The sequence below is a fragment of the Anabrus simplex genome, chromosome 7 (genome assembly GCF_040414725.1).
Source record: "Anabrus simplex isolate iqAnaSimp1 chromosome 7, ASM4041472v1, whole genome shotgun sequence".
Classification (NCBI taxonomy): domain Eukaryota; kingdom Metazoa; phylum Arthropoda; class Insecta; order Orthoptera; family Tettigoniidae; genus Anabrus; species Anabrus simplex.
In genome coordinates, this window is record NC_090271.1 from 214,969,202 (window position 1) to 216,122,634 (window position 1,153,433).

A 1,153,433-nucleotide genomic window follows, 5' to 3' on the forward strand; every position below is an offset into this window, starting at 1 on the left:
TGTAGTGATAGCTGATGGTAGAATAAGTTCTTAGTTCAAGATACTTACGGTGGTTAGACAAGGCTGTAATCATTCACCTTTGTTGTTCATAGTTTTCATGGGTCATATACTGAAAGGTGAAAATGTAGTAAGCAGCCTGGTCTATGCTGATGGCTTAGTCTTATTGGTAGACTAGACGAAAGCCTGCCGCCTAATATCTTGGCACTTAAAAATAGGTGCAATGGTATGAAAATTATCCTCTCCAAGACCAAAGTGAGGTCAGTAGGTAAGAAATCCAAGAGATATGAACGCCAGATAGGGGATACAAAGCTGCAACAGGTAGATAATTTCAGGTATTTATGATGTGTGTTCTCCCGGGAGGGTAGTATAGTAAGTGAGATTGAATCAAGGTGCAGTAAATCTAATGCAGTGAGCTCAAAGTTACGATCAATAGTATTCCGTAGGAAGGAAGTAAGCTCTCGGATGAAACCACCATTATATCGGTCTGTTTTCAGAACAACTTTGCTTTCCGGGATTGAACGATAGGTGAGATCAGGATATCTTATTCATAAGTTACAAGTAACAGACATGAAAGTAGCGAGAATGATTGATGGTACAAATATGTGGGAACAATGGCAGGAGGTTACTCTCAACGAGGAGATAAAAGATTAGAGGCGCGCGGCTGTGAGCTTGCATCCGGGAGATAGTGGGTCCGAATCCCACTGTCGGCAGCCCTGAAGATGGTTTTCCGTGGCTTCCCATTTTCACACCAGGCAAATGCTGGGGCTGTACTTTAGTTAAGGCCACGACCAATTCCTTCCAACTCCTAGGCCTTTCCTATCCCATCGTTGCCATAAGACCTATCTGTGTCGGTGCGACGTAAAGCCGCTAGCAAAAGAAAAAAAGAGATAAAAGGTAAGTTAGAAATAAACTCGACTGATGAAGCTGTGTGCATAAACCGGCTTTGGTGAGGGGGTCGTATGTGGCAAATGGAGGATGATATTCAACCCTCTACCCTTCCTGCCTTTGAAATGTGGCGCCGGCTCGAGACATCCCAGGGTCGCTGACTGGGTACTACCCTCAGAGATATCTTCAGATATTATAAACTAACCTTAAATTAATCAAGCGGGAAGGATAAAGAGAAGAAATAAAATAATTAAATAAAAATCCGAATGAGAACATTTACGAATGCAAGATTTATTGAAAAGGCTAAGACTTTGGCAAAGCAAATATACTTCTATACAAACAATAAACTCTTCGGACCAAATATTGTTCACAACCTCTATCACCCTCGACTATAAAATATCAACCTCATGACTCATAGATTTCAAATCCTTCTAAACACATTACTTCATCTTTATTACAATTCCCTTTCATCTTATTCATCAACTCTACTTCAGTACTTCAAAAATTTTAATCCAATTCCATTCCACTCATATTTTGGTACCACCATATTTCAAAATTTTCAATAATAAAATATTATAATAATCTATCATCATGACCTTTGTTAATTTGTCAAAGTACCTTTTTAAAATGTTAATACAACCAAAACTTCTTCCGTTCATTCTTTGAATAACAAATTCATATTTGCTCTCCATACCTTTAAGTTATTTCCTCACCATATTATAAACCTTGTAGTTACCATTTACTAGATACCAAATTATTTATTTAAATACACTCTTCAAAATGAAATGTATGAGGCTGTGTAAATACATTAAGCAACATCCGCCGTGTAATTCACAACTCATCTTTTAATTAATTAAATCCATTAAATTCATTATAATTTACAAATTCGCAGTTATCAATGTCGGTATAATTGTTACCTTGAAAATCATAAATTTATCCAATTACGTTTGTTAGATTTGGTAATTCAATCCAAAATTTTATATATCATAAAATTATTCATCACAAATTTTATATAAAAATAGTCCCTATTTTTATTTGAGTCCGAAACTATTTAACTTATTCTTTCTCAGTACCATCCTCCCCTCATATAATGCTGATAATATGGAACGCACGCACGAAATCGAAAAGTAACCCTGACATAAATAAATTAAATTAATTTACCGATTCATTAAAATGATAAATATCTCACATATGCTTAATTAGCTGTTTTATCATACACAAAACATATGCCTACCCTGTAGCAAGAAACCCTATACTATAATGTTAAATACATCTTAACCTACACTGATTCTACAGACAATGGGATAAACCTCATTGCCGCAAGTATAAACAACCATCGTGAACTGAATTGAACATCACAAGAAATATTGCAACTGCAAAATCAAAATTTGCATTGCCCACATATTGAAGAACATATAACATAAACAAACACAACATAATTTCAATCATATAGTCACAGGGAAAATCATTATACACTGGCTCGGCCGGGCGTCGAACTCCGACCCTCAACATGGCATCATTACAGTGACCTATCATTATGCTTGCCGCAATAAACTGTCACGAAATATATCTGTTATTAATCAATTTTATTGTGCTGTCCTAAGTTCTACAAAACAGAATTATCTAACAAATGACTGTAATATATTTTACTTATAAGACCCTACTACAGCTACCATAGCTTCTCTAATACACAACACGCCGTCCCGGTCTACTGCCTTATCTCTCGCCCGACTCGTTTCATTGACACGGCATTCTAATTTGTCCGCACCCACTTAATATTCTCTCTCTCTCCGCTCTAAATGAAGCCATATGTTTCCTCCACAATATCTGCGTATTCTTACTCTCGGTGCGAACAGTAACTAATTATAGATGACACTCTCAATACATCTCATTTTGTTCCGTCTTTCACGTATATTTGTACTACCTTTTTCATTCAACATTCTCGGGAACACATATATCACTATGCCGGTATTTTACATCTGTGGCGTTGTACAATATCATTGGTTCGACCCTGCGGTTGGCAATCTGTGTCTTAGAGGTCCCTGCTTCAATACTAGCTAGCTATATTCCGGATAAATTAATAGAATGACACTTTATTTCTTACAGCACAAAATTTTAATTCACTGGTTAGCACTACCTGTTACTTACTGATGACATCTATTTCAAAAATCCCACTGTAATGTGCCGGAAAGATCAAGGTTCGAAACTTTGGCCATGGAAATTTTCTTGATGAACCTTCATGCGACATGCCAGGTTAATCTATCTATTCCCTCTAACTAATCCTTACTGATGCCTCCTACGTCATTAAATATTCACACACGCACACGCTAATATTTGCTAGAAGATCACGCACTGAGAAGAAAACAAAAAAACCATGTTTCACCCCCGTAATGGAAGATCATTATTTACACACATTATTTTCACACTCGCGAAGACCATATTTTAACACACGCTAATATCACAATATGTACACCCCCCTAGGCATCAGCATAAAATAAAACCTAAAAAAAAAACCTAACTATCCTTGCTACAGTACTTAAAAAAAGGAAAATAAACGAATAATCATGCATTAATTTATTTACAGTTAACAGCTAATCATGCACATGCTAGATAATGAATCAGAGTACTTATCGACTCGGCGACGCTCCATACTCAGCTCCACGGCCTCATGGTTTCAGGTCGGCCCCATGATGGACTTAAGCCATCATGCTAACGGCTTCAAAACCTGAACCCATACCATTCTCCACAACCATGGTCTTCACTCTCGTTGCTTTCATGAGATCACACGCTCATCACTTCTTGCTACACTAAAATACATGTAAAAAAAAAAACAGATATAGTTAAATTATTCTAGCACATACACTTATTCACAATTGTAATATACACTTCGTCTCTGCTTTCCGCGAGTTTACACGTGGCACTGCGATGCGTCCTAGTTTGATCTCGCTCCGATCCTAATTTTCAGTTAATGTTGTAAAAATTCACCTTCTTGAATTTACAAAAATTTCGGTCATTATTGAGTTAAATGCAAAGTCTATCGGACCCGTAGTATCTTCGACAGCTAGTTATTTTATAGGAACTGCTCTAGATTAGGGTTCTCGTGAACCACATACACGTACGTCCGACACGTTCAAATTTCCGTAGCAGAGTGCCTGTTCTTAGCGGCTCGCGTCCTCTCCATGCACGCCGGATTCTGGATATGGAGCTCGGGGAACCCCATTAACAATGATGTAACATCCCGTCACATATGCCTGCGATTATTTATTCCAATAACTTGTTGCAAATACGCCGTCTTTAATTATTGTTCTCAAAATGGTTTAATCTTGTTTTCATCTTATCCCCTGGTGGATTTAATTATTTTAGAAGTCATTTATGCGGCACCCATCTTTAATTTACCCCCATCATTCCAAAACCTGCTCTGATGCGATTCGCTGCCTGAAAATGTTGCCAACTTAAATCTGGTGACTTTTGTCATCACACCTCATGGAATATTCCAATGCTTTCCATTTCATCACAAGATGACCTTGACACGTGGAACTATCTTTAAACCTGGGCAAGCGAAATGGCGCCACACATCCGGCCTATAATGTAACTGCGGCTATTCCCTCATATGCCATTTTTTTAATTTCTAATATTTTTAAAGACAATGATATGAGCCAATTGGGCTCAATATGTTACCTAGGAGAATAATGGACTCTGTTATCGAGGGTAAGGGAAGTAGGGGGGAGTATTTAAGAAGGAAGTCCTTAAAACGAAAGGGACCTACGATAGGTAGCAACCTCATCCTGATCACATATTTAAACGTATTGCATCCCCCTGTGTTCCAATATGATTGTATTATTTATTTATTTATTTATTTATTTATTTATTTATTTATTTATTTATTTATTTATTTATTTATTTATTTATATGTGCTAGCTGTTTAAAATCGCACTAACACATCGAAGGATTTCGCCGACAGGAGGATGGGAAAAGGCTAGGATTGGGAAGGTAGTGGCCGTGGACTTAATTAAGGTACAGCCCCAGGATTTGTCTGATGCGAAAATAGGTCACCAAAGAAAAACATCTTCGGGGTTGCCGACGGTGGGATTCGAACCCAGTTTCTCCCGAATGCAAGCCCACAGCTGTGCGACCTTAACTGTGCGGCCATCTCGCTCGGTGAAAATATGTATTTTAATGCAGGGGAGATATATAGTATTTTACGGTATCATACTGGGGTTACTTAGCTGAGAGGTAACCTTGAAAGTTAACCATTATGAAGTGTAGCCTAACTTTAAACAATAGTGCGACTGGCGTCTACAATAAATACTTCATAGATTTCACAAACACCTATACTGTATTTACCATTCTTGCTGTACGTTTGACAGAAATAGGCCTACATCAAACCAACACTGAGCATACGACTGGCTTTTTTGAAGGTGAGAATCTAACTTTTCACTTCTTAAAACTCACGATGTTCAATCGCCACGCACAATCAGCACCTCATCATTATGTTCTCGCGCCAACTGGATTTGTTTTGACAACTAGAAACATGGCTGCCCCTTATGACCTTGCCTCCACAAGGAGGGCTGATGTCAAGCATACAGCTCCTGTATGTTACTCTAGCTCGTTGAATTTACCCTTAATCCCATAGTCCCCAGTACGGCGAATATCTTCTCTGTCGGTACCCTCTCATATGCTTTCTCTTGATTTATGAAACACAAACATAACTGTCAATTCCTCTCGTAGCATTTTTCAATTACCTGGTGCATACTAAAAATCTTATCCTGACAGCCTCTCTGTGGTCTGAAACCTCACTGGTTTTCATCCTACTTTCTCTCAACCACTGATCGCACCCTCCCTTCCAAGATGCAGACAGGGAATTGTACGTAGATGAAAGAAACAGAAGTCCGCCTCTGTGGTGTAGTGGTTAGCGTGATTAGCTGCCACCCCCGGAGGCCCGGGTTCGATTCCCGGCTCTGCCACGAAATTTGAAAAGTGGTACGAGGGCTGGAACGGGGTCCACTCAGCCTCGGGAGGTCAACTGAGTAGAGGTGGGTTCGATTCCCACCTCAGCCATCCTGGAAGTGGTTTTCCGTGGTTTCCCACTTCTCCTCCAGGCGAATGCCGGGATGGTACCTAACTTAAGGCCACGGCCGCTTCCTTCCCTCTTCCTTGCCTGTCCCTTCCAATCTTCCCATCCCTCCACAAGGCCCCTGTTCAGCATGGCAGGTGAGGCCGCCTGGGCGAGGTACTGGTCATACTCCCCAGTTGTAACCCCCGACCAAGAGTCTGAAGCTCCAGGACACTGCCCATGAGGCGGTAGAGGTGGGATCCCTCGCCAAGTCCGAGGGAAAAACCGAACCTGGAGGGTAAACAGATGATGATGATGATGATGATGAAAGAAACAGAGAGAAACAAATAGTTGTTGAATCCAAGAACAAGTCACTAGAAGGTTTTGGTAATGACCTGGCTAGGTCAAGCAGCAGGGAAACCTTTCTGGACAGTAATAAAGCATCTTAGGAGGGGGTGGGGGGAGGGGAGAAGGAACTGAATAGTGGTTTGGGTAAATCAGGTGAACTCATAATAGATCCCTCGATAGTTGATGCAATCCTTCCTGTTCCATTCCTTATATGTAGGTTCTATTACTGGTCTTGTCCACTTAGAAGGTACCTCACTGACACTCCATGCTAAACTTATCACTCTATGAAGTCATTTCATCCTTGCCTTCCTACTACAACTCACTGAAGAGTATCTATAGCGTCCAAACACGTTCGTTCCTTCTGCATAACCGGATATACTGGAGCAATCTGTCTTGTACGTTCAATTTTGTGGTGTATTGGGCAGGGATGTTTATATGCAGGATCGGTCATGGACAGGGGAATGGGATTTCTGTTGAGAGAGATAGTATGGCAGAGCTTAGGCCTACTACTCGATTTCCTTGTACGTCAGTACTACGCCACTTGTCAAGCTTGGTCGTTATCTTTGACAGTACTGTTTACTTCCAGATGTACGCTCAATTATGTGAGCCCCTGTATTTTCGAAACTTTCTCTTGGTAGCAATTATAGTACTCATTATTCATATATTTTAATGTACTCTGCGTACGATATGTATTATATAGATGATATGATTTCTTTTTACGTGTGATTACGGTACTTTTATTAATACCTACTATTACCGTTATTATTGTTAATATTTTTTAATATTATTGTCATCAGTAGTTATTATTAACAGCGTTCTAGGTTAGGACTGGTTAAGTGTAAAAAAGGGAGTAGGCCTACATCCCTAACTTTTCCATATTAAATAAAACATTATTATTATTATTATTATTATTATTATTATTATTATTATTATTATTCATTCGTAAAAACATTGTATTCCCCTCAGGGCAAAACAATAATATCAGACAGGTAAACATTAACTGCAAACTTGAGCTATTTTTATGATTAGGCCTATTATCCCGAACGCGACATAACAGAGTATTTTGAACTTCCAGTATTCTATTGCTCGTTCATAATCGTGTAACACTGGGGACTACCACTATGTTTTCGGTTTCTGTGGAGTGCGATACGGGTTTGTTACATCATGCGGAATCAAGTGTTCTAATACGGTTCCACGCTAATCCAACACCGCTCACGCACAGAGCATAATAGTCAAGCCAAACATTTAAACTCCGATGAAACTCATGCAATTATATTGATAATGATGATTTATCATTTAAATAATCATTTTACAGTATTTATGTGTTTGTTTCGAACACCTAATGACTCATTACGTATTCATATTATGTGACTAGCGCTTGTCTAGGTTTATGTTAGCCGGGCGATCTATAAAAACGGCAGGGCCATGCGCCCATTGAAAAGGTCCTTGGGAGAACCCTGTAAAGGTAGGTAAGTAGTCATCCGTGGTATTTTAAAGGTACATACACAAGCTGACATATCACTACAATCATTCGACTCCGTTTCGATCATGCCCTCACCTCCGAATCCAACTCCTGATTCCATTTTATTGACTCGCCTATATGTTCTTGTATCAAGACTATTGGTGACGCCAATCATCTACTTTTCCATTGCTAAAAATTTGAAACCCAACATCAACTTTAATTTCAGCAGTGGTGGCTCGTGAAAAAATCGCCCTACGTGCTACAAAAAACAAGCTAAATACGCTGTTTTAAATCTGCATATTGCCATGATGAACAACGCATACTTCAAACTTGGTAATAATAATAATAATAATAATAATAATAATAATAATAATAATAATAATAATAATCATCTGTTTACCCTCCAGGTTCGGTTTTTCCCTCGGACTTAGCGAGGGATCCCACCTCTACCGCCTCAAGGGCAGGGTAGTGTCCTGGAGCTTCAGACTCTTGGTCAGGGGATACAACTGGGGAGTATGACCAGTACCTCACCCAGGCGGCCTCACCTGCTATGCTGAACAGGGGCCTTGTGGAGGGATGGAAAGATTGGAAGGGATAGGCAAGGAAGAGGGAAGGGAGCGGCCGTGGCCTTAAGTTAGGTACCATCCCGGCATTCGCCTGGAGGAGAAATGGGAAACCACGGAAAACCACTTCCAGGATGGCTGAGGTGGGAATCGAACCCACCTCTACTCAGTTGACCTCCCGAGACTGAGTGGACCCCGTTCCAGCCCTCGTACCACTTTTCAAATTTCGTGGCAGAGCCGGGAATCGAACCCGGGCCTCCGGGGGTGGCAGCTAATCACGCTAACCACTACACCACAGAGGCGGACATAATAATAATAATAATAATAATAATAATAATAATAATAATACAAACTTTTCTCACAATTCATAACTCGGAACAAACAAAAACAACATTAATTCTTCGACAACTGTCTACGAGATAAATAATTCATTCGAGAAATATTGTTTTTACTAACCTAATGGCGCAACTTACATCAGTGCAAATAGAATCGTGGGCATATAGATCCCCACTAAGAATACTAATTTAATTTCACTTTATATACACCGCAGTGGATAAATAATTTGATATAAACTCCGTATAAACTTTAGCACTAACACAATGGCAGAAAAAACACGCACCGGTAATATAACCGCGAGATTAAAAGCCGCACAAAGCAACTGAAAGAGATGCCAACTGATTCATTGACACCTCCCCTATTACCAGAGTAAATGTCCGGCTCCATGGCTAAACGGTTAGCGCGCTGGCCTTTGGTCACAGGGATCCGGGGTTCGATTCCCGGCAGGGTCTGGAATTTTAACCATCATTGGGTGTATGTGTTGTCTCCATCATCATTTCATCCTCATCACGACTCACGGGTCGCCTACGGGCGTCAAATCAAAAGACCTGCATCTGGCGAGTCGAACATGTCCTCGGATACTTCCGGCACTAAAAGCTATACGCTATTTCATTTCACCAGACTAAATTACATTGTAATGTGGGATGACATTTAGGGTCAGTCAAAGATTCTTTGACTCACCTACGAATTCCTTATTTTTGACACAAAAGGAAGATGGATATTTTAATAAGCATGTGTGAGATAGATTGCCCAGACGATGCTACTCTCTAGTGGCAGACTCGCTTACCACGTTCAACATCAAGGTAGCAGGAGACATCGAGTACCTCTATCCCCTTGCGGGAGAGGAAGTAACTATAAACGGGATCAGTGAAAGTTGATCCCGGTTTTAGGTATACTTCGCCGGCTAGGGGGAGTGTTGCAAGCTTGGCTGCGCCTGCGTATTGCTTCCTTCAGGCTACAAGCAAGGGCTCACTTCACATGAGCACGAGCCTTGTTCCCCGGGAGAACGGCGCTAGGTGTTCAACAGATCTCGTCCTGATTTTCACAAAACACAAATTCATATCGTACTCAAAACAACGAAAAGGCACCAGGATAATTGTACTGTACATAAATAATATTTCTTACAGTTCCAAGCTACGTGCTGGAGCCCGGTAGCACGTATTGACCGGCCGCCACTGAATTTCAGCAATTGATTAAACAATATATATATATCTTTCTTATAAACGTATCTTGCCTCGTATGTAACCCTACACAAGGGATAGTTAAATCATTGATCGATAAATGTTCTCTCCATTTATAAAATTCACTACCCGCCTCATGAAAATCATAATACCACAAATACTGCGAGAAATAAATCATATGCAGACTCGAGCGAGTAAGCAGTGTGAGCGCGTATGCTGAGTGAGTGCTGAAATATGGGGATGTGTATGAGGACGAAGGGAGAGAAAATAGGGAAGATGGCAGGGTTGCTGGTGGCGGTTGTGCTGGTAGAGCTGCTTATCATAGGTAGTGCGGAGATAAAACCCAGGGCCTGGTCCTATTGGTTCCCTAGGGTGTGAAGAGATTGAGGCGTTAAAAGAAGTGGTGAGGGAGGCGTGTCAGATAAAACAATTAAATGAAATGAAATGGCGTATGGCTTTTAGTGCCAGGAGTGTCCAAGGACAAGTTCATCTCGCCAGATGCAGGTATTTTGATTTGACTCCCATAGGCGACCTGCACATCGTGATGAGGATGAAATGATGATGAAGGCGACACATACACCCAGCGCCCCGTGCCATCAAAATTAACCAATTATGGTTAAAATTCCTGACCCTGTCGGGAATCGAACCCGAGACCTCTGTGACCAATGGCCAGTACGCTAACCAGTTAGCCATGTAACCGGACATTAAAGGAAATTATAAAATATGACAAACTAAGCTCTCAAGAAACAAACTCAATAACAGTTGAAACTCGACAACGAGGTATGGAAACTGGGCGAAGTGCAATGCAAAGCCCAATAACTCATGACGAAGAAGGAGAAGAAGAAGAAGAAGAAGAAGAAGAAGAAGAAGAAGAAGAAGATAATGTAGGCGATGTCAGCTGATAAGAAAGCACCTCTTTAGCAGAACTTCGAATAATAGTTTCTATGTCCTCCAAAAGAAAGCCAGGGGTAATTTTCGTAATGGTGCCACCTGCCAGGGGTATTTTAGTTTCGGCCATATATATTTATTTTTCTCCTTCCGCTTTTCCCACACCTTGAGGGTCGCGGTTGCGATCTGTGTCCTGTTTTGGTCCTGTTTTACGGCCGGATGTCCTTGCTGACTCCAACCATATGTGGAGGGATATAATCACTATTTCATATTTCTGTGGTGGTTGGTAGTGTGTGTGTTGTCTGCATATGAAGAGGAGAGTGTTGGGACAAACACAAACAACCTGTCCCCGAGCCAGGTGAATTAATCACACCCGATTAAAATCCCTGACCCAGCCATTCACATTATTTATAGTCCACTCTCCTCACCAGAGTGAGGGTATTTTCACCTGAGTGGCCTGCCGCACCCCTTCAGGGTGGGAATGAGAGCAATGTTTTTTTTAATATAGCGCCAGCGGTTGCAAGGTAGGCTTTGGCCTATAAATTGCTACGGCTTGTCTGCGGTCCGATAGCTCTGCACTGCGACCGGCCAACCGAGCAGAGGCCTCAGGGGCTCTGAACTTTGGAGCGTGGGTTGGCGACCACGGGGCCCTCAGCTGAGTCCTGGCATTTCTTCTACTTACTTGTGCCAGGCTCCTCACTTTCATCTATCCTATCCGACCTCTCTTGGTCAATTCTTGTTCTTTTCCGACCCCGACGCTATTAGGTTTGCGAGGGCTAGGGAGTCTTTCATTTTCACGCCCTTCGTGGCCCTTGTCTTCCTTTGACCGATACCTTCATTTTTCGAAGTGTCGGACCCCTTCCATTTTTCCCTCTGATTAGTGTTAAATAGAGGATGGTTGCCTAGTTGTACTTCCTCTTAAAACAATAATCACCACCACCACAACCGAGCAGAGGAGTGGTGGTCGCCGCTCTACCGTGGCCAGAATATGCCACAGCCACCAAACCTCTAACTTTCTCCACGCATTTCCTTCTCCGATACAAATCTTCTGGCCTGAGAGATGACGTCACCGTTTAGGAGGCCCGCCTTCCCATTCAGAGGAAGAATGAAAACATTTAGTAGTATTAGTAGTAGTAATTTATACGTTGCTTTGTCGTTTTCTTGTGTACTAAAACACTAAGGCTACCATCAGTTATTTAGGGCAGCGATGATTACTGTGGTTTTAATATCAATAGTGTGATAGTACTTGTAAGGCTTGTAGTGCACTATATATGAATGTGAGTTAGGTGATAAAAATGATGCATTGCTGTGTTCCGAGACGTACTTCAGACACTGCAAAGAAAGAAGAAAATGTGACATTCCATCTGTTTCCTACTGATCAAAGTTTACTAGAGGGGTGGAAATTACCGGGCGAGTTGGCCGTGCTGTCAGGGGCACGCGGCTGTGATCTTGCTTCCGGGAGATAGTGGGTTCGAATCCCACTGCCGGCATCCTGAAGATGGTTTTCCGTGGTTTCCCATTTTTACACCAGGCAAATGCTGGAGTTGTACCTTTATTAAGGCCACGGCCGCTTCCTTCCAACTCATAGGCCTTTCCTATCCCCTCGTTGCCATATTACATATATCTGTGTCGGTGCGACGTAAAGCATCTAGCAAAAAGAGGTGAAAATTTTCCATTTCGAGGCAAGGTGAAAAACTAGATTCTTTATGGTCATCCAAAAGATCATCTAAAATGTGTGGCAAGTATTTCCTGGAATCTGACGTTAGTATTATCACCACAAAGAGGGGTATTGTGTGAATTTGAAGAGTTGTTTATTGAGACAACCTGGAAACAGACACAGTAAAAATATCCAGCCCAGCCTGGAATTCAACCCGAGACCCATTGAACAGAAGGCTGTGATGCTGACCATTAAACCAAGGTGCCAGGCTGATAGAGTAATAGAAGACGTAGAAAATTTCATAATGTAAAAGGTGCTTGGTAGAGTGAATAAAATGGTCCAAAATGACCCAATAAACCAAATGTAAATACGATACTGTCAAACTAACTGTCCCAGAGAGGAGAACCTTTTTTTTTTTTTGCTAGGGGCTTTACGTCGCACCGACACAGATAGGTCTTATGGCGACGATGGGATAGGAAAGGCCTAGGAGTTGGAAGGAAGCGGCCGTGGCCTTAATTAAGGTACAGCCCCAGCATTTGCCTGGTGTGAAAATGGGAAACCACGGAAAACCATCTTCAGGGCTGCCGATAGTGGGATTCGAACCTACTATCTCCCGGATGCAAGCTCACAGCCGCGCGCCTCTACGCGCACGGCCAACTCGCCCGGTGAGAGAGAACCTGTTTAATGAGGAAAGATGTGTGCATTAGGTCATTTCTTCTTCTTCTTCTTCTAAGGATGGTATAATTTTTCCCTGTAGTTAATGTTCATTGAAAATACTCTTGTCAGTTCACGTATGACGTGAATTTCTTTTCTTCTAGCGTGGTGAGCGGGGTTCGGGACAGCGAGTGAAGGGAGAGGTACAGGACTTCTGCAAACTTCGAGATAAGTGTTTGGCTGATGGCATCTTGTTTGAGGATCCAGAATTCCAGGCAAGGGATAAATCCATCTTCTGCAGTGAAACTTCAGATAAGCCATTCCAATGGAAGAGGCCGCTGGTAAGTAGTGTTTTATTAATATTTTATAAATATTGGATGAAAAGAAGGTTGTTTCTGAAATCCTTACACTGGAGACTTAGTGAATCCCCAAGAAAGTACGACCTTAGATTAAACTTATGGTATGTAGTTAGCTTGTAGTGACCGTTGTTTAAAGGAACAAAGGAACTTGTTTATCAATTCCCGAGCCCATGAAGCAGAACCCACAGGTACCAGCTGTATCCCGCTTGCTATTATTTAGCACTGCGCCATCCCTGTGTCCAGGACCGGTCGCGAAGAAATGCAGACTAGCATAATCTCAGGGCTAGTTGATTGTCATAATTTTTAACGTGAATTCCGGGAAAGACGCGAAAGACTTCTTAACGAACGAATCATTTGCCCAAGTCCCCATCGAAGGAATCATCAGTTTCGGCAAGGAAAAATTTCATAGTACATCTTAAATTTAAAAATATGAAAGGCTTAAACTAATTGATGAATAGGAATTCCGATATATCTTAATCATAATTATTTATTCAAAATAGAAAAATTAAGAAAAGAAAATTTAATTGAAGGAAAATTGTCATCTGATATAAAATTCATTAATTCTGCTTAGTCGTAGTAACTAAGATTGTTGATCAAAAATACGATAATTATTTACAATAAAAAGTATTTAAATTTGAAATTTGAAATGAACTCACATGGCATCTTCACATCATCAACCACATTATAAATGTTCATAAATCAAAATCAAAGTTTCTTTAAATTATTTACAAATCATCTTGGAAAGTACAGGAGAATAGTCCTTGTCGGCATCATATTTCACTTTTCTTCTTGTTTTTGCTTACGATGAGCATTGGGTTTCGTTTGTTGTAGGATTGTTAATTCATTTAAAATGCGTCAGAAAAAAGATAAGTATATCAAGTTAGCAATAACATGTGCTAATATTCATATTAATATCTAATATAATTTGTCAACATAAATATATCATTCATCTCATTAATCTTCAATACAAATTGACCACAAAAATGTAACTAATGAGATATTTTCTCACATGAATATCTGAACTCTAACATATTACCTTGTGTCATTTACTAAAACAGGTAAAGGATATCATTCATGAAGAGTCTATGAATTATCTAACCTCCTGGAATTATTTATAAAGAAATAATAATGCCTAATGGTATGGTTCGGTGTATGCCATGTTTACCTTCGAGGAAAATTCAACATTATGGCAGATATCTAGGTTAAAATTAATCAACTTGCTACTCAACACTTCCTAAAATTATTTATAGCGATGATCTACTTATGCCATAACTTATTATAAACACCACAGTATGTTTTCACCATCGTAGGATGTGGATTACTTGTCAATGACTGATCATCGTGGTATCATGAATATGATCCTGGACTGCGTCATATATTTTCCTCTTTTTCTTCATATTAATCACTTTCTTCTTTACCGACGTAGCAACACGTATTCCAACTTTCTATCCTTCCTTAAATTCTTTTAAAACCTCAATTCACTTTCTTCTCATATATCATGCCGTTTTTCTTCTTTTTCTTCATAATAATTCTCATATGTACCTCAACTTGACGCTTGGAATCATTTAATTCTTAATTATACACTTGATTAATCCAATATCTTCTTAACTATTCTCATCACATCTTCGAATTATTCTCATATCCATTATATTATCCTACTTTGACATCCTGTGGCAATATTCAACTTTCATTATCCATAATATTAATCATCACTCACATATAACCTTAAATATTCTATCGATATACATCTCACAATGCATATGGAACATCCTTTCAATATGTTTAAACTTCACAGCAATGGCACTAATGTATAATTCACTTTACACTCCCTAACTGGGATAGGTAATGTCTTTCAGATGACTACCTATATTCATGTATTTTGACACAAATGTAAAATGATTCGGCCAGAATCTAACATATTTGAGATATTTTGAAGAATACAATGATCAACCAACTATTCACAAAGGATTAAGATGATTAAATTGCAATTTATAACATTTATCTACCTTACATTACTGAAAAACTTGTATTTCCTTCGGCTCCTCCGGGATTGGATTAATTTCTCCTCGACATCTACAGCTCTGGTTTGGCAATCACATCCTGCCGTAGGTCATCAGGATGCTCTGGGAAATGAAGATCTTCGTTGCCGTCATCTCAGTTTAGCCTCCTCCGGACAATTTCACCATAGTCTTAGAAATCCATGGCAGTCAGATCTTGCGCAAATGGGATTCAAGAATACATATATGAAGTTGGTTGCATCATAATGTTGAATTCAAAGCCTTCTAACAGTATAGTTTGATTGATAATTCTTTCGCCTTGAATTTAATTGTGATAACGTTTGCAGATTACCAATATGTATACCCTTTTCTCAATGTTATATATCGTAGTTATTATATATCGTAGTTACCTACTGTTTTATAAGCTCAGTTAGTTATTGCCGTGTAGTATCGAATTATTTTCCTTCTAAATGTATAAAGGCTTAGTTTTCGCCGTGATGAAATTTCATGTACAGATTTTGTCTATAATTCTCGTCTTATTTGACGGTTTCAGTTACTGCTTTTTTAATTATGCGTCCTCTAATTAATGTAGACCTCAAAAATCGTATTCTTGTAACGATTTTCTTCCAAATCTCGAGACTATATACGCTTTTTCAGTCTCTTCAGATCAACACGTCAGTTCTGTAAGTTTGCTCATTCAATTATCATTTTACAATAGTACAGTATCTTAATAATTCTGAGTCCTTTTTTTTTTTGTATCAGCTACTGCCATGTTGATCTTTACTATTCCGATCTCGCGTTATATGTTATCTCCTATATATGAATGATTGAGTTTAGGCATCATGTTTAACTTTGATATCGCCAATTGCGACTAATTTAGCTCCACTGAATTATCATCTTATGATAGTGAAATGGCGCATTATTCCCCCTAGGTCGATTTAAATATATTGCTCGCGATATATTTACTTCATTTCCGTCTACTTAAGTTAAATGTGACTTTACGCTGTCCTGAATTATTATCCTCTCTTTCTCTTGACTAGAATGTGTGACTTTTCATTTGGACTTTCATTTTTTTCTTCGACGTTCTTTACTATTTCAATTCTCTCCAACATTTCTTCCTCCATTACATTAATATCTTCCTGTTCTTTGTCTTGTTTTAAATATTCCTCCATCTTGTTTTTCATTTCCTGTCCCTCTATACTCATATGCTCATTATCATATACCTCTTCATTTATGACTCTCCCTCGTGTCACTTCACTGTTGTGTTCACGGATAGGAAACCTAATTTCTTGTTTTTCCAAATCTATGTTTATTCCTGTCATTGTCATAAAATTTATCCCCAGTACCACATTATATGTATTTTGTTCATTACAATGAACGGATGTTCAACGTTTTTTCTTCCTATGCCGATCTTTAAATATATCTGAACTTTACATTCGACTGACTTATCTGGTATGATTCCTCTTATTTTAACTTTTGACACCGTAATTATTGGTACCTTAATATTTTGACCAATTTCGTGAAATAGTTCTTGTAGTATACTAATGGTCACGCCAGAATCTATTAAGCAGTGTGTTCTCATGCCGTTTATACTTACTATAATTGTAGATAGATTATATTGATGCTTTTCCGGAGTTGTTGTTAATCCTGTATTAATTCATTAGATCCTACTTCCCAAGATTCGATTTGTGCTATTATCCAACTTAGAATTTTGCAATTTTCTTCCTCTCTAACATTTTCTATCTTCCCATCTATCCAGTAATAGGCGGGGTTTTTTATCCTCAGTTGTCTCTAGTCTATAATCAAGAGATCTTTCAGTCGGATTTAATCCCTGCTCCTCTCGTTCCTTTCTCTTGTATCTTTGTAACTCGAGATTTTCCGCTCCTTCGATGTCTTCATTCACGTCCTTATCCTTAATTGCGCGTTCCCATTTGTCTTTATTTCGGATCGCTTCTTTCAGATCCTGAATATATCTTCAATTCCTATACTCCCTGTTCTTATCACTTCCATCTTCTCCTCCTTCGTATCTTTGCCTCCTTTTGTAATTAAATCTATCCCTGTTTCCTCTAAATTGATTTCTATGTCGGTAATAAGGTATTTGCACCTGTCTTCTTCTCTTCTTCTTCCGTCTCGTTCAATCCATTCCCTACTTCCATAGCTTCTTTCATTTCCCCCTTGCTCATTTGGTATGTTTTGTCTGGGTTTTCCTGGGTTAAAATATTTATCATTTCTTGTATTTCGCATTATTCTACTTGTAGGATGTACAGTGATCATGTCCAGCTGTCTCAAGGTATTTTTATCTCGATTGCTGACTCTACGTGTGCATCTGCCAGTAACCTTTGTACATCTGGCGGAAATTGTTTTTGAATGGTCTTAATCGCTTCCAACTCACTCGGAGATGTATCTAGATCATGGAAACGATGAAATTGGTACGCGAAATAATCACTGAATCTAGTTTGCCCATTAGATACGTTACCTTTAGAATATAATTCCAGTGTTAGATTTTGCTGAACTTCCGAATTCCAAACCCTCCTTAAGAATGCTGTTTTAAAGTCGTCATATTCGCGAACACTGTATACAAATGCTTGGAACCAAAGTTAGGGTTGGAATTTAAATGTTTTCTATTTCTCTCAACTTTTTATCTTCAGGGATTTTATTCTCCTTGAGGAATGTTTTCGGAGATGTGCTTGCTGAATTATTAAAGTGCTTTGATCGGTCGTCATAAGTCTTGATAATATTGATTATAGCTGGGTTTCCATTACTATTTCCCGCTTTCATCTCATTACTACTTTGGTTAGTTTGGGCTGTCATCGTAGGTGTCGTTTCTCTTTCATTTATGTGAAACTCCATTGCCCTTTGTCTCTCGTTATAGCTAGACATTACCGATTTAGTCACCTGGGGTTCATTTCATACATCCTGTATCTCTTTCTGAATTTGCCTAATTCCTTCCTTTGTTCTGTCTATTCTGCAAATAGCCTCGACTTTATTCCGTTCTATATCCTCCATTATATCTAATTTTTCTCCAATCTGATCTCGGTGTACTATGAAATTCAATTCCATTGTTTTATTCGTTATTTCAATTCTCTCATTAATCTTATTTATTCCTTCCCGGCATTGTCCCCATTTTCCTTGTGAGTCAGTGTTTAAAGTCTATATATTTTCGGCTAACTTCTTAATTTCGTCTTCCTTTAAATTTTGAATATAATTCCTATATTCCGATACTTCCCCTCTAAGCCCGCTAACTACCTCATGTATCTCCCCATTTTTATTCTCCATAATTTTGATCATTTCTCCTCTTAAATTTGTTATATCATTCTTGATTTTAACTATTTCTGATCCAATTTCTCCAGCTTCTATTTTAATGATCTCATTCTGTCACTCTTCCGAATTTCTAATTTCTTCTATTTGTTTTTGCTGTAATTCTTCCTGTTTCTGCTGTCCTTCCTGTATATTTCTGACCATCTGTTCGATTATTTCTTGTTGTTTTTCCTCCTGCCTTCTATTCATTTCTTCCATAATTTTTTGTTGCTTCTCCTCCTGTCTTCTACTCATTTCATCCATCTGCTTCTGTTGTCCTACTCTCATTTCCTTGATAATTTCTTGTTGTTTCTCTTCTTGTTTTCTTATCATCTCTCTCAAAATTTCCAACATTCCTCTCTGTTCTTCTCATGCTTTTTCTATTTCTCCTTGGATACTTCTTATCGTTAATCCGTTTTCTGTAATTTCCCCTCATGTTCCTTTCGATAATCTTCAAATTGCACTCTTATTTGACTCAAAGTAGACATCCTGATAAATGTTTTGGTTCTCTAATGGTCTATGAATGCTACCAATATAAATAGTCCATCATTGGACATTATAAATTTTCCAGCTAACTCATTCCTGGTTGCCAGCGTTTCGCCCTCGTGTGCTAGGTTGGGCTCATCGGTTGGTACCTAGCACACCTACCAAGACGCTGGCTAGTGCATGCTGTGGAGGCCACTGCGTAGACTACTTGGAGCCACCGGCAGTGCCAATGCACTATGAGAGACTTTGTCGCTTTACCAAAAATAGATGCCTGCTTGGCTATCAGATGATATAGATGATGGTTCCCATAGGGAATCTGAAATATTTGTCCCGAATGAGTAAATTTATAATAGCAATATAAATGGTCCATTATTGGACATTATAAATTTTCCAGCTAACTAATTCCTGGTTGCCAGCGTTTCGCCCTCGTGTGCTAGGTTGGGCTCATCAGTTGGTACCTAGCACACCTACCAAGACGCTGGCTAGTGCATACCGTGGAGGCCACTGCGTAGGCTACTCTCTTGCGGTCTTTCTCTGGCCTTGAAGTAGGGTGCCAAATTCCTTTGCGCCATTCCTGCGGTCGCGAAGAAATCCAGACTAGCATACTCTCAGGGTTAGTTCATTGTCATAATTTTTAACGTGAATTCCGAGAAAGACGCGAAAGACTTCTTAACGAACGAATCATTTTCCCAAGTTAACGATGGACGTCTCCATCCTACGAGTAAACAGCTTCCGCAAGGAAATAATTCATACTAAACCTTAAATCTAAAAATATGAAATGTTTAAGCTAGATGATGCATAAGAATTCCAATATATCTTAATCATAATCATTTATTCAAAATCTAAAAGCCAAGAAAAGAAAATGTAATTGAAAATTGTCTTCTGATATCATCATCCTTTCATTAATTAGTCCTATGGAAGAACTGTTACGGTCTATACAAAAGATTTGCATTTTCACGCCATCTCTTCCTGGGGCGTTCCAGAGATCTCTTCCCACTAGGGCAGTAGTTTATGACTGCTTTGGGGATCCTGCTTCTGCCCATCCTGTTTAGGTGTTCTAGCCAATTTCTCTGGTACTCATAGATGTATTCCTATATATGTCTGCTTTTAAGGTCATTCAGCACATCTGTATTTCTTTTGTGTTCCCACTTAGTGACTCCCGCTGTTCGCCGCATGTATTTCATTTCAGCTGTAGTTATTCTTCTCTCATCACATTTCCTCAGGGTCCAAGCTTCACTTACATAGCAAAGTACAGGTCTTGCCAAGGTTTTGTAGATTCTTGTACGGGTGTGCTTTTGAACTAATGATGGACTAAAAACTTTATTGATGATTCCCAGACATCTGTTGAATGTGGAGATTTTCTCGGGTATGTCCATATCTTCAAAGAAAAACAGTTCGTAGCCGAGGTATTTAAATTAATTTACTCTTTCCAAAATGTTATTTAAGCAGCTCTTGCTTCATACTGATTTTTTGCCACAGAAAGCCATTCTCTTAGCTTTCTCCGGGGATATTCTCATTGAGTATTTTTCTGAGACTAGGTTTAGATTATACATTGAACGCTGTAAATCATCTTCTGAGGTGACGACCAGCACTAAGTCATCTCCAATAATATTGTGTCCAGCTGAAGATTTCTGTTAATGCGGATGGAACCACGTCTTGTTTCTCTAAATACTCGTATGAGAGAATTCATATAGATTATGAACAGGAGAGGGGGAAGACCGCAACCATGTCTTACTCCTGTGTTTATTGTTTTCAACTCTGGTAATTTATCGTTGACCTTTACGGAAATCAGGTTATGATTGTAAGGGTTACTTATGTTCTGTACTATCTGTTGTGGGGTGTGGTCAGATATTAAAATATCAAGTAAGGTATTGCGGTTTACTTCGTCAAAAGCTTTTTTGAAGTCCACAAAGGCAATATGTGTTTCTACATTAAATTCCCTGTGTTTTTCTAGACGGATTTTCATTGTGAAATAGCCATCGCAACAAGATTTTCCCTTTCTGAAGCCGAATTGTTCTTCTCCCAGAATGTTCTCATAGTGTTTATACAGTTTATTTTTAATTATGTCGGCGTATATTTTATAACCAGAATTAAATAAGCATATGCCTCTGTAGTTTTCACAATCATTTTTGTCACCTTCCTTGAAAATGGGTATAATTATTGTTTTATTCCAGTTTTCAGGTGGGTTTTCGCCTTTCCAAATTCTATTTAGGAACTGGATGAATCTTTCTTGGAAAGATTCGCATGCATATTTGAATAACTTTATTTTTAAGTCTTCTTCCCCAGGTGTTTTATTGCAGTTTATTATTTTCAGGACTGCAACTAGTTCTGCCATTATAATGCGTTCGATGTGTGCATTGTCTGAGTGAATATATGAATAGGTGAGCTCTTCTGTGACCATAAATTTTGAAAGTGATTTGACCAAGTGTTGCAGGAGATTGTGTTGATTCTGAATGTGTCTTTAGTTTCCCTATTTAAATTTTGAAATTTTTTAAGTCTGTTGTTGAGGTCTGGTTATGCCATTTTCTAAATGGGATACAAATTCTTCCCAATTCCTCCTATGGCATTTGCGCACTTCTCTCTTGGCAATTGCTCGCTTTCAATGCTATTATATTTTATCCTCACCTTTCTTAGTACGTGAGTACTTTCTGTAGGCCTTCTGTTTGTCTTTTATAATTTTCTAGATGTTTCATTCCATATTCTGAGTCCCCTGTTCCTCTGCCATTTCGTTTTGGTGCCAAGGCTTTCTTTGGCTGCTTGTTTTAAGATGGTTGTTAGGTGTTTCCATTCCTCTTCATTTTCTACTGTTGGAGTTGATTGCGTTATATCAGCTAGTCGTTGTTGGTAGAGCCATCTAATACTAGGATCATGAAAAAGTTGTACTTTGTAGAAAGAGGTTGTATTTGATTTTGTTGGTTTCTTCATCTTGCTGTGCCATCGAGGTTTTATTCTAATGGGGCAAATTAATAGGTAGTGATCTGTTTCTAATTCTGGGCCTTAAAAACTCTTGTATCTAAAACCATATCTGCTAGTTTGAAATTGCAAATAGCTTAACCTAGTATTGATTTCGTGCCACTTGCTTCCCATGTGTACTTATGGCTGTCTCTATGATTGAAAGAACCATCCATTACCTTAAACTGATTGTAAGTGTTGTTGATGTTACAGACTTGTTCACCAAAGTGTCAATTGACTGTCCAACTTTCGCATTACCTTTTCTTGCATTGAAGCAAATACAGTAGAGACAATACGCGACACTTCCAGATTTAGCTTTGTTAAAATGGGAGACAAGTCGCAAGTGGCGCTCCTAGTGGCATGACATGACAATTCGCGCTAAATTCAAATATCACTGGAAATGTACATACGGAAATGGACAAATAAATTACGTCTAGAAAGCACTTCTCGATAGATGAATGAAGAATTATTTAACAGGTTATTATTTAAAGACTGAAATTAGACATATAATCAAGATGTAAAATGGACTGCTGTGAAAGGGCTTGATTTTTCATTTATGCATTACTTTGAAGCCTACTAACAGAATAAAATCTATAAATTTAGCCTCCAAAGCATTCAAACTTCCCTATAACTAATACTTGCCATGATGCCATTACATTAGGGTAAAGCAAGTTTGCATCGTCATATTGTTTCAACAAAATATGTACATTTCTTAAATCACCCATATTTTCTTCAATCCTTGACAACGAATTACGGCATTCCAAATGGAGTAACTTGGAACACAACCAGCCACACTCATATGCATATGTATTTTCCTGAATTAAATCAAACCCACAGATCACACCTACAACAACACATCGGTATTGAAGGTTAACTGCTGCACTATACAATAAAATATGCGTATTATATTTTAAGCCATTTAAAATATGGGTCGAGCAGGTCATACGATAAAATATGCGTAATATATTTGAAGCCAGTTAAAATATGGGTCGAGCAGGTCAGAATATTATGAATTACTATAAAAATGTCTTTGTCACTGGAAGAATATCTATGCAAACACAATATTACTTACATTTTCTTGTCACGAGGGAAACGGAAGAAAGACTGCGCATTCTTCTCTCCTTCATAGTTACTGCAGCCAAACACAGCACATACCTTTCCCCTCATGTTGAGAGGAGATATCAAGGAATGACACACGCTACTATTTAATTATGTAAACTCACTGAAAACGCATAAATAACACCAACAACTTCACACACAAATACACGTGCTCTTATGACAGAATCAGTAGTTCTCAGGTCAATCCGCTGGAGAGCTCTAATAGCTGTCCCTCGATATCACGCTGAGTGTCGCGTATTGTCTCTACTGTATTTGATTGAAGTCACCCATCAATAAGAGATAATAATTCCTATTAATTTTATTCAAAACCTGTTGCAGTTTGTTGTAGAAATCTTCATTTTTGTCTTTTTCGCCTTCTACTTGGGCATATACTCCAATTACAGACAGGTATCCCCTAGGTATTTTCAGACGAATCCCTATTATTCGTTCATTCCAGAAGGTGCAATTTGTAATGGCAGATTTAAACCATTTATGTGTCATAATCATTATTCCTGCTTGTGCTCGATTTTCGGAAATTACACCAGCGGTAAAACTGTAGGTTATTTTGTGTCCGTTTTGTACCTTCAAGGTTATAAACTTCATTATTGGTTCCGTATTGAATTAAGATTACATATAAAATAAATACAACGTTTAATCCACCTACTCAATACTTTACATAAATAGCGATGTTTACAAAAACATTACAATAAGTTACGAAGTAATAGTTTCGACCCTGTGTGGGTCATCAGCCTAGCCAAGATGCATATGTCTATGCCAAAGTCTTAAAACAGAATTACACGGTGGAATGAAATATAAAAGAATGAATTGAGTACATGATGGAATGATGTACATAAAATGGTGAATCTATGAACTGTTATAGATGTAACAATGTTATGTTTAATAGTGACAAATAAATTCTTTAGAGTTATGTCACGTATAATTAAACTATATGAATATTTATCATACAATTATTATAAAATTGAATAAAATGAGCTCTGTTCACGAATATTCTAAAATTGCTCATTTACAATCGTAATATGCCGGTTTTAAAGAGAAATTCAAATGCTTCTATTGAGTCCTAGAAGATATAAAGTTCAACATTGGCTTCATCCTCGTCATGGAGCGCAGGTCGCTTACGGGAGTCAAATAAAAAGACCTGCACCTGGCGAGACGAACTTGTCCTCGGACACTCCCGGCACTAAAAGCTATATGCCGTTTCATTTTTTGTCATAAACTGATTGAAATTATCCCGACACACTCCGTAATATCTAACCCGGTCTCGAAAGCCAAGAATAACGGCCGAGAGAATTCGTTGTGCTGACCACACGACACCTTCGGGCTGAGCAACGGTCTCTTGGTAGGCCAGGGCCTTTCAAGGGCTGTAGTGCCATGGGATTCGGGGGGAATACTATGATGAACCAGTGTGTTACGTACCAGCAGTATCAGAAAATGTATGAACCAGAGGAATGCCATGCTAAGAAAGAACATTATATAATTCCCCATCCCATAATCCCATCTGTCGGAGTTGAGTGGCAGCACATCACAGCAAACAATGGTCAATGTAATGTTATTGTTGATCAATGTTATGCACTTTCAATATTGTAGGCGTTCACATTTAGGTTTCTTCCGACTCTGAAATACCACTCTTATCATAGTCCAAGACCAACTACAATATTATCAGACCTGAATGCATTTATCGATACTGACAAAATGGCTGCCACATTGGGCTACGTGATAGCCGGCGTGTGCGGCGATGTTTACATTCAGTTTTATTTAAACCGCGCACATGTGTGGTTGTTTGAGGTTATCTTGCTACTGGAATTCGTGACTTAATTATCCACCGAAAATTTGTGTGTGTTAAATAGTGTTGCAGTGTCCTTTTATCGGCTCTTTTATTGGTTATCTAGATATTTTAATGTGTTAGTGATGTTTTGAGTACTTATAGGTTATTTCAGTAAGTGGTGTGAAAGTGACTAACTTACAGACATTACGTCATTCAACTGTGAAGTTCAGAAGAAATTCATTAAACCATTCACTGTAATAGTGAAGGAATATTGTGTTGTTTGTGAAGGTAGATGATGAGTCATTTATTAACGTTCCAACAGTGAGTTTTAAAGTTTCAAGTTCATTTGCAGTTCAAGTGTTTCACAAACATGTGTGTTTGCCTACAGAGCATTTTAGGTTTATATTGGAATGTAATGATTGTAAAGACCTGAAATGTGACAGATCGACGAAGTTTGATAATTTGGTAAGTCATCTCACAAGTTATTCTGATGATAATATTGGTCGCACTGATAAAATTTCTCTTTTAATGAAACTTTAAAAAAATTCACTTGAGTTAGACTATGACTTTAATGCAGAGAGAACTAGTAAAATAAAACTGGAACAGTTAGAGCTCTCTATGACTAATCAAATAAGATACCTACTCTCTAGAATGACTGGTATGGACTGTGGTATTCTCTTATTAGACCAAACGCTGATAAGACATTTGCTGTTTTAAGTAAAGTGGTCAAGCTTGATGTTGGTACAGAGTCAGTCTGTAAATTTACAACTACTAAGGCCAAATTTTCAGACCTTAAAAAGTTGTTTCGTTCAGAGAAGAGATTGGTGCTAAAAAGTGGCTCGATATTTATCTAGGAAAGCTCCTGTTCCTGGTCTGGAATTGGTTAAAAGTCAAGGTGTGGATATTTCTGATGGCACAATCCAGTTTCTAAAATTAACTATAAAGTGGTGGTCAGTATGTAATGTACTGCGTCCCATGAAAGGTACATATACCAGAAATTAAGATACTAGTCCAATTACTGGTCCTGATGACATGAAACTTTCATTCGTTATATGTTTAAAAACACACATAGACTTATGACACATGTCATAAACAGAAGGAAGATTGACACACACACACACTTACCACAGTGATAGAATTGTGTAAATATATTTTCAATAAGTACCATTGGTCTTCTGTGCTTGCTGCGAAATTGCAGACAGATAGTTCAAAGGGAAGATTTGGTGTCTACAGGAGATTGAGTGGTTGCACTTATAATGCTTCTGCTGAACAAATTCTTGAGTCTGAAAGACAGCTCAAAGGGTTAGGTGTATTGAAGATGGGGTCCGTGGAAAACTTGGTGAATTTTCTTCGAAAGTCTTTGCGCGTGATGATTACAACAATAGCCATGATGGAATAATTGATAATTTAGATGCGTTACAGCCTGCATTAGAAGTAGTAGTTCACAAGTTCACATCACAGTTCCCCTTGAAACACTGTGGCTTTTACAAGTGATTGAAATATTATGTAAAAAGTGTGATGTCTGCCTTGAAGTGATGCAGACTGAAAATTAATTGCTTGTGGATAGTGACAGGGAAATGATGTATTTTAATCTAGTGAAGAGAGGTAGTTTGAAGTGTCTATCATTAATGGTCATGTCCTTGTGTTGTGCTGGTAACGTGTTCAGACTTTTTCAGGTGTTAATTAGTGACAGTTACAAACCAGAATTTCTTAAGTTATAGAATCAAAGAGAGGCACTGGTAGTGTTAGGATTAGAGTTAATTGAGGGTAGTATATGTAACCTTAATTATGAGTGTCAGTACAGTGTGAAGTTGAAAACTATGATTAAAAAGTGTGTTAAGGTGTTAGCAAATGTTTTAATCAATAATTATGATTTTCTTATAAATACACCTTTAATTGAATATTTCAAGTAGGACTAGGCTTGTGAATGTGTATTTGTTGAGAATATTGTTTCATTGTCCTGTGTAATTTGTGTTTTCCTTGTTATGTTGTCCATTGATGTGATTTACCAACGGATGTTGGTTTAATTTTGTCATTTTCAAGTGTACTGACTGTGGGGTTATGTTAGTGAGTCATGTGTATATTTAAAGTACAGTAGTCTAGGTTGCTGAATGTCTTATTTACTGAGTATGCCATTTCACTCTTGTGGATAATTTGTGTTTTTTCTTGTAATGTGTTACTGTTGTTTTACCAACGAATATTAATTACTTACATTTTGTCTTTGTCAAATGAACTGGTGTAGGGTTATGTAAGTTGGTCGAATACTTGTTTCGATTTTGGTATATCATTTTAAACAGTTTCGTGTTTTGTAACTATGGAAACATGATTTACATTACATATACTAATTCTGCTTTACGAATATTATAACGTTATCGCGTTAGTTATATTATTAGGAATTAATGCTTAGCTGCGTCCCACAGCAGAGAGTGAGCCCAATGTTTCCGCCATGTTAGATTCTGCATTAAGGTCTGATAGGTTGTAGTTGGTCTTGCATAGTCGGTACTGTGAAACTGAATAAAACATAAATGATCGGAAATTGCATTCTCTATAACTTTTGTTATGTAGTACTTTTCGATAGGTCCAATAACATAGGTACGTAAACAGTAAATTTTAGGCGCCTTCCCCTAAACTACCATATCATCCCGGGTGAATATTTTTATAGCTTAGGCTCTATTTTCTTATTCCCCGTGGGGCCGATGACCTTCGATGTTAGGCCCCTTAAAACAACAAGCATCATCATCAAGCTTATTCCCCGGCTCTATATACCAATTTCTTTAAATTCTCTTTACCCATTTTCTCGTGGCACGGCGTTGATATAGACTTAGCAACAAAATACAAATTCACGAGTATCTGTGTTATCATAGCCCGTACGGTAAAAATGTATGAGACATAAATTATCGAAAATTTAATTTCATATAACTTTAGTTATGTAGCATGTATCGATAGGACCACCAATAATACACTGCTGTTTGTAGAAAGTGAAACACCAAGATCGAGAACTGTGATCACAATGCAATTTATTCCACATATTAGGGACATTACAAGACAGAAAATTGTCATTTAATGATTACAATTACAGAACTGTACATGCACGGTGACCGTGGAAATTCAGTACGGCGTAGCGCCACCACGCGCTGCATTCAGAGTCGGAGGTCGTGGCATGGAATCAAAGAATGCCTGAATATGCTGCTGGGGAATACTCTGCCACGCGGTTTGTAGGCGCGTCCATAAACCATCAACAGTGGCTGTAGGAGGACCTGAACGAACAAGGTGCCGACCGACCATATCCCAGACATGTTCAATGGGTGACGTATCCGGTGAACGGGCAGGCCAGGGAAGCAGTGGTATCCGTCGTTCTTCGAAGAAGGTTTGCACATTCCTCGCCACATGCGGCCGGGCATTGTCCTGCTAGAATATGACGTCTGGAACGGCCTGCAGGCGGGGCAGTGCCTCTGGCTGTAAAACCTCCCTAATGTAGCGGTAGTTGTTCAGATTGCCCTCAAGACGTAGGAGGCGAGATCGAATGCTATAGGCGATTGCGTCCCAAACCATCACACTTGGCGTTTGTCCGTTATGCCGCTCAACAATATAGTCTGCCCGATGGCGTTCACCACGGCGGCCATCAGTGTAGGATGATTTGAAGCGGGACTCGTCCGAAAACACTACATTTTGCCACTCAGCACGCTCGGCCCTCAGAAGACGGCGTCGAACCGTTGATGCAGACATCCCCACAGCCGTTGCAGTGCTCCAACGTCGAGCCAACACCGTGGACGAAGCTGTTCTATCCGTTACGGCCAAGCGGACAAGATGGCGGTCATCTCGCGCTGTGGTCACATTGTGTTGTCCAGTACCCTGTCGACGCTGTGTACGGTCCTCTTCTCTCCACTGGTTCCACATACGCTTCACTGTTGAAGCAGCATACCCTGTACGAGCCGCAATGTCAAGGAACGACAGACCCATCTCCCGGAGCCCTATCATTCTGCCCCGTTCGAACGCACTCACATGCTGATATTCCCTCCTGCGATGTCGGCGAGGCATAGTGGCACTTAGGTACACGTTTCCACTTCGTATGACGGATCCGCACTGACTGAGCGTTGCGTAACACTGCCCTGGCCGGTCACACACAGAGTGGCACTGCTGGGCCTACGTGCACGCCATCTCTCTGCAATTTAAATCACTTACTATGGTTCCACTGTTCTACACGTCTTCTGATGTTGGCGTGTTTTAGACCATTGCTTCTGAGTGTTTCACCTTCTACAAACAGCAGTGTATAAGTATTTGAGAATTAAATGTTAGACCTTCCCTTAAACTACCATATCACTCAGTGTGAATAAAATTATTTATAGCCTAAATTGTAGTGGTTCATCCCTCGACTTTACATACCGATTTTCATTAAATTCTCTTCAGCCGTTTCCTCGTGATGCGTGTACAAACACACAGACAGATAGACAGACAGAAATTACAGAAAAGTAAAAAATGCATTTCCTTGTTACTGTGGACATGATCGATACAGAAATACCATTATTTTTAAATTCTGAGCAATGTACAGACAAAACTCTTATTTTATGTATATTCTTCTTTCATTTCTTCTTATGTCATATGTACGGTTTTACGTTACCTGACGTTCAGTGGCGTGTGCTGGTATCAAGACGTGGGCTACCACTAGACTTAGGCTACCCCTTTTCGATAGTTGGTTTAGGGAACATCAAGCCTTAAGTATTTTGAGCTACAGCCAACGGAGTTGCCCGCTGTGTTGTCAAGGCTGCTTCACAAGCTACTGCCCTGGCCTCTGCCACCGTCAATACTCAACACCTGATCAATCGAGTTGGTAGCCTAAGGTTTAGCAAATTGAAGTCCAGCTTTGAGGCTAAATGGATAGAATGCTTTTCTTTGGTCCGACGGCCTCGGTTCAATTTTCAGAATCAACCCCTCATAGTGTTAATTTCCCTGACTTGGGAACTGGGTGTTTATGACGTCTTCGCCACTCATTTTATCCTTATTAGGTCACCACCAAGCCTATGTAGATGCCATGCACCATTATTATCATAATCGTTGAATAACAATGTTGAATTTTTCAGCGGTCGTATCCATCGTTCAATGGTTAATTATCTTCCTCGGAAGATCAGTGGTGGTGTCCGACCCATGATAACGGGTTCGATTCCAACCAACAAAAGAGAACACTAAATCTGAAAGATTGCGTTTCATTTTAGCAGATCTACCAATAAAAAGAAAACTATATTACTCCTATAACAGCAGCCCTGCAGTGTCTTCCTACAAGGATGTAGAAGTAAACGGGAGTGAAATACCAGCACTCCGTTATCTATATATTTAAGGCAGAAAGATGAGGTGAGGAAGTATACACGATGAGTAACGCATAGATGACAGCAGTGGCGATCTGACGGACCGAAGCCTAGCACAGCTATCGTCCGCCGGTCCCCGCGCCTGTAGGCAGACAGCAGCAGGCCGCGTGAGACGAGTCGATGGGAAGGGACGAGAGTCTGGGCTGCAATATCAGTCTCCGAAGCCTTGTTCTCAGAAATACGTGCGACGTGTTTTCTCATTGCTTTCAAGTTTTGCAAATGGAACAATGTGTCAGATGTTTACAATATAATGTGCTTTAGATTTCCATCGCTCGCATTTGAGGTTTGGGCTTCACTGATAGCCTTGGTAGCTCTCAGTATACGCCACTGTTTACGTTGCTTAACTAACACATTCATTTATTCATTCTCAAGGTTATGGTATTGCATCCTAGCAAAGTTGCACATCCTTATGGGGGTGCTTGTATGAGAAAGACACATTAGTAAACCTGCTGGAGTGATAATACAGTCCCTTCCAGGGTGAAAAACCTGCCACTCCAGCATCTGGTTTAGCGGCACCAGAAGGGAGCAAGAAATTAAGTATATTAAAATTCATGTTTTCTAAAGATATTTAAGTTATTTGATGGTTATGTTATAGATATAGTTAATTATAGTTAATTCTCAAGGTTATGGTATTGTATCCTAGCAAAGTTGCACATCCTTATAGGGGTGCTTGTATGAGAAAGACACATTAGTAGACCTGCTGCAGTGATAATACAGTCCCTTCCAGGGTGAAAAACCTGCCACTCCAGCATCTGGTTTAACGGCACCAGAAGGGAGCAAGAAATTAAGTATATTAAAATTCATGTTTTCTAAAGATATTTAAGTTATTTGATGGTTATGTTATAGATATAGTTAATTATAATGCATTTATTTAAATATTTAAAATTATAATTTAGTTTGATAGCAAATATTTCTATTTTAACTCTATATTTTTATTTCATAATTAAAAGTTAATTTTTAAGATTAAGACAATTTAATTAAGCTAATTCATATCTTTAATATTTCGTTATTATATCATCCCATTATGCCTTTGCTGGCGAGATGTAGTGTTTACAGTGCGCTATGTCTTCTGGCATGGGCTATATCAAATTTGTTATTTTCATTGACTTGTCTCAGTCTCATCCTTGGCTTTGACAGTATGAAAGTGACTGAGGTATGAGTAATGCTAGTAATACCATTCCTTATGCAGCCAGTCCCTGTTATGATTGGTGTGAAAATATCGCTCATAGGGTCGGTTGGTGCATACATTTCAGTGGGCTTGGCAGACTGATATGTAATAGCAACGGTTGGCTCGGTGAGGAAAGCAACGGGAAACTACCTCACTCCTTATTTCCCTAGTACGCCTCTTCAGTGACGCCTAGGCTATTTATCACAGCTGTTGACGGAGCTGCAGAGGATCAAACCAGCCTTCGGGCTGAATACCCAACATACATACACTACATACATACATCATTCCATTCATAAAGCAGGCAAAGAAATTGTTACAAAAGTAGTACCTAATGTAAAATATTAATATATTTACCGGTACATTTCGAGATCACACAGAATTTTAATTTTCATTTAACAGCAAACTTGGAATGATAATCAGTATAAATAAAATAACTCTTTATGTCGTTTCATAACACGTGAAAATTTTTAATTCCGTTGCCGAAGCCGAGACGGGAAAAGACATCATTTACGTTCACGTCTTATATTTCTGATGAAAGTCGATGAACGTTTAACGTTTGGTTCGGTGGGCCTTCAGAAGAAAATGGGAAATAAAAATATAATGGGACATAACTATGACGCGAGCGAAGCCACGGGTAAAGCACTAATAATAATAATAATAATAATAATAATAATAATAATAATAATAATAATAATAATAATAATAATAATATGAATTATAATATGATGGCTCAGCTACTGTGTACAAACATTTTGATTTCATGCTATTTAGACTACCTGCATTTCAATTTGATGCTCTGTTTTACTCTACCAGGCAGCTAAGAAACGGAACTCTGTCGGACGGACGATGTATGCGGAATTTTAATTGATTTTGTTGGGGAAACACCAAATATATCACCAGAGATCTTTAATTTGCTGACATCGTATGATATGGATGCCGGATGGTCTTTTCCTTCCAACCTTAACCATCTGAATTCATCTGCCTTATATGAACCCACGATCTTGGCATCCGCAGTCTGACACCCTACCATTGAACCAATGAAGGAGCTAAGCTTCAGATTAGAATACGTGAACACGGTTTATGGAAAGTTACGGGAATTAAGCATGTCTGTGATATTGAAACAATGATGGAAAATCAGATGATGATGATAGTGATAGTAGTAATAATTTCATATGTTTAACATCCTTCCAACTACTTCCTGTCTTGAAAGATGCTGGAGTGGCAGGTTTTTCACCCTGGAAGGGACTGTATTATCACTCCAGCAGGTCTACTAATGTGTCTTTCTCATACAAGCACCCCCATAAGGATGTGCAACTTTACTAGGATACAATACCATAACCTTGAGAATGAATAAATGAATGTGTTAGTTAAGCAATTGTATGTTGAAGGTTAATAAAACATAAAGGTGAGAAAAAGCAAACATTTTTATGAAATAACACAAGTAAAGAAATATGAAAATGTCACCTCCAGAAATTGAGGAGACCCCAAAAAAATAACATTGTTAAACATTATATATTATAGAATCCTTTTATTGTAGTAAGGAAATGTGAGGCGCACTTCGGATAAGTCAGAGAAGTACTTAGATTGCAGATGTCCTCAGAATGAGAGTGAAAAAGAAAAGAACCCCGTGAAAGACAGAAATCTGAAGGATGTCTTGGTCATAGAGTGATTTAGCGGCACCAGAAGGGAGCAAGAAATCCGCTGAACTTATTTGTTGTAATCACTGTGGAATTTAAGGCATGTGTGTTTTCCTTAGAGCTTCCCACTTTTATCTCAGATGATATTTTCTTTATAATATGTACAATCGCTTAAAAAGAGCAAAATGTCCTCCCATGTACACTTTTTACAGAAATAATTGAATCTATAGAGATAATGTTTATTTAGGGGATTCGACAGGGTTTGTATGAATATGGGAGGTGAATTATATTTTATTTATTTATTTATTTATTTATTTATTTATTTATTTAGGATCATTTCAACCTCCTATGGGTAATGATTACACAACTTCCTTGACTGTTGATGTTCCTTCTTTTACGCCAATACTCCTTCATTCTCTGGCTCGCGTTTGCTCATTCAATATGGGGAAAGATGAAATGTAAGTACAAGAACAAGTTACTGTATGCAGTCGGGAGATAGAGGAATATGAAATGAAAATAAATGTAGAAAAGAGCAAGACAATAGTGATGACGAGAGGTAATAGAGAAGGGAGGGAGAACATTGAAATAAATGGAAGACAATTAGAAGTTGTGAGAAGCTTCAAATATTTAGGGAGTATACTTGCAGAAGTTGGGGAAATAAATGAAGAATTTGGAAAGAGGATTCAACAAGCCAATGGGTTTTACCAATGTGTGAGAGGTATAGTGTTGGACCTGGGCGTCCCAGGGAAATGCAAGAAAATTCTGTACTCAGTGTATTAAACACCAATTTTGAAATACACGGTGGGCACATGCACAACAACAAAACATGATGCAAGCAGAATCCAAGTAGCCGAGATGAAACTCCTTGGAGGAATAATTGGGAAGACAGCATGAAGGGATAAAATCAGAAACATAGAAATCAGAGAGAGAATTGGATTCTCTGAACTACAAGACAATATGGAGACCAGTAAACTGAAATGATATGGGCACATGATGAGAATGGAAGAGAATAGAGTTCCATAGGGAGTATTTACAGAGAAAATAATGGGATGAAGCAATGGGGAAGGCCCAGAAAGAGGTGGATGGATACGGTGAAGGAGATTATAGAGAGGAGAGGAGTAAAGTAGAAGAAATACTGGAGGGAGGAATGGAGTGGTAGACAGATAGAAAACTGTGGAGTCCTTGATTCACAACTTGGTCCAGAAGACTGGAAATGGGAAGTGAAGAAAATAATAATAAGAAGATATTAAATGCGAGAAAGATACAATAACGTGTGCTCATCCTCCAGTGGGTGGGGAAGATAAAATGCTCTACCTGTCCTAAAAGGCGACGAAAAGGGTACCCATAGGCTTTCATCTTGAGAGCGTGGGTTGGCGTCCATGGGTCCCCTAGCTGAGTCGGGTATTGCTTCCACTTGTGTTAGGCTTCTTGCTTTCATCTTTCCATCCGATTTGGTCAGGTCTTCTTTTACGACCCTGACGGTATTAGGTTTGCGATGAGTAGGGAGTATTTCATATTCACGCCTATGGATTCTCCCTTTATTTTACTGATAGGCCTATCTTCATTGTTAAAATTGTTGGACCTCTTCCATTTTCCATCTCATTAATGTTGATAGAGGATAGTTGCCCAGTTGTGTTTGCTCTTCAAACAATGATCACCACCATCACACCACCGCCATGAACACATTCAAATTTTTGAAAACATTTTAATTGAGTGACTGTACATAATCAAGTTTTTCTGGTGAATGACAGACATCTCTGTTGCTGAAATTCTATCCAGTAGATACGGACAAAATTATGCAGAACGTGTAATTCCATGAAGACTAAGAGACTATATTCTCCAGTAAAAGGAGGAGTATTTTGCTAAATTACTTAATATCAAATTCAAAGAACTGGAGGAAGAGGAGGAACATGAAAAAGAAATGGTGGAAGAAAACAGAAATGAAATGTTGGAAATAGAAGGAGCTATAAGGAAGATGAAAAGTGGCAAAGCATCAGGTGTGATTGTAATACCAGCTACATAGACATTGCAGGAGTATACTAATGGGAAACAATGAAATGCACCTTATAGAATTTTACAAAATCCCATAAAAGAGAGGTGTTGTAAACTCCTAGAGTCCTAGAGTCATCTGCAATAAATATTATGAAATGCAACAATAACTATACGGACTTTCGTTTACGAGTGTGGTCGAGGTTATTAGAGGTCTGGACTAAGTTTTGATCATCAAATATTGTTGTTTCTGTTGTTGTTGTTGTTGTGGTTGTTGTTTGAGTCATCAGTCTATAGACTGATTTTATGCAGCCCTCCATGCCACCCTATCCTCTGCTAACCTTTCTATTTCTGCGTAACTGCTACACCCTCATTTGCTCTAATTTGCATATCATATTCATAACTTGGTCTACCCCTACCGTTCTTACCACCTACACTTCCTTCAAAAACCAACTCAACAAGTGCCGGGTTTAGGATGTGTCCTGTCATTCCTTCTCTCCTTCTCATCAAATATAGCCAAATTGTTCTCCTTTCACCAATTCGATTCAGCATCTCTTCATTCGTGATTTGATCTTACCCATCTCATCTTGAGCATTCTTCTGTAACACTAAATTTTAAAAATTTTATTATCTTTCTTTTTGAGCTACTTATCGTCCATATATCACTTCCATATAACGCATACTCCAGACGAAAGTCTTCAAAGACACCTTTCAAATTCCTATAACAATTTTAAAGTGAGCAAATTTCTTTTCATAAGACCCCGCTGTAGGTGGGAGATGCAGATAAGAATACACCGACGATATCCCCTGCCTGTCGTAAGAGGCGACTAAGAGGGGCGACCAAGGGATGATGGATTTTGAACCATGAGATTACCTGCGATTAGTACCATCATACCAGGAAGACAATGGGTCGACTTTACTTGCGATTAGTACCCCTACGTGAGGAACACCATGGATGTGTGATTAATATCATCGTAGGTGGATCACTATGGATTTACAGTACTCATGGCCAGTACCACTATATGTGGAATACCATGGGTTTATATTGCTTGTGATTAGTGCAACTATGTGATCAACATCACAGGTCTGGGAGAAGCCTGTGATTAGTACCACTATATGAGGAACACCATGGATCTCTGATTAGTATCATCATATGAGGAACACCACTGGTCTGGGCGTTGGCAGTGATTAGTACCACTATATGAGCGACACCATGGCTTTGCGTTGCTTATGATTAGTATCACTATGTGATCAACATCACAGGTCTGGGCTGCACCTGTGATTAGTACCGCTGTGTGAAGGACATCATGGATCTTGAGTTTCCGGTCTATTTCGACCATTCAAAGATAAACCACATCTTGAAACACCGGGCGGGTATGAAGTTCCGTATGGTTGTGGTTGCTCATATATTTGCATGACGAAAAGGCTTGTCAGCACCAGAGTGAAAGAACACATTAGATCGGTAAAAATGTCACTCTTTCATCCTCCATGGAGAATGCCATAAGCCGGACTGCCATAGGAGAACATTTGTACAGTACAGACCATGAAATCTCTTTCACCAGGCGAAGGTCAACGCGCCCAAGATCGACTCCAATCCTCAGACCTTAATGCTACTCTCGATCGTTCAAAGATGGCGAATCGAGTAGCCGGAATTGTTGAAAACCTGGGTTTGTTTTGGTTTGTTGTTATCGTATGTAGTCTGTGTAATTTTATGAAAGTTGACGATAAGTTGACATACGATCTGTACTTACACGCAATAATGTGAGAATATGCTTGTTTTGATCGTGTTTTTACCCATTAAAGAACATGAGTGCACTAGGTGGACCATGTTTTAGTCTAAGCATGGCAATGCCTCTCATACAACTATTCTTAAGTTTCCTACGGAATAGAACATTAAGATAGAAATGGATTAGAAATATACATCGTGATTATTTTGAAGTCCATGACAAAACTGTAGCGTGCATACATCATTTTGAGAATAAGTCTGAGGTTAGGGAAGCCGTTTCTCTACTTCCAAACTATTCGTGTTCCTCCAAAAATATAAATTTGGATAAAATATACGGTAATTGATATTGTGTTATTCCATCAGTGTTTATGTGCTTCAAAGTGTCGAGTGATTTAGACGCAAGTTTATTTTACAAGAATCTTTGCTTTGCCTGCGGAAATGTGTTTTTTTTGCTAGGGGCTTTACGTCGCACCGACACAGATAGGTCTTATGGCGACGATGGGATAGAAAAGGCCTAGGAATTGGAAGGAAGCGGCCGTGGCCTTAATTAAGGTACAGCCCCAGCATTTGCCTGGTGTGAAAATGGGAAACCACGGAAAACCATTTTCAGGGCTGCCGATAGTGGGATTCGAACATACTATCTCCCGGATGCAAGCTCACAGCCGCGCGCCTCTAAACGCACGGCCAACTCGCCCGGTTCGGAAATGTTTGGCTGGACCTTGGAGTATAACAAAACTTATATGTGTGACAATTGGAGCAATCTGTATACTGTTACAAAGAAGAAATAGTGACTTAGAGGATTAGCTGAGTTTGTAACGCAGGGTTTTACACTACCAACACATTCCGATTCGTGCTGTGGTTATCTGTTATCAAGCAGACTGCGCCGAACTGAAGCTCGTGCATGTGGTTAAATATCAATGTTTAGTCAATAGAGTTTCTGCACTCATGTTCTTTAATGAATAAACACCTATTATATCATTAGTGTCTGAACGTTTCATTACTAAGGTTACTATCATTGTATGAAGTGCTGTTGTGCCATATGTCAACATTATGTTAACATTATACCAGGGCCGTTCATTGGGTTAACGTAATAATTTCGGGTGTACTTGGGCTGAGTGACTCAGATGGTTAAGGCGCTGGCCTTCTTACCCCAGCTTAGCAGATTCGATCCTGGCTCAGTCCGGTGGTATTTGAAGGTGCTCAAATACGTCAGCCTCGTGTCGGTAGATTTACAGGCATGTAAAAGAACTACTGCAGGACTAAGTTTCGGTACTTCGACGTCTCCGAAAACCGTAACAAATGTAGGTAGTGGAACCTAAAGCCAAAAACATCATTATTTAGGGTGTATTTCCTATTCGTTGGGTGCTGAATTTAAGAAATTGTCCACCACTTCAAAACTAAGGCAACGAATTGTGTTTCACTGTTCTCATGAGAGCGAATAAATCGAGGAATTTCGTACCTTAATTTATTTCGAAACATTACAAATGATGTTAGAAGTATCATTTTAACAGTTTTATCATGTATTTTCATCTATCCAGCGAAGTGAAATCTAAGAAAAAGCGTTATTTGACGAATTGAAATTTCTAAATAATCAGCTTGTTTGTCTCTTTTCTAGTAGAATATATGTTATTCTTGTCGGGGAAGCGTTTTCATACGTGTAAAAGTGGTTTTCCCTATGATTTTTCATTTATCATGTTAATTTACCGCCGTGTATATAATATGTAAGTGATATTTTCGTGTTAGCCAATACCAGCAATCCGGCTACTTCGGCCCCCATGTTTTTTATATTACGGTCTGAGGATTGGAGCAACACCTCCTAGATATAACGCCTCACAACCGTTCTGGAAATATACTGTGACGTCAGCATCGGGAGGCAAGCTTGAACCTCTTCAGTAATAAGACAGCAATGAGTTTGGCCATGTGACGCTGAAATTAGAAGAGATTTAATTCGTTTAATCGTGCCAATTGCTAACACCGTTGTATGTAATGGTACTGATGTGTTGTGTACTCAGCTGTAAGGAGAACTGCGACAGTGATAACGAAGTGCATGCGTTAAGTTTCCGAAAGACGAATTTATGCTGCAGAGATGTTTACGTGCAATGCCAAGACAAGACTACATATTTACTAACTACTCAATGGTGAGTAACTATTATTATTACATTCTCACACCATCATAATGAGCATAGGCCCATGACGTATTTAACTACACGCAACAGCTGGTGATATGTAGGCATATTTACTGTTCAAAGATATAAGGTTATGTTATCTCGCAATCATGGGATACATTATTTCAACGGTATTATTATTATTATTATTATTATTATTATTATTATTATTATTATTATTATTATTATTATTATTATTATTATTATTTTATACGCAATAAAACACACCACATAGGCCTACAAGAGTTGCTGATGTAGGCCGATTCACTCTGTAAATGCACGAATTTCGCTCACAGTGATACATTATTTTACAGGTATGCCACATACATTTCAAACTCAGTGATATTTTATGGGAATTAACTGGTACTGATCCTCAGGAAGAACTTTTAATTACTCCTCTGCCAAGACCATGATTGTCAGAGAAAGCAGTCCCTTAAATCTTTCCCAACTGCCCATCATATTTATCGTCACATTCTGGCAGGTGAAGAGAACAGAAGGAGAATAGAGAGAGAAGGAATAAACAGAGCCATTGAAGATAGTATTAGCAACCATACCTCATAGACAGACAGAATTGCAATCAACAATCATACACAGCTGAAAAGTACAATAGACATGTTGTTACCTTATGGTTGTTGTACTGTGGTGAAGGGAACGTAAGTAATTTTTCTGTGCGTGTATACATCAAGGCAACCATACTGCATACCATATTGGAATAGGACATGACATTTATTCTAAAGGGGTTTTATTATAGTATAACATATTTCTAATGTATATGTGGACAAAATTACTACCGGTACCACAAATGCGGTATATTCTTTAGTTACAAAACTGCATAGCCTAGCTGCATTACAAAGAATGAGTGTAACAATGTGCAGAATGATACAAGAAATAAGTTAATTCTAGTCCGAGTTGGTCAATTGAACACCGAGGATGATAACCCCACAGTTAAAACTTTGCTAAGTTCATAAAAGAGTATGTTAATGATTGTCTTGTTATTTGTTCAACCTTCTGTCTGATATCTCCTCATGGTTACAAAATTATGGCCGGCCCGTGGTGAAGGGATATCGTGCCTACCTCTCACCCGGAGGCACCGGGATCGATGCCCGGCCAAGTCAAGGATTTTTACCTAGATCCGAGGGCTGGTTCGAGGCCCACTCAGCCCACGTGATTACATTTGACAAGCTGTCTGACGGTCAGATAGCGGCCCCGGTCTAGAAAGCCATGGATAACGCCCGAGAGGGTTCGCCATTCCGAACACAAGACACCTCTTAATCTGCAGGCCTTCGGGCTCAGCAGCGGTTGTTTGGTGGGCCAAGACTCTTCAGGGCTGTTGCGCCGTTTGGTTTTTACAAATTTATGAGACATAGTAGTAATTTAGCCCGCCTGGTGACCATGATCGTTAAGGCGCTGAAGTATAAACGGTCTGACACCGAGGTTAGCCAGTTCGAGTCCCGTTGGTCGAAAAATATTTCACCATCAGAATGTTGGCCGACAGAGGAGGGGAGGTGGTGGTATACAATTTCTAATCACTAGATAGCGTCCCAAAAGCCTGGATTCAATTCCAAACCTCTCCGCAGTGCTCATATGGAGTAAGGGCATATGGCGCTGTTGATGGTGATTCGTCCGTCGGATGGGGACGTTAAGCCTTGAGTAGACCCCCTTGGTGCTATTCGACAGGAGTAGGCTATGTGCCGGCACCGGGTTTCACCCCCTCCCTACTATCATATATCACGTCATTCATTTCATCTCACTAACTCCTCTGATGAAGTTCACGTCAGGAAGGGTATCCGGTCATAAAAATCCGCCACGACAGATTCGTCTCACCTCATACCCACCCCGTAGGGAAACAAGACAAGGGTTTGACAAAACAATGAGACATAGTTGCAATTTAATTTTGCCACATGTCGATACTTTTAAAAGAGTAAGCTCCAGTCTGAATGTAGTCCAATATTACATACTTTCTGGAAAACATGCAGTTCAAGGTTTTGAACAGAATGACAAATTTATAACATCGATAGTAGATGAAATTCTCATTAAAACTGTTCCGAGGTTTTGATGGATCAGCAGAGGTGAAAGAAGGTGCGCGCTGGAATGGGTCTAATTACAAAGCCGAAAGATGCATTAAAATTTCACTAAAGGTTATATTTTCACAAAATACCAAAACTTAACAAGATTTAACAAGGAGTTTTAGACTTCGACCAACAACAACAAGTCATCCAATAACCAACAATAAGGTCCAAGACCAGGAAGGTCAGGATTTAGTAGCACTTTAACATATTTTCACTAGGTGAAATAACAACAAAACAAAAAATTAGGTACAAGTATGATTTTCCAAACTCAAACACAAGTTCAGGGATCTTTACACGTTCTGTGCTTCAAGCCCTAGTTTTACATTCCTTGAGCTATTAGCTCCACTTTACCACGGCACACACTTGATCAAAAGGGCAGAAAACCCCTTCACACAAGGAGCACTTGCTCCCACCTAACCCAATCAGGCCTTCTAGAGGCACTTATCAAAATACAAGAAGGAGCCGACCCGCTCTCAAATTTTTCAAGCCTATCAATAGGTCATAAACGGACTTTACTACAAACTGCCCTCAAGGCGCACTTACAAAGAAACAGGGGTATCTTGTACCCATTCTACCAGGCCTTAGTGGACAAATACTAGGTTAATTTTAAATGGCCCAAAACGCAAAAGGAATGGAGGCGTGAATTAGCACTCCTAAATACACATTTTAAAACCTAAGAGGCACTAGGCCTATTGCACAGGGGCTAATCCCAATCTATGGAGGTGACTTGTATACAAAATAAATTTAACACATTAAGAAGGAAGAGAAAAACGGTTACGAAAACGTAGTTACCTCAAATTCAAAATGATGGGGAGCTCGAAAGGGTAAGGCACTCTCTATCTCCGAATAACAGTTGAAGATGAAGTTTTACAGGATAGGAAAAGGTTTACATGTTTTAAATTATAGGTTACATATTAAAGGTTTCGAACCTGCCGCGCGGGTTAAACTGCTGAGCAAGCAAGGAAAAAAGAAAGATTTTAAACGGCCATTACCTTGACATAGATGTTGATTCCCATAGGGAATCTGAAATATTTGTCCAGAATGAGTAAATTTATAATACCAATATAAATGGTCCGTTATTGGACATTATAAATTTTCCAGCTAACTCATTCTTGGTTGCCAGCGTTTCGCCCTCGTGTGCTAGGGTGGGCTCATCAGTTGGTACCTAGCACACCTACCAATACGCTGGCTAGTGCATACCGTGGAGGCCACTGCGTAGGCTAACTGGAGCCACCGGCAGTGCCAATGCACTAGAGACTTTGTCTCATTATCAACCAAGAATGAGTTAGCTGGAAAATTTATAATGTCCAATAACGGACCATTTATATTGGTATTATAAATTTACTCATTCTGGACAAATATTTCAGATTCCCTATGGGAATCAACATCTATGTCATCTGATGGCCAAGCAGGCATCAATTTTTGATAATGAGACAAAGTCTCTAGTGCATTGGCACTGCCGGTGGCTCCAGTTAGCCTACGCAGTGGCCTCCACGGTATGCACTAGCCAGCGTATTGGTAGGTGTGCTAGGTACCAACTGATGAGCCCACCCTAGCACACGAGGGCGAAACGCTGGCAACCAAGAATGAGTTAGCTGGAAAATTTATAATGTCCAATAACGGACCATTTATATTGGCCATTACCTTGTTGAAGAGCTGCTGCCCGAAGGATGAGGCTCTTCCCGCCCCCTGCTTATACTTTCATACACTAAGCTAGACGTTGTTGAAGTGGCGAAGAGCCGAGAAAATCAGCAGTTTTTAAACCCTCGTGGAAGATTCGAGACCTTTCATGAATAATAAAGACACACCCACTCAACTTTATTGGGTAGCTAAGAGTTACACATGGAAATTCGAAGAAGAATCCTCTGATAGGTGGAAAATTAATTACAGAAATTACTGATTGGCTAAATTCAAAACAGGCGGAAAGAAAGCTTAATATTGCCAACCCACAAATGAAGGAACAAAATTTAGTAAAGACCAAAACTTATAAATACAACATTTCTTCAACAAAAGTTCCTTCACTTCGCACCAGGGTGCATGATCATAGTTTTTTTGGGTAGAGACATCTGTTAGCGAATGTCCACACTTCTTGATCCATACAAAACAAAACACGTTGAAATCCACACAGTATAGACACTTTGCAATCCCAAAATTTATAGTAGAGACCTCTTCTGAGAAAACTCATGAATTAATACAGTTCTAAAAGTTAACAGTTTCTCCGGTAGAGGAGGATTTATTGGCGGAAGATTTAAATTTGCGGCGTAGAGGTGTACAAAAACATACATGAACTTCAAGGGAGGAAACACTGTAGGCTCATGTGCAAATAAGGGCCGATGACCTAGATGTTAGGCCGCTCTAAACAACAAGCATCATCAACAAGCAAGCATGTGCAAATACTGCCAGTGACGGTACATCAGCTTTGATGTTAGGCCTAAGCTAAATTATACTTACCGGGCGCGTTAGCGGTGTGGTTAAGGGCGCGCGGCGGTGAGCTTGCATCCGGGAGGTAATGAGTTCCAATTCCACTGTCGGCAGCCCTGAAGATGGTTTTCTGTGGTTTCCCATTTTCACATCAGGCAAATGCTGGGGCTGTACCTTAATTAAAGCCACGACCGCTTCCTTCCAACTAGTAGGCCTTTCCTATCAAATCGTCGCCATAACACCTATCTGTGTCGGTGCGACGTAAAGCCACTAGTAAAAATTTATATTATACATGCTAGTTTTCTTTTAAGATCATGTAATGCCTGTTTAGTACCTATTTGAATTGAAATATGTTTGTAACTTCCTGTTGTGCTGTTGGCAATTCGACCTAAGTAAGTTAACATTGTAAAATGCTGTCGTGTTTACGACTCTGTACTGTTTACCTTTAATGGCAGAGTTACTAAAATACGGTAATAACGGCAGTATAATTCAATATCCTGTAAAATTAAAACGCTATTTGTTAGTAAATAAATTATCCCATTGGCAAAAAATATTAAAATCATGTCCGTGTTTGACCATGCTCCGCGTTTCTCAGGAGTGTCATCGCCTCCACCACGCTGTTACGCTAAGGAGTCAGGCCTTATTATCTAGGAGGTGTTGATTGGAGTCGGTCTTGTCGCGCCTGTGAAAGACTTCTATGCTCGACTGGTAAGAGAATCCATGGAGATAGAGCTGCGCCCAGATAACATCAACAGGGAAGACGGTTCCAAGTTATCAAATACAAGGAGACCTGTACTGCAGAAATACATGCATAACACCACCATGGAACAGCGAGACGCACTCACGAAACCATCGACAGTCGGCGGTGAATCACAGCACGACGATCCTTGAGTTCAATTAGTGGGGTAGACCGTGGAAAGTACGGTCATGACCTCCACGTTTCTTTGAATTTCTTTGCTCACTGTCGGAAGAACTTAACATGCCCTGATGAAAGCCAGTGCAATTTGGTTGAAAGCTCGGCTTCATTAAATAAATATAGTCGCTTTAATCCAGTATTCATTTATTTATTTATTTATTTATTTATTTATGTTAATACTTAGCATAATACTTGAAAATAGTTCTGGTCCAATATTCAATATCCACTCAAATAAGTCACTGTATTGAAGTAAAAACGTTGTTGAAAACTTGTATAAAATTAAAAGCAATTGGTGAAAAATTACGAAGGAATATACTGATGTTAAATTACATCTTAGTTGATTACGTATTGAAGCATATGCTGAGAAGACACAAAGATGAGAATAAAGTGCCCATTGTAATGACATAAGACGGTCTGAATAGTGTTGAACCTTATCAACTCGATCTCGCAGGCTGGTGCAAAAGATGCCGGCAACGCCATTCCTGTAAGATGTACCATAGTAGATCAGATTATAGACATCTCTGATGTCACGATATATCTGGCCTTTCCAACATGTTTCTTGCATGCGTACAATGTCCACTTTCCTTAGATATTTCTTCTTTCCCGGTATCTGATCCTGATCAACTTGAGATTTTCAAATAGCTTGGCCAATCAACATTATCGACTGCCTTTTCTAGATTTATATACGCCATGTACGTGGGCTGTTCTTCTTAAGTCGATCCTCTAAGGTCAGATGTAAAGTCAGGACTGTTTCACGTGTTGCTACATTTCTTTTGAAGCCGAATTGATTTTCTCCCAACTGTTTCAATTTGTTTTTCCATTATTCTGTAAATGTTAAAATTTTATAGGCATTAGATTGTCAGCAACTGCTTTCTTGGGAATAGGTGCAGTATAACAAAATTCTGCTTAAAATTGGGTGGCACTTCTTTTGTATCATACCATCAAATATATTACTTATATTCACAATCAATATAATATAGCAGTGTAAATAAAGAAGGCAGTGTTGTAGTAAAGTATACTTTTCGCCTGTGATGTATTGTTATGGATATTTTTCTATTCCTAGGAAATTGCGAACAACGCAGAATTTTTCATCGACATTGCCTCAGGGTTTGACATTCTACATGGAGAACTTGGTGAGTATTATGTTCATCATTTGCACATTAATATGAACAATTAATTGCTTTACATCTTGTTTGAATGAAGTACAAACAGTAATACAAAGTAAACCTTGAAATCTGTTTAACGATGAACAATTATTATTTTACACGCCACCGTCAGCATATTAAGTTCTCGCTCGAATTACCCAGGCTCAGTGTAGGATTTACATCATCTTAGGAGAGTTAGAACAGAGTGTTAGCAGCCTCCCGAGAAGATAGCGGATCTGAATCCTACATTCAGCCCTTCTAGATGTGATTTTCCATTAGTTCTCTATTCAACTCAAGGCAGACTCTAGGATGGTAGCAAAAATAGCTTTGTACATGAATGCTGCTTACAGTTCAGAAATATGCTATGCGCAAGCACGTGGATCCTTATCTCCGACTATAAGGTCAAATGATACATTTTCGTTTAAAATGAAAGCCAATACCAGAATTCCGGTATCGGCTGTAACATTATTTTTTTTAAATAAGTAAGCAATAAAATAGTATAACGGGAAATGCCCGTACTTTGGGCTTGAAGAGCACAATACTTCATGCAGGGCGTGTACGGTACATTTATGGAATGACACAGAGAGAGAGAGAGAGAGAGAGAGGTTTGTTCAAATAAAGTTCGTAGAATTTTTATTTTTTAAACTGTCTAAATTTATTGATGAAAGATCAAATTTTATACCATCTCTGCACAGAAGATACGTGGGGTATAAACTTTCCCCTTATTTTGGCTGAAGATTCTCCTTGTAGATCAACTGCTGCCCTCTTTCCTCCAAGGATCAGCTCTCTGCACCATGGAACCACGACTCCTCCAACGATGGACGCTCTAGACGTTCTGGACGGTCTAGACGGTCTTAAAGATCTAGCATTCCGGGTAATGAGATTAGTCACTTGAAATATAGACGTGAATACGCGTACTTAAACTTGTGGACGTGCTAATTTGGGAAGCGTCTTCTGCACAGGTGAAAAAGAAGTAATAAATTAAAAATGATTTATAACCCCAATAAACGTGCATTCGAAAGAATAGAGTAGTAACTTCACACGGTAGAAAGTCAATGAAATCTAATCCGTGTTTTAAGATTGTTCGTGTCGAGTATAAACTTCCACGCGGTCGAATGTTCACTGGAATCAAACAGGCGATCCAATCATATCACTTGTGAGGAAAAAATAGAAGACCAAGGCTGACTGTCCGGTGATGATGACCCGAAGTCGATGGAGATAACCCGAGGTGACGGAGAATGAGGGATGACCTGCCCATATGTTCCCAGACGCCGACAGAATGTAGCAGCCATACCTAACAAGATGTCCTGACACGTCCAGACACCATCTCGATGGAATGAACGGGAGAAAAGAATTGTTATTTTCAGTTAGATGACTATCTATTGTCCTCCTACGTCGTTAAATGTACGAGATTTCACATATAAATTCACTCTTCTTGAGCTAAATAAATGTTAGCACTTCACAACTGCATATTCAACACAATCAAAAAAATGGCACTTTTCAAAACAAAATATCTAATTTACCTACTGAAAAAAATATTTATAGACTTATCTTTTCTAAGTGCATGATGCTGGACATCTCTTGCGCAGTTAAGACAAAAATATAAACATATGTGGTCAGTTTCGTCATCTTAGTATGTTCAAAGCCTTCGAATTACTCATAAATGTGTTAAAAGAATGCTTCTTTAAATTGAATCCAGCTACTATCTTCCAGATTACCAATATGTCTACTGAATTCTCAATTGAATAATCTGATGTATGTTTCTATATATTGCTTTTAATTCCCGTAGTTTTATTTATTTCTTGGCAGCGATATTAAAGAATTTCTGCTGTTCTTGCTCGGCGTTCTGTGACGTAGTCTGTTACGTAAAGTCTCCCAATAAGTCGTCTCAAGTTTTTGGTTTATTTATTATATGAGTCGATGCAATACATGTATTGTCTTCCGCTCTTTTTTGATATAGTTCCAGATTCCTTTCGACTTGGGCTTGTTACTCGCAATATCTTCTTCTTCACGTAGCAATTTCGTTGTCCCGTGCAGCTTGAAGTGATTTTTTTCTGGAGTTTTCGCAATAATAATCTTATAACAATCCCGTATCCTTCATTGTTTTTCACCGCCTTCTTGATACTAATTCTCGGCTTATTCCCGATATAAATGCTATCTCCTCGATATTAACGACTGAATTCGCGTGCCATGTTTAGTTTTCTGGCGGCATAGCGTCCATTTTCGTTCCAAACTGTTCATTAATGACAGTGAAATGGCACAATATATATATATATATATATATGTAAAATTAAAAAACACACACTAAAATTTCCTTTTTCTTATTTTGTTTAAAATTTCCAGAGGGGCAGTTCCATGTAAAATCTCCTGAATTGTCCTATTTTATTATAATTTTACTAGAATAAACGTCTTTCTATATATAGTTTAAAATCTTTAACGAGTTGTTTTTTTAAACAGTCTATCGGATAGACTCTCCTCTAATGGTAATGGGGACTGACGGTCCAATTAAAAAGTTAACGAAAAAATATAATAAATCATTTTTTATTCGAACAGCATTGTGAGTTTCTATACTTTCTCTTCTCGAAATTCGCCTTCATGGTATTATTTAGTAACTTCTTCACTTTCTTCGCTAGAATTCGAAATCTCTTCTTCAAAGTAACATTTGTTAATTGCTTTAAGAATTTTTTTTATATATTTAATCTTTTACGTTTATTTAAATCTTTTAATTCTACAAATTTATCTTTCTCATTATCATAAACAGTAATTTTTACACAACCATTTTTAAATAAAATTATATCTAAACATTCTACTTGGTATTCTTCGTCTAGAAAATTATTTAATTTTCTCCCTTATCTTGGTAATGCGTTTTACTCTTGTGTAATAGATCTATAATCTTGGTGTTAGTGTTTTGGTCCATTTATAACATAGAACAAAATATAAATCTTACCTTTTTAGAAGTTCTCTATAATATTTCGTTGTATTTGCACATAATTGGATGTACCCGTTTCGGGGTGGCTTAATTTTTTTAAATATTACTCATTGTCTATAAAAATAGATAAAACTCTAGAGAATATAGAAATACATCAAAAACATTAAAATTCTGGAGAACATAAAAATACATTAAAAGCATATAAAACTCTAGAAAGATATTGCATCGTCAAACTTCAATTCCTCCAATCTTTTAAGCCTTTCCTCTTCCTGTAATATAAATTTTATTAATTCTGATTTTCTAATACTCTTACTACCGCGAACTTTATATTTTGTTGCTATTTGTTTTAATTCGACAACTTTCTTCTTCTCTAAATCCTTACGAGATGGTTTTTCTAATACTAATCTATAGTTTTTATTAAATCTATTAAGTCTTCTCTCCGATAGTTCTATCTTTAAAATCATTGCAATAACCCGGAGTTGTTTTACACTTAACGCTTTTATTTCCGAATCTTTAGGATATACAAGTTTTTACAAATCACTATCGTAGTTTTGTACTATATAGATACATTCTATCAAATTTTATTTACATTCGTATGTTTAAATATTTTGCTACTTCTAGCAATTCTAAATATTCTTTCTTTTAAGTTCTTTATTCTGTACTTCGTATGTTTTATATGTTTTGGAGTAGTTGTTATAACTATCTGCTAATTCGCTTAAGTTTTTACACATTTTATTAAAATATTTTTATTAATATAAAAGTGGAATTTTGTGTGGGCAAGGTAGAGATTGGTCTTCTATATATAGTTAAAAACCACAAGAATTGTTCTTTTATTCGAATTTTCCCTAGAATAAGTGTCTTTCCATATATAGTTAAATAATTTTCAACGAGCTGTTTTTATTGAAATATTATTAGTTTTTATAAAATATTAAGAATGATACATCTGTTAAGAAAGTCGTTACCTTTTTACTTATTTTTATTTATTTTATTTATTGACTTGTTTTATATGGCGTGGCTCAGGCTACGAAGCCTGCTGTTATGCCAAACCATCTTATATGTGCTGCATTGTACAAACTACTGAGTATTAAGGTTTCGAATTACATATAATTAATTATAAAATTAAACTTAATAATAGTTATAAACAAAAGGTAAATTTCTGAGAGTTACTAAAACATTAAATACACTAATTTCTTAGGTCTATGTACCATTTATAACATATTTTTTTAAATACATTTCTACTATGTATGTCTCTAATTACAGCCGAAAGGGAATTCCAGGAGCGTATGGTTGCAGGTATGAATGAGTTGCCGTAACCAGTCGTGCGATAAATTGGGAAGCTCAGCAGGGAAGAGGTTTCTGACCTTGTAGGTATACTGTTTGGGGATGACAAGTATTTAAGATCCATTCTCAGTTAACTTGGTGTGTCTGTACGGAGAATGTTGTGAACAAGCGAAACAGAGTGAAGGTTCCTTCTCTCCGCCAAATATAATCACGACAGCTGTTCAAGACAAGGTGATATATGACAATACCTGGGCATATTTAATACAAAACGGACGCACGTATTATAAGCCCGCTGAAGTTAAGCGTTAAGTGTGGTGTTTAGGTTGTTGTATATTACGTCACCATAATCTAAGATGGGCAGAATTAACCTTTGAACAAGTAACTTCTCGAATTTAGTGGAATAAGATCCCGTAAACGTTTAAGGGAGTGCAAAGAAAAAAATACTCGTTGATAAATTTTCGTTTAAGTACTTATCAAAAATGAGGCCAAGGTTATTTTACGGTTTCGTTTATTTGTACTGGTGTTGCGTGAAATAGGATTGGAGGAATTTTAACATTTTTCAGTTTGGTATGATTATTTTTGGATCCTATTATGATTTCTTGCGATTTGAATGGATTGACTTTAAGAGAATTATTTTAGTCCAGTTTTTTATATTTTCCAGGTCATCGTTTAGTTTGTTAATGTCTAGTTGGATGTCTTTAGGGTTTGTATGTATATATAGTTGAATGTCATCTGCGTAGAAATGGTATTTACACGTTTTTATATGTTCAGGTAGGTCATTTAAGTACAGTGTAAATAGCAGTGGCGCTAGAACACTGCCCTGAACTACGCCAACTTCAGTTTGTTGCCAGTGTGATACCTTCGTGCCTGCTGACACGCATTACTGCCGCCCAATTAAATAAGAGTGCAGCCACGCCAGTGGGCTTAAAGAAAATATTTGTGCTTGTAGCTTAGCTAATAGTATTTCCCTGTCCACACAGGCAAATGCTTTACTTAGGTCTAAAAGTACAAGGATAGACATTTGTCCGTTGTCCAATCCTACTTGAATGTCATTTGTAACTTCTAGTAGTGCTGCGGTTAGGTCTAAATCCTCACTGGTATTTCTCGAGTAAATTGTGTTTGTTAAGGTAATTTGTTATCTGCTTGTGAACGACCTTTTCTAATATTTTACTAAGACAAGGAAGTATGAAATTAGTCGAAAGTCTTCGGGTTTTGTTGGATTATCGATTTTTCTTATCGGTCGTGTTATGGCACTTTACCATATATTGGGAAAGATTCCTGTCATGAGTGAGGTATTTATTACGTGTGTAATTGTTAGAAGAACAATTTCAGAGAGTCTTTTAATTAATGTCAAATTTATTCCGTCACATCCAGTAGCCTCTGACTTTATTTCATGAATTGCTTCCCTGGCGTCATTAAGAGTTACATGTGAAAAACAAAACTCTTCTCCATCGTGATTTTTTCGTATGTAGTCTGTCGATTGTTTCCTTTTCAGTTCGTTCGTCTGTATGTGAGTTTTGTGAGCAGAAATATGTATTTAATTCGTCTAATGGCAAGTCAGTGTTGATTTCGTCGGTTTTTTGTCAAACCAATGTTCCGAAGAATTTTCCAAACATTGTCAGAATTGTTACTTTTTTAAATTTCATGTGTATGGCGTATCTTAGCATTCCTGACGGTCTGAGTTGTTGTGTTACGCAATTTTTGGTACTTTTCAAAATTGTCTGTGGTAGGATTTTTTCCATAATATTTGCAAGCTGCATTTCTTTCCTCCATTTTTGCCCGTATGTCTTGCGTCAGCCAAGGTGATGGTTTTCGTTTCACTCGTGCTGTCCGTATTGGGGCATGTTTGTCATACAGTCCTAAAAGTAATTAATGAACGTACGTTTTCGTGGCTCATTGTATTAACATAAAGAAATAAAGAAATAAATGAACTGGATTAAAGCCACTATATATTTATATATATTTATTAATAATAAAGCCAAGCTTTCAGCCAAATTGCATTGGCCTTCATCAGGGCATGTGAAGTTTTGCCTCCGACAGTGAGCAAAGAAATTATCTGAAGGAACATGGAAGTCATGCCCGTACTATCCACGGCCTACCCCCACTAACTGGACTCATGGATCGAAGCGCTGTGCTGTGGTGGTTGGGAGGGAAGTTACTGATGCAACGCCCTCTGTCGACAGTTTGAGTGCGTCCCGCTGTGCCATGGTGGTGTTATGCATGTATTTCTACAGTACAGGCCTCCATGTATTTGATAACTTGAAGCCGTCTTCCCTGTTGATGTTATTTGGGCGCAGCTCTATCTCTATGGCTTCCCTCACAAGACGAGCATAGAAGTCTTTTACAGGCGCGATGACCTTCGCCTGGTCAAAGAGGATTTCATGGTCTGTACTGAAGAAATGTTCTACTATGGCAGACTGGCTTATAGCGTTCTCCGTGGAGGATGAAAGAGCGACATTCTTTACCAATCTGATGTGCTCTTTCACCCTGGTGCTAACAAGCCTTTTTGTCATGCCAACATATGAACAACCACAACCACATGGAATTTCATATACGCCCGGTGTTTCAAGACGTGGCTTCTCTTTGACTAGTCGAAACAGGGATTTGAGCTTCCGGTCTGCGGTGAAAACTGGAATTATATTGTACTTAATTTCTTTGCTCACTGTCGGAGGCAAAACTTCACATGCCCTGTTGAAGGCCAATGCAATTTGGCTGAAAGCTTGGCTTTATTATTAATAAATATATATATAGTGGCTTTAATCCAGTTCATTTATTTCTTTATTTCTTTATGTTAGTCCTAAAAGTAGTTCGTTAAACAAGGTTATTTTGTCGTTAATGTCACTTACGAGCTGTATGTTGTGCCACGGTGTTTTGAATGCGTCCTCAATGAACGTGTCTTCGTTTAGGCTTTTGAAGTCTCGATAAGAAATTAATTTAGGCTCATATATGGGGCATTTCAGTGAGTAAGTTGCGTAAATAAAGTCACGTTGGGAAAGTCCGGGAACTGGCTGTTGTCCGTAAGTCTGCATTCTATCAGTATTGTTTGTAATATTTAAATCCAGTAGTGTATGGGAAGTAGCTGTGTGGTGTGTAGGATTTAGGGGAAGTATCGTCATATTGAGTGAGGTAAGCAAGTTTTTGAGTCGTCTAGATTCAGCAAAGTCACATATTATCATGTTAGTATTGAAGTCACCCATTAAAATAACATGCTCGTACCTGGGTAATAGGTCCTGTAGTGCTTCCTTCAGGTCTTCGATACATCTCGTTTTCGGTGCACGATACACAACGCCCAGTAAATACTTAACACTGCGAATTGGTAATTCAATAAATAGAAACTCCGGCCCGTTGTGAAATCCACTTAGTGTTTTGCGTACTTCTTTGAATTTCGTATCCTGGCGCAGATATATCCCTGTGCCTCCCCCACCTTTTCCTACTCTGTCGTTTCTTATCAGCGTGTAACCCTCCATATGTACTAGTGAAGACGGGATACTTGGTTTCAACCACGACTCAGATATTAATATGGCATGGAAGTTGTTGTTAGTGAATACCCGTACGTCTGAGAATTCAGTGAAATGGGAAAGAATGCTCTGTGTGTTAACGTGGACCACCTGCAGAGAGCCTTAGGGTATGGGAGGAATGTCGCTGGGGAGCGAGCAGTGGTTTGGAAAGGGGTGGTTGTAGTCTGACCGGTCTGCGTTTGGGGAGGGGAGATTTTCAGGCTGTAATTAAAGACATTTGTTTCCTTTAACCTAAGAAAAGCCATCTTAACGGTTTGTAAATGCTAACTGAACTAGTTCCCTGGAATTTAGTTAAGCCTAATCTCAGTTATCAATTAAATTTAACAGATAAATTTACAAATCTGGATATTTTCCAATTGAATTAGAGTTTTCGCCTAGTTTTAGCTTAGGCTCATGATTAACTAATGCTGTTTAGCTCTTGGCGATTTGTGACTCGAATTTTCCTGTCACCTCGTTTCACTATCACTGTCCCGTCCTTCGACCACGTATTTTTCACGCCGTACTTCGAAACTTGCCTCCTGGAGAAGCTGTAGTCTCAGGAGAGTGAGATCTTCTCGGATAGTTTTGTTTGTGCCCTACAGTTTTTTCTTGTTTGTGAACATTGCGTTCCTCTTCCGATAGGACACAAACTTCACTATTATTGGTCTCGGACGACCACCATCTCTTTTCCCTACCCTGTGTGACTTATCAATGTCTTTTAGACTGAGATCGACCCAATTTCCTCGGCGATATTTAAAATTATGTCGTCCGTGTTCTCATGTGCGGACTCTGCTACAAAAAAAACACTCGCAAGCACTGGCGCCTCGTGTACTGTTCCAGATCGTCGGTCTTCTCCTGTAACTGGGACTCTAGTCTCTTTATGATTTTGTCCCTATCTTCGAGAACACTCCGCAAGTCTTCAATTACCACTGCCTTTGACACTTGCTCCTGTATTAGGTTGGCAAGCGTGCTCAAGATGTTCTTGCTACACAGCGCGTCCTGGACGGCTTGCTTCACCAAGTTCTCCATCGGCTCTTGCTTCACTTTGCGCGGCATGATATTTTTATCTGCTGGTAGATGTTAATCGCACATATCACGTCACTAACACTTCTGTATACGCACAACAATGCTAGGGAAAATTATCAGCGTCGCAAATTGGTTACACTGCAAAAGTACACCTTCAAACTTAAAGTTACATCAGGAGCCTTGCCTTGTCCGACGATGCACTGTCCGCCATGACACACATATATAACTAGAAAACTCTAGAATTATTAACAATAGTGTTAAAATTGTTTTTATTCCAACTCGTATTACTAAAAATAAATTTATTTCGATTTTGGTTAGATTCATAGAAATATTCTGTATTTTGTTGTAATTGATAAAATATGTTTAATAAAATAAATGGAAAAAATAATTATTCCTAAAGATATGATATCTTGGGAAAAAGATGTAGATGTATATATAACCGAAGAGATTATTTAGAAGGAATGGTTTTTGTTGTTATTAAGTTATTTAGGATATAATGTTTACTATATTTATTGTGCAGAAGATGGAAATTTTATTCGTCCTTGGTAAACGTTTGGAAATTGTTATATTCGGAAATATATAGAAAGTTTAGTTATTGTTAATGAATAGGGCAAGGCATTTAATGACCAAAAATAGCAAGAAAATGCAAAATAAAAATGCATTTATGACCTAAAAATGGTTAAAAATGACACAAAATTTGAAAAAAATGACCAATAAATTAATCGTAAATCACTTATTTATTAATCCTTTAAGAAACAATTAGCTGATTTGAGAGAGGATTTTAATGGATGACAATGCATGAAGTTTAAATTATTTTTGTTACTAACAAAGTAAATACCACTTTGCACCCCTGGTGAAAGAAATGAAATATTTTAGAACTGGCATATTCTTCAAATACTCTCCTAGCAAATAGGAGTCATTTAATTAACAAAGAATATTTAAGAAAACAAACTTCAGTGGCTGTTTACAATAAATTCGAATTGAAATGCACAATAAAAACTTTGCGTAGGTTCTCAAATGAAAACGATTGCCTATTGTCTGCAAGTAACGATTTGTACATGAAAAAGCTTCTCTCTACCTCAACTGAAACAATTGTTGCATACTGAAAACAAGCAATATCTCCCGGATTCAATTCACAGTCGGTAAGAGAAAAATTTTCACCCGACAATGCTTTGCCAATAGAACACAAAGTTTTATACCCACTGTTCTTTTGAACACCTTATTCAATTTCATGGATACAACTTCACCCACTTTACCACACACACGATTCAGATCATTCACAACTGTATACACAATTTGCAGCTGCTCCACTAGTGGCACTTGGGATTATTCTAGAGCACTTATTGCGTTAGGAAGGGATCCGAAATTTGTTTTTATGTAGGAAAGTTTACCTGCAATTTCTTTGTCAGCCAAGAGTTCCTGGGCTGTTTTTATTGATCCAGCCTCAGTTTTGTCGAAGGAATCGACCACTTTCTTTACAACTTCAAAGTTCTCGCAGTAATAACAACAAGCCTCAATCCACGTTCCCCATCTAGTCAAAACAAGTGAAAAGGACAAGGGCATTTCCAGAGCTTCTGTTTTGAATGCTAGAACTCTAGATGGGGCTTTTAAAACACTTTCTTTATGCACCCAATTAACTTGTCAACTTCAGGAAAATTATGTCGTACCTCTTCCGCGGTCCGATGTAACGCATGGGCTAGGCATGTGACATGCACCATTTTCGGGAAGAGCGCTTGTAACGAATTTGCAGCCTTTACCATGTAGGGTGCTACATCTGTTATTAAAAGCAGCACATTGTCATTCCGAATGCCATCGGGCCACAATAGCCTCAAAGACTGGTCAAACAGTTTGCTAATTGTTGACCAGTTAGCTTTGTCCAATTGCTCACAATGTAGTAGAAATGGTTCTCCAGCATTCCCTGCTTCCAAGACGCCTCAATAACGTTGGCTATATATCGTCCCATACTGTCTGTTGTTTCATCTATGCATACCCATATGTTTCCATCTCCTACCCTTATCCTTGTTTCTTGTAATGTTTTGTCATAGCATCTTCCAACGTAGGTTCTTCTTAATGTTCTGGGATCTGGTACAGATTTTCTAGTCTCCTCTTCTAAGAATGTACGCAGCTTTGGATGGTTCAATTTGTTCAGTGGAATATCGGCGCATAAAAATGCTGTACACAGTTTCTCACAAAATGGAGAAAATGTTGAAGATTCACCCAGTAGTGTCTGGTGTAAGCCACGGTTTCTTTTATCTTCAAGTCACTGCACACCACGTTTATGTTTTTCTTGCGACACATGTTGTTCAACTGTAAACTTCTTTTCTGCTGAAACTCGCACATCACACACTTTGCAAAATAACATTTTTCCATCAGTGGAAAATATATTTTCTCCATATTGTGTAACAAATTGTTTTAATTTAACAATTGTACTTCCTTTAACTTTGGGCATCTTACAGTACTTGTCAGCAAAGAATTCACTCGACTCTCAGCACGCGGGCGACTGACTTCCTTCTTATCTAGCTGAAGATAAGGAGCAATGCCCAGCTTGGGCGAGTCCATTATGCGTCTTACATATAGGGGAAGCAGGTACTGCTTATAGTATGTTTTCTTGGAAGTGCAATCGAGTTGAAAATACCCTTTCCTTGAAAACTAGTGGCAGCAGGGTATGTTGCAAGTCTGCGTTCTTTCTTGAGCAAGTTATTTGTCTAAGTTAAAAATAATAGACAAGTATTGTAAACATAAATAATATTAATTAAATATCCACATATAACAAAATATAACACTTCCCAGAAAACAATTAAAAATGCCAAAAATGACCATAAATTGCTCCAAAAATGACCTATCTCTTGTAAACGGCAAAAAATGAAAACATGCCCTAACAAATTGCCCTTATTTAATCAGTCAATTCATGAAACACATGTACATATACTCAAGCTATATTTTGGCCTTCATAAAAAAGATGCAAAATCATCAAATGCCTTGCCCTATTAATGAACATAACAGGCGTTCAACTCAAATACATGTTCACAATGTAATAATAATAATAATAATAATAATAATAATAATAATAATAATAATAATGATAACAAGAATCTATATATTGATGTGATACAAAAAGACTAATCTAGCTCCACCCTGTCATTGTATTCACCATATGTCCGTCATAACAGTTAGAAGTTGCCAGCTTCCGCTGACTTAGCGTTACAACAGATTCAGCTCATGTCCTTGTTAACACAGCTGCTAACTTCGCATTCCTTGTCCCCTGGCCTACATCTACTGGATTCAAGTACACCAAATGACAACAATTGCATACTATCTTGCGATGTCGTAATCAGTAAGGCCTCTACATATCCAACATACCATATTATTAACCAACTCGCTAACTCAATGCTTTTTGCTATCACTTGGTCTTACTTAGCCTCCAGGCTCGAATTCTACCTTCTTCACTCTGTGTACATCATCAGCACTTCACTAACTGCTCAATTTACCATACAAACTCCACCCACCGAATATCATCATACTATTAACTAAGCATCCCTTACATCCTGACTCATCTCTCCCTATTAACCAGCTCTTGATCTTATGAAGTCCCAACACTTTACACATCTCCAGTACTCCAGTAAACCTTCACTCAACCGTACAATCTCTCCCCACTAAGTATCATCATACTGTTAAACAAGATCCCCATAAACAAACATAAATAGACATCCCCATTTCAAACACCTATCCCCCTATTCCCTCTAAGCTATACTCCCTTCTCGACTACACTGCACATACCTTCCTTTACTTACCACAATCGCACTATGGCTCTCCTTCCTCCATCTTTCCCACACATAATTATTTTACCGCACATAGATACCTGTTCAAATGCCCTCCACCTTCCCATTCCTTAACAATTCGCCTTATAATACTCTACTCTTCCCCTATTCTTAATATTTTCCGATGTTTGGCACTCAATAAACTGTTCCTAATCTTACTTGTTTCTTCACAATTACCTAGTGAACGAAAATCATCGTTCTCTGCCCCACAAAGTATACATACAGACGTATCCCTTCCTCTTAACCACCCCTTATTTTTATGTAATCCCATCAGCCACCATACCAACCCTCCCCTACTTAGTCTATCAACATATCTAATATTTATCCCCGTAACTTCCTCTTGTCTATTAAAAACACTAAGAGAACTTCTTAATCCACTTTCAGCCAATAATTTCTGCTTATGCATATCCCTAATCCTTCTTGACAGCACATTCATCCCTCTAGCTTCTGTCTTTGTCCACACATATTCCCACATGTACCCCAGGCCTATCCTCTCCAAGTATCCCTTAATTTTTTCTAGCCAGCCTCCCTTATACATGCCCTTCCGTTGTTGTTCGTACGCGGCTTGTAATACCCTCGCACCTTCTTGTCTTTTTAAAGTCATCCAGTATCTAACTATTCTTTTCACAGACTCAAATTCCAAATCATCCCCACACATTAATTCCGCCACTGCATTAGCTGTGCACAACGGAAGCCTCATCACTACCTTACCGAAGTTACTAATAATACGACTTAATTCCACTCCTTTCTCACATAACCCCCATATTTCAGCGCCATACAAAGCCCTACCAAAAATCACCGATCTTAAAACTAACCTCAAGGTTTTATAACTGATACCCGAAAATTTAGCTAGCAAGTTTTTGACTGAGGCTAGGGCCGCCAAACCCCTGCTTCTTGCTCTACCAATATGATCGTTCCAAGTTCCTCTACTGTTAATAATAACTCCTAAATATTCCAGCTTACTTACTTGTTCCAACCTTTCTCCCTGCACGATCCATTTCCCGACCTCCTTTCTTCCTTTATGTACTTGAGCTACTAGCATTTTAGATTTATTTCTATTTATTTTCAAGGCCCATTTCTTCGCGAAATCCGACACTGCATTTAAAGCTTTCTGCATCCCCCTGAAGTTAGAGTTATCAATATCACATCATCAGCAAAAATCAATCCCGGTACCTCAATCCATTAATTACCGGCACGGCCCAGTTGATTCCTCCATGCCCATCCAAGATATCGTTAATAAATTAAATAAATAGTATTGGCGATAATTTGCACCCTTGCTTTAAACCCACCTTAGACTCTAAGGGTCTGCTCAACCTATCGTCTCCCAATCTTACACAGAACCTAACCACCCTTTATATACCTTCCACTGCCCTCATCATCGTTTACGAAACCCCCAATCTACCCAATTTCTCCAATAGAGCCCCTCTATTTACTTTATCAAACGCCTTTCCAAAATCGATTGCCGCCACATACACCTTACTTCTTGACAGGCTCCTATACTTCTCTAAAACTGTCTTCATTATCATTATATCATCCACTGTTCTTTTCGTTTTTCTAAATACCCCTTGGTAATCTATCAACACTTCATTTCTTTCGGCCCATTCACTTAACCTGTTCGCCAACAACCCCGTGTAAATTTTCCTTAAGGAATATAACAGAGATATTCCTCTATAATTGTGCATACTGTTTTACTACTCTTTCCCTTATATATTGGGCATAAAATTCCTCTTTCCCATTGCTCCGGGTACTTCCCCTCATCAAAGATCTTATTAAATAGTTAAACTATGCCCTTTATCATTGTCACATTTTTACTAATTTATTTCCAAAACTTATTATTCAACCCATTACAACAGCGTATTTATTTTACATCTGCTAATTCTATTTTATATGGAATAACAACTGGATTCGAGTATTTTATTTGTAATATCTATATCTTTCTAAAGAATATGTTTGACACCTTTAAAATTTGTTTTGAATTTAATAAATGGGGTATTTTTTATTTAATTCCATGTCTTGACAAACGAAAATTAGAGAACATACTTCTTGGATAACTATTAAAGGAACCGCGCGCCTCATTTTATGAGAATTTTCCAGTTTTTTATTCTCCTTGGTTGTTTCCTTCTCAATCTATAGAACCTGTAATATTATCACAAAAAGGTTCTGCAATTGGTTTAAATTCTTGTAATATTATTGTTCTCCATTTGTGTAATTAATATCTCAAATATTTGTAATAATACTCGAGTTATTTAAATTTTCTGTTAGTAACCATAATCCAAATCCATCGTTGGTTAGTTTTGTTTTATTTCCAATTAATTTTGTGATAGCGTGTTAATTTGTACTATTAGAACGTCCAATATCCGTCTCCATTTATTAGCGAAATGTAGGGTTGGAATATTTTTAGAAATTGTTATTAACATGCATGTGCTAGAATTTTGAGTATATTTGCAGTATTTTCCAGAGGTAGTTGAAACTGGGTTATTGATAGCATAGCTCAGTGCAAATTTTACATATATGAGACTCTAGTTTCTGGCTCGTTCAGGGTGACTTTTCAGAATCTCGCGCAATGATTGATTTATGGGTAATTAAAACGTTATTTTTCGTAAATTAGGATGTTTTTTATGTTTTCTCTTTTTTGCAGTTTTTCGTGCATGCTCGGCGAGCGCAAAAAATGACTTTGAGATGTTTGTAAATTTGTGATGAAAACTTGTTTTTCATTGATTTCCTTTTATTTTCACATTTTATAGTGTTTTCTTATTTAATTTGGGCTAAATTGCGCTGGCGTTCTCAATATCTATCTACTACTAGATGGAATAACTTTTCCATGCTGATTTCTCCTAACACAAAAAGCAATTTAGGGGGAATGTCATCAATTCCAGGTGCCTTCTTCCTATTCAGGTCTCTCACAATTCTGTCGAACTCTGGCCTCAAAATTGTGTCTCCCATTTCATCAGCATCAACAGCCTCTCCTTTTTCCAGAACCAAATCATCTACGTCTTTACCTTGATACAACTGTAGGATATATTCCTGCCATCTTTCTGCTTTGTCTTCTTTCCCTAGAAGTGGTTTTCCATCTGAGCTCTTAATATTCATACACCTAGATTTCCTTTCTCCAAAGGTTTCCTTGATTTTCCTGTATGCATCGTCTACTTTCCCTAGGACCATACAACCTTCAATATCCTTGCACTTCTCCGTCAGCCGGTCTTCTTTAGCTATCTTGCACTTTCTACCCACTTCATTGTTTAATCGCCTGTATTCTTTTCTGCCAACTTCATTTCTTACATTCTTGTACTTTCATCGTTTGTAACTTTTTTGATGAATACTAATTAATAAATAAATAAATAAATAAATAAAAATATATAAATGAAATTACTCAAAAACTTAATAAAATTAATAAGCATAATTAACCTGAATGTCCGTAGTATGGGCGCCAGAGTTCACCAGAATGGATCCCTCGAATTTAGATAAGAGCATGATAAACTTTATATCCCAGGGCGTGTACATAATGCTGCGTACTGGTACGTTTGCTGCAGGCCTTACCTAACCTCCTGAAAACGACTAATTAGGTAGGAACTGCACCTAGGTTCATCAATAACACTGATTCTAAAATAGCTAACTATATTCTGAACAAATTCCGTGCATGAGCACCTCATCAACATACAACATTATACATATAATACACACATAAAATATTGCTGGAAGACTCCATATTTACAACAACAACAACAAAATAATGTAAATCGTGGGAAAACGAAAGTGAGAACTAAGCTACCATTTGTAGATAGTCCGATGAACAATGTACATGTATGAAGATAAATACCCTTCACTGTCTCTATATCAATTCGACTTACTGATTCTCATAATCGGCAGTTATCTCATCACACAGATACTGTACCTAGTACTACTGTGTTCACATATTTTAACACTTGTCGTAAAGATATATACACACGTCTGTCGATCCTCAACATAAATTATGGAAAGTCTGAGATAGCTTTCACCAACATATAATGCTAGGCCGCCACAAGTGCTACAATACTTAATGAGCAAGCACTCTCCACAATCAGCCACTTTCCACGAACATAACAAGACTACGCTCCACGAACGTTTGAAGTCCAGTCCATTGCAGCCGTGTCACTTGAGTACCGTGTATCAGCACCACTTCCTTCCCGTACAGTGTGTCAGTTGTCGTTCCTTCAAACAGTGTCACTGCCTGTAGTTGTAGTAGTTTTCCTTCTAGTTCCTTTACAATCACCTTTACAAAGTCCCTTACAATCACCTCTACAATCACCCTTCCAATCTTCCTGGTTGCCGCCGTATGATCAACCTTTATAGACATCAACATCCCCCTCCTCTCAGATGAGACGTCTGGATTGGTGCTTGCCCACCAATCATGAGTGAACCTCTTGTCAAGACCAAGCCCTGAACTACTTCTTCCTCCCAAGACAATAACAAACTCTGGGGTATATTCCATGAATCACCAAACTTTCCTAATACAACAACAAGCTCATCTCATCAGGCTGGGATATATACATGACTCATGAATTTCCCGACACAAGTATATCACAACAAACACTGGGGCAGCCATATGACTCATTCAAATTACCAGAGTTATTAAAGCAATGTTTTCCCACTCATGCAAAACAAATTACTCATATCTACATATGTGGATATCTTCCAGCTTACTAATATAAATGGCAAAATATACAAATGAAATACTGATAATAATAATGATAATAATAATAATAATAATAATAATAATAATAATAATCGAATACTGACAATAATATCTATAACTACATATAATTCGGGGGTGTGATGTATGTACTATCACACGTTCATCAATCAAATCTAGTATCTCCTGAGTTATCCATTGATTCTTAGTTGATCTTTCTTTCCTTCCTAATATTTCTTCAGCAGTCCTACTACCTCATTTTCATGACTGTCCATTCTTCCTCTATTGTGTTTCCCTCAGCCTTTCCATTTAGTCCTTGTGCAACATGTTCCTTGAAATAATATCTCGCACTCTTTTCTTTCAACTTGTCTAGATCCCATCTCTCTGCACTCCTCCCTTTCTTCTCTTTCTTCAACATTAGATGGCATTTCATGACCAACAAGTTATGGTCAGAGTTCACGTCTGATCCTGGAATTCTCTTGCAATCCAACACCTGGTTTCTGAATCTCGGCCTAATCATAATGAATTATATTTGATACCTTCCAGTGTCTTCAGTTCTCATCCACGTATACAGCCACCGTTTGTGGGGTTTGAACCAAGTATTAGCACGGACTAAGTTGCGATCAGTGCAGAATTCAAGCAGCCGACTTCCTCTTTCATTCCTCTGTCCTAATCGAAATTCTCCTACTGTAATACTTTCTCTCCCTTGGCCTACCAATCCATTCCAGTCTCTCATAACAAGTAGATGCTCATCACCATTTACATATTGTATTAAATCATCTATCTCTTCATTTAGATTTCTTCATCATTCGCTGAACTAGTAGGCACATTGGCATAGGGCTATACGGGTTCTAAATCACTTGCGTCAGTATTATTTGTGCTGAGTCAGCACTCGACCCCTAGTATTATACCTATGCGAGTTGTTACCCCGAGGTCATTGGCCCCTAGTAGTAGGGCAATGTCGATTCGCGGATTTGCATAAGAGAGCAAGCCTAACATCACAGACGCCATCTTCATGGGCCTAATCTCACTTTTACGGCCGGTTACCATTCCCGACGCGGATTTTGCTTAAGAGAGCAAACCTAACCTCACAGTCGTCAACTTAGAGGGACCTAGCCTCAGTTTTATGGGCAGATGCCTTTCCCGACGTCGACAGACGCCATCTTGGAGGAGCCTAACCTCACAGGGTGTAGTTTCACGGGCAGATGCCTTCCCGACGTTGACAGTCATAAACTTGGCGGAGCCTAACCTTACTTTAACGGCTATATGACCTTTCCGACGTCAACAGACGCCATCTTGGATGGGTCTAGCCTCACTTTTACGGCCATCTTGTGTAGTAGGGCAATGGGGATTCGCATAAGAGAGCACACCTAACCACATGGAGAAGCCTAACTCACACGGCCTAGTTTTACGTTCAGATGACCTTTCCGATGCCATTTTGGGGGCCTAACTACACAGGGCAAGATTTTACGGTCAGATGACCTTCCCGCACTATGTTGATCCTCCCACTGGAGTCAACAAGGGGTCAGCTCAGGTGCACCTGTGTTATTGTGTAGTCTGTTAACGGCTTTACGTCACCATCCGACAGAGAAGTAAACGTAACGTTACAGCGTGTGTGATTTTGAAAGATGTCAGCTTATGGCTTTATGTCTCCATCCGACAGTGACGAATAATTCCAAATATGCATGACTATGGCAACGTGATCTTATGCTTAAGGTACCGAGCACGATAGCTACAGTCGCTTAAGTGCGGCCAGTATCCAGTATTCGGGAGAAGTAGGTTCGAACCCTACTGTCGGCAGTCCTGAAAATGGTTTCCGTTTTTTCCCAATTTTACACCAGTCAAATGCTGGGGCTGTACCTTAATTAAGGCCACAGCCAGTTCCTTCCCACTCCTAGCCCTTTCCTGTCCCATCGTCGCCATAAAACCTATCTGTGTCGGTGCGACGTAAAGCATCTAGCAAAAGATTATGCTTAAGGCTTTGCAGGAATGAACACGTGCCATACTAAGATTATTCTGTTTTTAACATGACGTCGACATGGTTACGCAAGTTTAGACTTGTTCGTTATCTAGGTCGCTCCCTAGTAAACTCATATCTTTATAGATAGTATAAGTGTGTATTTTTTTTAGTCTCTGTGATGGAGAGTTGAGCGCTTTTTACCATCATGACAAGAACTTTAATAGTTGATGTATAGGCTTCAAAGTAAACGACAACAAATTTGTGTTCAAAGAGCTGGCTGTGTTGGATTGCGCTGTGGTGTGGGCGCCAAAACTCGTCAGTTTAGTATTTAGCCCACCTTTCCCTTACTGTTTACAAACAGATGAAGACAAAAAGCTGACTCAATGGATTGAAAAAGTTAGGTGTGCAGTGGGAAGAAAATGGAACACCTTATCGCTTTCTATCATGATCATGATCGCTCATTTGTCAAGAGTAGATCTCGCATTTTTAAAGGGTTGTGAGAAGAATGAGTGGTTGCGTGAGTATCTATGACCAACGTGTGAAATTATCGACATGCATGAACTGGATGCCCATCATTTATAACTTTTTACAAGGAACATAGCGGAGAAACAATTAAACAGTATTTACGACATGTGTGCATGATCTTTGATTGGTTGTGTTGCAATGCATGTAGGGACGTTAACAACATATGTAAATTGCAGTGTCGAAATGACGTCAGTGTGAAAGATACATTTGTAAAGACATCGTGTCATTTCTATCTGATACTAAGTGTATCGCAGTTGAAAAGGCAATCGTAAAGTTTTATGCACACAAAAAGAAACTAAACCCTTTACTCAAGAAGAGTTGAATTCATTACCAAAGGCACTTTTGGTTAATGTAGCTACGAATGCTGTAAGTAAGATCTGGGAGAAGGTGTCTCGTGAGTGGACTCAAGATCCTGTTTTGTCAGAGCTTCAGACGTGTAGTTTACATCATGAACAAGTGAGTCTAGCTAGAAGACCTTTAGTGAGACAGTGTCGTACAAGATAACTCATTAAACTGTATCATGGACCTAAAACTAATGAGTTGTCTTCGCTTATGAACACTTATCATGGCTGCGAATGTAGTAAACAAGTTGTCTCAGAAAAAGGTGAAGAAACGTGCTGGGAGAAAGGCGAGGAAGCATAATGGGCATTGACCCATCAATTTAAGTGATTGATCATCTTCCCTTTTTAGCTTCATCTTCCTAGTTACCAGTAGTGCGGCTCTGGAACACGACTTGACGTCCGCTTGGCACGTGGTGATCCTGATATTAATATGTTGGATGCTGGCTGCAAAGAGCATGCCATTGCTTGTCGACAAAACAATCCTGAACTAAGACGCATAACTGATGAAAATCTGCTTCCTAAAGCTATGCAAAGTGTGTCGTCACCTAATGCTTCAGTTGCTGAGAAGATAGCAGCACTTGTCGTTACCGGTGCAATAAAAGGAAAACTGTTACTAGGTAGTGGCATTAGACAGCGAAGACAGTAAAATAATCTATGAAAGAAAGGACAAAACAGATTTGGATGAAGAAAGAAAATGTATATACCGTATTCTGAAATAAATATGAATTGTAAAACATATTGCAGGTGTTGTTTTATTTTGAATATTAATCCTACCCTATAACATGTCCTAAGTTAACTAGTACCTAGTAAACATGTTGACTTGCAAGATTAATCTTGTCTTAAGACGTAGAAGAAAGGAGAGGTAGAGGTTCGAGAATTAAAAATTACAAAATGTAAAGTACATCCTCTTTATTAATCCATGAATTTAAGTTGTTATTAAAACCAAGCCATTTGACATACAGTCCATTTCCACAACGTCGAATAACACGTTCGATTAAATAACGATCAGGATATTTTGTTTTCTGCAGTTCTTCGATGTAGAATCCACCTTCAATAGGCTGTCCTCTGAGATCGCGAAGTAAACACTTAACTGGATTAGTAAGCTCAACACTCCTGATCTGAAAAATTTAAGTGCTCCAGTTAGTGGTGTATCCTTTTGCAGAGACAGACTTGTGTTCGCTGATGCGAACAAAATCATCTTCTTTAGAGCGATAGTGGCGCTGATCAGCTGTTTTAATTACAAGATGAATAGCATCTAAGCGTGGTGTATTCCCTGTAACAAGACATGGCTTTGTCCCGATAGTGAGGTGTATCGTTGTAGGTAGACACGAGACTAGGTAGCAGTTCAATCCAGCGATATGATCCTTGTGCTGTAAATTCTCGCCACATCATTGTTTTGAGTGTACGATAAAATCGTTCTACAACACTTGCCTTGAGATTGCTGAACGTAGAGTAGTGATAAATGCCAAGTAACTTGACGTAAAAAGAAAAATCCTGGTAGTAAAACTCTTTACCTTAATCGATTTGAAGAAGCTTGGGCAGCGTTTCGATTGTTCAACAATATGATTAAATGCGCCTTTTACATGAGCTGCTGTCTTTGAACGCACAGGTTGTTCAAAAGCAAACTTAGAGTACACGTCGATGACAGTAAGTAGATACTTATACCCCTTATTGCTAGAGGCATATGGAATCATTTCTACTAAGTCTGCTTGCCACAGATCATCTTTTCCGCATGTAATAACGCATCTGCGATAGTAGGTGCGACGTGCTGTTTATGTAACTCGTGTGCGATGCTTATCTTTACAGGTGAGGCCTTATCTTCACGAGCCATTACTGAATAATACCTGCATGTCGTAATTCTCTCCTTTTCTAGAATTTCTTATTCGTGACCTGTGTGACCAGCATCTTGCGATGTTCCTAGAAGTTGTAATCATTCAACGAATAAGTTAGGGTCATTCCAGTACCTTACGTCCATATACGACAAGGCTTGTAGATAACATTATGACCACGTGCAGTTGGTTATGTGACGGAAACAGCTTAGAAATAAACTCACGATACTTGTGACTCTTATTTGCATTTACAGCTTATGTCCTCATGTAATTACGTCGTGTTGTGTCAGTAGAAAAAGTATTGCTTTATATTTTTAAGATCATCTTGTAAAATTATGTCCTTGTCAGGTATTCGTGAGAAAAGAAGTTGTAAGAGTCCGTTAGTAGGTATATCTGGATCACCTTTTGCGATATGTCTGTTGCTATTAATATTTACATTTTCATTACCTATCCAGAAACAATCGTCTTCATAGCGAATACCATAGGTTGTGTCAGTTTGACCTGTAAAGAAAGTAATGGCAATGTCTCTTGGCTATCACGTCCAATAATAATAATAATAATAATAATAATAATAATAATAATAATAATAATAATAATAATAATAATAATAATAATAATAATAATAATAATACATTCCTATATAAGGAGCTAGGAGAGATCTATAGGTATTTCGAATAAAAGTCCTACACTTTATACGATACTAAGGCGTGATCATAACCTCTGACAAAGAAGGAAGATCTTGTGTTGATGTACTAGGTGTTTCAGCAATAACTCCTGTAGTTAAAAACTTAACACGCTTAGATGGTGAAGTATCGTTAAGTTCTCCTTCCTCGTCCTCTTCTTCCTCATCCTCTTATTCCTCATCATCCCTATCCTGCTTCTCTTCCTTATCCTGCTTCTCCTTTTCTTCATGCTTTTCTTGTTTATGCTTCTCTTCTTCATGCTATTTTTGTTCATATTCTCTTTATCATACAATGTTTCCATAGAAACAAAACTTGTAGTAGACTCCGGCAATGAAGTAGAATCAAAAATTTCTTTCAGTGGTGTATCTAGTTGCGTATTCAAAAATGAATTAGTGTCTGCTTGAATACGTTTAAGCTATTTAAATTTCCTTCAGATATTGTTTCGAGTAAGGATTATATGTTTTGTAAACTCTTTGCTGGATGTTGACATGATGATGGTTTTTGATCAAGTGGCGACTGTAACTCTGTGTTAATGCATATCAAATGATCAAACCCATGCGATATCGTCCATACTGAACATCACTTTATTTATCAATAACTAAAAAGCCGTAAAGAAGTAACGACCAACATGTAGCACACATACGTTTAAAGTCATTAAATGTAATATCTGTGTTAACATGATCATCATACACATGCCGCATGTTGCGCTCATCTTGCCGAAAGAGCACAATAATATTTGCGTGTTCACGTATCAACTGATTACGCACACGAGAATAGGTTTGACATAAATAGATGCAATATAAATATTCAAATATTTTATTAACTGCGCAAACATTTTGCATTACAAACTCGAATATTCAGATACTTTTTGATAGTAATTTACAACTCAGAATGTGGTACCGTTCACAGCGTTCATTACAAAGTTCACACACAGAATCACTGCTAGGGTTGTGATACTTCTTATTTATGGTATGAAAACCGTGCACCGCCATCCTGGTCACCACATGTCGTAATTTCTGGTTTGCTTGTCTTCATTTGGTAGTCACCACTGGTTCTGTTATATAGAAGTCTTCCCATATTTGATCTTCCTTCTCCCGCCTGTTCCGCAGAGCAGTCTTCACTGCAGGTGTCTTTGGTAACAAATGGCTTAAAGTTTGATCTTCCAAAAAAATGTTTCTTTTGCCATAACATAAACTTGTCGAGACGGCGTGTATTTTGATAAGCCCATAGTTCTTTTCAAGAATCTGGCTTTTAGAGCCTCGATATCTTCCTGTTGTTAGGTGTTCCCAGATTACCTCTATTCTGTATGTTAACCTGGGTAGTATTTTCGTATCGAACAACTTCAAGGCAGTTTTCAGGGAGAGAAGCTGTAGATTTTTAATTTCGTTAATTTCTTTAACTGACGCGAACACTCTTTCCCTGAGGTGTACTGAGAAAGATTTTGCTGTCATCTGTATTTTCATTCCTAAATATCTGTACATGTTCTTCCTTTTAAGCAGAAAACCTTTGCAGAAGATTTCATCACTCGCGGCTAGCCTTCCTGCTTTCCTGAAAATTACTAGCTCCGTTTTGTCTCGATTCATCTGTAGTTCGTTCATTTCTACCCATTCATCTAAGGAGTCTAGTCCTCTTTGAAGCTTTTCCCTGTTGTTCGACGCCAGTGCCATATCGTCTGCATATATGTATGATGATACAGCTCGTGATCCCTTATTAACTGCAGTTACTACATCGTGAGTAAGAATATTGAAGAGCAATGGGCTGAGTGGATCACCCTGTAATACTCCATTAGTCTGATTTAACCATTCAGACTGCCCAATACCGTCACTGATTTTCAGAAAATTTTCCGATAGGGTGTTTGATATGAGTTTTATTATCCATGGGTCATCGTACAATTTTCTTAATTTTTACTAGCTTCCTGCGGTTAACCAAGTCAAAAGCTTTCGAGAAATCTATGAAGATCACATACAGCTTTTCTCGTTATGTACTTATTTCTGCTTGCATTTGTCTTATGAGAGATTCAGCCACCATTAATGTAGGGCAACCCACTCTGAATTCAAATTCCTCGTCTATTTCTGGGCCTATCGTCAAGGCTAGCAATCTTGCGAGTATTTTGAAAGCAGCTACTTCAAGTGCTATACCTCGATACGCTTCCGGATTATTTGAGTCTCCTTTGCCTTTGTATAATGTTTTATTTTGGAAATGTGCCACCCCCTTGGTATATTTCCTGTCTCTAAACATTTGTTGAACACGTGAAGCCATGTCTCTGCCATTACTGTGAATGTCTCTTGTAGATGTTCACTGCAGAGTCCATCAGGTCCTGGTGCTTTCCCTCTCTTTAGTGATCTCATGACATTATCCAATTCATCCTTGGTGAAGTATGGACATGTTTCATTCAAATATGTCTCTTCTGTAAAATCTGGTCTCGTTTCCTTGTGCGATAAAATTTTACTAAAATGATGTTCCCATCTTTCCATGCGAATAGACATTGCGAATCTTGGCTGCTTTGTCCGTACATATTTATGTGGCCCCATACCAAAGTATGCACGAATAACGTTTTGCTGTTCTGTTGCGACATCGTCAAAGGTGATAAGAGAATTGGAACCACATCATCCGGTGATGGTACTTGCTCATGTGAATTAGATTCAAAATACTTTATTCCAAATTTAATCAGATCGTGCATTACAATTTGTAGAATAGTATATAGCGGTTGATGGAGTGACTTTGCGAAAACGTAAATATTCTCGAATTGTACACCATTTACAGAAGTAATGAGTGTGAGTAAAAGGCTTGTCTTCCCACATCCCGATGGGCCAGATATAATATATCGAACAGTAAAAGGAAACATCGTTTCATGTCGCTTTTTTGTAGTTACACTAGAAATAGGTAAGAGATTTAGCACAGTGTTACTAACAGGTAGTTAGTGAAACAATATGAAACAGGTGAAACCCCAGGAAACGTAAATTTACACAGGTGGTTATGAAAGAGTCCCTTCCTCTTCCTCCACCTGGTTTTAATAAGTTTGGGTATCTCAACCTCATTAGACCCACTGCTGCTTTATGATCATCATGGTAACTGCATAATAAAGTAGTCAATAGTAATATATATATTAATATATATATATATCAAACGAAACAACAGTTAACTGACAGCTCATAATTTGCTCTTGACGAGTAAAGTCGTGTACAGAATGGTGAAACAACGATATCCAAACGATATGAAGAAGAAGTAAAGTAAAACTGTTGGATGGAAAGATGTTGTAAAGGCTGCACTAAAAGCTATTCGAGGGGAATACAATCCGCGTGTAGCTATTACTAAGGCACTACGCGCAGCAGGAGCCAGAATTTCCAAAGTGCAGAGCAATGTTTTGTAAACGTGCACGAATTATCCCTGTACCAAAACGAGGAGGATTTCTTCCTACGCTGTTTCTTGGACTAGCAGCTTTAGGGTCTTTCCTGCGTGGTGCTAGTGCTGTAGCGAGAACTGTTAAGGCTCAGTCCATTCTTGTGTCTCGTACGGAGCGGGTCGTTCTTTGGTTGGAGTCTGATGTTTGCTTTCAGTGACAAGTGATGTGTGAGGTTTGTGTGAGTGAGTGTCCGAGTAAGCTCCGACTATGGTACCGATAGTGGAGAAGATGAGGCACCGGATCCCTCTTCTAGTGGAAATGCCGATCATGAAGAAACTGAGTCTATGCAAACTGATTTGATTAATCTCAATTCCAATATGAATTCGTTACAGCCGCCATTAGAACCTCAACAGTCTAATGACACTCCGCAAACTCCCCCATCTCCTGTGGAGTTGGAGGTTTATGAATATGCTCACTTTGGTCGTCTTTGTAGAATCGACTAGGTCTAAAAGCATTGGTGGATTACATCCAATGGCGCTTGGGCGATTGTTCTATGATAATAATAATTTTGTGAAAGATATAACGCCCAAAGGACGAAATAGATTACTTGTGGAATTTAGTTCCGCGATTCAAGCTAATTCCTTTTTACGCCATTCGATGCATGAAACTCATACCCTCAAAGTATATATTCCTAGTCAAATATCTTCCGCGTTGGACTTATACGCGGTTTGGAAAAGAACGTTTCTGATTCTGACATCCTTAAATATCTCAAATCCTCTATTCGGGTCAAATAGGTCCAGAGACTTAACCGTAAGGTTGTGGAACCACTGGCGTGTCATATGTTCTTACTGGAACAATTAAGATTGTTTTTCGCTCTCAGAAACTCCCACAACATGTAGCATTGTTTCAAGTGCATTTGGAAGTTCACCTTTTCATATTATCTCCGATAATATGCTCCAAATTCCAGCGATATGGTCATACGATCAAAACTGTCAGGCCAAGTCACCCCGATGTGGTCATTGTTCGTTGCATCATCTTACATCCGAGTGTCAGGAAAACATTCGCTGGTGTGTTCACTGTCAACAGGTACACTTTGCTGGTTCATGAAACTGTCCCGCACATCAACAACAAACTGCTATCAAGAAACGTATGTTTACAGAAAATATTTCCTTTTCTGATGCATCTGCTAGAATGCCGTCGGACCAAATTGACCTGTCCAATAATTCACATAATTCACCACCTATGCCTTCTAATCGTTCCTCTTCCCCAGGTGAAACCCCCCAGGAAACGTAAATTTACACAGGTGGTTATGAAAGAGTCCCGTCCTCTTCCTCCACCTGGTTTTAATAAGTCCGGGTATCCCAACCTCATTAGACCCATTCCAGTGTCTTCATATACCACGGTCTTTTCATCCATATCATCTTCATCCTCCCCGTCCCCTATTACGTCTACGTCCCGAAATTCTAATTGTCCCTCTCCCGTTCCTTCTCAATCATCTAGTTCCCCTGTGCCACACCAAAAGGATCATCTCTAACATGGTATTCAACAACTACTTATTCAAATTATTCAATTATCAGCCCCATGCTACATATACGCTTTATCAGCTCCGTGATTGTGTTAATACTTTGTTCTCTCTAGATGTTACGAATCCTGCAGTGGAATATCATAAACGATATGAATTACAACTCTTGTTAACAGAAAATACCCCTTTCATTATAGCATTACAGGAGACGTGGTGTTTATTTAAACGGCTTTAATGCCGAGCGTTGTGATGATGTCGGCTTCGGTGGTGTCGCTTTATTTATTCACCATAGTTTATCCTATCAACGTCTTCATACCTCATATTGTATACCACATACCTTTGTAATCGGTATCTCCTATAATCGCCTTTCCATTATTAACCTTTACTGCCCTCCAGATCTATTTCTCATATTCAATGGCATCGATTCTTACAGCAATTTTCTTCTAATGATGAGCTTTTCCTATTAGGTGACTTCAATATTCACCATTCTGTATGGGGAAGTAGTATTAATATTCCCTGGGTTCTTATTTCCTCGCTGCTTGTCAATCGCATGACTTTGTCATTTTAAATGATGGTTCTCCCATGCGCCTCACTCCTCCCGGCTCCCCTCCAAGTGCCTTCGATTTATCATTGTGTGGTACTGCAATGGCTTCGGTTGTAATTTGGCATCGCCTTTCTGATACACATACTAGCGACCATTTCCCTACTATTCTTACGTATGGTTTTGGTAGGTTTCCTCGCTCTCCTTCTACTCCTACTTGTGTCAATAATGTTCGCTCCCTCCGTAATTTTCATCGAGTATCCTTCATCTCTTATGTTACACATCGCCTTGAGCTTCTTTTAGATAATATTTTGCCCTTTTCTACTTTATTTCAAATTATTCAAGATTACCTAGATCTTTACCATTTCTATAAACTTGTTTCCCCCACTCTACTCATCCCTATTTCTGTTTGCGATGGTGGAATTCTGAGTTCCATAATCTCGTGCTCAAACGGCGCCGCTTATTTCGGATATATCGGAAGCCATTAGCCCCCATCATTATTTCCGTCTTAAACAACATATTGCTTATTCTAGACGAGTTTTTCTTTCTAAACGCCGTTCTTCATGGCGATCCTTCATTTCCTCCTTAAATGTTCACATTTCATCTTCTCAGTTATGGAGTGCAAACCGCTCACTTACCCGAGCTTCTCAATATATTCCGCCCTATGTCACTCCTCCACAAATCCTATCTATCTCAATTCACTTACTCCCGATTATGTCGTGCCCGATATTAATATTCCCATGCCTCCTTTCCTTTCTCGCTTTTCTGTATTACTTCAACCCATACAACTTCCTGAACTTGAGGCCACCTTGTGTAACGCAAAGAGTTCGTTTCCAGGCCCTGATTACATATCATATGTCATGCTCCGCATCTTTCCCCTACGTGCTAAACAAGCTTAATTAGCTCTCTATAATAACATTCTTCTCACTACTTCTTTTCCCACCTCTTGGAAAGATTTTGTTTTTGGTGCCCATCCTTAAACCTCGTCAACTTTCCACTGACGCTAACAGATTTAGAAAGATTGACGTTGGTTCGTGTATCCGAAAGACTTTTTTAAAAATTCTCCTTCAACGTGTCTTGTCGTCCCTTGAATATTTTAACTTAGCTCCTAAATATCAGTTTGCTTACTTTAAAGGTCGTTGTTCTTAAGATGCTGTTAACATTTTAATTCTCGATACTTTGTTAGCAAAAATTCGTAAGGAAAGTACCATTGCTTTTTTTTGGACATACCCCTTCATCTTCTCTGGGAAAATCTTGAGCAGATAGGATTTCATGCTCATTTTCTCCAAATTCTGCGTAATTTGTTCATCTATAGTAAATTTTCACTTAAATCCGCTCACTCTTCCTTACCTTCTCGTCAGTCGTCTGCTGGCGTTCCTCAGGGGGATATTTTAAGTGGTCTTTTGTTCGCCCTGTATACGAGTGATCTTGAATATTTGGTTACACGAAAAGCTCGCATTCTTTCTTATGCTGATGATATTGTCATTTATTATTCTCACAGTGATGTCAAGTGTGTCGTCATAATCTATATCAGCTAATGGAGCACGTGATTAGGTGGCTTACTTTCCATGATCTACAACTTTTCACCTCTAAATGCTGTGCTATGCTTTTTTACTTCTAAGCGTAGATTTAATTCTGAGCCACTTGTTTTCGATTCACATGTCATTCTCTTTTGTTCCTCTCACAAATACCTCGGCGTACTTTTAGATCGCTCCTTATTATGGAAACATCATATTACTTGGTTATGTAATTCCTCTGATGCGCATATTAAAATTCTCCAATCGGTTACGACACGATCATGGGGTGCTGATCCGCGCACAGCTCAGTTGTTATACTCGGCTACTATCCGCTCTAGACTTGACTACTGTGGGCATGCTATAGATACAGCGTCTGATTCTTCTCTTAACCACTTAAATACTATACATTTCAAAGCCCTGAGAATTTGTGTTGGAGCCTTGTTGTCTACCCCAACTAATGCTCTTGTTGAGACCGGTGAACTCCCTCTTCCAATTCGATGTAAAATGATAACATCTAAATATTTATTTAAACGATTTGCCGTCGCTCAACATCCGTTGCTTCCCAATTTACAGTTATTAAATGACTATTCTCTTCTCTCGCAAGCTCGCCGTTGTAAGATGCCTGCTTTGTTGTATGCCTATCAAGTTCCTCTCTTATAAAAATTCTATCTTACGCACTCTTGCTCCTCCGTTTTATTCAGTTAATTTTGACTGTTTATTTTTTGTACCTTCTATCGTTGTCTCCCCTACATTTTGTTTTTCTTCCTCTGTTTCTGGTTCCTCGTTGAATGGCCCTCCTATTAAAAAACTATGTGTTTCTCTAAGTGATTCCGGCTTCAGTATATATACTAATGACGCAAAAACTCTTCTGGCATTGGAGAGGCGTTTTTTACTGCTAATACGCATGTTGTTGAACTCTATCGTTTACCGGGTGAATTTTCTATTTACACTGCGGAACTCTTTGCTATTCGTCAAGCTCTCATGTATAGGAGGGGTATCTAGTACCCAACCTACCAGGCCTTTGCGAAAAAAGAACAGGTTCCTATTAAGGATTATTCTATACCTAAAGCAGCTATTTGTACGGACTCCCAGCGCAGTCCAATCGTTAATGTCCTCTCATTTCTCTTTCATTTGGTATTTGGATCATGTTAAAGTCTTATTTGTACCTTGGATCAATCTGGGGTTGTTCTCACCTTTGTTTGGGTCGCTAGTCGTATGGGTATCTATGGGAATGAACAAGCTGATTTGTTCGCTAAGTGACTGCTCGTGGCGGGAATTCCCAACTTCAGCTTGCCGTTCCTCTGCCCGATTTTTACCGTCTTCTTAAAAGTTCTGCCTGTCGTCAGTGGCAAGAAGATTGGACTCGTTCTGCCTCTTATAAAGGTCGCTTTTACCATAACATCCAGTCTTTTATTCCTCCCTATCCTTGGTATCTGAAGGGTAATTATTCTCGCCGTCATATTACAAACATGATTCGCCTTCGCTTTAATCATCTCCTAACTCCTTTGTATAAACATCGATTTCACCTCTCCCCCCATTCCTCCTGTATATGTGGTACACCGACTACTGATGCAAATCATTTATTAATTTCAATGCCCTGTTAATGATTCTTTTCGTCTGGCTTTTATTTATCTTCTTGTCATTCTCCATAAACCTCTCCTCACTTACGTCTCCTGTTTGTTTACTGATATGTCTCCTGCCCTAATACATGCTATCAATCAATATCTGGATGATTCTCATTTGCTTTGTAACTCCAGTATTTTTCATCTTGGCAAGGTTACATACTCCTGCTTCCACTGTTTTTGCTTCTGCATACTTCCTTTGTTCGTCTCTTGTTGCTTATGATGTGTGCATAGACATGGTGTTCAACTCTGTTCTTGCGCTCTTCATTGTGTAAATAATTCCGCATGTTACTGCATTATCAATGTAATTTCACGATTATTCGTGTTGTGATTGGGTGAAATAATAGAGCCCATAACTTCTCCAACAACAACAACAACAACAACAACAACTGTAAAGGCTGTAGAAGAAGCGAAACAACAGTTGAAAGAGAGTGAACGTCATAACAAGACGATGGAGGCAATTGCATTACGAGGCAAAGGCGTACACATGAAGCTAGCGCCATACAAAAAAGGGCTCGGCACCTACATATCTCCAAAAAACGTCGTCTACTGAATGCACTGCCACATCGAGCTCTAACCCATGAAGAAGTTTTTACGTTTGCTAAACAACTAGGAATTCATTATTTTCGAGGTGTGTATATGCGCGATCAACTACCTGCATGCCCACGTGAACGTGAGAGTGCTGTAATTAACTTAGACAACAGTCGCTGATCTGGCACTCATTACGTTGCCTACGTAAAACGTAAATCTAAAGTAGAGTATTTCGACAGCCATGGAGACACCTCCACCATTCGAGCTCATACGTTATTTCGTAAGCAGTGCAGACATTGTTTACAATAAAAACCGTGTGCAAAAATGCAATGCACGCACATGCGGGCAATGCAACTAGACATTAACAAACTAAACGATGACCTGGAAAATATAAAAGGCCGGACTAAAAATAATTATCTTAAAGTCAATCCATTTAAATCGCAACAATCATAATAGGATCCAAAAATAATCATACCAAACTAAAAAGTGTTAAAATTCCACCAATCCTATTCCACGCAACACCAATACAAATAAACGAAACTGTAAAGAACCTTGGCCTCATTTTTGATAAGTACTTAAACTGGACGGAGCACACAACGAAAATTTGCCAACGAGTATTCTTTTCTTTGCACTCCCTTAAAAGTTTACGGGATCTCCTTCCACTAAATACGAGAAAGTTACTTGTTCAAAGCTTAATTCTACCCATCTTCGATTATGGTGACGTAATATATAACAACCTAAACACCACCCTCAACGCTAAACTTCAGCGGGCCTATAATACATGCGTCCGTTTTGTATTAAATATGCCCAGGTATTGTCATATATCACCCTGTCTTGAACAGCTGTTGTGGTTATATTTGGCGGAGAGAAGAAACCTTCACTCTGTTTTGCTTGTCCACAACGTCCTCCGTACAGACAAGCCAAGTTATCTGAGAATGGATAATAAATACTTGTCATCCCTAAACAGTATACCTACAAGGTCAGAAACCTCTTCCCTGCTGAGCTTCCCAATTTACCGCACGACCGGTTACGGAAACTCATTCATACCTGCAGCCATACGCTCCTGAAATTCCCTTCCCGCTGTAATTAGAGACATACATAGCAGAAATGTGTTTTTAAAAAGATGTTATAAATGGTACATAGTCTTAAGAAATTAGTATTTAATGTTTTCTTTATAGTAACTCTCAGAAATTTACCTTTTGTTTATAACTATTATTTAAGTTGAATTTTATAATTATGTGTATTATGTATGTATGTATTATTATATGTAATTAGGAATCTCTGCAGTTTGTACAATGTAGCACATATACCTAAGATGGTTTGACATAATAGCATTCTTCGTAGCCTGAGCCACGCCATATAAAATAAATAAATAAATAAATAAATAAATAAATAAATAAATAAATAAATAAATAAATAAATAAATAAATAAAATTAAATAATGTCTTATGTTCTTATATCAAACCCAGACAGTAGACAAAGAGCAACAGTGTGCACGTGATAACTCACAGTGAAAGAACGTTCGCTGTACACGGAGAAGGACCTCAAAAAACCATCTACTTTAATCCACCGATCGAACTCGGTTATCAGCCACATAGTCTTGGTCCTGTACCGTTTGAAAGCGAAAATAAAATCTATAATGTGCGCGATGGCGTAAATAAATTCTATTACGATGAGTATGAGCCGTAAAAGTGAGTTTAGGCCCATCCGAGACGGCGACTGTTGACGTCGGGAAGGGCATCTAGCCGTTAAAGTAAGGTTATGCCCCTTCAAGGTGGCGACTGTCCACGTCGCGAAGGGCATTTGCCCGTAAAACTACGCCCTGTGAGGTTAGGCCCCTCCAAGGTGGCGTCTGTGAGGTTAGGCTCACTCTCTTATGCAAATGCGTGAATCGACATAGCCCTACTACAAGGGGCCAATGACCTTGGGGTCAGACCCCGCATATGTATGCTACTAGGGGTCAACGTCCTCGGGTGCTGACTCAGCACAAAAATGCTGATGCAAGTGATTTAGAACCCATATAGCCCTACTACTCACATAGTCCTGCACTATTTTGGTGGGCATTGGTTTGGTGTCTATCTTGACAACAATAATCCTTTCACTATGCTGGTCGTAGTAACTTACCCGCTGCCCTATTTTCTTATTCATTACTGAACCAACTCCTGCATTTCCCCTGTTTGATTTTATGTTGATAATTCTGTAATCTCCTGACCAAAAATCTGTTCTTCCTGCCAACATACTTCACTTAAACCAACTCATTTAACGTTAGTCTATCCATCTCCCTTTTCTGATTCTCTAACCTACAGCAATGATTCAAACTTCTAACATTCCATACTCCGACTCACAGAATGTCAGATCCCATCATGGTGCTGATCGCCCCTCTTGGGTAATTTCCACCCAGAGATCGAAATGGGGGACTATTTTACCTCCAGAATATTTTACCTTGGAGGAAGACATCATCAGTACATCATTCATACAGAGAGAGCTGCATGCCCTTGGAAGTTAGTTACAGCTGTAGTTTCCTGTTGCTTTCAGCTGTGTAGCAGTATCAACACAGCTAAGCCATGTTGAGAGTATTACAAGGCCATATCAGTCAATCATCTAGACTGATGCCCTTGCAACTTCCGAAAGGCTGCTACTCCCCTTTCGGTGAACCATTTGTTAGTCTGGTCTCTCAACAGATACCCATCCGGTATGGGTGCACCTCTGGCTTGACTATCTGCTTCATTGTGACGTGCAAGCCTCCCCACCATGACAAGAGAGAGGAAGTCTCTAATACAAAAGCAGATATATGAACTTAAAAAGAAAATCACTGACAACAACATTGTTGTTACAAAGGTGGATAAAGGTATTTCCACCATCATCATGGAAAAAGTGGAATGCATAAGAAAACATACATTTAATATTTCATAGTCAGAAATGACCCTACTTCGAAAATTCAGCATCAGCTTAAGCAAACTTTCAAAACGTCATCTTGTCTGTTAACAAACAAAGAAGGAAACAATCTAGTTAGTATGAAGCCAGACTTGTCCACTGCCAGGGCACTCCCCAAGGTACAATTTCAGCCATGTAGCAGTATTAATACAGTTAAGCCATGTTGAGTGTTATTACAAGGCCTTATCAGTCAATCATGCCTTTGCTGGCAGGACCTAGTGTTTACAGTGCACTATGTCTTCTGGTATAGGCTAGAGCAATTTTGTTACTTTCATAGATCTGTCTCTGTCTTATCCTTGGCTTTGACAATATGAAAGTGACTGAGGTATGAGCGATGCTAGTAATGCCAATCCTTATGCAGCCAGTCCCTGTTATGAATGGTGTGAAAATGTTGCTCATAGGGTCGGTTTGTGTATGCATTTCAGTGGGCTTGGCAGACTGATATGTAATAGTAACTCTGGCTCGGTGAGGAAAGCAACAGGAAACTACCTCACTCCTCATTTCCCTAGTACGCCTCTTCAGTGATGCCTAAGCCATCTATGACAGCTGATGGCAGAGGTGTTTAGGATCCCACCAGCGGCATCGCTGCCGGACTGAACATACATACATCAGTCAATCATCTAGACTACTGCCCTGGCAACTTCCAAAAGGCTGCTACTCCTGAGCTTCTAACATCCTGTTCTCATCTGTAGTATAGCTAAGTCAAATGGTTACAACAGCTACTTCATAGTAAATAGAATCCACTTGGACTAGGATTTTAACCCCAGTTTCAGTCTTAATGACATATCAGAGAAATCAAATATTTTGTTTGACCTTTTAATTCCAATTTTCAAGAAAAATAAGTTAGTAAATCAGAATCCACTCCTTCATAACACTTCCAGACTGCCCTCTCAGCAGCTGTCTACTATCGGCCCTCAACCACTTTAACCAAGGACAAATATACAAATCCTCACATTTTATTCTAAATTATTAAAAACGGAATTACCATTTTTGGTCTAGGAAATCTATCAAAAACAGAAAAAAATAGTTGAAAACTGAGTCAATTTGCTATTCAATATAACTACTATGTGCACTCCTACGATATTGTTAACATGTATCCCAGTATTCAGATATCTAAAGTTTGTCCCATTGTCCAGAAAAATTTAAGTAAAACAGTGGTTTGAGTCAACTAGAAATAGAAGACTTTATTTCTATTCTCAAATTGCTTTTACATAACAGTTACTTCATTTTAGACAATGCCATATACCAACAAGATGGGTTGGCAATGGGGTCACCAGCCTCAGGAATTCCGGCTGAGATCTACCTGGATTATTTATAATATACTGTTGTATCGAGATAACAATTAAGTAAAAGCTTCCACCTAATCGATACCTTTTTTATTATTTAGCCTTCGGCTAAATTTATGTCATTAAAAACTTACAGAACATGTTTCGATTGCTTAGCAATCATCATCAGCTGTTTCGCTTGAAGCTTAGGTGAAAAAGCATAAAACATTTCATAATTAAAATGAAAATGTGTTAGTAAGGGACGTTTAAGTGGTGAGGGAGGGTAGACGGGGGGGGGGTGTTGTGTTTGTTAGTTTTTTGTTGCATGTCGGGTCTTCAGCCTGAAGCCTGGTCTCATCCTCTACAGCTCCATCAAGAGCTGTCATACATAGCCTGGGTGTCACTGAAGAGGCAAACTAGGGAAACATTATTAATAATAATACATTTCATTCAATTATTTTCTGGGCGAGATATGTAGATGACACCCTGCTGATTATGAATGAGAGTGTGCCACTCCCACCACTCTCTCCAACTTAAATAGTATTGACCCACATATTAAGTTCACATTAGAATTGGAAATTGGACAAAATAATAACTATTTGGATTTAAACATCATAAGGCAACCTGGTTCCCTGAGTTACAGGATATTCAGAAAAACCACACAAACCGTCAGCACAATTCAACAAGATTCCATACACCCCCTAGTCCACAAACAGGCAGCTTACCATAGCATGGTTCACCTAGCTTTTAACATCCTGTTATCAAAAAGGGATCTTAAAAATGAATTAAATACCATCCATAACATGTCAAATGGTTACAACAGCTACTTCATAGAAAAAATATTGTAATTAACAAACATAAACATTGGCCTTCAACCACTTTAACCAAGGACAAATCAAGTAACAATTGTTTCTCTACTTTTATGTTTAACAACGAACAGCTTTATCAAATCACTAACATTTTTTTAATACAATGTAAACTTAGCCTTCAGGAGACTAACAAGAGAAAGGCAGACATTCTACATAATACTAACTCTATTAAAAACAACAACAACAACAACAAATTTTCTAAATCAGATTTTTATAGGCTTAATTGCAATAGCTGTGACTCTATGTATGTTGGTCAAACTGGAAAGAGTTTCAACCCGAGATACTTGGAATATGCCAGTGCCCTAAAATATAACAGGTTTTTGGCCATGGGGCAGCTCATAGGAGATTTCAACCATAAGTTCACCAACATAAATCAGGACATGAAAGTTCTCAAAGTTATTAATAAAGGCCCCTGCCCAACATCACTGGAAGTTGTTTTATCCACTTGGACCAGTATTTTAACTACAGTTTCAGTTTAAATGATATATCAGAGAAATCAAATATTTTGTTTGACCTTTTAATTCCAATTTTCAAGAAAAATAAGTTAGTAAATCAGAATCCACTCCTCCATAACACTTCCAGACTCCCCTCTGAGTAGCTGTCCACTATCCCACATCCTTCAGCCTTGCCTTAAAACCCCCTCTCTTTCTCCTCTCCTGCCATTCACCATTATCTCCCCTCATACCCTCCTTCGCTTTTCATGGTCCAGTTCTAATCTAGCTCATCAGTGTGAGTTTTACAGTGGCCCTGCTGGCTATGCGACACACTTTTCAACTGGAGGTGAGTCTTGCAATCATTGTTTTCATTCCATCTTATTTTCTTCCCATTCATTTTCTAATTTTGACCACATTTTCCAGATGTACTTCACTGTCTACAATCTGTTTCGTGCTGCAAATTTTATCACAGACACAACCACCTTATAGGAATGGTCTGATTTAAGCTTCATGTGTGTGTGTGAGACACTTATGCTCCAGCCGTCAAGATATATTATTCGCGTGCCACTTCTATATAACTTTTACTACATGAAGCTCCATTTCTAACAGAGGAACCTTACAAGGTCTATACTGACAGTCTAATGTATCTAATTTCTACGATTTGGTATTGTTACATGAGAAGGAACAAGATGCAAAGTTAGCACTAGCAAATCTAGCCAAAACTACAGAAAAGGTTGATCTAAAAATAACCTACAACAAGACTAAGGTACTGAATACAAAGACCGATTGGAATGTAAGAGACCAAGTGGTAAAGAGAGTCAAGAGCTTCCAGTACCTAGGTGAGAACATCACGAGTAAAGTACAAAGCAACAAAAGTACCACAGACAGAGCTCAACTACTGCTGAAACTACGATATGCAGCCATGACTACATATGGAAAGGAGAATCTCTCGAGGAATGCTAAACTGCGACACAACATGATAACCATCAGAAATGCTGCATTATATGCAACTGAGACGCTGACATTGGGAGAGAGAGCATGCATACAATTGGAGAAGGAGGAAAAAAGAATCTTGAGACACATATGGGGCACCAAAAAGCAAGGAGAAATCTGGGTGCACAGATCAAGACAAGAACTATATGAGAGTATAGAACCAATCTTAAGTGTGATAAGAAAGAGAAGGCTAGGATTTGTTGGACATCTCATGGGGATGGATGACAGTAGGCTAGCCATGCGTCTTGGTAGGTGTGCTAGCTACCAACTGATGAGCCCAACCTAGCACACGGGGGCGAAACGCTGGCAACAATCTTTACATACTGCTTACTGAATACTTCTGCCTTTTGAAGATCCTCGACAAGGTATGGATTTCTTTGTTGGGGTTTACTTTCGAGATTGTAGTGGACATACAGATTCTTCAGAAGAAAAGTTAAAGAGATACAAATCTCACAAGATTAATAAAGGAGAACTGTAATACTTATTTTCAAGATCCCCAAAAGGAACTTTCACCCCATCAATGCAGTAATTAAAACTGAGAGGACTTTTCCTATTTGTGAAACTCACAACCTGACTTTTAACCCTGTTTATCATCATACCATTGCCTACTGTACATCTCACAACATTATCAAGGTCATTTTGCAGTTGCTCACAATCTTCTAACTTATTTATTACTCTGTACAGTATAACATCATCTGCAAAAAGCTTTATCTCTGATTACACTTTGTTATACATATCATTGATACTGTATATATAAGAAAACATAAAGGCCCAATAATACTGTCTTGAGGAATTCTTCTCTTGATTACTACAGGGACTCTTCCACTTTTCACTCAAATTTGTATGACTGCCAATTATGCTTGCCATCATGTTATCGTTAGCTGACTTTTTTGCTAGATTCAATTTCTTAGTAAGTTCCTTCAATTTCTCCTTACTTCCACAGCCATTTCTAACTCTATTTCTTTCCAACCTGCACCTCCTTCTTAGTCTGTTTACTTCTCTGTTATAATATAGTAGATTTTTACCATTCCTTACCACCTTTGAAGGTATAAATCTATTTTCACATTCCTCAAAAATTGCTTTAAACTCCATTCTACACTCGAAATATTGCCTTTAAGAACTCAATTCAAGATCTTTTAATTCTCTTCCTTGAATTTATTGAACTTCTTTTTTTTTTTTTAAATGAACCATTTTGGAGGGGTCTTCTTTTGCCTTATGGCCTTAGGTGCTTGTGTTCCAGATTTCTTCTTCTTCTTCTCCTTCTTCTGCTTCTCGTGGTTGCTTATGCGAAGGTTCATCCCCTAGATACACTTCGTATCCTTCGTCGACGTACTCGTAATCGTCCTCTTCTTCCCACTGGGAGGGAGAGAGGTTCCACCAGGTACCGAAAAAAATACAACCTCCCCTGTATTTTGTCCAACCCTTTTGCATTTATCTTACTTGACATTTCACATCGCTCCTTGGAATTTAGTGCAGCCTTGATTGCATCTTGACTTACGGTTTTCCCTTGTAATTAATCCACCCTTTTTACACTATACTGTGCACCATTTTGCGGTTTCTCTTTTAACTTAGGGTTATTAATTATGTTTTCAGGTTTGGTACCCCTTTTCTTCTGCATTATTAAGATGACACTAATTGAGACTACCTCAGTGCTCTGCAATTCCTCCTCCTGTGCCCATTAGGTTTTTGTCTAATGTTATTCTTTTGTGATATAATGTGATGTTATATCACTAAACTTTTGCTAATTTTGGCCTTTTTCTAAAACTACATTTTTGGCCATTAATATAGTATGAGTATATAATGTTGTATACATTTGAGGGAGGAAGTCACAGTTAGGATTTAATTCTTGGAACTATTTAGCGCTCACCTGGTTGGAGTAGCCGAGTTTGAAATACTCGAACCTCCTTTGCAGTACATGAATGTATCAGTCCAAAATATTTAATACCTAACAAGAGGCTTGAAAACCCATCTTATGTACACTCCCTTACTTGAGCAAATTTTTTTGAACTCTCTTAACAGTGTAAGTTCCCATTTTCTTGGAGACGGGCTCTCTAAAATTCTTTAAGGTTGTTAATAGTTACTGAGTTTTTTTGTTTAAATTTTCTCAGCTCGCTTTATTTTGTTATATTTGGCAAAATATTTAATTAAATGTTATATATATTTTTAGTAGTTTTGAGAAAGAGAAAACTTAAAAGTTAAAATTGTTAAATACATGGTAAATGAATTTAAATGTTTCTTCTTCTCACAACTACCTCATCTAACCCTAAAGCCCTGCCACTTCTTTAAATCAACCCTCTGCTGTAACAATAAGCATTGTTCTGTTTTCTTTTATTTTCTTTCAGGTAATTGCTGGGTGCTAGAGGCTATATCAAATCTTACTCTTCACAAAAATTTATTCCACCTTGTTGTTCCTGATGATCAGAGCTTTGAAAACAACTATGCTGGCATTTTCCACTTCAGGTATCTTTAAACATAAATTATAAATTTTTGCTCAACATCCATCTAGACCAGATATTCTCAAGTACTGGTATAACATGTTCTGGCAACATTATCATAAGTCTTTAGTCTTTTCAGAACTAGTCATCATTGTATTCTTCCTATACTCCCAATACTTTATCCATTTACATTCATTGACAATTTTAAAAAATTTAAAAATTCTCTCACAAAGAGGGGTGATAGTTTTCTCAACATGCAGTTGCATCTCAAGCAGATAATCAAATGATTAGCGCAGTGACATGAATAGTTGAATCGTCTTGCCACCAGAGGCCATGAAAGTGATACTACCCGTGGCATGTATAAAGGCTTGCAGAGGCTATTCGTACATAGTGGAGTGGTGTTTCCGTATGTGGAGGGCCATGCCATTCTGACCAGGCTGTTAGGGTGCTTTTGGACCACTAAATATACAAGGATATACATACATGGCAATTTATTGGGCTCGGAATGCTCTCGACTGACCATCAGGACAGCAGATCTCTGATCCTCTGACAAACAAAACTAGATCCTAATGTTACAGTGTCTGCCATCTAGGCACATGTAGTACTTTCTTTATAGGTCCTTTTGTCTGCCTGAACTATTTCCAGGCATTAGGCTGAAGGAAATTTAATCTTGCCCATTATGCGTCCTACCATTGACCATCCCTTGTCTCCATTTACAGTGATACCTGGGACCACGCTGTATTTGGTGCTGAATCCAGGTTCTCTTTGTGCACTAACAATGGCTGTGTTCTTGTCTGGAGACCTCATTATTCAGGTCTGGGGTCCATTGCATACAACAGTTGGTTGCCTATAATAGTGATACAAGGAGCATTTAGGATAATGCTCAGCTGTGCACAGGAAGGGTATCACAGGAATACCTCCACAACATTGGCACACTTTGTCAACTTGATTGCCAGATTTATCACCCATCAAACATGTCTGTGACCACTTCGGGGCCAACTTCAACAGCCTAGGAGTTTACACATCTAGAGGACCAGTTGCAGGATATATGGACAGGTATGCTGCAGGATACCATACAAAATCCCTACGCCTCCATGCCTGGTCATATCATGTTATGTATCCTAATTAGAAGCAGACCCTCAGGATAGTAGATTCTTCATGTTCATCTGTCCACAATAAACTATCCTTTTGCTCTGATATTGTAGCCACTTACTTACATAAATATTACAATGAAAAATGAAATGTCGTATGGCTTTTAGTGCCGGGATATCCCAGGACGGGTTTGGCTCGCCAGGTGCAGGTCTTTCTATTTATCACCCGTAGGCGACCTGCGCGTCATGATGAGGATGAAATGATGATTGAGGACAACACATACACCCAGCACCCGTGCCATTGGAATTAACCAATTAAGGTTAAAATCCCCGACCCGGCCGGGAATCGAACCCGGGACCCTCTGAACTGAAGGCCAGTACGCTGACCGTTCAGCCAGCGAGTCGGACAATGTTACAATCACCCCATATAAATTTCACTAATTTCAACAACTCCTTACCTGGTGCATGGTTTTATTTGACACTGAGTGTATTATGTCATCATGAAAAAAATGTGTTCTGCTATTAATCTTCCTCTTATGAACCAAAATTAGTTTCCTTGTATGTGAATATCTTCCTTATGTCTAATTCTTGCTAGTATTCCATTATCTACAAATATATATATAAAATAACATGTCCTAACTGACTGACTGACTGACTGACTGACTGACTGTTTCATCATCACCGACTCAAAACTACTGGACATAAAGAAATGAAATTTTTCAGATACATTTATATTAGGGTGTAGGTGCTCACTGAGGGAGGATTTTTGGATATTCTGGCACTAAGGGGGTGAAAAGTGGGGGGTGAATTTTTAAAATGAGGATATCTATATCTCAAAAACTTAAAAGTTTACAGACATACAAATTGGTATTTGGAATCTCCTTTAAAAATAAAGAAACACTTTTTTTTTTTTCAGAAAATCCCATGAATGTGGTTGAAAAAGAGGGGAAAAGGGGTTGATCACCTTTCATGAGAAGGCTTATATCTCAAAAAATGAAGATGTTACAGACATGAAAATTTGTATTTGGAATTTTCTTTGAAAGTAAAGAATTACATAGTCTTTTGTCTTTGAAAAATCCACTTAAGGGGAGTGGATTAATTGAAAAATTAGTTGAATTCTTTGTATGAGGCTACTTATATCTCAAAAACTAAAAGATGTTACGCACGTGAAAATTTGTATTTGGAACTTTGAAAATAAAGAAACACACATTTTTTTGGATGGGGGGGGGAAATCAACTTAACAGGCTGGGCTGAAAAAGGATTTTAATTCTTTTTATGAGGATACTTATATCTCAAAAACTGAAGATGTTAGAGTCATGAACATTTGTATTTGGAATCTTCTTTCAAAGTAAAAAAATATGTGTTCTTTTGTCTCTGGAAAATCCACTGAAGGGGGTGAATAAATTGAAAAATTAGTTGAATTCTTTGTATGAGGATACTTATATCTCAAAAACTAAAGATGTTAAAGACGTGAAAATTGGTATTTGGAATCTCCTTTAAACATAAAGAAACACGCACTTTTGGGGAGGGGGGGAATCAACTTAACAGGTAGGAAGGGAGGCGAGGGGGGCGGGCTAAAAAAGGAGTTGAATTACTTTCATGAGGATACTCAAAAACTGAAGATGTTACAGGCATGAAAATTAGTATTTGGAATCTCTTTTAAAAATAAAGAAACACGCATTTGTAAATAGGGAGTTGAAATATGTTTATGAGGATACTTTATCTTAAAAATGGAGCTTTTACAGACGTGAAAGTTGGTGTTTTGAATTTCCTTCCAAAATAAAGAAACATGTATTTTTTGTTTTTGGAAAGTCCACTTAAGACGGGTGAGGGGTGGAGAGAAAGGAAGAAGAAGAAGTCAAATTATTTTAATAAGTATACATTTATCTCAAAAACTGAAGGTGTTACAGATGTACAGACATGAAAACTGATATTTGGAATCTCCTTTAAAAATAATAAACACGTATTTTTTTGTTTTTGGAAAATCCAGTTAAGGGGCTGAAAGGAATTGGAAATTATAGAACAGATAGGGAGGGATTACAATTGTAATTGTTTGTGGATTCCTCTAAGAGGAGCTTAAAGGCTGTGCTTCTTCATAACGGAAACATTCTAGCTTCGATTCGTGTTGCACATTTCATTTCACTAAAAGAAAATTATATCACAATGCAAACTGTTTAGATGAAATCAAATATCATGAGCACCGGTGGGATGTGTGTAGAGACTTTAAGGTGTGTGGTATTCTATTAGGACAACAAGCAGGCTACACTAAATTCCCATGTTATTTATGTGAATGGGACAGCAGAGCTAGGGACAAACACTGGTCTACACCTTTCTGGCCCAAGAGACATGTTTTGACACCTGATGTGAAATATGTTACAAATGCTGCCTTAGTTGACCCACAAAAAATTATTTTGCCACTGCTAGACATCAAACTGGGAATCATGAAGCAGTTCATTAAGGCCTTAGACAAAAGTAGCCCCTGTTTCAAGTACATTGCAAGCAAATTTCCACATTTATCTGATGCAAAAGTCAAGGAAGGCATTTTTAATGGACCACAAATTAGAAAGCTCCTGAAATACAGAAACTTTGAACAGATGATGAATGCTGTGGAACTTGCTGCATGGAATTCAATAAGAGACGTCATAACAAAGTTCCTAGAAATGTAAAGGATGAACAACATGAAACAACGGTGAAAACAATGCTGGATGATATGAAAGATTCTAGGGGTGTAGAATGAGTCTGAAACTGCACTTCCTTCATTCTCATCTTGATCATTTTCCAGAATATCTTGGGGCCGTTAGTGAAGAGAAGGGAGAGAGGTTCCACCAGGACATCCAGGAGGCAGAAAGAAGATACCAGGGGAGGTGGGATGAACCAATGATGGCTGACTACTGTTGGTGTTTGAAAAGAGAAGACAAACTTGATTCAGTCAGATGCTGGGCAGCCAATCGTTTATTACAAGGGGACATCTAGGACTGTTAAAGTTTATTTTGTTCACATTTATGAATTCATAAAGATACTGAATAAAAGTTTCATTGTTTGCTTGTAAATCATATTTAATTGTCTCAGAGTTGTTTGTTTATGTGTTTTTGTGTAAATCAGTATTATTACAATAAATGCTAAATATTTCATTGTAATTTTATACTCAATAATCATTCATTGTATATAATAATTCAAGACAATATTCAACTATTTCAAAATATATATAATAATACAAAAAATTATAAATATTTCCAAAATTATCAAAATTTTTCAGTACTTTTTATATGCAATATTCAGGTCTATCTCTTATTTTGATATACATATTGCGAGAAAACATGACGTTATATGTAGAAATGGACAACAGATTTGTATTCAGTGACCCAAAAATGAGTTAATATCACCTATCATACCTCTTGCCACAAAAATATGTTTGAAAATGCTGGTTTGTAATATAATTGGCATATAATTGTGACTCATCTTAAGGTATTAAATACTACAACTTCTTACCTCCTTTCTTGAAAATAAGTATTACAGTTCTCCTTTGTTAATCTTGTGAGACTTGTATCTCTTTAACTATTCTTCTGAAGAATCTGTATGTCCACTACAATCTCGAAAGTAAACCCCAACAAAAAAATCCAAACCTTGTCGTGAGATGGGGCTTGCATGATCAAATGATCCCAAGAGTTACATGGTGGTAGCTTAGCTACTGGTAGGATCTCCAAAGCCAGACAGGTCGAAAATGATGATCCAGACTAAATGGGATACCTTCCCTTGTGGGTGGGGGTAGTAGAATAACACCCACCTGTTGTACAAAACAACTAAAAGGAGTGACCATGGTTTGAAAATGGATTATGGCATTAGAATTGTGAATTGAACCCCCTGTTTGAATACATCCACAGGCAACCTCTGTTGTTGTAGAAGGGAACTGAAAGGGTCATGAGGCCATCAGTCCCCTCTCAAGGGTTAGTTTTAGACCAATTCAAAAAATATGTACATGTTGCATGGGGGAGGGCCCCTTACATGTACTACTGTACTCAAAAACCCAGACAATATCCACAACCCGTCAGGTGAGAGCACCCTGTATCCTGGAGTAGTATTCTTCTTATTCTTTCTAATTTCCTGTTTCCAGTCTTCTGGATCATGTTGTGAATCAAGAACTCTAAATTGTCTATCTTTCGACCACTCCTTTCCTTCCTCCAATATTTCTTTTACTTTAATTCTCTCTTCTCTATACTTCCCTTCACCGTATCCATCCACCTTTTTCTGGGCCTTCCCCATTGTCTTCTTCCTATTATTTTCTCCAAAAATACTCACTTTGGAACTCTATTCTCTTGCATTCTAATCATGTGTCCATACCATTTCAGCATACTGGTCTCTATCTTGTCTTGCAGTTTACGGAATCCAATTCTCTCTCTGATTTCTATGTTTCCGATTTTATCCCTTCATGTTGTCTTCCCAATTATGCCTCTAAGAAATTTCATTTTGGCTGCTTGGATTCTCCTTTCATCATGTTTGGTTGTTGTCCATGTGCCCACGTGTATGTTGAAATTGGTGTGTAATAGATTGAGTACAGAATTTTCTTGTATTTCCCTGCAACATCCTGGTTCTATATTATGCCTGTCACAAATTGGTAAAACCCAGTGGCTTGTTGGATTCTCTTTCCAATTCTTTGTTTATTTTCCCATCTTCTGCAAATTTGCACCCCCAAGCATTTGAAGCTTTCCACAACTTCTAATTGTTGCCTTCCATTTACTTCAATATTCCCTCTTCCTTCTCTGTTACCTCTTGTCATCACTACTGTCTTACTCTTCTCCACACTTATCTTCATTCCATATTCCACTTTCTCCTGATTCCATACAGTAACTTGTTCTTGTACTTCCATTTCATCTTCTTCCCATGTTACTGTGTCATCTGCAAAGAGCCAGGCCTTTGTCTCTTTACTTGCTATTATTTGTTGTACACTCTTGTGAATTTCATCCATGACTGCGATGAAGAGTAGAAGCAAGATTCAATCCATCAATCACTACTGATCTGCATTTAGGGCAGTCGCCCAGGTGGCAGATTCCCTATCTGTTGTTTTCCTAGCCTATTCTTAAATGACTGTAATGAAATTGGAAATTTATTGGACATCTCCCTTGGTAGGTTATTCCAATCCCTAACTCCCCTACCTATAAACGAATATTTGCCCCAATTTGTCATCTTGAATTCCAACTTTATCTTCATATTGTGATTTTTCTTACTTTTAAAGACGCTGCTCAAACTTATTCTGAGCTCGATAGCTGCAGTCGCTTAAGTTTGGCCAGTATCCAGTAATCAGGAGATAGTGGGTTTGAGCCCCACTGTCGGCAGCCCTGAAGATGGTTTTCCGTGGTTTCCCATTTTCACACCAGGTAAATGCTGAGGCTGTACCTTAATTAAGGCCACGGCCACTTCCTTCCAATTCCTAGGCCTTTCCTATTCCATCGTCGCCATAAGACCTATCTATGTCGGTGCGACGTAAAGCAAAATAGCATAGCCATAGCAAACTTATTTGTCTACTGATGTCATTCCACACCATCTCTCCACTGACATCTCGGAACATACCACTTACAATACCAATATAAATGGTCCGTTATTGGACATTATAAATTTTCCACCTAACAGATTCGGGACAAATATTTCAAGTTCCCTATGGGAATCAACATCTATACCATACTACTTAGTCGAGCAGCTCGTCTCCTTTCTCCCAAGTCTTCCCAGCCCAAACTTTGCAACATTTTTTGTAATACTACTCTTTTGTCTGATATCACCCAGAACATCACCTGCTTCTCTTTGGATTTTTTCCTGTTCTTGAATCAAGTAATCCTGGTGAGGGTCCCATACATTGGAACCAGTCTCTAGTTGGGGTCTTACCAGAGACTTATATGCCCTCTTCTTTACATCCTTAGTACAACCCCTAAATACCCTCATAACCATGTGCAGAGATCTGTACGGTACCCTTTATTTACAATCATATTTATGTGATTACCCCAATGATGATCTTTCCTTATATTAACACCTAAGTACTTACAATGATCTCCGAAAGGAACTTTCACTCTATCAACGTAGCAATTAGAACTGAGAGGTCTTTTGGTATTTGTGAAACTCACAACCTGACTTTTAACCCCGTTATTCAACATACCATTGCCTACTGTCCATCTTACAACATTATCGAGGTCATTTTGCAGTTGCTCACAATTTTGTAACTTACTTATTACTCTGTACAGAATAACACCATCTGCAAACAGCCAAATCTCCGATTCCACTTCTTTAGACATATCATTGATATATACAATATACAGTTTTATTTTTCTTGTGTACTGGCCATTTTTCGATGATGTCACAGTATTTTCTTTCTCTGCCTAGTTGAGCGTTGAAGTCGCCTATTAAAAATTTGATATAGATGTTGATTCCCATAGGGAATCAGAAATATTTGTTCCGAATGAGTAAGTTTATAATACCAATATAAATGGTCCGTTATTGGACATTATAAATTTTCCAGCTAACTCATTCCTGGTTGCCAGCGTTTCGCCCCTGTGTGCTAGGCTGGGCTCATCAGTTGGTACCTAGCACACCTACCAAGACACTGGCTAGTGCATACCGTGGAGGCCACTGCGTAGGCTAATTGTAGCCACCAGCAGTGCCAATGCACTACGAGACACTTTGTCCCACTACCAAAAATTGATGCCTGCTTGGCAATCAGATGATATAGATGTTGATTCTCATAGGCAATCAGAAATATTTGTTCCGAATGAGTAAATTTATAATACCAATATAAATGGTCCGTTATTGGACATTATAAATTTTCCGGCTAACTCATTCCTGGTTGCCAGCGTTTCGCCCCCGTGTGCTAGGCTGGGCTCATCAGTTGGTACCTAGCACATCTACCAAGACACTGGCTAGTGCATACCGTGGAGGCCAATGCGTAGGCAAATACACTTCTTTTTCAAAGTCCTGTTTCTACATTTAACCAGTTTGTTTGTCCTATCTTACTCTTCACACTACTTACACTCTTTTCCTGCAGACTGTAGACTTCTGACATGCTTTCTTTGCTTCATGATACATAGCCTACTCTTCATATTTCTATCTCCTATCCAGCTCCTCCATGCTTTCTGTTTTTTCCTTCACTGTGTCCCTTAATTTGTTATTCCACCAGGGTATTTCTTTCTCCTTTTTTTACCGAGTGAGTTGGCCATATGGTTCAGATCGCACAGCTCTAAGCTTGCATTCAGGAGATAGTGGGTTTGAATCTCATTGTCGGCAGCCCTGAAGATGGTTTTCCATAGTTTCTCATTTTTACACCAGGAAAATGCTGGGGATGTACCTTAATTAAGGCCACAGTCAGTTCCTTCCCACTCCTAGCCCTTTCCTATCCTATCGTCACCACAAAACCTATCTGTGTTGGTGCAACGTACAGCCAATTGTAAAAAAAAAAGTATATATTCTTATTTTTCCCTTATACTCTGCCACATATATCTTTTCTGAAGATTTTTGAACATGATGATGAACAAAGTTTGCTGGTAAGGATGCAAAAACTGACTTTACCATCTTGTGTAATTTGAGTGTATTTGTAGGCGTATCACCTGTCTTGAAGAACAGTTCTTTCTTTCAACATGCCCCATATATAGGCATCTAGGGCCATGAGATCTAGAGAGAAGGAAGGGTATGGGAATGGAGTTCATTGAAAAATTCTTCTTCTTCTTTTCTTCATGGGGCCTCTAAATATTAGTTCCTAATTAGCGTCGACCTCTAAGATCTTTTGCTACCATGTTTTTCCATCATTCCCACCTAGATATACCTGCTCCCTTCACAAAGCTGCAGGTTGCTCTTATTGGGTCTTCTTGGATTTTTTTCTCTCTCTTCACCTGGTAGTCCTAGAGTGGAGAGTCTGATTCTACCCAGAGCCTCATATTCGAAAAGTATGTGTTCAGCTGATTCCTCTGCTTCATTGCATCTCCTACATATATTGTCTCTTATTACTCCAATTCTATGTAGGTGTTTTTTCAGATGGCAGTGCCCTGTCAACAGTCCTACTACCCATCTTATTTTCTCTGCTGAGTTTCAACAGTTCTTTAGTATGCTTCTTGTTTGGTCCTTTTATCAGTTCCTTTGCAAGCCTGCATCCTGGAGTATTTTTCCAATTCTCCATTTGTTTCTTTTGTACCCATTTTCCAATGTAGCGTTGGGCTTGTCCATAGGAAATCCCGCATACAGGTTCTGGGCCTACAAAATATGTTTCTGCCCCTTTCCTGTCCAGTTTATCACCTTTTCATTTCCTTCTATACCTGCATGCCCTGGTACCCATCTTATTTTGACAATGTTGTACTTTGCCAACTACAAGAGAAGTGAATGGCAATACCAGACAGTTCTGGATATTATCCGGCCTGCTTCTAGTGCTTTAATGGCCACTTGGCTGTCCATAAAAATGAAAATGTTCTTATTCCTATAGTTCATTTTCAGATTTTCTTCAAGATATGTTGTGATAGCTATCACTTCTGCTTGAAAGACTGTAGTGTGTTTGCCAGGCTCATCTGGATTGATCTCTCAGGTCTTTCCCATTGATCCCTCCTCCTGTGCCATCCCCAGTCTTTGAGCCATCAGTCCACCACACTATATCTTCTTTTTCAGTATTCTATTTGTTGATATCCCAGTCTTTTTTTTTTTTTATCTGGGTCTCAAACGGTTTTTTAAAGTTGTACTTTGGTACCATATGATCAGAAGGCACGTGTAGAACTTCCTCTGTTATTACTCTGTTAATTTTACAGTGTCCTAGATTGGGTCTTTGTGCATTCCAGCACTCTGATTGTGCCAATCTCTATGAACTCATTCTAGCCTGTCCTTTTATGAAATTGTATAGTGATGGGAAGTCTAGTAAAGTATTCAAGGCTTCTGTCAATGTAGTTCTCATAACCCCAGTTATGGCTATGCATGCCATTTTCTGTAGGCTATCCAATCTACTACTGACTTTTCCTTGGTTTACTTTCTGCCACCAGGTGATTGCAGCATAGGCCATCAACGGTCTAATGATGATTGTATATATCCACATTACCATTGATGGTCTTAGGCCCCATGTCTTCCCAACGGTTCTTTTACATGCATACAGCAAGTTCTTGGCCCGGGTTATGTTCCTTTCTGTATGTGGATTCCAGGTTAGATTTTTATCTAATACTACACATAGGTGCAGTTCCTGTTCTTCCATATATATATATATCTTGCCCAAAGAGCTTCAGTGATCTCTTTCCCTCTAATTTTCTCCTTCTTGTAAAAGGGACCAGAGTTATCTTGTTCGGGTTGACTGATGGTTGTTCTTCCTGGCACCAGTTCTCCACAGGGTTAAGTTATCTTTGCATGAGGTCCTGGATAACACTCATCACCTTACCTTGTACCACAATCACTAGGTCATTTGCATAACCTTGTGTATAAAAAACTTGTTCGTTGAGCATAGCTATGATTTTGTTCACCATGAGGTTCCACAGCAGAGGAGAAAGAACTCCTCCCTGAACACAGCCTCAGGTGGCCCTAACCATCAACGTTTCTTCAAACAGGGTTGTCTTTATCTTCCTTCCGTCTAACATGGATTTAATCCATTTGATGACGGTTTTACTCACCATGCTCTTTTCCAATGCTTTGATCATAGAGTCATAGGTTGTATTGCTGAAAGCTCCTTCTATATCTAGAAATGCCACCAATGCAATTTCTTCATATTCTAGGCTTTCCTCTAGTTTATAAACCAACTGGTGGAGTGCTACTTCAGTGGATCTGCCAGGTCTATATGCAAACTGATTTTCATGTAACGGTGAGTTCAGTTGGACCGTTCTTCTGATATATTTTCCAGAATTTTCTCCATTGCTTTCAGTATGAAGGAGGTTAAACATAACGGTCTGTATGCTTTGGCTTGGGCATAATTTGCCCTTCCAGGCTTAGGTATGAATACTGCTTTAGCTTCAGACCATGATTTCGGCACATACGCTAAAGCTAGACTAGCTCTGAAAAGGTCCGTCAGGGCATTGACAAGTATCTCCCGTCCTACCTGTAGGAGTATCGGAAGTATCCCATCTGGCCCCTGATCCTTTATAGGATACAACGTGTCGATTGCCCATTTTACATGGTTATGTTTTATTATTCTGTTGGCACAGTTCCAGTCTGCTCTTCGAGCTCTAGTCTCTGTTCCAACTGTTTCTTCTTCTGTCATCTCCTCTGTCTCAGGAAAGTGACACGCCATTAGTATCTCCAGCGTGTCCCTCTCCGCCTGAGTAAATGACCCATCTGGTTTCTCCAGCGTCCCCACTTGATTTATATGGGTTACTTTCAGAACCTTATGGAGCCTTGCTGTTTCAGTATGTGATCCCACTTTCTCACACAACAGTCTCCAAGATTTTCTTTTTGCTTTCCGTATTTCTAGGTTATACTCGGTGAGTTTCCTATGACATACAGCCTACATACCATTCATAGATGATATTCTATACACCATCCTAACCTCTTTTTTTTATTTTGGCTAGTTTGTTGTTCCACTACCTTACTTTTTTGGTGTTTTTCTCTTCTTTGAGAGGCCAGTTTTCATGGAATGAGTCCCACATAGTCTTGCATCTATTGCAAATTGGATGTACTGGTGGTCTGTCAATGATGGTTCCTCCAGCACCTTCCAGTCTTTAATAAAGTTTGCAATATGCATAGTGCTTAGTGTAATGTGTATTACCTCCCTACAATTTTTTTTTTTAATAAATGTAGGCTTGTTTCCTAGGTTTAGTATCCTCAACTCAGTTCCAGTAATATACTCTAGTAAAGACTCACCTCTTGCATTGGAGTTTGTGCTGCCCCATGCTGTGTGGTGTGAATTTGCATCTACTCCAAGGACTAGGTGTTTGCCTTTCCTCTTTGCGTTGTAAATTAGGTTTTCAATTTCTTCTGTTGGGAGCAGATTAGTTGAGTCATATGGGAGGTATGCATAGCCTATGGTTATTTCTCTGGGTCCCTCCCAATCTCCAAGTTTAATCTTCGCCACGGTTAAGTGCTGTGAACAGTGTTCCTTCAACATAAGACATTTTAATTTCCTGTTCACAAGAAGACATGTTCTGGGTATTCCCAATATTGTATTGTACATCACCTTACCTCCAGATTCTTCCAGTCATGCTACTCTGCCCTTGGCTACCCATGGCTCTTGAATAAGGGCCACGTCAATAGCCTCGGACTTGAACTTCCTGGTGAAATCGGCCACAGCTGCTTTTTTATGCTGAAGACTGGCCTGAAGGACCTTCAGCTCCATCTTTATCAATATTGGGTTTCGTTTTTCCCCCTGATGACTTGAAACTTGATCTGCCCAAGTCCAAGCTTAGCCTTAAGGCTTCTCTTTTTGAGCTCTTCAAAGTCTCTTTCACCAAGGGTTAAAAAGACTGTCCATCCTGTCTTGTCAATTGAAGTGGCATTCAGCACTCTGTTTGTATCGTTTGTATAACCATAGTTTGTATCGTGCTGATTGATTCTGACAGCAGTCTGCTCTACTGGAGCTTCTGTTACCATTTCTTGTTTTGAGTTGGTGACAGCCTGTCCAATTGGGACTTCTGTCTCCATTTTTTCATATTGGGCTTGCTCTCAGATCTGCTCTACTGGAGCTTCCTTGGCTTCCCTTGATGTTGAAGTTTTTGAAATTGGTTCTTTACAAGCATCCATATTTCAATGAATCATAGGATTTTTGTCCCTTCAAGGGTCCTGAGCATCATTCTCACCATCCATGGTAAGGCATACAGCCAGACATTGTCCTCCTGCAACTCAGGGTTTCCGTATCAGAGACCATGCCCCTCAGTCGTCCATCCAGCTGTCCGCTTTGGCCCGAACATAGCCAGGTTTGTTCCCCTTTAGTAGGCCTACTCACGTGGTCTCCACTTGGCATTACCATGACTGAGTTCACAGCCATGACTTTCCCTCTAGGTTGGGATGCCCCTTTCCCAACCCGCAGCTCATCCAGGCTACGTAGAGCAATGTGATGTGTTGGTTCCAGCACCCCGCAGTGAGCCTTCACCTCAATCACCAGCCTCACTTCACCTGAGCCACCATATCACCCATGTGGAGGAACCATGGATGCCTCTCTAGCATGTGTGGGCAAGGCCTCCACTTCCAAGCCTTGAGTTGGACTAGTAAGAATCACAATGCCTCAAGACATTTTCTGGGAATACCTGTTTTTGGTCTGCGAGAGGGTATTTTTCCCTCAGACCCCCTAGACAAGTCCGGAGGGCCCCCCTATCCACCACCTAGGATGCGCCTGATAGGGGAATAGGTGAGAAAACCCCACAGGTCATTGAAAAATTAGGCAGAAAAGTAACTCCCCCGTGGTGTCGGCTGTAGCTCCATCTTGCTGCATCCCTTGTTGTCCAAGAAGTAAGCTTCTGGTGCAACAGAAATGGTATAAATCGTGCACATTAGGGTTAATAATGTCTCTGGTCTCTGTAGACTACCTCGTTCACTGTTTATGGATTTTGTGCAGCATTCTTGGCAAAATAATGGCCCAGTTTTCCATGACGAGCCATGGTAAACTAATCGTCCAATTAATGGGGGGTTAAACAGGAGTGACAAATTGGGGTGAATTTTTTGACTGACTGACTGACTGACTGACTGACTGACTGACTGACTGACTGACTGACTGATTCATCATCGCTGAGCCAAAACTACTGGACATAAAGGAATGAAATTTTGAGGATACATTTATATTACAGTGTAGGTGCTTGCTAAGGGAGGATTTTTGGATATTCCATCGCTAAGGGGGTGAAAAGGGGGTTGAATTTTAAAATGAGTACGGTATATCTATATCTCAATACTTAAGTTCACAGATGTAAAATTGGTTTTTAGAATCTCCTTTAAAAATAAAGAAACACATAATTTTTTGTTTTTGGAAAATCCAACTAGGAGGGGTGCAAAAGGGTAAAAAAGGGGTTGAATGCCTTTATTGAGGATACTTATATCTCAGACACTGAAGATATTAGAGACCTGAAAATTGGTATTTGGAATCTCTTTTAAAAATTAAGAAACACATATTTTTTGTTTTTGGAAAATCCAATTAATGGGGGTTAAACAGGAGTGACGAATGGGGTGAATTTTTTTAAAGACTATATCTACAGTACAGAAATGTAAAACGTTAGAGACATAAAAATTGGTATTTGGAATATCCTGCAAAAGTAATGAAACATAGGTGATTTGTTTTCAGAAAATCCAGTCAAGGGGAACTAAAAGGGGGCTGAAATTTTAAAATGAGCATGTCTACAGTATATCTCAAAAATGTAACACATTGCAGAAGTGAAAAATGGTATTTTTAAATCTCTATTAAAATAAACATGTATTTTTTTGTTTTCAGAAAAAACCTTTTGGGTAGGGGGTTAAAATGACTGAAAATGTGATTGAATTATTTTTATTAGGATGCTGAAATCTCAAAAACTGAAGATGTTACAGATGTGAAGTTTGGTATTTGGAATCTAATTTAAAAATAAAGAAATACATATTTTTTGTTTTCGGAAATCTACTTAAAGGGAGGTGGGGGCAGAATTGAGTAATTATTTGAATTATTTGGGTGAATATACTATTATCTCAAAAATGAAAGATATTGCAGATGTGAAAATTGGTATTTGGAATCCGCTTTAAAAGTAAAGAAACATGTATTCCTTTGATTTCATAAAATTCAATGAGGGGGGGGAGGGGGGAAGGATTTGAAAAATTAATTGAATTAATTATATGAGGATACTTACATCTAATAAAAACTATAGTTTGTACAGATGTGAAAATTGGTATTTGGATCTCGTTTAAAAACAAAGAAATACACATTTTGGGGGGAAAGTCATCTTGGGGGTGGGGGTGGAGAGGAGTTGAATTCCTTTTATGTTCACTTAATAGGAGGGGGGAGTGTGAAAGAAAGTGGAAAAAGTTAATTCTTTTTATGGAGTAACTTATATCTCAAAACTGAAAGTAACAAACATGAACATTGGTATTCGGAGTCTCCTTTTAAGCATAAAGAAACACGCCTTCTTTCTTTGGGAGGGGAAGGGGGAATCACTTAACAGCGGTAGGGTGGAAAAGGAGTTTAGATCAATTGATTTTTGTTCATAATGTCCTTGATTCTGATCATCGATAATTTTTAATCTTTCCTGGGTTTGTTTTCAAGAGCCATGTTTTCCTTTGGAGAACTTAAAGTTACAGTAGATTCTCCTGGCACATAAATAAAAGTTTAAACACATTTGAAATAAACAATAGGAATGATACTGACCATGCAATTGTACACCTCTATAATAAGGTTGTTAATGTACGGAAGTATATCATACGTATCACCAGAAATCCTGCACACTTGCCTATGCATGACATTGTGCTGGTCACATTATCAGCAATGACAACGGCAGAAGATATAATTTACCACCAAGTAGCGGTCTTGCATCTTGCTGTGGGATCCAGAACATCAATAATAATAATAATAATAATAATAATAATAATAATAATAATAATAATAATAATAATAATAATAATAATAATAATAATAATAATAATAATAAACACATCAAGAGAGCTAAAAATGTGAAATACCTCGGAGAGTGGGTATCGGAGGACCTAAGTGAAACGATGGCTCTTGAACAAAGGAGAATCAAATTAGACAAGGCCTACCATGCCTGCAGAAAACTGTATGCCTCAAAGCATTTATCAAAGAATGTAAAACTGAGACACTATAATGCAGTAGTCAGACCATCAGTCCTCTATGCAGCAGAATGCCTATCCCTAACTTAAAAAAAACCCACTGAGAGCCCTGCAAGTGCAAGAATGGAAATTCCTGAGAAGAATAATAGGGCCAAGGATCCTACCAGATGGAAGGAGATGGTACAAACCCAACAATGAGCTCTACCAGCATCAAGAAAACCTCATAGATGCCATCAGGAGAAAACGTCTGACTTTCTATGGACACCTGTACAGAATGGATCCTAATAGATTATCCCATAAGATCTTCAAGGTTGCTAACAAAGGCAAAGCTATTGGATTCCCCTGGACCAAACAAGTGGACAAAGATCTTGCAGAGCTTAATATTAATCAAGCCGCCATTACTGACAGAAATGCATACCGTTTAATGGTCAAAACTAAACCTTTCCTAACATCCCTTACATCAGCTAGCCACAAAGGAGCCGGGAATTGGTCAGAGGAGCGCAGGAAAGAATTCAGCGAGAAAATGAAGGAATACTGGGCCAACAGGAAGGCTCAAGAGGCCACTAAGAACACAATCCAGTATGCTAAAAGGGGCAGACGAAGACAAAAACACAGCTAGAACACAAGCACCGTGGTCCACAGATGGCCTAAACGCAAAGAAAAAAAAAAATAATAATAATAATAATAATTGTACCATGAATTCCTCTCCGTTCACAACCTTTTTCTGCCTTTATCATTTAGGGCAGATCGATCTGTGTGTATTCTTATATTTACCATATGTGTGTGTTATTTTTCCTTGTTCCTCAATAAATTGTAAATTGTATTTTTCCCCTCCCCCTTATGACCAAAGGGAAAAGGGAAGTTACTTCCGCCCTGGTGAATTTCCCCATCTTTATGTTGGCAAGCCTGCTTCCCGTCTTCACACCTGTCTCGACATTGCTCGCCTCGCCCCGCTTCTCCCAAGAGAGGGGGCGCGGTGCATATGGAAAGAGGTCAGCGGCTCTTGTGGAGAGTTCCTCAGATCGCTGCATGCAACCAAGTTGTCTTGTCAAAAAGTAGAGGCGTGTTCCGCTCACTTCATCTACGGGTGTGGAGGTAAGGAGAATGTTCGTCAACTTTCTTTTGGGCTAAAGAAGGGAGTTACTTTAATCTTTAAAATGTAATATACCTTGAAATGCTTCTAGAAGAGGCTACGGGCCCCATTGGCTGGAAAGAGTAAGGTTCTTGAAGGACATGTTAATGTATGAGATCTGTTTTTAATCTAGTCTGTCATACTGGCTTTTAATGACGTTGGTTATGAGGCTGAGCCTCTGTTGTTTTGTATAATCTAAATTGCTGGGCAGATTCGGCAGTCAGTACTACTTTGCCCTTATAGAAATGAATTTGTATATGGCCAAACACCTCGTAAACATTTGAGAATTGTATTGTGATACTCGAGTGAGAATGTATACGAGAAACACCCCACTCATGTTATGAAGGGAATAGTGGAGACTTTGTACAGTGTAGAGGCAGAACCCCATTTGAAGCAATGGTTATTCTTGTTGGAATGCATTAAAGTAATAAATATCTAGCATAGCAGATGGCCTCGGTTTCCGCTAATTTTTCTATCGCCCTTATTATATGACTGGTAAATGGCTCTGATCTTAAAGCCCACACCTTCCTTATTTCCACTTCTGCTGCCAATTCTTGGTGCAGCATTCTGGTAGCAGAGCGTGGTTTGAGCTCCTACCAGTGCTTTCAGGCAATTTTGAGTGTGCGAGATCTCTCTCGGTTACGGTGTTCCTGCTTCTGCTTGGTGGCCAAAGATATTTACACTATGGTTACTCGAGACGTGGCCTACCCTGGGTCTCTTCAAAAAGAGGAGCTATTATATGAATTATTAATTCATAATTTAGAGTCTAAAGGAACAGTTCAAGTGGACGAGCTATTATTGCGAACAAATTTAGACAAAGTCATCGTAGTGTCCAAGTTCTCTGACAGTGAGACTGCAAGTTTGGCATCCCTTATTCAGGACAATTTAACTGACATATCCTCAGTTATGGATTTTATGGAAAACGATGTAGTGTCCCTCCATCAGTTAAAATGAGTACAAAGGCGTCTAACCCATTACATTCTTCGGACAGAAGATTTACTTTCTTTAGAGTTAAAGAAGGAATTAGTAAGTCAAGTTGGAGCTTTAAAGGACAAGGCTGTCCAACTTCTAGGAAAGGTTGAGCTTGGTTGGCCACACTCTCCATTAAATCTAAACCTGTTATTCCTTCTGTTAATCGGGTTGAGCAGGAATCGAGTAAGGGTATTTTTAATCTTGAGTCTGATGGGCAACAAGGCTTGCTGGAGTTGCAGCAATGATCCTTACCTAGGGGTCTTCCCCAGGCTAATTCCCCAACTCAACAATCAATCTTGCCCTCTGTGAACTTGCCCTTTTCTAGTATCCCTCACCCATTAAATAGTATGTTGAGAAACGTTCCTCGTTATTCGGTAAATTCCGCAGATGATGTAGTCACCTTTTGCAATTTTTTGTTGAATTTCAGGATCATGCCCTTGTGTATGGACTAACTCACATCCAAATATACTACAGAAGTGCTTTCCAATAAAATAGTCTATGCCATTTCTGATCAGTTGTCACTTCAGCAGTTTCATGCTCATTGGCTGACTCATTTTATTCCGGCTAGGCCTCTCAGCTCTTTAGTGCTGAAATTTTATTTGAGGGTTCAACGCTCAGACGAGCTTCACTGAATTTATTTCTGATGTAAAATTTTATGCCAGGGTGTTTGCGTTACATTATACTGAGGAGGAGATCATTCTTACGATCATCGAGGGCATTTCCCCATCATACCGCTCCTGCCTCTGCTTTGCTACTCAACCTCATAGTTTCGCTGAGCTGGAAGCAATGGTGGTATCTGCCGAAGGTGTTCACCATGCGGACTCTCTTCGTGTTACTAGCTTGCCCGCCATTGATTCTAATGTGAGGGAGTCTTCGGTTGTTCGAAAGCCTAACTTATTAAGAAAGTGTTATAGTTGCGGTGCCTCCGATCATTTGCGCAATAAATGCCCCTCTCAATCTCGTAACACTCAGGGTGTTAGCGCCGGTTCTAGGATAGAGGTTCCGTCTAGAACTAGTAATATTATATGTTTTTGGTGTGGGGTCGCCGGTCATCTCGCGCAGCATTGTGTGACCACTCCAAATAGTTCTTGACTACAACGGGAGGTGGTTCAGCACAATGATGTCTAATTATCTTCCCCTGTTGACCATCATAAATCTTTTTTTGTTTGGTGAACCTTCTCCCATTAGCCCCGCAGGCTGTTTAGGGATATCCATGGAAGTTAAAGGTTTGAGTCCCTTGGTTGAGGTGGAAATAAACAATGAGCCAGTCTCGGCCCTTCTTGATTCTGGCAGTGTAGTGTCATTTATTAGTGAAAGATGGTTCGCTTTGCATAAAGCTGTCTGTAAAACTTCCTGATTTGTCTCTGGTTTTGCTTTCGTTTGTGTCAGCTAATTCTTCCAAAATTGAGGTTCTGGGAGTGGTAAAATGTAAAATTCATGTTTCCAATTTCACTTGGGAATTTCCTGAGTTCCAATTCCACTGTCGGCAGCCCTGAAAATGGTTTTCCGTGGTTTCCCATTTTCACACCACGCAAATGCTGGGGCTGTACCTTAATTAAGGCCACGGCCGCTTCCTTCCCACTCCTAGCCCTTTCCTATCCCATCGTCGCCATAAGACCTATTTGCGTTGGTGCGATGTAAAGCAACTAGCAAACTAGTGGTCATGAAAGTGTCTAAGTTTTAAGATTATTAACCATGCTACTAATTCATTTTCAGGTTTTGGCAGTTTGGTCATTGGGTAGACGTTGTAGTAGATGACAGACTCCCAACACTCTATGGAAAGCTTGTGTTCCTGCACTCTTCAGAGCGTAATGAGTTCTGGTGTCCTCTTCTTGAGAAGGCATATGCCAAGTAAGTACAACAGAGGATACATAAGTGTCACTCCATTTTGTCTGGCTCCATGGCTAAATGGTTATCATGCTGGCCTTTGGTCCAATTCCCAGTCAGGTCATAGATTTTAACTTTTGTTAGTTCATTTCTATGACTCGGGGGCTAGGTGTTTTTGCCATCTACAGCACTAGAGTTCATCTCTGGTACAGACCCATCCTCACATTAGACACTGGTCACCTACATGGCATCAGTGTTACTGTATCATATTGTGTAGATCTGTATTGACTAGTAACATTCATCAAAACCTGCAAAACGGAGCTAAGGTATTGTCTGCCTGTCAATACAGTTAACAAGCATTAGTATATATTTACTTACATACATCCTAACATTATACATGTTTTGAGAACAGATTTATGGTATTCTCTTCTTCAGTGACTAAAAAAATCTCTAAATCCCGAAGGAGAACATAAAGTTATAAAACATAATAACAGCAGAACAAACCTTCACATTAAAATAAATCGTCTATGTACATAAAATTGTACATTAAAATGCCAACAGTTCTATTTCTTCTTTCAGTCTAAAACAAATTTCCTGATCTTCTTCCGAGAGAAAATTGTTCGTTACAGTTCCAGTCACTAAACACTCCTGTCCTGGTGTAGCATTTATTTTATAAGATTATATTAAGAGCTGGTATCGGAACTGAAATTGATATTTTAATGATAAGTTAAAAGTGCCTGTGTTTGCATTAATAAAGCAGAGCCTTTCTTCTAGTTATGGTATCTATAAGGTGAAGCAAAATGTCTACTTGTCATCATGCTTACATATATTTTTTCAACACTGTTTAGAAGATTGATTTGGGGCAATATTAGTTGGGTGCATTCTGTCTATCACTGGTGGACAGTCAGGGAGGGTGGTGATGGTGGTGTTTATTGTTTTAAGAGGAAGTACAAGTAGCCAACACTTAAAAACATAACCTATCGGCCAAAGAAAGACAAGGGCTACAACTGGGTGAAAATAAAAGGTTCCCTAGACCTCACAAGCTAATGCCGTCAGGGTTGGAAAAGAACAAAAGTTGACCAAGGGTGGTCGGATAAGATAGATGAAAGTGAGGAGCCTGGCACAAGTAAGTGGAATCAACAGTCTCCTCTTACAACAGGCAGAGTATACCGTGGTTGTTATTCAACCCCCCACCCCTACTCACAGGGAGATTGATAAACTGGCTCCTTATTTTTATATATTTTTTTATTTATTTATTTATTTATTTATTTATTTATTTATTTATTTATTTATTTATTTATTTATTTATTTATTTATTTATTTATTGCACACTACAGAGCATAGCATCACAATTACAGTGCAAGTATATTATATAAATTACAATTAACATGGTGGAATTTATATTTAAATTGTATTCTAATTTTATCTGTTCAACTCCTTGGGTGAAAGGTCAGCATTGAGGTGTTTGGTCAGAGAGTCCTGGGTTCTATTCCCGGGCAGGTCGAGTATTTTAATCATGTCTGATCAATTCTTCTGGCTCAGGGACTGAGTGTTTGATTTTGTCCCAACACTTTCCTCTTCATATTCAGACAACAGATGTTTAAGACCTAAAAATAGCCCAAATAAGCAAGCAAATATGACCTCAAAAGTGACGAAATATGACTTCAAAAGTCATGAAATATGACCTCAAAAGTGGAGAAATATGACGTAAAAATTACAAAATATGACCGGAAAGTGATTAATCTAAATATGGACATTTTTTAATAAATTATAAATCGAAAGGGCAATTCCTTTGATACATATTTGCTAACTTAATTCTTTCTTCTTGCTTTCTTATTCATTTTCTGAATACACATGTTTAGCAGTTATTCACAGTCTATTGTCCTTGATTCACTTATCGAACATTTGTGAATACATAGCTATAAAGTACCGGTACTAAGATTATCAGATCACACAACATTTTAAAAGTCAAGACATGTCTTTTCCCTGTAGTTGTGGTTTGAAACATGAGAAAACTAGAAATCAATCTATTTTTTTAATATTTTGGAACGTTCAAGCCCAGATATCATTAATATTATTAAATGTGTTAAAGTTTAAATTGAGCACCACGAAACGAATTAAGTAGATGTCTTTCAATACATTATGGTAGGGCAGGGCCTATGGTACATTGTCTCATGCTTTTATCATTCTTCTCCGCAGGTGGAATTGAAGTGTATGACAAGATTCATCTTCAAATCATCAGGCGTGAAAGACCTCCGATTATCACTTAACACATTCTTGTAAGAAGAGAAGCTCCTTTCTATGTCACAAGGTTATTGGTGAATATTAAATCATGTAAAAGGTGCAGTGAAGTCTATGGCCTTCATTCTATACAAACGGTATTCCACTTTTATTAACTGCAGATGTGATACCAAGAAGCAGTTTTGTGAACACTAGTTCGCATTCGATAATTTGAAGATGATTTTGCACAAGTACAGCTGTCAATAGACAGCCAAAATATGACAGAAATATGATGTTTCTACAAAAATAGGTCAAAATATGACCTTATGACAAAAAATAGCCAAAATATGCATTTATATGACAAATAAAAATGACTTAATTGTAACGATAATCACCTGAATTGCGCCAAAATCCAGTCAGGCAAGAAAATGGATACAAGGAAAAAATATGACTTTTCCTAAACATCCGAGCCCTAGTGATTACATCCCTCCACATAGGGTTGGCACCAGGAAGGGCATCCGGCCTTAAAACAATGCGAAATCCAAATGTGCAACCCTTCAAGTGTGGGAAAAACGGTAGGAGAACAAGATTCTAATTTTATCTAACCTAATCTGCTGTAATATTAATATAGAATATCAAAGTATTTTTCTCAAAACTAAAGAGCCTTATTTTCATATGGTGAAAAAACACATGACAAAGTACAATAACAAAAGAAATGAAACAATTAACATACTAGCATAATATTATAAAACCTCACTTTACAATACATAGTTCTTAGATTTCCCCTATTTTTATGACTTCATACAATTGCACAATGAAGTTCAGGTAGAAACTCATGCATTGGTAGACTGTGTTTTGGACGTGGAGTGTGATGAATTTATTTGTTCTGCTATCTGGAGGAAAGTGCACATATTTTTTAAAAACAATGAACCCCCTACGATTAACAAAGTGTTATCAGCTGTAAATTCTCATCCCGAACTCCCAGATTTAAAAAAATCCTCCCTTCACAGGCTACTGAAAGAAATAGGTTCCGAGTTCATCAGTAGAAATAAAAAAGGATCGTAGTGGACAGAGATGGTGTTATATTAAGGCGTAGGTATTATCTCTGCAAGATAAGAGAATTTAGACAACAGGAAGAGAAATTATACTATTTGGATGAGACCTGGATTAACGAAGCGCATACAACATCAAAGGCATGGCAAGACACTATTGTAAAGTTGAAGAAACAGTCATTTCTTTCAGGTTTAAGCACAGAGCTAAAAATCCAGCAGTGAGGTGTAAGCGACTGATGGTGTTACACATTGGAACTGATGACGGTTTTGTGGAGGGTGGTGATTGTGTGTTCGAGTCTAGAAAAAATGTAGACTATCACTATGAAATGGCTGGTGACATATTTAACATGACTGCTACACCGAAATTTATGGAATTGCCGTCTAGTGCCATGAGCTAATAACATTTAGTTACTCCTTAGTGCTAAAACGTTCACAGATTTAACCAAGCAAGTAATTGGTGAAATGAGGATATATTTGGTTAACTAACTATGTTTATTTGGTAAAATATGGTGATCCCATATGGGGTTGTATTTGTCATTACGAATTGTAAACGTATACATGCCCCAGTAGTTAACTGTCCTGACGCTCGGCCATACTTTGCAACATGTTATATTTCGTTGATCATGAGAAAAGTGTTAGCTTGTTCATACTATGAGCTTGCTACTGCTGAAGTGTTATTCAGATTTGTAGGATGAGCGAGAAAACACATTTCAGCTAAATGACAAACATTATCTCAAATTTTATTCATGAACACAAGATTTTATAAAAATGGAAATTAAATCATTCATTATACTTTGCATTTGAAAGATATATACATTTCACATAATAACAGAAACAGTGAATTGTTTAATACTTGGCACAATAACTGCTCTTTACCCTGTACTAATACAATTGATACATATATATATAGGAAGAAAACATAAAGGTCCAATAATACTGTCTTGAGGAATTCCCCTCCTAATTATTACAGGGGCAGATAAAGCTTCACCTACTCTAATTCTCTGAGTTCTATTCTCTAGAAATATAGCAACACAATTTGCACTCATTTTTGCCAGTAGTCTTTCAAGATCTACCCTATCAAATGCCTTTGACAGGTCAATCACGATATAGTCCATTTGACCTCCTGAATCCAAGATATCTGCTATATCTTGCTGGAATTCTACAAGTTGAGCTTCAGTGGAATAAACTTTCCTAAAACCTAACTGCTTTCTATCGAACCAGTTAATAATTTTGCAAACATGTCTAATATAATCAGAAAGAATGCTTTCCCAAAGCTTACATGCAATGGATGTCAAACTGACTGACCTCTAGTTTTCAGCTTTATGTCTGTCACCCTTTCCTTTATACAAAGGCGCTACTATAGCAACTCTCCATTCATATGGTATAGCTCTTTCATGCAAACAACAATCAAATAAGTAGTTCAGATATGGCTATATCCCAACCCATTGTCTTTTGTATATCTCAAGAAATCTTATTAATTCCAGCTGCTTTTCTAGTTTTCAACTTTTGTATCTTATTGTAAATGTCATTGTTATCATATGTAAATTTTAATACTTCTTTAGCATTAGTCACCTCCTCTATCTGGATATTATCCTTGTAACCAACAATCTTTACATACTGCTGACTGAATACTTCTGCCCTTTGAAGATCCTCACATACACACTCATCTTGTTCATTAATTATTCCTAGAATGTCCTTCTTGGTACCTGTTTCTGTACCTATACATACCCTTCCATTTATCACTAAAATTTGTATGACTGCCAATTATGCTTGCCATCATGTTATCCTTAGCTGCCTTCTTTGTTAGATTCAATATCCTAGTAATTTCCTTCAATTTCTCCTTACAGTGGAACCTTGGATTGTGAGCATAATTCATTCTGGCAACATGCTTGTAATCCAAAGCACTCGTATATCAAAGCAAGTTTACCCGTAAGAAACAATTGAACCGTGGATGATTCGTCCACAACACAAAAATATGTAATCGGATACCATTTCTAAAACAAAATATAACGTAAAATAAATTAAAGTGCACTTTTCCTTACCATTGAATCATTCTTGGTGTGAGGGAGATGAGAAATGACATGAGAAGAGTTGCTGTGTAGCACGAATTTCACTAACGTAATCACTGCTGTCTGTTGGCACACTGGAATTGTTTCCTTTTTGTGCAACTTTAATGAGAAATCTATCCAATGACTGTTGCTGTTGCCTCTTTTGAGGATTTAACGAAAATGTGACATTGCATTGTCATTGAACTGATTCATCGCTTGCACTGCTACAGCCTTATTCAGGTGGTGTTTTTATACCAAATTTTGCACTATTTCCCACATTTTGCACTTATCCCAAATCTCAGTTGAGGTGAGAGATTCCATTGACTTTTCTTCCTCCTGTTCCCAGGACGAAATCTCCATAACCTCCCCCTGTTGTTCGGGATGCAGGTCCATCAGTTCGTAGGTGTCAGTTACTGGCTATGTACTTCCACCAGCTTTTGAATGTTCACGTCATTCACCTCCAGCGCCATAATCTTCCTTAACGACACAATTTCATCGACAAGCGGCGGCTCATTGTCACCAACAATCCCCTTAAGATCACGTCCAAGAATTCATTCCGGCCACAGCTTATCCCAAGCGGAAGTGAGAGTTCTCTTGGTGACTCCATCCCCGCCTTTATCGATGATCTTCAGGCAGTTCATGATGGGGAGGTGATTTCTCCCAAACTCACGGAGGGTAAGGTTTCTTCCTTCAGTCACTTCGAAGCATCACTGAAATAGTGCTTTGGTGTATAGCTTCTTGAAGTTCAAAATGACTTGCTGATCCATAGGCTGGAGTAGTGTTGACAGGAAGGAACTTAACCTTAACGAACTTGAATTCCTTCAGTAAGTCGTCCTCAAGGTCTCAAGGCCTAGAAGATGAGCAGGAGCCTTGTCTATAACCAGCAAGACTTTGAGTGGCAGATTATGTTCTGAAAGGTATTTCTTCACTACAGGACCAAAGACCTCGTTCATCCATTCAACAAACAAACAGGGGGGGGGGAAACGTAGGCACACTTGACGCTCGTATTGCGGAACCTCACTCGCTTATCAAGTCACAATTTATTTTAAATGTTTGCTCGTCTTGCAAAACACTCATAGACCAAGTTACTTGCATTCCGAGGTTTCACTATACTTCCACAACCATTTCTAACCCTATTTCTTTCCATTCTGCACCTCCTTATTAGTCTCTTTATTTCTCTACTATAATAAGGTGGGTCTTACCACCCTTAAAGGAACAAACCTGTTTTCACATTCCTCAATGGACAACAGGCTGATTCTGGCAGCTAGTGCACAAGAACTAGAGGTCCTCATGGAGAATCTGTTGATGATTAGTGGGGAGTATTGCCTGGAAATTAATAGAAGAAAAACAAAGGTGATGATTGTCAACAAACAGAAAGTCCACCAATCTATTGTGAGGGAGATAGCTGGTTTTGAGGTCATCCTGAAATTTGTCTACTTGGGCTCCGTGATTTCTAATACAGGAGGGTGTTTCAATGAAAAAAATGAAAAGAAGAACAACCATGGCCAGGGCAGCCACCACAAAACTGAGTAGAATATGGTAGGCCCATACAGTTACAAAGAACACAAAATTGCAACTGGCCTACTCCCTCATATTCCTCATTGTCACCTATGCTGCTGAGACCTGGACAATCAAACAGGCACACAAGTAAAAAATGGAGGGCTTCAAGCTGTGGGTTTACTGACACATTCTCCAAATTTCTTGGACTGAATGCCAAACCAGTGCATCTGTGCTGGAAGAACTAGGCATCCAGACTAGGCTTCTTGAGTGGATCAGCCAGACTTACCTCCAGTACATCAGACACATTACCAGAAGAACAGGCACCCTGGAAAAGCTTGTGGTGGAGGGAAATACTAATGACAAGAGACCATGAGGAAGACATCTAATCAGATGGCTGGACCAGTTGCAGCTTCCAGTAGGAAATCTTTCCACAAGGCTACCCTTATAGCGACAAACTACCAGACTTGGAGAAAGAAAGTTAGGATAGTAAAATCATGAACACTGTCATGCCCTGTCAAGGGTAGAGGATCGAGGAGGAGGAGGAGGAGGAGGAGGAAGTAATGGAGGAATTTAATGGTACATCTTGCATGCAACCCACCCTTAGCGAGCACCTGTGAGTTAATCTCCAGACTTGTCTGCACTTTTTAACATAATCTCCATTTCTTTGCACACATTTATTCTACCATTCTGTTAGCTTTGCAGTAGAATTATGTTCCATCAGCCCACAGTAACTGATAATTTGCTTTCTTTATGTCCATTTTTCCTTTGCAAAACCAAAAGGATGATAGTCAGAGGGAGTTGTGAGGGCAATGAAGGCAGAGTGCAACAGAACATCTCACCTCTTAATAGCCTCAGCATAGTGAAGTGTTGAAGGATGATCTTCTTTCAGGGCATTTATTGCAGAGTACATGATAGAGCTTATGGAGTGTTTGGAGATAATGGCAAGCATTCATGGATTTCCCAGGTTCAAGACATTAAACCAGAATGCATTGCTCTCCATCTCAGAAGATGATACCTTTAACTTTCCCAGCAGACTGTGCCTTTACGAAAGTGAAATGATGATAGAGGGAGTCATAATGGGTCTGTGTGCATTAGAACTTCAACAGAAGTTCAATTCCATTTTCATGTTCTTTTCTTTCTGCAGTACCTCATATAATAAAGTGGGTATACTATGACTAATAGTATCTGTCTTTATTTCTAGACTACTTGGTTCATATGAAGCCTTGAAAGAAGGTATAACAACTGACGCCTTGGTGGATTTTACTGGTGGAATTACAGAACGGTACAAAATCAAACAGGCACCACCTAAGCTACATAAAATTATGCTGAAAGCCTACGATCATGAATCACTAATGGCATGCTCGATAGAGGTTTGTACATCTACTGTAATATTTAGTCATTATGTCTAAACTGAGATAAATATGGTCCTAAAAAGCTGTTAAGGCATTATGCTATTTTTCATATTGTTAAATTGTAGTAAGGTGCCCATAATAATATGTAACTGTGATACATTTTCTCATGGGATGATTAATAACAGAGATATTGGAACCAACTCAATTTTCGTAGACAGAGATGTATTTATTAATTAATTAATGAATACATCCCCCATGAGGAGGCTGCCATAATTACAAAGTATATCAATTACAAAGTATTGTACGTCTTCAAAGTCAGCATTTCAAAACCAGATTGTTACAAGTTCAAATAAGTATTTTCAAAATTGGCCAATTACTTTTTGAAGGAGAAGTAATATTTTAACATGCAGTTTGAGACCTTAATGCGAGCTGTATCACACAGTGTTCAATAGCACTAAGCTAGGCAATACATTCTGGATGTGTTGACACATACACTTGCTGTTACTGAGGTAACACAGCATTGAAGTAGACAGCTGTGAACATATCTCATAAATGCAATGTGTTGTATCTCTTGATTTTGAGGCTTTGTTATGAAAGATCGTAATGAAAGCTTTTTGTCTGTTTCAAGAATGTAGTAAATGTCCAACCCTTGTCCCGCTTCTCTACGACATTGGGCATTAAGCAAGATGAAACTTCATAGCAATTTTTTAATGATCTGATGCCCTACCTGATGTCAGCCTCCTCAGAGGAGTTAGTGAGATTAAATGAATGATAGTAGGAAGGGAGAGGGTGAAAACTGGTGCCACCACACAGCCTATTCCTGTCGAATAGCATGAAAGGACCTGCTCAAGGCTTTTTTTTAAATGCTATTTGTTCAGGGGGTTGACCTATAGAGATCTTTTGCCCCTACTTGCACCATATGATATGAATCTACGTGTAATTGGAATTGCGGAAGTGTAGAGTGTTGAATGTGAGTTTGAAAGAGCATTAAGGACGACACAAACACCCAGTCCCCAGGCCAGGATGCTCAAAGCTTAATTAACGTCTCCATCCAACAGATGAATACCTTCAACAGTGTCATATGCCCTCATTCCATATGAACACCACTGGGAGGGTTGGAATTGAATCTGGGCATTTGGCACACAATATAGTGATTAGAAATTGTATACCACCACCTCTCCTACCTTGCCAGCCAACATTCCGATCATGAAATTTTTTTCGACCAATGGGACTCGGACTAACTAACTATGGTTTCAGACCATAATAGACTTAAGTTTATTGAAGTGGTCAACCTATTCAATACAGTACATTTGTGAGAATGAGCATGACACTTAAATTGGGACATGTTTTGCCCTTGTTGTGGGCATCATCAGCCTATCTCTCAGCCTCAAAATCAATTGTCATAGACTTGAATCCTTAATGATTGTCACCAGGTGGGCTAACATAATAAAAACAGTAAATAAACAAATAAATTAAAACACACTGCTAGAGTAAAACCAGACTTGTATGTCAACATGTCCAGAATGTGTTACCTAGATTGGGCTGTTGAACCTTGTGTGATACAACTCACATTCAGATCCTCATATTGCTACAGAGCACTCCACTATGCACTGTCACATTTTATGATGGCTGAGAGTCATGTTTACAGAAACAATTGAAACTATTTGCCAATGCTTTCACCTTCTAATAGTCAGTTTGAAAGGTATAGGAAGTGTCAAGGGTAAATGTCATAGAATATTCCAAAAAGAAGCTTAAAAACAAATAGTCCCATTTTGAAAACACGTCTTTGAACTTGTAACAGTTTGAACTTTAATGCAAACTGTACTAATCGGCATAGTTGCATCAAAAAATGAAGTTGGTATCAATATCTCAGTTCTTAATTATCCCATGGGGAAAACCTAGCACAGTTTCTTATATGCCCCTTAATGCAATTTAAGAATATGGAAACAGCATACCTTCAACTGTTCATAAGTTATTTTCCAGAATATCCTCAGTAGTGAGTGTGAATTTCTCTTCTGTAAAAAAAAATAAAAAATAAAATGAGAGCCAGATATGAGGTCAAAAAGGGTGAGAAGAAATATGGGGTGACAGATTATCTGAGTATTTGCTTATAAAATCATTAATACCAACATTAATGCCTAATTTCCACTGTCACTTACGTAGTACAGTACTATGTACATGACAGTGGACAGTGAAAATAAATGGTCAAAAGGTAAATAAATACTGGGAATGGAAGACAAGGGACACAGGACAAATACAGAAGGAGAAAAGGAACCCATCAAAAGGTATAAACAAGACGATGTACAAATAGGAAATCAGGTAATATACGGAACTTAAAAGGAGGGTGGAAACATACACAAAGAAAAGTACGATGATGGTTTAGGGATGGCAGAGAGTAACAAAAAGGAGAGATGAAAATGAATATGAAAACAAAACAAAAAAACAGTGACAAATTTAATATCTTCACAGACAGTCATCTTCAAGAATGGACTCACCTCTCATTAATCTCACCTCCTTTGATCTACAAGATTTTCTCAGCTGGCAGCAGTGTGTTCTGCCTGACTTTCATGATTAAACGTATGTAGAAAACTCTCACAGTATGTAGACATTTATCATTAGTCCTTAATTTTTGGTGTTTCTTGAGCTAATAAATTTATTTATAAGGAAAACTTCGAAGTTCAACCACAGGAAAATTGATTTAGTTCCATTAAGATTTTGATTTTATCTTGCTGTTAATTAAGGTTCAATGGGATAAGAGTAATGAATATGCAGTATGCACCAAATATACAGTACTGGATTTTGCACAGCTCTCATCAGCATGTCCATTTGTCTGTGTATTGTTGCATCATCATTTTGTGTGTTCCTATTAGTGCAAAGAAATTGTTTAAAGATATAGGAGGATTTCCACATTGAATTCAGGTTGTATAACAATTGACAGAGCAAGATATGCATGCCAGGATTGTGTATTGTGCAGAGCCAGATATGAGGTCATCATGGGGTGAGAAGAAATACACAAAGTGCTATACACAGAATATCTAAGATGTTTGCTCATATAAACATTTATATTTACAAACATTCAAATTTTAGGCCTTTTCAATTGTGAAATTACCAGCAATTCACCGCAGTGTAATATTAGGCTTGTCAGTTGGATTACCACACCTTATGAAGACTCTACTGGCTAGTACGTCCTTGGGACATACTGCAAGCATCCTGTGTAGGACAATACAGTAATGATGCAATAGAGGAAGTATGTACCTCTCTTTGTATAAATATCTGTCTTTATATAAAAAGTTAAGTTCCTAAAAGGAAACCACAACTTAATTTTGATTACAAATGTTAAAAAACATTCAAGTTCTTAAGGCCTTTTCAGTCATGAAATTACCAGAGTTTTGTCCCAGTGTAGCAGTGGGCTCTTCAGCTTGAATTGCCACAACTTTCCAAGATGCTGGTGGCTACCATGCCATTGAGACGAGCAAGCAAGCAATCAAAAAGTTATTTAAATTCTTACCCTTGGAGTACGCAGGCTATGAGGGCGAACTAGCGGCTCTTGGTCCTGAGAATAGGAAATTATTATAGTAATTGATTTCTAAATCTTTAAAGTTTGTTTGTACATACCTAAGTACAATATTGTTGAATTTCATTTTTGGTTCCGTATTGATGAGCGTAACTAATTAATTTATTCCTACAAAAATGACCTAAGCATGCCCTACTTTCTGTAATTCATCACTTGTTAAGTATTGAAAGGTGGAAGAAATAAATTATTCCATTTATAGAAATAAATTGACATACTTACGTGGTAAGAATTTTGAGCTTTTGCACATAAATCACCCCAGTCCCAAGAGGATCCCCTAGAAGGGACCTGCACCACACAAATCATAGTAAACGCATTTTGGCTCAGAGATCACCCAGACTCCATGGGGAGCCCCCAGAAGATACCCACACCCACTGTAGTGAAACCCTATTATCCCTGTTTATTTTCAATAATGTCATTACATAGTACAATGATAATACTACAAAATAATGTAGTTTTAAAAACTTAAAATCTTCTTTCATCTCTTCTTGGCACTTGTTAAAACTAATTATGATGAAGTCAAATGGTGTATAGCTTTTAGTGCCGGGAGTGTCTGAGGACATGTTCGGCTCGCCAGGTGCAGGTCTTTTGATTTGACGCCTGTAGGCAACCTGTGCATCATGACGAGGATGAAATGATGATAAAGATGACGGATACACCCAGCCCCTGTGCCAGCGAAATTAACCAATGGTGGTTAAAATTCCCGACCCTGCTTCACATCCATAGGTTAAACCTTAAAAAACCCTACACATGACCCCTGGGTGGTGCTAAGGAAGCAACAACATTGGCTGCTGGACCTATCTTCTAAAGATCTCCCAGCAAATATGCAAACTGTACAAAGTAATCCACTCAATGGCTCTTTTAAGAGCCAATTGACTCGAAAGCTTGGACATGGTATTAAAATTTGCTAACTGAATATTGAAGGTATCAGTAGATCTAAGTGTGATGTTTTGTCAAAATTGCTACGTAATAATGACATTGATCTGGTACTCATTCAAGAAACACATGCTGCTACAGAAGATGAGCTAAGCAAGAGAGGGAAGATTTATGGTTATAGTATTATTGGTGCTACCTTTGACAATGTATATGGTATTGCTACATATGCCCGTAACAACTTGGAGCAGGTTGAATTCATATCATTTAGTACAATTAATAATATTCATACTGTAACAATAAAACTGCAAGATGTAACCATCATAAATATCTACAAACCTCCAGCCATCTGCTGGCCAACCCCAGCTCTTCCAGATGCAAGTCATACGACTATCTATGCTGGCAACTTCAACAGCCATCATGAAACTTGGAAATATGCAAGAAACGAAGATTGCGGCATAGCTTTAGTAGAATGGTCAGAAGACCAAAATGTACATCTTATATTTGATGCAAAAGACAAAGGCACGTTTAGATCTGCTGCTTGGAAGTGAGAGTCCAACCCAGACCTCTGTTTCATCACATGTGACTCTGTTGGCAACCCTCTACCCATGATGAGAGAAGTTTTGGGGGACTTCCCAAATAGTCAACACAGACCAATCTTCCTTGAGATGGGCATCTCTGTTCCCTTAATTAGATCTTTCCCATGCCCACGCTGGAACTAATAAAAGGCAAACTGGACGAAATTCTCTGAAGAGCTGGCCAAATGCATCAGATGGATTCCGGCAACCAGCAATAATTATCAGAGATTTGTAGGGCTTGTGAAATCTGTAGCCAAAAAGCACATACCAAGAGGCTACAGGAAAGAATACGTTCCTGGATGGAGTGAACAGAGCAATGCCCTATACAAAGATTTTCTTGAAACAGGTGCCGATACGACTGGTGAGAAGCTATTACAGAGTCTGGATGAAAATCGTAGACAGAAATGGACAGAAACAGTTAGTAACTTGGATTTCTCTCATTCCAGTAGAGAAGCCTGGAGCCTACTAAGAAAACTTGGAGGAAGCTCAACAGGAGGTAGAGAGAAGTCAACTATCTCACCAAACAAAATAGCCTCCCATATTGTTTTAACTTCAAGGGTTACTAAAGATGAAAAACATACAAAAACGGTGAAAAAGAACCTAAGGATACTTAAACGTACCTCTCCAACCTCTTCCGAGTACTCTGAAGCCTTCACAATTGATAAGGTTGATACAGCATTAAAGGACATGAAAGTTGGTAAGGCACCAGGTTTTGATGGAATACATCCTGAATTTATCGTAAATATGGGACGGAATGCGAGAAGGTGGTTGACGTGCTTCTTTACCCACATACTTCAGACAGGTGTTCTTCCTAAGGAGTTTAAGATGACTAAAATCCTTGCCATATTGAAACCTGGTAAACCAAAAGATATACCACAAAGCTACAGACCAATCGCTCTCCTCAGTTGTTGCTATAAACTCCTTGAAAGACTACTATACAACAAAATTAGCATTGTAATAAATCAACATATTCCTATTGACCAAGCTGGTTTTAGGCAGAATCGTAGCTGTTGTGACCAAGTCCTTGCACTCACAACATGCATTGAAGCAGGATTTCAGCAACAGTTGAAAACCTCTGCTGTTTTTCTGGATCTTTCTGCTGCTTATGACATAGTTTGGAGAGAAGGGCTGCTGTATAAACTTCTTCAGGTATTACCATGCAAAACCACGGTACAATTAATTGGAAACATGCTGAATAATAGACTCTTTCAGGTTGTTCTAGGGAATAGGACTAGCAAGCTGAGAAGATTGAACAATGGTCTCCCTCAAGGATCAGTCTTGGCTCCTCTCCTGTTCAATCTGTATATATCAGATTTGCCACCAACGAAATCCAGAAAATGTTGCTATGCTGATGATATAGCTTTAGCTACAAGTCATAGTAACCTGAAAGAAGTGGAGAACATTTTAACTGATGACCTTTCCACTCTTAGTGACTATTTTCGGAAATGGAGACTCCAACCAAATACCAGCAAAACTGAGGTGCCCTGCTTTCATCTAAACAACAAAATGCCAAACTGTACTCTCCAAATGTCTTTTAACAGTAAGGTCCTCAGACACAATAATTACCCAAAGTACTTAGGTACGGTATAACATTATTTTTATTTTTTATTTTTGCTATGGGCTTTACGTCGCACCGACACAGATAGTTCTTATGGCGACGATGGGATAGGAAAGGCCTAGGAGTTGGAAGGAAGCGGCCGTGGCCTTAATTAAGGTACAGCCCCAGCATTTGCCTGGTGTGAAAATGGGAAACCACAGAAAACCATTTTCAGGGCTGCCGATAGTGGGATTCGAACCTACTATCTCCCGGATGCAAGCTCACAGCCGCGCGCCTCTACGCGCACGGCCAACTCGCCTGGTGGTATAACATTAGATCGGACACTCTCCTTAAGGCAACATCTAGTAAATACAGCAGCAAAGATTAGGAGTCGTAACAACATTCTGCAGAAGTTGTGTGGTACAACCTGGGGTGCTTCTGCAACTACCTTGAGATGTTCTGCCCTTGGTTTAATTTTCTCTGTGGCAGAATATTGTGCTCCTGTGTGGATCAACAGCTGCCATATGAAACTTGTGGACACTCAACTCAACAACACAATGAGGATTATTTCAGGTGTAATAAGATCAACTCCTACCCACTGGCTTCCTGTCTTGAGCAATATCATGCCTCTTTCATTCCATAGAGCACAAGCACTGTTGAGAGAATACTCCAAGATAAATGAGAACCCTGACTTGCCCATCCACTCCAATATTCCTTACCTTCAGAAGAACCAGTTGAAATCTAGACATCCGCCAGTTAAGTTTGCTCAGAAGCTCACAGAAGACAATTTCAACCCCTATGCCCAATGGAAGGAAGATTGGATCTCAAAAACAGGTGAACATCTCTGGCCTTTCTTCCCACCTAATTTGAGGTCTGATCTCCCTAGAAGAACTTGGACCATCCTTAATAGGATTCGCTGTGGTCATGGTGTCTGTGCTGCATCCCTGTATAAATGGGGAAAGATACAATCCCCCGAGTGTGACTGTGGTGCTCCTTTTCAAACCATCGAATTCATTGTAAAAGAGTGTAACAGAAGAGCCTACCCTGGAGATTGGTTTGATTTTCTAGAGGCCAATACAGAGGCTCTAGAATGGATAACATCTTTAGACATTAAAATATAATGTACTTGCTTTCTTGTTTCTCTATATATGTATATATGTCATACGATAAATAAATAATAATAGCACACTAACCATTTAGCCATGGAGTCAGACACTAATTATGATAATAGTTACATACAATGATTGTTGAGACACCACTGCAAGCCTCCTATGTAGGACAATGAAGTGACAGTTCACTATCGGGGATACATGTACCTCTACTTGTATAAATGCCTGTCATTATCTTATATTAAAAATTAAGTTCCCGGTAGGAAACCATAATTTAATTTCATTGATTCCAAATGTTAATAACATTCAAGCTCTTTGCCTTTTCAACCATGAAATTACCAGTGTTTTGCCTCATTGTAGTAGTGGATTCGTCAGTTAAGATAACGCTTTCTCTCTGACCAGGAGATGCAGGCGTGTTGATTAGGAATGATCGATGAATAGGATGGGCAGGGAATGTAGCATAGAAGATGTTAGGATTAGTGGCTAAGGGGCATTCTATTTTTCATAACTTCATAATAGAAAAATAAAAATAAAGAACAAGTTGAAAACAATGGACTTGGCATAAACTGACATGTAACTACTTGTAACATTAATTGACAACAGTAACAAGACAATTATAATTGTTGGGTTCATGATCATACATATTACAAACAATAACAATACAGACAATAGGATCATTGGAAAGATTGATTCTGGACTTACGTGAATGATCCACATTTTTTAAATTGTTGTTTTTTACTTTTTTACTTTTAAATTTTTTTTCATTAACAAGTTATAATGTGACTACTGCTGAGTGGTAGATCAAATTGTTTTGGCATGTTCACACATTTTTTTCCCCCAAACATATGATACTGAAGAAATTATATAGTGGACATTGGTGAACAGGGATTATTGGACAAACTGTACTCACAAAGATTTTGTATTTTGACTGACATATGAAATTGAAGAAAAATTATATTGGCTTCAAAAATAATTTTAATTGTTTTTATTTATTATTTTAATTATTATAAATTGTTTTAATTTTAATTGTTTCTATGATTTTTTCATTGACAGTGGGAACCAAATTATAACATTGAATAGTTTAAATGTTGACATGCCTACATGACAGATAAAGAGGACTTAACAGTTTCACTGTTTGATGTTGCAAATTCAGTATTTATACCGGTATTTATTTTTTTACAATTTGCTTTACATCGCACCAACACAGATAGGTCTCACGCTGACAATGGGATAGGGAAGTGGTAGGAATATGAAGGAAGTGACCATGTCCTTAAAGAACAGGCCCAACGTTTCTCATGTGTGAAAATGGGAAACCACAGGAAATCATTGGATGACCCAAGCCACACAGCCGCTCACTCAGTACAGTATTTATATTTGACACAATTTTTATAATTCTGATTTGCCAAAAAGATGTCAATTTCATTGTTTGGGTGATAAAAAAATAAGATGGGCATGTGAAAAATGTATGACAATGAATATGGATGCTTGTGAATGAACACTGAGTGGTACGAAAAACGCAATGCTTCAATTTCTGTCAAAACTAAAATTTATTTTAAATTTATGACACTTTTATGACACTAATCCACTATATCATGATAGAATATTGTGGTAAAGTACCATCTGGAAGTGTCCAACAATGAAAAGAAAAGACTATTATAAACAAATTGATCAAATTAAGCCAGAGATGCACAACGAAGGAAATATAGAGTAAGCTCATAAAAGTAATGCACTTCTGTTATACACTTCACACTTTCACTTCACAGACCTTGGGGATGATATTGGGGACCACTGTTCGGATTTCCAAAAGCATGTATTGCCACCTCTTGCACCAATGACGGCATTCAACCTTTCAGGCATGTTCCTTTTTAATGTGGTAAAGTCCTGTTGAGGAATCATCTCCCATTCTTCCAGGAGGGCATTCTGTAGGTCCTGTAAGGTCTCTGGATAGTTCTGATGGGCTCTTCTCCCCAGCTGGTCACAAACGTGCTCAATAGGATTCAAATCAGGGCTTTGAGCAGGCCAAGCCATAGCACGAATCCCTGTTTCATTCAAGAACTCTTGCAGAATTCTCACAACATGTGGGCATGCATTGTCATGCATTAGTGTAAAATCATCACCAATAAATGGAACGAAAGGCACAACATGCTCCAGAAGAATTTCCTCCACATACTGATGTGCAGTAAGGCTCCCATTCTCCACAAAAAACTAAATCCGTCCTTGCGGCTGTATTGATTCCTGCCCACACCATCACAGAACCACCCTGGAAAGGTGTCCTGAATGAGAATGTGCAAGGGGAATACCTTTCCCATGACCATCTCCAGACTCTCTCTCTTCTGTCAGGTGATCAGGGGCCAAACCACGACTCATCAATGAACAACACTTGATACCATAGTTGTACTGTCCAGCCAAGATGTTCCCTTGCGAAATGTATTTGAGCTGTGTGATGCTCTCTGGTGAGTTCTGGACATATAGCAGGTCTTTTGGACTTAAGATTGGCCCCAGTCTTCTTAGAATGGTTCTCTCGCTAACATTGATCCCTCAAAGTTGATGGTGGAGTCGATTTTGTGCTTCTACAGTGGTGGTGTGACAGTTCTGGAGAACTTCAAATTGTAAGAAGCGGTCATCTCTCTCCAATCTTGCTCTTATCAGGCCTGATCCTAGTCTCCTTCCAAAGCCTCCAGTTTCCCTGTACCTTCACACAGTTCTAGGAATTGTGGAAGGCGCAGTCCTCAACACTTCTGCAATGTAATGCATTCTATAACAATCTTCTACCAAAGCAACAGCTTTCACAGAATTTTCAAGGCTTAACAGCATATTTACTCCAGAAAGCTGATTACGTCAATCACAAAAAAATCCTGCAAACATGTGTGATTGAAAGGGGAACAATTAAATGTACAAAAATTAGCACTACAAGAGCAGGAAAGCATTACTGACTCACATCCAGTAATGTGTTTTCCAGGTTGCGTGGGGAAAAAGCTACTGAGGCTAATGCAATAAACAATCAGCACTTCATTGTTTGCTTGCAAAGCAACGCCAAGAACATACCCTGTCTTAAAAACTTGTTGAAGTGCTTCACTTTGATTAAATAGATAATTACACAATAATTATGCAACATTCATTGGGTGTTGCATTTTTCGTGCCACTCAGTGTATATGATTGTATGTGGGGGGGAAACAGACAGATGTGAGCTTAGGCCCAGATTGACATTGTTCCTGATAGTAAAATAATCTTATTTTATTCTGCTGGGGGAAGTGTCAGAGAGGGGAGGATACCAAGGCCTCAGTTCACCACCACCCTAGGATGGAGGGAGGGAACAACACAGGTGGAGAGGTGACTGGATGAAGTGTAGGGGAACGAAAACATTCATGATGGTGATGTGTTAGTGGTGCACTAGCCTCCAGCATCTTGGAAATTTTTAACAATCCATCTGATGAACCCACTACAGCACTGGGATTTCTTTCTTCTTTCTTTATTCGAATCAGAAATACAATAGAATAATACTACATTTAAAAGAAACAAACTACATACAGAAATATATACAAGTAAAAGGTCTACAACAATATATGTCATACAGATTCGCCCCAAAATTTGGCCACTTCAAGGGCATTTGGATTAGCCAGCACCAAGTCTTCCATTGTGCAGTTTGATGGACACAAGGGACAACATAGCAGGTGATCAGTTGTCTGAAGTTCACCACAGTCACTAAAGGCCGTATCGATGGGGAAGTTCCATTTCTGTAGAGTCGCTCTGGTTCTACCCACTCCAGATCTAAGACTGTTTAAGGACCTCCATGTCAACCAATCCTCGGTGTGACCGGGAGGCAACACTTCCCGTGGTTCCATCAATTTCAAAAGGCCAGGGGTCTTTTGTTTCCATTTGGTAATCCTGGCTTTGTCCGATGATCCTTCCAGGTGTTCTGAAGATGTTAAAAATGCTTTCCTGGACTTCAATCTTTGTCGGGCAGGTTGGTATCCAAAGAGTGGATGTGAAGGCATTAAATTTGTTTTAAGCCTTTCGTTGTTAGCAGCAACGTCTCTCCTAACATCACAAGGAGCAATACCGGCACTGAAATGCTGGTAATTTCATCAATGAAAAGGCATAAAGAGCTTGAATATTGTTAATCTTTGCAATTGATTAAATTAAATTATGATTTCCTTCTGGGACAATTTTTAATGCAAAAGCCAAAGGCAGGCATTTATACAAGTGGAGATACATACAGTACTTCCCTCAGTGCACCATCACTGGATTTTCCTACATAGGAGGCATGCAATGGTGTCCCAACAGCCCACTTCATCTTGGAAAAGCGTGTCGATCCAACTGAAAGCTGCATTGGGGTAAAGCACTGGTAATTTTACAATGGGAATTGAATTAAATTATGATTGCCTTCTGAAAATGTAATTTTTGATATTATTACTTATGTTAATGACTTATTTCCACTGTCACCTTCAAAGTAGTTGTCCTGGGTTGGTGATTTCAGGGAATTTTTTCTACATATTTAGAAGCACTCATGAAAGTCTTCCTGTCTCTGTGTGATGAGTACTTTGTGCTATTTCACTTGCATCTCTTCAATGGAGATAAAACACTGCCATTTCAACTGGAGTTTCATTTTAGGAAAGAGGTAGAAATTGCAGGGCATTCAGATCAGGTGAGTAGCCAGGCTGTAGAATGCTGTCAGTAAATCCCTCACAATAAGTGAGATGTGTGCAGGTACCGTAAAGTGGGGTAACTTCGGCCACTGACAAAGAGCAACACTTATTTTCTCCTGCCTCCTATACTGCAAAAGATGAACCACTTGCAACAACTAAAATGCACATACAATAGAATGCTCTATCAACGCTCGGTAGTCCAAATAAACATTGGCGGGCTCATTGTTGAGTCAATCTATTTTTCGCAGCCCTGACTAGTGTCTTCTCTGGTAACAGCAGAAAACAAACTGTTCTCTAGCCCCAGCATTCGGTTCTCCATTCCAGTGGTTTATGGGGTCAAAATGTAAATCTGGTAACTGATCAACATAATTTGATGCATTTTATTCAAATAGGTTTTTCAGGAAATAGTTTTGTGATATAAGTTGTCCTCTTCTGGGGTAACTTCCGCCATGCCAAGAACGTACAGGAAAACATTACGCTGCCATGGATATTGTAATTACAATCCTGTTTACTTTAAGAACGTTTTTGAAGGGATTAATAAAGGCACAATAACAATAAGCGGGAAAGTTTATCTCAACAGGGAGGGGAAATACAGTTTCCATTTTCAATGATAAATAGACGGATATCAGTTGACATGGACGATACATAATAAGAACTTGATTGACAGCCCAGATATTTTGTAATTTAGAAGACAGTGTATTATGAGGGCAGTCTACAAGATTGCTTCCTTTCTGACCACCTTTTCTCTCCATACAATTGGACTTTATGATTTCCGTAACTTTTATTTATTATCTTTTGTACCATTACAAATATTTGTGCAATGCAACATGTAATTTGTAATATCATACAATGCTTGTACGCTTAGGCAAAATAAAATAGTTTCTTCTTTGGGGAAAAATTTAATTTCATCACTATACATCTGTTTCACCATAAATTGTTTTAATTTGTTTGTGATTGTTGATACTGGGCATTTTTTTTAAAACATTCACAGTGGTCGAAGTAACACTACATCAAAGAAAACTTCGTTTCTTGAGTTATTATTCATTACCGAATAACAATTAGAATTACGTTCATATTTAAACATGAAGAACAAACATGGCAGAATTTATATTACATTTTTCAGAAAATTGGAGGGAATATTTCACATTTTATTTTTAAAAATATACGAAAAAGTGGCCAAAGTTTTACGGTACATTACATTGTCAACATACAGTGAACACTCCATTATGTTCCTTCCACTTGTCAAGTTGTTTGCACCGTACACATTCCCTCAGTTGTCTAAAAATGTCTTTGTAAAACTTCCTGTTGACATGTCAGGAGTTGTGCATGATGACAGTTGTTGGCTTAAAGTTGGTCCACAAAGCCTTCTTTAGTATTCAATGGGTTTCAGTCACAGTTTTATTGAGCCTAAAGCAAATTTAGTGCAGATACTTTGTTTTTTTAACATCAGCCATTTTTAAAATTGTGGAAGCACAAAAGAGATGGGGTAAAGAAAAGTACTGATACTCTGAATCACATTCACTTATAAGGATGCCAGTTGACTGATTAATTGTTGAAGCACACACCAAGAGCCACGTAGTATCAAAACTTAGTAAAGTTACTTGTTTGTGCAGAATATTGAAATCTTGAAAATCTGGAAAAACTTGGAACTGATGAGAGGAGAGCTTATCAATGAAGATGCCTGTTTCTGAATATGAGGAATATGTCCTTGAATGTTAGTATTACATGTCTGCTTCCTCTGCCCTCATTAACCTGTTACTATGTTTATCGTTTTTCATGTTCGTCCTTCCACACTTCCTATCTTTGATGATTTATATTCGTACATTTTTATTTTTTTATGTTTCTTACCATAGCCTCATAGTAAATACTCTTTGTTATAGTTTTCCATTAATGTTATTTGAAAATATGTATTTGCCATATGTAAAATAACTTGTAATCTGCAGGCCTTCGAGCTGAGCAGCAGCCGCCAGGCAAGGCATGACCTTTCATGGCTGTTGCACCACGGGGTTTGGTTTGGGTTTGTTCATATGTAAAATATCAGAAGATTGATAGAATAAAATAAATTTAACTAAATAATTATAAAGAAGGATATGTCCATTTGCCACTCTATGACTTTGTTCTCATATTTTATGTGTCAATACATTTTGTTTTTAATATTTATTTCAGGCAGATCCAAACATTCCTGAAGCTCAGACTCCTGAAGGGCTGGTAAAAGGACATACATATAATATCACAATGGTCAAATATGCCAACATCGAAACACCTGGATGGCCTGGAAAAACACCATTCATTAGATTAAGAAATCCCTGGAAAAACAAATCAGAATGGAATGGACCATGGAGTGCTAAGTAGGTTCAACCATTGTTTGTTTTTAAGTATCTAAAATAAGAATGTAGAATCTACTTAATGTATTTAGCTCCATAAATATTATGTCCGGGTGTTCTATATAGTAAATGAAAATGAAATGTCGTATGGCTTTTAGTGCCGGAATATCCCAGGATGGGTTCGGCTCGACAGGTGCAGGTCTTTCTATTTGACTCCCGTAGGCGACCTGCGCGTCGTGATGAGGATGAAATGATGATGGAGACAACACATACACCCAACTCCCGTGCCATTGGAATTAACCAATTAAGGTTAAAATCCCCGACCCGGCCGAGAAACGAACCCGGACCCTCTTAACCGAAGACCAGTACGCTGACTGTTCAGCCAACGAGTCGGACTTCTATATAGTATAGGGTTGCTATATTAAAATGCCCAATTTTCAGGACATGTAACACAAGATATATGTATGAGAAAGCCAATTTGAAAGAAGTGTGTAATTGGAACTGGCTGTCACTCCATATCTTAACCCTTTGCGGGCAGTGGTAACTCATGTTGGTAGGCAGCAAAAAAATTGATTAACAGACAATGCATGCAAAATTTCAGAAAATATACCCAAATTAACCTCATACCTTGTTTAAGATTGGAAACCCAACTTTGATGTGGTCTGAAGACAAAATAAATATCATCCCATCATTTTTTCAATGTGATCTGACAATGGTTAACTTTAAGTACACATTAGCCCTCTGTACATTAGCCTGTTAGTCACATTTCCTGAAATGGGCTCGGGTATGAGGTGAGATGAATTTATATGGCACGTTTATATGGCTGGATGCCCTTCCCAATGTCAACCTCACTTCAGGAGCTAATGAAGATGAAATGAATGATGTTGAAAGAAATTAGATAAGTAGTGTAACTTCTTGGAGAAAGTCAATGTGAAAGAAGTGTGTAACTGGAACTGGCTGTCAGCCCATATCTTAACCTTTCACGGGCAGTGGTAATTCATGATCGCAGGTGGCAAAAAAATTGAAAAAATAAACAATGCATGCAAAATTTCAGAAAATATACCAAGACAATGAAAATATACCCAGATTAACCACATACCTTGTTTAAAAGTGGAAACCCAACTGCAAATATTTACAGGAATAATTGACTCTGTAGAGCATGAATGAACCCCTTCTCCCAAAACAATGGTCATCAGTCTGTCGAGGCTCCAAACTTGCCTCATTACCTTACATTATCTAATGTTATTTATTTAATTCTAAAAATAAATTTGAGTAGCATCTCAGGTCTTTCCTTACTCCATCAACAAAATATTTACCATAAGTTTCACTGCAAGAATTAAATCCCAAAACAAAATAAAACAAAACAAAATGAACACCAGCAATAATCATCATGTGATGAGGCCAACTCGTTTTGCTACTTACAAAAATAAACATCCACAAACAAACATTCTTAACCTCATTTACATAAACAAAATAGCATCATCACTGTAGAATCAAATTATCACATGTTATAACTGCACAAAAGACAATCCTAGTCACACTTCCCTCTGCCCCCTTTGAGCCCCTCTGATTCCCCTCCTCCCCTGCTGCATGTGCAGGTGCTGTGGTCAAATTCAGTTACAATATTAGACGGAGAACAGCTGTTAGCACAATAGGTCACTGTGAGTGAGTCAGCTGTGGAAAGTCTAGCATACACATCAGTTGGGCCTTTTCACATTCTCATAAAATTCAATTTTTTATTTTTCCTCTTTCCTGATTTGGACGTAATAGATTTTACAGATTTGTTTCACCTTCATCAAGTAAAAAATTGTCTGTTTTGTCTAACAATAAGAAATTTCCTTTCCACCTCATAAAAAGTAGGCTACAGATGTTTTCCTTGTTTTAATAGTGCTCATTTGAGTTACAGTTCTGGTCAAAAGAAGAATTTTAATATACTAGACTGTTGAAGATTTTTTAAACAAGAGCACAAATGCAAAGTTGTATAAATAACAAACAAGTTCTATTAAACAATATATGTCATACATAATTAGAAGATAAGTTTTTTTACAAGTTGTTTTACGTTGCACCAACACAGATAGGTCTTATGGTGATGATGGGACAGGAAAGGCTAGGAGTGGGAAGGAAGTGGCCGTGGCCTTAATTAAGATACAGCCCCAACATTTGCCTGGTGTGAAAATGGGAAACCACGGAAAACCATCTTCAGGGCTGCCGATAGTGGGGTTCAAACCACAATCTCCCCAATACTGGATACTGGACTCACTTAGGTGACTGCAGCTAGGTGACTGCAGCTATCGAGCTCAGTGAAGATAAGATTCACAAGACCTACACTCCTTATGTTGAACAAGATATTTTAATTTAAGTGTTGTTGATTATGTAGTATTTTATGGATCCTTGTTCTCTGTGTCAATTTTAATCTATAACAAGAAAACATGGTTGAGAACATCCTAAAATAGGACAAAACATGTCCTTTATTAATGTATAGCTTAATCTAGAATAAATAATCAAAATATTGAAAGGTGGATTTTTTTATTTATGAAGCTGTGATTATACATACTATATATATCTACCACAGACCAAAATGAAATTTATAACTTGTAATGTAAAGTAAATTATAAAAAAGTATATATATATATATATATATATTATATGCAAGAGCCATAATGGGGCTTCAGCAAATGGCACTGTGTTTTTCTGCTGCTGAATATACTTCCCCAATCTGGTATTGTTCATCTCATGCCAGACAAATATAGGGTGGGGTGTGGAAACTTCCTGTTTTGAACTTGTTGCAGTGATGGTCGTGGGGAGGGGTGGGAGGGTTTCAGTGGAAGGGGCGGAGTGGGATATTTGTGTTCCCGCCTGTCTCAGTCGCAAACATGCAAATAGGCCTCTCCAGAGGCCACAGGCCATTAATTTTATTATCATCACTTTCATCGTCATCGTTAGAGGAGGAATCATATTTCTTGTCTGCATCTTTCCATAAAGCATCATCCTCATTTTCATCATTGTACCCCATTTTTGGAAGGATTTTTCCACCTGTGGTAACAGAATGGAGTCCTATGCACATTACACACTCTTAAATCCGAATCATATCTGGCTGCGTGATTTTTCCACTCTGTGTATAGTTGTATTTTTCATCAGCTATTCATTACATATACCACAGTTTCATTGCTGCTGTAGCCACTTTCCGAGTGTGTGTCAACCAAATAAATAATAATAATAATAATAATAATAATAATAATAATAATAATAATAATAATAATAATAATAATAATAATAATAATAATTTTGTGTGGCTATTTCTAGCCGAGTGTAGCCCTTGTAAGGCAGACCCTCCGATGAGGGTGGGTGGCATCTGCCAAGTGTAGGTAACTGCATGTTATTGTGGTGGAGGATAGTGTTATGTGTGGTGTGTGAGTTGCAGGGATGCTGGGGACAGCACAAACTCCCAGCCCCCAGGCCATTGGAATTAACCAATGAAGGTTAAAATCCCAGACCCGGCCGGGAATCAAACCTCGGGACCCTCTGAACCGAAGGCCAGTATGCTGACCATTCAGCCAACGAGTCGGACCACATTTGAGTTAAGTTTACAGAATGAAAGGAGGCATCCTCGAAAGAATAAAAAGATTAATTAATGTGATGTACAATATGCTATTCAAAAGGAATGTTGCATTTACTTTTACTTTCCAAATACTAAGCCTGAATATGGTTTGCCTCCAAAAACATATTGCGGACTAGCTTAACAGCTAAGTCATACTGATGCTCAGGTTAGGTAAATGTGGAACTAGAGGAAACCCCAGCACACAAAATAAAATTCTACATAATCATGAAATTTACGTTAAGTGAGAAAGGTCCGAAACACAAGAATGAGTTTAAATTAATTATAATGAAATAACTTAGCACTTACCGTGAGAGACTGGAGACCCAAGGCGGGACAGACGCAAGACGCATCCGCCCGCTGCAGTGATCCAAATTCAAAGACGCGGACAAATTGACTCGCACATGCGAGGAGCCAAAAGCAGGAAATCATGCGATTACAAGTAACCAATAACAACACTCAGATTGCCACAATCACCAATAAAAAATCCTAATATTTTGACCAATAAGAAACACTTTTATTTTGGCCAATGACAAGGATCTTCTAGAACCATCATTTCTGCTGAATCTGCATACTGTATTAGCAGATATTACAAAATGACAGGAAAGGGCCACTTACACATGGCACACCCTGCCTCACAAGTCATTTATAAAAATGCACATCCCTTTATAATATTTGCAGAATAATATACAATTTAAAACAGGAAATTTAAATACCCAGATCTCTTTGAACATAGATCTTCTTCTTCATACAATAATTAAAAAAATAACTTTGAAAACATTACACTTTTAAAAAAATTCCTTCTTTCTAGACCATAGTCCATATTTTTCATAGGTTTCTTGAAATTAATTTAACTGATACAACACAACTACATGGAATTTATAGTTCCAAACAATATGTAATTAATTTCTAGATCTGTCCAGAAAATACAATGGTAAAACAACATATTAAGCATTTCTGTGGCTTCACTGATTTCTGTTCACTGCTGTTCAACAATGGTCACAGCTGCTTTAAATTGTTCATTTATACACACACATCTACTGGTTGGAGGACAGGAATGACCACCAAAGCAGTTTTCTTAAAGCAGTTCTGAGTGGTTTTGTCCATCATTTGGTCCCATGCTTGGTTATATATTCATGAAGCTTGAAGAAATGAAATCTTCTGGCCAACAAAATCTCCAGTAAGAATGTTTTCAACCAGCAATCATCTGTAGAAATGTTACAAATTCTTTATTATTCTCTGGTACATGGGCTGAAAAACTGATGTCATTTTAGCCTGGAAAAATTAACCTCTACATTCTCGAGTAGGTTGATAGGCTTACAGTTGAGAGTGGTGCATTTATCTTCTATATAAATAAAATCGTAACGATCGTGTGTCTGTACATTGATTATTTTGGTGAAATTTTCGTACAGTTATCCGTTTCAGGTGTAATAATGACCATCTGCATAATTTTTAGCTTTGGTGTCTGTCTGTTTGTCTGTTTGTCTGTCCTTCTATAACTTGAAAACTACTGGATATATTTCCACCAAACTTCATATTTAGAATCCACCTGTCCTTGGGTAGGTTTTAGTGCAAATATCATTTCTAAATCCCTGAACTGAGTGGGGATTTGTACGAAACTGAAACCGTGATTTTGCACTCCCTCAAAGTATACACAACCGAACTTAATGGAAATCTACCTGCCTTAATGAAAATTAATTTCTAAACCTGTTTTTCTCATGTGCATCATTTTGATACCAGGATTAATAACGGAGATATCATTAACGGACCATTTTTTGGTACAAGTCCCACCAGACTTAACGCAAGAGCGGGTGCGCGTAAAGCGTATTTCTTACAACTTGAAAACTACTGAGATATTTAAACCAAACTTTGTATTTAGCATCCACCCCTCCAAGGGTAGGTTTTAAGGTTTATACCATTCCAAATTCCCGGAATGGACTGGGATTTTATAGGGGATCAAAATGGTGATTTTTACTCTCCCACAATATATAAAGTACAAGACCACCCTGACTGGAAATCGATCAAACTGATTATAAATCCAATTCTAATTTCTTTTTCTCATGTGCATTTTTCAACAGGAAGATTAATAAGGGAGATAACATGAAAGGTCGGTTTTCAGGCTAAGTCTAGCAGACATAGCCCAAAAGGTGTTATACGTGGAGCAGATTCCTTATCTATCTAGATAAATCATATCGTAATGACCGTGTGTCTGTGCATTGACTATTTTGGCAAAATTTTCGTACAGCTTTCCGTTTAAGGGGTAATAATGACCACATGCATATTTTTTAGCTATAGTTTCCTGGAAGTCCTAAATATTACTGAAAATAGCTGAAAAATTGAAATCAAGCAAATTTATACGTTTTAGCCGGTAGCCTACGGAAAACTTCCAAGATCTTTAAATATTTCACTTTTTATGCTGAATAATATCGAAATATAGGCAATTTAATGGCGGTGCAGACCTTCGTTTCGAGGTATTTCGTGGCTAAACAGTAAGTCCTAACACAAAACGGATGGCACGATCTCCGTTCAATTTCGAGTGATCTACAACTTTGGTCCTGTGATATTTCATTGTCTCTCTCTCTCTCTCTCTCTCTCTCTCTCCCTTATAGGGTAGATTTGGCTGTATATTTCGATGGTTCATAAATATTGTGCTTTTTACACGTGTATTACTTAGTTTGACACACTTATAGGAAAGGTAGAGTCATTGAATTTGGCACACACATTTACACGACCAATGGCTATATGTGAACCCAATTTCATGATTCTAGCTTCCACATAAGTATGTGAAAAATAATATAAAATGATGAAAATGTACCCAAATTTCACCCCATTCAAATATTGTAACTCAATCGAACCCATAAATATGTGAGATACAAGAAAATGTTTTAACACCAAACATGTAGAGCGATAAAAGGGACGTCTGAGGGTGCAAACCGTTTGTTGGTTTGCACTTTCAAACGTGCCCATGCTTATCTTTCATCTATATAAATATAATCACAATGACCGTCTATCTATACATTGGCTATTTTGGCGGAATTTCCGTACAGTTATCCGTTTCAGTTGTAATATATTTCTATCAAACTTGATATTTAGAATCCTCCTGTACTTGTGTAGATTTTAGGGCCAATATTATTTCTGAATACCTAAATTTACTGGGGGTTTATCCAAAACTGGAACCATGATTTTGCACTTCCTCAAAATATGCACTTCTGAAATTAATCAAAATCTACAATCCTTAATGGAAATCCATTTCTAAAACTTTTGTTCTCATGTGAATTTTTTGACAGGAGGATTAATAAGTGAGATGTCATGAACGGTTGGATTTGCAGGTTAAGTCCAGCGGACATAGCCAAAATGTGTTGTACGTGAAGCAGATTACTTATCTATCTATATAAATAAAATTGTAATGACTATGTGTGCCTGTACATTGACTATTTTGGTGAAATTTTCATACAGGTACCCGTTTGAGGGGTAATAATGATCGTCTGCATATATTTTGGTTTAATTTCCTGAAAGTCATAATTTTTACCTCTCACCCAAAATCCAGATTGCACCATAATCTTCCAGACAAGCAAGAAAATTGAAATTTGGCAAAATTATACGTTTCAGCCTGTAACGAACGAAAAACTTCACAGATCTTTAATTTTTTCATTTTTTATCCCCAAAGAATATCAAAATATGGAAGCAATTTTAATGATGGTGCTGACCTTCATTTCGAGGTATTTCATGAGATAAACGGGAAGTCCTATCATATAACGGAGGGCACAATCTTCGTTGAATTAGGAGTGATCTTCAACCTTGGTCTTATGACTTTTTGTCGTATCTGTATCACTTATACGTTAGATTTGTCTCTATTTCTCGATTTTAACTCTCTTGGTGCCAGGCGGTAGTGCGAGCATCCGCCCTTTAAATTGCTAGAGCCGATCTGGTCAGCCTTTAACAATCCAGTCGGAAGTTGCCAGAGCCGATTACATCGGCCGGCTTAAAATTCTGTGATATACATAATTTTGAGGCAACCTATAGTGACGTGCATACTTTTGTTACAACCTGTAGTAAAGGGGCTACATGTTATTGTGTGCCTGGCCTTGCTTTGGCAGTTCTAAGAGGGTGTTATACCTTTCACAAGAGTCTTTTCCTGTGTTTACAAATACAGTACCGCTAACCGGTCAGTAAGAGATTGCTCCTTGCAGTGAGTAGATTTGTGACAGGAAAATGTCATGTTGTTCACATGATAATTTTTCAGCAGGTATTGATGACAATAAATTAATGCAGTATTTGGAATAGTGCGAAGTTAACGCGGATGATTTATTGGATAGCGATAGGGAATTTAGTTCAGAGAGTAGCGACGAAATTGTACCGGACACGTCCGCGCAATCACCGCAGCTAAAGAAGAGACGTTTAATTGTGTCTAACAGCACTAAAGCTACTCTGAATATGGTGGTAGATGAAACTAATGATAACGAATATGATGATGATGTCTCTGGAGAACATTTTGTAGAAATTTGTCCCAATGAACCCAACAACATTCCTCAACCTCCTGTCTCCTTCAAGGAAGTTCTTGGACCTAAACATGCCCTGCCGTCTGATTCTCCGCCCATATCACACTTCAATTTACTTTTCACTTACTCTCTTCTAAACCTTATAGTCACATATAGTCCTCTATCATTACCTAAATGCCGGTCTCCGTGGGCTAACTGTAGCGTGCCTGCCTCTCACCCGGAGGTCATGGGTTCGATTCCCGCCTAGGTCAAGAATTTTCGCCTGGTCCTGAGGGTTGGTTCGAGGTTCACTCAATCAAGTGACCCTAAGTGATTGCAATTGAGGAGATATCTGAGGGTGAGAGGGCGACCCCGGTCTGGAAAACCAATAATAATTACTGAGAGGATCCATCTCACTGGCCGTGATTCACCTCATAAACTGCAGGTACCGAACTGAGCAGCGGTCGGTTAGTAGGTCAAAACAAATCGTGGATTTTGTGCCATACATTTCTTAATTTTGTAAATTCTATTGTATTATAAAATTATTTTTCTAATATATACTACAACCAAAAACGAGAAACTATTTTTTCTGAAAACAAAAAACTATAATATCAACTACTATTTTTTTCTTATTTAATAATTCAGAGTTATTTTAATACTATGTTGTCCGCATGTAGAAAATTTGTTGTCAGTATTTGCCAAACACCGATACATACACGCAAATTTTATCCGTGAGTAAAATTGTCTTGTTTTTATTAGTGACAAATGTTTGAATTTTTATTTTTTATGTTTTTATTTTTCTCGTTCAAATTAGTTAGTCTATAGAGTTGTACTTAGAAATACATTATACATAATTACTTATATTCTTTTGTATCGTAAATTATTTTTTCAAAGTTGATATTGAGAGAGAAAGTGCAAAAATATTTTTCTCTTCCTAAAAATAAACGTTATCGACAACTATAAATCAACAATAAAACGTCTTTGACTCCTTATATCATTCCAAACCAGTTTCTTATTCTACATAGTCGATATGTAGGAAATTTCATGCCGGTATTTGCTATACACCGGTAGATATACGCGAATTTTAAAATACATGTATTTCCACTGAAAACGGCTTGGCACTTTACAGTAGTAGAGTGGAGATGGAGCTCTGGCCTCTTCCAGCTGATGGGGAGCGGCCGACCAGATCGGCTCTTGGGTCCAAGAGGGTTAAATAAATTTGGACTCTTTACCTATATAATTCATACTTTCAATCACTTACAGGAAAGATAGTATGATCAAACTCTACACGAACATTGCCTCACCCAGTGCCCATATGTGAGCCAAATGCTATGTCACATAATTATCCGAAAAGTAATGGAATGTAAGATAATCTTACACAAATTTCAACCTATTCAACGTTTCTGACTCAATCTGACCCATGAATAGATGAGATGCGAGAAAATATCATAGGACCAGCCATTTAGATCGCTAAATGCTGCGCCCTATGGTACAATCCTTTGTCAATATGACGTACCGTTTAGCAGCAGTTAATCTGTAAATAAAGGTCTGCAATATTGTAAACATGCATATACTTTCGTATGTCCATCTATATATATTCATTGATGTTGATTTGTAGCAATCGAGAAAGGGTATGTCTGCTATTGTAATCAGTACTCCCTACACCGACTTTGACTGCTGGCAGTAGGAATGGGGTCCTTTTCGAACTCCTGTGTAACTGGCATTAGTAAGGAGGGCCTGCCATTTTAATGAATAATTCACTTCTCGATTTGTCTTGCAGAAGGCAAGGGATCATGCAGTTTTGTTCGAAAGTCCTCTACCCTATTTTGTTTGGCTCTAGGCCAGGGTGCCCGCCATTATAAACAAATGTTCCAATCTAAAATTTGACTAGCATTAGGCATAGTGACCTGTTATTTTCATGAAAACTCACTAATTCTGCCGGCTGGCAGCAGTAAAAAGGGCCTGTCATTATAATGATAACTGCACAACTCAATTTTGACTGGTGGTAGGGAAGTTGCCTGCTACTGTATTATAATAAAAGCTACTCAACTGTAATCCGTCTGAAAGTAGGAAATGGGTCTGCCATTGTAACTAAAACTCCCCAAATCGATTGTGACCACGCAGTAGGCAATGGGGCCTGCAATTATAATGTAAACTTGCCAACTTGATTGTGAATGGCAGTAGGCAAGTGAGCCTGCCGTTATCATCACAACTCCGCAACCCTCACTTTACATTGAAAACAACGTATGGGGAACTCCCCATGCTATTTCTCGGATAAGGCTAAGAGACATGCAATTTTAAAACAATCTCATTTACTGCACGCAGTCTTTACATCGATATCCATATACAATGTAGAATACCGTAGCGAAGCACGGGTACATTTGCTAGTCTAAAAATAAAGAAGAATTTGCTGATTTTCTTTGCCAAACTTTCGGTCAATATTCAAGAGCCAATTTTCAAAACGTCTCCTTACCAACCATGCTTTCTTTATTGGATTCATAATCCACTGGCTTTAATTTCACATTTTTAAAACAATGTCGAATAGTTGATTTTCAAATCAACAATGGCAACTTTTCAGAACTATCCATATTTCCTCCAACTAACATATTAACTTGATCTTGTCCCCATTTCGTCATTCAACTTTAAATGCAAGAGCTTTGTCAGGAGTGTACTCTTAAAAAAAAGACCTGTCTCATCTACGTTGAAAATGTTTTTTGGTTCTCTGTCCGGAATAATTTTTACCAATTACTTTTTTCCAATCTTCTGCTGCAAGCTTGTCAGCAACACCACTTTCACCACACATATTTTTGAAAGAAATCTTGTCTGCTGTCAGAATCCACCAACCTGTGCTAGCTTTGATTATTTTTTTCTGCAATCCAGAGGCAAATTCTTCAGTCTTTGTCCTTAGGTAGAAGAGTGCCACTCAGGGAAACATTCTTGTCCCCTACTTGTATGAATCACTTCAGTACACAGTTTTCCACATGTGGGTTGTCTGGTCCTCTTGATCTTTTCCTATCTTTCTGGCTCTTACTGCTCAAACTTTTTCCTTATTTAACCCTTTCACACCTAAAAGAAAACTGGAGTTGTGAATCTTTGTTTGAATATCAAAAACTGATTAAAATTCTCTTAAATACATACATTTATAGTTTATTTTATAAAACAAAATTTAATATCTGGAAAAAAGCACCCACACAACTGTGCGTGTCGGGACTTCATTCACTACTTACAACAACAAAATCAAATTAGTACATGTGAATATACATATGTACATGATGAAATGTTCTATTTTACACTGTGTAATGATTTAAAATAATTAAAATTTTTGCTCAAACACAAGTGTACATTACATTTCTTACAATGAGTACGAGTTTTGCTTTTGCAGCCCTTTTAGTGGCAGCACCTTCCCATCATACCTGAAAGAAAATTGGAGTTGAGAGATTTTGTTTGTACATCAAAAACTTACTAAAATGCTCTTGAATAAATATGTTTATAGTTTATTTTACAATATAAAAGCTATAATCTGAAAAACAGTACCCACACAATTGTGCGTGTCAGGCACTAATTCACTACTTACAAAAAATAAAAAAATTAAAAATCTCAGCTTGGTACATGTGAATATACATAGATACATGATCAAATGTTCTATTTTACAGAATGGAACAATTTAAAACAATTAAAATCTTATACATTGCATTTCGTCTATAGAGTTCGAGTTCTGCATTTTCAACCCTTTTGGTGGCAGCTCCAGCACTCCAGTATGCATTGCCTAGGGAAACCTGGCTTGCACAATTGTGCATATCAATATTCAAAACCTTGTGGTATTATGTACGATGTTGTATTTTCACAATTTATGTTCACTAAACAATTTACACACTTCATTGGTTACATTCTGATATTCAGTAAAGCTTTTAGATTAATATGAATGCAATAAATAAATACTTACTTTTGGCATTACTGCTTCCCGCCATCTTGCTGATGGATTGTATTTTTAAATTCTTCTTCCTGCACCCACTGGTGGTCAAGTGCTAAATAGAAACAACTGAAGTACATGCTACGTGTCCCACACAAGCACTGCTGTCTGGTCTAGCACCAAAAAAATGTCAAATACACACAGATATAAATAAAATACAAACCCGCACAATTGTGCGCGTACATGATCTGAAAGGGTTAAGAAAGGGTTTGCAGGAATTCCCAAAACCTTAACAATTTCCATTTTCTTTCTAACTTTCCACTTCCTTTACCACAACTACTTTTTTGTGCTTGTAAGTGCATGACTTGGACAAAAACGTAATGATGCAAACATAAACCAAGAACCAACTGACAATCGACAGTGCAGTTTCACGTCACAATAAGGAATTCACTTCATCAACTGCATACTTGTCCACTTGAGTGACTCAACCATGACTAAAGCAGCGTGACGACACAAAGCAGAGGGGAACAGAGGAGAGGACACTGACTACTTTTCAATATATATACACTATCAACAAGCAGCCACATTCACCTCATACTAAAAGCTTCCTATACACTGATGATCTGGCCTTGGCTACTCAGAGTGAATGCTTTGAAAGAGTAGAAAACAATCTCACTTCAGCATTGGATATTTTGTACCACTACTATGAGACCAATAATCTCAAACCAAACCCATCAAAAGCTCAAGTATGTGCTTTCCATCTGAAGGACAAACAAGAAGATACAAGGACATTATGAAAAAACAGGGCCTACTGAAGGGAGATCAGACCTTATGTGAATGTGGTGAGGAACAAATGACAAGGCACCTTATTAATTGCCCTATATGCCCTGATAAATGCACAGAATTAGATTTAGTACAGGGCAGTATCAGAGCTGTTAACGTAGCCATATTCTGGGCTGATGTTTTTTAAATAACTGTATAATTTTATGTAAATACTAGCAAATGTACCCGTGCTTCGCTACGGTATTCTACATTGTATACGGATATCGACGTAAATACTGTGCGTGCAGCAAATGAGATTGTTTAAAAATTGCATGTTTCTTAGCCTCATCCGAGAAATAGCATGGGGAGGTCCCCATACGTTGTTTCCAATGTAAAGTGAGGGTTGAGGAGTTGTGATGATAATGGCAGGCTCACTTGCCTACTGCCATTCACAATCGAGTTGGCAAGTTTACATTATAATTGCAGGCCACATTGCCTACTGCGTGGTCACAATCGATTTGGGGAGTTTTAGTTACAATGGCAGACCCATTTCCTACTTTCAGACAGGTTACAGTTGAGGAGATTTTATTATAATAGCAGGCAACTTCCCTACCACCAGTCAAAATTGAGTTGTGCAGTTATCATTATAATGACAGTCCCTTTTTACTGCTGCCAGCCAGCTTACTGCCAGTCACACAGAATTAGTGAGTTTCCATGAAAATAGCAGGCCACTATGCCTAATGCTAGTCAAATTTTAGATTGGAACATTTGTTTATAATGGCGGGCACCCTGGCCTAGAGCCAAACACAATAGGATAGGGGACTTTCGAACAAAACTGCATGATCCCTTGCCTTCTGCAAGACAAATTGAAAAGTGAATTATTCATTAAAATGGTAGGCCCTCCTTACTAATGCCAGTTACACAGGAGTTCGAGAAGGACCCCATTCCTACTGCCAGCTGTCAAAGTCAGTGTAGGGAGTACTGATTACAATAGCAGACACATCCTTTCTCGATCGCTACAAATCGACATCAATGAATATATACAGATGGACATACGAAAGTATATGAATGTTTACAATATTGCAGACCTTCATTTACAGATTAACTGCTGCTAAACGGTACGTCATATCGACAAAGGATTGTACCGTAAGGCGCAGTATTTAGCGATCTAAATGGCTGGTCCTATGATATTTTCTCGCATCTAATCTATTCATGGGTCAGATTGAATCAGAAACGTTGAATGGGTTGAAATTTGTGTAAGAATATCTTACATTGCATTACTTTTCGGATAATTATGTGACATAGCATTTGGCTCACATATGGGTACTGGGTGGGCCAATGTTCGTGTAGAGTTTGATCATACTATCTTTCCTGTAAGTGACTGAAGTGATGCACATGAGAAGAAAAGGTTTAGAAATTAATTTCCAATAAGGCAGGTAGATTTCCATTAAGTTTGGTTGTGTGTATTTTGAGGGAGTGCAAAATCACGGTTTCGGTTTCATATAAACCCCCAATTAGTTCAGGGATTTAGAAACAATATTTGCCCTAAAACCTCCCCAAGGACAGGTGGATTCTAAATATGAAGTTTGGTGGAAATATATCCAGTAGTTTTCAAGTTAGAGAAAGACAAACAGACCAACAAACAAACAAACAAACAAACAAACAAACAAACAAACAAACAAACAAACAAACAAACAAACAAACAAACAAACAAAAAACAAACAAACTAACTAACTAACTAACTAACTAACTAACTAACTAACAGACACCAAGAAAACCTACCCTTGCACAGATGGATGCTATATATAAACTTTGGTTCAAATATCTTGTTAGTTTTCAAGTTGTAAGAAGTACGCTTTATACGCACCCGCTCTTGCGATAAGTCCGCTGGGATTTGTCCCAAAAAACGGTCCGTTAATGATATATCCCTTACTAAATCCTGTTATCGAAATGATGCAGATGAGAAAAAAAGGTTTAGAAATTAATTTTCATTAAGGCAGGTTGATTTCCATTAGGTTCGGTTGTGTATACTTTGAGGGAGTGCAAAATCACGGTTTCGGTTTCGTAAAAATCCCCACTCAGTTCAGGGATTTAGAAATGATATTTGCGCTAAAACCTACCCAAGGACAGGTGGATTCTAAATATGAAGTTTGGTGGAAATATATACCGTAGTTTTCAAGTTATAGAAAGACAGACAAACAGACAAACAGACAAACAGACAAACAAACAGACAAACAGATACCAAAGCTAAAAATGATGCAGATGGTCATTATTACACCTGAAACGGATAACTGTACGGAAATTTCGCCAAAATAATCAATGTACAGACACACGGTCGTTACGATTCTATTTATATAGATGACGGATAAGCATGAGCACGTTGAAAAGTGCAGACTTCCACTTCGAGATTCATATCTCCTAAACGGTTTATGATATTAAGAAACAGTTTGCGCCATCAGACGCCTCATTTATCGCTCTACATGCTTGTTTCTAAATCATATCCTCGTATCTCCCATATTAAGGGGATAAATTGAGTTCAAATTTTGAATAGGGTGAAATTTGGGTGCGTTTTTAACATTTTACATTACTTTTTGCCTACTTATGTATAAGCTAGAATCATGAAATTCAGTACACATGTGTCTCCTAATTGTGCCAATGTGCGCACCCAACATGATGATGCTATCATTCTTATAAGAAAATGAAATATACTTGTAAAAATCACCAAATTTATGAACAATCCAGAAAAACGGCCAAATTTAACGTATAAGGGAGAGAGATATGACAAAATGTCACAGGAACAAAGTTGTAGATCACTCCGAATTGAAGGGACATTGTGCCATCCGTTTTGTGATACGACTTACCGTTTAGCCAAAAAATAGCTCAAAAGGAATGTCTGCACAGTCATTAAAATTGCCTCCATATTTCGATATCTTTGGGGGTAAAAAGTGAAAAATTTGAACATCTTGGAATTTTCCCGTCGGTTAGGGACCAAAAGCTATAATTTCACCAAATTTCAATTGTCTACCTCGTCCGGCAAGTTGTGCCGCCATCTTGATTTGGGGGGATGGGGGATAAAAATAAGGAAATTCCCGAAAATTTTTAATCCCACGAAACCTATAGGTTATCGTTTTGGATATACTATACGACTGTGTTCTTATGCTGAGCCCAAAATTTGAGCCCCCCCCAGCGTGCCCCCTTCAGGGAATTTTGAGAATTTCCGATTTTTCTAGGGATCCTGGGGTCATCAGTTTCCCCCGTACCAAGTTTCAAATTTCTGAGATTTCTGGAAGTGCCTCATTAATTCACGTCTTTTTTCATTTTTAAATATTTATATATACAACGCTCCAGCCCGACTTGCTTTTATATATATAGGTTGTAACTCCATTTATTTTATTTTATTTTATTTTGTAATATACATCTGTAATCTATATTGTGCTACTGACATAAATAATGTAATAATAATAATAATAATAATAATAATAATAATAATAATAATAATAATAATAATAATATCTGAAGGACAAACAAGAAGATACAAGGACATTACGAAGAAACAGGGCCTACTGAAGGGAGATCAGACCCTATGTGTATGCGGTGAGGAATAAACGACAAGGCACCTTATTAATTGCCCTATATGCCCTTTTAAATGCACAGAATTAGATTTAGCACATATTATTATTATTATTATTATTATTATTATTATTATTATTATTATTATTATTATTATTATTATTATTATTGTACCAGGAGGTACACCTCAACTTAGCACATTCAAAAGAAGCACCTTAATGAACTCTATCTATCCGACAAAATGTGAAACCGCTACGGCATGAAGTTGGGAAATTAATCAGATCTCACTACTGAATAACTGAGAAGTTTTTTATTTCTAAGTTTCCTTTGCCAGACAGAGCAGCAGCCAAGGTAATGACCACCAGACTTATTTTTCTTTAGCTACCTCCACAGACTTACACGAGAGGAAGGTCCTAATTTCTAACTATGTAACCTGTTTTCTAAAATGAAAATTTTCTTTTGGCTAATGTAAAATTTCGTAAAGTCTTTAACTGCAATTCAGGGATAGAGAGTGCGTTACTCTCTCGAGTTCCTCTTCAACTTGGTTTGAGGTGACTACGACTTTGTAACTGTTTTTTCTTTTTTTCTTTCCTGAAATGCATTAAATTAACTTTCATTCCAGTCACCCCAGTAGCTTGGGATTAGCTTCTGCATCATCGAGCCGAGAGACCAATTAGGGTTTTAAAAGGTTCTAGGAGTGCAAGTGTATGCTTCCATTCATTTTGTGTTTGGGCCATTAATTTAACCTGTTCTTCTTTCCACGAAGGCCCAGTAGTTTGGGTAATAGATACCCTTGTGTAAAGGTAATTTCAATTGTGAATTGTGCCTAGAGAGGCCAGAGCTTGTAAGATTTTTGATGTAATGTTGCCTTGAGTAGGCTGTAAGGAGAGCATGTAAGCTCTTTCCTAAGTTTACTGTAATATTGAGGGGTGCCTTTGGAAGGCCGTACTTGTAATCCTTGGAGCAAAGCACTCTTAAATTGGGATATTCCTGTCCTTGTCTAAACACTGAGATTTTGTAAATTTTGTAAACTGGATCTTGTAGCTCAAAACTTGTAAATCTGGGGCTTAAAGCCCAAAATTTTAAATCCTCTATTCTGGGGTTCTCTGTTTTAATCCCCAAATTTGTCATTGTTATTTCACTCAGTGAAAGGTTGTTAAGTCTGTTTTTTGAAAAGAAATATAACCTTTATTTAAAGTTTTAATTCCATTTTTTATATCGTAGATAGACCCGTTCTACCCAGCACCTTCTTTCACCTCTGCATTCCACAGATACACCAGAACAAGTAGTAGCAGAGTGTGGCTGAATGGGTCAAGATTAATCCCTTTTGATGGCTAAATGTAGGATCTGTTTCGAACTCTAAGAATTTTCTCGGTTGCTGAAAGTTTTTCCAAATTATTAACTTTTTGTCAACATATCTGGTGTTTGCGAAGTCCTCGCTCCTGGGTACTTGCGCAAGGAGGAATTGATTTATGAGTTACTCATCAGAAAGGTCCAATCTGGAGGCATGGTTGCGGCAGATATTGCCAAACTTAAGGAGTCATTAGAACTGCCTATTTGTATCCCAATTTTGGGGGAAAAAGAAATTGATGAGGTTCTATCCACTATCACGGACAATACCGCCGAGCTAGCATCTGTAGTGAGTTTTTTTTTTTTAAGTAAGCGACCCATCTGCTAATCAACTTAAGAGAGTACAGGCTAGACTGTTCCATTTTTATAACAGGCCTAGGGACATAATTTCTCTAAAGTTGAAAGAGGACCATGCTAAGGAGGCTAGCAATTTGGTTGAACATCTGTCGGAAATGTCAAATAGAATTAGTCAATTGTTGACTGGGGCAGCTGCTCCCAAAACTGACCAAGTCCCTTTGATGATCTTAGCAACTGAGGAAGATCCTAGTAAATCTACTGAAAGTAGGAAATCTGTGGCAACTCAACAAACTTCAGCCCCATTGGAAATTAAGTCTGGTCATCCGAGACAAATTTCACCCTTCTTTTTGAATAATGCTGTGTTAGACACCTCTCAACCTTCTATGTCATCACCTATTATGTCACCCGGTTTCAGTAGTTTGCCTCATCCATTGGCTATGTTGCTTAAGGGAATTTCTAAATTTTCAATAAACTCCACTAATGAAGTAATCTCTTTCCTAAGGTTTTTGGTAGAATTTCAAAACCATGCATTAGTATTCTCCCTATCACATTCTCAGATACTACAAATCATGTACCCATATTCTGTAGGAGTCCTCTCAGACAAAATAGTTAAGGCCATAGCTGATGGATCATCCGTAGAAGACTTCCATGCCCACCTCCTGGCAAATTTCATTCCGGCTACAGCAATGTCACCATTGATCCAAAAGTTCTATTTCAGGGTATAATATCTGGATGAAAATCTTGCGGACTTCATCCAAGATATCAAGTTACCCGGGTGTTCGTTCTGCATTTCTTTGAAGACCAAATAGTGCAAACTATTGTTGAAGGCATCACTCCTCCTTATAGGTCTTACCTATGTTTTCCATCTCGTCCTCAAACGTTTTCAGAATTAGAGGCTATGGCTGTTTCAGCCGAAGAAGTAAGGTATGCCGACATTTTACGAGTCGCTAAGGAGCCACCTCCATCTTCTAATAGTTCTCAGCCTCCACCTCGCCGAACTTTCACCACCCGTAAATGTTATGCTTGTGGTTTGATGGAACATCTGCGCAATAAATGTCCATTAATAAAATCGAGTGGGGCAAAGAATGGAGCAGGGTCATCTCAACATTGTTTCAAATGTGGCTCATTTACTCACCACACCAAGAATTGCAATAATATCAATGGCACACCCTCCTGCTCAACTTTTGGTGCAACCTCCGTGAAGTCCGATAATAGAAAGTGATTAATGTCTTAAGCTGAGTCGGCATGTTCTACTTCCCAAGGCTCAGCCTCTGTTGAACCCAGTGAAAGCTCTGGTAAGGATAAAGGTTCTTCTAATTTAATGTTTGATGGCCCCAAAAAATGCCTTAGAATTGCGGCAGAGACCCCCCCGCATTTGCGCCATTCCTTAAAATCGAAGTGAACTGTGAACCAATCACTGCTCTATTAGACTCAGGGAGTGTGTGTTCTATAATTCTGGCTGAATGGTATTCTAAATTAAAAACTGTTTGCAAGTTTCCTGACTATTGTTCGTCTTCTGTCCAATGCGTTTTGGCTAACTCTTCTCCATTCGAAATTTTAGGTTTCATTTTTGCTAAAATTCATATTTCCAAATTTACCTGGAGAATAAAATTGTCTGTTGCTAAACACTTGTCTTGCCCTGTAGTATTGGGGGCTGACTTCAAGTCTTTTACTGGTCTGGTGCTCGACATTCAGAATAAATCGTGCACCTTCAAATTTGCTAATACTTGTAAGATTCCTCTTTTAAAGTGCAATTCTGTGCCATGTTCATCTGTTTTGCCTACACAGGATGAGATGTTGTTAGATCTTAGACATCTACCTGAAGAGCAGGCTGAATGTATTCATAAATTGTGTCAGTCCTTTCCTGATGTATTTTCTGATACTCTTGGTGTTACTGACCTTATCGAATACAAGATTGAGGTTACAGATTTGATTCCTGTTGGATTTCTGCCTTATAGACTGTCCCCACCTAAAATGAAGGCTCTTGAGGAGATCATCGATCAAATGTTGAAGGATGGTATAATTCGACCTTTTAAGTTGGCATATTCATCGCCCATTTTTCTTGTGCCAAAACACCAAGGTGGCTTCAGGCCTGTGATTGATTATAGGGCTTTAAATCATAAGTTGGTGTTACAATCTGTGCCCCTTCCTGATCTTCATTTTTGTTTTTCATGGTTCCAGAAAGTCAAGTTCTTTACCATCCTGAATCTTAATCAGGCATACAACCAGATCCCTCTAGCTGAAGAATCGAAATATCTAACAGCTTTTGCCTTGGATTGGAACTTGTATGAGTACAACCGCATGCCTTTCGGGCTGTCCATGGGAGCAGCTGTTCTTACTAGACTGCTAGATAAGGTCTTCTCAGACATCAAACTTGAATACTTGTATCACTATCTTGATGATGTCATCATATTTTCTGAGACCTTTGAAGAACACCTAGATCATCTAAAGGAAGTACTCAATCACCTTCATAAGGCTGGGTTGACTGTGAAGTTATCCAAGGTAGCTTTGGCTAAGCCTTCCATGTTGTTCTTAGTGCATATTGTGTCGCCCGATGGTGTTTCCATTGATCATTCTAGAACCCAGGCCATCCGTGATTTCAAACTCCTAAGGACATCAAAGGTATTGCCAGATTTATAGGCATGGTGAATTTCTTCAGGAAATTTATTCCTAACTTCGCAAACAGAGCGGCACCCTTGAACTTAGTAAGTAGGAAAGGCATCAAATTTGAATGGGGTCCGCCTCAACAAGCCGCTTTCGAAGATCTGAAATTAGCTCTTTGTAATGCCCCTGTATTAGCAATGCCAGATTTTTCGAAGAAATTCATTGTCCAAACTGACCCCTTGTCATCGGCGGTTGCTGCTGTCCTTCTTCAGGAAACGGAACTCGGAGGGCGACCCATTGCCTATGCTTCTAGGACATTATTGGCTCAAGAGGTCAAATATTCCATGTATTAACTTGAGGGTTTGGCAGTTTGTTTGCTCTAGAGAAGTTCCGCCTCTATCTGGAACATGTCAAATTTGACCTGGGAACATATAACCAAGCCTCGTTGTACTGGTCGTATAGCCCACTGAGCCATCAGGATTTTGGCTTTCCAATTTGATTTGAGGCATATTCGAGGATCTAAAAATGTTGTTGCGGTTGGACTAAGCCGCATGTTTTCTCATGAAATGGAGACCACTGGACAAAAAGATAGTTCTTCTCTTCCCATGCCCACACCTTCGAGCATTAATGCCATTCTAATTGATGCCCCTATGTTGTTTCGGGATATTGAAAAATATTAACATGAAGATCCTGTGCTGGCTCCTATTATCGAAACCCTTTCTTCTGGGGAACATGCCCTCCCTTATGTGTTGAGAAGCAAGGTTTTGTGTTGCCCGTTGAGGCATGATCAAAGGATGAAAGTAGTAGTTCCAGCTGTGCTTGTGCCTATGATCTTCAAGTACTATCATGAGACCCCATTAGGGGGGAACTTAGGCATCTTCACAACTCGGGAAAAGATCCAAGAGATGTTTGTTTGGAAAGGTATGGACGGTGAAATTAGAGAAATGGTAAAAGCTTGTAAATCTTGCTTGCTTAGTAAGCCCACGTTGTCCAATAAGCTAGGTCTATTGTCATCTCTTCAAGAGTCTCACCCCATGGAACGTCTATATATAGACTACGTCGGACCTTTCCCACTATCAAAGGGGAACGCCAATAAATTTATACTGGTGTGTGTAGATGGTTTCACTAGATTTTCCTGGTTATTTCCGACTAAGCTGGCAACCGCTCAGTCTACTATTTCTTGTTTGAACACCATATTTGCTTCTTTTGGCCCCTGTCAATGTATAGTTTCTGATAATGCTAAGGCATTCACATTCAACTTATTCCATAAATTCTGTTTTGACATGTCTATATCACATGTAACTACTTCAGCTTATTATCCTCAACCATCTCTGGCTGAGTGGGTCAATCGTAATCTTAGATCTGCTTTAATTGCATTTCATAATGAAGATGATTCCAGGTGGGATACTTCCCTGCATTGGTTGTCTTATGCTCTTAATTCGGTGGTTCATGAGTCCCATAAGTTCACTCCAGCATCTCTTGCTTAAATTTGTTCCTAACATGATGCTCTCTAATCTTTGGTCACTTAATGATATCTTACCAGAGACAATAGATCCCGATAATATTAAAGATCTATGGAAGAAGGCCAAAGTCAATCTTAAAGCTTCCCATGAAAAGCTTAGGGAAAGATATGATCATGGACGGAGGCCCACCAATTTAAAGGTCGGAGATCAAGTCATGATTAAAAATGTTGTTCCTGCGGGCAAGCTTGCCCCCAGATTCCATGGGCCGTGCTTCATTCTTGATTTCCTAACGCCAGTTACATTATTGGTCAGTAACCCAGTCATGGAGAAGATATTTAGAGTCCACCTCTCCCAGGTGAAACCTGTGTAAGTTTATTGTTTACATTGGCCATTAAAATTTGGCAGGAATCGAAGGTTATGTTTTTTTTGAAGCAGGGGATTAGTTTTTAAAATGAAGTTAATGTTAAATTAGAGGCCTTCTGCCCTGCTTTTGGATGGAAATTTGTATATAACCTGAAATGTACCATCTTCCCCTCTGATCATTTCTGTTGTCACTGGTGGTCACTACCAAGCCCTGTCTCCTCAATCCTCGCATTGCTAACACACTATCCATCAACGCCGCCTGCCCCTCTGCCTCCAGCAAATAAAATTGTACTCGCATGCTCCAGCAAACATCTCTGTTGCCCAGATATTATTGTTTCCGTACCTCCTCAGCCGTCGGCGGCCGTGGTACAACATCTAGCGAGCGATACCAGAGTGGGGTATGAGCGCACTCCACTCTAGTGAAGACTCCTGGTGGACGGTGCACTGGAGCTCCATCCTTCTGGCAAGGGCTGAGGTGTGGTAACTCTACCGCCAACTCATCTGGGGACTGATCATGTACATCTAATCTGCGGCGACCATCACTACGACTGCCCATCTCATAGTAGCGGGAGGGGTGTATCTGAGGGTACTTGAGGAGTCTTGCCATCAAACTTAATCAGCATATAATTAACTTCTACAATCACAAGAAGGCTTCAAACCTGGTTTTAAAAATTTTCTACAAAAGGACTTTCAGAAAATACTTATCACCTTAAAAATTTCAATGAAAAATTTTTCTTCTGTCAAATTTCTTCTTCTGTGTCACCCCAAGGAAGGACCTTTTGGGGGGGGGAGGTCTGTACCAGGAGGTACACCTCAACTAAGCACATTCAAAAGAAGTGCCTTAATGAACTCTATCTATCCAACAAAACGTGAAACTGCTACGGGATGAAGTTGGGACATTAATCAGAAGATGTCACTATTGAATAATTGAGAAGTTTGTCATTTCTAAGTTTCCTAAACTGATTGGATTTATTTTGTTTGTTTCAGTGTACATCAAGTAGTTTGACATTTCTCCATAGATGTCATTGCAAAAACTGAGGTCATACACTCTGGTGCAAGGAAAAAAGAATTTGTTATTGAAAGAAATTTTGTGTTTATGGGTTTTCTCAAGTAAATTAACTTTCATTTATTTTTTATATATTTCAAGGTTTGCGACACTTCTTTCTCATTCCGCCAGTTTTGAATCTGACCAATAGGAATTTTCTGTAATTATTTTTCAGCCTATCATAGACTTCTTGTTAGTTTTTTGGGTGTAACTTTTGATTCTGCCAATAAAATCGAGAGGGGGTATCCGGATTAGTCCAGAACCCTCTAGAACCATCCCCTCGTGTATATAAGCTGTGGCCTTTCTGGCTGCCTTGTCTCTTGATGGCCGTGTTTCTGTGAGTGCGTGTGTGTGTGCTAAGACAGGAGGTGGGGAGCCTCATTCTTCGCCAGGCAGACCAGCAGCCAAGGTAATAACCTGGGTTGAGAACAGGGTTGAGGGGTGCCTTTGGAAGGCCGTACTTGTAATCCTTGGAGCAAAGCACTCTTAAATTTGGATATTCCTGTCCTTGTCTAAACATTGATCTTGTAGCTCGAATCTTGTAAATCTGGGACTTATAAATGATATGAGTAAAGAAGTGGAATCAGAGGTAAGGCTTTTTGCAGATGATGTTATTCTGTATAGAGTAATAAATAAGACTGTGAGCAACTGCAACATGACCTCGATAATGTTGTGAGTTGGACAGCAGACAATGGTATGTTGATAAACGGGGTTAAAAGTCATGTTGTGAGTTTCACAAATAGGAAAAGTCCTCTCAGTTTTAATTACTGTGTTGATGGGGTGAAAGTTCCTTTTGGGGATCACTGTAAGTATCTAGGTGTTAATATAAAGGGTACAGATTTCTGCACATGGTTATGAGGGTGTTTAGAGGTTGTAGTAAGGATGTAAAGGAGAGGGCATATAAGTCTCTCATAAGACCCCAACTAGAGTATGGTTCCAGTGTATGGGACCCTCGCCAGGATTACTTAATTCAAGAACTGGAAAAAATCCAAAGAAAAGCAGCTTGATTTGTTCTGGGTGATTTCCGACAAAAGAGTAGTGTTACAGAAATGTTGCAAAGTTTCGGCTGGGAAGAATTGGGAGAAAGAAGATGAGCTGCTCGATTAAGTGGTATGTTAGGCATAGATATCAAGGATAATTTAATAAAAAACCACCTATTCAATACTTTCCATGCCTAACGTCATCTTCAATACGGAACGATAATGAGAGTTGTTACTTGTAAGTGGTATGTTCCGAGCTGTCAGCGGAGAGATGGCGTGGAATGACATTAGTTGACAAATAAGTCTGAGTGGCGTCTTTAAAAGTAGGAAAGATTACAATATGAAGATAAAGTTGGAATTCAAGAGGACAAATTGGGGCAAATATTCATTTATAGGAAGGGGAGTTAGGGATTGGAATAACTTACCAAGGGAGATGTTCAATAAATTTCCAGTTTCTTTGAAATCATTTAAGAAAAGGCTAGGAAAACAACAGATAGGGAATCTGCCACCTGGGCGACTGCCCTAATGCAGATCAGGATTGATTGATTGATTGATTGATTGATTGATTGATTGATTGATTGATTGATTGATTGATTGATTGATTGATTGATTGATTGATTGATTGATTGATTAATTGATTGATTGATTGATTGATTGATTGATTGATTGATTGATTGATTGATTGAAGCCCGAAATTGTTAAATCCCCTATTCTGAGTTCTCTATTTTAATCGCCAAATTTATCATTGTTATTTCACTAAGTGAAAAGTTGTTAAGTTTGCTTTTGAAAAGAAATATAACCTTTATTTAAAGTTTTAATTCAATTTTTGATATCATAGATAGACCCGTTCTACCCAGCACCTTTTTTCACCTCTGCGTTCCACAGATACACCAGAACAACGACAACAACAACAACAATAATAATAATAATAATAATAATAATAATAATAATAATAATAATAATAATAATAATAATAATAATAATCTTTCTTTCTTAATCCATTTACCCTCCAGGGTTGGTTTTTCCCTCACACTCAGTGAGGGATCCCACCTCTACCACCCGCCTCAAGGACAGTGTGCTGGAGCGTGAGACTTTGGGTCGGGGGATACAACTGAGAAGGAGGACCAGTACCTCGCCCAGGCTGCCTCACCTGCTATGTTGAACAGGGGCCTTGTGGGGGATAGGAAGATTGGAAGGGCTAGACAAGGAAGAGGGAAGGAAGCAGCCATCCCAGCATTTGCATAGAGGAGAAGTGGGAAACCATGAAAAACTACTTCGACAATATCCTGAGGTGGGAAACGAATCCCCTCTACTCAGTTGACCTCCCGAGGCTGAGTGGACCTTGTTCCAACCTTCATACCACTTTTCAAATTTTGTGGCAGAGTCAGGAATCAAACTCAGGCCTTCAGATTGTGGGGGGGGGGGGGCGTGGCAGCTAATCTTGCTAATCACTATACCACAGAGGCAGAGCAACATCCCTAAACATCACATTAAATTAGGGGATTTCAATGCACAGGTTGGCAGAGAGAAGAAATTCAGATCAATCGTAGGGCATCATCCTGCACATTGGCGGACTAATAAGAATGGAGAACATCTAATAAGATTTTGTACATCGTTCATGCTGAGACTCATGTCCACACACTTTATGAGACCTTCACATAAGAAGAAAACTTGGAGATCACCTAACCTATTACTAGGGGAATTCCAGATTGATCATTTGCTATTTCCGTAAAGAATATGCTTGAGATTCAGAATGTTAAAGTACGGAAGGAAGTTGTTGATTCAGATCACTACCTTATGCAAATCATTCACGATCAAGATCCTGAGGTATTGCCAGACTTCGCAACACATTACAGTCATCAGCAATGAAATTCGGACAGCCACCGAGGAAACGTAAACACAGATGGTGGAACACAAACTGTTATGAAGCTATCAATGACAGAATCAAAGCATGGAATCAACGGAATGGACACCGAACAGTCGACAGATGGGAGAATTTCCTGAAGACTCAAAAACTGACTTCAAAAACAACCCGCCACAAAAAACGTACATATGAGAAAAACAAATTTGCAGAGATAGAACATGATTTCCATAAAAATAACACTCGGAATTTCTTCAAGACATTCCATGAGGACTTATCAGGGTACAAACCACCAACATTAAGTTTTCATCGACCTAACGGATCACTAGAGACAAACAGTAAAGAGAACTGCAAGATACTGGCTCACTATTCCCAAAATCTACTGAACTGCGATCCACAAATTGAAAGACTACAGTTTGAAAAGCCTCCACCAAACTCAGACTCACAGCCCCCAACAACTCAAGAAATAAAAGAGATAATCCAATCGCTCAAAAATAATAAAGGTTCTGGGAACAATGGCATAACTGCAGAGATGTTGAAAACAGAAGGAGATGACCTCATCAGAAGAATTCATACACTTAAAAGAAATATGGGAGACCATGATGATTCTGAAGTAATGGAAGAATGCTATTATCCATCTGTAACATAAGAAAGGTGATCGAGCAGACCCCAACAACTACAGAGGCATATCCCTTTTACCAGTTATATACAAGGTTTTATCTAAAGCGCTATTAAACAGAGTTGAACAACAAACATATCATTTGATTGGTGAATACCAAGCCGGCTTCAGAAAAGGTAGATCGTGTTCTGAGCAAATTCGGAGTCTGAAGATGATATTAAAGACAAACTGCAGTACCCCCACATTTGTCACCTTTATGGACTTCAAGAAGGCATATGACTCTATCGGCAGACAAACTGTTCTGGACACCCTAGGAGAACTAAGTGTGGATAAGAAGACCACAGAATTAATCTGCCAGACTCTCAAAGACACACCATCTCAAGTGAAGTTTCTAGGTGAACTATCAAAGCTTTTTGAAGTGCATACAGGACTTCGACAAGGAGATGGCCTCTCCCCGATCCTTTTTAACTTGGTGTTAGACAAGTCATCAGGTAATGGGGAAAAGAAATCAAAGGTATAAACATTGGTACTCAGGGGCAAAGAATTGATGTGAAATGCCTAGCTTCTGCTGATGATCTAGCTATCTTTACCAAGACTAGTGAAGAAATAAGGTATGCCATAGAGAAGTTACATAAGACAGAATCAAAAACAGGCCTCCAAATATCGCATGAGAAGACTCATATCATGGCTAATGGACACCAGAATATCCAAAGATCCCTACTACAGATAAATTATGGAATAATCCCACAGGCCCCTTCCTTCAAATATCTAGGAGAAAACATTATGCTATCCGAATGGACAGGAAAACTAATTTAGAAAGAGCCACCAAACTCCTGAAAGCATACCGAATAACATAGAATCACTACAATAAAAAAGTGATGTCACAAAATGCAAAACTTCGGTATTACAAGACTGTTGTTCTTCCGGAAGCTTGGTATGCCTCAGAAACCACATCTTTAGAAGACCACTCTAAAATTGAAACTGAAAAACAAGAACTAAAAATTCTTAGGAATATATATGGGCCCATACATGTAAATGGTATATGGATAAAAAAATAAACTGCAGAGTTGTACAAAGTCATTGACAAGTTCACCGATACCGTAAGCAGGAGATGATTGAAATTCTATGGCCACTTCTGTAGAATGGACGACACTAGATATGCAAAAATATTGCTTGGTATAATTAATTCAAAGAAGGTCAAAATCAGCCAGTTAGAGAAATACAGCAGGACTTAAAAGAAATGAACCTCAAAGAAGATATCATCAGGGATCGCAAGGCTTTTGGAGCTCTGATTGCAAAGCACATGTTCACAGAAAAGACTAAAAGAACCACAGGAAAATAATGGACAAAACAATGCAAGAAACACCATAGCGAGTACATGAAGAGGTTTTGGGGGGAGAAGAAGAAAGGAAAACCATCATCAAGGTAACAAGTTCCAACACGCTTTGTAAACGGGCATAACGAAGAAAGAATAATAATAATGTGTAAAGAGATTAGGATAAACTTAGGATTGAAGTTATAGATGTTTTTGTAAGAGCCATAGAAGAAGAGGTTGCAATGTTGGCTGTGAATATAGGATATCTGTATCAGAATTACAGGTTAATTGCTCTTAATATTCTAATAAGAATTCTATTGGCATTGTAGAGAACTAACTTAAACACAGCACATTTGACAGTTTGTAAATACTTGTGTGTACTTAGCAAATGTATACAGCAAATTATATATTTTTTATTTTGGTTCGATAACTCAGCAAAGTATGGCAAAGTATTCAGTGATATTTCTTGAACCCCTCCTTTTCAAATAATCTGTTCTAAATTTGCTGTTATTTTATTGACCATAATTTTGCATGTAATGTGGAATTTTTAGTGACTATTTGTAAGTGTAAGGACATACAACTAGTTATTGATATTTCAGTCAATCATTTGTGTTTATAGGTCACGAGAATGGAGGCTCATCCCACAACACACAACACAGGAAATAGGCCTTACGTTTGATAATGATGGAGAATTCTGGATGTCCTTTAAAGATTTTAAGAAACATTTTTCAATTCTTGAGATCTGTAACATGAATCCTTCATCCATAGAAGAAGAAATGCTTGGTCATGGCAAGAAACGATGGGAGATGAGTGTGTTTGAGGGCCAGTGGGTTAAAGGAATGACAGCAGGTGGCTGTAGGAATCATTTAGGTGAGTATATGAACTATAATTTCAGTACTATGAGATTGCTGTATATAGCTGGGTATGAGGAAAATTTGTGTTTATCTCTAAAGTTTCAGATATTACTTACATTTACTTGGTATATCTCTAGACGATAATTATTTTTCTGGGAACATTTTAGATATTAACTTTTAGCTTCATTCTATTCAAAGAATGTTCATACTATTGCATGCCTTAATGATCTCTTTCCATTTGGACAGTAATTTATAATTAGGTATTGTCTTAGGTATATATATATATACATAGATAATTAAAATACTTTTCCATAAAACTTGCAGGTGTGTTTTAATGCTAGTGCCTCCACGGTATGCACTAGCCAGCGTTTTGGTAGGTGTGTTAGGTACCAACTGATGAGCTCAACCTAGCACACGAGGGCGAAACGCTGGCAACCAGGAATGGGTTCGCTGGAAAATTTATAATGTCCAATAACGGACCATTTATATTGGTATTATAAATTTACTCATTTGGGACAAATATTTCAGATTCCCTAAGGGAATCAACATCTATATCATTAAATAATACTGTAATTTATATTTTATATCATAATATTATCCTCCAGTTTTATCCAACTTAATATTGGTGACATATTTTCACAGAAACATTCTGGTGTAATCCGCAGTATCGGATTGATCCTGATGAGGATGATGATGATGAAAAATGTACAGTGGTCATAGCTCTTATGCAGAAGAGGAGACAACAGAGAAAGATGAAAGCAGGGATTCTCAGCATAGGATTTGCTATATACTATGTAAGTATTATATTTTGTGATTTATAAAATATGTTTACTTAATTCTCAGATTAGAATCACTGGTATTCATACTCTCACTCAAGCAGTAGAGAGTATAAATTTACAGAGGCTATTTTTTTTAATTGATCATTTACCAATAAAATAAGAACTGTTATGTATTATTGGTTAATTGTTTTTAAATTCCATTTTACTTCTCAGCTACTTTTCCACTCAATTTCCTTGCTTATTTAAACAGTTTTTCATAGCATGGTTAAAGCTTTTGTAGACCCTCATCATAGAAGTTTGCCAGCTGTGAGGAAAACGATTTCTGAATCGGTGTTTCACTTTGTCATTGGTATGAAAACACCACCGAGGGACTTCTTCAGGTGCAGGAAGGGACTGTAATCACATGGCGCATATTTATTGTTGTAGAGAGTGTGATTGAGAAACTGCAGCCCAAAAGACTGGATGAGTGCTTGCATTTAAACAGCAGAATGGTGCCTCACATTGTTATGAAGGAGGGCTACTCTGGTAGATAATGGACCGCAGAATTTATTCTGGATTGCACGTCAAAGTTTTTCAATGTAAAACAGTACAAAGCTGTGTTAACTGTTTCTTCTTGCGGCATGAAATCCACCACCAGAACACCATGCCTGTCCCAGAACACTTGTTATTATCTTGCGGGTTGAGAATGAGTGTTTGAACTTCTCTGTTATTGAGATGTTGCGTTTGGCCACTCTATTGCTGTTTCATTCCAGATATCATGTGAGACATCCAGGTCTTGTCTGCTATGACTATATGGTCCAATAATCATCCCCTTCATCATGGTGCCAGTCATAAATGTTAAAGCACCATTTTGTGTTCCTCCACATGCATTTTCTGAGCCCATCAATTGCACAGCTTCCTGAAGTCCAAATTTTCTGACAGCTCAACCAGAGCATGGTTTGTCATGCACTGTCTCCGGATCATCCATGAATAACCTTACCCACTTATGTACCTTCCCTTCAGTCATAGCACTGTGGCCATAAACTTCAAAGTTCTGGCAATGAATCTCCGCTTCTGCAATTTTTCTTACTGTCAAGAACCACATAACTCATCTGATTTCACATGCAGCAGGCTGCTCGATAATCTTAAACATTTATATGAAACATGATATAAATGTTGATTCCCACTGGGAACCTGAAATATTTGTCCCGAATGAGCAAATTTATAATACCGATGTAATTGGTACATTATTGGACATTATATGACACAGTCTGAAGCGTACATGCTGCACATGTGGCTTGAAATGCCATCTGAATGTGTGTAAGGAATGTTGGGAGTATAGCCCTCATATTAAGTCTGTTGTTTTATTGAAGAATTATGTAAGGGAAAGACTGAAACATGACCTAAGGGTTGTAAAATTTGGATAAAATTTATAGTAGCACACCTCACAGGACATGCACCTCTGCAGAAACACTTAAATAAAATGGGTTTTCTAATGAATAACCTATAATGCTATGCTGGAAGGAGATATAAACTACCCTGCAAGAAATACAATATATTTGGGAACACAATCATCAAACCAAAGAAATTAAACACAAACTCAGTAATGGAACTGAATACTTTAACTAACAACATGGGAAAAATGGACTGGTGTGAACTCCAAACAGGGTAGTACAATAAGTTTACAGGCTGCAGTGCATCCAGGGCAACTGTTCTTGGCTCTCTAATGTGCTATCATTTTTAATATTCAGACTGAGAAACTGATGTTGAGAGTGAGCTGAGAAATAGTAGAGGCAAAGATGCTACCTCTCCAACACAGATTCTGCAGCTTGACAAAGCTGGAATATATGATTGAGCAATTCTCATGAAAAAGAAGATTACTGGTAGATAATAAACCCAATTTGATTAAATATATCATTTTATTATATATGTAATAATTTGTATACATATGTAAAAATATTTTCTACATTTTTGCTTCATAAACTATACTTTCATTCATGCACTAAATGCCTTGTCTTTCTAGTCACTCCCCTCTCGTATTTCTCACCGATCCTTTTAAGTCTTCATATCTTGTTAGTGCCATTATCCCCTTCACTTCGCCCATCGTGCTGCCAATTGCCTTTCATCCATTTTCCCCGATGTCCAACTCTCTTTACATTTGATAAGGAGAACATTACCAGATATCTAATATTTTTAGAAAATACAATCACAACACTCACTCTATCAATCAACAAAGTAAGTTTTCTAAATAGGGTGCATATAAATTTAAATTTAATGACTGTAATGTCACATATGTAGGATAAACAGGTAGAAGTTTCACCACAAGGTATTCCAAGCATATTAACAGTATTATATATAATAGATATTTCGGCAATGGGACAGCATATGGACGAGTGTAATCACAACTTCAGGTCTATTGAGTAGGATATGATGATTCTTAAAACAGCTGACAAAGGCGCTTTACTAAATATAATCAAAAATTGCTTTATAGTTTTGGAGTAGTACTACAATCCTATTTTTAATCATAACAAGATATCTGAGAGATCCGTCTTCTTGTAAAGTCGTGTCTTGTTTAAAAGATTCTGAGTAATGTACATATAAAGAAAACTGGTGAAATGAAATGTTGTATGGCTTTTAGTACCGGGAGTGTCCGAGGACAAGTTCGGCTTGCCAAATGCAGGTCTTTTGATTTGATACCCGTAGGCAACCTGCGCGTCGTGATGAAGATGAAATTATGATGAAGACGACACATACACCCAGCCCCCGTGCCAGCAAAATTAACCAATGATGGTTAAAATTCCTGACCCTGCCGGAAATTGAACCCAGGACCCCTGTAACAAAAGGCCAGCACGCTAACCATTTAGCCATGGAGCCGGACAAGAAAACTGTTGATGTATGCAGTAAAATTTGACACTTCTTTGGATAATAGAGTATGGATGTCTTGCATTTGACTGTGCTTATTACGTGGTTGGTGGTTTGCAACTCAATCTGTAACCAGAAAAAGGAGATTAGGAATGTAAGTATATAATTTAGGCCATGATAAAAAAATTTAAGCTGTTTAGATCTTTGTAGACTCACCCTGTTATTGGAAGTGACAGGGAAAAAAGTAACTTCAAACTATTTGATGCTTTATCATGTTAAATAATCTGGTAAAGGAAAATGGAATGTCAAAATCTCCGTGCAGGCAGCCTCGATGGCATCAAATCAAAATGTCTACACACGGTAGCCATGACCATGCAGGTTGTTGTTGTTGTTGTTGTTATAATATAGATTATGAAAGTGATACAAACTATCCTATTATCTAATTTATGCTGCCTTCTAATTCACAATCTGCCATATTGTTTCTTGGTAGGCCAAAACTTAGAACAATTATTCAAAATAAACTTTCAGCATATTAGCTCATATTCAGTAGGTAGAGTACATATTGAAAAAATGTTAAGTAGAGAGCAAAACTAGCCAACCAGACACTAGTGGGATTTGAACCCACAAACTCCTGATTTCATGTTGGTTGCTCTATCCAACTGAGCTATGGTGGTTTAGGTAACATTTGTTCTGTTGGAAAGGATGTAAGCTACAGATCTAGCACTACTGCCATCACACTGTAGAGTGCTTGCAAGTCGCCCATTGTGGGCTAAGTCAATGAATATTGAATTTTCACGACCACATTGTACTCTAAATGAACTTTGAACATATTATGGCTTGTTCAGTATAAACATACAGTATATATGAGGGTAATCCCAAAAACAAGGTCTCCTAATTTTTTATAAATACAGTACTCTGTTCATGTGTCTGTTGGTCACAATATTGTGAAGAATGTTTCCCGCACTCGCATATAAACATGCGCACGCCGCGCTGAGACACTCAGTCTTGGCTTGGCAGCCGTTGAGAATGGAGCTCCCGTTGGATGTTAGCGCCAAGTACAAAGTGCACGCAGTTATTTGGTTTTTGAATGCGAAAGGTACTGAACTGATTGAAATTCATCACCAATTATTGATGGAAATGTATGGTGAGTTGTGCATGGATGTCAAAAATGTTCGTAAGTGGTGTAGAGTTTGCAGCCGGTCGGACTAAAATTCACGATGAATGAACAAAAGTGCGGAAGACGGTCAATTTCCATCGAGACAGTCGTGAAGATTGAGCAAATCATGCGTGAAAATCGGCGGATCACCTTGGATGATCTCTGTACATTGTTTGCTGAGGTTTTCCGAAACACCGCTCACAACTTCCTGAACAGCATGGTGGCAAGCTGGTATGACATGGGCATATAAAAACTGTCACAGCGTCTACAAAAATGCATCGACCAAAATGGTGATTATGTAGAAAAATAGCTAAATGTTCAAGCTATAAAATGATGTAACCCAGTGTGAAAGTAAACAGGTCTATGTATTTATAAAAAATAGGAGACCTTATTTTTGGGATTACATTCGTATGTTAAGTTCAGAAACAAAATGGCGAACCGGACACCAGTGGGAACGAAACCCACAACCTCCCGATGTTACGTTGGTTCCTTCATTCAACAGAAACAAATATGACTAGGACTAGGCCACCATAACTCAGTTAAACAGATGGGATGTGTCAGACCCTACCCACTGACGCTGGAGTGTATGCAGGTGAACTTATCAGAAGCCCTTATAAGAGGCACAGTCTGAGAACTGCATAAGGGAGATAAATCTCCCAGTGGAATTATTGCCCGCCTAGCAATTCCGAATGGAAAATTCAATATTCACTGATTTGGCCCATAATGGGCGACTTGCACACACTCTACAGTGTGATGGCAGTAGTGCTAGACCTATAGCGTAGATCCTTTCCAACAGAAAAAAAACATGACATAGGTCACCACAGCTCAATTAGATAGAGCAACCAACGAGAAATTGGGAGGTTACGGCTTCAGATCCCATTGGTGTCTGGTTGGCCATTTTTGTTTTGTACTCAACATCTCTTTAATATGTACTTTATGTACTAAACACAACCTAATATGTTGAAAGTTTATCTCGAGTACAATGCGGTGATAAAAAATAAATATTCAAAGAAAAGTTGTATTTAAAATTGACAAATTAGGCCTACTAGAAATAATTTGCAATTCATACCTTCAAGCACACTACTAGTATCTCCCACCAGGCGAGTTGGCCGTGCGCGTAGAGTCTCGCGGCTGTGAGCTTGCATCCGGGAGATAGTAGGTTCGAAACCGACTATTGGCAGCCCTGAAGATGGTTTTCTGTGGTTTCCCATTTTCACACCAGGCGAATGCTGGGGCTGTACCTTAATTAAGGCCATGGCCGCTTCCTTCCAACTCCTAGGCCTTTCCTATCCCTTCGTCACCATAAGACCTATCTGTGTTGGTGCGACGTAAAGCCCCTAGAAAAAGAAAAAAAGTATCTCCCAATTCATCTATTTCTTTATCTGTTGTATATATCATTTTTAAACTAACTATTTTGTGTTCTGCTATCTTTCCTTTTTCACACCATATTTACTACGTTAATCATAGGTTTTACTTCTCTGCACCACATTCTTGATTTGTGAAAAATATAATGAAAACTGCTGTGAAGTGCCATCTAGTGACAGAATGTGTTACTGCACAGTACCATGAACATGTAGCTGTACGGAAATCTGTAGAAATTGAGGTCAAGAATTGGATTAAAATTAAATCTTCTGCTCGAGCCACTAGAAGTTACGGGTAGTTGATTTTGGGCATGGTGATCAGAGCGTTAAATATAAGAGGGGAAAGTGGACACCCTTGTCGTGCAACTTCACACTTCTGTCAACTGCAATTAAGTTGGTCTGGTTATTGAAGAGGTGAAAGAATGATTTTCTAACCTTGTAATCAATCCCTATGATTATTTTCCAGTCAACAGTGTTAAGACAATAATGAGAATATGGATTGATCACAAGGACAGAAACTATACTAGGTACCGGTAATTCATTTTCGAACTTGAACCTTACCAGTGACTTACTTTTTACTGTGATGTTACTGTTTTTAGTTCTGTATTATTTCTTAAATCATAATATGTATTTTATGCAGCGTATTTATTCTTAAAACAGTAACTTCCACCATCACCACCACCAATTTCATGCAACTTATTTTATTACAGCTCAGGGATCCAGATAACCTGCCAAAACCTTTAGGACTAGACTTCTTCAAGAACAATCTATCTGTTGCTCATTATCCTGTATTTATTAATATCCGAGAAGTGAGTTGCCGGTTTAAACTTCCACCTGGAGTGTATTGCATTGTTCCATCAACGTTTAGACCAAATGAAGAGGGTGAGTTCATCCTGCGGGTGCTCACTGAGAACAAGAGCAACATGAAGTAAGTACATTTGTTTTAGGCCATTTAGAGTAAGTGGAGCCAACACAAAAAGCATATGCAGGAAATAAGTTCTGATGGTCATTAAAAAAAGAAATAGAATAATCTATTCAGAACTACATTTTCATCTATTTTTCCCTGTTATGATGTGGTTTTAGGAACTCATCCTCCTTCATTGTAATATTATTTGAGATAGTTCCACACAACTGCAAGCATTTTCTTTTCCATTGCTTAGCGGAATTTTTGACACCCAGCATGAACTGTTGATCAATCCATCAATCACTACTGATCTGCATTTAGGGCAGTCGTCCAGGTGGCAGAATTCCTATGTGTTGTCTTCCTAGCCTATTCTTAAATGATTGCAAATTGGAAATTTATTGAACATCTCCCTTGGTAAGTTATTCCAATCCCTAACTCCCCTTCCTATAAACAAATATTTGCCTCAATTTTTCCTCTTGAATTCAAATTTTGTCTTCATATTGCGATCTTTCCTACTTTTAAAGACACCACTCAAACTTATTTGTCTACTGATGTCATTCCACGCCATCTCTCCACTGACAGCTTGGAACATACCACTTAGGCAAGCTGCTCGTCTCCTTTCTCCAAAGTCTTCCCAGCCCAAACTTTGCAACAGTTTTGTAACGCTACTCTTTTGTCGGAAATCACCCAGAACAAATCGAGCTGCTTTTCTTTGGATTTTTCCAGTTCTTGAATCAAGTAATCCTGGTGAGGGTCCCATGCACTGGAACCATACTCTAGTTGGAGTCTTACCAGAGACTTATATGCCCTCTCCTTTACATTCTTACTACAACCCTAAATACCCTCATAACCATGTGCAGAGATCTATACCCTTTATTTACAATCATATTTATGTGATTGCCCGAATGAAGATCTTTCCTTATATTAATACCTAGGTACTTACAATGATCCCCAAAGGGAACTTTCACCCCATCAATGCAGTAATTAAAAGTGAGAGGACTTTTCTTATTTGTGAAACTCACAACCTGACGTTTAACCCCATTTATCATCATACCATTGCCTACTGTCCATCTCACAACATTATCAAGGTCATTTTGCAGTTGCTCACAAACTTGTAACTTATTTATTACTCTGTACAGAATAAAATCATCTGCAAAAAGCCTTATGTCTGATTCCACTTCTTTACACATTACATTGATATATACAAGAAAACATAAAGGTCCGATAATATTGCCTTGAGGAATTCCCCTCTTAATTATTACAGGGACAGATAAACCTTTCCCTACTCTATTCTGAGTTCTATTTCCTAGAAACTTAGCCACCCATTCAGTCACCCTTATGTTCAGTCCAATTGCACTAATTTTTCCCAGTAGTCTCCCATGATCTACCCTATCAAATGCCTTAGATAGGTCAATTGCAATACAGTCCATTTGACCTCCTGAATCCAGGATATCTGATATATCTTGCTGAAATCCTACAAGTTGAGCTTCAGTGGAATAACCTATCCCACACACAAATTGCTTTCTATCAGACCCATTATTAATTTTGTAAACATGTCTAATATAATCAGAAGGAATGCTTTCACAAAGCTTACATGCAATGCACATCAAATTGACTGGCCTACAATTTTCAGCTTTATGTCTATCACCCTTTCCTTTATACACAGGTGCTACTATAGCAACTCCCCATTCATTTGGTATAGCTCCTTCATGCAAACAATAATCAAATAAGTTCTTCAGATGTGGTACTATATCCTAACCCATTGTCTTTAGTATATCCCCCAAATCCTTATCAATTCCAACTGTTTTTCTAGTTTTCAAATTTTGTAGCTTACTGTAAATGTCATTGTTGCCATAGGTAAATTTTAATACTTCTTTAGTATTAGTCACCTCCTCTATCTGGGCATTATCCTTGTAACCAACAATCTTTACATACTGCTGACTGAATACTTCTGCCTTTTGAAGATCTTTGCATACACACTCCCCTTGTTCATTCATGATTCCCGGAATATATCCTTCTTGGAACCTGTTTCTGCCTTAAATTACCTATACATACACTTCCATTTTTCACTAAAATTTGTATAACCGCCAATAAATTATGCTTGCCATCCTGCTATCCTTAGGTAACTTCCATGCTAGATTCAGTTTCCTAGTAAGTTCCTTCAATTTATCCTTACTTGCACAGCTATTTCTAAATCTATTTCTTTCCAACCTGCACCTCCTTCTTAGTCTCTTTACTTCTCTGTTGTAATATACTAGCAAGATACCCGTGCTTCGTTACAGTATGATAATGAAATTTGTAATTGAATGCTTAAGGTTTTATATACAGTATAACCTGCTGAAATTCGTGATCTAACTCGTTTTCTGAGAGATTACGACAAAGTTACTCCCATTTTTCAATCTGTCTTTCCAGCAATCAATTTCATACTTCCCAGGCTAGGTCCAGGTATTACACCCAGTCAGTTGAGATCCTGAATCTTTGCCATCTTTTCCTATAAGTATTTTAAATATGGATCAAATCCTTGAGGAGATCCAGCGTGGTGTCGCCTTGGGTGCCTAGGCGGTACCGAACCCACGGACGGAACGCAATCGTAGTCATTACCCGACCAGGACCCGTTTACAGCGCGGTCCGCACATTTTGATGACAGTCCAGATTATTATTATTATTATTATTATTATTATTATTATTATTATTATTATTATTATTATTATTATTATTATTATTATTATTATTATTGATGGTCTGAAACCCACAGCAAAATGCAAGACCGCTACTTGGTGGTAAATTACATCTGCTGCCATTTTCATTGCTGACAATCTGACAGCACCATCATTGCGCGTAGGCAAGTGCACAAGATTTCTGGCGACACGAATGATATACTTCCATGCATTATTGACCTTATTATAGAGGTGAACAACTGCACGGTCAATGTCATTCCTATCGTTTATTTCAAATGTGTTTAAATTGTTATACGTATATGCCAGGAGATTCTATTGTAATATAACTTTATGTCCTCCAAAGGAAAAGGCGCTTCTTGAAAACGAACTCAGGAAAGATTAAAAATGATCAGTTTATGATCAGAATAAGTACATTATGTACAGTAAAATCAATTGGTCTCAATTCCTTTTTCACTCCATTGCCATTAAATTGATTAACAACCCCCCCGCCTCCTCCTCAAGGAAAAAAGAAGGCGTGTTTCCTTATGTTTAAAGGAGATTCCAAATATCAATGTTCACATCTGTTACCTTCAGTTCCGAGATATAAGTATCCCCATAAAAATAATTCACTTCTTTTTCACTTCCATTAATACTCCTCCCCCGCCCCCTCATCCCCCTTAAGTGAATTTCCCATTAGAAATACTTCTTTCTTTAATAGTAAAGGATCTTCTAAACACCAATTTTCACGACTCTAAAATCTTCAGTTTTTGATATATGTGTCCTCATGAAAGGAATTCAACTCCTTTTCACCCCCACCCCCAAGATGATTTCTCCCAAAAACGCTTTTTGTTTTGTTTTTAAAGGAGATCCAAATACTAATGTTCACGTCTGTAACAACTTTAGTTTTTATTCGATGTACGTATCCTCATACAATTAATTCAGTTGATTTTTAAATTCATTCACCATGCCCCCCCCCCCCGATTGGATTTTCTGAGAATACGTGTTTCTTTAATTTTAAAGCAGATTCCAAATACCAACTTTCACATCTGCAAAATCTTTTGTTTTTGAGAAAATATTATCCTCATACAAATAATTCAACTAATTTTTCATATTTTCCTCCCCCATTTAGGTCGATTCCTGAAAACAAAAAATAGGTATTCCTTTATTTTTAAACAAAATTCCAAATACCAAATTTTGCGTCTGTAACATCTTCAGCTTTTGAGATATCAGTATCCAAACTGAAAGAATTCAACCCCATTTTCAGTCACTTTTACCCCTCCACCCAAGTGTTTTTCAGAAAACAGTTTCTTTATTTTTAATAAAGATAAAAAGATACTATTTTTCACTTCGGTAACATGTTAACTTTTCGAAATATACTGTAGAAATGCTCATTTTAAAATTTCTTTGAGATATACTGTAGAAATGCTCATTTTAAAATTTCACCCCCTTTTTAGTTCCCCTTATGTGGAGTTTCCAAAAACAAATCACGTATGTTTCTTTACTTTTATAGGAGATTCCAAATACCAATTTTTACATCTGTAACATTTTACATTTCTCAGATATACTGTGGATATAGTGTTACTAAAAATTCACCCCAATTTGTCACTCCTGGTTAACTGCTATAAATTGGATTTTCCAAAAACAAAAATGCATGTTTCTTTATATTCAAAGGAGATCCCAAATACCAATATTCAGATCTGTAATATCTTCTATTTCTGAGATATACAGTTAGTATTCTCATTTAAGGCCTTCAACCCTTTTTTCAGCCTTTTTCATGCCTCCTATTGGGATTTTCCAAAAACCAAAAGTACACGTTTCTTTATTTTTAAAGGAGATCCCAAATACCAATCTTCAGGTCTGTAATATCTTCAGTTTCTGAGATATACGTATCCTCATTAATGGCATTCAACCGCTTTTCACCCCTTTTCACCCCTCCTATTGGGATTTTCCGAAAACAAAAAATACATATTTCTTTATTTTTAAAGGAGATTTTAAATAACAATTTTTATATCTGTAAAATTTAAAAGTTTTGAGATATAGATACACTCATTTTAAGAATTCACCTCACTTTTCACCATCCCATTAATTGGATTTTCCAAAAACAAAAAAAATATGTGATTCTTTATTTTAAAGGAGATCCCAAATACCAATTTTCAGGTCTGTAATACCTTCAGTTTCTGAAATATAAGTAGCCTCATTAAAGGCATTCAACCACTTTTTCACCCTTTTCACCCCACCTTTTGGGATTTTCCAAAAACAAAAATGTTTGTGTTTCCTTATTTTTTAAAGAAGATTCTAGATACCAATTTTTACATCTGTAAACTTTTAAAGTTTTGAGATATAGATCTACTCATTTTAAAATTTCACCCTCCTTTTCACCCCCTTAGTGATGGAATATTAAAAATCCTCTCTTAGCAAGCACCTACATGTTAATATGAATGTATCCCCAAAATTTCATTCGTTTATGTCCAGTACTTTTGTCTCAGCGATGATGAATCAGTCAGTCAGTCAGTCAGTCAGAACATGTTCTTTTATATATATATATAGATTGGATCTTTATCATTCTGTGATGTTTGGGACATCACTGAATGTTTTTAATTATTGAACTATATATTTAATTGATAATATGTATATATATAGGGCTTTTATCATCCATTTCAATCATCATTTCATTTCTTTGTATCGCGACTATAACGTATTCTGAACGAACAAATTATTGGGTAAAGTATTTCAACATCACACATATTTATAACTTGCAGTAAATTTTCCAATAGCCGTTGTGAGGTGACCAGAGTCAGCAGGCTAATTTCAGCCCAGTTCCAGGAAAAGTACGTCATCGAGGTTACGAGAGACCTTACCCTCTCCACCTCATGAAAAGACAGTTGATACATTATTAACACCCACTTTTCAAACTCAGTTTCGAGACGCTTTATTTCAGCGGGAAAGTTCAGCCTATGTGAATGAACGTAACGAAGCAACGTGATGGATCCACAGCAATACAAGGGAGAAGGGATGAGACCTCGAATCTTACTGGACCATGTGATATGGCTGATGGAAGGAGACTTTTGAACCGATATATACCACCGACAAGGGCTGGAGTGGACACTAACATTCTCATTCAGACTCACATTCAGATTCGGAGATTCGGACATTCTGATTCTGATTCTCACGCTTGGAAGATACTCTTACTACGATTCTACGTCTACACATCGGAGAAGATTTTAACTTAATTCACTTCGCATCTGAGTATATTCTACTCAAAAGTTACTCTCATTGGGACTTGTTATCTCAATGACGAGAGGTAGTCAACGGGAGACCGGTTTTTGACTAGTATAGGGCAGGAGAGCTTTTATTATGAGTTTAGCTACGCTACTGTTCCGTAATACGGAAGAATACGAAGGTATTCTCTCCATGAACATAACCCATGGTGGTTTTGCACTTAAAATTAGGACTCATTACGACTTTATGTAAGGAGTACAATAGGAAGTGTTAAAGACAGGAAATGTGGATGTAGGACTGGAATCCAACAACAGATGAGGCAGCCTGTACGAGAGATCCACCCATCTTCAGCTTCAAGACAACAGAGTCTACATTTGGTGAGCTTATGGCATAAGTTACTGCAAGTCTTCGCGCAACAGTTCATTTTCTTAAAGTTAATTTCATTCACTTTTTCTTTTGCTTCCGTAAGTTCAGATTTCGTTAATACGCCGTTACGTCACGTTTTTCATCTTAATAAATAGCTGTTTTAATTGGTATTTTATGAAATAATTATTAATGATCCTTAAATTCCAAGTTAGTGTACTTAATGATTTGTGTTCCGTTCACCCCACCCCTGGGAGTTTTTTGAGTCTCATTACGTATTTTTATTTATTTATTATTATTATTATTATTATTATTATTATTATTATTATTATTATTATTATTATTATTATTATTATTAATTATCTACTTTTGTTTTCAAGCCATAAGCTTGAAGACTGGCGCCCTTGGGATACTGTTTCTGGAGAAACCATGACATATCATTTATTTATTTTAATATTAAAGTGACCCGCCACGTTATAAATTTGTCATTAATCTGTGGGCCAAGTGGGTACGTCACAAATTGTCGCCACAACTGAGGGGCTCGTAAATCATTAAGTACTGGTATAGAAGGATAAAATCAGTAGTTTGGGGGTAACTGTTGTGTATCCACAGTATATTTTTCTAGTGTGTTTGATTTTGGGGGTAACATGGCCGAGCAAGAGGAGAAAGACATGACGCTGCGTAGTGGACACGTGCTGAAGGGTAGTACTTTAGGTAATTCTAAGGAAGAGTTAGATAAATGTGTAGAGGAAGAAACTGATATTAGGAGCGAAGATAGCGAAGGGAATAAGAGTAGGAATGACGAAGTTAACGTTAGATTCAGACGATTGTACGATGGGGGGCGAGACGGAGGTTAGCCCTAACAGTGAGGGTAATAATAATCAGTTACTTGAAATGATGCACTTAATGTTAAGTAAGATAGAGGATAGTAAATCTGAAATAAAAAATGAATTGGAACAAATTAAAACAGATGTAGAACAAACTAAATCAGAAATTAAAAATGAAGTAGAACAAACTAAACGAGAATTAAGTAAGGCAATGAATGAACACAAGGTCGAAGCTAATAAAAGGATGGACGAACATAGCAAACAGTTACAAGAATTATTTAAGCAAAATGAAAGATTTAACAAGCAGATAGAGGAACAGAAAGAGACAACTAAGCAAAACAAACAAGAGGTAAAAAAGAAATTTGTAGAGGAGAGGAGTGAGTTGTTGGGATTAATGGAAAAAGAAAGCAACAACACTAGACAGGAGTTAGAGACACAGGTGACAAGTATTAAAAATAAAGTTGAGATCCAAAAGGAAGAAATAAAAGAATTTAAAGATCAGGTACAAAACAAGATCGATACCGTTAAATGTATAATAGAAGACAACACTAGGGAACAAAGAGAAAAGTTTGCGATAGTAGAAGGCAATACAGTGGAAATTAAGACATTGAAAGAAAAACAGAACACTGTAGTGAATGAAATTGAAAGAAGAGATAAAGATGTAGATAACCGCATAGCGATGGCAGAAGCACGCATACGACGAGAAGTAAGAGAAAGGCAAAGTAACACTGAGACGCAAAGTCATGGAGGGATTTACAGTAAGGAAATCGAATTACCGAAGTTCAATGGGAAACAAACTAACCCATTAGAATTTCTTAAAATAGTAGAAAAACGGTTTGGGAAACGGATTGAGGAAGGGTTTATGGACTGGGAAGAGGCGATCGACATTATTGATCATGCTTTTGTGGGAGAGACGCGTTCCTGGTTTTCAGTCTATAAAAGTAACATGAAAAGTCTGGAGGAATTTAAGACGAAGTTCACAGACAAATACTGGAACGAAAACGTTCAAAGCCGTGAAAGAGAAAGGGTAGTATTCGGGAAATTCAAACATAATGAATGTGTCTCTATGACTGAGTATTTTTTGTCACATGTCATGATTTGCCAGAATTTAGACGGAATCACGGCTGATTCAGATGTAGTCAGATTACTGTTACGACATTTTCCAGACAGGGTACGCGAAGCAGCGTGTATGCAAAGTATTAAAACTATTCAGGAAATGGAGCAGTTATTAGGGAGTTTTGATGCGCTAGGAAACATTGGGCATAGAACAGGAAACTCACATAATTTTGTTCCTCATAGTGAACCAAGGGACAATAGGAGACAGCCAAACTACGAGAATCGTAATCAGTTTCAGCCAAGGCATAACGGTAGGGGTGGCGCACCTGAAAATAGAACGGGAAATACCCAACAAGTCAGAGGACAAGGTACTAACGAGCCAAGTGTAGGTACACGATCGCAACCTTTAAACTAAATGCAGGCTGTAATGATGGGTCAGAATTCCAGCCTTACCAGGAAGTAGTTAGGAATTGTGTTATGAAACTATTGCCATATGACCTAGATGTTAAGGAAGATCTTATGTGTGAACCAGATAATAATTATTTAGATTCGGGTGATGAAGTGATTAATCCTGTGGTTCAATTAGAAGTTTGGGTGGCGTATGTTAACGCGTTAATTGATACTGGAAGTCATAAATCATGTATAAGTTCAGAATGGTATGACTCTTTAGTTAAACAGGGTATTATGATAGAAGAGATGCCTGTTAAGTCTACATTCATTATTACAGCTGTTGGTAAAAAGTCGAAACAAATATGCAAGCAGGTTGCGGTGCCGATTTGTATAGAGGGTTTTATTTCAGTACAGGTATGTTTGGTTATTCCTCACCTTGTATTTGATCTCATCTTGGGATGTGACTGGCTGACTTAAAATCGGCTCAGCTAGATTACGATGATGCAACGGTAAATCTGAAGTGGGATAATAAGTATGTCAAACTCGAACTGAAAAATGAAATTCAGAGGAAAACGAATGTTTGTTCTATGTGGAGTGTTATTGAGGTTTCTGGATATGAGGAGAAACCCAGTGAGGGGTTTAATTTATGCCAGTTGTGGTTGAAAGAGGATCAGAAGGATGCCTTATTTGAAGCTGCGAGTAACAGTAAATTAGAGGAAGTCCAGAGGGACGAATTGTTGGTAGTGTTATGTGAACACGCTGAGATTTTTTCTAAGAAACCCGGTAAAACACATGTTTATGAACATTCTTTTTCAGTGCTGGATGACAGTCCTATCAGCGGGCCACGGTATGCTATCCCACACAAATATGCCAAGGCAGTTGACGATCAGATACAAGCTATGTTAGCTGATGGGATAATTGAAGTGTCTAATAGCCAGTATGTAAATTCTTAAATCGTTGTGCCTAAGAGTGATGGGAGCGTTAGAATTTGCATTGATGGGAGGGATATGAATAGACGTATTTGTACTGACCAGTTAAAATCACAGACTATTGAAGAGTTAATTCAGGGCTTTGAGGGTAAAAAATGGTTTTCATCTGTTGATTTAAGAAGTAGTTTTTGGCAGATTCCTTTGAGAGTAGAGGACAGGCCTCTGACAGCATTTAGTCATAAGTACAGCTTGTATCAGTTTCAGCGCGTTCCCTACGGGACGAAGACTAGTTCTGCAGCCTTAATTAGAGCATTAAATATTGCATTAGGTGATGATACAGGTGATTTCGCCACGGTTTATATTGATGATCTGGTGATTGCGTCTAGGACCTTTGAAGAGCATTTGTGTCACTTAGAGAAGGTGTTTACTGAGTTAGAGCGTGCTGGTTTTACTTTGAAGTTAGATAAGTGTGTTTTTGGTAGACAGGAGGTCACATTTTTGGGACACCGTGTATCTGCGATAGGGGTTACGCCTGAGAGTACAAGGATTGAGAAAATATTGAATACCAGTACACCTAGAAATATCAAGGAATTAAGGTCGTATATTGGAGTATGCAACTTCTTTAGACGCTTTGTACTAAGATTTGCAAATTTACTTGAGCTGTTTAGAGACTTGTTAAAAGCCGGCAGTAAGTGGAAATGGACAGAAGGTCACCACAAAGCTTTTAATGATTTAAAGGAAGGTTTCAGGCAAGCAGTTGTTCTTAAGTACCCCGTGGTAAATAAGAAGTATGTGTTACTCACTGACGCATCTCACTATGGTCTGGCTGGAGTATTATGTCAAGAGGATGACAACGGAGACTTAGGAATTGTGTCATTAGCGTCTAGAGGTTTAAGTGGACCGGAGAAACGGTATTCCATTACCGAGCTTGAATTCTTAGCTATTGTGTATTCCTTAAGTAAATTTAGGATGTATGTTTTAGGTGTTAAATTTGAGATTAGGACTGATCACCATGCTCTTTCATTTATACCTACATGTAAGCTATCATCCAATAGGGTTAGTAGGTGGATACTGGCCTTACAGGAGTACGATTTTTCTGTTGTGCATATAAAAGGAAAAGACAATGTCCTTGCTGATCTGTTGTCCAGAGATCAGAAATTGTGTGATGAAGGAAGTTTCCTGAAAACACAGGAAGGCATTTTAATTTGTGCATGCCTTAGTAAGGACAATAAGCCTGCTCTAAACAGATTACGCAACCTGTTGGTGGAACAGTCTGTGGACGAAGAATGTAGGGAATCTTTGTCTGTACTTCAGGGAGGTGAGCAGGTTACTGTGACTCGCGGTAGACACGTTTTTAAATTGTTAGACGGATTTCTAGCTAGAAAATGTAGCGAACATAAATGGGCTATATGTGTACCCAAATCGCTACGTGTGGAGTTAATTTGGTTCATCCACAGGGAATTAGGGCATTATGGTGCTAATAAGGTTCTGTATGAAATCCAACAGAATTTTATCTGGGACAAGATGGGAAGAGAAATCAGAAAAGTTCTTGCCACTTGTGATCTATGTCAGAGAAGTAAGATACCGAACCGTTATTTAGAGGGACCTCGTCAGGCAGTAATTGCAGAAAAATCTGGTGACTTGGTGTGTATCGACCTTTTCGGTCCTATTGTAAAAGGACAATACGGCTTTCAATATATTTTCGTTTTGATAGACGCTTTTTCTAAACTGGTCAGATTATACCCTATGAGGAAAGCAACAGGAAAATCCTGTAGTCGTATAATCCAAGAGAAGTATGTCCCTGAATTAGGTACTCCTCAGAGAATATTGTCAGACAGTGGACCACAATTTACATCGAAGAAGTGGAAAGCCGTAATTAGAGAATTAGGTATTACTAAGGTCCATTCATCCATCAGAAATCCTCAGGGGAACATGTGTGAACGGGTGATGAAGGAGCTAGCGCGCATGTTTAGGTCACTAGTTCACGAGAGGCATTCCGCTTGGGTAGCGAATTTATCCCTTATAGAGACATGGATCAATGCCGTTCAGCACGAAAGTGCTAGATTGACACCTTTGCAAGTTCATTTCGGTACTAAGCCACAAAATGAATTGGTGAGAGTATTGGGTATTACTGAGGTGCCGCAGCGTAATGCTGAATTTTATGTTAGATTGGCCAGAGAAAACCTAGTAAAAGCTGGCAACCTTCGAAAGAAGCAGCAAAAACGTAAGGTATTGGATGAATTTGAGATAGGTGACCTTGTTCTTTTGAGAGTTCCCATGTTATCTAACAGCGAAGATAGTCACAAAAAAGTTTTTCCTTTTATATCAAGGACCTTATCGTATACATAAGAAACTAGGACCGTGTGCTTATAAATTATCTGACGGTGATTGCATTTTAATGGGTACGTACAACATTAGAAGTTTACGTAAATATATTACGAGACCGGTGGATTTTCCATAGTCCTGGAATATAGGTCAGTGAGCCAGGCCACGCTTACCTCTTATATAATATACACCTGTCGCAGCGTGGAGTGACTGCTCTCTGGTAGGTGGAGTTTCCCAAGTTTTGTTTTGCTTGCTACACGATGTGTGTGTATACGATTGACACGAGTTCATTACCAAGGTTACGTCTGTTCTCTTTACGTAACGCCATGTATGGGTTATCTAGTATTTGATTATATAACGAGGATCATTAATATTGCAGTTTAAAATTTGTAAATTCCCCGTAGACTATAAGAAGTCATCATAAAGACTTGCAATAATTTTATCCTAGGCTAAAACCACGTGAATGTGTTAGCGTGTGTGAAGTGATAGTCATACAGCAAGAACGTATAAACACTTGAAAGAGTAATACGATGCATTTTGTTTGTGTAAATTTTGTACAGATCTAAATTGAATTGTCAAGTGTTGCATACACTGGATTCATAAAATCAGCAAGAGATGACGAACATTTGAGAAAGTGAGACATCAGAAACTCGCTAAGTTGTAATATTGTGTTTTAATGGAAATTTTGAAGTGTTATATATTATTTGTTATTAAGTTGTAGGTGAAATCATCAAGTTGTAATTTTGTAAAATAGTGTTATGTTGTATACAGTAATGAATGAATGTACAGTTGTTTTGGAAACAAGTGTAACGTAAGTGGCAAAGTGTGGGTGTGAGCCCTCAACGAAGTACTACTTGTTTCAGGCTCAGAGGGGCGAATGTGATGTTTGGGACATCACTGAATGTTTTTAATTATTGAACTATATATTTAATTGATAATATATATATATATATATTTAATCACTGATAGGTCATTTTAAATTAATATGTGTATATATATAGGGCTTTTATCATCCATTTCAATCATCATTTCATTTCTTTGTATCGCGACTATAACGTATTCTGAACGAACAAATTATTGGGTAAAGTATTTCAACATCACGCATATTTATAACTTGCAGTAAATTTTCCAATAGCCGTTGTGAGGTGACCAGAGTCAGCAGGCTAATTTCAGCCCAGTTCCAGGAAAAGTACGTCATCGAGGTTACGAGAGACCTTACCCTCTCCACCTCATGAAAAGACAGTTGATACATTATTAACACCCACTTTTCAAACTCAGTTTCGAGACGCTTTATTTCAGCGGGAAAGTTCAGCCTATGTGAATGAACGTAACGAAGCAACGTGATGGATCCACAGCAATACAAGGGAGAAGGGATGAGACCTCGAATCTTACTGGACCATGTGATATGGCTGATGGAAGGAGACTTTTGAACCGATATATACCACCGACAAGGGCTGGAGTGGACACTAACATTCTCATTCAGACTCACATTCAGTTTCGGAGATTCGGACATTCTGATTCTGATTCTCACGCTTGGAAGATACTCTTACTACGATTCTACGTCTACACATCGGAGAAGATTTTAACTTAATTCACTTCGCATCTGAGTATATTCTACTCAAAAGTTACTCTCATTGGGACTTGTTATCTCAATGACGAGAGGTAGTCATCGGGAGACCGGTTTTTGACTAGTATAGGGCAGGAGAGCTTTTATTATGAGTTTAGCTACGCTACTGTTCCGTAATACGGAAGAATACGAAGGTATTCTCTTCATGAACATAACCCATGGTGGTTTTGCACTTAAAATTAGGACTCGTTACGACTTTATGTAAGGAGTACAATAGGAAGTGTTAAAGACAGGAAATGTGGATGTAGGACTGGAATCCAACAACAGATGAGGCAGCCTGTACGAGAGATCCACCCATCTTCAGCTTCAAGACAACAGAGTCTACATTTGGTGAGCTTATGGCATAAGTTACTGCAAGTCTTCGCGCAACAGTTCATTTTCTTAAAGTTAATTTCATTCACTTTTTCTTTTGCTTCCGTAAGTTCAGATTTCGTTAATACGCCGTTACGTCACGTTTTTCATCTTAATAAATAGCTGTTTTAATTGGTATTTTATGAAATAATTACTAATGATCCTTAAATTCCAAGTTAGTGTACTTAATGATTTGTGTTCCGTTCACCCCACCCCTGGGAGTTTTTTGAGTCTCGTTACGTATTTTTATTTATTATTATTATTATTATTATTATTATTATTATTATTAATTATCTACTTTTGTTTTCAAGCCATAAGCTTGAAGACTGGCGCCCTTGGGATACTGTTTCTGGAGAAACCATGACATATCATTTATTTATTTTAATATTAAAGTGACCCGCCACGTTATAAATTTGTCATTAATCTGTGGGCCAAGTGGGTACGTCACAATTCCTTACCACCTTTAAAGGTACAAACCTATTTTCATATTCCTCAACAATTGCTTTAAACCCATCCCAGTGTCTCTTTAAATTTTTATTTATCGTTTTCCACCAATCATAGTTACTTTTTTTTAACTCCTTCATACCTGTTTTATCAGCCATATGGTACTGCCTAATAGTCCTAATTTTAATATCTTCCTTTCTTTCACATTTACTTTTAACTACCACATAAACAGCTTCGTGATCACTAATACCATCTATTACTTCAGTTTGTCTATAGAGCTCATCTGGTTTTACGAGCACCACATCCAGAATATTCTTCCCTCTAGTTGGTTCCATCACTTTCTGGATCAGATGCCCCTCTCATTTTAACTTATTTGCCATTTGTTGCTCATGCTTCCTGTCGTTCGCATTAACTTCCCAATTGACATTTGGTAAGTTGAGATCACCCGCTACAATCACGTTCCTTTCCTTATCATTTCCCACATAGCTGACTATCTTACCAAATAATTCTGAATCAGCATCTGTGCTACCCTTTCCCGGTCTGTGCACTCCAAAGACATCAAGTCGCCTATTATCTTTAGAGATGGACCTTACACCTAGAATTTCATGTTTGTCATCTTTAACTTTTTCCTAGCTTACAAATTCTTCTTTCACCAGAATGAACACTCCCCCTCCCACCATTCCTATCCTATCTCTACGATACACACTCCAGTTCAGTGAGAAAATTTCTGCATCCATTATATCATTTCTCAGCCATAATTCAACTCCTATTACAATATATGGTGAGTGTATAGTATTTCTGCATCCATTATATCATTTCTCAGCCATGATTCAACTCCTATTACAATATCTGGTGAGTATATAGTATATAGACTCAGTATGAGTCAACTAGACTGAGTTTCATGAAGAAGTGCTGTGGAAATTGCAGAAATAAATGGCAAGATAGTAACTTGTCTATTTTCACTAATGTTCTCTTAGTTACACATTCTAAATTTGTTATTATGAACTGTAGATGGTCTGGTGAAAACTTTTACCCAGTTTCGTAATTTTTAACAGATTTGCATCATATGACTAGCTGTGTTCGTGCGTGGTATTTCGGCACATGAATCAAATGACAAGCTCAGCTCACAGTGATGCAGTGCCTCGCTTATCTTTGTATATTTGATTTCCTTTGCAATATAACTTCGAACAATGCACACTGTAGGGAACTAGAGATGTGTACTGTTGATAAACAATGCCCTCTGTATTTCTGTGTGACACAGGTATTGTCGAATAACAGTTTGTTTTCATTGGTATTCAGCATTCATTATGCATTATGCAGCTCTCAGGAAAGATAGTGCTGACCAGGAGGGAAGGGGATCAAATGAGATGGGCATGTTTGAGGCTCTGCTCATGGGGGATTCCATTGTTAGACATGTGGGGAAAGTGTGTGGAGGAAAGGGAACCAGGGTAGAGTGTTATCCAGGAATTAGGTTGAGGAAGATGTTGAGGAAAGTAGAAGAGAAGGAGGAGGGAAACGAGAAGTTGGTAGTGTTTCACATTGGTACCAACAACGTAAGACAAGCAGGTATAAGTACCAACATAGTTGGGGATGTGTGGAATCCGGTAAATGCAGCATGGTTGAAGTTTTTTTTTGCTAGCTGCTTTACGTCGCACCAACACAGATAGTTCTTATGGCGACGATGGGACAGGGAAGGGCTAGGAGTTGGAAGGAGGCAACCATGGCCTTAATTAAGGTACAGCCCCAGCATTTGCCTGGTGTGAAAATGAGAAACCACGGAAAACCATTTTCAGGGCTGCCGACAGTGGGGTTCGAACCTACTATCTCCCGAATACTAGATACTGGCTGCACTTAAGCAACTGCAGCTATCAAGCTCGGTGGTTGAAGTTTAAGGAAGCTAAGATTGTTATCAGTGGAATACTGTGTAGTGTACCATGACATTACATTAGCGGCCGTAAATATCATGGAAACAGTGGACAAATATGGCGTACAATAGCTTCAGGCAATGTGCAAATGCACAGAGTAGAGAAATAGTAAATCGATATCGACCGGTCGCAAAGAAAAGAATCTCAAGATTATATAATGATGGACCATAAAAAAATTTGAATGGAACCGATTCTTGACTACCTTGAGAAAAGTTACGAGTTGAAGAGGATCAGCACAACCTACTGAAGGAGAAGAAAAAGATTAGCGCAACGTTAAATATTAAAGTAATAATATACAGACATCGTTGAAGACTTTATCTGCAAAATATCGGCAGGAAAAACGAAGATTTGAAGGAGAATATTTATTATTACAACAGCCAAATTCAGAAGCAAAAAGAGACTACAGCCGAGTCGAACATTGCCGAAATCAATATTATAGCGGCAAATTTATGCTAAGGAAGGCATAATTTATTGTTTCCAAGTGGGAAACAATATCTGTTTAGGCTAAAGAATTAACAAAAAGTAGGCCGAGTTAAAGAAATTATCAAATTAAGAAAGATATTTACGACCAATACGAGAATCACAAGACAATTAATACGTATTGAGTAACCTACTATTCACCAGTGAAATATGCATTCTACCATGTATTTGTTGTTTTATCATTTCATGAGAACTGGTGACAAGATGGAGTCAGCTTAAACAGATGGAATTGATCGCTCAAGATGAAATAGCTCAAGCCAAGATTCCCAGCCGGAGCCGCAGATGACGTAACCTTTGGACTGCGATGGCTGCCTGTTCCAAGATGTCCTAGACCAGGAGAAATCCAGCAGCAAAATCCCGTTACGAGATAAGTATTATGAGTTGCATCGTATTGAATTTGAAATTAGTTGATGAAAAATATTTCGTATGTGTGCAGGAGTGCTAGAAGTAAGAGATTTAGTGCCAATGAACGGATATTAGAGTATAAATGCCAATTATTAACCGATGATATGTGCCAATTTCTGCAGTATAACTATGGTGCTTATGAGATAATTTTGGGTTAATGGAAACAAGGTCAGATTGAGTACATATGCATGTGTAGTGCTAATCTATAGGAGCAGACCGTGAAACGTTAAACCAGTTGTGGTTGTAGAAAATGCATGCGAGATACGAGACGTAACCTAATATTTGAGGTCAATATGAGTTGAAGTCATGGCCAGTATGATAATTGTATTGTAAGGAAATGTTGAAATATTACGGAGTTGCAGTGAGTGAAAGAATATTCAGGCTATTAAGTATTTCTACCGTAACACAGGGGTTATTTAAATGGAGTTAAATGAATATGTTTTTAAATATGGAGGTATATATAAAGGAAATGGAATATTAATGTGGCAAGATGTAGTTAGTATGAGGAGATATGTTTTCTGTTCGTTGCATGAATAAGGGATAGCTGATTGAGTTGCGAATTCCTGTGTTACGTATAATATTTATATTAGGATTAGCACTGCAAGTGAAGTGTTCAGGCCATGTTAAGTTGAGTGTATGACTTGAGCCAAACATAATATGTTTCGTAATGACTTCCAAGCTGAAGGTATTGATAGGTTACTTGTTTGTTATACGTTACGTAATATAAATATACAAGAATAAAATGGAGTCTCGCATATATAAATATTTGAAGTTCAGTGCGACAACACTAATATGAAGAACGGTTTTCTTTGACAAAATCTTGGCACAGCAAAGAGATATTTGAGAATAAGTAAATACATTGGCATATGATTAGGAATTCGTGGCACGATTTTCGCAGGTTGGACTGATTTACTATTATATCTATTGCACTCTGTAGTAAGGATATTTGGTTTATTATGTACATATGATGGTGTACAGTTTTAATTTACTCAATTTTTGGCTATGAGAGGAATGTTAATAACTGTATTGGTGTTTTTGAACCCAGATTTAAACAACGTAGTAATACTTATCTCGTGACGTGATGAGTCAGAAGTGAGAATCCAAACAAGTATCCAAATAAATTCAGACAAATAGACCGAAAAGAAAGATGAAACCTAAATGATGCCCCAAAGACAATCCCAAACAGTATTAACAGGAAGATATTCCACTTCCCCTTGATGAATAAAGTTTTGGTCCCTACTTTTCCCCATGAATCAACTTAAATACTGAAAATATGAAATATTATTGAAGGTTAACGTAAATGTAAACAAATATAATGGTAATTTAAAGATTTTCAACTATGTTTATCTCAGAAGTCAAGAATTTAAGAATGATCTTTGTAATTTCGTACGATTTTCTTTTCTTTATTGCCGATAGATGCATTGATATTCCACTTTATAATATATTAGCATGCTAATAAACTGGATGTAGTATTAATATTGCGTTTCTATTCCTAAAGTAACTTATAGTACGTAGTAATAAGATAATATATGGATCAATTGAATTTGTTTATACCGAATACTAAGCGTTGATCAGGCAATTTCCTAAATGTATGGAGAATGAATGTCTGGTTGAGCATATAGCTACTCTTCAACGGAATCTACGACTTATCTAGAGTATATGGGAATACAATGAAAGTAATTTACCCTGAGAAACGAATATGCACCATATTGTTATTGCTCGTGTTCATACATGATATCCCAGTTTTCATGTAAATTATCCGTAAATGATATAATACAGAGTCTAGGTATGATTCTTAACCCGATGTTGTGAATTTCGTAGCCGGAGCAATGTTTAAATAGGTGTATATTTAATTTTTTTTTGCTAGGGGCTTTACGTCGCACCGACACAGATAGGTCTTATGGCGACGATGGGACAGGAAAGGCCTAGGAGTTGGAAGGAAGCGGCCGTGGCCTTAATTAAGGTACAGCCCCAGCATTTGCCTGGTGTGAAAATGGGAAACCACGGAAAACCATTTTCAGGGCTGCCGATAGTGGGATTCGAACCTACTATCTCCCGGATGCAAGCTCACAGCCGCGCGCCTCTACGCGCACGGCCAACTCGCCCGGTGTATATTTAATTAATGCTCCAGCGCGGCGCAATAGAGGAAGTCACCGCGGGAACATTAATAAACCAAACGGTGCATTAAATTGGTCGCCCAACGTGGCGCAATAACATAAGACAGAGGTACCGGAAAAGGTCGCAAATTAAAAGGTGCAGTAGGAGGGATACTGACTGGAAGGTGATTGGGGATTTAAATGAGACTATGGAGTGGCAATGTGGGAAACTGGGAGAGAGATTCCAAGATTATAATGGGTGTGTAGGAGACAGGGATCTGCGCTCAGATGGTCTTCACTTAAACCATGGTGGTACATACTGTATAAGTTAGGAAATTTATTTAGAAGGGTTACAGGGAGGTACATTAAGGGAAACAGGGTGACCTAGGGAGTGATGAGAAGGGTACAGGAAACTGGAAATCAGGTAGGGATGACGTAAAAATGTTAGTGCTCAACTGCAGAAGTATTGTAAAGAAGGAAATAGAAGTAAGTAATTTAATGTCTGGCTCCATGGCTAAATGGTTAGCGTGCTGGCCTTTGGTCACAGGGGTGCCAGGTTCAATGCCTGGCAGGGTCGGGAATTTTAACCATAATTGGTTAATTTCGCTGGCAAGGGGGTTGGCTGTACGTCTCGTCTTCATCATCATTTCATCTTCATCACGATGCGCAGTTCGCCTATGGGCGTCAAATCAAAACACCTGAACCTGGCGAGCCGAACATATCTTTGGACACTCCCGGCACTAAAAGCCATATGCCATTTCAAGTCATTTATATACAGTATACAGATATTGTAAATGATAATGATATAATGGATGCAGAAAAATTCTCACTGGAGTGTGTATCGTAGAGATAGGATAGGAATGGTAGTGGGGGTAGTATTTACTTTGGTAAAAGAAGAATTTGTAAGCTACAAAAAAGTTAAAGATGACAAGCATGAAATTCTACATGTAAGGTTTGACGCAAGTGCAATAAACAGATATAACTTGAAAACAGTATTCTCTCACCCATGGGTAAATAATGCAAGAACGAGCTTGAATTATTATTATTATTATTATTATTATTATTATTATTATTATTATTATTATTATTATTATTATTATTATTATTATTATTATTATTATTATTATTTGTATGTATGGCTATGAAGTGAGGTACATCCATTTAGTATTATTATCATTTACGTAGTCGAATGATTGTATTGTGTATGAGGTTATGCCATGAAACATGTGCTGTACATAAACATTCATATCAGTTCAATTAATGTAAGAACCTGTATTATAATTTATTCTTACCTGTATATATAATTTGTAATCTTACTGTAAATTATGAAACACACTGCAACTTCCAGAATGGTAATAGACACTAGAACAAGGAGAATATTCTGTACATTATAATCTATGTACTAGGCACTCTAAAATTCTTTTGTAATGTATCTTTCCGGAAGCCTGCTCAGGCACATATATAAGGAGACGATCTTGACGGTGATAGTTCAGCAGAGTTATTGTTTGACGAGTTATTGGTTATAATGAGTTGCTGTTTAGTAGAGTTATGGTGTAGCAAGGATATACTTGTGACCATGTGCTGTGTCATGCTTTTAAGCAGTCAACGTTTTCAACCCAAGAGAATGGGTGTCAACTGTGTGTTAAGGTTGCAATCTCCATGTGCAGGGATTGGCATTTTTTTAAATGGCACTTTTGTGATGTGAGTGTTTTGTTTGTGACACCAGTGTTTAAGGTTATGTGTGTGTTTAATTTGTAAATAGAAGTCAATAAAATAATTCTGTACCAACTGACAGTATCTCGTGTGCATCTTTGTGGATACGTTAGGTTTATCTCTAAAGATAATAGGCAACTTCATGTCTTTGGAGTATACAGACCGGGAAAGGGTAGCGCTGACACTGATTCAGAATTATTTAATAAGATAATCAGCTATGTGGGAAACAATATGGAAAGGAACGTGATAGTAGTGGGTGATCTTAATTTACTAAATGTCAATCAGGAAGGTAATACGTACGACAGAAGCCATGACCAACAAATAGCAAATAAGTTAAAATGGAAAGTGATGGAACCAACTAGAGTGATGTGGTGCTGGTAAAACCAGATGAGCTCTATAAAGAAACCGAAGTAATAAATGGTATTAGAGATCATGAAGCTGTTTTTGTCGCAGTTAAAAATAAATGTGAAAGAAAGGAAGGTATTAAAATTAGGACTAATAGGCAGTACCATATGGATGATAAAACAGGCATGAGGGAGTTTCTAAAAAGTAACTATGATCGGTGGAAAACGGTAATATAAACAGATTCTGGGATGGGTTTAAAGCAATTGTTGAGGAATGTAAAAATAGGTTTTTACCTTTAAAGATGTAAAGGAATGTTAAAGATCTACTATATTATAACAGAGAAGTAAAGAGACTAAGAATGAGGGGCAGGTTGGAAAGAAACAGAGTTAGAAATGGTTGTGGAAGTAGGGAAGCAAGGAAGCAAAAGAGAATGGCAATGCTGTAATTTACAAAATTATAAAGTTTAAAACACATTAAATTGCACAAAGTCTTGGTATTACGGGGAAAACTTTTAAAGTAAGTAGAGGTTGATCAGAATGCTTTATGCGTTGGACTGGACTAAGTTTGCGGAGAAGGACGTCACTATGCTGGTGGCTTCCATGAGATTATACCAAAAAGTGATTGATTTTCGCCGCTTTGTCGCAAGACTCTGACGTTGCAATGCTGCACGGTGTTTAACCATGTGACCAGTCAGCTGTGGTAATGAAGGAGGGGACTGATACAAAACTGTTTAAAGGTACTAATATAACTTTTTGCGTAAAGAATAGATTTTAATAACTATCTTGTGTGTTGATTTAAAGATGCTAGATGTTCCTTTTCTGCTACCAAACCATGCCAACCTAGTCTATATTATGTGAAATTTTTACCTATTATACCGTCCCCTATTACTGAAGTTGGAAATTAAGAAAAATATGGGTTATTATAGGTGAGTAAGTATGATATTACTAATATCTCATGTAGTGAATAGCATGTAAATTGCCTATTCTTTTTACAGGGAGCACGATGAAGTATTAGGCATGCCAGAGACTGATGTCAGGGTATGTATTGTCGCTTGCAATTTTATTTCATATCCCATTTTCATTTTTGCTATAGTAAAAAAGTAAAAAATGAAGTCTTGTCCTCGTCTTGAGGTGGTGCAACTCTTTCCAGGCACACCCCCAATGGAGGTGAGCTGCATCATCCATTTTAACCATATACCAGTCATCCTGCCATTTTTAAATCTATGGCAATACCAGGAATCAAACCCTGGCCTCCAAAGACAGCAGTTAATAGTGCTAACCATTACACTACGGAGGTGGTCTTCATTACAGTGAGAGTTTGATTCATATTTTGTTGTCATCTCGAGTTTCAGTGTTAATTTGTTTTTTCCTTAATAACAATAAGTAAATTTTCTTATGGTGTTTACTGAAAATATAGAAATTTTGCTAGTTTATGAGGCATACTACAATGTGTCACATTTGTATTATTAGTAATGTTTAATCTAAAGTAAAACAACATCCTATTTATGATAGAAAAAATTACACCTCATGATGATTCTGTATTGACTTACAAATCATTAAAAATTGACTCCTACGAGAAAATTATATTTTTCCACCCTTTATTGCACTGTTAAGAAAGACTTTACACTATTAATAAATCATGAAAAGACATTCTTTTATAACACCAGAACATGTTTTGGTTCCCGTAGGACCATCATCAGCTGGTTAACAAATAAATTAAAAAGAGGCATTCTAAAACATAACTAGAAAAATATTATACATTAAAGAGTAGTGTATTGTAAAAAATAAAAGTTCATTAAAATATAGTGTGACAATTTTAAAACTTCCAGTCAGTAATTCTGATGGTATGTAATCACTTCAATCAATTCCAATTTTAGGTCTCTCAAAGCTCTGTCGAATTCTGACCTCAAAACTGGGTCTCACATTTGATTCTGTATGCAGCATTTATCTTTCCTAGGACTATACAACCTTCAACATCCTTGCACTTCTTTTTCAGCCATTCTCTCTTAGCTGTCCTGCACTCTCTATCCACTTCATTCTTTAATCACCTTTATTTGTATCTACCCTCCTCTTTTCTTGCATTTTTGTTCTTTCATCGTTCATCAATCAGGTCTAGCATCTACTGAGTTATCCATTGATTCTTAATTGATCTTTCTTTTTTTATAATTCCAATTATTTTCTTATAGTTCCAAATAATAATTTTTTCGCAAAATTAATATCTTCCTTTACTTCCAACTTTTCTTCGGCTACTACTTTCTTGCAAACTCTTTTCACTTCTATGTATCTTACTTTACTCTCTTCAGTCTTTTGTGTTTTCCATTCCTTCCAGTTTTTCTTTCACTCTATCATTCTGTATCATATATCTTATCTTTCCCGATGTTCTGCCACATGTTTTCTCCACATACTTTACAAAAACTCTCTTAAAATTGTTCCCTTCCTGTTCAACATGGCTAATATCTGACCTTGGCATCAGTTTTTGTAATTCTGTCCTAAATTCTTCCTGAAACTCCTTTTCCTTCGATCTCTAGATCCTAATCTTTCTTATGCTTTTCCTTGTAGTTTTATTATCCCACCTACTTTCAACTTTGCTATCACTGCTCTAGTGTCATCCCCAAAGTCTTCCTCAGGCATAGTTGTAACATCCATAAGACCTTTCCGATGTCCTTTTTCCAATAATATGTTAATCCATCAAAGTTTTCATCTTCTATCTCCCCATTCAAACCTGCTAATCTTCTGGTTATTATTCTCCCTGAACCATGTGGTTCCTATTGGTTCCTCTGGCAAAAGTTACTTAAAATATCCTGTTCTTGTTATTGTTGCCATATCCATACAGCATCCCAGTTTCTCTCTTCCCACTTGTGCGTTCGTATCTTCCATTATAATTACTTCTGTTCTTCAGTGTATTTCTCCACCTCTTCAAGAAATCAAGAAACTGTTCTGCATTCTCTTCTTTATTTCCAGTTTGTGGATCATAAACTTGGAACAGATCTTGTGTTCCTGTCTCAAACTTTATCCTTGCTATAATCATTCTGTCATTGATCTTCTTCACCTCCTTCACATATTCCAGGACATCCTTTCTAATGATCATTCCTACTCTGTTTACTGCATCCTGTCCTCCACTGTAAAACAGCCTGTACCTTTCCTTCAGTTTTCTCCCTCTCTTCCTCTCCATTTTGTTTCATTAAGACCAAGGATGGCTACGTCCTTTTCTTTCACAAACTCTATCAGCTCTTTGGTCTTGTCTGTCAAGTTTAGGATGTTAACTACCCTGATTCAGATATATTGTGATACTAGTTGCCCACTTCTCACAGCTCCTCCAGTATCTGAAGAAGCATGCACCACCTGCCAGGAACGCCCTAGCATTTTCCAAGGTCACACCATATTTTCGCTCATTTCAGGCTTTTGTTATGATGGGTTCGCCACTCCCAAGGGTATTTTAGAGCTGCTGCCGGCAGGTGACGAGGCCGCTCCTAACCTGGAGTGCAGACGCCTTCTGCAGCCACCTCTAACTTGGTGAGAGATGCAGTTTGATGGGTTCCAGTGTCATTTCCTACACTAAGGGAATCATCACCGCACCTAAGAAAACTCATCCAGCCCAAGCCATTGGTACTCTTAGGGCAGGGATGGTGAACCTATACCACGTGTGTCACTAGGTGACACGCGAACACGATGAACATATTAGTTTTTATATACGTCTTGTGCTACAGACTATACATATCTCATGGATCGTATAGTCATAGTGTTTAACATGTAAGAAGTTAATATCGAAAATCTTGCCGTCAGTCAGTCAGTGAGTGAAGTTTGACGTGTGTGTGGTAGCCAGTAGCTCTTAATCATTCATTGTGTGTTACTGTTTGTTGAATATCGTTTGTATACGGAGCTCACAAACAATGTTCCGGTGTCAAAGAAAAACAAAACAGAAATTTAACGAAGGTAGTGACCAGATTCTTCAAGAACAGTGGACAAGGGAATTCGGGGTGATAGAAAGAAGAAATAAAGCTTAATGTTGCCGTCGTGTCCCGCACATTTAATGTAGGATTAAAGCGCCATTCGAGACGAATCATTTAAATGTTCATTCCATGCCAAATGAAGAAAGAAGAGAGATTGTTTCACAGAAAATCGAGCAATACACAAAATAAACTAGTTGTTTTGTGTCATCTTTCAGGCCAAGGTATAATATCAGTGCGGTGGTTTCCACCTGTCTCACTGCATATTACAGTATGGGAAACCGATTTCTAATGGTGAGTTCTTGAAAGAGACTTTCTTATTGACGTCCGATACATTAATAGAAGACTTTCCTAACAAACAACGAAAAATTAACAGAATTAAATAAATGCCAGCCAATCGAAATACTATCAAGTGTAGATTAATAAGAATGAGTGAAGATGTTTCCGAGCAATTGGAAGGTGATTCGGATAACTCCCAGATGTATTAAGCATGTCTTGATGAAAGCACGTATGTGACCTTACAAGAAAGGATTGCTGTTTTGGTCTGATTTCCTTGTGGAAATGTGATGAGGGCGGAATTATTTAAATTGTTTAGTTTACGAAATACGATAATAGGTAAAGATATAATGAAGGATGTGAAGCAAGAACTTTTATTAAAAATGGGGTTTGACTTTTAGAACGTTGCGTCAAGTATGGTGGGTATTCATAATGGGTTGGTGCAATTTCTTAAAGAAAAAGTTAAACACCCTATTTTACAGTTCCGTCGTATGTTACGTCTGGAAGTACCCCTATGTGCGAAAGAATGTATGCAGTCATTTGAAACAGTACTCCCGGTGGTAACTAAAAATGTGAACTACATACCTGCACATGCTCAACATAATCGCCAGTTCTTGAAAATCTTACACGAAGTGGAATCTCACTGTGGCGTACTTGTACAATAATGATCGTTGTCTGAGTCGTCGGCAAGTACTCCAGAGGCTTGTCGAGCTCTTGGACGAAATTTGCTTCTTCATGATAGAAAAGCACGAAGAATTCCCAGAACTCACGGACCCTATTTGGCTGTGTGAACGAATGTTTCTTCGTGATTTTACAGCAGTGTACAATGATATGAATAAGGAACTACAAGAAAAGATAAATACTGCAGATATATTGTTTGAGATCATAAAATCATTCCAGAGAAAACGTGTATTCGTCAGGGATGTTGAAACAAAGAATTTTAAGTACTTTCTTTCACTTAAAATACAATTTGAACTGATGTCAAATTTTGCAAATCAATTAACTTTTGAAGACAAAAAATATTTGTAAGAAGTATGTAGATGTCTTACAAAATTTAAAACAAATAATTTCCGAGAGATTTACCCAATTTCGAGATTTGGAGAAAACATTTCACTTTATTACAAAACCTCATATTGCACAAATGAGTGACATTGAGGTCAATTATTTACTGACCATTTAGAAATGGAGTTGAATGAATATGAAGAAAGCAGTACATGGGTGAACAAATTCGTACAACTTGGTGAAGCATGGGTGAAAACAGACTGTGTTGTTGATGGTGAATACTCTCTACAGAAGCCATATAGCTTAAAACATGACCAATGGGACAGCCTGCCACTAATGTTTTCAGTGATGAAGAAACTAGCTACAGCATTCCTTACTTTGTTTGGGTCATCATATGCCTACCAACAGCTATTTTTTACAATGAGCGTTATGAAGTCAACAGTTAGAAGGCGTCTTGGTTCAGACCTAAGTGCTTATTGTGTACTATTGAAGAGAAAAAGCTATGAACCTTAGATTAGATACTTTGTTTGTTACCATTTACCTTTTCTTTATTTCATAAAATTTAGAAAACCTATCCAAGTATACGTTATGCGTTATTTTTTTAGTAGTTATTTTTATGTATATACTAGCTATATTACCCGGCACTGCCCAGGCACTTCATTAAATGAAATGGCGTATGGCTTTTAGTGCCGGGTGTGTCCGAGGACATGTTCGGCTCGCCAGGTGCAGGTCTTTGGATTTGACACCCGCAGGCGACCTGCGCATCGTGATGAGGATGAAATGATGATGGAGACGACAAATACACCCAGCCCCTTTGCTAGCAAAATTAACTGATGATGGTTAAAATTCCCGACCCTGCCAGGAATCGAACCCGGGACCCCTGTGACCAAAGGCCAGCATGCTAACCATGTAACTATGGAGCCGGATGGCACTTTATTAAATGTTTACTTTCAGGCTTTTTTTTTTTTTCTAGGGGCTTTACGTCGCACCGACACAGATAGGTCTTATGGCGACGATGGGATGGGAAAGGCCTAGGAGTTGGAAGGAAGCGGCCGTGGCCTTAATTAAGGTACAGATAGGTCTTATGGCGATGACAGGAGAGGAAATGCCTAGGAGTGTGAAGGAATCGGCCATGGCCTTAATTAAGGTACAGCCCCAGTGTTTGCCTCCTGGTGTGAAAATGGGAAACCACAGAAAACCATCTTCAGGGCTGCCGACAGCAGGACTCGAACCCACTATCTCCCGGATGTAAGCTCACAGCTGTGCGCCCCTAACTGTATGGCCAGGCTTTCTATTACCTGTTAATTATCTGTGAATCAAATGTTTGTAGATTTCATTATTGTGACTGTCATTTTACAAACTATTTTGTACTTTTATCCGAACTTCCTCTCCTTTACTTTTGCCACCAATGATTGTTGTCTCAGTGACGTTCGGCATTAGATTTTTGATGGCAAGTCTGGTTCCGTTGCTAGTTTTGGTGGATCTAAATTCCAAAGGACCATTAGTGGTGAGTCAACTTTCAAAGTCAGTTTGTGTGGTGGTCTGCCAGAAGGTTTGCATAATGCACGATGTTCATTGCAACGCAAGCAGATACATTCTTTGTTTTTCCATTTGATGCAAAAATGAACCGATTCCTCTGCTTGGCCTCTCTGGAGCAAGGAGCATACAGTTGACCATGCAAGAAAACATGGTTTTTCCAAATTCCATCCAGCAACATTTAGCCATTTTCCTTTGGCTTTACTGATTGTATCGCAAAAGCTAGGCACACTGGGAACTGTAGTCGCTTGAAGTCAAATGGCAAGTTGGTGGGAATTGTTGGGATGTGTGGAATCAGAACATCCTTTCCTTTACTTTTGCCACTGATGATTGTTGCCTCAGTGATGTTCGGCATTAGTTTTTTGACGGCAAGTCTGTTTCCATTGCATAGTTCCGGTGTATCTAAATTCTGAAAGACCATTTTCAGTGAGTCAACTTTCAATGTCAATTTGTGTGGTGGCATGCCAGGTGGTTTGCATGACGCATGGTGTTCATTGCAATGTGAGTGGATACACAACATTATTTGGTTTTCCATCTGGTGCAAAAATTAATAGACAGTTGACCATGTGAAAAAACACGTTTTTTTTTTCCAAATTCCATCCAGCAGCATGTAGCGATTTTCCTTGGGCTTTCTTGATTGTAATCGCAAAAGCTAGGTGGACTGGAAACTGTAGTCACTTGAAGTTGAATGGCAAACTGTGGGAATTATTGGGATGCACAGAATCTGAACATCCTGTCCTTTACTTTTGCTGCTGATGATTGTCGCCTTAATGATGTTCAGCATTAGTTTTTTGATGCCAAGTCTTGTTCCGTTTCATAGCTTCTGGGGATCCATAATCCAACGAACCATTAAGTCAATATGTGCAGTGGCATGCCAGTTGGTTTGCATGATGTACAGTGTTCATTGCAACGTGAGTGGATACACGGCATTCTTTGGTTTTCCATCTGGTGTGAATATGAACAGAGTCCTCTGCATGCCCACTCTGGGGCAAGCAACATACAGATAACCATGTGAAAAACATGGTTTCTCCAAATTCAATCCAGCAACGCTTAGCAATTGTCCTTGGGCTTTATTGATTGTAATTGCAAAAGCTAGGTGCACTGGAAACTGTAGTCACTTGAAGTCGAATGGCGAATTTGTGGGAATCGTTGGGATGCACAGAATCAGAACATCCTGTCTTTTACCATTCCTGCCGATGATTGTCGCTTCAATGATGTTCGGCATTAGATTTTTGACAGCAAGTCTGGTTCCGTTGCATAGCTTCAGTTGATCTAAATTCCGAAGAACCATTATCAGTGAATCAACTTTCAAAGTCAACTTGTGTGGTGGCAAGCCAGGTGGTTCCAATGAATTTAGAAATTCTATTGATCTTTGTTGACAACTGTGTCAACAGATGTGTAAGTCTTTAGGTCACTGGGAATTAGCAATGTAGTGAAGAAGTACAACTGAATCTGCTAGTGTCAGCTCCAGGATATCTCGTTACTTCACCTGCCAAAGGAGATTGTTCCATCTTATGTCCTGTAGCTCCTGTATTTAGTAATACTTTATTAATGGCAATACCATTTTACACAACAATAGAGAAAAATAAACAAAACAAACCACCCTAAAAAGAAAGTTCAGTAGAGTATAAATAGAAAAATACAGTATGTACAGATATATACACAGGTTATATTACAAGTAAGCACAGGAAAGTAATCGTCAACTCTGGAGGTTATGTAAGTGATTCTAAATTTTGACAATGAGCAGTTAAATATATCAATATCCACTTTGTTTAGAGATCTTGACATTCATTCAATTGGCCCATTGAATGCATAGTTAGTTCTTTGCCAATTTGTAGACAATGTATTCTTGAACCTTATGCGTCTGTCAGGTACATGTATGTTTAGCAAATAGTGCAATGGAATTACTGTTCATCAGCAAACAAAATCACTCACTCACTCTCACTCACTCACTCTCCTGGCGCTACAGTCCATGCAGGACCCTGGCCTCTCCTACAGCTGTCGCCCAGCCATCTCTGTCTGCTGCATACCTTCTCCAGTTCCGGATTCCCAACACCTGCACATCCTCTCTGACATCATCCCACCATCTCTTCCTAGGTCTTCCTTGCCTCCTCCTACCTTCAGGGTGTTGTTCAAGGGCCTTCTTTGGAACCCTCTCCTCCTCCATTCTCACCATGTGCCCCAAGTAACTCAGGCGTCTCTTCTTCACTTCTGCAACTAGGTCTACTACAGCATAGAGCTGGTACACCTCTTGGTTTGTTCGGATGCGCCATTCGCCTTCTTCACATACAGCCCCAAAGATCTTCCGCAGCACCTTTCTTTCCCATACTCTCAGCCTGTTCTTATCGCTTTCCGTAAGCGTCCAGGCTTCACGTCCATAAAGAACTACTGGCCGTATTATGGTGCGGTACACAGTGAGCTTAAGCCTTCTAGACAGACTGGAGGACTTCAAAAGTTTGTGAAATGCATAGAAGCATCTACTGCCTGCTGCCATATACTGAAGTGACCTGTTGTAGATAGTACCCAGAGGGTTCAGTGGTATTTTCCTAATGACACGCTCCAGGCAAAGATTGAAGAGAGTCGTCAACAAAGCATCTGCCTAAGCCCTCCTCTCACTGGGAACTCCCTGGTCAGCCTCCCCTGGATTTTCACTTTAGCTCTAGTATTCCTCAATGTCACTTCCACAAGACTAGTGATCTTTCTTGGCACCTGCATTTCCTCCAACACCATTCGTAGCTTGGGTCTATGGACACTGTCATAGGCCTCTTTATAATCGATGTAGTGTTGATGTACACTGACGTTATATTCGTGGCAGTTCTCCAGAATTAGTCGTAATGACAGGATGTGATCGATTGTTGACCAGTTCCGCCAAAATCCACACTGGTATTCACCCAGTTCTTTCTCTGCATATGCTTCTAATCTCCTTGCTAGCACTTTTGAGAAGATCTTGTATGCCACATTGAGAAGGGAGATCCCACGGTAATTGCTACATACCGTCTTGTCAATCTTTTTATGGATGGGGCTAATGACCGCTAGGTTCCAATTCTATGGTATGTTTTCACTTTCCCACACTGCACAAATGAGATTATGCAGCTTCCTACACACTTCCTCCCACCATTCTTGAAAAGCTCAGCAGGAATTGCATTTTCTCCTGGTGCTTTGTTATTATGCATGAGGGATATTGCCTCCTTCACCTCTTCTAAGGCCACTTCAGGCACGTTTTTCTCCTCACCATCTGCAACCAACTGACCATCTCCCATCTGCTCTTGCGATCCCTGAGTTTTTGCCACTATAAGGTTCAGAAGGTCTTCAAAATATTCTGCCCACCTTTCCATTATCCCATTCTCATCACCAATCAAGTGGCCTACTTTATCCTTACAACATGATTGTCCTTGGCTGGAATCCCTTCTTAATTTCCCTAGCTCCCTGGAACATGGCTCTGACCTCCTTTCTGTTCTGCATTTCCTCGATCTGTTGTAGCTTCTCTTTTCTCCACTCCCTCTTCTTCCTTCTCAGTACCTTCTTCGCCTCTCGTCTAGCTTGTTGGAATCTCTCAGTGCTTGCTCTTGTTCTTTGCTGCAGTGTTTTTTCTCTGGCTTCATTACGCCTTGAGACTTCTGCCTGACACTCGTCATCGTACCATTCTGTTCTCCTCACAGGTTTCTGAAATCCTACCGCATCTGCGGCTGCACTCTTCAAAGTATCTTGTAATACTTTCCACTGCTGAGTCACTGTAGCTCCTTCTAGTTCTTGCTCTCGACCTCTGAGCTTTTCAGTAACCACTTCCCTATAGCTTTCTTTCTTCATTTCATCTCTTTGCAGTGCCTGTACATCAAACTTCAAAGACTTCTTTCCTGTGTCTTCGTGATATTGGCTATTCTCTGCCTGTACTTCATTATCACAAGATAATGGTGCAAGTCTGCATCTGCGCCCCTCTTTGTCCTGACGTTCATAACGTCCGACCCGTGTCTTCGGTCGACAAGAACATGATCGATCTGATTCTCTGTCTCTCCATCGGGGGATTTCCATGTTACCTTGTGAATATTCTTCCGTGGGAAATACGTACTGGAGATCATCATCTCATGTGCTATTGCAAAGTTTACAAGCCGAAGTCCGTTATCATTACTTTCCATGTGGACGCTATGCAGACCAATCGTTGGTCTAAATGCTTCTCCTCTTCCTACTTTAGCATTCATGTCTCCGAGAACAATCTTAACATCATGTCTTGGAGCTGCCTCATATTCTTCCTCAAGTACACTGTAGAATTCATCTTTTACATCTTCGCTTGAGTCTTCCGTAGGAGCATGAGCACAGAATACTGTTATGTTAAACAGGGAGAACTTTAAGCATAGGGCACACAGTCTCTCATTCATGAGTTTGAATCCCAGAACCGCTTGCTTTACATCATTTGCTACCATGAATCCTGTTCCCAGCTGGTTTTTATCACCCCCACTGAAGAAAATGGAGTAATTTCTCGAGTCCATAATATCCGCACCTTTCCATCTGATTTCTTGCAGTTCAGCAACCGACACCTTATAATTCTTTAAAACTTCCTTCAGATTCCTAAAGGCTTCCTCTCGGTACAGGCTTAGCACATTCCAGGTTCCAAAAATATCATCTCATTTTCCTTTTCCTCGCTTAGTCGTCATCAATTTATCCATCCGGCTATCTCTGTAGGTAAGTCTCGCAACAAGATTTTTTTCACGTGGCAGGGGTGTTAGCCCTGCACACAACCCCCAACCTGGAGGACTAGGGAACCTTCTTTCTTGGTTACCATAGCCGAGAACATCCCGTTTTAAGGCGCCGGATACTCGCCCTCACCCATCTCCTTAAGGAGTAGGATTTGCCGGTTACGTTAGTAGGCAAACCTTCCAACTCGAGCATTTCTCAGTATTTGCAAACAAAACCACATTGAACAAATCTAACAGGTTGTTGGGCGACTCCAAGTTCGACAATAGAGAAAATGAAGTTTTTAATACTAAATAGAGAACAGGTAAGGAGGACAAGAATAATAATAATTGAACAGTTATTATAGTAGGCATACACAGTAGAATATCAAATCATAAGCCCAAAGGGTTCCAGAAATGTAGAGAGTGGCAATGATAAATGTAATTGAATGAAAGGAAATGATAGTTTCAATAATAACAGTTACTTTTACTCCAATAAATATACTGTATACATTTCTGACCAGCAGGAGATAAAAACTTACAATAGCAGGAATAATTTCCAACGTCTGACTCCATGGCTAAATGGTTAGTATGCTGGCCTTGGTCACAGAGGTCCTGGGTTTGATTCCCAGCAGGGTTGGGAATTTTAACCATAATTGGTTAATTCTGCTGGCACGGGGGCTGGGTGTATGTGTTGTCTTAATCACCATTTCATCGCCTACACGTGTCAATTCAAAAGACCTGCACCTGGTGAGCCAAACTTGTCCTTAGACACTCCTGGCACTAAAAGCCATTCTCTATTTCATTTAATTTCAATTTCCAATGTGAGTTTAAGATTATAAGTTACACAAAAATGTTAGTCCAGGATGATTAGGTGATTACATTTTTTTTTAAAAAAGGTAGTGAAGACAATTTGAATAAAGCAGTTGACCTAGCTCATACCTATATATACATCTGTGACGGAAATTTTTACAAACACTAATATGCCAGGGGAATATATATGGACAATAAGTAAGAAGTGCAGTATAAATTTAGGCAAGAAAATAAGCTAATTATTTGACATGATGAACAATCAAATTCATTGAAAATACCTAGACAAATGATGAAGCAGAGGCTAAAGTTGTTAAATTCTTATATAAAGTATCCTAAGGATCTATACACTCTGAATGTTACCAAAATTATCAGCAAGATATAGGATATGGTGGGGAATGAAAGAGGTTTACGAAACCAAGAGACACAACCAGGAAATTTTGTTATTAAATGCACAAAACGACGACTCCGAAATACATGACGATTTCCATAATACGTTAAAGGTTACAACAGTTTGGATGACAATATAAGGCCTACAGCAGTTCAAAAATCTGCAGAACACTGACACAGAATGAAAAACAGTGTCCTGTAAGTCGATGACTCCCCCAACTCAGTCAGCAACCGAGGAATAGAGTAATAAGAGAAGATATATCACATTATTTGCTCTCTATTTCCAACCTAAGAACAGTTGCAGTAGATGGAACAGAGAACCAGCTCTGTCCAGCAAGGTAACATGCTCGCACATCCAGCAGGAATCGGAATCTTGTTCAGCTGCCAGGTAAGGCAGGTGGCACGTATTAATATGAACATAAGTTTGTTCTGGAAATTGCGAGAAATAGAAGTAACTTCATGGGAGCAGGACAGTCAGGTGATTGACCAAAATGGCGACCAGTATATGGAGAACAAAAGAGGAAGAAGGTTGTTTTACAATGAAGTACCGGGGATATGCAAAGAAACTCTAAAATATTTGTATCAGAGTACACAAAAAGTATTGGGAACAATACAATCCTTACAATGGGTTTTGTAACTAATGCAGAATCAGTATGTAAAATAACTCTAGGTTTTTCTATAAACTGTTGGTTTCTTTTGAGATTTTTAAATGATATATGCACTTGGTGTACCTAAACAAAATTTTGGTTGAGTATGTTCAGCTGCTTCGAAATTCATAAGCAACAAATACTTTCAAAGGTTCTGAAAAAGATAGAAATATTTCCCACAATCATACTTTCTGTTCCTGGGTGTTTTCCATTTCTATCTCATGGAAAAAAATCAGTTTTCATAAAAATAGACTTTTAGATTTATTTTATAATTTAATATTTATTAAGCATAATGTGCTTATAGAATATAATGTGGAAGCTACACAAGCATTAAATACTTAATGCACTTTCCATGGATATATAGCCGATTGTGTACATCATTCACAATTCTTTCACCAGTCTTTAGCAAATGCACTGGGGCATTGTGTTCTGTTGGAATAGGTCATTAAATGAAGAGAACAGGGCATGTTACAAAGTCGACAGACAGTTATCACTTGGGGTGTAAAATCCATTCGTCAGACATATCCTTCCATGGAACCCATGGATGCAAAAGTGCGTGTATATGTGGCATAATTTTATTATTGTTTGCTTGAAATAGCTATACCTAATGAATGGAGAGTTGCTATGGTAGCCCCTGTGTATAAAGGAAGGGGTGATAAACATAAAGCTGAAAATTACAGGCCAATAAGTTTGACATGCATTGCATGTAAGCTTTTGGAAGGCATTCTTTCTGATTATATGAGACATGTTTGCAAAATTAATAATCGGTTCGATAGAAGGCAGTTTGGTTTTAGGAAAGGTTATTCCACTGAAGCTCAACTTGTTGGATTCCAGCAAGATATAGCAGATATCTTGGATTCAGGAGGTCAAATGGACTGTATCGTGATTGATCTGTCTAAAGCATTTGATAGGGTGGATCATGGAAGACTACTGGCAAAAATGAGCGCATTTGGACTAGACAAAAGAGTGACTGGATGGGTTACTATATTTCTAGAAAAAGGATCTCAGAGAATTAGAGTAGGCGAAGCTTTATCTGACCCTGTAATAATTAAGAGGAGAATTCCTCAAGGCAGTATTATTGGACCTTTATGTTTTCTTATATATATAAATGATATGAGTAAAGTGGAATCAGAGGTAAGGCTTTTGGCAGATGATATTATTGTGTATAGAGTAATAAATAAGTTACAAGATTGTGATCAACTGCAACATGACCTCGATACTGTTGTGAGATGGACAGCAGGCAATGGTATGATGATAAACGGGGTTAAAAGTCAGGTTGTGAGTTTCACACATAGGAATAGTCCTCTCAGTTTTAATTACTGTGTTGATGGGGTGAAAGTTCCCTTTGGGGATCATTGTAAGTATCTAGGTGTTAATATAAGGAAAGATCTTCATTGGGGTAATCACATAAATGGGATTGTAAATAAAGGGTACAGATTTCTGTACATGGTTATGAGGGTGTTTAGGGGTTGTAGCAAGGATGTAAAGGAGAGGGCATATAAGTCTCTGGTAAGACCCCAACTAGAGTATGGTTCCAGTGTATTGGACCCTCACCAGGATAACTTGATTCAAGGAATGGAAAAAATCCAAAGAAAAGCAGCTCGATTTGTTCTGGGTGATTTCCAACAAAAGAGTAGCGTTACAAAAATGTTGCAAAGTCTGGGCTGGGAAGAACTGGAAGAAAAAAAATGAGCTGCTCGACTAAGTGGTATGTTACAAGTCATTAACCTCATTTTTGGTCCGTATTGATGACAGTGATTACATCCAATTTACAAAATATTCGTTTAATGTTAACCTAGTCAATACTTACAAAACCACATTTTGTCGTTAAATAATTATAAAAAATAGAAAGATCGTGAACAAGTTTTGCCCTTCTTAATGGGCATCATCAGCACAATGGATAACCTTAAAACAAATAATTACAATTAAGACTGTTTACAATTACTGGTCATATAAAATGATGCCCATTAAGAAGGGCAAAACATGTTCACGATCTTTCTATTTTTTATAATTATTTAACCACAAAATGTGATGTTGTAAGTATTGATTAGGATAACATTAAACGAATATTTTGTAAACTGTATGTAAGTGGTATGTTCCGAGCTGTCAGCGGAGAGATGGCGTGGAATGACATTTGTAGAAGAATAAGTATGAGTGGGGTCTTTAAAAGTAGGAAAGATCACAATATGAAGATAAAGTTTGAATTCAAGAGCACAAATTGGGGCAAATATTCATTTATAGAAAGGAGAGTTAGGAATTGGAATAACTCACCAAGGGAGATGTTCAATAAATTTCCAATTTCTTTGAAATCATTTAAGAAAAGGCTAAGAAAACAACAGATAGGGAATCAGCCACCTGGATGACTGCCCTAAATGCAGATCAGGGTGGGTGGGTGGGTGGGTGGGCGGGTGGGTCGGTCTGTTGATGAAATTTGTAGTTAGGTCCTCTTCAGATATTAGTCCTATTTCTATAGAAAAAGCCTACAGCTTTCCTAAGAAAAACAAAATGCAGTCATTTCATTGTAGACGAAATGACTGAGACTGAAACCGATATATTCCTGATCTTATTTTCAGTAGTCATTCCCATAATGCCCAGTGTTCTTAATTTCTATTATATACTAGTCCTATGTGTGTCCCTCTGAAATCAAGTTTCAAGATATCCTTCCAAAGATGATTCACACTATAAAAAAAGAAAGGAAGATTTTTACAATTATATCCTGATGTATATTATCCCTTCTGAAATGGAAACATTTGTTTTCTTTATGTTACTGTTCATACTTCAAAAGTGGTATATTGCTTATTTGTTAATGTTACAGAGTTTTGGTGGAACAGCAGAGGTGAAAGAAGGTGCTGGCTGGAATAGGTCTCAACTACAGAATTAAAGTTAATTTAAAACTTTGACAAAGGTTATATTTTCAACAGACAACAAAGTTTAACAATTTTCATATAGACTTTCAAAACTCAACAAATAACAAGTCAGCAACAAGCCAAAATCAGGTACAAAGAAATTACAAGATTTCGGGGGTTATTACCAAAATCTGGGCTTCAAGCCCCAAGTATAATTCCTGAGCTCTCAGCTCACAACTACCATTGCTGAAGGGCATAAAACCCCTAAGTACAAGGAGAACTTGCTCCTAATTACAGTGTTAAGAAAAAAAGCAGACCCGCTCTCAATGTTACAAGCCTATCAAAGGCTACAACAAACTTCATTTCTATCTGCCCTTAAGGCACACCAAGAAACAGGGGTATTTGATACCCAACCTACAGGGCCTTTACATGAGGAAAATAAAACATCAGGTTGAGTTACTGGCCCATAATACAAAATAGAATGGAGGCGAAACTTGCACTCCTAATACACTTTTAAAACCTACTTGGCACTAGGCCACTTACGCAAGGGCTAATCCCATACTAAGGAGGTGACATGATACGAAAACTTTATTACATTACAAAGAGAAGAAAAACGGTTATGAAAACGTAGTCACCCCAAAACAATATGAGTGGGAGCTTGAGAGGGTTAGGCACTCTCTATCCCAATTTGTAGTTAAAAAGACGGAATTTTTACCAAATGTCTATTACATTTTAAAGATAGGTTACATGAGAAAAGTTTCGAACCTGCCCCGAGGGTTAAACTGCTGAGCTAGCAAGAAATAAAGTTATTAAACGGCAATTACCTTGTGGATGAACTGCTGCCCGAAGAAAGAGGCGCTTCCCGCCCCCTGCTACATAATCACACACTAAGCAAGATGTCGATGAAGTGGCACCCAGACAAGAAAATCAGCAGTTTAAATACCCTCGTGGAACATTCGAGACCTTTCAAGAATGAGTACACACACACACACCCCCCCCCAACTTTATTGGACAGCTTAAAGCAACATATCCATATCAGAGACGACATACGTTATTGGTCAAAAATGAATTAGAGAAATTCGGGATTGGCTAAATTCAAAACAAGCGGGTAGAAATGATTAATGTTGCCAACCCACAAACCACAGAACAAAATTTAGTAAGGTCAAAAATTTATGAACACAAAACTTCTTCAAGAAGGTTCATTACTTTGCAACAGAGTGCGTAATCCTAGGTTTTTCTCTGTAGAGACATCTAGAAGAGAATGTCCACACTTCTTGATACGGAATAAACAAACACAAATCGAAATAGACACAGTTCAGAACACTTCAAAATTACACCATTTACCGTAGTGACATCTTTTAAGAAATAGTAGAATTAGTTCAGTTTTCAAGGTTCCAAACTTCTCCTGTAGAGGAGTTTAAATTGGCGCAATATTTGAAGGAGTGGCATGGAGGTGTACCGCCCGGTACAGACCTCCCCCCCTAAAGTCCTTCCAAGGGGTGACACCGAAGAAAACCGAAAATTTTGTTTTAAAAAGTCCAAGTTTTGCTGATGAGTTGCAGAATTTAGAAGAGAGAAATCTAATTTTGCAGTAGTCGAAGGTCTCAGAAGTTATTTGATATAAGTGGGATTAAATAAAATCCAGTTTTGGAATTTCTTAGTAGTAGCTTTTGATGAAAGGTCTCTATGGTTGTAGTAGTTGAATTCCAAAGGAAAACTTTAATTCTTTGAAGAAGAAAAGGGAAAAAAAAAAATTCTAAGTCCACCAGATGTTGATGTTGAATCCAAGAACGTAGTAATTGAGGATATGGAATGTCCATGTAGCTGCGTAAGTACATTAGTTGCAGATTACTTTGACAGCCAGACCAGCCGCCGCTGCTTGTGTCCAGAGGAGGCCGCTCGGACCCCTCAAGTACCCTGAGATACACCTCTCCCGCTAGTATGAGAGGGGTAGTGGAGGTGAAGCACGCCGCACACGCGGCGATTGTTCACAGACCGTGGGCAGTTTGCAGGTGGTGCGCCACACATCAGCCTTGGCCGGGAGGAGGGCTCCGGCTCGCCGTACACTGGTTGGCCTCACTGGAGTAGGGTGGGCCCGTACCCCACCTCAATGGCGGTATGGCGCCGCACAGTTGCGGGGGCACTGAAACAGTAATATCTCGGCGGCAGAAAGATGTTGTTGGAGACAATGTATTTAGGGTACGGTCATGTAGTTAAGGATGAGGGGTCAGTGGCGTGCCATTTGGTTTTCCTGATAAAGCCACTGGTGTGTTTGAGCAGGAGACGGGAGCTTGGTAATGGCCTAGGTGGACAGGACAGCAGTTTAACTGGCAGGGGAGGTTGTACAATGAATATTTAAAAACAAAGAACATAATTCAAAGGGCAGAAGGCCTCAAAATGAAACCAAAAATATAACCTTCAGATTTCTTTCAAAATTATATGGAGCAAGTTAGCACTGAAATTACACAGGTTTCACCTGCGACAGGTTAACCCTAAATATCCTCTCGGTGGCTGGATTGCTTAGTAATAAGGCAACGGGTGTGAGGAAATCGAGAATAATACACGGCCCATGAAATCTGGGGGCAAGCTTGCCTGCCGGAACAAAATTCTTGACCATAACCTGGTCGCCTACCTTCAAATAGGTGGGTCTCCGTCCACGATCATATCTTTCCCTAACCTTTTCATGAGACACTTTAAAATTGGCCTTAGCCTTCTTCCAAAGATCTTTAATGTTATCAGGATCTATTGTCTCAGGTAGAATATCACTCAGAGACCAAAGGTTAGAGAGCGGCGTGTTTGGAACAAACTTGAACATCAAAGAAGCTGAGTAAATTTATGAGATTCATGAACCGCCGAATTCAAAGCAAAAGCTAACCAATGCAGACACGTCTCCCACCTAGAATGATCTTCATGATGATAGGCAATAAGAGCCGACCTCAGATTACGATTGACCCGTTCATCCAGAGATGGTTGAGGATAGTATGCAGAGGTTGTTACGTGCGAGATGGCTAGATCAAAACAGAATTAACGGAAAAGATTGGAAGTGAAAGCTTTAGCTTTTCGGACACAATATATTGACACGGACCAAAAGAAGCAAAAATGGAATTTAAACAAGAAATAGTGGACTGAGCAGTAGCCAGCTTAGTTGGAAATACCCAAGAAAATCTAGTGAAGCCATCTACACACACTAGGATGAATTTATTGGCATTCCCCTTTGACTGGGGAAAGGGTCCGACGTAGTTGATATACAGACGTTCCATTGGGCGCGATGCTTGATGAGAAGACAATAGGCCTACCTTGGTGGACATGGTGGGTTTACTAAGCAAGCAAGATTTACAAGCCTTTACTAGTTCACGAATTTCACCGTCCATACCTTTCCAGATGAACCTTTCACGGATCTTTTCACGAGTTTTGAAGATGCCTAAATGCCCCCCCAATGGGGTCTCATGATAGTACTTGAAGATCATGGACACCAGAACAGCTGGAACCACTACTTTCATCATCTTATCATGCCCCAACGGGAAACATAGAACACCATTCCTCAATACATAAGGGACAACATGTTCCCCAGAAGAAAGGGTTTCCATAATGGGAGCCAGCACTGGATCTTCATGTTGATATTTTTCAATATCCCTAAATAACATGAGAGCATCAGTCAAAATGACATTAACCTCAGGTAGTATGGACTCGGGAGGTGAAGAACTATGAACCTGTTCAAGGGGCTCTACATCATTCGAAAACATACGGCTTAGTCCGTCTGCCACAACATTTTCAGTACCTCTTATATGCCTAACATCAAATTGGAAGGCAGAAATTCGGATAGCCCACCGGGCTATACGACCAGTGCGACCCGGCCTACCTAAGACCCAACTTACGGCTTGGTTATCAGTCTCCAAGTCGAACTTGACATGTTCCAGATAAAGGCGGAACTTTTCTAGCGCAAACAAGACAGCCAAACCCTCAAGTTCATAGATGGAATACTTGGCTTCTTGAGCCGAAAGAGTCCTAGATGCATAGGCGATGGGTCGCCTCCCTAGTTCGGTCTCTTGAAGAAGGACCGCAGCCACTGCCGACGATGACGCATCGGTTTGGACAATGAATTTCTTTGAGAAATCCGGCATTGCAAGAACAGGGGCATTACACAGAGCTAGTTTGAGATCTTCAAAAGCGGCTTGTTGAGAAGGTCCCCACTCAAATTTGACGCCTTTCCTATGAAGTAAGTTCAAGAACGCCGCTCTATTGGTGAAATTTGGAATAAATTTCCTGAAGAAATTCACCATACCAATGAACGTGGCAATACCTTTGATGTCCTTGGGAGGTTTGAAATCACGGATGGCCTGTGTTCTGGAATGATCCACTGCGACACCATCGGGCGATACAATATGCCCTAGGAATGACATGTAAGGCTTAGCGAAGGCAACTTTGGACAACTTCACCGTTAACCCAGCCTTACGAAGGCGACTAAGAACTTCTTTCGGATGATCTAAATGTTCTTCGAAGGTCTCCGAAAATATGACGACATCATCGAGATAGTGGTACACGTACTCAAATTTGATGTCGGAGAAGACCCTGTCTAGCAGTCTCGTAAGCACAGCTGCTCCCGTGGGGAGCCTGAAAGAAATTCCAATCCGTGGCAAACGCTGTCAGGTGCTTGGATTCCTCTGCTAACGGTATCTGGTTATAAGCCTGGTTGAGGTCCAAGATGGTGAAGAACTTAGCTTTACGAAACCAGGAAAAGCAAGAATGAAGGTCAGGAAGGGGCACAGATTGTAACACCACCTTCCGATTGAGAGCCTTATAATCAGTCACAGGCCTGAAGCCACCTTGGGGTTTCGGGACTAGGAATATAGGCGAAGAATACGCCGACTTAGAGGGCCGAATAATACCATCCTTCAGCATCTGATCTATGATTCCCTTCAAGGCTTTCATTTGAGGAGGAGACAGCCTATAAGGCGGAAACCAGACTGGAATCGAATCCGTAACCTCAATCTTGTATTCAATTAGGTCAGTAACACTAAGATTATCAGAAAACACCTCTGGAAATGACTGACACAACTTACGAATACTATCAGCCTGCTCCTCAGGTAGATGTCCAAGATCTAACAACATCTCATCCTGGGTAGGCGAAATAGATGAACATGACACAGAACTACATTTAAGTAAAGGGATTTTACAATTAGAAGCAAATTTGAATGTGCATGACTTGCTCTGAAGATCAAGCACTAGACTGGTACGGGACATGAAGTCGGCTCCCAATATAATGGGGCAAGACGAGTGCTTTGCCACAAACAATTTAACTTTCCAAGTAAATATAGAAATATGAATTTTGGCATTTAAGGAGCCTAAAATTTCTAATGGAGAAGAATTAGCTGAAACATATTGAACCAAAGACGAGCAATAGTCAGGAAGTTTACAAACAGATTTCAATTTCGAATACCATTCAGCCGAAATAAAAGAACAAACACTGCCAGAATCTAAAAGAGCAGTTACAGGCTCATTATTAACCTCAATTTTAAGGAAAGGTACTGGTGCGGGGGAATCCGCTGCAATCCTTAGACATTCCTTAGGGCCTTCAAATGATAAATTAGAAGACTGACATTTCCCCGATCTTTCGCCGGATTTAACCTGGGCTGAGCCTAGGAAAGATGAACCTGCCGACTCAGTCGGAGCCACTAGTCACTTATGCTTGTTGGTGGAGGTTGCACCCGAAGTTGAGCAGGAGGGGGTGCTGTTAGCATTAGGGCAGTTCTTGGCAATATGGGAAAAGGTGCCGCATTTAAAACAGCCTTGGGATGACCCTGCTCCATTCCTTGTCCCACTAGATTTAATTGATGGATACTTGTTCCGGTGATGGTCAGGCGACCCACAAGCATAACATTTACGGGCAGTGATGGTTCGGCGAGGTGTAGGCCGAAAGTTACTCGATGACGGAGGGGGCTCCCTCGCGACACGTAGTGTGTCTGCATACCTAACCCCTTCGGCTGACACAGCCAATGCTTCTAGCTCGGAAAAGGTTTGTGGGCACGCCGCAAAACACAGATATGACCTATAGGATGGTGATATTCCTTCCACAATAGCATGAATAATTTGATCTTCTGGAAAATGAAGAGCAAACACCCTAGTATAGAATTTGATGTCTTGTATGAAATCCGCAAGATTTTCATCCAGTCTCTGTACTCGATAATAGTATTTCTGAATCAGAGATGACCTCGCACGTGCAGGAATGAAATTTGCGAGGAGGTGTGCATGAAAGTCTTCAATCGATGACTGTTCAGCTATTGCCCTAACAATCTTGTCCAAGAGGACCCCTATGGCATATGGATATATAATTTGAAGAATTTGCGAAGCAGAGAGGGAAAACACTAGAGCATGATCCTGAAATTCGACCAAAAATCTCAAAAAAGAAATTACATCACTGGAAGAGTTGACCGAAAACTTAGAAATACCCCTAAGTAACATGGCTAATGGATGAGGCAAACTACTGAACCCAGGTGACATAGTAAGTAACTGCCTAGGGGGTGACGGAGGCTCGGAGGAAGCATTATTCAAAAAGAAGGGCGGAATTGAGAACCGACGATCAGGGCCGGTTTCTAGATGAGCAGGAGTCTTTTGAGTAACCCCAGCTGTTCTATTTTCTTCCCCTTTGGAAGAAGTTTCCTCGCTAACAGTGTTTACCGCCATGAGCAGGTTAGTTTTGGGAGTCGTTACCCCGATAGCAATTGACCGACAGTACTGGACAATTTAGAAATGTTTTCAATGAGGGCACTAGCCTCCTTTCCCTGAATGTCACTCACCTTGAGAGACAATAGATCATTAAGCCTATTATAAAAATGAAACAGTCGAGCTTGCACACGTTTAAGTTGATTAGGGGATGGATTCCCTTCTTCAAAAAAACTAATTACAGATGCTAGCTCAGTAGTATTGTCATTGATCGTGCAGAGAGCGTCGTCAATTTCTTTCTCTCCCAACGTTGGGGTGGTAATAGGCAAATGAAGGGAATCTTTAAGTTTATTGGCATCCACCGCAACCATGCCTCCAGATTGAACGTTTCTAATAGATAGTTCATAAAGTAATTCCTCCTTACGTAAATAGAAAGGATGGAGGACCTCGCGAGAGCCAGACATGATGGCCGAAAAATTTTGAAAAATTAAAAAAAATCCCAGCGACTGAGAAAATTGTTAGAGTTTGAATGAAAAGCAATGTTTAGCCGTCAAAAGGGGCTAAATTGAGACCCATTCAACCACGCTCTGCTACCACTTGTTACGGAGTTTTGGTGGAACAGCAGAGGCTAAAGAAGGTGCTGGCTGGAATAGGTCTCAACTACAGAATTAAAGTTAATTTAAAACTTTGACAAAGGTTATATTTTCAACAGACAACAAAGTTTAACAATTTTCATATAGACTTTCAAAACTCAACAAATAACAAGTCAGCAACAAGCCAAAATCAGGTACAAAGAAATTACAAGATTTCGGGGGTTATTACCAAAATCTGGGCTTCAAGCCCCAAGTATAATTCCTGAGCTCTCAGCTCACAACTACCATTGCTGAAGGGCATAAAACCCCTAAGTACAAGGAGAACTTGCTCCTAATTACAGTGTTAAGAAAAAAAGCAGACCCGCTCTCAATGTTACAAGCCTATCAAAGGCTACAACAAACTTCATTTCTATCTGTCCTTAAGGCACACCAAGAAACAGGGGTATTTGATACCCAACCTACAGGGCCTTTACATGAGGAAAATAAAACATCAGGTTGAGTTACTGGCCCATAATACAAAATAGAATGGAGGCGAAACTTGCACTCCTAATACACTTTTAAAACCTACTTGGCACTAAGCCACTTACGCAAGGGCTAATCCCATACTAAGGAGGTGACATGATACGAAAACTTTATTACATTACAAAGAGAAGAAAAACGGTTATGAAAACGTAGTCACCCCAAAACGATATGAGTGGGAGCTTGAGAGGGTTAGGCACTCTCTATCCCAATTTGTAGTTAAAAAGACGGAATTTTTACCAAATGTCTATTACATTTTAAAGATAGGTTACATGAGAAAAGTTTCGAACCTGCCCCGAGGGTTAAACTGCTGAGCTAGCAAGAAATAAAGTTATTAAACGGCCATTACCTTGTGGATGAACTGCTGCCCGAAGAAAGAGGCGCTTCCCGCCCCCTGCTACATAATCACACACTAAGCAAGATGTCGATGAAGTGGCACCCAGACAAGAAAATCAGCAGTTTAAATACCCTCGTGGAACATTCGAGACCTTTCAAGAATGAGTACACACACACACACCCCCCCCCAACTTTATTGGACAGCTTAAAGCAACATATCCATATCAGAGACGACATACGTTATTGGTCAAAAATGAATTAGAGAAATTCGGGATTGGCTAAATTCAAAACAAGCGGGTAGAAATGATTAATGTTGCCAACCCACAAACCACAGAACAAAATTTAGTAAGGTCAAAAATTTATGAACACAAAACTTCTTCAAGAAAGTTCATTACTTTGCAACAGAGTGCGTAATCCTAGGTTTTTCTCTGTAGAGACATCTAGAAGAGAATGTCCACACTTCTTGATACGGAATAAACAAACACAAATCGAAATAGACACAGTTCAGAACACTTCAAAATTACACCATTTACCGTAGTGACATCTTTTAAGAAATAGTAGAATTAGTTCAGTTTTCAAGGTTCCAAACTTCTCCTGTAGAGGAGTTTAAATTGGCGCAATATTTGAAGGAGTGGCATGGAGATGTACTGCCCGGTACAATTAATATGGTTTCTTGATCACTTTGGACCAGCAAACTGAATATTACAGTAGTTGGAATGTTTGTCATTATACTGTGTGTGTCATTTACAGATTCCAGTTGCATCTGAACTCAAGGAAAAGTTGGAAGTAGATGATGCAAGACAATTATTCCATCAGCTTGTTGAAGAAAACAAAGAAGTTGAATGGGAAGAGCTGAAGAAATTATTGGATTTAGCTATGAGAAAAGGTATATTCTTACTAAATATAATGATAAAGAAAATATCTTGTACAGAAATTAGTAGACATCATAATCATAATTGTAGTATGTTCAGATTAACACCATAATCATATAGCTGTTCATTTACCATTAACTACATTACCGGTACTTATCAATTAATATTATTCAACAATTACAGTAGACTCTCAATTAGATTATGTTATCAATGAAGGCCATGAATTATTTTTTTGCCTTTATAAATTTATTGCAATTAATTGCAGATCCTTCTCAAATATATTTCAGTTGCTATGCTTATTGCTCTATACTAGAAAGTATGATTGTATTTATATAAAACCTGCATTTATGTTATTTATCTGAACTGACCTAATATGTGGTTGCTAAACCAACATACAATATTATGAAGCGACAAGAAATCAACATCTCAGACGTCAAGTTAAAACACACAGCAAATTCTCGAATCCCCAACGTGCAACCAAGACAAAATGTCAACAAAAATGAAAAAATTAATAAATTTTCAAAATGTAAATACCATATGACTGTCAGCTTTCTCAATTTCAGTTCTATAATCAGAGAAGGAAAGCCATACATAGGGTACTGGATCCAAAATTTGGATCTTGCAAGATCGATATTTCCAAAAATAATTGCTACTTACTCTGATTTTTTACAATTCAAATATAAGGAATGATTACTGCTCCAATATCAGTGAAGTAGACCATGTAGAGCTAAATGAAACATACAGTTACACAGTCTCAAAAGAAGAAATTTCAGTAACAACATGTCAAATTGCAGTAGATACTGCTCCTGGCCCTGACCGTGTTCTAGGATGAGTCGTAAGGGATGACACAGTATGCAAAATCATAGCAATCATTGTGACTCTATTACTTTTAACAGGCAAAATACCCCAGTGTCCAAAATCAGCTAGAACCATGTTGATACATAGAAAAGGTGATGCTGAATATCTGTCAAACTGAAGACCAATAACAATCATCATCATCATCATCATCATCTGCAGTTTCCAGCTGTTGGCTGGGTCTGCTTAACCAGTAACAATCCGTTCATTAATTAGACTTGTTTCTGAAAGGATTTTAGATCAACATTTCCATTCCTTTGTAACTTTCAACAAACACCAAAGAGGCTTTAACAACTAGCCAGGCTGCCTTATAAATACTTATTTTCTTAGAAGACTCCTCAAGACAGCAAAGACAGATAAGTAAGAAGTGACTGCGATCTTTCTAGACATATCAAAAGCCTTTTCGGCTACATCAGACATCAGCATCTAAATCTAACACAGGCAATGCCAAACTGAAAGAACTCATCATCAACTTACAGACTGAAAATAAAACACAGACTGAAACAACTAAAGGCAAGACAAAGCCAATTCATTTGTTAAGAGTACTTAAACAGGGATCACCATTATTGCCAGCATTGTATAACATGGCCACAGATTTCATTCTTGAGAAGCAATTATGGTTAAAATTTCCAACTCTGCCAGGAATCAAACCTGTGACCCGTGTGACCAAAGGCCAGCACGCTAACCATTTAGCCATGGAGCCGGACTTCAGATTAGTTATATTAAAGACTGAAAAGAAGTAAAATATCTTGGTGTTACGTTTAGCAATACACTCACCTTCGATGCAACTTCTTCTTTAAAACTCTTGCACTACAAGTTAGATGTACTAACAACCTCACCTTTGTTAAAGGCAGATCAAAAGTTCATTGTTTTAACAAAGCAGTCAGCACTACTCACGCATATGCTTTTCAGACTGCTGAAATAACTTAACTTCCTGAAAGCCACTGACAATGGTAAAAAGCTCCTTGAAGGAAATCTTACAGTTATGTACAGATACTCCCGATAGTGCCCTGTATTCTGATTTAAGATTCTAAAGCTTAAGACTTTTTAAAGCAACCTGGAAAGTGCATGTGTAACAAATAAGAGCATACACTGCTCTTCACTGAGCCAGTAACAGCTACATTTTAAGCATTCATGATCTGTCATCTGAAACTGCACACTGTATTCAAACCCTCAACATCACAGCTATAAACAGACTCTCCAATAGGGGTAGTGGCCTTCCACATTTAAGGGATATCTGCCACACTATGAAGTCATAAAGTGACATTTTGGTGCTCTCTGCCTCAGAAGGGGATTGATGTAGAGGTCTATAAAGAGTACACTCCATCCAACAACTGGACTAGGTATCACCAAGGACTTTCTTGTAGTAAATGGCAGGAGGCAATCAAGATGACATCAAATGTTTCTACAGTACAAACACTTCCAGGCAGAACTCATGATGGAAACCTCTGTCACAGATGCATCAGAGAGAAAGAAATAGTAGATGATGCCTCTGTGGATCAGTGGTAGAGAGTCGGCCTCCAGATCCCAAGATAGCACGTTCAACCCTGGCAGAGGCAGTCAGATTTTTGAAGGGTTGAAAAAAGTTCATTTGACACTCCATGTTGGCACGTAAAGGATCTCTGGTAACATATTTCGTTGTTTATCCGACAGAATTAATTAAATCTCAGTCACAAATGCCCAAAAGATATTTGGTTTACCCTCTCTGCCATCTAGTAGGCCTAGAGTAAAACAGAACGTCGAAATTGACAAGCAGACAGCCAGATGGTGTCAAATTAAAATGTCTGCACATGGTAGCTGAGGCCATACGATTATTATCATTCAAAATAATTTAAAATACAGTACAACAGTAATAATATTTATTTTTTATTCATTTAATTATTCATTAGTTTATTTATTTATTTATTTAGTTCCTACAGTGGACCACTCTAGTCAATTATACAAAGGATTTTTTTTATTTCCTATCAATCCAATATTTCGAGAGATGCTGCCTTCTTTTTTTCAGTCAAAAACACCCTCACATTAGACCTCATATTGATCTTGGTCTGTAGCCTGGTTTGTGTGTCTTGAATTATCTTAATTTTGTCTTTTGTGTTTTAAAGATAATCCTCAATTTCCTGAATCCATTTAATCTTGGTCTTGCTATTCCATAATTCTGCAAATATTCTTCTGCTAATTCTGGTGTCAGGTGGTTCTGTTAAGATGTCAAAAGAATGACCTAACTTACATTTCTTCCTAATTGTGCTCAATATTGATTCAATTTCCTTACAAACTGTTTTATTTGATGCTGTTCTCCATTGTCCATTAACTTGATACCGGTGTTGTTCATTCATGCATGTTCTAATTCTTCTTCTTTCTGTCTTAAGTACTTTGTCTATTTCAGCTGTATTAGCAGTTTTTAAAATGGTTTCACTAGCATAAGTTGTTTCTGGCTGTGTGACTGTTTTATAATGTCTTCATTTTGTTGCTATCGATAAGTCAATAAGCTTTATTGTAAATTTTCCAGCTAACTCATTCCTGGTTGCCACCGTTTCACCCCAGTGTGCTAAGTTGGGCTCATCAGTTGATAAATAGCATACCTACCAAGACACATGGCTAGTGCATACCGTGGAGGCCACTGCGTAGGCTACTTGGAGCCACCGGCAGTGCCAATGCACTATGAGAGATGTCCCATTTTCAAAAATTGATGTCTGCCTGGCCATCAGATGATATAGATGTTGATTCCCATAGGGAACCTGAAATATTTGTCCCAGAATACTGTTGTATGCAGTCTTGGTAATATAATTTGCTTTGTTTAACCCTAGAATGGTAACACTATTTGCAATGTTGTTATCGGCAGCGTTTCATTGGGGCAATGACTCTTACACTTTTACTAGTTTTTATGCATTGTTTTTCCATTGTCAATTTAAGAGGGTTTAAATAATAATTGTTAAAGTCTGTATTGTAATGAGGGACTTCATAAACACCATTAGGTTTTTCTGCATACCAATAGCGAGAGTTATGACTGTTCACACGATCATTAAGATGAAACCAGGCCTCATCTGATATGTTGTATTTTTCATTTGATATGACTAAATTATAATTACAAGTAGGTACATCTCAGATTTAGGTGGGGGGGTTTTTGGTAGTGGCTTTTACATCGCACCAACACAGATAGGTCTTATGGCGACGATGGGATAGGAAAAGGCTAGGAGTTGGAAGGAAGCAGCCATGGCCTTAATTAAGGTACAGCCCCAGCATTTGCCTGGTGTGAAAATGGGAAACCACGGAAAACCATCTTCAGGGCTGCCAACAGTGGGATTCGAACCCACTATGTCCCGGATGCAAGCTCACAGCAGCATACCCCTAACCACACAGCCAACTCGCCAAGTCTAGATTTCGTGAGATATACCAGTAGGAGCTGAGGAGCAATATAAAATTTAAACATAACATTTTATAATAGACAATGAATAATAGTACATGAGACACTATTCAGTTCTATTGTTGGTCATAATGATGTTATCTTCATCTTCCTCTGTGTCCAGCTGCTTGGCTAAATCATTAGCGTGCTGGCCTTTGGTCACAGGGATCCCAGGTTCAATTCCCAGCAAGGTCGGGAATTTTAACGATAATTGGTTAATTCCGCTGGCATGGGGGCTAGATGTATTTGTCATTTTCATCATCATTTCATCCTCATCATGACTTGCAGGTTGCCTACAGGCATCAATTCAAAAGACCTTAATCTGGTGAGCCGAACTTGTCCTCGGACACTCTCGGCACTAAAAGCCATACGCCATTTCATTTTCATCTTCCTCTGTATCAAACTACTGTTCATCGCGTATAAAGTCCGGATCTAGGTCACTGTCATCTTCTTCAAAATCATCAACTGTTCTAAAAAATCTACAAGATCTAGTTACATATTTCAATTATATTGAATTGTATTACATGTATATGTACATTTCCGCGACCGAAGCAAGTACTGGATCATTAATCTATTCAAGTTCCGTCGGCGTTTGAGAGCACAGTGCTGACATTGAATACATCGCGCTGATCTTCGGGAGCTGCCAATTTACTTCAATTGAGCTACTCGTCTTTGGCTTCTGCACAATTTTGGATCTTCTTATTTGTTGGATTGTGTTATGACTTCGCGCCTAATAGTGTATGCAAGCTGACTCATCTAACTGTTCTCCGCTTCTCGTAAACATTATGAGACAATGTTGAACTTTACGTGTGCTATGCTGCTGCTCAGAAGATTGTGCCTTGCTTCTTTTAAGTGACCTTCTACTTCTTCTGAATTTTACAGCGCCTATCCCCATTGTTTTACATTGCCTTTTCAACTGTTTTTTGTGGGAACTTGATCTTTTATTTTCTTTCTTACATATGCATTGTTTTTTGCGTTTTATTCGGCTGATGATGACCCGGATTGGGGTTGAAACCGGTACCGATTCCACTTATAATTAAACAGGAACATAACACTACATTTTGTATTTATTTGTATTGAATAGGTTGAACAACCTTATTTATTATTTCAATTAAGTTGTTCAACATAGTCGATCTCTCCTTCATCATCGGAAGATTCAACGAGAATATCCATCCATTTCAGACTATTAACCATATATAAAAAATCTAAAAAATATAGATATTGTACCTTTCCCTGCCCCCATATTTTTGCCTAGCTCAGCGGAGAAGCTGGGTGGATCATTTAGGGAAAATAAATGGGTCGCAAACTCTATCTAAAATTAACTTAAATCAATAGGACAGGTTCCAGAATACATATTTTGTAAATGAGAAGTTGTGGAAATAATGGTTGGAACAAATTTATTAACAAAATAACATTATAATTATGATAAATTCCCAAAATACTAAATAACATCGTCGAATTTACAAAAATTTACAAAGAAATCGTCGTCACAGGATATTAATCGAAACACGGGTCTCAAAGCCAAATTACAAATGTCGCATGTAGAAATACGGTGGTATAATTGTATTTTACAGGGTGTAGGGATGAGTTAAATATATGGGTGGCACAAAGCCTCGATCTTAATCGTCTCAGTGGCTGACTTCTAATTATCGACTCAATGTCTCAGCCTGGTTAAACAAATCTGATCTAGTCAGTAAACAAATAAAACAATAACTTGGGACTGACACATATACCCCCAAAAGAACACTGAATTTAATATAATGGAATCCACCCAGATAAGTTGAAGAGGCTGGAACCTCCCAACCAAAAATCCAGCTTGTGCTGCAACCTAATTACACAATGTTGCACACAATAACAAGGGACATTAAATGTACAAAACAAACATACAAGGTGTAATAAAACATTTCCTGAAAGAGAAAAAACAAATACAATGTATGCCATCTGATATTCTGGTCTTGAACATGAGACCTCTATGGCTCTGGATATCACCAGCTGTATACTGCGCATGTTGCAAGTGTTTGCCGGCTAGAATTGGCAATATCAGCTGAACTGTAGGAGAAAGTGACCAGCGGAGGTAGCTCTAAATGCAAACAGACCCCTGTGGCCCAGTACCTGCGTTCCTCACTAAACCTTATTCCACATGGCTTATGGAACAAGATTCAACTACCATCACATTGATAAAGAAAGTGGCCCCCTTTGCATTCCATAAAATGGTGTCACATAATGCGCCACATCAGGGCTCACAGTAACCCGTACTTCACACATACCTTGCCTCTCTCTGGAGGATAGGCTACAATCATTAGCACTTCTGGTGCCTCGCATCTAGAACATACAGTTTTGAATCTTGCCTCACTCTCAGCCCATATCTAAGCCTTCTCACTGCTAATTCCACTAATATCTCATGGCAGTAATACACACATATCTGGGCTCTTTCTGGCCTCACATCTCGAATATACATATCTGGGCTCTTTCTGAGCTCGCATATACACTCTCTGGGTTCTAATCTCATACTCGGCTATGGGTCAGTCTGTTACATATGATTCTAAAAGATCCTCGCTTATTTACAATCATGGAAATATCTCACTGGTCTTCTTCCAATCTGAAAAACATGCTCCATGCAAATCATGCACATCGTGACAGTATTAACTATCTGGTATTCAGTACCGGGTTGCCCATTCAAAATTCTAGAGGTGAGCGGACCTCCAAATCTATCTGAAGACAATGACATCATTACAACTCTAGTGTCCAAAATGGTACATAAGAAAACCACATACAAAACACATAACAAAGTATTGAACTATCATTACCCTCATACCATATTAGGCAAAACTAATAAAACATGTGGCTGGCATGTACCGTCAGCCCCAAGTTAAATTAAATAATCTACACTTGAAATAAACATGCTTAAGGCATAGAAATATACGTAATTAAATATTTACATTATTAAAACAAGAACAATTCAGTAATATACAAGGAAAGTGAATCAATTATTGACTAGATGATAAAACGGAGAATTGATGTTTTTGGACACACATACCATTTGCCAAATTTTGGACTCCTAAAACAGCTTTTTGATTTCTTTTGGAATAGTAAAACAAAAAGCACTTGGTTTAAAGAAATACAAATGGATTTGGATGAATTGAAAATTACTACAGAGCAAATTGAAAATAGAGAAGAGAAGAAGATTCTAAACAACGCATATACAAAACTATCACTTAAAACATCAAAACATAAGCAGTATGTTATATCAGCAGAAGAACAGGCTGTAAGATCATCTAGATTGAAGAAGTTCTGAGAAAAGAAGAAATGATAAAGTTTTAAAAAATGAACTTATTTTTTTGTTCTTATTTTTTGAAGATTTTATTGTATAAGGTTGATTTTGTGCTCTAATGGGGGTGTAAACAGTGTAAATAAATATAACATGAAAAGGTCCTGAGTCGAGTCTACAACTATAAATCATGATTAAATTGCAGTTTAACTCATCTGACATCCTCCGCCATTGCCTCAGCATACCATGAAGGGCTACGTTGTAGGGTTAGCACATCCTAGAGCTGCGGACGTTGAATGACGAACTTGATCTAGTTCAGATATCACCTACTCACAGTACACGCTCAGGCGAGCTAGTTTATTTCTTAGTTAACTCTCTGCAATTGCTTTGTTTAAGGCACTATGTTATAGGCACATTGTCTCAAGATTCCATATGAGTGACACATACTCCACACCGGTCTTTCAGTCACAAGCCTCAAGCTTCCTCGGCTGGTTTCCCTTTAAAGTAAGTCCCCATGTCCGTTAGGGTCAGTGTATCCCCGTTCTCTATACAGACTCTCTTTGTGTACCAGCTGCGTCTTGTCAATGGCCATTTGAATTTGAGTGAGGAAACCATTAAGTTGCTTGCTTGTCACTGCAATGGTGCACATAGTTCTCCATAAATTAAATCAATATGTTTTAGTGTTCAACAAGTGATGTAACTGGCACTCATATGGAAATAACTTGATCTAATAGCTTGCTGCCAGGCCTGGAGTGCCCATATTTGGCTACATGTAGTTAGCACCACTCACTTCACATGACAAATTCAAACCTCTCTGTCACCCTGTCATGATCTCCTTTCTCTTACTCTCCCTGACATGGTAATGCTGTCTAAGGGGTCTTCACGAGAAAGTTTGAAATAAAGCCTACTTCCCATTCAGGGCCTCCACAAGTAATCGCAAGGACTGGAGCTTGCGCTACGAGATCACTTCCTCCTAAAGCATGGAGTTCATGCTCTGCATGGTGCTATATTCAAATATTCTGATAATATGAAATGATGCTATTTGGACTGTGATCTGGTGATACAGTACAATACAGAATACCAATGTATATTTCTACACAACTACTAAGCAAAATATTCCACTTTATGTAATTAGATTCGCTATATGCAAAAATATTCAGTCACAAAAGTTAAAATTTTGGCAAATAACAAAAAACTGTATATCTTCGTCTGATGATTCTTAAAGGAAACAACTTCAAGTAGATGATGTCAATCAGTGTTATCCTGATGTATGATGGTAGTGATTATGTTTACTGTATCCCCGTTCCCCAATTTTTTAGTAAAAAATATTTTAACTGAAGCCCTTTCTGCATAGAGCAACTTGCATTAAAATTATTATATTATATTTTGAAGCTCTCAAAACACTTTTAATCTGTCAAACAATTACAAATTTCAATATCCATGTATTTTACAGAATAAGTGAATTTAATTATGAAAAATATATAATGTCCAAATGTCTGTTATTGTTATCTTTCCAAGTATCATCTCAGTGAAGTTCTCTCTTGTCTTGCTGGTCAGCCAATCCAAAATTTCTCTGTAAAATTGCTCACTCTCACTGGATATGTACTGTATGGTAATACCTTTCTGAGATCCTCTACTTTTGCTGGTTTAATGGGTACTTTGCCATCAGGATAAGCTTTAGCTTGGGGTAAAACTGAAGTCAACTTTTTGGGAAATGACAGCCAGAATGTACTTTTTACCAGGCCTGTTATTTGGCCAGGCTTTCTTGCTTCATACTTCAGAAAGTGGATGTTACTGATGTTGAATTGAACTTTATGATCTCTTGGGACGTCTTTTGACTTTGACTCCACTGAAATGGTAGTATTTTTATAATAAATCAGCCACCAGCCCTTGAAGTCTACAATACCATTAGCGCATACTTCTTTGACAGTGAACTTAAAACTTCGTGCTACTGGCAAGAATCACATTAGTAAGCTCATGGATTGTATAAACATGATCATAGCATCTAAGGTTTCTTTTTATCATACTGAAATCACGGTCACATGGAGGATATGAATGTCCACATATTGGAAAGAAGTGTAAAACCTCTCTGAACTTCCCTGTGTCCATCAAGGCAAGCAAATATCTGGATAAAGCATGATTTTTATTTTGATCCCCGCAATTGTCTGAAAATGTACATATTTTGTTGAAACAATATGATGATGCAAATGGGGGAAAATCCTTCAGATAATCATACAGGAGCGAACAAAACTCATTGGGTCCTTCTCTTCCTTCACCCTCGTGGTAGATATACAGTTTTGCTGTGTTGTTTTTAATATTATGTATACAAAAATACTGACACTTAGCTGTCAAAGATAGACAGTCGGTTGTTCTGCAGGTAATCATAACTTATTGCTAACACTTTCCTTTCTTGTTCGGCATCTTGGGATTCATTTGTTAATTCCTGATAGAATTTCTTGCTTCGGTTCCTTTGAACAAGTAGTTCTGCAGCAGCTACATGCTTCGCAGTTTCATTGAGATGAAGATTCTAAAGTTTCAGACTAAGCTCCTCAAAAACGCAGCATGAATCCACTTGCGGTCGACCGAAAGCTTTTTTTTTTTTGCAAGTTGCTTTACGTCGCACCGACACAGATAGGTCTTAAGGCGATGATGGGACAGGAAATTGCTAGGAGTGGGAAGAAAGCGGCCGTAGCCTTAATTAAGGTACAGCACCGGCATTTGCCTGGTGTGAAAATGGGAAACCATGGAAAACCATTTTCAGGGCTGCTGACAGTGGAGTTCGAACCCACTATCTCCCGAATACTGGATAAAATATCTATGAAAGGTACAATAGGCTATTTTGAGAGTAGGGTGTTTCTCCTTGATTGTTTTGACATTCAGGTTTGAATCCAGGTACTTAATGAACTTGCCTGAGTGATAGCTTTCCTCTGTTGGAAATGATTCCACATGCTGTCAAATAAGAGCCAACGTTTCACTGGAAAGAGCATTTATGCTTCTGTTCTGACCTCATTTGTCTACTGGGCTTATCCCGTTAGCACATGATATTTGAATGAACTGGAATTTTTTCGATCACTATCTTCCTTTCTTTTGTGGTGACGTTGTACAGAAAGAACGTCTATCAAATCCTGAAGGAAAATGTCCTGCTCATTCTTGGACTTCAAGTCATAAAATAGTACCAGGATTCCATCTTTATCTGTGTCCAACAAGGACTGAAAGCACTGCATTCTACAACTGTAAAACAGAAATGTAATCAGAAACGTGATAGCATTTACATTAAAATTAATTGGTTAGAATGAATATTCAATTATTTGTTATTCCTTGTCACTTGAAGAGAATAAAGCATTAAAATGAAACATAACCTAAACGTGACTGAAATTTATTAAAGCGAAATAGGGTAACACTTATTCTTTCATCTACAAAAGGGGCGGGGGTCATTTTTGTAAACAGAAATATATAAATAACAGAATGAAACAGATACTAAAACTTACCCACATGTGGGACCAGTTTCCCTTTCTGCAATTTCTTTGCCTTTGTAGTTTATATATTTTTTCCCTTTTAACCTTCCTGCTTTTATTTTATTTCTTTTCCACACACTCCGATCATTCTTTCCTTTTTTTTTTCTACTTCTGTCCATATTAATTTGACAATTTTGAACAAACAATAGTCAATCTATTATGAAAATTCCACTATATCACTGTTTTTACCATTACATGATATGCAACATCCAGCTGTTACATCAAATCATTAGTATCGACAATGACTGCGACATTGTCACAAACATATTAGTTTATAGTGGATAGTGTGTGTTCGTTGTGCTATACAGAAAGGGCTTTATTCCGGGACTGAAGCTCTTCTTGCAGATATCACTTAACGCTAGCAACTCATACCTTTGCCTGGGCATATGGGACAAACACCCTTTCATTACAGATCGATGTAATAAACCATTTGTTTTAGCCATAACTCATTTTTGACAAAATGCACATACCGATTCATTAATAATACATAATGATCCTTAGTAGCAGTTCGTTTTGGAGATGAAATGTTCGTATCATATCGTCGATGACTACAATTTTAAAAACTGATCCTAAACAATGCCAAATACAATAGAGACAATACGTGACACTTCCGGATTTAACCTTGTTAAAATGGGAGACAAGTCGCAAGTGGCACTCCTAGTGGCTTGACCTGAAAATTCACACTAAATTCCAATATCAATGGAAATGTATATACAGAAATGGATAAATAAATTATGTCTAGAAAGAAAGTGTTACTAAGATGTTAACTTCAAAGTTGCTAAACAAATTCTGGATAAATGAATGAAGAATTATTTAACAGGTTATTATTTAAAGACTGAAATTAGACGTATAATCAAGATGTGAAATGGACTGCTATGAAAGGGCTTGATCTTTCATTTATGCATTACTTTCTTAGCTTTAGAATTCCTGCCTGAATGTTCACGGCTAGATTTTTCTTTTTTCTCCTTTAAAAGCATTGTATCATCATATTACATCACTTGTCAACAAAAATATCGGCACATTCCTCACACACATGATTCAATGAATTTACATTTAAGAGCTGGACAATATTCCTTTTAACTTGAAGCCTACTAACAGAAAGAAAATCTATAAATTTAGCCTCAAAAACATTCAAACTTTCCCTATAAGCAATACTTGCCATAATGCCATTACATTAGGGTAAAGCAAATTTGCATCATCATATTGTTTCAACAAAATATGTACATTTATTAAATCACTCATATTTTCTTCAGTGCTTGACAATGCATGACGGCATTCCAAATGGGGTAACTTGGAACACAACCAGCCACACTCATATGCATATGTATTTTCCTGAATTAAATCAAACCTACAGATCACACCTACAATAACTCATCGGTATTGAAGGTTAACTGCTGCACTATACAATAAAATATGCATATTATATTTTAAACTAGTTGAAATATGGGTCGAGCAGGTCAGAAGATTATGAAATACTATAAAAATCTTTTTGTCACTGGAAGAATATATATGCAAACACAATATTACTTACATTTTCTTGTCACGAGGGGAATGGAAGAAAGACCGTGCATTCTTCTCTACTTCATAGTTACTGCAGCCAAACACAGCACATACCTTTCCCCTCATGTTGAGAGGAGATACTAAGGAATGACACACGCTACTATTTAATTATGTCAACTCACTGAAAACACATAAATAACACCAAAAACTTCGCACACAAATACACGTGCTCTTATGACAGAATCAGTAGTTCTCAGGTCAATCCGCTAGAGAGAGCTCTAATAGCTGTCCCTTGATATCTCGCTGAGTGTCGCGTATTGTCTCTACTGTATTTGACGATACTTACCTCAACTTTCCGTCTACTCTCTCAGCTAGCAGGAAGCAGGCTAAACATTGCACAAGGCACTGCCAGACGTAAGTGCGGATAGAATAAAAGGAAGAATTGGGGGAAGCTGAAGTGTATTACATCTTCGTCACAGAGGTGAGCGCTACCATTCTAGGGTTAATTTATTTTACTATGCCAAACTTTTTAAGATTATAAGTTATATATGCTCCTGGATACTTAACTTTATCAACAATTTTGATTTCTTATCCATCAATTGTTATTTTATTTACCAGTGGTGGATCTGTAAGCTTGATTTCACTTTTATTCTAACACCTATTTTTCATGTCACTTTTTGTAGAGGTTGAATTTGGTGTCAAGTTTCCTGAACACTGCTGGACAATGGAGCAAGGTCATCAGCAAATCCTAAACAGTTTAAAAAATTTTGCTTGGAGGTTCCAATTTTTATGGTCATCAGGTTGACCTTATAACATCCTCTACTTGTACACTCTAATGCACAATTAAATAGTACAGGTGATTAACAGTCTCCTTGTCCTAAATGTTTTAATCAAATTTGGTTCAGAAACTTCTCCTCTAAACTTTACTTTTGATTTGGTATTAGTTAAAGTAAGTTCTATCAGTATGATTAATTTTGGATGGAGTCTCAAATTCCATAATTTGTTTTAAAATTGAAGGTCTATATATAGAATCACATGCTTTCTTAAAGTCAACATATGTTTTTACTACAGGCCTTTTTTTTATTTACTGCAGTAGGCCATCATTAATTTTATAGTGATAATCTGTTCAGTCCGACTTCTCCAGGGTCTAAAGCCTCCCTGGTATTCTCCTAACTTTTGTTCTAGTTTATCGTTTACCTTTCCATATAATATGTTGGGAAAAATCTTATACAGGGTCTTTCTTGTAAACCCAGACCGAGCGCACGGTGTTTGTACTCTGCGCTACAGCAGCTGCCTCAGCCAAACTGACATTGTGCGCGGCCGCCCTGCTTTAAGCATTTATACAATCTTATATGAAATCTTACCTTATAAAAGATGTTGGAAGTGTCATCCTTCATAATGAGGGACTTATAAACACCATTAGGATTTTCTGCCCACCAATAGCGAGAGTTATGACTGTTCACATGACCATGAAGATGAGACCAGGCCGCATCCGAAAAGAACACAAGCTGTGGGTCGAATAAATGATCATTCAGTGATGCAAGATTCCACTCACAGTATCTCACTCTTGTGGCTGGATCGGCAGGTTTTAAACAATGGGCCCATGTAAACCTGTACAGTTTGATGTGTAACAGCTTTGCAGCTCTGTGTGCAGAAGAAACCAAAACCCTACTTGTGCTAATTTTGTGAGTGATTTATTCAGTGACCATTCAAGATTCGCATCAATGTCATCTAGCTTTACCTCTGTTAAAACTGTTCATGTGCACACATTTTTTTTTATCGAGGACCGAGTCAGTAGTTTCAAATTGATTTTCAACTACGTGAATCTTTGTCTATGAAGGTGGCACTTCACCAGAAAATTGCTGAACAAATTCATTGTGTCCCTGTCAAGCCGACTCGTACTTATAATAACTTTTACATATGAAAATATGGTGTTGCAATGATAACTGTCTCACCATGTTAACAGCTGAGATTCAGACACCGGCTATTGATGCTAGGTTGAACACGTGCATACTCCTCGCAAGGTCAAAAACTATGCACACGCCTCCCGTATAGCTGCTTAGGTTCAGAGAGTAGAAACACCACTGGACAGTCTGGGTTTATAAGAGAGACCCTGTATGTGCAGTCCAAGATAGGTGATCCTCTATAATTACTCTTATCTCCTTTTTTGTGAAGAGGGTGTATTAAGGCCATTGTCCAGTGTTCCAGAAATTGTTCAGTAATCCAAATTTTTGTTGAAGACATGTGTAAGGAAATCCAACCATGTTACTTGAAGATTTCCACATCTGTTCAAAAATCTGGTCTTCTTTGCATGCCTTATTGTTTCTAAGTTCTTTGAGTGCTTTTTCTAATTCTTGAAATTTTGGAGTGTCTGTGTTATTAAATTTGTTTTTTATTGGGGTATTTGTATTAATTTGTAATAGTTCCTTAGGTTCTTCACAATTCAAAAGTTTACTGAATTCTTTTGCCATAATCTCAGCATTTTTCACTATTACAATGTGCCATTTTTCCATCTTCATCTTTCATCATTAATGTAGAAAGGGCATATTTCTGTAGTTGTCTTTCAAAAATTTTATAATAGTGTCTACAATTGGTGTTACAATAATTAACTTCTATAGAATTTATTATATCCTTATGAAATTCTCTCTCAGTTCTTCTAATATTTTGTTAGAATTTCTTCCTGATATTTTTTTAGGTTTATAGCATTTTCTTCTGTTTAATGGGTTTGGAACTTTAACCATGCCTGATGTCTCTCCTTATGAATTCCATCCCAATCTGTTGTTCACCAGACATGTTTTTTATGAGGATTCAATGGAGCTAAAATTTCAGATTTTTTTTTTTTTTTTTTTTTCGAACAGGATCAGTTCTTCAAAGTCATTTGTCAATTTTATTATTTGTGTAACATCCATGTATTTGTCATTTTTTATAAACTGGTGTGGATGCTTCCAAGTTTTAAGTTTGTTGGATTTCCTTTTGAAATATGTTCATACAAATAAAACTATATGCTCTCTGCAAAGTTCGACAAGTCTTTGGCCATTCTTGTTTGTAAATTTATGTGGAGCTTATTTTCCAGTTACAGTGTATCTCTATTTATTTTCCCCTTCCTAGTTGGGCATTATTTATTATTTAGTGTATGATGAATACAATATTTACAACAACCATCTCAAGTTCATAACTAAAGTTCCATATCAAAATCTGAAAGCCAGAAAAGAGCTTCGCTTGAGACACAGTGTAAGTCCTCTATAGAGCCTCTATAAGCACGCAAAGGACACTCAAATGCAATGTGATCCACTGTCTGCTCCTCTTCTCCTCAGTCACATTGCAGTGATGTCTTCCATCACCATTTGAAGAGAGTAGATCCACATCTACCTTGGCCAGTCCTAATTCAGTTCAGCATCCTCTACTGCCATCTGGGAAAGAAAACTCCATCTGGGCACTTGCAGGGATTCTCAATGATGTGATGATGTGGTAACGAGGATTGTTGTTTTCATTGTTCTTTCCAGGCATCCGATATATTAAAGGAGGTGTCCTGTAGACTCATTGCAGTAGGCCAAGAAGGGTGTCTGGATTTCAGTTGTTCAGCTGGAGAAGCTGCTATGTCAGAATGAATAGGGAGGTGAGGATTGTTTTCTATTTTCTTCCATAAGTTAAGCAGTGACTGTGATCTTCTTAGGGATGGAGGTGGTATGTGGCTTAGTATGTGGTACGTGGGAAGCCAGTGTGTGTTAGTTGGTCTATGCACCCTGTAATGGTATGCATTGCTTGGTTCAGCTGGGTGTCTACTAGTCCAGTGTGAGCACTGTTAAGCCAAGTTGAGCAGCAATATTCAGCGACAGAATAAGAAAGGGCAAGAGCAGTGGGTCTCAGGATTTGAGCATTAGCACCCCAGGATGTACCCGCCAGCTTTTAAATGATGTTATTCCTGGTCTTGATCTTGGCTCACACATTACAGAGGTGATTCTTGTAGGTCAAGGACCTGTCCAGGATGACTCCCAGGTATTTTGGATTGCTACAATACAGTAGATTCTCTCCTCTGAATGGTATGGTTGGTTTGTACCCAGCACTTCTATTCTGCAAGTGGAAAGTAGACACAACAGTTTTCTGAGGGTTTGATCTAAGGTTGTTCTGACGAAAGTAACCATCTAGAATCTTTAAGTCTGATGTAAGCATCGACTCAGACTCATCGAAGCATTGGTGTTGGACGACCAATGCGATGTCATCTGCGTAGATGAATTTTCTGGATTTTGTTACTGGGAGGTCATAGAGTACAGGTTGTATAGTAGAGGGGCCAATACAGAGCCTTGAGGAAGTCCACCATTTATCTTATGTACTTTACTTCTGGAGTTTTGTGAAAAAATCTGAAAGTACCTATTACTGAGCATGTTACTGAGTAATGTGGAGAGTTTCAGGCAAGGGATGATGCTGATAAATTTGAGAAGGAGCTTATCTTGCCTCATGGTGTCATATGCAGCTGTCAGATCTAAGAAGACACCCATGCTTACCATTTTGTTCTCAAATCCACTTTCAGTATGGGTAACTGGTGCTAAAATCTGTTCGTCACATCCTCATCCAGGTCTAATTCCAGCTTGCTCAAATGGAATATGCTAATTTGGCCAGTAAAGTCTCCTAATAAAATGTTAACATTACTTTTATTTATTTTGTTTATTATGTGTTCAAGGAGATTACAAAATTTATCCACTTATTCCTTTGTTTGGATTAGAAAATTATTTTTGTTAGTAGGAACATGGGCATTTATTATACTGGTAGTATAAATTTTGTTTGTTGTTTTAAAGGTCAGAGTTGTAATTCTTGATGATATTGCTTGAATATCAGTTATAGAATCTATTATATTTAAATTCACTATAAATTTTGTTCCAAATAGGGGACATTGATTTATAACTCCTTGGTTAGGTATCCCATTATAAATTCTGGAACCTTGTGATTCAAAAGATTCTTCCATAGTGTTTCTCATTTCTTGAAGGCCCAATATTAAAATTTTTTGTTTATCTATTTCATCTGGAAAAGTTCCGGGGACATGCAAAGGTACCAAATTGATTTCATATTAGTTAAAGCTAGGTATAGAAATCAAATCAAGCCACAGCTATCCTGGCGCTGAAGTGGACAGTGATCATACACTTGTGATGACAAAATGCAATTTCAGACTTAAAAAGATAATCAGAAGGAAGAAAGTCAGATGGGATTTAAACAGATTGCAAAACAAACAAATTAAACAGAAATATGCAGAGGATACAAATGCACTCATGGAATATAATAATTGTGAGATGGACTGGAAAATGATGAAACAAGGAATCTCTGAGATAGGTATGGTAATAGAAGACTAGAGCCAAGAAAACCATGGGTTACTGAAGAGATATTAGACCTCATTCAGAAACGAAACCAGTATAGGAAGATAAACACAGCATTAAGCCAAGATCAGTACAGAAAAACAATCTCATTGTGACAAAATGTAGGGAGGCAAAAGAAGTATGGATGAAGGAAATTACACAGACTTTAGAGAATGATATAATAGGAGGAAGAACAGATAGAGCATATGGCATGATCAAATCACTCCAATATAAACCCAAAACAAGAAGTTCAGTTATAAAGGATAAGAATGGGCAACTACTTATCGATAGTGAAGATATCGCAGAATGCTAGAAGAATTGTATAATATCATTGCAAGATGCTATTACAATGGCAAAATTCCTGGAGACTTTAATAAATTTAGGACAGTTACCTCACCAAAGGTAGGAAATGCTACTGACTGTTCCAACTATAGAACACTAATAATGCTATCGCACGCATCCAAAATACTGCTTAACGTAATTAAGAACAGGATTAAAAAGAAAATTGAACAATATACATCGCAAGATCAGTTTGGTTGTACAACAGGGAAGGGAACAAGCGAAGCTTTTCTAGCATTAAGAGCTATCCTAGAAAGAAGACTGAGTGTTAACAGGAAAACATACATTGAATTTGTGGATATAGAGAAAGCCTTTGACAAAGTAAACTGGAAACAAGCTTTAGGAACATGAAGAATATAGGACTGGACTGGAGGGACAGAAGACTCATTTTACTCCTGTATAAAAATCAAAGCATAACAATAGAAATCAATGGTAATGTTAAAACAGCATCCATTAGAATGGGAGTGAGTCAAGGTTGTGCACTATCTCCATTTTTGTTCAACATGTTCATTGAGGAGGTGATATCAAAACTTAAGCAAAAATCCAAAGGAATCAAAATTAACAGACAACAAATCCACTATATAAGGTTTGCTGATGACATTGCATTAATTGCAGATTCAGAGAGGGAAATAAGTAAAATGCTATGAGTTTTAACATCAACACTACAAGAATCAAATTTGAAACTGAACACCTCGAAAACAAAAGTATTAGTTGTCAAGAAATCAACTGAGGAAATACCAATAAACATTAAGGTAGACGATGAAAATGTACAACAAATAAGTCAGTTTTGCTACTTGGGAAGCATTATTACTCAGGACAACAGGTGCACCACAGAAATCAGGAGGAGGATTGCTCTAGCTAAACAATCCTTCAGTAACAAGAAACAGCTTTTGACAAGCAGGAACATTAACATTAAAATTAGAAAATAATTTGCCAAAATGTTTGTGTGGAGTGTTTTGTTGTATGGGTGTGAAACATGGGTCTTAGCAAAACAGGATAAAAAATGCCTGGAAGCAATGGAAATGTGGATATGGAGGAGGATGCTGAAAATTAGTTGGACAGAGAAAAAGTCAAATAATAGGGTCCTTAAGGAAAAAAAACAAAACAAGGGAACTGATCAACACTGTAGAAAAGAGGAAAACCAAATTCTTTGGCCACACACTTCGACATAACACATTCCTCACGCCTATGCTGGAAGGAAAAGTTCTGGGTAAGAAGAGAAGAGGAAGGTCGAGAAAGAAGTATCTGGATTCTGTGATGGACAGGCTGAATTTGAAAAAATATGTTGACCTGAAACTCTCAGCAGAGGAGAGACAAATGTTGTTGCAGCGACAAGGCCTTGCCTTTAGGATATGAATGAATGAATTTTATCCGTAAAACGTCTGGCTCCATGGCTAAATGTATGTATTTTGCCTTACTATCCTTTGCCCCTCTTAATGAATAAATTTGTTGCCTCCCTTCCCGTATGTCTTCAGAGAAAAATAGATTTTATCTCGCTCTGAAGTGTCCTTGCCTGCTTGCGAGGCCTCTCTCTCTTCCTTCGCGCCCCTCCACTCCTCCCCTCTCCGCCAGAGGGTAGTTCCGGTCCACGTAACCAGTGCGCTGCTTGTGGTGGCCTTGCCTGGCCGTGGGTCAATCTCCTGTTGGCACTGGTGCAGTGCGCTGCTTTTCTGGGCTCACCTTGCAACCCTTCAAACCCAGCACGCTAACACGGAGGTAAGAGAGAGAGACCTTAGTACAGTACCCTTAAAATGTTGTTACTTGGAAAGGGGCCTGAGGTAATTATAAAAATTTATGAATGTTGGTAAAGAATGTATGTACCTGGGTAAGATGTTTTCCCCTTCTGGGAAAGGCTCTTCGTAGTCAACCATGTATCTCATTTACCCAAGTACTGGAAATTGTTATGATGGGCAACTCCCCGATAGTGAGATTAAATTGGTGTTGTTTTTCTAAGGCACTGTATTCGGCGGGCATTTTCTATAAGCCTTTAAGCATTGCCTCCTATTAAGGCAGCGAATGGCCTAGTTTTACCTGCTCTTAATATTTCTGTTAGGTTTATGAATTTTTATTGTGTTTCTCTTATATTCAGAATGTGTCTATTATACTTATTGCTGTTCGATACTCGGCTAATGTTCGGGGAATTAGCTCGAGAAACCCTTCACAAAGGTTGTGAACACATACCTGATAGGCTCACCATAGTTGTGATAAATATGTATCTGATATGTTTATGTAAAGCGTAACGATTGAGCATCCAATACCTTCTCAAGGTTGGTTGAATATGTACTTGATAATGAGGGCTGGTTCCCTCATTCTTATCCTGCTGTAGTTCTGAAAATGTTTAGGGGTGTAATCTTCTTTAATTGTGAGTTGTTGGGATTTGATATATTTAAAGGAGTTAAACCTTTCAGTATTGTATAAAAGGAAGCTTGGCGAGTTGTTATTGTTAAATAAAGTTTGGCATTTTCATTTAATACAACTTATTATCCAGCCCCCGGACCACTGCTTTTTCTGCCCGCCCCACTGCGTATTTACAATAACTTGCACAGGTCGAATGCCCTCCAACATTTCTTTTCTCTGTTGGTTTATTCTCTTCTCGAATATCCGTACAGATTTTGGAAAAAGGTCATACACTACCCCTGGTAAACTGTTCTACTCCTTCACGCCCTTCCCAATGAATGAAAATTTACGCCAATCACTTCTGCTAAAATCCTTTCTAATTTTATACTTGTGACCAGTCCTGCCGATATAATTATTTTCCAACTGAAACCTCTCACAGATTTCTCCCCATGCTTGCTCTCCTGTATAGGCTCTATATAATCCTATAGGTTTCGTTTTCTCCCTTCTCTTACTTAAAATTACCCACCCAAGTTTCTCTGATATTTCTGATACAATACTTTTCTCTTGAAATCCCCTGTTACAAATCTTGCTGCTTTCCTCTGCACGCCATCTATTTCTTTTATTAGGTATTCCTGGTGAGGATCCCAAACACTGCATATTCCAATAATAGATGAACCATACTTAAGTAACCTTTCTTTTTAATAATTTGTTGCATCCATTAAGTAGCCTCATGATATGTAACGATCTGTATGCTTTCTTGACAATGTCGTCAACATGACACTTCCAGGGCAAATTACTTTCAAATCTCACACCAAAGTATTTGCACTTGCCATCTTTTGGGACAATTACCTCATCCAGAGTATATTTAAATTAAGTTTTAGCTCCTGTTTATAAATGTTGTAACAGTCGATTTGCCTCCATTAACCCGCGAGTGGTTGCTATATGAGATTTTCTCTCACATTATTTTGTACTGTGAGTTTACTTCCCTGCAATGCATGGGTGGTGACTGTTCCTTCTTCTAGCTGAGTTTATAACTGTCGTGAGTAAGGCGATTCACATTTGAAGGGTAAGCATCCCCTCATCTAGTCGGAACAAAAATTCGTACAAGTTTGTGCGTCCTGTGTGAGAAGTTCTCTCATCGCGTGACCAGTGGTGTTGGTGTTATGTTGAAGTCGAGAGGGAAAATTTCTCCTGTTCTAGGCATTAATATTTGACTTACGTCATGCACGTAATGTTCTCCATTTGCAATTACTGATAAATGAATTTTCAAAAATTATGAGTCAATGAAGAATGTAGGGAAATAAACGCTGTTACAAACTCCAGCTAGCTCAAATGTTAGAGAGAAGAGCTATTGTACTTTATTCTTGCTTTTGTATTGCGACTGTCAGAATGTTCTATATTAATAACAAAGTTATTTGTTTTACGCTCCAATAACTACTTTTTACAGATGCCAAGGTGCCAAAATTTTGTCCCACAAGTGTTCTTTTATAAGCCAGTAAAACTACTACAGCTGACAGATCCGAGCACCTTCGAATACCACCAAGCTGAGCCAGGATAGAACCTGCTAACTTGGGCTCAGACAGCCAGCACCTTAACCATTTCAGCCATTCAGCCCAGCATTCTTGTGAATAGTACATACTTACATGTGACTGAACTAATGACTAATTTCCAATTTCCATTAAGGAGTAATTTGTTTCTGCAATATACGGATAATCATTTTTTTTTATCTAAACAGTATCATGCAGTTTTTACATCTCAATTCCGTAATTCGTTTCACTCTTACGTCCTGCAAAATTATAGAAGATATATTTATTTTGAATATTATTAAATTTTATTTTAATGTGAGAGAAAGTCTCGCATGTGACCACTCGTGTTACAATTCGGCTAGCGAACACTCGCAGGTTAACCTTCATATTATTCTATTCAACCCATTGTTGGATATGTCAAGGTCCATTTGTAATTCTGAACAATCCTCAGTGTTATTTATTTCCCTATAGCCAATTATGTCATCCACATACAATCTTATTTTTGATGTTATATGGTTCCCTAAATCGTTTGCGTATATTAAGAAAAGTAATGGACTGATTATACTACCCTCTGCAATTCCCTTCCAAACTTTCTCTTCCTGTGATACATTATTTCCTACTTTGACTTTCTGAATCCTTTAATTTAGAAATGTTCTTACCCAACATATAACCCTTATGTCCAATCCTATTCCCTCCAGTTTCTTTAATAATATTCCATGCTGCACTCTGTCGATGGCTTTGGAAAGGTCTATGGCTATGCAATCCAACTGGCCTCCTGAATCCAACTGATCTGATAAGTCCTGCTGGCTGAAATCCCACCAGTTGTGCCCCACAAGAAAATTTCTTTATAAGTCCATACTGGCTCCTCATGAACCAATTTTTATCATCACATACTCTTCTTATGTACTTTGCTATTAAACTTTCCAGTATTTTACAAACTACACTGGTCAGGCTGGTTGGTCTGTAGTTCTCAGATTTCCTTTTATCACACTTTCCTTTATAAATTGATATTATAATAGATTCCTTCCATTCCTTTGGTTACACTATTATTTATGACATAGTTAAAAATAAATATTAAATAAGGCACTATGTACCACCCTATTGTCTTTAATACCTCCCCAGTAATTTGATAACCCCCTGCTGCTTTTCCTTGCTGAAGAGTTGGATTTCTCTCAAAATATCCTCATTTGTGAATGAGAAACTTCTTGTTTCCTCATGTGTCTCTCCCTCTCTATCTTCTGTTTTGGTTTCCAACTCCTGACAATCTTCTACTGAATCTCTGAATTCCCTACTAAATAGATTTGCTTTCTTAATATCTGTTCAAAGGTGTTCACCCACTTCTCCCACCATTGTGGGAATTTGGATTCCTTTTCCTTTTCGATTCCTAATATATGAATACAGCTTTTTTCCATCTCCCTTTGTGGTTATTACCCTCTCAAAATATGCCATTCATATAATTCTCTTTGCTTCCTTTTTCACTCTATTTAGTTCCCACATTAGATGTTTTCTAGTTTCTCTACTCACCCTACACTCTTCGATTTTCCTGTTTACTATTTTCCATTTTCTTTTTAATTTTCTTATCTAATGATATTTCGAGCACAACTGGTTTCTGAGTGTTATGAAAGGTGTTGCTCATAGGATCAGTCGTGCTGCACCTTCTGGTCCAGTGAGGAAAGCAATGGCAAACTACCTCACTCCTCATCTTGCCTAGTATGCCTCATTTGGCTCTGCCATTGGTTTTTGCAGTTTCCCTACAACTGCATAGCCTTTGGTGGTGCTATTTGAGGATCCAACCAGCCTCTGGGCTGATGACCTAACAGACAGACATCTCCCTTATATAATAAACAGGGTCTGCGGTCATTTTAGCCTTCTTAACAGGTACAAATCTCTTCTCTCCTTCCCAAATGATTCCTTTAAATTTTGCCCAAAGTGTATCCACACTACTCTCTTCACTTACCCAACAACTGAATTGTGATTTAAGGTAAGTCCCATATTCATCAACTTTAGTTTTTCTGTACAATTTCTTGTCTTGTGTGATCCTCTTATTAAGCCTTTTTGGTACCAGTCCTATATCCATTATCACAGCCTTAAGGTCACCTCTTCCTTCAATTACCTCAGTTTCATCAACAATTTCCCATGGTTTAACCAAGAATACATCTAGAAAGTTATTGAGACAAGTCGGTTCTTGTACTACTTGTGTAAATCGTCCCTTCCAAATTAACTTATTTGCCAGTTTCTGTTCATGGGCTTCACTTACAGCTCCATTCCATTCACTTCAGGCAAGTTTAGATCTCCTCCAATTATTACCATACCATTATTATTGTTTTTATGAGTATAATCTATTATTTTCTCAAATATTTCCATGTCTCTTTGCTCTCTTCCAGGCCTATATATTCCTATAATTCACACCTCCTTCATATTATCACTAATTTTATCCCTAATATTTCATCCCTTTCATCAGTAAACCATTCATGTGAGCCATAAGTTTCTTTCACCAGAATAAACACACACACCTCTCCCATTTTATCTCTTTGGTCCTTATAATAGACTGTATACCCTCTGGAAATACTTCTCTATTACCCACCCCTTCTCTCGACCATGATTCCACTCTTATCACATCAGTCTCATAAGAATCCATCAATGTACCGAATTTTAATTGTTTATTTACTACACTCTGACAGTTTACCAAGAGCAACCTCAGCACCTTTCCTCCCTAAAACTTGACTGTTGCAATTGGGTAACTTGATATTCCTTACTTTCCTGAGTTTCATTTTCTAGTTGACTGAGCCAGCTTGAAGTACAGCTGGCTCTTTCTACTAGTGGTCCTGGTTGGTATTATAACTCAAGGGAGTTGCCTTTTTTTTAGTACATATCTTATGATTAATAAAATCGAGAACAATATTTGCAATCTTTCGTTTATCTGAATTGTTTAGATGAAGGCCATGCTTTGTGTAACAGTGTCTCTCAAAACTGTTGCATTCAATTACCTGAGTATTATGAAAATGTTTACAAATTTTAACCATATCTGTATTAACTTTGTCCACTTCAATGTTCACACATGAGTCTCTACTCAAATCATGCCTGTGGGGCACGTTCACTAGAAAGATGTTAGTTTGAGTCAGCTTACCTAGTGTACATTTAAGTTGAAAACTGATATTCTTGGCTTCGTTGTGACCTGCGTCGTTTGTCCCTCCGATGATCACTACTGCATCATGACTTCCAAGATTTCTTGCTGCCTGCTCCGTGTTTACCAGTACCTTCTTGATTGGGGCCCCAAGATAGATCACGACCGATCCTGCAATATCTTCACTGTTCAGTTCCTTTGCAATTCCCCTTGCTTGGCTATCACCAAATATAAGAATGTTCGACACTTTTGCTTGTGCACTGTGTGGGATTTTAGGCCTAACTTTGCCGCATCTCGTAATGGTGTCTGTGCTATACGTTTGGCTGCTTCCCATACGGGTAAGTCCTTGCATATCACTTACTTCCCTCAGAGCTGAAAATATACTTTGGGTATCGATTACAAAGTCTTCTTTATCTAACTGTACACTTTTCCTCCTAGAATCTGAAACAACTTGACACCATGTGCTTGAATTCACGGAGTAACCTGTGTTCTGAGTGTTTCACCGGTACTTTCAATTCCAGTAAACGTACCTTATCCTTTAAGATCTCATTCTCCACTTCTAATGCTTGTAGATCCTGTTGCAATAAAGATAGAATTACAAGTACATTATCATTACCTCCACCCTCCAAGAAATGAGACGCCAGCTATTTGTTGACCATTGTAGGCCCAAGTTTGTTGCCGCTATTCAAATTGCACTCGCCACAGCTCACACAGGTCCAAGTATCCTCATTTTTAGCATAACCAGCACTACATTGTTTCCTTGTTTCCATCATATCTATAATCTCTTCACTCTTGCCTGTCAGAGTTATCACATTTAGAGTTCCTACTCTCAGTTGTGTTGGTATTTTAGTCCAGTCTGAGTATTTTGTCTTTCATTGATATTACATCCTGTATTCCTAGGATTATCTTCAAACTCAGGAGAGTCATCATTCGTTCCAAGAGTACACAAAGTTTGGCCTAAATTTGGTTTATTTTTCCATCTGAGGCTTGTTCTTAGATTGAAAGCAACACAAAATAACACTCTTCTGCTGACCTGCTAAGCCTAATGCATTGGAGGATTTTCTTTCTGGGTTTATTCTCTTAGCCTTCAAGGATCCCTCCTCTTCCTACAAGGCAGTGGGTTCCTATCCCCAGATGGACAGGTTGCCTCCTCTGTCAGTTCAGCCTTACTGAAACTTTCATTTTATGCCTTTACTGCTGTAAAGGTCTTCATACATATTCCTGTACATAGGTCCCATGTTATACCTCAATTGTTTATCATGTAATAGGTTGTTAAAAGAACAGTAATCTGAGAGTTGCTTAAAATTTTACTTAAAATAGGAACAACAGTTATTGGATGATAATTAGATGGATTTGATCAATCACCATGTTTTAAAATAGGGGTGACTGTGGAAATTTTCAGGCACACTGGAAAAATTCCGTGGGTTAATATTTGATTAATTAAAGTTAGCAGTACTTATAACTATTGATATGATTATTTTCTTTAAAAATATCCTGTCTCTTAGAAGGCCTCAACTTATTTATGATGTCAATTAACAACTAACTCAATTACATTTCATTTTTTGAATGTCCTCCCTTAATATTCAATTACTTTCATCCCTTGAGGCCAGTTTGGATAGTAAATGATCACAGGCAACACAATTTCCCACTTCCGCATGCCTGCTGCATGCGTCACATACAGTACACATACAGTCCATGAATTCATGGTCTGTTTTTTCCTTCCTATGTCACTACTGTCCCTCCTGATGCTCTGATCCACACTTCCCCTGATATCTGACACCACTAAAGTTTTACACACTCACTGCTCTCTATTAAATTATTACATTTCTTAAAATTCAGCTTGAGTAGTGACAACGCCAAGCAGATGCCATCTTGCCTAGCAACTTTAAATACTAGCACTTCTACCACTGTAAAGTAACTTTATAAACCAGATTTACAGTAAAATGTTACTCATGTAAAATTTGATATGTTCTTCAGATACGTATCATTTCAAATGACTGAAATATTGTGGTCTATGTTCAGAAACAAAGGGTGAAGGATTCTCCGAAGACGTCTGTCGAAGTATGGTAGCTGTGATGGACATTGACAGATCAGGAGGCCTTTCTTATGAAGAGTTCCAAGGTCTGTGGGATGATATCGTTGACTGGACGGTAAGAACTCCCTCACAGTTATATTTAATATTTTTTTTAAAGTTTCAACATTGACTTTTTTTTTGGCTGAATCATGTTGTTTTAATTATACAGATGAAGAAAAATTACTCTTAACATTCACTAATATAGCATCAGACTGGTATAGTCTTATTAGTTAGTTTGCAATTAGTACCCTCTTTTGTCACCAGATTGCTCACTCCATGCTATAATATATGTAGAATATGGAGAAGTACTTACGAGAGCTGAAAAACAAGATATAATAATATATGCATATATACAAAACCATTTATTATAGAACCATCACACCTCTTTAGGCCAGCATTATGTACCATGCAACATGTTGCACCCATTACCAGATTTGTGGAAGGTTCAGCATACCAGTAACAGTGCTGCCTTTGTTGATGTCCGCAGTAGACCACCCTACCACTTTAAGTATGGCGTCCCATGAATTGAAATGCTTCCCTCAAAGTGGTTTCTCTAGTTAGCGGAACAGATTAAAGTCACAGCAGCTCACATCCAGAGAAAGATGGTGTTCTATCTTCATCTTGCATGGAACAGGAAATGGCCTTATTTGTGTCCACCAATTGTCCTGCACAAGAAAGCCCACTGTCACAATGCTGCTCCTGTGGGGTAATTGTTGGCACGGTAGGGGTTGTAGGTCCTGGAGCATCCACCCTATTCACTGTACTTGAGTATATGACTTTTGACAGTTTAACACATTCATGCCCACGATTTGAGTGGGCTATTTAAATGGCTGGCCCAGCTATTCCAGCTGTTAGTGGCACAGCAAACAACAACAAATTTATTTTTTCACAATAAGTTCTAAACTAAACAAGATATGAAAACAAAATTTTGTACATACATTAGCAAAGTCCTCTAGTATCAGTCAGTCAATCAATACCGATCTGCATTTAGGGCAGTCGCCCAGGTGGCAGATTCCCTATCTGTTGCTTTCCTAGCCTTTTCCTAAATGATTTCATAGAAATTGGAAATTTATTGAATATCTCCCTTGGTAAGTTATTCCAATCCCTAACTCCCCTGGAGGGTGTGGTAGTTAATGTCACACTTTCCTGGGTGAGTGGGAACACTGCAATTTCAAAAAAAATAGCGTGTTTCATTGATAATTTTATTTTTGAAGCACACTTTGCATCTTCTTGAAGTACTTAATTTGATGGTGGAAACTTCAAGAGAAATTGTTCTTTTCTCTTCCCACCAAACCTAAATGGTGGATCCTTGGCCGGTGCCCTTTTTGGCGGCAAAATTGCAGGACATAGACTTGGAGCTGATGAAGTGGATGGTGCTGAGATGTCAGACAGAGGTGACTCTACTTGTATGTCAGGTTCACTTTTTCCCTGGAGCAACTTCCCAACTACTGTCTGCATGAAATTAAGGAGTGTTATTGTGTTTTAGGATTTGAATTCTGAAAGAGCTTAAATGCATTAAAAAGTGAGCAGTACAGTAAATAAAAGAAAACCTCTTTTCGCCACTTTACAATTTTCCTCATGAAAGGATAGAGTGCCAAGTACTGGTCTGCAGTATCAACACTGTGCATGTGTTGATTATAGTCAATCACAGGCTCTGCTTTTTGTTGGGGTTTTTTTTTTTTTTTTTTTTTTTTTTCAGATTTGTTTGTTTCAACCATTTCTGCCGAGTGGATGGTAGTTCAAACATATAAACATTTTGACTCCATATTGAACTGAGATCACAAGTTAAGATTCCAGTAAGTTCCACCTTTTCAATACAAATGTAAGTTTTACAAGATGTTATCTACAACATTTACTTATTTATGGGACCAGTTTCAACATATACTGAAGTCCATCATCAGCCTAAATCACTAAAAGAGCAAGTACATAATAAATTTTACAACTATAAAGGTGCATAACATCATACTTCCTTTTCACAAATAGAATTAACAGTTTCATTAAAATTATGAAATTGTGCAAATGAAGTATGATGTTATGTATCTTTATAGTTATACACCTCGGTTCCTTTAGTTGTCATGTTGTCTAAACTGATAATTACATTCTGCTGTTTTCTGCATTAATCATGCATATGTGTTCGAGGTTTTTCAGTCTGGTTTAAAAATTATTCTCCATTCTCCTTAATGCCATGAATTATTATTATATTTAAATTTCTATGTTTTGTAATACCAACGTCTATACAGGTGAAAGCAATCACAAGTAAAGCGTTGGTATCGCTGTCAAACGAAGGCGCTGGCCACGGCCGATGCCAACGATCTCCATAAATATTGCAGTCCCACCTTTGCTCTCTTGCAGCCTCAGCACAGCCCACCAGCTTAGTGAACTGGCCCATAACTGGCGAAGGATGCTGGCGCAGCACTGCCGACTGCCGCCATCAGAAATACCTTTCCATTCCACCATCGGATATTAGTGGCCAATAGGTACATTGCAGGCTCCAAACAGACACCATACGTTGAACAGGGGCCATGGTATTGCGATCACTGGAACATAAGCAGACACAGCAGAAACGTCGAACTGAAGAAATACAGCAACTGGCCTGAACCATCGAAGAACTAAAGGTTGAGTTTCAAGGGTGGGTTTTTTATTGCTTTTTTGTAACAAATAACAACCCCCCTTAGGGAGGACCCCTCCCATAGTTCTGGGATACCCCAGCCCCATTGGCAAGCGCTATTTCGGAATTTAGGAAAAAATTAAAATACTAAAGGAAAATATGCCAGAGTTTACCCTAGTACCAAAACTTTACCACATTAATAAAATTCTAATCTTATGCCAAAACACATTACATTAAAGTATACCTAATAGGTCACAACGACCATCCTTATTACAACTAATATTCTTAAACTATAAAATCCAGGAAGTTGCCAGCCAGCCTTTTATTCAACAGAAAATTTGCTTATAACTAAATAAATCCCTTATAACTACTAAATTAAGTTACTGTGTTTATTCTTAATTTCCCAGCATTAAGCAATATAAACAAAACAAATATATGGAAAAATTCAGAATGTTGCAAGGGAACTCAAAACAGGGAAATAACTACTTAATTACGTTAGCTTGCAACCATATTCAATGAACTGAGGTTAGTAAATCACTATTCATTTACCATGTCAAGTAAACATAAACTTTTAACACAGATAAACTCACATTACGTATTAAGTGTCACACCAATCAAATTAAAATGCAATTAAGCCAGGAATACAGAATTTAAGATCACATTCAATTTACCCATGAACAGAAAATCCCAAATGAAACCATAAAATAATTCAAGAGTGCGCATACAGAAATCCAACTCACTGATATAAGCAATAAAAAGGCACAAGTAACACCTTCATACCAGAGATTATCAGATAACAGCACGACACACAATACTACCAAGCCCATCTGTCCTCCGACACACACAACACCACCAAAACACACACAACACCACCAAAACACACACAACAAGTGCGATAGACCCCTGAATCAGCATAACCAACTAATGGTAAAAGGCACAAATAACCTCAATACTGACTCCATCATACGACATCACAAGAAAAAAAAAGAAAAACCACACACACACGCGATGACACATCAAATAGTACTAAGAAAGTAAGAGGACAAAACAATCCTCAAGTACCCTTGAATATATCACACGATGATGACTCTTAGAGCCAATATTGTACTCCCAGGAGAGGAATGGCCTCTCAGCACCTTAAGTCCTACATTTCAGTACACACACCAATGCCTTCCCAAGGCACCCAAGACAGACATACAATTATTTACAAAATTATTACTTTTTTTTTTTTGTTTTTTTTTTTTTTTTTTTTGCTATTTGCTTTACGTCGCACTGACACAGATAAGTCTTATGGTGATGATGGGATAGGAAAGGCCTAGGAGTTGGAAGGAAGCGGCCGTGGCCTTAATTATGGTACAGCCCCAGCATTTGCCTGGTGTGAAAATGGGAAACCATGGAAAACCATCTTCAAGGCTGCCGACAGTGGGACTCGAGCCCACTATCTCCCCATTACTGGATACTGGCCGCACTTAAGCGACTGCAGCTATCGAGCTCGGTATTTACAAAAGTAGGACAGATACAGTATGGCTACAAAATTTAGAACCTTACTCAGTTGACAGGATTCCATACTCCCGCAAACTGTGTAAATAAATTTAGAAGACACGAAACCAGTAACGAAAGAAAGATTTCTTTTTTTGCTATTGGCTTTACGTCGCACCGACACAGGTAGATCTTATGGCGATGATGGGACAGGAAAGGCCTAGGACTGAGAAGGAAGCGGCCGTGGCCTTAATTAAGGTACAGCCCCAGTATTTGCCTGGTGTGAAAATGGGAAACCACGGAAAACCATCTTCAGGGCTGCCAACAGTGGGGTTCAAACCCACTATCTCCTGAATACTAGATTCTGGCCGCACTTAAGCGACTGCAGCTATCGAGCTCAGTAGAAAGAAGTTTAACATTGAGAAAATCAAATAAAATAAAACAAAACAAGCAGGAAAATTAATTGACTGGCTTAGCTAAATCGTGACACCTTCAAAATTTCACTAGTGATGAACTTAAAATAACCGAAACGAGAATCTTGATGACCTGCAAACCAACTATGAATTTAACCTAAATTAACAGCTCAGCATAACGACACCGAAATAAACATTTGAAGAAAATTTTCCCAGTAATCATTTCTACAATAATAAGGGACATTATTTTCCATCTAAGCACCTAATATTGGGCCAAAGATCACAGAAGAATCTCATATCAGAAAGATGTCATGAGCACAAGTGCAGATCTATAACCCGTAAAATTTGCCAAAATGGCCTCAGCGAACGTTGGGCTATTAATATGGTGAGTATGTTTCACCCTACGAGACTATCACAGTCAATGTAGACCAAACGATTCCAACTGAGGTGCTCTCACGGTCCCGGCCGGCCCCGGCCGCAGCCCCAGTGCTGTGCTATAGCACCGTAGACGTGGTGGGGGAAGCAGGGGAAGTAGCAGAGGCAGAACCACAGGTCGTCAAGTCAGCGCGCAGCTTATGAAAACAATATTATTTATGACAATTCTGTGAACACATAAACAAACAATTTATTCTGTGCATACATTGTGTTCGCCTTAATGTACATGTAGCGCTTAAATCGATTGTTGACATCGTTTTGCGGCAACTAATTTACCAATATTTACAATCGATTTGGCAGTAGAAATTCTAAGTACAGTCTCTAAGACAGCATCAGACAGAGAAGTCCTAGTTCTACATTTATTTAAATTAAGAATTGAAAACATCTGTTACATGCATAAGTTGTACCAAACATTGACGTAAATTTTAAGGCAAAAGCATGAAGTCTGGGAAATTCTTGTGCATGAACACCTCTGTAAAATGAAATTAAATCACCGTTGTAGTGGTAGTGCCTGTCTTTTAGGATTACGTTGCACTGTAGTTTTATCAGCTCTGTTTGGAAATATGATGGTGATTTTTCAGGACGCGCTGTAAATGGGGTCATAAATATTTCAAGTTGAGGTGCCATGTCATTCATTTCTTTGAATCGGGCATTGAATTCATCGTGCACGTCTGATAGTCTCAAAGATTTTCGTGAGTAGACAAATGTAATGATTTTAATGAAGTAAAATTGTCAAAATTTTCAGCTTCAAGATGTCTTTTCCATAACAAACTCTGCATGTTGAAAGTCTTAATTCTATCACATATGGTGCTCATCATTGAGTTTCTCCCTTGCAATGAAATATTTAAATAATTTAAATAAGACATTATGTCCGCGAAGGAAACGAGGTCAGCTACCCATTGTTTATTCCGCAAAGTTGGTTGTGGAGAATCTTTCATTTCTATGAACAGAGAAATTTCTTCAATTATTGCAAAGAAGGTTGCTAGCACTTTCGCGCAACTTAACCAGCGCACAATACAACAACAGGGGATGTCGCTACATTCTGTCTCGAGATATTTTAAAAATCATTTGAACTGCCGATGGTTCAAACCTTGCTTTCTGCAGAAATTTACACATTTTGACACAGTATCCATAACAGATTTAAAGTTGCAAAAGATTTTTGCACATAATTGCTCTTGATGTAAAATGCAATGTACTGCGTGGAGTAGTTGAGGAAGGAGGGGAACGGTGCTGCTGAGTGCAGCGCTGGTGCGCCCCAGCAAAGAGTGCTCGAGTTGGAAAGGTCTGATGTAGACCTTTCCTAGCAAGTATAGGAATACACGGGTAAATAAATATACGTGACAAAGGAACAGAACTTACGCGATTGGAAAGCTCAGTAAGACAAACTAGGAAACTTTCACTCAGATTAAGAGATACACCTACACAAACTAATGTTGGGTATTCAGTCCAAAGGCTGGTTTAATCCTCCACAGCTATGCCAACAGCTGTCATAGATGGCCTAGGCATCACTGAAGAGGCGTACTAGGGAAATGAGGGGTGAGATAGTTTCCCGTTGCTTTTCTCACCGAGTCAGAAGTTGCTATTACATATCAGTCTGCCAAGCCCACTGAAATGCACACACCAACTGACCCTATGAGTGACATTTTCATACCATTCATAACGGGGACTGGCTGCATAAGGAATGGTATTACTAGCATCGCTCATACCTCAGTCACTTTCATACTGTCAAAGCCAAGGATGAGACTGAAACAAGTCAATGAAAGTAACAATTTATTCTAGCCCACACCAGAAGACATAGAGCACTGTAAACACTACATCTCGCCAGCAAGGGCATCACAAACTAATAATAATAATAATAATAATAATAATAATAATAATAATAATAATAATAATAACATTGAACCCAAAAAAATAATAAATAATATTGACACTTACTATGAATCAGGGAATAGTAAAATAACACAGTAGCAGTGGTTACACATCAACACATGGGAACACCATGGTAGATAATAAATTCGCAAAATCAAACCATACATGAAGAAAAACTTACAGGCCTAAAAAACAACGACTAAGGACAAGAATGTGGAACATGCAGGAGCCCTATTGTGGTCTGCAGGAAGGTATGACGTTATGGGGAAGAAAATTTACGATAAATCACCCTTGACTTAATATATTGAAAATAACAAATGAAAAATTACAAGAAACAAGTTAAATGACATAACAACTGATACTTAACTCACAAACCAAGGATATTTAACTAGACCTTAATGACAGATACAGATCTAATAAACAAAATGAAAACATAACCAGGATGCATTAGTAAATTTGTAAAACCAAAAATTTAACATTGTAAGTTTATACTGAATTACAAAAAATCTTGTCAATAGGTGACTGTCTTTCAAAAACATAGTCATTCAGAAAGTGAAATTAGTTATGATGCGAATCTAGGGCAAACTCTGACACATTGAATTTAAGATATGGAAAATTTACATTAAATGAGAAAATACCGAAACACAGAAAGAATGAAATAAAATCAAACATAATCAGAAAACATGGAAATAGCATGGAAATAGCACTTTCCAATAAAAAGGGAAGGGATCCCAAGGGGAGCCCTCGAGCGCAAGCGCTCGCTAGGGCAGTCGGATGTAAAAGACGCGGCCAAATCGCATAACACACGCAAAGCGGCTGAAGGCCGGAAATTGACAAATCACGATCCACCAATAGGACTCTGTTCCACTAGATTCCCGTTTTTTTTCGCCAACAAGAAAGTCCGTTATTTTGGCCAATCCAATTGCATGATCATATATGGTCATTTCCTAACCTGCTGAAGGAAGAGGAATTGCATCACCTTAACTCTCCACGTGCAGTACCTACTGGTCCGAAAGTCATGTACCGCATACATTAAAGCACAATGTTACAATTGTTGACATATAACATATACAATGATAATAACCTCAATAATTCTAATTTTTTTAATACAATAATAAAAAAGTAATTTTCAATAAATTCTTAAAGAAATTCTTTTTCTTGATGTTTCTTAAACTAAAAGGTAAATAATATAATTTCACAAAACACAATGTTTATTTCCAGTTATCCGTCCCACCACCGGCTACACAAATAATTAAAATTTTTCTTTAAAACATACATACCAAGAAAACAAGACATTTTTCATCTTAACACACATGAAAAAAACAAACAACCTCTTTTTAAAATATAATATTAAACTTTGAAGTACAACAAATAAACATGTGAACATACAAAGATAACATACGGTACTTCTTTTCTTTTCATTGTACAATTTTTTTTCAAAGTTCGTCCAATTTTTCTCAAAGTTTGACAAATATTTCTTACCATGACAGACTGGAATTTCTGACTTGATTAATGCCATGGCAAGATGGACACTGATCTTATGCAATGACTGCTGTTTTTCAGATCCTGAAGCGAAGGCGTTTATCAGAGTAGTTCACTTAGGTTTCGACTTGCGAAGTTCAATGTTCTTTACATGTTTGCTGTACTGGATGTGCTGGTTTATTCTTTTTCTTTGATGCTTGTTATCGATTGCAATATTTACTTCGCAGACAGCACATCGAAGAATGATCCCATCAGTTTCAATAAATTGCATCATGTATTCTTCTGAAAGTGCATACAACTTCTCGTTCTTAACCTTCCTCATGATTTTGTGTTATGAATAAGACATTCTGGTCTGGACTGTTAAAAACACTAACCTGTTAAACTGTTGCAGCATCATTGTTTGCAGCTGCAGGTTGGCCATTCTTGCCGGGGTTGGCCATTGTTGCCAGGATATGAATTACTGGTTGTTTATATAAAATACATTTGAATGTTTGTTTGTTTGTTTGTTTGTTTGTTTGTTTGTTTGTTTGTATGTTTGTTTGTTTACTACTGTTGAAAAATTCTTTAAATCTGTTCCGAGGGGAAAACAGATTATGTCTAATCTTTAAAAATACACATAAAAGTGGAGGTAAATGTGCTGAAGTAGGAAATAAAGGGAAAAGGTGGAAAAATGTAGTAATCTCACCAAAGAGATGCAACAAATTGTGTTTATTTTGCTCCACTTCATGTCTCAAATTACATATATTGACCTATCTGTACAAAAATAGCTGCAACCTAAAATCCTTTCACTAGTAATAATCTTTTTGTTCCTCCAAGAAACAAGCAATACATCCTTGTCTTCCTGAAAGTAATTTTTCCCTATTTGAGAATTGCCTGGTGTTCCTTTAGATCTTTCGGGACACCCCTATTTGACCGTATTGTTCCACATATGGCACTGTTCTGTTCACGTAATTGTTTTGCGAGTCCAACGCTGTTGTAATAATTATCCACATACAGTGTGATTCAGCTGCCCCTTCCAATGTAGTTTTATGCAACCCAAATATTCATTCCATCCTGAAAACATCTACCCTGCTGGTATGCTCAGACATCGAAACTGGATATCTTGGTATTTGGTATTTACCGCCTCACCATGATAGGACGCCAGTATTAAACACTGGAAGACATGCGTGTGCCTTCCCTGTGTTTACATATTCAAACATCATACCGATGCAAAAATATTTGAACAATGCAGGATTCAAACCACTGCTGACCCATTCCGTCGATTGCTAGGCGAACGCCTAACCACATCCACTACGCTACACTGCTGGAAACATGCTGGTAGTACAACGAGAGCAGAGTACGTACACCATCCTGTTTGGTGTTAGACATTAATTACTGCACTGTTGCCTAGTTTTATCCATTGATTCCCCTCTTTGTTACACTCGGTCACGAGGCACGACACATTAACATAGTAAAAGGACATTGCTACATGATTTCAAGGTGCCATATTTTGCAAACGGACGATATAACATTTTGCTAGGGTTCAGAATTATGTGCAAATTGTGCTCACTGAATATTATTACCATACAGTATGCCTGCAGGGGAATAGCACCCCTATAACCATGTGCACATTAGTTGGGCTGGAGCAAACGATATAGGAAGGGGCTGCTGAATCACACTGTATACTGTATACTCCTGACCAAGATCATTTTCAAGCAGATGAAAAACCGTGCTTTGTAAATTCGCACCTCTTGCATCACATATCATGAGTTTACAGATATACCCCATGTTAGACTCACAAACCATCCTCACTAAAATTCTGTATTTTATTATTTTACCCGGAATCTTAGGCACCCTCTCCAGGCTAGCATTCCCTCATCCAGAGCAATTTTCTGTTTGGGGGTATAAAGCTTTGTAAATCTGTCACAAAGTTTCTGTAAAATGGGTCTTATGCTATATCATCTGGCAATGCTGTGCTTGTATTCACTGTTGTCACTAAAGTGGAGAAATGGCAGGATACTTTCGAAATGATTTCATGACATGGTTTTTGAGAAAATAGGAGTGAAGAAAATTGAATCTTCTGTCCAGTACATTCTGAGAGATGGTTTACTATGATGCCATTAGTGAGCGTTAAACCCAGAACTTGTCTCATTTCTGAAACCATCACTGGACTCCAGGTTTGTGTAAGATAGTGTTTAGAGAAGGGGCGTGGTGCAGCACTGATTACCTGACTGGCATACAGATTTCTTTGCTAGCACAGGTATTCAAAAAATTCAGCTGTGAGAAATAGATTTACTAATGAAATCTCGTTAGTGTTTTCTGTTTCGATATTTAGACCTGGTTTAGCCATAAATGGGATAGTAGCGGGGCGATATAAAGGTGAGCCTTCAGGTACTGCGCTTTCTGTCACGTGTCTAGGTGAATCTTCTTCACTGTCATCACTGTCACATTCACTTAGTTCAGGAATTAGTTCCTCACCTGAGTCTTCATTGAATAGGATATGGGCAATTTTGTTAACACTAATATTGTCCCTAAACGCCATGGTTACACTTCAGACTGTGATTAATTCACATGCTTCTGCAATCACAAAATAACTACACAGCTAGCTCGGCCAGCACTAGCCTTCATTCAGAAACGGAATTTAAAAATGCATTGGAAGGAAAAATCTCGAAGGCCATGTGGTTTCTGGTGAGTAGAAGCATTCATAAGGGTATTATCCTCATCTCTCTCACACATTTGTCACAAAAATAAACCACTGTTGCATAGGAACGGCTACAATTCAAGGTTGCGCCTATCCAGAATAATCAGATCAAAAATTAGATGTATGGTTTTTCAAGCGTTTGCTCTATTAACCAGCATTTCATCTTAGGTCTGGCACTAGACTCATCAGAGTGGGATGTGTCAGACCCTACCCACTGAAGCTGGGGTGTATGCAGGTGAACTTATCAAAAGCCCATTATAAGAGGCACAGTCTGATAACTGCATACGGGAGATAAAACTCCACAATGGAATTAATGCCCGCCTAGCAATTCCGAATGGAAATTCTAAGTTCCCATAGAGGGAATTAGATATTAGATATTTTTCCACCTTGCAGCATATGGTGGAAAAAATATCTAATTCCCTCTATGGGAACTTAGAATTTCTATCCAGGATAACTCGGATACAGTCCAAAGCATGGACATGCGCTATAGGCAATAACTCTGATATGGGTGTGAATGTGTTAAGCTGGCTTGGGAGACTGATTACCGCGGATCAAGTGCAGATACATAATCACCTTGATTTTTTAAAAAGAAAATACTCTAACGTATCCAAAATATTGGCAACCTGTACATAATCTACATAGAGCAGTGATGCAGTTTGACTTGGATGAAGAACATAATAGTATTTAATAGGCTTGGAAGCTTGAACTCTAAGATCCTTTTCCATTTATGCTGAAGTAAACTTTTTTAAGATGACTAGTCAAAAGAGCCAAATGAACACATTTATTTTCTATATACTTTATTTACTCACCTATAACACCTATAATAATTGAAAATTATTGGGGGGAAAAAAGAATTGGGAAAAAAAAAACTGCAAAAAATCTTTCAGGTAACAAGGCAGCAAGTGGAACATTTCAGTTAATGGTAAAACACAAGGTTCTGCACCACCAGTGCATTGGCCACTCTTCTCCCCCACCCCCTCCACCCTAAATTTCTCAATACCCTTCTAGATTCTGAGCTCCACATCCTGCACGGCCGCATGTGTTATGTAATTGGAAAGTGTTCAGTACATAACCAGGAGTGAAAATGAGCAAGAGAACAAGTTTTATGGCATCCTTCAAGTTGAATGTGCAAGAATGTGCAGAGAGTAAGGAATTTCAAGTTACCCAATTGCAACAGTCAAGTTTTAGGGAGGAAGGGGGTCTGAGATTGCTCTTGGTAAACTGTCAAAGTGTAGTAAATAAACAATTAAAATTCGGTACATTGATGGAATCTTATGAGACTGATGTGGTGATAGGAGTGGAATCATGGTTGAGAGAAGGGGTGGGTAATAGAGAAGTATTTCCAGAAGGGAACACAGTCTATCATAGAGACCGAGATGATAAAAAGGGAGGGGGTGTTTTTTCTGGTGAAGGAAACTTATTGTTCACATGAATGGTTTACCGATGAAAGGGATGAAATATTAGGTATAAAATTAGTTTGTGATAATATGAAGGGGGTGGGAATTATAGGAACATACAGGCCTGGAAGAGAGGAAAGAGACATGGAAATATTTGAGAAAATAATAGATTATACTCATAAAAACAATAATAATGATATGGGTTAATAATTGGGGGAGATCTAAATTTGCCTCAAGTTGAATGGAATGGAGCTGCAAGTGAAGCCCATGAACAGAAACTGGCAAATAAGTTAATTTGGGAGGGAGGATTTACACAAGTAGTACAAGAACCGACTCGTCTCCATAACTTACTAGATGTATTCTTGGTTAAACCATGGGAAATTGTTGATAAAACTGAGGTAATTGAAGGAATAGGAGACCATAAGGCTGTAATAATGGATGTAGGACTTGTACCATAAAGGCTTAATAAGAGGGTTACACAACACAAGAAATTGTACAGAAAAACTAAAGTTGATGAATTTGGGACTTACCTTAAATCACAATTCAGTTGTTGGATAAGTGAAGGGAGTAATGTGGATACACTTTGGGCTAAATTTAAAGGAATCATTTGGGAAGGAGAGAAGAGATTTGCACCTGTTAAGAAGGCTAAAATGACCTCAGACCCTGTTTATTATACAAGGGAAATAAGAAAATTAAAAAGAAAATGTAGAATAGTAAACAGAAAAATGAAAGAGGGTAGGGAGAGTAGAGAAACTAGAAAACAGCTAATGAGGAAACTGAATAGAGTGAAAAAGGAAGCAAAAGAGAATTATATGAATGGCATACTTCAAGAGGGTAATGACCACAAAGGGAAATGGAAAAAGCTGTATTCATATATCAGGAATCAAAAAGGAAAAGGAATCCAATATCAATATCAATCAATACCGATCTGCATTTAGGGCAGTCACCCAGGTGGCAGATTCCCTATCTGTTGCTTTCCTAGCCTTTTCCGAAATGATTTCAAAGAGATTGGAAATTTATTGAACATCTCCCTTGGTAAGTTATTCCAATCCCTAACTCCCCTTCCTATAAATGAATATTTGCCCCAGTTTGTCCTCTTGAATTCCAACTTTATCTTCATATTGTGATCTTTCCTACTTTTATAAACGCCATTCAAACTTATTCGTCTACTAATGTCATTCCACGCCATCTCTCTGCTGACAGCTCGGAACATACCACTTAGTCGAGCAGCTCTTCTTCTTTCTCTCAATTCTTCCCAACCCAAACATTGCAAAATTTTTGTAACGCTACTCTTTTGTCGGAAATCACCCGGAACAAATCGAGCTGCTTTTCTTTGGATTTTTTCCAGTTCTTGAATCAGGTAATCCTGGTGAGGGTCCCATACACTGGAACCATACTCTAGTTGGGGTCTTACCAGAGACTTATTTGCACTCTCCTTTACATCCTTACTACAACCCCTAAACACCCTTATAACCATGTGCAGAGATCTGTACCCTTTATTTACAATCACATTTATGTGATTACCCCAATGAAGATCTTTCCTTATATTGACACCTAGATACTTACAATGATCCCCAAAAGGAACTTTCACCCCATCAACGCAGTAATTAAAACTGAGAGGACTTTTCCTGTTTGTGAAACTCACAACCTGACTTTTAACCCCGTTTATCAACATACCATTGCCTGCTGTCCATCTCACAACATTTTCGAGGTCACGTTGCAGTTGCTCACAATCTTGTAACTTATTTATCACTCTATAGAGAATAACATTATCCGCAAAAAGCCTTACCTCCGATTCCACTCCTTTACTCATATCATTTATATATATAAGAAAACATAAAGGTCCGATAATACTGCCTTGAGGAATTCCCCTCTTAATTATTACAGGGTCAGATAAAGCTTCACCTACTCTAATTCTCTGAGATCTATTTTCTAGAAATATAGCAACCCATTCGGTCACTCTTTTGTCTAGTCCAATTGCACTCATTTTTGCCAGTAGTCTCCCATGATCCAAATGCTTTAGACAGGTCAATCGCGATACAGTCCATTTGACCTCCAGAATCCAAGACATCTGCTATATCTTGCTGGAATCCTACAAGTTGAGCTTCAGTGGAATAACCTTTTCTAAAACCGAATTGCCTTCTATCGAACCAGTTATTAATTTCACAAACATGTCTAATATAATCAGAAAGAATGCCTTCTCAAAGCTTACATACAATGCATGTCAAACTTACTGGCCTGTAATTTTCAGCTTTATGTCTATCACCCTTTCCTTTATACACAGGGGCTACTATAGCAACTCTCCATTCATCTGGTATAGCTCCTCCGACCAAACAATAATCAAATAAGTACTTCAGATATGGTACTATATCCCAACCCATTGTCTTTAGTATATCCCCAGAAATCTGATCAATTCCAGCCGCTTTTCTAGTTTTCAACTTTTGTATCTTATTGTAAATGTCATTGTTATCATATGTAAATTTTATTACTTCTTTGGCCTTAGTCTCCTCCTCTATCATGACATTATCCTTGTAACCAACAATCTTTACATACTGCTGACTGAATACTTCTGCCTTTTGAAGATCCTCACATACACACTCCCCTTGTTCATTAATTATTCCTGGAATGTCCTTCTTGGAACCTGTTTCTGCCTTAAAATACCTAAAGCCATTTCTAACTCTATTTCTTTCCAGTCTGCACCTCCTTCTTAGTCTCTTTATTTCTCTATTATAATAAGGTGGGTCTTTACCATTCCTTACCACCCTTAAAGGTACAAACCTGTTTTCGCATTCCTCAACAATTTCTTTAAACCCATCCCAGAGTCTGTTTACATTTTTATTTACCGTTTTCCACCGATCATAGTTACTTTTTGGAAACTGCCTCATGCCTGCTTTATCAGCCATATGGTACTGCCTAACAGTCCTTCTTTTAAGACCTTCCTTTCTATCACATTTATTTTTAACTACCACAAAAACAGCTTCATGATCACTAATACCATCTATTACTTCAGTTTCCCTATAGAGCTCATCTGGTTTTATCAGCACCACATCCAGGATATTTTTCCCTCTGGTTGGTTCCATCACTTTCTGAATCAGCTGTCCTTCCCATATTAACTTATTTGCCATTTGTTGGTCATGCTTCCTGTCGTTCGCATTTCCTTCCCAATTGACATCTGGCAAATTCAGATCCCCCGCTACAATCACATTTCTTTCCATGTCGTTTCCCACATAGCTGACTATCCTATCAAATAATTCCGAATCCGCGTCAGTGCTACCCTTTCGCGATCTGTACACTCCAAATATATCAAGTTGCCTATTATCTTTAGAAATGAGCCTTACACCTAGAATTTCATGTGTCTCATCTTTAACTTTTTCGTAGCTTACAAATTCTTCTTTCACAAGAATGAACACACCCCCTCCCACCCTTCCAATCCTATCTCTACGATACACACTCCAGTGCCGTGAGAAAATTTCTGCATCCATTATATCATTTCTTAGCCATGATTCAACTCCTATTACAATATCTGGTAAATATATATCTATTAAATTACTTAATTCTATTCCTTTCCTTACAATACTTCTACAGTTCAACCCTAACAATTTTATGTCATCCCTACTTGATTTCCAGTTCCCTGTTCCCTTATCACCGCTCCCTAGGCTGTCCCGTTTCCCTGAATGTACCTCCCTATTACCCTTCCAAACAAATTTCCTAACTTATACGTACCACTGTGGTTTAAATGAAGGCCATCTGAGCGCAGATCCCTATCTCCTACCCACCCATTAGGATCTAGAAATTTCACTCCCAGTTTCCCACATACCCACTCCATAGTCTCATTTAAATCCCCAATCACCCTCCAGTCAGTATCCCTTCTACACAGTATTCCACTAATAACAATCTCCGCTTTCATAAACTTCACCCGTGCTGCATTTACCAGATCCCACACATCTCCAACTATGTTGGTACTTATATCAGCTTGCCTTACGTTGTTGGTACCAACGTGAAACACTACCACCTTCTCCTTCCCCTCCTCCCTCTCTTCTACTTTCCTCAACATCTGCCTCAACCTAATTCCTGGATAACACTCTACCCTGGTACCCTTTCCTCCACACACTTTCCCCACGTGTCTAACGATGGAATCCCCAATGACCAGAGCGTCAACCCTACCCTCCTCATTTGACCCCCCTCCCCTCCTGGTCAGCCCTATCTTTCCTGATAGCTGCAGAAGCTACTTCCTCCTCCCTTTTCTCCTTCCCATGACCCTGTTCCACCTGTCTTTTCCTATCCTCTAAACTACATTTTCCTTTCCTACCTTTTCCCTTCCTCCTACTTCCACACATCAGCAACAGTTCCCTGTCCCTCATCTTCCCTCTGTTGTTCTACCTGGAGTGACTCGTACCGATTTCGCACAGACACCTGTCCTGAATTCTGATCCTGAATAGAGCCCTTAGCCTGCAATCTCCTTCCCCTTAGAACATTAGACCACCTGTCTTCTACAACTCCTCCCTTTCCTTCCCCTCCCTCTTGTACACCTACTGTTTCCTGTACATTGTTTGAGGGAGTCCTATCTTCCTTCCTGTCTTCTGTGAGAATCCTAATTATTTCCCTCAAACTTTCCAACTCCTCCCTCATACCCCTCAATGCCTCGCCACACCGACAGTAAGTACACTCGCGCTCCTTAGCCATTCTTTACGGGGGGGAAAATGAAATTAAAAATAAAATAACTTATTTGCAAAAAGTAAATAAACAGCAATGGTGGGAGAAGTGGGTGAACACTATTTAACAGATACTGAAAAAGCAAACCTATTTAGTAGGGAATTCAGAGATTCAGTAGATGATCGTCAGGAGTTGAAAACCAAAACAGAAGATACAGAGGGAGAGACACAGAGGGAAACAAGAAGCTTCTCATTCACAAATTAAGATATTTTCAGAGAAATCCAACTGCTTCAGCAAGGAAAAGCAGCAGGGAGTTATCAAATTACTGGGGAGGTATTAAAGACAATGGGGTGGTACATAGCGCCTTATTTAAAATTTCTCTTTGACTATGTCATAAATAATAGTGTAATACTAAAAGAATGGAAGGAATCTATAATAATATCAATTTATAAAGGAAAGGGTGATAAAAAGGAAACCAGAGAACTACAGACCAATCAGCCTGACCAGTATAGTTTGTAAAATACTGGAGAGTTTAATATCAAAGTACATCACAGGGATATGTGACGATAAAAATTGGTTCATGAGGAGCCAGTATGGATTTAGAAAGAAATTTTCTTGTGAGGCACAACTGGTGGGATTTCAGTAGGACATATCAGATCAATTGGATTCAGGAGGTCAGTTAGATTGCATAGCCATAGATCTTTGCAAAGCCTTTGATAGAGTGGAACATGGAATATTATTTTAAAAATTGGAGGGAATAGGATTGGACGTAAGGGTTATACGTTGGATAAAAACATTTCTAAATTCAAGGGTTCAGAAAGTCAAAGTAGGAAATAATGTATTGCAGGAAGAGAAATTTTGGAAGGGAATTGCACAGGGTAGTATAATCGGTCCGTTACTTTTCTTAATATACGCAAATGATTTAGGGAACAATATAACATCAAAAATAAGATTGTATGCAGATGACATAATTGTTTATAGGGAAATAAGTAACATTGAGGATTGTTCAGAATTACAAAGGGACCTTGAAAGTATCCAACGATGGGTTGAAGAAAATAACATGAAGGTTAATGGAGGCAAATCAAATGTCACAACTTTTACAAACAGGAGCTTTAGAACTGAATTTGAATATACTTTGGATGAGGTAGTTATCCCAAAAGATGGCAAGTGCAAATACTTAGGTGTGAGATTTGAAAGTAATTTGCACTGGAAGGGTCATGTTGATGACATTGTTGGGAAAGCATACAGATCGTTACATGTCATAATGAGGTTGTTTAAAGGATGCAATTAAGAATTAAAAGAAAAAAGTTACTTAAGTATGGTTCGTCCATTATTGGAATATGCAAACAGTGTTTGGGATCCTCACCAAGAATACCTAATAAAAGAAATAGATAGTGTGCAGAGGAAAGCAGCAAGATTTGTAACAGCGGATTTCAGGAGAAAGAGTAGTGTATCAGAAATGTTAAAGGAACTTGGGTGGAAAACTTTAAGTAAGAGAAGGGAGAAAACTAGACTTATAGGATTATATAGAGCCTATACAAGATACAAGAGAAGAAGCATGGGGAGATATCCGTGAGAGGCTTCAGTTGGAAAATAATTATATTGGTAGAACTGACCACAAGTACAAAATTAAAAGGAATTTTAGCAGAAGCAATTGGGGTAAATTTTCATTTATTAGGAAGGGTGTGAAGGAGTGGAACAGTTTACCAGGGGTAGTGTTTGATCCTTTTCCAAAATCTGTACAGATATTCAAGAAGAGAATAACATACATACATACATACATACATACATACATACATACATACATTCTCATTATAGACTCTTATGCCTTTCAGCGTTCAGTCTGCAAGCCTCTGTGAATTTACTAAACGTCGCCACAATCCTCGATTTGCAACTAGTGTTCTGGCCTCATTTATTTATATACCTCTTATCTTTAAATCGTTAGAAACCGAGTCTAACCATCATCGTCTTGGTCTACCTCTACTCCTCTTACCCTCCATAGCAGAGACCATTATTCGCCTAGGTAACCTATCCTCCTCCATTCGCCTCACATGACCCCACCACCGAAGCCGGTTTATGCATACAGCTTCATCCATCGAGTTCATTCCTAAATTAGCCTTTATCTCCTCATTCCGAGTACCCTCCTGCCATTGTTCCCACCTGTTTGTACCAGCAATCATTCTTGCTACTTTCATGACTGTTACTTCTAATTTATGAATAAGATATCCTGAGTCCACCCAGCTTTCGCTCCCGTAAAGCAAAGTTTGTCTGAAAACAAACCGATGTAAAGATAGTTTCGTCTGGGAGCCGACTTCCTTCTTATAGAATACTGTTGATCGCAACTGCGAGCTCAATGCATTAGCTTTACGACACCTTGATTCAATCTCACCATATTACCATCCTGGGAGAACACACAACCTAAATACGTGAAATTATCGACCTGTTCTAGCTTTGTATCACCAATCTGACATTCAATTCTGTTGAATTTCTTACCTACTGACATCAATTTAGTCTTCGAGAGGCTAATTTTCATACCATACTCATTGCACCTATTTTCAAGTTCCAAGATATTAGACTGCAGGCTTTCGGCGCAATCTGCCATTAAGACCAAGTCGTCAGCATAGGCCAGACTGCTTACTACATTTCCACCTAACTGAATCCCTCCCTGCCATTTTATACCTTTCAGCAGATGATCCATGTAAACTACGAATAGCAAAGGTGAAAGATTACAGCCTTGTCTAACCCCTGTAAGTACCCTGAACCAAGAACTCATTCTACCATCGATTCTCACTGAAGCCCAATTGTCAACATAGATGCCTTTGATTGATTTTAATAATCTACCTTTAATTCCATAGTGCCCCAGTATGGCGAACATCTTTTCCCTCGGTGCCCTGTCATATGCTTTCTCTATATCTAAGAAACATAAACACAACTGCCTATTCCTCTCGTACCATTTTTCAATTACCTGGTGCATACTGAAAATCTGATCCTGACAGCCTCTCTGTGGTCTGAAACCACACTGGTTTTCATCCAACTTCCTCTCAATGACTGATCGCACCCTCCCTTCCAAGATGCCAGTGAATACTTTGCCTGGTATACTAATCAATGAGATACCTCGATAGTTGTTGCAATCCTTCCTGTTCCCTTGCTTATAGATAGTTGCAATTACTGCTTTTGTCCAATCTGAAGGTACCTTACCAACACTCTATGCTAATTTTACTACTCTATGAAGCCATTTCATCCCTGCCTTCCCACTATACTTCACCATTTCAGGTCTAATTTCATCTATTCCTGCTGCCTTATGACAATGGAGTTTATTTACCATCCTTTCCACTTCCTCAAGCATAATTTCACCAACATCTTTTTCCTCCTCCCCATGAGCTTGGCTGTTCGCAACACCACCAGGATGATTTCCTTTAACATAGAGAAGATGTTCAAAATATACCCTCCACCTCTCCAGTGATTCTCTGGGATCTATTATGAGTTCACCTGAATTACTCAAAACACTGTTCATTTCCTTTTTCCCTCCCTTCCTAAGATTCTTTATTACTGTCCAGAAAGGTTTTCCTGCTGCTTGACCTAGCCTTTCCAGGTTGTTACCAAAATCTTCCCATGACTTCTGTTTGGATTCAACAACTATTTGTTTCGCTCTGTTTCTTTCATCTACGTACGAATCTCTGTCTGCCTCGGCCCTTGTTTGGAGCCATTTCTGATAAGTCTTCTTTTTACGTTTACAGGCTGCTCTCACTTCATCATTCCACCAAGATGTTTGCCTTTTCCCATCTTTACACACAGTTGTTCCAAGGCTTTCCCTTGCTGTTTCTACTACAGCATCCCTGTATGCCACCCATTCACTTTCTATATCCTGAACCTGCTTGCTGTCTACTGTTCGAAACTTCTCACTAATCATATCCATGTACTTCTGTCTAATTTACTCATCCTGGAGATTTTCTACCCTTATTCGTTTGTAGACAGATTTCACTTTCTCTACCCTAGGCCTAGAGATTCTTAGTTCACTACAGATCAGATAGTGGTCTGTATCATCAAAAAATCCCCGGAAAACTTGAACATTCCTAACAGATTTGCTGAATTCGAAGTCTGTTAAGATATAGTCTATTATGGATCTGGTACCCCTAGCCTCCCATGTGTAGCGGTGAATAGCCTTATGCTTGAAGAATGTATTTGTAACAGTTAAACCCATACTAGCACAGAAGTCCAGCAATTCCAATTCCCATGAGCTTCCATATCTTCCCCACATTTACCAATCACCCTTTCGTATCCTTCAGTTCTATTCCCAACTCTCGCATTGAAATTGCCCATTAGAACTATTCTATCCTTGCTGTTGACCCTGACCATGATGTCACTCAATGCTTCATAAAACTTGTCAACTTCATCCTCATCTGCACCCTCACATGGTGAATACACGGAGACAATTCTAGTCCTAATTCCTCCAACTGACAAATCTACCCACATCATTCGCTCATTTACATGCCTAACAGAAACTATGTTGCGTGCAATGGTATTCCTGATCAAGAGCCATACCCCAGACTCTGCCCTGCCCTTCCCTTTCTAACACCTGTCAAGTACACTTTATAATCTCCTATCTCTTCCTCGTTATCTCCCCTTACCCGAATATCACTTACTCCTAGCACATCCAGATGCATCCTCTTTGCTGACTCAGCCAGTTCTACCTTCTTTCTTCCATAAGCCCCATTAATATTGATAGCTCCCCATCGAATTCCATTTCATTCGCCAAGTTGTTTCCAAGGAGTCCCTCGCCTGTCAATTGGGAGTGGGACTCCGTTACTCCCATAGGTCCGAGGCTTGCTTAAAATGTTCTGAGCTCAGTAAATTCATGAAGTAGGATGCTACCCTACTTGCACATAGTCCAAGTAAGGATCTCTCCTCTAACGGGTTATGGACCACCGGTGAATTGTATAGTCCTAGCCGCCTGAGCACAAGGAGGGGCATGACTTGGAATATGTCCGAGATCCCCACTCCCATTCCATAGCAACTGGTATCCCGACTCTCAGGACCACTTACTAGGCCACTCAGCCGTTTCCCATGGTTCACGAACTAGGACATGACTACAGTATCCCACAAACTTAAACAGCAACAGAGAAAATAAATGAAGTGTTAGAGGGCATTCGACCAGTGCAGGTTATTGTAAATAAAAAATGTGTGTGAATAAATTAATTCCATCCCCTGGTCTAAGGAGTTTGGGCAGCCAAAATAGGGGACTGCCTATAGGGGTAAAGTACAATGGGGACTTCGAGGGCCCTGGGACCGCTACGGTAGCTCTGAAGGCCCTTCAGGAACTCTGAAAAGTGGTGGCAAAAGGGGCTCTGGTTAAGACGCAGCAGGTCGTTATGCTACTTAGGTTCCAAAATGGGTAAAAAAAAAAAAAAAAAAAGTAAATAAATGCAATGTAAAGTTTAATCTTATACCAGTTGTATAGTATCATTTGAAGTAATTCCACATACTGTATATGAGTTGACTATATTTGTAAGTAGTACAGGAAATATTATAAGTAGAATTTTGTAAACAATATAAATTTATTAAGGATGAGCTGTGTGTTTAATAGAAAAAATTGTTAGCGTAAATTGTATAATATTGTATTATAGGAAAATTTTCTTCTCTTGTTAATTTAATGTTTAGTGCTTGACAATAATGTATTTTAGTGTACCATTTGCCACTGAGGTAGACACCTCATTTGCAAATAAAGAGATTTTGATTTGATTTTTGATATACTGCAGGAAGTCCAGTAAGAGTGATGAGTCATATAAATATGAAGTGCAGCCACTGAATGTGATTTGTTATTGGCATAAAAAAAATAAAAAAATAAAACCAGACTTTCGATGACCTTCTGACAACTTCAGCAAAGCCTATTCAGTGGCTGCATAACTAGTTCACATTTGTTAATTTATATGAAAATCCACAGCCTGTTTCCAGTCATTTGACAGGGTAAGGAATGGAATGAATGAAGCCCCCATCTAGCAGTAGAGGATAGAAATTGTGCTGGCTGCCAAAGCCTGTCACATTCCTCTGGGGCAATGATTAATGACTGACAGGTAAAATGCTATTTGCTTTATATCGCACCAACATAGATAAGTCTTATGGCGACAATGGGATAGAAAAGGGCTAGGACTTGGAAGGAAGTGGCCATGGCCTTAATAAAGATACAGCTCAAGCATTTGTCTGGTGTGAAAATGGGAAACCACGGAAAACCATTTTCAGGGCTACCAACAGTGGCGTTCGAACCCACAATCTCCTGGATGCAAGCTCACAGCTGCCTGCCCCTAACCGCAAGGCCAACTTGCCTGGTAACAGTTGAAATGAAATTATATTGGAGAGTGTTGCTGGAATGAAAGATGACAGGGAAAATTGGAGTACCCGGAGAAAAGCCTGTCCTGCATCCGCTTTGTCCAGGACAAATCTCACGTGAAGTGACTGGGATTTGAACCACGGAACCCAGCGGTGAGAGGCCGACGTGCTGCTGCCTGAGCCATGGAGGCTTTACATTTATTAATCTATATATTTACTAATATTTGCAACATTTTTGTTTTGGTTTTTATTCTGTTCTTTTATTTTTCTCCATTGCACATATCTCTCTCGATTTCTACTCTGTGTTTTATCTTCACTTTTCATAGCTATTCTGTTTTGTAAATTCTTTGTTGTGTTTTTCATCATGTTATTCTTACTCAATTTGTGCATGGCTTAAGTTGTACCACAAGCTAAATATATAAATTTAAATGATGGGAAGGAACAAACAAGTGCAATTCAAACCATATAGAGAAAGACAGGAACATCAAAAGGAACACGTAATGGGAAGAGAGAGAAAGAAAAATGTAAAAGGACAATCTTCACTTCTTCATACAGTGCCACCTTTTTTTAACAGTTTTATCCTTATGATTAAGTATGGTGAATGTTAACAAAACAAAAACCAAGATAATGAAATGTACTTCGGATGGTAAACAGGATGTTAATGCTTGGTTGGAAGGAGAAAAATTGATTCAAGTAAAACCAAACCAAACCAAACCAAACCAAACCAAACCAAACCAAACCAAACCAAACCAAACCAAACCAAACCAAACCATACCAAACCCCATGGCACTACAGCCCTTGAAGGGCCTTGGCCTACCAAGCGACCGCCGCTTAGCCCGAAAGCCTGCAGATTACGAGGTGTCGTGTGCTCAGCACGAAGAATCCCCTCGGCCTTTATTCTTGGCTTTCTAGACTGGGGCCGCTATCTCACCGTCAGATAGCTCCTCAATTCTAATCACGTAGGCTGAGTGGACCTCAAACCAGCCCTCAGGATCCAGGTAAAAATCCCTGACCTGGCTGGTAATCGAACCCGGGGCCTCCGGGTAAGAGGCAAGCATGCTACCCCTACACCATGGGGATCAGTTCAGTTATTTGGCAAGCATCATTACATCTGATGGGATGTGTGAAAAGGACGTCAGTTCTCGAATAGCCCAGGCTAAAGAAGCTTTCAAGAAAAAAAAAAGCCTGTTGACCTCCAAGGCAATATCCCTACCAGTAAGAATTTCATTAAGAGCTTCATTTGGAGCATTGCGACCTATGGCTCTGAAACCTGGACTCTATTAAAGGCTGATAAGAAGAGAATAAATGCATTTGAAATGTGGTGCTGGCATCAAATGTTACAAATTCCCTGGACTCACAGGCTAACAAATGAAGACGTTCTCAAGAGAGCTGAAGAAACCATCAGTCTAGAGAAAATGATCGCGAAAAGAAGATGTTGCTGGATAGGTCATTTACTCCGGCATTCATCATGGTGCACCACACTGCTTAAAGGGAAACTGGAAGGAAAAACTAGAAGAGGACGATCAAGAGCAGGGTTCCTCGATGGCATTAAAGGGCGACGTCCATATCAACTAATCAAGCAGCTGGCTCAGGATAGAAGGTCGTTGGACGAGGACAGTCATGCTAACCACCAACCATCAGGTTGAGGAGAGTGAGAGAGAGAGAGAGAGAGAGAGAGAGAGAACTCTGAGCCCACATTGCCATATTTTCTTTTGATGAAATTAATCAGAACATTAGAATTTCTGATTCAGATAATTTTGCAATTGCTTTTAGCCGGTCAATGTACTTTGCAAGGAATCCAAATTAACTGAGCTCAATAGCTGCAGTCGCTTAAGTGCAGCCAGTATCCAGTATTCAGGAGATAGTGGGTTCGAACCCCACTGTCAGCAGCCCTGAAGATGGTTTTCCATGGTTTCTCATTTTCACACCAGGCAAATGCTGGGGCTCTACCTTAATTAAGGCCACGGCTGCTCTCTTTGTGCTCCTAGCTCTTTCATGTCCCATCGTTGCCATATGCCCTATCTGTGTCGCTGCGACGTAAAGCAATTTGTAAAAAAAAAAAAAATCCAAATTAAGAAAGCTGAGTGACAATTTTTTTTTTTTCTTGGATATGAGGATATTGTTTGTTTCTTTGCATGATTGAAGTGTTGTTTAATTAAATATGTTTTGTTTCAGGCTGTTTTCAGAGGACATGATAGGGATAGAACAGGATTCTTAAATTCCTTCGAGTTGCGCCAAGCCTTGAATTCTGCTGGCTATAAACTGAACAATCAAATTTTGAACATCTTTGGTCACAGGTATAAGGACAAGAATGGAATGATCAGCTTTGAAGATTTCCTTGTGTGTGCTGTCAAATTAAAAGCAATGATTGGTAAGTATCTTCTTAATAAATAAAGATAATGGTACTAAACGAAATATTAATATATTACTGAAACTCTTACTATTTGATTGTGCGAGGTTATTTGGTGGAGAGTGATAGCTGAGAAACTAGTTCTTACTAAGACAGCCATGGTTCAGTGTACCAATTACTTCATAAAACAGAAGACTTTTTTTTTCTTTCACAGAGAAGTTTCCATTTGCATTAACCTAAATATACACCGATGAGCCATTACAACCACTTAACTAATACAGTGTAGGACTACATCTAGCCTGCAAAACCATCACTACTCGGTGAGACATCAATTCACTGAGGATGTAGAAGGTATCCTGTGACATCATATACTACTCACACACTACTAGCGTGACAGCAAGTCTTCCAGATGCTGTACACTGCGGGGTGGTGGAGATGTAACACGAACTTGCTTCCTTAAGTTATACCAAACATGTTCAATTGGGTCCATATCAAGGTTATTTGAGGGCCTCGGTATTCAAATAAATTCACTATCGTGTTTTTTTAAAATCAGTCCTTCACAATCCTGGCAAAGTGGCATGGTGCATTCTCCTGTTGGAAGCGGCCATTATAAGCAGGGAACACTGTTGACGTGAATGGATGAACTTGGTTCCCAATAACATCCAGACACTGGGCAGCTGTCAGAAATTGGTGTACTGGAATAATGCACTCCAGAATGTCCCATGAAAACATTGCCCAAATCATTACTCTTCCTCCACCAGCCTGTCTCCACTAGTTGCTATAGCACCGATGGTGATCAGTAGCATTTGGAAGTTTATGACCTAAAGAAGCAGAAAATATGCAAGCAAATGTGCCCTAAAACCTAGCTAAATAGCGCCTAAAAAATTATAAAATGTGACCTAAAAACACCGGCCCCGTGGTGTAGGGGTAACGTGCCTGCCTCTTAACCGGAGGCCCCGGGTTCGATTCCCGGCCAGGTCAGGGATTTTTACTTGGATCTGAGGGCTGGTTTGAGGTCCACTCAACCTACGTGATTAGAATTGAGGAGCTATCTGACGGTGAGATAGCGGCCCTGGTCTAGGAATCCAAGAATAACGGCCAAGAGGATTCATCGTGCTGACCACAAAACACCTCATAATCTGCAGGCCTTCTAGCTGAGCAGTGGTCGCTTGGTAGGCCAAGGCCCTTCAAGGGCTGTAGTGCCATGGTTTTTTTTTTTTTTTTACCTAAAAACAATAATAAAATATGACATGAATTTTAGGGATAGGTAGCAAGTATTAGAGTATTACTAACATAATACACCAAACACATTTAATCAGAGCTACAGTATAATAAAACTTTCAACATTCGTTCAGTGCAGGTCTTGCTCGGTTTTCCTAAAAACTGAAATGAAGTATTAGCGTGCTTTATGGAATCTGTCAGCATAAATTAGAAGACACTGCATATAGAAGTTATTGAGTTCATTATCGTATGTACTTCTTAATCTTCTTCTCTCCCAACATTGCACATCATGACCATGTGCATTTTTTTTTTTTTTTTTTGAAAAAACGCTCTTTGTTCGGGGCGTTGACCCACATGGATCTTTTGCCCCTACTGGCACCATATTGTATGAACCTGCGTGTAATTGGAATGGCGGTAGTGTGGAAAGTTGTGTGTCACAAACACCCAGTTCCCAGGCCAGGGATATTAATCATTATAATTAAAAACCCCTGACCCAGCCAGCAATCAAACCCGGGGCCGCCGAGTGACAGGTGGACGCATTGCCCCCTACACCGCGGGGAGGGCATTCTCGGGCTGACAAAAAGAAATTGCCTTTAAAGGTCGCTCAGTATATTTATGTATGGGGAGAAGCTCCTTTCTATGTCACATGACATCACAGGTGTGTGTATTTAAACATAGTTAGTACACTGCTGACCGGGCGAGTTGGCCATGTGGTTAGAGGCGCATGGCTGTGAGCTTGCATCCGGGAGATAGTGGGTTCGAATCCCACTGTCAGCAGCCCTGAAGATGGTTTTCTGTGGTTTCCCATTTTCACACCAGGCTGTACCTTAATTAAGGCCATGGCCACTTCCTTCCAACTCCTAGGCCTTTCCTATCCCATCGTCGCCATAAGAGACCTATCTGTGTCGGTGCGTAAAGCAACTAGCAAAAAAAAACAAAAAAAAAAAAAACAAGTACAGTGCTGTTTAGCTGCGGGTTATCTTCAACTAAACCAGATTAACTACCCTTTAAAACGTTTAAAATGGCACTAATTCTGCATATTGTTGTGTATCCCTCATTTGCATTCAGTACCTTTTTGAGTTTGTTCTTCACCGTAACTGACTACCTCTTATAGCAATTGAGACTTTCGCAGGCGGCATTACAAATCATGTCTGTATTTTCTGGGCTTGTAGGCTGTGGTCCAGGAGCATGTGATGGTCCCGACGTTTCACAGAAGACTGAGTTCGGCATTATCAAGTGATCTGACTGACTTCGATAACAGTGAAGCTCTCGGTGGAATGGAGTGGTGTTGTAATTCCACCTCATTATATAGTACAGGCTACGGTACGCTGCTCGCCTATTGGTCCACCGTGCTGGAGGGGCGGTCGCTGATTGGCTGTTCGTCAGCCAATGGTTGAAGCATTGAGGAGCTCGATGTACATCGAACTGTCTTGGCACAGACAGGCAACTGATCACCCATTGTTTTTTCTATTCTGCTTCGGCCATCATGTCCTTCCTACATTCTCCACACACCATTAGCATGTCAGCTTTTACAGCATTGGTAAATACCATCTTCCAACACGTCCTACTTCTTGAATTATCACAAAGTAATTGACAAGGAAGTCACAATGCAATCAGTGTACCATAAGGGAAACAATACATAAGAACATCAGAGCCTCATAACTAAGCAGTTTAATGGAGCAGACAACTGTTGGAATTTATAATTCTCAAACTACCATAACTTGTGAACTACTTGTACTAGAATTCTGGAAAAATAAACCCACCAATGACATTCTAATTTACTAATTTTGTTAATGTCAATAGGCATTGTTCCATTTGAAAAATGTCATCATAATCATCAATGTCCCACTCCAGTCACCCGGGTGTGGTTTTGAAAAATGTATCTTCCTAAAAAAATACATATTCTTATAATTATTAATATATCTTTCTAAAATAATTAATATTCTAATAATTATTAAAATCTGTGTATGGGCTACAAGTATGAGCCCTTGGTTACACTTAATTTCTGTTAAAACAGTACATCAACAGCCCCTTTCATTTCAGAAATATTTTGGGGTGCAAGTTTTAGGTGATTCACACTGTATATACCGTACCATGCTTCCATCATATAGCACGTACCGCTCTGTGCTCCAGGTGAAATAAATATTCCTTGGTCAGGGTGATCATAATGTAATGGCTCATCAGTGTATATGGAAATTCATTCAATAACTTTGATTATAAGAATGTTTCCATCTCGTATTGTAGCTGTCACACTAACTGTGTTCTAAAGAGTTTCAGGAGTTTGCTTTAATATCATCAGGCCCTTAGACAAAGAAGGCAATTATCTTATGTAATTCTTAATACTGTGGCTATGATCATAATATCAGATCACAGTGAACTACAAGCTTTCTATTGATGTTTGTGTGATTTTAAAAAAATGGCATGAAAAATTATAAAATGCTGCATTGCAATCACTTGTTAAAACCTTTTTTATTATGGTCTCTCCGTCTACTATCCCTTCCTTGGAACTCAACAAAAAACCTGTGGTTCTGTAAGAAAGTCTCACTGATCTTTGTGAAACCATAATCCTTTATTATGTAGTAAAGCTTGCACAACAACGTTCTGTGGTGCACCGTATCATGTGCTGCAGTGAGATCACAAAGACCACATCAGTTAACATGCGTTCCTCGTATCCATCCTCAATGTACTGGGTGAGATTTAGGATCTGTTATGTACAGTTCCTACTCGGTCTAAAACCTGCTTGTTCAGGAATAAGATGTTGTTCTACCTTCAAAATCATGCACTCAAGCAGGATCCTGTCAAATATCTGATAGAGGTGACAACAGTGATATCGATCTATAGCTCTTTGGCATCTTTGCCTGGTTTTAAGATGGCAATCACTCAGGTCTTTCTCGAAGCCTCTGGAATTTGTTTACTCCTACAGCAATTATTGAAGAAAAAACAATCCACTCCTTTGCCCTGGTATTGAAGTGTTTAATCTGCTCCACTCTCATATCATCCAGACCTGTTTTACCTTGCCTGTCTTGGATTTCTTGATGGCTCCTTCTAGTTCATTCATGGTGATGTCTTCTGTGAGGTCACTAGTTTCCATATCGGGTTGTCTTTCCAAATTCGCTCTGCTAATGCAACCTCCAATTTTTCTGTTGAGCAAAAGTTGACAAGTAGTGGCATCCGGGGATAAATTGACATGCTCCAGGGCTTTAGTGGAGTTGTTATTAAGCCTCTTCAAGAGTCTCCAAGCTTTCTGGCGACTGTTAGACATATCCAGTCCTCCGAAGGTGGAAATGTAATGCGCTCTTTTGTTCGCGGTTATTGATGTTGACAAAGCCAAACCTTTAGGAATGGCTTCTTCTCCAAATGGGTCTCAGTCAAATAATTTTATATGTTGAGATAACAGAACTGATAGGGACCAATGACCGTGGATGTTAGTCCCCTTTAAACAACAAGCATCATCATCAAGGAACAGAACTGACATGTCTCTATTAAGTCCAGGAACATAGTTTGTACAACATCCACAAGGAGTTGATATTTTAGAGCTCTTCTTCACAACTTCCATAAACAGATCGTAATCATCTGTGGAGTAACGTATATCAGATACAGCATCTTCCAAACATGTAGTGAACAAGTTCCAGTCAACTTTCTTGAAATTAAATAATCTGCGGAAAGGTACATGCACGGGGTTCACTGCTGCAGTAACCTGATTTGTGCTGTGAATGTGGTATAGTGGAACTGGTACTCCATAAAACCATTGTATGCCTAGATCTCCAGCTGCCTTTCTCCAGCAGTGAGGTCATCAAACCCTGGGGACTTACTATTTCTCATGTTCTTCAGCTCAGACTCCACTTCTAAATGTTAGCTGGTGTTGTGCTCCATCACTCGCACTTAAACTGCTATCTTCAGTGATATAATTTCCAATACTTTTTCTATTTAACACTCCGGTGGTCGCACAAAAAACTATCACGCCAGAGGCTGCCTGGATCACAATTGTGACCCATATGTATTTTGTGACTTCAGGTTATTCTATGCTACTTATTCAATGAATAATTCTTCTCCAAATGGGTCTCAGTCAAATAATTCTATATATAATATGCAGAACAAACCCAATTGCTGCATACATGGCAAGGTTTTTCTGGTTCTCTTGTTTCATGCCCATTTGCAAATGTGGCAGCAGCTCATTTTGCTCATTTCATATTCCTCACTGTCTGGTTCATTCAGCCATAGATTTATATTTTTGTAGTCATCCATTTTACACTTACCAGTCAATAATTAATATTAACTCATAAAATGGAGTAGATAAATTCACAGGAATTGAAATTAGACACTGTAATAACAAAACTAACAAAGACAAAATAAGTCTCACTAGTGACCATGTGATTTCCATGGTGATCCACAAAAATTGATCGCTTTATAACACAACAGCCATCAGTGAATGTTAACAGGCCACTGCCTGGTAGAAAGGGGACAAGGCAAGAGGAAGGTACACAGAGGTTCAAGCTCAACAGTCGTGCCGTACCAATAGAGAGGAGTGATTAAGAGTAACTGACTGGATCACTATTGTGATCCACATAACCATTGGAGTGTTAATTAAGTAATGAAGTTGTTTGTCATCTTTTCTCTGATGACTTTATCTGTTTTCACCTGGTTCCCATCATCCATTTCCAGTGCAAGGATACTGCCATTCTCACTTCTTTTGTTCTTGACTACTTTATAGCAATTTCACAGTCTTCTATTAACCTGGTAGTGAATTTGCCCCAACACTTTTTCTTTTCTTTTATAATTAGTTGCTTCACAAATAGTTTCTTATTTTAGTACTCCCATGCCAGATACTGAATTTCATCTTCTTGGTGGATGGATTTCTGTTTTCCATTATCTAGCCCCTTCTTTGTAGCACTTTTTTTCTTTCAAAGTAGTTTTCACCCTCTCATTCCACGATGGTGTTTCTTTCTCTCTGTATATTGCACTTGTCCTTCCACATAGTGATTTGGCTTCTGAAACTAGGGTGTTCTTGAATGACAACCATTTTTCTTCTACTCCTCTGTGAACCAATAATTCACACAGCTGTCTTTTATCCTAAAATGAGCCCACACAAATATGAGAAGGTGGAGTTGAAAAATATGTAATGGAGAAAATGACGGAGAAAAGTTAACAGCAACATATAATACACAATCATTGTTTTATATTTTAGTTTTTTGCTTTCTTTCCTTTCAGATATATTCAGACAAAAAGATGCTGATGGTACCAATACGATCACATTCACTCTAGAAGAATGGATTGAAAAAACTGTCTACTCGTAGAATCCTCAACTGACATCCCACTCATATAGTACTCAATCTAAAACACACTGAGAGAAAATGCAGCCTTGCTCTTTGATGTTGTATATTCAATATTTGTTCATCATCTAATTTTTTAATATCTTATAATATTTTTGCGTACATTGTTATGACAATAAAATTATGTGCTGTTTTGTAGTTCTTTGATAAAAATTGTCTTCTTCTCACTGTATCCTTATGATGTGTATTGTAGAGATGGACTCTATTTTGACAATAATTAAAAATGATAAAATATCAAATGCGAGGAACATCATTTTTTTATAATTTTTTTTTATGAGATGGTACATACTACATAATACAAATTATGCAGACTAATGTTGAATATTCATATTTTCCTGAAGAGGTGGCATCACTCATAAATAAGGCAATGTCAGCTATAGTTCTTTTATTTGGTTTTGACATTGCAGCAGAAAGAAAACTAGCCCTATTTTTTAAAATGTATTATTGCATTTTTCATTGGAAACATGTTTTGCACTGAGGCTATATATTTTCACAGGATTGACATGATTGATTATTCAAACCTACACCAGGCAGTTATGACATACAATCGATTGTTCCTGCAAAGTAGCCATAATTATGTTGTGCCAAATTAAAACTGCTGAGCACTAATTTTTATTAAGTTTTTTATCATAAAGGGGGACAATTTGGGACCGGATTTATAGTAGACAAGTCAATACTTGATTCAGTTACATCTTTCAAGTCCTACTCAGGTCGACTCTCTACACTGACAATAAAGTCAGCAAACAAGATCTACACGCTAATCAACAGACACACACCAATTAATATTGACAACAGAAACAACCCAGTAAAAATGGAAGAATTCTAGAATCAGTTAGATAACATTCTCCAAAAAATATCAAAAAATCATGTCAATGTCCTCGTGACTTCAATGCTCAAATCAGCAAAGAAAAGAAATATAGATACTGGGTCGGTAAATGGTTAGAACATAAGCAGACCAACAAGAATGGTATGTGACTCATTGAGATCTGCAAAAACCATTACTTTTTTTTTTTTTTTTCAAATCTACATTTTTCAAGAAAAAACTGTCTAAAACCAAAACTTGGATCTCGCCTAATCCACTATTAGGTGAATACCAACAACTAGACCATGTAATGATCTCCTGCCAAAACACAGTAGAAATAATGAATCTCAAAGTTATTAAAGGACTAGATCTAGATTCAGATCATTACCCCTCAAAATTCTCTTTGGACATCATTCCAGAAAAGAGAAAGTTCACTCAGAAACCTCCACACCGTAAACACAATGTACAAAAGGTAAAAGACAATGACCAGTTGAGAAAAGAAACACAAAAACTGAATCCACAAAACTGGCGATAACTTCAAGCAGGGCTTGTAAATTTGCAGAAAACATAGCACCACAATCCAAGACACAGAAACACACATGGTGGACAGATGAGTGTGATCAACTCATGAAACTCAGACAGAAGGCATGGCTAACTTGGTCATGCAATAAAAATCCAAAAACTAGGCAGGACCTCAAAGATGTCAGGAAAATGGTCGCTGAATCTATAAGAAAGATTCGTAAACAGCACGAGGACCCAAAATTACAGAAATAGAATCTGACTTAAGGGAATACAATTCACAAAATTACTACAGAACATTCAAACAAAAATTAGCCAAGTATTCCCCTCCGTCGCTCCAATTCAAGAATGAACTTGGGGAAATGGCTCACAAGAATGCTGAAAACTGTGAAATTCTTGGGAAATACTTTCTCAAATTATTAAATTATGAAAAGCCCCAAGAAGAATTTAAATTCTACCCAGCACAATGGAATCCAGGCTCAGAACCATCCAGTGTACAGGAAATTAAAGAGATAATTCACTCTTTGAAAAATATCCACTTTAGAGATCTTGACATTCATCCAATTGGCCCATTGACTGCATAGTTAGTTCTATGCCAATTTGTACACAATGTATTCTTAAACCTCGTGCATCTGTCTGGTATATGTAGGTTAATTTTTTTAAAGAGTTGTGGGCAATTGACCAAGGAGTGAAGCAATTTAAAATGAAAATTGTATCCAGTAATTCACGGCGTTGTGACAGACTATGCAGATTTAAAGACTGTTGTAGGGCTGTATAATCAATATTTTCATATCAGAATTCTGCTCTAAATTAATATAAATGAAGAAGTTTATGTTGTACTGAATCTAATCTATGGATAGAGGTTTGATGAGAAGGGTTCCATACAGGTGTACAATATTCTAGTATGGGGCATACCATAGACACATACAGCAATCGACAGGTATCTAAGTTTGAAAATTCTCTGGAATATCTAGTAATGCAACCCAATCTTTGTAATGATTACTTACAAATATTTTCAATATGTTCATTAAATGATAGGTTATAGAATTGTGTATGGAATTACATGAAGTAACAGGAAAGAAAGTGTTTACACAAAGCTAATAAAAGAGGAAGTTGGAGAGTTAATAACACATTTAGAAGAAATAAAGAGAAGATGGAAGGAGTATTTTGATAAACTGCTGAAGGTGAGAAATTGTGCCGAGGAGACAGTAGTAATATGGTGTGATGACTCACTTTATAAGCTATAAATTTAATTCTTGTTCTGTATTGAAGTGCAATTATGAGAACTTATTTAATTGGATTAATAATTATATATTAGATAAATATATTAAATTAATTATGATATTAAATTACAGTATTAAAATTATATTAAATTAACTATAATATTATAATTTGCATGGAAATCTGTATAATTGAATTGTGCATGCCTTCGACTTGAACTCTCACTTCGCCACTGATTGAAGCACTTACGTATACAATCTGTTTATGCGTGCACAACCCCAGGGTCATAAACATGTAAAACATCTCTTGTAAGACTTCTGTTATGTTTGGTTCATATGAGGGTGCAATGTCGACATTGCAATATATCTTTGGTATCAGTGAAGTCCTGTAAATGTGCTGTGATAGTGTTGCCGTAACCATCTTGGAGAGAGTTCCGACAATTTTTATGCAGATTTCATATGTTCATGTTCATATTCTACAAGGATTTCAGTAAACTGCCAATTATCTGGTGATATATTTAATAGTTTGAGTATCATACGCATCACTTAAAAGTGAACAAAACCCTAAAACTATCTAATATCTTCAGAGAAAGAAGTTTGGTTTAGTAGTAATTATATGAAGCTCTATCTACACTTTCCTAAAAGTAGGGGCCTTCACATTTCAATTATTGCATTGATTTTGAATTTATAGTCCTAGGCTAGTGTCATATTCTTCGGTTCATGGAGCCCCGGGTTCAATTCCCGATCGGGCCGGGACTTTTTAGGTGCTCTAGCTCGGGACCTGAGTGTTTATGATCGTCTCAATGTACTTTTTCATCTGCTTACAACACATCACCCTACCAGGCACTACAGAAAGACAAATAGTGAATACTTCCAACCACTAGGGTTAGCATCAGGAAGGACCGTAAAACTGGCCTGAATTCATATTAGTGCAGACAGCAGATTATTGAGAAACAGTCCTTGGCTGAGTGTTCAGCGACGCTTTCAGTTGAAAATGCCCTGGATTCGATTCTCGGCTGGATCTGGTTAATTACCTTCGAAGACTGAGTGTTTGTCTCAATACACACACACACCACGCTGTAAGTCGAATAGACTTTCTTCTGCCCTTTGAATATCCTACTACCTCTGGTGGGTTTGAACCTATGATTTGGGATCTGGAGGGAACACTATCACTGACAGAGAGAACCCGTGGTCTCCAGTGGTCCGTTACAGAGTAATAATGTAATTAGGATGTATTCGGTTTGTTACCCCAGTTGTTTCTGTGAAAATACCTTCATATTAGTGAAATAGCCCGTAATATGCTATAACCAAAATGTACAACACAAAGAACAGTAATGCAACAACCATCAGAAAAACCACGTACTTTTTATCACAGTGTGTTCAATCTGTTCTGTCTATGTACTGTAAAATGCAGAACTGTTCCCTTACAAGTATTGTTCGAAATATTGACCACCATGATCACGCGATCGTTGGCTTCCCTCGTTTAAAGACGTCTTGCGGGACAAAATTCTGACACCCCGGTGTTTGTCAAGAACTAGCATTTATTATTTTCAGTGCAATATATGTACAGAGTTAACTGGGCAACAAACCAAACTAAATGCAATTACCCTGTAACGAGACACCAGAGACCACGGGTCCCTTATACCAATATACTCAGAAGGTATCCGTGAACAACCTCCGAAAGTTTGTCGGTGGAGTTCGGCTTCATCCTGTATCACCTATTATATACTTTGAGAGCTTGTTGGAGGGGTCTTAGTGGATAATACTTTGAACAGGAAACCGTGTCCAGAAACGGACAGCTTCCTCACTATGAGCATTTAAATGTCCTGCGTATTTGTATGTTTCATTTCACACAACATGAACTCAAAAACCTCCCCTTCAATCAAATAATTTTAAACATTCAATTTGGGGAAATTTTCCCATAGGGTCACGACTTTCTCATTTTATCAAACCATAAATATTGTGTATTATTTTAACATTTCAGCGATAAATGAAATGCACATCTATTTTGTTACATTGTTTCCAGTACTGTACTTCAATCAAATTCCTGCGCTAACATTGGCTGATGGTGATACATTAGTTCTAGTACGGGACGCATTTAAATGGGAAGATACACCTTTCCCTAGCTTCAATTTAGCCATTTTAGTTCGCTAACTACGAATGCTAATTAAACAAAAGTAAAATATTGTTCTGATTTTTTAAAAGTCTAATAAGTACATGTTAAAAATCAATTTTTACTTTAATTTCTTGCTGAGACGATTTAAAGAATCTTCAAAAGAACTTTATTTATTTATTCAGTTAGTGTTATTGCCTTTCATATTTTTTCTCATTTCATCAGTATAATTGTTTTTATAAGTTATATCCTTGTCAAAGAAAAGAGCATGTTGTTCATACTAATAAAATACACTTCTACACAACATGAAATACAAATATCTTCGACTAGCGACCCACCATGGCTTTGTTCGGGAGAAATTTTGAATTTATGGTTATAGGCTTTGTAACATGTCTTTGTAGAGGACATTAGGCTTTTTACCCTCCTGGTGCATGTACATAAATGAGGGCGACGATTTTCTAAGGCCCTTTTGGCTGGCTGCCTGCCTGTTAGCTCACTCCTTTCTCCTCATGTGATATTTAAACCATTTCGGTGCTTCCAGTAAAACGAGATAACTCTTAAACATTCATGCAAGTTATATACTGTAAAGGGTATTTCATCTCGATAAGACAGAGATGAATAACAGTTTATTTTGATAAGAATTACATGATTAATCTCAAAAGCTTATTATTTATAACCTTAAGGTTGATTTATTTTATTAAAAACTGTAACATAAAAACGTTTATTAAGGCTACTTTCAACAGACTGACCTACTATCGGGGACATTTGACATGAAACGTCATTCAAATTGGAGTGGGGGGGGGGGGTCATTGTGACACTTTTTGTGTAACACAATGTGATTATAGCTCAAAAATTATTGTTTCATATATTATTTTGAAGAAGGATGAATGCGTAAGACGTGACGTAATGTACATGATGTCATCACATGTCAGCCGCCCAGTAAAGTATGTTTTGCTGGTTGAAAGTCAGTTACTGCATGGTGTAGCTTGGCGTATCGACAAGATCTATCAGAAAACATCAGAAAAAGAAATAGAGTGTGATATTTAATTTGATATGTATTGAAGCTGTTGTGACTAAAAAGTGAGGAATGTTGGCATACTGTACAAACTCGTCCAAATATATGACTTACAAGAAAACTTGCCAGAGCAGTAGCATAGCCAGGATCAGCCGATGGGGTTATAGTTAGGTACAAAATGATGGTAGAACACAATGAAGGTGCATGAATGACTTGTCATTACAAGGGCACTGATATAAGTGAATTACAGATCTGTTAGTTCTACAATTATGTCTCTGAATGTTTATTTAGTTTATTGTCAGTATCTGTTTAGTTTCTTTTTGTAAAAATTCCATGGGGAGAAGTGGGGCTGGGGTCTAACCCTCAATAACGGCCCCTGGCTACAACCCTGTGCAGGAGTAAAATAAAGTCTATGCCGTAAAGGAAGCATTCTATTCTCGATAGATTACTCAGAACTGTCGAACCAAATGGCTACTATATTGTTGCATTAGGAGCCTCCGTGGCTCAGACGGCAGCGCGTCAGCCTCTCACCGCTGGATACCGTGGTTCAAATCCCGGTCACTCCATGTGAGATTTGTGCTGGACAAAGCGGAGGCCGGACAGGTTTTCCTCTGGGTACTCCGGTTTTTCCTGTCATCTATCATTCCAGTAACACTCTCCATTATCATTTCATTGCATCTATCAGTCATTAATAATCATCGTGGGAGTGGCGACCCCATTGTAATGCTGACCTATACATGTTTCATTCATTACATTCCTGACCCGGTCAAGACTGGAAAACAGGTTGCAGGTTTTCATTGTTGCATCCATTCAATTGGTTGCACCCCACGGAAAATTTCACTGTGTTAAACATGACTTGTGCCAAGCTAAAATCTTTTACTTCATAAAAATGACCACAATTTGGACAGCTTCCAAACTGACTCCATAAAGAATCGAATAAGACCAAAAGTACATCTGTAGAATGAATTAGACTATATGGGATCCTGCAGTTAATAGCCCCTTGTAAAAACAAATGACAGAATAAAGGTAAGTGCTGCAGTTCGAGATCAGCGCTTGTAGCCACAGAGTATTGGAAATAGAAAACCACATAAATTATTAGTAATATTTTTATCAAATGTGTGTAGATGTTTCACGTATATAAATCCAGCAGCTGTACCATGTGTGTTTATTTATTTATAGCTATTTACACCTAACAATAATCCTTTCAAACATACTTGTGGTCTGTCGTTGACGGTTTGGGCAGCATCAACGAAAACAAAGTGATCGGATGCTCGTTCTATCTGCCTGCCTTGGCTAAAGTAGCCACAACTCTGCTCCCTTCTGTCACTGATGAATATTTCGTACACCTAAACCTTCCTCGATAAATATTCTATCCAATGGTGAAAGCTGCATCTAAATCAGTTCCGTGGTCTTGAGATTAGGCATAGACCAAACAAACACGGACATTAGCAGGGACTTTGTTTTATAATATGTATTGGTAATTTTTGAGCTATGATTAAAACCATGAGTAAAAAATGAAAGTTATGGGAAATACGCAACAAGCACTTAGCACGGACATTTACAAACTTATCTTTTCAAGTAGCAGAGGTGAAAATAAATCCTACCAGTTTAAAGAAGAAAATATATCCTAGAAAGTAAATACAAATTGAAAAGTACAATGTTTTTACCCATAAAGGTGTACTTCCCGCCCTTAATGTGTAATAAAAAATTAAGATGATTACATTAATTCCTGGTGTCATTGGCCCACTTTTAACAGGCTCACACACACGTCCTTGATGCAATGCCAGGGACAACTGTCCGCTATGATAGTACTTTATAATGTCCAAACTCATAAAATCCTTTTAAATGACATAGTGAGTTCTATATTGCTAATGACTACGGCTCAGAACCTGAGGAAATTTTTTTTTTCTTGAGTGTCCGAAAATGAGGCCCAGCATAATATATGTCCATTCTAGGTCACTGAAGGCAGTAGCGGTGATTAGGAGTTAGATGTGGGGGGGGAGGGTCACAAAAATGTATAGACTACAAAATGTACCCGGGTCTTTGGGCTATAGCTGAGCGATGGGGGGTTGGGAGGGGGGGGGGGGGAAGGAGGAGGAGGAGGACATAAAAATTTGAGATAAAAGCTACAAAATGGTACGTTTTTTAATGCTCTCTGAGTGTATTTCAACAGAGACGTAAAAGTTGAGTCCACCAATTTCAGTGCGGTAATAATAGTACTACAGAATACAACTTTCACCAAAGGGACAATAATTACACATGTATTACAATTAAATAGAAATCTGGCATGATTATACAATTAAAATGTCATTTAGTATTTAACTACACACTAACAAAGTAACAGACACTAGATAGAACCGCAGAGACACATTGAATGAGTGAGACTGCCAGACTGATGAAAGCGCGTGGCAAGCAGGTGAATCATACCTCAGTGTCCACGACCTTGGCAAAAAAATATACCCCTGCTACCCTTCCTGAAGTTGCTGAATGGTATGGATGAAGTCTTAGGTAAGGAGTACAAGATGAAAATAAATAAGTCCAAAACAAAAGTAATGGAGTGCAGTCGAACGAAGGCAGGTGATGTAGGGAATATTAGATTAGGAAACGAAGTCTTAAAGGAAGTAGATGAATATTGTTATTTGGGTAGTAAAATAACCAACGATGGCAGAAGTAAGGAGGGCATAAAATGCAGACTAGCACAAGCAAGGAAGAGCTTTCTTAAGAAAAGAAATTTGCTCACTTCAAACATTGATATCAGAATTAGAAAGATGTTTTTGAAGACTTTTGTGTGGAGCGTGGCATTGTATGGAAGTGAAACATGGACGATAACTAGCTCAGAAAGAAAGAGAATAGAAGCTTTTGAAATGTGGTGTTACAGAAGAATGCTGAAGGTGAGATGGATAGATCGAATCACGAATGAAGAGATACTGAATCGAATTGGTGAGAGGAGATCGATTTGGCTAAATTTGACGAGAAGAAGAGATAGAATGATAGGACACATCTTAAGACACCCAGGACTTGTTCAGTTGGTTTTTGAAGGAAGTGTAGGTGGCAAGAACGGTAGGGGTAGACCAAGGTATGAATATGACAAACAGATTAGAGCAGATGTAGGATGCAATAGCTACGTAGAAATGAAAAGGTTAGCACAGGATAGGGTGGCATGGAGAGCTGCATCAAACCAGTCTATGGACTGATGACTCAAACAACAACAACCCTTCCTCACAGCATCCACTACACGCTGCTGCGCTGTACGAATTGGTTAACTGAAACGAACAACATTTTGAGAGTATTTCCACTAAGTATTTTTCTTAATAATTAAAGAAACTGAAGGAAGGAATTAGCTGAAAAAGCAATAGGGATTGTACAAATTGCTTTTTTTTTGGTATAATTTCTAGTTTCAGGTGATTTTTAAAATATTTTTTAGATTCTTCAGTCTGCCGAAACGTAAACAAAAGTCAGGTGGCTAAAATGGAAAAATAAATATTTTTTCCCCACAAAGTGGGGGGGGGGGGCGACTGTCCCCACCTCGCCCCCCTAGTCGCTACTGATTGTAGGCCAGAAAATGGTAGGTTTCTCATTTTCAACAAAATCTTGTTTTGATTCAGAGTTTTTGTCTACCACTACACAGAGTTCCCTTTCTGAACTATTCATTCTAAAATATGTAACAGAGTGTACCTCCCATTGATTAGATATGTAAAAATGCTTACCTATTGTTCTTTTTCATTTTTGTTTTGAAATCCACTCATTAACTTCATTTTTTTTTTTTTTCAGTATCTGTGTATATAGAACAATAGTAATTGTTGCATTAATATATCATTGCTAGGCACTGAAAACCTCATAATTCAACTCATCAGAAAACCTCATTTCTCCATCTGTCTTGTGAAGGCTTGCTGCGTTGCCTGAGAAGGGAACAGAAGACTCCTATGGTTGAATAATTGGGCTATCATTAAGCAATGAAAATGCCAGGAACAGTTTTCCGGCCATTGCTGACCACTCAGTTTTGGGCTTCTTCTGTATATTTTACTCCGAATGAATTATGAGATTTCTTTTTCACAGCGAAGATACCGTATATATACAACCCTCCCCCACCTCCCATGGCACTACAACCCCAAAGGAGCATGGCCTACCAAGCGAACGCTGCACAGCCCAAAGGCCTGCAGATTACGAGGTGTCGTGTGGTCAGCATGACAGATACTCTCGGCCGTTATTCTTAGCTTTCTAGACCGGGGCTGCCATCTCACCGTCAGATAGCTCCTGAATTGTAATCATGTAGACTGAGTGGACCTCGAACCAGCCCTCAGATGCAGGTAAAAATCCCTGACCTGGCCGGAATCGAACCCGGGGCCTCCGGGTAGGAGGCAGGCACGCTACCCTACACCGCGGGGCTGGCTGTATATATACAATACATTGTTGTTATTGGGGTGGTGTAGCAGTTTAGCTACTTGTCTGTCATCCCGGTGACCGCGGTTTAACTTCTGGTGTTTCTGGAGTGGGATTTTCAGTCTAAAACACCATCTTAAATCCCCGGCCACAACTCTTACATGCCTCAGTGCGTGGAGGGACTCTGCACAAGCAGGATAGGGTGCGGATGATGATGATGATGATGATGATGATGATGATGATGATGATGATGATGGTTAATATTATTTGGCATCCAGCAACAATCATTTGTTATTTCTGGTAAAATCGCAATATACTCATACTTCGGGGGTACGAAGGTAAAACAACTGGAATTTGAGGGTACGCCAACCAAAAAATTTGAATACCATTGCTCTATATAACGGTAGGTACTTCTCAAGATTTGTACATTTTTAAGGATAAGGGTCTTGAAGATCTGTGATAAAGCTATAGTCACTTTGACTATAGCAGATAATAAGCACATTCTGGGAACATATTAATGGTGTATTTATTTCATATTGAAACTATACAGCTAGGTAATCACAGCTGAAAATAAATCAACACAAACATAGATACACTCACAAAAATCACACATTTGCAACTAAAATCACAGCAGATGACTGTTGCGTTCTGGTCCAGTACAATAATATACAATATTCTTCTACATATTGTACTACAGGATTAATAATAATTTTTAAAAAATACATACTGAAATGATTTTGAAAAGAACTGCTAATTTCCAAGCTGTGACATACTGTATTAGGCTTGTTCAGGACAAATATATTCTAAATTTTAAACATTTTTTTTTCTATTTGACCAAAAAATTGAAAGCCATTTCTACAATCATATTAATTGGTAAGTATTGTAGCCAAGTAAATTTACAATCAGAAACAATAAATAATTTATATAATTTCTTATATATTTTAAGGTTTAATTGGAGTGTGTCAACTATTCATATGACTCCAATTGCTACTATTTCACATGTGAGGATATTTAATGAGTCATGTGGTGATACTAGGTATGAAGATTTTGTAAAAATGTACAAAATTCATTTTATAATAACCCTCATATTTTGCTGAAGGAATGCCTTTCTTCAGTACCACAAAAAATAAAGCAGAGGAACTCAACTTTTTAAAAATAAATATGGCAGATAATATATGAAAACACTCACTCTAGTTCTATTTGCCAATGAAAAGAAACACACATACAAGTACATCCTAAATGGCAGTGATATGGAGCCTGTTAGGAAAGTGTGAGGTACAAACTAATTAGGAAGAATATTGGTATTATGTATGGATGGATCCACAGGCTGGAGTTAATTGAAATATTAAAAAATTGGCACCATCAAACCCAATTCTGTTCTTCTATAAATAAAATTTACAAAAAAGAGATCCAGTGGCTTTGTCACAGCCTGGCATTTTAGTTCCCATAAGGTTTCACTTAGGAAGAAAAATTCCTGGAAAAAGGAATGAGGTCAAACAATGCTTCTCAAACTTTAGGTCACTAGCAACAATTAGGCCTTTCGTTATCCAGAATGGATGGTCAGTATGATGTTTATGAAGTAGAATATTGAAATGATAGTGATGTTAAAAGTTTTGATGATATTTTGATTGTGGAAACTAAATATAACCCATTTTAATACCTTAAATTTCTAGAGATTTGGCTATAACAGTCTCCTAGTTTTAGAATATAGTTACCATTTCATTATAATTATAAAATCTGACCATAGATTGTACATAATAAAACTGACATAAAATAGATTACAAACATCATATTTCAGATCTCATGAAAAGCTAAAATATGATCACAGGGAACTATGCAAATTATAAAGAAGTGGATTAGAATTTGTAATTAAAACATCTCTCTAATAAATCAAACATCAAAACTAGAGAATGCATAATGAAAGCATGAAATAAACTTTTCATTAGCCTTTCATGTAAATGTGATTTTTAAGAACATACAGTTTGAGAAACACTGGGTTATGAAAAGTGTGTAAAAATAAGAAGAGGCCAATGGTTTGTGTCACAAAAAGTGGTATTCTTTTAAAATGGTCAGAACAAGAATACAATTCTGTTTGAGATGGACATAATTTAAGTCAGAGAGGGTTTTCCCACAGTATCTGCCGCAACTTTAACTACCTACTTTCATGCGAATTATAAAGAGTCAAACGTATGGGATGGGGGATTTAATTTACACTGTGGATTTTGAGCAGTTATGAATATCAGTCCAAGTTTGACATGTCTTCCAAGTTGCGTGGTGATGATCTTCAGAGATTCTTCATTTCCTGTTTTTAAATAGCACACGTTAAACTTAAAAAGTGTTTAAAAAAGGACTTTCATATAAGAGCATTTTCAAAAAGCTCTCCAAAATTTCTAAGTTCAGATGCCAGAATTGTTTATTTAAGTTTCCATATTCATTATTTCATTTCATTTCTTTCTTTCTTTGGAATGTCTGGAACACATCCATGGAGAATTTCTTCAGCTCTTCAAAACACTCATTAGACGAGAAGTAAATATAATTTCGCACTTTCAATAAAACCATAATACTGAACTTGAGTTTAAGAAATTAGATAAAAGTGCAATTGAGTCTTGTGGAATATTCATTATTTGGCAGGGGCATCAAACAGCCATGAAATTAAACATTACATACAAAAATTCTAAAGATAGCCATATACTAACAACATAAAACACTGTTTACACAAAAATGAGGCCGTATACATAGTACCAGCCGGACAAATTGACATACATTCGACCTAATACACAAGAAAATCAAATTCATTCATTTTGCGAACACAGTACAATTAAATAAAATACACATTTCATTCTGCCACTGGTCTTAACTTAATAATAATGGTAATAATACAGCTATATTTTAAAATGTCACAAATGTAGAGCAAAGTATTTATATACTGTATATCTCTTAAAATTATCTTCTAAAACTACAAATCGATACATGAGTGCGACACATTAATGTAACTTTTCTTTTACTGTGATTATAATCTACAGCTTTTTAATTGGCACTAGTCCATGTCAAATAAGGCAGGAAAAAAAATACACAGGCTGATGTTTGTATCCAACTTGCACGCCACCACTCAATCAAACAAACAATTTACGCACGGATTCAAAATCATGTCGCACAATCTCTCTCCTGGACCTATTTGACATCCAAAAAAAGTCTGTGGCACATTCACACTCACTAATACGCACTCTCAGCCAATCAGGAACAAGTGTAAATGATACAAGCACAGAACAAACTAAAACAACTGCGGACTTGGAGGCTAGATGAGCACGAGAGCCTCACCATGTCAGCCGCATCGCGACCCATGATTTTTGGTGGAATGGAATATGTGAAATAAGTGACTGTTAATCATTATGTGCAAAACGCTTAAAAATATTACAACACAATATGGACAATCTATTTACATTATATAATCTACGGTATGTGATGACTTTTCATGAGTATTTGAATCAACTATGCTAGGTCAACTATGTACAGAACATTGACGTTAGTTTCCCGGACTCGAGTGGTCTAGGTGAGGGATACAATAAATACTGGCGTGGTGCTCATCCGACACTCAAGAACACAGTACGACACTTTCATTTCTGTAGAGTCAGTTTAACAGTCTTTTCAAAATGTTTCTTCATTTTAACCCCACATTTAAGGCCCAGAGACGGTATAGGTGTCCTACCTAGAAAAGAACCTTTTTCCCAACTGCAAGACCTTCACGATGTTTGAATTGATCTTTCGTCAAAGACCACTACAGATGTACATTATGTATCACTGGTCACTGATCAGTAGTAGTAAGCTTGAACAGCTAACCTTCTATCTAACTACAGCATTTAATAAAGTTCAATGTAGCTGCAGTTTCACGAAGGAAATTTTCACGGTTGGTGACCTATACTGAACATGATTGATGAGAGAGTGATAGGGAAGTACATTGTACAAAGATAGGACACTGGCCTGTGAAGGGGTTATTTATAATATCAGTACAATTCATTAAGTAGAGTCTGTTGCGACTGGATGTAGAACCTGAGATGAGGTAAGTGGCTAGGTGGCACACGAGAGAGAGAAGGAGTGAAGGAGTTTTTATTTTTGGTAATCAAGGTTATCAAGGAGAGAGCGAGGGATTTTTTTTTTTTTTACGACTTCTCTTCCCTGTCTGTGAGATCATCTTCGTGCCAACGCCTTGTCCCCTCTCTCAGTGAACTTCTCGAGAGCACACTTGCACTGCAAACCTTAAAATGAGCTTTTTATTGCTCTTCTTCCTCGCTCTCTTCACCATCTTGTCCGTACATGTCGGCCAGTTTATCGAACCGAGGACCCCAGGCGCCCAAGTAATCAAAATCTTGCTCGTTGTCATCAGTACCTGCAAATAAGTGATTAATTTTAAGTATGAAAAGAAATATTAATTTACCTTTGCTGGAATTTAGATATAAAGTTCATATGTTGTATTTATTCACATAATTATTAGACTACTCTTTTTAGACTCAAAAAGTAAGGGACTTCCAATATGTGAGAACTTCCCATTTTGTATGGTGAACATAAAACTCTTAGGTTTACATAAAGGTAAATCATGAACATTTGAATTTTTGGCATATATAGGCTACCATATTTACTCACATAATGGATGTCACCATATAAATTGGATGGATTGCTGTATGCAATAAAACTAGTAAACAGAGATCAATGGCTACACACTCAGTTATGTAGACACACAATATTGTACACATTTTAAGATGCATAATAATTATTTCCTTAGCATGTGTGTAAAGGGGATTAGAGTGTGCAGTATTTTTAGCATGTGTATAGTAATTATTGGCAATGACGAGAAATGAAGTACAAAGCAGCCATGTTCAAATACAAGTTTTTAATCAATAGTGCATGAAAACCTCTATTCATGATTCATTTCAATACACACAAAATAATCCAGTATTGTTAGAATGTTTGAAGTAGTCAGTTGTGTTGATAAAGCTATGTGTTGTTGAAGCTTACCACTGTTTAGAATATTCACTACATATAACATCACAGTTCATACATTTCCTGATCTTGATTTAGACTTTGCTGTTAAATGCAATTATTATGTAAAATTATTGAAGAAGGCACACAGTTAAAGTAATGGTCGTACTATGCTAGGCACTGTGAGTTCAGTTAAAGCACTATTTCTGAAGGTATACGGTATGTTGAAAAGGCATGATGTTTCGGAAAGTAATGAGGGCAGCACGGTTGATACTAGAATGACACTATTCATTACATACATACTCACAAATGGATACGTGTCAGAATGGAAAAAGAAACCGTAGCATGTAGGTGGCGCTACGTGATGGTTGCTCAGTCAGAGTCATATGAATATATATAAATATTCTCAACACCCCCTCTTGAAGGCTGAATCAGCTTCAACGTTTCAGTCTTCTGACACCCAGACATTCTGAGCACTTCCAGTGCTTATCCTTCGGTAGTCCCTTGGTTAGTATGTCTGCAGACATCTTCTCAGTTGACAAGTATTTGAGATGAATGTCCCCAGATGAAAGAAGCTCTCATACAAAATGATGCTGCTCATCAATGTGATTAGTCCGAGAGTGGAAAACAGGATTTCCAGCAAGCTTCTGAGCTCCATTATTGTCGTTATATAGCTGTACAGTCGACATGCTGTTAATGCCTATCTCCCTTGCTAGTTGCAGTAAGTGCACTGCCTCTTTTGAAGCCTCACTAAGCCTCCGTTGAGCACAACACCACTGTCCATTGTTTCCGCCATACATTGTGAAGGTGAAACCAGTGTATGATCTGTGATCGTTGATGCATGCAGCCCAATCAGCATCTACATATCAAGTTAAATTACTGGTATCGCTTCCAAAAGTGATTCCCACGTCAGAAGAACCCTTCAGGTACCTCAGTACCCTCTTTGCCACTTGCCAGTGTTCTTTACCAAAAGAATCATTGTACTGGCTTAAGACACTCACTGCATGTCTGGATGCATTGCAGTTGATAGGTACATAAGAGCATGTATGAGCTCTCTGTAAGGGGGCCTCTCACTTAGGACCAAGTACTCAATCTTGACAGTTTAACTCCAGTTTCAATTGGTGTTGCCACGGGCTTACAATCAGACATTCAAAAGCAATCTAAGATGTCCACAACATAACATTTCTGTTTCAAGGTGATACCGGATTCATCTCGAGAAAACTCAATCCTGATATTGTGATTAATGTCTCCTAGGTCTTTGACCTCAAATGACTTTTGTAGAAATTTGTAGACCTCGTCAATTTCTATTGAGTTCCGTGACAAAACTAAAATGTCATCAACATAAACTATCATTAGGAGAGTATCAGCATCTGAACCCTTCAAATAGACGTTCAAATCGCCAATGTTGGTTTGACACCAAGCTTTAGTAGTTGCTTGTTCAAGCGTTGGTACCAAGAGTGGCCAGCCTGCTTCAAGCCATACAGAGCCTTTTTAATAAGACACGATGAGCAGCAAGCGCAATAGCCATTCGTATTGAGCTCAGTCGTGTTACTGGTGCGAACGTTTTAGCATAATCTATGTCTGGCCTCTGGCAAAAACCCCTGGCCATTACTCTAGCATTCCTTCTTGTGAACTCACCATTTGCTCCACACTTATTCCTAAGGACTGCACGACTTCCAATTAAACGTAAGGAACTTCATCTTATTTGTCCGTATTGAACTGAGATCACAATTAATTAAAGTCTATCAGGTTCCACCTTTTCAATACTAATACAATGTTGTTGGATGATATTTACAACATTATTTATTACAGTACATGTTTCGGCGCTCTATTATGTCACCATCATCAGCTGATTTAGAAAATGTGAAAAAAAAACTTGGCGATCTAAATATTAAACAAAATATTGTCATACTTAACTCATACATATACATATTCACATACAACAGAATATTTATTGGTTAAATCCTAAACATCTATTATGCTATATTAAATATCCCTAATATGTAACAAGAGAATTCTTGTAAGTCATGAATATAAAATTTTTCTCATCTGGTTAATGAGTTGTCTTCACATTCCTTAATGTCTGTAATTCTATGCTCTCGTACTGTCTAATTAGAATGCGCACTTAAAATTGAGGAATTAAAATTGCATGCAGTCTATTTGATGTTGAAATGTTCATTTCATTTGTATATTAGCTGCTTTTGTTGGATAAAATTCATTATATATAATATAATTGTTGAAAATTGAGCCGTCTTCTTATATTTATTAAGTACTAAAACTTCGTATTTTTATTGCTTTATCCTCCAAGAAATCCAAGTTTGGATATAGTAAATATGTTCCCTAATATCAAAACTAATAAACTGCTTCCCATTGTAGCTAAGAATTTGAAAAAATACAGTCGCTTAAGCAAACTTGAAATTGATGAATCCATGGCGATTTTAAAATTACTGATCAATAACAACTATTTCACTTTCGACCAGATCATTTATAAACAGAATGGCCTTGCAATGGGGTCTCCGGCCTCAGGAATTTTGGCAGAGATTTATTTGGATTTCTTGGAGGACACACAAATAATTAATAATGAAAAATTCAAAAATGTTCTATTTTGGTCTAGGTATGTAGATGATGCGTTTGTTATTCTGGATGAAAACATAACCAACGCATCTACGACTCTTAGTAATCTTAACACGATAGATACGGATGTAAAATTTACTTTAGAATCCGATATAGATAAATCCATTAATTATCTGGACCTAAAGATCAATAGGCATGCCTCTTCATTTTCTTTTAGTATTTACAGAAAACCCACACAAACTGTAGCCACAATACGAAATGATTCGATACACCCCTCAGCTCACAAATGCGCGACCTATAACAGCTTGGTGAATCGCGCTTTAAGCATACCAATGTCCAAACAAAACTTGGACAAGGAACTGAACATCATTCGAGCTATGGCTAAAGCCAACGGTTTTAAAGAGAATTTCATAGAACGAATAATAAACAAATTCAAATATCGCCCTCAAACGAGTCTGATGAAAAATAAACCAGAAGCTAAGGAAATCGCAACCTTCACATTTAATAAAGATGTACACAGAATTACAAATATTTTCAAGAAGCGTAACATCAGGATCGCATTCAAGACAGATAATAGAAGTACAACAGTTTTACATAATGCTTCTGTTGTCAACAAAGTCAACCCATATTCTAAATCAGGGGTATATAGATTCGAATGTAAAGACTGTTCAAGCGGATACATAGGGCAAACTGGGCGTAGCTTCAACGTCAGATATCAGGAACACCTTAACGCTGTAAAATATCACAGATTCTCAGTGGTAGGTCAACATATCCATGAGTACAAACATAAGTTCACAGACATAGATAAAGACCTCGAGATCATGGAAATACTTTCTAAGGGACAGAAGCTTGACATTACTGAAGCATGTCTAATACATATAGACCAATACTATAACGCTAACCTTAATCTGAATGAAATTTCGGAAAAACCCAAGGTACTGTTTGACGGTTTGATTCTATTACTTAACAAGCTAAAAATTCCAGAAAATTCGAATGCGTTCCGAATGCTACGTAACAACTTTGCGTACTATTGTCTTCGTCCACAACGCCCCCCGGACCCTCTCCTAAAAATTTCATGTTTCTAGAAACATCCCCTTTGCCGCCCCTACTTCTCCTTCACTAGCGCTTCGTCACACAGCACAAGATACTAGCACACACACTCATCGCGCGGTAGCCGTCACGCGAAGTACACAGCTGTAGAGGTGAGTCAGCCGTATCAACAGTTAGATTCAATCAGCTTCTTTATCAATTTTCTCGCTTTTCTTTTAATATTGGGTTTCATCATTGCAGGGTTCCCATTGAACTGAGAAGATAAGTCCGCCTAACAACTGTAGGACAAATTAATTACAGTTCCAACCACGCATAAAGCAATAAAAATACGAAGTTTTAGTACTTAATAAATATAAGAAGACGGCTCAATTTTCAACAATTATATTATATATAATGAATTTTATCCAACAAAAGCAGCTAATATACAAATGAAATGAACATTTTAACATCAAATAGACTGCATGCAATTTTAATTCCTCAATTTTAAGTGCGCATTCTAATTAGACAGTACGAGAGCATAGAATTACAGACATTAAGGAATGTGAAGACAACTCATCAACCAGATGAGAAAAATTTTATATTCATGACTTACAAGAATTCTCTTGTTACATATTAGGGATATTTAATATAGCATAATAGATGTTTAGGATTTAACCAATAAATATTCTGTTGTATGTAAATATGTATATGTATGAGTTAAGTATGACAATATTTTGTTTAATATTTAGATCGCCAAGTTTTTTTTTTCACATTTTCTAAATCAGCTGATGATGGTGACATAATAGAGCACCGAAACATGTACTGTAATAACTAATGTTGTAAATATCATCCAACAACATTGTATTAGTATTGAAAAGGTGGAACCTGATAGACTTTAATTAATTGCGACTTCCAATTGTCGTCCTATTTCCTGGGTATTCTACGAGATCCCAGGTCTTGTTCTCAAAACAGAGACAAATTCATCTGCCATCGCCAGAATCCACTCATTTTTCTCTGGACCTGAAAATGCCATCTGAATTGGAACCTTAGCCATACATACCAAATCAATTTGTCCTCCACCATGTTCCTGGTAAAGTTTTCGAGGCCTGCTTTGTTTTACTGAACGAATCATTTATGATTTCCCTGGAGCATGTTGAGATTGTCGTATTAGTATCAGCAAAAGAAATAACTCCAGTCTTAAACTTACACCAGTTGAAGTAAGTGACATATAAAAGAAAATCATGGAAAGTAAGGCTATATTTAGATAAGAGATGAGCAGTGGCAATCAGTATGAAGAGCATATTAAATCTCAAGTACAAATAGATGCTAGTAATGACAATTTGTTTGCAGTTTTCCTTACATTTTGTTTATCTACAATTAAAGTAATTACATACATATATCACAGATGGATATAGTGAAAACAATAGACATAGAGATTATAATCGTGACATGTCAGAATGGAAAAAGAAACCGTAGTGTGTAGTTGGTGCTACTTGATGGTGGCTCAGCCAGAGTTATATGAATATACACCTTATAAATATTCTCAACAGTATACTCTATAGGTGTATATATGTACTATATTTATACTAATTTTGTGGTTAGTTTTCCTTTTTGTATTTGTATTTGCCTGTAACTTTGCAGATTATTAGATTATGTTGTCTCATTATGATAAGGAATGTTATTCTACTCACGATGTTTTCATGAAAATGGTTTGATTTTCTTATGCGTTTCATTTTATATTTTATTTAAATTTTTAAAATTAAATTCTTTGATGTTTCTGTATTTCTACTTTTATTTATATATTAGTTTTAGATATTAAGTATTTTAGGTCATAAGTCCGCTTCGAACTTAAAAAGTATTAATATACTGTACATTCCGATTGATGCTTTACTTCTTGATAATGTTGCGTATTTTAATTTTTAGATATTAAGTTCTTCCTGACATTTGTTATTTTGAATATGGTACCTAATTAATGTATAGTGACTAAGCCACCTGTAATTGGAGAACCATCTCTGTTGGTGGTATAAAAAATAAATAAAAATAAATAAGCCATAAACATTTCTTTTGGAATACATCAAAATGTTCAACTCACACAACTAGTTAGCAAAGTTTAATTTTACCAATAATTACTGCTGTACTTTATTTCCAATTTTAAGCTATGGTATGCTGTAAATCATCTCAATTTTGTTACGTTAGCTACATACAGCTGATGTAGCAACACCATCAGTACATCATTGCTACTGGTTTGCTATACCTCTATCCATGTTGTAGATTATTTCACATGAAACGTAACACTCAGAACACTAAAACATACATATATTTTTAATATAGACTGTTACGCCTTTCAGTGTTCAGTCTGCAAGCCTCAGTGAATTTACTAAATGCTGCCAAAATCCTCTATTTGTAACTAGCTCTGCAGCCTCATTTAGTTCTATACCTCTTATCTTTAAATCATTAGAAACTGAGTCTAACCTCATTTTCTTGGTCTCCTACTACGACTCTTACCCTCCATGACCAAATCCATTATCCTAGGTAATCTATCCTCCTCCACTCGCCCCTCACATGACCCCAACACCGAAGCCAATTTATGCATAAAGCTTCATCAGTCAGGTTTATTCCTAACTTAGCCTATATCTCCTCAGTCTAATTACCCTCCTGTCATTGTTCCCATCTGTTTGTACTAACAACCATTCCCTCTACTTTCATGTTTGTGTGCTGTTGTGCTATTTGCTTTACATCGCACCAACACAGATAGGTCTTATGGCGACCATGGGACAGGGAAGGCCTAGGAATGGGAAGGAAGCGGCCGTGGCCTTAATTAAGGTACAGCCCCAGCATTTGCCTGGTGTGAAAATGGGAAACCACAGAAAACCATCTTCAGGGCTGCCGACAGTGGGGTTCGAACCCACTATCTCCCGGATGCGAGCTCACAGCTGTGTGCTCCTAACTGCACGACCAACTTGGCCATTTATTTTCATGTTTATCACTTCTATCTTGTGAATATCCTGAGTCCACCCATTTTCACTCCCATATAGCAAAGTTGGTCTGAAAACAGACTGATATAAAGATAGTTTCACCTTCAGTCAGTCATCAATGAATGATCTGCACTACAGGCTGTCATCCAGGTTGCAGATTCCCTATCAATTGTTTACCTAGCTTGTTCTTAAATGTTATCGAAGAATTTGTCATTCATGGTTTACATGGAAAGGTATAAAGTGACGGGGAAGGGATTCAGTTAAGTGGAAATGTAATAGGCAGTTTGGCTTTTGTCAGCAACTTGGTTTTAATGGCAGATAGTGCTGAAAGCCTGCAGTGTAATATCATGGAACTTGAAAATAGGTGCAATGAGCAAGATATGAAAATTATCTTTTCCAAGACTAAAGTGATATCAGTAGGTAAGAAACCTAAGAGAATTGAATATCAAGTTGGGAATACACGACTGGAACAGGTAAATAATTTCAAGTATTTAGGATGTGTGTTCTTACAGAGATGGTAGTATTGTAAGTGAGATTGAATGAAGGTGAAGCAAGGCTAATGTAGTGAACTCTCAATTGCAATCAACATTACTCTGTAAGAAGGAAGTCAGCTCCCGGATGAAAGGGAAGGTTAAGGGAAGATTCATAGTCATGTATGAGAGTGCATACTACCATGTCATGATAGTTATTTTTATATGTTGAGTGAATATACTGTAATTGCACTGAAATGTTTTATAGTGTAGTTGTGCATTTTGTGTTTCTGGTAAATGACTTACCTTTATAAAACAAAATGAATAGCATGAAGTTTCTTCTGGAGACTGAAATGAAAACCTACAATGTGTTTTCCAGCCAGTGACTGGGTCAGGGATGGAATGAATGAAACCCGCATCTTGCAGCGAGGATGGGAATTGTGCCGGTTGCCGAGGCCTGTTGCACTCCTCTGGGGCGATGGCGATGATATATAACTGACAGATGAAATGAAACGATAGTGGAGAGTGTTGCTGGAATGAAAGATGATGGAGAAAACCAGAGTACCCGAAGAAAAACCTGCCCTGCCTCCTCTTTGTCCAGCACAAATCTTGCATGGAGTGACTGGGATATGAACCACGGAACCCAGCGGTGAGAGGCTGACGTGCTGCCACCTGAGCCACGGAGGCTCTACTTCTGGAGACTTTTACTAAACTTTCACTAGAGGATCAATGAAAAATAAAACTTAGTTCAGCCAAAAAACCCATTGTTCCTAATGCAGAAGCATTCTGTTAATGGGAAAGATTATATACGTACATTCAAAAGTAGTACGTATGAGAGAAAAGCATGGATTGAGATTTGTAGCATAAGGAATAGCTTGTACTGATTTCCATGTTTTATTTGCACTAAGAAAAACCTAGCAGTTGGACCAAAACCAGAATAGCAGATTCGTGCATTTGTCCCAAAATATTAAGAGACATGAAAGATCTCATTGAACCCCTATACCTCTAATATCTAAAGTTGAATTCTGACATTTCTTAGAGGGAGGTCCGTTTACTGCCTGCCGGCGGGGATACAGGGAGTGGGGGGTATGGTTGCCATGGAAACGAGGGTGGGGCGACTGCGGTTGCCATGGAGATAAATCTTCTGGCCAGCTCATCTTGCTTGGAGTTGCTAAACCTCTCACTTCTGAGTTAGATCTTGTTGCAAGCAGTTCAGTATAAGTGGCATTCTATTTCTCTTTCTGTTTTGTGGCTGTTAGTTAGTATCTAATGGTATTTTAAATACTAATTCCGTATAATCATTGTATTTCCATTTATATTTTGAGTATGATGAATACTCCTCGAGGGAGAGGGAGGCCCAGGACTCTTCCACCTCGTGAAAAAAATACCGCCAGCCATGGTGTGACAATTAGTCAGTCACAATCTGGCTAGGTAGTCTGCAACAGATCAGAGCGGTCAGAATGGATGAGGGAACAAGTGAGCCGGAAACAAGGGGCAAGAGAAAGGAATGAAATGGCACATGCAATGCTCCTCCCTCCAGCCCTACCTGTCAGAATTCATCTTTAGTTATTAGAGGTATAGTCTCAAAAGTCATAAGCTGCTACTGGCCATCATAGACTAAAATAATTGCTATCATATATAGTCACGTATTACATTCCTTTTCTGTAAGTGGAATGCTTTACTCAAAGGAGGTTCCCCTGAAAACTTTAGAGCTTATGCCTGGAGTATTCAAAATAGTATTAATGTGAAGGAAGTTATGGACATATATATTTTCCTATAAAACTCTACCTGAATAAGGGCACATCATAAATTGCTTTCAGTTTCAAACTTTATTATTAATTTATACCAACCAGAGGCTAGCGAGGAGAGAGATCCAGCAGTGCTGCCACCACCTTCATATGCATAATTCCTTAAGTCATCAAAAGGTGGGGCATTTGGATCTGCATCGGCTCTCTTCTTGTGTTCTTCGATGAACACTCCAACGTTGGGCTCAGGTCCTAATGGAGGGTCTGCAACATTGAAATACATAAACAATATATCATTGGAAGACTAAAATACTCAATAACAAAAGAAAATATTCTCATATTAATTTATCTTAAAATCTTGTCAAGTAACTCTTAATGGTCAAACCATAACAGAGGATTAGTTGAAAAAACACACAAGAGAATATTTTTAAGAATAAAACTCTCTGTTGTCATAGTGTGAAATTTTGTTTTTAATTACTATAGAACTACTTTACACACATTCCTTTCTGTGTTATATACAATTCTTTTTGCAGTAACCTTGTCCTGAACCCATAAGTAACGGATATGAGAGGGTCTACTATATTTTGGGTTATCCTCCAAATATTAATGAAAATATATATTTGAGTATCTTTTCATTGATGATAATGACTATATTAATGTTAAATTGAGTACTCACAGGGTAATTTTGCAGGCATCTCAGGGACTGGCCCACCGATAGGAATTTGCAGAGGAGTTATGTCGAAGGCAGTCATGTCATCCTCACCACCACCTTCATCATCGTAGTTGATAATATTTTCTCGTACATCATCATCTGGTCCTGGATATTTTATATGTGCTTCTCTGCGGCGATTGTAAACCACAAACACCAGGACAAGGACTATAGGGAGAAGTATAGAAATTAGTAACATCTAATAAGGCTTCCAATTCCAAGTGCCTGAGTAACAAAGATATCTGAGTGATGTAGATTTGAATAAAACATAACATTTGAACTAAATTTAAATAAAAGTTATTTTAACCTGAATTCTAGTTCTGTTTAATAAGTGAGTGTGACACTTGAAAACAAGTATAAGGTGCTTAATTTCTATGAATGTAACAGAGTCCCTTGAACATTGCTGTAATAACATTGTTCAGAAATACTTTCTCATATAATAATTACTGCCACCTGTCGCTTTTTCTTGATGGATGCAGTATATTAGCATCTGACTTTTGGCACAGACCAGAGAAAAATGTAGCTTCCCAGTTCATTGCCTCATTTATGGCTGTGAAGTATGGAAGCTGCTAAGGTATGAGTGGTGCAGCATAGTGACATTCAGAGCACGTCTGCATGTTAAGAAAGGTGCCACTCCCAGGGCCGTTCATACTGCAATAGCACTTTCTGGTCCAGTGAGGAAAACAATGGCAAACTACCGTGTTCTTCACCATGCCTTATACACCTCATTATAATGCTGCAATATGTATTCCTGCAACCACATAAACTTTGGTGGTGCTTTTTGAGGATCCAAACTGCCTCCAAGCAAAGATATAACAGACAATAATTGCTGCATTACGTACTCTGAGATGCTTATGACAAACAGCAAGGTCATTAAAATATTGCCATTTGCACTGAAAATCATTATATTATCTCAATTTTGAGGCTAATCTTATAATATGGTATGATCAGTCTATAGGAGTGGTGTTGCCAGATCTAAAAATCATATTTCAGAAGATTTTGTCTAAACTTTGGAAGTTGTTTACAAATACATCAATTTTCAATATTTTACCGACAATTAAATGGTCATATACTTAACACTGAGTGATGGAATTGAATCACTTTCAGACATTTATCTGAGGATCATCATTTTTCTGATTATGGTTATGATGAGATCATTGTTTAAAAGGGCTTAACATCTAGATCATTGTCCCTTGTTCTTTCTCCTTGCTCACATAGATGTGGTTCCTCATCAGACCGTAGAAGCACCGTAATAAGTTTGAAATCCTACAGGATTTTACTTTTAGATTGCCTCTTGGAATTATACGGTAGGTCATATAATGACATCCCAGCTCAGTCAGCTATCACTTATGACTTTTTACATGCAATTGATCTGTACCATTGACATGTCACAAAACTCATTCTCAAGGTGAAATGCTTTTGCCTAGCAGCTTGTGTTTAGAAAGTGAAGGCAGGAAACTCGGAAGATCTATATCTAATTTCGTATTTTCTGTAACTGTTTAAAAATAATTGACGATCTTCCAAACTTTCAGATAATCTGGCAATGCTGTACAAGAGGCTCTTTATATGGAATGGACATTGCTAGATTGTCCACTGAAGAATTCATTATGATTTATTGAGTGAGATGGTGGTGTTACAATCAATTGTGATGATGCTGATATTCCTCAAAATATATTTATCTACCATTCTCATGTATAAGAGCTAAGAATTAATTTACATGTATATTTATATTTAAAGTGCATACAGTAAATACTGCTAAAATGAATCATTTCAAGAAATAATATGAAGTTATAGTTACTTTAAATCACTGGTTCCCAAACTACTAGGGAGGAGGGTGTGAGTGATTTACAAGGGGGGGGGTACAAACAACATACTCAACAAGCACAGTGGCCACGCATGTTAACACACTACGGCTATGGAGCAAAGCTCTGTATTTGGGATACGAGTGGGTTTGAGACCCACCATTGGCTGCCCTATGAATGATTTTCTGGGATTTCCCATTTTCACTTCTAGGCAGTTCCTATTCATAGGCTATAGCTGATTCCTTCTGCCACTTTCCCCAATTTCATCCACAACCATTCATTTCATATTCATTAGCTCCTCAAATTAGGTTGGTGTCGGGAAGGGCATTCAGCAGTAAAAACATGGCATATAATTTCATCTCACCTCATCCCTGAACCCTATCAGGAAACAGGACTAAGGGGTAGACATACCCAAACAACTTACTCAGAAGAAGAAAAATATGTGACCTGATAAATAGAGAAATTAACATACAAGGGGCATTCCATATCGATTTACACTTAATTTTATTCTCACTCAATCAAAATGGTTACACTTAAGTAGATATGTCCACTTTCTCAATGTAGTCTTCCTTCAGCTGTATACACTTGCGCCAGTGATATGGCAACTTCTCTAGGCACTTCTGGAACCACTTCTTAGGAGTATGTTGCTCCCAGTCTCGGACAGTTGGGGCTTATTTCTGTAGTCAGCAAAATGATGTTTGCACAGAAGTTTCTTCAAAGCCCCAAACACGTGGTAATCAGATGAGGCCAGTCAGGAGAATATGGTGGGTGTGGTAGCACTTGGAAGCCCATGTCAGCAATGGTGATAGCTTGTGTTTGCCTGCTGAGGGCACTGTGAGGAACATCTTCAGTGCATCCACTGCGTCTCTCGGCAGCTATTATGCAAAGTCTAATGGCAGACTGCAGATTGCGGGAAGTTTGAAAGTGTAATTCAATATGGAATGCCCCTCATATATATATAACATTAAACTTGTGGGTGAATCATGTTGTTCCACCATGTCTCTCCAAGGTTTGTCTCTGACGAGGAGAGAACATAGCTATGGGGTCACCTTTTTCGTTCAAACTAAACAGGTACATGTCATAGGATTTATGCCATTTGCCCTTATTTAATAGAAAAATGGCCCTTCAAACTGAACACCCTGTGTAGATAGTGGCAATTTGCGTATGAATATCTGTAGCACCGCTGGTCTAGTGGTTGGTTTACCCGACTTCCACGCAGGCATCTTGGGCTTGGCAAGTGCCAGCCCCTCAATTTTCCTTTCTTTTCTTCACTATTTTCTTTTTCTCTTACAAGAAAATATGGTATAATATTCCATTAATTACAAAACAAAGATATTTCCATGTTCTAATAAATATGATTCATCTGATTCAGGTTATAAATAGGTACGCTATTTCTTCCAATGTTGACGTACATTGATTTATTGTCAAATGAAAGTGATTTATGAAATTGCCCAGAAAAGATATGACAAACTTGTACAATTGACATTGTAAACAAAACTTTCTCAGAAAAAATCATAGCACGATTGCTTTATTTTTAATGGTTATAAAAATAACAGAAAAACTTAAGAATCTTCAAGCCATGAGTGGCAAGATGGGATGATAGTAACAAGTTTGATACAGCTTATACTTAAATTGAACATTTCCTAGTCTGCATGGACACAGAGAAAGAGAGATAAAAAAGAAAAAGGGAAAATAACAATGAAACACCAGCGCACCTCGAACCAGAGATGCCCACGTGGAACAGCGAGCCATGCTACAGATCTTGTATGCAAACTGCCAATAGGTAGAAGACTGTTAAATTTAAAAGGCAATTTTCTTGTTAAATCAGGGCAAATGGCATGAACCTTCGGACATGTATGTTTAATTTTGACATAGATCACTCTCCCAAAGTTTGAGGAAAACTGGTGAATCCACCGCCTTAGCCACCCCTTGTGAGTGCCCATGTATTGAAGCACAAGTTCAATTCTTAAAGGCAAATTGTTGGGGTTTTTTTTTCTTTTTTTTTTTTTTTTTTTCAATTTTCTGGTAAATGAATGTCAGTAGAAATTTTCAAGTTCATTCAAACTTCTCTTCAGGTCAACTGTTTGGATTTGAAGCAGTAGCTTCATATGGACACTTTGCTGATGTATGATAATTTTTATATATTCTGATTTACATTCAAGTTTCAGCCACACATCCTAATTTGTTGAGATTAGTTACTGTATTACGGTGAGTTTTGAAATTCTCTAATTTATTCTACATTATTCACAAATGTAAGTATTTCTAGGAAATAAAGATGTAATAACAATATTGGGAGTTGGGGGTAGGATTTTTATAGGGCTTAAAAAGGGGGGTTGCCAGCTGGAAAAGTTTAGGAACCACTGTTTAAATCAATCATTACTAGATCCAAAATTCTTAATGTCCATTACACTTTTCTTGATTTGTTCTTTTAACAATATCATGGAAGTTACAGTTTAATTTCAAAAACAAATCATTTAATCTTTTTAATGCTCTGTTGCTATAATTACAGTGATTAACCATAAATCTATTTCTTTAAATATTGAATGTTTTAATACTATTCCCTTACAGAAACTAGTCAAGTTACAGTTATTTTATAATTTATTCACTAATATTGCTATAACTACACATCTGCATATTTCTATCATGCATTACTATTCCATAATTATACATAAACATGCATACAAAGCGAAAAGAGAAACAAAAATAGGTACATTTATAAGAACAATATTATTGCTCTATAATAAGTTTTACCCTTTTAGCACAAAGATGAAACCTGTCCTCTTACCCAGAGGCCCCATGTTCAATTTCCAGCCAGTCCAGGGTTTTTAATTCTAGACTGAGGACTGAAACCGAGTTCACCTGGCCTTGTGAGACCAGCTGCCTGATATGAGAGACAACACACCCTGTCATGAAAGGCAAGCAATAGAGCCCAAAATGTCATGCTAACTATGCAGCTTTCCAAAATTTGTAGGCCTTTTGGTTAGGTAGCATTCCTCCCAGAAAGCCAGACCCAAAATAGGCATTATGTGGCATGGGTATTTTTTGAGCACCAAGATGAAGGTAGGTGTGAATATTCTGATTCTCCTCTGTCACTCCAGAGAAATTGTCAAAGAATTCTACTTCACAATTAGTTGTTGAACCAGCATTCAAGGGCTAATTTGTACACTAGTGCAGCAATAATGCTGTCTAGCAGAGATGAGTGACAGATGAAGAGAGAGAGAGAGTATCTCAATTAACAACAGTCAGTGTAATACTGAAATTTTACTTTTGATCAGTTTTATGGGATTAGGGCATTGTTGACCATCACGTTTAGTTTTCTTCCAGCTCAGCAATATTAGATCATCCAAGATCAATGAAGTCTTTCATTTCCACCTTCCTTCACGACTCCCTTTTCTTATATTACTTTTCTTCGCATTTCCTTTCTAATTTTGATAGTTATATTAATTATCCTCCTGATCAATATAGTTTGATGATCACTCGATTTTGTACTTTATCACGACAATGACCATCATTGCTAATTTAACTCATTACCATGATGATTGAGTAGATTTCCATATCAGCAAAGTTCAGTGTTGATTGACTTTGCAATAAAAATTTAAATTCGTGAATATCTGACATGAGGTAAAAGGTAGATGTAAATGATCGGAGGTTGTGATTTCTATAACTTCCGTTATGTACAAATTTTCAGAAATATTGGAAGTTAGTGAAAAATGTAATAATCATGTATATCTCTTATTATTTGAAAGGTTGGAATATAAAAGCTTGGAAATTATATTTTACTTAACTTTTGTAATGAAAACAGTTCTTGATACAGCTAATATTAATGGAGAAATTTGACATTTCCTGTACTGTTACCATTAACATAGATACGTATACTGATCAAATAATACATAGGCTAGTGCACTCTCTGGATATCTGAGAAACTTAAATACCAAGTGTCAAGAATCAAACCCACTTTCGACATTTGTATACCTAATCAGAGGTAAAACCGATGTGTGAGGCAAAGATTTGAAGTATACAGACAAAATTTTAATTTAATTTATATAAACTGTAGACCCTAAATAATTTCAGCCATATTTACTACTATAACCTTCTCTGTAAGGACTATTTGAAAGATTTCATACAAAAGGTAATGATCGAATGTCTCTATTCCATTCTATTTAAAACATTCTTAGTTTCCTGTATCACATATGTTCTGCATACAATTTTATGGGTTAATGATACTTTGGGAGATCCTGTCCATTGGATACATTCATCGCCTGTTATCGAGGTTTCACTGGGTTTTGTATGAGTGGAGATGGCTTCAGATTCAGTGGCTTTCAAAACTGCTATACAGTACAAAACTGTGAGAAACACCTTTCACACACAATATATCAAATCTATCTATCTAATGTTCCATGTAAAGCAAGCAGATTATTTACAAACAAAACTTTCTCTGTAGACTTTTAAGAGTCTAGGTATAGAAGTGTGTGGATATTTTTATCAACAGTTACTAAAATTTTATTTGCATGGTATACCTTGGTCCACCCTAAAAAATAAAGTGCAGAAAGTAAATCTGAAAAAATTGGTAGGATAATCCGTGCTAAATGAGGATGAACAATATGCCCAAGGAAGCCTGTTACCCTCCAACACAACCTGCTATTTCCTGCCACCGCAAATGAAATGTTCTATCAGAATATCTTTTGACTGATAATAATAACTACTGGTGCCAGTATATTAATGTTAATTTGAGTACTTGCAGGGTAATTTTGTAGGCATCTTAACAAACATTTTTATCAACACTTACTGAAAGATTTATTTGAATACTTTTATTTCATAATAACATTATTAACGTATATGAGTTAACAGCTGCATGATTTCAGACAGAGTTGAAATATATTCAACATTTGTTTCAATTTTGTGTGAGAACTTTCATGATAATAATATCAGGTATGACAAATGCCATTCTAGGTCTGAGAAATCACTTCGTAATGAAATTAAACTCTGGAAACTAATATGAACATTGTTATGCCATTTCTCATCAAAATAATGTCAGAAGTTCAACCAGACCATGAATTAACTTTCAAATCATTTTTATTCTTTGCAATATCTTCTTTTCTGTGTTTCACTCTCTTTGTTCACCATGTCTTTCTGTTCCATAATTTGCATTTTTAACATTTTAATTAGAAAAATGCATTAATCAGTTACTGTCACTACTTTCTTTGTTCTCATTCATTTTTTTTTTTTAAACAAATAATACTTTGAGTACCTCTATACACAACTATGTCACTAGGGGTTGAGTGACCACATGAGATATGGCATAATAGGGTTAGAAAGAAATGTGAGAGTCTGCAGCTGTTAAGAGGTTGTAATATTTTCTCCTCTCATGTTAATACTGGACAGTACTTCTCTTGGTCATGATTTGACAATATTTACATTCATGTCAAAGACATTCAGAATGTAATGTTTTTCACTTCGCCATTAATAAATCATTGTAACAGTCCACTGAATTTAAAAAAAACTCTAAATTACTGTATTATACCATTTAGTGTTACTAACAGTGATCCCATGTTTCATTCTACATTATAAACTGCAAGTCAAGTCGAGAACCAAGGAAATATCCTTTTCCTTTCCAGTAATATCTTGTCACTTGTCAGCCGCTGGACAGTGACAAAGCAGTGGGCTGACAGACTGTTACTGAGAAAGAAGCATGCAATATACATACACAGATTGGTAATATCTGTTACCCCAATGCAAAGCATGCTAGTAAACATGAGCTGTTGGAAGTGTGGTTTTCTCATAAAAATAAAATGTCATATATATATAGTTTTAAGGAATACAACATTGAGGTTATGTGTCAGTAACCCACATTAATTTAGTCAGGTGGTTTATCTTCAGTTGTTTTATTCTTTGAACATTTGAATTTGCTTCCTGTGTGTGAAAGTCAGTTGTAGTGAACAGCTCTTAATAAATGGATGTGTGTGAATGAAGTTGGTGTTTCAATGGTATAATGTGATTACCTAAACCAGTGTAACGAGCAGAAATGAAGATATTTCAACAGGTTATGGGCCCAGAGCTCCAGAGCGCCAAAACATCGCAGTAACTTTCGGACAATATAAGTGGAAATTGAGTAACGAGAATTAACGTCGGACGAAGCAAGGTGTGACATTAATGACTGTAAAAATGGCGACCTCGTGGACCGGTGAAGAAACACTGAATAGGAATGTGGCCAAGCTTACAGTGGAGAACTATTTTTCATGGGCATTAAAGGTGAAACAAGAGCTGTTGTTGAAAGATGTATGGGAATCAGTAATAGGGTATGAAGATACGCCAGGTTGTCAACACTTGAAACACTTGACCTTACAGACAGCAGCCGTCCTGTAGCTTTGAGTCTCCGAGTGTTGGTGGAGAAACACTGCAGTTGTTAAGAGGTTGTAATATTTTCTCCTCTCATGTTAATACTGGACAGTACTTTTCTTGGTCATAATAAATAATTGTAACAGTCCTGTGGCTTTGAGTCTCTGAATGTTGGCGGAGATATCCAAGAACGTGAGAAGCTTGGCGCACTTCAGACACGTTGTTAGCAGCCTGCTCGTAGCATTGTGATGAATGATTTTTGAGAAACTAAACACATCAGTAATCTGCTCTTAGCATAGTGGAGAATTTTTTTTTTTTATGTGAAGCTGAGAAGCTACTCTTGGTGCACTTCAAACACGTTAACAGTCTGCTCGTAGCATTGTGATGAATGTTTCTGAGAAACTAAACACGTCAGTAGCCTTCTCGTAGTATGGTGGTGAATGTTTTTTTTAAATGCAGTGTGGTGAATATTTTTAATGTGTACAATCACATGACTGCTCGTGCATAGTGACTAATGTTTTCGCATTATAACACAGTTTAATGTACTTTTACCGTAGTTTAATATAGTTTTAATGTGTGCATAGTTTAATATAGTTTACCATAGTTTAATATAGTGTGCGACTGCAAAGTGTTAAGCGAGGAAATGTTTTACAAGTATGAGTGAATCGAAACATTTTGTGTGTTCTGAGTGCGGTAAAATATGATTACAATAAGAATTTAAGACAACACGTTTCCAAAGCACATCCCAAAAAGCTGAATGTTATCGCGCCTGTACTAAAAAGTAAACATTCGTATGCCTATAAGTGTGAAATTTGCAACAAGAATTTCAATTATGAGTACAACTTCAAACGTCATCAACGGGACTATCATGGTGAGGAGTCAGTTGCAAAGAGATCATTGAATTGCAGCCTGTGTAGTTATGAAGGAACCACAGAAAACTCAATTTGAACATTTAAAATCGGTACATGAAATACGTATAAAATCCGAGGAACTACAGTTCTCATACTTTGATGACTTTAAGACTTGGAAACAAGAAACTGAAGAAACAACACGGTCGTTCTTTGTTAAAAATCATGGGTCTCATGTGGCTTCTGATAATACTATAAGACATTATTATGAATGTCATCGTTCGTGGAATTTCGTCTTTAAAAGTAAAGGTGTTCGACATTTAAAATTGCAAGGAAGCAATAAAATCTGTGGAGTATGTCCTGCAAAGATAAAAGTTAGTGAAGCCAAAGATGGAACATGCCGAGTCAAATTTATCTCTACTCATGTCGGTCATCAACATGATTTAAGTCACTTGGGACTGACAGAAAAAGAAAGGGTCAGTATAGCTGCAGACATTGCTAATAAAATCCCTTTCCAAGCTATACTGGACAGAATTCGAGATTCAGTATCTGATTCTAAATTAGAAAGGATACATCTGCTAACCAATCCTCATCAGTCAGGTACCAAAAGGATGGGACCAGCGTTGATGCATGGGTGAGTGAAGTTAACTCTAGTGACAGCCCCTGTATATTGTTTTATAAGCCACAAGAGACGGTCAGTGAGTCATATCCAGAACTAAACAGTGCAGATTTTGTGTTAATTATAATGAATAGTGCTCAAGGTGAGATACGGAAGAAGTATGGTAACGACTGTATTTGTATTGATGGAACGCATGGGCTAAATAGCTACGGTTTTGAACTTACAATGCTGATGGTACTGGATGACATGAGGCAAGGGTTTCCATGCGCCTTTCTCATATCCAATAGGAATGACTGGCAAATCCTCTCCATATTTTTCCAATATATAAAGTCAGAAGTTGGAACAATTTCTCCTAAGGTTTTTATGTCTGACTTAGCAGAATCGTTCTTTAATCCTTGAATTTCAACAATGGGAACTCCAGCAATGAGACTCTATTGTACCTGGCACATAGAGAGGGCATGGAGGAAAAATATAAGCAGTAAAATTAAAGGCCAGGAAAAACAGGCAAATGCCTACAAGCTTATTAGAACACTACTGGAGGAGAGAGATGCGGCAGCGTTTGATATGATGTTTCCTGTCGTATTAGAGAAGTTGAAATCTGATCCTGACACGTCTGAGTTTGCTTCATACTTCCTGGACAACTACCTAAGTAATGCAAAATGCTGGGCGTACTGTCACAGGCTGCATGCAGGCCTGAACACGAACATGCACACAGAGAGAATGCATCACACGCTTAAATACATCTACCTCCAGGGAAAGCATGTGAAACAAAGCAATATATGCACTAATGTCCTTTGTTAAAGACAAGCTGTTTGACAGGCTTATTGTGCTTACAAAAGGGAAACAAACAAGCAAATTGAAGGACATTCGTCGTAGGCATAAATCAAGCTTACAAATAGGCAAAGGCCTGATTATTAAGGAAGACTGTGGTTGGAAAATACCGTCGTCCTCTACAGTGGCCGAGATGTACTTTGTACAAAATAATGAAGCTCAATGTAAATGCAAATTGATCTGCAGTGAATGTAATGCGTGCATACACAGATATTCCTGCTCATGTATTGATTCCAGCATTAAATGGAATATGTGTAAGCACATACACAGTGTATGCCAAATTCAAACCGGCAATGAACACCGTGCAGAAAATCCTGTGGATGTTGATGGATCCATTATAGACTGTGAGGACGCTTGTGCTGTGAATGAAAAGGAAGAAATACTAGCCCAAGTCAGTAGAAAGGAAAGTGGTAAGAGTTCTGTTCCCTTATCAGAACAAAAGGACATAATCGCTGCTGAATTGTTGGAATTAATTAAGGGTATTTCCACAACAAGGGAACTTGAAGTTCTTAAGAAACACACCGCATCCTTAAAGGCAACTTTGGCAGCAGTTCGCAGTCAAAATGAGCAAGTACCCATGTCCGTGCCCATTACACAAAAGAGAAAAATTGTTCCACAGAGAAGGCTATTTTCTACGAAGAAGAGAAAAATGTCCCATCGCATACCTCTTGCCAAGCCAGATGTAGCGTAAACTCACGTCATCGCCCTGTCTTTGCTGCAAGAGGGAGAACCAGCAGCTAGCTGCTCTGTGGATTGTGGAAGTGTGGTTTTCTCATAAAAATAAAATATCATGTGTATATAGTTTTAAGGAATACAACATTGAGTTATGTGTCAGTAACCCATATTAATTTAGTCAAGTGGTTTTTGTTTTATTCTTTGAACATTTGAATTTGCTTCCTGTGTGTGAAAGTCAGTTGTAGTGAACAGCTCGTAATAAATGGATGTGTGTGAATGAAGTTGGTGTTTCAATGGTGTAACGAGCAGAAATGAAGATATTTCAGCACAACCAGACCATGAATTAACCTTCAAATCATTTTTATTCTTTGCAATATCTTCTTTTCTGTGTTTCACTTTCTTGTTCACCATGTCTTTCTGTTCCATAATTTGCATTTTTAACATTTTAATTAGAAAAATGTATTAATCAGTTACTGTCACTACTTTCTTTGTTCTCATTCATTTTTTTTTTTTTAAACAAATAATACTTTGAGTACCTCTATACACAACTATGTCACTAGGGGTTGAGTGACCACATGAGATATGGCATAATAGGGTTAGAAAGCAATGTGAGAGTCTGCAGTTGTTAAGAGGTTGTAATATTTTCTCCTCTCATGTTAATACTGGACAGTACTTCTCTTGGTCATGATTTGACAATATTTACATTCATGTTAAAGACATTCAGAATGTAATGTTTTTCACTTCGCCATTAATAAATCATTGTAACAGTCCACTGAATTTAAAAAAACCTCTAAATTACTGTATTATACCATTTAGTGTTACTAACAGTGATCCCATGTTTCATTCTACATTATAAACTGCAAGTCAAGTCGAGAACCAAGGAAATATCCTTTTCCTTCCCAGTAATATCTTATCACTTGTCAGCCGCTGGACAGTGACAAAGCAGTGGGCTGACAGACTGTTACTGAGAAAGAAGCATGCAATATACATACACAGATTGGTAATACCTGTTACCCCAATGCGTAGCATGCTAGTAAACATGAGCTGAGATAAGGATTTAACTTACACACAATGGTTTAATCCTCCTCTGTGATCTCCATTGCACTGAGGCTATCACTGGATGACTCGCTTTCGCTGTCAACATTAACTTCAATTACCAATTTATCTTCCACATTATCTGTGATGATCTTCACCTCCTCTTTAACGACATAATGAATCCAATGTTCTCACGTTTGCTAAGTAAACTTACAAATACTCTACATTAACAGTTTCTCTACACTGCCAGCTTTGAAGGAAGTCTAGTGAAATAACTTTCCAGCAGGCTCCATACTAACTCAACAGGATTTAGTTCACAGTTGTACGATGGCAAACGAACGTTCCTCACTTTCGGCATAACAATCAATTTAATCATGCTGTCTTCTAAATACATGCCCTTAGCCCTTAGGAAAATATAAATATTCTTTCAGAGAAGTTTTAGAAAACTCTTCAAGCCTTACTGAATGATGTCTTGTGTTATTTTAGTCTTCCTGGCCTGTTCACAGTTTCCTGGGTCAGCACTTTGCATAGATTTAGCCCAGTTTTACAGTTAGATGATCTTCCTGACAACAAACCTACCTGAAGGGATGTACTTACTATTGCATGTTTCTGTGGTGGTTTGTAGTATGATATATTGTGTGTGAATGAAGATGAGTATTAATATGAACACAAACACCCAGCCCCCGAACTAGAGGAATGAACCATACGCAGTTAAAATCCTTGACCTGACCACAAATCAAACCAAGGCCTCTGAACTGAAGGCCACTACACTGACCGTTCTTCCAAAGAGCCACATGATTGTGTATATCTAATATTATAACAATATTAAGTTCCAGCTTAGGTAACAATACTTTGAATTAACTTTTGAATGTAGCACAATCTGTATCTTGATCTTGATTTCTTTGCTCTAAACACTAATTCTGCATCATTAACAAAGTAGATCTCATTCTCACAGTGCACTATGCATGGTGCTTTCAAGCCAGTACTGACACCACTCACAAAAGCTTGAACTTTGCTTTTAATCTGCTACCTTGCCATACTTGGGAATCTGTATGTCCTGCATTTATCCAAGTTTTGTCCAAATAGTAGATAGCACAGTTTTGTTTATAGTACTCCAGAATGGAAATGTGGGTACTTTATTAATGGCACCACTCTGCTACTGTAATTCACTCCAATAAAGGAGACATTTTTACTTACTTCTTGAACATGAAACGCAAATCGTTCATTAGCCTATGAACAGTACTTTCACTCAAGCTGGAGAAATCATTGTCAAAGTTCCAAACATACATTCTCATGCTTTAGAATTTAATCGGTTTCCTAAAATACAGTGACTGGCAGTATGTGGTCCTTTGCTCACTAACTCCACAATGGATGAAGAAACTATTTCCTGCTGCGCTTGGTTCACTACTTGCAAGCAGTAAAACCAAAATGTTCTTCAGCTGATGGACAATATAGGTACAATTCAAGATTTGTGAATAGACTACAAGATGCTGATCTGTCTTTGTAGGGCAAATCAACTGTATAACGCCAATGGACATGAGAAATTCTACTTTAGATAGTAAAGGCAAGATTGAGGGAGCTGTTTCACTGACTATGCCACATTCTGTCATATTCTGCAAGGGCTATATTGCCACCAAGTTCAACAAAAATTAAACTGATATAATGTAAAAAAGTATACTCTGAAGTATTTTCTTAATTTTAATTATTAATTTAGATACTTCAGAAGTATTTTAGAATTCTACATCATATTAATTAGTCCAATTCCTCAACTGAATGATCGTGAAACTTCCATTCAGAGGGTCCTGTGTTCAATTCATAATTGGGACAGAGATTTTAACCATGTCCGATTAATTCCTCTGGCTTGAGGAGTGGGTGTTCTTGTGTTTGCCTTTATACACAACACAACACATCACATTACCAACCACCACAGAAACACGCAATAGTTAATACATCCCTTCACAAAGGGTTGACATTAAGAAGCGCAGTTGGCCATAAAACTGGGCCAGATCAATCACTACTGATCTGCATTTAGGGCAGTTGCCCAGGTGGCAGATTTCCTACCTGTTGTTTTCCTAGCCTTTTCTTAAATGATTACAAAGAAATTGGAAATTTATTGAACATCTCCCTTGGTAAGTTACACCAATCCCTAACTCCCTTTCCTACAAATGAATATTTGCCCCAATTTGTCCTCTTGAATTCCAACTTTATTTACCTTCATACTGTGATCTTTCCTACTTTTAAAGACACCACTCAAACTTATTTGTCTACTGATGTCATTCCACGCCATCTCTCCACTGACAGCTTGGAACATACCACTTAGTCGAGCAGCTTGTCTCCTTCCTCCCAAGTCTTACCAGCCCAAACTTTGCAACATTTTTGTAATGCTACTCTTTTGTCGGAAATCACCCAGAACAAATCGAGCTGCTTTTCTTTGGATTTTTTCCAGTTCTTGAATCAAGTAATCCTGGTGAGGGTCCCACACACTGGAACCATACTCTAGTTGGGGTCTTACCAGAGACTTATATGCCCTCTCATTTACATTCTTACTACAACCCCTAAATACCCTCATAACCATGTGCAGAGATCTGTACCCTTTATTTACAATCATATTTATGTGATTACCCCAATTAAGATCTTTCCTTATATTAAGACCTATACTCCGTCCGGCTCTACTTCTAAATTGACGTTTTGGCTGATTTTGGCTCTGTCTGGCGGTTATGCGCTGAAGCATAGACATCCAACCAATCCCAAGCTGTCATTCATATCGATTTATATCGGCAGAGAACGATCTCGAAGCCTAGTTGCCAACTCTAATATTTACATTCACCACGTGGTTAACCTATCTTGCTCAGTGTGTATGCTATTCGGTACGGTTCGCGATCTTTTGAATTTTCCTTCAGTAATTAGTGTATTTTTCACATTGTTGGAGGATTCCAGCGACTCTGAGATCAATGGAGTGTTCCCTTTGTAGGCCATAACCTCCTTCCTGTGCCAGCCATTAGCGGTGAGTGATGTGTTATTTCCTCATTCTCTTTTATTCTTAATAATATATTATCTTTTAGTGTCAGATGTTGCTAGTAAGTGTAGTTTTTGTGAATTTGTTTTCAATCCATATTCATCAGGGCTGTTTACCGCTGTCGTATTGCATCACCTGTTCTCGCGGGTGTAGAGCGCTGGCAACAGAGGAAAGGCGATGCTCATTTGTTTTGCGAAACTTCAATTTAGAAGTAAGGCCGTGCGGAGTATAGGTACTTTCGGTGATCCCCAAAGGGAACTTTCACCCCATCAATGCAGTAATTAAAACTGAGAGAACTTTTCCTATTTGTGAAACTTTCAACCTGACTTTTAACCCTGTTTATCATCATACCATTGCCTACTGTCCATCTCAACATTATCAAGGTCATTTTGCAGTTGCTCGCAATCTTGTAACTTATTTATTATTCTGTACAGAATTACATCATCTGCAAATGCTTTATCTCTGATTCCACTTCTTTACACATATCATTTATATATAAGAAAACATAAAGGTCCATTAATACTGCCTTGAGGAATTCTCCTCTTAATTATTACAAGGACAGATAAAGCTTTGTCTACTCTAATTCTCTGAGTTCTGTTTTCTAGAAACATAGCCACCCATTCAGTCACTCTTTTGTCAAGTCCAACTGCACTCATTTGTGCCAGTAGTCTCCCATGATCTACCCTATCAAATGCCTTAGATAGGTCAATCGTGATACAGTCCATTTGACCTCCTGAATCCAGGATATCTGCTATATTTTGCTGGAATCCTACAAGTTGAGTTTTGGTGGCATGACCTTTCCCAAACTCAAACTGCCTTCTATCAAACTAGTTATTAATTTTGCAAACATGTCTAATATAATCAGAAAGAATGCTTTCCCAAAGCTTACATGCAATGCATGTCAAACTAACTGGCCTGTAATTTTCAGCTTTATGTCTATCACCCTTTCCTTTATACACAGGGGGCTATTATAGCAACTCTCCATTCATTTGGTATAGCTCCTTTATGCAAACAAATATCAAATAAGTACTTCAGATATGATACCATGAGGCATGTTTTTTAAGTAAGTACCATTTTGAAATAAATGAAAAACAAATAGAGATTTTGTAACAATTTTATTTTTATATGAAAGCCTGTACATTACTCTACTTTTCAACATAATTCCCACCAATATTGAGGCAATTGTCATATCGTACAACAAGCTTTTGCATACCATCCTCATAGAAGTTGGTCGCCTGATTTGTCAGCCACTGCAACACGGCCATCTTGACACCATCATCGTCATAGTAAAGCGTCTGTTTTCTCTCATTGCTCGGTGAACTGCCTGCACCAAATCTTCACTAATGACTGAAGGTCTCCCACTCCGTTCTTCATCATGCACATCTTTGCGGCCACTTTTAAATGCTCGAACCCATTTCCTAACCATTCCATCACTCATAATGTTTGGTCCGTAAACTGCACAGATCTCACGATGAATATCGATAGCTTTCAAACCTTTTGCACTCAGAAAGTGAATAACAGACCGTACCTCACAGTCGGCGAGACTCTTAATCGGCGAGGCCATTTCAAATGCTTGCCAACAAACATACACAAGGGCGACTATTGCCATAATGGCGTCTCAGCCTTGCCAATAGATGCAGGCACACAGCGCGCATGCACGGAATGCCGACCGCAGCGCTGCATCGGCAGAATATCAAACGGTACTTACTTTAAAACCATGCCTCGTATATCCCAACCCATTGTCTTTAGTATATCCCCTGAAACCTTATCAATTCCAGCTGCTTTTCTAGTTTTCAACTTTTGTATCTTACTGTAAATGTCATTGTTGTCATAGGTAAATTTTAATACTTCTTTAGTATTAGTCGCCTCCTCTATCTGGACATTATCCTTGTAACTAACAATCTTTACATACTGCTGACTGATTACTTCTGCCTTTTGAAGATCCTCGCATACACACTCCCCTTGTTCATTAATGAGTCCTGGAATATACTTCTTGGTTCTGACTTAAAGTACCTATACATACTCCTCCATTTTTCACTAAAATTTGCATGACCGCCAATTATGCTTGCCATCATGTTATCCTTAGCTGACTTCTTTGCTAGATTCAATTTCCTAGTAAGCTCCTTCAATTTCTCCTTACTTCCACAGCAATTTCTAACTCTATTTCTTTCCAACCTGCACCTCCTTCTCAGTCTCTTTACTTCTCTGTTATAATATAGTGGATCTTTACCATTCCTTACCACCTCTAAAGGTACAAACCTATTTTCACATTCCTCAGCAACTGCTTTAAACCCATCCCAGAGTCTGTTTACATTTTTATTTACCATTTTCTAGGGATCATAGTTACTTTTTTTAAACTCCCTCATGCCTGTTTTATCAGCCAAATGGTACTGCCTAATAATCTTCCTTTCTTTCACATTTATCTGTAACTACCACAAAATCATCTTCATGATCACTAATACCATACTGTGGTGCTGACCCCAAATAATTGGGCAAAGGTCAGGAAGAAGATGATATATTAATTGTATTCAATATAACTATCTTCCGTTGTTTCATTATTTTTATCCGATTGTCTTAACATAAAATGGGTTAAATTAAATTTATCCTAGACTGCATGGTTACATTGTGAATCTGGAATATAGGGATTTGTTTAGTGAAAAAGATACAGGTGAGAGACTGTCCTGATGGATTTTTGTGACAATGTTGATTAGTGAAAATCTGACTTTGGATGAGATGAAAGACATGATAGATAGTCCATTCAACACAATTTTATTTACACGTGGCCAATGGTAACTATTGACAGAGAGATGAATGGCCTCATAATGGGCAATTGTCAAATCAATAAATGAATAAAACAAAGTAAATAAAAACAGATTTATAGCTGTTATGTTACTGCAAATTAACTTATCTGGCTGGTTGCCAAGTGACATGGATGACTAATTATATAGCCCATGAATATGTTTCAAAGCATTTGGTATTATTTTTCAAAATTTTATACACTACATACCTTCTGGCCTAATGTTCCTAAATCTACCAGAATGGTACTGTTATGTTCTGTGTAAGATTTTCTATTCAATAATGCACATACCATGGGTCAGAATTTACATTCAGAAGTCAATATGAAGCAAATTAAGAAAATTTCAATTTTTTTTTTTATCCCTTTTAACTTTGTCACTAAGGGTTGTAGGGTAACTATCTTGATACCTTCATAACGGGGCTCAGAGACTGCTTTTTAACAGTACCTCACATGGGATGTCAGAATTGATAACTGGATGGTCAATTTGTTGATGTTTATTTTGGTTACAAAGTTGCTATGTGTGATTATTATTTATGATTGTTGGTTATTTAATTAGTTAGTGTGGTTTTTTGTGCACAAACTAACACCAGAATTGCTTCAATCAATGAGCCATTTGATCGCAGCAGTGGTTCATAGTGTACTGGCTGTCTGAAATCAGAGGTGCCGGGCTGAGAGGCTCAGACAATTGAGGCGCTGGCCTTCTGACCCCAACCTGGCAAGTTTGATCCTGGCTCAGTCAAGTAGTATTTGAAGGTGCTCAAATACGTTAGCCTTGTGTCGGTAGATTGTTTACAATTTCACATGAACGTAGACAAGACTACTGAGTGCAGCTACTAAATATACTTCAGTACACACATATCTAAGAAATATCTATTTATAATCTTTCCTGAGTAATGCATATAAATGAGTCATACCTCAAAGAAAATCCAATACATACAATAGATGCGACAATAGGTGCTTTAACTAACTTTACTCTATATGAGAAACATGCTTTTTCATCAAAATCATAACCAACTTACCTGAATTTTACCAATTCTCTACTAATTTATGAAAAGGAACTAAATGTCATAAATATATTTTAACATTGAACAATTTTAGCATATATACAAGATTAAGCTTGAAAGAACTATGAACCTAGAAAAACATGAATTTGAAAAAAATTAAGTGTAAAAAGCCCCTTAAGAAGTACTGTATGTTAAAAATTTGTGTTCACAACAGCCATGACAAACAATTAAACAAATAAAGAGTATGGTACGCTCAAAAAATGTACTTTTCATTTGAGTTAGTTTTTCATCCCACAGTTCCTTCATGTTTGAAAAATAATACTTAGTCTTTTAATATTTGATTCCACACTCTTACAAATAGTTCTGAAACATAATGATGTGAATTCCTCCCTTATTTTTGACTATGGTTATAACCTAACAGTTCTCATAGGATGCTTTATTTCTCCAAGTGCAAAAACTATTATCAATAATTCCTTACAATTCCTGCAGATGAAGCAGGATTGTAAGCAACTGCAAAAGGACCTCAGCAATGTTGTGAGATGGCAGACAATGGTATGATGGTAAACAGGGTGAAAAGTTAGGCTGTAAGTTTCACCAAGAAGAAAAGCTCTCAGATTTAATTACTGTGTTTAGGGGGTCACGGTATCTCATGAGGATCGCTATAAGAACCTAAATGTTAGTGTAAGGAAAGATCTTCATTGAGGTATTCACATTAACTAGGATGTAAATAAAGGTTACAGATCTCTTCATAAGGTTATGGGGGTATTTAGGGGTTGTAGTAATGATGTAAAGTAGAGGACATGTAAGTCACTGGAAAGACCCTAATTGGAATATGGTTCCAGTGTATGGACCCTTGTGAGGATTACTTGATCCAAGAACTGAAAAAGATCCAATGGAAAACAGGAGAGTTTATTCTGGGGAATTTCTGACAAAAGAGTAGTGCTATGAAAAAGTCACAAACTTTGGGCTGTGAAGATTCTGGAGTACGGAGACAAACAGTTCCACTAAGCAGTATGTTTCGAGCTGTCAGTGGTGAGATAGTGTGGAATGACATTAGTACCATAAACGATTAATCTTGAATAGAGTCTTTAAAAGTTCCACTAACCGGTATGTTCCGAGTTATCAGTGGTGAGATGGTGAAGAATGACATTAGTACTGTAAATGAATAATTTTGGAGTTTTTAAAAGTAGGAAAAATCACAATCTATATATATATATAAAATAAGAGTTTTGTCTGTACATTGCTCAGAATTTGAAAATAATGGTGTTTCTGTATCAGTCATGTCCACAGTAACATGGAAATGCACTTTTTACTTTTCTGTAATGTCTGTCTGTCTGTCTGTCTGTCTGTCTGTCTGTCTGTCTGTCTGTCTGTCTGTCTGTCTGTCTGTCTGTCTGTCTGTCTGTCTGTCTGTCTGTCTGTACACGTATCACGAGAAAACGGCTGAAGAGAATTTAATGAAAATTGGTATGTAAAGTCGGAGGATAATCCACTACAATCTAGGCTATAAATAATTTTATTCATGCTGAGTGAAATAGTAGTTTAGGGGAAGGCCTAAAATTTAATTCTCAAATATTTATATTATTAGTGGTCCTTTTGATAAATACTACATAAATAAAGTTATATAGAATTCAATTTCCAATCATTTATGTCTTATACATGTTTACCGTAGCAGCTATGATAACACAGGTATTCATAAATTTGTGTTTTTGTTGCCAAGTCCATATCAACGTCGAGCCATGAGAAAAAGGGTTGACAGAATTTAATGAAAATTGGTATATAGAGTCAGGGAATAAGAAACTACAGTCTAAGCTATAAACAATTTTATTCACTCTGAATGAAATTGTAGTTTAGGGGAAGGCACATAAAATTTAATTCTTAAATACGTATGTTATTGGTCCTATTGAAAAGTACTACATAATTGAAGTTATAGGGAATACAATTTCTGATCATGGTATTCAGTTTTACCATACCGACTATGATAAGAGTGGTATTTCAGAGTCAGAAGAAAACTAAATGTGAAGGCCTACAATAACATTACAGTGGCCATTGTTCATTGTGATGTTCTTTGTCTCTTATTCTGCCACTCAACTCCAAATAGATGGGATTACTCCTGCGTACCAAGTAAAACAGCCTAACTGAATATTGACGGGAAATAGATGGGGAGTTAGAACACTTTATTCTTAGCATGTCATTCCTCTGCTTCATACATTTTCTGATACTGCTGGTACGTAACACACTGGTTCATCATAGTATTCCAGCTATTCGTTCCCTACTCTGACACACTGTTTTGAATGAGCAGTGTGCAATCTTAAGGCAGAGGCTAGTAGTAGTTGTAGTAGTAGTAGTAGTAGTAGTAGTAGTAGTAGTAGTAGTAGTAGTAGTAGTAGAAGTAGTAGTACGACCTGGTCTAGAATTACAATTTAGGTCTATTCCAAATTATAGCACTTCAATTCACTAAATAATTCAAAATTCAACGCTGAAAAGAGCCGTTTCTTAAGAAAAGCTTCTTCCTCTTCACTTTTATTAAATTCTACATTTATTTTATTCCACATTATCAGTGGCTAATGGCTCCTCTGGCTTGGAGGAAAAGTTTGCCTCCAAGTCATATAGATTTTTCTGCCGCCAGTGTAGTGAATTGTGATTTCCGACTTATCGGGTACTCCTAGGGAAACAGATTAGTAAAAGGGCATAGATTTTGCCCTGGGACTCTCCACTGTTCAACACCCCTTCCCGCCGCTGGAAAAGGACGAAGAGTGTTCACAGATTACGACTGTCTGCGTCTTGGTCATTCCAGCTCTGGAACTTTGGACTGTTAGATCAGCAGCATAGTACTGTTTGTTAAAAGTGAGAAAATGTGTGGTTTTTTATTTGATTGAGTATTTCGTATGAAGGCATTGCTTTTAATCGCACCATTCCTACTGACGTCATTGTAATGACCTATGTTCCTTTCAGTTGGGAAAACCACTAAGACAGTCTTTCTAAGGATCTAAAAAGGCAGGTGGAGAGTGAGTGTCTGCCATTATAATGAAAACTCCCCAACCTGACTGTGACTGATGGTAGGCAAGCGGGCCTACCATTACAATGAAAATTCCCTAACACAGTCTTCATATGAGAAAAGACGGTTGGTGACTTCCCCGTCGCGTTTCTAGGGTAACGTTAAGAATTATGCAATTTAATACAGGCTTGCTCACAACGTGTACACTAGCTAACCTAAAATTCTGTATACAATGTAGAATTCCGTAGCGAAGCATGGGTACATCAGCTAGTATGAAGATAAAGTTGGAAGTCAAGAGGACAAATTGGGGCAAATACTAGTTTACAGGAAGAGGAATAAGAGAATGGAATAATTTATCAAGAGAAATATTCAATAAATTTCCAAATTCTTTGGAACTGTTTAAGAAATGACAAGGTAAACAACTGATAGGGAACCTGTCACCTGGGTGACAGCCCTAAATTCAGATCAATGGTGATTGATTGATTAGATTGGACTGAAACAACTCCTTTCCCAATTTGGTTTCAGTCTTGCAGCAAATAACAGCGAATACTATTGTGCTAGCTGTGTACCCATGATTAGCATCAAGTTTGTATAAAAGTGCTGCAGAATGCAATGCAAATGTAGAAGACTGTATAGTGTAATTTGAGGGTAATTTTTGAAATACTACTGTAGTCTAGATAGTGCTGAAGTGAAAACTTTAAATAACAAATAAAATTTTCTGAAATATACTGTTGCGTATCTAAGGTGAAAGTGTTGAATATATCATGAAATTAAACCCGCCACTCTCCTAAAGGCTATATTGCATGTTACAGGGAATGCATTTTCTTTTCATCAGAGTATTCTTCAATGATGAATTCTGTTCAGCGGAAAATGTGGCTGGATTTTTTAAGCTTTGTTCTGGTAAAAATGTGTTTTAATAATATCTCCTATGACTGTCAATTGCAGGCTTATTTTTGTTTTCTTTGTTGTTTTGTTTAGTTGTCTGTCATAACTGTTGTGTACATACATTTTGAACATACTTTTTAAAGAGCTTCATACACTAACAAATCTTCAATTTATGCTTTTCTAGGTTCATCTGATAGAACATATCGGTCTTCATCTCTGTACTAATTTTCATGAAGAAATTTCCAGTAGTCCCTGCCCATACAGTCTATTCTATTCCATAGCAGGTAACCCTGGCCGAAAACTCTATTTATATTCTCTAATACTGTTCAATAATACATGTTGTTAAATAACACATGTTAATTTGTTTAATACAATGAATAATTATAATTTGTTTTTGTAATAAAATCAGTTTATTAAAATAGTTGGTTGGTAAAATTAAAAACATACTAAAAGATAATTGTGAGATGGGGCCTGAAACTTATATTGCCTTAGGGCTTCTGCAGGGTTTAATCCAGAAATGAGGAAACATGAGCTCTTTGATATTGAATTGGCTGTCTATATGCAAGGAATGTACTGAATTCAATAATATTCAACATTCTATGGCAGAAAGCTGAATATAATACTTGTGTATGTTGACAGCCTAGGAAAAACAGTCCAGAGAGCAGAAGTTCGTATTTCAGTCTCAGGGGACAGTCACATTTTCAATTTGTTTCTTCTAGGAAATAAGAGAAGCTGACCTCAAAATGAATTTTTAAATACTCTTGTTTAGTCTACCTATAAAATTTCTTCTTTGTCCATTCAAATTACTTCTATTATTTCAGAAGCTGAATACAATTACAATGGATGCTCTCTTAACCAGCCTGCTCGGAACCGGATCCTTGGTTGGGTAAGGAAATGGTTGGTTAAACTGACAATACCTATTCAAATAAAGAACTTATTCAGTATTTTATAGTACTTTTTGATATTTCATCATGTTTTAAACAATAATTCAAAACATATTACGCTTAAAAAGTTTGTTTAGTTACAGTAATCGGTGGTATTACCAATTATTTAAGCATGGTAAAATAATATAGGAATACAAGTATGTACTTAGTGCGACAGGCTTCAGCAGCTGGCACAATTCCTATCCTTGCCGCTAGACGGGGGCTTCATTCATTCCATTCCCAACCAGGTCAAATGACTGGAAACAGGCTGTGGATTTTCATTTTCAAGTATGTAGGTACGTACCAACAGGATTAGTGCCTTTATACAAAATATTAGATCCAGTTTTCCACAGCACAATCATTTATTCAATAATGTAAACTTTTGAAAATAATTGCAGATGCTCTCCTTTTATTATTAAAAACTATAATACCAATAAAACAAACTTAACACATGAAACCGAGTTTACTACTCTGTAATGATCCTTTGAAAGCAAAGTCACATCATTTCTTCATAAACATAACGTCTTTAACACACAGTTCTCTTATCTGTTCAACACATTCAACACTCACGACCATGGGAAACCAGAAGTGACAGTATTCACCAGGTCAGCCGGTTAAAAGGTCATCCACTGTAATTAAATTTGATTCTTCCTCATCCTAAATTTATCTTTCTTCAAAAAAGGAAGCTTCTTAATGAGTATTTCTTTATTTAATATACTTAGCAATGATACAAACAAGGATTAAAACCTTATATTATGAAATAAATTGAAAATAGAGAGACTTACTGAGTAAAAGAATGAGACAAATAATGATGGCTATGATGAAATCTCTTGAGGGTTGAATGACTCCTGATTCAAGCAGTTCCAGTTCACAATGAAGGCCAGTATAGCGAGGTAAGCAATGACAAGCATAGCGCCTCGTGTCGGCATAATCTTGACATCGGCCTCCATTGAGGCAAGGATTCCACTTGCATTCATCTTCGTTCACACATTCAATCCCCTGTACACGAGTTCCTTCAGGACAGCTAATGGCCACATACAACATTAGCAGCATGCAAGCAGGCAAAAAGAGAACAAAAGGGGCTCATTCTTTCAAGAAGTATGTTCAGGTTACTCAAACTCTCTTAAATAACAATCAAGCAGTCTGTAGAGCATGAGTCATCTCCTACATTACTTCCTTACAGAAATGAGCAATAACCAAAACAATAACAAATAATTGGTGCTAGAAGTAGAGGTACTACCATGTTCAATATCTATAATCAAAGAACATTTAATGTAACATGTACAACTTTAGTACAGTGTATGAGAAGATTTCATTTATAAGAATAGTATTCAGGTTCTGTTCTTATTTACTTCTCCGTTTAATAGTACTTCCACAGTACCCTCTGCCTGTTGTAAAACGTGGTTTAATGTGGGGACTCCAGAGGGGCTCTCGATTTGGAAGTGTGGGTTGCAATATTGCCAACTATACGGATATTAGACTATTTTTCTCATAATGTAGGAACGTTCTCCTCTCACCAACTTAATTCAATATTTCCTCATTTGTGATCCAATCCACTCACCTGATTCTAGTAAAACACCACATTTCAAAAGCTTTTACTCTCTTTATTTCTGTACTAGTTATTGCCCACATTTCCATACAATGTCATGCTCCACCCAAAAGTCTTCTAAAACATCATTTTAATATGCATATCTGTGTTTGATGTGAGCATATTTCTTTTAAGAAAGCTCTTCCTTGTGTTAGTCTGCATTTTATGTCCTCCTTACTTCTCATTTCCTAATAATCACCTGCATCACCTGAGTTTATTCAGCTGCATTCCATTATCTTTGTTTTGGATTTATTTTCATCTTGATTAAGTATAGAGTTTTATGAACTTCAGAAAGAAATGCTCTTTGTATGAGTAATCTAGCTAAAAATACTAAAGAGAAAAGTAAGACATCCTGTTCTTAATAGTTGAAATTATAATACCTCTAATTCTTAGACACAAGGCATAAAACAAGAAAGTGCACATGCAAGCCATGCTGATGGACAAACACAACACAACACAACACAACACAACACAAAGACAGACACTGGTTGAGGAGTCTTACTGAGGATGATGAGGAGGCACACTAAAATGGCAGCTAATGCTCCCATGCTTAGTTTGAGCGTTTGTCCCTCCTGCACCAGTTCACAATTTTCCCCCCAGTAGCCCTCAGGGCATATACACCGGTACCGGAGTCTGGGGTCCTGATTTATACATGTGCCTCCATTGAGACACGGTCTGTCGAGACACTCGTTCTTATCTGTGCAACCCTTCTGATCAGGTGACAGAATACGTCCTTCTCCACAGCTGCATGGGAAAGTTAGTCACACACAACAATGAAAACTCATGACACACATTGGTTAAAACATATATATCTGGGAAAAGAAAATATCTGCAACAGCTCACAGTTCTGACAACCTATGAGTGGAATTTCAACAAAAATACAGTGAAAGCATTATTGAACTAAGAACCATCTGTGTGGTGGTCTTTCTATCAGCATCCAAGGCCAGGACAGATATTGCAAAGGAACTTTCAATATTTATTAAAACGAGATAGTTTTACTTACATACAATGAAAGGTATAAAAAGGTAAATCCATTGGATTAAAAAAAAATCAATCAAATGATGAGGCTGGTTTTAGTTCAAATGCTTTCCTTGTGTCACTGAATCAAATAAGTAACATAAATATTACACTGAAACAAAATAATTATCAAAAAGTAATTACTATCTTTCTACAACTTCAATATATTAATCTGAAAATATTTTCCAACTAGGAGAGGAAAACCCACAAAAGTTGTCTTGTAACAATTTTTAAAAAAGTAGAGAGACAAAATCTAAACTCATGCCTAGGTATTTTGGCCAATTAACTATCAGTTGCCCTATTTCAGACGGGACTCAATGTCTTACAGACCCTACTGACTGTCATAAAAATTTATTACACTGGGTTGCCATAGTGACACTAACACACAAGACTTGGAATACTTACAGAAGACACTTCAAAGGCCTGGAAAATTTGTAGAAGCATACTAAGAATAAAATGACAGGAATGTCAATCATGTCATGAGTACCGAGGCTGCAATTAACTAACATCAATTTCAATGAGCCGGCCATTATCATCCATGTGCCAAACGCACATCTTCTGAAGAAAGTGATTATTCTGAATTAAAGAATGTACAACACAGTCAGAGAGGACAGCAAAAATTATAAAGGGATAGTCTAAAGTCTAACATGAAGAAGTGCTAAACTGACATTGGCTAATGGTAAGATGCTGCATCTGATCAGTCAACATGGTCCACAAGAGCCTATGACGAAGGCAAGAGTATGATAGATGAGGTCATAGAAAATCACAAGAAAGTCAGAGTAGAAATGACTACCATGTTTTACAACAATAGGAATCTTTGGCAGATTTGATGTGCCAGCACTGCATCAGAACTTGTGATTCTAGAATTGATCTCTTCAGTCATTTAAGAACCCTATCATCAGAAACCATGAAAATGGGCTTACCACCATTTCCCAATCTCACACTAGGCAACCAACTAACTTTTGATTTCTACCTGTAATTCTGGTCATTACTCAATCATGTAAGAATTCAACATAGTAGATGACAATTCTAGAAACATGAGTAGATGATAACTAAGAAACCTTACTGTAACCTTGTAAATGTGCTTCAAACAATTCATCACGTTGCTGAGCATGGCTGATTTTGGAGGTTCAGTGGAACAATGCAGGACGTAAACAATGCTAGTGATGAAGGCATGAACTAGTTGAGCAATTTGAGCATCTGCATCTGACTCGACTACAAATGCTAAGTTACCATGGTTTCATTCTACCTAAATTTAAATCTGGATATATTTGTCAATAAGTCTTGATTACAGAATGTAAACTAGGATCCTTATGCCATATGAAATATATAATGGTACATGCCAAGGCTGTACCTTAGGTAAGGCCATGGTCATTGCCTTCCCAGTCCAAGGCCTTGTCCATCCCAGTGTTACTCAAGACCAACCTGTGTTAGTGCAACGTTGAACAGCTAACAAAACAAATACAGTTGTTGGCATTTAATATCAAACATTATTAATACTTTGAACCTCTGTGGATTTTACTGAACTGAGCAGATTGAACAATCTATGGTAATTACAATGCAAGAGAAGAGATTAATACTCTATACCTACATCAAAACATACAGCACAGATCTCCACACCAGTTATAAAACAGACTTACACTAACAAATCCTCCAGAATAGGATGAGTAGATGTCCTAGCATCTTTCTATTACAGATTGCTTTTGCTGTTACTTCCCACTCCTTTGGTGGAAGTACAGGTAATGTAATAGAACTTGTCAGTTTGAAAACGACTGTAATCTACTTCTTCAGTATAATTTCCGTAACATAAGTATTTTCAGGAAGCTATAGATAATGCTGATGTCCTGCATATTAAGAAAATATATCATGCTCTTGGTTTGAACATTAATTAGTATGTATGAAATGTGTTCAAGAGGAAGTGAGAATAATTTTCTCAGGGATCTGGTTTCTTCTATCCTTTTCATTCCAGTCTTTCTCTACAATAATCTACTGTTCATTCCTCCAAGGATGTGTGACTAGCCGGACCAGATCTATCACCATCTTTATACTTAACATGGAATCAGTTTCATTATATTACAGTATTATTATAAGTGTCATAAACAAGGTTGTCTCAAGAAAATCTGTCTTCAGTTTCCTTTCACTTTTTTTATTCAACATAAGGACATTTTTTTATAATCCATCCTTATTCTTAGGTAATATTCCTCAAGTCTTCAAGTTCTATCAAACATTTCCATCTGTGTGTTATTGTGTTACACTATTAATTTCAGACTCCTACGCTCATTTAATTCTTCCATTTCAATGAACTCCATCCATGTGTTCCTTGTAACATTTTCTTTAATTGCAAAACAAACAAAAAAACAATGCTATTTGCAATTGCCCATAGATGCTGCTGAACTATTGTACTGTAAGTTGTCTGGCATATTCATGTAAGAGTAGGAAGAATCTACCAAAATATGATGCCATTAAAATCCGTGACATCATAAATATACTCTTTCTTCCATAAATACATTGCACCACTATGTCCGACAATAAGCACAAAGCTGATCTTGATGAAGTTCCAGGTGTCAGGACATCTATGATTCCTTGATGGTGAAGGTATGGTTTAGCACAGGCCTTGCCAAACAGTGCTCTGGTCATGCTTCTATCTCATGTGATGTGCGCAGAGGTAGCGCAGTGTGAAGATGGAGAGAAGAAGGGAAAGTTTAACTGCCTGACTGCACAGCAGCAGCATAGTTGCCTTGTCAGCCTGTACTTCAAGCATCACAGGAAGAGTTTTTCAAGGGGTTTCAGACTGACTTTGATTTATTAATCACACTATCAACTTACTTAATGACTTAATTTCTTAAACTCATGTTGAGGAGCATAGGGTCAAGACAAGGTTTCGCCATCTGGTTCTGTGATGTGCCATGAGTTTCAGCTTTCCCCATGTATACCCAAGCTGCTCTCTACTGATCTCCTCCATGTCATCTTAGGTCTTCCTCTCCTCCTCTTCACTGGAGATTCCACTCGAGAGCTTGTTTTGTTATGCTGTCAATCACACTATCAAACTATCTATCAAACATTTTCATCAGTCTGATTTCACCACAAATCCACCTTCCACTTACCCCTCCTCCCACAACTGTTAGCGTACATCCACCTCTCTTGCATACTTTCATCAAATATCGCAGTGGTTGGGGATGGCCAGACAGCTGACCAGACATGATCACACTCCTGGAGCATGCTAGTGTGTAAAGGGCATAATTCTTGGCCACCTCTGTATTTATATGCATTAACATGCATCTCCTGTTGATCTAAGTACAAAGACTTTCCAAATTTCTTAACCATCCTCAAACAGTGTGTCAAGGTCCCCTATACCTATGGTATAATGGTCACATGTTAGGAGAGAACGTGCACAATCCAATGTCTAAAATTACACAGTGCTTCACTCGTATTTCTGTTCTCTCCATCTCTTTTCCACAGTCAGTTCTATTCTTCCACAAACCATATTTTACTAAGTTGCAGTGATCTCTATAGACATCACACTTTTAATGCTTTCTTTTAATAATAATAATAATAATAATAATAATAATAATAATAATAATAATAATAATAATAATAATAATAACAATAATGCAAGAAACACACAGTTATAACATTATATCATTTTGGACAAAAACATGGCCACTTCCAGTGCATCTTGGCTGGCTTCAAATAACTCATCTTCTATGCAAGAAGATTGACACAGTGAACACTGAAGCATAAGCTTGGTGATTTGATCTCCCATGGATTCATTCTTGATCATGTTTGCACTGATGTAGCCCCACCTTGCCAAACTGACCTTGTACCTAGTCATCCTGACCTCAGCTGTCCAGAGATTTCCAAACCATCCATTTCTCTTTTATGACCAAGGGGTAAGCTTTTGACTTCTGTCTTCCATCCCAAGAATTAGGATAACTTCCACATTTTCACCTGGGACTAGGTCCGTAGATAATAGGAGGAAATTCTTCCTAGACTGATGTCTCTGCAGAGGTTCAGATCCATTTAACAGATAAGTATTTTACAATACACAGCATGTAGCTATGCAAGTTGAACCAGGTCCCTTATGCATTAATTCTGACAAATACAAGAGGTCAGGTCAGGTATAGTCCCTACATAAGACAACTTGATATAATATTGCCTTTCAATTTATAAATCCTGGTCACCTTATTCTAAGAGGTTCAATATATACCGAAAATATACAGTATTAGCTTAATAGAAATTTGGTGCTGAAAGATTTATCCACAAAACTGTAAGTGACACAATTATATATTCAGTTCCATGAGAAATTCAGAATTGCTTTACTTACGTGCATTCATATTCATTCCAAAGATCAACACACTCAAATGGATCAGGGCAAATGACATTGGCGCATGGCTTGTTGGAAGGACAGTTGCGTTCTAGGTTCCGTGCCATTGTAGCCTGTCCCCACTGAGTTCCGTTCATGGCAGGAGGAAGAGGAAGATGTTTGCCTTCTAACCGAATGTCATCAAGGCACCCTGTTAAGAAAAGATATATAACATGAGAAACAGTCTTTGAATAGAGGGAGACTGAAAGATTTCTGAACATGTTGAACAATCTAAGATATATTTGAGTGGCCACAGTGGTGCTCTTCAGTTTGTTAATGCTCCTGTAATTGGGAAGAGAATGCAATAAATTTAAATTAAATATTGGCTTGACTGCAATGTAAATTTTGTGTATAAAATCACTTCTTTGTTTTATATAAAACTGTTGTGACAGTCACATGGGAATAATATCTTAAGTCAGACAATATCATTTCTCTTATTTTATTTTATTGTTTGATAGTACATTTTTAAAAATTTATAATTTTTACTGAAAACCAGAAAACTCCAGCTTGAAAACTGAGCATTTAAGTTTAACATTTAGACTGAATTTTCAGAATTACTTATCAAGGGTTTGAGGCAATACTGACAGCCTTAAGTCTCCATGGTGATTTCTGGCATACATAATCTATATATATATAAAATAGCTTGTCCTGACTGACTGACTGATTCATCATCGCCGAGCCAAAACTACTGGACATAATGAAATGAAACTTTGGGGATACATTCATATTAAGATGTAGGTGCTCGCTAAGAGAGGATTTTTGGATATTCCGTTGCTAAGGGGGTGAAAAGGGGGGGTGAAGTTTTAAAATGAGTGCACCTATATCTCAAAACTTTAAAAGTTTACAAATGTAAAAATTGGTATTTAGAATCTTCTTTGAAAATAAGGAAACACGTATTTTTTTGTTTTCAGAAAATCCCAATAGGAGGGGTGAAAAAGGGTGAAAATTGGGGAAAATGTGTTGAATGCCTTTAATCAGGATACCGGTACTTATATCTCAGAAACTGAAGATATTACAGACCTGAAAATTGGTACTTTTGATCTCTTTTAAAAATAAAGAAACACGTATTTTTTTGTTTTTGGAAAATCTAATTAATGGGAGGGTGAAAAGGGGGTGAATTTTTAAAATTAGTGAATCTATATCTCCAAACTTTTAAAGTTTGCAGATGTAAAAATTGGTATTTAGAATCTTCATTAAAAATAAAGAAACACGTATTTTTTTGTTTTCGGAAAATCGCAATAGGAGGTGTGAAAAGGGGTGAAAAAGGGGTTGAATGCCTTTAATGAGGCTACTTATATCTCAGAAACTGAAGATATTATAGACCTGAAAATTGGTGTTCGGGATCTCCTTTAAAAATAAAGAAACACGTATTTTTTGTTTCTGGAAAACCCAATTAAGGGGGGTAAAAAGGGGTAATATTTTAAAATTAGTGTATCTATATCTCAAAACTTTTAAAGGTTATAGGTGTAAAAATAGGTATTTAGAATCTCCATTAAAGATAAAGAAACACGTATATTTTCTTTTCGGAAAATCCTAATAGGAAGGGTGGAAAAGGTTGAAAAAGGGGTCGAATGCATTTCATGAGTCTACTTATATTTCAGAACCTGAAGATATTGCAGACCTGAAAATTGGTGTTTGGGATCTCCTTTAAAAATAAATAATTTTTTGTTTGTGGGAAATACAATTAATGGGGGGGTGAAAAGGGGGTGATTTTTTAAAATGAGTGTATCTATATCTCAAAACTTTTTAAGTTTATAGATGTAAAAATTGGTATTTAGAATCTCCTTTAAAAATAAAGAAACACGTATTCTTTTGTTTTCGGAAAATCCCAATAGGAAGGGTGTAAAAGGGTGAATAATGGGTTGAATGCCTTTCATGAGGATACTTATATTTCAGAACCTGAAGATATTACAGACCTGAAAATTGGTATTTTGGATCTACTTTAAAAGTAAAGAAACAGGTATTTTTTCGTTTTTGGAAAATCCAAATATTGGGGGGTGAAAACGGGGGTGAATTTTTTAAAATGAGTGTGTCTACATCTTAAAACTTTAAAATTTAAGATGTAAAAATTGGTGGTTAGAATCTCCTCTAAAAATAAAGGAACACGTATTTTTTTTTGTTTCCAGTAAGTCCTAATAGGAGGGGTGTAAAAGGGTGAAAAATGGGTTGAATGCCTTTAATGAGGATACACATATCTCAGAAACGAAAGATATTACGGAACTGATAATTCGCATATGGGATCTCCTTTAAAAATAAAGAAACACGTATTTTTTAGTTTTTGGAAAAGCCAATTAATGGCGATTAAACAGGAGTGACAAATTGGGGTGAATTTTTTGAAGGACTATATCTACAGAATATCTTGGAATCGTAAAATATTACAGACGTAAACAGTGGGTGTAAATCTCCTGTAAATGTAAAGAAATATAGGTTATTTGTTTTTGGAAACTCTACTTAAGGGGAACCCAAAAGGGGTGAAATTTTAAAATGAGAATTTTTACGGATATCTAAAAAACTTAACATGTTACAGAAGTGAAAAATGGTATTTTTTATCTCTATTAAACATAAAGAAAAGTTTTTTTTAGTTTTCGGAAATACCACTTGGGTGGAGGGCGGGGGGGGGGGGGGGTAAAAGTGACTGAAAATGGTGATGAATTCTTTTAATTAGGCTACTGATATCTCAAAAATGAAGATGTTACAGACGTGAAATTTGATATTTGCAATCTGCTTTAAAAGTAAAGAAACATGTATTCTCGGAAAATCCAATGAAGGGAGGGGGGGGGGGTGAAAGAATTGAAACATTAGTTGACTTAATTGTATGAGAATACATACATCTAATACTAAAGTTGTTACAGACGTGAAAATTCGTATTTGGATCTCCTTTAAAAACAAAGAAAAAGGCGTTTTGGTGGGGAAACCATCTTGGAGGGCGGGAGTGTAAAGGAGTTGAATTCCTTTCATGAGGACACATAAATCAAAAACTGAAGAAGTTAGAGTCGTGATAATTGGTATTTAGAAGATCCTTTACTATTAAAGAAACAAGTATTTTTTTGCTGGAAAATTCATTTAGGGGGAGGAGAGATTATTGTGAAATGAAGTGAAAAAAAGTAAATTATTTTTATGTGGATACTTATATCTCAAAACTGAAGGTAATAGACGTGAACATTGGTGTTTAGAATCTCCCTTAAACATAAAGAAACAAGCATCCTTTTAATTCTTCTTCGGGGAGGGGGGGGTGGGGTGGCTGTAAATAAACTTAACGGCGGTGGGGTGTAGAAGGAGGTGAGACCAATTGATTTTACTGTTATTAATATACTTATAAGGATCCTCCGTTGCTCAGGCGGCAGCGCGCCGGCCTCTCACAGCTGGGTTCCGTGGTTCAAATCCCGGTCACTCCATGTGGCATTCGTGCTGGACAAAACGGAGGCGGGACAGGTTTTTCTCCGGATACTCCAGTTTTCCCTGTCATCAGCCATTCCAGCAACACATAATAGTAATAATAATAATAATAATAATAATATTCCGGACCGTCGTCAAATTGCGGACCGCGATGGAAACGGCTCCTGGACGGGTAATGACTAAGAATGCAGTCCGGTCGCGGGTTCAGTGTCGCCAAGGCACCCAGTATGACAGCACATCGGATCTCCTGAAGGATTATATCCGTATTAAAAATATTATAGGAAAAGATGGCAAAGATTTACGGACCCAACTGACCTGGAGGAATACCTGAGCCTAACCCGGGAAGTACAAAATCGATTGCTGGAAAGGAAGATTTAAAAATGGGAGGAAACGTGCCGTAAAATAATAGATCGGGAATTTTGGTGGATTCTCGCAGAGAACGAGTCAGATTGCGAATTTCGGCGGATTATATATCTAAAACAATAAGCATTCAATTATAAATTTCAGTATAATACCGTAGCGAAGCACGGGTATCTTGCTAGTAACTTATAATTTCCTTTAATGTAAGATATGAAAAATGCTAGTTATGATAGTACTGCTCTGAACCATCGATATGAAGAAATTCTTCACTAAACATTTAACCCTTTGACTGTCATTTTTGATGGGTTACAGCTAGTTACCTTTTGAGGTGTGGTAAGGTAATGTCAGTATATTTGAGACTCTGATCAGCCTTCCTTACAAAGTTTTACAAAAATTATATTTTTACAAAAACGAATATGAAAATGGAATAAGATATTTCTATCGATACAGATAGATTAGTGTGTTAGTTCTATTAGTTTAATAGGTATACCTGGACTCAGGAAATAAGTGGATTTGAATCAGCTATCTTTGGTATGATTTTCTATCAATTTTCCTATTTGAATTTCAGAGAAAGACCATAATGATACCTTGATCATACAGGCTATGAGGGCCCCTTGAGGTGTGGACAAAACAATTTATAATTTCATACACTGTACCATAACTATATTTAAAACTGCTATTAAATCATATTAAAGCAGTAAGAGCAGTGTCTGCCTTCATAGTGTAATGATTAGCATTATTAACATCCGGCCTTGGAGACCTGATACTACCAGAGATTTAAGAATGGCAAGAGAGCTGGTACATGGTTAAAAAGGTACATACAGTTCACCTCCATTAGGGGGTGTCTGATAAGAGTTGCACCACCTTGGGATGAGGACAGCAGTTTACTTTGCTTTTGCTACAGGCAGTAAACTACCCAGCCATCTATAAATTCCAATTACGTAATTAGCTACTGAAACAAACTATAACGGCATAGGGATACAAGGACTGTTGAAAAGAAATTAACATTTTTATTTCCCCTGCAAAAAGCTATCAATTGTGTACATTTCAATACCAGAACCAAGTTTTGCTTTTCACCAGTTAACTTAGAGTCAACTTCTAAGATTTAAATGATGAAATTAAAGAAAAATACCTTTCTGATAATCAGCATAAACTTCAAAAGTACGAACTCCTGTGTATTCAGCCTTGCCTCCAGCATAAACACCCTCCTGTTTGTCGACTAACAGCCACTGGTGGCCATCGAAAGCAAAAGTCTCATTATACCTTCGCCCTTCACCACCATCGAGCTCCAGGGTAGCTGCTGAACCATATCGAGACACCTGTAAGTAACATCAGAACTTAAATGAATAAACCTTTATCTTCATAACCAAAGACTATAATGTTAATACATAACATTATAGCTTTGAAGATGCAGTAAAAAAGAGAGGGAAATTTCCAAGCAATTCCTGATATTTTTATTTTTTTCAGTTTTTCACAACCCCGATATGCTTCAGAAAAATTGTACTAGTATCTAATAGATTTTAAATACTGAGTATGCATGTTACTTAGATATTAAAAATAACACAGGATCCAATTAAATATTATGATTTTTTTTTTTTAATCTTCCTCAATCCAGAACACAGGAAGGGACAGGGAAAGTCTTTTCACATACTTTCACATATTTGTAAAGACAAGTTTCTCTTTTACCACAAGATGTTGAATGAAGATAGTTTCATAAGCAGGATATCATACTTTTCATTTATCGAGTTTCGTTAACTCAAGATGGAAACAGCACAATATTTTAATATTATTATTTATATTTATTATTTTAATTAGTGTCTTTACATGTGATTTTATGTTTTTACCAAATTTAACAAACCTCATCACTGTCATATTAATGTTAAATAAATTACATTATTATAAAAATAATAAAACTTAAATTATCATAAAGAAAAATATTGGTACTAGTGTACTGTATTAAGTGTAGTGTAGTGTATTAAGACAATTTTTAAGTGATTTCAATAAACAATAATATAAAAATGTTAAAATATATCCACATTTTTGAATGGATAAGAGATCACCGAGGCTTATCCTGTGCGGAATGGAGAGAGGCCATCAAGATGACAGCGAATGTGTGCGCCGTTCGCTCCGTGCCGGGAAGGTCCCAGGACAACACCCTCTGTCGGCGTTGCCACAGAGAGCACGAAACTCTTGCCCATGTCCTGGGAGCCTGCCCTCACGGGGAGGTATTGAGAAATTCCTGCCATCATACAATACGACACATGATTGCGACCTCGCTGAGGGATCACGGTTTCACGGTACATGAAGAGGTCTCTGGCCTAGCTTCCGACGGGAGTAACAGGCGTATTGACATGATAGCTTTTCAACCTGCTAGCAAGCAAGGACTAATCTTAGATCCCACAATACGTTTCGAGTCGCACGTTGGCCAGGCCGAAGAGGTGGACGCTGAAAAGAAGTCAGTTTATCAGTCAACTGTAAACTACTATAAAGATAAATATCACCTAGACAATATTTCCGTCCATGGACTCATGATCGGAGCTCGAGGCACAATCCCTAAATTTCTTGTACAGCTATGGGATTCTCTCGGCCTCAGCCGGACATGACTTCACGACATCACTATCGCCGCAATACGAGGTTGAGTGACCATACTCCGCAATCATCTATATAGCATTTGAACAAAAATATCGCAAATTTATTCCTGAGCCTTGTGATTTTTCTACCTGGCACAGTAGCAAAGTCAACAGTATCTTAGAAAACAAAATACCGTGCAGTCGACATACTTTGTCCTTGTGGCAGCCTCCGCATGGGGGAAGTTTGTAATAATAATTTAAAAAATTAACATAAATACGTCTTGGAGGTGTGTCTGTGTAATGAAATAGTGCCATGTAATAAAATGGGAGACAAAAATGTAACCCAGCAACCGTGCAGGCTGTGATGTAAAGTATGGATGAATGGCCAGACAATGTTACCTAACACCCGGGCAGGTTATGTCTTATGGCTGGCAGTTATCTGAGATTAGCAACCGTTGATGGATGGCCACAACTGAGAGACATATCAGATGTTTATTATCACTTTGATTTTCCCAAAGGGAAATTTGACACTATTTTTTTGAAATTATGTTATTCACGACAGCTTAGAGCTCTAAAGGAAGTTGTCCTACTGTTAGACAAAGCTTCCAAAACTTCAAGAAGTTGAAGAAGATTCCTTATGTGTGAAGAGAGACATTGCATTCAATCCTTCATTTCTATCAATGTGTAAGAAATAAAAAAAGATGAACTGCTTCTCTATCTGTATGTGCACTGAGTATACGCAACATTTCAAATATCTTCTCAATAACCAGTGCAAAGAATTAACCATACCATATGTGACCTGATGCGCAGAAAGGGATCCAAAGTCAGCAATGGAAATCTTACAGCATAGCTGAACAAAAGTGTTTGTGGTGTAGAAATTGCATTTCTATATTTTGCCTGCTTGTGCTACCTATGACTCTTCCTAACATACTAAGTTATGTGGCAGTTTGAGTGTTCGCCACTTGATGTCATGAAAACTTTGCACAACTGGTAAGAAAATCAGTCAGAGCTGAGATAGTGTTTTTCTCAAAATGCAATTTTCTTATTAGTAACAGTCAATAATTAAGATCTTCTGATGTATTACACCTGGAAACATGAACTATATTTTTAAATGCTCAGTATCTTATGCCAATTACAGAACCACAAGAATCTCAAAAATGAAAAATATGACTTCAGGTCCCTTTCTGCCCAATGGGTCACAATATTTTATACAAGGACCACTTTGTCACTTTGCTCCTTCTCATGTACATAACCAAATAAAGGACTTTTGCAGAGCTCTCATTAACTACTGCTCATACAAAGACATTAATTTTATGAATAATTTCATAGTGTCTAAGTAGGGACATAGAACATGAATGAAAAACTCATTTATAAACATAACTACCAGTACTGTACTGATACATAAAATTGTAAAGATTAACTTATGACTTAATTAAAGCAAAGCAACCAATGAAGATAAAAACTAGTGGCAAAGTGAATCTTACCTTTGCAGTATGCCACTGACCATCATCAACGGTTATTGCACTCAACCAAATATCCTTTTCTTCTGTTCTCAAACTATTGAGATTATACCTAAAGTGCAAACGGCTGTCCTTGATCTACAAAAAAAACCAACAAGTAAATTCAATTAGTTCATGGTATTTTTATTGTTCTCACCAGTACCCAGAAATTTGCATTATAGACATTTCCTACTTGTTGAAGTAACAACTATATTATTTAGTATTGATAAAATTACAACCATTATTCACTTCATAAATAACATGTTATACTTCTTTCATTGAATTTTAAGCTTAAGAACTTTAAAATCATAAAAACCAAATTATCTGTCAGGTAACACAGATGAAATAGTCACAGAAATGCTGCTATTCAAATTAATTTTTAGTGAAGAAAAATGCATATTATAAACAGATTTGAAGGGAAATAAACTCACTGGGCAGCATTTGTTTATAAGGAAACGTACTTGCTTTGATATCATAGACCTATGAATTAAGGTTCATTTTCACCATCTAATATTGAGAATGCTATCTTTTACTTCAATTTGGATGTGAAAGGAGATCATGTTATTGCTTCTTGTAGAAGCTAAGGACACTGTAGTGATCAGTCTCATATACTTGATGTGTATATGAATTCTATTTACTATCCTGCTTTATAATTTTAAAAACAAAGTTCTAAGAAAGAGTACGCTGCATGAAGATGTGGAAGAATCAAGAATTAAGAAGAATCTACATTGAAACTGACACTGTAGCAATTGTAAGAAGACAGAGGCTATGTTTGCTAGGTCTCATTCATTGCGGTGATGAAGAAACTCTCATGAGAAAAGAACTCTCAGAAACGCTGTCAGATGCAAGAGACTACCAGGACAACCATGAGTCAGAGAGATCCAGCAAGTGAATCTGATCGAGAAGCAGTTGAGGGCAGACAAGAAGAGACAAACAAACATTGGAGGCCAAGGACTGACTGCAGTTCACATGATGATGATCCTGTTGTTTATGATGTTAACTGAGGCTAAGCATTCAGAAATATGCCTCATGACTTAGTACATCAGTGTTTGTCTGGAGTGAACAAGAATAAACTTCATTCAGGAGGCCACCAAAGTTGCTAATGACTAGGATCCTACCCATTAACTTCAGCTGTGTAGTCATAATATTCTTAATTCATATGACTAAGGAAATGAGACAGCTTGAGAGGTATGTTCTGTGATGTACTAAAATGAAGTAATTATAGTAACTACAATTTCAAGACTACCAAGCAAGAGAACATGATAATAAAATTCATTATTGGTTATAAAAAGAGAAATGCATATACTAGGTCCATTACTAACCTCAAGAATACCATATTCCCTGTTGTGTTGATCACTGACACGGAAGAGTTCGCCGTGCTCTTCTCGAGTTCGGAACCTTAGTTGAACTTGCGTCGAGAAACGGTCAGGTTCAAAGGACAACGCATACTTGACGTAACTTTGAGGTTTGAAGGTAGTGGGGACGGTAGGGGTAAGGCAACTTGGACCAGTCCAACCTGGTTTGCATTGACATCGTGCCTCTGAAAAGCTACCCACGCACATGCCATGCTCCCAACAGCGGAAAGTTGCTTCTTGTGTGTTGCACACTTCCTCTGTTTGTGGACAACCTGCTACACTGTTTTTCGAGAGTCCAGGATGTGCTAGGTCATACAACTGCAATACAGAAAAGCAACTATTAAACATATTTTTACAATGAGCAAAAATACAATAAATAGAGAAAGGGCACTTCTGTGTATTGTACTTATCTTAAATAGGTACATTTCTTACTTTGTAACCAAAAGTTACTTGTTTCTTTTGAATTTCTTATGTTAAGGGGAGTTCAAATGCCTTTCTACGAGGTGTGTTTTTTAAGTAAGGGGTAAGGCAACTGCAGTGCAAAATGCCCGGCAATTAAAACAGGATAAATTTCAGTTCTATTTTGAAAAAATAAAGTTAAATATAGACAAAACGACTAACTACAAAATTTGTTACACTGAAAGTTCAAAATTTGTTAAAATATTTTAATACATATTAAATAAGGAAAAGGGAAGGAGCCTAAAAATAACTTTGCAATTCTAAACATTTTGTTATATTGGCATTCGTTACAGTGACATTCTACTGTAACTTAGTAAACATCAAAAGCTTATTTCACAAGAAAATTCTTAATAAAGGATACCACAATTTAATCAGAAAATTGCAGATTTCTTTACAGGATCTAAAAATGTTCATATGTTAGGGTTCCAACTGTTCATGAGGATAAGCTCATTTATCAATTAAATTATTAATATTTTATTATTTGGAAACATTTTAATTGTGTATTATATTTCCAATTTTTTAAAATATGAATGAAATCCACTCTATTTTACAAGATTATTCAAAACTGATTATATTCAAGTACTGTATGTATTTAATTATTGCTTTAGTGAAAAAATGAATGCACAAAGCCATTATTGCTAGATTCAGATTACTGTCCTACACAAGACCAATATGCTATTTCTGAAATACTCACGCTAACAGTGTTATTAACATGAGATTTTCTTACCTTGCTATTGTGGAATACATTCTTGATGCAGCCATCAAATCCCTTGCCAACAGGCATAAACTGCCAGTGATAATGTGTAGGGTCAAACTGCTCTACATATAAACCACCTATCTGCAGTGGAGCATTTACATTGAGGTACTCGTTGAACGGAGGCACTGTACCCCGCGCCTGACAGCTACTGTCATCGAATTCTGGTGGTGTCCCATCTTCTAGTTCGGCAACGTCTGCCGACTTGCAATAGTCCACAACAAGACGCACATTCTAGAAAGAATAAGAAAACATAGATAATAAGGTGTTAACTCTTTCATTTGCCAGGAATATTGTGAATAGCCTACACGACAAAAAGATATAAAACAAAAATCGTTCTTGATCTAAAAAGAGAGAGAGAGAAATTCAGACTTATAACTGTGATTCTTATTACAACTTGTAATTTACTACCCCAAAAAGCATTTCTACTGGTGGCGTTTCATTTGGCACTTTTTCTTTTCATCATCGTCTTCATTTCCTGTTTCCAGATTTCTGGGTCGGGATGTGAATCAAGGACCTCCATCACTGTCTGTCCCTCCATTACTCTTTTCCTTTTTTAAGTACATCTTCTGGTTTTCCTCCCCTCTTCTCAATGCACTTCCACACTGAATCTGTCCACCTCTTTTGCGGTCTTCCTCATGGTCTCTTTCCTGTTAACTTCTCTGAAAAAGCTTTTTATTGACACTCTCTCTTCTCCCATTCTCATCATATGCCCATACCACTTTAGCTTTGTTTTTTTCTATCCTGTCTGGAACTTTCATGATTCCTGTCCTTTTACTTATCTCTTCATTTCTAATTCTATCCTTTCTGGTCTTGCCTTCAATACCTCTTAGGAATTTCATCTCCGCTGCCTGTATTCTACTCTCCTCTCGTTTTGTTGTAGTCCACGATCCAGCTGCACAGGTTAGTATGGGTTCATAATAGGTTGAATATAATGCTTTCTTACATTTCTTCGGGACATCTTGGTTCCACAAAATACCCCTTGCATTCTGGTAGAAGCTGTCTGCTTGTTGTATTCTTTTACCAATTTCCTCGGTAATCTTTCTATCTTCTGTGATCACACTTCCCAAGTACTTGAAACTTTTAACCACTTCCAGAATTTTACCATTCAGTTTTATCTTTCCTCTTCCTTCCTTCCTTCCTTCTTTCCTTCCTTCCTTCCTTCCTTCCTTCCTTCCTCTTGTCATCACTATATTTTTACTTTTCTCTGTGCTTACTTTCATCCCAAACTTTTCTCTCTTGATTCCATACATATACTTGTTTCTGCACTTCCATATCATACTCACCTCATATCACTATATCATCTGCAAACAACATGGTTTTTGTTGCCTGTCTTCCCAATCTCTGTTTAATGTTCTCATGAATTTCATCAATGACTATGATGAATAGTATGGGGATAGCACACTTCCCTGTCGGAGACCAGTTTCAACTTTAAACCATTTTGTTTTTCCTATACTAGTCTTCACACTACTGACACAATTTTTGTACATAGCTTTTATCATTTGCATTTCCAAACTTGTTTTTTCCTTAATGTGTCCCATACCAATTGTCTGGGCACACTGTTGTAAGCTTTCTCAATGTCAATAAATGTCATCACTATGTCTTTTCCAAACTCCCATCTTTTCTCCATCATGTGTCTTAATGTAAAGATCAGGTCAAACGTTGATCTGTCTTTCCTAAAACCATACTGTTCTTCTTTCATTTCTCCTTCTAGCTTCCTCCTCAGTCTTCCTTCCAATACTCTCTCAAATATATTAGCTACATGGGCAATAAGGGTGATCCCTCTTTAGTTATTGCATTCCTTTTTATCACCTTTTTTAAATATCAGGATAATTAAACCCTTTCCCCACTCTTTTGGAATCTCTTTCTTCATCCAGATTATTCTAAATAATCTATACAGCCTATTGGTCCTACTGCTTTTATCATTTCCGTAGTTATCTCATCCACTCCTGCTGCTTTACTGCTCTTCATCATTTGTATGGCTTCTTCTATTTCTAACATCAATATCTCCTTTTCTTGTTCTTCTTTCCCCATTGTTTCTTCTTGCTCTTTCTCATCTACCAGTTCACTGTATTTAATATTTAGCAATTCTGAGAAATATTCTTCCCATCTTTTTAGTATGCCCTGTTTCAGTTTTTGATGATGATGATGATGATGATGATGATGCTTGTTGTTTTAAGGGGCCTAACATCGAAGGTCATCGGCCCGTTTCAGTTTTTACAAATTTTGTATCTTCCCTACTTCATAAACTATTCTTCACCAAACCATACAAAACCTTTTTACTTCCCTTTATATCCTCTCTTCCCTTTATATCCTCTTGTAAAGTTTCTGTGAAACTTTCCCAGCTCTTTCGTTTCTCTTCTTGTACTATTTTCTTACATACCTTTTTGACTTCTTTATATTTCTGCCAAATCTCTGTACTATTGCTGCCTATCCACTTCCTCCAAACCATTTGTTTCTCTGTAACTGCTTCCTTTACCCTGCTGTTCCACCAAGGAGTCTCCTTTTCCTTTTTCCTCCCTGATAGTCTTCCACAGGTGTTCACCGCACACTTTACAAATCCATTTCTGAAACATGTCCATTCCTCTTCCACACTGTTCAAGTCATCTTTGGGAATTTCTTTCTTCAGATCCTCTTGAAACTTTTCCCTTTCTCTTTTACCTTCCATCCCTTTATTTTTCTTTCCCTTTTTTTCTATTAACTTCGTTATTTTACCAAGTCTTAATTTGGCTACCAACACTGTATGGTCTCTTTTTCTTTTCCGACTCATGAATTTTATTCCCAAATGTTTCCAACAACAACAAAAAACTTTCAATTAAAAAATTTCATTCGAATAATATAACTGCAACAAGTACCGGTAGTTGTATTCCATGAATACAGATCTCTTCTTAGAAATCAAACACACTCTTTTTAATTTCATTCTTTATATTAAATTTAGTTTAGTCTGCAATTAATGACAGGCTATTTCAAAGTATCTCAGCTGACCCACTCACCTCTGTATCCCAGAAAACATCAATACGATGCCATTCACCATCATCCAGGCTCTTTTTTGTTTTTACCCGTAACTCCAAAGTTCCAGAGCCAAAGTCTATGAGTAACCTGGGCATTCCTCTCTCCAGCTCCAATGAGATGAAATCTGAAGAGAAACAGAGCTTTGTTACATTATTTATTGTTTGTAAAAGTGAAAAAGAAAATACAACAAAATAAGATTTTAATACAACAATTTTCAGGCTATTAACACAACTGTCTTCAGAGTTCTTCCTTCTGATCCCTTCATTTTCCTTTTAGCAAGTTGTAAGTAGCATGATAAGAAAGACAAGAAAAAACAAATCAGAAATGAGGATGTTAGGAAGGAAATCGGAGTAGAAAATCTTTCCAACACAATGGAGAGAAATAAACATAGATGGATTGGACATGTTAAGAGGAGGAAGGGGTAAAGGTACTGAACAGATGATGGAGGATTGATGAACGGAGAACCACAGACAGATCCTGACTAAAGTTGTTCGACTCGATCAAGAATAATATAACAAGGAACATGGATTCGAATATAGTTGAGGAGCAGCAATGCTGATTGGATAGAGGAAGATGGATAGTGACATAAACATTCCCAACAGGGAAACCGATGATGATGATGATGATGATGATGATGATGACAGAACTTTCATTACAAAGAAAAAGAGAATAATATCCACCATTCTAATAGTCTTAATAGATACTAATGTGTCCAACAGAAATGGTTTAACATGCTAGAAGGCAATGCATGGAAATATTGCATCTATACCCTCTCACATGCTACTGACCTTGGTGAAGATCAAGAACAGAAGAGGAAAAAGAAAGAACATTAGAGAGAGAGAAGGTTTTTCATCAAAAGTATGCCTTTAAAAATGTATAAAGTATGCTTTTTTTTTATTTTTTTTTATTTTTACTATTTGTTTTACATCGCACCGACAGAGATAGATCTTATGGTGACAATGGGATTGGAAAGGCCTAGGAATGGGAAGGAAGCGACTGTGGCCTTAATTAAGGTACAGCCCCAGCATTTGCTTGGTGTGAAAATGGGAAATCACGGAAACCCATCTTCAGGGCTGCCGACAGTGGGGTTCGAACCCACTATCTCCGGGATGCAAGCTCACAGCTGCGCGCCCCTAACCGCATGGCAAATTCGCCCGGTGTATAAACTATGAAAGCATTGTTAACTTTCTGAAAATACTCGTAGATTTTAACATAGAATATGTTTTATTGGAGGATCCACTCTGTCAAAAGCAACACATGTACAGCAATATCAACAGCCATATACCACATGTGTGTGCTCTACCATGGTCATAGTTACCATAAACCATTTAAACAATCGTTAAATATGGTGCTAGTGTTGGTGATTACTGTTTTAGGAGGAAGTAAAAACTGGGCTACCATCCTAATTAACACTAATTAGAGAGAAAAAAGGAAGAGATCCAATCCTTTGAAAAAATAAGGTATTGGCAAAAAAGGGTAGTCACGAAGAGAGTGAAATGCCAATGGTGTCTTAAAATAACAAGAGTTAACCCAAGGTGGTCAGATTGAAAATATGAAAGTGAGGAGCCTGACACAAAAAAGTGGAAGCAATGCCAGACTCAGCTAGGGGAACAATGGTTGCCAACCCATGCTCACAAGCTGAGAGCCCCTGGTCTCCGTTTTAGCCACCTCTCGTGACAAGCTGGGAATACTGTAGATATTATTGTACCAGTCCCACCCACAGAGGGATGGTAAGTATAACTTCAGAGTGTGAAAAATAAGCATATGTATGTATTACATGTTTTGTTTATCTACAATCACTTGCAAAAATATTGCACATCTTGAACGATTCGCACAAGAACAATGAAAGTTCCTCGCTGTATCGTCATAGGCTGAAGTATCCCATTTGTATTTAATTCTGATTGCTTGCACAGAAGTGTCACTAGAGGGTGAACATGTCTCTCAATTTCCATAAATGCAAGACACAGGATGAGGCCTTAGTAGCAGTGTGAACCAAAAAGCTAAGTTGAGTGAACACGCAACAACCCCGATAGCATATTCGACAAGCCTCTGAACAGGTAGTTGAGTTTGAGAAAGGCTGCTAAGTTAGACTAAGAGAAGCAGGCAGGATATTTCGGCACATTGCTTGTCACTTGAACTGCTCGGACTACACTGTGAAATGGTATAAACGTCAGGGTACACACACTCGTTGAGACTGCTCGGGCAGACCTTCACCAGCTGTGAGAATAATTTCATTGTGCAACAGGCTAAATACACTCCATGCGCATTGATGTGCACTATCCAGAGATATGTCACAGCAGCTGGGGATATGCCAGTGTCCACCAGTACCTGACATCTGCCATTATGACCTAAATATCACTGAGCATGTTTGAACTTCTGCCAGGAATGGGCAACATGGCAGTTTGTTGATTGGTGTTAAGCGACAAATCAGACAACTATTGAATTTGAAACTGGAGATGTCTTGGCTGGTGCAGTGAACCACACTTCATTGTATAGAGTGCCACACTGCCCCAACGAGAGGTGTCATGGTGTGGGCTCTCATCTTCTATGAGGTGATTGAATGAACCCCGATGGTTAAGTGATACACCCAGGAAATTTGCCATTGTGTGTGTGTTTCCCTTCCTGGTGCAGCTTGACAACCTGGCCTCATACAGCACAGGTATTTCTGGCCTGCATTTGTGATATCAACATGCTTCCTTGGCCAGCCAGGTTTCCAGACCTCTTGCCTATCAAGAATGTTTGAGATCTTATTGGGTGGCAACTTCAGCCAGTAGCTATGGCAGATTTGGAGAGTCAGTTGTGCCAGCTGTGATAGGATGTAAAATTTCAAAACCTGGTAATTCATTTATTATTCTTAACATGATTATTTTTGCAATATCAGGAAAGAGAGCATCTTACTGCCTTCCTGTGACCAGTTAATAAACCACTATACCTGAGCACCAACCGAGTTGGTCATGCGGTAAGGTGTGCACAGCTATGAGCTTGCATTCGGGAGAGAGTGGGTTTGAACCCCACTGTTGGCTGAAGATGGTTTCCCGTGGTTTCCCATTTTCACACCAGGCAAACGCTGGCGCTGTACCTTAATTAAGGCCATAGCTGCTTCCTTCCCACTCCCAGCCCTTTCCTGTCGTGGTGTGAAAATACTCATTGGTCTTTGACAATGTTAAATGCTTATTTAATTCATAAAACTAATGAAAGATCAAGTTGTCAAATTACCTGTTGCAGTCAACAAAATTAAGCATTGTTAAAGTAAAAATTAAATTATTTCCACCTTTTCAAGCAGTAAGTTACACTAGAGTTTCTAAAAATGTATTGAAATGCAACAAAAACCTTTTAACTGCAAAAGTATGAAAAATGTGTGTATACACTAACTGGCGCATTAATTAAACATTGTATGTAAGTTATCAAATGCATGTTTTTAAACTGTTAAGCAACATGATTATCAATATACATACTGAAAGGGACTTTTAAGGCTAATGAAAAACAGTTTTTACTTCTCCTATAAAATTGGTTAAATCAGACATACAAGGTTTTCATTGTTAGGTGTCGATATATCATGTCCAGTAGCCTATAAGTTGAGGTGGAAGTGTTCATATATTTAAATTTGCAGCCTGAAAAAGACAAACTTGTAGAAGAAATAAAATAAGAAATGTCATATTTATTTCATTGAGATTTTACCAATATACTCTAAAAGATATGAGTATAACAGAATGAATAAAAATTAATGTTATGGCTCATACCTGACACAAGAGCTTCATCTGTTTCAGGGGGAACAATGGGTCCGTTGTACAGCAGCATTCCTTCGGATTTCCTAGTAATGAACTCCAAGCTTAGATGGGAGTTGTCACACATATCTAATGGAGGGTACCATGCCCATCCATTACCACGAAAACTTCGCGAAGTTTGCTGACATCGTGGCCCATTATATCCACTTGGACAGTTACAACTGAAAGAGAAATATTAAAGCTTTCTCCTTTAAAAATTCACAAAGTGTGCAATAAAATAACATTGTAAGCAAATTCATTGCTTTCTGTGAGTGGTTATGAGGTTCAGGTTATCATCCTTCTGCACCATTTGTCTATATTCTGAGTCTCACAATAGCAGTTCTAAATTACATGCTTCCTATATTTGGAAATAAATAGTGAACATATAAAAACTATGCCCTCAACATAATTAACTTTTATGTCCAACATATCCAATTAGATTGTAACCGGAGTATTAACATTTTTATAGAAACATAGCCTCAGCCTACCAAGCAAATGTTACTCAGTCCGAAGGCCTGCAAATTATGAAGTGGAGCATGGTCAGCACAAAAAATCCTCTCCGCCCTTGTTCTAGACTATCTAGATCCAAGCTGTTATCTCACCATCAGATAGATCCTCAATTGTTCTGACATAGGCAGAAAGGACCTCAAAATAGTGCTAATATACAGTCAAAATCCCTGACCTGGCTGGGAACTGAATCTGAAGTCTCCAGGTAATAGGCAGGTCCACTACCCCTAGACTGCAGGTTGAACTTCTACAACCTGAGTATCAAACAAAAACTAACAGAAAGAAGATTTAAGCTTTCCCATTAACTACTATCAAAAATGTCTCTATACTATTTACTGTCTAAAATACTAATGAACCCATCTATTTGATAATTTTCCAATCTATTTATAAGCATAATTTTAGGTTCTTCACAAAGTACTATTATTTTTCACGTAACATAATAACAATGATACAATAAAGTATTCTTATTGAAGATACATACACTAGACCATAACGTCCTTCTGAACAGCGACCTCCATTGTAGCAAGGACTGGAACGACATGACTCCATCTTGCTGAAATTCCTAGCACCACAGGTACATTCCGCAATAACATCCACTCTTACACCCACAAGAGCAGTCTTGTTTGCATTTACCATGTATGGTAAATTACTAATGTCCAAAGTGTTCGTGCAGCTGCCTTCACACATCTGGTTCTCATATAAGCATTCATCAATCCCTACCATAGTTATGTTGATCCCCACATCTTTCTCGATCTAGAAGAAAGAGAAAAACACAAATTTATAACTGTGAATCTGAATGTTTTCATATGGTAAATTTTCTTTTCTAACACTATTATTCATTTTATTCCTAATAAATCAAATTAAATAAAAACACTGCCTTTGTAATGTATAGGCCCTACTGTAGCTCCGATGATGTCATACAAAGAGGAGAACTGTTTCCTCTGTCCGGCCCACGCGATGCAAGCACATGATACATCTGTGCCTTGTAGTTACGAATTATTCATGAATGTTTCATCAATATAACAGCTGAGATAATTAACACCTGTAATTGTTTCATATCTCGGAAGATAGGACTATGTAATTTTAGGAGAAGTAGGTTTAAAGTGTGATCTACACAGTCAAAGCATAATGATTAGTCGTCAATGTATCAAACAATTTTTTTTTTTTCATAATTTACTTTAATCACTCATATACATTAAAGTCTAATAGTATTAAATAGAGTCAGCTTTTAAGTGTTTATTCCTTAGAATCCTCTTCTCTTCTCTGCCTTCAATTTAGAGCATTGATAAATTTAATTCTTCTAGACCATTCATGATCTCTGTGAACCAGGTGTCCTTTGTTTTATTTTTCCAGAAGTAATTAAATAACTGCTTCACTAGTCGGGTTTCTGGCAGTCTGGGCCAAAAAATATAACTTTGATATTTCTGTATTAACAGCTAAACAAATATTCTTTAAATCACTATAATAATGACTTATTGTTGAACAGTATCCTCCTTATTCAATACATTGTGGTTAATGTGAATTTAAAAACTTTCATTATGATATTTCATTAGCAGACTTTTAACTAATGAAACATCTAGAGTATAGCACAAGAAGTGGATAGCAGTGCACACTGAAGATTTTGACATGACCTTATAAGAGCATGAACTTTTTCTTAATAAGAACATTTTAACATTCAAACATCATTCTTGCTTCATTTTCAATGTTTTTAACTACAATACGTAATGTCAATTTTAGCAATCAACTGAAGATGATCCAATTAGGATCGAAACATGTACATGTGTGACAAATGTGAAATTTAAGTCTTTTTAATTTACATTAACCATAATGTATTGAATAAGGAGGATACTGTTCAACAATAAATCATTATTATACCATAGTGATTTACAGAATATTAACTTTTGGGGGGCGTGGTGGGGTGGGAGAAGGCAGGGCATTCTGAACATTAGCTAACCCAAGAAATAACACATGGTTACTACCCATTTATGTTACTTTTATGCTTGTACTGTATCAATAATAAAACTTACTGCCATAGATCTGTATATAGTAATAAGAAAGTCAAAAGCAGAACTCAACATCATGAGCAAAAATGTCCAAAACATATCCTATATATTAGTCTTCCATAAATGTATCCTGCCCTCGTTTGAAGGAAATGAAAATATAAGGGTATAGTTGTATTTTTACTGTGATATGCACAATTTCTTAGCTTTGTGGCAATTGCGAACTTTTGTACATGGTATTTAAACACGGAATACATATTTCCACAAAAACGTGCTGTACGGTAACAATTCAATTAATAAATTCCACAAAAAGTATTATGTCCCCTGAATTTACATTACGCATCATGTGAAGGTGGAAATTCTAAGTTCCCATGGAGGGAATTAGATTCTTTTCCACCAATAGAGCATATCAAAAATCAGATCAAAAATTAGATGGATGGCTTTTCCGGCGTTTGCTCTATTAACCAGCGTTTCGTCTTAGGTCTGACACTAGACTCTTCAGAGTGGGATGTGTCAGACCCTACCCACTGACGCTGGGGTGTATGCAGGTGAACTTATCAGAAGCTTATTTATGAAGCACAGTCTGATAACTGCATAACCGTCAGTGGGTAGGGTCTGACACATCCCACTCTGAAGAGTCTAGTGTCAGACCTAAGACGAAACGCTGGTTAATAGAGCAAACGCCGGAAAAGCCATCCATCTAATTTTTTATCTGATTTTTGATATGCTCTATTGGTGGAAAAGAATCTAATTCCCTCCATGGGAACTTAGAATTTCCATTTGGAATTGCTAGGCGGGCATTAATTCCATTGTGGAGTTTTATCTCCCGTATGCAGTTATCAGACTGTGCTTCATAAATAAGCTTCTGATAAGTTCACCTGCATACACCCCAGCGTCAGTGGGTAGGGTCTGACACATCCCACTCTGAAGAGTCTAGTGTCAGACCTAAGACGAAACGCTGGTTAATAGAGCAAACACTGGAAAAGCCATCCATCTAATTTTTGATCTGATTATGTGAAGATAACATACAGGTGTCATTATCCTAATAACAATTGTTTAAGACAATCCTGATGTGATAAATTTGGAGAACAATTATGCAATATACTGAAAAATAAAGATCCATCTTTTAACAACCACAATTATCCAATCACCCAAAGAATGATCCCAGCCCTTAAGTATTACGTTCACAAATACAACTTGTAACATTAGCTTAGATCACCTTAATCGATCAGCTGAGGGCTCGGCACGCTTTCTACAGTACGGTCTGTATATTACAAAGGCAGTGATAAAAATGTCAATAGAATAATATCACCACCAAAATTAATGCTTCCATGAATACATAATTTACCTCTTCATTAGTGTTAACATTGAAAGCAAAGCAAAGCAAAGTCATCTCCGTACAGGCCATGAAGGCCCTGGGAGTGGTGGAAGGTAAAGGCTTCCACTATTCGTAACCTCGGCACTTGATGGGGTAGAGTGGTTAGCTCTACGCCCGGCCGCCTTTGCCCCCAGGAATTAACCTGGTACTCATTTTTGATGTAGGCTGAGTGAACCTCAGGGCCATATGCACCTCCGGAAGTGGAAATCTCATTTCTTAAATTTTACGACTTCCTGACAGGGATTTGAACCCACGTCCTTCTGGGGGAACCGAGTACGCCTTTACTGCCTCGGCCAGGCAGCCCCTGTTAACTTTCAAAGAGCAAGTTTAAATACATAGAAAGGTTTATCTATAAGAATATTTTTTTCTATTTACTGTATTTTCTACTCTCAACTTATACTGAAAGTAGGGTTTGTTGACAAACATTTGACATTTAAGTAGGTTTGATCCTGGCTCAGTCCAGTGGTATTTGAAGGTGCTCAAATACGGCAGCCTCGTGTCGGTAGATTTACTGGCACGTAAAAGAACTCCTGGGGACTAAATTCCGGCACCTCGGCATCTCCGAAAACCGTAAAAGAGTAGTTAGTGGGACGTAAAGCGAATACATTATTATTATTATTATTATTATTATTATTATTATTATTATTATTATTATTATTATTATTGACATTTAAGTGAAATGAAATGGTGTATGGCTTTTCGTGCCGGGTGTGTCGAGGACATGTTTGGCTCGCCAGGTTCAGGTCTTTCGATTTGACACCCATAGGCAACCTGCGCTTCGTGTTGAGGCTGAAATGACTATGAAGACGACACATACACCCAGCCCCGGTGCCAGAGAAATTAACCAATGACGGTTAAAATTACCGACCCTGCCGGAAATCGAACCCAGGACCCCTGTGACCAAAGGCCAGCACACTAACCATTTAGCCACGGAGCCGGACTGACAGTTAAGTAATGGACAGGAAAAAAACTAGTGAAATGAGAAATATGACTAGGGACACACAATAATGATGAAATTTGTACACTTTGTTTATGTGCACAGGAGAGGCTGAGAGTTGCCTAAATAAAAGCACAAGCTCCATAATCCTCCACATATAATGTGAATATTCCAGAAGAGGCAGCCATTTGGCTGGATGATCAACAAAGGGATATCAATCACTGTTTTTGACTCTTCTTAAAACATTATGAGTAATACTGACAGAAGAGTTTCTTTAACATGCCATTAATTAGGAACGGGGCTTAATAAACATCAAGTTTTCATAACAATGTTAGACAATTATGACAGGAACTGAAACTGATTGGAAATCATAGCCAAAGTCATTGAACAAATGTCCTAAAGAAATTAGGAATGTGGTAGTGGTCCACTGCTGTATAAATAATGGAAAGAAAAATACCAGTACTGTAACAAATAAAGTGTTGTATTTCAGTTTGTGGTACGAATATAATTCACTAAAAACTAATCAAACATACAGTAGATAAATTCAGTGACATATTGAAGAAATATTTAAATTAAATTACTAACCTCTTCCCTGTTCATTAGGACCAGCCCATTTAATCTCACAGGTTTATAATATGGAGATCCGTGAGCAGCAAATCTAATATCTGTGATTGGTGGATGCTTGCGACGCAACTGGACGCTGAAGACGTCTATATTGTCTCTGTCCGTCCCTAGCAAGTCGGCAAGTTTGTCTCGGAACCGGTCCGCCTTACTGCGCTGTAGACTTTGCGTCTGTAGAAGGAATTCAAGAAGGAAATTACTTATTTTTTTTGTTTTCCAGATAAACTTACATTATTCATATGTTTCATATCATCATTTGACACATACAACACAGTTAGCACAACAGCAAAATATCTGCTATGTTTACCTTTGAGGTTTCCTTATTCTGAAAGAAAAATGTAAACAAAAGTCATTACTGTGCTAATAATGTCCTTATTCTAAAATTGTGTTTTTCCTTTTACTTCATTTTCCAAAAATATAAGTATTGTATACTTTCCAGTTAATAAAAGAAAAAACACTACAACATAAATATAAGAAAATGGACAACTTTGTATTGTGTGGTATACACATAAATATATTAAATATATTTGTCCATTTTCTCTTACAAATATAAATTCATTTATTTTCAATGTTACATCTATTTATATGCAGCTATGACTTTTGAAAGCATAACAAGCAAAATCAAAAATGGGATTTCTGGCAGAATAGTCCAAGAGTGTAAAACTTACCTATTTGCAGCAGAGGAAATCTATTTGAGAGTAATATGAAGGAAATAAAGGTTCAATAATTACAGTACACTGTCTACTGCAACTACCATAACCGCCACCCTTAATCTAGTTTGGCATAGTTCTCTCCATGCCTGCTTATAAAACAAACCAACAAATTGGTCAAGCAAACAATTAAAAAATGAATTAGTAAGTAAAGAAATGGTTATGTAAGTTAAGTGTCTACATGCTATTATCATTAATAAAAACTTACCCTATAGTTCCAAACTCTGATGAAATCCTCGTCGGATAGGCCAGCAATCCGCACAGATCCAGAGTTAATAACAGCCTCATGGGGAATCTCTCGTACTGTAACAGTCACATTAGCTGGCACATCCGTCTGCGTATGTTTCCGATCATACACTTTGAACCTAAGCTGATGCCTGCAAATTAAATAACAGTAATTAAGAATGTACAGAGATAAACGTTATGAAATTGTTAGTTGTAAGAAATTCATTTGAAAGTGAAATTAACCACAGGCATTTTAGAAGATATAATCTTTCCCCACTAAGCAGTCAAGAGTTAGATAGAGATTTTGCACTCCAATGATATGCCTATCGTCAGGAAAGAATTTTGACTTCGTTATTATCAATGGCATTACAATCTGGAGATGACTAAATTGATGTTTAATAAAAATGAAGGTTTATCATAATGTAAATATGAACATTCATTTTAGTAAAATCATCACTGATGTGTTCTAATTAGAATATAAACTTAATGGGACAATAAGAAGTTCAAGTAATTCAAAATATTTTCTGATTACAATTTTTATATTTTAAAGTTGTTTGGCTCAAAGAATGGAGCATTGTTCTTGGTAAAACCTAACAGATCCTTCACTGAAGGAGTGGCCGCATGATTTGGAGGACGTAGCTCTCAGCTTGCATTCGGGAGATAGCGGGTTCGAATCCCTCTGTCAGAAGGCCTGAAAATGGTTTTCCATGGTTTCCCATTTCCACACCAGGCAAATGCTGGGACTGTACCTTAATTAAGGCCATGGTTGTTTCCTTCCCACCCCTAGCCCCATCCTATCCCATCGTCGCCATAAGACCTATCTCTGTCGGTGCAACGTAAAGAAAATTCTAAAGGAAAAATTATAAAGAAACCAGATCCTTCAACTACGCACATTTACTCTTTATTACAAGAAGTCTGACACTGAGAAGAAATCATGTACATATTTTACTAATGTGAAGGGTATTTGTTATGCAAATTATTATCCTTATTTCTTAATTTATTGTAACTAGTTAGCAAAATGGCACAGTTGTTTTACATTACAAGTAATGAGCAATGCTAAGACATTTTCGTAAAGGGTGCATATTCTTTTGTTTAACTAGATGTGCACAGTACTTGAACTTTGGACACTAGTTCTTGGGCTTCATTTCAAGAAAGGCCAGTTCTATAAAGACCAGTATCCAAGAGTTACATCAACCAGAATAACTGAAGCACTTACCTGCCATCAGGTGTCCCATGTTTCATTGTGATCATCCCGGTATCTTCATTTAATTTAAAATTTGGATGTTCTCCTCCTTCCCAGTAGAACTTTTTATCAGGTAGATCCCAGTCATCCAGATCATACACATAGACTCTACCGATTTCTGTGTCTGGAGCTTGTCCCTGAGGCCAAAAAAAAGAAAAATGTTACTTTCAAACTTTTAAGTAGTGATTTATTTACCTGAGCTAATTATCTCAACTGCAAGTAATTGAACAGTAAAATGTAAGCTTCATAATTACTGATAAAGGAGAATTTACTTATTTAGTTTCCAGTAACTCAAAACCTGATAGAACATACAATATCGTATGTACAATCTAATGAAAAGAGAACTAATGGGCACAATCTTGCCGTAAAATTCTGAAGTTAACAAAGAAAATCTTGCTGAGAATAGTAATAGCTAAAGGATAAGGATCTAAGAATAAAATAATAATTTTAAAAAGAAATGCATGGAGAAGTTTAGAAGTTAAGTTATGCAATATAGCATAATTATGCTTGAAAGGTGAGACTACCGACTGAAAAGACCTATCAAAACTTTTGTAATTTCCTCAGAAATAAAATTCTCACAACATTCTAAGAAAGGGAAAATAACACTTTTTGTATCATTCAAATCTACAGAACATTATCATCTCAATTCCAGTTAAGAAAATTGTGTTTTGATAATAAAATATATATCTTGATAGTTAGAAATCAACTTAATTATAAATTGACTGTTTCTTTTAATTTATATATATTCAGATTTTGCTAAAGTTTACCATCACTAAAGGATTTTCTGAGAGAATAACTTTTTCCTATAGTATAATCATGATCATATTCATATATTACAAGTTAAACGCATTACAGGAATTGTTGGATTGAACTTTGCACCAACAGTAATAACCCATTATTACTCACCATGTAATTATACACAAAGATGTCTTTTGAGCCAGACTGCATTTTGTTGTCATTGACATCTCCAATGACAACAGTCAGGGTGCTAGTACCGGACATAGCTGGGTTTCCTGAATCCTTGATGACGATAGGTATGAGGTATTCCTTTTGCTGTTCACGATCAAAGGACCGAAGTGACGTTACAACAGCCATACCATCACCATTTGCTCCCTCTGTAAAAGAATTAAAATTTTACATTTCAACACCAGAAAATCATCATCATCATCATCATCATCATCATCATCATCATCATCAATTCTCTACTCTATTAAGCCAGGTGCAGTTATTTACGAGCTGCTTCCAGCTCATCCTGTCCACTAACAGCTGATGTTCTACTCTTTGGTGCCAATTTACTACTGTACTCTGGGAAAAACAGAAAAGATATAATGTAAATGGCATTCCTTAATTAAAGTAACCCACTTCTCTTACAGAGATTATCACTAACTAGAGGATAGTGATAAGATGTACAATATAATTGGTTAGGATCCACCTTTCAATACTCCGTAATAAGATGGTAAGAAGTAGTTACAACCTGTTTAATGGGACCGGTTTCAACACATTTTAAGTGTCATCATCAGCCAATTTTCGAAGATCTTAAAACAACTAGCACATTGAATACAGGCAAAAAATTAACAATGTATCATAACGTAGCAATTCAGTAAATGTTCAAAACACAATAATCACAGTCAAGAGAGTAAACAGAACATCACTATCTTGTGCCGAAAACAAATATAGCTGAAGTTCATAAGCAGGTCAAATATTCGCTTATGTAAAGTCGTTGCTAGGCAGGTCTTGTAGGCATTTGTTTCTCCGGCCGAAGAGCAAAAGGTGACGTGAATGAAGTCTTAGGAAAAACAGTATAGGATTTAATTTCGTCAAATTTCAAAGTGGATATATAGGTTTTATAAAATAATTTAAAACGTTAAAAAAGAATAAAGCCAAATAAAAATATATTTAAAAAAATAGGGAGAAATAATGAAAGAAATACGAGGTTCAACTCGAAACAACTTGCCGTAGTAATTGATAAAGAAATGATAAATAGAGAAAGGGGGGACGTTAATTAGAGGGTGGTGATGGTGGTGGTGGTGGTGGTGGTGGTGGTTATTGTTATTAGAGGAAATATAATTGGGCAAAAATCCTTAATATAATATGAATTCGAAGAAAAAAGAAAAAAGAACCGACACTTCGAAAAATGAAGATATCGGTTAAAGGAAGACAAGGGCCACGAAGGGCGTGAAAATGAAAGACTCCCTAGCCCTCGCAAACCTAATAGCATCGGGGTCGGAAAAGAACAAGAATTGACCAAGGGAGGTCGGACAGGATAGATGAAAGTGAGGAGCCTGGCACAAGTAAGTGGAAGCAATGCCAGGACTCAGCTAAGGGCCCCGTGGTCGCCAATCCACGCTCTGAAGTTCAGAGCCCCTGGGGGATGGAGGATGGGAAGGAAAGAAAAAATGAAAAAATGGAAGGGATCCGATACTTCGAAAAATGAAGATATCAGCCAAAGGAAGACAAGGGCCACGAAGGGCGTGAAAATGAAAGACTCCCTAGCCCTCGGAAAACTAATAGCGTCGGGGTCGGAAAGGAACAAGAGTTGACCAAGGGAGGTCGGACAGGATAGATGAAAGTGAGGAGCCTGGCACAAGTAAGTGGAAGCAATGCCAGGATTCAGCTAAAGGCCCCCGTGGTCGTCAACCTACGTTCCGAAGTTCAGAACCCCTGGGGGATGGAGGGTGGGAAGGAAAGAAAAATGGAAGGGATCTGATACTTCGAAAAATGAAGATATCAGCCAAAAGAAGACAAGGGCCAACGAAGGGCGTGAAAATGAAAAAATCCCTAGCCCTTCGGAAACCTAAAAGCGTCGGGGTCGGAAAGGAACAAGAGTTGACCAAGGGAGGTCGGACAGGATAGATGAAAGTGAGGAGCCTGGCATAAGTAAGTGGAAGCAATGCCAGGACTCGGCTAAGGGCCCCGTGGTCGCCAACCCACGCTCCGAAGTTCAGAGTCCCTTGGGTGAGAAGGAGGAGAACTAAGGAGGATCAAGGGGGGTGTTGCGGAAGGGGGAAGTGGCATGAGAGGGTGTTGTGTAAATTGTGAAAGATTGATTCCTTATTTGTTGACTTCAGGTTATTTAAAAAGGAGATGAGAAAATCAACAAATAAGGAATCAATCTTTCACAATTTACACAACACCCTCTCATGCCACTTCCCCCTTCCGCAACACCCCCCTTGATCCTCCTTAGTTCTCCTCCTTCTCACCCAAGGGACTCTGAACTTCGGAGCGTGGGTTGGCGACCACGGGGCCCTTAGCCGAGTCCTGGCATTGCTTCCACTTACTTATGCCAGGCTCCTCACTTTCATCTATCCTGTCCGACCTCCCTTGGTCAACTCTTGTTCCTTTCCGACCCCGACGCTTTTAGGTTTCCGAAGGGCTAGGGATTTTTTCATTTTCACGCCCTTCGTTGGCCCTTGTCTTCTTTTGGCTGATATCTTCATTTTTCGAAGTATCAGATCCCTTCCATTTTTCTTTCCTTCCCACCCTCCATCCCCCAGGGGTTCTGAACTTCGGAACGTAGGTTGACGACCACGGGGGCCTTTAGCTGAATCCTGGCATTGCTTCCACTTACTTGTGCCAGGCTCCTCACTTTCATCTATCCTGTCCGACCTCCCTTGGTCAACTCTTGTTCCTTTCCGACCCCGACGCTATTAGTTTTCCGAGGGCTAGGGAGTCTTTCATTTTCACGCCCTTCGTGGCCCTTGTCTTCCTTTGGCTGATATCTTCATTTTTCGAAGTATCGGATCCCTTCCATTTTTTCATTTTTTCTTTCCTTCCCATCCTCCATCCCCCAGGGGCTCTGAACTTCAGAGCGTGGATTGGCGACCACGGGGCCCTTAGCTGAGTCCTGGCATTGCTTCCACTTACTTGTGCCAGGCTCCTCACTTTCATCTATCCTGTCCGACCTCCCTTGGTCAATTCTTGTTCTTTTCCGACCCCGATGCTATTAGGTTTGCGAGGGCTAGGGAGTCTTTCATTTTCACGCCCTTCGTGGCCCTTGTCTTCCTTTAACCGATATCTTCATTTTTCGAAGTGTCGGTTCTTTTTTCTTTTTTCTTCGAATTCATATTATATTAAGGATTTTTGCCCAATTATATTTCCTCTAATAACAATAACCACCACCACCACCACCACCACCACCATCACCACCCTCTAATTAACGTCCCCCCTTTCTCTATTTATCATTTCTTTATCAATTACTACGGCAAGTTGTTTCGAGTTGAACCTCGTATTTCTTTCATTATTTCTCCCTATTTTTTTAAATATATTTTTATTTGGCTTTATTCTTTTTTAACGTTTTAAATTATTTTATAAAACCTATATATCCACTTTGAAATTTGACGAAATTAAATCCTATACTGTTTTTCCTAAGACTTCATTCACGTCACCTTTTGCTCTTCGGCCGGAGAAACAAATGCCTACAAGACCTGCCTAGCAACGACTTTACATAAGCGAATATTTGACCTGCTTATGAACTTCAGCTATATTTGTTTTCGGCACAAGATAGTGATGTTCTGTTTACTCTCTTGACTGTGATTATTGTGTTTTGAACATTTACTGAATTGCTACGTTATGATACATTGTTAATTTTTTGCCTGTATTCAATGTGCTAGTTGTTTTAAGATCTTCGAAAATTGGCTGATGATGACACTTAAAATGTGTTGAAACCGGTCCCATTAAACAGGTTGTAACTACTTCTTACCATCTTATTACGGAGTATTGAAAGGTGGATCCTAACCAATTATATTGTACATCTTATTTCTCTATTCAATACGGAACAATAATGAAGTTTTTAACTTTAAATAGAGGATAGTGATCAAAAAGCAAAACTGGTAATGAGAGATTTATCTTGACACTAATAAGTAATAGTAAGTAAATTAACATAAATTATAGACTTGTGTTCTAATACCCAGGCACCTGGATACAAGTCTGTTGCCTGTGATGATGGGCAGTTTGCTATCTTTTTATTTATTTGTGTGGACCATGTTTGGTCAAGGAGTTAGTTAAAGGTGAAGATCATTAGATGAGTGTATGCATTTCTGTGTCCAGTATCATGACTGCATGTTAAGTGTTGTGTATTGGGTGATGATAATGATGACAATGATAATAATGTAGGGAAAGGTTATACTGTTGAATAACATTAAGGGGTCTGCTCAAGACTTAACATCTCCATCCAATGGACATTCACTATCCACAGCATTATACGTCTTCACTCCACATGAGCACTGCAGAGAGGTTTGTAATTGAACCAAGGTTTTGGTATGCAATCTAGCAATTAGGAATTGTAAACCACCATCTCTCCTACCCTGCTGGCTAACATTCTGGAGGAGAATTTTCTTTCCACTAATGGACTCGAACCAGCAAACTACGGTGGCAGACCATAAAGGCTAAGGTCAACATGCAGGCCTTGTATTTAATTCATCACTTGAATTTAATGTCAGTATGAATCCACTCACCAGTCTGAACAAGAGGAGAAGGATTTTGTAGTTTTTAAGTTAACAGTACTAAAGAATAAATTTCAGTATAAACAGCTTTGAAAGTATGAGCCATAATCCCAGACAAGTTTTATATTGGAAGTGAAGATAAAGAAACTTACTCTGATCATGCTCGACTTTGAATGATGCCCGAATGATGTCATCTGCATTAGGATCCATTCTAAATGTGAAAGGAGGACCATTACTCTTTGATCTGTCATCATCATCTGTGGCAAGAATTTCTACTACCTTCCTGGGTGGAACATGTTCAGGAAGTACAGGTCGGTAGTCCTTGAGGAATGTTGGAGCATTATCATTGATGTCTTGAACTATCACAGTTAATGTTGCTGTGGCTGTCTTGGGTGGGACACCATCATCAATAGCCAACACTTTAACCTGAAGGAAAAAAAAATAGTAACATAATTTACATTTTGATAAACACAATGAATATTGGTTTAGTGAATAACTTATTATGAAGGAGAATTAGTTGTCATAAATATAGTGTCTAATTTCATGTAAATAGCATTAAAAACCAAATATTCCAAATGTATCAGTGAGGACTCTGGTCTGAAACTGCAGAATGAATTGTGACTCCTCTTGCTATCTACTGAAATCATTGGCTTAATGACTAGTGCTAAAGGGACAAACAATACCCTTAACATTAGTCAATTTCTGTAAAACGTTTGGCCTGAGATATATTTTGATTAGTAAAGTGATCTATATACTGTAAGTATTCTTAATAACCATTTATCTAGCTAATGTGGAATTCATGAGCATCGTAGTCTACAGATGAAATTTGAAGGATTTCATTTCAGTTTTAACACAGTTTCAATATCATGTAGATCAGTAGTTCCGAATCTTTTTTGACAAGTGAACTTCTTACACAAAAACCTGAACTGAGGGAACCCCTTATTAACAGCCCGAAGTTGCTGAAGTTATGGTCAATAGACCTACCTAAGGATTTCTCCTCAAAGAATGAGTCAACATGAAAACTACATAAGTTCAAATAATTGTACATTTATGTTACATTAAAACAGAAATTAAATGGAGAAATTAGTAAGACAATAGCACTTTTTTTCAAAGTATTATTATTAGAGTTCATACATTTTTTTAAAACATACACTGAGACAACCTCTTTATTCAGGTCATAAGTAAGTTTACTCTTTATAACAGACTATGGATTCTACACCCCCACCCTCACTATTCAATCGTACAAAGCCACAGCATAGCAGCATGTTTGTTTGTACCTGCCTGTCTGTTCTTCCCTTCCATTGCATTGCCTGGCACTATCTTCAAGTCCACACTCAAAGACTTCATAACAGAACAAGGAAGCTATTGCTTCTCACTACATATCTAAATACACCGTTCATTTGAAAGAACTGAAAGCAATATGTTTAATCCACACAGAGTCATAGTTGCTACAGTTCAATATCCTAGGTGTAACGTGTAATAATAATACCAAAAGAATAAAAATCAAAAGCCTGAATCTGTCATTAGGCAAAATTTTGAGGAATCCATTGCAAAAGTGTTTGGGTAGATATAAATGCTCCATTATCTTTTGTGGTTTCTAAATCATTTCATAACTTAATTTTTTGTAAGCTTTGTCAGTTTAAGCAATTGCCAATTATTATTAACTTTATTGGTCACATTGGACCACTTGAGTCTTCCATGTACACTTTTTCTTTGAAGGTTGTACTGTTTGATTCTTCTTATCTGCCCAATACTTCTTCATTCATTCTGACTGCAGTGTTCTTACATTCATCTGAATTCTCTACAGGCTTTCTGTGCATCATTTCAGTTGAAAATTTGTGATTCTTAAGAAAGGTGGTAAGTTTATTCTTGTTCTCTGCATAATTTTTGTTAATTTAGGATGAAGGCCATATGATCTGAGGACTTTTAAAAGAGTGGATCTGTGTATACTATCATAAGCCTTTTTGAAATCTATGAATGAAATAAACAATTCTGGGAAAAACAGAATAAAATTTATGCAATGCCTCCTGTCTTCTTTCCCAGATTTCTCATCACTAGTTGTTGTAAAATCCTGATAATCGTAAGATGTGAAAGAAATAAGAGATTCTTCTTCATTGTGCTGGTAACTGGGTCAATCTCTCGATAGACAGTTTCATTGGGGAGGATTCTCCAGACTCCCTCAACCTGGTAGGCTACTTTTATTTATGCAAGTTCTAATAATTCTTTTTACAGTTTTGAGGAGCTGATCAGTTCTTCTTTCATTTTTAATTTGGAACAAGGTTTTGCAAGCATAAGTGGCTTTGGGCAAAGTTACAGTTTTGTAGTGTTGGATCTTAATGTCTATTGACAAGCATTTTTTGTTATAAGTTGACCAGGTTAGAAATTGTGATTTTTCATTTTGTTGGTTGTATTTATCAATGTTGTTTTTCGCTTAAGTTGTGCATAATGATTTCTCCAAGGTATTTAAATTGTAGGACTACGTTCATTTTTTGATCATTTATGATGATTTTGTTTATGTCAAGGGCATTGGTATGATCTCAGTTTTCTCAAAGGATATTTGTAATCCTAATTTTAATGCAATTTTATGAAGACTGGTGATCTGAGCATGGACTTCTTCCATGTCAGGGGCTAAGAGAGCTAAATCATCTGCAAACACTAGGCAGTTTGTCCTTTTTGCAGGTTTTGCTCCAATTTTGATTTTAGGTGGGTTTTCTTTTGGCCAAATTTTCATGATGTAATCTAGAGCCACATTGAAAAGGAGTGCGGATAATCCGTCACCTTGTCTGAGGCCTGTATTTATTGTAAAAGCATTTGACATTGAAACTGTGTTGGTTAAAGTTAGTTCAATAATTTTTGTTAATTTAGGATGAAGGCCATATGATCTGAGGACTTTTAAAAGAGTGGATCTGTGTATACTATCATAAGTCTTTTTGAAATCTATGAATGAAATAAACAATTCTGGGAAAAACAGAATAAAATTTATACAAAGCAAAAGAAATATGTAATTGCTCTTGAAGGTGTAATGCCTGATACTCTGTGAAATGCTGTTGCTATTTACATGGTATTACGCCTTATAATTATTGACTGGCATTCCAGTATACAGAAGTCTTTCTCAAAGAAGATGACTGTAAATTTTGACGAACAGTAGTGATTCAAGTTTTGATTTGAAGGACAAGACTAAGGTGAATTTCAAAGGAGGAGTGGTGAAATAGGGACAAGAAGAATAAATACTTCACCTGATGCCTTGGTGTTTCTTCTCTATCAAGGTTTCTCTGGATGGATACAGTTCCCTCTTGATTGATGGAGAACTGTCGTTTCCGATCTGAACTTCGATCGATGGCATATTTTACTTTGCTCTTCCCACCCTGATCTGGATCAGTTGCTTTAAATGTCTCCAGGCTCTTTCCAACCTCAGCATTCTCGTACACCGACACCTCAATGTTAGGGCGTTCAAACTGAGGCTTGTTATCATTGATATCTCTCAATTTCACGACCACCCACGAATAAGCCACATGGTACTTGTCGTTGTCATTATCTTCACCCTAGAAAATATAAACAAATTCATCAACATCCTATTATTCATCCAGATCAAATTTTCATTACCTATTTTCCATGTGAAAATATATAATAATGCTTTAACTAAATTCCTCAATATGTGATTCATAAGTAGAGCATTTTATACTATAAAACATATTATGATAGTATATATTACCTTATCATTCACTTGTATCCTAAACCTGAAGCCATTACTCTGGAGTTGGTCCTCATAATCCAGAGGCTGTACAATTTTCAGAGAACCAGTACCATCATTATTTCTGACCATAGTAAACTTATCTGCACCGTAACCACTATTTTCTATGACCTGAAATGAAATTCAAATAAAATGTTAGATGTGCTGTATGCTGCAAATTCAGAGATCACCATAGAGTTATACTGTCTATGGTCTCATACCTTATACTGGAATTTGTTGGTTTCATCCTCATCGTGCACTGTCACAGTGAGGATTGGTGTCTCGGGAAGATTTGTACCATCTGTCTCATCTACTTCCGTGAACCATTCATCCTTTGTGAACTGGGGAGGCATGTCATTGATGTCTTTTACTCGTATCGATGCCGTTCCAGTACCTAAAAACAGTCGTCAAGAATGATATCATTCACATTATTCAAAATGGTTAACTAAAGAACTATGAAATTTCTGCTTAAAGCAGGGAAAATAAAATAAAAATAAGGGAGTAAGAATCAGATTCTTCTTAAAATAATGATATTCATATCACAATAACTAATGTGCTGGCACACTGGTAATTCAATCTTACAAAACAAAATTTTGTTCTCTACATTCTATGCACCTTCTTATAAAAGAAACTGTTGGAAATCCCTGAAATGCTGGTTTTGTTACCAGACTCACAGCCAAGAGGTTGTGGTTTGCTTACTGCCCCCTGCCCAATAAATATGACTCCTCACAGAAACAGCAGAACTATCTGAGACTTTTAAATTTGAGGAGTATTCAAGTATGCTACAAAAATGTATATTTAATTTAGTTTGCTCGTGATTTAACGTTACACTTATGCATAAAAAGTGTTTGGCGATGCAAGGGTGGGAAAGGGCTATGATTGGGAAGGTAGTGGCCATGGCCTCCAAATAATTACAGCCCCAGCATTTTCCTGGTGTGAAAATGAGAAAAAAAGCTCACAGCTACACTGCCCTATCTACGCAACCAACTCACCTGGGAAACTTAAGATTGAATACTGAGCTATCAGTTTTATATCAAAGACCAGACTTCACCAACAATGAAGGAGCTGTTTCCACTACCTCAATTCATCTTGACCAACAATTTACAAGACACTTTCTCGCAAATTACCAGATTGCTGAGAATATTAGCCACAACACCCAATTTAATTTAATGGCTTCACAACTTGAAGGTTTCCATTATGACAAAGCATACCATACAGGTTTTTGCATCCATACTTTTATACGTAAATTTAGCTCTTAAAGAAATTGACGAACTGTTACGAGGGCTGGAACAGGGTCCACTCAGCCTCGGGAGGTCAACTGAGTAGTGGTGGGTTCGATTCCCACCTCAGCCATCCCTGAAGTGGTTTTCTGTGCTTTCCCACTTCTCCTCCAGGCAAATGCTGGGATAGTACCTAACTTAAGGCCATGGCTGCTTCCTTCCCTCTTCTTTGACTATCCCTTCCAATCTTCCCATTCCCCCACAAGGCCCCTGTTCAGCTTAGCAGGTGAGGCTGTCTGGGCAAGGTACTGGTCCTCCTGCCTAGTTGTATCCTCCTGACCCAAAGTCTCATGCTCCATAACACTGCCTTTGAGGCAGTCGAGGTGGGAACCCACGCTGAGTCTGAGGGAAAAACTAGCCCTGGAGGGTAAACGGATTAAGAAAGAAAGAAATCGACAATCAATAGATATATGCATCAAGATTGTTCCACAAACTATTTAAGTTAATAAGGATTGAATACGTGATTTTGTAGAGCTTTTCAGAACCAATAAGGTGACCTAACTGTATCTTCAGATCGAAACTTGCGCAAAAGACTGAGAACATTTTTGGAATGATGCCCGTGCCCTACCAACAGCTTTGTAACCATGACATGATATGAGTAACTCCTACACTAGAAAGATATAGTTCCTTCCCTCAACAGAATGAAGAGTCAAGACCTTCCTTCAAAATACCATGCCACAGCAACAACTTAGTGCTTTCACTATGCTCTCAATTGAGTAGAATATGATTTACAACTCTAAAGTCACTGAAAAATTCTGCAGCAGAAAACAGCAATGAATGGATATCATTTTTCATCAGTGAGGGAGTACTACACATTACTTCCATATTTTTCTGGGTTTATGCTATGTATTGTTTGTTCAGTTTCTTACACTAAAATTGTAGCACACAGTTGAATTTTAGCATGAGCTGCCACTAATCACAATGCTGTAGAATGTGTATTAAAGCATCACAGATATTATGCTTGTGAATATTGAAAGAAAATACAGGAGAACTCTTCCAACAAGAAGGATAAACAATGAAGCATTAAAATATTTTCAGTTAAGGATTACATTCAGAATGATGCAAGGCTTACCGAGTCATGTACGAAACATACCTTTCAACCCTCCTCCATCCATCGCAACCACTTGTATCGAGTAGTCCGGTGTTCGTTCACGATCCAAGCAGCACACAGCAGTCTTGATGACGCCAGTTTCGGACTCAATTTCAAAAATAGGCGAACCTGTCTCTTCTTCAATGACGTTCTTCTCAATAGAATAGATGAGCCTAGCATTAGTACCTTCGCTTGGATCATCATAATCTACTGCAGTCATTGTCATTACAACCATACCTGCAAAAGCGTCAAAGTGTTATTAACATACACAAAACAGTAATAAATGTTACCTTAATAAAAGAACATATTTTATAACATTAGCTTTTATGAAACCTACCTAACACCAGTGGTGTATAATTATGGAATTAATTTATGACCAGGTTTCAAATAATTAATTAATTGGAAAAATAAAATATTTTTGATTCATTTTAATTGCTTACTTACAGATGCTGAGCCATCAGAATTTTGACTATATTTTTTAATGTGTCAGAAGTCAACAACACACCTTTAAATGCTTTTGATCTTACCAGATCGAACCTGCTAATTTGGAAACAGGAAGTCAATGACTAAGGTTGGCAAACTGTCAGTTCCGAATGAAAGCTGACAGCTATGTGACCTACACCGTGCAGCCACTTACTTGGTCGTTGGTAAATTATTACAATCCCTAATTTCTCTTTCTATACACAAATATTTGCCCCAATTTGCCCTCTTGAATTACAACTTCATATTTTGGTCTTTCCTGTTTTTAAAAACTCCATTTGAACTCATTCATCTTCGAATGTCATTCTATGCTATCTCTCCACTGGCGGCTGGTAATGTAGGCCTACTGTTTAGTCAAGCACCAGATCTGCTTACTCCCAAGTCTCACCAACCCAAGTTCGCAACATCTTCATAGCTCTACTCTTTTGTTGGAAATCACCCAGAACAAACTGTACCACTTCCCCTGAGACCTTTTCCAGTTCTCAAATCAAGTGATCCTGGCGAGGGTCCCATACACTGGAACCAAACACTGAGGTCCTTCCAATGACTTATATGCACTTTCCTCTACATCCTTATTATGACTCCTAAATACCCTCAAATCCATATGAAGATATCTGTAACCTTTATTTACAACCTTGTTAATGTGATTAACCGAATGAAGATATGTCCTTATATTAACACCTAGATACGTACAGTGATCAGCATGAGGTGCTTTCACCCCATCAACAAAGTAATTAAAACCAAGAGGACTTTTCCTCTTGGTAAAATACAATCTGAAGTTTCACCCCATTTACCATCATACTATTGTCTGCTGTCCATCACACAACATTGTTGAGGTCTCCCTGCAGTCACTCACAATCCTGTAACTTATTTATTACTCTATACAGTATAACATCATCTGCAAGTGCTTTATCTGTGATTCTAGTTCTTTACTCGTCTCATAAGCATATAACTTCACCTACCGTACTCTAATTTTCTGAGTTCTGTTTTCTAGAAATTTAGCCACCCATTCAATCACTCTTTTGTCTAGTCCAGTAGCCCTCATTTTCATCAGTAGTCTTCAATGGTCAATCCTATCAAAAGCCTAGGATAGGTCAATAGCAATACAGTCCATCTGACTTCCTGAATCTAAAATATCTTCTACATCTTGCTGGAATCCCGCAAGTTGAGCCTCACTGGAACAACCTATCCTAAACCCAAACCGTCTTATATAATCAGAAGGATTGTTTTCCCAGAGTTTACATGCAACACATGTCGAGCTGACTGTTTAAGTTTATCACATTTTTCTTTGTGTACTGAGACTACTACAGCTTACACTTACATTTTCTATAAAATATGTGCATGCACTTTCTTCATGATTCTAAAGGTTTGCCAGAAACTTGCAGCTCAGTATGCTCACGTGTCGAGCATGGTACTGCTGGGCCATTAACGGTGAAGATATTACAAAACAGTAATGTTAGGAAAATGTTGCACACTTTGGGCAGGGAAGACTTGGAAGTAAGGAGACAAGCTGCTCAACTAAGAAGAATGTTTCAAACTGTCAGTGGAGAGATGGCCTGGAATGACATTAGCTTGAGTGGGGTTTTTAAGTACGATCATAAAATGAAAAAAATGAAATGTCGTATGGTTTTTAGTGCCGGGATATCCCAGGAAGGGTTCGGCTCGCCAGGTGCACGTCTTTCTGTTTGACACCCGTAGGCGACCTGCGCGTCGTGATGAGAATGAAATGATGTAGACAACACATACACCCAGCCCCCGTGCCATTGGAATTAACCAATTAAGATTAAAATCGCCGACCCGGTCGGGAATCGAACCCGGGACCCTCTGAACCGAAGGCTAGTTCGCTAACCGTTCAGCCAACGAGTCGGACATAAAATGACAGTAAAGTTGGAATTCAAAAGGACAAATTGAGACAAATATTTGCTTATAAGAGAAGGAATTAGGGATTGGAATAATTTATCAAGGGAGATCTGATAAATTTCCAACTTCTTTAAAATCATTTAAGAACATACTAGGTAAAGAACTGCTAGGAAATCTGTCACCTGGTTGACAGCCTTAAATGCAGATCAGTGGTGATTGATTGATTGATTGATTGATTGATTGATTGATTGATTGATTGATTGATTGATTGATTGATTGATTGATTGATTGATTGATTGATTGATTGATTGATTGATTGATTGATTGATTGATTGATTGATTGATTGATTGATTGATTGATTGATTGATTGAATCCATTAGTGGGGCAAGTCCAACAATCGTTCTTATAGATTTACTGGCATGTAAAAGATCTACTGAAAACCAAAGATATCGGCACCACGGCATCGTATAATCTGCTCGTATACCGGTAGCATCATTATTGAAATTTCATATTTCAAAGCTGACAAACAATTATCAAGAAGCATACCAATATTTTCTTTTACGTACCAGCCGTGCCGTTTTCTGTTACATTTCCGAAGTAGATGCCTTGAGGGAAAATAGGTGCATTGTCGTTGATGTCCTTGAGATTGACTTGTACGTCGGCATAACCTACAAGACCTTCTCCTCCCTCATCCTGGGCGAAAACGGTGAAGCGCCACTGCGGTCTTCCATTGGGTTGATCACGATCCAACGGCTGTAACATACGTCACACAACACTGTATCCAGCTTCTACAATATATACCGGTACCGGTATATACATACATTTTAGCAGAGCCTATAAATAATCCTGGATTGGAATAAATCTGTAAAACAGAAGTTGTTAACAGACTTACATAATTAAGAATAATAGGCTATATGAGTTTAACATCCTTTCAGCTGCTGTCTGAGTTAAAAGATTTTGATCTATATAAAAAAAAAGTGTTCGTTAACGTGTCTGTAAGTCCTGCCAATTTAACTTTTAAATATCGACTAAAATTAATCGGGATTCGAATCCACAACCATGAGTATAGCAGGAGCGCACTACGCAATCTTCAAAGTCTTCTCTGATATACAGAAATAAAATATGATCACCACTAAATCAGTGGCATGATTTTTTTCCCCATCACTGAAAAGTAATTCATCTTTACTTTTTTCTGATGTGTTGCCCTTGAGTGGCCTTCAATAACAGCATTTGCTTTAAAACAGAACTATACTAACTGCTGAAATAGGATATTAATTACGTGACTCAGATATTGTTTGGGCCATCAGTCAATAGACTGGTTAGATGCAGTTCTCCATGCCATCGTGTCCTATGCTAACTTTTTCATTTCTATATTACTACTACATCTTATATCTACTGTAAACTGTTTGTCATATTCATGACAGAATATTTAGAAATATACGGTATTTCATTATTGCATAGCTGAGGCGATATAGTTTATTTGACCGGGCGAGTTGGCCGTGCGGTCAGGGGCGCGCAACTGTGAGCTTGCTCTGTCGGCAGTCCCTGAAGATGGTTTCCCATATTCACACTAGGCAAATGCTGGGGCTGTACCTTTATTAAGGCCACGGTCGCTTCCTTCCCACTCCTAGACCTTTCCTATCCCATCGTCACCATAAAACATATCTGTGTCGGTGCGACGTAAAGCAAATTACAACAAAGAAAAATATATATTTTATTTGGCCCTAAACAACAAGGACTTGAGGTGACAATAGGCAAATGTACTTTTATTTGTACTGCATTATCAGTTAAAAGCTACTAACGTAAAGAAAAACCAAAGCATAAACCAACCGCCTCTGAATATTGATGAATTTTTTAACTGTCACGTTTCTGGTATTTATATTTCACACAGTAATATATTTACAGTTTTGGCAATCAGAAAAGAAAGTAAATCTAAAATATGTACCGTAATGGAAATAAAATGGATTAATTTTCTCACCTTGAGCACAAAGATCTCGCCCGTGGTTCGATTGATGTCGAACTTGCTGTTGGCAGGGTTGTCAGGGTCGATGCCCTGACCCGTAAGGAAGTAGACAATGTTCTGAGGGCGATCCTTATCTCCGTCCGTCGCCGTTACCTGAGAATAAAATACCTTTGCACTTACTGGGATAGAGAAGGACACGAGTTGAATGAGAGAGATAAGTGTGTCGTAAAGAAATCTATCCATTTCTTAATAATTTATAAGTCACAAATAGTCGAAAACCATCTTCGAACAACCCAATATCTCGAGATAATTAATCAAAATGTTTAAAAATACAGAAAAGATTTGTTTAGAACGGTATTTTGGACAGAAAATAACACTGCACTCACCTTCCCTGTGTGAACTCTTGAACCATGCAAATTAGAATAATTCTGAACACTATGAGCATGCAAATACTTCACTATAAATTCTAGGAACGAAATTATGTTAAAATTCTCATTGGTTATCTTTACGAGACAAACGTTTCTAATCATATTATACAGATATTTAAATCTACAGCAAATAACAAAGTAGAAAATATTGACATAAGAAATATTTTAGCGAATTATTCCACTACTACTTCCCCCTGCGAATCAATGCTCGAGCGTTGGCCTGCGAATCCCAAGATCGCGGGTTAAAACCGGCAGAGGTAGTCGGATTTTTGAAAGGTGAAAAAACAAAATACCTTCGGCACACCATATAGCTCGATATCGGCATGTAAAAAATCTGGCGCACATTCAGTGCTCAACTGACAAAATTCAGTAAAACTGTGCCATAGATCGCCCGAAGGAGTTACTAAATGGCGTCAAATCGAAGTGCCAGTTCATGGTAGCTGAAGCGATACGAATAATAATAATAATAATAATAATAATAATAATAATAATAATAATAATAATACATAACTGAATGTATGGAGAATTCAAGATAATACCACTAAAATGTGTATTTATAACTTTTCACCGAATTTATTTATATATTTATGTATTTAATCAACGTGAAGAATCACTTTTTGATCAGGCCAACCGTGTAAGTGTTCAGACGACAATAAGATATTATATTAATGTCGTATACAATTGTGTAAGGATTGAGATAAAGATGCTATTAATTTCTAGGTAGTCAAAATAATTTATTAATAAATTCAGTTTTCCTCGATGGGCATCGATATTTTAGTTACCCTTGAAATTATGTAAAAAAAATGCACGCTGAATTCAATTTTTAAACCAATGAATTATACATTTGTGTTACATGGTTCAAACTTGAGTTTGTTCCCGTGTGTACTGAATCCTAACTGAGGCGAACATTAATCTGTAAAAGTTCTGAAGTGAGACTCGTATGCTCTTGATTAAAAAAAAAAAAAGACTGGGACATGCCTGCTCTGGGCATACAGAGAGGTAATTACTACTGTAGCATGTCTGAGACTGACGCTCTGGAGGGCCGAGGCAGGCTGAGAATTAACGCGGGACTGCTCATCAGAGAGGAAAACAAAAGCTTGGATTTACAATAAAAATATATATACTATATCCAACAGCCCGAAGGTAAGTTATTTCCAAGTTCTATTCAAGCTGTATCGGATGCGTTGGTAAATATAACTTTTTCACGATGTAGTTCGTAAGGCTATGAGTCAAATCTGACAGCTTAAAATCAGAAACATACGTTCATGAATACATTCTTCTCTATTAGGGAGATTTAAGCGGGAAATAATGATCTGAGTGAAAAGTCTCCAAAATATCGAAATTAATCCAACATTAAGAGCGAACAGAAGAGAACAGGAATTCGAGGGTTATGAATAAAATAGTGGCAACACAGAAGAGTAAATTGCGGTCATCAGTAAAACCCTTCAATGCAATTAGCGGTGAAGTTTTGGACGTTCTGCCAAATGTGTGGTAGCCGTAGGATGCCGTCAGCGAGGTGGTCACGGTTGTTCACTGCTCGGAGCACTGATGAAATATCAGGAAACGTGATTCCTCAGATAGCTTCTTTTAATCGAGGGAAGAAATCGGTCACAAGGACTCATGTCAGGGTCATATGGAGGATGTCCCAAGACTTTCCAACACCATCTGCGCAACACGATAATCGCTGCTTCTGCACATGGCAACGTGCTTTGTCATGAAAGATGTCAGTTGGATTATCCCAAAAGAAATGTAGACTTTTCTACATTATAGCTGGATTCCCGTCAGGAAGTCGTAAAATTTAAGAAACGAGATATTTCCACTTCCGGAGGTGAACATGGCCCTGAGGTTCACTCAGCCTACACCAAAAATGAGTAACAGCTTAATTTCTGGGAGCAAAGGCGGCCTGGCGTAGAGCTAACCACTCTACCCCATCAAGTGCCGAGGTTACGGATAGTGGAAGTCTTTCTTTACCTTCCACCCCTTCAAGAGCCTCCATGGCCTCTATGGAGATGACTTTGCTTTACTTTACTTTACTTTACTTTACTTTATAGCCGGATGCATGTGGTGCTGCGGAAACGGCGATAGCAAGCTGCGTTGGCAGATTCACCTTTGGGTACAGCACGGCTAATGATGGTATCGTATGCCACTATCAATATGCCCTGGGTTTCTGTCGAATTTTCTTTGGATGCTGCGATTCATTCGATTGCCGCTTTAGTTCGAACTCATACGCGCGTGCCCAAGTGGTCACAATAAAGAATTTATTGCAGCCGAAAGACCAAACATCTTACTGTATTCTATTGACATTGTTCTTTTAGTGCACTTTGTTAGGTGGTATTTGTCACATTCTCGGCTGCACAGCTTACATACACAATTTTCGCTGGGATTGTGATACGATTTGGTAGCGCATATTTTGCGATGAAAACAGTGAATGCCGTATCTAGTCACGACGTGTCGTAGTTCCTGATTTTCTCTCGTCCAGTTTTCAATCAGGCCAACACTCGACCATTGATCCACAGGGGGAAGAAACGCCGTAGTGTCGGAATTTTGCCCTAAAACGGAATCTTTAATGTGCCAATAAATCTCCCTGAAGACAAACACCTGATACACTAAATATTGCAGATTGTTTAGATATAAACATAGAAGCATTGGTGCCTGAATGTTCAAATAAACGTAATTAGTTTAAAAGCTCATTTAAGAACTAACATTGCCGTGTCTAATATCCGTTTGCACAGAAAGTGAAGCAGCCCTTTGAGAGGTCGAAATACAACTTTCGAAAAGGAATGTACTGTACATGGTCCAGGACGAAACCTTGAGGCATGGCAAGCCTGGGAATGTCAGGAACAACTTAATACACAATGTATTTTTTGTTTTTCCAAAATGCTCTCCATTCTTAAATAATGCATAACTGACAGTCAATAAAGTGATGGTCGTTTGTGGACCCAGTGAAGTTAGACACAGTATACTGAATGTTGTTAACAAAAACTGTTCGAACTGTGGCTTCCGACGCTCAATAGAGGCCAGCAATTTTTCTGAGGATGGTTGCCTAGTTGTACTTCCTCTTAAAACAATAATCATCACCAACACCACCAGCAATTTTTCTGAGCCACCTTTTGAATCACTGAGTAAACTCGCATATAGTATCATTAATTTAATGATTCATTTTACCAACTACCTAGTTTTCTACTTCTTTTTGTTTTCGGTTGCTTAAAACAGGTTCTGAATAATACAGTTTTTTATATCCTGTATATACACTTACCTTTATACCATCTAAACTCATTCTTCTATTTTCTATTCACAATAAATATCCCAAAGCATTATAATTTACGATGAGAAATACAACAGAAGAGATGTGACAATTACGTGATCTGAACAAAGCAAAATTGTTTCAGGCAAATAATTATATTTTCAATTATTCTAGCTATTGTAAAAGTAAGCGACAAACTTCTTTATACTTTGAGCATGTTAATTACTGCACTTCATGCGCTAATTAAACTACCACCACGCCTTTCCTCTGTTACAAGACCACAAACAAGCTAAACAACAACACACATGCAAATACTAGCACATAACATGCAGAGAAGTAAATGATTTCCAGTAAAAATTAGGCTTAACTCTAATGTCAAGAGATTCCGATGTAGATGGGAAGAAACATTACTAATGCAGGAATACTAATTACAGTGGCATCAGAACACCGCGACGTTGCTGAGGGATGAGAGACTGGTTAAAAGATCGAGGAAAAAAGTATCAGAGTATCAAACTTAAAATGCCGAATATAGGCTACTAACTATTGTACCAGTCTTCAATAGGTTGACTATGTAAATGGTTAAGTTAAATGGTGAAATGAAATTTGATTCGCGGCTGTTGTGAAAGTATGAATATGGTGATCTGTCATTAAAAAGACAGGCTCCTTAGTAAGTAATCTACGGTATTAACCTAAAAGTAAGAATAGTGTAGACGGTATGAAATACGTTGTTGGCGTTAATGAAAATGAAAATCCACAGCCTGTTTTCAGTCATTCGACCGGATTAGGAATAGGATGAATGAAGCCCCATCTAGCGGCGAGGATAGGAATTGTGTCGACTGCCGAAGCCTGTCGTGCTCCTCTGGGGCAATTTTTAATGACTGACAGATGAAATGAAATGATATTGGAGAGTGTGACGGGAATAAAAGATGACAGGGCAAACCGGAGTACCCGGAGAAAAACCTGTCCCGCCTCCGCTTTGTCCAGCACAAATCTGAGAAGGAGTGACCGGGATATGAACCACGGAACCCAGCGGTGAGAGGCCGACGTGCTGCCGCCTAAGCCACGGAGGTTTTGGCGTTAATGAGTAACGTTAAAATATTCATTCTGTTTCATTCATGATCATTTCATCTTCATTAGCTCCTCAAATGAGTTTGACGTCGGGAAGGGTATCCGGCCGTAAAAAACTTGCAATATGATTTCGTCTCAATTCATTCCAACCCTGTATCAGGAAACAGGGTAGATTTTACTATTATTATTATTATTATTATTATTATTATTATTATTATTATTATTATTATTATTATTATGCCATTGCTGGCGAGATGTAGTGTATGGTATGGGCTATATAGAATTTGTTACTTTCATTGACCTGTCTCAGTTTCATCCTTGGCTTTGACAATATGAAAGTGACTGAGGTATGAGTGATGCTAGTAATACCACTCCTTATGCAGCCAGTCCCTGTTATGAATGGTGTGAAAACATCGCTCATAGGGTCGGTTGGTGCATGCATTTCAGTGGGCTTGGCAGACTGATATGTAATAGCAACGACTGGCTCGATGAGGAAAGCAACGGGAAACTACCTCCCTCCTCATTTCCCTAGTACGCCTCTTCAGTGACGCCTAGGCTATTTATGAAAGCTGTTGGCGGAGCTGCAGAGGATCAAACCAGCCTTCGGGCTGAATACCCAACATACATACATACATTATTATTATTATTATTATTATTATTATTATTATTATTATTATTATTATTATTATTTTTATTATTATTATTACTGTATAGTCTTAGTTATTTTCGCCCTGTGAGTGGACGCGGTAGAATACATCCACGGTATCTCCTGCTTGTCGTAGGAGGCAAGTGAAACGGGGAACCCAAGAAGCTCTCGACATGGAAGCATGGACTGGCGACCACGGGCCCCCTAGCTAAGTCTGGCATTGCTTCCGCTTGCTTGTGCCAGTCTCCTCACTTTAAACCTTTCCTGTCTGACTTTTTTTTTTTTGATCAACTCGTGTTCTCTTCCGACCCTGACGGCAGTAGGTTTGCAAGGCCTAGAGTGTCTTATTTTCACGCTCTTCGGGATCCTTCCCTTTCTTTCACTCATACCTCCATTCTTCGAAGGACAGGAACTCCTTTTTTTTCCCCCTAAAGGAGGATGGCTGTACAGTTGTACTTCCTCGTAAAGCAATAATCACAAGAGTGCTGTCATTTATGCGAACACCCAACTAATTTCACGTTTCGATTTGCTGTCGTCCATTGGACGTCCATGACTGAATTAATTTTGTCAAGTAGCCACCAGAGGTCTTAAAAGATATCAATAATAATAATAATAATAATAATAATAATAATAATAATAATAATAATATAGATGGTCATAATTTTGGCAGACTATCTCGGCCGGGAACCATGAATAATGTTATTGGTTTTACGTCCCACTGCCTACTTTTATGGTTTTCGGGAATACCGAGGTGCCAGAATTTGGTCCTCCAGAAGTTCTTTTACGTTCCGGTACATCTACCGACAAGAGGCTGGCATATTTGAATACCCTTAAACACCAGCGGATTGAACCGGGATCGAACCCGCCAAGTCGGCTTTAGAAGTCCAGCGCTTTACCAGTTGCTTCTTTGAAAGTATAATATTTGTCCAGTTTTCGGAGGAAAACTTTCTTTTTGTAAAAACCACAGTAGTACTGAACTTGAGAATTATAATTTGTGTACGTCGATCCCTTTGTGAAATTCTGAAGGTTGCCTAATATTGAATGACCCTAGCGTACATATTTATTTTGAATCTTCATATTGACTTTACACACTGATTCTGTACTATTACGTTTTAAATGGACGAACGAAACAATTATTTCAATGAAAAATGCTGTGTGAGTCATTCTCTAGCATTTGACTCTGAAAAAGGTCATTCATTTAATAATTTTTGTACCGGGCGGTACACCTCCACGCCGCTAATTCAAAATGTGCGCCAGTTGAAACTCCTCTGCTGGAGGAAGTCTGAACTTTATTGACGGTATTAATTTTCTACTTTCTCAGAAGATGTCACTACCTGGAAATTTTGGAGTTTTAGAACTGTGTCATTTTTGATGTGTTTTTGTTTTGCTTGAAGTAAGAAGTCTGAACCTTCTCTTCTAGAGGACACTACTGAAGATCAACAATAGTGCACCCTGGTGGGAAGTGAAAGAACTGTTTTTTTTTTGGAGAAAATGTAATTTCAAAAGTTTGTTCTTTGCTAAATTTCTTTCAGTCATTAGTTAAGTTGGCAATATTAACCCTTTCTTTCCCCTTGTTTTAAATCTAGCCAATCCCGAATTTCTTAACTTAATTTTCCACCAATAATGTGTTTCTTCTTCATCTTGTGTAGGGGTTTCTCTTTTTTCTCCAATAAAGTGATTGTGGGCGGGTGTTCTCATTCCCCTAACGCCTAGAACCTTCCGCGAGAGTATATAAACTGCTGATTTTTGGGTCTCTGCGCCACTTCTGTTCCATCTTTCAGTGTGTAAAGTACATAGCAGGGGGCGGGAAGCGCCTCTTTCTTCGGCAGCGGTCAACAACAAGGTAATGGCCGATTAATTACTTCTTTTCTTGCTTGCTCAGCAGTTTAACTCTCGGGGCGGGTCCGAAGCTTTTTCCATTATGTAACCTTCCTTAAAATGTAAAGAAACTTGTATCTATTTCATCTTTTAAACTGCACATCGGGATAGAGAGTGCTTAACCCTCTCGAGCTCCCTATCATATTGTTTTGAGGTGAACTTATTTTTCTCAACCTATTCTTCGTTAATATAATGTAAATTGTTCTTTTCTGAAGTCACCTCTGTAGTATGGGATTAGCCCTTGCATTAACGGCCTAGTGCCAAGTAGGTTTTAAATAAAGTGTATTAGGAGTGCGGAGAGCCTCCTTTCAAGTTGGTATTTTAGAGGCCACATAATTAACCTTTTCTCACTTAATAGGCCTCAGTAGATTGGGTATTTTACCCCTGTGTTTATGTCCGTTGAGGACAGCTTGAAGGTGGAGTTTGGTGTGGCCTGGGAGAGGCTTAAAGTTGAGAGCGAGTGGCTCTTTTTTTTGAAAACTGAGTGTTGTATGCCTCGAGGAGGCTTTACTGTGTAATTTGGAGCAAGTGCTCCAGGGTTTGATTGGGGTCTTCCGCCCCGTTGTTGAAATTTGTATATCGTAAAGTTGGGCTAGTTGCTCAAGAATTGTGTTTTCAGGGCTCGAAGCCCAAATCCTGTAAATACTGTAAGTGTACCTTGTTGTTTTGCTACTCCGTACCTGCCACTCTTGTTATTTCTGAATTTTGGAAAGAAAATATAACCTTGTTAAATTTTACATTAACTTTGATTCCGTAGTTTGAGACCCGTTCCTGCCCGCACCTTCTTTCACCTCTACCTACCACTAAAACTCGGTAACAATTTTTATACGAAATTTTCGTTACCCGAAACTCCCTTCTTAATTTCGGCTAATTTTACTGTACTAACCCTTGACTGGTAGAAACTGATAATTACGTTAAATTGAGAGAGAACGTATACGGTAAACCAATTAACTTACTTGTTCAGGAAAGGATAGCATTAATATCTACGAGTAACAGAGGAAAAATGTTATTTTTAATTAAATCCTATCAACACAAACTGTCTGTGACTAGAATATGAGACGTGACAGGCGTCTGTTCGCATGCAGATAACGCCAGAAGTGGACTGCAATTATTTCATTGGCACTTATAGTTCATAGTTCGTTGAAAACTATCTTGGCTCCGGAACATCAGACGTGGGAGTTCCTTTGAATCCTCGCAATATATTTCACGATGCAGCTAAAACCTTCCTCCAACAACAACTCAATGACACACCTCAAATATAATTTCCTTTTACGTACAGTTTAATGTCCCCGCTTCGTAAATTATTTCTGGATATAGATTTTACACATATTTACAACAAACCTTCAAATTTTACAATATTTAAAATTTAAATTTTGGTACAGGTCTCTATAAAAATTGCCACTTTGCTACGCTTACGGGAGAACTGTTGTCGCAAAGCCGAAATTTCTCCCAGTTTATAGCCTCCATTACATAATTGTAAATCATAAATAATAATAATGTTATTGGTTTACGTCGCACAAGGTACTTTCGCGGTTTTCATAGATGGCGAGATGCCAGAATTTTGTCCTACATAAGTCCTTGTACATGCCAGTATATCCATCGTGGAGCAAGAAAACCTAACACTTAGGTCTAACCTCACAAATGGTTGCGTTTATAAAGGCAAGCAAAGCAATGATTGTGGCTAATCCAAATCTAGAAGTTGGCGACTGGTCAGTTCTCCCCAACCGGAATTTACTTCTGGTAGGGTGGCCTGTTACTCTCCGTTTCTCCTCTAGCTAACAGCATGTGATAAACCACGGCTGAGAGACAGTCGTAGAGAAACTCATCCAAGAAGAGACTTGGCGATTAACAACATAATTTAACTGTGTAATTTATGTAGCATTTACACATTAGACAAATAATCGGATTTCGAACAAACATTTTGTTCATCGAATAAAAATAACCGCTAATGTTTACAGAAGCATTTCAAGTAATAATGCGTATGTATGCCTTGTTCATTACTAAGGTTTACTGTTCAGTTACCGGACATATACAGGGTTAAGTTACTGTAATTTTGGTGTTGGTCAGAGTTCTCAATATACAGTAGTCTACTACGAATTCTTGAACTTGATCGTTTATTGCGTTGTGACACGAAGCGTATACAATATTAAATAATTTGGGCTACACTAAGATAAACCAGACGACCTCAGTTGTATGGTTTCTATTATTATTAAGTTTATATTCAAGACAGAAAGTGTCCCAATATTATGAGTAAAAACAAGTCGAACTTATCTCTACTGAATACCTGATGTGGTTTGTTAGCTGTGGATGCAGATCACTATACGAACGATCTGAATAAATGAATAGATAAAAATACCATATCTAGTACAGACTATTCATCGCCTTGGTCTTATAGAAGGATGTCGTCCACTAAGTAAGTGTTAACTTCAACAGAAAAAAGGGCAACTAGAGTTGCATCGTCAACTATGAAACTGAATTTTGTCTATAAGGATATTTATTTAGTTGTGAATTCAAATTAAATGTAGTTTAATTTACGATTTAGTATAGAGTCCGGTATGATAAAGGATATTTTAGTCATGTATTATTATTATTATTATTATTATTATTATTATTATTATTATTATTATTATTATAACTTTCCGCTGGTTAAATGAAAGTTAATACAAAAATATAATGTTAATAATTAATTATACAGATTCACGCATTGGTTCACAAAATGAAGAGCAATTCAGTGTGACCATTTAATTACGACGAATATTACAAAATAGGAAGTAACATTCATATTTATATCAACAACACTTTTCAATAAAAGTTTAATGATACGTGCGAGTCACAATAGTGATCATTCAATCGGAGATTTTGCAGAACAGTTATTTCTGGTCTATCTGTTAACCCAATTCTCCAGTTATATGCCTCGGGTTTTACTGGGTCTTCAGGAAATACGTTTTCTGGCTAAGTACTTCATTCTGAACCTGAAACAACTGAAATTTAATAGCGCGTTTCATCTTTCCCAGATAATTATGAAAAGAATCAAAATATACAAATAGCATGATTTCCAAATTGTAACACTATTTCAAAGCAAAAGGTTTTTGGTATTGATGAAAGACACGATATCAAATTTGATCCAAATTAATTACAACAGTAGCCATCTTCGTGCAGGCCATGAAAGCCTGTGGAGGAATAGAAAATAAAGGCTATCACCATCCATATCTCACTAAATGGCCGCATTTCTTCCAGTACGCTGAAGCAATATTATTCATCCAATCCAATAGCCCCTTTAATTTCACCCAAATATTCTTCCCATCTGAACTAAAAGTAGCTTGCATAAGAATTTCACTACTAAATAAGAAAGAGACACTCTAGTAATGTGTAGCCTATGTGAAGTGCTTGACCAAGAGCAACTTGAAAGATTAAAACACTGACTTTTGTACATATCAAGCAAGTTTTGCTAATTAAGACTCACCACTTCACTAAAGCTCTTCTTTGTAAACTACTTACGTTCTGCTGATCAGTGGTAAATTCCGTATGCAATCTAAAATGATTTTTATCATTGCTACTTCAATGAACGCTCACTGTATACCAGTACAACAACCAGGGCTAGGAAATACGAAAGATGAATACTTTGTCTCTTCCATTCATTCATGTTAACATTCTGAACCATGATTTATACGAAGTTAAAGAATATCGCTATGAATTTATACAGTCTATCCAAGTTCTTAGGAAGGCATTAGTGTCCGCGGTCTTCAGCATTTAAACTTGTACACATTTTCAAAATACTCATGAATTAAATCGTTCAATAATTATTTTTTTAAGTTCCTTTCAAAGGACACTCTTGGCAATGTTATTACATGCTTAATTCATTAAATGCTAAATATAACTATAATATGTAATCTGATTGTCTCAACCACAATAGATAAATAATTAAATTAATTTACCAATTTTTTAAAGAAGATACTGAATTTTCTAAAAACTTGTATAGTCTCTTCAATCAGCCTTTTCTCCATATTAAGAATTGCTGCAGAATACATGTTAGTCTTTGTGTTAGCCTCAATTCAATCTTATTGCTACCAAGTAGGAATCTACCACCTGAGCTACGGTCCTAAATGTAGATTACTGTTTGATTGATTGATTGATTGATTCATTCATTGATTGATTGATTGATTGATTGATTGATTGATTGATTGATTGATTCGAAATACTGACAAGTGAGTCACAGAGGCGTCGAGGTATGTGAGAGTGCTGAGTAGCGAATATTATGAATATGATACCTTGAGTCCACCCAGCTTTCATTCCTGCACAAAAAAGTCGTCTGAAAACAGGCCATTATAAGGATAGTTTCGTCCCGCAGCTGACTTCTTTCTCACGAAATCAGAACTGATAGCTCAGTACATCAGCTTTGCTACAGCTTGATTCAGTTTCAGTTACAATATTACCATTCTGGGAGAATAGCCTACACATCCTAATTACTTGAAATGATCCAAGTGTTCCAGTGTAGTTAAAATAACAAATTAAAACAAATTAAAATAAATTAAAATAAATGTTTATGTTCTAGAAATAATATGTAGAGATTCAGTGATATAATATTTAATAATCAGCTTAGTACCGATCCCGTAGAGAAACTGAACAAGGGTTGTACATACATACATACATACATACATACATACATACATACATACATACATACATACATACATACATACATACATACAGCTTAGTAACCTCATCCATATTCAGCTACCACCACGACTCGCGATGCACCATCGTTCTGATTTCGTACAGAGTAACATGTAGAGGCAAGCAAGATAGGTGCACTACAGTTGGGCGGAGTATGTAGACAAGGTTGGAGTAAATTTTTGGGAATACAGTGAAGAGCTATGGAAAAGAGCCGACTCGTGTAATACCACGCGGTAAGTTTATATATGCGATAAGAAAAGTGGACGAGTGGGTTAGAATGGGGGAGAACTAAGGAGATGTAATCGCATAAGGAAGAGACTGAAGCTTGAGAAAGAGAACAATGTAGAAAAGGAAATGGTAATACTAATCCAGTGTGAACTACTGTGAAGAAGGTGAAGAGATAGAATAAAGAGAAAGAGTTTTGAGATTAGCATTGAGAGAAGATCTGAACGGTTGCCTGCGACAAGGCTGCCAGCCATCGAGTAAGTCTGAGTCACAGGAAGAGGTAAAAAATTTCACTGATGAGGATAGTCGTTTAAGAGGCTTAACGTGGGTCTCCGACCGAATAAATCATCTACAAGGAAAATATTATTATACAGTAGTAGTTAAGGTGAATTTTGTTTGTATTATATATAATATGTATAGTATTGATGGACTAAACTACTAGTACTATTGTTTATTTTAATTATGTATAGTGTAAGAGAGGGCCAGGAGTCCTAGATATGCAAAAACAGCATTGTACTTTTAGGTTAGAATATGATACACGATTAACCACCATATGAATGGTTATAAATTTGGCCTACTTGCTTTTGAGGAAATTAAGAAGAACTGGCAACTATATTGAAGGTTTTGTTACGTGTCTAATTAGCATTTATGGAAAAATTCTAAACTATAACTCACGCTCCGGCATCTTCCGGCATCACAACTTTTTCTTTTTTGCTAGTGGTTTTACGTCGCACCGACACAGAAGATATGTCTTATGGCGACAACAACTTAATATTTTTCCACCATCCATGAGAGTTCCAATACGATTTTTAAACTTTTAAAAGTATGATGTTCCTCTTCTTCAATGACATTTTGTGCAAAGAAACGCATTTTAAAAGAGAATATGTGTTTGTCAGGCTGTTTTAAGTCGTCAGTCTTAAAGATGGATCACTCCTGAAGACGCACCATCGTAGATTGTATGGAATATCCCTAAAACTCGAGGCAGAGCTAATGAGGGTTACTAAGCCACGATATAGAAGACAGAGTGTATACAATACTTTTCCCTCCATTACGGAGAGACATTAGACTTCGATGAAGTACACCAACCAATATGAACTACCTCGTATATTTAATAATATTATTCTAACTGTAAACCATGTCAATAAGGATGTAATCTCTGACGACATATTTTGCCAAATGTTTCCGCGCGCGCGTTAACCGATTATTACTTTACTAGGCAATGCGACAAATAGTCTATATTAGAATGGTCTGTTCATGGAGTATACACAAAAGGCTGCTGGTCTTGTATTAAAAAATAAAAGCAGTGAAAATCTAGACCTACAACTGTGAAGTTAATTTGATGGAGGCTGCATTTCTTCATAAAGTACTAACCATATCTTAATAAGCTTTCCAAAGTGATGCATCAGCGCATGAATCGTCGGATGTTAAACAGTTTGAGAGACACTTTTAGTGGTGAAAAGTTTGCCAGTTAAAAAAGTAGTGAAAAAGTTTCCCTATTCTTAAAGGCTTTCTCAAATTTTGAAAACTGTCCGCTAATAAGTTGTGAAGATATTTATGTATTTATTCATTTATTTACTGCACTTTCAGGCTAAGTCAATAAATGGAAAAGACAATGTATTCAGTTTAAGGAAGAAAGGGTCCCTCCACCCACAACCTACTACCACCCTCCACCGTCTTCTGACCTGCATCAATCGGTATGGATGTGGGCCTGCGAACTCTTCCTCCATGACGGCCGAGTACAACGTGGAGTTAAAGACAGGAGGCAGATCGTTCACATCGTTCACGTGGATAACCACTGTGGTAGCGTTCTCATTGAGGCTGTCAGACGCTACCAGAGTAAGTTCGTACTAAAACACAAACACAGAAAGCATGCAGCATTCGTGCCATAACACAAGACAAAGAAGCAATAAGCCAAGAGAACCTGCAGCACGCGCTTGGGGAGGTTCCGATCATCCTCCTCAGTGATCTGCGTGCGGTACGTGGGTCGCTCGAACACAGGAGGGTTGTCATTCACATCCTTCACGTGGATCACCACCGTCGTGTAGTTCTCCTTGAGGTTGTCTGAGGCGGCGAGTCGCAGTTCGTACTACACAGAGCAACACATAAAGCAAGGTTCCCATATCACATTACTCTGAAAAGGCTGTCCATGATCACAAACCAGAAGAAGAGGGGAAAAAAAAGAAAAAGAAAAGAAAAAATAATTTTCCTGAGCATATTATGTGACTTACTGCACTGTAAACGAAGAATAAATGCGGATGAGATGCTCGATACAATACAATTCCTACGTATGAAAAAATCGAATCAGCACTGCGTCAGTGTGAAGTTCTGTATAGTTTGTAATTAGATTTATAATGAATTTATAATGAAATTTCTTAAGCGTTAGAATTTTTACAAAAATTCGTGGTTGTGCTGAATAAAAGGAACGTAACAGTGCTTTTATGAAAATTAGTAGGCCTATTCATGACCCATTTCGCTGGTCCCATTTGTCCTTCAAATGTGAAACAATATATATTGTAAAGAACTTAATAAAATTACATCATTATCTTTAATGCTCTGGTTTTAAGTCATCCCAACGACTATAGTAACTATCAGTAATCATAACAAAGTTTCAACCTCAGAAATGAAGATATGCCTAAACTCTACATTGCATAATTCCATCAGTGAATAAGAATGTGTACACAGAAGAGTGTGGATATTGACCTTTTGTAATAGGTGGATACAAAAGAAAAAAGTAATTACAATACATTTTAAAACGTTTCTTTATGTTATCAGAGTTCAGTAAACATATATTCCGGATATTTGTTGAATATATAACAACATAAGACTGTTTAAATAGTGATACTGAAGGACAAATAGGAAACAAGTAAATAAATTTAAAATGAATATTCAAGAACCTCAACATATGAAGCGAGAATCCGATACCTATAGATCATCATAAAGGTATGTCACTCTATGCCAAAAATAAAAATAAAATTCTAGTATTAATTTAATATTATTTCAATTTGAAAAGATATTATTTTTGCAAAACTGTTCAAAAGAAACAAATAATCCGTATTCATTTCTAGCAAATAGCACCACGGTGATATTCAACAGGAACCTTGCTATTATAAAAACTGTTTTACAGCTTTCACTGTTATAATAAATGAACAGAAAGATCAACACACACTGAAATAATGAAACACGTTTTTTCACATACATTTCAATGTTGATACCTGTAAATAAAAGGCATACAATTTGATTAAAAAAATAAATATTAGATACAGAAATATGACAATATTACAATAATTAAAAACTGTATCTTTCCAATTAGGAACTGATAAAATATTACGTATTGCATTTAGAAGTATAGAATCTCTACTGGCTACAGAGTATTTTCAGAACTGAAGTAACAACTGAGTTTGCTTGTGCCAAACTACAGCTTATAGATGCATAGGCCTATATGGTACTGGAAGAGATCGTAACCCGAGTACGTTTTAGGAACTATAAATTAGCACACAGGACGGAAAGTCTGCTTCGTACACTTCCTGATACAAAGAGTGATCGGCTGAAAATTTCAAAGTCTACTTTTACAAGCACAACCGAAAGGAATGAGCAATTATCTGTAGCAATGTAACAAGAGCTCCAGATTATAGCGATAAATTCGCAGGCACAGAGTGTATGTTCATCTAGAGAGAATCTAAAGCGTGACTTTTATTAATTATGACTAAGCCTATATAGCGATTAACAATACAATTTAATAAGTAATAAGTGCATAAATAAAAAAGATATCAAATGATATAAATTAATATTTATATCCTATACAGAGAACAAAACTGTCAACACGGAAACATGTTTTATTTTTGCATTTTAACTCTTTAGGCCACACAATTTCTCAATATGTCGTCCCTTGCTGATTGAGCGGTCTGTGTTTCGGTGAGCTATTATAATAACTGTGTGTAAAAGAAAGTGCACGTAGGTGTGATAAAATGAAAGTGATTACACGAAAACGATAATTCAGTGGCGATAGACAGCTGTTGATTGGTTGAAGTTCCTGATATTCTTAAAACAGACTGGTCATTGGAGACGTGAACTAAATAGTCTTGGTTTTAATTAATAAAAGGTGGTTAATCTACAATTTTCTAATCGAAGTGTGCAAGGTGCAAGAAACTATGCTTTCTGCTTGCCACTTTCCTAGCACAACAAAAATAGGCCTACGTAAGTTCATCGAATAAAATATATAAACATAAATCATCTTTATAGACCAGTATGCCTTTCAGCGTTCAGTAGACAAGCATCTGTGAATCAACTCTCCTCTATTTGCAACTAGCTCTATGGCCTAGTTCAGTATCAAACCTCTAAATCATTAATTAACACTGCCTCTAACCATCGTCACATTGGTCTCATTCTGCTTATGTTACCCTCCATGACCGAGTCCATTATTCTCCTAGGTAACCTTCCTCCATTCGCCTCACGTGACCTCACCAACGAAGCCGGTTTATGCACACAGTTTCATCCGTCGAATTTATTCCTATCTTAGCCTTTATTGCCTCATTCCGAAAACCTTCCTGCCATTGTTCTCACTTGTTTGTACCAGCAATTATCCTCGTTACTTTCATGTCTGTTACTTCCAAACTATGAAAAATTATATCCTGAGTCCACCCAGCTATAAACTGCCGTTTAACAAATATTACGAAAGACCATAGTTCTGGACGTAGTCTAGTGTACAAAGCAGGACGCTGATTCTTCTCTACGACAGTCCACTCAGTTTTTGTTAAGAAGTATATTTTCCGGATTGAATGAAAAATTCTGACTTTTAAATCTAAAGGTAGCTCAAGGATATCACAGAAAATACAGTATCACAACAGCGTTATTCAGTCTTCGTTACGTAATATTTCATCATTCCTCTGCTGTTTGCTGAAAGAAAAAGCCACAAAGAAACACAGGAAATCCTCACTATCTAAAAATTAAAACACTAAAAAATTATAAAGTACTCTTTGGGATAATAATTACTCGGATATTGCTTTTCTTTTTTTGGATGCATACACAGTACTGTAGAAAAGCAAGTATTGTAGCGTCGCTGAGATAAAATAATATGTCGTTGGTTGGTCTCTGGGAACAGCTAATGAGGAGAATGCAAGAAAAACAGAGACAGTTTAGTTCCTGTCTTTCATGTGGACTTTTTGTGAAGATAGCAGTCGGATAAACAAACCACAGCAGACTTCCTTCTTGTTTCTAGTGTACTTGCATTGCGACCTCTTCCAAGTTCTTCAATCAAATGCAGCTGGAAACTTAAACAGGAACCCTAGAAGAACCGTGCATACGGAGCAAGATCACTCACGTGCGGCACAGAGACATGACCCTCGTTTAGTAGCAGGTCTTCTTGTTAGTAAGAGTTTCAATAAAAATCACACAGGAACTCAAAAGACGGAAGAGATAAAAGTAAATCACTTTGGACTAATAAAAACATCGTAAAAAATGTACAGCCTTTTCTTAACGGTCTAATGGTGATGTAACTTCATAGGATGATCAATTAAGACATCAGAACCGTCACCGCACGCCTGACGTTACATAGGTGGTCCACAGCAGAACAAAATAAGTGATTCTGAATAGGAATCCGTCAGTTTCCTCGTTTGCATTTTTCGATGACGTAGATTTTATGCTACCCAATATTTTAGCTTCCATAACAAATGATAGTAAATATTAACCCTTAAATGAGCGATTTATCATTTCCTTCAAATATTATGGTTGTTCATTCCGAAAGTAATACATTATTATCAAAAAACTATTTTTAAAAATATCTGTCAAAAAAATTATTTTAATTTATTTGGATCAGTAGAACGTTAAGAGTTTTGAATGTTTTACGTACCGGTATAAGAAAATCTGTACGATTACCGTAGCTACAGCTACACTTCAGAAGTAAATACACACTTGTAAACTCGAAAATCGGATATAAAAAGCAAGTAAAGTTTCCTTCGTACATATGCATTGCTGTACATTTAAAGGTAAAAATCCGAACATTTTGATATATTCATATAATGTACGTGCTAGTAAAGTAAGTTTTCAAAATCTCATTTTCGGTATAAACTTTAAAAAAGAACTTACCCATGGCATCAGATAACTGCTCCGAGCCGTCCAACTATTTTTCAGCAAGTAATATTATACCAGCGCCGCTGATTTTAGGCAAAATTACCATTAAGTTTAGGATCTTCACCTGAGTTTCACTGCAGTCTGTCTGGTCCAACCCGAGCAGTTCCCTTGTAATACGGAGTGGACGTTTGTGTTGGCGTGCAGGGATTTGTTATTTTGTTCTTCACTTCCTGTTCTATGTGCAAGTTAAAAGACGTTCATCACTTTGTGTCCTCTGACGACGAACACTTCACGAAATGCAACTTACTAGAGCAGTGTAATAGCGAGTCTAAGCTCATTCCGTCAGATTATACCTCTCCACTTCCACTACCCAGCTGGTTTGGTCACCTCCTGTTAGAAAGAAAAGGCATAGAGTCCTGACTCATTGCTACTCTTGAGCAGCGAGCAGTGTGTTTCAACCTAAACTCTGAACTCGATACCAAGCTCGTGTTTCTGCTTCATGAGTGTGTGTTCCGAGTACTATGTCTTTTCGTTCGCTCGTAATCTCTTTACCCTCCAGGGTCGGTTTTTCCCTCGGACTCAGCGAGGGATCCCACCTCTACCGCCTCAAAGGCAGTGTCCTGGAGATTCAGATACAACTGGGGAGAATGACCAGTACCTAGGGATGGGCGCGACTGAAGCCTGGAATCGAGAGCGTCGACTCCATCGACTCCGAACACCGGTCTCGGTTCGCATGAAGCCTCTCGACTCCAAGTAAAGTTGATGCGCATTGCGGGGCCGCACGCTCGCTTCACATGAAGCTTCGCGACTCCAAGCGAACTTGACTCTCATTGCGGGACCGCTTGCGTGTCGTGGCGCGGAAAATGACATGAACTATCATACATGTTGCTGCTCATTTGCCCATTGGGTGTTTTAAGAGTATTGTAGAGTGAAGTACGATATCGTTAACCAAGACGACGAGCGTAATGGTGTAGTTGAAATAAAATTAAACGTGTCATGTCAGAAGGTATCGGCAAAGCAGACCACGGACATTTTATTTCACATCTTTATTTGTCGTGATCAGGAAATTAATAAACAGACATCGATGGTAAATAATTATGAATTCCACATGTACGATGAAAACAAATCTAATATGGGTAAATCCTCTAACATAATTCGAACATACACTACACCATTAAAAGCCTCCGTGGCTCAGGCGGCAGCGCCTTGGCCTCACATCGCTTGGTTCAGTGGTTCAAATCCCGGTCACTCCACGTGAGATTTGTTTTTCTCCCGGTACTCCGATTTTCCCTGTCATCTTCCATTCTAGCAACACTCTCCAATATCATTTCATTTTGTCTGTCAGTCATTCATCATTGCCCCAGAGGAGTGCGACAGGCCTCGGCAACCGGTACAATTCCTATCCTCGCCGCAGGATGGGGGCTTCATTCATTCCATTCCTGACCCGGTCACTGACTGGAAAACAGGTTGTAGGTTATCATTATAATTCAAGGACCACGTTAAGTCTTGTTGCATTATTACTATTATTATTATTATTATTATTAGTAGTAGTAGTAGTACTGTAGTAGTAATAGCAGTAGTATACACAAAAGCCCCTTTTCGCGACAGCCCTGGTAGGCCTTGGCCTACCAAGTGACCTCTGCCCAGCTCGAAGGCCAGTAGATCACGAGGTGACATGTGTTCAGCACGACGAATCCTCTCGACCGTTATTCTTGGCTTTCTAGACCCGGTCTCTACCTCAACGTGATCACGAAACCTGAGATACAGGTAAAAATTCCTGACCTGGCCGGAATCGATACCGGGGCCTCCCTAGACTGCGGAGGCGGCTATTATGACGCACAATGTTTGGTAAAAAATTTGTTGTAAAATCATACTCCAAGCGCTCGCTTCTTTTTTTTCTGTTTTATGCCCCAGGCCAGGGGTATTAATCGTTTACAATTAAAAAATCTAACCCGGCCGAGAATCGAACCCGCGACCGCCGGGTGGCAGGCGTTGCACCCTATACTGCGTAACTGAATTCGGTGAAGTCAATATTGGCGATTGTCTAAAAGTATACTGTCAGATTATTATTACCACTACAATTAGCGCCGTCATTATCATCATCGTCGCCAAAATAGACCTACAACATTAACACTAACGATGATAAAATCTCGAAACAATATTTAATGTTTGCTGGCTAATAATCATCTTGTATTCATCGTATCACGTGTTTCCAAGGGAAGAACGTGGAACTATAATTCCAAGCAGTTTCGATAATAGTTGATAGATAGCGTTACTGCATCAGTGGAGTCGACACTGGAGTCGAGAGTGTCGGTTCCAGAGGTAACAGTGTCGACTCTTCGCGACTCCGTTCGCAGCCCATCCCTACCAGTACCTCGCCCAGGCGGCCTCACCTGCTATGCTGAACAGGGGCCTTGTGGAGGGATGGGAAGGTTGAATGGGACAGGCAAGGAAGAGGGAAGGAAGCGGCCGTGGCCTTAAGTTAGGTACCTGGAGGAGAAGTGGGAAACCACGGAAAACCACTTCCAGGATGGCTGAGGTGGGAATCGAACTCACCCCGTTCCAGCCCTCGTACCACTTTTCAAATTTCATGACAGAGCCGGGAATCGAACCCGGACCTCCGGGGGTGGCAGCTAATCACGCTAACCACTACACCACAGAGGCGGACACTATGTCTTTTCACGAGAGTTTAATACTGATGTAAACAAATAGGCGGAGCACGTTGCCTTTGCACGTGGAAATAAACGTAGTTGAATGGAGAAGCAACCGTCGCACGCACTCAACTGTATGCGAGCTCGAAGAAAAGTAGTACGTCGCATTTATGTTATTCTATTTTAATTTATTACATTTAGACAGTTTGGAAGAGTACGTAATCAAATTAAAATATCGTTGTCATACATATGTGTGTGTGTTTTTATATAAAATAGTGATTAAATCACGAGAAATCAAGGCACAACGCGTGGTGTGATACAGGAAGTCTTCTCGTAGCGAGGGAAAATCCCAAGCTGTACAGTGTGGAGATAAGGTGTTGCATCGTGCAGCAGCAGTCAGTGTCAGTATTCATTGTGAGAGAAATGGACCAAGAGGTAGGACCATCGCGTGTAGTGAAGCACAAAAGAGGAAAAGCGCTCAGAAGTAACCATTGTGAATGTGTTCAATAAACTAAGTGAACAGAATCCAGGTTTAGTCGTTTATTCAGAAGTTCAGATCTTCGCATTGTTATCGTATGCGATGCGCAGCCCTGTACGTCCGAACACGAGACGTTGACGGGGTGGAGGTCGGTACTGCACTCTCAGCGAATCACAACTCTTTCTCTGACGGAGGCGTGGACATACCATGTTTACATCAGGATTAAACTCTTGTGAAAATATATATATATATATATGCACGAGGGTGCAAAGAAAACGGCTGTACAATCAAGATGTGCCAAGAGCCAATGCATGTGGCAACAGTGAACTACCGGGCGAGTTGGCCGTGCGGTCAGGGTCGCGCAGTTGTGAGCTTGCATCCGAGAGATAGTGGGTTCGAACCCCACTGTCGGCAATCCTGAAGATGGTTTTCCGTGGTTTCCAATTTTCACACCAGACAAATGCTGAGGCTGTACCTCAATTAAGGCCACGGCCGCTTCCTTCCCACTCCTAGGCATTTCCTGTCCCATCGTCGCCATAAGACTTATCTATGTGAACTAATGACGTCGGCAGTCACAGAGTTGGCCTCGGCTGGTCAGTGGTCCGACAGCTCTAAACTCCGACCGACCAAACGAGTAGAGGAGTGGTGGCCACAGCTCTACCGTGGCTCTACCTGTCTGTATTCGGGAGACGGAGAGGGACTGGCCCCAACCGTCGACTGTCCTCACAATGGTTTTCCGTGGTTTTCCATTCTCCTGCACTAAGGCGAATGCTGGGACAGTTCCTAGTATACGCCACGGCCACCAATTTCCTCACCTTCTCCGAACATATCCTCCATTGCAACAAATCTCCTGGCCTGAGAGATGGCGTCACCGTCTAAGAGGCCCGCCTCCCGCTTCAGGGGAGGAATGAAAACAGTTTAGTAGAGTAGTAACTAATGAGCGAGGCACGAACTTCTGATCTGCTCGTTTCTGCCCAGACTCGTTCTGCTCATTGCGATCAGTCAGCATGGGCAGTTCGATAGATTCATTTGTTCAGTGAAGTTGAGTGCATTTTTCAGCTTGGTTCTTTTGAAGAAAGCTTTGAACCAGTATATACTTCGAAATATTGAGTGAGGTCCATCTTTTATAAACGAGTTTACAAGTCGTTCTGCACAGCTTTATATCTTGTGTTTACATATACATTGAATCTCCTAGAAATCAGACGCTTTTCGCACCACCTAAAGATTAAATTTCCATCGTTCTCCTATGAACAAGGTTTCCCATTTGCAGCTAACATTGTACGCGCTATGCACTCCATGACGTCTTCAAAGATATCAAGAACATCAAGCTTTCACGACCTCGAAGTAGGACAGGTATCAGCGACTTAATTTTTTCAGGAGAAAGAGGTGCTGAAACTCTCAGGAAGAAAACAAGGGATGGCGTCAGGATACCTTAAATAACATACTGTTGTTGCACCTAGAAAAATCAGCCTAGAACTCTGACCAGAAAGGTTCTGTCATCTAAGGTTCAGCATTGCATTCTATCTCAACGAATTTTCATTCTGTGATACACGTGCTGCGGGTTAGTATTTTCCCCCTCAGGATTGTCATATGACGGGATTTCAACGCGCAGCGACGATACGTTTCTCTCATGCAGTATATTAATTTTAAAACAGCTTCCAGAATTTAGATACGTCACCATCCTCCTCAGCTCGTTTCTAGGTCTCTTACTTTTAGGTGTCTACTGCAGAATAGCGACCTTGAATCAGTCATACTTTAACATAGTTGGTTCAAACGGTTGGAGGAGATGCAATAACTTTTTATGAAAGACAGTGAGGTTAATGTTTTCACTAACATGGCAAAGAACTTTATGGAGTGACGATGAAGTTCATTTAGGAAGGTCACTGGGAGAAATAGCTACTGTGTTGAGATGAAATCATATTGCCAGTGTGCGTATTTCTTCTTCCCACTTGGCATGCAGACCAACGCAGAAGCCAAGTGGAAGAATATTCTCGAAACAACAAAGACGACATGCGATATCTCGCTTGATTAAGAACTTCCTACCACTTTCACCAATTTCAAAATAAATGGAATGAAAGATGCTTTAGAGCGGGAACCTCAAATATTTGTACTCCGGAGGTAAAGGACACCATATCACAAATGTGCAATTTTACAGGAGAGATAGAAGAATGGAGATAGATTTTTTTTCTATTTGCTTTACGTCGCACCGACACAGATAGGTCTTATGGCGGCGATGGGGATGGGAAAGGCCTAGGAGTTGGAAGGAAGCGGCCGTGGCCTTAATTAAGGTGCGTAAGGTACCTAGGGTAATTAAGGTACTGGTGTGAAAATGAGAAACCACGGAAAACCATCTTCAGGGCTGCCGACAGTGGGAATGTTTTGCAGTGTTTGTTTCATTTGCCCATTTTTAAATGAAAAGCTTCGTAAACTTCTTTTACATAATTAAAACCCCATGGCAGTACAGCCCTTGAATGGCCTTGGCCTACCAAGCGACCGCTCCTCATCCCGAAGGCCTGCAGATTACGAGTTGTCGTGTGGTCAAGCACGACGAATTCTCTCGGCCGTTATTATTGGTTTTCGAGACCGGGGACGCTATCTCACTGTCAGATAGCTCCTCAATTCTAATCACGTAGGCTGAGTGGACCTCGAACCAGCCCTCAGGTCCAGGTAAAAACCCCTGATCTGGCCGGGAATCGGACCCGGGGCCTCCGGGTAAGAGGCAGGCACGCTACCCCTACACAACGGGGCCGGCTCTTTTACATAATAGAGCAGATATTTTCAACCTTTTTAATTTGTTTTGAAAGAATACCGGATTTGGTTCCTTTCACCTCAAACAGGCTAGCTCATGTATTATTACTGTGTAGGAGATAGTGTTTTTCAACTTATGTCAAAATTTCAATTTCGTAAAAAGTTGACATAGTGCCATTTACCTCCGGTGCATAGATAAATTTTCATTTCGTTAACCTAAAAAAGTGCTTTTACGAATCTACAATTGTTTCACTTATGTTTCAACATAGAGGTAATAATGTTATTAGGTGTACATCCTTGTAACTACTTTCACCGTTTTCACAGCGGACCAGAAGTCGGAAATTTTGTCCCACACCTTTAATGATGTTGCTTGTTGTTTAAAGGGGTCTAACATCGAAGGTCATCGCCCCCCCCCCCCTCCAACACCTTTAAATAACACCAAAATGATCCAGAATCGAACCCGTGAACTTGGCCTTACAAAGCCAGCAAATCGACCATCTGAGCCACACAGTCTCACTCACTGCAGACAATGGTATATGCTGTGATAAAGGGACGAAGTTATTAACGGAAGCTGACTATATTCTGACAAAGGCGACTCTGGTTTGAATCCCACACAATGTATCACACTCTTACGATTCGGATTACATGTAAATCATGAGGCTCTGTGGCTAATAAGTTAAACACAAGACGACCAGTTCTGTAAAACTACAAGCTTGTTTCGGCAAGCAAGCAAGCCTCTAGTTTCACGTGACTATTCATATTGTGATCATAGCCATGTGATCTTTAGAAGGAAATGCATCTTACATTCACTGGCCAGAATTCGAGCCCGGCCACCTTAGTTCGGATTTCATGTAAACCTTAATGTCCCGTGGATATGATTACGGGATATCAGTATCAGCCTTGTTCGCTTGCTTGTTTTTTTAAACTTTTTTTTTTTTTTTTTTGCTAGTTGCTTTACGGCGCACCGACACAGATTGGTCTTATGACGATGGGAGAGGAAAGGTCTAGGAATGGGAAGGAAGTGTCTGTGGCCTTAATTAAGGTACAGCCCCAGGATTTGCCTGGTGTGAAAATGGGAAACCACTGAAAACCATCTTCAGGGCTGCCGATAGTGGGGTTCGAACCCACTATCTTCCAGATGCGAGCTCACAGCTGCGCGCTCCTAACCGCACGGCCAAATCGCCCGGTTTCTTTTAAACAAAGAGACATGATATTCTGATTTATTCCCTTGATAAGAGGCATTTTTCCCTGCTAAGTCAAGAAGCAGGTTAAAATCCCACTAAGACATCGGATGTTTTCAGTAAGGCAAAGGTGGGAGAGAGCTAGGATTGGGAAGGTAGTGGCCGAAGCCTTAATTTTAAGCTACAGCCCTCGCATTTATCTAGCGTGAAAATGGAAAACCACCGGAAAACCATATTCAGAGATGCCGATGGTGGGGATTGAACCCATCATATCACGAATGCAATGGTCAAGAAGTATGAAGTATTTTAAAGCCGAAGTATGTTCTGACCACCCCCCCCCCCTCTCTCTCTCTCCTCTCCCTAAATAGGTTTTCTTTTATATAATTTACTCTCTCTCTCTCTCTCTCTCTCTCTCTCCTGACTGGATTTATTTATTTTGTCCTTCAATTAAGCTCTCAGATGAATAATTAAGATTTGGTAATTAAGCCATCATTAGCGTTGAAAGCCGTATTAACGGAAGAGCCTATTACGTGGAGTATAGGTTTCATGGGTCACTTGACAATTAACCCCGATAAAGCAACCCTCTTGTTTATATACACTAGCACCGGGTGTAATTGTTCTACCCTATGCAACTAATTGGAGCCATAGGACGAGTATTGAATGTCGTTAATTGAACGAATTTTTTATGATTGTCAAAAAATAATACATGTTGGCTCATCTCTGTCGTGTTTCTCAATTATCTTCCATAGTGTAGCCATGTTTATAGCTGTCAGTGATGCTTTATTCAAGCAAATATACACTCATTCATTATACATGTAATTAATTTACAACTCTTGTCGGCATGGGAATACTAGTTTACCAATAAATATGAAACTTCCTTCGGATTCAATTATTCCATTTTACTCTGTCCACTGACAGCTATGATGATCTCTAACAAAATGATAACAATGGGATTTATCACCTGTTATAAGTAACAGCGGCCAGAAGTGTAATGACAAGGCGTCTTTACTGACTGTTGGCACAGCCACATTTACTGCTCTACAAAATCCAGAGGATGGTTGTCAAGTTGTGTTGCCTCTTAAAAGAATAACAATCACAATCACCACCACCACCACCACGTCAAAATATACATCCTGGAAAAGATGTTCTGATTATTTTTTAGAGATGCACGGAGGTAGTTACAGTCAAACCTCGAAAGGGAAGAGAAAATGCTTCGCTTTAAAGTTCAGGTTTCGAATTATTAAGGTTTCAATTTAATGGACTTAATAAAATAAGATTTGGTTATTAAGTTTTTGAGAAAAATTTTACTAACCGTATTGAACATTGCTATTTTTCAGGGAGTTATTCTCAAATTTAACAAAAATGTATTTGAAAAAGGAATCCTATAACATCAGTTTTAAGGATTATAATAAGTGATGTAAAAAGTAGGCCTTTTAATGAAAATGGAACAGAACTTATTGTGCCATCACAACAAGGAAACACAGATAATTATGTCACTGGATTAAGTACAGTATATGAACCGAACATTTGTTTGTTCGTTTTGTTGACGAGAACACTTTGTCCCATCAAACGGGCACCAGTGTCATACCTATCAATCATCCGAAAATGTTCGTTACCTTCGACTTCTATTTACAGAGGTTCTTTTTTTACGATTGGCTTTACGTCGCACCGACACAGAGAGGTCTTTCGGCGACGATGGGATAGGAAAGGCATAGGAGTGGAAAGGAAACGCCCGTGGCCTTAATTAAGGTACAGTCCCAGCATTTGCTTGGTGTGAAAGTGGAAAACCACGGAAATCCATCTTCAGGGCTGCCGACAGTGGAGTTCAAACCCACTGTCTCCCGGATGCAAGGTCTCAGCTGCGCGCCCTTAACCGCACGGCCTACAGAGGTTCATGTTTTACTGTGTTATCAATTCCACTTAACTGAAACTGAGTTGGTGTTTATTTCTGTTTTAAGAGAAAATATAACGGAATAACTATTCTCTTAAACACCAGTCATAGATGAAAGAGGGAGTCCGATCCTTCGAAGAATGAGGGGACCGGTAAAAGAAAGGTAGCGAACGCGATTGTAACACCCGAATTTACTCGGACTATAGCTATGACAAGAAGAATTCAAAATGATAGCCCATTTTTTTCTCAATCAAACTGATCATTGAATAATAATGGCCTAGTGCAGGTCTCTCGAACTGACACCTGCAAGCTACCTGGGCGTCGGTGAAGATGCGGAACTAATTATGATGAATTCTGATGTTGAACACCACACACACGCGCGCGCGCTCAGTCCCCGAGTCAGACAAATTAACCAATGAAGGTAAAATCCCAATGGATCACGCAAAGCTCTAACGATTCTGTTTTCTGAGTTGCCAAACAGCTCTCATCCTTTCTCCGTGGATCCTTTTTCGTTCTTCTGTCCACTTTGCTCCAGTCTTCTTTTTCACTTCGTTCTCTGGTTGCACTTTCCATCCATTAATTTTTTTCCTATAAAGGTTTCTGTCCGCGGTGTCATTTGGGTTTATCTGGGCTTTTTCCAGATCCTTCTTCACTTCTAATACCCATGGAATATTTTTTAGATAATAATAATAATAATAATAATAATAATAATAATAATAATAATAATAATAATAATAATAATAATAATAATAATAACAAAGCTCCCGGGAAATATAGTTCTAATGTTCATCTCTTTGAACTCGGTGCTAAACTTCTTAAGAGTAAACAATGCTTTGCATTTGGAAATGTCTCCTCCGATATTTACTTGTGGAAATTATAGTAAACTAATTTTGTTTAGCACCTTGGCCAAATGATCAGTGTAACGGCCTTCGGTTCGGAGAGTCCTCCATTCGATTTTTGCCCAGGCCAAGGATTTTAGCCGCTTCTGTATCGGGAACTGTGTGTTAAACACACCTCTTCATCCGCACATTACGTACCACACTGGCAACGACCACAGAAACACGTACGAGTAGAACATATTCTCCACATGGCGCCGGGAAGGCCCATACAACGGGGTCAAATCCTCATGTGCAACATAACTCGCACGCGAAACTCCACGTGAGTGAAACAAAAGCAACAGCAGCAGAAGAGTAGTAAGATATTAAATTCTCCTAATTTACTACCCTTTGTCAGTAGCTAGGGACATCTTTGGCTGTCAGCTGCAAGTTGAAAATCCAGAATATGAGACAGGTAAAGGAGAAAGTGTAGATGTCCGATAAATAGTCCTGTTCCATTACAACTTGTAGACGTGTTTCCAGAACACTGGAAGAGATTATTATTTTTTGCCACTTGTTGTAACGACGCACTAACACATCGAAGGTTTTCGGCGACGGCAGGACGGGAAAGGGCTACGATTGAGAATGTAGCCGCTGTGGCCATAGTTAAGGTACAACCCCGAAATCTGCCTGGTGTGAAAACGGGAAACAACGGGAAATCATCTTCACGGCTAGCGACTGTGGGATTCGAACCCACTACCCCCCGAATGCAAGCTCACAGCTGTGCGACCTTAACCGCACGGCCAACTCGCTCGGTTGATATTATTATTATTATTATTATTATTATTATTATGCTATTGTCCGGCTCCTCGGACTTCGGTTCAGATGGTACCGGGTTCGATTCCCGGCAGCGTCGGGTATTTGACTTGGGGACTGGGTGCCTGTGTTTGTCCCAATACACTTCTCTTTACAACACACCACACTGTCCACCACCACAGAAACACGTAATTTGGCGTCAAGGTCATCCAGCTGTAAAACAGGGTCAAATCCTCATACATATACACACATATATATATATATATATATATATATATATATGTGGCTATTTCTAGCCGAGTGCAGCCCTTGTAAGGCAGACTCTCCGATGAGAGTGGGTGGTATCTGTGTAGGTAACTGCATGTTATTGTGGTGGAAGATAGTGTTATGTGTGGTATGTGAGTTGCAGGGATGTTGGGGACAGCACAGACACCCAACCCCTGAGCCATTGGAATTAACCAATGAAGGTTAAAATCACCGACCCGGCCGGGAATCGAACCCGAGACCCTCTAAACCGAAGGCCAGTACGCTGACCATTCAGCCAACGAGTCGGACAAATCCTCATATATTACACATGTAACCTAACCAGGATGTGGGGAAAGCGGAAAAGGAAAAGTAAAACGAAGAATTAGGCTATTATTGAATAACCCGGAAATATGAATGATTTTACAACTTTCAAATATCTTAAAAAGCTAGGAAGTTAATAGCAGGTTTATTAGTATTAGGGCCTACCAAGAAATAATAATAATGGTATTTGTTTAACGTCCCACTAACACTTTTACGGTTTTCGGAGACGCCGAGGTGTCGGAATTTAGTCCCGCAGGAGTTGTTCTACGTGCCAGTAAATCTATCGACACGAGGCTGATGTATTTGAGCACCTTCAAATACCAGCGGACTGAGCCAGGAACGAACCTGCCAAGTTGGGGTCAGAAGGCTAGTGCCTCAACCGTCTGAGCCACTCAGCACGGCAGTCAAGAAATAATTGTATGGTCGGGCCGAGTGGCTCAGACGGTTAGAGCACTGGCTTTCTGAGCCCAGGTTAGCAGGCTCGACCCTGGCTCAGTCCGTTCGGCATTCGAAGGTGCTTAAATATGCCAGCCTCTTACCGCTATATTTATCGACTCGTAGAATAACTCCTGCGGGACACAATTTCGGCACCTCGGCGTCTCCTAAAACTGTACTTAGTGGGACGTAAAACAAACAATACTATTAATAATAATAATAATAATAATAATAATAATAATAATAGTGATGATGTTTGTTGTTAAAGGGGCCTAACATCTAGGTCATCGGCCTCAAATAATAATTGTATTTGTAGGACAGCATCTTCCTTGTCCAGTTTAGCCGATATGGTAGCATTATTAAAGGTAGCTATTGTCGTTGTTATCTTTGAAATGGATTAAATCCTCGGTTCAGTCCTAGAACAAATATAAAATAGTACCACGGGACAAGCATAAAAAAGCTTGTTTTTCTTCGTATTATGAATATCCGATGTTTTAACAGTTTACATACAAGCCTGAAGCAAGATAGCTTCGTGGTGTTCATACTCTTCCTTCTCTTCTTCTACCCATATATGACGTCTCTGTAAGCATTCCAGCAGGCAATTAAACCTCAAAGCTTTTGTAGCTTGAGGCTATAGCCTTATATCCGAGCAGATTTAATGGGAGCCTGTCGTCCTCCTCCCGACAAAGACTCCGGAGGAATTATCTCTTGTTTGCTTGCTCGACCGCAAGCCATTCGTCCATGATGTACGACCAGTATCGATAACAGATATATATCGACCAGTCGAACCAAAATGTGGTCCCAGGTCGTAGATTTCTATATTATATTTGACTTTCTTTATCAGCTCGTGTGTTCTTATCTAGTGTTTGGTTCGTCTACAAGACCACCAGTAGTTCAAACAAAGTCTTCTGCCGCTGAGTTCCATGCTCAAATATTGATTGATTTAATAAGAAACAGAACTAGAGATTCTAGAAGAATATAACTGGCATATAATCTAACTGGAAATTTGTACTGTATACATTCATATACTGTAAGTACAGACGAGAGCATGGAATCGTGTCGATGCATCTAGTTTCCAACAGAGTTTTCTCTGATTTAATGTTAACAGACCCTCGTTATTTGTTGGACACACCCGCCCCTTGACGAGCCAGTCTCCTATTGGTAAGTACATTTCTGCACACAAACACTAATCTATGAACAGAGGTTAGTTCTATGTGAGACGTGAAACGGGAAGAGTAAAGAAAAAGTTGTAGCTGCAGTCGCTTAAGTGCGACCAGTATCCAGTAATCGTGAGATAATGGGTTCGAACCCCACTGTCGGCAGCCCTGAAGATGGTTCTCCGTGGTTTCCCATTTTCTGGGGCTGTACCTTAATTAAGGCCATGGCCGCTTCCTTCCCATTCCTAGGCCTTTCCCATCCCATCGTCGCCATAAGACATATCAGTGTCGGTGCGACGTAAAGCCACTAGCAAAAAAAAAAAATAATAATAAAAAAATGCAGTTATAACTGCAATATGGCTACATGTACTGAAAATTTATTTATTTGTATTCATAGTCTTGTGAAGGAATAAAATTGTTCCAAATGATATTTTTAATTTTACAGCCTAATATTTAAGCGGTTTCATCCCAACGAAAAGCAGACACACATTTAAGGATTTCGCTCTACATGAAAGGGGTTGAAATATTCGCTTTCATCTCATTTTCTAGCAAACCACTGGCCATATAATAGTTAAAGAAGATCTTATGATTAATTCTGAATATTTGTTAAGCTTTCCATCCTATCAAATTGTTACAACTTAATATTTTAGCTATCTTGACCTCGTTGGACTCTGCCATTTGTATCCTCCGATCTCGAACAATGGGCAAGAGAAGGCTGACAATCAACACAAGGTAACTGCTGGAACTAGATAGGATTCGCTGTGGGTGGGGCATAAACCACTGTTTCTTACATCGGCAAGGGTTTTTTTATTTACGTCGCACCGACAGAGATAGGTTTTATGGCGAACGATGGGATAGGAGTGGAAAGAAAGCGACCGTGGCCTTAATTAAGACACAATCCCGACATTTGCCGAGTGTGAAAATGGGAAACCACGGAAAACCATCTTTAGGACTGCCAATAGTGGGGTTCGTACAAGCTGACAGCTGCGTGACTCAAATCGCGCAGCCACTTGCTCGGTGGCAAGATTCCATGCATTCAACTGTACGGTTCGTACCACTTAAAATATAAAATACTGAGAATCGAAACATAATCGACGGTAAGAAGAAAATTTGTGAAAATAGGCAAATTTGTTAAAATGTTTGGTAAATAAGAATTCTTTTCCCCACAAAACATCGCAAAAATGTCCGACTCGTTGTCTGAACGGTCAGCGTACTGGCCTTCGGTTCAGAGGGTCCCGGGTTCGATTTCGGCCGGGCCGGGGATTTTAACCTTAATTGGTTAATTCCGATGGCACGAAGGCTGGGTGTATGTCTTCATCATTATTTCATCCTCATCATGACGCGCAGGTTGCCTACAGGCGTCAAATAGAAAGCCCTGCACCTGGCGAGCCGAACCAGTCCTGGGATATCCCGGCACTAAAAGCCATACGATATTTCATTTCATCGCAAAAATGAACAAATGTATATTTTAAATACCGAGTGCAGCCGTAGGCTACTTTTAAACTGGCAATGCTGCATGTTATCAGGGATAAAGGCCTGTTTGGTCTAGAAAAACGTGGGTTCGATTCACCGTCAGGAAATCGAAAAATTTAGAAATGGAATTTCCACTTCTGGGGAGACACGTTGCCTTGAGGCTCAATCGATTACACAAACAATGAGTACTAAATTAATTCCTGGGGTAAAGACGATCCATCGAGCTAAACCACTCTCTTCCTGTTAGTGCCAGGAAGCCTTTACCCTCTACTCCTCCAAGGTTCTTCATGGTCTGTTCGGAGATGGCTTTGCTTTATTTGTATGACTGTTGCCTTGTAGAGGTAGTGTGCCTGCTTTTAACCTGGGAGCCCAGAGTTCGATTCCCGGCCAGGTCAGTGATTTGTACCTGGATCTGAGGGCTGGTTTGAGGTCCAGTCAGTCTACGTGATTACAATTGAGATAGCGGCCCTGGTCTAGAAAGCCAAGAATAACGCCGTCCTGACCACACGACAAACTCGTAATGTGCAGGCCTTCGGGCTGAGCAGCGGTCGCTTGGTAGGACAAGGCCCTTCGGAGCTGTTGCGCCATGGAGTTTGGTTTTACGGGAAAAAGTTACGTTTCGACTACCCTACAGTCCCTCTTATCACATAAATGCATAATTAATTTTGGTGATAAAATTAACCCATACCTGTGCGATGTAAAATTAAAATTCAGCCCTAAAAATATTCATTAGTTCAGCTCACATGCTTAGGCGTAATAGTGAAATAAATAGATAGACAGGCTTCGTTTCAGATTTATTAATATTTATATTTTCAGAATTGAAACGCTGTAGAACATCATCACTACAATTGCAAACTACTGTGCTAGATGATCTGCACAAGAATAAAAACGACACAATGAGAAGAAGGGTGTTCTTTTTTTTTGCGCTGTTACCATTATTGTCAAAACAAGTGTTCACAAATAGGCTTGCGACAGCTCTGAAATAAAACAGAAAAAAGTTCTCGATTGTACACGAAGTCCAGCCCTTGTTCAATTACGCCATAAATGTTCGATAAACAAGTGTTTGGGAAGAATAAAATCGAAAATGCCAACTATCTCGACCTGCATCACACACATACAGAGACACAGACACAATGAAGAGGCTACGACCGTACATAAACAAAAGTGTGTCTCGTACTATATAAACAGGAGAGTTCAATTACGCAAGGAATGCAAACCGGATAACAATGTTGGCCCTCGTTACAAACCCTGGTTCAAAAGCGACGGAGAGATAGAGACCACGAGCACAGGACACATGCGACAGTTGTGTTCATTCTAATATAAATCCCGTACGTGCATAAAATGAAAGCAGAGCGAGTATTTTTAATGCAGAGAATTGAATTGAATTGAATTGAATTGAATTGAATTTATTGATCATGATTTACATGCCACTGAGACTGAAAAGTCCCTTTATGCAGCGTCTTCTTATAATACAATGCAGATTTATGAAAGCAGTAACTACATTTTTATAATATTAAAGTATTAAACTAAACAAGAAACTTAAAAAAAATGAAAATACAGATACCAAAACCAGTAAGGTTAAGACATACATTAAATAATAAGTAAGAAAGAAAATCATTAAGCCCTTCTGTTATTTTGGACTACATGGGTTTAAAGAATATAAAGCTAAAGAGAGAGAGAGAGAGAGAGAGAGAGAGATTCATACAAATGAGTGTCAGTACCTCGTTGGTAACAGAATAGTGGACGTGAATAGGATGAAGTTCTAACATTTAATCAGTGTTAATCTATTTGACGAGTAAAGTACATCTATAGCTAGAGCTACCTTCAGTTGGGCTGGTTAGCATTACCAAAACATTAACTTTTAAAAATCGAAATAATTTCTAGAACATAACTTGCGACCACAGTGTTCAATAGCTCATTTTGATGATGATTGATGTTTGTTGTTTAAAGGGGCCTAACATCGAGGTCATCGGCCCCCCTCATTTTGAAGGGGAAGGACTAGGGATCTAGCATTAAACCTCTGACCTCGATATGACGTCATCGAGTAATGCAACTGTGCTGCCATCTTGAGCTACTAAGACTGCCGTGCCGCAAGGCTGACAATTATTAGTATAGCTCTGGATGCCGGTGTGGTAGCTCGTCACCTGAGGTAACGTTTGATTCTTTTCCAGCGGGTTCTACGTAGGCCTACATACCGCAAAAAATAGGAACCAAATAGTGAACATTTGAGAAAATGCAAAGAAGAGTGAAAAAGTTCTTTCAATAAATAGCTTCAAAACGACTGAAAACGCGTTCGAGAAAATAGAGCCGCTTGTTCGAATTCTAAGAAGTCACTAAGGTTTGCATGTTAAGGAAAAGGCATATTTCATTCCTGGGGTCATTGTACCCAAAACGTGAAAAATAACTGCGAATGATGGGTTCCTCACCCCGTTTAAAGCTACTTTATATTGCACTGCATTTTTATTGCTTTGGTCATACTGTGTTTTGCTCATTTTAGTGATATACTTGTTTCAACTGAGGCGTCGTTTTTAACAAGGAACATGTTATCTGCGTCGATTTTCAAACACAGGATTTCAAAATACTCTAGTAGATGTGTTTTTCTTCCTTTTGCTGAAAGAGATAGGTAGCGTAGAGGCGCGCGGCTGTGAGCTTGCATCCGGGAGATAGTAGGTTCGAATCCCACTATCGGCAGCCCTGAAGATGGTTTTCCGTGGTTTCCCATTTTCACACCAGGCTGTACCTTAATTAAGGCCACGGCCGCTTCATTTCAATTCCTAGGCCTTTCCTATCCCATCGTCGCCATAAGACCTATCTGTGTCGGTGCGACGTAAAGCCCCTAGCAAAAAAGAAGACATGATTCCGAGAAAGAATTGTTGTATGAACTTACGCCGACAGTTACCAAAAAGCACGCTAATATTTATATGTATTTAAACAGAATGAGATCTGCGCTTTAGATCTATGATACTGAATGAATGCATCAAGTTTTAATCTACCTACTGTAGCTCTGTCAGTTTGCATGATTAAACGTGTTTGCTGTATTATAGCTCATCACTTTTTGACACGTTTTATTAGTTACACTCTAATACTTGCTACCTAGACTATCCCTATAATGCTTTTAAGTCAGATTTTGCTAGTTTTTGGGGCATATTTGCTTGCATATTTTGTACTTTGTTAGGTAATCACTAATGTTGAGCGTCAAAAGCCTTATCAGGACCGTTTCAAATTTACGGCGGCCGACCGTCGTGAGGCTACTGAAGCCCCAGCCGACCACATCTACTGTCCCAGATAGATGTGGATCAACCTGGTGAGGATGAAGAGGTTCTGCTACAGTTATCATGAACGTAGAATTAAATAAAATAAAAAGCCAAAAGTAAACACTACAACGTTGTTGTAAAACCAGAAGGGCTGTACGGTTCAGAATGCCTTAAATAAAAAAGCGGAACTGAAAGAAATCGAGAAGAAGGAAAGGAAAGTTCTGAGGAAAATTCTTGGACCTCAGAAAACGACAGGTGGGACATGGAGGAAAAGGATAAATAAGGATCTCTACAAGTATTCCGAAAAGATCACGGACACAATGCGAAAACGAAGACTGAAATTTTACGGACATCTCGTCAGAATGAATGACAACCGCCTGACTAAAAGGATATTTAAGTATATAATTGGATTGAAGAGGACAACGAAATGGGTGGAGGAGGTTAAGAAGGACGCAGAAGAAATTAAAATAACACCAGAGTTGATCCTCAACAGGAAGAAGTTCAGAACTCGAGTAGATGACCACAAATTCCATGAAGAGCAGCGGAAGAACAGGCCCAAATTTGTAATATCTGAGGAGCAGAGAAAAATAAGGAGTGAACGAATGAAGAAGTTTTGGGAAGAGAAAAGAAGAAAACTGGCCAGAAAGCATTAAGTTTCACGCAGTCCACAGTTAGCCAAATTCGGAAGCAAGAAGAAAATGTCAACAGTAAAATTTCAAACCCAGACTGACTAGGTAGGCTTACCTTACTTCCGGCCGTGACCTCGACATAAGCCTCTTCGAAATTGTATAGAATCTTTTTTTTGTTTTTTACAATTTGTTTTACGGCGCGCTGACACAGATAGGTCATATGGTGACGATGGGATAGGAAAGGCCTAGGAGTGGAAAGGAAGTGGCCGTGGCCTTAATTGAGGTACAGCCCCAGCACATTCCTAGTGTGAAAACGGGAAACCACAGAAAACCATCTTCAGGGCTGCCGACAGTGGGACTCGAACCTACTATCTCCCGGATGCAAGCTCAAAGCAGCGCGGTTTTAATAGTATCAAGGACTGGAACGGGGTTCACTCAACCTCGTGATTTCAACCTCCTCCTCCTCCTCCTCCTCAAAAGAATTTTAGGGATAGTCTAAGTAGCAAGTATTATGTCTATTGCTCACGGTAAAAAGATTAGTAAAATTTGTTATACAATGAATTTTATAAAATTTTTGTAAAAACAAGTTGTGTTGCTCACGGTAAAATTATTATTATTATTTTTTTTTTTGCTAGGGGCTTTACGTCGCACCGACACAGATAGGTCTTATGGCGACGATGGGAGAGGAAAGGCCTAGGAGTTGGAAGGAAGTGGCCGTGGCCTTAATTAAGGTACAGCCCCAGCATTTGCCTGGTGTGAAAATGGGAAACCACAGAAAATTATTTTTAAAAATCCGTCGAAGCACCAGGATGGCCATCTAAGAACTCACTTCTGAACTAAGATTTGTATGTGCTGCCATCTGTCGATAAACTTTTAAACCAAGAATCAGCTGTTCAACTTGAGTGTGTTCGAGAGTATGGCTCCAACAAACAAAGCAAAACTTGCTGCTTTAGCTGCACTTATATGTTGTACAGTGGTAAAAAGGAAGAAGAGAAATGCCAAGAAATGCTGGACTCGGGATTGGATCAAAAGAAGAGAAGAAGGTAGAGGATTGTTGTCCTTTGTAGAAAATTAGTTGAGGTTAGAAGACCAGCATTCATATAGGGGTTCGGCGATTGGGTTTTCTGCCTCTCTTCTTGCATTTCTGTTGTGGTAAAGTGGTGTTTTAACTTCGATCAAACAAGGATATTTCTGGTATTCGTCAGTAAAACACTAACAGCTTCCTTAGTCCACCCGGATCCTGCCATTTTAGAAAGAAGTGTTTGTTTACAATCGAGCTTCACAATTTTCTCACGACGTAGCCCCAACATCATCGTGATGTCAGCTTCCCTGATTGGTTCGTTTCGTAAAATTAATTTTACGGAATAGAACATGTCCTATTTTATGAAAAGTTTTATCAAATGTTTTATAAAACTTGAATTTGACCGTGAGCAACAGAAATTTTATAAAATGAAATTACTGTACAATAAATTTGACAGAAAATTTTACAACAGGCATTAGAATGTAACTAACATTAAACATGTCAAAAAGTGCTGAGCGATAATACCGCAAACACGTTTAATCACGTAAACTGACAGAGTTGCAGTAGGTAAATTAGAACTTTATGCATTCATTCAGTATCGTAGACTACCACCACCACCACCACTACCACCACCACCACCACCTCCTCGTACTACTACTTGAAGAACCATTTCTTCACCGGATGCTGGCGACTATCGGAGAGTTGTTTTGCTCTTTCTATTTTATGTTTCCCGTATCAGGGTGGCGCATCGAGGATATCGAACCGCTGTAGCAGGTTCCGCGTCTCCTCCACCCACGTCCATTTTCCATATTTCCATCAAACTATATTGGAAGATATGACCTAAATAGGTTGCTTTCCTGCGTCTAGCGGGGGCTAGAACTTCGCAACAGGCACACCAGAGTACCTCCTCGTTTGTGATGGAATTTTGAACATACTGCGTGCGCTACATTCACAATTCAAAAGTGTCCAGTCGGTTCACTTATGAAGCATTTAGTAACCATCCTTGCACATAAATCAGCACTACCGAGCGCGTCGACCGTGCGGTTAGGGTCGCGTTGTTGTGAGCTTGCATTCTGGAGATGCTGGGTTCGAATACCACCGTCGGCAGTCCTGAAGATGATTTTCCATGGTTTCCTACTGTCACACGATGCAAATTCTGGGGCTATACATTAAGGCCACGGCCCCATAGCTTTCGTAGCTCTTTCCCATCCTTTCGTCGCCGAAGATCGTCTTTGTGTTAGTCCGACGTTAACCACTAGCAAAAGAAAAAAACAGCAGCGCTGACAATACAGCACTTCACAAGCTAACAAGTTTTGTCAATATCTGCAGGCCTTATGGCTGGGCAGTAGTCGCCATGGTAGGCCAAGGCCGTTAATGGATTAATATCCGACCAGAACAATCTAAAAACGAACCAGGATGGCTTCACAGATCCTAGATATGACTGGGATAATCTGAGAAAATTGATGAATATTTCCTGTTTTTCTTTTCACAGCTCGCCTATGACTAATGACGAATGGTGGCTATCTCATTCACAGCCATTTGAAGATAATGTTTAGTTAGCTTGCCTTTTCTACCGTGTTATTTACTGTTCACAGCTTTCGTATTGCTTTACAGATGAAGCCCTGATGAATTATTCACAACGTCCCGCTATCAACGTTCATTAATAGAAATCAATGTTGATTTTAAATTGAGATGCAATTTAGATTACGCGGGATACAGTTTAAATAGGGATAGAAATTATCGCTTCGACCCAGACTTGAACCTGATGTATGAAATGGGGTAAGCTCTTAATAGATTTTGAATTTTCAATTACACTGAGCTGAAAAGGTATTTTTCCGGCTCCTTGACTGAATTATCAGCACCAGTTCAGATGGCGCCCCGGGTTCAATTCCCGGCCAGGTAGGGAATTTTAACTTTACCTGGTCAATTCCTCTAGCTTGGTGGGTGTGTTGATATTCATCTTCGTTTATATACTAGACTACACATGACACTACAAACCACCACAGAAACACGCCTTACCGAGTGATTTGGCCTTGCGGTTAGAGTCACGCAGCCGTGAGCTTGCATTCGGGAGATAGTGGGTTCGAATTCCACCGTCGGTATCCCTGAAGATGATTTTCCGGGGTTTCCCATTTTCACACCAGGCAACTTCTGGGACTGTACCTTAATTAAGGCCACGCACCGCTACCTTCCCAGTCCAGCCCTTTCCCATTCCTCCGTCGCCAAAAACCTTCGACGTTAAGCCGGAATAACACCTACTGAGTACTGGGCCGAGACAGTTCATTCGGCCGAGTGCTCGGCTAATGTGATATGGACAGTCAGTACTCGGTCTAGTAGCGAGAGAGTGATTAAGGCGAGACAGTGGAGAGAAACGTGCCCCAACTGCTCGGCCGAATAAGTACCCCCACCACCTGCACACTCACCTCGGCGCTTCACTCGCTCTTCACTCGGTCAGTAAAATGAAATGTCGTATGGCTTTTAGCGCCGGGATATTCCAGGACGGGTTCGGCTCACCAAGGTGCAGGTCTTTCTATTTGACACCCGTAGGCGACCTGCGCGTCGTGATGAGGATGAAATGGTGATGAAGACAACACATACACCCGGCCCCCGTGCCGTAGGAATGAACCAATTAAGGTTAAAATCCCCGACCCGGCCGGGAATCGAACGCGGGACCCTCTGAACCGAAGGCCAGTACGCTGACCGTTCAGCCAACGAATCGGACACTCGGTCAGTGTAATCAGTCAAGTCAATTCTGTAGGAGTGTTTTTGTGTAATTTCACTTTGGTGGAATAACAGCTCACAAAACAGTATCTGTTTTTGTTTTTTATTTTAGGAGTTATCGTTTCAAGCAAAAAATAAAACTCATATAACCCCAATTTCATAAAAGATCTATATTTTTTGAGATCTCAGTTTAAAATTCCCTTAACAGGATTTCAGTTTCTCCTTTATTATCTCTTCTTAATAGCTAGGATCTTGCCCATAAAACAACAAATAGGGAATCTGCCACCTGGGCGACTGCCCTAAATGCAGATCAGTACTGATTGATTGATTGTTTTCTATTATTGCTAATTTCATGTTGGATTTCCTCTATTAAAGCAGATATGATTCAGTTGTAATAGTGCTTAAAACTCTCTTAATTTTTCTCATTTTCACCCTTCGCGGAACCATGTTACCTTACCCTTGAAACATTTCATTGCACTGACTAGTCCACTGTCTCTTCATATGATCACCTCTACTCCTCAATCATGTATTCGGCTGAGTAACAAATCAAGTGAATTGGCCCAGTACTCAGTAGGTGTAATTCCGGCTTCAGTACGATATTAAACAAAAAGGAAAAAAAAAAGAAACACGCATTAGTGAATAGGCTACATCCCTTCACATCGGGTTGGTGTCAGTAAACCCATCCAGCCGTAAAACTGGACTGATCCCGTCCCCCAGGTAATTTTTTGCTAGTGGCTGTCGCACTGACACAGATAGGTCTTATGGCGACGATGGGAAAGGAAAGTGCTAGGAGTTGGAAGGAAGCGGCCGTGGCCTTAATTAAAGTACAGCCCCAGCATTTGCCTGGTGTGAAAATGGGAAACCATGGAAAACCATTTTCAGGGCTGCCGACAGTGGGATTCGAACCCACTATCTCCCGGATGCAGCTCACAGCTGTGCGCTCCTAAACGCATGGCCAACTCGCCCGGTCCCCAGGTAATTGGGAAAAAGGCCAGGAAGAAGAAGAATTGAACTGAAAAATATTTCTGGGGTCGCTGGAGTCACCTTGCCTCAGTTTTAGTTTTGGTCGAGATTTTAAGCCCACACACTCCGGTACATTTTAGGTGAAAGTTTTACCCTGCGATCTACTGTAATCAAAGCCTCATCTGCAAGGAAAGTCAGTAGACAAACCATTGAGCCAACGACTCAATGAGAGATCGCCCGCATAGGTAGTCTCATATCGACTGTGTCGATACATTTTAATTGTTTTAAGTCTTCCTCTAGCGGGATAATAATAATAATAATAATAATAATAATAATAATAATAATAATAATAATAATAATAATAATAATGGCATCTACATTAGAAAATCCAGGCAAGAAGTATACTCTAAGATAGAGAAGATCACGGACACAATGCGTAAAGGCAGAGTTCGCTTCTACGGTCATATACGACGGATGATCGACTCTCGATGGACGAAACGTATCTTCAGTATATTTGACGCAAAACCAAAAACGGCAATGCCATGGTACGTTAATGTCAAGAAAGATCTTAAAGAACTGGGCCTACAAGCAGAAGATGCACAAGACCGAAATCTTTTCAGAGCAGCCATCAAGACTTTTGGGACTTTCCGGGACGAAAAACGGGCAACTGGTGCTAAATGGACAGAAGAACGTCGTGCTAAACACAGTGAGCTAATGAAGACGATGTGGATCAAGCGAAAGATGAACAAATGCCAGAATGTAAAGTGAGGCTTATCGTGGTCCCTAGTTGGCCGATTAGCGAAGTTGAATGAATGATAATGATGATGATAATAATAATAATAATAAATAATAATAATAATAATTTTAGTTTTCGGGGTTGGTACTACTCTTCCGGCACTAACTGTGCGTGTCCAATCAACAGCTAGCCAGCTGCCCATAAACAGGCGGTTCAGTTTCTCAGAGAAGTCGGTCGGCGGTTGCAGAGTAGGTTTCGGCCAACAACTGGCCACGGCTGGTCTGTGGTCCGACAACTCTGCACTCCGGCCGACCAGCGCAGCAGAAATGGGGAGGCGACGGCTCAACCGCGGCTCTACGCCTCTGTATTCGGGAGACGGAGAGGGACTGGTCTCCACTGTCGGCTGTCCTGATAATGGTTTTCCTTCGTTTTCCATTCTACTGCACTAAGGTGAATTCTGAGACAGTTCCTAGTATAGGCCACGGCCGCCAAACACCTCACCTCATAATCTCCGAGGGTCTCCTTCAACCGTAACAAATCTCGTGGCCCGAGAGACGGCGGCACCGTTTAAGAGGGGAATGAAAACATACAGTACTAGTCTCAACGACGGTCTTTCTTGTGTGTGAAAGTGAACTTGTAGACGTCGCGTGAGCTGGCTGGTGACAAGGTGAGGGTAACTTTCAAAATGTAAAGACTAGCTCAGATCATCGTGACTCCTCTCCTGGTTGAGGGAGATACCTGATGGGTTTTAAATTGGAATACTACTATTATGTAACGTTAGGATAGGGCCGTTAGGTTCCGTTTTTTTCTTTCAGTAAGTGATACAGTGAATTTTTGTGATATTTAACAAATTGTGGGCAAGTGTAGGTTCACCATATGAGTTTTCGCCATGCTAGGCTAAGATGATAATAATAATAATAATAATAATAATAATAATAATAATAATAATAATAATAATAATAATAATAATAATAATAATAATAATAATGGCGTGTGGCCTACAAAGGGGCCTGGTGCAGATCTTTCGAGCTGACGCTGTTTAGGTAACCTGCGCATCTATGGGAATAGGGTCCTACCTGTGATATAATATAATTTCGTGTGGCTATTTATAGCCGAGTGCAGCCCTTGTAAGGCAGACCCTCCGATGAGGGTGGGCGGCGTCCGCCATGTGTAGGAAACTGCGTGTTATTGTGGTGGAGGATAGTGTTATGTGTGGTGTGTGAGTTGCTGGGATGGTGGGGACAGCACAAACAACCAGCCCCCGGGCCACTGGAATTAACCAATGAAGGTTAAAATCCCCGACCCGGCCGGGAATCGAACCCGGGACCCTCTGAACCGAAGGCCAGTACGCTGACCATTCAGCCAACGAGTTGGACCTACCTGTGATAAATTCTAGTGATGAAGACGGCACACACCCCCAGCCCCCGATTCATCGGAATTAACTAATGAAGGTTAAAATCCCCGACCCGTTCGGGAATCGAATCTGGGACCTCAAAGGCCAGCCACGGAGCCGGACATGTAATGTAATAAGGAGGTTCGAATGATTTACCCTCGGTGTCCTCATTCTCTTCTTTCTTATTGCGACTAGATTTTCCAAAATTTAAACTCTTGTTAACCTTTGCTGATTCTAACTCTCTTTCTCCTAGTTGCAGCGTAGTTTGGGCTTATTGCCTGATTAAATTGGACGCTTGTGTCCTAGTAGGGTGTTTTCTTGTGTTAATATTTTGAGATCTCTGCTGTTTTCGGCATCCCTCGCCTATTTTTGGTCTCTTCAAGATTTGGAATACTGTGTGTTCATCTTGAAGCCACTTTAGCAGAATAGGATCCAATCCTCTGTATCCTGCGACCCATCTTCTTGCCGAGAGCTTAACACTATCAAGCCTCAGCTACCATGTGCAGGTATTCTGATTTGACACCATTTGGGGTCCTTGTGTGCCAATTTCGTTTAAATATTTGCTCTGATTTACTATGAGATTCTTTCTCCTAGTATCGTCTTCTATTTACTTCAAGAACGTACTCCCTAAAACGAGGACGGGTGACTGCTTGAAGCAAATATACAAGGCTGTAACTGACGGAAGGGAACTTGTATTATCATAGCCGGCAGCCAGACCCTGTAGACGTCTAGGATCAGAGGGTGGGGGTATGTTGGGCTTAGTGTAAACACTCGAGGGCATAATTGGAAAACTGAACATATACAGAGTAGCTGCCGGATGGACTGCTTACAGGCATTCTCCTTTCAGTAAACTGTGCCCTCAAAGTTAAGGCAGGCGATCGAAAGACGAGTGTGAATAATAATAATAATAATAATAATAATAATAATAATAATAATAATAATAATAATAATAATAATAATAATAATAATGGCGTATGGTCTTCAGAAAGGCCTAGTGTAAGTCTTTTGAGTTGATGCCCATGGGCGATCTGCGCGTCTCTACATAGGATGAACTCTAATATTGAAGAATCCACTGTCGGCACCAGGCCACGGTCGTTTCCTTCTCACTGCTAGCCCTGTCCTATCCCATCGTCACCATAAGACCTGTCTGTGTCGGTGCGACGTAAAACAAATAGTAAAAACCAAATCATCCACACCGTTGAAGGGATCAATTAGGGTAGTGAGACATCATCTACTGTACATGCATCCTCCTGTTAACGCACTCAATGTGCTGTAATTCACAAGTCTTTCTCTCTGGTATTTATATTTCACTTCCATTCTAGATTTCCTGCAGTAGGCGTATTCTGGATCCTTGTGAACACGATGTCATTTAAGGCAGATTAATATAAATATATTTTAAAACACTGTTGCGTATAAACGTTATTAATTTCGGATGGGTATATGATACGCATTGTAACAGCATTCGCCAGTGGTTGAAGTGTACAGAGAAAATCCGAAAAATGACTCCTAGGATGGCCGAGAGAGAAATTTTAATGATCCTCCTTTTCAATTACACTGCTAAAAAATTGTCACTTTTTATGTGTTCATGCCTCCATGATACACATACATGTTCAAATGAAAACAGGCACGGATTGGAAACAAACCTTTTTCTTTACAGCAATCAAGAATTGAAACGAAAAGCGTTCGTTGGGCGCTCAGTACACGACTTCATTTCACAACATGTTATAAACAAAGTAGTCCCTAGTCATACACCAAAATGACTATGTGGTAATTAAGGACCTAAATAAGAAGTATTGTCACCCCGCGAATGGATAACAGCTTCATAACGCCGCCTCATGCTTTTGACAAGGCGCCGAACGTTCAGCTGCGACAGACGTTTCCACTCCTGAAGGGCGTCTTTAAGAACTTGTGGTGGTGGATTTCTCGTTCGGATGCACTGGTCCAGTTGTTCCAAGACTTGTTCGTTCCGATTCAAGTCGGCGCACCCGGATGGCCCCTCCGTTCGTTTCATTCTTGCAACAATCTCCCAACAATGTTGGCATCGTACACTCTAGCATTATCAAGTATGGATACTATGTTTTATCCAAGTTGCCTTACGTGAGGAATCGTATGTGGCACATAGATCTCCTTAATGTACCGTCGAGCAGTTAAGGCAAGGAATGAGCAGGAGATCGTTTTCTGTGCGTGCCCACACCATAACAGATTCACCTCCATAAGCAAAGCAACGGTAGATTGTACAGCTGTCTGATGAAATCGCCCCCCCCCCCCCCACGTCTTTTCCACACTTTCACACTACCATCTGAACGATATAACGCGAAACGGGATTAATCCGAGAAGAGCACAGGACGCCTGTCTTCGCTGCCAGTGCAGATGATCTCTAAGAAACTGTACTCTCCTACCACGCGATGTCGTCTGTCCAGAGCAGGTACTTGAGCGGGTCGTCGAGATATTAAATTGGCCTCTCGAAGCAACACTTTCAGTCTCCTGGAAACATTTCCGCATATACCAAACCGTATTATGAGAAACCCCTAGCATTCTGGCAACGACCGGGCGAGTTGGCCGAGCGCGTAGAGGCGCGCGGCTGTGAGCTTGCATCCGGGAGATAGTAGGTTCGAATCCCACTATCGGCAGCCCTGAAGATGGTTTTCCGTGGTTTCCCATTTTCACACCAGGCAAATGCTGGGGCTGTACCTTAATTAAGGCCACGGCCGCTTCCTTCCAACTCCTAGGCCTTTCCTATCCCACCGTCGCCATAAGACCTATCTGTGTCGGTGCGACGTAAAGCCCCTAGAAAAAAAAATTCTGGCAACGTATCTCTGCGAGTAGCCTTCTAGAAGCAGTGTAATAATAATAATAATAATAATAATAATAATGCCGTATGGCCTCCGGAGAGGCCTGGTGCAGGTCTTTTTTCTAGTAGACGGCCTATTAGGTGACCTGCATGTCCGTGAAGATGAGGGCCCTACCTAGGATGATTTCTAATGTTGAATACGCCACACATACCCAGCCCCCGAGCCAATGAAATTAACCAATTAAGGTTAAAATCCCCGTTCCGGCCGGGAATCGAGCCCGGGACCCTCTGAACCGAAGGCCAGTACGCTGACCATTCAGCCAACGAGTCGGACACTAGAAGCAGTGTAAGTGCACGAGTAATTTAATTCGACAATTGATTCCCTCGATTCTTACATTGGCTCACACGATCAGATCAGCCATAACTTGTCAATACCACAATCTTCACACGACCAACCTTCGCACTCTTACATTTCAACTGACACTTTCCATACATCCGAATGACAGTGGACCTTCTGTTATGTAAACATGATATATGTTACTGCCATAATAGTCCAATCTCTAACACACTATGCATTCGTACAATGCCGTTAGGGGCATCTAAAAACGTGACCAAATATATTTTTGAGCGGTGTATATTACATGAAGTTGACTCTATACCATCCTTAAACCAGTCTTACATATGTGGAAGACCCAGAAATCGCATCTAGATTAACAGGAGGGTTGCTACTATGCCGATTACTTCAGAACGGTGATGGAAGCTTTTCCTATTTGTATAACTTCGGGATAGATTGCTCGAAATCAATTTTCCATTGCGTGTAACATATTTTTAAATGGTGAATAGGTGAGGAAACGTCGGCCTTATTTTCGATCGTTACACAGTTCACAATAAAGTAAAGAATTAATTAGAAAAGTTGTTACAAAAGCTTGGTAACATAGCAAAAACCAGTACCCTCTATTATCCACCGCAGAGAGCAGGAGATTCCTGTGGTAAATCATATTACTCGTATTTTCATAAAAATCCATAAACCGTAGCGAGTCTGAAAAATGCTGCGGTTCTTTTCAATTATGAAATGTTAGCGTAATGTTAGAGGTCGGTCTACTTGATCGAACACCAGAAATGGATTCAGTCTTGATTAGTCTGATCACCTGTACGCAAAGGGGCAAATTTCAGCATTCATATATATTTCCTTAGTGGTATATATTTGTCGCAGATGCTCTTAACTTGATAGCATGGGTTGGCAACCACAGGTCCCTTAACTGAGTCCTGACATTGCTTCCACTTACTTGTGCCAGGCTTCTCACTTTCATCTATCCTATCCGACCTCCCTAGGTCAACTCTTGTTCTTTTCCGACCCCAACGGCATTAAAGCATTCGAAGCCTGGGGAATCTTTCATTTTCACGCCCCTCTTGGTCCTCGCTTTTCTTTGGCCGATACCTTCATTTTTCAAAGTGTCGGATCCTTCCATTTTCCCTCTGATAAGTGTTAGTAGAGGACTGTTGCCCAGTTGCACTTCGTCTTAAAAAAATAACACCACTTAGCGAGAGATAAGACTTTTAACAATTGGATAGGCCTACTTAATTCCTTGCCAGTCTCGTGGCGTAGGGGTGACAAACATGTTTCTTACGTGGAGTCTCCAGTTCGATTTCTGGCTATTCAAAAATTGTAATATCACCGTACCAGACTGAGAATCGAAGCGGGTCAAAAGGGCAGCACTCTTCAGTTTGAGCCACTCAACCCGTTCTTAACTGAATATACCAGTTTTTCTTTAAAACATACTTTAACTTATTTTACATCAGAGGCTTAATGAGCGGTTACAATTCTCATTACGCTTGTTGTTGTTATTATTAATATTATTATTCCAACAAATCGCAGTCATCGTGGCTTATAAGGTTAAAACAGAACCCAATTTCAAATAGTCTGGAAATTTTGTCATTTGTCTGCAACTTGGCGGAACCCTAATTTAAGATACATCCTATACTAGCCCTTGCGGTGCTTGGGGCCGCCAACCCTCTGGAACAGGGCGTATGGGATTATCGATCTCTGCAGAGCAACAGGCAATGGGTCACTAGACTGCTGTGGGTGGAATGGTACATCCCATGGAGTAAAATGTGAAGGGCATTCGTAAATTACGAGTTCAGACATTTCCTACGAGACACCCCCCCCCCCCCCCCCCGCATCTATCACAAGTGATGTCTAATGACTTTAAGATTCCACTCGAATCTGACGAATATTTCTTCTGAAAGAAATAAGAAAAAAGTAAGGAAAGCTTGTAGCTTTATGTGACTTGATATTGTATCATAGCCTTAGGATCGTTTCATTATATCAAATCTTACATGGATGTCCGAATTTGAACCGCGACCGAACAAGAACTGGGGAAAAATCCAAAGAAAATCAGCTCGATTTGTTCTGGATGATTTCCGACAAAAGAGTAGCGTTACAAAAATGTTGCAAAGCTCGGGATGGGAAGACATGACATTAGTAGACGAATAAGTTTGAGTGGTGTCTTTAAAAGTAGGAAAGATCACAAAATGAATATAAATTTGGAATTCAAGAGGACAAATTGAGGAAAATATTAATTTATAGGGAGGGGAGTTAGGGATTGGAATGACTTACCAAGGGAGATGTTCAATAAATTTCAAAATTCTTTGAAATCATTCAAGAAAAGGCTAGGAAAACAACGATCGGGAATCTGCCACCTGGGCGAGTGCCCTAAATTCAGATCAGTAGTGACTGATTGATGATTGACCGCCTTGTTGATCTCGGCCATCACGCCCCTTATGGCCTATAGGCCCCTACTTAGAAAAATGCTGTTTAAGAAGCATTGCAAGTTCCACAACCGCAATGGCACAGGCTACATATTCCCATTCAAATACTACCCTCTATGACAGGTAACTTTAAACTAGCGCAATGTGAACATACATTAGCCTATATTTTTCTGCCATATTTTACCGATTATCTCAAAGTCAAGACACACTAAAAATCATCTTCGTTATCATAATCCAAGTCGTATCACACCTATACTACAACTCTATCCTAACAGTATCTAAACCCCTCTGTGGGTGCGGTGAGGGATAGAATACATCCAACCGAGTGAGTTAATCGTGCGCAACAGTGAGCTTGCATTCGGGAGATAGTGGGTTCCAATCCCACCGTTGGCAGCCATGAAGATGGTTTTCCGTGGTTTCCCATTTTAATAACTGCTAATTACTGGGGATATACCTTAAATAAAGCCGCGGTCGCTACCTTCCCGATCGTAGCCCTTTCCCATCCTTCCGTCGCCAAAAACCTTCGATCTGTTAGTGCGACGGTAAACAAGCAACAAAAAATAAAAATAAAAATAAATGGTATCTCCTGTTCGTCGTATGAGGCGACTGAAGAAGTAAACTTACAGGGGCTCTCGTGTTGGGAGCGTGGGTTGGCAACTATAGGGCCCCGAGCTGAGTCTGGCATTACTTCCACTTGGCAGGCTCCTCAATTCCATCTTTCCTACGCGATCTTCTTTGGCCAACTCTTGTTCTCTTACAACCCCAACGATATTAGGTTCGTGAGGCCAATGAATATTTCATTTCCACGCCCTTCGCGGTCTGGGTTCTTTTGCCGATACTCTCATTCTTCTGAAGATATGGATTGTTTTCCTCTCTGATTAGTGCGAAGAGAGGATGGTTACCCTGTTGTCTTACTTCCTTTCAGAACAATAATCATCATCCCACCACCACAAGTATCTAAAAAAGGTCTAACAACATCCGCTCACCAAAAGAGTGAGAAGATTTAATAGAATAATATGGGCCGACCTGTGATTGTGGTTTAGGAAGTAAGACATGCCAAGTCAAAACTCTAAAGTTTTAAAGTTAACCAACAGTGGAGATCGAACAATTCTACTCCCGTGAATCCGTGAGCAGTGGCCGAAGGGTCAGTGATTATTCAATTGCATTCACTTGTGGAACCTTCCACAAGTATATCCGAACATAATTGAAAATTTGGTTCAAATCCAATTTTAAAACATACTTAGCGGAGTGGCCGCGAATGTAAACGCGTTATGGCTATAGAGGTAAGCTCTGAATGTGTTCGAACTCTACCGTATTCTGTCCTGAGAATGGTTTTTGTGTGGTTTTCCATTTTCACTTCCAGGCTGTTACAGTTCCTATTCATAGGCCACAGCCGATTACTTATACCTCCTTACCCAATTTCACGTCCGACTCGTTGGCTGAATGGTCAGCGTACTGGCCTTCGGTTCCCGGCCGGAACGGGGATTTTAACCTTAATTGGTTAATTCCAATGGCTCGGGGGCTGGGTATGTGTGGCGTATTCAACATTAGAAATCATCCTAGGTAGGGTCCTCATCTTCACAGATATGCAGGTCGCCTAATAGGCCGTCTACTAGAAAAAGACCTGCACCAGGCCTCTCCGGAGGCCATACGTCATTATTATTATTATTATTATTATTATTATTATTATTATACAATTTCATTCACCATCATTCCTTTCATCTTCAATAGATCTCAACTGTGTTTACCGTCAGGAAGGGCATCCGGCTGTAAAAATGCCATATAATTTCATTTCATCTCACCCCCGACCCCGTATCCGGATACGGGACTAAGGGATGGACAAAGGCTATATGCATTCAATTTTAAACAATATTTAGTAAAACAGGGAACAAATACAAGTTTCTAACACTAGTTAGAGAGGCCGGAAGAAAGAAGGTGGTGGTAACGTCGCATCTCCTTTAAAACAACCCGGACACAGGCACGGCTCTTCTCTATAATTTTCCTCGTAAAATGTTGCTAAAGTTTTCCTTTTCTTCTAATTTCTACTCAGAGAAGTGTCATTAGCTTCCTCTCTTGCTCTTGTAATGTCATTTATTTACCGCTCTTTCATGTATGCGACAAGAATTTTTCAGCGCGCCGTCGTGGTGTTAAATGTTTGCTAGGTAAATTAATCTCTTGGAGAGTAGAGAAATGGAGAGCAGTTACTAAAACTGTAAAAGGTCTTTTTTCGTTGCAAACTATTTGCTTTGAAATTCTTCTGACAAAAACATCCTATTCTTGCCACGTTGGCTAAAGTTTATTACAGCAGTAACTAAATCGGTGCCATGCTGATATTACGAACAAGGTAGCTTCAAAAAATAAGGTAGCAATAGCTCGCAAGGAGGAACTTTATTTTGGAGGCAAACATAAGGATACAGTAGTAGATCACTGATATACATTGCTATTCAATTTAGTCATCATTCTTGTCCAAGCACTGGAAGAAATCTGTGTCCTGTCCCTGAAGCCAAGACATGACAAGTTGAAAGGCCGTATCATCGTTGAATCGTTTACAACACAGATGTTTCTTCAACGGTCTGAAGAGATGGATATCACTGGGCGCGAGATCGGGGATGTAGGGAGGATGGTTCAGTACCTCCCAACGGAAGTGCCATAATATTTCACGCGTGATGTTGGCTGCATGTGATCTCGCGTCGTCGTGCAACAACACGACGTTCTCTGCGAACCGCTACACGCAAAACTCCAATGTGTCACATTAAATAGTGAGGAAATCAACCATGTGGATCATCCTCGCTACAAACGTGACCGAGCACTCAGTGATTTCAAGCCCTTCGTGATCCTGGGTTCTTTTGACGATACCCTCATTCTTCGAAAGACTGGACCCCTCTTATTTTTCTCTCTGATTAGTGTGAAGAGAGGATGGCTGCCCAATTGTAGGCCTACTTTCTCTTTAAATAATTATCACCGTCTGCATTACAATAATGTCTGGCTCCATGGCTAAATGATTACCGTGGTGGCCTTAGGTCCAGGGGGTCTCGGGTTTGATTCCCTTTAACCTCCATTGGTTAATTCCGATAGCTCGGGGTCTGGGTGTGTGTTACATCTTTATCATTAGAATTCATTATAGGTAGGGCCCCATCCTCACAGAGGCGCAGGATGCCTATACGACATCAACTAGAAAGACCTGTATCACGCCTCTTCGGAGGCCACAGGTCATTGATGAATCGATTACAATAATCCACCTAAATCTCTTCAGTCCATTGAAGAAGCGCCTGGGTGGTAAGCGATTCAAGGCCGTTCAGCCTGCCGTCATGATGTGGCTTCAGGGAGTGATACAGATGTTATCTATGCCTCGACGTACTGTTGGAAAAGTGCTTGGACAAGAATAGTGACTATGTTAAACAGTAATGCGTATCAGTGCCTTACTGCTAAGTATCCTTATATGTGCCAGTAAAATAAAATGTACCGAGCGAGTTGGCCGTACGGTTAGGATCACGCAGCTGTAAGCTTGCATTCCGAAGATAGTGGGTTCGACCCCACTGTCGAAAGCCCTGAAGATGGTTTCCCGTTGTTTCCCACTTTCATAACAGGCAAAAGCTGGGGCTATACCTTTATTAAAGCAACGGCTGCTTCCTTCCCACTCCTAGCTTGTAGGAAAGTCATTAAAAACTCTCGGACAACTAGACAGAAATCATCATGGATTTTACTGTATTTATAGTACCATTCATCAAACTATCAACACGATGTGTGGCCATCTTGATTCTTACAGCCGAGTTCCAGATACGAGCTTCAACTGCCAGTCCAAGTTCAGGATAGCTAAACTAGAGAATATTCCTCAGACTTTATAGACTATGAACGGAAGTCGCAGTATCGGTTTTCAACCCAACTTCCGAATGAACGTGCAATCTGCCACATAAATTTAAACTGCACATTTATCTGGCAGTCGTGCTACAGACCTTAAATGAATATGGGTTTCCAATCAGTACGCAGACATGATCAATGTTCATGCTTTCATGAAATTTAAATTATGACAATTATGAAAGGGCCTTTTATGTATCGGAAATGGTTGGAAGTTAAAAATCTAGTCTTTTCAAACATGTAAAAAGTAGACTATTAATGAAGGTATCCCCACTTCATAAAAGACAAAGTTTCACTTAAATACACCCATCACCAACGAAAGCTAACTTCCTGACAAGTATTATATTTTATTTCTTTTAATAACAATGAGAGTTAGCATTACGTAGAAGGGATTAAAACGCAGATGAGACACGTATATTAGCAGCAGCTTAGAGACTGAACTCTGAAAGGCGAGGTAAATAATTTATGCTAATGATGATGACACCATTTCTTTTTAAAGTACTTGAGTGTTTATTTCGTGAATGGTTCATTATATTTTGCTAATGGTGAGTCGAATTAAACTTGGCTAATTCCTGACTGTCGGTAGAAGAGAGAAAAGAGACAAGGGACTGGTTCAGACGGTCACCGGTAGCGACAGGCACAGTGCGGTGATATGTCCTGTAATGAATAAACCATCCACAACAGCGGAAATACATTTACTGTTCTAGCTACAACCTGAGGCTAGATAGCCTAATGTTTTAATGTTCATCGTTTTATCCCACACATCTCTCGCATTAAACATTTGGCGATAGTGTTTTAGTAATGTTAAATTACAATGTATATCGCATGTCCGGCCCCGTGGCTTTAAGGTCAACGTCGGTGCCTTTGGTTGAGAGGGTCTCGGGTTCGATTACTGACCGGTTCAAGATTTGTACTGTATGTGGTTAATTCCTTTACTCGGGGACAAGGTTTCCATGTTTGTCCCAATACACTTTTCTTCATATAGCTGACAGCTACGTGACCAAACCGCGCAACCATTCGCTCGGTTTCAGAATTATAGCTACAGCGATTTCAGAGATAGGCTTACAGCGACACGAACATTACAATTTCCCAGCGAGTTGGCCGTGCAGATAGGGGCGTGCGGGTTTAAGCTTGCATTCGCGAGATAGTGGGTTCAAACCCCATTGTCGGCACTCCTGAAGATGGTTTTCCATGGTTTCCCAATTTCGCAGCAAGTGAATGCTGGGGTTGTCCCTTAATTAAGGCCACGGCTACTTCCTTCCTACTCATAGCCCTATCCTATCCCATCGTGGCCATAAGACCTATCTATGTCGGTACGACGTAAAGCCAACTGTAAAAATAAAACTTTGTAATTTTTATTTTAAGCCACGTTAATATAGACTAACAGCCCTTTTAATTTCAACTTGAAAATACACTTGCAAAAATCCAGATCAGGAGCAAACTACGAAGTGAAGATGCGAATGTTTAATTTTACAACAAATTTCTCCTATACGGCCGTTGAAAGATTTTAAAGTATGGTGTAATTAAATTGAATTTATTAAAAACCTCAAGTAATCGAAAATTTCCAGCATCTTCGTATAACCACATTTTACTAAGCAGTGAGCATGTTTGACCCTGAAGAACTGTTAAGTTAGTAGACAAATAAATCAAGGTTTTTGGAAAGCAATGCAAAATATTGAACTTTTGTTCCAGACTGAGTGAAGAGTGCAATTATCATAGGCATAAAATAATTGCAAAGGATAATGAAAAGCAAACTGAACTGTCAGGAGAAGGTCGACATTATTTCAATATTAACCCGAATAATCATGATGAGTAGTTTGTACACTGTAGGCCTATTCTCCATTCTTCAATTTTTACAGAAGTTATGTTGATTGTGAACTGCTTTTTGTTTTGTTTACAATAACGCTCTTTCAGATAAGCGCCAACGTCTTACAGAAAAGAAAGCAAAGTTGAGATTATTTTGAAAATTAAACATCCTCTTTTAAAAACCACATCCCACGGCGCAGCAGGCCCGAAGGGCCATGACCTATCAAGCGGCCGCTGTTCAGCCCGAAGGCCAGATTACGAGGTGTCGAGTGGTCGGCACAACGAATCCTCTCGGCCGTTATTCTTGGTTTTCTAGACCGGGGCCACTATCTCACCGTCGGATAGCTCCTCAATTGTAATCACGTAGGCTGAGTGGACCTCGAACCAGCCCTTAGATCCAGGTAAACTCCCTGACCTGACCGCGAATCGAACCTAGGGCCTTCGGGTAAGAGGCAGGCACGCTACCCCTACAGCGCGGAGCCGGTTTAATATCTGTTTTAGCCATCTCCTAATGTGTGAATATAAATATGTACTCATAAATATATATTTTAAAATGGCAATTGTGATGTATTCCGAAAATATCGAATTGTATGTTTAAAGCCACCAATTTTCATATTTTAAAATACCCTTTGTTGGATTCTCAAGTAATCGAACATTTCTAGCATCTGCGTATAAGTAACTTCACTACGGCTTGGGTATCACTAACGAGCTAGAGCAGAGCAAATGTCAATATCCGTGAAAACGCAGTATTGTGCTATTTAACGGCCGTTCTGTAGCGAACATAACGTCCATCGGGAGCTATGTCGTGCAGTTGGACAGATCAAAACACATCCCCCAGGCATCGAAGTATATGTCACCGACAACTACATTATTGTTGACACTCGTCCAGGCTCCGATTTAATGGTAATTCATAGCCCAATTTAAAACGACATGCGGCACAGACCCTTGTCACTACACGTCCAGATGGACTAAAACACACTCGTGGTATTCTGAATCCTGACGGACTCACTGAAATCTACTTGATGTGAAAAATGATACGATGCGGTGGGGAATCCCTCGTCGCCTTGTTGACCCGTGCACGACTCTGTCTGCTGCTACTGAAGAATAACATGGGTACAGACCCGTTAAGGCCTGTTTTCACATGTAGGACTGTGCTTCGGCTGTGCTTCGACCGTGCTACGGCGGTGTCGCCTACTCCGTCTTTTCACATGTAGGACTGTGCTGCGACTGTGCTGTGGGCATGTGGTCCTTGTTCATTGCATTTGTGCTCACAGGTTGGAGACATGGATCCGAACGAAGAAGACGTAGTTATTGCCTGCGCAGCGTACATTGTTTTACAACAAAAGAAGAATAAGTATAAAGGCATTCATGTTGTTGAACTAAACTTATCACTTGTTCGTCCATCTTTAAGGAAGACAACTGCGCCACACCTACTACTGCAAACTATCACGCAATGTATCTAAACCAACGAACACAGTACTCAGATAGCGCATTGCGCACTCTATGTTATTCTGTGCTCGTTGGTCACTGGATCACGTACGACCGAGTGCTTCCGATTACCACCGAAATAAGACGGAAGTCCGGCTTGGCGACACTAGGGCGACCGTTTCTAATTTTCACATGTGGTACTGTGCTGAGACCAGGCGACGACTGTGTGGGTCGTAATCGCTCTGCTTGGCGATCCATGACAGCACGGTACCAACACGGTAGGGACACAGTCCTACATGTGAAAATACTCAACTGCTGTTCAATGCAAATGGAATGGTTTATACTGTTTGGCGATTGCGGACGACACAGCACGGTCGAAGCACAGTCGCAGCACAGTCCTACATGTGAAAACAGGCCTTAAGAGACTGAAAATATAGTGAATTACAGTACCTTGATTTTCGTCCACTTTCATAAGTGAGTGATAGTCGGCCAATGCTAAGGATGCAGTCCATACCAGCGCCAATGTGAATGTAAACACATCAACTACTTTAGCTATCATGTCGTGTGGCACACATTAAGTATATACCATACATATGCTTATTACAACACATCAAACGGTACGGGGCGATTTGGAATGGAACCAGCAACCTTTTCCTTGCCGGAGAACTGAAGGCTTAAGGCGCTCTGTAGCCACGAGAGACAAGGTGAATCTCCAACCAATCAGTGAACGTTCGTCTCTTCCCTGAACCAATCAACGCTCTTCAGAGGAAAATTCTGAAGCGGTGGAGAATATATCCCTAGTGGAATATATAGCAATGGGGGTCAGGCCGGATTTTGCCTATGGCCAGCGTTTGCAATTTACATCTTTGGGTTTTCCTCTGACTTTTCAAATCATTTTAATTATGTCATGTAAAACATATCATACCGCTGCCTTTACTGATTTCACCCAATCCCTACGGAAAAAATAAATCCTGTTTAGTTTCAACATTAATCAACCTATTTCTTCCACTTCCTTCCCCAATTTTATTTACCCTCATTCATTTCATCTCCATTAGTTTATCAACTGAGATTAGGTCAGAAAGGGCACCCGGTCGCAAAAACATGCCATAAACATCCCGTATCAGAAAACGCTAGATATATACATTGGGAGCTTGAAATCCTACTGGCCATGGCACAAAAGCCCAGGGAACTTCTGTCGAGTGGAAAAACTTTCTAAATACTGGGAGAGTCATTTAAAGATTGCGCAGAAAGTGAAACCTGGGAATGTCAGGAACGACGTACCGGATAATTAATTGTATTTATTTTTCATTACATTCCTAAACAATACAAAACTTTTTTCTTTTTTTTTTTTGCTAGTTGCTTTACGTCGCGCCGACACAGATAGGTCTTATGGCGACGATGGGACAGGGACGGGCTGGGAGTGGGAAGGAAGCGGCCGTGGCCTTAAGTAAGGTACAACCCCAGCATTTGCCTGGTGTGAAAATGGGAAACCACGGAAAACCATTTTCAGGGCCACCGACAGTGGGGTTCGAGCCTACTATCTCCCGAATACGGGATACTGGCCGCACTTAAGCGACTGCAGCTATCGATCAATGAAGTGATAGTCGTTTGTGAACACAGAGAAGTTACTGTAGACACTGAGAGTTGTTCGATTAGAACTGTACCCACTACGTCTAATGTCTGACATTTCCAGGCTTGTCCTAAAGCAGTGTTTCTTCCTAGACTATACGTTCGCATTCGAAATTTGTGTTTCTACCCCTCTATGGGTCACTTCAGTTTCTACGCACCCTTTTGAACCTCCCTGTATATTAAGCATTTCACGTTCAATTAATTAGTCGTGATAAAGAACTTTAAGATATCAGCTTTTTTTTAAGTGTTTAGTATACGCTTCCGTAGTCGTCACTGTTTCATGTGATCTCGTAGTCGATTGCTGCATGCATTAGTTTGAGTTGAGGAAAAAGGAACATTAAAAAAAAAAAAAAGATTTATGAGGTACTGCTGGTATATATCAAATAATTACTGACTTTTATTTTGATGAAAGATGATTAAAAGGTTCTGCCACTGATGTCCTCGACCTCATCACACCTCGAAGAATTATGTTTTATATGTTTCTTAAGGTCTCCTGGTCGTAAGCCTCTCTGCGATATATTCTGTACGTCGCGGAAATATATGCCAGTATCTACAGTCTCTGTACCCACCAAATTTAACTTTCCACATGCACCGATGCTACTATCTTTATGACGACAGCATTCAGCATTGTCAATCTCCTCCTTTAATATTTTTTGCCACTATCGTCAATTTGACGTCGTAGAGAATCTCTCCATTTTAAGACATTCTCAGGAGGAGTTTAAAATTCTCATCTACGCTACGCTTCAAGATAAAAGTCTTCATTTTGCTTCGAGCCGTACTGCTATTCAAGTTTTTCTTGCATTCTCCTTCTTGGAAGACATTATTCATCTGTTCTTCCTAAGGGAAAAAGCACTCAAAAGAGAACGTCTTATATTTAACACGTTGGCTATCCAATGACAGACTCGGTGATGTGTTATGAAACTTTGCTTCGCATCAGAGATGCTTGAAATAAAACGGAAGCCCATGGATAATCTGAAATACAATTAAATACAACTGTTCCGTGAGGAAAAGGAACCTTATATTCTAGGATCCACCTTAATGGAAAGGACAAATACATTAATGTTAAAATTTCACATGCTTTGACATTTGAATAAATTGTCTAGAGCTTTCTAAATACGAGTGCGAAGTATTCCATATATCATAGATACAGGAAGTATGAATGAAACTCATATGAATTCGGAATGTAGTGAACTTCTCAATGGGAGTATTTAAATATGACTCAAACGGCGGTGTACATTCTAAGTGTGTATTGTGACAGAAATATCTGTTCCTTACAGGCTATAAATAAAATATTTCTAATGATAAACACTGACAAAAATTGATGTTGGTGTAGTTGAAACCCCGGACAACTGTTAACTGAAAATAGAATAATTTAACTGTGCTCCGGAAAACAAAACATTCTAAATTCATTTGCATAAACTGACAGTGTACTAAAATGGATTTGCTGTATCTTTAATTTTCTTTCGACTACACTAATATATTTGTAGCAAAGTTACTACTTATCTGTCCTTTTATCTGTTTTTAAAATTTAATCAACAGTTACACCCTGCGTTCACCTTTTGGATACTTAGTATCGAAAGTGCGTTGATTACATTTACTGAGTTTCTTATTTTAAGTTTAAAGTTATGAAGAAATACTAACAGAATAGAGGTATTTTCTTCTAAACTTAAAATGTCTCAATTCTTAACAAAAAAATTATCTGAAACGAAGGTGTTAATGCCCCTATTATTATTTATTTAACAGTGCCTTTGAATTCTCTGTAAAATCATCTGGTGAGTGGGCCTACTTTCGTTAATGCAATATGGTTCCAAAGTGATCCTGAGAATGCTAAGATTTCTTTTCCATAGTCTACTATAGAACGCTGAGGTATGCAAGGGTGACTGTTTTAGACAGCAGTTGATTAGGAACTCACCCTCTTCCTGGTCTCGTAGTCGAGGGCACCCGCTACGTAGATGGCGCCCGTCATATTCTTGACGGCGAATGCTCCGCCTATGTTACCGCTCGTGATCTCATATCGAATACGGGAGGCTGCAAAAACAGGAAAGAAAAACGCAATTTAGTATAGGATACCTTATATCAGCGTACAGTAGGATACATAACTGGCGTAAAATTGAAGATCTTCACCAACACCTAGGACTTTTTGGAAAGAATAGAGTACATGTTAAGCATTGCTATTTTGGACAGACAGAACATATTACCCTGTTCACAGAAACATTTTAAATGTATAAAATATAATAATATCTTAATACCAAATACAAGGGAATCAACAAGTATAACTAAAGAACCACCTAATCGATACTTTATTTTTTGCGTTGGGCAAAATTAAACATGCATTATCACTCACAGAACATGTTTCGACCACTTAGTGGTCATCATCAGCTGTATAAGGAAAACTTACATGAAAAATATTGGACAATAAGCACAAGCGTTAATCTTTAGGTTATGGAAAAAATCGACGCAGCAAATATTTTTTCCAGCTGATGATGACCACTAAGTGGTCGAAACATGTTCTGTGAGTGATAATGTATGTTTAATTTTGCCCAACGCAAAAAATAAAGTATCGATTAGGTGGTTCTTTAATTATACTTGTTGATTATACTCATCGATACGGTCATGAAGTAAACAACTTACAAATACAAGGGATACAAATAATTCTAAGCGGATTAAAATTCCTCTTAAATTATCTTCTTTTACTTAAGATGATACGGTCAATCGATCAATCAACTGTAAGCACATCTACGTAGCACGCAGCGGGAATCAGTACTCTAAATTTTTTTAAAAAACTCCTACGAACAGAGGGGTGGTAAACATCGACTATTTTTGTTACTACAGCTTACTAAACCAATAAGAATAAATTATAATTTTAGCTATATATATTTAAGAATATTTAATTATTTTCCATTCAAGTCCATATCGAAAAGATCCCCATCCCCCCTCATGCTCCATTTTGACATCAAATATGCGTATTCAACACCAAATCACATTGCTTATGCAGTTTAGTATAGCAAAGTAGCACAGAATCAATAGTCTTGAATGACTGTTTGATGTTTAGAACCATAACGAAGGGTTACACATTATACAATATATTGGATTGCCTTGAAATTTCTGAGTGATTCCTTGTAACAAATTTTATATAATTTTTATAAATTATGAACAATTACTACATTGTTATGGATTATGGCAAACCGTAATATTTCACGGAAGAGTGTAGAGCGTAATATTGTATGTCTTTTCAATAGTCTACTAATGTGAAAACCGTTTTGCTGCATGCGTATGGAACATAACAGGTGGAGCAATCGAATGGATAGCTCTAAACTGGAAGTTTCTAGGGGCTTCGAGGCGATGACGGTCAAGAAAATACCTGAAGACGTAAGTTACCACTGAGGAAGAAGCTTGGAAAGTTGGAATATCATGGATATAACTGAAGAATATAACAGAGACCGTTGGAGGTGAATATCAGAGGCCCTATAGTGCGTAAGGAATGAAAGGAAGTAAGCCTAGTATGATTATCACTGCCGGCCCCGTGTAGCGTGCCTGCCTCTTACCCGGTGGCCCTGGGTTTGATTCCCGCTCAGGTCAAGGATCTTTACCTGGACCTGAGGGCTGGTTTGAGGTCCACTCGGCCTACGTGATTAGAATTAAGGAACTATCTGACGGTGAGATTGCGGCCCCGGTCTAGAAAGCCAAGAATAACGGCCGAGAGGATTCGTCATGCTGACAACATGACACCTCGCAATCTGCAGGCCTTCGGGCTAAGCAGCGGTCGCTTGGTAGGCCAAGGCTCTTCAAGGATTGTAGTGCCATGGGGTTTAGTTTGGTTTGATTATCACTGTCCGCATCTGTGGTGTAGTGGTTAGCATGATTAGCTGCCACCCGTGGAAGCCCGATTCGATTCCCGGCTCTGCCACGATATTTGAAAAGAGGTACGAGGGCTGGAACGGGGTTCACTCAACCTCGGGAGGTCAACTGAGTACAGGAGGGTTCGATTCCCACCTTAGCCATCCTCGAAGTGGTTTTCCGTGGTTTCCCACTTCTTCTCCAGTCAAATGCCGGGATGGTACCTAACTTAAGGCCAGGGCCGCTTCCTTCCCTCTTCCCATCTTCACTCCTCCCTCCCCCCCACAAGGCACCTGTTCAGCATAGCAGGTGAAGCAGCCTGGGCGAGGTACTGGTCATCCTCCCAGTTGTATCCCCCGACTCAAAGTCTCACGCTCCAGGACACTGCCCTTGAGGCTGTAGAGGTGGGATCCCTCGCTGAGTCCGAGGGAAAAACCAACCCTGGAGAGTAAACAGAGTAAGAAAGAAACAAATGATTATCGCTACAAAGGACGGAAGTTCTCCCAGCAAATTTATAAATGCCGTAACTGTTGTTACTAACATAGCTCTAAACGTAATTTTATTAGAATAATTTACGTCATAATCCGTAGTTCATAAATGCATCAAGATAAATGTAGGCTACAACTAATTTTCCAGCGTTCATTGAATCCATGAAATGAAATGGCGTATGGCTTTTAGTGCCGGGAGTGTCGAAGGACAAGTTCGGCTCACCAGGTGCAGGTCTTTTGAATTGACGCTCGTAGGTGACCTGCGTGTCGTGATGAGGATGAAATGATGATGAAGACAACACATACACCCAGCCCCCGTGTCAGCGATATTAACCAATTAAGGTTAAAATTCCCGACCCTGCGGGGAATCGAACCCGGGACCCCTGTGACCAAAGGACAGCACGCTAACCATTTAGCCATGGAGCTGGACATTGAATCTATGAACAACCAAAACATCTCCAGGGTGTGATTTTACTGGTAGGTAACTCAAGATGAGAACGATGCAAGGTATCTTTCTAAAAATAAATATTCCTTTTTTAAGCAAATTCTAATGAGAATATTACTTGAATAATTTCTTCATATTTACAGTAATTTAAAAGTCACTAGTCCGTAGTATGTGTTGATTTGTACGTTTTACTAAGCACTTGACGCCTGTTGGTTTTGCATACGTATAAGGAAAGCAATTTCTTTGAAATAAAATGTAAAATTACACCGTAATGAGCGCCTTGAAATGAAAAGGCGAGAGGTTCTTTTCTTTTTGCCATTACAACAACAACTTGGCTCGACAACGTAGGAAAAAACACAGCACTATTTGACAGACGATATAATTATTTTTGACACAGAAAACGTCCATCGTTTCATTTCAGTTCTGGGCGAAATGAAAATCCATAGCCTGTCTCCAGTCATTCAACCGGATCAGGGGTGGAATGAATGAAGCCCCCATCTAGCGGCGAGGATAGGAATTGTGCCGGGTGCCGAAGCCTGTCGCACTCCTCTGGGGAAATGATTAATAACTGACAAATGAAATGAAATGATATTGGAGAGTGTTGCTAGAAAGCCGGAGTAGCGGGAGAAAAACCTGTCCCGCCTCTGCTTTGTCCAGCTCAAATCTCATATGGAGTGACCGGGATTTGAACCACGGAACCCGCCTGAGCCACGGCGGCTCTTGTACCAGTTCTGGCTCCCTCAGTAAAATATCCGTGTGTCCCAGAAACGTGTACATCAGACTTCCTTCAATGTCTTCAAAACTATACAAGTTAGCAAAAATGCAACAACTTACTTGGAAAGAGGAAGGTTCAAAGTGTCATACCAAACAGTTTTCAAGCTCAGATGGCGTCACAATGAGCGACGCGCACATCTGCCATTTTGTGGTGAAATCGGAACATGGAGCGTACGGTAAAACTGGTATAATCGAGACTGCGATTTGATAGCACGTACCGCCAGGTATCGTCTAAGCGAGATAGATATCTGTAATAATATTTGAGAGGAAACTTGACTAGGCGCGTGAAAATACTGAATATTGAGAATTTTGTGAAAATCTCACAAATATCTGACTATCGCAATTTAAACAATGTCCAACTGCAAATGAATACAAGAAGAAAAGTTTTAAAAAGGAATCAAACAAGTAAAAAATATCCGAGGCTGAGCGTAAGATAGCCTACGTACAGGGTGACCGAAAAGACAATTTACACTATGCAAAATAGGGTACCGCCGCTCCCGTGGTGTAGAGGTAGCGTGCCTGCCTCTTTTATCCGGAGGCCCCGGGTTCAATTCCCAGCCAGGTCAGGGTTTTGTTTCCTGCACCTGAGGACTGGTTCGAGGTCCACTTAGCTTACGTGATTAGAATTGAGGGGCTAACTGACGGTGAGATAGCGGCCCCGGTCTAGAAAGTCAAGAATAACGGCCGAGAGGATTCGTCGTACTGACCACACGACACCTCGTAATCTGCAGGCCTTCAGGCTGAGCATCGGTCGCTTGGAAGGCGAAGGCCCTTCAAGGGCTGTAGTACCATGGGGTTTGCTTTTTTGGTTCTTAAAATAGGCGACCGGTACTCATAGAGTGACGATGGGCCAAACATGAAAGGCATAGTCCTTTCGCATGTGGTATCGCCTAGTCGGTTGCGGGACACATAACTCCGCATAACGTTTACGAGCTATCAGCAATCGGTAAATTGATTCTGCCACAACAACACAAGTTCCCTACGTAGGGAATCACGAACACTAACAGTTGCAAAGGCTTTCTTTCCCATATCAATAAAGTTTGCCGCGATAGGGACGCCTTCCCAAAATGCACAGCAAAGTTCCTTATATCGTCTTCCATTGTCTTATGCGTCCTTGAACGTCCGTGAACCCACATAAGAGCCACCACACTCTCCTCAATACTGAAATCACTTGTATCCGCCGTAAGATTAGACCTATTCTCCTAATCAAACCGAGCGGGAACATTGCAGAATAATAATGTAAGCCGATTTCGACTCAAGAACATTACTATCAGTTACTGTATCAAGGAACTGTCTATAAAATACGTTTTAGAATGTCTACAGGCCATACTTTACTTTTTATTATGGGCTAGTGTAAAGTAACCTTTTCTCCATCCTGTAAAGGTAAGAAAAGCCGAAGTGCCCAAGCGCCTCAGTACGTCCACGTCCAAGAAAATGGAACTGAATCGATAAGAATTGGAAATAATGTGATTATTTGGCAATATTTCCAAAGTGAGAGGCCAGGAAACCCCTTCTAAACCTCAATTTTACGCATTCGTTTATTTCTACATATTCACCCAAAATTGATTGACCGGGCGAGTTGGCCGTGCGCGTAGAGGCGCGCGGCTGTGAGCTTGCATCCGGAAGATAGTAGGTTCGAATCCCACTATCGGCAGCCTTGAAGATGGTTTTCCGTGGTTTCCCATTTTCACACCAGGCAAATGCTGGGGCTGTACCTTAATTAAGGCCACGGCCGCTTCCTTCCAACTCCTAGGCCTTTCCTATCCCATCGTCTCCATAAGACCTATCTGTGTCGGTGCGACGTAAAGCCCCTAGCAAAAAAAAAAAAAATGATTGACTCAAAAATGAGCCCGCCAATGTTCTTTGGACTACCGAGTGTTGATAGAGCATGTACGTGCATTTGAGTTGTTGCAAGTGGTTCATCTTATTCAGTATAGGAGGCAGGAGAAAATAAGTGTTGCTATTCGTCAGTGGCCGAAGTTACCCCACTTTACGGTACCTACGCGTCATATTCCACTCTCAAAAGAGGCACCAGCATAGCCTCACCCCATTGTTTCTTTCCTTCCCGAAGAAAATACGACGATAGTTAGAACAATAATACTCACCGAACTATGCGACTACAAAAAGTAGATACTTTCCTTAAATGCCCCTTGCGGAGTGTTGGGATGAACGGTTAAGGATGTGTATTGACAATAATTAACAAGGAATGATGTAACAGCACTGATCCAATTTCAACTATACAAGTAATGAGTAAATTAATGGAGCATGAAACCCTCGTAGATATGTTCGGATATGATGATGTTTAATGAGACAGGGCTGTGCAATAATTACTACCCCGCCAGCATACCCTGCACCATATAACATCACGCATACTAATGATCATTATTTCTTTAACAACACCATCTGATAATGATTTAGAAGCAACGGTGAACCACAGTGAAAGCAGCAGTGAGGCTAAGGGTGGAGGAGCGGGAAATTATCCTCCCTCTCGTGAAGTGAGGTTTCATTTCGGGTCTAGACATATATATATTACAATATGCTTTACATCGCACCGACACAGATAGGTCTTATGGTGACGATGGGATAGGAAAGGGCTAGGAGTAGGAAGGAAGAGACCGTGGCCTTATGGTACACCCCCAACATTTGCCTGATGTGAAAATGTGAAACCACGGAAAACCATCTTCAGGGCTATCAACAGTGGAGTTCAAATCCACTGTCTCCCAGATGCAAGCTCTCAGCTGCGCGCCCCTAACCGCACGGCCAACTCGCCCGGTAGGCATAATTTGATCATGAGCTTCATACATTTGGGGAATCTGTCCGATAATCAGTAAATTATTATAGTAGCGTCTTCAGTGTTATGTATAATTGCAATTTTTTCGGTTTATGGTTGTGGTAGGCATTCCCGCGAGTTGATAAAAGGCCTATTCCAGGATTTTCTTTGGAGTGAGTGTGGAGAAAATTGGAACAATCACTAATCCTAAATTAATACTAGCATGAAATCGAAATATCACTCTTGCTCTTGGTTTGTACTATGATGATTGGTACACAGTGGTAATAGACGCACAGACTTAGTGATGATAATAATAATAATAATAATAATAATAATAATAATAATAATAATAATAATAATAATTTATTAAGAGCACTTTTTTCAGAGTAGGGATCACTGGCGAAACTTAGGTTCGTTTTGTTTCTATTCTTGTTTTCCTCTCTTTACTACCAGTTTAACGTGTCCCTCTTACAGTATTCAAAAACGTTTTCGGCGACGATGGGATGCGAAAGGAATTTTGCAAGGTGTGAGAATGGAAAACCACGTAAAATCATATTCAAGGTTGCCAGAATTAATTAATTATTAATCGTGAGATTTGTTTTCGTTTTCCGAAATTAATTTGCATGTCCTCTAGTGCTGTTTAATTTTAACTAAGTAGTTTATTTTTGCTTTCTGTCTGACCTTAGAGAACTGGAATAGGAGGGCGCTGTGATAACACATATACATAATGGCTTTCTGCTAGATTAAGTCTGAATATTTATGCAAAGTCAAGCTCGATGTTCGCCAGGCGAGGCGAAGTAGTCTAATTTTCCGAACGGTTTAGTTTATTATGCTCAAATAGACTGGAAATCTGCGTTCATAAAGCTTGTCAAATACACTCATGACGGAAGATCAGGCAGTTGTTAAGGATACAAACAACAGAAATAATGAGTAAACACACACAGCGAGAGAGAATGGGGGAGGGGGTGGAGGGCAAAACACGGGGCTCGGCATTGTTGGGCTGTTTACGGTACTCATGATTAGAAATTGGAGCCATGAGCACTTCCGTTAGAATTTTTAAGATTCCATCGGTCGACTACTTCACCAACGACGAGGTACAACGTGCCATAAATCGTGAGAAGTCTCAGAAAACGCAAGAAAGTAGCATATTTCGGTTACATCTTCAGAAATGACAAATACAGCCTAATTCAAATGCTACTTGCTTTACGTCGCACCGACACAGGTAGGTCTTATGGCGACGATGGGACAGGAGAGGGCAAGGAGTGGGAAGGAAGCGTCCGTGGCCTTAATTAAGGTACAGCCCCAGCATTTGCCTGGTGTGAAAATGGGAAACCACGGAAAACCATCTTGAGGGCTGCCGACAGTGGGGTTCGAACCCACTATCTCCCAAATACTGGATACTGGCCGCACTTAAGCGACTGCAGCTATCGAGCTCGGTCTAATTCAAATGATCGTAGATGGCAGACAGAGGGCAAACATGAACATGGCTGAGAAGATTATACTGGGCGTGAAACCTCCGACTGCGGTTCTGCATCTGTGGTACAGGAAACGCAAAATAGGAAAGAATTACTCCATAATGGTTGCCAACCTTACGTGAGGACACGGAAGAAGGAGAAGAAGAAGAAGAATATAGCTTCTATTAAAACGGTTGGCAGTTAGAACGAATGTCACAAATAACTATCACAACTTAGAGATAAACACTGTTAGATCTTCCACCAGCAGTAACAAGAAGTATTGAAATCAAAGTACCCACGAGATGAAGGAAGCAAGGAAGGAAGGAAGCAAGGAGGCATCGCACACATTAACGAACAACTTTGGATAGTTAGAAGCCAACCTGGTAGCCATCAGTGGCGTCTCGTGACAGCATTTTCTGGAGGTTCACAACATTTTTGTTCACATCTCAAATGCACAAAAGTACAATGCAAATCGGTAAAAGATAACATTTCACTAAAAGTTCTAAAAGTTCCTTCTCCTCTCATAATATGACAAAAACCTGTCCAACCTGTCCAGAATTACTAGAGATATCTTCCGGCATGGTAATGTAATAGTAACTCCTGGGAGGCAGAGACTAACAGTAATAGGGGAGGTGGCGGACCCTTGTGGTCAACTTTAATACTGCCATTAATACTATCTTTAATACTGTCTCTGGCTAGAGGGTGGTTGTCGACGGAAAGGCACAAACCTCATCGTGCTCCTCGCTTTTGAGGATATCTGTGCATAAACTATGACGTCATTTGCTTGCGCATTCGCGAAGACTTCAGCATCGTAGCACAAAATTCAATGTGCTCCGTGCATTGTCAGTAAAAACGAAGAGCTGTTAATGTAACGAAGCTTTGATATAAGTCAAATGCTTTCGATCGATTGATCAAAACAGGTCGAAAGAAAGAAAACGATTTTAAATTATCCATTAATATGTGATTATGCATGAGAACTGGGTGTTCACGCGCTAATGTGCTCTTGAGAGAGCACCACCACTGATAGCCATGACCGTTAAGGCGTCACGTCTATATGGTCTGACCCCGTTGTTAGCCGGTCGTGTCCCGTTGGACAGAAAAAAAAGTCACCATCAGAATGTTGACGGGTGGTGGTATACAATTTATAATCACTAGATTATGTGCCAAATCCTTGGATTCAATTCCAAACCTCTCCACAGTGTTCATATGGAGAGAGAGCATATGACGTTCATAGTGATTGGTCCGTCGGGTGGAGACGTTAAGCCTTGAGCAGACTCCTTGGTGCTATTCGACAAGAGTAGGTTGCGTGCCGGGACCGGGTTTCACTCTCTCCCTCTTCAACTATCCTATACCACATAATTCATTTCATGTCATTAAACGTCAGGAAGGGCATCCGGTCGTAAAAGCTCGTTATGAAGATCCAACTCACTTCATACCCGACCCCGTAGACAAACGGGACAAGGGTTGGACATACGTCCTTTTAATGATTGGTTTCCTCGGAATGGCGACAAATTTCAAAAATAAACTTTCTCTTCTGGAGAGGCACATAAGCTGATAAGTACCTGATGAGGTCAAATGTGGCGGGGCAATCGGCTACACATAATAATAATAATAATAATAATAATAATAATAATAATAATAATTTTATTTGCTTTACGTCCCACTAACTACATTTTACGGTGTTCAGAGACGCCGAGGTGCCGGAATGTAGTCACGCAGGAGTTCTTTTAGGTGCCAGTAAATCTACCGACATGAGGCTGACGTATTTCAGCACCTTCAAATACCACCCGACTGAGCCAGGATCGAACCTGCCAAGCTGGGGTCAGAAGGCCAGCGCCTCAACCGTCTGAGCCACTAAGCCCGGCTTTCCACTCTTCAAAAGGCCTTCATAGTCTGTATGAAGATGGCTTGGTTTCTCTTCCTTTTGAATGTGAAAGCTCAGAGAAAGAAGTCAGTAGTTTCTCACTAGCCATGGTTCGAATTTCAGACGATATACAGTATGTGAGATTTTTTGAGCGGAAAGTCATACCCTTGTCGTTTGAATTATTGATCATAAGATTAATTACTCTGCAGTAACACCACCATCCAAAGCATTGAATTTCTTACTATCGACCACTTTGATTGTTTATGTTTTAGTAAACTTACTGGGACGTCAAGGAAACTTTTTTCAGAGCTAAATTACGGCATTCCAGGAATCTTAAGATTGATAGTAACTAAAAGGACAAAGTCCTCAAGTAAACTACTTTTATTCTAACACCCACAATTTAAAAGGATCAAGATTCTTTTCATATACCTCTTTTTTTTTTTGTTAGTTGCTTTACGTCGCACCGACACAGATAGGTCTTATGGCAACGATGGGACAGGAAAGGGCTAGGAGTGGGAAGGAAGCGGCCGTGGCATTAATTAAGGTACAACCCCAGCATTTGCCTGGTGTGAAATGGGAAACCACGGAAAATCATCTTCAGGGCTGCCGACAGTGGGATTCGAACCTACTATCTCCCGAATACTGGATACTGGCCGCACTTAAGCGACTGCAGCTATCGAACTCGGTCATATACCTGTTAGTCTACGTGTTAACTTCTGCAGAAGCACAAATCCTTCTATAGATGCTTACCTTTGCGGTGTACAAAAAGTATTACGTATCTCTACGGGGCTTTGGATAGGAGTTGGCGCTGATATTTGCCTAGTTAATGAGGAGGTTTCACTTTAAGCTGGCTCTCAACCTATTGTTTGAAGAGAAATCTCATTGCCGCAGTTGTCGGGGAATTTGTACGTACCGAGGAGGAGATTATTTGGCGGCTTGGCTTGGCTCTGACATATCTGTACTTCGATTAATCTTCCCGATGCTGCCGCATGCTACGGCATTCACGAATTTCTTCTCTCCTTGTCCTCCCATTGTGTTCCATTTTCAGTCATAATATTAATTTAAAACGATACATTTATACATAAAAGTTGGAGGTCAGATAAACGAACATTTTGATTATTCAACAAGATTTCAAGCATTCACGACATGAAACTACAAGGAGTAACCAGAACTTCATTGAAATGAACACGACAAAACTGAATATTTGGTTTTGGATTTTTCTTTCTCTCTCGATGTCATTCTTTTCTACGTCGCACCGTTACAGGCAGGTCTTATGACGACGGTGAGAAAGGGCTAGGAGTGGGAAGGAAGCGACCGTGGCCGTAATTAAGATACAGCCCCAGCATTTGTCTTGTGTGAAAATGGGAAACCACGGAAAACCGTCTTCAGGGCTGCTGACAGTGGATTTCGAACCCACTATCTCCGCGAGCGCAACCTCAGAGCTACGTAATGCAAATCTCGCAGCCAACTCGCTCAGTGTCTTTCTATCTTTCTTTTGTTCTTTTTATCAATTACTTTAAAGGGTGTGTACTTTTATCTTATTTTGTTGAAACCTTTATAAAAGGTATCACAGTAGTTTCATAGTGATACAAGGAAAGTTATTTGGTCAAAATGTAGTCAAGTCCATACATGAAATTAACAGATTTTTGTAGAAAGGGAATTAAATTTTGAGACAAAAAAATGTTCACATTGTTCTACTTTCTGGCCGACTTCGTTGCTGGGTAGACCAGTCAAGAAAGAAGCAAGAATGAATGCTGTAGGAACAAGTGTGGGAAAAAGTGGCAGAAGGGTATTCGTAATGAAGATATTTCGACTAAAATAGGTACGAAATCCGTTACATGAAGGTATCATGTAGCGTGAGAGGAAGTATGGGATACCTGTGATAATAATGGACTTGGTCACGGAAGGTTGAAAAAACAAAGGAAACTTACAGACTGAATACTGAAATACATACGATAACAATCTTATATAAGAATCGTTATTTTCAGATTGAAACAATCAAAGTAATCTCAGCACAGATCATGAAGGCCCTTGGAGGACTGGCAGTAAAAATCTTTCACTATTCGTAACTTTGGCACACGCAGAATAGAGAAGTTAACCCCAAGACCGACCAGCACCGTCTCCAGGTATTAACCTGTTACTCTAAATCGATTTACCTCCTTTCTGTTTATTCTTCGTTTACTTTAGTCATATAATGCCCTGCCACACAAATTTTAGTACTAATTACAGGAAGTCTAAGCGATGATTTTTCCTTCTACTATTGACTGAGAAACATTTGTAACAAATACCGGAGCGCTGTCTGGTGGAAATATTTTTAACTTAACTCAGATAATATCTGTCAGTTTCTGGATATAAGTTGACATCTACTGTTTATTTACTGTGCTACAACAAAAGAATAAAATTATTTCAAATAATTTTATTTTTATGTTATTTATTTACAAATATAAATAGAACAAAAGAGAGTAAGATGATGATTGATGATATAAGCAGTGATTTTAAGGACAGTAAAATATTTATAAGGCAATGTAATTTGTTGAGCATTACAGGGTTAATACTTTTTGCAGACTCTTTCTATTTTCACCCTCAATTTCAGCGAGAGTCTTGCAGATACAGGTCACCATTACTATTTTTTACCCAAGTTAGTTTGCATTTCGAGCGGTCCCTTGGTTACATTTTCTCGAGGGTAACATAGCGCTCTTCACAACAGGAAGAAGGGGGTGTGTGTGTCGTGTCGCAGAGGATAACTGAATAGCTCATTAATTATTCAAGAGGATGGCCAGGCTGTGGATGTCCATTATAGAGTGTCACGACGCCGCTACGTGCTTGCGCCGCCTGCTGCATTACATCATACTCCAACACACACTGCTCCAGAGATGCACTTCTTCCATCGAAATGAGAAGTCAACTCGTCTCTGGCCTTAAAGGGGTTCTACAGACCTTGCAGTCCCATTCGGCCCGATGTCCTAAAAGCAGGATGAAAACGAGAAATCGTATATTTTATATACAAATGAGATGTTAACTGGTCTCTGGCATTAAACGGTCCTACATACCTCCCAATCCAATTCAATCAATTGTCCTAAATCGAAGATGAAAATGTAAAATCGTATAGTTTGAACGACAAACGTCCTCACAAAATAGTCAAAGCTAGTTAAGAAGGTAGAACTGTCTCAAGCTTTCGACTAGCCGATTTAGGAGACATCCCCTCAAGAGTGTGGAGCGTAATTGGGCAGTCAATTTTTCTATTTTACCAGTTGTGTCAATGCCATTTCTCCTGTGCTGTTGCCTGTGTTTTACCGGTTTCGTGCGTTTTTAGGCTTTCGGTCACTTTCTTTTGTAATGACCATGGCAGAAGATAACTGTAGGGAACATTTTATTGAACTCTTGGAGTGTTACAAAACTTACCGATGCCTATCAGACACCAGAAACTCCAACAGGCCTAAGTCCTATATTAGCCTCCTGGAGATCGCTCCGGTTCATTTCTTCCAAAAATAATATATGGCTAAACATTTTATTTTTGTTAATAACTTTTTTGACCACATATTTCTTTCTTGGGGTTTTCTGGAGCAACCGCAGCCTTGTAAGAGCAATCGCGATTTTCGATTTTCGAAAGAAAACAACGGTGCTATAATGAAATGTTAACCGGGCGGAAATCTCGATGACACTGATGACGTGATGAGATCTGGAGAAGATACCGAACAGTGTAGATACACTTCTCTTTTTCTAAATCGGAGATCGATTCCAACTGGAGTACAAGGTGCTTAGGCTGAAGAGCCCTATTTGTTGAAAATCAGTGGGCGCTGTATGTATTCATGAGTAGAGTCTGTAGAAGTATCCCTTTATGATTGTCTCGATCGAACAAATGTCCATTCACTGCAGTAACGGCGAATAATGCACCAGAAATGGGACCTACAATGTCTGGGCGGAATTCTAGTGGTCAGTGGTTGTCCTGAACGTCGTTAGGATCGATGCTTTAACTCTGGACAAACAAGATGGTGTTTGAAGCCCAGTCTCTCAGAAATGTTAATATTCCTAGATTCCAAACCCACACACTATAATACACAGAAGAAAAGTAAGCACCGGATAAGTTAGTTGTGTGGTACAGACCGTGTAGGTATAAGCTTGCATTCGGGTGATTGTGGATTCGAACCCCACTGTCGGAAGCCCTGAAAATGTTTTTTTCGTGATTTCCCTTTGTCACGCCACGTAAATGGTAGGGCACAGTCGCTTCTTTCCCAGTCCTAGCCTCTCCCTATCGCATTATCGAAGAAAACCTTATCTGAGTTAGTGCGACTTTAAACCATTAGTGAAAAAGAAGTAGGCCTACGCATAATCAAGCTAATCGTTCTATGTGACTGCTGATACAGTGATTATACACAGTCACGGGTTCTCCAACTTTACGAAAAATCCGAACCACTGGGACGTGACTATTTTCAATAGCCCGTTATGCATTGGCCGGTATTCGAACCGGTACCGAAACAATTATACAGGTAAAACGCACAGGATTGATAAACAATAATGTTGCTGGGCTGAGTAGCTCAGACGGCAAAGCGATGGCTGGCCTTCGGATTCTAACTAAGTGAGTTCGATCCCGCCTCAGTCCGGTGGTATTTGAAGATACTAAAAAATGTTAGCCTCGACACGTGAAAGATCTCCTTCGGGGAGAAAAACCAGCACCTCGGCGTCTCTGAAAATTTAAAACGTAGTTAATGGGGCGTAAAACCAATTCTTGAACTCCGTCTTCTCCTACGATCAATGTCGAAGTTAAATGGATGCTACATATAGATTAATATAAATTAAAATTTATCCATAGATCGCCCAATAGAATTCCTTTTTATGTCATCTGGTAAAGTAAAACAAAACGTCGAAAATAACGTGCATGAGGCCTAAATAGCGTAAAATTAAAGTGCCTGTAACAAGGTAACTGAGGCTACACGATTATCGATATTATTAATAGCCCGCCTGATGGCCATGATTGTTAAGGCGTTGAACTCTAAACGGTCTGACACAGTGGTTGGTCGGTTCGAGTCCCGTTGGTCGAAAACATTTTCGCAATCAGAATGTTGGCCGGTAGGGGAAGTGGTGGTATACAATTTATAATCACTAGATGGCGTATCAAAAGCCTGGATTAAATTCCAAACCTCTACACAGTGCTCAGATGGAGAGAGGGTATATGACGCTGTTGATGGTGATTCGTCTGTCGGATGGCGACGTTAAGACTTGAGCAGACCCCTTGGTGCTATTCGACATGAGTAGGCTATGTGCCGGCACCGGGTTTCACCTTCTCCCTTCCTACGTCAGGAAGGGCATCCGGTCATAAAAACCCGCCACGACAGATTGTCCCCTTAGAGAAATGGAGCTTCGTGGTCTAATTGAGGTTAACGATAAGGAGCAATCCATATATTACTCTAGTATCTATGTATAAATTGGGAATAACCAGCTGATTCTCTTGAAATAGGTTTAGCAGCATCTTGTTATTGTAGAGAGGGCGCCCCACCCGTCCACCGGGCGCACATTAATCACCACGGAGCCCGGATCAGCAGACCACAGTGTCTCCAGTCTTCTATCGATTTATCACAGAGATACAGACAAGCCTTATTTCACCAATCCAAGCATAAAATATTATTCTCTGTCCTCGGCGATTAGAAAGGATGTTCCTCGAGGAAAGGTCGCTGTAGGTGAGAATTAGTCCCACATATAACCAATAATCTAACCTTATTTTGTATTCAGGTGAAATGTTTAGCAGTTCGAAAGTCCCTTGGAACGGTTTCCTTCTTTAAAATGCTAGTAGGTATTCGTACTTCGTATGGAATATTTTGATTGCTTTTGCAGGTATGATTACAATTTCGTAAATACTAGACAGTTTTGTGCCAGCCAGTTTTATTTAGGTGTAGGCCTGCCTTTTACCCGGAGGCCCCCGGTTCGATTCACGGCCAGGTCAGGGATTTTTACCTGGATCTGAGGGCTGGTTCGAGGTCCACTCAGCCTACGCGATTTTTTTATTTGTTCGGGGCGTCGCCTATAGAGATCTTTTGCCCCTACTTGCACCATGTGATATGAACCTGCGTGTAATTGGAATGGAGAAAGTGGAAAGTGTTGAATGTGAGGAAAGGAACGTTAAGGACGACACAAATATCCAGTCCCCAGGCCAGGGAGATTAATCATTTACAACTAAAAAACCCTAACCCAGCCTGGAATCGAACCCGGGGCCGACGGGTGACAGGCGAATGCGTTGCCCCCTACACCGCGAGGCCGGACACCCTACGTGATTAGAACTGAAGAGTTAGCTAACGGTGAGATAGCGGCCCCGATCTAGAAAGCCAAGAATAACGGCCGAGAGGATTCGTCGTGCTGACCATACGACACCTCGTAATCTGCAGGCCTTCGGACTGAGCAGCGGTCGCTTGGTAGGCCAAGGTCCTTCAGGGCTGTAATGCCATGAGATTAGGTTAGGTTAGACAGTTTTATATTTTAAATTTGTGTAGGCCTCCATACAGCACTACTTGATTAGATTATAGCAGCCAAGACCATTCTTCAAACAGATGTATAGTCGCCAGAAAAAGAATAAACACATAGTATTGTATGTTCTTCGCATATACTATTTTATCACACTTAAATTTAATAATAATGTTTGGCTTTACGTCCCACTAATTACTTGTACGTTTTTTGGAGACGTCGAGGTGCCGGAATTTCGTCCGGCAGGAGTTTTTTACGTGCCAGTAAATCTACCGACAAGAGGCTGGCGTATTTGAGCACCTTCAAGTACCACCGGACTGAGACAGGATCGAACCTGCCAAATTGGGGTCGGAAGGCCAGTGCCTCCACCGTCTCTGCCACTCATCCCGGCACTTAATTTAATTATCATTAAAATATATTTCACCTCCAATGTATATACGAATCCTTTGAATATCCACAACTAATATTTGTTTCTATAGGTTCAATTGTTTGTGAAAAGTGTACCTGAGAAGGACTTATAAAATATCATACATGTATTATTTTTTTGAGCGACTGTACATCGAAGCAGTATGAGTTGCGTGCGTGCGTGCCTTAAGCGGTATTCCGCTTTCATACAGATGTCTAAACGAACCTTGATCTAAAATCAAATTACAACTGGCAACATGTATTAAAGTGCAGGAGGTACTCGTAAAGGAAGATTGAGAGATACAATAATGTAAATACGGATCTATTACTTTGTTTCCTGTTGATAATCAAGATTCAGGTAAGGTTAGATTCTAGAAAGCAGTGGAACAGTTTTATGGAAATGAAGAGTTTCCTTTAGAGCCCGTAAATCTGGAATCCTAAGGAAGTGGAAGGAAGAATGCTGTTCAGTAATGCGACCCTCACATTATTCATAAGCCAGCTCGCTCGCTGGCTGGCTTGCTTGTCAACTGTCACGCGCATTTTCTATGAAGATCAAGAAAAGTGTCATCTTGTTGCTGACTTGTCATTAGCAGCCGGCGTTCGTTACGCTAATGATGTCTTCTCGCACAACACATTAACATCCCCAACTACTTCAAGATATTATTTAAAAATGTGCCGGAGCGACAGTATGTCTCTGCTTTGTCTCTTCGCCAAGCGATGAGACAAGACGACATTATAACTGACATATTTTTAGAATTATGGCACTTAGCAACATTCATTTTCAATGGCTTTTAAAATCTAATTTTCTACTGGTTAACTGAGAGCTACAAAATAAGAGGTTAAGCATTTCATTTACGGTATAACCTCGTAAGTAATGACAATCTGATTTTACAGGAGAACGAAATAATGTCATGTTGTTGAAAATGGAAAACAAAATTGTGCCAGTTACAAATTATGAATTAAATTTAATAATAATACAGATTAGTACAAAATATTAATTTTACTCCTTTAAGATTTTAATTCTGCTCAAGTGCCACAATATATGAGATACGATACGACAGTGACAGTTAATTTTAAACAATTATATAAGATATTTTGTTGCACGGTCTCTACAGAACGATCCGGAAGTTTCATACAGCTACAATGAAATGATTAAACAATATTCGAGAAAAAATTGCAGATATGAGGTCTACATTCTGAAGCAACAATAATCCGTATTTTGGTGAAGATGGAAAGAGGAGAAGAAGAAGCAGAAGCAGAAAAAGAATAAAATATGATGATGATGACGACGACGACTGTGCAATGCTGTTGGCAAAGCACTCGCCTCTCGTCTCCAAAACACATTGGAGAATCGAATACAGACATCGTCAGAAGACATCAGAGAGTACACACGAGTCGATAGATTCACTGGTCATCATCATCATCATCATCTGTTTAGCCTCCAGGTTCGGTTTTTCCCTCGGACTTAGCGAGGGCTCCCACCTCTACCACTTCAAGGGCAGTGTCCTGGAGCTTCAGACTCTCGGTAGGGGGATACAACTGGGGAGTATGACCAGTACCTCGCCCAGGCGGCCTCACCTGCTATGCTGAACAGGGGCCTTGTGGAGGGATGGGAAGATTGGAAGGGATAGACAAGGATGAGGGAAGGAAGCGGCCGTGGCCTTAAGTTAGGTACCATCCCGGCATTCGCCTGGAGAAGAAGTGGGAAACCACGGAAAACCACTTCGAGGATGGCTGAGGTGGGAATCGAACCCACCTCTACTCAGTTGACCTCCCGAGGCTGAGTGGACCCCGTTCCAGCCCTCGTACCACTTTTCAAATTTCCTGGCAGGGCCGGGAATCGAACCCGGGCCTCCGGGGGTGGCAGCTAATCACGCTAACCACTACACCACAGAGGCGGACCTACACCACAGAGGCGGACAGATTCACTGGTAGCTACGCAAAAGAATACCTTTCAGAGTAAATTTTTGGCATTCCGTCTCTTAAAATCACAATAGAACGTCTCCAGAAACCGTAAAAGTAATTAGTATTATTATTAATTATTATTATATAAGAGGAGAATAACCGTGCGGATTGGCTACGGAAGCAAGCTCTGCATTCGGGAGCCACGTGGATTCGAACCTCACCGTCGGCTGTTCTGAGAACATTTTTCTGTGGCTCCCCATTTTAAATTCCAGGAAAATGCTGGGACAGTTCCAATTCCTTCCGCCTCCTTACCCAATTTCACTCACCATCATTCATTTCGTCTTCATCAGCTCATCTACCGAGGTTGGCGCCAGGAAGGCATCCGGCCGTAAAAACTGTTCACACACACACACACACACACACATATATATAATATAGGGGTAGACAAATATATAGGCTATATGAGACGAAAATAATTCCGTTTTAATAAGCCGTATTACTGATCGTGACCGCCTCTGCGGTGTAGTGGTTAGCGTGATTAGCTGCCACCCCCGGAGGCCCGGGTTCGATTCCCGGCTCTGCCACGAAATTTGAAAAGTGGTATGAGGGCTGGAACGGGGTCCACTCAGCCTCGGGAGGTCAACTGAGTAGAGGTGGGTTCGATTCCCACCTCAGCCATCCTCGAAGTGGTTTTCCGTGGTTTCCCATTTCTCCTCCAGGCGAATGCCGGGATGGTACCTAACATAAGGCCACGGCCGCTTCCTTGCCTATCCCTTCCAATCTTCCCATCCCTCCACAAGGCCCCTGTTCAGCATAGCAGGTGAGGCCGCCTGGGCGAGGTACTGGTCATTCTCCTCAGTTGTATCCCCGACCAAGAGTCTGAAGCTCCAGGACACTGCCCTTGAGGCGGTAGAGGTGGGATCCCTCGCTGTGTCCGAGGGAAAAGCCGACCCTGGAGGGTAAACAGATGATGATGATGATGATTACTGATCGTGAATGCAGTATGACTAAGACTAAATAGAAATTAAGGCTGAACATTCGAAATGGAATCTGTAGTTTGAGTCATTTAGTGGTGATTTCTTCCCCCTTCATGCAAATGAAATACGAACTTCACGAATATCACAAGAGGATTTCTCAATAACAGTCCAACAAAACTGCATCCACAGTCTTTGTGGCTCAACACAAAGAAATAAGAAGCAGATTTTCAATCTGACCCGGTTCTTTTGCAGTAACAGGATTCAAAAACTTAATGAAGAGATGGTCTGCGTTGAATTGTTTGCCGTGGCCCACAGTGAACATATGCTCTGCCAATCTGACATTGCTGCTTGTTGTAGCCTCTATATATTTTAACAACTTCTACCCTTATCTTACCCATCCGCCACTGCTCACTCTCTTAATTGAAGTTTGTCGTCCCTTTCAAACCAAACCAAACCCCATGGCACTACAGCTCTTGAAGGGCCTTGGCCTACCAAGCGACCGCTGCTCAGCCCGAAGGCCTGCAGATTACGAGGTGTCGTGTGGTCAGCACGACGAATCCTCTCGGCCGTTATTCTTGGCTTTCTAGATCGGGGCCGCTATCTCACCGTCAGATAGCTCCTCAATTCTAATCACGTAGGCTGAGTGGACCTCGAACCAGCCCTCAGGTCCAGGTAAAAATCCCTGACCTGGCCGGGAATCGAACCCGGGGCCTCCGGGTAAGAGGCAGGCACGCTACCCCTACACCGCGGGGCCGGCATGTCGTCCCTTTCACACACCATAAATGTAGTGTTTTATGGATTAATTTTTAGGTTGCACTATTTTCAACAATGTTCTGTCTCATTAGTACTATTTTGCATCCTGCGAAATCAATCCTAGAATAACTTTGTTCTCGAGAAATGGAGAAGCTCCTCTCTCGACTGGAAGATATCGTTAATAAACAAATTAAATAATTTTGGAGATAGTTCACAACCCTGTTCAAGATCAAGTTTTGAAAATATCTTCCCCACTCTTACCCCAACTTTACTTCAATAGAACTCACCATGCAGGACAGCATTGATTGTTCCCTACCACCTATGATCTATCTGCTTCTAGTAGCAAACCAATGAACACTTTAAAGTCCTCATGCAAGTTATGTTACATACTATCCACTTCATATCCGTATCGACTATAAGATCCAATTAATTGAAGGAACAAGAATCCACCTGATCGATACTTTCACTTTTATTTAGCCTTAGGCTATTTCAATAGACATTGAATTAAAAGTTCAGAACATGTTTCGAATGCGTTGCATTCATCATCAGCTGCTTACATTTGGCAAAAGTAAAATTAGCTAAAAAACAGTCTCACAATTTTCTTAAAACCTTAAAAACAAGTGTTAGTAGTGCGTGTGTGAATGAATGTGGGGGGGGGGGGGGTGTGAGGAATGCATTGAAGGCGATTGTTAGTTAAACTATGACTTCTTATTAAAAATCTTAATGTTAAAAACACTGATGGACTAAAATATAGTTCACTATAAGTCTTGTGAATTTTCCATAAGTTCGTTGATTACTGAAGAACTTGTATGCACTATGTGAAGTATTGCTGTTGAGCTATTGGTAAAAAGTTTCCTTAAGAAGGCATCCGGTGTTTTCACGTCTCTTATCTCCTGTGGGTGGAGAGGTGTGGCTTGTTTCGAATATGAAGTTTGCTAATTTGTAGTTTGAATAAAAACAGTTGGATCATCTGTATCACGATCTATAACCGGCAGGAAAAATGCGGCTATTAGTTGGAGTTTGAAAAACGTATGGAAAATTCACAAGACTTATAGTGAACTATATTTTAGTCCATCAGTGTTTTTAACATTAAGATTTTTAATAAGAAGTCATAGTTTAACTAACAATCGCCTTCAATGCATTCCTCACCCCCCCCCCCACATTCATTCACACACGCACTACTAACACTTGTTTTTAAGGTTTTAAGAAAATTGTGAGACTGTTTTTAGCTAATTTTACTTTTGCCAAATGTAAGCAGCTGATGATGAATGCAACGCATTCGAAACATGTTCTGAACTTTTAATTCAATGTCTATTGAAATAGCCTAAGGCTAAATAAAAGTGAAAGTATCGATCAGGTGGATTCTTGTTCCTTCAATTAATTGGATCATGCAAGTTAGTCAATGGCTACCGAGATGCATCATTACTATACACTTATTAGCATCGAATCTTGCACGGATAATCAAATTTCATTATATGAGCAATCAACGAATCATCGACTCAGTAGATAGTTAAAACAGTGTTAAATACATATTGTTGACTAATCGAATTACGAGCCCCAATGAGGTGCACGGCTATCTTTAACAACGACTCGACAATCTATAAAAGAACGATGAACGACAGCATGAATATATTTTCGTAGGAAGGCTAGCTGCGAATTTCAATAGAACATAATACAGCAGTGGAACAGCTAATTACGTAAACAAAACCGCCAGGACAAAGCGAGTAGTGAGCCAATGGGGCATCATAATTGGACCCTGTTTATTTTTATCGGTTCGTCCCACAGAAACGCACACAATCCTTCCGCTCGAACAGAATTCTCCGGTCCGTTGGACAATCAGGATAGCTTGCAGCACTGCGGGACTAATGGACTGACAACTGAACACAAGTTAAGTGTTCAATCCTGCTTTTGACAGCAACATGTCTGTTTTCAATAATTCCATCACCGTTTTGAATTTGTACGGTAAATTTAGGTTCGGTTTTCAAATATTTCAATACAATACATAACTCTCCAACGAAGAGATGGCAATGATACGGTGCAAACAGTGCTGATGAGGTTATTGTTCACACATTTCTTTAGGGTTTTGAGTACTTAGTCTAAAGAGGCCTATTCGATTCATACTCTGAGTTGGCTACTTTCCTTTCGCGTCTCTATCTGGAAGTGTGCAGGTAATTTTCCCAATTATTGACATTGACTTCAGGAGGTTCGGAACTCAGTGACTGATTATACCATGCTATTTAAATTTCGAGTAGAGCAGGAATCAAAGTCCTCGCGGTAGTATTTACAGTACTTGGAGTTTCTCACAAAAATAATATAACAGTGCATGTGCAGCGCTGGAACAGAAAGAAATACTGACTGCCTGCTATACAAAACTGACCCCTTTTTCTGCAAATGGCAGCATGATAACTCAAGAGTAGGCCTTTCTCGCCAAGTCAGCCCTGCAAGGCGCGTACATTTCAGTCGGAAACAATTTTCTAACTTGACTACGTGCTCTTTCCTGTTGTCTTTTCACGCAATTGTTTTCAGGATTACCTTCAACTTCAACTTCAAAGAAGTATAAAACCCAGTCTCCTTAATCTTTATCCCCCCCCAACCCTACGGCACTTAACGCCCTTGAAAGGGCCTTGTCCTGCCCAGCGACCGCTGCTCAGCCCGAAAGCCTGCAGATTACGAGGGGTCGTGTGGTCAGCACACGTTCGTTCGGTCGTTATTCTGGGCTTTTGAGACCGGGGCCGCCATCTCACCGTCAGATAGCTCCTCAATTCTAATCACGTAGGCTGAGTGGACTTCGAACCAACCCTCAGGTCGAGAGAAAAATCCCTGACCTGGCCGGGAATCGAACCCGGGGCCTCCGGGTGAGAGGCAGGCATGCTACCCCTATACCACTCTAAAATCTATCCCTCTACGTAGAAAAACACACGGTTGAGTTCTAAAAGAAGTAAGAACGAAAGAACAGCCATTTCTGATTTTCGTTTTATTTGTGACGGATGGAAACTAATTATGTTCAAGTAGTGCTATGTTCCTCAAAACCATAACCTGAGTAACGCTTGGTGTTTAATGTTTAACCTTGCCTGTTGCAGTTTTTTATGTTATGACAGTAAGGAACGTGAAGCATGACTACACTGGCAAATTTGTGCAAACTTGATTATAAATGTTCTACGCACGAGAGATTCTGAACTGTATTACTGCACAGAGATTTTCCATCACAACCTACAAGAGCTCATTAATGTAATGTTGCTTAAATCCACAAGATATTCTGAAGGCAAACACCGATCATAAGTAGTTTAACCACTAGAATTGCATTATTCTGTACGTTGAAGTACCGGCATGCCTACAGGTTGTTTTCTCAGGGGGAGGAAAGCGCAGAGACCGACTCATTCTGGACACCTTAAATCACTGATATATCTGGTATGCCGACACAAATAAAGCAGTTCATTTAACATTATATTACTCCGCCTGTAGCCTTTTCTTAATAGATGCAGTATTTTCCCATGTCTCTTGGCACAGGCCGGTTTCAATCTCATTTATGGCTTTGAGAGTATGGAAGTTGCTGAGCTATATGGTTTGTGCTGAGCACAACTAGTGCGTGTAGATGCTACGAAAGGTGCTACCCATAGCGCTGGCCATACTGCTACAACACACTCTGGCTCTGTGAGGAAAGCAATGGCAAACTACCTCACTCCTCAGCTTGCCTTGCCGGGCTGAGTGGCTTAGACGGTAGAGGCGCTGACCTTCTGATCGCAACTTGGCAGGTTCGATCCTGGCTCAGTCCGGTGGTATTTGAAGGTGCTCAAATACGTCAGTCTCGTGTCGGTAGATTTACTGACACTTAAGAAAACTCATGCGGGACAAAATTCTGGCACCTCGAAGTCTCCGAAAAACGTAAAAGTAGTTAGTGGGACGTAAAGCAAATTACATTATTATAACAGCTTGCCTTGGACGCCTCATTATGGCGCCGTCACAATTTTTTAGATTTCCCTATAATCGCATAACCTTTGTTGGTGCTGTTTGAGGATCCAACCAGCCTCCGGGATGATAACGTAACAGGTACAGAATTATGTTTTAGGACTGTGGATTCTGGACCAGAAGGTATTATCAGAAGACTCTCTCCTACGAGTAAGTGTGCTGGTGTCAATGGTATGGGATCTTCACCTTGTGAGAGGGGTTTCGAATTCACTGCGGCTTGGATGGTAATGAGCGTCGTCGTAGGCTGCTTCTCCGTAAGTCTTGTCTTCCCTAACACTTTCCGGAATCATCGTTCTACAGTACTGACTATCTACTCCCTTCATCCTCCCCACTCCAAGACGCGACTTGGTCAAGGGGTCCAGAATGTGCCAGCAGCTCGCGGATGACTTTTGGAGAAGATGGACACGGGAGTACCACGTAGAACTGAAGATCTTTCACGAAATGAGATAGCCAGCCGGAAAAATCGCTAAATTTAGACTAGGAAATGTTCTTCTGCATAATAACTCACATCGTTGACACATCTGGAGGAATGCGAGAATAGAAAGACTCATACCAAGAGAAAAACAGCAAGACAAGGGCTTCGATCCTCCATACACCAGAGGGACTTGAGGCGGGCCAGGGTGCGGAGGATGTCGGGAACTGTGAGATTTCTCCATCTCAAGAACTTTCGTTAAATTCCCTAATTTGTATAATTCTTTAAATGTTTGTAAAATATCTTTGTTGTGTCTACTACTACTAAAATGTTTTAATTCATCCCCTGAAGGGGGAGGCGGGCCTCTTTAGACGGTGACACCGTCTTTCAGGCCAGGAGATTTGTTACAGTGAAGGAGATGCACGGAGAAGGTGAGGGGGTTGGCAGCCGTGGCCTATACTAGGAACTGTCCCGGCATTCGCCTTAGTACAGGAGAATGGAAAACCACGGACAACCATTCTCAGGACAGCCGACGGTTGGGGCCAACCGTGAGGTCCAGAGCCACGGTAGAGCCGTGGCCACTCCTCCTCTGCTCGGTTGGCCGATCGGAGTGCAGAGCTGTTGGACCCAGACCAGCCGTGCCCAATTGTGGGCCGAGACCCACTCTGCATCCATTGATCTGTTGTGTCTGTGTGCTTTTGGTTAAATATAAGATGGTGTCTGTGTTGTAGTGCAATGCGAATTGTTATTTAACGCCCACACAAGCCTTTATAAAACATATATGTACTGAACACGACCTAAGAGGTTGAAAGTTTATTTCTCTTCCAAAATTATTAACACTGGGACATAGTTATAGCTACGTTGTTCCATTTTGTTATATTCGAATGTAGACATGTCCACATCCGCTCGTCCTTGAAAGTTAGTTCCGTGACATTCCGGAAGGTGGCAGTAGTGTGCCCAGAAACACGCACAGTTTAGTGCGGTGGTTATAGTTTTAAGATAAATTTACGAGATAACTCTTTAAGACAATAACCGAAAAAGAAAGTGAAGTAACCCAGAGGAAGATGGAGAAGCAACGAAATGCAGGCAGATGAAAAGACTCCCTTGACTTCCAAAACGAATATCGTCGGAGGAGGAAAAGAACAAGGAACTATCTAGTGTGGTTAATAGGTAGTCAGGCTGAGGGAAGTGGAAACAAAACCAAAATCAGGTGGTACCACACATGTTTCACAAATTGTGAGCTCCTGGGGAAGGGATTATTACTTATTCTATAATCAACGCGGATTCTAAACTCTTGAAGTTTTTCGAATAGGCTTTTGGACTCGAGCATGAGCCCAATGCTTTGAACATTTGGGGATTAATTGCAATGGGATGCCAGGAAAGGTCCACTGAAATATCTCTCACATAATTCATATCTGATTCTCCGAATGAAGAATTGTCCGGAAAGGAAGCGACTTAAGGTAATAGTACAGCAATCTAAAATGCTACCATACTGAAGTCAGGTTGCTTTCAAAATACTGGCAGTGGTGTGTCGATATTGATGTGACTGTTTTCATGGGAATGCGGACTGGCTGATAAGTTAAAAAAGAACATGTACTATGCATGAGCAGTGGTACTCATAGCTTGCCACTGACCTAACAATTGAAAATACCTAATGAGAGATCAGCACGACTTCTATAGATCGGTGAGTAAACTTGGAGGAAAGAAGTAACCTACGACAACGGCACTCGTTTGATGAAGTCAAAGTTTGATCACAGTTTTTGGGAAAGAAAATTGTTATAAGTGATATTGATATGATAACATCCGTAGTTATAATTTCCGATCATTTCTGGGAAATTCTAATGTTAACAAGCAAATAGGAGGGCAGTATTGCAATCAGGAAGGGAGGAAGCTTGAAAGGAGATGATATAGGGTTAACTCCACTGAAATTCCATTACACCTGCGACTACCCTGTAGGAAGTTTCTTGTTGATGACCTAACGGCTCGGTCGCGGTGTCTCATTAGAGCTGTAGCAGAGCTCCCCTGGGGTCAAAATGATTGCTTCAACATGAGAAACGATATCATCTGACAGAGGGTAGTCGTCCACACGTGGCGGAGTGTAAAGACATTAACCACACGCTCTCAGAAAAAAATATTTTTATCAAACATTCTCAGATTTCGTCATTAAGGCTAGTTTACACACTACCATTGATCTAAATACATAAAACAGCAATGTATGTCTGATTTCTTCACTGGACATATTGATCATTTCAGGAGGTTTGCGCCTAATGAAGGGGAATGGCCGCAGAAAATCAATAGTATAACTTTGTATCTATCTAGATGTAAATGAGACTATAATTATGTCAAAATCATCCATTTGTTCTTGAACTATTTCACCAATAGTACTGACGAAGAAACCTAGATGGATGACCACTCCGTGCTTCATATTTCACGGTTGTTTGACCACCTGAAAATCCTTAGGACTACGGTATTATCCACACTTGTTCGATGGACATTCCATTGGAATTCTTTTCCAATTTGTTTTACGCCGCACCGACACAGATAGGTCTTATTTGCCTGGTGTAAAAATGGGAAACCCGGGAAACCATCTTCAGGGTTCCCACCAGTGGGGTTCGAGCCCACTATATCCCGAATGCGAGCTGATAGCTACAGGACCCAACCCACGCAGCCACTTGCTCGGCGAGTGATTATCTTCAGGCTCCGTGTTTTCTGCCTACAGAGCAACAATGACTGTGCGCACCTCTTCTATTGTTCACACAGTCAGTACTTTCACATGTTTTTCATTGTTGCTTCACCCATGTTCCTTTGTACTGACTAGGGTACCTGACATCTACCTGATAGAGGGGTGCATAGAAGCAGGTGCGCTAGCTACAACAAGAAAGAACAGTTTCGTTAACATTACGAATCTGTTTCATCATCGCTGTCGTCCGGCTTCACGGCTAAATGGTCAGCATACTGATCTTTGGCCCAAGGGGTCCCAGGTTCGATTCCAGGTCGGGACGGGGATTTTAACTTTCACTGGTTAATTCTTCTGCTCGGGGCTGAGTTTTTGTGCCATCTTCATTGCTTAGAATTCATACTAGATAGGGTCCCATCCTCACAGACGCGCAGTCGCCTATAAGGCATCAACTCGAAAGATCTGCACCAGGCCTCTCCAGGGACCACTTGCCATTTATTATTATTATTATTATTATTATTATTATTATTATTATTATTATTATTATTATTATTATTATTATTATTATTACCGTCCCTGTCCTTCTCCACAAATTGAAGTCCTTTAAGGAACGAGGGAAAGCGGAACATATTTCTCTAATACATTTTAAAATTTTATATTTACCATAGACATAAGTATCTCAATAGATGAAGGAATTGTAGGCCTATAAAATAGTCAAAATAGTGACCGAATTTCTTCGTGCTGAAATCACTGCATCCTTGATGGGTAGTGATTATTGCTTTAAGAAGGAGTACCGCTTTAGCGACCATCTTCTCTTATTCTAATCATAAAAGAGGAAGTACGAGGTCCTGGCCTTCAGAGAATGAGGTAAGACTCGGAAGATAACGAGAGATGATGAAGGGAGGTCGGACAGGAAAATCGACTGTGAGAAGGTTAGCATAAGTAATTGGAAGCAATGTTAGACTCAGCTATGGACCCCTAGGTCACCAATCTAAGCTCCCAAGTTAAAGGCCACTGGGGATTCTCCTCTTATTATGAGAGGCAGAGTTACCGTTGATATACTCACCCACACGTGGTGAATTATTTAATATGAAGTAAAGAAGCAAGAATATTCGGGACGTTATTTGAAGTTTGCAAACAGTATTATCCTAAAGAAAAGAATAAGGTCAAAATATTCCTGAATTCACACATGCCTGATTCCGCATTAGTAATCACGTTGCAGAAGCGTACGTGCAAAAAAAAAAAAAAAAAAAAACTAATGTGCAATGCATAGGAGATGATTTGTGGTACATGACAGAAGGGATTTTCAGCAAATTTTGTCACACAGGAAACCTTAGCAAATAAAGCCTTCTTGGTTGATGTATAATTCCCCGAGTCTGTGTAGTGCTGTTTTGTAAAGGTACTTTTCTAAAAAATAAAACCGGGTTTCTAGGACAAGAACATGGCCGTATACAGCAAACACGCTAATGTTAGTACAATGAAACAATCGTGCTCCGAATATCGAGTTAAAACAAAGTGTAGACTGCACTTCAAACATACACAGAGAGTTTGTAATATAAAACGATTAAATCTCGGTAATGAGAGTATTACAAAATGACATGAAAAAGAGCAACTCTAGTGGAACTAACTACAATTTGTATTCAACTGAAGTTTAAAACGACCTTCAATAGGGAACCAGTCACATAAAGTCATTTCACAAACATAACAGCAATCCCATCCAAAATCAATCAACTGTTCAGTGAAAATAATATCTAAGCTTTAATACAACACAGGTGAAATATCTCTAATCGACGCGTGGATTTCTTTCACACGTAACCAGACTATTCGTTATGAATACTTTCAAAATGAGTTAAATCACAACACCTTTTTTTTTCTGGTTCCTCTATCGCTTGGACAGTGAAAGGATTTGTCAAAATGAGTTGGTATATCACGGGTATTGGGTTTCAATGCAGTCCTATTTATTCAATAAAAAAGTAACGTTGCTTTCACGAAATAGTGTTCAGCACATAATCGGTTTTATGTACAAGCAAAATCCATCAGTATTTTTAAAAATATTATAATAATATTAACAAGGGTAAAATTATCCCATAAATGAAGTTCCAAAGATATATACAAAATACACATAATGTAAATATTGTCCACCTCCGTAGCTCTATTAGCTGCCGTCCGCGGCGGGCCGAGATCGATTCCCGGTTCTGCCAGAAGTGTAAGAATGGGAGAAGGGGTGGTAGATGTGGTTGAAGTGCTACATGGTACATGGAACTCACCTCTGCCTGATAAGAGCTGTAGCATCACCTTGGCCCGAGAGCACGAGTTTGTTTTACGAATATTAACGTTAATTTTATATTTAAAAATACACTATATAAATTAGTAAATTCACAATCGAATTGTTTCAAAAGTAAACAGTCACTTGAGTTACTTCCAAATAATGTTTAATAATGGCTTTCAAGAAAATTGAAAACTTCACTTCTTTCTGTTTTTTCTGAAAACTCTTAGACGAGTAACAAATGCTTGACGAATAACTACACAGTTTTAAAAAATTAGGAAAACATGTTTTGTAACGTCTGGTATGTGAACGTTAATTTGGTAGATGACCGAGCTCGATAGATGCAGTCGCTTAAGTGCGGCCAGTATCCAGTATTCGGGAGATAGTAGGTTCGAACCCCACTGTCGGCAGCCCTGAAAATGGTTTTCCGTGGTTTCCCATTTTCACACCAGGCGAATGCTAGGGCTGTACCTTAATTAAGGCCACGGCCGCTTCCTTCCCACTCCTAGCCCTTTCCTGTCCCACCGTCGCCATAAGACCTATCTGTGTCGGTGCGACGTAAAGCAACTAGCAAACAAAAAATTTGGTAGATGCGGTTCCAATGGTCGTACAGCATACATTGAGACCTTAGCTACTCAGGCTATGTCAAATCGAAGTTATATTCCATCTGTAGGCGTAGCCATGCATTAAAATGTCAGGTGACCCCTCAAAACAAAGTGAATAGCGGTGCGTCCGTGTGTCGTGAGGTACACAGACTACTGAGGTCATGTGAGCACGTTGTACGTAAACCAGCACATTCCATGAGACATCTTAGCGAGGTTCAAGTCGCAAGGGCCGCCACTTGGATCCAGGAAGGATGGACTTTCCGTCGTGTTGCTGTGGATCTCAATGTCTCTCCTTCAGTTATTCAACGCTTATGGAATCTCTACAATGAGACAGGCCAGTTCACAAGGAGGGTTGGACAAGGTCATGGACGCATCACAACCCCACAGGATGACCAATATCTGACCATCTGTGCGTTGCGGCGTCGTTCAGCAACTGACAGAGAACTGCAACAAGACCTCAGGAGGGTCACTGGAGTTACGGTGTCTGACCAGACAGTAAGGAAAAGGTTAAGAGAAGTGACCTTACGACCCATACGTACTGTTCCAGTGCCCTGTTTAACGCAGCAACATCGCGCAGCTCGCTTTCTATTTGCCCGTACCCACGTAAACTGGCAACTTTGTCAATGGAGACCTGTGTTGTACACAGACGTGTCCATATTTCCCCTGGCACAGCGTGATGGACGTCAACGTGTACGGAGACGCCGTGGTGAGCAGTACATTCCAAATGTTGTCCAGGAAGGCGACCTATTCGGACAATGTTCTGTGATGCTGTCGGGTGGCATCAGGATTGATGGCCGTACGAATCTTGTCGTCGTCCGTGGTAATCTTACCGCTGCGGGGTACATCGAGCAGATACTGCTAACCTTTGTGTTGGTTGCTGCATACGGTGTTGGCCCTGAATTCGTACTCATGCACGACAATGCCAAGGCTCATATAGCGCGCATCACCAGAACTCTCTTGCGAGAACTGGACATTCAAGAGATGGAATGGCCAGCAGTGAGTCCTGACCTTAATCTCATCGAGCATGTGTTGGATAGGCTTGACAGAAGTGTTAGTGGGCGTCCTGTTCCACCACAGACTCTCCAAGACCTCGAACAGGCTCTCATTGAAGAATGGGACCTGATACCGCAACGTGACCTCCGTCGACTTATACGGAGCATGCTACGTAGGTGTCAAGCTGTGATAAATGCTCGTGGAGGACATACACCATACTGAAGCTCTCCAACTGTGATTAAAAAAATCACCCTGGAGGACTGTTATCACTTTGTTTTCGTCCCTATTTGGACATTTCCGTTTGTGTTCTGAAAATGAACGCGAATTCATCGATGATCTTTGTATACATCAACGGTAAAGAATAAAGGTTTAGTTGGTAATATGCCTGGGTGTGAGGTATTGTTTTGTGGAGCATGGCACACGTTCAAAAACACGTTCCCCTAATTTTTTTGAACTGTGTATTTGGAAGACCAATGGAATAAACTGAGTCTCAATATCAAATATTCCATTTTACTTCAACTCAATACAGTGCACCAGGTGATCAAAAGCAGTAAGCTGAAATGTATGTGACTGGTTCTAATGCTTTCGGAATGGACTGGAAACTCTTTTTGACGCGCCACGTCCGTTCTGCTTACGGCTTCTGTTCCATACACTTGCACCATCATTGTATGCGTCTCGGTCACCTTTCTTCCCCCATTTGTAATAGCACTTGATTTTCATGCGTTGCTCCATTGCATTGTGACACGAGTCTTCACACGCACTACGTTTGACTGGCCGCAGCACACTAACCTGGTTCAACTCAGTGTGTTAAATGCTACGTGGAGCTTCTTGAGATGTCTCTCTATTCACATGCCCATACACGCAGTCTTACCACACTTTGTCGTCCATTCACCATACTTTTTAGTCACACTTTGTAAAAAAGACAGTCGACCATATCTAAGGAATTGCTCTTCTTTATTACATCCTTCAAGTTACATGAAGTATTTCAACATAAGCATTTGCTGGCGAGACCTAGTGTTTATAGTGCACTATGTCTCCTGGTATGGGTTAGAGCAATTTTGTTACTTTCATTGATCTGTCTCAGTCTTATCCTTGGCTTTGGCAATAAGAAAGAGACTGGGGTATGAGTAATGGTATTCCTTATGCAGTCAGTCCCTCCTATGAATGGTGTGAAAATGTTGCTCAAAGGGTCGGTTGGTGCATGCATTTCAGTGGGCTTGGCAGACTGATATGTAATAGCAATTTCTGGCTCAGTGAGGAAAGCAACTGGAAACTACCATACTCCTTATTTTCTTTGTACGCCTCTTCAGTGATGCTTAGGCATCTGTGACAGCTAATGCTGAAGCTGTTGAGGATCCAACGAGCCTTTGGGCTGAGGACTGAACCTAGTTCAACATTGGGTCCCTAGAACTCGGACTTCGAATATAACACAACTTGCAGCATTGTTCTATTTACTATCCAATAATTCCTTGCTTCTTCAATTAAATCAGAAATTTACGAATATATAGTATACATTCAAGACAATCCTAAGTCTCATCCATCAACAACGAGTATGACAACTTGTTTCTGATCGATTGTTTGCACTCGGCTGTGGTAAATTATAACACTTCCTGTAGCTAATGGTTGGACCATGCCGAAGGGAACACCCGTATTTGTCGCCGACATAGACAGCAGGGGGGGGGGGAGGGGGAGGAGGAGTTAGCTTTTTGCTCTGGAGAGAATTAATCACACAATGAAGCCCCGTGATTTAGCGATATAGTTTATGAGACCCGCCTCACGCCGCACGGCGCATCATATCAATCAAAATTAACCTGGAGGGAAAGCAAAACCCCAGATTAAGCTCGGCATGTCGTAATACCAGCGCTAATATTTATTCAATATCATGAAATACAGCGCTCGCCGTTAAAAATAATTGCTCACATAAAAATGACATCAGTCTTGCCAACCATACGTTGTTATTAGAATATGAGAGGCAGAGAAAGTGAGGTTATGAGAAGAACACGTTTCCATAGTTCACAAACGTATGGAGATTCTAAACTGTGATTGACTGGAAGAAGAAATCGCTCCAAACCTAAAGTACTGGCGCAGCGTTAATACTGTCTGATTCAAAAGCTTGGGTAGCTACTCGAATTAAAACGTCAATAATAATCGAACGGTAACGAATCTCTAACCTAATTACCCCAAATTATAGCTACATTATTTCTGTGTTCAAGGGAGGTACACAATATATTTTTCACATGGTCAGTGCTTTAGCGATTTTAATCGGAATGAAAAAAAAACCGGCTTTCGGCCCTTTACAAACAAACTTCGACTTCATATCTCCATAAAATAAAAACGCGCCGTACAATCACAATAAAATCTTAATTATGTCTCAGAACAAAGTATTCTTAACAGGTTTCCAAAATTCCAGACTTGTATAGAAATTTCTTAAAATGTTATCAATTTAACGTGGAATCGGTTCGTCATTACTGAAAAATTAGACAAATTTGTGCTTGTCATCGTTATGAATGTGTAATTACCGCTTCCACAATCCATATTTACAATATTTACAGAAAACTTACACCTTGGTGACAAACACGCGATTTATTAAGGATAGACGAACGATCTTTTGAGCTTGAATGATTTTTTACACATGTCGCATACAGCCCTCAAGACTCCAGACTAGTCAAGACAATTCCTGCCCAATCGTATGGCCTTTCAATGATAGTGTCACGTCGTCAGCGTGATGACGCAGTCAGCCGTATTACTCGACATCTGCGACTGGGTCCACTATCTCCCTCATCAGCCAGCTCTTCAGTTGGTCTCACGAGGCTGAGTGAACCCCGTTCCAGGTTCTCAAGTCTAGAGTTAAAATACCTGGACTAGCTTGAAATCGAACCCGGAGCAGGCATGCTACCCCTACACCACGGGAAACAATATAATTTTGAAGCTGTTTTGAAAAGTCTAAACGAATCGCATGCTTCTGAGTAAGAAAATATTATTTTTGTGAATTAAACAGATAATGTTAATTTAAAGCAATTTTTGTTGTTGTGATAAATGCGAAATTTTAGCAAAATGTGTAGAAGACAGTTAACTTAAAATGTTGTTCCAAGATTACGTGTGTTAAGGAAGAGAGAACAAGGATCTCTCAACTTGACAGAAATAATAATAATAATAATAATAATAATAATAATAATAAATTTACGTCCCACTAACACTTTTACAGTTTTCATAGACGCCGAGATGCAAGAATTTAGTCCCGCAGGAGTTCTTTTACTCTACCTACACGAGGTTGACGTATTTGAGCACCTCCAAATACTACCGGTCTGAGCCAGGATTGACAGAAGTATCTGTTGGATTTAATATTGTTGGAAATATCTTTGTGAAAATGAAAATCCACAGCCTGTTTCCAGTCATTCGACCGGGTCAGGAATGGAATGAATGAAGCCCCCATCTAGCGGCGAGGATAGGAAATATGCCGGCTGCCGAAGCCTGTCGCACTCCTATGGGGCAATGATAAATGACTGACACATGAAATGTTAATGGAGAGTGTTTCTGGAATGAAAGATGACAGGGGAAACCGGAGTACCCGGAGAAGAACCTGTCCCTTCTCCGCTTTGTCCAGCATAAATCTGACATGAAGTGACTGGGAGTTGGAGATATCTTTGTAATAATGGCAAAATATCGTGCATTCATTGGCACTTTGTATCTTGCCAATTGTATAGTTCAGAATGTTGTCCTTGGGATGGCTGGGTTCATTTCAACCCACTTTAAAATATTTTTTGGGAAACCCTAATGAAATCTTATTACCGTCTCTACTCGTGTCTGCTGGTATTTTGCTATTTACTTTAATATTGCAAATGCTGTATTAAAATGCATTTGGTTACCCGTTCACCCGTTGATGTAGATAATTGATTTTCAAAGTATAATTTGATTGTCAATGACTAGAGACGACTAACGAAAGAGATACCCTCTGTAACATGCAACTCTACAGATAAACGACCCGTCTCTGCTCGTAACGTTTCATCCGCACAGAAACAGGCAGATCACATTTTAGCTGAAGAATTCGTCAAGTTATTCTATGTGGGACAGATGGTGGGCGAAAATATAAGGGTTTGTGAACAACAATAATAATAGTACAGTAGTAGTAAAAATCTAATTTTGTGTGTGTTTATAAGAGTCGTATTCTACCTCTTTGCGAGTCAATATCTTTACTTTTCATGTGAAATAGCTAAGTTGAACTCGTGGCTGAGTCAGCCCACTGCCAGACAAAAACACCAGAGAAATATTTTTTAGGTGGAGTTGGATATCGAAAGCAGGATAAATTCGATAGCAGACTCCAACATTACCTAGTTTACATATCAGATTATCAATACGATTGGACTCAGATCACGTGTTGTTAGCGATCAAAAGCACTTTCCATGTGGCATTCTGAATATGAATTTTCCCTTGAAGTTTGACCTTTAGCCGAACGCTGCGTCTGTTCTTTGCCATTACGAGATTGAAAGCTCTGACTTGTGCAGGAGTATTTTTGTTCAGTGGATTCATCATTATAGTGAGCTATACATTCAACTCTATCAACACTGAAACAGCCGAGGAAATTTACTCGGCAGAAATACAGGTGATAGGATATTAAACTATTAACTGATATTGTTGATTAAGGTATGGGACTCAAGAAGAAAGGAAACAAAGTTTATGAATCACATAGGCCAACTCCACTGATTATATTTATTTTCTTATTATTATTTTTCTTCGTTTTTGACGACATCTACTGCCAAACTATTTCTTGTAATATCCCAAAAGGACGTTCGACGTCTCAAATCATAGTTATGGTGCGAAACTTCCTTTTTGTTTTGTCCTAGCATACGTCTTTCGTTTCTTCGTGTATTGTGCCCCGCGTAGAATGTCCAGCGTCACACAGGAACGTATGGTAAGTTCAGTTTCATAAGTGTGTAACTATAAATGGCATCTAAATGGCACGTAAAAGAACTCCTGCGGGATAAAATTCCGGCAAGCTGGCGTCCCCGAAAACCGTAGAAGTGGTATTATGTGTACCACCAGCGGTACTTCAGGTGTCGTTTGGTGGTACGGAACGAAGTGAATGGGTAACATTTTAAAACATGTTTAAAATATCAGTACCGGGCGAGTTGGCCGTGCGTGTAGAGGCGCGCGACTGTGAGCTTGCATCTGGGAGATAGTAGGTTCGAATCCCACTATCGGCAGCCCTGAAAATGGTTTTCCGTGGTTTCCCATTTTCACACCAGGCAAATGCTGGGGCTGTACCTTAATTAAGGCCACGGCCGCTTCCTTCCAACTCCCAGGCCTTTCCTATCCCATCGTCGCCATAAGACCTATCTGTGTCGGTGCGACGTAAAGCCCATAGCAAAAAGAAAACTATCAGAATGACAATGGAAAGTGTTCTTTGTAATAAATAACTATCTGTGGTCGCACATGAAAGAGCAAGATGTGATTTCGCGCAGGGGATCATGCTTTACAGAATACGATTCAGTCTTTAAAACTTTTTTTTTCTTTATTGTCTTTAGAATTTAGTTATTGGTGAAATTTCCCCACGAAATTGGAAATGAAAATGTTGGAATGAGAAACACTGAATTAGAGGATTGCTATGTATCCTCATTTTTTATTTGTCCTTATTCCTTGCTCCCTTTATCAATCCTGTGATAATCGGATGGCATATTTCGCTGTGTATTTTATTCTTCCCCACGAAATTGCATTTAAATTTTATCATCGGTCTTCTATGGAGCTTAAGGAAATGGTGGATTAAGTAGTCACGTAAATCTGTTGCTAGCCTGACAGCTGTCGGAGAAATAAAGCTTCTCCATCCAGAAGGCACGCGTGGCCAAGCACACGCATAGCAGCTAACAAGTGGAAAGACACTTTATAGCCACATAACAAAGTGTAAATGATCAACACGCTAAAAAATGACCACACTGAGAAATGAAATATTTTCATTGGGGAATTAGCCTTATCACACTCCGTATAATGCATTACTCCACACGAACTCGTCCGAGTTCCAGAGAGAAAAAAAATAAATGAAATCATGCGCCCGATTAACAACATAGTTGAACATACATAATACCGAGCAGTATCTATCTTCATGTCCAACAGTTTATCACTGGTGTCCCTGCATTGGGCACAAAACGTTTAACGGTTTATGTAATGCGGACAAGGGAAATTCATATTACACTTATATGAGTAATGGGTTATGTAGTAAGAGATTTGGAAACAATTCATACACAGAGCAACGTTTAACGTCGTTTAATGTTTCATGCTTTAACTGCACTGTAACAACGAATGCAATGAGTTGAGTGATAGAACTACGGACATTTCAGAACTCGTTACAACAAGAGCAAGCTGTCCCATAACTTCTACTACTTTATCGCTAGAAAAACCTCGTCCCAGATAATAATAATAATAATAATAATAATAATAATAATAATAATAATAATAATAATAATAATAATAATAATAATATTTTGATATTTGCTTTACGTCACACCGACACAGATATGTCTTATGGAGACGATGGGATGGGAAAGGCCTAGGAATGGGAAGGAAGCGGCCGTGGCCTTAATTAAGGTACAGCCCCAGCATTTGCCTGGTGTGAAAATGGGAAACCACGGAAAACCATCTTCAATAATAATAATAATAATAATAATAATAATAATAATAATAATAATAATAATAATAATAATAATAATACACAGAAGCAGACAAGAAATCAATGCAGAGAAATTCAGAGTGACATTAAAAACCGCAGTTTAAAATTTTACGGAAATATAACCGAAGAAGACCACCGAAACAACTTGGATCAAAAAGAGGAAAGAACCCCACATCAAAAGAATTAAAGAAATACGGACACAAAGGAAGGCAAACAAACGCCTCTAAGTACTTTGCATAGTACTAAAGGGCTTTTTCGCAACTAATAACATACTTATATGGCTCCGAGGTGCCAGAATTTTGTCCCGAACTACTATTTTTCGTGCCTGCAAATCTATTGACACGGGAATGGCGTATTTGAGCACCCTCAAATATCATCGGACCGAACACGCCAATTTGGGCTAAGCGCCACTGACTTGAATGCCAAAGTTCACGGAAACAGGTTCTGCCTGTAACTGAATGGTTACTTCACAACCTTACCTGACAATTGAAACCCCAACCACCAAGTCTCAACAATCTCATTCAATATAACTTCTTAACTTAAAATCCCGAGATATTTTGGATTTTAAAATTTTTACTACAAATTTAAAACCCGAGCATATTCGGCTAACCTAACAGAATACAGTAAATGGATTTAAAACCCAAAATATAAATGTTGGTGCGCCTAGTAACTTAATAAGCAGCCAGACTGAGCGACTCAGATGGTTAAGGCGCTGGCTTTCCGAACCCAAGTTGCCAGGTTCGATCCTGGTTCAGTCCGGTGGTATTTCAAGGTGCTCAAATACGCCAGCCCTGTGTCGGTAGATTTACCGGCACATAAAAGAACTCCTGCGGGACAAAATTCCGGCAGCTTTGAGTCTCCAAAAACCGTAAAAGTAGTTTGTGGGACTTAAAACCAATATTTGAAAAACTTAATAAGGCACAAGATGGTATAATAACTTTTCGAATTCTCAAATTCCTGTTAAAGAGCAAAGGGCAAGAAGATGAGAATGGAATAGAGATAGAGATATATCTAAAGACTGTGACTTAGCTGTATGTTTTGTTTTCCTGCTTCAATGCGTATCATACAGCAACAAACTTCCGCAAGTGATTTATGCAGAATTATAACAGAAAATTGCCTTGTTCTTTAAATTTGTTCAGTGTAAAATATATTTTATCTTGCAGTCAGTGAATATTTAAGAGGCAGGGAATGTTCATAAAATATTAACTGCTGAAATCATTTCACAGAATTGGTATTTATTTTTAATAGCAACCTGGAATTTTAATACACGTTCTTTAAAAGAATGCCTGACTTAATTAACATTTTTGTGAATGATTTTGAAAGTTATATTTCTCCATAACCTGTGTTTATACTATATATTAATAAGTATACGGACAGATATTGCTAAACGAATGGTTAAATATTGGTTGGGGCGAGTTGGCCGTGCGCGTAGAGGCGCGCGGCTGTGAGCTTGCATCCGGGAGATAGTAGGTTCGAATCCCACTATCGGCAGCCCTGAAAATGGTTTTCCGTGGTTTCCCACTTTCACACCAGGCAAATGCTGGGGCTGTACCTTAATTAAGGTCACGGCCGCTTCCTTCCAACTCCTAAGCCTTTCCTATCCCATCGTCGCCATAAGACCTATCTGTGTCGGTGCGACGTAAAGCCAATAGCAAAAAAAAAAAAAAAAAAAAATATTGGTTGAGACTATACATGGAAACAGGACGTGAAATTCTATGGATAGCATACCAGCACCAAATGAAACATCAAAGTGAGGGTTACTGGGTGAATGGGGTGGAGTAAATTCTAGATGACAGGAATACCGATGGGTAAGAAATCAAGCGATGATACGGGATTGTGTAGCCTAAGAAGGTTGTCGATAGAGTGAAAGCATAAAAAGACAAACATTAAGGATATAATATAATAGCAAGAAAACACTTGTAGAATTTTGAAAAATAAGTAAAAATGTGGCAATATGGAGTGAAATTTTAATAAAAATGGAAATGAGAGGGATAATTTGATGGTTGATGGGTTTATATAAGGACACAAGACAAAATTATGAGGAAAATTGATCTATTTTTTGCAATAAAGATGTGAAAATGAAATACAAAGTAAAAGACTGTAAACAAACAAGAAAGATCAGAGAGAGATATATAGAGGAAAAGGAGATATGAAAAATCTAAAATGAACCTGAACTTTACACTCTTGTAAAGTTATCAGACAGAGAATGGAATACACCAGGGAGAACGGCAAAACTATGTAATATTATAAAAGGGATGCCGGAAGAGGAACCTAAAGAAGGTGTAAACAGAGAAGATGCATGACAATGCATGTTGAGGTATCCTAGACTTTTTTTTTTTTTTTTGCTTTACGTCGCACCGACACAGATAGGTCTTATGACGACGATGGGACAGGAAAGGGCTAGGAGTGGGAAGGAAGCGGCCGTGGCCTTAATTAAGGTACAGCCCCAGCATTTGCCTGGTGTGAAAATGGGAAACCACGGAAAGCCATTTTCAGGGCTGCCGACAGTGGGGTTCGAACCTACTATCTCCCGAATACTGGATACTGGCCGCACTTAAGCGACTACAGCTATCGAGCTCGGTGTTATCCTAGACTCTATGACTTACTGAAGACTAGGAAGTACCTGTACCACAAAGTTTTTCTAGTCATTAAAGACATGTCCAAGAAGTATTTACGGATATCAGTATATCAAGTGAATTATACTTAAATGATTTTGTAAACTTTTCTCAGTTGGAAGTCATAAAGAAACTAATTGTACGTATTAATTATGATTACAATAAGTGAATACTCTCCCCCCACCACCGGGCGAGTTGCCCGTGCGGTTAGGGGCGCGCACTTCTGAGCTCGCATCCGAGAGATAGTGGGTTCGAAACCCACCGTTGGCAGCCCTAAAGATGGTTTTCTGTGGTTTCCCATTTTCACAACAGGAAAATGCTGGGACTGTACCTAAATTAAGGCCATGGCTGTTTCCTTCCCACTCCTCGGCTTTTCGTATCCCATCGTCGTTATAAGACCTATCTGTGTCGGTACAACGTAAAGCAGATGTCAAAAAAGAAAAAGACTACCCCTAATTGGTGGTCATCCGTGAGTGGGAAAGAAAAGCATTCATTCACAATAAATATTACATTTTTCAATAAGGGATTCGACATTTTTGGACCAACGTTTTTTTTTTTTAAATCTTAAATTAAGCATTTATAATATTATCATTTTGCGAAGAATACAGTGAAGTGTGGAAGTGTGCACCCGACTCATCATTCGATCAATGGAAGGTTAATGAATATTAATGAAAATTTGATTGATTATATCATATCACTTACTAACACGTCACGATCCCAACGGCTGTAAATCCCCATCGCTTCACCACTACTATTGTCTGATATAGTCGCGCTGCATACTCGCTTGTTTCTTCACAATTATATTACATTCTGCCACAAACAACGAGAAACAAACTTATCACTGTTGTAGATAAACAATCAAATTGCGTCATGCGGATTATACTGCGCGAAACCTTTCAACATCTCACAGGAGTAGAAGAGTATGAATACACAGTAGTTCTGTTTAACAAATAGTAATTTCATTAGAGTTGGCAAGCCTAACACTAAGGGAGCTCAATGCCTGTTTCAGATTGACTAATAAAGGCCACCAGAGCACTGTGATTAATTGCTTGGCAATCCACTTGACCTAAAACTAAAACTTTGACGACTGCCTAGCATTTGTACCGTACAGCACGTGTTCAGTTCTGATGTAGCAAAATCACGCTTCCCACAATACTCCAGTAAAGAGTAACAATTTAAAGTACCAAAAATTTTCGGCTTTTTTTTCCTACCAAGATATATTTAACAGAAAATTCTAATTTGAAAATAAGTACAGCGCACACTATGACGTGATCGCCGAACAGATTACTCGCATGCGACATTGAGTGCGGGTTCGGAATCATAAGAACTTATTCTCGCGGTCATTCGCACACATCATTACTCAGCACTATCAGCTTCTATTCTGGGAGGGCCGGGTTTACTGCTGGAGGTTTAGAAACGGCAAGAGGGCAGGTGTGTGTTAAAAATGGTGCATGCGGTTCCTCTCCATTGCGGATGTGCCTGGAAAGAGCTGAACTACCTCGGGACGACGACAAGTTTACTTTTTATACAAGGGTTGGGACACAAGTCATGGCACTATTATTTTCGCAGCAGTGCGGGGTTTACCAGACGAATGAGTTAGGGGTGCGTAAGGTGCTGTGCTGTGAATAATAGAGAGTAGGTGAAACGAAGAAACTGTCAGCCAGGAAATCCTTGTGATGTATAATGTTCATTCTCAGTGAGTTCAGAAACATTTACGGTAAGCCCTCACAGTAGTTCCCCAGATTGTTCACAACACGTTGCCAGCGATGCGGGACGCGTCGGATACCAGTCACCTCACCATGTATGAATTTTTCTATCTTATGTTTCACAAACTAAATTGAAAACAAACATTAAATTAGGCTGTGAAAAAATAGATCAGGTTAAAATAATTTCTTATCTGGGTAGTGTTATTACCAATGATAATCAATGCCTGACAGAAGTCAAAAGAAGAATTGCTATGGCAAAACAATTTCAAAACAGGAAAAATCTATTGTTAAATAAGCACATAGGAATTGAAACCAGGACGAAATTTGTTAAAACCTTTGGAGTGTGCTAACTTACGGTTGTGAGACCTGGACTTTGGGAAAACAAGCACAATCAACACTAGAAACTGCTGAAATGTGGTTCTGGAAAAGACTGACAGGGACGAGTTGGACAGAAAAAAAGACTAATATCCAAATCTTGAATGAAGTTAATGAGAAACGGACCTTAATTTATTCAATAGAGCAAAGGAAAGCTAAATTTCTTGGACACGTCCTACGACATGACACCTTTCTCCAGAATGTCTTCGAAGGAAAGGTCCTAGGGAAGAAGTCGAGAGGAAGACCACGTCTCTCATACCTTAGGAACATAATCACTCAGCTGGGTTTTGCTTTCTATGTCACGATGAAAAGGACTGCTGAAGACCGTGGGATGTGGCTGCAGCGACAAGGCTTAGCCTTTAGATAATGGATGGATGGATGTTTCACAGCGTTGGCAATGTCCTCTAGTGTCCCAAACCGTCTCCGACGTAATGGTTCTTTCGCTTTGGGGATGAGGTCAAAATCGCACGGAGACACGTTCGGTGAGTACAGCGGGTGTTTCAGTACTTCCCACTCCGAGCGCTAAAGTTGTTGCCTCGGTACAGGCTCTGCTGCATGCGGTCCGGCGCTGTCATGGACAACTATGACATTGTTTCGGCTTATAACTCAAGTAGTGTCCATCTTCTATCCAGGTCTATACACTGGGTAATTACTGTACGTCTCATATCAGTCCGGACACTAACAGATCTTCCGGACCGCTGCATTGTTTCTCGTCCGTTTTTAAATACTACTGCTCGTCTTACAGCGGTTTGGTACGGACGGGAATTATTCCCCACAGCTTCCACAAGCTCTCTATGATATTAAGGGATTTTACAGAATATTAATTGGTAGAGTTACTTCTGTCGATACGAGAAATCCTTATTCTGTTCTGTTTCCCTTCGCATACGTGATATTGGAGTACATGATCGTTATTTTCCATGAATTTCACTGCATTTTAGCACTTACCGCAAAATAATGTATTTCGCTTTAAACTGGCCTTTTCGGTTTAATTCGCTGTAATTCGCGAAAAAAATCACTAGTTTTTTAACCAGAATCATATAATTCGTTAAGATGTTTCAAAATCGCTTCAAAATATTTTTTGTCGCGTTTATCGTTAATGCGAAAAAATCATGCCTCTAGGGATAAGTGACTGTTCTTCTAAAAGGGCGTGAGTAAAGTCAGAGAAAAACATTATAGATTCAAATTTTCATTCACACTTTGTGTCGTTTCATTGTTTTAAAACACTTATTCTTAAGCATGGCGTTTTTATGAAAAATTTTCCCATTTTAAAAAATCCTTTTAGTTTGCTGTCCGTGCTCGACACGAGCACACCTTTTCTATCCAGGTCAGGTGGCGCCACATTCCCTTTTCTTTATGCTACGCACAAACAACTAAAGTTGGCCCAAAGTTTCTAAACTTTTATATAGGTTGCATGTGAAACTCGTGTAGCCATCACAGGGCAAGAATTGCTGCTTCTTTTTTACGCAGTACAAAAGAAAAAGTGAATGATAAACAGAAGTGTCTGTTTTTTCTTTAGAAATTGCTATCACAAACTTGGAAGTCTTAACCGCTAGCACGCTTCTTCAATCCGCATAGCGTATCACGACATGTGCTTCTTTATTCTATCGTGACCCAGGATGTTAGAACAGTTCTTATTTTCTTGCGAGCACAGGACAGTGCGTTCGTTAGTTACGGTAACTGGACAAAAACGTTGACTAAGTAATCAACTGATTGATTGATTGATTGATTGATTGATTGATTGATTGATTGATTGATTGAATGGACGAAACGAGGGAAATCACAACACAAAAGTTCCAATTGTGGATTTAGACTGATTCCTGATAAATGAATCTTGGACCACTTGAAAAGTAATTTTAAATTTATATTATTAGTAAACATGAGAGGGAGCCTCCGTGGCTCAGACGGCAGCGCGCCGGCCTCTCACCGCTGGATACCGTGGTTCAAATCCCGGTCACTCCATGTAAGATTTGTGCTGGACAAAGCGGAGGCGGGACAGGTTTTTCTCCGGGTACTCCGGTTTTCCCTGTCATCTTTCATTCCAGCAACACTCTCCATTCTCGTTTCATAGCATCTATCACTCATTAATATAAATCACTTTGGGAGTGGCGACCCCATCGTAATAACAGCCTATATATGATTCATTCATTACATCCCTGACCCGGTCAAAGACTGGAAAACAGGGTGTAGGTTTTCATTAAACATGAGAAAGCAAAGGCACCTTTGTACAGAACACTGCGGTCCTGGCAGAGAATTTCATCATCTGTAATCTAGACACTAAGTGGGATAAGTGGAATCGAACTCATGTCCTTCTGGGTGACCTAAGCATGCCTTAGCCACTACAATGACAGGATATATATTTCATTGTCCGACTCCATGGCCAAATGGTTAGCGTGCAGGTCTTCGGTCACAGGGGTTCCGGGTTCGATTCCCGACAGAGTCGGGAATTTTAACCATAATTGGTTAATTCCCCAGGCACGGGGACTGGGTGTAGGCCTATGTGTCGCCTTCATCATCATTTCATCCTCATCACGACGCGCAGGTCGCCTACGGGAGTCAAATCAAAAGACCAGCACGTGGCGAGCCGAAGTCCTCGGACACATCCCGGCACCAACAGCCACACGCTAATTCATATATTTCATTTAGTGTAGTGATATCAAATCATTGTATGTAGGGTATTCAGCCCGAAGGCTGGTTTGATCCTCTGCAGCTCTGCCAACAGCTGTCATAAATAGCCTAGGCTTCACAGAAGAGGCGTACTAGGGAAATGAGGAGCGAGGTAGTTTCCCGTTGCTTTCCTCACTGAGCCAGAAGTTGCTATTACAAATCAGTCTGCCAAGCCCACTGAAATGCATGCACCAACCAACCCTATGAGCGATATTTTCACACCATTCATAACAGGGACTGGCTGCATAAGCAATGGTATTACTAGCATCACTCATACCCCAGTCACTTTCATACTGTCAAAGCCAAGGATGAGACTGAGACAGGTCAATGAAAGTAACAAATTTGATATAGCCCATACCGGAAGACATGGTGCACTGTAAACACTACATCTCGCCAGCAAAGGCATAATTAAAATGTAATATATTTTGAAACACTAATAGATCCACTGAAGGTAATGATTATACAAGCTCGTAGATGTTGTAAATCGTCCCCGAAATGAGTTCTTTATTCTTAATTACCTGTGATGCTTATTCCTTCGGAAACCAACTCCTCAGTTTTAAATTAAACGCTTTGCTGGACTGGGCAGTTTGCTAAGATAACTTATTATCATAGTTACAAAAAATTCCATAGATATATTTAGGTCTTGTTTCCAATTACTTCTCCGATTGGCTCAGCCTGTCGCATACAATGTAATTTTTATGCTACTCATTTGTCTTAATGCGTATAATTAGAGAAGAACTCGGGTATGAGTAATCACCAAAAGAGAGGAATGTCAAACGTGGTTAAAAATTACACCAGTGTAATGAGTGTGTCACAGTGCAATGAGATAATTACAATTAATGCTATCCCCGGCACGTTTCATTCGATGCGCTCGCGATGAAGCGGAAATTAAGCTTGGTCGTTCATCTACTATTATTTGACAGAACAGAAAATAAGAAAAACGTTGAAACAAAAGCAATAATGACGTAGGTGGAAACTAGAGCAGAATACCTGGGAGTACCTTAATTAAGGCCACGGCGTGAAGGGCGGTATAGAATATTCGAACGTCGAACATTGATTCAAGAAGGATACGGTTGTAGTCTATCAACAAATTCTTTACGAAGGGTTACAAAGATAACATTATGTTGCAAATGGCAGCAGTGTACAAGGGCATGTGCCGGGTGACGCTAAATAATGTAGGGTCGATTCATCACTGCAATATGTTCGAGTGAAGTTTGCGGCGGAACTCGTGATCCGTCATGCGCCACAAGAGAAGGGGTGGAGAAGCTATTCAGTGGTAACGACGGCTTCAGCTTTTCTGTTCACTGGTTCGCGTTCAAGAAAACACTGTTAGGCGGAAATAGCAAGTCAAGCTGGGTTCTCCCGCTCAGACAAGTACCACCTTCCATCAAACAGCAACCCCACACCCCTGTTAACAGAAAAGGTGTTAAGTTCCATAAGAAGAACAGCAATCGATAGAGTCAGTTCTTTTTACATGTAGCTTTAATTCAAGAAACGTATTTTTACGTCATTCCAAGACGAAGGAGCTCAGACCCTGAGTGGTACGTTAACCAATTCTGCAAGGACTTCACGAGAGAGGTGTACCGAGCTCCTAGAAAGAGAATTGGGTGTAATGGAGACATCTGTCTGGCAAGGGCCAACAACTCTCTTGGCAATACATGGAGTGCTCTCTATCGGCCAAATTATTTTTAAAAAATAGAATTAATGTTAAAGATATGTTCTCATAAGTTGGTTGTGATTTTATGACAGTAAAGCTGAAAAATGTTATTAGCATCGCGATAAATGAGCTCAATGTTATTGGAGAAATGTTGGTTCCTTAATAGTTTTGCGTCTTAATGTGAAAAATGTTGAAGTACTAAGGTTTCAGTGTAAGTTATTATTGATGCTGTGACATGGTTTTCGGCTTGCGATATGGTGATTAGAAAAAAAGAGTACCTGGTTAATTCCTGGGAGATAAGGCGGCCGGGCGTAGAGCTAACCACACTATCCCATCAAGTGCCGAGGTTACGAATAGTGGAAGCTTTTACCTCCACCCCTCCCAGGGCCTTCATGACCTGTACGGGGATTACTTTGCTTTATACACTAGTGTCCAAAAGTTAAGCATAAGTTACGAATAAGCAGGGCAACAGGAAATAGACCGCAAATCGCACGACATATGGACCTACCAACCTTACGTGTTCGCTCTGTATAGAAAGGAGTGTTCCCTGCTTTGACTAGCGGCGTAACCGCAAGTGCCTGCGCCCCATATTCCCTCAGTCGTGTTTGCCCTGTGATAGTGTGAGGAGTGTAGCCTCGTGGTGAACGTGACAACATAATGGCACAACGACGCCATTTGGACTCGGCCGCCTGGAAGCAGGCCAGACACAGACCGAAGTCGCCGTATCCTTGAATGTGCCACGAAGTGTCATTTCCAGGCTCTGGAGACGATTTCGAGGCACATATGTTAGTCGTAGGCCAGTATCAGGTCGACCAAGGGTAACCACCCCACAGCAGGACCGATGTCGGGCCTTAACCGCCCGACGAAATCGGAGTGCACCTGCAAGACAATTGTCGGTAGAGCTTGCAGCCGTCTCAGGGATTGTCGTTTCCCGGCAAACTGTGTACCGGAGGCTCAGAACAGCAGGGCTGTTTGCCCGACGTCCAGCGGTGTGCATCCCGCTCACTCCAGCACAGAGACGGGCCCGTGTACTGTGGAGCCGTCAACATCGAAACTGGGCCATGAATGAATGGAGGCATGTGCTCTTCACAGATGAATCCCGCTTCAGTTTGCAGAACGATTCCCGTCGCACATTAATCTGGAAAGAACCGGGTAGCAGATACAACCACAGGAACATCGTGGAACGGGACCAGTATGGTGGTGGTGGCATCATGCTGTGGGGTGTCATCATGTTGAATGGCCGTACGAACCTGTACATCTTCATGGGTGGTCCGACGAACACTGTTAACACTCGGAGATACAGGGAGGAGGTACTGAGAACACACGTTCGACTCTTCAGAGGTGCGGTCGGTCCAGACTTCCTCTTAATAGACGATAATGCCCGACCGCACCGCGCTGCTCTGGTGGATGAATTTCTGGCTGGCGAAGACATTCATCGTATGGACTGGCCAGCGAGGTCTGGGGATCTCAATTCTATACAACATGCCTGGGATGCATTGGGGAGGTGGATTGCATCCCGTCAGCCACCACCAAGGACCCTCCAAGACCTTCGCATTGCCCTTTCGGAGGAATGTGATCGACTGCCACAAGAGCTCTTGGACCATCTGATAGAGAGCATACCACATCGCTGCGAAGCATGTGTGACCGATAGGGGTAACCATACACCCTATTAACAGCATATTTTGTTGTGGAAGACATTGTCAAGTTCTGTTAGTTATTGTCAAAGGTGTACCTTAGCTATCAGAACCTTTCTGACACTGTTTTTTGGACAAGTTGTGTGACATATGGTGTGTGAGTCAGCTTCCGTTTGTTGAGCAATCCGTCTGACATTCCTATCAGGCGGTATGGCCTCGTTTAATGATTATGCTTAACTTTTGGACACTAGTGTATATATGTGGTATTGTAGTATTAACGTGCGAAGACTCTCTGATGGCGTCTGCACTGGTGTGTGAATCTGTAAATAATTGAATCTACAATATTGGTGGCCAATGGCCGTAGCCGTGTTGAAACACCGGATCCCGTGAGATCTCCGAAGTTAAGCAACATTGGACGTGGTCAGGAGTTGGATGGGTTTCCACGCGCTGTTTGGTGGGGGGGGGGGTAAGGGAATGGAGGAGCGGAAAGGAACTGGCCACCCTACCACACGTAAACTCCGGCTCAGAAACACCTCTGCGGAGGTTCGGACCTGCCTTCGGGCAGAATAACTCTTACCTACAATATTGATAACAGTCGCGACCCTGTATGAAACTATCCTAGTATTCGCCAGGAGTTACAGTAGGAAACCACGGAATATCCCTTCTAGGATGGCTAGAAATAGGATTTAACCCTAGCTCTTTCTTCATCACTCTATTAGCAGAGTTGAATAGCTCAAATGGTAGGGCACTGGATTTTTGACCGTAAGGTGGCAGGTTCGATCTCACCTCGAGTCGGTGAACTTACCGGTATGCAAAATAACTTCTACGGGACAAAACTTTCCGAAAGACATAAAAGTAGCGATATAAAAACCAGTAACATAAATTAATTAGGCTGAGTTTAACGCATTCTAGTCCTCTAATCCAATCCTAAATTTGTGACAGTGTCGGATCGACCGAGTGGGATGTTACTTAACACCCCCCACTTCTGTGGTACATAAAATGTGTGAAAAAGAAAATAAATACAATGAACAAGTAACAGCATATATAGAAAATATGCAGGATTTACAAAGATCCTTAGTAAATCGTTAGGTGCCATCACAGCCTTAGAGATTCATATAAGCGCTTCTGTTGAGCTCCAACGCTACAGTAAACTCACAGGAAACATTAGGAATCGTCCATCCATTTGCACTGGCCTGACGTACATATAATTCAGGAGGGATTAAACAGGTATAAGATAAATAGTGTGAGGAGGCGAACCCCCTTCAGCGTTTAATGCAGCACAGAATTTGTCAACATGACGCCGCGCTTGAAAGAACTGATGGATGACGTGGGAAGCGAATACCGATATTCCATTACATGCGTGGACCAAGGCAGGCTTTGCCTCTATAGGGTAGCTTGTCACTGACAGATCTTGGATTAAACTTTGTACTTCAATGGTAGAGGGAGGAGGATTATTCCGATAGTACTTAGCAGCGCCGTGAGTAATTATGCGCATACATTAGAAGACCGCCTTTTTACACGGTGTTTAAGAAATAAGTACAACTACTTTTGACATAAATACGTCTTAAGGCATCTGAAATTAGCGATACGAAATGTGTGACGCGATGTTACCTAGCAACCGTTGATGGATGACCACGACCCAGAGACATATCAGACATATTTATGATCACTTGATTTTCCTCAAGGGAAAACTTGGATACGTTTAACATAAAATAGTATCTTAGTTGGAACGAAAATTTCGAGCTTAAATAAATATTTTATAAGTAATACTGTTATTAGATTTGCGTCCCACATGCTACTTTTGCAGTTTTCGGAGAAGCCGAGGAGCCAGAAGACTGTTCCGCAGGAGTTCTACCGACACGAGGCTGGGGTATTTGCGTACCAAATACCACCGGACTGAGCCAGGATTAAACCTGCCAACTAAGACTAAGAAGGCTAGTGTTCTACCATTTGAACCACTCAGTATTCATGAATTAAAATGTCCAAACTACAGAAAATTCAGTCAACCTCTTACGTTAGATCATCAGAAGGATCTCTGTCCGGTGGGTTCTATAGCCGAAGGGGTCATTTAAGCTCGTCTCTTTAATCTAAATATTCGAGGAAATGAAAAGCTAACATTACTTATCAGAATGGCGATATTGTTATCGACCAGTTATCAACATGCGTGTACCTATTTCCTAAAGTCCCAGTAAATATTTTACAAGATGTATAGGAGAGAAAAGAATAAATGTTTAGACACAGTCATTGTCCAGTATGTGTTTAGGATGTTCGAGCTCGATTGAACACTGCCTGGCTTAAATGGCGAAAGGTTACAGGCATCCTCTGTGACAGGAAGATATACTGTATCTGCATAATGAAGTCAAATATATACCGCACGATTATCCGTCCAGTAGCTTTTTATGGGGCGGAGTGTTGGCCTTCGAATGCTAAGACACGAGCAGATGCTTAATACCATGGAAGTGAAGATGCTAAGATGGTCTCTGGGAATCTCGCGGCTTTAAGGAATGAAGCCATCCTGGCCTCTTTCAAAGTCACCCCAATACAGAATAAGATGCGAGAGACAAGGTTTTGCTGGTATAGGCACGTAGCCAGAGCTGAGCCAACATCCACTGTGCAGCAAGCTCTCGTACTTAGCCCTGATGGACGGAGACCAAGAGGACTGGGTGGACTGTGTAGGTGAGGACATGTGGCATGTGCGCGTACGACCTGCTGATACAATAAACCGGATGAAGTGGAAGGCACGATGTAGACTTATGGCGGACCCCAAAACTTGACAGCAAAACGCTTAGGAAGAAGAAGACAATCAAATGAATACTTATTAATAACATGCACTACAAAATCTTCTTTGTCAGCTAAATTATTCTCCAATTAACATAATCAATTTACCAAAGCACCGAAACTTTCTGCGAGTCAAAGTGTTGTGATCGACAGCTGCCTTCGGTAGGACAGCAAGTGAAGTCGTGATGTTACTCAGGTGAATCTCCTCGCCGTTTTACTGCCATGTACGGGTATCGTCAGTGATGCCACGTCGATGTACACAAATACAGAGTCGCAAGCCTGCTGTAGGGAAGGGATTACTATAGTGCATTCTCTCCCTCGTGTGCTGGAGGACAAAATATTCCGTCACTCATATGCCTCCAGTACCTGCGGAAGTCAACAGGAGTCAAATTGTTGGTATGTGGGAGGCACATATGCCTCCAGAACAAATCGCACATGCAATGCCATGCAAACTGAACAGGAATGTTGCCTGGATTGACTAAGGTAGCCGTGGAATTCGAAACGTATTGGTGCCCTTTAATTAACCTGAAAATATTGTTTGTACTTGTACTGTTTTATTTTCCTTTACGGTGCGGTAGTTTAAATAATATTGGTTATTATCTGATTATATAATTCGAAAGTTTTATACAAATTAATAATCTTCCTGAATTTTTTCAATTTGTTGGCGTTGGTCTACACTTGGTCCAGTTTTACTGTCGGATGCTCTTTCCTAACACCAAACCTATAAGGATGTACAATATCTTCCTGTGGTGGTTGGTAGTATGTTGTGTTGTGTGTAGATGAAGAGGAGTGCATTAATATGAATATAAATACCCCATCCCCGAACCAGAGGAATTAACTAGACGCCGTTAAAATCCTCGACCCGGCCGGGAATCGAATCCTGGAATTTTCGAACCGAAGCATTCAACCAAGTAGTAGGACGAAAGTCTAATACACATTAAAACAGCATTTTAAGTTTAAATTCTTAGATAAGATTCGAATTCATACTTACTATGAAGATGCTACGATGTTAATTTCTTTTTGTGTAAATTACTGAAGTTCCTAAAACGTTTTACTTTCAAACAACTTATGCAATATAAAATTAAGTTCATCTAAACCTACATCTATAGGGCATTGATTTATAATTGATTCTACGTTGTTTAAAACGGAATGGACGTTTCGTGTCTACTATGATAAACTGGTCACCTACACATCTTAATAATCCGTCTGCCACGGCGTTTAAACAATCAACGCACGATACCTCAGTGCACCTTCGAAAACACGCATTGGAAAAGACAAAACGAACCCTTGCTTTGATTACGTTGATCTACCATCGCTGATGATGTCGCTTATCTATAAGCAGAGCTGGGTATCTATTCTGCGAACTCCATTCCAAACACGAACATGTTTTTCAAACAACTAGTCCAGGGTATAGGCGAAAGTACAAGTTGATATGACTATGGGATATGATTCAAATTTTCTTCATGCGTTACAACTGCCTTTTTTCTTTCCTCTTTCTCTCTTGTCGTAGTTTAGATCGAGAAGACGAGAAGTGTCTCTAAGAGGATATAAAAAATAAGCAAGGTCCACAAGGCCCTTTATAGGTATCCTAAGGTAAAATTATTTCAGAAATGGCAACCTCAGAATGAAATCTTAGACGTAGGCTGCCTTCCATAACACAGAAGTATGAAACGTTCTCTGTAATAAACGCATTCTTTTTTTTTTTCTTAGTTATGAGGTCGAGAATAAAGGAAGGCAAAGCGAGAGAAGGAAACCTAAGGTATTCAATAATACAGCTACGGCTCGTGACATTTAGAGACCTTACGCTGGAAAGAAAACTGCCTATTGAGCGTTCATGCAGCCGTGACATTTAGAAATGGCGCATGCACCCGAGTTTTCACATTTGTTCGATCAAGATTAAAAGTGTATAGGACGCATGCCTCTGTATTTATGTGACAAAAAGAAAAAAAGCTAGTAATAAAAATCAGCCCATTTGTTGAATGTGGTGCCACATAATAATAATAATAATAATAATAATAATAATAATAATAATAATAGATGATTCATCAAATTTGTTAACCTCTTGACAGAATTTTTGTTAGGGGCGCGCAACTGTGAGCTTGCATCCAGGAGATACTGGGTTCGAGCCCCACTGTCGGCAGCCCTGAAGATGGTTTTCCGTGGTTTCCCATTCTCACACCAGGCAAATGCTGGGGCTGTACCTTAGTTAAGGTCACGGCCGCTTCCTTCCCACTCTTAGGCCTTTCCTACCCTATGGTCGCCCTAAGATTTATGTGTGTCGGTGCGACGTAAAACAAATTGTAAAAAACAAAACAAAAAAAAAACAGAATTTTTAGGAAGTGGACACAAAAGTAACGAACTTCCTGCTCGAGAGAGTGAGAGGGGGTTGTGGAGGAGTGAGGAGGTGAAACCATTGGTAGAGAACGCTAGAGGTCAGTTCGGGCAATCAAATTCTAATTTTCATCTTCTCTCACACTAGTAGGGTCGTGATCGTTAGTCTACCGTAAATTACAGACACGAACATACCAAGGCTGACACTTGTGGGGAGAAAACACTTCTACCTGACAGAGTATATACTCGAATATACACAGGAATATTTTTAAGAAGCTTGTAGCTTTTCCAAGACTTACGTGACGTCAGCAGGAAAGAAACCCAAGAGGACTGAATATTATGTTGGAAATACAAAACTAGAACAAGTGGATCATTTCGAATATTTAGGGTGTGTATTCTTCACAGTACGTGAAGCCGAGTCAAGGTGCAGCAAAGCTAAATGCAGTAAGCTCCTAGTTGTGATCTACGGTATCCTCAAAGAAATAAGACAGCTCTCGGGCGCGCGGGATGATATTCAGTCGTTTTACTGAACAAGGTGCCAGCACCACTTCACAGTTTTCGAAAATAGCAGGATACAGCCGTAACAAATCTAATATGTTTAATGGCGATCAGTCGACTAGGGTCCTCCGATATTCTCGTTTAAGGAACGCCTGACAAGATCTTAACGATTTTACGTTCAATAATTCGAGACCGTTATCTTCGTTGGTCAATGTACAAAGTATACATAAACGTGCTTTCTAATAACTTGTTCTTATTAGATACTTCGTATAATACCATTAATTAATGTTCAGTGGCCGTTAATTGCAGGCAGATCCGCACAGTATGCTTCCAATCGATAGGCGTAATTGTTTTGTTTAGAAGAGCGGTCCTTGCCTATTCTGCATCGTCCCTAAGGCTTTGCACAAGACCTGTAATAACTTGCAAACCTAATTCAATTAATGAAGCTTCGATGTAGCATACGCAGGGTTGAATCCTCCGGGAGAGAAAGTAATAACAGTTTTCAAAGATATGGAACGTTGGCAAATATGTAATACCAGGAACCTATTTTCACTCGATGTTTACAGTGTTAACACGGAAAGAGCTGTCGTTCACACCGTCACGACACCCGTTGCTAACTTTATGACGAAGTTATATTTCACAACATATTTTTGAAAGAGAAGAAGCTAATGTCATCTATACAAGTAACCTTTTTGGAGGTTCAAAGCAATTGGATTGTAAATAAAGGGTACAGATCTCTGCACATGGTTATGAGGGTGTTTAGGGGTTGTAGTAAGGATGTAAAGGAGAGGGCATATAAGTCTCTGGTAAGACCCCAACTAGAGTATGGTTCCAGTGTATGGGACCCTCACCAGGATTACCAGATTCAAGAACTGGAAAAAATCCAAAGAAAAGCAGCTCGATTTGTTCTGGGCGATTTCTGACAAAAGAGTAGCGTTACAAAAATGTTGCAATGTTTGGGTTGGGAAGAATTGTGAGAAAGAAGAGGAGCTGCTCGACTAAGTGGTATGTTCTGGGCTGTCAGCGGAGAGATGGCGTGGAATGACATTAGTAGACGAATAAGTTTGAATGGCGTTTATAAAAGTAGGAAAGATCACAATATGAAGATAAAGTTGGAATTCAAGAGGACAAACTGGGGCAAATATTCATTTATAGGAAGGGGAGTTAGGGATTGGAATAACTTACCAAGAGAGATGTTCAATAAGTTTCCACTTTCTTTGAAATCATTTAGGAAAAGGCTAGGAAAACAACAAATAGGGAATCTGCCACCTGGGCGACTGCCCTAAATGCAGATCAGTATTGATTGATTGAATTTGTCATCAATTGCGTTAAGGGTCCATGTACTGTACTTTATACATTTCATTAGGGAACATAGAAAAGCAGATGAATCTAACGAATCTATCTCGTGTTTTGTTAGCGTAACCGAAGTACAGTAATGCAGGTTTTATCTATAAAAGTATTCTAGGGTTGAATGTAGAACACTGATAAATTTCTCGTTTAGAATCCAGCTCGTGAAAACCCACAAACCTCTCCCTGAATAGATTAGCACAAAATGTCCAGCATTCCCTCCACAAAATTCCCTGTTCTCAAAGTAAATAGCTAAGAACTGAATAGTGAATATCTCAACGAAAATATTCGAATCACTTTTCAGGACTCGAGATGTACTGAGAGTCGAATTCTTTGACATTTTGATATCTAACACTCCTTTACTTGTGGCAGCGTACATCAAATTCACCAAGGTCGATTGTTAGGAACTAATGGAAGCGCACCAAAATCTACCCATGAGAATCGCACATTTCAGGTAATCGATGTTTAGGAAGCCTGCAACGTATGAATTTCAGATATCCCTACATGATGCTGTCAGTTGATCAGAAATGATTTCGGTAGTGGGAATGGTAATTTTAATAAAGGCAACAAGTGCATCGTATACTCAAAATATAAAGAAAGAAATTTCAGGCTGCCGAGAGAAAGCAGTTCAGAAGAAGATAGGAAATGAAATATATAATATTCGTAAATGTACAGAGAACGACAGCAAAAATATCAGTCGATTACAGTTTCTGAAGAAAATCAATCGAACCCGTAAACTGAAACGACAGCATACAAACGTGTGTTTAACGCGCATGCATTTTGAACAACACCTATTTCTAACGCTACGGTCGGTTTTAAAAACTAACGCACGAAAGTTGTAAACACAATGTTTCATTATTTCGTCTGTGGTTAGATGTAGACAGGCCTAAGTCTGTAAATGTGGGACCGGGCGAGTTTGCCGTGCGCGTAGAGGCGTGCGGCTGTAAGCTTGCATCCGGGAGATAGTAGGTTCGAATCCCACTATCGGCAGCCCTGAAAATGGTTTTCCGTGGTTTCCCATTTTCACGCCAGCCAAATGCTGGGGCTGTACCTTAATTAAGGCCACGGCCGCTTCCTTCCAACTCCTAGGCCTTTCCCATCCCATCGTCGCCATAAGACCTATCTGTGTCGGTGCGACGTAAAGCCCCTAGCAAAAAAAAAAAAAAAGTAAATGTGGGAAGGAAAATTCAATGTGCCTTTCATACATTCTGTGGTACGCTTAGAAAGTATTTTTAACATTATTTTGATGCTCTTTTGACTGATACAACTGGGTATGCGTTTTCATCATTAATTGTTAAGATGTTAGTAATTACCATTTGCCTGCTTATTACCTGATCACAAAAACAACAACAACAACAACATTAATTAGTAGACACAATATGGCTGATTCCAAATTCCCTCGCTTAATGAAATCCTGTTTACAAAGTCTGAAGCTACCCACTTGTCAACGCAGTGAAGGTGGTTGGACGAAGTATTGTAATCCCTCTCGCATGCCGATGTAAATTAATTACTCTCAAGTCATTTCACACACTCACGTACTGAGAAAGCAATGCGATATAACAGAATAATGTAATTAATTTGTACGTTCCGAAAATCCACTAAAATAGTAGTAACATAGCTAATGTTTATTAATTAAATATTTAAATGGAAACAGTCCCAGTGTGGACACACATTACGAGCATTTAATGCTATTAGGCGATGATACAGCACGCGGTGGACAGCTCTCATTACCTGCCAGCTATATTCTGCTAAATTAAACAGAATTAACTATTGCCGCAGGACATTTCAGATAGTCATAGTTCCAAAGAGAGATCTTCCACACGATAGAGTAGTTTGGGAGTAAACAACATAATACTCTTCGTGAGAATGGGTGTGGATTAGCGACAAGTTCTATGTCCTTAGTTTATAGCTACATACCAAATTATTTATTCAACTAGGAGTAATAGTTACGATGTACATTAGTTCAGTAAGAAGCAATCTTGAATATTCAATAATAATTTGGGATAAATGTTATAAAGATTAAATGGATATGATTGAAAATGTAGACTACGAATTAAGTTTTAACGTATTTTTTATTATTAGTCATTTAATACATTCTGTACATTCAATTCAATGTACATTTAGTACATTCAATTCAATTGTTATGGAATATTTGTAACTTATTTCACCGAAAAATAGATCAATAATATCAATGCAAACTTTGTGAGAAAAATTCGTACCGGCATAATTGTTTGGTGATAATTACTCATTCTCCCTCTTTCTGTTCTGGATATTTGGAAAGTCATACAGATGTGGGTACTCATATTTTCCTTTTATCGAGCGAGTTGTCCGCGCGGCTCGCGTTATGCAGCAGTGAGCTTGCATCAGGAGATCGTGAGTTCGAATGCCACTGTTGGCAGCCCTGAGATGATTCTCCGTGGTTTCCCATTTTCAGCAAACATCATTTCATGCTCCGAGTTCTAGAACTGTTTATCACATGAATTACCCGCCTGTAAAAACATATTTTTAAAATTCAGTCAGTGCTAAATTAGATTTATTCCCTTGACACATTCAATAGATACTTGCTCATGTTTATAGACTGCAATAAGTACAAAGATCCAATCTGGCTGGATATTTGGAAAGTCATACAGGTGTGGGTACTCATATTTAACTTTTATCGAGCGAGTTGTCCGCGCGGCTCGCGTTATGCAGCAGTGAGCTTGCATCAGGAGATCGTGAGTTCGAATGCCACTGTTGGCAGCCCTGAGATGATTCTCCGTGGTTTCCCATTTTCAAACCAGGCAAATGCCGGAGTTGTACGTTTAAGGCTACGGTTGCTACCGTCCCAATCATAGCCCTTTCCCATCCTGCGTCGCTGGAAACATTCGACATATTATAGGAAGGTTAAACCACTAACAACATATACATTATTCTTTTTATTCTTCCTTGCCTTTTCCTCAAATTATTGGGGTGGGAACTGGGTGTGGATTTGACCCAGTTTTATGTCCGCATCCTCTTCCTGGAGCCAATCCTAGATCACTATTACATGCTTCTGTGATAGTTGGTAGTGTGATGTGTTATATATAGATGAAGAGAAGTGTAATTAAAACAAACACAAATACCTAGTTCCCGAGCCAGATGAGTTAACCAGACACAGTTAAAATCCTTGGCCCGAGCGGAAATCGAAACCGAGGCTCTCTGAAGCGAGGACCAATACGCTAACCATTCATCCAAGGTATCGGACCAGCAATATATACATTGGCCGATAAAAAGAGTGTATCATTTAAATAATTTAAATGTTATATTTATTTACCTGAAATCTATTACGCAACACACTGCATTGACCGTGCACATTATTCTCAACGTCACAGGTCAGTGTTATATTTCATGTCATTTTTCAAAACGTTGCACATTTTTTTTTCATTTTCAATGAATTTCACTAAATAGAATTAAAGGGACACTGAATTATCTTAATTCACAATCGTGCAATTGAACTTCCTCTTGCTTCCGTATCATTTATACATTCCCTTATTTCTTTCTTTCTTTCTTTCTTTCTTTCTTTCTTTCTTTCTTTCTTTCTTTCGTTCTTTCTTTCTTTCGTTCTCTCTTTGGTTTTAGTTTTAGCTAATTTAATTAAGTCAAATCCGTATCAAATGTGTAACAATTGCATATGTCGTTTTTATATTTCGTTGTTTTTAACCTTTTGTCATACTGCACATTTTTTGTATGAAGAAGGTACTTCAATGAACACTTACGTCTGTGAACTTCCATATTCGATAAATAACAATAAAAAATAATAAATACATATATGATTTTAATCATGTTCATAAATATTAAATAATATATTTACACGAACATTTCCATTGTCTTAGGATACCTTCAAAATGCCGAAGTGTGAAATACACTCCACGGCGCGTATGACGTAGGATTAAGGCAGGTAACGTGGTTTTTTAAATATTTGGTTTATCTTACATTTCAGGACAATGAATATCGCTTTGTCAACAGTGTTTCTAGGTACTTCGTCGGCTATCATCTAAATTTTCGGGTCATGGTAATGTCTATTCAGACAATACCTGGCAAAGATGATACTAAACTGAGTACGCAATCAGCAGACAGTAGAGACAAACGGCCTGGTTGTGGAAATAACGTGTTACTGAATACGTTCACATAATCGCTAACAAAACTTCAACACACAGACACTCATTTATTCTGAATAACAACACGGACACGTCAGATAAGTATATAACCTACATTTCTACCTCGCGTTCTCTCTCTCTCTCTCACGCACACGCACACACAAACTATCTCTTACACATACTCATTTGAAGAGAACATATAGGCAATAGAATCACGGTGGATGCTTTGAAAAAAAATCACCCGTAACGGATCCATTCATTCTACTCCGCGCAAGTTTTCGATCAAAGCTTTTTTCCTCTCCCCTATGCGCCATACTCTTTCCAATTCTAAAAGCTTATTTAATATTTTTTCCCGCAGAAAGAAGAGAAGAAATGCATGTAGATTCATTCAATTTCGGATCTGTCAAGGCAGGCTGATATAAAGTTTATCTGAACAGAGAGTCTGTGACATGTGTACTGAACAAGTCTTTAAAAACTCTTCACAGTTTTGTCGATGTGGAAAAAAAACCGTTCGTCCAATCTAACAGTGGATGGCTGAAATAAGAGGAATTAACATTAAAAATAAAATACATTTCATCAAGCTCCAATGACCAGACTGAAAGACGTATTCCCTTACTTGTATACTTTCATAATACAACTTTTGTAGGAAATTATAACTCAGCTATAACATTATGGGGTTGACTAGTTTTTTTCTATTTTCTTATGTTCTGTTTTAAATCGTTGTTTTCAGCGTTACGATATAATTTCGAAATGAAATATTTAAGCATTTACAAAGTGAAGCAAGGATTATCCCTATTTTTCTCAGGTTTCAAATTGTCAAATTTTAGATGTACTACTACTACTACTACTACTACTACAATTGTTGTCGCCGGGCTGAGTGGCTCAGACGGTTGAGGCACTGGCTTTCTGACCCCACTTGGCAGGTTCGATCCTGGCTCAGTCCGGTGGTATTTGAAGGTGCTCAAATACGACAGCCTCGTGTCAGTAGATTTACTGGCACGTAAAAGAACTCCTGCGGGAATAAATTCCGGCGCCCCGGCGTCTCCGAAGACCGTAAAAGTAGTTAATGGGGCGTAAAGCAAATAGCATTATTATTATTAAAATTGTTGTCATTCCTTACCCAAAAGGACACGGCGGCTCTTTAGATGATGACGCCTTCTCCTATTTAGATTAGACGTTATCCTAAGGTAATTAATTCCACATGAAATATTGTACTGCGTAACTTTGAAGGAATTAGAGGCATAATATCAAAATCTTAGCTAACAGTAATAATAATAATAATATGACAATTTAGGCAGTCTTCGTGCCAATTTCCATGTTCTGATTATGCTGTCATCTAACAATGAAGCGGAACTCAATTGCACGCTTCCTAACGACAAGTTACTTTTGTCGGCTTGTCGCGTAGTGCACCGCCTTTTGTCCGCCCTTCAAACATGGACAACGTTTGCCGGGCCGAATCCATAAACTTGGGATGGTGAGTCGGAAACACTACGTTTGATCTATTAAAATTCTGTTAATTGCCAGAAGATCTTGAGACCAGAAGGTAGAAGATCTCTTGGATTTAAACATCTTTTAGTGTCGACTGGCTGTTTCAAGATTTGATACCGCAAACTTCAACACAAAAACAGTCTAACTAAGTGTGGCTCACATTGTTTAACTGCTGTTCCTATTTAAAACAACTCCGTTTCAACCATTTCTGCTAGGTAGAGGAAAGAATGATCATATATCTTCTTTCTTATTTACAGCATGAATGCCCCTACGAACTTCCAAGACATAAATGACAAAATCATTATCAAAATGCGAGCTAGCAACTGTGCTTTTAGGACAAGATACACTGGCTCTGAATGTCCCATGAGGAACGATAAATTCTACTTTATCAGCTTAAGAAAAGAAACTTCTTTCTTGGAATAGCGTTCTCAAGTTTCCACATTTCGGCAAAACATAGAATTACACTCGGTAAGATACTGTTGTATTAGCAAGACCATTGTTCTCTTTACAATGTAGTCATTACTTTTCTTATAAGTAACTATGTTAACACTGTATTATTTATTTATTTATTTATTTATTTATTTATTTATTTCCGAATTGACCCCTAAGGATCACGCTACAATTTCATTGTTTCTTTACCTGAAGTTTCCTCTTTCTCCAGTACTCCTCCATAAGGGCGCTATGATGTTTCTTCCGTTCATCCGACCAGGCTCTTCCCGCCTTTGCAGTTCCAAATTTTGAGTCATGGTCCGAGATGTTTTTCCTGTGTAACATCTGAACTTCCTGGATGTTGGACTTCTCTAGATATTTACGAACTTCCTTAATCCATGCCGGCGTTGTCTTCTTGTTCCATAGGTATCGAATAACTTTTTGATTAGTCTGGTTTTGTCCATTCTGTACAAATGTTCAAGAAATTACAGCCTCCTCTTTTTAATTATTATTAATATTAATCAGTTAGTGCCCTAGAAGTGCCTTGTTTCTAAGGCAATAACGAATCGCACAATTTACAGGCGGAATTATTTACAGTAGTAAAATAAAAACTACGTATGGCAGAGACAGTAATGGCGTGCTCAGTTTACCCAGAAATATGTGGGCTCTATTCCCCGGCTAGAAATCAGAAATGTTATAGAAACGAGACTTCCACGCCTAGAGTGATACATGGCCGTGAGGTTTACTAAGCCTACAATGAGAATGAGTAGCCTACTACGTTAATTTCTTGGAGGGCAAAGGTGGACGGGGACAGAGCTAACCACCCAATCTCACCCAGAGCTGAGGTTATGAATAGCAGAAGTCTACTTTCCATTCCTCCACGGGTCTACATGACCTGTACGGAGATTGCTTTGCTCGTTTTACTGTAAGAACTCTGTCATTTCTTGGCAAAGCTCAGCTGAATCTTTAAAAAAAAGAAAATTACTTGCATTTGGCCTTCTTGACCAGTTGGGGATAGCACAATAACAATACGCTGCAAGGTGTTAAAGAAGCTGTATGTTGTCCTAAAGATATTTAATTCAGCGACGATGCTAGTGAAGACTGGGCCAATGGTAGATAAGGGCTGAGCAATGCGCCTCGCAATATATCTTAGGCTTATCTCACCTGTCCACTGGCACTGAGTAACTTGTGCTGCCTGATTTACGAGCTATACCTGCAACTGCCCTGTCCTTAAAGAAACTTACTCCGGGCTGGAAATTATTGTTTTATTTCTAGAAGATAATGGAGAAGAGGGAACCTTGCTGTTTTATAGAGCAAAAATATTTGGTACCACTGCGAACTGTATCAAAACGCTTTATGGTTGGAAAAAGAGCCGCATCTTCATTGCTATTATTGAACCCTGTGTAGTCGAGGAGAACATGATATCAGCACCATCCTCATCATCCTCATCATTCTGAATTGTCAATAACTAGGAATCAATACTCGAAGTAATAGATTGGCCTATCGTTTCTCCTTTCCTATACCTCCAACTATTTTCCTCAAATATTTAGGTAATAAATAATCTAGTTAGAAGCAGTATTAATATATACCTATCTTTATAACCTTCAGCAAACATTTATAACAACGTATTTCTTCTAATAAACACGTTGTGAACAACTTGAGTTGATGAATAATATTGTATTACGAATGCTATAAAGCATGGAATACTTTAGCTTGTTGTCCACAAACAAGACACCTGATGGATTTTATACATATTTAACTGCTTTCAGCCACTTTCTGCGTGAGTGTTCTCAGCAATTGATAATAACGTTATTGCTTTTAGGCCCCACTAACTACTTTGAGAATTTTCGGAAACCTCGAGGTGCCAGAATTTTGTCTCGCAGGAGATTTTCACGTGCTGGAAAATCTACCGACAAAAGGCTATTCACGAAAAGATATTCACGAAGCCCGGATACCAAGCTTACCAATTGAACACCAACTCTAACAACCAGTACCACCACCATCATTAAGGCGAATCTAAAAAGTGCATTATGCAGAAAGTCAGGTGGTCATATGTCTTACTAAAAAATAAATAAATAAATAAATAAATAAATAAATAAATAAATAAATAAATAAATAAATAAATAAATAAATAAATAAATAAATAAATAAATAAATAAATAAATAAATAAATAAATAAATAAATAAATAAATTAAATAAATAGTCATTTAATGTTGATGATTGTAAGTAAAAGACAAGTGAACCGATCTCCAAGAAAGGAAAGGAGACACCCTTGGGTGTGCTGAACGGTCTGGAACTCAGGACACCCAAACTTGCGGGACATTCACCTGCCAGCAGCGTCAGAAGTCTGTCCCATGGGGTGAAGCACTTCACTTCAGGGAGGGTTGGCATTCTCAGCCATGAGATATTCATGAAGCCGGGAGTGCCAAGCTTTCCAACTCAGGACATGCGTAATGAACAAGGTTACTAGGGAAAAATATATCAGCTGGCCAAAGATTTGCGAACGATTTATTTGTATTTCTGTATTAATTAAGTTATAGCCCAGTGAACTGATGTAAATATGGAACAAGAAATGTTTGAAATGTTTAAGTTTTTAATGTGCCATCTTCAGGAAGGATGAATGCGTTGCCTTGAAAGAACGGATTAATAGATGATAATAGTGAGAATATTTATTTGCAGACATAAAATTGTAATACTGTATATTGCCACAATACTGTCGAAACCAGATTTTTGGAACGAAAATTCTTATCATGTGTTTGCGCCGCGCGTTCAAAGATGCGAGCTTTTCCAGCACTTATATTACTACAAAAAATCCTATGAAAGCTAAACGGGCCAACCATCTGTGTGCACTTATCAATGACTTTAATAGTCTACATGCCTTTCGACCTTAAATCCAGTATGTTGAAGTGAAAATAACAAACAAGCTTGTAGTTCTATGTGACTACTTATATCGATATCATAGCCACGAAATCTCCAGTTTTTCGCGGAATCCGAACTAAGGACGTTCCACATGCAATGTCCAGGATTTGAACTGCAACCATCTTGACGAGAAGCCAGTGACAATGGCACTCGGCTATCATGGCCCCCAATTTATTTGTAGTAACCGCGAAATGTGACACAAAGATCTACTACTAAGTTTTAATTAACTTTGTCGGGTAAACACCGCACTTTTGTACGCCTGTATGGTACATAATCAGTGTCGAATTAACTTTTTTCAGCCCTTCAAAAACACGATTACCTCGGTCGGGCTTAAACTCGCAATATTGGGATCCGTAAGGCTGACAGCTACGTAGATCAAAATACGATATACTGTAGTAAATACAATCTTAGGAAAATTGCAGTGCTAAAGTTGATAGATAGAAAGGGAAGAAGTGTTAACCATAATTACGAAGGGAAACTCTCTAATCAGGAGTGCTTTAGACCATTATAGCAATTTGTAGGCGACGATATTTATATAATTGGTTTTTCCAGGTAGTTAAACCCGCGGCTCATCATATTGACTTTCTGTACGAACAGAAACGATGATGGGCCGCTTTCATTGCACGAAGGACATCAGATTTGTAAACTGCGTCTGTCACAAATGGAAATTTTCTCATCTATATCGCATGAACGTAATGCATTGCTTCCCCCACCGATCCTATCTCATTCTGTGCTTCATCTGTTCTGTCACTTGGTGGGGGAACTCGTCTTTTCCTTGTGTTAGCGCTGGTTTTTTTTTTTTTTTCAACATACTTCCTTTCCCTTGCTGAAATTTATGACTTCTCTTTCTTTCTCAGCTCCAATTTATTTTACTTCGCCCGATTTCATTTTTATTGCTCCCTTATCTACTTCGCCTCATTCCAGTGACAAATATGGGGATTGTTTGAGAAGGTAGCAGGTCCGATCAGCTTTTTGGTTAATAGTTGCTCGTGTAGCGAATGACGAAGAGGAACCTAGTAGAAAGAATACTACTCGAGCAATACTTAAATTCTTGAGCTGATAGGCTTTACAAAGTACTTGAGAGTGAATTCTTCTTCGAAAAGCATGTTATGTCTGTATCGTATTATTATAACACAGATTAAAAAACCGTACATGGTAAAAATATCAATATAATGGCACCGACATCTGAAACATTATCGCAAACAACACGAAGTAGGCTCTGATATTACCACAAAGGCAAGCGAGACTACTCAGGGATCGTCAGAGAAGAAGTAGAAAAAAGAAAAACACATATATAATCTGAAGTTGATATCTCTTAAACTGAGTCGGTGAAAATAAACTTATAAATACAATTATTTCTTCCATTTTTACGAGAGAGAGTAACTTACTCCCAGCGCTAAATCTCTATGCGTGTTGTCATTTTAAAGTAATATTAAATAGAGCACGTTTAAAACTGAATGTTTAGTCGTAAAAAGAAGAAAGAAGAAAAGGAGAAGAAACGGGGAGAAAGGGGTTAGAGAGACAAGTTCCCTGTTATTAAAACTACTTTTAAAAACTCGCAGCGTGTCTAGAGAATGTTAATAACCGTTGACTCTTGACTCAACGTTCTCAAATAGAAATTGTTTTAAGCCAAGGTGGGTTGAGTATTGTAGTTGATTAGGCACTGTCCTTCTGTGGTCGGTTTCCGGACTGAATCCCAGCTCAGTCGGTTGGAATTAAGATTGCTTAAATGGCTGATACCCGCATCATTACATTTAGTGCCAAGTAAAATAACCTCTTGTCACAAAATTATATCTTCCAGCTCCTTATCTGAATGGTTAGCATAGATGCTTCCGATTCAGAGGGCTCCTGGTTCGATTCCCGGCCGGACCACGGATTTCAGCCGCATCTGCTTAATTCCTCTGGCTCAGGGGCTGGGTATCTGTGCTCGGCTTAATAGCCTCATTTTCATTTGTATACAAACGCATCATACTACCAATCCCTACAGAAATATCCAATAATGAATATATCTCCCCACATAGGGTTGGCCTCAAGGTAGGTACACTGAGCTGAATCAAAATGTAGTGTCGAAGACAAGCAATTGGGATAAGGCGAAGAAGAAAGAAGAAGAAGCTGAAGAAGGAAAACATTATATCAATCTGGTGTCTATTGGTAGTTGAGCAGACGTTATAATCATATTATTATTATTATTATTATTATTATTATTATTATTATTATTATTATTATTTATTCATTCATTCTTGTACGAGGATTGGCAAATATTGTTCAACTTGCTCAACAGTCTCTTGTACATAACACGTGGGCGCGCGCGTGTGTGTGTGTGCGTGTGTGTGTGTGTGTGTGTGTGTGTGTGTGTGTGTGAATTGTCTCATAACCTGTGGTTTCTACATTTTTAGTTAACTGGGCCCAGGACTGACAAGAAGACATCTATGGTCAATAATAATGATAATAATAATAATAATAATAATAATAATAATGTTATAGGTTTTACGTCCCATTAACTATTTTCACGTTTTTCGGAGATGGTGAGGTACCGAAATCTTGTTCCGCAGTTCTTTTACGTGCCAGTAAATCGAACGACACAAGACCTTCTAATACCACCGGACTGAGGCGGGATCGAACCCGCCAACTTGAACTCTAAAAGATCTACAATAGATCATATCCTGACATTTTCCTCGATCTGAAGAGAAAACCAGGAAAACCATTTCCAAGATGAAGGAGACTGGGATAGATACTCAATCCTCTTCTCAATTGTGTTACCTGAGGCAAGTTCAAACCGTTTCGGAAACTAAAATTTTAATTCGTAGCGAAGTCGGGAATCGAACCCAGACGCAGACCAACCAGACAGGAAGATCACATTGGCTAAATATTATTACGTCTGGAAGCACCTTGACAGCTTGTTATATTAATATTTTGTTAACCCAAGCAAATCTCACTGATGTAATTACAGCAAGATGAATAGACGTTTTCTAAGTTGATATTGCGAAATTATACCCCATCTCCGTTCGCAGCGTGTAACCACGCGTCACTGGATTGCTTGTATTCACTAAAGGATTAAACTGTAGAAATATCAGGTTTCTCTCTCCAATATATATCTGACTAAAACCTGTAATCGAATATTAATGGACTTGAAACCCCAGGACTATGAAGAATGATCATTTTTAATATAGTGATCAAGAGTATAAGAAACACATATTGTTTCAGTTGCCGTTGCCACTGATGACCATTGTGCAATCATGTAATCAATGGAATGGGAAAGTACTTTATCAATTTTTAAGTCCCACTAACTACTTTAATGGTTTTCAGACAGGTCGAAGTGTCGGAAATGTATCCCGCAAGAGTTTTTTTACGTGTCAGTAAATCTACTGACAAGAGGTTAGCGTATTTGAGCACTTACAAATATCACCGGACAGGGCCACCATAGGCTATCACCATAGCCACTCGGCCAGCGGAAAGTATATTTTTATTCACCAGCCTACTCATTCGAGGTAGAAATTGAACTAAGACTAACTATTCTTCTTCTTTTCGTACCGCTTTTCCGCACACTTGTGGGGTCGCGGGTGCGAACTGTGTCGCACATGTGGATTTGTCCCTGTTTTACGGCCGGATGCCCTTCCTGACGCTAACCCTATATGGAGGGATATAATCACTGTTGCGTGTTTCTGTGGTGGTAGGTAGTGTGGTATGTTGTCTGAATATGATGAGGAGAGTATTGGGACGGACACATACACCCAGTGCTCGAGCCAGAAGAACTAATCAGAAGCGATTAAAATCCCCGACCCGGCCGGGCATCGAGCCCGGGACCCTCTGAACCGAAGGCCAGTACGCTGACCATTCAGCCAATGAGTCGGACTAAGACTAACGACTCAAAGTTGCAGAACTAGCTTAGGGGCTGTCTATCAGGTTACGGTAAAGGTGGGCTCCGTTCACCAAGAAGGACGTGAGTTCAATTCACCTTCAGCAAATCGAAGCATTCAGAAAAAGGATCTCCACTTTTGGAGATGCATACGGCCCTAATTTTCACTCATCCTACGTCAATAATCAGTATCTATAGTTAATTCCTCAGGGAAAGGGTAGCTAGGCTTAGAATCGAGGTTACATATAGTGTAAATCTTCCACTCCTCCCAGGGCCTTCATGATCTGTATGGAGATGATTCTGTTTCGCAGAACTACATTACCGGTCTGTTACTTCCGTATCTCCCGATTGGCTCCATATGAAAATTGCAAATTGGAGGATTGGTCCCTATCCACATGCTCATTGTCCTCATTTACTACTACTAAAAATGTTTTCGTTCCGTTCCCTGAAGGGGTACGGCGGGCCACCTAGAGAGTTACGCCATCTCCCCAGGACAAGGAGATTCGAAGCGGTGATTTGAGCAGCGGAAAAGGTGAGGGGTTTGCGGCCGTGACCTATAGAAGGATCTGCCCCAACATTCTCCTTAGTGCAGAAGAATGGAAAACCGCTCTCGGGACAGTTGACGGTAAGGACCAGCCCTCTGCCTCCCGAACGCAGGGCAGCAAGGTTAGTAAAACTAGCCGCTGAAGAGACGAAACAGCCTACTTTACTCGGTGTGTCCTCATTCCCTCTGTCACAGCCTATGATTACTGAAGGTATTTTTCGTTCACGAATACAAGAGTAGCGTGTCAAGAATTTGTGTGTATGGAATACACTTTCCTCTTAATGAGTGTGCAGTGCTCGAAGAAAGTTTTTCATATTGCGATTTCACACGGCATATGGCACGGTACCTCAAACATGTTTAAACAGCTATGGCAGGCCAATGTCTGAGACACATAGTGACGCTAACCCAGATCAGGTTCTATATTTGACTGATAAGGAGCAGTTGCCATATCGGTCAGTTAACATCATCACTTGTAAGGTCGGTGTTATATAGATAGCACATGTAGGACTGCAGTAATCACAGTAAGAATACCCATTTCTGCTACGGACCGCATTCGACCGCTTGTGTTGGAGTGATGTCTCTAGAGTTTGGAAGTCAGGCAGACTCAAACAGTTGCTGATCGACGACGGATGGGACGCTCAAACAAAACAACTCTCAGGGAAAATGGTTGCTTGCAGCACGTCGTAGGGCCACTGCTACTGGGAGCTCGTTCCGCCAGGATCTTCGGAGGGCCATCAGGAGTGCATGTGTCAGATCAGACAGTCCGAAATCACCTGCATTACGGAGGATTGATATCAAGGAGACCGGTGTCAAAACTCCTCTTAAACCATACCACAGGGCAGGTCGTGTTAAATGGACAACAACTCAAAGCCCATGACATCAGGAACAGTGGAAGCATACGTTCTTTTCTGTTGAGGTCACCAAAAGCTTGCCCCCCATATAACAAGAAAAGATCCGGTGAGAGATGGAACGAACCTTTCAAGCTGGAGCACCATCAGTAGGAAAGGGGTTCCGTCATATTTTAGGGTGGGATCATATTTGTTCTACGTACGCCTTTAGTTCCTATACAGGGCAACAGGACTGGTCTGGCATACTGAGACAACATCCTCTAATCTGTAGTTACAGGATTTTCAACCACTGTGAACCACGGTTCTACACCAGTACATGACAATCCTCGTGCCAATCGAGCCAGAGTGGTCAACCAGTTCCTTGAGAAGCATGCCATACAGGGAACGGCGTGGCCAGCATATTATGTGGACATAAACTGTGTTGAACATGCATGCATGCCATGAATTGAAGAGAGCACTTACCCATCGTCCGAACCCTCCTGCACACATTCAACAACAGACTGAAGCTGCTATCCACGAGTGGGAACATCTGCACCAAAATAAGTTGGATTCTTTGTCGCTGAGTATGCCTCATTTTGTTCAAATATGTCTCACATGGCTATACATGGCATTGATCTGTCACACAATAAACGATAATTTTGAGTTGGAAATCCCACATTACCAACTTTGTGTTTTGTTGCGTTTTTCTTACTTCTGCATAACTGACTGCGTGTTGCTTTTCATTGTATATACCCTTTGTAATGTATAATGTAAGTACACGTACATAGCAAAATAAAAAGTGCACTAAAGCAGAATATGCAAACCTCTCTTTTTAGCATTGTATAATGATGTTGAGATATGTCCTTGTGTGACGTACATAGTCCTCAAGTTATTTATATACCTGAATGGGAGATCACTGTGTCTGTCTGTTAGGTCATCAGCCCAGAGGCTGGTTGGATCCTCAAATAGTACCACCAAAGGTTATGCGGTTATAAGGTTATAAGGAAACCGCAGCACCAAAATGAGGCGTACTAGGCAAGACGAGGAGTGAGGTAGTTTGCCATTGCTTTCCTCACTGGGTCAGAAAGTGCTATTGCAGCACGACTGACCCTATGAGCAACACCCTTAATAACACTCGGATGCACTAGTCGTGCTCTGAATGTCATTACTCAGCACCACCCATACCCCAGCAGCTTCCATATTGTCACAGCCATGGTTGAGACTGGGACTTCGGTGGAAGCTACACTTTACTCTGGCCTGTGCCAAGAGATGGATACAAAAGTACTGTATCCATCAAGAAATGGCTGCAGGCTGTGGGAGATCACTATCAGCTATAATTGAGCATTAGTAACTCATGCACAAGTCCATATGTATATGCCTACAAACTATGTCGTGAAATGAAAGGTGGGGGTGATACTTGTTTTAAGAGGTAGTAGAACTAGGCAACCTCCCTTGACACTAATCAGAGCGAAAGCCGGTAGAAAGTCGGGCTGAGTGGCTCTGACGGTTGAGGCGCTGTCTTCTCACCCCAACTTGGCAGGCTCAGTCGGGTGGTAGTTGAAGGTGCTGAAATATGTCAGCCTCGTGTCGGTAGAGTTACTGGCATGTAAAGAACTCCTACGGGATAAAATTCTGGCACCTCGGCGTCTCCGAAAACCTTCAGAATTAGTGGGACGTAAAAACAATAACATTATTTAAGACGGTAGAAGTCCAACTATTCGTAGAATGAAGGTATCGGCAAAAGAATGGAGGAAGGTCAGATAGAAAAGATGAAAGTGAGGGAACTGGCACAAGTACATGGAAGCAATGCCAAACTCTGCCAGAGGCCCCGAGGTCGCCAACCCAAAGTTGAGAGCCGTAAGGATACCTTCCTAGTCACATCTTACGACAGGCAGGGGATGTCATGGATGTATTCTAGCGTCCCCACTCACTACGGGATCTTGAAATGAGAGCCGGACAGACTACTATTCACCCCCAGTCTGGGACAGGCAAGATCTTGCCTTTCCGTTGGCAGAAAACCGGCCTCCACCAGCTTGGCACTTGGCCAACCCATTGAGGACCGTCCACACTGTAGGAGCGATTCTTTAACGTGATGGATGTGATCCCCCAGCGCTCAGCACATAGCTCTTCTTTAATGAGAACTGACAAAAAACCTATACATCATGCACTGGAACAATATTCCCATCACTCAAGCCTATCGACTTAAACTGAACTTCACTGGTAGCGAGGGACGTGTATTGAACTTCTATCAGCCACCCTGGCTGAGATTATTATCAGGTATCTCCTTCACAGTGGATAACTTAAGAGATATTTGACTTCACGAATTCTTAGATTTTTCACCGAACTGCATAGCACAGTTATTTATTCGTTGTCCGTCTATTCAGTAGATAGTTGATTCAATCCTGGCTAAGGTCAGTACCATTTGCAAAGTATTTAGTCGCGAATATTCTGTGTTTAAAAACTCCTGCCAATTCCGACATCCCCGAGGTCTTTGAAAATCTAAATCATAAAGTAAGCTAGCCTGTAGTTTTACGTGACTGCTGAAATCGTGATCAATCATAGCCACCGGACCTCTGGGTAACCTCAAGTTAAACATATCATCTGTTCGTAAAATAAAGTCCATTAGGAACTTAAATACGCACAAAACTCTCTACTTCCATTTCGCGTGGAGATAGAAAACAAACGGGAAATAAATTCCACATGCATTAGAATTAGAACCGCGGCCGCTTTGGTGAGAAGTCAGCGACAATGCCACTCGGTTTTCACTATCATTTTACAATATATAGCAATTTTAATAACTTTGTGGTTTTAATATTGATATCGTGTTCATAGCCATGGGATCCAAATGACATGGACGAGACTTCTAATCTACAGTAATTCAAATTACATTGCAAAAATAAAATTAGTTATATTATTATTAGTGTATTTTTTACAATTTGCTTTACGTCGGGAGCATAGAGACATAGATAGGTCTTATGGCGACGAAAGGATAGGAAAGTGCTAAGGGAGGGAAGGAAGCGACCATGGTTATAATTAAGGTGCAGTCCCAGCATTTGACTGGTGTGAAAATGGGAAACCACGGAAAACCATCTTCAGGGCTGCCGACAATAGGGTTCGAACCCACTATCTCCCGGATACAAGCCGGTAGTTACGTGACTAAAACAGCACAGCCACTTGTTCGATGGTGTTATTATTGAATGAAAATCCGCAGGCTGTTTACAGTCATTCGACCGGGTCAGGAATGGAATGAATCAATGAAGCTCCCATCTAGCGGCGAGAACAGGACTTGGGCCGGCTGCCGAAGCCTGTCGCACTCCTCTGAGGCAATGATTAATGAATGACAGATGAAATGAAATTATATTGGAGAGTGTTGCTGAAATGAAATATGACAGGGAAAGCCGGAGTAACCGGAGAAAAACCTGTCCCGCCTCCACTTTGTCCAACACAAATCTCACATGGAGTGACCGGGATTTGAACCACGGAACCCAGCTGTGAGATGGTGGTGGTGGTGGTGGTGATTTTTGTTTTAAGAGGAAGTACAACGAGGTAATCATCCTCCCAGCTGTGAGAGGCCGGCGCGCTGCCGCCTGAACCGCGGAGGCTCTGGTGTTATTATTATTATTATTATTATTATTATTATTATTATTATTATTATTATTATTATTTTAACAGGTGGAACATTGTAGATGCGGCTTGTGGAAACAACGAATGATTCGTTGTAACCAGCTGATGTCTGAATGGGTATTCTTAACAGAGCCAGGTAAGTATCGTAAGTGTCTTTGCTGTAACTGACTAAGTTCTGCGCGGCTGTGCTATTACTGAAACCTTTCATTCTCAGCGTCTAGCTAGATAATTGCGTTGAAGCCCAGCGTAAAATCAAATTCAATTTTGTGCTAAGATAGAAACGTTAGGGAGATATACCGTAATTCGTTTAGATCGTATTCTCGGAAAAACTAATGAATGAAGTTTAATGAACAAAAATGTTGTTTATCTTTCCAATCAGGCCAAGACTTAAGAGAAACTTGTATGAAGTTCTCAATCAGGAAGTTTTCCGGCCAATGCCGTAATTAAGTTGATAAAGAATTATGATACGACTGTTTAAAGTTGAAAACAAACACCTTACTCAACTTGATATAAATCTATCTGTGTGGATCGTTACTAAGAAGTAAGCGCTCTGGTTAAAGAATACAATGGAACAATATTTATCTTTCAACAATACAGAACGTAACAAAAATGCAAAGCAAAATTTTAGGTTTCATCATCATCTTCATCATTATCATCATCAGCAGCAGCAGCAGCAGCAGCACCATTTTCTTCTTCTTCTGCCACTTAGCCCGCAATATGACAGGGTAACGGGTGCGAATTATGTCACGCATGTAGACTTTGCCCTGTTTTGCAAGTGGATGCCCTTCCTATCACCGACCCTGTGTGGAGATATATATTTACTATTGCGCGTTTCTGAGGTGGTTGGTAGTGTGGTGTATTGTGTATATGTGAAGAGATGTGTACTAGCACAAACAAGCAGTCACTGAGCTCAGGTATTAACAAGACGCCGCGAAAATTCCTGACCCAGCTGGGAATCGAATCGGGCACCCTCCGAACCTAAGGCTGTGATGCTGATAATTCAGCCAAGGAGCCGGTCGGTAAAATTCCAGGAACAGTTGCCTCAAAAGCAAACTTACAATATTACGTGATACTAAATCACAGGAACGTGATTTTTCATTTCAAAAGTTCCGCATGCATTAACGGGGATCCGTGGCTGCTTAGGTAATGAAACCAGGGATTATGTGTATTAGTTATCATGCCCGTGAATGGTTTCCTGCCATGTAGCGAAGAATAATAGGTTTTTGCTAGTTGCTTTACGTCGCACCGACACAGATAGGTCTTATGGCGACGATGGGACAGGGAAGGGCTAGGAGTACGAAGGAAGCGGCCGTGGCCTTAATGAAGGTACAGCCCCAGCATTTGCCTGGTGTGAAAATGGGAAACTACGGAAAACCATTTTCAGGGCTGCCGACAGTGGGGTTCGAACCTACTATCTCCCGAATACTGGATACTGGTCGCACTTAAGCGACTGCAGCTATCGAGTTCGGTAATAATAGGTTTTAACGATATGGGAGAGAAAATACTTCATTTCTGAGTTATTTCTACGCATATGAAATATATTCTTGAAGTTTGGTACGGTATTTTTATTATACAGTATTTCGTATACGAAACTTCAATAACACACACGTCAATAGCAACACAATCCTTGAATCTACTGTTCAAACAAAGTAACAGAATACCAGTAAAATGAAATATGCAACACACTGTTCAACTGAGAATTAATAATAATAATAATAATAATAATAATAATAATAATAATAATAATAATAATAACAGTGTATGGCCTCAGCTACCAAGTTGCAGATCTTCGGAAGTGATGTCATCTAGGCGGCCTGCATACCCATTTCACCATTCTTATTCTGCTGCTATCTAGCAGTGAAAACAGAATTCTACTGAACAGTCTTTATGGCTGAGCGCATTCTTGTCGGATGACACTACATGAGCCATGAATAACAATGATAAGGAGTACCAAGTATTTTGACCATACTTTAAAAATCGGTAACCGCAGCCGGGATCAAACCCGGGAACTTGCAGTCATAAGTCAAATACTCCACCACTGATTCACCGAGGCAGCTTGAAGGGCCATTATAAATGAAAATACAAGGAAGGTGGAAATTATTGGCGTATTGGCCCACGTCGTCATCGGACCGACCTCGGAATGTAATTTAAGGAAGTTTTCGTATTTTCTACATTCACGGCTATACGCAGTATACGTGTCATTCACAGTCGAAGTTCCGTTTCAGTACGACTCGGGAGATCCGCAACGCCTAATGATAAGACACTGCTCTCAATAAATTCGACTGCGGCATATGACACAAAATGTTAACTCCTGTCTGCCCCAAAAACAATTGCTCTTTACTACGTCGTGACAAATGTGGATAGATTTTGAACAGGCCTACATATTTTAGAGTATCCTCAATAAATACTGGTTTATCAACAAGTTGGTTGGTTGTGTGTGCTTTCTACTTTTGAACGATAATGAAATATTAACTAACCCTAAAGTCCACTTCAGAGCGGTAGTTTGATACGGAATGGAAATCCAACTACATTACACACTCAATATTGCACCAGGTTGGTACTTACATTACTCCACTCTCAAACATAAAGCTACGTCGCAATTGCAATCAATTTAACGAAACATTTCCGCGGAGACTGACACTATCCATTATTTGTTCGAATGATTACGGTTTCTGACTTTCGTCTAGCTGGTTTCTAGTACGATTCTGTGCTTCACTAGAGGATTTTGTAGCGTTATGGCAGTCTAGAGTGCTGTTAATTCAGAGCTTAGAGAGAACAATTCACATGCTTCATTCAAATGCCTTCATCTTGACGAGCTTTACATCGGCAGTTCAAAATTGATGAAGAATAAAATCCTAACTGAACTGCATTTTTAGGACAAACATTGTTCCGTATTTATTGTATAAATGTATATGTTGTAATTATTTCTGTTGTAAATATTTGTACATATATGTACCTGTAGTTTCATAATCAAGAGGGTGACTCCTTGCTTTGGCCGAGTCAGCCCATTATGTTACCGGCACAAGCCGAGCCTTCCTAAATTGATAATAATAATAATAATAATAATAATAATAATAATAATAATAATAATAATAATAATAATAATAAAGGTTCAGATGTTAAGGAAAACACATATTTTTCCTGAGCTCATTTTACCCGATATCTGAAAAATAACTGAGAATGATGGATCCAAGGCCCCGTTTAAAGCAATGTTGCATATAAATGCATATTTCTGTTATTTTTATTGTTTTGGTGATATTATACTCATATTAGTGATAAAAAGTCATATTTGGTTGTATTTTCAGCATTTTTGTTTAAATTGGGGCGTTGTTTCCAACGAGGTACATGTTATCAACGTCGAGTTTCGAACACAGGATTTCAAAATACTGTAGTAGGTGTATTTTTCTTTCTTTCCCCGAAAGAGATATCTAAGGCATTTGATAGGGTAGATCATGGAAGACTACTGGCAAAAATGAGTGCTACTGGACTAGAAAAAAGAGTGACTGAATGGGTGCTATATTTCTAGAAAATAGAACTCAGAGAATTAGAGTAGGCGAAGCTTTATCTGTCCCTGTAATAATTAAGAGAGGAATTCCTCAAGGCAGTATTATTGGAGCTTTATGTTTTCTTATATATATCAATGATATGTGTAAAGAAGTGCAATCAGAGATAAGGCTGTTTGCAGATGATGTTATTTTGTACAGAGTAATAATAAGTAAGTTACAAGATTGTGAGCGGCTGCAGGGTGACTTCGATTGTGTTGTGAGATGGACGGTGGGCAATGGTATGATGATAAACGGGGTTAAAAGTCAGGTTGTGAGTTTCACAAATAAGAAAAGTCCTCTCAGTTTTAATTACTGTGTTGATGGGGTGAAAGTTCCTTTTGGGGATCATTGTAAGTACCTAGTTAATATAAGAAAAGACCTTCATTGGGGTAATCACATAAAAATGATTGTTAATAAAGGGTACAGATCTCTGCACATGGTTATGAGGGCATTGAGAGGTTGTAGTAAGGATGTAAAGGAGAGGGCATATAAGTCTCTGGAAAGACCCCAACTAGAGTATGGTTCCAGTGTATGGGACCCTCACCAGGATTACTTGATTCAAGAACTGGAAAAATCCAAAGAAAAACAGCTCGATTTGTTCTGGGTAATTTCCGACAAAAGAGTAGCGTTACAAAAATGTTGCAAAGTTTGGGCTGGGAAGACTTGGGAGAAAGGAGACGAGCTGCTCGATTAAGTGGTATGTTCCGAGCTGTCAGTGGAGAGATGGTGTGGGAGGACATCAGTAGACGAATACGTTTGAGTGGTGTCTTTAAAAGTAGGAAAGATCACAATGTGACGATAAATTAATTCAAGAGGACAAATTGGGGCAAATATTGGTTTATAGGAAGGGGAGTTAGGGACTGAAATAACTTACCAAGGGAAATGTTCAATAATTTTCCAATTTCTTTGCGATCATTTAAGAAAAGGCTAGGAAAAGAACAGATAGGGAATCTGCCACCAAGGCGACTGCCCTAAATGCAGATCAGTAGCGATTTGTTGTTCTTTTTTGCTCTTAATACTTGCTACCTGTCCTTAGAATACGTAAGTCAAATTTTATCTCGGTTTAGGTCATATTTAGCAAATATATTTGGGCATATTTGCTTGCATATTTTTTACTTCTTTAGGTCATAATCTTCCGAACCATAATAATAATAATAATAATAATAATAATAATAATAATAATAATAATAATAATAATAATAATAATACACATATAACCACAGCTACCGTGTGCTGGTATTCTGATTTGACGTAATTTAGGCTACTTGTGTGACAATTTAAAATTTTCATTGTACTTTACCAGATGGCAGAGAAACTGATCTGTTGGGTGATCTATTGCAAGGTTGAAATTAATTTTGTTGGGTAAATACCAAAGGTGACACCATGCATACAAGCCCACACCATATGACATGGGCTGCCAAATGGAATTTTAAACCTGTGATCTTAGGACCTGGGGGCCGATACTGTACCACTGATCCACAGAGCGATCTAGAGGTCAGGGTCATTACTGTATAACGGGATGGATTGAGAAAGGTTCTTCAGGACTGGAAATCCAAGACATGCAAGTGCAGTATTGGAAAGGAAGTTTTTTTTTTTAAGGAATCTACCTAAGGCATGCTACCGAAAGTCTCTGAAGTGAGATTCAAACCAGTCAGCTTTGGTTTCCTCTTTCTCATACAGTATACTTACAGGGGAGAGTTTCATTAACCTCTACCGGTCACTACAAGGCAGAAATCAAATCAAGGGATACATTCTCTACAGCTGATAATATTCTCGCCGCACTCAATTGACCACAACTATCTTAAAATTCAGTAACTGCCTGTTATATAAAATAATGTCCCATAGTTAATACAGTTATTGGTTATTAATTACCATGCGATGCAATAATGACTCTGTGTATATTATTTTAATCCGTTAAAATTGATGTATATGTAAGCTATATCTCATTCATTTTTTCCTCTTGTATTTTCCTTCTTCCCACCGTTCGTGAACAAAATGGACTGCTCGGAGTTTTTTTTTTGGGGGGGGGAGGGGAGGGTAGTAGGAATTGCGGTAGAAATATTCGCAATCATTTTTCAGCATAAATGAGCACATTGTCCTACGGCTCGGTGGGTGTCAGTAATGACGCAACGCACTGGCGGAGCTCAAAACAATGGCGAACAGCTCGTGAACAGCAGTGTATTTCCATTTTCTCAATAAAATATATTTATTGATATGTAGCTGGTGGTTGGTTGGTCAGTAAATTTATTTTGTATGTGGACGGAGCATTGCATTTATTATCTGCAAGGGAAATTAACCGAAATAAGCCATTGTTCTTCCTTCGCTCCAAATAGAATTTCCCCGTCATATTCCAGCCGATTTAGCCTTTAAAATCGACACTTAACCGTAACCAATCACCGAAACAATATCTGGGTATTGCTACAAGTGGAAACATGTTTTTATAAGTTACTAATTTACTAGTAGTAGGTCTATGAGTTATTGTAATACTACGCACTAAGCAATGTAAACCATAAATCTGCTGCGAATGGTGTCTGCTATAAAGTTACTGTTTTTATTATTGTTAGTACCACTATAAATACCTTCAATAATCTAGTTGCGTACAGCGATGTTTTTTTTTTTTTTGTTTGCTTTACGTCGCACCGACACAGGTATGTCTTATGGCGACAATGGGACAGAAAAGGCCTAGGAAGTGGAAGGAAGCGGCCGTGGCCTTAATTAAGATACAGCCCCGGCATTTGCCTGGTGTGAAAATGGGAAACCACGGAAAACTATCTTCAGGGCTGCCGACAGTGGGGTTCGAACCCACTATCTCCAGATTACTGGATACTGGCCGCACTTAAGCGACTGCAGCTATCGAGCTCGGTGCGCTATGTTTTAGACTATAAGTTACCATATTTCCTATTTTTCACTGAAGATTGAATGTTAACAACTCTTCTCCACTACCATCATCATCACAAACATATTAGTGCACAAATCTAAAAACTCAACCCAATAAGTCCGTAAGATAAAACAACACAACAGCAAAACGATATCCTAGAAGACCATAATCCCCTGTCAAAACACACCCAAGGAAGAAAACGAAAACTATGAAATATAATATAGACTGAACCACCCCTCAAAATTCAATTGAAACACAGCGAGATCTGTAATCCAACCTGTAATCATGAATGTGGCGGAGAGTAAGACAGGACCGAGAGTCTTAACTTCACCACTTGTAAATAAATAAATAAATAAATAAATAAATAAATAAATAAATAAATAAATAAATAAATAAATAAATAAATAAATAAATAAATAAATAACATTTTAGTGTTAAAACTTCAGAGTAGCACAATATGGTTTTCCGTGGCTTTCAGTCTTCACGCCACGAAAATGCTGGAGTTGTATCTTAATTAAGGCCACAGTTGCTTCACTCCCAATCCTAGCCCTGGCCTATCCCATCGTTTCCTTAAGACCTGTCTGAGTCAGTAAAAAAAAAAAACATATACAGTACTTATCAAAGAAACTCTTCCCTACTCGCTTTAAGAAGAGCTGGAAAGGCTCCTGCGTTTTAGCAACTTGTGATGCTGTGAACTTTCCTAAGTGACTTTAAACCACTAGGGATGAATCTTTCAGACATGGGAGGTGTTCGGAGAGTAACCTGCTCATTTATCTTCCTTACCACCAACGTCCCTCAGCTAGGAAGCTTAGTATGCAGCCCGTAAGCTTGTAGTCTTCGCATACTAGACGAGTGTATGCATACTATCCGCTTGGAACGAGGTGAAGGAGAATATTTGTTTCCAGTTTATTATTATTATTATTATTATTATTATTATTATTATTATTATTATTATTATTATTATTATTGAAGGAAGTCTGGTGTACGCATTCTTGGGAGACACAGCCTTTTTACCTTTTTTTTTTTTTGCTAGTTGCTTTACATCGCACCGACACAGATAGGTCTTATGGCGACGATGGAATAGGAAAGGCCTAGGAGTTGGAAGGAAGCTGCCGTGGCCTTAATTAAGGTACAGCCCCAGCATTTGCCTGGTGTGAAGATGGGGAACCACGAAAAACCATTTTCAGGGCTGCCGACAGTGGGGCTCGAACCCACGATCTCCCGGATGCAAGCTCGCAGCCGCGCGCCTCTACGCGCACGGCCAACTCGCCCGGTTATTTATTTATTCATGTAGCCTATTTATTTATTTATTTATTTATTTATTTATTTATTTATTTATTTATTTATTTATTTATTTATTTATTTATTTATTTTATTTACTTAGCGTATGGATTTTAGTGCCGGGAGTGTCCGAGGACATGTCGGCTCACATGGTGTAGGTCTTTCCATCTGACGCCTATAGGTGAACTGCGCATCTGGGTCTAGTGGTGGTAGTGGTGGTGGTGGTGGTGGTGGTGGTGATAATGAGGTAGGGAGAGGGTGAAAAAATCCGGTGTCGGCATATAGCCTACGCCTGTCAAAAAAACACCGAGGAGTGTGCTAAGGGCTTGAATTCTCCATCCGACGGGTGACCACCAACAGCGTCCTCACACCACATAAACACTGTGGAGAGGTTTATAATTGGATCCAGACTTTTGGAATGCAATCTAGTAATTAGAAATTGTGTAAGAGTAACTCTGCTACGCTGCCAGTGATGGTGGCACTTTTTGTCCACCAACGGGGCTGAAACCAGCTAACCACGGTATCAGACCATAGAGACTTGACGCCTTAGCGATCATGGCCACCAGGCAGGCTATTGTTATGTGATCTGCCGAGACGAGACCTTAAAGGCTTGATTCTTTTTCACCGGCCAGGCCAGATTCACTGGCACGTGAAAAGAACTCATGTGAAAGAACATTCCGGCACCTCGGCGTCTGCGAAAACCGTAAAAATACTAGGACATAAAACCCATACATGCCTGTACGAAAATGCCATTTTTCTTTTTAAATGACATTTGTTCGTGCCACTACTTGCACCATGTGATATGAATCTGCGTGTAATTGTAATTGCGGAAGTGTAGAGTGTTGAATGTGAGGAAAGGAACGTTAAGGACGACACAAACACCCAGTCCCCAGGCCAGGGATATTAATCATTTACAATTGAAAACCCCTGTCCCGGCCGGGAAACGAATCCGGGGCCGCCGGGTAACAGGTGGACACGTTGCCACCTACACCGCGGGGTCGGACACGAAAATGCCTTAATTTTTTATTATTAGGCCATAGAGTACATTCACAATTTTCCAAAATACCATTGTTTCACTTACAAGAACTCCTATAGGTTTCCTTTTCAGGAAGTCTATTGACACTTTTCTTCTCGTAATAAGCCTACGAATCTGTCCGACTGCGTGCAAGGGTTACAGATTATGGACGCCTCTCGCTTGAATGCACCGGCCCTGCAGACTAGGAGTAGGAAGCCTGCCTCTTATCGGGAAGCCCCAGGTTCGATTCCGGCCAGTTTAGGGATTTTACCTGGATCTGAGGGACGATCCACTTAGCCTACGTGAGAACAATTGAGGAGCTATCTGACAGTGAAGTGGCGGTCCCGGTCTAGGAAGCCAATAATAACGGTCAAAGGATTAATTCCGATGACCACCCTTCATCTCGTTATCTGCAGGTCGTCAACCAGAACAGTGGTCGCTTGGCAGACCAAGGTTCATCAGTCTGTAGCGCAAAGGGTTTTGTTTGTTTACTTTTTCTTTCATTCTTACTTTCTTTAACTTTCACACCTGTACGCAAATGCCTTAGTTCATTTTTTTTATTACTAGGTCATAGAGTACATTTACAACTTTCCAAAAGTGAAATGTTACAGCAGATATTTGCGGATATATTACGGATGTATTTAGAATCTTTTTTAATTTTACTCGATACTAATACAGAGAGGTAAAAATCCACAGTTCATCTAGTAATACAACAGTTTTTAAATTATTAACCGGGCCTCCGATAGGAAAACAAAACACTGCCATGGCCCTTGATCAGTGAAATGTGAACAATCTAAATGGGAGATATTCACACAAAGCCAAAGCGAGGAATATTGAACTCCATGCATCACTACCTTAAAGAACAAAAAACTGGGCATCATTTACTTAACGTTACTGCAATCACAACATGTAGTTAATCTCAAAAATGGTGTATTTCATTGCTCGTCATGATACTGTTCGCCAATTATTTTGTTCAGCTATGAGTACAGCTATATGTTATTTTCATTATTAACAAAACCAGCACTGTATATCTGACTCAATTTTGATAATTAGAGACTGTTTAAAATCATATTCTCGTTAAATCCGCCTTGTCAATACACTTTATGTTAATGAACCTTATTTATGCATCCCACATGTTCGGAGAACAATAAACATTATCTTCATCCGCGACCATACAAACGCATTTCAACTGTCAAAGGCTAACATTAAGCAGAGATTTTATGTAATAACAAAATCAATGAATAAGCATAATGTAATAATTTTCTTTGTTTAGCCTGAATTTAAAGAACTATTTTGATCAGCATAATTCAGATTATGGTCCGCCTCTGTGGTGTAGTGGTTAGCGTGATTAGCTGCCACCCCCGGAGGTCCGGGTTCGATTCCCGGCTCGCCACGAAATTTGAAAAGTGGTACGAGGGCTGGAACGGGGTCCACTCAGCCTCGGGAGGTCAACTGAGTAGAGGTGGATTCGATTCCCACTCAGCCATCCTGGAAGTGGTTTTCCGTGGTTTCCCACTTCTCCAGGGCCACTTCCTTCCCTCTTCCTTGCCTGTCCCATCCAATCTTCCCATCCCTCCACAAGGCCCCTGTTCAGCATAGCCTGGGCGAGGTACTGGTCATTCTCCCCAGTTGTAAACCCGACCCAAAGTCTGAATCTCCAGGACACTGCCCTTGAGGCGGTAGAGGTGGGATCCCTCGCTGAGTCCGAGAGAAAAACCGACCCTGGAAGGTAAACAGATTACGAACGAGCAATCCACAACTGTACTGTCCGTGCAAGTCTTTGTTGTTCGCTATATTAGAGTAGTGATGCAAATAAGAATATATTTCAAATTCTCCACTTTTACCCATTGAAGATTGTAGAATTGTAGAATGAATCTTGGAAAATATCAGAATAAATGCTTTCTTGTAGCAAAATATTTCATTCACCGACGAAATCTCGTATATGATACATCAGTATCAGGTAAGTGGGGTAGCTTCAGAAGAGATGAAGCATAGACTGAGTAGGGTTAGAAGATCAAAAGAAATACAGCAATATAAAAATTGAAACAGCGATGGCCGATGGAAGACTCTGAAGGCGAGTGTAGGAAACACAGGAAGAATAAAGGAATTCGTGACGAACCACTGAGCGCTTTCTACTGCCACATCCCGCGCAACACTGTATTCTACAGTATAATTAAATTAGAAGCCGTGAATAATTCTCTATTGTTCAAAATTATATAGGCATTCAAGGTCTTGAACTCGCGAAGACTGAGATTATTAAATCAGTACAATTCAGACTGCAAAGTAGACGCAGACCTGAAATAATGACGTAGCACCATCACAGCATAAACAGACTCATAAAACTTCCCAATACATTTTTTTTACAAGTTGCCTTACGTCGCACCGACACAGAAAGGTCAACGGCGAGGACTGGGAAGTTAGTCACCGTGGCATTAAGGTACAGTGGTGAAATTGGACGTCCCAATATAGTCACTGAAAATGTAATATATTGAAGATTGTATTTCCCTACTCAATCGACTCCCATAGTCGTGTGCGCGTGTTACTTCATATGAACTGAGAATCGTTGATGTTGTTGATTAATAACACCAGCCTCACATTAATGGATAGCGAACCTCTCTCTGACCCGGAGGTCCCGGATTCGATTCCTGGCCAGATCAGGGACTTTTACTTGGATCTGTGGGTTGAATTAAGGTCCACTCATCCTACGCCAGAACAACTGAGGAGCTATATGATGGTGAGATAGTGTCCCCAATATAGAAAACCAAGAATAACGGCCTATAGGATTCGTCACTCTGACCACGTGTCGCCTCGTAATCTGCAGGCCTTCGGACATAGTAGCGTCACTTGGTCGGTCAAGGATCATCAGGGTTGCAACACTATGGGGTTTGTTTGCCTGTTTATTGACTAATAATGAAGCTCGTGTTAGAAAGTCTGACTACCCGAAAGTACTGTACTTGCCTGAAAAAAAAGTGGAACCTTTGCAAAAAGATCCAAAAATAAAATCCGTCCAGAAGTCCATACATATATTAGGTGTTTTATATGAAGACTATTTTTCTTGACCTTTTTTTAGAGTAGTAATATCCCGTGAGTGACTTATCTCTGCGTTTGTCAATTCAATCGTTTTCCGGCGTATTTTATGCTTCTTCGCGCCAAATCCGGCTAACTACAGGCGCATCTTGTTAGTGACTTAATTGTTGCCTTGTTGACGAAGTGCTTCAGTTAAGGTGATACAGTGATCAGTTGTCATTGTGGTTCAATTACAGCCAGTTTTAAGGAGATTGTGTCCAACATACAATAGTTCTTAGCAGCTAAACCAGTGAATTTAGGATGGACGCAGCTTCCGATATATTGCCCAGACGCTAGGTCTACCATTAGGAAGTGTTCATCGTGCTGTAAGCTGCCTCTGTCGATCAGTGGTAGAGTGTCGGCCTCCAGATCCCAACATAGCGGGTTCAAACCCGCCAGAGGGAGTCGAATTTTTGAAGGGCGGAAAAAAAAGTCCATTCGACACTCCATGTCGTACGATGTCGGCATATAAACAAAAGGTCTCTGGTGACACATTTGAGTTTCGGTTTACTCGGTCTGCCATCTAGTGGGTCTAGAGTAAAACGGAACGTCGAAATGGACGAGCAGACAGCCAGATGGCGTCAAATTGAAATGCCTGCACACGGTAGCTGAGGCCAGACGATTATTATTATTATTATTATTATTATTATTATTATTATTATTATTATTATTATTATTATTATTATGATTATGATTATTATTATTTATCGTGCTGTAAAACATTTTCGGGAACACCAGAGACATTCGTGGGAGGGCTACTTCGACAGTGGACGACAGCTTTGTACGATTACAAACAGTGTGTTATCATCAGTACTTAACTACTATAGTTGTAAAATCGTCTTCTCCACTGTCTGTGGCAAGTCAGTGCAAGTGAACGTACTGTAAGGCGAAGGTTATTTGATGAAGATTTGAAAGTCCGAAGGTCTGCCGTAGGTCCCAGGCTAACAGCACAACAGCGCGTCGCTAGACTAGCATTCGCCTGTCAACACACAGTGAACAGCTGATCGGTAGAGACATGTCCTGTACACAAACAGAGAGAGCAAGGGAGAGCGCATAACTGAACCATAGTAAAAATACGAGAAACTCACGAATTACAAAGTAAAACTGTTTAAGAAATTGTCGAAAGTAACATTACATTCATTACGCTTACAACAGCTATTTCGAAGAATTTACAGCCTAAAGGGACTGCTATCTCTTATGTCCACTTAGCGCACTGAGATTCAGAATAAATCTGTTTGACTAGTCGTGATTCTATTACCAGTTATTCCAGTGTGAAATCAATTTGAATTATGAGTTTGTGCAAGTTGAGAGTAAGCTAAGCGGAGCCATTGCTCGTCTTAAGTAAAGACTTAATTGAATTTCTCGAGCCTGGACGCAAACAAGCGAAAGCAAGAGGTTAGCACTTGGGTGAGATCTGGCCGCGCTAATCTCAGGAGTCGCAGCATTAAGCCTCAGGATTTGGTCACGAGATAAGTCGATAATTGAAGGCTGTCGTTAGAAAGGATAACGAAAATAGCCAACGTCATTTCCTGGCCCCAAACACGCAGCAGAGTAAGATAAGGAAGGATACTATGGTCAATACAAGGATTAAGGCTCCTGCTTCGCGCTGGCTTAGTTGGTTAGGACTGGTGGAACAGGGCGGAAATTCAGCCATACTGCTACAGCTTCACATAGTCGATCCTTGGATAGTATTCACTTAGTTAATCGGCAGAAAGTATATGCATTTTTATATAGGTTAATTAATGCCGATGAATAGCACAATTTTCTATCGAAGACGTGTCTCTTTTGCGAGAGCGAACTCTTAGAAATAAGATTTTCTTTGTGACATCACGATGACAGGAGGTATTATAATCAGGATCATGTCAATGAAGTCCAGTTACACGGCTAAGGATACCATCACGCTGAGCCTGTGACATTTCAGTAAAAATCAGAGAATAAGAAACAAATAAAGTATTAAATAATTTATTAACAATTTCGATGAATGAAAGGCACCACACTATTCAGCTTACAAGCACAGTCTTTGGTCTATCCTCCCTCGCCTGAACAGTTCATCACGACATGATAAGTACAGTAAATTAATGATTTCCATAGTCTCCTCGATTATTAACAGTATAAAGAGAATAAAGCATACGTTAATGAAAAATGCTGACACTTCATAACTAGCCGTGAAGTCCATGACAAATATGTGTCAGGGAACTGTGCACAACAAATTAATCAACTTGTGGCGATTTTTGAAGCATCATTCATTGGTTATTACGTCCATTAATAATAGAACCACCAATAAGCCTACTGACAAAAAAAATCATTAAACACAAACTGTGCCACACAAGACAAGACAACTGTGCTGGAGAAGACCAGGTATTAATATTCAACCCTGACAGACTGTCGACACCATAGGGGTGTATTGATTAAAGACAAATTATTATTTAAAATCTAAGACATAGAGGAGCACCCATTATGTGCAATTTCAACTGCGTGTGTTAAGCGGTTTGTCATCAGGTCTCACCCCGCAGTCAAAACCCCTTGGGGATTTATTTTTTAAGAATACTCCTTATTTAAAATTTAAGACACAGTGGAGCAACCGTAATGTGGAATTGTAACTCATTAATCGAATTGTTTCAGAGAAATGAATAGTTTTGTCATCAGGCCTCACCCTTCCCCCGCTCCTCAACGAGTCAATAACCGGTAGAGGTGTATTTTTTTCTTTTTAACACCACTTCTTATTCAAAATGTAAGACATACAGAGGAAACCATCATGTGAAATTTCAACCTCGTATGCCAAACGGTTTCAGATAAATTTATATTTTTGATATCAGAGCTCACCCCTAGTCAAACTCCCTTAAGGATGTATTGTTTTAAGAGCATGCAGAAATACGTGTTGTAGAATATTTATGCTAAATTTAAAAAATCTACGAATAATATTTTTTCGAATATAAACTTCTATACCCCATTTAGGGGCTGATTTCCAAAAAATAAAAAGACAAAAATACGTGTTTAATTAGTTACACTTTGGAGTATTTTTTTTAAGATTTAAGTTAATGGACGCGTTAAATGTTTCTCCATATAAACTTTGAACGCCTTTATTATCTCTTCAGGGGCTGAATTTTGAGAAATCCTTTCTTTGTGAATCCTTACATTATGAAATGAAAACACCGACCAAATTTCATATTTATAGCTTCAGCGGTTTCGACTTGGCGATGTTAAGTCAAGGCATGTTATTTTATAGATGAATGGCGATGTCTGGTTACTGTACCAACACAGATACACAGTATCTCGTAAAGGTCAATGTGTTCCTGCAACATTAGCATACTTACATTACGTGAAAATCGATATAGCTACAATATCAAGAGAGATATATCTTATGAAGGACGATAACAAACATAGGCAAGTCTCGAGGAATACAATATTGTGCCTGCAGTGTCAATACAATAAAGAACAGCGTATTATAATAATTCACTGATACGTTCGAAATTTGAAAGTTAAGAACCGAGTTTGTGGCAAAAGTAATAATAAATTTCGTTCTAAAATGTAAATTGTTTTAATGTGAACTTTGCTAAGCCCAACTCTTCCAGGTGCGACTTTCAAAGGGCCAGAACTGCCCACAGTAGAATTCCTGGCTAAAACTAACAAGCTGCAGGAATGGCATTCGAAGTGCAGCCCTTTAAACTACGTAGCTCAGAGCCGACGAAGCTAACAAAAGCCAGCCGAAGGGAAAGGCACAAACGAGCCGTCATACAGAGAAAGCAAGCACAAAGCTTTATACTCTCACTGCACACAAAGGCGTCTGAAACACAATCTCATTGACACCGGCGCCACTAGATCATACAACGTCAAGCTTCAGAAGGGGCACACGACGTGGCTACAATTTATAACTTGTTGATCTAGGAGCGTGAACAACATGTATTGTACTCCTTGCCGCCATCCATCCAGCCGGAGAGAACATAGCTTTCTTCTCATATCCCCAACATTCCTACGTACGGTCTACTATAACCTCAAAAGTTTTCGCTGTGCGCATTTATTACTAGCGCAACTTTCAGTGATACCTGGTGTTACGTGGGTGAGGAGTAAGGAGGGAACTCTCCCTGTTCCGTTAATACTGCCAACTGAATGGAATGAAATCTGAATTGAATCGATAATATAATCGATCGATGTGAATTTTCTAAACCTTCATTATCTTAAGCCTACAACTGTGTCACACACACATTATATACCATTATATAACATTTCTCGATGCGAATCTTGTTCCTAGCATGAATTCTACTATAGTTTGGCTTTGCTGTGTAAACAACAACAGTACTAGTACGTAAAGTGTATGCCAGATGTCTCACGGCGATGCATAAGCGATTAATAGTTTGTGTTTCAAAGGTTGTCAATACGAATCTCGAAGATAACCGAGGTCTACCGATTCAGCACTAGAGAGCCCAGGTATCACTAAAAGTTGCGCAACTTGATCCCCTCACAGATGTCTAACAAGATTGCTCTACAGGCTCCTGCACAATAGGATACATGTGGGGGCATACAATACCTTCAGTTGCATTGCCAGTCGCAAAGATGAACGAATTGTACACTGGTTGAACAATACAAATAAGACCAAGAAGGCAGGAATATTTTGTAGTCAAGGATAAGAAACTGTGGAGTTTAACATAATGCTTACGGCAAACGCTTTCGGCGTGTGAATGCGCTTGAAACATAACTGTATCCTAAGTTCCAATGCATGCCGTACTTCTTAATAAACTTTAACGACATGATTTTTGAACAATCGAGTATGGCTGATTGTATCATAGCTTAGAGTAAAACGAAACGTCGAAATTGACGAGCAAGCAGCCAGATGGCATCAAATTATAATGCCTGCACACGGTAGCTGAGGCCATACGATTATTATTATTATTATTATTATTATTATCACATCAATTTAAGAGTTGGATGGGAGCATTATTAGCAAACTGCCGACAGAAAGTAAACTAAAAATCTAACCAATCAGCTTTTTACAGCCATGTTTAGGGTCGCTGATGCTACTCGGATTATTTTGAACTTCTGCCGGGGGGGTTGAAAGGACCATCCTAACGCTACGTACGAACGAAAATTCCACCACCTAGGCGCGCCGCGTCGAAACAAATAAAAAACTGAGGGAAGAAAATGCAGGTAGGTAGTTCCGAAGAGTTCGCCCACTTGAGCGCGCCGCGCCGAAACGAATTGCCTAATTACAGTATGTACCTATTCTATTCGTACGGGCTGTTTGCTTTAGTACTTCAACGCACTGCCAGAAAATAATAAATTGAAAATGATTTTATTCACTGAACATATATTCAAAAAAGCCTTCAGAAAACATATATCTACTATATCTGTTTGCAACCATGTTAACAGAACATACAGCTTCTAATAACGAAAAGCGCGCACATAATCATGTATCTTTCCTATTCGTACAAACAAACTGGACACTTGAAATAAACAAAAAAATAAAGGGTTCCTGAAATTTGTTAGTATCTAGTGGAATGTCCCCTAGCATTTTTTAACTTCCTGACATCGTCGCCGCATAGATACACTAATTTCTTGCACATTTCAGAGCTGATTTTCTGCCATTCCTGAAGAATCACGCTTTTAAGTTCCTCCTTCGTACGCACACGTTCCCTACGGATATTCCTCTTTAACGTAGCCCAAAGATCTTCGATGGGATTTTAATCCGGAGACTTGGGAGGTGTTCTTAGCTGCTTAGGAATATTCCAGATCAACCATGTCAGTTTAATGTCAGCAGTGTGTTTTGGGTCATTATCATGCTGGAACATACAAACAGGTGGAAACCCCATTTTTTTCGGTACTCTGCTTAACGTTTGCCCTAGGATTGCATTATAGCCCTCCTTGTTCATTATTCCGTCAATTAAATATATGTTACGCACACCTCTGGCTAACATACAGCCCCAAAACATCACAGACCCAACAACGTATTTTACAGTTGGGAGTGTATTTGCCAAATAATTGTCCGTACCAATTTTTCTCCATATTCCGTGGATGCCATCTGACCCAAATAGGTTCATTTTTGTCTCACCATACCAAATGACGTCATTCCAGAATGATTTATCTTTATACACATGCTCCTTAGCGAATGTCAGTCTAAGCCGTCTGTTTTTTCAACTTACGAATGGCCTTTTTTCATGGAATTCTTCCCTAGTACCCATGCCGATACAGGATCCGACGGATGGTGGAGTTGCTGATCTTCTTTCCAGGTCGTTCCTCCGTGAGCTGCATCAGTACTGGTGTACTTAATTTGGAATATGACTTTAGCAGCCGAACAGAAAATGTTCTTTCCTTTCAGTTAAACACTTTCTCCTGGGTTTCCTTGGAGTGTTCTTAATACTGTAGTGACTATTTACATTTATCAACCACATATTGCACCTTAGAATGTATTCTATTGACCAGCCCTCCAATTTTTCGTAATGAAAATCCTTGAAGTTGCAATTGATATACATAGTGATCTTAAGTTCCTTACTTAACTCGGCACTCCTACCCATGTCCACCACAGAAACATCAGATACATTGACTAGTCGTATGCCGTCACTGAGACTTTTCCGTGCATCGCAAGTAAACTGTGCGCTTCATCCTGTCCATGTGTACGAATACAATTGGTACACCCGTTTGTCGATGCCGGCATATTCATATAAAATCTTCGTGCCTGTATGTAGATAAGTACGGTTTTGACTAACGAATTATCATTGACAAATCATGTTTTTACCCGTAATGTAAGATTTATTTCAGTTTTTCAATGGTTACTGTGAATATACGAGACTCGATAAGAAATTGAAGCCTGTACGAATAACAGTGACACATACTGAAAATTCACTTTCACCTTCTGTCAGCTCCGTGCTTATCTCGTCTCTCATCACAACCTTTCAGTTGTTACACATGTTTCGTACAGGGAATACGTTTGGATTTTAGTAATTTTACTGTAAATAAATGTTCTAAATATGGACTCTAGTTCAGAAGAATCTTTTATTGCTCACCGCCTTGCAACTGAAGAAGAAACTGAAAATCGAAATGAGTGGGCTCATACCGGCAATGAAAAATGGGAAATTTATGGAGAATCCCATCATTTGTTTTCTGATGTATTAAAAGACCACAAGACCCCTTTCCAGTTTTTTCGGATGTCACCAAAAATATTCTACGAACTTTTGAGATTAGTCCAGCAATTCACAGAAAAAGAAAATCATAATTAAATGTCGCATTCTCTCCCATGAGAAGAAAGACTTGGAGTATGTCTCAGGTAAGATATTTCATTTTCAGTAAAAGTTATTATAAGAAAATTTTATAAATTAATAGTGTAATTACGTACGCATATTATTATTTGATATCTCTGTTACATCGCTTGGGAAAAGTTTGACCTCATGGACGAATAGGTGGACGTGATATGAACCAGGAGAGGATATATCTGAAGAGTTACGAAGTGATCGAGCGAGTAGCTGCGCGGTTTGAATCATGTAGCTGCCGGCTTGCATTCGAGAGACAGTAGGTTCGAACCCTACTGTCGGCAGCCCTGAAGATGGTTTTCTATAGTTTCCCATTTTCACACAAAGCAAATGAAGTATTGAATTTGTGGCCAGTAATATTTATATTCTGTTTGAAGCACACAGCCTTCACCAAAAATGAGTGCCAGGTTAATTCCCGGGGTCAAATGCGGCGGGCAAAGAACGAACCACTCTATCCCACATTGCACCGAAGTAATGTATAGTAGAAGCCTTAATTTCAAGGGCCTGCAAGGCCTGTAACGTTTTAATGTCGTTTACGTGAATTTCTTGTCCCCCAGACCAAAGATCGCGGGGTCAACTCGATAGATGTAGATGGCTTTTCGAAGGGCAGAGAGAAGTCCTTTCAGCACTCTATATTATACGATGTCCGCAAGTAAAATATTTCTGATGATACCTGACAAAATTAACTCAAACTCAATCACAGCCCTCCCAACAGATCCGTTTCTGTGCCATCTGGTAGAGTAAAACGGAACTTCGAAACTGACACACAGGCAATCTAGGTAGCGCCAAATCAAAATACCTGCACACGGTAGGTGACCCTATATTATTATTATTATTTGTACCGGGCGGTACACCTCCACGCCGCTTATTTAATATGTGCGCCAGTTGAAACTCCTCTGCTGGAGGAAGTCTGAACTTTATTGACGGTATTAATCTTCAAGTTTCTCAGAAGATGTCACTACCTGGAAATTGTAGAGTTTTTGAACTGTGTCATTTTCGACGTATTTTTGTTTCGCTTGTAGAAAGAAGTGTGAACTTTCTCTTCTAGAGGACACTACTGAAGATCAACAATAGTGCACCCTAGTGCGGAGTGAAAGAACTGTTTTTTTGGAGAAAATTTTTATTTCAAAAGTTTGTTTCTTGTTAAATTTCTTTCTGTTATTGTTTAAGTTGGCTGTATACCCCTCTCTTTCCCCTTGTTTTGCATTTAACCAATCCCGAATTTCTGTTATTAATTTCTGACCAATCATAGGTATCTTCCCCCAACTTGAATATGTTGCTGTATCCTACCCAATAAAAAGTTTGTGGGAGGGTGTTTTCATTCCCCTAACGCCTCGAACCTTCCGCGAGAGGATATAAACTGCTGATTTTAGGGTCTCCGGGCCACTTCTGTTCCATCTTTCAGTGTGTAAAGTACATAGCAGGGGGCGGGAAGCGCCTCTTTCTTCTCCAGCTGTTCAACACCAGGTAATGGCCTCTTAATAACTTCTTTTCTTGCTAGGTCGGCAGTTTAACTCTCGGGGCGGATTCGAAGCGTTTCCACTATGTAACCTTTTCCTAAAATGTAACTACTCTTTTCATCTATTCTCTTTTAAAGCTGCATATTGGGATAGAGAGTGCTAACCCTCTCAAGCTCCCACTCATATTGTTTTGAGGTGAACTTATTTTCTCAACCTATTCTTCGTTAACGTAAAACAAATTGTTCTTTTCTAAAGTCACCTCTGTAGTATGGGATTAGCCCTTGCATTAGTGGCCTAGAGCCAGATTAGGTTTTTTAAAAAAAAAACAAGTGTATCAGGAGTGCAAGTTCGCCTCCTCTCAAATTGTTATTTTAGAGGTCATGTAATCAACCTTCTTTTCATTTAATAGACCTCAGTAGGTTGGGTATTTTACCCCTGTGTCTATGTACAGTGAGGACAACTTGAAGGTGGAGTTTGGTGTGGCCTTTGAGAGGCTTAAAGTTTAAAGCGAGTCGCTCTTTTTTGAAAATTGAGTGTTGTATGCCTCGTGGAGGCTTTTCAGTGTAATTTGGAGCTAGGGCTCCTAGGCATGAATGGGGTTTTCTGCCCCTCTGTTGAAACTTGTGTTTGGGGTAAAACTGAGCTGATTGCCCAAGCATTGTGAAGTCAGGGCGCGAAGCCCAAATCCTGTAAATATTGTAACTACCCTTTTGACTTGCTACTTTGTACCTGCCATGCTTGTTATTTCTTTGTTTTTGAAAAGAAAATATAACCTGGTTAAATTTTAACTTAATTTTACTTTCGTAGCTTGAGACCCGTTCACACCCGCCCTTCTTTCACGCATAACTACCACAAAAACACGGTAACAATTATTATTATTATTTCCGCCTCTGTAGCGTAACGGTTAGTGTTGTTAGCCGCCGTCCTCGGGGGGCCCGGGTTCGATTCCCGGTACTCCCAGAAATGTGAGAATGACAGGAGGGCTGGTACCGTATATGGTTGAAATGGTGCATGCAGCTCACCTCCATGGGAGGTGTGCCTGAAGAGAGCTGCACCACCTCGGGATGAGGGCACGAGTTTACTTTACTTTTATTATTATTATTATTATTATTATTATTATTATTATTATTATTATTATTATTATTATGTCTTATGGCAACGATGGAATAGGGAAGTGCTAGGGGTGGGAAGGAAGCGACCGTGGCCTTAATTAAGGTACAGTCCGAGGGCTGCCGACAGTGGGATTCGAACCCGCTATCTACCGAATGCAAGATGGTAGCTACGTGACCCAAACCGCACAGCCACTCGCTCGGTATTATTCTATTCTTCTTTCTATTATTATTATTATTATTATTATTATTATTATTATTATTATTATTATTCAGTGTTCTCCTACAGGTAGGACATTTTTAATGGGCACACCACCCTGCCATTTTTGCAGCCCGCCCGGCTAACATAACCTAGGTGAGTGCAGTTACATAACATGAATGCATATTTGAGTCAATGGGTTGTTCCAAATTGAAACGAAAATACTGTAAAACGGTTTATTTAAATGATAAATCATTATTGTCAGCGTAACTGCATCAGTTTAGCTTGACTATCACGTTGCGTCGTGCGCGAATGATGTCTGGAGTAGCGTGGAATGGGGCACGGTAGCACTGGATTGCGCATGACGTTTCAAACCCGTATGGTACTCCACTGCAATAGAGTGGTAAGCCCCGGTGTTACATGATTATGAACGAGCTGTAGAACACTAGAAGTTCAAAATACTCTGTTATGTCTCGTTCGTAATAATACTAAAATAGTTCAATTATACAGTTAATGTTTACCTGCCTGATATTATTGTTAATGTCCAGAGGGGAACAAACTGAAATGTTATCATACGCTAATAATAATAATAATAATAATAATAATAATAATAATAATAATAATAATAATAATAATATTCCCTCCTTAACCACCATTTGTAGGCGATAAAGTTAACGTATCCACAAAGACGCACACGAAATGCTGTCAGTTGATACAGTTACTTTTATTCACATATATTCACAAATTAACACACACATAACATTAATCACCGTATCACAAAACAAAAACACTTCACTTCAACAATATCAACAAGCCACCATCTTTAAACAGTTGACAACAACTGCCACCGAACACAACAGAAGTTACAACCTTGAAACAAATAACTTGAAACACAAATAAAACAGATGACTAGTGCTCAATTCAACATGGAGATTGCCACAATCGGCCACGTGTTACAATAACTTCCAAACCACAGCTGAACAGTAACTTTCAATAACTAACTCGCCGTCAAGATCGTCTGTTTATACTCGTATATATCTGGCCAGATTTCTAGAAAGGTACATTACAAAAAAAGACTACCTTCGTGAAAGTTCTAGGAAGCATAATACATGGAATATAATACACGGAATATTCTCTCTTGTTCTCGACCTTTTACCATTCTGGAAATCACAGCGTGTTTCACAATTACGAATTACAATTTATACAGTAAGAATAAATTACATAATATTAATTTACAGGTATTTACATTAACGGAACTGATATCAATGTCTATGTACAACACATGTTCATGACATAACCTCACACATAATACGATTATTCGACTACGTAAATAATAATAATAATAATAATAATAATAATAATAATAATAATATCATGATGTAATACTTCACAGCCATATATACAACAACAACAACAACAACAATAATAATAATAATAATAATAATAATAATAATAATAATAATAATAATAATAATAATTCGAGCTCGATATCGACATTAGTTACCCATGGGTGAGAGAATGTTGTTTTCAAGTTATACCTGATATCGCACTTGCGTCAAAGTACGGAATGTCATTTGTTGAAGTTCACACTGTACAACCATTTCTACAGTAGCATGTGAAGTTGGATGCTGGTGTAATATTGTGTTTTAATCCTTTAGAGAAGATAAATTGTTGTCATTCTTGCATGTATAATGTGACCTTAGACAGAGCAGGCGAGCAGCAATCAATTGTTTTATAGGGGGCGTTTGTAATGAGGTAGTTACTCCGGGGAGGAAATGAGTGCCCATAACTGAAAGAGCTTCCTTAATTTCCCTGCGCGAACAAAGCCGTAGGCGCTGTTAAAGTTTAAGACCCCTACGCGTTGTCCCTGTGAGTGAAACTTGACTCACGTTAAGAGAGAGACCATCAAATATGCAGACCTCAACTCAAACAAGCATACAGTTCCATGAATGTTGAAATGTTTTCAAGAACTTCTTGCCGACAAAGACAAAGCAAGTGGGACAGAAAGTTTCTTACACGAATATGATTAGACCATATTAAAAGCTTATATCCGTTTCTTTCAACCAAGGCTGAGATAAAATTATCGGGTAAAATGACAAAATGTCTCAAAGGTATATATCTACAAATCTACAATATAGGTGTCACTTAAAGTTGGTCCCAGAGGAAGAAATATTAATATTTCTCCATGACTAATTATTGTTTAGTAATTATATAATTATATTCTTAGAACTGTTCGGCTCCTTGGCTGAATAGTCAGCGCAGTGGCCTTCGATTCACAGGCCCCGGGTTCGATTCTCGGTTGGTATTTTAAATGCATATTGTTCATTGTTCAGGCTGTAAGGACTGGGTATTTATGTTTCTCGCAGTACGTACCTCTTCGTATACACACAACCACCTCAGAAACACGAAATAGTGATTACATATCCCTCCATGTAGGGTTATGTAGGAAGGGTTTCCGGGCATAAAACTGGGCCGAATCTACACGAAGCACCGTCCCCGAGAAATTGGAGAGAAAAAAAAAAAAGGCTAGAAAGAAGTCGTTTCCTAGCTGTTGGATTGCATCCTGCGTTGCCTCCTTTACAGTGAAGAGATCTTGTTGGCCGATACATCGTCTTGCAGTTATTACAATTGGCTTCACGTCGCATCGACAGAGATAGGTCTTATGGCGACGCTGGATAGGACAGGCCTAGGAGTGGGAAGAAAGCGGCCGTGGTCTTAATTAATGTATAGCCCCCAGCATTTTCCTGGTGTGAAAATGGGAAATCACGGAAACCATCTTCAGGGCTACCGAATGTGGAGTTTGAACCCACTGTCTCACGAATGCAAACTCACAACTGCGCGTCCCTAACCGCACGCCATCTCGCCCGGTCAGGGGGTACCGTGGATATATTGTACCGTTCCCACATACAGGAGGAAAACATTCTTTATTCTTTTTTAAACTGGGCACCATTCTACCAGCCTCTATTTATATTTCCTTATACAGAGGGGATCAAATATAAACGGTATTAAACCAAAAACCAAACCAAACCCCATGGCACTACAGCCCTTGAAGGACCTTGGCTTACCAACCAACCGCTGCATAGCCCGAAGGCCTGCAGATTACGAGATGATCTGTGGTCAGCAAGACGAATCCCCTCGGCCGTTATTCTTGACTCTCGAGACCGGAGCCGCTATCTCACCGTCAGACAGCTCCTCAATTGTAATCATGTAGGCTGAGTGGACCTCGAACCAGCCCTCAGATCCAGGTAAAAACCCTGGCCTGGCCGGAAATCGAACCCGGGGCCTGCGGATAAGTGGTGGGAACGCAACCCCTACACCACGGGGCCGGCAATAAAAACGGGATTATATTATTTATTTATTTATTTATTTATTTATTTATTTATTTATTTATTTATTTATTTATTGAAAATCAAAAGGCAATTACCGGTACAATTTATTTTTCCACATAGTTTCCTGCTTTGGAAATGCATTTGTCCCAGCGTATGGGCAGCGTTTTGATGCCCTCGTTGTAAAAGAACAGGGTCGTGTCACCTGCCACTTGCGCAGTCTTCCACACTCTCGTCATCTTCAAATCGTTGCCCTCTTGAGCTTCTTTAAGCGGTCCGAACAAATGGAAATCGCACGGCGCTAAGTCCGGGCTGTAAGGAGGATGATAGGCCATGTGTAGTCCAGTGCATTTCCTATAGCTTGGAGACAGAGCTGCAGTATGTGGCCACGCAATGTCGAATCGGTTGGTCTCGTCTTTTGCGGCGATATGCAACCCTCGCCTTGTTCAACAGCTCGCAGTAGTAAGCAGCATTGATTGTGCGTCGTTCATGCAAAAAATCAATCATCAAAATACCTCACCGATCGAAAAAAATAAAAAAAAAAAAGGTTGCAGGAACCTTGCCGGCTGACAGTCGAGTATTGGCTTTCACTGGTGCTGCTTTCCCTTTCCTCCCCCACTCCTTACACACGCGCGTCCTTGACAATGTTTGATCACCAAACTGTGCAGTCAATCTCTGGCAAATTTCCGCCGCAGTAACTCGTTCACGAGCAAAAATTTTATAATTATGCGTTGCGTAGAGGAGAATGCACCTGATGCTCCGACATCGTGAGCGTTACTGACGAAATGGCGGGAAGTATCTAACAGCACGCTCTCCACACTCCTAACGGTCCCGCCTAAGCATAGCAGAAGCGCGGGGCCAGTCCTACCAACTGTTGATGTTCAGGAACAAAACTTCCGTTTATATTTGATCGACCTTCGTAGTTTGTTATTGGGTCATTATTATATGATATTTACTACTATATCTGTAATTTCCTACTAATTGTGAATGAACAACTTGATGAAATGAATGTATACATTTCAAATACACACAAGTATAATGCTAGAGACGACGCACACACACGATACATCCCGTCCCCGAGCCAGTGGAATTAACCACTTAAGGTTAAAATTCCCCGTCCCGGAATGGAAGGCCGGCACGCTAGCCATTTAGCAATGGAGCCGGACGAAGACGATCTTCTAGAAGCAGGACGCTCAGTTCGAGCGAACAAATGTACACCCTCTGCCGACAGCATCCTACGATATCTACGTCGCTGGAACGGGCAATACACAACGATAAAGAATACATCCAAGGACAGTGAAACTTTGAAATACACAGTATGTATTCTATACTTCTAGTAATAAAATAATCGCTACAGCTTCTCATATCAAGAGAGTTCGCGTGTCAAACACTAGCCACTGCCATGCAAAAGGTAGACACCCTTCATTTTGACAGTAATAATAGCCACACCCTTCTATTATTAACTTAGTAACTACTGGCAAGCGTGACTAAATGAGAGGGTTCTATATCAATCCAACAACTTTTCAATATTCGTCCATTACCAAAGGGCGTACCTGTTATCACAGGTGCTCTCCGCATGAAGGTGGATCACAGTTCGAACTTCACTGTTCCTCTCCGACCGAGGCAGCCAATTCTATTTTATTTTTATTTTTTGCTAATTTGTTTTACGTCGCACCGACACATATTTGTCTTATGGCGACGATGGAAGAGGAAAGGCCTAGGAAGTGGAAGGAAGCGGCCGTGGTCTTAATTAAGGTACAACCCCGGAATTTGCCTGGTGTGAAAATAGGAAACCACGAAAACCATCTTCAGGGCTGCCGATAGTGGGGCTCGAACCCACTATCTCCCGATTACTGGATACTTTCCGCACTTAAGCGACTGCAGCCATCGAGCTCGGTCAGCCAATTCTAGAGAGGTGGGCAAAAATATTGGCACACCAAATCATTGTAGTTGGCATGTTTCTGTTAGCGCACAGCGTCAACCAACAAAATTAAATTAAATCAGCAATAGTATCCGTCCAGTAGAATTCCTCTTTCGCTGCTAGATAGCAGCAAAATTAGAATGTCAGTGTTGTCTTCAAGTCAGAATGCAAGGCATACGATTAGTGCAGCTCCTTGATATGTGTACCGAGGATTTATTCTTCTTCTTCTTCTTCTTCTTCTTATTATTATTATTATTATTACTGGGGTACAGAAGATCATGCCTGCATTCACTGTACTGAGGAGCCAAAAATGTCAATAATTGCTCTCACACGAAATTATATTATTTTGCAACATACCGGTACTACGAACCTCCATCACTGCCACCTCCCCCAAAATATCTGCGCCTCTGATTTTGTGGATCATTCGTGGTGATGATGATGAAGAAGATGATGATATTTTTGTTTTAAGTGGAATAATATCAAGACCCCTGATGGCATGAGATGAAATGATGTGATCTGTGAATATGATTCACAGTGCCTTATTTTCCGTAAAATGATTAACAAGTAATTAAAATGTAATAACATTCAATAGACCCTACGGAATTGATTTCGAAGTAAACTCGTATGCAGCCTATAAAAAAAAATTAAAGGCCTAAGTCAAATTCACAGCATGTAGATGAAGTCACAATTGAAGGATTAAAGGACTTTCTTTTTGCTAGTGGTTTTACGTCGCACCGACACAGATAGGTCTTACGGCGACGATGGGATAGAAAAGGCCTGGGAGTTGGAAGGAAGCGCCCGTGGCCTTAATTAACGTACAGCCCCAGCATTTGCCTGGTGTGAAAATGGGAAACCACGAAAAACCGTCTTCAGGGATGCCGACAGTGGGGTTCGAACCCACTATCTCCCGGATACAAGCTCACAGCCGCGCGCTCCTAACCGCACGGCCAACTCGTCCAGTGATTAAAGGACTAAAAGCGCAATTGAGATTAAAAGAGTTATTAAATATGAAATTAATTTACAGTAAAAGAAATGTTAAATAATAACTAGAACAAAATGTTTCTGTTAGAAACGATAAAACAAAGCACTTCCCTCATAAAACGAATGACGACGTCTGCTTAAGGTTCGTCATCACGTAGAATGAGGGATATGGTGCTCGGAAGTTGTCCACAACGGCGCAGATCGCTCAGGTCCCTGCAACTCCACTCATTTAGGATACCGAAGAGAGATAATTTTTCCGATGTAAATCTACAATAATCAGTAGCGTAGCCAGGATCGGCCGATGGGGGTTGAAGTGGGGTGGGGGTGGGGTGGGGTGGGGTGGGGTGGGGTGGGGTGGGGTGGGGTGGGGGAGTTACCATTACAAAATGGTTAGAACACAATGAAGGTGGTTGTGCGTGTGTGGTGCGCGCATGTAAGACTTGTCATATTATGGACACTGATACAAGCGAATTATGTTGATATTCAGATTGTAGTGCGCTACAAAAATCTTACATTCAAATAAAGAACAAGAACAATACGATGAAGGTCAACAGTTTTACAGCGAATGGTCTGTTCTAATTTTTGAGGCTCCTTAGAAAATAGATTCAACATATATATTTTTTAATGCTATTTGTTCGGGGCGTCGACCCATGTGGATCTTTTGCCCCTACTGACACCATATTGTATGACCTACGAATAATTGGAATGGCGGTAGTGTGGAATGTTGTGTGTGAGGAAAGGAAGATTAAGGACGTCACAAACACCCAGTCCCCACCCAGGCCAGGGATATTAATCATTACAATTAAAAACCCCTGAACCGGCCGGGAATCGAACCCGGGGCCGCTGGATGACAGGCGGACGCCCCTACACCGCGGGGCCGGACAATAGATCTGTTGCTTCTACAACTACTGTAAGTCTCTGAATTTTTATTTAGTTTATTGATGCTTGTTGTTTAAAGGGGCCTAACATCTAAGTCATCGGCTCTTAGTTTCTTCTTCTTCGTAATCTGTTTTCCCTCCAGGGTCGGTTTTTCCCTCAGACTCAGCGAGGGAGCCCACCTCTACCACCTCTAGGGCAGTGTCCTGGAGCTTCAGATTCTGGGTCGGGGGATACAACTGGGGAGGATGACCAGTACGTCGCCCAGGCGGCCTCACCGGCTATGCTGAACAGGGGCCTTGTGGAGGGATGGGAAGAGTGGATGGGACAGGCAAGGAAGAGGGAAGGAAGCGGCCGTGGTCTTAAGTTAGGTACCATTCCGGTATTTGCCTGGAGGAGAAGTGGGGAAACCACGGAAAACCACTTCCAGGATGGCTGAGGTGGGAATCGAACCCACCTCTACTCAGTTGACCTCCGGAGGCTGAGTGGACCCCGTTCCAGTCCTCGTACCGCTTTTCAAATTTCGTGGCAGAGCCGGGAATCGAACCCGGACCTCCGGGGGTGGCAGCTAATCACGCTAACCACTACACCACAGAGGCGGACGGCTCTTAGTTTATTATTTGTTATTAGTTTCTATTTATTTTCGTTTTTATAGAATTCCCATGTGGAGGGGCGCTACGTCCCGGGAGAGTTCCGACGACATGTTCGGCTCGCCAGGTGCAGGTCTTTTGATTTGATGCCCGTAGGCGACGTGCGTGTCGTCATGACGATGCAATGATGATGAAGACGGCACATACACCCCATCCCCCGTTCCAGCGAAATTAACCAATAATGGTTAAAATTCTCGATCTTACCGAGAATCGAACCCGGGTCCCCGTGACCAAAGGCCAGCACGCTAACCATTTAGCCATGGAGCCGGACAGTTCATTTAGAAGCTGATATCGACAAAAATCACACCCAGATACTGGCACTAGTAGGTAACTCACCAACGATTCCGTCGCCACCACCGAGCGATGGACGCTGTGCTGTATAAGCACCCGATTAATACTACCCACGCTCGTTTTTGTTTTATCAAGGCAAAGAAGAAAGGAAAAAAACAATGTTATGTCGGGTCTAACTTGGACGTCGGCACATTCGTCTAACCACGCCCCTCTTGTCACGTCACACAGCGACACTGGCAGGTTGGAGTCTCTGTCGCGCCCCCGTCAAGTGTTCATTATTGGGCCTGTCACTCCTACGACCAAGCTAGTGGAGATCACCTGTTCTGCTTTAAGCAATCCTACCGTCCCAAACACAAGAGAGGAAAATAAAGTTGAAAGTAAATAAAAGGATTTGAAAATAGTATGGAGATGTGGCGACCGCAAACTCACTCAGAAAACAAGCTAAACTACCACAAATTTTCTCTTTAACTTCCAAGTTCTAGAAACAAGCAATAAGAAAGTTCTCATTCTAGTATAACATTAAGCTCCCGATATTGTGAAATGTTAGGATGCTATTCTGATGCACAGATACCTGCACGTCTTACATCTGAACGCCAAAACTATATTCCGGTCTTACAAACAAGGACTAAATTGTTATTTTCTTAACCAGGTAAATTCAAGGAGATACCAGTCTCCACCCAAACTTATTGATGCAAAAGTGGAAAGTCTATTAAAGAGACGCTCAAATATATAAATCAATTGCTGTTTACTTGTTCGAGTGTTTCGTTCTCTTCAAACTTTCGTAAGTTTCATTCCATTATGCAAGGCAAAAGGAAAGAGAGTCGATAAGCGGAGGAGGAGGACTAGAGCAAGACATACGTTGTATTTAGAATAACAAGGGAGCAATTTCACATAATTGATGGACACTTAATGCTTTATTAAAGTTCCTACTTCTTCCGTACATCTTTTGATTTTATAATTTGATTTTATGCTGTAGCTCCTTTTGTGGAAGTCGTAAGTTCGAACTCGGCAGATGCAGTCGGTAGCCTTCGACACTCCATGTAGTTCAATGTATGTGAAAGGTCTCTGATTACACATTTGGTGTATACCTGGCAAAATTTATTAAAACTCAGCCACAGGTCGTCCAATAGAGTTCAGAATTCTCTGGTACCTAGAAGATTACAAATGGAACGTCGCAATTGGCACACAAGCAGCCAAAATCGCGTAGATCACCTGCACATGGTAGCTAAGGCCGTGCGATTATTTATTATTATTATTATTATTATTATTATTATTATTATTATTATTATTATTATTATTATTAGAGTCGGCTCCTTGGCTCAATGGTCAGCGTGGCGGTGGTGGTAGATTCATAGGGCACCGGACTTTATTCGCTGCCGGTCCGGTAATTTTAGCAGTCTGGTTAATTTTTCTAGCTCGGGGCCTGGGCGTTCGTGATCGCCTTAATACACTTCTGCATTTACATACGATACGCCATACTACCAACCACTACAGAAACATGCAATAGTGAATACCTACACATAGGATTAGCGTCAAAAAGGGTATCCGACCCTAAAACTGGGTTTAATTCGCGTTAATGCAGACCTCAGGTAATTGGGATAAGGACCCGAAATGTATTATTATTTATTGTATGTATGTTTTAGTCATCAGCCCGAAGGCTGGTTGGATCCTCAACAGTTCCGCCATGAGCTGTCATAGATGGCCTAGGCATCACTGAAGAGACGTACTAGGGAAATGAGGAGTGAGGTAGTTTCCCGTTGCTTTCCTCACCGAGCCAGAAGTTGCTATTACATATCAGTCTGCCAAGCCCACTGAAATGCATCAAACGTATTGTAGTAGTCCAATATTAGCAATAGTAAATGTCTAAAATGTTATTAATTATTACGCAAATGTTCCAAATGACGTGGAGAGCTTTAATAAGAACGAAGGGAGAATTCACGATTAAATGTGAGAATCAACTGGCGGAGGTAATAAGTTTCTAATACTCGTATTATAGTCTGCAACTCCTGTGGATCTGTACCGTACCGTACTGTACAGAAAGTTGAAAAAGAAACAGATACGGCACCGTAATTATGAAATGTATGTGAACGAGCTGTCCACAACGAAGTTGTATTCTGTACAATTTAACTTGACTATGAGGGACTGTAGATCTCAGTTTCCAAATATCCATCATCAGCCGTAGATAAAATAATGGGCAATTAAGGACTGGCCGTAACAGGTGTGTGTTGTGTGTTAAACACCAGAAGTGAGGATAAGGTTGTTAAGTTGGAAGTGGGGTTATTTTCATCCAAACTACCCAGGATCGCATCACGTACTGATCACAGGGAAACTGTAATGAGCGCTGAAGCACACAGCTGGCATAATTGGATGATCGCCAGCCATGGCAGGTACTCTGGTCGCCGGGTGCTACACCAGCTACCCGGAATGTCGATGTGAAGTAATTGCAATTACTGCCAGGACCGATTAGCTGTCATATCAGGTGCATACTCAAGCCTAGCTCGCTTCACGGTGGCCATTCTCACTGTAGCCCATCTGACAAACTGACTGGCATCCCATCAGCATACAATGAGAATGCTGTATCTATCGAGGACATTGTGCGGAAATGGGCTCGAATATAATACTATGTTAACACTTCAGAGGTTCAATGTGTTATTGTCTGTGATTAGTATGGTAAATATTCGTCATCATGTAACTTTGTAATTTGATATAGTTCCTTGTCATAGTTTGTTGTACATTTTAATTTCATTGTTACACTTTAAGCAAGCATTGCCACCGATATATCTTCCAATTGCAATGCATTTAATAATAATAATAATAATAATAATAATAATATGGTGACATGGGCCAGTTTGCAACCTCCTTCACAAAATATACAACACTCAGAGAAAAAACCACATACACAAAGTCTCGCATGAAGGTTAAGAAAATTAGGGTAGTAGGTAGCATTCAGAAATAAAATCCATTTTATACGGCCTGGTTGATAATTCTATAACATTCCTTTTCAAAAATATATTTTCACAATGTAAAAAAGATGAATTGCAAATTTCTGCAGTGAATGAAATAGTTCAACCACAAATTTGCCTGAAGGTATTATAAAATTTACGTTCCACTAACTATTGTACTTCTACGGGTTTTGGAGACGCTGAAGTGGCGGGATTTTGTCCCGCAGAAGATTTTTAACGTGCCCGTAAATCTACCAGCACACTCCAACAAAGTCCATCGAATCCATCGAAATTTCGGTGCTCGATAGGAACCCGCAGGATGCTATAAGGGGTGGAGTACAAAGATGATCTGAAAGAGCACGGCAGAGGAAAAATGCAGAAATGTGGGAAAGACCATGAGCGAGGTAAAAAGCCGGCCTAACAATAGATCTCAATGGAAGTGTTTCACGGAACCCTCATGCCCTGTACGAGAGAGAGAGGGAGGGGGGAGTCTACTTGCAAAAGGCTTTTTCTTATATTTCAAGATTATCTATTATAAGAAAGTTGTTTTTTTTTTTTTTTTTGCTATTTGCTTTACGTCGCACTGACACAGACAGATCTTATGGCAACTATGGGATAGGAAAGGCCTAGGAATGGGAAGGAAGCGACCGTGGCCTTAATTAAGGTACAGCCCCAGCATTTGCCTGGTGTGAAAATGGAAAACTACGGAAAACCATCTTCAGGGCTGCCTACAGTGGGGAGAAATTTTTTGTAGCCTATGCGTTACTCATTGAAAGTTATGATTAACATCAGAACAGACTGCATTATCAATAACAGGACATACAGTTAAAAACAACTGCAGTGAGAAAAATAATTCAAAAATTAAAATTTAAACCTGACCACCTTTTACATAGAGGAGCCGGCGCCTTGACTACTATGCTACGAGAACGCTTTCCTGAGTGCTGACTTACATGGTTTGAAAAGTTAAACGCTGAAATTTGGAAAATTGAAGCCTCTTAGAGAACTTTCTTCAGGTATTGATTTTTTTATTCAAGAACAATAGATTAACTTCGCGAAATCTCTATTAAATCTGTTTCCATCACACTATGTAGGCTACTCCCCGTACAGGTATTCTCGGAAGACAGTATTGCTATTTTTCCAAAGATTTTAGGTGTAATTTGTAAGTATTCCAAGTCTCGCATCCATAAATACTGTAAAGTGCGAGCGTCATTATAATTTTGTTCTAAAACCGTACTGATGCAATGTACTATGGTTGTGACTCCTGTCTCAAGACGTAAAGATACAGAAGACAGCATTTGTGTTCAAGTATTTACAGTGGGCTCATTCTCGATCTCTTACAAGGAATTCACAGGAGATTTGAACAGACAAATAAAGATGGGGTTGTAGATAAAGTTGTGACAAGAGCTGCATAGAGGATGAATTACTTGTAACGAATGTGTGTGTTTCGAACAAAACAGGAAGTTAAATTGGATAAGTTTTAATTAGCCACTAGGGGCCTTAAGGTATACTGTAATATCGGAATTTGAGTCTATATGACGAAACATAAACATAGCTGGGCAGTCTAATGATTCCCCTTGGGGAGCGGTCGGGGTAGAACTACCAATAGAGAGAGCAACTTCTACCTCAGGTGGCCGCGACTCTGCCGTGGCTCTACGCCTCTGCATACGGGAGTCGGAGAGGGGCTAGTCACCACCGTAGGTTGTCCTGAGAATGGTTTTCCGTGGCTTTCCATTCCCCTGCATTAACGCAAATGCCGGGACAGTTTCTAGTATAGGCCGAGGCCGCCAATCCCTTCATCATCTCCGAGTATCTCCTTCATCGTATCATAATCTCTCTGGCCTGAGAGACTGAATTAGCCAAGTACGGAATGAAAACGTTTTAGTAGTAGTAGTAGTAGTTCTTCCTCACCGAACAGAGAGAGTTTCAGCTTAACAACGGCTAGTTTTACTAACCTGGCTGTCCCGAGAATGGTTTTGCATGATTTTCCATTCTCATTATAGCGAATGCAGGGACAGCTCCTCTTATAGGCCACGACCGCTCCCATCTCACCTTCTCCACACCTGAAATCACCAAAGCACATCTCCTGGCGCGAGAGAGGTGTCACCCTCTAAGAGGCCCGCCGAACTCCATCAGGGTACGGAATCAAAGCATTTTTGCAGTAGTAGTTCTATCTCGGACCATAGCGAAGTGCACGGATTACTGAGATTGGGAGAAAGAGGAAACCTCAGTCAGTGCGCTAACTTGTGGTCTGCAAATACTAGCTCAACTGATCAGCATACCTTTGTGATAACCACCGTTAATCTTTACTCACAGACAAACACAAACTGTCTGCCTTGAAAGGCTCACAATCGCCGTACAACCCAGTTAGTGGTCCGATAGCTAAATGGCTCCATTACTTACTTTCAATTTGCTGTTTCGATCCAAGCACACGGCCGAATGGTCAGGCCTTCGGTTAAGAGGGCACCAGATTCTATTCCTGGATGCTAGGCTATTGATGGTCGTAATACACATCTTCATCTACATACAACACGTCACACTATAAAACCACCTCAGACATGATGAACACATTCCTAAACATAGAGTTGGCGTCAGAAAGGGCATCCGGTCGTGAAACTAGGCTAAAATTCCTCCAATGTGCCAAACCCAGGAAAATAAGAGAAGGCCGAGAAAAACAAGGGAATTATTATACTTCTGTAATTCAAATACTTCTTCTTCTAAAAGGACAAGCTAACCTTCAAGATGATGATGATGATATAATAATAATAATAATAATAATAATAATAATAATAATAATAATAATAATAATCATGAAAAATGAAATGGCGTATGGCTTTTAGTGCCGGGAGTGTCCAAGGACATGTTCGGCTCGCCAGGTGCAGGTCTTTCGATTTGACACCCGTAGGCAAACTGCGCGTCGTGATGAGGATGAAATCACGATGAAGACAACACATACACCCAGCCTCCGTGCCAGCGAAATTAACCAATGATCGTTAAAATTCCCGACCCTGCCGGGAATCGAACCCGGGACCCTCTGAACCGAAGGCCAGTACGCTGACCGTTCAGCCAACGAGTGCAGTCTATAGGATGGAAACTCTACAATTTGCTAAACGTCGCGCCGACACAGATAGGTCTTATGGCGACGATAGGACAGGAAAGGCCTGGGAGGGTGAAGGAAGCGGCCGTGGCCTTAATTTAGGTACATCCGCAGCATTTGCCTGGTGTGAAAATGGGAAACCACGGAAAACCATCTTCAGGGCTGCCGACAGTGGGCAGTTGCAAGCTAACAGCTGCGCGGTCCTAAGCGAACGGCCAACTCGCCCGGTGAAATGTGAAATGTCTTATGGCTTTTAGTGCCGGGATATCCCAGGACAGGTTCGGCTCGCCAGGTGCAGGTCTTTCTATGTGAGACCCGTAGGCGACCTGCGCGTCGTGATGAGGATGAAATGATGATGAAGACAACACATACATCCAGCCCCCGTGCCATTGGAATTAACCAATTAAGGTTAAAATCACCGACCCGGCCGGGAATCGAACCCGGGACCCTCTGAACCGAAGGGCAGTACGCTGACCGTTCAGCCAACGAGTGCAGTCTATAGGATGGAAACTCTAGTGTACGCTGCATTAACACTGCTAACTATGCAGCTGCATAAAACTAGTAATTATTTATTCATTTCGCCTGAACAATATTACAAATATTTCAGAATCACTGTTTCCAGGACTTCGGTTATTCAACATGGACATCTACAGACCCATTAATTATAAATGTACAGTGGAAATTTTTAGCAAGAGGTAGAATGCTGCAATGCAACTTTTACAGCCAATGTGAAGAATCAGCACACAGTCTGATGACAGTTAACACCATGATGCCTCACAATAATAATAATAATAATAATAATAATAATAATAATAATAATAATAATAATAATTGTTCCAAGGTATCTGTGGAACAGCAGAGGTGAAAGAAGGTGCGGGGGTGAACAGGTCTCAGGCTACGAAATTAAAGTTAATTTAAAATTTAACAAGGTTATATTTTCTTTGCAAAATTAAGAAATAACAAGCATGGCAGGTACAGAGTAGCAAGGCAACAAAAGTACAATTACAGAATTTATAGGATTTGGGCTTCGAGCCCCGAACTCACAATTCTTGAGCAATTAGCCCAGCTTTACCCCAAAACAAGTTTCAACAGAGGGGCAGAAAACCCCATTCATGCCCAGGAGCACTTGCTCCCAATTACACAGTAAAACCTCCTCGAGGCACGCAGAACCTAATTTCAAAAAGAGCAAACCGCTCTCAACGTTCAAGCCTATAAAAGGCCACACCAAACTCCACCTTCAAGTTGTCCTCTAAGGACATAAACACAGGGGTAAAATACCCAACCTACTGAGGCCTATTAAGTGGGAAAAGGTTAATTACATGACCTCTAAAATACCAATTTGAGAGGAGGCGATCTGCACTCCTAATACATTTTGTTTAAAACCTAATCTGGCTCTAGGCCGCTAATGCAAGGGCTAATCCCATACTAAAGAGGTGACTTTAGAATGAAACAATTTACATTACGTTAAGGAAGAAACGGTTGAGAAAAAAAAAAGTTCACCTCAATGCAATATGAGTGGGAGCTCGAGAGGGTTAAGCACTCTCTATCCCAATATGCAGCTTAAGAGAGAATAGATACTAAGAGTCTTTACATTTTAGGGAAAGGTTACATGGTGGAAAAGCATCGGACCTGCCCCGAGAGTTAAACTGCTGAGCTAGCAAGAAAAGAAGTTATTAAACGGCCATTACCTTGTTGTTGAACTGCTGCCCGAAGAAAGAGGCGCTTTCCGCCCCCTGCTATGTACTTTACACACCAAAAGATGTTACTGGAGTGGCGCGGAGACCCGAAAATCAGCAGTTTATATACTCTTGCGGAAAGTTCGATGCGTTTCAGGAATGAGTACACCCGCCCACAATCATTTTATTGGCTAGGGTTAAGCAACATATCCCCTTTGGGGAAGATACACCTGATTGGTCATAAATTAACTAAAGAAATTCGGGATTGGCTAAATTCAAAACAAGGGGAAAGAAAGGGTTAATATTGCCAACTTAAACCATGACTGCAAGAAATTTAACAAAGAACAAACTTGTGAATTCAAATTTTCTCCAAAAAATAGTTCTTTCACTTCGCACTAGGGTGCACCATTGTAGTTCTTCAGTAGTGTCCTCTAGAAGAGAAAGTTCACACTTCTTACTACAGGCAAAACAAAAATACATCGAAAACGACCCAGTTCAGAAACTTCAAAATTTCCAAGTAGTGACATCTTCTGAGAAACTTGAAAATTAACACCTTAGATAAAGTTCAGACTTCTTCCAGTAGGGGAGTTTCAATTGGCGCAAAGTTTGAATTAGCGACGTGGAGGTGTACCGCCCGGTACAATAATAATAATAATAATAATAATAATAATAATAATAATAATAATAATAATAATAATAATAATAATAATAATAATAATAATAATAATAATAATAATAATAATAATAATAATAATGCGCCGAGTAATTTAGACGGTAGAGAGATTGTCTTCTGAGCTCAAGTTGGCAGGTTAATTCCCAGATAGTTCGGTGTTATTTGAAGGTGCTTAAATACGTCAGCATGGTGTCGATAGATTTATTGGCTGGTAAAAGAATTGCAGGGGAATCAAGTGACATGGACCTCTGGCATTACAGCAATCATTTTTCTTTCTTTTACAACCCGATTTACGTCACACCGATGAAGGTCTTACGGCGACGATGGCATAGAAGAGTGGGAAGGAAGCGGCTGTGGCCTTAATTAAGGTACAGCCCCAGTATTTTCCTGGTGTGAACATGGGAAACCACGGAAAATCATCTTCAGGGCTGCCGACAATGGGGTTCGAACCCACTATCTCCCGAATGCAAGCTCACAGCTGCGCGCCCCTAACCGCACGGCTACAGCACTCTTAAAATATTTACCGACTAAATTAGGAATTTATCACGTGAACTTATAATAATAATAATAATAATAATAATAATAATAATAATAATAATAATAATAATAATAATAATGGTTTTATATCACACAGACAACTTTTACGATTTTTGGATACTTCAAGGGGAATTTTGTTACAAAGAGGTTAATTTCTTTTACGTGCTGCTATATCTGATGATTCGCGGCTGGCGTATTTTTTCACCTTCAAACACCATCGGACTCAGCCGGGATCGAACCCGCCAACTTGGATCAGAACACCAACGCTCTACCGTCTGAGCCACTCAGCCCGCCCCGCAAATTTGAGCACTGTGAGCAAGTGGTGAACAGAGTTCATCGACAGTTACATAAGAAGGAGAGGATGGCTAGCCACTGAATTTGAATATTCCAATGGAAGAGGAACGGTGGTAGAAGAGATTGCAGTGAGAGTTAAATAGAAAAACTATTTTTTGCACCATATTCACACTGAAAGGTTTTGGGGATAAGGAAGGGCCATGACTGACAGCCCAGTGTCACTTTCTGATCTGGAAGTCCCGGGTTCGATTTCCGGCTAGTGTAGTAACTTACTTCTGAAGTGAAGGCTGAAACAGAATTCTATCAACCCCGTGAGACCAACTGAGGAGCTGGTGATACGAGAGGTAGCGGACCCGGTCACGAAAACCTATTGGTACGACAGAGGATCTCTTCATACTGACCACATGGCACTCCAATATTTCTATGCTATTTACTTGAACAGCAGTCATCTTGGCAAGCAAATGCTAAAAATAGGGCAGTAAGTGTCACGATACGTGCTAGGGTTGGAAAAGGTAGCAGTTGTGATCTTAATTAAAATCCAACAATGCGTGAAAATGATAAATCACGGTCAACTATCTTCAGATATAATGACGATGGGGTTGGAACCCACAAGCTTCCAAACCCAAGCTACACGACCCTGTGCAAGAAGGAAGGGTTATAAAGCATGTATTTCATGTATGTATGTAGTTGGCAGCACTGCTCAAGAGATGACCTGATTCAAACACAGCCGCTACCGCGTTTACACTCAGATGGTTTAGTGCACGGAACTAAGTCAATTCACTGAACCCTGAGCTGTTGGGATTAATCCAAACCAAGGATCAAACAGCACAGTAATTGGTCATAAGTTCTGCGGCATGCTCAGTGCTCGAAGTGGTGTGTATCCAGTGTAGTCAATCTAAAAGCCCCTTATGCTATCAACCACAGATTAAACAAAATAACTGATCACAAGAAATTATATTCTGCTCCATGGCCTTGCAATAACACAATAGTTCAAGAAAAGCTAGTAAATTTTCTTTTCAAGTCGACTATTCCATGTTAATGAGCTTTGTGTAAATTACTGAAAATATGGACTTGTCTCAAGAGTACATACTCCAGATAACTCCGAGACTCGACCCGACAGGTCTTTCGGCGACGATGGGTTAGGATAGCTACTGGGAAGGAAACAACAACAACAACAACAACGATGATAATAATAATAATAATAATAATAATAATAATAATAATAATAATCAGAACGTCAAACTCTCTCCAGTCACTAAGAGAAAAAACAGTGCGTCCGGGCGGAGGTGGGAAATGGGGACTCAGGAGCGGAAAGACTTTCACAGTGCAAGAATGAAGGAGTACTGGTCTAAGAAGAAAGCTGCTAGAGATAAGAGCCACGTGGTCCATAGCAGGCCCAAACGGAACTAAATAATAATAATAATAATAATAATAATAATAATAATAATAATAATAATAATAATAATAATAATAAATGTTATTGGCTTAACGGCCCACCAACAATTTTTCCGGTTTTGGGAGACACCGACGTGCAGGAATTTTGTCCCGGAGGAGTTCCTTCACGTGTCAGTATATCTACCACTGCGAGGCTGACGAATTTGAGCGTGCTCAAATACACCGGACTGAACCAGGATCGAACCTGCCAAGTTGGGGTCAGAACGCCAGCGCCTCAATCGTCTGAGCCACTCTGTCCAGCTTGTAAAACCCGCCAAGCACAAGAGTGCTACTGAACCACTAATATTAGGGGAGGACATAACGTGTGTTTGTTTACCTCCTCTTAGAATTGTAAGTAAATATACGCACTTGTTTAATCTATTCAGCCTATTAATGTTTGGACCTACTTTCATTTGAGGGTAGGGTGTTGCACATAATTTTAGGGTTCGATAAGGAAAACGTTTGGAAACCATTGGTTCTAGTTCTAATGGTTCCGGAGAAAAGTTTTCCTTTTCTCTTTTTTCTCCCCTAACGGTTAAAAGTCCCCCAACAGATTGATCGTATTCGGCGACGCAATGATGGGAAAGGGCTACGATTGGGAAGGTAGCTGTCGCAGCCTTAATTCAGAGCTGCCGACGGTGGGATTCGAACCCACCATCTCCCGAATGCAAGCTCACAGCTACGTGACCCTAATCGATTGACCAACTCACTCTGTACTGAGGAAAAACATGTCTTTCAGAAATGTAATGACCGAGCTCGATAGTTGCAGTCGCTAAGTGCGAAATGTATCCAGTATTCGGGAGATAGTGTGTTCCAACCCCACTGTCGGCAACCCTGAAGATAGTTTTCCGTGGTTTCCCATTTTCACACCAGGTATGTTGTTGGGGCTGCAACTTAATTAAGCCCACGGCCGATTTCTTCCCACTCATAGTCCTTTTTTTTTTTTTTGCTAGGGGCTTTACATCGCACCGACACAGATATGTCTTATGGCGACGATGGTATAGGAAAGGCCTAGGAGTTGGAAGGAAGCGGCCGTGGCCTTAAGGTACAGCCCCAGCATTTGCCTGGTTTGAAAATGGGAAACCACGGATAAACATTTTCAGGGCTGCCGATAGTGCATAGTCCTTTCCTCACCTATCGTGGCAATAAGACCTTTCTGTGTCGGTACAGCGTAAAACAACTTGTAAAAAAAAAAAAAAAGCTGACGGCTAAGGATGAATGGCAGTGGTGCTATCATATTTAAATAACCAACCCTAACCCCATGGCGCAACATCCCCGAAGGGCCGTGGCCTACCAAGCGACCGCTGCCTAGCCCGAAGGTCTTTACATTACGAGGTGTCGTGTGGTCGGCACGATGAATCCTCTCGGCCATTATTCTTGCTTTCTAGACGGGATTATATTTAAATAATATACACTTTTGTTGCAGAACATACACATATTACAAAATTTTAGATTCAGGAAAGCTCGGGATCTCCTATATTCAAGGAATTATAACACGTGACTTAAAATTTTTCACGAGCAGGTGTCCTTAAATCCGAACCCAGTTATTTCGGGAATGAATTAGGGACTTTCTTTCTGCGTTACGAGGAAGGTGGTCTGTCCAACTTTAGTGGTTGCAAAGCGGATAGCACTGGCACTCGAAAAGTAATTTCGTAAACACCCTATCAAGGTAATCTAACGGGGAGGAGATGAAGAGACGATTTTGACCATTGCAATCTGGAATCCACATCTGCGTCTGTTGGGGAGCAACACCAAGCGTAATGAGGACAGGAAACCGCGCGAGGACAGCCTGTTATACAACAAACTACATAGTTCTCAAGTGACCTGCCCACCCTAAACAACTTCAACACAGAAAGTTTATCCTGTAAACTTCGTGCATTAGAAAAATAAATATAGAATAAAAGAGCTCAAGAGAGACGATCTGACAAAAGAGTGGAAACAGAGTTTGCTAAAGCCGAATCTTCCGCGCCAGTAGTTTAAACCCCATTTCCGGACCTTCCCACGATGGACAACACTGGATTGTGTTTCCTGTTATCTGCTTCCCAAGTCCACAGCCGGACAAAAGAGGATGCCGCCACTTTCTTGAGAGCATATTGCCACTTAAGCGTTCACAACAGTTTTATCTCGTGAGCTCAATAGTCGGATATCTTGCAAAGCAACGTTTAGACCGAGTAAGTCGCAGTGTTGCAGGAAGTGTTATACACGCTATGTTGTATGTTCACCGTCGTATTAACAAATTCTATCTAGCGTGTCGCAGGATCGTACCCCAGCGAAGTTGCTTCTCAGTCAGAGATCTGAGTGAACAGGTTTAGTAGCATAGAACCCATTTAGAGATGTTTTTTTTACAATGTTTTACGTCGCACCGACACAGATAAGTCTTATGGCGACGATGGGACATCATGTGCAAATAGGAAACGACGGAAAACAATTTTCAGGACTACCAACAATGGGGTTCGAACCCACTATCTCATGAATACAAGGTGATAGCTACGCGATTCAAACATTCACCTTAGTTGCTTTCCTCCTTAGGTCTTGTGGGGCAATATTAGCTAAGACAGGTAACCACTGAATGGGAGTAAATCTGACAATACCACTGATAGCTCTGATGGCTTCATTGAGCTGTCACTGAAGTGTTTAAATTATGCGTGCAATACATCCTCAGTATTGCTACAAAAAAGGTATGGTATTCTTACTAAAGATGGCTTTCGTTTGGTTTCCCCCTTTTTCAGAGCTTGGGTGCGTTCATTTTTCTCTTGTGACAATAGAGAGCTTCCCCGGGAAGAATTCGCTATCAAAAGCATGCAAACGACAAAGTTCCATGAAGCTCTTTATTTCGCATTATGAACTGTTACTCTCCAAACTTCCTCAGTAGTGATTTACATGCCTTACAATACATATCGCAGTTTATGAAGGAAATTGAAGCAGGATTTTATTTATTTATTTATTTATTTATTTTTTTTTTTTTTTTTTTTGCTAGGGGCTTTACGTCGCACCGACACAGATAGGTCTTATGGCGACGATTGGATAGGAAAGGCCTAGGAGTTGGAAGGAAGCGGCCGTGGCCTTAATTAAGGTACAGCCCCAGCATTTGCCTGGTGTGAAAATGGGAAACCACGGAAAACCATTTTCAGGGCTGCCGATAGTGGGATTCGAACCTACTATCTCCCGGATGCAAGCTCACAGCCGCGCGCCTCTACGCACACGGCCAACTCGCCCGGTCAGGATTTTATTGAGAGAAATCGCCATCTAATTCTTTTTCAACGCAAACGGAAATGATAGCATTAATAACAAGGCAAGACTGCGGATTCTTCGTCAGTATAACAAAATAAGCTTGTTTGTTGTTTAAAGCAGCCAACATCTAAGGTCATCGGCCCTATAACGAAATAAAGGAGTCAGAATTAGAAGCAATGATGTCGACGGTACGAGTGGGATTTTGAAGTGGACGTAACTAGTATTGATTTTGCTAGGAAATATGCCCACCATTTTTCTGGCGTCACCACAGGAATGCTGTTGCGGGATGGAGTTAATTAAACTAGATTGATTCGGAGCAGTCAATTCCTGGCGCTATCGATACGCAATTGAAAGACCTGCAGCAATTATTCTACTGCTCGGGAATGTGGAGTGAAGCTCTGACCGCACAACCACTGGATCAATCGCGCCCTCTTTCGCAAGTCTCAGGTACGGCAGGTTGCTTTTCAACATACAGACCAGAAAAGCTGTTGGCCCGACTGAAACATTAACCCATTTCATTTCAACGCAATGCAGACGGCTTTTCTAAAAGCAAGCAGGGAATAGTACGTGGTTCTCTACGAGGACTACGTTGAAGGATATTTAGTGGTGGCCTCTCTCAATATTAATCAATGGCACTAGGATTTCGATGACAAGTCATATATTTTGTAAGTACTCAAGAGACGAGACACAGAGGCAATTAAGTGCATTCAATAAAAATAAAAATTTCTTCTTCATCCCTGCTGATCCCCATGCTGATGGAGGTTGAACTTGGACTTAAACGCAATCCCGAATGTCACAATTCCAGCGACCTCGAATAGTATGGATTTAACACTAATGTTGGTAGTTTTCGATGATTTTTTCATATCACTCCCTCACAACCCTCAATAATAGGGGTAGGTTTTTTTTTTTTTTTTTGAAATTTTGCTTTACTGTGCACCGACACAGGTCTTATGGCGACGATGGGATAGGAAAGGGCTAGGAGTGAGAAGGAAGTGACCGTGACCTTAATTAAGGCACAGCCCCAGCATTTGCCTGGTGTAAAAATGGGAAACAACAGAAAACCATCTTCAGGGGTGCCAAAAGTGGGGTTCGAACTCACTATCTCATGAACGCAAGCTCACAGCTACTATTTCGGTCGTAGGGGTGCTAGAGGTGTCATACCCCCATTATTTTGATCCAGTTAGTAAGTCATATGTGTACCAAGTTCGGTCGAAAGCTATGCTGACACACACACACACACACAATATATCTCGGCCATTTGGACATTTTCTTTTTCACCCCTTCTCACCCCTCATGCCAATGATGGCTGAACTTTGACTTTAATGTCATTCGGAGTGTCACTATTCATCTCAGCGGCACCGCACAGTATGGATTGAACACTAACATATGTCGTTTTCGATTATTTTTACATTTCACTCCCTCCCCACTCCACCCTATGGGTGCTAGGTGTGTCTTTCTCACACAGCATTTCTTTCCAGATAGTATTACGTCATATTTATACCAAGTTTGGTTGAAATTGCAGGTTTTCCTATAGTCACAGTCATTTTTAATCGTTTAGCTTCACCAATATCTTATACGTAAGTATAGTGCTTCTTAACAGTTTGAGAATATATTGCGGGTTAGGGTAAACCTTCGCCTGCAATTATTGGAGTGGTCATATAGAGATTTGATTTTAGGATTACTCAGAGTTGGCTAGACTTTAGAGACCTGTCGATGTCTGGTGATTCACCGGCAGGGAATTCCGGAGAGAGTGAAACAAAAACGAAGTAAAGCAATTCAGCAGTATAACGGGCGGATGGAATGGACAAAGCTGTTTTTAGTAAACTTTTTGATACACTATATAGATAATAATCCTCTGTGGTGTAGTGGTTAGCGTGATAAGCTGCCACCCCCAGAGGCCCGGGTTCTATTCCCGGCTCTGCCACGAAATTTGAAAAGTGTTATGAGGAACACATAACGTATAACTGAGTTGTGTGTCATGTGTATGTTGTGCAAATGGGTTTTCTTTTACCTGTTATACGCACTTCAGTTATTATTATTCCTTTCTGTGTTCTTATTACCGTATTAGTATTATCACTAATTGCCCTACTGATTTGTACCCTACTCTTAGCGTACCTGTCCGGAGTATAATTTTCTGCAGAATTGTTATAGGCCTATCTTACTTTTATGTTCACATTTTTAAATTTTATTCGCCATAAATGCAAGTCAGGATTTTTTTTTTTAAAGTAGAACAGTCACCCGTTTCTAAACTAGGTGACTGTGGTTCTTGTCTCAGACAGTCGCTTAAGTCGGGATTCCACGTAAAACAGGAAGTCTCATGATTCTGATCACGATATGGGCAGTCATGCAGAAACCTACTTAGCAAATGTGTTTCTAGAAATGTTCAATTTTAGTTCAGTCCATGAAAGAAAGGAAATGGGTTCATTCGCCAACGAAAGAAAAATCGGAGAGTTGTCTACAGGTAGCGTTCATGAGGAAGGATGAACTGTTCTTAAAATCAATACGACAAGTTGAGATAAGACAACAAGAATAACTCACACCTCTTTTAATAAAAGTTCAGTTCCTTTTCAAACTATACACATTTCATTCTCTCGCAACTTTGTCGAGTTACTTTTCTGAAAGAATTGTGAAACCCTTCTTCCTAAAAATGCTGAATCAAACTTCACTCTCTTCCTTCATCCCCGTTCTTCCACTTCGTAATGACGGAGAAAGCGAACTTCGTGAGCAAGAGAAAGTTAAGATTCAAGACGATACAAGACGATACAAGACTGGTTCAACTACCACGAGACATGGCTCGACAATCCGTCGCCGAATAGTCTATTAATTTGCAACCGAGCTCGATAGCTGTAGTCGCTTAAGTGCGGCCAGTATCCAGTAATCGGGAGATAGTGGGTTCGAACCCCACTGTCAGCAGGCCTGAAGATGGTTTTCTGTGGTTTCCCATTTTCACACCAGGCAAATGCTGGGGCTGTACCTTAATTAAGGCCACGGCCGCTTCCTTACCATTCCTAGGCCATTCCCATCCCATCGTCGCCATAAGACATGTCTGTGTCGGTGCGACGTAAAGCAAATAGAAAAACATTAATTTGCAGAACTATTTTAACAGATGATTGATCTTTGAAGCGATGAAGGCCTTTGGAGGGGTGGAAGGTAAAGGCTTCCACCATTCGAAACCTCGGCACGGGATGGGGAGGAGTGGTTAGCTGTATACTCGGCCGCCTTTGCCCCCAGGAATTAACCTCGTTTCTTAAATTTTACGACTTCCTGACGGGGATTCGAACTCACGTCCTTCCGGGCGAACCGAGCACGCCTTTACCGCCTCGGCCAGGCAGCCCCTTGAATCTTTGAAGACATTTATGGCATGGTAGGTAAAGTTCCGCACTGTTAACCTTTAATATGAAGGGCAAGCCGGCATAGATATTAGCCGTTGACAGGTATTCGACCAATGACATATCTTTTGCTTCCAGGGCAGAGGTAATGTCCCTCTGTGTCACGCGCTTCTGGATGGGTCTTCAGTCGAAGGCGCTATTGTCACTACCCGACCTAGTGGAGTAATGGGGAACGACGTACACATTATAGGAGCGCTATTTTCTGTAACGACTGCCAGGCCTTTGGTAACAGAAAGTGACAATGTTCCTCCCACCACACCAATAAGATGTGTTCATCCGTCTCATTCTCCAAATAACAGTGATAAAACGGCATGTATAGAGCCTCCATGGCTCAGGCAGTAGCGCGCCGGTCTATCACCGCTGGATTCCGAGGTTCAAATCCCGATCACTTCATGTGAGATTTATGCTGGACAAAGCGGAGGCGGGACAAATTTCTCTTCGGGTACTCCATTTTTCCCTGTCTTCTGTCTTCTGTCATTCCAGCAACACTCTCCAATATCATTTCATTTCATTTCATCCGTCAGTCACATTAATTATTGCCCCAGGCGGCAGGCTTCGGCAGCCGGCACAATTCATATCCTCGCCACTAGATGGGGGCTTCATTCATTCCATTCCATTCCTGACCCGGCCGAATGACTGGAAACAGGCTGTGGATTTCCACGGCAGCATATCTGCTCCACGCTGAGTAAGCGTTGCAATATTTCAGCGTTACTTAGGATCTTATAACAGTGTCCGCAACAACTGCTGATTGTAGTTTGAAGAGTCTAGGGACACGCGTATAAGGAAAAGTGGTAACAAACAACGCGGTCGGCGGATGCAGAGTGGCCACGGCTGGTTCGTGGTCCGATAGCTCTGCACTTCGACCGGCCAACCGAGCAGAGGAGGGGTGGCCACGGCTCTACCGCTGCATTCGGGAGACAGACAGGGGCTGGTTTCCACCACCGGCTGTCTTGAGGATGGTTTTCCGTGGTTTTCAATTCTCTTGCACAAAAGTGAATGCCGGGACAGTTCCTAGTATAGGCCATGGCCTCTCCTTCTCCGATACAAATCTTCCGGGCTCGGAGACGTCGTCACCGTCTAGGAGACTCACCTCTCAGGGGAGGAATGAAAATATGTACTACGTAGTAGTAGTAGTAGTAGTAGTAGTAGTAGTAGTAAACAACGTATTCTTCGAAATTTGGAAGGTGATGCGAACCTGGATCGCTCGATATACCGCTCGTTATCGAGGATACTCTATGGATTACGTACATACATAAAGGAAAATACATCTATATATTAAAAGTTTACTAGAAACATCTTTGGCACATCCGTCCGTCCGTCCGTTCTACTGTATCAGTTTTCTTCATTTTTCTTTTATTCTCTCCGGTATTACTTGCCGGTGAATCATGAGACATTGATAGGTCTCTAAGTTCAGCCAACTTGGAGTAATCATAAAATCAAATCATTAAATGATCACTAATAATTGCAGGCCAAGGCTTACCCTAACCCGCAATACATTCTGTACTTATCAGGTTGCTAAGTGACTAACACTTTCATTAATATTCAGATATATGATTTTCATTGTTGGTAATGTCATTGGATGCACCCATGTTTGATTATTACCTGTCAACCTAGAGAGTATACACTTTCTCTGATCACAGAAATACTATTCCTGCTAGATACTCTTTGATTCTCTAACCTTTCCCAGCTTCCAAATATATTCAACAGATGGCAGATGGTTCATAATAACTTACTGTACATGTTGCTGAGAGAAACAAGTCTACGTACAAACAGACCCCATCATAACATACGCCTTAGACAGTATCTGGGAACACTTATCGAAGGATAACATAGCTACACTAGAAAGAGTGAAGACCATGTATCACAAAAACGTTCTCTACCTGGCAAAAAAACGCTCCTTCGAGACCAACCTACAAGACAAGCGTTCTGTATAGAAGAACTGCGATTAAAAGTAGCATTGCCTTCTATGACAAAATGCCAACTTTTACATCAAGAACTGCAGGATATACAAAAAAGCGAATATATGGATAGATTTTTACCAAACAGACAGCATGATGGCGTCAGAATCGGTGAATTCTGACTACGAAATGAGGCATACCATAGCGCGCTGCTTATCAAATGTTCATAACACCATTGAAAAGGGCAGGCAAAACAATGAATACGACAGGTCTTTTATGTTTGGCAATTGTTTGAAGTTCATAAAGCCGTATTTTAAGGCCAGTAAATATGCGCACATTGTCGAAGGATTCCTCACTTGACGTTGTGAGCACGATGAACCTATTTTTTTAAATGTAGGTCCTACATTGAGTCATGTGCTTTAGTAATAAGAAAGACGTATTATTCAATTCCACGTTCACAATACACACTTTATTCACTTTCACGTTGTAGTCAGTGCCGTTATGAACCGCGTATGCTTATTGAAGGGACGAAAGAGATTCCAACCTTGAGTAGAACGAGGCTCTGATTTTAGGAACTGAGCACGTTTGTTACTTTCGAGATTCATTAATCCTCCGCCTACCCTGCAAAAAGCATTACGCTTCACCACTGGTTCTCAGTGGTGCAGACGGTTAGTCGTCCTTTTGTTCCTAAGATAGCGGATTCAGCTCCGAGTAGCTCGATGTGCCGTAGCTGTCGAATTTTGAACACCCTAAAATACCACCGACCGGAACCCAATATGAATTAACAATAGCAACAATAACAATAGTATACTGAAATCAAGAACGTAGGAAAATATGTTACCATAATGTGGATACCTTCACACAGTGGAATCCAAGGTAATGAGTCTACTGATCAGGCAGCGAAAGAAGCCACGAGACATCCACTGTGTGACCCAACAATATCTATACTACATAGCGACGTGATGAAATGAAATGGCGTATGGCTTTTAGTGCCGGGAATCGAACCAGAGACCCTTGTGACCAAAGGCCAGCACGCTAACCATTTAGCCATGGAGCCGGACAGCGACATGAGCACACATATTTAAAAAATGTTTTGCCAACAATGGAAGATGCATTGGCCGGCCACTTCAAAAAACAAACTCCGTGAAATAACATCCAATTCCATCACACCTTTGTAGGCAAGATCAAGTTTTAATATCATGACTGATGATAGGACTAAAGAGCTACATCCCGTGTGCAGCGTATATAACTCACCATTGACAATCAAGAAAATACACCGAGTTACTGAATGCCAACTGTAAAATCAACGACGAAAGTACCACAGTATTCCTAATGAGCTCGAAAAGGCACTGAACTCTCCTTCACTATGCCTCCAAATTATTATATTTTAAATAATTCTTGTTTATATTACCAAATATAAAGATAAATTTTTAAAATATTGTATGTTAAATGAAAGTATTTTGTAATAAATTGTTTTAATATTTATACATTTAATGTAAGTCGCGATATGACCACCGAGTTAAAGTGACTATAAACACTTAATAAATTAAAAGAAATAATATACTGAGCTCAATTGGAGTAAGAATGAACTTTGTATGCCTATAGACGTATGGATGTCTGTCTGTTAGGTCATCAGCCCAGAGGTTGGTTGGATCCTCAAATAGCACCAATTTTATCCGGTTTTAGCAAAAACCACAAAAACCCAAGTTGGCGCCAAAGTGATGCGTACCAGGCAAGATGAGGAGTGAGGTAGTTCGTCATTGCTTTCCTCACTGGGCCAGAAATGATATTGCAGCTCGACTGACCCCATGAGCAACACCTTTCGTAACACACTAGTCATGTCATTATTCTCAGCACTGTTCATACCCAGCAGCTACCATATTGTCACAACCATGGACGAGACTGGGACTTCGGTGGACTACATTTTTCTCTGGCCTATACCAAGAGACAGATGCAAAAGTATTGTATCCACGAAGAAATAGAAAAGGCGGGACATATAGAAAATTGAGTAATATTTAAAAAAAAAACAGTCCATTTTATCGTTGATATTAGTTTATAACGGACAGATAAAGTTTTGTTTGTACCATTACTATCATTTTCATGTATAATTCAAACAGGCACCATTTGAAGTGAGGTCACGTAGCCAGAAAAAGCACAGAACGAAGACGCGTTCTAGTCCTCTGTGTACTATACAATTTGCGTAATGGCCAAGTCTAGATAACATGAATAAAAGTGTTAGCCTGTTTAAAGTTTCTTTTTAAATAAATGAGCATTCAGGGAGCAAGCAGGCACAACAACAGGTAGCGACGGACTTGACCACGCAATAACAAACCAATTTAATTTAATTAACTGCTATGGCACTTCGAAGCTGGCAGAGAGCCATTAGAATTATGTATGACAAGTGCACGATCCACGGGAGATCGAGGTAGTATTCCTAGCTCCAGGCAATACAGCTACGCTTTTTCTTCTCTCATGCATGTTATTAACAAACAAACATTTCCCACAGAGAAGATATATTTTAAAAATTAATTTTTCAGTTCCTTCACATCAGACATTTGCAGAAGAAACCTTATTAGAGATATGCCACAATTTGAAAGCGAGATTCTGCTAGAGTCTTGCTTCATTTATTAGTGATACTAAATAAGTGTACTGCAAGTAATAATCGGGATAAGAATAGAACAGAAATAAAATACGGTAATTTGATTGTCGTTACACAACACACAGGTTGCACAACATGCAGTTGCAGTTGACAAAGTCGAATCCTTTATCTATAGGGCCCGGATGTTTATGCGGTAATAGGTTAGAATGCAAACTTACTGAAGCGACTAATAAGTAGAGTCAACCACACGACGGTAATGCTATGAGCTTTGCGTAAACATTAGGGTTTCTGGCTATTAGAACCCCTACCGGGCGAGTTGGCCGTGCGCGTAGAGGCGCGCGGCTGTGAGCTTGCATCCGGGAGATAGTAGGTTCGAATCCCACTATCGGCAGCCCTGAAAATGGTTTTCCGTGGTTTCCCATTTTCACACCAGGCAAATGCTGGGGCTGTACCTTAATTAAGGCCACGGCCGCTTCCTTCCAACTCCTCGGCCTTACCTATCCCATCGTCGCCATAAGACCTATCTGTGTCGGCGCGACGTAAAGCCCCTAGCAAAAAAAAAAAAAAAAAAAAACTATTAGAACCCCTAGAATTTATGTTAATCCCACTACATTACGCTAGAGCGGACTAGTCGACATTTCCTACAACAAAATTATTTAGCAACATAATTACTTAGTAGGAAATGTCGACTAGCCCGCTCTAACGTAATGTAGTGGTAGTAACATAAATTCTAGGGGTTCTAATGGGCCGGACCCCTAATGTTTATGCAAACCTCGTAGCATTACCGTCGTGCGGGTAGACTCTACTTATTACTCGCTTCAGTAAGTTTGCATTCTAACCTATTACTGCATAAACATCCGGGCCCTATAAAATAAGAACAATGCTGGAAGCTATATTTTCATCGACGCACGGATGGGAAAGAGCTAGCTGCCGACATAGGGGTTCAAATCCTCCATCTCCCAAATGCAAGCTCACAGACCCGAATCACGCAGCCAAATCGCTTGGTAGAACGAAAATCCGTGGTCCTGTCGAAGAAACTGGAGAGCTCAGGAGAAGACATAACTAGAAAGTATACACACACGTGGAAATGATCATTGACGCCATTCGGAAAAAATGAGGAATGCCTGACTACATAGCTTAATTGGTAGGCGGTTATCTTCTGGACCCAAAAAGTAGTGCTAAATACTAATGCAGTCGGTTGGCACTCAGCAGTACCAAAATGCGACAGAAGTATCAATAAACTTAACAGGATGAAAAAGAACCACTTGTCAGGATGAAATTCCAGCGCACATCTCTAAATAATTCGAAGTCTCGTTCAGCATTCGAATTATGGACTTAATACACTAGTGAAGTCTACCAGTTTGAAGTGCTAGCTCAGCTATAAAATAGATGAAAGATCAATTGATCAAATTATCATAAATGTTACGTTTTTGTTTATTATATTAACACATGTTCCGAAAAATTAGTGTTTGGGAATAGCGTGTTCCAGTCGTATTAGGAGTAAGACTGAGGAAGATGCCCTGGGACTAGGAGTTACACACTATCCTAGAATATGCTTGAACTGAGCATGGATAAATCCACAACAAAATAAATCAATATTGCTGCAGACATACATACATACATACATACATACATACATACAGACAGACAGCTCGCTCAGTAAGTGTGCCACTCTCACTTCACCGGCTACACAAACCAAATGGATCACTGAACGAAAATTATAAACTAAGATGACGATATCATTTCAAATGGCCACTGATGTGATCAAGGATGTGACTTGAAATAAGGAGATAGCAATATCCACCACGTTGGCCCCCTTCCTATTCGGTTCCCGGGCAGCCCGGCACGCGCTAATCGGCCGCACAGGAGCAATATTCGGCAGAGCGAGATTTCCCGGGACGGCCATGCGATTCTCTCAACTCCACTTATTACTTATTCACCATGAATGGAATGCTTTCGAACATTCTCATTCCGACATCACAATACGCTCTTCTAGAAATCGCCTTAACTGGTACTTCGACTTCCGTATATTTTTTTACGCACCCTTGCAATGGACCGCTTTAACTGACGCTACACAAATGAAGTAGTTACACCACCCAGAAGATCTAACTTTCTATTCCTGATGCCGACAGTAATTATAAGCAGCAAGAAAACAACCTTGAATTTTACGAGACTCTTAATATTGTGATTATTGACAGCAAACGTTATGAATACGACTTTTAAAAGCTTCTTTCACATGAAGAAAACTAAGTGCCTTACCCAAACATGGACGTTAGCGACCGAGTCACTAACCCTAGCAAGGCGAGGGGGCCACTGATCAGGCATCCTGAGTAGGAGCTTACTTGCTTTTCTGCCGTATAGTGTAACATCTTCAGTCGTACAGTGTGAGTTAAAGCGATCCATTGCAAAGGTGCATAAGAAAATTATACGGAAGTGGAAGTTTACTTCCCGCTCCTCCTCTAGCCAACAGCATGTAGGCCAGGGACGTAGCCCAGGGGGGCTGGTTACTGGGGGTTAGAAGCCAGTCACCCCCCCCCCACCACCACCCCGGGAAATTTTCCAAAAATAAAATAAATAGAAACTGACAATAAACTAAGTAGAAAATCAGAGAGAAAATTATAGAACCAAGAGATGTGTTGAATATATTTTCTAAGAAGCCTCGAAAGTTGGATTTTGGATTATAAACTGAACATTCCATTCAGTGTAAAAATGTTGACCTTGATCTAATGTTCTTGTTCTGTATTTTAATGTAAGATTTTGTTGGGTACTGCAATATAAATTTCAACATAATTCACTTGTATCAGTGTCCTTATAAAGACAAGTCATGCCTGCGCGCATCGCACACGCATAAGCACCTTCAATGTCATCAAACTATACCCCCCTCCCCCCTTCATCAGCCGATCCTGGATGTTACTGAAATTCAGAGGTCTTACGAGATCCGATGTTCCAAAATGCCTGCGCCAATGGCTTATCCGCATACGCCAACGTACACTTATTTTTTTAATTTGCTATTTGTTTTACGTCGCACCGACACAGATGTGTCTTATGGCGACGATGGGACTGGAAAGGCCTAGGAATGGGAAGGAAGCGCCCATGGCCTTAGTTAAGTACAGCCCCAGCATTTGCCTGGTGTGAAAATGGGAAACCACGGAAAACTATCTTCAGGGTTGCCGACAGTGGGGTTTGAACCCACTATCTCCCGAATACTGGATACTGGCCGCACTTAAGCGACTGCAGCTATCGAGCTCGGTCCCTTTTACTTTAAAGTCATATGCATTTACTGGGAAGTTCTGAGTTTTAAAATTATTAAAACCTTCATCTTCTCCCTGTCACAAATTTTCGAGTCATACTAAACGACTGCAGCTATTTCTTGGTGAAGGGAATAGTTTTGCATCTGGCTCTTGGCACAGGCCAGAGTAAAATGTAGCTTTCACAAAAGTCCCAGTCTCATTACTGGCTGTGGCGGTATGGAATCTGCTGAGGTATGAGTGGTACTTTTGGTCGTAATACGGAAAGATAAATTCTGACAGTTCTTAGAGGGAGGTCCGTTTACTGCCTGTCTGTGTGGAGAGGAGAGAGTAGGGGACATGGTAGCCATGTTAACGTGGACGGTCCCACTGCGGTTGCCATGGAGGTAAGCCTGCTGGCCGGCTAGTGTTGTTTGGAGTTGCCAGATCTCTTACTTCTGAGCAGTCTGAACGAACGAACGAATAATTGAGTAGGAAGCGAGGGAAAGGAGAAAGGAATGCAAGAATGTGGGAACACGTTGCAATGACACATGCAATGCTCCTCCCTACAGCCCTATCTATCAGAATGATTCTTTCAATATTACGGGTATAATAAAGACATATAGATCTCAGAGAATTAGAGTAGGCGAAGTTTTATCTGACCCTGTACTAATTAAGAAAGGAATTCTTCAAGTCAGTATTATTGGACCTTTATGTTTTCTTGTCTATATAAATGATATGAGTAAAGAAGTGGTATCAGAGGTAAGGCTTTTTACGGATGATGTTATTCTGTATAGAGTAATAAATAAGTTACAAGATTGTGAGCAACTGCAAAATGACCTCGATAATGTTGTGAGATGGACAGCAGGCAATGGTATGATGGTAAACGGGGTTAAAAGTCAGGTTGTAAGTTTCACAAATAAGAAAGGTCCTCTCAGTTTTAATTACTGCATTGATGAGGTGAAAGTTCCCTTTGGGGATCATTGTAAGTATCTGGGTGTTAATATAAGGAAAGATCTTCATTGAGGTAATCACATAAATGGGATTGTAAATAAAGGATACAGATCTCTGCACATGGTTATGAGGGTGTTTAGGGGTTGTAGTAAGGATGTAAAGGATAGGGCATATAAGTCTCTAGTAAGACCCCAACTAGAGTATGGTTCCAGTGAATGGGACCCTCACCAGAATTACTTGATTCAAGAACTGGAAACAATCCAAAGAAAAGCAGCTCGGTTTGTTTTGGGTGATTTCCGACAAAAGAATAGCGTTAAAAAAATGTTGCAAAGTTTGTGCTGGGAAGAACTGGGAGAAAGAAGACGAGCTGCTCGACTAAGTGGTATGTTCCAAGCTGTCAGCGGAGAAATGGCGTGGAATGACATTCGTAGACGAATGAGTTTGAGTGGCGTCTTTAAAAGTAGGAAAGATCACAGTATGAAGGTAATGTTAGAATTCAAGAGGACAAATTGGGGCAAGTATTCATTTATAGGAAGAGGAGTTAGGGATTGGAATAACTTACCAAGGGAGATGTTCAATAAATTTCCAACGTCATTGAAATCATTTAAGAAAAGGCTAGGAAAACAACAGATAGGGAATCTGCCACCTGGGCGACTGCCCTAAATGCAGATCAGGATTGATTGATTGATTGATTGATTGATTGATTGATTGATTGAAGACCAGGAGTTGTCGTGGTGCAGTAGTACGTTATGACCCAACGAGGAAAGAAATGGCAAACTACCTCATTCCTCACCATGCCTAGTACGCCTCGTTATAGTAACGCCTTAGGATTTTGCACTTTTCTTATAACTGCGTAACCTTCGATGATGCTGTGCGAGGATCCAACCAGCGTGCGGGCTGGTGACTTGATAGACAAACTGTACGACTGACTGAAGGAACGCATTCTAGACACATTTGGTATGTTCTTATTGTGTTGATAGTATCATAGTATAGAATAATTTCCATTAAAACAAAAGTTTCTAGGTGTAAGATTACAGGAAAACCTCTATATAGCTGCAGAACACATGTGAGTGCAGTGATGCAATTTAGCTGGCGGAGGGTTATATTAAGGCAAGCAAGCTGTAGCTCAACAAAAGCCCAAGAAACTCCCGTTAGCACGCTCCATTTCACTCGAATCTAATCACCAGGGAATATTGGCCGGACAGCATCTGCATGTGTTTTCAATATCAAGCTCGCTAGCAGACGGTCCTCTTTCTGCTCACGAGAATGGGCGAAGAAGAGGGAGAGGATAATTAGGACTCTAGTCGAAAACACTACGCAATATTCACATCTTCAGAGGTGGTTTACTGTTTTAGAGAACGGGAAAAACAACAACAAAAAACAGCGTAGGGGAAGTTCGAAAACTGCTTCCAGGAATAACAAGAATAAATTATTAAACAACTCTTCAGAACCTTTCAGCGTCTCAAAACCCATAGAAGTAGTTAACTAATGCCGTATTATTATTATTATTATTATTATTATTATTATTATTATTATTATTATTATTATTATTATTATTATTATTAATTCATTTTCATAAACACCTGCTACCATAGCTGCGTCCGGCTTCTTGGCTAACTCGTCAGTATCCTGGCCTTCGGCTGAAGGGATCCTGGGTTCAATTTCCGGTCGGGTCTGGAATTTTAAATTGAATTGGTTAATTCCTCTGGCTCGGGGACTGAATATATGTGCGCCGTCTTCATCATTAGACTTCATCCTAGACATGCAAGTTTGCCCACGTGCATCACCACGAAGTACCTGCACCAAGCTTATCCTCAGACCATACACCATTACCATAGCTGTATGTATTGAGAGTTTAATTGCTCAGTATTGAACAACATGATTTTAAGTGCCCATCTTATGTTCATTTTTCTGAATGTTTCTCCACACTCAGTCTGCGAAAATTCTGACAATGGTAGTTAATTTAAAGGCTCGAGACAAATAACCAAATCCTAGACGTCTTCATTTGAACTGTGTCTCCTAGTGGCTTTACGTCGCACCAACACAGATAGGTCTTATGGCGACGATGGAATAGGAAAGGCCTAGGAGTTGAAAGGAAGCGGTCGTAGCCTTAATTAAGGTACAGCCCCAGCATTTGCCTGGTGTGAAAATGGGAAACCACGGAAAGCCATCTTCAGGGCTGCCAACAGTGGGATTCGAACCCACTAGCTCCCGGATGCAAGCTCACAGCCGCGCGCATCAAACCGCACGGCCAACTCGCACGGTGAACTGTGTCTGTTCATCACGTAGGTGGTGATTGCTGTTTTAAGAGGAATTACAACTGGACAATCATCCTGTAATAACAATAAATAGAGGGGAGAAAATGGAAGGAGTCCGACACTTCGAAAAAATAAAAGTACGGGCCTAAGAAAGAAAAGGGTCACGAAGGGCGTGAAAATGAAGGATTCCTTGGAACTCAAAATCGGAAAAGAAATGAGTTGACTAAGGGAGGTCGGATAGAATAGATGAAAATGGGTGGGGAGCCTTTCACAAGTAAGTGGAAAACAATGAAACGACCCAGCTAAGGGCCCCATGGTCGCCAACCTAGTTTCCAAATTAAGAGCCCCTGGAGACCCTTTTAGTCGCCTCATACGACAGACAGGGGATTCGGCGGATGTTTGTCTATTCCTCCTCTCACAGGTGATCATCTCAGAGAAGGGAAAATACTAACTGGCCAAGTACAAGCACAACCGAAAAAAAAAGAGCACCTTATCATTGAGATTTTTTCGCTATTTAGTACATGGAGGTTTATCTACACTTTGTCAGTAAAAGAGGTGCACTTCTATACTTTTAAAACGAGTTTAAATCACAAAAATTGCTACAAAATTACCCTAAACGCTCCTTTTTTTCACATTCCTGATATAATAGAAGTAGCCAAGGCAAGTTTATTAGCAAAGTGTGTATTGGACAAATGCACATTAAAGAGAAAGATGCGAAATATTTTAATATAGGTCAAGGCATACAAAGTTTGACGCTAAGTCTTCCTACAAGCCCGGCTGAGTGGCTCAGACGGGCGAAGAGCTGGCGTTGGCGGGCTCGATCCCCGCTCAGTCCAGTGGCATTTGAAAATGCTCATATACACCAGCTTTATTGCCAAGTAAAAGAACTCCTGCGGGAGAAAATTCTGGCAACTCAATGTCTTCAAAAACCGTGAAGGTAGTTAGTGGGACGTAAACTTATTATTATTATTATTATTATTATTATTATTATTATTATTATTATTATTATTATTATTATTATTATTATTATTTAATAATAATAACTGGGAGATATCCCGGTAGCAATGCTTTCTTACAGTAGTATGACAATGAAGTAAAATCGAAACAAATTACTTAACAACAACAACAACAACAACAACAACAATACGACAAACAATTCCATGAAAAGCAAATATTACAATATCGAAACTATAAAATTCACGATAATAAAAGATGAACCGAAAGGAAGTAGACTACACTAAAACAAAACAAAAAAAAAAGATCTGAAAATTACAAATGTTATTCGAATATGTATATCTACCCCTTAGTCCAGTTTCCGGAGAGGGTTGATGATGAGGTGTGATGAAATGTTATGATGTATTTTACGGCCCCGACGCCAACTGTTGAGGAGCTAATGAATGATGGTGTATGAAGGTGGGAAATAAGGTGGAAGAAGGGAAAACACAGAAAACCATTCCCAGGAAACCCAACGGTGGGGTTCGAACTCACTTGTCTTCCGAATTCCGAGCTGGACGCCATAGTCGTAGGGCGATTACACGCGCGGCCATTCCGCTCAGTAAAAACTGACATATAAATAGAATAATAATTCTGTGTATAAAACCCGTTCGTAAAACAAAATATGCTGGTTCCTTTTATATTCTAAAATTTTCTAACAACCTTCGCGCCACACCAGTATTTTTAAACTCTATGTATACTTAGTGACGATGGGCTAGAGGTGATGAAATGTCTGTTAGTTCGCCTACAGCACTCCAGTCGTTCCTCTTTCTCTCTCTCCCTCCTGGGAACTCTGTAAATGTTAATCTTCCCTGCGGCTCACAGGTAAGAAACAGTTTATCTTCTTTACGCCCCATTAACAAACCTCAACTCGGAAGATGTGAACGGTTAACACGGTTCCATTAATGGTGTTTATTGAGAGCAAGTGAGACATCACAGTTTCTGGCTTATACGGCACTTGCGGGGCAATTGGATTAAAAGAAAGGCTTCGTAAATTTCCACTGTTTACGGTAAAACAAACGCTATTCCTAGGATTCCTGAAAGATGTCTGAAAAATTCTCACAAGTACAACGGTCTTTTCACGCGCAATACTTCGATTCTACTCACTAGGTGGCAAGGAAGTCGAACAAGATGTTCAGGTCAAATTACGGGAGGACTGAGTTCCACCGCAACTCGAAAATCACTGGAGATATTTCAGTGTAAACTGGCGCACATTTACGCACGTTCCTATATTAACTACTAAGCTAACTCACACGAGGTGCATGAGTAAATGAAAATGTAGAGCTAGCCGGTATAAAATGCTTGTATTTGATGGTTGTTTAAGTTATTGCATTCCGAGGCGATTACAGATACAGGAGAAACTGTAAGGTAGTGATTTTTTGATCCAAACTAGATTTACAAAAAAGAAACTGGAAGTATACAGTATGTCTATATCCAATAGAACGTTCAGAACAAAAATGTTTTATCTAGACATGATATGGGCTTTTGGGCTTATGCCGTGTTCAGAAAACAAGGTGAAACTCTACGTTTCGCACAGAACATTGCTCCGCGTCTTCAGAAGAAAATCTCGACCGTTCCCGAGTAAGTCTTCCACAATAATGAGGGTTTGAATTTAACATTGTTTTACCGTTGGGCTGTCACCAGGTGGCTCCCTGTATGCTGGCACAGCGCTCCAAGCGGGAGCTGACGATAATATTAAGCTCCAATCATGGCCGACTGGATCTCTCGCTGCGCTCCTTATACCGGCCTTGATAATCACTTGTGAAGCCCAGCATAAAGCTGTAATTGGAAAGTTTCATCATAATGCCGCTGGAGCGCTGGCCTCCTATCCAATCACGGCCGACTGGATCCCTTGTTGCGCTCCTAGCTAGAGCGACGCATGAAGTCGGCCGTGCTCCAATTAAGATGTTCATCACACCGTGTGTGCGTGGGCAGGAACAGAGAGGACATCAGACGAATCAGGGACGAATGTGGTAGAATAAATAAGTAGAAACTAATAAAATAAAATGCAACGAAAGACGCCAGGATAGAATAGAACAGAGCTGAAGAATGAAAAGAAAGTATGCGGAGTAAACCAGAGGATGATGTGAGACGAAGGGAGAGGGAAGAGGCATAACCGGTGTACACACCCATGAAAGTATGACAATAACACATAGCTTAGAATTAGCCAACTGATGATGAACATAAGAATTTGGAAAACACCGAAACGAAATAACTTTTTTTTTTTTTGCTAGTTGCTTCACGTCGCGTCGATACAGATAGGTCTTATGGCGACGATGGGACAGGGAAGGGCTGGGAGTGGGAAGGAAGCGGCCGTGGCCTTAATTAGGGTGTGAAAATGGGAAACCACGGAAAATCATTTTCAGGGCTGCCGACAGTGGGGTTCGAACCTACTATCTCCCGAATACTGGATACTAAATAACAATATAGAAAGGACCACGTATTACTCCATTGATAGCCGGTGTCCCTGTTGAAATTGTTAGGATTCTTACGTATTTCCACAGCTTCCCGTATAAGAGCTCGAACATCTTGGAACACGACATCATTGTCCGACGATAGGGCGTACTCAGCTATTTCTGACTTGTCTGGCTGGTTGAGACGGATAATTACGGTTTCCAACTTTACCGTTTACAGAACAGTACCTAAAATATACCCATGGTTATTGTGAAAATCCGAAACACTTTATGAAAATAGCCTACTCTGTAGTCGAGTACATTAATGACAATGAAAAGCCTTTTTACAGAAAGTATTTCCAGTGAATTGTTTTCGAGCTACCGCCTACAAAATCAGCAAATACATCTAACAGCGAGCAGCTGACTATATCCCGGTTCACTTATTTATCAACAATTCCTGAATGTTGCTGCGGGCAACTTCTAGTATTGCACTGTATGTGTTTTGTACATGACGTTTGTTTGGCTTAAAATATACCATTTCATTTTTAAACAGTAGGCTTTTTATTTCTAAAATCATACTCAATGCACAAAGTAACTGCATCGCCTCAAATCAACAGGACGAACAGTCCGGCTCCATGGCTAAACGGTTAGCGTGCTGGCCTTTGGTCACAGGGGTCCCGGGTTCGATACCTGGCAGGGTTGGGAATTTTTAACCATAATTGGTTAATTACGCTAGCAAGGGGGCTGGGTGTATGTGCCTTTTCATCACCATTTCATCCTCATTACGAAGCGTAGGTCGACTAGGGGCATCAAATCAAAAGACCTGCATCTGGCGAGCTAAACTTGTCCTCGGACACTCTCAGCACTAAAAGCTATACGCCATTTCATCTTTTTTTCAACAGAATGAACGCTATAATAGTATGTTATATAACGAGCCTATAATGGCATTTATTAAGACGTGAGTGTGTTTATGAAACGAGCGTCATAATTACTATCATAGGCAAGATGTATACGGCTGTTTTTGTTCGATCACAATTAAATGTCTAAGTTTTTACATTATATCTTACATTCTTCTTCTTTATCTGTTTACCCTCCAGGGTCGGTTTTTCCCTAGGACTCAGCGAGGGATTTCACCTCTACCGCCTCAAGGGCAGTGTCCTGGAGCTTCAGACTCTGGGTCGGGGATACAACTGGGGAGGATGACCAGTACCTCGCCCAGGCGGCCTCACCTGCTATGCTGAACAGGGGCCTTGCGGAGGGATGGGAAGATTGGAAGGGATAGACAAGGAAGAGGGAAGGAAGTGGCTGTGGCCTGAAGTTAGGTACCATCCCGGCATTTGCCTGGAGGAGAAGTGGGAAACCACGGAATCCACTTCCAGGATGGCTGAAGTGGGAATCGAGCCCACTTCTACTCAATTGTCCTCCCGAGGCTGAGTGGACCCGTTCCAGCCCTCGTACCGCTTTTCAAATTTCATGGCAGAGCCGGGATTCGAAGCCGGGCCTCCGGGGAGTGGCAGCCAATCATACTAACTAGTGCACCACAGAGGTCGATCTTACCTTGTTACTTTATTGAATTCTATCTGTATGTATGGATTTTTGAAAAGGCTTTCATACAATACCCTGAAGGGTACGGCGGGCCCCTTGGGGAGTGCCACCCTCTTTCAGGCTAGGAGATGTGATGTGATTTGAGGTGTAATGAAAGACGAAAGAGAAGGGATCGGCTATGACCTATAAATATGAACTGTTCCGGCCTGGAAGTAAAAATGAGAAACCATTGAAAATCATCCTCAGTACAGAAACTGAGGGATTTAAACCCACTCGCCTCCCGAACGTAGAGTTGCACCATAGTGATCTTCTTGGTGATGGTACTTCGTTGGGGAAGGGGTAAAAATTTCCATTCCGTACCCGAAGAGGGTACGGCGGGCTTATAGACGGTGACGCCGTCTCTCAGGCCAGGAAGATTTGTGGCAGTGATGTAAGGCGGGTAGCCTAAAATATGAACCGTCTCAGCATCCGCCTTAGTGCAGGACAGCCCACGGTGTGGACCAGCCCCTCTCCGTGTCACGAACGCAGAACTGTAGAGCCACGGTAGAGACGTGGCCACCGGTATGCCAAAGCCTACCCTGCTCGGTTGGTCGGTCAGAATGCATAGCTGTCGAGACACGGTCCAGCCGTGGCCACCGTCACGGCCAAACCCGACTCTGCGCCCGCCGTCCTTTATTAATAATCCTTAAGCGCAACACCGTGTGTATACTATCTACGATATTTTGATAAAATCTTAAAATAAACAATCTTTACAAGGAATACAATATGTCGTAGCAAGATATACAACACTGAAATGGAAATACTGATATTCATATAACACCTTTAATGATTTTATCGGAAATTACTAAATGATTCAGCATAATGGAATATAGTTTGAAAAATATCTGGCTTCGAAGTTCGAAGGATAATGTTCACGTCGGAATACCAGATATTGAGCCATGAGTGTTCTCGACTAGTTCAACACACAGTCTGCACGGAGCAACGCTGTGATTTGGAGATGTTAATCTCAAAGCAAGAAACATTAAAACACAGGAAATGAACATAAGTAGCTCGGATGAGGTGCAGAAGTACAACAAGAAGTAGACACGAGTATTCATTTCTTATTAATGAATACGTATTGCATATACTTGTCACTACTTGATAAAACATGTGATAGCCATAGCTGCCATTTTGGATTGCTGCTTTCCAGGCCTGAGGATTGTTCCAAGGACGATATTAATCGATCGGATACGGTTAGTTGGAAATCGATAGTTGGACTAACAACAGAACTTGAATGAACGACAGTATTTTCAATATGTGATTAAGATACAGTTACGTATCATGCCTTCTTTTCTCGCCACTTTTCCCACAGCTGTGGGGTCGCGGGTGCCACCGTGTAGAGCATGTAGATTTGGTCCTGTTTTCCGGCCGGATGCCCTTCCTGACGCCAGCTCTATCACTATTGCTTGTTTCTGTGGTGGTTGGTAGTGTGGCATGCTGTCTGAATGTGAAGAGGAAAGTGTTGGGACAAACACAAACACCCAGTCCCCGAGCCAGAAGAATTAATCGGACGCGATTAAAACCCGGGGCCCTATGAACTGAAGGCTCAACGGTGACCATTCAGCTACGTCACATGTAATTAGCGTATGGTCGAAAAAATATGTATTTCGAAAGCCTTCCAATAAGCGTAAATAACGTACAGTACGTGACGCTGCAACACAAACCAAAGAACCGATACTTTTTGTAGACATACACTGCCTACTTGATGCAAAGGACCTTACAGTCAACATAAAAACGCTTTGTAGAAAGAAAAATGAAATAAATATGAGTCTGGTTTGTAAATGGTAGCGTGGCAATTTATTCGATTACAGAATTAGTGTTGTTAAAGGGGAACAGTCGAATTGCTATCTGGACCTAAGTTGAAGTTTGTGTGTTGATAAATCTGCATTAACTAATATAAACGGGCTAGGTAATTGATGACGGTACTGAAAGATATGTAACCTCACTGCTTGTGTACAGTGAAATGTGATGCGGTGGAATTCGAACTTTGTTTTCTATTTGTTTTGTGTAGGCACGTGCAACTGACGTAGAGTTAGCGATTCTGCTATACAATTAAGGAGCAATTAGGGAGAGAATTGCAGCTATTTGTTTTGCAACTCAGCGGGGAGTTGGAGAGATTTTATGGAACGAGGAATTCTGCTGTCCGATGTTTTCAACCTGTATTCATAGTGCTATACTGATGGAGCATTAAGATACCCTGACCGGGCGAGTTGGCCGTGCGGTTAGGAGCGCATCCGGGAAATAGTGGGTTCGAGCTCCACTGTCGGCAGCCCTGAAGACGTTTTTCCGTGGCTTTCCATTTTCACACCAGGCAAAAGCTGGGACTGTACCTTAATCAAGGCCACGGCCGCTTCCTTCCCATTCCTGGCCCTTTCATATCCCAACGTCGCCATAAGACCTATCTGTGTCGGTGCGACGTAAAAGCAACTAGCAAAAAAATGAAAGACCCTGAGTGGTATTTACTTGCTACAAAAAGCAAATCAATCATCAATGACCTGCATTTAGGGCTGTCGGAAGCCATCTCCATACAGACGATGAATACACATGATGGAGTGGAAAATAAAGGCATTTTCACCATTCGTAACCTCGACAGTAAGTGAACTAGAGTGGTTACCTCAATGTCTGACCGCTAGTGCTCCCAGGAATTAAACTCACACTCATTTCAAGCGCAGAACGAGTGGACGGTGAGAAACGGAACAGAAACTACTAGACAGCAACCAACGGATGGTTAGATTTTCTTTTCTAGTGGTTAAACATCATACTAAGAAAGTTTCCGGCGATGCAAAGATGGGGATAGAAAGGTAGCGGCTATGGCGTGAACAGCCCCAGTATTTGCCAAAAGTGAAAATGGGAAAGCTCGTAAAACCATCTTCACAACTGTCGATGGTGGAATTCGAAACTACCCACGCACGTAAAAGAACTTCTGTGGAATAATATTTCCGGCACCTTGACGGCCAAGAAAACCTTAAAAATAGTAATACGCTAATAATAAAAATAATCATGTACGTACAATAATCTTAAATTTAATTATAATTCAGAATCCTTGTGGTCACTCACAAAATGAGCTGATCTCTTGTTAAGGATAAACATATTAATCCAGATGCTAAAATACGGGTATAGTGGTATGATTTTACAGCACTGGTCTGCGGTTAAGTTTAGGTGGTATTTGTGTCACTAAGAAACACGGTATATATTTCTTCTACTGTAACACGGTACAGCTGCTGTCGTCAGGCCAACATTTAAATTATCCCGCAGACTTTTATTGCCGCGTGGAAGCTTCCTTGATGAATGGCGCTCCAAGGCACAAGACATAAGAACACAGGGAGGTCACCGGGACGCGAATATAATCAGTACTCCACGGGTATGAGGTGGTTCTACCAGCAGCGCAAGGTTTTGCTGAAACAGAATGAAATCTTGCTTTTTAATGCCTACAGAGCGTGTAGCATCTGGACGAAATACTTTTTTAAAAAAAAAAAGGTAGAAGTAACACCTTCAGAACAGACACTCCTGATTTGTAATCCCTGCAAACTACAAGCAAAGATAAGCCTTGAAATCACCTGGAGGAGATGAAGGTAAAATTACTTTCTGAACACTCCGCACTAGGTGGATACAGTACCGCTCAAAAATTTAGGACCACATAAAGAAATCACGAAATGTCATCTAGAACCTGAACTTGTGCCACTAGACCTCTGTAATTTTCTTTTTGAGCTCTCACATCTAATAGGATATATGTCGCCATATTTCTTTGAGTTAGTCAAACTACTGTAGAAGTTATCAATTTTTAGCTCTTTCGAAGTTCATACGAAGAAATCAAACATTTTGGTAATATAATGTGCTGTATACTCTAATTGGTTGCAAGTATCACCACCAAATTTTTTTTGTAGACTTAGCAATGGGCACCATTTTTGTATAAATATAAATATTACGAAAATATGCGGCAACGTTTCTTTGTGTGTTTTATTTTTTTCGATCCAGCGCCAAAATGGTTGATTTTTCTTTGCCTTTGTCATGTATGGCCCAAGGTCTCAGGGCGAGCTATCGGCGTCCGACTAATCTGCCCTGATAGTTTCATTTGCACTCTGCCCATGGCATCCAAGAACACGTTTCTGATTCTGATAGCTCACAGTGAGACCTATGACAAGAACAAGGAAAAGTTGACAGTTTTTGCGCTGGTTTGAAAATAAACTAAATGCACAAAAATGGATGCCGCAGTTTTTCGGAATTTTTATATTTATACTAATTTTTTTTGACCCCCAATTATTCCTAAGTCTACAAAAGAATCTTGGTGATGATACTTGAAACCAATTAGAGTATACAGTACATAATATTTTTAAAATGGCGACTTTCTGACGTGACTTCCCAAGAGTTGAATACTTAACGTAACTCAATGAAATCAGGCGACACATATCATATTAGACGCGAGAGCTCAGGAAAAAAATACAGAGTTCTAGTAGCATAATTTTAGGTTCTAGATGCCACTTTTTTGACAGGTATTGTAGTGTGGTTAGCTCTGTGCATGTGACCGCCTCTCTCTCCAGGAATTAAACTGATACTCATTTTCGGTGTAGGCTGAGTGAACCTCAGGGCCAGGTGCCCACTAAGAAGTTGAAATCTCGTTTCTAATTTTTTTCGATTTTCTGACAAGGGATCGAACTCGCGTCCTTGCGGGTGAACCGAGCAAGCCTTTCCCGTCAAGGCTAGACAGCCTCTGAAAGTCGTATCAAGAGGAGTAAAATCTTTTATATGAAACTAAATATTTCAGGGAAAATTTTTCGGTTTCAAATATGAAACGTTGCTAATTCACGTGAAAAGCTATAAGTTACTCCGTTGAACAGCACGGGGAAGAAAACAAAAAATAAAAAAGGGATTCATTCTGTACAACAATATATGCTGGCGTGAAGTCGAGAGAACATTTTATGTTGACTTCCGAATTACCTATTTCCTGCATAGATAAGGAAGGTAAACTGCTTTTAGCACGGACAGTAAATATAAACGACGTGCATGATGCTACATAACCATGTAGAGCTAACTTCGTTTCGCTTCGTAGAAGCACGGAGAGCAGCAATATTACAAGACTCTAAACCAGCTTGGAATTTTTGTAGGTGTTCCGCATAATACACAAGTAGGGAAACATTATCTTGGAGAGTAAAAAAAGAAAAAGGCAAAGCAGAAATCTAGATCCAATAACTGCAAAGTTATTCACAACACGCTCGTTGCCTTGCGGCCGGTTTACATTTGCAATGGTGAAGATATTTCGATCCAAAATCGATGGTTGATTTTTTTCCTCGCTGCCTGGCATTAACATCCCGTAAGTGATTATTCACAACGGCAACTTTGTGATAGTACATATATAACACCCTCGCACTGTATTCAGAAGTGAACTATGATTATTGTCAGTATTCGATTTATTATTATTATCATCGTATCGTATCGTAATCTGTTTACCCTCCAGGGTCGGCTTTTCCCTCGGCCTCAGCGAGGGATCCCACCTCTACCGCCTCAAGGGCAGTGTCCTGGATCTTCAGACTCTGGGTCGGGAGATGCAACTGGGGAGAATGACCAGTAACTCGCCCAGGCGGCCTCGATTTATTATTATTATTTTATTTATTATTTATTATTATTATTATTATTATTATTATTATTATTACATTTGTATATTTATTCCACATATTTCAAACTGGAAGGTCTCCATATGTGGTATGAGTAATTTGTTTTGTACAAACGGATGGGAAAACAGGGCTATTTAAACTCGGAAACTTTGCATGAGCCATGCGGGCATCCCAGAGTCCGATGAGGTGGCCTTGTTGATGTTGTAGTCAGAAACTTTATATGAGTCATACGGAACGGCCCAGAGTCTGATGAGGTTCGGGGCTTGATCTTGACAAGGGGATATACTCGTGATTGGATGGCCAGGATCCATCTTGACGTATCATGTGAGAGGAAGGGGGAAGCTGAGGTCTATATAGGCATGTGATTATACGGCGAGAACCGCGACCGTTTGAATCGAGAACCTCAACGCTGACCATTCAGCATGGTACAATAATACCACCATCGGAATAGTATCCTAAAAGGGATACATTAATATCTTAATAACTTATATTTAGTGTCAACTGGTGACGATTTAGTCTTATGCCTAACTGCCAGAGATGAAATTAACATCAGGGCTCTTATTGATCTAACAGAAAATCAATTTGCCTCCATTGATCTTACAGAGTAAATCCATCACAGAGTAAATTAATTTGTGTGAAGAAAGGTAGCTTTAGTTCTCTAAATATGGAATCTGCAAACAATTCCGTTTATCATTCTCTCACGGATCGTATAGCACGCATAACATATTTCTGTGTAAGCTTTTGTGATGAAATCGAAAATATTTCAAATTTAACAACTAGAACCTGACCAGAAATCAATAATAAGTGAATACGTCTGGTCTAGTTTGATTAATCCCCTACACCAAAAGTGAAATGGCATAGGCCCTATGGCTTTTAGTGCCGGGAGTGTCCGAGGACAAGTTCGGCTCACTAGATGCAGGTCTTTTGATTTGACTCCCGTAGGCGACCTGCGCGTCGTGATGAGGATGAAATGATGATGAAAATTCCCGACCCTGCCGGGAATCGAACTCGGGACCCTTGTGACCAAAGGCCAGCACGCTAACTATTTAGCTATGGAGCCGGAAATCCCCTACAGTGTGTCACACTGACTAAAATCAGACTGGACGATGTTGACAAGATACAACGAGCAGCAGTTAAGGAAATACAGTAATTGGTTTATTCCATAACTGTCCCAACAGTATGCAATATGCACAGAAGAATTTCATGAGCTTGGGCTGGTGAAAACAGGGTGGGGAAGCTTTATCCAGCACCACAGAAAATGAGCGCAGAATGAAGTCGTACACCTCCAATAAGTACGAGATCTTGAAACTGAGAGGCATACTACATTATCGGCTTTGGGTATTTCATCTAATGATGGGGACAATCTAACTGGTCGTCAATAAATTAAGAACATTTCTAGGAAACCGAGAGTGTGAAACCTGGACTTCCCACAGCTAAGAGGAGAGACTAGAGGTATTTGCTGACAGCTAAGAGTAGAGACTAGAGGTATTTGCTGAACCTCCAAAATTTAATAACTGGGGGAGCACACAGTCCTCTTCAGAATGGTCAAACGCTCTAAAAATACAACTGTACGAGCAATTCCAGACAGAAAGCTCAGTTCAAACCGCTGCCGCTATGAAGGCTGTAGTGAAATTGAAACCCTTGGTCGTGTACCGGGATTCCGATTCTGCGCCAAGAGTGTAAACTGCAGAGAAATAGCAGGCAATAGCAGCACTGACCTCTTTACTACGATCTCGGAAACATTGGAGGAAGTACAAAGCATGTCATCGTGTGACTCGAATAGAAGAGCTGATATCGCGCGCGCGCGCGCGCGCGCGCGCGCGTGTGTGTGTGTGTGTCCTACCACTTGGGTCCAACTGTTCGGTTAGAAACCAACGTACAGCAAGCAATGGAGGTAGATGCAGAGAAAAGCAAATCTACAAGCCGTATCTTCCATACCTCAAGGAAGACTAAAACATCCCATTAAATAAATGGAAAGCGTACGGTCTATTTTTCGGAGCTATAGGTGGCATGTCCAAATTTGTCTCTCGCATCCTGGTAGACTGGGTTTCTAAATGAACTTTCTTGTACGATATTGTCCTGACCTTGATGAAGGACACACTTATGATTTTACGTCATCATTTATATTTCTAAATTTAGAGCATTTTTAAACATTTTCATTAAGAAATATTTTCTGTAACATGAAATCATTGAAAAACATATAAATTATTCTGAATCCACGTGGTCAGCTGTATCTAGTCAGATGAACATATTTATCTTTCTCTGTGAGGTCCTCACGTTTATGGGACAGAATCCCGGCATAGTCGGTTGGCGTATAAGAATCCCTTTTACCGGCTGTTTTAGAAACTTCCTTGGCAAAATTCCGGTAATCTCTGAAAATTCTTAAATTTAAAAACATTAAACCCAGAACTTAATTGGCATCTGTCTTCTACAATCTTGCCTTTCGACTGTAATTTGAAAGGGAATTCCTCTGCGTTTAAAGTAAATAAATGCCGAGCTCGATATCTGCAGTCGCTTAAGTGCGGCCAGTATCCAGTATTCGGGAGATAGTAGGTTCGAACCCCACTGTCGGCAGCCCTGAAAATGGTTTTCCGAGGTTTCCCATTTTCACACCAGGCAAATGCCGGGACTGTACCTTAATTAAGGCCACGGCCGCTTCCTTCCCACTCCTAGCCCTTCCCTGTCCCATCGTCGCCATAAGACCTATCTGTGTCGGTGCGACGTAAAGCAACTAGCAAAGTAAAAAGCTTTACGCGACTGCTGACATCGCGATCATAGTTGCGGTACCCCAAGTTTTATGTGGAATTCGAACTAGAAGAAAATTTCAACATTCACATTTTATTTCAAAATTCCTACTGGCTGGCTTTCTTGGTTGAGAAGGCAGTGACAACATGATACGCCATTCCCTCCCCTCATTTGAACTTCCGTAATTAGAAACGAACTGGTTATCACTTTATTGTGATAAACAATGTCACCCTCTAAAAGCTGAACGTCATTAGAAGCATTGCACACAACGGATCGATGTGACAGGTTTTCGGATGAAAATCAATCTGCTGCAACTGATCATACGAGGAAATCCAGCCGTCGTGCATTGCAATGACGCTGCGTAGACCGGGGCAGTGTTGGCAAGCGACCAGCGTGGTAATTAATCGCAGCTGAGTTATCGGTTGTAGAGGGAGGAGGGGTTTGGACACACAAACCATCCAGCCCAGACCCGTCTAGTAGCGCCGCAACCGACTGACCACGAATTATCCTTGAGAACCTCAGTATACATACCTGTACATATAAACAATCACGTCCATCACAACCTGTATTACCGAATCGGCCACTGTTAGAAGGCAGTAAGTTACTTTTTGGCGAAAATGATATTTTGAATGATACTAGTTTTATGAAGATAGACGTATCTGTTTATGTTACAAGGAACTAAGTCTGCCCTTTCTTTAGTACAAAAATCAGTAGCTGAATTTAACGTTCGCCGTGCGGTTAGGGGCGCGCAGCGGTGAGCTTGCATTCGGGAGATAGTGGGTTCGAACCCCACTGTTGGCAGCCCTGAAGATGGTTTTCCGTGGTTTCCCATTTTTACACCAGGCAAATGCTGGTGTAATACCTTCATTAAGGCCACGGACACTTCCTTCCTACTCCTAACCCTTTCCTATCTCATCGTCGCCGTAATACCTATCTGTGTCGGTGTGACGTAAAGCAAGTTGTAAATAAAACATAAAATAAAAAGGTTCATTGTTAAAGAGAACTTCCTTCTGTGTTTTAACGTCTATTGTTGTATGGCTTGGTATTGATAATATGGTAATATGCATTAATGGCAACAATAATTCTCATCTGTCAGAAAAATAAACTTTCTACTCATGTGATTCATTGTTATAAAGAACTCTCCGAATTTTTCCAGTTTATTTTAATTTTAAGAACGACAAAACCTAACAAATACACCTTTCTAGAGTAGTCTTATCAAGGTAAGTGATGTTTGCACAGGACCAGGCGAGAACAACATTTTATTTTTCAATTAGCCCGCCTGGAGGCTATGATCATTAAGCCGTCAAGTCTATATGGTCTGACGCCATGGTTAGCCGGTTCGAGTCCTGTTAGTGGAAAAAATCCCGCCATTAGAATGATAGGGTAGGATAAGTGGTAGAAAACAATTTCTGATCACAAGATTGCGTGCCAAAAGCCTGGATTCAATTCCAAAATTCTCCGCAATCTTCATATGAAGTGAAGGTATATGACGCTGTTGATGGTGATTCGTCCGTCGGATAGATACGTTAAGCCTTCATCAAACTCCTTAGTTTTATTCAACAGGAATAGGTGTTGTGCCGACAGCGGGTTTCACCCTCTCCGTATCTCATCAACATCATCCTAATAATCATAATAAGCGAATATTCAGACGTCGAGGTCACCCATGGATGTCAAATAAAAAGACCTGCACCAGGTGAGGACACTTCCGGCACTAAATGCCATACAATAAATAAATAAATAAATGAATAAATAAATAAATAAATAAATAAATAAATAAATAAATAAATAAATAAATAAATAAATAAATAAATAAATAAATTTCCCTTTTCACCGTGGCACTAACGCCCTTGAAGGGCCTTGGCCTACCAAGCGACCGCTGCTCAGCCCGAAGGCCTGCAGATTGCGAGGTGTCGTGTGGTCAGCACGACGAATCCTCTCGGCCGTTATTCTTGGCTTTCGAGACCGGGGCTGCTATCTCACCGTCAGATAGCTCCTCAGTTCTAATCACGTCGGCTGAGTGGACCTCGAACCAGCCCTCAGATCCAGGTAAAATCCCTGACCTGGCCGGGAATCGAACCTGGGGCCTCCGGGTAAGAGGCAGGCACGCTACCCCTACACCACGGGGCCGGCGCCTTAATTAATAACATTCCATTAAGAAAATATCGAGTTGGTGCATTTTAACTATGACCGATTCGATTACAGGAGAGATGTCAAGAAACCGTCACGGCATTTTATTTCACTACTTCGCCATCTCATCATCCAGGAAGGTTGGAGGGATGGGAAACAGTCTCTATAACCTCGTGTAACAAAAAATCTGACAGTTCTATGGTCGCATTATGAGAAGGAAGTACAACAACTTAGAAAAAATTTAATTGCCCGAGGAATAGTCAACTGTAAAAAGTTAACAACGCACGCTGCAAGGAAATAAGTTATTCAGATACGGGACATCGACTCGTCGTCAAGAAAAACTACTGTCTGGAAGATAAAAGACAATGAAGTATGGCACCGACTGCAAATTGTAACGAAGCCCTTAGGGCACGAATCTCAGTCATGAGTAACATAAATAATAATAATAATAATAATAATAATAATAATAATAATAATAATAATAATAATAATAATAATAATAATAATAATAATAATAATACCGAGCTATTTGTTCAGCTGTTAGCTTTCAGCCTAGAGATTGAACCCCACTATCGATAGCCTTAAATACGGTTTTCCTTGGTTTCCCATTTTTACACCAGGCAAGTGATGAAGTTATGCCTAATTAACTTAAGGCCACGTACACTTCTCTCCCAGTCCTAGTCCTTTCCAATCCCATCGTGACCGGAAAAACTTCTACGAGTTAGTAGGACGTTAGACCTCTATTAAACAAAATTAGTGAAACATTGGCAGGAAATTAATTCAGATGAAGTGCAGAAATTGGGTAAGTAATACATATGCTCATATTATATATTTATTTGTATTACTGTACTCAACTATATTTTTTAAAGCAAAGAAAAGTCACCTCTGTACAGGCCATGAAGGCCCTTGGAGGAGTGAAAGGTAAAGGCTTACACCATCGTTAACCTCGGCACGTGATGGGGTGGAGTGGTTAGCTCTACGCCCGGCCAAACTATATTTTGTGCCCTATATTAAATACAAGACGATCTATGGGAGCGAAGGGCACGTAAATAGGAGTCAATTGTCTTTCATTCAGATTTCTGATTAACAAACATGAGCATATAAGGAGAAGTGGCAACAGCGCATTCTTCGGAACTCGATATGTAACTCGGATTCGGTCTGATGTGCTGTTCCTGAACGAAGATAGTGTGTCCGGAAAGGTGCATCCACACTTCTATCAGACCAGGGTATCATATCAAGAAGTGATATGCGTTCATAATACAGCCGCCTTTAGACAAGGCTGCCCAATCTGTATCACGCATCTGTATCGTCTGTGCGTATCTGCCAGTTTTCCACCCATCGGTCTTACTGTTCCGATATGGAGACAATAGCTCTCCAGCTAGACTCTGGCTTGGGCCAGCTGTTCCAAGAGCCGCGAGCAGATACGCCATTTTATTTTTTGCACTATTCGACAGAGCCCCCAACGTCATTTGCGGTTTCTTCCCATGCGCCATTCTTTTTCAACCGATTACAATGGTGCGGATCCGCTGGACCCTTCAAAACGGTTTTTTGTTGATAACTTATCAAATACTTATCAACTGATGGAACTTTTTTCCCTGGACCACTCCACATCCATTTTTCTTCAGATTGGAAAATCCCCACCCAAAGGTTGATTCAAACCTAACGAAGTCGGAAGTCGGAAGGACGATGAACAGGGTACGGTCGAAAGCAAGAGTGACGGAGGCGCTGAGCACACGAGGCGATGATACGGAGCAAGACCAACTACCAATACGTCAGACCTTAATGCAGCTATCGATATTAGCTAAAATGGCGGCCCGATCGGTTTGTTCAAATGTAAACATGAGCATGTGCGAAGCATCAGTTTAGTTCTTTCTGTTGGTTTGGTTTGATTAAGAACCGTTAATTCATATTACAGCAGATGCACTTACATTCAGATGAAGTGTACGTAATGCATCGTGATGATTTCGTAGTTACAAGTAGTTTCTTAGGGTGCATTAAAACATTCGAGGATAAATTTGTCAATAGAGAGGATGTGTTCCGTGTACTTAATGAGCTGTGTTTTCTTTTTTTTTCGGATAAGGGCAAAACTCTGTGTTGGTGCCAATCCTAGTACATTTCTCAATTACTATACCTTTTGAGGATTTTGAAAGTGAGGTTATAAAAAGTGATAAAGCTATTTATTTTATCTGTGAATGAAGATTGCATTCTCTTTGTTGTATAAGAGGACAAGGTATCAACTGATATACTGTCACTTACAGTACGTATTTACGTTGCCAACGATTTGGGTGTTAAAGTGCATTATACGAAAATGCATACGCTACCAGAGAATTTCAAATTGATGCTCCTATTGATTATCTGAAGTGAAACAGATGTAGCAGTTTGGTGGATCATTATCAGAATCATTGTTATGAGAGAATTGAAATTCGCGACAAGGTTTCGTTTCTAACAAATTTCTTGAACGAGGTAGGCTATGATATTTAAAAGCTTATGGTAATAGCAATGTCATTCAAATTAATGGATTTTTAAAACAAGTACTGATTTATAGGAAGAAGAATTACGGTCTGGAATAATTTGCCAAGGGTGCCTTCTACTTTATCTACACCAATTAGATGAATTTCCAACTTCTTTGAAATCACTTAAGAAAAGACTAGGTAGAAAATTGATACGTAATATGCCACTTGGACGACAGCCCTAAATTCGGATCATTGGTGATCGATTCATTAATAAATTGACTTAATTGAAACGCATAAAATATTTCACAAGGACTGTCATTTTAGAATGCAGTCCTATATTACCTATTTCCTTTACCATACTAGTTCACAGAAAATCCATATACTGCTTATCTTAATTTAGGGTATTTCTAGATAGCATTGGTCTATTACCCAAAGTAAAGTGTTCTGTTCGTTATTACTGACAGCTTAGCAACTCAATACGATAATCAAAAGGTTATGTTTATGTATCACAGGCGTGTTTATTATCCGCACACTTTATCTTGGTGCATTTACACCCTAGTGCTGAATCGGTCGACCTCGGCGATCTTCGAGATTTGTACTGGCAACCTTTGAAACACAAACTATGTATCGCTTAAGCATCGTTGTGCGACATCTGGCGTACACTTTACGTACTAGTACTGTTGTTGTTTACACAACAAAGCCAAAGTATTGAATTCATGCTAGGAACAAGATTCGCATCGAGAAATGTTTTATAATGTTATATAATGTGTATGTGACATAGTTGTTGGCTTAAGATGATAACGGTTTAGAAATTTCATATCGATCGATCATATTCTCGATTCAATTCAGATTTCATTTTCATTCAGTTGGCGGCACTATCGATACCGGGACAGCTCCCTCCTTACTCCTCACCCCCGTACATAAATGCACCAAGATAAAGTGTGCGGATAATACATGGAACCGATGCGTCGGCCATGTTGTTTTTGTATTAAGGTCTGATATTATTGTAGAAGGTCTTGTACGGAGTGCTGATCAGGGAAACGCTCCATCCACAATGTCCGTATCTGTATCACATAACTTCCCTCTGATGGGACGACAAAAGACCGACTCACATTGGGAACATTCCCGGTTCGATCATTGTACTGTATCATATTTGACACACGATCTTGATATGGTGATCTGATACAAGTGTGGACGCACCTCTATATGTGATGTCTATGAGCCACTACAGTTGAGAATTCAGAATCGTGCTGGTGTCAAATGACCACGCCAGCAGCTTAACATGCATCATGTTAGAACGGCATGCTTCTAGTTATACACGGGAATAACATCTCACCAGGGAGATTTCGGTGGTCAAGTGCCGATCAGCTCGTTGAACAAGGGGTGGCGGTGTTGGCGTTCGAAAAAACGAGACCAGTTATGAGAGCAGAACATTATGCGTGGAAGAAGCTCTCAAGCGCCAATAACCACAGTGCAACCCTCACGTAATCCTCGTTGACAGACGGTACGGCATTAGTAGCAGAACACAGCTAGTGGCAATATAAATCCTCAGATGTACATTTACGTATAACTTCCATCCCGTGATTATCAATGATAAGCCGACCTTACTGTTGTAGTCACTTAATAGTTGTTTTTCTGCTCCCAAGATAACGGATTCGACCCGTCTGAGGTCGGTGCAACTGAAGATGTTAACAAAATGCGACAATTTTGCGGCATGCTCTGGCTTCTGGCATCCCTATGGGGAAAATTTTCGTCTGTTAAGGACGTTAGCAGTTGGAACGAGCCTTAATCATAAGATTTGAAACTGTTTAAGGCCGGTAGAGAGTCCGACTCCTTGGCTGAATGGTCACCATAGTGAATTTCGGTTCACAGGGTTCCGCGTTCGATTCCTGATCGGGTCGGAGATTTTAGCCAAGCCTAGCTAATTCCTCTAGCTCGGGAACTCGTTGTTTAGTTTTAATATATACTGTACCTCTTCATTCATACACGTCAAGTACACTACAAATCATCACAATCACGAAATAATTAATACATCGCTGCACATAGGGTTGGGGTCAGGAAGAGTATCCCACTGTAAAACTGGGTCACATCCACAAGTACACTACAAATCGCTCCCGCGACTCCATCAAGGTGCCGGAATAAGTAGCAACAACAACAGAAGAAGAAGAAGAAGAAATAGTAGTTTAGGAACTTTACACACCCCCTTAAGTAACTATTATACGTGTTTGGAAGATTGTTTTGCACCCCAGAATCACTGTGTTCGTTCTCTGACAGCCTGCTTTCTTTCCTCCGTCCATCCACTGTTGTGATTTTCCTCTTAATGGAAGCTCTTTAAAGTTGTCAATTTGTCATCTGTAGCCTACTCTGTTCGGCTTAAAATGTCTTTCAGATGTAATTCAAACCTCTCAAGATCTTGTTTTTGTAATTTTTTGGCCAGCCGGGCTGAACAGCTCAGACGGTAGAGCGCTAGTCATCTGAGCTCATGATGGTGGGTTCGATCATGGCTCAGTCCTTTGGTATTTGAAGGTGCACACATTCGTCAGCCTCGTATCAGTAGATTTATCGGCACGTAAAATAATTCCACTGGGACAAAATTCCTGCACCTCGGCGTATCTGAAAATCGTAAGTTAGTGGGGGCGTGAAACCATTATAATAATATTAATAATTATTATTATTTCGTTTCGACCAACTAGGCACCACGTCAGTTCAACTGTCTCCTTTTTCGACCTTTAACTCCCACCCAATGCTTCTGCGTTCCTCTCTCGTGCTGTTCTTCTTTTCTCTCCTGGGTCCACGCCTTCCCTGTCTTCAGCTTCGGCTTTTCCTGGAAACCTTCGTGCGTACGTAGGTTTTCCTTAAGCGGAACACGCTCCTGGATACGTGTCGTCTCAAAACTCACGAGTCCCAAAACTCACGAATTCCAGGAAGAGGATTAGTAAGAACAGGTTTCTCTACCTGGGCCAGTCTCAGAACTCATGAGCAGGGCCAGTTCTTTCTTGAATTGATAAATGTCCACCCTATTAGTGACGGGGTAATGGAATACTTTTAATAATCGAATAACTTCCATGAGTTTCAAATATCATTCAGTTATATCGCACAGAATAATCGGATGCGTCATGAGTAATTTTTTCGGTTTAAGTGTGTCGGGTGGACAATCTATTGAAATACCTAAGCGAGTAGATGAACTCTTACGAAAAATAGAAACACGCCTTTTTTTTCAAATGAATCTCGAAGTGTTGAAACTAAATGAGTGAATTAACTATCTTGATCTTTAATATATCTAAATAAAATTCCTTTTTCAAGTAAATGCCACTTTCTGGCTGCATAATGGAACTAAGCCCCAGTACTACCAACTACCAGTGTATTTTTAACTAGCAGCGGGCAATGGTACCTACTTTAATTTTATGTCGTCCGGCTGCATTCATAAATTGTTAGCATGCTCGCCTTTGGTCCAAGGGGTCCAGGGGGTCCCAGGTTCAATTTCCGGGCGGGTCAGAGATTTTAAGTTTCATAGGTTAATTCCTACGGCTCGGGTACTGGGTGTTCGTGCCGTCTTCATTTTAGGAAGGGACCCATCCTCACAGACTTGCAGGTCACCTATAGGGAGTAAACTCTAAAAACCTGCACCAGATCTCCCCGGATCCCACACGTCATTATTATAAATTTATGTGAAAGGTAAAGAGTGTATTATATTAGTTTAAGACAACAGCTAATAATAATAATACACCTCGGTCTCTTTCATTCACCAGCCATTATTTTTTCCGTGGGTTGGGGTGTCAGAATGACATCCGCAGTATCCCCTGTCTGTCGTAAGGAAAGCCTGAGTAACCGCGCACCTCATCCCCCCTGCGGTCATCGCAAGCGCCTGCTGTCCGGAGTCATGAATTTTGAGACTCATTAGAATGTTTACTTTAACTACCAGTCTGTAGTCGTGAGTTTTGATACTATTTGTAACTAATTTTAGCCCGTGAGTTTTGAAACTCGTGAGTTTTGAGACGTAACCCCTGGATATCTTTAGGAGAAATTTCCATTTCTCGTAGATCTTTCTCAACTTCTGTAAACCATGCCCCTTTGGTTTTCTTATGTTGAAAGTACGTTAATATCCGTTTAGATGTCCTGCCTGGGCTCAATCGTGACACATGGCCTATAAAAGGCAATCCTTCTTTTTCGAATCGTGTCACTTATCTTCTCCACGTGCTTGTATAATTCGTGGCTGTTGTTGTTATTTCGTTTCGGTGAGCTATGAAACACGCTACCTAAACCGTTTTCAGTCTTGAGCTTTAACACTCGCCCAGTCCGACTCGTTGGCTGAATGATTAGCATAGTGGCCTTTGGTTCAGAGGGACCCTGGTTCGATTACCGGCCGGGTCGGGGATTTTAATCGCTTCTGATTAATTATTCTGGCTCGGGGACTGGGTCTGTGTCCGAACGAACACTCTCCTCTTCATATTCAGGCAACATACCACACTACCAACCACCACAAAAACACGCACTAGTGAATATATCCCTCCATATAGGGTTGGAGTCAGGAAGGGCATCTGGCTGTAAAACAGGGTCAAATCAACATGTGCAACGCAGTTCGCACCCGCGAGTCCACAGGTGTGGAAAACAGCGGTAGGAAAATGAAAAGAAAATATTATTAATTTTATTTTTATTACATTTCAACGCTTCAGATTTTCCCGGATTGCTAAGAAGGCGGAAATCCTGGCGCAGTATGATGAGATACGAGATGATAAAAAAGCTACGCACAAAGAATCCACCATTATATTGTTCTTGCCATTTCCTGTCGAGCGCAGAAAAGCAGAGAAAGAACATCAAACATACTTCCAGCAATGGCACTCCAGTGGAGCAATGTCTACCTTGCATGTAGAAATAAAGACTTTCAGTTTCCATTAGAATTTTACGATTTCCATTTCGATATTTTCATTCCCATTATGTGTCTTTAGCTTCTAGGTCAACATCTGGCGGATTCCACCTGCAGAGCACACACACACACACACACACACACACATGCACACACTATACAGCTAGCAGCGCCATGAATATTCATGAAGCCCCCTGCAGCAACCGCTCAGTTGAATAAAACCGTTTGTGACGAGTCACATCAGAGGGCCATGCGAGCTACCTGTCCATATTCATAAGAGATAAGCTTATTAATGGCCTCTTACAGCACAGCATATGAATTTTTCGTTAATGACATTTTGGAGTTCTCTTTCTAAAGAATATACACAAACCTAGTTTATACAATGCGAGGTATGATATTATTAATTCGGTATCAGGCAAAATGTTGCAAGTGGCCTGCTAAAAGTTTCCCAGCAGATCTCTCTTAATTTTCTTCTAAAAATAAAGTGGTAGAGGTGGTGATCATTGTTTTAAGAGGAAAATGGGAAACCATCCTCCAATACATTTTCCCAGTACTCAACAGTGTGGAAACCATCAGACAAAAACGGATAAATCAATAAATACGTAATTTTAGGATTGGCCTCTTAAATGCCAAGAGACGCATTCTGGCAGTCCGCGTTATACTGTGCATAGTCAATAATCAATGATGTGCATATTATAGCAACACAAGCGGTACCAGTGCGGTTCGCTGCACGAACAAACTGCTATGAGATTTAAGTATAAAAACGTTCGTCGTTAAATGCATACAGTCAATGGAAAAGACCGTATTAAATAATAATAATAATAATAATAATAATAATAATAATAATAATAATAATAATAATAATAATAATAATCTGGTGATCATCGGGCGAGTTGGCCGTGCGGTTAGGGGCGTGCAGTTGTGAGCTTGCATCCGGAAGGTAGTGGGTTCGAATCCCACAGTCGGCAGCTCTGAAGATGGTTTTCCGTGGTTTTCTATTTTCACACCAGGCAAATGCTGGGGCTGTACCTTAATTAAGGCCACGCCGCTTCCTTCCCACTCCTAGGCATTTCCTGTCCCATCGTCTCCATAAGCCCTATCTGTGTCGGTGCGACGTAAAGCAAGTTGGAAAACAAAAAATTAAAAAAATCTGTTGATCCAGGTCAACCGCATTCTGCAAATTAACGGACCAAAATATGTATACAAGGTGTTCGGAAATTCTAATTACAAACTCCTAGGAGTTGTAGAGGGTACTGAGGAGATAACCATTTGAAGAGGACCCCATGTCTGGAAGCGTACAGTTTTGTGCTACATGTGTAATTTCAAATCAAGTGTTTAAATCTCCCACTTCTGCCGGGAGAAGGAGTGATTGCATGTGCGGCAAGTTTACTTGTACTGGTTAAGCATCAGGATACCATGAAGAGTCTGGTTTGTAAGACCCCTATAGGCTCCGTGCGTTAACGGGAAAAATGCACCGCTGCGCTGCGTGTGGCGAACATTGTAAGTTATCGTGTGTTGCCGCGCAATTTGCTGTAGTCTCATCGCGTGTTGCAATGGCCCACTAAATAATAACAGTGGGACTTCAGAGTGTTTTATATGACAGGTATCAGCCCAATTCTTCCAATCTTGCAGAAAGTGGTCATATTCAAGAGGAAAACAGTTCGCAGGAAATAGCAATAGAGTAATAATTGCTATTACGAAAAGAGAAACATCGGTTCACTAGCTACTCTACCATTTCACGATAGAGACAACGTAGTGATTTATGTATTTGCCTGGTGTGAAAATTGGAAACCACGGAAAACCATCTTTAGGGCTGCCGACAGTGGGATTCGAACCCACTATCTTCCGGATGCGAGCTGACAACTGCGCGCCCCTAACCGCACGGCCAACTCGCCCAGTCACAAGAGAGTCACCAGGTGTGACTGAGCAAGTGTACAGAACATGATTTGTCGGTACAATGTTTGTATCAAAGTTGATAGTCACCGCATCGAAAAACTGTTCGAGTGGGCGATGCTAACCTTCATTTGAAGAAGAGAAAAACATTGTTAACGTGACAAATTCAATGTTTATTATTATTATTATTGTACCGGGCGGTACACCTCCACGCCGCTAATTTAAAATGTGCGCCAGTTGAAACTCCTCTGCTGGAGGAAGTATGAACTTTATTGACGGTATTAATTTTCAAGTTTCTCAGAAGATGTCACTACCTGGAAATTTTAGAGTTTTTGAACTGTGTCATTTTCGACATATTTTTGTTTTGCTTGTAGAAAGAAGTGTGAACTTTCTCTTCTAGAGGACACTACTGAAGATCAACAATAGTGCACCCTAGTGCAGAGTGAAAGAACTATTTTTTTTGGAGAAATTTTTATTTCAAAAGTTTGTTTCTTGTTAAATTTCTTTCTGTTATTGTTTAAGTTGGCTGTATACCCCTCTCTTTCCCCTTGTTTTGTATTTAGCCAATCCCGAATTTCTTTTATTAATTTCTGACCAATCAGAGGTATCTTCCCCCAACTTGAATATGTTGCTGTATCCTACCCAATAAAGAGTTTGTGGGAGGGTGTTTTCATTCCCCCAACGCCTCGAACCTTCCGCGAGAGGATATAAACTGCTGATTTTAGGGTCTCCGGGCCACTTCTCTTCCATCTTTCAGTGTGTAAAGTACATAGCAGGGGGCGGGAAGCGCCTCTTTCTTCGGCAGCGGTCAACAACAAGGTAATGGCCAATTAATAACTTCTTTCTTTGCTAGCTCAGCAGTTTAACTCTCGGGGCGGGTCCGAAGTTTTTCCATTATGTAACCTTCCTTAAAAATGTAAAGAAACTTGTATCTATTCTATTTTTTAAACTACGTATTGGGATAGAGAGTGCGTAACCCTCTCGAGCTCCCACTCATATTGTTTTGAGGTGAACTTATTTTCTCAACCTATTCTTCCTTAACATTATGTAAATTTGTTTCTTTTCTAAAGTCACCTCCGTAGTATGGGATTAGCCCTTGCATCAGCGGCCGAGAGCCAAATTAGGTTTTGAAACAAATACATTAGGAGTGCAGATCGCCTCCTCTCAAATTGTTTCTTTAGAGGTCATTGTAATTACCCTTTTTCATTTAATTGACCTCAGTAGGTTGGGTATATTACCCCTGTGTCTATGTCCTGAGAGGACAACTTGAAGGTGGAGTTTGGTGTGGAGTTTGGTGTGGCCTTTGAGAGGCTTAAAGTTGAGAGCGAGTGGCTCTTTTTCGAAAATTGAGTGTTGTATGCCCCGTGGAGGCTTTTCAGTGTAATTTGGAGCAAATGCTCCTGAATATGAATGGGGTTTTCTGCCCCTCTGGTAAAACTTATTTTGAAGTAAGGTTGGGCTGATTGCCCACGAATTGTGAAGTAAGGGCGCTGAGCCCAAAACCAGTAAATATTGTACCTACATTTTGTTGACTTGCTACTCTGTACCTGCAATGCTTGTTATTTCTTCATTTTAAAAAGAAAATATAACCTTGTTAAATTTTACATTAACTTTGATTCCGTAGTTTGAGACCCGTTGACGCCCGCACCTTCTTTCACCTCTACCTACCACTAAAACACGGTAACAATTATTATTATTTATATTATTATTATTATTATTATTTATATTATTATTATTATTAATTTTACCATTTGCTTTACGCCGTTACGACCCAGACAAGTCTTATTAGGACGATGGTATAAGAAAGGACTAGGAGGAGGAATGATAAGGTACAGCCCCAGCATTTGCCGGTGTGAAAATGGGAAACCACGGAAAACCATTTTCAGGGTTGCCGACAGTGAGGCTCGAACTCACTATCTCCCAAATGCAAGTTGACAGCTACGTGACGCAAACCGCATAGTTACTCGCTCGGTCTTTATTCCCCCTCCCCCCCCCCCTGCAATTGAACAATGTGACCAAATTAGTGAATGTTGGCCACTGACCAGCAAATAATTAAATTACTAGCACTTCTTTATCCAGCAGAAACACGAGATTTAAATACATTTGAAATTGTCTTATATTAGTTCCTATTCAGAACGTTATCTACTGTACTCATTCTCATCTCCAAACCCTACGAGTGCAACATATCATGATCGGAAGCAGAGTTATAAATCCATGTCATGAATGTTTTCTTCCAGTCATTCCTTCAGAGGAAGGGTCCGGCTCCATGGCTAAATGGTTAGCGTGATGGCCTTTGGTCATAAGGGTCCCGGGTTCGATTCCCGGAAGGGTCGGGAATTTTAACCTTAATTGGTTAATTTCGCTGGTACGGCGGCTGGGTGTACGTGTCGTCTTCATCATCCTTTCATCCTCATCACGACGCGCAGGTCGCCTACGGGAGTCAAATCAAAAGACCTGCATCTGGCGAGCCGAACTTGTCCTCGGACACTCCCGGCACTACAAGCCATACGCCATTTCATTTCATTTTTAGAGGAAGTGTTATTAAAATCATGAATAAGAACGTGTATGAATGTCGAATGAAAAAGAACACTTGAAATCGTGATTTTCAAAGCCGAACAATACTATTCCGACAAGCGGCGAGCGACAAGTTATTTAATAACATACATCAAACAGCGCCGGATTTTTTTCATTTCCGGTTGATCCTGTTTCACGTTGATAAGTGAGCGCTAGAATTCACGCCTAGGGACAGTACTCAATCTCCCTCTGTCGCCAACGAATTGTCGACGATATTTCGTAAGCCCCTTTGAGTTGTGTTGTTTAGAGACTTATGACACCTTCAGTCGTCAGCCGCGCGCTCTAGTGGGTGTAGGAACTATTTAATAACCTGTAATTAATTTAGGCCTAAGCCTGACTTCATAATATGGGTATTATATCAGTCTTCTTCTAGAACAAAGGGGGGAAAGACACATCTTCAGAATACCCGCTAGAGAAATTAGAAGTTTGGATCTCCCAGCGGTAAATCATCTCAGTCTTCTCGGTAAGTTTCTTTCAACAGTTCGGCTACGTGCGTGAGGAGGTTTCGCACACCTATGGTATTGGATAGTCTGTTGTCTTGTGTGTCTGATCAACATTATATGCAATTTTGAATAAGGGTACCAAATTAACATAAATTACAATTAGGGCTCCTAGAGTGAAGGTTGGGGATATCCAATTCGGGATAGCTGGCAACTGGCTTTAAAGCATTGGAACTAGACATGGTAACCGTCTAAAGATTCGTGTCTTTCATTTGTACTCTCGCCATTACCTCTGTTGATCAGCGGTGGTGTGTCAACCTTTGGATCCGAAGACCGCTGGTTTAAACCCATCAGAGGTATTCGGATTTGAAGGACAGAAAGAAGTCCATTCCACACTCCATATCGTACAATGTCGACATGTAAAAGATCTCTGGTGACACACTTGGTGTTTACCCCACAAAATTAATTAATAACTGACCCGCAAGTCGGCCGACAGAGATACGGTTTACTCTGACATCTGGTATAGTACAACGGAACGTCGACATAGATGCCTAGGAACTCTAGGCTTTTTGCAGATGATGTTATTATGTACAGAGTAATAAATAAGTTACAAATTGTGAGCGACTGCATAATAACCTTGATTATGTTGTGAGACAGACAGAATGCAATGGTATGACGATACACGGGGTTAAAAGTCAGGTTGTGAGTTTCACAAATAGGAAAAGTCCTCTCAATTTTAAATTACTGCATTGATGGAGTGAAAATTCCTTTTGGGGATCAATGGGGATCAGTGGAGAGATGGCGTGGAATGACATCGGTAGACGAATAAGTTTGAGTGGTATCTTTAAAAGTAGGAAAGATCACAATATGAAGATAAAGTTGGAATTCAAGAGGACAAATTGGGGCAAATATTCGTTTATAGGAAGGGGAGTTAGGGATTGGAATGACTTACCAAGGGAGATGTTCAATAAATATCCAATTTCTTTGCAATAATTTAAGAAAAGGCTACGAAAACAACAGATAGGGAATCTGCCACCTGGGCGACTGCCCTAAATGCTGACGACTTGATTTTAATAGCAGATTGTGCAGAAAGCCTGCAGTCTAATATCGTGGAACTTGAAAATAGGTGCAATGAGTATGGTATGAAAATTAGCATTTCGAAGACTAAACTGATGTCAGTTGGTAAGAAATTCAACAGAATAGAATGTCAGATTGGTGATACGAAGTTAGAACAGGTCGATAATTTCAAGTATTTATGTTGTGTGTTCTCCCAGGATGATAATGTAGTGAGATTGAATCAAGATGTAAAAGCAGTGAGCTCGAAGTTGCGATCAACAGTATTTTGTAAGGAGGTAGTCCGCTCCCAGACGAAACTATCTTTACATCGGTCTGTTTACAGACAACTTTGCTTTACGGGAGCAAAAGCTGGGTGGACTCAGGATATCTTATTCATAAGTTCATAAGAATGGCGTTCCGCAATCAATTTTTGTGGTCTGAGGATGTACCAGGAGTGAAAATTCATAGAAGATTTCCTCCCAATACGGGGACAATGTTTTACAATAGCCAAGTGTTTACCAGTGGATTGAACAGCTCAAAAGGAGTTTCATGAGCATGAAGGATGAGAAAAGATCTGGGCGTCCATCTGCAGCCGTAACTTATGCCAATATTGAACAAGTGCATGATATGATCCCGAATAACAGACGAGTGACTGGTGATGACGTGGCAAACCATATGCACATTAGCCATGGTTCTGCTGTTCTTCCTCGGTGCAAACAGAGAGTGGGGCGGCCATCTTTACGTCGCAAAGGCGCAAGCTGTACTGATCTGATAACGCTGAAACCTACCACAGACATAGACAACGGTGCCACCAAGCGGCTGGTGAGCACACAATGCTATAGAGCCAACCTAAAGACTATTAGAGAAAAATTTCAGATACTTGTTGACCTGCCCTCGTATGTACGCAGGAGAGACGGATAGAGTCAGAGCACTCAATCATACACAGTTTGTAACTACAATAAATCAATAACAACAGTCTGGTGACATGGAATTGTTTAAAACCTGAAAACAGTTCTTCCCGCTAAAACGTGTTGATTTTCTTCGAGAATGGATACTAGCAACCTGGCAGAGCATTAGTTAGTCATTCGCTTTCCTACGATGCTAGACTGTCAATCCCAACCATTCTGAAAGCCAGCGAAGAGAAAAGGAAGATTAAAGGAGAGGAAATTAAAGCCAGGAGGAGTCCATACTAGCGCCCTCCTTCACTTCGTCTTCATTAAAACGACAAAACAAATAATTCTCTTTCCTTCTTGTAGTGCCGTAATGCAGTACGGGAACAATTCCTTGCCTGTCCCTTTCCGTCATGTACTCTGCGTTTCTGGAGATAAACTGTGCAGAAAGGAGAGATCTGCAGTGGAGCGTACTGGTGAACGCAAGCGATCACGGCTTGGAAAATTAAATCGTAAAATTTATGGATTGTAAGCAATACTGAGAGGCGTATAACAGAGTTGGAAACATTCTGAGATCCTAACGTTCAGGTCCTAGAATCGTAACTGTGCTCTGCTATAACTTATTAAAAGAGAATAACACGGCATAAATGGGGGCTAAACGAGTAATGAACCCATTCATCTTAGTCTACCCCAATGAGGATGCTACGTTACTTACTTTCAAGAGCTATTCTCTCCGCAATGTTATTACTTCATCATGTGTGTGTGTCTGTTAGGTCATCAGCCCAGAGGCTGGTTGGATCCTCAAATAGCACCACCAAAGGCTATGCAGCTATAGGGAAACTGCAAAAACCAATGGCAGAGCCCTAATGAGGCGTACTAGGCAAGATGAGGAGTGAGGTAGTTTGCCATTGCTTTCCTCACTGGACCAGAAGGTGCCACTGCAGCACGACTGATCCTATGAGCAACACCTTTCCTAACACTCGGACACTAGTTGTGCCCCAAATGTCATTACTCAGCACCACCCATACCCCAGCAGCTTCCATATTGTCACAGACATGGATGAGACTAGGACTTCGGTGGAAGCTACACTTTGCTCTAGCCTATGCCAAGAACGGATACAAAAATACTGCATCCATCAAGAAATGGCAACAGGCGGATACTTCATCATATCGGGGCAAATATTCATTTATAAGAAGAGGAATTAGAGACTGGCATAATTTGATTTCGATAAAACATTTCCTACTTCTTTGAAAGCATTTTTGGAGAGGCAAACAACCGATAAGGAATCTGCCGTCTGGGAGACAGCCCTGAATGCATATCGGCGATGAATGATTAATTGATTGAATGAATTACTGATTGAGGTACGTCTTCTGCGACGCTGGGAAGAGAAGGGACTAGGATTAAGAAGGTAGTGGCCGTGCCCTCAATTAAGGTACAATTATTGTCTGGTGCAAACATACAAATTTACGGAGAACTAACTTTAGGACTGCCGACGGTGGGGTTCAAAGGAGACTTCACACAACTGAGTGCCTTGTTCAGACCGATTGCCATCAACCGTCGTGCAGTACTCTGCATAACGGGCAGAATGAATCTGAGTTAGCGAATCAGCAAGTACCCCAGTGCTAACGGAGAGACAATGGATTGATGCAGGCCATTCCAAGAGGGCAGCCCCGTGCTTGGCCCAGGGCAGGCAGGGCTGAGAGCGAGCCCCTCAGAGGAGAGTAAGTGGGCGAGAGACGGAGGGGAGTGAGGTGTACGGGCGGCACATTTTATCAGACAGAAAGAATATTTAAGAATTATAAATATCAGCCTTAAAGAAAATAATATTACAAAATAAAACCCACCCTTTTTCTGCATTAAGGACGACATCTGATGTTTCTTTGATTTTCCCAAGTTTGTCAGAGGGAACTGAGAATAAATACCTAGCCCTTCCAACGCAACACGACCTAGTTTTACTCTCATTAAATTTTTTTAGAAATTTGTTTGGAACCTGCTCATTGGGTTCGAACCCACTATCTCCCGGATGCAAGCTCACAGCTGCGCGCCCCTAACCCCACGGCCAACTCGCCAGGTAAAAAAATTAAAAATGCCATCATAAAATGTCCTATTTAGGCGACATATCTTCGGTATTCTAAACCATTGTAGAACTGTTTACGCCCTTCACAGTTACTTTTAGAGTTACATAATAAATAATGTTATTGTTTTTATGTCCCACATACTACTTTTAAGGGTTTTAAAGACGCCGAGGTGCCGCAATTTTGTCCCGTAGGCATTCTTTCGCCAGTAAATCTACCGACACGAGACTGACGTATTTAAGCACCTTCAAATACCACTGGACTGAACCAAGATCGAATCTGCCATATTGGGGTCAGAAGGCCAGAGCCACAACCATCTGAGCCACTCAGCCCGGCTCAGATTTACAATCGGACAAGTAGACTAGCATGGCATTAAGGATGGAAGTTCTTCAAAATCCTTCTCCTGTAACTGTTTTTCGAACAGTGGGAAGTTCCACATTCAAACCACGAATTGTCCCACATAAGACCAATCAACATATTGCCTTGCAAAGAAATATAATAACTCAAATGATTTGTAATGACGGATAAAAAGGCAAGGTCAGCAGCCCGGCACATGCATTCTTACATAAATCGTGGCAAATATCGACATAACACAAGATACAATATTTCTAAAACTGAATAAACATAACGGCGAGTCTGTAATTCTAACTGATGACCAACCATCCCCTCGAGAGTAGTGAAACATATGTAGTGTACTCTAGTAATGGCATGAGCCATTAGCTAAGCAAACTCGGGCACACATTCATTAGAAAGTCGATGAAATTGAATGCCCATCATAGCATCAAACGTCAAAATGTCAATTCGATATTCATGCATGTGGAACATTACGAGAGGTTAAGGCAAATAGGGGAGAGAGTGCTCAATGTCTGCTGTACCGAGGTTCAGACAGCCATTAAATGTAGAAATGTAAATATTGTTAAATGTTATGTTAGGAAGCACATACGGTGAGAAAATGCATGTGAACATGTGGAAGAATGAACGAGGGAGTGAAAGGTTGTATAAATGAGAAATATGTATATATTAGGCTATACTTTGTTACTTTACCTGTAAATAGTGTATATGACTGTTTTACTTTAGGATTTAGGTAATTATTTCAAAGGTCAGGGGGCACTACGTGTAGGGGGCTTGTCCTTTTCCCCTGGCCTTCCATAGATACTGTAAAGGTTTATGGTAAATAAATAATGAATGAATGAATGAATCAATCCACGAAGTACTTACTGTTCATGATGAGTAGTAATAGCAATACACAAGATGGGTTCATTTTAACGTCTTGAGACAGTGTTGAACATTAACCCCGAGTCAATAACGAAACTCCCTCAAAATATGAGTTAATTAGGCGCAGAAATAGGCTGCCGGGTGATTTAAAAAGGTAGCACAGAAACTGAAGTAATCCACAGAAGGTCAAAATACAACTTTCGGTTTTCGAAATACAACAGTTTAGGGCGAAACCCTACATCAGGGCCACTCTGGGAACGACATGAACGAAATAATGGACACTATTTTTCATAATTACTCTACATTCCTGACAATCAATCAACCAACCAATCAATCAATCAATCAATCAATCAATTATTTACAAAAGTCTGCATTGAATGTGATGGGTGACAGTTCGAACTAATCTAAAAAGTATGACCAATAATAAAATGTGAATCCCTTTGTTAGGAGTAGCTGACACCTATGAGAAGCCAGGCGCAGCTATGTCTGTCTGTCAGTCAATCAGTCAGTGAGTGACAAGCAAGTGAATTAAAATGCATCGCTTGTGATTGTTGCAGCAATCTGAAGTTTATCATGGAGTTAATGATAGCAATGAAGTTTAAGGTTTCTCTTACACGAGACCTCCATCAAAGTTGTGCACGTCAGCTCGAGTTAGCAAGTTGCCTCCAACGATGCCCCGGGAGAATAGAGAGGATCAGCTTTTCGCACTCAATACATACGATACGGAGCTGCCGATGTCGATAACATTAAACCGCACATTCTTTCCTTTTGACAGCCAGACGCTAGAAATGCACGCAGTTAAACACCCGACCACCAACGTTACCCGGCTGCTTTATGAGTTATAACACAGCGACTGCCCCTAATATTGTAACAACAGCCTAACACAAGAACCTCAGCTGGATATTAGTACTTATAACACTTCTTTCCATACAGTGTTTACTGTGCTTTGACAATTCGGGCGTATCTGGATCTGACTCCTGGCCAGAGTGAAGGCGTAACGTTCAGGGTGGCCCGCCCCTCCCCTTCAGGGAGGGGAATGAAAACATGGAAACAACAAATGGATCTGAACATTTTCAAACGATCTTGTCCGAGATAGTGCAACATACTATTGACTGTGACTGAATATTGGTACGGGTAAGTAGACAACCCCTTTTTCAACATGTTGTCCCTGCGCTTTATTACCGGTAATGGTCATACAGAAGGCTAGTCAACTTGATACCTTCCATGACCAGAGGAAGTATATACTCTCTGCTTGACAGGTAGTAATCAAACATGGCTGCATTCAAACACATTAGTAAGAATGAAAATCAGACATCAGAATATTAATGAAAGTGTTAGTCGCTTAGCAACCTGCTAAGTACAGAATGTATTGCGGGTTAGGATAAGCTTTCGCCTGCAATTATTGGAGCGATATTTAATGATTTGATTTTATGATTACTCAAAGTTGACTGAAATTAGAGACCTATCAATGTCTCATGATTCACCGGCAGGTAATTCCGGAGATAAAATAAAACTGAAGCAAATCGGTGCAGTAGAACGGTCGGACGGATTTGCCAAAGCTGTTTTTAGTATAAACCCGTTCATTTACTTGCTATTTTATATGTATTCCACCGTCAGCCATTGTACGTATAAACATTCAGTTTCAGTTTCAATACTGCTGAATAAAATGTTACATGTTCGACTTGCTCCTAATTTCAGCAGGTAGAGAATTCGAGGTGCAGCTTGCGGATTAAAGAGACTTACTGTAGCCACCTGTAGACAATTAATTAATTAACCCCTTAAGTACTCGCGTGACGGAGAGGTACATAAACACTCGCATGTCTTTTGACCCACAGTTGCAAATGAAAAAGTATGTAATATAAGGGAAATTATTCATTCTTATACATAATATGAAGTCCTGATCCTTGGCTAAATGACCACCGTAGTGGCCTTCGTTTCAAAGGGCCCTGGTTCGATTCTTGGCCGGACCGGGGATGTTAACTTTGTATGGTTTTTCCTCTGGATTGGCGACTGGATGTTTGTGTCCGTCTTAACACGCACTGCACGCCACTCTACCGGCTACTACAGAACGTTACATACTGTATTATAATGGCGTTTGGCCTCCGGAGAGACCTGCTTCAGATATTTCGAGTTGATGCCCATGGCGACCTGCCACAGGTGATAGTGGGGCAATACATGAGATGAAATCTTATGTTGAAGGGAACACAAACACCCAGTCCCGAACTGGAAGAAATAACCAGTGAAGGTGAAAATCTCCGATCCATCCGAGAATCGAACCCAGGAACTCTTGGACTAAAGACCAGCATGCTAACCAGTTAAAGCATGGAGCCGTACCATAATATAACACACACAAAATATTATGAAATTTGTTCACCCGCTCACTAATTTTCCAGTCATTTCTACCAGAACTCACACTCGCGTCGGCTAAAATCTCATAACAATAGCAAATGCACAATAAATTGTTGTCAACAATGACCCCTACTGCACTATGACAAATAACTCAACAGCAGATTACATAGTGATGGCGATAATTTGTATTACGATATCGAAGAAAATTGATAAAAGAACATTCACACGGGTCTCTTTGATCCGACGCGAGTAATTAAGGGTTAACAGTAGGGCGACAACATTATGATAAGTATGATAATCTAGCAACATTTACACTGATTAGAACAAAGATTTGATAGTTGAATATGGAAGCTATCGTTCACATTGCATTTACCGTTCGCATGTTGAGACCTCATACATTGTGCTGTTGTTATCTGGTTTATACTGTAGAGCCATCGTGACGATGCTCCCGAGGTTTTTGTGTTTCCACAGAAGTAACTTGGGAGTTACCATGGCTCGTTGTTGCCAAGAGTAGAAACAGACCTTGTGCCGAAGACACCAGAACTGGGCTACGTGCCAAATGGGGGAGAGAGTGGGTAGGCAATTCTTCTCGCAGAATACGGACGGGGCGGATAAGTTAAAACCCATTTATACGCTACTGTTACTGCCTCTGTTGCTGCTGCTAGTACTACTCGAAATTAGTCCAATATGAATTAGATACGTTGTGTTGGTAATAGTTTGTGTATACAAGGGGAATGGATTTTAAGTCCTCCCAAGCTTTCACGCAAGCCCGTCGACATATCAGATCCTTTTATGCCATATGCGAGCTAGCTCATTCCACTTAACAAATGGACTTCCGTTCTTAGAGCAACTGAAAATAATTTTTCACATTCTGTACTTAAACAAGCCCGTCATCAGCTATGAAAACAGATTTCACTTCAGTTTGTTTTTATTAGGAATTCGTTCTGCTGTCGATGAGTTTTTAATTGATTGGGCGCCATTGCTGACTCACATTACAATTTACGGTCGCCTGCGAAGTAATTCTCTAGAATGAATCTACTGTTTATCCAGCAAGCTTATTTATTGATCTCAACACTAAGAAGAAATTAGATGATAATTTTTTCTCCCTTTTCTTCCACCTCTTTTCCCTCACCCTGACGGGGGCGCGGGTGCGAACTGTGCCACACACACATAGAAATGGCCCTGTTTCAAGGCCGGGAGACCTTCCTGACACCAACACTAAGCGTAGGGATGTAGGCTATTCACTACTACGTGTTTCCGTCGCGGTTGGCAGTGTGTTGTGTTGTAAGATTGTGAAGAGGTGTGCCTTGAAACAAACACAAATACCCAGTCCCCGAGCCGCAGGAATTAACCAGACGTGGCTAAAATTCACGATCGGTCCAGGAATCGAACCCGGGACCTTTAGAACTGAAGGCTGCGATGCTGACCGTTCATCCAAAGGACGACAATAATAATAATAGAGCAAAGCTACGCCACCTTCTCATAGATCATGAAAGCCCAAGAAGGAGTGGAATACAGTGGCTTCCACTATTCGTAACCTCGGCTCTAACTGAGAAGAGTGGTCAGCTCTATGCCTAGCCACCTTTTCTCCTAGGAATTAACCTGATACTGTACTTGTTTTTAGTGCAGAGACATAGGGCCTATGCAAATCAGAAGTGGAAATCTCATTTCTAAATTTTCCTGCTTTATCGCCTCGGCTAGGCAGCCAATAATAATAATAATAATAATAATAATAATAATAATAATAATAATAATAATAATAATAATAATAATAATAATAATAATAATAAACGATGGAGTATCGGAAGTTGTGGTGGGTAGGGGTTTCTTGTCATAGAAGTCCTCGCGGTCTTGCACTCTTATGTCGTCTGTCTGCGTTAGAAATTGATCATACGACCGTGGATATGTCTGAGCTAAGAACCGAAAGAAATGCACTATTTTACTAAAGAGTATATTTCTTCCACTATTCAGATACAGTAAATAGAATACGGTATGATCAAGAGAGCAAAAGATGTAGAAGCCAATTTTCAGCATAGAGATACTGAATTTCAGAAAATAGAAAAACATGCAAGTTAAATTTTTCTACTTTGCGAGCTCATTCCAGTTACGTTAAAAGAAAAGAGCGAGGAGAAGAGGGAATGTTTATGTTACGCTGTTTACTGAACGAGGTAGCTTCAAAAGGGGAAATAAACTCTGTTAGCTCAAGGCAAATATTTCTGCCCCTTCGTGATATTGCTTCTCTGAAATTTACATACACTGTTGTGATTTCTCATACCGGCACTAGAACTTTGCTCATCGAGTGTTATGTATGTATGTCTGCCTCTTTGTCCCGTTTGCTGATACGGAGTCGGGGATGGGGTGAGATTAAATTATGACATGTTATCTATGGCTGGCTGCCCTTCCTGACACCAATCATAGTTGACCAGCCAATGAAGATGAAATGAATGATGGTGAATGAAAGTCGGTAAGGAATGGGAATTGCCTGGAAATGAAAATGGGAAACCACAGAAAGCCATTCTAAGCATAGCCGACCGCAGGGTTCGAACCCACTCGTCTCCCGAATGCAGAGCCTGACTTTTCTCCACAGCCGTAGCGCGATAACACGCTCGACGACTTCGCTCGGTATTTTGCCCATCGAATAATATATATATATATATATATACTGTAAATGCCAGGAACTTCGATCACCTAACAATATTACGTTGGTTAAAACTAGGGCCCGGATGTTTATGCAGTAATAGGTTAGAATGCAAACTTACTGAAGCGAGTAATAAGTAGAGTCTACCCGCACGACGGTAATGCTATGAGGTTTGCATAAACATTAGGGGTTCGTCCCATTAGAACCCCTAGAATTTATGTTACTCCCACTACATTACGTTAGAGCGGGCTACTCGACATTTCCTACTAACAAAATTATTTAGCAACATAATTACTTAGTAGGAAATGTCGACTAGCCCGCTCTAACGTAATGTAGTGGGAGTAACATAAATTCTAGGGGTTCTAATGGCCCGAACCCCTAATGTTTGCGCAAAGCTCATAGCATTGCCGTCGTGCGGGTTGACTCTACTTATTACTCGCTTCAGTAAGTTTGCATTCTAACCTATTACCGCATAAACATCCGGGCCCTAGTTATAACTGACAATAGACCTTGATTTGAGATTTAACCCTATACAGTAATGTCTTATGCAATTTACTTGTCACAGACATTACTGGAAGTTACAGGAGGCCTAAGTCATGACATACTCTTTGCACCCACTTTAACACATGTGTCGCAGAATTTCAAACAGTTCCCTGTAAAAAATATATAACTCTGATATTAAGTAATATGCATCTAATTCCTCGGTTCATATAATGTATTTACACGTAGTGTGTGAATAACTGGGTACTGTGTATTTCTCAATTCAAAAATGACTGAAAATATTCTACCCATGCACAGACAATTGAAAAGGTTTCATTCAATTAAATCATAAAACTATAATGAAAATACTCATGGCATAGAGTTTTTATAAATGAGAAGCGTCCGGTAAGAGAAAATCTCAGATCCAGACTTTCAGGAGGAATGGAAAACGTAATTTCGCAACTGGATAGCAGTTTCTGAATGTGCACCTTCTTTTGTTGTTGTTATTGTTGTTCAAATATTTTACCTTGTTTTGCGAATTTCCATTAATTACTACGATTATACCATTCTAGGCTTGTTCTTAAAAATAAACACCCCCCCCCCAAAAAAACCTTTGAAGGATAATATTTTGGAAGACTGTAGAAGGAAAGAATAATAAAGGGGCTAGCACCGGTGGCATCAGTCTGCTGCAGCAGCCTGGATTAACATCCCCTTATAATGCATTCTTTGTGCATCACCTCTGTGGATCAGTTGTAGAGTGTTGGCCTCCGGATCCAAAGATTGCGGATTCAAATTAAACAAATATTTTTTTGTAATCATCTCGCACCCTTAACGTCTTCAACTACAACTGGTTTACAAATTCTATAGATTGTATACTCTTACGAAAAAGGTCCCTAACATTCCTCTTCTGGGAAAAGTACACAAGAAACAATTTTATTGACAGGAGGCGTGTTCTTCAACCTGAAACTTTGATCTCTCTTCAAATCGTATCAATAAAGTGCATGCGAGTTCCTCTGTTGATCAATGGTACAGTGCCAACATTCGGATTCCAAGGTCACGTGTTCACGCAAGGTGGAGGTAGTCGGAATTTTGAAGAGAGTCATTCGACACTCCATGTCGTAGGATGTCGGCATGTAAAAGAACTCTGGCGACCAATTTGGTGTTTATCCAATACAATTAATTAAACCTAAGGCAAAGAACACCCAAAAGAGATCGGGTTCACTCTGTCATGTGGTAGAGTAAAACGGAAGGCGCCGGGCTGAGTGGCTCAGACGGTTGAGGCGCTGGCTTTCTGACCCTAACTTGGCAGGTTCGAACCTGGCTCAGTCCCGTGGTATTTGAAGGTGCTCAAATACGTCAGCCTCGTGTCAGTAGATTTACTGGCACGTAACAGAACTCCTGCGGGACTAAATTTCGGCACCTCGGCGTCTCCGAAAACCGTAAAAGTAGTTAGTGGGACGTAAAGCAAATAACATTATTATTATTATTATTATTATTATTATTATTATTATTATTATTATTAAAACGGAAGGTCTTAGTTTGATTACCGGGGCAGAGAGGAAGGTCGTGATGTGTTTTATTTAAAAAACTCAGAGCTATAAACCATTCAATTTCCACGACGGACGATGGTCTGTTTGACGGAAAGAAGCTGCGAGTGTATCAATTATGGCAATAAAAACGTATTTTAATTTGTGTTGAACAAACACGCAATGTCAGAAGGCCAATGAATTCGACGTTTGGTCCCTTTAACAATAACCACCAATCACTATGATGGCGATTTCCTTTCTTATCATTAACTTACGGGCAGGCAGCCTAACTGACGTCATATTAAAATGCCTTCACACGGTACCTGAGGCGATACGATTAATAATAAGAAGAATAAGAAGGATAAGAAGAAAGAAAGAAAGAAAGAAAGAAAGAAAGAAAGAAAGACCCTACACCCAACGAACGAAGGGAGGAAGGTGTTCGAAAATTATAGATTACACATTAATTTCTATATTCCAAATAATAATAATAATAATAATAATAGTAATAAATCTTTAAGCCGTTGGAAAAATTATTTCGTAGTGAAATTAGACTTGCAAATCTAATAACTCGCGAACTAGTTGATGGACACAGATGGAGCATGTCACTAGTTGAGCGGAAGAAGGAAATAACGAAGTTGGAGAGCATCCACCGTTCATTAACAATTCATTATCAATTACATAAGAGTTAATTCTGATGAACACAGGGAATGCAGCAAAAACTGTGGTTTGGTTTTAGAGAGAGCGCCCAGAGCGCGATGATCTCCGATAACTGGATTGTGAAATGCCACTGAACACATGAATTGAGTTACGTCCTTTTCCCCCACTTTTTTCAGTATAGGACGATAACAGGAAGCGATTGTATGATTTACGTCTTGCTACTCTCCCCAGTGGGTTATCTTCCATTATCGTTCTACTCCTAGTTCATTACCGGAACACAAAGGAAGGTCATGATGTGTTTTATAAAAAATAAAAAACTCAGCGTTATAAACCATTCAATTTCAATTTGTTTCCTTTTTGAAGGAAAGAAGCTGCCACTGTATCAATCAGGGCATTCAAAATGTATTTAATTTGCGATGAACAAATTCGCAATGTCAGAAGTTAATTTAACAGAAGGCCAATGACATCGACGTTTGGCCACTTTAAAAACAGTCCCTTATCACTATGATGGCAATTTACTTTCTTGTAATTTAAACACACATCCAATACTTCAAACGACATAGTTCGTATGACTTTTGGCTACATCAGAATTAAATTATGTGGAACGAGTATTTTGTCAAATTTTGAAGGGATCTGAATTGTGGGATTTATTGTAATTTATGGAAGAAGTACCAAGGAGCTAGTTACGAGATTTAAAAATAACTTTAAAAAAAGTAGTAAATCAAACTGTTTTCAAACTCAGCTACAGAGGCATCACGCACGTATGTACGAGTATTTATCCATCAGCAGTAAGTGGAATGGTGTCTCTAGAGTGGTATTGCATGAAATATTAATATAAAAAACTAATTAATTTTTGCAAAATTCCCGAGAGAAGGTGGATATTATCAGACAGATAAAAATCTAAAAGATCTACCAATTAAATACATTATTTATTCAGATAAAATCATATATATATAAAGAAGGTGTTTAGTGACGTCAATACGGAGCCAACATACGACTTTAATACGGATATCATCAGACCTACGTCTTTCATTAAAAGGGCCTTTACACACTAAACAATGTAACCTTTGCCTTTTTTCGGTTCGTCCCATAGTTTTTCATTCGTTTTTGTAGCACGTTTTATGTAACAAATCCCAGGAGTTTTTTATTCGAGGTTTGCATACGAGCACAGCAGTGCTCAGTACCTTGCATGACGTTTGTTGTTCCAGTTGTATAATACATTTTCTTTGTGTACGCCAGAGGAGGGGAGGGAAGAGAAGGGAGGGAAAGTGGAAGTGGGAGACAGATAATACGCGTGGAGCATTTTCTCTGTCTCCATCATACACCCCACTTCCCCTCCCTCCACATCTTTACCCTGAAGCATGTCAGCGGCTTGTGCTCTGGCATAGCAAATATAGTGAGTTCGTCAATTTGAATCGCGCACCCGGAAGAAACAAAGTACCCTCATATCTCGAAAAGAAAATGTTTCTCCGCCAATCCATTGCACCATCGTTTTTAACATAACACGAAGAGCATCTCAGATTATTTTTTTGTCGGTTTAGTTCTGTACATTCGTTTATACCATACAATCGGCGTCAGTCAAACAGCGTGCATTCGATGTGCACACCTCTTTGTTTACATCAGTATATATTCTAAAACTGAAACCTCTAGAGAAACATACAAGAAGGAAAATTAGCTTGACACTGGAGAAGGTGGGGCTGTTAGATATTTCTTTACAAGCCTAACTCGTCATCCTTATACAGACCAGAATTTTTTTAATGCATGGACAAAATTCCTCAAGTAGTTCCAGACACAATGACTATTTACAGATATATTCACTCGTTAGTGTATGCAATCCTTTATTAGGCAGCAATGTACTAGCAAAGAGCACGCTTAATTTTAAGATCTAGACTTCTACACAGGCAATGTGACCTCTGACCTATAAAACAATGACAATGAATTGACAAGAGACAGTACACTTTGTTAAATATTGCAGCGGGACTTGAATAATGTATGATTTCGCAGCCTCAACAGATAGGGCACCTCTTGTTCTAACTTCACAACAGAGAGCAGTGAGAACGATGGGAACACCCAAATCAGGAGAGGAGAGATGAGGCATTCAAATTAGCGAGACCCAACATCGCTAACTAGAGGTTCTACTTAGACACAGTGACCGACATCGCTGATGTTGACAGGCCAGGTAGGGTACATCATTCACAAAAACAAACAAAAAAAGAACGTGCCTGAAACTTACATCACACAATGACACAGAATTAGCGTTGTAACAAAATTCAGACTGCAAAAAATATAGGAGCTCCTGGCTATCACTACCACAAGCTGTCTCGGTAGCTCAGAAAGAGCAACTCATTTTGAAGGGCCACGCTGAGTGCCTCAGACTAGAGATGGGTAAGAGTAGTTCAGGGGAAGGACTGGTGTCAGAACTGTTCAGTCCCTAAAATGGATAGCTCTTTGGGAGCAGTTCTTTTAGTTCCTACTCTTCTCCCTCAGTAACATCGCTCGTAAGAGTCCCAGGCGGCTGGACTGCCGACAATGGGTTGTAACCAGCACGTGGGTATGTTACACCTGCTCGCGCTTCACACCACAGCAGCCGAATGTACCTTTAATTAACGATCATGATTGTTTTAAAGGGCATAGCAATGACGGACTGTGTGTCCACATTATTAATATTTTGATTATGAAATTTGGGCTATGATTTTAAACCCTCTAAACATCGCATAATGTGCGTTTGAATTAACCCTATTTTAGTTTTGAGTACTTTACATCACGAGCACAAAAATGTAAAAACATATTGTATCGATACTTACACAAATTTAAGCCAAGTGTTATGGTTTCCCTATTGCTGTTTCGTATTGCAATCAATCTGCACACGTAAATTTACATTTCACTAGAAAGTTCTCTCCGCGCACTCCTGTAGAAGAGTCCCGGGCCAACCTTCTGGTTAGTCTTACTCCAACTCCAACTCCTAGTCCCATCACGTCCCGCTCACATCGCATACAAGACTCTCATTGGTCGGTTCGGACTAAAAGAACTACAGCTCCATAGCTAGTCTCCCGACACGAAAATATTATGTCCACACTTACATAAATATACGCTCAGTTTTATGGTTTCGCAACTGGTATCACATAATACAATCAATCTACACAAGTAAATTTACATTTCACTAATCACTGGCCAACCTTCTGTTCTGATTAGTCTTACCACGGCCGACTTTATGCGTCGCTCTAGCTAAAGGAGCGCAGCGAGGTATCCAGTCGGCCGTGGTCTTACTCTTAGTTCCACCATGCCCCGCTCATATCGCATGCAAGCGTCTCATTGGTCGGTTGGGACTTAAAGAACTACAACTCCGTAGCTAGTCCTTCCAAAGGAACAGTTCTTTAGGAGCAGTTCAGTCAGGAACGACACATCTCTACCTCGGACGGTGGAGCGCTTGCCTGCCAAAACCAAGCTGGTGGGTTCGATCCCGGCTCAGTCTGGTAGGCTATCAGGGTTGTATCGCCATGTTTTTTTAATACGATACCATCAATCGTTTCCAGAAACTTGTGACAACAATATTTTTGGGCATAAGATGAGATGAATAGGTATACCAGGACCATTACAAAACAATTAAATAAATAAATTAATTAATTAATTAATTAATTAATCGAACAATGAATTAAAGTCACAGGGTAAAATGGAGCATTCGGAGAATCCTAAATTTCAACCAGCAAAGTAGCTGTGAAGGCTGGTGTTTCTAATCTCCTTAATCTGGAGGGGATCAAATAGCGATTAAAAATTAAAGCACAGTATATACATTTCAGTTACAAAACTTTACAGGCATCTCATTAAAAAGAGATAAATTAATAACAATTACCACTAATGAGCACCGAGTTGGTAATAATGGACGTAATTAAATAAGTTCGTTGAGCTGCTTCTGAGAATACAAATTGCATTTTCTGAAAAACTACTTTTCATCGATAAGATAAGTCGCTGATAATCGAAAGGATTAATTAACTTTAATTATATATTGTTAGCAGTGTAAAGCATCATATGTTACACTATTTGGGAAGAGAGAGGAAGAGATAATCATATTAGAGTTATACGTCCCATTAACTACAACTACGGCTTTCGGAGACGCCACGGTCCCGGAAATCTGTCCCACAGGGGTTCTTCAACGTAAGTAAATAAATAAGTAAATAAATAAATAAATAAATAAATAAATAAATATTGCTATGTGTCTAACGTCAATTCAGTTGCAGGTGGAGTGTGGAAATTTTGCCCGGAAAATATGTTCTTTAAAATACCAGAAAATATAATATGTACGCTGATCTCTAACATCCTACCACTTCAAAATACCGACCAACTCTGGCGGGATTCGGTTCAATAAAGTTGTTTCATTACGGGCCGATGACCTCGATTTTAGGCCCCTTTAAACGACAAACATCAATCATCACAGTTGATCATTCAAGACGAGCACTTTACGAAGTACGTTACACGGTCGGCCATATTACTGACTGTATGATAATAAAAGTAACTTTTAAAATTCACAGCCTATTGATCCTTAATATTGCTTTTTTAAGGAAGAAAACTGTCAAATTACCTCCGAAAAAGTTTCAGTTTCATCCTAATGTTTTCGGGTAAAATATCTACTGTAGACCTACGCTGAGAATATATAGGTCACATTAAGGTTTTGTCTTCATCTCATATTATTTAATGCCATCTAACGGCAATGTTTCCTTTGTCCAGCTTTTCTCAAGTTGGTGGAGATATCTTAAGAAGATATAGCTTTCTTGTTCAGACAAATATAAATGGTCCCAAGTTCCCGTTCTCATTGAGGCTCTTTAGAAAACAGCGTGTTTGTTGGACAGTGTCCAACATGATGCGTCATAAATACATTTTAAATTCTCAGGAAGTTCGAAATGATAGATGCTATATAGCCCGCCATACGTCACAATCCATTTCACCTAATACTATTCTATTCCCTTGCTGCTAGACAACTAACACATTTATTCTGTTCCTCTTCTATTCTTATTATTATCAATGTTCCAAGTAATATGACCTGTCTTTGTACCAAACGTCATCGAAAGGCCTGCGAAATTGCAGGGGTCTGAGGTTTGAGTCCCAGTACTGATATCAGCTAGTTTGATCATGCTTCCCCTTCACACTTTCCTTCCAGGAAGGTACTGGGGAAGGGCGTGCATTATTTCAAGTCTCAACCTTAAAAAAATCTAAACCCCAAAGCGCTAGAGCCCTGGTGGGTCTGTATCTATCAAGCGATCGCTGCAGGTAAAGAGGTGACACATGGTCGCTGCGACGAATTCCCTTGGCCGTTATTCTAGACCGGGGCTACTATTTCACCATCAGATAGCTCAAGTGTAAGCTGGGGGGACCTCGAACCAGTCCTCAGATCTACGTAAAACTCCATGACCTGACGGAAAATCAAACCTGGGGCTCTCAGTAAACGGAATGAATGAAGCCCCCATCTAGCGGCGAAAATAGGAGTCAGTCATGCATTAATCAGTCATTAATCATTGCTCCAAAGAAGTGCGACAGGCTTCAGCATCCGGCACAATTGCTATCCTTGGCGCTAGACGGGGGCTTCATTCATTCCATTCCTGACCCGGTCGAGTGACTGGAAACAGGCTGGGGATTTTCATGAAAATCATGTTAGTATTTTACGAAAAGTCCGGCTCCTTGGCTGAATAGTCATCGTACTGGCTTTGGGTTGAGAAGGCACTGAGATAGATTCGCCTGGCTCGGGGACTGGGGTTTTGTGTTCGTCTTAATACACTTCTCTTCTATAAACAACACACCCACAATAGCGACCACCACAAAACACGCAATAGGGAATATATCACTCCATGTAGGTTTGGTGTAAGTAAAGGCAACCAGCTGTAAAACTTGGCCACATTCAAATGAAGTCCAGCTTCAGCAAATTAGTAAAAACCCCGGCAGGAGTGAGTATTGTACGTAAAACAGAAATACTCGTACCGTACTTCATTATTACGAGATTGGCAGTCAAGTAAAAGTACGCTGTGTTAACAAATAGGCCTATAGGTAGACTGTTCTCCTTTACTAAGCAGTAAAGAGCATCTGCAGGCAGGTTACCATTATAAGGTTGTTTACATCTATTTCCAATTAAGAAAATAATTAGTTTCCAGATAAGCACATTATCATCGACTTATCTCATTTCGTTATAAGTATAGTATAATTAAAGAAATTCTAGGGAGTAGGCCTATAACGTTCCAGTCTGTTAGACTCCGAGTCCCAAACATATTTCTGTGGAATGGGTACAAAAGGCTCCGAGATGACCACCTCAAGTTGCAATTAGCTTTGGAAATAGCCTTGCTAAGTCGGATAAAAGTACACAAAGGAACAAGCAGTGAGATGTCGATATCAAAAGCTGAAGAAGTTCGTCTGTTGTCAGTGGCTACTGCTACAATTGAGAGAGTACAAAGGATTGAGAGTGTGCGATAGAGAAGTTCAGTTTCTTTCCTTCCTCTTGTCTTTAGATAGAATTTCTCTCCTGGACACGGAATGTGTGCAGAATAAGCTCGTTCTCCGTCCGTTGTTCGCAGTCCCATAGTACGTTTACACTTTCAAGTGTCGCACAGACACAGATCGATGAGATAGGGAAGGCTAAGAGTGAGAAGCAAGGAGCCGTGGCCTTAATTAAGATACAACCCCCAGAATTTGCCTAGTGTGAAAATCAGAAACTACGGAATTCCATCTTCAGGGCTGCTGACAGTGGGGTTCGAACCCACAAGCTGAGAGCTGCGCGACCCTAACCGCACGGCCACTTCCTCGGTTAGAAACACATAACTTTTTTTTTTTTTACAATTTGTTTTACGTTACACCGACACGCGTATAGGAAAGGGCTGTGAGTGGGAAGGAAGCGACCGTGGCCTTAATTAAGGCACAGTCCTAGCATTTGCTTGGTGTGAAAAATGGAAACTACGGAAAGCCACCTTCAGGGCAGCGGACAGTGGGGTTCGAGCCCACAATTTCCCGAATGCAAGCTGATAACTACGTAACCGAAGCCCCGGACCGCATAACAAACTATCATGGAGATGTATGTAGGCCTATATATGTGTATATATGTATGTATGTATGTATGTATGTATGTATGTATGTACTGTTACCAACATTGTTAACATTTCAATCAAGGGATTTGTGACGTCTTTGATCATTTAGACTGTAGATAATGATCTGACGAAATGTGTGATAATCTTTCTCTATACTGCAATTCTCAATAATATATATAAAAAGACACGACTCGATAAAGGGCCAGAATTAATGCGAAGTGTGTAATAGTAATGAAGTGTGTAATAGTAATGAAGTGTGTAATAGTAATGAAGCTTGATTAATAAGGTATGCAGAAGATTAGTTCCGTTACGGGTCAGGAATCCCATCGCTGTTGATAAGCCTTCTAGCTGACACGACTTTCAAAGGTGAAAAAAGAAAAAAATACTTAATTGGTGTATATGAAAAAGAACTGTTTGTTACACCTATCTCTCTGCCATCAAAAAGTGCAATTCTGCCATTAGTCACTTGCACGCCCGTATTTCTCATTAACACGAGACTATGATAGATCAACAAAAGAGTCCTTTGTGAAAGAGTTAGCAGGGCACAGCATAAAGCTGAATGTGATGTCAAACAGAACGTTAAATAATATTCCATCCACTACGTTTCTAAATTTGGGCTGATATCCCTTCAGTGAACCACGACGCAAGTAATCAATACAAATCCCATGCTGGGGACCGGCCTCAACACACAATAGTCACACGCAGTCTCACAGGCCTGGTCCATTTATACACACACGGCGTCGCGTCGGCAGGGCTCAAAACGCTTTTGCAGTGACACTTAACAAAATGCAATATAATAATAATAATAATAATAATAATAATAATAATAATAATAATAATAATAATAATAATAATAATAATAATAATACGTACGTATTAGAAATCTGTTCCGAAAAAATAAGTTTTTTTTTGCTAGTTGCTTTACGTCGCACCGACACAGATAGGTCTTACGGCGACGATGGGACAGGAAAGGGCTAGGAGTGGGAAGGAAGCGGCCGTGGCCTTAATTAAGGTACAGCCCCGGCATTTGCCTGGTGTGAAAATGGGAAACCACGGAAAACCATTTTCAGGGCTGCCGGCAGTGGGATTCGAACCTACTATCTCCCGAATACTGGATACTGGCTGCACTTAAGCGACTGCAGCTATCGAGCTCGGTAAAAAAAAAAAAGTAAACAGATGGGTGAACAGCCAGAGAATGAAGTTCCAAGGAGACCAGGAACCAAGTGGACTAAAGAAAGGAAGAGCCCATGGAGAAAAAAATGAAAGCTATATGGAAGACCAGAAAGGTGAATCATAAAAGCGCTGCGTGATCCAACAGGGTCCATACGCAAATATGATGATGATGCTTGTTGTTTAAAGGAGCTTAACATCTATGATCATTGGCCCCATACGAAAATAATAATAATAATAATAATAATAATAATAATAATAATAAATCGAACGGAGCTGTGTTAGAGTCGCGGTCGTAAGTTTTGACGTAGAATACGTACCGCGCTATAGACATTGTCGAAATAAAATACCTTGTCAGCATCGATCTGATTTTTTTCGCCACTGGGGCAGCAGATGTGCTCAGATGGGGTTTCAGTATCGCAGAACTTCCCGCAAGACGCTCGGCCACCTACATTTCGAGACGCTACCGACTAGCATTTCGACGCTGACCGTGAGATGGCAGACCCGGTCTAGAAAGCCAGGAATAACGGCCGAGAGGATTCGTCATGCTGACCACATGACACCTCGCAACCTGCAGGACTTTGGGCTGAGCAGCGGTCGCTTGGTAGGCCAAAGCCCTTCAGGACTGTAGTGCCTCGGGGTTAGTTTAAGCGATACAGTGCTAAAAGAAAACATCGGTTCTCAAGGATTGCAGGTAGTTTGCGGAGAAGCGACAACGCAACCCGTTAAACAAGCTCATTTCGAAATCTGTGAAATTAGTCGACATTAGGACATCAGGATCGTGGGAATTAAGAAAAAGGCAATAATAATTTCGTGTAGCTATTTTTAGCCGAGTGCAGACCTCGTAAGGCAGACCCTCCGATGAGGGTGGGCGGCATCTGCCATGTTTAGGTAACTGCGTGCAATTGTGGTGGAGGATAGTGTTATGTGTGGTGTGTGAGTTGTAGGGCTGTTGGGGACACCACAAACACCCAGTCCTCGGGCCATTGGAATTAATCAATGAAGGTTAAAATCCCCGACCTGGCCGGGAATCGAACCCGGGACCCTCTGAACCGAAGGCCAGTACGCTGACCATTCAGCCAACGAGTCGGACAAACAAGACAATGAACAGGGAACAGGCTTGAAAATATAAGAAATGTCTAGGTCAACACTTCGGTTCAGACTCCAGTGAACGGAGTTCTATGAAGGGGAATATTCAACTTGGTGGTCAATGAGTGAAATATTTCTAGGGGCTCGGTTAATATATTGAAATATAGGTAAAAAACTAGGGGCTCGGTAAATATATTGAAATATAGGTTAAAAACCTATAGATTTTTTGTGCATTATTTTATGATTTTCCTAATCATAAAATATTTCGTAAAAAAATTTCATGCGGAACTTTTCGATCAGTCTACGTATGTGAAGAAACGACATATTCGGATTAATAAATATCTAAGATGTTTGCTAACAGCTTCCCGTCAGCAAGGACCGAGGTCTAATTCCTGGTAGACCGGGCGAGTTGGCCGTGCGCGTAGAGGCGCGCGGCTGCGAGCTTGCATCCGGGAGATAGTAGGTTCGAATCCCACTATCGGCAGCCCTGAAGATGGTTTTCCGTGGTTTCCCATTTTCACACCAGGCAAATGCTGGGGCTGTACCTTAATTAAGGCCACGGCCGCTTCCTTCCAACTCCTAGGCCTTTCCTATCCCATCGTCGCCATAAGACCTATCTGTGTCGGTGCGACGTAAAGCCCCTAGCAAAAAAAAAAAAATCCTGGTAGTGCCACAATTTAAAGACTTTCATTCTCAGCTATGGAGGTGTAAGGAATGTATCTTTACTCCCCAAATCTTGCACATGTCGCTTTGTGCTAACAATAATAGAGAAAACGGAGTTCATAAAGGACATCAAGCCGGCACCCACAGACCTAGCCGAGGAACACGGGCGAATAAAGCAGGCAGGGAAGTTTAAATACCTAGGCGATTGGATGGAGCCATCGACAAGATGGAAATGGCATACCAACTAACTAAAGGCATGTACAATGAACGATCAGTGTCCTTCAACACCAAGCTCAGACACTACTCTACAGTCATTCGACCAAAAGCCCTGTAAGCAGCAGAATGCCGCGGGATGAATAAGAAAGCTTTGATAGATCAACTAGAATAGAAGCCAAGAAAAGGAAGATGCTGAAGAAAGCCTGGTAAAAAATCTGAGTACAGAAGAAGGTACAACCATAAGCAATATTTACACACAGGAAAGATAACGGGCACCATTCGAAGGAGGAGGATCGCTTTCCACGGCCACCTGACAGCAATGAGTTCAAACAGACTGTCAAATCGGATACTTGTCTACTTTCTGGTTAAGACCAAAGGAGCCTGGTTCACTGAGGTTGTAAAGAATCGGGGATCACACATAAATTCCTGAAACGTGATCCTCTTCGAAGGAAACTTGGAGGACACCGTGGTTACCACAAAGGCCCAAAATGAAAACAGACAAGAAAAGTACTGAGATGAGAATGGAAGCTCACCTAAGACGAATGAGGGGATAATGGGTAAAGGTTAACAACGATGGAAGAAAACAGTTGTAATAATGTGGTCCACAGCTGGCCGAATCGAAATAATAATAATAATAATAATAATAATAATAATAATAATAATAATAATAATAACAATAATAATAATAAAGAAACAAAGTATTATATGAACGATTCACACTCTTACATGTTATGCTGCGGCTCCCAGCTGCGGTCTGTGCTTTCATGGGATTGCACAAACAGACTTCGAGCAGTTTTGAACAGCAGAATTGTATTAAATTATTATCGTTCGCTGAATACGGTAGTGCAGTATATCTATCTCCACTAATAGGCATCAAACGCAATGTTTAATCTCTAGCGGAGTAATTTGCCAAATTAACTGAAATTTATTGCACATCGATTTGGAACGACAACAACATTTCATTAATACGGGAATGAATTAATGGAATTTCAAACTTGTTACCTGCCAGTAAGAATAAAACAACTCCGTATGAAAACAAGGTGATAATATTAACGGACACTGAAATGTGAATGTCCAATAAGTTCCCTGCTTCACTGACATCTGCATTCCTGGCAAATATCAATGTAAATATAAATTAAATAGTCTTATTTTGTGTGTGTAAACTGACGAGTAGGTCTCCGCTTTTTACACAGATGTATTATTTAGGATACCAATCCTTTTAAAGGAACTCTTCGGTTGCTTACACGTCAGTATGAAGTTTGACATAAATTGAAACAATTTGAAAAGGTCGCAGTCTTAAAATTAGTCATCAGTGGCACAAGAAACACTTGTGGGCCTTAACCTTTCTCAGAAGTTTCTGCCAATCTTCCCTGTTCATTGCCATGTTCTTAATTCCCAGGATCCTGACATCCTGGGACACACATTTCTCCCACCTTCTCTGCAATTCTGGAGAACGGATGTTTTCTTTTAGGACTATATCCCTTAAACTATCCCCATGGCACTACAGCCCTGAAGGGCTTTGGCCTACCAAGCGACCGCTGCTCAGCCCGAAGGCCTGCAGATTATGAGGTGTCATGTGGTCAGCATGACCAATCCTCCCGGCCGTTATTCTTAGCTTTCTAGACCGGGGCCGCTATCTCACCGTCAGAGAGCTTCTCAGTTCTAATCTCGTAGGCTGAGTGGACCTCGAACCAGTCCTCAGATTCAGGTAAAAATCCCTGACCTGGCCGGGAATCGAACCCGAGGCCTCTACCCCTACACCACGGGGCCGGCCATTGTATCCCTTAGCTGATGATAAATACCCTCTTAACTACATAAAGAGATATGCTAACTTTATTTACGATCTCGTTAATGTGATTACCCCATTAATGATCATCTTTCCTTATAGACTATTAGCCACCCAAGTACTTACAGTTATCCCCATGAGATACTATGACCCCGTGAGAACGGTAATTGTCCGCCTCTGTGGTGTAGTGGTTAGTGTGATTAGCTGCACTCCCGCCCGGAGGCTCGGGTTCGATTCCAGGCTCTGCCACGAAATTTGAAAAGTGGTACGAGGGCTGGAACGGGGTCCACTCAGCCGCAGGAGGTCAACTGAGTAGAGGTGGGTTCAATTCCCACCTCAGTCATCCTGGAAGTGGTTTTCCGTGGTTTCCCACTTCTCTTCCAGGCAAATGCCGGGATGGTACCTAACTTAAAGCCACGACCGCTTCCTTCCCACTTCCTTGTCTATCCCTTCCAAACTTCCCATCCCCCCCCCCACAAGGCCCCTGCTCATCATAGCAGGTGAGGCCGCCTGGGCGAGGTACTGGTCATCCTCCCCAGTTGTATCTCCCGACCCAGAGTCTGCAGCTCCAGGGCACTGTCCTTGAGGCGGTAGAGGTGGGATCCCTCGCTGAGTCCGAGGGAAAAACCGATCCTGGAGGGTAAACAGATTAAGAGAAGAAGAAGAAGAAGAAGAAGAAGAAGAAGAAGAAACTGTAATTACAACAGATGAAGACTTTTCATTCCGTTTACCACCATGCCATTGTCTGCTGCCAATCTCACAACATTGTCGAGATCTTTTTGTAGTCGTTCCCTCTATCTATACAGTACATGCTCATCCCCATAAAGCGTTATATATGATTCCAGTTCTTGACTCATACCGTATTTATATATATGGGAAAACATAAAGGTCGAATAATATTGCCTTGATTTATACATTAATATCACTCTCAAAAGAGCATAACATTTTCATTAAGATGTTTAAACTACATCCTGCTGCTTCTTTTAAGTACATTTGAGGACAAATACAACATTCAAACCCGAAGAGCTTCTCAAGATGAGAAATTTATTTCAAATGTTGTTCCAAGCAAGAAGATTACTTCAGAGTGAAATATATCGTTCTGTTCAAATAGCGGCTTCCATTCGTCAATCAAGTCAATCTAATATCTAATACTGAAACTGTTTTACATTCCTAGTAAACAAGGTTTTATTTTCGCCGTGACCAGGAAGAGAGAAAAATTGCTCAGTTTCATAATAGAAGAGTACATGAAAGAGCTGTTCGTTCTAATAATGTTAATTTGCCCGGCTGGAGCAAGAGGTTTAACATAGCAAATCTTGTGTCTGTTATCTACTCTACGAATAACGAAGCAAACTGAAAGAACAAAAAAGCGGAGTGCAACGCTAAAATTTAAAACCCATACCAGATAAGAGCTCCACTGTACACTACAAGCTAGTTAGTTCGCGCACACAGCAAATTCTGATCTAAACACATAGAGATATGCGCCAGACAAATTACATCATGGACGAAATTGCAATACAGTGACGGACTTTAAAAAAAAAAAAAAAGGAACGGAAAAAGAAATTAACCTGAAATTCCCAAGAGGGGAGAGGGTTGGTTGCATAGTGCTCTATAAGAGCTAGTTTATTAACAACGAGTGAAGCACTGCCAGTACAGTAGTTAATCTACCACCACTTGACTTGTCGATTCGCTCCGTCACTTTCCTGGTTAGTTCCACTGCTGCAGACGTGAAATAGGCCTATAGCCATTTAGCAAAACGGAGCTCATCGGTTTGAGCCTTGTACGAACAACTGAGAATAACAAGAAATCCATAGATGGTAAATATAACTCTCACAATATATATTTATATGAGCTGTCCACCCAGCCTTAGTTAGTTTTCCGTACAAATATGCGAATCTGTTATTATTTACAAACCTGCAATATTAATGTAGCAATCAACATTTCAGTCTAGTTAGTGTCAGCTTGAAAACTAGGTATTCACCACTTTCTTCTTCCTTCCGTGCCCAGACTACTCCCGACAAATATTAACTGTTTAAGTTCTAAAATAGCCGACCTCTACTATGCGAATTGTTAACCGGTGTTTTTCTGTTCTCACGATAAGGGATTCGATCCCGGCTGAGGTAAGCGACATTTGAGTGTTTAAAGCTGTAGAGTTGTTGTCTTAAGGAACAATGAAAACATCCTTCTGGACAGAATTCTGACACTATGCACTGGAAGTAAAGGGACGTTAAAAGATATTATTATTATTATTATTATTATTATTATTATTATTATTATTATTATTATTATTACTATTATTACGTCCGACTCCGTTGCTAAGTGGTCTGTGTCTTACCTCGTGGTCCTGAGTTCGATTCTGGCCAAGTGGTGGGGTTTTAATCGTAATTTCCTTGGCTCCGCTGCCCCCAACATACACATCGAAGGGCGAGCTTCGATTCCCTATCTGGTAATCGAGAAATTTAGAAAAGAGGGTTCTGCTTATGTAGAGGAATATGAAACCTGGGTTTGCTCAGCCTCTGCTAGAAATGAGTACCTGCAACGGTAATTCTTTGGAGCAAAGGCAGTCAGGTATATAGTTAACCACCCTATCCAACTTAATACAGAGGTAATGTATTGTGGTCGCCTTTATTTTCCTTTACTTGACGGGCCTATCTTGTCTATTAATGTATATATTTGTATTTTTAGCCCCTTCCGCATCCCGACCTCCATTCTATTCATCAGGCATATCTCAGATCGGAGATATTCCTATAACTCGTAATTACAGAAGTAAATACAATTGCCCTATTTCCAGCGAGAACGAGGTGATAATCTGTAGGAAGGAGCATCAAAAAATAATAGTTGAAATTGATGTATCTTATAACTGAATGTGGAAAAATGCTAGAATTAAAGATTCCGGAGACCTGCACGAACTTCATTTAATCATTTATTTCAAACTATAACAGAGCTTCAGGGTGGAGGAACGCAGAGAAGATAGACATATACCGGCCTGAGCTACGAGAATAAAAATATAGAACATCAAATGTGCTGGAGGTCAAAATGAGTGCAGGCACACACTTTTAAAGAACTATGCTCCCTTGACATTACTAGCCACATCCCAGCGAAAATAAGCGGCTTTCATTCCACATGTTCTCAACCGGATTGTGAAAATAATACAAGTACTCTGATGGTCTCAAATGACGGGAGAAGCTTAGTAACAACCGGCTTATTATACTGTGGTATTACATGAGGGAGAGAGAGTCCCAAAAGTGTTGTAAACGTACACAGTAAATTTTTACTGCAAGTCGCAAGTATCTTTCTATGAAGGTGAGTATGGATACAAACTTTAAAGAAACAAGCAATAATATTATGCAGAGGTTATCTTTGCTAGCCAACGGCCGTAGCCATGTTGTAACACCGGATCCCGTGAGATCTCCGAAGTTAAGCAACATTGGGCATGGTCAGGAGTTGGATGGGTTGCTAAGCGCTGTTGGAGGGGGGTAAGGGAATGGAGGAGCGGAAAGGAACTGGCCACCCTACCGCACGTAAACTCCAGCTCAGGAACACCTCTGCGGAGGTTCGGACCTGCCTTCGAGCAGAATAACCCTTACCTTACCTTATCCTTGCTAAGTCTATTTTAAAATCAACAACAACCCGTACTGACTCGATACTTTATTTCGATATTACCTATCGCACGGTCGTCTACTACGTCGGCACATCGATACTTCAAACGGTCGTAGCATACGACCTGAGTTGCTGTAAATAGTGTCCTATGGCTGCACGATGATGTCACAAACAGCCCTTTATTTCGACAATACTCAAGATTCGGCACCAGAAACAGAGCCAAATTCCAACATGAGTAGCTACGACGCTACCACTGGCAGGTACAGAAACACCATTCTTGATTAGACATCGGGTAATATCCATCTCTCAACGAAGAAGCATCTACTCTGCATCCCAGAGCCGTGAGGCATAGAGACTCTGAGGAAGAGGAATACAGGGTTGATGGCATTAAAATGCATAACCCTCTAGGGGGGGAAAGTACAAATTAGTTTCATCGAGAGCGAATGGCACTGAGTTCAAATAATGAGCACGAACAATATCTTCTCCCAATTCACTGTTAATGGAAATGTTCTTATCCATATAATCCTTAATATTTTGAATGTTACAATTTCCTTCTGAAAACTCGTGTAAACTTGAAATTGAGTTTCATGATCTTAGTAGCTCTGGAAGAATCTATATTGGTATTTTACCATCCATTATTTACTATTATTACCATTGTTGCTTAATGTTGGCAGGAGAGCTGGACACAACAGGCTCGTCAGCGAGAATGCAAAACAGATATCTGGAACGAGCCAAGACTGCATTTATAATGTTCGAGCACGCTTATGAACTCACCAATGAAATCATTGAGCCGATTGGACTAGCAGATAGGCTACTCATACGGCACACGTTTAGAGAGCTGCAAAGAAAGGACACGTTCGAGTTGGGCCCACGGTCAAAACATTCCCCTGCGGATTACCGATGTATAGTTGAACCCGTGTTCAGTGGGGGTAGATTTCTCCATTTGTTAATGTTGGGCCACTCGTTTCCTTTTTTTTTTTTTTTTTGCATGTCCTTCTCAATATTAACAACTATCAACATTACAATTTAATATAACTTAGACAGTCATTCAAATTATTACATCCAGTAGTGTAGCCAGGATCGACCGATGGTGGGGGGAGAGGAGGGGGTTATAGTTATAAAATGCTGATACAACTTAATGAAGGTGCGTGTGTGGCGCGCGCATGTATGACACGTATACAAGTGAATAACCTGGATATTCAGATTGCAGGATACTAAAAAATCTTACATTAAGAAACAGAACAAGAATAATACGACCAAGGTCAACAGTTTTACAGCGAATTGTATGTTCAGTTTACAATCTAAAATCCAATTTTGAGACTTCTTAGAAAATAGATTCAACAGATTTATTGGTTTTACATTATGTCTCTGAATGTTTGTTTAGTTTATATTTTATGGTAAGTTTATGTTTATTTCCATTTAAAAAATTCAATTGGGGGTGTTCTAAACCTCAGTAAACCCTCCCCATGGCTACGTCTCTGATTACATCCCATCTGACGTATTTTAAAGAAAAATGAATTAAGGTTAAAAAATTAGTTATGTGAACGAAGGGTATCTAGGAAATGTCACTGTAATATTTGTCCCAAATGGAAGATAATTGCTTTTACTCAAATAAAATGTAAAATCTGCGGTAAATTAAGAAATACCGTCAATGCTAGAGAAATATGTATACATATTTACGGGCTGTAGACGACTCCCTTATGTTGTATTCCGCTGCTCGTGCCGTCTTTTGTTTCTTTCTTGAGGTCCAGGGCTAGCACCGACGAACGGGAGTGCTATGTCTGTGAATTCTCATTATCTTTGTCCCTAGCGCGGGCAGTTCAAACAGCAAAATAGCACGGTTCCTGGACCAATAAATAAATCACTTAAAGAATGAGTTACGACACAAAACGAATGAGCAACATGAAGAAAACGAAACTTAATTAAAGCAAACAACTTAGTGAGCAAAGACATCACATACGAAAGTGTTAGACAAACAAAACACATACGGAAGCGCTGCGACGTAGAAAAAATAGTTGTAAGGTAGTAAAGTATGTATCCATATTATTCTCTACAAGTAAAATATTTCGGACTATTTCTTAATTTACCGCAGGTTTTACACTTTATTCGAGTGAAAGCAATTATCATCTTCCATTTGGGACAAATATTAGAGTCACATTTCCTAGATACTTATCGTTCATATAACTTAAAAATTATTTATGATTAAATACTTAATCACTAAACCTAACCTAGTTTTGAGTACGGACTCTGCACCGCATTTAAAACTCACTTTAACTGTATATTTTAACTGATTTCCAAAAGTTGTGACTACTGGGGGCAGCTCCATGGGGGCAATTCGACCCTCCGAGCTGACCATAGGACCAACTCAACATCTCCCGCAAAGGAATCAGGGCTTATGAGTATACAGAGTGCATGCATTGCAGGAACTGAACCGAAAGGACCAGACACGGAAACAATAACTCCGGGGAATCTCCCGCAGTTATTCTGTAATTCAGAACAGATTGCATACGTTTGCTATTATTGGTTCAGAAGTTATGACATTACAATTGCAAAGCTTTATACGCATCCCCTTAAGGGACAAAATATCGCAGAGAAAAAATCAGATTTGAATTTCTAAAGCGACATTTACCAATGTTATACAATATGAAATAATATGAAGATGTCTGTAAAATGCGAAACGTTTCTTCGTACGAACTGATTTCTACATACCGAAAATAGTAAAAGTCTTTGTTCCCATAGCTCTAGTAGGCATACTGTAGTTTAGAATGTGAAATAACCATCAGAGCTCCTTCAATAATAAGCAACCCGTCCCTACGACTGCAAAATGTTACAAATACGAACTTGACTACAAGAAGGAGATGTAGCAGCAAGCAGAGGGCAGACTTGAAAAAGCTGGGCTAAATCCAGTCAAAATCCCTACGTAGCAAGCGAAGCGCAGCACCCACTAGATCAGACAGACACTCAATCGATGGAGGGAGGTGATTGACATGGCTATGTTTGCGAAATCACTGAACGCCGACAAAAGCTGCCTGTTTGTTTTCCTTTTTCTTTTCATTTGTTTGTTTGTTTGTTTGTTTATTGTTGTTCGCTTTTGTCCAGTATACTGCCATAAATCATTATAAATATCTGGATGTATGATATCGGACCCGGGGGATTTACTGCGAATCCGTCGCTTGGTTCACAGTCTTGCGGTCGCAGTGATGGATAGCCATGGGTAATCCATTGTGTACTTAATGTCCCGGGTTCTAATAAATGGTACACTTGCAAGAGTTTTAAGTCACAAAGAGATGACAGATTGGTTAGTCTCACATAATGGAATGTGGTTGAAGCTTGATGCTCAGACACGGTGTGAGCTCAGCTGTAGCGTGACCATGCAAAGCAAGTGAGAACTGTTCAGACAGTGGAAAATATATTAACGACAGAGTAAAGGGATGCAAATAATTCATGTACACACATACATGATCATGCCATTAGCATGTTCTCAACTCTCAAAAGGTCCCCAAATATGGTTAAGAGAGACCGACGAATACTTTTACCTAGACGGAGCATTCTAATTACGAGCTTTGGTTTATAATTAGGCTTAACGTGGTTTTAGATTAAGATGATCCTCAGTAGTCGAATAAATAACTTTAATCAAACTGATTATTCTGGAAAATATGTCTACTGTTATCTATTTTAAGGCGTTTTTATAAAAGAGTTTTTATGCTAATGTTAAACTGAAATAAAATACCTAAATTACATAAATCACAGAAATTAAACCTAATAAGACTGAATATTAGAACGGGAATACAAAACCAAAACAAGTATTTAGGACGTGTTTTCTCTCAGGGTGATAGTATATAAAGTGAAATAGAACCACAGCAAAGCTAAATCAGTAAATCAGTGAACTTGCAATTGTAATAAACGATATTCTGTGAAAGAAAAGTACACGAAACTACACACATCTTTTGTGAGTGAGTGAAAGCTGGGTAGAATCGGATATCATATTCATAAGTTGGAAGTAACCGATATGAACAGAGAGAGAATGAGTGTTGGTACAAACAGGAGGGCACTACTCGGAATGGGGAAATAAAGGGCAACTTAGAAATAAACTTGATGGATGAAGCTGTACGCATAAACCGACTTTGGCGGTGGAGTCTTGAGAGGCGAATGGATAAGGATAGATACCTCGGAGAATAATGAACTCGGCTATGAAGAATAAGAAAAACATAGGGAGATCAAGACGACGACGGTTAAACTCGGTAGTTGATGATTTAACGATAAAAAGCGTGGAGCTAAAAGAGACCACAGAGCTACGCTGTTGCCAATAGAGGATTATACAGGCGGTTATTTAATTCACAGAGGCTTACAAAATTGATCGCTGAAAGACAGAGCAGCCTATAATGAATAAATACATAATAACATTAACAATAATACCTTATTCCAGTTACTAATGGGGTTCACTACAGGTATCCTGGCTCAATTTTGGCTTTCGAATGCCACGTGACTTTCAGATGGAAATTCCACCGCAGGATACACCGGGATTCAAATCTCAGCCGTCTGTGCAGAAAGCCAACAATTAATCCACTGCGTTATCACGCTCTCCAATAATAATGGTTATGGAAGAATACATGAAGGTCATCTTTTCCTTTTTTTTTTCCCTACTCAATCGATACAAAACTAATTTCCCGTCCGGGATTACCGAACGCATCCTCTATTGAAGGTTTACATTGAGTGGAATTATATCACCGACCAGATTTTCTTCGTGTATCACAGAACTGGCAAGTGTGACGAGCTTCTATGATTCTGAAACTCTTTCAGAAACTAATGGTCGACCGTTCTTGAGCGGAACACAACACTTTTCTATTCTTCTTCTCCCTCCTATTCTTCTACTTTTCCCACACCCTGGTGGGGTCACGTGTGCGAGTTTTGTCACACATGTGGGCCTGACTCAGTTTTACGAGCGGATGCCCATCCAGACGTCAACAACCCCGAGCCGCAGGAATTAACCAGACGCGGTTAAAATCTCTGAACAAGCCGTGAAATCCACAGGTTATGGCTGGCATGGCAGTCGCCCCCCACCCCCCTCACACTCTGAAATCTCTGAAAATTCCATGCCCCAAGGGTTAGAGAGAGAAATGCATTTATTTCTGCTTCCCCCATTTGGAGTTTGCCAAAATGACAAAGCTTATATGAAAATTTGATTAATAACTACAAGGGTCATTTATAATATGTCCATAAATGATAAGTATACTACATTAAAGCCTGCTTAATACAGTAATTAAAAATGTGTATCAGTCAGAAAGCGAACAATGGGCATACGTCGGTGGATGGCTACATATGGCAGGAAGAATCTGGTATTGTCGGAAAGTGTTAGTGTTCTGTTTGTACGTGCGGAAGCAAAGTGACTATAATAAGGGCCGCGCGAGTTGTAGTCTGACGTTTAGCGCCACCGACGGGAAAAAAATTGACTAACACTGCTCGAAAATAGTCTGTTGCTATGGCAACGATAACAGCGATGCCACGTTGGTTGGCTTGCTCTGAGTCGCTTTTGTGATCTTATTCTGAGTGACACTGTGTTAGCTGCTGCTGCTTTATGTATTTACGTGTTTGTTTTCTGAATATTATTTTAGTTTATTTATTTAGTTTATTTTTTGTAGGTTAACCAGTGACTAGTTGTACAATTCTATTCTATGTTTAACATGTGCAGTTATTGAGCTTATTCTTAGTTATTGTTATTGATTATGAAAGCTCATATTTATCGGCAATGACGTGTTTTGTCTTAAATACTGAAATTATTAGCACGAGCTTAGGAACGTGTCAGAGTTTACTCAATTGCATTGGGCCTACATATTTGATTAATATTCAGCCGCTCAAATGTCAGACTCAAACTTTCATAGGCCCATCTATAGGTACGGTTTTGCCATGAATTCGACTAGAATTACCCAGCGTAGGTTATTCAATTTATGGTAGCAGATGGTTTAACGTAGCGGACATTTACCGTCGTATGGAGACTGTTAATAATGTTATTTGCTTTACGTCCCACTAACTACTTTTTAAGGTCTTTGGAGACACCGAGGTGCCGGAATTTAGTCCCGCAGGAGTTCTTTAACGTGCCAGTAAATCTACCGACACGGGGCTGTCGTATTTGAGCACCTTCAAATACCACCGGACTGAGCCAGGATCGATCCTGCCAAGTTGGGGTTAGAAGGCCAGTGCCTTAACCGTCTGAGCCACTCAGTCCGGCGTATGGAGAATGAGTGTGTACAGTGTTCAGATGGTTTTGGGAATTTCATCATGGACAAGTAAGGACGCACGTAAACCAGGTCAGGCACATTGGGCAGCAATAATTGTTAGTCCGGGAAGCCGTTGAAGAATGGATCCATCACCAACCACGGAAGTTGTTCGTTCGGAGTACCCGTTATCAAGTGGAGCACTACGACATTTACTTGGATAAACAGAGCAACTATATTTAGGTAGAAATGTTATCCACACAACACTCTTTAATTCCTGTATGTTCATGTATTCCATATACAGGAACCAACCACAATCCGAGTTTCATTTGGGCAAACCTTATACAAATATTTTTTTTTCAGAAATACATATTTGATAAATATCGAATAAATGAGAGGATTTTGATTTCGATTTCAATATTCACAACAGTAAGCCATTTAAGAAGCCAGGATATTTACCTGAAACAATGTAAAATGAAATAACTAAGATTTAAAAAGTTATACAACAGTGTGTCAATATCAATCTGCTGCTTCAAATCTAAAGTGTTGGCCTGAAGAGAAAACAAGTAACCAAATTAATTATCTGGTTCCGTGGATAAATGGTTAGTATGATGATCTTTGATCCAAGGGTTCTGGGTTCCATTCCCGGTCAGGTTGGGGATTTTAACTTTCATTGGTTAATTCATCTGGCTCGGGAGCTGGGCGTTTGTGCCATCTTCATCATTAGAATAATTCATCCTAGGTAGGCCATCATCCTTACAGAAGCGTAGGACAACCATGGGCGTCAACTAGGAAGACTTGCACCAGGCCTCTCCAAGCCCACAAACCATTAAAAATAATTAATTGCACTCACTTTAATTTACATGCATTTTTTCTTTTTTCTTTCTTTCTTTCTTTCTTTCTTTCTTTTTGTCTTTCTTTATCCGTTTACCGTCAAGGGTTGGCTTCTCCCTCGGATTTAGCGAGGGATCCCATCTCTACCACCCCAAGGGCAGTGTCCTGGAGCGTGAGACTTTGGGTCGGGGGATACAACCGGGGACGAGGACCAGTACATCACCTAGGCGGCCTCACCTGCTATACTGAAGAGGAACCTTGTGGGAGGATGGGTAGATTGGAAGAGATGGAAAAGGAAGGGGGAAGGAAGCGGCCGTGGCGTCAAGTTAGATACCATCCCGGTATCCGCCTGGATGAGAAGATGAAAACCACGGAAAACCACTTTGAGGATGGCTGAGGTGGTAACAGAACATCATCTACTCAGTTGACCTCCGGAGGCTGAGTGGACCTCGTTCCAGTCCTCGTACCACGTTTCAGTTTTCGTGGCAGAGCCGGGAATCGAACCCGGACCTCCAGGGGTGGCAGCTAATCACACTAACCACTAAACCGCAGAGGCGGGCTACTTACAATTTTTTAAGAGGCTAAAAGATCATGGCATTCGTTGCTAGCTTTACAAAAATACTCACACTCATAAATGTTAAATGCCGTGTGTAGGCCTATACTAATTTCTCTGTTTGCCAGGTCACATATTTCTTTTTTCTTCTGAGTAACTTGTCTGAGCCTCCCCACTCTAAAATCTCTCAGTCCCCAATTTGGATATCATTGTCAAATTAAGACAGGTTATCAGATATAACTTGCACTTGCTGTGAGAACACGAGTTAATTGAGTACGACGATCAAGGTCCCCAAAATGAAACAGTAACAGGAACAATAGTAACAATATCTCCAATATCACGTGCATGTCACAGGGGAGACGTTGAAGTATGCCATTATTACCATTCAGATATCTGAGAGCCTTTCTCAGTTACTTACGTAACGTCGCAACTGCGTTTTTATTCTCGTTGGCTGAATGGTTCTTCGGTTCAGAAGGTCCCGGGTTCGATTCCCGTCCGGGTCGGGGATTTTAACCTTAATTGGTTAATCCCAATGGCTCGGGGGCTGGGTGTATGTAGCGTATTCAACATTAGAAACCATCCTAGGTAGGACCTTCATCTTCACAGACATGCAGGTCGCCTAATAGGCCGTCTACTAGAAAAAGACCTGCACCAGGCCTCTCCGGAGGCCGTACGCCATTATATTATACTTAATCAAAAGCGAGAATTAATTCTCCCTGAAGTGGTTTACATACAGGATATCAAGTCTTACGTGGGCAGAGATTCAATCTAAACCGAAAAGGGAATTTGCAACTCGCTCCCACTCTAGTGAAGACGAGAGAGGAAAAATAAATTTCTCTCTCAACTACTAATGTCGTTCCCTGTAAACTCCACCGGTGAAACGGAGGAATAAGTGCTTCACGTCGCCCGTATCAGGAGTAAAGCACGCATGCAAGACAGATACAAATATAAAAATAAAGATAGAAAAAACAAGAAGCTCCAGAATGGCAGTGCGCATAAAAACAGGAAGCGGAAACTCCCCAGACAAGTTGACACCATGTCGACGGAAACAGCGTAACGTCGCAACTGCGTTTTTATTCTCTTCAGTTTACCAACCTTCCTTCCCGTCTGAACACGCTCATAAAACGATGTAATGGCAATTCGTATCCTGGAAGGGAGAAAGGCTACGGTCATTTTCAGGGTAATGAGCCACAAGTTGAAGTCAGGAAATGCGAAGGAAAAGCTTACAAAGGCACAGGGCACAGAGAGACCGCGTAAGAGAAAATTAATTTTATTGGTTGTGTTTGGTGTTTGTGGCTAGAGCGGTTGGTTGATGATATTTCACTGGTGCTATGCACCTCCAACTCTTATTTCTTAATACTGTTTGGTTTTCTGCCCCGTACAGGTAAATTAACCAACACGAAGCTGGCGCATTTGAGCACCTTCAAATAGTACTGGACTAAGCCGGGGTCCCAACTCAGCCAAGAAAGATGAATGTGAGGAGTTAGGAGCAAGTAAGTGGGACCAATGCCAGACTCGGCTAGTCTTCACCGATCCACGCTTCCAAGTATACAGCCCGGGGAGGCGCATAATACACTTTCAAATTAGCCTCAATTAACCAGGGCACGGATAAGCGGTATTACACAGCAATATTTCGAACACAGGGCCCGAATAAGCGAAATTCTACCGCCAATGTTTCTGACATGGGGTCCGGATATCCTGAATTCCACGGCAATTTTAAAATATTAAATAGAATCTGAAAATGATGCAAAGTAAGAAGCCATTTGCCATCCTGTATATTAGTCACGTAATTCGAAAACAAGGCCTCATAATCCACTAGCGAGTCCTGGCCTACACAAAGCCTTATTTGACCACTTAAAAATTGAACGAGAAAGATCTCCCGTGGGCCTTCCAGAGGTCTTCTTGAATAGGAGCGATTAGTGGTGGGCTACTCATGCATGCCCCAGCTGCGGCAGAACAATACGGACAATTACCGCATAAGGTGCTCCCTGAAGCAGAATGATATCCAGCACTTTCACAGACAGGCCTCACCTCTTCCTCATACTACTTCATAAATGTACAGAACTCACACTGAGCAGTAACCACAAATTTTTACCCTATTGAAGTCCAATCCAACCATTTAAATATGCTGGTATTTCAACAAGTTAAATTTGTAAGTTCAAAAACAGATGATCAATTCCAGCTCACGCAAAGAGTCGACATATATGCCAACCTCAAAAATATACTGAACTTGAAGCGTCGCACACTGGGGCCATTGAACGAAAAATCTCTCAAAAAGTCCAATAATCAAATCCCGGAATTCTTTGTAAAACGTTCCTTTTTCAATAAGTTAAAGACCACGTGCAACATATCTTGATAAGGAAATGATGCTGCGCAGGTCTGAAGTGGTACGTCACACTCACGCGACTCAATGAGTAGTTGATAAGCGGAGAGAGTGCTGTGTTCTCAAGTTGTTGATATCCGTTCTGTGTTCACCTACGAAATAGTAACCATAATGGAATCGTCACTTAGAGGTATGCAGTTCAATATTAAGCTATGTTTAGGTTCTTTTATTTAAGGAAAAGACGTCGAAAGTATTAAACAGACAAACTATGTATTTCGTTAGGATTAACATCTAGTTCATACTTACATTCCTATGATTTCAGTTAGCTTCCGAGCACGCCCGGGCTGTAATTTAATTTTTTTCTGCTACTGAAGTTAGTAATATTGTGAGAACATTAAAAAATAGCAAACATTTGCGCAATTCTGCTTTACAATAATTTCTGATTAAATAATTGGGCAAGTGCAATAACAAACTATTATTTTGTTATAAACATGAGTTTCTTTCAATTAAGTTACCAAAATATCATCCACATAATTTTTGCCAACTTTTCCCCCTTTCGGCCCCCCTGTGCGTCGGCCCGTTTCTGTTTTTCAAATTTGATGCTTATTTTCTTTCTTTTTATTTATTTGTCTATCCTCACTAAAGTCTTAATACACTGACTGACAGAGCAAATGCAACACCAAGAAGGAGTGGTCAGAACTTTATGCCAATTGCAAGGTAGACTGACGTCACTGAGGTATGCTCATGATGTGATATGCGCCGCTGTGCTGCGCACGTAGCGAACGATAAATGGGACACGGCGTTGGCGAATGGCCCACTTCGTACCGCGATTTCTCAGCCGACAGTCATTGTAGAACGTGTTGTCGTGTGCCACAGGACACCTGTATAGCTAAGAATGCCAGGCCGCCGTCAACGGAGGCATTTCCAGCAGACAGACAACTTTACGAGGGGTATGGTGATCGGGCTGAGAAGGGCAGGTTGGTCGCTTCGTCAAATCGCAGCCGATACCCATAGGGATGTGTCCACGGTGCAGCGCCTGTGGCGAAGATGGTTGGCGCAGGAACATGTGGCACGTGCGAGGGGTCCAGGCGCAGCCCGAGTGACGTCAGCACGCGAGGATCGGCGCATCCGCCGCCAAGCGGTGGCAGCCCTGCACGCCACGTCAACCGCCATTCTTCAGCATGTGCAAGACACCCTGGCTGTTCCAATATCGACCAGAACAATTTCCCATCGATTGGTTGAAGGAGGCCTGCACTCCCGGCGTCCGCTCAGAAGACTACCATTGACTCCACAGCATAGACGTGCACGCCTGGCATGGTGCCGGGCTAGAGCGACTTGGATGAGGGAATGGCGGAACGTCGTGTTCTCCGATGAGTCACGCTTCTGTTCTGTCAGTGATAGTCACCGCAGACGAGTGTGGCGTCGGCGTGGAGAAAGGTCAAATCCGGCAGTAACTGTGGAGCGCCCTACCGCTAGACAACGCGGCATCATGGTTTGGGGCGCTATTGCGTATGATTCCACGTCACCTCTAGTGCGTATTCAAGGCACGTTAAATGCCCACCGCTACGTGCAGCATGTGCTGCGGCCGGTGGCACTCCCGTACCTTCAGGGGCTGCCCAATGCTCTGTTTCAGCAGGATAATGCCCGCCCACACACTGCTCGCATCTCCCAACAGGCTCTACGAGGTGTACAGATGCTTCCGTGGCCAGCGTACTCTCCGGATCTCTCACCAATCGAACACGTGTGGGATCTCATTGGACGCCGTTTGCAAACTCTGCCCCAGCCTCGTACGGACGACCAACTGTGGCAAATGGTTGACAGAGAATGGAGAACCATCCCTCAGGACACCATCCGCACTCTTATTGACTCTGTACCTCGACTTGTTTCTGCGTGCATCGCCGCTCGCGGTGGTCCTACATCCTACTGAGTCGATGCCGTGCGCATTGTGTAACCTGCATATTGGTTTGAAATAAACATCAATTATTCGTCCGTGCCGTCTCTGTTCTTTCCCCAACTTTCATCCCTTTCGAACCACTCCTCCTTGGTGTTGCATTGTCACTGTCAGTCAGTGTATGTAGGCCCTACACGTAATCGGATTCAATGATATACTGTATATAACTCAAACAAGAGTATTTCCACATTAATTCCAATATAACAGCTGGAACAGGGAGGGAAATGGACAGCGCAGTAGATGCACTATACTGCAGCAGCAAGTAAAGATACCTGGATGGGTATCTGAGTGCCGTGAGCGGACGACTGGCTCGGAAGCAAGCCATTAAGCTGGAGCAGGAGTTTGTCATGGCTGGCTGGAGATAAAGACGGACCATGAATTACAGACAGGGAAGATGGACTGATCACGTGATAAGAAATACTTGCAGAAGCTGTGCCGAGCTCTTGAAGAGCTGCATAGATTCTTGGAATAATGTGAAGGAGTTACCTTCTGTTCTGTACCTCAGCTTATGCAAAGGCAGCTGGACAAACTAATACACTCTGTTCAGTCCTCAGCCCTAAGGCTGGCTGGATCCGTAACAGCTCCGCCATCAGCTATCATACATGGCCCAGGCATCACTGAAGAGGCGTATGAGGGAAATGAGGAGTGAAGTAGTTTCCAGTTGCTTTCCTCACCGAGCTCTAGCCTATACCAGAAGACATAGTGAAGTGTAAACACTAGATCCCGCCAGCAAAGCCACACTAACTACCGGTAACTAAATATATAAATAAATACATAATTTACTTAATTAATTAATTAAGTACATGATTGTTATCCGTTAGTATATACAACGGAGGTAAAAAAATAGCGTTGTGGCGTCCGTAGAGGTCTGGTACATGAATTTCGAGTCGCCGACCTATAGGTGACTGACGACGGAGGTGTAATAAAATGACAGAGAGTGGCTATAGTGGTTTATTTTATACTCTTCTGGATAAATTAAGACATAACTAAGAAAAATGTTTTCTTCCATTTAAAATTAGTTCAGACACTCTTGCACTTTCAAAATACCACAGATTTATGACAGCAAGAAAATACATTTACATACTATGATAACCTAAGAATGAAGTTAATGTATCGGTACCGGTATTCACATATCCCTTATTGATCCCGATAATGTTAACCCTAATCTACAGAAAGGATTACGGAATGTGGAAGACGCGTGATACAGTGGAAGAAAAAGTCGAAGATGTTTAACTAGACGATATGCAAGTTTGTTTTCAGAGCAAGTTTGTAGTTTTAAGTGAGTGTTGATATCGTGATCATAGCCATGACACCCCCAGTTTTATGTGGAATAAAAATCACAAGGACGTTAACCTTTCATTTCAAAAAATGCTCTGGCAGGGTTTCGAACCACGGCTACTTTGGTCAGAAACCAGTGATGATGCAACTCGGGTATTAAGCCCCCAGCAAGATTTTAATGTAAGGATACTCGAAGTGAGTTAGGTACGTGGTGTGGGTCGCGTCTTCCCATTTTCACACCAGAATAATACCACGACTGAATCTTTCAAATCTTAGACCTCTTCTCTCTTAATATCACCGGAAATATCCTTTTGTCAGTACAGCATTAAACGGCTATAAGGAAAAACTATACTCTGCAAATACGGCAGATATTCTCACTTAGGGCATCTATGTTTAATGGGAAACAAACTTGAGACCTGTGTCAGATGGATGAGTAGACATGATTTGGAAAGCATAATCGGCCTTTTCCTGTAAATACGAAAATAAAGGCCTATATGCTTCTCATATTTACTTTAATATAAACGAATATTTGGGAAATATAAACATACGTTTTTCTTTTCAAAATAACCCTATTAAGATAATCTTTCCTGTGCAAGTTCTCTACCATTTTATCATCTGTTAAACTGTGTTAATGGAAGATCTATATTCTTTAGTTAAGCCACAGCACATCACTAATGACTCTAAAAAGAGTTCTCGTTTCTGCTTCAATCAAATGAGTGGATGGAAACTATCACAGTTAATGAAGGAAATTTATTTTCTGCCATCACCGCAGAATGTTTCATATTGTTCGAATGTTATTTTAAAAACAACTGTTAATTAACATATAATTCTATCGCAGTAACTGGCCAACATTTTCATAACATCATGCATTGTTATAAGATTTGCGGCTGAGTTTCAACCAACTTCAGATTCCTCATAATCAGGGCTACGATTGCGATGTAAATATGTACGTACATATGTGCTAAACCATTTCAAAACATGAAGTAAAATATGGGTTACGTTTTATTAAAATGGTGCAAAATAGTATGTGAATAGTGGAGTCGGAACACGGAAGATCGAGATCAGGAGCCTAGCCTTCGCAGATGACATCGCGATCCTAACAAACAACTCTAAGGATGCTGCAGTTGCTGTTCAATCCCTACACGAGACAGTGGCGAAGACAGGACTACAAATATCATGCGAAAAGACCAAGTACTTTGAGAGTAAGCATCCGGGGAAAGCCCCTTTGACGACCATCTATGGAAAGGTTGGAAAAGACAATCGATTCCGGTATCTTGGGTCCACTCCAATGGCAGAGACGGAACCTCCATCTTAGACAGATGTGCCAGACTCAACGCAGCATACCAACTGTTACAAAACCACTACAACAAGAAGTGCATTTTGAAGAACGCCAAAATAATACTCCATTAAAAAACTGACGTCAGTCCCCAGTTCTTATACGTGGCGGAGACCTTAATGACGAACAGGAAAGGCACTATTGACGACCTGGGAAAATTCAATGGAACCTATCGACTGAAAGCGAGCCCTGAACAGTACCAACGGTTGGAAACGGCTAACACTAGTATGCGGCTGAAGTTTTATGGACACCTTCTGAGAATGGACAACGGCAGGCTTACGAAGATCTTCTCACTCATCAAAAGTTACAGGACTGGACGCATGTAGATCAATGAAGTAAAAAAAAAAAGACATTTCACTTCCGCTAGGATTTCTGATTCTGATGTCTCAGACCGCCCTAAATTTTTTAAATTGGCAAATTCGTGGTCTCCTCTACCAAAGGTTGTTATATTTCGCAAACCTCTTACAAAGGAAAGGAGGGAAAAATTAATAGCAGGACTCCAGAGGAATTGGGAGCAAAAGCAAGCATCCAAAAAGAACTAGTCATAAGCGCTCCCTAGTGGACTTAAATCACTAATATACACTGACTGACAGAGCAAATGCAACACCAAGAAGGAGTGGTTCGAAAGGGATGAAAGTTGGGGAAAAAACAGAGACGGCACGGACGAATAATTGATGTTTATTTCAAACCGATATGCAGGTTACACAATGCGCACGGCATCGACTCAGTAGGATGTAGGACCACCGCGAGCGGCGATGCACGCAGAAACACGTCGAGGTACAGAGTCAATAAGAGTGCGGATGGTGTCCTGAGGGATGGTTCTCCATTCTCTGTCAACCATTTGCCACAGTTGGTCGTCCGTATGAAGCTGGGGCAGAGTTTGCAAACGGCGTCCAATGAGATCCCACACGTGTTCGATTGGTGAGAGATCCGGAGAGTACGCTGGCCACGGAAGCATCTGTACACCTCGTAGAGCCTGTTGAGAGATGCGAGCAGTGTGTGGGCGGGCATTATCCTGCTGAAACAGAGCATTGGGCAGCCCCTGAAGGTACGGGAGTGCCACCGGCCGCAGCACATGCTGCACGTAGCGGTGGGCATTTAACGTGCCTTGAATACGCACTAGAGGTGACGTGGAATCATACGCAATAGCGCCCCAAACCATGATGCCGCGTTGTCTAGCGGCAGGGCGCTCCACAGTTACTGCCGGATTTGACCTTTCTCCACGCCGACGCCACACTCGTCTGCGGTGACTGTCACTGACAGAACAGAAGCGTGACTCATCAGAGAACACGACGTTCCGCCATTCCCTCATCCAAGTCGCTCTAGCCCGGCACCATGCCAGGCGTGCACGTCTATGCTGTGGAGTCAATGGTAGTCTTCTGAGCGGACGCCGGGAGTGCAGGCCTCCTTCAACCAATCGACGGGAAATTGTTCTGGTCGATATTGGAACAGCCAGGGTGTCTTGCACATGCTGAAGAATGGCGGTTGAGGTGTCGTGCGGGGCTGCTACCGCTTGGCGGCGGATGCGCCAATCCTCGCGTGCTGACGTCACTCGGGCTGCGCCTGGACCCTTAGCACGTGCCACATGTCCCTGCGCCAACCATCTTCGCCACAGGCGCTGCACCGTGGACACATCCCTATGGGTATCGGCTGCGATTTGACGAAGCGACCAACCTGCCCTTCTCAGCCCGATCACCATACCCCTCGTAAAGTCGTCTGTCTGCTGGAAATGCCTCCGTTGACGGCGGCCTGGCATTCTTAGCTATACACGTGTTCTGTGGCATACGACAACACGTTCTACAATGACTGTCGGCTGAGAAATCACGGTACGAAGTGGGCCATTCGCCAACGCCGTGTCCCATTTATCGTTCGCTACGTGCGCAGCACAGCGGCGCATTTCACATCATGAGCATACCTCAGTGACGTCAGTCTACCCTGCAATTGGCATAAAGTTCTGACCACTCCTTCTTGGTGTTGCATTTGCCCTGTCAGTCAGTGTATAAGATCTGAATATCTGTATTGTATCAGATTTTCATTCCTACAAAAAGAGTAGACTTACAGTTAAATATTATTACTTAAATATGAAAACCACAGAACAAGAGTTTAACCATTTTTTGATATGGGTCACAGTGGGTTGAGTATCAAGGCCATAGCAGAGAGAGGACATGAAAGTGTGTATAGAGCAGAACTTGCTATCCACAATTCGTAGAAATTCCAGAATCTAGCTTTGAAACATTAGAATAAATTGTAAATGATTTTCTGACAATAACTTTGAAACAAAGAATACAACGATATTTAAAATAAAATTTTATATAAATATGTAAAAATATATACTATACAGGGAAATATGGTCAAATATTGAAAATAAAATGTTTTTAATCACACCAAATATCCTATTTTTTTTAACCATATGACAGAATGTTAACTGCGTTTCACGAAAGAACTGGTCTATGTCTTTACATATAAATCCCAACCCTGCTCGCAACCAATAGAGGAACCTCTAAAACTTGGCACGGTTTTGAAGTTTTGAAGTTGCATGTGTAGTTAAGGAATATTCATCAACTGCTACTTCTGCTGTACAACGAGCATACCAAAACCAAAACCAAAGTAATTTCCATAAAGGACTTGAAGGCCCTTGGAGAGGTGGAAGGTAAGGCTTCAACTAGTTGTAACCTCAGCATTAGTGGTCAGTTGTTTGCCCCGCCACCTTTGTCCCCAAAAATTAATCTGGCACTTACATGGTACAGGCTGCGTGAAATTCAGGACTATGTGCTTCTCCAGAAGTGGACATCTCGCTTATAAATTTCCGACTTCCTCACGAGGAATCGAACCCACGTTATTTAGAATGAACCGAGAATCCCTTTATTGCCTCGGCCAAACAGCTTCTATATTGAACATATGATGCCTAGATATTTCGCCCAATGATGATATCTGGGAAATTACAAAAGGAGGAGCCAGTCGTAGCTAAATTGAAAACAATATGGAGTAGAAACCAGAGGAATCCACCGGGAACGCAGCGCTAGATTGGAGTACACAGGGAGAACATAAAGACGCGATTGACCAAGAAAGGCCTGGAAGACGTAGGGATTTATTTACCTTACTGATGTTGCCTGCATTTCAGAAGGTTCCACACCCCTATTTAAAACATTTGTACTAATTCCGTAAATAACATGAGCCTCAAAAACCTGAATTAATATTTAGACTTGTTATGCTACCAGTAATCAAACCCTGACACCTCATACCTGCTGTATGAAACAGAATATTAATCATGTAAAAGTGCTCTGTACGATTAGCAATGGGCGAATTCAGGTTCTGATCAGTACTTGGAGAAGACATTTTCCACGGATGGCAAGCGACGAGACCCGACAGACTTCTCTGCCTCCGATAATCACAAAGCACAGATAATTTAATTTACCGACGAAGAGCCTTTGTTAGCGAGTTTCTACCCGGCGAGATGACAATCTATTACATTATAAGCATGATGTAATTTCAAAAAACTGAAGCTTATAACCCTTGTCTACAAATCGCATTACAAAATCTACTCAATTTTACCAATTACAACAAAGACCTGGATGAGGGATACAGAAGGCACTTGCTAGACATGCTATTAGTTAAATTACTTTTGCACACGCCTGTTTCATTTCATTTCCTTTCTTTTCTTTCCTTTCATTCTTTTCATCACAGAGAGATTTTTATTTCTTCGCATTATTAAAACCGGTGCTTCACGGGATGGAGTTCTCTAACTGAAAACAAGATGAGGATTCAATACCAGCATCAAAATAATGTAAACAACGTTTTCGCCTACATATGAAAAATAAAGGTCTTAGATTTTTTAGATACAATGAATAAATTAAAGGTCTCGGCTTGTTTAGATACAATGAATAAATTTCATCTCAGGGAGCGTCCCAGGTCATATTCAAGAGTGAGGTTAAACTCTTGTTGCACGAATTCTATCAGCCTTGTTGGCGAGATATATGAGGATTTCTTGTTGTTACTTCGATAATTGCCTAGCCTTGCACGCAAAAAGTATCAACCTAGAATCTGCCTCGAGAGATCGAGCAAAAATACTCGTTCAGTTAAAGCAATAAACAAGTGTAGTGTGTCCTACAGGTCTTTCATTTAGAAAGTTCTCCCACCAATGCGACCTCCCTAGTTAGGCTCTCCTTCACATCAACGCAGCAAGCCGGCACTGGGATACAAATTGTTCCCAAAGTGATGCTACTTTAAAGAAAGTATGTTACAAAATGCAGTAAAAATTACCTTACACAAAATAATGTTCCTATAAGTTGTACTATGAAAAGCTCACAAAGTTCAAAAACTGAAATACAATATTTGGCAAGAGTTTGGAAATATTAGAGGAATTTCTCCAGAAGAATTCAAACATTTTCTCGGGTATGTGTTAAAAGTTTGCGAGTCTAAGCCTGGCATGTGGTGAGTTTATCAATTAATTATAAGAATAATATGTTTTTACCTTTTATTTTTACATTTCACTACAAAGGTGACGAGATTACATAGTGTTTACTGCTTTCGAGTGGACCACTTTAGCGGAGGCGATTAATGAGTTAAACCGGAAAGTGAGGATAAGGGTTCGATTCTCGACGGTAGTCAAACATTTAACTATTATCATAAAAGAGGAAAAGTTAACAATTCTTGGAGAACAACATTTCCCAAGAAAATGGTTTCAACTTGGAAAAGGTCGATGATATTTGAGTGTGTTGTAATGGAACAGCTAAGTGTAGTTGACTTCATGCAGGTTGAAGATCTCCTTCGGAACAAAATTAAGGCACTTTACCGTCTCTTAATATCTATAAACATTGAAGGGACGTTAATAATGATTTTATTATCACAGAAAATCAGGTGTGCAAGAAGAGATACGATGTTGGGGCGGACTTTCGGAAGTCTAGCTCCACACATTTACTTGAATATATTCTCAACGTTTGGTTAGTTCTTCCACCCCGAGTTTGTATTATACAAGTAATTCTCTCCTTCCAAGGGTTACATGATTTTAATGTAAGTGCTTCCTGCTGACAAATTTGACACTCTCGTGTTGTACAGTCGGATGTCAACTCGATTTATGCAACAGTTGCAACAGCTTACCTATTAAAAGATAAACGCCTCACTAATTACACTGCATACATAAAGCTGCCAACAACATGAAGTGCCCTGAAGGATAATTAACAAAGGAAGTCAAGTTAAATGAGAAAAGTTATAAGTGCACCCAATTTTATTTTTTAACGGTAAGTGAAGAAGTTGAAGAGTAACTTTAATTGCAGGTTTTGTGCTTTTCTTAGTGCAAGGTCAGCTCATAAATTTCTCACCTACCGGAAGTGACAAATTATACACTAGAGATCGAACCACGCCCAGGACAGAAGCTTCCAACAAAAGGGAACGGCTTGGTGTAACGAAAGTGTCATACATTTAACAAAACTGTAATTCACTCAAATTAAAAACAAGCACAGAAGCCGATCGTTTAACTAAACTTTAAAAATCCTAGATATAATACCATTTGGTGTTTATGTCACGTCAATAGGAATAGAATAACAAGCAAACCAGGCATGGCCTGGACATCATATCAGCATTCATCTAGAAGTGAAATAAGGAAACTATCGAGTGATCAAGAGTGGGATTCTTAAGTCACATATCTTTCTAATTGTGTTACCTGAAGTTGAGTGTACCTTCGAAATAGCCTTAAAATCACAACTGACACAGGAATCGAAGTCTAGACGAAAGCAGCGGAAAGATCAATTATTATTTTGTTGATGTGATTACAGTAATCAGAGTAAAGCCATCTCCTAAACAAAACTTACAATGCGTTCATCAGGAGATCGAGGACAAGGGTTCGATTCTCGAGGGTGATAATTCGAATTATTTCATGTTGTCCCACCATCCCGTCGCCTTTCTATTTTATCCCATTTTATAAACACTTTTACATAGATATAATGTTATAACATTTTCACAGCAGATGGCAATGTCAAGTTTAATGGACTTATGTACACGGAAAATCGTTGGGAAGAACGAAGAAATGAGTTACTTCTAAGCTCCACCTTTTCCTTTCATTTCAGTAACTTTATTGTTATAGATACCATGATTTGGTACCTACTTTTTTAGTTATGACTTACAAAGATAGAGCATATCGTTTCTTAATCATACCACTTTATAATTTAGTAGAGTTTTTCGGCTATAGAGAAAAATAATATTAAGTTTTAACTTAATTTATAGAGCCGAATTCGGTGTACCCTCTTAAGTGATTAATTCAATGTTGATGAGCAAACTGTACAAAATCTGCAGAAAAGCGACTAAAATGTTGACATATCTTGTAATTAATAACTAAATGTAATATTTTAGTATTTTATAGTACGTTGAAGTTGCAATATTAAAGAATCAAAATAAGTTACTTACGCTGTTCTCATAGTCAGTGTAAAAAATTAGAACGGATGTCCATTTCATACCGCAGAAATATGGTCATCCTCATCGTGAAGGGCCTTAGAAGGAAGGCTTCCACTACCCGTAACCTCGGCACTACGTGGGATAGAGTGGTTAGCTCTATGTACGGCCATAGGCTGTGTGAACCTTAGTGCCATGTGTCTCTGCAGAAATGCAAAATCCGTTTCTAAATTTTCAAATTCCTGACATGGAATTGAACCCACGTTCTTCCGGAGGAAATGAGCACGCCTTTACCATCTCTGCTGGGCAGACCCTGATTACAGTCTAATAGACAAGTATAAAATTTGAACTGCGGCATTAGAAGATCACCTCACTTATACTTTACAAACTCTGGGATACCACAATACTTCTAACCGAATGTACAAGTGTTTCAACTCACGCGAATTGGTCAGCACACGACATAATTTGTAACGACTTCAGGCAAAAGCGAAAGGGAGAGAAGAGGAGGAGGATGGAGATACTTTCCTAATTGCAGCACAGCTAGTCTGTCCGTCTCTTAATTCCGTCTGTATAATGGTCTCCATGCCCACCCACATAGTGCCCAACATGTGACGCGACATTCCGTATTAAACAATACTGGCTTTATCGCTGAAGAGGAACGTTCAAAACAGCTGCTCCGTACGTAATTCCACTGGCATTATACACCAAGGTCTTCATGTCGTTATAAATAGTTACACACTGGGTCAAAACAGCTTTTTCAGTGCCTTATTAATCACTCAGGTGAGAAAGTCTAAGGGCATAAATTTATACGAGACTCTGGAATTTAACCGGGCAATTCAGGCTTTTCCTCATAGTCCGTATTAACTCCACACTAACTGGTGCCTTTATCTATTTCAAGGCAGTCGTTATTCTTTGTACAGAACACGAACTGAATTGAGAATATTCCGTATCTCCAGGATTTTCATTCGAGTGTGTCCTTTTCTATACGGACACATTATCCAGTTTGCTGGAGAGGATAAAGCAAGCAATGTGATATTGAGAATAAAGAGAGTTAAGCCGCAGCTACTCTGTAGTAACAACCAGCAAGTGAAATAACTTCATGTTTCTCTGATATTCGTATATCCTGGAGGAATTTTTGTTTAAAAAGCATGCTGCTTTGTAAGCGTGTAAGAATTCGGTGTAAAAATACGTCTAGCAGAGTAGTTCTAAAATAGTTTTGCATCAATGAAAACAGTGAGTGGGAGAACCCTGTTACAAATATTTGTACTCTTGAGCTCCGTTAGAAACTGATTCATGTTATTTATTGTTTTCTATTCATTCTAGTAAAATCATTTACTGTTTTTATTTGCATTATAAATACACATACGGTTATTAATAAGTAATAAAATGTCCATGGAAATAAGTGTAATCAATTCTGATTTTAGCGCTAGTTTGTTTGCCGCAACTTCTTCAACTACTGTCTTCACAATTCTTTGGTTCAACATTATCCTTCCTTTTAGGGCTTTTTCCAACCACTCATCCACTGTGAAAACCATACTAGATATAAACACACTGATTCTAAGTAAAGACATTCTACTGACTGAATGAACGAATGAAAATAAATAAATAAATAAATAAATAAATAAATAAATAAATAAAATACGCACCGAGAAAATTACCGACCATCCATTTACATCATGAGAACGTTATGACATAAAAGTGTGAATCATTGTTGGCGCGACATCCGATTAGCATGTATTGTACATTTAACCTCTGAACATAATCAGAAAAAAGCAATATTGTTCATTATTGCGTTGCCACGTTCAATTTTAAGAATAATGCAGAATATCTAAACGAAAAAATTACTTGCACCGAGAGATGTGATACTATTTTGACCAGCCAGAAATATTTAAAGGGTAGTAATACATTAATTTCCAAAGTCCGTTTCCTTAGCTGAATGATCAGCGTACTGGTCTTCGGTTCAAAGAACTCGAGTTCAATTCCTAGCCGGGTTGACGATTTTAACTTAGTATGGTTAATTCTCCTGACTCGGAGACTGGGTATTTGTGTTCGTCTTAACACACTTCTCTTCATCTACATACAACACACTACCAACCACAAAATACATCCCCCCAATTGGAATTGGCGTCAAGGAAGGCCATTAGGACGTAAAACTGGGCCAAAACGCAAAAAGTTCCCGCCCCATTAAATTGCGAAGAAAGCTAGAATGAGGAATGCATTGATTTTCATTTTGACTAGGCGAACTGTATGAACATTTTATACATCTCCTCTCACTAAAAGGTGTCCGGCTCCATGGCCAAATGGTTAGCCTGCTGGCCTTTGGTCACAGGAGTCCCGGGTTCGATTTCCGGCAGGGTCGGGAATTTTAACCATAATTGGTTTATTTCGCTGGCACTGGGGCTGGGTGTATGTGTCGTCTGCATCATCATTTCATCCTCATCATGACGCGCAGGTCGCCTACGGATGCCAAATAAAAATACCTGCACCTGGCGAGCCGAACATGTCCTCGGACACTCTCGGCACTAAAAGCTATACGCCATTTAATTTCACTAACAGGTGAAGAGGTCAAGCTGCCCACCATCGCAGAAAATATTTCACAGAACTCCAGAATTCGGCAGAATAAATTTTGAGAACCACTTGTCTAGAATTTCCCTTGTCGGCGTTGCGATTCAAGCTTTGGATCAATTGTGGAACATATTTCAGTGCACTTTGCTCCGAACTGATTGATTCGTTGAGAGGTAACTAGGAAATAAAGCTCGTTCCTTAGCACAATATTCACAACTCGCCCAATCTCACATAGTCACTACAATAAATACCGAACGTCTCCCTTAATCCTTCGGAGGGTCCGCGAGCTAAAGCTGCACGGTATCTTGTCACTGCGGTTCTTGTGCTTTTATGTAGATTGCCAACTTTACTCGTCTCTTTGTTTTACACTTTTATTGCACCGAGCAGGTTTATCATCTCCTCCATTAACTTAACTGGCAAATAATTAACTTTATTGGCTTTCTAAGAAATCTGTTTCCGTCATTACTTCCTACTGCTATTTATCTAACCTTTCAGGTTTGAAGAGCATTTCCTTAAGAGAACGGTAAACGCAAGAAAAGGAGAGGGAATTAAATATTAAATATCTGATTACTTATCAACACAGTTGGCAATGGAAGAGGTAACCTTATTGGAAGAAATTCTTCTTCTTAATCTGTTTATCCTCCAGGGTCGGTTTTTCCCTCGGACTAAGCGAGGGATCCCACCTCTACCGCCTCAAGGGCAGTGTCCTGGAGTTTCAGACTTTGGGTCGGGGGATACAACTGGGGAGAATGACCAGTACCTCGCCCAGGCGGTCTCACCTGCTATGCTGAACAGGGACCTTATGGAGGGATGGGGCGATTGGATGAGAAAGGCAAGGAAGAGGGAAGGAAGCGGCCGTGGCCTTAAGTTAGGTACCATCCCGGCATTTGCCTGGAGGAGAAGTGGGAAACCACGGAAAACCACTTCCAGCATGGCTGAGGTGGGAATCGAACCCACCTCTACTCAGTTGACCTCCCGAGGCTGAGTGGACCCCGTTCCAGCCCTCGTACCACTTTTCAAATTTCGTGGCAGAGCCGGGAATCGAATCCGGACCTCCGGGGGTGGCAGCTAATCACGCTAACCACTACACCACAGAGGCGGACATTGGAAGAAATTACGGAGGAAAATGAACACCACTGTCTGAAATAATGAAGCATGAAAACCTTGGAGGATACGAATACAACTTGCCTGGAATTACGGTCATACAGTACAATACCGTAATAGTATAAATGACTTACGGGACACACTCTTATAAGTATTATCAAAACCGAATTGTTCTTTCTCGAAGACAAATTTCCGAAAGAATCAACGGTATATTCTGAAAGGAAATAACAACAATGCCAGGGAATTGGTCTTTCAGAAAATTTCTTCGTGAAAAAACTCTGAAACAAAGAATGTAACCCGCTCTTTTTATTTATAATACGTGAAGGAATGAAATATGTGGAACAGTCTTAGACTTGAAATTTAACCTTTCGGAATAACAGAAATGATTTTTAAATACTTTTTTACTACTATTATTTTAACTAGGGGCTGTCTGGCCGAGGCGGTAAAGGCGTGCTCGGTTCGCCCGGAAGGACGTGGGTTCGAATCCCCGTCAGGAAGTCGTAAAATTTAAGAAACGAGATTTTCACTTCTGGAGGTATATATGGCACTGAGGTTCACTCAGCCTACACCAAAAATGAGTACCAGGTTAATTCCTGGGGGCAAAGGCGGTCGGGCGTAAAGCTAACCACTCTACCCCATCAAGTGCCGAGGTTACGGATAGTGGAAGCCTTTACCTTCCACCCCTCCAAGGGCCTTCATGGCCTGTATGGAGATGACTTTGCTTTTCTATTATTTTAACTGATTAACTTTATTACCTTTGTTGTTGCTGTTGGCAATTTTGTATTAGGGATTTGAGGCACGTCTGGTTAGTGTAGAATGCATATCACAAACTGGGGAGACACATCGTCGTTGGCTTATCACCAAAACAGCCGCATATGAGATTACTGAAATGGAAAGTCACGTCCCTGGTTCGACCATATGAAACTACAGGTTTCGTGGCTACAATTTAATATTATCAAGTACTTCTTCACCCATTCTTCCAATTATTTCCAATAAACACTAATTACTATGAGCCTAAAAATCACACTCTGAGTCATTCAAATAGTTTCTTGTCATCTTAGGACCGTTGATGGTATTAGATATAGAAGACGCACATCTTACGTCACGTAAAACTACAAGTTTAAGAACCGATCACTGTTCTACGAGGTATAGAACAGTAGGAAAATCTGGCTTCAGCAAAGAATACAATACAGTATTTAGAGATAATATAATCTACCACATCACCTTCAAATCAGTCTAATTATTGTTATTATTATTATCGTCATCACTAACAATCTCTCTTTCAACATCGGAGCTCTAAAAAAAACAAAATGAAATCAAAAAAGTTTCAGAACTCCGAAGTAAAGTAATCCTTACGAGATTTCGACACTTCAGATGTTAACTTCGTAAACTGTGCAATATATCGATAGTTGAGATTGTTAACTTTGAAACTTGGAGAGTAGTTACAAACCGCAGATCGCGGTTTAATCCTTACCTAGTAGTTCTGTTTAAATTCTGCGGAGGTAGTCCTCTCCCTTCAACGTACTTAAAACACTAATCCAGCAGAGTAAGTTCGCAGAAAGCAATCGAACAACTTCAAATCCGCAAGCATAGTGTGACTAGCATTAAATTAAAACATCAAATTAAAAATAATCTACCGTCAACAGTCTTTAAATTAAACCGGATTAAATGAAAAAAAAATGAGAGAAAAAGCCTGGTGGACTTATTTTATCGTTCGGTATTTAAACTGACGAGGCTTTCAAGAAGGCAAGTAAATCATATATTCACGAAGGGTTACATTGAAATAGATATACAACTTTAGCTTTCGAACGAGTAATTCCAGATATGAACATTCTAGGTAACTTTGACGTAAAAGAGTATATGTTTAAACCACCAAAGATGATATCGCACACGAAATGATCAACGGATAACTAAATATTATTCAGCATATGAAGCCATTAATAATAATAATAATAATAATAATAATAATAATAATAATAATAATAATAATAATAATAATAATAATAATAATAATAATAATAATGACAACGTTTACGGTTTTCCTTTACAAACCCACCAAGCTTGGCTTACCTGCACTGGAATTAAAACCCGAAATCTTGAGTATAGCAAGCTCCATTTAGCCTAGTTGGCAGAAAAGTACAAAGTGCCAAGAATTACGCTAATTTCATTTTAGAATATTGTTTGCGATTTTAGTAATGTGAAGTCAACCATATACATAACACATCTTTTATTACATACCGTTTGTATATTTATTCCAGTCAGTAAGTGAACGTGTTTAAAATTACCTCTGTCATTCCGAAAGATCAAATTTCACACATTTCATTCCTTCACGTAATATGAAAACGGCGGGTTACATTATTTGCTTCAGAGTTTATTTAACGAAGGAGAATCTTTGAAATACCAATTTTCTGCAGCCTTTCCGAATATACAGATTCAATTGTTCTTTCGGGAATTTATCTTCGAAGAAGAACAATTGGATTTTGAGAATACTCACGAGAGTGCGTCCCATAAGTTATTTGATGCACACAATTATGAAGATCTCTCTCGAACGAGAAATATTATGAGGAGTGTTACTGACCAATAATTTTGAATTTTATTTGGTCGCTGGAAGTAGAAGAGTGCTCTCTTGAGATTCAGTTCTTAAAGTTTTAGAAATACCATCACTATTAGCGTCAGGACTTTGTCATCCTCTCTACTGTTAGGAAGTGCAATATCCAGTGCTATCGAGAACTGGCTGAGCGGTAGACTTCATTAAGAACCGAGGTTAAATTATTTGTAACACTCAGTGCAGTGGAGAGAAGCAATTGGCGACTCTCACAAGGATGAGGACATAAATAGTGAATGACGGTAATGGAGTTACTTGCTCTGGGGCAAAATTGCTTTGTAATCAGGAAAAGGAAACCAAGTCGGTCGCACTTTCGTTAGTGTGTGTGTGTGTGTGTCCCCAAGTCCGGGATCAAAATGAGAAAAGTTAGGGAGCGCTTGGCCTGCGTACGGGGCCATATCCCCAGATTTATTTAAAGCCGAGACTCGCTCTGGCTTGCGACACACAAAATGAAAATGAGGTCGCTGCTATATTTTTGTTGTTGTTTGTTTTTATTTCTCGTCTGCTCCTGATTAGAGGAGCTTGTCCCAGCTAGATGACGCATGTGGTGAGGAGTAGGAGGCCGGAAACAAAACTTCGAGAACATTACAAACAAAGCCTGTGTTATGACATTATAATGATTCCCATGCTCATTGCTGTCATGATAATTGGATCCTCCCACTGCTGCAGGATACTTGTGAAGCTCTCACTCTCCACAGATCACTTCTATGCTTGGGTTGGAATGAAACTTTGTAGAAATAATAATAATAATAATAATAATAATAATAATAATAATAATAATAATAATAATAATAATAATAATAATAATGGCATGTGGCTTCGGAGAGGCCTGGTGCAGGTCTTTTTCCAGCAGACGGTCTAAATGCGACCTGCGTGTCTGGGAGGATAGAACGTTACGTACTTCTTCTTCTTCTTCTTCATGTGCCATGTCCTCGCAGAACGTTGGCGATCAGTAGCATGATCTGTTGTTTGTTCATAGCTGTTCTGAACAGAGTAAGCTTTGTCACCCCAAACCACTGGCTCAAGTTGCCGAGCCATGATGTCCTACTTCTCCCCGGACCACGTTTTCCATTAATTTTTCCTTGGAGTATTACTTGCAGAAGGTGGTATTTAGAGTTCCGCATCATATGACCAAAGTATTCTAGTTTCCTTCTCTTGATGGTAGTGAGAATTTCTGGTTCTTTGTTCATACGGTGCAAAACGTCTATATTGGTCATTTTAGCTGTCCAAGGTATCTTAAGCATCCTTCGGTACGTCCACATTTCAAATGCTTGCAGTCTCTTACACATGGTCTCAGTTAGTGTCCATGCCTCAACGCCGTACAACAGAATGCTGAAAACGTAGCACCGGAGTAGTCGTGTCCGTAGTGAAATGGAAAGGTCACGGCTTGTCAAAAGTTTCCTAAGTCTCTGAAAAGAAGTTCTGGCCTGCTCAATTCTGCATCGGATCTCGTGAGTAAGGTCCCAGTCATCATTGATGTGACATCCCAGGTATTTAAATGTTGTCACTCTCGCGCTCTGTTCCTTCGCTGTTGTGAGATTACCTCGAATGCCATCTTCATTCCTACTTATAACCATCCACTTGGTCTTCTTTACATTAAGCTTCAAGCCCATTGCACTGCTGGCTTCAGTGACAGCATTAAGTAGTTCCTGTAGATCCTGGAGATTGGTTGCAAGTAGCACAGTGTCATCGGCGTACCTGATGTTATTTATGATGAAACCATTAATCACAATTCCTTGAATCTTTCCGTAAAGAGCGTCTCGAAAAGTCTTTTCTGAATAGATGTTGAAAAGCATGGGAGAAAGAATACAGCCTTGGCGAACTCCTTTCATAATTGAGACTTCTTCCGAGACACGACCATCAACTCTTATGCCAGCACACTGGTTCCAGTAGAGATTACCAATAATACGAATGTCCCGTCCATCAAGTCCTAATTCCCGAAGAATGTTCATAAGTTCATCATGGCGGACTGTATCGAAAGCCTTTTCGTAATCGATGAAACAAGCAAAAACATCGACATTGACATCTCGGCACCGTTGGACTAATACCTGCAGACTGAATAATGCCTCTCTAGTACCAAAACCTTGCCTGAAGCCAAACTGCGAGGTTCCGATATTCTCCTCACATTTATGATAAATTCTCGCATGCAAGACTTTTAGGAATACTTTCAGAACGTGGCTCATCAAACTAATTGATTTCTAATGATGAAGACATCATAAACACCCAGCCCCCAAGCCAGACGACTCAAAATCCCAGACCCGGCCAAGAATCGAACTCAGGACGCCTTGGACCGAATGCTAGCATGCTAACCATTTAGCCAGGGAGCTGGGAATGTTGTGGAATGGTCAATTAAAACTTAATGGTAATAGTCATTCTGTTCTACCTTGATAATTACAAGCTCCCAACGTGAGCTTTTGACGTTTCGGTTAGAATTTCGAAACGAATATGTAAAACACTTTCGCCTTTCTAAAGTATATTTTATTTCATAGTACGTTGAATGTATTTATTTTTTATTTAAATAATATTAAAATGAACATATTAAGCACAGTTCGGGGCCCATCATCCGAACAGTCGATGCCATCCGTTAAAGAATCGATACTGCATTCAAGGTTGCGGGATCAAATCCTGGGAATAGTCGGATAGCATTCGAGAGTGCTTACTATTGTTACTAGATTAACCGGCATGTTACATAAATTCTTTGCAGGGAAACAGTCTAATACTCTCCTTTCATTTAAGTAAAGCCTGGGTCGTACTAGGCTAGTTTACTAACCGCTGCTTATAACTTGCTCCAGCCTTCCAGTAGCGCAGTGTGAACCTCGACTTGTGGCTGCTACTTGACATCCAGCGAAAAATTTACTAGGACTGGTATAATAGCGCATGTTCAACTTTACCAGCCAGCAGCTCTTCACATCACTCCCATCTTGCTGCTAACAGCGACCCACCAACGTAGTCTGAACAGTTCACTTAAAGACAGTGGCTGGTTTTAGTTACACGGGCTTCGTTGTGTGCATCGTATCCCTCCTGAGTTTCTGTTGTATTGTAACGCGATGTCAGAAATCAAGAGGACTGGGAATCAGATCATTCAGTTCTTGAATATATATATATTGCATATAATAATTCAAACGGGGATGTGTCGAGGTTACGGCCTGAATATTTGACGTAGAATAAGTACCGCATGAACCACCTTACGACTGGTGAAGCTAACTTCTGGCAGCTCCTCGAACTTTAAATTAGACATACTCAAAATATTCTTGTATGAGTTTGGATCTTCATCTGAAAGCTCTCTCAAAAGGGTTGAAGTACTCCGTTCGACTTACTCAGTCCCAAATCCGCTTCCGTTTCTACTTGCATTTCTTCAGTGCTAGCAGTAACACTTGCTCACAAATTCTCTCACTCCTATCCCTCAATACTCGTAACAACTCTCGCCGCGGTCCCCGAGAAGATGTCTCATGACATGTCAGTTGCTACTGAAAACACTGCTACTTGCAGTAATTAGTAGACGAGTAGAGAGAAATGGCAGCAGCCGCTGTCTGCTATTGCTACTACCAGCCAGCTACACGCTATGGCTAGTAAGCTAGCTTAATGTGACCCCTCCCCCAATGGCACAACAGCCCCGAAGGGCCATGGCATACCATGCGACTACTGCTTAGCCCGGAGGCCTGCAGACTACGAGGTGTCGTGTAGTCGGCACGACGAATCCTATCGGCCGTTATTTTTGTCTTTCTAGAGCGGCGCCGCTACCTTACTGTCAGATAGCTCGTCAGTTATAATCACGTAGGCTGAGTGGACCTCATTATCAAGATTTCTAGTCATAAGCCATTGGTTTTACGTCCCACTAACAGAAAAGATTACGAAATCTAGCCCTGGTATATATTTATATTCTTCTTTAGATATATTCATAAACTTTTACGTGTTCCAGGGACAATATAATAATAATAATAATAATAATAATAATAATAATAATAATAATAATAATAATAATAATAATAATAAGTTCTGTAAAGATGATTTGCGAACATGATGGCGGGTCGTATTTGAAGGTATGGTAAGCTATTGGTGATTATTAATCTTCTGATTTTCTGTTTTATCTAGGGCTACAGAATATTGACGATGCTAAAATGTTCTTGTGAAAACGCTTCCCCATGCGCACTGCCATCCGTTCACAACGAGTTTAATTAACCAGTCTCGTCCTTTGTCTGTGTCGATATGGACTCTCTTTATAACGAGGTGGTGTAGCGGAAAAAGCAAAGGAAGTGTCTACATATACATTTGTTAAAGCTCACGGCTACACTGAAATGTTAAAAAGCTATTTACCATACATTCGCCGTGAGGTCCGTTGTCTTTCCTCTGCTCTCTACAAGCTCGTTATGGCTAACGACGCCCTTCTACCCCGCACCCACCTTCCATTCCCTCTAACCAACGACCAACCTGCCAATACAGCGCTTGCAATCATCAGGCATATTTCCTCCATCAGCCTCCCTTTATTTCTTAGAGATATTAACTAATAATAACAGCTTTCCACAATATAACACAACTGCCATTACCCCAGGTGAACCTACAGTACATTTCTCTCTCACATGCTCCAGAAATATTTAACGTAATGAAATAGAGAAGTCCTTTGATGTTCAATAAAATAAAAGCTCACAAGATGGAATAATGAGCGTAAGATGGAAATTTGACATAATATTCCTTCACAGAATAATGACTATCGAAATAAACCATCAACAGCATTTCATTAACTTCTGAATTAATGGCTTTCCACGAACGAAATTAATGTCCATATTTTTCAGAAGACTAATTTCACCTGTGTAATGATCAATCTAAGAAACAAAATAAAAGGTAGTTATATGTTTTGAAAGAGCGTCGTCACTTTCTGAACCAAAGGCGGGCACAATTGGCCTCAATGAGCAGCGCGCCAGCTTATACAGGTAAAGAAGCAGAGTATGCGCTCTGACGGGAGGTACAACCTAGCGGTTGCTTGCACGGCTCTTAGTTAACTCTTAAGAAGGGGCGCAAATCTAAACAGATTTAAACTTTCAATAGTTTTTTATTGTGCCTAATGTCTCGTTCTATTCTGTGCGTTAGGTAATGGTGAGAAAAAAAATATGTTTTTTGTATACAAACACCTTGTGCTAAGTAAATACGTTTCATTATATTCATTTAATTAGGTTATGCGTAGGAAACAATCAACTAGACGGGCTGAGTGGCCCAGAAGTTTAAGGCACTGGCTAATTTGGCAGGTTCGATCCTGGCTCAGTCCGGTAGTATTGGAAAGTGCTCAAATAGGTCAGCCTCGTATTGGTATATTTACCGGCACGTAAAAGAATTCCCACGGGAGGAAATTCCAGCACCTCGGCATCTCCAAGAACCGTAAAAGTATTTAGTGGAACGTAAAACAAATAACATCATTATTATTAATTTGATATGTGATAACTTTATTTTTTACAAGTTGCTTTATGTCGCACCGACACAGATACTGTAGGTCTTATGGCGACGATGGGATAGGAAAGGGCTAGGAGAGGGAAGGAAGAGGCTGTGGCCTTAACTTACGGCCCCAGCATTTGCCTCTTGTGAACACGGGAAACTATCTTCAGGGCTGCCGACAGTGGGGTTCGTACCCACTATTTCCCCAAGCCACGTAGCCACTCCCTACATACATACATACATACATACATACATACATACATCCCATATCAACTGAGTAGTAATTTATTGCATTATGCTTAAACACAAAAGTAATGCCAACTCACACATATCACGACAACACGAACCAACAGCTAAACAGGAGCTTAAACTACACCAACCGCCTCTCGAAATAGAACTGTACATTGCAATTCTAAGAACGTCCGGATGCTTGGTTCATTGGTTCAAAGAACCCTGGGTTCGATTCTCGCATGGAGCAGGGATTTTAATTAGTTATAGTTAATTCCTTTAACTTCGGGTTTGGGTGTTTGTACCAACATTCTTCTCTTTATATACACACATTAAAAACCACTCCACATATGGCTGCTGTCAGGAAGTGCATCCGGCCACAAAAAGTGCCAAGTCGACCCGTGAGCCCACCAGGGTGTGGGGAAAGTGGTAGAAGAATAATTTGCATTTCTACGAACAAATGTAACGATGCGACGTAAACACAGAACGTACTGCGGGTCGGTATCATTCCTCCTAAGCCTTCTAGCAGGGGCATGATGCAAGCTGACAGTACACTGCCTTTTCTGCATAAGAGCATATAAAAGCGGTGATTACGTTAGTTGCAACAATACTCACAGAAAAAACAGAATACCTTGTGTACCTGAGTTTAAGACTGGTAGGTGAGAGGACATTTTACTCCTTTCAATCTATTAAGGTCACGGTTCAATTAAACTCGGTCGACAAGGTTTTCTTTCTTTTTAAAGAAATCATGCGAGTTTCAGGACATTAAGTAGGACATACTTAAAGAAACCACTTTCTTTCAGAAAAATCCTAACTGAGCGTGCCTGGTCCAGTAAATAGTGGATTTCAGTGATAGATCTCTCTATTACATGAGAAGCCTTTACTGCCGTTCATTTACATTTCGACAGTCTTGAAAGGATTAATGTAAACCTATAATTTCAAGAACGAGGAGACAAATGAACGAAAGCTAAAATGAATATAGTGAATGCGTTAAAGATAACAGTCGGATGGGATAATTTCTGTCGTACTGTACTCACGAAAGATAATTTCATACAGTGTTAGCTCAAAGACATGGTACAAGATAAAATACAATTCTTCATTCATTAATGACTGAAACAATGTCACTGGTGACCGCAGTAGTTATCATTATTAATTATTATTGCAGTATCCTTCCGCAAGCGCAGGAAATCGATGTTCGCAAATATATGCCGATATAACAGATAAATAATTCCGCAATAATTTCGAGAGCATGTTCCATTAGATAGACCACATACATCGGATTTGAATAACACCTTTCATTTCATGAGATGGAAATACCCATTTATTATTATTATTCCCGGCCCGGTTTGCTATCTCCAGTCGGCCGCTTCCAGTGTAGCCACTGGACTGTGAACGTTATTGCGCCCAGGGTGGTTTCGCCTCGCCTCTGTTGGATATTAACAGATACTGTCCTCTGTCCGTAATTCAGGTCTGTTAAATGTATTTTTAATAAGGTTATAGTTTCACTTTGCCAAGGTAGCGTGCGTTTATCCAGCAAAAGGCCGCGAAGCATTTTATTCGTCTCTCATTCTCTCGCAATATAAATCTCATCTCTTCAGGATGACGTGGAGAGTGTTTAATTTTATGGTAGAAGAACCATCACAACACGAAAAACTAGACCAAAGCCCCGTATTTCTGAGTGGCCCCACAAAATGTTGCTTATATTTCCCTGAAAAATGTTTGGCGAGATGACACACAAAAAGTAGATCATATTTCTTATCATTCTTGAAGAAAGCCTATAGAATTGTCAGGCTAAACGAATTTGATCTTTCCTATGGTCTATTATGCCGAAGGAGCTCGGCGGAGTGAAGTTTTGTGATCAATGTGGTTACTCGTTCTTCATTTGCTAGTTACGGTGGAAGTTACGAAAATACTTTGATAATTTTGTTAACTTCGGTATGACAGATTTTTGAAATATAACTCCAATCTCTTATAGATCCATCATCCCAGTCAAAGATAAAAAAAAGGAAAAACTTTACCCACCGCTTAAAGGTATAATACCCATCGTTCTTCTACGGATAACGTTATCCATTAGTAACTAATACTGCGTTTGAGAACTATACATTGTGTGGCGCTCTCTATGACATGAACGAAACAACAACATGGTTTACGAACCCCAACGTAAAGAAAAAAACCGAAAAAACGTTCATCGAAGTTCTTCAGAAAGATACAAGGAGAGTAAACAATAAATATTCTCATCGAAGTTCCGTTTGTTTCCTTAAAAGCTACCCAGTATTTTCAAACGATGTCATCCAATATATTGTTCTTCTGATTTAATCTAATTTGATCTAACCTAATTTCTCCGGCTAGATACTTAAGTATCTGCAGAAAATATTTTGAAATAATTTGTTAGTACTTATGGACCATGAATAGGACATCCTATCCCACAATCGCCGGACAGATATGCCATCCCTCAGTGCCACATATCTGACAGGGGGGGATATCAATTTCCTTCCCACACCCCCAGCACCTATCCTTCAGAGACCTCGGTCCTCTGAGAAGCTTCATATTACCTGACACAAATCCCAGGGGAGCAAGGTTAAACATCGTGTTTGATGTACTGGACAAAGGGTTAGCGATACAAAGGTCTGCTCTTTAGACGGATTAAAAATAGTCTGAGCAGAACCTGCCTAACGTAAAAACTGTAAGGACCGCAAATGTACAGTACATTCCACTCGTAATTTGTAAGGAACAAAGAGGAATTTATGAAGAGCTAAATTACATTTGAACCAAAATCATAAGGGGTAATTTTACGTCTAAAGGACCACAGGCAAGAGAGTTCTACGATTGCTAACTTATTCCTGGCTACTCTACTGTGTACGGAACACGACTTCATATAATTATTTGACAATTATTCTTCTACCAATTGTGGATTTGGCCCTGTTTTACGGCCGAATGCCCTTTCTCACTACAACCCTATGGTATGGGATGTAACCACTATTTCGCGTGTTGGGACAAACATAAACACCTAGTCCTGGAGCCAGAAAAAATAATAAGATGCGATTAAAATCCCCAACCCGGCCGGGAGTCTAACACGCGACCCTCTGAATTGAAGGCCTGAACGCTGGCCATTTAGCCAATTATTTGACAATGCCATTAATAAAACAATATAATTTGTTTGGTATTTAACTCTCCTTGCCTGAACATATGTTCTCTAACATGTTCTGATTCACTCAGTAGGTCTCTCTACTCTTATATGACCTTTTTAAAAGATTTTTTTCCTGCTAATGGTCCAATGTCGTACTAACACAGACAGGTTTACGGCGACAATGGGGCAGGAAAGGGGTGGGACTGGGAATGACGCGGCCGTGTGAAAATGACGAACAACGGAAAACTTTCTTCAACGCAGTTGAAAGTGAAGTTGGAGTCATCGGAACACTGTCAGACATTTTGCTACACTCAGTAGTAGACGAGGTTGATGATCAAAGAAATATACTGCCCATAATTTGAATAAACAATAAGAAGTAATAACAATAACTCCACAAAGATGAATTGCATGGAACTAAACGAGGTCGCAGCACTAGCTGCAAATAGACGATTTGGAAGTGCTCCGTTAATTCGGGCGGGCTTGCAGACTTAAGGCACAATAATGATGTATGTATGTATGTATGTATGTATGTATGTATGTATGTATCTATCTATCCATCCATCCTTCTTCCACCCTGTTTTACGGCCGGATGCCCATCCTTACGCCAACCCTATGTGGAAGGAAGTACTCAGTATCGCGTGTTCCTGTGGTGGTTGGTAGTGTAGTGTGCTGTCTATGTATCAAGAGGAATATGTTGGAAAAACACACACACATCCAGTCCCTGAGTTACAGAAATTAATCCGACGCAGTTAAAATCCTCGAATCAGTCTGGAAAAGAACCCAGGATTCTCTGAACCAAAGGCATTAACATTGACCATGCAGCCAAGGAACCGGATATAATTAATGTATAATAATAATAATAATAATAATAATAATAATAATAATAATACATGCTGATTTGTACTTCGTAAGCTCTGGCAGAGAGAAATACACGACATATCTGATATAGTTAGTCCGTGATATTAGCTGTGCAAACCATGAATTCCCTCATATATCACATCACACAGATCAACATTCTATATGCATCTCTTAACTCTCTAATGTGACGCGTGAAACTATCATTTATATTCATGGATGTCCACTGGCTGAGGCATAAATTACATTATCTCTCCTCTACACAAGATCTGCAGACAAGAATGTAATTACAATTGAACTTGTGATTTTCTACATACAGTATAATGCTTCATGTACAAAGATTATAACTTGTTCCATCGTTATGAATGAGAAATAGATGAACTAACACTGAAAATTCATAACAGTATGGTACAAATTATACCTTTTTGTTTTGCTAGTTGCTTTACGTCGCACAGACACAGATAGGTCCTATTGCGACGATGGTATAGGAAAGGCCTAGGAATGGGAAGGAAGCGGCCATGGCCTTAATTAAGGTACAGTCCCAGCATTTGCCTGGTGTGAAAATGGGAAACCACGGAAAACCACCTTGAGGGCTGCCGACAGTGGGGTTCGAACTATCTCCCGAATACTGGACACTCCTCAAATTATTCATTGTTCTAGTCCTTACCGAGTTACATATATTTACCAATTACGCAGACATAAATTGAAAGCAGTAGTTCTCCATCTTTTGTGGTTCATGTATCCTATTTAACGACACGAGTCCTTTTTATATCATGTTACGCAAATGTAGTCTCTCTTACACCGAGCATTTTATTACAAGAATGTTTTCAAGAAATTAATTAATTATAGCAGAATGTACCACCAAGAGAACTCTAGCGGAATTCTGTACAGTGATTAAAAATATGACAAAACGACCAAAATAGCAACTGAAAGGAAAATGACACGGGTAATTTTGTAGCTGATGTTAGTATATAAGGCTATAAGAAAGTAGCGAAAGGAAAATTAATGCATTTCATGCAATAAAGACATGGAAGTAGCACACTAAACTAGAATATAACGAAGATACAGGAAAAATCTAACGACAATATATGTATGAGGAAGATATATGTAGCATTGTTTTTTGCTAGTTGTTTTGCGTCGCACCGACACAGATAGGTCTTACGGCGACGATGGGAAAAGAAAGGGCTAGGAGTGGGAAGGAAGCGTCCGTGGCCTTAATTAAGGTACAGCCCCAGCATTTGCCTGGTGTGAAAATGGGAAACCACGGAAAACCATTTTCAGGGCTGCCGACAGTGGGGTTCGAACCTACTATCTCCCGAATACTGGATACTGGCCGCACTTAAACGACTGCAGCTATCGAGCTCGGTATATGTAGCATTGAAAATGGACTTGAACTATGCTTTCTTATTAGTTATGAAGCGGAGAATGGAACAAATTAGAGAGAACAACATAATTATGCAATATTATCACTGGAATATGTGAAAAGAAGTCCGCCTCTGTGGTTTAGTGTTCGTGTGATTAGCTGCCACCCCCGGAGGTCCGGGTTCGATTCCCGGCTCTGGCACGAAATTTGAAAAGTGGTACGAGGGCTGGAACGGGGTCCACTCAACCTCGGGAGGTCAACTGAGTAGAGGTGGGTTCTATTCCCACCTCAGCCATCCTGGAAGTGGTTTTCCGTGGTTTCCCACTTCTCCTCCAGGCAAATACCGGGATGGTATCTAACCAAAGGCCAGGGCCGCTTCCTTCCCTCTTCCTTGTCTATACCTTCCAATCTTGCCATCTCCCCGCAAGGCCCCTGTTCAGCATAGCAGGTGAGGCCACCTGGGTGAGGTACTGGTCATCCTCTCCGGTTGTATCCCACGACCTAGAGTTTGAAGCTCCAGTAAACTGCTCTTGAGGCGGTAGAGGTGGGATCCCTCGCTGAGTCCGAGGGAAAAGCCAACCCTGGAGGGTAAGCAGATTAAGAAAGAAAGAAAGAACGAAAGAAAGAAAGAAAGAAGGAAATGCGAAAAGAAATAGAAGGAAGGTGAGTACAGAGATGATATATATAATAGGTGGTGGGGAAAATGCATGGGAAGGTAACTCAGACTCCAGAAAATAAGTTAAAGTCTGCAAAATAAATCACTATTTCTATGTACCGTATGATAAATTATTGAAATACTTTCATGAAATGTTTGTGGAATATACAGTATAAGTAAATATAATTTTTATAATATGTCTGGAATTTTTTAAATGACTTAAATGATAATACCTAACGGCATGTGTCAATAAATATTACGAAAAACTATAGGCCAACTTTCTAGCTAGGGGCTGCCTGGCCGAGGCGGTAAAGGCGTGCTCGGTTCGCCCGGAAGGACGAATAGCAACAAGGCGTCTGCTCAAGGTTTAACGTCTCCACTCGACGGACGAATCACCAACAGCGTCATATGCTTTCACTCTATTTGAGTACTGTGGAGAGATTTGGTAATTCAGGCTTTTGGAAGTCGTAAAATTTAAGAAACGAGATTTCCACTTCCGGAGGTGCATATGGCCCTGAGGTTCACTTAGCCTACACCAAAAATGAGTACCAGGTTAATTCCTGGGGGGCAAAAGCGGCCGGGCGTAGAGCTAACCACTCCACTCCAACACGTGCCGAGGTTAACAATGGTGGAAGCCTTTACCTTCCACTCCTCCAAGGTCCTTAATGGCCTGTACGGAGGTGCTTTCTAGCCAATTCCTGGGTTTCTGTAATTACGAAAGAAGAATATTCTATTCATTTATACAGTAACTTAGCATGAACCAGAAAATAAAACGAATAAGTCATAAGTTAGCTTAATAATAATAATAATAATAATAATAATAATAATCATAATAATAATAATAACACTTATTTATTTGCTATCGATTTATACAAGACAATAAGGTGTTACAATTTTATTCATCAGGAGTTCTTTAAGATGCTGGAAGAGACCAATACGGAGCTACGGCATTTAAACCCACCCTCAAATGCCATCGACCTCATTCATAGTGGAACTCTATCTTTTTGGTGAAGAAGAAAAGTGATCAACCGACTACGTCATTATATCGACTGATTTCACTGGCTCGAAAGGGAATCATCAAGACAGTATTCCATCAAAAACACTGTTTTGATAAGGAGGCGGTAGGTACAACCTATATATGTTCGCATGCCTTTCCTTTTCTATTCCTCCGAGCTCAATAATTATTTCTTGAGAATTCTTCAAGCACGCAGATAAAACATATCTCCTTTTCTCCTACCGGGACAATGTTTTGTGTGCAGAATGGGAAAAAGATTTCTGATGCGGTGGTGGTCTAGAAATAATTACAGCTGGGACTGCTCTTTGTATGTGTATGTGCGGAATGCAATCCATTTAAACTATGCACCAAGAAACTGAAAGCCTCAAGTCGCATTCCTTGTGCGCTCGTTTGGAAGTTTAGTGGACTCTCTCTTTCCCTCTTCCCTGGCCCTCTACTTCTTTGGATTTTCTTGAAATTAAACCCCCATCTCATCTTTCTTCCACTTTCTCCTTCCATTCAGCGTGCATGATATAATCTGAACGTTATTGTTAACGTAGAAATATACAGACATTTACGAATACGTGTTCCAACAACAATTTCAGAGCTCAGCACCCACATACTACACACAATGGAATATTTTTCCACCGGAGTCCTTTTACGTGCCAGTAAATCTATCTACAGGAGGCTGCCGTATTTGATCGCCTTCAAATTACAATGGACTGAGCAGGCATCGAACCTACCAACTTGAGCCTGGAACCTCAAGCCAGCACTCTACAGCATGACATTATTATTATTATTATTATTATTATTATTATTATTATTATTATTATTATTCACACAAACCTTCCTTAATCTTGACAATACGTGGAATATTTTGAATCCAAATTTTCGAGATAAGTTATTATAAGTTTTGAAAGAAAATAGAATACAATAAACACATTACAAATGAACGTCCTTTTCTATTAGTCTTGAGACTGTGAAGAGCGAGAAATGTTTTGTAGCCATCGGATGAAGGACGGTCACTTACTTCAAGAGTATTATGTAAAATAAATGTAAGTACTATATTCATACAAATACGTAAAATCATCATCATCATCATCTGTTTACCCTCCAGGTTCGGTTTTTCCCTCGGACTTAGCGAGGGATCCCACCTCTACCGCCTCAAGGGCAGTGTCCTGGAGCTTCAGACTCTTGTTCGGGGGATACAACTGGGGAGTATGACCAGTACCTCGCCCAGGCGGTCTCACCTGCTATGCTGAACAGGGGCCTTGTGGAGGGATGGGAAGATTGGAAGGGATAGGCAAGGAAGAGGGAAGGAAGCGGCCGTGGCCTTAAGTTAGGTACCATCCCGGCATTCGCCTGAAGGAGAAGTGGGAAACCACGGAAAACCACTTCCAGGATGGCTACTCAGTTGACTTCCCGACGCTGAGTGGACCCCGTTCCAGCCCTCGTACCACTTTTCAAATTTCGTGGCAGAGCCGGGAATCGAACCCGGACCTCCGGGGGTGGCAGCTAATCACGCTAACCACTACACCACAGAGGCGGACACAAATACGTAAATACAAGTATTTATTCATTATTCATTTAGTCATTTCATAATGAAATACATACGCCATAACCAGTATTCTATGGTACTAAATTTAAAACCTCGGATACCAAAACAGAAATTTGGCACGACCGAGCAAACTTTTACCTCCTCGACTAACCCTACTTTATCTGCTCTAAATACAACATTAGCTTTAAGTCAAAACTTAAGTTTATAACAAATAACATATATTTTCATCATAGACTGTTATGCCTTTCAATGTTCGGTCTGCAAGCCTCTGTGATTTTACTATATTCCACCACAATCTACACATGTAACTAGCTCTATGACTTCGCCTATTTCTATACACCTTGTCACTAAACCATTAGAAACTATCCGGCTCCATGGCTAAATGGTTAGCGTGCTGGCCATGGTCACAGGGGTCCCGGGTTCGATTCCCGGCAGGGTCGGGAATTTTAACCATCATTGGTTCATTTCCCTGGCACGGAGGCTGGGTGTATGTGTTGTCTTCATCATCATTTCATTCTCATCACGGCGCGCAGGTTGTCCTGGGATCTCCCGGCACTAAAAGCCATACGCCATTTCATTTTCATTAGAAACTGAGTCTAACCATCGGCGTCTTGGTCTCCCTCTACTTCTCTTACCCTCCATGACCAAGTCTATTATTCCCCTAGGTAACTTATCTTCCTCCATTCGCCTCATATGGCCCCACCACCGGAGCTGGTTTAGGTGTACAGCTTCATCAGTCGAGTTGATTCCGTACTCTGAGTTAAAACAAATATTACTCTTCATAATTCATACATGGGGAGCGCTATTTTAATGTTGTTTGTTTTTATTTAAGCCTTATCTCCCTCTGTGTGTCAGTGAGAACGTGTCGGCCTCTGGGTCTCAAGATCGTGGGTTCAAAACCCGGCAGATGTAGTCGGATTTTTGAAGGGCAGAGAAAATTCTTTTCGACACTCCATGTCGTACGAAGTAGGTATGCAAAAGGTTTGGCGTTCACCCGACAAAATGATGAAACTCATCCCTAAGTCTCCAAGAGAGTTCCAGTTTCTCTACCACCTGGTAAAACAGAAAAAAACCTCGAAACTACCGCAGGCAGCCTAAATGGCGTAGTATAAAAATGTCTGTAGCACGATAACTACGGCCATACGATTTTTTAAATATGTTCACGGCCTTCAGAAACCACAATAAGCATCTCTTACAAATTTTTAGACCGGGCGAGTTGACCGTGCGGTTAGGAGCGTGGAGCTGTAAGCTCGCATCCGGGAAGTAGTGGGTTCGAAACCCACTATCGGCAACCCTGGAGATGGATTTCCGCGGTTTCTCAATTTCACTCCAGGCAAATGCTGGGGATGGGCCTTAATTAAGGCCACGGCCCCTTCCTTCCTACTCCTAGGCATTTCCTTCCCCATCGTCGCCATAAGACGTATCTGTGTCGGTGCGACGTAAAGCAGATTGTAAAATAAAATTTAAAAAAACATTTTTTTTTTTAGAAACCTTCTTTGCAGCCCAGTATCGTTGCATTCTCGCGCTGGCAGCATGTCTCCTTTCTGCTGTCCACCCGATGTTCTGCTGTTCTTCACGAAAGCCCTAGAAGTTATTAATCTGCTGTACCGAGCTCGATAGCTGCAGTAGCTTAAGTGCTGCCAGTATCCAGTATTCGGGAGATAGTGGGTTCGAACCCCACTGTCGGCAGCCCTGAAGATGGTTTTTCGTGGTTTCCCATTTTCACACCAGGCAAATGCTGGGGCTGTACCTTAATTAAGGCCACGGCCGCTTCCTTCCCACTCCTAGCCCTTCCCTGTTCCATCGTCGCCATAAGACCTATCTGTGTCGGTGCGACGTAAAGCAACTTGCAAAAATTAATCTGCTGTTGGTACTTTAATTTTTTTATAGCAATGCATTCACGATTTAGTCTTTTTTTTTTCTTTCTTTCTTTCTTTCAGATCCTTCCTGGCCTTCCTGAACCACTTGTCACATGTGTTAGGTATACTATTGAGTATGGTAAATATTTTCTTAATCAACCACGCGTCATCCATTCTAGAACATAAATCGTGGCTTCTTGATGGATTCCATTTGCGGTCCAGTTTTCTGATAAAATTCCTGTCGTCCTCGCAACCTGTATTGTCCAGTCACGATCTTTGGGCCCATTATCTTTCGAAAGATCTTTTTCTTGTACAGGTTGTGTCTGCGAAACGCTGCGGTAATAATAATAATAATAGTAATAATAATAATAATAATAATAATAATAATAATAATAATAATAATAATAATAATAATAATAAATAGGGACATTTTCAGTTTTCAAACCTGTGTGTGCATGTGTGCTGAAATTGTCACGGAAACATTGTTTATTATCACTTTGCAGAATTAAATTCTGAACAATTGTTTATTATTAGCTGTCTGTAAACTTCACTGTATTTATTTCCGGTCATGAATCACTGGTATGAGAACATCCAGTTTTTGTGGTAGGTTCAATAACAATCATTCACATTGTTTTTGATTCGAATGGCCTTGTTTGAGTTCTGTTTATGGTCAAGTAGATTAAACTACGGTTTCGTGGTGAGGTTGTGACCATCAAGTGGGAACAATAGACGAGACCAGTATCGGGATTTCCAAAGATACGTAAAACATTGCTGAAATTCATTCATTGTATGGAAGTTGCTGTGGGAGCCATAGCTCACACCGTCTGTCAAATCTCTCAGGGTTTGGGGTTAACGGTTAACACTTCGGTTTCAGGGTACTAGCACTGCGTTTAATAGACTATACAATCAAGTCATTCGATTTTTCAAAAAGGATAGTATTTATCTACTTGGACTAATGATCAAACTGAACGGGCACACTACATAAAACCGTAAGCAGTTGAAAACTGGTTTACAGTACAGACTAATCCTAACTATCCGGACCACTTCTTACTCAGAGGCGAATGTAAGTTTAATCCAGTTTGTTTATTGAAATTTACATAAGGCTGCTTTATACTCCTTTCGTGCAAAAAATATGAGATTATATCAGATTAGCCGGATTCTATCTGCAAGATTAGGGTCACTTGGGCACCTCTTCAACCTAACCCGGTAATTAAATTCAGTACAGTATTACTACATGAAGTGTGATTGGCTGCCACCCCCGGAGGCCCGGGTTGGATTTCCGGCTCTGCCACGAAATTTGAAAGATGGTGCGAGAGCTGGAACGGGGTCTACTCAGCCTCGGCAGGTCAACTGAGCATAGGGGGATTCGATTCCCACCACAGCCATCATCGAAGTTGTTAAATTCAGTTGTTTCCCGTTTCTCCTCCAGGCCAATGCCGGGATTGTACCAAAGTTAAGGCCACGGCCGTTTCCTTCGCTCTTCCTTGTCTATCCCTTCGAACGTCCCATACCCGCACAAGGTCCCTTTTCAGCATAGCAGGTGAGACCACGTGGGCGAGGTATTGGTCCTCCTTCCCAGCTGTATGCCCCGACCTGAAGTCTCACGCTCTAGGACACTGCCCTTGAGGGTGTTGAGGTGGGATCCCTAGCTGAGTCTGAGGGAAAAACCAACACTGGAGAGTAAACAGATTTAAATAACCGAGCTCGATAGCTGCAGTCACTTAAGCGCGGCCAGTATCCAATAATCGGGAGATCGTGGGTTCGAGCCCCACTGTCGGCAGCCCTGAAGATGGTTTTCCGTGATTTCCCATTTTCACACCAGGCAAATGCCGGGGCTGTACCTTAATTAAGGCCGCGGCCGCTTCCTTCCAATTCCTAGGCCTTTCCTATCACATCGCCGCCATAAGACCTAGCTGTGTCGGAGCGACATAAAGCAAATAGCAAAAAATCAATTAAGAAGAAGAAGAAGATCACTACATGAAAGACAAATAATTATCTTAGAGTTACTGATGCATTTATTTTGCGCATGACTTTTAGTGATCGAGGACATGTTCTGTTCGCCTGGTATATGCCTTTCTACTTGACACCCATGGGCAGCCTGTGCGTCGGGGTGTGGGATGTTGATAACGAGATAGGGAGAGGGTGAAACCCGGTGTCAGCACGTAGCCTACTCCTGTCAAATAATATTAAGGGGTCTGCTCAAGACTTAACGTCGCCATCCGACGAAAGATTCACCATCAACAGCGCCATATACCCTCACTTGATATGAACACTGAGGAAAGGTTTGGAATTAAACCCAGGCTTTTGGCACGCAATCTAGTGATTAGAAATTGCATATCACCACATCCCCTACCCTGCCGGTCAACATTCTGATGGTGAAAATTTCTTCCATCAACAGGACTCAAACCAGCTAACCACGATGTTGGACCATATAGACTTGATGCCTTAATGATCACGGCCACCAGGTGGGCAGTTACTGATGTAATTATTATTATTATTATTATTATTATTATTATTATTATTATTATTCTTATTATTATTATTGTACCACCTCAGCCATCATGTACAATAATTTTGATCTAACGCCATCTAGGCTGCCCGCGTGTCAATTTCGACGTTCGATATTCTGTAAATCAGGAAGTGGTTTGAGGAAGATGAATGAGCTTGAGGTCAGTTCTAAAGTGTGATCAAATTACGCATGTAAAAAAAAAACGGGGAGGAGGCAATATACATAAGAAGTGTAGGCAGGCCCTCGTGTAAACACCATTTCCATATTCCTGGTCTCTTAGCTTGTGTATCCAGTATAAGTTACAGTGTTTGCATGGTCCACTCATATACTCCCACCCAGGGATGCACGCCACTCCACCGGCACTACTGTGCGATTCTGTTAGGATTCCCAAGAGGAAAAGCCTTAGCAACACAATACAGAGTGTCGTACAAGTGTCGCTATGCTATCGAGCTCATCCATACGCATGAAATAAGAATGGGTACCTCTTCTCCGTAATAAAAGTTTCTTCAGCTTATCCCAGGTATTTCTGGAGTCGCTGGAGTCGCCCAGCCTCATTTTGGTTTAAGGTCGCATGCCCTTCCTAAAGCCACGTTATTTTTGAGATGAAAATCTCAACCTTGAATCGACCGGGGTTCGAACCTCAGCCTTCCGGGTGGAAAGCTAGCAGCTATGCTGATGAGCTAATCAAGTTCCCCTATCTCATTTCTGTGATATTACGTAAAATTACTTTTGTTCTTCTTCTTCCACCGCTTTTCTCGTACACTAGTCCGGATGCAGGTGCGAATTGTGTCGTACACGTTTACTTGCTCCTTTTTTAAGAGCGGATGCCCTTCCTGACGCCATCCTTATGTGGACAGATGCATTCAACGTTGTAGGTTTCTGCGGTGGTGTCCGGCTCCTTGGCTAAATAGTAAGCGTGCTGCCCTTTGGTCACAGGGGTACCGGGTTTGATTCCCGGCAGGGTGTATATGTCGTCTTCATCATAATTTCATCCGCATCACGGCGATCACGCCTACGGGCGTCAAATGAAAAGACCTGCACCTGGCGAGCCGAACATGTTCTTGGACACTCCCGGCACTAAAAGCATGCACCATTTCATTTCTGCGGTGGTTGGTAGCGTGGTGTGTTGTCTGTACAGTATATGAAGATATATGTATTAAGATAAACACAGACACCCCGTCCCCAAGCCAGAGGAATTAATCAGATGACTAAGATCCCCGACCCGGCAGGGAATCGACCACGGGGTCCTCTGAATCGAAGGTTGCGACGCTGATCATTTGGCCACGGGGCCAGACTCTTTCAGTCTTACTATTATTTATATTACCGCAATGAGATACTTTACCTGCGACTCTTTATCCGTCCTTGAAGGGTTAGCTTTTGGTCAATGGTAGAAAAGAGTATCTTCTGAATCCCTTCATAGCAACGCTATCTAGTGGAAGAGACAGCAGACGACATAGAACACACGTCAATGACAATAGACAGGAAGAGCACTCGCTGTAAAACTTGGCCAAGTCCACAAGTATGACATAGGTCGTACCTGCAACCGCAACAGACGTAGGGAAAGTGCCCAAAGAAGATGTAGAACTAATGTTTACATAAGTGACGAAGAACATGCTGTCACGTGCAGAAGACAGTGTTGTCAACCGTCTGAATGTTGAGCTGCGAGGAGATCTGTCACTGGTGGTAACAGAAGCTCCACAGACATTAATTTGCTCAGTTATTTCAAGGGTAAGCAAAAACGAGTACTGGAAAAAATGACATGTATTTTACAAAGAGTCTATTGATTTTACAAAAATTCAGTAGCGTATGAGAAAATACGCAAAACTCTTTTGACCTTCCTAAATAAACCAAACCGGGCGAGTTGGCCGTGTGGTTAGGAGCGCGCAGCAGTGAGCTCGCATCCGGGAGATAGTGGGTTCGAATCCCACTGTCGCCATCCCTGATGATAGTTTTCCGCGGTTTCCGATTTTCACACCAGAATAATGCTAGGGCGGTACCTTAAGGTCACGGCCACTTTTCCTTCCAAATCCTACGCCTTTCCTATCCCATCATCGCCATAAGACCCATCTGTGTCGGTGCCAGGTAAAGCAAATTGTTAAAAAAAAAAAAAAAAACATCTTAAAACCCGCTCTTGGATGGTCGATATTTATACTCTGACATTTCCCCGTAATGGTGAAACAAACATATATACAGATAAGAAAGATGATAGGTTTTTGAGTTGATCTTGAGTTGAAAAACAAGTAGGCTCTACCTCTAAAGACTGCGAAAGAACAGCTCACCCCCTACAATTTTATTTATATAGATGTTTCCGTAGTTAATATGACGGGAAAAATAAGGATAAGTATCGACGATATTAATGTCACTAGTTTAGAGTAACATTTCTATGCCTGACTGAAGTATGAAACCACGCAAAAATACGAATCAACCAACAATAATGTAATTTATTGTATTGATATCTTGAAAATGATGTGAGGAAGAAAAGAGAAAGTTGAAACAAGTGCAGGAGAAAAAAACGGCGACACAGTGGAGATATCTGGGAATCTGAAACTGATGATAATCCACCACATTTTACTAAGTTGCTAATTTATGGGATCAGATGCAGGACAAAGTCTCTTATTTATTACATTTCTCTCTTGGTCTATAACTTTGCCAGGTGCAATCAATTATTCTGATTTCCAGTACTCGACTGCAAATATTAACGTAGTTTGTTCAAACTTCGAGACTGGTAATGGTGTAATCTTCAGGATGAGTGCTATCATTTTGCACGAACAATCGCAGGCAGAAATACGCAAACAGACGCTGTTTACACATGTATCTAGTTAACAAGAAAGTGCTATTTCTGTTGCTTTATCCTGTCTATCGGATAACCTGTGGATATGATGTTTGCACTGACGAACAATACTTGTAACTAACAGGAGCTAGCACTGAAAAGACCATGGCTGTAATCTGTAAAAATAGATTCCAATCTGCCGTTAACTATAAGAAGTTAATAAGAACGACACGGAACTCTTGAATTTAAAAAATTTGAGAGCTCGTTCAACCCAGCCAGGAACAAACTAGCCATTTTGGGAACTGAATGTCAACAACTTATAGATTTCCCCACACGCACGTCTTTATTCACATGTTTTACGTCGCACCTTGTAACGGCGCGCTGATGCACTTGTCAATGCAGTTCGAACATTTCGTGTTTCATGTACGGTCTGTTCCCCACGATGAATGTACTATGCAGAGTTGTAGAAAATCAGTTCTAACATGGAAATAAAGAGGTTTCGGACCCATGTCCATATAGCACATTTTCTTCTTCTATGTGTGAGGAATGTGTTCTGAAAATTTGGCTCTATATAATTATTACCATTTACTACAGAATGTTCAAGATAGTCTCCGTCCGTACACCGCCAGATAAACTCATTATCTCATACGGTGAATGCTTCTGGTACAGCGGAACCTCGATATCGCGAATCACCTCGGGAGCTAAATTTTATTTCGAGATATCGAAATTTCTAGATATAGAGAATACCGTTTTTTGGGAATGTACAGCACATAATTGAATCATACGTATCTACGGGCTTATACTGAATACATGATTTTCAACAGCAGTTAAAATATGTATAAACCAAACCAAACCAAACCCCATGGCACTACAGCCCTTGAAGGGCCTTGGCCTACCAAGTGATCGCTGCTCAGCCCGAAGGCCTGCAGATTACGAGGTGTCGTTTGGTCAGCACGACGAATCCTCTCGGCCGTTATTCTTGGCTTTCTAGACCGGGGCCGCCATCTCACCGTCAGATAGCTCCTCAATTCTAATCACGTAGACTTGAGTGGACCTCGAACCAGCCGTCAGGTCCAAGTAAAAATACCTGACCAGGCCGTGAATCGAACCCGGGACCTCCAGATAAGAGGCAGGCACGCTACCCCTACACCACAGGGTCGTTAAAATATGCATACAAACTGTAATTTTCGGCATCATTTTAATTATAACCCTTATTATAGTAACTTTTTTTAGAAGACAGTATACAGTGCATACAGTAGTGAAAGAAGAAACTGGTTAACAGCTTTGGAAAAATATCTGTTAGTCTCATCTGTTTGTTAGTGTTAAACTTTACGTTGAAACATGTCGTCAATACCACAAAGCCGAGATTCCGGGTGTTGCTCTGGTCCGTGACCGGTTATTAATTCACACCCGAGAAACAGCGAGGTTTCGCCGATTTTCCGATCGCTAGAAATTGTTTAGGTTTTTCGGTTCCCGTCATTGTTAGCTCCCAGCATTACTGTAACCTTTCTTTACTAGTTAATTGTGTTGTATGTCCGTCGCTCCCTTCTCGATCCGCCAGCCAGCTACACGCGTGCCAGTGTGTTATTCTTCGAGCCTCGACGCGCAGCCCTCAGTGCGCGTGCCTGGAACGTCGTGTGTGCTATATAAAGGAGCTCCTAGCCTGTCCAGACGCCCACTGACCCCGGTGTCCAGCTCCAGAATACACCCTACGTCGAGCACGGAGGCTACTCCTCTTGAAAATGTGCTTCGGCCAGGTGGACTGAATTTCTGGCAGTAAGAGGTCTCACCTCGGGTCACCGCTCCTCTTGCCTATTCCGCTGTCCATGCCCAGTCTTACCATTATATGCTACTATCATTCCCTAGCTAATGCAAGCTCCCATTATCGACTTAGTTTCGCTAAGTAGGAACTCTTCAGTCATTGAACTTACGTTCAAGTGCAGACACTTCAACAAGGAAGGACTCTCTGAGATATTTACGTCAGTGCTTCTGATAGTTTTCGACTATCAAGAACTTTTCATGTCACAAGGACTATCTTTCCGAAATAGTAGTGAACGTGAATACTCCAACGTGTATATAGTGTACAAAGACAGACTCTTTCTCAAAATTCATAGTTCAATTTGCTTCGAGATAACTTTCAGTTTTGTTAGTGTAAATATTGTAATTTTACATGTGAAGCAAATAAAGAAGTTGTGCTTTTTGTAAACCCAACCTTGTTTACAACAAATTGTTCCTCACAAACCACAAATGCCGTATCGCACAGTTAATGCTGCACAAAAATCGAAGTATGTTTTGCTCTTCAAGGGAGAAAATCTTTGCTTCGAAAAATCTAGTAATTCGAGTAACAGAGAAATAAATACACGTGAAAAATAGGACAAACGGCCTGGAAATTTAAGTTACCTTCGAGATACTGAAAATCCGAGTGATGGAGGTTCGAGATATCAAGTTTCAACCGTAATTGTTTTATATTATATTGCTGTAAGAGGGTGGAATATAGCAGCTAGCCGTGACTCGGGACCTCGGTCGGTTGATAATGGTCTCTTTCCCCCTTCCCTCAATTCCATATTGATTCTGCCCTCGTGTGGTCGACAAACGCACACATATTTAACGCGCTATTCAAATATAGGGTCATTCACCACTTTCCACAGATTTCACTGGCACAGAGATTCACGCATCGCCGAGAGGACGACTAAGGCATTTCTTGTTTACATGGAATTTAATTAGCAACAACGTTTAAATAACGGTAACATTACCAGCCGGTCAACAAGAGAATTTAAATATTCAAATGATAACGAAATATAATAACGCAATGTATAAAATATGACAGACCGCAGATATAAAAAAAAAGAATATGAATTTTTTGCTAATTGTTGAACGTCTCACTAACACATCAGGTTTTCGAAGATGCTGGCACAGGAAAGAAATAGTACTAGGAAGGTTTTTTTCCTATTTGCTTTACGTCGCACCGACATAGGTCTTATGGCGACGATGGGATAGGATAGGCCTAGGAATTGGAAGGAGACGGTCGTGGCCTTAATTAAGGTACAGCCCCGGAATTTGCCAGGTGTGAAAATGGGAAACCACGGAAAACCATTTTCAGGGCTGCCGACAGTGGGGTTCGAACCTACTATCTCCCGAATACTGGATACTGGCCGTACTTAAGCGACTGCAGCTATCGAGCTCGGTATTCACTCTATCAATGTTGGTTTCTTGCACATTTAGAAAACATGCATCGTATTTATACCAGTGGGTGAAATGTGTATAACTACGTAGTTTGACTTAATTTATAAACCAAGTAAGGCTTTTCTCTCTCCTAATCTACACATATTTAAGGCTATTGAAATTTTGAACAGTTTTCAGCGTGAGACTGAGAAATAGAAAAATTATAAGAAAAAGAAAAACTGAAGAAAATAAAGCATTTTTCATTTAAAAATACTAGTCCGACTCGTTGGCTGAATGGTCAGCGTACTGGCCTTCGGCTCAGAGGGTCCCGGGTTCGATTCCCGGCCGGGTCGGGGATTTTAACCTTCATTGGTTAATTCCAGTGGCCCGCGGGCTGAGTTTTTGTGCTGTTCCCAACATCCCTGCGACTCACACACTACACATAACACTATCCTCCACCACAATTACACGCAGTTACCCCCCTGCAGATGCCGCCCACCCTCATCGGAGGGTCTGCCTCACAAAGGCTGCACTCGGCTAGAAATAGCCACACGAAATTATTATTTAAAAATGCTGGAATAAAATTGCAAAAGAGCACCATCAGCCGGTATGACTACATTCGAAGTTCAAAATATCTTCCTATCACTTAACGTTATTCCTTCAACAAATTTTCAACTGACATCTTAACTAAATTTTGAATTGATATTTTACCTAAATATCAACAACAACAAAAAACTAATATTACTAAATATTAAGAACATCTACCAAACTTTTTAAAAACTATACCAGAATTGATATATCAATGCTGACAATCCTAAGAGTGTGTAAAATGGGAGGGAAAATGTTGTTGGTTAATGTGACCGAATTAGTAATCTCTACGGTGCTGAATTTTAGTTAACAGGTTGGGGCTGATGGGACAGATTGTTGGTCAAACGACTTTCTGATCTGAAGTGTGAAATGATCACAGGCAGCATGATCCACCTAAGCCGAATTCCATTTCTCTAAACGGCTACATACTGCAAACTATATCGAATATTTAACGTGACTTCCGGTGGTTTTTTGCTGTAACTCCCGACCAATGTATAAACTGAGTTTGGTGGTGACCGCTTGACACGCCACTGTGGATGTGAGGGACCTCAACTCCCATCGCATGCATTATGTAGGGAGGTCGTCGTCGTCCATCATCAGTTCGTTACCATCCTAACATGGAATGTGTATTCTCTCAGTACTGAATTTTTGTGGTAAACTGCGTCGTCTGCTCGGCCGCGGGTGTCTTGGGGCATGGCAACGTCTGCCCGCGCTGAAAAATGAAACTCGATTTTCAATGCAATCGCAAAGATAACAAGACACCAGGTTTAACATGATTAGTACCCTTCAAAGTCCTTAGGATGGAAAGATATTTGACATAAAAGAAGGCAATATTGTGCATAAAGTCAGCTTTCACAATTATTTTACATCCTCCTCGTTGTGCTTCAGTGGCCCTCTGTCGAGGTGTTGAATGCGATGATGACGCAATGGGCAATATTGGAGGTGTTAAATCATACAAATTCATCGTATTGTATTTATGAACACAGTAGAGTGAATGCCTATCTGTCAGAGGAAGGTGAAGCAATTTTGTATATCAACAGCTAGTTCATATATAGCGCACGTCGAACAGGGCAGTCCCCATCTGGCAAATGAAGCACTTTTGAACACATTACATTTTGTCAAGAAGTATTTCTATGATTTTCAAAATAATTACAGAGCTGAATTTTTAATGTTTGTAGGTTTAATTTTATGTTTATAAAACAATGGAGTTCCATAAAATAATATAAAAAGTTAGTACAATTGTCTCGGACCCATGATGAAGTTTTTAACTTTAAATTACTGACACCATGAAGGAGTACTGTACGTCCAATTAGGAGCCTCTTGGTACCATTACTGAAAGTGAAAAGAGAATGTCGACATCTTGAACTGTTCCCGAGTTATTTGAGGTATGCAACTTAGCTGAATAACCCTGTATATTCCAACGTTATTTAATTATGTATCAAACAGATTACACATTTATTAAATACAAAAACAAATACATTGGCGTCGTAGGATTGGTTTAACAGCGCGATATTACTGCATCGTCATAAAACCTTTGATAGAATGGAGATATTTTCCGCGATTCTACCACTGCGTTCTTCTCTCGCACAGCTTTCTCCATACTGCATAATTCGATCGGCGATTGTTGAACGGTTACAACACAGGAACCACGAAAGAAAAAGTTGACGCGTACGTTCAATGTGCATAGTCACATATGTACAAACTGTACTTGTAGTCTCACACTTGTATTTATTAGCCTGTCTATTTGCGAATAAAACAAGACCAATATCTTTTAAATCGGTTGACGCATTCATTCGCTATGACGCTCCGAAGTGTGCCGGATGCGCGTAATCCAGCGCTCAAAGTACGTCACCGCGCATCACCGCGATAAACGTATTATTGTGACATTTAGCTGACGTCTTGAATTGCCTAGCGGCATCGGAATATCGAATGTATCGCTTACAGTTTGACGGAAGCAGCCTGTGATATACAGACCGATTTTCGTAACGTCAACTTTTCTAGCATTGAGCATGCCTGTAATTAATGATATTAAGTGATGGGAAGAGATTTTGAACAACGATGTTGACGGTGCTGTTTTTCAGTTCTAATTAATGCTATTTGTTTTACGTCCCACTAACTACTTTTACGGTTTCCGGAGACGCCGAGGTGCCGGAATTTAGTCCCGTAGGAGTTCTTTTAGGTGCCAGTAAATCTACCGACACGAGGCTGTCGCATTTGAGCACCTTCAAATACCACCGGACTGAGCCAGGATCGAAGCTGCCAAGTTGGGGTCAGAAGGCCAGCGCCTCAACCGTCTGAGCCACTCAGCCCGGCATTCAGTTCTAGAATGTTTTGCATTAAAATGCTTTCTTTTCTTCAGTTCTTTTCTGATATTTTTTTGTATTTCTCAGTGTCGGGCTGAAAACGTTTCAAAATTGCAATAACCTTATATATTAGGGGATCAGGAGAGTAAAACATCCCGTTGAGTTGAATTGAAAGAATTCGCAGTTACTTGTGGTGCACATAGTGCTTGCAGTGAAATCTGTTCACATGGTTGAAGGGGAGGAACTCCAGCTGTCCATACAGGTTTCAAATATATAGTCATAAAACTGTTTCGCTTGCGTGTTGATTGGCATGAAGTCATCGACAAACTGTTGCCCACTTTTTTCATGATTCAGTAGTGGTATCCGAGGTTGCATAATACAAACTACTGCAAAATTCAAGTTAGATGTGTGTGTATATATACACTGACGAACAGAGCAAATGCAACACCAAGGAGGAGTGGTTCGAAAGGGATGAAAGTTGGGGGAAAAACAGAGACGGCACGGACGAATAATTGATGTTTATTTCAAACCGATATGCAGGTTACACAATGCGCACGGCATCGACTCAGTAGGATGTAGGACCACCGCGAGCGGCGATGCACGCAGAAACACGTCGAGGTACAGAGTCAATAAGAGTGCGGATGGTGTCCTGAGGGATGGTTCTCCATTCTCTGTCAACCATTTGCCACAGTTGGTCGTCCGTACGAGGCTGGGGCAGAGTTTGCAAACGGCGTCCAATGAGATCCCATACGTGTTCGATTGGTGAGAGATCCGGAGAGTACGCTGGCCACGGAAGCATCTGTACACCTCGTAGAGCCGGTTGGGAGATGCGAGCAGTGTGTGGGCGGGCATTATCCTGCTGAAACAGAGCATTGGGCAGCCCCTGAAGGTACGGGAGTGCCACCGGCCGCAGCACATGCTGCACGTAGCGGTGGGCATTTAACGTGCCTTGAATACGCACTAGAGGTGACGTGGAATCATACGCAATAGCGCCCCAAACCATGATGCCGCGTTGTCTAGCGGTAGGGCACTCCACAGTTACTGCCGGATTTGACCTTTCTCCACGCCGACGCCACACTCGTCTGCGGTGACTATCACTGACAGAACAGAAGCGTGACTCATCGAAGAACACGACGTTCCGCCATTCCCTCATCCAAGTCGCTCTAGCCCGGCACCATGCCAGGCGTGCACGTCTATGCTGTGGAGTCAATGGGAGTCTTCTGAGCGGACGCCGGGAGTGCAGGCCTCCTTCAACCAATCGACGGGAAATTGTTCTGGTCGATATTGGAACAGCCAGGGTGTCTTGCACATGCTGAAGAATGGAAGAATGGCGGTTGACGTGGCGTGCGGGGCTGCCACCGCTTGGCGGCGGATGCGCCGATCCTCGCGTGCTGACGTCACTCGGGCTGCGCCTGGACCCCTCGCACGTGCCACATGTCCCTGCGCCAACCATCTTCGCCACAGGCGCTGCACCGTGGACACATCCCTATGGATATCGGCTGCGATTTGACGAAGCGACCAACCTGCCCTTCTCAGCCCGATCACCATACCCCTCGTAAAGTCGTCTGTCTGCTGGAAATGCCTCCGTTGACGGCGGCCTGGCATTCTTAGCTATACACGTGTCCTGTGGCACACGACAACACGTTCTACAATGACTGTCGGCTGAGAAATCACGGTACGAAGTGGGCCATTCGCCAACGCCGTGTCCCATTTATCGTTCGCTACGTGCGCAGCACAGTGGCGCATTTCACATCATGAGCATACCTCAGTGACGTCAGTCTACCCTGCAATTGGTGTTGCATTTGCTTTGTCAGTCAGTGTATGTATATACAAGAAAATCGCAAAAAAAAATCAATTGCTCGCCGTCCTTAACGCAGAAATGCGACAGCCGTGTAATGAACTACGGATCAGGAGGAACGCATAATACATCTTTCTGCAAGAGTTTTTATTCTTCGTGAGAAGAATATCACAGTTGTTGTTGTTGTTGTTGTTTTAAGACCCCTGTCGCATATAGAAGGGAGTGAATTAGAATAACTTCAATTCCCTTCCGTTCTCGCCAGTGCTGAATTCATATCGTCGCTACCGGGGCGAAACCTCCTATGTGAAATATTTTAGCTTAGAACTTTGGCTGGTAAGTTTCTGTCATCTAAGGTGCAATATTGTGTGAATATGGTCAAGGCATTCTCGCTCTTCATAATGTATGTGCTGCGGGACAGTATATCTCCAAAAATATTTTCACGTAGGAGGTTTTGTCCCGACAACGACGATATGCAGCCTATACCACTTCGAAGTCGTGAAAGCACAATGTTGTTGTTATTTCCTTTCTGACTTCCCTTTCAAAATTGAAAATAAACGCATTACACAGTCAAAGCCGAAGAACTTTCTTTCAATGACGACTCATAAAAGATGAGAAACTACGCCAGACGATCATGCTAACGAACCACACGTTTCGGTATTACTCCCATTTCTTGGCTGAGAAACTTCGTAAATAGAGATTAGTATCGTAAGTTTGTTCACCGGTGGGTTCATACAAAACATTATTCACCAGCAAGTATCGAAGTTCGGCGTTGTATGGAGAAGAAAGTTCAATTTCTACACAGGCTCAGGTGGAAAGTTTGTCGAACAATATATCTGCGTCCTCAAGATGAAGCCATCATCCATCACACGAAGCAACTTACCGATTGCTCGCTATCATTAATACAAAAGTGCGACAGCCGTGTAATGAACTACGGATCAGGAGGAACGCGCAATACATCTTTTTGCAAGGGATTTTACTCTTCGTGAGAGGAAGATTACAGTTGTTATGGTTCTTGTTTTTTAAAGATCCCTGGGTATATAGGAGGAACGTCTTCACAATCGCGAATGTATATTTGTTTACTTGAAAGCGGTTTAACGTCACATTAACAATCCACAAATTTCGGCGGCGATGGGATAGGAAAGAGGTAGGATTGGGCTGGAATAATAATAATAATAATAATAATAATAATAATAATAATAATAATAATAATAATAATAATAATAATAATAATAATAATAATCGTTTGCCTCAGTTACTGTGTGCAGACATTTTTAATTTCAAGCCTGTTAAGAAATCAGGAGAACAGCCGTCTTGAAGCCGAAGAAATATGGATCTTCCTTTCTTAATCCTTTTACCCTCCAGGGTTGGCTTTTCCCTCTGACTCAGCGAGGGATCCCACCTATACGGACTCATGGACAGTGTCCTGGAGCGTGAGACTTCGGGCCGGGGATACAAGAGGGGAGGAGAACCAGAACCTCGCCCAGGCGGCCTCACTCGTTATGCTGAACAGGGGCCTTGTGGGGGATAGGAAGATTTGAAGGGATAAACAAGGAATAGGGAAGGAAGAGGCCGTGGCCTTGAGCTAGGTACCATCCCGGCATTTGCCTGGAAGATATGTGGGAAACCATGGAAAACCACTTCGAGGATGGCTGAGGTGGGAATCGAACCCCCTCTACTCAGTTGTCCTCCCGAGGCTGAGTGCACCCCTTCCAGCCCTCTTACCACTTTTCAAATTTCGTGACAGAGCTGGGAATCAAACCCGGGCCTCTAGGGTTGGCAGCTAACCACACTAACTACTACATCACTATGGTGAAAAATGGCAAGAGCGATTTGGATCGAGAGGAAAACAAATAGGGAAGATAAGGACAGAAAGTTGATAAAAGAAATGGAAAATAGAAAAAAAATAGATTTATTGGACATATCACTAGATACGTACAATCACATCATCTCCAATATTTTTAAGGACCGATGACCTAGATGTTAGTACTCTTTAAACAACAATCATCGCCATCATCATCATCATCATTATCATTCAATATTTTTGAAGTGGTAGGGAAGAAATGGGGGAGGTCGACATAGGAAAAATTATCTGGAGGAAATCGAGTGCAGAAAAGGATGTGAAAGTTACGCGAAGATTAAATCAATGCAATACCTTGTCTTTACACTAAGATTAATGGGTAAGACAAATGCACCAGACTGGTATTAAAATGATTTTCTTCTGCTTATTTTACCTCAGTTCCATTAGTTCGTTACCTGCTGATACAGGTCACATTGTTGTAATATTTATCATGCAACAGAAAACATAACTTAGAGCCTCCGTGGCTCAGACGGCAGCGCGTCGGCCTCTCACCGCTGGATACCATGGTTCAAATCCCGGTGACTCCATGTGAGATTTGTGCTGGACAAAGCGGAGGTGGGACAGGTTTTTCTCCGGGTACTCCGGTTTTCCCTGTCATCTTTCATTCCAGCAACACTCTCCATTATCATTTCATAGCATTTATCACTCATTAATAAAAATCACCTTGGGAGTGGCGACCCCATTGTAATAACAGCCTATATATCATTCATTCCATCCCTGACCCGGTCAATGACTGGAAAACAGGTTGTAGGTTTTCATTTTCAGAAAACATAACTTGAAATTCAATTCATCACAGTTTTAACCGTTTGTGATTCGTAGCGCCATTTACATTTCATGAGTATCCAAAAATTCTGGTACTTAAAATTTTACAGATGCTCATGGTAGTTTAAAAAACATACTGGCCCATTGTCCCGTTGGCACAAGTTTCAACCTTCACTGTCAAACAAAAATATAGTTGCAGGATTTATTAGCAATTTCCTCTCCCTATTGACATTTCATGAATTTTTCTGCATTTCCTTGCAAAAAAGCGTAAACACGTTCCTCTTTCAGCTCCACAAAAGCTATTGAGTATCTGTAAAGGGCTGAAAATGTTCAGTTAACGAGTTTTTGTTTACACAAGGAATTAGGGATATCTCTGATCATCAGTTCCTTAAATTCGTTATTATGGTGTCTGATCTCTTTCAATACAACCTTACAAATAATATTCCCGAAAAACTTACGATACTGATGGCCATAAATGGTAGATAATCCCGTTGAGACACCGATTTTTCTCAGGATTTACTCATTCGAGTAAAGCATCCTTCAGTTTCACTTGTGTATGTCACAGTGCCGAAGACGACTGTTCGTACTAACCTGAGCTTTGCCCTAACAGTGATGGAGGTGTTCTTCCAGTGATGGTGCCTGATTAATTAATTTGGTCTAGATTGATACAGTTGGCCTGAAAATTACTATCCTATAGGAAGTGTGACTAAAGCCAGCAATCACCGTTTGAAATAATACAATAAGGAGAACATAAACAGCCAACTAATGGCTTTTACGTTTTCCAGAGATGCCTGTGTACCGGCGTTTTGTTCCGCATGAGTTCTTTTATGTGCGCATAACTCTACCGAACGCCTTTATGAGCAGGACCTAGTGTTTACAGTGCACTATGTCTTCTGGTATGGGCTAGAGCAATTTTGTTACTTTCATTGATCTGTCCCTGTCTTATCCTTGGCTTTGACAATATGAAAGTGACTGAGGTATGGGCGATGCTAGTAATGCCAATCCTTATGCAGCCAGTCCCTGTTATGAATGGTGTGAAAATGTTGCTCATAGGGTCAGTTGGTGTATGCATTTCAGTGGGCTTGGCAGACTGATATGTGATAGCAACTTCTGGCTCGGTGAGGAAAGCAACGGGAAACTACCTCACTCCTCATTTCCCTAGTACGCCTCTTCAGTGATGCCTAGGCCATCTATGACAGCTGATGGCAGAGCTATTGAGGATCCAACCAGCCTTAGGGCTGAAGACTGAACATACATACACAACTCTACCGACACAAGGCTGACGTACTATACTACCCGAATGAACCGGAATCGAACCAGCCAACTTTGGCTCAGAAAGCTAGCGCTCTATCATCCGATTCACTCAGCCCAGCTAACGGTGTAAAATCTCAGTTCCACTGTAGAGAGTAACATAATCAAAGTAATCAAGATTGATGTTTTATGTGTCTGTTGATATCCGTTAGTGATATCTCTGGTCATCAGTTCCTTAAATTCGTGCGAGTAGAAACTCTTCAATGATCTGCTTTATTATGGTGTCTGATCTCTTAATCCAACCTTACAAACAATGTGCCCGAAGAACTTACAGTACTGATGGCCATAAACGACAGAGAATCCTCCATTTTAAACTACACCGAGGTGACATTTCGAATCACAAATTCGCCATAAAATATTGGCCGTGATTCGAACTTTGACCGACAGTGACGATGACACTCAGCTATCATGCCCCCCACCAATTTATTTACTTCTGAGAATAATAGTTCAAATATCTGAAGAAATGCAAGTCTCAAGAACTGACACCATAACTGGAAATCAGTAAGTGAAGCAAGCTTGTGGCCTATCGCAGTTGTTGATGACAATATCATAGCCTCAGCACCGCCTGTTTTATGTGGAATATGAACCACAGGAATGTGACTTTTCATTTCATAAATCTCATTACGCAAACTTCTGGCTCGGTGAGGAAAGCAACGGGAAACTACCTCACTCCTCATTTCCCTAGTACGGCTCTTCAGTGAAGCCTAGGCCATCTATGACAGCTGATGGCAGAGCTGAAGACTGAGCATACATACACAATTCGAATTGTGACGAATTGGTGAGAATCCGCGATATCACTCGGATCTGATAATCAGATTTTATAGACGGAAGGAAATGTTCTTAAGAATCCACTTATCGATTTCCCTATGGTGGTATAGAATGAATGACATATTCACAGTAAGGTTAACGACACAATATATGCAATTCTTTGCAAGGGGACTGATAGTTGGAGCGACACGAATAAAGCCGCACGAGTACGTAAATACGCCTTCCAACGCCACCATCAGCCATTTGGTTGCCGTGTTTTAATTGTTATGAGGCTTCATAACACGTTTATGTGAGAGGACAGAGCATTTCAGATAATCCTCGTTCTGCAGGACAATACCAGTTAACTGCTTAAACGTGTACATCCCATCACAGACAGACACACTCGTCAGAATACAACAGCTTATTCAGCGTTTGTTATAGTCAGAGAAAAGGTAATGAAATATCATCTACGAGACTCAGACACTATTTCGGTAGTGTTATTTTGCTTCTTTTTCCAGGCATCACTCCTAAAGTACAGGCTAGTTACTTCACATACCTAAACAATTGTTACGATAATAATGGACTTCCAATGACAGTATTTTTCAACCCCACCTTCTCCTGTTTTCATGGAGTATATGGAACTCAGGGCTTAATTTTGGTCTTAGCCGGAAATTTAATACCGTGTGATCTTTCAGCCACCACACATTGTTTTGCTTTTTTACTCTAGTAATTTAACGCCGCACTAACACATCGAAGGTTTTCGGCGTCGCAAGGATGGGAAATCTCCAGCACTTGCCTGGTGTGAAAATTGGAAACCACGGAAAATCATCTTCAGGACTACCGACGGTTGGATTCCAGCAAGCATACAGCTGCGCGACCCTAACCTCACGGCCAACTCGCTCGGTCAACCATATTTAGGTCTTGGTGAAACTCTCGCCAGCAATCACCGGGGTTGGAACTTGGGACATTCGGATTGGGAGTCGAATGGGGAATATTAATGCACCAGCATACCTCGTATTCATTCTATCTTCGGTTTGGGTTCGACTTTGAGGTCCTGACATCTTGGGATGTTCTTCCATTCTAGCGAGAATAAACATTCTGTGAGGAGACGACACCGGAAGAAGCAGCAGACGAAGTAGAATAAGTTTTTTAAAAATATAGAAAAAGCATACGATTACTTCCCTCTATGAATGAGTGGTCAAGTGCGTCCGAATCCCAAGATCGCAGGTTGATACCCGGCGGAAGTAGTTGGATAACTTAAGGGCAGGGAAAAGTAGAATCGTTACACCATCTCACACCATGAAGGCATTCGATGTTTTCCCGATGTTTCTCTACCACTGGAAGAGTAAACTGGAATGTCGAAATTAACGCGCAAGCAGAATCAATGTCTTCAACTCGAAATCGCTGCACACGGTAGCAGAAACATGGTTAAAATATACCTATGTTAAACGTGATTTGTTAAGTTGTGCACGAATACAGGAATCAGAAATTGTACCAATAAATTAGTACTAACGAAATAATAGGTATGAGTAAAATTCGTGGTTGAAATATGGAGTAGACCTGACACGAACTCAATTCGTGCATTGCGTGGGCAGCAAATTAAGTCTTACACAAAGGAAGGCGTGCGTGAAACTCGTATTGATCACCGACAATTGGGCTATCAGCTTCAAGCACTGTAACCTCAGAACCCCCCCCCCCCCCCCTCTCAACTCTTAACTCTCGACACGACAAGCGCGACCCAGACTATAGACTATTACAAGAAACCATGCCCTGATTGGATGTTTGACGCTCATAAATCTACATATACTGTACAAATTACTTCTAAAGTAGTCTCACAATCAAGGCAGCGATTACCAACTTTTCGCAATTATGTCTTGATACTTTGCAGGTATCTTACAAGGAAATAAGACGTCCCTTCATAATAATAATAATAATAATAATAATAATAATAATAATAATAATGTGTATGTCATGAAACTTGTAAATCCAAGTCCACATCCATCCAAGCAAAAACAAAGTATTATTGTAAGGTGGTCAGAGCACAGTGTCTTAATGCAGCGGAAACCATGACGAGCGGTCGCTTGGTAGGCCAAGGCCCTTCAAGGGCTGTAGTGCCATGGGGTTTGGGGGGTTGGTCAGAGCACAGTGTCTAATGCAGCGGAAACCACGACGAGACTAAAGGATCCAATCATTGAAAAAAAGAGGGAATATTGGGAAGATCTTAGGTCCGGCCCCGTGGTGTAGGGGTAGCGTGCCTGCCTCTTACCCGGAGGCCCCGGGTTCGATTCCCGGCCAGGTTAGGGATTTTACCTGCACCTGAGGGCTGGTTCGAGGTCCACTCAGCCTATGTGATTAGAATTGAGGAACTATCTGACGGTGAGATAGCGGCCCCGGTCTAGAAAGCCAAGAATAACGGCCGAGAGGATTCGTCGATCTGACCACACGACACCTCGTAATCTGTAGGCCTTCGGGCTGAGCAGCGGTCGCTTGGTAGGCCAAGGTCCTTCAAGGGCTGCAGTGCCATGGGGTTTGGCGGGTTGGTCAGAGCAGAGTGTCTAAATGCAGCGGAAACCACGACGAGACTCAAGGACCCAGTCATTGAAAAAAAAAAAAGGGGGGAAAGAATTCAGTAGATTTACAACTCATGTTCCGATTAGGACCGAATCGAGAACTTTATGAAAAAGTATAGAAGACAACAACTACTATGAGGAAAAGAGGATGAATCCGAAGAGACTGTCACTCAGGATTCTTAGTTTACAAGAAAAGAGGAAGGCACAATCTTTGTGGCTTAAGGAGATTTACAAGGACTTGGAAGAGTAGGGGTCCTAAAGGGAGATATACAGGCAAGAAAAACCTATAGGAAGAAAATTGCTGGATTGAGGGATGCCCAGGAGAAACTCGATTGAATAGCGACAAAACAGAAGTCACTTAAAAACATCTGGTAGGAGTGCAAAGAAAAGAGAATAAGTAAGTTTGAGAGATAGAAGGTCTGGTGGACTCTGCAAACATGATCCACAGATGATCGTAACAAATCAAATCAAATAATAATACATCCATCGACACTTTCAGGATTCTTTTCCATAACCTTAGGTACAGAGTGTTCCATCATGGCTTGTTAGAAAGATAGATAAATAGAAAAAATAAAATTTAAAATAGAGACATACAATATAACTGTATTTATCGTCCATATGTGCGTATAACTGTCACAAGGGCTCGGTTTTCCATGACGAAATATGACTTAAAACTTGAAAATAACGAAGAAAATGAAATTGACTGTTGTCCAAATATCGCTTTATTTGTTTTAGAAAGTCAGACAGCAGACCAGTAGCAAACTGGTTACATTACTAACATTGTTTCCTTTCTACTTTGACAACATAATGCTCGTGAAACCCGTTACTTTCAAACTTCATTTAACCACAAAATACCTCTCAGGAAAGTTAAATCCAAAATCATTTCGCATTATCAACAGAAAATTATATGAATAATACTTGGAGAACTGTGGAAACGATATTATGACTAAACATAGGCTTTCACATACATTTTTGTTCAAATAAGATTTAATGTTAAAATGAAGTAAAATATGCATTTATATGACAAATAAGAACCGTGTCATCGTGTTCGTAAAATCTAGAAATGTGTTTAATTTAAGTTCGTAGAAAGGGACCAGAATAAAAAATATGACACATCATAGAATCCTGATCCCTGTCATTGTTGAAGAAGTAACATTTTGACACGATTAAATTTCATTTCTCGATTATACAGATAAATGGAAATGTTTACACACTGCTTTACATTTGGGAGTGTTAGACACTTAATGGTGCAGTGAACTGCCTTCCGCCAAGGGTACACTGGGAGGGAAAGAGGGCAGCGACAGTTGTGGGTGACCAAGTTCGCTGTTTCCATGGTGATAATTAGATTAGTTAGCAACATGCTGGGTCTGGACTAGCTAGTTGCCTAATTATGACAAAACACACCAGATGTACTTTTACCACAAGATAAACAAATTAAGGCCATTCGGTTTTGAATAAATTATAACATAATGTACCATCCAGATAAATTAATCCAGCGTTTTACAAACAGCATGCATACTCTCCGAGTTGGAAATTGTGGTAGAAACATATTATATCTGTTGTGAATTATATTCAATAAATATATCTGTAGTTGCTCGTTTGATTTAAGGGTATTTGGGTACTGAAGTCAACAGTTAAAAGAGCACTGGATTACAAGAAAACGGGTTCAAGTCTGGCACAGGTAGTTGATGACCGAACTTTTGAAGGGCAGAAAGAAGTACATTCGGCAGTCCGTGTAAAAATTGGAGAACGGTGAAAACATTATAATATGAATAAAAATATGATTTAATGTATTTTTAGGTCGAATGATTTAGTGATAAAATATAACATGCATTTATATGACCAAAAAACCCCTGTTCAAAATGCCACAAATGTGTTTAAGTTTGTAAAATAAATAAAGAGAGACCAGGATAAAAATACGTCATATCTCAGAATTCCGCGCCCTAGTCGTCATTGTTGAAAAACTAACTATTTTGACATGATTGCATTTAATTCGATATTCGTTTATAGCAAGATATTCCAAGGGAGATGTTCGGAAAATGTCCAAATACTTTTAAAATGATTTATGAAAAGTTTAGGTAAAGAACTGAAATGGAATCTGCCACCTGTGCGACAGCCCTAAATGCAGATCAATATTGATTGATTGATTGATTGATTGATTGATTGACGTCGGCTGATGTCCCCATGTAAAAGATCTTTTTTTTTTTTTGCTAGGGGCTTTACGTCGCGCCGACACAGATAGGTCTTATGGCGACGATGGGATAGGAAAGGCCTAGGAGTTGGAAGGAAGCGACCGTGGCCTTAATTAAGGTACAGCCCCAGCATTTGCCTGGTGTGAAAATGGGAAACCACGGAAAACCATTTTCAAGGCTGCCGATAGTGGGATTCGAACCTACTATCTCCCGGATGCAAGCTCACAGCCGCGCGCCTCTACGCGCACGGCCAACTCGCCCGGTGTGTAAAAGATCTATGTTGAAACACTCGCTGATTACCCGACAAAATTAATCAACACTGATCAACAGATGCTCCAACAATGTTTTGATTTCTCTGTCATATGACAGAGTGAAGTGGCGTATGTATTTTTATTATTATTTTTTTTTTTTTTTTGCTAGTTGCTTTACGTCGCACCAACACAGATAGGTCTTATAGCGACGATGGGACAGGAAAGGCCAAGGAATGGAAATGAAGCGGCCGTGGCCTTAATTAAGGTACAGCCCCAGCATTTGCCTGGTGTGAAAATGGGAAACCACGGAAAACCATCTTCAGGGCTGCCGACACTCAGGTTCGAACCCACTATCTACCGCATGCGAGCTCACAACTGCGCGCTCATAACCGCACGGCCAACTCCCCCGGCCGTATGGATTTTAGTGGCGGGAGTGTCCGAGGACAAGATCGGCTCGCCAGATGCAGGTCTTTCGATTTGACTCCCGTAGGCGACCTGCACGTCGTGATGAGGACGAAATGATGATGAAGACGACACATACACCCAGCCCTCGTGCCAGCGAAATTGACCAATCATGGTTAGAATTCCCGACCCTGCCAGGAATCGAACTCGGGACCCCCGTGACCAAAGGCCAGCATGCTCACCATTTAGCCATGGAGCCGGACATATGATAGAGTGAAATGGGATGTTAAAATTGACACGCAGGCTGCATAATTGTTGTTCTAAGGGGCCTGAAATCTATATCATCATCCCGCATAAGTGGCGTCAAATTCAAACGCCAGCACAATTTACTGAGGTATTGCCATTATTATTATTATTATTATTATTATTATTATTATTATTATCAGTTTGGCGTACTTAGTGTGAATGAAATCTTTCTGTATACCTGTGGATCTAAACCGAAATATAGACAAGGATTGGGAAGGAAGCAACCATGTACCGTACGTTACCGGTAAATAACCTTTTAGTATTCTCCTTGAATTGAAGTATGCTGGAGAAACCGGTAATAATACCTCTATAATTATAAGAACGGAATTCGAATTCTCTTCTCCTCTCAACTGTCCTCATGAGGCTGAGTAAACTCTAATTACAGACACTCAAGCCAGCTTGTAGCAGAGCTTGTAGCTCCTCACTCACCCACCCAACAGAAACAATATATCTGTGTTATTTCAACTTGTTTTAATGAGAGTTATAGTCAAAGATCCGACCGTTTTTATTATCTTTTGATAACTAAGAAAACAACTCTTAACTTGAATGATAATATCAATAAAAATAACCATAGAAAACACAGCACTCAGAAAGGACAAGATATTGTCAAACTATTTTGATAAAAAAAAGATACGAAAATGTTCTTCATACGTATCGATGAAGTTAGTTACTGTATGATGTAGAAAAATATAAAGGAGATTATAATATTGGGTATTCAGAAGCAAGGAATGAAGTTTTATCACTCCTTTGGAGAGAGATAATTAAGATCAGATTTTAATAAAGGAAAAGGAACTAAACAGAAGAGTAATTAGAAGGAGAATAAAGGACTGTATTCATCGACGTAAAAAAAATAAGATAAACTTAATTTAGATTCCATACGAGATGATCGCATGAAAGCGAAGTGATCGAAACTTGCAAGTTGATTTCCAACCTGTCATGTTATAGGGTATGTAAGATAGTGGAGCACCATGGTCATAAACCCCTTGCAAGTATGACTACGATTAAATCGGTTTGAAGGACACTGACAGCTGAAGAAAATATCTAGAAGATTCTCACGATTCTGAGAATGACGGAAGCTGCAGTTACACAAGATGCTACCAGTAATTCTTCAGACACAAAAGAATCGTGCATCATAGGTAACTGTCCTGTAACGGTAGGTCCCGTATCAAATAATAAAAATAATTCTTTGGTCATCCCAAAACTCCATACAAAATGTGGTTATAAATTCTGCTGACACATGATAGTTTCTCAGTAGATTCTGTGACCATAAAACCCTCCGTATCAGAACTTCCGTAGCTTCTTAAAACACCAAAGCTGAGACATAAATAAGATGATTTTTGACTAAACACAAATTAATCTCCCCATTTTTCAAGTCTCATTAAAAAACCATCCCAAAACGTATCGTTAACATATTTTTACAAATACAGTGTGACATCTTTTCTCACGTTATCCCTCTTCCACGAAAGTAATTCGAGGAGAAAAAAAATGATTTCTCATTAAACTTATAAACGACCGCAGAAGCTTTTGTATTCAAATTTGTTCACTTCCTAGTAATGCGCTTCCGTGAAGACTCCCTAGGCCTCGCAAATGTAATACCATACGATAGAAAACAAAAATTTCAAGACCTGACCAAGGGAGGTCGAACAGATAAGATGAAGTGAGGAACCGAACACAAATAAGAAGCCGATCTCGACGCTTGTTATTTAAAGGCGCTTAACATCTAGGCTGCCCATATTACGTGAGAACAAATATTCCGGTCTGGCAAAAACTATTCTAGGTGTGACATTTCCCTAGATTGAAGTCCGGGAAATGTAGAACTACTGTAGTACCTATTTCAAGTTCCTATGCAATACAATAATTGAAATTAATTAATAGGGGTCCTCCTATTCAATACACATACATTTATTAATGTGAATCAATCACATGTCGTTCACATGAGGTACTAGTTTCGGCACTAAACTTGTGCCATCATCAGCCACCGAGTCAAATCAGGCAAACACAATAACTAGAAACGACTTGCAATCCCACTTCAATACCGATCATGAAATTTCTAAATATCAAGTTCCTATGCGTCAAATCTGGACGTCACACGTTAACTACCGTAAATGAAAAAACGAGGTTTTTATCGCATGTAACTTGTTTTGGTAGTGTTTTCTGATGGATACATTATTGTATATATAACCACCAAAGAGTTCATATTTTCTAATATACCATGTTGCACCACATGGGGTTCTGGCGTTTCTTAACATAGCACTACAGTGCGTGAACAAGTTTCCACATAGGGCAAGCAATATTTTGTTTCCTGTTAAAAAACATGTTCCAAAAGTGGGGACTTAAGCCTAGAGTCGTGCTTTTTTGTGAGTACAGCCAACATCCAAAATTAATACTTAGCAAGCAGTGTCTATTACTTTAAACTTCGGATAACGCCCCATACATGAATCTTTAAATGATGAAGTAAATTAAATCTTTAATTTAAGAAAGTATCTCCTCCAATTGCTGGGATTCAAACCAGACATATCACGATACAAACGTTTTGAGAATCTTTTCTCAATATTCAATTCAAAATCGAAATAATTTCGTTGCCAGAAAGAGTTTTAATTAATGTGTTTAAGAATTATACGAAGACACGGAATTCCACAATTCTATTCGCGCCGACGTCCAAGTTATGGACGTACTGAGAATAATCTTTCATAGACTCAGAGTTTTTCGACTATAAGAGCGGAAGATTATCAATCTTCCAGTTCCCTGACGAAGAAGAAAACTATTTTCGAATAAGAGAAAGCAAAACGTCTTTAAGTATAGAATGAATGAAGGACTAACTCGACGATACGCTCCAGCGAGTGGCAAAGCGACAGAAGGAGCGATCTTAAGCCAAACCCTTCCTTTTCAATTGATGGTTCCGATGGAAAACTAATTACTATCTGGAGAGAAACTCATTGGGGCGGGAAATAGGCATGCCGCTTCTTTTGTTTACAAACGATATTACTTCTTTATCGGGCACACGACTGATAATCGCTCTAAAACCGATCTTTTGGGATGAAGACTACAGTGCGTGAACAAGTTTCCACACAGGACAAACAATATTTTGTGTCCTGTAACAAACATCCGAAGTGAGCGAGGGTTTTAATTAAGTTTATTTGATGGTCGAGCTTGTAATACGTAATCACACAAATTAAATTATTTATAGAAATATTGTTTCGTTCGATCCTCCGGTTCCTTGACTCAATGGACAGCGTAGTGGCCTGCGGTTCAGAATGTCTCAAGTTCGATTCCTGGTAACGCTGAGGATTTTATCAGCATCTGGTTAATTCCTACGGCTCAGAGGATGGGCTATTGTGCTCGTCTTAACAAAAATCTCTTTATATTCACCGAACACACTACCACAGAAACACGCATTAATTAATACATTCCTTCACATAGGTTGGCGTTAAAAACAGGATGCGGCCATAAATCTGGCCCAAATCTACGTCCAATTTTGACCCAAAAATAAATTCGAAAAAGCTAGAAATAAGAAAAGGATGAAGAAGAAAACTTGATTTACAGGTAAGTGACTAAGATCCAGGAGTTTCAAGGGAAGTTTTCAATCCAGAGGGAGTAAGTTCTGTCTTGCTGAACTCCTGTTCTTATTTCTTATTGGAAAGAGCTTTCGAGCATCGTGGTCATCAGTGTCGTACACTTAGGTCTGTATTGGATAATATCTACGACCCTGGTGTCTTTACATTAATTGCACTAGGATTAAGAAAGAAACGGTTCTGGTGTACACATGTCATGTACTATGCACACATTACGCTGAAGTAAGTGGAGAACCACAGAAAACCACTTCTAGGATGCCTGAGAATAGGATTTCAACATAATTCTCTCCCCAATTTTAGTAATTAAAGCGGAATATAGCGACCACCAAGTCAATGCGGCAAAATCACGATGGAAAGTGGAAGACATGGTTTCGAATCCCCGTTAGCGAGTCGAAAACTTTAGATAGGTGACTTCTACCAACATATGGGCACCTGGACCTTAGGTTCACGTAGCATACGGCAAAGGCGGCCGGACTGAACTTTCTTTTTTCTATTTTACAATTTGCTGTAGGTCGTAGTGACACACGTAGGTCCTATGGCGATAATGGGATAGGAAAGGGCTAGGAATGAGAAGGAAGCGGCCGTCACCTTAGTTAAGGTACAAACCCAGCATTTGCTTGGTGTGAAAATGGGAAACCACATTCGAACCCACTGTCTCCCGAATGGAAGCTGACAGTCACGTGACTCAAACTGCTTAGCTACTCGCTCGATCCACTTGTTGTTAGTGGCAGGGTTGTTGACATTGGAAACCTATACTTTCAACTCCTAGAAGGGTTCCTGCTAAGACGACTTGGCTTTGTTTTGCTTTGAGTTTCAATATATCTCGCTCAAGTCCCCCAAAGAAATATTAAATTCATTACTTGCCAGGAAGATCCGATAGGCAGCTCCTGTGATTCTGTTTCTGATTAAAAAATTCATTGCATACCAGATATTTGAAAAAAATACCTTCAAACAAATTCGCAGGAAAATATTTAGCAGCTTTAAAAGTTAAAAGTGGAATTTTGTTTGCACTCTATATTCGCGTTTTACTCTAACTGAAGTTCCAGGAAGAACAGAATTAATATTTCCGATACGATAAATGCAATATCTCCTATTTCTTTGCTAATTAGAGAGTCACGTATACGCACCGCTGATTTTCAAGTAGCCTACCGATAAAACGTCAGACTCTTCTGCTAAGTCCGTTCATTTCCACTAAATTGCAGTTTTCACTAAGACCTTACCCGGCAAGACCTGACGTCTCAACAAAGTTTCCAATCCTTCATACGTGCCATGCCTTCATGTGGTCCCTGATGGCAACCAGATGCTGATGTTGCTGCAAAATAAATTTCTGTCTGTCTCAAGACGAGCAGGCTTAGAATAAATTGTCATTTTTAACAAGGTAGAGAAGGAAACCAAGTTTGTAATTTGCCTCATTGTTAACATACCTTCAAAATAAGATGATGTACTATAAAGATGTAGGTACTATAGGAATGAAGTCAGAAGGACAGCAGCAGCAAGACGATTCAATGCGAATGTTTTCTTTCAATGCCGTGTGATAACTGATAACAGACGTTCTTCTTCTTCTTCTTCTTCTTCTTCTACAACTCCCTGCCACGTAGAAGCAGCTTTACGATAATATAAGCTTAACTGATCAAAGAATGAGAAATAGGTTATCCGAAGAAAGACAGAATATGGGTGCCTACGTAAATACAAACCCGCAAATCACGGGTTCATTGACATGTTAAAGTTAAATGGCATGGCATGACAGAAACCACGGGTAAGCACGATGATGATGATGATGATGATGATGATGATAATAATAATAATAATAATAATAATAATAATAATAATAATAATAATAATAATAATAATAATAATAAATATGTGTTTTACATACCTTCCTTCAGATTGTAAGAGACGCTGGATTGCAAGAAATTTTTACTTTGAATATGAGTTCTTTAGCATGCTAGTAAAACTATTGACTCAGGTTTCTCGCATTTATCCACCACCGTATTATATATCAACCTACTGCACTGGCTTTCGATCCCGCAGGCAACTGCTTGTCCAACTACGCTTTACAGCCGATCTGAACAAGAAAAACGTTTAATACGAACGCGTGGGCAGTAATTCAATATGGCGGGCGTGGGAATGTCTACGTATTGGAAATGTTCTTAGGCCAGTAAAGGACGAAAAAAAGACTGTTTAGTATTCACAAAATTTAACTATGTAGACAGCAAATATTCCTCGTATCTTGTTCAATTTGGCGGGAGATGGAGCATATGCACTCTTATGTATTCAATTATTGCGATGTACACAGTTTGGCGCCCTCCATGATCTCATTTTGAAATTGAATCCGAAGAGTACCTACTACTAGAAAAGCAACTTTAACCTAAGTCCGATAAGATTTAAAACACAATGTGGTGGCAAGCGTCGAACTGTTGACCTGTTGGTCCATTGGACTGACCTAGTTTGTTCTACGTCTCGCTGTTCTCTTCGTCTTGTTAGGGAGATGGGCTACACATAAACACATCCATCACTGGCGGGACACTAATATTATCCCCACATCTTGCACAATCCAGCCTGCAGAGCCTTCTACACTTCAGCACACAGTGAGTTATTGCAGCATAACAACACACTAAACCAAATCAAACCCCAAGACACAACAGCCCTGATAGGCCTTGGCCTGCCAAGGCCTGCACATTACGAGTTGCCACGTGATCAGCCCAAGGAATCCTCTCGGCCGTTATCCTCAGCATTCTTGACCGGGGCCGCTATCTCATCGCCAGATAGCTCCTGAAACTGTTATTACGAAGCCTGAGTAGATCTGGAACCAGCCCTCAGATCCAGGTAAATATCCCTGACCTGACTGGGAATCGAACTCACTGCTTCCGGTAAGAGGCAGGCACGCTACGCCTTGATGTGGGGAGGGCATAGTAACACACTACACTATTTTATTATTTTTTGCTAATATCACTGAAGTAAAATATCCGGGAACCAGACTTTGAGGAGATAACCACATTTGATCTCAAAGTTATTCGTTTCGTTAAAAAAACCATAAGTTAGGAAATAAAACTCTCATTACTGTTCCCCATTAAAAAGACCACCATCGGGCGAGATGGCCGTGCGGTTAGGGGCGCGCAGCTGTGAGTTTGCATCCAGGATATAGTGGGTCCGAACCCCACTGTCGACAGCCCTGAAAATGATTTTCCGTGGTTTCCCATTTTCACACCAGGCAAATGCTGGGGCTGTACATTAATTATTGACTCGGCCGCTTCCTTCCCACTCCTAGGCCTTTCCTATCCCACCGTCGCAGTAAGACCTATCTTTGTCGGTGCAACGTAAAGCAAATAGTAAAACTAAAATAAAAATATGACCACCACCACTACCTTCACTTATTATTCTTCCTGACCTTTTTCTTAATTATTGGGTCAGCAGTGGACGCGGCTTTGACGTAGTTTTACGACCGAATGCACTTACTGACGCAAATCCTATGTGGAGAAATGAATTCACTATAGCATGTTGAAGTGGAGGCTGGTAGTGTGGCGTGTTGCACGGTAGGCCTAGATGAGGGCAAGTGTATTAAAGCGAGCACAAACACCCACTTCCCCAGCCAGATGAATTAATCATACGCAACTATAGTCCCTGGCCCGGCCGAGAATGGAACCCGAGTTCTCTGAACTGAAGGCCAGTACACTGGCTATATTCAGTCAACGGGCATACTAATAATAATAATAATAATAATAATAATAATAATAATAATAATAATAATAATAATAATAATAATAATATACTTTTACATACCATTTATGGTATGGTACCTTTATGGTTTTCGGACACGCTGGGGTACCAAAATTTTGTTCGACAGTTTTCCTTAACGTGTCAGTATATCTATAGACACTCGGCCGGTGTATTTCAGCACCTTTAAATACACTCCGTAGCGAAACGGTTAGTGTTATTAACTGCCATCCTCGAGGGTCCGGGTTCGATTCCCGGTACTGTCAGAGATTTAAGAATGGCAGGAGGGCTGGTATGTGGTTCAAATGACACATGCAGCTCACCTCCATCGGGGGTGTGCCTGAACAGAGCTGCACCACCTCGGGATGAGGACACGGAATCGAAGCCACCAACCTAGGCTCAGAAAGCCAAAGATCTACCGTCTGGGCCGGCCTGAGTGGCTCAAACGGTTGAGGCGCTGGACTTTTGACCCCAACTTGGCATGTTCGATCGTGGCACAGGCCGGTGATATTTGAAGGTGCTCAAATATTCTATGTCAGCCTTGTGCGGTAGATTTACTGGCAAAAGAACGCCTGCGGGACTATATTTCGGCACCTCGACGTCTTCAAAAACCTCAGGAGTAGTTACTGGGACATAAAGGCACTAAAATTATTATTATTCCATCGTGTGAATCGCTCAGCCCGGTAATAATGATTTTCTTTTAATTGCTAGAGGCTTTAAAAGAAATCGTGGTGTCAAAATTATTTCACGCAGGAGGGCCGTAACGTACTGGAAGCTAGCGGTAGAGAATGTACGGTACTAACCTGATATTGAAGTGAGTTGAAGTGAGAAACCATGAAAAAACACATCTAGGAAGGCGGAGAGTGAGATTTAAAATGATTTCTCTTCCCACTATATCGCCTAAAGCTCAGTACCTCAAACCACCACTCTTTTATTCTTGACTGAGTTGAGAATTAAACTTGTATCAACCGGGCTTGAGCTACAATACAGCGGTGGACGAGTTAATGTTATTGCTTTTACGTTCCACTCCGGAGGTCATACGCCATTAATTGGTCGTAATTTTGTCCCCCAGGGGTTTCTTTACGCGCCAGTAAATCTACCGACAACAGACCAGTGTACTTGGGTACCATCGAATACCACCGCAATGAGCCGGAATCGAACCCGCCAGTTTCGGCTCAGAAGTCAGCGCTTTACCGTCTGAGCCATTCAAACCGGCGGTGGACGAGTTACTCTCATTGTAACCATCAACAACACACCATCGAAAAAGAGCAACAAATAAAATCTAAATAAATTACAGTGATTTACAAATAAGATATTTAGTAACAACGGTGATGAATTTGGTCGGCTACAACGCAGCCATGTGCATAACTGGCTTTTAGTGTATAATAATGAATGTTGGTCTGGCAGAATCAATCGAGATAATATACGTCTCGGTGGCCGGTCACCACCAGATGACGTTTTGTCCCATTGTACCACTCGCCCCATTGCCGACCAGCTATTACAATGCCACCCTCAGAAAAGAACTTTCTATGGAGAGCTCAGCCTCCCATGCGTAAGTTAATTGTTTTCCGAACTGCGATTGGGAGAATAGGATACGCATGTCTGCATCGGACAGTGACAGCGTCCTATGGCCAGGTATTATCAGGTATTATAATTATAAACTAATGGTCTTGGAGGCGGTAATCTGACAGCCGCATAAAACCTTCTCATTATTGCAGTTTTACCGCTATCTCTAACAACGTTTAGAATCTGATTGCCGAAACAATGAACACCATGTGGTGTCCAAGAGTGATGGGAATTTTTTTATTTCCCATAAGAGAAGGATTATTGTGCACGTTTGTACTAGCACAAAACGCTCAGGTCACGAATATAGTCTACATCAAAAACATCGAGCACTAAATAAGAGAAGAAAACGTTGACGACAAAATACTATCCTACGAGATATTAGTAATAAAATACAGTGTAAATGTATAACCGAAAAAAAAGTTTGCTTCTTATATTACACTTTATATCCACAGTGTCAACAATCGCAGATCGAAATAATGCCACATCAGTAAGTTACATATCCATAGCGCCAAAAAATCTCAGATTGAAATAGTGCAATTACTGGATGACCATCCGAGATTCTATTACCAATCAGCTTAAAACGTTTTGTCACGAATATTAATATTTGTTTTTAGCCATGCTTTTCACTGTCGACTTGATAACAATGTGAATGCGAAAATGAGGTGAACAAAATACTTCATTTAAACACCAAATGGCATGTCTCTTCCAGTTACGAGGACATCCTCCAGATTCCGTGGAGTCTTATATCAAGTGAATACTGGATTGAATTATGCCTTAACGTAATGTTTATATTATATGTTATGTTCGAGTGACTGTAATTTTGAAAGATGTTTTGTTTTTAAGGTAAGCATTTTAATAGAGTCTGTTATTTTGTTTGCCGATAAAACATCTTATAGACATATTTAACTCGCCACAGAGAAAAACTGTAAAGCATAGCACTAAATATAATGATTCTCTCCTCTGATAACTCATACAGCCAATAAGGTAAAAGAAGTGACAAATAACTCGACTGAACAATAATACTACTGGTTCTTCCCAAAGCCAACATGGAGACGGTGTATAGGAGAACTAGCGGAAAGCGAGAATCGGTTATGATAAATGTGTTATTTCTTGTGTACACTACATTGTTCGAAGTTGCCAAATAGCAATATATAACTCTACGTACTTCCTGAAGCATATTCGCAGCCCGAGCCAATACAAAAAGTGAGCTTAAAGACACCTACGCATGCTGCATTAAGGGCTTCCCTACAGAACACAGGTGATACCGACCGAGCGAGTTGGCCATGAGGTTAGGGTCGCATAGCTGTGAGCTTACATTCAGGAAATAGTGGATTCAAATCCCACCGTCGGCAGCCCTGAATATGGTTTTCCGTACTTTTTCATTTTCACACTAGACAAATGCTGAGACTGTGCTTTAATTAGACCACGGCTGCTAGGTTTCCCATCCTTCCAACGCCGGAAACCGTTGATGTGTTCAGTGCGACGTTAAACAGGTAGCAAAAAAGAAAGAAAACGAGTGCATAAAGTTGAATGCAATAAGACAACGCAACCTCTGTACTGACCCCCAGAATTTCTGTGTTATCGTCCGGCTCCATGACTAAATGGTTAGCATGTTGGCCTTTGGTCCAAGGATGGTTACCCAGTTGTACTTCCTCTTAAAACAGTAATCACCATCACTACCTTTTATCCAAGGGGTCGCGGGTTCGATTGCCGATCAGATTGGGGATTTTAACTTCCATTATGTAATTCTTATGGCTCGGGGGTTGGGTATTTGTGACGTCTTCAGCATTATATTTCATCTTTGATAGGGCCCCATCCTCACAGACGAACAGGTCGCCTATACGGTGTCAACTCGAAAGACCTGCACCAGACCTCTCCAGAGACCATACGCCACTTATTTACTGTGTTAATAATAAATATAGCATTTTTCTCTATGAAATTCACACTACAATAATTGTATTTTGATTTTCATTTATGATAGTAATATCTAAGCAAATTGTAACTGTCCTTTAAGTTACAGAATGACTGCAATCTTGACGCTAACAACTTTACGGTGCATCAACACATACAGGTATTTGGCGAAGCTAGGATAGGAGAGGCTAGGTCTGGGAAGATAATGTAGTGCCCATAGCCTTGTCTGAAGTACAGCTCCGGCATTTGCCTAATATAAAAACGGAAAACCACGCAAAACTATTCTCAAGGCTACTGACAGTGGGCTTCAAACCCACTATCTCCTAAATGCAGCTTGCATAATCCACACCGTGAAGCCAGCTCACAAGGTACGAACTGACACATTCATCAGTTTGAAACTATCGATATATATATATATATATTTGCTATTTGCTTTACGTCGCACCGACACAGATAGGTCTTATGGGGACGATGGGATAGGAAAGGACTAGGAATGGGAAGGAAGCGGCCGTGGCCTTAATTAAGGTACATCCCCAGCATTTGCCTGGTGTGAAAATGGGAAACCACGGAAAAACCATTTTCAAGGCTGCCGACAGTGGGGTTCGAACCCACTATCTCCCGATTACCGGATACTGGCCGCACTTAAGTGACAGAAGCTGTCGAGCTCGGTCTACCGAATTTTAACACCCATACGTAGCCTGCTATAGGTCCGAGTCAAAGTCGAGAAATAAGTCTTCGTCATGGATCATCTCACATCTGACAAGGCTCAGATTTCCATGACTGGTAGTGTGAATTAAAATAAAGGAGAGTAATACATCTTAAAAATACCTGCCAATGTATTCTAGTGCTGAAAAATGAATGAAAACCTACAACCTGTTTTCCAGTATTTGACCGGGTCAGGGATGTAATGAATGAACCATATATATAGGCTATTAGTACAATGGGGTCACCACTCTCAAAGTGATTTATAAATGACTGATAAATGCTATGAAATGATAATGGAGAGTGTTGCTGGAATGAAAGATGACAGTTAAAACCGGAGTACCCGGAGAAAATCTGTCCCGCCTCCGCTTTATCCAGCACAAATCTGGGATTTGAACCACGGTATCCAGCGATGAGAGGCCGACGCGCTGCCGTCTGAGCAACGGAGGCTCACTATTCTAGTACTATCAAGATGTAAATCATCTTGCACTCTTGCAGGCCTGCTATAATAATTAAACTAGCCCACTACAATGCATCAGATATGATACATGCATATTAAGCATGATATTACAACATATTTCCAGATTACCCTGTCGTTTTTAGTTAGTTTTTGAACTAGATTGCGATGGGGATGGGATGCGATATTAGAGCAGGAGTTAGATCTTTCTTCTCCCAATTGGCACAGGATTTTCAGCTTCAAAACATAGAATGTATACGGCTAATTCATTATTACATTGATGGGGATAAAATTGCAAAACTAACGGTAGGTCTACCTGTTTCAGAGGCAGAACACAGTAGATCGCCAGGTGCAAGCAATCGATACAAGGATTGGAGCTGAGCGGTTAACCACGCCGGGTCGCCAGGCTGCTATACAAACAGTGTTATAAACACAGACGGACCTGCGTAAATAAAGGTCGCCACGACGACGTCGGAAGAGTGCCATTCCGTCGTCACTGGAAGAGCGATCAATAAACTGTTTGTTGTTGTTCTTTTAGGGCCTGAGGACATCGTAGTCATCACGTGCTAACTCGCTCTGTAATTATCTCAGATAACCGACACCTTCGACCGCATGCCCTTCTTGACGTCAATCCTATGTGATAGAATGTAATAAAAATTCGCTGTTTCTGTGGGGATTTTCAGTTATGTGCGTTTGTGTAAATGAAGATGCACCCAATCCCCGAGCCAGACGAATAACTAGACTCAGTTAAAAATCTCTGCCCTGGCTAAGAATCAAGTCACTTTCAAATACAGATATCAAGGGTTTAGCTTCCGGCACACGTAGTTTCCAAATCACATATCTACCCCATACCCTAGTTCGATTCCCGATTCGTGTAAGGATTTTAATCTTGGGCTGAAACGGGCCTCATTCCTCTTCGTAAAACAAGCGAGAAGCTATCCTATATGCGATGCAGTGGATCAAGAAAGTCAAGCAATACGGCTGCGGATGTCGTCATACTGGCCATGCGACACTCTACTTTTTTTTTGACGGTTTTCGGAGACGCTGAGGTGCCGGAAGTTTGTCCCGCAGAAGTTCTTTTACGTGCCAGTAAATCTACTGACACGAGACTGACGCATTTGAGCACCTTAAAATACCACCGGAACCTTACGTGAAGAAGAGGGAGGGGGTTGCATGATAGTCAAACGGCAGTCACTGGCTTCTCACGGATTTTTTTTTTTTTAATTGAAAAGGTCGCATCCCTGTTATTCGGGTTCCACGAAAAACAAGAGATCCCGTGGTTATGATCGCGATACCAACAGTCTTGTAGATCTACAAGCTTGCTTGCCCTTAATCGGTCGTATGTGCCACAAGTTTGTGATTTTTTTTTTTTTAATGTATCTTGTTTATCCTGAAATAAATGGTGACGACTGTAACTTGTACGAAGAACATTGTAGAGATTCCTTGTTACTAAGGGTCAAATAATCTAAATTTCCATAATCACCTAGCATGAATTAGAAATAATATCAGTATCATCATCATTATCATCATCACCATAACCCTGTTTCTAGCGGCCCTCATTACCCTCTGACTACCACAGCAGAGTAATTACCGGATTGTTTAACCGTGAATAGGAAAATTAAAATCGATGAACTATGCAGCTGCTGAGAGGAATATTTCATACACATATGCACACAAAGTGGCCAGTTATGTAGGGATAACATTCAAGAGAGAGGATTAAAAAAAACAAGGACAAATCAATTTCAGGTCTAGATGAACATGGAACGGCTGACGGGCTATCAATTTCACACAAGCGCTCAGCCAGCGAACGAGCGAATCGCAGAATGCAATGTATTCTGTAACTCTGCGACTGACTGAATTCAAATACAATAAACAGAAAGAAAAGCGGAACACGAATATTGCATACGGTGTTTAAGGAAAAAATTGGTATAAATAATGGGACTGCCTAATGTGTATCGAGTGCGTTAGCTATTCGGCAATCTGTGTCGGTGCGACGTAAAAAAAAAGAAAAAAAAAAAGAAAAAAAAAAGCTATTTGGCAAGAGTCATTTAGGACTAAGCTTACATCCGGGAGATGACTGTTCGGACTACATCATTGGAAGCCGTTAAGATGGTTTTCCTTCGTTTATGCTTGGTAATGCCCAACCTATACCTTAATTAAGGCCTTGGACGCTTCCTTAGGTACTAAAAGATAGAGGGTAACGCCCTCTCTCTGGACAGGAGACGCTTCCTTCATAGCCTCCTTTTCCCATCCCAACGTCGCCGAAAGCTTGAAAGTGTTGGTGCGACGTTAAAAAAACGCTATTTATAAACGTAAAGTCCGTAATACGCACCTTTCGGACGCGCTGTCTACAGGATGTCTTTGGACAGCCGAATTAAAATAATTATTTTAGTAAATAAAGACTAGACGTGGTAGGCTGTACACAATACAGCAGCCGCTGTAACTTTTACGTAGTAAAATGTCTATCATGTTTTGTAATTAGAGATAATATATATTTGCAACTTGCTTTACGTGGCACCGACACAGATAGGTCTTATGGCGACGATGGGATAAGAAAGGCCTAGGAGTCGGAAGGAATCGGCCGTGGCCTTAATTAAGGTATAGCCCCAGCATTTGCCTGGTGTGAAAATGGGAAACCACAGAAATCCACCTTCAGGGCTGCCGACAGTGCGGCTCGAACCAACTATCTCCCGGATGCAAGCTCACAGCTGCGTGTCCCTAACCGCACGGCCAACTCGCCCGATTGAGATAATAAAGGAGTTGAAATTTCACATTTATTTATTAATTTTCGTTTCCGTTTACACAGTGTTTAGCAAGTGTTAACATTTTATTAAACAATGGAAAACGACGCGAGAAGTAAGAGATGCATGATTTACGATATGGTTTCACAAGAGGTCAGCACTGCAAGCTTGAAACGTTACGTAGCTGTTTCATTCGATCTGCTACTGCTAAAATTGTTTTCCTTTCGTATCCTGAAGGGGTACAGAGGGCCTTCTCTCAGGCCAAGGAAATTTGAATTGATGAAGGAGAGACACGGCGAAGGTGAAGAGGTTGGCGGTCGTGGCCTATACTAGGAACTGTTCCGGCATTCTCTTTAGTGCAGCAGAATGGTAAACCACAGGACAGCTGACGGTGGGGCCCAGCCCCTCACTATCTCCCGAATGCAGAGGTGTAGAGCCACAGTAGAGCCGTCGCCACCAGGCCTCTGCTCGGTTGGTCGGTGAGAATGCAGAGCTGTCGGGCCGCGGTCCAGCCGTGGCTGAAGCCTACTAGGCATCCGACGTTCTGCTGTCGCTTATTCAGTCTATTTTACTCCTGCATATGTTTCTCATATGCCCGTTTATTAGCCATATATTTGTACAATTTTTTGTGTAAAGTATACCAAAAGTTTTGTGAATTTTCAGACAGAATATTCAATATTTTAAATTTACAGTCAATTTAATGTTTCTCCTCTTTTCTGACAGATCTCGTTGGGATGAATCAAATTACATTAAATTTATGCCATTAAGGATATTTTCAAGTGAACTATATTCTTCTATGTAGTCACTTTCATCAGAAAATCTGCTTTTCCTCGACATGGGTCACCATCATAGTTACTTTCAAGCCATTGCGAAATACCTTTTTAATAGCTACCGTATTTAGGCTACTTAGAAACTGACGGATATAGACTTCTTTGTATTGGTTTCTTAGAATTCGAAAGGGTATGTTCCAGTTATGAAGCCCTAGAAACTGTTTGAAGTAAATCAGAAGTATCATGTGGTCCATCCTTTGCCTGCAACAAGAAATATGCGCGTTCAAGCGTTCAAACGCAACAGCTCCACATGCCAACTTCTCGTCCGGGAGAGGAGAGGACAGTAAGGCCTGTTAATTCATTCATTCATTCATTCATTCATGTTATTGATTTTACGCCCAATTTGCGATTTTCGAAGACGCCGATGTGCCAGAATTTTGTTATGCACGAGTCCTTTTAAAAGCTATTAAATCTACCGACACGAGGCTGACGTACTTAAGCACCTTCAAACACCACCGGCCTAAGCCAGGATCGAACCTGCCAAGCTGGGCTCGGAGGGCCAACGCTCTACCGCCTGAGCTATTCAGCCCTGCAGTAAGGTCAGTTCCATAAGAAGACGCCAGTGAGTTACATTTGTGGCAGAGATGTAAATTCAACACAAGCCAACGGAGTGGCGTCATTCAAGTGAGGCCGATAAAAAATTATATTCTATATAATAATAATATACATATTTTGGGGGTATCTCCATTTTTAATCTAGGTAAAGTCACTGCTTTTGATCTTGAGATTTTACGCTCTGATATACTGCAACAACCCACTGGGTCACTTTCTTCCCGTTTATAGTAAATTTCCTCCTTTGTGAGAAAGATTTCCGCTGGTCTCAAAGCAATTTCAACTTTATCTGCTAGCCACCCTTTAAGAATGCAAGTCACGATCTGGGAATAGCTTCTGAGAAACAAGAAGTAAAAGCGTTGTGTTATCCGCGGCAGTCTCTTTAATGGAGACGGTCTTCTTGTGGGAAGCCACGCTGGTGAAGGCCCGGAAACCATTTCGGAACATGGGTATATCCACGACTAAGAGCTTAATAATGCACGTCGGGGAGAAAAACACGGAAATGAACTCTTTCACGGCACTAAAATATTATCTCTGACGCTCTTTACTTGTGGACGTTTAGTATCCATTTCCCTTCCAGTGTTGCCAACTTATATTTTAGAGATCCGCTAAATACTACTAAAAATCCGCTAAAATTCCGCCAAGAAATCCTATCTCAAATAATGAGCAATCAAAATGAGCAATAATAATAATAATAATAATAATAATAATAATAATAATAATAATAATAATAAAATGTCTGCACTCATCTGCGAGCCGGCGAGCTAAAACTTGTAGGCGTTTTGCTGCTGGGTGCAAACTAGGTGAAATCCCCCACCTCAGGGCCACACGCAGAACAGACCAGCTCATTAAACGGACTTCCTTCATAGCATAAATATAAATGCTACTCTTTCATAGTTTCATTATCTGTCGTCATTCGTCAACCTTAGATAAGCACCCTTTCCCCACGCATTACAAATTTATGATACCATGATCTCATAACATCAGATCCAAATAACAGGTTTTCCTCATGTGACTGCCAGCTCCTGACAAGAAATACGGAATAGCTCGGAGATAGACTGGAGTACAAATTTAAAAAAAACGTAAAATGGATAAAACACTAAATTCCGCTATAATAAATCTAGAATTCCGCCAAAAAATCCCCTGTCCGCTAAATGATATATTTCTCCGCTGACAGTCTTCTAATTCCGCCAAATTTAGCGGAAAATCCGCTAAGTTGGCAACACTGTTCCTTTCTGTTAAGAAGCGTAGTACTGACCAGTACAGGTTTCCCTTACCAAGAAGAAATCTTGCAATTCAATTAATATGCGGCATGCCTCTAGAAGTCCGCCAAATTTATATACAGAGTTAAAGTTTCCACTACTATTACGTTCTTTGTCCGAGTTGGACCGTGTCGTTATTTTATGTTTATTATCTGCAGGTTGTTGGATTATTTTTCAATATTCTTTACAACGGAACAAGTATATGTAGTTTAGTGGTACGTAAACATTGTTATTATTACGTTATTCTTATTCTTATTGTCCGACTCCTCGGTTGAATAGTCAGCGTTGAGGCCTTCAGTTCAGAGGGTCCCGGGTTCGATCCCTCCATACAGAGTTGGCGTTGGGAAGGGCATCCGGCCGTAAAACAGAGCCAAATCCTCATTTGCTACACAGTTCGCACCCGCAACCCCACATTTGTGGGAAAAGCGGTAGAAAAAGAAAGAAAAGATTGGAAAAAATGGAATGGCGTATGGCTTTTAGTGCCGGGAGTGTCCGAGGACAAGTTCGACTCGCCAAATGCTGGTCTTTTGATTTGACCGACCTGCGTGTCATGATGAGGATGAAATGATGATGAAGACGACACATACACCCAGCCCCCGTGCCAACGAAATTAACCAGTTAAGGTTAAAATTCCCGACCCTGCCGGAATCGAACCCGGGACCCCTGTGACCAAAGGCCAGCACGCTAACCATTTAGCCATGGAGCCGGCCAAAAAAATTATTATTACCTTGTAGTGTCCATGAAAATTCAACATTTTTTTGTGCTGTACACTGGTGTGGAAATTCTATATGCAAAATATGGCATTATATAAAACTACAGAAGGAATGCAAATATATCACTAATTTGGAATCTAAAAATAGTTTATTCCATTTTTCTCGTTTCCGAAACAATCAAATAAGGCGTACTTCACATCAATGATAATCTGCATTAGCATAGAGATCGGTAGTCTGGACTCAGGACTAACATGGAATTTCCCAACGCATAACGAGTCAACTTTTAATTACCTCTGCAAGCTGTAATCTGTGGGTAAAACTTATATACCAACTTCAGTTCAGAATAGAGGATAATTTATACGATACAAGCAGCAAGTAGTGTATTAGAATGTGAGCTCGACGAGACTATAACATCACATAATCACTGAAGAGTATTCTCATAGTACGTAAGTATGAAAGGGGGTATAAACAGTTGTATTACATACTTATCATTCATATTCATTCCACAAATACTGATTACAGGGCTCGGGTACAGTACACCTTTCTTAATTAACGCTGGAGCAAGCTGTATGCATTTTGAGGGAAGGGGGAGGGTGACTGCCATGAAACTGTATCACTTCCCCAGTATCATTACCACCCAAAACATTCCCTGAATGGGACCCTAGGGCATTACATTGAGATTAAAATGGGATGAGTATTTGTGTAATATAGGACTCTCAAATAAACAAAATCATAAGTTTGCATACGAAATGTTATTATTATATTCAACATATAATTTGAATAGATATTATACAAAAATACAGTATGATATACAGTATATTGCTAGTTGCTTTACATCGCACCGCCACAGATAGGTCTTATGGCGACGATGGGACAGGAAAAGCATAGGAATGGGAAGGAAGCGGCCATGGCCCCAGGATTTGCCTGGTGTAAAAATGGGAAACCAAGGAAAACCATATTCAGGGCTGCGGAGAGTGGGGTTCGAACCTACTATCTCCCGGATGCGAGCTCACAGCTGTGCGGTCTTAACCGCACGGCCAACTCGCCCGGTACAGAATGGTGTATAGCCGAATGTTTCATAGTATATTCCTTGACGTTGGATAGTTAAGCTCCGATACATGAGCAAAAGAAGCTACAGCTATTCTTATAATTCCGAAAGCTTTGCATTAAATGTCACAGTCATTCTATTGATGGAAAGATACGCTCCTTTGTCACCCGATGGATCACTATCGACTATGCACCACTGCGAACGCAGAAATAGTTTGTGAGGTTATATTGCACGGAGGCCTGATATTTCCTCATCAGAATCATAAGGCTTATAGATTCGACTGCTTGAGGTCAAGTGGAAGTCGATGTGTACAAACGATTAATCGAGTCTTTACAGAATATAAATAGCCTATGGCGGAATCACGATAATCAGAATATATTAAATGAATACTTTAATGCTTTTTTACGTCCCACTAAGTACTTTTACGGCTTTCGGAGACGGTGAGGTGCCGGAATTTAGTCCCGCAGGAGTTCCTTTACTTGACAGTAAATCTACCGACGAGAGGCTGACGTATTTTGAGCACCTTTAAATATCACCGGACTGAACCAGAATTGAACCTTCTATTAAATCACTATCACCTTTCCAGATCTCTCTTAATATATTTCATATAATACGTGTCCAAATCCTCCCAAGTTCAAGTGATTCTCGTTCCATTGCGCATGTTCTGACAAGTCGATCATTGTTAGATTCAAGCTGGAAAGAGATAAAGTAAGGGGAAGAATAAGGAAGTGAAAGCGTATCCCAGGTTTTGATGGCTTGTAAAACGTATAGGACACTCCAGGTATGTCACACGAGATATAAAAGACTCGCTTAAATAAGGTCCAACAGTAGATAATTTGCCCTTTAAAATTGTCATTACTCGATATGATAACGCGGATTAACACTCAAACAACAAACAGATTTGCATATTATACATAGGCTATGCCACGAGCTCCTCTATGTTAGTAACGCGGTATCACCGCCGGCGAGTTAAGTGATTGATATCTGGTTGGGGGCGGGGGAGAGAAGAATGCCCGTATCCACAGTACGAGTCAGTCTTCGGAGTTTGTTGGAAGACCAATTACGTCCTGTGCAGACTCCCACTTACAGGGGCTGATGAATGAATCTATTTGGCAGCATGCTGGAACAAAACTTAGAATGTGGCAATTTGTATTATTCGCCATTTAGGATTAGTAAGGAGAGTCAGTAATCCGTTCAGACATGGCACAGACTAAAAGTAGATAGATTAGTGGGACGTAAAGCCAATAACATTATTCGAATAAAAGTACATAGATGGATTTGTGAAAGGTCAAAGGAATTCCACTACAAGCGATTTGGGCGTGCATGCGCTCTTTCGCCTTCCCCGCCGCCAACATTCAACGCCCTACTCGCTGGCGGAGACGGTTTTACTAATAGGAACTCATGGTCTTGAGCGTGTGTATATAGGTAAACCTGTTTGTTGTTAGAGTGCGATCCAAGTAGCTGATGAAACTAACTGGCAATGACCAATTCCAGCGCTGGAATTTGAACCTCGGACCTTTGAGCTATGAAATCTCCATACCTGACAATCATCTTATCTGACTGATAACGATGAAGACCTGAACACTAATTTTAGAAAAGCTTAGGAAAAAATTAAGATTGCTGATTTCAACACTTCTCGGTTTGTTGTATAGATTTTCTGACATCACCGATATCCGCGCCCTCCGAGCCTACTATGTATCTTGCATCCTACCGATTATTGAATTCGCGTCTCCCATTTGTTCTACCTCTTCACCCACTAATCTGAATCATATTGACCGCGTGCAGTCATTCTTCTGTGCCATTGTTAGAGCCAGAGTATCTGATTGTCGAAACTTGAGCAGTAATCAGATACTAGACAAGTTAAACCTTCACCCGTTATCTAGTCGCAGGAATGTAGCCGACCTTAGATTCCTATATAACGCTGTTACGGGTTTATTTCGTTCTCCTGAACCTGCATCCTTCTTTTCCTTACATGTTCCAACTCGCAAAACCAGGATTACTCCGCCCCTTCATATTCCGTATTCCCGCCTCTCTCTCGTTCAAAGAAGTTTATTTATCCGCATACCAACCCTCCTTAACTCTTTATCTTCTGACAGGAACTTGGACGTTTTTTCTTCGTATGCCTCCTTTAATCGATTCTTCCTTAACTTAACCTAGTTCATTTTGTTCATATTCCTTTTTTCTCTTCTCATTGCTGTCGTCTCTTTTGTACATAATATAATATTTATTTATTTTTTACTGTACTATACAATTACTTAAGTGTTATATCTGTATTTATCTTACTGTGCCTAGCTATAAGTTCTCTTCGTTTTACGTTCAACAATTTTTCTCGTTGTTTCTTTAGCCTTTATTTTTTGTTTTTATATGTTGTGTCTCTAATTTTGTTAGTTTTTAATTTTTTCCTCTATTTTTATCGTTAGATGTTTTTTCGTCATTATTCTTCCACTTTTCTTTATGCTTGCCTTGTGCTACTCTATTGTAAATATGTATTTCATTGCGGAACTCTGTAATTCGGCTTCTCGCTGTTTTGGATTCCCAAATAAATAAATAAATAAATAAATAGATTCCTCGACTTAAGGCATCTTTCGTTTAATCCCTGTTGGATATAAGAGAAATATCGTAATGGTCAGCACCAAGACACTTGCTGAAGTAAATGGAGAGAGCGTCCCTGTCCTCACCCTGGGTCACCGAAAGCGCAAGGGAAGTGAGGGTGAGCCGGCGGACAATAGCTGGCCATAACCACATCCTCCCACACAATAGCGCTCCCAAGCTGACATGCATCGCCCACTAGGTGCTAGCTCATATACTGCACCTCTCCAGAGAATGCTGTATGAAGGTATTTTCGCCCACATCTCGAGCTGTGTTTTTCATTTCACGTGAAAATTAATTACAAAGAGACTGATTTCAAAGACAATGGGCAAGCTTGGCTTTACATAACGTGACTACAGCCACGGACCTCCACTTTTCTGTGGAATCGAAATCACAGAGACGTGACTTATCATTTTAAAAATCCCACGTGCATTGGCTGGTTTCGAATCGCGGTCAACTGATGAAAAGCCACAAAAAAAAAAAAAAAAAAAAAAAAAAAAAAAAAAAAAAAAGTCACTCGGATATCACATGACCAATTCCATTTTCTTTCCACAAAGAACCTAATTATTTCCAAGGTGTGCAGCGAAACATTATTTTTAAATATCCGAAAATGTGTCATTTGGATCTCGCTGCAGAACAAGAAATATTACTAGAAGTAGCCTTTTTAATTTCCATTATATGGTCTTGGGACAGTGGAGTCAACAGTCGTGGGTACTCAGAGTGTATGAGGTCGTTCAAACAGACTAAGTTACTCTACTTCCTGAGTAGTAAGTGAATTGAGATTAACTGGCGACGGAATTCGTACAGATGCGCCATTCATGGCCTGTACTGTGTATAAGAAACTCAGCATTCACTTCGAATTAAAGTGCGGAAACTGCAGATAATGTGTCACAGAATGAATAACATAGGCATTCAAACCCACATCTCTTCTAGACATAAATGTCCCCATCGCAGTCAGAAATATTTATGAAGAGGGGAGCCTTGTAATGGTTGCTTCTCGGGAGGAACAGTAAACAGATATCGAATTATTTCACTCCCACAAAATCCTACAATTCCATCAGATATTCAGTTTCGCCTAGAATATTGAGTTTCAGCTGAATACGACATGTTCCTGTTCCAGAAACATAACACTGAAATGTTATGAGTGACTGTACTTTAACCGCGGCTAGCGTTTATAGCGTCTGGTGATTGCTTGTTTTTCCCAATTTTATAGAGAATGTAGGAGAAAGAAGGCTCGCAGAGTCAGTTTTCACAGAAATATTAACAGGAAAATAATAGAGTTCAGAATAATGGAGTAACCAAAGACATTTCCGTTCAGGGTATAGAGGTCCAGAGGAAAAACGAAAGGTAAAGGTATCCACTATTCGTAAACCTAGGCACATCGTGTAACAGAGTGGAGAGAGTTGTGATGGCGTGTACAAGCAGCATAAAAAAGCAATAAAGAAAAAAATCGAGCGAGTTAGCTACGGCATTCGCGTCAATTAGCTGAGAGCTTGCATTTCGGAGATAGTAGATTCGAACCACACTGTCTGCAGCCCTCAAGATCGATTTCCGTGGTCTCCCATTTTCACACCACGTAAATGCTGGGACTGTACCTTAATTGAGGCCACGGACGCTTTATTCTCAGTACTATCCCATCAGTAAAAGCATCCGAGTCCTTACGACGTTAAAACACTACCAAAAAAGAAAAAAGGGTACAAAACTTCAAGTACCGACACGAAATTCTTTCATAATATTCCCTTTCACCTACTTCCAGATAAATTAAAAATATTATGCATTAACGAGGTAACTTAATATGTTCACACACAAAACAATACACAATTTGTAACATTATATGACGTGTTAATATTGATGCTTTCACTTCCCGTGCTTGTAGGCTTTTGGGGCTTATGCCGTGTCAAGAAAAGAAAAGGTGAAACTATGTTTCGCAGAGAACTTTGCTCCAAAACCCTCAGAAGTAAATCTCGACTGTCCACGAGGAAAACTTCTACTTCTACTTTCACCTTGTTTTCTTCACACGGCATAAGCCCAAAATATGATCCGCCCATCCCAGTCGCGCCCCTTACCAAGGAACTAACAATGAGCTCATAGGGTAACCTACCACGAAATTGGGCTAGAATCATCTAGGTACTATCTAGGTACTTGTCCAGCCCGGCGGTGTAGGGGCAACGCGTCCGCCTGTCACCCGACGTCCCCGGGTTCGATTCCCGGCCGGGTCAGGGGTTTTAATTGTACATGATTAATATCCCTGGCCTGGGGACTGGGTGTTTGTGTCGTCCTTAATGTTCATTTCCTCAAATTCAGCACTTTACACTTCCGCACCTTCCAAATACACGCAGGTCATAACATATGGTGCAAAGTACGGGCAAAAGATCTTCTTAGGTCGACGCCCCGAATAAATAGCATTTCTTAAAAGCTCACTTACCAAAAATTCTCAGCGATTTTTAACGGGAACTTTCTGAAATTGAAACCAGAATCCCGAGAAACATAGTAATATAACTGCATGGGACGTTAGAGTCGCTTTTGGGCAGTCCTAACTGTGTTGGTGTGACGTAAAACAAATAGCAAAAAAAAAAAAAACTCTTTGTCTCTACTCACTGAAACGGTTGTTGTTGTTGTTATGCCATCTGCCCTGAACTTTCATGCTAACACTGTGTGTATTCTGTTTGAGCTTGCCGTAACAGATCTAACAAAAGGCACACATTAACCGGCATAGAAAAAGGAAGGAAGTCTTCATATGCTGGACGTCTGACGTTATTTATTAGAAATGAAATCACGTGTATCGAAAACATATTTTAAACACGCTTCCAATATTTCAGGAAGAGGAAAAAACCAATCTTATATCACGAGTTTGCTAGTGCAAACGCAGTATTCTAAACTCAATTCAAATCCATACAATACAGAACTCCGGAAGAAACCTTACAACTGCGAACTTGCTGTTCTGCTTCATCCAAAAGGAACTAAATAAGAGTTCTGAGATAAGCTGCAGAATAAAGTAAGAAGCCCAGTAACGTTTGAACTGTCTGCTTTTGCTTACTGATACACAAAAACTCGCTGGTCAATGTGAACTTACGAAGCTTTGATTTGTTCTCTCGGTACTGTATCTTCAAATAACACCTGGTTACCTTTTTTGGTAAGTAACATATGCGAATATCTGTTCCTGATTCTGGTACGCACTATCATTTATCATTAATCATCATCATCATCATCATCATCATCATCGTAAATGTTATTTTTCGGTTATCCTACGAGTGGCATCTTTCCAGATCCACGCTAGGTTGGTGTCGATATTTTAAACCCAAGGGAAACTCTCCCGATTTCAAGGACCAACGATTTATGTTATTTCCGCCTATTGTTGTTCGTGTCAGAACCTCTTCTTCTCTGCGTAACTATTGTTGCCTATCCTATATCACACTCTAGTCTGTTTGACATACGCGTGTCTTAGTCTTTCTCTACTAATTTCCCCACCACCACCACCACCACCACCACCACCACCACCACCACCACAATTCCCTAAGAAAGATACTAGTCTTTCTCTACTATTATCACCCCCCCCCACAATTCCCTAAAAAAGAGACTGAACAAGCTCTGAGTGTCTGAAAGCATGTCCTATAAATGTACGTCTCTGATTAAATTTCACCAAATCATCAGTCTTCTCTCACCAGCTTGATTCAGTATCTTTTCATTTGCGATCCGATCTATCCACCTCAACTTCAACATTCTAACTAACCTGAGATTTCAAAGGCTCATACTATATTTCTGTATCAGTTATTGTCCGTGTTCTATTTCCACACAATGCTGCGATCCACATTTTAAAAAATCTTCAGACACATTTTTCCAATTCGCAATACGCAATTTGAAGCGATCGAATTTATTTTCGTAAGAAAACCAGTCCTCACCAGGGCTAGTCTACAATGTATGTCCTCTTTATTTCTACCATCACTGATTATCCCACTACCCAAGTAACAATATTCAGCTATTTTCTTATGCCTTCATTTCCTAAACTGATATTTCCTCCATCACCTGACTTCATTCGACTGCATCCCATTACTGTATTTGTGCTTTAGATCTAATTATTTTCATCTTGTACTCCTTTCTCAAGACTATGTCCATACCAGACAAAACATTTTACCAGCTTCTCCATAGAAATTATCTTCTTCTTGGCCCAATTAGTTGGGATCGACACTTGGTGTGGATCTGACCGAGTTTTACGGCTCCAAACTGATGTGGAGGGATTTCTTCAACTACTGCGTATTTCTGTGGTATCTGGTAGCGTGATGTGTATTAAGACGAACACAAATACCCAGTCCCCGAGCCAAAGGGATTATCCATTCGCAGTTTAAATCCTCGGCAGACCAAGAATAAAACCCAGGGCTTTCTGAGCCGAAGCCCATTACGCTGATCATTCATTTAAGGAGCCGAACCTATACAAACGCTATGATGATGTTTGTAAACTTACCATTAAGAAAATAGGCTACAGTAGTACAGAACTTCAGGATTTCCCAGGCATATGTAGGATTTCTGGCCAAGATTTCCAGCCCTTTGTATAAACCAATAGTGACAACATTATTTCCATCCAAGACACGAATAACGATTATACCAGCGAGAAAGTGAATTTCAGCTCTTGGCAAATGTAATGTTAATATTTCATTTTACCTCATAAATCGCCAAAATTTTATTTTATTTCATATCCGTCCCATGTTTAGTTTATTTTAGTTTAGTTTTATATTATATCTTTACAATAGGAACAAATGTTTTGTTGCTGCAGATATTAACCTGGCAGGCACTCACACACGGACACACGTACAGTGGTAGCAAGTGGTAGTTACGAGGGGGCTAGGTATCACTATTTATCACCTACATATGTTGCAGTGGAACTCGCATTCACCGTTTCTAAGGCTTGCCAGCTTGCTTCATAATTTGCATATTAAAACCAGCTCTTTCTACGGCGGAAAAATTTATAATACCGAACTTGTATTCGTTTTTCCCCACCTGTGCTTTCAAATCGCGTGTGTTTCGCAGACAACATTTTTAAATACAGTATATCTCGAGGGAGTTAAAAGGATTGTATATGCTTAAAATATATGTTGTGGTTACACTGCCTTCGATTCATAACACGATATTAAGAGCGTCTTGCAAAGCGAGTGGGAAATTTCATGTTGTTATTTCAAAATCTGCCTTCATTCATTTTTCTCCTCCTTTATCTTCCTATCACCACGTAACTTCGGACCACTTTCACTAAGAAAAACGCTTTAAATGTTAATAAACAACTTTGTAATCGTCACTATTCAGAAAAGAGCCTCGTTGTGGTAATGAACCACATAATTTTTCACCCCACAATTATTAGTAATTAAATAATTTAATTAATTAAAAACTAATCATCATTTTGCGAGAAGTTCGCCTAATAATGAAGTTTCCTCGTCATGGCTTTTTAAACATGTTATTGCTAATCAAAGTATTCGATTTGTCTATCAAATGTTGCTATCGAGCGATTAAAAATGAAATCCTGGAGACATACGCCAAATTCAAAATCATAATTACCTCTTGTTAATTGGAAGGGAATTCGTTAAAAAAAAAGCTGTGTTATGAAAGTCAAATCAATTACTGGCAATAAAATATACTGAATGATTGAAGGATGTCATTGCATTTAAATGAAGGGATTGTTTCTTCAATTTAGGTTGACGGGCCGTGCAAATTCTGTTTTCACTCAAATGTAATCGGTTTAGTGCACTGGGCAAAAATTATTTGGGAACGCGTGACTAAAATCTACATTTGAATATCCAAATATCCAATTATTTCTGGCATGAATTATCTGAAAAAATAATTTGTACATCAAAGAGTTTACGTGACTACTGTCAGGGTGTTTGAAGTAAATGTGGAGTGGTCAAATGGAGGCGGCCGGTTTGGCTCTACACACACTGCCCGGATTGTCACAGTGTGTGGTGCCACAGGCTGCGAATGGATTTGTGTAAAATGCAAACTATGGATAACTCTCTGTAGAATCAGCAGGATCCGCAAGTCTATTAGTGTATCACCCGCACATTACTATTTTTTTCTTTGTGTTGTTTCAGGAAGAAAATTTATTTACAGCAATACAGACCACATAACAAAAATGAAATGTGATTACATACCTGAAATTTTTTATAGTGGTTTTACGTCGCACTAACACTTAGAAGGATTTCGGCGACGCAGAAAAAGGGGAAGGGTTAAGATTGGAGAGGAAGGGGCCGTGGCTTTAAGGTACATCCCCCATCATTTGCCTGGTATGAAAATGGGAAACTACGGAAATCCATCTTCAGGGCTGCCGAAAACGAAAAATACTTGTAGAGTTGCCATTGATGCTTTCACGACCCGTACATATACACATGATATAGGTTTTTGGGCTTATGCCGTGTCAAGAAAATAAGGTGAAATTCTTTATGTTTCGCAGAGAAACTATATAACGTCTACAATACTTGTAGAGCTTTGGCATCAGAGAAATCTTTTATAACTTAATTGAAATGCAAAGATTCAGCCAGCTGGTGTTCTAACGACACCATTGCTAACTCGCTCAGTTGCGCTAGACACACTATTTGTGATTGTGATAGGGGCTTTACGTCGCACCGACACAGATAGGTCTTATGGTGACGATGGGATAGGAAAGGCCTAGGAGTTGGAAGGAAGCGGCCGTGGCCTTAATTAAGGTACAGCCCCAGCATTTGCCTGGTGTGAAAATGGGAAACCACGGAAAACCATCTTCAGGGCTGCCGATAGTGGGATTCGAACCTACTATCTCCCGGATGCAAGCTCACAGCCGCGCGCCTCTACGCGCACGGCCAACTCGCCCGGTAGACACACTATTAAGTTCAATTCATCCATTCTAAACCATGCATTTCTTATTGATGTTTTACAAGTTTGCCGCTTCCTAATCCTGCTGTCCTTGGTGATGGCACAGCTCCCACCTCCATCCCTTTGAGCCAGCCCTGAGAAAAGTCAAAACAAGATCAATCTTAAGGTTGATCATTAATTTATTTTCCATGTAGTCGTAAGATTTGTTCAGTCGTTTACAACAGCTCACGATCAGCGTTTCCATACCGATTAAATAAAAGAAAGAACCTGGAAAAATTAAAGGCTATCTGGGTCTTCCCAGCCTGATACCACAGGTAGGTTATTTGTTCTACCCGGGAAAAGTTAGGGACACCACTGTAGCTGAATATACTAAACCATTAAGTACATGGTAACATCAACTAAATCTGACTCTTACTCTATTATTTCATGTAATATAATTCATACATACAAGATAATACATAATATGAATAACTGAGTTTTCTACATATAATAATGGGATAATATATGTGTAGAAAGAGTTCACCCCGGTAACTCAGATAGGTTTTCGGCAACGATGGGCTAGGAAAAGACTAGGACTGAGAAAAAAAAGCGGTTGTGATTTAACTGATATTCAGCTTCCACATTTGCCTGGTACGAAAATGAGTAACCAGGAAAAACCATCTTTAGGGTTGCCGGTGGTGAGATTCTAACCCACCACCTCCTAAACGCAAATATACAGCTGTGCGGCTCGTACCACGCAGCCAGCTCGCTTGGTCCTCGAATATTCGTTGCCAGAACTATCCTTTCATATTATAAGGGCGATGATTGCAATGGTTGGCTCTTTAAAACAGCAATAATAATAATAATAATAATAACAATAATAATAATAATAATACACATTATGTGAATGATGATAATAGTCGAGTAAAGCTTTTGCTCGTCAACTGATGGCACATAAAAAGTTACCACATGTACGGTATGACAAAAGGTAAAAAAAAAAAAAAAAAAAAAAAAAAAACTTGGAACGAGAAAACGAATTAGTATTTCCCTAATGACTTTCGAAGGAGCCACGAGGCAAGGTGGGTCATTCACTAGTCAGCCCATATTACATAAACTCATTTTCTAAGACATGATAGAGTGTAATGAGATTCATATATTCGAGGAGAGAAGACGAATTTTATGAGAACATTTCGGCGGAAGAAAATGGCTTTATCTAAAGTACTACTACGCCCATGTCAGTATATTCACAGATGGGCTACTGGTGAATGGGAGTCCATTTGTTCAGTGGGAGGCTCTTCTTGTGTGCGAGTGTATCAGAAGCGACGTATGCGAAGATATACAGTATACTCTGCTGAAGAAGGTAATGAATATATCTGCGGATACAGAGCAAAACTGCGTAAGTCTCAAAACACAAGTTTTCAGGAAATGAAATGTCGTATGGCTTTTAGTGCCGGGATATCCCAGGACGGGTTCGGCTCGCCAGGTGCAGGTCTTTCTATTTGACCCCCGTAGGCGACCTGCGCGTCGTGATGAAGATGAAATGATGATGAAGACAACACATACACCCAGCCCCCGTGCCATTGGAATTAACCAATTAAGGTTAAAATCCCCGACCCGGCCGGGAATCGAACCCGGGACACTCTGAACCGAAGGCCAGTACGCTGACCGTTCAGCCAACGAGTCGGACAGTTTTCAGGAGAGAGTGTTAATCATCAAATACTTCCAACAAATCAAGGATTTGCAACATAAAGATATTAGAAGTAAATGTGTGAATAGAAACTGATACACAATAATGAACATAATGTAATTTAACGTTTTCAAGACTTAACTTAAGTACTTTTGACCAAAATTACTAAAAGTGGGAAAAATAATTAAGTGCTGATAGTGACTTTGATTTCCAGTCAGGAAGCCGAAATATTTCATATGACCTAGGCCACCACAGCTCAAACGACGCGACGCGAAATCGGAAGGTTGTGGGTTCGGATCCCGCTGGTGTCCGGTTGGCCATTTTCGTTTTGTACTTAACGTCTCTTCGGCATGTACAACTGTATATACAGGGTGATCGGAAACAACGTGAACGGAGTATATGGACGTTAGAGCGTTGGTCATACTGATAGGTAATTTGAAAAAAATACGTCGATATCTCGCTCCGCTGTCTTTTTATCAGCTGCTGAAGTTAGCCAATCAAGTCGCTTCCCTGACGAATTGAAATGCGCTTTCTGCACGTGGCTTGGTCGGACTTGAGACCATGCCGAGAAATGAGCATCAAACACTGAAACACCGTGAGTTTCAGCCAGTGTCACCGTAGCGTGCTTGCTGTGGGACGAGACTATCACCAGGGAGGTCCTTCTGGAGAAGTTTATTTCTTCTATTGGCGCTCTCAAGTCGGTTATAAGCCACGTGCAGATTTAGCAACACCGCCTCGCAAAGCCCATCTGAATTCGCCCGTGAAGCGATCTGATTGGCTAACTTCAGCAGCTAATAAAATGACAATGATGCGAGATATCTAAGTATTTTTTTCCAATTATTTATCAGTATGACCAACCGTCAAACAATCATATACCTGGTTCACGTTGTTTCACACCACCCTCTATATCAGGGCCTCTCAGGGGCATGGTTGACCAGAGTGCAGACCCCCACTCCTCGATATGGAGCAATAGCACTGTCTCTCTCTTTCCCCACGCCTGTCTCGCTCGCTCCCCCTGTCTCCCTCTTCCTCACTTGCTCCGTAGCGCTCCATATCCGAGCCGAGTTGAGGCGAGCTTAGCCGAGTAGCACCGATGCACAGTGCACGGAGCTCTTGCGCTTCGATTTGCACAGGTGAGATTTTGGGCGTTTGAGAGTCCCTACTCTGTATACTCAACACGATCTAATAAGCTGGAAATAAGTTCCTTCACTTCTGGAGAAGACGTGGCCCTAAGGCTCACTCAGCCAACAACAGAAATGAGTACCCTTTTAATCAATGCGGGCAAAGTCGTTCAATTACTGTTGAGGTTAGTGAAAGTCTTTACCTTTCAATCCTTCAGGAGCCATCAGAGTCTGTAACGGAGATTAAAATTATTGAAGTAAACATTAGATATTTCCCCTGGTTCGAACATCTGACAGCGACAAGGTCGGAAGAGAACTAGAGCTGATCAAGAGCGGTTGGATAAAATACAAAGTGGAGGAACTCAGCAGCAGTGCCAGACGAAGCTGAGGTCTCGAACACACTGTACCCTCATAAGCTGTGAGCCCTACATCTTCAGGGATTCAGCATTCCAGTTCGAATAAATAAATAAATAAATAAATAAATAAATAAATAAATAAATAAATAAATAAATAAATAAATAAATAAATAAATAAATAAATAAATAAATAAATAAATCTACCGACACGAGGCTGACGTATTTGAGCACATTCAAATAACACCGGACTGAGCCAGGATCGAACCTGCCTACCTGGGATCAGAAATCCAACGCCTCAACCGACTAAGCCACTCAGCCCGGCAGCGCAGGACGTTTTACCTCATAGAATTTCATAAATATATTTCCTGTTCGGCCTTTATGTTACTCACACAGGTACGTCGCTGGAGATCAAGAGAAACCTCCACAAACTATTTATTCTACAGTGAACCACATTCACAGAGGCGGAGAATAAGGCAGCCAATCAGAAGCTAATATACCACAGAACCGTGGATCAATGATAAACAATAGTCTGTTCACACCCTAAGCGCTCCATGGCACGACTGGTAGAACAGATGAGGCCGCAAAAGCGTTGCGTACGAACATCTGCTCATCACAAACCTCAACTGTCAACATTATTATTTGATTTTACGCGCACACGAGAAGCCTGGTATCTGAGTTAAATACAGTGACGAAGTGACATGTCCATTCTGGACAAATGTCACAATATTTAATAATGTTTTCTACTCGTAGCAGTTCGTAACAGTTATTTATGCAATTCTTGTGTAAAGTGGACCTTTTCTGCATCGTGCCTCTTGCTTAAATAACAGGAGAGAAAAAAATCACGCTATACAAGCTGCATACATAAATCTATTATCATAACAAAAATAACATTTAATAATTGCGTGTCTTTAGAAGTGTAAAAAAAGTATGTACTGTACATTAGGCCAGGAATTTTCTAGAGGAACACAAATATTATGATGTATTACTTTGAGTTGCTCATTTTGATATAAATATGACTTAGAGCTGGGGGTTTTCTGAAAATGTGTGTAACGAAATAGTGTCATGTAACAAAATGCGTGACGCGGTGTTATCTAGCAACAGTACCTTGAAACGTGCACAGGCCGTGTACCTGTATAAGAAGAGCTGTACAGGCCATGGATCTCTATAAGAAGAGCTGTACAGACCATGGATCTGTATAAGAAGAGCTGTACAGGCCATGGATCTCTATAAGAAGAGCTGTACAGGCCATGGATCTCTATAAGAAGAGCTGTACAGGCCATGGATCTGTATAAGAAGAGCTGTACAGGCCATGGATCTGTATAAGAAGAGCTGTACAGGCCATGGATCTGTATAAGAAGAGCGGTACAGGCCATGGATCTGTATGAAAAGAGCGGTACAGGCCATGGATCTGTATAAGAAGAGCTGTACAGGCCATGGATCTGTATGAAAAGAGCGGTACAGGCCATGGATCTGTATAAAGAGAGCTTTAAGGCCATGGATCTGTATGAAAAGAGCGGTACAGGCCATGGATCTGTATAAGAAAAGCTGTACAGGCCATGGATCTCTATAAGAAGAGCTGTACAGGCCATGGATCTTATAAGAAGAGCTGTACAGGCCATGGATCTGTATGAAAAGAGCGGTACAGGCCATGGATCTGTATAAAGAGAGCTTTAAGGCCATGGATCTGTATAAGAAGAGCTGTACAGGCCATGGATCTGTATGAAAAGAGCGGTACAGGCCATGGATCTGTATAAAGAGAGCTTTAAGGCCATGGATCTGTATAAGAAGTGCTGTACAGGCCATGGATCTGTATGAAAAGAGCTGTACATGCCATGGATCTGTATGAAAAGAGCGGTACAGGCCATGGATCTGTATGAAAAGAGCGGTACAGGCCATGGATCTGTATAAAGAGAGCTGTACAGGCCATGGATCTGTATGAAAAGAGCGGTACAGGCCATGGATCTGTATAAAGAGAGCGGTACAGGCCATGGATCTGTATGAAAAGAGCTGTACAGGCCATGGATCTGTATAAGAAGAGCTGTACAGGCCATGGATCTGTATGAAAAGAGCTGTACAGGCCATGGATCTGTATGAAAAGAGCGGTACAGGCCATGGATCTGTATGAAAAGAGCGGTACAGGCCATGGATCTGTATAAAGAGAGCTTTAAGGCCATGGATCTGTATAAGAAGAGCTGTACAGGCCACGGATCTGTATGAAAAGAGCTGTACAGGCCATGGATCTGTATGAAAAGAGCGGTACAGGCCATGGATCTGTATAAAGAGAGCTTTAAGGTCATGGATCTGTATAAGAAGAGCTGTACAGGCCATGGATCTGTATGAAAAGAGCTGTACAGGCCATGGATCTGTATGAAAAGAGCTGTACAGGCCATGGATATGTATAAAGAGAGCTTTAAGGCCATGGATCTGTATAGAGAGAGCTGCACAGACCGTGGATATGTTTAAAGAAAGCTGCACATGCCATGGATCTGTACAGAGAGAGCTGCACAGGCTGTGTATCTGTATAAGAAGAGCTGTACATGCCATGGATCTGTATAAAAAGAGCTGCACAGGCCATGGATCTGTATAAAGAGAGCTGTACAGGCCATGCATCTGTATAAAGAGAGCTGTACAGGCCATGCATCTGTATAAAAAGAGCTGCACAGGCCATGGATCTGTATAAGAAGAGCTGTACAGGCCATGGATCTGTATAAAGAGAGCTGTACAGGCCATGCATCTGTATAAAGAGAGCTGTACAGGCCATGCATCTGTATAAGAAGAGCTGTACAGGCCATGGATCTGTATAAGAAGAGCTGTACAGCCCATGGATCTGTATGAAAAGAGCTGTACAGGCCATGGATCTGTATAAAGAGAGCTGTACAGGCCATGGATCTGTATAAGAAGAGCTGTACAGGCCATGGATCTGTATGAAAAGAACTGTACAGCCCATGGATCTGTATGAAAAGAGCTGCACAGGCCATGGATCTGTATAAAGAAAGCTGCACATGCCATGGATCTGTATAAAGAAAGCTTCACATGTCATGGATCTGTATAAAGAGAGCTACACAGACCGTGGATATGTATACAAAAAGCTGCACAGACGTTGGATATGTATAAAGAAAGCTGCACATGTCATGGATCTGTATAAAGAGAGCTGCACAGACCGTGGATATGTATACAAAAGCTGCACAGACCGTGGATATGTATAAAGAAAGCTGCATAGGCCATGGATCTGTATAAAGAAAGCTGCACGTGCCATGGATCTGTATAAAGAAAGCTGCACATGTCATGGATCTGTATAAAGAGAGCTGCACAGACCGTGGATATGTATACAAAAAGCTGCACAGACCGTGGATATGTATACAAAAAGCTGCTCAGGCCATGGATCTGTATACAGAGAGCTGCACAGACCGTGGATATGTATACAAAAAGCTGCACAGACCGTGGATATGTATAAAGGAAGCTGCATAGGCCATGGATCTTTATAAGATGAGCTGCTCAGGCCATGGATCTGTATAAGAAGAGCAGCTCAGGCCATGGATCTGTATAAGAAGAGCAGCTCAGGCCATGGATCTGTATAAGAAGAGCAGCTCAGGCCATGGGTCTGTATAAAGAGAGCTGTACAGGCCATGCATCTGTATAAGAAGAGCAGTCAGGCCATGGGTCTGTATAAAGAAAGCTGCTCAGGCCATGGATCTGTATAAGAAGAGCAGCTCAGGCCATGGATCTGTATAAGAAGAGCAGCTCAGGCCATGGATCTGTATAAGAAGAGCAGCTCAGGCCATGGGTCTGTATAAAGAGAGCTGTACAGGCCATGCATCTGTATAAGAAGAGCAGCTCAGGCCATGGATCTGTATAAGAAGAGCAGCTCAGGCCATGGGTCTGTATAAGAAGAGCTGTACAGGCCATGGATCTGTATGAAAAGAGCTGTACAGGCCATGGATCTGTATAAGAAGAGCTGTACAGGCCATGGATCTGTATAAGAAGAGCTGTACAGGCCATGGATCTGTATGAAAAGAACTGTACAGCCCATGGATCTGTATGAAAAGAGCTGCACAGGCCATGGATCTGTATAAAGAAAGCTGCACATGCCATGGATCTGTATAAAGAAAGCTTCACATGTCATGGATCTGTATAAAGAGAGCTACACAGACCGTGGATATGTATACATAAAGCTGCACAGACGTTGGATATGTATAAAGAAAGCTGCACATGTCATGGATCTGTATAAAGAGAGCTGCACAGACCGTGGATATGTATACAAAAGCTGCACAGACCGTGGATATGTATAAAGAAAGCTGCATAGGCCATGGATCTGTATAAAGAAAGCTGCACGTGCCATGGATCTGTATAAAGAAAGCTGCACATGTCATGGATCTGTATAAAGAGAGCTGCACAGACCGTGGATATGTATACAAAAAGCTGCACAGACCGTGGATATGTATACAAAAAGCTGCTCAGGCCATGGATCTGTATACAGAGAGCTGCACAGACCGTGGATATGTATACAAAAAGCTGCACAGACCGTGGATATGTATAAAGAAAGCTGCATAGGCCATGGATCTTTATAAGATGAGCTGCTCAGGCCATGGATCTGTATAAGAAGAGCAGCTCAGGCCATGGATCTGTATAAGAAGAGCAGCTCAGGCCATGGATCTGTATAAGAAGAGCAGCTCAGGCCATGGGTCTGTATAAAGAGAGCTGCACAGGCCATGGGTCTGTATAAGAAGAGCAGCTCAGGCCATGGGTCTGTATAAAGAGAGCTGCACAGGCCATGGATCTGTATAAAGAGAGCTGCACAGGCCATGGGTCTGTATAAAGAGAGCTGCACAGGCCGTGGATCTATATATCATGACCATCCATCAATACTGCGCGGCTGCTAGATACATCGTGTCACACATTTATTGAAACACAATTTGCGTTCATTCGATATTCCCGAAGGAAAATTAAAATATTTTTTCTTTAATACATCGGCCTCTTTAAACCAACGATACACAACGAAGGTGTTAAAATACCTTCCTTTATGTTATAACAATAAGCGAGCTAACTGACCCTGCGGTCAGGGTCGCGTAGCTATTAGCTCGACTCCCACCATCTGCAGCCCTGAAGATGATTTTCCGCCGTTTCCCATTTTCACACCAGCCAAACGCTGGGGTTGCACCTTAATTCTGGCCACGGCCGCTACTTTCGCAACCCTAGTCCTTTCCCGTCATTCTGTCGCTGAATACCCTTATGTGTTAGTGCGACGTTAAACTACTAGCAAAAAAATAAGTTATAGTAATAAAGCATGTCATGTTACAACGTGTTACCTTCTATTTCTATTTGAACGGGAACTAATCAGGAACTTCATAATGCAGGTACATTGTCGGTGCGACGTAAAACAAATAGGAAGAAAAAGAAACCGCATGCTTCTGCGAGTGGGGTGGGGAATCGAATAGGCTATTACCTGACTTTTCGTTTCAAATCCATGAAGTGGTCATGAAGTGTGCAGTAAAGTTACTTCATCGCATGTGCTGTAAAATAACTTTATTTCACAGTGTCCTGAAAACGACCAACATTTCAAAAACAAAACTGTTTAGAAAACGCTCAGATTTTGTTGTGGTATAGTAGATATACCAACACTCTACCACACTTGCGCGCTCCAGTATTTCACAGGTTGTTGACTAACACTCTTTGATCGCCAATGTGACGGGCCCGCTCTCGAACCATTCAACTGTGTAACAGATTACAATTTTTTAATATCATCAAAACGCTGACGATGAACTTTGATCCAATTTTATTCACCACTTGTACGGACTAAATTCAAACAAAAATGTTTAAATCTTCAAAAGTCACCGCTATCGTATGGCGATGAATACGATATTTCCAGATGAGGTTAGTAGAAGTATCCCCCCCCCCACAAAATTAAGACGAATTTGTCCAACAGGTACAACTGAGAACAAGAAATTAAATAATACTTTGTTATTCCTCACTTCAAATCCAGAGAAATGCTGGTATGATTTATTTATTTATTTATTTATTTATTTATTTATTTATTTATTTATTTATTTATTTATCGTCAAAGACTTCTGACCAAAACGGACTCACAGTCAGCATGTGTTTTTGTTTTTTGTTTTGTTGCTATTTGTTTTACGTCCCACCGACACAGACGCGTCTTATATTGACGATGGGATAAGACTGATGAGAAAGAAGCAACCATAACCTTAATTAAAGCGTGGCCCCAACAATTTTCTGGTGTGAAAATGGGAAACCACCAAAAACTGTCTTCACGATTGCCCACAGAGGAGTTGGAATCAGGATGAGTCTGACATAACTATGGTTAATATTCGCAAGTGCTCTTTTGTGTCTGACAGCCTGCGTTATTGTGTGATCTGTGCTAGAAATTTCATTGAGAGTAGGGCAGAGAAGTCAAAAGCTACATTAAGTGTGAGGAGCCAACTCCTCGCGTGAAGGAACTAACATATTATGCTATACAGGTTCCTCCAGCAATTATCATGCAAGGGGAAATGTGCGCAGGTAAGCCGCACACTGGCAGATAACGATCCGGACAAGCTACACGCAACTGTTGTTCAAGAGTAGAAGCAGGTAAATACCAACAGCTAATTTATCATAATACCACAACTATAAGTGATAATGAATATTTCTGATATCTCTCGAGCCATGACAAAATCATTCAGGAATGGCACAACTACTGAAAGTAGCTCTGACAGAACTATACTGACACAGAATAGGCCTATGTTCTTCGGACCTACTTGGTCAAACGTGGCACACGGGCAGCTTTATAATAGTAATAAAGAGCATGCGTGTTCTCTGCCGTGGTCATAGTTACCATAAACAATTGTCGAACTGTAGGGCGTGAAAAAGCTCTGCAATGTTCGTGATGGTATGTACCTACTGCATCTATTAATATACCAAGAGCGAAGTTCCACACCTCTCAACCAGTACGAAGTGATATAAATGCTGACAGTAAAGAAAAGTTATTCGCATATTTTGTTGCCGTGTGTATATTAGCCATCATATGATTAATCGTATAGTGTTATGATTATATATACCGTGCAGGCTGTGATATGAAGTATTGATGGATGGCCATGACATACAGATCCACAACCTGTGCAGCTCTCAAGGTACTGTTTTGTCACATGTTTTATTACATGCCACAATTTCGTTACACACATTTTCGGAAGGTCCCCCCAATTCTAAGACATATTTATGTCGAAATAAGCCTGTTTTCAAATTGCATATGCTATTTCATTTATCTATCTGTGCATTTTGAACACTGTAAGGGCAAATAGTAATTGTCTGTTAGAACAAAATAGTAACAGTACTACAATTAATAAACACACTGTAAAGAGTTACGTAGCGTTAATAAAACAATAATGTCCGAGCTTAATCCCTTAGTGGTTGTTAGGCTACTTGGATGTTCCTCTAAAGAGGTGCGACTACATTCGGATAGTAAGAGAGTTATTAATATTTTTCATTAACTTTCTTGTGTCGTTTCATTGCTATAAAAATGTATTCTACTCATCATGTTTTCATAAAAACTGTTTAATTCTTTTCTCCTAGGAGCTTCACGACTTGTGAGGAGTTGGTTCTGGTACGAAAATGCTTAATTTTCTCTAGGGTTCCTCTACGTCAACTCTCACCATAAGTTTGGCTAGTCAGGAGTTTCACTCATATTTTCTGTTTCATTTCACGGACCCTCACTTTTCCCCACGCCCTCCCCACATCATCATCATTGTCTCATACGAGTCGAACGTGTCCTCAGACACTCCTGACATTAAAGGTCATGTACAAAATAAATACGCAAATCTTGTAAGTTCTCTTATAAAGAGGAAAACGAACATTTAGGATCAATAATTTACAGAAGTTTGTACAATCATATTACTTGTACCGGTCATAAAGGAGAGAGAGAGAGAGAGAGAGAGATAGGGACGACGACGATGGCGGCGGCGGCGGCGACTTTGGTTTATTTTGTTAGACTTGAAGGTTTGTGCAGTTCAATTGCTAAATTGACTTCAATATTGGTTTGAATATAACTTACTTGCTTTGAAATGACTGACTGTCTGCACTTGGATACCAGCATACTTTACAACTGTACTCATTTCCGTTCTTCACTGAGAGCATGGGATTAATGAACCATTCAATAATAATGTTCTTTGTTTAACTGCTAACGGACTTTACAGACGTCGGGGAGTTACAATTCTGGGGTACCAAAAAGCTTTCTGGCATTCACTTTATTGCAGGAGAATGGTTGAAAGTCAACGACATTGATACATATTTAAACATTCAGTGGCAGAGTATCGGCGTTTTGAAGGCCGTTTCATATCGTACAATGCCGGCATGTAAAGATCTCTCTGCAAAAGACACTATCAGTGTTTACCTAATTTAATTAAAACTGAGCAATAAGTCACCCAGAAGAGTTTTGTTTTTCCTTTTATTTTTTTCCTGTCATTTAGTAGATTAGAACGGAACGCCGAAGTTACTTGGCAGGCAACTGTGGCTGTGTCAAATCAAAATTACTCCACACAGTAGACCCTACCAGAAACCATATTATTACTATTATTATTATTATTATTACTATTATTATTATTATTATTATTATTATTATTATTATTATTATTATTATTTTGCAAGCTGCTTTACGTCGCATCGACAAAGATAGGTCGTGTGGTGACGATGGGATAGGAAAGGGCTAGGAGTGGAAAGGAATCATCTGTGGCCTTAATTAAGGTACAGCCTGGTGTGAAAATGGGAAACCACGGAAAACTATCTTCAGGGCTGCCGACAGTGGGATTCGAACCCACTATCTCCCGAATACTGGATACTGGCCGCACTTAACCTACTGCAGCTATCGAGCTCGGTATTATTATTATTATTATTATTATTATTATTATTATTATTATTATTATTATTATTATTATTATTATTCAAAAGCCACCATCTCAGTCTGGATCATATATGTTATCTAGGGAACTGGCCTCAGTTACCGCTAGAGAACAGTCTGATATTCTTAATAAAGTAGTTAGCTCTTCACTGGTATGACAGTCCGACTCGTTGGCTGAATGGTCAGCGTACTGGCCTTCGGTTCAGAGGCTCCCGGGTTCGATTCCCGGCCAGGTCGGGGATTTTAACCTTCATTGGTTAATTCCAATGGCCCGGTGGCTGGGTAATTGTGCTGTCCCATACATCCTTGCAACTCGCACACCACACATAACACTATCCTCCACCACAATAACACGCAGTTACCTCAGATGGCAGATGCCGCCCACCCTCATCGGAGGGTCTGCCTTACAAGGGCTGCATTCGGCTAGAAACAGTCACACGAAATTAAATTATTACTGGTGTGACATCACCACAATGTTAATATTTACGAATCAGTTCGCCACGCATGTTTTTGAAATATTTATAAATAGATACACCAATCTTCTTTTTTTTGTTCACTTTTAATCCCGCTTCATTAGCACACATAAATAACATGGGAATTAAAAAGCAAATAGCAATTATTGTGTTGTACTAAAATATGCTGTTTCATTATGCAGCTATTAAAGTATCGAAAATAAATCACTCGTAGGTTAATAGGAATAATAAAGATGAAAGAAATATGATATTATCCATTACATCCACGAAATATTTCACAATAATCTATATTAGTATAATCGCCTTTCTGTTTGTCTATTTTTCAACAAATATACATTGTTCCTTTACAACCCAATAATGTGTAAAACATGAAGTCTAAAAATCACACACAAATAATTGAGAAAAAATTCTACGCGAGTGTTGATTTAGTCAGGAAGGATCAATGCAAAAAGAATATATAAACTTAGTTAGTCTAAAATACTATGTATTTTAATTTTTCAGAAAATATTGATGGTATTTACGATCATTGGAATGTTAACAATGCATCTAAGGGGTTAAATTATGATTAATGTAGTATTTACTACTACTACTACTACTAAAATGTTTTCATTCCTCTCCAGAAGGGGGAGGCGGGCCTCACAGACGGTGATACCGTCTCTGAGGCCAGAAGACTTTTTACGGTGAAGATGCTTGGAGAAGGCGAAGGGGTAGGCGGCCGTTGTAGGAACTGTTCTGGCATTCATTTTAGTGCAGGAGAATGGGAGACCACAGAAAACCATTATCAGGACACCCGACGGGAGGGCACCAGCCCCTCTCCGTCTCCCGCGGCCACGCCTCCACACCTCGGTTTGTCAGTCGGAGAGCAGAGCTGTCGGAATACGGACCAGCCGTCAGCTGTGGCCAACTATAGGCCGAAGCCCACTTTGCAACCTTTATTTTCTTATGAGTGGATACGATTCTTGGAAGCATGATAGTCTGTATTTAGTTAAATATATTTATCATGGAAACTAAAGAACATACCTCAGTTCTGAGGATTCTCTTGTCAAAGAGTCTGCAATAAATTGTAGGTATATATTACATACTGTGTATGTTTGAACGTTTCTATGAAGTTGTGCTGTTTGTAAAAGAAACATGATATGTTATACCCTGCTGCAAGATGACGTCTGTCTGCAATTTTTATAAATATTACTTCATCTTCAGGAGAATGTGAGTGTTCTTATTGAGTGACGTAGAATATTCAAGAATTCATGAGATCATGAATTCTTGAATATTCTGCGTCAGGTAAAATTCTTTATTACGAGCACCTACTCACAAGCATATGGCGACTTCGTGTGTAAATTGCCGAGTAGGAATGTATATCAAACTTTCAGCAGAAGAGGCTAGATCTAATGAATACAGAAAGGACTATGTTTAATGACCAGAGGACCTGCATTCGGTTCACGGCCTGTCCAAAGATTTTCATTCGCGTTGATTTTAAATCTCCTGAGGTCAACTGACGAGCTATCTGATACGAGAAGAAGCGATCCTGGTCGTGAAACCCAGGCAGTAGGATGAGGTTGTCAACATGCTGACCACGTGAAACTCCAATACCTGGCTGTGCAGCAGTCGTCTAGCCACGGGTTTTGTTTTATTTGTTTTGTGTCATAATAGGTTTTTTGTTGTAATTACTGCTCTATATATTGTTGTTTATTGTATCATAATTATTATATGTATCTTAACCTAAGTTAAGTTCAGACAGTATTATACTGGTAGGCGTATTCTAGTTATGATCATATTTGTATGGCAACTTAAGTTAATATTTATGTGGCTATCAATAGGACTAAGGGAGAGCTGCATAGCCAAGGAGCTAAAGTTGTGCTAGGTTCATCTGTACGGACGTGGGTTCGATTCCTTGATAGGAAGTCGAGAAATTTAGTGCCTCAATGGGACTTTCATTTCTTAACCTAGTAGCCGCGGGCAAACGAGGTCAGACATGGAGCTAACAGTAGGCCTTACTTAATCCGATTACCCTCCAGGGTTAGTTGTTCCTTCGGACTCAGCGAGGGATCCCACCAGAAGGGCAGTGTCCTGGAGCGTGAGGCTTTGGGTCGGGGATACAACCGGAAAAGAGGACCAGTACCTCGCCCAGGTTGGCCTCACCTGCTATGAACAAGGGCCTTGTGGGGGATGGGAAATTCGGAAGGGATAGACAAGGAAGAGAGAAGAAAGCGGCCGTGACCTTAAGTTAGGTACCATCCCAGCATTTCCCTGGAGGAGAAATGGGAAACTGGGGAAAACCACTTCGAGGATGACTGAGATGGAAATCCCCCCACCCTTCTACTCAATTGACATCCCGTGGCTGAGTGGACCCTGAGTAGACCCTATTCTATCCCTCGTACCACTTTTTAAAATTTCGTAGCACTGCCGGGAATCGAACCCGGGCCTCCGGGAGTGACACTAACCACTACACCACAGAAACGGACGCTAACAGCATTCCACTAGCCTTTCCTTTCCACTCCTCCACCTCCATGGTCTCTACGATTACTGTCCACCCGCTGCAACAGTTTACATCAAAATATCTGCTCGATGGAACCTCGATGCCAAGGACTCAAAATATTGCACATACCGCAAATAAAATAAACCCGCTAAGATTTAAAGAATATAAATTTAAAAAACAAAGCATGTTACAAAAATTACCATTTCGATTTTGGTGATAACATTTTTACCTTAATGGACTGTATATCCCTTGAATAACAGACTTAGTTTCAAAAGATTACAATTTACAGATTCACTTTGTAATTTAAAAAAAAAATCACTTTGGATTGTTTTATTCAGAGATCACTATGGTTTCTGATTTGTTTTGTGAGAAAGGAGAGAGTCGAAGTCAACGTTTACTACGATAATAGTAGCACAGTAGCGAAACGGTCAGCATGAATAGCTGCCGTCCTCGGAGGCCCGAGTTCGATTACCAGTACTGCCAGAGACTTAAGAATGGCAGGAGGGCTGGTATGTGAATAAAGTGGTACATGCAATTCACCTCCATTAGGGGTGTGCTTCAAAAAGGAGCTGCATCACCTCGGGAGGAGGACATGCATTTTTCACAGTAGCACAGAAACCGTCGGACATTGTGCATCAAAACTATGCAATATTTGAATTTCACTTCCTTTTTTAAAAAAAAATCATCAAATGTATCCACAGAAAAAGGTTTTTTCTATTATGAACATCAAATGGAAGATCTACAAGTGATCTAATACAAAAAGAGATCTACAAATGATCTAATATAATTGAGTTGTACATTAATTAAATTACAATAAATGCTGTAATGATTTTTACTGGACAGTACTTCTTAGTGAAAGTGTTGAAAACTATTAATTTTCTTAATCATGTATCAAACATCCAAAACCTTATCACTACGTTACCAAGTGATATAAGAATATGTACTTGGTGTAATGTCCCAACATGAAAACGAGTGAAACTATTTGAATATAAGAATACACTGCTAAGATGGAAGAAAGAAATTAATGGTGCATCACAGAGAAACATTCTAGTCAGTGACATGTAAAAAAGAAAAAAACACTTGGCTTAAAAATGGTTATTTGCATACGAAGAATGTGCTGGAAGATGAGTTTGTTCCAGCAAACTGGGATGACATTGACAAAATATGGGAACATCCTTGCAACAGCTGTGTTGCGACCATCAGCGTTTACGGCCATCTTACGGCCACTTACTCCCGGGCGGGGGCGATAAACTGCTTGCTCGTGATCAAGGAAGACATCGCTAAAGAGAAACGAGACCACACGCTCTCGGTAACTGTTCATACTGTTACACAGATTGTGTGTGATAACTCAATGAGGATGATTTTTAATGCAAAATAATTCCTTTCCCGCTGGTTGTTCAGCTGGCGAGGTAATGTAATATGGTGACCGAGGTTGGTGGATCCTTTAACACTGGAGAATCCATAGCACGCCTTGTTTTAGTTACACATTACCAATAAACTGAACATAGCTTCTTACGCAACAGCCACGGAAAGGTGTTTTACCTTACAAGTGAGATGCGGTCCGGACGGAATTTCCAAACGAGTAGGGTAAACCTAGCACTTCGGTGGCTGTTGAGTACCATATTTTATTCCATACTATGGCAAATAATAATAAATAGCAGCATGATTTTTTTGCATAAATTTATGCATGATTTCGCAAGGAGGGAACATTTTTCGCGTTATTTCGCTAAATAGGACTGACCCCATCGCTTTAATAATTTCCTAAAATTATTTATAAAAATGTTTCATTCGTGTGATGCGTGAATTATTTATGTGAAAGATAGATAAATAAATAGAAACAATATTGATAATCATTCATTATTCCTTATATAATCTTGATTGGAACTATAATATAGCCCTAATAAATGTTACTTAATAAATTACCCTTACTTGGCCATGGCTTTCACCCTATAGGCCCATGGGATTTTCTAGAATATTAAAATGAACAGGTATTTCTGTCGAATTGAAAAATTCTTATTCCGTCTTATGTTCCCTTCAGCTCGTTATTTTCGATGAATTTCGCTGCAGTTCCCCTTTTATCGCAAAATACGTGAATTTCGCTTTAATCTGGCTTTATCGGTTTAATTCGCTATTATCCGCAAAAACAAAATCATGACTTTCTTAACAAGAATCATTTCGTTAAGATATCTCAAAATCGCTTCAAAATATATTTTGTCCCGTCACTGCCCAAATCATGCATGATCCAGGCGGCCGTGACCTACACAATCGATATAACAGTCCGTGAACAAATTATAAACATGGAGCGGCCTAATGAAAAATGCGGAAGAAAATCAATACTCGAGAGGAAATTTGAACCAATGAGAGAAGCTGTTGGTAAGCGAACCGGAATTCAACCAATCAGAAAGGTTTTTACATAGAAGTGTACGGAAAGTAACCACTGAAGTGTAAACGTATCATTTTCCTACAATTTTGAGTGTGGAAAGAAGTCAAATTCGTCGTAGTATGGAATAAAATTATTTCTCGGTGTTTGAGGGCCATTTAGACAATGTCTAGTCCAGAAGATGAGCGAATTGTTCTCGTGCCTCACTGAGTTAATATAAACATTACATATGATAGAAATATGAAATTGGTGTATGGAATGCGCGCCTTCCTCTTCCCCGAAGGTCCCTGGCTTGATTCCAGGCCCGTCCAAGGATTTTAATTCTGGAATGAGGGATGGAAATGGATTCACTCAGCCTTGTGAAACCAACTGAGGAGCTGCCTGATACCAGAAGCAGAAACCAAGCAATACGGCTGAGAATGTCGGCTGTCTGATCACGTAGCACTCCAATAACTGCAGGCAATTTGTCTGGGTAGCAGTCGTCTTCACAGGCCTATATGTGTTGGGTTTTAGTAAAGTGAAATAATTGCCAAATTATAACATATATCAAAGATGATTTTCACCTTATCACTGACAATACATATATAATGAATTTAAGAGAAACACTATATTTAGCATAAATGGGCTTATGTTGATTTTTGAAAACGAGAAATTATTGCAATTAATATTATAAAACATCATGCTTTACAATGTGAGATTTTTGTTTCGATGAGTGTGACGGTTTAACGACGAACTTCTTAACAAGGCTGTTATTCAAGACCGGTCAATGCAAGTGAGATTTTGAAAACAAAGTATGCCTCGTATGCAGTTTGTAGGTCTCGTGGTTAATCAAATGTCAAGATAAAGTAATTTAAAACACCAACTGTAGCTGTCATTTTACCACGTAATTTAAAACCGTATTGTATGCTATTCACGTACGCTATTATACATACTTCCGACAGTTTCTGATCTTTGGAGGAAGAGGACTATAATTTCCTTTCCCTTTAATCAGTATTGTTTCATACATGCTCACGTGTACATTAGTGACCAGGAGGCTGAAAAATACAAAGCTTAGTTGTGTGAATGAATTCATTTGGTTTATGGCTACGCCTGTGGAGTCCTAATGAATATAACACATAATTTGTCACTAAGTAGGCGGACAGAAATGCTTCTCTGCGTATAAAGCAGGACATTGAACTAACGAGAATATGCCATTAGGACTTTTTGCGTCGGTCAGCTGCTACCAATCATTCGTAGCGTGTGGGGTACAAAGACAATGAAGAAAAATTATTGTTAGCAGAGCCTAGTGAGTGTGTTTCTCTACGGCACAGGAAGATATCCAAGAAAATCGCAAGTAAAAAGAAACGATTAAATAAATACTTGACTTAAATTAAAAGATACAACAATAAAGCAATCACGTTGTTCGTTGAAGTAATTTCTAAGAAAATCACAAACTGGAAGGTATGTGTATGTTGAGTTCTCAGCCTGAAGGCTGGATGGATCCCCAACAGCTGTAAGAGATATCCTAGGTATCACTAAACAGGTGAACTAGGGAAATCAGGAGCGACGTAATTTCTCACGGTTTTCCTCACTAAGCCAGACGGTACTATTACATATCAGTCTGCCAATCGCATTAAAATATATGAATCAACCGACCATATGAGTGATATTTTTAGACCATTCGTAACAGAGAAGGATTGCATAAGAAAGGGTACTACTATCATCGCTCATACGTTAGTCACGTTTATGTTGACAAAACCAAGAATGAGACCGAGCCAGGTCAATGAAAGTAATAAATTGGTTCTAACTGCGCTGTGAAAAATAAATAAATAAATAAATAAATAAATAAATAAATAAATAAATAAATAAATAAATAAATACATAAATAGTCCGCCCCTGTGGTGTAGTGGTTAGCGTGATTAGCCGCCTCCTACTGAGGCTCGGGTTCGATTCTCTGCTCTGCCACGAAATTTGAAAAGTGGTACGAGGGCTGGAACGGAGTCCACTCAGCCTCGGGAGGTTAAATGAGTAGAGGTGGGTTCGATTCTCACCTCAGCCATCCTGGAAGGGGCTTTCCGTGATCTCTCACTTCTCCTCCATGCAAATGCCGGGATGGTAACCAACTTAAGGCCGCGGCCGATTCCTTCCCTCTTCCTTGTCTATCGCTTCCAATCTTCCCGTCCCCCCACAAGGCCCCTGTTCAGTATAGCAGGTGAGGCCGCCTGGGCGAGGCACTGGTCTTCCTCTTCACTTGTATCCCCCGACCTAAAGTCTCGTGCTCCAGGACACTGCCCTTGAGGCGGTAGAGATGGGGTCCCTCGCCTAGTTCGAGGGTAAAACCAACCCTGGAGGGTAAACATATTAAGAAAGAAAAATAATAAACAAACACATTAAAGGAAACTGTTGGAAGGTATAACTTATTATATTTCACTCTTAAAACTTCAGTTTCCCACGGTCCAGTACCAGCAATCTCTTCTATATTTTCCAGTTTGATGCTCTTTCTTCCTGCGTCATATTCAATCACCCCGTTGCAGAGTTTTCAATACGCGCGCGCGAAGCTCATCGTTCCGTCAACCTTCAGTTATTGTATTTCTTTTCAATTTCGAGCGACAAGTTCTTCTGAGAGCGGACCGCATAAGCTCACTACGCAGCTGTTACAAAGAAGCACATGAAACTCAACATTTAAGATTGATGTCGAATTTCAGATTATAAACATGACATTAACTGGATAACCTTTTGCAGAAATAATAATTTGATAAGTTCAAATAATGAATTACGAGGAATGAAGACCTAGACAAGAACAAAGAAAGTGGAAAGATCTAATTAGGAAGAGTAGCGGACGGACAACATTAGACTCTCAAAACGAATTTTCAATTACGTTTACAAGAATAAGAACGGTAACAAACGGATACAAGGAATAAAGAAAGATATGACAGAGACAGGAATAACAGAATCCATAATGCAAGATAGAACATCTTTCAGATGGTTGATACAGTACTTCGATGTTTTCCAGGAAAAGGAAAATATAGATAAATAAAACATGGAAAGAAGAAGACACCAAAGCGCAAGAAAATAAACAAGGCGATGTCTCTAGATGGACAAATTTGAGAGGATAAGAGGAATTAGAATACGTATGTAGTTAGAATTTCTCGTTTTTGTCTCCGATATTAAACTCCTCATCAAAGTTATTAATTTCTTTGTAAACTGCCTTCTGCTTGACGGATTTCCCTTATTACTTTTAATTAACCTCGCGTCGATAGACTTTGTATGAAGAAGGCAGTGAGAATGGATAATGAATGGACGGTGATGAGTTAAGGTGTTATACAGGATTAACCTGAAATTGTTCAAACTGCTTTGAGTTCGATTGGGAAAGTTGTTCTCTTTCAAGAAGAGTAACAGTTTCCCACACAAATATCTGTGATTTGCAATCAATCATTTACACTACGAAACGTTTGCCTCAGTCGCAATTTTCTTTCAATAAAAAGTACGTATTAGAAAATTTTCCGAAACATATTCCATACAAAGTATTATTGCAGAAAAACTATATCCCTTAATTTGTTTGAAAAACTTCGCGCTAACATATCGAAAGTTTTCGGCCAGACAAAAATTCAAAAGTTCTAAGACTGGGAAGGTAGCGGTCATAGCCTTTAATAAGATACAGCCTGGTGTGAAAATGGGAAACTACGAAAAACTATCTTCAGGGCTACCCATGGTGGTATTCGAATCGACCACCTCCCGAATGCAAGCTCACAGCTACACTGTGCGGCCAACACTCCCGGTAGGATCACTTCATTCCTATTCGGGAGGTGAATGGGTCTAACCCGTTACGCCACTACTCACTTTGCCTTCTGCGCGGTGGAACAGCAGTAAACGAAGAGTACCTTTACATAGCTCGCTAATAACACTTAGATGTAGCACAATAATAAAACAGAGCGTTGAGAAAGGAATGCGATGTGTTTCTGATCAGTTATAATCGAAATTTTTCATTTTATGTTTTGTTGTTTTGATTTCTTGTGATTTATTTAAAGAGTCAACGTTGCTGAAATTCTGTTCTATTCCTCACAATCTTGTGAAAGGTTCGGATCTATTTGAAGTTTCCCTTGCAAGGCCTGTAGACAGTCTGTATGCAAAAAGGTGTAAAATATTTTGGGAACATATTCCTAACGAACAAGTTTTGTTTTAGAATGCACTTTACGTCGCACCTACAGTCAGGTCTTACGGCAACGATGGGAGAGGAAAGGCCTAGGAGTGGAAAGGAGGCAGCTGTGGCCTTAATTAAGATACAACCTCAGTATTTGCCTGGTGTGAAAATAGGAAACCACGGTTAACCATCTTCAGGGCTGCCGAAAGTGGGATTCAACGCAGTATCTCCCGAATGCAAGCTGACAGCCATATGACCCAAATCCCGCAGGTACTCGCTCGGTATAGACACGTTTTAAAACTTTCATATGTGCATAGTTCTGAAAATTCTTAGTTCATGGATTACCACTAAGTTTGTCCTTGCATTAACTCTTGATGAGCAATTAAGTCAATTTTCTGTAATGGTGTACTAAACGTGTCTTTAGATCAGGTCATGGGATTTGCGTTTTCTGTTTGCGGTGTGTTTGGTTGTTTACAGTAACAAAATTGAATTCATCGAGTGAAATGGAAGATATCCACGTCAGATAAGAACTATAATATCGCCGTAATAAATGTCCCCTGCGGTTCGTTCTTCTCTGTCTGAGTGCTGAGGCCAAAGGTGATTAAGAATCTTAAAAATTATACTACTGACAATGCGGGCTTAACATGAAATTCTTTTCTTGTAATACCGAAAATATTTGACACTGTAGTTCCCATACGTTTTGTACATTACCTCCATAACACTTTGCAGGATTACTCCGGATACATTAAAATATAAATTAGATACATATTACCATATCTGTTTGTTACTGATACGGACCAAAGTGTGACAAGCGTCATATATTTTTCAGCAGAAATCGTAACTCGGCTAATATTCTTGAAACACCTATGAAATTTTGTCTGTAAAGTTGCTATCATCCCTGCGTATATGAACCGTTTAGTTAGACTGCGAACTTTGATCATTATTGCACTCATCTGTAGCAGAGTGGAATATCTGTACAACGAGTAATATTATTATAAAGGTAGCAAATGGTTCGTCTAGCTCCAGAGAGCAATACATCAATGTTGTACCAGCTAGTAACGTCTAGCCCAGATCCTCTTTGCTTTCCTCACCTGCGGCGGTCTGCTCAATTCGCGGGTTGCCTGGGGTAGCTGACTCGACGTATCTAAAATACTGCACGCATCACGGAGTAATACAAGAATTCGGGCTTCATTCTAGCAATGGATCAAGATAAAACGAGAAAATGCAAAATATCAAAGCGCGAACGGAAACTTTCTCAAACAGCCTTCAATCGTAAACATCTATCATATCTCCAATATCCCTTTTGATGCCGTTGTTTAATCATAATCAACAGGCTAGGTTATGGGAAATGCGTATGAAACTTATTTGTAATAATAAGCTGATGTACACATGAAGTGAATCAGGCTGAGTGGTTCAGATGGTAGAACACTGGCTTTCAGAGTTCAAATTGGCGGGTTCAATCCTAGCTCAGTCCAGTTATTTTTTTTTTTTTTGCTAGGGATTTTACGTCGCACCGACACAGATAGGTCTTATGGCGACGATGGGATAGGAAAGGCCTAGGAGTTGGAATGAAGCGGCCGTGGCCTTAATTAAGGTACAACCCCAGCATTTGCGTGGTGTGAAAATGGGAAACCACGGAAAACCATCTTCAGGGCTGCCGATAGTGGGATTCGAACCTACTATCTCCCGGATGCAAGCTCACAGCCGAGCGCCTCTACGCGCACGGCCAACTCGCCCGGTCCAGTTATTTTAAGATGCTCAAACAAACCACACTCGCGTCGATGGATTTATGAGTACCTATAGGTAGTCCGGGTCCATGGCTAAATGGTTAGCGTGCTGGCCTTTGGTCACAGGGGTTCCAGGTTCGATTCCCGGCAGGGTCGGGAATTTTAACCACCATTGGTTAATTTCGCTGGCACGGGAGCTGGGTGTATGTGTTGTCTTCATCATCATTTCATCCTCATAATGACGCGCAGGTCGCCTACGGACGTCAAATTGAAAGACCTGCACTTGGCGAGCCGAACATGTCCTCGGACACTCTCGACACTAAAAGCCATACGCCATTTCATTTCCCCTATAGTACTCCTACCAACCAACACCATGGCACTACAGCCCTTGAAGGCCCGAAGGCCTGCAGATTACGAGATGTCGTGTGGTCAGCACGACGAATCCTCTCGGCCGTTATTCTTGGCTTTCTAGACGGGGGCCGCTATCTCACCGTCAGATAGCTTCTCAATTCTAATCACGTTGGCTGAGTGGACCTTGAACCAGCCCTCAGGTCCAGGCAAAAATCCCTGACCGGGCGGGAATCGAACCCGAGGCCTCCGGGTAAGAGGCAGGCACGCTACCCCTACACCCCGCGGCCGGCAAAAGTACTCCTGCGTGACAAAATTTCCCCCGGAGGAGTTTCCAAAACCCCTAAAGGTAACTAATTTGGCATAAAACCAATAACACACATGAAGTAATAACTTATTATTTCCAAAGAGTGGATGGAAAGAGCGATTCCAAGTAAACAAGATGAAAACAGACAAGAAGTGGACTGATGAAATAAAGGAGAATCACAGAAAGCGAATGTGGGAATACTAAGAAAGAATTAAAGTTCAAGGATGCAAATGATAGAAATAACCTGGTTCACAGCCGGCCGAAACGAATAATAATAATAATAATAATAATAATAATAATAATAATAATAATAATAATAATAATAATAATAATAATAATAATAATAATATAGCATGCATTCAGCTACAGTGTGCAGACATTCTAAATCAACGCCATTTATAACAGGCGGTTTGATTTTCAAGTAGGACGTTCCGTTTTACTCTACCCGATGGCGGACAAACTGGATCTCTATTGGGTGATCTATGGCTGAGTTTTAATTAACAGACTACTGCTGGGTAAACGCCAAATGTGTCAGCAGAGATCTTTTACATGCTAAGATCATACATGGAGTGCAGAATGGACTTCTCCACCATCCAAAAATACGACTACCTCTGCTAATTTTGAACTTGCGATATTGGGATCCGGAGGCTGACATTCTACCACTGATCCACATACGGACATTCAGGCTATTTGGGTTGTAAGTCAATTCTAAATCAGCGCCGACATGCATATAATGTTACGCACATCTCTAAAATATTTAGTCATCCTGGTTACTTTTTATTGCAGTATAATATCTGTCTCTCTCCGTTCCTTCTTCTGGTTCGATCACCTAGTTATGTTGAGAGCATGACATAGGTGACAAGATGAGATTATGTAAAAAGTTAACTGTACTCAATTGAAACAATGATTCTTTAACACAGCCTTGCAAAATCTCCTTTCTGGCTGTACTTAATTCAGGATCTTCCGAGAGCGCAAATCCTAAGATCGATAAGGCAGTGATGCTATCTGCATTATCCAATGCAAGCTTCGCTCAGAAATCTTTTTAAAGATTCATACTAAAGCTGAACTAAATCCCGAACGTCTTATTCCAGCATCACAGAGCACAAAAAGATAAGGCGGAATGTGAATGAATAACCCAGGCGATTCCAGGCAGAGGAGATCATTAAATTAAACAGTAAACAAATTAAGGTGATTATCAAGATAATATGTAGTGTGTGTCTCGGTTGTGTATATGTTACGGCAAACCTGACAAATTGAGCGGAGTATTGGTAGGGCCTATTGGTTAATTTGATAATATTTGAATGGCTAATACATTTAGCGGATATTATGTAAAAAAGCCATTTCTTGACGGTAACAATCAATTGGCAAGTGCCGATCTCAGCAATACGCAAATGCACACTGGATCATTTCACATTTGTGTTTGTTTTATATCCCACAAATTACCGAACATACAGTTTTACAATTTTTGTTACGCACGTTTCATCTCCTAACTTCATGTTTAATGAGTAGAGTTTAAAAGGAAGAAATACTGTTTATCCACCAATCGAAACATATTAAATGGAAATTGAAAAAATAAACAATTGAAGGGAAAATGTACTTGCGTTAATTTTTAACAAGATTCGCTCAGACAAATGGAGGAATCCTGGAATATTTTTGGTTTTGGCTTGGGAATTTATAGCCTAGCCAGAAGATGGGATTTGAACTCTAAGCTGCCCACTGGAGTAAGAACGCCTCCTTAAGCAAAACTACAGTGTTTAAATATATCCTTAGTAAATACCATTTCAATGTAAATACACACATGTTTCAAGAGGTATACATTTTATGTAACATACAAGTATAGAAGTAGAGAGGTAGAAAACACTTCAGTTCCGAGGGATACTAGAGGCAAAAATTTGGTTTAGAGCTACTGATCTAGAAAAGTGAACGCACCGGGCGAGTTGGCCGCGCACGTAGAGGCGCGCGGCTGTGAGCTTGCATCCGGGAGATAGTAGGTTCGAATCCCACTATCGGCAGCCCTGAAAATGGTTTTCCGTGGTTTCCCATTTTCACACCAGGCAAATGCTGGGGCTGTACCTTAATTAAGGCCACAGCCGCTTCCTTCCAACTCCTAGGCTTTTACTATCCCATCGTCGCCATAAGACCTATCTGTGTCGGTGCGACGTAAAGCCCCTAGCAAAAAAAAAAAAAAAAAAAAAAATAGCATGTAACAGAGGGAGTGAACACTTCCCAAAATGTTAAGTGTATAGAAAGGGGAGCAATGGACTAGGACAGACACAGATGGGAAAGACAGGCCTAGTGGTTCCTTGGTCTTATCAAGGGATGGAGCGCTATTGTGAAAAGTCTAACACAGACAGGCATGCCGGCCGGCCGAGGACACTTAATGGGGCGAATCTTTGATAAATTGGAGGGAGCCGCTCAGTTCGCAGCTGCTGTATCCTCGCTCAGGGAATCAATAACGGTATTGACAAGCCGATAATACGGCAGCAGGCGAGCGGCTCCTTGCCCGTAATCTCAAAGTTTATGTATGGGCTCCGCATTACCATACTAAAGTCCGCAGTTATCTAGCAAAAGGCAGTGAAATAGCGTTTGGCCTGATCCAGAGGTCACTGTAGCGTCTTCCACTCATCTATCAAACCACCCTCATTAACATACCGCACCAGCACTAATAGAGAAAGGTGAAGATAGCATTATTATTGTTATTATTTTATTATTATTATTATTATTATTATTATTATTATTATTATTATTTATTCCTTTCATCGTTAGGGTCTTCTAGGGACCACGGGACAATTTCAATGCTTCATCCTTTATTGTTCCTTTTTCTTCCTCCAGAACTCCTTCGTCTGCTCAGTATGTCCCCTTTTCCTCTCTTCGGACCATTTTGAGGTTGTTTTCTTTCTTTCCTAACCTTAGAATCCTTCCATTTTTTAACACTTTCTTTCTAAAAAATCTCTCTCTCCCTCTCTCGGTTGCTGTTTTACCTCTTATATTGTTTCTTTCCAAATCTTTCTTGACTTCGTGAATCAAGGTTGTTTTTGATTTCTTGTTCCAAAGATATTTGAAGATCTGTTTGGTTAACCTGTTGTCATCCATTCTGTATAAAAGTCAAAAAATTATCAATCGCCTCTTCCGCATTGAATCTATTACGTTTTCTATGTCCCGGTATATTTCATCATTACCTCTTGATTTCCCAAGTTCTGTAGTTCTTAGCGGACTGAGTATTTTTCGTACAATTTTTATTTTCAGTGCCGTACTTCTAATTTATTCGGCTTGTAATTCAGTATTAGACATTCACTCGCGTATAGGCATTCCGGTTTGACTACTGTTGTATTTTGAGGTTATTAGATAAACACCTGTGCTTGTAGATATTCCTAATTATACCGTATGCTCTTTCCATTTTGTGTATCATGTCTTCTACAGCGAACTTGTCCAAAAAATTTTCTTGAACTGTTTCTTCCAAAAAATATCTGAATTTCTTTACTTTCCTTAATCGATCAATTTCCGTTATTAAACATACTGGAGCATATTTTTAAATTTGTCATAAATTTGTTTCTCTACAGAAATGGGACAAACACAAACAGCCAGTCCCCAAGTCAGAAGAATTAATCAAACGCGATGAACATCCCCGACTCCGCCGGGAATCGAACACGGAACGAACCGAAGGCCTCAACAACGGACATACGGACATACAGTGAAATCACTCCTTATTTTAATACAAACTTCTTTATTTTGCGTATATGAACCTAAAAACTTCAGACGTCCCGAAAAGCACCATGTCCGCAGTATTCCCTTCTCTTTTGGAGTTACTTTCACACGCTGCTAAGTGGAATAAAGATTAACTATCATAGCAGCCCGCGACCTATTGGTGCCGAAACATAGCCCAATTTTCGTGTTTTATCTCTTAGGGATTGTATTTTTCAAGTAAAGGTTTCTTAGCTGTTACTTGTGACCAAAGAGGGAATCTCTATGGCAAATTTAAGTCTCATCAGTTCGATGGCTCCAGAGGAGTTATTTCGGATTTATATGCCCCCCCCCCCACACACATGTATATATAACAATTAGTTGATAAAATGACAAATGTTTTTATGAAATGAAATGGCGTATGGCTTTTAGTGCCGGGAGTGTCTGAGGACATATTCGGCTCGCCAGGTGCAGGTCATTTGACTTGACACCCGTAGGTGACCTGCGCGTCGTGATGAGGATGAAATGATGATGAAGACGACACATACACCCAGCCCCAGTGCCAGCGAAATTAACCAATGATGGTTAAAATTTCCGACCCTGCTGGGAATCGAACCCGGGACCCCTGTGACCAAAGGCCAGCACGCTAACCATTTAGCCATGGAGCCGGACAATGTTTTTATTATGACTGACTATTCAATTCTTCTTCTAAATACCTCGTTTAAATTTTATAATTTATACACTTTATATTTTTCAATCTCATTAAATTATCACACTTATTTTAGCTCATAGTATTAAAACTTCTTATCAATAATGTGTTATTATTATTATTATTATTATTATTATTATTATTTCGTTGTTCTCGTGTGTTACTAGGGCTTTAGAAACAGCATTCATAAAATTCGTACGCTTACTTAATTATGACCGTTATGTTACTACTAATAAGAATGTTATTGGTTGTACGTCCCATGTAGAAGCCGAGGTGCTGGAATTTTGTCCCGCCGGAATTCTTTTACGTCCCGGTAAATCTACCGGCACAAGGCTGACGTATTTGAGTACATTAAAATACCAAGGACTAAGCCAGGATTGAACCTGCCAAATACGGGCTCAGAAAGCCAGCGCCTTAACCGCCAGAGCCACTCAGCCCGACCGTTACATTACTGTGACGTCTCTTCTGGTGAGGGTTATTTTAGCAATCGGGGCAGTTAACTGGGAAGGAATGGGATTTAGGAAGAAAGCATCACAGGATTGACCAGGAGTTAAAATATGGAAGCAGAAGATAATCATTTTTAAGATGACCACCGGGATATTCGAACTAACTCGTGTGTGATAATCGCCCTGAAAGATCTGGACTATTTTCTGCAGTTTTCTGGTCGATGGATTATTGTTCCAGTTTATTCCCCATACAGACAGACTCATCTCCATATAGTGGCACTCGAGCAAGGGAGCGGTCTTTCCACTGATGTATAATACAATATTCAGCAATAACAACTTTTGTCTCTTGCAATCCGAAGAGCGCTGTTAGCGAGCGCCTCTCCGTGTTCGTTATAACAGTCAACATGTTTGCAATATACCAGATACTGTGTATCTCTATGCAAAATAATCTGCTTATCTTGTGTGATGAATATTTCCATATTAAAACCAAGCTTGTGATGAAGAAATGCGATTCGAGAGCAATCACGAGCAAACTTGCTGAGGCGCTTTGTAATTCACTTTGAAGGAGAGATCATTGTGTATTCATTAGATAACTTCCTTGTATCCGAGAAAGCAAGGAGCTGCATCCTTCTCCCCGACTATCATACGATCAGAAAGGATAGTATTTTTCCAAGTTTCCATCAAGAACGAAACAGCAATATAAATACTTGCAAAGGTGAAGATGATTACCATTTGTTCTCGTCGCCTAAACGATGCACCACTGTTATGTGATATCTACCATTTTGACATAAATATGTCTTATGACTGGAGGTCATCTGAAAACTTGCGTTACGGAGTGAGCGTGATGGATGTTAGTGTGACGGAAGTGTAACCCTAGCAACCGTGCAGGCTGTTGATGTAAGGTATGGATGGATGGATGGCCAGACAATGTTACCTAGCAACCGTGCAGGCTCTTGATGTAACGTATGGATGCATGGATGGCCAGACAATGTTACCTAGCAACCATGCAAGCTATGTCTTATTGTTAGTGATCGTCTGAAATTAGCAGCCGTTGGTGGATGGCCATGACCGAGAGAGATATTTATGATCATTTGATTTTCGCAAAGGGAAAAGTAGTTTATTTTAGAATGAATGTGCCCAAATTTCCGAAAATGGCTTAATACCACCACCATTCCAAAGGCAAGAGAGACATGGATCGTCGTAGGCAAAAAGTTGGCCGCGTGAAGTACGATCAGGTCAACACCCTCATCCTTGAATGATGATGATGATGATGATGAAATTAATAATTTCGTGTGGCTATTTGCTAGTCTGGTGCAGCTCTTGAAAGGCAGACCCTCCAGCAAGGGTGGGCGGCATCTGTTGTGTGTGGTATATGGGTTGCAGAAATGTTGGTAAAAACACATACACGCACTCCCCGAGGGAAGCGTATTAACCATTTACGATTACGTTACATTATACAATCCTTAGATATAATAATATTAGCTAGCCCACCTGGTGGCCATAATCGGGCGTTGAAGTCTAAACGGTCTGACAGCGTGGTTAGTCGATTCGAGTTCTGTTGGTGGAAAAAAATTCACCATCAGAATGCTGGTTGGTATGGTAGGAGAGATGGTAGTATAGAGTTTCTAATCACTAAACTGCGTGCCAAAAGCCTGGATCAACTCCAAACCTTCCCCCAGTGTTCACATGGAGTAGGGGCATATGCCGCTGTTGGTGACTTGTCCGTCGGATGAGGACGTTCCCTTGGTTTTATTTGATAGGAATAGGCTATAAGACGACATCGGATTTCACCATCTCCCTACATCATCATCATATCATCATCCCACATCCAGACGCGCAGGTCACCCATGGATGAATCGAACATGTCCTCGGACACTCCTAGCACTAAAAGCCATACGATAAATAAATAAATAAATAAATAAATAAATAAATAAATAAATAAATAAATAAATAAATAAATAAATAAATAAATAAATAAATAAATAAATAATATGCCACCACATAATAGGTGAAGCGTTGAGATCAATATTAATGGCACAAGACAGTATGTTATAATTTTGAAAGCAAAGGACTATTTCTAAGGCAGCAAAAAATGTGTAACGTATTTGGCTGCATACCGTACATCCTCTGACTCAAAAGCTCAGCGAACTCTTGTACGGAAGTATCGGCGTCAAATTTTGTATTCCAGGTCCCGTGCTATGGTCTTTCGTAATATATTATTTACTGTCCAATACAACCCTTGACAATAAACCTGCGGAGTTTTGTTATGATAGAGGAAGTCACAAGCAGCGTTTAGAGCTATTGCTAGCTCGCTATACTCGTTCTTAAAATACAGGATCCACCCCCTTTTTCTCTTCTATTTAGCAAATTGTAGATAAATCTCCGTGTATTAACTAACCAGGAAATCTCTATCCCTTCAGTCGTACTTGTACTAGAGGGTTTCGAAATATTCAGCCATCACTTTTTGTGTCAGGTGAGATATTTATGAAATGAAATTGATGCACAATTAACTCACAATTATTAAGATATGGATCAATCCGCCCATATCTGTATAGAATGATCATCAGGAGATGAAAAGCGAATAATTAGCAAAGTACTTTGAACTGTAATATTTCTATACACATCAGTAACGAATCCAGCAGGAGAAATTAAGTCCTCATTGAAGCTATTCCCTCTGCAGCGGACGTTACGGGCCAGGCCAAGCCCAGCTTGACTAATTTATTCGAGGCTACATTACTCTGAGTGCATCATTTATACCAGCTTCCATGGTTCATTAGACCGAATTAATGAAACAACAGATCATCTCTTTCATGGCAAACTTGTACATATTTAAAATAGCGTAGCCTTAGCCAGCCTAGCAATTTTAATTTAAATTGCTATCCAGTTTTGTAGAGGAAATAGCAAATGAGAAAATGTATGGAAAAAGAAACAGGGAAAGAAAAATAATCTCATCTGTACGATCATAAGATTACATATACACACAAATTTATTTAGAAATGTATTTCATGCGGAAGAGAAGTAATCCTGTTCTGGCCGATACCAGTTTAACCCAGAATTAATCCATCATATACGGACCACTCTTTCTGAGTACTATATACGTTTCTCTCACGCTTCGTATTACTACATCACATGAGCAGATATTGTGAAGAGAATGGAAGGTTTTGGAAAGAAAGCAAATACGTTTTTACTCGCTGGGAGAATATCCCAATTGGTTTGCCTGGAGTAAGGGAACGAAAAATAACATTCAGCTCCATAGTTGTCTATAGTGATACCTGCAAGGTTGGCACTGAATTACGTCAAATCTATCAGACGATGCATCAGGGCGCTCTGTTGGTCATGTCAGGAACTGACCAAACTTTTTGAAACTTCAAAAAACGGTCCAGTGTTGTAGCTTTTTTGTCAATTAGCATCTATTGTTTATGGAAATATGGCTGAAGTCGCCGTGTCAGTCACGAAGATGTATACTTCGACCACATGTTTACTGCAAAAAATACGCAGCTAACATGATTACAATTGAGGAGATATCGCTGCCGGTCTAGAAAGCCAAGAGTAACGGCCGAGAGGATTCGTCGTGCGACCACACGATACCTCGTAAGTTGCAGGCCTTCGGGCTGAGCAGCGGTCACTTGGTAGGCCATGGCCTTTCGGAGCTGTTGCGCCACGGGGTTTGGTTTGGTTTATAGATGTTCACGGACAAAGTAATCTGCAGCTCTGGAAGTTGAGATGCGATAAACAACTTCAGCGCTGTAATTAAATCACAAATCGTGGGCTTGCAAGCAAAACACTGTAAGTCAGTTTTTGAGTTCTTGACATTCTTACACCGCCCTATGTGAATTTCTTCCGCTATATTCATAAGTGATAGCCATTAAGTCTGGCAGTTTATTTCGGTTCCTGAATTTAATTCGCATTTTCTTGTTAAGCATGTATGAATACAGTTTCAGCCTTACAGCGCTATTCTAGATACTTAAAGAAGTAATTGCACAATTTCAGTGATAAATTGTCTTACTGACATTGATATATTTTTGGGCTGCGGGTCTGTCTGGAATTAGCAATAATAATAATAATAATAATAATAATAATAATAATAATAATAATAATAATAATGTTCATTTATTTACTTTACGTCCCACTAACTACTTTCTTTTACGGCTTTCGGAGACGCCGAGGTGCCGGAATTTTGTCCCGGAGGAGTTCTTTTACGTGCCAGTAAATCTACCGCCACGAGGGTGACGTATTTGATTCCTTCAAATACCACCGGGCTGAGTCAGGATCGAACATGCCGAGCTGGGGTCAGGAGGCCAGTGCCTCAACCGTCTGAGCCACTCAGCCAGGTTCTGGAATTAGCGACATCAATTTAGCGTATACAGAAAATCGACACCGTGGTGAGGAGCCAACCAGTCTTCGTCATCTTCTTCACGTTATTATCGTGTGCCTGTGCCTTCTATATGCATGGCGCCGTACGATGAACATGATGATGATGACAACGACGATGATCTATCTATGACATCTATTCAGGGCCCACCATTGAAGAGTTACGAATTTCTTTAGATTTTTCAACCTCATTTGATTATTGACACTGCATATTGAATGGATAGTGGTAAATATTGACGATCTGGGGAAAAAATCAGAAGAGTTGTTTGATATTAAACAAAACATTTTGCAGGTTTGTCAATAAACACATAACGCGTGCAAATGAATGTTGACGTATCGTTATGACAATATTTCTTTTTCTGAACCATTAACAAAACACAGATTCGGCTATGCAATGTTCAAACCCCGGTGGTAAGAGATGACATTTTAAACGACTTCCCCAGGGTTCCTTTTATATTAAATCCCGCTAAGTACTGGGAGGAGTTCGTTAACAAAACGGAAGTCCACTATAGGGATTTGTCCCATTTAAGCACTCTCAAATGCCACTAGAGCGCTGGCCTTCTGAGCCCAACTTGGCAGGTTCGATCCTGGCTCAGTCCGGTGGTATCTGAAGGTGCTCATAAGCGCCAGCCTCGCGTCGGTAAATTTACTGGCATGTTAAAGAGCTCCTTCGGGACAAAATTTCGGCACCTCGGAGGCTCAGAAAACCATAAAAGTATTTAGTGGAACGTAAAATCAATAAAATTATTATTAGAATAACTTCTTCTTCTGCTTAATCTGTTTACCCTCCAGGGTTGGTTTTTCCCTCGGACTCGGCGAGGGATCCCACTTCTACCGCCTCAATGGCAGTGTCCTGGAGCATCAGACTCTGGGTCGGGGATACAACTGGGGAGGATGACCAGTACCTCGCCCAGGCGGCCTCACCTGCTATGCTGAACAGGGACCTTGCGGGGGGGATGGGAAGATAGGAAGGGACAGACAAGGAAGAGGGAAGGAAGCGGCCGTGGCCTTAAGTCAGGTACCATCCCGGCATTTACTTGGAGGAGAAGTGGCAGAGCCGGGAATCGAACCCGGGCCTCCGGGGGTGGCAGCTAATTACACTAACCACTACACCACAGAGGCGGTATTAGGATGGTAACAATTAACAAAATGGGCCACTGAGTCAGCAATTTATGTATTTATTTTATTATCCTCCTCCTCATCATCATCAACCAACGGCCGCAGCCGTGTTGAAGCACCGGATCCCGTGAGATCTCCGAAGTTAAGCAACATTGGGCGTGGTCAAGAATTGGATGGGTTGCCACGCGCTGTTGGTGGGGGGTGAGGGAATGGAGGAGCAGAAAGGAACTGGCCAACCCTACCGTACGTAAACTCCGGCTCAGGCACACCCCTGCGGAGGTTCGGACCTGCCTTCGGGCAGAATACACCCTTACCTTACTCCTCCTCCTCCTCCTCCTCAGGTATTAGAATACACTAAGAGTAAATGTTTCGTTATTATAACGTGGTTGCTACCGGGCTCAAACTGTGCCTTACAGATATCCCTACTACTCCACGTAAAATTTTAGTTTTACGTGATTACAGGCATTAGCCGAACCACAGAGACAAGATATTTCTACGACTTCCTCAAATGGCATTCAGAATAGATCAGTCTGGGATTACAAGTACAGACAACTCCACGGTTATCAATCACTTAAACGTCCCAGTTAAATTCACACAGCATAAAGTTTCGTGTTCAACACATCCAAAGTGTACTATAAACCTAGCACAAAGTTAATTTAGCACCTCATTGGGTCACTAAATTTTATAGCTTTCATTTACGGATTAATCAATTAAATTAATTGTTCTGTTGCTGGTTTATAACGGTGACCTCTCAACAAATCTACCATAAAAACCATTTAAACGAGGTTTACATAACATCATGGTTGGTCTACCGACATTACTCACACGACTTTTGTATGCCACACACAAATGCATAACCCTGGGCTATTTAAATGGCACGGATAATAATAATAATAATAATAATAATAATAATAATAATAATAATAATAATAATAATAAGCAACACATTTATCAAACATGATCATTTTCCTTATATATTTTCCTAGTCTGTGATAGTGTTCCACTCTTTAGGTTCTAAAAGCAAAGTCATCTCCACGAAGGCTATGGAAGTCCTTGAAGGAATGGTAGGTTAATACTTCTACTTTCCGTAAACTCGGCATTAAGTAGGATAGAGTGGTCTGTTCTCACCTTTGCCTCCAGGAATTAACCTGGTAGTATTTTCGACATCCTGACAGAAAATCAAACATATGTCCGTCTGGTTGAACTGATATCACATCAGCTAGGCACTCCCCGCTGCTTAGGAACTCGCGGACTCACTACTGAACACCCGCATGCAAAATGTCAACATTTTGGTGAGAATAATACCAGGTAACAAAGGTAGTTCAGGAAAAAATAGAATTGAAGAAAGATGAAAATCATTAGAGACGATAATGAATATCTTTAGGTCTTCCGAGTGTGGAAATTACAAAGATTTTTATGGCAAGTAGATAAATGACCATTCTTTTTCAAAGCAATGATAGCGAATAATTTATTAATTTGATTCGTTCTATTAAATTTAGACACTGTACAGATTTTTCGAGAACTGAAATCCAATACATATATGTAACAGAGCTCAACATATTTCAACAAGCGGAAGATAACGGGAGAAGTGTTCCCAATTTCCGTACCCATTAATAGTTTTCTTTAATTAGTTCAGCTTCATTTCCACGTATACGTTTACCATTATTTTCTCAGACATCTACTAGCTATATTGTATACTATACATTTTATTACACGTGGCTGTGGGTATTCACCAACCGCCAATGTTAGTCTTGTGTCCCTCCAGGAGGTACGTGTATTGTACCCCTATTTGAGAACGACTAGTGTGCGTGCCTGCCATTATTTTATAAAACACCCGTAACTGACCCATGGGCAGCGAGTCTTAACGAGCCCATTGCGTGATCTAGTAACATCTGTTGTCATGAAGTGAACCAACACTTCGATGTAAGTACATGCACATCGAGTAGAAATAAACATATCAATTGTGAATGTAAAATCTTGGGCTGTCCGGATAAATAATGTTCTTCAGCAAAATGATATCTGAGAGTCAATATATTCCCTCAGGTGCCATCTGCATGGAAGCACCCGTCCATAGTCCACCTCAGTAGTACAACGGTTGGCATTTATAGCTGTCGTTATTGGGGACCAGGATTCGATTTCTGCTACTGTCAGAAAGTTAAGAATGGCAGGACGGTGGTATTGTATGTGGTACATGCAGTTCACCTGCGCTGGGGTGTGGCTGAAAAGAACTGCACCAGGACATGAGTTTACCTGTCCATAACTCCATAACATTCTGATAAATACTGTATGTCAACAGAGAAGAATTAACCCATTTCATTATTTATTTCAGGGTTACCAGTGCCATTGATAGAGTCCTTAGCTTCTTGTCCCCAAAGTGGTGAATTTAATGTCGTTAGAATATTGATGAAGACAGGAAAATCCATAGTACGTCATGTTTGTATTTAAAAGAATCTTAACGAGAACGTGTTCTATGACAAGGTTCTCTGACACAATAATCCACCTACACGAGTTCTTAGCTTCACTACTAGAATCGTGGACTGCATTTTCTGCAGTGGTGCGATATACTAACGAGAACAGAACGTCAACTGAGATACGCAACTCATCCAGGTAGCGTCAACCAATGACATGGATGATAGTGACTGCTAAAACATACTCGTTACAGCGCCCCTAGTTGACGCTCAGAGAACGACGGCCACCATGAAAAAAAAAAAAAAAGAAATTTCGTATGGTTTTTAGTGCCGGGATATCCCAGGACGGGTTTGGCTCGCCCGGTGCAGGTCTTTCTATTTGACTCCTGTAGGCGACCTGCGCGTCGTGATGAGGATGAAATGATGATGAAGACAACACATACACCCAGCCCCCGTGCCACTGGAATTAACCAATTAAGGCTAAAATCCTCGACCCGGCCGGGAATCGAACCCGGGACCCTCTGAACCGAAGGCCAGTACGCTGACCGTTCAGCCAACGAGTCGGGCATAGGAAATATAACTGGCATTTTGTATCTTTGACTTAGCCGCCATTCCTGACGCCAAACTTATGTGGATGGATATATTGAATAATTCCGTGTTTCTGTGGTGGTTGGCAGTGTGGTGTGTTGTGTGGGGGTGTGTAATTCTCGGCCTGGTCAAAAATCTAATCCGGGACCCTATGGACTAAATAATAATAATAATAATAATAATAATAATAATAATAATAATAATAATAATAATAATAATGGTTTTACGTAACTACTTTCATGGTTGTTTTCGGAGACGCCAAGGTGTGGGAATTTTGTAACACAGGAGTTCTTTTATGTGTCAGTAAATCTACGAACACAAGGCTGGCGTATCTGAGGACCATCAATGACCACTAGAATGACTGGGATTGAGCCTGTCAACCTGGGCTCGGAAGACAGCGCTCTACAGTCTGAGCTATTCAGCCCGACACACAACTAAAGACCAGCAGCCGGACAACCATTAATTGTCCACGTAACTATTACATTCTACATCTACTTTATTCTGTTCTGTGATAATCATGTCTTGGTCTTCTCTTCTATTTATACTCCTTCCACGTCCTTTTAATCTGATGCAACTCGAATCATCTGACTTCATTCCATTACATCGGTTTTACATTTATTTATTTATTTATTTATTTATTTATTTATTTATTTATTTATTTATTTATTTATTTATTTATTTATTTATTTATTCATTCATTTATTTATTTATTCATTTATTTATTTATTTATTTATTTATTTATTCATTCATTCATTTTCATCCTGTACTCCTTCTTCAAAAAATCACACAGCAACATCTCCAGATTGTCTCTACGGAAGATTCAGATAAAATAATAATCGTTTGTTTGACTTTCAAGTGTCATGGCTGCCAGTGCTTCAAGCAGGTCAAAGGTGGCCGTCAAATTAGGAGTTTATATTTTCTATGTCCTTGGCTTGCCTTTGCTGGCGAGATGTAGTGTTTACAGTGCACTATGTCTTCTGGTATAGGTTAGAGCAATTTTGTTGCTTTCATTGACCTGTCTCATTCTTATCCTTGGATTTGACAATATGAAAATGACTGAGGTATGAGTGATGCTAGTAATGCCATTCCTTATGCAGTATTGCTTATATGATCGATTGGTGCATGCATTTCAGTGGACTTGGCAGACTGATAGGTAAGAGCAACTTCTGGCTCAGTGAGGAAAGCAACGGGAATCTACCTCACTCATCATTTTCCTAGTATGCATCTTCGGTGATGCCTAGGCCATCTATGACAGCTAATGGCAGAGCTGATGAGGATCCAACCAGCCTTCGGGCTGAGGACTGAACATACGCAAATTGAAATAGCTTGCATTTCAGAAGCCAAACCCATGCCATATTATTATAATTTTTTCAACTTCCATCACTGTAACTGCTTGCTGCATTACACTCTGCGCTTCCTCAACTTTCCCAACCCCGAGGTAACGAGTTCTACAGTTGCACTAAGACCACCTTACCTAAAGGTAAAATCGAAAATCTCATCCTGTCCATCGTAAATATTACGAAGTACCGGTTACTCACGATGTTACTTTAACAAATGATTCGACGGAGGAGATTCAGATAAAAATAGAAGTGATCCACTCTGTTCCACCTTTGAGTGGTGAGAGAGTTGTTGACCTTGCTGCTGTTCAAGTTTAGGTCTTTAGGAAATTACGCAAACTAAGTAAATGAAGGTCTTGGTTATGATTTCTATCTGTGATAATTTAGGATTAACAGAGTCTAAGATTCATCTTGAATAGAAATAGAAAAATACGGAACACGAATAGAATTCTAGGATGGATTTCGAACCCACTTCTTTGTATAGTTCTCCTCACGGGACTGAGTATATAACTTGCATTCCAGTTCTTGAATCCTCTCCGACTGAGCCAGGTGACTGACGAGAAAATATTGGCAGCCAGATGACTAAAAGTCCCTACATGTAACACCAGCAGAAAACCAACTTTGTGACCTGTCTACAGCGATATGAAAGTTGATTAATAGCGTTGTTCCGCAGCTGTCTTCGTTTGGAGTTAACTTAATAGCTGTGCAAACTTCCGCTCAAGTCCTCGAGGGAAATCACTTTCATGGCACATGGTGTGAAAAAAAAGGTCCTTACAAGGCCTTTTACAAGCAATGCTTACAACACTGGCTGAGATTATCCAACTTTGTTAAAGGAGAGGCACAGTAATATTTCTCTCTATAACCTACTTTTTTTTAAAACGTTCAATCCCAGTGTCAGCAAGGTGATTAATATGAGAAAAACTCGTGAAGAACTGTGAGTTAGGCAGTGACTAAACCATTCGATTAACTTTTCGCAATGACGTTTGATTTTAGCAGAAAAATGTATGTGACTTACTTTAACTGAAACCTTTTTCCTAATGAGCTACTTAGCTACCGTACGGGAATTAATTTGTTTGCAAATTTTGCGTTTGTGACCATGTGAGCGTTTTTTCCTTAACTTATGCAATGTTCTAGCTGAATGAAATAACGGTAATTTGAGAAGATGAACAACAAACGATGGCTTGCACCCAATCTAACCGCTGAACTTAGAACACCTAAAATTACCACAAACACTAAAGCAGTAACACAAAAACTGACGAATCATGAACAATTACAGATCTGAAAAATAATAACTGAACTTACTGTGTAACTTCTGACATTCTAGTTTCGTCATTAAAACGAATATAGTACCATGGGATATAGTACCATATCTGAAGTACTTATTTGATTATTGTTTGGCCGAAGGAGCTATACCAGATGAATGGAGAGTTGCTATAGTAGCCCCTGTGTATGAAGGAAAGGGTGATAGACATAAAGCTGAAAATTACAGGCCAGTAAGTTTGACATGCATTGTATGTAAGCTTTGGGAAGGCATTCTTTCTGATTATATTAGACATGTTTGTGAAATTAATAACTGGTTCGATAGAAGGCAATTCGGTTTTAGGAAAGGTTATTCCACTGAAGCTCAACTTGTAGGATTCCAGCAAGATATAGCAGATATCTTGGATTCTGGAGGTCAAATGGACTGTATCGCGATTGACATGTCTAAAGCATTTGATAGGGTGGATCATGGGAGACTACTGGCAAAAATGAGTGAAATTGGACTAGACAAAAGAGTGACTGAATGGGTTGCTATATTTCTAGAAAATAGATCTCAGAGAGTTAGAGTAGGTGAAGCTTTGTCTGACCCTGTAATAGTTGAGAGGGGAGTTCCTCAGGGCAGTGTTATCGGACCTTTATGTTTTCTTATATATATATATATGATATGAGTAAAGGAGTGGAATCGGAGGTAAGGCTTTTTGCGGATGATGTTATTCTCTATAGAGTGATAAATAAGTTACAAGATTGTGAGCAACTGCAACGTGACCTTGAAAATATTGTGAGATGGACAGCAGGCAATGGTATGTTGATAAACGGGGCTAAAAGTCAGGTTGTGAGTTTCACAAATAGGAAAAGTCCTCTCAGTTTTAATTGAAAGTTCCTTTTGGGGATCATTGTAAGTATCTAGGTGTTAATATAAGGAAAGATCTTCACTGGGGTAATCACATAAATGGGATTGTAAATAAAGGGTACAGATCTCTGCACATGGTTATGAGGGTGTTTAGGGGTTGTAGTAAGGATGTAAAGGAGAGTGTATATAAGTCTCTGGTAAGACCCCAACTAGAGTATGGTTCCAGTGTATGGGACCCTCACCAGGATTACCTGATTCAAGAACTAGAAAAAATCCAAAGAAAAGCAGCTCGATTTGTTCTGGGTGATTTCCGACAAAAGAGTAGCGTTACAAAAATGTTGCAATGTTTGGGTTGGGAAGAATTGAGAGAAAGAAGAAGAGCTGCTCGACTAAGTGGTATGTTCCGAGCTGTCAGCGGAGAGATGGCGTGGAATGACATTAGTAGACGAATAGGTTTGAATGGCGTCTATAAAAGTAGGAAAGATCACAATATGAAGATAAAAGTTGGAATTCAAGAGGACAAACTGGGGCAAATATTCATTTATAGGAAGGGGAGTTAGGGATTGGAATAACTTACCAAGGGAGATGTTCAATAAATTTCCAATTTCTTTGAAATCATTTCGGAAAAGGCTAGAAAAGCAACAGATAGGGAATCTGCCACCTGGGCGACTGCCCTAAATGCAGATCAGTATTGATTGATTGATTGATTGACAAATATTTTATAATTTCTTCAGGTGTTCAGTTTCTACGGAGTTCACGCCTTGATGCATTCCAGTCTTGTTCTCAAGTAATGTACGCAAAGGCGAACAGGCAACTGGCGCTATGGTGAACTTTAACATGAAATAAATGCTCACGTCAGTACTAAACAGTGCATGTACTCGAGTGGCCGCTGGAAGCTTCCGGACTCCGGAAAGCGAAACAAATGGATGCGTGTTGCATCTAGCAAGTACTTCCGGGCGCTTTCTTTTCTTCCCGGAGCGACCATTGCTTCTCTTCTACCCTCTTGATAACACCAGACAGGACGAAACAAAGAATCCTCGTAATCTGAAGCGTTAGCACTTCTCAGCGGGGGAAATGATTCTACGCTAAAAAAGATCTTCTTAAACAGTAAGCTATCGAATGAATGCATTGGTATCAATGCTGAGGTTATTAGTGGTTAACAAACAATATGAATCCGGTTGGTGTATAAAATATAGTACAATACCGTATAAAATTAAAAGAGGAAATGAGAAACAAACACAATAGGAAATTAATTTACCAGAACGTAATCTCGTGTTAAAAGAGGTAGTGTAATATAATTATAGTTCGAAAATACTTTTATTGAAGGCAATTAGATTCCATATTATCTATCAGTCGCATGTCTCTACCAGATGTTTGTCACAAATTTATACTTGTTAGAGAAAACAGGAGGGGTAATTATGAACTTCCCGGCCAACTAGTTAGTTACGTTGGAAAGCTTTACCGTTCAGAGATCCGCTGTTTGAATCTAACACTGGCAGAGATCCAAATAATATCGATAGTTTCTTCATTTACAAGTACACGCAGCGGCTGGCCACACATATATCAAGTCTGTAAAATGAATCAACATCAGTCAACAACTCCAGAAACTCTCGCGTGCTCATCCCAGCAGAGTTACCGTGCAATTGATTTTTAGAAATTCGTGGGAAAGAGATTATATCCATATGTTTTGCATATTCATACATGTGTATTCATGTGTTTTTAACGTGTCACTCGTAAATACGGATGAGCTGACAGCTATCATCTCACATACTGGGGTAATTTCAAAGCTCCTTTTTTATTTACTTCAGAGTAATGGCACGTGTCAATGCAATACGTTACTTAGGCCTATATGTAATCAGTAAGCTAGTCGTTCCCGCTGAATATCCAGAGAAAACAGACAGATATGTAGCAGCAGCAAGGTCACATTATTCTCAATAACAATGAAGCATTATGCGTGCTCAATAGCAGCTTCGTATGATGAAAATTCAATTATTTGTAAGTGATATGGGTGCAAGTGTATAGGTTTCGTTGCACTGTCCGACGTAACGTTGGAACTGTATACTAGCGATAGCAACAGTTGCAATTACGCGTGCATTTATTTTAAAATATATTAATGTTACGTCGCGGGCCCCGCGGTGTAAGGGTGGCGTGCTTGCCTCTTACCCGGAGGCCCCGGGTTCGATTCCCGGCCAAGTCAGGGATTTTTACCTTGGTCTGAGGGCTGGTTCGCGGTCCACTAAGTCTACGTGATTAAAATTGAGGAGCTATCTGACGGTGAGATAGCGGCCCCGGTCTAGAATCGAAGAATAACGGCTGAGAGGATTCGTCGTGCTGACCGCACGACACCTTATAATATGCAGGCCTTTGGGCTGAACAGCGGTCGCTTGGTAGGCCATGGCCCTTCGGGGCTTTTGCGCCATGCGGGGTTTGGTTTGGTAACGTTAAGTCACGTGTAATGGGACCTGCAGCTTCATGTTTATAATTTATTTATTATTGATAACTTAATATCATTAAACTAATTAATCATTACATTATAAACTAGCAAGTGTACCCGTGCTTCGCTATGGTATTCTACACTGTATACGGACTTCTCCGTAAATTACTGTAAAGGCAGTGAGAGAGATTATATTAAATTGCATGTCTGTTAGCGCTATCCGAGAAACAAAATAGGGAGGATACCATACGTTGTTTCCGATGTAAGGTAGGCAATGGAGAAATTTTGTTTGATAATGATGATGATTTCCTACTGCCAGTCACAATCGAGTTCCGGAGTTTCTATTATAGTGGCAGGCTCACTTAGCAACTGCCATTCACAGTAGAGATGGAGAGTTCTCATTATAAAGACAGACCCATTTTTCGGTCGAGATCTCTACAGACGTTTTGCCGTGATGGTGGAACAAACAGAAACGAAAAATAAAAACCACTGATACGCTCTTGAGTTCATTTAAAACTGATAAATATCTGAAAAATTGGCAAAACAAACGAAATTACAGACAGCCGACCCCCTTCAACTTTATTTGCATAGTTAATGACATGATAATTACGAAAATAACCATAGCCGAATCACCAGGACATGACATTTCATTAAAAAATCTCACTTGCATTGACTGCTATTCGGTCACCATGGTTAGAGGCTAGCAATCAAATCATTCAGTTATCACGCTCCGGAAGGAAAACTCATCTAGTGGTTTACCTACGTGTACTTAATAAAAATTCAGTAACGCAATTTCAAAATGATATTAATGTAGGAAACAGATAATATAGAGTACAAAATTATTCGTAAAATGCAGTCGCTGCCTATATTTAAACTTATAGCTGTATGGGAAGAAAAAGAGCAGACTGCATTGCCTTTGCAAATATATTCAGCAGTGTGTAAAAACAACAGCAGAATAGATGCAAATACTTTCAACAAAAGTGAACGGATTCGGATGTTTTTTCTTGCCAAAATGCAAAAGGTTAATCTGCGTTTGAACTCAGTTTTCGTAGGTTTACTCTTTGAAAAAAACGAGGCAAATTTTATAAATGAAACACAAAGTTCTCACAGAAATCATGTATCAGGAACCATCAACAGAATAATGCAGGCACTTTAAGTCCATGTCAATAAGTAAAGAATGTATCCATAAACAGATCTGTCTTTAAAATGTACTGTAATAGAGGAAGGGAGAACAACAAGAAGCTCAAGAATGTGGTGCAGGGTCATAGATGAGGTAATTCGTTTACACAGGCTTCGAAACTGGGCGATAGAAAGGTACGTAATACTTCACATCAGTCTACAGAGCTCCTACAGATGAAACTCATTCATACAGGAGCTGAACTTGAACATATTTATACAATTGCTATTTATAGGAAAGGCACTACGATTATGAATGTAGTTAATAACACAAAGTTCTATTCACTTAATCTCATAGAGATCTGAGCGAGGAAAGGAATAACACGTTCATATCTCCATGAAAATATATTCCAGTGAAAGTGCAAACTTGACACAAGCAGGCAGATAAAAGTTCCACAGCCCCATGTGCCTCACATTCAGGATGAAGAATGTGAGTCTTCCCCGTAACAGAATAACTTAATACTGTAAAGTTTTCATTTTCTAAAACTTCTTGATGTCTACGAAATATATATCCTCCTATATCTTTTCTCTTCTTTTTATCACTTAATACTGTCCTGTACCAAACCTTGACGCAAAGAGGGCTTCTGAATCTTGAACATCATACAGAGTTTTTTCTTCTTAACATAATTTTAGATGAAAATAATGCAAGGCCTGCATCCCCATTGATAACAGCGAGCTATTGTGTTGATGGTAGTGTGGTGTGCGTGTGTTGCTGCTGCTACTGTTGTTAGTTTATCGTCCCAGGCGGATAATAGAAACCGCCTTCCTTGCCTTGCCTCGGGGTTCAAGAAGAGAGGTCGCGCCGATTTATCACCTTGCCACTCATGATAAAGTTGCCACCGCGGGGACGACCACTTTCTTACCCGCAACAAATTCCAACACTGCTACCATGGCAGTGTAATGGAGTGTCAGCGCTACCCAGAGCCAGCACCGTCCGTGAAATTACCCACAACACTCAGACATCCCTTCTCATGATCATCCGCACGACAATGAGGCTTCAAGAGCGAACGTTGCAGTCCTCAGCCTGATAATCCTTCTCATGATCCCGTGGCCATTGCAGGCTAGGTAAAACCACCGATACGGCAAAAATTAACGACAATAATTGTAAATCAAATCAAGAAAGGAGTATTGAGTCTTCTATAATCAGAATAAATCGCAACAATTGAGTATTCATTTCAAAACATCTTTACGTACAGAAAATACTAACCTTTTACACCACAAGATGCAAGACTTACATAGAAATGAAAACAGACACTTTTAGATACCCTAGAAAATTAAAACTTGTTACTAGAGAACCTGATGTCGCCAATATTTCTACAATAATCAAAAATTTCCAAAACTCTTTGAGGGTGCGAGCCGAGAGGTTTAAAATTAGGGCTCAGAAGCAAAAGAAAGTATGTATCCAAGCGTGAACATCTATTCATTCAGTAAGTAACTCTCTTTCCAAAGCGATTGCCCATAGTTTTCGTGGACTTAACACTTTCCTAAAAGTCTAAATTTATTTTAACATCAAACTCGGAGAAAGCTTTGAGTGAAATTTCAAGACAGGTAATCTGCACTAATAAATGTAAGTCGAAGATTAGCAATGTATTAAGGTAGCTATAAGGATGAGAAAACACTGAGCGGAGTGGTTCTGCATTCGGGAGGCGAGTGGATCTAACCCCATCATCGACTGTCCTGAGAATGGTTTTCCTTCGTTTCCCACACTCACTTCCAGGAAAATGCCGTAACAGTTTCCATTTATAGGTCACGGCCGATCCCTTTTCCTTCGTCCATCAATGTACCGCAAATCCACGCGTATCTCCTGGCAAGAGAGAGGGCGTTACGCTCTAAGTGGCCCGCCGTACCCCTTCAGAGTAGGGAACGAGAGAAAAAAGAGAAAATAAAACTTGGTATCGCAGAACTTCATATCCCCACGGTCCGTACAAAAATTGAAATTTCCCAAAACTGCCTGTGTAGGGTGGGAGGGGGTGGGGGTTGGGGGATTGAGTTGGGAGGAGGTATTCAAAATTGAGACTCAGAAGCAAAACAGCATAATGCAAATGTTTACGGAGCTCCAATAATCTTGACTTTAATTCCGACCGTGTATATCTTTCAGTGGTCAACAAAGTGATCAAGGTCACCAAGTTCAACAGACATGCTTTCTTACCGTACATCATCAGGTTAATAGCTCCCTCTAAGGATCAGTGGCAGAGTGGCAGTGGCGGGTTCAAACTCGGTAGTGATACTCGGATTTTTGAAGGTGGGAAGAAGTCAATTCGACACTCCATGTCGTATGATGTCGTCATTTAAAAGATCTCTGGTGGCAAATTTGGCATTCATCAGACAAAAATAATTACAAATTCACCCACAGGTCGCCCAAGAGAAATTCGGTTTAATCTGCTATCTAGTGCACCTAGAGTAAAACGGAACTTCGAAACTGATGAGAAAGAGCCTGGATGGCGTCAAATTAAAATGCCTGCACACGGCAGCTGACGCCGTACAATTATTATTATTATTATTATTATTATTATTATTATGAGGTTAATGACAAACTAGATTGCGTGCCAAAAGCCTGGATTCGATTCCAAACCACCTCGCAGTGTTCGTCTGGAGTGAGGACATATGAAACTGTTGATGGTGATTCACCCGTCGGGTGGGGATGTTGAGCCTTGAGCAGACCCGTTGGTGCTATTCAATAACAGTAGGCTATGTGACGGCACCGGTTTTCACCCTCTCCCTTCCTACTACCATATATCTCGTCAATGATTTCAATTCATTAACTCCTCTGAAGAGGATGACGTCAGGAAGGGCATCTGGTCGCAAAAACGCGCTATGAAGATTCATCTCGCTTCATACCCGACCACGTAGAGCAGGGACTCTCAAACACCCAAAATGTTAAGCGTGCAGACAACGGCGCAGAGTTCCTGTGCACAGTGCATCGGTTCCACTCGGCTCAGCTCGGACCAACGCTTCGTCTCTGGGCTACTCGGCTAAGCTCGACTCAACTCGGCTCGGGTTTGGAGCGCTTCGGAGCAAGTGAGGAAGAGGGAGACAAGGGGAGCGAGCTAGACAGGCGTGGGGAAAGAGAGAGACAGCGCTATTCCTCCAAATCGAGGAGTAGGACTCTGCACTCTCGTCAGCCAAGCGAAGTCGTCTTTTGCACCGTGCACACTGCATGCACCAGGCTCATGCACCCTGAGAGGCCCTGACATAGAAGAACGGGATAAGCGTTGGACATCCATGTTCATGTCCATTTCTGTCGAGACATGATGTTTACAGTGCACTAACTGGTATGGGCTAGAACAAATTTGTTATTGTTTATCTATCTCAGTCTCTCCTTGGTTTTGACAATATGAAAGTGACTGAAGTACAGGTAAACGCCGTTATATGCGAATTTGTTATCCGCGATTTTGCATATACGCAATTTTGGTTTTAAGTCAGGTGCTGCCTACTTTTAACAGTACGTGGAAGCTGTGTTGCGTTAAGGCGGGTACAGACATACGTGCCGAAGTCTGTAACGTACACTACGTCGCATGCCAAGGTTAAACGGGGCAAGCGCATCTCTACATGCATCTTCTGTCGTGTTTGTCGAAACGTGAATCGTCAGTTCCGGTCAGTAGAGCTGTGAAGTTGCACTTGACAGGTTTCGTATTTAAAATGCCGAGTAAAAGGAAAGAAAGTGTGCCTGTCGAAGGAAAGAAGCGTGTACGAAAGTCGTATTCGTTAGAAACGAAGTCAGAAGTTTTGGATCTCTGTGAGAAAGGTGAGCGTTTTGTTGACTCGGTGAATCCACTGTGAGAACTATTCGTGACAATGCGGAATCAATTCGAAAAAAAGCTCGATCTTGTAACTTAAGTGTGACAAGTATGACCAAATCTCGCTCAGAAGCGATGGAAATAATAGAAAAAATGCTAAGTCATTGGATTGAGCATCACAACCAACAACACATGCCTCTCTCTGGAGCTGAAATTCAAGCTGAAGCCAAGAGCTTGTATGCAGAGTTTTTTTTATTATTGTGGGTTTCAGTGTTAACATTTTTTAAGTGTATAAATTTTGCATTAAAATGCGTTTCAGAAACGTGATAATGGTTATTTTTCTGTAGAAGTACTAAGAATCTCTGTTATTTTAACCTTAATATGTGAGTAAACAGAAACCTAACCCTATAATTTAATATAAAATAACTCTCGATTTACGTGAATTCGGTACGCGCGGCAATTCCGCGGAACGTAACTATCGCGTATAAAAGTTCTACCTGTACTGTATGTGCAATGTTAGTAGTACCACTCCTTATAAAGCCAGTCCCTACTGTGAATGATGTCAAAATGTCACTCAGAAGATCTAGTGGTGCGGGCATTTCGGTCGGCTGGACAGATTGATATGTACCAACAAATTCTGACTCGGTGAGGAAAGCAATGGGAAACTATCTCACTCCTCATTTCCCTAATGCGCCCAGGAAATCTATGACAGCTGATGACGGAGCTGTTGAGGATCTAACCAGTCTTCGCGCTGAAGACTCAACGTACAAGAAGTGAAGCAAAAATGCAAGCAAGCAAACAATTCTGTAGTTTTACATGAGTATGGGTATCGTGATCATAGCCGCGGGCATCTTGAGCAATATTCTTTCCCTTATTTGACTCATATGCTTATTAGCATACCCCCTCCCCTCTCCTACACACACACACTCCCCTTCCTCCCGTTATAATACACAGTAAAGACAAGTAGAAATGGATGAATTGAAGAAAGGTTCCCTCAACAACGCTAGTCGGAAAGCAGTGATCAGTGCACCATATCCCTTCTCTAGAAACAGTCCTGGCTTGGAATTCTCCTCCCTCCAGCTCTAAAAGTTGTTGACATCGTTATGAATGTTCCTTAAATCGATTAATCCATCAATCAAATGCCGTTCACAACGCATGTCATGGGAGTTCCTGGTGTCATGGCTTTCAACTAATCAGTCTAGTGCCTGTATAATCCCACCGAGCCTCGCTGATGAATTTCTGGAAATTGAACTCATATCCCTCGAGTCTTGAGCTACATGACATGTAATGTACAGCAATAAACAAAGGGCGGTGCAGGAAGATTCGTGAACAAGCTACGTCACCTAATGCAATTCCAGCTCCTCTTTCACCCGAGGAAGACAGAACACTTAAAGAGAGTGACCCCCTCCTACTTGGGTACAACTCAAGGAGCGGTCTCTTCCTTTGATGTGCATCATGATTGTAAACAAACAGGCTGGGAAGACCGGGCATGGTTTGCTAATGTTACACACCAGGCAAATGCTTCGGTTGTAATTGATAAGGCTACGTTCTCTTGATGAATATTGAATTTTCACGACTACATTGTAATCGAAACCGATTTTCAACCTATTAGGTCGTGTTACGTACATTTAGTACGTGTTGAAGAGATGTTAAGTACAGAACAAAAATGGCCAACCCGACACCAGTGGGATCCCACTACGTTCTCTTCATTTTCAGTCCTAGTTATGTCGTATCCCATCGTCGCTGTAAGACCAGCCTGAGTCGGTGCGGCGTAAAAACAATAACAAAAGGGAAAACGAAAAAGAAAACGAATTCTCAGGCCACTGTTCAATATTGAAAAAAGAACTTAGACAATTACTCGTTGTCCGGACACTGACACTCAGGATTTATGACGATTTGTCATAACGCAAGGGCAAGCAACCATGAAGGTAAGTTCGTTTCTGAAATTACGTCAGCGTTGCCGGTTAGAAGCTGTGTTATCGAGAGCTTTTCTTCTCCTCTCCGGGGAAAGAGGAAGACAAACCAAGATGAATGCGATCCCGAAGCAGCCAGGTGCAACCCTGGGGACAATGGGGATGTCACAAGAACTCAGTCGTTTATCTCCAGCCGGGGCCCTGCGCACTAATGGCTCTGATTTGTTCCACCAGGACCTCCACTTCCCTTAAACCTTCCTATCTTCTCGCACAGGAAGATAAAGGAAACATCAACGGAGATCACACTGTATAACAATGTATTCGATCATATAGAGTGAAGAAGTGAAAATGGTGCACATGAGTGAAAAATCCACTACCAGTTTTCACACGTATAGTGAAAGGATTAACATAGTAAGTTGTTTCGGATTCGATCCCAGCTCTGCCATGAATTTAAGACTAGTTTGATGAGTTAGAATAGGGTGTACTCAACCTTGAGAACACACGTGAAATAGAGAGAATGGCCAGGATGAGTAGCTCACGTCAAACAGTAGGCCGCTAACCTTTAGAGCTCGAGTTGGCAGGTGCAATGGTATTTTAAGGTGCTAGCCTCATGTCGATAGATTTTAGGGTACGTAGAAGAACTCCCGTGGGACAAAATTCAGACACCTCGGCGTCCCCATAAACCGCAGTTAGTGGGACGAAAAGTGACATCATTATTGCAGAAGTACGTGAAATGGATGAAAATTTTTTTCTAAGTTTTATTACCACGGCCGGCCCCGCGGTGTAGGAATAGCGTGTCTGCCTCTTACCCGAAGGCCCCGGGTTCGATTCCCGGCCAAGTCAGGGATTTTTACCTGTATCTGAGGGCTGGTTTGAGGTCCACTCAGCCTACGTGATTACAATTGAGGAGCTAGCTGACGGTGAGATGGCGGCCCCGGTCTAGAAAGCCAAGAATAACGCCGCGAGGATCCGTCGTACTGACCACACGACACCTAGTAACCTGCAGGCTTTCCGGCCGAGCAGCGGTAGCTTGGTAGGCCATGGCCCTTCGGAGCTGTTGCACCATGGGGTTTGGTTTGCTTTTATTACCGCGTATGGGTTTTCGGCTTCGCTAGGATAAAAAAGGGTCAGAACAAGGAAGTTATTGGATGTCGCCTCAATTACGACACAGTTCCTGCATTCTTGTACACAGTGTGTTTAAGAGAGCAATTTATTCAGTTTCTGCATTTGTCTAGAGTGAAATTGACAAATCATCTTCAGAGCTGCCGATGGTGGGGTTTAAACTCACTGTCTCCCGATGAATTGTACAGTTCAGCCATCTCATTTAGTTCTTAAGTAGAATACAAACTACAGGGGTGGAACTACTCATTTCAAGAATCGTACCTACAGTGGCAAAGAAACGAACCTCATATGAGTTAGTGCAGAGGTGCTCCACGCTGGGCATTCTGTCCCGCGGGAGCCCAGCACTGTTAAGTGGGCGGACTGGCAGGCGATGAGCGCAGCGTATCCTATTCAACCACAGTGACGTTGTGGCTACGTCACAGGCCGTGAGGGATGGGCGAAGTTCACCCAGTCATTCTCGACCACTGCTGCGATACCCGAGTTTGAAATGGAGGCAGAAAATATTAAAAGAAAGAGGGCAGAAATTCACATCCTTTTCAATTTACGTTGTAAGAAATAAGTGATTTATGTTCACTGTAGTTTATGTATTTTGACCGGATACAATAAAGAGTTAGGCCTACAACTTCAAAAAATTTTATAATGTAAGCAATGAATTACAATTTTTACTATTACATTTCAAGAGGCGTTTTAGAAACAGTTCTAATGTAATACAGAGTTAAGGTTGATAAGCTGTGGCTTGTGGTTGTTTGGGTTTAAATTATCCGATAAATTCACCAACAATCCAATCATGCTTACTGGGAATAAAATCAATCAGGTTATTTATTAGAAGGCATACTGTACATCTATCTGGTAGATGCATTTACGTTGTTGTTGTTGTTGCTGTTGTAATTTAATCTTGGATAGTAAATATCTATGTCCTCACTCGTGATAAAAATCCCTCTCGCCATTTAGAGGCTATTAAATTTTAAATACCATTTTCAGAAATTCAGTGAACAGGGAAAGTCACACAACACTACAACACTGTGCAAAATCATTGTTGCATTATGTAATTATATTACATTTTGCTAAATGAATAACAGGAATTTTACTGTTTTAAATTAAAATACTGTTATTCTCATCCAAGAAATTATAAGTCATAGCTTGTACGCTTAAACCCTGTACCTTTGTAGACTGTAAGACAAAAATTATAACGCGTCAGTTTTCTTTGAATGGATAAATATAATAAGAAAATAAAAATGTTTATATCTAGCGCAGTATAAATCAAACCGGAATATCTTGAAAAGGTCAGGATTTTTTGTTGCGATTATAGTGTTCTATTTTAAATAATGTATCCCAATCAGCATTTCGATGGTTAGTGGAGGAGAGCTTAGTAATCACAATCACTGAGCGAGTTGGCCGTGCGGTTAGGGGCGCTCAGCTGTGAGCTTGCATCCGGAAGATAATGGGTTCGAACCCCACTGTCGACAGCCCTGAAGATAGTTTTTCGTAAGTTCCTATTTTCACACCAGGAATATGCTGGGGATGTTGCTTTAATTAGGGCCACGGCCACTTCGTTCACACTCTTAGGCCTTTCCTATCCCATCGTCGCCAGAAGACCTATCTCTGTCGGTGCGACGTAAAACAAATCGCAAAAAAAAAAGTAATCACAATCGAACGTCAATGTTTCCTCGCTTTCGTGCTCTCTCGCTCCACTGTGACGTATGGTTGCTACGTAAGCTGCCCACATTTACGTCAGACCAGCCCGGCTGCACTGAGCGGCCAGCTGAGCACCTCTGAGTTAGTGAAATGCTAGTGGCCTAATGAGCTAGCGTCCCCCTGTTACGATTAGGAACGAAGCTATCGCGATCTCGAGAAATGCAATGTTAACAATGCCTGTAAGGGGAATGAAAAAAAAACGAGGTTTCCAAAGATGGCCGATGTAAGGGACTGAATGCATATTTCATCCGTGTCCATGTGAGCTCGTCACGCTGATTATCGCCAATTTATCCTGAGGATAACAGTGGTCTATGACTGATCAAAACAAAACTCCTGAGAGCAAAGGCATAATTTCATAGGGATAATCACTCCAGGTTTTAGATATTCCAATTGTTTACACCGATCTTCCAATAACAAGCTTGCATTAATTAACCCAGGTATCTACGAATCTTATTGCTACTCACTTGGAAGTGACTGGCTACAAAATGATTAAAGTCGATAACGACGTTCCCCAGAAGGAACAAAAAAGGTAAGGCAATATAAAGGAAGACATTTAGTGTGTCATGTTCAATATATTCCGTCGGGGAGTGTCTTTGACAGCAGAGAACTGACAGGTAAATTAGAAAATTCCGATAAAGAGAAGAAGGCAGTCACCTACCACGTCAAGAAAGACGCTTACTCTAAATCCTGAATCAATTACTTAAGGACAAGGATGCTGTTGCCAATTAGTTGTAAGAATCCAACCGGCGCAGCTCGGCACATAGTCACGATTAAGAGACATCCACGTCAGCAGAGGTTATAATTGTCGAGGAATTCGATAAACGTTCCTATAGAAGGCAAGAAGAGATAGTAATTTAGCCCAGAGCAGGAATCAGCTGACAGGGAACAATCATATGATAATTAAAGAAGACAATCTTGCATGTTAAAGGATCCTCGTTATGGTGGGCTGCTAATGGCTGTCATACCTGCCTAATTTAAAGAGGGAGGAGTTTGTAAACGCAGCGTAACACAGACATGACTGGAATAGACACGGGATTAACTGATTCATATTCAAGCTTATGGAGATAGGTGTTAATTCTTGTGATGGAATTTTTCTCTCCTGTTCTTTCGCTAGAGGATTAACTTCGCACGCACACACACATATATATTGACGGTGCGCGAGAAATACCTCGTATCCCCACACTACCCTTCCTCCTAAAGACTGGTCATACCTCCCAACCACACATGGATATGCAGTCCATCAGAACAACGTTCATTGTACCCATTTTCCTATGCTAATGTGCAAAGGAAAATGAACCTTAAATGCTTTATACTGTAGGAGTGAGTAAATATTTCTTAAAAAGGTATATATTCCTACAGTGCGATACTATAAATTTAATTTTCCTTTACATATTTGCATAGGACATTGAACGCAACGAACACTGTTCTGATGGACTGCATATTCATGTGTGGCTGGGAGGCGTGACCAGTATTGAAGGAAAATAATAGATAGGAAGGGCATTGTGGGATACGAGGTATTGCTCGCGCATCGACACACACACACACACACACACACACACACACACACACACACACACACACACAAAATCAGGGAGAAAGATCTAGGACTGGAAGGTACAGAGAGGGCTTCACCTAAATTAATGTACATCCTGGTATCTGACTGGTTGAAAACGGGAAACCACCTTCAAGACTGCTGACTAATATGGAGATTTGAAAACAAAAGCGGCGGTCATAAATTGTCAGTTAGGCTTACACTTCCAGATAATATATTCAATTATGAAGGAATATACGTATTATTATACGTTAGAAATGGATATTTACAGAGGTTTAAATGGTGATCAATTGCTTGCATTGTGAGCAAATGCTGATCCACAAAAGATGCATATACATAATTCAGAAAGAAAATGCCTTGTTTACGGAGGCGGTGTTCACGCAGTAGTTTGGCTGCTAGCAAGGTTCGAATCTACTAGGTAAATATTTCACACCAGACGATCCAAGATGACTATAGTGATCACGAAAATACCGTACCTGAAATACCTGAATATCCGTACGTTCTTTTACAGACTTCATATTAAGTGACACAGGTTTAGTAGTGTATAATAATATGGCATCTCTGCAGACTATTAGGTAAACGCTAGAAATTGGTTAGTCGTCTCGAATTGGATTTTTAAAAAACACTTTAAAGTCGCAGCTATTAAGTACATATATTCCGTGCACTTTGAGTCCCGTAAATCAAATATGAGGAAAATGTGATTTAAAATTCTTGTTTGTACCAAATTAATTGAAAATCAAATATTAGATAAATTTTCATGAGAAAATGAATAGCAATTACTTTTATTTGTACTATTTTCATAGTATTGTGGTTGACATTTCTATTGAAAGCTATCTAATTACCTCAATATAACTGACAATGCATACTGACTACCTAGAGGAATAAGGAAAACAATTCCTACCCTAAAGGTATTAGAGTTAAATCAACTTCCCATTCACACACAAAAGTTTATGAAAGCCATAAAATTAGACTTTTAATTTTAAATTAGACTACCATACAATTACGTAATAGCAAATTGGTACAGTTAATACTTTTTGAACCATACGCATTTATGTATGCTGCAACATTTTCCTTCCTACCAAATAATGACGTGTTACGATAAATGAAGCTGACCATCGCCAATTCACTTGCAGGCGGTCTTAAATGCTAATCGATACAGTAGAACCTCAATTATTGAGGTATCTAATAACTTGCATACTACTTCGGCTCCACCAGTGCCATTCCTCTACATAATACAAGCTGGTGTTTTAAAACCAGCTTCATTATGTCTTTATAGGGAATATTCTCACTTTGGATACTTACAAATTCGTATTAAAGAGAAGTGCGTAATTTTCCTTTTATTTTCTTTGTAACATTGCAATTTCCACAAATTTCTCTAGCATATCGATAGTACCAAACACGCCCGCATAAACTGATGACTATACTTGAATAAAGCTGAATAATTTGGTCAGGGCTTCACCAACCCAGCAGGCATTGAACTCGCAACTTACACACAACCCCGTACTGTGAACAGCTTGCAGAGTGTTGTGATGTAGCCTAAAGTAGGATTTGAAACTGCTGTGGTTCATGACTATTGAAGGTGTCCAGCTCCATGGCTAAATGGTTAGCGTGCTGGCCTTTGGTCACAGTGGTCCCGGGTTCGATCCCCGGAAGGGTCGGGAATTTTAACCTTAATTGATTAATTTCGCTGGCACGGGGGCTGGGTGTATGTGCCGTCTTCATCATCATTTCATTCTCATCACAACGCGCAGGTCGCCTACAGCGTCACATCAAAAGACCTGCATCTGGCGAGCCGAACTTGTCCCCGGACACTCCCGGCACTAAAAGACATACGCCATTTCATTTCATTTCACTATTGACGGTTGTGTTACGCATTACCGTTAAGATGCTATGGCAAGCGGCTAGTCAAACTAACAATAAACACTGATTAAAATTCAGAGATTGCTTTTACTTAATATAAGGAGACAGCTAAGTTCGGGTCCCTTCTACAGGACCTGTTTTTTTTTGTGGGGATAATGCGTAGGCCTACACATAAGCGTTACGTTCCAAATAATTTCGAATTACCGAAACTCATTTTACATCTGGGCTTCAAATAGCCTTCGAGGTATCGAAAAATTCGAGTAATAGAACCTCGAGTTATAGAAAATATACAACACGTAAAATATAAGATTCTGTCGGGAAGCTTTTTTTATTTTTTTTTATTTTTACAATTTGTTTTACGTCGCACCGACACAGATATGTCTGATGATGATGCTTGTTGTTTCAAGGGGCCTTATGGCGACGATGGGATAGGAAGGACCTGGGAGTGTGAAGGAAGCGGCCGTGGCCTTCATTAAAGTACAGCCCCAGAATTTGCCTGGTGTGAAAATGGGAAACCACGGAAAACCACCTTCAGGGCTGCCGACAGTGGGGTTCGAACCCACTATCTCCTGGATGCAAGCTCACAGCTGCGCGCTCGTAACCGCACAGCCAATTCGTCCGGTTGTCGGGAAACTTAAATCCCTGCGGGATATCGAAAATTCGAGTTACAGACGTTTGACTGTATTACTCTCAATACAGTTCTACGCATGTCCGTTTGTCACTTTTCAAATGTTGACGCTTTGAGAGTTCGAACACATGGTTAGTCGATATGTGATATTAGAAGTGAGACATTGTGGAATTGTGTAAATACGTGACATTCCCATTGTAATTCATTTAGAGTGCGTATAAAATGATAATAAAGTGAGTTTCTAGTGTAATTTTCCATTGGGGGCGAAAATCGGGCAATTATATTTTAAACAAGAAATATACAAAAATTCAAGCGTCCAGTGTTTTGTGAGTATTGTATTACAATTTAATTATTTTACCAAATCATTTAGAAGTACTATTCTGTCGGTTCTGACCGTTACGTACAGAAATCATAAGCAGTAATGTGCCAAGTTTCCAAGTGTTAAAACTGGACTGTTCAGGATATGTATCGGATTATCAGTATTTCTGCATGATTTTATGGTGTCATGATATTATTTTAGAGAATTATGCATGAGATATAATTGCTTTAAAACTATTGTAATTTTTTGATGATAATAATAAATATGAATAAAAATATATAAATAAAATTACTCAAAAACTTAATAAAATTAATAAGCATAATTAACCGAAATGTCCGTAGTATGGGCGCCAGAGTTCACCAGAATGGATCCCTCGAATTTAGATAAGAGCATGATAAACTTTATATCCCAGGGCGTGTACATAATGCTGCGTACTGGTACATCTGCTGCAGGCCTTACCTAACCTCCTGAAAACGACTAATTAGGTAGGAACTGCACCTAGGTTCATCAATAACACTGATTCTAAAATAGCTAACTATATTCTTAACAAATTCCGTGCATGAGCACCTCATCAACATACAACATTATACATATAATACACACATAAAATATTGCTGGAAGACTCCATATTTACAACAACAACAACAATAATGAAAATCGTGGGAAAACGAAAGCGAGAACTAAGCTACCATTTGTAGATGGTCCGATGAACAATGTACATGTATGAAGATAAACACCCTTCACTGTCTCTATATCAATTCGATTTACCGATTCTCATAATCGGCAGTTATCACATCACACAGATACTGTACCTTGTACTACTGTGTTCACATATTTTAACACTTGTTGTAAAGATATATGCACACGTCTGTCGATCCTCAACATATAAATTTATGGAAAGTCTGAGATAGCTTTCACCAACATATAATGCTAGGCCGCCACAAGTGCTACAATACTTAATGCGCAAGCACTCTCCACAATCAGCCACTTTCCACAAACATAACACGACTACGCTCCACGAACGTTTGAAGTCCAGTCCATTGCAGCCATGTCAATCCAGTACCGTATCTCAGCAACACTTCCTTCCCGTACAGTGCGTCAGTTGTAGTTGTAGTTATCTTCCTTCTCGTTCCTTTACCTCTACAATCACCTTTACAATGTCTCATACAATCTCTCTTACAATGTCCTAATACAATCATCTGGTTGCCGCCGTATCATCAACCTTTATAGACATCAACATCCCCCTCCTCTCAGATGAGACGTCTGGATTGGTGCTTGCCAGCCAATCATGAGTGATCTCAAATCAAGACCAAGCCCTGAACTACTTCTTCCTCCCAAGATAATAACAAACTCTGGGGAGTTTTCATGAATCACCAAACTTTCCCTGGTACAACAACAAGCTCATCTTATCAGGCTGGGATATATACACGAGTAATGGAATTTCCTGACACAAGTACATCATAACAGACACTGGGGTAGCCAGATGACTCATTCAAATTACCAGAGTTATTACAGCAATGTTTTCCCACTCGTGCAAAACAAATTACTCATACCTACATATGTGGATATCTTCCAGCTTGCCAATATAAATGACAAAACATACAAATGAAATACTGATGATAATAATAATAATAATAATAATAATAATAATAATAATAATAATAATAATAATAATAATAATAATAATAAATCGAATACTGACAATAATATCTCTAACTTCTACATATAATTCGGGGGTGTGATATATGTACTATCACATAACGCCCCCTTGGTGAATCGATGATATCACATATTATGATTCACCATAAAACAGAACTTCATACATAACCTTATAATGGCATAACTGAACACATAATTTACTGTAATAATGATATATACATTGCGTCTACTGCATTGTATTCGCACACACGAAATACAATTTGTCCAAACAATAATAATAATAATAATATGGCTATATACACACAACTCTGATTGTTTCATATAGCATTGAACACAATCCCTTCTTGCTACTGTACACATACATTAATATTGATAATATATACATCCAAGGTGCAGATCCTATCTCTTATATCTGCGAAGGCTATAGATATTAAATGTCCCAAGAACCTTATTTTCAGCGGTTAGGAGCCTATAAGCACACTTGCCTATTCTACTGTCCACAGTATATGGACCCTGATACAATTGAAAAAACTTATGCATTAACTTAACATTGGCATCGATAGACGAGGAATGCGTACTGCATTAAAAACTAACTACTTCTAGAATACAATCTATCTCACACACAAGCATTCATACCATCCAGTCACACAAGAATCAGACAAGCTTTCATTCAGGACATTCATAACAAAGAAATCCCTCTTTCTGAAATGCGCGGGAATCTCACTACGTTTACTCTTCCACAAAACCATAATTAATGCAAGCAAACAAATCACATACTTTTTCACACATTCCACCTCGATATCATACAACATGTCATTCAAATCATTCACACAACTCTCAGCATTCAATGAAACATTACGCACTCGCTTGGGTAGACTTTCTTTCATCTCACGCACACTTCCATTTTCACACACGCTCACTCTATTACTGAAATTCTTACCATAATACACTTCGAAATTGCTGTCATTACTACTTAATGACCCAACAATTAATCCATCTTCACCACCTTCCATATCAGCTACTACTTGCACCACTTTCATGCCAACAACACTGCTACTTTCGACTCTCTTATCAGAAGTTTCATTAATCTCAAAGTCACCATTTTCACACATAATGGACCTAACTTTACTCTTCTCACGTACACTTAAATCAACAAAAACATCCTCATGATGTATACTCCGTGAACACTCTTCACTTACTAGACAACCTTCATCAACACAAAAAACTCCACTTTCAATTTCAGAAACTTCCACAAGATTATCGATCGCAACACCGCTATTACCATCACCACTAGCACAAAGTAAGACACCGGACACATCATTCTTACCTTCATCACGCCCCCTATACTCAAAATCTCCCTGAACACAAAACACATGGTCATGCAATAATTCCTTTTTCACGTCTACCTCGTAACTTACCTGTTTCATCGCGTGAATAGGAATTTCGGTATCGGACTGCCTATCTGACCCAACTAAGAAGTCCGATTCCGGTTTAAATTACTTGACGTGGACTGTTCACTATTATCATTTCTCGGCACTTGATCTGGAGGTCTTTGATCCGTACGCCCCCTACTTTCTGATTCCCCTTGATTAGGTCTTCTGCCAAAATATTCCTGGTGATTAACTCCCTGATCAAACTGTCTGTTTCCCCTTCCGGAATTACCACCCTGATTCCCTTGCCTAGAATGACTGAAATTCTGATTATTCCTATCTCCCCCTACCTGATTACCTTGTCTCCCATTATCCCCGTAATTCCTACCTTCAGTTTGCCTAGTCCTCCCCTGCCCTTCCAAAGCATCAAACCTCTCTAACAGCTGCTCTAATTCCTTGATCGTAACAATATTCTGCATACATGCAGCTAATCCAACCTTCTCAGGAAAGTGCCTCAACATCTGGCGGACTGTATCTCTCTCCGATGCTAGACCTTCAATATTCTGGCTGATCAGAACATGCGCTAAGAAATATTCCGTCATAGACACACCTTCCTGAGGTCTATATTTGCCAAATAGCACGCGATCTCTTTCCCTTGCCTGAATAGCTTCACTCCAAAATTTGGAACTAAATTTCTCCTTAAATTCCTCTAAACTCGAAATACCCTGTCTATAAACTTGAAACCAGGATCTCGCTTCTCCAACAAATGCAATATCCAACATCTCATCAACCATACTCCATTCGATCAAACCATCGTCAAGATTCTTGGAAAACCGTTTCTCCACCGTTTTCAAGAATTCCATCGGATTAAACTGCCGACCATTAAACTTGGGTAATTCAGAGTCCTTCGTACAAGATACGTACCTATTACATATGCTGCTACCTAATTGGATTTGACTGATCTCCTGCCTTAATTTCACATGACATGATTTAATTCCTTCTTCCACTACCATTCTGGCATTTCCTTCTACTGACTTAAGGTCATCTTTTACCGACTTAAGGTCTTTCTCCAATTTCTCATTCTTCTCATCTATACGCTTCGCTAAAACGTTCTGATTGGATTTAATTCTATCTATTTCTTCTACTTTATCTTCCACTATTTTTATTCTCTTATCACATTCCTTGCTGTTTTCAACAAATTCCTTCCTAACAACATTAAATCGGCATTCGATTTTCTCAGTCAATTCCAAGCGTTGAGATTCAACCTTATTATTGACTTCCTGAATTTCCCTGCTTTGATGGTCAAACTTCTGGTTCAATTCATCTATTCTACCATTCACAGCACTACTTAAACTATCAATTTTACTAGACAATTCAACACTCACTAAATTTAACTCCTTACTTTGATTCTCAATCTTACTAGACAATTCCGTACTAACTGAATTTAATTCACTATTAATACTGTATATTTCATTACTTAAAAAACTCAATTCACTCTTCAACTCTTTACTCTGACTATCAATCTTGCTAGACAATTCAACATTATTATTATCGATTTTACTGGACAATTCAATATTATTATTATCGATTTTACTGGACAATTCAACATTATTATTATCGATTTTACTGGTAACAGCATTTAATTCAACACTCACTGAATTTAACTCTTTACTCTGGCTATCAATCTTACTGGACAATTCACCCTTCAACTCATTAAGTAGCGATTTAATCATACAGAGCATTGAAGACTCGCCTTGATTCCCTACATTCTGAGTTTGAGACGGGGTACTAGATTCCTCACATATCGTTGCCGATTGATCTTTCCTACTATCAGCCATTTCGCTACTCTCACTTAAATTAGATAAACTCAATGTGGTGGAATTCTTTTGACTTCTCCTATCCTGATTCATGGTATCAACAACTTTAACAACCTCTCTACTTCTCAATTTTATAATACTAGACTCGCTACAACATTTCTTCATACTCCAAAATACACATGAAACATATAAAACACTTCACTGACATAGTTTGTAGAATTCCATCCACACCTGACAAGTGCACCTACGCTTATACGCCTAACAGATGTACCAATCATTCAGCCACACGTTGGGGAGCCATTTGTAATTTTTTGATGATAATAATAAATATGAATAAAAATATATAAATAAAATTACTCAAAAACTTAATAAAATTAATAAGCATAATTAACCGAAATGTCCGTAGTATGGGCGCCAGAGTTCACCAGAATGGATCCCTCGAATTTAGATAAGAGCATGATAAACTTTATATCCCAGGGCGTGTACATAATGCTGCGTACTGGTACATCTGCTGCAGGCCTTACCTAACCTCCTGAAAACGACTAATTAGGTAGGAACTGCACCTAGGTTCATCAATAACACTGATTCTAAAATAGCTAACTATATTCTTAACAAATTCCGTGCATGAGCACCTCATCAACATACAACATTATACATATAATACACACATAAAATATTGCTGGAAGACTCCATATTTACAACAACAACAATAATGAAAATCGTGGGAAAACGAAAGCGAGAACTAAGCTACCATTTGTAGATGGTCCGATGAACAATGTACATGTATGAAGATAAACACCCTTCACTGTCTCTATATCAATTCGATTTACCGATTCTCATAATCGGCAGTTATCACATCACACAGATACTGTACCTTGTACTACTGTGTTCACATATTTTAACACTTGTTGTAAAGATATATGCACACGTCTGTCGATCCTCAACATATAAATTTATGGAAAGTCTGAGATAGCTTTCACCAACATATAATGCTAGGCCGCCACAAGTGCTACAATACTTAATGCGCAAGCACTCTCCACAATCAGCCACTTTCCACAAACATAACACGACTACGCTCCACGAACGTTTGAAGTCCAGTCCATTGCAGCCATGTCAATCCAGTACCGTATCTCAGCAACACTTCCTTCCCGTACAGTGCGTCAGTTGTAGTTGTAGTTATCTTCCTTCTCGTTCCTTTACCTCTACAATCACCTTTACAATGTCTCATACAATCTCTCTTACAATGTCCTAATACAATCATCTGGTTGCCGCCGTATCATCAACCTTTATAGACATCAACATCCCCCTCCTCTCAGATGAGACGTCTGGATTGGTGCTTGCCAGCCAATCATGAGTGATCTCAAATCAAGACCAAGCCCTGAACTACTTCTTCCTCCCAAGATAATAACAAACTCTGGGGAGTTTTCATGAATCACCAAACTTTCCCTGGTACAACAACAAGCTCATCTTATCAGGCTGGGATATATACACGAGTAATGGAATTTCCTGACACAAGTACATCATAACAGACACTGGGGTAGCCAGATGACTCATTCAAATTACCAGAGTTATTACAGCAATGTTTTCCCACTCGTGCAAAACAAATTACTCATACCTACATATGTGGATATCTTCCAGCTTGCCAATATAAATGACAAAACATACAAATGAAATACTGATGATAATAATAATAATAATAATAATAATAATAATAATAATAATAATAATAATAATAATAATAATAATAAATCGAATACTGACAATAATATCTCTAACTTCTACATATAATTCGGGGGTGTGATATATGTACTATCACACTATACTTTTCAGGAATGTCTCCTTGAATTTTGAAGAAAATGTATTGGAATGTTTAAAGGTATGGGGAGCCTAAATATAATAATAATAATAATAATAATAATAATAATAATAATAATAATAATAATAACTTTTACGATTTTTGGAAACGCCGTGGTACCGAAGTTTTGTCCCACTGGTATTCTTTTCCGTGCCGGTAAATCTACCGATACGAGCCTGACACATTGGAGCAACTTCAAATATCACCGCGGAATGAACCGGGATCATATCCGCCAACTTTGGCTCAGAAGACCCAGCGCTCTGACGGCTCAATTTCTTAGGCTGGCTGTCACTAGTTGATGTACCGGCTACACAGGTAACTATATCCTGAGATGACTTTAATTCGGTTGCTTCTGAAGCTTATCTCCCCATTGTGGATGGTGTGATCGAAAGAACTCCGATTCAAGTCTGCATTAAGTCTAACAAGAATTGAAGTCTGTCTCAAAGGTGTGGGATAGTTTAAAAACTATCTTAGCAATATTTCAAAACTGTATATTATTATAATCTACCATTGTGATGGAAACTATATTAGCTGGCACTGCGACTTCTATTGCTGAAATAAATGGGTTATAACTCTGCACTAAATTTTCGTATATTACCTCTAGGATAAATTAATTCTAATTTCAAAAAATTCATTATGAAAAAATTCGGCACGTTTCTCAAATTATAAATATTACAGTATATGCAAGAGCTGCTGTTCGAGACAGAATTAAACTTGTATACTGGATCGTTTCTGGTGGAGAAAGTTGAATTCGAATCACAATCCACTTGTTAATCTAGAGATTTATTAAAACTTAATGAAGAAAGTTGTGCTGCTCTGAATAATATTATCTTACATTTCTTACTTTTAGCGGCTAAGAATCCTTGGCAAGCTTGTGCGTGAGTCATGAAAGCATCGTCGAGAAACGACTCATTTTCTTAGATGTTGCTTACTGGGTTCCAGCTCAAGACTTTATATACCACTAAAAAACAAGTGGTGCACATCAATATTCAACAGGCGATGCGTTAGTGAAGTAGCCTGAGTATTAGCATTGGCTTTTTACTTTGCATCATCTGGATCGTAAAATGGATCTTACCACTTTACTCATCTACTTAGTAATAAAGAAAACTAAATTCAGTTAAACGCAGTGAAACTGTCTTCAGGCTGAAGGAACCGTGTGTTCAATTAACAGTTCTACAGGCTGCTATGGTGTTCCTGATGAAAAAATCCTACCCCACACTTTGCCCTTTCCTTTTCAGACCAGTTTAGTACTACTTATAATCTCCCATCTCTTCCTTGGCATTCCCACTTACCGAATATCATCAACTCCTAACACATCCAAATGCATTATCTTTGCTGACTCAGTTAGTTCTATTTTCTTTCTTCCATTATCACCTTAATATCGAGTTCCATTTCGTTCGCCAAGTTGTTTCCAAGGAATCACTGGCCTGGCAAATGGAAGTGGCACTCCGTCGTTGCCATAGGTCCGAGGCCTGCTCAAACTATTCTGTACTCGGTAATTTTTACACATAGCCCCAGTGAGAATCTCTCCTCTAACGGGTTAGGGACCACAGGTGGATTGTAAAGTCCTAGCACCTGAGCACAAGGAGAGCAACGACTCGGAATATGTCCGAGATGTCCACTCCGATTCTATAGCAACTGCTATCCCGACTCTTAGGACCACTTGCAGTCAGCCGTTGCCCATGGTTCACGAACTAGGACGTGACTACAGTAGCCCACGCCATGGACTATCAATTTTCTAAATAATAATAATAATAATAATAATAATAATAATAATAATAATAATAATAATAATAATAATAATAATAATAATAATAATAATAATAATGCAATAGGAAGACGAAGATCAGGAGGAGGAGGAGGACTGAAGGGATATAAAGATGTTCTTCAATCTGAAGTACCAGCAAAAAGGCGTGTTTCATAAAACACTTAAGAGCAATAACGAGGAATATTTTCGTTAATGGAAAGAGGCAACCTCGACGGGACAACTATTTGTACGTATGAGAATAGTTATCGAGTAAACAATATTACGTCCCGCGGTGGTCTGGTGAATATTATTCTTTTTGCGCAGAACACGATAAACGTTTACCAGAGGTAGGCTAAAATGAGCTTTAGCTTTTACCGAGCACATCGTGCCAGTTACATGTCTGCACTTTGAAATGACGTCATAGGACGTGCGTCAGTTACTGCTGTACAAGGCCGAGGATTGAGCAGATTAAAACTCGGGAAAAAGAACATTTTCCTCTAGTTTCACAGGTTTTTTGTTTTTATCATACGGGTACATTTTAAATAATAATCCGAAAGAGACGTATAGAAAAAGACATATCGTGTTTGATTAAAGAAATTCTTTCAGATATAAATTATAGCAAATAAATACAGCATCAGTCCTCCCCCCTCCCCCGGTACAGTTCCTCTCCTTTCCTAGCCAACAGCTAATGGCTGCTATCCACATACCGACCACGCTGCCCAATGTTGCTAAACTTCGGAGAACTCTGGATACAGTGTTTCAACTTAGACCGTGACAATCCATATAGAAATCTACATATATAATTGGCAGATAATTTAGGGATGGCGTGTTCGATCGATGCTGAGCTCGGTTGCACCTGAGGTTGTTAAAAAGTACCACTTCCGTATCGCTGGCTTCCACCACAATTCCGACAAGCTGTCGTCTCTTAAAATGTATAAAAAAAGAAGGGACGTTAACCCATATCATAAAAAGTTAAGTAAAAGGGCTTTTGATAACTATGTCCTCAGCCTGCGATTGCAGGGGGAAAAAAAAGCAAGATATAATCATTAGTATATTCTAAGTACACCACTGCACTGCAGCGTCAGTTGGTATGCAAATTATAATCATTATAAAATATCAAAGCCATCTTAGTAAACAGTGCTGATGATAGTATTTATTATTTTTATTATAATTAATCATAAACAGTTGTAACCGCACACTATTTTACTGTACATCCAAAACCTGTTTTCGGACTCTTAAGGTCCATCATCAATGTTAAAATTGTTTACAACATTTAAGTCCACATGAGTGTTGTCAAAATGAGTTAAAATAAGTTTAAAAACGTTAAAACGGATCCCTGTTGAGATCAACTGTAAAATAAGAAAAAGAAAGAACAAGTGAAAGAGTGTGCAAACAATATGTATAGACTTACAAACTCAGCCTACCTTTTACAACAACATTGTAATGTTGTTAATTTTAACACTGATGACGGACCTTAGAGTTCGAAAACCGGTTTTGGATATAAAATAGTGTGCTAATAATAATAATAATAATAATAATAATAATAATAATAATAATAATAATAATAATAATAATAATGTAGTATGCAAGCCAAAGTTGCATGAAAACGTTCTACGTACGTACAAGAATTTTTTTTTTTTTTTTTTTTTTGCTAGTTGCTTTACGTCGCGCCGACACAGATAGGTCTTATGGCGACGATGGGACAGGGAAGGGCTGGGAGTGAGAAGGAAGCGGCCGTAGCCTTAATTAAGGTACAGCCCCAGCATTTGCCTGGTGTGAAAATGGGAAACCACGGAAAACCATTTTCAGGGCTGCCGATAGTGGGGTTCGAACCTACTATCTCCCGAATACTGGATACTGGCCGCACTTAAGCGACTGCAGCTCTTGAGCTCGGTCGTACAAGAAAAGAAACGTCTTCAAACTGGGAAATATTGTAATGTATGCCAGCCAGTGAGGACCTAAGCCCTTCATCATTAAATACTGCCTGAACTACACGCAAAAAAATTTCAACATTTTTTCTAATTTTTGAAATAGGACATTATTTAGACGTCATATGTATTGAAGGCCCTACCAATAACCAGCAGAAAAAATATCTGTAGTTCTAAATGTTATACGAAGCACAAGGGGTATGTCCTCAGCACCTCAAAACCCTAACGAAACAATGACAAGTATTTTTGTGTGTGTGAATAATTAGGAATTACTTAGGCCGATAAACATCCAGTACAGAGGGCAGCGAAATTGGTTGTGGTTACGCAGAAATGAGGTTCTTCAATTTCACTGTGTCACTCATATCTTTACATATGCTTAAGTCTACTTGCGTAAGAAATGACATCCCTAGTCTAAAGTGATTCCGACAACTTACTATCGTTTCAAAGAGAAATAACCCAAGATAGCAAGAAGCGAAAATTATCTGGTGAAACTTCCAGAATATGAAACACAGATGATGTAGGACACTGATCGAGGTAACTTCATAAAGTTAGTCGGCTTGCTTTGTACAGCATAACCGGCACGATTAATGCTGTTTGCTCAACGCCGCGCTCCTCTACGATGTGTACTCCCAAACTCACTTTACGATGCGCAAGAAGAAGTTCGAACTTCGCTCACGTTCCTCTTTAGATAAATTATTAACAAGAGGTGAAGATTTCTGAGAAGGTAGTGAGCAATTCCACAACATTCCTCACCTCAACACTCGCCTCGACGGAATGAATAATTGCAATCCTGAGTGAAGTCTGACACAAATATCTCGATACAACAGGAGTGATGAAAACCACAGCATTTTGAACTTCCTTACTGGCTTCATAATTAGAGGAGAGTTCAGTTCAGCAACTGGGACTGAATTATGATGCTACGTGGCTCAGATGGTTGAGGCGCTGGGCTTCTGACTCCAACTTGGCAGGTTCGATCCTGGCTCAGTCCGGTGGTATTTGAAGGTACTCAAATACTTCAGCCTCGTGTTGGTAGATTTACTTGCACGTAAAAGAACTCCTGCGGGAATATATTCCGGCACCTCGGCGTCTCCGAAAACCGTAAAAGTAGTTAGTGGAACGTACAGCCAATAACATTATTATTATTATTATTATTATTATTATTATTATTATTATTATTATTATTATTATTTATTATTACTGAATTATGATACACATTTCTTAAGTTGAATTTAGCCGTAGAATTACGATTACCGAGCTCGATAGCTGCAGTCGCTTAAGTGCGGCCAGTATCCAGTATTCGGGAGACAGTATGTTCGAACCCCACTATCGACAGCCCTGAAGATGGTTTTTCGTGGTTTCCCATTTTCACACCAGGCAAATGCTGGGGCTGTACCTTAATTAAGGCCACGGCTGATTCTTTCCCACTCCTAGCCCTTTCCTGTCCCATCGTCGCCATAAGATCTATCTGTGTCGGTGCGACGTAAAGCAACTAGCAAAAAAAAAAATTATGATTTCGATCATAATAAAAGATGTCGGCACGAATCCTAGGGGTAGTTTAGGTTACCTCTAACCCTGTGACCCCGGATTCGATTCTCGTCCAGGACAGGGATTTTTTACCTGTTTCGGGGTTCACTCAGCCTACCTGAGAACATTAAGGAGCTATCTCTCAGTGAGATAGCAGGATCAATTTAGAAAGCCAAGAATAACAGCCGAGAGGATTTGTCGCGCTGATAATGCGTCACCCGTCTTCTGCAGGCCCTGTACGTAGCAGAATGCCTCGCGGTGATTAAGAAAGTTTAGGCAGTAAAACTAGAAGCCAAGGAAATGAAGATCCTGAGGTAAGTCTAGGGACTGGTCATAGGAAATGTTGAATATAGAAGGCACAAACATGAGCTTAATTTAATGCGTCACCCGTCTTCTGCAGGCCCTGTACGTAGCAGAATGCCTCGCGGTGATTAAGAAAGTTTAGGCAGTAAAACTAGAAGCCAAGGAAATGAAGATCCTGAGGTAAGTCTAGGGACTGGTCATAGGAAATGTTGAGTATAAAAGGCACAAACATGAGCTTAATTTAATGCGTCACCCGTCTTCTGCAGGCCCTGTACGTAGCAGAATGCCTCGCGGTGATTAAGAAAGTTTAGGCAGTAAAACTAGAAGCCAAGGAAATGAAGATCCTGAGGTAAGTCCCGGGACTGGTCATAGGAAATGTTGAATATAGAAGGCACAAACATGAGCTTAATTTAATCGTCGCCATAAGACATATCTGTGTCAGTGCGACGTAAAAAAAAAAAAAAAAAAAAAAAAGCTTAATTTACATGTGGAAAAGTTAACGTACACCATTCGAAAAAGTAAGATTGCTTTCTACGGTCTACTGATATCAGTGTCCAATCGGATATTTGCCTGTTTATGGATACGAAAACCACCAATAATGTTATTGGCTTTACGTTCCACTAACTACTTTCACGGTTTTCGGAGACGCCGAGGTTTCGGAATTTAGTCCAGTAGGAGTTCTTTTTCGTGCTAGTAAATCTACCGACATGAGGCTGACGTATATGAGCACCTTCAAATACCACCGGACTGAGCCAGGATCGAACCGGCCAAGTTGAGGTCAGAAGGCCAATGCTTCAACCGTCTGAGCCACTCAGCCCGGCAATAATAAATCCAAAGGAGCCTGGTTCGCCGAGGTAGAACAACGTTTTCAAGAAGTCTGGCTAAACGCGATCCTCTTCCAAAGAAACATTGAGGACACCGTTGATTCCAGGAAAAAGCCCTAACTGAAAACAGGGAAGAAGTGGACTGAAGAGACAAGGAAGCTCATCGAAGACGAATGGGAGAATACTGGGCAGTAAACTGTACAGTCCCACATCTTAGCTTATTTCTGCTGTCCGACTTTCCTTTGTAAATGCCTTGTGCTGACGTCAAAACTTCATTCTACAGAAAATATACTCAGCTGCTTATAAAAAATTTTGCCGGGCTGAGTGGCTCAGACGGTTAAGGTGCTGGCCTTCTAACCCCAACTTGGCAGGTTCGATCCTGGCTCAGTCCGGTGGTATTTGAAGGTGCTCAAATACGACAGCCTCGTGTCGGCAGATTTACTGGCACGTAAAAGAACTCCTGCGGGACTAAATTCCGGCACCTCGGCGTCTCCGAAGACCGTGAAAGTAGTCAGTGGGACGTAAACCAAATAACGTTATTTAAAAAAGTTTGAATGGTTTTATATTTTAATGTATCTTAGTTCGTAATACTAGATGTATGGCATCTATACTTATGAGAATTAACAAAACTTAACATGCTGATGAAAGAACACAATGAAAGAATACAACTGAAATGAGGTGGTCTATAGCTGGTTGAATAGAAGGTTTTATGTTCCAGTAACTTATTCTTCTTCTTATTCTTCTTCTTCTTCTTATTTCCGAATTTGGCCGCCTATAGACCGCATTGAAACTAAGGCTTTCTCTTATTATTATTATTATTATTATTATTATTATTATTATTATTATTATTATTATTATTATTCTCCCAGAACCTTTTCATCCTTTCACTTCTAATCTTCCTTTCTTTCTCAGATATGACAAATTTGGGTCTACATTTTGGTGGTTTCTCCTGGAATGTTTTGATGCTGTCCGCTCGGCTTCTAAATTATTTTCTGTTGTGAATCATATCCATTGTAAGTCCACTTTCTATTGCATCTCTTTTTACCTCTTCTACCCACTTCGTCGAAGTCCAGTGATGTAACTACTGCAACGGTTTACAGAGAATCTATCGAAACGAGTCTGGAATATTTGAGCACCGTGAAAAACTACCGGACTGAGCTAGGATCATTTTCGTCACCTTGGGCCACAGTATGAGCCACTCAGCGTACTGAGAGAGAATACGAAATGCTGGTATTAACGACAAGTAGTTTTTATTTTTGAGGCACTGCAAAACCTTTAAAAAATGCAGAAGTGAAAGATCTGTGAAAAAGTTAAGACTGCAGCACTTATAAACCTTACTTTAGGCTAGGAACACGTTGAGAGAAACGTACACACAATAGCTCTAACAAACATGCAGCTTGACAGCGATGATTGGAGGATCAAGCAACGCACTGCTTTCAGAAGGAAGAAGTGATTATTTTGAACAGTGTTACACGATTTGTTTTACGGTGTTGATGACACTCCGCCACTACGATTACATCTCAGATGGCGCCATTAAAGGGAATCACGCACATACACGACGCAATCTCAAGGCTCAAGGGGTGGATCTCAATAGTAGGGAACCATTCTACTGTCACGGGAGCAGTTTAATTCTAGCAGGAAGACATAGAATCATTAACAACAGTCGAGTGTGAGGATAACGAGAATGCGGAATTGGCGCCATGGAAGGCTCAATTAAAGCAGTTGTTCCTCCGCTACTTACTAATCACATAGCTAATGTTTGCGGAACTGTGACTTGGAACAGATCAGAAATGAGCAGAACAAACACAGACATAAACAGAACGGAAATGAGCGAGACAGGACGAAATATATACTTTTGGTAATATCTAAAGCCATCTCTTTTTAGTTTCGATTCAGTTAATTTGTAACTGTTAGGCTCTTGGGTCTGCTGAAACTAACTTTAATTAAATAAAAGTATAAACTACCTGAAAGAGAAAGCAAATGGTAACAATTTTACACCTGAAAAAGAAACAAATCAATTAAAAGAGAATGACAGGTTTCGTTCTTGAGAGAACATCATCAGATACCCTCAAATTACACTAAACTATTTACAAATAAATATTTATGTTTATTTCTGTTTAAATATATACCTACTAGAGTAGTGACAAAGGAAGACATCATTGAGATAATGATACTGTATAGGTTTTTGGGCTTGTGCCGTGTCAAGAAAATAAGGTGAAATTCTTTACGTTTCGCAGAGAACTGTGCTCTGTGTCATCAGAAGAAATCTCGACTGTCCTCGAGAAAGGCTTCTTAAACAATGATTTTTTAAATTTAGACGTTATAATAGAAGTGGAAGTGGTACGTTCATTCGCCACCAGATGGCTCCAGGACGTGGCACAGCGCTAGCGTTCGAAGCGGAAGCTGACCGAACCATCAGAATCAGTCTAAGAGCTTCACATAACATGTGTACGTAACATATGACATTCCTCCACTATTGTTATTTCGTCTCGGCGTTTTCCGAATTCGTACGTTCCTCATCGCCAGATGTTTCATTGCAGGCTTGTGCCAATGTTATATGTTACGTACCCATGTTACGTGAACCTCTTAGACTGATTCTGATGGTTCGGTCAGTTTCCACTTCTAACGCTAACACTGTGCTACGTCCTGGAGCCATCTGGTGGCGAATGAACGTACCACTTCCACTTCTATTATAACGTCTAAATTTAAAGTCATTGTTTAAGAAGCCTTTCTCGCGGACAGTCGAGATTTTCTTCTGATGACGCACAGCACAGTTCTCTGCGAAACGTAAAGAATTTCACCTTATTTTCTTGACACGGCGTAAGTCCAAAAGCGTATACAGTATCACGTCTATAAGTACGGGCCGTGAAAGCATCAATGGTAATCATTGAGATAAGTTCCAGATTTCACGTTCGTAAGTATTCAAACAGAAATAAACATAAATACTTGAGTGTGATTTGAGGGAATCTGATGTTGTTCTTTCAAGAACACAACAGTGTCACCAAGGACGTGGACGCGTGTTGGACATGTCTCGATCTGCTCACCCACTATTAAGTGACGAACATGTACAGACTGTGTTCGCATTATTGGAGGTGCATCGGATGTGATCTTAACGCATACCGTTCCCCCACGGCGGACTGTTAATGCGGCGTACTAATGTTCATTTTTTGAAAACTATTTCCGAGCAGCTCTCAGAAGAAAACGGCGACACTTCATGGATAACCCACCCATCGTTCTGCATGACATTGCTATGGCACACACAGCAGGAGTTGTGCCTGAATTGTTCATTCGCTGGGGGTGCTCTGTCACACCCCATATTTTCCGGATGTAAGTCCCTGTGATTTCGATCCGATCCCTAAGATGAAGAAGCCATTACGCGGGAAGCACTTCCGTAGAATTAAAGACGTTTTTCAAGCCACCGGCCGCTCTCTCTTCGCACCGCTGAGAGACTGGGCAGTGCCAACGGGATCCACCGCGTTTCGTATCGCTGGGAACACGTTGTGCTGGTGACTACATCGAAGGCCTATGGAACTTGGAACCATATATGTACGCTATGTATCAATACATAACATAGTTGCCAAGACTTAAAAAACCAACCCTTGTAGCTAGAGATGCTGTGAGGTAGAGGTAGATGCTATTTGCTGTACGTCGCACCGACACAGATAGGTCTTATGGCGACCATGGGACAGGAAAGGCCTAGGGTGTGGGGAGGAAGCGGTCGTGGCCTTAATTAAGGTGCAGCCCTAGCATTTGCCTGATGTGAAAATGCCACGGAAAACCATCTTCAGGGCTGGGGATCGAACCCAGTATATCCCGGATTCAAGCTCACAGCCGCGCGACCCTAACCGCACGGCTAACTCGCCCGGTAGAGGTAGATGGATAACCCAGCTGCTGTATGGGAGTAAACGCCCTAATAAAAAAGGTCGATCCTCTTTCGTTCCTTGAAAATGTTCATCAGTGAAGCAACAATGTGTCTAGCAAACGGGATCTCTGACAAGCGATGTGGTTAATCCAGGATTTGGTGGTGATCAGGAAACATTAAAAGTATCCGGGAAGAGCAGTGACCGCCAATCAAGCTGTAGAAATGGCGGAGGGAAGCACAGAGAGGAAACAGTGCAGGCGTCACCGCCAAGCGGCCAGCAGCGTCCAACCAGGAAATTAAATCCAACACGCAAACTGCACGATGGGAAATTGTTTCCCTGAAAATTTAGAAACGCTTTAATTTCCAGTTCGTTCCGGTGCGGCATTCCATCAAGTTCGCAAAACTGAAACAAGCTGAATGAAATCTGAAACAGGAGCAATACCCAATACTGTGCCTCATTGTGCCATTACTTTTCATTAGAAGCTTTCATCTTCAACGACTACAGCACTGCGTTAATTTCAAACGATAGGAAAGGGAGGCAGACAAGTGACTGGCTTAATGTTTTTACCAACAATTCAGAGCAATTATTACTCGTCTAAGAATTGTTCCACAAATTCAGTGGTTCTCAAGCTGTAGGGCGAGACATGAAGGACAGCAGGGGAGGACGATGGATTGACTGGGAGGGGGCAGCAAAATTCCTACAGATAAAATTTAAAACCGGTCTAAACAAATACGATAAAAAATAAATATAATTTTAAATATAGATTAGTAGGAGAGCTTTTGAAAAATACGAGCTATAAGCTTCATCTTCTTTCTACCCTTTTCCCAGTTACATAAGGTCAGCACTTTGTAGAATAGATTAGAATAGTACGGATTTAATCCAGTTTTACGATCGGATGCCGTTATTTATTCACTATTGTGTATTTCTTTGGTGGTTTGTAATGTACTCTGTTGTATGTAGATGAACATGTAAGACGAACTCAAATACTCAGCCCCGTAGCTAGGAGAACTAACCAAACGTGGTGAAAATCCACGGCCTGGTCAGAAATCGAGCCGGATACGAGATTTAACAGTCACAAATTTAAATAATAAACTATTCTCTTTGCGGACACTTTTTAAAACCGCAGTCATATAACGCTGAACATTCAGCAGCGACCACAGATTTTTCTTCTTTTGCTAGTGGTTTAATGTCGCAATAACTCAGATTTTCGGTGAAGACGGAATAGGAAAGGCATGGGCTGTGAAGGAAGCGGCCGTGACTTGAATGAAGTCATAGCTCCAACATTTACTTGGTGTGAAAATCGGAAACCACGGAAAACCATCTTCAGGGCTGCCGACAGTTGAGTTCGAACTCACTATCTCCCGAATACTGGATACTGGCCGCACTTGAGCGACTGCAGATATCGAGTTCGGTAAGTAAACTAAATATAAACTGGACCTATTTTGATAAAGAAGTTACGCTGTGAAGAGGGGCCTCAACAGTTCCTTGTGGGTAAGGTGGAGGTAGAGGTAAAAAGTTGTTTGAAAACTACTGGATTAGTCTTTTCTCCCTCAATAACTTATTAGGTTCAACGTCTAAGACTGCATACACTGATTCGCAGAGCCCAAGTCGGCCGTTCAGTCCGATGATATTTGAAGGTGCTCAAATACACCAATTTCGTGTCGGTAGATTTACAAGGGACAAAATTTCGTACCGCGGCGTCTCCGAAAAGCGTAAAAGTTGTTAACTGGCGTATTATTATTATTATTATTATTATTATTATTATTATTTGCGTAAGTCCACATTTGGTGGCATTATTTTTCATGAATCCTGTATGTTGCAGAGTGGATAGTTATTTAAATATAGGCTAGTGAAGGTTTTTAAACCTGTTATTATTATTATTATTATTATTATTATTATTATTATTAACTCCATAAATACTTCACAGGTTGTTGCTATTACATATCGTAACTGGTGTCTAAAAGACGCTGATAGACAGGTAGTCCTACTTACAGTATATAGCCTAGGGTTAAGGCACAGGAGATACCTAATGGCAAAGAAGGCCATCAACAGAATGCGTGAAAATTATCACTAGAATATTAGGAGATAAACATACTTGCATAATTTGATAAGAACATAATCTTCTATCCTCAGTCAGACTTATTCAATTATCTCTTGTGTAGGGGATGTTTACGAATATAAACGTACGTTATGATTAATTGTAAGAATCTTCGAATGAATCCCATTTATTTATGTATGGAAATAGCCGACACTAGTCTTTTACGAGAGGCAATGAGAGGGTTAAAAAACAAGTTCATTCCCACAAATATGCAACTTTAATGATTTAATCTGGGAAGAGCTTTTAAAGTCGTTCAGTATGCAAGACAGGCTGAAGCCGGAGCGCTAAAATAGAACACACACACACAATATAAAACACGTCTCTATGACGACGGAGCTTTCTTCCACTAATGACACTGTGCTGTATTGAAGAGCGGCGCTGGAGCGGCTGGTCGTTAATGAGACTCTCTCGGCGGGTGTCGGTACGTCTGCCTGCCTGCCTTCCTGATGGATGTCCGGCCTCGATCTCTGCAACAGCATCTCACGGTGCTCTCAAGCTTGAACTCAAGTTTCCACCTTTTCGCCCACACTGACCACTTTCACCACAGCCATGAACATGCTTTAAGCTCGCTGAGTAGTCAAGCTGATTAAGCACTCGCCTCCCATGCTTAACGTTAGACGGTTCAAATCATGATGTCGTTTGTTGGTGTTTAAACCGGGCGGGCTGGCCGTGCAGTTCGGGGCGTGCAGCTGTGAGCATGCATCCGGGAGATAGTGTGTTCGAAACCCACTGTCGGCAGCCCTGAAGATAGTTTTCCGTGGTTTCTCATTTTCACACCTGGCAAATGATGGGGGCTGTACCTTAATTAAGGCCATGGCCGCTTCCTTCCCATTCCTAGTTCTTTCCTATCTCATCGTCGCCATAAGACCTATCTGTGTCGGTGCGACGTAAATCCAACTGTCTTAAGTGCGGCCAGTATCCAGTATTCGGGAGATAGTAGGTTCGAACCCCACTGACGGCAGCCCTGAAAATGGTTTTCCATGGTTACCTTAATTACGGCCACGGCCGCTACCTTCCCACTCCTAGCCCTTCCCTGTACCATCGTCGCAATAAGACCCATCTGTGTCAGTGCGACGTAAAGCAACTAGCAAAAATAATCCAACTGTAAAAAAGTGCTTAAATGAAACATTAGTTAGCAAATTCACTGTTTTGTTAAAGTTCCCTTTCCAGAGAAACTTTACGACATTCCAGTTTCTCTTCGAGTAGAAAATAGTTGATGAAATGTTAAGCATTGATATTAATAACACTTCATTTTCGCGTGAAATTGTTTTAAAGGAAACATATGCTGCATCACGCGTGGATTTAGTGCGACCTATGGAGATGTTTTGCCAGGTTCTATGCATTAAGTCAAAGGGAATTTGCTACTATGATGTACATATTGGGGAAAAATACCTTCTAGAGACAGACCAACTACATGTTCTAAACTTCATATTATCTAAAATTATTCTTAAAATGACATTTTTCGAATAAAAACAAGTTGATTATAAAAGACACGTTTGCGAAAGTAAAAGCCATAACATACCTGGGCCCTCCTTATCAATGTGTTCTGGATCCGCCAATGTGCTACATTTGTGCTACACCATGAGTCGGTCTTAATAAGTTTGTCCCTATAAAAACAACAATATGAGCTTCTCTTTCTTTCTCTCAATTTAGGTATAAGTAACGAAACAATGTCGAATCTTAATCTCAATGTAAAATGGTGTAAGTTCTTCTCATTCATAAATACATGTTACTTTATAAGTCCGCAGTGCAGGCAGTCATACGGAAGCCAATGCCGTGACGATGATGATGATGATGATAATAATAATAATAATAATAATAATAATAATAATAATGCGAGAAATGACTGTGAACTTCTTTCATTCTTTTTGCAGGTGGGGTTTCGAGCGATTTGGAATAAAATATTATTTACCAGATTATGAGCTCATCCTGAGATAAATCACACTCTTAGGACGGTTATTTTGTGAAAGTTGCTATGCCCGGATTTGAACCTCTCACATGTAGCTTGTGAGTTTCAGCATGACATGTGAGTTGACATGCCTAGCTATGCAGATCAGATACTGCGTTACTGATATTCTTACACTACACGCAATTGAGCTATCAAAAACTGAAGACTGGCTTAAAAACGATCACAATTACTGCTAATAATTTTCCGAACATTTAAAGGAGACGATGCATTCATTATTTAACGAAAGGCGCATCTTCAAGCTACAGGACAGACGTATGATGTACGTTACAATTACAAGCCATTGTCACTAGGCCGTTTTGAATAGCTTTTCCCTTCTTTTATACTCAAAGGCATACTCCGCCAACAAGAATATTGAAAGAAAAAAGTCTTCCTTTATAAAGAAGACGACGCGACAGACGAGATGATCAGTTGTATTGTTCTCGTATGTTCATTTCACTACGTCTTTCAAAACTCCACGACGTCAAGAAACACACCCAGGTACTGTAAACTACGGTAGATAATTCTACTATGCTTAATAAAAAATGAAAAATTATAACTTCCTTATATAAGAATGAATCATCATCGGTCAATACAGCGCATTTTATGATCTTAAAATGATCTGTATTTCTTATTATGTCTTCCTTAACAACTGCTTTTGTTAAGCCTCTGTGGTAAACAGATCCCTAAAATTACCCTACATGACATTGACACTGGCTTCCCACCAATGCGGCCACGGCTCGAATCCCTATCAATGCACGTGAGAATTTTGAAATGAAAAACCACGTCCCTGCAGTGAATCCACGTGAATCTGGAGTGCCCGATTCCAAGACCATGCATGATATTAACAGTTAAATATACCGGGCGAGTTGGCCGTGCGCGTAGAGGCGCGCGGCTGTGAGCTTGCATCCGGGAGATAGTAGGTTCGAATCCCACTATCGGCAGCCCTGAAGATGGTTTTCCGTGGTTTCCCATTTTCACACCAGGCAAATGCTGGGGCTGTACCTTAATTAAGGCCACGGCCGCTTCCTTCCAACTCCTAGGCCTTTCCTATCCCATCGTCGCCATAAGACCTATCTGTGTCGGTGCGACGTAAAGCCCCTAGCAAAAAAAAAAAACAGTTAAATAAAACTACAAGGCTGTTATTGCATGTGCTTTTTTTCTTCTTGCTATTTGCTTTACGTCGCACCGACACAGGTAGGTCTTATTGCATGTGATATTTAAGTCTATTCTAGTGTATTATTCCCTTGTGGATCAAGGATACGGTGTCGGCCTCCCAGATCTCCCGATTGGGGGTTCAAACCTGGCAAAAGTAATCGGATTTCTGGAAAGCGGAATACAGTCTATTCGACACTTCATGTCGTACGATGTCGGAATGTAAACGATCTCTCGTTTACCCGACGAAAACTAATTAACTAGATGACCCAAGCAGAGATGCGGTCTGCTCTGCCATCTGGTAGAATAAAACGAAAGGTCAGAACTGACACGCAGGCAATGTAGATGGCGTCATACCAAAATCCCTGAGCCGGTATCCGGTAATCGGGAGATTGTGGGTTCGAGCCCCACTGTCGGCAGCCCTGAAGATGGTTTTCCGTGGTTTCCCATTTTCACACCAGGCAATTGTCGGGGCTGTACCTTAATTAAGGCCACGGCCGCTTCCTTCCAATCCCTAGGTCTTTTCTATCCCATCGTCGCTATAAGACGTATCTGTGTCAGTGCGACGTAAAGCAAATAACAAAAAAAAAAGTGCCTGCACACAGTAGTTGAAGTTCCTTACAGACAAATACGCGAAGGCGAGGTCTAAAGGTTTTTTTTTTTGCTTTACGTCGCACCGACACAGATAGGTCTTATGGCGACGATGGGATAGGAGAGGCCTAGGAAGTGGAAGGAAGCGGCCGTGGCCTTAACTAAGTTACAGCCCCGACATTCGCCTGGTGTGAAAATGGGAAACCACGGAAAACCATCTTCAGGGCTGCCGACAGTGAGGTTCGAACCCACTATCTCCCGATTACTGGATACTGGCCGCACTTAAGCGACTGCAGCTATCGAGCTCGGTCTGAAGGGGTTCAGCATACAGTGTCGAGCACGCGTAATTAGGTAAAGGCCAGGAAAGAGGAAAAATAATGGTTCCTTATAACCTTTATTACTATTCTCTTCGTTATGCCCGTTTACAGAGCGCGTTGGAACTTGTTAGCTTGAAGATGGTTTTCCTTTCTTCTTGAAAATGAAAACCTACAACCTGTTTTCCAGTCATTGACCGGGTCAGGAATTGAATGAATGAAACAGATATAGGCTATTAGTACGATGGGGTCGCCACTCCCAAAGTGATTTAGTAATGACTGATAGATGCTATGAAATGAGAATGGAGAGTGTTGCTGGAATGAAAGATGACAGGGAAAAGCGGAGTACCCGGAGAAAAACCTGTCCCGCCTCCGCTTTGTCCAGCACAAATCTCACATGGAGTGACCGAGATTTGAACCACGGTATCCAGCGGTGAGAGGCCGACGCGCTGCCGTCTGAGCCACGGAGGCTCCTTCCTTTCTTCTTCTCCTCCCAAAATCTCTTCATGAACTCGCTATGCTGTTTCTTGCGTTCTTCCGTCCATTGTTTCCCTGTGGTTACATTAGTCTTTTCCGTGAACGTGTGCTTCGCAACCAGAGTTCCAAAAGCCTTGCGATCCCTGATGGTTTCTTCTGTGATGTTCTTTTCTTTAAAGTCCTGCTTTATTCCTTTAATCAACTGATTTTGACCTCCTTCAATTATACCAAGCAGTTTTTTGCATATCTAGAGTCGTCCATTCTACAGATGTGGCCATAACATTTCAATCGTCTCCTGCGTACGGTATCGGTGAACTTGTCGATTGCTTTGTATAAATCTAAAGTTTTTCTTTTGATCCATATACCATTTACATGAACGGGGCGGGAAACCATTACCTTTTGGGTTAGGAGGGAATTCCTACCCACAGACACGAACATCTCGAGGCACCTCTCGATCTCAACAATCGACTTGTATTTTTGTGGTCTTTCTCAAAAGATCACCACTAGTTGTATTTTCAAATTGTAACCCTGACATGATGGAAAACACGCTACCAATGCAACTACCCTAGGCCCCGGACGAACGTCCGATTCCTTCCGATCGTCGGATTCTGGGGAATCGGGAACATCATGCTTCAGAGAAGGATCGGAGCTTCTCAAAATCTCTTCGCCCCCAAAAAGGAACTTCCTTGGTACCATTAACATCAACACCCTTTATTATTATTATTATTATTATTATTATTATTATTATTATTATTATTAATTTATACAGTGCAGTTCAGATGTCTCACCATTTCTTTTCTATGCCACTCAGCTGTTCTGTACATATAATATTCAATGCATGGTGCTGCAACGTCCTCGCGGGCTTATTACATAGAATGTTTAATATGAAGCCTATTTACAACAAAAACTGCACGTCTTAATGTGAGGATACAACTGTTGAAGACCTATGTATGGAGTATTGCTTTATATGAAAGTGAAACTTGGACATTACGTGGAAGGAAAATAAGAGAGACTACTTGCATTTAAAACTTGGTGCTATAGGAGATTATTGAAAATTAGTTGGAGAGAAATGCTAGTTGCTTTACGTCGCACCGACACAGATAGGTCTTAATGGCGACGATGGAAAAGGAAAGGGCTAGGAGTGGGAAGGAAGCGGCCGTGGCCTTAATTAACGTACAGCCCCAGCATTTGCCTGGTGTAAAAATGGGAAACCACGGAAAACAATCTTCAGGGCTGCTGACAGTGGGGTTCGAACCCACTATCTCCCGGATGCAAACTCACAGCTACGCGCCCCTAACCGCACGGTCAACTCGCCCGGTGGAGAGAAATGGTCATGAATGAAGAGGTGTTAAGAAGAGCAGGAGAGGGAAGGTGTTTTATGACAAATAAAAAGGTGGCGAGGTTATCTAAAAGGCCATGTACTTAGATATGATGGGTTACTGAAGAAAATAAAAGAGGATTCCATAGAGGGAAATAATTTTAAAGGACGACCAAGATTGGAGTACATGACGCAAATATTAGATGACATGAGATGTGATTCCTACGACGAACTGAAAAGAAAAGCAGAGAAACGTGGGAAACGGAGAGCTTCTGCCAACCAGCCTCACGCCTGATGACTATACAAAGAGAGAGATACAATGAGGTGATCAGAAAATATGATATATAGAAAATTCCGCGTGCGGTACACCAGGTTTTAAATTATTCTGCGAGAGGGTTATATTGGATATAGGAGAGGAATAGAATAATTTATTATATATCTGGTTTGCTATTTCATATCTTCACCGTTTCGCAAGTAACACTAACTGTACCCAACTAAAGCAGTTCTTAACATCTATCTTTCTGGAGGAGTACGCAAGAGTCTGAGATCAGGCATTCTTGTGTCGAACAATCAGGAATATGTATATTTCGAAGAAAATTGTTTTTCTGCTTTAGCTTTATATTCTTTAAACCCATGTAGTCCAAAATAACAGAAGGGCTTAATGATTTACTTTCTTACATATTATATAATGTATGTCTTAACCTTACTGGATTTGGTATCTGTATTTTCATTTTTTTTAAAGTTTCTTGTTTACTTTAATACTTTAATATTATAAAAATGTAGTTACTGTTTTAATAAATCTGCATTGTATTATAAGAAGACGCTGCATAAAGGGGCTTTTCAGTCTCAGTGGCATGTAAATCATGATCAATAAATTCAAATTCAATTCAAAATTCAAATCTAATATAATCTCTTTTGATAAAAGTTAAAAGCTTATTTCTTTGACTAGATTGCGATTTTTATGAAATGTTGCATCTTGCATTCTTCCCTATTACCTTAGTTTTTGGGAACAAAACTGGTGGTGATTTGTGCAGAATTATATTATTATTGTGTTCATAAACAGTCACCTGTTTCTATTGTTCGTATTGTCTGCTCAGTGTATGTGTAATTAAAAACTGTTCATTTCAGGAATTCATGCTGGAATGTGGATCACTATTATAGGAATTTTATAGTGACCTACACAAAGTTTAGTTGGTAATTGAATTTAAAATACAAACAAATTTCTGGGAAGGTTTCTTTATTAAAAAAGTAGGGATCCAAAAGTCAATTCTGCAGTTTATAATTTGAATAAACGTGTCTCATATTCAGGCGGCGAACTAGACATTGGCCGTAAGAAAAGTGAAGCTAGAATGTGTTGGTTTTACGCCACAACCATGACGACGTTGGATTCTATCCTGGGAGTGACTTCTGTCCGGGTTTATATACACTTATTCCTGAAAAATAATGGCAAAATACCTTATGTAATTTAATACACAGTTTCATTACACTTTCCCCAGAATGCCTACTGCCTGGAGGGACTTCCTAAACTGAAATGGTAGTGGAACGGACATATATACCTCTTTGATTGTTCCCTGACGACAATAAAAACACTGGAGTACAGAAACTAGCAAATAGCTTTACGTCGCACCGACACAGATAGGCCTTATGGCGACAAAGGAATAGGAAAGGGCTAGGAGTTGGAAGGAAGCGGCCGTGGCCTTAATTAGGGCACAGCCTCAGCATTTGCCAGGTGTGAAAATGGGAAACCACGGAAAACTATCTTCAGGGCTGCCGACAGTGGGATTTGAACCCACTATCTCCCGGATGCAAGCTCACAGTTGCGCGCTCCTAACCGCACGGCCAACTCGCCCGATGAGATTACAGAAACACACGATAGTGAACACATCCCTCCGCCAAGGGTTAACGTCAGGTAAGGCAACCGGAAGTAAAATTGGGCTTACCCTTTCAGACACGAGGCTACACTTTTTATTAAACATTATTTATATATATATATATATTCATTCTGGAAAGGAATTACAAATTTCAGGAAAAATATCAAGCAAATTTTAACACATTTAATAACACCTTTACGACCTACATATTTGTGTGATATGGTTCATAACCATTAATTTTGCTCAATTCCTTCCACCCTGTAATAGGTTGATTTTAACTGTACTTTCAAGACATTCTAACAATTAAGTGAAAAATATTGCTAAGGTCCATCGGTTTCAGGGGTGACACGCTCCTTCATGAGATTTTCTAAATTAATTTGCATTCTGTTAAAGGCTAAAATACACTCTATTTATACAGTTTTAACAGATACATCATTAACATTTCTGAAACCATTTGAATTCTTCGAATCAACACTTTGACGATTACTGGAACACTGGAACAGAGGGACCGAACCTTACAAAAACGTGTGGTAAATGTTTGAACTGTCTGGTGGGAAATATGAAGCCAGAAATGAATATATGTTCCGCACCGACAGGCATATAGGGTAGTCGGAAACAACATGAACCGTGTATGTGAGCTTTAGAGCTTTGGTCTTACTGATAAGTAATTTGAGTATCTCGCGCCATTGTCATTTTATCAGTTGCTGAAGTTAGCCAATCAGATTGTTTCGCGGGCGAATTCAAACGGGCTTTACGAGGCGGTGTTGTTAAATCTGCACATGGCTTGGTCGGGCTTGAGAACCATGCCGAGAAGTGAGCATCAAACACTAACACACCGTTGGTTTCAGCCATTGCCACCGTGGCGTGCTTGCTATGGGCCAAGCCTGTAAGCAGGGAGGTCCTTGTTCAAGTCCCTCCCCTGGAGAAGTTTATTTCTTCTATTGGCGCTCTCACGTTGTTCACGTTGTTTCCGACCACCTTGTACAGATGGGCAAGGTCTGAAACGGTTCAATACTGGGTAATTGGGTAAAGGTAAGGAAAGAAGAATGATTCCTTATAAACTTAATTATTCTTGTAATTTCTTATCCTTGTAATGACTGACCCTCTTATAGATTGGGTATAGGAATATAATTGCAATGATGTGCTATCAAATTAGACTGCAGCATTGGTTTCTCACCTGTCTCAATCGTTCAGAATCCACCAAGAGTTAATCGATTAAATTAATTGAGTGCGAGGACTTGTTAACTTCATTAGAGTCAAAGATATCCACACCTGGCTTGGCACAAGCTAGAGAGAGCAAGCTACTTCTAATTGATTTCCATTGCTTACGTGTAAATATATTGGCTAGCCTGAAGGCAGCCAGCAAGACGGATGACTTCTCCTGTTTTTTGGTCGCTGAGTGACAGCGAAGTGATCCTGCAGTAATTAAGAACAGGCCCTCTGACTAATGAGCACGCTTCTAGAACTATCTCATGAATTGGGGACGGGAACAAGTTTTTATAACAGCCTCCAATTTATTAAAACTCTGCTGACAACCATTTCCAGAGATTGTGCCACATTAAAAGTGAATGAAGGCTGTTAGTCACGCTAGTTTGTTCAAATTCAAAGCAAACAAGAATGCATTTTCACTCATGGTGTACCTATATACTGTAACTCTTATAATTAGGGTGAATTTAATTATTATTTCAACACGCCCTTGTTTCTTCGTCGTAAATGCAGATACGAAAGATATGAACGTCGAAACACCATGTGAAAATAGTGAAATCATTACGAACAAATTCTGAACATGTCTACACATTTTACTGAAATACGGACCGGCTGCATAGCGCAGTCGCTTAGGCGCTCGACTACAATGCCTAAAATCCTGCCGCAATCGGTAGACATTTAACAGTGCTTAAATGCAAGTGATCCCTGCCAGTTCATTATAGGCATGTCAAAACACTTTTAGGGCAAAATTCCGGCACTGTGGCATATCTTAACATTTAATTTTTACAATTTTATTTACATCGCACTGACACAGATAGCTCTTATGGCGACGATGGGACAGGAAAGCCCTAGGAGTGTGGAGGATGCGGCTGAGGCCTTAATCTGGTGACCTACCATGAAACAAGTAGGGTAAGTGTGAGGCGAAGCTAGGGTAAGAATATATCATCATCATCATCATCATCATCATCATCATCATCATCATCATCATCTGTTTACCCTCCTGGTTCGGTTTTTCCCTCGGACTTAGCGAGGGACCCCACCTCTACAGCCTCAAGGGCAGTGTCCTGGAGCTTCAGACTCTTGGTCGGGGGATACAACTGGGGAGTATGACCAGTACCTCTCCCAGGCGGTCTCACCTGCTATGCTGAACAGGGGCCTTGTGGAGGGATGGGAAGATTGGAAGGGATAGGCAAGGAAGAGGGAAGGAAGCGGCCGTGGCCTTAAGTAAGGTACCATCCCGGCATTAGCCTGGAGGGTAAGTGGGAAACCACGGAAAACCACTTCCAGGATGGCTGAGGTGGGAATCGAACCCACCTCTACTCAGTTGACCTCCCGAGGCTGAGTGGACCCCGTTCCAGCCCTCGTACCACTTTTCAAATTTCGTAGCAGAGCCGGAAATCGAACCCGGGCCTCCGGGGGTGGCAGCTAATCACGCTAACCACTACACCACAGAGGCGGACGGGTAAGAGTATATTCCGAACAATTGTATAAGATTCACCGAGGCCAGAATCGAAGTATAGTATTAAACTTTAGCTTCTACAAGACAATAATCTACGCGATGGTATTTTTATTGTCTTTAGCAACAAAATTTACAATGTACACAAAATTACTACGGTACTTAATGAAACTCAATTTTATCTAGAGAATATTATGTTTGATAACACGAGTACATTTACCTAGGGAGAATCTCACTGTGTTAAATGAATTTTCATTCATTCACTTCTGAACGCAAAACAGGAAGTATTATTTCAAACCAAAACAAAACAATACTATATAATTTTATTAAAATACTTTCAACGTGAAAACATGTCGCACAAAACAAAGAGCTTCTACGAACTTCGTATGTAATGGAAAACTGTACTTATTCATTTTGCTTTTCTTCTATTAGGAATGATATACGTGGGAAAAGGAGCCTCACAAATACAGCCGATGAAAGGCAGTCACGCGAAGAAATGTTCCTTGACGACTTACGTGCTAATAAATTACGAAATGGTTGCTTTTATCGCTCGCAAATCTGTGTAGAAATGAAGAGTAATGAATCTCTTTGATGGACGTGAAACAATATTTACATTAATAAGCAATGCAGACCACTCAATGACTTTTTGTAAAAAACAAACGCAAACAAGTTACAACCATTTGTACTACGAACAGGTCGCTCGTGTATGGATAAAGGTGTCAGAAATGTTGTCTAAGGAAACACGATGTTTCATCGAACGAGCTATAGTGCATAGATACACAACAGTCTACACGAGGAATATATCCGCATGATCAACTTAGGCAGTAAATTATAGGGATATTGATTTGCATTGTGTTTTGGCAATGAGAAACTTTTATTTTGTACAGGGTAAAAAAGCTTCAACAATAGGGGGGGGGGTATAAGCATTTTATTTGTATTGTGATAATCTGCTTCTTTGTATATAATAGTAGGTATCCTTCCGGGGTGGTGAAGAGTTCAATACGTACAAATTCAATTACACTTAACAAAACCTTTCAGGGCGTAATAGTATGTCTTGGTCTTCGCATTTGCTTACTCAGAACTAAATGACGGCATCACGGTTTACCTCTGAGGAAGTACAGCAATACCTTCGAGAAACGTCAGGATATATAGTAGTTCTGTCCCGTTTCGTATAACATAAAAAATACGGCCATGCCTAGTATTCCATGTGTAATTATTTTTCTGAAATCCTTGCCGATTTTCAGAACGAGAAGACTGAACTGTTTGGCCGCGAGGTATGAAAAGAGCCCTTCCATTATGCAACAGTAATTTCCTGAACTAAGTAGAATGGCTGCATCTGTAACAGGAGCGTGTATTATAAGATAGACACAAACAGTGTGTGATAAGGATCATGACGATCATTAATTCGACTAGTTACCCAGTCCTGTCAGCCAGCCGTGCACACTATATTCTACTAATGACACACAGATCGATAGCTGAATGCATAATAAATCTCGCTCACTCCATTATAATGGCAAGACTTTTGCGAACCAACAGGCATTTCAGATGGAACTGAGTCACAATTTTTGTAGGGCAGTTCTTTGCTTGTTCGTTTGCCATAGCTGGTATATAATATGAACAACTCTTGATAAGACCGTCCAATTCCTGTTGCTATTTGCCTACCAAGACAACTTCTGTCCAGACAGAGTGTGACGATATCCTCGACCGTACTGTTTAACATTCTTACCCGTGTAGGCGTACTTCAACTTTTTTCTGCAGGATGGCAGTATTAGTTTTCCTCTCAGTCTTCTGTTTAACTCGTTACAGTTTAGACTAAACAATATTTACATGTCAGAGATGTTCGCCGTTGATGGACTACGCAATAGAAATGTAAATTCGTAAAAACCTCAAGTTAGCATATCTCGTACGATACAAATGTTCAAGATATAAAAGATGGAAAATAGCATTTTGTGCAATGTTAATTATGTACTGTTTCCCGATATACATGGAGCTAATACCAACGAAGAAATTTTGATATTTCCCATTTTCACCTCTTTATTACTACGCCACTGCAGAATAATAAAATGATGTACATCCTAATACACAATCCGGATGCCTTAAATCTTAAATACGGGGTTTCGAAAAATTCGGTTAAGCTGTTTTCTCATGATTTAATTACAAACAAAACAAAACTAAACTATACCAAACCAAAAACAGACAGAAACTGAACTGAAGCTATCAACTTTTGAATACCCTATCTGAGATGAAAACGAAGTATGGGGTAAACATTTGAGGTGCACATAAAAGTATAATATAATTAATTATAGCATAATTTGATTCACACATATAAGATATACCGTAGAAAGACGACAGCAGTTACAGATTCCATATCGTATTTTATGTTAGTTGATACTGATTTTCACCAAGCGAGTGGCTGCGCGGTTTGGGTACATAGCTGTCAGCTTGCCTTCGGGAGATGGTGGGTTCTAACCCCATTGACGGCAGCCCAGAAGATAGTTTTCACTGTTTTCTCATTTTTACACCGGGCAAATTCTGGGAGTGTTCTTTAATCAAAGCCACGGTTGCTTCCTTCCCACTCCCAACCCTTTCCCCTCCCATCGTCACCTGAAGACCTCTATCTGTGTCGGTGCGACGTAAAGCAAATGGAATAATGATAATAATAATAATAATAATAATAATAATAATAATAATAATAATAATAATAATAATAATAATAATAATTTCCAAGGTTTATATGCCTCAAAACAAGCTCAAGTATCGCACTGACCATTTACTGCGTGTAACGTTTATATTTTTAACTAATTATTAATTTGAGCTCATTGTATCTTCCGAATCTTAAATGTAAATACATGAATTGCTTGCTCAAATTACTATCTTGTCGCTTTTTATTCTATTATCGAATCGCTTATTCGCAGTTAAAACACACATATTCAGCAACAATGGTTTTACTACTATGACAATAAAAGTTAGACAAATTTGTTACCAACGGGTATGCATGTGAAAAAAAGGTCAGGAAACTCTGCATTGGAGTACTGCATCAAAATGCGAAAAAGGTATTGATATCCGTGTGAATACAAATGGAAATGTGTACTGAACTAAAATAAAGTGAGTTTCGTTCGTAACTTTATAATGAGTTAGCTAGGAGGAATATTAGCACTGTCGATGACGTGCATTGTTGTGTGCTGAGGCTGCAGTACGTAAAAAAGAGACAACTACGTGTTGGAATCCTCTACAGGCTGTGTGCTCACTTGTCTGCGTTTGGAATAATAAATATTTTGTGCACAGATATCTATAGTGTGCCGGCCACTGCATCAGTGCATGTTAATACGACGATCACGAGTGAAATACAAAAACATCTCCAACCATTGCTATTATGGTGATTGCACTCAATTTTCTTTAAAATATTCATCCAACCTTTACGTCAGGTATACTCTCCGTCAAGTATAGGAAGCTGCATTGTTTACAGAACCGAAATTTCAATTTCGGCTCGCTGGGTTGAGTAACTCGGACGTTAGAGTGCTGAAGTTCGCGATTTCGATCTTGGCTCAGTCTGGTGATATTTGAAGGTGGTCAAACACGCCAGTGGCACGTAAAAGAACTGCTACGGGTCAAACTTCTGGCACCTCGGCGGCTCCAAAAATCGTAAAAGTGATTAGCGGGACGTAAAACTAATAATTTATTATTATTATTATTATTATTATTATTATTATTATTATTATTATTATTATTACGAGCTTCCTAGGGGTTAACGCAGTAGCTTCCTTTCCAGCTGACCTCAGTTCGATACCATGTTCACGTACGACTCATTTAAGGTACTGGAATGAGGTATATACAGCCTCAGATAAGTAACTGAGAAGAGGCATGGATTAAAATTCCACACTCAGCCATCCTAGGAGTGGTTTTCTCTGATTCTTCACTTGAATCCCAAACGAATGTCGAGATAAGAGGTCACCATTTTCTTCCCATTTCTAGTCCCTTTCATTACAAGTACACCACATCAACACAGATTGTCAAAGGAACTCTTCATGTATTTATAATACTAAGTACACCGGTCAGAAGTCCCGTTCAAGGAACATCAAGAACCGAATTCCAGCAATGTCACTCAGTGATCAGCTCAAGCGAAAACTGCATAGTTTACATCCTAGCAACGAAACTAAAATAATAAATATTTTTTGATCACTACTTCTGAATTAACGACTGGCGGGCGCTGGTGAGGGTTTGTCTAGCCACTCGGCTCTCAAACTGAATGTCCTGGCTTCGAGCCCTAATTATTTTCAATAGAATCAACATAAGACTTCTGAACGCAGCTCTTTTTTCCATCACTATTTCGTTTTAAATGTCAGGCTCATTTTTTGATCTATGGAAAGATGTTGGGATGGTACATTACTTATCCATAGGACACTCATCCGAATTATATGTCCAAATAATTAACTAACCCTACTAAATAACTGACTATTAGGCAGTTTAGTTGATATCTACAGGATGTTTTACCAATTCTTTCGAACACTATCAAGGCAGCTGGTCAAAAGTTTTTCTACGAATCCTAGTTCATATTTAAATATTGTTTCTTCACAAATAATTCTGCATTTTTGAAAGATTCATAGTTTCAGTTATGAACCGAATAAATCTGAGGGAGGTAGCTGGTGCTATGAGATTCAAACCCCTTTGGTTATCGCTGTTCGGGTGGTCCCACACACGTACCATGCTAATGCTAGGATTGCATCTTACTTCAAGACTCGCGCCACCCATTTCTTCACAACAAATAAATATGATAAAATAATCAAGCAGATGGAGAGAGAGAGAGAGAGAGAGAGAGAGAGAGAGAGAGACGCCTCGTAGTGACCTCTTGAGATCTGGCTATTCAAACCATAGGATCGTGCTGAAACACTCCGCTTATTTCTACATCGCTTTCATCCACAACTGAACGCCTGCATATGTGCGGGAATTATTATTACTAATGTACTAGTAAACAACTGTTGGAAACTGTCTAGATATAAATGCATGCTGTTCTGACAACGAAGTAGTAGTGTTTAAATTATCGGAAATATTTATATTGAAGCCGTCATAATAAACACATATCCAGTGCGTAGAGGTATACGTGGAGGTACAGTCGCTTGAACGAAGTCCAAAGATTCAATGAAAAGAACGACATTTTGCGGGCTAAAATTAGTTTCTCTAAACACAATATCGTGAAATAAATGAACAGGATCCCCCAATAAATAATCTCTAGATTCTAGTTAACTCATTAACACTGTCATTGTAGTGCGAATTAATACAGATGAAGTCCATTTCTACTCAACCATTTAATCGTACAGAATACAAATAGATGACTAACTGACATCTGTTAATACCGCTCTCTATATGTGAACACTTCGAAACATGTAGTAGGAATTGGTTCATTCTCATGCCAGTAGACGATATCAATGTTGCCACATGATTCAAAATGACCTCACTTCACTGAATAAGAGGCATTAAGATAGCCTTTTGCCATTCATCGCTTTCTTTACGCGAAAGATTGAAAGCAGGCAGCAGGACTTGGTTCAGTCTTACGCCGATAGATGATGTTAATCTCACCTCGCTGAGCGAGAATAATTTTATCGACAAAGAACCAAGCATACGAAATTCCACCTCATCCGAATCATATCTCTACCATGGAAACACCTACAACGAAGCATCCGCGGTCAAAATTTTGAAGATGTCTCTTCAAACACAGCTGTAGTAGTTCCATCTCGTGGTTAATGTCACTGCATACACCAAAATAGTGTCGATGATTCATTCACTTCAATGAAAGTAGCATTTTTCACTGAAAGGCGTTCGTGTAACCTATATATGGTGCCAAATTCAGTATTCCAAACATTCCCGTTTCCTCAGTATCTCTGTGCAAGGCCGATAGATATAACTATGCACGTCATCACGGCAAGCATGAGACAATGACTTCGCTGAAGAAACGTATTTACAAAAGTTATAGTCGTGAGAGTTTCAGTGTATTTTTCTTGTAAAAGACAGTTAACGATACCAATTTCAGCGGTTGAAACTTTTTTGTTCTGTCAATATAGCTGTGAAAGACAAACATACAGGATTTTTATTCCTTTTATTACCAGAGGAAGAGAGTAGTGCGCAGAAAGTCATTAAAAATATGGGGATATGAGTTACTAGCAAACTGCCGCGAATTGCGAGCCAGTAGAATAATACAATCTGATTTAAATCAGAAGAGTTAGAAGTGTGATTGCCACGCCCTCGAATTTCAGTCTCTACTCCATGGTTCAGTGCGTTTCCACTGGAATTACTGATATTGTGAGATTCAGCGAATTCATATATATTAGTTATTTATCTGAATGTCAAAACCATTTCTGAATCCTGAAATAGCGAACTGGCTTTTAGTGCCGGGAAGGTTTTAGGACAAGTTCGGCTCGCCAGATGCAGGTCTTTTGATTGAACTCCCGTAGGCGAACTGCGCGTCATGATGAGGATGAAATGATAATGAAGACGACACATACAGCCAGCCCCCGTATCAGCGAAATTAACAAATTATGGTTGAAGTTCCCGACCCCACCGGGAATCGAACCCGGGACTCTTGTGACCGAAGTCCAGCACGCTAACCATTTAGCCATGGAGCCAGACTCGGATTCAAAAATCGGTTTAAATAAAGATAAGTAGCAGTTCAGGATGGTTAAATATTTAGCAATATTTTCTCGATAACTGTAATCGGCTTGATGTTAGGTGCTCGAGGAACCAAACCTAAATTTTTTGTCAACTTCTGAAATACCTTTAGGTTGATTATTCATCTATAACATCACTATTACTACTCTCAAGAAGTCCATCATGATCTTCAAGAACCATGCTATGGTCCTCAAATGTTTGACGTGCCTCACTCTTTTGCCCACACTTAACTTCATACGATCTCATTTATCTACTGTATCGCATCCATTATTCTTGTTCAGGTACTCTTTGCCCTTGGGCAACCTGCAGCTGTTGCAGGAAGGTTGTATAATAAAATAAATAACCAGCACAATTACTGTTGAGGTAAGAAGAAATGTTATCCACAGAAGGTGTGTACATCCCAGACAGGAAAAACATAAACACAGGGGCAAAAATGATGAGCGAAAACAGTAAACTTCTGCGTTGTCATATATTTCGAAGGCTGATAGCGTCGCTAGGCAAACTAACATAGTCGTGTACACGCCAAAATTTAAAACCGCAGCAAGGATAACAAATTACAATTTATTTTCATGCTCTGAGCTGGATTTACACGGCAGTAATTCTACTGGAATGTTGCTTTTATACGAATCTGCTGTCATACTTCAAATGGTGACCTAATTTTCTAAATAGACAATCTATATTTGTAAAGCATAGATGTTCTTTGTGGCTCAACTTGCCAAAGTTATCGATATAATTTATTGAAACAGGGATCTCGTCCTCTCTCACATATAATGAATGTAAATCAATCGAGTAAACATTTCATTGCATGCTGTCTGATTTAAATCTCTCCCTCGTAAAAATGACGCACATTTAGCTCTATGAAATACCGCCATTCGTCTGCAAAAATGTTATTGAAAATATGACTTCATTTGCAAACTTCGTCGTAAATAATTTTCTGGATCCGGATAGGCCTATATAAAACATATGCGATTTACATTAAATAAAAATAGAGGAATGAAATGTTCTAGATTAGTGAGGATCAAACTCTAATCCTGTATTGATGATTAGTGAAAAAGTAGTAACATTCTACGTCCTATACACCAGGGGATGTTATAAGCGATTATGACAACATCAATCCGTAGCTGTGAACTTGCATTAGAGAGAGAGTGTGTGTTTCGAATCCCACTGTTGGCGGCCCTGAATATGATTTTCCGTGGTTTCCTATTTTCACACCAAGCAAATTCTGGGGCTGAACCTTAATTAACGCCATGGTCGCTTCCTTCCAAGTCCTAGCCGTGTCCTATTCCATCATCGCTGTAAGACCTGCATGAGTCGGTGCACCGTAAACCTGATATAATAATAATAATAATAATAATAATAATAATAATAATAATAATAATAATAATAATAATAATAATAATAATAATAATAATAATAATACCGTTGCACTGAGTTATGTATGCGCTGATGTCAATGCGACGACGGGTTGAGGTATGTATCAATGAAATGCTAACGGAGGGCATTTTGAACATTTCATATAAGAAAGAGTTTCATGTGTAATGCTGGTACGTACTGTCCCTGTGTGTATGTCTCATAATTAATTTACTATGTAGAGATGTAGAAAATTACTTCTAACATGGAAATAAAGAGTTTCCGAACCCATGTCCATATTTACATATTTTATTCTTCTACTGTAAGTGTGAAAATATGTCCTGAAATTTGACACATTGTATAGTAATTATGTGCCAGGCTGAGTAGCTCAGACGGCAGAGCGGTAGTCATCTGAGCCCAAGTCAGTGGGATCGATTCCGACTCAGTTCGGTAGTATTTGAAGGTACTCAAATGCTCCACCCCTCGTGTCGGCAAATTTACTGGCTCATAATGAACTCCTGTGGGATGAAATTCCGGCACCTCTGTGTGTCTGAAAATCGTAATAGTAGTTCATGATACGTAAAACCAGTAGTAGTAGTAAGAAGTTATTAGCGGTAATAAGTAGTAAACTCGTGTCCTCATCCCGAGGTGTCCGGCTCCATGGTTAAATGTTTAGCTTGCTGGCCTTTGGTCATAGGGGTCCCGGGTTCGATTCCCGGCATGGTTAATTTCGCTCGTACGGGGCTGGGTGTGTATATGTGTTGTCTTCATCATCATTTCATCCTCATCACGACGCGCAGGTCGCCCGTGGGAGTCAAATCAAAAGACCTTCACCTGGCGAGCCGAACATGTCCCCGGACACTCCCGGCACTAAAAGCCATACGCCATTTCATTTTATTTCATCCCGAGGTGCTGCAACTCTTTTCAGGCATACCGGAGGTGAGCTGCATGTACCATTTAAACCACATACCAGCCCTCCTGCCATTCTTAAATTTCTGGCAGTACCGGGAGTCGAACTCGGGTCACTGAGGACGGCAGCTAATACTGCTAACCTTTACGCTACAGAGGCAGACAGTAGTAGTGGCAATTATTAGAATCTGATTATTATTTAATCTATAATTGGGAAATATTTCGTAATTATTATCTGTCTAGGATTAGGTAAGTATGCGATTGTCCAGAAAAAAAAAAAACCTACAACCTGTTTTCCAATCATTGACCGGGTCAGGGATGTAATGAATGAAACATATATAGGCTGTATTACAATGGGGTCGCCACTCCCAAGGTGATTTTTTTAATGAGTGATAAATGCTATGAAAGGATAATGGAGAGTGTTGCTGGAATGAAAGATGACAGGGAAAACCGGAGTGCCCGGAGAAAAACCTGTCCCACCTCCGCTTTGTCCAGCACAAATCTCACATGGAGTGACCGGGATTTGAACCACGGTATCCAGCGGTGAGAGGCCGACGCGCTGCCGTCTGAGCCACGAAGGCATTGTCCAGAACTATGAAAGGAAAATATTTTGTAATTGTCAAAGTTAGGGAAATTCATTACTGAGATATAAGACTGTCAATCTACAGTAGTTATACACCATCAGGTTTAAGAAAACTTCCCCGCAAACAAGTGGATTACCAATTATTAGTTTTACCTAGACTGAGTGGTCAGAACGCCTTGGAAATACACATTTTAGATGACTGGACGATTGCCGATTGCTAGAATTACAACCAGTGATTTCAAATTCCTCCCGTGGTACGAGAGTTAAAACGAAACAAGGAAAGCTTCACACTTGTACGTGTGAGTGTACTTCTGACCACGACGAGGGGACGTCAGGTGCCATTGCAGCTACCCGAAGTGTCCATTACAAGGTCCACTTAGCGCGGCTCTAGTGCGCCGTTCCTTGGGGTACTGTCTAGTTGCCGTGCATTACACATTCATGTCGCTTGATCCGCAGTTCCATCGCCAATTTGGGTAACAGAATTACACCCTCTGATCAAGTTCATCAGCGTGACACGAGCAGGTAAGTGAAATAGGGTGGGGACGGGGGATTCATTCTCCTCGTCTATTGATTCAAACTCTGCTTTTAATCGACAGAAGTCTAATGAAAATGGGATAGTCCAGGAAATGCTTCCAGTTCTAACGACATGTATTTTAAATGTTACAAAAATAAATAGGACCAGCCCAGTGGTGCAAGTGTTTCGTGCTTGCCTCTTACTCAGAGGTCCCGGGGTCAATTCTCGGCCCGTGCAGAGATTTTAATTCTGGAATGAGGGCTCGAACATCCTTCACTCAGCGTCGTGAGACTAACAGAGGAGCTGTTGATACGAGAAGCAGCGGACCCAGTCAAGAAAGCCAAGCAATATGGCTGGGCAGTAGTCTTCTTGACAGGCCAAGGCTGTAATGGGCTGTTGTATCATGGGATGTTCTGGTTTGTTAATGAATAAATAAACGTATTTGTCGCACAGCTGATTAATCATTTGCCCTCTGTCCGGCTCCCCTGCTAATGGTTAAATGGATAGCTTTCTGGCCTTAGGTCCAATGGATCCCGGGTTCGATTCCCGGCTGGGTCGAGGATTTTAACAATCATTGGTTAATTCCGATGGACTGGGTGTATGTGCCGTCTTCAGGATTATAATTAATCATAGGTCGGGCCCCATCCTCTCAGGCACACAGGTGGCCTCCTCGAAGACTATTATTATTATTATTATTATTATTATTATTATTATTATTTTCCTTTTGCTCCCAAGAGAGTGCGTTCGATCCCGGCTGTAATCGGTGGCGTGTAAAGGTTCTTAAATGTGACAACTCCATAACGCTGGCTTATTGCACGTTGAATAATTCCTGTGGGGAAAATTCCGACAACTTGGCATTTGTTAAGACTACTAATAGTTAAAAAGACGTCAAATAATAATAATAATAATAATAATAATAATACTAATAATAATAATAATAATAATAATAATAATAATAATAATAATAATAATAATAATAATAATAATAATAATAATAATATCATCGAGCGAGAAACCTTTAACTCCTAAGTGTTTTCCCATCAGTCAGAGCGTGTTAAAAATCACTGTCAAATCACAATTTTGACAAAAAAGAATTGATGTCATATGAGGGCAGATTATAACTTCCAAAGTAACCTGTTCGAGAGTAAGTCCATTTCGATATTTCTGTACTTCTGCTAGTACGTGTTATCGACAAGTAATATCATTCCTACACTAGCAGCTGCAATCGGAAAGTAGGAAGAGCAATATCAAGTGAAAAAGAAATTCAAGTTACTGAAATGTATATTCAAACAGATTTGATGGAACCAATCAACAAATGAAATGGCCCATCCTACAGTACTGATGCTTCCTATTTGACGGTTAATCACAATTGGAGAGGTTTCGTTGATTACGACATTCAAAAGGCAATTCAGCGAAATTCACTGTAACATGCAATTATTCAGAGAAAGGAAAAGAACCCGACGTATCTCGTGACGTATACTGAAGTAGGCCAGCTGAAGTGATCGCATTATTTATGTCGTGGAGAGAGAACCCACTGCCACTTTGTTTGCTGGGATAATGACAGATGAGGACGCACGTCACTACCCCTTGATTTATTGAAATGGGCCCAGCGAATCACTACCAGCCATGCAAATTCGCGTATAATTCTCTGTTAAATCGTTCGCATGATTTGTGCTTTTGCAGGCATTTTCCAGTGCAGAATTACAAGCAGGTAGAGGTACAACGGTTGAACATCCGATCACCACTGCCCGACAACAAAGGAAGGAGATTCATTCTCATTCAAACGCCGGTTTCGTCTCATACCGTATTACGATTAATGGTTTCGAGATTCACGCTTCATGGCTAAAAAATGTCAAATATTCCTTTCATTACCCGAGGAAGAGAGCGGTGGGCTGACTCATACATTATTTCGACTGCGGAAGTGGGAGGGAAGGTTTGGTGGTGTGAAAGAATTTCGTGCCACCTTAAAATTCTCGGAAACCCCTCCCGATTTCTGCTTGTACGTGTTATGCACCAAGTAATATAATTCATACATTACCAGCAACAACTTAATGAAACAAATACACGCATATTTTCACTTGAAATGGTCCATGCTACCACCTCCCATAGTATTGACACTTCCTGTTTGCGGCACTAAGGATGTTTTATCAGAATCGAAGAGGTTTCGTTGATTTTAAAATGCAAAAACTAATTCAGCAAAATTCACTAAAACGTGTAGTTTTCAGAATTATTTTTATGATTTTAAATCAGTGTAAGTCAAACTGGTGACCAATGCCCTCATTCGGCTCTTAAATTAATTGTTAAGTTTTTAAAAATATTGGAGCAAGTAAACAATATTTCGTTTCATGTCTAATATTTTAGTATTTATCTTAAAATAAAATATGACGATATGTTTGTAACTTGCATCGATTGTCATAGGCTGTCCAATATTTTAAGTAGATTCCATTATTTAAATGTATTATACATATTCTGCAGTTTATATAAACTGACAATGAGTCAGATTCTCAAGGTATATAAATGAAGTAAGAAATATACGAACATGAATAGGACAAAACACAATGAGAGGTCAGTGTGTGAAGGGGAAGCAACCAAAGGAAGAGACTAGAATAAACATGGAAATATAAAAGTCAATTTATAAGATTATTATTATTATTATTATTATTATTATTATTATTGTTATTATTATTATTATATTATTATTAAATAACAAAGTTGGTCTGTGCGACATACCCTGAAAGAAGTCCACGGATTTCAGGGAAAACCCTGGAGGAAAGATATCTCATGGACAGATGAAAGAAAGGAGGTACACTGGCAGAAAATGCGAGAATACTGGGCAAAGAGCAAAGCCCAAGAGTTGAACAAGAGTGATCCGAAGTAGGTCCATTCGAACCAAGAAGAAGAAATAACAGAAAGATATTCACCCTGGCCTGAGAACGTTTTTCAAAACAACTTTTTAGCTCCTGTGCCGAAACAGAAGTACCACGCTGATTAATGCCATTTTATTTGAAGGTATGTTGTGATCTATCAAGTTACAGAACTTCCCAGAGATGGAGTTAGAAGAAAAAGTTTACAATAAGAACAGGAAATAGTGTTCAGAGTTTACAGCGAGTGTATTTGAGTGTGGGCATACACAATAAAAATACGAATCATTCTTCTTTGTTCGGGCAAGAGGTCATATATCACAATGCCCTTCCTATATGTCTTTTCACGAGGGTTTAATCCTGATGTAACATGGTATGTCCACGCCCCCACCAGAGAAAGAGTTGTGATTACCTGAGAGTGCAGTACCGACCTCCACCCCGTCAACGTCTCGTGTTCGGACGTACAGGGCTCCGCATCGCACACGACAACAGTGCGAAGATCTGAACTGAATAAACGACTAAACCTGGATTCTATTTACTTAGTTTATTGAACACATTCACAATGCCTATGGTCACTTTTGGGTGGTTTTCCTCTTTTGTGCTTCACTACACGCGATGGCCCTACCTCTTGCTCCATTTCTCTCCCTATGAATACTGACACTGACTGCAACACCTTATCTCCACGCTGTACAGCTTGGGACTTTCCCTCACTACGAGAAGACTTCCTGTATTACACCATGCATTGTGCCTTCCTTTCTCGTTATTTAATCACTATGTTTTTTAAAGCATCGGTATACATGACAGCCATATTTTAATTTGATTACGTACTCTTCCAAATTTTCTAAATGTAATAAACTAAAATAAAATAAAATTAATGCGACGTACTACTTTTCTTCGAGCTGGCATACAGTCGAGTGCGTGCGACGGTTGCTTCTCCAATCAACTACGTGTATATCCACGTGTAAAGGCTAGGTAATCCGCCTATTTGTTTACATCAGGATTAAACTCTCGTGAAAAGCGGTATATCCATTATGCTCCTTACGACTGGTCACGCCTCCCAGTCACATATAGACATGCAGTTCATCAGAACAATTTTCGTTGTGCTCATTTTCGTATGCGAACGTGTAAAGGAAAAGGAACCTTAAGTACATTACACTGTAGGAGTGCGCAAATAAGTCATGCAAACATACATTCCTATAGTACGGTATGGCAAGGTTCATTTTCCTTTACACGTAAGCAAGGGAAAGCGAACACAACGAGAATTGTTCTGATGTACTAAATATACATATGTGGCTGGGAGGCGTGACCAGTTTTAAGGAAAATAATGGTAGGAAGAGCATTGGGAGATACGACATTTTGCCGGAACGGCGACGAATTTACCTCCGATATTTTATTGTATTCTGAGGAATGCTATAAGCATATTGTGGAACAAAAATAAAATTTATAAAGTCATGCTGAGTAGCTCCGATGGTAGAGCGCTGGCCTTTTGAGCTCCAGTTGCTGGTTTCGATCCTGATTCAGTCCGGTGGTGATCTAACGTGTTCAAATATGGCAAACATTATCAGCAGATCTACCGGCAAGTAGAAGAAATTCTGTGGGACAAAATTCTGGCACAATGTCGTCTCCAAAAAGTCGCTAAAGTAGTTAGAGGAACGTAAACCATTATTCATAATTATTATTATTATCATTATTATTAAAGAAGTTAAAGAACAACTACATTTTTCCAAAGAAGCATTCTATTATTCTAATATCGAGCAAGTGGCAGGGCGGTGAGGGCGCGCAGCTATGAGCTTGCATTCGGAAGATAGTGGGGTCGAACCCCACGGTCGCCAGCACTGAAGACGGTTTTCCATGGTTTCCCCATTTTCACACCAGGCAAATGCTGGGATTGTACCTTAATTAAGGTCACGACTGCTTCCTACCCACTCCTATCCCTTTCGTATCCCATCGTCGCCATAAGACCTATCTGCGTCGGTGCGACGTAAAGCCAATTGAAAAAAATTGTAAACTTATTCCCATCTTTCAGGTTACGTTAAGAGTATATCCGCATAGACGTAGGTGGGCGTGAAGATGACGAAGCACAGTTTTGGCAACGCGGTAATCATAGACGGATTTTTCGTTCCATCATTTCTGAGGGGAAACAGACAAGTGAATTGTACGATGAAGTATGGTGGGTGTGGTACGGCATCTCACCAAATCGCATGTAATTTTCTGTGCGTGAGCAAAGACATAGGCTACTAGGCATCGTGTAAAACTGCACAATCCACCTCATAAGGCGAAATAAGGGGCTATGTTACCTATTTATCCTTCGCATTGTCTCATCTGATAATTTATTCTTCTTTCACTGCTGTCACTAATATCACTCGACATACTGTAATTAATTGAAAATCCACAGCCTGCTTCCAGTCACTGGACCGGGTCAGGAATGGGCGAGGATAGGAATTGTGCCGGCTGCCGAAGCCTGTCGTATTCCTCTGTGGCAATGATTAATGATTGACAGACGAAATGAAAAGATATTGGAGAGTTTTGCTGGAATGAAATATGACAGGGAAAACCGGAGTACCCGGGAAAAAACCTGTCCCGCTTCCGCTTTGTCCAGCACAAATCTCACATGGAGTGACCGGGATTTGAACCACGGAACCCAGCGGTGAGAGGCCGGTGCGCTGAGCCACGGAGTATCCACATAATTATTCGAATTACATAATTAAAATCACTGCGATAGAAAATCACTGCGTGGTCAATGCGATTATTTCAGGGCCACTGACTGAGTGAGGGAAATACGCTCATTCCTCGACCGAAAGTGTTCACCGAGCTCAAAGAGGATTGAGCTTATCGTAATCATTCAGCTGTGCTACAGTTATGAATGCTGAGAGAATAATGTTTGATCCTTATCACGAAAAGTAGATCTATCATGTGCAAAGGGAAAAGAGAAAGTGAGCATACCGCCGCAAAGAATAATTATACTCAAGTGGAACACGATACGAGAAAATGAATTTCAAATCTTACATTCAAAGCGACAGGTCACGCTGCTGTACATTTCACAGGCGAAAAGGAAGATTAACTTTTACTGAGCATGCTTCATGCACGTTCAGAACAATTTGCTATTCTCTTTGTCTGCCCTCGCGTGAGCCCGTTTAAGATCTTCAGCGACAACCACTGTCCAGCAAGTTTTACAAAAACAATGGAATCAACGAGCCATGTACTTCTCTACTCCATCAGTTACGGCTATATTTCTTCATCTTCTTCTTCTTCTTCATTATCTTCTTCTAAGCCGTATCCTGTCTCTACGGGATCTGCTGTACGGACCTTCTGGACGCATTATTAGGAGCTTCTCACTGCTGACATGCTGACAGTGTTCAATCACCACAGCTTTGATCGTGCATGTGACGTGTCTTCGTCCACTAACGTCAAGGTGGTGAAATGTTTATTACAGTGTTGATGTTTACGACATGTCCATATCAATGAAGTCTGCATCTTTTCGTGAATTTGTGTCACCCCGATCCGTTGCCTGACTGTTATATTACAGACATGATTGCATTAGACAATTTACTTGGTCCTGCATAAAATACTCATTTTCATAGTATGGAAAGAAGTTCAGCTCTTTTTGAGAGGGACCAGCACTCGGTGCTGCGAAAGTGCTACTGGTCTTACCACTGTGCAATAAATATTGGACTTCATTTGAGTTAGCATTTGTTTGTTACAAAGGACACTCCTGACATCCCTCTTTGCCATTCATGCTGCTGTGATTCTCGTATGCACTTCTTCATTCAGGCAACTATCGCTATGAAGACGGAGAATCTAGATCACGGAAGGTGTCTACTTTCTATATGAAGATTCCATTAATTTGCATGGAGCCCAGTGGTTGGGACAGTTCCAAGGTACTTTGTCTTAAGATGATTAAGATGCAGGTCAAACTGGTAAAGCTGATCATACCATCTTTCTACTTGTCTCGGAGACTTTCTCGCGAAATGGCAGCAAGCATCACACTGTTAGCGTACAATAAAGTCATGGCATTTACCGAAACAGCCAACCATCATGGAGTAATTATTCCCATTGTACTCTTCCGATATCAGGGTTGCTGTATCGTGGAAAGCGAAATGAAGTCGGGTGTTTCGTACCCAGGATTGTTATGGCGCAATGTCAAGTGACCAATGATTTGAATACGTATGTTATATAACCTTTGAATGTTATACCTGTGATAAGGTGAGAGTGGAGTCTGATTGGGCTGGAAATGGAAAAGATGCAGTCATGGTCTTCAGAAAATACTTCCAAATATTTTCCTGGAGTTAAAATTGTAAACGAGGGAAAAATATTTCCCGTACGGCCATATGATATACGTCACAATCTGTACGTGGTGATGGTGGTTATCGTTTTAAGACGAAGTACAACTGGGTACCATCCGCTCCTAATAATTGTCAGAGATGTTCTACACTCCATGAATGAAGAAATCGGCTAAGGGCAGAGAAGAGCCAGGAAGGGCGTGAAAACGAAAGATACGCTGCGCCTCACAAACATCATACCGTCTGGGTCGGTAAAGAACAAGAGATGGCCAAGGGAAGTCGGGTAGGAAAGCTAGAATCTTTACCATATTGAGAGCTAATTGTTATTGGTTCAACGTTACACTAACTCAGCTTTTCGGCGACAACGGGGTATTATAGGTATACTGTAATACTGAAAGTGAAGCGCCCTTGGCATTAAGGAACAGCTGCAACATTCATCTGGTGTGAAAATGGGAAACCATGAAAAGGCTACCGATGGTGGGGTTCAAACGCACCACCTCCCGAATGAGTCTTATAGCTACGCAATACTTAGCATGCAGCTACGTCGCTGAGCAGTCAGTGTTAAATTAGAAAGGAAGACGTTCCAGAGGGAGACCGTTCCGCGGTGCCGAGACGAGGAATCAAACCATGGACCTCGCTTCCGGAACTTCTCCTCAATTAGGGTAGCACTCTGCGATTGGCTTAGGCCTACTAGTGAATGCAGATGACGTTATTAGACGAAATTCAAATCAAGAAGGGCACAGCAATGTGTGGCAGCACTATGTGTATGAGTACCAGCAAAAGCAATTGCCCACAGAGCCAGTTCCCAAATTAGCGTGATAAAGCGCTGTCAACATAATGCAAGCCCGCCAAGATTTATAGGCCTAACAAAGTTCGCCACACTCAGAGCTTAATTGGCCTTCACCCTTCACAGCGTTCAATAAACTGTTTTATGTATGGCCACATAAATACAGGGCCAGACACTTGGTGACAAATGCTCATCTTCTCTAAGTCTTCCACCGTGGATTGAAGTAAGTGAAACGACGTGGAAATTTAGAGGTTCAAGAAATTACCGTGCGAAATATGTATCATTTCCTAATGAACAAAATTATCAAAGAGCACGGCGGTTCAGCTGCCAGCCACTCACCAGGGTGGCCACAATGTGATTTCCACGTCCGAATATAAAATTTCAACACGATTTCCATTGCACGCAACGAAAAAACTCGAAGTTGAAACTTTCTAACCATTATTATTATTATTATTATTATTATTATTATTATTATTATTATTATTATTATTATATTTAGAGATTTGCAGGGAGAGTTGGCTGCGCGGTTTGGATCACGTAGCTGTGAGTTGGTATTCGATTGATGGTGGGTTTGGGACCCCATTACTGGCAGTCGTCGATATGGTATTTCATGGTATCCCATTTTCCCATGACTTGGAAGATATAGGTATCAAGGAGGAGGATGTAAAAGAAAGGATATAATTCAGGCAGAAGATTGCAGGAATGAGGGATGCGTCTAAAGAGCAACATGCGAAGCCACGGAACATCTCGGTGGAAGAACGAGCAAGAAGAAGTCAAAGACTCAAGAATCTTTGCCGAGAGGGTATCAGTCTGCGTGACAGAAGGAAGATTGTGTAAACGTGGCCCACAAGTGGCCGTATCGATAAATAATAATAATAATAATAATAATAATAATAATAATAATAATAATAATAATAATAAGTATCAATGTTAATGGAGGACATTTTGAACATTTCATGTAGGACAGATTTTCATGTGGTATGCTGGTACGTTCTGTTCCTGCGTTTTGCCCGTGATTACTGTACTGTGTGGAGTTATAGAAAACGAGTCCGAACATGGAAATAAAGCGTTTCCGAACCCATGTCCATACAACATATTATCTTCTTCTACGTGTGATAAATATGTCCTGAAAGTTTAGCCGTATCTTATTCCGACACCCGACATACATACATGCATACATACTGGTTACACTCTGTATACATACTGATGTTGCGTATATAACGCCGTAAATAAGGCCTAGAGGAACGTAGGATTTCTAATGAGAAACACAAAGAAATTCCAAAATATCAAAGCCACTATACAGGTATACAATTCACTAGTTAGAACAGTAATAGAATATGCATCTATGGTCTAGAATCCATCCTGTAATAAACGTATAAAAGAAATAGAAAATGTTCAAGCTAAATTTCTAAGGTATCTGTATTTCTGTATCTATAAACCTAGTGCAAACTATGTGGCATATAGTGACTTTATAATTTTTTTGGGGATAGATAAGTTGCACACTTGGAGAAAATTAACTGTTGTAAAATACCTACATAGAAGTCTCAAAGGTAAAGCAGATAACCGAGAGTTACATACATTTCTTTGCTATTTGTTCGGGGCGTCGACCTGTAGAGATCTTTTGCCCCTACTTGCACCATGGGATATGAACCTGCGTGTAATTGGAATGGAGGAAGTGTAGAGTGTTGAATGTGAGGAAAGGAACTAAACTAACCGAGAGTTACTCCACCAAATAAATATGTATGCACCATTTGGAAGCAATAGAAATAATTTAACCTTCTTTATTAAAAGGTCACACACAAATCACCATATGAATTCACCATTAAACAGAATATGTCAGTCAGTTAATAAAATGTCCAACGTGGACTATTTCACGAAGAGAGTGTCTTCTTAAGGTCAGTCAGAGCGGACTCACAGAGAGAAGACATAAATTAAATAGAGTAGCATACTTGTGTGCCATGAACAGTTTAGTCCTTAGATTAATTTAGATTAAGAATATATATTTTAGGAGAATTTAAAATAATAAGTTGAAACACACACTTACCACTGCCCATAGTTCATAACTATAGTATTAGGTATCATATTTTAATTTTTATTGTACATTATTTATAACATTAGAAATACGAAATGGAAATATTCTGGACAGAAATGCCTGTTGAACAATAAATCAAATAAATATCTTGAACACTGCGAAAAAATATGGACCTTCTCACCTGAAATGAGAAATCAGAAAGAAACTGTTCCAGGATTGAACGTTGACTGGATTGGAACGAATTTTTCTCTCGAACCTAACGATAGTATTTTCTGTGTCTCATACATCCAACTACCGAGTTACTGAAGTTGGTGTCACCTGCACAAAATGAAGACATAGCAATGAGCCACGTGCGTAAATAAACCGGATCACCTCTAAGAGTCGATGAAATTACTTGGCACCTGACTTAATAAAATTACACAATCGCCAAACTCATCCCATCAAGAAATAAAGCTGATCATAAAATGTAAAAAGTGAATATGGTTGCAATATAAAACTAGTTTCGGTAAAAAGAAAAAGACGAGAGATAATCGGATATCCGTACTCGGGATGAATTTTTGGAGTGTCTTATGAATTCAGTCTTCCACTCTGATTCCATTAAACACCTTCATTAAACTATTTTTCATCCCATGAGCGCGCTAGAGATGTGATCATCTCCATAATGGAATTACCTGCGTACAGAATATATACTGCAGCCCAATTAGTTTGGCTTCAGTGTAATTACAGGAACATTACCTCCCCAACCCCCTACTCCTCACTCATCAGCACGCGTGTAGCATCGACGTTCTGTTTTGTTCTTCAGAAAGGAATAGAATGGCTCACTCATCAGAAGTTATGATGCAGGGTACGCAGCTCTTTGTGCAGACAAAATAATGTTTTCTAAAAAATGAGATCGCTTATTCTCTCCTTGCATAGCCAGACAAGTGCGCGAGTTATGTTATGCCAAGTCGTAACTTACTCCTCACAAAGTATGGAGCTGCGTTAAGAATTTTACATAGAAAGGGTTGAACTACAAAAACTCTTACATCTCACGGAAACGGGAGATCACAAAACAGTTTCTCCTCTAGAGTTCAATTACTATCCGGTGAATACAGAATACAAAATGTTCAAACAGGACAGGAACCATGATATAATAATAATAATAATAATAATAATAATAATAATAATAATAATAATAATAACTGGAAGACCCGTGCTGCTCCACATAATTCGTTATGAATAGATGAAGTAACGTGTCTGAATATGAAATTTCTCCATGCGTTGCCCGGGTATTTTCTTAAATGTTTGTATTTCGAATTTATATTACCTGTTAATTTTGTGTTAACTTTCTTTATTGTGACGCTGATTGACAGTTTACGAACTATTTTGCCATTTTAGAGTTATTTTTGTGTGTTTAATTGTTATTGACAGAGAAGTAAGAGAGAAAAGACCACAAGGGAGGACAAAATGTGAAATGGGAAAGTGTAGTGGAACAGAAACTTTACTCTGGCAGAAGGAAATGGCGAGCGCCTCTTTACAGCACACCCGGGAAACGAGCTGAAAAATTATGATAATGAATGTTTGTGTAGTCAACGTGAAATACTCTAGACAAACCACGAGTCCACGACTGACCGTTCAGTTATGTAGACCACAGCGAGGAGACGTCATACCAAACGACGTATGCGTGTGCATCCTTTAGAATTCCCTTCACACACATGACCGTCACTGGGCCAGCAGGTGGCCTTGAAGTGCTGGCGAGCGCTTTGGCCAATCAAAATATTGCATTTTTCTTTAGTAATATAAAAATATACGACAAGAATTTTTATATTTTTAAAGACACTCTGCAAATCTACAGGCCAAGAGCTTTCGTAGGAATGCTTATTCTACAGGGCCTCTCAGGGTGCATGCACTGTATACGGTGCAAAAGACGACTTCGCTTGGTTGACCAGAGTGCAGACCCCCACTCGTCGATTTGGAGCAATAGCGCTGACTCTCTCTTTCCCCACGCCTGTCTCCCTCGCTCCGTCTGTCTCCCTCTTAATCACTTGCTCCGTAGCGCTCCAAATCTGAGCCAGGTTGAGCCGAGTTGAGCCGAGCTTAGCCGAGTACCCCAGAGACGAAGCGTTGGTCCTAACCGAGCCGAGTGGGACCGATGCACTGTGCACAGGAACTCTGCGTCTCATTTTGCACGCGTGAGATTTTGGGCGTTTGAGACGTCCTGCTTTACTATGTCAATCGGCTCAGCCGTTCTCTCAAACTCGCGGTTAAATACATCAGCATAGTGTTTTAAATATCATCGTATGGCCTCATCCTCCTCCTTGGCAGAATGATCAGCGTAATGACCTTCAGTTCAGAGGACTCCGAGTTCGATGATTCACGGTCGGTTGGGGATTTTAGCCGCGTTCGGTTAATTACCCCAGCACGGGGGTCGGGTGTTTGTCACAGTCTTAAGACACATCTTCGTGTATATACAACACATCACACTACCAACCATCACAGAAACACGGAATAGTGAATACATTTGCTCCACATAAGGCTGACGTCAAGAAGTGCGGCTGGCCGTAAAACTGGACTTGATTTGCATTAATGCTATCCAAGGTAATTGAGGAAAAGGTCAAAAAGCAGAAGAAGAAGAATACGGCCTCAAATACATTAGCATGCATTTTGATTTTACATCCTACAGGCAGCCTGCGTGTCAATTTCAACGTTCCGTTTTACTCTACCAGATAACAGAGAAACGAATCACTGCTGGCTGCATGGTACGCGCCGCGGAGCTGTAAGCTTGTATTAGGGAGATAATGGGTTCAATCCCCATGGCAGTCCTGAAGAATGCTTTCCACGATGTCGTATTTACCTCGAAGTCACAGACGCTTCTTTCCCTCCGCCATCGAAAATCTGAGTTAGTGCGGCGTTAACATAACTACGAAAAAATTAATGATGGTTCGGTGAAATTACAAGAGATTGCAAAAGAACAATTATTTTAAAGTGTCAGAGATAAGGAACATGACTTTTACAATTTTAATAGGCTATTGACAATATACGGTATTTCATCTCCTTAAATCGCTTGACATTTGCATTACTCCATACAAAGCTACGTCCAATGTTTTGTCAATAGAAGAGTAGAGGTCACCAGCGTTACATGTAATAAGGGTTCATACCTGCTGTGCGACAGCTTCACAAAGCAAGTAAGGGCAGGTGTGTGGGGAGGTCAATCCATTAACGTGGATCCATCTTGTTTAAACAAAACCACCAGTGAACCTGCACAGTGGTGCAACCTCGCTCAGGGATAAACCGCCTCTCAACTTGATCACTTACCAGATGAATTAACTCGTGTAGCTTCAATTCACCAGCCTGCTACCTAACTGTTTCACCAATCTCTCAATGGGATAGATTAGAAATCCTCTACCGGTAGGTAGATTGCCACACCTAGACTGAGTGACCCCTTCAGAACAAGATACGCTCATGGCGACTCTAGGGTTAAGAACTCCATAATAGGACTCTCTCCTACTTTAATTATTTGTATTCCAATCAATCTCTTTTATATTCTAAATAATGAGACAACTAGTTTGCCAAGTCATTTTATAGGTCCGATAATATCACAACTACTTGACAGTTTCAACACAAATAAGTCCACAGAGCTGATACACTAGATTGTTCCAAGCCCTTAACATGTATTAATAAATTTTCTAGCCTGACAACCGTTTAATGTTATTACTTTTAAGATTCCTCAATTGGAGTAGAATTTAGCCATTTCAGACGGCCGTACAGTCCTGAATCGGGATGTCAATCACGCAACATCGCCGTGAACAATGAGATACTCATCCCAACTGAATTGAAGATCCCCGTGTGGTAAAACACCATGTCCTGCTAAGTGAAGAAGTACGTAATCGTCTACTGCACATCATCCTCCGACAGGAAGCGTCGACCATTCAAGGCCTTTCTTAAGAGACCGAAGGCCTGATAATGGCATGGGGAGAGATCAGGACTACAGGGCGCCTCATCCACCGCCCGCTTGTTGTTGTCCGTAATGGATGAGGGTGGCCTCCCAGATCGACCGACGTCTTGTATCAAAACGCGATCCACACGGAACTTGGCACACCATTCCACAATGGTGGTTTTCGACAAACATTCTGCCCCATACACAGTATTCATTCTCCTATGGATGTCCACCGGTGTTTGTCCTTCGGCAGCCAAGAAGAGAATAACAGCACGTTGGTCCTGTTTGGACGCATTTGGTAATAATATCGCCGCATTTAACACACGCACCTCATCACGACACGACTGCCACACTCCCTTTGCCTACATGTCCGTGCTTATATAACCGCATCGGAGTTCCGCTACGTTTCATATCTGCTGCAGCAACGCCCACAGCGAATCCTCTCGGTCGTTATTCTTCGCCGCCTTAATAGTATTTACGTAGATTTAGAGGCCGTCAAAACTGCCCTCAGATCGAGGAAAATCCAGAACTGGTCGGGAATCGAACTCGGGGCCTCCGCTGGACCGGCTTAACTGGTGTACGCTCAGCCATAATTGCACATTTTTGTTTCCTTGCTCTTCTTTCTTCATCAAGTTTGATAAATAGCATTATACTTAGAGTAAATTGGGGAAGATTTCCCACCTAATCAACAGTACTTTATAGCCTACAAGTAAACATCTTTATTTCATATTGTTAGACCAGTTTCGGTACCCTTGTTACTTCTAACTTATGAATAAGATACCCTGAGTCCACCGAGCTTTCGCTCCCGTAAAGCAAAGTTGGTCTGAAAACAGACCGATGCAAAATTTTAAAGAACAAAGCACCTAAAGAGAAAACGTTAGAATGGCTTAAATATATAAGAAACACTCAAACGTCCCATGTATTCAATAAGTGGATGAAAACTTAGACTTAAAGCCACTGTGAATTTACTAAACGTCGCCACAATTTTCTGTTTGCAGCTAGTGCTGTGGCCTCATTTAGTTCTATACCTCTTAAATCGTTAGAAACTGAGTCTAACCATCGTCGTCTTGGTCTCCCTCTACTTCTCTTACCCTCCATAACAGAGTCCATAATTCTCCTAGGTAACCTATTCTCCTCCTTTCGTTCACATAACCCCACCACCGAAGCCGGTTTATGCGTTCAGCTTCACCCATCGAGTTCATTCCTAACTTAGTCTTTATCTCCTCATTCCGAATACCCTCCTGCCATTGTTCCCGCCTGTTTTACCACCAATCGTTCTCGCTACTTTCATGTCTGTTACTTCTAACTTATGAATAAGATACCCTGAGTCCACCGAGCTTTCGCTCCCGTAAAGCAAAGTTGGTCTGAAAACAGACCGATGTAAAGATTGTTTCGTTCGGAAGCTGACTTCCTTCTTACAGAACACTGTTGATTCCAGCTGCGAGGTGAGTGCATTAGTTTTACTGCACCTTGATTCAATCTCACTATATTACCATCTTGGGAGAACACACAACCTAAATACTTGAAATTACCTACCAGTTCCAGTTTTGTATTCCCAATCTGACATTCAGTTCTATTGAATTTATTACCTACTGACATCAATTTAGTCTTCGAAAGGCTAATTTCTTTTAGCATACTCATTACACCTATTTTCCAGGCTTTCGGTACAATCTGCCATTAAGACCACGTCGTCAGCATAGGCCAGACTGCTAGTTACATTTCGACCTAACTGAATCCCTCCCTGCACGTTATACCTTTCAGTGTAAACTACGAAAAACAAAGGTGAAACATTAAAGCCTTGTCTAACCCCTGTAAGTACCCTGAACCAAGAACTCATTCTACCATTAATTCTCACTGCATCCCAATGTTCAACATAAATGCCTTTGATTGATTTTAATAATCTACCCTTAATCCCATAGTCCCCCAGTGTGGTGAACATCTTTTCCCTCGGTACCCTGTCATATGCTTTCTCTAGATCTAGGAAACACAACTGTCTATTCCTCTCGTAGCATTTTTAAATTTTCTGGCACATAGTGAAAATCTGATCCTGACAGCCTCTCTGTGGTCTGAAACCACACTGGTTTTCATGCAATTTCCTCTCAACCACTGATCGCATCCTCCCTTCTACGATGCCAGTGAATACTTTGCCTGGTATACTAATCAATAAGATACCTCGATAGTTGTTGCAATCCTTCCTGTTCCCTTGTTTATAGATAGGTGCAATTACTGTTTTTGTCAAATGTAAATTTGTACCTGAATTAAGGCCACGGCCGCTTGCTTCTAACTCCTAGGCCTTTACTATCCCATCGTCGCCATAAGATCTGTGTCGGTGCGACGTATAGCAACTAGCAAAACAAAAACAAAACAAAAACCTAATAGTTTAAGAAGAATATGCAGTGTTCCATGACAGCAGAACTTATAAGAAGATAAGTTTGTTAATTAGCACAGTAGAAGAAAACTATATTGAACCCATGACCTTCAATATTTACCCGAGTGTACAAATGAATTTTCTCTGGAACAAATTGGAAATCTTGAATGTTATTGTCATTCATGCTTTGTACGTGAGTTTCCGAAGACGAGATGGTTTTGATTGGCAATAGAGCGAATAAAGCTGATTGGAGCACAGTTTTGCAGGTAAGGAAAAGAGGAGATATTCGCAGAGTCATCAGCAGCCGCAGCATTGGTGGTAGAGGAGAGAGACAGCTAGATGCTGACCAGAGCCATCAAGAGAATGGCATTTTAAACCATTCTCCGACATTCACTGCTGAGTGGCCAATTCTACTACTCGGCCATTGTGTCACACAGTGTTCGCTTGTTCAGTCCATGGCACGGATGAAGTACATAATGTAGGCAATTAAACTCCACAAGAAATTAACGGAGGAGAATGTGTAGAAAGTCCTAGGAATTATGTTTGACTTAATACAAGTTCCTATTCATTATATGTTTTTTCGAAATTAAAAATACGATAGGTCACAGGTAATAGGTTGCACTAATTAACCATGAGGCAAAATACGGATTATTTCACTTCTTTTGTGCTCATAACTGATGTACATTACTTAGAAACAACAGACACATGATTAAGTAAAGCTCACAAATATTCACTTATAGTCACTGCCACGTACGGACAACAGATTTATACTACATCGTTAATTTGTTGTCGCTTGAATTTACAGAACCCAGCGGAGTAGTATAGTTTGTTTAGGCACTCACTTCCAATGTGCAGAGTTGCAGTTTCGAACACGGTGCAGTCATGTGGGGGTTTGAGAGTAGTTAAATGTCACAGTTTCGTCTTCTTTCTTTCTTTTTGCTTTACGTCGCACCGACACAGATAGGCCTTATGGCGACAATGGGACAGGAAAGGCCCAGGAATGGGAAGGAAGCGGCCGTGGCCTTAATTAAGGTACAACCCCAGCATTTACCTGGTGTGAAAACGAGTTCTTGCCTTATAAATAAAATACATAAATAAATAAATAAATAAATAAATAAATAAATAAATAAATAAATAAATAAATAAATAAATATGGTAATGGCGTGTAGCAGTGTCACCGAAAGAGTGGCTCCTTGACTGAATGATTAGTGTAGTGGCCTTCGGTTCAGAGGACCTCGGATTCGATTCCCGGATGGGCTGGGGATTTGAATACTATGTGATTAATGTATCTAGCTCGAGAACTGGGTGTTTGTATTCGTCTTAATACACATCTTCATTTACAATCAACACATCACACTCTAAATCACACTAGAAACATGCAATAATGAACACATCCCTTCATATTGGATTGACGCTAGGAAAGGCATCCGACTGAAGTGGGCTCAATATACATAAAGTACTGACCACAAGAAGTAGCAAGAAGACCAGGAAGGAGAAGAAGAAGAAAATATGAAGAAGACTGTTAACAAAAAAGTCCTTTCTTCCTGAAAGATACAACTGCATCTTGTACTGAATGGGAATATTATAATATAATCTGCACTCATAAGTCATTATAGGAAAAAAGGAACAAAAATAACTAAACTTCAGGAAGGGGAACAATTTCGTGAACAAAGACAAGCTAGTATGGTACAGCTCCAGGTATGCTAACTGTACAATACAGAATATTAGGTTAAGGAGGAAGCATTCTTAAACAAACAAACAAAAAAAAACAAAAAAAAACATACTTTACTATCACCTATAGACCGGTCGAAGTTTTTTAAACTTTCCAGTAAATAAGACGGTAACTTCATCATCATATTGGGAAGTTGGGAGCTTCGTACGCACACAGGCTATGTAATACGAGGGTCAATACGGGAACTCTTCTGCCGATAACAGAGCTGCTATCGTATTCAGGAAGTGGTCAGGAAGGGCAGGCTCGCTCTCTACACACACATGTACCCCGACCTCTCCCACCCCTAACTCACAAATAGGAACAACCCGACGGCGACATCACAATTTCAATATCAAAGAGCGGCATTTTGATACCGCCTTGCTGAGAAGCCAGTGATAATGACACTCTGCTACCATAGCCTCTCGAAATGACGTACAAAGCTCGAAGTGCAGCAAGTGAGTAAATAAATAAATATATAGCTATACCTACAAACAAGTGGAAGTCCAAGTGTAGTGATGTATACAAGTAAAATGTAAGGGGACACGAATTCATGAAAGACTTCCGGCAACTTCCACTCAAAACTAGGTATCACACAACCTGTTACCTCCAAGATCCGTAGAAAAATATAAAATTCCGAAATACTTCTCCGAGTAGGAAGAGCTGAGAGTTCAAAATTGGGGGTCGCAAGTAAAACAGCGTAAATACGAAAATACAAACATTTTTCTTTGAATAAGAAATTGTTCTGACGAAGTATGACATAATAGCGAGTTTAAAAGATTCATGAAAGTCGAAATTTTCAAAATGTAATGAGGAAACGTTTCGAATGCTAGACGTCGTTGACAAGTTCCACCATACGGGATCAGTCTTATGTGACCACAAACGAGAATCATGAACGACTTCTCCATTAGGTGTAACAGAAACCACGACACCAGCGCACGGGTTTCGATTTGGTGCTCCGTGTCCAGTCATGGAATACTGGGTCCTTATTTTGCCGAGAATGCTGCAGAGAACCCAAAAACAGTGGACCAGGCAGTCTGCAGAGACCTCATTATCACTCCATTCGAGTGGGATTTGGACAGTTTTTGGTTGAACTTTACCCACAAACAATAGATGCAGCAACTTTGAGTTTCATCCAACACCGCTGGGGAGTCACCTTTCTGCAACAACACTTATTGTTAGAGGATCACGTAATATCTTGTGGAACCCCTTCCTGTTCTCCGGATCTGACCGCCCCGTGTGCCTACATATGGGGCATGTCGAAAGGATCAGTTTTTATGACAGATGGCCCACCTACAAATATTCCCGAATTACGCGACAAGAAACGTCATTTTTTGTACCCATGCAGCAATCTTTGTTCATCGGTGTGTTCGATAATCTTCAGAAACGTTATGAACAATGTGTGGAACGTGATAGTACACATTTTGAACACATCCCGTAGGCCCACTAACTCAATTAAATAACATTTCAGTGTCGTTTGTTTTGTCGCATACGCTTAATCCGTTTACCCTCCAGGGTCGGTTTTCCCCTCGGTCTCAGCGAGGGATCTCACCTCTACCGCCTCAAAGGCAGTGTAGGCTGCTGGAGCGTGAGACATTGGGTCGGGGGATATAACTGCGGAGGAGGACTAGTACCTCACCAGCTATGCTGAGCAGGGGCCTTGTGGTGGAGGGGGGATGGGAACATTGGAAGGGATAGACAAGAAGGAAGGAAGCGGCCGTGACCTTAAGTTAGGTACCATCCCGGCATTTGTCTGGAGGAGATGTGGGAAACCGCGGAAAACCACTTCAAGGATGGCTGGGGAAGGAATCGAATCCTCCTCTACTGAGTTGACCTCCCGACACTGAGTGGTCCCCATTCCAGTCCTCATACCACTTTTAAAATTTCGAAAGAGAGGCCGGATCTCCGCGGGTGGCAGCCAATCGTATTTGTATCTTACTGCACGTATTTCGGTCGTTTAATTTGAAGAACACCACGGTCCTGGTATTAGTATGTTACACGGTCGAGTCCACTGGTTATATGCATTTACCGTTGAACTTTTTACTTAAGAACTATTGCGATTTGTACGAGCAAGAGTATCGCTAATAAATAAATAAATAAATAAATAAATAAATAAATAAATAAATAAATAAATAAATAAATAAATAAATAAATAAATAAATAAATAAATAAATAAATAAATAAATAAATAAATAAATAAATAAATAAATAAATAAATGTAAAGAGTGAAAGTGAATTGTCGGTGGTGTGTATGTGTGTGTAGGGAGGGAGGGGGGATTACTTATGTTAGAATGCCCAGACAGGGGTTTTGATCACCTTTTGTTGACATGTGAGTTCCTATTCGTAACGGAGCTGTGAATCGAACCCAGGACAGTAGAGTGGAAAGCTTTTGATCAACTTTTATTGATATGCGAGTTCCTGTTCGTAACAGAGCTGTGAATCGAACCCAGGACAGTCGAGAGGAAAGCTACCGTACTATCCTCCAATAAAAACAACTGTACGTGCGTACGTCCAAATGAAAACAGACGTAAGTCGCTATGAGTGTTCACCTTGTTAAGCACAATGTCAAGACAAATTAAATGCAGAACGCGGGCTGGGGGACATCATCTACATGTCTCACATGCGAAGTTACAGTCTACTTCGCGCCTTGCCTTCTTCCATATAAATGCAGTAAAAATTGAAAATATATTGCGGTCGTGAAGGATGGAAGACTCTGGGTAATGGAGCGTGTGAAGCGCCATTTCCATATTTCTTGTGCTGTGTAGTTTGACCGCGCACTTCACACTTCATGTTTAAACCAAGAGAGTTCGACTTTATACTGAAATATGGATGAAGTTTGGTTCACAATCGATCCTAGAGCTGGACATTTCATTCGCTATAACATTGTTTTACTTCTGTCGTTCGTTTTTCACAGTATATGAATTAAATTGGAGGTACGGGCAGATTCTGGTCGGAGATTAACCTGACATTTAACGAACTAACAAATTCGTCACGTCTGTTTACCGCACCGCGGCGAATCAATTCTGGCGACCTTGACTCGATATTGACCATTCATATATACTGAACCCCTCGCTAATAGCCGTTACCACTTAAGGCTATGATATCTCAGCGGAAACATCTCTGAATTCTCATTAACACGACCGTGGTTCGATTTTTTGTAAAACAAAAAGACGATTCCCCATGATCGGATTCTACGTGAAACTGTATAACCACTAGATTTATAAATCAGGGAAGACTACAAGATTGCCTGCTTGTAATCAAGTGAGACTAGAAGAGCAGTGGCAGGCCATCCTCGCTCAGAATAATTGTAGAGAATTCAAAACTACACGGAATAAAAGTTACCTTTATCGATTTTTTGCTAGTGGTTTAACGTTGCGACCTATATCGACCACCTGTTTAGATCTTGCCTTCAGATTGCTCGGAGTATGGCTAAACACTCCGCCTTCTCCCTTTGTAAGTTATATACCTGCGGAGCACATCTAAACACGACGCAAGTCTACAGAGACCGTAGATTCTGTCGATTTGTACGTGACCTAAAGCTGTCCGATAACAGGTCATTCCTAGCCTGAGATGAAAATCTGTCAGTAGACCTCATCACCTGCTACCTTCTCAGAGTCTTAATTAGAGATAAGTGTCATGTACTGTAGGGTACAGCTCACCCACCATCGTAGCCTAGTAGTTAAGGCCCGGTTTCTTCATCTATGTGTTAAATTTTACTTAACAAATGTTAACTAACACTACGGATAAAATTACCCTGTTTCACGAACACATTTCTAACATTTGTTACGAAGCAATTGTTAAAAACAAATTAACACGTCTCCGTGAGATTTCTGAACGCGTTTGGCAGCGAGCCTCTTGTTTCTTTACATAAAGCGCCTCCAGCGGCATGTTGGAATAGTATTTTGTCACACATAGCTGACATTATTATAGGTTATGGTTATCAGAGACCGCTAAGACGTAAACATGTCAAGTAAGAGGTAACATGCGAGACAAATGTTGTTATAGGTTTAATATGGAAGTATGAGAGTGCGCTTATAAAGTCAAAGAACGGACTGTTATATCACAGCATTCAATATGTTCTTATCACCGGGAAAAATGCGATAATTGATGTGTCTTGAATGATTCTAATTCTTTTACTGTGGGGAAATTTATGCAATGCCTTGTTAATGCTGCAATGGCAGCAGGAATTCTTTGCAGAATTCTACACACTCTTGTCTTGCACTCATGAACATAGTCGCCTACAATTACATGAAAAGAGTTTGAAACATAATAGCCTATGAAAGAACTATAAGCAACTTATGCACTGGAGACACTGATAAGTTTCAGTCTGCGGGAATCTCTAACCTATTTTCAATTTCTTCTAGTACCTTGTATCTTTGTCGAAAACTTTCTTCTGACAACTCTAAAAAGTGGTTTTTCCTTAGTATGCGTAGTCCTTTGCCATCTTAAGTTTATAAATAGTCTTCAAACGTCTTCTACATGCTACCATTTTGAAATTTCAGCAGCTGTTACGAGGTTTAACACTGGCCTGCTGCCATGTTAATTTAACACAAGTTAGGCTATTAAAAATTTGTTAGAGATAACATTTTTTAAGAGACATCCATTTTGTTAAATTATGTGTTAAGTGTCCTTAACAGCAGTGTTGACACTTAACATTCGTTGTTGAAACTGGGCCTAAGTCGACTCCACGGCGGCATTGAGAAATGCCTTCATTCATATGTCCGTCGCTCGAAAGTAGACATTGAATATGGCTCCCCTGAGTATGAGTGAAGTGAAAAAGTACTTCCCAGTATTTCTACACACTCCATGAAAGTGAGGGAATATATTAAAAGGTCAGGGCTCAGGTCAACTGAAATGAGGATATGCAACTACCAACCCTGAAGTTCGTAATTTTCATCCAGAGTCATCTGGAAAAAATTAAGGCGCTGCAACCATAATTTGTCAGGAAGTTGTCTCCGCGGTGGCTCTGCTTAGTCTAAGTTGATTTTTTTTGTTTTGTTTACTTTCGAACAACAGTATGAGTGGTGTACCTTATTCGTGCAAAACGTCGACCACAAGGCACCACAAAATGCAGGTTTCACAACATAATTTAAGATGTCGTGGGAGCTCCTTATTGAAAAAAAGAATGCTACTGGTTTAACGTCGCACTAACACAGTGAAGGTTTTCGGTGACGTAAGGATGGGAAAAGGCTAGGATCGGGAAGATAGCAGCCATGGCCTTAATTAAGATTCATTCGAAAAATTTGCCTGGTGTGAAAATGGGAAATCACGGTAAACCATTTTCAAGGCTGCCAACGGTGAGATTCGAACCAACCAATCCAGAATGCAAGCTCACAGCTACGCGACCCTAACCGCACGGCCAACTCGTTCAGTGTGGGAGCTCCTTTCGAGGCTTTTGGGTCGCAGACCTCGCCTAAACGTTACGTTTTTTTCTATTTATTTTACATCGCAGCGACACAGATAGGTCTTATGGCGACGATAGCATAGGAAAGGCCTAGGAGTGGCAAAGAAGCGGTCGTGGCCTTAATTAAAGTACAGCCCCAGCATTTGCCTGGTGTGAAAATGGGAAACCACGGTAAACCATCTTCAGGTCTGCCGACAGTGGGGTTCGAACCCACCATCTCCCGGATGCAAAAACACAGCTGCGCGCTCCTAACCGCACGGCCAACTCGTCCGGTCTAAACGTTAACTGCTCAATCTGAATCTGGATGAAAATTACGAGGAGAGGATTGATTTCTACCCTCATTTTAATCATCCTGACCCCATTAATCACCGAATGTGATTACTGGATGGAGGTTTTCCTACCCCTTCATAGGCATGCACAGTGTATCCGAGTGTGTGTGTGTGTGTGTGTATGTGTGTGTGTGAAATTCGTCTGTAGTTGTGGTATACATGCTCGATTCGTGTAGTAGGTTGAGTAAGCCCCGAGAGTCTCTCTGAAAGTTGCAGTCTCATCTAACGGGCCATCGAACCCACGTCCTTCTAGGTGAAACAAACACGCCTTTACCGCCTCAGAAGATAACCTCCGTTGAGAAAAAATGAAATACCAGTTTCCAGTCATTCGATCGGGTCAGGAATGGAATGAATGAAGCTCCATCTAGCGGCGAAGATAGGAATTGTGGTGGCTGCCGAAGCCTGTCGCACTCCTCTGGGGCAATGATTAATGAATGCCAGATGGAATGAAATGAAATGATATTGTAGCGTGTTTCTGGAATGAAATATGACACGGAAAACCGGAGTACCCGGAGAAAAACCTGTCCCGCCTCCGCTTTGTCCAGCACAAATCTCACATGGAGTGACCGGGATTTGAACCACGGAACCCAGCGGTGAGAGGCCGGCGCGGTGCCGCCTAAGCCACGGAGGCTCTCCCAACCTCCCTTGGGAATATCACAATAATTGCAAATGCCTGAATCAAATTCAATTGTTTAGTGTTGCATCTATCAAGAAACGGGGCTTAAAATCACTCTAAGTTTGCAATGGCAAGAATTCGGCCAATGTCGTTAATTTTAGGAGTGTATCCAGTGGTATGTAAACTGCCGTTTTGCAGCACCAGAAGAGGCACAGAGAGACAAAGATAAGAAGCCATTAGAATGTAATGGGGCTGTAGAAAGAGCAAATACGCATACAGTAATACGATCAGACGTAGAAATCTCACAAATAGCCACTTAGCGCAGGACACACACGGTTGAAGGTGGCAGAGCACTTAGCGGTAATACCTGAACAGATTGAAGGAGTGTGAATGCAGGAATCCTCCCAAAACTTTGAGGAAAATTGCCTCATTCCTAGAGTGAAATGATGGTTGAATACTTAACATTTTCTTCGGGGAATCTTATTTGTTTGCAATGGGCTCGATGAGATGGCCGAATGCTACGTGCAAACACCCTCAGGTTTCACGGAAACTTTACCAGCATATTATCACAGTAGAGGGAGAACAATAATTTTACAATGTGATCAATTTCACCTGAATTTAATTTTCTACGACAGTCTTCTGGCATACGGTAAGGCCTATATGTTTTATATTGCATTTTAAAAAGAGTTAAAACTCTAGAAATCAAACAGTCTGGCGTATTTAGAATTTCATCACACACAATATTTTCGAATGTCTCGATTAAACAAGTGAACCGGTTGTTGAGAAATAATAATAATAATAATAATAATAATAATAATAATAATAATAATAATAATAATAATAATAATAATAATAATAGGTAAACAGACACAATTCCTGAGAAAGGAAGTGTTGCTACTTTCTCTATAATTCATTGTCACCGCGAATATTCTCTCCGTCAGAGAGTGCACAATGTGAGAAAGGTTCTAGACACGATTTTCGAGGGCTAGAGGAGAGCTTGAATGAATGTCATGTAAATTAAGTAAATTAATTTAGATTGGAGGGAAATTATTTAAAGGTCTCATCTCTTAACCGTTCTCTCTGCACGCTGGAACAGAAGCTCAACCGCAGACCAAGACCTGAGCAAAAAAAAAAAGTAAAGCTGATGGTAAAGCTTGGCGGCTGCATGAAGTTAACATTTCTAATTCATTCGGTCTCCGAGCTGGCATAATTTAGGGCTTGTTCATGACAGATTGAGTGACGGATAGTCCACTGCGGCATAAGAAGAGACGGGGTATTTATTGTAACCCAGTGCTGGATAAAGACTGCATCAGACGAGCCTGCTACGTTTATAGGCACTCCAAGCTGTTAAGGCGCATTTAGATGGGCAACAAATGTCCGGCAATGTTGGGAAATATGTACTCCTAAACTTGCCTAAGTATTTCTCAGCAACACAATTTCCGGCAATACTGGCCAAGAAAGATTGCGGAAACTTGCTGGAAAATGTAGAGCAACTAAATGGATGGGCAAGAAGGTATTTAGACGAGCAAGAAATTCTCACCATGTCGTCTGGCGGTTTGCAGCATGGATATCGCAGTTGCACCAGTGACGTATATAATAATTCAAAAAATAATTACCAACCAACAGAAACGAAGGAAGGTGCGTTTGTGGACAAGTTCGTATTTGGATACAAGACATTGGAATACGAATTTGTGTCGTGAAATAAGACTTGGTCCGCCTCTGTGGAGTAGTGGTTAGTGTGATAAGCTGCCACCCCCGGAGGCCCGGGTTCGATTCCCGGCTCTGCCACGAAATTTTCAAAGTGACACGAGGGCTAGAACGGGGTCCACTCAGCATCGGGAGGTCAAATGAGTAGAGGTGGGTTCGATTCCCACCTCAGCCATCCTCGAAGTGGTTTTCCACTTCTCCTCCAGGCAAATGCCGGGATGGTACTTAACTTATGGCCACGGCCGCTTTCTACCCTCTTTACCCTCTTCCTTGTCTATCCCTTACAATCTTCCCATCCCCCCACAAAGCCCCTGTGTTCAGCACAGCAGGTGAGGCCGCCTGGGCGAGGTATTGGTCATTCTCCCTAGTTGTATTCTCCAGACCCAATGTCTCACTCTCCAGGACACTGCCCTTGAGGCGGTAGAGGTGAGTCCGAGAGAAAAACCAACCCTCGAGGGTAAACATATTAAGAAAAAAATACATAAATATATAAGACTTGACAATGTGCTGTTTTGAAAACTTCACTACATTGTTAAGTCCAAACGCCAGGTGTATGAAGAGAAGCCAGGAACTCTCTTGTTCACTACCTGCACTGCCACTTTTCTTCTTGGCCGATAATTTATTTTCTTCACTTCTACTACATGTCCTTTAACCTTTAAATTTCGAACGCGTGACGTCTACCGAAACACCAAACTTATTCGCCTTTTCAGATCATTCGTCATTGTTTAAAAAAAATCGGTCTCTGTACTTTTCGGATGATATGTTCCAAAGCTCAGTATGTAACTGGATAGTATTGATAAAGTCGATTAGTTTCTCTATACTCCAAGACATTTTGACTTGAAAATCACAAAACAGAATGCCACACTCACCTATATAGCGTCTGCAGTCTCGCACTAATCTGGCAATATTGCCGTATTTCCCACCTTCGTTATAGCACTCTGCAACGCTCGGCAATTAATTCTAAAGGCAATATGAAGATTGCCGGAAACGGTGTCGACAATATACAGCAACACTTGCTGGTATTCGAAACCTATTGCTCAACATTGCCCCACATATCCTCGCCACACTCGGCAAGTATATTGCCGCCATACATTTCCGCAAAAATATTGCCCGTCTAAATGCGCCTTTCAAGAGGCAATCGTGGAAGAGTTTGAACTGAACTGAGCACAAAAATGCATGTTAGTTTGAGGCTCTCATTCTCTCAAAATATTCAACACAAGACAGAAAAAATATGCACGTGCGCTAAATAGTATCTTCTTAACCCAAAATGTTTTAAACAAATGGAATGATACATGCGTCCTTGTGCTATGCTTTACAGGTATTTTTTTCTAAAACTACTGAATTTATTTTTTCTATACAGTAGGTGAGAAACGCAAGATGTAACGAAACCTGTGGACAAACCTACAAGAAAGAATGTACCATACAGAGAGTAAAACAAGTGTTATAAAGTCTGATAACTCACTAATTAAGCATTTCCAAACAAATATTGTTATAATCTTATGTTTTTCTCGCCTTATGAGTAATCCATTCCAGAAGCTTTTCCCAGGTGTTCCGTTACACTCTGTATTTTGATCAATAACTAAATGTAAGCCTGATGAAATATTGTTGCTACCGTTATTACCAAATAAGTACATCAAATATAAACATTTTTAAATGATCAAGTAATTAAAAGAATCTCTCACCTACAGTGTGAAATGAAGTATGTGTGAAAGTTTGTAAGTGTCTGCTACTTCCTGAGGAAAGTTGTTTTCCATTTTCTCATTAGGCATATATCGGGCCAAGGCTGCTACTTCCCAGTTCTAAAGGTTTACTCTGCCACCCACATATGAATTATTGCGAAGTTAAACAAATCGTAACAATATACAGAAGACCGGGAATAATTTTATTCAGAGGAAGTGTAAGTATGAAGAGGATCAATTTCATATTATATCACACTGCACGACAGTTTCGCAGACTGTTTGGCTTACATTGAAGCATACAGTTAACGTGTATTCTTTCAACACAGTTGCGATGCAGAATGGTGGTTTAAATATTATATTAACTAAGAGATATGTGTATTCCGCTTCACTGACAGTTTTCAAATAGGCCATTAAATAATTCCAGCAAGCTCCATCAAAAGTGTCACGCCAGGATGACAAAGCGACCCATTATTGCAATGGGGTTGTTCGCTATACATCATACAACAAGTTAAAATTACATTAATATGTATTTAATTTACTCTTTGTAACACAACTTTTTTCACTATGGTACGGGAATATAATTTATATTCTGTGCAGTGTATGAGCAACGAGAAGTCATGGCTCATTCCGCAGCATCAAGCTGGTTTAACCTTGAAATATCGCAATTCATCGCCAAGCTGAGGGAAGAGGAGGAAACTCAGAAACTAAAAGAGAACCAAGTTTACTGCCTTGAGTAATTCTGCTGATCGATCACTGCTATGGAAGTCTGGGTGCGTATGCAGCGAGGGAGGTTTTCACAGCTGATTGAGCACATTTTCTTCCATGACAAGTTGTGTGTTCACAGCTCAGTGGCCAGCGTATTTCGCCTGGAGCTTTTAATAAATAAAAGGCTTCGTGCCTCTGGAGTTTTCTCTGTTGACAAGACCCTTCTTGCACAGGGCATGCCATTTTTCATCATTGCGCCTGATATTCCAATGTCTTAATTTTTCTATGTAGCTGCCTAGCCGAGGCAACAAAGGCTTGCTTGGCTCGCACAGGGTTTATCGTACTCTCTGCGAATAAAGATTAAGTAGGCTAACACAACGATCTCAGGCCTGACAGTTTCCTCGCTATTCGGCATCAATCATACATTCGACAGTACTTCAAGTCCGACTCGTTGGCTGAATTGTCAGCGTACTGGCCTTCGGTTCAGAGGGTCGCGGGTTCGATTCCCGGCCGGGTCAGGGATTTTAACCTTCATTGGTTAAATCCAGTGGCCCGGGGGCTGGGTGTTTGTGCTGTCCCCAATATCCCTGCAACTCACACACCACACGTAACACTATTCTCCACCACAATAAGACGCAGTTACCTACACATGGCAGATGCCGCCCACCCTCATCGGAGGGTCTGCCTTACAAGGGCTGTACCCGGCTAGAAATAGCCACACGAAATTATTATTACAGCACTTCGAGCTTCTCACTCCCATCTGTATCTTTCCATTTGTCTTGTAGATCCCGCGTTCCTGCGAATAGAAATAGTTGGCATGACTTATGCCCTAACCGTCGCAGAGTAATGGCTACACATTTCATTTATGAATTTTTATACCGGGCGAGTTGGCCGTGTAGTTAGGGGTGCGCAGCTGTGAGCTTGCATCCGGGAGACAGTGGGTTCGAACCCCACTGTCGGCAGCCCTTAAGATGTTTTTCCGTTGTTTCCAATGTTCACACCAGGCAAATGATGGGGCTGTAAATTAATGCCACGGTCGCTTCCTTCCCACTCCTAGCCCTTTCCTATCTCATCATCGCCATAAGACCTATCTGTGTCAGTGCGACGTAATAACTCCACGGCACTTAACGCCCTTGAAAGGGCCTCGGTCTCCCAGCGACCGCTGCTCAGCCCGAAGGCCTGCAGATTACGAGGGGTCGTGTGGTCAGCACAGCCGTTATTCTGGTCTTTCGAGACCGGGGCCGCCATCTCACCGTCAAATAGCTGCGACGTAATGCAAATTGTAATTTAAAAAAATCATGTACTTTTCGGACTCTTGCTTCATGTTAATGTGACGAAAATCTTTGATTGGGAATAATTCAGGTGAACTAACTGCCTTATTCATCTCACAGCCACCTAATTCATTTGATCACTGAGATTCCCAGCATCCCTCTTCCCAGTGTCAGTTCGTCGATTGCTTCTGTCAACATTCCGCACCTGATAGCTATTCTTGATCATCTCGTATTCATCTCCACGTCACTGTCATATTGAGTACCCATCGTTCTATAATATATTGTTTAAGATCCGAAAGATCAGCACTTTCATAAACTAGTTTATGGTCTCGTGATGATGTTTTTCCATATTCAGCCAGAGAGGCAAAACTGTAAATTTTTTGTGACTTTTAGTAGCACAAATGATATAGCTGAATACATTACTGTATGTTGCGAAATATACACTGAAGGAAACTAAGCGACACAAAATGATTGATCATTTACAGAGTTCAATTTTTCTCGGAAGTAAAAAAAATAGATTATAAGCAAATATTGATCAACAAGTTATGGAATTCTTTTGCTTGTAAAGATTCATAAACTAAAACGTATCACTTGGTTATTTAATTTTAAACCCACATGAAGACTAAACAATCTAGTTAAATTAAACCAGTCGAAATATATGGAGGAAATATATTTTAATGTGGAAGGTTTACAGTCAGATGTAAATAAGGGATTTTATGTCCTATGGTTAAGAATTGATACTGAAGAATTGATAAGTCTACTTCTTGCAGCTGGAGTGTTCACCTTTAAGAAAACTCAGAGCATTAGAAAATGGCTTCGCAAGCACTAGTAACAATCATCTTGGAACGGGATGCAGGTACTCGAGATAAGAAGGGCATGATAATAGCTCCGAAGACCAAGCACAGGATATCTACCACTTGGAGATTGCAATTCTTCCAGCACATCTACGTGTATCTACATCCATTTCCTTAAAGTACTACAGAGCAGCTTCCGGAAACGGAGACACAGCGTGTTTCACGTCAAGATAAAAAATAATGGAAGAAATAGGACTTCGCAACAAGGAACTAAAAGTTGGCATTAAGAACGCACACGGAATTTGGGAAGGAAAATAATTCAAAATAAATTCCTATATATGATAAACACATTCAAAGTTTCTAGATAAGTGCCATTTACGTACGTCTCTTCGTTGAGGCTCGCGGAGCGGCGGTTAGGGTACGGTGATTGAAATTTCCGATCTAATTTCATTTTAACGCGGGGATCGTACAGCGTTGACGTGTGATAGTTTTTGGGTAAATTGAGGGGTGTGAGTAGGGGATGGATAACCAGATTTAGGTAAGTTCAGTAGGTTTTTGTGTACCGTACTTGTAGATATGCTGACCCTTTGTACAAGTGGGGTAAAATCGTGCGTTCAACATATAAATGCCGATTTCCTAAACCAACCATCAAACCAACCATCAAACATACTGTCGATAAATGCCCCTTGTCTTCCTGCTATGCATATTTTCTGGATTTCGTGGATGCTACACCAGAGGCAGTACTATTTATAAGCAAGTTAAGATATTAAATTGCAACTTTCTTGTTTTCGTTTTTCTTTCCGTATGTTAATATTAGTAATGCTTTTAATGGTATACGTTAAATAATAAATATTTTATATTTATAAGCGATATATATATATATATTGTATCCACATGCAAGGGGGACTAGGGTATAGTAGCGTCAGTATCCACAGCTCCACGTACGGGCCACTCTAATCTGTCCGACAGCTATCGACCCGAAGGCGAGTTTCTACTCTCAGCGGAGAAGAGGGAAAAAGAACTCCAGATGAAAAGGAAGAACAGGGAATTAAAAAGTTACGAGACATGAATTGTGTAACTGGCAGCCATCCTAGAACCGCCTAGTGTCACCCGCAAGGTTGAGCCTAAACTTCGTCAAGAATATTAAACCAACAGTTCAAAGGCGAATATTGTTTAGTCTTCTCTCCGATGTTACTGAGGGAGAATTACAAAAAGGAGAGAGTAAAAAGTCCTCTTTTGTGCTGGATTCCAACATTATAATAGGAAGATGCTGATCGTCATTATACAAAAGGGCACACAGAAGCGAAGAAAAAAGCTGACACTTTAGTTTTAAAAGGATAAAAGGCAGAGGACAAAGCAAGCAAAGGACCGTCTTTTTATTTTAATCCTGTAGCTGTATCTCCCGACACCCTAAGGTTATCTAATGTTTAATCCAGAAATGAGTGTGAGAAAATAGCATTCGCAGTAGGATACAGAAGTCCAGAAACAGCGTGGATCCACTAATTCACGAGGAAAGCACCAACTGTCAGCGACCATGATCATAATTAAACAAAACATAGTCACACTAACACAGAATGTAAAATAAATTCACCCCCATATACACAATATCAACACAAGAAAATCCAATAAAATCCACTGTACAAATATGACATCAATTAATTGTGGCAATGCTGGATAGTTCTATACAATAAAAAAACTTCAGGTACAGACAATTTTCAAAATGAAAATTAAATAGCTAATGCAGGCTTGAATGTGACTGTTTTGTTAATAATTTTATGTTATTTGTTTTGTGATGCTGTTTATTTTGTTAACACTTACAGTAGTATGTTCTTGTGATGCAAGTGCATACGAACATTGTTCAATTCTCTGTAGGTCTCAAACTGCTAAGCTGAACTGCATCTTTATAAGCGTATGCCCAGGTGCCTTGGTAAACAAATAAAAAATATTAAAGTAACGGAGTGCAGTGAAAAAATGAAATAGATATAGGTTTTCACGAGACGCACGCAAATATTTAAAATGTGTGCGTTTGGAAAGAAATATTCCGGGGTACTTTCACTAAGCTAACAACAGTACATAACCCTTACGTCTCCTAAGAATCAATCAATCAATCAATCAATCAATCAATCAATCAATCAATCAATCAATCAATCAATCAATCAATCAATCAATCAATCAATCAATCAATCAATCAATCAATCAATCAATCAATCAATCAATCAATCCTTTTATGAACTAAATTATCGACAATTCATTCTTTGACGTACAGGGTGCGTATTTGGCGTATTATCCAACAGTGAATAAAATAGTGAAAATATCACAAAGTAGATTTTACTTCGACTCTCCAAATTACACACCAACTAGTTCCTATTCTGTGAAACAATTCAGTGACCAACTCTTCAACTCAGTTCACACTTTTTCATCTGTGGGAATTATTTCGAACAAGTAGGCAGTAAAGTTCTACCGCGGTCGACCAAGATCTTCGCAATTCTGCTTTTAACAGTCGCATGCTCAAGCGGGCAAAGAGTAATTTGAATGGAAACGAACTTATATCTTCTTGTACATAGTCCAAGAGAATGCAGGCAAGCAGAGAGATACTTTGCCCTCTCATTCACTGTTGATGAATGCCTCGAGGTGAAGCTCAAACTTTATTTAGCTTTACTGCAGTGTTATAACGGAGACTCGTGGCTGTTGAGGAAGAAAGTTCTTCTCAACACCACTGAAGGACTTTCATTACCCAGGCAGAATTACACTTCAGAAAAGAAATAAAGTAGTATATTCCCAATGCCCTCTTTCCGAGATTGGATAAAATAAATGTACGTTTATTTGTTACGAAAGACAAATAACAATAGTGTAAAACGTAACTGATATAAATCATCGTAGCTAACAGAAATTTCAATGGGTCCCAAATTAATAGAAGTCTTATAGAAAGGGGATTTACCGCGCCGCGGTCTTTCGAAGGTTGAGAACCGCTGACCAAGAGGATATTTTTTTCCTCCATTTTTCAGAGTTAATTTATTACTTCTGTGTATTAAAAAAAACGAATTCCGAAAGATCCTTACTATACTTTTACGATCATGTTAATGTCCCGTTTTTTCGATCGAGACATGAGAGAATAATCAAGTCAAATACATCTCAATATGAGTTCAAGTCTTTTCGTTCTATAATATTTCAGCACCCGACGCTTATATTACACTTATATTCAAGGGCGCCCATACCCGGGGGCAAGGTGGGGCCGCGGCCCCCCTCTAGCTCTCCGGGAAAGGCATAAATCTAGTGTAGTCACGTGTTTTCCTTTCAAGAAAATGATTTAAAGTCAGTATTATGTAAAAGTGGTAGTACCGTCCACCACCAACAGGCAGGGGATACCGTGGATTATTCTAGTGCAGAATACAAATCGCCATTTATCTTCCAAAATATTAAAATTACTACCTACCCACAGGTCTGGGCCCCCCTCTAGAAACTGTCATATGGGCGCCCATGCTTATATTCTATTCTATAATACCATCGATTTTTCAAAATAAATTAACCGTTAAATTGACAGCAAAACACCACATTTATCTCCCACGGATATCACCTACCCACACACTAACAAGACCACTCTGTAATCATTTGTAACAAGCGAGTCTCATGACACGGCCCGCTTCATTTGCAGCATTTTGTACCCATTACAAGTCCAATAAAACCAGCAATAATGAAACGACCTGTCAAATTATCTTAAGAGAAGAACATTAACGCTGCAGTTGAATACTCAGCTATGCACTGCAATGACCATTAGCAGCCTGCGAAACATACAACTTGCAAAAGAGGTTGACCCTTAATTTTGGGAGGAATAATATTCGAAGCCCATACATGTATATTGTAGGACAGTATCTCCAAACCTTTCAGTTGCTAATAATAACAATGTTCTCAGTCGGTAAGAGTTAATGTGCACAATGTTACAGGAGTGGATGAAAAACTATAGAAGAAAGTAGAGCAACATATTTGTAGAAAAATCATGCATACTCCTAGGCAGGTGAAAAATGTAAGGACGACGACTTAGCTCATGTTATACCTCAGATTTGTAGATGGTAATAGATTAGAATGCAAAGTTTGGTTTGTAGGAAGTGTGACGCAACACGTTGTACCCATAGCATAACCGTTGTATACTGGCTTAAGTAAGTTTGCGTTCTAACCTATCAGTACCTAATAATCCGGACTCTACTATGATTTTTAAAAAAGATGGCAGGGAGTTTAATACTGCTGGAGGAGGAAATATATGGCGCATTTGCATACTCTCAAATTTCAGTGTGGTTTTCTAGTGTTATTTCTGATAAGAATACATTTTCAGAATTGTTCAGGGAAGATCATTCTCAATATTCCTGCATCCAGAAACGTGGAGTAGGGAACTCAAACTGTATCGTTACCCGTATTATTCGTCAGACGGAAAGCAGATTCCTTTAATCAACATACACAGTACATGTTCATTATACATAGCTGCTTCATTACATCAACGCTCATGGATCTCATCAGTCAAAATACGGGGAACGTTCATGACGTAATATAAGAGACACTAACAGCCTCGAGAAGTAGTAGTTATCAAACACTGCAACGAGGTGACACTCGAGGAGGACGAGTCAAGATGATCGAATGGCCATCGTGATAGAACTTTCAAAAGTTTGCAGATTATTGCAGTAAAGAACTTCCTGTAAAATTCCGTGTTTTAAATGTTCTTGCATATAACTATGACTATTTTAAAATTAAATACATTCCTAAGACCGTCCTTAAACATCAGATATTCAAGTTCTCAATGACAGAATGATGTCGAAGTCAAACAGTTGTTTGATGGTGAAGCATGCATGATAGTCCATCACGTATTTAAAAAAAAGCAACGGCATAGAAATTTTTTTGTAGATACATAACGGCTGTGCCTCCTAGATCTTGGAACAGACAGTAGTATGGACTTCATTAAATACAATATTAATGCTGTAGTAAGGCAAATAACTTAGAAAAGGTCCAATTTATGAATTCTAGCTACACTTTGAACTAAACGTGGCACACTTACGTTAAAATAGTTCTTAATTAACTTTTGCAGCTAGTTCGAACTTGACGTATTCGAAGTTCAGATATTCCTTTCTCATAAACCATGCCATTAGATTAGTATGATCAGCATCGTTTAGCTCTATAAAATTATCCCTTATTGATATCGGTCGATTATTTGTGCTAGTGAGACATTTTGAGTCGGAATTTTCAAAATATTAATATAAATTGAAGAACCTCAGTGAATTTACGTACTTATTTAAAAACTAGCCAATTACGACGTATGTAGGGTCTCCCCCATAAATATCCCGTTAAATTCAGTTTTTAGGGAGTACATATAACCAGAGTAGCTGAATATTCCGGAGGTAAACATTCTACACCTATTCAAAGTACGACACATGCTTTATTCTGTCAGTATATTACTTTAAGTTATAAGATTCATTGGAAGTTTGGACAGTACTTCTTTTTTTACTATCTTTACTTCATAAAGCCGAAACCGAAGTCTCTGTGAAGATAATCACTAATACATTCCTGTCAGTGAGTGATAGATGGGAATAGCTTGAAGATATCTTCTTGGGTTAGAAAGAATTATTAACAAGTAAAATTTTATGCGATATATTGCTTAAAAGGAACAGCAGTTTGTTCTCTGCCATCTACCTATCACTAAAATTATAAGAATAAAGTTACAAGGATATTACTAATACTTTTCTTAATTCACGGTCGTAACTATGAACTATCTCACTTTGTACCTAGAAGCATTACAGCGAAAATAACTGGAGAAATTTCCTGGCGAAATGTTGTCCCTAATACAAGCAATTGAGTACATTCCGGCGAAATAACTTACGAAGTCATCAGAGGCAAATGATTAAATTTAAATGACATACATAAGCAAACAGTTACACTACAAACAAGGGAGGGCAATCTTCGTAGCGATCTTCCTGTGATGAAGGCAGCATTATTCTTCTCATCTTCCACATGCTGTGTACTTACCTCCACTGCTACAAGATCATTTATTAAAAAAAAGAGTTGACTCACACAACACGAACAAATTACTGTTTTCATTTCATTAACATTATTTTACAAATATGTTTTCATATTTGGTGAAGCAAAGAGACAGGCATGTATAACAGAGTATCTGCTGCATGCTCATAATGAAATGCAAACTGTTCTGTTGTTATTCTAGTTGCACAATTACAGGCGAGTTCTCAACGAGCTTGTTCTGGAGTGTGAAGAGTGACAGCAGGCGTAGGGAAAGTATGACTGGAATAACATAGTCTACTTCGTAAGTATTTGTAAATATCCATGAAGGTGCCATTTTTAGACAATAGCATATGAAGAGGGGGTCACATTTCTCCAAAGAACATTCTGTCGAATATATATGAAGAAGATCTGTATATTAGCAAATAAATTTGAAAATTAAAGAATGTAACTACCCCCTTTAAAGTATCAGAAATAAGAAATTTATGGTAATAGAAAATATATTAATATAGTATAGTTCAAAGTAGCCTATATAGAAAATTGTGTAGTACTATACTAGAAATCAAAATAATGTTATGCAACTAATAATACTGTTTAGTATTAATATACGCAAGGTAAATCCTAAGAAAAATTCGTGTAAACATTGAAATTATTTCCTTCTTATAGTTTCTTAGAACCTGTCATATGTTTAAAGTTGGTTGGGTAGCACCTATAGCAAACGCTGTAGGAGCAAATCCCACCACAGTCGACTGATACACTGAAGTTCTTAAATGTGACAGACCCAATTCACAAGATTTGCTGTCACCTTAAAGAATTGCTCTCAGGCTAAAATCTAGGCATTTTGGTGACCCGTAGGATCGACAGTACTTGAAGCGACGTTAGGAGAATTATTATTATTATTATTATTATTATTATTATTATTATTATTATTATTATTATTATTATTATTATTACTCATACATCTTAGATATAGACTGGTATGCGTTTCAGAGTTCAGTCTGCAAGCTTCTGTGAATTAACTAAACGCCTCCACAATCTTTTATTTGTAACTAGCACTTGGGCCTCCTATAGTTCCACATTTCTTGACATCAAATCGTTAAAAACTTAGTCTAATTGTCCTACTTCTTTGACCCTCCATGACCGAGTCCTTTATTCCTATAGGTAACCTATCCTCTTCCATTCGTCCCACATGAGCCCCTCATCAGAGGCCAGTTTATGCAAACAGCTTCATCCACTTTAACTCCTTATTCCGACTACTGTCTTGCCATTGCTCACTGCTCACCTGTTTGTGCCAGCAATTACTTTCGCTACTTTCATGTCTGCTACTTCTAACTTATGAATAGGACATCCCGAGTCCACTCAGCTTTCACTCCAGTACAGCAGCGTCGCTCCGAAAACAGACCGGTGTAAAGATAGTTTCATCTGGGAGCTGAATTATTTCTTACACAATCCCATTGATCGAAACTGCGAGCTTCACTGCATTACCAATGCTGCACCTTGATTCGATTTCACTAATTGTACTACCAGCCTGGGAGAATACATATCCTAAATACCTGTTCTGGTTTTGTATTCTTAACCTGATCTTCAATCCTCTTAGATTTCTTCCTTACTGACATTACCTTAGTCTTGATTATGATAATTATCTCACTGCATCTCCTTTCAAGTTCTAATACGGTCGATTGCAGGCTTTCAGCACAGTCTGCCATTGAGACCAAACCGACAGCATAAGCCAAAATATATTTCCACCTATCTGAATTCTTCCCTGTCACTTATACCTTTCAACAAATGATCCCTGTAAAATGAACAACAAAGGTAAAAGATGACAGCCTTGTCTAACCTCTATAACTACCCTGAACCACGAATTCATTTAACCATCCATTCTCACTGAGGCCAAATTGTCAACAATAATTTTCCACAAGATTTTATTTGTTTACTTGATTCGCTCCCACGAGAAAACAACCGTATTAATGGGCAGTACTACGGATTAAGATCCTATAACCCTCTGAACGGCTAATATACTTTAATCCGATTCTCTGTCATAGATCTATCTCTAGATCTAAGAAACGTAAATGCAACTATCTATCCCACTCGCAGCATTTTTACAATTACTTGGTACATACTGCAAACCTGGTCCTGACAGCCCCTCTGTGTTCTGAAACCAAATTCGATTTCATCCAAACTTACTTTCAACCTGTGGGGTCGCGGGTGCGGAACAGTGTTGCACATCTGGACTTGGCCATGTTTTACGGACGGATGCCCTTCCTGACGCCAACCCTATATGGGATGTAATCACTATTGCTTATTTCTGTGGTGGTAGGTAGTGTAGTGTGTTGTCTGAATATGAAGAGGAAAGTGTTGGGACAAACACAAACACCCAGTCCACGGGCCAGAAGAATTAATCAAAGGCGATTAAAATCACCGACACGGCCGAGAATCGAACCCGGGACTCTCTGAATAGTTGGCCTCAACGCTGACCATTCAGCCAATGAGTCAGACGATATATAATGTAATAATAATGCTATTTAATGTTGCTTATTGTAATTTAATTCTATTTAACTACTCTTACGTTTTTTGGAGACGCCGTGGTGCGGGAATTTTGTCCCTCAGGACTTCTTTTAAATGCCAGTAAATCTACCGACACGAGTCTGACGTGTTTGAGCACCTGGCCCAGGATCGAACCTGCCAAGTTGAAATCGCCCTATAGCACTAACCTATCCTTGCTGTTTACCCTGAACGATGTCAGTCATTGGTTCATAAAACTTGTCAACTTCTTCCTCATCTGCACCGTCATACGATGAATACAGTGAGACGATTCTCGCCCCAATTCCTTCAACTGCTAAACCTACTCACATCTTTAGGTAGTTTACGTGGCTAACAGAAACATTGTTGCGTATTGTGTTTTCCTGACGAAAAGTTCTACCCAAAGCTGTGCTCTTTCCCTTTTCACACCTGTTAAGAACAACCCCCAATCTCCTGTATCATTCTCAGTATCTGCCTTTATTCGAATATCATTAACTTCTAACACATCTAGACGCATCTTCTTTGCTGGCTCGGCCAATTCTACTCTTGTTTCTTCCACACGCCGCATTAATACTGTTAGCTCCCCATCGAAGTCCAAATTTCGTTCGCCAAGCTGTTTCCAGGAGTCCCTGGCCCGTCAAATGGAAGTGGGACTACGTCACACTTGAGGCCTCCTTGAACTTCCGGAGCGCGTTCGGTCAAAATTCTGCTAACAACCCTACTAACACATAGCCCCAGTTATAATCTCTCCTCTAACGGGTCAGGGACCACAGGTGGATTGTACAATATTAGCCGCCTGACCACAAGGAGGCCACGATTCGGAATATGTCTTAAATGCAACTGGTGTCCTGATTCGCAGGACCATTTATTAGACAACTCAACCGCCGTCCATGCTTCAAGAACTAGGACATAACTACAGAAACCCGCACCATGAACCACTTTTCTCCTTCTTTTTCTAACTATATTGAGTCCACAGAATTACCTGCAAACAGAGCATTGTGGCGGCGATTAGTAAATTCAATAATAATAATAATAATAATAATAATAATAATAATAATAATAATAATAATAATAATAATAATAATAATCGTATGGCCTCAGCTACCGTGTGCAGACATTTCAATTTGACGCCATCTGGCTGTCTGCTCGTCAATTTCGACGTTCCGTTCTTTACTCTAGGCCCCCACTAGATGGCAGGCCGAGTAAACCGAAACTCTCTTGGGCGTCTATGGCTGAGATTTAATTAATCTTGTCGGGTAAACACCAAATGTGTCACCAGAGATCTTTTACATGCCGACATCGAACGACATGGAGTGTCGAATTGACTTTTTTCCGCCCTTCAAAAATCCGACTACCTCTGCCGGGTTTGAACCCGCTATCTTGGGATCTGGAGGCCGACACTCTACCGCTGATCCACAGAGGCAGCTGAGGCTTACAGACTGAATGCTGAAAGGCATAACAGTATATAATGAAGATGTACTGTATGTAGTGAAATGAATTTTGCCCTTTTCAAACCGGTTTGAAATTTAAAATGCCAGTGAGAGAACGGTACGACAGTAAAAGGAACCTCACGTATTCCAACAACTCTAAGGACTTAATTAAACACTGTTTACAAATTTCCCCCTTAATTTCTTCGACTTAATTACTGAATTCTTATCAAATATAGTAACAATAACACAAATGAAATTTCAGAACAAGTAGTAACATGTCATCTTGAACTACTTCAAATATTCGGCGAATTTTGAATTTCTTACAAAGGTAACAGCGAGAGAGAATAGAGCTAATCAAGTTATTCTATTAGACAACAAGGTAATCAGAGGAATAATTATAGTGATTCAAGAGTTAAGAGGAAAACAGCAACTTGTATTTTCAGCTGGGATTAGATCACGATGAATGGAACTTTCCCAATATAAGAATCAGTTATAATATAACTAAGAAATGTCTGCGTGCTAGCCTTTTTTCTGATAAAGAATTACATGGTGAAGATAAAAGGGAAGGAGAAAGAGAGAGAGATGAGGAAACCGTCTCTCACTAATTTTATTCTTATTTCTTGAGAGGGACGACATATTTTACGACTTTACACGGAACAAAAGGGAGAGATTGTGGAAAGCTTTTAACGCATTCATTTATAGAATTGAATGCACTTACTGAAAAGTAAAATACAATCATACAAAAAAAGGCTGCTCCTTGTTCTTGTTCTTAAGATTCCGTCCCAGAGAACAGTTTGCCGGGAATAATTTTACCCACTACAAAGAGACGTCTCTGAATATCTTATTACATTATTTAACCCGCAATAATTTGTTGTTGTGTGAGAGAGAAGAAAATGATTAAATTCTACTTGGAAGAAATATCTGATCGCATCTCTTAAAATATGTTATGATGATTATCTATGGAAAGCATGCACAGAAGAGCAAAGAAAAACTCCTTACAGTTACACTTTGTTCAAAGTAACATCACATAGACAGTGATGAGAATTTAAAAACAAACGAAAGAATAACATTACTTATGTTGGGTTATTTTTTCTCCGTGTTTTGCTTCTTTTTAAAACAACGAAAGACCGTTACCACAAATTGTCGGCCGAGATCGGTTTTATAGCGCAACTAGAAGGAAATTAACAAGACACGATATCTAAACTTCGCAATTCTTTATCAGACCATGACTTAATTTAACAAAGAAAAGCATCGAGTGAGTTTGCAAGGCAGTTTTGGGTACGCAATTGTGAGCTTCCATTTGAGAGACAGCAGATTCGAAGCCCTGAAGATGGTTTTCCACAGTTTCCCATTTTCACACCAGGTGAATGTTGGGGCTGTAACTTAATTCAGGCCACCGTCGCCTCCTTCCCAGTCCTAGCCCTGTCCCATCCCATCGACGCCATAAGAACTATCTGTGTTGGTGCGATGTAAAGAAACAAATAAAAATTAAAAACAAGGAGGAATGAAGGGTAGAGGTTTCGACTACTCGTAACATCGGCTCTATATTACAAGTGGGATAGAGTCATTAGCTCTACTGTATGTCTGGCCTCCCTCGGCTCCAGGAATTAACCTGGTACAGTAGGCTACTCATTTTGTTGCAGGCTGAATGAACTTCAGTAACATGTACCTTTCCAGAAGTGGAATCTCGATTTTTTTTCGGAAATAAAATATACATACCAATAATAACGCCGACTAGACAGTTTTCATCAAACGAGTGTATTTCAAAGAAAATATAACTATGCCTCATTTATATTAATCGTATCTGCTGCGTTAGACTGTGATCTTAATTATGCTCTACATGAGAAGGAATGTAATACCCTAGAACCGCTTTAAGAGAAAGTAGCTAAGCAAGTATTTGAATTCGTAAACAAACAATGAAAAAAATGAATTGGCCTTTGGCTTTTAGTGCCGGGAGTGTCCGAGGACATATTCGGCTCGCCAGGTGCAGGTCTTTTGATTTGACCCTCGTAGGAGACCTGCGCGTCGTGATGAGGATGAAAAGATGATGAAGACGACACATACACCCAGCCCCCGTGCCAGCGAAATTAACCAATGATGGTTAAAATTTCTGACCCTGCCGGGAATCGAACCCGAAACCCCTGTGACCGAAGGCCAGCTCGCTAACCATTTGGCCATGGATCCAAAACAAGCAATAGGTAAAATTGTTACGAATATATCCGATATATCAGCTTCCATCATTGGGTTGTAACTGGACACATCTAAAATAATAATAATAATAATAATAATAATAATAATAATAATAATAATAATAATAATAATGGAGTGCAGCCTCCGGAGGGGCCTTTCGATCTGATGCTGTATAAGCGAACTGCGCGTCTGTGAGGATGCGGCCCTAACATGAAATCTAATCCTGATAACGTCACAAAAACCCAGCCGCGAGCCATAGGAATTAACGAATGAAACTTAAAATCCCCGACCCGACCGGAAATCGAACCCAGAACCCCTTAAACCCTTAGCCATGAAGCCGATCATCTAAAAGCATGATAACAGGGAACACTCTCATTATCTCCTCATCAAGACGATTCAAATCATGAAGGTTTCTGAAATGGAATATCACATCTTTGTACGTTCAACTCTCAGGCCTGTCGCTAATGATCACCAGATAAACAATCGCGTAATTACTGTACAAGCTTGCTTGCTATTGGATGAAGGCCTCTATGAAGGCTGAGATTACGTTGAGCTTGAGTGGACACTTGGTATGTCTCTGCAAGATTCTTTTATTCATCAACAAACAATGTTACAAAAAGAAAGTTTTGATAAAGACACATTGTTCATAATATTCACTTAATTATAATTAAAACTGAAAATGAAAACGTAATGAGAGAAGCAACCTAAAAGTTTCGCTTCAATTTATGTTCAGAGATGCGTACCAGATAAGTTTCCAAGTGCTAGGAAGAGCAGGGGTGAATGACACAGCTAAAAGTAGAGAACTGCCACTCTACTTTATCCTTCTACCCAAGCACAGTGTTTCAGTGAAAATGAATAATAATCATGCAAAGCGTAGAAAAAATAGTCGAGCAATTTGGTACAGTTCTGTTAGTTCAGTAGCATCTCTAACGAGAACAGATGTCGCTCTCCAAATAGACTTTCAAAAATTAGGAGGCATCTTTTTTATTCGTACTTGCTAAAGAGATAGTCCAGAGCAAGCGGTTCAACTGGACAACGGTGGAACCTGAACCCGCAGCCTTCCGATCCTCTGCCAATTGAGCTGTGGTGATCTCGCTCTTTGTATTTTTTGGCTATGATCTTAACTACACTATTCCCAGTCCAACTGTAGAGCGCGCTTGTTGTCCGCTGCATTCTGTTCTACGTGAAACTTTCATGGCTGCGCTATATGATTGGTTTTGATCTATTAGATGTTGTCCAGTACTTGGCAAATAGAATAAGAGTGACCAAACGGAAATAATTATTTATTTATTAGTCTATACCGTACTGTACATAATGTCCAATTAGTTATGAACGTTACAGTAAGCTGAAAAGCAATGTATCCGCATGTAAAAGTTCCACAAAACAGCATAGTGAGAGTTGATGTTTTCTGATATCAAGTTCATAAAGATTTCGCTATAACCTATTTGGGTAGCAAAGCACGCTTCCTATAATAAGACCCATGTTTGATTTCAAAGTACGTGAAAACTGATTACACGAAATATAATACAAATTTATCGTCGGTGAAGAAACAATACCTCTTATGTCAGAATGAAATTCCTATCCATTATTTTCCTTAAGATTGGTCAAGCCTCCCAGCCACAAAAGGATATGCATTCCATCAGAACATTTTTCGTTGTGTTCAATTTTCCTATGCCATTGTGTACGTTATACTGTAGGAGTGCGTAAATACGTCATACAAATACACATGTATACAGTTCTGTACGATAAGGTTCATTTTCCTTTACTAATCAGGACAGGAAAATTAACACAATAAAAATGTTCTGATGGACTGCATATATATGTGTGGTTGAGAGGCGTGACCAGTCTTAAGGAAAATAGTGGATAAGAAGAGCATTGTGACATATCAGGTTTTGTTTCTTCAACGATGATAAATATTGTGGCGGCTTCTGTCAATCAACCGTAAGTCATGGGGAGGAGCAGCATAGCCTGGACTGGACTAGACTGGACGGCGAGTGACGTCACTGCGTTGAGGACTCGCTACTCGCCGCACAGTGAACCAATCGGGAGACAGCCGGGCTCGCATTGACTAGCACTCCCGCCATAGCTGTCTCCATTGCCCTGCTACCTCATTGGAGACCTCCGGCGTCGTGAGAAGGATCTGGAAAATGCGCCCAGAGTATTCGTTTTCGACAAGACTCTGGAGGCGTCTCCTTTCGCGAAGCACCCAGATGGGGCGGATATAAGACAGGCGAGACTTGCCAAATAAGTTGAGTTGATCTCTGTCGGCGAGCGAGTCGAGTTCAGTGTGTGAGGTTCAGTGTAGACTCTGTGAATAAGCGACTGAGAGCAAGTGGTTCAGTTTGAGTCCCTTTCTGTCAGGGTCTGAGGGCAGTGCTGTGATTCGACAGAGTGCAGCGCGTAGTCTATGGTACAGTGCAGCGAACGACGAGAGACAGCGAAAGAAGACTGCAATGTGTATATCACATACGGACTTGTAAGGCTGTGTGCGCGCGCTTAAGTTGTGAACAGCACGGCCGCTTGTTTGTTCAGTAAATTTAATCGTGAGCTGCCCTAGGACTCGAGTGACAGTTTAGGAGCATGTGTAGTGTAGATGTTTAGATTACAAGTGTCACTTCAGGAAGATTTAGTGTGAATTAGTAAGACTGAATAGAGAGAGAGAGATAGAGAGAGAGAGAGAGAGAGAGAGAGAAAGAGCTAACTAGTGTAATTGTGTGCTGTGTGTAAGTAGTTATTAGCAGATAATAAATTTAAGAAATTACATGCTACCAGTTGTTGTGTCAATGTATCCACCCCGCCATCACGTAACAAACAATTTAACAACTGAATGACTCATAAGGAATTCATCTGAACGGTAAGTGTGTGTGCATTACTGTCGAACATATGGATGACAACACCGAGTTTAGTAGTTAGCTTTGTCAGTCGATGTCTACAGACTCTGCATTTCATCCTCACAAGACCTGAAAGACCACGCACACTTCCAACTTTCACCATTCGTCAGGATGTTTCCTATTTCCTTGCCGCTACTGCATCTAGGTTCCGTTGCACTGGTCAGAGTAGCTAACACGCAACTCACTCGGTAACCACACAAAATGTCCTCTAGAGTGGCTCAGTCGTAACTAATCGGTTTGTCTGCATGTGTATTATTGGAGTCTCCGCGAACCTCGTGTTAAATACATTAGAATATTTTTGTAGGTTTATTTTTTGTCAAGGGAATCTTGTTATGTGTAGTTTAATTTTATGCAGTGCAGCATAAAGAGAGGAAGATAACGTTTCGCGAAATTCAATAGAAGTATATCTGACTATTTTACCCGGCTCCTCAATGCAGAACCCTGCATACGAAATGCAAAACGTCATATGGAGTCTCAAGCATTTTGAGAAAAACAGTAAGAGGGAAAGAGTAGTTAATTATATACCGGGTCGCCTTTACCCCTGGAATTAAGCTAATACTATTTCTATTAGTGTAGGATGAGTGTCATGCATCTGCAGAAGAGGCAAAATCATTTCTAATTTTTCTGACTTTCTGGAGGAAATAGAATCCACTTCCTTCCAATCTTCATAATGTAATACGTTTAATCAAAACATTTCACTAATCAGATTAAAGCTCTGGGCTTATCAATACATTAATTTTATAAACGAATTTTTTGAAATAATATGTCGAATGAGCTACAGAACAGTACCAAATATTTAACTCCTGTGTTTCACAAATAACATAACAGATTTCTACATTAAGCATAAGTAGTTGAGGTAAATACTGTCCTGAGTAGAAGTATATCTGTTCATTTTACCCGGCTCCTCAATGAAGAATCATGCACATAAAAAGCAGCTTCAGCAAAGAAGAATATCCACTTTGCACTAGGCTGGTATTAGTATGAGGGATTGGTACTCACACTCGTCGTGGTCTTTGGCGGTGACTGTGAGTACTGTGTGCTGGATGTCCTCATTCTCGTCCACCTCCGCTTCGTACAGCGCCTTGTCGAAGTATGGCGGGTTGTCATTCTTATCGGCGATCCCAATACGGATGAATTTTGTGACTGAAACACACAAGAAGATTGATCTATTAATAAACACTGTCTGTTTTAGCATACGATGCATACATTTTAAATATATACTCTCAAATCTTTCAAAATTTAGGCTACAAATGTCCGTCTACGATCTAAGCGTCTCCATGATATTGCATCCATCCTCAAGTCAGCACTATAATATTAATTCATTCTCAATCTAAAAATTGTTTCGTAGGCTTAGCTCTGTTCCATTTTGCAGGTTTCACTTAAGAGCTACAAATGGTACCCATATAATTTTGTTGTATCTATCATAGTTTAGGCAGCGTATTCGCGTTTAAGGGTCACAGATGCATAATCTTTTCGACTTACTCCATTTTTTAAAAGCCTAGAATAATTAATAATTATATAATATGTATATATTGAACCCATAATTCTAATTGTATTCAGTCTGAGGGTTGGTTTGATCCTCAGCGGACACCAATAGCTGTCATAGACGGTCTAGGTATCACTGAAGAGGCATGTCGGGGAAATGAGAGGTGAGGTAGTTTCCAGTTGCTTTCCTTACCGAACCAGCCGTTGCTATTACATATCAGCTCCCCAAGCCTACTGAAATACACACACCAAATGACCCTACGAGTGATATTTACACACCATTCTTTACAGGGACTGGCTGCATAAGGAATGGCATTGCTAGCATCGCTCATTCCTCAGTCACTTTCACATCGTAAAAGCCAACGATGAGGCTGAGACAGGTCAATGAAAGTAAAATATATATATATATATATATATATATATATATATATCTAACCCATACCAAAACACAAAGTACACAGTAAACACTAGGTTTCGCCAGCAAAGGTACAAATTATATGTAGCGTATAATAATCTGGATAACATCACATTTCCGGTGGTGAAAGAATTACTGAAATAGGTTGAGTGGTTGCCAAGATTACCCTCTATTTATGAACAAATTTTCTCTCATTATAATATTAGCATAGATTATGATAGAACTTTGGCTTAGCTGAGAGCACTGATCAGGGTCAAAAGTCTAGAACCGAGCTCGATAGCTGCAGTCGCTTAAGTGCGGCCAGTATCCGGTAATCGGGAGATAGTGGGTTCAAGCCCCAGTGTCGGCAGCCCTGAAGATGGTTTTCCGTAGTTTCCCATTTTCACACCAGGCAAATGCCGGGGCTGTACCTTAATTAAGGCCACGGCCGCTTCCTTCCAATTCCTAGGCCTTTCCTATCCCATCGTTGCCATAAGATCTGTGTCGGTGCCACGTAAAGCAAATAGCAAAAGTCTAGAAGTGGGAGCCATTGTAATAATTTATTTGAAAAGAATGCTATGTTGGATAGATTAGTAATAATGACTAATTACAAATCAGTTTTGTGAGTTCAACAGTGCCGTAATTACAATAGATATCGTCTTCATACCAATGGATACGAGAACTGGAAAAGATCGCAAGGAAAGCAGCACGATTTGTTCTGGGTGATTTCCGACAAAGTAGTAGTATTACGAAAATGTTGTAAACGTTGGGCTGAGAAGACTTGGGAGTAAGGAGACGAGAGGCTCGACTAAGTGGTATGTTTCGACCTGTCAGCGGACAGACGGCGTGGAGTAACATTAGCAGAAGAAAAACTTTAAAAGCAGGAAAGATCATATATGAAGATAAAGTTGGAATTCAAGAGGACAAATTGGGGAAAATATTCATTTACAGGACCAGAAGTTAGGGTTTGGAATGCATTATCATGGGAAATGTTCGATAAATTTCCAAGAAAAGGCTAGGTAAACAACTGATAGAGAATCTGCCACCTGGGTGACAGCCCTATATGCAGATTACTGATTGATTGACTGATTGAAAATGTCCTTAGGCCTACGATTACCTTTAATGGTTTAATCTACGGACTGCTACCTATTAATCCACAACATATTACCTTGCTGTAGATCTTCAGTTTGTCTCGAACTCTAAGATATATGATCTGGTATAAGACTGAGAGACAAACTGTCTGATGCGGTGGCACATGAATGAGCGACAACACAATAACTGTTACTCAGTTTCACGTTACGCATCCTCTGGATGAATGAAGCTGCGAGACATTTCATTAGTTAAGGAAGGTAGACATTTCAGAAAAAAGACGAATGTATTAATACAAACCCAATGTACACCTTGAGTTTGTACTTAGCTCCTACCAGCTATATTCAATGACTGACACAGTTGGTTAGCCTCATCATTGTTGTCATATGACCAGGATTCTTAGAGGACTAACATGTGAAAGATAACATTCAAATTTAGTGACAAGTTCCGCCTGGCATGTCAGATAAAGGATGTGACACCTGAGCGGGGTCAATGGTATTGTGGACGCTTCTGAAGGCCAGCAAGAGAATAGCGCGGACATATTTGTAAAGCTGGCCAAACCATCCAGGACTGCTCATGGCCAGATAACATTTATAAATGTATTAGAGGGCTTATCATATTAGGAGGGCGAGCCAACTGAAACTCTAATGAAAATTCGGAATGTCACGCCACTGCTATGTCAGTTGGTAGTAGGCCTACTGTTAGAAATGCTGTAAGGAATTTCCCATAGGTGACAGAAAAGCGAACGCCATCAAAGTAGAAGTGTAACAATGGCCGTCCCACTTCACACATGCGTGAAAGAAGAACAATGGCCTGATATTCAGTTTTAGAATAGTGAAGGTGTCAAACCTATTGAAATTCATAGAAGGATGACGATTCATTATGGTGTTGTACGTTTGTCGCAGCAGCAAGATGGCAGTGCTCAGCCCACACTGCCCGTGCAACAGTTGTGCCCACACAAGAACTGCATTTTGAATGTCTTCCACGTCCACTATAATATCCAGACCTCACGCCTATTGATTAGCACACGTTTGGCCATTCAAGGAGGCACTGGGAAGAAAGACGTTCTGTTCAGATGAAGATAGAGGATGAAGGCAGTGCAGACAGCCAAACACTTTTGCTTCCCTAGAGGAATCCATTCACTTTGTAAGAGCACTGAACGTAAACGAGACTACGTAGAAAAATGATACAGTTATCTACCACTTCCGCTCAATAAAATAAATTGAAGGAATATTTCATTTTGATCTACTAAGATTAATCGGGAAACAATGCTAGAAATAAAATAATATAAAGGCCTGAAGCAATATTCTCTAATTAAAATGAGACGGCAAGGAGTAGCAATCCTACGAATGATTTTTTTATCCTTTTAATAAAAGAATACACAACTCAACACGAATTTACAGTCGCATAGTAATGGGGAAGCCTATGGAGCGCTGGTGATGGTTTTATGGGGGGAGACCCAGCTCAACAAATGGAAAAAATAGGTTAATATTCATTCGATTGTTAATTATGCTACAATTGTTGTTGACAAATGCTGCACATATCCCAGTATTGGCATGCTTCAGAGCAATCAGAAGCAACTTCAATAATGTCAGAATCTTAATAATTTTAATATTTTAAAATAAAATGTTCAAAATTCCCCGTCTTTTTAACAATACATCACTGTTTTCCTTATAAATTCCAAGTTTATAAGAATTTTCGTACTTTTCCTTTTTTAAAGTGTGTATCAAAACTCCAGCTACAAAATGAACCTCAATCATTAACATAGACTGTGATTTGGATTTTTTGTCGGGTTTTTATTCCGAGCACCAGAAAATATTAATATTTTTGTAAATAAATATGTTATATAAAATCTAATTTACATCCTATTGATCTGAATGAGGTACAGATTGTAGTACAACACTATGGGAAGAAACTCTGAAAAAAACAATTATCCGTGAAACAGTAAGAGAGTTATGAAGGAAACCGTGATATATTGTTAAAAAGGCGGGAAATTTGAACATTTTATTTTAAAATGTTATAATTAGAATTTTTACATTATTGAAGTTGCTTCTGATTGCTCTGAAGCATGCCAATCCTGGGATATGTGCAGCATTTGTCAACAACGTTTGTAGCATATATAACAATCGAATGAATATTGGCCTATTTTCCCCGTATTGAGCTAGGTCTCCCCCCTTAAGGGCACATCCCCTTGTTAACAGACAGAGGAAGATTACTTATCACTGGAAGCAATGCAATTACCGGACAAGAAAAAGAAATGAGCCGTGAATTCCGTAAACTGAAAGCCTATCTTGGCCTCACGAACCTAATACCACTGGGATCAGAAAATAGAAGTTTTTTTTGTTATTTGTTTTACGTCTCAGCAGACAGACTGATGATCCAAAGATAAATTAATATGTTGCGCATTAATTTAGGGAGTGCTCAGCGTGTTGTGTAGTTCGTTGTTGTTATAACGCAAGCTCTATACCGAGATTTGAAATGGACAAAACCACTCAGAGTGGCTGGACTGGGATTATGTAACTACTCAAAGGCAATCCATTAGTTTACTGCGTTGGCATGGTCGTATTTTTTACCTATTTATACATAATTCGAATGGATTCCACGGAATTTTGATCACAGAGTACGGTGTACTCAACGTGTAGCCTACTTGTATGCATATTAAACAACCCCCGCACGCCAGCATACATAGATCATGGCATGAGAGAGTATTCTATAAAAATCTGCAGTACAGCATAGCACAGAACTGGTGTGTCGGCTAGAGCGTAAGTTTTGAGGAATAGGATGGCGGAAAGGAAGGGAATTTGCTTTGACAAAATATTTCACCACCGTAACTATATAATTCAGGCTGTTGCTATTTCTTGATGGACGAAGTATTCTTGCATCTGTCTCCTGGTGTTGAAACACCGGATCCCGTGAGATCTCCGAAGTTAAGCAACATTGGGCGTGGTCAAGATTTGGATGGGTTGCCACGCGCTGTTGGTGGGGGTAAGGGAATGGAGGAGCGGAAAGGAACTGGCCACCCCACCGTACGTAAACTCCGGCTCAGGCACACCTGTGCGGAGGTTCGGACCTGCCTTCAGGCAGAATATACCCTTACCTCCTGGTACAGACTACAGCAGAATTTGTCTTCCACTGAAGTCGCTCTCATTTATGACTATGACAATATGGAAGCTACTGAGGTGTAAAGCAATACACACACGGTCAATACATGAAGGACTAACACATGTACAAGACCATATGCCGTATTCCAGTAAAACACCTGTGTCACCAAGCCGGAAAAGTACAAGAGCCCAGGCAATTATTCATATACTAAAATATTTTTCATACGCATTTCATCGCAAAATTAATCAACACTTCATCAATTAACTCTTCATTCACAATTAAACTCGCAAAATTAATTATCTTAAATAATCACCGACAGAGGAGCGCTAAAGCGCACCGGTATCGGTAGCTCATTCACCATCTATCTCTCCGGAGATAGGTGGCTCATACGTATGCCCAGGTGAGTAGTGCTAAAACCAAGCGAGCTGACGTGCGGTTAGGGTCGCGCAGCTGTGAGCTTGCATTCGGTTCGGGTTCGAACCTCACTGTCGGCCCTGACAATGGTTTTCCGCGGTTCCCATTTTAACACCAGGCAAATGCTGGTGCTGTACCTTATTTTTTTTGCTAGTTGATTTACGTCGCACCGACACAGATAGGTCTTATGGCGACGATGGGACAGGAAAGGGCTAGGAGTGGGAAGGAAGCGACCGAGGCCTTAAGGTACAACCCCAGCATTTGCCTGGTGTGAAAATGGGAAACCACGGAAGACCATTTTCAGGGCTGCTGACAGGGGGTTCGAACCTACTATCTCCCGAATACTGGATACTGGCCGCACTTAAGCGACTGCAGCTATAGAGCTCGGTGTACCTTAATTAAGGCCACGGCTGCTTCCTTCCCACTTGTAGACCTTCCCTATCCCACTTTCGCCATAAGACCTATATGTGTTGGTGGGACGTAAAGCAGATTGTAAAAAAGAAAAAAAGAAGTGGTGCTAAAATTACTATCAGTCATGAATAGTGCACCTGTATGCTACGAAAAATGTGTCTCATTGGGTCAGTTGTGCTGCAATAGCACTTTCTGACATTTTATATTTTCGGAAAAATTGAGACATTTGAACGCGACCTTTCCGAAGGCAATGTCTTACACAACATATGTGTTAGAATAACAATGTAACTGATACCTCTTAAACAAAAATGATGGGTCTGTCATGTAACACTTTAAAACACAGAATAACAACAACAACTACAAATAATACTGAACAATTAAAAAAGAAAAAGTACCTAATGGCTGAAACAGAGCACATCTCTAAACCAGACCTATGTAATGTAGACAGTCCTAAGTCTGTTAAACAAGGAAAGAGACTGTTCATGCAGTCCTTTGGAGCCAATTTGGATGTAGGCCTAAACCAGCAGCCAATTCGAAAAACTCGACAGCAAATACGGACATCATATTTTATTCTAGGAGCCGCTTCGGATGCAGTCCTGACATAACTTCCTTTTGCGAGGTTCTTACCCTCATTTTTACAATCTATCCTCAAGTGGCCAATCCTTGTTATTTTCTGACGCCTGGAATCCACAAGATAATTACTCTACTTATCATCGTCCTTCCTATTCCATTTGCAAATAGTTTCAATATTCTACGGATCAGAACTCCCCTTCAATATTCCACGCGGCTGAAAATCTTGTCATTTTGTTCTTAAAACAACAAACAGTGCTAAAAATTATTTTATTTTACTTGAGAAGAAGTGCATGATATTTTATAAAAGGAAATATATTAATCCAGGGGTTCACAACATGTGTGTCACGAAATTTTACAATAATAACATAAATGTTTAATACAGTGATTGTCTCATCCACGACGGGTACGACAGCTATTGTACTGTAATACAGTGATTGTCTCAACCACGACGGGTACGGCAGCTATTGTACTGTAATACAGTGATTGTCTCGTCCACGACGGGTACGACAGCTATTGTACTGTAATACAGTGATTGTCTCGTCCACGACGGGTACGACAGCTATTGTATTGCAACACAGTGATTGTCTCAACCACGACGGGTACGACAGCTATTGTACTGTAATACAGTGATTGTCTCGTCCACGACGGGTACGACAGCTATTGTACTGTAATACAGTGATTGTCTCGTCCACGACGGGTACGACAGCTATTGTACTGTAATACAGTGATTGTCTCAACCACGACGGGTACGACAGCTATTGTACTGTAATACAGTGATTGTCTCAACCACGACGGGTACGACAGCTATTGTACTGTAATACAGTGATTGTCTCGTCCACGACGTGTACGACAGCTATTGTACTGTAATACAGTGATTGTCTCGTCCACGACGTGTACGACAGCTATTGTACTGTAATACAGTGATTGTCTCAACCACGACGTGTACGACAGCTATTGTACTGTAATACAGTGATTGTCTCAACCACGACGTGTACGACAGCTATTGTACTGTAATACAGTGATTGTCTCGTCCACGACGGGTACGACAGCTATTGTACTGTAATACAGTGATTGTCTCAACCACGACGGGTACGACAGCTATTGTACTGTAATACAGTGATTGTCTCGTCCACGACGGGTACGACAGCTATTGTACTGTAATACAGTGATTGTCTCGTCCACGACGGGTACGACAGCTATTGTACTGTAATACAGTGATTGTCTCAACCACGACGGGTACGACAGCTATTGTACTGTAATACAGTGATTGTCTCGTCCACGACGGGTACGACAGCTATTGTACTGTAATACAGTGATTGTCTCGTCCACGACGGGTACGACAGCTATTGTACTGTAATACAGTGATTGTCTCAACCACGACGGGTACGACAGCTATTGTACTGTAATACAGTGATTGTCTCGTCCACGACGGGTACGACAGCTATTGTACTGTAATACAGTGATTGTCTCGTCCACGACGGGTACGACAGCTACTGTACTGTAATACAGTGATTGTCTCGTCCACGACGGGTACGACAGCTATTGTACTGTAATACAGTGATTGTCTCGTCCACGACGGGTACGACAGCTATTGTACTGTAATACAGTGATTGTCTCGTCCACGACGGGTACGACAGCTATTGTATTGCAACACAGTGATTGTCTCAACCACGACGGGTACGACAGCTATTGTACTGTAATACAGTGATTGTCTCGTCCACGACGTGTACGACAGCTATTGTACTGTAATACAGTGATTGTCTCGTCCACGACGGGTACGACAGCTATTGTATTGCAACACAGTGATTGTCTCAACCACGACGGGTACGACAGCTACTGTACTGTAATACAGTGACTGCCTCGTCCACGACGGGTACGACAGCTATTGTAATGACACCCAGATCTTACACATTACTCTATTTAGTTATTTTTCATCATTTTTATGGAACTGACTCTGTAATTACGTTGTATATCCCAACGTCCCTCTTACTTTTGTTCACATTCTGTTTGCAATTTGCATTTTACTTTTTTTAAGTCTTAAGAGCCTTTGGAGTTAACTGATACCTCTGTCAGTCAGGTTCGCTTGATATTCAGAGCTTATTTCAGAGTGACCAACCGTACAACTGCAAATAGACCACCTTTGTAATCAGAACATTTCATATCTGTTGTTACAGAAACCTGTCTGGCATGATGTACAATCTTATTCCACCAGGAACTCAATACTGCCACTCTGAAGAAGGCCTTCGTAATATGCTGAACAAAAGAGCTACTGGTATGATGATGATCATGATATTTATTGTTTTAACAGAACAAACAACAAGGTCATAGAGACCCCTATTATTATGTTTCATTTTTTATTTCACGACAAAAAGACGAATTATCATTTAATTTATCGCTTTTATACCGCAATAGATTGATTTATCTTACATAGTGTTATTTTTTATTCACCATAATATTCTGCCTGTAGTATTTAATTTAATTTGCAATCTAAGTGCAATTCAGCACGAGCAGGTGGTGTTACAAAATCCTCTATGGATCCTGTGCTCTCTTCGCTTTACAACAGGGCGTCGTGATTGCACATTCAAGACGATGCATTGACGGATAGGTCGGCGTGACAGCAGTCTCTATAATACACTCTCACACACACAAACATAGCGAATAATAGGTCCACACAATGGGCTTGTACCTTATCAGCATTCCTGACAGCTAAACATTTCCGTTGTACGGCAGACTGCTTCCGAAACTCATTCCCACAGGAAGCAAGTGTACTCCTAAAATGCGCGTATATATAGTGCTTGCTGTTACGAGCTCGCTTTGTAGCCTACTACGAGAGAGGACACTGTTCAGCGGCTCCGTCAACACTCCAGAGATGTGCACCATCAGTCGATCAACGTCACTAGGGTAGCGGTTGATCGATTGCAGAGGGCAAACTGATTATCTATTGACTGAGTAAGCCTTTAGAGCCTCAAAGGCTCGCAGCTTGTGAAACATGTACCTGAACCTGACACACACTCCGTTTACCTGTAGCCGGCTTTAATCTAATCTGACCCCACTGCCGGTAGCCTTTAAGATCGTTTCCCGTGGTTTCTCATTTTCACACCAGGCAAATACTGGGGCTATACCATAATTAAGGCCAACACCGCTTCCTTCCCACTCCTAGCACTTTCCTATCCCATCGCCGCCATAAGACCTATCTGTATGGGTGCGACATAAAGCCAATTGTTAAAATAAATAAATAAATAAATAAATAAATAAATAAATAAATAAATAAATAAATAAATAAATAAATAAATAAATAAATCGTATCTGATAGCCTAGTGACATCGTCACTCTTGACTTCTCACTACAGTGGCCGCAGTTCGAAATCCAACCCATGCAGGCCATATTTTTGAAATGAAAAGGCATGGTTAAGGGAGATAGTGGGTTCGAACCCCACTGTCGGCAGCCCTGAAGATGGTTTTCCGTGGTTTTTCATTTTCACACCAGGAAAATGCTGGAGTTGTACCTTAATTAAGGCCACGGCCGCTTCCTTCCTACTCCTAGTCCTTTCCTATTGCATCGTTGCCATAAGACCTGTGTCGGTGCGACGTAAAGCTAATTGTCAAAACTGTAGGTCAAGTGCCAAATTTTTACAAGAGGAACGTCAATTGGAAAGAGGCCGAAGAGGACTCGATGTTAGATAATAATAATAATAATAATAATAATAATAATAATAATAATAATAGAAAACGATCAATGTATTAGGTCTGGTCGTGTTCAGTACATAGAGTACATATTGAAGAGTATACCAGGATACCAGTGGGATCCGAACTCACAACCTCCCGATCTCGCGTTGGTTGCTCTATCCAACTGAGCTATGGTGGCCTAGGTCATATTATTTTGCTCTGTTGGAAAGGATCTAAGCTACAGGTCTGGAAGTACTGGCAGTACACTGCAGAGTGCGCGCAAGTCGCCCGTTGTGAAATAAGTCAATGAATATTTAATTTTCACGATGAGACGATAAGTAGCTTATAGACCGACTTGAGAGCCATACCAAGAAATAAGAATTAAATACAAACACACCATGGGCTTCTGCCGGTGTCTCCGTAGCGTACTTGCTATGGTACGATCTTGTCAGCTCGGAGGTGCGTGTTTATATCACCCCCCTGGTGGAATTCGTTTTCTTCGATGGGTGCTCTAAAGCCTATCTTAAGCCACTTGGATATTTAGGAACACCGCCTCACAAAGCCCATTTAAATTCTCCCACGAAGTGATATGATGGGCTAATTTCAGCAGCTGAAAAAAGGATAAACGCACGAGTTACCATTTTTTTTCAAAACATTTTATCAATACGACCAACCCTCTATCGCTCATTTAACCAGTTACGTTGTTAACGACCACAATGTATAAATTTCCCTTTTGAGGTACAGCAATCGAAGCTCACATATGTTAATAGAAAAGTGACACAGAATTGATTTACTTTGTACTCGGGTAGAACAAGGAACCATACAAATTTCTTATGCAGACGTTCGAATGGAAGCAATCCTGTTGTTATACGACCACCTAGTAGTAGAATCTTCTCTTGAGTAACCGTCTGCATCGATTGTCAAAGCTCTGCCCGCCGAAGAGCATTAATCTCGTCCTTCTGTGTCTCTTTGAAACATACAAAATACATGCACAAGTCTGCTGAATGTACAATTGAAAATGCAATATTTCTCGCACGAGGCGTCTAACTGCTTCGGTGTGGCAGAATGAATCTGCCGTAAATCTTGCCCCGTGGACTTAAGATTTTTTTTGCTTTGATACACGGAGATAAAGAACTGCATCAATCTCTTATATGACCTCTTGCTCACCAGTAAGAAGACTGTCGGGTGTCTTATTTGAACAGTTTATTACTGTAGTTTCGAGGCTAGAGAGCTGTGGCCATCAATCCCATAATACTTTCATTATACTGAGTCCGAATATCTCCTAATATATGATGTTTCTATGCAGGTTTCTTCCTTTCATCTACGCAAAGGCCAGAGGCGTAGAAGGAAAAGGCTTCCACTATCTATAATCTCGAACAGTGGCTAACCTGATACTCATTCTTGGTGTAGGCCGAGTAAACATCAGGGCCATGTTGGACCTCTGACGGGCGATCTGTGGCAGAGTTTTCATTAGAATTTTTCCCGTAAACATCAAATGTGTCACCAGATATCTTTCAAGTGCCGAAATAATAATAATAATAATAATAATAATAATAATAATAATAATAATAATAATAATAATAATAATAATAATAATAATAATAATAATAAATATAACCCCCCATGGCACTACAGCCCTTGAAGGGCCTTGGCCTACCAAGCGACCACTGCTCAGCCCGAAGGCCTGCAGATTACGAAGTGTCGTGTGGTCAGCACGACGAATCCTTTCAGCCGTTATTCTTGGCTTTCGAGACCGGGGCCGCTATCTCACCGTCAGATACCTCCTCAATTCTAATCACGTAGGCTGAGTGGACCTCGAACCAGCCCTCAGGTCCAGGTAAAAATCCCTGACATGGCCGGGAATCGAACCCGGGGCCTCCGGGTAAGAGGCAGGCACGCTACCCCTACACCACGGGGCCGGCAATAATAATAATAATAATAATAATAATAATAATAATAATAATAATATTTCACGTCCCACTTACTCCTTTTAACTGTTTTCGGAGACGCCGAGGCGCCTGAATTTTGTCCTGCGGGGGTTCTTGTATGTTCCAGTAAATCTACCGACACGAAGCTGGCGTACTTGAGCACCTTCAAATACCACCGGACTGAGCCAGGATCGAACCTGGCAAGTTGGGGTCAGTAGACCAGCGCTTCAACCGTCTGAGCCACGCAGCCGGGCACCGATATCGTACAGCATGGAGAGTTGAATGAACTCCTTTTTCGCCCCATAACAATCTCCTGACTACCTCTGTCAGGTTTGAATTCATGATCTTGGGATAAGGTGAGTTGTACTAGTTGTACTCTTAATGACCACTACATTTAAGTAATCTTTCTTTCACTTTTCCCTCCATCTCTACCGCCTAAGGGGCAGCGTCTTGGAACGCGAGACTTTGGGTCGTGGTGATACAACTCAAGAGAGGAGAAGGACCATTACCTCGCCCAGGCAGTCTCACCTGCTATATTAAACAGGGGCCTTGTGGGGAATGGGAATATTGGAAGGGATAGAAAAGGAAATGGAAGGAAGCGGCCGTGGCCTTAAGTTATGCACCATCCCGGCATTTGCGTGGCGAAGAAATGGGAAACCACGGAAAACCACTTCGAGGATGGCTGGGGTGGAAATCGAAGCCTCTCTCTACTCAGTTGACCTCCGGAGGCTGAGTGGACACCGTTCCAGCCCTCGTACCCCTTTTCAAATTTCGTGGCAGAGCCGGGAATCGGACCCGGGGGTGGCAGCTAATCACACTAACCACTGTAACACACACGCGGACTACATTTAATTAATGTTAATCAAAATTTCTCTTTTAAAAATACTGTAAACAATTTTTTAATATCACGCATTATTTCTACTCTGCAGTAGAGTGTTCTTCTTACTTGTTCACACAACACGACTCAGCACCGGCGTGTCTGTGAAATACGCGTTGTTATTTTCGCTACGTTCACATGTTAAGTTGCTGGTGATTTATGACGAGTGGCCCGTCTGTCCTATCAGCTGTCTGCATACTCTCGAACATACCATTACCAACAATTACCAGATAATACTCAATATTTACACTGCGTTATGCACTGTAAGTTATAGGCCTAGTAATACACAAACTGCAATTTAGATAAACAAACAAACAAACAAACAAACAAACAAACAAAAAAGAAGACAATGATTCCAAACAGTTGTACAACAAAATGTTTGTGCTGATAATCCCTAGTTATTTATGCTAATAAGCCGCGATGTATTTCAAATATATATATATTACTGTGTAAATTAACAGATACTATTTTGCAGAAAGTTCTCGACATTTATCGTTTGACACGAATACTGTAGCTGTGTGGACAGTGAGATTGTGTTTGTCAACGTAATTTCATTCATCATTGACGGTATTTGAAACATCGTCCTAATAAATAATTTGTACAAAGAAAAACCAGTTGATATGATTGAACCCGTTTTACATTTCATTTTCATATTTTTGTAAGCATATATTATTATAGAAGCATAAATAAATGCACAAATATAGACGAACTCCTTCAATCGACGTTCAATATGCGTTTATTTGATCAAATCGAACAAGCGAGTTTATCAATATTTTGATTGTTGTTGTGATTGTAGTTTTAATAGGGATCCCATTCACTACTTGAATGTATTTTCGGAGACGCCAATGTGCTGGACATTTTCTCATACACGAGTTATTTTGGCCAGCCTGTGGTGTAGGGTAGAGAGCCTGTCTCTTACTTCCATTCCACGGCCAGTCAGGAAGTTTCACCTAGATCTGAGGGCTGGTTCGAGGTCCACTCAGCCTACGTACGAGCAACTAAGGAGCTATCTAATGGCGAGATAGCGGATCCGATGTAGAAAGTGCTTCGTAGCGTTGAGCACGTGTCACGTCGGAATCTGCAGGCCTTCAAGCCGACCAGCGGCCGCTTTATAGGCCAAGTTCCATCAGCATTATAGCGCCATGGGCTTTTGTTTGTTTCTTTTCCTTTTATGTCTTCCTAAGTCCAAGTTAAGCGGGTTCAATCCTAGCTCACTCCGACGGTATTTGAAGGTGCTTCAATACACCAGCCTCGCGAAAATAACTCCCAAATAGCACTATTCTGTAATACGTGAGTTCACGGGAAACATCATTCAAATCGGGTCGGGGATCTCCGGCTAAAAATGTATGTGGCACTCTTCGATAACGCCTTTTTTTTTACAATTTGCTTTACGTCACACCGACGATAGGACAGGAAAGGGCAAGGATTGGGAAGGAAGTGGCCATGGCCTTAATTAAGGTACAGCCCCAGTATTTGCCAGGTGTGAGTACAGGACACCACGGAAAACAATCTTCATGGCTGTCGATATGGGGGTTCAACCCACTATTTCCCGAACGAAAGCTCACAGGTACGTGACCCTATTCATACAGCTAACTCTTTCAGTTACGCAAAAACTGGTTATAGCTGCAAAAGTATTACATGTACAGGAATGCATTGTATAAATATTTGAGGGTAGGAAGGTGAATGCAGAAGATGTGACCTCAGTAGCTGATATAGTACGCAAGGTGTCATCGCAAGATGGCCGCCCATTTAAAACTTTTCTTCGGCGGTCAAAAATCAGTTTCCGCGCAGGGGAAACACGGTATATATAAATCAGGCAATGACGAGCCAGGAGTAATTTGATTCGTCTTGATGAGATCTATCAGAAAACACCAGAAAAATTAAAATATGAATCCAAATACGAGGTTTGGGGCATAAATAATAGCATGTATTTTTGAAAAATAACGAATTTTGGCATATTTTAGAAAAATATCCCATTATATATGACTAATAGGCGGGTTAAAAGAAACGCAGGCTATGCAAGAGGAAACTATACACAATAAGGAATTAAATACGACCTAACATACATCTGTAGAATGAATGAGGCGATATGGGAGTGTCGCTAACTTCAGCCTGTGGTGTTGACCTCTTGTAAAAGCAAATGACGAAAGGAAAAAAAAAAGTAAACGCTATAATTGGAGTTCAGCAGTTCGTGCGGGTGGTTGGTTTGTAGCCGCGGAAAATTTGAAGTAGAAAGCCGCATGTTCTGTAGTATGCTCTTCTCATGTTGAAAATTGTGTAAATGAACATTTAAATGTATAAACAATCGTGGAGGGGTGAAAAGTAAAGGTTCCCACTATCCGTAACCTCGGCACTTGGTGGGGTAGAGTGGTTAGCTCTACGCCCGGCCGTCTTTTCCCTCACGAATCAACTTGATACTCTCTTTTGGTGTAGGATGTGTGAACCTCAGGACCGGAAGTAGAAATATCGTTTCTTAAAATTTTCGACATCCTGACCGGGAGCTGCACGAAACACAGCTATGTTATCGATTTGACTGTTGCTTTGTTTCGAGTATTATTAGTTTCTTCTACCAATAGATTGTATAAGGCTATCTCTCTTTGATAATTATTAACTGGTGACGTTGCCTATGGACACTGTTTCGCAAGCACGTGCGCTCAGATAGTTCTGTCGTGACTGTTGACGAATTTCATGTGAGATTACTTTTACGTGCGAGTACATGCACCGAGAATCTGCCAGCTGGGAGACAGCTCTAAATGCAGATCATAAATGATTGCTTGCTTGATGACACGAGGCATGTGTATTTGAGCACCTGCAAATATCACCATCCTGAGCCGGGATCGAACCCGCCAACTTGGGCACAGATAGCCAGCGCTTCTATAGTTTGAACCAATCAGATCGGCTCTTGTTACAGACTTGCTTTTTTTTTTTTTTTTTTTTTAAAAAGAATATGTATATAAAATGTTATAGTTAATACGAAAAAGTGACAAAACTGCGATTATCTACCTGAAAGTCTAAATCATGCCGGTACAGGTGAATGCCACCGTCCGACTCGTTGGCTTAATGGTCAGCATACTGGCCTTCGGTTCATAGGGTCCCGGGATTGATTCCCGGCCGGGTCGAGGAGGTTAATCGCTTCTGATTAATTCTTCTGGCTCCGGGACTGGGTGTTTGTGTCCGTCCCAACACGCTCCCCTTCATATTCACAACCCACACTACACTACCAATCACCACAGAAACACGCAATAGTGATTACATCCCTCCATATAGGGTTGGCGTCAGGAAGGGCATCCGGTCGTAAAACACGGTCAAATCCACAAGTGTGACGCAGTTCGCACCCGCGACCCCACAGGAGTGGGAAAAGCGGTAGAAAAGAAGGAGAAGACAGGTGAATGACACCATTTTAAATATTCTGGGCACAATCGTAGTTGCAGAGGTACGTCTTTCATTTCGTTTTAAAACTGGGAATAATCCATCAGGATCTTTAGTTGAGAGACTCTTTTCACTGACCCATCTTCCCGGCCTCAGAATGAGCTTGGTCGACACGAGCCAGGAACGCAAAGCCAGCTCTGACATACCAATTACTCACTTGTCAGTGAATATGATATATGGATTCTACCTTGAACGTCTGTCACCATGAAGGAAAGACTAACGAAAGCTATGATAATTTCGGAGGCCTCTCTCTTTTTTTATGCGCGAACACACACACACACACACACGCGCGCGCGCGCGCGCGCACACGCACGCAAACCCACGGACGAGTTTCCATCCAAACTTCAATTCACTGAACATTTTCATTCCAACTTTCTCCAGCCTGCTAAATACGAAGCAATGGCCAACCGCCTAGCGCGCCGTCAAATCTGTCCATGTTCGCATTTTTCAAGCCCAACTTATCATATTACTGAGTCGCAACATTAATTAATTATCGACTATGGAGGGTCCGCCTCTGTGGTGTAGTGGTTAGCGTGATTAGCTGCCACCCCCGGAGGCCCGGGTTCGATTCCCGGCTCTGCCACGGAATTTGAAAAGTGGTACGAGGGCTGGAACGGGGTCCACTCAGCCTCGGGAGGTCAACTGAGTAGAGGTGGGTTCGATTCCCACCTCAGCCATCCTGGAAGTGGTTTTCCGTGGTTTCCCACTTCTCCTCCAGGTGAATGCCGGGATGGTACCTAACTTAAGGCCACGGCCGCTTCCTTCCCTCTTCCTTGCCTATCCCTTCCAATCTTCCCATCCCTCCACAAGGCCCCTGTTCAGCATAGCAGGTGAGGCCACCTGGGCGAGGTACTGGTCATACTCCGCAGTTGTATCCCTCGACCAAGAGTCTGGAGCTCCAGGACACTGCCCTTGAGGCGGTAGAGGTGGGATCCCTCGCTAAGTCCGAGGGAAAAACCGAACCTAGAGGGTAAACAGATGATGATGATGATGATGACTATGGAGGGATGCCTGAAAATACAATAAAACGAAGGAGGGCAGAGGTAAATATATGATAACGAAAACTGTCAGAAGAACTGACTGTGAATGAAGAATAACAAGACGGAGTCATGAACAAAAGTATATAATATTGATTAATGAATTGCCGAAGTAACTTTTCCGTAAGAACTACCATTGTACAAGAAATATACACATACTTTATTGACTGGAGTTAATGGCAGTTTATTTCTACTACATAGCTTGACGTGGTAAGCTGTACAATATACGTCTCTCGTGTAACCTGCTGCAACAAGAAATGATAAGTTTACATTTTTACATCGTGTTATTTACTAGTTTACATTTTCATTTGCACATTTCTTCGGCAATTATGAATATTTTACTGAATCATGGTGAATGATATTGGAAGTACGAGATGTACAAACACTTTTGATTTGTCGTGTGTTCTTATTAAAGGCCAGCGCGACGCTCGCATAAGCGTCATATATTTCGACTTACAGTATCTTAATTTACAAGCCGGTGAATCTTTCGACACAAGGCCAACGTATTTGAGCACCTTCATATTCCAAGATAATTGATGAAATTGCCCATTATTGTTACTCATCCTTCTCAGTGAAGGAAAATACGGTTTGTCTATTCCTTTGGCGCGCTACTCTTCGGTTAATGTGAAGGAACTGCCTACTAACAAAGAAACAGTGTGCGTCTAGGATTAATATACGAGCTCCTGGCACAACCTTAGCATTTATGGAGAAATTATGGAAAGTCTGAATTCGAACCTCAGATTATGTAAACTGTATAAATATGTGTATATGTGAATGTCTATAGCAGGGCCTCTCAAACGCCTAAAATCTCACGCGTGCAGAGCGAGGCGCAAGAGCTCCGTGCTAATGATGTGCGCGAGTGATGCCTGGAATCGCGGTACTCGATTCTTTCGAGTCCAGGCTCGGACTCGCTTCGCTTGCGAAGGCTCGATGATAGCATGACGTCACACGTTCGCTCACTCGCCGGCTCGTAGATGGATGAAGCATGCGTACAAGCGGTCAGTGAGGGTTTATGGGATTGCGACAGCGCGGTACGATATGAAAAAACTGAATGAATGCGCAAAAGGAATAACCTAAATTTGATAATTACTTGAGAACGATAATAATGCCACTTAATACGCATAATAAGATATGAAAATATCCGTTTACGGCGTCTCGCACACACTTCACTGAATATGCCATCTATTCTAATATTGATAATATAGCTTATCTGGCCTTCATAGCCCAACTTGGCCGGTTCGATACTGGTTTATTCCGGTAGTATTTGAAGGTGCTCAAATACGTCAACCTAGTGTCGGTAGAATTATTGGGACGTAAAAAATCTCCCGGGGGACTAAATGCGGTACCTCGGCATCCCCGAAAACCATACAAATGTACGTACTTGGACGTAAAAGTTATAACATTATTATTATTGTTACGGTGGTAGGTAGAGGTGAAAGAAGGTGCGGGTGTGAATAGGTCTCCAGCTACGAAAGCAAAATTAATTTAAAATTTAACAAGGTTATATTTTCTTTTCAAAAACAAGAAATAACAAGCATGGCAGGTACAAAGTAGCAAGTCAAAAAGGGTAGTTACAATATTTACAGGAATTGGGCTTCGCGCCCTGATTTTACACAGCTTGGGCAATCAGCTCAGTTTTACCCCAAACACGAGTTTTAACAGAGGGGCAGAAAACCCCATTCATACCTAGGAGCCCTTGCTCCAAATTACACAGAAAAGCCTCCACGAGGCATACAACACTTAATTTTCAAAAGAGCCACTCGCTCTCAAAATTTAAGCCTCTCCCAGGCCACACCAAACTCCACCTTCAAGTTGTCCTCACTGGACATAGACACAGGGGTACAATACCCAACCTACTGAGGTCTATTAAATGAAAAGGGGCAATTACATGACCTCTAAAATAACAATTTGAGAGGAGGCAATCTGCACTCCTAATACACTTGTTTTTAAAAACCTAATCTGGCTCTAGGCCACTAATGCAAGGGCTAATCCCATACTACCGAGGTGACTTTAGAAAAGAGCAATTTGTTTTACATTAACGAAGAATAGGTTGAGAAAATAAGTTCACCTCAAGACAATGTGAGTGGGAGCTCGAGAGGGTTAGCACTCTCTATCCCAATATGCAGCTTAAAAGAGAATAGAAGAAAAGATCGTTACATTTTAGGAAAAGGTTACATGGAGAAACGCTTCGCACCCGCCCCGAGAGTTAAACTGCTGAGCTAGCAAAGAAAGAATTTATTAATCGGCCATTACCTTATTGATGACCGCTGCCGAGGAAAGAGGCGCTTCCCGCCTCCTGCTATGTACTTTATACACTGAAAGATGGAACAGAAGTGGCCCGGAGACCCAAAAATCAGCAGTTTATATCCTCTCGCGGAAGGTTCTAGGTGTCAGGGGAATGAAAACACCCTCCCAAAAACTTTTTATTGGCTCGGGTACAGAAACGTATCCAAGTTGGGGGAAGATACATCGGATTGGTCGGAAATAACTCAAATTCAGGATTGGTTAACCGCAAAACAAGGGGAAAGAGAGTGGTATACAGCCAACTTAAACAATAACTGAAATTTTTTTTAGCAAAGACAAACATTTGAAATAAAAATTTCTCCAACAAAATAGTTCTTTGACTTCGCACTAGGTTGCACTATTGTTGATCTTCAGTAGTGTCCTCTAGAAGAGAAAGTTCACACTTCTTACTTCAAGCGAAACAAAAACACATCACAAATGACACAGTTCAAAAACTCAAAATTTTCCACGTGGTGACATCTTCTGAGAAAGTAGAGAATTAATAGCGTAGATAAAGTTCAGACTTCCTCCAGCAGAGGAGTTTCAACTGGCGCAAATTTTAAATTAGCGGAGTGGAGGTGTACCGCCCGGTACAATTATTATTATTATTATTATTATTATTATTATTATTATTATTATTATTATTATTTCAAATCCCTGTCACGGTATGTATGTTGTAATTAGTGTATTTTAAACATGTGCTATTTGTAGACTATAGACTGTATTTCTGCACACATTGTATTGCTTCGCTACTGGTAAATTATATCTCATGTAGCCATTATGCATATACACGGGCGTAGATGTGCTAATATGATCGGTAGTATGACAGATTTATTGTAACCATAGCCTATTGCTAACCGCGCCAAAGCCTACAATCGTCCGGGGGAACAGGTGAATTACAGCAGTTTATATGTACATCATACTTTCGGCAGATATAATGTCGGGTATTAAGATGAGGCGTCCAGAATGTGACGTACGTTCATGCAGCAAATCAGCGGACAGAACGTCATTCTGTTCTAGCTAAACAGCTGACAGTTTGTTAGTAAGTCACAACCTTTAGTGCCTATGATGATGATAATAATAATCATAACAATCGAATTATTGACGACCGATGACTGAACAACATCAATCATCAGCAGCAAACATATTGCACTCCACACCACAAAAATATTCTGTGGGTGACCCTGAATGCCGTGCACTCCAGTACAGTAGATTTTAGTTCTAAGGCATGTCCACAGATAGCGACACCAGTATGCTTGGACTCGAGTCTGGAGTCGAGTAATACCGATTCTAAGAGCACATTACTCGATTCTACTCGATTCCGTCGCTAGCCCATCACTACTCCGTGCACTGTGCAACGGTGCCGCTCGGCATGGCTCGGATCAACGCTTCGTCTCTGGGCTACTCGGCTAAGCTCGGCTCTACTCGGCTCAACTCAGCCCGGATTTGGAGCGCTACGGCGCAAGTGGGGCAGAGGGAGACAGGCGGAGCGAGCGAGAGAGGCGTGAGAAAAGAGAGAGTAAGCGCTATTGCTCCAAATTGAGGAGTGGGGGGTCTGCACTCTGATCAACCAAGCCAAGTCGTCTTTTGCACCGTGCACAGTGCATGCACCACGCGCATGCACCCTGAGAGGCCCTGGTCTATAGTTTTAGTTTAATCATGGCAATTATTTAAGGAGATTCGTTTTTATTTATTTAAGGTGTTGTAATGTCTGTGTATAAAAACGTCTCTACATTTAGTTTAAGTAATTATTTTTAGGAAATTGGCTTTATTTACTTAAGGTGCATTTGCTGCATATAATGTTTTATTGAATCATCTATAATTGGGCACATAACCACTTGATGATAAATCTATCTACCTAACATGTCGAACGTTGTACAAGTTACACTCAGTCCTACCGTAGAACAGATTTCACCCTTCAGTAACGACGATAGACGAAGGCTTCAAAACTGAAGACTTATCCTGTTATATATGGGAAGGAAACCAGCTAACAAAATACATATCGTCAGACACAGGAAATAGTATTTACGAACACAGCAATTAAAAAACGCGTCCAAAGTCCTAGTCAGTGAGTGCACAAATGGAGATGAAACTCAAATCCCTGGAAAAACTCCACATACATTCACAAATCTATGTTTTTATACAACGTAAGTACTAGATAATATTTAATGCAAATAATCGTTCATGAAATAATTCAAACCTCTTTTAGAGAGGAAAAAATATATAACCTACACAGCCGCATTTTAAAGACTCATTAATCACTAGTTTTATTTTTTCAAATAGATGAAATGAAACTGTTCATACAGCGGTAAAGATTAGCTTGCTACAATAAACACGTACCATTACTTTGCGGATAGTGTCAACATGATTAATTGAGTCTAAAACGGGTAGTGGAATATGAAGAGAGCAGCGCGGGCGCAGTGATGACAGCCGAGAAAAGATTTGTGGCGACCGTATCTGTTTCGCTTCACGTTTTTTATGCACGACTTTGTATCCCACCCAGGTGAGGCCCATCAATTTACGACTACTATTCATCCTTCTTCTCCACCGTGGTTTACGGGCTCAACCAATTACTCTCACCGTGTAGGCCTACACTGCCCAGGTAAATATATGGAGCAATACATTATGGCCAAGTTATGACGGAGGCTCTGTGCTAAAAAACAAAATCCCTCATTTCTCAAGACTTGTATATTGTGTGTTCATAAGAAAGATTTCTTCACATTATAGTGTTTGACAAGGAAGTTCAATGGTCATAACGCAGAGAAGCGTAAATAATATAGCCTACATCTCTATTCAAGACTGGTTGATGAATACGTTAAAGGTATTACTGCGTGCCGAGAGTTCTAACTATCATGATCGTTATAAATCGTGAAACTTGAGACAGTATGCACCTTCTGAGAGTTCTACCAATCATAACCAAATAGCCTTCTGTTGTATAAGATCTGAAATGTAAGGCATGCTGGTATTTATATCGTAATTTAAGAAACTTGGTGTGTCTTTAGTGTCCATCCCTCTACATTCGTCCCTCTTCGTCCATATTTCCAGCTTTAGTACATGCTTTAACATATTTGAGAAAACTCCCATATATTTACATAATTTGTTTTATTTTAAATATCTTCCGTATTTTTTGTTTTCAAAATTTTTCTTCCCAAAAAATAATTTAAAATTTATTTTACTAGGTTCAATAATTCAAAGATGGATTCTGGTGCAGTATTTCTATGAAATATGGAAAGAGAGTTCTGCTCTAAGCACATTCTTTTTCTTCTTCTTGGCTTTATGTTTGCGACTCAACCCACTGTGACACAGATCAAAAAGTTCAACTTGTGTTCTGTAAATTCATTTAAAATTCTTACACTTTCATGTGTACTCATTTCATAAGTGTTGAAATCTGACACAATATATTGCTTACATTATATTTTTAACAATTTTATAAGAAATGGACCATATTTTGACATTTTTATTCTATATATTTAGCCATTTTTATTACATTTAAAGCCCTGCTCATTACCATGAAGTTTGTTTCCTTACAAAATCCGTGCTTACTTCGCTGATGACAACATGCATGCATATACCGAACATTGTTCCACAACTGTTGGTTTTTCGTTACCGGCAAATATGACTTGAACTTTTTTTATAGGATGAGCCATTACTGATGATTCATATAAATTTAAAAAAACTAAAATATCCAAAAAACCTAAATTGGGTAAAAAGTATCCAAATTCATTCATAATTTCAGTTTTAATGATATATTCAATGAAGGAATATAAGTGCAAAATTCTGGCGGTATGCAACATATAGTGCAAAAGTATATAAGTGAAATACTCGTATTTTTAGATTAACATTATTTAAAAAGACATTCCATTTTAAAAAACGTACTTGCAGAATTTAGAATACAATACTGTTTCCACTTGCAATGAATTCAGCGAACCCGCAATGGACATCCTGGAGAAGGAAATTGCTATAAACTGGAATTACATTTGGCTTAATCACACTGGGGTTACAGAAATTGCAATTCTAAACCTCACCTCAGTTGGCCTTGCAGTATATCACAATAGTCATTTCCAGGTTCTTAGGTGTAAAGGATCATCGGTTTTCAGACAGCACGATACGAAACATCGAGAAAATTCTCTCCACATTCACGGATATTAAGGGTTCATACTTGAAGCAAAAACATTCACATCGAAGTGTTCTCCTTTCAATATTTCACTTATCTTGCACATAATTTGATACTTTTTAGCACTAGTTCATTTTTGGAATATCATTTCACATCATTTTCATTTTCTCATTTCTTCAGATATGGTTAAAATACTTGTATTTATTAGAGAAATGTTAAAGAAATGATGTATGTACTAATGATGATTGGAATTGAGAATGGGAAGTAAAAATGTAGTCGAAAGGAGGTGAACTTACAAAAGCCCAGCCGTTAAGACCTAAAACGGCTAAAAGAGTTCAATAAGCAAAAAAAAACAAAAAAAAAAAAAAAAACAAAAAAAACGCCAAAACGGCAAAAAAACAAGGCAAATTATGCCTAACATTTTCTGGCCTACAATGACCCAAAATTAACATATATTGCATATCGTCTTCGGACACTCGAGGAAAAAGGATTTTTCCTCAACTTCTGAGCCCTAGTGATGATTGTCTACGGAAAAATAAATCTGATATTTTTCACATTGTTAAGTATATATGATGACTAGAGTCCGGATTATTAGGTACTGATAGGTTAGAATGCAAACTTACTTAAGCCAGTAACAAGTATACCCTACACTGTACAACGGTTATGCTATGAGATTTGCATAGATATTAGGGATACAGCCTATAGAACTCCTTGAATTTATGCTACTCTTCCTACATTGTGGTACAACAGGTTGCGTCACACTACCTATAAACCAAATTACTTTGCATTCTAACCTATTACCACCTAAAAATCCGAGGTATAATGATGACAATCTTAACGATATGGCGATACTGAGTGTAGCCTTCTATCAAAATATTCCACGCACTCGACCTCAACTTTACTTGGTCTAAATTTCAGAGACACAATTGTTAGACATTATTTACAAGCAGATATTATTTTGTAGACTTGTAACAGTGTAGAGCAACTGTCATTAGACGTGGTCAACGTAGGCATTGCGTTATTGGACATTAATTCTGTACTACTACAGCCACCACGATAACCCAGGTTATAACACAAGTTTCGACTCACTACAATAAATTGATGTGATAGCTTACAGTGTCCCAAGCCTCTGAAACCAATCAACTGAAAACTACCACTGGCTGACTACTGTTAGTCGAGGTGTGTTCTGTTTCTTCTTGTGCCTTTGTGGATCAGTGGTAGAGTGTCGGCCTCCGAATCCGAAGATAGCGGGTCAAACCTGGCAGAGGTAGTGGGATTTTTGAAGGGTGGAAAAAGTCCATTTGACACTCCATGTCGTACGATGTCTGCATGTAAAAGATCTCTGATAACAATTTTGTGTTTACCCGACAAATATCATTAAATCTCAGCCATAGACGCCCAACAGAGTTTCGGTTTACTCTGTCTGCTATCTAGTAGGCCTAGAGTAAAACAGAACATAAAAAATTGACGAACAGACAGCCAGATGGCGTCAAATTGAAATGTCTGCACACGGTAGCTGAGGCCATATAATGATTATTATTATTATTATTATTATTAATATGTTATTATGCTGAAGGTAGCCTTACAATTATAACTGTACATAAATTAACCCGTCAAACGATGATTACAACAGATGATTATTGATAGGACTCCGAAAAATTCATGTTTCAAGCGTTGTTTCTTATTAATCTCGTAAATCCTTGACACTACAAGAAATGCTATTGCATGCACAACGAATTAGACAGCTGTAAGTGATCTCACGGCGTTATTTTAAATATAACCTGTTTTCACGGGTATGAGCAAAGCGTTTTCTTTTCCTTTACTATTTGTGCCGCTTCGGATGCTGGAGGGATTTAAGGATTTGAATCGTCTGCGTACGCTTTCATCTTTCACTGTGGCTTGAATTTCAAAGGCAGTACACACCAACGAAAAGCCATCAATATATTACCCACAAGAAAAGTGAAATCCACACTCATACTCTCACAAAGAACACGGTGACCTCCTCTAAATGGGCCTACTTTATATTCAAATGCTGCTATAACTTATTCCTCGGTTTCCTCGTGACGGGTGCATAGCGGAGCGCCTTCTTCAATGAGGAGACAAATTCTATGACTCTTATAAAATGAGTCTTCTTTGTTCTCTTAATTGAAATGTCTCTGGTGTACCTTCCATGGTGAATAGTGTCTCCTCTTACCGTGAACGTACTGTTGGGATATGTCTTCAGAGGCCGTTAGTAATATCTTTGTTTTAAGTAGAAGTGTGCCTCTCTCCGTATTCTGTATAGATTTAACAATTTATGGCCCTGTAAAGGACCACTAAACACCACTCAATAACGGAAGTACATGATACTGGTGGTGATTATTGTCTTAAGGGGAAATAGAACAAGACAGACATCATCTCATAACTCAAATAATGAAGGAGGAAGATGAGGTTCGGCACTTTGAAGAATGAAAGTATCGGAAAAACAAAGTGAAGGACGATGAGAGACTCCCTAGAGTTCGCAAACCTGATACCACAGGGATCTATACAGAACAAGAAACTAAAGGCAGAATTCATCAGGCATTATACTACATCTCACCTAATTTATTTTTTAACGTTAACCTGATACGTGGTTTTTACATCGGACAGGATAAATAATCGCCTATGCCAGGATCAGTTAATGTTTGTCTGTTTGCTCGTTTGTCTGTTACAGCATCACGGACAAACGGACAGAGGTATTTTCATTAAGGTAATTAAGTTTAGGATAAGGGCAAGTGGAATCTTCGCTAAAAGTTGTTCAAAAGAGAAAAATCAGCAGAGAGGCCTAAAACGAGCCGGCCCCGTGGTGTAGGTATAGCGTGCCTACCTCCCACTCGGAGGCCCCGGGTTCGGTTCCCGGCCAGGTCAGGGATTTTTACCTGGATCTGAGGGCTGGTTCGAGGTCCACTCAGCCTACATGATTAAAATTGAGGAGCTATCCGACGGTGAGATAGCGGCCCCGTCTAGAAAGCCAAGAATAACGGCCGAGAGGATTCGTCGTGCTGACCACACGACACGTTGTAATCTGCAGACCTTCGGGCTGAACAGCGGTCGCTTGGTAGGCCAAGGCCCTTCAGGGCTGTAGTGCCATGTGGTTAGGTTAGGTCAAAGGCCTAAAACACAAAACTCGATTTATCTCCTCTTTTAGAGAGAAACAGCTTGTTACAAAATTGGTTTAGAATATTATTTAGAATTTATTGTCAGAATTATTTTCCAATACAGTGAGAAATAAGGAAATTTTCCACCTAAATTCGAACACACACTAGATATCTAAGGCGGATGGATTAATGCATATTCACTTCCGTCCGAAAGTTTATGTCCAAGAACTGTATGAAGAGTTGCTATGGAGATCGTACCGACTAAGTTTTAAAAGAAACGCTTTGTACATCTTTCCGTACTTTCTGATTAGACTGTAACTTAGCTTTCATATCACAAGGAAAATATTAAATGCAAAAAGATGAAACTGCACATGGCAGCAGAGAGCTTGGAAACGAGTACGTCACGACAAGCCGAGGTACAGGCTGTCGAACTACTCGCCTCAGAATGTCGACAACAGAAATGAGCACATGCTAAGTCATCGACGGGTAAAACAAATCCAAGATAAGAATGAAGTATATTTCTTCTTTCTGGCCTTTTTTACCAATTTATTTGGACAGGCAGATCTGGATTACGTCAGATTTTTACGGTCGGTTACCCTTCCTGGCGCTATCCACATGAAGAGGGATACTATTACGTGTCTCTGTGGCGGTTGGTAGTGTGGTGTGTTGCATGTAGATGAAGAGGAGCACATTCAGACGATGACAAACAGCCAGAGAAATTAACCATATGCATTTAAAATCCCTCGCCCAGTCAGGAATCGAACCCAGGGTCCTCTGACCTGATAAAAAAGAAATATTAGCCTAAAATTCACACAAAAAAGACAAAGTATTAAAGAACATTCCTGCAACTGGAAATTGTGCGGCACTGTTTCATTAAAATCTAGCGATGTTATCCGGGAACATAAATTCGTTCCCATCACAGGAACAGTATAGGCTATCGATAATGAATGTTGCAGTTAAATTCACATTAACAGAGAAAAGGCGAAGAGAAAGGATTTAAGATATCACGAGTGATTTAGATTTTACTGGGCTGAACGGAAAAATATAAACCCTTTGCAGATTTATGTTCCTTGCGCAGAAATGAATGAGTACCCTCGGACTCTATAATTCTACAGTCACGAAAAATATCGTGCTTCATATGGAAGGACAATGCAGATCTATTTATTCCTAGGTAACTGTGTCAATATTCGTTAATTGTTCATACCTTCGGAAGCAGTATATTTCTGCATAAGATATAAGATGTTTAATTTAGTCTGCCAAAGTTAGGAATGTGTTCCCTTTTTTTTAACTCCAAGTCTTAACCTAGAACGCTCAAAAACTACTTTTAATTATACAAAAATGATAACAAATTGAAGAATTCTAATACGCCCTGGATGTCCTGGATGTACGTATTAACTAACTAATGGAAAAAGAAGATTCCATGGCTTTAAATAAAACTTGGCGTAGGACTAGAACATTTTCAACCATTTTCAAATACTACATATTACCTTATAGTTGAATCATCCAAGGTCAGTTGAACTACTAATACATTCTTGACCGGGCGAGTTGGCCGTACGGTTAGGAGCGCGCAGCTGTGAGCTTGCATCCGGGAGATAGTGGGTGCGAACCCCACTGTTGACAGCCCTGAAGATGGTTTTCCGTCGTTTCCCATTTTCACACAAGGCAAATGCTGGGACTGTACCTTAATTAAGGCCACGGCCGCTTCCTTCCCATTCCTAGGCCTTTCCTAGTCCATCGTCCCCGTAAGACCTATCTGTGTCGGTGCGACGTAAAACAAATAGCAAAAAAAAAAAAAAAAAAAATCTTGGTCCATATTTTACCGTGAGGTCATTCTGTATACATTACATAAAAATCCATAATAGTAATCATTATTGAGGTGACTAATGTACCTATACTTGATCAGAGGTAATCAGTTTCCCCAAGCAGCCAAAATCTATATAACCTCTACATAATATAGACTACAAAACGGTCCAACTAAGACGAAGAAGGTAATTGTATGTACACTGTCTACTCAGTTTTTATATACGAAGTACGCGAACAGGCTTCGAATGTCTACAGATCATCAGGAGACGAGTATTTGAAATCACTTAAAAATCCATGATAATGTATTCCAAAGACTGGAGCCAGAATTGTGTTACACCTGACTCCATAAAAACTTACTGCGGTTTAATTAATGTAGATTACACTAAGTAACACTTAAACAATAACCACACAGAGTTACACGGAATATTGTTTATGTATGCACCCCACATGGATTCAAACAAGCCAAACTAAATGTGCCACACCAAACTCTCTGCAAAGTTCTACGGGAGCCGTGTTCTCGGTACGGCAAAGTTCATAATGTCCTAATTAGCATCCCCATTTATTCGCACGTCTTGGAAGTATTGAAAATGGGAGAGGTTCTTTATTATCTTTCATGGAGGTACTTGCTTCATAAAAATGAACGTGAACTATCACAAGACTTAATCATGCAGTACAAGTAAATGGTGTATTTATCGCAAAAAGGGAAGAAAAACACATGAAATAAGAATTAGAAACTGCAATTCATAACTACAAATGTGACAATTCAATATCCCAAAAGTAATGTCAAGGGTATCCTCGTTTGTCTGTTCTTCAGACTGGAGGCTATTGGATACTCACTTATCATGCTGGTATAAGGACGGGCATGACAATGAGTGAGGTAGTTTTCCATTGTTTCTTCCATGGGCTAGAAAGTGCTACTGTAGCACGAACAACCATATGAGCAGCATCCTATAATTGTGAAACCCTGAAATAAATAGATTATTATTGGTAATAATAACGACAGAGGTTTAATGTCCGAACGAACGCTTATGTTCTTTGAAAAATGCACGCGGGAGCAGGAAATGTGCACCCCTGTAAATCTAACGGTTATCTGATGTACAGGATCGCAAAGAGAAAAAGTACTGTATATTGCTAAAATCATTCATTTTGTTTTACTGATGTTGAATTTCATTCCATAGACCTCGGCATTCTCGTTTAGCGGTAGCATCATTCTTGACGCGATGGTAGCACTTCGTGCGACAAAGAATAACTAATTACTCAACTAAGCAAAGCCTTCTGAAACATTAAGTTTACACATGAACTCCAGTCGAGTGAAGTGGTTTTGCCAAGGCACACAGTTCATTCCAATACCCTCAGACTAAGATAGCTCATTGTGTCATTGATTATAGCTTTCCTCTTGAATATTGACATCCACTTTTTTCCTTACTCGCAACCTTTTCGGTGGAGCGGCATACAATCCAAGCACGTATTGCAGGCGGGATACCCGGCAAGAATGACAGATGAGATCAATAAACAGTTGAGTGAGCGAATTCACTGGAACTATGAGAGCACAGGTGGTACACTTGTAGCCATTCAATTTTATGGATCATCATTTGAGTACAAGCCGGTCAGACATAAACACATACAAAACTCAAATACCGGTTCAACAGCGAGACAGATAAATGTTTCAACTCTTATTTCGAGGACGTATCGGGAAAGTTATGTTCCAAACAGGATCAACGGAGGAATCATTTTATGCAAAAGAATAAACGCTGAGAATCGAAGAGTCCGGTAATAACGAAGTAGAAGGGCTGACACAATATGGTAGCCTTATTCCATTAACATGGGTTGGGTGCGAAGTTGCTTCCTTCCCATTGATCAGAAGCGTGAAAGTATCGTATATAGATTGAATAATTACATTCGACATAAAACATCTTTGAAAGTGTTCCAATCCTTCTCATATTTTGGAAGAACATTCAGAGACTGAAAGTCAGTTAGAAGGTCATACAAATGAAAATTCGAAATAACCCAGCTGAACATCCAGAATAATTACTACTTTTACTTAGAGTTTAGTGTGTGTGTGTGGGGGGGGATTAGGTGAATAAAATAAAGTGAAATTCTGTTTACAAAGAAATAATCTTCATTTGATCCTGAATTTTGGATTTTAATCACATAAAAAAACTTCTGGTTTAGGAGCCGTCTACAAATGGTTTGTTTTCCAGCCCAGAATGAAGAAATGGAAACACATAGACCTTGAGCTGGAAACTAACTGCAATTTTTTGAATATTATACAAGGACTGCTGAACCTCAAGTAAGAAATGTCTGAGTTTGAAGATCTTGTATATGGTTTACATAGTGTATTTGTCTAAATATTAGTTATGCTGGGTTCTAAGGTGAAATTGAACTGTACCGTACATAATTTCTTCGCCAATTATTTACAGGACCGAACTACTATTTCCCCCTTTCATAGAATAGATAAACGGAATTTGGCAACAATGCATGTGGTTCTTTTGAAAAGAAATGACTCGTCCCTGAGATCACAATATCACCTACAAGCTTGCTTCCTTTTAGTATTCGGCAAGTTAAAAAAACATTTTGACGAAGAAATGCCTACCTGAAATACAAAGTAGAGTTGAACATAATACTCTACCTGAATGTAACTAAACGTATCATTTCTAGATTAATGAAAGTCAAAACTAATCAATCATAAATGCAGTTAATATATCCATTAATGGCAGTATTTTGGTTTTTATGTCGTGTGAAATTAGTAGCTTGAAGGCCCTGTGTCGTGAAAGTGTAAATCAAAATGATAAATGCATTAATATATCACAATGCATCTAGTTACGCGTAATCAAATATTAGTTTTCGAAAAGATGTGTGATGTAGGAATGTGTGATATTAAAAATAAGTATGCGGCCACGAAATCTTTCTCACTTTAAAATATATCAAGGTTACCACAGTGGAAGGAAATCGTAAATGGTGCTAAACGCAGTGCTGTATGTGCATCTTTTGCACACAGTAGCCTACAACAAAAGTAAAACATTCACAATACTCGTGAGAGAATCTACTATTTACTAAGGGAATTGGGTAGTATAATATTTGTTGCTGGAATCAAAAGGTTTACGTATAACATAAAAATTACATAAAATGTACAAACTGATTTTGCACTGTTACTGGACACTGTTAGATCGACTGAACATAAAAATTGGGAGGGATTCGGACTTCAGTGATATATTTGAATGAAGTGCTTAATATCAGTTTGTATTTCCTAATTTCATTTTACTATTATCAGTTGAGAATGAGTTCGAAAAGCTAAACAACGACAACGATGATAAATGTGATAAGGTTTATTTGCGAATTTTGTAGTGACCTATTTCAAGTGAAAGACATCTGTCGATTTCGCAATATTAATTTGAATCACGGTTGAGCGGTCATTACAACGAGGACACAGCCAAGTTGTGAGAGAAACTCCTCTGGGCTAGAGAATGAAGCACGAAGGTAATATAGGTCAGGCTAGCGACTTATTAATTCATTAATTAGTTAACTACTATTAAGTTCACAGACTGTAATGTATGCTAACAAAACTCTGAAATTACAAAAGGTTTTTTTAAAAAAAAGAAAGGCAGTCATCCCCGTACACGCCATGGAGGCCCTAGGAGGGGTAGATGGTGAAGGCTTCCACTTTCCGTAACCTCGGCACTTGATGGAGTAGAGTGGTTAAATCAACGCCCGATACTCATGTTTGGTGAAACTAAGGCTCATGTGCACCTCCAGAAGTGGAAATCTCACTTCTTAAATTATTCGACTTCTTGACGAAGAATCGAACCCACGTCCTTTCCGAGAGAACCGTGCACACCCTTACCGCCGCGGCAAGGAAACCCCCAACTACAAACGACAATACAAACATATAGTTCACCGAGCTTGATAGCTGCAGTCGCTTAAGTGCGGCCAGTATCCAGTATTCGGGAGATAGTAGGTTCGAACCCCGCTGTCGGCAGCCCTGAAAATGGTTTTCCGTGGTTTCCAATTTTCACACCAGGCAAATGCTGGGGCTGTACCTTAATTAAGGCCACGGCCGCTTCCTTCCCACTCCTGGCCCTTCCCTGTCCCATCTTCGCCATAAGACCTAACTGTGTCGGTGCGACGTAAAGCAACTAGCAAAAAACATATAGTTGTTCAGTGAATGATCTGATAGATAATAAAGCAAGAAACATATAAGTTACAAAACAAAACTGTAACTATGAATTTAACTACTAATCCTGAAGATTCTAGAACGCCAGATTTGCTGAGGATAGTAGTTTTGCAACACAATTAGCAAATATAGTAACATAATACATCTGCGTTTTAAATTTAGACGGATCATATTTTAAAGCTATCTCTGACCCGTCTTTGATGAGATAGTTTTTGTACAAATGCGGCAGTAATGCCATCTAGCCGAGATGAGTAGCAACATAAGAGATAAAGCATACTTCAGCTAATAATAGTCAATCAGTATGATGTTACTGTTGGTAAGTTTTAGGGCATTGTAGGCCATCAAATTTTGTTTTGTTTTTTCCCGCTCAGTGATATCGTGATATTAAAGCTTTTGGGACATAAGCTAACAACCTCCTCTTTTATGATTCATTTTTCTCTTATCCTTCGCTTGATCCTTTACTTCACGATTTTCATCTCAGTTCGATAATCTTCATTATCTTTCTGATCAATAAGGGATAATGACCACGCGGCTTATCAGCATATAAGGAACGATTATAACAACCAAAACCATCGCCAGCTAGTTCGTTATTATGACGACAATGATATTTCCACATCAGCGATGCTTCCCGTTGATGGAATTGCCAAAATAATATCAGAAATAGGAGATAGAAAAATAGATTCTCTATAATTATTTTTATGTATACCTTTTAGATAGAATTAATATTACCGTATTTATGAAAATATGACAATTGCCAGCATTCCATCATCATCATTATTATTATTATTATTAGTCTATTATTATTATTAATAATAATATGGGAATACTTCATAAAACATAAAATATAGGAAATTATATTTTACACATTTTTACAATGTACAGCACAGTTTTCGATAGAGCTAATATTACCGGAGGTATTTGCGAATTCCTGTTTTCCTCCCCTTAATATTGTCACAGCACTGTGTAATGATCGAATAATGTATAGCCCAGAGCACTCTCCAAATAAGTATCTTCGAACGTAAATATCGAGTTTGAAAAAATTATGTCAAGCATTCATTCCTGTGATATTCAGACAGACAGGCCAACAATGAGCTGAACCAACTTTAGACTTTTGTATAGTTAACCTGAAACAAAAACGAAATACGCATGAGGCACAAATTTGAAGTGTAAAGGCAAAATTGTAATTTTATATAGGCGTACACAGTATTCTGAAACATATGCGGAGTAATCGGCGAGATAGACAGTAGGATACACCCCAAAGCGACATAAAACGTCCCTATGAGCATATGCCCTACGGTATCTATATAATATTACGTCACCGGGAGAGTTGGCCGTGCGGTTAGGAGCGCGCAGCTGTGATCTTGCATCCGGGAGATAGTGGGTTCGAATCCCACTGTCCGCAGCCCTGAAGATGGTTTTCCGTGGTTTCCTATTTTCACGCAGGGCACATGCTGGGACTGTACCTTAATTAAGGCCACGGCCGCTTCCTTCCAACTCCTAGCCCTTTCCTATCCTATCGTCGCCATAAAGCAACTAGCAAATAAATACATATTATGTATAATGAAAAGTCTAACAATACTATTTTTATAACAAAAAATTCATACTAAGTCTGAGAGTAAAATTGAGCTACCAAGGTAAAAAAGACGAGAAATGAAAGAAAGAAGGGAATAAAGAAAGAAAGAAAGAAAGAAAGAAAGAAAGAAAGAATCAAACAATAAAAAAAACTGAAAAAGTTTTCGGTCGACGCAAAGATCAATAACACGATGATATATTTTAAAAGTCACTTCTTATGCGGTGTTACAAAAGTGTTCAGTTACATGGAAGTATGTTGTCGCATAATGCGTCATTGAATGTCAATTTACCTTCAGTCCACGAGTTACTTTTTCCTAGTCACCCTATGTCTTATTCTATGGTTGCTTCGATTATATTGGTAGATTTTTAAAGCATTCATTGTACTGTGCAACAGTCGATTTATTTTTGTTGAATGTATGTTTATTCAATAAAACAATTTGAGAGGAAAGAGAAAACATCTGCATGGATGTCAATAACAACTGCGAATCGTATAAGGCTGACAAGTTCACCATCTGTTTGGGATTCAGTGATACGTATGGTGTCATTTTTTTGTGAACCATATACAACCCCAGAATCGATAGCGACCGCTTTTGAGAACGACAAAATAACGAAGATATCATCAGGTCAAGCAAATTAAATAGGCCTATATATAAGCTTCATGGTATATCCAGTGGTTGTGAGTAAGTCGCATTCACTGTACATCGCAACAACTACTAGCAGATGAAGGAGCTTTAAACACATTTACTATATTCTTAAATGATGGTCCAGTAACTTTTGAACAATCTGTTCTCATTTAGAATGTTATTCAGAAGATGTGGAAGCAATAATATCGGTTCCAGGCAAGGACACACTAGATAGTTGGCATTGTGTCTGGCCTCCTAGAACAAACTTGACCAGACGTTCAACACTCGACAGCCATGTACACTATCCTATATGATCTTCAGCATTTGTTTTAGTCACCATGACTGTTGTTACACAGTGTAAGGGGCAAGGGACATCGCGGTCGTGTATTCAATTGTATGGATCTGTCTGATACATTTTCTTTGACGCTGCGGCGTCTGTATGTTTAATTTATAGGAGTCATTATTGGGGTAAAACAGCTGATGCCTTTACCTTAAGGAATATCCCAGCATTCGCCTCGCTTCCAGAAATAATAACAACAACAAGGCCCCATTTACCTTCTTAAATGGCGCCGTCGAGACGGCCTGCCTACTAATTCCGATAATTCCAATAATTGTACTGCAGTCTAGCGACGAAAATGAAATTATGCTGGGCAGTTCTTGTTTTTTTGCTATTCGCTTTACGTCGCACAGACACAGATAGGTCTTATGGCCTTAATTAAGGTACAGCCCCGGCATTTGCCTGGTGTGGAAATGGGAAACCACGGAAAACCATCTTCAGGGCTGCCGACAGTGGGGCTTGAACCCACTATCTCCCGATTACTGGATACTGGCCGCACATAAGCGACTGCAGCAATCGAGCTCGGTACTGGACAGTTCCGAACGCTGGCTAAATTTAATTTTGTCGGGTGATATTGTGTGCGTCACTAGAGATCTTTAAACATGCCAACAACAATGGCATGGAGTGGCAAACATTTCGACCGCCCTTCAGAAAACGACTACCTGAGCCAGGATTGAAACCAAGGATATTAAGATCGACATTCTACCACTGATCCAACTGAAGCGAGCAACCACGGAAGACCACTTTTGGGATGGCCAAGAGTAGTATTTTAAGTCTGGTGATGATTACAGGTTTAAGGGAGAAATGCAATCTTCTTCTTCTTGGTATTTTCCCAGTTATCTGGGATCGACACTTTGTATGAATTCAGCCCAGTTTTACGACCCGATGTCTTTCATGACGTCAGTCCTCTACGGGGCGACGTATTCACTACTGTGTATTTCTGTGGTGGTTTGTAGTGCGATGTGTAGATGAAGATGTGCATTGAGATAGACACAAACACGTAGTTCTCGGACCAGAGAAATTAACTATACGCAGTTAAATAAATAAATAAATAAATAAATAAATAAATAAATAAATAAATAAATAAATAAATAAATAAATAAATAAGTCACTACTGATCTGCATTTAGGGCAGTCGTCCAGGTGGCAGATTCTCTATCTGTCGGTTTCCTAGCCTTTTCTTAAATGATTGCAAAGAAATTGGAAATTTATTGAACATCTCCCTTGGTAAGTTATTCCAATCCCTTAAAATCCTCGACTTGGTCGGGAATTGATCCTGGGGCATTCTGGACGGAAGGCCGGTTCGCTGATCATGTGGTACAATGAGAGAAAGAAATGTAACACTTTGAAGAATGAAGATGTCGACAAGGAGAAGGGAAATGAAAGACGCGAAAATGAAAGTATCCACAAGGCTTATAAACTTAATACTGTGGGAGTTAGGAGCAGAACGACATTTGGTCAAAGGAGGTTGGATAGGAAGTAGAGAAGTGCCACAAGTAAGTGAGAGCAATCCCAGACCCAGCCTTGGGCCCCATCGTCTCTACTGCACGCTTTCAAAATGAAAGCCCCAGAAGGAGATTTTTAAGTCACTTTCCTTCTCGATTGTGTTACCTCAGGCTCTGATTCCGCTCGTGGCAGAACCAGGAATAAAGAGCGAGTGAAATATAACAATGCTAACCCTAGACCACGGTTGTGGATGCGATCATCTCCCTGTGGCTCTTCTTCTTTAGATAGACATTAATTTTACCGAATACGTTGCAAGAAGAACATTTGTATTTCACAACTAGTTAATAAAGCGAGAAAATAGATATTATCCAGTCTCGACAGATTACACGCGCGTGGCATGATCGAAGAGTAATGTGAAATACATCCTCGCGAACAATTTCAGAGTCAGAACGAGTTCGCAAATAAATGAAGTTTGCAGGCGTAACTAGTACGCACAGTTTCATCCAATTATACTAATTATCCTAATAAAATAGCTTTTGGAAATGCGCCTAACTTACTACGTTTAGTAGTATTCAATTATATTAATACGAATCAGATCAATCACAATGCATCTCGAAATAAATGGCACGCGGTATGCGGTTAAAGTTATTTCACAATAAAACACGTTCAAAGAACAGCTCAACATATATTTTTAACACTCTGATACTTCCATCACTGCAATACTATGATTATGATAATAACGATGATGACGGTCATGATTATAATGATGTCCGACTCTGTGACTGATGGGTAAGCATCGAAGCCTGCGGATATCAGGGTCCTTGGTTCAATTTCCAACCACGTCGCGAGATTTTAACCTTTTCACTCCCAAATTCTTTTCAGCCTTATGCACGTCCCACGCCAGATTTTCCGGATGTTTCGACAACGGCTGAAATAGAATAAAAACAGCTTTTTTTAACAGCTGTTGAGCAGTGATAAACAGAGAAAGGGAGGTCCACCTATTCAATACCATTTGATTAAATACCAAATATCTTTATTAGACATAAGGAACTAGTTTCGACCATGTAAAATGGGTCATCTTCAGACTTAATTACCAGTTAGAAAACCATATAAAATCTTATACAACACAATCACCAATATTCCACTGCAATATATATACACTGACTGACAGAGCAAATGCAACACCAAGAAGGAGTGGTCAGAACTTTATGCCAATTGCAGGGTAGACTGACGTCACTGAGGTATGCTCATGATGTGAAATGCGCCGCTGTGCTGCGCACGTAGCGAACGATAAATGGGACACGGCGTTGGCGAATGGCCCACTTCGTACCGCGATTTCTCAGCCGACAGTCATTGTAGAACGTGTTGTCGTGTGCCACAGGACACGTGTATAGCTAAGAATGCCAGGCCGCCGTCAACGGAGGCATTTCCAGCAGACAGACGACTTTACGAGGGGTATGGTGATCGGGCTGAGAAGGGCAGGTTGGTCGCTTCGTCAAATCGCAGCCGATACCCATAGGGATGTGTCCACGGTACAGCGCCTGTGGCGAAGATGGTTGGCGCAGGGACATGTGGCACGTGCGAGGGGTCCAGGCGCAGCCCGAGTGACGTCAGCACGCAAGGATCGGCGCATCCGCCGCCAAGCGGTGGCAGCCCCGCACGCCACGTCAACCGCCATTCTTCAGCATGTGCAAGACACCCTGGCTGTTTCAATATCGACCAGAACAATTTCCCGTCGATTGGTTGAAGGAGGCCTGCACTCCCGGCGTCCGCTCAGAAGACTACCATTGACTCCACAGCATAGACGTGCACGCCTGGCATGGTGCCGGGCTAGAGCGACTTGGATGAGGGAATGGCGGAACGTCGTGTTCTCCGATGAGTCATGCTTCTGTTCTGTCAGTGATAGTCACCGCAGACGAGTGTGGCGTCGGCGTGGAGAAAGGTCAAATCCGGCAGTAACTGTGGAGCGCCCTACCGCTAGACAACGCGGCATCATGGTTTGGGGCGCTATTGCGTATGATTCCACGTCACCTCTAGTGCGTATTCAAGGCACGTTAAATGCCCACCGCTACGTGCAGCATGTGCTGCGGCCGGTGGCACTCCCGTACCTTCAGGGGCTGCCCAAAGCTCTGTTTCAGCAGGATAATGCCCACCCACACACTGCTCGCATCTCCCAACAGGCTCTACGAGGTGTACAGATGCTTCCGTGGCCAGCGTACTCTCCGGATCTCTCACCAATCGAACACGTGTGGGATCTCATTGGACGCCGTTTGCAAACTCTGCCCCAGCCTCGTACGGACGACCAACTGTGGCAAATGGTTGACAGAGAATGGAGAACCATCCCTCAGGACACCATCCGCACTCTTATTGACTCTGTACCTAAACGTGTTTCTGCGTGCATCGCCGCTCGCGGTGGTCCTACATCCTACTGAGTCGATGCCGTGCGCATTGTGTAACCTGCATATCGGTTTGAAATAAACATCAATTATTCATACGTGCCGTCTCTGTTTTTTCCCCAACTTTCATCCCTTTCGAACCACTCCTCCTTGGTGTTGCATTGTCACTGTCAGTCAGTGTATATGAAACTTATTGACAAATAGTGTTCATTAGCACTTATGTGTCACGGTTAAAATATAGTTATTTATACTTATGTCCTTGGTTGTATGAATGACTTGTTTTCTTTGGAAATGTAATCTAAACTGTATGAATACAAATTCACAATTAAAAGAGGTAAGTAAGTTAACGTTACACATTAAAATCTTCTTCGAATGTAATGAATTGCAACGTCTGTTGATATGGTAATATTTTCATCATGGTGTTGATGTATGCTGTATAACATCCAAGCGGTGGGTATGTGTCTATAATTATGTTAAGTAGCTAGGTATAACATTACAATGCAGTTACGATGTTCGACTAAGGGACATTCACAATTTTAATGTTGAATAGGTGGACTCCCTGCCTCTGTTTGTCACTGTTCATTGTCAATACGAAACAAAATGAAGTTTCAAAAAATTTAAGTTCCCAGAAGGAAACCATAGTTGAATTTCATCGATTGCAAAATAATGTTAAACGTACTAAAGCACGAATTTTAAAAGTGTCAAAAGACATAGTACAATATTAGTCATAATAACAATAACAATCGTATGACATCAGCTGCAGAGTCACAGACCTATTGAAATTACGGCATCCAAGCGGCCTACATACCAATTTCGACATTCCAATTGTGCTGCTATCTAGCAACGAAATCGGAATGCTTCTCGACGGCGCCAATGGCTTAATTATCTAATTTTGTCCGGTGACATTGGGTGCGCCACCAAAAATCTATAACTTGCCAATAACAATGGCATAAGGGTGTCAAGATTTTTGACCACCATACAAAAATCAACCACCTCAGTCGGAATCGATCCGGTCAACTTGACATCATGAGTCGAACACACTCTAACACTGATCCACTGAGGCAGCTGGTAGAGTATAAAATTTTATGAAGCTGATAGATAAAGCTAGGTGTGATTGTGGGATATAATAATAGAATGAAGAATATTTTCTGTTTATTCCATAAGAGAGACTGTTCTCAATTATACTTTTACCAATTTTACCAATTTACTACCATTCTTTCCAGCTAGAACATTCTATTCCATCAGTTCTCAAGAGGAAAAGTCGACTGACACTTCAGGGAAAAAGAGAGGGAGAGAAAGAAATATTATGCCACAGTGTAAAATCAAAAGAGACAAAGCAATCTTCCTCAGTAAAAACGAACAGCAGCTTGATTGCTTTTGAACACAGAATCTGATTAAAGGAAAGAATGAGGTGTACCGTAAATAACGAGACTTATTTCCTTTATTCATCTCACAAAACATAGAACAATGTGTATTGGAAACCTTTGTCATATTGGTATTGTCTGATATACAGAAGACATTACAGATAGGCACCATTTGTATACCGACAATATAATCCTTATCGTAACATTCACAGAAAGTTCTAATCCTTGTTCTTTTTTCAGAGTTGACTTTTATACATTCGTGGGTCTTCCAAAATTTCGGCTTTGTACGTTTTTCACACCGCTGCAGACACCTGCGATTGATATATCCCCCTTATTTTATGAATTTCATAATACGAAAGCAAAGTAAACAGTAACAATAGTAGGGTTATAAAACTCATGAGATTACAAGATATTACGTTTCACAGGTTCTGGTGACTGGCATGGGTCTATTTTCTAGCATTTTTTAGACAAGATCCACAGGTGTCAGGAGAGGAGTAGAATTGTAAACTATAATAACTTTATGGCCAGAGAAAAAATTCTACTTTGCGCCAGGCTGGACGAATACATAAGGTCAAACCAGCTCATGGAAATACAGTATTCTCAATTTATTTTGTAGGGCAATGCAGTTCCATCCCATACCCACTTGTTAAAATCAGGTAGGCATGGTAAAGAGTAAAGTTCTCACAGATAACTGGCTATGATGAAAAGACTCAGCGCCAGATATTGAACAAATCTATCTTTCATTTCCTACACTGTACTCGCGTCTCAGTATCAAAGCAGAAAAGAAACTAGATCTGCGTGAGACAACCAAATGGTGGGCAAAAATGGCTTGTTTTTATAAATGCTAATCGCGGATCAGAATCGGCAGAAGAAATGTCCGCCCCCTTCCGTCCGGTCGCCTGGCTCCGGGCAGCTATAACTCACTGGACGCCCGCCCCGCGGGGGTGGGATAGGCATCGCGGCGCCGGAGCGTCCGGCGCCCAGGTTAAGCTCCATCCTATTTTTCTCCGCTTCGCGAACAAGCGGCCGAATTCAACACCTACTACACCACCGTTCCAGCCCGATGGCTGTGAATAACTTGTTGAAGAGAACAGAAGGACTACTTTCAAGCAAGGAAACACGAAAAGGGGAAGCTAGGGGACTGAAATGCATACAATAAGTTAACAGTGGTTCGATAAGACCAGTAGATAAGGAAATTAAATAACTGAGCACAGAAAATCATTCCCCCATGATAAGAGTACATAGCTGTAGATACAAGGTTAAGGCAAGCTATGCAGACTTCGGCATTCCTGGGAGTAAATACTCCGCATCTTCATCCTTCAGATTTTTTAAAATATGATAGTATAATATTCAGATATCCATATATAAGCTCACCGTGCGAGTGAGTGCGCGGTTTGAACCTTGTAGTTGTCAGCTTGCGTGTTGGAAGTGGTGAGTTTGAACCCTACTGTCGGCAGCCCCGAAGATGGTTAGCTGTGGTTTCCCTTTTTCACACCAGGCAAATTCTGGGGCTGTATCTTAAGACCTCGGTCGCTTCCTTCCCACTCCTAGCTCTTTCCTATTCCATCGACGCCATTAGATTTATTGGCGGCAGCACAACACGCAAGTACTACAGTGTAGTGTGTTTTTCATGTCCACTCGATTTCGTAGAAAAGCTTTTTTTTTTCACCTTCTTCAACAACAGTCTATTAGAAGGTGGATCGTGAGCAGCGTTCCGTTCATATCCGCGATCTGTTCCATTTCAAATTCGTAAGGCTTTGGAGTGGTGGCATAACAAATCTGTACCTTCGTTATACGGTGTAAGACGCACCCCATTTTAAAGGCCTATTTTAAGGATAAAAGTGTGTCTTATTCTTTTTTTTTCTTCTAGCACTTTTCCCACACTTGTGTGGTCGAGAGTGTGAACTGTGTCGTACATGTGGATTTGGCCTGTTTCACGACCGGATGCCCTATCCTGACGACAACGCTATGCGGAAGGATATAATCACTATTACGTGTCTCTGTGGCGGTTGGTAGTGTGGTGTGGTGAATGAATTTGAAGAGAAGAGTGTTGGGAAAAACACAAACACCCAGTCCCCGCGGCAGAAGAATTAATCAGACGGGATTAAAAAAGTCAGCTTTAGCCCAGTCAGATAATATACTGAATTTTAATTATAGGAAGTATTATGTTTATAATAAAGAAAAACGATTTTAAGTACCTAAACTTGATAGGCTACTCAGTTGTATATTTACTTTTTTTTAAACCAAAGTGTGTTATGAAAGAAGTTTTATGGTTTGACCTTGGAATGAAGAGGAATTCTTTGTAAGTTGGCGCATATAACTGAAGGTATAAAATGATTTTGAGCACGCCCTCAAGTGAATAATGAAGTGAACTCATACTTACACCAAAGTATTTGCAAGTTTGAATAAAATAAAAACTTCCCGTTGCTGCATAAAACAAGCGCCACAGCAGAAAGTTCGTAAATCTGAGATAACGAGAAATTAATTTAAAATGATTCCATAAAATAATAATAAACGAGAGAGTTGGCTACACGGTTTGGGTCATCTAGCTGCGAGCTTGCATTCTGGAGATAGTTGGTTCAGACCCCACTGTCGGTAGCCCTGAAGGTTTCCTTTTGTTTTCCATTTTCATACCAGGCAAATGCTGGGGTCACTTTCTTCCCAGTTCCAGCCCTGCCCTATCCTATAGTTACAATAAGACCTGTCTGTATCCAATAACAAATAATAATAATAATAATAATAATAATAATAATAATAATAATAATAATAATAATAATAATAATAATAATAATAATAATAATAATGATTGGACACGCGGCTTGGATCGTGCAGTTGTTATCTTGCATTCGGGATATGACAGGATCGAACCCCCTGATGGCAGTCCTGAAGATGGTTTCCGTAGTTTCCCATTTTCACACCAGAAATATGATGGTGCTGTAACTTTATTACAGAAATAATATACAGCAAACCATATTCTCTTTAGTGGGTTTATGCCATTATTCACACAGTGTCAAACTCCACTCACTGCCGCCTTATTACTGTCGTTGAGAGAGGACTGGCCTTCGAACTCAGGGCACGAAGAGTTGACAATGCTGTTCGAGGAGAAGAACCACCGTGAGATTACCATGACGGGCGTATTTACACAGATATTCGAAAAATTCAAATTTTAATTTTTGAAAGTAATTCTTCGTCCGTAACCCCTTCAGTTTTTAAAGGTTTGTGCATTTGAGTTCTTTCTCGTGAATAACTACATTTGAAGAATTCTGGAAAATTTTAACTGGATCTTCCTCTTAAATGATGAAATATGACTCAAATAAGTGCTTGATTACTTATTTAATCTTTGACCAAGAGAGTAAATAATACAAATCAAAGAACAAGCGTCATCTGAGGTTCAGAGAAATGTTATTACCGTATGCCACGCCCACAATTCTGATTGGAGTAATCAGAAAAATGCAAATATCTAAGAAAAATACTGGGGATTTTAAGCATGAAATGTTGATACAGAGCGAAGGGAAATGTGATCTATCAGGTAGACCTAATCTAGTAAAAAGATGATATCGCTTATGGTATAAAGCCTCTTAAATGCCAACGATCCGTTCCAGTGGCTATACCGACTCGTTAAAAACACCTTTCCTAGTCAAAATTCCGACACATTAGCGTCCCTTAAAGTTCAGAGTAACTGAACGGGAATCAAACCCAGAGCATTAATTCATTATTAAAAATAGAATTACCGTAATGCAATGCTATTGGTTGGTTGGTGGAACTATAATCGAGGCCGTAATTAGCAATGTTATTGCCTAGTAGTAGCCTAAATCTGTCAACAAGCAAACAGCAGCCATTGGAACGTTCAATTTGGGGCGTACTGTACAGTTCTAGTTAAACGTGCTCGTCACGTGGTGTTCTGTGGCCAGTGATGAATTTGTCTCTGGCGTGTTTGTTTTCTTGAAGTGCCGCCAGGCGATATATTACAGCACTATTAATTGCTACGACATTTGCTCCAGGAAATGGTATGCAAATTCAATCTGGCCTCGCTGGAGAGTGTACAAAGGGAATAATAATGAAGCATTTGTAATGGCGTGGTCGGTCACTCACAGGGGTGACAAAACTCGAAGCTAATTCCTTCTCAAAGTTCCACCCTTCCAAACTCCAATTCCTAAACTCCGTACTTTGAGCAGAGGCTATGGTAGTGTACATTTCATTTATTCTGACATATGGTGGAAATTATAAAGCCCTCTTTCCTTCTTCTTCTTCCACTTATTCTCCTTCTGCTGGGGGTGTACCTTAATTAAGGCCACGGCCGCTTCCTTCCCACTCTTAGGCCTTCCCTATCCCATCGTCGCCATAAGATCTGTCTGTGTCGGTGCGACGTAAAGCACATAGCAAAAAGAAAGAGTCCGATCTCGGTATGACGTCATCGGATGACGCAACAGCATCGAATACTAAAATCGCCGTGCCGTGGGACTAACAATTAGTCTAGCTCTGAACTCCGGCATGATAGCACGTAATGTGAGGTGCCGTTTGATTCGTCTCTACAAGTATAAGGGGAAAATATCAAAAAATGAACATTTGAGGAAATTGTGGTGCGAAGAGGAAAATTTTCTTTTTTTACCGTTTGCTTTACGTCTCCCGGACACAGATAGGTCTTATGGCGACGATTCGACGGAAAAGGGCTAGGAGTGGGAAGGAAGCGACCGTGACCTCAATTAAGGTACAACCCCAGCATTTGCCTGATGTAAAAATGGGAAACGAGGGAAAACTATCTTCAGGGGTTCGAATCCACTATCTACCGAATACAAGCAGAAAGTTACGTGACCAGAGCTGCACAGCTACTCACACAGTCTTTCGAAAAATGTCGGAACATATGGACAATAAATGGCTTCAAAATGATCGAAAACTCATTCCAGAGAATCGAGCGACTGCTCTGAATTCCATAAAGTGCAAAATCACCACGATCGAGAGTCAGAAGGCTTATCACAATAGTCTGAAAGTCAAGGCGGGCGAGTGACATGAGGCAAGCTCTACGCAGAGTCCCAGCCGAACACACCTACTGCCCCAGAGGTGCAAAATAATTTTGAACTCATGGATGTCGATACTGATCACCGCAGTCTGATCGACTTTTTCTGAAGACATATAAATGTGTTTAGAATTAAGAAATAAAATGTCAACAATAAACGTTCAAAGTCAATTGACTGAACACTATTTTGATAGTACCTACCACGCGTTGTGTATTTCACGTTAAAATGTAAGGCATTAACCCCAACGCAGCCCGTGAACTAGAAGATAAACTTCTCTAGACAAGCGCAACATTTTCCTCTCCGTGGCGTGGAGCTTATGGCTATGTTGATTTTTGAACGGCCACCATTTTCACCCGTGGCAAATAGCGGGTCTTAGGACAGTCTTATAAACTTTTCCTTATAATGTCACTGATTTTCGCGTCATATAAGACTCTTGTATGCAATCTCCACTTTAGCTAGACAACGTTAACACTGTGCATCTCTTGCGCTGAAATTGCCTCATCAGGAAGCAGCACTGAACCCAACTAGGTACTCATTATAGTAAAGTTATTCAGATATATAGCTCTCCTTACTAGTTGGAGAATCCTTGGTTACGGAGTGACATATCAAAACCACTTGAAAACACTAATCGCCCCTACTCGAGCGGAGAAGTTATAATGTGCCTGTATCCGCTGCTCTGTGCGGGTAAGGATCAAGCTTTGCGAGGTCATTTACTACATCGGAGCTTAGCAACTCCACTACGAATATTCAAACAAGGGCTCCGGGTCATTATTAAACATGCACAGCTTTACCTCTGCTTGAGCTGAAGTGCTTTAACGAAAGCCACATGTCTGCTTTCATATTCACTACAGCCAACGAGGTTAGGGTCAACTAAAGACGATCTAATGACTTCTCCAAAACAGTTGGAACAGCACAATTCCACATGATATTATAGCTGATAGCCCTATTATAGTTCTCTCTTCACGTACCACTTCTGTGTTTCTATGAGGTTCGTTGCATGGTTCTGGTAACGTAGCCATCAGACATTCGGAAAGTAGAGGTTTTCCGCGATTTCACACTTTCACACCAGGCAAATGTTGGGGCTGTCTCTTGATTAAGGCCACGGCCACTTCTTTCCGAATCCCAGCCTATTCCCACTTTGTGTAGCTGAAAACCTTGTATGTGTTTGTGCGACGTCAAACCACTAGCAAATATTATCAATATGCATAGAGTTGGCAGAATAAACACACCCGCTTGAGGAATTAACTAGGAGTTTAAGGTCCGATTCCCTTCAAGGTACCACACACTGGTGCAACTGAATAATCCTACATGGAATTCGAACCCAGATCACTCGGGGTAGATTATCAGCGCTCTGCCTCTCTCTACATAAATTCCTATGATATGAGTGTCTGTACAGGTAAGTCTGCCCAGAAAGAGGGTGCGATAGAAGAGAGGCATTGTTACTGGCTTCTCACCAAGGAAGTCGCGGATCAAGTCCTGATCTATGCAGATGGGATTTTTATCCCTCTAGTTCGAATTCCGTGTAAAACTGGCGGTCCTATGGGGATGATTACCATATCGATAGCCACTTAAACCTATATATAAGCTTAGCTTCTTTCTTCTCTTCAGAAAGAAAAAAATGCATTATACTACGATATTCAGCAATGGGACTATATATTATATGAGGAATCCAAACCACAGCCCGATTGATGTCTTTCAAAAGCAAGTAAGTAATCTTGAAATTTGCATGTGACAATTAGTAATAATAATTACGAGGCCTACAGCTGTAGGTGAAATCTGAACTATAGTACGTAACTTTATATTTTAAAGATCCCGCATATAATGCCGAAATTCTAACATTGGCGCCTTGAAGATATGTCCCGACATGGTTCTGCAATTAGAAAAGTCGCATATGCAGTGACAGGAGTCTAATCTCAGACTCAAGAGACTACTTTTTGCTAGTGGTTTTACGCAGCACCGACACAGATAGGTCTTATGGCGACGATGGGATAGGAAAGACCTAGGAGTTGGAAGGAAGCAGCCGTGGCCTTAGTTAAGGCCTGGTGTGAAAATGAGAAACCACGGAAAACCATCTTCAGGGCTGCCGACAGTGGAATTCGAACCCTATCTCCCGGATACACGACCAATTCACCCGGTTCAAGAGACTACTACTACTACTACTACTACTACTACCAATCATCTTTGTTTAACGTCCCTTCAATGATTTTAAGAGACGCCTCACTGAAGCAGTAAACTACTGGGGTATTATACTACGCGTAGTTGCTTCCTAATTAATGAGCGCTAACAGACTGTTTAATTTCACTGGAGAACAAGACTTAATGATGAGAAGATTGCCGAACTAAAAGGATAATGGAGTCCATTAGGCAGGAAAAACACTGTATTGGATGTCCCCGCTTTTTAAAAGTACGAGTACTGGCTGAAATAGTTTTATATGAAAGTGCCTGGTCGTTTTTTAAGGTAGTGACCTTATTGGTTATAACAAGTGATCCTCTCTGTGAGCAGCTATCTTTAGATATGCCGCGAGTAATCATAGCTCAGTGGTAGTGTGTCGGCCTCCGGAATCCGTGATCTCGGGTTCAAACGCGGCAGTGATAGTCGGATTTTTGAAGGGCGGAAATATGTCCATTCGGCACTCCATGTTGTACGACGTCGGCAAGATGTATTCATTAATCGATTAATCTTTTACTTAAAGCACTTTACGGGCAGCGAGGCGTATGAGTACAACTACTTTACACTAGATTGACGGTTAACATGCTTGTAGTCGACTGTATTTTTACACTGCATGGAAATACGAAAGAAAATCCACAATTTCTTTCATTAATTAATGATCCCTTCAGGCCTTTCGCCGGGCTGAGTGGCTCAGACGGTTGAAGCGCTGGTCTTCTGACCCCAACTAGGCAGGTTCGATCCTGACTCAGACCGGTGGTGTTCGAACGTGCTGAAATACGTTAGCCTCGTGTCGGTAGTCTGGCACGTAAATTAACTCCTGCGGGACTAAATTCCGGCACCTCGGCCTCTCCGAAAACCGTAATAAAAGTAGTTAGTGGGACGTAAAGCAAATATCATTAATTAATTATCAGGCCATTTCAATACCAGCGTGCTTTTCTTCTGTCTGTTATCGCTCTACAGGACAAGTTGACCATGAGGATGGATTTACCGTAGGCGCAGTGATAAACGTCACACGGCTAAATGTCAACATACTAGTTGCATACAGACACATTCATACCTTCCAAGACGACCCTTATACGTACGAAACGGCCCTTCAGTATCTCAGGAATCATTTACCTAATAGATAGTTTTTCGAGGACTGTTTGACTTTGAATTAGCTATTCATTTTGCTGTTTTCGCCATTTATCCATACTGAAAGGGTGTCTATTCCACCTTGGCCAGGCAAAACAGAATTTTTATTTCTTGTAAAAGCAAATAGGGCCTGCTAGTTGGGTGACATTTCTGACTTCCTAAAAACACTCTTTGGGTTTCCTTTAATAATAATAATAATAATAATAATAATAATAATAATAATAATAATAATAATAATAATAATAATAATAATAATAATAATAATAATAATGCTATTTACTTTACGTCCCACTAACTAATTTTACGGTCTTCGGAGACGCCGAGGTGCCGGAATTTGGTCCCGCAGGAGTTCTTTTACGAGCCGGTAAATCTACCGACACAAGGCTGCCTTATTTGAGCACCTTCAAATACCACCGGACTGAGCCAGGATCGAACCTGTCAAGTTGGGGTTAGAAGGCCAGCGCCTTAACCGTCTGAGCCACTCAGCCCGGCTGGGTTTCCTTTCCTCCTACCCGAATAAGCAGGAGGATGCCCCATAATCAATGCGAGTACGCAACTGGGACATATTTTCTGATGTAGTCTGCAACTAATATGCACGGGACAAGTTCACTAGTTCTCCGCACAGGATGTATTTAATCACGCTGTTGTAGCATATTTCCTCCCGTTAAATCAAGCCCGTTCGAAGTACCACCTCTTCACTTGGCGCCAGTGGAAGGTCTTGAGGTCTTGTTAATGATGGGTGAGGCCATCTGCCCGTGCAGGGAGGAGCGCAATTGGCCGGGCATTAAGTAACTCACCGTCAGACTTAACTAGCATCAACTTCAGCAGAGGGAGTCGCTAATGAAGTCTGCGTACTACGAACTCTATCCCTCTCACCCTAGTAGTTCAGTCTTGATGGACATCGGATAGCAAACGTGAGCACAGAATAGAACAGTAGCCACAGGATGAGCTTTCTTAAGGCCAAATCAAACTAAAATCTTCCCGCTTTGATGTAACTGTGGCATAAAAGCGTCCCGTAAAAATGACCACATTCGATTCTGGACCATGCCACTTTCTTAAGGCTGGTTTGAGCTTCTAGAACAGGGTGCATTCAGCCTAATAATAATAATAATAATAATAATAATAATAATAATAATAATAATAGTACGGTTCCTTAATTGAATGATTAGCGTAGTAGCCTTCGGTTCACAGGGCCCCGGAATCAAATTTTGGGAGGGTCGGGGATTTTAATTTTGTCAAGTCAATTCCTCTAGCTCGGGGATTGGGTGTTTATGGTCCTCTTAATATACATTTTCATTTCCAAACAACACATCACACTGCTAATCACCACAGAAACACGCAACAGCGCTTACTCAGTACCAAAAATGAATACCAGGTAAATTTCTGGGGGCAAATATAGTCGCGCTCAGAACTAACCACTCTACCCTACAACTGTCGAGGTTATGGTGACTAAGTGGTTATCGTGCTGGCTTTTGGTCACAGGGGTCCCGGGTCCGATTTCCGGCAGGGTCGGGAATTTTAACCATCATTGGTTAATTTCGCTGACACGGGGCCTGGGTGTATGTGTCGTCTTCATTATCATTTCATCCTCATCACGACGCGCAGGTTGCCTACGGGAGACAATTCAAGAGACCTGCACCTGGCGAGCCGAACATGTCCTCGGACACTCCCGGCACTAAAATCCATACGCCATTTCATTTCATTTGTCGAGGTTATGGATAGTGGAAGCCTTTATTTTTCACCTCTCCAAGGGCCTTCATTGCCTGTACAAAGATGATTTTGCTTTCTTTGCCAGTAGGTAAGATAAAATCGCGAAATAGAATCAAAATTATTTTCAAATTCCAAATTGATAGGGCTTAAAAGGTCGTCAGGGGACGAAAATCCTTCATAGCACAAAAACTTCGGGTAAATGATAATAATTTAAAATGTAACTGAAATGTTGTTGAATACCAAATTAATTACCGAACACGTAAATAAATAATCTGATTGCATAACTCTTTTTCAAGCAAAGAGTTAATCCAATAGAGAATCTTCTTTGTAAAGTATGCTGAAGGTAGCAGAGAAGTGTGTATAGACTTCAGAAACTACATACTACTCCCAAAGCAACCAAGTATCTCTCCAAGCTGTCATATTCCAAACGGTTCCCACGACAATTGCAGTCACTTTCAGTCGCTCCCCCACACCCACAGCGCTGTCAAATTCAGAACGAGACAAGTATTCGCCTCTCAAACAGACTCCAGCGTTACAAGTACTGAAGGCAGAAGAGGAACAAAAGCATCCATTAGTCAGCTATTTGAGCTCCCATATAACAGAGGCCACCAGACAAATAACAGAATCATCAAGGTATTCATTAAAGCGAGTCAGAAGATAAAATGTTGACCCTGGTTCGACAAGTTGAATATTATTAAAAACAAATGTTTTGTTGAAATCATACTTTTCAGGTCGTATTATCAAAGGGAGAGTAAGTCGTTTCGTAACAACAAATTAAATTGGTTTGACCTTTTAAAAAGCAGTTATAAACTCTCAAAAGTTGACGAAGTAAGGAAGGCAATAATGATCCATACAGTGCACACGGGCTCTGAGAGATTCCTTTGAAGTTTGCGCACTTCAAATCTTTGAAGAGTTGATCAAAAGTACATTAACTACATAACATCGAAGACGTAAGAAGGAAGTAGCCTTCTTCAACATTTCTGTATTTTAGGCCTGCGTTCTTCATTCCTTGAAATGTGTACTTACTGTACTGTACTGTACATGGTAATTTTGTTTCATGCCGTAGTAGACCGACCTTGTTTTACGTCACATGAAAACATCGAATGGTTCGGTGACGGAAGGATGGGAAAGGGCTAGGATTGGGAAGGTAGCAACCGTGGTCTTAATTAAGGTACAGCCCCAGCATTTTCCTGGTGTAAGAATGGGAAACTACGAGAAATTTTTTATTACGTATAGCAGTGCACAACTAAGCGATTAGTAGACAATTCGACGAATTCAGTGGCGCGGTCGGTAAACTGTTGTCCAAAGACCAAGACAACGGGTTCGAAGCCTGCTGAGGTTAGGGACGTATGAAGGTGTTAAAATGGAACAACTCCGTGCCATTGGATTCCAGCACGTTTAACAACATCTCCAGACTACACCGATGAGCCATTACATTATGACAACCTACCTAATACGATATAGGACCACATTTGCCCGCAGAACCGCAGCCACTTGGCGAGGCATCGATTCAACGACGTGGCGGAAGGCAACTTGGGGTATCTGGTACCACAAGCGCAACAGCAGGTCCTCCCGTTGGCGTACACTCTGGACGACGGTGATGTGGAACGAACCCGCTTTTCCAAGTTGAACCACAGATATTCAATGGGGTTCAAATGTGGGCTATTTGGAGGTTACGACATTAAAGGAAATTCACTATCATGTTCCTCGAACTAGTCTTTCACAATCCTGGCAGTGTGGCATGGGGCACTGTCTTGCTGGAAGTGGCTGTCACCATCAGGGATCACTGTTGAAATGGACGAATGGACATTTTTTCCTAATAATGCCAAGATACTGGATATCGTCGTTGCCGGGACAAAACCTTCTATGTGATAATATTTTTAAAGATATACTGACCCGCAGCACATACATTATGAAGAGCGAGAATGCCTTGACAATATTCACACAATATTGCACCTTAGATGATAGAACCTTACCGGACGAAGTTCTAAGCTAAAATATTTCAGACAGGAGGTTTTGTCCCGGCAACGACGATATTTAGAGAACTGGAACAAGTGACACCAGTAAGTCCCATGAAAACATCGTCCAGACCATCACAGCCTGCCTCCGTCCAACCGTGCAACCACGTGGCATAGCGAGAGCCCTTCGGGTGTATACAAAATATTATCCGCACTCGCATCCGCACTTCCTTCATCTGCATACGCGATTGGTTATCCGCGGATATTTAAACTGTTTGACTATATAACACCCACGGTAATGAAACGGATAGATCTGTTAAAACAGCACAATACGCCTGATACCTGGTGACAGCCCCCTTCAATGACACGTTTATGAAGGATTTCCTCTTGCGACAACTACCGACATATTGCGCGGTTCTCTTTCGGAACATTTGTTCCTTCCTTCTACCAGTTGTGGGCAAGAGCCAGTTAGGCTTATGGACTCAAGGCTCTTTATATACCATCATTCTATCATACCAATGTCAAGGGTTGCCTCACCACAAGCAAATATAATTGCATAGAATGTGAAAGACTCACTTGTCGAGAGTTTTTTTTTTTTTTTTTTTGCTAGTTGTTTTACGTCGCACCGACACAGATAGGTCTTACGGCGACGATGGGACAGGAAAGGGCTAGGAGTGGGAAGGAAACGGCCGTGGCCTTAATTAAGGTACAGCCCCAGGATTTGCCTGGTGTGAAAATGGGAAACCACGGAAAACCATTTTCAGGGCTGCCGACAGTGGGGTTCGAACCTACTATCTCCCGAATACTGGATACTGGCCGCACTTAAGCGACTGCAGCTATCGAGCTCGGTGTGTCGAGAGTTCTAGTGTATACTTGAGTGAAAATCAATAAACATAATTATTTAGAAATTATCGGCAAAATTATCCGCAGTGCCATACAGTTTGCATCCGCCAAAACACCAACTTCGCAGATATTCGCGGATAAATCTGCGGATATCCGCATCCGTACAGGGCTTTAGCCAATAGCCTCCGATGGAAATCGGCGTACACGTGCTCGGCCATCGATATGATGAGGTAGGAATCTGTATTCATCGGACCAGGCGACCTTTTTTCCAATCATTCACTGTCCGGTGGAGATGATTTTGTGACAACCTCACGCGCTACTTTCGGTGAAATGTAGTCGACATTCGTTTACGACAGCGTCGTCTTCTCTGCAGTCCCATACAGAGCAGTGTTCGATGAATCAAGCGATAGGAAACATTGGCCTGGTCATCATCGTTGTACCTGGTGGCGATTTCTCGAGCTGTGGCAACGCGGTCGCTCCGAACAATGCACGACATCCTCTGCATGCTTTTGGCATCAATAAACTGCTATCGACATACGGCTCGATTTTCGATACGTGCTCACAATAACGACACAAGAGCAGCTCACAAACCACGCCGTTTCAGAGATGCTGGTACCAAGGTGCCGTACCATCACAATTTGCCCTCTATCAAACACGGAGAGGTCGACGACCTTTCCAATTTTCTGGCGCCGGAGACTACCGACAGCAAGCCTATAGACCTCTCCTCTAAACTGCATAACATGGTACCAGCATTCCACGCGTTACTCTCACCGCTCCGAGCGCGCTAAACGTTCCCGCGTCGGGGCGGTCATAACACTGTGGCTAATCGGTGTAACCTCCCTACCAATATAGAGCAGGTACACTACCGCTTCTTTTCACGGACAGTACATCGCATCTCTTTTAATCACACTGTCCAAGCATCAGTTGTGAACACATATTAAACATACAGTATAAGTGCTTGTTTTCTATGTCTAAAGTAAAACATAAAGACCTGAAAAAGGGAAGTCCTAGTTGATGTAAAGAGGCATCGTATTTTTGCACCGGCACGATAACAACACATCTTACTCAATCTTACTAAGTTGGATCAGCACTATCACTGCGATGTACTGGGCCATTATTCCTCGAACTGGCACCGAATTATGTATATATCTGTTTGCACTAGTAAAGAAATAGTAGAAGAGGATAAGGGATGGTGCACCGGTCATGTCTTGAAGTCGAGCGTTTGACCATGATTTCAGCAATGCCATGACTAACGTCCACGTAGACGAATGTTACAAGAAAAATATTCAGACAATTACGGGACTATATGTTAAATACAAGGTCCTTTCAACACATTTTAGGTTACGTGTGTGTGTGTGTGTGTGTGTGTGTGTGTGTGTGGAAAGTGTGTAAAATTAGACGGCAAGATATTTTAGCTTATTTATTGAATCACCCTCGTATAACAGAAGTAAATGAAGTGCGCTAATTTTTTTTATAGTAGGAATTGCCAAGACTAGCCTTACTTCAAGACGGAGAAACTTGTAATTCAGAAGCTCCATTTCTGCTTTTAAAAGGGAGTAGAGAAAAGAAAGATATATTTATTTTATATTTACTTCTTACTGGAAGTCCGTCTCTTAGATCACCAGTCCAGAGAGTAGTAATAATACAGGTTGGAGCTACAACATTTGTTCTTTACGTTGGCTATCAGGCCCGAGACATATGCTCGTATCTTACAGCTCCCTGCTTTCAGCAGGTGGTGCGCCGAAGCTTGTTGAAAAATAAACCAAAAACCTAATGTCAGCAATGGCGGGCGAACCACTTCCGTTTCAACCATTTGTTGTGGTCACCCAGTAATGGCAACATGGACGCTAGCCCTCGCTTTAATTGCGTTCCTCTTTCTTCTTTTTGCCCCAGTACCAGCAATAACGACGGAAGTCATGGAAACAGATAGGTAGAGTACTGCGCATCGGCATTGATTAAATACACCTTAACGCTAACAGAAAGGTAATGATGTTAAATACGAGGACGTCAAGAATTAATGGAACTTATTGAAGTAGAATACCAGTTTTCAGAGGACCTACTTGGTTAAAAGTGACACAGAGATGGCGTTACCAACAGTCTTATAGCGCATGTGAGTACTATGCCGTAACCATCAAACATAGTTAAGTGTAACATCATTGAGTGAAAAATAAGTCTATTTATATATTATGTTTTTCTATTTGTGCATTTTAAACACTGTTAGGAGGGAAAATAATGTCTATTAGAGTAAAATAATAAGTAATTATAAACACTTTGTAAATAATTGAGCACTATTAATAAAACAATAACATCCGAGCTTAATCCCTAGTTAGCCGATATTTTGAATAAGTGAAAATTCTCCTAAGGAGGAGTGAATAAAGTCAGATAATAAAATAATTTAAATAAAAGCATTTGTGTCGCTTCATTGTTGTAAGAAATAACGTATTCTACGCATGATAATTTCATAAAACTGTTTAATTTTTTAAGACGGTATAGACGATAACGTGACACTGCTGTCAATTGTTTTGAAGAAAGACTTATCTTGAATGGCATTGTAGCTAAGAACGCCATTGTTGTGGAACTATGCAGTTGATGCGATGGTAGCGGTAACTGTTTTATGAAGAAGAACATAAAGATAATCAGCGCCTCTAACAAGAATTGTAGGAGAAACTGGAAGAGTTCCGAACCCCCCAAGAATGGAAACAGAAAGGAACAGAAAAGAGAGGTGAAAACAAAATCCACCTAGTTTTCTCAACCAAGCCCTAAAGGATAAGAAGAGAACAAAAGTCAACCAAAGGCAAGTGCATAGGAAAGATGAAAGAAATCAGCGCAAACTAAGCCAGATTCAGCTGGTGCCTAGTGGCCAGAGTTGGTAAGAATTAGAAGTTACCTTAGGACGTACATTCAGCACCTATTGATAATTTACATTAATTATAAATGCTTGCGAAAATCAGGGACAGCTTTATAATTTTTATTAAATTGGCAACTGTCATCCTGAAAATGATAAAAGGAGTTCGCAAGGAACAACCTTTTGCAACAGGCCATATCCAGCTCTAATCATGTGGATTCTGCTCCAGTACAATGTTTCAGCACATCAAGTAAGTGAAACACAATCAATTACATGACAATATACTTTCTGCATAGCTTCCACATTCTCCGAATCATGCACTCTGGGACATTCACCTCTTTCATATTATGGATCTTCGAGGATGTTACATTCAATCAACTTTGAAAACCGAATTGCGAGTCTCAGGTACAGTAAACAAGGTGTCAGTAAGGAACATTATTAAGTAATGGATAAAACTATTGAACTGTATCAGGAGGAGACTACTTCGAAAGCTCGTGGATGTTCTCTAAGGATAGGCAACGGTCTTAACATATTTTAAAATGTTCAAGAAGTTCTGCGCATAGTCTTTGTTCTGGTTATCAAATTCCTAGATCAAAAGCCTGTACACACATGCACACAATGTAGATGTCAATAAGTACTGGCACATTTCCCTGCACTACTGTTACAAATAATACGATTCCATATAACGTTTCATAGTTCAAACAGGTAGGAAAAGTCCCGAAATTGCGGTGCTGCGCCACGTTACTACTCTTCAGGCACACCTAACATTAGAGAACCCGGTTTCAAGAGGAATTTACGATTGCACTAAAGCATGGCATTTCGCTTTATAGCTAACTGAGATAACAAAGTGCTTTAAACAAGCCGTATAGGATAGATAATGATTCCTTTGGTAGAAATCCGAGAAATGAATTGGAAGCGTAATATACTGTAACTTTTTGATGACTACGAAATAAATAAATAATAATAATAATAATAATAATAATAATAATAATAATAATAATAATAATGATAATAATAAAATATAAGTGATTAACATAAATTAAAATATTCAACAACTTCATAAAATACATGAAATAAATAATATTACTCAAAATAATGTATCGATATGTCCCTAGTATGGGCGCCAGAGTTGTTGTGATGTACTTGTTTCGGGAAATTCCATGAGTCATGTATATATCCCAGCCTGATGAGATGAGCTTCTTGTTGTATTAGGGAAGTTCGTTGACTCATGTAACAAACCCCAGAGTTTGTTTATCTCTTGGGAGCGAGGAGAAGTTCAGGGCATGGTCTTGACAAGAGGTTCACTCATGATTGGCTGGCAAGCACCAATCCAGACGTATCATCTGAGAGGAGGGGGATGTTGATGTCTATAAAGGTTGATCATACGGCGGCAAAATATACAAATGAAATAATAATAATAATAATAATAATAATAATAATAATAATAATAATAATAATAAAATCGAATACTGACAATAATATCTCTAACTTCTACATATAATTCGGGGGTGTGATATATGTACTATCACAATACTTTAGCAAATAATGTAGTCCAACGGTTGAACGATTCCCTTTGACTGAGCTGCCATTTATTACTTGTAACACTATAACTAATGGATTACAACCCATTTCCCTTGCTTATGCGCAGGTATTAGATGCCATTTTTATTTATGGTGTTGTGGTGATAAAGTTTCCGCCGTGACGAATATATTTGAAGGTTCTAACAAGGAAACTGTTTGTGTTGGACTAGACTGATTGCAATAATATTAATTAGAATGATCAGCTAAGGGATCGTAAACTTAATGGCAATTGTTATTTCGCTGTATAATGATATTTCCGCACTTACATAATAGTATTTAGCAGCAGTAGTTTCAAACGGAACGTGACCATCGAAGGCATCGATTGAAATAAATTTGGTAGGGTGGTAAATAAAGACATCATAACATCGCTGTACGCCTGCCGTTGTTATATAATCTGTCCACAACATAACAAAATGAATGGTTTTGAAAAGGAATCCGGCAGTTTCCTAGTTCGACCTAATAAAATATTAAGTTAGTGGTATGCACATTTATATACAGATGAACAATTTTTCACACTACTGTACTTAATATTTTATCTTCCTTTATAAAATATACATTTTTTTTGCTATTTGCTTTACGTCGCACCGACACAGATATGTCGTATGGCGACGATGGGATAGGAAAGGCATAGGAAGTGGAAGAAAGCAGCCGTGGCCTTAATTAAGGTACAGCCCCGGCATTTGGCTGGTGTGAAAATGGGAAACCACGGAAAACCAGCTTTAGGGCTGCCGACAGCGGGGCTCGAACCCACTATCTCCCGATTACTGGATACTGGCCGCACTTAAGCGACTGCAGCTATCGAACTCGGTACATAAATTATTATTATTATTATTATTATTATTATTATTATTATTATTATTACTATTTCCAGCGTGGCACAGCCCTTGTAAGGCAGACCCTCCGACCAATGCGGCATCCGACCTGAACATACTGAAAACTGCGTGTTATTGCGATGGGCGATAGTGTTGTGCGTATAAGTTGCAGGGATGTTGGGAACAGTACGAACAATCACTCGCCCAAGCCAAGGGAATTAACAATTAAAGATTAAAGTCAAAGATTAAACTCTCTAACCTGGCTGGGAATCGAACCCGCGGCCCTCTGAACCGAAGGCCACTAAGCTGACCAGTGAACCAAGGGGCTGCACGATAAAGAAGTATGCTGATGTACACAAAGCGTGAAAATATGGTCGTCCTGTAAAAATCTCATTTTCGGTATAAGTCAAAGTGATTTTTGTAACTTCAAAACAGATCTATTGGTTGACGAATTTTTCTACAGTGTTTACTTAAGGTCATCAGCTAACTGCTCTGAGACACCCAGCTATTGTATCTCTAACATTGATTTTACGGCAAAATGACTATGAGCATTAAATATAGGATATGCTACTTGATCATTCACTCAAGTTTCATTGATATCTGTCTCGTCAATTTTCGTATACGTATTTTCTGCCATAAGAAATGAGATTTGTACATAATTTTAATTCTTAATGATTCGATTTAATTTCGGTCTGAAGTATTTAGAACTCTAACTAGACGGATGGTTGGAGCATCATTCATGGAAACTATTTTCTCTTGCACGATTGCGGGATCAACCAGACAAATGGAAAAAATACAGATAGGAATGGGGAGCGTAAGGTGATGTGGAATATATGAATAATGCAGATTAGGGTCACCACGTGTAGGATATGAAGCGAGAAAACTGTCAGCCAGAAAATCCTTGTGCTACAGAATGTTTATTCTCAGAGAGTACAGTAAGGTTTGCGGTAAATCCTCACAGTAGTCCCCAAGACTGGACTGTCCACAACACTCAGCCAAAGATGTGGGAGACGTCAGATACCAGTCGCCTCACCACGTGTGAATTTTGCAATCTTATGCCTGTTGCTCACAGTAAAATTTTCGTTCAAATTTGTTGCTCACGGTCAAATTAAAGTTTTATAAAACCTTTGATAAAACTTTTCATAAAATAGGACATGTTCTATTCCGCAAAATTAATTTTACGAAACGAACCAATCAGCGAAGCTGACATCACGACGATGCTGGCGCTACGTCGTGAGAAGATCGTGAAGCTCACTTGGAAAACAAACACTTCTTTCTAAAATGGCAGGATCCAGGTGGACTAAGGAAGCTGTTAGTGTTTTACTGGACGAATACCAGAAATATTCTTCTTTGTACGAAGTTAAAACGCCACTTTACCGTAACAGAAATGCAAGAAGAGAGGCAGAAAACACAATCGTCGAATTCCTACATGAATGCTGATCTTCTAACCTCAACTAATTTTCGACCAACGACAACAATCCTATACCTTCTTCTCTTCTTTTGATCCAATTCAGAGTCCAGCATTTCCTGGCATTGCTTTTTTTTCCTTTTTACCACTGTACAACATATAATTGCAGCTAAAGCAGCAAGTTTTGCTTCGTTTGTTGGAGCCATACTCTCAAACACACTGTAAGTTGAACAGCTGATTCTTGGTTTAAAAGTTTATCGATAGATGGCAAAACATACACATCTTAGTTAAAAAGTAAGTTTATAGATGGCCATTCCGATGCTTCCACGGATTTCATAAAATAATTTTACCGTGAGCAACACAACTTATTTTACGCAAATTTTTATAAAATTAATTGTACAACAAATTTTACGAAACATTTTACCGTGAGCAATAGGCATTATGTTTCACAGCGTTATCAGTGTCATCTTGTGTGCCGAACTGTCTCCCACGCAATGGTCTTTCACTTTGGGGATGATATTACAATCGCACAGGGACGGGCCCGTTAAGCGCTGAATTTGCCTAAGAACATCAAATCTGCAGGGAGTTTGACTCGCTACTGAAGTTCCAACGCCTGCGCGTGGTACTTGTCCAACGCACCGCCAACTGGTGCTTTGTCCATGTTCTATGAGTGTCATGCTTTCCAGGACAGGTGATCATTTAGAGGTAGCACAGCCCAAAATGTAGGGGCTGCCTGGCCGAGGCGGTAAAGGCGTGCTCGGTTCGCCCGGAAGGACGTGGGTTCGTATCCCCGTCAGGAAGTCGTAAAATTTAAGACACGAGATTTCCACTTGCGGAGGTGCATATGGCCCTGAGGTTCACTCAGCCTACACCAGAAATTAGTACCAGGTTAATTCCTGGGGGCAGAGGCGGCCGGGCGTAGAGCTAACTCTACCCCAACACGTGCCGAGGTTAACGATGGTGGAAGCCTTTACCTTCCACTCCTCCAAGGGCCTTCATGGCCTGACTTTGCTTTGCTTTACAGCCCAAAATTTGAGGAAAAATAGGTTTTTCTTGCTAGTTGCTTTACGTCGCGCCGACAGAGATAAGTCTTATGGTGACGATGGGAATGGAAAAGGCTAGGAGTGGGAAGGAAGCGGCCGTAGCCTTAATTATGGTACAGCCCCAGCATTTGTTGTGAAAATGGGGAAGCACGGAAAACCATTTTCAGGACTGCCGACAGTGGGGTTCGAACCTACTATCTCCCGAATACTGGATACTGACCGCACTGCAGCTATCGAGCTCGGTAAAAAAAAAAAAAAATTGGCATGGCTTATGTCTCAAACCTCTTATAAAGTATAGTACTTGCTAACCCGCTACCAAGTATTCATAAAAAAACAGATATATAGTACGGATGTGTATTCTGAAATGGCTCTAAAAGTATTCATAAAATTGTTCTGTGATGGGTAAGTGAAAGCGACATCTAGTAACTCAGTGAGCAGTGAGGAAGCTACCCCATCCCTTCCTCTATTAACTGGTTCTGATTACCTCATACATGTACCACTCAATTAAAACATTCCTCTCTCAGTGACGTATCGCATGCACACCTAATTCCATCATCATGCCTACACTAATCAATTCAGAATACTATCTGTGCCGTTGCATAATAGTGCCCACATGCAAATAGAAACAGCTATCAGCGCGTGATGATGTATGACAAGAATTAGCCACAGTGAAGGACATATTCTAAGGCGTAACATCGGTGGCGTGCCAGATGCGACCGTGCCGCATGCGACCCGTGCCACTAGCGACCGCATAATCTGTAACCGTGCCGGATGCGACCGGCGTTGACAAACAAATTGTCGTTTGATAAGTTGTGTCATCACCCAAGATAAGGTAAGCTAAACGAAGTGCAGTGCCATTTCAATAAGTCCTATAAGCAGCTACTGCCCCTACTTACGAAAGATGGTGATGCGTTTACGTCTTTACTGGGCGAGTTGGCTATGCGGTTAGAGGCGCGCGGCCCTGAGCTTGCATCCGGGAGATAGTGGGTTCGAATCCCACTGTCGACAGCCCTGAAGATGGTTTTCCGTGGTTTCCCATTTTCACACCAGGCAAATGCTGGGGCTGTACTTTAATTAAGACCAGGGCCGCTTCCTTCTCATTCCTAGCCCTTTCCTATCCCATCGTCGCCTTAATAATAATAATAATAATAATAATAATAATAATAATAAACTACTTGCGCAAATCTTCTTCTTCTTCTTCTTCTTCTTCTTCTTGTGCTATGTCAAGGTCTCCCTGTCGTTGGGGATCTCTATGTTATGATCATTTACTAAATTACGCAATTCTCCTGTGCTGGAAATTTCCGTCCACTCCTTGATGTACGCCTTCTTAAGACATGCCTTCGTCTTTTCCCGTTTCTTCTTGCAACACCTAACATTGTCCCATAGATGCAGGGTCCATTTTTCAGATCGCAGAATGCCACGTAGATCTATGAAATATATTATCTGGATAAATACCTTATATTAGGTATATAACCCAGAATCACACCCGAGTGACAGGTCGGTTGGTTATGTTAAAGTCACAACTGCGGCTTCCTTCGGCCCTCCATGTTGTCATACATGATCAGCGGTCATTTCCAAATATGTGCCCAAATTAAGAGATCTATTGGCATTTGCTTGTCTCGGGGAGTTCTCGACCAGCATTTATCGTTTGAGAACTTGTTCATTTGTCAGGCGAATAATCGATCGGATTTTTTAATATTTCGAAGACTTCCAGCCGCTTTACTGAGAATCTTTTGGGGACATGCGTTTCCACATCATATAATACGATAGATCGAGCATATGAGCATAAAACTTTACCAACTCAAGTTTACACTGATTTTACCCAAGGCTGGAATTTCTTTGTAAAAATATATTAGTTTTTTTAATTAACTTCAGTTAATATTTTCTCTTATGTTTACGAATTAGGATTTTTTTTTTTTTTACAAGTTGCTTTACGTCGCACCGACTCAGATAGGTTTTATGGCGACGATGGTGTAGGAAGGAGCTAGAAGTGTGAAAGAAGCGGCCGTGGCCTTAATATTGAGGTACGGCACAAGCATTTTCCTGGTGTGAAAATGGGAAATCACGGAAAACCATCTTCATGGCTGCCGACAGTGGGGTTCGAACCCACTATCTCCCGAATACTGGATACTGGTCGCACTTAAGCGACTGCTGCTATCGAGCTCGGTAATTAGGATATTTGGAGCCATGCAAACCACATTTTATTTTCCATATTTGTACATATTTCCGGCTTTAGTACATATTTTTAGATACTAGAGGAAAATTCATATAGGCTATATTGCTATAATGGGAGGAGAACACAGTCCCGCAAGACATCTTCCTGCCGAATAGTGCGATTCATTTTGTATAGAAGGGGAGTGGTCCTTGTTGAAGTATTCTGATTCTAAGGCGTAGAATAAATTGTACCACTGACTCCGCCTCTCTACTTCATAGAATATGAGCTACAGGAAGGGAAACCTTCATATAATATTCTAATATTTAGCCCACATGTAAATATCTCCTGGAAGTCAAGTTTGAACAGCTTACATTTCGGCGTATTCCGCGAGTAATTATAAGATGATTTTTATTTCCAAACTACCTTTGTTAATACACGGAAGGGTAAGAACTGGCAATTACTTAGAGTGACGACACCGAAGTACTCGACACCAGAATGGTGCAGCGGTAATTTGTCTAGTAGCATATATGGATCACGTGGCCATCTAGCAGCGAAGAACAATCCAATTACTCCTCTCCCTCTGGCATCGTAAACGAGATGTTTCTACCAGAAATCAGGCATGATATCGTCGAGATGAATTCTAGCCAGAGTACCTTGCCAAAGCGAATATGGGTTCAGACGTGAGTCATTCAAGAGCTATCATTGTAAGCCATGACGAGTGGAGGAATAAAAAACCACACAATGTTTGGCTGAAGTGTAAAACATCTTTTAACAGTAGGTTCTTAAATGCACATCCTTCAGATCTATCAATATTGTTCTTCCTGTCTGTAGTAATTTCACGCTTCGATCATTTAATATTGGGCCTACAAGAATAACCAATGTCTCACGCATACGGTATAGTAAAAGATCAGATACGTACAGTTAAAATCATATCGTTTTCGATTATGATAACAATAAAACTAATACGACAAAGCACCAGTATTTCAACTGTCTTGTTGATGCAGGGGTAGTTTAGTCGCCTCCTGATCTCAAGTTTGCAGGTTTAATCCTGTCCGAGGCAAGGGCGCCCATACCCGGGGGCAAGGTGGGGCCGCGGCCCCCCTCTAGCTCTCAGGGAAAGGCAAGAATCTAGTGTAGTCACGTGTTTTCCTTTCAAGAAAATGATTTAAAAGTCAGTATTACGTAAAAGCGGTAGTACCGTCCATCACTAACAGGCAGGGGATACCGTGGGTTACTCTACCGCAGAATACCAATCGCAATTTATCTTCCAAAAATATTAAAATTACTACGTACCCCCAGGTCAGGGCCCCCCAGGTCAGGGCGCCCATGGTCCGAGGTGAACGATTTACGTATGATAACAAGAGTGTTAATCGCTACAGCATGGGCAAATAAGATCATATGTATGCATGACCTCAAATAAGCAATGAATGCTGGGAATTAAACTGGATACGAGATCACATCGGTAACTACCGCTCGGTGATTGGGCATGCCATATTAAAATTACAATTACGCAAGTGCTGTGCATTTAGACGAGATTTTGTTTGCCATTTGACAAAACTATTGAAATGATTCCCGATGGTATACGATATCAAATTGACAGCTACTGTTAAGTGTGCTGTGTTGCATGCAGAACTTGTGCTGCAACAAGTCCATCATACATAATTGTTTCCGTCATCGTTCCATCCACCTCATCGAGCTGATTGTTCAACAAAGATACACCTCAGTGGCACGAATGGTTAATCGTTGACGTTCTATTACGAAGAGAGTGAGTTCAAATCTAACTGAAGTCAGTGGTATTTGAACAATCTGTAACAATTCTTTTTCTTGCCAGTGTCTCCCTCCGAAAGTTGGCGAGCCAATGATTACACTAGTCTGTGAATTTCTGCTTCATGAATGTTGCAAATAAACTGATGCAACATGACGCTGGTGTTTTACATCAGAAAATCTAATTCGTATCTTGCTATCACTTAACGAATGTTGGCAAATTTGTAATGATTATATTTTGTAAATGTTCAGGTTTTATACAACATATATATTTTGAACAGCCAATTATTTTTAACCAAAGCAATTAAAATATAATACAAACTACACGGAACAAAGAGAATCGGTTGAAATATGAGCTAAAATGTCCCTAAAGTTCACAAATAACTGATATCAGTTTGTAATTCGGCAATGAAAATATTTAAGAAAAATATAACTTTGTGTTAACTGCGGCTACGTAGGTCTACTACAACAGAGATCACCTATATTTATGAAGCATTTGTTACACCGACAGGGTTATACGAATTTTGGTGATATAATAAACCGAATTATCTAAATAAAATATAATGTTCAATACAATACAACTCTGAAGAATAAAGATGGTAATTTTGCAGCTTGTTTAGCGAAATAATAATACACACAGATTTAATAAACTACATTTTTTATTCTTAATTACACGTTTATGAGGTACTCGCTAAACCCAGTGCTGTTTACCAGAGAGACAAATATACGCCCTTGTGACTCTCAGATTAATTCGTGCGATATTCATTCGCTTCGAGAAAGACTGTTCAGTTATCGCTACAGCAAGATGACGTGCATGGCCATCATTTATTGGAAACAAAAAAGAACGTTCGATAAGAGGTAGCCTATTCTAAATGGTTTCATGACTTAAGACACGTCAGATATATCAACTTAACAATGGGGAATTCTGATAAATTGCAACTATTAAGTATAATTTACTATGAATGTAAAGTTGTGTTTCCTATATTCAAAGCTCTCACCACGCCCCTGCCGAGTGGTTGTCGATACAGCCTTCTCTGCTCAAGATACAAGGTTCAATGTCGAACGAAATTGTTATAATGACAAATGCATAGCTTGCTATGTAGAACACAAAGGCATGCGAAAACTGTTCCACTTATATATTTAAAATATCGTGGGTATAAAGTTCATGAAGTATCTGGCCATTTCATTTGATCACTGTCCGTTTCCCTGTTATTTAAAAGTTTAAAGCATTTATTTTTCTCTAGGTGAATTTTCTTTCCACCCTTCGCTGATATGGCTGACCTGTTTCTTAGTTGTGGAACATCAGCACCCTATGTGAAAAAGGAACTTCCCTGCTCAGCCCAAGGCTTATTTGATACTCAACAGTTCCACCATCAGCTGTCATAGATGAACTAGGTGTCACTGAAGAGGCTTACTAGGGAAATGAGGAGTGAGGTAATATCCCGTTGTTTTCTTCACTGAGTCAAAAAAGCAAAGTCACCTCCGTACAGGCCATGGAGGCCCTTGAAGGAGTGGAAGGTAAAGGCTTCCACCATTGTTAACATCGGCACTTGATGGGGTAGAGTGGTTAGCCCTACACCCGGCCGCCTTTACCCCCAGGAATTAACCTTGGTGTAGGCTGAGTGAACCTCATGGCCATATGCACCTCCGAAAGTGGAAATCTCGTTTCTTAAATTTTACGACTTCCTGACGGGGATTCGAACCCACGTCCTTCCGGGAGAACCGAGCACGCCTTTACCGACTCGGCCAGGCAGCCCCTCTTCACTGAGTCAGTAGATGCTATTACTTATCAGTCTGTCAAGCCCACGAAAATAAACGCATCAACTGACCGTATGAGTAATATTTTCACATCATTCAAACAGGGACTGGGTGCATACGGAATGGCATTACTAGTATCACTCATACCTAGGTCACTTTGATTACTTTCATGTAGTCAAATACAAGGATGAGACAAACAGGTCAACGAAAGTAACAAATTTGTTCTAGCCCGTACCAGAAGACAAACTGCACTGAGGTCTTGCCAGCAAAGGCATTAGTATTATTTATTTACCACAATTTTTATGCAGAAATATGGAAGGTCTACATATGAAATGTTTCCTAGACCTAGATGACAATATAACTCACTTCCTGTACTCCTTATTAAACCATTCAAACATGCATATTTTATACGGTATGTCCTCTCTTAGCTGTGCTGTTTAGCAAGCTCGTTTTTATTTTCTTGTAAAATCAATAACGTACGGATTACACTACAGGAAAGCATCTTATATGCAAAGCTAAGTCGTTAGACAAAGGGAGCAAATCCTCTTCGGGTCTGTTGTTGCTCAAGAGAAAGCAAAAGGGAAATATGCTTGCTTATTGTAGCGGATTTGCAAGAATATGATAACAAATAAACTGTTATGCAAACTGAGAGGCTTTGCTCACAATAAAAGCCTCTTACTCTGACTCTGAACCAGAGTTCGTTCAGACGGGACCCAGCAACTACACAGCTCCAAATCTCGAAATCACATTTCTTGCCCTCTGAAGTGTCAACGTTGTGTGCATTCATACACTATTTTCATTATTGTTCAACGTTCAGTGTAAACAACTCAGAAAATCGCATAAGGTATTCCAATAGGATCAATTCATAGCTTTATAACTGAACCTTCCGTTAGAACTGAGACTTCTAAATGCCAGTCAGTGGAAGTTCATGTCCGGCTCCATGGCTAAATGGTTAGCGTGCTGGCCTTTGGTCACAGGGGTCCCGGGTTCGATTCCCGGCAGGGTCGGGAATTTTAACCTTAATTGGTTAATTTCGCTGGCACCGGGGGCTGGGTGTATGTGTCGTCTTAATCATCGTTTCATCCCCATCACGACGCGCAGGTCGCCTACGGGTGTCAAATCCAAAGACCTGCATCTGGCGAGCCGAACTTGTCCACGGACACTCTCGGCACTGAAAGCCATACGCCATTTCATTTTCAGTGGAAGTTCATAAAGAAAGGTGCGACGCCTACGAATTCAGGCATAATGTAACTTTGTTAAATTATAAGGTAATATATCTGCAAAAAAGTATTGTAAATGTGGTTAAGTGTAAGAGAGGGCCAGAGTTCGCCATTTGACAGATGACTTATAAAAAAAATAGAAGTAGGAGACTTACGACAGGCACAAAAACACACTAGTGGACCCTTGTTGCTCTGCCGCATTCCTTATAAATAGGTCAGATAACTCATCTCGGTATGCCCGTCGCAGTCCTTTTGATTTTCCTGCCCTTTTCAATAGTTTCACGAACATTTAATACCGGTAATATAGTTTATAACACTTCGACCATTCGGCCATATCTGGACCTTAACATTTTCAAAACGAACTTGCTCAAGATAGTGCAACATACAATTGGCCGTGGCTGAATAATGGTTTGACCGAGCTCGATAGCTGCAGTCGCTTAAGTGCGGCCAGTATCCAGTATTCGGGAGATAGTAGGTTCGAACCCCACTGTCGGCAGCCCTGAAGATGTTTTTCCGTGGTTTCCCATTTTCACACCAGGCAAATGCTGGGGCTGTACCTTAATTAAGGCCACGGCTGCTTCCTTTCCACTCCTAGCCCCTCCCTGTCCCATCGTCGCCATAAGACCTATCTGTGTCGGTGCGACGTAAAGCAACTAGCAAAAAAAAAAAAAAAAAAAAAAAAAAAAAAAGGGTTCGAGTAAGTAGTCTACCCTCTTTTTCAAGAGTTTTTCCCTGCGCTTTATAAATGGTCATACAGAAGGCTAGTTAACTTGATACCTTCCCGTCTATACGTACGTAGATTGTTTTTTCTTAGCAGCATGTAAGTTATTAGGATCGTTCTGCCATCTGTCGAGTATACCCAGAAGTTGGAAAAGGAAAAAAAAATCCACGGCCGACTTGATGCGTCGCTCTAGGAGCGCAGCGAGGGATCCAGTCAGCCGTGGAGAATCAAAGAGTATCTAGCAGAGAATAGTGTTCTTCCTCTACCAGAGGAAGTGTATACTCTCTGGTTTCACATGTAGTAGGCCAAATATGGCTGCATGCAATGGCATTACTAAGGATGACATATGTATATATCAGAATATTAATGAAAGTGTTAGACGCTTAGCAACCTGCAAAGTACAGAATGTACTGCTGGTTAGGATAAGCCTTCGCCTGCAATTACTAGAGTGGTCATTTAATTATTTCATGTTATGATTACTCAAAGTCGGCTGAACTTAAAGACCTATCAATGCATCATGATTTACCGGCTGGTAATTCCGGAGAAAATAAAACAGAAATGAAGTAAATCGGTCCAGAAAGAAAGGACGGATTTGCCAAAGCTGCTTCTAGTAATTTTAATATATAGATTTGTATAGTTCTGGATAGCAAATTTATGAATATAGTAACTTCGGTGGCTGCAAAGGGACCAACCTCACTATTGAAGGGCCATCTGTATAACAGGTATGGGTGCCATACAGAACAACTGATTCTGTAGAACACGTTAGTCTTTCATCATCTTGATGATAAAGAATTGTACGTTTCGTTGTTGCTTTGTCCACTGGGCAGCCTCTAATGGAAGGAGCCGAGCATTTACCGTTGAAAGGTAAACACCGTATTTGCAGCTAACATTAAGGCTTTATCTAATTATTTATTTTTGCAGTTTCATCCTCGCGTTGATCGAAGGCTCATTTTCCCTCCGTTCTAATAGAGCTTCTATTCATAATTCGGAGTACAACAACGTATATGCAATATGTCAGTGGCCCAAGGTCTCAAACTGGGTCAGAAATGAGGAAGGGTTAGACACCGAGATCTTTCTGAACCGCAATACAGTATTATGAAGATCATATACTATTAACAATGGAAAAATACAGACAATTATTTTAAGTAGGACCTATAGCGGATAATTATTAATTAAAAATGGAAATTTACATCCCGCTAGTCCTGATTTTACATCCGATTGTAAATTATCTCTAAAATGATCAATGAAGAATTTCAAGCCCATCTATCCCCTATGTATGTTTAGTCTTCAGCCCTAAGGCTGGTTGGATCCTCAACAGCTCTGCCATCAGCTGTCATAGATGGCCTAGGCATCACTGAAGAGGCGTACTAGGGAATGAGGAGCGAGGTAGTTTCCCGTTGCTTTCCTAAGTTAATAATAATGTTATTGCTTTTTACAAGCCACTAACTACTTTTAACGGTTTCCTGAGACGCCGAGGTGCTGGAGTTTTGTTCCGCAGGAATTCTTTTACGTGCCAGTAACTGTACCGACACGAGGCTGGCGTATCTGAACACCTTCAAATACCACCGGACTGAGCCAGGATCGAACCTGCCACGTTGGGATCAGAAGACCAGCGCTTCTATCGTCTGAGCCACTTAGTCCGGATCAGCTATCACCTAAGTTGTGGTTACTGGCTCAAAAGGCCTAGTCGGTGCTTTGAAATTTTAAAACCCAGCGGGGCAATCTCTTCCAGTTAAGAAAATAGTTGGTTTCTTTAAAGCACACAGTAATTTGAAATGTTGCTAGTGGTTACAATTAAACTTTTCCTACGTAACCCACTCTGGACAGGAAACTATAGTATGCGCACCAAACTCTGTAGTAATAATGTCCAAATTATGGGCTACAAGATTTGCATGGTTTACCGTACATGAAAAACAGTGTTGATCAGGGGAACGTTCCCACATGTGCCAATCGGTTTTTTTTTTTGCTAGTTGCTTTACGTCGCACCGACACAGATAGGTCTTATGGCGACGATGGGATAGGAAGGGGCTAGAAATAGGAAGGTAGCGGCCGTGCCCTTAATTAAGGTACAGCCCCGGTATTTGCCTGGTGTGAAAATGGGAAACCACGGAAAACCATCTTCAGGGCTGCCGACAGTGGGGTTCGAACCTACTATCTCCCGAATACTGGATACTGACCGCACTTAAGCGACTGCAGCTATCGAGCTCGGTGTACCAATCTGAAGAGAAACATATCAAGAGAGGTATCAGGCGTACAAATAGAGATGCTTCGTGCAGCAAGCTTCTTGCGTTTTCAAACTGTCCTGGAAAAGGATGACCACCATTTCAATCACTCTTTGTAAGGTGACGGACGCTGTGTTCACAAAGACCAGGGACATTGTATAACATGGCAATGAATTAAAAATATTTCATTGGAATTGTGTCTTCATTGCTTCCCTTCCCCATACCCATGGTAATGTTCATTTTAAGTTTCCTGTTCATGGGATCGCTCGTTTTCCGTCTAGAGAAGATTAAGTAGGGAAACTTGTTACATTGCAGTGCTAACGCAAATGAAGGCAATGGACGAGAACATTCCCTTATTTACTCATATGTCTCGGGAGACCTGGTGAAGACTGCAGGGGACCGCATTAATTAAACTGGGTATGGTCCCGGCTGTTTATCGTTAATTACGCCTTTGGATATATTACAATAAATACTTCCCTTGGCACAAATTAAACAACTACGGGGTGATACACGAGGTCATCTCTCAAGACTTGAGAAGTATCATGTAAAACCGGAATATACTATATGTTGTTGCCGAATTAATTTACACATTCCCCCACCCCCGTGAGGTTGGGGACGGTAGAATACATCCACGGTATCCCCTGCTTGTTATAAGAGGCGACTAAAAGCGGAACTAGAAGCTCTCAGTTTGGGAGCGTGAATAGGCGACCAGGCAACTCCCCCACGTCACAGGCGAGTCTACCATTGCTTCCATTAACCTGTATCATTCTCTTCTCTTTCATCGTTCCTATCGGACCTCCCTTGGTCAACTCTTGTTCCCTTACGAACCCGGCGGTGTTAGGTTTGCGAGGCCAAGGGAGTCTTTCATTATCATCCGACAATAAAACCCTTTTCCTTCTTTTGCCGATACCCCCATTTCCCGAAGTGTAGGAAGTCTTTCTTGTATTCTTCTGGTTAGAACCAGAGAAACAAGGAAATGCCATTTAGTCCTTGTTTCAATGACGGTGAAATCCTGACATTCACCTCCCCGCAGTAGAGAGGGGGCAACGACTGCATATAAAAATAATATTTTATATGCAGGCGGTTAACGAATGAAGGGACCGATTATCTCCCAGTATAAGGAGATCCTCTATACCAAGTGCCAACAGTCTCTTTGAGAGCGGATGAGTGGGTATGGGTAAGGGCACTCTATTGTCCTGGGAACAAGAAATTGTTCCCAAAAGCGGAGGAACCAGTTTGGTCAGCGGCATTAGGATGCAGAAGGCAATGGGAAACCACTGCATTAAAGATCCTGAGAGATATTCCAATAAATTCACATGGCATGGCTGCAACGTCAAGATCAGAGCTGGCCGTATGGATCATCTACCTCCGTTTGGAGAAGACGTCTTAAGAAGAAGAAGGAGAAGAAGAAGAAGAAGAAGAAGAAGAAGAAGAGAGGGTAGTCGACTAGTTTTACATCCTCTTAAAACAATAATCACCAACACCGCACACTAGCGACCCACCCTGACTTTGCACGGAAGCAATTTTGAATTTATTTCTAGTAGACGATACACGTTCTTTCCCTCTTCATGTATGTAAAATACACAGCTCGTACGACGTTATTCCAAGGCCCTTCAGGCCATCTGCCTGTTAGCTGGCCCCTTCACCATAAGCAGCATTTAAACCAGGGCCTCTCAGGGTGCATGCGCGTGGTGCATGCACTGTGCACGGTGCAAAAGACGACTTCGCTTGGTTGACGAGAGTGCAGATCCCCCACGCCTCGATTTGGAGCAATAGCGCTTACTCTCTCTCTCTCTTTCCTCAGGCCTCTCTCGCTCGCTCCGCCTGTCTCCCGCTGCCCCACTTGCGCCGTAGTACTCCAAATCCGGGCTGAGTTGAGCCGAGTAGAGCCGAGCTTAGCCGAGTAGCCCAGAGACGAAGCGTTGATCCGAGCCATACCGAGCGGCACCGATGCACAGTGCACGGAGTTCTTGCGCCTCGCTCTGCACGCGTGAGATTTTGGGCGTTTGAGAGGCCCTGATTTAAACTATTCCTGCGCTTTGTTACTAAAACTGCTAAATCATTCTAACAATTGTGTGCTGTAAGGGGCAGCTGGTTCATTTGGTACGTAAGAATTGATATCATTATAAGTTAACTACGAACATTAATAGTCGCCTGTTCTCCGTTGCGAATAAAATTGTTTTTGACTATATTACAAAGTAATATAAGGTAAAGTTTGTAGTCATTTTCCTACTTTTCTTCCATTTATAAGCACGGCTGTCAGGAACAGAGCATGCCATATTACAATGATTAGCATAGTTAAGAAAACTCTGAAAAAAGAGAAAAATGTTCTCTAAAAACATTTGTACATCGCTAGAAAGTTGTTTTAAATTTCTATAACACTCGTAAATACTACATACTTTTTAAACTGTTATTCATTTCCGTCATTAATGAGAAAGTTTAACTCACTCGCATTTCTACAAGTAAATATACAAAAGTACTCGATAACGACACGTCGAAAAACCTCAGGCGCTATGTATTAACAACTGTCCTTCTCACTGTTTCTACATATTGTTCATTTTTTTTCTAGTTGCTTTACGTCGCACCGACACAGATAGGTCTTATGGCGACGATGGGATAGGAAAGGCCTAGAAGTTGGAAGGATGCGGCCGTGGTCTTAATTAAGGTACAGCCCCAGCATTTTCCTGGTGTGAAAATGGTGAACCTCGGAAAACCATCTTTAGGGCTGCCGACAGTGGGATTCGAACCTACTATCTCCCGGATGCAAGCTGACAGCCGCGTGCCCCTGACCGCACGGCCAACTCGCCCGGTCATTCACTTTTATACAATATAAAGTACGCCCGAGGAAAATAAAACAGTTCTATAGTAATATCCTGTAACTTTCAATGCCATCTGATACGACAATAAAATATGAATGATAGCTGAGTTTAATAAAGGATAAATAAATTTAAAAACATAATTAACTTTTGACGAGACTACGCACTGAGTTACTATACACTAAATATATAAAGAGAGACTGTGATTTTGTATGTACCGGGTAGTATCAGCACTGGACCAATTTTGAAATTTCATTCACCATTTGAAAGATAATATAATTCCGGGTAACATAGGCGGAGATGTATCATCCCGAATATCAAAGGGTTGTCGCGATAACCGTGATTGAAAGAAAAAAATGGCAGCATAAATCCGAAAGTTTGTATGTTTGGCAGTCTGTGCTTTTCCATGTAAAAACTACTGGACTGATGCGGCTCAAATTTGGCAAGCTTAAGTTATAGCCGATACCACTGGTTAACATCTAGACTATTTACTACCAGGCTATCTTTTCAGTGGACTAGGTAAATCAGGGAAAAACGTACGCTTAGGAACCATAAAATTGAATACTATGCTTAAACGGCGAGTCCTATTGAAAATAGTGTGAACTTGAAATTTGGTTTCCCAGAAAATGTTTGTATGAATTTACTTTGTGTCTAATAGTTTTTGAGAAAAAAGTGTTCTGATACGCATCGGCGCATGCATTATCCTTTGTCTATTTGTCTTAGTTTCTTTCACGTAAAAAGTACTCGACGGACCGTGTTCAATTTAGTAAGCATACAACTGGAACCTATAGTTAACATAATGGGCTACTTACTATTACATTGTATCATACGAGGGTCATGCAGGGAAATAAAATATCAAGCAACTCATAGGTAAAAGTACGCTTGGAACCCTTAAAAAAGTAAATACCATGCCTACACTGTTAGCCTTATTAAATAATGGCGTCAGTGAGTGAACTTATAATTCTATTTCCTGGGAAAAAGTTTGTTAGCATTTTCTTCGTAATTCTAACAGCATTTCAGAAAAATATGTTTTTCTGTGTTTTACTGTCACACTACCTCAAGCGCGCCATGTAGCGAAAGAAAATACGAAGCAAGTCAGGGACCCTTCACTGTGAAGAAGCTGCCTGAACGGTTAGTCCTTTTAAATATTAGAGCACAGCAGACTTAAAATTCGATTTGACAGAAAAAAGTTTATATAAATTTTCTTCGTAACTCATAATTTTCGAGAAAAGAATGCTTTGCTTTGTTTTGGCATATACTTTTGAGGGTTGGAATGTAATGTCCTTACTTTGAACGAATACGAATAGCCACAAAATAGCAGAAACCACAGCATAGTAATTCGAGAACAGTTACACGCATTCACGCAGTTACACGCAGATTTCTGGGGATATATTAAAGACAATGGGTTGGGATATAATACCCTATCTGAAGTACCTATCTGATTATTCATTTGGTAAGCTCCTTCATACAAACAATTTCCAATTTCTTTGAAATCATTTCAGAAAAAGCCCGGAAAACAACAGATAGGGAATCTGACACCTGGCCGACTGCCTTAAATGCAGATCGGTGTTGATTGATTGATTGATCGATTGACTGATTGATCGATTGATTGATGTCCGAGAAATAAAGATAGTTTTCACGTATGCCTTGCAAATATCATTCCATTTTCTTTTGCTAACTTATTTGTTTTACGTCGCACCGACACAAACAGGTCTTATGGCGACGAAGGGATAGGAAAGAGCTAGGAATGAAAAGAAAGCAACTGTAAACTTAATTAAGGTTTAGCCCCGAAATATTAGCCTGGTGTGAAAATCGGTTAACGAAAATATTTTTTTTAAATATTAGGCAATAGACGTAACATTTCAGATAAATTGTTCGAGAAGGTCAAGAAGGTCTTCTTTCCAAAAATATAATTGTTACTTAACGTGGATTCTAACGGCCCTACACGATTAATATACGGTAATAATAATAATAATAATAATAATAATAATAATAATAATAATAATAATAATAATAATAATAATAATAATATACTGCGGGCAGCTCATTGGAATTTTTGTAGTAATAAAGGGCATGAGATACCAGCAGGATTGGTCAGTTCTGGACTGAAGTGGGAGAAGAACAGGTCACTAATCTGCGAGGTTCTTCGCCTGTAATCAGGTGTGGTCAGATAATTCGACACGACACGAGGGCGGATCTAGATTTATCGGCTGACTCCCCGGAGATTCGTGAGTTACTGGGCACCATTAACTGAGCCAAGTGATTGTAGCTTACAGTAGAACAGCCAGCCGCTCTGTAATCATTTGAAAGATGTTCTACAATGGGTTCCAAAGTAATGTATTACAAGGGGTATAGAAAACTTGTTTACAACAATATCAGATAACATTTTCAGAAAACTGTCTGTCAGGCTCTACGCTTAGAAATGACTTTTATGCCGCAAGAGACCAGTGAAAACGAACAGGATACCTGTGACGTGAAATGGTGGTATAGAGACCACGTTTAAAGGAGCGAAGTGTAGAAGAGTCCAGATATCACCACCGGCATACCCATCCATTCCATCCTCATCAATTGCAGGAATGCTGGTTTATTCGAAATCTCGTAGCCATATTTTTTCCAGTCCCAGCTCCAACTTATAAAGCACTGTATCCCCATTTGTGCAGACGTCACAGTAACACAGTTATGAAAACAGTTTGTGTCCACACTAAAATTTGACTAGGAAGCTGCACCAATCGGGTCTCAGTGATCCAAATCCAACCGTCGCTCTCTTGAGTACGCTTTCCCCCGTATTCTTCCAGATCTACACAAGGCAAAGTTCAGGATTCTGCATCACTTCAGATTTCAGGGCATCTGATACAGCCGTGGATCCAAGTAATTACAATTACGCACTGCAATACATACCTTTCAACACCGAACGTCTATGGTGCCAAGCACTGCATTCGGCAGACGCGTGGGTTCCAACCCCACCGTCGGCTGTCCCTAGGATGGTATTCTGTGCTTTCCCCATTTTCACTTCCAGGCAAATGTCGCGACAGTATTAATCGTAGGCCGCAGACGATTTCTTGCACCTCCTTATCCAATTTAATTCACCATCATTCATTACATCCTCATTAACTCCTCAACTGAGGTTGGCGTCAGTAAGGGCATCCGGCCGTAATACATGCCATGTAAATTAATTTTACCTCATCCCCGAAGCCGTATCAAGAAACGGGAGTAATATGTAGACATACAATACAGTATATATCTTGTAGCAACATTGGGGTTAATACTGTACATACGTACGGGAGTGGGATGCTGTCGATCAAGGATGCCCCAAGTCGCGAAATGTAAATATAAAACAACAACAACAACAACGGTAAATATACCATATCATACTTTTAACGGTGGTGTAAAGCCAAGCCTTCCCCATATAGGTCGTTAAAGACCTCGGAGGAGTGGAAGGTAAAGGCTTCCATTATCCGTAACTTTTGCACTAACTGGGTCACAGTGTTCAGGAGTGTGCCCGGCCACCTTTGATCTCAAGAATTAACCTTGTACTAAAAATCGGTTGCAGACTAAGTGAATCCCAGGACCCTGAAGTGAAATGGAGGTCTCGTCTGCAATTATTTTTGACCTAATGGGGAATCGAATCAACGTTCCGCCGGGTGAACCGAGCATATTATTATTATTATTATTATTATTATTATTATTATTATTAAATTCTAAAATATTACATTTATATTAATCAGGATTTATGCGTTCGATGTTTGGTTAGATCTTCAATTGCTAGAATATTAGCCAGTCCCGCAGGGTACGGGTAGCGATTATGCCTCTTATCCGGAGGTCCCAGGTTCGATTCTCGGACAATTCAAGAATTTTAATTATGTACTGAGGGATGGAATGGGATTCATTCAACCTTGAGTTCGAATAAGGAGCAGTCTGATATGAAAGGCCTAACATTTTACATCAAAAATCCCGCGTGTAATGATCAGAATTCGAACGGCGGCAACCAGAGTAGCAAGTTGGTAATGCTGTACTCATCTTTCTTGTCCACATTTCTACAATCACTGATGAAGTAATGCAAGGTGTTGAAAAATGCGTAATCGAATCTCTGCAGAGCCAAGCGGTATTTATCAGAGCTTATATATCGAAGACGTTTGACATCAGGACATCACATAAAATAGTAAATTTTCTGGTACAGTTTTGGCACCCCGGCATTTTTTACAGCGATAGTAGCTGGGGGTACGTTAATGACATAGGAGTACTGTGAATGCATACACACACATACATACATCTTCATTACAGAGTGTTATGCGTTCTAGCCTGTAAGCATCTCTGTATTAGCTAAGTGTATTCCCAATCCTCTATTTGCAATTAGCTTTGTGGCCTCGTTTAGTTTCATACCACTCAGTAAATAATTAAAAACTGATTCTATCTATCGTCTCCTTAGTCTCCTCTCACAGTCCATTATTCTCCTACGTAATTTATTCTCCTCAATTCGCCCCACATGATCCCACCACTGAAACAGGTTTATGTGTACAGCTTCATCCACTGAGTTAATTCCTAACTTAGTTTTTATCTTCTCATTTCGAGTATTCTCCTGCCACTGTTCCCAACAGTCATCATTATCGCTACTTTCACGTGTTACTTCTAACTTATTTATTATTCAGAGTCATCCCAGCTTTCACTCCCGCAGAACAAAGTCGGCCTGAAAACAGAATGATATAAAGAGAATTTCGTCCGAGAACTTATTTCTTACAGAATATAATTGATCGCAAGCGTGAGCACACTGCACTAACTTTGCTGCATCTTGTTTCAATTTCACTTCTAGTATATTACCATCCTGACAGAAAACCCATCCCATATACTTAAATAATTTAAGCAGTTAAATCATTCAGACGTATGCCTAAAAGGTTGATGATGATGCTTGTTGTTTAAAGGGGCCTAACATCGAGGTCATCGGCCCAAATGCCTAAAAGGAGAGATAACTAAAGTTGATAAACGTCTCTCTACAAACCTACTAAAATGATTAAACAATCAGATACTTTTTATTCAAGGAAATTGTGACACAAATGCAACTAGTGGAAATATTACTAGCCAAGTTATAATAATACTGATTGAAGAATAAGACATTTCTGAATGCTGAACATTTTTCCAAAGAACGTGCATATTTAATTTTATTTCGGCATTGCATATTTCATTCTTAAATTTAAAAGAGGAATCAGCCGAGTCAAGAAAAAATACTGCGAAAGTTAACCTCTTTGTCTTCGAAAGACGATGATATATGATCTCCAATAAGGAAAAACTTCGAGGACCCCATCTGTCATTCAGACGGGTAGTTGTTCCAGACTTTCTTCCATGGATGTGTTATTTCCATTAGGAGCTGGTTATGGTTTATGAGACAAGGCAAACAGCTGCGGCTGAGGGATATTGAGGCGGCTAATCCAGTACTTTCTAATGGACTATTACTCTTCATACAAGAAGAGTTTAGAAGTTAATTACAGCCATCGTGAAGAATGAAAATTCCTTCCCCTCCTTCCCTTCTTCTCTTCATCTTACTAGTCTTTTCTAATAATAACTTTTTTCAGAATGGAGTGAAAATACAATATTATTCTCCTTTACTCTTTCAGACACAAGAGAACATTCTTTTGAATGAAGGTTTCAGAGGACTAATTATAATGTATTCCTCTAAAGTTTTAATTTGACGAAACTTTTGATACTTTTGTGAGATTATTTCTTTTTCAACAACCATGAATCGCTTCAAATGATAATGAATATTAATATCCAAGATTTCAAAAATAAGAAGTTACCAGATACATATTCCATGTAAGAGGAATGCTTTTCTTTAGAGAAATGTTCCAGCAAGGAATGACTCCCTGGGAATTTTATTTAAATTCATTCGGATCTCTGTTTCATGGTCTGAAATTTAACAGTCCAGAAATGTAAACGACTGCACTAAGCTCTTCAGGTGGCGCCAATAGATGTTGAATAATGCTTCTCCTTCTCAAATATCTCTGCGTCCGTTAAAATGATCGACATGAGACTAATGGGCTTGAAGAAAACCCGCTCCCTTCTTTTGTGGGTTTATCATTACCGCAGATATCGTTATCAACCATTTTAAAAATGGAACTTTTCGTTTCATCTGCCAGCATTGTGGTGTTAAATTAGTAAATTCAGAAGTATACGAGGAGCTTCAATAAAGAAACATGCAAAAATTAAAAAAGGACGTAGGGGTGCTCTACTGAACCTTTTGAGATAGGGATCCTAGGATTTGAGAAGCCATTTTAAGACGATACGGACTTAGCCTTCTCAATCACTATAACCGTTTTCCAGATTATTATTGCTGTAAATTAATAACTGTAAATAACGTAAAAAGTAAATAGATACGTGTAAAAATTAGCTGTAAACTATCTGTACAATTAGCTGTACAACTAATATTGCATCATCACCATACATTTCGTGAAATTAGTGATGAGTATGAGTAAAGGTACAGCTTCTTGTCCACAGAAAACAAGTCATTGTGCGAAATTTTATGCACGGCCATTTTTCAAATGAAGCAACACGTTTATCTCTGGTAACAGCCTGCTACGGCGTAGCCGTAATTCCACTTCCTCAAGGAAACTGTGAGCCCTGTTGCCTACCATGTTCATCAAAATATGTCTTTCCAAACTGAAGGGACTTTGAACAATGCCATTATTGCCCAAATGAAACAGACCTTTGTTCGCTTTTTGTAATGGTTTACTGTTTGGAATACATGAATATATAGGTAGTAAAGAGTGATGTGTGGGTGATATATCTGACTAAATTTAGTCATTTTATTGGTTCGGACTCATCATCGCTTGCGAACCAGTGTGGCTTGATGGTTTCTTTCTTCATTTTGTCATCAGGCTACTCGTTGTGCATTGACCTGGTTTTGGAGCGTCCTTACTCGTCCGTGATGAAACTTCCAATACTATCTGAACAATGTACACACTCATTCTCATTCACATTATCCATGCGATGGAAAATGTCGTCTCGGCTAAACACCATTTGCCACCATGAACTGAATAATCGACGCTGGGCAATTCTGGACGAATTCATGGCAAAACCGTACCTGGTCACTTTGCTTCTGCACTTACAAACAACATACTAAATATTTTCTAACCATACCAGATTTCTTGCCGACATATGCAACCAACCACCGTCGTATTTGCGGTCTTCTTTCTCTTCGACTAACGACGCTCACATAAAAATCAAGTTTCATTTGCACAATCCTTATACTATTATTATTTCGTACTAGCGAATGTACCCGTGCTTCGCTACGGTATTCTACATTGTATTCGAATATCGAAGTAAATAGTGTGCATGCAGTAAATAAGATTGTTTTAAAATTGCATGTCTCTTAGAGTTATCCGAGAAAGAGCATGGGGAGGTCCCCGTAAGTTGTTTCCAATGTAAAGTGTTTGTTATGGATTTGTGATATAACGGCAGGCTCACTTGCCTACTGCCATTCACAATCGAGTTGGGAAGTTTACATTATAATTGCAGGCCCCATTGCCTACTATGCGGACAGAATCGATTTGGGGAGTTTTCGTTAAAATGGCAGCCCCCCCTTTCCTACTTCCAGACAGATTACAGTTTTTATTATAATGGCAGGCAATTACCCTACTATCACTCGAAATTGAGTTGTGCAGTTATCATTATAATGCCAGGCCCATTTTCCTACTTCCAGCCAGCTTACTGCCAGTCACACCAAGTTGGTGAGTTTCCATCAAAATAGCAGGCCACTATGCCTAATGCCAGTCACATTTTAGATGAGGACATTTCTTTATAATGGCGGGCACCCTTGCCTACTGCCAAACACAATCGGGTAGGGGAGTTTTAAACAAAACTGCATGCTCACTTGCCTTCTGCAAGTCAAATCGAGAAGTGAACTATTCATTACAATTGTAGACCTTCCTTACTAATGACAGTTACACAGGAGTTGGAGAAGGAACCCTTTCATACTGCCAGTCAAAGTCTGTGTGGGGAGTACTGATTACAATAGCAGACCCACCCTTTCTCGATCGCTACAAATCGACATCAGTGAATATATATAGATCGACATACGAAAGTATATGCGTGTTTACAATATTGAAGACCTTCATTTACAGATTAACTGCTACTAAACGTACGTCATATCGACAAAGGATTATACCATAAGACACGCCGGATTTAGTGGCCTAAATGGCTGGTCCTATGATATGTCATCTATTCTTGGGTAAGATTGAGTTAGAAACGTGGAACAGGGTAACGTTCTTGTAAGATTATCTCACATTACATTACTTTTCGGATAATTATGTGACAGCTACATACATAGCATTTGGATCATATATGGCTACTGGGTGGGCCAATTTTCGTGAAGAGTTTGATGATTCTGTATTTCATATAAGTAATCGAAGGTATGAATTATGCATGTGAAAATTCCAAATTGACTTAACATCCATTAATAGAGAAAAATCAAACGTAAAGGGGATACAGATACGGCAAAAAGTCATAAGACCAAGGTTGTAGATCATTCCAAATTGAACGGAGATTGTGCAATCTGTTATGTGATAGGAATTTCCGAAGGTCTGCACCATCATTAAAATTGCCTGCATATTTCGATATTCTTCGGGGATAAAAAGTGAAAAATTTAATGATCTTGGATGTTTTCCGTTCGTTACAGGCTAAAACGTATAATTTTGTCAAATTTCAATTATCTTCTTTTCTTCTGGCAGATTATGCCGCAATCTGGATTTTGGGCGAGCCGGGTAAAAATTAGGACTTTCAGGAAACTAAACCAAAAATTATGCAGATGGTCATTATTACCCCTTAAACGGAAAGCTGTACGAAAATTTCTCCAAAATAGTCAGTGTAGAGGCACACAGTCGTTACGATTTGATTTATATAGATAAGGAATCTGCTCCATGTAAAACACCTTTTTGGCTATGTCCGCTGGACTTAACCTGCAAAACTGACCATTCATGATATCTCCCTTATTAATCCTCCTGACGAAAAAATGCACATGAAAAAAAGGTTTAGAGGTGGAATTCCATCACGTTTGGTCGATTTCCAGTCAGGTTGGTCTTGTTCTGTATATATTGTGGAAGAGTAAAATCACCATTTCGGTTCCGTATAAACCGCCAGTCCATTCCGGAACATGAAATGTTATTTACGTTTAAAACCGACCTTTGGACAGGTGGATGCTAAATATGAATTTTGGTTCGAATGTCTTCAGTAGTTTTCAAGTTGTAAGGAATACGCTTTACACGCACCCGCTCGTGAGTTAAGTCCGATGGGACTTGTACAAAAAAACGGTCCGTTAATGATATCTCCCTTATTAATCCTCGTATCGAAATGATGCACATGAGAAAAAAGGTTTAGAAATTAATTTCTACCAAGGCAGGTAGATTTAAATTAACGTTGGTTGTGTATATTTTGTGGAAGTGCAAAATCACTGTTTCGGTTTCGTATAAACCCCCAGTCAGTTCAGGGATTTAGAAACAATATTTGCCCTAAAACCTATCAAGGACAGGTGTATTCTAAATATGAGTATTGGTGGAAATACATCCAGTAGTTTGTAGCACTCGCGTACATACGGCGTAATTAAGGAAGAAAATAATACATTTAAGAAAGTTGAAAGTAATAGAAAATGAATTATAACTGAGGACAGCCGGATAACGACAAATATGTAAATGCCAAGTTAATGTATTGGAAAATCAAATGCCCCTCAATAAATTATGCTAGTGTGAGTTATGGATATAATAAAGCGGTAACAGAGGAGAAATTTAGGTCCATTGATTCCTAGGTAAACAAATAATAAGAAGATGACTAATGGTGTTATTATTTAATCTATTCGAAGGCGGTTATAACATCCAACGATATTCCGCCAATATCCCGCAGATAGGCCGATTGACGCCTCTCTTGCCTTCTACCCAAGGAACAACCACGAATTTAAAAGCATGATGAGGAAAATGGCAATACGTTACTTCCCTGGTGGCATGCAGTCAGAGACGTTGCCATGGTAACCTGTAGGTTCGTTGTCGGTCTGTCGGTCACTCAATGCAGAGCATGGTACCAGCAGAAAATTGTAAATTTCTCCGTCATGTAAAGAGTAAGGTAAATTATGAACATAACGAAAGTTGTTTATAATGAAGAGACGTTTTACGTACGGTAAACGAAGTTTACAGAAAGAGGAAAACCAGAATGGTTTTCCTATAAACCCCCGTCTATTCAAAGATGTTAAAATGATATGCATATTGAAACGTTCCCCGGGATGAGTATACTCTAAATATGAAGTTTAGTTGAGATCTTTCGAGCCGTTTCGACGTGATGGTGGGAAAACCATTCTGGTTTTCCTATAAACCCCCGTCTATTCAAAGATTTTAAAATGATATGCATATCGAAACCTTCCCCGGGATGAGTATACTCTAAATATGAAATTTGGTTGAGATCTATCCAGTCGTTTCGACGTGATGGTGGAAAAACCATTCTGGTTTTCCTATAAACCCCCCGTCTATTCAAAGATTTTAAAATGATATGCATATTGAAACCTTCCCCGGGAGGAGTATACTCTAAATATGAAGTTTGGTTGAGATCTATCCAGCCGTTTCCACGTGATGGTGGAAAAACCATTCTGGTTTTCCTATAAACCCCGCGTGTATTCAAAGATTTTAAAATGATATGCATATCGAAACCTTCCCCGGGAGGAGTATACTCTAAATATGAAGTTTGGTTGAGATCTATCCAGCCGTTTCGACGTGATGGTGGAAAAAACATTCTGGTTTTCCTATAAACCCCCCGTGTATTCAAAGATTTTAAAATGATATGCATATGGAAACCTTCCCCGGGATGAGTATACTCTAAATATGAAGTTTGGTTGAGATCTATCCAGCCGTTTCGACGTGATGGTGGAACAGACAAACAGACAAACAGACACGAACAATTTTATTTATATAGATTTTGAAGAGCATGTAGATAATGATATTAGGGGCAATTGGCTTTGTTGTGTACTAAATAAATGAATTAATTTCTGTCAGCAGTAGACACGATTCTGCTGGTGCCGATTTCATTTACTCACACGACAGTTCACACCCAGAGGGTTGCCAGTAGCTCGTGGAAATGAACGCATTTGCGTATTTCCTTGACATTTTTAAATATATGGTGTGGAATGAGCGAAGCGTTCCAGTCAGAGTGTGCCTGAAAGGCCAATGAGAACGAGTGTATCAGCGGGACAACGTCCCTGTTCCATACACGCATTATAGCTGTATTTTGTATCTCCCTAGGTTCTGTAGGCGTGTCTGAATAAAACCTCCACGACAATGGATCTAACCGAGTTCTTCCTCGCGTTAATAATTCATTACGGAATCTCAAAATTCATGCGAAAGAAGAAGATAAGTTCTGAATTGAATCATTTCCCTTATTCGACAAAGGAAAGACTACAAGTAAATTATCCCGCAGAAGACTTCTCTGGACTATTGTAGTTCGTACCGTAGCGAAAGATGAAGGTAAGAAGATTACATCGCAAGCAGCTTCAGTTAATCTCTTCTCTTCTGGCGAGCGCTATAATTTGTGGCGTAACAGAAGAAGAACCGAACTGCAACAAATAAAACAGGACCTAACGGAGGGAAATACATTGCTTATGTGGACTTGCCAAAGAATAGGGGAAATATCCACTGTCGTGCGGGACCATCTGCTTCCTTAATTACTCATAATGGAGGTCATGAACTCAAGTTATTACAAAGGCGTGTACAGAATTTATAGCACTAGCAGGGGAGCACTTAATGTAGTTTATGTTTGTAAAACAATATAACTAATAGCACAAACAGTGCACAGAGTTTTAGGCGCAGATAGAAGGAACTTCCTCTTCAGCAATTAGCTATATCTATGTTTGCTTGATATATTGACACTAGATTCATGTATATGCAGCGTTACCGTAGCGTATGGAACTAACTTTAGTGAACTACAACTTTCACTCTAAATGTGAAAAAATATCTCACTGCGGGCAACTCTTTCACGAGGGTTACGGTTATTTAAAATGTACACTTAACTGTTCAGTAATATTTGTTACACAAAGTTTGCGTTTAAGTTGCGCTTACTGAAGGGAGATCTTGCTGAAGTTTATATTTTCTGTAATATAAGTCCTATCTATATGAAATTTTAGCAATCTACTGCTTTGGCTCCAATCAAGAATTAGTTAAAAGTTTTACTAAATAAAGCAACCGTTTCCGAAATTACAGCATTCTTAAAAAAGCCATAGTAAGTTTGACAATGTCACAGGTGTAACAATTTTTGATTCATCACTTCGAAATTATAGGTTAGAAAAGTTAACGGAATAAACTGTAGTATTATTTCTGGTTTCAGATCGTTACCTGTATTTTCAAAAACATTTTATTAGTATTTGGTATTACATCATACATTTGAATTTTTCACACTTTAACACACAATATTTGTGAAAGATAACAATTCTTATTCAAATGGATAGCACATATAAATCACAGGAGAGTAAAACTTGAAAGCAATCAAATTAAAACTATTGTGCAAGAAACAGTTTAAATTCTATTAAGGAGAATTTCGATTTTTCTTGGGATTTTGGGATATTAGGTCACTGGTACCAAGTCTTAAGTTTTTAGGTTACCTGAGAGTGCCTCAGTAATTCATGTTTATTTTCATTGTACACCTACGTTTATACATCATTATACTTCGACTTCCATTTATAGATAGCAATCAGAAGGCTTGCATAATATCCCCTACCGCGGTATTCCTTCTGAAACTAACTCTGGAGAAAGTTGTATCCGACATTCTAGGAGTTTACTAATAAAATGTAAGAAGTTATCTTGATAATTACATTTGTAGATATGTCGGTAGGAATTCGTGTATCTCTGTCATTTCCTTTGTGACTCAAACGTACTTTAATGATCAATCAGACTCCAAGATTTGCAAAGAGAAAAAGTAGTAGTTTATTGCGAAAAGATTAAGACGTGAAAGGAAAAAAGAGAAAAAAAAAGAAACAAACATTCGAAGTGAAGAAAGAATGATGGTTATTATTTTTCTTTCAAGCGGAATGCAATCAATCATTTAGCATCGCAAGAGCTATAAATCACAAAGGAAGGAACTACTGGTGCCGGGCCAAGAGGTATGGGGATGACGGGTCACTGAGGAGGAAACATCCCAACTTCTCCGGCTTCAGAACTGTTCTATTCCATTTCATTCCACTTCAGTGTTAGTGGAATATCTGTATGGAAGGGGGCCCGAAGATAATAACAGCAGGTCGCTGCATCCTACACAACGGCGAGGCACGATTGAGAATGAAAAGAAAAAATAGCAGTAGATGAATGGTTTACTTGTGATATGAACGCGGAACTCCCAAACGCTTAGTTTTACTCTGTTACGCTCGCCGGGTTCGTATGCTATCCTTTCCAGTCGCCCATGGTTCTATCCCTGGCGTTGCCATGGAGGACTGAAATCCTGATGTGAAGGTTTGAACGGTTTACGAATCTCGTGAATGGAAGAAAATTTCTGAGAATATCAGGACTGTAAGAAGCATCAACGTTTTCAGTGCAGCTGTGTGGAAGTAAATGAATTAGTGTATCTCCTTTCTGCCTTACTTAGTATTTTCTTAGCTCCTATCCTATCCTATCCTATCCTATCCTATCCTATCCTATCCTATCCTATCCTATCCTATCCTATCCTATCCTATCCTATCCTATCCTCCTAAATCTCACTGACACACATTACATTCACATATAATCGTAATTCCAATAATGCTATTTATTTGCAATCTATGCTTATGGGATTAAGGGTAGATTAAAAGCAATCAAAGGCATTCATGTTGACAATTCGGCTGCAGTAACAATCAATGGTAGAATGAATTCTTGGTTCAAGGTACTTACAGGCACTTATGTTGACAATTCGGCTGCAGTGAGAATCAATGGTAGAATGAATTCTTGGTTCAAGGTACTTACAGGGTTTAGAAGAGGCTATAACCTGTCACATTTGTTGTTCATAGTTTATATAGATCATCTACTGAAAGGTATAAAGTGGCAGGGAGGGATTCAGTTAGGTGGAAATGTAGCACCTATGTCAACGACTTGGTCTTAATGATTGTGCTGAAAGCCAGCAATTTAATATGTTGAAACTCGAAAATAGGCCTTTCCAATAGCCTTTCCAAGACTAACGTGATGTTAATAGGGAAGAAACCTAAGAGAATCGGATGTCGGACTGGAAATACAAAACTTAAAGAGAAGGATCATTTCTAGGATGTGCATTCTTACAGGATGGTAGTATAGTAAGTGAGATAGAATGAAGGTGCTGCAAAGCTGATTCAGTGAGTTCGTAAATGCGATCAACCGTCACGTTTGTTTCTGGAAGAAAGAATTCAGCTCCCGGACGAAACTGACTTCACACCGAACTGATTTCAGACCAATTTTGTTGTACGGCAGTGAAAGCTGGGTGGACTTATTCATAAATTAGAAGTAACATACATGAACGTAGCGAGAGTGATCGGTTGTACAAACAGGTGGGAGCAATGGTAGGAAGGTTCTCGAAATGAGATAATAATGCTAATTTAGGAATGAACTCGATTGATGAAGCTGTGTGCATAAACCTGCTTTAGTGGTGGTGTCATGTGAGACGAATGGAGCAAGAGAGGTTACCTAGGAGAATAATGGAGTCGGTCAGGGAGAGTAAGAGAAGTAGAGGGAGACCAAGGCGACGATGGTTAGACTCGGTTTCTAATGATTTAAAGATAAGGCCGTGGGTTTAATTAAGGTACAACCCCAAAATTTGCCTGGTGCGAAAATGGGAATCGATGGAAAGCCATTTTCAGGGCTGCTGACGGAGGGATTCGAACCCACCATCTCCCGAATGCAAGCTCCCAGCTACGCAAACCTAACCGCACGACCAACTGGCTTGTTACCTGTTGTGTGGCTCGGGTCAAAACAAGGAAGCAGCTAGCTTGTCAAGACCTTGCGCCAGCAGTCTGATGCGGCAAGACAAACGCCGGTTCTCAATCGCTATAGGCCTACTCTCAAGTTGAAGTATTGTTGGTGTCTCAAAAAGTAATTTCCCGATTTGTGAATTAATTACATGCCTGAATTTTAATAGCTTGAACTTTTTTTTCGGTACTGGCAGAAATTACCGAGTTCCATTTAAATAGTGTCAATATATCTCCGCCATTAATCATTCCAAAGAAAAACGTAGCGTAACATTTTACGAGCTACTCACTTCTATTAATGCTGGGCTGACTAGCTCGGACGGTAGAGCTCTGAGGTTCTGAGCCCAATTTGGCAGGTTCGATCCTGGCTCAGTCCGGTGGTATTTGAAGGTGCTCAAATACGTCAGCCTCGTGTAGGTAGATTTATTGGCACGCAAAATAACTCCTGCGGGATAAAATTCCGGCGGCGTCTCTGTAAACGGTAAAAGTAGTTAGCGTTCCGTAAAATCCCAATAACATTATTAACAATTCTATTAAATAATATGGAAATAGAATATCGAATCTTCACTGGATTAGAAGTTATTTCGATGTAACATCTTAGGTGAATAACCCTGCATGTAAGCATTACCAAGATAAGGTGTGATGATAGCCGTAAGTTGATGATCGAGTATTCAGTCTCTTCAAATTCTCATGTGTATGCAAACATCAAGCGGATCTCTGCACCCCACCTTCAAATAAAGAAACAGCCCGCAAGAGGGTGACGAATATAATGGGGAATCAGCGAATAGCTGGGTACCCAATAAATTCAAGGATGCACACTAATTAATGTGGAAAGACCACACAGAGGAAAGTGTTTGTGTGATTGTGTGCTACCACAAAGCGGCTTGCAAATGGATTTTGTGGGGAACTAAATGAGACTCCGTCTAATTGCCCCCCGTGATGAGCCGGACCAGTCACTGTGATGAGGTTACTGCGGCGTTACAGTAAACAGCTGAGACCAGATGAGTCACATAATTTATACTGATATAGGTCAGACGAACACTTTAAAAAACGAACTATCCTCTCCCTTTCCCTGGGAGTATAGCACGCCAATGTTTACCTCTATTACCTCTACGTTGAGCGTTAGCTATGACACGAACCACTCATGCCTTAATGCAGTACTTCTCAGAGGATGCGCCGCGCACGCTATCATGACCTGAGATTCGCTAGGCGTGGGGCGAAACTTCCCAGTCTTTGTGATGTTGATGGTACAGTAATTAAAATAATTGGACTCAACATTTATTCTTAAAAAGGAGCATGAGAAAAATATTCAAGAGCTTAAACATTTATTTTTAAGAAAATTTGTTGCTTTACGCCTTATAATAAAGAGTTTGGCTAATTAATGAGAAACTTGAGCTTGTCGTTCTTTCGCAAAAGCTCAATTCGTTGTGAAATTGAAGACAAACATATACGCATTTCCTATTCAACAGACAGAAATCACTTACATTTTCTGACCCTCTTATTTCCCTCCATACTGCTTTCACACCGGGCGATCTGGCCGTACGGTTAGGGGCGCGCATCTGTGAGCTTGCATCCGGGAGATAGTGGGTTCGAACCCCACTGTCGGAAGCCCTGAAGATGGTTTTCCGTGGTTTCCCATGTTCACACCAGGCTGTACCTTAATTAAGGCCACGGTCGCTTCCTTCCCGCTCCTAGGACTTTCCTGTCCCATCGTCGTCATAAGACCTATCTGTGTCGGTGTGACGTAAAGCAAAACTTAAATAAAACTGTTTTCATAACTGTTATACAAGGTGTGTCTTATAAACTCAGACCGAACGCACCGTGTTTGTACTCTGCGCTACGGCAGCTGCCTCAACCGAACTTATATCGAGCGCGGCCGCCCTGCTTTAAGCGTGTATACAATAATCTTATATGAAGATGCTGAAGTGTCATCCTTCCTGGGCTATACAGGCATTTTATCTGGTAACCACATTTTGGCTTATGCGAGTGAGTTCTGCCACTGTAATCTTTCTGATTTCATTTGCAGTGTTTTATTTCAATTCCTCCAATGTGTGGGGATTTGTTCGATACATTTTTCTTTCAGTTTACCCCACAAGAAAAAATCACACCCTGTTACATCTGGGAAACGGCGTCAGAATGTCATCTTGGTATGTATGTTCAGCCCGTCAGCGATGCCGCTGGTGGGATCCTCAACAGCTCTGCCATCAGCTGTCATAGATGGCCTAGACATCACTGAAGAGGCGTGCTAGGGAAATGGGGAGTGAGGTAATTTCCCGTTGTTTTTCTCACCGAACCAAAGTTGCTATTACATATCAGCATGTCAAGCCCAGTGAAATGCATACACCAACCGACCCTATGAGCAACATTTTCACACCATTCATAGCAGGGAATGGCTGCATAAGGATTGGCATTACTAGCATCGCTCATACCTCAGTCACGTTCATATTGTCAAAGCCAAGGATAAGACAGAGACAGATCTATGAAAGTAACAAAATTGCTCTAGCCCATGGGCGCCCATATGACAGTTTCTAGAGGGGGCCCAGACCTGGAGGTACGTAGTAATTTTAATATTTTGGAAGATAAATAGCGATTTGTATTCTGTGGTAGAATAACCATGGTATCCGCTGCCTGTTGGTGGTGGACGGTACTACCGCTTTTACGTAATACTGACTTTTAAATCATTTTCTTGAAAGGAAAACACGTGACTACACTAGATTTTTGCCTTTCCCTGAGAGCTAGAGGGGGGCCGCGGCCCCACCTTGCCCCCGGGTATGGGCGCCCTTGCCTAGCCTATACCAGAAGATATAGTGCACTGTAAACACTAGTTTCTGCCAGCAAGGGCAATATCATCTTGGTACCTCTCTGCATTTATTGTCGTCTCGAAAAACATAGATCCAAATATTCGTCTTGCACCTATAGCACACCAAACTTCCTATCGTAATGCTACTACTACTAAACGTTTTCATTCCTCCCCTGAAGGGGGAAGCGGGCCTCTTAGACGGTGACGCCGTCTCTCAGGCCGGGAGATTTGTTACGGTGAAGGAGATGTGCGGAGAAGGTGAGGGGGTGGGCGGCCGTGGCCTATAGATACTACAAACTGTCCCGGCATTCGCCTTAGTGCAGGAGAATGGAAAACCACGGAAAACCATTCTCAGGACAGCCGACGCGTGGGGCCAGGCGTGAAGTCCGGCACTGTGCCCCAGACCCGTCTCCCGAATGCAGTGGCGTAGAGGCACGGTAGAGCCGTGGCCAACTTTCCTCTGCTCGGTTAGCCGGTCAGAGTACAGAGCATATGGGACAACAACGCACTCTCCATCTACCGACGTATCGTAATGAGAGATTTCATGAACACCATTAGGATTTTCTGTACATCAATAGCGAGAGTTATGACTGTTTGCATGACCATTAGGATGAAACCAGAACTTCTACAGTCGAAAATACGGCGTTTCAGTGATAACTGTCTCACCATGTTAACAGCTGAGATTCAGACTGATGCTTGCGAGGTCGAACACGTGCAGGCTGCTTGCAAGGTCAATAACTATGCGCGCGCCTCCCATACTGGAGCTTACGCATCGCAGAGTAAAAACGCTGCTTCGAGGGTCTTAGTTTATATAAGAGACCCTGTACAGTACTTCGAAGCAGACCGTTTCACTTTTGTTATATGTAATCAGAAATTTATCAACAGGCTGCTGAATTTCAATTTTAAAAACAAACAAAATAACAAAATGATGTACATAACACGTGTCAGATTAACGAACTCACAACAAGCCAGAACACGGGAAAAATGGTGCTATGACTGCAATCACACTAACAACTAACTGCTGAAGGTAAGCAGTCCGCGTGCAGTCTCACGCATTGTTACCAACTCGTCCGTTAATGAGCCGTGGGAGCTCACCTCAAGAAAGAGTGTGCGTGAACTATAAAACATTGAAAACCACTGTTTTACTGGATGTAACTGTTGCTGCTAATCACAGCTTGACTCTATGCTCTTTTTTTTTTTTTCTTTCTTTCAGTTGCTTTACGTCGCACCGACACGGATAGGTCTTATGGCGACGATGGGACAGGAAAAATGGCTAGGAGTGGGAAGGAAGCGGCCGTGGCCTTAATTAAGGTACAGCCCCAGCATTTGCCTGGTGTGAAAATGGGAAACAACGGAAAACCATTTTCAGGGCTGCCGACAGTGGGGTTCGAACCTACTATCTCCCGAATACTGGATACTGGCCGCACTTAAGCGACTGCAGCTATCGAGCTCTGTCTATGCTCTTTCAGAGTGACTGATACACTACTTCTTCTTCTTCCACACGCTTCTGGAGTTATGCGTGCGAATTGCGTAGCTTATTTCGACTTGGTCTTGTATTACTTCGTATGAGGTGTTAATGAGATTAAATGAATGGTGTGATATATGTTAGTAGGAAGAGAGAGAGAGAGAGAGAGAGAGAGAGAGAGAGAGAGAGAGAGAGAGAGAGAGAGAGAGAGAGAGAGAGAAACCAGCTGCCGGTACATAGCCTACTCCAGTCGAACAGCACAAGAGTTCTGTTCAAGGCTTTACGACCCCATCCGACGGACGAATCACTGCCATATACCCTCACACCACATGAGCACTGCGGAGAGCTTTGGAACTGAATCCAGGCCTTTGGCACGCAATCTGGTGATTAGAAATTGTATACCACCACCTCTCCTACCCTGGCGGCCAACATTCTGATGGCGAATTTGTTTTCGACCAACGGGACTCGAACCGGATACCCATAGTATATGGCCATATAGACTAAATTCCGGCACCTCGGCGTGTCCAAAATCCGTAATAGTCAGTGGGACGTAAAGCTAATAATATTATTTTATTATTATTTAACAGCCTATTCACTTTATCTTCCTCACGCTATTCGGAGACAATCTTACGTCAATGCCTCTATACCCGCAAAATTACATTGTATTGATTGCAATACTGTAGGTTCATCCCAGAGGACAGCGTTCAGGTGGAACTAAACGGAATTTACTTATTCACTGGACGTGAAGAGACCGGGACTGCAAACACTCTGATGAATGTGGAGAGTTCAGTGTGTCCCTATAGGTTTGATACTGTGTACACCTATTTTGATAGCTCTGCAAAACACCGCTTGTTCCGTAATTTATTAGTTACGGTTAACCGAGTTAAACCCAATACACAAGCTTGTTGGACAATACCAGAACAAACTGATGGTGTTTGACGGACAAATCTCACTCGTTGTGAGGGAGCTACGGTACGCAGTACTGTCAGTGTGACAAATGGCATCGTACACACATAATACTGCATCTCCACCCAAACAAAGACCGAGAGAGGAATTATCTATCATTTGACAGAAGATCCTGTAAACTGCAACTTAGCAATCAACTAGCCTTTGTGTAACCTTCATTGACAGCTTAAGTTTTGTAATAGCAGCAATAATGGCGGAGATGAATGACAGCAATAGGAGACAAAGCAAACCTCAATTAACAGCAACAAACAGTAATATTGTTGTCGGTAAGTTCTAGGAGCGTAGGATGTTGTACGCCAACATATTGTTGTCTTCCACCTCGGCTACCATTGTTTTCCTTCTCTCTTCGATAGGTACCTTCATTATCTTCCTTATGAACAAACCAAACCAAACCCCATGGCGCCAACAGCCCAGAACGGCCCGGGTCTATCAAGCGACCGCTGCTCAGCCCGAGGTCCTGCAGATTACGATCTGTCGTGGTCGGCACGACGAATCCTCTCTACTTGGCTTTCTAGACCACGGCCGCTACCTCACCGTCATATGGCCCCTCAACTGTAATCACGTAGGCTGAGTGGACCTCGAACCAGCCCTCAGATCTAGTTAAAAAAATCGCTGACCTGGCCGGGAATCGAACACGGGACCTCCAGGTAACAGGCAGACACGGTACCCCAACACGATGGGGCCGGCTCCTGATGAACAGCTAAAACCAGTAATTTTGGAGAAATTTGCAAATTTGTGAAAAATATAATAATCGCGAATACCTCTGCTATTGGAAGTCTCCGTGGCTCAAGCAGCAGCGCGCCGGCCTCTCATCGCTGGGTTCCGTGGTTCAAATCCCGGTAACTCGATGTGAGATTTGTGCTGGACAAAGCGGAGGCGCGACAAGTGTTTCTTCGGGTTCTTCCTGTCATCTTTCATTCCAGCAACACTCTCCATCTGCCAGTCAGCAATCATTACCCCAGAGGCGTGCGACAGGCTTCGGCAGCCGGTACAGTTCCGATCCTCGCTTTATTCATTCAATTCCTGACCCAGTTGAAACTGGAAACAGGTTGTGGATTTTCATTTTCACCACCACTAATATTCCGCATACATTAAAAAGACATGCAATATCAAATAGTGGGAAATATATTCTACAAAACGTTTACTATTTTGAGGTTTCTGATACAGAAAATTTTAACGGAAAAAATTTGCATTTCCAGATTTGGTTCCCTTAATACTACTTTACAAGCTGTGTCTAAAAAGTACGGTGAATGGGCCGATATCGCAATGGCACCGTACATGAGTGCGTTTGTGAATAGAGAGACATCTCGGGAAGTACCACGTAGCATTGAACACACGGATTTTGAAGAACGGACGTGGCGCGTCATCAGGAGTCCCCAGTTCAACCCGAAAACGTTTGAAGCAGACGTAAGCACATTTTCTGCTTACGGCTTCTGTTCCGTACATCGCATGCGTCTCCGTCCCCGTTTTTCCCAATTTGTAACAAAACTTTGTTTATGCGTTGGCTCCAATGCGACATGAGTCTTCACCTGCTTCAGGTCCATGTGTTTAACACTCGCTACAGGTCATCATGATATTAGTTCCCCCTGTGGACCAGTGGTAGAGTGTCGGCATCCGAATCCCAAGTTAGCGGGTTCAAACCCGGCCAAGGTAGTCGGATTTTTTAAGGGCGGAAAAATACTCCAATATCGTACGATGTCGGCATGTGACACATTTGGTGTTCACCCGACAAAATTAATTAAAACTCAGCAATAGATGCCCAAGAGATATTCTGTTTACTCTGCCATCTAGCAAACCTAGCGTAAAACAGAACGTCGAAATTGACGAGCAACCAGCTAGACGGAGTCAAATTAAACTGCTTGCACAGGGTAGCTGAGGCATCATTATTATTATTATTATTATTATTATTATTATTATTATTATTAACAAACATCTTTATCCTTTAACGGAAGATTTAAAATATCTACTTTGCTTCCGTAGATTATCTTCTTCTTCTTAATCCGTTTACCCTCCAGGGTTGGTTTTTCCCTCGGACTCGGCGAAGGATCCCACCTCTACCGCCTCAAGTGTAGTGTCCTGGAGCGTGAGTCATTGGGTCGGGGGATACAACTGGGGAGGATGACGAGTAGCTCGCCCAGGCGGCCTCACCTGCTATGCTGAACAGGGGTCTTGTGGGGGATGGAAAGATTGGAAGGGATAGACAAGGAAGAGGGAAGGAAGCGGACCTGGCCTGGAGAAGTGGGAAACCACGGAAAAGCACTTGCAGGATGGCTGGGTTGGGAATCGAACCCACCTCTACTCAGGTGACCTCCCGAGGCTGAGTGGACCCCGTTCCAGCCCTCGTACCACTTTTCAAATTTCGTGGCAGAGCCGGGAATCGAACCCGGGCCTCCGGGGATGGCAGCTAATCACACTAACCACTACACCAAAGAGGCGGACTTCCGTGGGTTATACAGAAATATATAGAAGAAATTGTGTAATAGTTTTATATACATCAGTGAGATAAAGGCATATATTTTTCTGAAAAACGGAACCCATCCGTGTTATTTTGTGAAAATAATTGTCTTATGCTCATATTCTTTGCGATCATTTATAGTACGGTAAATGGTGAAAATTAGGAGATAGCAAATATATTCTTTGACTGGTGGATGGCAAGATGGAATATTGTAGATGGATTCAGACAACAGCTATAATATGTACCGAGGAAAAAACAACAACCAAAAGGGCCAATATATACTCGTAGTCTGTTTGCCACGCGACATGGAACATCGGCACATACAGAATGTATATCAGTCCCATTACCTGCCGTGGGGAAATCACTGCTAAATGACAGGCCTGACTAGGAGGGCGATTGCTCTAGGGAGATGGAATAGCAAGGTGTTGCCCCGTCCCTATCCCCACATGGTCCGTCATACCAGCCTCGGGGACGAATGAATAAGGAAAGTGAAACTGGGTGTTCACTTTGAAGACTTACGGAACCTACCGTGGGGAAATCAGAGCTAGGTGCTGTTCAGTGGGCGACAAATCCACTCCTGCGAGTAAATGCAAATTACCGGCCCAGTTCTTCTCTCCTTTTCGCTTCCCCATGGACCCCTCTCCCCATCCCAACCACTTTAAGCCCATTGTGACTTCTTTTGTCCCTCACAAAATGTGGATTAACAAAGAACATCCGGTATTATAATAACAGCGGAACTGTTGGTAAGACAGACAGACAGACATTGAGCTGAACATCCTTTCGACGTTTGTATACTTGTATGCAATGAAGTTCCGGCTTTGAACAAACAGGGTGAAGCGTGAAAATAGCATTTTATTTTTCCACACACTGGAGGGATCGCGGGTACAAACTGTGTCGAACATGTGAACTTGGCCCTGTTTTAAGACCGGATGCCTTAGATGTTACCCCATGTGGAGTGGTGTACTCGCTACTGCAACGTGGTTGAAATACCTGATACGTCCGGAATCGAAGCCAGAACCCTCTGAACCGAAGGCCGGGATGTGTTGCGAAATGTGTTCAAATTATATTACATGCCCAGGAGTCGAATAATAATAATAATAATAATAATAATAATAATAATAATAATAATAATAATAATAATAATAATAATAATAATAATAATAATAATAATAATAATAATAATAATAATAATAATGATAGCGAGTGGCTGCGTGGTTTGGGTCACATAGCTGTCAGCTTTCATTCGGGAGATAGTGAGTTCGAACCCTCATTGCCGGCAGTCCTGAGGAAGGTTTTACGTGGATTCCCATTTTCACGCCCTACCTTAATTAACGCCACAGCCATTTCCTTCCTACTGATAACCCTTTTCTAACCATTAGACCCATGTATGTCGGTGCAGCGTAAAGCAAAATTGTAAATTAAAACATACAGTAATAATGATACTCTATAGGTTTTGGGCTTTTGCCGCGTCAAGAAAATAAGGTGAACTTCTTCACGTTTAGCAGAGCACAGTTCTCTGCGAAACGTAAAGAATTTCACCTTATTTTCTTGACACGGCATAAGCCCAAAAGCCTATACAATATCATGTCTACAAGTACGGGCCATGAAAGCATCAGTGGCAACACAGGAGCTCTTGAACGTGCAACATCCAACGACAACATCCTAAAACACCAGTGACCTCAACCGGAATTGACACAAATTGAGTGCGCATGTTTTGAGACGAATGATTTTTTAACTTATTTTCAGTCAATGCGGTAGAAGAGGGTGTTATAACGGTTCAAATCCTGTCACAATCATCTGTATTATTATTATTATTATTATTATTATTATTATTATTATTGTAAATATTATTATTGTTTTATTCAATTCTATCATCTGATTTCAATACTTATTGATCAATTATCGCTTGTTTCATTCTATTACATTTATTATGTGTAGGTATATGTTAGCATTAAGAAAATGTAGTGTGAGAGATTTACTGCCCAATATAAGATACATATTTATTTTTTGAAACAACTTTTGAGACATTGCATTTAATTTAGGGAGTTCCTAGATCTGCCTGAGGCTATTTCAACACAAACTGTAAGACTTTGGAGCTGGGTTGAAGTGATGTAATAATAATGTTATTTGTTTTACGTCCCACTAACTACTCTTTTACGGTTTTCGGAGACGCCGAGGTGCCGAAATTTAGTCCGCAGGAGTTCTTTTACGTGCCAGTAAATCTACCGACACGAGGCTGACGTATTTGAGCTGCTGATAAAACCAGATGAGCTCTATAGGGAAACTGAAGTAACAGATGGTAGTAGTGATCATGAAGCTGTTTTTGTGGTAGTTAAAAATAAATGTGATAGAAAGGAAGGTCTTAAAAGTAGGACTGTTAGGCAGTACCATATGGCTGATAAAGCAGGTATGAGGCAGTTTCTAAAAAAGTAACTATGATCGGTGGAAAACGGTAAATAAAAATGTAAACAGACCCTGGGATGGGTTTAAAGAAATTGTTGAGGAATGCGAAAACAGGTTTGTACCTTTAAGGGTGGTAAGGAATGGTAAAGACCCACCTTATTATAATAGAGAAATAAAGAGACTAAGAAGGAGGTGCAGACTGGAAAGAAATAGAGTTAGAAATGGCTGTGGAAGTAAGGAGAAATTGAAGGAACTTACTAGAAAATTGAATCTAGCAAAGAAGGCAGCTAAGGATAACATGATGGCAAGCATAATTGGCAGTCATACAAATTTTAGTGAAAAATGGAAGGGTATGTGTAGGTATTTTAAGGCAGAAACAGGTTCCAAGAAGGACATTCCAGGAATAATTAATGAACAAGGGGAGTGTGTATGTGAGGATCATCAAAAGGCAGAAGTATTCAGTCAGCAGTATGTAAAGATTGTTGGTTACAAGGATAATGTCGAGATAGAGGAAGAGACTAAGGCCAAAGAAGTAATAAAATTTACATATGATAACAATGACATTTACAATAAGATACAAAAGTTGAAAACTAGAAAAGCGGCTGGAATTGATCAGATTTCTGGGGATATACTAAAGACAATGGGTTGGGATAGAGTACCATATCTGAAGTACTTATTTGATTATTGTTTGGCCGAAGGAGCTATACCAGATGAATGGAGAGTTGCTATAGTAGCCCCTGTGTATAAAGGAAAGGGTGATAGACATAAAGCTGAAAATTACAGGCCAGTAAGTTTGACATGCATTGTATGTAAGCTTTGGGAAGGCATTCTTTCTGATTATATTAGACATGTTTGTGAAATTAATAACTGGTTCGATAGAAGGCAATTCGGTTTTAGGAAAGGTTATTCCACTGAAGCTCAACTTGTAGGATTCCAGCAAGATATAGCAGATATCTTGGATTCTGGAGGTCAAATGGACTGTATCGCGATTGACATGTCTAAAGCATTTGATAGGGTGGATCTTGGGAGACTACTGGCAAAAATGAGTGCAATTGGACTAGACAAAAGAGTGACTGAATGGGTTGCTATATTTCTAGAAAATAGATCTCAGAGAGTTAGAGTAGGTGAAGCTTTGTCTGACCCTGTAATAGTTGAGAGGGGAGTTCCTCAGGGCAGTGTTATCGGACCTTTATGTTTTCTTATATATATAAATGATATGAGTAAAGGAGTGGTATCGGAGGTCAGGCTTTTTGCGGATGATGTTATTCTCTATAGAGTGATAAGTAAGTTACAAGATTGTGAGCAACTGCAACGTGACCTCGAAAATATTGTGAGATGGACAGCAGGCAATGGTATGTTGATAAACGGGGCTAAAAGTCAGGTTGTGAGTTTCAAAAATAGGAAAAGTCCTCTCAGTTTTAATTACTGCGTTGATGGGGTGAAAGTTCCTTTTGGGGATCATTGTAAGTATCTAGGTGTTAATATAAGGAAAGATCTTCATTGGGGTAATCACATAAATGGGATTGTAAATAAAGGGTACCGATCTCTGCACATGGTTATGAGGGTGTTTAGGGGTTGTAGTAAGGATGTAAAGGAGAGGGCATATAAGTCTCTGGTAAGACGCCAACTAGAGTATGGTTCCAGTGTATGGGACCCTCACCAGGATTACCTGATTCAAGAACTGGAAAAAATCCAAAGAAAAGCAGCTCGATTTGTTCTGGGTGATTTCCGACAAAAGAGTAGCGTTACAAAAATGTTGCAAAGTTTGGGTTGGGAAGAATTGAGAGAAAGAAGAAGAGCTGCTCGACTAAGTGGTATGTTCCGAGCTGTCAGCGGAGAGATGGCGTGGAATGACATTAGTAGACGAATAGGTTTGAATGGCGTCTATAAAAGTAGGAAAGATCACAATATGAAGATAAAGTTGGAATTCAAGAGGACAACCTGGGGCAAATATTCATTTATAGGAAGGGGAGTTAGGGATTGGAATAACTTACCAAGGGAGATGTTCAATAAATTTCCAATTTCTTTGAAATCATTTCGGAAAAGGCTAGGAAAGCAACATATAGGGAATCTGCCACCTGGGCGACTGCCCTAAATGCAGATCAGTATTGATTGATTGATTGATTGATTGACCTTCAAATACCACCGGACTGAGACAGGATCGAACCTGCCAAGTTGGGGTCAGAAGGCCAGCGCCTTAACCGTCTGAGCCACTCAGCCCGACTTGAAGTGATGTAATGGACTGTTTTAACCATGACGTGGGTGTAATACCATGTGACAATATTAGTGTTTATATAAGGAGCAGTCTCCTACAGCAGTTAGTCAGTTGGATGGAGCCTTGGTCGATAGATAGTTATATGGAGAATGAGGCCACAGTTGGTCAGAGAATGAGTTCTATGGAGCCTTGGTCGATGGATAGTCATATGGAGAATGAGGCCACAGTTGGTTGGTTAGTCAGTTGGACTTAGAGCCTTACCACAGTCAGTGAGATGGAGAAGAAGCAGTAGTCGTCAGTGACCAAATGGATTAAATGTTCGGTCGGGTTCTTGTGTCAGTTCGGTGACAGCCGAATACGGAGTCGTCGTAATGCAGACTAACACTTATCAGTGAATTACTTGTGAAGTTGATTGTAAAGTGTGGTTACATTTTCAAGCTATGATATATCCCGTTTGTGAAACTAGAAGGATACGTCAGCATATTACACCTGATACCAATTCAAAGGAATACGTTGTAATAACAATCTAAGTGTTCAAGGTACTGTTAAGAGAAACAGTTAGCGACAAATTTCTTCTACAGATTTTAAATGTCCGGTCAAGATTTCAAATTTAATGCCTAGAGTTTCTTTCCGTTGTAGTTTCAGAGTTTTATATTGTCATTCAAATTATCGCAGCAAGTCTCACCACTTAAATTCAAAATTTAAAGAATATATTTTGTTTAGTACCAAATACAATTAATTGTTTTCTTTCAATGGTAGATCAGATAACCTTAAATTTTAGTTGGGAAACCAAACGTCAATGTCCTTTTACCAGAACCTATACGTTATGCTGTCAAAGTAAGCTTTTTACCTCACACCCTAGAGATATTCAAGATTCTCATCCTAGCGTTGTTACATTTATTTGTAGCTGGTGCCAATGAACAATTGTATGTGTAAGTAATAATAATAATAATGTTATTTGCTTTACGTCCCACTAACTACTTTATAAGGTCTTCGGAGACGCCGAGGTGCCGGAATTTAGTCCCGCAGGAGTTCTTTTACGTGCCAGTAAATCTACCGACACGGGGCTGTCGTATTTGAGCACCTTCAAATACCACCGGACTGAGCCAGGATCGAACCTGCCAAGTTGGGGTCAGAAGGCCAGCGCCTTAACCGTCTGAGCCACTCAGCCCGGCTGTATGTGTAAGTAATCAAGTAAGTATAAAGTGAGGTACTGCGACGATCGAGTATTTTATTTTATGTATATTAAATGTGATTAGAGTAGTTACAGTAACAGTTGAAAGCACCCAGGAATGACCAAATGAATGTGGCTTACCAAAGATTAAATGGGAATAGCACTTTATTTTGCTATTTGCTTCATGTCGCACCGACACAGATAGGTCTTATGGGATAGGAAAGGGCTATGAGTGGGAAGGGAGCGGCCGTGGCCTTAATTAAGATGCAGCCCCAACATTTGCCTAGTGTGAAAATGGGAAACCACGAAAAATCATCTTCAGAGCTGCCGACAGTGGGGTTCGAATCCACTATCTCCCTGATGCAAGTTCACAGCTGCGCGACCCTAACCGCTTGGCCAACTCGCCCGGTAATAGCACTTGTATTCAGACGTTACCTATCGCGGATATTCAAACGTATTACGATATGTGTTTAAAGTGTATTACATACCCAGTCATTGACACCCGCAGATCTTTGAGTACGGTTCCGCAAACTACTTTAATCCTCTTTAAAAGGACTGCATGATGAGCCTCAGCACCACGTGCGGTATTAGGGATCTTGTCCCACCATTCTATTATGTAAGTCATCTCTTAAGCTAATTCTCTCAAATCAAACAGTTCAAAGTTGTGGCAACGCTGTAAATGGAGACAGGGATTACTGGGTGGACAGATACACTTCCTAGTTGCGTCTGCGCAAATAATCGACTGAAACTGAGCCGAACTCGAACGACGGATACCCTCAAACACGCCTAAGATGCAATTCTGGTGTCTTTAACTTTCGGGCGTTCAGGAAGTTCTGGTTATACGCCTCATCTCACAATCATCCATGGGTTTGCAAGACAATTGCATGGCAGCCGACTTCTCACGAAAGCAGCCGAGGCTCAAACATGAAGGAGGTTTGAAATTAAAAATGTAATCTTACTGTGGTTCGGATTCCATGTAAAACTTGCGGACCAATGGTTATAAGGACTGTATTAACAGTCACGTGGCTTTCTTTTTTAAACAGTTTGTTTTACATCGCATCGACGATGCGATAGGAAAGGGCTAGGAACAGGAAGGAAACGACCGTGGCCGTAATTCTGCTGCAACCCCAGCATTTTCCTGGTGTGAAAATGGGAAACAAAGAAAACCATCCCCAGCGGGGTTCGAACCACTATCTCCTGAATGCAAGCTGACAGCTATGTGACTCAGACTGCGTAGCTACTCTCTCGGATCGCACTCGCGGGATGTTATAGTTGGCACGTTTTCTCACCAAGGTGGGCGCGATTCGAATCCTGATCATTGCTTGTCGGACTTTTAAAATTTAAAAAGAAATACGTCCCTGTCGTTAGGATTCGACGAAAAACTGGAGTTCTTGTGGCTTATGATCACAGTTTCGAAAGATATGTAAACAATCCCCTGAAAGTTTGATTTGAAAGCCAGCAGCTGTCATGCTCTTCTCCACATCCTATTGCTCCACAGTTTATAATGTATCAAAATAATGGTGTTGCTGGCATCCAGGCCAGAAAGTTAACAAGTGCCCTTGGGAATGCCTAGAGTAAAATTGACAACAAAAGGAAAAGATCACGAGCTGTACTCATTTTAAGAGCCATTTGCTAGACCAGCTAGACTCGACCTATGCGGTGGAGGTGGAGGCAAGTCAACCAAACCCACAGGCCGCCGCCGCTGCCGCTTCATTTCCATAATCCAATCGGAGTTGGGAGGCGGTGACGTGTGCACCCTGTCGGATGATAAATTCATGAGTACTTCATCGAGTGGCAAATAGATGGTGTGAGGGCGAGAAGCTATGATTGGTTGTGTGAGATAATTCCGTCTTCGTGTTTATACTGCAGTAACATCGCCCGCCCCCTGTGAAGGAAGGAGCTCCGACATACGGAAGAACAGAGCCATCTTAAAGCAAGACAGTAAGCTTGTTAGTTTTACGTAAATGTTGACATCGTGATTATAGCCTCAGAATTTCCAGTTTTGTGCGGAATCCGAGCCATAGGTACGTGCTTTTTAATTTTAAAATTCGCACATGCATTGGTCGGGATTCAAACTCGGCCAGTATCCAGTATTCGGGAGATAGTAGGTTCGAACCACGGCCGCTTTCTTCCAGCTTCTAGGCCTTTCCTATCCATCGTCGCCATAAGACCTATCTGCGTCGGTGCGACGTAAAGCCACTAGCAAAGAAAAGTCTCACGTAACTATCACTGAATATAATGTGTTGTTAATGAAACAATAGATAAGTGCAAGTAATTCTGAATCGTCTCATTTCTTCCTCTAAGTCCAAGCAAAAAAAAAAAAAAAGGGATTGATTGACTCTTACTAGTAAAAACCGAGCTCAGAAGCCGCGCGTATAAACGCCTTTTCCGGCTATGGAGCCAAGTTCTGTATTCGGAAGACGAGTGAGTTCGAAACCCACCTTTGGCTTTCCTGCAGTTTCACTCCCAGGCAAATGCCAGGGCAATTCCTATTCATACGCCACAGCCGATTCCTTCCACCTCATTACTCAATTTAATCCACAATCATTCATTTCATTTTTATTAGCTCCTAAACTGAGGTTGGTGACAGGAAGGGCATCCGGTCGTAAAACATGCCATATAATTTCATTTCACCTCATCCCTGACTCCTTGTCAGGAAACGGGACTAATCGGTAGAGATGCACTCTTACCGGTGAGAGAAGAACCTTGTTAAAACATCCCATTCCTTCGCTTGTTCGCTGTACGACATTACAGCACTAAAACACACCTCTTTGTAGTCTACGATAATGATAAGCATTGGAAAGCAACATTACAGGACCACTGATCGAGACCACAATGTTACAAGTGGGTCCCTTGGGGCACATCAGGAACAACAATCGAATCCAGTAGTGGTTCTGTTTACAGCGCTGTACGAGATAAGAGCCAGACCTTGCAGCGGCCAGAACAGCAAAAAAAGTCGAGAGGATAGTCCACTCCACTCCACTCCGCAAGCATCATCATCATGAGATATTAGTCGAGCTTCATTCGCGCTTGTGATGTAATTCGTTTGAATAAGGGACAAAGGAAGAGAGCAAACACTGAACACCATTACAGGGACGAGTGAATGTGTTGAAAAACACGAGAGCACAGATAAAAGGTGGAGATATGCAATTTACTAGCGTTTAGACCAGTCAATGATATACTGTGAACGGGTAGACGTATTGTATGTGTGTACTAATATTTATTCTGATGAATTACTATCCTATGCTCTCGTGCTGCAATGTGCTCTTTGTAAATTCGAAGTTTATTCGTTACGAATTCCTTTGCTTACGCCGATAGAAGATATTAGCCAATCAAACTAATACCAGATTCAACCAAAAAATCTTAGAAACACATTGTTATACATGGGAAGGTGACTTAGATAAAACTATCAGGTAGAAAACCGGAATAAATACAGTGGATCGGTGTAGAAGAACAGCTAATAAACCTACTAAGTTAATTCCCGCTATCTACAGACCAAAACTGAAAAGAAACTAAGAAGGGTTGAGACATTCAGAAAGACATCCAATTTTTTCCATGTTCCTCTCTTTGCTATATGTTTTATGTCACAGTAACAGTGGTTGGACGATGGAAAGACGGCAGGTTGCCAAGGGAATAATAATAATAATAATAATAATAATAATAATAATAATAATAATAATAATAATAATAATAATAATAATAATAATAATAATAATATAGAAAATATAACAGATACTGAACCCATGACCTTTGTGCCCTAAGAACATTATGCATAAATCGACAATCATTTAAAAGTTGGATTCTTGATAGCATGGATTTGACACGTGACGAGAGGGTGATTACCTTCGGTCCCACGCTCTGGGGTACGTGACGTCAGCCACACGTGTCAACGGCGGAAGAATATCAAGTCATTTTTGTGAACTATTTCAAAGCGCGTGTACATGGCGAACCAAGCCAAGTCAAAAAAAAATATAGTGCCTATCAAAGGGGGTCAATCATCTCACAAATCGAACCCGTAAAAATTTTAAATGTCCATGAACACTACCGCCAGAAATGTAGCAAGCATGTAGTCACTTTCAAAACTCTTGAAATTACAGTTTAGGTAAGTCAGAAAATTTATAGAAATTTTCTTGGCGGCAAAGGGAGATATCCGAAGAGAGGGGGTAACTGCTATAAATATGAAGGGACGCCATGACGAAGTCTCCTTCTCCGGCATTTGTGATACAAAGCGGACAAAAAATTGTTGAGCTGCTCTGCGAAATCAAACCAACGAAAGTAGACTGAGTTCAACTGCAGATTTTAGCCATTGTGGCTAGGTCTTGTCTCCATGAGGAGATAGTTTTCTTGAGTGAAATAATTGTACCAGATAGGACGGTCAAAGTACTGAATAAATTCTAAGGTGATTAAGTAATTCGTGTGCGGAAATAATTATAGTCTATCGTGTGCGCTCAACAAACAAGTGAAGGGTATTTTCTTTTTTTTTATGCTTTATTCCAGGAAACCTGAAGATATATAAAAATGGTTTGTAAAGCCATGAATGTAAAAATGGCTAAATAAAATGCCAGGGTCGCAGGTGAGCCCTATGACTACATGAGGTAGGTGACTTTCCATCTTACTACCTCTTATATCTTGTCTCGTGATCTCTAAAAGTGTATTTGAATGGGGATATACGACGCAGTGCTCACCCCTACGAAGTTTTGTAAATGTGAGAATACGACTAAAAGAGTCATTTGTTTTATTTTCCTCTTGGATAAATTTTTGAAGTCTTGCGAGTGCCGTATAATGTTGTAAAAAGTTATTGAATAGGGTTTCGAAGTGATATCACGTCCAATGTAGATCGTCATCCGTGTGAGTGTACTGCCTATATTTTGTGATGTCAAATTAAGATGTTCAGTCGACGTAAATTTTTCTGTCTGCAATTTGACGTTAATAATAATAATCCATGGTTACTCATTTTCAATCGAGTGGAAGCGCGCTGTCGGGTGAGAACCTAGGGTGATGAATTTGGTCACGGAGAGAAACGTTTTTCTATGCCCATTTTTAAACTGTGTCTGACTGACAAATAAAGATCTAGTAGAATGTTTCAGTCATTTCTCGTAAAAATCAAGTTATTAAATACGATCTCATTTATGCGAAGTTATTCATGAGTAATGCATTGTGCCATATTAGACGTCGAGATTTCTAGTAAGGATTTTATTCCAGTTCTTTGTCGATGATAATTGTGGAGCTGGGGAACAGGGGTTAGTTTGTTGATATGAGATTTGTGAATCAGGTTGGACCTGTCATTGAAGCCGGGACACGGAAGCCCGAGGAATGTTTTATATGAGTTGAGATGAGATGTGCGAATCAGGTTAGAGTCCTGTCATTGAAGCCGGGACATGATAGCCCGAGGAATATTTTATAATGCTGAGAATGGAAAGAAATTCATAGAAATCCATAGCGGTATTAATTGGCGACGCGTATAATTAGTGTGGGCATCTTGAAGCATAATCTGTGCATTTTGTTGGTTAGAATATCGTATTTGTTTAATTATGTCGGCAGAGTTTAAAGGGAGCATTTTGAGAAGTCAGTCAGGTAGAACGAACCGGGTGTTTCATGTAACTGCCAAGCGAACTTGGGGGGGTGAGAGGCCTCAACTGTGATAACGGGACAGGCGTGGAATTGAGATTGTACTGTACTCTCGGCCAGGGAAAACGTTAAAATGCTGGATTTAGTTGAAATTCATAGCCGGTAATGATCTGAGTATTGTGAAATACTGTAGTTGGGGACGTAATGAACATTTGAAATCACGAACTTTGAGTATAAGGAACAGAGTAACCAAATTCAGGGTTGTCCAAAATACAGAGCGATGGCTGTGATGATCGGTTTGTCTGTGAGGGGTGTGCAAAATTCATAAATGGTAATGACGAGATATGACATCGTAATTATATGGCGAGTTGTTTGGTTTGTACGTAGATTATTAGGATATCCAAGTGTTAATAACGGCTAGGACTAGATTACATTTTAAAGTGTGAGATCACGAGACAAGATATATAACTGGACATGAATTATGTAACAATTCTTTTCCAGCCAGATAAACATCGCAATATTGAATTTACATCACAGCTGCGTAGGAATTTGTGAAGAAACCAGAGTCCGCGGAGATAAAACTTGTTGTTCGTTAACATTTCGTCAAATCATTAAATTTATTTAATTATTAAATTCAGTGAAACCGCATTTTGAAATAACTTTAATCAAGCGAATAACTTGGAGATGCATTCTGGAAATTTTAGTTTGTTTTTCTGGGGAATATTAAAAAGTAAAGTAACGATTAAAGGGACATATCCGAAGGAAATGGATTTTACTGCCACAAAGTTTGTGAGCATTGCTATTGTTGTAATTATGGAACTTTGATTGATTGAGCAGTGAATGTGCTGGGGATAGTAAAGTGGAAACTTTGGTCATCAACCGATGTAACTTAATTGTGTTTAGCCTTCAGCCTAGAAACGTGGATGGTCAGGGGGTCATCAACCTCAGTGACTTGGATTAGGGCCATATGCCATTGTAGCATCATTTCCTTGCGGTCATCATCCACAATGACTTTAAAGTAACTTAGAAGATTAGATGTCGGTCCATGACATAGACGCAGGTCACATCGATTCAATTAAGGGTCCATGCCGTAGAACCACTGTGTGGCACACACCGATTGGACGGCCTTAATTATACCCAGAGTCCAGAGTTCGTGTTACGAGGGCTGGACCATAACGAATCACTATGATGGTACATGTGGTCTCACATGGAAGCCGAATTTAAGGATTTCCAGACTTTCCTTTCTTAAATGATGAATAATTGAGACAATGGTTTCTAATAAGAATGCCCATCAGGCAGTTACGAAAGTCTCACACCAGTGTTCTGACCTTTATGTAAAAATGATTGTGGTGTCCAGTGGACACAATTGACTTCTATGATACCATTGATATATCAGAATCTTCCTGAATAAATAGGAATCTTTTAAATAGACCTTTCATTCCAGTAGATAGATTAGAATTACTGAACCCTACTTTTACCTCAGCAAGTGACGAAGAACCCGATACGACCCAAGAGACAGATCTCATGAACTTTGCTGATAGGTAAGAAAGGTAGGTATCCCTCAATATGGACCTAAAGGGTTCAATACAATGCGGAAGAGGCGATTGATATATTTGTATATTTATACAGAATGGACAACAACAGGTTAACCAAACAGATCTTCAAATATCTATGGAACAAGAAGTCAAAAACATCCTGGATTCATGAAGTCAAGAAAGATTTGGAAAGAAACAACATAAGGGAAGAAGAAGCAACAGAGAGAGAGAGAGAGAGAGAGAGAGAGAGAGAGAGAGAGAGAGAGATGTTTATAAAGAAAGTGTTAAAAACGGAAGGATTCCAAGGTCGGTGAGGGAAAGAAAACATGCTCAAAATGGTCCAAGAAGAGGAAAAGGAGGCAGTGAGCACATGGAGTATTGGAAGAAGAAGGAACAACAAATGATGAAGCATTGAAATTGTCTCGTGATCCCTAGAAGACTCTAACGGAGAAATAATAATAATAATAATAATAATAATAATAATAATAATAATAATAATAATAGCTATTGACAAAACAAATCTTTCAGATACTTGGTAGTAGATCTAAAGTTTCTGACAAGTGGTTCCACTTCAACAAGGCTGGACTAGTCGAGAGGACATCTCAAATCGAGCACAGCATCGGTTACAAATCAACAACTTCAACGCCTTCCATGAAGAACAAAAGGAGAACAGTGGTTGGACGATGGAAAGACGGCAGGTTGCCAAGGAAAGAATGCAGATTCTGGGCTGCGAAAAAGAATTCCAAAAATGTGTAACAGTTATTCAACGTGGTCTTTACCGACCCTAAATGAAGATGATAATAATATTAATAATAATTGCATGTGGTCATTATTAGCCCGGTGCATCAAGAATGACCAGGACAGCAGGAATACCAAGTCTCGGAGTCAATGGAATTGGTCGCTTACGATTAAACTCTAACGACTTGGCCGGGAATTTAACTCAGGACTCCGACAGCCCCAAAGGCCAAGATAAAATCCTGTCAGCTATGGAGCGGTACAACGCTGGAATAGGAAAGAGGTAGTACTGGGAAAGAAGCAGCCGCAGCCGCAGCCTCAATCAATGTGGTGGTGAGAATATGAGAAACTACGAAAAACGGTCTTAAGGCCTGGTGACTGTGGGGCTCGAACCTACTACTGCAGGCTCACTCGCTCGGTACTAGAATTCTATCTACAAAGCAATAGATGGATGCAAACAGAATTAATTGCTGAAGCGTATTTTCTATCTGAGCCTTAACTGGACAGCAAACAGTCCAGTGGAATAAACAGAGTCGAACAGAGTGGAAATGGACTAATGTAATCCACTTGGAAGTGTTTAGAAGCTGGAAGGCTGAACAGAAAGAGAATAAAGTTACCATCGACGGTGATAGAGTGTAGTTTACACCGCGCCGGTGAGATTTACTACGACAAATCTTCCTTTCCTTCTAATAAACTGTCTGAGACGGAAGCTATGTTCGGTCGTTACTCCACTGACGAACTCTTATAAAATCCCTGCTTTATGTGGGAAATACAGACACTTCTCTCTTAGAGCCGTTATTTACAATGCAGCGAACTATCCGAGATACTGACCGAGATTTAAATTACTATTATATTGCATTCAAAATATGTTTCTCTTGTTTGGCCTAAGGTCGACTGAATTTCACGTAGCCCAGTCATGACAAGCTCAAATGCCACTAGAACGCATACAGAGTATGGGTGGAAGTTCAGGGCATATGATAAGAAATCAATCCCACAACCTTTAGTTTGAAAGACGAACTACGACACCGCCCAACGACTGGAATGCTTCCTCGCCAACCAATAATTATGTCTGTTGGTCCAACATGCTTCTCCAATATGTAGTTTTTTTTAACTAAAGAAGCTGTTAGTGAACTACCCACTGGTTTTTCACCACAACGCAGAAAGCCAATTGTTTGCAAGAAAAAGTTGAATGTAATGAAGATTACCCCCAGTAAAATACAATGGACGCATTATAAGCTATTGAATGGGGGCTGTCAGTGTCCAGGCAGGAGCTCAAATCCCTGGACTCGTGTGGGAGACAAAAGACGCCATAATGGCGTGCAAATGAGCCTCTAAGGAGAGCCACGGCCAAGCTATTCACGTTCACATACAAACAATGATTGGTCGGTCTGTCGCGTTAAGCTGACTTGATCCAAGACAAGTGGCATCATCCGCTAAGCCTACGATCTTAGTACAAAACATAATATTGTTGTTTGGACTTGGAATATCCTGGTTAACTTCCCCGACTACTTAGTATGGGTGCATACAATTCTCTTTCTGCTGATAATTTCGAATTCGTGACTAAGTTCTACGTTTTTTTCTCGGACGAGGTGTAGAGTGATTAATTCAATCTGCGGTTTTATTTTTGTGAGTTCGTGGATATAAGTACAAAGGGTGTATAGAGGCGGCCTAAATATTTTTTCTCACCTTTCTTCAACCGTTAATTATTCGATAAACGTAGGTATAACAAAAGTTGTAGTAAAAAATATTTTGAGCATTTTTATTCGGTTTATTTCCTGATAGGAATTCACTGGTAGCTACCCCAATTAGAGTGTAGTGTTTGGAACCCTCAACAGGATTACTTGATTCGAGAAATAGAAAGGGTTCAAAGGAAGTCAACACGATTTGATCTGGGCGATTTTCGACAAAAGAGTAGTGTTACGAAAATGTTGCGAACTTTGCGCGGGAAGACTTGGGAGTAAGGAGACGAGCTGCTCGACTAAGCGGCATGATCCGATCTGTCAGTGGAGAGATGACGTGGAATGCATTAGTAAACGAATGGAGTTTTCAAATTTTTGGTAAAGACATTGAAAACATCGTCAGAGCTATTAAATTGCAACAAATAAGTACAACAAAAATACTTTTATGTGTGTAATTGAATGAAAATTACATTATCTGTACAATATGATTTCAAAATAAGGTAGGCCTAGTTCCTTTGCATTATTCCGAAACTTCATTCAATGTGCCTTAAACTTTAAACACGAGACAAAAATTCAGAGTTGTTATATAACAGGGTTAAAAATAATCTAAACGAAAGTGTTTTGATTAGCAATATTCCGATTATTTTGTTCTTCTTAAAATTAAATATCACCGGGCGAGTTGGCCGTGCGGTTAGAAGCGCGAGGCTGTGAGCTTGCATCCGGGAGATAGTGGATTCGAATCCCACTGTCGCCAGCCCTGAAGATGGTTTTCCGTGGTTTCCTCATTTTCACAGCAGGCAAATGCTGGGACTGTACCTTAATTAAGGCCACGGCCACTTCCTTCCAACTCCTAGGCCTTTCCTATCCCATCGTCGCCATAAGATCTATCTGTGTCGGTGCGACGTAAAGCCCCTAGCAATAATAAAAATTAAAACTCAACAATAGGGTGGTCTTAAACTTTTGTTATGTACTGTGCGTTCTCTCGATCGAGAAGCGCGTATTGTTACTATGACCTCGTAATAAAAAAACCAACGAATTCACACTGTAACAAGCGTTAATTAATGAGCTCTGGTCAAAATACAGCAGTCGAAGTTTCAGTCAACTGAGCCCTGTTTCACTGACACATCGCTTTTAACGTGGCCTCGTGCTGTCGGGGAACAAATATTTCTTTCTGGAATACAAGTGGACATTCTTCAGAAAATCAAAAATTATCTATCATAATGCAGGTTCGGCTGAACAACCAACACGCACCCTTCATACCGCCACGTACCCGTTCAAAGTCAAATCTCACTCTAAGTCCCTGGGATTTAACCCGAGACACTCGGTTAAGAAGTCGAGTGGCTAGTCATTGCACTAGCGCGCATCTACAAAACCCACATTCTTCAATTTATCCCAGGTGTTTCTGGAGTCATTGGAATCACTCTTGTTCAACAGGGTTTCGCTTCTTAAAGCTTGCTGTATGTCTTGGAAACTACAAGGTTATTCAGGTTTAAACACCAACCCGAGAATGGCCGACATTCCTTTACATAGTGAATACATTGTGATGACCCTAGTCGTAATTCCTGTAATAACCTAACTTACATCATTCATTCATTCATTCATTTAAGTGTCTAATATGAACTATATTTTGTCTCTTGATTTTTTAATTAACAATCACAATCGACACTCTAATCATCCTCTTTCAACATCTCTTACAAAATATATATTTTTTAAAAACTCTTCAGATATTTTTAGTTTCTACTAGGGTCGTCTCAGCAAACTTGGCTCGTTTTGGGTTTTGGCCAGAGATTTAAGAATGGATCGTCCTTCTTACACCATGGAATGAAATGAAATTTTTACAGTAGAATAAAACGAGATTGGAACGTCAGTCGCCTGGGAAGAAAGGCAGTAGCTACGCTTCTGGGTAACATCAGAAGCACGACTACGGCGGCTCTTTGTCGCTGAAATGGTCCAAGTTTTCCCAGAGCAACATCTTGAAGAGTTCGGCGTCCACGTGACCCTGCGATCCAATTTCAATAGCAGGAAACCAACAGGAACTCAATTAATTTCGTAATTACCGGTCTCATGTTCTCGATATGCCCCAGTGTTTAAACGCATTTCCTTTCTAGTGAGCTGTAATCATAACCATGTTAATTTAATACAGTGAGGGACAGAGAGGCGTATACTAGTTTACTTAATCGCGACATCGGGAGCAATCGGCTGAAGCGTAATTACACGGTTTCTTGTCCTCCAACCTAACCAATTTAATTAAATTGCTACCTACAATAACAGTTCTATCTTCTAGTTGATCCTGCGGAAGTCAAATCGGTTAGTCCAATTTCTTAAAAATAATTATTCAGCCTTTCTGAGCCTAGTCCGGTTCCTTGGCTGAATGGTTCTGAGGGTCCCGGGTTCGATTCCCGGCCACGTCTGAGGTTTTAGTCACTTTCTTTCTTTCTTTCTTTCTTTCTTTCTTTCTTTCTTTCTTTCTTTCTTTCTTTTCCTGTAGTCCTGGGTATTAGGAAACTTGCTCAATGTTCCAGTCTGAGTCAATGCATTACAAATGAGTCCTGATCTGTAGTTTATTTGTGGTAGAATGGCTGATATCTTTCAACTCTGCCACCTGTCAGCAGCACGCAATCTCCACCCTGGTACTGACCACACCTTCACTAATTCAGGTTTCCGGCGACGTTTGGGTAGGGAAGGGGTACGACTAAGGCCCTTATTACACAGGGCAGCCAGGTCGCGCAGCCAGGTCGCACAGCCACTCATCGGGCATGGGCTGTTACGGACGTTATTACACGAGGGCAGCCAGTCGCGCGACCACACTTTGTTGACCTTGAGGCTTCCCTACCCGGCAATCAATCTGGCGACCACTGGTGGTGGCCGGGTGTTGAAATATATGGGGCTTATTTACACAAGGGAGCCAGAGACCGGCAGCCACAGTTTAGTTACGTATAGCCACGTGCTACTGTGACTGTTTTCTTGACGGCAAGTGTTGTCGTCTGCACAAAGCTCATCAAAAAGAGTAGGCCTATAGTACAACCCTTTAGATTGTCTTAAAGATAGAATAGGATGCACATGCACCTTTCTTTTCCTTTTCCCCCTCTTCTTCATCAATAGTACAAGGAGAAGCATATACTCATCACTCATCTCAACTAGTCAATTAATAAACTAAATAATCGAACTCACGAACACTCGTGTCTTCATCACTGGTCAAACAGATACGGTGCAATATGGAACTGTCTAGCTGCTTCACCAGTTGCTCGACTCAAGACAGGTCGGGCAGCCATGGCTGCGCGACCTGGCTGCCCTGTGTAATAAGGCCCTAAGAAGTGGTCTTGGACGTAATTAACGTACAGCTTAGAGTGAAAATGAAAAACAATATTCAGCGCTCCTGATGAAGGGGTTCAAGCTTACAGCTACTCGCCTAATAGACCTTCTCCCCAGCCTTCTCAAGCCTAATAAAGTCGGGGTCAGAGGAGAACAAGAGTTGATCAGTGGAGGTCGGATAGGGAAGATGAAAGTCAGGAAACTGGCACAAGTGGGAACAGTGCCAGACTCAGCTAGGCTCTTTGCGTTCGCCAAGTAGAGATCCCACACTCAAATCTAACTCCAAGCTTATCACTAAGCTCTGGATGTTGAGGAAAAGTCACATTTAGTTCCTGAGGTCATTTTACCTGAAACCTGAAAAATAACTTGAATGACGAGTCCCTGGCCCCGTTTAAAGCAATTTTATGTTGCATATAAATGCATATTTCAGTCAATTTTATTGCTTTGTTATATTTTGCTCATTTTAGTGATATAAGGTCATATTTGGTTATATTTTAAGCATTTTTATTTGAATTGAGGCGTAGTTTTTAACAAGGTACTTGTTATTCACGTCGATTTTCAAACACAGGATTTAAAAATGCTGTAGTAGATGTAGTTTTCTTTCTTTTCCCGAAAGAGATAGGTAGCAGGTTTCGAAGATATGATTCCGAGAAAGAGATGCTGCACTACCTAACGCCGACAAATACTAACAAGCATGTTAATACTTATTATATTTTTTTTTTTTAGGAAAACCTAATGCGAACTGCGTCTCAGGGCTATGATACCGAATGACTGTATATAATTTTATTTTACATACAGTTGCTCTGTCATTTTGCATGATTAAACGTGTCTCCCGTATTGTCGCTAATCACTTTTTGACGCGTTTCACGTTACTGTTGTAATAATCTGATACTTGCTACTTATCCCTAAAATACTGAAGTCATATTATTATACCTCGGATTTTTAGGTGGTAATAGGTTAGAATGCAAAGTAATTTGGTTTGTAGGAAGTGTCATGCAAACTGTTGTACCATAATGTAGGAAGAGTAGCATAAATTAAAGGAGTTCTATAGGCTGTACCCCTAATAACTATGCAAATCTCATAGCATAACCGCTGTACAGTGTAGAGTATACTTGTTATTGGCTTAAGTAAGTTTGCATTCTAACCTATCAGCACCTAATAATCCGGACTCTACATATTATACCTATTTTAGGTCATATTTAGCTAGATTTTAGGGCATATTTGCTTGCATATTTTGTACTTCTTTAGGTCATACATTTCCGAACAACAACAACAACAATAATAATAATAATAATAATAATAATAATAATAATAAAGCAGTCAATTCATAATGCTTGCTCTTTTAAACCAGTGTTGGAACACACATTTCACGTACCGCCTTAAAAGGATATTGGTATCTTACACGAACAATTTACTCATCTTTATATTCTTCTTCTTCTTCTTCTTCTTCTTCCCACGTCTGTTGGGATAGCGGGCGCGAACTGATTTGCGGCAAGAGAATGAAAGAACCTTGCGTAGACAGTTGTACACAATACTGAGTGTTTCTGCGGTGGTTTAGTAAGATACTATTCCTTATTTTTAAAGAAAAGCATATTAATTCAGATGCTTAAATAGTAATTATGAAATGTCAGACGGGGTCTATCTCAAAGAAAGGAATTAACGATCTACAAAGCCGCCTCTGTTACAGGTTGTAAACATTAGAACATTCCGCGGTTCGAGTAATGAAAGGTAATGAAGGTTATATCTGTTCTGTAGAGCCCGCAGCCCATTACAAACTAGGGGCAGATCGGAATGTCCCCCCCATACCACACTAACCACTAAAGCTGAAGCACCCGTTATACGGGAACGTTACGATAAAAATGGCATTTATGGTCAGTGGACGAACTTCCCTATCGATACATGCAAAGTGCATTTGCAAATCTCGTTGGAATATAGGTTATCCACCCTCTTCTCTCTTCCTCTCTTTGTGAATAACACAGATTTATTAAATTGGAATGCAATGTGAGAGAGAACACGCTCTAGCTCTTAGCGTTTACTTCGACATTTATTATCAAGGTAATAGTTGAGGCCACTTCAATAGGGTGAGCGTGAGGAAATGAGTACGTGAACTGAGTTCTTAAAGAACTAGCCTATGTGTAGTCAAAATTTGATAACTGAGAAGAAATGTTGGTAATACTGATATCAGTATTTTTAACAACAAAACATCAGATACCAAATCTTGGGATTCTACACGGCCACAAAGAAGTGACTTTTATTATTACGATGATGGGATTTTATAGGACAACACCGACCGTGGCCTTTGACTGATGTGAAAATGGTAAACCACGGAAAACAAAATTTAGAGCTGCCGACAGTAAGGTTCGAAACCACTATCTCCCGAATGCAAACTCACAGCTACGTGCAACTCGCTCGGTATCAATACCACAACGTTTACATAAAAACACAAAATGGAGGATGTAGATGAAGTTTAACTAACGACTGTTGCCACCACGCATAAACGAAAAGGCCCTACATTTAATAGAATATTATCCAATGGTCAAGCAAGTTCGCTAACTTTCCATGACTTAAGCAAAGAACACACGACTAGCGCTATAATACAGTTTGAACCAAGATTACTGAATTACGAATGCATGAGAAATTCTACATAATATTTCCCTGCTTTCTTCTTTTTCTTCTCTTTGCTTCTCTTTTCGCTGCGTTTCGGGGCCCCTCTGGATCTCGGGTCCTTCTGGATTGCGACTTGCGCGACCCCATATATCCGCCCCTGAATATTAGGAACAATTCTTCTGCACTTAGTTATTTTTATAATACATTACCATGTGCAAAAGTTTGAAGAAGAGCTTCAAGCTGACGCGATTCCAGCTGCTTCTGTAAATCCCATTACGGAACATACAGCAGAGTATAGAGGCTTGACTTAAAACGAGCTGATACCGTAGCTCGAGCAGGGGGTGGGGAGAGGAAGGCAAGCTCTATTCCAGTAGCTGGGGACCATTTAGAAATACATTACGATTAAGACAGGTTTATTAAAGTGTGATGTGAAAAGCAATCTCCATAAAATCCAGCGTTCAGAGCTACCTCCTGGGAAAGAACACGTGCAGACCGCCTTATCTTCACACTCGACACAGATTAATATCTTGCAATCGAACAGCTACAAGTTTCAACGGTAATGCAATTTGTTCACGATTTCCACTTCATCTCTTGGAGATTTAATATAAAGGAATATTTTATGAAATCTTGTAAAAGAAGATTCTAAAACCTGTGAATAGCTTCGATTTAAAGTACTGTATAAATTCTGACGCAGACACATAAAGATGGGAATTGGAGTTTAGTCCTGGAAAATGCAATGTCTTTTCGGTTGACTACCTTCCAGAAGGCTGGAGTTCAAGTCTTTCTGCTGTCAAAATCAAAAGATTTGTCTCCATTCGACACTGACCGACGTGTCTCTTGACCATATAACACTCACTTCAAATTTGTTACAAAAGTTGAATTCAGAGTGAAACCTTGTTTTCGACATTCCTGAATGATTCGCAAACTGCATCTATTGCATCTACGTCAGCGAATTAGTAGGCTCTGCATTCCAATTAGTTTTTTTTTCTAGTTGCTTTACGTCGCACCGACACAGATAGGTCTTATGGCGACGATGGGACAGGGAAGGGCTAGGAGTGGGAAGAAAGCGGTCGTGGCCTTAATTAAGGTACAGCCCCAGCATTTGCCTGGTGTGAAAATGGGAAACCGCGGAAAACCATTTTCAGGGCGCTCGACAGTGGGGTTCGAACCTACTATCTCCCGAATACTGGATACTGGCCGCACTTAAGCGACTGCAGCTATCGAGCTCGGTCATTCCAATTAGTTATATTTGATTAAGAAAGGAAAGTTAGTGTCGTTACTACATTGTTAACTTCAAAAATCTCATTGGATACAGTATTTCAATATGGCTACGCTGATGATGATGATGATGTTTATGTTTTTGATGATGATGATGATGATGATGATGATGATAATAAATTATAGTTGTAGTGAACAGTTTATACCCGGTGTATCAACAAGTCTTAAATTAAAGTGATCAATATATTTCCTGTATATATTCTCCCTTTTGGTAATATTTTTCATCCCTTCATTTCTGGGAGGAAGAATAATCTTGTTCATATCATTTTAATACTGTTTAGTTTGCGCCATTATTAAGCAATACCGCAGGGGAGGGGGATGGAAAAACTGGCCACTTTAACTCATTCTTCTCAAAGAAGCTATTCAACAAGATAGCCAACGGTGATGCACTGTTTTCGATCTGATAATCAACACAAACAAATACACAACACACAAAATAAACAGACAAACCTTTTATCTCATGGTTTCCAGTTTTATTCTGGTTTAGTATGCAGCCGTAGCACAAAGGTTTCCCAGTAACTGCATACCCTATGACTATAGGTCCGATTACTATTCAGATTGATGGGCAACAGAAAATAATTCCAATCGACCGTATTGGCTACGCGTTTGGGGTCGCGTACTCGCGAGCTTGCATTTGGGAGATGGTTGATTCGAATCCCACCATCGGCAGGCCTGATGATGACTCTCCGTGGTTTCCCAGACAAATGCTGGGGTTGTAACTTTGTCAAGACAACGGCCATTATCTCCTCAACTCTACTCTTTGCCGTCCTTGTACCACAGAAAATCCTTTGAATTGTTAGCGCGACGTTAAACTATTAACACAAAAACATCACAAAAAGATTACTAAAACATTTTTACCTCAAGCTGATTTACTTCTTTTCCCAACCGAGGAACGATTGTCAACTATAAGAATGAAGAATGTAGCCAGTAACTTCAGTATTGCAATATAAATTTTCTTGCTCATTAGTTAAGGTACATTTTTCAGTAAAAATGGAAGGGCAGAGAGACGCAAGTCGCTTTATTTGGCGAAGAGAAGGGCGAAGATAAAGTTTATTAAGTTTCTGGAGGAAGTACTTCAATCTTCTTGAAGATGACGACTGGCATTGCGCTAACAATGTGAATATCTGCTACGGAGAAAGACGCTGACTTACAACAAATGTCTTCACTTGGTTTAGCTGAAGTGGAAGGAGCTACCAGTCCCAGTCTTCAAAAAGTCCAATGATACACGCTCGTCTCAAGAAAGATAGATTTACTGTAGGTGAATCAACAACATGGCATTGGCTGTTCCTGTGACAGTGAATATGATATACATGCATTTTGTAGACTGTAAAGATGAAGATCTGTGTCATTTTTTACGACTGCAAGCAAGCAAGCAAGCATGGAGTATTTCGTGAGTGTTAATCTTGTTAGGGACTGTCTACCCCAAGAGGTAAGGATGTACACGGTTCACCCAGAAGGACGGGAGTTCGGTTACTGGTCATAAAACCGAAAACAATAGAAACCAGCTTTCGATTTCTGGAAAGGGATAGCAAAAATCACTCAGGTTAATTCATGGGAATCAAGAATATTGGCAGCGTGGTACGAACCAATAGTTGTGACCTTGTATGCGGAGGACGATGGGTTTAAATCCTACCATTGGCAGTCTTGAAGATGGTTTTCCGATTTTCACACCGGGTAAATGTCCATATCAAGTCTTCCGCGGAACTATCCGTGACCTTCTGACAGCTTCAAAAACGGCTATTCAGTGCCTGCAACAACTGGACATCCCAGTTTAGTTTTCATTTCTTAATTTATGTATTCGTCCGCCTCTGTGGTGTAGTGGTTAGCGTGATTAGCTGCCACCCCCGGAGGCCCGGTTCGATTCCCGGCTCTGCCACGAAATTTGAAAAGTGGTACGAGGGCTGGAACGGGGTCCACTCAGCCTCGGGAGGTCAACTGAGTAGAGGTGGGTTCGATTCCCACCTCAGCCATCCTGGAAGTGGTTTTCCGTGGTTTCCCACTTCTGCAGGCGAATGCCGGGATGGTACCTAACTTAAGGCCACGGCCGCTTCCTTCCCTCTTCCTTGCCTATCCCTTCCAGTCTTCCCATCCCTCCACAAGGCCCCTGTTCAGCATAGCAGGTGAGGCCGCCAGGGCGAAGTACTGGTCATACTCCCCAGTTGTATCCCCCGACCAAGAGTCTGAAGCTCCACGACACTGCCCTTGAGGCGGTAGAGGTGGGATCCCTCGCTCAGTCCGAGGGAAAAACCGAACCTGGAGGGTAAACAGATGATGATGATGATGATGATGATGATAATTTATGTATTCACTTATATTCTATATTATTTCTGTTTTGTATTTTTGTATTTTTTATTCCTATTTTTCTGTATTGCACATATCTTTCTCTATTTCAACTTTGTCTTTTTAATACTTATTCCGTTTTGTAAATTATTTCTTGTTTTTCATAATGTTACTCAATTTGTGCGCGACTTCTCCGGGTCCATGGCTAAATGGTTAGCGTGCTGGCCTTTGGTCACAGGGGTCCTGGGTTCGATTCCCGGCAGGGTCGGACATTTTAACCATCATTGGTTAATTTCGCTGGCACGGGGCTGGGTGTATGTGTCGTCTCCTTCATTTTATTCTCATTACGACGCGCAGGTCGCCTACGGGAGTCTAATCAAAAGACCTGCACCTGGCGAGCCGAACATGTCCTCGGACTCTCCGGCACGAAAAGCCATACGCCATTTCATTTCATTTCATTTCATTTCATTTCATTTCTTTGTGCGCCGCTTAACACGTACCATAAAAAACTTGTACCATAAGCTAAATAAATAAATAAATAAATAAATAAATAAATAAATAAATAAATAAATAAATAAATAATGGAGTAGCCTGCTTAAATTAAGGCCACAGCAGCTTCCTTCCCTGTTCTAGCCCTTACCCATCCTATTGAGGCCGAAAACTTATCTGAGTGCGACATTACACCACTAGAAAGAAAGAAAAAAAGCATCCTGAGAGCAATACCTAGTTACTCCAACCTACTTAGTGCCTAGTCTACGACTAGTAGAACTCTTTACTTTCCACCACTCCAAATGCCTTCACGGCCTGTACGGAGATGGCTTTTGGCATCCGTTAATCTTGCAATCATTATTCAGAGGGCTAATTAATGCCTTAACGTGAGAAGTGGGATCTGTTTTATTATTTTCAACAGGATTCCTAGAACGACTTGTAGAATAGAGAGGACTTGAACGTTAGTAAAATACGTTTCAGATATAGGCTAAGTGACCAAAGGAGTGCGACAGGCTTCGGCAGCCGGCACAATTCCTATCCTCGCCGCGAGATGGGAGCTTCATTCATTCCATTCCTGACCCAGTAAAATCACTGGAAACAGGTTGTGGATTTTCATAAAGGCTAAAAGAGGATGCATTTCTAAGGTCACCACTCAACTCTCATAAGTTCTAAGCCCAAGAGAGAGCTGGCTGAGTGATAGCTCATCATGGACAGCCTATTTCGAAAATTCTGGTTATGAATAATAACGATCATAATAATAGTAATAATAATAATCCAGTCTCAGTTCGGTGGTATTTGAAGGTACCCAAATATGCCACCCTCGCGTCGAAAGATTTATCAACACGTAAGAGATCTCCCGCGGGACATCATTCCGGCACCTTGGATTTTTCTTAAAACTGTGAAATTAATATTCAAATGATAAGAGTTTCTATGGCAGTTAGCAGTGTGATGTGTCCGAATGAAAATGCGCGTATTAAGACGAAAACGAACACCAAATCCCGAGTCAGAGCAATGATAATCAGATGCAGCTAAAATCCCCAGTCTGGATGGAAGTCAACACTAGGTTCTCAAAACGAAGTCCACTATGTTGCCAATTCAGTCAAGGAAACGGATTCCAATCCGTAATTCTTATCAGTTTGCAGAATCGAATAATAAAGGCATTTGTTTTAAGTCTTCACAACTAATTTTCAACAATGTTTGGAGACTCCGATGTGCCGGAAATTTATCCCACAGGCTTTCTTTTACGTGGCAGCAAATCTACAGACACGAGGCTGGGCACTTTCAAATACTGCCGGCCTGAGGAGGAATCGAACCTGCCAACTTGAACTCAGAAAGTCAGCACTCTACTACAGCATATGAGCCCGACTCGAAGAATCGAACGGTGGTCAACGAATTGTAATCCCTTCAAGTAATGGCGGTCGTTTTCAACGGGTAGCTTCACAAGCCGACCATTAGTAATTAATTACCACCCATGGAGAAAGAGAGAAAATAATAGTAATTGCTTTTCCTATAACAATACACGCATATTAAGAAATTAATTATTAGAGCTTGAATACTTTGTCTGCAAATTAACTATTTTCATAAATATTAAAAATATGCTCGGCTGATACGCGATTCATTTAATTTTCAAACAATGTGATTTACGGACGTATTCATTTACGAATATTTGATTACTTCAGCTAATATTTAATACCTATGTAATTAGCGGTGCATATGCAAACATTTTGATAAAATAACTGGGCGCTATGTTCCAGAGAACGGAATTGTAAATGAAACCTCACATTGTATTACACAGAATTGAAATATTGTATTTACGTATAGAGCTAACATTCTTTCCGAATAAATAATTAGGTACATCCATACGATGACGATTCTTGATGTTTCATGGATCGACAAATGTGGTTATTAACTCCCGAGGTAATCGTACTTTTGACGGACGGATAAGAAATCTCTGGGGACACATTTGGGGTTCGTGCGACAAAATTAATTAAAATTTAGCCAAGGACACCCAAGAGGGATTCGGTTTACTTTGCTATCTAGTAGGCCTAGAGTAAACCGGAACGTCGAAACTGACGAGCAGGCAGCCAGACGGCGTCAAATTAAAATGCCTGCATACGGTAGCTGAGGCCATACGATTAGTATATTATTATTATTATTATTACAGTAGAAGTCCGATAGTCCGGCAATTTCGGGACCGGCCCGGTGCCGGATTGTCGGAAATGCCGGAGTATCGAGCGGTACCTCTTACTACGTTATAGGTTAAGGCGTACAGCGAAAACAGCTGTAACACGCGTTTTGCAGTAAAATGTTGATCAGCAGAATCATTAATTTAATAACACACTCTTCTTTTCAAACGTGTTGTTTCTTATTACCATTCCATAATAATGCCGGAGTTCATCGATGTTTTTATGTGTAAGTCTTCCTTTACCATTTAGAGTCTTCTCTTTTTCTTCTGTCCGTTTGAATTTCTGAAGGCATGTTCCCATCCGTTTTTGAACGTGGCCCATACATTCAATTACTGAAATCTGTTTTTTTTAATCATATGGTTGGCTTTCCAGTACTCAGTATAGCACACAGCCTTCTAGGCTGAATATTTCCAGAGATAGAGGTATTTAAGTAAGTCATTGCATAACAAAGGTATGGTATCAGATACATTTTTCACTATTAACTTTGAAATAATAAAAAATACACTTCGATTGGTATCAACAAATAATGCATCAAAATGTTCACGAGAGATCATTATTAAGAGATAATAAAATTTAAAAAAATCCTGGAATCGTGCCGGACCATCTGGCGTTCCGGACTGTTGGATGCCGGACTAATGGAATTCTACTGTAGTATTATCTATATATGATGTGTTAGGAAAACAATGCACATAATGCAGATACAGGGCTTGAAGTAAGTAGGAGAGAGAGAGAGAGAGAGAGAGAGAGAGAGAGAGAGATGATAACCTCTCAGTGCACCCCTGTGTATGAGGGTGGTAAAATACATCCCCGGTGTCACTTGCCTGTCATAAGAGGCGACTAAAAGAGCAACCCGAAGGGGGTTTCAACCGAGGAGATAGGAGTTGGCCGTGCGATTAACGTCGCATAACTGCGAGATTGCATTCGGGAAATGGTGGGTTAGAATCCCGTGACTTTTTATATTTATTCCGTTTTGTAAATTATTTCCTGTTTTTCATAATGTTACTCAATTTGTGGGTTGCTTAACTTGTACTATACCGGGCGAGTTGGCTGTGCGGTTAGGGGCACGCGCCTGTGAGCTTGCATCCGGGAGATAGCGGGTTCGAATCCCAACTTCGGCAGCTCTGAAGATGGTTTTCCGTAGTTCCCCATTTTCATACCAGGCAAGTGTTGGGATTGTACCTTAATTAAGGCCATGGCCGCTTCCTTCCCAATCCTAGACCTTTCCTATCATTGCGTCGCCGAAAACCTTCTATATGTTAGTGGGACGATGCACCAACAGCAAAATAAAAAATTAAAAAACCCGTAAGTTTCTTTACATTTGGGAATAAGTTTGAATTAATACCAATCCAAAACGCATATCATTCCTACTTCTTGAAAGTGGCTGTTCCATGTAGATTACTATTTCAGTTCTATTATTATTTTCAACTGCAGACGGCCTTCATCGACCTGAGAAATACGGTGTTTGCTGCATTTTTCAGGAAAGTGCTGTACCTTGATTTGAATGGATTCTTTACAAACTTCACTACTTCTTGACGCAAACTTGTACTTCTTAGGAGAGGGAATTTATTGCTGTCCACGTAATGATAGCTGATCGTTTTAAATGTTTATCGTTAAAAGTTATCGTAGCTTTTAACACAACATACCGGTGGATAAATAGTGTATATAATAGCCTATCATTCACTTGAGTATACATATTGAAGTATATTTTCCAGGAGCCAGTTGTATAGGCCAGCACTTGATTGTATACACCTCTTGATTGTGGCTACTTGACTGATTTTTTTTTTTTTTTTTTTACAACTGGCTTTACGTCGCACCGAGACAGATAGGTCTTACGGCGACGATGGGAGAGGAAAGGACTATAAGTGGAAGGAAGCGACCGCGGCCTTAATTGAGGTACAGCCCAACAATTTGCCTGGTATGAAAATGGGAAACCACGGCAAACCATCCTCAAGGCTGCCCACAGTGGAGTTTGAAAGCATTACTTCCCGAATGCAAGCTTACATCGCATGACTGACTCCCTCGGTGAAAATTATTTCTTTGCATCATATAATATGGGCTATTCGTATCACTGAAGCTCTAGAAAATATAGAGTTTAAATATATAGTTTATGTAAGAACGAATTTTTTGGTTTTAACATAATGCTGTGTATAAAACCTCAGTTTTTCGAACGGAGCTAAATAAATAAAAGCTATTCTGTGTACCGTAACGTCAGAGTCATAGAAGTTGAGCGTTAATTCAATGGCTCTGATCCAACTAGTATTACGAATTCCAAGCGCATGCATCTATTATTACATTATAGAACCCCAAACAGATTTCTGTTATTGAATTAATTTGTGATTGCTATGCTGACTGCATGGATTGCATCAAGCCATAGAAGGTATTAAGGACCTTGACTCGCGGCAGTAAATCAAAATTTAGCTTTGAATCAAGTTCTGTTGACTTTGAGGGAACGAGACCTTGCTAACATATTCTGTTTGATGCATTACTAAGGTTTCGTGACATGGTCTGCATTGTGGATTCCAGGTAATGTATAATTGAGTGTTTAAATGTCACCGTGAAGACGGTAAAGTTTCCAATAATGATACCCCATGAAATGTTGGTTTAATCCCACCATTACACCTCTTGAGGGGCTGCCTGGCCGAGGCGGTAGAGGCGTGCTCGGTTAACCCGGAAGGACGTGGGTTCGATTCCCTGTCAGGAAGTCGTAAAATTTAAGAAACGAGATTTCCATTTCCGGAGGTGCACATGGCCCTGAGGTTTACTTAGCCTATACCAAAAATGAGTACCAGTACTGTAATTTCTGGGCGCAAAGGCGGCCGGGCGTAGAGCTAACCACTCTACCCCACCAAGTGCCGAGGTTACGGATATTGGAAGCCTTTACCTTCCACCCCTCCTGGGTTCTTCATGGCCTGTACGGAGATGACTTTTACATTTTTTTATTACTTCTCTTGTATCGAGTAGCGGTAAATGCTTATATCCTTCCTCCTGTCTGTTATATCCATTAGTAACATTTCTTGACTTTTGAGAACACGTAATTACTTTTAGTTATATGAATGCCGTATGTTAACGCCCCTTCAACTTCGATAAACTTTAAATGACATCGGAGTGCCAGAGTTTTGGCCTGAAAGTGGTCTTCGATATGTCAGGGCATCTACTGATCCAGAATTATTCATTGTTCGCCAATCCGTACAATTCCACGTCCATATAACTTCAGTACTCAAACTCTTAATAATCCGAGAACATCAATTTGAATACTCGATTAAAATGGCACGAAAATGAATGTCCCCAGAAGGCATATCTTGCGTATTTCAATTTTCTTCTAAAATATATTTTCAATGTTGTTTATTGAACTTGTATAAGCCCACTTTTACCACCTACGTAGTATAAGCGTTATGACCTGCCGTCCTCGGAGGCCAGGTTTCAATTCCCGGTACTGCCAAATTTAGGATTCATAGTAGGGCTGGTGTATGTGGTAAAAATGGTACATACAGCTCAACTCCGTTGGGGGCAAGGTTTAAAAGATTTGCACCTCCAAGAATACAAGGTCATATATTTTACTTCTTTTTTTTTATCAGAAGACTATTTTATTCCCCGATCTGAAATGTAAAATTAATGCTCGGTTTGTTTAGTTTTATACAGATTTTGTTAAACGATATATTTTTAATACCTGTAAGTAAAGAGTTAAATAATATTAACTATACCGCTGATACTCAAGTATTTTCACGGTCTCTTCAATCCACGGTATTCCCTGCGTGTTATAAGAGGCGGCTGGAAGGAGTAACCCTCGGGGCTTACGACTTGGGAGCGTAGGTTGGCGCTCATGCAGCCCATAACCAAGTCTGACACTGCTTCCAATTGCTTGTGCCAGACTCGTCACTTTCACATCCTATCTAACATCACTTAATCATCTCTTATTCTCCTCCGACCCGGACCGCAATAGCGATTCTTTCATTTTCACGCCAATCAGTTTTATTTCGATACTTCAATTCAAGGATGATTTGAGTTTTAAGGGGAGTGGTAAAGCATTTTTAAATTCCTTTTTGCAAATGTTTCATAAAATTATTTCGATTCTGCTGAATGAAATGGTGTATAATTTATTATGATACGCTACCCCTGAAAATTTTTAAACATTTTATAATATGAATGCACAAGTAAGAAATTTTACAACTTCAGGCATGCTTCTCTTTGAAGTTACCTATTTCTGTAACCGTTTGATCTAGAAGGCTGTAGTTTTCACTAATCTGTTTCGAAATTATGTGTGAGAAGTTGTTGGCACTCTCATAACAAACATTCATATAATGTTGACTATGGACTAAGTTGCTTTTAGGTGCTGGCATGGGTAAATGCGTCACTGAACATTGTGCCTTACTTTCAACTCAGTATCTGGAAAGTGACTTGTTTTCACATGTCTGATCCATTATCTCATCAAGTATACAAGCTAAGGAGATCATTTTTAGAGAGTTATTTTATGGTTTAATGCAGCTACTGAACTAGTAAAAGATATTTCTCTTGATTGGTTTCTAACTTAGAACAATTTTGATGATATTTTTTGCTAAAATATGGAACATTAAAAAAATTAATAAATGTACAACTCACTCAATCCACGTCATTCTAGTTCAGTACCTATGGGAAGGTTGTTATTATCAGTGGTAAAAATTCAAAACTTTAAGCTTAATAGTTCCTGCGATATTGGGATATCTCTTATGTCACATTAACATTGTCAAGATAGGTCTTTCCACTCCCCTTAACGAAGCAATTACTGTAACATGATGAAAATTGCTAATAGAAACATATCAGTTTAAAATGTCTTCCCATATAGGTGATCCATATTCGCATTCTTCATCATGGAAATTCGTATGGTATTCACATTTGTGATATCCTTTGCCAAATTACATAGTTATAACCTCAGGTTTAAAACTTGCCTCTGGAGAGGATCAAATAGTCGTAGTGGTCTCTTCTTCTTTACTGATACTTATTATAATTCCGTGTTGATATTGTGGTAGCCTAGTGCAGTCCTTGTAAGGCAGAACCTAGGGGTCGATGACCTTCGATGTTAGGCCCCTTTAAACAACAATCATCATCATCATCATCATCATCCATCATTATCATCAAGGCAGAACCTCGGACAAGGATAAAGACGCTTCTCAAAGTACAAAGATAATGGAAACCACCTAAAACGAAACGGCGTATTTCAGTTTCTCCTGCACGATAATTGTCGGAGGAGAGCATGCACAGTTTAAAGCCGTTTTCCCCGACAGTAGAGTCCGACCGCAGATGCTGGTTGGTTAGCCGACAGACTACAAGTTTCTGCGGCATCCATGTTCGAGGCAGCCCCTTTGAGGCGAATTTGTATGTGTGTCGAGCAGAGGTAAACCGCAGTATCCGATCGCTGGCACAGACACGAGTGCCTAAAGAAAAATTCTTCCCTTGTTAGTTTATATGCAAGCTATTCTGGTAACAGAAATATGTTGGCACTTCTGGAGCTAGCGAAATATAACTCCTGGCAGCAAACGGAAAGATTTAATAACAGCTTTTGAATACTTTCGTACTCGTGTGCACCAAAGCACGGAAATTTTAAAGATTAGTATGCCGATGGTGAGACTTTCCAACCGTACTCACAGCAAACTCCAGCAATTTAATGATAGTTTTATTCAAAAAAGGAAGGTACAGACGTCTCCGTATACAAAATAAAGGCCTCTGGAAGAATGGAAAACAAATCAATAACTACGCCATCAGAGGAGCGATATTTTATGCGCTATTAGATTGCGATTATCTTGAATGTCATCTCGGTCCTCCAGTCTGTACCAACATTTTGTAGGAAGGCTTGCTAAAATAGGAAGGGTCTTATTTTTCGTTTTGTCTACACGGATCTGGCCACCATTCAGTGCAAAGATTAATATTTTCAGACTAGATGTTAGACAAAAGTTTTAACAATAAACACATGAAAAAAACCGATTTGGTATTATATTTTTGAGTACCCTAGAAGAGGAGCCAACAGTTGATCACATTTCATAAGAAATCCCACTAATCCATGCTAGTGCCGACCCAAAATACACTGACTGACAGAGCAAATGCAACACCAAGAAGAAGTGGTCAGAACTTTATGCCAATTGCAGGGTAGACTGACGTCACTGAGGTATGCTCATGATGTGAAATGCGCCGCTGTGCTGCGCACGTAGCGAACGATGAATGGTACACGGCGTTGGCGAATGGCCCACTTCGTACCGTGATTTCTCAGCCGACAGTCATTGTAGAACGTGTTGTCGTGTGCCACAGGACACGTGTATAGCTAAGAATGCCAGGCCGCCGTCAACGGAGGCATTTCCAGCAGACAGACGACTTTACGAGGGGTATGGTGATCGGGCTGAGAAGGGCAGGTTGGTCGCTTCGTCAAATCGCAGCCGATACCCATAGGGATGTGTCCACGGTGCAGCGCCTGTGGCGAAGATGGTTGGCGCAGGGACATGTGGCACGTGCGAGGGGTCCAGGCGCAGCCCGAGTGACGTCAGCACGCGAGGATCGGCGATCCGCCGCCAAGCGGTGGCAGCCCCGCACGCCACGTCAACCGCCATTCTTCAGCATGTGCAAGACACCCTGGCTGTTCCAATATCGACCAGAACAATTTCCCGTCGATTGGTTGAAGGAGGCCTGCACTCCCGGCGTCCGCTCAGAAGACTACCATTGACTCCACAGCATAGACGTGCACGCCTGGCATGGTGCCGGGCTAGAGCAACTTGGATGAGGGAATGGCGGAACGTCGTGTTCTCCGATGAGTCACGCTTCTGTTCTGTCAGTGATAGTCACCGCAGACGAGTGTGGCGTCGGCGTGGAGAAAGGTCAAATCCGGCAGTAACCGTGGAGCGCCCTACCGCTAGACAACGCGGCATCATGGTTTGGAGCGCTATTGCGTATGATTCCACGTCACCTCTAGTGCGTATTCAAGGCACGTTAAATGCCCACCGCTACGTGCAGCATGTGCTGCGGCCGGTGGCACTCCCGTACCTTCAGGGGCTGCCCAATGCTCTGTTTCAGCAGGATAATGCCCGCCCACACACTGCTCGCATCTCCCAACAGGCTCTACGAGGTGTACAGATGCTTCCGTGGCCAGCGTACTCTCCGGATCTCTCACCAATCGAACACGTGTGGGATCTCATTGGACGCCGTTTGCAAACTCTGCCCCAGCCTCGTACGGACGACCAACTGTGGCAAATGGTTGACAGAGAATGGAGAACCATCCCTCAGGACACCATCCGCACTCTTATTGACTCTGTACCTCGACGTGTTTCTGCGTGCATCGCCGCTCGCGGTGGTCCTGCATCCTACTGAGTCGATGCCGTGCGCATTGTGTAACCTGCATATCGGTTTGAAATAAACATCAATTATTCTTCCGTGCCGACTCTGTTTTTTCCCCAACTTTCAACCCTTTCGAACCACTCCTCCTTGGTGTTGCATTTGCTCTGTCAGTCAGTGTAACTGTGAAAGAAGCCAGGAAAGAATAGTAACCTGCAGCTCTCTTCTTCTTGGTTGTGAGACTCACATGGTAGAGCGCTGGATTTCAGAGTTCAAATTGACGGGTTCGATCCTGTCTCAGCCCGGTGGTATTTCAAGGCGCTGGAATACAACAGCCTCGTGCCAGTAGATTTAACCTCGGCGACTCGGAAAACCGAAAAAATAGTTAGTGGGACGTAAAACCAATGACATCATTAATGCTTCATGTTCACGTGGAATGTGGATATGTCTCATACACAGTTATACACTCATTACTTAAAAAAAATGGTGTACAGAATATTTCTTGACAGGAATTACAAAATGTACAATGGAACTGTAATACCTCGAGAACGATTTTGCAGAGCATCGGTATTACCTGGCGAGATTCCGCTTTTAAGAAGACAATAGAAGGTCATTGTAGATCTAAGTTGGTCACAAGAAGAAGATATTTCATGAAGATAAGTGATAAATTTTACATGTTTCTATGCATGAGAGCAATGAAGGTTCTTTCAAATACGACGTTTAAAAACGTATTCCCTTCTCAGGCCTATTAAATTTACATATACAAGAAAATTGAAATGTAACTAATTTTAAAAAGCAAGAGATGAACCGCAACAAAAACACATTCGCGTAGCTTACTCACGATAAATGAATCAGAGCTCAAGCTTACATGAAAGTGTTTCTGTTCGCTAATGCGGAGTTAAGCACCACATGCTCCTAAATTCAAAGGACCTTTGTTGCTTAATCTCCTAGGGGAACGCATACATACATACACGCTCCACTTTGTACCGCATTGTATTAACAATATTATAGCAAGTGCCTCGGTCCCAGGCAAGTGGTGCCAACACACGACGTTATTACGGGAGTAATTTCCTAGAAATAATTAAGTTCTGTCGGCTTTCTTCTCACCAACCTCAACGCAGAACGAAAGATCATAAATCTAATAATTCCTCGTTTATTCAGAAACTGGATATACACAGTGTTAACAAGAAGTTCTCTTACTCCTGAAAATAATAATATTATTGCTGGTTATTCTTATTTTATTTGATGAGTAGCTTAAGATGGCACAGTACGAAAGAACACTTCTTTCTTTAGCGTAAAAGCAATCTAATTATACAAATGCGTTACTCATTCTTTTCTTGGAATCACACAGAGCACTTTTGTTATACGAAGTAGGGTTTAAAATCTGACGACAGTGTGCACCCAGATTGTGGGTTCGATGTCGACAGGTCTGTGACATTATTATTATTATTATTATTATTATTATTATATATTCGTTTACGGCCGTTAGAGACCACGTTAGATAACAATTACATGTTTCTGGAAGCCTTCCTCACAGCCCAGAACTTCAGCATCCTCTCTCTGGCAGCCTGTCTTCTTTCGTCCGTCCACCCACGGTTAAGTTTTGGTTCGTCATGGAATCCCTGAAATCTGACGATCACTGACCTAAACTTTGTTCGGTTTGAGATGTCTTCCGAATTTAGTCCCACCTGTCTGAGATCCTTTCTTACCTCCCTGAACCATTTGTCCGACACTTTAGGTCTGCTGTCTAGTATTATGAAAATCCTTTTCGTTAGTCTCTTCTCATCCATTCTAAATAAATGCCCATAGAATTTAAGTCTCCGTTTTCTCATGGACTCAGTTAGCCTTTCATTGTCTCGGTAAAGTTCTTCCCACCGGGCGAGTTGGCCGTGCGCGTAGAGGCGCGCGGCTGTGAGCTTGCATCCGGGAGATAGTAGGTTCGAATCCCACTATCGGCAGCCCTGAAGATGGTTTTCCGTGGTTTCCCATTTTCACACCAGGCAAATGCTGGGGCTGTACCTTAATTAAGGCCACGGCCGCTTCCTTCCAACTCTTAAACCTTTCCTATCCCTTCGTCGCCATAAGACCTATCTGTGTCGGTGCGACGTAAAGCCCCTAGCAAAAAAAAAAAAAAAAGTTCTTCCCTTCCTCGCAGCCTATACTGTCCATCCACAATCTTTGGACCCATTATTTTGCGAAGGATCTTTCTTTCAAATTTCTCAGCTTCTCTCAGTCCCGCTTTTCCTGTCATTTGGAGGCATTCACTAGCATGAAGACATTCCGTTTTGATCACTGTGTTGTAGTGCCTTAGTTTAGTTCGTCTGGAGATGGTTTTCTTCTTGTATATAGGATATGTCCTACGAAAAGCCGCAGCCATTTTCTCCCGTCTGGTGTTGTTTGCTTCTCTTTCATTTGTTTTCAATTGCACTATTTCACCCAAATACTTAAAGCTATCAACTCTTTCTATTTTACCGTGTTCTGTCTTCAGGTACCGAGGGGCTGTTTTGATGTTTGTTATATATTTAGTTTTTTCGAAAGAAATCTGTAGTCCTGCTTTTTCTGCTTATAGTTTTAGTACATTCAGCTGTTCTATTGCTGTGTCAGTATTCCTAGATAGCAGCGCAACGTCATCAGCAAAGGCAAGGCAATTAATCATGACACCACTTTTTGACCCTCCAATGTATACTTGGTTAAGTAATCCTTTTCTGTCCAGTTCTTTTTCCCACTCCCGGATAATCTTCTCCAACACACAGTTGAAAAGAATTGGAGACAATCCATCACCCTGCCTGACTCCTGTTTTAATTTCGACTGCTTGGACATGGGCGCCCGCAAGGGGGGGGCAAGGGGGGCACTTGCCCCCCCTGGAATTCTAAAGATGTTGATGTTCAATTGTTTAATATCATACTAGATTATTTCATAAACTGAAATTACTGACAGTCAGGTAGCATATGTTATAACTGGAAGTTTCTGTAAACAATTTAATGTTGCTGACGTTATATTGGTTTTTATATTCAAGAAAATATCGTCTGGAAAAGATCCTGCGGGCGCCCATGTGCTTGGAGTTCTCTCCCATGAACTTATTATTATTATTATTATTATTATTATTATTATTATTATTATTATTATTATTATTATTTATATATTTATTTGTTATTCCTCCTCAGCATTTCCATGTTCTTAATTAGGTGACACTTAGGATGTGTAAATGCGACAATTCCGTCACTTAAAGCATCTCATACAGGACAATGCGGCAACACTAGCACGGATTGTCTTGAAATCTATAGCAATTGAAGGGTCATTAAGAGAAATATCATCATTGAAGTTAACAACATGCATTTATAACAACATGCAAGGAGGAAAGCACGTATTTCAGTAAGAATTTTAAAATATTTTAAAATTAAGCCTGAAATCTACAGTTTTACGTCGAATCCGAACCAGAGGCACGTCACAAATTCATGGATTGGGATTCAAACCACAGGCACCTTGATATTCACCTGCATACAAAAGTTTCCCCATTTTTCTCAGTTTTAAATTTCCACTAACTACTTCTACGGTTTTCGGAGACGCCGAGGTGCGACGATATTGCCCCGCAGAAGTTCTTTTAAGTGCAGGCAAATCTACTGGTACGACGCTGCCGTATTTGAAAATCCAGCAAGGCAAGCTTTCTGCTTTACGTGACTGCTAACATCGTGATCTTAGCCATGCGACCTCCAATTTTAAGTGAAATCTGAACCCCTGGGATTTGACATTTTATTTTTAAAATCTGCCAACGGCCGTAGCCGTGTTGAAACACCGGATCCCGTGAGATCTCCGAAGTTAAGCAACATTGGGCGTGGTCAGGAGTTGGATGGGTTGCCACGCGATGTTGGTGGGGAGTAAGGGAATGGAGGAGCGGAAAGGAACTGGCCACCCTACCGCACGTAAACTCCGGCTCAGGAACACCTCTGCGGAGGTTCGGACTTGCCTTCGGGCAGAATAACCCTTACCTCCTTTACCTTTAAAAATCTCACATCCATTGGCCGCGATTCAAACCTTGCTGAGAGGCCAGTGACAGTCTCAACCGGCTATCATGCCCCCTGATGCCGTATTCGAGCACCTTTAACACCATTAACGAAAGTGTCAATTTAGTTTCCAACTCAGGCCAAGATCATTCGATAGAGCATTAAGGAGTGTATGTTCCCACAATTCTGAGCGAGGAAATTCACACATTTCATAGGTACAGGGCTCATAATGCAATTGTTATAATGCGTTCCTAAATTTATACAATTTTGCTTCTAATACACAGGATAAAACTAACCATGTGAACCATGAGACCTTGCCGCTGTGAGAAGGCTTGTGCGTCCCAATCAATAAATATAATAAATCAATAAATCAATATTGATCTGCATTTAGGGCAGTCGCCCAGGTGGCAGATTCCCTATTTGTTGTTTTCCTAGCCTTTTCCTAAATGATTTCAAAGAAATTGGAAATTTATTGAACATCTCTCTTGGTAAGTTATTCCAATCCCTAACTCCTCTTCCTATAAATGAATATTTGCCCCAGTTTGTCCTCTTGAATTCCAACTTTATCTTCATATTGTGATCTTTCCTACTTTTATAAACGCCATTCAAACTTATTCGTCTACTAATGTCATTCCACGCCATCTCTCCGCTGACAGCCCGGAACATACCACTTAGTCGAGCAGCTCTTCTTCTTTCTCTCAATTCTTCCCAACCCAAACATTGCAACATTTTTGTAACGCTACTCTTTTGTCGGAAATCGCCCAGAACAAATCGAGCTGCTTTTCTTTGGATTTTTTCCAGTTCTTGAATCAGGTAATCCTGGTGAGGGTCCCATACACTGGAACCATACTCTAGTTGGGGTCTTACCAGGGACTTATATGCCCTCTCCTTTACATCCTTACTACAACCCCTAAACACCCTCATAACCATGTGCAGAGATCTGTACCCTTTATTTACAATCCCATTTATGTGATTACCCCAATGAAGATCTTTCCTTATATTAACACCTAGATACTTACAATGATCCCCAAAAGGAACTTTCACCCCATCAATGCAGTAATTAAAACTCAGAGGACTTTTCCTACTTGTAAAACTCACAACCTGACTTTTAACCCCGTTTATCAACATACCATTGCCTGCTGTCCATCTCACAACATTTTCGAGGTCACATTGCAGTTGCTCACAATCTTGTAACTTATTTATCACTCTATAGAGAATAACATCATCCGCAAAAAGCCTTACCTCCGATTCCACTCCTTTACTCATATCATTTATATATATAAGAAAACATAAAGGTCCGATAATACTGCCTTGAGGAATTCCCCTCTTAATTATTACAGGGTCAGATAAAGCTTCACCTACTCTAATTCTCTGAGATCTATTTTCTAGAAATATAGCAACCCATTCAGGCAATCAAGCAGGCAGCTGAGCGGGTAGGTATCTGCCGAGATCCCAGACTAATGAAACGTTCACAGAAAGGGAAGCAGCTTTTTGGAAGTTGCAAGGACGGCAGCGTGGATGACTGAGCGATAAGGCCTTGTAATAACTTAGCTATGTTGATACTGTTACACGGCTAAAAGCAACGGGGAACTATGACCATAACTAACTCCCGAGGATATGCATCCCTCTCTGTAAGAATTAATGATGTACTGGCGATGGTCCCGAGTAAAATATTCTGGAGATAAAATAGTCCCTCCTTCAGATCTCCGGGCAATTATCAGTGACGTTCTGTAAGTCAGAGCGTGGAATGTTAGAAGTTTCAATCATTGTAGCAGGTTGTAGAATCTGAACAGAGAAATATATCGATTAAATACATCTATGCCTTCACGTTTGAGTCAGTTTTCTTGCGAACTCGTGAATCTCCGTCCCTAAAATGTTTGCTATGGATGCTTCTCAGTAAGTTCTACGAATGGAAAAGTAAAAGTGTTGACAAGTGAGGTCTGGTAGAAGAGATGAGTCTGAAGAGCCTGACACAAGTAAGTGGAAGCAATGCAAGACTTAGATGTAGAACCAGTGGCTGCCAACTCAAGCTTCCAAGTTGAAAGCCTCCGGGAGCATAGTAATAGGGTTGGACCGGCGTACACTCAGCTCTGCGAGGTCAAACTGACGAGCTATTGATATGGGAGGCTGCAGACTCAGCCAACGAAGCCAAGATATCGAGTCGTACAAGCGTTCGTGTGACACTCCTACACCTGTAGGCCAACTGACTGGGTATAAGTCGTCTTTGTAGACCCAGATCCTTTAGGTTTCACGGGCCATACATATTTTAACCTTGGTTTGGTACGTTCCAGTTCGTGTTCCACATTTAAGTATTTTCAAACACCAGTCTTTTGATATAATACGTCTTCCTTCCCGCTACCATGGACGGAGCCATGCAGCAAGAATCCATGCTTTAAATCTGAATATGACTCGCTCTCAAATATTTGACGAATGTTTGGAGATAATCAGGTCTCTAAGGACTCCGCTAAAACTACAGAGAGGCAAATAAGCTCTAGTAAATGTACACCTTTCTCTTTACAGCAGCGGAGAATGAGAAGACTTGGAGTACAGATGTCTGGTCCACCTGAGACGTACACTTTGCTGCTCCTTATCACCGTCAGCTGGATCTCATTACAGGGGTTTGAATTTCGACACAATAACTCGGAGAAGAGTTTCTCTACTAACTGAGAAAACGACAAAAATACCACCCCGAGTGCAAAATATTGTGAACTTAAAAAGACGGAAAGGAGGATTGTCATTTTATGTGATTCCTGATATAGTGATCATTGGTACATGAAATCTTAATCATAGGAACCTGGTGTGAAAAATCTTGCAATCCAGGATTCGAACTAAGAGCAATGCAGTAAAGAAGGCAACCTTTCATTTTCAAGAAGAAACTTTATGTATATAGTTCCGTAAGAAACACACAATTGCAGGAATTCGGTACATCGTACAACCGTGGGAAAAGTCTCATTCTTCACAATGAACGGATTTCCATGGTTCGTGTTTTATATAAAAATCCTGAGCTTCAATGTCAATTCGAAAACATTATTTTTGATACACAAGTTCAGTACTAGTTTCAATGTAGTGAGTTTAAGCTTCTCATTTTCAATTTGACGGCCGGGCGGAGGTCTTGAAACAGTCTAGCAGGAAGGAGAATCACGAGGCGAGGTTCGGACAAATAACGGCAAAAGACTGTGAAGTTGCACCATTCGGATATGGGATTCAAATCCCTTTTCCAATAACGGTGATCCTGAGAAAGAATTCCTCTGATTTACTTTCTAGTTTTGTTTAAAGTCACATAAGAGCAGTTAGCTTATCGTCGATGGTAGGATGGGAAGGAGCTAGGACGACCGTGACCTTAATTAAGGTAGAGCATGAGCATACAAAAATAAGGACAAAGGATGAAAATAGGGAGACACAGATAACCATATTCTGGACATACGACTGTGTGGTTTAGCCCACTATTTTCCGAATACAAGCTTAGATTTGCACGATCCTTACCATGTAATTAATTTGCTCGATACCGCGCACGTAAATACGAGTACAAGGCGACCGAGAAAAATATATTCTGATGTTCTCAGTCCCCGAATAAAACAACCAAGACATTTCAGATATTTCCATGAGACAAAAACATTTGCAATGAACGACACGAACGATTTTATTAGCACAATGTTTAGATGAAAGAAAGAAAGAAAGAAAGAAAGAAAGAAAGAAAGAAAGAAAGAAAGAAAGAAAGAAAGAATTTACCAATATTTTGTTAGGCGCAGAGATCGCCGTGTTTTGATATTTAAAGACTTGTCTTGACAAGATACCTCATAGTAGTTTCGTACAAGTTACACGGACGCCATCAAAGTCAACGTGACTGAGTTAAATCATTGTCTCCATTTGGGGAACAAATCTTTATCGACTTAACTTTCCACGTCACTTGCTAGCAAAGAGACATTTTAGAGCTTGTACGTTAGGATATTGGGAAATTTTATAACGGATCTGCTCTGCAATGGACAATAAAATGTCACCGGAAGAAACATAAAGGAGTTTTGAATTCATAAACGGTTTGACACAAGAACTAGAAATAACCTTAGCAGTATTTTGTAAGCTAATACGGACTATAATTTTTATCTACGATTCGATTCAGGTAATCCTCCTTTTATTGGCATTCAGCCATAAAATGATATCGCTCAGAAGATAGAAAAGGGGCAGGATCGTTACTCCAAAAACAACCTCACAAGCACAATCTGTAGACAACAAACTATAAAACAGCTATGCGTTACCTCTGCTCGATCGTAGTTAAAGTGATTGTACAGGGTTTCTGACATGTATGAGCAAATTATCTAAAACAGTAAAAGCAAAGCAAAGTCATCACCGTACAGGCCAAGAAGGCCCTTGGAGTGGTGGAAGGTAAAGGCTTCCACTATTGGTAACCTCGGCACTTGATGGGGCCTTTGCCCCCAGGAATTAACCCGGTACTCATTTTTGGTGTAGATTGAGTGAACCTCAGGGCCATATGCATCTCCGGAAGTGGAAATCTCATTTCTTAAATTTTACGACTTCCTGACGGGGATTTGAACCCACGTCCTTCCGGGCGAACCGGCCAGGCAACCCCTATCTATCAGTACCGACGAAATAATACATACATACATACATACATACATACATACATACATACATACATACATACATACATACATAGAGGGCCGTGAGACTTAACTTCGCCACATACAAAGGCATCAAATAAATAACACATTTTCATAATAAACTCTTATGCCTTTCAGCGTTCAGTCTGCAAGCCGCTGTGCATTAACTAAGCTCCTTCATAATAATCTATGAATATATATACATATATATATACACACGCTTTGCCTTCTTCCAGTTTTTTTTACACTCCTACAAGATTTCTGGGATCATTTATGTTCGTCGATATAATGACTATGAATTCTAAGAAAAAATTCCAAACATCTAAAATCACCGGCTATCTACTACATCTTACTACGCCATTTTTTAAAATCTACTTGTAAATCCGAGTTTACTTGGATATAACCTTCTTATGATACAGCGCGAGTTAGTGTCCATGAAGTCTAATGGTTAATGGTTTTAGTATTTTTGAGACGCTGAGGTGATAGATTTTTGTCGACTAAGAGTTCTCCTACGCGCCGCAGTTATTTTCTTGCTATATGTTTAACAGAAACAGGTCTTATGACGGCGGAGAAACGGAGGCGGATCGAACGTAGGAACAACCTTAAGGCATGTTTATCGTCTGTAATTCAGCAGACATACTTACAATACTTCGGCTATAAAAACATTACAAAGAGCAAAACGTTGTTATAAAAACATAAACTGCCTAGCCATATTACAGCAATAAAACAAATGTAACTTCACTTAATTCCAGAGGGCAAGTATGTCTCAAACATATAAGAAAAAATATTCTCTCTCTTATATATATTCTGTACATTGCTCAGAATTTAAAAAAATAATATTTCTGTATCGGTCGTGTCCACAGTAACACTTTTTAATTTTCTCTCATGTCTGTCTGTCTGTCTGTCTGTCTGTCTGTCTGTCTGTCTGTCTGTCTGTCTGTCTGTCTGTCTGTCTGTACGCGAATCACGAGAAAATGGTTGAAGAGAATTTAATGAAAATCGGTATATAAAGCTGGGAAATGAGCCACTACAATCTAAGCTGTAAATAATTTTATTGATGCTGAGTGAAATGTTAGTTTAGGGGAAGGCCTAAACTTTAATTATCAAATTTTTATCTTAGTAGAAGTCCTATCGATAAATAATACACAACTTAAGTTAAACAGAATTAAGTTTACGAACATTTATGTCTTATATATTTTTACCGCACCGGCTATGATAAAAGAGATATTCATGGATTTGGATTTTTGTTGCGAAGTTCATACCAATGCCGTGTCACGAGAAAATGGGTGAACAGAATTTATTGAAAATTGATATATACAGTCGGGTCGTAACAAACTACAGTCTGGAATATAAATAATTTTATTCACCCTGGATGACATGGTAGTTTAGGGAAAGGCACCTGTCTTACAGCGTGTACACTACTTGACCTAGAATTCTGTATACAATATAGAATTCCGTGGCCAAGCACGGGTAGATCAGCTAGTAATGTTCTAAAGGGAAACTCTGTAACCGGAGCGTACTTCTCCAACCAAATAGAAAATGATTTTCTGTTGAAAATACTCTTCAACATAAATCAATATTGGCAACCGTCACATACAGCTATTAAGGCCATACTAGGCCACGAGCCCAACTCCCCCCCCCCCCCCCCCCACACACACAGAACTCACATAAGCACTTATCGCACTTACGCCCAATCAAAACCCCAAGCTTTCCTAGCGTACACTCAGAGGACTTGCACTCCGAAGGTCGTAGTCTAACAGCCTCCGGTCCTAAAGAAACCCCTAACTAGACAAGTGAATTATCAAATAGATAGTGAGAGCGTATCACTGGACTCAGCCACCAAGACTAGGTTTAAGAAGGGGAAGGTACAGGAGGGGGAACAACCAATGCGAAAATAGTAATATGACTGAACAAATAATTATACACAAGCCTTTCTCGAATTATCAAGCAAACTCACTTTCAGTGTCCACAGAGTGTTTTCGAGATATCGATAATATTTCGGATGCTATGCCTTGCTGTGCTATATTTCGAGATTATCGTCGTCATGGAAAATACATCCGTGACACTGGCACGGAAGCGACCGAGGCTTTAATTAAGGTGCAGCCCCAAAGTTTGCCTGGTTCGGAATAGGGAAACCGCGGATAACTATTTTCTGGGGTGCCGACCAAAGACTTTAATGTTACTTATCTAGACTCACAGAGCGCGCTGATACTATGAGGAATATTGGACACATTCGCGCATCGCCATGTTGTGGGCACTTCAGCTTTGAATGTATGAGCACGTGATAATGTTTACATTTCCCTGAGTACTTTCATATTGAATTGTGTCGGTTAGTGAGTCTGTTGTAGTATTATATGTGATGGAGTGATATATATTGCCAAATGTTTTCGGTGAATAAGTGAGAGCTTTTACAGTAGGCCTACCAGTAGTTAAAATGATGGGCAATATTAAAGGAAAGTTAAGTTAGGCCTTATTTGTGGAGTGGAAAATTATTCAAGGATGGTGAACCCTTGTGAAGCTTATAATTGTACAGTTCGATATCAGAAGGAATCTGGTATGTCGTATCATGAGTGGAAATTGAACTGTTAAGTAATTATTTTCAATTACCATAATAGAACGGTAGATTCAGAGAACGTATGGACATGAAAGTTTTGAATGTGTAGGCTTCTCATTATTGGCCTTTTTCCCATTATTGAGGGATAATTCTTAAGAAATAAACAACTATTCCGAAAAAAAATAAACATGCATATTTTTCTTACAGACTGTGTACTAATAACTGGAAAAATCATGAGCCTAGAATCCTGAAAATATGGTTGATAAAGCTTGATAAAACCTGTCTAGTTTCAGGGCAATGTATTGCTTCAAATTATTAAGCATTATCTGAACAGTTCTTTATAGGTAACCTACTGAAAATCTTAATTTTTCCTTTTTCACACTTGTTTTGTAGTAAAAGAATGCTTAAACATGTTATTCAGAATTTTTTACTAGGCCCAGGTCTATAAAATGCTCATTACAAGACTGAACTACGTGGTCTTTTTAAAAGTTATCAATTTCATGTACCGGTATAAGATGATTTTCTGTTTTCGCGTACTGTTCTTTTAATTTAAAACATGTTAGTGAAGATTGTTCAATAACAATGCAAAATGTGTTCAGTTGTTATGTGTGCACGGTAGTTGGTGTGGGCTGTGTCATTATCAATTATTTTGGAATGGCTATGTTTCCCTGAGGCCATAATGAGACATAGTCGGACATTTAACGAGAATTATGTGACAGAACACACACACAGACTTTTCACACTTCACGATCCATTTTTTATAACTTCATACCTCGGATTACATCCTTGTATACAACTTCTGTCTAGCGTTTGATTTAAAAGTAGCAATACAGTGTTTTTATTTTGCGAATGACAAGAATATCCGTACGGATCTTCTGTTTCCTACTGCGGCCCCTTTTTTAAATATTTTCGATGAACCTAATTAACATTCGTCCTTACCGTGTTATCTCGTGTCATAGAAATAACAATAAAATCGGCAGGTGTACTCATTCGTCTGTTAATGTAAGTTAATGCATGTATTCCGTACTACGATCTCCTCGGCAAGCTCAGGAGTGCCCTCAACATGGCGGTAAGCGCATGGACATCTCTTCCCCAGTCACATGCTACTGCGCAGCCAGCGCTGTGGGGCCTTGGTGCAGACAGTGGAGTTCGAATCCACCGCCACCTGAATACAAGCTCACAGTTATGTGACTCAAAAAAAGGCGCAGCCAACTAGCTCAGTGTACACATACTGAAACGAAGCTGGCATATTTGAGCACCAAAACTTTACCGACATGAGTTCAGCGCTCCGACATCTCTCTCAGTCTATCCCAACCATATTATAATTATGCGGAAAAGTATCAAGGGTTGGTTTTCTTCAAATGAAATCAAATGAAGTGACTATAGCCGTTAATACATTCACTAAACAGAAACTAAGGAAACAACAAATCACAGTTATGTCAGTTTATCAAAGAGCTCACAATGACTGTTGGAGGAGGAACTTTGCACACTATGCTCTAACACTCGTCCATCTGTGAGCAATTCGTGTCTTCGAACCTACTCACAACGCCTCCTATGACTTTACACTGTGGCTATCCAACGTCAAGTGGCGCAGTGTTCGCAACCAAGAATTTAAAACCAAGTACGGCGGTTCTATGAACTTGCGATGCATCCTGTATCACTATCCGTAGTCACGTAGTACGCTTAAGTGGCGTCCACTCTTTTCAATATATGGCTGTCGGTAGTTGACCGCCGTGAATGTTAATTCACCGTTCTTCAGAGCATCAACGTATACTGAACTATATTGGGGGCACAATAGGTCAGGCATATTGGTATGTCATAAAGTACAACTCTGAAATCATAATGTCACTGGAGGGTTCCAAACTATCGCAACATGCTTTCCGCTTTAATATCGTCATATATCGAAGGGGTTTAAAAAAAAAAAAATCCGTACACGGATAGAGGTAATAGTGCGAGCGGAAAGGAGTGTCTGGTATTGTTAAGTTGTGAGGTCCGTGATGGAACGCGCTATTTTGAACCTACGTACGCTTGGAGTATGCAAGGTGAACAGGTAAATACAGGTCAGAACCAGTGTTCTTTATCTCGGCGGAAAAAAAGATTATCCTGAATTTTAGATAAGAAAAGAAGCCCAGCCTGAACTTTGAATGTTCTGCAAATGTCCTGAATTTTTACTATTGTTGGGGAAAAAATTATCTTCGCTGTAATTTGGTTCAGAAGCAACTTTCGAATTCAATCAATATTTTGTTTAAACACATTTAAGCTCTTTAGGCCTTTTTGAGGAAAGCAATGGGAAACTACCTCACTTCTCATTTCCCTAGTACGCCTCTTCAGTGACACCTAGGCCATCCATGACAGCTAATGGTGGACCTGTTGAGGATCCAACCAGTCTTCGGGCTGAATACCCAACATACATAGACATTTTCAGTCGTGAAATTACCAGCGTTTCGCCCCGGTCTAGCAGTGGGCTCATCAGTTGGTTTGCTACACCTTTCCAAGACACTGGCCGCCAGCACATGGAGACGCCTGCTTCCCCAAGTGCAACGACGTTACTACGTTGTCCTACACAGGAGGCTTGCAGTCGTGTCTCAACGGCGCACTAGCAGCCAGCGCCTCGGAAAGGTGTAGCAGTCCAACTGATGAGCCCACTGCTATACTGGGGCGAAACGCTGGTAATTTCACGATTGACAAGCTTAAATGTCTTTAACATTTGCAATCGATAAAATTAAACTATGGTTTCCTTCTGGGAACTTAATTTTTCATATTTTCATTAAAAGAGCAGTGGAGAATGGCCTCATTATGACAGAGTTTGTGATTTGCTTGCCAAGTCACAATAAGCACGATTAATTATTTCTGTATATTTGCGATAGGGAACGATAAACGCTACCAGTTCGTTTAAGCTTTGCCATTCCTTTCTTTGTCTGTGCTGTTGCTGAACCTTGTTTTCTCTCTCCTTTGTGCTTATTAATGTGCTCTATAAGTGATTTCTAACAAAGTCATTTGAATGTAACAATATAATTTTAAAGTCATGACACGCGTTCCTTTTTATAATTGTCACGTGAATAAAGGTGATCAACGAAGATTTCACGATCTAATAAGTATGACTAGTACTAAAAGTAATATAAATATAAATGATGTGTAGTCCTAATTGTACAAAATAAGCCCAGTTTAATGCAATTTTGTTGTGCTATTAACACAATATACTGAAATCGTTAACAATCGGTCTGTGCAGTGGGAGGTATGAAAATATATGTATAGACTTCCCGCATCAACATTTTCTGAATTTTTATGTTACTGGTATGGAAACCCTAAACATCACGCGTTCATTTTTTGACATAATTACCGAAGTTACTGAACATTTTCTCACAGCATAAAATGAGTGTCTCCTCCCCCTGAGGGTAGAAACTGACGCCCTGTTCGCAGAACAGCTCTAATTCGGCATTACACGTCTGTTCTCCCGTATAATTTCATCAATTGAATTAACTAATGTGGCTGATGTTGTTTGACGGCCACCCCACTTTGCGTCCTTCACAATCGCTCGAGATTGGAAATTCACAGCTTCACTTCCACACGCTGAGACAGACATCACTTTCTCCCCGTATACATTCTCCCTTTCACACCAGACAAATGCTGGGGTTGTATGTTAAGGCCAAGGCCGCTTCCTTCCCACTCCTAGAGTTTTCCTATCCCATCGTCACCATAAGACGTATCTGGGTCAGTGCGATGCAAAAAAGTCTATTTCTCAGTCCTGTTCTCATTGTCAATATACTCTGTGTACTAAAACGATTATGTCAACAACAGCAGTAATTTACAGAATGAGATCAAATATGTTTGTTCTACCCTTACCCATTGTCCCTCATTCGCTAAATACAGTGAGTTCATTCATAAAGTCTATATTTGTCGTTTTCGTGACAACGGATTGTACTATTTTACAGATTACTTTTGAATGTTGGATATGAAGAGGGTTAAAAGAGGAGTCATACGGTACGACTGCTCAGTACTTACGTGAACGGACAATATTGCACATTAGAGAGAACTGCCTCGCTCTGGATTGAATTATCGGTTTTGCATTTGACAGCCCGTTTCTCTGGTGCCGTCAGCTATAAACATGACAGCAATGTTGACCACTCCAGAGCATATTATCCTTGGTGACCAAGAGACCTCTGGGTTTCCAAAGAGATTAGATATTACTACCAATCTGTTTCTTGTGCGATTAGTCACAGGATACCTTTAATAAATTAAGCTTGATAAGAAAGTAAGAGACATGAAAGGCGCAAAAGTTAAGTGGCCCTTTTTCTATTACCCAATTTATTACACGTGGGAGGTTGAAATGGTAAAGTGGGATAGTAATTGGTTTCTCACCAAGCCCGTTTCGGTTCGAATTCAAGCCAAAGCACGTGAAATTTTTAAAAATGGAAAAACTACATTCCTGAGAATCGGATTTCTCGTGAAAGTGAAATGTCCCGTGGCAATAATGAACTTAAGAACATTTTCATAAAACTTAAAGACCGCTTTTTGATATTTATATCACGTAGATATCCAAGTATTATACAGCGACGGCTATTTAGTCCATACTATTTTTTCCTGTACGTTATAATGATTTTACGCCCCACTGACTACAGTCATTTTAACGTTGCATTAACTCACATAGGTTTTCGACAATGATAGATTAGGAAAAGGCTACCATTGGAAAATTAGCATCCGAAGCCTTAGTAAGATATAACTGCGGCATTTGGCTGGTATGAAATCGGAAATAATGGATAAAATATTTCCAGGTTTGCCGATTGTGGGCTTCGAATCCATAATCACTTGAGAGCAATGTTATACCACCACAATCTGTAATGTGTAACCAACTCACTCGGGTCAAAGTTATTATTATTATTATTATTATTATTATTATTATTATTATTATTATTATTATTATTATTATTATTATTATCATCCCATGGTACTTACAACACACAGCCCATAAAGGACTCGTCCTGCCAAGATGATTATTGCCCAGCTAGACAGCCTATAAGTAGGTTAATAGTTTCAAAAATAGTAATAACAGCACTATTAATGATAAACAACTTAAATATTTTAACAAAAGGATTAGAAACAATAACCTCATAATAACGTTTTTTCTGTACTACATATTTGCTTTACGTCGCAACGACACATACAGGTATTATGGTGACGATGGGATAGGAACATGAGTGGGAAGGAAGCGACCGTGGCTTTAATTAATGTACAGCCGTGGCATTTGCCTGCTGTGAAAATGGAAACCACGAAAAACCATCTTCAGGGCCGTCCACAGTGAGGTTCGAACCTACTCTCACCTGAATACAAGCTGATAGCTGCGCGACCCAACCCACGAAGCCACTTGCTCGATCTCATAATAACTAAAGCCGACAAAGTGACCCCACTAGAATGCGACTAGTAGTATGTTAATGATAGTACGACATATAACAGCCACCAGAATCAATCGCTGACGAAGAGCCTAGAGGCGAGGAATACTAACTTCTCCGTCATGCGGAGAACTGTATAAAGACCTTTGTGTTATGAATGATGTGGACAAACCTGGGGGCTGTCTAATAAAGAGAAGTAAGTAGTCCCTAGGAGTCGCTACAGAGAATGGCTTTTAGTACAGCTTGGTAGACATATCGTTAATTCAGAGTGCAAATCCTGCAGATACAGGCACTCAGTGTAACGTGACATCTACTGTACATCTGAGAGATTAACGCTAGAAGGCCTTTCTCTTTGCTTCAGCGGCACAGTATTGTTTCACTCTTCGACGAGTCGGGTAAGCACGTTTTCTTTAAATTTAAAGTTCTGGTTTGTGTCATTCAATTGATTGAAAAGACGTAATTAATATCACAAGAAATAAAATACAACAATTTCTTGTCTGGGTTATTCAGTTTGCGAGCTATTCTTGCATCCTGTTAAATAATTAAAAACGTGAATAATTAAATAAATCTATATAAATAAAATTGTAGGGGGTCCGCTGTCTGTAATTTCTTCTGTTTTGCCAATTTTTCAGATATTTATCCGTTTTAGGTCAACTCAAGACCGAATCGGTGGTTTTTACGTTTCGTGTCTGTTTGTTTGTCTGTTTGTCTGTTTGTCTGTCTGTCTGTCTGTCTGTCTGTCTGTTTGTCTGTTCCACCATCACGTCGAAACGGCTGGATAGATCTCAACCAAACTTCATATTTAGAGTATACTCATCCCGGGGAAGGTTTCGATATGCATATCGTTTTAAAATCTTTGAATACACGGGGGGTTTATAGGAAAACCAGAATGGTTTTTCCACCATCACGTCGAAGCGGCTGGATAGATCTCAACCAAACTTCATATTTAGAGTATACTCATCCCGGAAAAGGTTTCGATATGCATATCATTTTAAAATCTTTGAATACACGGGGGATTATAAGAAAACCAGAATGGTTTTTCCACCATCACGTCGAAACGGCTGGATAGATCACAACCAAACTTCATATTTGGAGTACACTCATCCCGGGGAAGGTTTCGATATGCATTTTATTTTAAAATCTTTGAATAGACGGGGGGTTTATAGGAAAACCTGAATGGTTTTTCAACCATCACTTCGAAACGGCTGGATAGATCTCAACCAAACTTCATATTTAGAGTATACTCATCCCGGGGAAGGTTTTGATATGCATATTATTTTAAAATCCTTGAATAGACGGGGGGTTTATAGGAAAACCCAAATGGTTTTCCTCCATTTTCTCTTATACTATTGATTTTCTGTAAACTTAGTTTACCGTACGTGAAACGTCTCTTCATTATAAACAACTTTCGTTATGTTCGTAATTTACCTTACTCTTCACATGACGGAGAAATTTACAATTTTCCGCTGGTATCATGCTCTGCATTGAGTGACCGACAGACCGACAACGAACCTACAGGTTACCATGGCAACGTCTCTGACTGCATGCCAGCAGGGAAGTAACGTATTGCCATTTTCCTCATCATGCTTTTCAATTCGTGGTTATTCCTTGGGTAGAAGGCAAGAGAGGCGGCAATCGGCCTATCTGCGGGATATTGGCGGAATATCGTTGGATGTTATAACCGCCCTCGAATAGATTAAGTAATAACACCATTAGTCATCTTCTTATTATTTGTTTACCTAAGAATCACTGGACCTAAATTTCTCCTCTGTTACCGCTTTATTATATCCATAACTCACACTAGCATAATTTATTGAGGGGGATTTGTTTTTCCAATACATTCACTTGGCATTTACATATTTGTCGTTATCCGGCTGTCCTCAGTTATAATCCATTTTCTATTACTTTCAACTTTCTTAACTGTATTATTTTCTTCCTTAATTACGCCGTATGTACGCGCGTGCTACAAACTACTGGATGTATTTCCACCAAGACTCACATTTAGAATACACCTGTCCTTGATAGGTTTTGGGCAAATATTGTTTCTAAATCTCTGAACTGACTGGGGGTTTATACGAAACCGAAACAGTGATTTTGCACTTCCACAAAAAATACACAACCAAACTTAATGGAAATCTACCTACCTTGGTAGAAATTAATTTCTAAACCTTTTTCCTCATGTGCATCATTTCGATACGAGGATTAATAAGGGAGATATCATTAACGGACCGTTTTTCTGTACAAGTCCCATCGGACTTAACTCACGAGCGGGTGCGTGTAAAGCGTATTCCTTACAACTTGAAAACTACTGAAGACATTCGAACCAAACTTTGTATTTAGCATCCACCTGTCCAAAGGTAGGTTTTAAACTTAAATAACATTTCATGTTCCGGAATGGACTGGCGGTTTATAGGGAACCGAAATGGTTATTTTACTCTTCCACAATATATACAGAACAAGACCAACCTGACGAAATCGACCAAACGTGATAGAATTCCACCTCTAAACCCTTTTCTTCATGTGCATTTTTTCGTCAGTAGGATTAATAAGGGAGATATCATGAATGGTCACTTTTGCATGTTAAGTCCAGCGCACATAGCCCGAAGGGTGTTTTACATGGAGCAGATTCCTTATCTATATAAATCAAATCGTAACGACTGTGTACCTCTACACTGACTATTTTGGCGAAATTTTCGTACAGCTTTCCGTTTAAGGGGTAATAATGATCATCTCCATAATTTTTGGTTTAGTTACCTGGAAGTCCTAATTTTTACCCGCCTCGCCCAAAATCCAGATTTCGGCATAATCTGCCAGAAGAAAAAGAAGATAATTGAAATTTGAAAAAATTATACGTTTTAGCCTGTAACGAACGGAAAACATCCTAGATTATTACATTTTTCACTTTTTATCCCCGAAGAATATCGAAATATGCAGGCAATTTTAATGATGGTGCAGACCTTCGGAAATTCCTATCACATAACAGATTGCACAATCTCCGTTCAATTTGGAATGATCTACAACCTTGGTCTTACGACTTTTTGCCGTATCTGTATCCCTTTTACGCTTGATTTTTCTCTATTAATCGATGTTAAGTCAGTTTGGAATTTTCACAAGCATAATTCATACTTTCGATTACTTATATGAAATACAGAATCATCAAACTCTTCACGAAAATTGGCCCACCCAGTAGCCATCTGTGAGCCAAATTCTATGTATGTAGCTGTCACATAATTATCCGAAAAGTAATGTAATGTGAGATAATCTTACAAAAACGTTACCCTGTTCCACGTTTCTAACTCAATCTGACCCTAGAATAGATGACATATCATAGGACCAGCCATTTAGGCCACTAAATCCGGCGTGTCTTATAGTATAATTCTTTGTCGATATGACGTACGTTTAGTAGCAGTTAATCTGTAAATGAAGGTCTTCAATATTGTAAACACGCATATACTTTCGTATGTCGATCTATATATATTCACTGATGTCGATTTGTAGCGATCGAGAAAGGGTGGGTCTGCTAATGTAATGAGTACTCCCCACACCGACTTTGACTGGCTGTATGAAAGGGCCCTTCTCCAACTCCTGTGTAACTGTCATTAGTAAGGAAGGTCTACAATTGTAATGAATAGTTCGCTTCTCGATTTGACTTGCAGAAGGCAAGTGAGCATGCAGTTTTGTGTAAAACTTCCCTACCCGATTGTGTTTGGCAGAAGGCAAGGGTGCCCGCCATTATAAAGAAATGTCCTCATCTAAAATGTGACTGGCATTAGGCATAGTGGCCTGCTATTTTGATGGAAACTCACCAACTTGGTGTGACTGGCAGTAAGCTGGCTGGCAGTAGGAAAATCGGCCTGACATTATAATGATAACGGCACAACTCAATTTTTAATGGTGGTAGGGAATTTGCCTGCCATTATAAGAAAATCTCCTCGACTGTAATCTGTTTGGGAGTAGAAAATGGGGCCTGCCATTGTAACGAACACTCCCAACTTGATTGTGACCGCGCAGTAGGCAATGGGGCCTCCAATTATAATGTAAACTTCCCAACTCGATTGTGAATGGCAGTAGACAAGTGAGCCTGCCGTTATATCACAAATCCGTAACAAACACTTTACATTGGAAACAACGTATGGGGACATCCCCATGCTCTTTCTCGGATAACGCTAAGAGACATGCAATTTTAAAACAATCTTATTTACTGCATGTACACTGTTTACTTCGATATTCGAATACAATGTTGAACACCGTAGCGAAGCACGGGTACATTTGCTAGTATTAATATAAAAGCCACCGGGCGAGTTGGCCGTGTGGTTAGGGGCGCGCAGCTGTGAGCTCGCATCCGGGAGATAGTGGTTTCAAATCTCACCGTCGGCAGCCCTGAAGATGGTTTTCTGTAGTTTCCCATTTTTACACCAGGCAAATGCTGGGGATATACCTTAATTAAGGCCGCGGCCGCTTCCTTCCCATTCCTAGGCCTTTCCTGTCCCAATGTCGCCATAAGACCTATCTGAGTCGGTGCGACGTAAAGCAAATAGCAAAAAAAAAAAAAGATATAAAAGCCAAAGAAAATAATGTTAATAATTACGAAAGCATAAAATCTTGGGAAAACAAAATCTATATAAATAAAATTGTAGGGGGTCCGCTGTCTGTAATTTCTTCTGTTTTCCAATTTTTCAGATATTTATCCGTTTTAGGTCAACTCAAGACCGAATCGGTGGTTTTTACGTTTCGTGTCTGTTTGTTTGTCTGTTTGTCTGTCTGTTTGTCTGTTTGTCTGTTCCACCATCACGTCGAAACGGCTGGATAGATCTCAACCAAACTTCATATTTAGAGTATACTCATCCCGGGGAAGGTTTCGATATGAATATCGTTTTAAAATCTTTGAATACACGGGGGGTTTATAGGAAAACCAGAATGGTTTTTCCACCATCACGTCGAAACGGCTGGATAGATCTCAACCAAACTTCATATTTAGAGTATACTCATCCCGGGAAAGGTTTCGATATGCATATCATTTTAAAATCTTTGAATACACGGGGGATTATAAGAAAACCAGAATGGTTTTTCCACCATCAGGTCGAAACGGCTGGATAGATCACAACCAAACTTCATATTTGGAGTACACTCATCCCGGGGAAGGTTTCGATATGCATATCATTTTAAAATCTTTGAATAGACGGGGGGTTTATAGGAAAACCTGAATGGTTTTTCCACCATCACTTCGAAACGGCTGGATAGATCTCAACCAAACTTCATATTTAGAGTATACTCATCCCGGGGAAGGTTTTGATATGCATATTATTTTAAAATCCTTGAATAGACGGGGGGTTTATAGGAAAACCCGAATGGTTTTCCTCCATTTTCTCTTATACTATTGATTTTCTGTAAACTTAGTTTACCGTACGTGAAACGTCTCTTCATTATAAACAACTTTCGTTATGTTCATAATTTACCTTACTCTTCACATGACGGAGAAATTTACAATTTTCCGCTGGTATCATGCTCTGCATTGAGTGACCGACAGACCGACAACGAACCTACAGGTTACCATGGCAACGTCTCTGACTGCATGCCAGCAGGGAAGTAACGTATTGCCACTTTCCTCATCATGCTTTTAAATTCGTGGTTGTTCCTTGGGTAGAAGGCAAGAGAGGCGTCAATCGGCCTATCTGCGGGATATTGGCGGAATATCGTTGGATGTTATAACCGCCCTCGAATAGATTAAGTAATAACACCATTAGTCATCTTCTTATTATTTGTTTACCTAAGAATCACTGGACCTAAATTTCTCCTCTGTTACCGCTTTATTATATCCATAACTCACACTAGCATAATTTATTGAGGGGCATTTGATTTTCCAATGCATTCACTTGGCATTTACATATTTGTCGTTATCCGGCTGTCCTCAGTTATAATCCATTTTCTATTACTTTCAACTTTCTTAACTGTATTATTTTCTTCCTTAATTACGCCGTATGTACGCGTGTGCTACAAACTACTGGATGTATTTCCACCAAGACTCACATTTAGAATACACCTGTCCTTGATAGGTTTTGGGCAAATATTGTTTCTAAATCTCTGAACTGACTGGGGGTTTATACGAAACCGAAACAGTGATTTTGCACTTCCACAAAAAATACACAACCAAACTTAATGGAAATCTACCTACCTTGGTAGAAATTAATTTCTAAACCTTTTTCCTCATGTGCATCATTTCGATACGAGGATTAATAAGGGAGATATCATTAACGGACCGTTTTTCTGTACAAGTCCCATCGGACTTAACTCACGAGCGGGTGCGTGTAAAGCGTATTCCTTACAACTTGAAAACTACTGAAGACATTCGAACCAAACTTTGTATTTAGCATCCACCTGTCCAAAGGTAGGTTTTAAACTTGAATAACATTTCATGTTCCGGAATGGACTGGCGGTTTATAGGGAACCGAAATGGTTATTTTACTCTTCCACAATGTATACAGAACAAGACCAACCTGACGAAATCGACCAAACGTGATAGAATTCCACCTCTAAACCCTTTTTTTTTTTTTCATGTGCATTTTTTCGTCAGTAGGATTAATAAGGGAGATATCATGAATGGTCACTTTTGCATGTTAAGTCCAGCGCACATAGCCCGAAGGGTGTTTTACATGGAGCAGATTCCTTATCTATATAAATCAAATCGTAACGACTGTGTGCCTCTACACTGACTATTTTGGCGAAATTTTCGTACAGCTTTCCGTTTAAGGGGTAATAATGATCATCTCCATAATTTTTGGTTTAGTTACCTGGAAGTCCTAATTTTTACCCGCCTCGCCCAAAATCCAGATTGTGGCATAATCTGCCAGAAGAAAAAGAAGATAATTGAAATTTGAAAAAATTATACGTTTTAGCCTGTAACGAACGGAAAACATCCTAGATCATTAAATTTTTCACTTTTTATCCCCGAAGAATATCGAAATATGCAGGCAATTTTAATGATGGTGCAGACCTTCGGAAATTCCTATCACATAACGGATTGCACAATCTCCGTTCAATTTGGAATGATCTACAACCTTGGTCTTATGACTTTTTGCCGTATCTCTATCCTTTTTACGTTTGATTTTTCTCTATTAATCGATGTTAAGTCAATTTGGAATTTTCACATGCATAATTCATTCTTTCAATTACTTATATCAAATACAGAATCATCAAACTCTTGGGCCACTCAGTAGCCATATGTGAGCCAAATGCTACGTATGTAGCTGTCACATTATTATCCGAAAAGTAATGTATTGTGAGATAATCTTACAAAACCTTTACCCTGTTCCACGTTTCTAACTCAATCTGACCCAAGAATAGATGACATATCATAGGACCAGCCATTTAGGCCACTACATCCGGCGTGTCTTATGGTATAATCCTTTGTTGATATGACGTACGTTTAGTAGCAGTTAATCTGTAAATGAAGGTCTTCAATATTGTAAACACGCATATACTTTCGTATGTCGATCTATATATATTCACTGATGTCGATTTTTAGCGATCGAGAAAGGTTGGGTCTGCTGTTGTAATCAGTACTCCCCACACCGACTTTGACTGGCAGTAGGAAAGGGTTCCTTCTCCAACTCCTGTGTAACTGTCATTAGTAAGGAAGGCCTACAATTGTAATGAATAGTTCCCTTCTCGATGTGACTTGCAGAAGGCAAGTGAGCATGCAGTTTTGTTTAAAACTCCTTTACCCGATTGTGTTTGGCAGTAGGCAAGGGTGCCCGCCATTATAAAGAAATGTCCTCATCTAAAATGTGACTGGCATTAAGCATAGTGGCCTGCTAATTTGATGGAAACTCACCAACTTGGTGTGACTGGCAGTAAGCTGGCTGGCAGTAGGAAAATGGGCCTGGCATTATAATGATAACTGCACAACTCATTTTCGAGTGATTGTAGGGTAATTGCCTGCCATTATAATAGAAACTCCTCAACTGTAATCTGTCTGGAAGTAGGAAAGGGGGCTGCCATTTTAACGGAAACTCTCCAAATCGATTCTGTCCGCGTAGTAGGCAATGGGGCCTGCAATTATAATGTAAACTTCCCAACTCGATTGTGAATGGTAGTAGGCAAGTGAGCCTGCCGTTATATCACAAATCCGTAACAAACACTTTGCATTGGAAACAATGTACGGGGTCCTCCCCATGCTCTTTCTCGGATAACGCTAAGAGACATGCAATTTTAAAACAATCTTATTTACTGCATGTACACTATTTACTTCGATATTCGAATACAATGTAGAATACCGTAGCGAAGCACGGGTACATTCGCTAGTACTAAATAAATTACTTTAGTTAGCATTCTTTGTTGTTTGTTTAACGTTGCACTGTCGCTAAAATACATATCTGTGTCGGTGCGGCGCAAAGAAAGAAAAGTTATTTTAACAATGGAGCATAATTGAAAGAAAATAAAATAAAAGAAAAGAAAAGATGACTAAGATGGCGGCAAGTTATAGAAAAGGAGTACAAACTGTAAGCAATTTTTAGAAAATAAAGCTGCAGGAATTTTTACAGAACCGTGATAGAGGAGTGGACCTTCAAAATGTAAATGTATAAAATAGTCTTCATATGAAGGGTTAGACATCGCACATGTACTGTGGTCAAAAAGAACTGAAAAATGTATAATTACTGGTACAATGCATAACAAGTTATTCCATAAATTTTCGCTAAATAAGTCTATCCGCATTTTTCGATTTGTCGTACGTGTTCTCACCTCCGTTAGCCCGAATAATGGGAGTTTACTGTTTAAGAAACAAAATCCATACGACTTATAGAAAACAGCGACCTAATAATAAATAGCGCGATGAGAGGAAGATTGAGGACATACATACTTTCTTGTTGAAGGGAAATATCTAGCTTCCAACCCGGATGGTGCGGCTGCGATTCCAGACTCTGTCACTCATTTAAGACGGGGTTTTATAGTTTCATTGATTTCTTCCCCAAGGTGAATCGTTCGGAAATTTCAGGTTCGAATCCCGACAGTAATAGCGGCTTTCAGTTTCAAATGTCTTGGATTCAATTCCCGGTCGAGCCGGTGATCATAGCTGCGTCGATTTTATTCCCTTGCTTCAGCGAATAGATGTTTGCGTTCGTCTTAAAACATACCTGTTCATATGCACACAATATATCACAGAGACACGCAATTGATAACACATTCTTCCATACAGTATTGGTGCCAGGAAGGGCATTCTGACGTGTAACTGGGCCGAATTCACATCTAGAGTATTGCCGACCCAAAAAATTGGGGAAGGGTCAAGAAGAAGAATAACGTTGACAGTACAAAAGTTTCTCACACACACGCTAGATCGATGGGTGTGGTTGTCCAAAGCCCCTAAAATTAATAACCGACATTAAAACATAATCGCGTCTTCGTATCTATATCAGAGAGTAGAAGCTATAATGGTAATATATGCGTGTTTACTGGTAAATAGAAAGGGCATTCCAGGAAACTAAAATGCTCTAAATTGTGCCTGTCTGCACTTCGATGCTTGCCCCTTGATGTTCCAGCAGTAGCAAAGGGGAGAGGGCAAGGAGGAGTTAGGAAGAGCAAGTGGAAAAGCCAGAGACTAAAGTTACACCCAAACTTTGTCTGAAACAAGCGGTGTCTTAGTTCTCTCAGCTTGGAATAGGAAACTTTGCAGAATAGACGAATTGAGTTTCAACTACACACACACACACACACACACACACACACACACACACACACACAGAGAGAGAGAGAGAGAGAGAGAGAGCTTGCTCAAGTCTAACATGAGTTGACTATAAAGTTGTTTGAATCTCCACACATCAGATTATCCCTCGTCTAGCCTTGTTAGATCAAGTGGCTGACATCTGTAGACATTCGATAAAGTGTAAAACTACATTTTATGAAAAAGAGAAAGAAAGGTTGCCATGATATTTCGAGATTCTTACTAATCTCAATACTTATAAAACTCAACGCCTGTCTGTTACCTAGACCATTTCCCAAGGAAAGTTTCCGAGTTTTAAATATTAAACTGTAATCAAAGGAAGCCAAGCAGCAACGGTTTCTGTGGAACAACCAGAAGAAAATGCCGCCATGGGAGCATAAAATGTTCAACAAAAAAAGGCCAATCTTTAAAATGACTCCCACAATTTTTTATATTTCTTAACAGTAGAAACTCTGCACTGGGTACGGAAAGAGCATTCCTGAAGATTTGCTTAACGCTGCCTAAACCACTAAAGATATCCTCAAAATATGCTTAAGGATTATCTAGTATAAAAGATTCTACGAAAAATGTCGCGAAAGGTAGCCCACAATGACAGTTTTATATTACCCTTAGCGGCAAAGGAAACGACAGGATGTTGTTACGGTGGGCAGAGCTGTAATTCTTAATTTTCTACCATAAGCTGACTGTAAAATGATAACTTCTAATGCTGTAATCAAATATGTGTCTGAAATTCATTATTTGCAATTTCGTTAAGTTTGGTTAGCGTAATTAAGATGCCCTGTATTAGAATCGCAAAATATAGAAATGAGTAAAACTATACTACAACTAATAAAACAACTATAAGTGAACCTTGCTACCTTGCTACCTTGATTTCGACCTAACTGCCACGTCACAAAAAATATCTGTTGTTGCTACCTTGACGGCTCAAAGGAAACTTCAACCAAAGCCACGGCGGAACAGAAGACTAGCTGCCGAACGGATAAAATTATTAAGGTCGCCACGGCACTAACGGGACCTCCCACAGACATTCGAGGTTAACAGAGACTACGTCAAAGTCTTGGGAACTTCAAACCCTACTTAACTATGCGCTACAAGACCAGAAAACTTGTTATCAACGTGATAACGGTCGTGAAGGTCTGTGATGATACGCTAGACTACAGTTCTAACCTTAATGCTAAATTATTCTTAACTGATCAAGAAACTAAGTACAGAAATGAGTAGGAATATTCCAACAGAAGTGACGAGAAAACGTTGAATCACCATTGAATTAATATCCGTACTTTCCAATACAGAAGCATCCTATGACTGGAACACTCCACCCATTCCTTTACAGGATCTCACCACACAAAACTTCGGTAAATGTGATGGAAGTAACTGTTAGTGTATGGATGAGTTATTAGAAAACTGTTTTTCCAGGCAGTACCTGCTAAACACCATTCCTATCAAGCATCACTAACTTGTTTTCGATTGTCTTGCGGGTTGCATACTAGAAATGAATAAGGTGTCAGCATAATTATGCCTGCCGCTATAATAACTTAAAACAAATTAAACACCATTCACAGTATGGCTAAATGTAATGGATACAACAGCACATTATAAAGAAAATCATTAACAAACATAAACACCAACCTTCAACCACCTTAACAAAAGAAAAAAGGCTCACAACAATTTTTTATCGACTTTTACGTTTAATAATAAACAACTGTACCAAATCACAAACGTATTTAAAAAGCATGATGTCAAAATAGCCTTCAAAACTTGTAACAGAAACACAGATATTTTACACAATACCAGTTCTATTAATCAAAGTAATAAGTTAGCAAGTCAGGTGTTTATAGACTCAATTTTAATAATTGTGGCACATCTTATGTTGGTCAAACAGGTAGGAGCTTCCATACAATATACTTAGAGCATGTTAACGCCCTGAAATATAACAGATTTTCGGGCATGGGACAGCACATGGGTGATACTAACGATAAGTTCACTAATATCAACCAAGGCATGAAAATTGTTAAAGTTATAAAAAAAGACCCCTACTCAATATTACGAAAAATTGTTTTATCCATCTGGAACTGTTTTTCAATCCTAACTTCAATCTAAATGAAATTTCAGAGAAATCAAACATTTTATTTGAGCTTTTAATTCTTATCTTTAGTAATCATGTCTCAGATAAAAAAAAGTATTCTTTCTTTTATAATATCTTTAAATTCCTCTCTCAGCAGGAGTCTTTCCCTCCCACCTTCCGCCCGTCCCCTTCCCTCCCTTCTTTACACCACCCCTCCTCTGTCTACTTCTTTGTTTACATTGTTTGCTTCCTGCAAGTCAGCGCTTGTGCCCTATCCACCCCTTTGTTTACATGGTCTGTCTGCTTTCTTCAGCATGTCCGTGCTTGTTCTACATCTGACATTAGATGTACTGTACATTCCACTATAGGGGTGAGTCTCATAAATAATGTTTCTCCTTTTTAATATCTTTTATGTATGTTGATTCATTCCTAATTCTGTGGCTTGGTTCTAAAAGGGCCAATGTCAAAAAACCTGTTTTTTTTAGCTATGAGCATTTGAAGTTTTGCTTATAGTTTTCCAATGATATTTTTCAACAACTAACTTTAAATAACTTTATACTTTCTTTGTGGAAGTCACCTGATTAAACGCTAATTTTTTCTATCGTATTCTTTAAAAATTACCAGGTCTCTAATCTTTATTGGTAATCTAACATTATTGGCAAGGGCTTATTTAATTAAACGTTAACTGTTCGTTTAGTACTTAACAGAGACATTGGCCCTTTTAACATGTTGCGAGACAGGATAAAACGCGTTTGTATCAGTTAATATCTCAATTTCGATAAAAAAAAAAATGGCATTGGCTCTTTTAGAATCAAGCCACAGAATTATGGCTATCATTTCCGGATTTACTTCTTTGCTCGAGGTCCTAAGTCAACTTAAAGACATCATATTATGACAAAAAGATCACAACCACAATTTTGTTATCATTTATATTTTAATGTTATAATTATTCCTGCAATATTGTCTTTGTCTGGTTGTCATATGTTTTAGTTTTAATTTTTATTTGGCTGAAGATGGCCACGAAGTGGCTGAAACTAGTCGCAAGAGTGATGTAATATTATTTTACCGGGCGAGTTGGCCGTGCGGTCAGGATCGCGCAGCTGTGAGCTTGCATCCGGGGGATTGTGATTTCGAACTCCACTGTCGGCAGCCGTGGAGATGGTTTTCCGTAGTTTCCCATTTTCACACCAGGCAAATGCTGGGGCTGTACCTTAATTAAGGCCGCGGCCGCTTCCTTCTCATTCCTAGCCCTTTCATATCCCATCGTCGCAATAAGACCTATCTGTGCCAGTGCGACGTAAAGCAACTAGAAAAAAATCATATCCCGACAGCTCAAAAAACGGAAAAATTATACTGCGGTCCAGTATTTCATTGTAAGAGGTGAAACTCTCCAGTAGTGTCCGTACCGCCAGAATGAATTCGTACCCGTCAAAATGATAAAGTAGGGTTACGGTTTCAGTCACTTGGGCGTCCGTGTTTTGTACTCATTTCCGTTATGATATGTTAAGAATTGTTCATTACTCACTATTTCACAACGCTTTCAACCACAAAGCAAAGCCATCTCCCAGTATGGCTATTTGTAACCTCGTACAAATATTTGGTTAATGCACCTCACGACCTGCTCACCTGATGAGCTAAACTGAGCACTGTTCCTGCATTGCAGGAAGCGATAGCCCTTGGGTGATTTACAAGACTGTTTTATTAATTTACTTTGAGTGGTTACTTTTACACTCGACCACCAATGTTCCCAGAGATTAACTTCCAATTAGCCAAGACATCCATAGAATCGCATCAACCAGACTGAAATCCAGACACATTCCTCTGCTGCTAGCTCAAATCTGATGAGAGAAAATGATTCCGGATTGCGAAATTGGAATGAAGAACACAGAGGCAAGGCCCCCCAAATGAATGGAAATCGATCTTCAATCCTACGCAGCCCCGGCCCGGATTCCATCTTCCTCGCAATATATGCGTCCCACTAAACAGAGTGCGCACTGGGAGTGGAAAAGGTGGCTTTGAGATGCATTCTTGGGGGCTACGACCTTGACCAAGCTGTGACTGCGGGGGAGAATTCCAGACTATGCAACACATCACCTTCAGATGCCAACACAGAACCCTATCCACACAGGAGTTGAGTCAATTTACCAACAGACCGTCTGTGTAGCTAATTACGACACAGAAGACGAGGTACCATCTATGAACTTCTGACAGTCAACAGTGCCTATTCAGTTGCTGCAAAAATAGATATCCTAGTTTAGCTCACAATTTTCACCTGTTAGTTTAAGTATTATTTCTTTTTATCTCTTTCAATTTTTATATTATTTATTCTCTTTCACTTTTATATTAATTTTGTTTTGTAAATTATTCATTGTGTTGTCATCACGTTCTTTCATCCTCAACTTGTGCGCGGCTTAACTTGTACTATAAGTTAATTCATACAAGGTCAACCAAGAGTAATGTACGGACTGACTGCATTAACACGAAATTCACATTAACACACAAACAAAGCAAGCCTCAGGCAATATTACAAACCAACAGGAGTTAATTCGCCAATAGGCCGTCTGTGTACCTAATTACAATACAGACGATGCGGTTTTGACTGGAACAACACATGGTGCAAATTTCTTCTCCTTTACTGTCACCAACACTTTGGTTGGATTCATCAAAGAGAAAATATCAGTGCGTGGACATTTAATTTTTTTTGTATTTGCTTTACGATGGGACAGGAAAGGGCTAGGACTGGGAAGGAAGCGGCCGTGGCCTTAAGGTACAGCCGCAGCATTTGCCTGGTGTGAAAATGGGAAATCACGGAAAACCATCTTCAGAGCTGCCGACAGTGGGGTTCGAACCTACTATCTCACGAATACTGGATACTGGCCGCACTTAAGCGACTACAGCTATCGAGCTCGGTGGACATTTCATCTAATGGCAGTATGTTCAATAAACGGTTTGGACAGGAAGAATCTCGTACAACATAAAAATCGTCCAGTGATCTTTCCGGTCAAGAAAATTTCCTACAAAACAATAATGACTAGCAATATTTTAGTCCAGTTTTATTGTTTACTTTTTGCTACTTGTTTAATGTCTTACTAACACATCGAAGGTTTTCGGCGACGGAAGGACGGGAAAGGACCAGGATTGGAAAGGTAGCGGCCGTGGCTAAGGTACATCCTCAGCCTGGTGTAAATATGGAAACCCACGAAAATCCATATTCAGGGCTGCCCACGGTGGGATTCGAACCCACTATCTCCCGAAGGCAAGCTCACATCTGCGCGCCACTAATGGCACGGCCAACTCACTCGATGGGATGCTTTTATTTAGAACTTGATTAATATGAAATGAACCGACATTCATTGTTGAATAGATTTCTATACTTTGGTGTTATTTATAAAATCTTTTCCTCACAGGTTTTAAACGTTACACTTTTACTGCAGTTAAAAATAGTTTTTCTCAGTTACCTAGTTTCGAATGATTTCTACGAGTGTGTTGTATACAAAAGTATCTCTCACGGAAACGTTGAAATTTAATTATTTGAGCTTGAATGAAATAACTTTTATACGAAAATATTTTGGGTCAAATATCCAGATTTATTTAATTCATTCATTAATTCATTTTTATTTAGGGGATCTCACAATTAGATCATATAGCCCTTGGACAAAAAGAATATAACCGTCTTTGGAAGAATTGTCTTTTGCGGAAGTCTCCTTGAAAGCAAAACTTTGGACGACATATCTTGGAAGCAATCTCCTGTGCCGAGTTTTGATCCCATAGCCTTGAACACTGGAAGCGATCGTGACAGACTGGAATGAAGAATACAGGGGTAAGGACCCCAATGAATGGAAATCGATCTTCAATCCTAAGCAGTCCCCGCCCGGATTCCATCTTCCGCGGAATGTATGCGTCCCACTAAACAGAGTGCGCATTATTGACCAAACCAAGAATGAAGCTATTCCCATGAACTATTAACGGGACTCGCTGATGTGATCAATGACGCCTTCCCTCTCTCTCTCTCTCTCTCTCTCTCTCTCTCTTCGAGGGTAGCTTTGCTGTAGGAGAGCGTGAATTAGGTGGTCTTCGAATATCACAGTAGTATTCGTGAGTTGGAACAGAGAATGCTGTTCGGGATATATCTGAACGATTCTAAACGAAATTCCATGCTGACACCATCCGCAATGAGGACTCTTGCTCTACGTCGTAGTAAATTGCGTTCGGTAATCCGCATGGCAATTCTATCCCACTTCTCAAAACAGGCTTTCCAACGATCAGTGAGGGCGCATGGACGATAGTGTTTCAGACTTCGTTTCAAAAGTCCGAATGCATGGAAATCCACAGGACTGGCATCACGGACCGACTACATAGCTGTGTGGTCAGAGTTTTGGCCTTCGTACCTAGAGATTGATTCCCAGATTAATTGTGGGAGTTTAATCGTAATCGGTTAATTTCACTGAGTATTTGTGTTGTTCTCAACATTCTTGCACTCTTTCATAACTTTTCTACGCTCGGCAAAGAGATCTCTTATTGAGAATGAGAAATATCTTCAAGAAAACCAACAATGAGCAAAGACATCAAACGTCAGTGCGGTTCCAGAAAGAAACTACAACTGCACTTAGAGTCATGATGCCGTGGGGTTATAGTTACAAAATGATAGAACACATGTGCGTGTGTGGTGTGCGCATGCAAGACTTGTCATTGTAAGGACACCGATACAAGTGAATTATGTTAATATTCAGACTGCAGTGAAAATTCACGGCCTGTTTCCAGTCATTCGACCGGGTCAGGAATGGAATGAATGAAGCCTCTACCTAGCGGCGAGGATAGGAATTGTGCCGAAGCCTGTCGCACTCCTCTGGGGCAATGATTAATGAATGACAGATGAAATGATATTGGAGTGTGTTGCTGGAATGAAAATATGGCACGGGAAATCGGAGTACCCGGAGAAAAACCTGTCCAGCCTTCGCTTTCTCCATAAAGTTCTCACATGGAGTGACCGGGATTTGAACCACGGAACCCAGCGGTGAGAGGCCAGCAAGCTGTCGCCTGAGCCACGCAGATTGCAATACTATACAAAATCTTACATTAAAATAAAGAACAACAACAATACCAACAACATCAACAGTGTTACAGCGAATGGTGTGTTGAGTTTACAAACTAAATTCCAAATTTCGAGGTGTCTTATGAAATACACTGACTAACAGAGCAAATGCAACACCAAGAAGGAGTGGCTCCAAAGGGATGAAAGTTGGGGAAAAAACAGAGACGGCACGGACGAATAATTGATGTTTATTTCAAACCGATATGCAGGTTACACAATGCGCACGGCATCGACTCAGTAGGATGGAGGACCACCGCGAGCGGCGATGCACGCAGAAACACGTCGAGGTACAGAGTCAATAAGAGTGCGGATGGTGTCCTGAGGGATGGTTCTCCATTCTCTGTCAACCATTTGCCACAGTTGGTCGTCCGTACGAGGCTGGGGCAGAGTTTGCAAACGGCGTCCAATGAGATCCCACACGTGTTCGATTGGTGAGAGATCCGGAGAGTACGCTGGCCACGGAAGCATCTGTACACCTCGTAGAGCCTGTTGGGAGATGCGAGCAGTGTGTGGGCGGGCATTATCCTGCTGAAACAGAGCATTGGGCAGCCCCTGAAGGTACGGGAGTGCCACCGGCCGCAGCACATGCTGCACGTAGCGGTGGGCATTTAACGTGCCTTGAATACGCACTAGAGGTGACGTGGAATCATATGCAATAGCGCCCCAAACCATGATGCCGCGTTGTCTAGCGGTAGGGCGCTCCACAGTTACTGCCGGATTTGACCTTTCTCCACGCCGACGCCACACTCGTCTGCGGTGACTATCACTGACAGAACAGAAGCGTGACTCATCGGAGAACACGACGTTCCGCCATTCCCTCATCCAAGTCGCTCTAGCCCGGCACCATGCCAGGCGTGCACGTCTATGCTGTGGAGTCAATGGTAGTCTTCTGAGCGGACGCCGGGAGTGCAGGCCTCCTTCAACCAATCGACGGGAAATTGTTCTGGTCGATATTGGAACAGCCAGGGTGTCTTGCACATGCTGAAGAATGGCGGTTGACGTGGCGTGCGGGGCTGCCACCGCTTGGCGGCGGATGCGCCGATCCTCGCGTGCTGACGTCACTCGGGCTGCGCCTGGACCCCTCGCACGTGCCACATGTCCCTGCGCCAACCATCTTCGCCACAGGCGCTGCACCGTGGACACATCCCTATGGGTATCGGCTGCGATTTGACGAAGCGACCAACCTGCCCTTCTCAGCCCGATCACCATACCCCTCGTAAAGTCGTCTGTCTGCTGGAAATGCCTCCGTTGACGGCGGCCTGGCATTCTTAGCTATACACGTGTCCTGTGGCACACGACAACACGTTCTACAATGACTGTCGGCTGAGAAATCACGGTACGAAGTGGGCCATTCGCCAACGCTGTGTCCCATTTATCGTTCGCTACGTGCGCAGCACAGCGGCGCGTTTCACATCATAAGCATACCTCAGTGACGTCAGTCTACCCTGCAATTGGCATAAAGTTCTGACCACTCCTTCTTGGTGTTGCATTTGCTCTGTCAGTCAGTGTAGATTGAACAGATCTGTTGGTTCTACACTTATTACCTCTCGGAATGCTTATTTAGTTTATTGTTTATTTTCAGTTTCGGTTTATTTTCTTTTTGTAAAACTTCCAGAAGGTGTACGTGCGTGTCTAACCCCAGTAACCCCCTTGGCTACGACCTTGGATTATGATAGAAAACGCATGTGTCACTGAAAAGACATAGTACAGAAATAAAAACGTATTAAACTGTTTCCTACTGCTTTCCTTAACAAACATTCTTTTACTGACCGCACAGGCGTCACCATCACACCACTCATCATAGAGACTGACTGTGTTACGAAAGTTATTATTAGCCTCGCTCATATCCAGAGTTCGTGCGTGAGTCACCTTATTCCACAAATGAACTTACTGTAGGTATACACGGAGGAAGGTGACGTCATGACGAGCTCCAGGGAGTAAACAAATAAGTTCAGAGTGTGATACAGGATTGTAAGGGGGCATGACAATAATACAGACAACCAAACGTACTCTGCAGTACAACCATGAACCGCTAGCGTTGTGCCAAGGAATATTTTATTACAAAAGAAGATACCACTTCATTTTTCAAGGTTTTCCGAAAAAAAAGTGTAAGGGCAGATTGAAGTCGATTCTTTACGAAACACTACAATAGCAAAAGACACAAAAATGTATTCAATCACGCCAAGAAAGTCCCTCAATATCAACACCAGATCTAGAAAATCGGAAAGAATTTTACCTATACTAGACTTAACTGAAGTTGGCGTCCGACAGGTAAGGTTGGAGGGAAGAGCATTACACGTGCCATTTCACGATGTTGCCACATTCCAGCATTCCTTTCTACATGCTCCTACCCCTCGCTTCCGGCTCACTTGTTCCCTCCTTCATTCTGACCGCTGTGATCTGTTGTAGACTACCTGGCCAGGCGGTGTCGTTCCATTTGCGATCACTCTTATACAAACAATCAGGTTCTTATCAGTGACAGTGACAGGTTTGGCAACTCCCAGCAAGACGAGCTGCCCTGAAGTTTTATCTCCATGGCAACCGCAGTCGCCCCACCCTCGTTTCCATGGCAACCATACAGCCACTCCCTTTATCCCGCCTCGGCAGGCAGTAAACGGACCTCCCTCTAAGAAATGTCAGACACCAACTCTTATTATTAGCAGTATACATATGTGTACCGATGTTGGTTCATGCCCATATCTCTTTCAACAAGGATGAAAATAAATATTGTTGAGATTTTCTTTGAAAGTACACTGGTAAAAGGGTTCGCAGTACAAAACCAGATAATATGAGTTTCATTTGACGAAACGATAGATGTTTGGGGCAGTTTCGCAGGAAACGTTACTGTGAGGATTTTGCTGCCTTATTGCGTTCAAAAGAAAACGCTAACCACTAGAAAAATCAAAAGAAAAGGTTAACCGTGCGATAAGAGAAAACTTCCTTGAAAATTCGATACAGGGGTATTTGGTGTCTCACTGTATATGAACGGCATGGTATTCACGAATGATGACATGTTCCTCTTTCCTTCTGCCACGACCAGCAAAACAGAGTGATCTGTACTCAGAAACGAGTCCTGCTCATATATCTCCACTTCAATATTGCCAAAGCTAAATATGAGACGACCAGATCGAGTAAAACAACTAACTTGTTCCGGGGAAGCATGATAGCTTAGTAACGTCATTGGCTTTGCACAAGGTTACCACTTCTCAAATCCCAGCCAATGCATGTGGGGTTCCTAAATGATCCATTTTCTACGTATGACCGGAGGTCTCGTAACTATGATCACGATATCAACATACACGTAAAACTACCAGTTTGCATGTTTGTCTTGCTTTAGCCCTTGTCAGTAAACACTGTGCATAGTGAACACTGGAGTATACATTCATAATAATACTAACAAACTGAGATCGCCAGAGAAGTTTAGTTATAATATTCAACAGAGCACAAACAAAATTCTTCTCAAGTACAAATACACATTAACGAGCAGATTAGCATTATATAAGTAATTAGTGATGAACTTTGGACTGAATATTTTCACCTTTAGTAAATGGGAGGTCAGGTAAAATTAAACAACTCGACATGAATGAAAACATAATTCACTTTTTTAAAAAATCTCTCTGCAAAAACAAATAACCATATCATTTAGCCTCAACAAGGGAAGCAGAAATATCTGCGGCAATGGTATGCCCCCGTAATAGAGTTTAAACGAAGTTCCATCCAGTGGGCAGTTTGGAAATAACGCAACCGATTACAATTAGTGGCTCGAATTTTATTGGTAAATTTTGCGGAAAATAACACAAATCTGTTTGCGCTTAATTATAAATAACTTCTCTAAATACAATGCGACCAATTTAGGACAAGTGCGATTCAAATATGCAGGTTAACAGGATCAACATTATAGCGATCGACTGTTTTGGCGGAGAAAATTACTTGTGCCTGGAGTGAAATTAAACTAACACTCCAAACAAGGAATTAACACACCAGGCGATACATGGAGCGCAAAACTAAAATAGCACGTCACGACCTCGGCAAGCGTAGCTCAGAGTGGTCGGAGCAGTTCTCTGGAAAGGAGTAAATCTCTGCTTCGATGTACAATGTATAGACTGTTTAGTAATGCGAAATATCTCAATAAAAGACGCATATGAGTAATAATTTCAAAAAGGGGCAAGAAGGGTCAAAGCAAAGAGCATCACGTTAATTTTGTTTCGAAGGCACTGTCAAAGGCACTTGAAAGTCTGTAGATTTTTTCTGTTAGAGCTACCGGTAGGATTCATACGAGAGGCCAGAACCAAACTTGCAAACTTCAGTGCCTGAGCGGGGAGAAGGTCATACTGCAAGCTACGGCTGGTGTATTCATTGCGTGTAAACACTGACCCCACGGGGTTGGGCTATCAGTCGAACACAAGTTGTTGGAACGTTGTCGTAACATTTCATTTTTATTAATGTCCGACTCGTTGGCTGAATGGTCAGCGTACTGGCCTTCGGTTCCGAGGGTCCCGGGTTCAATTCCCGGCCGGGTCGGGGATTTTAACCTTCATTGGTTAATTCCAATGGCCCGGGGACTGGTTGTTTGTGCTGTCCCCAACATCCCTGCAACTCACACACCACACATAACACTGTCCTCCACCACAATAACACGCAGTTACCTACACATGGCAGATGCCGCCCACCCTCATTGGAGGGTTTGCCTTACAAGGGCTGTACTCGGCTAGAAATAGCCACACGAAATTATAAATTATATATTTTTATTAATACGGTATTTATAAAAGGAACAACATGTTAACTCTTCGGAATAAATAAACTTTCCAAAGATTTAAAATACATCCGTGTGTATTTTCCACTAATATCACAAGATTTTAGGATCCGAAGGTTTATAAAGTAACAAAAAAAAACCTGAAAACACAACTAAGGTATAAAAATAACTGCATTAATTGATATTGAAATGATATATAGACAGGGGCTTCATTCATTCATTCATTCATTCCTGACTCGGTCAAATGACTGGAAACGGGCTGTGGATTTTCATTTTCTGTCGTAGACAGTGTATGACGAGGCATTTTAGTGCACAGTGCATAGAAGGGAAGCACGTTGACAAGCTTGCTTGGACGTCACCTTACCTCTACTGCACTGGATTTGTTTACCAGTCGTGAGTCGAATGCCCCTAGCTGTGAGGAAGGTAAGGTTAACCTGATTTATTTTTTTGCAAGTTGCTTTACGTCGCACCGACACAGATAGGTCTTATGGCGACGATGGGACAGGACAGGGCTAGGAGTGGGAAGGGAGCAGCCGTGGCCTTAATTAAGGTACAGCCCCAGCATTTGCCTGGTGTGAAAATGGGAAACCACGGAAAACCATCTTCAGGACTGCCGACATTGGGGTTCGAACCCACAATATCCCGAATACTGGATACTGGCCGCACTTAAGCGACTGCAGCTATCGAGCTCGGTGACCTGATTTAAACAACGTACTTACTATCTAGCGATAAATTAGGCATTAGTGGGTAAACTGCAAGTAAACTTAACATTATTTGATAAGTATAATAAGAACCATATGGTCTCAGCTAACTTGTGCAGATATTTTGATTTGACGCCGTTTCGGCTTCCTACGGTAAAGTATCGACGTTCTGTTTTACTCTACTGAACTGGAGAGAAAGCGGGATTTTACCGGGCGACCTACTTCTGAATTGTTAATGCATTTTACATTAGTAGAGTATATGTGCAGTATTATTGTCTTAGAAGGATTACAGTGGTTTAACACCGAGTGAATGAGCGTAAATAATAAGGATCAGATAATCTCCGGCGTCATAAAGAGGGTAGTGAGGAAGGAGAGAGTGTAAATATCCAGATATGTAAACGTTTTGATGGAGAATACGTTTATGATTTTAAAATAAACTGCATTATTCATAAATTACAGTTTAACATAGTCTTCACCGGGAGTTCCACCTGGTTTGGGAATATGAAAAATTATCTAGCAAATCCGCTTGCATAGAACAATGTGCTACCCGCATCAGTGTGGCCTAGAGCATAGCGCACAGGTGTTTCAGATTAGTGTGGGAACAAAGCTCTATATATCAGCTGTGCGGAAATCCAGTCGGGACTGATTTGATTCACACCCAGAACTGCATATTCAGCATGTGCAAAAATGAAATGGTATTCAAGAGATATTCCTCTCCAGGGTTCTATTTAAAGATGATAATTCGCTACTATTCTAGTGAAAGAATGTCTCAAAGCTTCTCTACAATGTCCAGCCAGAAAATGTTTTCATTCCTTACAAGAACAACTTTGTTTATTTGCTAGAGGTTTCACGTCGCATTAACGCATACAGGTTTTCGGTGACAATAGGTATGAAAATGGGGAACCGTCTTCAGATTAGCCACTATCGCCTGAATTCTAGCTTACATTTAGTTACACGACCCGTAGTACGCAGTCGACTCGCTGTTGTAATTAACGCTGTTTTGTTGGAAGATTAGTTCCCACATAAAACCTACACTCTATCTGGAGCCAGATATTGGTCTACGGCAGGGCCTCTCAGGGTGCATGCGCGTGGTGCATGCACTGTGCACGGTGCAAAAGACGACCTGGCTTGGTTGACCAGAGTGCAGACCCCCCCCACTCCTCGATTTGGAGCAATAGCGCTTACTCTCTCTTTCCTCACGCCTCTCTCGCTCGCTCCGCCTGTCTCCCTCTGCCCCACTTGCGCCGTAGCGCTCCAAATCCGGGCTGAGTTGAGCCGAGTATAGCCGAGTAGAGCCGAGCTTAGCCGAGTAGCCAAGAGACGAAGCATTGATCCGAGCTATACCGAGCGGCACCGATGCACAGTGCACGGAGCTCTTGCGCCTCGCTCTGCACGCGTGAGATTTTGGGCGTTTGAGAGGCCCTGGTCTACGGCATCGAGAGAGGAAGACTTTGGATATTTCAATCGTTGGCCGGAGGTAGTAGGAACGGTATTAACGAGATTTATTACTGACAAGAACAGGTATGAACAATGTTAGAAACGTATTCATCGCATTACATAGCGGGGTTTGAAGTGTACGGGGAAGGTGTTCTATTGACGCTACTAATCGACAAAGGGTGACAGATGACGAGCTGCAAGGTCAAGTTCGGGTATTCCATGCCTGCTCAGCCCGGTGGAATTTGAAAGTGCTGAAATACGCCAGCTTCGTGTCGGTAGATTTACTGGCACATGAACCCATGTGGGACTAAATTCCAGCACTTCGGCGTCCCCGAAAATCGTAAAAGTAGTTAGTGGGAACCAAAATCAATAATATTATTATTATATGCGATCTGTTTGTTTTAATTTCGTGTGGCTGTTTCTAGCACGGTGCAGCCCTTGTAAGGCAGATCCTCCGATGAGGGTGGGCGGCATCTGCCATGTGTAGGTAACTGCGTGTTATTGTGGTGGAGGATAGTGTTATATGTGGTGTGTGAGTTGCAGGGATGTTGGGGACAGCACAAACACCCAGCCCCCGAACCATTGGAATTAACCAATGAAGGTTAAAATCCCCGACCCGGCCGGGAATCGAACCCGCGACCCTGTGAAACGAAGGCCAGTACGCTGACCATTCAGCCAACGAGTCGGACTGCGATCTGTTAAAGCTATTATTGGCCCAAACGGTACTGGAAGACGATTCCATATGCTTGTATATCTTTTACGTTGAGCAAACATATAGGCAGGTAACAACGAGAGGTTAATTAGGCCTACGTCTTATCCAGCCACATGCCATACACAAGGACAATTAAATCCTTTCTTGATGAAGCATCTGCAATTTGCAATGAGAAACTTTTTACACCTCGAGTCATTCGTGAGGCGACAGAAATTGCTAAACACACCAATAGTTTTAACAAAGGCGACGGCTATATACTGAGTAATGTAGATCATAGCTGCCCACCATAGTTAGCCCTTCAACACTTTTCTCATTGGACACCGGTGGTCCTAGAATGAAATGTTTTGACAGGGTATTTCTATCTTGAGTCTGGTTATGTGCAGATTTAGCAACGCCACCTCGCAAAGCCCATTTGAATTCACCCGCGAAGCGATCAGATTTGGCAAAATTCAGCAGCTGATAAAATTACAATGGCGCGAGATATCGAATTACGTTTTTTTCACATTATTTATCAGCATGATAAACCTTTTAACGCTCATATACCCAGTTCGCGTTGTTTACCGCCACCCTATATAAAATTATTCACGTCGGGCTGAGTGGCTCAGACGGTTGTGGTGCTGGCCTTCTGACCCCAACTTTGCAGTTTCCATCCTCACTCAGTCCGGTGGTATTTGAAGGTGATGGACAGCCTCGTGTCGGTAGATTTACTGACACTTTAAAAAAAATCTCCTGCGAGACAAAATTGCGGCACCTCGGCGTCTCCGAAAATCGAAAATGTAGTTAGGAGGACGTAAAGTCAATAAAATTAAATTATTAGAATTATCTACGTCCTAATATCCGCAGCTGTATCATTTAGTGGTCAAGGAAGTCTGCGTTCTAAGATGATGATGTTTATAATTTTGATTTTGATTATTATTAAGTTCACCTCCGTAGTGTAACGGTTAGCGCCATTAGGTGCTGTCCTCGATTCCCGGTACCACAAAAAATTTAGGAACAGGAGGAGGGCTTGTATGTGGTTAAAATGGTACATGCAACCCACCTCCCGAAGTGTCGGATCCCTTCCATTTTTTCTCTCTGATTAGTGTTAATAGAGGATGGTTGCCTAGTCTTACTTCCTCCTAAAACAGTAATCACCACCACTCCATTGGAGGTGTGCCCGAAAAGAGCTGCACCACCTTGGGATGAGGACACGAATATACTTTCTTCTTTTAAATTTGTTTCCTACCTCCACTAATACATCGAAGGTTTTCGGCGAGGGAAGGTTGGGAAAGGCCTGGGATTGGGAAGGAAGCGGCCGTGGCCTTAATTAAGCTACAGCCCCAGCATTAGCCTGGTGTGAAAATGGTAAACCATGGGAAACCATCTTCAGGGCTACCGACGCTAAGATTCGAACCCAATATCTCCCGAATGCAAACTTACAGCTCCGCGAGCTTAATCGCACGGCCAACTTACTCTGATTATTATTATTATTATTATTATTATTATTATTATTATTATTATTATTATTATTATTGCTAGGGGCTTTACGTCGCACCGACACAGATAGGTCTTATGGCGGCGAATTATTATTATTATTATTATTATTATTATTATTATTATTATTATTATTATTGAAATTATATGTCATTGTGTGTGAACTCATGTACTGAACGCAAGATAATATAATTACTGAGAAAGTGCTTTATTCATCCACACCGCACGAGATAAGATTGAAAAATAAAGAAACAAAAACGAAAGACGGGTGAATGAAACTGAAAACTGATGTGAGTTCGTCTGAAACCCCAGTCCAAATTTCGAATGTATTCGATGCTATAAAACGAGCCAGAATTCGTGTACGACGACGGTGTGAGAATCGAGATATGTACATGCTACATTTTTATCCTCAAAGCAGAGTACAAACAAGTGTAATTCAGAACACAGCCTTGATTCGACGGGAAACCAATGTTTAAATTCTAATTGAAGTCGCCCTCTACGAAGCCAAGTCGAACTGCATAATGCATTGCTTAAGCCTTGCTGAGTCTTCGTGGAGACAAGTTGGATACAATACACTTCTAACGAAGACTCGAGCAACATTCACTATTCGAGAAACAATGCATGGACGACAAGACAATGAAATTAGCTGACAAATGCAATCCACTACTGAGATGTTAATTCGTCTTGTTAGCTCGCTCATTCGCTCCTTACAACTGAATGCCTTATTGGTGAAATAGCCATGTTTGCACAGTCGACACTGCTACTTCACTCCTACATGAAAGGCAGCGTATGTAATTAAACACAGTACAGTCTACAGAGTTTCTATACAGGACACCGACACGGAGAATCAATGAATCATGTGACGCGGTTTGGAGAGAGGACATTTTGCATAAAGAACTATAAAATGTGTCATAAATTCTAGCAATTTTTCACTATTCTTCAATAATATTATAAATAGTTAATACTTACTGTATATAGACGTTGTCTGAAAGCAAGTAACAGAACATTTATGGGCATAACGTATTCATGAAAAGGGCACGAACGGCCGTGATTCAGGCACTTGGATGTAAACTCGAGTGTCCTAGGTTCGAATTCTGGCGATTTAGGACGATATTTTCTATGTAGAGCGAACTGGCCATGCGGCTATTAGCTTGCAATTGGGAGATGGTTTGTGGAACTCCACTTTCTGCAGCCCTGGAGATGGTTTTCCGTGGTTTCACATTTTCACACCAAGCAAATGCTAGAGATATACATTAATTACGGCGGTTGTTTCCTTCACAATCCTAACCGTATCCTATCCCACCATCGTCATAACATCTGTCTGTGTCGGTGCGACATAAAACAGTCTAATAAAAATAATATATCAGAATTGAGATCCCATGGTGGAGCTAACTATGGCTCTCGTAAGTTATTAGAGTAACCGTGGAGGTGGTATATCGCCCTTCACAATATTGTCCCTTGTCACTGAAATAGTCACAAAAATTACATTAAAAGCAAAGTGAATAATATTTGTGCTTAAAAGACATTAATTGCAAAGCCGCACAATTCTGAACTGAGGTAGAATGTGAACAATAAAATTATGAAGGTAAAAAATGCAAGTTTGCGGCTACTATAAAGGGATGGTAGTTATTTACCGCCGGTAAACTGGTTTGCTTCACAGCCCAGAAACTCGCAGAGTTTATTATTAGCATTAGCGTTTGTGTAAGCTCTCTCATCAATTGCATTGTAGACTAGTTAGAAAATTAACCCTAATTATATTAGAGAATAATCCTTTGATACGTAACTCACATGTTCAAAGAGAGAGAGAAAGAAAACTTGTCAAGACCAAGTCAGAGCTGAGAAAAAACACAATTATAATTATTCTTACATATGATTATTATTATTTATTATTATTATTATTATTATTATTATTATTATCATCATCATCATCATCAGTTTACCCTCGAGGGTCGGCTTTTCCCTCAGACACAGCGAGGGATCCCACCTCTACCGCCTCAAGGGCAGTGTCCTGGAGCTTCAGACTCTTGGTCGGGCATACAACTGGGGAGAATGACCAGTACCTCGCCCAGGCGGCCTCACCTGCTATGCTGAACAGGGGCCTTGTGGAGGGATGGGAAGAGTGGAAGGGATAGGCAAAGAAGAGGGAAGGAAGCGGCCGTGGCCTTATGTTAGGTACCATCCCGGCATTCGCCTGGAGGAGAAGTGGGAAACCACGGAAAACCACTTCCAGGTTGGCTGAGGTGGGAATCGAACCCACCTCTACTCAGTTGACCTCCCGAGGCTGAGTGGACCCCGTTCCAGCCCTCATACCACTTTTCAAATTTCGTGGCAGAGCCGGGAATCGAACCCGGGCCTCCGGGGGTGGCAGCTAATCACGCTAACCACTACACCAAAGAGGCGGACTACTAGTAGTAGTAGTAGTAGTAGTAGTGGACCTATGCTGCTCCGCATAATTCGTTATAAATAGGTCAGATAACTCGTCTTCATATGCCTCTCGTAGTGATATTGTTTTGCCTGCACTTTTCGGTAGTTTTACATACATTTAATACCGGTACTTAATAACTGAGGGTCCGCCTGGCCGAGGCGGTAAAGGCGTGCTCGGTTCGCCCGGAAGGACGCGGGTTCGAATCCCCGTCAGGAAGTCGTGAAATTTAAGAAACGAGATTTCCACTTCCGGAGGTGCATATGGCCCTGAGGTTCACTCAGCCTACACCAAAAATGAGTACCAGGTTAATTCCTGGGGGCAAAGGCGGCCGGGCGTAGAGCTAACCACTTTACCCCCATCAAGTGCCGAGGTTACGGATAATGGAAGCCTTTACCTTCATGGCCTGTACGGATGTGACTTTGCTAACTTAATAACTGACTCATTCGTAATGTAATTTATAGCGCTTCTTTCCACAAAATATTCACGGTGCTTTGAACATGCCGGCGTATCGGGATCTTTAATATTTTGAAACGATCTTGCGCGAGATAGTTCAACAAACAATTGGCCGTGACTGTATTCTGGTGCGGGTAAGTAGACCCCCCCCCCCCCAAGTTTTCAAGAGTTTGTCCCTGAGATTTGTTAATGGTCATACAGAAGGGTAGTCGACTTCATGCCTTCCCGTCTGCGTACGTCGACTGTTTTCCCCTAGCGGCATCTAAATTATTAGGAACGTTCTGCCATCTGTTGAGTATATCTAGAAGCTGAGGAAGGTCAGAGAATCAAAGAGTATCTGGCAGAGAACAGTATTCTTCCATGATCAGAGGATGTGTATACTCTCTGGCTTGGCAATCAGTAATAAAATAATGGCTGCATACAATCGCATTATTTAGGATAAAAATCACACAGAATATTAGAGAAAGGTGTTAATTGCTTAACAACCCACGAAGAACAAAATGTATTGCGGGCTAGTGTAAGCCTTCTCCTGCAATTATTGGAGTGGTCATTTAGTGGTTTGATTTGAGGAGTACTCAAAGTTGACTGAAACTTAAGAGACCTATCAATGTTTGATGATTCACCGGCAGGTAATTCCGGAGAGAATAAAAAAAAAAGCAAATAGCTCCAGTAGAACGGCCGGATGGTCTGAATAAATCTATTTTAGCAACCTTCTTAATATATAGATTATTATTATTATTATTATTATTATTATTATTATTATTATTATTATTATTATCATAGAGCTGAAAACTAAACTTTGGATACACCGAACCCGCGCAACGGAGTACTTCGGCGCCTATGCTCAGTGTGTTCTACTTAGACTGCTTCTTATTCATTATATGACGATGTTAGAGGAGTCTGCTCTGTGTGACATAAAAAAAACAGGAGTATTTGTTGCAATATTAAATATTTAAAAAAAAGGATGTCCACCTCTGTGGTGTAGTGGTTAGTGTGATTAGCTGCCACCCCCGGAGGCCCGGGTTCGATTCTCGGCTCTGTCACGAAATTAGAAAAAAGTGGTACGAGGGCTGGAACGGGGTCCACTCAGCCTTTGGAGGTCGACTGAGTAGAGGTGGGTTCGATTCCCACCTCAGCCATCCTCGAAGTGGTTTTCCGTGGTTTCCCACTTCTCCTCCAGACAAATACCGGGATAGTACCTAACTTCAGGCCACGGCCGCTTCCTTCCCTCTTCCTTGTGTATATCTTCCAAACTTCCCATCCCCCGCAAGGCCCCTGTTCATCATAGCAGGTGAGGCCGCCTGGGCGAGGTACTGGTCATCCTCCCCAGTTGTATCCCAGTTGTATCTTAAGCTCCAGGACACTGCCCTTGAGGCGGTAGAGATGGGATCCCTCGCTGAGTCCGAGGGAGAAACCAACCCTGGAGGGTAAGCAGATTAAGAAAGAAAGAAAGAAAGAAAGAAAGAAAGAAAGAAAGAAAGAAAGAAAGAATACAAAAGAATTCTAAACACTTATGAAAGCACCAAAACAACACGAATTTGAAATAACTCTGGAGTAAAATGCAAAAATACCCTTTGCCTTTCCAGCAAAAACAACAAAATGACCTATAAATAAAAAGCGATTTGGTCAATTTGCTTTCAAAAACAAACTACTTATTTCACTAGTTAGTTGTTCATGCCCCAGAATCTAAGTTTGTACGTTCGAATCCCGGCAGAGAAGACCGTTGTTTCAGGATGATCAAATAAATGTAAGAGATGCGTGCCAGTTGATTTACTGGCACTGGAAGGAATTTTATTCAGGGAAAAATTCCAACAGTCCGGCGTGTCTTACCACTTACGAAGTCGAAGTGATGCCAAAGGCATTATTGCCTTATTTATGAGTGAAATTTTCTCTAATTCCACAACAAATAAATGACCGCATACAAAACTGTCATCAATACTTTCGAATTACTATACTTACTTTCCTCATAATTTCCTGTGTGAGTGTCAGGATTGTCACAATGATACAAGCAATGGCAAGAGTTAATTACAGGGGCCAATGACCTGGATAATAGGCCCTGAAGGTTCGGATGTTAAGGAAATGTAATATTTCTTTCCTGAACTCATTTTACCGAAAATCTGAAAATAATGTGTCAATAGTGGATGTCTGACCCCATTTAAAGCAATTTTTATTGAATATAAATCCATATTACGGCCAATTTTATTGCTTTGGTCATATTTTGCTCATCATAGTGTTATAAGGTCTATATGGTTATATTTTGAGCATTTAGGTTTAGAAGACATGAACCCGAGAGAGAGAGAGAGAGAGAGATATGCTGTACAGAGGTACGCCGACATGTACCATAAAGTATGCCATCACTTCGGTTTTTTGTTCTTTATTTCTGAGAGAGAACTGAGCCTCAAGGCTCTGATAATTAATGTACCGTATAAAGTTTTAACGTTCTGGAAATCTGTCAGTTTGCATGAATAAATGTGTCCACTGTGTTATCGCTAATTACTTTTTCGACACTTCAGACGTTTAGCATTATTAATACTCTTCCTACCTATCCATAAAATGCTTAAGTCATATTTTACCTCATTTTAGGACATATTTACCTAATTTTTAGGGCATATTTGCTTGCATATTTTGTACTTCTTTAGGTCATAAATTTCCGAACCCTAATCATCATCATCATCATCATCATCATCAGAGTTACAAGTACAAGTAGGCCTACCAATGTGACAGAGCGATTTGGTTGTGCCGTTACAGTCGCGCAGCTGTAGCTTGCATTCGGGAGATTGTGGATTCGAGACCCACTGTCGGCAACCGTGAAGATGCTTTTCCGTGGTTTCCCATTTTCATAGCAGTCAAATGCTGCGGATGTACCTTAATTAAGGCCACAGTCGCATCTTTCCCACTTCCAGTCCTTTCTTATACCATCGTCGTCGTAAGACCTATCTGTGTCGGTGCGACATAAAACACATTGTAAGCCTACGAATGTAAGCATCACGTATTGCCTTAACACACACAAAGGGGCTGTAGACCGTGATATTCCATATCCGGTGCATGACGAATATTCTGCCTGTTTCCAGTCATTCGACCGCGTCAGGAATGGAATAAATGAAGTCCCCATCTAGCGGCGATGATTCAAGAGGACAAACTGGGGCAAATATTCGTTTATAGGAAGGGGAGTTAGGGACTGGAATAACTTACCAAGGGAGATGTTCAATAAATTTCCAATTTCTTTGAAATCATTTCGGAAAAGGCTAGGAAAGCAACAGATAGGGAATCTGCCACCTGGGCGACTGCCCTAAATGCAGATCAGTATTGATTGATTGATTGATTGATAGGAACTGCGCCGGCTGCCGAACCTATCGCATTTCCCTGGGGCAATGATTAATGACCGACAGATGGAATGATATTGGAGAGTGTTGATGGAATGAAAGATAACCCGGAAAACCGGAGTATCAGAAGAAAAACCTTGTCCTGCCTCAGGTTTGTCCAGCACACATCTCACATGGTGTGACCGGGATTTGAACCATACAAGCCAGCGGTGAGAGGGCGCCTGAGCCGCGGAGGCTCTGCATGAAGAAAAAACGAGGGTTTAATCTGCAAAAGCAATCTCCATACAGGCTGTGAAGACTCTTGAAAGAGCGGAAGGTAAATGTTAACTCTATCCATAATCTCGGCACTAGGTGGGATAGAGTGGTAAGCTCCAGGGATTAACTTGGCACTCATTTTTGTTGTGGGCTAAGTGAACGTCAGAGTCATGTGCCTCTACAGAAGTGGGAATCTTGTTTCGAATTTTTTCAGCCTCTTGACGGGAAATCGAATCTATGTTCTTCTGCCGTCTCGGCTAAACCATCCCTGGCTTGAATTTGCACACAGCAATAATAACATACTTTGCGGTACTGTAATATCCAGGTCAATTTGTCAAAACAATAGTTCTTACAAACAAACGTTTCTTTCTCGATTCTTTTATTTCATTCCAACTTCAATGCATAACAATCAGTTTAGTGATGATAAACATCTTCCAGGACACCACTTCGAAGCTATGAATAGCGCATTGTCAAACCTACTTATTCCTCAATTTCGTATTCATGTTATGACTTCAATTTCAATTCCAGCCCTCCATTCCTTACCTTTAATATAACTATAAAAAATGTATTTTGCATTCAAATAACGCAAATAATGTTACAGCTTATTCGACATGCGGCAGAGCATCTAAGTGTAACGCAGAATAAAATAATAATAAGAGAAAATAGAGAGTTCATGTCTAAAAAATGAGCGAGCATGTATCTCTAGAAAGGCACATCTTTAATATTCTGAGCTGAGAAACAAACAAAACACGAAGCATGGATGAAATAAAATCTTCTAAAGGAAAAAATAAATTTTCTCGTTCTGCGGCGATAGGGAGAGCGAACAAAAGCTAGAGTGGGTAGGGTCACGACCGGGCATGAGGAGTATGGAGATAATATAACTGTGTCACGTACACTCTATTTTCAGTTACATAGTTCAGTGTAATATGAAATATAAGAACAAGAGGGACGCATATTGATATTGACTACGTGGCACGAGTCGTGTACATGGGAAGCTAATACTTGGGGGACGGAGGGTTCGATCCTCAAATTTGGCTGCTCTGAAAATGGTTTTCCATTTTTACACCAGGAAAATACAGTCGCTGTAATTTAAACCATACATTTTTCGTCACTGGATAGTGGTTGAACGTCGCACTGACGCATGGAAGGTTTTCCGCGATGCAATTATAAGAAAGATAGGTAGAAATAACGAAAGGAAAGAAGCATCCACGGCCTTAATTAAGGTAATTGTCTATTGTGAAAATGAGAAACCATACAAACTATATTCAGGGCTACTGACGGTGGGGCTTGAACCAACCTCCTCCCAAATGCAACCTCACAGCTACGTGACCCGAACAGCGAAGTCAACTTATTCGATATCTCCTTTTAAATTCTCTAAGATGACACCAAAGAGTTCGAATAGAATAGCAGGTGAACTAACAGCCAGCTTGGTTGAGTTTCTTCCAAATAATGATGAACGCATCGTACTTGCGATTTAGTGATAAAGGAATTTGTCGCACATGTTATGAGTGGGAATCGAACGTCCGAACTACTACACTTTTCAAAGCAACATTGTCCGATGGAGTTACACAGTTTACATCTCTTCATTGTTGCCAGCACTTTTAAGAAGTATCGTTATCGTAATTTTATCCGGTCGCGTAGTTAACTGGTCGTTGGTCCAAGGGGTCCTCGGTTCAATTCGCTGCCGGGTCAGATATTTAACTTGTTTACTTCCTCTGGCTCGGGGACTGGGTGTTTGTGTCATCTTCAATAGTAGATTTCATACCTGGTAGGGCTACATCATCATGGACGCGCAGATGGGCTTCAACTCGGAAGACCTGTAGGCTTCCAGGATATCTCTGGAGGCCACACGCCATTTAAAAAATACAGCGATTTTTCAGATTTCCAGATTTTATATCCTCGACGATTGGGACTGGCCTTCGCTTAGAGAGGGACCAAGTATAGAAATTCTATACAGATGAAGGAAAGAAATACCGAAATATAAGAGAAGAAGGAAAGGATAGGCTAATTATTATGCAGCTAGCAATGAGCAGTTCATGTAGTTACTTTTCTCAAAATGTCCAAACTTGCACAGTAGATAACAATACCCTGGTACAGTTCTCTCAAACCATCCAAACACAGCGAAAAGATTGGCGCCATACGATGCAGTAAAGCTTTACTGAAGAGACGTCTGGTCTTATAAAAGAAAACATTGCGTCTCGTCAGTCTTGATGCAAGCAGGGCTCTCAGACGTCTCCCTTATCGAGTAATCAAAGTTGTGACTCTGGCTGTCTTGTGCCTTCCTACAGATCACACTCATTTTTAGAGCTAGCGAAATCTCTTTTGCTAAGCCTGAGGAGAAGCAAACAACGGGACTATCAGCTCTACAAATGTCACTGAAAATCCAAGCAGGTGCGAAGATCCTTGGTCATAACATAAACATATCGACTGAGTACGGCTTCAATTAAAGATTCCATGAACACGTCATTACTATATCAGGAGCCATTAATCGTAAGGTTAAAAAACTCAATTAAATATAAGGGGATATAACAAATTACTTTTTCATATTTTGTATGGAAATAGTTTTAAACGAAATTAAATTACTGTAATATGTAACTATTACAAGTAATGAAAATCATTTTATTTTCCGTATTGAAAGAATATCAATAATAATATAAGATAATTTATTGGACTCCAACCTATTCAATACATTACAGGATGTTAACATTTTTAGTTAAACATCGTTAAAATGGAGACATGTTTCGCCCTCCATGTGGGGCATCATCAGTCATATCAAAGCACCTCAACATGAAACCAGACGTCTGGTTGAAAATTATGAACATAATATGTAAGAAAGAATACATTAAAAAACACGTACAAGGTCCTATCCTAAACGAAATAACAATAGACTAGTTACACATAGCAAAATACGCTAGTGGTTTCTTAATATTAAAATGAGGCCATCATATGTACAGTATAACAATGAAAGTAATCAAAGTCTATATGATATTGAGTTCGATGGTAGTTCTACGTAGTATATACAAATGTTGGCAAAATAAAATACAATTTATAATTACTGTACACTTATTTATAATTGTTAAAATTGATGAGGTAAAACATTCCAATTTGTCTATTTGTAATTTGGCTCCAACCAATCCTGTAATGTATTGAATAGGTTGGAGTCCAATAAATTCTCTTATATTATTATATTATTATATGTAACCATGTAAAGCGCGGTGCCCGAGGCTAACAAGTGGGTATCTAACAAGAGCGTGATATCTGCTTAACACTGGATGGGTGACAAGTTTAGAGATGAATGAAAATATTGCTGCAGTTCAAGCCATTCCCGTTCGATCCTTAGGTGGTACCCGGTGAAGACCTGGCTTCTCGGAGACTGAAAATCTGGGACAGTGTGACCGTGGAATGCTCATTCGGAACTCACAACACCACATTGTAAGGTCAAAGATAGCTGACGGTCCGAGGAAGAAGGGCTGGAAAGTAGAAGAGGACATTTTCTGCCTTGCTATGAATGGGCCAACTCGGAGAGTTGACATGATAGCCCCTAGGACTAATACAAAGCGAGATGTGACTGTAGATCCCACAATAAGATGTGAGTTGGAAAATGAACAGGATACAGAGATACATCAAGAAAACAAGAGTATGTATGAACCCACAGTAAATTTCTTCACAGACAAATATCACTGGAGTCAATCAAGGTTTATGGTCTTTTACTGGGAGTTCGAGGTGCCATACGAAGGATTTTTTGTAAGAATTTAGGAAGATATTCGGCTTAACATCTTCTGTTAAATATGCGATTGTAGTGATGGTACTGAAGAAATCCTACCAAATGTTAAATTACCATCTCAATCGAAATATATGAGAACGATATCTTATAGGCATTATGTAACATTTCTGTTAGTGAGTATACTGAATCCTATGGGCTTACTTCATTGGAAGGAATATTTAATGTTTAAATTAATAATAATAATAATAATAATAATAATAATAATAATAATAATAATAATAATAATAATAATAATATCGCCTCAGCTATCGTGGTGCGCCGACAACAAATACACGGATGGGCAAAGATTTTTGACCGTCCTCCAAAACTCGACTACCTCAGTCGAGAGCCAACCTGCGAACTTGGTATCATGAGTCACTTTGCCACGGTTTCACTGAGTCAGCTGTACAACAATAATAACAATGAATAAAATGCCTTCAGTCATAACTCACAATAGCAATTGTTGTTCCAGTAACACGACCAAATTATGTGATATACTTACGGCTCTGTCAACCAGCCCGCCATGATGCACATCTGTTTCCACCCACATTCGCAAACATCACTACTCAGCCGACCAAGCGTTGCCAAAACAAATCGACAGGCAGGTTGACGATACCTAGACTACACGCTTATCACAGGTTAATTTTATTCATAGTTACTTTGAACGTACGAGATAACGTGGCTCAATTCCCTTGGACACAGTGGTGAGGAAGTCTCAGATTAAGTAATTCACCTCTCTTCTTGTCATTAGGTAATATTTAATCATTTTTGCGTATTCAGTTTTCTGCAATGATTTTCTCGTTGTCTTACCTCCCACGACTTTATTTACCGTCGGTATGAATAAGGCTATCAAAACTCCTTCGGGACAAAATCACGCCCAACCTTTACCAGCACGATCAAGAACTATACTCCTCAGAGGCCAATCCAGTACTACAGTATCGCTTGAAATGGATAGTAAGGGAAGTGACGTTAACCAAACAGCATTATTAAAATAATGAGCTGAATCATTTCACTTGCGGAATATACTGTATTGAAGTTTGTTATGTACGTATTTAGTATCTCCAAACAAGCCAAAGTCTCTTATATTAGACCACAGTCCTTGATGATCCAGTAATACGACATGCGCTGATTAGCAGAAACTCTAGCAAGAGCTATTCCAACGTTTTCAAGCTACATGACAGTAATTAGGGCTGGTATTTTTATGACACGATATGTTTATATGCTGGCGTGGCTTTTGCATCTCTACTTTAACTGAACTATGTTTCTAGTAATTGCGAATACAAAGCTGAGGTTTGAGTCTCACCCAGTGCAGGTAGGATCCCTGGAACGGGAAGTCATTTTACGATAGATCGTATTCCATGCAAAACTGTTTGTTGTTTCAGGAATCACAAGATAAACAGCCGTATAGAACTCTAAGCTTCCTTGCTTAATTTCATTTTCTTCTCATTTGAGGGCCGTTAAATAAGGGGAATCTGTGTATACCTATAAGTTTCTTCCGTTAGTATTCCTTACTGTATACGTTTTTCCGTACACGTTGTTCGGATGAAAAGGGAGATGGGCGGAAATATTCCAAGACCTGCATTACTACACCGGACCCACTCATTAGTCTTTCCTAACGTTTAACGAGTCGGAACTCTTATTTTTTGTTTCTATGATGATGTTAATCCCATGGCACATCTGCTCATTAAGGGTCAAAAGGGACTGCTGTCCAACCATATGCAGAAATAGGAAACTTATATGTGAAGACATAATCATCTGTATTGCTTGACTTTCTAAACTGTGCCAACCTCAGCCAGTCACGCCAGGAATTGAATCCGGTTAAGAAACCTCTGCGTTTTTCAAACTTATTCTTAAACCACGGCACCCTAACACTGGCTAGAATTGTTAACAGGCATTCGCAATGCCTAAACGTGACACCTAGGTCTCATGGGCCATCCTCGTGATCTAGCAGGAATAGCGGGTCTGCTTCTTGCCCGATACCCTGTGTTCGATTTCCAGTTAGTCCAAGGATTTTATTTCATGAGTGAAGGCTGAATGGGGGTTCACTCAGCCTCTTGAGATCAACAGAGGACCTGCCTGATACGGAAGGCAGTAGAGAGTTGAGGATGCAATCATGCTGACTACGTGACACTTCAATATTTCCTAGCCATCTGGCTGGGCAGCAGGCCAGTTGGGATTTCAACCAAAGCAAACGAGATTTAGGAATGATAGCTCAAGTTCCTATGGTTTACATTCCACGTAAGACTGGAGGTCCCGTAGCCGTGATCAAGATGTCAATAATCGCGGAAAACTATGAGCTTGCCTTTCGCCTTCCACTTAAAATAGTAATCAAGATGATGATCATGATCATCACCCTGCACAATGAAGCGATAACCGAATGCCATCTCACTAAGGCGGCCATAGTCCGAATTCCGGTCAAAGCATGCGGTATATTTGTAATGAAAAGTGACATTCCTGTGGTTTGGATTTCACATGAAACTGGAGGTCCTCTGACTATAATTAATACATCAAAAGTTACGTAAAACGACAAGCTTGCTTTTAAAATTTTCCATTCGTTCTTGGTTCGGCGGTGTTCCGCTTGTGTAGTTGGCCCTGATAAGGGCGGCCAATGAATGGTTTAAATGTTCTAAATCCACTGCACATATCAGAGCAACAGCACTGGTAATAGCAATTATGCAAATTTTGGCGCAACAATCCTCCAGAGCTAATATGCTATTGATCATCAATAGCCTGTAAGTAATTGCATTTTAAAAACTCAATCGCCTGAACGCTGTGTATGCTCACGCTCCATTGGGTTCCTCTGCTTTCAAGTATTAATTACTGTACCGCGGAGGAGCAGCACTGATTGCCCGTTATTATGATCATCAAACGTGGTGTGTGCTTGTGGTCACAATGGTAATACAATCCATTATTTTATAAGCTTCTGCAAATACTATCTACTCAAATTCCAGGGTAAGCCAACCGGAAACCGGGGCAGAGATAGAGGGAGAATAATGAAACGTTACGCACGCGGGTCATACACTGTTTTAACATTCTGAACACAAAAGTTATAAGGTAAAAAACAACAACCTAGATATCAGTTCTGTATGAGAATATCTGGGAAGTAAAATAGGAGTGGTTTAGTCTCGATGATTTTCGAGACAATGCTGAGTGACGATTCTTCTATTTCTCTATTCACATCACAAACGGTAATTCAAGTTTTCTAACACATTCCTTAACTCTGCCCAAAATACAGGATGTACGTTAAATAGTAGCTGAGGTGTGAAATTGTACTAATATATTGTAATTTATGTCACAAATATGTAAAGATAATAATGCTATTAGCTTTACGTCCCACTTACTACTTTTACGGTTTTCGGAGACGCCGAGGTGCCAAAATTTAGTCCCGCTGGAGTTCTTTTACGTGTCAGTAAATCTACGGAAATGAGGCTGACGTATTTGAGCACCTTCAAACATCACCAGACTGAGCCAGGATCGAACCTACACAGTTGGGGTCAGAAGGCCAGCACCTCAACCGTCTGAGCCACTCAGCCCGGAATTATTATTATTATTTGAGTTCGTTTGGGCAGCCTGAGGACCACGGTGCTTGTAGTTTAGAAGTATTGTTGTTGTTGTTGTTGTTGTTGTCGTCGATGTTTACCGCTTCTAGTGTTCTTGATGAAGGGTTTGGTTGCTGCTATTTTCTTGATAGCTTGAGCTTTTCTGTTGGCCCAGTAATCCTTCATTTTCTTGCTAAACACTATTTTGCGTTCCTCGGACTATTTCCTGGACACATTGTGGTTTGCTTCTGTAAGGGATGTTAGGAGGTGTCTGGTTTCGATAGCTGAGCGGTAGTTACTTCTGTTAATTATTATAGCAACACTAATACTAAGTTCTGCGTGATCCTTCTCTACCTGCTGGATCCACAGGGATCCATTGGTTTTACCCTTGCTGGCTACTTTGAAGAACTGGACAGTCCGTGGAAGTCCATTCTATACAGGTGTCTGTAGAAAGCCAGTCGTCTTCTTCTGATGATATCTGTGAGGGTGTCTTGGTGTTAGTAGAGTTGACATGACCGTGCACTTAGGGGCACGCAGCTGTGAGCTTGCATCCGGGAGATAGTGGGTTTGAACCCCACTGTAGGCAGCGCTGAAGATGGTTTTCCGTGGTTTCCCATTTTCACACCAGGAAAATGCTGGGGCTGTACCTTAATTAAGGCCACGGCCGCTTCCTTCCCACTCCTAGCCCTTTCGTATCCCAGCGTCGCCATAAGACCTATCTGTGTCGGTGCGACGCAAAAAAAAAAAAAAATATAGAGTTCACAGTTTGGTTCGTACCATCGCCTTCCATCTGATAGCATCATTCGTCCTAATATCTTTCTCAGGAACCACCTTCTTGTACTTTGAGAGCTCTTAGTGGGGTTTGCTTAGTCAGAGATAGGCACTCTGACTATTGCGTTATAGTGTCGTAGTTTGACGTTCATCAATAGGTGAGGCGTACCGTTTTCTGCAGGCATGGCATGCTTTGTCTAGTTATTATTATTATTATTATTATTATTATTATTATTATTATTATTATTATTATTATTATTATTATTATTATTATTATTATTATTATATGTTGGACATAATTAAAGGAATAAAACTGAAATGCTATTTTTTTTTGCTATTGGCATTACGTCGCACCGACAAAGATATGTCTTGTGGCGACGATGGGACAGGAAAGGGCTAGGACTGGGAAGGAAGCGGCCGTGGCCTTAATTAAGGTACAGTCTGGTGTGAAAATGGGAAACCACGGAAAACCATCTTCAGGGCTGCCGACAGTGGGGTTCGAAACTACTATCTCCCAAATACTGGATACTGGCCGCACTTAAGCGACTGCAGCTATCGAGCTCGGTAAACTGAAATGGAACGGACACGTGAAGGATGACAGATGGCAATTCCCAAGATGATGCTAAACTGAAAAGTGGAGAACAACGGCAAAAAAGGGAAATGCTAGGGAAGAGGATGGTGCACGAAAGAGCATGGCTACAAGCTAGAAGATATTTAAGTGGAGAAACTGAAAGAGAGAGACTTGTAGATGAGTAAAGTAGATAGACTTATGGGTTGTATGACAAATACTGCATTGCGGAAAATTCCTTATACAATTATCTTATTATTATTATTATTATTATTATTATTATTATTTAATTGTTTCCACGTAATTGAACACAGTTCACACTGATAGATCCCCTTTAAAGGCTACACAGCAGAATGTTTAAAAACATTCTATTGTGTCAGAAAGCGTAGAATGAATTTACAAATCCGATTTCACACATTGATTCCAGTACTATGTACAATTAATTCATTTACCCGAGATCAACAGTAGTCACAGCAGTGAAAACTAATTCGAACACAAGCCCAGTTGGATGTAAAGAATCAGATCCAGTGTGCATGAATCTTGTTTGATGTTTAGAGTAAAGTAAAGACTTTGTGTGTGATATGCTTTACGTAGCGTGTACCCTGGAGGGCTCTACGTAACACTCGAATGTAAATAACGAGGTAGAGAATTATTTCAAGAGAATGCATGATATTTCGCTCGCAATGAGCGCATTCAACGCGGGAGATCTACACTCACGAATACGACGATGCTACAAGTGAACGGGGCCATATAATCGTTTTATGTTGCTACAAAAAATAACTACAAGTCCTTTCAAGAAAATACCACTTTGACAGCATTACTTCAATCAAACTATGTATCTACAAAATGCCTTCAGAGTATAAAAGTAGTGTGTCTACAGGTTACAGTAAAATCAACATTATATTGATTGAACACGATCTGCAGTGCAGAGGACTGCATATGAAAGCAGTGTGCATGGCTGTCAACAGAAAATAAGTAAAAAATTTAAAACAATTCACCATATATACTGCAACTTGTATATAGGATGAACCGAAATTCGCGCACTCGGGCGATGCGAGTGCGACTCCTCACATGTCTGCAATAAAAAAAAAAAAGAATGTGTGTCACAAAAGTTCGTCCTGCGAGTATATCCGGCAGAAAAAGGACGTTGAAGAGTGGCAGTCTGGCAACACTGTAACCACATGTAGGGTAACTACCTCTGTCAGCACATATACGCCGTGCTGTACAGTTGGTACAATGGATAGAGTTTTGGGTTGGCATGCAGGAGTTCGAGGGGTCGATCCTGGCTTGAGGCGTATGTTTTTTATTTCATAAATGTAGTCCAGGTGGTATGGTATCTAGTATCTTAATCGTCAACAGCGAATAAATTTACGCCCACGACGTGGAAAGGGCGTCTTTCAAAGCTGACCAACGAAAAAGATTGTTCGTCCATTTCTAGGATCGTAGTATGTACGTGCAAATGGTTTCTAGCGGACCCGCTGCAATCGCTGTTGTCGATTAATATGCCAGATACGATACCACCTGGACTACATTTCGTTCGTTGTCGGTTTTTCCCTCGGACTCACCGAGGGATCCCACCTCTACCACCTCAAGGGCAGTGTGCTGGAGCTTCAGATTCTGGGTCGGGGATACAACTGGGGAGGATGACCAGTACCTCGCCCAGGCGACCTCACCTGCAATGCTGAACAGGGGCCTTGTGAAGGGAAGGGAAGTTTGGAAGGGATAGACAAGGAAGAGAGAAGGAAGCGGCTGTGGCCTTAAGTTAGGTACCATCCAGGCATTTGCCTGGAGGAGAAGTGGGAAACCACGGAAAACCACTTCCAGGATGGCTGAGGTGGGAATCGAACCCACCTCTACTCAGTTGACCTCCCGAGGCTGAGTGGACCCCGATCCAGCCCTCTTACCACTTTTCAAATTTCGTGGCAGAGCCGGGAATCGAACCCGGACCTCTGGGGGTGGCAGCTAATCACACTAACCACTACACCACAGAGGCGGCTGGACTACATTTACGAAATAAAAAACATACGCCTCAACACAGGATCGACCCCTCGACCTCCTGCACGCTAACCCAAAACTCTATCCACTGCACCAACTGCACAGCACGACTAATATGTGCTGACAGAGGTAGTTACGCTACATGTGGTTACAGTGTTGCCAGACTGCCACTCTTCAACGTCCTTTTTCTGCCGGATATACTCGCAGGACGAACTTTTGTGACACACATTCTTTTTTTTTTTATTGCAGACATGTGAGGAGTCGCACTCGCATCGCCCGAGTGCGCGAATTTCGGTTCACCCTATATACGAGGTTTGGAGCATAAAGTTATTTTGTTAATAAGGAAGCCACACTTTCCAGCGTCGACTCAGTAAAATGTAACTTAAAGCTCTTCAGCATATGGAACACACAAGTTAAATATAAATAGGCCTATTATACTACTACATACCGGTAAAAATTATTATTAATATTGTTATTATCTTGTAGATACATCGTGTTGATTGGGAGTAATGCTATCAAAGTGGTAGTTTCGTGAAAGGACCTGTAGTTATTTTTTGTAGCAACACAAAACGATTATGGCCCCGTTCACTTTTAGTATCGTACTCGTGAGTGTAGCTCTGCCGCATTATTATCCCCTATTTAATAATACTTTTTTTTTTTTACAGGTATGTTGCAGTATAATATTTAGATTTAACCTGTGTTCGACAGAATTAAGAGCTTTTAAGTTACATAAAAGTTACTGCAACTCTTTTTCCCCCCTCACATTTTCACGGTGCTGCCATACACTGGTCTTGGAAAGCATAACACTTATAGTACATGGAAATAGCACGAGATCGTTGTGCGTTGGACAGGTACAATCGCGATCACAAGAATTCCGGGTGGAAAAGGAAACGGGTAACGTTTGGGCGAAGAAATTGGCCAACCCTGAGAATGAAGGAGAAGCAACCAAAGCAACGTCACAAGTGTTCGTCTTCCAGGAGGTGGCGGCTTGCGACAATGCGCACTCAACTCCATTTTTCTCGGGAACTGATTAAGATGTTTCTATAGTTAAATATTCTGGCTATACTACCTTTTCCTAATCAAGGAAAACAAATAATTAACTGTAGCTGAATTGCGATGAAGTGTGTACGATGTAATACTGCCCCAATAATGGCACTTCATTGTTTGATCAGCGCTGATAACTTCATGGGAACGGTTTTCCAACCGCCCTTGCGTCTCTGATGATGATGATAATGATGATGCTTGTTGTTTAAAGGGGCCTAACATCGAGGTCATCGGCCCCTAATGGTATGAAATGAAATAACAAAAAATTCAGATTCATCCACTGACCAAAATGAAATAAAAAAAATGTCATGAAGAATGAATGGATGGACATGAACCCTACGAAAAACAAACAAACAAACAAACAAACAAACAAACAAACAAAAACAGTGGATCAGACACAAAAATATATCGTGAATAATAGTATTACTGACCAAGGGACCACTTATAAAGCACAATGATGCTTAATGTCAATAGGGGTGGAAAATCCACGACTAAGGCCCCACAGAATGGTACATGTCGCGAGTAAAGTAGAACCATGGTATTTGTCATTTTGGGGTACTAATCAAAAGTAGCGAAGACTCACGGTGGCCCACACAAGATGGTACTACTCACAAGTATTGTACTTCGTACAGGTAACGCAGACCTATGGTGTTTCGCACACAATGGCGCCACCTACAGCCAACGCAAAACGATGAGTTTCCTCACCTAGGTGTACTAGTCACGGGTGCCGGTCCCAAGGGCACCGTGGTGTTCCTCACATAGTGAGTACTAATCACAGGCAACGCAGACCCACGGTGTCGCTAATATAGTGGTACAATTCACAGGCTACGCCCAGACCCGCGGTGTTGCCCACATGGGTACAACGCACGGGTACTGGATTCCACCAGGCCAGGCTTTTTACTGCAACTAATCACAAACCTATTTCGTACCAAGTTAGTGATACTACTCGCAAGTATATGCAACCCATGGTGTTCCCCGCATGATGGTACGAATCAAGAGTAGTTTCATGGTTCTAATTCATTCATCCCTTGGTCGCCCCTTTCAGTCGCCTCTTACGACAGGCAGGGGATACCGTGGGTGAATTCTTCGTCTGCCTCCCCCACCCACAGGGGGCGTGTGTTTGGTCCGCGAGAGGTATTTTATTTCCATCAAGTCTGCCGGCAAGCCGGTTAGGACCTCCCTATCCGCCACCTGGGACGCGCCACGTGGGAGTACCACCTCTCCCCCTGCTACGCCTGCGTAGCAGGTTCGTGGCCTTGCGTCTCTAATAATCACACTTATTTAATGCCAGCTTATTTTTATTTTGTTTTTTAGGATAAAAATTATTATTATTAGTAGTAGTAGTAGTAGTAGTAGTAGTAGTAGTAGTAGTAGTAGTAGTAGTAGTAGTAGTAGTAGTAGTAGTAGTAGTAGTAGTAGTAGTAGTAGTAGTAGTAGTAGTAGTAGTAGTAGTAGTAGTAGTAGTAGTAGTAGTAGTAGTAGTAGTAGTAGTAGTAGTAGTAGTAGTAGTAGTAGTAGTAGTAGTAGTAGTAGTAGTCCGATGACCTAGATTTAGGCCTCTTTAAACAACAAGCAGTAGTAGTATTTAACAGGGCCTGTATTGACAAAAATAAGGGTCGTTCTTTCTTACAGTGGTTGAGCGCGATACCATTTGATAATGAAGTCATAGTCGAGACCACTAACATTTCAGCCAGACCTCGCACACAAGAATTACAAAGAAACTGGAGAATTTGACCCTCAATGAGTTGACAGACACAGTACGTCTATTGCCTTGAAGGAGCCAGTGGGACGTGTGTTTCTTTCATGCTAGATATCCTCGCACTTCGTTTCCTCCACCTCCCCTCACTCTTCAGATATGTACATTTGTTAACGCGTCTAATGGATTTCTTGCCTGGAACGAATATTTCTGGCCACGAGATACTAAAGAATTCGAGTGTACCACACGCAGGGCGATGGGACTGCATTAGTAAGCCAGGCTTCGTGCAGAATAGATATGACAAGGGAATTTCAGCGCCGGGTCCTGTTTCATAAAATTAACTAATAGTCTAATACCTAACAGTATTAGTACTCATAAGATAATTATTAGTTAGCCAAATTCTGTTTCATAAAGATTTACACATGACTAATAAAATATCTTCACTCATAATATTAGTTATTAGTCAGCTGATACAAGTGGAGGTTACAATCGGTCTGATGCATATGTTTATGGTTTGTGTTTATTCCTAGCAGTAGGCTAGTGCTTGATACAATCGGCTATTAATCCATATGTTTGATACGCTCACTTGATACTTTCGTTGTTGTGACTTTGATAAATATGAGAATGGATAAAGGAAGTGATAATAAAGTGAGAGACGAAAGTTTGTCTGCGGAAAGTGACTGGGCACACTAGAACCCTCCTTGTTCTTTTTACTTTTTAAATTTTATGTGCTCTTAAAAATCTCTATTGAGATGGACTAGCAAAATCTTGGTTTACTACCCCCTGTGGCAGGGGGGCGGTAGAATAACACCCACAGTATCCGCTGCCTGTCGCAAGAGGCAACTAAAAGAGACCCCAGGGGCTCTCAATTTGGGGGCGCGGGTTCGCGACCACTTTCTTGTGCCAAGCTCCTCACTTTCATATATCGTATCTGACCACCCTTGTTCAACTCTTGTTCTTCTCCGACCCTAACGGTATTAGGTTGCGAGGGCTAGAGTCTTTCATTTTCACGCCTTCCGTGGTCCTTCTCTTTCTTTGGCCGATACCTTCATTTTTCGAAGTGTCAGATTCCTTCAATTTTTCTATCTGATTAGTGTTATATAGAGGATGGTTACTTAGTTGTACTTCCTCTTAAAACAACAATCATCACCACCACCATCTTGGTTTACTGGTGGTATAAGTCAAGATTTTAAAGGATAGCTGGCGTCTCCGAGCAGAGCTGTACTAGGGAAACACAATTATACTGTGTACCACTACAATCCGTGGATTGCAATGTGAAACTGCTGTTTTGAGGTTATGATTCATTCCTTGCAGTGGAACATTCTATTACCAATCCTATCAAGCAAATGTCCAAAAGTTCTGTAATCTAACCTAAATCTCTCATCGTATTCATATGCTTGTTACATACCAGTACAGGATGTTCTTGGCCTAACATCTATTGAACGGTGAATACCTACGCTAGTTCCTCATCACTATTTGAATCAGAGTAGACCATCTCACAGATCTTGACGATTTAATGCAAAAATATGGTTTCACTAATAATATAATTATGAGTCAAAACACACTCATGGCAATAATCCCAATAATATGAGTAACGTTTATTAGTAACGTTGTCTTTGAAACAACTAGGCGGTTTACCTTCTACAGAGGCAGCTTTTGCTGTTTAACTCTTCTTTGGCTCTCTACACTATCGAGTTGCATGCATGTAACTTATTGATTAAGTACGTTAAAAGCTCGTAATCTAAAATCCATACTCATGGTTCAAGCAGGGGAACGGTCTCCCAATCGGTCAAATTTATACTTTTGTCGTCGCAGCCATCGCAGTGACTGGCTCACGTTTGTCCCATATGTGAAGGATATAAAACGAGCTTTGTGACTTTTCAAAGTTTTAAAGAATAGTGCATTGCGCTGTTACAACGGCTACGTTCACGTCATGAAGTTTTACCCAAGGTACGCGCGACAAACCGAGCCATAGATGGTCGTTGCGAGACTGTTCTACCGCGACAGGTAGCTTTCCCGTAACCTAACACAGTGTGAAAGGTACGACAAGAATGTCCCATATTACGATGGCACCATTTAAATCATATTATATGCAAATAATTGTGTAGTAAAGACAATCGCAAAAAATACGTAAAATCAAAACACATTCACGGGGGAGGTACATTTATTTTTCATTTCTACAAGGTCTACTTGTCTACTAGAATTCAGCAACAAGCACTGAGATTTTTCAAAGGGAGCTAACTCTTTATGAAAGCAAGTTATTGTGGGAACTTTGGAAGGCTCGCGCACAACTGTATATATTACAACCTCCTCCTCCTTCCCGGCCATTTCCCAATTATCTGAGGGTCAGCACTTAGTATGGATGTAGCACATTTTTACGGCCAGATTCCCTTCCTGACGCCAGCCCTAAGTGAAAGGCTGTATTCACTATTGCGTGTTACTGTGGTGATTTTTAGTGCACCGGGCGAGTTGGCCGTGGGGTTAGGGGCGCGCAGCTATGAGTTCGCATCCGGGAGATAGTGGGTTCGAACCACACTGTCGGCAGCCCTGAAAATGGTTTTCCGTTGTTTCCCATTTTCACACCAGGCAACTGCTGGGCCTGTACCTTAATTAAGGCCACGGCCGCTTCCTTCCCATTCCTAGGCCTTTCCTGTCCCATCGTCGCCATAAGACCTGTCTGTGTCGGTGCGACGTAAAGCAAATAGAAAAAAAATGTGTAATGTTTTGTCTCTAAATTAAGATGAACTTTTTTCTTCATCTTATTCCAATAATTTCTGGGATCGCTGGAGGCACCCAGGTTTTTTGGTCTTAGCTAGGGATTAAGGCCGGATAATCAATCAATCAATCAATCAATCAATCAATCAATCAATCAATCAATCAATCAATCAATCAATCAATCAATCAACACTGATCTACATCTAGGGCTGTCACCCACGCGGTAGATTCTCTAAGAACTAGTTACTTCTTAAAATATTTCATAGAAGTTGGATATTTATCAAACATCTCTTTTGGTAAATTATTTCAATCCTTAACTTCTCTTCCTATAAACGAGTACTTTCCCCAGGTTGTCCTCTTGCATTCAAACTTCCTTCAGATCATGATCTATCCTACTTTTAAAACTCCATTCGAACTTGGTCGTCTATTAATGTCATTCGATGTCATCTCTCCGCTGACAGTAGGGACCACACCGCTTAGTCTAGCAGTTCATCTCCTTACTCTCAAGTCTTCCCAGCCGAAGTTTTGCAACATTTTCGTAACACGATGCTTTTGTTGTAAATAACCCAGAACAAATCGTGCTGCTTTCCTTTCGATCTTTTCCAGTTCTCAAATCAGTAATCGTGGTGAGGGTCCCATAAACGGGAAACATACTCTAATAATTTGACCCCAATTATTTGGGCCATCTCTTTTACATCCTTTCTACAATCCCTATACACCCTCATAATCACATGAAGAAATATGTAACCTTTATTTACAATCCAGTTTATGCGATTACTCCAAAGATCTTCCCTTTTATTTAGACCTAGTTACTTGCAGTGATACCCACGAGATACTTTTTTTTTTTTGCTTTACGTCGCGCCGACACGGATAGGTCTTTTGGCTACGATGAGGGAGGAAGGGGCTAGGAGTGGGAAGGAAGCGGCCGTGGCCTTAATTAAGGTACAGCCCCAGCATTTGCCTGGTGTGAAAATGGGAAACCACGGAAAACCATCTTCAGGGCTGCCGACAGTGGGGTTGGAACCCACGATCTCCCGAATACTGGATACTGGCCGCACTTAAGCGACTGCAGCTATCGAGCTCGGTCGAGATACTTTTACCCCGTCAACACAGTAATCAAAACAGAGAACATTTTCCTCTCGGTGATACAGCCTGAAGTTTCACCTCGTTTACCATCATAACACTGTCTGTTGTCCATTTTATAATACAGTCGAGGCCTTTTTGCTGTCTCTTACTCTATACATAAACATAACCTCTGTAGTCTCTTCCTGGGTTTGCAGGCTTCTCAACAAGTCAACAAAAGGACAATAGTTTAAAATGGAACATTGCACGTAAAACAAATACGCCTTATTTATTACTCTATGCAGTATGACAACTTCAGCAAAAAGCCTTATCTGTGATTCCAATTCTTTACTCATATCACTGCTATACCTCTATGAAAACGTAACGGTACAATAAAACTGTCCTGTGGACCCCCTCCTATTCATTACAGGTTCAGATAATGCTTCATCTATTCTAATACTCCGAGTTATATTTTCTAGAAATGTAGCCACCCTTTCAGACACTCTTTCATCTAGTCCAATATCCCTAATTTTTTGGATGCTGTTCCTGACACGACATTATTTTTGAGATGGAAATCTAAACTCACGATCGACTGCGATTCCAGCCTCATCTTTCCAGGTGAAAAGCCAGCTGAGCTAACCAAGCCCACCAGTTAATATAAACATAGACTCTGTAGTCCCTTCCTGGGTTTTAAGGCTTCTCAGCAAGTTAACAATGGCACAAAGACGCCTTTACTCAGATATTTCTTTTCCAAACGCATAGTCTAGTGTTGTAGGTTCATACATGTTTTCTATCGGGTTCTATGAAATATACATTAAAGCATTTTAATCGAAGAATAATCGATAACTCATGCTTCTTAATTCTTAAAAATAATGTAATGCGTAAGGTAGTGAAGGACAAAATACTATTGCGATCACATCTATATCCTATATATAATAAGAGTTTTGTCTGTACATTGCTCAGAATTTGAAAATAATGGTATTTCTGTATCGGTCATGTCCATAGTAACAAGAAAATGCACTTTTTACTTTTCCGTAATTTCTGTCTGTCTGTCTGTCTGTCTGTCTGTCTGTCTGTCTGTACACGCATCACGAGAAAACGGTTGAAGAGAATTTAATGAAAATCGGTATGTGAAATCAGGGGATGAGCCTCTACAATCTAGACTATAAATCATTTTACTCACGCTGAGTGAAATTGTAGTTTAGGGGAAGGCCTAAAATTGAATTCTCAACTATTTATGTTATTAGTGGTCTAATGAAAATCGGTATGTGAAGTCGGGGGATGAGCCTCTACAATCTAGACTATAAATCATTTTACTCACGCTGAGTGAAATGGTAGTTTAGGGGAAGGCCTGAAATTGAATTCTCAACTGTTTATGTTATTAGTGGTCGTATTTTAAAGAAAATGGGTATGCAAAGTTGGGGAATAAGTTGCTATAATCTAGGCTATCAATAATTGTATTCATGCTGAGAAAAATGGTAGTTTAGGGGAAGGCCTAAAATATAATTCTCAAATATTGTTGTTATTAGTAGTCCTATCTTGATGAAAATCGGTATGCAAAGTCGGGAAATAAGTCGCTATAGTCTAGGTTGTAAATTATTTTATTCACGCTGAGTGAAATGGTAGTTTAGGGGAAGGCCTAAAATGTAATTCTCAAATATTTCTTATTAGAGTTGTAATCGATGAATGCTACATAACTAGGGTAATATAGTATTACATTTCCTATTATTAATGTCTTATACATTGTTACCGGACTGGCTATGATCACAAAGATATTCATGATTTTGGATTTTTGTTACTAAGTCCATATCAGCGCCGAGTAACCAGAAATGGGTAAACAGTATTTAATGAAATTCGGTATGTAAAGTCGGAGAATAAGAAACTACAGTTTATGGTATAAAATATTTTACAAATCACGGAGTCGAAAGGAAACTAAATGTGAAGGCCTACAATATAGAAAGCTCATAACATTGATCAACAATAACATTGCATTGACCATTAATTGTCGTGATGTGCTTTGTGTCATCTGTTGCCCTTCATCTCCGGTAGATAGGATTACTGCTGCGTACATAGTATTTTTTATTTGATTTACGTCGCACCGACATAGATAGTGTTGTATGTCCGGCGCTCCCTTCTCGCTCCGCCAGCCAGCTACACGCGCGCCAAGTGTCATTCTTCTAGCCTCGACGCGCAGCCCTCAGTGCGCGTGCCTGAACAGTCGTGTGTGTACTATAAAGAGGAACTCCCAGCCTGTCCAGATGCCCACTTGCCCCGGTGTCCAGCTCCAGAATACACCCTACGTCGAGCACGGAGGCTACTCCTCTTGAAAATGTGCTTCGACCAGGTGGACTGAATTTCTGGCAGTACGAGGTCTCACCTCTGGTCACCGCTCCTCTTCCGCTGCCCATATCCAGTCATACTATTACATACCGTTATATTTCCCTAATTAATGCAAGCTCCCTTGGTTTCGCCAAGTAAGAATTCTTCCAACATTGAACTTGCCTTTATGAACTCAACAAGGAAGGACTTTCCAAAACATTTATGTCAGTACTTCTGATAGTTTTCGACTATCGACTTTTCTTATCACAAGGACTATCTTTTCGAGATAGAAGTGGATGTAAATACTATAAACTTGTATATAGTGTACAAAAGATAGACTCTTTCTCAAGATTCCTAATTCATTTGCTTCAAGTTAAATTTCATTTTTATTTGTGTAAATAGTGTATTTTGCATTTGAAGCGAATAATAAAGTTGTGTTTTGTAAATCTCAACCTTGGTTACAACAGATAGGTTTTATGGCGACGATGGGACATGAAAGGGCTAGGAGTGCCTTAGGCCTTAATTAAGGTACAGGCCCAGCATTTGACTGGTGTGGACGTGGAAAACCACGGAATACCATAATAAGCGCTGCCGACAATGGGGTTCGAATCCACTATCTCCCGGATGCAAGCCCACAGCTGCGCACCGCTAACCACACGGTCAACCGCCCAGTCATACAGAGTGTAACAGCCTGCCTGAATATTGATGGGAAGTAGCTGGGGAGTAAGATAACTTTCTTCTTTAGCATGCCATTCCCCTGGTTTATAAATTTTCTGATACTACTGGTACGTAACACACTGGATCATCATAGCATTCGGGCTATTTAATCCCTACTCTGAGGCACTGATTGGAATGAACAGTGTGCATATTTAGCGTAATAATGGCAGATGAGTGTTCATGGCAATCTGTGGCCTGGTCATCCCAGCTCTGGAACTTTGGACTATTAGATTGGCATCGCAATCTAACCGCAGCACTGTTCGTTAAGTGATAAAACGTGCGGCTTTCCATTTGATCGAGTATTTTATACGATAGCACTGCTTTTAATCGCTAAATTCATACTTACGTTTTTTTTTTTTGTAATGACCTATGTTGATTTCAGGTTAAGAAAACCACAAAGTCAGTCTTTCTGAGAATCCCGTAGCGAAGCACGTGTACATCAGCTAGTTACCTTATATAAAACTAACGATAGAATTATATTTGTTAGGTTCATGAAGGACATATGGCAAGCCACCCATACAAAACTCTATAGTACTATTTACAGAGTGCACTGGGAAGCAATTTACGGTACTGTAAGCCAGTTATCCAGAGCCGATAATAATAATAATAATAATAATAATAATAATAATAATAATAATAATAATAATAATAATAAGCAGAAGAAGAAGAAGAATGAGAGGAAATACCTACAACGCCTTTCATATATCTGATTACGTGCTTTAATGCCTAATTATCACATGTAAAAGGCATATCAGGATTACTGGGATCAGACGTAGTGTGTCGGCCTCCGGATACCAAGATGTACGTTGAGTGCTCAGTCCGGAGGATTGGTTTGATCCTCAACACGTCCATCATCAACTGTCATAGATGGCCTAGAAGTCAGTGAATAGGTTACCAAGGATATCGGGAGTGATGCAGTTTCATCTTGTTTTCCTCACAGAGCTAGACGTTACTATTACACATCAGTCTACCAAGCCCACTGAAATTCAGACACCAACCGACAACATTTTCACACAATTCATAACAAGGACTGGATGCGTACGCTCATAACTTGGTCACTTTCAAATTGTCAAAGCCAAGTAAGAGACTGAGACAAGTGAGCGACATTAACAAGTTTGTTCTAGCCCGTACCATAAGACAGCAAAGATCGCAGTTGAAATTCGGCAGAGGTAGACGGAATTTTGAATGGTGGAAAAAGTCCATTCGACATGTTAAAGATCTTTGGTTACACATTTGGTGTTTCCTTGACAAAATAAATTACAACTCAGCCACAGGTTGACCAGCAGAGTTTTGATACAATAAAACGGATCATCAAAATGGACAAACAGGCAGCCTAAAATGGCGACAAACAAAACATTCCTGAGGCCATACTCTTAACACATGCTTTGTTTACTATTCTTGCTAGTGTTGTAGCTGTCAGTGACGTTTTCATTAAATTTTTAAAAAATTATTCATCACAAAGTGATTGAGAACTAGCTGTTAGTTTTAAAATATCCTGTTAAAACATGCACATTCACGTCTCGTTAACGAGATATTGACCAGCTCTCTATATAATACTAATAGCTAATGGAACTGACTGGCTACGTGCAATTTATTGTCAAAAATGACATAACGAGCATAATACAAATTGACGGCGATTTTTCAATTACATTAAATATATCTCTAGTGATTATAAACATAGAAGTGGCTTTTTGCATAAGGATCCATTTTTAATTTTGTTTTACCGGCGGTGACAGTGTGCATTAGAATCACTTACAATAGTCTTGTCACGAACAAACATATTTAACCGCAGTCAAAGACAATTATTCGAAAGCACTCGAATCGCGCTTTACACAAAACCTGAAGGCAAACTTCAATCTGTCATATGCAGGCATTACAGGCTTTCCTTAAATCATGAAACGATGTAAATAAACAGTTATCTGCGGATAATTTTTTTAGTATGATGGTGGTTGAATCATCGTAGTTACCTTCTTCTATCAATGAATTGTTGTAAAATACTGTCAGGAACATGACAGGGTGTTGTTATCTTGTCGATTACACAGAGACGAGGGAGTTGGTTTCGCGGTTCGGGTCAGCTTTGCAATCGGTAGATAGTGGGTTCGAATGGACAGAAATCAAACATGACAGCAATATTAACGCAATAAAGCTTGTTTTTATAACGTACCTACGTAAGTAGAAATTCAAAGAAAAAGTTGTTCACCATTAATATTGATGCTTTATTATTACAACTAGCATTTGTACCAGTTCTTCGCACGGGATTTTGCAATGGATTATATGTTTCCTTCATAAATTTACGCTAAGTTACGTGCCTCTGTTCAACTGTTTAATACGCTATGTTAAACTGATATTGTTCTACGAAAGCACGTGGCAGTAAAGTGAAGCACGACAAAGGTGAAAAAAGTAGAGACAGAATGAGGACGATTACAGAGCTTATTGTACGGTACAGTTCTTGGTCCGAAGTTGTGCGAAATTCTCCCTGCTTCTCGGTTACATATAGTTGTTTTTCTGACCACTTGAGTAGCGCTGTGGCTCATGAAACCCATCGTTCATGACAACCTATTTTATTACCTGTTCTATCGAAAAAGTAAAATGGCTCTTTAATTCTTTCCGTCAACCCACCTTGAAGTGACATGCACCAAGTATTCCACGGGACTTGGAGAAAAAATCCATTTTTTGGTAAGCATCTCAAGTTATTTAAGAGCCTCCGTGGCTCAGGCGGCAGCGCGCCGGCCTCTCACCGCTGGGTTCCGTGGTTCAAATCCCGGTAACTCCATGTGAGATTTGTGCTGGACAAAGCGGAGGTGGGACAGGTTTTTCTCCCGGTACTCCGGTTTTCCCTGTCATCTTTCATTCCAGCAACACTATCCGGTATCATTTCATTTCATCTGTCAGTCATTAATAACTGCCCCAGAGGAGTGCGACAGTTTTCGGTAGCCGGCACAATTCCTATCCTCGCCGCTAGATGGGGGCTTCATTCATTCCATTCCTGACCCGGCCGAATGACTGGAAACAGGCTGAGGATTTTCATTTTTATCTCAGTTATTTAACGTCGTACGATAAATATGTATACGACATAAAATACCGTCACGGAAATAACATATACCTAAACATTTGTTATATACAGCCTTTTGATAGAGCAAATTTAGCCCAACTCCAATTGACAGCTTGAGTTTATATGCGCCTCATAACACTATTTTGAATGAGTAGATTACAAAGTACACCCGCTTCTGGGCTAGGTCCGCTGGGACACAGACCGCAAATCTGCCACCTAGGCGACTACCCTAAATGCAGATCAGTATTGATTGACTGATTGATTGTTTGAAGCCAAAAAACTCAACCATCCATTAATGGCATCACCCTTATTAATCCTCCTATCGAAAAAGTGCACATGACAAAACCTTTTTGGAAATTGATTTCCATTAAGGTTGGTCATGTATATTTTGTGGGAGTGTAAAATCACTGTTTCGTTCTTCCTACAAAATCCCAGTTCAGTCAGGTATTTAGAAGTAATATTGGCCCTAAATCAAAGGACAGGTGGATTATAAATATTAAGCTTGCTAGAAATATATCCAGTAGTTTCCTAGTTATAAGAACTCAGACAAACAGACAAACCGACAGACAAGACACCAAAGCTACAAAATATTCAGATGGCCATTAGACCTGAAACGAATACGAAAAATTCGCCAACATATTCAATGTACAGACACACGGTCGTTACGATTTTATGGGATAACATGGGATAATTGACCCGCGTATAGATATCGTGTAAAACTGTTCTCTAAAGAGCAATAGGTTTCCAAGACACACGGCTGAAATTTGTCGTAACAACTTGGAGAATTTTTAGAATCAAGAAGGCTCTGAGTGAGCGAGAGATTAAACGATCTCTGGTATATATTATTAGTGCACTATCTTGCAGTGAACCTTAATGCTACGAGTGTCTGTCACTAAGTAGAAAAGGACTGACTGAAGAACTGGAAGTCAGAGAGAGAAGGATTCTCAGAAAGATCCCAAGCACAGAAATTGAGGGGAATACTGGAGACGTCACAATTCAGAAGTCCGAGATAAAGAGGCTCTTTGACTGTGCCAAGGAAACGAGGGTAGCTTTCAGATGTCATGTGGCAAGATTGTCTCCCAACGGATTGACAATCCGCTTGCTCACTTTCTGGCCAAAATCCGTAGCACCTGGCTGGTGGAGATTGAGAAGGGACATAAAAGAACCAGGGATGACAAACTTATAAAACAGACAGACTGTGAGACATTTCTTGAAGCAAGTCCGTGGTTTTCAGGAAGAAGAAAGCTACATCGAGAGAAGATGCGACGATACTGGGCAAAGATCGAATCTCAATGGCTGAACAAGCGTGGACCCAAGTAGCTTATTCGAATGAAGGATAAAAACATTAAAGTAACACAAAACAAACTAATTTTATTTTCAACCATTCAGAAGAAAAATACACTAGAACAGTAATTTGGCTAGAGCCCACAATGGTAATATTATTGCCCTGAATAAAAGAAACAGTCAAAACAGCCACCCATTTGCATTTTAAAGTGTTTATTTTCAAGAATAAATTGTATTCCATAGAGGAAAGAGAAAGTGTTTGCTCTGTTTTAAGAATAAAGCTCTAACATTTTAATATTCCGTGTACCGCATATTTTCCAACAGTTACGAGCAAACAAGTGCACGGACGTCCTTTGTAACTAAGCTAACTCCGTATACAATAGTACAAGATTCAGAACCTGCAGCGAGTGTGTTTCCTAGAGCTATTAAAATCTATTTATAACAATATGTGCTTGGTCCACCTTGCCAATACATTTCTATAATTGAAAATTATTTATTCAAACATGTTTCAGGAACATAGTTCATTCCCTTCATCAGCGAAGTCCAATCAAACAATAAAAACAATATAACACTACCTTTTTAGCCCAAATTTTAAAGAATTATTATATCATAATTAACCATATCAATGAATAAACAAACATTAGCGAAATATTATGAAAATTATCATTATATAAAATTTTAATATTTTGGTGATGTTGAATGAGAATACCTTAAATAAATTTAAGAACTTCAAGTATTATCATCTGTTTTTCTTTTCTTCCTTATATGATTAAACGCTAGTTTATACAACGGGTTCTCATCTGTACTTCTTTCATTTAAACTTGATCCAAAGTGATTTTTTTAAGCAACATACATTTCTAAACTTTCTAAAATATTCATCAATTTTCCCGTTTTGGCCGAATGTATTAATTCCATCTCATTAGAAATGCCTCTAAATTTATTATTCTTTTCAACCATATGCTCTCCTGTTGCCGACTTTTATATTTGACTGCATTAACATTTTCTTATCTTATAGCCAAACTTCTTCCAGACTGTCATATGTATCACTGTCTACATGTTTGGCATGTCAATTAGTAAATTCCTGAATTATTAAATATACCTTTATTCTCAATTTTATCTGAATCGAAAATTATCTTATTAGTATTATTATTTATTATAAGTTTTGTATGCGATGTCGATGTTCCTTTTACTGAAAATTTTAGCCAGTTGCTTCGTTTGGTTCGGATATAGGTTACCCGCACATAAATTTACGGGCATGTAAATCAAACGATAAAACCGGTCAGAGATATCATTTCAGAAAACACAACACTCTGCATCCCAGAGAGGCCGAGATATGTTGGTGAGAAAGAGAGTCGGTGCAAGAACAGATGGTTCGTTGTCGCCGAAATACTCAACCCCGTAAGTCAGGAAGTGCAAAAATTAGTTTATTTAATTATTTTTGACACCTAGTGGAAATGATGATAAATTGTTATGTCCACTGAACGAAAATTAACAAGAGAAAAACTGATTATAGCCTAACCAGACAAGCAAATTCGAAGCATTAAAAGTGTAGTTGATCTGCACTATGCATGCATCCAGAAAGCACGGAAAATGAAATCATTTGGACATTAGATTTTACGAACATCAGTAAAACAGTTCTGACATAAAAGTATGAGGATAGGATTTTTACAATTACATGATGATGCTTGTTGTTTAAAGGGGCCTAACATCTAGTTCATCGGCCCTTTACAATTACACTGAATTACTCAAATTACAGAAACTTCTTGTCACTGAAAAAATGAAATGGCGTATAGCTTTTAGTGCCGGGAGTGTCCGAGGACAAGTTCGGCTCGCCAGGTGCAGGTCTTTTGATTTGACACCCGTAGGTGACCTGCGCGTAGTAATGAAGATGAAATGATGATGAAGACGACACATACACCCATCCCCGTGACAGCAGAATTAACCAATGATGGTTAAAATTCCCGACCCTGCCGGGAATCAAACCCGGGACCCCTGTGGCCAAAGGCCAGCACGCTAACCATTTAGCCATGGAGCCGGACTTGTCACTGAAGAAAAATAACGACAGCCTTTTAAATTTAGTGCTCCCCTACATTGAAATCTTGCTCTATCATACTTCAACTGAGCTCAGTCTGTCCAGTGTTGTCGTAAGCTAACTGCGCGTAATTTGTAGAATATCCAACATAATAATGCAACGGTCTTCCACAGTATCCACCGTAACAAAACACATTAGTGGACATGACACGGTTTGCTCCGGTCGTTGCAGTGGATACAATACATTTGACAGTCACTTTCCAAGCCTCATTTACACAAAGAAAACACACGGTTTGACATAATTTGAGCTCACAGCATGAATGAGCTCATGAAAAACTACATGAAAACGCATCATACTCAACTTTCTCCATGGGTGAACATAATATGGTGTGCAATGTTACTTCTCAAATAACATGCACGAAACAATATATTTCCGCTTTTATTAATAATGATCATGCTATATTTATTTCAACTAGTATATACTCATGAAGACATTCCTAACGTTAACTACGAAAGTGCAGAGGATGAGGGCACTGTTAATGAGCTAGAACAGCCCCCGCGCAAATACCGTTCTTTCCGGATAACTTTTCCTCAGGAGAGGCTTAGTCATGACCGATCTGTTCGTATGCATGTGCATTATTAGAGATTCCACGAAACTAATAAAGCTAGAGTTAAATTAATAGTATATTTTTGTTAGGTTTATTTTTAGTAATAATAATAATAATAATAATAATAATAATAATAATAATAATAATAATAATAATAATAATAATGTTATTCGTTGTACGTTACACTAAATACTTCTACGATTTTAGGAGACGCCAAAGTGGATTTTGTCCTATAAGAGTTCTTTTACGTGCCAGTAAATCTACCAACACGAGGCTGACTTATATGAGAACTTTTAAATACCACCGGCGAAAGCCAGGATCGAACCTGCTAACCCGAGATCAGAACAGTAAAGGTTAGTCAGAATTTAGTACAACGACCTCATTTTCCTGCAGTTTATGAGGAAAAGTCTGGGATAAAAGGCATTCAACCGCCTTTTCATCTAAAGCTCGCCGGGCTGAGTGGCTCAGATGGTTGAGGCACTGGCCTTCTGACCCCAACTTGGCAGATTCGATACTGGCTCAGTCCGGTGATATTTGAATGTGCTCAAATATGTCAGCCTCGTGTCGATAGATTTACTGGCACGTAAAAGTACTCATGCGGGACAAAATTCCGGCATCTCGGCGTCTCCGAAAACCGTTGAAAGTAGTCAGTGGAACGTAAAAACAATAACATTAATTAATTATTATCATCATCTAAAGCTACCTTAGTGGAACAGCACAAATCAAGGGTTTTCTAATTTTTAATCTGGAAACAGGAGTACAGTTCATTGCTACGGTGTGACAAGCGACAATATGATGATTTGCTATTTATTTGTTTGTTTCCTATTATCTCAACCCAATGTAGGCAAATATGGCAAAACAGTAAGCCTATATTAATCCGAGATTATCGTTAATTTTGTTCGTGTTTGGTATTTAATAACGAGAAAATATTTGAAAATGGGATTTGAAAAATTACAGTAATTCCAGTTTTAAATTATTTTAATTATTTAATGTAAACTTATTAGAAGACATGAAATTACAGCACGTATACCACACTAAGGAGGATTTAAAATTAACGACATGCGAGCATCGCCATACTGTTCTGTGCAATGCGACTACTTCATATGATTCATGCACACGGATTAAAGTACTGAATGGGTAGTAAGAAAGAAAGGGAGTGGGAGATTGTATTAACCGTTAGTTACTGACGTGTCCGACTCATTGGCTGAATGGTCAGCGTAGTAGCCTTCCGTTCAGAGGGTCCCGGGTTCGATTACCGACCGGGTCTGGGATTTTAACCTCCATTGGTTAATTGTATGTTTAGTACAATGAGAGGATGGAATAATTGACTTCAGGACAGACCAATCAACTGCAGACTTTCTCAGTGCTTATTTCATAGTGTTCAGGTAGTATTACTTAGTGCACTAAAGTAAGTCTTTCAAACCAACATCATTATTTCATTTTTAATAGATTGGTAACTACTTTAGACAATGTGAGCCAACGGTTATCAATCCTTCGCACCATACGTAACCTCCGTCTTGCATGGTGGGATCACACAATGCGCCATTCCAATTTAATGAGAACTGTGGCAGAAGGCTTCATTGCAGAAAAACATCCACGAAGAAGGCCTAGAAGTACCTTCCTTAAAGAAATTCTAATTGACATCCAGGCATAGAATTATGTTTCAATGAACGAAGCGGCAAATGACAGGATGATATGAAAATGTTTCATGGCAACTGATCAGTCTTAGGACTGTGAACCAATGAAGATATAGGCCTATATGAAAATATTTTGTATAGAACTGTCTGTACCCATGAAATTTGGTAGTATTTTTTTTTTAATTGTGCGTCTTGCTGCCAAACATAAGAAGTTTTTAATATTTTCTGGTTTGCTTCAGATAAAAGGAATAAAAATAAAACACTTTTTATTGCGAAATTTTAAAATATCTTTGTTTTTGACTATTTTTTAATTCGACCAGGCCGTGCGGTTAGGGGCGCGCAGCTGTGAGCTCGCATCCGGGAGATAGTGGGTTCGAACCCCGCTGTCGGTTGCCCTGAAGATGATTTTCCATGCTTTCCCATTTTCACACCAAGCTGTACCTTAATTAAGGCCAAGGCCGCTTCCTTCCCATTCCTAGGCCTTTCCTGTCCCATCGTCGCCGTAAGACATATCTGTGTCGGTACGACGTAAAGCAAATAGCGTATTTTTAATCGTGATCGTTGTGACCACACATCGGGAGCTAAGGGTTAATTCCATGAACAGAAAAAAACAGAGCCTGCAGATATTTTGTCTATATACGAAACGAATGTGATGTAGGTTAGGTGACATCCCCGTACTCGTCAAGAGTCGAGATGGAGAAACCACGGAGAATTACTTTCTGAGGATGGAATCCTCCCGTTTCAGTCCCTCAAATCCATCATAGATGCGTGGCAGAACAAGGAATCGAACCCGGGTCAACAAGGAAGGAAGTTATTATGCTAATCCACAGCGGAATACATTTCCAAAGAAAATGAAGACGCCGTTGTATCACCACCTCCTAGGTTTAATAGAGTGACGGCTGCACAAAAGGGCAAACTGTAACACAACACAACACAACACAACACAACACAACACAACACAACACAACACAACACAACACAACACAACGGATAATCCAGTTTCTAGAAACCCGCGTCCTGCTGCTCGCCTGTTATGTATTACCTGTGCGTAGACTACCTAATTAATTATCCTCTCCCCCTCTGCTTCTAACCCTCCATGTCCCTTGGCAAGGGCATTAAGGGCTATCCTGGTGTAGCGTGTTAACACCCACTTGAAGTAGCCGCTGAGCTCTGTCATATGGAAATACGACACAGCGCATGCTGTGTCATATTACAAGAGCACTCCACTTGAGCCCAGTTCGTGTTTCTTCCTTGTGACACAGTTTTTACAACAGACAAGTGCCATGTACAAAACGCTGTAAACTACTAATTACATTTCATAGATAAGGTAGGACAAATACAGGGAGGTCCTTGAATCCGTACTTATGCATCTACGCCCTTTCAAAAGTGGGCTGTGAATGCCGAGAAGTCGCGCGCCGGATGTTGGTGAATTTGCCGCGATGAGTCATGAAGGAGGACCATATCAAATATATCGTGATCCGGATAAGTTATAATTCTACTTCGTGTACACTGATAGTAATATTTTTTTTTTTTTTTTTTTTGCTAGTTGCTTTACGTCGCACCGACACAGATACGTCTTATGGCGACGATGGGAAGGGAAGGGCTGGGAGTGGGAAGGAAGCGGCCGTGGCCTTAATTAGGGTACAGCCCCAGCATTTGCCTGATGTGAAAATGGGAAACCACGAAAAACCATCTTCAGGGCTGCCGATAGTGGGGTTCGAACCTACTATCTCCCGAATACTGGATACTGGCCGCACTTAAGCGACTGCAGCTATCGAGCTCGGTGAGTAATAAATTATTATTATTATTATTATTATTATTATTATTATTTTACCATTTGCTTTACGTCCCACCAATACAGATATGTATTATAACGACGATGGACAGGAAAAGAGTGGGAAGGAATCGACCGTGACCTTAATTAAGGTACATGCTCATCCTTTGCCTGTCCGACTCGTTGGCTGAATGGTCAGCGTACTGGCCTTCGGTTCAAAGCATCTCGGGTTCGATTCCCGGCCGTGTCGGGGATTTTAACTTTCATTGGTTAATTCCAATGGCTCTGGTCTGGGTTTTTGTACTGTCCCCAACATCCCTGCAACTCACACACCACACATAACACTATCCTCCACCACAATAACACGCAGTTACCTACACATGGCAGATGCCGCCCACCCTCATCGGAGGGTCTGCCTTACAAGGGCTGCACTCGGCTACAAAAAGCCACACGAAATTATTTTTATCATGTGCCTTGTGTGAAAATGGGGAACCACGGAAAACCATCTTCAGGGCTGCCGACAGTGGGGTTTGAACCCACTATTCCCGAATGCAAGCAGACAACTGTGTGACTCAAACCGCGAAGCCAGTCACTCGGCCTGTATGTTATTGTGGTAAAAAAAATGAAATGGCGTATGGCTCTTAGTGCCGAGAGTGTCCGAGGACAAGTTCGGCTCGCCAGGTGCAGGTCTTTTGATTTGACTCCCGTAGGCGACCTGCGCGTCGTGATGAGGATGAAATGATGGTGAAGACGACACATACACCCAGCCCCCGTGCCAGCGAAATTCACCAAGCTGAATTGACTGATTTTAGACTTAAAAGACATGGGGTGGGCTGTATCTTCTACACGACCGCAGGTGTTTATGCGTGACAACGCTTCTGAATAATCAGTTAATATGCTAGTGGCATTGAAATGGAATGCAGCGGCGGTGTGCAAACGACTGGGTACCGGGCGAAGGTACCAGAAGTAGGATATGAAGCGCAGGGTTACAGCGATGATGTGCCAGGCAATTGCCTCTCAAAGTCGTCGGGGCTAGCGTATTGTAGACGACTGAGGATGAAGGTGTCTTTGACGAAACGCACGAATTTGGGTTTGACGGTAGCATAGACCTTTACGTCGCCGCAGGGCACAAGGGGAATATCGGAGTCCACGCTGATATTTAGCGGCACGTACCGGCAGTTGTGTATGAACGGGAGGAGAGCCTGGCACATGAGCATGGCGATCTTCTGCGAAGCTGCATGTGATGGATTTGAGCACGAAGGCCAAATTGGATCTCCTCGGTGATCACAGGAACTTCAGCGAGACACACATCATCAATTGTGCGGATGTGCATGGCCTTGCTGAAGAAGCTGACGCCCAAAGGAAATTTATTACAAAGTCACTGTGTGTGTTTGTTATTCATATTTCTTGGTTATTTTATTAGTTTGTCTGTTTACGCACAAGTATTGCTAAGACCAGATGAGCCGTTTTTTATTGTGAGATACAATAACTTATCTGGCTTGTCGCCTACTAACACGGATGGCTAATTATATACACCGAGGATGCACTGCGTATCATTCCATGCCAGTCGGTACATGTGCTTATTTAAGTCGAAGAGAGAGCAACTTCTGCCCTAATCTTCCCAAGTCTACCACAATGGTGCCATTATGACGAGAGAATCTTTTTTCAATGATACACACGTCACGGCTCGGAAACTGCATTCAGAAGTCACTACGAAGCAAATTAAGAAATTCTCACATTTTCTATCCCGTTTAACTTTGACCCTAAGGATTGTAGTACAACTGTTGTGTAAGCATCATGTCGGGCTCTATGGTATCCTACATGGAGGTGGGGCGGTCGAATGATTTGGCTTGAGACTTGCGAATGTTTTGGTTTTACAATCAATTATTTTTGTTTGGTATTGTATTAACTACTCTGTTTGTTTATGGACGAAATGACACCAGAATTGTTCCGATCAAATGAGTCATTCACTGGTTCGACGTGCACTGGTACCATTCAAAATCAGAGGTTCGGGGGAACAGCCCCCACGCCAACTCCTCACGGCCTAATGACATCAGCGCGATAAGATTATACAAATATTATGAGACATGTAGACGGAGGACCGACCTTTCCAGTAGTACATTTATGTTAAACGTGCTGCTTATTCTTAAAGGGTAACTGTCACGGACCCAAGAACTAAATTTCGTGACGCTCACCCTCCGAGCACGAGTGGCTGAGTTTTAAGACGTAATGTTAATAATCTTCAACGTACCAGTCAGTCAGTAAACATGGATATCTAGCATTTAAGCATTACGCAATGCTAAATCACTGTTTCGGTATTTGAATAGGAGGACAGCGCGTAACCCGGCTGTATACTGTAATAAAAGCAGTTCATAGAATAAAATTGCTTCATAAAGATACAGGCAAGGAGGGTCAGCCAGGAATTGTTGGCTTTACGCCAGATGAACCGAGATCGACTCTCGTCATTGAAATCTATCTAGTGAGGAAAAAACACGGCGATAACAATATCATGCCACTATGAGGTCGTACATTTAACAACTGCCTGATTTATGACGTTGTTCAGCCATTTAATTACAACATTATGTCCGGATCCATGGCTAAATGGTTAGCGTGATGGCCTTTGGTCACAGCGGTCCCGGGTTCGATTCCCGACAAAGTTGGGAATTTTAACCATAATTAATTAATTTCGCTAGCACGGGCGTTGGATGTATGTGCTGACTTCATCATCATTTCATCTTCATCACGACGCGCAGGTCGCCTACAGGAGTCAAATCAAAAGACCTGCATATGTCAAACCGAACTTGTTCTCGAACACTCCCGGCACTAAAAGCCATACGCCATTTCATTTTCATTACAACATGATCATGTCGACTGCAAGTTTACAACATTCTGTAAGGTCTTAGAAACACGTCTAGACGACATTTATTCTTTAACAACATGTGCATGCTATTTCTTACTTTACTAGGCCAGACTTGCATTTTAAATGCTTGCGGCATATAATAATGATTTCTGTTTGCCTTAGCTTTAGTCTAAAGTGAATCCTGGGAAACCATGGCTCGAGAACTACGAATTTCATTTTTGTGTCCGATCAGCGGGAACACTTAGATGAAGCTGGTAAGAACAATATAAACTGGCTACACTTCAAAGATGGATTGTTTCGCCAACATTTTTGTCAATGGATTGCCTAGAGCCAAATTTCTTAGAGAAAAAGTTCACAAATGGATGTTGCTTCTCAGGAATGTTCCCCTCAAAATAGCCTTCATTGTTACTGTATAATTACACAAAAAGGCATTGAAAATTCGGGCTCCCTCGGATGTGGAACCCGAAATGGAGTCTTTGCACTAAAAATTGAACAAGACGAAGAAATCGTGGTTCTACATCTAATCAAAATGTCCGACTCGTTGGCTGAATGGTCAGCGTACTGGCCTTCGGTTCAGAGGGTCCCGGGTTCGATTCCCGGCCGGGTCGGGGATTTTAACCTTCATTGGTTAATTCCAATGGCCCGGGGGCTGGGTGTTTGTGCAGTCCCCAACATCCCTGCAACTCACACACCACACATTACACTATCCTCCAACACAATAACACGCAGTTCCCTACATATGGCAGATGCCGCCCACCCTCATCGGAGGGTCTGCCTTACAAGGGCTGCACTCGGCTAGAAATAGCCACACGAAATTAAAATCTAATCAAAATGCTCAGCGTTAATACGCTTATTTAGTGACGATTTATGTACATACACTTATCACCGGTACTAGCAGGGGCTCCGAAGACAAGTGAGTAGTAGTTTTTGTTTGATTAAGATATCAACATTAGAGGAATGCAGTCGTGATGAAGAGGTAAGGTCCACCAGTAACGTAATTCTGAAATACATGTGCTGTTTGTTCTGAGTAGAATGCACTTTAAAGGGGCTGACTGCAAACAAACTTGAGGGTTTAACAACGGTGCCATATTGCCATTTGAACAGACCAATATTACTGCAAAAGATTTATATAAATAAATAAATAAATAAATAAATAAATAAATAAATAAATAAATAAATAAATAAATAACAGTACACTCGAATTAAGATTGTAGGTAGCTCATCGTCTGGCTCCTTAACTGAATTGTCAGCGTAGAAGTCCTCGGTTCAGGGGGCCCTGTATTCGATTCTCGGTTAGGCCGGAAAACTTCCTATAATTAATTCCCCTGGTTCGGGAACCGGGTGTTTGTGTTCGTCTTAATATATTGCTGTACGTCTACACACAACACCCCATACTACCAGCCACCGCAGGAAGACGGAATAATCAATACATCCCTCCGGATAGGGTTAGCATCAAGGACACCCGACCATAAAACTGGGCCAACCCCACAACAAGCAGCGACCCAATAAATAGCGAAAAAGAATAAAGTGCCCCATTGCATCTATGAGACACGTCCACTTCTTTTCCTTTTTCTACTTTTAGGTATTTACCAACGATTAAGATTATACTATATTTTACTTAGATTACAGGCTTAACTTCCAAAATAAAAAATGTGACTTAAACATCTAGATGTCATTATGTGCCACAAGGTTTGTAGCATCTTTTAAAACCAAAACCTCACCTTCATTAGGACACATCACAACGATGGATGCGGAACTTCATTGAATGAAAATTGTGAAATCTGCTCTAGTACGATTTACTGAAGTGAAAAGGACAGTAGAGCGGTACAGCGAGTGCTTATGGGCTGTTTATCTAATGCAATAGTGTCGCCTAATATATGATTAATATGAGCTGTAATAATCGACTTTCTATTAAGAGTGGTAGGTTAGTGTTACACATCACCAGAACTGAACAGGATTTTAACTGGCTATTTGTAAGAGAACGTACCACTTGAATGAACTGTAATACAACAAAATTTCGTTAGGAATAAATCCGGCATTCGAATTACACGCAATCCAGTTAGAGGACGGTGCAAAAATATCGGAAAACTGTACAGTGGGGATTTGAAATCCTATGTGGGGATGTAAATGTGTTTGAACCTGTAAGCCTTCTGGTTCGTTCGTCAATATTCATGGCAAGCGGTGAGCGGCAAGCAATCTTCAATTAATTACAGTTTCTATCGGGCTGGACCGGGGGAGGACAGGCACTTCCCACTCCAATAACCACAACCTTTTCAGCCTCGCACAGTTTCGGAACTAGGTCTTCCCTTATCCACACCATTATAAAATAACCATTTTGTATTACACTGGCCGTAAATGAAATCCCAAGACCAAGAAAAGGAATGCAATTTAGGTTAAGCAAATTTTATAGGTAACATACTTATGTGATTAAAGTTTCTAGCTCAAAGTTTCAGGTATGTGTGAGAAGACATGTGCCATGGTGGTATATTAATAACCACCGTGGTCGCCAACATTTTGAATGCAAGCATACAACCGTGCTCTATGCCATTTTGTTGGATGGAATTCCACGCCAGTTGCACTTGTCAATCAATCAATACTGATCTGCATTTATGGCAGTCGCCCAGGTGGCAGATCCCCTATCTGTCGTTTTCCTAGCCTTTTCTTAAATGATTTCAATGACATTAAAAATTTATTGAACATCTCCCTTGGTAAGGTATTCCAATCCCTAACTCCCCTTCATATAAATATTTGCCCCAATTGGTCCTCTTGTATTCTAGTGAAATCAGCAACGGTTAATGCTGGTATTGGATGACGCTGGATTTTTCTTCCAATATCGTCCCATACGTGCTCAATGAGCGAAAGGTCTGATGACCTCGCAGGCGGACGCAAATGGTCGACACACTGTCGAACACGTTGGGTCAGAGCAGCGGTATGAGGACGAGCATTATCCTGTTGGAAAACACCGTCAAGAACTACGAATCGGTTCGACTCCAGTGTTGGCAGTCATCTTGACTATATATTTTTCTCAGTGTATTTATGAAATTGCTGAAAGAAATCCTGCGGTAATTTCTTAATTCAATTTCACAAGCACTTTGTTTCTATTCCTCCTCTTCAAAACTTACAGTTATACCATGACAAGCGCAAGAAAATCATTGAATATCTTAAACAAATGCACTAGTAACGCTAGAATTATACCTCACTCTTCCTGGCCCTGTGAGAAACGATTTTATTCTTCCATCACCGTCCGAAAGTAAGAGTAAGTTCGAAATTTAGAAAAATATAGGATCAAACTCTTTTCTATAGAAATCATGTGCAAGTACTGCCCGTTCGAGTGATGACGTATGACTGTTCTTCCAGTTTCGTAGAGGAGGGTATACTCTTCACATCCGAGTGATTACTCCAACTAGATTTCGTCAAATTGTAAGACAGCAAAACTTGCATATCTCTGGTTCATTTTTTCTACCACGCCGCTCGGAGGCTGAAATCGATTTTTGTAAAAATAAAAGGGGGAAGATTATTTTGTAAAAAAATTAAAAGAACTGCTTCCACAAAATTAAAATGGACAACAATGAAGGAGATAATAATAGGTCCCAGAAAAATAATAATAATCAGGAATAAAACTATCATGTCCTTATTATCAAAAATACTTATCGTTGTCCTGCATCAGCAATAAAATTCAACTTCATAAATAGATATGATATGCATTTCCGCATAATTATATTTTGGAGCATATTTTCCAGTCGGGCTAAGCGACTGAATGGCTGGGAACGGGCACGGTCAGAAAAGTATCGAAGTGATTATAATCTCGATATTTAAATTACAGTATCCGATAGCTCAAAAATTAGGTGGCCAGTGATTTATCAGAATACAGATACATTTGATCTTTGTAAGCTTTAATTATATTTATAATACTGAGTACGCCAAGAGCTGAAAGCTTGTGTTATGGGTTCGAGTCCCGAATGAGATTTCTTCTGAATGTTCTCGTTCCAGTCTTTGATAGGAAGTTTGGGAGTAAGGTCAACGGAGATCTCTGAACTCCTAAACTATTAATTTTAACTTCCCTGTCGTCTGAAGTGAATGATCACGAGTGGCTATGTAAGTCGGTAAATGCACCACGAAGTGATAATGACAACGAAAGACACATGTTGGCAATTTCTTATTTCACTTGTTACACCACGCTGTACACTCCTTGTTTTGGAGCCTCGCAACCATTTCAAACAATTAGAGGTTACATGGCCAGCCACATACAGGCCAATAATTCTTCAAAGAACGAGGGGCGGCAGCCAACTCCATGCATTTCACGTCCGCCAACTGCAGCGGTTTTAAGTTAACTCATTACAGAACACATTCGTTTTCCAGCTTAGTAATTAGAGAACAGGCTTGCATACTGACGAAACTGGCCTGTCGATAACGTGCAGTAGTGTTCCCCCGTTGGCACCCAAAGTCTTATGTATGATTCGCGGCGTCTATGGACTTCTTTGAATGCAAAACGTGTGAGATGTGAAAAGTGCTTCTAAAACGTATTCGACACTGTCAGATATGTTAGCCCTCTCTAGCTTGATATTAGATAACAGGGCCGAAGGTAAGGTTTTACCAACGGATTGAGACGTTTCGAATCGAATTAGTGTATGTGAAATACCTTTCGAAATGAATACGTGAAACACCTTCACCTTTGTGACGTTTCGAAACGAATACGTGAAACGCCTTCACCCTTGTGACGTTTTGAAACGAATACGTGAAACGCCTTCACCTTTGTGACGTTTCGAAACGAATACGTGAAACGCCTTCGCCCTTGTGACACTTTCGAAACGAATACGTGAAACACCTTTACCTTTGTGACTTTTCGAAACGAATACGTGAAACGCCTTCGCCCTTGTGACGTTTTGAAATGAATACGTGAAACGCCCTCGCCCTTGTGACGTTCTGAAACGAATACGTGAAACGCCTTCGCCCTTGTGACGTTTCGAAACGAATACGTGAAACGCCTTCGCCCTTGTGACGTTTCGAAACGAATACGTGAAACGCCTTCACCTTTGTGACGTTTCGAAACGAATACGTGAAACGCCTTCACCTTTGTGACGTTTCGAAACGAATACGTGAAACACACTTGCTCTTGTAACGTATGGAAACGAATACGTGAAACACTCTTGCTCTTGTAACGTTTGAACGTTTCGAAACGAATACGTGAAACACTTCTGCTCGTGTAATGTTTGGAAACGAATACGTGAAATGCCTTAGCTCTTGTGACGATTCGAAACGAATACGTGAAAACCTTTTGCTCTTGTAACGTTCGGAAACGAATACGTGAAAACCTTTTGCTCTTGTAACGTTCGGAAACGAATACGTGAAAACCTTTTGCTCTTGTAACGTTCGGAAACGAATACGTGAAAACCTTTTGCTCTTGTAACGTTCGGAAACGAATACGTGAAAACCTTTTGCTCTTATAACGTTCGGAAACACTTTTGCTCTTTGTAAAAGGCCACGGCCGCTTCCTTCCACTCCAACCCCTTTCCTGTCCCATCGTCACCATAAGACCTATCTGTGTCGGTGACACGCAAAGCAACTTGTAAAAAGAAAAGTATTTGGGTTTAAACCTGATTTTTAAAGCTGCATACTGTTCTTAACCCCACGAGGTTTCTAGCTGAAAATTGCTTCCTTTGATCCATGAAGATTCGATGGATAATAATTCCCTAGCGATCTGAAATACACCGCACTGGAAACTACTTTCACGGTTTTTGGAGACCCCGTGTTACTGGATATTATCCCGAAAAAATTCTTCCACGTGCCTGTAAAGTTATCGTAAGGAGGCTGACGTATCTGAACACCTTCAGATACCACCGGACTGTTCTGAGATAGAATCCGCCATATGAGCCACTCGGTCAGGTCGGACGACGGAACAAGTAATAATTGAATGACTTGTGGACTGCGTTACACGAATAGACTAAGAAATGTGTGAAACTGCAGTGTATTTGGCTGGATGACTTTCTTTTCTGTATGATTAATGAGTCGTTAAGAGATGGAGGCGTTTTAAAAAATAAGCAAAGGAATATATATAAGAAGTACTACTTAAGTAATTACAGTAACGTACAAAAACATGAGCCAATTGCATAATATTAATGAAGCTGGATAGTAGGGGAAAGTTTGTGTAATGGGGGGGGGAGGGGGGAGAGTGTTTTTCTTGTGTGCTCTTAGAGAATTATTTATAACACATTATGTATAATTAGGAAAGTCTCAATAATGAGCCTTGCGAAGATTTTAGAGAGGATTTCAGAGAGCCGTTATTAACAGAGAGGGAGCGCGATAAAAGTCGTCTATGAAGGAGAGATGGGAATTATGCACTGCGTATTCATGTAAGTGGTGAGCACTAGATTTATCAGTTTATTTAGGAACAGCCTTTTTGTATGTTCATAATAAGTACGCAATATAATTAATTTAATTAAAATATATTATATCCCCATGTTGTACAAACCTAGACGGATTTTCTCTCCATCTGATGTTTTAGAACGTATATTAATTTCTGAACAAAGTTCTTTTACATACGATGGCATGAAACTAGCTTTCCCTAAAACATTTGAACCAGACTGTTTTAACATTTGTTAAAAATTGAGACGACGTTTCGTGATATACAGATAGCGGAACATAACAAACTCTCTTTATCAGTTTTCTCAAACCACAAGTATAACAACCGAGAACGACGTTTTTTGGAGAAAACTATTTTCATCCCACCTGTGTACGGAATGATTAAATATTACACCAACAACGCTTAGTATGTTGAGCGGGATGGCAAACTAATCGATTTTCAAGGTGAAATTCGTGTCCAGAAATGCATGGTGTAAGGATTGTGGGGAATCAAAATTTGAAAAAGGTTTGGATACTGATGGGCGTGCGTACTATATTTTGCCAAGAAACCTACACTAACCCTAGTAAAATATCATATCGAGAATTAAATTACTGAAGATGTTCGACTTGTGGACGTCCAACTTGATTGCACAGCCAACATCGGCTGTGCAGAGATTGGCACACATGGTCAAAGACGTCTGGCCTTATGCTCGGAATTTCAGTCGTTGCGTGGATTCTTGCGACGAGGTCCTGGAGTCTCATACGCCATGCCTTTGATGGTATTACAAATAAAAGATGAGAAATGTAAAATCTAAACAAACTTTGACGCCCAACAACGTCTAAATTATGTGGATCCCTTCTTGAATTTGTCATCCTGCACAGCATACCAAGCGTTGTTGATATTAATTTGAATCCCTCTGTTTAGGCTATTCTATGTGATGTCACTTAGATTTAGCAGTGGATAGAAAACATGTATTTTTCTTCTTTATGTGACGTTATTACCTAACTGCGGGATTGAAAGTGATTTTCCCAGGAAGATGCGGGTACGATTCTTCCTTAGAAAGTCGAACAAATTGGAATGGAGATTTCTCCATTTGGAGAGTCACATTGTCCTGAAGTTCATTCAAGCTACGAGAAATAAATAACAACGTTATTATTATTATTATTATTATTATTATTATTATTATTATTATTATTATTATTATTATAACTGACTGGTGTGGAAATGGTTAATCCTGTTTATAAGCAAAGTTAGAATATATATAAGGTATACAAGACGAACTACTAGAGTAGATACCATCCGAAGTTATTCTAAATAGATTAACTCTCCAATTATTGGTGATAGTGAGCCAGACGTCTCTTAAACTGCCCGTCCCATTTAGAGACGAACCTAATTTCAGTAGTACGGTGCGTATGGTTGATATTAACTGACGCCTGTTGTGAAGGTGTAAGCAGTTGTGTTATATGATTAGTATCAGCACTTTGATGCAAGAGAACTTGAGACAAATTTTTTATTTCCAACATTGTCGACGTGAATCAGTGTTGTCTCCAGGTTGTGGAAAAAAGTCCCAAACATCCATTCAGTAGCAGATCGTCATTGCGCAACCCGTCTGCACAAAACAAACAACAGTTCAAGGACGATATATACGCATATACAGGATGAACCGAAATTCGCGCACTCGGGCGTCACAGCCAGCAATAAAAAGAATGTGTCTCACAAAAGCTCGCCCTGCGAGTATATCCGGCAGGAAAAGGACGTTGAAGAGTGGCAATCTGGCAACACTGTAACCACATGTAGGGTAACTACCTCTGTCAGCACATAATAGTCGTGCTGTACAGTTGGTGCAGTGGATAGAGTTTTGGGTTAGCATGCAGGAGGTCGAGGGGTCGATCCTGGGTTGAGGCGTATGTTTCTTACTTCGTAAATATAGTCCAGGTGGTTGGTATCTAGCATCTTAATCGTCGAAGGCGAATAAATTCACCCCCACGGCGTGGAAAGGGCATCTTTCAAAGCTGACCAATGAAAATGATTGTTCGTCCATTTCTAGGATCGTAGTATGTAAGTGCAAATGGTTTCTAGCGGACCCACAGCAACTGCTGTTGACGATTAACATGCCAGATACCATACGAGTATGTCTCAACCCAAGATCGACCCCTCGACCTCCTGCATGCTAACCAAAAACTCTATCAACTGCACCAACTGTACAGCACGACTAAGACGTGCTGACAGAGGTAGTTACCCTTCATGTGGTTACAGTGTTGCCAGATCGCCACTCTTCAACGTCCTTTTTTCTGTCGGATATACTCGCAGGACGAACTTTTATGAGAGACATTTTTTATTGCTGGCATGTGAGGAGTCGCGCTGCGACGCCCGAGTGCGCGAATTTCGGTTCATCCTGTATATGCTCGCACAGCCACTAATCTGTGCCACGAGCTTCGAAACACCACGGGCGTTACTGTAAATATCTAAACTGTACGCGATACACTCCATGATGTATTCACGAAGACCACTCACGGCTTCTTCAATTCGACGACATCACAGCGTGGTTTACGTTCGATGGGCTAGAGCACGTCAGACTTGGAAACGAGACGAATGGTCCAGAACGTGGTTCACTGACGGTCTGTGAATTGGTTTCACCCTGGTAACAAATCTCTGCGCATACGGAGGGTGAAAACAGGAACGTTACAATGAATCACTCTCAGTAGAACGTTACCAACAGCTTGGAGTTTCAGCTCTATTCTGGGCAGATATGATATTCGGCCCCCGTACACATTCAAGGACACGTCACGACCGCAGAGGACGAACGAAACATTCTCAGACCGACAGTAAGTGGTTTTGCAGAGACTGTAAGGGAAGCATGATAGCTCGATAACGCTCGAGAAAGTGCAGCAGCTGTGAATGGATGCATGGAGGGACGTGGGATCCTTAGAATGGACTGGTCAGTGTCTTCCTCGGACGTGAACTGCAAAGAGCATAAGTGGACCTTTTTTTTAAAGATTAATTTCCAACCGGTCCACCTCTGTGGTGTAGTGGTTAGCATGATTAGCTGCCACCTCCGGAGGCCCGGGTTCGATTCCCGGCTGCCACGAAATTTGACAAGTGGTATGAGGGCTGGAACGGGGTCCACTCAGCCTCGAGAGGTCAACTGAGTAGAGGTGGGTTCGATTCCCACCTCAGCCAACCTGGAAGTGGTTTTTCGTGGTTTCCCACTTCTCCTCCAGGCGAATGCCGGGATGGTACCTAACATAAGGCCACGGCCGCTTCCTTCCCTCTTCCTTGCCTATCCCTTCCAACCTTCCCATCCCTCCACAAGGCCCCTGTTCAGCATAGCAGGTGGGCGACGTACTGGTCATTCTCCCCAGTTGTATCCCCGACCAAGAGTCTGAAGCTCCAGGACACTGCCCTTGAGGCGGTAGAGGTGTGATCCCTCGCTGTGTCCGAGGGAAAAGCCGACCCTGGAGGGTAAACAGATGATGATGATGATAAGGAATTTCCAACCGTCAACATCCACTACTAACGATTCAGGTCCCAAATGATGCTGTCATCGAGGTGTGGGACCGTTCGCCTAAACAAATGTTCGATGATTTAGCACTGAGCATTCAAGTTTGCCACAGGGTACATGGAGGACCAAAACTTGATTGACTCCTGTGACTGCATTGAAATGTTTTGACTGAGGAGGTTCCATTAATCTGTTTGGTTTAGTCACATACTGAGTGATTTTCATTTAATACATTTACGTTGTATTTACTACTCTGAGTTTTATATTTAAAAATCGGTTTCACCTTTACACAATCTGGTGCATGTTTAACCGTTTTTGATTTGTGTTACACTGTCGGTTGAACAATGGTTTTTATATATTCTCATCTGTACCTGCTTCTGGATCTCCTTTTTTCCTGTTACTAAGTTGACCATACACTTGATTTGCCTTCTGGATATGAAGGTTCATTTCTAAGTCTGGTTTTCAATCTGAGGTGATTTTTGTTCCCAGGCATTCATATCTGGTAACTTGTATCAGTTAACTGTATTACTACGCTAATCAGTTTTAAATTCTCATTACATACCGAGTGCCCAAATATTAACTGTATAGTAATGAATACGCCTTGCTACCAGTTTTATTGTCTCTCTCTCTCTCCATGCTTGTTCCTCCTCACCCCACCCTGTCGTATGTTATGCAGGTAGGGCAGGTGAAAGAAGTAGCGTACGTCAGGCGAAGTGCTCTGCAAGAGCTGGGCAATTAGTTGTACACCATGTCGCTCGTTTGTCACGAGGCCGCCTGCAGCTGGGCACGCATTGTCACGCGTTATTGATAACGTCGCTCTGTCCGTCCGAATACTGAAGAGGTTAATCACTTACTACAACAAATGTGAAGAGGCCACGACAATGCTTTGATACGGTACTTGCTGACATGCACATGTTGGGAATTAAGGAGGGAAATATGCCGTGAAATATCTTTGCAGTAGGATAGAGGGTATTCGCATATTCTAGCAATTGATTCAGCTACCTATTGGCACTTCTATATTAGAAACAGTTTTTTGCTACTAGTTGCTTTACGTCGCACCGACACAGATAGGTCTTATGGCGACGATGGGACAGGAAAGGCCTGGGAATGGGAAGGAAACGGCCGTGGCCTTAATTAAGGTACAGCCCCAGCATTTGCCTGGAGTAAAAATGGGAAACCACGGAAAACCATCTTCAGGGCTGCCGACAGTGGGGGTTCGAACCCACTATCTCCCGCATGCGAGCTCACAGCTGCGCGCTCCTAACCGCACGGCCAACTCGTCCGGTAGAAGAAGGAGAAGAAGAAGAAGAATTTTTTTTGTTAGGGGCTTTACGTCGCACCGACACAGATAGGTCTTATGGCGACGATGGGATAGGAAAGGCCTAGGAGTTGGAAGGAAGCGGCCGTGGCCTTAATTAAGGTACAGCCCCAGCATTTGCCTGGTGTGAAAATGGTAAACCACGGAAAACCATTTTCAGGGCTGCCGATAGTGGGATTCGAACCTACTATCTCCCGGATGCAAGCTCACAGCCGCGCGCCTCTACACGCACGCCCAACTCGCCCGGTAAGAAGAAGAATAAGAAGAAACAATTTTACGAGGTGCTTTATATATAATCTGTACCTATACCTATATCCAGGAATGTGTGATCCGACTTTGTTATATTTAATTTAACTTAGTGGATGCTACCAGACTTTTATTCACTTTACAGCAGCATTCCTTTGATACATGTCACAAAGACTCTTAAATTAATATCACCTAACTAATTAACTAAACTCATTTAATTTACTCTAGTGCAATATGCGTGTTCGTTTCGAAATGTCACAAGAGCAAAACTGTTTCACGTAGGCCTATTCGTTTCGAAACGTCACAGAACAAAACTGTTTCACGTATTCGTTTCGAAACGTCACAAGAGCAAAACTGTTTCACGATATTCGTTTCGAAACGTCACAAGAGCAAAACTGTTTCACGATATTCGTTTCGAAACGTCACAGAACAAAACTGTTTCACGTATTCGTTTCGAATAGTCTCAAGAGCGTGTTCGCTTCGAATAGTCTCAAGAGCGTGTTCGTTTCGAAATGTCACAAGAGCAAAACTGTTTCACGTATTCGTTTCGAAACGTCACAAGAGCAAAACTGTTTCATGATATTCGTTTCGAAACGTCACAAGAGCAAAACTGTTTCACGTATTCGTTTCGAAACGTCACAAGAGCAAAACTGTTTCACGTATTCGTTTCGAAACGTCACAGAACAAAACTGTTTCATCTACTCGTTTCGAAACATCACAAGAGCAAAACTGTTTCACGTACTCGTTTCGAAACGTCACAAGAGCAAAACTGTTTCATGTATTCGTTTCGAAACGTCACAAGAGCAAAACTGCTTCACGTATTCGTTTCGAAACGTCACAAGAGCAAAACTGTTTCACGTATTCGCTTCGAAACGTCACAAGCCCAAATGTGTTTCACGTCACAAGACCAAGGGTGATTCCGTCACAAGACCAAAGGTCCTGGAACCTACGTGAAATATTTTTGCTCTTGTAACATTTCGAAACAAATATGTGAAACATTGAAAACCATCTGTTTACTTATATAGTGTATTTGTATATATTCTAAAGACGCTTTTAATTTGAAGTTTTGCTAGTGATTTTACGTCGCACTTACACATCGAAGGTTTTCGGGGACGCAAGTATGCGCGAGGGCTAGGACTGAAAAGGTACAGCCCCAGCATTGCCTGATGTGAAATGGGAAACCACGGAAAACCATGTTCAGGGTTCCAGACGGTAAGATTTGAACCCACCATCTCCCGAATTAAAGCTCACAGTTGCGCGACGCTAATCGCACAGCCAACTCACTCGGTCTATGTTACGGATGCTACTCCTAATGAAGCCAGTTCCGTTATGAATGGTGTAAAAATATTATTAATAGGGTCGGTTGGTATGTGCATTTCAGTGGGCTGGGCAGACTGGTAAGTAATAGCTACTTCTAGCTGGGCGAGGAAAGAAACTCACTCGTTATTTATTTTACAGGCCCGTTCAGTGACGCCTACATCTGTGACAGCTCATGGAGAAACTGCTGAGGATTCAACCAGCTTTCGGGCTGAGCACTCAACATACATTACATACGTGCATATTCTCCCAACCAATCGTAAGACCACCCAAGCGGCGTTTTCACTCTCCGATACGTAAGCTCCAATATTGGAGGCGCGCGCATAGTTCTTGACCTTGCAAGCAGCCTGCACGTGTTCGACCTCGCAAGCATCAGTCGCCAGTCTGAATCTCAGCTGTTAACATGGTGAGACAGTTATCATTGCAACAACGTATTTTCGTATGTAAAAGTTATTTTCTACGAGTAGGTTCGACGGGTAGGCGACGCATTCGCTCAACAATTTCCTGGTGAAGTGCCACCTTTATAGGTACATCCCTGTAATTGTAAACAAATTTGAAACTACTGGCTCAGTGCTCAATAAAAACCATGAGCGCACACAAACAGTCTTAACAGAGGAAAAATTAGACGAATCTTGAACGGTCACCGCATAAATCACTCACAAAATTAGCACAAGGAAGGATTTCGGTTTCCTCTGTACACAGAGCTACAAAGCTGTTACACATCAAACCGTACAGGTTTACATGGGCCCATTGTTTAAAACCTGCTGATCCAGCCACAAGTGTGAGATACTGTGAGTGGTATTTTGCATCATTGAATGATCGTTTTGTGTTCTTTTCGGATGAGGCTTGGTGTAATCTTAATGGTCTTTGAACAGTCAAAACTCTCGCTATTGGTATGCAGAAAATTCTAATGGTATTTATGAAGTCTCTCATTATGATAGGAAGGTTTGGTGTGTGTTAGTGCAAGACGAATAACTAGGCCTATTTTTTTCGAGACGACAGTAAATGCAGAGAGGTACCAAGATGACATGTTGACGCCATTCTTCCATCAGCTAACGCAAGAAGAAAAATAATCGCGTGGGTGGTTTCAACAAGATTCAGTCCCTACTCATAGAGCAGAAGATTCCCTTCTTACAATCTCGGAAGTGTTTTCAGAGTGAACAGTGCTGGTCTATTTCCCCCCCTCGTTCTCCAGATCTAACAGGGTGTGATTTTTACTTGCGGAGTAAACTGAAAGCAAAAGTGCATCGAACAAATCCTCACACACTGGAGGAATTGAAAGTAAACTTTACGAATGAAATCAGAAACATTGCAGTGGCAGACATCACTCGCGTCATCCAGAATGTGGTTAACGGATAAAATGCCTGTATAACCCAGGAAGGACGGTACTTCCAGCATCTTTTATACTGTAAGACAGGGCCTCTCAAACGCCCAAACTCTCACGCGTGCAGAGCGAGGTGCATAGGCTCTATGCACTGTGCATCGGTACGCTTCGCCTCAACTCGGCTTGACTCGGATGGTGTAGTGTGCTGAGAGCGACGAAGCGTTTGGTGGTAGACGACGTGTTTATCAGTGAAATAGAAAAGCGCACGACAACAACATAATAATGGAGCAACCTGTTTCGAAGAAAGCAAAGACTTCCGAAAGTCCATTTCAATCGAACTGGGAACTTTCGTATTTTTTTTGTTTGTTTGTCGTGACGATAACGCCAAATGCTTAATCTGTGGGACGATAATTACGTGCGTAAGAAAATAATCTATTGAAAGACACTACAACAGACTACATTCGGAAAATTATTGTGAAATCATAGGAGACGTCAGAGAGAAAGAATTAAGGAAGTTGAAACAGCTTGAAGAAGAGCATTCTATATCTACAAATGAGTTTTGTTCCAGTACTATAGCATTTTCATTTTCATTACGGGTTCTGCATTTTTTAAAATTATGTTTACATTCCTCTCAAACATGTATGTGTATTTCTAATTCGCTTTTTTAATTTTTTTAATAACACTGGTAACCTTGTCCCATACAACTGTGCGTCTTCGCTCACCACACGTACACATTTCGCAGTGGGGGAGAAACAGCAGTGAAGGTGAGGAACGCGGAGACAGGCCGAACGGGGAGACAGGTGTAGGGAGAGAGGAGTGGGGGGTCTGCACTCTGGTCAACCAAGCGAAGTCGTCTTTTCCACCGTGCACAGTGCATGCACCACGCGCATGCACCCTGAGAGGCCCTGCTGTAAGATTTCATATAAGGCTGTATACACGCTGAAAGCAGGGCGGTCGCGCGTTACATAAGTTCGGCTGAGGCCACTGCCGTAGCGCAGAGTACAAACACCTTGCGTTCGCTATTAGTTTATATGGGAGACCTGTACATACATGCATACATACTGTACATACATACATACATCAGATCAAATATTTCAAGTTAACAGAAACTAAAACGCGAGGATGCTAGTGTGCACGTTAACATGTTCTGGGGGTTTTGTTCTTGGACAAAAACCTTCATTTCTTCCGAAGTGATTTAACATAACATAAACTATATCCTATCGGTTCAGAAATGTTATCGATTATTTCATATCGATCTCTCTCTTCCCTCTTGTACGATCGACAACACTCAAGTAATCTTAAGGGGCCCATAGACGTGCAATATTATTGCGCAAAATGGATTGTACAATATGTTGTTAGCATCCTACAGACGTACAATATTATTGCACAAAAATCGAGTTTGTGCAATAAATAGAATCGTGTGGAGATAGTATTGATAGTTGTGCAATATATTGTGCAAAGCGGTCATAGACGTACAATATGCGTTGCAATATAGTCAGTCCATGCCGGTATTTTATTTGGTGATTATATTGAGTGACACTGATCTTTGCTGCGTTTTGATCGCCGTGGGCGTAAGTGCCAAAAAGAAGCAGAAACGGAAAAGAAGCACAAGGGCTAAACAGTGGTTTCTAGACAGAGAAAAGTACACTCATGAAAATTTACTCAATGAACTGAGAAAATGGGAACCAAATGATTTTCGAAACTTTCTGCGCATGAATGGTGAATTGTATGAGGAACTCCTCGCTTTGCTCTTAACGTCCCACAGAGCCGGAAGGCCATGGTACACTTCGACAAACTCCAAAATAAACTTTTTCTCCTCCTTTTTGCCTGCCATGACGATACCTTCTCCAACGCTTGTTGATACCAGCTGGCGGGAGGACGGTATATTGCACAATATTGCCAACACACAGCACAGAATTTTGCGATTTACGCAATATATTTCAAACTTTCTTGATTTCGTACAATATATTGCACAACCCTTCAATATTAAATACACACTATCAATTTTATTGCACAAACCCCGATATTGCGCAATAATATTGCACGTCTATGGGCCCCTTTACAGAAATTGCAATGATAAATAATCACACCTACGCAGAAAATCATAAAGAGCCTCCTATACATCTAAAAGAAAACTATATTCACGTAAATAAAAATCCTCTACTGATATCCCAGCAGGTTTACTTAATTTTCGTGTTATAAACACGTTGCATACAAGTCCTTTGTGTGTTCGAGAATGGAATTAACAATTAAAAACAAATCCACACGTTCTAAAGGCAAGTAGGTGAGGTGGGGTATGGGGGGGGGGGGGGCAAATGAACGTTCAGAATTACCAACGAGGCTAGAAGACAGCTGAGAAGACTGCGTCACCGGCAATTCTTCCACTTTAAAATCGATGAACAACAAAGAGAACGAGGAAAACAAACACGCAATTATAGCGCACTCCATACAAGACAAAGAGAATGTCACGTAGAGAATAATTTAAAGCACACAAATGGAAATAATTAACACACACTGACATTCTACCGCGCATACAGTATATAGAAAAATTAGCCATCCACGGTTTATAATAATAAAAATATTTTTACGTCCCTCTAACTACTTTTTGACGCCGAGGTGCTGGAATTATGCTCCGCAGGAGCTCTTTTACGTGCCACTAAATTTACCGCCACGAGGTTGACGTATCTGTCCACCTTCAAATACCACCGGACTGAGCCAGGATCGGACCTACCAAGTTTGGGTCAGAAGGCCAGCGCGTTGCAGCGCCTCAAACGTCTGAGCCACTCAGCCCGGCTCCACGGTTTACTAGGGGCATGCTCGTCTCTTTCATTTTTCCGCTGGGCTGAGTGGCTCACACGGTAGGACTCTGGCCTTCTGATTCAAACTGGCGAGTTCGATCTTACCTCTGTTCGGTAGTATTCGAAGCTGCTGAAATAAGCCAGCCTCGCATCGCTAGATTTATGGGCAAGTAAAAGAACCCTTTCGGGAAAAATTCCGGCACTTCGGAGTCTCAGAAAGCCATAGTGGGACGTAAATAATAATGCTTTATTTTTACACGTTGCTTTACGTCGCACCGACAGAGATAAGTTTTACGGCGACGATGGGACAGGAGAGGGTGGAGCCCCGGCTTTTGCCTGGTGTGAAAATTGGAAATCATGGAAAAACCATCTTCAGGGCTGCCAACAGTGGGGTTCGAACCCACTATCACCCCAATACTGGATACTGGCCGCACTTAAGCGATTGCAGCTACCAAGCTCAGTATATTATTATGTCACGGTGTGAGTTATTGCAGTCATGTACTTCTACGTGAACCATGCAGAACGGCGGCGTGGCCAAGTGAATGGCACTGAGGGTCAAAATACCAGTTACTAAGGGCATCTCGGACATAGTCCGAAACGTAACCTTCCATGTGCTCAACTGGCTAGGAATACACAATCCACCAGTCGATTAACCGTTGCTGTGCTCCGAACCCATTGGATTGGGAGGTTCTGCTTGCATTCTCGGCTCGTTAGGGATTGGAATAACTTGCCAAGGGAGATGTTCAATACATTTCCAATTTCTTTGCAATCATTTAAGAAAAGGCTAGGAAGACAACAGATAGGGAATCTGCCATCTGGGCGACTGCCCTAAACGCAGATCAGTAGTGGTGGTTGTTTTTGTTTGTCGTCTTAAGTTCATGGTTTGGAACAGCCTCAAGAGGAGCTGTCTGTTATGACAGGGATCAAATCTATTCGTTAAAGCCAAACTATACCACTGAGAAAGTCAAGCCGCTAACCCCCAGTCACCAAAAATTGTGTACGTTACTTGGGTGGATAGCAGGTCCTCTTCTTCTCCTTCTTCGTCCTTATTTACGTCGCACCGACTCAAGACAGCATGCCGCGCCTTTTGTTCTGAATAGCACGTCGGAGACCATTGAAAGAACGGTTAACATGAATCTTTTGTCCTCATGAATTTTCGCGAAAATTGCAGTCACCAAATCTTCTGTGATCACAGATGGTCGACCTGAGCGTTCTTCGTCACGAACATTTTCACGGCCACTTTCGAACTCTTATTCATTTTCGCACTTGACCTTCCCTCATTGCAATAGTACCATACACCTCACAAAGCTGACGATGAATGTCTGCAGCCGACATGTTTCTTGAACCCAAGAAACATATCTCATACCTGGCGGGCGATTCGATAATCTTGCTCATTTTAAAGATACACAGTTCAGCGTATAGGTTAGCTACACACTTGTTGCGGCGCGCACGCTATATACCGGATTAGATGAATAAAATGGCCCCTACTTAAAAACATACCTCATACTGAGCCACTGGGCTATAATTCTACACTCCCCAATATTTGAAAAATATATTGTTTTTAATCACGGAACTCCTATTCCACAATCGAAAAAACTGACAGTACTACACGCTAACAGAGACATGACAATAACAAACAATTTATTCTTAAAACCATACACGGCTAAAGACCAAATACCTGATTCTAAAAAAAAAATGAAGGAGAGGAAAAGCAGGATGACTGAAAAGTATTTACTTGTATTATCTGACACTAATCTCAAACATATGATGGTTTAACACTGCAAGGTAAACATTTATTTATAATTCACAAGTATCCTCATCAAAGGCATGCAACCGCTTATTCACCCTTTCTCACCCCTCCTATTGGGATTTTCCGAAAACAAAACAGTACGTGTTTCTTTGTTTTTAAAGGTTATTCTAAATACCAATTTTTACATCTGTATACTTTTAAAGTTTTGAGATATAGATACACTCATTTTAAAAATTCACCACCCTTTTCACCTTCTCAGCGATGGAATATAAAAAAATCCTCCCTTAGCGAGCACCAACATTGTAATAAATGTATCCTCGAAATTTCATTTCTTTATGTCCAATAGTTTTGGCTCGGCGATGATGAATTAGCCAGCCAGTCAGTCAGTCAGTCTGTTAGTATATGTTCTTTTATATATATAGATTTCTATCCATTCGTTTATCAAGTTAACTCCCTCAGGAATACCTAGTTTCCTTTCTTCCAATTTTCACCTCTAATCTCAATATTTAAAGAGATCTGAGAGTCCCCCAGTATTTAGATTGATAGAATTCTAGTATAGGTACCTTCAGGAGGCTATATTAAAAGTTCAGACAACTTATCCAAGTTCTTTCATGTAGTAACGTCGCACAACATCTCTAGAAAGATGAAGCAATTTTCTAAGTTTGAAATCCACTAGGACGCTTTGCATGGTGCAAGTCAATTTGTAGCTGTTAAGGTCTCAAATCCCATCATCCACCGCGCACTGTTTGATCTCATTCCAGCCACCGCAAAGGTAACAGCACATCGTGACAATGCGGCGCTGGGTGGGCTTATAGCCTCGACGATGATTATTTTAGTTCCTAGATTAGACTATAGTTCATACCAGCAGGATACCGATAACATATCTTTACTACCTGCAACTTCAGTTTGCATTTACTGTATGTATCTGAGTCATGAGACAATATTTTACCCGCAGTTGCCCAATTCACATGAGAATTTCTTCCTTTAACTGCTTTCCGTCACGCAATGCATGTTAATAACGTTGATATCCAGGATTATATCTAGTGTCCTTTAAACAACGCAATCATGCCGACCTGGAATGATTCCATACAAAAGAAAATAATTTATAACGAGTGGGCTCGTGGTACGGGTCTTGTAGCTGCAAGCTTGTATTCAGGAAATCGTGGTTTCGAACTCCGTCGCCACCAGCCCTGAACTGTGGTTTTGCTATTTCACACGAAGGATGTAAAGCTTACCTTACCTGAGATCTCAACTGCTACCTTTCACATTACGCTTTAGTTGGCTGACAACACTATCTATAGGCCTATAAATAGAAAAATACATGACGTCTGAACAATATGAAAACGATGACTCGTTTCTTTTTAAAATTTGCTTTACGTGGCACCGGTACAGATAAGTCTTATGACGGTGGTGGGATAGGAAGAGCTAGGAACGGGAAGGAAGCGACCGTGGCCTTAATTAAAGTACAGAACAGGCATTTGCCTGATGTGAAAATGGCAAAATACGGAAAAACACCTTCATGGCTGACACTCGCTCGGTCAAAGCATTACGATGTCATATACAGACATTAGAGACCACCGGCTCAATTTCTGTCCGTCTGTATGTATGTATATGTGCATATTGCAAGTAGTGACATTTAAAATAAAATATTTGCAAACTTTGTTGAAGTTTCAAGTCATATAGTCAATAAAATTGAAGCGGGTTGCTCATTAAATTGCTTGATGACAAAGTTCGTGGAAACTAACATTTGTTTTCGTAAAATCTTAAGATGAACATTGACGTGAGTAGAAATCTTTGATTTGTAATATTTAAGTTATTCTTAAATATTAGCTATTTAATTTTATAGTTAATACAGGTTTTTATCAAAAATGAAGCTGTTAATGCTTGTTACATGTAATAAATGCACACTGTTTGTGTGTTTGTTTGTTTGTTTGTTTGTTTGTTCGAACATCACGTGAAAACGGCACGACATGCTTTCCCGAAGATATTTTTATAAAAGGTCAGTTTCATTTAGAAAAACGAAACTCGCTTTATATTTAATTTTGAACATTTCCGTTATGCCAGATTTTTAATAGAGCCAATCCTGATTGACATAACTGCGAATTATTTCCAAAATAGAAAATATTGAGGAACAAAATATGAATTATCCACACTCAGTGTTTCTTGGGTTATGCAAAAAACTATACACAAAATAATTACGTAACACTATTTTCATGGCTTTTCACAAGCCGTGTGAAGGATGGATACTAGTCATTTATAAGTTAAACGAACTCTGAGTAGATCCCAAGAACATCCTGCGGCATTATTTTATCAAATTTTATTCACAATATGACTGATATCGGGACGCATACTCTGCTTTTGATTACACATTTCTTTCTTTTTTCTTTCTTTCTTTCTTTCCTTCTTTCTTTCTTTCTTTCTTTATATTTATTTAGAAGTGATGGGGACATGCACGAAATACACCAATTTACACAGATTGTATAACAATATCAAATACTAACAATAAGATGGAGGAAAGTTAATATTAACAAGTTCTTTAGAAATGAAATAACAAATAAATAGGGAAAACAGCTATAATCGTGTCCATATCAAGAGTATAAAACGTTCTAGCTGGGATGTCAGCAGAGAATCGAGAGCTTACTCCTTAATCAGTATTCACTTAGTTTAGTTTTAAAGAAATAGTAGGGAATGAAGGTATCAATTTCATGTAGGAGATTTACTGTTTTCTTGATGTCGGAAGAATATGGAACTGTGTTGGAGTGTTAAGCGCTCACAAAGTACATGGATTAGTGGTCTATTTCGGATTCTACGAGGATAAACATTCAACGGGAAATGAGGTAACAAAGGTATGCTTTTAGAAATATCGTTAATAATTGTATGAAGACAGCAGAGATGTGTGTACTGCAGACGTTTACGCATGACAGAATTTCTGAAGTACTGAACTGTCTCAAAACAGTATTACGGCTTTCACAAGGTAGGTAAAGAATGAGAAGACGCGGTTCGTTCTATTAACGATTGTTGGGGCAGATGATGACTAAATCATGGAGGAGAAATCAATGATAAGAAGAACGTAAGTACAGAAGTATTATTTAATGGACTATAAGTCAGGAATTTCAGTAAATCTGAACAAAAATCCAAAATCCAAGGGACCTCATGGTACGGAATGTTATTGGTGAAAATTAAGAGAGAAATGAAGCTTACAGTAACTTGAGGAAAGTAGAAAAGCTTGTGAGGAAATGTTATGGCCTGACCCACATCACGTTGGTTGCCCTTATAAGGTAACATGTACCGATAACCCCACTCCTTCTCTGTAGCCATCATTAAGTCTGATATCGTCTAAAACCAATTACTTCACTCCAGTCTTGACATATCCTGCGAAATCCAATCAATCATTCTTCTTTGCAGACTATTAGCGTAACTGAAGTATCGTTCAGAATGGAAACGGATTTGTCTTAACAGGTTGTTATATAGAACATTCAATAATTTATATAAAAGCAAGTGAATAAGTGCATTTTCACGTCAGTGGATTTCCTATTCTGATCACTTTTACATTAATACCATATAAGCCTCTCCTGCTAGAACGCATACTTCATTGGCTTTGAGATATTATGTTCTTTATTTAATGCTGTTTTATAATGGCTATGGTAGCAATTACTATAAAAAACGGCAATTAATTAGGGTATAAAAAACTACATTCATGGTCACATATTCAATAGTGATTTTATAAATGATAAATTGATCTGTTATTCTGCCTTTGCAATTTAGTATTTAAATTTTAATTGCTTTTCAATAGTTTTGCTCTTTTATTCTGATGTTTAAATTTGTTTTGTCTGAATAGTACTCTGATTTATTTTGATAAAATTTATGCATCCCGCTTACCGTAATTGGAGATAATTCCTTTCATAACTAAACTTATTTATATTTGACTTCAGCAGTGGCGAAGTTCGGGCTCGGGGCCCTCTCTTACGCTTAACCACGTACATTACAAGATAATACATATATAGAAGAAGCGTACTATTCTATAAAATTAAAGATAACTAAGCTAAAAATTAAAGAATTCGAGAAGATATCGCCACTGCACCGGTGAAACCTCGTATTCCACAATGTTCTCCCCATCAATTACTTTTTTAAAGACTGGTCACGCCTCCCAGCCACACATGGATAAGCTGATTTATCCCACAAACCTTTGAGAGAGCGGTTCTATGCGAGGCCGAGCTCTGTTGACCGAAATGTAGAATTCGTTCAAACACTGATGGCAGTCAAAAGCTCAAGGTGATGGTGTTTCCCCCTACACTACAGTTTTCGGGAACAGGAACGCGTTCCTTTCCATATCATTTAGCTCCTAATTACTTATTCTCACGGTGGTGAATCAAATTCTTTCTGGAACTTCATACTGATGGAATCTCTTCCTAAATAAAATATCGTCGCCATAAGACCTATCTGTGTCGGTGCAACGTAAAGCCCCTAGCAAAATAAATAAATAAATAAATAAATAAATAAATAAATAAATAAATAAATAAATAAATAAATAAATAAATAAAAATAAAATAAAGACGTTCGAAAGAAACCCAGCTCCTCTTATTAAGGGCGAGGCATTTTACATTTCTACTGTACATACTGCACCATTTATTTGCGCGTTTTTACAGTAAATAAAAGACTCATTGGAAAGAGTAAAGGGTCGAAATATTGTAACTTCCATACAAATTCTGGAAAAGTCAAGCATTATCGGATATCACTTATAAGCAAAAAAATCCGTGACGCAACAGCTCATTAGCTGCTGCCCAGAGAGATGGCCTGCAGATAATGGAGTAACACGTGATCAGTGTAACATACTCAGCCATATTGGTTGGCTATCTTCAGCTGCCTCTGGTGTCAGACAGCTCCTCAGTTGGTCTCGCGAAGCTAAGCGCCCCCTATTCCAGCTCTCAATCAAGAATTAAAATTCATGGTTGGGAATCGAACCCGGGACCTTCGAGTAAGAAGCACGCACACTACCCTCACATTATGGAGCTGGCATATCAATTTTAATATAGAAACACAGCTACGAGTTACTTCACTTGTTTAATGATGTATTTAACTGAAGCATGGAGAAAGTTGCTCCATTTCAATAAAACATCCACACATCACACGACAGCAGCGATCAATTCGGCTTTGGGCTTCCGCACAATTCTTTAGGTGTTCGTGAAAATATTTGTATTACAGTTTAGAATAACTGTTAAAATTTTAATGCTCGAATCTATTAAAATAATTATCAAAATAAAAATGAATACGAAAAAGAAACGTTATTATTTTAATTAAAGGCTTTAATTATTTTTACGTGTACCACTTGCACTGCAAAGATACAAACTGCCATATGATTTAGCTTTACATTCCAATTTTTATTTGAAATCTAACAAAATCGCCGTCAATAATAATAATAATAATAATAATAATAATAATAATAATAATAATAATAATAATAATAATAATAATCATTTTATTGAATGTAATAAATTCCAAAAACAGGAAAATAAACTGGCTGGAGGAAACAAGAGGGAACTTGAATTAATTGAATATCATGGAAGACGACATGAAAAATCGCAGTCTTCAGAACTTCAGTAAATAAACACACATTAATGGTCAAAACTAGCAGCAGGATTGGTAAAAAGTGGTCAAAAGAATGGAAGAGGCAACACGGTGGGTTCATGAAGAGATTATGGAAGAATAGGAAGATTGAAGTCATCAAGCCAATGAGCAAGTTCCAACGCGTAACTAAATAATAATAATAATAATAATAATAATAATAATAATAATAATAATAATAATAATAATAATAATAATAGTAATAATAATAATAATAATAATAATAAGTGGTAACTTATATTCAGTCGGAGGCGTATGATCTCTGAAGGCTTATTTATTCTGCAGTTTATTACAATTTTCGCTCGTAAAATATTTGTTTCCAGCTTTACCCCATCGAGGAGGTACTACCACAGATGAAAAGCGTTTTAAGTGTTCCTTATGACTGTCAACTGTAACAGTTGATTTAAGGAGCAAACAACCTCTTAACATTACTCGGCCGGGCTGAGTAGCTCAGGCGGTTGAGGTGCTGGCATTTTGACCCAATCTAGTCAGGTTCAATCCTGGCTCAATCCGGTGCTGAAATACTTAGGTTAGATCCTGGCTAGGTCCGGTGGTACTTGAAGGTGCTCAAATACGCCAGTTTCGTGTCAGTAGATCTACTGGCACGTGAAAGAACTTATCCGGAACTAAATTCAGGCACTTCGGCGTCTCCGAAAACCTTAGAAGTAGTTAGTGGAACGTAAAGCCAGTATTATTATTTATTATCATTAAGAACGAAGGTAGAGATATCATGAAAAGAAGAGCTAACGAGATAAGATCGAAATGTCTCCAGTCGCTTACGTAAGACAGCAAAAATATGACCTCAAGAATCAAAACTGAAACGTCTTCGTTCAGATTGGTATGATTATTTTGCTTCGTGCTAGTTATCGAAAGAACGTACGGTCCCACAGGCAAGAGCTTTCCTGTTTCAGTGGAGACACCCCATACTACCAAACCTCCATGTGCTGTTCTCTACGTTCTCTGCTTGAAAAAGATTCCCACTCCATCTGTATGCTAATGTGTGACGACAAAGAGCACACCATTCTAGCGTAAAATTCTTGTTACACTCTCAAATTAAGATTGAAGATTTAAACAGACAGAAACATGGTAGTTCTTTATGCCACGATGCATACATTTTTTCAGCTTCTTTCCTGAAAAAAAAAGAGGGAGAGAAACAAATCTGCTGCGAAGAGAAATGAACAATTCACACGGGAGCACGAGATATGACACTGCCGCTTTGACTTCACTCATCACACGAACACGGCTGTGCTACTTACGAGGTAAACGAGACCATTTCTCTCCCGACTACAGCCGAGCTATACGCCGGATGGAAACCAGTGGCACGTCTTGCTAATAACTTATATTTAAACTGAATGTTACTAAGTAAACAACGAATCTTATTATGAATTTCGAAAATAGATGCTTGTTATACATACAGTTCATCGTATGATGTTTATTTTATACCCCAAGTTTGGGACATTTTCTTGTTGTATCCTATTAATTCCTCTACGGATATATCTGCCATTCATTATCCCCTGAATGCTTACTTAGCAATCAGTTAAAATGTATGTTAATGTTCCTTCAACTGGAAGAAAAAAAGCAATTCATTTGTAAATGTACTGCTAGATTTGCATCTAGTTGCCAGAAGGCAGTGTATACTAAAATTCAATCAACATTGACAATCTGTTATGAACACATTTTCACATTTTGATTTATATTTGATAAAACGTGGTAAGTGATTTTAAATAATTTATTCACGTAATTGCGATGGTAGATGATGGCCTCGGAGTCGGCGATGATGTCCTCTATTAAAAAAAAGAAACACCTTGAGATTTGAATGTGAAATACCCAGTGTTGTCAGAACGTGGGCCACGGATTGATACACAGTCCTCGCGCGCCGAACAGAAGGCCATGAACAACGAACTGGCGGCTCCCGTAGCGTTCCAGAGATGTTTCTCTCAGGAAAAGAATTCACCCTTCATAAATACTGCTTTTCTCTTGATTGTCCTGCGCAGAGTGGTTTGTATTGTTTGTTTCATAACGAATTGTTGGATCAAGAATATATGCCACGCGAAAAACTTTCTAGAAATGAACCGTATCACGAAATTTACTGGAGCCATGTTCATCCACTAAGTGCGAAGTTTCAAGTTGTCAGTGGAGAGAAGGCGATGAATGCTATTAGTAGACCAATAAGCGAGAACTTAGCTTTTAATGAGAAGAGAACTAAAGGGAGAGTTCCTTATCCTGTGAATAATAATAATAATGATAATAATAATACTAATAATAATATGAAGGTAAAGATGCAATTCAAGTGGACAAATTGGAGTAAAGATTCATCCACAGAACGACGAACAAGGGATTGGAATAATTTATGAGAGAAATGTTTGATAAATTCCCAAGTTCTTTGAAAACATTTAAGAAAGTGCTAGGTAAACAACTGATAGGGAATCTGCCACTTCGGTGACAGCTCTAAATGCAAGTCATTGATGACTGATGGATTGATCCACCGCCTGGACCTCTCCGAAACACCCATACCATACATTCATCAAGAATTTGTTAAATCAATGTTTTACTTTGTGATGCATCTGATCAATGAGAAGAGAACTGAAGGCAGAGTTCCTTCTCCTCTAAATAATAATAATAATAATAATAATAATAATAATAATAATAATAATAATATAAACCAGAAAGTGTCTATGAATCGAAAATTCTAATTCTGAAGAGAAAAACAGTCATCGAAAACATTCAGAAACAAACAAGAAATCAGAAAATACACAAACATTCACAGTGACATTACAAAATGTACACTAACATTTTACATACATACATACATACATACATACATACATACATCATCATTATAGACTGTTATGCCTTTCAGCATTCAGTCTGCAAGCCTCTGTGAATTTACTAAACGTCGCCACAATCCTCGATTTTCAACTAGTGTTGTGGCCTCATTTAGTTCTATACCTCTTATCTTTAAATCGTTACAAACCGAGTCTAACCATCGTCGTCTTGGTCTACCTCTACTTCTCTTACCCTCCACAGCAGAGTCCATTATTCTCCTAGGTAACCTATCCTCCTCCATTCGCCTCACATGACCCCACCACCGAAGCCGGTTTATGCGTACAGCTTCATCCATCGAGTTCATTCCTAAATTAGCCTTTATCTCCTCATTCCGAGTACCCTCCTGCCATTGTCCCCACCTGTTTGTACCAGCAATCATTCTTGCTACTTTCATGTCTGTTACTTTTAACTTATGAATAAGATACATTGAGCCCACCCAGCTTTCGCTTCCATAAAGCAAAGTTGGTCTGAAAACAGTCCGATGTAACGATAGTTTCGTCTGGGAGCTGACTTCCTTCTTACAGAATACTGTTGATCGCAACTGCGAGCTCACTGCATTAGCTTTACGACACCTTGATTCAATCTCACTTACTATATTACCATCCTGGGAGAACACACAACCTAAATACTTGAAATTATCGACCTGTTCTAGCTTTGTATCACCAATCTGACATTCGATTCTGTTGAATTTCTCACCTACTGACATCAATTTAGTCTTCGAGAGGCTGATTTTCATATTGCACCTATTTTCAAGTTCCAAGATATTACACTGCAGGCTTTCGGCACAATCTGCCATTAAGACCAAGTCGTCAGCACATTTTACAGACGGGTAAAAAGAATGAACCCTGACAGACTCACAATATAAACAGCTGAGTATCAAAATTAAGTTCCCAGGAGGAAACCATAATTTAAATTCATTGATTGCAAACTTTAAAACATTCAAGTTCTTTAGGCATTTCCAAACATGAAATTACCAATGTTCCGTCCTAGTGTGGCAGTGAGGAATCATCAGTTTGATTACCGCATCTTTCCAAGACGCTGGCGACTAGTGCGTCGTTGAGACACCACTGTAAGCCTCCTAATTTCACGATTGAAAAGATTGAAAAGGATTGAATGAGCTTGGAATGTTTTAAGCGTGAAAATAGGGAAATGTACACTGTGAAATAGATCAGATAAATCAAAACCGAATATTTAATTGACAGAAGTCACAGGAAAAGAAATACATTCAAAACTGGTAGATCCAAAATTCATAAATGGCAGGCTGACCAAGAGGACAAACCGAAGAAAATGGTCGGAACAACCTGGACTAACGTAAGAAAATGAGTGAATTAAATATGAGCACAAAAGAAGGCAAACAAACGCATCTAAGTTCTTTGTATAGTCCTACGAGCTTATTCGCAACTAATAGTAGATGATTATTATTACATGCCTTTGCTGGCGAGATGTAGTTTTTACAGTGCACTGTGTCTTCTGGTATGGGCTAGAATAAAATTGATACTTTCATTAACCTGTCTCAGTCTCATCCTTGGCTTTGACTGAGGTATGAGCGATGCTAATAATACCATTCTTTATGCAGTCACTCTCTGTTATGAATAATATGAATATATCGCTCATAGGGTCGGTTGGTGAACGCATTTAACTGGGCTTGACAGACTGATATGTAATAGCAACTTCCGGCTCGGTTAGGAAAGCAACGGGAAACTACATCATTCCTCACTTCCCTAGTATGTCTCTTCAATGACGCCTAGGCTATGACCGCTGTTGGCGGAGCTGTGGGGGATCAAACCAGCCTTCATTCTGAATATCAAACATATATTATTATTATTATTATTATTATTATTATTAAAGGTCACTTTCACTAACATAAGTTATATGACTGAAATTGGTCCAGAAAATGGTGTTCCTGAAAGCACCAGTAAATTACAGGTCGTGCCGTATTTAAATACTTTTTAGTGCAAACCGATTGCCCAGGGATTCGATTCAGTCTCTCATGAAATAACGACTGTGTTGTTCCCACTCTAAATGACATAAGAACAATAATTTTCCAGTCTACTTAATGTTAAGTGTCTCCAACACATTCTTTACCACTGCAAATTTCTTTCAGGTCAATAGTTGTATTTAGTAAGTAATGTTTAGCTTGACAAAACAATGTCCATTCATTCATACCTATTATGAGCCTTGAGTTGTAATGTGCGGCAACAGTATTTATATTAATGTCCGGCACCATGGCTAAATGGTTAGCGTGGTGGCCTTTGGTCACGGGGGTTCTGGTTAATTTCGCTGGCACGGGGGCTGGGTGTATGTGTCGTTTTCATCATCATTTCATCCTGATCGCGACGCGCAGGTCGCCTATGGGTGTCAAATCAAAAGACCTGCATCTGGCGAGCCGAACTCCCGGCACTAAAAGCCATACGCCATTTCCATTTATATTAATAATACGTCAAGGTAATTTCAGTATCTAGGCTACTTCAATAGAAACCAATCAAGTCCGAATCAGGGGAGGAAGTCCCACCACATACGGGGAAGTCAGCAGGCGATGTCGCGACAATTCTCTAAGGCAATGACAAATGATTACACAGTGTAACAAGAAAATAACCCTCTTGTCCTTGGGTAATAATGTAAGTATATTACCAATCGAGAAAATTAAAATTATTTCCACCAAACATTGCTTTCATCTCAATGACTTCCATTTCTTTACACTGTTTGATTTTTAATTTTTATGTTCATTTATTCAATTAACTTTTAAGCAGAAACCTAATTTAATGAAAACCTACAACCTGTTTTCCAGTCATTGACCGGGTCAGGGATGTAATGAATGAAGCATATATAGGCTGTTAGTACGATGGGGTCGCCACTCCCAAAGTGATATATTAATGAGTGATAGATGCTATGAAATGAGAATGGAGAGTGTTGCTGGAATGAAAGATGACAGGGAAAACCGGAGTACCCGGAGAAAAACCTGACCCGCCTCCGCTTTGTCGAGCACAAATCTCACATGGAGTGACCGGGATTTGAACCACGGTATCCAGCGGTGAGACGCCGACGCGCTGCCGTCTGAGCCACGGAGGCTCTAAACCTAATTTAAATTAAATTTAAGTCCTGAAATACGTAAAATATGTAAAAAAAAAAAATGTTAAGAATAACTTCACATTCTCTAAATCTTAGACTTAACCAATAAAGAAATCAGTTATTTCCCAAGGACAACTGGTTCCGCGAAACCCCTTTCTACATATGTTTTCAGTAACATAAATGTTAATTTATGTCAGTAAGGCTTGAACACAACATGCAACAATGAAAGCATTACGGCCAAGTGTCGCAACGACTGTATGTGAGGGCTTATGTTAATACTCATCCAAACATTTTCGAAGTGTACTAAAATCGTGTGGGGTATAAAAATGTTACACGATGAACCTTATAGTTATTAGGTAGATAAAGTTTGGAAGGGAGTCCTGGAGGTTTAGTTTATCTCCTTTATTTTATATCACATAAAATTTCGATCAGAAATATTACTGTTCGAGTTATTAGTCTTGGACTATGATACAGTATCCTAATGACCTAAATTCGATTATGTCAGACAGGTTAAACTAATTCGGGATGCCTCAAGATGTTTCCAATCAATGAGGCTTTTCCAATGGAACATGAAAGGTTCTTTAAACGTCTCTACTTTTTATCCGTCCTATCTCTCAAATATTCATGACACACTTATAATTCTACGTTTTAAATAATTCACTCCTTCCCACTGCACTCTGGATCGTAGTTTTCTTTAACTATTACAATCCACACGAAAATCGTTAAAACATGTACATGGAATATTTTCCTACCTTGTGTTTGTGCTCACCTCTGTAGTCGGTTCGAGTCTGTCATAGGCATAGACAATTAATTGTCTGCTGCTTTTAACTCTATCACCGTAGCATTTCCATGCTAAATTATCATAATTATTTGCTCATATTAGCCAAATGCACAACGTAAGTAAAAATACTCAGAACATTTTGTTAGAAATCTAATTATTATCCCTTGAAACAGGCCAGTAAAAATTCATCACCATAAAATAATTATGAGAATCTGGGATATATCGTCGTTGTTCGGGCTAAACGTTATATCTCACAATGCTTTTTCTCATTCATTATTTTCCTAAAGACTGGTCACATCTCCTACTTAGTCCATCAGAACAATATTATGTGTTCATTTTCATTTGCTTACATATAAAGGAAAATGAACCTTACCGTACCGCACTCTAGGAACGTATGTTTGCATGACTTATTTACGCATCCCTACAGTATAATGTAGTTAAGGTTCATTTTCATTTACACGTTAGCATACGAAAATGAGCACAACAAAAATTGTTCTGATGGACTGCATATCCGTATGTGGCTGATAGGCATGACAAGTCATAAGAAAATTAATTGTTAGATCAAATAATTAGGATCCCTTCTCAAGTATACTACGATTTAGCGAAACTAATAAATCTTCTTCGCGTACCGACCCATACGGGAGCCTAGCGGTCCATGTAGTATTGAGGTCTTTGTTTACTGCAGACCAAAATACTGTAGTTCGGAAGATGACGTGTCAAACCAGACCCTTTGATATTTCAGCCAGGAAATCTGGCGTCTTCCAGCTCCACACCTAAAGGTAATTTATCTCACATGATGTCTCATTACATGTTGATGTCCAAAATATTCAATCTTACTCTTCTTGGCCATTTTTACAATTTCTTGGTCTTTTGTTAATTGGTCAGTCAAGGAAGTTCTTGATATAGTTCTACACCAACATATCCAAATAATATCATCATCAAATCCCTGCTTTAATATTCCATACGCATTTTAATTGTACCGTCTACGTTTATTTTTAAGGTATAGACGAAAATGCAAAGGCAGTGTTATGGGCTTTATCCAAATTATTTACAGAATATTTCTCTGAATGCTTACGTACACCTTACTTTCAATGTGTTATATGTAGCTTCATAAATCCATAAAATACAGACCCAGTCGATAAATAATCTCATTTTACCTTTGTTCCATAAAATATATTAACAGAAAAGTTTCACTTTCTTTCTTCATTCAGATAATTAAAACAAATGAATTCAAGATGTAATGAAATTCAAAGTTCAAGAGGATTAACAAGCAAACGTTTAAAAGGTTACTAACCCTCATAAATTATAGAGTTAGGGATAATGGTAATTCTTCCAACACACATTTGTCAATAAAAAAGTTGGAGGAGAGAAATTCACAGAAAACTTTACAGTCATGAAGGCTCGGGAGCAAATCGGACATAATTCATTAAATTTTAAGCACTACCTTTTTTCTTACATTGAGGATATTCGTTTTAAGAATTTTTCTCTTATCATATTTAATGTATTTTTATTCCATTTTATTTTAATTTAATGTTATCATTCATCATTATATATTATTATTACTGATAATGTAATTAAATTCTTATTTAATGTATTTATTGTAATCTAATACAATATAATTTATCTCGGCACCCCCTACTGATTGGAAAAATACCCCCTGTCGTCCATCAAAGTGATAGGGTTTCTCCTGAGAGTGGGAAGTACATAAGCCCACCTCTTATCACGGCCCTCAATTACTGAAATCTTTATGATTAGCACCGCCTTCACCCTAAGTGACGAAAATAATGGTACGTTCGTTTGGAGACGTAATTTCAACAAATCCTGAAGCTATCACGATTGCTCAACTTAAGATAATTAATATGGTATTCTTTCGTTTGTTTAATGACATGATGTGAATTATTTGTTAACCACACATTTAGCTTTGCATTCCGTTGCTAATGTTTAATTGTCTTATTGAACTAACTTTTTATTCTGTTTTGATCCGAATGAACCTGATTCTGTATAATGCTAACATATTTTGAAAAGTAATCCTTGCCTTAGGCAACCTTCAACTTAACAGAAATAACAAAGTATTGTTTCAAACTTTAAACAAATTCGCAGTATAACCGCCCCTTCGATTTCCAGTCATTTCCTATGACAACCAGCGAATTAATTAATTAATTAATTAATTAATTGATAACGCTTTGCCAATTTCAAATATTGTATTCCTGGCTATAAATCGACAGAAATGAAGTAGTGAAATAAACGTCGGCCGTGTGCAAGAGAGGAAACAAAGTCACTAAATACATTACTGTATAAGGAAGACAGTACTGATATCGGAATTTTGAAAGCGTGAATCCGATGTGTGCATGCAGCCGTTCGCATAGAAAAAAGTAAATATACGATTATTAGGGTGAAAATTATTAGTAAACAACTAATTTCTTAACATTAATAGAAGAGAACTGCGCTGATTCGATGGATATGGTTTCGGTTCCAGATGGTGATAATAGTTTAAATACGGTAGTCATAAAAATCATTGTTACAGGGAAGAAAGAAATGTTAAAATTATTCCTTCCCTTCACGATTTAACATCAACTAAGCGAGCTGTCTACATGATTTACAAGAAAAAATACCATATTAACAGTGATTTACATCCTCTATTGAGAATAGATCCGAAGAGGCATTCAATATTTGTTATTATTATTATTATTATTATTATTATTATTATTATTATTATTATTATTATTATTATTATTGCCAATCTGCTTTTAATAGTTGCCCATAAACCTGTATACTAAGAATCATGTAAAAATTAAAGAAGAATGTAAAATTATATTTGTACAATGATGGTACTTTCGAATGAAAAATAATTGAAATATAAGTAGGGAAGAGAACGTCAAGAATATAGAAGTATTATATCTTTACATCAATATCTCGTCTGTATTACTTTTGTAAGTCATGAATAAATTGTGAGGAGACTGGAATTTATTTTTCTTATGTAGCTTAAGATTTTAAGAAACGTCAACATATTTTTCGCAGGTAAACACACAGAATGTGTCGGATATAATCTAATTTAGTTAAAGAAAATGTAAAATGATTAGACAAAAATAACGTTTCAGTAACAGTTTCAGAAACTCAGCGTGAAATGATTTGTTGGTTACACTTTATAATAAAAAGCAAGACGTAAGATGCTACTTTATCAGTAGAAGAAAGAAAGAGAGTAAGGATTAGATGTTATTTATTACCAAGGTAGGTGCTGTTGGTTAACACCCAAAAGACTTTCAGCGGGTCCACCATCACCAGTAGTGGTGGTTCGATTCACACCATGGGGAACAACACTGCACCATCCTGGCGGAGTGGAGGAAATAAATGTAGCACTAGAGCACATGCACCACTGATCACAACACCACCTGCACTAAGATATGCACTATCACCAACTAGTAGCACCACAACGCACCTCTTGCCCGCTCAGGGCGCGACTGAACCAACCCGCCGACCGACGGCGAGCGTCCAATGTCGCTACTGGGCTCGCGGCGCCGCTACGCGCCAACTCAGCCCAATCACAACACACGCTCATCTCTACAGCATCCCATCAGTGACAGGTAATTATTCATTTACAAGGTAGAGGATTTCTATGAAGAAATGGCTGGAACACTTTCCCGGAGTTTCTCAGATGGTTACACTTCCTGCATTCAGAGTTCCTTTGAGGGTGAAGGTGAGTATGTGTTGGAACCCGTGATATTTGGTTCGAATCTTTGTACCGACAACGGCAATCCCGAACAGAAGATGTCCTAACTCATTTTCGGAACTGTCAATACAGCACGTTATTTTAGGTTCGAGACGCTTATCCTGATTCCAGGCTCGAATAATTGACGTCCACTCACAATGAAAACTAAATGTAAAACAAACAAAGAAGTTTGCGATCTAGATGGAACAATTATCAATGATTTACATTAACATGGACGTTATTATTACCACTAGGCGATAACATGAATGTTTCTAAACAACAAACTTTCATGTTTGTGTAAATGTGATTTGGAAACATTACACAGTCGGAAAACATACACTGATTGTTCGTTTCACGCTTCATGAACTGTGCTAACAACCGACATTTCATTCTCAATGACCGTGACTATAACCAGCTATAAATATGTGACAATGTACAATCCTTTGACTAGATGTTATGATTTTAGTATAAAGGGAAACCCTTGTCTATAAGACGAGAAACATAAAACATAAAGGCTGAGTATTCCTCTCTTTTTTATCAGATGTCATAGTTTTGTTAATTTGTTATTTTTCTTTTACACAGACTTTCATGTTAATGTATAGTAATGCATTGTGAATGAAGATTGGCTTCTAATGCTCCTGGAAAATCTTTGTGTGTTTATGATTTCGATGTGAATGGGGCTTTCCAAATAATAGGCTAGGGCCTACATTCCCACAACAAATATTCAGCAACACATGCTTCCTAAACACATGAAAGTACGCGAGGCTGATAAAGCAAAGATTCGTAAGTCGCTGATGAACCTACCATTGACAACAATACCGAGCGAGTTGGCCGTGCAGTTAGGGTTGCTTAGCTGTGAACTTGCATTCGGGAGATGGTGGGTTCGAATCCAACGTCGGTAGCCCTGAAGATGGTTTTCTATGGATTCCCATTTTCACATCAAGCAAATGCTGGGGCTGTACCTTAATTAAGGCCACGGCCACTACCTCCCCATTCCTAGCCCTTTCCCATCCTTGCGTCCCGAAAACCTACGATGTGTTAGTGCAACGTTAAACCACTAGCAAACACACAACCGAAAAACTAACAAAAATATTGACAATATAAAGTTGGTGGACTAAAAAGAAGTGAAGCAGGTTTGTCCCATGGTCAACATTATTACTCGTATTTTCCCTCCAATAATAATAATAGGCCTAATAATAATAATAATAATAATAATAATAATAATAATAATAATAATAATAATAATAATAATAATAATAATAATAATAATAATAGCAAGAAAACAATGCCATTGTTTCACGCCCCAGTAACAACCTTTCAAAGAAAGCCGAAGTTTAGGAATTTTGTCCAACAAGAGTTCTTTTACAATGTCGGCAAATCCACCAACACGAGACTGACGTATTTTTTTGAGCAACTTCAAATATCCGAACTGCGCTGGGATACAACCCTTCAACTTGGGTTTAGAAGGCCAGCACCCCACGCCCGGTAAGAAGAATAAGAAGAAGAAAAGAAAAGCAGGGCGACATGTACCAATCATTATGATATAATTTACGAGGAAAATATTAAAATATACGTACAAAAAGATCAGAACTCTGTTGATAAATGCAGATTTAAGTCAAATATCCGTAAAAAATAACTTATAGGATAGGAAATATCACAAATGTGATTTTTAAAAAAAACTTCCTAGAGTTCATGGTTCCGACAAGATGAAGAAACATAACTCAAGGAAAGTGTATTTTAACATGATCAATGTATAATAATAATAATAATAATAATAATAATAATAATAATAATAATAATATAGACTAATAATAATATGCTTCACATTCCGCAGTGCTGTAATTTTGCTCTGAAAAGTACGAGTAAATTTAACGACATGAATATCTCACATAACTATCTTGGCGTCAACTCAATGACCTGGGATTCGACTCCGCACCCTACCCAGCAATGTCATGACGTCAATCTGCAATGCGAGTACAGTATGGTTACGGTAAGCCTGGCAGGCTCATTGTCGATTACATTGAAGACACTGAAGTGTAAAACCTTGTAAATTGCACGGGATTTATCTTGTCCTTCACATTCTACTGTAGATGGGTCTAAAAACTAGTGCCGGAGGAAATTTCTCCCGAATCTAGCTGAAATGTGCTACTTACTCTGTTACACTCCTATCTTGTATCAAAATTCAAAAATATTGAAAGCACTTACCTCTTGTTCATATCATGGCACCTAGTCATAAGAAGAACATACTTCTAAATTTGCTATATACAGTACAGTATTTTTTCTTTAAATTTCAATTTCGTTCCTAAGTCTGAATTTCAATGCCAGCTCCAGCGTGGCGGATAATTAACCCGGACTATTGGTTTGGGGACAAATTATGCTGCAGTTCGCGCAAAATAGCGTTCAAAAATTCGAACAGTGGGCCCCGCAATAGCGGAAAAAAGGAATAAGAAGCAAAATATATTATTATTATTATTATTATTATTATTATTATTATTATTATTATTATTATTATTATTATTATTATTATTATTATTTCGAGACTTCTCCTTCTTTCAGTAATTCAGTTGAATGACTGGTTTGCCCCTGTGATGAGTCTTCTCCAGCTGGGTCGATCCTGCGCAGTACGTTTTGCGTCTGCATTGCTCCTGCATCCTGAGTTCACAAGAAATGCCATCATGAATGTCGTTCTTGGTCTTGTACAAGGGCGTTTCCCTGGTATTTTACCTTCCAAAAAAATTTCTATTAACACATTCCTACGTCGAAGCCTATGTCCCATCCAAGGAAGTTGTCTCTTCCTAATCTGACTCAAACCGGGCGAGTTGGCCGTGCGCGTAGAGGCGCGCGGCTGTGAGCTTGCATCCGGGAGATAGTAGGTTCGAATCCCACTATCGGCAGCCCTGAAGATGGTTTTCCGTGGTTTCCCATTTTCACACCAGGCAAATGCTGGGGCTGTACCTTAATTAAGGCCACGGCCGCTTCCTTCCAACTCCTAGGCCTTTCCTATCCCATCGTCGCCATAAGACCTATCTGTGTCGGTGCGACGTAAAGCCCTTAGCAAAAAAAATCTGACTCAACAGCTGTCTCTCTTCTTGGACAATGTTCAATACCTGAGAGTTGATCTTCTCCACCCAACTTATCCATAGTAGCCGACGCGAACACATCTCAAAGGCTTCTAGCCTTTTGACATCAATCTTGGTTAACGTCCAGGTTTCACCACAATACAGCGCAACAGACCAAACATAAGATTTCATTACGTAAGGTGAGGGGCACTGTTTTCTGACATAGAGGGGACTGTTTATCTCTGAAAGCAAGCTTTGCTATTGCTATTCGTGTTTTTATTCCAGCGTGACACTGAAAGTTTTCTGTGATCATCTGGCCAACGTATTTGAACTGTGCTACCGGTTGTAAAGCTCACCACTGATCATGTGCAATGGACGTGGGTCCCTACTAAACATCATTACTTTTGTTTTATTAATATTGATTTTCATACCAAAATCTTTAGCTTTTTCATTCAGCTTTAGCAATATTTTGGATAAAGTTGTTAGACTACCCTCAACTATAGCTTGATCATCGGCAAATTTGATGGTCTGCATTAGTCTCCCTCCTATTTTCATCCCAAGCTTGGTTTATTTTTTTATAGATTCATTGATGATTTTCTCAGCAAAAACGTTCAACAAGAATGTCTCACTCATTTCATTATCTGTACAGGGGCTGTTAGTTTTAGATACAAACACCAATAAATGGAGTTGGGTCGACGTTGTTCCTCGAGGAATATCCTCCCTGAAGTTCGTTAGCCTCTACTGGTGTGCATGTGACTCATACATTCCCGGATGTCCGTGTAAAATATTTGAGAGTACATGCAAGAGAATGGAGGAGGAGCTGCTACTCTAGAGAATATTGAGCTTAAGTGAGAGTGCCAAGTAAGACAAAAGATTTATGGCCACTTTGGGCTAAGCAGCAGTAGTAGTAGTAGTAGTAATAGAAAGCAGTTCTTTACAGATACAGCCTTCACTTCCACTGCGATTTTACCCTCGGTCTTCAACCTGGAGGATGCAGTTCTGACTCCCTCTGTACATAAAATCCATGATATAGCTTGTATAGGTAAAAATAAAGAGGCATATTCTCTTTCTTTACGCAATCAAGCAGAAGTATGAAGGATTTCAGCGGATTAACCTCACGCTAGCTGAGATAGGTTTTCGGTGGCAATATGATTGGAAAGGAACAGAAACGGGAAGGTAACGGGCCTGGCCTTAATTTAGGTGTATCCATGGCATTTGCCAGGTATGAAAACGGGAAACCACGGAAAATTCAGGATTGCCGATGATGGAGGTTTGAATCAACCATCTTCGGAAGATTATAATAATAATAATGATAATATTAATAATATAATGTTACTAGTCTTTCGTCCCTCTAATTTCTTTTACGGTTTTAGGGGATGCCGAAGTGCCGAAATTTGTCCCGCGTAAATTATTTTACGTGCTCTCGTAAATCTTTTTTTCTTTTTTGTTTTTGCTAATTGCTTTACGTCGCACCAACGGGCGCTTCTTTCCTACTCCAAGCCCTTTCTTATCCCATTGTCGCCATAAGTCCTAGCTGTGACGGTGCGACGTAAGGCAATTTTTTCTTAAAAAAAAAGAAAACTTATTTCTTCTTCTCCTTTGCCGTCATATCATTTGTTGTTTGTTGAGCCTACGTTGTACTAATAGGCCTATTTTTCTTAATATGTATATGTTTAAGCATCTACGTTAATATCGGGAAAAATCTACATGTTACCTTCGGTAACAGTGGCTCTGAGTTGTTGAGTAGGAACTACAACGTTGAAAGAGTCTACTCCGCAAAGTCATCATAGCTTCGAATTAAGGTAACTTTTGCGTTTCTGTCCTTAAGGAAAACATAAATTTACGGTTGCCAGTGAGTGTTTTGTTGGGACCGGGCCGTGATGTCTCAAAGGTTGCCTACGACTTACGTTTTACTCTAACAGATGGCAGAGAAACCGAATCCCATTGGGCGACCTATTAATTTTGTCGGCAAAACACAAACACCTTTTGCAAGCCGACAGTGTTGACGAGTAACAAATTGACGTTTCCCACCCTTCAAATATGCCACTACCTCTGCCTCGCGTTTGAACCCATTACACCGAGCTCGATATCTGCAGTTGCTTAAATGTGGCCAGTATCCAGTATTCGGGAGATAGTGGGTTCTGATCCCCTACTGTCGGCAACCCTGAAGATGACTTTCCGTGGTTTCCCATTTTGGACACCAGATCAAATGCTGGTGCTGCAGCTTGATTAAGGCCACGACCACTTCTTTCCCACTCCTAGCCCTTTCCTATCCCATCGTCACCATAAGACCTATCTGTGTCGGTGTGACCTAAAGAACTTGTAAAAAATGTTGAACCCATTACCTTGCGATTCGGAGGCTGACACTACCAATGAACCACTAACTTATTTAATGTGACAAAAGAAAAGTTGGCAAAAGGACATATCTCAAGGATCAAAGTAAAAAATAAATAAAAAACAACCTTCGCGCGCACATGCACTCAACCCCCCTCCCCTTCCCTGACTCTCTCCAAAGACCTTACAGTATAAGCTACGAATGTGATTACTGAGTGAGTTAATGAAGATTAATGAGTTTTAGAACCAGAAGGGGTCACTAGGCCATTCGTTTCCCGAACAATAATAAAGGTAGCGCACAGTAAAACAAAAAGAAGAAAAACCATATCAGATTGGACATGCGGAGGGGAAGGTTCCTTTCAAAATAGAAACAAAAGTTACGTTTTACCTCAGCCTCACACTCACTGGCAACCATAAATTTACGTTTAACTCAAGCACAGAGACGCAAAAGTTGTTTTTAATTCGAAGCCAAGGTGACATTGCGGAGTAGTTTTTCAACGTTCTGGTTCCTACTCAACAACTCAGAACCACTGTTACGAAGCCGTAGACCTACTGTTTTAAAAAATTACGGTTTTTCACGATTTTATCGTAGAAACTTACATATATACACATTAACAAAAAAATAGCCCTATGAGTACAACGAAATCATCAAACAACAAATAGTACGACGATGACAACGAAGAAGGAGAAGAAGAAGAATGCCAACGATTTTGTTTCAATCGCAGACTGTGCTGAAATCAAATATCTTGGAGCATGAAAAGATGTGATGTCACTAGAGATGAAATCTACGAGGATTGAGAATGTCATTTGCTTTACGTCCCACTAACTACTTTTTAAGTTTTTCGGAGAAGCCGAGGTGCCGGAATTTAGTCCCGGAGGAGTTCCTTTACGTGCCAGCAAATCTACCAACACGAGGACGACGTAATTTGAGCACCTTCAAATACCACTGGACTGAGCCAGGATCGAACCTGCCAAGTTGGGGTCAGAAGGCCAGCGCCTCAACCGCCTGAGCCACTCAGCCCGCCAACGAGGATTAGATGTCAGGTCGGGAATATGAACCTGAAACAGGTGGATATTTAGAATGTGTATTCTTCCAGGATGGCAGTATGCCAAGTGAATGTCAAACAAGGTGCAACAAAACTAATCCATTGAGTTCGCAGTTGCGATCAACAGTTTTCTGTAAGAAACTTCCTTTTACATTGACTTCACTGTACCAGGAGTGAAAGCGGACGAACTCAGGAAATCTTTTTCGTAGGTTAGCACTAACTGACATGAAAGCAGCGAAAATGGTTTCTAGTACAAACAGGTAGGAACAATGACACAGGTTATTCGAAATGAGGAGGTAAAGGCTAAGATAGGAATAAGCTCAGTGTATGAAGCTGTACGCGTAAACTGGCATCGGTGGTGCGGTTCAATTTCGACGTTCTGAGAAATGAGAAATCGATTACTGTAGTGCGATCTACTGCTGCATTTGTAATTAATTTTCTCAGGCAAAAACCAAATGTATCACCAGAGATATTTTACCTGCAGATACTGCACGATCTAGAGTGTCGAATGGGATTTATTCCGCCCTTAAAAATCCGACTTCTACCGTGTGTTAACCCGGATCGGGAGGCAGGCATTCTACGACTGATCCACATTACTTATGATGTACTACCTACTGTATTACAGAATCATAATATTCACACCTCGGAAATATAAAACCATGTGTATTAAAACATGATTATTCCTCTAGCATTTACAACAACAAATATTTTCAGTGGCGTTTTGTTAAATAGTGAGCTCATCGTTGATTCAATAAGTAATGACAATCCCACGAACACGCCCTACCTAGATGTCACACCTGGAGCTCAGCCTTCTTCTCTGCCCTCAAAGTTGCTGTGTAATGAAAGCTATTAACATTTCAAAAGTCTCATTTACTTTGAGGGCGTTCCCTGCTCAACCCACTGCATTGGTAATGAAAACTTCCGACAAGGGAAGAACTTCTTAAGCTTTGAAAACCTTTCAACGGAGTTTATACCTCTCACCAGACCACGTGAAACTTCCCGATGGGGCCCTGTTCAGGTATAATACGCAGAGCTCGAAGGGATTTCACTTTATTTTCAATAATTTTACCTATTTTGTACTCTCTAGTATCAGAATGTGGGACAAGAAGTTAATAGGTGTATTTTCGAATGTAAAGAAACTCATTAACGCCCAGTAATCCTTAGAAAAGTAATAATACAGAGGCATAAGGAATTTCATATTACTGCTGCCATTGATGCCTTCACTGCCCGTACTTATAGACTTGATATAGGCTTTTGGACTTATGCCGTGTCAAGAAAATAAGGTGAAATACTTTACGTTTCGCAGAGAACTGTGGTCTGCGTCATCAGAAGAAAATCTCGATTGTCCACGAGAAAGGCTTCTTAAGCAATGAACTTTGAATTCAGACATTATAATAGAAATGGAAATGGTACGTTCATTCGTCATCAGATGGCTCCCCGGACGCAGTACAGCGCTAGCGTTCGAAGCGGAAACTGACGAAACGATCAGAATCAGTTTAAGAGGGTCACATAACATGTGTACGTAACATATGACATTGACAGGTGTATGACATTGACACAAGCCTGGACTGAAACATTTGGCGATGAGGAGCGTACGAATTTGTAAAACACCAAGCCGAAATAACAATAGTGAAGGGACAGGGAAGGGAAATGCCTACGCAAATCCTTAATGGCTGGCAACTTAATTGATAGCCAGTATCGCTGTTGAAATTGTTAGGATTTCTACGTATTTCCACAGCTTCCCGTATAACCTGGACCTGTAGTGTCTAGTGTGGGTAAGAGCTCGAGCATCTTGGAACATGACATCATGACCCGACGATAGAGAGTGCTCAGCTATTGCTGATTTGTCTGACTGGTTGAGACGAATATTACGTTCATGTTCCTTGATACCGGTGCCAATGGACCGGCATGTTTGGTCAATGTATACCTTACCGCAAGTACAGGGAATTTCGTATACACCAGGATGTAAACGTGGGGACAATTTATCCTTGGTTTTACCCAGACTGTGAGCAATTTTAGTGGTGGTGCCAAACACCGTTTTTATGTTGTGTTTGCGGAAGACTTTAGCAATTCGATCTGTGGTGTTGTGAATGTAAGGCAAGTAGCACTTCTTCCTTCCGTGAGCTTTGCTTGGTCGTTTCTCTGGGATGCATGGCTCTATGAATCTGCAAATCGCTGTAACCACTACCCTTGAACGTGTCCATCTCCACCTGGATACTTGATGACTCACAAATTCGTCTCACCCTCTTGCAAGTGTCGTGAGAATGCCTTGTTTTTGTGCTGGATGCAATAGCAATAGCCTCCTCCTCAATATGCTCCATAAAGAAATTAGCTACTACGGGTGAAAGTGGAATTCCCATAGCCACTCCTCCGTCTGTTCGTAAAAATTCCCACCCGACAAGAAATAGCTGGAGTGGTCAAATAGCTTAGTAATGTCCTCAGGGAACAGGTGTTGCTTCGGCGCCCGTCAAACCTATGATATGGTGGAGGTACGTTGATGATACATTTGTGGTCTGGACAGAAGGTCATGAGAAACTACATCTATTTCTAAACCACCTAAACCAGCAACATCCTTCAACTAAATTCACTATGGAGATAGAGTCAGACGGATGCCGTCTTTTCCTGGATGTTATCGTAAGAAAGAAACTGGACGGTTCCTTAGGACATGCCGTCTATCGTAACCCTACCCACACAAATCGCTATCTTCAAGAAGATTCTCGCCACCATTCAGCACAAAAACAAGGCAATCTCACAACACTCGCTAAGAGGGCGAGACGAATTTGTAACAGCTTTGTAGCTCTGTGTGCAGAGGAAACCGAAATCCTTCCTTGTGCTAATTTTGTGAGTGATTTATTCGGTGACCATTCAAGATTCGCACCAACGTCGTCTAGTTTTTCCTCTGTTAAGACTGATCGTGTGCGCGCATGGTTTTTATTGAGCACTGAGCCAGTAGTTTCAAATATATTTACAATTACGGGAATGTGCCTATAAAGGTGGCACTTCACCAGGAAATTGTCGAGTATAATTACCTGACGACACTTATGTAAGTTAGGAACTGAGGCTTACGAAAGTATTCCTGTCTAGCAATTTGAGAGGCCTTAGATTTGAGTAAGACAGTCGAGCATTTTGTTCTTATTGCATATGTCACATACTAATTTTGTTATCCACAATTCAGTCTTAGTGATATTAAATGCAAATCTGCTAGTCTAATGATAATGTATACGAAACATTAATACAGTCTTGAGATTTTTCTTATAATAATAGTCCTTTCACATGGTCTTTAGAATTGGAAAGAAACTCAGATTTTATTCAAACAAAAGGACTGTTTGTACAATAAATTAATAGCAAGTACCAGTATTTGCATAACTACTTAGATCAGCCTAAAAAGTGAACTAGAATTGTAACAGAAAGGCTCTGCCTTGGCGAGCAAAAAAAAAAAAAAAATGCGGCGTTTGATCTTGGAAGCATCACGCTGTTTGTTCTTAAAACAAGGATGTTATCTTTTTTAAACTGGCAGCGTTCGCTGAAGAATCTTTTAATGAGTCATGCAACTTCAGTGAAGTAACAAATGGCCGTGAGAAACCAAGGCCACTGGAATGTTTAATAAACCCTTGTATTAATGTTATGAAAAATATGATTTTGGTAAGTTATATAAGTCCAACATATCACAGTCCGATATATCTAAAATTCAGATATAATTCTGTCAATAGTGCTTCCCTGAAAACCAGTGTGCTTCTCGAACTTCCAACCGCTCCTTTGTAAGCTCTGAAAATCCCATGCCCCTTCCCCTTTCCGTTATTGCAAATATTTTTTTCATGCATTTGAGTATAATGTAGAAGAAATGGGAGGAGTTGTTAATTCACAATAGTATACTAATTTTAACAAAAGCTAATACGTGTGGCTGAACCTAGAATGTAAATTGAAATATATAAAAATAATCACACGCCAACAAAGAGTCAATATTAGGCTGCAGCTTCTAACCCAGTGTGTTAGCCTGAAGATAAATTTAAATAAATATGTAGCAAACTTAATTAATTGATCCGGTCTAGTCACATTAGTTTATCAGGAAATATTAAAAACAGCAATTTGCTTATAAGAATATTAATTGAATCTAAGCTTTAGTACATAGAAACTGGGAGAAAAAACTGGAAGAGATATTAGGGAGGATGAACAAAATGATTTTAACGAAACACACCCTAAAATATTAAGCCACCAGGAAAATCTTTGATCTATTTATTTGATCACACGATTCATTTCATTGTGAGTAAATTATCTATCACGTATTTCAGTTTAGCAACCACTGCTCAGAAGTAAAATTCCCTTGAAGAATACCGTGATAGTTTACAAAGTCGATTTTGTATGACAAAGTATTTCTTTTAAATAGGCTCCTAACAACCAAGAAATAATAACCGTAAATGTTGGAGGCTGTAAATTAATACAGCTGGTATTTTGCAGAAACATCAGGAAATGACCAGTGCAGTACTCTCCGAGGTATGATATTATTATTATTATTATTATTATTATTATTATTATTATTATTAAATAAGAGCATAAGTTTAAATATATCAAATATTAGCGTTTGACCTTCACTTCACTATCCTATAATTCCATATAATGAATAAAAATATTTGGAGATGAGTTAAGTTTTACATTAGTACATGGCCACGGGGCCGCCAACATACGAGTAAAATGTACCTGCTGCACTGACATGCTTTGTCTCTACTCGTTGAACCTGCTATTGTTGGGTTCTCTTTTCTGAACTTTTATTCTAGCGCTGTCTTCTGCATTCCGATTGCATATGACCTTGCCACAACTGCGTTAAAGGACTACTTTACAGTAAGAATGAAAAGGAAGTTATTGAGATATTATTATTATTATTATTATTATTATTATTATTATTATTATTATTAAAAATATAACACAGCAACAAAAAGCATCTATCATGTGAATATCATGAATATCGATATGGTCAAGAGTTTGCTGTGGCTAAAAAATATCGCTCAATTATTGTTTTTTTGTATTAATACTGGTTTAACGTCGCATTAACACATCGACGGCTTTCGGCAACGAAATAATAGAGAAGGGCTAGGACTGGGAAGGTAGCGGCCATAGACTTAATTAAGATACATACCAACCATTTGTCTGGTATGAAAATGGGAAACCACGGAAAACCATTCCTAATAATTAGTCGCGTAGCTTGAGATTGCATTCGGGACATGGTGGGTTCGAATCTCACCATAGACAACCATGAATGGGGTAAGTGAACAAGGTTCTTTATTCTCTTAGTCACTTATTAACACAACAGTGTCTAAGCTGTGTTTACAAAGGAAGTGAACAGCGAGTTGGCAGTGGTACCAACAAACAGATTGCACTTTCCTCTTCGGTGGGAGGATGCATAAATCTACGTTAAACAGTTTGGGGCTGGAGAAACATGTAACCAAAACTCTGCACAAGTGGGTGTGGCATTTTCATAGCCATGCCATTAGTTAAACCTTAATTAGCGACCCAGATCTGCTCCAAATCTTACACAGTTTCACAAGATATGCAACAATAACATCAAAAACAAATTGTGATTAGCGATTTCTGATTCAATCTTAAAACACATCATCCAAACAGATGAATACCAATAATAATATTGATAAGTATCGATGAACTAAGGTACTTTGAAAGGAAATGAGTTAAAATATTAAGAGGTAAACATTATGCACTCTCAAGTCGAGAATTATTATTATTATTATGATTATTATTATTATTATTATTATTATTATTATTATGATCAACATTTTGTTTTTCTGTCCGACTGCTTGGCTGAATGGTCACGTTCCGTCCTGCGAATCAGAGGGACCTGGGTTAGATTGAGGCTGTGCCATGGTTAATTCCCCTAGCCCGGGAACCAAATGTTTATGTTGGGATTTGTCAGGAAAGGCATCCACCGTAATACCGGACTGAGACAACATGTGCCATTCAACTCGCATCCACGACTCCCACAGCGTGTAGAAAATGCGGCATTATTATTATTATTATTATTAATATTTTACAATTAGCTTTACATCGCACTGACACAGATAGGCCTTATGGAGACGATGGGGTAGGAAAGGGCTAGGAGTGGGAAGGAAACGGCCGTGGCCTTCATTAAGGTACATCCCCAGCATTTGCCCAGTGTGAAAAGAGGAAAGCACAGAAAACTATTTTCAGGGCTGCCACAGTGGGGTTCGAACATATTATATCCCGGATGCAAGCTTACAGCTGTGCACCCCTAACGCCACGGCCAACTCGCCCGGTTTATTATTATTATTATTATTATTATTATTATTATTATTATTATTATTATTATTTTGGAATGCATTAAGTCTGCTGATAGTGTTGTAGCTGGTTGTATTGTGGGATAGTTCGGCGTGGAATTTCTGTGCCTCTTAGATAGTGCTTCTGATAAGTTCACCCGCATACACCCCAGCGTCAGTGGGTAGGGTCTGACACATCCCACTCTGATGAGTCTAGTGTCAGACCTAAGACGAGACGCTGGTTAATAGAGCAAACGCCGGCAAAGCCTTACATCTGATCTGTTTTGTTCATAGTACGACGTGTTTGTCAGTCACTCTAAATTAACATTCAACGTGCTCCGTGGCTAACTGGTTAGCATACCGTCCTTTGCTGCAAGGTGCCCACGGTTCCAATCCCGGACCAATGATTAAACTTGCATTGGTCATTTCCTCTGACTCGGGTACTGGGTATTGCATCCTAGGTAGGGCCTCATCCCCACAAGCGCGCAGGTCATCCAGATCTGATCCGTACCGCTGGAGGACACATGCCATTACAAAATGAGTAGGAGAATGAGAATAACAAGGATGTTCGCTAAAGAAAACGTGAGCAATGGTGGGCTTCCTAGACTTACCATCGGTATAGGCAGGCAAGTATTGACCACAGGATGTCGAACAGTAAATGTGACAGAAAGGTTAGTGGAAGATATGCCAGACTCAGTTGTGAGTATCAGTTCTATGCCCGTATGTTTTGAGCTTCTAGGCGGGGGATGTGGTTAAGCCAGCACAAGGAAGTAACCAGATACAATTTGGAACACATATTCACCTCATTCAAAATTAGAAGAAATGTTGCAAATTTTTACTTACGTTCATCATCATAATCATCACCATCATAATTATATTCGCTGATTATTCATAGAAATTTCTAACTTCTTTGAAATCATTTAAGAAAAGACTAGGTTAAAGATTGATATAGAATATGCCACCTGAATGACAGTCCTAAATGCAGATCATTGATTGATTGATTGATTGATTGATTGATTGATTGATTGAGTGGATAAGTATAATAAAGTATACCGTATGGGCCTACTGCGATTCGAACAGGCTTTCAAATAGTGACAAGTGTCAGCACACCGAAAGTTGCGCTTACCATTGTGAACATCCTGAGGGGACAAGAGAAGAAAAGGTGGAAAGTGTCAAAGAGATAACGAACATGAGGAAGATATTGCACGCTCATTGTGTGTATCGTGCAAATAAGATCATATTGTCGGCAAAAGTTGTTTTGGAAAGACTTGGTCAAACTTGGCCTTGTAACACCTGCTGATACGTAGTAGTATTTATTTCCTTTTGTGGAACAGAGAGACGGCAGTTTCTAGCTCTGAATGACAGGTAAGAAACTTCACTTCACTTCACTGCAGGAAACATTACTTCTCAGCATAACTCTCAAGTCCAAAACTGAAAAATATCATTCAATGATAAAAATAGTACATTATTGTGTTTTATCTTTATTATCTATTTGTTTCTATAATGTCTCTGCTACTCAATATACGGTGTTAATCTGATCGCTGATAAAACTTGAGAGTATCAACAAACGAGAATATTTTGAGGACTGGAAGAAAACAGAGGACTAGCAATGAAATAAATAAGAGTCAGAATTAACCACAATACGACGAAAATATTTTAAAAGCTTGTAGTATCAGTTCCAAAGACTTCCTGTTGCTCATATTAATTTATATTGGATAATATTATTTGATTCTTCCTATTGTTTCGCAAGTGAGTTAGACAAGTGTGAGTGTTTAAATGGCCAATTTGAAGGTAATTTAATTATTTGGCTATGAGTGCTGTGTTTACCCTAGACATGCAAAATGATTAAAGAAATTATATACATTCGAATAGATTTGAACTAACCATCAAGGAATTAGCCAGCATATTTATCACAATTCCATCTTAAATATACATAATAATAATAATAATAATAATAATAATAATAATAATAATAATAATAATAATAATAATAATAATAATAATAACATCGTAACAAAGAGTAAATGCGGTGCGGAATGGCTAAAAGAGGTTCAGAGGGACCTACAACAGATCAACATAGCGAATCTCGAGGACCGCACCAAGTGCCGAAATAAAATCACAAATGTAAAATTTGAATCAAGAATATCACGACAACCTGGGAAAAGGTGGACAGAGAAGCGGAACAGGAAGCATTCAGAGAGGATGGCGAGATTTGGGAAGAAAAGAGGAAAAACGCCCGAAGGTGAAATTACGTATTAAAGTTCAATCGCTCTCCTTAAGGGGAACAATCGTGTAAATAAATAAATAAATAAATAAATAAATAAATAAATAAATAAATATTGACATCACTCTATACCGAAAGATCAGTCCGCCTCCATAGCGTAACGTTAACACTATTAGCTGCCATCCTAAAAGGCTTTGGTTGGATTCCCGGTAATGCCAAGGATTTCAGACTGGCAGGAGGGCTCCATTGTGGGTGTGCCTGAAAAGAGCTGCACCACCTCGGGATGAGGACAAGAGTTTACTTATCGAAAGAACAGCCGAGGGTGAATCGAAAGTAGATAAATATTATTCATCGTGTTTAGGTTTATATACGGTGCCCAAAGTACGGCTTACGTCACTTCAATCGTGAACAAAAAAAGACATCAAATAATTAATTAAAAAATTTCTACTACTACTACTACTACTACTACTACTACTACTACTACATAATTACAAATCAGTAGTTACACTCGACTGATATTAAGTACTCAACAGATTAAGAATTAATCTTCAGCAACTTGTGTACAACAATATGAATCCCGAATCAGATGTACAGAAAACCCGCATTCTCTACAACAGGAAATTTACCTGAATAGAATACATTTACGAGTAACATTTATATCTTCACTCTTGAGAAGAATCCACCAGGTGTAAGCTGTTTACTCTCGGACAACTTGTATAACATGGAGTGTGTGTTCGAGAGTGAGGGTGGGGTTGGAGAAGAGAGGTAATAGCACCAACAGTGGTAGGAAAATACAAGGAGGGTTGATGTATTTTCTGTTGTCAGGAATTGATGTGCTGAAGCGGTTCATTTCTCTTTGTTTGCGAAGGCAGCGCAATGAACTCCCATGTTTCAGGCAAGCAAAAGGCGTGACCGGAATGGCCACGACCATCCATGGGACACAATTACAATCCCTTAACGGTTCGGATTCAGAGTAGTGATCTCCTGCGTCCTCAATATCCTCTCCCTCTTGATGCCAAGATTGTTGAAGAACAGAAAATGCTTCAGGAGAACACAAGCACTAATTAATCGTGCGAGTGGCCCGGAGTGGGAAATGTGTTACACCAACCTGTGATCTACACACATATTTTGAGCAATTCATAGATACTGGTTCAGGGGTTGGCATAGTATCTCTTTACTCGGGTTCCATTTCTGGCTCAGTTATTTAAGCGAAGTTATAATGCCCTACATCACATAACTTTAATTTTTCCTCGTATAATAATAACAATAATAATAATAATAATAATAATAATAATAATAATAATAATAATAATAATAATAATAATCGCCGCGATGAACTGTTTCATTTTCTTTTTCATTTATCACTTATGTCCATTGACGGTTACTACACGAATGTTTCTTGTCATGATAGTGGATACAAGGGCGTTATCTTGAGTGTAAATTTACAACTGAAATTTTCTTCTTCTTATTATTATTATTATTTATCGGTTTAACCTCGGACTCAACGAGGGACCCCACCTCTATCGCCTCAAGGGCAGTGTCCTGAAGCTTCAGACTCTGGGTCTGGAATACAACTGTGGAGGATGACCAGTATCTCGCCCAGGCGGCCTCACCTGCTATGCTCAACAGGGGCCTTGCGGAGGGATGGGAAGATTGGAAGGGATAGACAAGGAAGAGAGAAGGAATTGGCCATGGCCTTAAGTTAGGTACCATTTCCCTGTAGGAGGAGTGGAAAACCACGGAAAACCACTTCCAAGATGGCTGAGGTGGAAATCGAGCCCACCTCTACTCAGATGACCTCTCGAGGCTGAGTTCCAGCCCTCGTACCACTTTTCAAATTTCGTGGCAGAGCCGGGAATCGAACAGGGGCCTTCGGGGGTGGCAGCTAATCACACTAACCACTACACCACAGAGGAGAACCAACTGAGTTTCTCAATAAATATTATGTATTTATTATATTGTATTGTTCTGGAATTACAGTGTTTTGTAAGATCATTCTTGTATTAACGCTTCAAGGAGATACGATGGATTCCCTTGGATTACGCCAATAGTAGAAACATTCGAAACCGAAATTTCGCACACCAAGAGCATCGCGCGAAGGCAGTTTTGCCACAGTTACTTGTCACTCGGGAACGAAACGTAGTTAACATTACTGAAGATTCCACGTGTTGGCAATAAGTTTGCGACAAAACACGTATAGCGGATCATTTTTCTAAAAAACTGACGCTTGCAATTAATTACGAATCAATGCGTGGATTTTTATTGCGTCGCGCCGAGTCGTGCAATGAATGTAGAACAACTGATGTTTTAAAATTAATTTACCAAGTAGAACATACTTAGCATAATGGTTAACGCGCTCGCTTCGTAATACGAAGTGTGCAGGTTCGAGTCTTCATCTTGACGAATCTTTTTTATTTCCATTATTAGCGTTGTGTTAATCTGTATGCCTCTTTTCATACGTTCTTATCACAATATTATGTCTACTAGGAAAATTGCTTTATATGTATGCTACTTATAGCAAGTGATGTTATGATTAATAGCACATAGGACTGTCGCCCAGGTAGCAGATTCCCTACTAGTTGTTTACATAGTCTTGTAAATTATTTCGAAGAAATTGGAAACTATTCCATTCCCGAATTTCTCTTCCTATGAATGGATATTTATCCCGATTAGTTCTTTACATTTACAGTACCTTCCAACTTTATCTTCATAAAGTTAAAAATTAAAATGAAATGCTTTATCAATAAATGGAAGCATCTGGAACTAAACGAGGTCACAGAACTAGTTGCAAATAGAGCATCGCGGAGATACTTAATCAATTCACAGAAGCCTGCAGATAGAATGCTCAAAGGCAATAGGTAGGCCTAAGTCCGTAAAGATGATGTGTGTGTATATACTATCCGCACACTTTATCTTGGTGCATTTACATCCTAGTGCTGAATCGGTCGACCTCGGCGATCTTCGAGATTCATACTGGCAACCTTTGAAACACAAACTATGAATCGCTTAAGCATCGTTGTGCGACATCTGGCGTAAACTTTACGTACTGGTACTGTTGTTGTTTACACATCAAAGTCAAAGTATAGAATTCATGCTAGGAACAAGATTCGCATCGAGAGATATGTTTTATAATGTTATATAATGTGTATGTGACATAGTTGTTGGCTTAAGATGATAACGGTTTAGAAATTTCATATCGATCGATCATATTCTCGATTCAATTCAGATTTCATTTTCATGCAGTTGGCAGCACCAGGCAGCACTATCGATACCGGGACAGCTCCCTCCTTACTCCTCACCCCGTACACAAATGCATCAAGATAAAGTGTGCGGACAGTACGTATATGGAAGCGCGTAAAAGAGAGTTAAGAACAACGGCAGGGAACGAAAATACATTTTAAAATGTAAATTAGAAATACGATGAAAACCTGCGTACCTTCTATTAAGGAGCGAGCGACTTGACCAATCTACTACGAGAATACTTTTCAAAAACGCTGCCTTACATGACAGGTTATAACTGGCGTATGAAAATGTAATCTCGAGATTTTAATCCCAATTAGGTATTGATATTGAAGATCATAGATTAAAATCACGAAAGCTTGACATGAATCGTTGTCCATAACTCTTAAGACTCCCCTTATTAGGCTTTATGGTGATAATCAGCAGACGCAAGCACAGGAGAATAAGACAATCGAAATGGGTTTCATGCATCTGACGATAGATAGCACCACACTCGAAAGCGAGACATCGCTGAAAATCAGTCCAGCCAACTTCGTATATCGGTGTCTAGCTCCGCATAGCTACCTAGCGCTTGCGCGGAGGTGGTTGGACGCAAGCCAAAGTACCAGCCGATTTACACCTCCAGGTAGTTTACCTCCCGGGCAGCTGCCAGCCACTTTACCAGCAGATGGTAGAACCGGCCCTAAATCTGCTTACCCTCCAAGGTTGGTTTTTCCCTCGGACTCAGCGAGGGATCCCACCTCTACCGCCTCGAGGGCAGTGTGCTGGAGCGTCAGACCTTGGGTCGGGGGATACAATTGCAATTGGGGAGTATGACCAGAACCTCGCCCAGGTGGCCTCACCTGCTATGCTCAACAGGAGCATTGCGGGGAACGGGAATATTGGAAGGGATAGACAATTAAGAGGGAAGGAAGAGGCCATAGCCTTAAGTTGGGTACCATCCCGGCATTTGCCTGGAGGAGAAATGGAAAACCACGGAAAACCACTTCCAGGATGGCTGAGGTGGGAATCGAACCCACCTCTACTCATTTGACCTCCCGAGGCTGAGTGGACCCCGTTCCAGCCCTCGTACCACTCTTCAAATTTCGTGGCAGAGCCGGGAATCGCAGCTAATCACACTAACCACTGCACCACAGAGGCGGACTTACTTATTTTGTCCTAGTCAATGACAGTGTTATATAGTAGAGGACAACATGTATCTTACCCTTATTATTAATTAGTGAGAGGTGGGTGTTTTTTTTTTTTTTTTGTTACGAGTCCGAACAGATTTCTCCTTAGTTTACAATAGACGAGTTTGAAACAGCATTGGCAATGGATGACTGCATATTATGATAGTTACTGTTCCAGACCTGTTGGTATCAATGTGAAAGTGTCATTTATTTTTCCCCGACGGATGAAAATGTATAATATACTCGCTACAAAAGAGACACAACGCAAGTGCAGCATTGCACAGCGTATTATATTAACAAAACATTGTGCGCGTGTGCAGTCCAGTGCTGCGCAATCCTATTAGGTTATCAAAATATTTCTTTTTCACTATAATCGCTGGGATCTATTCAACTGGAAGAATAATTTGTTGTAACAATGAAGTAGTGGCCAGAGTTAGTATGGGAGAGCCCAGCTTAACAATCCTGGTCCTGACGCTGCACGGGCAGCAATTTGCTCCCCGCCTGGATCATCACATGGCCAATTACGGCGGATAAAGGACGGCCAAAGACCCCACTCGCTGCAAGCCAGGCATTCAACCCCTTTAATATAGTACTCGCTTCTTCTGTCCTATTCATTGAGGCGGTTAGGTTTTACCCCGGCATCAGTCACCCTTTCTCTCTCTCTCTCTCTCTCTCTCACACTCTCTCTCTTCGTCGACCTCAGTGGTGCAGTGGTTAGTCGTTATCCGCCTACATCCACGATAGCAGGTTCGATCGTGATATTGCTCAGTCGAATTTAACCTGATTAAATGTAATAACTCCCGGTCGTCAGCTTCTGACACTTTGACTTACCAAGCTCAAGAAGTAAGTATAAATAACCACCTAATCGATACTTTATTAATACCTCAGGCAAAATTGAATAAAATTAAAACTTACAGGACATGTTTCGACCACTTAGTGGTCCTCTTCAGCTGTATAAATAAAGAACTGAAAAGAAAAACACTGACAATTATTTATACAGCTGAAGAGGACCACTAAGTGATCGAAACATGTCCTGTAAGTTTTAATTTTATTCAATTTTGCCTGAGGCATTAATAAAGTATTATTTATACTTACTTCTTGATTAAACATCGATAGGGCATGAAATGGACAATTTGTATTACCAAGCTCATTCAGAAGGATCATTTATCTTAGGACATTTTGCTAAGTATTGACAGAATCCGATGTTTAAATGTAAAATGTCCGTTGTTTCAACGACATAACAGTCATTCGTCTGTCGAGTCACATGTATGAGAAATACAAGTATGAATTTGTATTGTGAAAAATAAAGATAATCTGAGTTGAAGAAATCTCTCTTCGTCGACCTCAGTGCTGCAGTTGGTTAGTCGTTATCCTCCTGTATCTACGATAGCAAGTTTGACCCTGGTGAGATCGCGGGTGTCACACATGTAGGCATGGCTTTTTTTTTTTGTTTTACGTCGCACCGACACAGATAGGTCTTATGGCAAATATGGGACAGGGAAGGGCTAGGAGTGGGAAGGAAGCGGCCGTGGCCTTAATTAAGGTACAGCCCCAGCATTTGCCTGGTGTGAAAATGAGAAACCACGGAAAACCATTTTCAGGGCTGCCGACAATGTGGTTCGAACCTACTATCTCCCGAATACTGGATACTGGCCGCACTTATGCGACTTCAGCTATCGAGCTCGGTGGCCTTATTTTATGGCTTTTCTGACTTCAAACTTACGTCGAAAGATGCATTCACCAATGCGAGTTTCTGTGGTAATTGATAGTGTGGTGTGTTTTATATATATACAGCGGCTGCCTGGCTGAGGAGGTAAAGGAGTTCACCCAAAAGGTTGTGGATCCGATTCTCCATCGAAAAATCAAAATAGAATGAAATTTCCACTTTCGGAGGTGCATATGGCCCTGAGGTTCGCACACACTACACCAAGAATGAGTAACAGTGAGTGCCAGGTTAATTCCTGGGGTAAAAGACGGCCGGGCGCAGTGCTAACCACTCTACCACATCAAATGCCGAGGTTACCGATAGTGGAAGCCTTTACCATTCACCCCTCCCAGGGACCTTCATTGCTTGTAAGGAAATGACTGATTTGTTGTTGTTGTTGTTGTTGTATGTAACTTATAGGCTATTAAGGGGGCATATTGAGATAAACACAAACATCCAGTCCTTGGGTTGGATGAATTAATCGGACGCGGCCGGGAATCGGCCCAGTACTATCTGAAGAAAAAAAAACCACGACGCCGACAATTCAGGTGGACGTTATTATTATTATTATTATTATTATTATTATTATTATTATTATTATTATTATTATTATTATTTATTGCTGTTTGTCACTATTTCAGCATAAAGTGTGATTACTGCAGTATCTAATAGAACTGAATTGCTAAACGTAGCCCGGGTAAATTAAACTTCAGGTAGAGAATTTAATCTTCCTGGTCAGGATGTTGTATCATATTATTATGATATATTTCTGAGATGGCCACGTTCACATATTTCTTCCCGTCCCATACGATGCTGGATGAAACACTCGAAACACTGTATAGTTGTTGGCAATATTCACTTGGCTTCGAGTCAGTTCATCTGTGTCGCAAGCCTTAGCTGTTAATACGCCTTCGGTTCAATCTATCTTCCGAAGAGTTTGGATATAATATCAAATTTCGTCTCCTTTTAACATGGTCAATAGTTTGTTCCAGATAAAATTAGCATAATCTTACTAGCGTGAAAATATTTCACTTTCCGTCTCTTCTGGCAAATATTCTTGAATACATTTACGATACCTCATTCCATTCATTATAGGACAGTTATCCAAGACAATGGATTACTAAAGCTTTTATTTAAAGGCTCATTCCAGTTCCACACAAAATTAATTTGCTGTATACAAATATATTATCAGATGATCGAACAAATTCCATGTAAATCTCTCACAAACCTTAGAGCATATTCAATGGGAATTAAAAATTAATACCCGATAATATCCATACCGCATTTCATTCTACATATACTGTACAAGCACGATGTACGGCTTTAAAAAACTTCGGGGGGCATTTTATGTTTTATTCTTATGTAAGATACGAGCAAGCTCATATTTTTAATTAAATACTGAGATCTTTCCATCTTAATTCCATGCAGAGAAAATTTCGTTGCTAGCGATTTCATGGCTATGGCGCAAAAAAATTTAGTGTTAGACGTTATTGACGGTGGAATCTGATCACGGAGTTTCGTATATTAATTCAGTTTTCAGAGTTTACAAACAATATATCGTTACTAAGCCTCGAAATACCGCTATGTCACAATGTTGAGGGGAGAAACACTGACCCGCGACACATATCACTTAGAACGAAAATTCGTTGTTATAGTTCATTCAATACTGAAATTTAGATAACAGAACCCTTCTGGTCAGAGTTCTAAGCTGAAATATTATCACATAGCGGTCTTTCCAGGCGCAACGACGATATGTACTTTCATCCAGTTATTTGGTTTACGTCGCACCGTCACAGACATTGTCGACGATGGGATAAGACTGGGAAGGAAGCGACCGAGGCCTTAATTAAGGTGCAGCAGTGACATTTGCCTGGTATGAAAATGAGAAACCACGGGAAACCATAATGAGGAATACCGACATTGGGGTTCAAAACCACTATCTCCCAAATACAATAAATAATAATGATGTTATTTGCTTTACGTCCCACTAACTACTTTTTATGCTTTTCGGAGACGCCGAGGTGCCGGAATTTAGTCCCGCAGGAGTTATTTTAAGTGCTAGTAAACCCACCGACACCCTCATATGCTATCGATCCGAACCGGGATCAAACCCTCCATCTTTGCAACTAAGGACATAGGCAAGTAGACAGAGTAACAATAAGATCGGCCTTCCAAATTACGGATTTCGATCAACGTTCATTGAATGTGTTAAGAACAGAAAATTTGAAAAATGCATGATTTACAGCAGTTACGTGTTTAGTCAAATAATGTTACTGGTTTTACGTCCCACTAACTACGTTTTGACGGTTTACGGAGGCGCTGAGGTGCCGGAATATTTTCCCCCCCCAGGAGTTGTTTTACGTGCCAGTAAATCTATCGACACGAGGACCAGGACAGTTGGTCGTGCGGTTGGGGACGCACAGCTGTCCGCTTGTATCCGCGAGATAGTGGGTTCGAGCCCCACTGTCGGCAGCCCTGTGGTTTCCCATTTTCGCACCAGACAAAGGCTTCGTCACCATAAGACCTACCTGTGTCAGTGCGACGTAAAGCAAATTGTATCGACACAAGGCTGACGTATTTGGGAACCTTCAAATACCACTGGACTGAGCCAGGATCGAACCTGCCAAGTTCGGGTCAGAAGGCCAGCGCCTTAACTGTCTGAGCCACTCAGCCCGGCGCTTCTTTAATGAAGTATTTTGTGAGAATCACATGCATGTAGACATCCTTCAAAAGTATTTAACTTGGGAGCTTTGGGCGGCGACCACGTGATTCTAGCCAAGTCTATCATGGCTTCCACTTACGCGTATCAGTCTCCTCGTCTTCGTCCTTCCCTATCTGACCTCGCTCGAACACTTCTGCTGTTTCCGAAGTTCTGTGAAACCTAGGAATGTTTAATTTTTACACCCTGAGTACACCTTCCATTTCTGAGCAGAACTTCATTCTTCAAAGCATAGAAACTCATCCATTTTCTCCTCGAATTTGTATTAAGAGAGACCGGGCGAGATGTCCGTTTCCCAATTACACACCAGACAAATTCTGGTGCTGTACCCTAATTAATGCCACGGACGCTTCTTCCCACTCATATCCCATCGTTGCCATAAGACCTATCTGTGTCGGAGCGACGTAAAGCAAATTGCAAGAAAAGTAGTATTAAGAGAGATCTCGTTTCTTCGTCCTCCTGACACAATAATCCCCATTATTGACACGTGCATAGATATAGACTACCAGAGGAAATTATGGTATACACTCCAATGTGGAACACATTATGCAATTGCTGTCATATATTCGTCTTTAGCGGATCCTCACTTAAAAGGCTGCCTATAGGCGTTCACCTGTAAGGACGTGGGTCCAATTCCACATCAGAAAGCCGAAACATTTAGAAAGTGATTTTCACTTCTGGAGAACCACATAGCTTAACTTATGTATAGCGGAAACATTTTAACTTCCACTCCTCCAGGGATATTCATGAATTTTCACTAAGTAATCCTATCCATAGTGATTATTTTGCAGTGCCGTACTGATCTAGCATAATACACATTTTCTTTTCACCGCAGTGAGTTAATATTCCCTAAATTGTAACTTTACTTCAGCAAATGACGTTGTACGCACATAAATTTATACTGATTATCTCCCCAAACAAAGCTAACGAAAATAAATACTGGACTGTGCGGTAATCCGAAACCTAAGGGGCAAGGTAATACGGCACGATGAAAGAATTAACAGTATTACCATTTCAACTGCTGTGGTTCGATAAAAGGAAGCTCATAAAAACCAACTGTGCAGCAAAGCTTTGAATAAAATTATTCTAATAGCTCGGAGGGTATTATGAAAATCAGCTTATGTACCCTCAAGTGCTGCGCTAACTTCAAAGCCACAGACAGTTAAGCAAATATTTGCAGTGCTATCAGGGCCATTCATTAACATTCATCCTATTTAATTTAAAGCAATACTGTATGTTATCCCGAACTAAACATGATGTGGTGTTTCTGTCAAATAGACCAACTGAGCGTACGTTTCCTCGGCCCAGCACTTCTTCCAAAATCCGTATAAGATTTCTACTTAATTTTAAACATTAATTTCTGTTTTTATTCATTTTAAAAAATCCGTCAACTATTTTTGATATAATTCGTTACTGCCAACTGTAGCGGACTTGAAAGAGGCTTATAAAAATTTGAACATAATTCGAAAAGAAAGTAACTGTTATGTTATTGTCCGCTGATGTGCTTATATGAAACTTAACTGAGTGTATAAACTGCCCGCAACCTATTCTACTATATGAGCTAACGTTGGGCCAAATTCCCTGGGCTTCGAAACAATATACCTAGAATCACTGCGGAGTAATTCCGAAAAAGAAACAAGAAAAGTAAAGAAAAACACACTCAAAACGCGAATTTAAAACTCAGATCTCTAAGTGTCGATGTTTACGAAAGTAGGGAGGATGAATATTGGGAATTCATACAAAACAAATGGATAAAATTCGAGGGAAGCTTAGCACAGACATTCAACGCAGTATAGTTTCCACTGACAATACAGAAACAAATTTACAAATACATACTCGACAATCCCGTTCGTGTCTCGCGGCTACGCGAGAAGAGCGATTATCAGGTCAAAATCGATTGAGTTACCGAGGTCTGAACGTATCATCTCCCTGTACTGGGGTGGAGGTGGTGAGAGTACTTTTACAGAAACAAAACTAATATCTCCCGGGCGGAATTCGCTTCCAGACCTGTGCAGTGGCAGTAAAACTGTGATTGTTCGGTCGCACAAAGCTTCGTCGTATCACCTAAAACAAAATTGAATTTTACCGAGTTTCGAATTGCAGACGGAGACATATAAAATGAAACTAAAATACCCTTTAAAAAGCGATGTCAGCATCCAGAATTTTTACATACAAGAGCAGTATTCAATAAAATGTAATTATCTACGAGGCAGTCTTCATTCAGCAGTTTCTGTATTGAATAATTATTTCAGTTGGTACATTGAGAATTGTAACGGAGTAAAACATGTTCATATTGTAACATTCTAATGAACAGCATGTATATATTATATACTATGAGATAGATCAATGAACTATAGAAACATCAAAGAGTATGTAATTAGCTTTGCCTTCTATATGCCATTATCAACAAATGTATCCTCCGCTTCGAACGGGTGATGACAAGGAAAACAAAATCTAGTTTTGAAAAGAGGAACAATCTCTCGACATTGCACTTATTTCAAAGTTAAGATCCCGGGCCTTCAGTCCCCAAATAATAATTATATTGTTGGAGGTGATTTTTTACTAATTTATTTAATGTGAATATACAAGCGGTAAGCCCAATTACATTATTCCGGAATTGGAAACAACAGCAAACACTTGACGATGTAATGAATATAACTTAGTCCTACAATTTTCCAAGGAACTCTTCCAGTTAATTTAGTTTTCGTCATAACATGTACCCACTTTGTTCAAACAAGTTTCTCATCTCACGACAACAAGATTGAAGAACGATAAATGTTTTAAAATGTTCAGCTTTATAATATCTGTGTGATTTTTTTACCTTGTTATTTCTATATGCCAACGGCCGTAGCCGTGTTGAAACACCGGATCCCGTGAGATCTCCGAAGTTAAGCAATATTGGGCGAGGTCAGGAGTTGGATGGGTTGCCAGGCGCTGTTGGTGGGGTAAGGGAATGGAGGAGCGGAAAGGAACTGGCCACCCTACCGTACGTAAACTCCGGCTCAGGAACACCTCGGGCAGAATAACCCTTACCTTACCTTATTTCTATATCACTGTTTTATTTGTATATATTGTTTCTCAGTAATCTTGAACCTGAAGATGACCTCTAGTAAGGTCGAAACATGTCATTTTATGATGTAATATTTTAGACAGACCATTTGAAATTGTAAAAACTTCGTATTGAATAGGTGAAAAAATATATATTTGTAATTAATTTTAAGAATTATCTTTATATTTTAATATTTTACTTTAGCAAATAAAAATAGTTTCCTAAATAAGTTTTACTTCGACATCCAAGGCGTCTTGAAGTACATTATGTTTTGTCGCAAAGGAAACATCTTTCGAGAAACATGGGTAGAGAGTACCTTTCAGTACTAGATATCTGGAGCTGCAGTTGCCCCCTGTTACGCCAACACGCCACTTCACCAGGGAATGTTGTTATTCTCTCATTAGCGAGCGAGCCCACCTATCGATTACATGCACACTATTTATCGAGCTTAGCATCCCTGACGTTCCTCGGGCTCACTTCAGGTAACACTATATAATGAACCTATTAATTCTCTGACCAGCACAATAGCTACCTTAACGCGGTCTATGAGAGAACAAATTACATTTCCAAGGGCGGGTTTTAATTCGAAAATTGAATGCAAATGCAAGCGTACATAAATAAATCGTTTGTTTCCCACTACCACAGAAAAATCGAATATGCAGTATGTCACTTTCTTATTCATACGCAGCCCATTTCACTATTAAATATTTCATTTTTATATTAGGTTACTGAACTTAGTTAATTATATTTTTATGCAGTAGAACCTCCGTGGAAAAGCCTCCGTGGCTCAGATGGCAGCGCGTCGGCCTCTCTCCGCTGGATACCGAGGTTCAAATCCCGGTCACTCCATGTGAGATTTGTGCTGTACAAAGCGGAGGTGGGACAGGTTTTTCTCCGGGTACTCCGGTTTTCCCTGTCATCATTCATTCCAGCAACACTCTCCATTATCATTTCATAGCATTTATCACTCATTAATAAATCACCTTGGGAGTGGCGACCCCATTGTAATAACAGCATATAGGGCCTATATGTTTCATTCATTACATCCCTGACCCGGTCAATGACTGGAAAACAGGTTGTAGGTTTTCATTTTCCAGAACCTCCGTGGATCAGACGGCAGCCTCTCGCCGCTGGGTTCTCTGGTTCAAATCCGGTCACTCCATGTGAGATTTCAGGTTTTTCTCCGGGTACTCCCGTTTTCCCCGTCATCTTTCACGCCAGCGACATTCTCCAATAACATTTAATTTCATCTTTCAGTCATTAATCATTGCCCCAGAGGAGTGCGACTGGCTTCGGCAGGTGGCACAATTCTTACCTTCACCGCTAGACGGGGATTTCATTTATTCCATTCATGACCCGGTCGAATGACTGGAAACAGGCGGAGGATTTTTATGTATTGGAGGAATTTTATGTAGTGAAGGTAATAGTGAGACGTAAAAACCCAGCGTACAATTTATTTCCTACTGCAAATAGTTTGTGTTTAAAATTAAACACTATTTGTACTCAAATACAAGTCACTTTGTTATTCATACGCTAGTGTAGATGCACCGTATGTATTCGATCGATAACCTTGAGCTCGGCGTAAGCAGTTGTGGAACTAGAATAGGTAGAACTACTGTAGTTGTCTTCGCCTGCAACCCGTGAGAGTGCTGGTAGAAATGGCCACAAGGGAAAGGAGCTTAGCTCTGAATTGAAACAGACTATTATAAACCTGGCACTTCGAGGACTTTCCAGAAAAATATGACTGTGAAGAAAAGTCACGCTACAGTTCAGTATGTGTGTCTGCGTTACTTGTGATTAGTACCGCTACATGAGGAACACCATGGCTCTACTGTACCATTATGAGGAGCCAATGACCTTGATTCAGGACCCCTTAGACAACAAGCATAATCAATTTAGGATTTTTCTTCGGAAGTAGTCTCTTGTTCAGTTTATGGGACGGTGGTGCATTACGGGTCGGATTCACTGATTGTTTGAAGTTCATAATCACTGTTCATCGTCGTCTTTTTGAATTCTAGTCAGTGGATAGATTTTGGAATTATTTTAACTTTCAATATTGTGAGTTGGATCCGCTAATTTTTATATTCATGCATTCATCATCATAATATTTTCAATTCTAGTCAGTGGATGAATTTTGGAATGTCATTACATTTCGTCCTATCTCGTACCATTAGGGGCCGATGACCTAGATGTTATCGCCCTTTAAACAACAAGCAACATCATCATCATCAACCAAGGGAGAATGAGTATTACTACTGCTTGAAATTCGCATTTAAGTGTAAAACATTCGTTAATAACTCCAGGTGTTAATTTGGTTACATCCGCTGCCATTAGTAACGCATACAGTGGTGGGTATGAGATAATGTATTTCAGAACAAAGAGTTTTTATTACGGCCTGATGTCAGATATATTTAGTAGCGATAAATAATGGTTTTATTGCCCTTAAAATGTTGAATATGACGCGCGTGCATATCGCGAACGAGGTATAAACATTTAATGGTTGGATGTAATCTAATAGTTCATGGATCGTGTGCTTCCATGCCTGCTAATAATTTTCTCTTGAATCTCTGAAAGGATATTAGATATTGCAACAATGGCAATTGTTCAATATCAGTTCAATATACCTGTCCGGCTCCATAGCTAACTGGTTAGCGCGCTGGCCTTTGGTTCAGAGGGTCCTGGGTTCGATTACCGACCGGGGTCGGGGAATTTTACCTTTATTGGTTAATTTCGATGGCTCGGGGGCTGTGTGTGTGTGTACGTGCCGTTTTCATCATTATAATTCATCACAGGTAGGGCCACATCATCATAGACAAGCAAGTCGCCTATACGGCGTCAACTCGAAAGACCTGTTCCAGGCCACTACGGAGGTCATACGCCATTGTTGTTATTATTATTATTATTATTATTATTATTATTATTATTATTATTATTATCAATATCGGTTCAATATCTTCCTCTCCATGCCATATCATCACGGATACCGAATGCCATCAGGGCGATTTGCTGTTTATTTTCTGCACTTCGGAACAGTATAGAAATGGTGGTTCCATACCAGTCATGCAGGTTTCGTATTCGTCCACCCCTTTTTCCTTCAATTTTATCTTGAGCGATTGTTTCGCATTATGTGTCCAAAGTACTCTTTTTCTCCTTTTGATTGTGTGCATGACCTCTAGTTCATTTCGTAGTCGTTTAAGTACTTAGCTGATGTTTACTTCATCCACCCATGATACTTTTAGTACGCGTATGTAACATAACATCTGATAAAAATATAATCTTCTGCTGGAATTAGCTGTGAGAGTTCAGGTCTCAGCACCGAAGAGCAATCCCGAGAAACGGTAGCACCAAAGTATACGGTGACGAAGACTGATGCTAAATTCCCTGCTGCACAGGATTTTGGATACTTTCTTAAGTGCATTTCTTGCTGTTCAATCAGAGATCTTATTTCTAAGTTCTACTGCTTTTCATGCGACTGTCTGGTCAGAGGACAGGCATGTATGCTCACAACCATCACCTTGGTTTTCTTGGTGTTTAGATACAAGCCTCCAGATGCACTGTATTATTCTACCCAGTTCAGTAGTTCTTGTAGATCTCGAGCACTTTTTGTGAGTCATCTGCATACCTCAGGTTGTTTAATACAACGCCATTCTCCACAATCCCTCCTTCCAGAGCTTCAGGAGAGATTCTTTGAGATATTGAAGAGAACTGGAGACAGCCCTTTCTCACTCCTCGTTTTATCTCAATGGCTGTTGTGTTAATATTCTCGTACTTAATTAATGCTATCTAATTCCAAAACAAGTTGGAAATAATTCTTAGATCCCCATCACCCAGGCGAATGTCGTTGGGAATACATATTAGTTTCGCACGGTCGAATGACTTCTCATAATCAATAAAATATGTTTTTACATCGCCAGTCGGATAAACAGCGTGTCTGAAAAGTTTTACAAGGAACTATACCAATTTAAATGTGGACGAAAACGTTCGGGAAACTGTTGTCGTCCTTAAGGCAAGCCTATACCGAGGATTAGGAATAATGTGTTAATACAAACCGTGTCGCAGCAGAATTAAACAAATGTCACATCTTCAAATACATACAACACATCACACGACAAACCACAACAGAAACAAGGAATAGTGAATATGTTCCTTCATACAGGGTTGGCGTGGGGAAGGGCATCCGGCCGTACAATTGTGTTAAATCAATTCAAAGTGCTGACCCCATATAATTTAGCAAAGCCCAGGAAGAATAGTAAGAAGAAGAAGAAGAAGAAGAAGAAGAAGAAGAAGTAAAGTATCACCAAGATAAAAGAAAATGGGAAAGGACGAATAATGTAGGCATGTTGAAACATCGGATCCTTTGGAATGTCTGCATTTGGACTGAATCTATAAAGCACATTTTGTTGAATGACCACGCGCTCATGGGCGTCGAAGAACACCAGTGAAGGAATTGACCATCTACCTTAAGTAAGCTCCAATTTATCCTATTCAGAATAAGTACACGAGGAACACAAGTAACAAAATACTACATCATTCATAGGACTACATCTTTCAGTGTCCAGTCTACAAGATTTTGTGAACGAGCAACGCGCTTCCACAATTTGCAACTAGTACTGATGCTTCCGTTTAGCTTAGTTCTACACTTCTTTCCTTTCAATAATTAAAAACTGAGTCAAACGATCGTCGTCTTACTTTTCAACTGCTTTTAAATAATACTGAACGGATAAGTTGATCGAAGTGTGTTCAAGTTGTCACATCGTTGAGTGGCGCAGCCTCCTGTGCTAAGCCCGCGTGATTGATATCGCGCACACTGAGATGACATTTGGAAGAAATGCGTTGTGATTACATATTTTTTATTAAAGGGCACATTTTTAGGTCAATTTTTTCGTCATCTCGAAAGATAGACACTAGTTGAAGGGACATAAAAGCGAGTATTTGAATCTGCTTTACGTTGCACCTACACAGATATATCATACGCCAACGATGGGATAGGAAAGGGCTGAGAGTGGGAAGGAAGCGGTCATGGCCTTAATTAAGGTACAGTTCCAGCATTTGCCTGGTGTGAAAACGGGAAACCACGGAAAACCATCTTCAGGGCTGCCAACAGTGGAGTTCGAACACACCATCGCTCGGTAAAAACGAGTTTATTATTATTATTATTATTATTATTATTATTATTATTATTATTATTATTATTATTATTATTATTATTATTATTATTATCACATCATGGTCTTATAACTGGGGGTAGGGAGGGAACGACGACAAAAGTCGAGGCAATAATTGAACGCTCTCCACATAACAGCAGGAAAGCAACGGGAAACTACCTCACTCCTCATTTCCCTAGTACGCCTCTTCAGTGACGCCTAGGCTATTTATGACAGCTGTTGGTGGAGCTGCAGAGGATCAAACCAGTCTTCGGGCTGAATACCCAACATACATACAGCACTGGTAGTGACATTTTCATTTCAGATAAAAGCGACGATTAGGTCATCCCGTACACAGTAACATTTTCATGAAATGTAAAGTACAAATCACTACTTTAATGATGAAATAATAAATCTTTCAAAGTAATAAACATTTCAATCAGCAAATAAGGAAATAATTAACTACACATTATGATGGGTAATTTTGTTATTTGCCACTTAAATGAATACAATAACATTATATTAAATCATATGCTTATTATGTAATTTAAAACAGTTTGTTGTAAATTATAACAAACTTTGGTTTGTACAGATTACATGCTAAACTGCAAATTTGTTGGAGGTTCATTTTAAGAGTTACAGTATCTTTGGTCTCTGCCTCCTGTACCTGAAAGTGTAAAGGAACTGGTTATAATATGGCTAACTGAGGCGTCCGTAGTGGTGCATGAAACTGTTTTTTTTTTTGCATAATAATAAAAACAACATATTGGTCTTACGTCATTCTAATTACTTCTATGGTTTTTGGAGAAGCCGAGGTACCGGGAGTCTAGCCCCGTAGAAGTTCTCTTACATGCTGATAAATCCCATGACACGAGGCAGACGTAGCACCTTCAAATACCATCGGACTGAGTCGGGATTGAACCCGCCAGCGTCCTAGCGTCTGAGCTACTCTGTGTTTGGGCTTGTTTATCTAGGGGAGTAATAAAACATAATACTTAATCATTTGTCAGGAATGAGTGAAATACTCTTCCATTCTCTTTCATTCTGAGCAAGTTACTGTCCAGGTTTCACTTCCATACAATGCCACGCTCCAGACAAAAGTATTCAAAAATGTCTTCCTAATTCCATATCCATGTTAGAAGTGATCACATTTATTTCTTTCTTTAAGAGAGGCCTCCCTTGCTTGTGCTAGTCTGCATTTTATGTCCGCCTTACTTCTGCCATCGTTAGTAATTCTGCTACCTAAGTAACAATATTCATCTACTTCCTTTAAGACTTGATTTACTAATTTAATATTACAATATTTAAAAATTAAGAGGGTTCCTCCTATTCAATACAAAGATGTTTATTAATGTGAAAGAATCACATATCGTTCAAATGAGGTACTAGTTTCGGCACCAGATATGTGCCATCATCAGCCACAAAGTCAAATCGGGCAAACACAATAAAACCTTAAAACAACTTTAAACACACTATAACATTTGCATGGATGAATATGAAATATGACTTTAAAACAACTTTAAAAACACACTATAACATGTGCACAGATGAATATAAAATAAAATATGGTAGATGATGAAGTTGCATTCCATTTAAAATCCGTTAAAATGATGACTCCGTTGTTGTATACCCATGGCGGTTTGTCCAGCTTATATATAACTTTAGTTTTCTAAAACTGTTAAATTATGCTGTGACGTTTATTGTCATATGAAGTTGACACTATGTGTATTCTGTAGTTTGGTTCCGGAAAATAAACGTAAACATGAACTTGGTAAGATCCAAAGAATTAATTCTCACTTCAATATGGGTTGAGGAACCTGGGGAAGAAATTAGAAGTCGAATTAGGCAAAAGATCGGAAGGAAAGATCAAAAAGAAAAGTCTAGAAAAACCCACAGAATACTAGAAACGAACTCACCTTGAGCAGCCTGAGGGATCGGCGGACAGAGCTGGACTGATGGATCCATTTTAGAATGGTCTGTTTACTGTATGTCGTCATTATTCCTTGTCACTTTGCTATTTATGGCAAGTATCTATGTCGTGTTTATTCATCGTCACGTTTTCGTCTCGGAAGAATATCTATGTCACGTGCATTCCCTCTGGTGTTGTCGCTCAAATGCAATGAAGCAAACCGTTTCAGCAATTACTTACATGTTAGTTCCGTCCTGTCTATGTGGTACTTTTAGTGAGCTGAATGTGATTATAGACTAGGATAAGGCTAGACGCCCAAATAAGCAATGTTAAATAGAATCACTGATGGCGAGACGATGGCTACATACACGGTATATGCACAACGAGCTTCATATCTCTTTTATGAACTAAACTTGAGCTTGAAATGACCGTCCTCTTTTCATAACAAACGAGATGCCGGGAGATATTCTGAAAGCTCTGCAGTCTAATTTGCAGTATTCTCTTCTAAAACGAGTTCTTCGATGAATATGTATATCAGTTTGGGCGAGAGTGATGAATTTTTCATCAGCATGACGACCGCTTTCACCTGTCGTGCTGAAGAACTACTGCAGACGTCCTCTCCGGAGTGTAATCTGGCAAAGTGTTTATGGCAGTGAAGTGCTTGAGAAATTAACGGCAGAGAGAAGGAGCAAGCCTTTTAGTCCAGGCTCAAGAAATAAACTGCTGAAGGGGTCGTATCTTTCCCGTGCCGGTAGCTCAATTACGTCACCCCCCCCCCTTTAACCCCCACTCCCAACTCCAAGAGTCGGCAAGCACTTGCCCCTCCGCCCCACATTATTTTGGTTCTCCACTCGCTTAGTGGGTAGTGTCCTCGTCATTGTGGGAGTAGGCAAACATATATGAGTATGTAATATTCTTGGATCGAGATTTACAGAATAATGTTCTCATCCTTGTATGTGTCAGTGACAGTGCGTCAGCCTCCATATACCAAGATAGTGGATTTAAACGCGGATGAGTAGCCGGACCTGAAAAAAGTCCATATCGTGCGATATTGGTACGTAAAAGCTTTCTGATAAAATCGATGCTTACCTGGCAAAATTAATTAGAAGTCAGCAATAAGTCGTCCACCAGATTTCAGGTTTCGCTACCATTCGATTAAAAAAAAAAGAGGGAACGTTGAAATAGACACGCATAAAGTCTAAATGTCGTCAAATCAAGGTCACATTATTATTATTATTATTATTATTATTATTATTATTATTATTCAATTATTATTCGAAGCACTTCGCACTTTTAAGACTGCCTATGTCAGCGTTGACACCTTCGGTATAGTACCTAGGTACATGATTGTGGCGACAATTTTAAAATTCAGAAAGCCAGATCAATATGAACAGAATGATGTGAACTGCAAGGCATTTTTTGAGTTTAAATCCAAACTAGGCTCAGTCATTTCTAACTTCTAGTTCGAGTCTAATAATTTGTAACAAGTTTACATTTTTGTTGAGGAAGTTTATTTAAGTAGGCTAACTTTCATTCAATAAATATCCCATTATTTTGCGAAAATAAATTTCAGAGTACCGTTACTCAAACAATACACTGAAGAGAAGGAAACGAGTTGAATATTTGTGAAGTTAAAAAACCGCATGAAACTCAAATTCTCTCAGATATTATTATCTTTACTGAAACTGATGTAGAAATGAACCATAACATCAACAACACTGTAAAAACTTGGCGAGGAATTCGAGCTTAAATAATATGCTCGACATTTCGAGTGTTTTATATTTCTATCAATACATTGTGTTGTAAATATATAAAGGGGAAGAATAAAATCACGTTGAGATTTTCGAAATATTTCTGACGAAAACGAGTACCTGAAATTTCATCACGTCTATGTTTTGATCGCAAGAGCTTTACTTACTGTAGTTCCTTCCATGCTAGGCAGCCTATCGGGCAACGATATTTCACCACGAATCTTGTCTGCTGCCAAGTTTTCTACATTATCCCAGTGGATACCCATCTGTGAAAGACCCTTTGCAAGTATTCGGCTTGTCAGCTTGCATCCGGGAGATATTGGGTTCGAATGCCATGTCGGCATCCCTGAAGATGGTTTACCGTGTTTTTCTATTTTCACACCAGGCAAATGCTGGGGCTGTACTTTAATCAAGGCCACGGACGCTTCCTTCCTACTTATAGACCCTTCCTATTCAATCGTCACCATAAGACCTATCTGTTTCGGTGATACGTAAAGTAAAATAAAACTGGCATCGGCATAATATTGGATACATAGACCTTCACTAAATTTAGATAACGTAGGCTACCATCATGGCATTTGTGTGGACTGAACATGAGCAAGATGACTGAACGATCTCACGAAGAGTGGTCATCAATAGCTACGATGATACGGTTCCGAAAGATTATTCTGGTTCTTTTAAGACAGACACATGAAAGCAATGAAAATGGAACTACTGACTGCTGAACATGAACTTATTAGTAACCTGACCGCACACAAGATGTGACTTTCTGTTTATGTTGCGTTATAATGAGTTTCAAAAGGTATTGACCAAATAGTAATAACAGTCAACGGAGTAAATGCGTTGAACCACTGAATCCAGTTACAGCTCCGAACATAGAAGGATAACCACACACGTACACGAAGTACTACACCCAAAAGGCGGCGGCGGCGTTGGTGGTGGTGGTGGTGGTGGTGGTGGTGGTGGCAGGGGAAAATTCAAGTAGATAATCATCACGTTAGGTTAGACGAGGAGTGAAAATTAAGTGGCCAACCAACCGTAAATAAACTGAGTGCTTCATCAGTAGTTCCCCGCCGGGCTGAGTGGCTCAAACGGTTGAGGCGCTGGCCTTCTGACCCCAACTTGGCAGGTTCGATCCTGGCTCAGTCAGGTGGTATTTGAAGGTGCTCAAATACATCAGCCTTGTGTCGGTAGATTTACTGACACGTAAAAGAACTCCTGCGGGACAAAAGTTCGGCATCTCGAAGTCTCCGAAAACCGTAAAAGTAGTAATTATTAGCTCTTCCCTGAACATGCAGCGGTCCTTACTAGGAAGTCAACCAACGTCCAGGTCTGGATAATGTCACCACCTTAATTTTCACGAATAATAATAATAATAATAATAATAATAATAATAATAATAATAATAATAATAATAATAATATACCAAGCTCAATTGTTCAGATGATAGAGCTGAAGCCGAAGATGCGGGATTCAATTTTGATTCAGACAGATGACAGTCGAAGATTCTACCAGTGATGCATGAAAACCGGTAGATAAATGACTTATGCAAAACGGCAAGTCGTTCTTCAATGTGTTACCCGGAAGGGCCCTAAAATATGAAAAGATATTTCAAAAGTTAGTCGGGAGAGGTCACCTTCGCCATTAAGGGAATCTACCATCTAAAACAATTTCCGAGTTTCAGAACTAGAAACACTTTATTGAATATTTTATCCTATTATGACTTACTGCATAAAGAATCTAATTAATAAGCCAGTCAGCTCACTGTTACCGAATGTAGTGCCATTATAGAAATAATAATAATAATAATAATAATAATAATAATAATAATAATAATAATAATAATAGTGTTATTGGATTTAGATCCCACTAGCTACATTTGATGGTTTCCGAAGACGCCGATGTGCCGAAAGTTTGTCCCCGCAAGAGTTTATTTACGTACTGGTAAATCTACCGACACGGGGCTGACGTATCTGAGTACCTGCAAATACCACCGGAGTGAGCCAGCATCGAACCTGCCAAGTTGGAGTTAGAAGGGCAGCGCCTCAACTGTTTGAGCCACTCAGCCCGACGAGAGAATTAGTCTATTAATTGAACGAATAATTGACTGTACAAGGACACGTTGTGGAGCGATTAGTCGAACAGGCACATAATTACACCTACTGACCAACAATGAGTTCTAGAGCAGATGTGTGGGGGCAGACTGTCTACAGGTCATCGGCGAGTACTGTTGTTCCTTAGACTCAGTGCTGTCAAAGAAACTGCTGAACTGGCGCACTAGCCTGTTTTATTTTCGAGCAGGGCTGAGTGATTCAGACGGTAGAATTTCAGCTCGGTTGTTAGGTTTGAACCCACTATCTACAGACTAGCAAAGTAGCCCTAGACCACAGCGAGAGCTGAAGCCATGGAATTAATATAAAACAGTTGTTTCTCCCATGATTGTGGGTTCAAACCCAACCCAGTCGATTATTTAAGGACGAAGGGAAGTCAATTTTACACGCCATGTCGTACGATGTCGGCATGTAGAAGATCTCTGGTGACAATTATTTTGTTTATCCAACAAAATGAATTAAATTCTCACCCAAAAGAGGTCCGGTTTCCCTGTCACTTGGTAAAGAAAAACGGAATGTCGATTGTCACATGCAGGCAGTCAAAACGGCGTCAAAATGAAATGCCTGCATAAACAACAGCAGCAGACATACGGTTTTATATTATTATTATTATTATTATTATTATTAATAATATTATTATTATTATTATTATTATTATACCCCCTTTATCACATCTGTGGGGTCGCGGGTGCGAAATATATAGCACACATATGCATTTAGCCCTGTTTTACTGACGGACGACCTTCTTGACGCCAACCCTATATGGAGGGATGTAATCAATATTTCGTGTTTCTGTGGTGGTTGGTAGTGTAGTATGTTGTCTGATTATGATGAGGAAGTTCTGGAACCAACACAAACACCCTGTCCAGTGTCAGAATAATTAATCAGACGCGATTAAAATCCCCGACTCAGCCGGGAATCGAACCTGCAACCCTCTGAACCGAAGACCTCAGTGCTGACTATTCAGCCAACGAGTCCTTTATGCTATCGATTTCTTTTATATTTAATTATCGAGTGTATGTGTATGTAACGAATTCCTTTTGTGGCAGACGATGTTCAAATACACCCTAGTTGAATACGCCGGTTTGTTAAGCCCGTCCTCTAAAATACTCCACACTTCGCCACTGTTAGTTATGTAAAGAGAATTAACAAAAACAGCTTTGACCTGAAAATCAACAGCAGCGTCCACACTCCGCACACCTGGACAATAAAAAAACTTGCCAAAACACGTGCAATTTATCTTGACCAACAAATTGTGAAAATCACGTGAGAGTAATAGTAAAATTCCACTCCGAGAAGATAGGACCAGTTTTCGGAAGCCTGTGAATGGCGACATTTGGAGAGGTGATCAACAGTTTGAAATGCATTGGCGCACAAGGTAATGTTGCAACTGGCAATGGAACACAGTTCATTAACATGTTAAACACATTATTGAATCGAGGCGGTACCGATAGAAGCCAACCTCCTGCACGTTATTCGTTTCGGCTTATTTGTTACTTCAAATAACAATTAATTTCCAGTCGAGTTATTTGACATGGATGCGTTGCCCTATTTAAATCGAGTGGAATTGCAATAAGTTGGAATTGTGCAATAAAAGTGAGCGTGTATTTGAAAGCAGCGGATTTCTATTAAAGTTTGATTGCCAATGTTTGTGTTCAATGAATAATGGAGAGACCAGATTCCCAGGTGTTGTGTTGCGGAGAATGGACCAGCCACGTACTGCTTCTATCACGAGATCAAATGAACTTCGGCCAATAGTCTACTTTTGTGTTCTACGAAGATTGTTCGATAAATAATGTTTGAGGAATCAACACACTGAAAAACCTTTACTCGCATTTTACCAAACCAAACCCCTTGGCACTACAGCCCTTGAAGGGCCTTGGCCTACCATACGACCGTTGCTCAGCCCGAAGGCCTCCAGATTACGAGGTGTCGTGTGGTCAGCACGACGAATCCTCTCGGCCACTATTTTTGGCTTTCTAGACCGGGGCCGCTATCTCACCGTCAGATAGCTCCTCAGTTCTAATCACGTAGGACCGGGCGAGTTGGCCGTGCGCGTAGAAGCGCGCGGCTGTGAGCTTGCATCCGAGAGATAGTAGGCTCGAATCCCTCTATCAGCAGCCCTGAAGATGGTTTTCCGTTGTTTCCCATTTTCACACCAGGCAAATGCTGGGGCTGTACCTTAATTAAGGCCACGGCCGCTTCCTTCCAACTCCTAGGCCTTTCCTATCCCATCGTCGCCATAAGACCTATCTGTGTCGGTGCGACGTAAAGCCCCTAGCAAAAAAAAATCACGTAGGCTGAGTGGACCTCGAACCAGCCCTCAGGTCCAAGTAAAAATCCCTGACTTGGCCGGGAATCGAACCCGGGGCCTCCAGGTAAAGGGCAGGCACGCTACCCCTACACCACGGGGCCGGCCCTTACTCGCATTATACGAAAATGTAATCTTTTTATCATAAGATACAGGTGAACCCATTCGTTGGATATTTGTTTCAAAGTTGCACACCCTTCTCGAACGCGACAAACTTCTCGATGATTTCAAAATGTTTCTTTTACTAGCATTTTCCAAAATCTTTCCAGTTAGCTCAATATCACCTTTAATAATAATAATAATAATAATAATAATAATAATAATAATAATAAACGCCATCTCGACTACCTGAGTGTCAATTTCCACGTACCCTTGTACTCTAACCAGATGGCAGAGAAAAGTTCCTTTGATGGATGATCTACGGCTGTTTTAATTAATTTTGTCGGGTAAACACCAAATATGATATGTCACCAGAGACCTTTTGCATGCCGACATGGTACGATGTGGAGTGCCGAATGAACTTTCCACCACCCTTCAAAACGCCTACTATTTCTGACGGGTTCGAACCCGTGAGCTTGGGACCTGGAGACTACCACTGACCCACAGAGGGAGTTAATTTTATAAGATTTTATAAGATTATACAATAAATGGTGAAGAAATATTTTCAATAATTTTTTTCTATTTGTTTTACGTCGTACTGACACAGATATGTCTTATGCCGACGATGGGAAAGGAAAGGCCTAGGAATGGAAAGGAAGCGTCCGTGGCCTTAGTTAAGGTACAGTCCCAGCATTTGTCTGGTGTGAAAATGGGAAACCACGGAAAACCATCTTCCGGGCTGCCGACAGTGGGGTTCGAACCCACCATCTCCCGAATATTGGATACTGGCCGCACTTAAACGACTGCATCTGTCGAGCTTGGTTTCAAGTAAATTGAGTAGATAGCTTTGAAAACGAAAAAAAAATATAAAATACTTACGTTACATGTATATTACGATTTGCTTTACGTCGCATCGATACACATATACTATGTCTTGTAGTGCCCATGTGATAGGAAAGGGCTAGTAGTGGGAAGGAAGCGACCGTGGTCTTAACTAAGGTACAGCCCCGGCATTTGCCCAGTATGAAAATAAGAAACCACAGAAAACGATCTTTAGAGCTACCGACAGTAGAGTTCGAAACACTTAGTTAAGATACATAAGATTATACAATAAAAGGAGACGAAATATTTTCAAGAAAATTGAGTAGATAGCTTTGAAAATGCTGAAAATACAAAATACTTACGTTACATATATACTGTTTTACAATTTGCTTTACGTTGCACCGATACACATATACTATGTCTTATGGCGTCCACGACGTGATTCGTCAGCAATATCGAATGATTTTTGAGAATTGACTATGAAAAAAGAAAAGTTCTGTGTTAAAACATCTCCCTAATCTCCCGTTAAACATAGGATTTGAATACCAATTTCACAGTCAACTACAGTTAAGAACCGAGCTCGATAGCTGCAGTCGCTTAAGTGCGGCCAGTATCCAGTATTCGGGTGATAGCAGGTTCGAACCCCACTGTTGGCAGCCCTGAAGATGGTTTTGCGTGGTTTCCCATTTTCACACCAGGCAAATGCCGGGGCTGTACCTTAATTAAGGCCACGGCCGCTTCCTTCTCACTCCTAGCCCTTTCCTGTCCCATCGTCGCCATGAGACCTATCTGTGTCTGTGCGACGTAAAGCAAATAGCAAATAGTAGCATAGTTAAGAATAACATTCTATTTATCTATATGATATAATAATAATAATAATAATAATAATAATTGTACCAGGCGGTACACCTCCACGCCGTTAATTTTAATGTGCGCCAATTGAAACTCCTCTGCTGGAGGAAGTTTGAACTTTATTGACGGTATTAATTTTCTACTTTCTCAGAAGATGTCACCACGTGGAAAAGTTTGAGTTTTTGAACTGTGTCATTTTTGATGTGTTTTTGTTTCACTTGTAGTTAGAAGTGTGAACTTTCTCTTCTAGAGGACACTACTGAAGATCAACAACGGTGCACTCTAGTGCGAAGTGAAAGAACTGTTTTTTGGAGAAAATTTAATTTCAAGAGTTTGTTCTTTGTTAAATTTCTTTCAGTCATTGTTTAAGTTGGCAATATTCACCCCTTCTTTCCCCTTGTGTTGAACCTAACCAATCCTGAATTTCTTAAATTAATTTCTATCCAATCAGATGTATCTTCCCCCAACTTGAATATGTTGCTGTGTCCTACCCAATAAAGTGTTTGTGGGAGGGTGTTTTCATTCCCCTAACGCCTAGAAACTTCCGCGAGAGTATTTAAACTGCTGGTTTTTGGGTCTCTCGGCCACTTCTGTTCCATCTTTCAGTGTATTAAGTACATAGCAGGAGGCGGGAAGCGCCTCTTTCCTCGGCAGCGGTCAGCAACAAGGTAATGGCCGATTAATAAATTCTTTCTTTGCTAGCTCAGCAGTTTAACTTTCGGGGCGGGTTCTAAGCGTTCCACTATGTAACCTTTTCCTAAAATGTAACTTCTCTTTTCATCTATTCTCTTGTAAAGCTACATACTGGGATAGAGAGTGCTAACCCTCTCGAGCTCCCACTCACATTGTCTTGAGGTGAACTTATTTTCTCAACCAATTCTTCCGTAATGTAATGTAAATTGTTATTTTCTTAAGTCACCTCTGTAGTATGGGATTAGCCCTTGCACTAACGGCCTAAGGCCAAGTAGGTCTTAAACAAAGTGTATTAGGAGTGCAAGTTCGCCTCCCCTCAAATTGTATTTTAGAGGTCATGTATTAACCTTCTTGTCATTTAATAGACCTCAGTAGGTTGGGTATTTTACCCCTGTGTATATGTCCTTTGAGGACAGCTTAAAGGTGGAGTTTGGTGTGGCCTGGGAGAGGCTTAAATTTGAGAGCGAGTGGCTCTTTTGAAAATTGTATATTGTATGCCTCGAGGAGGCTTTTCAGTGTAATTTGGAGCAAGGGCTCCTAGGTATGAATGGGGTTTTCTGCCCCTCTGTTAAAATTGTGTTTGGGGTAAAACTGAGCTGATTGCCCAAGAATTATGTTTCTGACTTTTGAAGCCCCAAATGGGGTACCTATGTAAATGTATTTTTCAATCGTGTTTCGGCTACTAAGTACCTGTTCTATTTGTTGTTACCTAATTTTGCAAAGAAAATATAACCTTGTTAAATTTTAAAATTAATTTCACTTTAGTAGCTTGAGACCTATTCACCACCCAGCACCTTCTTTCATGCATAACTACCACCAAAACACGGTAACAATAATAATAATAATAATAATAATAATAATAATAATAATAATAGTCTAATAGTTTTACACCAAATTACGATTTTCTAAGTTGCAGAGGTGCTGAAATTTTGTCCTGCAGGACTTATTTTACGAGCTGCTACCGACACGCGGCTGGCTTCTTTGAGTACCTTCAAATGTCACAGGAATGAGACGGGATCAATTTCACCAACGACAGTGCTCTACCGCCTGAGCCACTCATCCCATCATAACATATCTACGAAGGACTACTAATCAAACCTACTCTACTCAGCCAGACACACAACATGAAGTTTCTGCGCTTTACGGGAGCTTAATATCCATAAACTGCCACTAAGCAGAAGTCCTCAAAATAGTTAATAATTTCAATCATTTTATCTCCTCTGTGGCGTACGCGTACGAGTTCAATATTTAACTTCTCATTATTAAACTCAAGCAAAATTCATAACAAATGCGCACATAGATTCAGTCAGCAGTATATAAATATATTGCATGTACGGATAATGTCCAGGTGGAGGAAGTGTCTAGTTCTGACGAAATACTGAAATATACCTGTGATATGAAAATATTTACATAAACATAAAACTTTTGAAAAGCTAGAAGCAGGTGGGCATGATATTTCTGTTTGCATAAAGTAGGTATTCCAAATGAATGGGAAATTGCTATAGTAGCAACCCCAGGGTACAAAGGAAAGGGTGCATGCAGCGGATAATTGCAGGACAGTCAACTTGACATGTGTGCTTCCAATCTCTGGGAAAGCATTTTCTGATTTTACTAGACACTTTTGCGAAATCACTAGGCCTACCTAGTTTCTTAGAAGTAAGTTCGAGTTAAAGAAAGGTTATTCCAGTGAACCTCAACTTGTAGGATTCCAGCAGAGATTTTAGATTCGGGAGGTCAAATGGACTGCATCGCTATTGATCTACCAAAGGCATTTGATACGGTAGATCATGGCAGATTGCTGACGAAAATAAGGGCTACAGGGCTAGACAAAAGAGTGGTTGAATGGGTGGCTAAACTTCTAGAAAACCGAAATCGGAGAATTAGAGTAGGTGAGGCATTATCTGATCCTGGAATGATTTAGATAGTGGTTCTCAATGCGGTATTAAAGACCTTTATGTTTTCTTATGAATATAAATGATACGAAGGTTAAGTCATAAGTCATGTCAACTATTTCTTTTCTCGCGAACAGGAGACAACACGGAAAATCTAAGATATGCATTTGGAAATATAGGGCATGTTCTTATGCATAGTGCCTGAAGACAAATTCTGACTTGAGGAGATTCTCGTAGGAACACAGAACACAGGCCATTGGTAAACATTGTTTTATTGTGGTATAGACAGCAAATACACAAGACTACGTACAAAGGACAGGTCTCCACTGGTTACAGACATTCGAAATAATCACCCAAGGTTTCCACTGTGCGTTGCCAGCGGTGGGACAGACGCTAAATACCATTCGCTGCATGTGTATCGCTAACGTGTGACACCTCTCTCCGAAATGCAGTTACGATGTCCTCTTTGTTAGCAAACAGTTGTCCACGTAATGGCTTCTTGACTTTGGGGATTAGTTCACAGTCACACACCTAATCCCGCAGCTCTGCATTTCTGCCGTGTAGAACGGCTATTTTGCTCCTACTTGTCGACTTCCATTTTGTGACGCTCTCACTCACACACTGAACTTGGGAGCATGCTTAGACCCACACTGTTGTTTACATACACCATCCAGTGGCATCATACGGTACATACCGTACGTTTCCAAATGCATATCTTAGATTTTCCGTGTTGTCTCCTGTTCGGGAAAAGAAAGTTGCCGTGAATAATGACTCGACGTACGTGTGAGTAAAGAATTGGAATCACAGAAAAGGCTTTCTTCGGATGATTGTGAGCGAGCGACTGCAAAAAACATGTGCGCCTGGGTGGAAGATGGTGATGATAATAAGGTAGGGAGAGGGCGAACCCCAGTGTCGGCACATAGCCTACTCCTGTCGAATAACATCAGTGGGTTTGCTGAGGGGCTTACACGTCTCCAACCGACATACGTATCATCACGAACAGCGACGTATGCCAAATGAACAATGTAGAGAGCTTTGGAATTGAATGCAGGCTTTCGGCACGCACTCAAGCGATTAGACATTGTAGATCACCAACTCTCCTACCCTGCCGGCCAACGTTCTGAAGGTGATTGTTTCTCCACCATCGGGACTCGAACAGGCTAACCACGGTGACAGATCATAAAGACTTGACGCCTTAACGGTCATGACCACAAGGGTGGCATAATAATCATTATACAACTATAGTGAACTATACTGTCCAAGTTGTCATCGTCGTCCCTTACTTATGGACTTTTTTTCTAGTGGCTTTAAGTCGCACCGACACAGATAGGTCTTATGGCGACGATGGGATAGTAAAGGGATAGCAGTTGGAAGGAAGCGGCCTTGGCCTTAATTAAGGTACAGCCCCAGCATTTGCCTGGTGTGAAAATGGGAAACCATGCAAAACCATCTTCAGGGCTGCCGACAGTGGGATTTGAACCCACTATCTCCCGGATGCAAACTCACAGCTACTTATCGAATCAAGATGCTAGTCAAGGCCCTCAAAACACATATTAGTTCAGGATATGGATACATGGAGGAACACTACCAGTCGTCGCGTCTTGCATTGTAAAGGTTTACAGGAATTATAGTGGGTGTCAAACAATATCAGTTTAACAAGGCAATGTGAGTCGATTTATCAAGGTCTTCGATAAGGACACAAAAGAGTAATAATATATGCCATTTATGTATGATCATGCGTGATTACGACAAATTACCATATAACATTAAAATGAAAAGAGAGATGACAGGGTGAAATTCAAATTATTATTCCAACGAGTCAACATTCATTAAACCCAGCGTAATACATCATAATTAGCAATGAATCCCATTTGTTCAACCGCAAAGTCCCAAGTAGATATTTATTGCATAGCAATAGCAGCAACATGACGAAAGGGCTCACTCTAATAATAATAATGAATAAAGCCAACAGTACGTTATAATTATCGTCTTCACCGAGACCCCATGCTTGGAATTAGTCGACAATATCAGCTGTTGTTGTTTGTAGTTGCTGCTGCTTCATGAGCTTAAAGCTGCGTGTGCTGAAAAAGAAGTCATCCCGATAAGCCGTGTGGCTGTGGGAATTTGAAATTGTACCTACGTATATTTGTCATTTATTAGGATTAGGCTTGGGAAGGCAGGGGCCTGTATTATGAGCACACATTTTAGTGATATATTTTTGTACTGGGTTGAGGAGTAAGGAGGGAACTCTGCCGGTTCCGGTAATACTGCCAAATGACTGGAAATGAAATCTGAATTGAATCGATTATATGATCGATCGATAAGAATTTTCTAAACCTTTATTATCTTCATCCAACAACTGTGTCACACACACATTATATAACATTATATAACCTTTCTCGATTCGAATCTTGTTCCTAGCATGAATTCTATAGTTTGGCTTTGCTGTGTAAACAACAACAGTACGAGTACTTAAAGATGTCTCACGGCGATGCATAAGCGATACTTAGTTTGTGTTTCAAAGGTTGCTAATACGAATCTCGAAGATAACCGAGGTCGACCGATTCAGCACTAGGTTGTGCATTTATCACTGAAAGGTGCGCGTAATTATAGGTACCATCCAAGCATTCACTTGAATTGTAGAGAAGAAACCACAGAGGACCACTAATGGGCAACTGGAAGTGACACCTGCTAGGGCCACACTTGCGGGAAGAAGACGCTGCAACATTGTGTTCTTGTTTCAACATTGCGCGTGGTCCATCTGCTTTCGTTTTGCACTTTCACCTTACAAAATGGAATTAGACATTCAGTAAATAATTTTGGAGGTACAAAAGTATAGAAAGGACCAAAAGTTCAAACGCAGAGACATGAAGAAAGATGCGTGATTATTAGTAAAGGGGCCCATAGACGTGCAATATTATTGCGCAATATCGGGGTTTGTAGTGTGTTTTTAATATTGAAAGGATGTGCAATATATATTGTACGAAATCAAAAAAGTTTGAAATATATTGCGCAAATCGCAAAATAATGTGTCATGTATTGGCAATATTTGTGCAATATCCCGCCCTGCCGCCAATTGTTATCAACAAGTGGGGCAAAACGTATCGTGATGGCAGACAAACAGGAGGTGAAAAAGTTTATTTTTGGAGTCGATCGGAGTGTAGGATGGCCTTCCGGCTCTATGGGACGTTAAAAGCAAAGATTACAGTAATCGCGTTAAAAAGGTGAACAGAACGAGGAACTTACTGAGAAATATCGTGAAAAATATCCGAACGGCGACAAGCAAGAAAATATTTTTAAAAATCAGTTCTCTGCGTACAAACTTCCGGAAGGAAGTGAAGCGGTTTCCTGATACAGAAAAGAGTGTTCACCAAACAAAACACCGGCATGGACTGACTATATATTGCCACGCATATTGCACGTCTATGACCGCTTTGCACAAAATATTGCACAACCAACAATATTGTCTCCACACGATTCTATTTATTGCACAAACCCGATTGTTGTGCAATAATATTGTACGTCTGTGGGCAGCTAACAATATATTGTACAATCCATTTTGCGCAATAATATTGCACGTCTATGGGCCCCTTAACGGGCGCTGTGTTGGAGGAGATGTGTTTATTTTCCTGAGAGCATTTTTTAATAAACACAAAACGCATTTTAAATGACGTCACGGACATTAACACCCAAAAATGTATCTTGGTTGTCTTTTTAGTTTATAGTGTAGGAGTACGAATTGGCCATTTGATGACCTGTCACTTATAGGATGGATCGAATATTTTTTGACGGCGACGACGACGACGACGACGACGACGACGGCGACAGCGACGAACAACCAACAACCAACGCAGCACATAACGCAACAACCGAGTTCGTATTTAATGGAATTCCTTCCATATGCAGAAAAATGGCGATGATTTGCTACTACACAATATACAACACACTAATAAAATATCGCCGTGGAAGCACGCAAATGTGAAATCTAGCGCGACAAAACGCAACTGCAGCCACCTACCTCACAGGTCGTCCAACTGCGTGAAAAACACGCAGTAACGCAGCTTGAAATGAGGCAAATGTGGCCCTAGCCTAAGGCAACTGTGTTGATTCATATCTATGAAATGATTTGTTCGAAAAGTACCAAACTCTTCTCACTTTTAACATCTCATAGGGCAAAATCTCTTAGTTCATTAACAAGGCTGTAAATAGCACAACGTCACGTTTCACGGCAAATGTTGCTCTAGCTTAATAACACTAGCATCTACAACAAAGACTTAAAGTGTACCCAGAAATTATTCTATTCGATTAAAACGAGCCCTCAAAGTCCGACTCATTGGCTGAACAGTCATTGTTGAAGCCTTTGGTTCACAGGGTACCGGATTCGATTCGATTCACGGCCGGGTCGTGTTTGATTAATTCATCTGGCTCGGGGACTGGATGTTTGTGTTTGTCCCAACACTCTCCTCTTCATATTCCCACAACACAACACACCACACTACCAACCACCGCAGAAACACGCTCTCCACATAGGGTTGGCGTCAGGAAAGATATGTAGCCACAGGTGTAGGAAAAACGGTAGAAGAAGTAGAAGAAGAAGAAGAAGAAGAATAAATGGGCCCTCAAAAGAAAAGATTGCATAACCTCAAAAATTTGAAGGGGGTTAGTATTATATTATTTCTAGGCAGTTAAGGAAGTGTACCGAGTTCGATTGCTCTGGCTATTATGGTTCCTAAGGAAAGTGTACCTAAAGATTTAAAAGAAGTCACTTTCGGAAATGTAATTGTAATCAAAGATCTTAGTGTTAGTTTCGGTATAGAAATCGAATCCTCCATTGTCACTAACTAACCCCATGGCACTACAGCCCTGAAGGGATTTGGCCTGCCAAGCGACCGCTGCTCAGCCCGAAGGCCTGAAGATTACGAGGTGGCATGTGGTCAGCACGACGAACCCTTTCGGCCGTTATTCTTTACTTTCTAAACCGGGGCCGCTATCTCACCGTCAGACCGGTCCTCAATTGTAATCGAGTAGTCTGAGTGGACCTCGAACGAGCCCTCAGATCCAGGTAAATATCCCTGACCTGGCCGGGAATCGAAACCGGGACCTCCGCTACCCCTACACCACGGAGCCAGCTCTCTATTGTCACTACTATTGCTACCAAGATGTTGGATAAAAATGATATTTTTGCAAACACATATCAATCTGTCGCAATTTAACTTCTGAAAATATTGCTTTGTTCCCATCTGGTAATTACAGAAAACAGCCAGTTCATAATATCGAGATTCACACATTCGTGGCGTAAAGAGTAGGACATAAAAAATGACCAGAGTATCCAGAGGTTATGAAGCAGAGAGTACTGAGGTGCGATGTGGTTTCATCTAGCAATCGAGACAAGTATGTAACCACATCTCAACTTCACAATTAAACGACACTCGCAGGCTAAGCTCCCAATATCCGTCTGACAGGAGCACACAAGTTCGATATGTTGAGGAACAGATTAAAACTTTGCCCGATAGGTCTGTTCTCTCTCTCACACACACTCCCTCCCTCCTTCTCTCGATATCACTAGAAAATAATTCTCCACATCATTCTCATCACACCTAAGAAAAGTAATATAATGCTATTGGTTATGTCACATTAACTGCTTTCATGATTTTAAAGACGCCGAGGTGCTCGAAATTTCGTCCCGCAGAGGATCCTTTACGTGCCAGAAAATCTGCCACCGTGAGGTTGGCGTATTCGAGCACTAGTATCTATCAATCTCCATTAGAACATCATTCTCATTATAGCTTACAGGGAGGAAATAATATGTATAATGAATATTGAATTTTCACGACCGCATTGTAATCGAAACAGACTTTCAACGTATCAGGTCGTGTTACGTACATGTAGTACGTGTTGAAGAGATGTTAAGTACAGAACAAAAATGGCCAGCCGGACACCAGCGGGATCCAAACCCACAACCTCCCGATTTCGCGTCGGTAGCTCTACCATATTGGTAGTGAAAATTCAATATTCATTGACATGCCCCACAACGGGCGACTTAAACGCACTCTACAGTGTGCTAGCAGCAGTGCCAGACCTGTAGCTCAGATCCTTTCAAACAGAACAAAGATGGCCTAGGCCACCATAGCTCAATTGGTAGAGCAACCGACGCGAAATCGGGAGGTTGTGGTTTCGGATCCCACTGGTGTCCGGCTGGCCATTTTTGTTCTGTACTTAACATCTCTTCAACACGTACTAGATGTACGTAACACGACCTAATACGTTGACAGTCTGTTTCGAATATGTATAATGTTTACTTTATACAGGATGAACACGAACTCCACCGACAAACTTTCCTAGGTTGTTCACGGACACCTTCTGAGTATACTGGTAAAAGGGATTAGCTATCTATTAGCTTTGTATCTGTATTGCACTGAATAATAATAATAATAATAATAATAATAATAATAATAATAATAATAATAATAATAATAATAATAATAATAATAATAATAATGATATTTGTCTTACGTCCGTCCTAAATGATAGTTATTGACAGACGGCGGGGTTTCAGAATTTTGTCCCGCAGGAATTCTTTAACGTGCCGGAAGCCACGACACGGAGTTGTTACCTATAAGGGAAGAGTTCCGCATTTGTTACGTACTGTACAGTACAGACACAGAACAGTTTGAACACACTGTGATAAAAATGTGCGTGTTTTGACTGTGGGTTGTTGCATTACTCTGCGTTTTGTGTTGTACGTTTTAATTATAGGAAAATTGCAAGCTTTTTCAGTGTTGTGAAGGTATTTTCACAGAAACAGGGATGACAAGTAAATAATTAGATCATTAACGGCCGGCTCCATGGCTAAATGGTTAGCGTGCTGGCCTTTGGTCACAGGGGTCCCGGGCTCGATTCCCGACAAGGTCAGGAATTTTAACCATAATTGGTTAATTTCGCTGGCACGGGGGCTGCGTGTATGTGTTGTCTTCATCATCATTTCATCCTCATCACGACGCGCAGGTCGCCTACGGCTGTCAAATCAAAAGACCTGCACCTGGTGAGCTGAACATGTCCTCGGACACTCTCGGCACTAAAAGCCATACATTTCATTTCACTGTGTAACGATTCACCGGAGACCACGGATCCCTCATTATTATTATTATTATTATTATTATTATTATTATTATTATTATTATTATTATATTTTTCCAAGTCCATACTTTCGAATAACTTTGTGTTATTTCGCTCGTAGAGGTCAAATAGTGTCTGCTGTCATGGACACAAACTGTATTGCTTTGTTTATTCATTAGTCACGCACTGTGTAATTTATACCCATAACGGTAATATGACAGTGTCTGTGCATTAAGCCTTTGTTTACTTTTCAATTCCGGAACTTGCTTTATGATTGTTGCATCACGCAGACCGAGTAATGCCATGTGAAGCTCGGAGCTAAATGAAATAGCATTGCAGTAAGTGTGCAGTTTAACATTTACCCAGCTCTATCGCGTTGTTTTTTTGGGCAGAACTTTCGAGTCCTAAACGTACAACGACATTCAATCACTCCTTCTCACATGAAGCTCTTTTTAACTTTTAAATAAAACTAATAGTGTGCATAAAAAGTTTAAAATGTAGTATAATTTCGGTTTTGAGGGACGCCGACTAGCCGGAAGTTTTTCCTAGCAGGAGTTCTATTCTGTGTTAGTGAATCTACCGATACGAGGCTAGTGCACGCACACACACACACACACACACACACACACACACACACACACACACATATATATATATATATATATATAACTAATGATCGCAGAAGCAAAGAAGAAATAAAATGCAGACTAACACAAGCAAAGAAGGCCTTCCTTAAGAAAGTAAATTTGCCCACTTCGAACATTGATACAGGAATTAGAAAAATATTTTCGAAGACTTCCGTCTGGAGCGTGGCATTGCATGGAAGTGAATCATGGACGATGAACTCACAAAGAATGAGAATAGAAGCTTTTGAAATGCGGTGTTACAGAAGAATGCTGAAGATGAGATGGATAGATCGAATCACGAACGAAGAGAGGCTGAACTGAGTTGGTGAGAGGAGATCGATTTAGCTAAATTTGACGAGAAGAAGAGACAGAATGACAGGACACATTTGAAGACACGCAGGACTTATGCAGTTGGTTTTTGAGGGAAGTGTAGGCGGTAAGAACGGTAGAGGTGGACCAAGGTATGAATAGAAATGACTAGGTTAGCACAGGATAGGGTGGCATGGAGAGCTGCATCAAACCAGTCTATCGACTGATGACTCAAACAACAACAACAACAACAACATATATATGAGAGTCTCGAAGAGTTTTCACGTCATATATCTAAATCGGTCTAAAGCAAGTATTCACTCAGAATCCTGTCTACTCGATGATCACAATTCGGAAGACAAGACAAAGACCAATTTGTGATTTGAATAACTAGAAATTTAAAACAAGTGAAAATCAGATCTTGGAAGATAAAGAGAAAGCAAACGGTTGTTTCGAATGTTAAATTATTGTAATTACTCGTCAATAAATATGATTTTGAGATATGTTTATGGAAAGCATTAACGTGAAAACTACCAGCAAAACAATCAGACTGAATAATAATAACGTGTAAATATTATGGTGGCTGATTAACACATTACCTATCAAACTAATTGAATGTTTGCTTATTAGTACACCAGGAACTGTTGTAACTGACGTGTATCTGTTATTCTATTTGCATAACTCGAAAATTAAATATGTATGAAACATATTCTATGTCATGAACAGAAAATGACGAATATCAAAATAGATATTTACAAAATCTGTAAAGAGTAACACGTTCCAAAATATATTCGTTGGTACTACTCCAAATAATAATAAGAATAATAATAATAAGAATAAGAATAATGATAAGAATAAGAATAATAATAATCATATTTTTGAAAATATTCTCACAGCCCTTACAGATTCCCATGATTAAATTAAGATGCTAAATTCAGTTAGTGGTTATATAAAATTACATATTCCTATTTGGAAATCAACATAATCATGGGGAAATCAACCTATAATGACATGTGTTAAGGTCCATTAGCATGAATCCTAAATATGTAAATTTACCGAGCTCGATAGTTGCACTCGCTTAAGTGCGGCCATTATCCGGTATTCGGGAGATGATAGGTTCGAACCCCACTGTCGGCAGCCCTGAAGATGGTTTTCCGTGGTTGCTCATTTTCACACAAGGCACGGCCACGGCCGCTTCCTTCCCAGTCCTAGTCCTTTCCTGTCCCATGGTCGCCATAAGACATATCTGTGTCGGTGCGACGTAAAGCCAATAGCAAAGAAAGAAGAAATGTAAATGTAATCTTTAAGCACGCTTAAGGCAAGTGTGTTTATGAAGGCTTTGGTGAGTAATAATATGTTTACAGAAGTCGAAAAAAGTGAAGATGGTCTCTCTGCCTTCCTTCATTAAGCAGATCACAGTCATTATTCGAGATGGTACTTTCTGGAAAGAAATCGAGAGTTCAGTCGCACTTCCTCAGGCTAATTTTCAGAGGTCTCGTTCGAAAATGAGGATAGGATTAAAGATGTATCCATTAGGAGAGTTTGGCTTAATTGCGATATCTCCCCAG

General features: G+C 39.9%; 2 protein-coding genes and 1 pseudogene across 2 annotated transcripts; 2 read left to right on the top strand and 1 right to left on the bottom strand.

Annotated features, from left to right (window-relative positions):
• Positions 1–12,987: 12,987 nt before the first annotated feature.
• On the top strand, positions 12,988–270,597 carry LOC136877780 (calpain-B-like; the record flags this gene model as incomplete). The annotated part of the gene is given in 15 exon segments (XM_068228743.1): positions 12,988–13,006; positions 13,160–13,368; positions 45,513–45,582; positions 86,066–86,183; positions 105,734–105,868; positions 113,866–114,034; positions 128,497–128,678; positions 157,486–157,736; positions 158,363–158,514; positions 164,568–164,785; positions 186,908–186,950; positions 210,892–211,027; positions 238,245–238,372; positions 263,812–264,007; positions 270,416–270,597. Coding segments are annotated over 15 exon segments (2,112 nt in total), but the record flags the coding sequence as incomplete, so codon positions are not given.
• Positions 270,598–281,087: 10,490 nt separating this feature from the next.
• Positions 281,088–852,082, bottom strand: CadN2 (Cadherin-N2). Its single transcript, XM_068228744.1, has 28 exons — positions 852,040–852,082; positions 851,265–851,408; positions 425,783–425,898; positions 380,519–380,683; positions 366,450–366,587; positions 365,038–365,224; positions 362,134–362,367; positions 359,982–360,154; positions 359,743–359,892; positions 359,267–359,572; positions 356,183–356,456; positions 351,496–351,704; positions 350,563–350,726; positions 349,330–349,498; positions 348,719–348,736; positions 348,376–348,582; positions 343,957–344,228; positions 342,945–343,150; positions 339,186–339,328; positions 336,166–336,426; positions 334,947–335,297; positions 333,610–333,723; positions 330,688–330,874; positions 325,761–325,950; positions 320,922–321,163; positions 295,030–295,230; positions 294,459–294,617; positions 281,088–284,970 (listed from the first exon to the last, which is right to left on the bottom strand). Exons 1-28 carry the CDS (start codon positions 852,080–852,082, stop codon positions 284,855–284,857), a joined length of 5,139 nt encoding a protein of 1,712 aa, XP_068084845.1. The 3' UTR covers positions 281,088–284,854.
• LOC137501514 (uncharacterized) lies at positions 295,622–306,189 on the top strand (annotated as a pseudogene).
• Positions 852,083–1,153,433: the final 301,351 nt, after the last annotated feature.

What these genes read in the sequence shown, in the direction of transcription:
- CadN2 (XM_068228744.1), bottom strand. Translation starts at nt 852,082, where the DNA reads ATGAGCGATGCTAGCAATGCCATTCCTTATGCAGCCAGTCCCT. An exon ending in TGGAATGAATATGAATGCAC is followed by an intron (nt 321,164 to 325,760) that starts GTAAGTAAAGCA and finishes TTTCCCATGCAG; the next exon opens with CTGTGGAGAAGGACGTATTC. An exon ending in GTGCCTCCTCATCATCCTCA is followed by an intron (nt 295,231 to 320,921) that starts GTAAGACTCCTC and finishes TTCTCCCTATAG; the next exon opens with TCCTTGTCCTGGTGTTTGTG.